This window comes from Schistocerca americana, chromosome 7, assembly GCF_021461395.2.
Source record: "Schistocerca americana isolate TAMUIC-IGC-003095 chromosome 7, iqSchAmer2.1, whole genome shotgun sequence".
Classification (NCBI taxonomy): Eukaryota; Metazoa; Arthropoda; class Insecta; order Orthoptera; family Acrididae; genus Schistocerca; species Schistocerca americana.
Window position 1 is genome coordinate 339,998,055 of NC_060125.1, and position 981,627 is coordinate 340,979,681.

The 981,627-nt window shown below is 42.7% G+C and overlaps 1 protein-coding gene, 2 non-coding genes and 1 pseudogene across 3 annotated transcripts; 2 read left to right on the forward strand and 2 right to left on the reverse strand.

The window, feature by feature from the left end:
* The first annotated feature begins 6,630 nt into the window (after positions 1–6,630).
* Positions 6,631–890,018, forward strand: LOC124622512 (fat-like cadherin-related tumor suppressor homolog). Its single transcript, XM_047148232.1, has 44 exons — positions 6,631–9,468; positions 22,179–22,566; positions 586,611–586,717; positions 630,557–630,764; positions 665,275–665,336; positions 718,919–719,077; positions 739,019–739,120; positions 740,017–740,169; positions 751,049–751,262; positions 754,737–754,876; positions 755,444–755,685; positions 782,435–782,679; positions 785,917–786,103; positions 786,203–786,431; positions 786,880–787,132; positions 787,301–787,977; positions 788,073–788,231; positions 790,384–790,555; positions 790,706–790,930; positions 791,575–791,598; positions 811,748–811,984; positions 812,071–812,271; positions 812,387–812,581; positions 813,709–814,014; positions 820,480–820,688; positions 822,057–822,201; positions 829,090–829,251; positions 842,020–842,337; positions 843,523–843,804; positions 853,072–853,332; positions 860,431–860,607; positions 861,037–861,276; positions 861,373–861,759; positions 861,855–862,069; positions 863,078–863,215; positions 863,337–863,480; positions 863,570–863,821; positions 863,904–864,747; positions 874,773–875,119; positions 881,284–882,426; positions 882,723–883,026; positions 883,425–883,550; positions 887,967–888,125; positions 888,211–890,018. The coding sequence occupies exons 1-44, from the start codon at positions 6,637–6,639 to the stop codon at positions 888,735–888,737; spliced, it is 14,097 nt and encodes a 4,698-aa protein (XP_047004188.1). The 5' UTR covers positions 6,631–6,636; the 3' UTR covers positions 888,738–890,018.
* LOC124623519 lies at positions 361,128–361,245 on the reverse strand (annotated as a pseudogene).
* Positions 667,163–667,237, forward strand: Trnat-ugu. The gene has a single exon. It is a non-coding gene; the product is annotated as a tRNA-Thr (tRNA).
* Trnat-ugu lies at positions 731,332–731,405 on the reverse strand. Its single transcript has one exon. It is a non-coding gene; the product is annotated as a tRNA-Thr (tRNA).
* Positions 890,019–981,627: the final 91,609 nt, after the last annotated feature.

Below are 981,627 nucleotides of genomic sequence, written 5' to 3' on the forward strand. Positions count from 1 at the left end.
TTTCAGGGCAACAAAAATTTTAATTTAAATATTTCATAAATTGTTGTCCGATTTAGAAATTTCAAATGCTGTCATAATCTACTCGTTAAGAGCTATTATCTTACGTTAATGGTGTAATACAACAAGTCAAGTATTAATGTCAGAAATTATTCTCTAGATCTTCAGGCACGTAACTCACGGCGCACAAATTATCCAGACTATTCACCCATTATTTGTGAATTAGAGCGTCTTTCAGTAAAAATTACTCGTAATTTGGACAGCAGGTGTAATAGACAGTCAACCAGTTGCAGTAAATGGTGGTTTTCAAAAACCTTTACCATGGTTTCGACGGATTTAAACCCGTCTACCTCAGAAGGACTAACAGAATTCACTTTATCAATCAGTCAGTAAAGCTATCTCCAAGTCACGTGTCGACAATGATCTGCATGTCCATACGTAAAATTTAAGGACCCTAGGAACAAGGGCTTGTCATATCAGTAAAACCAACCTCTTAAAATAACAGACCTCGTTGACAGCTACACGCATGTAGCCACTAACATGGTCTGTTATTTTAAGTGATGTTGTGACAAGCCCTTGTTTCTAGGGTCCTTAAATTTTACATATACACATGCAGACCATTGTCGACACGTGACTTGGAGATAGCTTTAATGATTGCTAATTTGAATTCTGTTAGTCCTTCCGAGGTAGACAGCTGTAAAAAATTATTTTTAAAAACAACCATTTATTGCAACTTGTTGACTGTCTATTACACCTGCTGCTCTAATGATTGCTGTAGTGCAGCAGTGTTATAAAATTCATAATTTGGAACCTTTCTCGCTGGCACGTGGCAAAAAGTAATGAGGGGGGAAAAAATATAGCGCTTACTACATATCTATTCATAGAATAAAACTTTGGCATCAAGCATGTCTTTTTAAGAATTTTCTTCTATACTATTAACTCTATTCGCGACACATATTGTAGACGGTATCAACATATATCACTGAATGTTCTTGCAAAATTATATCATAAAACGACTTACAGTTGAGGAGAATGACGTCATGAACACTGAGATGCGTGAAAACTAGCCTTTTCTTAAAATGGAGTGCAAATGACCCGGAATATACTCTTCCAGCATTTCATAAATAGAGCACTTAGTGACTATTAACTAATTTTAAACAGAATTTCAAACCCTTTGTAAACTTTCCTCGCTTATAACGCCACAAAATAACGAAAAGAAAACAGATTTTCGCTTTCTAAATATTCGTTGTTCATGCAGTAAAGCTTTAGCGTCAAGAACGACTTTTCAATGTATTATATCTGTACTATTAACTCTATTGGCGAAAGGGCAAACAGTACCCGCATATACCATTGAACATATGTACAACCATACCTAAGTAATTATATAATTGCACGGCAGACATTTAGCACATTAAGTCATTTCTATAGTAGTCAGACGACTGAAGCTATTTTATACCTGGGAGCTCTATTCTCTAAGAAATCGGAGGTGACTGGTTTCACTGGTGACTATTTAAATGATTCTATGCATGCTATATAATTATGCAGTCTTGTTTCGCGGGGTCTGCGCTTGTAGTCTCCTGAAACTCAGAGTAGGCTTTCGCCGAACAGATGGCGTTTTATTTCAAGTATCTGCCACTTCAGATTTTTCATTGATATAACAAACATGTGGCCGTCACTGTTTATTTTACTATCATAAAACGGAAGCCCTAGCTGTAACAGAAACATATGCAAAATAGTCTGTTATTATTAATATTGTCTTCCATGTCGTAAATGTACCATATGAATAGCTGACGTACCAACGTTTTGTCTGGAGCACACCTAATATTATTTCAGCATCTGTTTATAACTTTCCAACCAATATAACTTGCAGCGTCATCGCGACCAAGAAATCTGTATCCAGTGACACGCTTTCGTTTGATACGTCATATCACGGTACTTTCTTTAATAAAAAAATGGTTCAAATGGCTCTGAGGACTATGGGACTTAACTTCTAAGGTCATCAGTCCCCTAGAACTTAGAACTACTTAAACCTAACTAACCTAAGGACATCACACACATCCATGCCCGAGGCAGGATTCGAACCTGCGACCGCAGCGGTCGCGCGGTTCCAGACTGTAGCGCCTAGAACCGCTCGGCCACCGTGACCGGCTTTCTTTAATAAACGTTGGTGCACTGGGTTCATCCGTGGAAGACCTAAGTATTCTGTAGTTTTTTGATGGAAAATAATAAAAAGCAACACAAGCCTATGTGTCGATCTCGTTACTCTTCCTTTTTTTCCAAACTGTTCCTGTCAGATTGCATTACGTTTGTGTTTTGATGTCCCGCGCTATATCCTTTTTTACGCCCATTTTTTCACCATCGAACAAATGATCTTACAGCTTTCTTTTATCCCCTTCGCAGTTTTAATTATCGCGTTGTTTCGTTGACATCAAATGTTAAATTATCACTACCGCAGATGAAGGCGTTGCAAAATTCAATGTAACTTTTGTCTATAAAAATAAAATCACTGCACGAGTCCGCGACCGTTCTTACTAGTCAATGCAACCGTGCATCTTGACCGCTGTTACATCTGTATACACACCTTAACGCTTTTCGGCCACAGCAGAATCTACTGTTGGCGTTGCAAACGGCCGATGCTCAAACGGTGTACACCAGGGTGGACTGGGACGAGGAAACAGCTTGCCTTGCGTCTATCGCGAGTGTATCGGCGCGGGCTGCGGCAGGTATGGCCTCGTCTGCAGCGTTAACACCAGAATCAAACACAATAGCCACGAGATGGCGACAGTACCAAACCCTACAGTTCTTTCTACGTTACCATTGTAAAGCCTTCCTATGTAATTTAATATGAACTCAACACATCGTATATGCTCGACGTACGAAAATAATAAGAGGTTGCAGTATAGCTATATGTACGTTACTGTTCGGGTGAAGAGTTGTAGCAGTACGTAAAAATGCTTTATCAACACTGTTGGCCATTTAAAATTCTACACATTAATTTTCATGCAGTGGCTGTGTGCTTAAAATGTGAGGTGAATGTGAATTTTCAACGAGACAAGCTCTAGTCATTATTTTTATACATTTTTGTACACGAAAGTACTTTTGCTTCAAAAGCGAATGTGTTTACGACTCTTGCCATTTGTGATTCAGCCGTAGCAATATCAGAATTGGCTTCTTCTGTGCTTGGGAAACATCTTTTTTACTTTTGACATTTTGTTATCAAGTCTTGGTGGTTTTATGTTCAGCTGCAATTGTGGTGGCTTATTTGGTACGTTGAATAATGTGGGTATCGCATCCCGTACATGTTTCCTACGTTTCACATTCATTAACTTGAATGGAAGCGTGGTGACGAAAACTTAACGAGGTTGAAATGGTTCAAATGGCTCTGAGCACTATGGGACTTAGCTTCTGAGGTCATCAGCCTCCTAGAACTTACAACTACTTAAACCTAATCAGCCCCCTAGAACTTAGAACTACTTAAATCTAACTAACCTAAGGACATCACACACATCCATGCCCGAGGCACCGCTACGGTCGGAGGTTCGAATCCTGCCTCGGGCATGGATGTGTGTGATGTCCTTAGGTTAGTTAGGTTGAAGTAGTTCCAAGTTCTAGGGGACTGATGACGTCAGATGTTTAGTCCCACAGTGCTCAGAGCCATTTGAACCATGTCCGAGGCAGGCTTCGAACCTGTGACCGTAGCGGTCGTGCGGTTCCAGACTGTAGCGCCTAGAACCGATCGGCCACTCCGGCCGGCTGCTTACCGAGGGTCCTCCATAGTGTGGAGGGCGAAAAGCATAGCCAGAATAAAATACTGACAGAAATACACTAGACTTTACATAAGTACAGCTATTAAAATTGATAAAACTAAATTAGACCAAAACCTAGATGTAAACAGTGTCGGCGCACCGTCGCAGTTGCCACAGGCAAACACGGCAGTTGAAACCTGTCAATAGTGTAATTATGTTAGTAGTAGCTCTTGTAATTAACTTAGTAGTAGCTATAGTATAGCATAGATCTTCTTAGGCTAAGAGATAAATCAAAAGGTATTTAAGCCTGAGGATCAATGGCTTGAGGACCAATTCCAAGCCGGCCGGAGTGGCCGAGCGGTTCTACGCGCTAAAGTCTGGAACCGCGCGACCGCTACGGTCGCAGGTTCGAATCCTGCCTCTGGCGGGGATGTGTGTGGTGTCCTTAGGTTAGTTAGGTTTAAGTAGTTCCAAGTTCTAGGGGACTGATGACCTCAGAAGTTAAGTCCCATAGTGCTCAGAGCCATTTGAACCATTTTTGAACCAATTCCAAGGCGTTCATCCTCAGTACCCCAGGGTGGCGGGACTACAAACTTGTTCCTTTCCTATCTTCTTTCCTCTTCTTCATTTATAACTATTTATTCGTATTTCCTTTTCAAAAATTCAAATTCCTTGTACATATTTGTTAAACGGTTTGGGAAATCAAAACAAAGAAAGAAAACAAAATGGAATAAAATGAAAATAAAAGATAAAAACAACATAAGAACAACGACTCGCCTCCACGAGGCGGGACACGGCCAACGCTGCGATCGTATGTGGGAACTGGTGTGGAGGTTAAAGCCACATCAGCGCCCGTACACCGATCGCAGCGGCTAAGAGGTCAGATAAGACCAACCTTAAGTAATTAGGTGGCGGGTCGTTAAAACAGGGCGGCAACTGAAAAAAAAAACATGTTCCTTTGTTTCCTCTCAACACTTCAGGAGAGGTTACGAAATGTGTATCTGCCTGATTTATATTCTACAAGGAAGAAGAACACTGTGATTTTGCATACACAGTAGCTCGCAATTATAATAGCTTCCTAAGCGTGTTAAAAAAGAATACGTTTATGGCGAATGTTAACTATTATTTTGTTGATACAATTATAATTTAAATGCTTGCAATGTGTTTGACTGAATCGAGTACTAACAGATTCTTTCCGAACCAGTTGCCTGCTTCCAACCATTTCTTCTGCAAATATTGAGGAAAGTTAAAGACAGACGTGGCGCCATCATCTTTTAAGACTTTCATTAATGCTACTGGTCTCGCTTATCTGTGAAGTGCCGGTTGCTCACAGTACTGTACGAGGTAGGGCCCAATTATCTCTGCGAATTGCTTGTACCCCTAATTTTAGAATTCCCTGCCGAGAAAATGGAAATCTTCATAAAGAAAAAACAGATACAAAATCGAACACGAAAAGTATTGTCGGCAGTAGTGCAATTTATACATTAAATGCCATGTGGTAGCTCTATGAAACTGAACTCCACTTCCTTTGTTTTGTGTTAGCAGAAGAGCCAACACCGTGTTACTAGTGGAGGCCGAAATGTACGCGTTATAGCTCACGCAGGCTGGCGTGAGGAGGGAAGAACTATACTGACGTGAGGTCTGGAACATGACAAGGAATGAGAATTCAGAAAGCGGACGTAATGAGTTTGATAACTTTAATCCATTAATGATGAACGTCGCTCTTGACGGTACATGAGTCACAATATTATCTGTTCAGAATACAAAAATGGTTCAAATGGCTCTGAGCACTATGCGACTCAACTGCTGAGGTCATCAGTCGCCTAGAACTTAGAACTAATTAAACCTAACTAACGTAAGGACAGAACACAACACCCAGCCATCACGAGGCAGAGAAAATCCCTGGCCCCGCCGGGAATCGAACCCGGGAACCCGGGCGTGGGAAGCGAGAACGCTACCGCACGACCACGAGATGTGGGCGGTTCAGAATACATTCTTGAAGATAGTACTTATAGTAACTGAATATGGCGCCTTGCTAGGTCGTAGCAAATGACGTAGCTGAAGGCTATGCTAAACCATCGTCTCGGCAAATGAGAGCGTAAGTAGACAGTGAACCATCGCTAGCAAAGCCGGCTGTGCAACTGGGGCGAGTGCTAGGGAGTCTCTCTAGACCTGCCGTGTGGCGGCGCTCGGCCTGCAATCACTGATAGTGGCGACACGCGGGTCCGCCGTATACTAACGGACCGCGGCCGATTTAAAGGCTACCACCTAGCAAGTGTGGTGTTTGGCGGCGTCACCACACTTTGCTCTGAGTTCTCTACAACTATAAACTACACAATATATGTATAAAAGTAATCAGTCGGTCACAATTTATTTTCAAACCACGCAAAGCACAGTGTAAGAACACGGCCCTCGCGAGGCGGACGAAGCTGCCAACATAACAATAACTGACCGTCACGATATTCACACATCCAAAGCACTATGGTTGTGTATGCTGTTTATATTTGACATCACTGGGTGAGAAGACTTGTACTGCAATTTACCCCCTGCTGCAGGGTGAAACAGTATTGCTACCGTAATGAAACGCTGACGGTGTTTATTTCTTTGTGTCGGCAGGTCGCGATGAGCTGAAGCGGCGAGCCCCGCGATGGACGCGGCAGCGAGCCCGCGCGCCCGCCGCCTGCAGCTGCTGCTACTGCTGCTGGTGTCCGCCGCCCCCGCGGGCGGCCCGTCACCCGCCCCCGCCTCCAGCCCCTCTGCCGGCCTCGACGCGCCGCGCCCCTCGCCGCCCCCGCCGCCTCCGCCCGGCGCCTTCCGCTTCACCAGGCCCGCCTACAATGCCAGCATCCCCGAGAACTCGCCGCCCAAGACGTACGCCACGCCCGAGGAGCGCATGGGCGTCGTCACGGCGCCCGACGACCCTCGCGAGGCGGACGCCGTCATCCGGTTCAAGATCGTCGCCGGCGACCGCGACAAGTTCTTCAAAGCGGAGGAGAAGCTGGTCGGCGACTTCTGCTTCCTGCTGCTGCGCACGCGCACCGACAAGCTGGACGTGCTCAACCGCGAGCGCAAGGACCGCTACGTGCTGGACGTGCGCGCCACCAAGTCCTGGCGGGGCAACTCGAGCGCTACGCCCCTCATCGCCGACACGCGCGTCGCCGTCACCGTACTCGACACCAACGACCTCAACCCGCTCTTCTACCCCACCGAGTACGAGGTGACCGTCCCGGAAGACACGCCCTTGCACCGCAGCATCGCCCAAGTCTCCGCCGAGGACGCAGATCTCGGCAGGAACGGCGAAATCTACTACAGCTTCCTGGACGCCACGGACCAGTTCTCGGTGCACCCGATGACAGGCGTGGTGTCGCTGACGCGGCCACTGAGGTACACGGCCAAATCCGTGCACGAGCTTACGGTGAAAGCGCAGGATCGCAGTTCAATCCTCAAGCACGGTCCCCAGGCGAAGGCCAGCACGGCTACCCTCAAGGTCAGAGTCCAGCAGGTGAACCTGTTCGCTCCCGAAATCTACGTGCGGCACCTGCCCGACATCGCGGAACATTCCAACGCCGACATATACGCCATAGTGCGCGTCACAGACCGTGACAAGGGGATGCACGGCGAGATCAAGAGCCTCGATATCGTCGACGGCGATCCGGACGGCCACTTTCGCATAAAACCTGCTGGGAAGCCTGGAGAATACAATATCGTCGTAGTTCACCTCCTCGACCGCGAGACTGCGCCTCAGGGCTACAACCTCACGCTGAAGGCGACTGACATGGGCATTCCGCCGAAGGAGACTTACAAATCCGTGCCTGTCCACCTGACCGACCTCAACGACAATGCTCCGGTGTTCGATCGCGAGATCTACGAAGTCGAAGTGCCGGAAACGGCACCCGTCAACACGCCAGTCATCCGCCTGAAGGTTACCGATGCCGACGAAGGAAAAAACGCACAAGTTTTTTTAGAGATAGTAGGAGGGAATGAAGGCGGAGAGTTTCGCATCAACCCCGACACTGGCATGCTCTACACGGCGGTACAATTGGATGCGGAGGAAAAGGCTATGTACACGCTGACGGTGTCGGCGATAGACCAAGGGAATGCGGGCACCAGAAAACAGTCTTCTGCCAAAGTGAAAGTGACGGTGGCGGACACCAACGACAACGATCCACTGTTCGAAACGCCGGAAGCGACAGTGTGGGTGGACGAGAACGAGCCGGCGGGAACTACCGTCACCAAAGTGTCTGCCAAGGATCGCGACTCCGGCGAAAACGCCTACATTTCCTATAGCATCGCCAACCTGAAACCAGTGCCTTTCGAGATAGATCATTTCTCGGGAGTCGTGAAGACGACTATGGTGCTGGATTACGAATCTATGAGGAGGGAGTACATTCTCAGGATACGTGCTTCCGACTGGGGTCTTCCGTACCGCCGACAGACAGAAATGCAGTTGAAGATTAACGTGAGGGATATCAATGACAACAGACCGCAGTTCGAGAAGGTTGACTGCTCGGGCCACGTGCCGCGCTACGTTCCGATCGGCACGGAGATCATCACGCTCTCGGCTATAGATTTTGACGCCGGAAGTATAATCAGCTACCGTCTGGTCGGCGGCAATGCGGACAGCTGCTTCGGTTTGGACGCGACCTCGGGAGTGCTGAGCGTCACCTGCGACCTGACAGATGTCAAAGTGTCCGAGCGGGAGGTGAACATCACCGCGACGGACGGCACCCACTTCTCGGATATCGTCCACGTGCTGATCAACCTGGTCAACGCCAAGAGGAGTCTGGGTTCGCCGGGCAGGATCCTCACCGACGAGACCGGAGCGTTCGAGTGCCGCGACACTGGTGTGACTCACCGCCTGACGGAGATCCTGGCCGCGGGCGAGCGCAACAACGCGCCCTACAACCTGCACCGGGAGGACTTCGCCATGATGCCCAGCCGCTACGGCGAGAACGTGCACGCGCCCGAGTTCTTGGACTTCCCGACGGGGATCAAGGTGAACGAGTCGGTGGCGCTGGGCACGACGCTGGTGAAGCTCCGCGCCAGGGACCGCGACCTCGGCTACAACGGCAAGCTGGTGTACGGCATCTCGGACGGCGACTACGACTCCGTGTTCCTCATCGACCCCGAGACGGGCGAGCTGAAGGTGGTGGGCCACCTGGATCGCGAGCGCGAGGCCGAGTACCTGCTGAACATCAGCGTGTACGACCTGGGCCGGCCGCAGAAGGCGGCGTCGCGCTTCCTGCCCGTCACCGTGCTCGACGTCAACGACAACGCGCCCAGGTTCGAGAAGGCGGTGGCCAGCTTCCGAGTGACGGAGAACGCGCTCAACGGCACGGCCATCTTCCGCGTGAACGCGACCGACGCGGACCAGGGGGAGAACGCGCGCGTCTCGTACTCGCTCGTCACCGACACGGACGACTTCGCGGTGGACGCGCGCACCGGCGTGCTGACGGTGGCGGCAGCGCTCGACCGCGAGCGGCAGGACGTGTACGAGCTGAAGGTGCGCGCCACGGACGGCGGAGGCGGGGGCGGGGGCGGCAGCGGCGACGTGCCGCCCCTGTCCTCGGACGCCATCGTGCGCATCCTCATCGACGATGTCAACGACAACGCGCCCGCCTTCGCGCTGCCCTCGTACACGGTGAAGGCGCGCGAGGACCTGCCCGTCGGAAGTGTCGTCGCCGTCGTCGGCGCCAGCGATCCGGACGTCGGCGCCGGAGGGCAGGTATGTCTGTGCTCTCAGAAGCCACAGGAATGCTTCTTCTCATCTCTTTTCTTTGTTGTTGTCGGTACTTAGCTTCGCCGCCAGCACATGGTCTCAAAGGTTGAGCCTATATACAAACCGAAGCCTCGTCAGACGAGGACAAAGGAGCGGTTAGACTATCGCGAGCTTCAGTGGAATCACTCTGTGTGGTGCTCGGAATCTACCCAATAGACTTTACGATGAGATATAGAGCTGCTGTGTACTGGCTTAAGGTGCAAAGGCACGACCAGGTTCGAAAGATCACTGGAGTACCAATTGAACGCCAACTAAAAAATTTGCAGGATGCATACCTGGCAAGGTGAGTGGGGCACAAGCGATAGGGTGTTATCACAGCTGTACTTCCACCAATACCTCATCTCCTACCCTCCAAACTTTACAAAAACTTTCATGTGAAACTTGCAGGATAAACACTTCTTGAAGAAAGGATCTGGTAAAACATGACTTAGGCACAGCCTGGGAGAACCGAAGAGGTCTAGCATGAATAGGAGAAACACGTATAGGACACACATATAAATGCCGTTGCAAAACAAGGCATTTTTCTTGTCTCTACTGTAAAACACAATTGAAGTTAGCAACTGAGGAAAATAGCTGCAAATATTAACAATACTTGCAATGCTAAACTTTGTTGTTTTACGAATAGCATTATCCTGGGGTTTATTTCGATTAATGTGTGTTGTGGACGAACCAGGTTGCTAACGTTAACGAATTTTTCTTTCTATATATACTTACAGAAGACTATCTGCACATACTGCGGTTGTTTCACAAATTTTTTTGTGTCTTATTTGGATCAGGTTCGTTATCTACGTGTTAGACTTCCATCAATCAAAAACATTGTCAGAACCGCGACACATTATTTTTATTATCTATATGATAAAACATAATTTAACAACTAAAAGATAATTTAACGGGATACAAATGTATCGCTTGGGAATTATCGTTTGAGGATCTGTAATGCCTTTTTCCCCTCTGAACGCTAGAGGGAAATTAAGCACAAGTCTTTTCGTCGAGTAGAAAAAGAACGTGCGTATATGAGCCTGCTGGCGATGCAACGTAATACAGATAAGGCTGGCAACGAAACTTGGCGATACACTCAAAAATTAAAGGAGGTCCCCTAAAATAACTAAAGCACAAATTACTGTTCTAATAAGGGAAGCATGAAAGAGACAGCTGGAAACAGTGGAAGACTGAAAAAGCAAAAAATAAACTCGTGTCAGAAACAAGAGACCTCAAACAGTAAGGAATTGCAGAGATAACGAGGAAGGGGACTCTGAATAGCATTCGCAGGGGGTGGGTGGTGGGGGAGGGGAGGACTGCGCACACCAAAGAGGTCGATACCACCTGTCATTCAACAGCAGCTGAATTGTTTCTGCTATTCTGATTGTCCCTTCCTGACGTCTTGCTGGATACTGCGAAAACGAATGGAAACAAGATGTAGAAGGCATCACTTTATTTATTTCTAACTAAAAAATACAGTGCGCTGGTATCTGGGTTGTGGGATTCTGAACCAACTGCAAGAGTGAAGTTGATGTGAGGTTCAAATTACAAATCACGGCCGTATGCCTTATCTATCTTTTGAGTAAGAAGTTTCCGACGTGTGGGAAAGTCGTGATAAAGGAGAAACGTATGTGAAATGGAATAAGGTAACAGCGCGCTCGTCCCTGAAATTTGGACTTTCCTGCTATCCTGTTAGCCTTTGTCAAAGCCATATTTACTGTTACTGCCAGCTGTACGGGCTGCTTGTAAGTTTCTTGTCAATGAAATGTGAATTAGAGTGTTTGATAGAACCAAGTCGAAATGGCGACCAGGAGTCATCAGTTACGAAATCATTAGAGAAAACACGAGAATCGATCGAAACAAGTAATCTCGCCTCCCTGCGAGGGCCCCACGGATACGGATGTCGCTAGCTCATTTGGACAAGTGATCATAATGTTGTATATTTGATACCATGCAATAAAGGCCTCCTCTAGACTTCTCCATTCAGTATAGTCTTCAACTATACACATCTATATCTACATCTACACTCCACAAGGCAATTACAGTGTATGGTGGAGGGTACTTTGTGTACTGTCGCTTCCCTGTTTTCTTCTTCCAGTCGCGAATGGTTCGTGGGAAGAGCGACTGCTGGTAAGCCTCTGTGTGAACTCTTTGATCTCTTCAATTTCGCGCTTATGGTCTTTTCGCGAGAAACACCTAGGATGATGTAATATATTGGATGACTCTTCTAGGATGGTATATTCGCGGAACTTTTGACAGTAAATCACACACTCATGGAGAGCGCCATCCTTCCATCATCTGTCACTGGAGTCTGCTTAGCATCTCCGTGACGCTTTCGCTCATACTAAATGAACCTGTAACTAAAAATGCTGCTCTTCTTTGGGTCTTCACTTTTTTTTATCAGTCCTGCGTGAACGGATCCCAGATTGAAGAGCAATTTTCAAGTGTTAGTCGAAAGAGGATTCTGAAGCCTACCTGTTTTGTGGGTCTAACACTTTCCCTGAGGATTCTTCCATTGAATCTGTCTGGCATTTGCCTTAACTGCAATTAGTTTTTGTGCCCGTTCCACTTCAAATCGCGCCGTACGCATAGTCCTAGCTGTTTTATGGAAATAACTTCTTCCAGTGATTGTTGAAATAGTTCAGATGGCTCTGAGCACTATGGGACTTAACATCTGAGGTCATCAGTCCCCTAGACTGAGAACTGTTTCAACCTAACAAACCTAAGGACATCACACACATCCATGCCCGAGGCAGGATTCGAACCTACGAACGTAGCAGCAGCGCGGTTCCGGACGGAACCGCCTACAACCGCTCGGCCACCAGTGATTGTTCTGCAATCGTTTATTGATACAATAATGGGTCTTTATGCCGTTACATTTGTTTCTATTTGTTTCTGTTAATCCCTCCACTAAGCGTCGGCCCTCTGCAGCTCCTCTGGCATTTCGCTACAGTTTTCTGGCTTCTCCTTTTCTGCAATAGCAACATCCGTGAAAAGCCTTATGTAACTTCCGATGATATTTACTAGCTCATTTATATACAGGTTGTCACGGGAGGAGTGGTCACTATTCAGGATATAACAGGAGGTATCATTCGAAGCAGTAATGTCTAGTAAACATAGGCTCTAAAATGCATACGTTAAGAGCTCACTTCCTTATCTTCGATACTGTGGAACAAACCTCTTCTACTGCAAGCTCTCTTCTTTCCATTTTTGGGAAGGTGGTGTTATGGAAAAACAAAAAAAAGTTAATTAAACATGAACACTGACTTGTGTACCTTAAGGGTTGTGAGCACTTGATCAGTAGCGAAGAGTCCGTGTTTGCTAGAAATTTGCATCGAATGGATGTTCCTGCCATATCGCTGAATATTGACCATTACAAACCGTACGTTGTGAGACGTAATGGTCCAATAACGCTCCATTGGAGCACGCCCGATGTTATTTTTACGTCTCGAGGTAGAGCCCGTTGATAATGCCATGCTGCTCGGGATTAGCCGAGCGGTCTCAGGCGCTGCAGTCATGGACTGTGCGGCTGGTTCGAGTCCTCCCTTGGGCATGGGTGTGTATGTTTGTCCTTAAGATAATTTAGGTTAAGTAGTGTGTAAGCTTAGGCACTGATGACCTTAGCAGTTAAGTCCCATAAGATTTCACAAACATTTGAACATTTTTTTATAATTCCATGCTTTTTCTGTTTTCTGGAAAATCTTCAAACCAGTCTCTGATATTCCGTATGCTCGCAATTTGTTCATTAGGTGGAAGTGCAGAACTGTATCCACACTGGTCCTACATTGTTTCCTAATTTAATCAACCCACTTCCATCAGACGGTCACTCGATCTTTTCTTAACTCATCAGTCAGACAAAAACTTTGCACTCGAACCAGAGGAAAAGTGCACCAGTAACGATGAATAAATACGCAGGTGAATCAACACATCAATCTAGTTAAGGCTCCGAATGGTATTCGGAAAGGTACCGTAGTGCTGGACGAGCTGGACAAATATAAGAGGCGATCAAGAAGTTTCCGTTAGAAGGCCCTTACAGTTCGGAATCGACATGCTGATCTGGTAAAATCCGCCAATCAGTCAATCGTCCCCGACGCATCAGGTTGAAGATACCTGTTTGATAAAACACCGTGTCCTACTACATACAGAAGTCCGTAACTGCATACTGCACATCCTCGTCCGACAGGAATCGTCGACCTTCAAGGCCTTTTTTAGGGGACCGGAGGCATGATAATCACATGGGAAGAGATCAGGACTACAGAGCGGGTGTCCGAGTGTCTCCCACTTTTCCGTAATGGATGAGGCTGGCCTCCCAGATCGACCAGCACGATACAAACAACTACTGTTCCATTTAAAAAATTGTATCTTTTTGCTGTAACTCTTTGGATAATAACACAATAAACTATGTTCATAGCTCAGCAGACAGTGTAACGTTTGTTATGGTGACCTACCGCAATAAATATTTCCGTCGCCAATTACTTCGTAACTTACGAACGGAAACACATGTAGTGAAACACCCTGTATATGCGAGCAACGGGAGGAGCCAGTGGAACATGATGATAGCGTGTTACTTGACCTTTTTTCGGTAGCTTCTCGACGTGTAGTAGCAGTTTATGGATCGATGCTGGAATTCTTACACCATCTGATGGTGTAAGAATTCTTCACATGCTGGGTGTCATACCATGGATTTTATTTCGAGATATTTTGACTCTAATCCGCATTTGATTTTAATCGACATCCCGTTGTTAGTTAATTGTTTTTATGACATGTCCGAAACAACAGACACCACTCATTCTTATAATTTAAAATATTAAAAACAAGAAAAGCTTCAACAAACTTAAAACTTAAACGGTTCATTCATAATTACAATAAAAATAAACAGCAGCTAATCTGTTGCTTGTAGCTACATAAAATGCCTTCATCTGTAAAATGTAAATTTTCACGGCCGGGAATGACACAATTAACAAAATGCTCCGGGCTATTATGCCGTGGTCTAATAGATTTGACCTTGAAATCCAGAGTTTCGTCCCCGTCTGCAGAGGACATTTTCAGGGGGGATCGTAGCTTCTTTGAATGTCCGATTCACACCCTGGCTCGCTACTCACTACAGCAAAATTCCACTTCCGCGTGCTTCCGTTCATGGCGTGACGTCACAGGTTTTGAATGCGCGACCGCAACTAGCCGTTGTCGACTACCGTCGTCCGCTGTTGCTGTGACCCCACTGTGAAAGACTGGTACACATCTACTTCAGCAACGGAATCCACATATCATTCAATTTCACGCCATCCTCCTTCGTATTGAAATTCCGGGTGTGTTTTACAATCTCTATCGCCTCTCTGTATAACCTTTCGTGGTAACTGCTTGTGGCTGCTAGTATTTGATTCCTATCCAATTGAATGTGGGGGTCTCCTGGCTGCAAATGACCAAATGTGGGCCGACTGGATTCGTGCATCAAGTAAATCAAACGGCATAGTGATACAGCTGGAGGACATACAAGTGTTAAATTAGCTTTGATGTGGTATCGCTATTCACTATGTTTCCGTTCAGTGAAGTGTTGCAACAGTTGAATCGGATTTTTCATCCCGATGTTAGAGAACTGTTTAAATATTGCCTCTCAGCCACATATTTCAAACAGAGCGACGAGTTCTATCTACAGACGGATGATGCCACTATGTGGAGCCCATTAAGTCCAGTTATAGCGAACTTTTTTATGGAAAAATTCGAGGAGCAGGTGTTGAAAACTTCGAACAAGAAACTAAATATTGGTTCCGGTACGTGGATGATACGTTTGTTTTGTGGCGGCGGGCAGGCAGGAACTGGGTCGTTGTCACAAACATCTCAAGGGGATCAGTCCGAAGATTCAGTTTACCATGGAGGTGGAGGCAGGCAAAAGATTGCATTTTCTTGATATGCTAGTTTTAAAGGAAGAAGGTGATAGCATTGGCCACACGGTTCACCGAAAACCCACGCACAGACCATTACCTACGCCGGGATTCGAATCACGACCCACAACAAAAACGACGCATAGTGGAACGACTGGCGGATAGAGCAAGGAAAATCTGCGAACCAGAGTCTTTTGACACAGAATTAAACATCTCTGCAATGCAATGTTCAAGAATTGATATTCGTTTGCTGAGTGAAAGCCCACCACGTAGAAATCATAGCGATGCTCAATCGCCGGTGAAATATTAAGTTTTCCATCCTTTCATTAATTACGTTACTGACCGCATAGGAAAAATCTTGAAAAAGCGGAACACTGCGGTAGTTTGCAAACTCACCCGAAAGATACAAGTTCACCTAAAATCGGCCAAGGATGCTCGCCAACCGCTCGAAAAAGCAGGAACTTACAGGATTCTGTGTAGTTGTGGGGAGGTACTACGAAAAGAACGATCAAAAAAGACGACTAGATAAGCACAAGGGCAATTCCAGAAGAGGGGGTATTGAGATATCAGCTGTTGCAGATTATGCTTTGCAGTCAGGAGGCCACCACATTCATTTCGATAGGATTCAAGTACTGGCAGCCACAAACGGATATCACCAAATGTTATACAGAGAAACCATAGAGATTGTAAAACACCCACGGAATTTCAATAGGAAGGACGAGGGCGTGAAACTGAGTGACATGTGGATTCCTCAGCCAGGATGCGAATTAGACATTCAAAGAAGCTACGATCTCCCTTGAAAATGTCCTCCGCAGATGGGGACGAAACATTGGGTTTTAAGGTGGAATCCATTCGACCACGCCATAAACGGCCGTAACATTTTGTTAACTATGCCGTTATCTGCTGGTAACCCTTGAAAAAGAACCAATTAACACGAAAAATAGAGTTATTCAGCTTAGATTCCTACCTTGTAGCACTGAACATTCGCAATGTTGAAATAGTAGTAGTAGTAGTAGTTGTTGTTGTTGTGGTCTTCAGTACTGAGACTGGTTTGATGCAGCTCTCCATGCTACTCTATCCTGTGCAAGCTTCTTCATCTCCCAGTACCTACTGCAATCTACATCCTTCTGAATCTGCTTAGTGTATTCATCTCTTGGTCTCCCTCTACGATTTTTACCCTCCACGCTACCCTCCAATACTAAATTGGTGATCCCCTGATGCCTCAGAACATGTCCTACCAACCGATCCCTTCTTCTAGTCAAGTTGTGCACAAACTCCTCCTCTCCCCAATCCTATTCAATACCTCCTCATTAGTTGTATGATTTACCCATCTAATCTTCAGCATTCTTCTATAGCACCACATTTCGAACGCTTCTATTCTCTTCTTGTCCAAACTATTATCGTCCATGTTTCACTTCCAAACATGGCTACACTCCATACAAATACTTTCAGAAACGACTTCCTGACACCTAAATCTATCCTCGACGTTAACAAATTTATCTTCTTCAGAAACGATTTCCTTGCCATTGCCAGTCTACATTTTATATTCTCTCTACTTCGACCATCATCAGTTATTTTACTCCCTAAATAGCACAACTCCTTTACTACTTTAAGTGTCTCATTTCCTAATCTAATTCCCTCAGCATCACCAGATTTAATTCGACTACATTCCATTATCCTCGTTTTGATTTGTTGATGTTCATCTTATATCCTCCCTTCAAGACACTGTCCATTCCGTTCAACTGCTCTTCCAAGTCCTTTGCTGTCTCTGACAGAATTACAATGTCATCGGCGAACCTTAAAGTTTTTATTTCTTCTCCATGGATTTTAATACCTACTCCGAACTTTTCTTTTGTTTCCTTTACTGCTTGCTCAATATACAGATTGAATAACATCGGGGAGACGCTACAACCTTGTCTCACTCCCTTCCCAACCACTGCTTTCCTTTCATGTCCCTCGACATCTGTACATATTGTAAATAGCCTTTCGCTCCCTGTATTTTACCCCTGCCACCTTCAGAGTTATAGAAATAGTAATGGTGGAGATTTTATAATAGTGAGCTACTTATCACTCGTCAATAAAAGCAGCGACCGATGACTAGGATAAGTTTCCTTTTCTTTGCCTATATAATTTAATATTTTAATTGTATTTATTTTGAAACTGAAGGGGTCAAAATTGTTCCGTCTTTGTTAAATTTCTACCTTTGTTACAGGAAACAATAGGAATAAAAAACCGTAACGGTAATTTCAGAAACTGGTTACTTCGAGCGGTATTGATAGTCGGGTTAAACTGGCGTTGGAAAACCGGTTGTTTCAGCGATAACCACCATCCATACCCGTTCCTGAGAAAAAGTGGTCTTAGCAGGTGGACAGACAGAGTCAGACAGACGGACAACAAAGCCATACTCTAAAAGATGTTGCGCTTGTTCCGACTGAAGTACCGGTACGGAATCCTAAGAACAGCTTTGCATAACCGGCGTATCTGATATCCAGTAATATAGACTGATTTATTAAGTTACGAATAGGAATTTATAAATTTCTTACAGGCATAGTTGGTGTGTAACGCTTGGAAAAGAGGGCATGTAAGAAAAAATAGATTACGTTAGGAGTGATTATACAGGATTTTTCCGTGAGAGCATGTCAAGATATAACAGGATGTAGAGAATGCTCCACTGAACAATTTGAGGTAAGGAACCTAGAACCGGAGAAGCCAGCTTAAGGACTTATGGAAGTAAACTTGTCTACCGCTTTGTTTAGCATTACTGTTTTCAATCTTATTCAAAACTAACATGCATACAAGTTTACATGTACTGTGCTGTTGATTTACATGTACATTCTTTATTTCCTGCAAGGAAACAAGGAGGACGAGCCTGATCACTAGGAAATCACGATGCAGGTTTTGTTTACTTTACTTGTCCATAAAGGGAGGTCGTATTCCATGGCCTGCGATGTCACCTAAACCTGGGGAGGTGTAAAGTCACTTGTGTATAAGACCTCAGAGGATACGGAGAACACAGTCTCTGGCATGTTGTACACATAACGTAGTCAAATATTTTATCTTGTGACTCCTGTTACAATTTTATATTGACAATAGCTTCTACCTGTGAGCATTTCCTAACGAGAATTCATTCTGAAGTACGATAAATGTAATCTGGCTGTTATCTGAAGCCATGGCTTGGGATAATTCTTGTTTTGCCAGTTTTATATGTGACGAGCGCCTCTAGGCTCCAGCTAATCTAATGTGCCATCATGTGATGTAACAAGGCCCACTCCTTCCGAAGAAGATATTTTTAGAAATATCGAAATCTAGGACAAGGGCTAATAAACCTTAGTTTTGCAACTGGTTGGCTGATTTTTTCAACCTCTTCAGATTTACACACTTGCTGTTTCGCAGCCATGTTTAAGATTTTGATTTTATTCTCATTACCTCCTTAAGCTGGCTTCTCCGACCCCATGTTCACTCACTCACTCACTGGTCATACCGGACTCGAGAGTACATTACCGCAGCAACGTATTTTCGCCATCTCTCCCTGTCTTGGGCTGTTTCCTTCCATTCACCTTCAATACCTAAGCTCCTCAAATCAGCCTTCACATCGTCCTCCCATCTACGCCTAGGTCTCTTCACAGAACGTTTTCCCTCTAAGTGCCCTACCAGTACTCTGCGCGCTGCCCTGCCCTCATCCTTTCGAGCTACGTGACCCGCCCATTGCAGCCTACATGATTTAATAATACTGATTATGTCAGGGCTTGAATAGAGTTCGTGAACCTCTTCGTTATGCGGTTTTCGTCACTCTCCGCTAATGTCACCCCTTTTTGCCCCGAAAATTTTCCTCAAAATTTTGTTTTGAAATATTCGAAACGGCTTCTCATTTTGCACAGTGAGAGACCAAGTCTCATACCCATACAGCATAACTGGTAGAATAATAGTTTTCTAATCTTTAAATTCCTAGACAATATCCGTGATGAAAGTAATCTATTCAGTGAGAAGTAGCACGCATTTTCCGCCCGTAATCTCTTCTTCAGTTCGGATTCAATCTCATTTCTCGAAGTGATCTCCACGCCTAGATACTTAAATGTGTTCACTTTTTCAATCTGCATGTGTCCAACTCTTAACATTTCCTGATCTACTGCTGTTGCATTCTAGTAGTAACCAGGTATTTAGTTTTGTCTTCACTTATCCTTAGACCTACATCTTCACTAGCCTTGATTAACGCATTCGCATTTGCTGTTACAGATTCTTTCCTATCGCTAATGGTGGTTAGATCATCTGCATACCCTAATATCTTAATATTTCCATTTAACTCCACACCTTCTGAATGATCTGCTGCCATTCGTACAATATATTCTAGGACTAAATTAAAAAGTAGCGGATATAGGGCATCTCCTGCTTAAGTCCGTTCTTTATTACAAATTCTTCTGATTCCAATTTCCCCACGCGTACTCTACCTTTCGTGTTTTTCAAACTCGCTTCTATAAGTCTAACATACTTCTTCGGTATTCCAAGTTCCAAGAATTCTATAGAGTTTTGATTGCAATACTGAATCATATTCTTTTGTAAAATCTATGAAGAGATTATGAACTGGTTTATTGTATTCCCATTTCTTTTCCAAAATTTAACGCAGTGTTAATATTTGGTATATATTTAATCTGTTCCTCCGAAAGCCATCTTGGTAATCCCCCACAATTTCATCTGCATTTGGTGTAAGCCTGCTTAGCAGAATATTAGAGAAAATTTTGGAACATACTGGTAATAGCGATATCCCTTTATAATTACTACAATCCATTTTGTCGTCCTTCTTAAAAATTGCGATCAGAATCGACTCTTGCCACTCTTCAGGTATCATCTCTGAGTTACATACTTTAGTTATCACTTTGTGAACTACTTCCACCAATTTCTGTCCCCCATTTTTAACTAATTCTGCAGTTATGCAATCTGATCCTGGTGCTTTATGGTTTTTCCATTCGTTGATTGCATCTCTTAGCCGGTCGGAGTGACCGAGCGGTTCTAGGCGCTACAGCCTGGGACCGCGCGACCGCTACAGTCGCAAGTTCGAATCCTGTCTCGGGCATGGATGTGTGTGATGTCCTTAGGTTAGTTAGGTTTAAGTAGTTCTAAGTTCTAGGCGACTGATGACCTCAGAAGTTAAGTCCCATAGTGCTCAGAGCCATTTGAACCATTCTGATTGCATCTCTTACTTCCTTTAACGTTGGCTCAGGTATCTGGGTTTCTGCTCTATGTATTTCGTACGCCTGCTCATTTCCTGCTTCCTGGTGTACATTTAATAGATGCTCAAAATACGGCCTCCACTTACTTAATATAGCACTGGGGTCTGTCAGTATTCCCCCGGCATCCCCTCGAACTGCATTTGTTCTAGCCTTGAACCCCTTCCTATACCCATTTATGTCTAGGTAAAGTTCCCTAATGTTTTTTGTTTTACTGTTTGTTTCCATTTTCTTAATTTGATTGTTCAAATAATCCCTCTTCTTTGCCCGTAGCCTGCGACCAACTTCTTTTCTCATTCCAGAATGATGGTTCAAATGGCTCTGAGCACTATGGGACTCAACTGCTGAGGTCATTAGTCCCTTAGAACTTAGAACTAGTTAAACCTAACTAACCTAAGGACATCACAAACATCCATGCCCGAGGCAGGATTCGAACCTGCGACCGTAGCGGTCTTGCGGTTCCAGACTGCAGCGCCTTTAACCGCACGGCCACTTCGGCCGGCTTCCAGAATGAGATTTTCACTCTGCAGCGGAGTGTGCGCTGATATGAAACTTCCTGACAGATTAAAACTGTGTGCCGGACCGAGACTCGAACTCGGGACCTTTGCCTTTCGCGGGCAAGTGCTCTACCAACTGAGCTACCCAAGCACGCTTCACGCCCCGTCCTCACAGCTTTACTTCTGCCAGTACCTCGTCTCCTATCTTCCAAACTTTACAGAAGCTCTCCTGCGAACCTTGCAGAACTAGCACTCCTGAAAGAAAGGATATTGCGGAGACATGGCTTAGCCACATCCTAGGGGATGTTTCCCATCAAACTTCCTGGCAGATTAAAACTGTGTGCCGGATCGGGACTCGAGATCGGGAACTTTGCCTTTCGCGGGTAAGTGCTCTACCAACTGAGCTACCCAAGCACGACTCACGCCCCGTCCTCACAGCTTTACTTCTGCCATTACCTCGTCTCCTACCTTCCTAGAGTGGTAGAGCACTTGCCCGCGAAAGGCAAAGGTCCCTAGTTCGAGTCTCGATCCGGCACAAAGTTTTAATCTGCCAGGAAGTTTCTTTTCTCATGTTCAAGAACTCCTCTCGTTTTTGTCTCCCATTCTATCCCAATCTAATCGCACTTTCCTCCTTTCCTTTTATCCTTTCCTCTACCCAGGTTCGTCCGCGGCTCGTGGTCGTGCGGTAGCGTTCTCGCTTCCCGCGCCCGGGTTCCCGGGTTCTATTCCCGGCGGGGTTAGGGATTGTCTCTGCCTCGTGATGACTGGGTGTTGTGTGATGTCCTTAGGTTAGTTAGGTTTATGTCCTTAGGTTAGTTAGGTTTAAGTAGTTCTAAGTTCTAAGGGACTGATGGCCATAGCTGTTAAGTCCCATAGTGCTCAGAGCCATTTGAACCATTTCTACCCAGGTTCGCAGTCTCAAATTGTTGTGTGGAGTATCTGTAAGTCCTGTTAAATTTTTGCACGGTCTTATGGAAACACCCTGCATTGCAAGTGGTGCTACACTATCTTGCCACATCTGACACTGTCCTCGCGCCCGTGCGGGAGCTAACGGATGACGTGCGGCGGCGGCTGTGCAGGTGCAGTACTCGCTGGTGGGCGGCGCGGGCGACGGCGACGAGGCGTTCAGCGTGGACCGGCTGTCCGGCGCGGTGCGCACGGCGGCGCCGCTCGACTTCGAGGAGCGGCAGGTGCACACGCTGGTGGTGCGCGCGCGCGACCGCGGCGCGCCGCCGCTCTCCTCCTCCACCACGGTCGTCGTCGAGGTGGTCGACGTCAACGAGAACGTGCACGCGCCGCAGTTCGGCGAGTTCGTGTGGGCCGCAGCCGTGCTGGAGAACCAGCCGGCCGGCACGCTGGTGACCACGGTGCGCGCCACGGACGCGGACCCGCGCGGCGACGACTCCAGGGTCTCCTACTCCATCCGCGGCGGAGACGGCGTCGGGCTCTTCACCGTCGACGACGAAGGTAGGCCGCTACCTGCTAACAGCCGCTGTCGATTCACACATCAGCCTGATGTGAGGGTATTATACAGGGTGAAAAGTATTTAAACCGACATCAAAACAAATTTCCCTAATGTCTTTTTTTCCTGTAAGGATTACTTAAATCGGTGGAGGCCGTATTACGCTCTTCAGTTGTAGGCAACTGCTGTTCGCCAGTGTAGTAGTGCATTGTCTCTGTTTACTAATGCAGCGATACACCTGCAGTGAGTACACTGATATGGTTGGTGCGTACTACGTAGCTCACCACACCGGACGAGCTGCACAGCGGGTTTTTCAACAACAGTATCCTAACCGCCGTATCCCGCATCATACGACCTTTGCTGCTTTGTACCAAAGTCTGCGTGAGACCGGGTCAGCGACGCCGTCACACGGTAAGAACGCTGCAATTTGAGGAAGCTGTCTTGCAGCATGTGGACCGGGATCCTTCAATCAGCACTCGTGCAAATTGCACGTAAAGCCCGTCTCACACGGAGCAAGATTCGCTGTAAGTTTCCTTGCTGGCTCGCGCGGCGGCTACCTTGCGGGCTCCGTTGTCTGCTAGCGGGCTACCTTGCTGGGAACCTGGTAAGATTTCCAGGATAGGTCCGGTGCTATTTTTCTTGCAAGGTTCCCTGCGTGCTACCTGCGTTGGCCAATCATGAGGCGTTTCGTTTGTGACGTCAGACACGGAAAGCTTGGGCGGGAAGCCTTTGTTGATAGTCGCTTTTCTGTTGTTGTGAGGTGCTGCAGGAAGGTCTTATAATTATTAAATAATGGCACTGCAGTGGTCCAAGGAAGCGATTGAAGCATTGATATGTACTTATAGGGAAGAACAGTGTCTGTACGTCGTGAAAAGCGCAAACTATTATTATAAACATTTGCGTGCAGAGGCACTCGAAAGAATTGCAAATATCAATACATCCATTCGTATAAAATTTGCAAAGGATGTACGATCTTCTATCCTATAAATTAAAGTCTTATATAACAGTCATTATTGGTATATTTATAAAATCAAACAGTAATGAAATGGTGATACTTTTCAAACAAAAGTAGGTGTTATGCGAATTAACCTCAACTCCTTATGAAGCATGGAGAGCACACCTTTTCCAGCGTTTCTCCTCTTAATCCAGTTTTTGTCCATGCTTTCTTTCTTCTTCTCTCATTAGCATGCATTTCTGCATCGTTTAGCACCAAAACAGCTAATAACGCCAGTTTGCTCTGAACATCTATATCTGAAGCAGCCATCTTCGTTCGATACAACATGCAGCCGATCACAACACAACTAGCTGCCCACCTTGCACCGTGGGAGAGCTTCGGCATAGAATATAGCCGGCTCCTTTCTCTGCAAGCCGGCAGGCACGCACGCCATCTCGCAAACTTGCGGCGAACCTTGCTCCGTGTGAGACGGGCTTAACATGGGAACGAATCAGACGAATGTAAGAACAGTCCTTCGAGAGCAGTTGTTACTTCCATTTCACTTAAAGCGTGTCCACAACCTGGAACCAATTGATTATCCACCCAGAGCACCGCTTTCGCAGTGGTTCCTGGAACAATGTGAAATGTATCCTACATTTCCCTCCTCTGTGTTGTTTATCGGTGAAGCAACGTTCGGGCATGATGGAGTCATCAACATGCACAATTCGCATGTTTGGAGTGAGGATAACCCACATGCCACAGTTACTAGCGCTCATCAAATGCGATTCTTCGTTAATGTGTGGGTCGGTGTTGTTGGGGACTGTGTAATTGGGCCGTATCTGCTACCTAGGCCATTAAATGGCAGGCGTTATTGCAATTTTCTCACCAGAGCATTGCCAGAATTGCTGGAAGACATCCCGCTCCCTACAAGACATGGCATGTGGATCCAACTTGACGGGGTGCCGGCACATTTCAGTCGTCGTGTGCGTCGATTCCCCGACCGACGGTTCCCAGAATAGTGGACTGGCAGAGGTGGTTCTGTACCACGGTCTGCTCGATCCCCAGATATGTCCCCTCTGGACTTTTTTGTGTGGGGAGAGATGCGCGACCTTGTTTGCGCAACTCCTGTTGCATCAGAAGAGGATCTGGTTGTTCGGGTAGTAGCAGCAGCAGGAACAATTCAGGATACTCCTGGGGTTTCTGCCCGTGTCAGACAGAATATGATCCGACGGTGTAACCTTTGTTTACGTGTCAATGGAGGCATTTTTGGAAATCTACTGTAGTTGAAATTGGGTTGCATTAATATGTTGTCTCTTGGTCATAAAAAAATGGAGAAGTGTTTGTTGGTTTAATTAATTTTCAGCCAGAGAAATCTTCCTCTACCGGTTTAAATACTCCTCATAGGAAAGAATGACATTAGGGAAAAATATTTGTTTTGATGTTCCCTACAACCTTCCAGAGTTTGTCGGTTTAAATATTTTTCACCCTGTATACCGAGGTGACTAAAATCACGGGATAGCGATATGCACATATATAGATCTACATCTACGTCTACATGGATACTCTGCAAATCACGTTTAAGTGCCTGGTAGAGGGTTCGTCGAACGACCTTCACAATTCTCTATTATTCCAATGTCGTATAGCGCGCGGAAAGGATGAACACCTATATCTTTCCGTACGAGCTCTGATTTCCCTTATTTTATCGTGGTGATGGTTCCGCCCTATGTAGGTCGGTGTCAACAAAATATTTTCCCATTCGGAGGAGAAAGTTGGTGATTGGAATTTCGTGAGAAGATTCCGTCGCAACGAAAAACGCTTTTCTTTTAATGATTTCCAGCCCAAATCATGTATCATTTCTGTGACACTCTCTCTCATATTTCGCGATAATACAAAACGTGCTGCCTTTCTTTGAACTTTTTCGATGTACCCTGTCAGTCCTATCTGGTAAGGATCCCACACTGCGCAGCAGTATTCTAAAAGAGTGCGGACAAGTGTAGTGTGGGCAGTCTCCTTAGTGGGTTTGTTACATTTTCTAAGTGTTCTGCCAGTAATAACGTAGTCTTTGGTTAGCCTTCCCCACAACATCATCTATGTGTTCCTTCCAAATTCAGTTGTTCGCAATTGTAATACTTAGGTATTTAGTTGAATTTACGGCTTTTTGATTAGACTGATTTACCATGATGATAATGATGATGATGATGAGGTCCCGTACTCATTGACAGAGCGTAGGGGACGATGCAGGACACCCGCACCGCTTTACTAGGCAAAGTCCTAGTGGAGGTGGTTTGCCACTGCCTTCCTCCGACCGTAATGGGGATCAATGATGATGACGACACAACACCCAGTCATCTGACCCCGCCGGGAATCGATCCCGTGCTCGGGAAGGGAGAACGCTACCGCGAGTCCACGAGCTGCAGATACCATTCAGATATCTTTTCTAAATCGTTTTGCAGTTTGCTTTGATCTTTTGATGACTTTATTAGTCGATAAACGACAGCGTCATCTGCAAATAATCGAAGACTTCTGCTCAGATTGTCTCCCAGATCGTTTATATAGATAAGAAACAGGAAAGGGCCTATAACACTACCTTGGGGAACGCCGGAGATCAATTCTGTTTTACACGATGACTTTCCGTCAACTACTACGAACTGTGACATGTCTGACAGGAAATCACAAATCCGGTGACTTAACTGAAACGATATTCCATAAGCACGCAATTTCACTACGAGTTGTTTGTGTGGTACAGTGTCAAAAGCCTTTCGGAAATCCAGAAATACGGAATCGATCTGAAATCCCTTGTCAATAGCACTCAACACTTCATGTGAGTGAAGAGCTAGTTGTGTTTCACAGGAACGATGTTTTCTAAACCCATGTTGACTGCGTGTCAATAGATGGTTTTCTTCGAGGTAATTCATAATGTTCGAACATAATATATGTTCCAAAATACTGCTGCATATCGACGTTAACGATATGGTCCTGTAATTTAGTGGATTACTACTACTACCTTTCTTGAATATTGGTGTGACCTGTGCAACTATCCAGTCTTTGGGTACGGATCTTTCGTCGAGCGAACGGTTGTATGTGATTGTTAAGTATGGAACTAATGCATCAGCATACTCCGAAAGGAACGTAATTGTATACAGACTGGCCCAGAAGATTTGCTTTTATTAAGTAATTTAAGATGGTGGTAGTATCACGTACACAAGGTGTACAAGGGCAGTGCATTGGTGGAGTTTCTGTTTGTACTAGATGGTTGATGTGAAAATATTTCCGACGTGACGAAGGTCGCACGACGGTAATTAACTTTGAATGTGCAATGCTAGTTGGAACATTCTATTTCGGAAATCGTTAGCGCAGTCAATATTCCGAGATCCGCAGTCTCAATAGTGTGCCGAGAATACAAAATTTCGGGCATTACGTCACACCATGGACAATGGAGTGGCCGACGGCCTTCACTTAACGACCGAGAGCAGCGGCGTTCGCTTAAGCTGTCGGCACACGGACCGTGCTGTCGAGCGTGCCAAGTTCAATGTGCTGCTGAACGCTCAAGAACGATGCGACTTGTGCATACGGTACGTGGGCCCCAACGTGGTATACGCGATCGCAACACACTCCAGCGGCAGTTAGGGATGTTTCTAGTTTGTAAATCACACTGTTTACTCAACTGGCGCGCGTAAAATTCCCACGGTAGCTATATTAAAACGTACCTTTCCTCCATCGTCCACGAAAAGGAAAGCACCATGTCCAATCAGTAAGGACACAGGCCTATAAAAGTTCCATTACAAACAGTGCGGTACAAATTTGGAATACTTCTCCGCATAAAATAAACATTATTTCATCATTCCCACATTTTAGTAAAACCCCAAGGTCAGTCTTACTCGAGATCACTGTACCTACCCGGTAGCAGAATCTTTGCAACATGTGAATTACGAAGTGTAATAGGAAAAGGAGAAAATATCTTTATGCAAGTAGCGCAAGCTGTCCTGTAGATTAAGCCAATCGAACAAAGTCACCCCTCAAAAAAGGTGAACTTATATTCACATAACATCAAATATCATAGTATATCCATATATTAAACTAATAATAAAGTATCAGAGCCTAATAAAAACGCGAATGTTAGGAAAAAAATTTGGATGGGTCAGGACGCGAACCACCGCCCCAACAAACAACTCAGTACAAAAGAGTGACGCTATTCAGTACGCTAAACACGAAAAGCACTCTCTTGGTATCTAATCATATTATCTTATCCTTCCTGGAAACCTTAATCGTAGCTTTGTTACTAATTGAAATTTAATTATAACGAATTGTACCAAGAACAATGCGTTTTGGGTGGATGGTCAAGGTGTCGCTGCCTTCAGATAGTCTACTCTCATAAAACGCAATTTACAATAATTCTTTTGCCACGAATATGATGTTTCTCAATATTTTATTGGAACGAATCACACAGTTAGCAACGGGTTTTCCAGTGAATCTCAGTTTGTTGGTGCTCAGAAACGGCATACATACATATAGGCTTGAAATGAATGCCATTGTGGCGCCTCACAACTCTGTACTGAAGGGAGACGGCGTGCGTGTGACGTAGGTGGTGTTGTGCCATCTCATTGGTCAACGCTCAGACGCACACTCAGAATATCTGACATGCCAGATATTGCTCTGCACGTTCGGGAAGATTCCCGAACGTGCTATTCCACGCTATGACATCAGAAACTCGGCACGCTCAACGCTCAGATGCACGGTCCGTGTGCCGACGGCTTTAGAGTTGTCAGTGCTAACAGACAAGCAACATTCATCTACAGCTAATCTACATCTACATGGTTACTCTGCAATTCACACTTAGGTGCCTGGCAGAGGGTTCATCGAAACATTTTCATACTACTTCTCTATCATTCCACTCTCGAATGGCGCGTGGGACAAAGGAATACCTAATTGTTTCCGTTGGAGCTCTGATTTCTCTTATTTTATTATGATGATCATTTCTCTCTACGTAGGTGGGTGTCAACAAAATATTTTCGCATTCGGAAGAGAAAGTTGGCGACTGAAATTTCGTAAATAGATCTCGCCGCAAAGAAAAGCGCCTTTGTTTCAGTGACTGCCATCCCAACTCACGTATCACATCAGTGACACTCACCCCTATTGCGCGATAACACGAAACGAGCACCCCTTCTTTGCACTTTTTCGACGTCCTCCGTCAATCCTACCTGGTAAGGATCCCACACCGCGCAGCAATATTCCCCCAGAGGACGGACAAGTGTAATGTAGGCTGTCTCTTTAGTGGGTTTGTCGCATCTTCCAAGAGTTCTGCCAACAAAGCGCAGTCTTTGTTTCGCCTTCCCTATAATACTATTTATGTGGTCTTTCCAATTTAAGTTGCTCGTAATTGTAATTCCTAGGTATTTAGTCGAATTGACATCCTTAGATTTGTGCGGTTTATCGTATACCCAAAATTTATCGGATTTCTTTTAGTATCGATGTGGATGACCTCGCTCTTTTCTTTGTTTAGTGCTAATTGCCACTTTTCGCACCATACAGAGAGTCTCTATAGATCATTTTGTAATTGTAAATGATCGTCTGATAATTGAAATGTCGTGTGGCTGAGGCCTCCCGTCGGGTAAACCGTTCGCCGGATGCAAATCTTTCGATTTGCCGCCACTTCGGCGATTTGCACGTCGATGAGGATGAAATGATGATGATCAGCACAACACAACACCCAGTCCCTGAGCGGAGAAAATCTTCGACCCGGGCCTTAAGGATTGACATTCTGTCGTGCTGACCACTCACCTACCGGGGGCGGACAACCGTCTGATGATTTTACTAGACGATAAATTACAGTGTCATCTGCAAACAATATAAAGGGAATGCTAAGATTATCACCTAGATCATTTATGTAAATCCGGAACAGCAGAGAGCCTATGACACTACCTTGCGGAACGCCAGGTATCACTTCTGTTCTACTCGATGATTTACCGTCTATCACTACGAACTGTGACCTCTCTGAAAGGAAACCTGGAATCCAGTCACACAACTGAGACGATACTCCATATGCACGCAATTTGATTAACAGTCGCTTGTGAGGCACGGTATCAAAAGTCTTCTGGAGATCTAGGAATATGGAATCGATCTGAGATCCCTTGTCGACAGCACTCATTACTTCATGGGAATAAATAGCTACCTGTGTTGCACAAGAAAGACATTTTCTGAATCCGTATTGGTTATGTATCAATAAGTCATTTTCTTGAAAGTGATTCATAATATTCGAGTGCAGTACATGCTCCAAACTCCTACTGCAAATTGAGGTCAGTGATATGGCTCTGCAATTCAATGGGTTGCACTGTGTGAAATAACCGCAGAAAACAATGTGGGATGTACAACGAACATATCTGTCAGGACAGTGTGGCTAAATTTGGCGTTAATGAGCTATGGCAACAGATTACCGACCCAAGTTTTGGCTCCACAACAGAGTGGTTTGTGTTTGTATGGAATGGACTGTGTCCTCTGGTCCAACTGAACCAATCATTGATTGGATATGGTTCTATTCGACTACTTGGAGACCGTTTGCGCTCATTCACCGAATTCTTGGTACTAAACATGTCACCGGATCACAACTGTTCGCCATTGGTTTGAAGAATATTCTGGACAGCTCGAGTGATTGATTTGACCATCCACATTGCCCGTCATGAATCCCATAGAACATTTATGGGACAGAGTCGAGAGGTCAGTTCGTGCACAGAATCCTTCACCACAGCACTTTCGCAATAGGCCATATTACTATGCTAAAAATATGGTTCGGATTGTTGTTATTCCGAATGATCATAACAGTCAAATCGCATTTACGGCCAGTATTCTCACAAAAGATCTCTGATTTATATGTAATTAAAGCTTAAAAATCATTAAAGATCGAGATTTGATCAAGTCATCGAAAACGCTCTGTTATTGGCTGGAGTTCTTGTGACGTTACTGACTATAAATAAGACGAAGCTATAGGTGTGTTGCAGGAGTGGTAACCGAAGTCACTAGGTTTTTACGTACTTTTTCTTCAAATAGTTTGCCCCCTCAGTGATGGAAAACGCTTTGCAACTTTGAAGTAATAATAGACAGGAATTTTGTGAACGCTGATAGTGGAAACCTTAAGAAAATTGATGCTTTTATGCTGCACTCATTTAGAGCAGAGATTTCTGCAAGGGCGGACATCGTTTTCCTAGCTCGCTGCAACGTCATTAAACCCGCTCAAAACTAAGGATTGTGGAACTCTTGCAAATGGCTCCGTATCTTATATCTTGATTGTCTACTACCAGTCATGAAATACAACCCAAACCATAATAAAATTATTCATGGCAAATCTTAGTGGTGATTTCCGCTGTACAAGATGCTCAGCAGAATACGGATAAGAAAAACACAGGTTAAAGCCATGAAAGGGTCATAATTTTTAAAAGTTTTACGCTAAATATGAAAATAGCGTCAGATAGAACTCGTTGTAGCCGGCTGGAGTGGCCATGCGGTTCTAGGCGCTACAGTCTGGAACGGAGCGATCGCTACGGTCGCAGGTTCGAATCCTGCCTCGGGCATGGATGTGTGTGATGTCCTTAGGTTAGTTAGGTTTAAGTAGTTCTAAGTTCTAGGCGACTGATGACCTCAGAAGTTAAGTCGCATAGTCCTCAGAGCCATTTGAACCATTTGAACCAGAACTCATTGTAGCAGTTGTTTCGATGATGGGAAGTATAGTATACAGCTTGATATCAATCTTAGTCGGAGAAATGGGCAACTGAGGATACATGCATCTACTTTGCCAACAAATATTTACCTTTATTCGATAGCATTGCTAGTAGTGAAGATAATCACTACACTCCCACGGTACAAAGAGATGTAGGACGATGACATTTTGTATGCGGAGAGATGTGAAGTATGTACAGCCTGCAGGTAACAGAAAAGGGCTGTGCTCTTCGTGAGTGGAAACTAACATCAGTATCTGAAGCAGACTTAACTTCACCTTATGAAAGACGATGAAACAAAACGGCTCTAAGCACTATGGGACTTAAAATCAGACGTCATCAGTCCCCTATACTTACAAGGGAACCTCCCCATCGCACCCCCCTCAGATTTAGTTATAAGTTGGCACAGTGGATAGGCCTTGATAAACTGAACTCAGATCAATTGAGAAAACAGGAAGAAGTTGTGTGGAACTGTGAAAAAATAAACAAAATATACAAACTGAGTAGTCCATGGGGCACATAAGCAACATAATGGACAATGTGAGCTTAGGAGCGCCGTGGTCTCGTGGTAGCGTGAGCAGCTGTAGAACGAAAGGTCCTTGGTTCAAGTATTCCCTCGACTGGAAATTTTACTTTCTTTATTTTTGCATAGTTATTATCTGTCCGTTCGTTCATTGACATCTCTGTTCACTGTAACAAGTTTAGTGTCTGTGTTTTGCGACCGCACCGCAAAACCGTGCGATTAGTAGACGAAAGGACGTGCCTCTCCAATGGGAACAGAAAACATTTGATCGCAACGTCATAGGTCAACCGATTCCTCCACAGGAAAACACATCTGATATATTCTATACGACACTGGTGACGGCATGTGCGTCACATGACAGGAATATGTTGTCGACCCATCTAACTTGTACACTTGGCGAATGGGTAAAAAGATTCTTCTACCTTGCCCGATTTAGGTTTTCTTGTAGATGTGATAATCACTCCCAAAAAAGTGATGAAAACATAAGAGTTTGTCACATAAACTGAAAATAAAGAATTAAACTTTTCACTCGATGGAAGATTTGAACCAAGGACCTTTCGTTCCGCAGCTGCTCACGTTACCACGAGACCACGGCGCTCCTGCGTCCCCATCGTCCTTAATGTTGCCTATCTTGCCTTGAACTACTCAGTTTGTATATTTTGCTTATTTTTTCACAGTTCCACACAACTTCTTCCTGTTTTCTCAATTGATCTGTGTTCAGTTTTTCAAGGCCTATCCACTGTGCCAACTTATAACTAAATCTGAGGGGGGTGCGATGGGGAGGTTCCCTTGTTAGAACTACTTAAACCTAACTAACCTAAGGACATCATACACATCCATTCCCGAGGTAGGATTCGAACCCTCGACCGTAGCAGCCGCACGGCTCCAGACTGAGGCGCCTAGAACCATTCGGCCACAGAGACCGGCTGATGATGAAACTGCAAAAGCCTAAACAATAAGGATCCTCCTGGACAGTGCGAAGGTAAAAAAAAAAAGAATTGTTTCTATTAAAGTAAAAAGTATGTGGTCACATTAAATAGAAAATATTTTTTTGAACGTGACGTATGTGAACAGTTATTGCAAATGCAAGCGCATGTAAACGGCAATCGGTGTGGTCGAGTTTTGTAATTGTGATCTGATTTTAATACGAAAGACTGTCGATTGGTTTCATAAATAAGTGGAAATACTATTACAGCTTAAATTTTAACCAACGACCTATGGAAACTATTTTTCAATATGCAACAGCCCACTGCTCTACTAATCGAGCTACCGGTGGTGTGCAAGAAAGAGCGTATAAAAATAATTTTTACGAAGAATTCAATTTCCTCGACTGGCACTGTACTTCTTTGTAACAATGGGAAAGCTTATTTCGGAGGTTAATTATGTGAACTTCAGAGTGCAAGGTATTTTTAATTAAGTAAGTTAACTTCGGCATCAACGAGGAGTGATTTTGCCGGTACACTGCAACCAGATTTTACGCACCTTTTCATTCTGTGAAACACCCAAAAACAATTTTCAAAAGTTTTTATGGATGAATTTGCACAGTGTGATATTACACATTATTTCTAATCCACTTTCCGAGGCATGAATTCCGAAACAAGACATCACTGTGAATAAGCTTTATGACAGTGGGAGCAACGTACTAGGCACTGACGTCACTGGCATCACATGATTCGAATGGAGCTTTTTAGGGGGCTTTCAAATTATTTGAATTTCATTTCCGTTTTTATAAAAGAATATTGTAATTCTAGGAGGAAAATGCGTGTTATGAGTATAAAATGATGTAATTAACCAATTAAGACGATTTCCAGAAGGAATGATATACCCTATTATGGACGGCTACAGAGACAGTCATCATCATCATTATCATCACCTCAGCCTTTTCACACGTCATCTGCGTTGGTGTTTCTTTGCTGGATCATTGCTACAGAGACAGTACGGCTCATTATTTCTGCATGGGATTTCCAACAACTTGTTGAGTCCATGCCACGTCGGGTTGCTGTACTGTGCCGTGCAGGAGGAAGTCCAACACGATATTAGGAGGTGTCCCACGACTTTTGTCACCTCAGTGTAATCGCTTTTATAGCTGTTGGTGTCAGGGTAGTCGATGATTTTCTTATTATTAGGAGTTATACTCATGTTGAATTCCACGTCTACAATTCACTCCCTCTGCGCCCCCCCCCCCCCCCCCCCCCCGCCACCTAACACACACACACACACACACACACACACACACACACACACATATATATATATATCACACAATGACAATGGAACTCTGTAACCCAAAATGTAGTATTGTTGTACAGGGTGAGTCAGGAGGAAAGTTACATACTTTGAGCGGCGATAGTATTAGTCATTTTGAATAAAAAACGTCTCGTGAACATAACTCCCGTTATCCTGCTCTCAGATCTTTCGAGCAAACTGATGAAAGCAATGGGGAACAGGAAAAGTGTAGATGATAGTAAATACAACATCATGATCTACTGTTTTGTCTAATTGTGTACACTTCCTCACAATAGATGTTCTAAAAGTGAAGCGTCGACTGCAGTATATTTTGCAGCTCTTCTAGACAGCTGCCGTGTTGCTGATCTGAGCTCATTCGTACATTCTTTTACTTCAGCACACGCATGTAAAATACGAGTGCGAGGTTCCTCCTTTGGATCACTCTGCGCGTGTGGCTTTCGCTCTTAATCTTACTCCACTAACAGGAATCTAGTAAAGAAAGATCGGGTGACCTCGGTAGCCAAGAAATGACTCCACGGCGACCGATCCAAGGTCCAGGATACGTTACAAGGCATACTGTCCCACTGACCATACGGAATGTGCAGAAGCTCTGTCGTGCTGGAAGTACAAACAACATCGTGTTGCCAAAGGAATATCCTCTAAGTATACTGGTAACACATTTTGAAGGAAATTAGGATGCATTACTACAGTAAGATGGTTATCTAAAACAACTAGACTAATGAGTTGGTATTCAGTAATAGCACACCACACGTTCACTGAGAAACGTCATTGAAAACTTGTTTCCATAGCAACGTGCAGATTTTCAACCGCCCACACGAGTGTTGCGCCGTTGTGGGTAAATGGTGACCGAACAGGAAACAGAGTACCTGGCGTACAGCGTACCTTGGCAATGATCAAATGACGGAATTCCTTTCGTATGGTATCATCTCTTACTTGCAGATGTTGCACACTGCACCGATGATGTTTGATGCAGACCGTGCTCATGAACTGTGCACACCACATTCGTGTTTGTGGAATACCAAGTTGTTCAGCAATTCTTCTAGATCTGGTAGTTCGGCTGCATTATGCCATGAAATCTTCACTAAGATCATGTTGGATGGGACGATCAGATACAACTTGTAAGCTGCGAAGCGTTCCACGCTGACAAAATCTGTCAAATACCCTGCTAAATATTCTGCTACCCCGAGCTGTGCGAGTAGGAAATCATCGTTCGTATTCGCGAATAGCGTCTCTGAAATTACCATTACAAAACTCGTAGACAAATGTCATGTCACCACACTCCGCATTTGTGAATACCTGTGACGTTTGCACTACACTGACCCGTACTATTTTGACTATACATAAGACACCTGCAAGTACTGTATTTCTGAGAGGTGAGATAAACAGCTCGTACACTGGCAGCAGTCGTCGCCCCACCATACGCAGATGAAATGGGCATTCAAATGTACAGTAATGACAACACTATGCAGCCTAGTGTCGCGTTGGTTGTATTCGCATGTGAATGTGAGTGCTGCTGGAGGACGACTTGGGGGGGACTGACGCCAGTGATTTTCAAACAGCTGTACGTCAGGTACGGTTAAGAAAAGGGCATACCTTCATTGGATTTTTTTTTCAGAATCCCCCTCAAATCATGTACCTTTCATGCTGACTCAACCTTTGTATGGTGCTGCAATGCTGCTTCAGAAAGTTGTGGGAGATCGATTTTCTACTGGACGTGGGTGGAGGAGCAGACGATGTAGGCAGCCAGTCTGATCATAAACGTAGAAACGAGTGTCGGCAGCAGGCAGACAGAAGGCGGCTGCAGCTATGAGTCAAGCAGTAGCAAGGACTAGGAAGGCGGGCCCGGCGGGACTACCCGGCTGATGAACTCAGAACTGTAGGTTGGAGAGTGGCGGTGGGCAGCTGGCGCTCCCTGTGTGCCCCTTACCGTGGCGGAGGTGGCAGATGGCTAGTGGACCGGACTGAGGCACTCAGACAGTGGTTGCCGTTTCACTGCCTGGGGACAGTGAACACGGCTGCATAATACGTACGTGGACTGTATGTCATAGTAAGACCCAGATGTGCCATTCGTGACGTACTCGGCTGGACCGGGAATTAAATTTTTTTGTTTGGCGCTGAATTCACTGAAAGGCGGAGTTTTTGTGTCACCGCGGAGAAATCTGGAACAGTGTCGGTGACTGGCGTCCATCTGTTGTCAAACACGACTGCAGAAGGTTCCTGGAGCCTGATCAACATCCCAGGTCATCGGCACGTGAAGGTGTGACGGCACAGAAACTGGCACACAGCGAGAGATGCTTCTGTCAACAGGACATTGGCCGCAGCAGCTGGTGCTCCAGATATGACACTTGCACGGCTTTGGCTTCGCCTATTACAGTATGAATAAATTAATACTGAATTGCAGTCGAATCGAGCAGTGACGTAGAAATGAGTCTTGCAATTTTCCTCTCAATGTTCCGTAGCGCCGGCCGAGGTGGCCGAGCGGTTCTAGGCGCTACAGTCTGGAACCGCGCGACCACTACGGTCGCAGGTTCGAATCCTGCCTCGGGCATGGATGTGTGTGTGATGTCCTTAGGTTAGTTAGGTTTAAGTAATTCCAAGTTCTAGGGGACTGATGGCCTCAGATGTTAAGTCCCATAGTGCTCAGAGCCATTTGAACCATTTAGAAAATATCCTTTTCATAATATTGTTATTTTTCCTGAATACATATTCACTACTTGTTCTTTCTTGGCTTTATTGTGAAATACGGTTGATGTTGCTGGTTACTCCTGTTTGCTGTCCTATTGTGTTATATTCTAAGTACATTAAGGATAATGCATTGGGGATTTATGTGATGGGTAACTGTACTTAAATCTTAGAAAACTAAAGTCAGTGATTTTATTCTGGCTATTTCGAATGTGATGTATCGTATCAACCATCCACACGACTCATGACTTAATCATAAGAAAAAGAAACGTTGGCTAGGGAAGACCCCTGGTCACACCGTCTACCTGCTCGTAAACACGACTGCCCCACTGAAAGTGAGTGGTAGTGAGAGAATGCTGCCAACGTCTCGCTATTTGTAGCTCGAAAATTTGCTCCAGGAAGGACAATGAATCTCTCAGGGGCACTAGAATGAATAATAACATCAAAGCTCAACAGCAGGTCATCTTATTCGACTAGAATGTCCTTCATTAACTTCAAAATTCAAATAACGACTGATTTATAATACCAAATAAATGTTATTTTGATGATGGTAAGTCCTTTAGGCATGTCAAACAGTTTTTCAGAATTCAGATTGTAACAGAAAATGGCTATAAAGCCGAAATCATGATTGTGTGAAATAAATGAACAGAAATGCCGGAAATAGAAATGTTTGACACGGTTGCGGCTCGCCACGAAGGATAACCCATAAACTCTTACGAGTCCTTCACGTAGAGGACTTAGTGCCCTAGCAAAGAGTTCAGTAATTCTGCTAGATACTTGGCCAGTCCATACGGCGATGAGCTGATGGTGCTTACTATCTAGTGGTGTTACTACGGGAAGTAGTGGTATTCCTCCTTTTCAACTTTCGATAGCCCCTGCAGCAGAGGAGGTGTTAGATCTAACGTTGTAGTTGTTTACCAGTTCCGGTGGGACGTCAGAGTTCTTCAGAAGAGCAACGGTCTCCTTTGTCGAGGCTATTGTCACGGCCTTTGTGAGTTTCTTGTACCCTGAATCCTGCAGCACCGCAGATTTCCTGATGATATTCGCTGGCGCACAATAAAACCGTCGAATTCCATTTGTCAGCCGACAGCACGATAGTGCACACGTGGTGCAAAGCGTTCTGCGTTATTCTGCTGTGATGTTTATTTTCGGCGTTTCTGACACGCTGACAATCCCGTGCGTTTCTTGCCTTATCTCTTCCGCTGGCTCTGCGGGAAGATCGCGAATTGCCTGTTCCTCACCGCTAACGACCTCTTTTCTTGGAACGGTTCTCGTAGTCGGTGCGAAATTAAGGCCTTTGGACAGCAGTGGCGCCGATGCTGCTTCTAGTGCCTTGACTGTAAGGTTTATTGTGGTCTTGGCGACAGGAAGACCTACGTTATGCGTCCGCGCCCCTGCCAAATCTCCAAAGAAAGACTGTGTTTACCTCGCTGAAATTAGCTCTAAAATTGCAAGAACCCGCTATATGGTCGGAAATTACGAATATTCGGGACACTCTTAAGTGCTTGCTGTATTCATTTAATTACCACCTTCTGTTTTTTTTTTTTTTAATGCAATGTCTGCAGCCTTGGCACACACTGAAATACCTAAGACTGTAGCCTGCAAACAAAGAAAGAATTACGTAACCTTGGTGATTCCAATTGATGATTAAAACTTCATGACAACCTGTTGTATGTACTTTACTCTACCAACGGGCTTCGCCTTAGTGCTTCGTCACCTGTACCGGCGTATTACGGCACTATGACGAGGGGTTTTCAGAGTGCATGCATGTCAGGAGGAGAAAGCACTGCGGCGACTATAGCCGTCATGAAATATATGAAATGTGTTCGTAGTTAAACTTAAGGGAATAATGACAATGAAAATTTGTGTCGGACCAGGGCTAGAAGCCGGTTTTCCCGCTTTACGTGAGCGTCGCCTTAACCACTCCGGCTATTCGTGGGTCGTGCACTGGTGACCCAAATGTCGGTAGAGCGAGAAGTCTTTTGTTACAAGTGTCTACCCTCAATGTGGATAGCTTTTTTTTGAGAAGGAGTTGCAGGTAGAAAAAGGTTGTTAGAAATAAACCGTAACAATTGTCTCATTAACTCATTAATTCTTGGTCTATTAAAAGTCTGCAAAAACAAATATCATTTATATTTCGTCATTTAGATACTTAATGTGCTGAAAAAAAAAATTGTTTTCTTGCTGAAGTTTGATGGTGACGCTCGGGGTAGTATATAGGGAGTGGGATGGGAATACTAGGTAACACCTGATTGTACCCAGGGTGTAACGGTGAAACGTTGGGAATCACTGAATTAGACCCTTAACAGATTCATCCAGGCATGAAATGGGATGAAATCGTAATTGCTGTCGGGAGTACCCTCGTAGCCTCTGCTATATAAATTATGGCGATTTATCGAATATATATCGAGACGTAGAATTGTTTTTAACTCTTCTGAAATCTGATTCTTCACATTTAACGTACAGTATATTATGTTATAATCATCACCGCGTGGGTATTTCAGAATGTATGGAACTATAACAGTTTTTGGTTCAAAAATGGTTCAAATGGATCTGAGCACTATGGGACTTAACGTCTATGGTCATCAGTCCCCTAGAACTTCGAAGTACTTAAACCTAACTAACCTAAGGACATCACACAACACCCAGTCATCATATAACAGTTTTTCTTTTTAATATTTTTATATTTCGTATTTAGTGAAAATCGCCCATAAAGCTACTCTAATGAAGTCGAGGGGGGGGGGGGGCAAGCAGTGAAGAGAGGAGGGAAGGTGGGTGGACCATAGTTCCACAATGTTGGGCAGCGAAAAGAAGAAGGTAATGGCTATCCACATAATGCACCCGACTGTGACTCCTGAGACTCGTGACAGGTGAGGGAGGGAGGTTGATATATAAGACGTATATATAATAACGGCGTCTAACACACACTTTTTACCAGATTCTAGCTAAAAATGTTCGAGTAACATACTCGTACATTACGAGTCTGTGTTAAGTTCAGTGAAATGCTTGGAGTGTGTACCTACCTTGTTCATTTGGACGACTTTCTTCCACCAGATCAGTGTTAATTTGGATGCCTAACACCAAAAAAAGTTTTGCATCACCTCGGTTCCGAGAGTTACGGAACCTGTACAGAACATTGGAGTAGAAATCAACATAAACATCATTTCCGTCCTTTTTATTGCTCATGAAAGCCACACATTGCATGTTGTACCACCACACAGCAAGACGTTCAGAGGTGGTGGTCCAGATTCCTTTACACACCGGTACCTCTGATACCCAGTAGCACGACCCAGTAGCACGTCCTCTTGCACTGATGCATGCCTGTATTCGTCGTGGCATACTATCCACAGATTCATCAACGCGCAGTTGCACCAGATTGTCCCACTCCTCAACGGCGATTCGACGTAGAGCCCTCAGAGTCGTTGGTGCGTTACGTCGCCCATAAACAGCCCTTTTCAATCTATCCCAGGCATGTTAGATAGGGTTCATGTCTGGAGAACGTGCTAGCCACTCTAGTCGAGCGATGTCGTTATCCTGAAGGAAGTCATTCACAAAATATGCACGATGGGAGCGCGAACTGTCCATGAAGACGAATGCCTCGCCAACATGCTGCCGATATGGTTGCACTATCGGTCGGCGGATGACATTCACGTATCGTTCAGCCGTTACGGCGCCTCCCACGACCACCAGCGGCGTACGTCGGACCCACATAATGCAACCCCAAAACAGCAGGGAACTTCTAACTTGTTGCACTCGCTGCACAGTGGGTCTAAGGCGTTCAGCCTGACCGAGTTGTTTCCAAACACGTCTCCAAAGATTGACTGGTTGAAGGTATATGTGACACTCATCGGTGAAGAGAACGTGATGCCAATCCTGAGCGGTCCATTCGGCATGTTGTTGGGCCCATCTGTACCGCGCTGCATGGTGTCGTGGTTACAAAGATGGACCTCGCCATGGACGTCGGGAGTGAAGTTGCGCATCATGCAGCCTATTGCGCACATTTTGAGTCGTAACACGATGTCCTGTGGCTGCACGAAAAACATTATTCATCACGGTGGCGTTCCTGCCAGGGTTCCTCCGAGCCATAATCCGGAGGTAGCGGTCATCCACTGCAGTAGTAGCCCTTGAGCGGCCTGAGCGAGGCATGTCATCGACAGTTCCTGTCCCTCTCTATCTCCTCTATGTCCGAACAACTACGCTTTGGTTCACTCCAAGACCCCTGGACACTTCCCTTGTTGAGAGCCCTTCCTGGCACAAAGTAACAATGCGGTCGCGATCGAACCGCGGTATTGACCGTCAAGGTATGGTTGAACTACACACAACACGAGCCGTGTACCTCCTTCCTGGTGGAATGACTGGAACTGATGTGCTGTCGGACTCCCTCCGTGTAATAGGCGCTGCTCATTCATGGTTGTTTACATCTCTGAACAGTCAAAGGGGCTGTGTCTGTGATACAATATCCACAGTCAGCGTCAATCTTGAGGAGTTCTGGGAACCGGGTTGATGCAAAGTTTTTTTAATCTGTGTATTAATTGCTTTACTGAAGATACCCCAGGAGTAAATGTGAAAAACCGATCATAATAAATAATTTGCATCAGTACTTAGTTTTTTGTGTTAATGTTTATATTGTTCCAAAACATTCGTAGATTACACAGCTCAAAGAAAACCGACTTTACAGATTATGTAATCGAAGTAACAGTAAACAACTGCCATCCTACTGCCACCCTACCGCCACTCTACTGTCACCGCCGGCCGTAGTGGCCGTGCGGTTCTAGGCGCTACAGTCTGGAGCCGAGCGACCGCTACGGTCGCAGGTTCGCATCCTGCCTCGGGCGTGGATGTGTGTGATGTCCTTAGGTTAGTTAGGTTTAATTAGTTCTAAGTTCTAGGCGACTGATGACCCCAAAAGTTAAGTCGCATAGTGCTCAGAGCCATTTGAACCATTTTCTACTGTCACCTTCAAGCTCTAAGGCTCGCAGCTTATACAGGGTGTTACAAAAAGGTACGACCAAACTTTCAGGAAACATTCCTCACACACAAATAAAGAATAGATGTTATGTGGACATGTGTCCGGAAACGCCTAATTTCCATGTTAGAGCTCATTTTAGTTTCGTTCTTCCACCTACGCTCAATGGAGCACGTTATCATGATTTCATACGGGATACTCTACCTGTGCTGCTAGAACATGTGCCTTTACAAGTACGACACAACATGTGGTTCATGCACGATGCCGGCCGAAGTGGCCGTGCGGTTAAAGGCGCTGCAGTCTGGAACCGCAAGACCGCTATGGTCGCAGGTTCGAATCCTGCCTCGGGCGTGGATGTTTGTGATGTCCTTAGGTTAGTTAGGTTTAACTAGTTGTAAGTTCTAGGGGACTAATGACCTCAGCAGTTGAGTCCCATAGTGTTCAGAGCCATTTCAACCATTTTTTCATGCACGATGGAGCTCCTGCACATTTCAGTCGAAGTGTTCGTACGCTTGTCAACAACAGATTCGGTGACCGATGGATTGGTAGAGGCGGACCAATTCCATGGCCTCCACGCTCTCCTGACCTCAGCCCTCATGACTTTCATTTATGGGGGCATTTGAAAGCTCTTGTCTACGCAACCCCGTTACCAAATGTAGTGACTCTTCGTGCTCGTATTGTGGACGGCTGTGATACAATACGCCATTCTCCAGGGCTGCATCAGCGCATCAGGGATTCCATGCGACGGAGGGTGGATGCATGTATCCCCGCTAACGGAGGACATTTTGAACATTTCCTGTAACAAAGTGTTGGAAGTCAAGCTGGTACGTTCTGTTGCTGTGTGTTTCCATTCCATGATTAATGTGATTTGAAGAGAAGTAATAAAATGAGCTCTAACATGGAAAGTAAGCGTTTCCGGACACATGTCCACATAACATATGTTCTTTATTTGTGTGTGAGGAATGTTTCCTGAAAGTTTGGCCGTACCTTTTTGTAACACCCTGTATAGTTTCTTAACGAAACAAGTTCTTTGAAAGTATTGTTCAACAAAGTCACATTGCTTGAGTTACAGATAAAATGGGTTGTTTCGTAAGAAATTAGATTTACAGTTTTGAAGATAATAAATGACTAATTATAACTTAACGTGATTTCTAGAATTTCTTTTCAAATTTAGTATCGAAATTCTGCCTGAGAAATGTGACTATGAATACTTGATAAAAAATAATTAACATCTCGTTAATTACAACAGAGATTTTGATGCCAACATATTTTGTAGTACTTTACATAATGTGGGAATAGATTTTGGGGTTCAAATTTTGCTTAGTAGTCTCTTTTTCACTAAATGATCGAAATAATAATTTGTCTACCACATAAAGTTCTAGAACTCGTAATTACAGAATTAATACAATGAATTTGATTGAGGTTTTATATAAACATAGTCTCTTGACAGTGGACGTAACTTCCAGTGCACCAGTTAACCAGAAATATACCCAAAACATTAATTTTCTTATTTTATGAAATTATAGAATTTTACAATTAATTACCCATTTAATGACTGAACTGATTTGAACACTAACATTTGTACGTGATTATTATCTGATGGTTACAAATAATAGAAATTAAATAATATGAATTAAATAATTAGTTTTTCTGCAAATTTCGAAAAATTGATGATTGCCATAAGACATTTTCTCATTAATTTTATTTAAATGAGCTGTAGCTAAATAAACGGGTGTGTTGCACATTATACCTGACTGTCTGTTTGGTACTCTGCCAGTAGCAACTCTTCGGATCCCTTTCTTTCTGTATATCTCCTGTACAGTGGTGCCTGATACAGTACCGAGCACCAAAGTTGTATTTCTACGTTTGCTATACTGTGAAATTTGTATCGTATAATACGTAAAGGCTTGAAGATATGTTTCCGCATTTACTGCACGCACGTCGAATATACACGAATGACACACTGATCCTTTGCCTAAATGTCGGTGCTTATATACTCACATCGGAGTAGCTCTGCAGCAACGCCCTCAAACGAGACCTTTCTGATCGCCCCGTATACGAGAGATTGTAACACATTTGAGGTTTTCTCTCTGCTTACCGCCAACTGGTGACTGTACAGCAAATGCTGTCAAATTAGGCGAAAGGTCAAACTGTCGGGGAGGGGATGAAAACAAGCAGAAAGAAACCGTGGAGACTTTTTATCGCTGCTGCTAGCGCTCCTTATTGATGTAATTTCGCTAATGAGATTGCAGCCGGGAACTAGATTTTCCGAGGCTGCTCACTGCTGATGGGCTTATCTGCGCAATAAATCACAGATGGCCTCCTCTTCCGCGCGGTTCGGAATTAGCGCCGGCGAGGAGTCGCGGCCGCGCGCCGTTATCTCGTTTGATTCATTTGCGTTGCGGGCCTCCGCCGCGACCGTCAGCGGGGGCGGCCGTGTTTATTCGCGCAGCGGTCGCCACGGCTTACAAAACCGGTCACGTTCCATTACGCTGATTGAAAACTTTATAACTCTGCCTACTGCGGGGCAGCGCCGCAAAGCTTCGTTAAGCGTCCCCCGAGTGGCCGCTCGGTCTGAGGTGGCTTCCGGCCCGCGGCCGCGTTAGCAATGTAAATGGCCAACCCTTCCCTTCCCTTCCCTTCTCTTCCCGCCCCTTTGCTTCCCTTCCAACCCCTTCCTGGAAGGCTCCACCGCCCCGGTGACACACCAGATTCTGCGCGCGGAACACGCGAACAACCTGCCGTTGTGTTTCTGTTGCGATACACAGCCTTCATCTCACTTGCTCCTACATTCTTGACGATGGCGAGGACCTTTAATCCACAGTAGCTAGAGAGCGCTGTTAAGTACATTCAGTTATCCATTGTCTCGATGTTCCCAGTGTTTTCCACTACAGCTGCAAAAGCAATATCGAAATTAAGCACTGCCGAGCCACCAAAGCATCACTAACAAGGGGAACTCGCCATCGAACCCCCATCAGATTTGCAGGCCGCTGGTGGCCGAGCGGTTCTAGGCGCTTTAGTCTGGAAACGCGCGACCGCTACGGTCGCAGGTTCTAATCCTGCCCTTAGGTTAGTTAGGTTTAAGTAGTTCTAAGTTCTAGGGGACTGACGACCTGAGATGTAAAGTCCCATAGTGCTCAGAGCCATTTGAATCATTTGAACCCCATCAGATTTAGTGGTAAAATCGACCAGTGGACAGCCGTCAAAAAGTGAACTCAGACCTAGCAAGAAAGCAGGAATAAGGTGTCCTGAACTGTGAAAATGGAGCAAAATAGAAACAGTGAACCGCGCAATCTCAAGATGTGCAATATCGAGCGAATTGAAGGAATGACGACGTCGTGGTTGTGCGATCACGGCGTTGGACTTGAAAACAGAAGATCCGTCTTCGAATCTCCCTTGTGCCCCTTTTTTTCGCGTAATTATGTACTTTCCGTCCAATCACTGACGTGTCAGTTCTGTATCTGTAGTCATGACAGTAGTCATACTATACGTTGGTTATAGAGTGTGAATCATGTGGTAAGAATATATTACCGCCGCAAGTAAATATGATTAATAGTGAGAGCAGGCGAGACGCCGCTTAGACCTCCCACACAAATAAAAGCAAGAAAAAAAACGGGTGTGAAATACGTTACAACAAAAGAATTCAACAGTCAGAACTTCCAAAACGTAGCGCAAGAGTCTTAACATGTGGTATTTGTGTGGAAGAAATAGGAGGTACGTAGGTCTGGAGGTCCCTTCCTTACACCTCGTTGTTGCGAACGGTCGTTCCACCAAAACACAGACACAACGTTGAAGACAGGGAACAGACAGGTCAGTGACCGGACGGACAGTTCATAATGTGCAAAAAAAAAAAAAAAAAAAAAACGTGGCTGGGGGGGGGAGAGAGAGAGACTTGAACATGCATCTTGACCTTCGCAGTCCAACACCGTGACCCCATAACCAGATCTGCTTGATGTTGCACATTTTGAACGTCGACAGTTCACTGTTTTGATTTTGCTTCTTTTTTCACAGTTCAGTGTATCTTCCTCCTGTTTTCAAGCTCTATCTGTGTTCAGTTTTCGACGGGCTATCCATTGGACCATCTTACCATTAAATCTAAGATGGGTGCGGTGGGGAGTTTTCCTTGTAAGTATTAGTTAGTCCTAAATGTCATTAATGATCGGCGTTCCTCTCAATGACTTTTCGATGCGTGCGGCAATGTCACCTGCAGTAAGTGCACACAATTTGCTGACGAAAATACGTCGCCGACTGCGCGAACTAGAGGCAACATCATCAGTGCTGTTCTCACAGGGGGACCATACGAACTGCTTGTTACCGATTTGATTAGTATTGACAGGGTGCGTAGGACACGAGTAGAGCTTTAACGTAACTGGGTAAACAAGAAAACACAACTGTCAACCATTTTCGAAAAAATCGAGTTTGGAAGTTTTAGGCGTGCTTATTTACTAATTGTGGTTAGTAATACTCAAAGAGTCCGCAGCCAAGCGAGTAAGTGCTTTGTTTCATAAAAGAAAGGTCTCTAGATCGAGTCTGACTGTCGATACCTCTTTTCATAGCTACTAATCTAATAAAAGATTTATTTTGATTTTATTTTCGTTGGGGTAATACTACCAGCACGAATACCAAGAAAATGGTTCACGGTGGGTCGAAATGTAGTTGCACGGACACTGAGAAAACGGCCTCGAGGTAAGTTGGAACATACCTGCAGCAGTGTAACTATATTGGGAAACTGCTCATAAAATTTTAGAGAAAAATCCCATTTTTCAGGATAAACATTACAAATATAACAAAAAAGTCATTAGTTTTAGATAACTTGCGCCGTCATAATAAATGTGTTGTTACAATTATGTGGGAGTGAGACTCGATCCGGAGACCTAGCGCTTATGAAACTAAGAGCTTACTCGGCAGTGGACCCCTTGAATATTAACAGCCATGCGAAGCATATAGGCACACGCAAAATTTTAAAACTCGTATTTCTCGGCAACAGTTAGGAGTTGAGTTTTGCTGTTAACGTATGTTGAAGTCCAAGTCGAGCTCTGCACAACCTGTCAGTATGAATGAACTCGGTCAGGGGAAGTTCGTACGGTACCCTTGTCAGCCTACATAGCAGCAGAGGAGTCACATTTGTGAAGGTTTTCACAGATAACAAAAAGGCTATGTGCAACCACAGTTTCCTTATCACCTCCACGAGCCCTTTATCCACTTCCCCAAGTCCCTTATCCACTTCTGTAAGTCCCATATCCATATTCACAAGTTCCATATCAACATCCACAAGTCCTAAATCCACACTACAAGCCCCATAGCCACATCAACAGATTTCACCTCCACAAGTCTATTATCCACATCCCAAAGTTCCTGATCCGCATCTGCAAGTTTTTTATCCGCATCTGTAAGTCCTTTATCCTCATATGCAATCTGCATCTATAGGCTCCTTATCAGCATCCACATCTGCAAGACCCTTATACACATCTCACATTTGCAAGACCCTTTTCCACATCTGCAAGTCCCCTATCCGCATCTGGAGGTCCTTCACTCAGCTCTGCAAGTCTGTTATCTACATATCCAGATCTTAAAAATTTGTAAACAATTTCATTCGATTTGCCAGAGACCCGGAAATAGGTCTGCACATGGTTTAATTTTCGGCTGCTCAAAAATGGCTCTGAGCACTATGGGACTTAACATCTATGGTCATCAGTCCCCTAGAACTTAGAACTACTTAAACCTACCTGACCTAAGGACATCACACAACACCCAGTCATCACGAGGCAGAGAAAATCCCTGATCCCGCCGGGAATCGAACTTTCGGCTGCTGAAGTGGGACCTTCAAATTTACATTTCATGACCATACGTTTGAGCAACATAACCTGTTATATTCTTGATGTTGTCTATAGCTTATACTTTCCTGTCGAAATTACTAAAACCAATTTTGTGAACTTTTTTGTGGTTTCTTTAACTCTTAAACATAAAGTAATCATTACTGCATTCATCCGCAGATATACCGGAGAATATCTGTGACGACGTGGGCTTTTATCTGGAAAGTAATAATCACGGCAGATATCTGCAAATAAAAGAATCGGCACAGATCTGCAATCTGCAACATATTGTTTTGGTTCTGCAAACTGCTATGGCTAAGCTGGAACTTAATACACGAGGGTCATTCCATAAGACATAGAAGCTATGGTATATCTTGCGAACATGTGTCATCACCCTAGTGAGCTTGGCCGTGCTACAAAATGGGTGTAAGCAGAGTGGAACAGCAAGTATATGTCAAAAGTGCCTTTCTCGCTGGCAGAAATGCTAGTCAGTGTCATGCGGAATTACAAGCACCTGTGAGTGATAGGGCATCACCGACGAAGTTCATGCTCATTCTGGCGTCTGACAACCACGGTATTCTGGAAGTGTCATCCTGTTAGGACGGCCACATTGTCAATGCCTAATACTACCGGAACTTCTGGTGTACCACCTGCATTCTATATTTTGGGCGAAAACGTCCGCCGCTGCTGGATAATGCAGTCATAGTCCATGATAAAGCTACAGCCCTTAGTGGAGGCGTCATCAATAATTGTGTGGAGGAGGGAAATCCTCCCCCATTGTAATCACTATACCTTAGTCCATGTGACTTCGATCTCATTCCGTAACCGAAGAAATCATTGCGTGGAGGCGTTTTCCAAACAGGGCGGGTATCCTCACGGCATTTTGACGACGATTTGCATACATTAAAGGAAATGCCAATGGCATCCAACGCCTTCCACGTCGGTGGCAACGCAGTGTGGATGCAGTGGGGGACTATGGGACTATTTTGAAGGAAAGCAGTTTATTTTTATTCATTTTTGTTCCATTTGTACTCGTGCACAATACATTTTTAAGGACTTCCAATGCGTGTGTTTCATTTCAACCTTTGTCATGACTCCCTGCACTGGAATCGTGATTTATGTCAGCATGCAGATACATACTGTCTCATCGGTTCAATCAACATCGTGGGATTCTCATGTTGTCGCATTATCCCAAGATATACCATAGTTTCTATGACTTGTGGAATGACCCTCGTATTGTTACGCTTAGGGAGCCGCGTTCGACCGGTGTGTGTATTCCAGCTTTCAGAGATGAAAGAAAATGAAGAATCTCCTGTTTCATAGAAATGCAGGACTTCATTAATTAGAGTAATTAGAGGACAGGTTGGGATGAAACTGCTTTTACAAACAATGCTTAACACACCTTTATTCAAGTAAGACATTATACTGAAATTATCGCCGTCCGGAGTGGCCGAGCGGTTCTAGGCGCTACAGTCTAGAACCGCACAACCGCTACGGTCGCAGGTTCGAATCCTACCTCGGGCATGGATGTGTGTGATGTCCTTAGGTTAGTTAGGTTTAAGTAGTTCTAAGTTCTAGGGGACTGATGACCTCAGAAGTTAAGTCCCATAGTGCTCAGAGCCATTTGAACCATTTTTTTTTAATTTATCTCTCTCTTCCAACATAGTGTCGCATTATTAAGATTCAGAGGGGTTAACTGCTGATCCTATGTTCCTCGACCTCTCACCTCTATTAAAGTAGGAGGTGTCTCTCAGGAACAAGGGATAGCTGCCAGTGTGTTCTCAATTTCACTGATCGGAACTAAGACCTTAATGTCAATTTACTGCAGAATGCTAACTACTGTTCGGTGATAGTCAAGATTAATGTAGACCTTTTTACTGTAAGCTACGTTACAATCTCGAATCACGAATTCACCATCGACTCAACGCTCGTTAGATCTTCCTCTGGTGCCAATGCTCTTACGAAAGGCTTCATTTCAACTTATCGATCTGTCAATCTGGTGCGATTCTGGTGCAGCTTTGACCGGGTGGTACTTTAACACTGAGTTCCGTGTATGCTTTTCCTTTATAGGATACGTGTAATTTTTGTGGTGTATCGTAAATTAATGTCGTCAGCAAAGACCATTGTACGGTGTGATCAGCTCTGCTCCTACTTGGTGGACAGCCAAATTTGTCTTTACTCTGTCCTGACTGACCGCTCTTATCTAGAGTTTGATGTATTAAGCTTCAGTTAGTTTTCTGTCTTATCACATCCTATTTGCTTTAGGCTACTGTTTTTCACACTTATCGGGCCAACAAAGCTGATGTGATTTCCATACCACTTGAGAAGTGGAAAAACATTTAGTACGACTGAAATATTTCCTTCTCGCTTTTAACTGTCATTAAAGTAAAAATATTGACTTAAAAGAATGATGATTACTGCTAAGCGTTATACATAATCCAACTAGACGAAAATCGTAATGTTGACACTAGCCTTTAACGTTTAACCGCCTAGTAATTGTTGTACTTTATTCCGAAATCTGGTTTGATGCAGCTCTCAACGCCACCCTATCCAGTGCAGGCCTCTCGTCTCCGAATAACTGCTACGACCCACATCCATCTGAACATGTTTACTGGACTCGTCTCTTGATCTCTTTCTATCATTTTCCCCCTCCCCCTCCTTCCCCGCCTCCCTCCAAGGTTAAATTAGTGATCTCTTGTTTTCTCAGAATGAGTGATACCAACCGATGCCTTCTTTTACACAAGTTGTGGCACAGCTGTTCTTCTCCCCAATTCTATTCAGTACCTCATCATTGTTTACGCGATCCATCCATCTAATCTTCAGTATTACTTTGTAATACCATTTCAGAAGCTTCTATTCTCTTCACGTCAGCGTTTCACTTCCATACAAGGCTAAACTCCAGTCAGATGCTTTCAGAAAACAATTCGCAACACTTAAATCTATTTTAAGATGTTAACATAATTATCTTTTCCAGCAAAGTTTTTCTTGCCATTGCTAATTTAGATTTTATATCCTCTCTACTTCGGCCATCATCAGTTATTTTATTGCACGTATAGCAAAGTTCATCTACTACTTTTAATGTATCGTTTCCTAATAAGATTCCCTCAGCATCGCGTGATTTAATTCGAGCACATTACATTACCCTTGGTTTGCTTATGTTAAGGTTCATCTTACATTCTCCTATCAAGACACTGCCCATTCCGTTCTAACGCTCTTTCCGGTCCTTTGCAGTATCTGACAGAATTTCAATGTCATCGGCGAACTGCAAAGTTTTTATTTCTTTTCCCTTCCCAAATTTCTCCTTGGTTTCCTTTACAGTTTTCTCAACGTACAGGCTCAATAACATTGGGGATAGGCTTCAATCCTGTCTCACTCCATTCTCAACCAAAGCTGCCGTTTCGTGTCCTTCGGCTCTCTAACTGCCATCTAGTTTCTGTACAAGTTGTAAAGAACCTTTCGTTCACTGCGTTTTACCCTTGACAACTTCAGAATTTCAAAGAGAGTATTCCAGTCAACATTGCCAAAATTTTTCTCTAAGAGTTCGAAGCTATAAACATTAGTTTTGCCTTTCCTTAACCTATCTTCTATGAGAAGTCGTAGGAACAGTACTGCCTCACGCATTCCAACATTTCTCCGTAACTTGAACTGATCTTCACCGAGGTCGGTTTCTAATAGTTTTTTGTCTTTCTTCTGTAAATAGAAATTATTACGTAAGAATTCCTATAGATATGCGCGGATACATTTGCGGACATTCGTATACCCGTAGACTTGTACTTACTGCACAAGGCTGCATCCCCGTAATTTTTTACAACGAACAGTGCGCAGTGAAAAGATGAGGATTTCGCATGCTGTGCCCTATACGCTGCCTACTGTCGCGGCTACGGTAAATAAATTAAACGGAAAGTTGCCGCGCTAGTGATATGGAGGCGCCGATATAATCATATCTCGCGGTGGCCCTTTTCGCTGCTTTCAGCTCCATTAAGGAACGGGCGTTAGGTGCCCGCCCCGTCACGTCACAGTGCAGGTCGCGCCATTCATTACGCACGTCGGTATCGACACGCTCGTGGCAGTCGTGTTTTATTTCCACGCTCGGAGATCGACAGGGAGCGTGAGGGAGGAAGCAAAAATAGAAGCGGGTGCGAGATAAGCAGGGCCCTGACGGCCGACCGATGAATAGATTTTGGAAACTTTCCAAGCAGCTCGTGGATTAATTGAGAACGTGTACCGCCACGGTAGCTGCTGCGCCAGTGTACGAAAAAAAAAGAAAGAAAAAAAAAACGGAAGCTCGACACTTTGCGTGATGGATTGCCACCGCCCTAAGGAGTATTTCCCATTCGAGATACAGCCCGATATTATGCTACTGCACTGTTGGCGCCCATTAATATCTACGGGCACGTCACTTTAGAATCTAATCTCGAATAATGAGGTGGAGCGTGCAACACGCGGAGCAGGTACCGGCCCCTTGTGGATTCAGTGGCTGCAACTGCGTCTGCGTGTCCGAGGACACTGTGGAACAGTTACGAGTTCTGAAATACGATCATAATGAAAATTCCACTTTTCTGTAATGGCATTTTCGTGGGCTTCAACCATATGGCGGGAGTTGAATTTCCCAAGCAAATAACAAACCTTCTGACTGAAAGCTTCATCATTCTTCTAAAATCGCCGTATGACTAAAATACAGTGGAAAATGTTTAATGCGAGGACGATGGGACAGAAATATTTTTTCGTGATAAAGTAACTTCGTGCTAAACGATGCGTGTGAAAAAAAAAAAAAAAAAAAAACAATACTGTTTTGGATTCAAATGGAAGGAATTTAAGTTGCTTGGAGCAAGTGAGTGGTTGGCCTGGGTAAACACATAAAATAGGAGAATTTATTAATTTTACAAAATTCGAAGCCAACACAGGTTGCGGTGCAACTCCACTCCACTCCAGCTGTTATTAACGGGAAAAATAAATTTGGTTCGTAAAATCAAAAAAATTATGAAATTAAAATATAACCTTTTACATAAATAATTAGTTCAATTTTATGTGAAACCTTTCTTTCAAACTACTTAAACATATCAAATTTTCCTAGGTAGGAAAGGAAGATTGGGTTTAACGTTCCGTCGATATCGGGGTCATTAGATATGGAGCACAAGCTCGCATGGTGTTAACGATGGGGAAGGAACTCGATCGGGCCCTTTCAAATGATCCATTCCGGCATTTGCCTGGAGCAAGTTGGAGAAATCACGGAAAACCTAACTCTGGTCTACTGAACCGTCATCTTTCCAAATGCGAGTCCAGTGTGCTAACCACCGCGCCACCTTGCTCGGTAGTTGTACAAGTTTGGGAAAATAAGGTTACAGCGGTAAGCACCCAGATCTCAAGATTCTAGTACAAATAGCACCTGAATAATCGTACACATATAAAGGTACTGGAAACTTTATTTATAAAAAACAATGAATAGTTAGCTTAATTTTACATTCAGCTCGGTATCTCAAACTATGGGGTAACCAATAAGTCAGTCGTAACTAGCAACCTTTAGCTTTTGTTTTGCCTAGTGCAGTGGTAGTCGTTTGTGGTGAACTTGTGCTTAGTACCCATAAATCAGTTGACACTGGCAGTCTGAGGTTATGTTGTTTGCTGTCGGAGATACAATATATATAAACTTAACTAAAGAACAGCATGTACTTGTTTCTGGAAACAAGACCATAATTACAGTGGTGTTCGTGGTTTGTCTGTGGAAGTTTTTACAAATCCCCAACGTCCATTTCGACAATGTATTCCCATATTAAATGTAAGATGTGAAGAAAGTGAGTCGGTACCGGAGCTTCGTCGTTCAGATAGGCCTAAGGCCGTTGCTAGAGAAGAGAATCTCTTGTGCAATCGCCGACTAAATCTCAAAGAAAACGTCCAAGGAGTATTGATTAGCAATAACAAGTCTACGAAGGATCCAGAAAAAGTTAAAATTGAGACCACACAGGCTTGCTTTATTTCATGGCCTAAATTAAGAAGAATACGAACAGGCGTATGAAATTCTGCGAGTTGTACACAATCCGACAAGAAGACGATGTCAAGTTTAAAGAAGCATTCTTTGGAGCGACGAAGCGACTTTTAAGGTGAACGGCAGAGTCAACAGACGCAACTGTGTCTAGTGGGGTTCTGGGATGTGACGACGAAGAAAAACTCTCGTGGCGTGAGTGGCTGAGCAACGACTTTCATCCATGGGATAATCGGGCCTTATATTTTTATATATGCTGTTAGTTTTGTAAATTCCTTAGGTATGCTTCAGGAAGTGTTGTTAGAACTGAAAAATAGTCCACTTCCCGACCGTCTACAGTGGGTTAAGGAAAAGTTGATATGGCAAACAACAAGATGGAACCCTCCCGCATTGGTGGTGGTGGTGGTGCTAAGTTCCTATGGGACCAGACTGCTGAGGCCATCGGTCCCTAGGCTTAATTTAACTTAAACTAACCTACTCGAAGGACAACACACACACCCATGCTCGAGGGAGGACTCGAACCTCCGAAGGGGACAGTCGCGCCCTCCCGCATTATGGAGTTACTAAATGAAAACCTTGATGAATGTATTAGCAGAGGGGGCAGTATTGAATGACCACGATGCCCAGATAACACACCCATGGATTGTTCAGTCTGTGATGTACCAAAAAATGAGGTTTATACGTCAAGATTCGTAATGCTGAGCAATGAAAGGAACGAATCCGACCAGGATCTGGAAACCTTCAGTCCTGGATGATTTGCGACAAAATTTTTACTTCAGTGTTGAAAACATGCAGCGTGTTTGCTTAGAACTGCATGGAAACCACTTCGAGTTGCTTTCGTAATTTCATTGAAGACTACATGTATTTCTGTGTTGATAATAAATCAGTATTTTCGTTTGTTTAGCATTACAGCTCCAAACGCATTTTTGACGACTGACTTATGGCCCACGCAGGCGGGAACACAGTACAATGTCCTAAGGAAAACTCGGATTTGAAGAACATCTGCAACTGAGCATTATACCAGAGGTTGAAAAATACCGCTTCAGAGCCCTCGCGGCGCTTGGGTGCCACTGCACATTTGCGACACCTGAGGATGGGCTTATGAGAGCCCGAAACCGGTCGTGATAATAAATTAAAACTTACTCTAAAGGCGTGTATTTATTGTGTTTAGAAACAATGGAGTGGAATACGGAGAGAACATGAAATCTGAATAAGAATGTTGTCTCATCGCGAAATAGGGGAGAGAGTGCCAGGGATATGACACATGAATTAGGGAGAAATCGTTAACGCAAAGGCGATTTTCGTTGCGGCAAGATCTTCTCACTACATTTCAATCAGCAATTTTGTCCTCAAGAGTACGAAAATATTTTTTTTGTTGCCCACATACACAGTGAGGAATTATCATCATAATAAAATAAATCAGAGTTCGCACGGAAAGATTTAAGTGTTCGTTTTCGCCTCGAGCTGTTCGATAGTAGAACAGTAGAAAAATAGGTTGAAGGTGGTTCGATGAAGCATGTGCCAGGCACTTAATTGTTAATTATAGAGCAATCGTGTAGATATACACATAGAATGTTTATGGGCGATTATAAAGACAAACTGAAAGGACCAGACGCTCGGGGGGAAAAACACTGCCATTAGAAAGTCATCTGCTCGAGTTCAAAAAGGAAATGGTGTCTCTATTGACATCTTCTCGTCGTGAGCAACAAAAAGAAAGAAACAAAACTGGAAGTGAGTATTAACTTTCTTTTGCAGGTACGGCTCTACTAAAAGAAGCGCTATCTTCGGAAATTTTAGAGACTACGCTGTTCAACAACAAGTTTTAAGGTAGATATTAGTTTCGTTCCATCATCATCGTTTTTCGTATCCTATTTCTGATGATCAGCTACTTGCAGTAAGACGAATGCTGCACATGCAACGACTGCTAAATCCTCTTCTCCTCTTTGATTTCTGCAGGTGAAATTGTTATTAAAACGCTACCTTATGTCATAAGAAAACGGGAGCAACGTCGGCAAGTTATCAGATCCAGCTGCAATTCCACATAGCCGAATCCCTTGTCCCTAAGTCTTTCGTTTGGTGTGGATGAGAAACCGAACGCCAATGCATTGGCGACAAACGTTGCCCGAATCCAGTCTCCGCCGCTCGTTGGCCCAGTGTATGCACATCTTAAGAGAACCCGTCGCTTGATCACCGAGGAATTATTACGGGGCGGACTGGTAACCCACAAGTTCAGCATTTTCATACGATTGTTCCCTGCCCAGTTCGTCGACTAGACACTGGACTCGCATTCGGGAGGACGACGGTTCAATCCCGCGTCCGGCCATCCTGATTTAGGTTTTCCGTGATTTCCCTAAATCGCTCCAGGCAAATGCCGGGATGGTTCCTTTCAAAGGGCACGGCCGACTTCCTTCCCCGTCCTTCCCTAATCCGATGAGATCGATGACCTCGCTATCTGGTCTCCTTCCCCAAACCAACCAACCAACCAGTTCGTCGACTATCGCCTCGCGCCTTGCGGATGCTTACCGCATTGCCGCCGAATACAGACTCTACCGTCTCGTTCTGTCCTTGTGGCCGATTTGTCTCAGCGACACCAACCAGCTGACCTCAGCACGACGATGACCGTGCAGAGATTGTGCCCCAAGCCACAAGTTGCGGCACATGATCACGTCACAGTTTATTAGAGGATCGCTATTTGACTTCCTACTACACCCCCGTGGGCTGAAATACTGTATAGTGTATTACCGTTTTTTTCATTGTCATTTTAAGCATTACTTTAAAATTTAGACAATTGTTCCGTATCTTGCATCGTTTTATTCATTTCACCTACCGTATGCGCTTCTGTGTAGCTGTACATACTTTTTGTGATGTTCCGAATCTCTGATGTAGTGTAACAGTTAACACCGATGTTGACTTCATTTCTCAAACTACCCGTCGTTGTCTCTATCGGTGCTCGAAACTATCTCCGAAACGTTGTCGAGTGCAAAAAATCCGCCCAGTCACTCCGTAGGCCAGTGACATAACATTTCATTTCCAATATCCAGTAATTCTTGAGGCACCAAAGAATCTGATTCTTTGTAGGATACTTGGATATTTTCCCCGCTGAAAGCGATGGTCCATTAAACGAGGAAGTTTTGTCAGGTTGGGTTGGGTTGGGTTGTTTGGGGAAGGAGACCAGACAGCGAGGTCAGCGGTCTTATCGGATTAGGGAAGGATGGGGAAGGAAGTCGGCCGTGCCCTTTCAGAGGAACCACCCCGGCATTTGCCTGGAGTGAGTTAGGGAAATCACGGAAAACCTAAATCAGGATGACCGGACGCGGGATTGAACCGTCGTCCTCCCGAATGCGAGTCCAGTGTCTAACCACTGTGCCACCTCGCTTTTTTTTTTGTCAGGTAAGCAGCGGTAAAATAAGCCAGTTTCGTCTTTCACGTTATTCTGTTCAGTTATTGACGGAAATGTAGACTGCTACTAATCTCTAGTCATATCAGGCAAAAATCAGTTAGCTTCACCGCAAACCTTTTTTTAACACTACATCGTTCTCTCTCTTTAAATTTACCAGCCATTCTGGATTTGCAGAAAATACAAAACCCATTTATTTTGTAAAATTATTCCCTCTTTCCAGAAATAACGGCCATGAAAGGGAGTTCTCTGAACGTAACAAACAGCGCAATCTCTACATCTTCGTGACTAGCCGTTCTCATATGTTTTTTCTCTGGTTAAAACATACTGCGCTCAAAAGTTGGCGCAATTTGATGTATATCTTTACAATCGTCGACAGTGTGGATTTAGCAGTGCCAGACTGTTGTACACTTTTCCTCTTTCGGTCTCCCTTTTACACCAATTTATTTAAGCAGCTGCTTCATTTTCCCAGTTTCTCTGCCCTTGCACGTTAAAAATACCAGCATTTAGAAACAAAAAGATTATGTTAACACAAATTTAACCCATTTCGACACGGTATTGATCGAACTCAACGTGCTCATAATCGAATTGTAAAACTGACTGAAGTATATTGAGAATATTAATACCTAAAGATAAATGGTGAATGGCATCAGGAGGAACTATTGAATACTTTATTCGGTCGAATAAAAAAAAAAAAATTCTGTGGCGTCGTGGCTGCAGGATGTAAGTGTATTTGTTCTTCTAAGAAGCGAAATCTTTTCGTGTCAACGATTTTTGTTCAGTGTTGACGAAAAAAGAAAGAAAATACATGGTACTTTGACGGGACCGTGGTATCGTAACACGTTAACGGGGTTTTCATGTTAAGCTTCTTCATGCTATTTAAGAATTTGGTGAGAGACAGCACAGAGAGTTACATCAACTGTAGAAATCAACAAGAACGAAAAATAAGATTTGTACCGATTGTAGCATTTCAGCTTCTTGGAGCCATTACATGATTCTTTGGGATTACACCCTAGTTGAGCAAGTCTCATGATAGCAGACACATGACGTCACGAGGTAAGATCATGTGACCATGGCCGCGTGGGAAACTGCGCCAGCAGAAACTACTTGTTCTGTGATCGGTTGCTGTAGTGAAAACTAGAGGGGATTATTGTTTTGTCCACATGTCAACCCTCATATTTTCATTTATTAATATAAGTAAACTACTTTTCAGATATATTCCATAACACGACAGACTAAGTATGACAGCATGACTTCTTTTTTAGGACGTGTGTGCTTACGCTCGGTCATTTGCTAGCAAAGCTGGCTGTATTAAGTGATCAGGAATTTCTAATTTGTCTTTCGACCTATTAGTAATATTTATTGCTCAATTATAAAATGGAAAAATCAATTAGATTGATTGATGATTTATTCTGAGTATTTCACAGGGATACACAAGACTCGATAACATCGTTGAACTCCGTATACTCTTTTCTCTGCCGGAATATATTTACAGCAAAATTATCTGGCATTCCTAAAAACTAGCGACTTTATTATTTACATAGGTAAAAACAGTGGTCAGCATAATATAAAGCCGGCCGGAGTGGCCGAGTGGTTCTAGGCGCTGCAGTCTGAAACCGCGCGACCGGTACGGTCCCAGGTTCAAATCTTGCCTCGGGCATGGATCTCTGTGATGTCCTTAGGTTAGTTAGGTTTAAGTAGTTCTAAGTTCTAGGGGACTGATGACCTCAGAAGTTAAGTCCCATAGTGCTCAAAGCCATTTTATAATGTAAATCCATAGCACCTCTCCTTAAAAATAATGGACAGAAGACCTACTTGCTGCATCTGTACTGCGACAGCGACACTGCATGAAGTAGCCGAGTTCTTGGAACTATTAGAAGTTTAGTATCTGAGTCTGATGTTCAAAGACAGAACTAGGGCTCCGCTACTGCTAATCGAATTGAACGTAAACAGTAATATGCTATTTATGGTACCGCAGAGAAGGAAGTAGCACGTGCTTCTGTAAGCGTGTGCTATTTATTAGCCGCGCAGCTAGTCTCTAGTGAGAAATGCGATAGTATTGTATCGCCGCGTTGTATAGGATTATTCGGAAATACGTTACATGTACAATCTGCGATTCACCGATCACGTTACGCAGACTGTGAAGCATGTGTGACACCTCAAAAGGAATGCAAACAGAAATGCACTACAACAGACATGACGCTCGAAACCACATTTATTTCCCGAAAGTAAATGGGAAAACGAGTTACTACATCACAAAAAATTCAAAAGTGAAAACAGATACTAGTTCACGCGTACCTCTTGGTGCTTCTAGGTTACATTCATTCAGGATCTTGTCAAGTGTTCTTGTGGAAACTAAAAGTTTTGGGATTCCGGAAGTTTGCATACCTCCCATTACCAAATATTTTTCAACGACACTCGCTTTATACCCTAAAGTTGACAAGCTGTCAGGATATGCTGATTTCCAACCATTATTATCGACTGTTCAATTCGTATATTCCTGCAACAAAAATCGTCTTCCCTTGCCATATGTGCCGTACTGATTCTAATATTGCACAGTTACTAAATCATCTCTCGTAATATTGAGAACAACACTCAGTTTAGTCCACATTCAGAGTGTTGATAGATTATTCCATCATGTGAGTAGGTCACTGTTTCTACTGACTTCAGTGTCTGCTCACCCAGTAAGCAAAATACACTACTGGCCATTAAAATTGCTACACCAAGAAGAAATGCAGATGATAAACGGGTATTCATTGGACAAATATATTATACTAGACCTGACATGTGATTACATTGTCACGCAATTTGGGTGCATAGATCCTGAGAATTCAGTACCCAGAACAACCACCTCTGGCCTAATAGCGGCCTTGATACGCCTGGGCATTGAGTCAAACAGAGCTTGGATGGCGTGTACAGGTACAGCTCCCCACGCAGCTTCAACACGATACCACAGTTCATCAAGAGTAGTGACTGACGTATTGTGACGAGCCAGTTGCTCGGCCACAACTCACCAGACGTTTTCAATTGGGGAGAGATCTGGAGAATGTGCTAGCCAGGGCAGCAGTCGAACATTTTCTGTATCCAGAAAGGCCTGTATAGGACCTGCAACATGCGGTCATGCATTATCCTGCTGAAGTGTAGGGTTTTGCAGGGATCGAATGAAGGGTAGAGCCACGGGTCGTAACAGATCTGAAATGTAACATCCAGTGTTCAAAGTGCCGTCAATGCAAACAAGAGGTGACCGAGACGTGTACCCAATGGCACCCCATACCATAACGCCGGGTGATACGCCAGTATGGCGATGACGAATACACGCTTCCAATGTGCGTTCACCGCGATGTCGCCAAACACGGATGCGACCATCATGATGCTGTAAACAGAACCCGGATTCATCGGAAAAAAAGACGTTTTGCCATTCGTGCACCCAAGTTCGTCGTTGAGTACAACATCGCAGGTGCTCCTGTCTGTGACGCAGCGTCAAGGGTAACCGCAGCCATGGTCTCCGAGCTGATAGTCCATGCTGCTGCAAACGTCGTCGAACTTCGTGCAGATGGTTGTCGGATCTGGCACATATGACGTTGTTTATGTGTTCCATAGGGCTCAGTTCTGTCAAAATTAATCTCCCAAGTTGAATTCGCTGTAGTGCTCGTCAGATCTCTGTAGCATGTATCTGGTTTCACAGACATGCTGCCTTGTGTCACCACTCTAAGTCCCATGGTAGCCCAGGTGGATGTTTCCAAAAGCATTATACTTCCCCACCAGCTTGCGGCGTAACGCGGTACAATGTTTTGATCAGCCGCTCGCTTGAATGGCGATGTATCCGGACACCGCCATCGACCTGGTGTAAAAAGAAACATGATTCAACCAACCAGACGACACGTTTCCACTGATGCACAGTCCAATATCGATGACCTCGTGCCCACTACACTCATAACTGACGATTTCGTTGGTGTCACGCAGGGTAATGTGGGATTATCTTCCTGCGGTGTTCCATGCTCAACAACGAGCTCTCAGCTGGTTCCCGTGCCAGCGTTGTGCTCTGTCTTTATATCTATCGCAGGCCGCCGCCTTTCCCGCTCTTCAGAGCTGGTATACCTCCTACTTTCATGTTTTTTGCCGGTGTGGCCGAGCGGTTCTAGGCACTTCAATCTGGAACCGCGCGATCGCTACGGTCGCAGGTTCGAATCCTGCCTCGGGCATGAATGTGTGTGATGTCCTTAGGTTAGTTAGGTTTAAGTAGTTCTAAGTTCTAGGGGACTGATGACCACAGATGTTAAGTCCCATAGTGCTCAGAGCTATTTGAACCATTTTTTCATGTTTTATTATGTGGCATGGAGGCCCAATACATCGTCACATATTCGTTGTTTCACTGTCCTGTGATTGGGCGGTTGAGTCGTCTGACTGGTTTGATCTGGTCCGGCGCGTTTATCTCACTGGAGTACTCTACGCTGCGGCCGTGTCCACAAGTGCGTCAGTATGTGTCTAGCCCTCAAGTGAGTAAAAGATGCATGTGATGTTAATTTGTAGATTTCTATAATTCCATGCCACTTTTAGACAGTTTTCATGATACTGTTTTTCTAAAATTTGTCTAAGGAACGTGGAAATTGATGCATGTGAAAATATAGACGCTTTTCACAACATGGACTTTGGAGGCCAGGGTCGAACCCACCCTTTTGGTTCTGTGTCTCCTATGATCTCTTCCAGTAAGATTTTATACGTCATAGGTAATAGACAACATCTCTGCCTGATTCCCGATCCTATACCGTTCATTCTGCAACAAGTCTGAATCGGTTTTTTTTTTTTCATTTAGGAAAAAATTGTTTTGGAGAAAGCGAAGTTATAAAAACCAGAAGACTAGCACAAGGCAGGAAACGTTGTTCCCTACCATAACTACGATTCAACAGTTTTGATCAGTACATCAGTGACGTAGTAAATCGTAGGATTACCAGTAGTGTTGGTAGCACTGGTAGGGAATGAAACATAAATCAAGGTGTGTGGGGAAAAAATGGGAGCCGACGACTTCTCTTTGTCTTTTGTTTGTTTGTGTGTTTGTTTTGGACATAATTAGAACGACACATCGTTCAACATTAGTCCATTGTGGATTTTATATGGTTACAACACACAAATTATATTTGCAAATAATAAAAATCAGTTGACTGCGTGACTTTTGCACTCTTGTGCAACCAAAGCAATTACTTTTGATGCAAGTACCGTTTACAGGCATAAACATAAAAAAGTCTGTATAATTATTGTTGCCGGCCGGAGTGGCCGAGCGGTTCTAGGCGCTACAGTCTGAAACCGCGCGACCGCTACCGTCGCAGGTTCGAATACTGCCTCGGGCATGGATGTGTGTGATGTCCTTAGGTTAGTTAGGTTTAAGTAGTTCTACGTTCTAGGGGACTGATGACCTTAGAAGTTACGTCCCATAGTGCTCAGAGGCATTTGAACCAATTATTGTTCTTATTTTGGTTGGTTCAAATGGCTCTGAGCACTATGGGACTCAACTGCTGAGGTCATTAGTCCCCTAGAACTTAGAACTAGTTAAACCTATATAACCTAAGGACATCACAAACATCCATGCCCGAGGCAGGATTCGAACCTGCGACCGTAGCGGTCTTGCGGTTCCAGACTGCAGCGCCTTTAACCGCACGGCTGTTCTTATTTTGTACTCAACAAAATGTTCTGTATCATGATCGAAGAGAAGTGTTTGCTGTTGTTATTGATAAGTGCGAAAGCTGTTTGTGAATAACAGAAACATGTTTTATACAAGCTCGACGAAGTATTGAAGCGGTATTGGGTATGTTTTTGTACTGCCTTTTATTTATTTTTAGGCAATTGCATTTTCTAGCTTTATGTGATAAATCTGTATCATTTACTGCAACACCCCTACCTTTCACGTTAGAAAATCAACAATTTTCGAATGAAACGTGAATTAAATATTGATAGTTTATTTTGCTGTAAATACTGTCTGTTTTTAAGTAACAGACAAGAGGACAGCTATGTAGAACAAAAATTTCCTGCAACTTACACAGCTCTTGAGTACATCTTTATTCATTTTCTAGATAGTTCGCCGCTCCCGGCTTCTATTGGAATCTAATAAGATACTGACCGCATACGTAAACAGAGCGATCGAAATGAGGTAACACCAGATAGTTATGCAACACAACTGAAGTACAGGTAACGCGATTACTTACTTGTGCCAGTCTACGGAAGCGTACGGTTGTTTTAGAACCGTAATCATACCGTTGCAAAGACTGGTGGTGATGTGAATAAAGGGGGGGGGGGGGGGGACACGGGGATGCATGCGCTAAAATTAAAGCGATGGTACTTTGGAAAAGTGAGCACCCGTTTCATGTAAGATGGCGCCTAACGCGGAGGGGAGAGGCGCGTGCCATCCGTGTAGAAGGAGAGACGGACCAGCAAGGTGCAGGAGGAGGTCGTCCGGCCGTTACCTCGTGTCCGCCCTGCCAGAAAATCCCTGTCCCTTCGCGCGGGAGAAGTCCCCGCGGCGTCATTACGGCCCGGCCGCCCTTGGCCCTCAGGTTTCCGGCAGCCCTTAACGCGTTTACCCGCCGGCTGCCCTGTAGGGCCCTCGAGACGCCACCGCGGGACGACCCGACGTAGCCGTGCCTCGTCGTAAAGACGGGCCCGCTCGCTTCCGAGGGCAACGCCTGCAAGGCGGAGAACCGCTACCCTGCACGACACGCTACCTCTGCGCTGTTTACACCGGCCAACAACATTGCAGCAGTGTGACCTCAGTACACGAAAATTTTGCGGTATGGCAGGAAAATAGTGCAACATTTGTAGATAGTTGATAGCATGCCAAAGGGTTTCCCACCAACGCTAGGGATGGCGATTATCGCCGAAACAACTGGTTTTCGGCTATCGTTCTTTGTGCCAGTGTAACTTGATTTTTAAAACCGCTCAAAACAACCGGTTTCTGAAATAACCGATTTTCAGTTTTTATTCCCATTATTTCCTGTAATAAACGTAGAAATCGAACAAAGACTGAAAATTTTTGACACAGTTTCAAGATAAATAAAATCGAAATATTAGTGTGTTTGTTTTCCTATTCTGTGTCCTGTACCAGTTCACTTAGAGCGGTAAAATGTGTGTTGTTGCACATAAACGAAAATGGCACTTTCCAACAACACACTTTTTACCGCTCTAAGAGAACTAGAGAATTGACATAGGACACAGAACATGAAAATACACACACACACACACACACACACACACACACACACACACACACACAAGCGCACGCGCGCGCGCGCTAAACAACTCCCCCATAACTCACAGAGACATAAATAAGGAACTGAAATCGTTGGAACTCCCGCTACAATTTTCATAACCTCCTCGTAATATTGATACATTTCTCGCGACACACGCGAACAGCAAGATGGCGTAACGTTTTTGAGCATAAAGAAGGTTTGGAAGTTATGTTTCTCTGTGTCTAAAAAAAGCTGCAAGCTGTCCAGCGAACGTGAGTACACGGCATACTACGTAACAGACTATTACACACCAAAACTGTATGTACAATACTACCGCAATCCCAACTGCGTGCCGGCCGAAGTGGCCGTGCGGTTAAAGGCGCTGCAGTCTGGAACAGCAAGACCGCTACGGTCGCAGGTTCGAATCCTGCCTCGGGCATGGATGTTTGTGATGTCCTTAGGTTAGTTAGGTTTAACTAGTTCTAAGTTCTAGGGGACTAATGACCTCAGCAGTTGAGTCCCATAGTGCTCAGAGCCATTTGAACCAGCCCAACTGCGTAACGTTGACATACGTAAGTTCACGTTTGTGTATTTGTTTACTAACACACGCTCATGACATGATGTATGCCGAGAAAAACAGCAACCATAAAACGCAAAAATATGCCGGAAACAGCTGCAACAATTGTAAAACCATGCTGTGAAGTATAGTAAATAAGGTATTATGAAATTATTCATGGAAAACAATATTTGGAACAAAACAATACACATGTACTAATGTTTTACAGTGTTTTATAAATATGCTATTCTGCGTGTTATAGAATCAAAGAACCCACTGATGATGGCGATATTTGTCGCTGTGCGGCTGGTCCCGGCGGAGGTTCGAGTCCTCCCTCGGGCTAGGATAATTTAGGTTAAGTAGTGTGTAAGCTTCGGGACTGATGACCTTAGCCGTTAAGTCCCATACGATTTCACACACATTTGAACATTTTTTTTTTTAAATATTTGTCGAGGAAACTAGTTTGTGAATAAATAAGTAAATAAATAAATAATAAAATTGTTTCGCATCAAGGCGCATCCAGTGTCCCGTGTTGTTGTTTTTAAGTGTATTAAATGAATAACATCCACCGAACTGAATCATCTATTCGCATCCGAAAATATGATCATTGAGACTAGAAAAATATTCTAAAAGACTATGCAGAAGACAGAACTGAAACAATCCTGTCCATTCATTTAACCATAAAAATTCTTCGGTAACACCTATTTCATAAGTTTCTGTTCTCTTTTTGTCTGAACTGTTTACCTCCCATTACTATTATTTCCGAATAATTTTACTCCGCAGAAAAATGTCTCCAGAGAAAACTTCCCAACACTTCAATTAATATTCGATCTTAACAATTTTCTGTTTTTCAGAAATGCATTATCTGCTACTGCTAGTCTGCATTTTACATGCTATGTGCTTCGGTCATCGGTTGTTATTTTGTTGCAAAGTCTTGCACTACTTTTAGAATGTTATTTCCTAATGTAATCCCGTTTTTCTATTATGTACCAGTATTATTTACAGAACCTGTGCACTTTGTAAACTTTTGCTGCTGTATGTGCACGTTGTATCTTCGCAAAAAAAGTCATCTATCAGTTTATAGACATCTCGGGTTTCACTCTCGTACAGTCGTCTACGATACAGCCCAAGATAAAAACTAGTTTAGCAGTTTTACATTCATAAATATTACAGAATTCTGCAGCTCTGCGTTCGCTGTATTAATAATCATATTTGGTACCGTTGTTTCCACGTGTGTAGAGGGCGGGACAGATATTTGGAGAAAGGCGCAACCGATATTTTTTACATACTGCGAAGATAGAACAGCGAGCGTAGAACGTAGCGTTACCTTATCAAGTACACAGATCCAGTCTTCTGAAGCACCACATCTCACACACTTCGATTCACCTTTGTTCCGGTTTTCCCACTGTCCATGACTCACTACCACACAATGTTGTGCACCAGACGTAACTTCTCAGACATTTCTTTCTCAAATTAAGGCTTATGTTTAATAGCAGTAAACCTTTTTTGACCAGGAACGCCTTCTTTGTCTGCGCTAGTCTCCTTCTTATGTCCTTTTGCTTCGTCCGTGGTGGGGTATTTTGCTTCAAAGGTAGCAGAACTCTTTTAACTTCATCTACTTCGTGGTCACCAAGTCGGTCATTAATTTTCTCACTGTTTTCATTTCTGCTACTTCACAGTACTTCCGTCTTTTTCCAGGTTATTCTCAATCCATATTCTGTACTCACTAGACTGTTCATTCCATTCAACAGATAACATTCAAAATTTTTTTAAAAGCTGAATGCGGACTGAAGTTCATTAAGTCTTTTAAAGTCAACAATCTTAGGCGTCTCAGACAAACGTTATAAGAAAAATACGTGCGTAAATGTTTCTGATACCTACGATCTGAAATTAGTGCCTGTATCGCAAACACATCTCAGTTAAAATTTTCTGCAGTTTGTGGACCGTTATCAACACAGAGATTTACGGGATCAGCCATGCCTACAGATAAGAACTAGTACAGAGACAAAGAGAAAAGAAACATTAGAATCAACGGAACAATGTTTACAGAATGAATCTTCACAATGTACAGCGGATTGTGCACTTTTGTGAAACTTCCTTGCCCGCATCTCGTGGTCGTGCGGTAGCGTTCTCGCTTCCCACGCCCGGGTTCCCGGGTTCGATTCCCGGCGGGGTCTGAGATTTTCTCTGCCTCGTGATGGCTGGGTGTTGTGTGCTGTCCTTAGGTTAGTTAGGTTTAAGTAGTTCTAAGTTCTAGGGGACTGATGACCATAGATGTTACGTCCCATAGTGCTCAGAGCCATTTGAACCATTTTTTGAAACTTCCTTGCACATTACGGTTTTACCCCGGATCGAAGAGAGGATCTCAGAAATTTGCAAAGTAAGAGAGAAGCGCTCGTAAATTTGAAGCTGTAAAGGTGAGTCTGAGTTTTATGGACAGGCCTACATCTAAACTGTTTGAAATATTATGAAGAGCGGGGCAGAGGGTAGTTTTTATTGTATTGTAATTAAAATTTCTTCTTTTCCAGTAACGTATGCAACGCGGGAAGAATGACTGCTTGTACGCCTTTTGCTTGTTAGTTCTCGTTTAGTTTTATTTGAGAAATCGCAATTTGATAAGCAGTGGGCTGAACAGTTTTCGAAGTTCGTGTGCTGAAAGTAATTTCCTATAAGTATTCTCCACGAAAGTTAAGGGTCAAGTTTCACAAATATGTTCAGTCCCTCAGAAAGCTTCAACAAGATTTATCATCACTTGATGAGACACAAATGTCTATTGCGTCTGCAGAATATACAAATAAATAAATAAATAAATATATTGTAAGTAGGTTGTTTAGGTTTTTATATTGGTAACGCCACGTAGTGCTCCGTATGAAAATGACTGGCTGTGCTGTGTGCAGTCTGTGGCTGGTTTGCATCATTGTTGTTTGCTATTGTAGTGTTGGCCTGTTGGCTGTTAATAGCGCGTAGCGTTGCGCAGTTGGAGGTGAGCCGCCAGCAGTGGTGGATGTGGGGAGTGAGATGGCGGAGTTTTGATAGAGGATGATCTGGACAGAGACAGTAAATTTGTAAGACTGGATGCCATGAGCTGCTATATATATATATATATATATATATATATATATATATATATATATATATATATATATATATATATAATGACTTTTGAACACTTTTAAGGTAAATACATTGTTTGTTCTCTATCAAAATCTTTCATTTGCTAACTATGCCTATCAGTAGTTAGTGCCTTCAGTAGTTTGAATCTTTTATTTAGCTGGCAGTAGTGGCACTCACTGTATTGTGAGGCAAGTGATTTGTGAAAGGTATAGGTTAATGTTAGTCAGGGCCATTCTTTTGTAGGCATTATTGAAAGTCAGATTGCGTTGTGCTAAAAATATTGTGTGTCAGTTTAGTGTTGATCAGAATAGGTAAAGAGCGAAATGTCTGAGTACGTTCAGTTCCGCTCAGCTGTTTGAAAATCAAATAATGTAAGAGGTTTATCAACACAGTAATTCATATATACTCTTTTTTAATTTGTAAACAAAAGTCACCGAGTGATTGCCTATTGAAAAATATGAACTGATCAGTAAATTACTGTGCACATGAACATAGTTAGCCGGCTGGGGTGGCCGAACGGTTCTAGGCGCTACAGTCTGGAACTACGCGACCGCTACGGTCGCAGGTTCGAATCCTGCCTAGGGCATGGATGTGTCTGATGTCCTTAGGTTAGTTAGGTTTAATTAGTTCTAAGTTCTAGGGGACTGATGACCTTAGAAGTTGAGTCCCATAGTGCTCAGAGAAATTTTTGAACATAGTTTTCTCGACAGTATAATCTTTGAAGAACATCATTGTTGGATACAAAAACCAAATTATTCCTTTTACGTAAACAGATGTTAGAATCTCTGGTAACGTTTGCGAACAGTGGATGTGTGAAATTCTGATACAGATCTCTCGAGAAAAATACACAACCAAGACGTTCAGGTTTAGAGATTTGACGATGTTCGTGGTTTCCCAGGAGCGGTGCACATGAGATAAAAAGCCGAAATGCAATCTGATGAGGAGCAAGGCCTTCGAAGTGCGTAATAAATAAAAAAGTTAAAAAACTTTGCACAGCGTACTGTTTGTTTTTGCTTTTGATTATATTTTAGATCTATTATGTTAAAGAAAACAGAGGTGACTCTGTAGACATACTCTGCATCTGAGTGAGATATAAAATTGGCCCATCGCACCACCATAATGGGATCTACACTTACTTGAAATTATAATTTATGTTTTTCCGTGTTTCCCCAAATTATTTCGGGTGAATCCCGGGGTAATTAGTTGAAAAAGCTCACAGCCTATTGCTTTCGCCATACCTTTCCCAAGTAAGCCTGCACGTCGCCGCTAATAACTTTGATGTCCTCAGGACATTGAGTTCCTATATTCCATTCTTTGTACCGGAATCATTCGCTATTCATCGCTACAAGTTTCTCCGATAACTTTGACGGTATACGCCTATTGTAATGAGCTTCAAGGAATATGTGATCTGCGGAAGTACAGACGGTTATTGCAACGTTTAACATCTACATCTACATCTACATCTATACTCCGCGAGCCACCTTACGGTGTGTGGCGGAGGGTACTTATTGTACCACTATCTGATCCCCCCTTCCCTGTTCCATTCACGAATTGTGCGTGGGAAGAACGACTGCTTGTAAGTCTCCGTATTTGCTCTAATTTCTCGGATCTTTTCGTTGTGATCATTACGCGAGATATATGTGGGCGGTAGTAATATGTTGCCCATCTCTTCCCGGAATGTGCTCTCTCGTAATTTCGATAATAAACCTCTCCGTATTGCGTAACGCCTTTCTTGAAGTGTCCGCCACTGGAGCTTGTTCAGCATCTCCGTAACGCTCTCGCGCTGACTAAATGTCCCCATGACGAATCGCGCTGCTTTTCGCTGCATCATGTCTATCTCTTCTATTAATCCAACCTGGTAAGGGTCCCATACTGATGAGCAATACTCAAGAATCGGACGAACAAGCGTTTTGTAAGCTACTTCTTTCGTCGATGAGTCACATTTTCTTAGAATTCTTCCTATGAATCTCAACCTGGCGCCTGCTTTTCCCACTATTTGTTTTATGTGATCATTCCACTTCAGATCGCTCCGGATAGTAACTCCTAACTATTTTACGGTCTTTACCGCTTCCAATGATTTACCACCTATGGCATAATCGTACTGGAATGGATTTCTGCCCCTATGTATGCGCATTATATTACATTTATCTACGTTTAGGGAAAGCTGCCAGCTGTCGCACCATGCATTAATCCTCTGCAGGTCCTCCTGGAGTACGTACGAGTCTTCTGATGTTGCTACTTTCTTGTAGACAACCGTGTCATCTGCAAATAGCCTCACGGAGCTACCGATGTTGTCAACTAAGTCATTTATGTATATTGTAAACAATAAAGGTCCTATCACGCTTCCCTGCGGTACTCCCGAAATTACCTCTACATCTGCAGATTTTGAACCATTAAGAATGACATGTTGTGTTCTTTCTTCTAAGAAATCCTGAATCCAATCATAAACCTGGTCCGATATTCCGTAAGCTCGTATTTTTTTCACTAAACGTAAGTGCGGAACCGTATCAAATGCCTTCCTGAAGTCCAGGAATACGGCATCAATCTGCTCGCCAGTGTCTACGGCACTGTGAATTTCTTGGGCAAATAGGGCGAGCTGAGTTTCACATGATCTCTGTTTGCGGAATCCATGTTGGTTATGATGAAGGAGATTTGTATTATCTAAGAACGTCATAATACGAGAACACAAAACATGTTCCATTATTCTACAACAGATTGACGTAAGCGAAATAGGCCTATAATTATTCGCATCTGATTTATGACCCTTCTTGAAAATGGGAACGACCTGCGCTTTCTTCCAGTCGCTAGGTACTTTACGTTCTTCCAGCGATCTACGATAAATTGCTGATAGAAAGGGGGCAAGTTCTTTAGCATAATCACTGTAGAATCTTAAGGGTATCTCGTCTGGTCCGGGTGCTTTTCCGCTACTAAGTGATAGCAGTTGTTTTTCAATTCCGATATCGTTTATTTCAATATTTTCCATTTTGGCGTCCGTGCGACGGCTGAAGTCAGGGACCGTGTTACGATTTTCCGCAGTGAAACAGTTTCGGAACACTGAATTCAGTATTTCTGCCTTTGTTCGGTCGTCCTCTGTTTCGGTGCCATCGTGGTCAACGAGTGACTGAATAGGGGATTTAGATCCGCTTACCGATTTTACATATGACCAAAACTTTTTAGGGTTCTTGTTTAGAATGTTCGAATTCGTTGAATGCTTCTCTCATTGCTCTCTTTACGCTCTTTTTCGCTTCGTTCAGCTTTTCCTTATCAGCTATGATTCGACTACTCTTAAACCTATGATGAAGCTTTCTTTGTTTCCGTAGTACCTTTCGTACATGATTGTTATACCACGGTGGATCTTTCCCCTCGCTTTGGACCTTAGTCGGTACGAACTTATCTAAGGCGTACTGGACGATGTTTCTGAATTTTTTCCATTTTTGTTCCACATCCTCTTCCTCAGAAATGAACGTTTGGTGGTGGTCACTCAGATATTCTGCGATTTGTGCCCTATCACTCTTGTTAAGCAAATATATTTTCCTTCCTTTCTTGGCATTTCTTATTACACTTGTAGTCATTGATGCAACCACTGACTTATGATCACTGATACTCTCTTCTACATTCACGGAGTCGAAAAGTTCCGGTCTATTTGTTGCTATGAGGTCTAAAACGTTAGCTTCACGAGTTGGTTCTCTAACTATCTGCTCGAAGTAATTCTCGGACAAGGCAGTCAGGATAATGTCACAAGAGTCTCTGTCCCTGGCTCCAGTTCTGATTGTGTGACTATCCCATTCTATACCTGGTAGATTGAAGTCTCCCCCTATTACAATAGTATGATCACGAAACTTCTTCACGACGTTCTGCAGGTTCTCTCTGAGGCGCTCAACTACTACGGTTGCTGATGCAGGTGGTCTATAGAAGCATCCGACTATCATATCTGACCCACCTTTGATACTTAACTTAACCCAGATTATTTCACATTCGCATTCGCTAATAACTTCACTGGATATTATTGAATTCTTTACTGCTATAAATACTCCTCCACCATTGGCGTTTATCCTATCCTTGCGGTATATATTCCATTCTGTGTCTAGGTTTTATCAGGAAGGCCGTGGTTATTTTGCGAGTTAGGAAGTATGAAGTACAAATAGTTAATTTTTTTATATCCTAAATATTCTGTTGTAAGTTAGAGGGAGGTTGGAATGGCATTCCTTGTTGTACTGTTTGCTACGTGCGGTAAAGGAAATTACTAATGAAAGATCGAGTTCCACAGATAGTGTTGTTTGCCTGTAGTTACCGTATCACAGCCTGGATAAAGTTCGACAGTTGCCACTATCCATTTAGCACCGCGCAAATATCAAATCCGTCTCATCGATACCGTCTAAAAATATATCGACACGTCCACATGAGCGGTTGTAAACAGATCACAGCAATAGCGGCGGCGAGTGTTCGCACCGGCACGTCAAATTACAGTTATCTGAGATTGTATCTGCCTGGCTGTGCCCATTTCAGACGATTGCCGGCATTCCATTTCACGTGCTGCCGATAGCGCCATTTATTTAAAATTTCGACAATACAGAATAGCGACAGCATATTTATTTTCTTCTCAGTTGGCCATTGACAGACGAGTCATATCTCCCGTTGAATAACGCGCAATGTGTGTGTTCATAGTCGCAGGGATTTTTTTAAAGTATTTTTTTTTCCTCCCCTGCTACACTGTGACGGGGCGTGATTGAATAATGCCCCACAAATCGCGAGATGGGGATCTTATTTTGACAGCTTGTCCGTCACGCGCGTGAACTGCGCTGTATCTGCGGAACTACGTCCACATATCTCGCTCGGTGCCAGACCGGCGTAGAAGCCCAACGTGGGCACTGTAAAACAATCCAAAAGTGACGACAATACGTATAAATGGACATTTAACATTTGTTCGTGGGAGTATTACGTTTCTTCAAAACAAAGGCACCGAAATTATATGTATCGCCTAAAAATAATGGATTTAAGCTGTTTCGCTGTTGAAAACATCAGTTGACACAACGCAGACTTTACCCAGGTAATAGGGCAGAGTGTGGTGCCTGGGAACACTCCTCAAACTTTCAGTCTAAATTAGAAGTTTAGCATGCTTTCTTGTCCCGTTTTTAAACGATGGCCTTCTGTTTTTATGTGCTGCAATATCCTTTCTGAAATTGCAAGAATTACTCCGTGAAATAAAGGTTTTCTCCCAAATGTTAAAACACGTTTCAAAGTACAATGTGGCCGTATACATAGCAACAAACATTCGATCGAAATTTTAAAATGTTGCAGCTAATCTTACCAATACTGTGTTCAATACTGCGTTGCATTATTACTGTACCGAAATACTCGGTACATACCCAGTAAGTGAAATCAATTTAACCATTTCAGACTCTCCGGCTACAATAGTGTACAGTAACTTTTACTGTGTCTTAGCTGCAACAGATGTATTTTTTTTCCCAATGGAAATCTGATGTACACTTTTGTGAAGGTTAAATCTCTTCATCACGTGCAAGTGCTGCCAACTGTTGGGCATCGTTATGAAAATATCCGCAAGTCAATGTAGCAATGTGCAGCAACTCATGACCGGATGTGGTTGGTTCGCTATATTCCACTGTATAATTGAATATTGTTGTTATTATTTCGCATGGTAATTACTGAATGATAACTTTACTATTTATTACAACAGAGAATATTTCGTTTTTAGTTATTTTAGTCCATAAGAATGAAGCCAGGTGTACAAAGTATGTTTTGAAAACGGGTATATGTCGTTGTATAAATATTGCATCTAAAGTTATTAAAAATCACCTAGGAGCATTACCACAAGAAGAAAAATATTCCTTCCTCCAGAAAAAAATTCAGTTGTGGAAGGATAAAATAAAAGCGTTATCAAAAACTTAACTTCATTTTGAAATATAAGCTATTGGATACTAACACATGTATCCATGTTCAAGACGGGTAAAATTGTTAAGACGTTAAAGAAGTAGTTGATTTGGAAATAGCACATGTTGCTTGGTAAAAGATCTTCATCTGCCTCAAGGTAGCAGATGATGCCCGACCGACGAAGTACAACTTAACTGTCCACATGTTGTGTAACAAGACCTAAAAATACGTAACATTTTATTCACTATAAAATTCTGTGCCAAAAGAATTAAACAATATATTCCAAATAGCTTTAATAAATCATACAGCACTTAAATGTGTAGAAAAGGAGATACTTACAAATGCTTCGCAAAATACAACCCCGACTCTAATAGAAACAGCAGAAAATGCAAAGAACTACTTACGGCGGTCTCCAGCGTGTATTCCATCATGTGGTTCTAAAAACGATAACTGTGCTGCAGACCGACCAAACAAAAAATCATGAGTTGGCTCGAATGGTTCAAATGGCTCTCAGCACTATGCGACTTAACTTCTGAGGTCATCAGTCGCCTAGAACTTAGAACTAATTAAACCTAACTAACCTAAGGACATCACACACATCCATGCCCGAAGCAGGATTCGAACCTGCGACCGTAGCGGTCGCTCGGCTCCAGACTGTAGCGCCTAGAACCCCTCGGCCACTCCGGCCGGCCATGAGTTCGTAGTTACACTATCCTCTATGTACAACACTTTCCCCTAAATTTCTTTCTGAATTCTCGTGAAACATACTCTGTCACTGGCTCCACACTATCAACACAATAAATCTGTTGCTGTTGCAACAATGATTTACAAAGTATTCAAAAATACAATCAAATCACGCCCTGGTTTCTACCATAAAATGTTCCCTGCCGATTCTGAAAAGTTCTTCCGTCGTTGCTTTTATATGCTTCTGAGAACAAACTGTAACTATGTCGTGTCTATCAACTGAAGACATTACGTCTATATACGAGACAGTATTCATATTTGTTTCTTTATTAATTATGTTTCATCTTGATAGCACTTTATTATATTACGTAATTCACAGTATTACTTGTCCTAGTTTTCTACAATCCATGGACCTGTCAAAACAAGATGTAGTAATAAAAGCTTCACCTGGGTGAAGGCCGAGTCTACAGAAAAAGATGTAACAGCACACAATGAGAACACGGCTGACCGGCGTTATATACCAGGAGCGTACTGATACGACTATCGACTTCATATTCTTTGCACACACAGGTCCATTAAGAAATACTAGCGATGACCAGAGGTCGTCCTAGAGATACGGAACGACTACGAGGGCTCGTTGAGAAGTAACATCTCCGAATTTTGTATGTGGAAACTCGTATAGCTTTTTAAATAAAACAAACGTTATTTACATTTTTCCTCTTTATTCTTCATGTCTTCTTACTTGTAGCCATCTACCGCTAGAGAGCTCCCGATTGTAGCGTGTAACATGGCTGTGTGTAACGTAACTATGTCGCTGCGTGAGAAACAGCAGGCTGTAATTGAGTTTCTAATTCGAAGAGCTCGTCCACACATGGACCAACGTATCTTTCAGCATGACAATGTCAGACCACACACGACCGCTAAGACATCTGCAACAATCGGACGCCTTACGTTCAATGTCGTCGATTATCTTCCATGCAGTCCCGACTTGGCCCCATCCAATATTCAGCTGTTTTTAAAATTTAGAGAACACCTTCGAGGTCTTCACTTTGATAGTGATGAAGCGGCACCAGCAGAGGTGAGGTTGAGCAGGCGTCAACAAAGTCGTCATTCTGCAGTGAGGGTATCAACAAACTGGTCCCTCGTTGGGAGAAATGTGTTGGTCGCCAAGGTGACTATGTTGAGAAATAAATAAGTAGACATGAAGAATAACGACGGTGAATCTTTGTTTTATTTGGAAAGTTTAGGCATTACTTTGCAGCCCACCCTCGCTCTTTTAACCGGTAGAGGACGCTATTGAGGACGTAACATTTGTGTCTAGCATCACAGTTTACAATATAATGACTCTGGTCATTAATTAAAATGGTTTAACATGGATAAAGTGCGACTCTTACAGGAAAACATAAATGTAGTACAATATGTAGTAACAACGCCCTGCCGGCCGGGGTGGCCGAGCAGTTCAAGGCGCTACAGTCTGGAGCCGCGCGACCGCTACGGTCGCAGGTTCGAATCCTGCCTCGAGCATGGATATGTGTGATGTTCGAATGGCTCTGAGCACTATGGGACTTAACATCTATGGTCATCAGTCCCCTAGAACTTAGAACTACTTCAACCTAACTAACCTAAGGACATCACACAACACTCAGTCATCACGAGGCAGAGAAAATCCCTAGCCCCGCCGGGCATCGAACCCGGGAACCTGGGCGCGGGAAGCAAGAACGCTACCGCACGACCACGAGCTGCGGACTATGTGTGATGTCCTTAGGTTAGTTAGGTTTAAGTACTTCTAAGTTCTAGGGGACTGATGACCTCAGCAGTTAAGTCCCATAGTGCTCAGAGCCATTTGAAACATTTTTAACAACATCCACACTTAAAAACAAAGTATAATGTGAGAAAAGTGGTACACAGCCTACTTACGGAAAATCTTTTAGCCTGGCGCAGTAAATAAAAGGAGACGTTGTGCGAATAGTGATTAAATAAAACTATTTATTTAAAAGTCGCAGTGGTCGATAGCACACTCAGGGGACAGTCTGGAATGCGTCGCCTCGCGGACTCACTCTGAAACCGGAAATGTTGTGGATTATGTGATATAGTGCTACACTAAAAACACATCTGTAAAACCATCGTCTCTGTCAGTCTTTGAGGACAATAATCTCCAAACCTACTTGACGAATTTTCATGTGGTTTTCGCAGGTGACTTGAGCGTAGCTTGGGGCACCGTATAAGCTTCGGTTCATCAAAATCGGACCACGAAAATAAAATATTTTAATTTGTACTGTAAAATTATTACGTATTGTGTATGTTCCACATCTCCTCCGAAATCAATGGACCTATTTCAACCAAAATTGGCACACATACCACTTACTGTCTGTAAGGAATGGCTGTGTGGGTAAGAACCATCTGCCTCTTAAATGGGTGTAGGTAGCGATGAAAAAGAAGTGTAGGGCACAACGTGTGAATACCCAGATTTTATTCATCCAATATTTGAGGGGGGGGGGGGGAGGGAGGGGGGGGGAGGTTCAGGAGTAGAGAAAAAAATTGAGGGTGAAAGGATATCAGCGGTACGTTCCGCTGATGACAGTCGAACTAATGTAGAATATTGATTGAGAGTAAATCGGAGAAAGACAAATTAATGAGAAGTAGCAGAAATGAGAGCAACGAAAAACTTAACATCAGGACTGGAAATCACAAAGTAGACGAAGTTAAGGAATTCTGCTACCTAGGCAGCAAAATAATCTAAGACGGAAGCAGCAAGGATGACATAAAAAGCAGACTAACACTGGCGAAAAAGGCATTCCTGGCCAACAAAAGTCTGCTAGTTTCAAACGTAAGTCTTAAGGTGAGGCAGAAATTTCTGAGAATGTGTACGTCTGGATCACAGCGTTGTATAGTGCAGAGACATAGACTGTGAGAAAATCAGAACAGAAGAGAATCGAAGCCTTTGAGATGTGGTGCTACAGAAGAATGTTGAAAATTATGTGGACTGATAAGGTAGGGATTGAGGAGGTTCTCCGCAGAATCGGAGAGGAACATATGCAAAGCACTGACATGAAGAAGGTGAGATGTGGTGCTACAGAAGAATGTTGAAAATTATGTGGACTGATAAGGTAGGGATTGAGGAGGTTCTCCGCAGAATCGGAGAGGAACATATGCAAAGCACTGACATGAAGAAGGGACAGGATAATAGGACTCTGTTAAGGCTTCAGGGGGTAACTTCCGTGGCACTAGAGGAGCTGTAGAGGAAAGAAACTGTTGAGGATGACAGAGATTGGAACATAATTAGCTAATAATTGAGGACGTAGAGTGCAGTTGCTTCTCTGAGATGAAAAGATTGGCACACGAGAGGAATTCGTGACGGGCCGCATGAAACCTTAAGAAGACGGCTGACTCAAGGGAAAAAAAGGAAGAAAGAGAGAGAGAGAACAAGAGCACTCAGTGACTAGCAGCGAACTTTATACATAATTTCAAACATTTACAAAACTTTTTCTCGCTGACAAGTCCACAAAATAATGAAAGGAAAAAAATTGTCGCTTACATTTTCGCTGTTCATGTAGTAAAACTCGTTTTAATTTATTACTTCTTTATTACTAACTTTATTTACGACATATTTTTCAGACAGTGTCTACATGTTGCATTGGACATACGTGCAAAATTATATCATTGTACGGTACATAGTTCAGGAGATGTGACGTCATGCGTGAAAAACTGCTGCATCGTATATCACATTTGAATATATAACGTCATTGGTACTAACACTATTCGCAACATATTTAGCAGACAGTATCCACATATGCTGTTGAATGTACGTACAAAATTATGTCATTTTACGGCACCAAGAGAGGGGGAGGAGAGGATGGACAGAGAAAGGGAAGAGGAGGAGATGGAGAGGGAAAGGGGATACAAGAAGAAACGAAAGCGGAGCAGATCGACAGCAGAAGGGAGAGGTGGAGATGGAAAGAGGAACGGGGCGTAACAGGTAGAGAGACGGATAGGAGATTGGACAGACAATGAGGAAAGATGAACACAGAGTAGGGGGAGAAGGATGTGAAGAGAGAGGAGGGCCAGAGAGAGGGGGAAACAAGAGATTGAATAATAGACCTGAACTGAACGCATACTTGGGCAACGCCGTGTATTCAACTAGTTACTAATAAATATGACTTGTCTGTGTGAAGGGAGGGGGAATTCCACTCTGTCCGGCAGTCTATGCTGTCCCGCACCTGTTGTGAGCGATCAGGTTCACTTGCTTCCCCCACACTGTCTCAAATTCCGAAGGAATGTTGTTTGACTCTTTTGCATTGTTTGATCGGAAGTCTTGCAAAGCTGTCTGATCTTACAGATTTCTTTTAACTTCCTGCTGAGAGCACGTTTATAGCTCAGTACCATTATTCTGCGTCGCTGTGTTTTAGCAGCTATTCCAGGTTACCTTCTTCGTGGTGACAATGTAAACATCTTCATGTTCGCAGACGATTTTAAGGAAACTAATTCTGGCTATGGATGTCGACCTTCTACCACTAAAATGACACCATAAATTGTGTTAAGAGTATAAATGGAGATATTTTCTTTGATGACTTGTGACAGTGTACTGAACATCATTGTATCACTATTTATTTGGTTTGCAGACTAATAATTATAGCTGTTGGATGTAATACTTTTTTTGGATTGTTAGTACCTCCAGGTAGGCCTATATGTGGGAAGAGCAAGCCAGTAATGCTTATTTTCCCTGGGCAGCAGGTGAGGTGCTGAAGTGTGAACACGATGACACAGAACGGTTAGTCTATACTCACAAACGTAGTCCCCTTACTAGTGCAGTTACGACGGTGTGGAGAAAACTTCAGGTAGTAAATTATGTGACGTGTTTCCCTGGAGACTGTTAGACGCAGAGAAAAAACAACCAACAGACTGAAGCGGATACATATGTAGCTGCCAATGATAACAGTATCTACAATTATACCCGTGACATCCGGTGTGGAGCGAACTTACTTTAAGTAACTACAAGTATGAGATGTACACTAGCCGTGCGGTCTCAGGCGCCTTGCAACGGTTCGCGTGGCTCCCCCCGTCGGAGGTTCGAGTACTCCCTCGGGAACGGGTGTGTGTGTTGTCCTTAGCGTAAGTTAGTTTAAGTTAGATTAAGAGGTGGGTAAGTCTAGGGACCGATGACCTCAGCAGTTTGGTCCCCTAGGAACTTACCAGAAATTAAAAAAAATTTAAGAGAATGACACCTTTACAATAAGCTTCAACGTTGCAAGATATACCACATTATACCGCCACAGCTGTATGTAGCATGGCTACATTTTTCTTTTTCTTTCATTTTCTGCATTGGAAACTTCGGATCTTCAGCGTTATAATATTTAAAGGAAGAGAAACTATTACGATGTACTATAAAAGGACTTAATACGTGCATGGCCTGCCCTTCAGGGCTAGATTCAAAGAAGGAACGTGTTCATTGGCTGAGGTACAGGAGCCGGGGTGCTATGGTGTGCCCAGCCATCGTAATTTAGGACCCACTCTTTTTCTTGGACATAGCTGGTTTTTTTCGAGATGTTAATGACAAATTGACCTTTCTACAGCCTCCTCTCCGTAACCTACTGTATACCGCAGTAGGAAAACGGTTTTCGTATGGTCCAGTCTAGCGGCTACATACTCTAGTGCCTACAGGCACCAAAATGTTCCGAGGAGTCATGATATTTGAAGGATGTCGATTCAGCTGAATACCTACGTGTTACGATTACCAACAACTTGAATTGGAGCCATAACTTAGAAATTGTGGAAAAGGCTAATTAAAGGCTGCGTTGTATTTAAAAAAAAAGCAAAAAAGGAAAACACGAAATACGTCAAATCAACGAAAGAGGCGGCCCAAACTATGTTTGTCCGTTCTCTTGTCGGTTACTGCTCTTCGATATGGGATCCTTACCAGATGCGATTGACGGTGGTCATCGAAAAAGTATAAAGAAGGGGGATTTCGTTTTGCGTTATTGCGAAGTAGGAGAGAAAGTGTCACGGAATTTACACTCGACTCGGGTTGGCTGTCATTAAAACAATTGCGTTTTTCGTCACAGCGCGATCTTTTCACGATATTTCAATTGTCAACTTCCCATTACCGAAATATTTTGTTGACCCTCACGTACAAAGGGAGAAATGACCATCGAAATAAAATAAGAGAAATAAGAGCTCGCATAGAAAGATTTAAATGTTCATTTTTTCCAAACGCTATTCGAGAGTGAAACATCTAGAAACCGTCTGTAAGTGCTTCTAAATGTGAATCGCAGGGAAATCATAAAGATGTGGCTGCGATGTCATCGCAAATAAGTCGGATTCCTTGAAAATAAATATTAACACCGTAGTGAGAGTCTGAACAATCTCTAAATAAACAGTTACCTTTTAAGTTGTGGACTTAAATCTCTGACGTATCAAATATTGAGGTTCATAAATTTACCTGTGTATAAAATGAATACACACTTCAGGTTTAAGTGTCTTAACTAACCGTAAAAAGCAGTTTTTGTGGGTATACTGTTCCTAGCAAATAACTAATATAATGAAACAATAAATATATTTATTATATTTTTACACTGTGCTACTAAAAAACATGAAACGGTTACTTTAAAACGAGTCTCAAGTCTCAAAACATAGCGAAAAACGGTCCATTAGGTAGTCCAGGCGGATACGGCATAGCACCCATATTCCAACCGTAATCCACATTCCTAAAGGCAGCGTTATTCTGTATTTTATACCCCAATTTTATTCAGTACCTTCTCATTAGTTACGCGATCTACTCATCTGATCTACAGCACTCTTGTGCAGCACCATATTCCATATCTGAACTGCTTGTTGTCCACGTTTCACTTCCGTAAAAGCCAACGCTTATAAAATAATCACTAACACCTAAAATTTTTATTAAATGTTAATAAACGCCTCTCATCTACTTGATCTAATTCTCTGAGCATCGCCTGATTTAATTCGACGGCATTCAGTTACCCTTGTTTTGGTTTTGTTGTTCATCTTATATCCTCCTTTCAAGTCATTATCCATTCGGTTCAACTGCTCTTCCAAGCCCTTTCTGTTTCTGAGAGAATTACAATGTCTTCGACAAATTCCAAACTTTTTCTTTCTCCCTGAATTTGTGAAAGTTCGCCTGATTTATTGGTATTCTCTAGTACATGGGTAAATAACAGAGATTGTTACAAATACTGCTGACACCTGGACGAGCTACTGGTGGGGTGAAGTTTCGTGAATGCTAATGTGTTGACAAATACGCTTGTAGAAGTATCCTTTGTAAAAACTATGCTGCCTTGGCTGACCCGTGAATCGAGAATGTTGCCCACAGAGGCGCGATCAGCGACGGCTACTAAAAAACATGAAACGGTTACTTTAAAACGAGTCTCAAGTCTCAAAACATAGCGAAAAGCGGCGCGTTTCGTCACAGTGTTTAACAAACTCAAGTGGCAGACTCTGCAAGAGAGGCGCTCTGCTCGCCAGGTTTCGAGAGGGTGCGTTTCTGGATGAGGTATCGAATATATTGCTTCCCCCTACTTATACCTCCCGAGGAGATCACGAATGTAAAATTAGAGAGATTAGAGCGCGCACGGAGGCTTTCAGACAGTCGTTCTTCCCGCGAACCATACGCGACTGGAACAGGAAAGGGAGGTAATGACAGTGGCACGTAAAGTGCCCTCCGCCACACACCGTTGGGTGGCTTGCGGAGTATAAATGTAGATGTAGATGTAGATGCTATACAATGGGTCGACCACCATGGAATCCCGAACAACGCGTCGCTGAAGAAATTAATACGAAAAACTTAACTGATTATAATCTTGTCTTTTGTTTTCATACTGAAGTCATGTTAATGGTGTAGGCGCAAGCCCAGATTTTACTGTTGAAATACAGTTGAACTTAATAATCATTCAAGGCCAGTTAGGGAAAAGTGGAGCATTGGATATATTATGTACAGAGTGTAATCGAAGTTTTGTTAGAGCAGATATTCGTGTTTAACGTTGGTAGTTCGAAGTGATTGAAGTGTTTTTATTTGGGTATCTACTTGGTTGCAATTTACGTGGAAAAGTTGAATCTAAATAATATTTAAGGAAAGTTTCGAGTACGAGCTACGTATTTTACTCTGGAATTAATGTAAGCACCTTGGAGTTTGTTAATCTTGAAAGTATCAACAAGATCAGGACCTTTTCTCTAGCTGTTGAAGTAAGATTCTGACGACAATTCACTAGCTTATTCACTAACAAACAGTGGTCTTTCTTAGGGGCTTTAATTCAAGCCCCTTTTTGTGTGGGACCTTCCTAAAGTGACATTTATACCGAGAAGCTTCTTGAAGTGAAGCAGGGCCATGGCTAGATGAACCACCGTAAACTTTAGTTCCTTTTACAAATTCTTCTTCGGGTTTCGTTGCTGCTTGCTCAATGTACAGACTGAATAACATTCTTTTCTCAACAAGTGCTTCTCTGTCATGTCCCTTGACTCGTGTAACTGCCATCTGGTTTCTGTACAAGGCTTAAATAACCTTTCACTCATTGCATTTTACACCTGCTACCTTCAGTATTTGAAAGAGTTAATTCTAGTCAACGTTGTCAAAAGCCTTTTGTAAATCCACAAATTCTATAAACTATGTTTCCCTTTCTTGAACCTCTGTTCTAAGATACGTCGCAAAGTCAGTTCTGCCCCGCGTGGAGCAGTACGTCGCGTAATTTGCCTCGAAGCGCCATATATCGCTGAGAGTGCGTCGATTCTGACACCACGGAAGCTTCGAGGCGCCGATGGAAGAAACGTTTCAGGGGATCTGTTGTCGTTTCCACGAAAATAAATTTGGAGGCATTGGTTTGTGAATAGCCCTTGTACCTTTTCGATTGTCGATAGGATAACGCTCTGTCATGGTGTTTGCACATCATTAGCGCAAGGCTAAATGAATAAAATCAATTTTTAGCATCCGCAGTGGAGCTGAAATGCTCTAGATCCGATATGCTTGCATATGTGGTAACTTCATGGTAAAATTCTTCCCCGTTCTTTCCCTTGTCCAGGATACTCCTAAAAGAATGCCGAGATATTAATGAACCGCTACTGAAAACCTGTTCCACTGAAGATAAAATTACCAAATTCTGTTTAACTTCTCGTAAATGGCCAAACGTTGACCTTGACATGCGCAGAAGAGTTGCGCACTGGCGTGTCGCCACTTTGATTCACATGCCAGTACACTGTTGACGGCGTGACAGAAGGCACAGTATGTACTTTGATACGATAAGCATAAGTAGTTTGTTAGTGTGCAGCGCCGCTTACGAGAAACTTATTCTGGACAAAATGCACCCGATTATTAAGCTATTCGTCGATGGTTCAAAAAGTTTCGAGAAACAGGAAGTGTATCTCGGCCCGGTCGAGAACAGGTCAGGACAAAGCTGAAGAAATCTCGCAAACTTGTATCAGAATCGTAGAAATTAGGCAACAGACCGATGAACGTGTTGTTTCCATGCAAGATAGCGCCGCGCATCATCACCGTCTGAAAGTGTGCAACGCAGTAAACAAGAGATATCCAAATGCTTGGGTAGGCATAAAAGGCACTCCGTCGTCAGATCACGAGTGGCCTATCGGGACCATCCGACCGCCGTGTCATCCTCAGTGGGGGATGCGGTTAGGAGAGGCGTGGGATCAGCACACCGCTCTCCTGGTCGTTATGATGGTATTCTTGACCGAAGCCGCTACTATTCGGTCGAGTAGCTCCTCAATTGGCATCACGAGGCTGAGTGCACCCCGAAAAATGGCTGCAGCGCATGTCGGCCTGGATGGTAACCCATCCAAGTGCCGACCACGCCCGACAGCGCTTAACTGCGGTGATCTCAAGGGAACCGATGTATCCACTGCGGCAAAGGTCGTTGCCGGTTGGATGGGCATGGCTGAGTCTACTCCATGGCCTCTGAGAAGTCGTAATTTTCCCCCTTTGGAATTCTTTTTCTGGGGCTACCTAAAGAATATTGTCTTTGCAGAAAAAATTCGATATGTGAGGCAACTGCGGGAGCGAATTTCGACATCAACACGTCTGCATCACCAGGCATACTACAAACACAAGGCACGAATTCGAATATCGTTTTCAAGTCTGCGGAACTACAAACGGTGCTCACTTGAAAACTTATTAAGTTACCAAAAAAAAAAAAAAAAAAAAAAAAAAAAAAAAAAAAAAAAAAAAAAAACCCTCTCTTCAATTTGGCATTTACATCGTTTCATTAACTTGAACTGTTTTTCTGTAGCACTTATTCAAAATCCCGGCATGCTTTTTGAAACACTCCGTATAATCTAGTTTAATTATTAGCGGTCAGAGTAGTACGACATCTCTTCAGGGTAGCCTAACTCGCTGTCCCAGTGGGAGCGAGAGATACATTAGGCTGATAAAATGAGTGTAGGGTGGGAGGGTTGCAGCCCTGCTCCTCGGAGAGGAGGGAGAACTGCTAACGGACTATAATGTGGCCCCGTGTCGTGTCGCCGTGGCTTGCGTCTGAGGGGGCCCCGCGGGGATCACAGGGCAATATTGGGAAAGTTTGTTTATTCTGAAGCGCGCGGCCTAAATTACTGACGCCGCTGCCTGCCTGGAGCCGAACAATGCAGATGGGAATTAATCCCACAAAATTAATAACAGTGCACCTCCCTCCACTCTCCCCCCCCCCCCCCCCCCCCCCCCACGCCAACCTCCACAACTACAAGCTGCAGGGAAAAGCGTGCCTGTCCCGATGGAACAGTGGCTGGGGTCCGTTCGCTTCGTGAGAAAAACGCGAGGCCCGACCAGTCTGCTGGAAAATACGATTCAAGCGCGTGTGTGTGTGTGTGTGTGTGTGTGTGTGTGTGTGTGTGTGTGTGTGCGCGCCCACGCGCATGCGCGCGTGCTTGCGCGCGTGTGTGTGTGACTTCCCTACTTAGTCTGACCCTACCCCCTCGACTTCAGTTTTCTGTACGACGAACCAAAACAGTTGCGCACGATCGGCGTGGCAGATAGGCCCTACAGCGCCAGAGTGTTGATCCGTCGGTGGGCCGAATTGATCAATATTACCTTATACACTACTGGCCATTAAAATTGCTACACTGAGAAGAAATGCAGATGATAAACGGGTATTCATTGGACACTTATATTATACAAGAGCTGACACGTCATTACATTTTCACGCAATTTGGGTGCATAGATCCTGAGAAATCAGTACCCAGAACAACCACTTCTGGCCGTAATAACGGCCTTGATACGCCTAGGCATTGAGTCAAACAGAGCTCGGATGGCGGCTACAGGTACAGCTGCCCATGCAGCTTCAACACGATACCACAGTTCATCAAGAGTAGTGACTGGCGTATTATGACGAGCCAGTTGCTCGGCCACCACTGACCAGACGCTTTCAATTGGGGAGAGATCTGGAGAATGTGCTGGCCACGCTAGCAGTCGAACATTTTCTGTATCCAGAAAGGCCCGTACAGGACCTGCAAGATGAGGTCTTGCATTATCCTGCTGAAATGTGGGGTTTCGCAGGGATGGAATGAAGGGTAGAGCCACGGGTCGTAACACATCTGAAATGTAACGTCCACTGTTCAAAGTGCCGTCAATGCGAGCAAGAGGTGACCGAGACGTGTAACCAATGCCACCCCGTACGATCACGGCGGGTGATACGCCAGTATGGCGATGACGAATACACGCTTCCAATGTGCGTTCACCGCGATGTCGCTAAACACGGATGCGACCATCAGGATGCTGTAAATAATACCTGGATTCATCCCAAAAAATGACGTTTTGCCATTCGTGCACCCAGGTTCGTCGTTGAGTACACCACCGCAGGCTCTCCTGTCTGTGATGCAGCGTCAAGGGTAACCGCAGCCATGGTCTCAGAGCTGATAGTCCATGCTGCTGCAAACGTTATCGAACTGTTCGTGCAGATGGTTGTTGTCTTGCAAACGTCCCCATCTGTTGACTCAGGGATCTAGACGTGGCTGCACGATCCGTTACAGCCATGCGGATATGATGCCTGTCATATCGACTGCTAGTGATACGAGGCCGTTGGGATCCAGCACGGCGTTCTGTATTACCCTCCTGAACCACCGATTCCATATTCAGCTGTCAACCATTGGATCTCGACCAACGCTAGCAGCAATGTAGCGATACGATAAACCGCAATCGCGATAGGCTACAATCCGACCTTTATCGAAGTCGGAAACGTCATGATATGCATTTTTCCTTCTTGCACGAGGCATCACAACAACGTTTCACCATGCAACGCCAGCCAACTGCTGTTTGTTTCTGTGAAACCGGTTGGAAACTTTCCTCATGTCAGCACATTGTAGGTGTCGCCACCAGCGTCAACCTTGTGTGAATGTTCTGAAAAGCTAATCATTTGCATATCACAACATCTTCTTCCTATCGGTTAAATTTCGTATCTGTAGCATGTCATCTTCGTGGTGTAGCAATTTTAATGGGCAGTAGTGTGTGTCAAAGCTATCTCTCTTTAGTGTTCATTGCTGAGGTTGGTTTGCAACAGTACGCCATTCACCTCTTCTGTTTGCCTTCCTATTCATTCTCGAGTATGTAGTGCATTTCACATCATACATAATCTGGTTCATGTATGACAAATTTGGTTGTCCCCGGCGGTTATTTTCCTCAACGGCTCCTTTTGTTGTTGTTCCACTTGCGTTGCTGTGTCTAAAATGTGTCCTATGAGTTCGTTTCTCCTTCTTAGAATGCATCTCGACAAGCATCTGGTTTCCTTTATTCTTCCCAGCACCTCTTCATTGGTAACTCCCGTCTCTCCATCTGCTCTTCATCATCGTTCTGTAGCGCCATATATCCAGGAATTTTAGTCGCCTTCTCACTTGATTTCTTATTGTACAAGTTTCACACCTGTGTTGAACACACTATATATAAACGCTTTCATGATCGGTTTCCTCATTTCTGTACTGATGTTCTTGTAAGTTCTTTCTCAGACTGAATGTAATTTTAGCCTGCTGAATTGTACCAGTTTCTCTCCGGCCTCTACCATTCCTTGCGATATTATTTCCCAAACAGGTGCATTCCTCTATCACTTCTAGCTCATCTCTTCCAATTCTTATTCTTATAGGTTCATATTCTACTTCATTAGTGCATACCGTCACTTTAGTCTTTCGCTTGTTTATTCTCATACTATACTGATCACAGAAGATGCTTTCCATTGTGCTGAGGACCTCCTCTAAATCTTCGCTCATCTCCGAATTCGCAGCAATATCATGTGCCCAATACATCATATGTATCTCCAGTCCATTCAGCTTGATCCCCATCTCATTAGTTTAGCGAAGGTGGTCAGTAGCTTTCTGGACGTAAGCACTGAATATAGGAGGAGAGAGAGCACATCCTTGTCTCACACCTTTTCTAAATTTCAGGTATTACTAGTTTACAATCAGTGTATATTACAAGAATTTAACAGATACGAAAAGACGTAGGAGCCCAGACACTTGACTGTGAGTAGACGTAAGAAAACGTGTAGCACCAACATGAGCCGGTACTGTTGTTTGATCATAATGGACTGGGAAGTCTAAAAGACGCCTTTCACACGGTACTCATACAGATGCTGATGATGAAAGGAAATTAAAGAAGTTATTTTTTAATAGTTTATGGCTTGTAGTCTTACCACCTACGTAATTTGAACGGCGTATCGCACAGACTGTAACATACAGATCAGTAACAGACTAGAACAAATTACTCATCCATGTAAAGTAGCAAGTGACGGGGTTCATGAGTTTTGAAAAAGCTTCTGATCCATTTACAATAATTGCTGGTCATACTGCCCTTGTGAATAAAGCGTGTGATGCAGACTTGTTTATGAAAATATGCTGAAAAATGTAGAAGAAAATTCTGTAGTTCCTATTAAAGTGATCAGGGTGGTGAGAAAGTCAAAATAGGTTCAGGAGTCCGGCAACGTGATTCCATGCCACCAAAACTATCTCATCACTACCACCGAAAGTTTTCAGGGGCTTACAAGGGAAAAACGAAAATAGCATACGTCTTAATGCAACATGTCTGAACTATCTTCTTGTTGTTGATGGTGTTGTGTTACTTGTCTATGGTGCAGATAAACTTAACAAAGAATGGAGCAGTTTAATAGAGCAAGTGTGAAAGCACACTCAAAAACCAATTACAGAAAGATTAAAATAATGTATGACAAACATGCCGAAAGGGAAATAGTACACATTAAAAGTGGAAGAACAGCACTAGCGTGTGATTTTTTGGTATTTATGAAAGTGGAAGACAATGACAGTGTGCCGACTAAGAAGTAAACTGAAGAGTAGAATTAACTTGGAGTACTTTTGCAAAATTAAATAGAAGTTTAAAATGTTGTCAACCGATATTCTTGTAAAGGAATGCTTATAATGAGCGTGTATTAAGGGGTACTCTTTTTAGGAGTGAGACATGGACTTGTACTGCGACCTTCATCAATAAATGACTGTTGGCCGGCGAGCAATGGTGAGGTCAGATTCAAAGAAGTCCCCTACTCAAGTAACGAGCGTAGGAGAGCAGATGCAAGAATCTTGCACCGATATTCTAGGCAAGGTTGTAGTGGAGACCCGTTGCTGAAATGAGTACGCTCCAACTGGCGTTCGGCTGAAACTGGCCGATGTGCTAGTGATGAAAGACTTACCTGTAGTGTAGGCCATGTTGTAGATCAGGTTAAAAGGTATTAATGTGGTCGTGAGTTGGCGAAGTCAATGAATGTGAATGCCAGATAAAGGTTGTGGTAAGAGACAGACCTGCACTGTAGGCTGATATTTACGTTTGTGCCGTATTTAATTGGTCGATTTCAGCCGAATGCCAATTGCACCGTGTTTATCTTTGTTGTTCATCTAGTGGAGGAGGTTTGGTACTGCCTTCTTCCGGTCTGCCACGAAGATTCCAGTGTGTATCTGCGTCGTTCGAATGAGTGTGATGAGTGCTTGTACCGTGTAGTGTTGAGTTTGTGTTGTTATGGATGACGAGACCAGAATGAAGTGGAAGAAGTAATTAAGGCTGTAATTAAAATGAAATGGAGCTGCGCGGGTCATGCAGCTATGCGAGTCGATGGCAAAAGACTCGAGGAAGTTATTTACTGGAGAGAAAATAAAAGATGAAAACTGCTGCGCCCTACACTTTTTAATACAGGGTGTCCCAAAAAGAATGACCCGATTTTAAATAGAATTATTTAATAGGAAGAAGGGCTTAACACCAACAAGTTGTATACTATATTACTCAGGAAAGACAGAAGTTTATAAAAATCCAATATAATTGTTCAATATGTCCTCCATTGGCTGCACGGACGACATATAGCCGATAGCTGAATTCATCCCAAACTGAGCGTAAGGTGTCTTCTGTCACTGAAGCTACAGCAGCTGATATTCTGCTTTTTAGTTCATCAATGGCATGAGGTAAGGGAGGAACGTAAACACATTGTTTAACATATCCCCAAAGGGAGAAGTCACATAGTGTTAAGTCAGGGGACCAAGGAGGCCAAGAGTGTAAAGCCAGCTCTCGCGGTCCTGTACGCCCTATCCAACGTTGAGGCACGTTGGCATTGAGGAAACTGCGCACGTTGTTGTACCAGTGCCGTGGTGCTCAATCTTGCTGATAGATGAAGTTGTGGGAATAACCAGTTCCGTAGCACTGCAAGATATGATTGTCCTGTTACAGTTTCTTCCTCAAAAAAATTGGGGTCCACAAGCCTTGCTTTGCGAAACAGCAGAAGAAAACATTCACTTTTAGTGAATCACGTTCGTGTTCAATTGTTTCATGAGTATTTTTGAGCCCCCATATACGCACATTATGGCAGTGAACCTTACCGCTAATATGGAAAGTTGCCTCATCGCTGAATATCAACCGTTACATAAAAGTGTCATCTCCCATGTCCTCTAGAATAGCAATGCTGAAGTCCGCTCGCTTCACTTTGTCAGTATGTCGAAGAGCTTCTACCAGTTATAATCGGTATGGTTTGAGGGCTAAACGACGCCGTAACACATGCCACACTGTCTTGTGCGGTAACGTAAATTCTCGGCGAGCACGACGCGTAGACTTGCGGGGGCTCCGCTCAAATGCTCGTCGGATTTCACAAACTCGTGTGGCCGGTCAGGACTTTTGCCTTTGCAGAGTCACCCTGTTTCTTCAAACTGTCTATACCACCGCCGAATGTTCTTTGGTGATGGTGGTTTAGCACGAAATTGAATATGAAACGCCCGCTGAACTACGATCAGATTGAGTACGACTAAATTCAATAACGCAATTCGCCTTCTGTTGCGCGGACGCCATATTGCGCGAGACTGGTTGCACGCTCCAGGTCAGCGCTCCTAGCGACATCTTGCGGATTTTTTCTGAAACTCTAGACTATGCCGATTACATCTAGCGATTTTTCAGTTACCTAGTGACATTTGACTCAATATTATTACACCCTGTGTCTACACGAATGGCATAATCAGTGAACGGAAGCAAAGAGCAGGCCCAGAAATTCGTACAAATGAAAGAATTCGCGTAAATACAATTCTGTTTGCTGATGATCAAGTTGTTATTCAACAAACTAAGGATGACCGCCGGAGATCGGTTCAGCAGGTCTGCGCGAAGTGTAATATGAAAATCTCTGTATAAAACACGAAGAAAATGGCTTTTAGAGGCAAATATCCCGTCGTAACAAAAATAACCCTAGATGGTAGACCTATTAAACAAGAGCCTCACTTCCAATACCATAATTGCAAAATAACTTAGGAATTGATCATAAAATCAACCACAACTAGATTAAGTACCATGCCACATCTGGAACAGTCCAGAGAATATTATATAAGAAAAGGAGAAAAGTAGCTCGAAAGGAATAGTCCTAAATGATTTTTGTGCCAGCTTTGCTGCTCAGTTCAGAGTCGTGGGAAATGAATACTAAATATCGCACTAAGATACAGTACTCACAAACGGCATCTGTGTGAGTGTTCGAGAGTGGAAACATTTAAAACATATCGATTTGAGGACAGAACTGACTGTTTTTAAAATAGAAGATCAGCGAAAATAAAGAAAGATTACGTTCACACCTCAACAGAATGCGAGAAGGAACAATACAAAAAAACATTTTGTCATATAGATCGAATAGTAAAATACACATGATGATGACCTGTGGGTAGATGAAGCAACAGGAATTCGCAAGACCATAATGCAGAGAAAAGTCTACTGAAGGGCTTTAGTTAGCAATGAGTAGTAAATGGCTATGTTGGTTATAGTGATACGAACATTTTGATTCGCCATCATAAAGTTAGACGTGTGCTAATTATGCAGTTTGAGATATTTGCAGTCATAATTTTTTAACGTAGTCAGTGACGGGAACATGGGACACAACAGGGGAATAGAATGACACACAATAAGGTGACACAGTGTTCTTGGTGGTGTGACGGTTTTGGGAGAGGGGGAGGGGGGGGATTTGTGCAGTGACCGCCTCTTTGTCCAGAAAGTGAGAGCGACGGCATTAACTTCAAACTTGGTGGAGAAGCCAACATACTGTCATTCTTCGAAATCGTCCTTACAAAGTAACTTAAAGAGATAAATCTTTGCCGCTCCTGTGTAAGGAGCGTGTATAAGACACTGATTTGGTTGGAAACCTGGAGGGGCCAGTGTAGCAGCTTCTTGTTAGCCAACCATTGAAGGAAGGCCAATGGTTCCGCAGTAGACCGAGAGCTCACTGGTGGACGGACTGTGTTAGAGAGGAGACATGTCCTGTCGTCTCTATGAAGGATATTCCGACGTCGGGTCCGAGCAGTACTGAGGTCATTGTCGCCACAGCAAACCATGTTGCAAGGAAACTTATCGTGTGTAGTAAAAACTTGGCGTAATTGTTCCCCTGATTTTTCGAAGCCCATCACATTTCTCTACTTTCTTATTGGTACAGCTTCTGCACTAAAATGCTTTGAGTGTATACAGTTTTTATAAGAATTTCTGTATTCATAAATTCCTGCACGACCAGCGCAAATAGTAGAGGGTGTGGCTATCCTCACCGATCTTCCAGGGCTGGTATCGATCCAAGATCACCACATTGCTGTACAGCCCTGCAGTAGCATCGAACAAATGCCCTTCGATCGACAGCATTTCTTATTCAAGTATTGAGCTACTTTTCTTTCAGAGAAATCGTCGGATACGAATAATCTGTCGACCATATTTCGTTCAGTTACTAGCCTTTTACCTGCGGAAGTGTCTGCTTGCATGTATGGCACATATATTGCTCATATCTGCTTCTGTCCTCGCTCTCTGTCCATCTCCTCCCCCTCCCTCTCTTCTTTCATCCCATCTCTTTGCCCATCTATTCCTCCCCGCTATTTCTTTCCATTTTCTGCTCCTCTCCCTCTGTCCATCTTCTCCTCCACCTCTCTCTGCCCGATTCCACCTCCCTCCTCTCTTAGAATTATACAGGGTGATTCAAAAAGAATACCACAACTTTAAAAATGTGTATTTAATGAAAGAAACATAATACAACCTTCTGTTATACATCATTACAAAGAGTATTTAAAAAGGTTTTTTTTTCACTCAAAAACAAGTTCAGAGATGCTCAATATGGCCCCCTCCAGACACTAGAGCAATATCAACCCGATACTCCAACTCGTTCCACACTCTCTGTAGCATATCAGGCGTAACAGTTTGGATAGCTGCTGTTATTTCTCGTTTCAAATTATCAATGGTGGCTGGGAGAGGTGGCCGAAACACCATATCCTTAACATACCCCCATAAGAGAAAATCGCAGGGGGTAAGATCTGGGCTTCTTGGAGGCCAGTGATGAAGTGCTCTGTCACGGGCTGCCTGGCGGCCGATCCATCGCCTCGGGTAGTTGACGTTCAGGTAGTTACGGACAGGTAAGTGCCAATGTGGTGGCGCTCCATCCTGCTGAAATATGAATTGTTGTGCTTCTTGTTCGAGCTGAGGGAACAGCCAATTCTCTAACATCTCCAGATACTGTAGTCCAGTTACAGTAGCACCTTCGAAGAAAAAGGGACCAAAAACTTTATTGGCTGAAATGGCACAGAAAACGTTCACCTTAGGCGAGTCACGTTCACACTGAGTTGTTTCCCGCGGATTCTCAGTGCCCCACGCTGAACAACTGTCGTCGATTGACTTCTGCCGTACTCAATAACACAAAAAGCTTTCTGTTGAGCGGTCGCCATCTTAGCATCAACTGACGCTGACGCCTAGTCAACAGCGCCTCAAGCGAACAAATGTACAACTAAATGAAACTTTATAGCTCCCTTAATTCGCAGACAGATAGTGCTTAGCTCTGCCTTTTGTCGTTGCAGAGTTTTAAATTCCTAAAGTTGTGGTATTCTTTTTGAATCACCCTGTATTAATACCTTCAGCTGCTGACGGGCGTTGATATATATCAACGGGGACAGGTGAAAATGTGTGCCCCTACCGGGACTCGAACCCGGGATCTCCTGCTTACATGGCAGACGCTGTATTCATCTGAGCCACCGAGGGCACAGAGGATAGTGCTACTGCAGGGACAATCTCGCGCACGTCTCCCGCGAGACCCACATTCTCACCTTATATGTCCACACACTACGTTCGTAGTGTCCCTACCCAACACACTCATTACTCGTGGAAGACATTCTTACCAAGTCCCGTAAAAGTTCGGGTAATATGTGCGCGAGCTAGTCCCTGCAGACGCACTATCCTCTGTGCCCTCAGTGGCTCAGATGGAAAGAGCATCTGCCATGTAAGTAGGAGATCCCAGGTCCGAGTCTCGATCAGGGCACACATTTTTACCTGTCCCTGTTGATATATATCCACGCCCGTCAGCAGGTGAAGGTATTAATGTAATTCTAATTTCGTTCTAGAAGGCTGCAGGTCATCAATGGTGTCTTTCCTTTCATGTGTCTTTCTTTCATGTTTGAAAGAACAGACACCATATGCATATAAGCATATTCCTCCTCTCTGTCCCTCTATCCTTCTCTCGCTATCCATCTCCTCCTTACGCTCTGTCTGCTAGCCCAAATCCAACCTTGCATGAACTATCGCAGCTAGTAAGCCACTACTGCTCTTACTACCCATCCCACTGTCGCAGAGGTTTTTTTCCCACGGCACGAGCCTTGGCACTTTTTCCCCTCTGCTCTTCAAATCGCTATCCTCACTCGCGTTTCGTCCACTATCTATCACCTGATGGACCGTGTTAATGTGTAGTCTTACCCAGACGCACGGATAACATCACAGCCCAGCATCCTGTGATCCATTTACAAGATAACTAACATGTTGACGGAGGTGACAGTAGAACTTTTGTTTTGGTCACCACGCTGGTGCGAGCGTGGAGGGGCCCCATCTCTAATTAGCCGTGCCCCTCTGCATGTCAAGACCCTGTAACACATTCCAGTATAACCTGTACAACACGTTTGCTGTGCAGGGCAGCCTATATGTCAGCAGTTACCATACCTTTTCACCACCATCCCCATCTCTCTGCAGCTAGGTAATTCTTACCCCTTAGTACTTCTTCTCAGAGAAGAAGTAGATCGTGTATCAAATTTGTTGAAATCTATCGACTGTTTATGCATGTATATGGTTTCAACTAGCCGTACAGGCACAGTTGGTCGAAGTAATGACTCATGTGCAATAGCCTCAGGCACAAAAATACAGAGGATGCGGTGATGTGTAATACCTCCCATTTTCCCACTCCTCCGCCCCTTATATCCCCTTTACCTTCTTAAGACCTCTTGTAGGACTTCCCTGACAGATATGTTAAATAAACGTTGAAGAGAAGTACATAACACACTGCCAGAAAACCGATGCCATGGCACTTAGTAGCCAGCAAGAAGCGACGTCGGCCGGATGGCACAATGCATGGGTGTGCTTTTTCGTCGTGTTCTCGGAGAACAGGTAGCTCTGTCGCCTGCCTCGCGTTTGTTGTGCGGCCGGCGGGAGGCCGAGTCACACGAGCGCCGCCATTACGATAACGGATAACGTCCAACAGGCGGAAGAGGCCTTTTATTGTGAGGGATGTGCTCATAAAACAAACATACTGCATTACGGCGGCGGAACACGGAATTGTGTTTCTCGTCTGGCGCTGCATTTATTTATACATTCCGTATTCGCCGCCGGCTTCTTTTATTGGCAGAGCAGCGGCGCGAGGCGGCCCGCTATCGGAAAGCACTCGGACGTGAATATCGCGTTGCGGAGCACCGGAGCTGGCAGCGTCTTATTTTTGCGTCGAAAGCCGCACTTCTGCGGCTGGCGCCAGGTATCGACAAGTGGCGACGCCAGCTGACAGGGCTTGTCTCTCTCCCGCCGGAATACAGCGGCGGCGCAGATGAGATGGCGCTAAGCGGTCGCAATATGTACCGTGGTGTACAACACTTTGGACGAAGGTAATTCACGTACGATGGATCACTATTAACTAAAATAACTCGATGGAACGTGGACCATACATGGAAAGGACTGCTGTAGTGTGAAAGTCTACCCCCTGTTTGTTCAAATGGCTCTGAGCACTAAGGGACTTAACTTCTGAGGTTATCAGTGCCCTAGAACTTAGAACTACTCAAACCTAACTAACCTAAGGACATCACACACATCCATGCCCGAGGCAGGATTCGAACCTGCGACCGTAGCGGTCGTGCGGCTCCAGACTGTAGTGCCTAGAACCGCTCGGCCACTCCGGCCGGCAGGAAAGATAGTATTCTAATTTAAAAATGAAGCAACGGATAACGCAACATCTGTGAATGGCCATGGAACAATACTTGCACATTGGGGACAGTAAGACTTTCTTTTTCTGATACTATAAATTCAGTTAGTCGCATGAAGTGCATAATGCATACAATGGTTATGCCTGGATTGAAAATTCATTGAATATAGTCATTATCTCAGTGGTATGGATGAAGGATACTAAATAAAGCTATGAGAGAATTTCACTTATCATTCTGATTTATTTCGATAATATGTAAGAAAACTATCTCACTGTGAAAAAACATTTAAGAAAACTATTACTCTCTGTGACAAAACATGTAAGGTGGCAGGTGGCAGAACTAACAGTGGAGGGTATACAAAGCCTGTTGGAGGGATGTGGAAAACAGTGCAGTCGTTGTCGGAATGCTAAAAATGGAGCGAAGGGCATGATAATCGCCTTTCGGGCAAAAGGGGGAGGGACATTCCTGAAACGGTTAATTCTGTAAAATCTTTGCTTGCTGACGTGGTTAAAGTACACCGTACATGGCCAAATGACGCTGCCTGTAACTGGCGTAGTGCCGACATGTTTGCAGCACGTGCAAGTGAAGAGCAACTGACCACCCAGATGAACTAGGGACTACAAAGTTAATCTGCGAAGAAGGCTGGAATTCCCACGTCACTGCAGCAACTGGATGTCCAGTGAGTGACGACAGGTGGTTTTATCAGACAGATGGCAGTTCGCGAGTACGGCGTAAAACGGCTGCCACCAAACAGCTTGTAACAATAGTCGGAAGAGTCCCGGCCGGAGAACGTAGCCAGGGTGATCTCGTCGTTCTGAAAGGCAGAATGCATCAACATAGGTATGCATCTACCCGTGGGGATTATGTTCACTTTTACAGGCAGCCTGTTTTTCCTCGGCACGACAGCATCTACCAGCAGGGCAATACAACGTGTCACACAGCACGCAGTGTTCGTGCTTAATTCGAAGAGCACCAGGGTGACTTTACCGTACTCCCCTGACCACCAAACTACGAGGACAATCTGAGTGATCACAGCGATCGCGCCATGGATCCCCAACCGAGCAGCCTAGCGCAGCTGGCCATAACACTGGAGTCGGCATGGCCTCACATCCCTGTAGTACCTTTCAGAACCCCATTGATTCTCTTGCTGCACATCTCGCAGCGGTGGACACTGCAAAAGGTGGTAATTTAGGCTTTTCACATGTGTCATATTAATGTGACTGGACAGTGTAAAAGAGCTAGATAAATTGCAAAAACCAGCGACCTGTTTCATCACGCGTTCTATTAGTAAGCGCTTGACCATTACGAAGATACTCAACAACTCCATTCGCAACCACGCTGCAAGACAGTGGTTGTGCAGTACGGAAAGGTTATGAAAAGTTGGTAAGCGTATGTTCCTATAAGATTTAGGCAACATAGTGCTTCCACCCACGTACAACTCGCGAAATGAACTTTCCATAAGTCACAAATATTAAATGGTAAATTCAGTACTTTAAACATAGCTGCGCTACAGCAACGGTTCCACGTAAATCAGACTAAGAGCAGCCGACCAGTTGCAAAGGATAAAGTAATCTTTACCTAGGTTTTAATATACACTCCTGGAAATGGAAAAAAGAACACACTGACACCGGTGTGTCAGACCCACCATACTTGCTCCGGACACTGCGAAAGGGCTGTACAAGCAATGATCACACGCACGGCACAGCGGACACACCAGGAACCGCGGTGTTGGCCGTCGAATGGCGCTAGCTGCGCAGCATTTGTGCACCGCCGCCGTCAGTGTCAGCCAGTTTGCCGTGGCATACGGAGCTCCATCGCAGTCTTTAACACTGGTAGCATGCCGCGACAGCGTGGACGTGAACCGTATGTGCAGTTGACGGACTTTGAGCGAGGGCGTATAGTGGGCATGCGGGAGGCCGGTTGGACGTACCGCCGAATTGCTCAACACGTGGGGCGTGAGGTCTCCACAGTACATCGATGTTGTCGCCAGTGGTCGGCGGAAGGTGCACGTGCCCGTCGACCTGGGACCGGACCGCAGCGACGCACGGATGCACGCCAAGACCGTAGGATCCTACGCAGTGCCGTAGGGGACCGCACCGCCACTTCCCAGCAAATTAGGGACACTGTTGCTCCTGGGGTATCGGCGAGGACCATTCGCAACCGTCTCCATGAAGCTGGGCTACGGTCCCGCACACCGTTAGGCCGTCTTCCGCTCACGCCCCAACATCGTGCAGCCCGCCTCCAGTGGTGTCGCGACAGGCGTGAATGGAGGGACGAATGGAGACGTGTCGTCTTCAGCGATGAGAGTCGCTTCTGCCTTGGTGCCAATGATGGTCGTATGCGTGTTTGGTGCCGTGTAGGTGAGCGCCACAATCAGGACTGCATACGACCGAGGCACACAGGGCCAACACCCGGCATCATGGTGTGGGGAGCGATCTCCTACACTGGCCGTACACCACTGGTGATCGTCGAGGGGACACTGAATAGTGCACGGTACATCCAAACCGTCATCGAACCCATCGTTCTACCATTCCTAGACCGGCAAGGGAACTTGCTGTTCCAACAGGACAATGCACGACCGCATGTATCCCGTGCCACCCAACGTGCTCTAGAAGGTGTAAGTCAACTACCCTGGCCAGCAAGATCTCCGGATCTGTCCCCCATTGAGCATGTTTGGGACTGGATGAAGCGTCGTCTCACGCGGTCTGCACGTCCAGCACGAACGCTGGTCCAACTGAGGCGCCAGGTGGAAATGGCATGGCAAGCCGTTCCACAGGACTACATCCAGCATCTCTACGATCGTCTCCATGGGAGAATAGCAGCCTGCATTGCTGCGAAAGGTGGATATACACTGTACTAGTGCCGACATTGTGCATGCTCTGTTGCCTGTGTCTATGTGCCTGTGGGTCTGTCAGTGTGATCATGTGATGTATCTGACCCCAGGAATGTGTCAATAAAGTTTCCCCTTCCTGGGACAATGAATTCACGGTGTTCTTATTTCAATTTCCAGGAGTGTATATAAAACTATGCAGATGTTTGCCTAAACGATAAGGACATATCACTTCACGTTGTTATAATACTGACGTCTTCTGAAGAAGATAGATTTATATCTATTGAAACCTAGGTAAAGATTACTTTATCCTTTGCAACTAGGTCGGCTGCTCTTAGTCTGATTTAAATGGTAAATTATTTGCAGGTGGAGAGAACTGATCCTGTAACCTGTAAGTCGCCATCCAGCAGCTATGACATTTACACCAAAGCACGCGGCAGTATTAAACCATGTGCAAAAGGTGTTGTGACATCAATAAATATATTGGCAGTTGGCGATTGCCCGAGACTTGTGAACTTTACAAGTGGTCGGGGGTGAGGAGGACGGGGGGGGAGGGGGGGGGGCGCATGGTTCGTCTCCCTGTGTCAATAGAGGCTCAGGGCAAATGTTAAGTGCCCGCGGCTGAGGCGTTGGGCAATACCGTCAACATAGTGGCACAAGCAGTCTGTCATCGTCCCGTCATTTGTACCGGGAGGCCACGGCCCCGTTTCCAGTTTCCAATATATGAACGTCGTGTTCATTGTATAGCTGTCCAGCGTTGAGGTCCGTAGGGTGCAGCACTTCGTAGGGGACGTGAGTTGGCGAAATCGGTACCAGCACACAACCTTCTCCTTCCGGAGGCGGCAAGCTCGCAATGGCGATTTCCGCTCCGTTCCAACAGACGAATCATTATTACTGTGTGTGTGTGTGTGTGTGTGTGTGTGTGTGGAAATTTAAGAGCTAGGAGTTTGATCTAGGAAGCTGATACACAGCCGGGCCTAGCAAAGATTTATCTCGAGTACGAAAACAAACAATCATAGTAATGGCTCTGAGCACTATGGGACTTAAAATCTGAGGTCATCAGTCCCTTAGAACTTAGAACTACTTAAACCTAACTAACTTAAGGACATCACACACATCCATGCCCGAGGCAGGATTCGAACGTGCGACAGTAGCGCTCGCGCCGTTCCAGACTGAAGCGCCTAGAACCGCCCAGCCACAAGCAATCATAGTACTTTGATCGTGTGCCGGTGATTAGATTTTGGAGGATGAATACCTTTCCTTCATGTAGACTCTTGGGATGAGGATACTAATTCTCGAACCTTTGTGTGTGACAATCAAAACTAGTAACAACGGAGTTAAGATATAAATGTAGCACGCTTACGGATTTGAGTCTTAAACACTATAGTCAGTAACACAACACTCTAGTTTTGACGCGTCTAGCTCTCTGTATCGATCATCTTTCCCTAAATTAAAGAAACTCGTTGCTGTAGAGCAGTAGTCAGACGACGCCTGAAAGCAGTCAATACGGAAATGCCTTCCCGCACCGACGTTAGCTTCCGCCCACGAAGCGGTTAACAATATACACCTACGAATATGACTGATGCAATTATACAACGTCGAGTCACATTAATTTGACCAACTGCCAAAGGCCTGAATAACCACCCTCTGTTGGGCTGATCGCTGCCAGATATGCAGGAAGAGAGTCATAGAGTTTCTCGAAGATACCGAGTCCAGTCCAGTGTCGTGGCCATCTGCGCTAGGCTTCTCGGATCCTCGAAGATACCGAGTCCATTCCAGTGTCGTGGCCAGCTGTGCTAGGCTTCTCGGATTCTCGAAGATACCCTGTCCAGTGTCGCGGCCAGCTGCGCTAGGCTTCTCGGTCCTCGAAGATACCCTGTCCAGTCCAGTGTCGTGGACAGCTGCTCTAGGCTTCTCGGATCCTCGAAGATACTCTGTCCAGTCCAGTCCAGTGTCGTGGCTAGCTGCGCTAGGCTTCTAAGTTTCTGAAAGATACTGAGTCCAGTCCAGTGTCATGACCAGCTGCGCTAGGCTTCTCGGTTGAGGGTCCATGACGCGAACAGCCTGATCCAAGTGGTCCCACAGATTCTCGTTGGGTTTATAACCGGGGAGTTTGGTAGGAAGGGGATTATAGTAAACTCATCCTGCTACTCTTACAACCATGCACGTACACTGCGAGCTGTGAGACATGGTGCATTGTCCTGCTGGTAGATGCCATCTTGCCGAAGAGAAATAAGCTGCATATTGGGATGGACATGGTCCCTAAGCATACATGCATACTTTTGTTGATCCATTGTGCCTTCGAAAGTAACGAGGTCGCCTAGGGAATGCCCCAAAAACATTTCCCAGACAATTAACGCACATTCCTCTGGCCTGGACTCTCCCGACGATTGTTCCAGGGTGTTTTCTTTCAGTCCGATAGAGGATAAAACGTGATTCATCTGAGAATCCTACCTGTCACCACTCATTGGCCGTCCAGCTGCGGCACTGGAGTGCAAATTCGAACTTTCATCGCCGATGAACAGCAGTCGGGAGGGGTGCATGAACGTGGAACCTGCTGCAGAGACTCATACTTAGCAAAGTTTGCTGAACGGACCGTTGGTAGCCATTTCGTTTATCTGGGCGGTCAGTTGATGTAAACTTCTGTTCGCCCGTACACATCTCCGCGACCATCGTTTATTCCTATCATCTGCCGTTCGCGGTTCACCACAGTTGCCTCAGCGCCGGTTTTGGTCAGCGCCATTTTGCCATTCACGGTATACTTTAACCACGGAGGCACATTAACAGTTTACAAACTTAGCTAGTTCAGAAATGCTTCCACACTTGGCCCTAAAGTCAATGATTATGCTCTTTTGGACGTCAGATAAACCGCTCCCTTTCCGCAGTCAAAGGGCGGCACCATGTTACACATCACCCCGACACGCTTTACACATCCTCCACTGACAGCGCTGACACGTGACTTGTGTGAGTGGTTATTGCAAGTTGACGTCCTCCGTAGGCGGCGGTCACGTTAATGTGACTGGACCGTGAAATATATTGGATATTTCAAAAATGTAATTGCACATGTCTATATCATTCACATGTTTGAAGACGGAAATTTGGTGTGAATTTTAAAAGTCTACCATGACAGAAGTTGTAAGTGACGGCTTATGTGGATACTGGTAGAGATCTTCCTGGTATAGGTAGTGCGTTCGTACATTCACTACATAGCTGCGAGACGACATTGAATTTTTTTTTAACGATGCGCCACCATATAGCAAAAGTTAATGTTTCTACGCAAAAGCATTTGTTGCCAATTAGCTGAGTGTAAGCTGGGTCGACAATAGGAAGAATACGGATTATCGGATTGCACCATTAGCCTCCAAGGTCACAGAGCTCATGTTTCCTCATGCTTTTTTTTTTCTATGGGGATTTGGCAAATCATCTGTCAGCGTCCCTTCCCTTCCCACGATATTGGGTGAATGTGACCCAATAACAACAGCAGTGATTGTAGTCACTCCAGACATGATAGCATAAACAGTGGTCTGGTTCGACCATCGTCTGGGTATCTGTCGTGCGGTCGGTGGACAGCAAATGGACAGCAAATAGAACATATGTGAAAGGTAAATGAAAACGTTGTTCCTAAACGTGACTGTAAACAGTATCCCAAGGTTATATGTGCATGTATGTAAAACATACACCCTCATAAAATCGGATGGTTCTTCTGGAAATAAATCTTTTTAGAACTGTGCGTAAGTTAAAATTCTCCCCAAGATTCAATCTTCATTTGTGTAGAAGATGCAGTATTGCGAAATCCGGTGTAATACTTTTCTAAAGGTTAGCCTACTGCTGGCGCTATGCGAATCCTCACAACATCCTTACAATCTAACGCAATAGGACACTCGAGTGTTTGAAACTTTTGACTATACCCTTTAGCGATTCAACGCGCAGACTGGAAAAAGGCGTCCCCTATGATTAGTATCCTTTCTAAATGGCTTTCAGAAGCTGCATAGAGGAAACCATGTAGGACTGTAACTGACTCATTAAACCAACGTAAATGTCTGTCCGCCTCATCCGGATAGTTTTGACAATAGTTAGCAAAAGTGAAATGATACATCACTTTTGGAGCGTTTCATAAGAAAGGAAACGATTCCTTTTTCACCGTATGATCTATTTTTAGCAAATGTTGTTTTCACTTATGTAAGTCTGCAGGCTTTCGTGGCCGTTGACACTAAAGTTAAAATCTTCTGGATTGTTAGGCCGAGTCATATTTCCTCTAAAATAATCGACGTTCCGACCCCTCTCATGGGATTTTTTCCGGATTTTCCGGTGTCCACTATTGCTACAACACTGTTGCTAGAACAGTGTTCTAGCAATGTGGACAACGGAAGATCCTGAAGAAGGTCTCAGCAGAGATGTCGAATCGTCGATTATTTTAGAGGAAATATGACGCGGCCTAACAACATAGAAGATTTTAACTTTTGTTTTCACTTTTTAATGCTTACCTTAAAGAAGTGTCTTCATTTCGTTTCATATAACTTACATAGTCGTTAATTCGAACCCGAACTTTTTCGGCTCATGGCCCAGTAGGCAAGCGAGACTCACTGATGTAACAAGATGGTGTCCCCTTTTGCATCTTCCAGTGGTTGTGTGGTATGATTGTATGCACCGGTGACACGGCCTTTACGGAGTTGCCAACAAACTTTTGGACTGCTTCCATATGAAACTAGTCTAGGATCTTTTTGAAGTGATATGGCAACATTGCGTATCAGACACTAATCTTCTGCGATGGCGTAATGTGGATGATGAAAAACCAACCAAATTGGTTCAAATGGCTCTGAGCACTATGGGACTCAACTGCTGAGGTCATTAGTCCCCTAGAACTTAGAACTAGTTAAACCTAATTAACGTAAGGACATCACAAACATCCATGCCCGAGGCAGGATTCGAACCTGCGACCGTAGCGGTCTTGCGGTTCCAGACTGCAGCGCCTTTAACCGCACGGCCACTTCAGCCGGCAACCAAATTGGTGTGGGCGCCTGTTGCGGATGAGTGCCCTTCTTTTGTGAGGCGTTTTGGTAAGGCATGGGGAGGAGGAGGGGGGATAGACAGTTTTGACTGTTGGTGTGGGGCTCTTCACTACTCCCTCGCCTGTGTCAGACTCTTCATTACAGAACAGGAGTTACGCACAAAGCCCTCACTTATTTGTCATTGTATACTGTTCTTGCCCTATCCGGTTACCTCTAGTATCACGGAAGGTATTATAACACGTTTGATGTCTTAAACAATTTTCTGTCTTCGTATCCCTTCTTCTTGTCCATGTATTCCACACATTCCAGCCCTCCTCGATTCTGCGAGAAACCACCTGATTAATTTCCGGGTTCCTTCTTTAACACAGCATCTCGAACGCTTCGATTCTCTTCCTTTCCTACTTTCCGTGGTCACTGAGGCATAGATAACCACAAACTACTGAGTGAGAAAGGTAAGGGACGCGACCAATCTTACCACCCGAAAAACTCCATTGACAACTGCGCGCTACTTGTTGAGTAAAGCCGTGAGTACGGACGCGAAATAACATTTTGTGACATTTAAAAAGATCAACATTGAAGAATTTAAATCAGAAGAACACTACAAAAACACACATGTTGCCAGCAAGCGTCCTTACTGCTGACTACAGTAATCAGTTTTCCCCCCTGACGTCCAGCAGCATCTTTAGAACTGATCATCGCTTTTCACGTCACATTCGCGCGTACTTCAAAAGATGAGCCAGGGCATCGTTCGCAATAGGAACTTTGAGCAGTAAATCATCATCGTTAGCTGTGTAGTGTTTGGGTTCTTATCGTTGATAATGGAAATTAAGGAAGAGGTTGTAACCTGCCATTAGCATGCGAATGCCACAGAATTTATCTTACATTCCTTGGTAGACCGGTACATGAAATAAAATAAAGCAACAACACACAGTTTGGCATGATGCGTTCGCAAGATTTCACTTTGTGTGACATTTGCAGTGCCACAGCCATCTCATTCCACATAACTCATATCTATCACAGTTCGACCAGTGCCATTCTTCCTATCTCCCTTCAATATTACTGCGACATTTTTTAGCCAAAGTCGCTACTCCGGAACTTGTAAACAGTTTACTCATAAAATCCTTTCCAGCGCTGGAAAGAAGGAAATGATGAAGCGTACTGTTTGGCTGTTACTGCTGTCGAAATATCTTGTGCCGAATCATTGCGTCTCCATAAACATGAAGGTGTACCATACTTCACTTCCTTGAAAGGGGAAAGCTTGTTGACCTCGGATGATGATATAGCGATTAAAAATCATGCGGTCCGAACCGACAGCATTCCACCGAAGAAAGTGCTCTCTCTCTCTCTCTCTCTCTCTCTCTCTCTCTCTCTCTCTCTCTCCTCCTCTCTCTTCTTCCTTCTTAGACATGATAAAGAAAATGTGCTGAACAGGTGTTACCAAAGTTAAGATGGGAAGCAGTATTTCCTTATGCAGGCTTAGCACTTAATCACATGAATTTTGCCAATGCAATCGGAGTGTTATCTTTTTGTTTCCGAACTACAATAAGAGGGAACCTGTGATGGCGAAGAAACTACGGACGAATGCAATGAAAGTGTTCGCTGGCAGTAGTTTCCGATTTGTTTTATGTCAAAAATCCTGCTTACGCAGTAATAGCAACTGGAAAGGCGCTCCTAAGGCGATTCTTCTTCAAAACAAGGAGACACAAGCTCAATAATAAAGTAAGAATTGTCATACAGAATCCTCCGTTGACTATCCTAAAGTGATATATGCAATGTTTACCCTTGGGAAGTCCTATTAAAATACTTTTGTGTTAAAAGACTACTTGAAAAATTGGCTTTAAGGTATGACAGGCGCAAAGGTGAACAGAAAAAACAACAATGCAAACAAACGTCGTGTGGCTAGTTCATGAAACTCTGTCAGCATTTGAATGGGGAATATCTCAAACTGTCAATTCTCGACCTCACATGTTCGGGATGTATTGACCGGCCACCAGTACTGCTTGTCAGTATTTCTATTATCGCCAGTATGTCAATACGCGACCTCAGACCGTTAATATATTGACGGTTTGACAACATTATTGGACGTTTGATGGCTCATGCAACTACAAATCGGGGCGAAGTGGTCAGAAATAAACCTGATATTCCCTGTGCTTGCTTGAACAACATACCGCTCATATCACAATCGTCGACAACAAAACGTTTCAATAAGACAAACACTTTGCTACTGAAAGATTTCAACGTGTGGGACTGAAAGAGCATTTTTCTTTTCTTTTTTTTTCGCAATTCTAAGCTTGATCTTCCTTTTAACTCCAGTCCGTCAGTGTCACATGACTTAATTTCTTCTCTCAGACTAAATCGCATTCCTCAATGTGCTCTCAAGCCATTGATTCCATACACAGCTCACTTACTGCCGGGTCGTCCGAAATGACATTCTCGAAGATAAGCGAATTCATAACGAAGTCGGCTGTTATAAGATATGGCGCTCGCGAAACATGGGATTGAAAGTTATAAACGTTGAAAATTTTTAAAAGAGATATTATTATTAGTTTCTTTGGAATTTTTAAGTTTTGATGTAAAAGCATGTTATTATTTGATCTCAATCAACATTAATTAAATAAACACGGAAACAAAAATTACAATTTTCACTGAAAATTATAATTCTCTCTCTCTCTCTCTCTCTCTCTCTCTCTCTCTCTCTCTCCTCTTCTCTCTCTCTCTCTCTCTCTTTGTCTCTTTGTCTCTCTGTCTCTCAGTCTCTCTCTCTCTCTCTCTCTCTCTCTCTCTCTCTCTCTCTCTCTCTACATGTGACAGCATTTGACAACGTTACCTTTCTAGATGTCTGCTGCGCGGGGTAGCCTTGCCACGGTCCGCGCGGCTCCCCTCCGTCGGAGGTTCGAGTCCTCTCTCGGGCATGCGTGTGTGTGTTGTCCTTAGCGTAAGTTAGTTTAAGTTAGATTAAGTAGTGTGTAAGCCTAGGGACCGATGAACTCAGCAGTTTGGTCCGATAGGATCTTAACACAAATTTCCAAAAATTTCCTAGATATCTGTCTCGCACACTAATATTATACTTCTGCAAATATGAGCAAATAGGATAACCTTCTCAAACATAGGAAATTAGAACTGAAAGCATTCATGGGTGCAGTGACAAAATATGAAAACACCAAAAAAATAGTTTTTTACGTCGCATTTGTGACTTCTTTCAATAAACTGTGCTCAACAAGGTAACAGTAATCATTGCCTGCGTCCCTGACTTAACTCTTGTGCAGATTGAGCCATACAGCGTAGTGTAATTCGTGCGATATGCTCCGAAGTCTACGCGAGCAAAAAGGAAGAAGAAGACGGAGCAAGCTGAACATCGCATAGGAACATGAGAGCAACGTAATTCCCAGCCGCGACGCTTAAAAATTGTCTACCTGTCCTATGACCTTCAAAAATATCTCTGACGACCTGCTTAATCTTGTTCGATAAAATAGTAAGTATAAGTGTTGAGATATTACAAGGGGCACATATAATAGGAAGTGAGACCACTGCCTTTTGCAGAAGCAGTGTTGGAAAAGTGTGGCTGGAAAAACTAGCGTGAGGATAAGCTAATGTATAAATACTTACAAAATACCAGTTTCAGTTAAATTACTAGGGACATAATTTTGTCCTCACTTTTCCGTACCACTTGAAACAAATCATCTGTAAATGGAGACCCTTAGCTGCTTTTCATTGGCTTCGAAACCAGTAAAAAAGAAAAAACAAAAAACAGAAAAAAAGCATGGAAATAAATACGAGTAGATTTCTTGGAAGAGAATCAAATACATTCGAAATTTCAGAGCCTTATTGGCTTGCGATGTATGATGTACAGTGGAAATTGAAAAAGAAATATAGACGAGTTCGCCGTAGCTGCTGAAACGGGGTTTCTCTCATTTTTTATCTCTTCGCCCACTTTTTATGTGCGTTTTGGGTCCTCAGCCATTCACCATGACATTTATTGCCTACTACGACACAGCACTATATAAACCAATACACAATGTGTTACGCGAACAGGAGCAGAAATACACACACACACACACACACACACACACACACACACACACACACACACAGAGAGAGAGAGAGAGAGAGAGAGAGAGAGAGAGAGAGAGGAGGGGGGGGGGGAGGGGGCGGGAGGGCATCACACGCGCGCTCAGAAAGTTTTCATACACTACTAAAGGTATTTCAGAACAATAATAAAAAGAAACAGTCTTGGTTTCGAAATTATTTAATACCAATGATGCGTTTCACCCTTTCGGGGCATTATCAGATTGTGTAAAAGTAGCTGGATGGATGGATTACATATCGAGTTACTGTTGCGTCCATTTTCCATTTTATACGGTTTTGTGGCAGATGGGTCACATATTCAGCTACTTTTACACAATCTGATGATGCCCCAAAAGGGTAAAACGCGTCATTGATATTAAATAATTTCGCAGCCAAGACTGTTTATTTATCTATTCTGTAATAATTCGAAACTGACTGCTGTAGCACCCTACCAGAATGGAATGGATTAATTAGTACTAAAGGTTGTGGAATGGATACACCTTCAATTTTCGCCCGTCTCCACGAAACATCCAAAGGCTGGGTGTGAATGTTACAAGCGAACTAATACTATCTTTTAAGTGTACATATTCAGCAAATGAAGTAATAAATCCCTTCCATTTATGTAGAACTTTTATATTAATATAATAATTTTTTAACTACAGGGGGCGAAAATAACTGTTTTATGAGTCTACAGTGTATTATTTACAGCTGCACTGAATATTAACAACAAACTACGTAGTAATTTCCCTACTTACGGCATTTAGCTTATAGAAGAAATAATTGCGAAGACAGAAATGTACAATGTGAATCCGAAGACAGATTGTATATGACAAACAATAAAAATAAGACACGTAATTCAAAAGCAGTGGAAGGGAGAGGCAGTGAGAGACAAACTAACTGCTATCTAATACAACTAAGAAACAGACTTATTTGTTATTTCACTTACATAAGAACAGACCACAATGCTCAAATCCCATTTACTGGCCCTTATTCGAAGCTTTACTGTTATACAAAATCTGATCCGGCGTGCCTCTCTTCATCTTAAACAGAGTACTATCCCTGCTGGTAGTGTGTAGAATGTATGAGACAGGAGACGTTCCATCAGATTTTCGGAAGAACGTCATTCACACAATACTGAAGATAGCAAATGCGAGAGAAAAACTGAAAAAAAAATGAACGTGTACATCGAAGAACCATTGATGGATATTAAAGAAAAATTTAGGAGTGGTATTAAGATCCAGATACGATTTATTGATGACATTGGTAGCCTCTGTGAAACTGAGGAAGAAGCAGAAGAACTGTTTAATAGAATGAACAATCTAATCAGTACAGAATATGTACTGAGAGGAAACTTAAGAAGAAAGAAGGTAAATAGGAGCTTCAAAAATGAGAATAACGCTTAACTATACATCAATACTGAGACAACATAATAGATGAACTGAATGTATTCTCCTACCTTGGATGCAAAATAATGCATGGCGGAAGAAGCAAGGAGGGTACAGGATGCAAGTCAGCATAAAAAAGATGGCAGTCATTTCTGAAGATAATGCTGGGCTTGTTATTGCCATGGAAGGTACGGAATCCAGTTAATTTTGGTCCGTTGCATACGATTCTGTTCATTGCTTATGAAACAGTTGTTGATGTCAGGCTGCGTTCGGGGCTTGAAGATGACACTGTGTGGTGTTGAAACTGGTAGTATGTTTTAGAAAGAATGAACGACGTTAGACTGAAATGCAGCGGCTGTTTTTCTCATCATTGTTCAAGTACTATCTGTGTGTAATCTCTGCACCTTCGGAAAATGGCTGTTTAAAAGGCTGCAGAGATTTTATTAAGCTTAACTTATTGCCTTCAGCTGTAACGCATACATTGTGGAGTAGCGGTAAGCGTCTGTGGCTGGCACATTTCATGTCTGCAGTTCAGACTTCACTACCGGCAAATATTTGTTATTTAGTATTCATCGTTTCGGGAAGGTACTCAAAGCTTCCTATGTTGGTAACGTTTGCATACTCGAGAATATTCTGTGTTTGTACAAATAACAGAACTCTCCTCCCAGGAGTTCATATCGGTTCTATCTGTACGTTGACTTTCGTAATAAACATGCTTTCAGTGCTAAGTGCTTTTGCGTTTAGAGTTCATTAAAGAAGCTGTAGCACTTTGGTTGAACTAGTAACTTATTTATAAGAAATAGTCTTTTCATTTTGTAATTTTGAGTTGTTTCTTTTACAAGAGATTTACGAAACTTCCTTATCCTTTTGTTTCAGGTGAGTACCAGAGGCATAAAATGAAACGTCAGGCACCTATTACCTTCCACAACACGCCTTGACTTTCAGTGGATATAGATAACGTACAAAGAAAAGAAACATTGCCATTTTGCGCTCATGGTAAGTACTCTCTATGCGTAGAAGTAGCTTTCTTCTAGGATAATGTTTTAACAAGGCACATGTCTTGTAAAATAGTATTTCCAGGTCTATTTCTTCCATATTTTTGCAACTGGACTTTTCAAATATGTAATTTAGCGATGTGGATGCAATACATTATATAGACTCATTCTGACATAAATATTATACGTATACGTCCCTGATATACGTTTATGGAGATCTTTTCCGATCAAGGAAGCTTCTAGTGATGTATCGGAAGATCTTATCGCCACTGTGTATTTTCGTTTATCTGATGATAAAAATGATTTAATCATCTCTACTATGACAGCAGTTGCAAACGAAATAAAACAACATTTACTGCATCAAGTTACCTTCCATAAAGAATGTGGAATTCACTCAACGACTTTGATGTGACTTTCCTTTATTCCTGAAAGGAAAGGACGACTGATTGCTGTTCTCCATCATTTTGAAATTATTTACTGATAAGTGACTGAAAACATGCAAAGGCCTTACGTTGATGGAATGACAACCGGTGGAGAAAATAAAATTCTGACATGACCTTATTTGCCAATTCTGAAAACTGCTACAAATGAAATAAAATTTTTGCTTATTGTCATGACGCCACAATATTTAGTTTCCTCTGCTATTGTGGACAACGAGGTATCTGACGATTTATGAACGGTCAGAAATTTAATTTCGCATGGTGCTTTAATATACACTATGTGATAAAAAGTATCCGGACACCTGGCTGAAAATGACTTAAAAGTTCGTTGCGCCCTCCATCGTTAATGCTGGCATTCAATATGGTGTTTGCCCACCCTTAGCCTTGATGAAAGCCCCCACTCTCATAGGCATACGTTCAATTAGATGCTGGAAGGTTTCTTGGGGAATGGCAGCCCATTCTTCACGGAGTGCTGCACTGAGGAGAGGTATCGCTGTCGATCGGCGAGTCCTGGCACGAAGTCGGCATTCCAAAACATCCCAAAGGTTTCTGTAGGATTCAGGTCAGGACTCTGGCAGGCCACTCGGTTACAGGTATGTTGTTGTTGTGTGACCATTCCGCCACAAGCCGTGCATTATGAACAGGTGCTCCAACGTTTTGAAAGATGCAATCGCTATCCCCGAATTGCTCTTCAACGGTGGGAAGCAAGAAGGTGCTTAAAACATCAATGTAGACCTGTGCTGTGATAGTTTCACGCAAAAAAACAAGTGGTGCAAGTCCCCTCCATGAAATCAACGACCATACCATAACACCACCGCCACCGGATTTTACTGTTGGCACTACACACCCTGGCAGATGACATTCACCCGGCATTCGCCATAGCCACACCCTGCCATCGGATCGCCACATTGTGTACCGTGATTCGTCGCTCCACACAACGTTTTTGCACTGTTCAATCGTCCAATGTTTACACTCCTTACACCAAGCGAGGCATCGTTCGCCATTTATCGGCGTGTTGTGTGGCTTATGAGCAGACATTCGACCATGAAATCCAAGTTTTCTCACCTCCCGCCTAACTTTCATAGTACTAGCAGTGGCTCCTGATGCACTTTGGAATTCCTGTGTGATGGTCTGGATAGATGTCTGCCTATTACACATTACGACCCTCTTCAACTGTCGGCGGTCTCTGTCAGTCAATAGACGAGGTCGGCCTGTACGCTTTTGTGCTGTACGTGCCCTTCACGTTTGCACTTCACTATCACATCGGAAACAGTGGACATGGGGATGTTTAGGAGTGTGGAAATCTCGCGTCCAGACATATGACACCAGTGACACCCAATCACCTGACCACGTTCGAATTCCGTGAGTTCCGCCGAGCGCCCCATTCTGCTCTATCACCATGTCTAATGACTACTAAGGTCGCTGATATGGAGTACCTGGCAGTAGATGACAGCACAATGCACCTAATATGGATGTCTGATGAGTGTGGTGGATGTGGTAATCTAGTGTATGGAAGTGCAGGACATCGACAATTGCAAGAACTGCCTTGGCAGTATGAGGCCGAACATTGTCATCTAGCAAAATGAGACCTGTAGTCGGAAGCCCACGTCGCTCGGAGCTTATTGCAGGCCACACTGATTTTCTAACGTGTTATAATTACACACTCGTGGTGGTGTTTCCTGCCGTTAGTGTAGTATTCCAAGACAACGCTTCGTTCATCTCAGAAGAGAGTAAAAAAAAAAAAAAAAAAAAAAAAAATATGGTTCAAATGGCTCTGAGCACTATGGGACTTAACTTCTGAGGTCATCAGTCCCCTAGAACGTAGAACTACTTAAACCTAACTAACCTAAGGACATCACACACATCCATGCCCGAGGCAGGATTCGAACCTGCGACCGTAGCGGTCGCGCGGTTCCGGACTGTAGCGCCTAGAACCGCTTGGCCACCCCGGCCGGCAGAAGAGATTCTGTGACACCTTCCTTTCAGATGGATGCGTCCGATACTGCTTGGATTTTGATGACGAACAGTGTCGCCATTCCTTGCTTGCTCTCTTTGTTTCGGATTGGTGGTAGGGTACTCAGTTTTCGCCTCCTGTTACGATTTTCGTGAAGAAGCCAGCACCTTCTGCTTCACAGCGCCGCAAAAGTTATTCACATACGTGAACGCGTCCCTCTTTCAGTTCTGGAGTGAGCTGCTGTGGCACCCATTTTGAACACATTGCGCGAAACTTACGCACTTCATGAATTGTGTCATGTGCTGAGCCATGATCAGTGTTAAGATTTACGACTATTTCATCCATCGGCACACGGCGACTTTCCATAATAGCTTCAGTTGCTGCAGTAGATTCTGGTGTCGCAACGCAGTGTGTCTGACCCGGGGTCACAGTCCGAATTTTCCACTCCACTCGTGCACTTGGTGCAGTTATAGATATGCAACACCATATGGACCTTCATTCGCCGATGGATTTCAGTAGTTTTCGTACCTTCACTGCTCAGAAAACGCAGGAAAGGTATAACAGAACGGTGTCCTTCCTTGATGAATCCATTTTGAACTGGTATTGTGGCTGCATTTCGCTTGTCTGTAGTACGCTGCCACCTGTAGGTCATTCCTTACATCATTGGTAGCAGTACTACCAACATACAGAACAGTGGCTCGAAATGTCGATTTTTAATTACACCTAAAGTTTTCATTTGACTCTCCCTCGTACATATTTCGAAGGCTACTGAAAGCACATTGCAGAAGATACTTCGTACCAATATTAGCCATTTTTCTGCCTTGTGCCATCCGTGAACTGGGACAGGGAAAAGTGACTGAATGCTCCTGTACGCCGTCTTATCGTTCTTATCTTATTTTTTGATCCCTACGCGAGAGATACGATACTGCCAGCAGAATACTACTCAGTCTTCTTCGAATACAGGTGCACTAAATTTACTCAATAAGTTTTCGCGAGAACTACATCGTCTTCCTTCAAGGACTTCTTTTCAAAATTCGCCGAGCATTTCTGCTACACTTCATAATGGCTACCATTTCCTGTTACGATCCGAGAAGCGGGCCTCTGAAGTGACATGTGTTCATGATAAAAGACTTCAAACGCCGGAACAATACTCCACAATTGACACGCGTTTTTTCTCTGCTAGGAAGTCTAAAAGCAGCATACACTACGCTGCAGAGTGATGCGTTCTGGAGTATGTGAACTGGTTCAGAAGTACACGACGGTAATTCAACATTAACATCATCCTGCCTGGACACAGAAAACCTCCAACAGATGTCAACTATATTGGTAGACACTCCACCACTGAAATTCATTCGCTGCAAGCAGGGCCGTAGCCAGGATTTTGCCAAACGGGTGGTGTGAGGTCCGATTTGTCAAAAAGTACCCATGTTTTTCGTTCTGAAAACACTTTTTTTAATTGTGTGTATATAATTTGGTTTTTGGAAACCTTCTTACAAGTAGTATTTGTTCCGTGAAATGAAGCAAGAAAAGCTTTTCTTAAAAAAGTGTGACATACATTGTCAACAATATTTAATAAACATGGAAATGCACAGTTAAAAATTTCTTTACTTGGTAGAGTGATAACTTCATCTTTTAGCACCTTCCCATATATACTGGTTTTAATAATTAATTGAGTACCGCCCGGGTGACCAGATTGGCTGGTATTTTGGCTACTAATGACAGAATTTTGAGCTAATTTTCTAAAGAAATGCAGCCATCGATGTATGGACGATATTTTCGTTGACCAACCCGATTTTTGGGCGCCACAGGAAAATTCAAGTTGCGTAATTTGAAATGATATTTGCCGCTCGGCTGCCTTGTAAATACTGAAATATTGCAACCCCAAAGATCTACCGGTCTCCAGGTAATAACTCCATTGCTAGCATTAAGCAGCTGTATATGGGTAATCACGCTGTTGTACATACTTTTAACTTATCATAACGCTAGTGGATCCATAATAATAAACTGCCTTAACAGCACGCAGCACAAAAACAATAAACAGCAGCGCTTACAATAAACTCAGCAGCTACTAAGAACTAAACTGATTAACAAAACAACAACTGAACTCAAGTACGGCCAACAATGTACAGTAGTTAGTTAATCTAGCTATGGGCGGTAGCCGATAGTGCTATCGATAGTTCATATCAATGATCACCTATTTGACTATCGATAGTGAGTATCCCATTTTCGTTGTTTGATTGAAAATCAAAATATCTTTCCGTTATACTACACGGCGTTTAGATCGTGTGTAATTTCATGAGGGTGATACGGGGGGGGGGTCTTGATCATCTGCTCCCCCCCTCCCCACCTCCCCCCCTCTCTCTCCCTTTCGCTACGTCCTTACTGCAACACTGAAGTTCAAGAAACTGACTTGTTGAGTCCCTCTCTTTCCACCCAGTTAATAAATTCCACAGATGATAGGAGCGCATCTTTCGCAAGCGATGACATTCATCGGACTGGTCCAGATTTTTAGTAAACACTGGCCAGCACTTAGCTTTTTTGGTAGTAAAAATCTTCATAATTTACTCCGAGTTAAATTGGGAAAATCATTAGAATTGCAGGTTGTTAAAGCTGTGGTTGTTGTTTGTTGTCTTCAGCCCGAAGACTGGTTTGAACCAGCTTCCCACCTTAATCTATCCTGTACAAGACTTTTATCCATCTCTGCATAAGTACTGCAGCCTACATCCATTTGAATTCGCTTGCTGTATTCAAGTCTTGGTCTTTTATGTATATATACAGTCAGAAGCTAAGAATGAAAATTTTTACCAAGACCGGTATTCGAACCTGAATCTCCTGCTCAGTAGGCAAATGGACCAACCATTACACCACGCTGGCATAGTGGCTTGACACAACTGCATTACAAAGTCTGCCCTAGCACACCTCCCTCCCCCCCCTCCCACTCCCCTATCCTCAACCAAAGTTCTTCACGCCTCAACCCACTTGGTGTTCCTCTTAAACTCGACCAGCATTACAGAGGCTTGGTCTTTCTCTACAACTTTTAGGTGTACACGTCCTCCTTTACCAAACTGGTAACTCCTTGGTGTCTCGGGACGTGTCCTATCAACCGACCCCTTGTTTTGGCGAAATTATGCCATTATTTTCGCTTCTTCCCAGGTCATTTCAGTACCTCCCCATCAGTTATTCGATCTACTTACCTTATCTGCAACATTATTCTGCAGCACCTTGTTTCAAAAGTTTCTATTCTCATCTTGCCGAAACTGTTTATCGTTCATGTTTCACCTCTGTATAAACCTACACTCCAGAAAATGCTTCCTAACACATACAAATGTCAATAGTTCTCTCTCTTTCTTGCTACTTTAGTGTGAATTTTTAGAGTTTCTGCTTCGGTCATTGTCAACTATTTTGATGCCAAAGCACCATTTCTCATCTACTACGTTTAGTTTGTCATGTCCTAACAGAATTTGCTCAGCATCACCTGATTCGAGTTAACATGCAGAATATCAAATTGTGGCGACCACACCTTTCAGTGTTACCATAACAAGGTACGCCTCAGACCGTGGTTCTCTCTTGAGCAACGTTCGATAGCGTTTCTCGCTGATCAAAGAGCTTTCCGATAAAGTCACGCAGACGAGATTTCTGTCCCATCACGGCACCTTTGATGTCTCAAGACGCGGAGATTTTTTTTCCATCAAGGTAATGCCAAGCTTCGGCTCTCTTCGTAGATTCTCATTCACGGCGTTATCTCCGCTTTTGTATTACGCCGAGTAAGTAGATACGCTGACAGGCCGAAAATTCTCATACAACGCGTATATGACCGTGACTGGTACATTTCATAGGCGCATATTTCTTATTCATTCATCTCAACATATTTTACTGAATTTTCCATCTGTGCCTGGCAGAACATGATAGTAACATTAGAAAGGAAAACACTTCCTAATGTTCTGCATCCGTGCGAATTCGACAGTTTTGATCGTGATATCCGCGAAGACGTAAACGCAGTTGTCCACGAAAGCTGATAAATCAAACAGTTTAGTTCTCTTGAATAAAAGTGATTACTTACAAAAGTGAACCAGATCCTTTATAGTTCCGACTTCCATCAACAAAACATACGACTGCAGCTTTCAATGAACAAATAAAAACTATCGTCAAATCATGTAAAAGAATTATATCTGAAACCAACAGCCGTGGGCAATATGGTTCAAATGGCTCTGAGCACTATGGGACTTAACTTCTCAGGTCATCAGTCCCCTAGAACTTAGAACTACTTAAACCTAACTAACCTAAGGACATCACACACATCCATGCCCGAGGCAGGATTCGAACCTGCGACCGTAGCGGTCGCGCGGTTCCAGACTGTAGCGCCTAGAACCGCTCGGCCACCTCGGCCGGGTAATCAATATGAATCCCATGGCTCCTAGATTATATGGCTTACCCAAATTATACAGGGTGATTCAAAAAGAATACCACAACTTTAAAAATGTGTATTTAATGAAAGAAACATAATATAACCTTCTGTTATACATCATTCAAAGAGTATTTAAAAAGGTTTTTTTTCACTCAAAAACAAGTTCAGAGATGTTCAATATGGCCCCCTCCAGACACACGAGCAATATCAACCCGATACTCCAACTCGTTCCACACTCTCTGTAGCATATCAGGCGTAACAGTTTGGATACCTGCTGTTATTTCTCGTTTCAAATCATCAATGGTGGCAGGGAGAGGTGGCCGAAACATCATATCCTTAACATACCCCCATAAGAAAAAATCGCAGGGGGTAAGATCAGGGCTTCTTGGAGGCCAGTGATGAAGTGCTCTGTCACGGGCTGCCTGGCGGCCGATCCATCGCCTCGGGTAGTTGACGTTCAGGTAGTTACGGACAGATAAGTGCCAATGTGGTGGCGCTCCATCCTGCTGAAATATGAATTGTTGTGCTTCTTGTTCGAGCTGAGGGAACAGCCAATTCTCTAACATCTCCAGATACTGTAGTCCAGTTACAGTAGCACCGCCATCTTAGCATCAACTGACGCCTAGTCAACAGCGCCTCAAGCGAACAAATGTACAACTAAATGAAACTTTATAGCTCCCTTAATTCGCCGACAGATAGTGCTTAGCTCTGCCTTTTGTCGTTGCAGAGTTTTAAATTCCTAAAGTTGTGGGAGTCTTTTTGAATCACCCTGTATAAAGATAGTGTTCCGATACACCTATTAGTGTCATCCTTTCCTGCTCCAAGTTAATTACTAGCGAAAGAGCTTGATTATAGCATTAAAAAGACAATATTAAAGATATGCAAATCCCACCCAGTTCTACAATAGTTTTGTTTGATCTGACTAGCTTATTGACGAATGTGCGCACTGATGAATCCATAAACATATTAACAGATGTTTTGCACATATCGAAAGTAAATCCATTTGAATTACGTGATGTAATTGCCGCTGCTCAATTGTGTGTAAAATAGAGCTACTTTCAGTGTCAAAACAAGTATTACAGCCACTCAGATGGTCTAACTATGGATTCACCTTGCACTCCTGTAATGCTATCTGAAGTTTTCATGGACAGTTTCAAAGAAAATTTCTTACGGAAAGAGCCAATGAATTTTAAAATGAAGTATTGGTTCACATATGTCGATGGTGTTTTGCGTGTACTACTAGACAGTCAGATACATCACTACAGCATTTAAGCTCCCAACAGTGGTAAATTCAGTTTGCAATGGAGCTAGGAGTCTTTTCTATAAAATTCTTGGACCTTAGTATAGATTTTAGTACAAGAAAACACCTATTTAGCATTTACAGAAAAAGCATAGCTACTGATACAGTAATCCCTGCAAGCTCGTACCATCCACACAGCCACAAACATACAGCTTTCCATTCAGTGGTGTATCACTTTATATCTGTTCAGTTATCCAAATCAGCCTTTCAAACAGAATTAAAAACCGTCAAAAAATTACTTCCGGCAATGGATACAGTTCTGGCCTTATTCATAATATTGTATGAAAAAAGAAAATGAATAAAATTTCACCACGTCTGTACCCTGGCCAGCAACAATCACTCAAATAGTTTCAAAGTCTGATGCAAAAACCATATCTTAGCAACACTTCAGACAATCTCCCAAAATATTTAAAGTCTCGCAGCTACAGACCCGCTTTTTATAATACCAATAACGTAACAAAATTTTTATTCAATAATAAAGGCAAAATGCAAACCTTGTTATAAAGCGGTATACATAAAATCACTTGCAAGCGTTGTAAAACAAAAGCGTATATTGATTAGTCAGGCAGATATGTGGCAGTTAGGCTACGTGGACCTGAGAGAACCTGCCGATTAAAGAAAAAAGATTCGACCTCTGCTGATGATTTCTTTGCAGAGAACCGTCCATATGATGTAGAATGTGAACTTTTACATTCTTTCAAAAAATCAGAAAGGTTACCATACTGGACATAAAAGAAATCAACAAACACGTGACACAGAATGCCAGCCTAGTATTAAACTATAAAATTCAGTTTCCATTTTCTCCCTTTTTAAATTAAGTTTTCGTTACAAATACTAGATTCAAACTGTAAATTCATTTTATTTCTCATCATTTATCTCCATTTATCATGTATCTCCACATAAAAGCTTTGTTTACCCCTTTTTTAATTACTGTAATTATTCTGATATTTTTCTTGTGTATCCTATGTAAACACTTTGTCACTTAGGTATTTCCTGTAAAAATGAAATCTGAATAAGTCGCAAATTATGTTTATTTGCGTTTGTGACATTCAGTTGTCACCTGAAGGTGGCCTGAGAAGCTGAAAGCCTGTTCGTGACGAAATAAATATAAGTTTGCAGAACATTAGGAAGTGCTTTCCTTTTTAATATTTTTACACTTAAGCTACAGAATGAAGTCAGCAAATTGTTGATGTCAGAACTGAGAAGGACTCCATTTGCCTTTCACTTCTTTCTCTTTTTTCCCATCAGTCCTCTCATTCGGTTGATGCGGTCCATTACGACTTCCTCTACTGTGCCAATATCTTCAACTCAGAGCAGCATTTGCACGCAACATCCTGAGTTATTTGTTGGATGCTTCCAGTCTCTAGCTTCCTGTACAGTGTTTACACTCTATAGCTCGGTCAATTAACATAGAAAGTTATTTTTTGATGTCTTAAAACACGTCCTATTATCCCGTCCTTTCTTCCCGTCAGTGTCTTACACGTATGCCGTCCCTTGCCGATTTTGCGGAGAACGTCCTCATTTCTTAATTTAACAGGCTATCTGATTCTCAACCTCACTCTGTAGTTCCACATTTTAAACGCTCCGTTTTACTTCTTTTCCTGTTCTCCCACGTCCGAAGATTCTCTTCACACAATGCTGTACTGCGTTTCGCCTAGCTGAGAGTATTGTCTCACAGTTTAATCGGCAGTTTCAGTTTTCATACTTTACTTGTACACGTACTCGAAGCGACGACAGAACTGCGGTCGGTAGCAGCGTGCGTGAATCGTTTCGATTTTGTGTTAAGTTGGTGTTCAGCGTAACCAACCATCCCCAAAGGGCGAGTTTTCTTTAAGAAAACAGATATCGTCAATTTTTTCGTGTATGTTATTCAATTCACATAAGGGCGATAGTCATAACCTACTGTTTGTGCTGTTATAAAAATGAAGAAAACAGGCTCCATAATTACCGTAGAGTAACTTATTATTTACATAACATGAATTCATAAGTTAACTCACGTATAAAGTGGTCCTCTCAGCCGATCTCCATAAAAGTCAATGAATGTTTCCTAATCACAAATTCGTCTCATTTTCGTCATGCTGATATTAAAACTATTACTCCTACTTCCAACAGAATTTTATTTTTGTTTTTTTTAAACAATAATGTTTACTGAATTGTTTTAGGTATCTTTAGTGCCTGTAACGGCATTGATTATAATAGCCGGCCGAAGTGGCCGTGCGGTTAAAGGCGCTGCAGTCTGGAACCGCAAGACCGCTACGGTCGCAGGTTCGAATCCTGCCTCGGGCATGGATGTTTGTGATGTCCTTAGGTTAGTTAGGTTTAACTAGTTCTAAGTTCTAGGGGACTAATGACCTCAGCAGTTGAGTCCCATAGTGCTCAGAGCCATTTGAACCATTTTGATTATAATAATTATTTGATTTATTATTATTATTTGCTTTGAGGCATTTGGATTTAGAGTCACTGTTTTTTACAGCAGCACTTTCATGTTTACTCATTCTTCACATAAGTTATAAATGTAGTACATATATTCAGTACATTATGCAGTGAGGAAGATCTTTTTAACTGAGCTACAGCGTAGGGCAACACGTTCGTCAATATGTATGACATTCTGAACAGTGAAAATGTGTTCTAAACATAAAGATGGTAACAATGTCCCAATTTCGTAGTTGCCCCTAGGTTAAATATCAACTTTGAAAATGGATTAAAAACTGTCATGGTCGCAATATTTGACTATAGTAAAGACTACTTTTAAAACATTTTTGAAGTACTGTAGCCAGACCGATGTTTTTTCTCCACGAGGAATGTTCTCAAAAATTACTAAATATCAACTGTGGCTTCAACAAATAATCATTTATAACTTTTCAAAAGTTGTCTCTATAGACATTATGCCCACCCGTGTAGGATGCGGATCATATATATACACCTGTATTGACACCTCAGATTCTGCAATGAGCAGGATTTATCTCCATTTGGCCACATTTAATTATTCTCATAGGACAGAGCTGTGTAAATATCATGAGAGTATGAAGCAATTGGTTAATATTACGCCTATAGCTTGAAGTTAAGTTGTCCAAAAAAAGAGAAAAAAGCAAATAAATATAGTTATTTAGGTTGTTTTTTTCAAATACTGTACATTTGATTTAATAAGAGATGACTGCCTAAACTCTCCTCTATTATAAGAGCCTCTCGTGTTTCAAATTAATTTAAACTGGAAACATTATATACGTATACGCTGCCTCGGCCATCGCTTTTTTTCCGCTGTTTAGGCAATCTTGTCTATTCCGGTTGAACAGTCCGGCTTTTCCACGGTCGACTCTCGCTTGTTCTTCCTACTGATGTCTGTTCTATAGTCTGCAGGTGGACACGTCAGCTGAAGGTTTTCTAGTTGTAAAATCTATTAATACCATCTCTGTTGGAAGTCCTAAGTTTTATCATTCACGAAACACATATTTAATCGTACACTTATTGCAGCATTTCAATTTTGTCCTAGTCTCTACATTTTAACATTTTTAAATGGTCAGCTGCCTTTCTTTTCTCTTTGTTTGTTTTCTTCAGGTTCCGCTGCCATATAAAAGTATGGATATGATTATTCGGTGCAGTATTTTTCAGAAAAATTTTGCATCCTGTAAAAACTGACACTAGGGACCACACTGAAACAAAGAGGCGAAAAAGATACTAAACAATTGCTACATTTTCTGGAGTTTCCAAGCTCACTTAAGGGAAATCAGTCATGTGATGCTAAATAAACAGATCGAGACTCATTCTGTTCCGGTGTCAATTATCCTGTTCCTCCCTTGTTGTAACCACTACTCCAGTCATTTTAAGCATACTGTCTAATGCGGACACCTGTTAGTGGAAATTAACGTGGAGCAGTGCTTCCATTAGTCTTGAACTCTGCTGCTTATATTGGTCTTGAACTCTGTTGGGGACACTTTCAATTAGGTGGGGGAAAACAGAGCAGTTAGTGATGCTGGAAGTTGGAATCGGGAGCGAAGTCAACGTTTTAACTCATCGCAAAAGTGTTCCCATTAGGTTCAGGTCGAGACTCTGGGTAGGCCATTCCATTTAAGGAATTTGTCCACAAAACATTGCCACACAGTTGTTGCTTAATGACAGGATGAATTAACACGCTCATACATTGAGCTATCGTCTCCAAACTGTTCCTGTACTGAAGCTGTGAAATGTGTCCATAACCTTCCGCATTTAGTGTTTTCTTAATCACCATAAGGGGGACACACCGTAACTCTCTCTTAGAACGAAAAATATATTTAAAATCACACTTGTAGCCAATTGTATTTAATTGTGTTATCCATTGACTGATGCCCTCATATTTTCGTAAATATTTTGGAATGTACGAAACAGAGCCATATCGAAAGAAATACGTCTAAATGATAATAATGTATTCTGCAAGACTGATGGCCTTGCATCATGTCATTTCTTGTAGATTTAAATTAGTACAGGAGAATGTGTGGATTTTTTTGTGGCGGCTGAGTATACAGGCAAAATTTGAACACAATCTTTGTAACAAAGGAATTGGATGCATCCAATCGCCTCTGATGATTGTTCATCAGAGACAAGGGTTTCGTCAGGACTCCAGGGGACTGTGATAGGCTCGCTATTATTTTCCATGTACACACAAATGATCTGGTAGATAGTTTTTGCTGATTATGCTGTGGTGTACGGGAAGGTGCCGTCGTTGGATGACTGTAGGAGGATACAAGATGACTTCGACAAAATTTCTAGTTATTGTAATGAATGGCAGTTGGCTCTAAGTGTAGAAAAATGTATGTTGATGCAGATGAGTAGGAAAAACAAACTCGTAATGTTCGAATACAGCATTAGTGAGTGCTGCTGAACACAGTCACATCGTTTAAATATCTGTGCGTAACGTTGAAAGTGGTATGAACTGGAAAAAGCATGAGAGGACTATTGTACTGAAGGCGAATGCTCGACTACGATACATTTGGAGAATTTTAGGAAAAGACGCTAGTGCGACCTGTTCTTCGGTACTTCTAGAGCGTTTGGGATTTGCACCAGGTCGGATTAAAGGAAGACATCGTGGAAATTCAGAGGCAGGCTGCTACATTTGTTACTCGCAGGTATTACGGAGATGCTTCGGGAACTCAAATGGGAATTTCTGAAGCGAAGGCAACGTCCTTTTTTCTAGGAACACTACTGAGAAAACTTAAAACTTTGAAACTGACTGCAGAACGATTCTGCTGCCGCCAACTTACATTTCGCGTAAGGACCACGAAAATAAGATACGAGAAATTAGGACTCTTACAGAGACATAAAGACAGAAGCTATTATCTCGCTCTCTCTTCTCGTTAGACACGAAGGGAAGTAACTACCATTGGTACAGGGAAACCACCACGCAGCGTACAGTGTCTTGTGAAGTATGTATGTAGCTGTAGAAATACGCACAACAACTTGACTGCTGGCACTATACATGATGGCACTTAACATGATGGCACTTAACTTCCTCCATGCATTTAACAAACCCAAACCCTTCCATTGAACTGCCGTAGGGAATAGCGTGATCAAAATCACTGGTCTTCAGTAATTCACTGTCCAGTGACATCACCTTTTGCATCTCCTGAATCGTCGCTTAGCGCTGAGTACAGGTATGTGTGGCTTATGTGGTTGCTGCTCGGCCATTGCATCCCATTCTCTTGTAATTCCCTGTGCTCAGTCATAGTGCTAGCTGGACTGCTGATAGCGTTCTGGAACTGGCGAATGATTCCTCCCTCTGACTTCGTGCGATTTTTTTACAGCCACTCTCTGCAGTGGTCGACGGTCCTTGACATTATGCATAGTTTTGTTTTTGTTCCTTCTCGTTTCCACTTCGCAGTCACATAATAGAAGTTCGCTTGCGCAGTATTAGAAGGTTGAAGTTTTCTCTATGAATTTGTTATTCACGTGACATCCAGTGGGTACTTCACGCTGGGAGTCACTGAGCTCTCCTAATCGACCTATTGTGATGTTACTGCTTCTCTACTCGCCGCATCGTTTTCTACTGGGTGGTGCGCTGTCGTGGCCTCTAGTGGTCAGTTTCGTGTTACATTGAGATGTCTGAATACCTTGATCAGATAGCGTGCATTGAGAACATGAGTGGTACTATTACGCTTTGATATGGCACAGCCGATTGTATTTTTCTGTTGAAAAATTGAAATGGCGTGGGAGTCGGGACAGGTTCCATCAGACTGGACGAAAGCAGTAATCACACCAATATTTAAACATGAAAACAGAAAAGATTGTAACAACTACAGAGGTATCTCTTTAATCAGCGTTGTGGGTAAAATCTTCTCAGGTATTGTTGAAAGGAAAGTGCGAGTATTAGTTGAGGACAAATTGGATGAAAATCAATGTGGGTTTGGCCTCTTAGAGGTTGTCAGGACCAGATCTTTAGTTTATGGCGAATAATGGAGAAGTGTTACGAGTGGAACAGGGAATTGTATCTATGCTGTATAGATCTAGAAAAGCCATATGACCGGGTTCCTAGGAGGAAGTTATTGTCTGTTCTGCGAGATTATGGAATAGGAGGCAAACTTTTGCAAGCAATTAAAGGTCTTTACATAGATAGTCAGGCAGCAGTTAGAGTTGATGGTAAATTGAGTTGATGATTCAGAGTGGTTTCAGGGGTAAGACAAGGCTGCAATCTGTCTCCACTGTTGTTCATATTATTTATGGATCATATGTTGAAAAAAATAGACTGGCTGGATGAGGTAAAGATATGTGAACACAAAATAAGCAGTCTCGCATATGCGGATGACTTAGTTCTGATGGCAGATTCGGTTGAGAGTTTGCAAAGTAATATTTCAGAGCTAGATCAGAAATGTAAGGACTATGGTATGAAGATTAGCATCTCCAAAACGAAAGTAATGTCAGTGGGAAAGAGATATAAACGGATTGAGTGCCAAATAGGAAGAACAAAGTTAGAACAGGTGGACGGTCTCAAGTACTTACGATGTATATCTCACAGGATGGCAACACAGTGAACAAACTGGAAGCGAGGTGTAGCAAAGCTAATGCAATGAGCGCCCAGTTACGATCTACTCTCTTCTGGAAGAAGGAAGTCAGTACCAAGACTAAGTTATCTGTGTGCCATTCAATTTTTCGACCAACTTTGTTGTATGGGAGCGAAAGCTGGGTGGATTCAGTTTACCTTATCAATAAGGTTGAGGTTACGGATATGAAAGTAGCTAGGATGATTGCAGGTACTAGTAGATAGGAACAATGGCTGAAGGGTGTGCACAATGAGTAAATCAAAGAAAAACTGGGAATGAACTCTATAGACGTAGCAGTCAGGACGAACAGTCTTAGATGGTGGGGTCATGTTACACGCATGGGAGAAGCAAGGTTACCCAAGAAACTCATGGGTTCAGCAGTAGAGGGTAGGAGGAGTCGGGGTAGACCAAGGAGAAGGTACCTGGATTCGGTTAACGACGATTTTGAAGTAATAGGCTTAACACAGGAGAGGCATCAATGTTAGCACTGAATGGGGGATCATGTAAGAATTTTATAAGGGGGTCTATGCTCTAGACTGAACGCTGAAAGACATAATCAGTCTTAAATGATGATGATGACGATGACGATGATGATGATGATGATGATGATGATGATGATATTTGACTTCAAATATACCATACTTGGTCGCGTTACTCAAACATTCTTCGCGACTTATCCATGTTTTCGTTTTTCTCTAATCTTAATATATTTTACAGGTAGCTTGGAAGTTTTACATAACTGCTCTGCCACGTACTCCATGGCGCAGGCATTGTAAGCGCTTCTCCTCTATTGTGGTTACAGTAGTGTGACACAGTATGTACGATGCCAATGTTACCATCCAGTGTTCACCACAAGGAAAAGAAAACACGAGCGAGGAACGGGAAAGACGAAGAAGCGTGTCGACCTAGCACCCACAGGAGCGTGGAAACACCCCCAAGCAAAGGACGCTTCCGTGGGCGACTCGGAAGACAACCCCTCCCCCACAAGGCGCCATTGCTCAGCGTGCGGACAGCAGCGCGCTATCAAGCCCGGCGTGGGTGGCCGGATGCGCGCCCCAGTTGCTAAGGCGGCGGACAAGTCTTAATGAATCGCCCCGCCTCGGAACCACCTCCGTGTTTCCCTGGCGCGAGGGGAATTATTTCTCACAGCTGAAGCCGCGATAAATGTGCGGGGACGGTTCGGGCTCCTCGGAGGACACAGCTCGGAAACCACACGGCACTGTGGCGGGCCATGATTTGTACGGCTCGGTATCTTTATGCCCTCGTTAACGGCTGTTCTGGGAGAGTGCACGAAAGAGGACGTCCTTTGTTTCCGCCGCACATACACAGCGGGGCCGGACGCGTGCCGCACCCTGTACATCACGGTCCACCCCCGTCCCAATACGTTACTCCCGCTCCACTGTACCTCGTGTACGTCTGGACTCGCAGCGCCGGAGCACGAAATACAGCGCGGGGGGTGGTCCAGTCACCTGGCTCGTTTCATCTGCATCTAAATCTACGTCCACGTACTTAATCCGCACGCCATCAGATGGTGTTTATTTTTCGGAGGTTACCTTACGCCGCTGTTAGTCATTGTCCACGAGAGCGCCCACAGCATACTCATCATGATCACGATTGGGAAATTTTTTAAAAATAAAAACGCAACCCGTGGTCACTGAGAAAGTTTTGCAGAATGACTCCTTGAACACGTTAACGGTAATGTGAGTCATGGGACGAGAAATACTCCCAAAACATCACAGAATTCCCTCCAGCTTAAACTACACCCTCCACACAGTAAGGATTAAACATCACATAGGGGCCGGCCGCGGTGGTCTAGCGGTTCTGGCGCTGCAGTCCGGAACCGCGGGACTGCTACGGTCGCAGGTTCGAATCCTGCCTCGGGCATGGGTGTGTGTGATGTCCTTAGGTTAGTTAGGTTTACGTAGTTCTAAGTTCTAGGGGACTTATGACCTAAGATGTTGAGTCCCGTAGTGCTCAGAGCCATTTGAACCATCACATAGGGCAGTCCGTGCAGCTTTAAATCATACCAAAACAGACCGTATCACGAATCATCGTCCCATACCACATGCCTCCAGTCAGCTATTGTCCAATTTCTGTGTTGTTTGTCCATTGAAGAATTGTTGCTTCATGACCTCCAAAATTAATTTCCGTTCTGAAAAAAGACATTACTCTGTGTACTTGCTTTTTTAACAACACTATCATTGTTATTCCTGTACGGAATGCCCTTCGTTGGGCTGTAACGGAAAAAAGGAGTCTTAAATAACACACGAGAAATCCTGAAGTTCTATACTGCAACAGAAATTCTAATTTAAATGTCAGAGTGAATTTACAGTTATATTCTCCAAAAGGAGAATATAATGAGTGACTTGACACTGACGGCAGGGAAGGGGTAAAGCGTAAGACAAGAAATACTGCAAATGTTAAAGAAATGGGTTTCGATTCCCAGGAAACAACAGGATTTTTCTAACATTTAGCATATAATTCAAACATGGCAATGCAGTTGTACCTATATAATATTATGGCTCAAAAGAAGAAATTAATGTATTTAAGCTGGTAATATTAAACTCTTTGTTATTGAAGTAGTGTGGTAGTTCTCTGTTTGTATGTCTGTAAAGGACAATATCAATTTCCAGAGCGGCGTCGACTACTCCCACGGCGTACGTAGTTTCGTGCACGTAGACAAGGAGGAGGAGGAGGAGATTAGTGTTTAACGTCCCGTCGACAACGAGGTCATTAGAGACGGAGCGCAAGCTCGGATGAGGGAAGGATGGGGAAGGAAATCGGCCGTGCCCTTTCAAAGGAACCATCCCGGCATTTGCCTGAAGCGATTTAGGGAAATCACGGAAAACCTAAATCAGGATGGCCGGAGACGGGATTGAACCGTCGTCCTCCCGAATGCGAGTCCAGTGTGCTAATAGTAGACAAGTTTCTCTCGTGATGAACTGCCGACTTTGACGGTCGCCTGTAAAATTCTTGAAATGTAAGAGGAAGAAAACTTCTATAGGATCTTCTCGAAATGATATACTGCCATTCGATGATTGTCTGCGAGTGAAATGAGTTCGTTGTCGCAGAGGAAACTTTGTCTATGCTTTTGACCATGTTACTGAAGCAGGTTCTACAGCAAACATCGACCACCAAATATTTGAAGTCCTATACAAGCTTGTTGTACAATACAGTTCATCACAGAAGCCGGCCGGTGTGACCTAGCGGTTCTAGGCGCTTCAGTCTGGAACCGCGCGACCGCTACGATCGCAGGTTCGAATCGTGCCTCTGGCATGGATTTGTGTGATGTCCTTAGTTTAATTAGGTTTAAGTAGTTCTAAGTTCTAGGGGACTGATGATCTCAGATGTTGAGTCCCGTAGTGCTCAGAGCCATTTGAACCATTTCATCATAGAATCTTTTGATCAAAAATAAATACGCGAATTTACCTTTGTAACGTTACATATCACTTGTGAATCTCAAAAACCCAAATTATACAATACGGTGTCTAAGAATGACTCTTTCTTTTCACACACTTCATATAAGTCGTAAGTCGTCAGTTATCCTGTCTCGCAACAAAGCCCGGTCACATACCGATTTTCTTAGATAGCGTTCAGTAGGCCTGTCTGTGCACGCCCTGCTTGGACTTCGCAGGCTGTAACTGTGTTGAGATTAGAGGTGAACAGTGTTTGGAATAATCATTCTGGAGCATTACCATGCCCCACCAACGAGTACGTACTCCTGTTGAACAGCTTCGACCATTTGAAAGGGATCGCACCGTGGGTCAGCGGTGAGCTACATGGCCATACCGACGGCCTGCTGAATGTGTTAGTCACCGTGTGTCGGTGGTGTGTCGCTGCTCTCAGCAACGGTCTATGGAACATTTCCATGGCTGCAGACCAGGTACTGGACGTCTGTATAGCACAGATGCACGTCAACATCGACGAGCAGCAGTTGCTGACCGAAGGTCATCCAGGGACGAAATCCGGCCGTATGTTACGGGTGCTGTGTCATCAGAGACCATTGCAGCAGGATTAAATTTACGTGTGCAAAGGCCAGGCTACCGCTGACGACCACGACACCACCAAGCATGGTTTCTCTGATGACTTGAACGAATCGAGCGGAGAGTGGAAGGGCGCTCTTGTCTTCAGTGATGAAATTACACTACTGGCCTTTAAAATTGCTACACCAAGAACAAATGCAGATGATAAACGGGTGTTCATTGGACAAATATATTATACTAGAACTGACATGTAATTACGTTTTCACGTGATTAGGGTGCATAGATCCTGAGAAATCAGTACCCAGAACAACCACCTCTGGGCGTAATAACGGCCTTGATACTCCTGGGCATTGAGTCAAACAGAGCTTGGATGGCATGTGCAGGTACAGCTGCCCATGCAGCTTCAACACGATACCACAGTTTATCAAGAGTAGTGACTGGCGTATTGTGACGAGCCAGTTGCTTCGCCACCATTGACCAGTTGTTTTCAATTGGTGCGAGATCTAGAGAATGTGCTGGCCAGGGCAGCAGTCGAACATTTGCTGTATCCAGAAAGGCCCGTACCGGACCTGCACCATGCAGTTGTGCATTATCCTGCTGAAATTTAGGGTATCGCAGGGATCGAATGAAGGGTAGAGCCACGGGTCGTAACACATCTGAAATGTAACGTCCACTGTTCGAAGTGCGTCAATGCGAGCAAGAAGTGACCGAGCCGTGTAACCAATGGCACCCCATACCATCACGCCGGGTGATACGCCAGTATGGCGATGACGAATACGCGCTTCCAATGTGCGTTCACCGCGATGTCGCCAAACACGTATGCGACCATCATGATGCTGTAAACAGAACCTGGATTCATTCGAAAACATGACGTTTTGCCATTCGTGCACCCAGATCCGTCGTTGAGTACACCATTGCAGGCGCTCCTGTCTGTGATGCAGCGTCAAGGGTAACCGCAGCCATGATCTCTGAGCTGATAGTCTTTGCTGCTGTAAATGTCGTCGAACTGTTCGTGCAGATGGTTGTTGTCCTGTAAACGTCCCCATCTGTTGAGTTAGGGATCGAGACGTGGCTGCACGATCCGTTACAGCAATGCGGATAAGATGCCTGTCATCTCGGCTGCTAGTGATACGAGGCCGTTGGGATCCAGCACGGCGTTCTGTATTACCCTCCTGAACGCACCGATTCCATATTTTGCTAACAGTCATTGGATCTCGACCAACGCGAACAGCAATGTCGCGATACGATAAACCGCAATTGCGATAGGCCACAATCCGACCTTTATCAAAGTCGGAAACGTGATGGTACGCATTTCTCCTCCTTACACGAGGCATCACAACAACTTTTCACCAGGCAACGCCGGTCAACTGCTGTTTTTGTATGAGAAATTGGTTGGAAACTTTGCTCATGTCGGCACGTTGTAGGTGTCGCCACCGGCGCCAGCCTCGTGTGAATGCTCTGAAAAGCTAATCATTTGCATATCACAGCATCTTCTTCCTGTCGGTTAAATTTCGCGTCTGTAGCACGTCATCTTCGTGGTGTAGCAATTTTAATAGCCAGTAGTGTAGGTTATGTCTGTGTGCGAGTGTTGGATGTACTTGTGTATGGTGTAGAGTTGGTGAGCTGCCCATTCCAGAATGCATGTGTCTACCACGCTTTATGGCGTGGAGGCCCGCAAGTTATAGCACGCGGTCGCTTTGAGAGGCTATAGTAACCAGTATCCGTTACTTTGCACAGTCAGTTATCCCTCTGATACTGCCATTTTTTCGAGAGGAATGCTATGAACTCTTTCAACAGTGCTGTGCAAAACCATGATGGGTGCTGCGACGCTATGTGCTCTTCGTGATGAACTACAATTACCTTGGCCAGCAAGATCACCTGATCTATCGCCAGCTGAATACATACGGAATATAATGAATCACGAACCTATTCAGTCTCCAGGACCAGCAAGAACCATGCCGGATTGCAACATGATGCGAAAGATGCTTAGGACAGTCTATCTCAGCATGTCGTCCGGTACCTTTACGATAGTTTCTATGCGAGAATACGCGCATGCGTTGCCGTCAAAGAGGGCACACTGTATAATGACACAATGTTTTGACACCGAGCGGCTACCCCGCGCCGTCCAGGCTTGGTTGGGATACATTATCATCACAGTATTTTTATACAAATAATGAAACATGCATATACGAATTTTGGTTAAAATTGCTCCAGACGTCCTCGAGTTCCTGTTCCACTCCGTTTTCAAATGTCCAAATGTGTGTGAAATCTTGTGGGACTTACCTACTAAGGTCATCAGTCCCTAAGCTTACACACTACTTAACCTAAATTATCCTAAGGACAAACACACACACCCATGCCCGAGGGAGGACTCGAACCTCCGCCGGGACCAGCCGCACAGTCCATGACTGCAGCGCCTGAGACCGCTCGGCTAGTCCCGCGCGGCTACTCCGTTTTCACCCTGACACTTAGGGTGGCTGGTGGTTCTTATCTCCACATAAACCTTCGTGGGCATGAGCACAACACCTCACGAAAATTTCGTCGTAATCGGATGAATGATGCAGGAATCCACATAAGACGAACAAATAAACGTTAAAAAAATGGTTCAAATGGCTCTGAGCACTATGGGACTTAACATCTATGGTCATCAGTCCCCTAGAACTTAGAACTACTTAAACCTAACCAACCTAAGGACATCACACAACACCCAGTCATCACGAGGCAGAGAAAATCCCTGACCCCGCCGGGAATCGAACCCGGGAATCCGGGCGCGGGAAGCGAGAACGCTACCGCACGACCACGAGCTGCGGACAATAAACGTTCATTTTTGTATATTGTGCTCTATTGATCCTTCCAATAATTCATGAATAGTCGGAGGTACTTCCAGCATTTCTTATTCTCTTTGACGTTACACTAATGTACGACTCCCATTTAACAATCATTGAAGCATTTTTTCCAGACATTTACTGCCTATTTACTGCCTGTTGGCTAACTATTTAACCACCAAGTTAGTCTTGTGCTGATATGCCCCCGATGTAAATCGTCACTCAAGATTTTCCACAAAAGCTGTAGTGTGTATATCTTCTACCTACATTATCCCGAGGTTCCTTTGGATGCATTTATTTTTCGAGTCCAGGACATAAAATAATTACAAAAACTAATAACTATTGATTCACACAACAAATTTACAAAATTAAATATGTAGAGTAGTATTTATGACACAGATTCAATAATATATACAAACAAGCAGCAGATAAACAAGCAGCAAGATGATTATATTTTTTGACGGGCCCAGTATTCGGCGGTTATCACAGCAGTTTCGCTGTCTGCAGCAAGATCAAAGACAGTGCATGCAGCAGGCAGGTTCCTGCAGACTAGCAGATGTTCGTCCCGTACGTCACCACACTGACAAGTCTCCTCCTCATTACCGAAGCCCCACTTCCTGAGGTTGGCTTTGCACCTCGACACCCCAACTCGCAGTCTGTTCAAAGTCCTCCAGGTCACGTATGACAGGTGTGAACCTTCGTCTATTTCCTCCTTGACCGATATGTGATTGTCTTCAGCTAGGGAGTCTCGCCAAAGCTCCTCTCTGCGAGTTCTAATAGATGAACGAATTGCCTTAGTTTTCTGTAGGAAGCTTTTTCTTGAGAAATTTGGACGCATGACTAAAATGATAAAAATCTTTTCGTCGTCTCATAAAGAGTAGAATAGCCTGCCAAATTAGGAATCAGTCTTTTGGCTGACTACTAGTACGCAACATAAAGAAGAACCTATAAAATGTCTCTTCCTCCATCCTCTCTTTCTACGCCTAAGAGCGCAGAGATTCATACCGTGTCATGTGTTGTTGACGTTTTTCAGCTATATCCTCTGTAGCCAGGTAAGTATTGTCATTCATTGGACAGCAGATGAGTTCTTTTGTGCTTTCCATAAACCGTAACGACACGATTCTTAGTGTGATTCCAAATACACGTGACAAACGCTCAATCGCTTCGACCTTTTTTTGTTCACTAGCCCAAATCAGGAGGCTTGATTTTTAATATCTCTCACGTTCCGCAAAAAGTATTATGCGTTGCTTCTCTTCAGTACGTGAACTTCCATAAAATTTTCGGAATTACTTTGTTGTAATGAGAAATTCTGGCCCCTCTTCTTTCCAATTAAATGCTCGTTTCCCCCTACCATTTCTTTCCTCCTCCTACCATGCCTTCCCGCTCTCTTTTTCTTCTCGCCTGCTGCGTTCAAGAGCCAGCCGACGATTGCCAGGAAATGAGAAAATATGGGACGTTCCTTTTTAAAATGCAAGCCATTGCTTCTTCTCTCATCTTGGGCCGAAGAAGTCTGTCGCGCTGTTCCATTTCTACACCGGCTTGGTTGACAGCTGTTGAATGGTCGTTGGTGCACGAGTACGTGCTGCAGTACGCCTCTACACCGCGTCCCACACATGTTCCATGCGAATTAAGTCCGGGGAACCGACAGGCCAGTCCATGCGCCGAAAATTCTTTTGTCCCAAGACATCCTCCGCTTGCCCTTTTCGATGCAGTGGTGCATTGTCACCCACAAAAGTGAAGGCAGGGCCGAATGGACCACTGGAGAAACGCGAAGGTGCAGTTTCATAATAAAGTTGACCCTTGAGTGTAGGATGTTGAAAGATTTGGAGGACAGTACGCCTATGAAACATTATGCCTCCCCACACCAAACACGTGGACCACTAAAAACGATCATGTTCGACGTTGTTCCTGAGTGCGTTACGTGTTCAGATCTCTCGCCGTATGAGCATTATGTCCAGCACTGTCCAACCTGATCATTTAGGTTTTCCCAGTGTTATGTTGTGCGGAGGCATAATTTGGTATTCCCGTACTGACCTCCAAATCTTTCTACATCGTATCCTCCCCAGGCACTGTTACTATGACACTGTACTTCTTCCCCATGTGTATTTTTCGAGGATGCATCCTCCCCTGACTTCATTTTTATGGATGACAACGTGCGACTGCACTGAAAAAAAAAGTTCAAATGGCTCTGAGCACTATGGGACTTAACTTCTGAGGTCATCAGCTCCCTAGAACTTAGAACAACAAACCTAACTAACCCAAAGACAGCACACACATCCATGCCCGGGGCAGGATTCGAACCTGCGACCGTAGAGGTCGCGCGGTTCCAGACTGAAGCGCCTAGAACCGCTCGGCCACTACGGCCGGCTGCACTGAAAAGCTCAGGCGGGGGGCAGTTCTTGGAACGAGAGTATATTCGGCGAATGGACTGGCCCGCTTTTTCCTTCGACTTCAATCGCAAGGAACAAGTGTGTCCTGTTGTGGAGAGACGTAGTGTAGCACGTGCACATACACATGCACCAACGAACATTCAGCAGCTGTCAATCACTCTGGTGGAAGGATTTCTTCTTCTTCCGTGTCCGGATGCACCAATTATATCTTCCCTTCCCAGTAATTAGCAACGTAGATTGCTTTGTCATTGACTTTCAAAATATCATCTTTGGTGCATGTTATAGACATATCAGGGCAGATCAGTAGGTGGTCCAAGTCCTGTATTGCTCCGCATTCACACCTATCGCTATCACTGTAACCCCATTTAAATAGGTTTGATTTGCACCCAGTTACTCCAGTGCGCAGCCGGTTTAATGACCTACAAGTTGTAAAAGGTAGTTGAAATCCTGCAGATCCCTCCTCAAGTAGTTCCATTGTGGAGTGTGGCACCATTTCTTCCCAGAGAGATAGCCGCCTTGCGACGGGCTTGGTGGCGAGCTCTTCAGTAGTTTCCATGAAGCTCCTGCGGGATTTCAGCCGGACACGTTGTTTTCGGTGCATATACATCGGGTGTCGAGGATCATTCTTTTGTTTTGATCTTTCGATCTCGGCGGCTACTTGTCTGCGGATAGTGGGTGGTGCTATGCCTATGATGGGGTAAATGATGTCTGTGGGAGTTGGTTTGAGGCATCCTGTGGCAATACGAACAGTTTCGTTTACTGCGACGTCAACTTGCTTAGCGTGGGCAGAGTTCCTCCAAACTGGCGCCGCATATTCCGCAGCTGAGATACTCAGCACCAGACCTGTGGTGCGCAAAACATGTGGTTGAGCTCCCCACGATGAACCTGTTAGCTTCCGCAGTATGTTGTTCCTGGCACAGACCTTTTTTTTAGTGTTGTGACAGTGCTGCTTAAAAGTAAGTGCTCTGTCCAATGTTACTCCCAGGTATTTTGGGCTGTTTGTATGTTTCAGCTCTTCCCCTTGCCACATGACTCGGAGTTTCCGTTTGGCTTGTTTGCTCCTAAGATGGAAGGCGGATACTTGTGATTTACTGGGGTTTGGTTTGAGATAATTGCCGTCGTAATAGGTAGCAAGTTGTGTTAAGGCTCCTGTGAGATTCTCCTCCACTTGTTCAAAGGTTTTATCCTGTGTGGCCACTGCTGCATCATCAGCATATATGAACATTCGAGTCTGGTGGCTGATGGGAAGATCATTGGTATAGATGTTAAATAATATTGGAGCCAAGACACTGCCCTGTGCAAGTCCATTTTTCTGTGTCCTCCATCGGCTGTTTTTAGATTGTAAGGTTACATAGTAGCGTCTGTTCTGTAGCATGCATTGCACGAACATAGAAAGCGTGTAGTCCTTAGTGACATTATACACTTTCTGGGTAAGCAACTTATGGTTAACTGTGTCATATGCAGCACTGAGATCCAGGAATGCGACCCCAGTTACTTCTCCTCTCCGATAGCCGTCTTCAATGTACTGTGTGAGATTCAGGATTTGGCCACAGCATGATTTTCCTGGTCGGAATCCAGCTTGTTCGTTAATGAGGGCTTTATCTACATAATCAGCTATGCGTTTGAGGATCATTCGCTCCAGCACTTTAAATAAATGACAAAGCAGTGAGACAGGCCGGAAATTTTTAGCTTCAGCTGGGTCTTTCCCTGGTTTTAGTAACGCAATAACCCGAGCTTTCCTCCACAGTTTAGGAATTTGTATTGTTGTAATACAGTTATTCATTAGCTCTAGGATCCATGCTTGTACTCCCGGTCCAAAATGTTTAATTTGCTCAGATCTCAGATCGTCGAGGCCAGCGGCCTTATTGTTTTTCAAATCTTTGATGGCATCTTGTAGCTCCTGAATGGAGAACAGGTGAGCTAGGAAGCTAATCTCCTCGTTCAATTTTCTTTTAATTTTGCCATTCCTGATCTTCCTTTTAGTTTTTCCGTTCATGAGTAGTTGGTGAGCTATCTGAGCAGGTGTAACTTCACTGTAATTTGGTTGTGGTTCTGTTGGGTCGTTGTTGAGACTTTTGACCAGTTTCCATGCCTTCCTACTGCTATGCTTCATGTCCGTCTCTTGTAGGAGGTTGCACCACTTTTCCTTTCTCGCTTCGGAGATACCAGACATCAGTACCTCACCTGCCTGGATCGTTTCCTCTGAGAAGGGGTCCTTATTGTACAGTTGTTCATACTTTTTCAGAGCTTCCTTGCTGCTACCATAGAGTCCAGCGATATACTGGGTGCGGCACCCTCTAGGTATGCGCCGACGAGAGATTTTCTTGACAAGGTCTATAAAAGTTTCATATGTTTGTATCTCTGGTTTAATTTCCAGGATCTCCTTATCAAGGTCCTCTGTGAAAAGTTCCCAATGAGCTTTTTTGAAATTGAAGCGTCTCTTGAAGGGCATTACATCTGATTTGATTACTGCAGTAATGCAGCAAGTTATTGCTATGTGTTGCGATCTTGGAATTGGGTCCTCGATTTGCTTTACAGTTTGCAGGGATACCTTTTCGGAGACTAAGATGTTATCTGGATTATATCCTCGTTTCCATCTTCCGCTGTTAAATGATGCAGGCAACTTTGGGTCATGTATCAATTTCAGTTTAGTCTGGTCTGCCCAGGTCTCCAGCATTTCGCCATCGTCATTTGTCTCTTTATAACCCCATGCGAGACCGTGACAGTTAAAATCTCCTAGTACAACTTTCATGTTTTTGGAATGGAAATTTCCAGGCTCCGTAAATTTGAACCTCGCACCGGGTGGTTTGTACACGGATGTTACAGTACATGAATGTAGCTCAATAGTTAAAATTTCTATGTTTTCTTCGCAGGTCAGAGCACAGGAGCGTACGTCTAAGTTCGGTTTCACAAATATAGCACTTCCGTACCTTTCGTGTGGTCTCTCAAGAACTAATTTCATGCCCTGTATTTTTGGTCTATGGCTAGTTGGTGCTCTGTGTGTTTCTTGTAACACTAAAACGTCACAGTTGTTTCGTTTGCACATGTCAGATAATAAAATTTCTTTATTTACAGATAAGCCTTCAATATTGCAGGAAGTTGTCACTAGTGATGGTCTTGATAAAGTCCTTTTTTGAGTCTCTTCGGAGAGTTGTTTTGTCATCTTTGGTTTTGGTGCTCCGGTGTTTGCAGGATTGGCCGACTAAGTCGTTTCCAGGGGACGCCCGATTGCTTGTTGTTCGAGTGGTGAACGCAATCTTCGTGGAGGCTCCTGCAGTGTTCCCCGGTGGAAGGATGAAATGCCCTACCATAAGAAATCCTTACCGACATTTCTGACAGCATGGGTGCACGTTGTAGAGAACGCTTTGCCGCCCTTCCTGATCCCACACCCTGTTAAGGACCATGTGCCGCCTTTTGTAATGTCCAGGGGACCATCAAGAATCGCGGCGACTTCAGTGTCCATTCTGTTCACTTCGCAGATCATTTCTTCCGGTCAGTTTCTATACTATACTTCAGCAGTTCTTTCTATGTATGGTCAAGTTTCACCGATATATGTTACTTGGCAGTGACACATCATGCGAAAATTACTTTCGTCCTTAAGTTTTACGTACCAGAGTAGTAGTGGCAATAATAGCAACAATCGTAATTTTATTCATCCGTTGAGCACTTTTCCAGGCGCATCGGACATGTCATGGCATTAAAGATTGATAGTTTGACAATGATGTGGCAGGCAGTAGGCCGTGGAACGACAATAGAATCATCCCGGCATTTGTCTAAATATGAGAAGAACGACGGTAAACCTAAATCAGGGTGGTTGGATGAGGGTAACAGCCTCCAGTTTCTTGAATACGATACCAATCGCAACCCAAATCATTTTCTTTTTTTTTTTCTTTCTTTTTCTTTTTAAATCTTTCATTCCACCTCTTAAGAAGATGGTGGGCTGCAGGAGAGCATAGATCTTTTAGGCCAATAGTTGTAATTTGTGCTGTTGTGACACCATTTATTTAAGACTTATTTAATTTGTAGTATTTTTAATTGCATATGGACGGGTAGTTGAGAGGAAGATGTTCAACAAGTTTCCTTTGCTCCAAATTCCGCCATTTGACTTACGGCTCACGGATAAACCTTTCGGTCGAAAAAACACCAGCTGGGATCGATTGCCTGTGTTCGCCTTACATATTTTTTATATTTCTTATATTTTATATTTTTAATACCTTTTAGTGCACAACGCAATGCAGTTTACTTTATAGTTTTTTTTTCTTTTGCAAAAGAAAAAATGTGCGAAAGTGTGGTATGAATCATAGGATTACGATCACTGTGGAGGATGCTATACCAAATCTAGTACTTACACGTGTTTCTTTAATTATTTAGCTTGATTCTAAAGCAAAAAACGTGATTTAAACTCGACTACGGGCAAAGAAAATATCCTTAGCTTGGTAAAGGAAAACTGCAATATATTCAGTTTTATTACATCTGCATTCTCAAAGATATAGTTATATTACCGATCTGTATCTCACGAAACTGGGATTAAGCTCGACGTAGCTGCGAGGTATAGAGACACACACAGCATTTTACTCAAGTGCCACAACACTTTGTTTAACGATCCGTATTATGTGTGTGGCCAGCAGCACTCGAAATACTCGTGTGCATCTGACATCAACCGTTTACAGGTTTTATCATATTTCTATATGAGAAAAAGTCATGCAATCCAACTGCAATGGCTAAGTGAAACCAGCTTTTTCTCTGAGGTGGAGTTTAGACTATAAGGAAACGCCCTGGGAGACCAAAGCTAGAAACTGTATATTGTTATTGTTGCACAAATATCACTCTGTCAAACTGGAAAAGCTTATGCGATATTTAGACATACATATATTTTGTAGACATAAAGGACAAAGTATGAAAATTAAATACAGGACAATTAACACAGTCCGCATGATCCCTCCCGCTGACGACAAAATAACGGTGGCAAGGCTGCGAGAAATGCCGGTATCGAAAACGGAATGTGGATTACAGCAAACAAATTTCTGTTAGTACTGAACTCAGATATTACAACGAGCCATAAAGCCATAAAATTCGAAGCATCTCCGTGTGCAGAACGTGACCGCTAGAGACCATAAAAAAGAGAAAGTCAGGAAAATAATAGCTCCTGGAAAAGGGAATCGGGAACATAGACTACAACTAAATGACGAACTATATAAAATTAGGAAAATCAAATCATCATTTGAGAGGAGATAACTATGCTTCCACAGACACGCAAAAAACGGTCCTAACAGCCAAAAAGTGGAGCTAGGAGAATTCTTCAGAGAAGGAAAGTTCTATCAGATAAAATAATGAAACAGAAATCGATGGATACCGACATCGACAGGCAGGAATGGGGTGCAAAACAGCATATCGACAAATCCCATAAGAATAAAGGAAAGCAACCTGATACATGAGTGCGTTGTCGTAGAGCCAATATTACACTCCTGGAAATTGAAATAAGAACACCGTGAATTCATTGTCCCAGGAAGGGGAAACTTTATTGACACATTCCTGGGGTCAGATACATCACATGATCACACTGACAGAACCACAGGCACATAGACACAGGCAACAGAGCATGCACAATGTCGGCACTAGTACAGTGTATATCCACCTTTCGCAGCAATGCAGGCTGCTATTCTCCCATGGAGACGATCGTAGAGATGCTGGATGTAGTCCTGTGGAACGGCTTGCCATGCCATTTCCACCTGGCGCCTCAGTTGGACCAGCGTTCGTGCTGGACGTGCAGACCGCGTGAGACGACGCTTCATCCAGTCCCAAACATGCTCAATGGGGGACAGATCCGGAGATCTTGCTGGCCAGGGTAGTTGACTTACACCTTCTAGAGCACGTTGGGTGGCACGGGATACATGCGGACGTGCATTGTCCTGTTGGAACAGCAAGTTCCCTTGCCGGTCTAGGAATGGTAGAACGATGGGTTCGATGACGGTTTGGATGTACCGTGCACTATTCAGTGTCCCCTCGACGATCACCAGTGGTGTACGGCCAGTGTAGGAGATCGCTCCCCACACCATGATGCCGGGTGTTGGCCCTGTGTGCCTCGGTCGTACGCAGTCCTGATTGTGGCGCTCACCTGCACGGCGCCAAACACGCATACGACCATCATTGGCACCAAGGCAGAAGCGACTCTCATCGCTGAAGACGACACGTCTCCATTCGTCCCTCCATTCACGCCTGTCGCGACACCACTGGAGGCGGGCTGCACGATGTTGGGGCGTGAGCGGAAGACGGCCTAACGGTGTGCGGGACCGTAGCCCAGCTTCATGGAGACGGTTGCGAATGGTCCTCGCCGATACCCCAGGAGCAACAGTGTCCCTAATTTGCTGGGAAGTGGCGGTGCGGTCCCCTACGGCACTGCGTAGGATCCTACGGTCTTGGCGTGCATACGTGCGTCGCTGCGGTCCGGTCCCAGGTCGACGGGCACGTGCACCTTCCGCCGACCACTGGCGACAACATAGATGTACTGTGGAGACCTCACGCCCCACGTGTTGAGCAATTCGGCGGTACGTCCACCCGGCCTCCCGCGTGCCCACTATACGCCCTCGCTCAAAGTCCGTCAACTGCACATACGGTTCACGTCCACGCTGTCGCGGCATGCTACCAGTGTTAAAGACTGCGATGGAGCTCCGTATGCCACGGCAAACTGGCAGACACTGACGGCGGCGGTGCACAAATGCTGCGCAGCTAGCGCCATTCGACGGCCAACACCGCGGTTCCTGGTGTGTCCGCTGTGCCGTGCGTGTGATCATTGCTTGTACAGCCCTCTCGCAGTGTCCGGAGCAAGTATGGTGGGTCTGACACACCGGTGTCAATGTGTTCTTTTTTCCATTTCCAGGAGTGTATTATCATACAGTCAAACGCTCATTGACTGAATTATCTAAAGTCTTGGCTTCGACACGTCTTTAACGAAAAGCTTGCAGCCGGCCGCTGTGGTCGAGCAGTTCAAGGCGCTTCAGTCCGGAACCGCACTGCTACTGCGGTCGCAGGTTCGAATCCTGCCTCGGGCTTGGATGTGTGTAATGTCCTTAGGTTAGTTAGGCTTAAGTATTTCTAACTCTAGGGGACTGATGACCTCAGATGTTAAGTCCCACAGTGCTCAGAGCCATTCGAACCATTTGAAGAGCTTGCATCACACTGCAGGAAAACAGATGTCACGTTAAATCTGAAAACTAAAGCTAGACTTGGATATGGTTGATGACAAAACTACATAATGACGTCTGTCATCAGCATTTTTCTACTTCTGAGTGTTACATGAAAAATATCCTAAGCAAACTGAAAGCAAAATTTTGCTTTAGATTTTAGTGAAGTGATTTTTATATCTTTTTTAAAACGCTGGCAACACCTCAGTTTTTCACACTAACGAGTTCTAGAACACTTTTGTCTGGGCAGTTATGAGCTATTTTTATTGCTTTATTAGTTTAAACGTCAACCTTAACGAATACTTCACGCCATAAAGCCAGAGGGAAAAAACTACCCGTAACAATTAACAGAGTTGGTTTTTTGTTTTTGGTGCTTCAGTGTTTATTATGTGCTATGCAGATCCGAATTATGAAAATTACGTAAAATACATCCTGCAGCTGTTAAACGCTGCTCAGAAACAGTTGTATCAATGAAACTAGTAGGTAAAAATGAATGACAGCTCTATGTGTTTGGACAAATGTGTAGAGGCGTACTGCAGCACGTAATCGTCCACCGACGACCATTCAACAGCTGTCAACCAAGCCGGTGTAGAAATGGAACGATCTCCATAAGAACTCCTAACCAAGCTGGCGGCAAGCATGTTAGCGTGTTGCAGAGTATGCACTGTCATCCGTGGTGATCACACACCCTATTAAGCGCATTATCTCGCCTTTTTCAGTGTCCAGGGTACGATCATGAACGGCAATGACTTAAGTGTAATTATTATATTTGTGTGAAAGTGTCGTTTGTGTTCGTCTCAGTTGGTATTTCTTTCAGTTACCTTTTGTGCTGTACTACATCGGTTCTTTCTATGTATGGTCCAAGTTTCTTCGATCTACGTTACGTAGCAGCGACACAGCATGCGAAACTTACTTTCGTTCTGAAGTTTTGCACTCAAGTCTATTATAGTGTTATCGCACAAATTATTCTTACAACTCGGCTGAGCACCCGGAAACTCCCTATTTGTCAGTCGCGCCGAGAAACCCTGAGAGATCACATACTCTTACTGTATTCCGTAGCCCTTACGAATTTTGCAGAAGGAAAAAAAATCGGTTGTTTACCCTTGAATGAACTAAAATTTCACCACGATCATATGACAGTAAGGCTGATATTAGCTTTTCGTGAGCAAATAAAAGAATAATTTTTGATTCATTATGGAACCACAGCGATCATACTTAATATTGTAATAAAAATCTCTCACGTTAACTATAAGTTTTACTTAGTTCAAACAAATAAAAATCGGTTGCAGAATGTATGAAAAATCATCTGAGAATGGCTCGACAGATTTAGCTGTTAATTTGTTGTGTAAGTAGTTGTCAGGAGAAGGTTCGTATGACAGAACATTTTTGGAAAATCCAACGGAAAAGGAAATTTGGATAGTATTTCTGCATGAAAATCTCAGTGAAAGAAATGTGACGATCGGTTTGTCAGTTCTGCTGTCACATGTTTTGATAAGAAAGAATGTGACGTTCAGTGTGACAGTTATGCTGTTGCATGGTTCCACAACGTCAACAAATTCTTCTCTCGGTATTGATATTTTTCCAAAAAGGAATACAATTGAAGGCGATATTTTAGAGTGTTATCGGTGGAGTTAATATTTTCTGTGTTGCGAGAGTGAATTGCTTGTCAATTCTTGGTAACAGGATATGATGTAAGCACTCATCTAATTTTAGTTCGAACAAATGCCACTAGTCATCAGTAAAACGCCCAAGACATCGCTGGACATACAGACACGTTGCACAATAAATGCTTTCTGCTAAAACCGGCTGCGAGAAAGATCACGCCGTGTTGTGAAAAGATGCGGTTTTGTTTTCCTTTTCGAAGCTATTTTTAACAGAAAACATGAAAGTTGTGTTTATAGCTAACTTTATAATCCTACCTGTTCGTAAAAAGAAATGGTTCAAATAGCTCTGAGCACTATGGGACTTAACTTCTGAGGTCATCAGTCCCCTAGAACTTAGAACTACTTAAACCCAACTAACCTAAGGACATCACACACAACCCTGCCCGAGGCAGAATTCGAACCCGCGACCGTAGCGGTCGCGCGGTTCCAAACTGTAGCGCCTAGAGCCGCTCGGCCACCCCGGCCGGCCTACCTGTTCGTAGATTAAAACCATGCGACCTACTGTGATTAAAGCTACTATCCTCACAGATGCAGCGGCTGGAAAGGTCTCCCTCGTACCCCCGTGTACTAATGATTCCAATCGAATTACCTATCCATTCTGGCTTCTATTCCCTATCAAGGTTCCGTTTGCAGTAACAAAAGCGAAGGTCAGATGGAGGGGGTAGGAGAATTTGGACAGAGAAGTCGGGAGGAAACGAATGTAAAGAAGAGGAAGGAGGATATGGATAGAGAGATGCAGGAAGAGGAGATGTATAGAGTGTGGCGTAAGAAATGTACAGAGAGTGTGGGGAAGGTGATGGACAGAGATAGGGTGGAAGAGGAGGAGATGGCTAAAGGGAGGGTGGAGGTGAAGAGGGATAAACAAAGAGGAAGATGAAGGAGATTAGGACGTATATCCAATTCCCATATGTATTCAGCCACTGCGAAGCATTGTCGGGTTTTAATGAAAAGCAGTACAAACAGCAACAACTTTTTAAATTAATTCTGGTAACCAGTTTCGCCCTTATTTCTTCACACCAAAAGCTGCCCATGACTTTAGAGTCTATTAACGGATCCGCGGTGTAGTAGCGACTAGAACCTGCAGTTACAAAGTGGCTCCATGAACTGGCTCCTGACGTCGCGTGGAGCCTTTGGTCTGAAAAATGTCTTATAGACGGAAATTTTTTAACAGAAAACAACAAAAAAAAAGAATAGTTAGAAGTGAAAATGTTTCTCCTTATCAAAAAATGTATAATATTCGTATTATGGTTCAAATGGCTCTGAGCACTATGGGACTCAACTGCTGAGGTCATTAGTCCCCTAGAACTTAGAACTAGTTAAACCTAACTAACCTAAGGACATCACAAACATCCATGCCCGAGGCAGGATTCGAACCTGCGACCGTAGCGGTCTTGCGGTTCCAGACTGCAGCGCCTTTAACCGCACGGCCACTTCTATTCGTATTATGGTTGGTGTATAAGTTCACGAGCATACTACTGCAATTCATAAGAAGTAAGAAACGTAAAGAACTCGTCCTACAGTGCTGAAAAAATGGCAGTACTGAAAACTTGCGAAACGGCAATAATAGCAATACAATAAGCGTCGCCGCCGGGAAATATGGCGAGAAGTTTCCTCCGCCCGCCGAAGATAAATCCGTACGCGTTCGCCTCTGAACTCGCAAGTTGGGTGACGCGAGCTCTTCGGGATGCAGGACAGGTCACATGGCCGAACAAAACAAACGCGGCCGCAACTTGGCCGTCCTCTGGGCGCTTTAATATCGCCGATGAGATGCGGCCGCCCCAAGTTTCTCATCTCCAGCGGGCCGCGGAGGGCCAGACGGGGCCTTACTAGGCCAGCCGCGCTGCTGTCGCCGCTCTTCTGCGCCGCTCCACGGGAATGCTGGATGGAGCGGCAGCTGGGGCGCGCAAACACCGTGGCTCTCCAGCGATGCGGCGCCGGGCACTCGCGGGCGATTGACATACTTTGCGGAGACGCCGTGTGTCATCCACGCACTACTTCCTTGCGGCTGGCCTTCGTACTCATTCGCTATAAGTGCAATAGCAGCCGCCGGAATGCAGTGTTTCGCCTGACGTCGTAGAACAAGGGCTGAACCAGTTCTGACGCTGAGGGCCAATAAAAATTGCAACAATATAAAGGATAGCAGATAATGAAATGTAAAAAAGCTTCCAGAATAGAATTTTTATTACCCACATCGCATATCCTGGTTACTGGTTTCAGGAAATTTATGTTGCCATCTCCAATGGGTTTCTTTATAAATAACTTTCTGTTACCAGTCACGATTTTCTTTTATTCATACACGACGCGTTTCGGGACTTGATTCCCATTCGTATATTTCTCTCTGTACTATGCCATTTTTACGTAATGTTTCGATGTGTGAGGTTCTGCTTTGTTTTGTTGGCTTATCGTCCATTTGTGCAGAGTCTCACACTTGTTAAACATCACACACAACTGTCAGTGCAAAGTAATTATTACCGAGCGAGGTGGCGCAGTGGTTAGACACTGGACTCGCATTCGGGAGGACGACGGTTCAACCCCGCGTCCGGCCATCCTGATTTAGGTTTTCCGTGATTTCCCTAAATCGCTCCAGGCAAATGCCAGGATGGTTCCTTTCAAAAGGCACGGCCGACTTCCTTCCCCGTCCTTCCCTAATCCGATGAGACCGTTGACCTCGCTGTCTGGTCTCCTTCCCCAAAACAACCAACCAAAGTAATTATTGATAATAACAAAACAAAGCACATCACACATCGAAAACATTACTTAAAAACGGCATAGTACAAAAAGGAAACACGCTTCAAAATGGGAATCATATCCCGAAACGCGTCATGTACGACGGTAATAAGGGAAAATAGTGACTTGTAACAGAAAAGTTATTTAGAAACACACCTATTGTTTTCACAGCCGCAGGCTTTCGCAAAACCATTCGTAACGGACAAAATCAGAGTACTAGTGCCGTCTTCAGGTCATCGGATGCATGTATTGCAAAGCCCCTACGTGTGGCGCATTGCCATCTGGCCACTGAAGACGTGAAAGACAATCCCATGGAAGACAGAATACATTAATATAAAAGTCATAACTGTATCAGCAAGCCACAGACGTGTCAAATACATCGGCTCCGTATTGCAGTTATCAAAACACACACACACACACACACACACATATATATATATATATATATATATATATATATATATATATATATATATATATACGGTGGTCCACTGATAGTGACCAGGCCAAATATCTCAATATGTAACGAAATAACCATCAAACAAAAAAACTACAAAGAACGAAACTCGTCTAGCTTGAAAGGGGAAACCAGATGGCGCTATGGTTGGCCCGCTAGATGACGCTGCCATATGTCAAACGGATATCAACTCCTTTTTTAAAATAGGAAACCCCATTTTTTATAACATATTCGCGTAATATGTAAAGAAATATGAATCTTTTAATAGGACCCCTTTTTTCTCTTTGTGATACGTGCCGCTGTAATAGTCACAAACGTATAACTACGTGGTATTACGTAACAACGTAACATTCCGCCAGTGCGGACGGTATTTGCTTAGTGATAAATTACCCGCGTTAAAATGGACTGTTTACCAATTGTGGAAAAGGTCGATATCGTATTGACGTATGGCTATTGTGATCAAGGTGCCCAACGGCCGTGTGCTATGTACACTGCTCGATATCCTAGACGACATCATCCAGGTGTCCGGACCGTTCGCCGGATAGTTACGTTATTTAAGGAAACAGGAAGTGTTCAGCCACATGTGAAACGTCAACCACGACCTGCAATAAATGATGATGAACAAGCAGGTGTTTTAGCTGTCGCGGCTAATCCGCACATCATTAGCAGACAAATTGCTCGAGAATCGGGAATCTCAAAAACGTTGGTTTTGAGAATGCTACATCAACATCGATTGCACCTGTACCATATTTTTATGCACCGGGAATTGCATGGCGACGACTTTGAACGTCGTGTACAGTTCTGTCACTAGGCACAAGAGAAATTACGGGACGATGACAGATTTTTTGCACGCGTTCTATTTAGCGACGAAGCGTCATTCACCAACAGCGGTAACGTAAACCGGCATAATATGCACTATTGGGCAACGGAAAATCCACGATGGCTGCGACAAATGGAACATCAGCGACCTTGGCAGGTTAATGTACGGTGCGGCATTATGGGAGGAAGGATAATTGGCCCCAATTTTATCGATGGCAATTTAAATGGTGCAGTGTATGCTGATTTCCTACGTAATGTTCTACCGATGTTACTAGAAGATGTTTCACTGCATGACAGAATGGCGATGTACTTCCAACATGATGGATGTCCGGCACATAGCTCGCGTGCGGTTGAAGCGGTATTGAATAGCATATTTCATGAAAGGTGGATTGGTCGTCGAAGCACCATACCATGGCTCGCACGTTCACCGGATCTGACGTCCCCGGATTTCTTTCTGTGGGGAAAGTTGGATATTTGCTATCGTGATCCACCGACAACTCCTGACAACATGCGTCAGCGCATTGTCAATGCATCTGCGAACATTACGGACGGCGAACTACTCGCTGTTGAGAGTAATGTCGTTACACGTATTGCCAAATGCATTGAGGTTGACGGACATCACTTTAGGCATTTATTGCAATAATGTGGCACTTACAGGTAATCACGCTGTAACAGCATGCGTTCTCAGAAATGATAAGTTCACAAAGGAACGTGTATCACATTGGAACAACCGAAATAAAATGTTCAAACGTATCTACGTTCTATATCTTAATTTAATAAACCTACCTGTTACCAACTGTTCGTCTAAAATTGTGAGCCATATGTTTGTGACTATTACAGTGCCATCTATCACAAAGCGAAAAAAGTGGTCCAACTAAAACATTCATATTTCTTTACGTATTACGCGAATACGTAATAAAAAATAGGGGTTCCTATTTAAAAAAACGCAGTTGATATCCGTTTGACCTATGGCAGCGCCATCTAGCCGCCCAACAATAGCGCCATCTGGTTTCCCCCTTCAAGCTAGAGAGTTTCGTTCTTTGTAGTTTTTTCGTTTGACGCTTATTTCGTGAGATATTTGGCCCGGTCACGATCAATGGACCACCCTGTATATCTGATAGTAGTGGATGCGCTCTGTCTGACGAATTTGACACCTCTTTGCGTTGCTGATATAGTTATCCCTTTATTTTAATGTACTTAGTGCTGCGAGGAAGTGTCTTCTCTGTGTGAGTTTACCTCCGTGTTTTCAATGGCCCGACGCACTCAGCCATACGTAGAGGTTGCATGCTTCACTTATCCGATGAGCTGAAGATGACAACATAACTTTGCTGAAACTAGTAATCAGGATATGTATCAAGAGCGATTTGGGCATAAAAACTCCTATTATGAAAGCTTGTTTACACTGGTTTAGTCCGCCCCTGGTAGCTGAGTGGTCAGGGAAATGGAATGTCATACCTAACGGCCCGGGTTCGAGTCCCGGTTGGGTCGGTGATTTTCTCCGCTCAGGAACTGTGTGTTGGGTTGTCCTTATCACCATCATTTCATCCCCATCGACAAGCAAGTCGCCGAAGTGGCGTCAATTGGAAAGACTGGCACCAGGCGAACGGTCTACTCGATGTGAGGCCGTAGCCACACGGTATTTCCATGTACACTGATTTAAAGATTGCACTGTGTCTGACAATGTCAGGTAATTACAAATAATGGAATGTTTCTTATTGGAGGTACTATCTGACAAACGCGGCACTGCACGGATATTAAGTTTTCCAGTTTTCTGTTAGAAACGAAAACAAAAAATGAACTGTGTTTGTAGTGTAAAATCGGAAAGATTTCGGTTCCAAGTATTGTGAAAAAATCTTCGAAATTGTACAGTAGACTCAGTGTGACATGATTCCGGACAGTTTCTGTACGCTGGACGTAGCTGCTTCGCGTGTGTACAACGCGATTTTGTAAACGTCTTTATGGGAGCGCCTCTTCATAGCTACTGTTTTCGCGTACAGTCGTTTGCGCTTCGCAGTTGAAAGCTGTCAAAAAGCGCTGCCAGGAGTCAGACCTTAAAATAACTGAGTCGACTGTAGGAGTGCCTTAGTAGTGAAGAGTAAATGTATTAAAACGTTATGCATGATCGGGCATTTTTCAGGCATCTCATTGTTGATGACGTCTCATCTCTAGAACTATGTGTCGTACAATAATATATTTACGTAAGTACATTATACGGAATTTGTGGATACTGTCTGCGCAATGTGATGCAAATAAGTAATAAATTTAACTTCATGCATGACGCGGCAGTGCTTCACGCATCTTACTGTTTATGACGTCATATCTCCCGAACTTTGAGAGGTAGATGATTCTTACCCCTAAGGAACTGCTTCTTGACAGTAAGGGATGCATATACCAAGATCGGTTGAAATCGGTCCAGTAGTTTAGGAGATGATGTGGAACATACACACACACACACACACACACACACACACACACACACGCACGTACGTACATCCATTTTTATGTTCAAATGCTGAAATGTGTGAATTCCTAAGGGACCAAACTGCTGAGGTCATCGGTCCCTAGACTTACACAATACTTAAACTAAATTATGCTAAGAACAACACACATACCCATGCCCGCCGATCGGAGAGGCCGAGCGGTTCTAGGCGCTTCAGTCTGGAAACGCGCGACCGCTACGGTCGCAGGTTCGAATCCTGCCTCGGGCATGGATGTCTGTGATGTCCTTAGGTTATTTAGTTTTAAGTAGTTCTAAGTTCTGGGGAACTGATGACCTGAGATGTTAAGTCCCGTAGTGCTCAGAGCCATTTGAACCATTTTTTACCCATGCCCGAGAGAGGATTCGACCCTCCGGCGGGAGGGACCGTGCAATTAGTGAATGGCGCCTCTAACCGCGCGGCCACTCCGCGTGGGCTCCATTTTTGTAAAAATGGTTGAAATGTCTCTGAGCACTATGCGACTTAACTTCTGAGGTCATCAGTCGCCTAGAACTTAGAACTAATTAAACCTAACTAACCTAAGGACATCACAAACATCCATGTCCGAGGCAGGATTCGAACCTGCGACCGTAGCGGTCGCTCAGCTCCAGACTGTAGCGCCTAGAACCGCACAGCCACTCTGGCCGGCTCCATTTTTATAATAGGTATCAATGCAGTACAGTGGGAGGGAACCAAAGCACTTTTATGCAGAAGCAGTCCACCAGATATCGATCGAGATAGAATGCTACTTTAGCTGCACAGGGGCAATTTGTTAAACTCAGGCCTCAGGGAGCTGCTTCCGTTTCAGTCTGTTACGTGATCGGATCGTAATTCAGGGAAAGTGTTCATTACCATCATCGCGAGGAGAGGCTGCAGTCTTTGTCACTGACGCGAGAGGCAGGCATTCAGTGCATTTCTGCATGAGACTCGCAGAGGCTAGTTCTGTGGAAATTTAGTGGAAATTGAATTTCCCGTAATTTAATATTACTTGGGAGTCGTTTTAAGTGCTCGCAGACACACAGGTAAGGATTCCAGGGTTGCAGGCCCAACATCATTTATTAGAGACTTGTGGATGGCTTCAGGGAAAATAGTTCTTGCAAGAAGTTCTGCAGGAAGACAGCAACCAGTAGAGAAGTGCTTGCAGTAGGAGTGAAGGCAGATACAATATGAAAGTCCATTCTTTTTCCCAAAAGGCAGTCAGTCTCTAGCCACAATGCTGATCGACTGAATGTCTACAGTTTCTGAGGCTTTCTAATGGAGTCATAAAATTTAAAGATTTAGCTAAAAGCCCGGTGGGAAGGACAGAGGAAAATTTTGGGATTTCTATGGGATGCAGAAAAAAGGGGATCATTACAAGCAGTTTTCCATTTTCTCACGACCAAAGTTGTGATCTACTGCACTCGCTAAGGTTACGTGTCAAATGACTGCGTGAAATTGTAGTTACCTTTCGATTTGCAGGAAAGCGCATTATGTGGAGGTATTTCTCCCGTTTGGAAATCCAGTTTTGTCCTCCTGCCAAGAGAAGTCTGAAAACCTTGTCGGAACTCGTTCATTGGAGTTATTTTTATGCTTATCAGAAAAATTGTCACTAAAAAAGTATTAACGCCTAGTGTGTTTGTGTGTGTGTGTGTGTGTGTGTGTGTGTGTGTGTGTGTGTGTTTGTTTGTTGTTATGTGTAGGAGAGTTAAGTTGATAAGATCGTCAACACGTGCAGCGCACATCAAGCTAAGGAATATTACACTCACCTTTTTTTAAATCATGAGTGGGCTATAGTTGAGATCCATCTTATTTCAGATTTCTTTTTTCCTGTAGCCAAAGGCTAATCATTTCGGTTTGAGTCAGATGTGTTTTCAGTTGCGAAATTTTGACTGGTGATTATAAGTATGGATCTTGACCTTACAAAGAATCTAAACTTTGCAAAAACCTTGGTGCTTCCTACCTTATCCCCTCCCCCCCCCCCTCTCTCTCTCTCTCTCTCTCTCTCTCTCTCTCTCTCTCTGCACGTGAGAAAACTTTAACATGTCTTTTCACATCTTAAGAATTTCACAGTTCGATTTCGCTCAACGACAAAGCACAGCCAGCAGTGACCTAAATCCAGTATGAATAGGTCCATGTGACAGCAGGTACAGAACGGGGAACTCGTTGCGCAACAAATGAGTAATGATAACTGCAAGCCGCGCCTGGGTGCGATTTATTTTCTCCACTCCTGTAATTAAGTGCTTGGCTCACTTGGTTGGCCCCGGTCCACCGCAGATAAAATTACTCGAGTCTCTCTACTTCGCTTATATTTCGCGCGCGGCTTCCGGTTTCACAGCATCCGCCCTCGGTCTTCGATGTGCTCCGACGAAGCCGCATAGGATCTTAAAAGTGTCTTCAGCTTAATCTGGAAAGCAGCTTTAAAGCACTTCTCTCTTCGTTTCCCCCCATATATCTTTTGTTGTGTAAGCAGCGTTCTTTTTACCACTTGGGTTGTATTTGCAAATTCTTCGCTGGTGTTGAAAGCCAAAGGCACACTTGCAAGACGACACACACAATCCTGTGTGCCGATGTACGCAAAATTTACGCATTTATAGTAAAACATTAAATTATAATTACTGTATAAGTGTATTCAATATACATTTTGCAGACATCCGAGATTTGAGCAAAATTCGTCGTCTACAACAATCTGAAGGGCTTCCACGTTATCCGACAATTCAAAGAATCGAACTCTCATATATAAAATAGCCTCAAGCATCTTATTAAATTTCAAATGTAGATGTAGATGTAGAAATGAGTTGTCGCGTTAAATATTTGACGTAAAGCATGCAAGCAAGAAGAATTTAGAAAAAGTTTTATATTATGTTTAAAGTTTGTAGCAAGTCGCTAAGTACTCCCATTATGAAATCCTGGATGAGGCTATAGTGTGGGTAATTTACGCTCCGTTATAAGCAAAAGCTAGTTTGTCACGCATCTCAATGTTTATGGCGTCTGACTCCTGAACTATCTGTTTTGGGATGACATGATACTGCAGGTAGCTTTATATGTCAGTTTCATTGTGAAGTCTTCAGAGTTTCGATGATGGTCATAATTAACGTCATATTTACATCCAAGTACGACACCGTGTGGAATTCGAAAAGTCTGCAATGAAAAACAGGAGTTGCAGCCATTTTGCGTTTGTTGCATATTACACCACACGTTGCTGGGAATGAAATGTAGCTAAAATTTTGAATATTCCTTCAGACTTAGGGGAGATCTCTGTTCCTCCAGTTCCTAGAAAATGGAATTTGTGCACCACGTTCACTTCCGACGGCCGCCCGCGAGAATGAAATATTCATAGCATACCTCATATATCCTAAACCTTTCGAGATATCGATACGAGATTTTGGCAAGTGCTAGAAGGCAGAGAGGAGAGTATTTTACTATTTGGTTAACGTACAGAACTTTCTTATCTACAGAGATACAGCAGAAGATATGTTTTTTTTAACCCAGAACTGTAATTTTTCTCAGAGTCTTCGACGGTTATTGAGAAGAGAATTTGCTAGTACGCAAATAAATATGAAGCTTCTTTACTTACGTTTTCGCAAACCGAAACATTAAGGTTTTTCGTAAGGTACTGACCTCCCTTGTCGGCAGTTGCTTGTTTTATATTACTCTGTTTCAGAATTATTTGGCAATAGCTAATGAAAGCTGATTTTGTACGAATTATATTGTGTTTTGACGAAAGAAACAAGATTAAACCCGTCGACAAGAGAAACATAGCCGTTACTCATAAATGATGATGCTTCTTCAAATAAGAAAGGTTTAACAATTCAAAAATAACTCGCCAATTCTATTGCAATTTGGGCAGAATCCGGGAACCCATTATATTTTTAATAGTGAACGACTGCAATGGCAAATTACCAGAGAATTTTCTCCCTGTTGTTCATTCGAGAAACATAAAAATAACTCGCAGCAAATAGTGTACATAGATTACATATATTTATAATCTATCTTAACGATAATGAGTAGTCTCAAGCGGTTGATAAAGTAATGACTGTCATGAGTTTGTAACCTTAGTATCCATAGATACAAAAGCACCTAATGTGTCTTTTTTAAACAGACAGAGTTGCTGGATGCGCTCCTGAGGGCTATCGTCTTAGATTCTGTCCAGTTGGTGTTCTGGCGTAACCACAAGCGCCGGAACGATGATGCAGAACGTAAGAGCAGAGAAGGTGGTGAGGAAGCGGCGGCCAGTGGTGCGCCGAATTGAACTGCACGCGCCAAGAGAGACATCAGGAAGAAGCGAATATAAACGCCGCTCCTGCTAGCCTCGGCCGCTCAGATTGGCTCCGGATCGCGGCCGTTAGTAATCAGTGTGTCAACTTCCCTGAACAGTTCACATATCAAGGACTCTAAATTACATTGCTTGTCGTCCCTCTTTTGCGACTATTAGTTGTAAATCCCCAAAGTTAAGTACTGTCAATTGCTTTATAGAAATAAAAATAACTAATGTTATTTGTTTGAATTGTTGTATAGGATTCTGGTAACGCAACATCCCGTAGGCACCCTATTAGTGACGAGTGGCAAGACCCCACAGTTGGGGCGAGTGGCAAGACCCCACAGTTGGGGCGAGTGGCACGACCCCACAGTTGGGGCGAGTGGCACGACCCCACAGTTGGGGCGAGTGGCACGACCCCACAGTTGGGGCGAGTGGCACGACCCCACAGTTGGGGCGAGTGGCACGACCCCACAGTTGGGGCGAGTGGCACGACCCCACAGTTGGGGCGAGTGGCACGACCCCACAGTTGGGGCGAGTGGCACGACCCCACAGTTGGGGCGAGTGGCACGACCCCACAGTTGGGGTGAGTGGCAAGTCGCCACAGTTGGGGCGAGTAGCATGACCCCACAGTTGGGGTTAGTGGCAAGTCCCCACGGTTGGGACGAGTGGCATGACTCCACGGTTGGGACGAGTGGCATAACCCCACAGTTGGGGCATTAGATAGTAGAAATCCGGAGTAAGTTGGAGAGATGTGCGCATAATGGTCCAAGCGTGCACAATTGGAGAGAGATCCCAATTGGAGAGAGATCCCAATTGGAGAGAGATCTGGGGACCTTGCTGGCCAAGGTGGTGTTGGACAAGCACGAAAACAAGGAATTGAAACTCTCGGTGTGTGTGGTCGGGCACTATCTTGTTGAAATGTAAGCCGAGGATGTCTTGCCACGAAAGGCAACAAAATGGGGCGTAGAATATTCACGGCATACCGCTGTGCTGTAATGGTGCTGCAGATGGCAACCAATGTGGCGTTGCTGTGAAAACAGATGGCATCCCAGACTCCTCGTTATTGGGGCGTAGGGCGGGCGACAGTCATGTTGGTATGCCACCACTATCTGAGGTGTCTGCAGACTCGTTTTCGGCCTGCAATTTCATAGACTGTAGCGGAACTGTCTTCACTGATCAGTCCCGCTTCGAATCAATCTCCAGTGACTAGCGAAGACGTGTCTGGAGACAGAGGTGGGATACCAACCTGACTGTCGTCTGCCATACAACGTGACAACCAGGAGTGATGGTCTGAGGTGCCATTTCTTTTCATAGCAGAACCCGTTTAGCTGTTATCCGCGGTGCTCCTCAAACACGGCGGTACCTTGAAAATATTCTACGTCCAGTTTTGTTGCCCTTCATGGCAAGCCTTCCTGGTGTACATTTCAGCAACATGATGCCTGCCAGTGCACGGTGAGAGTTGTCTCTGTGCTTGCCAAACCCTACCTTAACAGCAAGATCGCCGAATCTCTCCTAATTGAGAACATTTGGTGCATTATGGGCAGGGACCGCCAACCAGCTCAGGATTCTAACGACCTAACAAGCTAATTGGACAGGATATGGCACGATATGCATTAGGAGGACATCCAAAATCTCTTAAATAAGTGATCCAACTTTTCTGGAATTGTAATAACTTCTTTCTCTGTTCACGTATATCACACCTACCGATTTGTGTCCCGTGCCGATAATTTCTTGGTAGTGCGTCATTTTTATTTCTATTTATTTATTTTTTTTGTCGTAGAATGTATTTATGCTTGCGTTCAAACGAAAATCGTATGAAAAACGGAAATTACGTCCAATACACTCCAGTTAGGTTGCTTTACTCTGAATTTTTAATTAAAAATGAACAGTCGAGATCGCAATAATATTTCTTTATTAGCCGGTTTCGGCTTATCTTCAAGCCATCTTCCTCGCGAGGAGCCGCCAGCGCCACCCATAGGGAGCCAAAAAATTCTGAAGCTGGGTTGTAGATACGCCGAAACCGGTTAGAAAAGAAACGTCATTGCTCTCTCGACTGTTCATTTTTAAATATACAATCAGGTCACTGCTCTCTGTGGACTACGTTGTCAAAATGTATGTATTTTCTCTGAATGCAGTCCTCCTCTTTGTCTAAAGCAATATAGAAGCACTTGTGAGACTTTCTGTTATACGGATGAAAATGTTCGAGATACATGTCCAGTTCTTTCGTTCCAACGAATGTGCCATATTTCTTCCCTTTTTTAAGCCATAACGAGTGTACTGAATATCTGCTTTCCTGCTTAACATTTACTAGTTACGGAAGATCCAGTGCAAGGCTGTCCAGCGTCTGTCTGACACCGCCGTTCAGTGTGAATTGCTGACGCCCCGTCGGTACCACGTCCCCCACTCCTCGCCACGAGGCGTCCGTACCACGCCATTTCTGTGTGAATTGGGCCTTGGATGTCTGGGCTCTGCTAAGAATAGCTACCAGTGGCTACTAGGGCTATGTCTGAACTCACCTCTAACTACTCGAATAGTTTACGTCACGATTCAGGAAATCTCGGGCTCTGTTCGATCTTTAGATCGGCCTGAAATCTAATGACTTTCCTTGGTGCTACCGCAACGACCTATCTTGGCGTTTTTAATGCACTGTGGATTTTAATAATAAAAAGAATTGTGCAACACGATCTGAAATTTCTAGGCTGAAGGTCAAGCGTAACAAGGGCAACTAAAATGTAAAACTAAATGATTGCAATCATGATTCTATCCAGTTCTGAATGTTTCGATCGTCCCGCGATCTATTGACGTCTTATGGTTCTGTCTCCATGACGGGTTTTGCCGCTGTCATTCAGTCTCATGATAAAAATTACTACTTTGTTACGACCTATTTCGTTTATTCGGCATTTATTAATTACCTGTCTTAATTGTTTCATCTGAATATTTCCGTCTTGTTTTCAAAGTGATTAAACTGTTTCGACATAGGATTAAACAGCCGTCGGGTTTCACATACACTGTAGGTACACTGACCTGGGTTTCGACGCGTGCTAGGGGTGTCTTCATCAGAATAAATGTTGCTAAATCGTAAAATTGCATTGCTAAAAAGCAATGTTCGGAACATGGAGCAGCTATGCTCCTGTCAAAAGTAGAATATAACGTTCTGCAGTCAACTTCAAATGCCAGGGCTCTAAATTTTCTCAATCGAGTTCACTGAATAGAGCGTCGCCCCCGCTCCAGGGATTCCCATTTGAGTTACCGAAGCATCACTTGGGTGTTTTTCGAACCTACTGCTAACAAAACTAGTAAGCTACTCCTCAACTGCTGCGATGTCTTCCTTTAGTCTGACTGGTGCGGATCCCAAACACTCGAGCAGTACTCAAGAATAGGTCGCGCTTTACACATGAACCACGTTTTGCTAAAATTCTACCAACAAACCGGCAAAAAATTCTACCAACAAACCGAAGTCAACGATTCGCCTTCACTACTACTTTTGCTAGTTCCATTTGATATTGCCCACGTGTGCCCAGCTGGGAACAACATCAGACTCAGTTTGATGTTCTTCCCAGCTGGGCACACGTGGCAAACGCTGCTCCAAGCTCTGTCTGTTGTTTTTAGCAGTGTACTTCTGCGATTTAACAACATTATTCGGATGAAGACACACCTAGAAGGCCCCGAAACCTAGGTCAATGTACCTAGCGTTTACGTGCAACTGGTAGACTGTTTAAACCAATGTTGAAACCAGTATACGGTTGCTGAATAATAGTCATGTTCAAAACTGTATGATTAAAATGTGGTATCGTTTCTGTGTGTTATTCCACTGTGTGAACGGGGCTTGAATTGCTCATTTGCAACGTAGTTCGTATATCATTAGCGTCCCTCGTAAACAAATAAAATACTATACTGGGTTTAATCAAGTATTATTTTTTCACGGACAGCATATTCGTCTTTACTTTTGTATTTCCATCCTTTTAGCAGGACGTCTCTGGGACGACTGCCGTTTACTATCGTGACAAAAAATGAAAACACCTGCAGACGTCCTTATGATTTTATTTTATTTTGTCGCTACCAGCTTCGACCCTTCATTGCGTCATCTTCAGGCTGTTTTGATGCGGTACTGGTTGACAGTTGATGGTTAGAGTGCTGACACATTATCTGCGAATCCAGTAATGCTGGCAACTGATGGGTTGTGCATGGGGATCGTATCAACCAGTACCGCATAAAAACAGCCTGAAGACGACGCAATGAAGCGTCGAAACTGGTAGCGACAAAATAAAATAAAATCATAAGGACGGCTGGCTGTAGGTGTTTTTATTTTTTTATTTTTTTTCACGATATTCGTCTTTATGTGTTACCTCTACTTCAAAATTAGCATCAGAGTTGGTAGGATTTAATGCTATTTCCTCCAATGTTTCACGAAATTATCAGATTTCAATCGCAGTCATAGCTTATGTGTGTTCCTAGTTCGTAGGTTTTTGCGTTTCCCTTGCACTCGCGCCACGCTGGTCAAACGTCACGTCATTGTTCGAACAAGTCGATACTGTATGGAACGCTGCGGCGTATCGGATAATCTCCGAACCGTTTGATTGCGAGTATCGTTTGTCCAGCCCTAGTTGCTACCAAGAAACGTATGGGGACCCTAAACGTGGCCGACTGTAAGTCGATCTGAGAACGTGAACTCGCCTCTTGCTGGATGCGAGTCCCTCGCATCAACCGCTGCGCAGCCTCGCGCCAAGCTTATAAGGCGCACCCAGCCCCCGCCTCTGTTCTCGCCAGCGTGCACGGCGCGTCTGGAGACCCCCGGGCCAACTTGCAGCCGGCAGCAGGCGCAACGTTACGGCTTCTGCCGGAGCCGGCGCCGACAACTTTGATGAAAGGGCACGCCAACTTCGCCCTTGGAAATATCGGTTGCAACCTTGGCTCCCCTCACCGGAGTTTGTTATACGCCGGCCCGTGCCACGCCGCGTCGCGTCGCCTCTTCCTCCGCCACCGCCACCTTTATATGCCGACATGATTCTGAGCACGAACTAGGCGAAAGAGACTTCTCCAGTTCCGAGAAACGGATTGCGAAGATCTTATATAGCGACAGGCGGGGAGAGAGAGAGAGGGAGAGCGAGAGAGAAACACTTTGTGTGTCTGTGCCTGTCTAGAAAATCCAGATCGCGTCATCTGGAGACAACCGTGCCGCATCACCAAACAGCCATGCCCTGCAGGGTGGGTTGCCGCTACGCATATTAAATCGCGCGTACCACAATGTGGCGAATGAAAACCACTCACTTCCGCAGTGCAAGTTCTCAGAAACACTTCCTACATCACAAATGTTCTCCGCTTCTGCTGATACCAGTAAATCTTCCAAACCCATTTCCTTAGAAAACTGAACTCCTGTGTAGGAAACGATTTCAAACGTCTTATTACATTACAAATGAGCTAATGTGTTAAATATTTGACATTAAGCATGTAAGCGAGAAAAAGTCGGAAATTACGTGTGATCATTAATTAAAACTTCCGGGCTGAATTGCCTTGATCCATATATAAAACTGCTTGTCCTTCCTGACGTTTCCTTGCCTACTGCCCGCAGCTCGTGGTCGTGCGGTAGCGTTCTCGCTTCCCACGCCCGGGTTCCCGGGTTCGATTCCCGGCGGGGTCAGGGATTTTCTCTGCCTCGTGATGGCTGGGTGTTGTGTGCTGTCCTTAGGTTAGTTAGGTTTAAGTAGTTCTAAGTTCTAGGGGACTGATGACCGTAGCTGTTAAGTCCCATAGTGCTCAGAGCCATTTGAACCATTTGAACCTTGCCTACTGCGGGCAACACCTTCTGAGGTGAGTCGGCAACTGGCTGCTAGGCTAGACAAGATATGGCGGTCGACTCTGTGCCAACGAAGTGACTATCGATTACCTATAATCGAGAGAGGTGGCACACGCCAGAGATAGTTTTAAAGTCGAAAGCACGTGATGAGTGGTGGCGCCATCTAAGCGCTTTACATAAGCCTAGCAGCCAGTCGCCGACTCACCTCAGAAGATGTTGCTCGCAGTAGGCAACGAAACGTCAGGAAGGAGAAGCAGTTTTATACACTCCTGGAAATTGAAATAAGAACACCGCGAATTCATTGTCCCAGGAAGGGGAAACTTTATTGACACATTCCTGGGGTCAGATACATCACATGATCACACTGACAGAACCACAGGCACATAGACACAGGCAACAGAGAATGCACAATGTCGGCATTAGTACAGTGTATATCCACCTTTCGCAGCAATGCAGGCTGCTATTCTCCCATGGAGACGATCGTAGAGATGCTGGATGTAGTCCTGTGGAACAGCTTGCCATGCCATTTCCACCTGGCGCCTCAGTTGGACCAGCGTTCGTGCTGGACGTGCAGACCACGTGAGACGACGCTTCGTCCAGTCCCAAACACGCTCAATGGGGGACAGATCCGGAGATCTTGCTGGCCAGGGTAGTTGACTTACACCTTCTAGAGCACGTTGGGTGGCACGGGATACATGCGGACGTGCATTGTCCTGTTGGAACAGCAAGTTCCCTTGCCGGTCTAGGAATGGTAGAACGATGGGTTCGACGACGGTTTGGATGTACCGTGCACTATTCAGCGTCCCCTCGACGATCACCAGTGGTGTACGGCCAGTGTAGGAGATCGCTCCCCACACCATGATGCCGGGTGTTGGCCCTGTGTGCCTCGGTCGTATGCAGTCCTGATTGTGGCGCTCACCTGCACGGCGCCAAACACGCATACGACCATCATTGGCACCAAGGCAGAAGCGACTCTCATCACTGAAGACGACACGTCTCCATTCGTCCCTCCATTCACGCCTGTCGCGACACCACTGGAGGCGGGCTGCACGATGTTGGGGTGTGAGCGGAAGACGGCCTAACGGTGTGCGGGACCGTAGCCCAGCTTCATGGAGACGGTTGCGAATGGTCCTCGCCGATACCCCAGGAGCAACAGTGTCCCTAATTTGCTGGGAAGTGGCCGTGCGGTCCCCTACGGCACTGCGTAGGATCCTACGGTCTTGGCGTGCATCCGTGCGTCGCTGCGGTCCGGTCCCAGGTCGACGGGCACGTGCACCTTCCGCCGACCACTGGCGACAACATCGATGTCCTGTGGAGACCTCACGCCCCACGTGTTGAGCAATTCGGCGGTACGTCCACCCGGCCTCCCGCATGCCCACTATACGCCCTCGCTCAAAGTCCGTCAACTGCACATACGGTTCACGTCCACGCTGTCGCGGCATGCTACCAGTGTTAAAGACTGCGATGGAGCTCCGTATGCCACGGCAAACTGGCTGACACTGACGGCGGCGGTGCACAAATGCTGCGCAGCTAGCGCCATTCGACGGCCAACACCGCGGTTCCTGGTGTGTCCACTGTGCCGTGCGTGTGATCATTGCTTGTACAGCCCTCTCGCAGTGTCCGGAGCAAGTATGGTGGGTCTGACACACCGGTGTCAATGTGTTCTTTTTTCCATTTCCAGGAGTGTATATGGACCACGGCAATTCAGCCCGGAAGTTGTAATTAATGAAGACGCCGGCCGTGAAAGCTTACATGTTATGTGTGATGATTGGTGGATGTTGCTAGGTGCCTTGTCGCTCGAATACTGCATGAACATTGTTTGCAATGAATTATGCTGCCTCACAAAATATGCACAGTTTTGAACTGTAAGATTATATCTATAATGAGTAGATTATGGCAGCATCTTGAGTTTTTAAATGCGGTCAATAACTATATAAAATATTGAAAATCAACTTTTCGTTAGCCCTGCAAGTCGTTAGATACGCAGCCTGCAGCTGGGACTGTGCCCCGGACTATCCATTCTATGTTCTAGGGGACTGATGGCATTAGAAGTTAAGTCCCATAGTGCTCAGAGCCATTTGAACCATTTGACTATCTATTTAGTAACACAGATCTAACAAGACACGTCAACCACACGCAATAGGAACAGACGATGTAGGTACGAAAAGGGCGGACCTTCTCGATGGCGTCAGTATAGAAACGAGAACTAGTGATCATGATGCCATCACAGTGACTATGGTTACGAAAGCTAAATAAATCCGTCAGGAACGCTACGAGAGTGTTTCTGATAGAAAGAGCAGATAAACAGTTGCAGCCATTCAGTTCTAATATGTAAATGCGTGACGAGCGCCTCCCGTCGGGTAGACCGTTCGCCGGGTGCAAGTCCTTCAATTTGACGCCAGTTGGGTGACTTGCGCGTCGATGGGGATGAAATGATGATGATTAGGACAACACAACACCCAGTCCCTGAGCGGAGAAAATCTCCGACCCAACCGGGAATCGAACCCCAATTGACATTGTGTATCGCTGACCACTCAGCTACCAGGGGCGGACAGTTATAATATAATGGACACAGAGGAATTATGGGCAAATGTTATTTTGCCCATGTTGGTCTTGTGACCTCCGCGACCGTTAATGTTAGTTTATGAATGACACAACCAGCCACAAATACTCTTTAAACGTTTTATTGTTGTGCCGTAACCGGATTCGGACTACTATGCCCAAGAAAAAAAAAACCATCAAGTCTATAACATATGTGATATGATGAACACGTATTTTAAGAATATTATGAAGTGTGCCACATTAATTTATTTACAGTATGTGTGCTGTGGTGCAACTGAAGGACGTACCTGATACATCGAGCTACAAAATCAAGTGGACCACATCAGAACAAATCGCCATATAATGGAACGTATTCTGGAGCAGACGAAATGTTATTGATCGAAACATCAGTGTAGCGAAAATCATTATAGCATAACAGCCCGAAACCGGGCGGGTGCCAGGTTGAGATTCATTGGTAGAGTCCTTAGAAAATGTAGTCCATCAACAAAAGAAGGTGGCTTACAAAACACTCGTTCGACCTATACTTGAGTACTGCTCATCAGTGAAGGATCCGTACCAGATCAGGTTGACAGAGGAGATAGACAAGATCCAAAGAAGAGCGGCGCATTTCGTCACAGCGTTATTTGGTAAGCGTGATAGCGTTACGGAGATGTTTAGCAAACTCAAGTGGCAGACTGCAAGAGAGGCGCTCTGCATCGCAGTGTACCTTGCTGTCCAGGTTGAGAGAGGGTGCGTTTCTGGATGAGGTATCGAATATATTGGTTCCCCCTACTTATACCTCCCGAGGAGATCACGAATGTAAATTTAGAGAGATTCGAGCGCGCATGGAGGCTTTCCGGCAGTCGGGGTGTTCTTCCCGCGAACCATACGCGACTGGAACAGGAAAGGGAGGTAATAACAGTGGCACGTAAAGTGCCTTCCGCCACACACCGTTGGGTGGCTTGCGGAGTATAAATGTAGATGTAGAATCGGTTATGGCAATTAGAAAAAAACGTGGTTGGTGGCGCTGTTCACCAATTATTACGCACAAACTTTAGACAGATTTTAAATCGTTCTCTGGACAGGTATGTATGCGGATTAAGGACGAAATAGACCCATCGTGGCTTAGCAATGAAATTCAGAAAATGCTGAGGAAGCAAAGGCTGTTGCCTCTCGGTTCAAAAGAAAAATGATGACAAGCAGAAGTTTGTAAAGATTCGTGCGTATGTGAAAAGATCTATCCGTGAAGCATGCAACAACCACTACCGTCATACTTTAGGAAATGATCCGGCCGAGAACCCAAGAAAATAGCGGTCCTATGTAAAGTCGCTAAGCAGGTCCAAGGCTTGCGTAGAATCAATCGTTTGCCAGTCTGCTATGACAGCTGAAGACAGCAGAACGAAAGCCGAAGTTTAGCTTCCACGTTTAAGAAATCGTTCACGCAGGAGAAGCGTACAAATCTACTGCCGTTTGATCATCGCAATGAGTCCCGTATGAACGACACAGTAATAAGCATCCATAGTGTAGAGAAATAACTGAAATAGTTGTTAAGAAACAAGACACCAGGTCCGGATGGAATCTCAGTTTGGTTTTACAAAGAGTCCTCTGCAGCATTGGCTCTTTACTTAGCTTCCATTTATTGCGAATATCTTGTCCAACGCAAAGTTCCAAGTGACTGGAAAAACAAGAGCAGGTGTCTCCTGTATATAAAAAGGGCAAAAGAACGGACCCTAAAAATATCCGTAACGTCGGTTTGCTGAAGAATTCTAGAACATATTCTGAGTTCGAGAATAATAAGTTTCCTAGTGGCCGAAAAGCTTACCTCCACGAATCTGCATGGTTTTAGAAATCTTCAGGTACAGCATTAATAGTGTCCTGCTTGACACAGTCACGTTGTTCAAATATCGGAGCGTGGCATTGCGAAGCGATATGAAATGGAACTAGCAAGAGTGGTAGGGAAGGCGAATCGTTCACTTCTGTTTGTTGGTAGAATTTTAGCAAAACGTGGTTCATGTGTAAAGCGCGACCTATCCTTGAGTACTGCTCGAATGTTTGGGATCCGCACCAGCTCAGACTAAAGGAAGACATCGCAGCAGTTGAGGAGCAGCTTACTAGTTTTGTTAGCAGTAGGTTCGAAAAACACGCAGGTGTTACCGAGATGCTTCGGTAACTCAAATGGGGATCCCTGGAGCGAGGGCGACGCTGTATTCAGTGAACTCCATTGAGAAAATTTAGAAAACTGGCATTTGTAGCTGACTGCAGAACGAGCCTACTGCAGCCAACACGCGTTTAACGTAAGGTCCACGAAGATAAGATACTCGTATGTTGGTATGTACGAGGGCAGTTCAATAAGTAATGCAAGACATTTTTTTTCTGAAACAGGGGTTGTTTTATTCAGCATTGAAATACACCAGGTTATTCCCCAATCTTTTAGCTACACAACACTATTTTTCAACGTAATCTCCATTCAATGCTACGGCCTTACGCCACCTTGAAATGAGGGCCTGTATGCCTGCACGGTACCATTCCACTGGTCGATGTCGGAGCCAACGTCGTACTGCATCAATAACTTCATCATCCGCGTGGCGCCTCCCACGGATTGCGTCCTTCATTGGGCCAAACATATGGAAATCCGACGGTGCGAGATCGGGGCTGTAGGGTGCATGAGGAAGAACAGTCCACTGAAGTTTTGTGAGCTCCTCTCGGGTGCGAAGACTTGTGTGAGGTCTTGCGTTGTCATGAAGAAGGAGAAGTTCGTTCAGATTTTTGTGCCTACGAACACGCTGAAGTCGTTTCTTCAATTTCTGAAGAGTAGCACAATACACTTCAGAGTTGATCGTTTGACCATGGGGAAGGACATCGAACAGAATAACCCCTTCAGCGTCCCAGAAGACTGTAACCATGACTTTACCGGCTGAGGGTATGGCTTTAAACTTTTTCTTGGTAGGGGAGTGGGTGTGGTGCCACTCCATTGATTGCCGTTTTGTTTCAGGTTCGCAGTGATGAACCCAAGTTTCGTCGCCTGTAACAATCTTTGACAAGAAATTGTCACCCTTAGCCACATGACGAGCAAGCAATTCCGCACAGATGGTTCTCCTTTGCTCTTTATGGTGTTCGGTTAGACAACGAGGGACCCAGCGGGAACAAACCTTTGAATATCCCAACTGGTGAACAATTGTGACAGCACTACCAACAGAGATGTCAAGTTGAGCACTGAGTTGTTTGATGGTGATCCGTCGATCATCTCGAACGAGTGTGTTCGCACGCTCCGCCATTGCAGGAGTCACAGCTGTGCACGGCCGGCCCGCACGCGGGAGATCAGACAGTCTTGCTTGACCTTGCGGCGATGATGACACACGCTTTGCCCAACGACTCACCGTGCTTTTGTCCACTGCCAGATCACCGTAGACATTCTGCAAGCGCCTATGAATATCTGAGATGCCCTGGTTTTCCGCCAAAAGAAACTCGATCACTGCCCGTTATTTGCAACGCACATCCGTTACAGACGCCATTTTAACAGCTCCGTACAGCGCTGCTACCTGTCGGAAGTCAATGAAACTATATGAGACGAAGCGGGAATGTTTGAAAATATTCAACGAGAAATTTCCGGTTTTTTCAACCAAAATTGGCAAAGAAAAAAAATGTGTTGGATTACTTATTGAACTGCCCTCGTAGATAATCGTTTTTCCTTGCGCTATCTTCGATTGGAACACCTTACGGTGGCTTAAGGAGTACGCACGAGTATGTAAATGTAGAACCTCTGTAGTAGATTTAAATCTGTAATCGACTCTGTAGCTTCGATATCAGCTTCATCCGCGTTTTCGCGCATCGACAGTATTCTTACGCAAACCACGCTGTGGCAGACATTACGAGAGACTTTGTGTCCTGTCTGCACTTCCAAGGGAGTTCCGTAAGAGTTCGGGCAATGCGTGTGCATCCACACAGAAGAAGAAGGTCAATGGCCGGTTAGGCTTAACTATATGAAGATGGTATCTGTTCTTTCGGACATGTAAGATTGTCTACCGCGAGTAATGAGTGTAGTATGCAGGGGCAATACGAATGTAGTGTGCTGACATTAAATTGGGAATGTTGGTCTCACGGGGAGCGTGAAGGGATAAATCCCTGCAGTCGCACTGTCCTCTGTGCCCTCGATGGCTCAGATGGATAGAGCGTCTGCCATGTAAGCAGGAGATCGCGGGTTGGAGGCCCGGTCGGGGCACACATTTTCAACTGTCCCCGTTGATTTATATCAACGCCTGTCGAGAGCTTAGGGTCTTGATTTAATTATCATTATATGCTATGAACGTCCGATCTGTAGTCGTTCAACGTGGTGTTTCTTCTGAATATGAGTGTACTTCCCTTACTCGTTATGGAATTGCAAATTTTCAGTTTCTGTTAAAATATTAAAACACCGTGAAATGGAACAGTATGTACACTTGGCAAGAGCAACACGCGTAGTTTACGATAATCCGCTCACCGCAATAGGCCTATACCAAAGCCACAATTATCACATTCTTAGGGTCTTCCTCGTGTCAAGTTGACCTTAAGCAGGTCAGTTCTTGGTCTCCTTTCAGCCTTGTATCGGGTTACATATCTCTTGCTCGTTTAAGTAAACAATCGTCTTACTGAGAGATTTTGGTCGAACAGTCGCTGCTGTGGAAACGTGTCAGTGGTGACGTGAGAAACGGTGTTTTTATCAACTTTAAAGTGTTAACCAGTCGATACAGCAGACAGGTGTGCGCTGTACAAAACCACCTTCCACTCTCCGGCAATATAAAGAGCATCCCCCTCGCGCTGCGTGTCAAGTCGCGCTAATTTTTAGCGTTGGCCGCCGGCAGGGGAAATGGACGCTGCGCTTGCGCCGGACACGCTCGCTGCGTCACACGGACGACGCCGTGATGGTCAGAGCTCATTTCAGCCTCCTGCGCGTCACACCCAGCGCGCAAAATTCACAGCCTGAGAATTATTTGCGCGCGTAATAACACCTAACTTTTTATTACGCCGTCATTTCTTTATGAAACCTGGCAGGTACCTCTGCGTGTGGCCTCGTAATCTCTCGTGAGACTAACGTTCCACAGTGCTCTCCGCACTGTTTTTGGTTTTTGCGTTTTTGCCAGAGAGAATGTTGGTGTACCAGCTGTAAATTCAGCCTCACAGTAGACAATTTCTTTTTTTTCCCGTCGTACCGTTTCGTGTGCCGCTGAAGGATATGTTTGTGTGTAGTAATATGTCACATTCCCTTCTCACACTCTCTTTCTTTGAGTGTCCTAGGTCAGTTCCTTGCACATAGAATGACGCTTCCCTTAGTAACACCGCGTAATATCAGTCGCAAATATTTCGTGTGTATTTTCATCATAGAGAGTCGTAGTCTGTTGCAGCCATATTGCAAAACGTGATAATTTATAGAATATACATGGTGATCAATCGTCGCTTTTGCGACGTGCGGCCCGCCGGCGAGATAGGGATGGGAATAACCGACCGGCTAAAATCGACACCGGTATTTTAATTCTAAATAACTGATATTTTTTGATATTTGTTTGGCCTCTGTTATAACAAGTGCTGTTTATATTATACTAATAACCGAGTAAAAAACCGACATTTCAATTGGCCGCAGCAGCAGGGCTTAAATTTTTCGCTTTTAAGTGAACTTAACGGAATAACTTTTATTGATAAAATTTGATTTGGTTTGAAATATTGTGTTGTTATAGGAAATGTGAAAAGACAGAAACGAGTAGCAAACTCAAGGCTTAAGTACAGCATTGGTGAGCGAAATGGCTCTGAGCGAAAAAATGGTTCAAATGGCTCTGAGCACTATAGGACTTAACATCTATGGTCATCAGTCCCCTAGAACTTAGAACTACTTAAACCTAACCAACCTAAGGACATCACAACACCCAGTCAGAGAAAATCCCTGACCCCGCCGGGAATGGCTCTGAGCGCTATGCGACTTAACTTCTGAGGTCATCAGTCCCCTAGAACTTAGAACTATTTAAACCTAACTAACGTAAGGACATCATACACATCCATGCCCGAGGCAGGATTCGAACCTGCGACCGTAGCGGTCGCTCGGCTCCAGACTGCAGCGCCTAGAACCGCACGGCCACTCCGGCCGGCATTGGTGAGCAATAATGTTCCTGTTGCCGTGAGTCGTGGCTTAAGACACGTGTGTACCTGCAGTGTGCACGACTTGGCTCCAGCTGCTTCATACGGTACTTTCTCCCTGTCGTTGTTGGACATCCGTTGTAGTGCTGAATGGCACCAACCCTAGTCTGGAAATAGTTTTCTGAAGTTACGTTACAATGATGTACAATGCTTCATATGCTTTAAAAGATTAAAGATTTGTCTGCCATTTCTATGAAATAATAAAAGAGAAAAAAGACTTAACGAGTACTTCATAATATAGAGTAAAAGTAGCAAGTAGGTGATTGCTGCGTGTGCCTGCATAATTTGCCTTTATCTGCTTGCAGCCCTTGAAAACGGACAAATTACAACGAAAAACATTATTAATTCTTAGTTTTCACCCTTTAGTACTGACTATTCATAATACCCAAATAGTTGTATGATCCACGATTACAACATGATTTTTGAGAAGAACCTCAAAACCTTAGAATCAGTAGGAGAATAGTAATGATTTTTTTGTAGTATTCAACCACTTACCACATTTCGAGAAAAGTAGCGAACGGTGGACAAACTAAATTTTCTTATATCTGCCTATTTAATTTAATATTTTGATTCAATGTATGTTGAAACCAAGAGACTAAAAATTTTTCAATCTTTGTTCGATTTCTACGTTTATTACAGGAAATATTCGGCATAAAATAACCGAAAATCGTTTACTTCAGAAACTGGTTATCTTGAGCCGTTTTAAAAGTCAGGTTAAATGGCGTGGAAAAAAATCGGCGTAACCTAATGCTGGAACTGCCTCCCTTCGCTTGTTCATTCATTTCTGACACCTGCATAGGAAATTGCAGATTACTCTCTGCAGTTTCCTCTGAGAAATGGCAGCAGTTTCTTGACAAATATTAGTTTTAAGTTCATCTAAAGTGTGTAGATTTCATTTGTACACCTCTTTCAATGCCCGCACGTATGCACCCTTATCCTGAAACATGTAATTTCCTGTAATGAGTAGCCGGCTGTGTGTGCCGCCGCAGAGTTCTGCTGAAAGGTCGCGAAAGCACTGTCTCTCTCAGTCAACAGTCGAAAAAAGGCCGCAAAATGTTTCCTGGAAAAACAAACAGGGCCTGTTACTCTCTCACCGCCAATAGTGCACCGCACTCCTACTTTTTGCTCATGCAGGGAATCCTCTTATATTGCGTTTGGCTTTTCAGAACACCAATAATGGTTATTTTGTGAATTAACGTATTCAGTCAGGTGGAACCATGATTCGTCCGAAAAGAAAGTTAAAAGTTCTTGCACTGCAGTTATTTTATAGAGTAATAACTCTGTAGCCGTTTGAACAGAGCCGTAGAGAATTTCCATTTGTTGACAAATTTTCTGTGAGACCTTTCCAGATGTTATGGAGAGTTTGAATTGTGTAATACAGCCAACCGTTGGCGACAAGATCCAAGTTGAAGTAGTTTTGATACCAACAATGGATGCCTTCATCAGGAAAAACAATTATACACAGAAGAGCTAAAGAAACTGGTGCATCTGACTAATATGGTGCAGAGCCTCCGCTAGCACGCATAAGAGCTCCAACACGACAAGGTATGGACTCGACTAATGTCTGGAGTAGTGCTGGAGGGGCTGTCCATAAATGCGTAAGAGTACGAGGGGGTGGAGATTACTTCTTAACAGCATGTTGCAAGGCATTGCAGATATGCTCATTAATGTTCATGCCTGAGAGTTTGGTGGCCAGAGGAAGTGTTTAAACTCAGAAGAGTGTTCCTGGAGCTACTCTGTAACAATTATGATATGTGGGGTGTCGCATTGTTCTGCTGGCGCAAGTCCGTCGGAATCGACAATGGATATGAAAGGATGCAGGTGATCAGACAGGATGCTTAAGTACGTGTCACCTGTCAGAGCCGTATCTAGACGTATGAGGGGTCCCATATCATTCCAGCTGCACACGCCCAGCACCATTACAGGGCCTCCACCAGCTTCAACAGTCCCTGCTGACATAAAGGGCCCACCGATTCATGTGGTTGTCTTCATACCCGTACACGTCCATCAGCTCGATGCAATTTGAAACAACACTCGTTCGATCTGGCAACAGGTTTCCAGTCATCAACAGTCCAATGTCGGTGTTGACGGGCGCAGGGGAGGTGTAAAGCTTTGTCATGCAGTCATCAACGGTACACGAGTGGGCTTTAGGCTGCGAAAGCCCATATGGATGATGTTTCGTTGAATGGCTCGCACGCTAACACATGCTGATGGCCTAACATTGAAATCTGCAGCAATTTGCGGAAGGGTTGCACTTCTGTCACGTTGAACGATTCTCTTCAGTCGTCGTTGGTCCCGTTCTTGCAGGATCTTTTTCGGGCCGCAGCGATGTCGGAAATTTGACGTTTTACCGGATTTCTGATATTCACGGTACACTCGTGAAATGGTCGTAAGGGAAAATCCCCACTTCATCGCTACCTCGTAGATGCTATGTACCATCGCTCCTGCGCCAACTATATTAGCACGTTCAAGCTCACTTAAATCTCGATAACCTGCCATTGTAGCAGCAGTAACCGATGTAACAACTGCGCCAGACACTTCTTCGTCTTACATAGGCGTTGCCGAGAGCAGTGCTGTACTCTGCCTGTTTACATGTCTGTGTTTTTGACCGAATGAGGTGGCGCAGTGGTTAGCACACTGGACTCTCATTCGGGAGGACGACGGTTCAGTCCCGCGTGCAGCCATCCTGATTTAGGTTTTCCGTGATTTCCTTAAATCGCTCCAGGCAAATGCCACGATGGTTCGTTTGAAAGGGCACGGCCAACTTCCTTCCCCATCTTTCCCTAATCCGATGAGACCGTAGACCTCGTTGCTTGGTCTCTTCCCCTAAACAACCCAACCCCTCTGTTTTGGAATACGCGTACCTGTATCACTTTCTATGGAGCTTTAGTGTATATGAATATTGCAAAACCATTAACATAAAGAAAAACTACAAATAGGTCGTTATTGTACCGAAAAAATTTATGAGGTGGCTGTATTCACATGAAGTGACAGATGAAAACAAATTTACGAGCAAAATGCTCTCGTCAAAGAAAACAACTTCTTAAAATCATTTTTAAAACCATATAAAAAGTACAGGTATTGAAACTGGCGTAACAATGGTACTCCTCAGTAAAAATAAGAGCTACAAGACGTAGCGTACTGTAAGCCGCTAAGGGCTGCACGAGGAAACAGGCGTTGGAGGTGGCATCAGACTGAGTCGTAAGTTTGTTTGATATGATAAACATCTGTTCTTGGTTTTCCTCTATGTATTTTGTATTCTTTGTATGTAATGTTTTGTGGTTTTTCTGATGAAGATATTCATAGTCGGTGTCAAAATCAGATCACATTAAGTCTTTTTGCAAGCTGTTGGCTGTATTATACTGATCATATTCTTGTACAGTTGCTGATTCACAGCCATGTTCAAAATTTTTATCCAGATTTTCTTCTGTGAGTACTATACTTGGTTGTCTATGTTTCCTGTCAAGAACACTTATTGTTTCATGAAATTTATTTATCAGTCGGTGAATTGCAACATACACTTCAGGGAAATTCCTCTTGAAATAATCTCCTTACTGCAGGTGCAGATTCTGTACGCACGTATGAATCATAAACTAATGCTCTATAACGAATAGAACAATTGTACTTAGGCATTTGACTTGAAACACTTTCAATCAATACACTGCATTGTGTAGCCTAACGAACACGTGCTACCTGTGCAAGATTTCTACGCAACAAAGGCCTCGCAGCGGAGGGGAATATACTCCCCTCCAGCACCGCTGCGGTCTGGCTGCCAGCGGGAGAAAAAAATTCTCACTGGGTGGTTGCGTTAAGGATTGAAAGGATTGATGAACCTTTATGTATATTTCGGATGTTACAGAAGTAAGATTGTACGCTGATGTTCTTTCACTTGGGAGTTCTGTACTGCTTGTACTAAAACTTTATCTGACGCCAGGACACATATGTAAAACAGCGGTCTCTATCGTCGTTGATCTTCTTTCATTTAACCGTTTGTAATTGTCAGCCGTCAAAGTACTTAATTTTGTTTTGGTCAGGTATAGTAGCACACTGTTGTCCTATAGTTAAGCAGCGACTTGTCAGTCCTTGTGTCTCAAAAAGTGGATAAAAAGCAGTGAGAAATTAACCCTTTCGTGGGCAAAATTATTGAGCAGTTTTTTTTTAATGAATGGAGAGCAGATTGTAGTTAACAGATGGGTATATTTATCATACAGAATATCACATTTGTTCCAACTGTGAAAGTGAGGTCACACAACAAGGTGGGAAGTATTCTTCCCACTGCCCTTCCTTGGAGTTAAATGACAAAAACAACTTTTTCAATATATGTCATATTTATTTGATAAATTTACTTCTCTTGTTACAATGATTGTTCACCATTACTTGCCATGAAATTTTCTGAAATGCAAAGTGGTATTTGACAATATGTACAAACATAGCGAGTGCTCTTTTCCGCAGCTTTGGTACTACAATGACGGCACGTCCAGTAGGTTTCTCCTAAAATGGACTGATGCTTCCCTACAGCCACATGACGAAAATCTTCAGGTACTTTACCCCTTTTTGCCAGAAAGACAGGTTTTTGTCCACGCCTTTTTTGGGATGAGAAGCCAGCGATCAATTGTCCAGCTAGATGGATCCTGTATGTGAGCTGATCATGCTGTCCACTTTCTCTTTTACTTATTTTCCACAGGATAAAACTGTTCACTGCAGCAACGTCCCATGACTCACGAAAGTGTTAATGAAAACACGGGATGTACATAAAGTCCGGGAACACTTTCAATTATTTATTGACAAGAACTAAACTTTGTACAGATGTCATACATACGGCATTTTGAACCGAAAGAAAGTTCTTTTTACAAACATTCGATATGCGAACCATTAGTGACCCGGCAGACCTCAATACGGTAATCGAATTCTTGCCATAGCCGTCCCAGCATGGCATCGTCGACTGTGGCAGTCGTTTCCCGTATTCTCTCCTGGAGCTCTGCTACATCACGTGGTAGAGGCGATACAAACAGCAGATTTTTAATGTGTCCTCACAGAAAAAAGTCACACGGAGTGAGATCTGGAAATCAGGGAGCCCATTTCATGAAACAGCTGTCCCCTTCTGTAGCACGGCCGATCCATCGATGCGGCAGCTTCGTCTTCAGGCACCACGAACTTCACGAGAAAATGGGGTGGAGCTCCATCCTGCTGAAATATGAACGGAGAGTCCGATTGCATTTGAGGGATCAGCCATTGCTGCAACATGTCCAAGTAGGAATATGTAGAGACAGTGCTCTTGGCGAAGAAGAATGGCCCGTAGCTTTCGACGTGACAAGGATTCCTTTGAGGAATCACGCTCAAATTCAATGCATTCGTGTGGATGCTTTGTACCCCAGATTCGACAGTTGTGCCTGTTCACTTTCCAATTGGTGTGAAAAGTGGCTTCGTCGCTAAAAATTAGGCAATCAACAATGTCGTCTCCATCCTCTTTCACTATTACAACTGCGAACAAATTCAAAACGCCTGTCTTTGTCGTTGTCATTGAGCTTCTGCACTACCTCCAATTTGAATGGCTTCATAGACAGCTTCTGTCGCAAGACTTTCCACACTGTCATTGGAGCCATTTCGAGTTCACGGAATGCACGACGCACCGATTTCTCTGGACTCCTTATGAATGTCTCTCGCACGAGCTCCACATTCACTTCACTCACACTCGGACGTCCGATACTCTTTGCCTGGCACAAGCAACCCGTATCTAGATTGTTATGCCAGTGGTAAATGGCCTCCCTTGTTGGTGGGCCATGTTTTCGACTAGGGCTGACTATTGGCAGATTACCAAACTACGCTGTGGCGGTATTCATGAAAAAAAAAAAAAAAAACTTTCTGGGTTTCTTTTCAAAATGACATATGTATGGTATCTGCAGAATATTTGGTTCTTGTGCAATAAATAATTGAAAGTGTTCTTGGACTTTATGTACACCCTGTATGTACACCAGGCGGATAACATCACAAATCACATCATACAAAACCATAAAAAGCAAGCGGAATAAGCAGGACCATATGAGTAACACTTGCATTTTTGTTCGTAATTCTAAGGTTTATTCATCGACAACATACTCCGTATTGTTTCGTGCAGCATTGTGTGTGACAGCAAACTAAAACCAGCGTCTAGGTGTACACAGTTGCTATACACAGGATGTTCCGAAATTATCGTTACGAACTTCTGGGACTTGTAGAGGGGAGTGAGATAATATTTTGAATAGGAACCCATGTCCAGAAACTTACTGCTTCCATGCTACAGCCGTTTTAAAACATGTATGATAGGTATGCATGTGACAGAGTAGTCATTGTGAGAGATGGTTGCATCGGACCGGCTGATGTCATTTGATGTCTATCATCTCTGACCTGGTTCGAGCATCACTCACGTATCTGTGAATGTTAGAGCAGAATGGTTGATAACAAGTTTGCGAAATATACTGACATGATCCTTTTGAACGGCTTACAAAGGAAACTCCCAATGGCAGCCAACCCCCCCCCCCCCCCCGTCAGATTTACTGATTTACTGGTAAGATGGAGCAGTGGATAGCTCGTCAGAAACTGATCACAAATCAAGCATAAAAACAGGAAGAAGGTGTACTGAATTGTGAAAAAAAGCAAAATAAAAATAGTGAATTCTCCAGGCTTAAAAAGTGCAATATCAAGAGAACTTGAACAACTGCGGCGTCGTGGTTAAGTGGTCACTGTGCTGGACTGTAAATCGGACGAGCCTTATTCAAAATTCCCTCGTGCCAATTTTTTATTTCACAACATTATTAACTGTCGCGCGGTCACTGAAATGTTTTTCCTCTTTCTGTAGTCTTGGCAATTGTCATTTTATACACTCGTTATACTCGTAGAATACGAGCATGTGGTAAGAATACCATATCGTCGCAAGTAAATGTGATGAATAGTGAGAGCAGGCAATATACCACACAGACGTCTCATAAAAATGAAAGAAACAAATAAACTGATGCGAATTATTTTACCACAAAGGTATTCAAGAGTTAAGACTTCCAAAACGGAACGCAATTTCATAAAAACATGTTTTGACAGAGCACAGAGAAACTGTGATTGTGAAATTTTTGCGTTCATTTGTTGCAGCTTATATGATAAACTACTATGGTTTCATCATTCCCTTGGGAGTGATAACATTCTCATTCATACGAACAACTAAATCGGGTAAGGAGGCATATGTCACTCAGTCACCAGGCGTACATATTAGGTGCGTCGGAAAGAGATTCCCATTATATGGAGACGTACTATCACTAATGCCGTGTATGAGATACCAGACGTGTTTTCCGGTGGAGGATTCGGTTGACTTGTTTCCTTGTCATCAAACTTTTGCGGTTTCCATTAGAAAGCCACTTCGTTCAAAGGTGTGTGTGAAATCTTATGGGACTTAACTGCTAAGGTCATCAGTCCCTAAGGTTACACGCTACTTAACCTAAATTATCCTAAGGACAAACACACACACACCCATGCCCAATGGAGGACTCGAACCTCCGCCGGGACCAGCCGCACAGTCCATGAATGCAGCGCCTAGGACCGCTCGGCTAATCCCGCGCGGCAAGCAACTTCGTTTCGGCTGCTAATAGAGTAGTTGTGCAGAATCAACTGTCGTTATAAGTCGCTACCTTAAAACTCGCTGTTTCAGACGGACGTTACACCACGGCACAGACACAAATTTGAATACAGCGAACAGCGGGAAAAAAAATTGGAATGAGGGAGACTTGAACTCGGCTCGCCCGCTTGGCCGTCCAACACAGTCACCACTTATCCACGACACTGTTGCTGGTACAGGCAGCTCTGTATTGCACTTCTTGTTCTTGGACCGTTGACTGTTTCTGTTTTGCCTTTTTTTCACATTTCAGTACACCTTCTTCGTATTTCCATGCTTCATCTGTGTTCAGCTTTTGATTGGCTGTCCACTGGGCCCTCTTACCACTAAGTCTGAGGGGGAGTCCCTTGTGAGCTCACGGTAGTGTGAAGAGCTGCTCGTTGCCTTTATCAAGAGCGTTCTCCACAAACTCCGACTCCATCGCACACCCTTTTCGCCACAATTACGAAAGGGCTTCGAGAAAGGGTAACTTCACCGTCAGGACGCATGACTGTGGTGCTCCAAGGAGACCCCTCGCTCCTGAACTGGAAGAAGCCGTACTGCATCACATTGAAGAGACCGCATCAACGAGTACACCAGCAATTTCTTTGGCTGTTAATGAGTGAAATTACGTAACAAGTGCTGTGCTGGGTCAAGCTTATTCAGTTACTTCTAAAAGTGGCCGCGTTACCAACATGTTTTCAGATGGATGTAGTACAGAAACGGTTCGTTTCCGCACATGGGTTTCAGTACAAAATATTATCCGCTCAGTGCCCTCTAAAAGTCCTAGGGCCGCGCGGGATTAGCCGAGCGGTCTCAGGCGCTGCAGTCATGGAGTGTGCGGCTGGTCTCGGCGGAGGTTCGAGTCCTCCCTCGGGCATGGATGTGTGTGTTTGTCCTTAGGATAATTCAGGTTAAGTAGTGTGTAAGCTTAGGGACTGATGACCTTAGCAGCTAAGTCCCATAAGATTTCACACCCTTTACAAGTCCTAGAAGTTTGGTTCAAATGGTTCAAATGCCTCTGAGCACTATGGGACTCAACTGCTGTGGTCATAAATCCCCTAGAACTTAGAACTACTTAAACCTAACTAACCTAAGGACAGCACACAACACCCAGCCATCACGAGGCAGAGAAAATCCCTGACCCCGCCGGGAATCGAACCCGGGAACCCGGGCGTGGGAAGCGAGAACGCTACCGCACGACCACGAGATGCGGGCCCTAGAAGTTTGTAACGGGAATTTTCCGATATCCTATATAGAGACGCCGGCCACGGTGGCCAAGCGGTTCTAGGCGCTTCAGTCCGGAACCGTGCGACTGCTACGGTCACCGGTTCGAATCCTGCCTCCAGTGCGACTGCTACGGTCACAGGTTCGAATCCTGCCTCGGGCATGGATGTGTGTGATGTCCTTAGGTTAGTTAGGTTTAAGTAGTTCTAAGTTCTAGGGGACTGATGACCTCAGATGTTAAGTCCCACAGTGCTCAGAGTCATTTGAACCATTTGAGGCTGTGTAGAGAACCAGGTCCAAGTACTACATTTAACCAGACATTGAGCAATTAATAGATATATTGGCATCTACCGATTTAGACTGATGCAAAAAATGGCTCTGAGCACTATGGGACTTAACTTCTATAGTTATCAGTCCCCTGGAACTTAGAACTACTTAAACCTAACTAACCTAAGGACATCACACACATCCATGCCCGAGGCAGGATTCGAACCTGCGACCGTAGCAGTCGCGCGGTTCCGGACTGAGCGCCTAGAACCGCGAGACCACCGCGGCCGGCTAGACTGATGCGAAACACGTTTGCCCACAGAATATAATTGCAGAACTCATAATTAAGATTTTATTCTTTTAAACGTATATAGCAGACTTAATAACGTAAGAGTAAACGTGGATTACATTCTGTTTAGTATAAAAATTTAAGTTGTCTCCTTCATTTAACAGCGATGCCAAATGATTGTTTTATTCCTCTGGTGGTGTACAGAAAGCCATTGACCAGTTCCTTATGTCATCAGACATTATCATGAGTAAGTGACATTACAGGGGCAAACCGTTCTGTTACTGTCAAGCACATTGTGGCTACGCCAGCAGCTGTTGTCCAACAGTTCCGGGTGCGGAAGACATTCTTACATTAATAAGAGAGTGCATCCTTTGTAGTACACAAAAACGTTTCAATGCTAACACGAGAACAAAAGACCAGGAACCGACGCACATGGAAGACAATTCCGCTGCATTGGATGCCAACTGTCTTCATGTTAGGAAGTGATTATTACTTCGTAAGTAGCAGATGTTCAGTTGTTTTCGGAAAGCAGATGGACACTAACAACGGCTTCCAAAGTGACTGCAGTTACTGTTGACGTAATGAAAAACGCAAACAACTTAAGCACTACCTGAGACAACAGTTGCAGAACATATAATGTTTTGCTGCATACTTCTGTATTCAGTACTATGAGTTCGGTAATAACTGGGTAACTTCCGAGTAAGATCAAAATTTCTACCAGACTACCTATGCGCAAATACATGAACCTCCTTAGTTTTAATATTCATCTACATTTCCACGTTTACAACGAATCTCTCTCATACTATCTCCGAAGCTGATGAATTATGATATGTGTTCGCGAAAATATGCAGGAAACAGTTAAGTCCGAAGGCCGCGTTAAACACCACAATGTCTTACTAGTTATAATACTATAGGAGGCGATTTAGTTGTGCTTTCCTCCAATTTATTCACAGACTCGCTCAATTTAACACGCAATATGAAACATGGTGTCTTTGACATTTACAAATAATTTGAATAGGTGATATTCCACGAAACGTGGGAAAAAAAATCCTACGACCAACCGGAAGTGAACTTGTCCGCTCACACACCAAGGATCGAAAACTGATGCACTGAGATTGTTCCATGTTCGTACATGATTACGGATTTCGTTTTCAAACTTTTTTGCAACAATATCTCTCGTTCCATATTGACAGCAGCCAGCGTTGGCCACTGGTGGGGATTAATGTCTTGTATTCCAGCTCGCTGGTAACATACACATCCGCAGAAGTATGGCAGTAAACGATTGTCTAGCACACAATTTTCCGGTACGGTACAGTATCCCCTTGATCACTCGGTCGCTTATCATCTTGACAGGTTGTGTCAAAGTGCCTTACCGGTATAACTGCATCTTATCAGTTCAGTCTTGAAATAAATGAAACGAGATCCGCAGAAGATGACACAGAGCTCTCGAATCATGATTGAGTAAAGAAGAAATAAATGGTAAAACATTGTGTTTAACAGAAGGCGGAGTTTTAATACAAATTTGGGTGTATTAAAAAAAAGAAAGACAGAAGTATACACCGTTCGTCCAAAGAAGTTCCGAGATTCATTTTATTACGGAGTATAACCAACGCCAGCTCAACAATTACGGTGGCAGTTTGAATTAACAATTAATGTAAACAGCAGATGTACACTGGACCAGCCAGTTGTGAGCTGACAGAGTTAAATAGTGGACGGTAGACCGTAACGTGTCAACGCTGTTGTCACAAACCGCAAGGGAGCAAAATTTCAACATCAAACGTTCAAGGTACTCTCCAAATATTTTGAATAAAAAAGTGTGTGGAGAGTTTGTTGCACACACCTTGACTCTGGAACAAAAACGACATGGGCTTGCCTGCCGTGACTTGATTGAACTTCAAAACTTGGGCAATTATTTTCTTGAAAAATTCATCACGAGTGACATGACTTGGTGTTAGCACTGCGAACCTCCAGTAGAACGAGAAAGTGCAGAAATTTGCATGAAATGTCGCAGTTTTGACAGCGTAAATGGCATTGAAACCAATGTGACGCGCGAGGTTTAACAACAAATAAAGAAAGACGTTTCTGACACCCCCACATAGTTCCATGGACGATCTGCGTGTTGAATTAAAATGGGGGAACCTATGTAGGGCACACGAAGCATTAAAACCACCATGTTATCGTTTCTCTATTTTGATTAACCCTAGAACATTAAAGGCAAGAAAGTGTTAAATTGTTACTAAACCATCGTAAATTTTACTATTCATATTCTGTTCAAAGGAAGTCGTAACATGTAGTTTACGCACTACTTAATTACAGTTACAAGGTCTCCAATGCTTTGTCACATATAAAATAAATACAAAAAGTTCAGTTTTACGCTCTATATTGACCACACGAGATTCGGGTTAACCGCGAACTGCTACGATCTACAGTCTTAAATTTTACGACGGGTTGGTAAATTAGTGTTAATCCAGTCCCAAATCTTTTTTTTTTTTTGACGGCGTATAACTGTTTCCTCTATATACGCAGACAAATAGTAATAATAATAATAATAATAATAAATGCGGCCACCTCGTGTAAAATAGGTTACAGCTTAAGGGTACTGCAACAACGAAAACCTGTATCAAGAAATATTGAATCAAAGTGTGGTAAGATTTCAAAATGGTGTCACTATTGGCGACTCGTTTTATATGTTTAGCTCACAGAACGCAGAAAACTTGGTTGTGGACTCTGAGACCTACATTACGTTCAAACATGGAAGTCGTCCGGGCAGCAAGCTGATGCCACGCTCTCTGAGACACACAATCCTACAGTATGGAACTGTCTTATTTTGTCGTTATTCACATGCGGAAACTTGTGTCTGTTTCTCGACAGAGTGATGCCCTAGGAACGAGAAAGAAAAGAGAAATATTAAGATAATGATACCCACAGCCATGCATGTATTCCTTGTAGGAAAATGGTTACCTACTTCTCCCTAAGTGAAGCGTTATGGAACTACTGCTTGTCAGTATACGATATTTTGTCATATATTACCTTTCACGTAGAGTGTGTGTGTGTGTGTGTGTGTGTGTGTGTGTGTGTGTGTCTGAGCAATTTTCCCTGATATTTATATCGTTTATTTCCGCCCCAGTTATAGATTTATATCATAACAGCGTTCTCCATCTCTGAATACACAACTTTTGATTCCCCTCGTAACCTAAGGGGGCTGATAAGATCGCCGTTCAGCATCCTAAACTACTAATCACGATAGTCATCATCTCATAAATCTACTTTCCTCGGCTTGAATGCTGTTTGTGAACATGCTAGGCTTAAAATAGGATTTGTTTTTAATTTTTTTACAGCTGTTTGCTTCTTAATGTTACTGAACAACAACGCACTAACAACACCGCTAAAAATGTTCAAATGTGTATTAATTCCTAAGGGACCAAACTGTGTCCCCTAGAACTTAGAACTACTTAAACCTAACTAAACTAAGGACATCACACACATCCATGCCCGAGGCAGGATTCGAACCTGCGACAGTAGCGGTCGCGCGGTTCCAGACTGTAGCGCCTAGAACCGCTCGGCCATCCAGGCCGGCAGGGGCAGTTGAATCAGCCTGTATACTCAAGTTGAAGCGCTTACTAAATGCAATCAGTGTCTTAAGAATCGCGTGTAAGGTACTTTAATATGCAGGTGTTTACCGATACGAGAAACAGAAGATGTGTGAAACTGGAAGTGTGATACGTAACCCAACATCACGCTGAAAGGTACGAGGGACGGCAAGTTAATGTTCACTGGGTTGCTACTCGTACGAAATAAAACGCAACACGTCCCAGCCGCTCTTCGGTAACGGTGCTCACAAGAAAAATATTTCCCGCGACAGAAGTCCCCGAGCGACAAAGTTGCCTTTTATCGCGATATACGGGGCAGTTTCCAATACGAAGAACAAATCGACGGCGCACTTGGTGGGCTATTTCTCGCCGTATCTGATAGGCGGCGCAGGAGCGCGGCTATCTGCGAGGGTCTGGTCTACGGGGAGAGAGAACCGTCTCCGGAAAGTGTACTCACCCCTCTCCTCCCCCCCTTCTTTGGCCCGCGATACTAGGCGCCAAATGAAAGGGCGGGCAGCAGACCGCACCCGCCGTCCTAAATTTGAGCGCCGGCGAGTTCGGAAATCGAATCCCGACAGCGCCAGTATCTCACGGTGACCGCCGTAAAGTTGGAAATTTAAGTCCGCAAGCTGCTGTTGCGGGCCTCCGAGTGCGGTCCACAGCGGCGGACGATAATGAAATCCGGTATCACGCATTGTGGCTGCCGGAGGTTGTATTTCGTAGCACTTGGTGTCTTTTTTTCCGCTTTTTGCGTATTTTGCTCTAAAGGCAAGCTCCGTTGTTAATGCTTCAGCAATCTGCGTTGGACGGGCGCCTGACAAATGAACGGGCGCACAGTATTTATTGCGTTCGAAGAAGCAACTGAGATTACGAGATAAGTTCTGTTTCAACGTTACGTAACTTACGCGTTTCGCAAAGAGTACACTATACGAGGGATACCCATAGGGTTTTAATTATCACCTCGGAAAAATAAACTTACGTAAACAATTTCTTGTTTATCCAGGAACAGGGCTGTAGTCTTATTTCACGTTGAAATCTGCTAACCATTGTATCGCAATCCAAAAAAGTGACCTTCAAACGGGTTTTTCTTGAATGACTTGAAAACCGTCGCCTCCAGCGAAAACGTATCACAGTACAAAATTTAACTACATTAAAGCCGCGCGGGATTAGCCGAGCGGTCTGAAGGCGCTGTAGTCATGGACTGTGCGGCTGATCCCGGCGGAGGTTCGAATCCTCCCTCGGGCATGGATGTGTGTGTTTGTCCTTAGGATAATTTAGGTTAAGTAGTGTGTAAGCTTAGGGACTGATGACCTTAGTAGTTAAGTCCCATAAGATTTCACACACATTTGAACATTTTTTGAACTACATTAAATTTCCGACAAAAGAGTCCTGTTCATACCGCTAGAGGTGCGAAGACATTATCACGCAGCCGGCGGATGAAGTGGAGTTGAACTGAGGGAATTTGTTTCAGCTACTCTTCGACACTGAGTGTGTGGAGAGGGGGTGTGGGGGGTGTGGGGGGTTATAACCAGGAATGTACACACGAACCTGCAATAACTACATATCTTAATATTTTCTCCGTTATAACTAACATTTTTTGACTATCCCTCGTACCTGAATCATTGCAACAGGGCAAACGTTATGCTGTAGTCACGGTAACGGTTAGCCATTGACGAAGGGAAACGATTTGCGAATTCATTCATGTCGGTCGTTTGTTTGTTTCTGATATTGATAGACACGAGATGATTTGAACATACGGTCCGAATAAGGTGTATTATTGGGTGCCATATGGTCAGGATATCCCAGATTCAATTTCGAGTTTATTTTAATTATAGTGTTGTTGTCTTCTTTTGGAAGGCTTTTTACTTGCCAAAATCGTAAGGAAGGATACGATGGTCCTACTTTCGATCTGTTAAATGGCCATCTTGAGACATAATAGTAAACAGTGTCTACATCGTTTATTGAAGCGAGACGCTTTTTCATAATCGTGTTTACAATTCTAAACCCAAAAATTTTAGAATTACAAACATGATTCCGACAAAACACCTTGCTTCAATAATCGATTTATACACTTATTTCTATTATGTGACTGAAAATGGCTATTTACTGGCCGAAATTTGTAGCCATTGAATCCTTAAGTGCGATATTCACAAATAAGGTTTTCCAAAAGCAGACTACAACACTTTATTTAAAGATGGCTTCCATAATACTGACAATGTCAGGAAATTATATTTTACTTATTATTTAACGTATTGAACATGAAACAATTGTGTGATTATTTGTACTGTGGAGATGGATGAAATGGTTATTTTGCGATTCAGGTTCTTTTTAACAGTTAGTAACAACTGGCACTTGTCTGTGCTGCGATTGACCGAGGGAGATAAGAGCGAGCAAACGCCATATTCGACTCCATAACTCCGAATTCTGTGTGCAGTATATGATGTTTTCTGCGTTATATTTTACGTGTAATAAAGTACTGCATTTCGTCGCTAGTGTATTCTTAAGATATATTCTGTTCTACTTTCCTTGTCCTGTGGCCCTGAAAAGAGTCATTTAGATGTAAATTTGATTCATTGTGTGCTACAGCTAGGAGATCTTACTCTGAAGGTACGCCTGGCCGCCGGATCACTGTCGCTCGTTCAACACCACGCAGGAGTCACTTCAGGGTATTTTAAGGTTACACCTGTGGACGTCAGCAGTGTTGTCAACCTGGTTTCCGCAGTGGTAAGACAAAATCGCGGCCAGTATTTCATCGTCTCGAGAAACGCTATTCCAGATGAAATCGTCCTTTCGTTGGAAATTGATATGGCGTGTCGGACAGTGAATTATTTTCAAAACATTCATTAACCGTCGTATACAATTCGCTTAAAGTATTCTTTCCGACATGCTTCATTTGTTTGCGGTGGAGTTGCCCTAGGATAAAGAAAAGTTCATAGTTTCGAAAGTGTGACATAGATGATTGCCCAAAATGAGAAGATTTTGTATCAAGGGTTCCTTTTTATTGCAGTTTATCATTCGTTTGGAAGCAATTTTTAACATTTTTTTAAAATTTTGATTTTTGTATGATAGAGGACCTGTTATGACATCACAGTGTACTCGTATTTAGGTTTGGCTTTTGACTGAGAATGAGTTTCGACGAAATGAATGCCGTGAGGTTTACTATTCTGTGAGTTTGTGGTTCAAATGGCTCTGAGCACTATGGGACTTAACATCTGAGGTCATCATTCCCCTAGAACTTAGAACTACTTAAACCTAACTAACCTAAGGACATCACACACATCCATGCCCGAGGCAGGATCCGAATCTGTGACCGTAGCGGTCACGCGGTTCCAGACTGAAGCGCCTAGAACCACACGGCCACACCAGCCGGCTGAGTTTGTGGGTTTGCTTTTTATTCTGTCATGGTGTTAGCCACTATTGCATTATCACAGGCTTTTATAGGCTACTGTCAGTGTCACGCTTTAAAAAAAAAATTTAAAAAAATGAGGGCCCGAAACAGAACACTGTAATACATCGCCTCTGTTTATTTCAAATGCTCTGTTCACGTTTGACGACAATGTGGTCAACATTCTATTTAGGTACTGATTCTTTAATGAGCATGATCTGAGTAGGGTTGCTAGTGATGAGAAAACGGTAAGGAGCATGTACTACATACGCAAACCAGGTTGACGCTCGGTGCTGTGGCTGATGGGAGTGACTGTGCATGGGAAATGTCTTTACGGTCGCTCCCATAAGCCGCCGCTCCGGGTGTCAACTTAGTTTGCGCGTACAGTAATAACTTTATTTCTTAGTACGATCAAGGCTATTAAATTTTTTAGCAAATCATATGGCGGCCGCTCATGTGTCTGTTGTTGTCGGTATTGCTGCCACACAGGCTGAAGATAGCGGTTCTTATTCTTTCTCCCTCCGACTGCGAAGTTTGATCTGTGATCAAGTTTGTTAATACGCAAAACACAGCGGTGATCGAAATTTCTGACGTGTCAGGCGGACGGGCCGAAGTCGTGAGCAAACACATGGTACGTCGCAGGTGTAGCCAATTTTCCGAAGGTCGCCACAAAGTGTCCGTATTGAGGACGGCCGTGAGCAGTCGCCACTCGTCAGCGAGGACCTTGTGCAGACGGTGCATCAGCGCATTATGGACATCCGTCGCTCCACGATTTTCTGCAGATTTCGCGATTCTTGTTGCATAAAACTGTCACTAAGGACCTGCTGTTCAAAATTGTGCGTGCCAGGTGGTTGCCGATAAACCCAAACACTAAATAGGTCGCATAGAAGCAGCGTCGATATTTTCGTCACGGTACTATGGTGACGACGAGTTTCTCGACGAGATTGTCTCGAGCGATGAGATTTTACTACGGAAACCAAGCAGAAGTCGATGTATTGGTTTCACAGTGCAGCTCCGTTCAAGACTAAGTGGAGATTATATTCGTACAAAAGGTGTTGAGTATGGTGTTCTGGTACAGGAAGGGCAGTCTACTCATTGACTTCCTGCCCAGAGTGAAACAGTGAACGCTGGCCATTACTGCAAAACACTGCGGAATCTACGGCTCTCCATTCAGTACAAGAGAACTGAAATGGCCAGTGCAGGTGTTGCGATGATCTCAGTGACAATGCGCGCCCACACACGGCTGGCATACAACTACTGTTCTGAAGGAGATCGGGTGGGAGCTATTTGATCATCAGCCGTTCAGTCCTGGCCTTGCTCCGAGCTACTTCCATCTATTCACGCGCCTCAAGAAATTCCTGTCCTTCCGTCAGCACTTCCACAATGAAGAAGAGCTGGAGAAGATAGTCACACGCTGTTTCTATACCCAGGAGGCAGATTTCAACGACTTCAGTCTTTTCACTGCTCTAATGCGGCCCGCCAATAATTTCTCTCCTGCACCAACCTCTTCATTTCCGATTAGCACTTGTAAGCTACGTCCTCAATTATTTGCTACTTGCATCCCAGTCTCTGTCTTCCGCTACTGTTTTTACCCTCTACATTTACCTCTAGTACCATGGAAGTTATTTCCTGCTGTCTTAACACTTGTTCCAAGCGTATCATCCTGTTCCTCCTGCTCGACAGCGTTTCCCCTACATTCCTTTCGTCACCGATAATGCGGAGAACCTCATCACTTCTTATCTTATTAGTACGCTTGTTTTCCAACATACTTCTGTAGCACCACATCTCAAACGCTTCCATTCTCTTCTGTTCCGGTTTTCACACTGTGCACGGTTCATTACGATAGAAGTACAACGTTGTGCTCCAAAAGCACACATTCTTCCAAATTTCATCCTCACATTGAGGCTTATATTTGATACCAGTAGACTTCCCATGGCCAGGAATGCCTTCTTTGCCCTTGTTAGTCTGACTTTTACGTCCTCCTTTCCTCGTTCGCAATGGGTTGCTTTGCTTCCAAGGCAGTAGAATTCCTAAACTTCGTGGTCACCAGATTTAATGTTAAGTGTCTCGCTATTCTCATTTCTGACACTTCTCGTTACTTCTGTCTTTTTTTCGGTTTACTGTCAGTCCATATTATGTTCTCAGTAGACTTCATTCCATTCAACAGATCCTGTAATTCTTCACTTTCATCGAGGACGCCAATGCCACTGGCGAATCTTTTAACTGATATCTTTTAACTGATATCTTTTCAGCCTGACTTTTAATCTCAATCTTGAACCATTCTTTTATTTCCGTCATTGCTTCTTCTATGTGTAGATTGAACAGTAGGGGTGAAAGACTGTATCAAAGCTTAACATCGTTTCCAATCTCAGCTCTTCGTTCTTGGTCATACAGTCTTATTTTTCCCTCTTGGTCCTTGTACACCCGCCTTTCCCAATAGCGTCCTCCTATTTTTCTCAGAATTTCGATCATAGAAATACAAAAATTGATAACACGTTATGACAAGTACCTCAATTCGGGTGACGATTATGTATAAAAATAACTGAAAACGTGCTGTATCTGTTGACAGTAAACTTTTTCGTGTAACTACACTGACGGAAAAAAATACCGCAACACCAAGAAGAAGTTGTGCGGCAGAATAGTTGGTAGACATGTTTCTACGTCTGAAAGACCATGTCCATTAAAATTCCGCGGCAATCGCATAAGAGTGGCGCTTGCAGAGCCACTTCGAGAATGAAAATCAGGTTTGCTGTAAATGCACGCTGTAATGGTCGTGAGCGTTACGTACCTTTGACATTGGGCCTGGTGATTTGATGTTAGTCAAGAATGCCTTTAAGGGCAACAAAGACGCCATTGTCAACACTTTACTGAGTTTCAATGAGGTCGAATAATAGGGCTACGAGAAGCTGTATGTACCATCTACGACATTGCAGAGAGACTTGGCAGGAATGTAGCCACTGTAAGTGATTGCTGGCAGCGGTAGTCACGATAATATACGGTCGCAAGAAGACCGGGCACCGGACTGCCAAATGACTCTGCCGAGAGGGTAGACCATTGCGTTCGGCGAATGGCTCTAGCGCATCGTACTGCAACTGTAAGCAGCAATATGAGCAGCAGTTAGCATCACAGTCACACAACAAACTGTTACAGTTCGGTTACTTCAAGGACTTCTCCGAGCGAGACGCCCTGCAGCATGCATTCCACTGACCCCAAACCGTCGCCATTTGCAACTTTAGTGACGTCAAGCGAGAACTCATTGTAGGGCAAGGTGGAGGTGTGCTGTATTTTCTGATGAAAGCTTGTTCTGCCTCGGTGCCAGTGATGGCCGTGTGTTGGTTAGGAGGAGATCAGTTGAGGGCCTGCAACCAACCTGTCTGCATGCTAGACACACTTGGAGTTAAGGTCTGGGGTGCGATTTCGTATAACAACAGGAACGCTCTAGTGGTTATCTCAAGCATAGTGACTGCAAATGTGTACTTTAGTCTGGTGATTCGACCTGTTGTGCTGCAGTTCATGTTTGCAAGGGGTGTTTTCCAAAAGGATAGTGCTCACCCACACACCGATGTTGTAGCCCAACATGCTGTACAGAATGTAGCCGTATCGATCACCAGGTCTGTCTCAAATCTAGCACATAAGGGACAACATTGGATAACAAGAATGAGATATCCACTCTGCAGCGGAGTGTGCGCTGATATGAGACTTCCTGGCAGATGAAAACTGTGTGCCGGACCGAGACTCGAACTCGGGACCTTTGCCTTTCGTGGGCAAGTGCTCTACCAACTGAGCTACCCATGCACGACTCACGCCCCGTCCTCACAGCTTTACTTCTGCCAGTACCTCGTCTCCTACCTTACAAACTTTACAGAAGCTCTCCTGCGAACTTCTGTAAAGTTTGGAAGGTAGGAGACGAGGTACTGGCAGAAATAAAGCTGTGAGGACGGGCCATGAGTCGTGTTTGGGTAGCTCAGTTGGTAGAGCACTTGCCCGCGAAAGGCAAAGGTCCCGAGTTCGAGTCTCGGTCCGGCACACAGTTTTAATCTGCCAGGAAGTTTCATATCAGCGCACACTCCGCTGCAGAGTGGAAATCGCATTATGGAAACATCCCCCAGGCTGTGGCTAAGCCATGTCTCCGCAATATCCTTTCTTTCAGGGGTGTTAGTTCTCCAAGGTTCGCCGGAGAGCTTCTGTAAAGTTTGGAAGGTGGGAGACGAGGTACTGGCAGAAGTAAAGCTGTGAGGACGGGGCGTGAGTCGTGCTGGGGTAGCTCAGTTGGTAGAGTACTTGCCCGCGAAAGGCAAAGGTCCAGAGTTCGAGTCTCGGTCTGGCACACAATATTAATCTGTCTAGAAGTTTCATATTAGTGCACACTCTGCTAAAGAGTGAAAATTTCATTCTGGAAAAATCCTTTTACCTTATTTTTTAAAGACCTTTTCAGTGCAACCATGGCTATTGCCAAAAAAGATCTTAAACATACGAAAAAATTGGGCAGACAACTTCAAAGATTTCCAGAACTTCAACAAAAAACCATATCAAATCCTATGAAACTGGCAAAATACAATGATCTTTAAAAGCTTCTCATTTTCATCCCCCCCCCCCCCCCAAATTCACCACAAATTCTACAAAGAGTAAAAGCATGTAGCAGTGCCAGGAAAGGAAGGAAAAGAAGAGAAAGAAAAGCAATATGAAGGGAATGGTAATGATGAAGAAAAGCTAAACTGTGAGTGACCAGATCAAATTTATTTTATTGATTCTGATCAAGACTAAAAGGCCTCCTAATAAATAGAAAGACAACCATTGTTATTTATCATGTATTATTGTTTCAGGTCCTAAAATGCTTCGCTGTGGTATTGCCTTTCTGTTCTCACATCATCATCATATTAATATTGTAAGAATTTCCCAAAATATGTTGAAGAACTCATTGTTTCCTCTTTAATTCAGCATTTTCACTTAGAGGCCAATAGTGGTAAGTGCAGCACACTATCAGAAATGTGCTGATAGTAGCAATACCATTAGTTGAATAATGTTAGTTTTTGGAAAGAGATAAACAAAACCTTAGTGATGATAAAAGAAATAAATAAAAAGGTGCAATAAGCATGGAACTCTATTCCACAAACTGACATCCAGCACCTATACAACACAATGAATGCACGTCTACGCCCCTGCATTCAACATTCTGGTGGTTGCACCGCTTATTAATGTACCAGAATTCACATTTTCAATGGCTTATCGAGGGCTTACATTATCTTGTTGATCTTGTAATGTTACTCGCCAACTTATGTTACCTAAACAAATATATTCTCGAAATTTCGTTACTCTATGTTAGTTATCTTTTTTGTTACCATTTTTATCCCGTCAGCGTAAGTTTCTTTTTTTTATTTGAATCTTAATTTCTGTTACCATGCACAAAGGACTAAGTAAGCATCTTATGTCAATGCAAACAGAAGATTGTTTACTTATATCAGAAACAGTGGGACCCGAAATAGAGCCCTGCGGTACAACATGTATGGCAGGTTTTAACAGACGCAACAGCTGGGGTCAGGCACGAGAGTAGCGTCCCTCCACCCGCCCGTGGCGCCTCCCACATTAGGCAGAACCGCCCCGCCGTAAATTCGGCAGAAACAGAGCGGCCGTCTTCAGGCATCCCCGCTGCAGCGCCGTCTACGCCGGGTCCCGGCGTGCGCGCCCGAGTTACATGGCAGTGTCTCCAGTGTCCGCCCACCCATTTTATAGGCGTGTTTTAAGACGCGCGCTTCCCCCCCATAAAATTCATTGGCTTGAAATAGCTTTTATGAGTTCCGTCCGCCTACCGTTTTCGCGAAAATGTAACGCGGCCGTCCTGGCAATCGCATCGCAGTTTTATGAAGTCGGACTTGTGCGACTTTATGGTCGGTGTCCCCCCCCCCCCCCCCCCCCCCCCCCCAACGTTATTGTTCCGGAAGTAACGCAGTCCGTCCGTACTAAAATGTATCCACGGATCTAAAACGAGTAACAGCATTTTATTCCGGTCTCCGGTTTCCTCCCTCTTCGCCTTCCTCCCCCCCCCCTCTCCCCCTCTCGACGTCTTCAAGGAATGAAATCGACGGACTAGAAAAGAGCGAACACCTTGTCCAGATGAAACTGGTATTTACTACAGCATGTGTACTCTGAGCTATAACTTAGTTTTTCCTGTAAATATTCCAAGTTTAAAATGTAAATTTACAACGCAAAAATTGCGCTGCGAAAAAATTGACATCTACGAAACAGAAACATTTAGCTCTATCTCCCAAAACAGGCACAATCGGATTCATGTCAGCATGTAGAATTTGTATTTTGAAGAGATGGAAATTGAGTGAGTGAATCAGCTGTATCACTGTTACAGTATATCTGTTAGCAGGTAAAAGAATTCCTATCTGCAAGTATTCCGTCCACTGAACGTGGAGACATTGGACTCCTTTTCGTACTAGAGGTGTATGTGTTGCCAGATTAAATGGTATTGAAAAGGGACAGAGCGAAAGCTACAGACAAGCAATTAAAAGAATCACTGTACACTCTAGCAAAAAATAAATAAATAAGCGAATAAATAAAAAATTAAAAATGCATCACCTTCAAGGACAAGGTCATTTTATTGATAAGTCCGGTGACAGGTAGGAGCGTGTGATAACACATTCACATCAGATGAAACACATACGTCTCAGTAAAAGGGTGCTATTACAGTCGCATCAATACATAGTGTACAATCCTCTGGACTAGATGGGTCGTTCGCGAAATAACGAGTCCAAAGGAACGGTTCACCAAGATGAACGGAACGAGCGAGGAAAGAATTCTAAGGAACGGTCTATCATAGTTCACTTCGGTCGCGGCTTTCTACTTATAGTTCCCGGGAACGGGAAACGGTCGGTCTCGTTCCCGAACAGTACGTCGGCCTGTCTCGTTCCAGCCTCGACCTCTTTCCCGTCTGTCTCGGTCTCGGTCTCGCTCGGCCGGACTCTTCCTTCTTCGCGTGGCCACTCGTCGCAGTTCCACTGCCGACTGCTCATAGTTCAGTATCGAGTTGCTGTTCGTTTCGTTCGCTTCGCATGCCCGTTCTAGATCTGTTTGAAACCTTTTTTGAACTCTGAACATTTGGTTCTTTTAGTATTCAATCAGCGTCCACGACCGGTAATAAAAATGTATTTTATAATCACGTAAATTACGTAAAAATTACGTGGTATGTAATACATACATTTTTTCAGGTAACAAAACAGCGTATCAGCTTACTTCACTATTTCGATAAACAGCAGAAGAAATACTTGTAAAAAGGCAAAATTTTTTGTTATCACACATGCAAAGGACGTCGGCACGGCACGCTTTTTTTGATCCAAGGTAAAAGAGCATGTTCATTGTTATGGAAGGCAGGCCGACTTACAACCGAATGAAGCTCGCGCTTCGTAATCGAGTGTATGGTGTGGCATCTTGTAAAGAGAATATGATAACTCCTACAATATTATTTCAGTGGTACAGGGTGGCACACGAAAAATCGGCCACGAGTACTGGACTGCTCATTGTCGCTTACCAGTTGTCATCTTTTGTTTAGAAGTTGTTTGCATTAGCTTATCTGTTATTACTTCACTGCCTAATTATTACATGTTTATTTATTCTGCTCGTAGCGGTCAACAAATCGAGCATAATTGGCTAGCAGTCTGTACTCTGGGCCGGTTTTTCGTGCGCCACCTTATATTATTTCACTGCGATCAGCCACATAACGCTACAGTCGGCTATACGAGATGTTTTGCAGAATCAGGAAAATTACAAGTGTATGAGAATTCTGTAATGAATAAAAACTCTGTACTCCAGAGGGGAGGCAAGTGCCCCCTCTGGGCGCCTTCCATCTTCAGTCACCCATGCTACTAATTTTCAATTTTTCATAAGTAAAAATTAACGGTTCCCAAAATAGAGCGATCACCAGTGAACTAGTTCCCAAGGATGAACGAATTTGCCCATCTCTAGTCTGGTCGCAACGCAGGCGTGTATTCTCGAATGCAAACGATCACAATGATGCCGAATGGCATCCTGAGATAAACTTGGGCCTTTTGTTCAGGTGGGGCTAAGGTTCTTGCAGGTCCTGGAGAACGAATAAGTTCTCGCTTCATCGCGTCCCATATCTGTTCAGTTGGAGACAGTTCCGGTGATTTTGTTGGCCAGGTCAGTTATTGTACACCACGAAGGAGCGTGTCGCATCACAGCAGCCGTATGTGGGCGTGCCTTGCTCTGAGAAAGCCGGAAGAAAGGGCGGGGATAACAATTTATACAGTATACTGGGCACTGGTTACTTTACCCTGCAGAAACACCAAATGTGAACGCGGCTTGTAATTGATGGCTCCCCGCACCATTTAGCCTGGAGTGGAACCTGCGTGTCATGCGCGAATGCACTCTGGAATAGGTAGCTCACCAGGTCTACGGCATGCGTGTGTACACGTCCATCATTCGTATACAGATAAGATCTACTCTCGTCACTGAAGGCAACACAGCGTCATCCCACTCTCCAGTCAACTCTTTCACGACACCAGAGCAGGCAGGCTTGGCGGTGTCATGGCGTCAGTGGCAGCTGGCCAGAGGCATACGTAATCTTACTCCTAGCAAATGGGTCTCAATGGTCCCTCATGACGCAGCAGGTGCAACATGTGTCTGGATTTCGTCCCTGGACGATGTCCTTGTCTGTACCAAGCGAACCTGGTCTGCAGGTGTGGGAATGTTCCACAGACCACCGTTGTAAGCAGCTACACACCAACATGCCCAACATGTGCAGCAATCCATCGATACACCGTCGGTTCACAATGCGATCTCATTCAAATGGTGAAGTTGCCTTACTCTTCGATGGCGTTGAAACTTCCTTCGTACGCTTTGGGTTCTTTAGTGGCTACACGAGCAAGGAGCAGATGCAGTTCGTGGAGAGAGAATTCAGATATTAATTTCTTATACATCTAATGTCAAATAGTAAATGTAACACATACCTTTGTTTCGGGTAGTTGCAGAGTCGGTTGCTAATAGTACATTTGGATGTTGAAGTACATAGAGATACAAATGTTTACAGTTCAGTCGGTCTTCACGTATATGACGAACCGCGACCGCCATGAAAGTCAGTAAATGTTACAAAATAGCAAACACTTATGTTTGAACTTAACTAGATCCGCCGCTGGAGCACCAGAGATGGTATGCTTGCTTATCATTGGAGGCAGCGTAAGGGTTCGAGGCAGCGCCTTCACGCCACGGTGGCGGCTGTTGGTGCGGCCAACCGGATGGCGGCCGATGAAGCATGGACCATGGTTTTAACCTAGAACGAATGTTGCAAACGCTGTTCACCTCTAAGGGCCACACAGCTACTGCCTGAAGAGTCGAAAGGGAGGGCCCACAGAAAGGCCTCCTGAACGCTAACTGGTCGTCGATGACCCTGACAAATGAATCCCTAACACTACAGCCTCTCAAATGGTTCAGATGGCTCTAAGCACTATGGGACTTAACATTTGAGGTCATGAGTCCCCTAAACTTAGAACTGCTTAAACCTAACTAACCTAAGGACATCACACACATCCATGCCCGAGGCAGGATTCGAACCTGCGACCGTAGCAGCCGCGTGGTTCCGGACTGAAGCGCCTAGAACCGCTCGGCCGCCGCAGCCAGCGACAGCCCCTCAGTATGTACGTATTGTACTCTGGTGTTACTGAGCAGTTGACGGTCTTGTATTTGTTTTTTTCTCCGGTAGTGTGTATTGATCATTAAGAACAGATTAAATGCGACGTAGTTTAGCTACACAATGGAACGACAGTACCTCACAACTCTAGGTTATCCGTTGTTTCCCGTAGGAAATGTTAATAACATAAGAAACACAATAAAGCAAAGAATAATAGCCGTCCAGTTGCAATAGCGTTATATTTAGTAAAAAGAGATGAACTCTTGGGAGAAACCAACGAGAGAAATCCTTGTTGGTAATGAGAAGTACTGGATACGGACACAAAGAACGGCAATCGCGACAATTCGTTCCACTTCAGAAAATCGTAGCGAGTCGCTATTAACCAGACAGAAAAGCGCTAACAGAAATAAGATACTCCCAGGAGAACAGAACAGTACGGCGCACTGCCTTTTCTTCAGGGAAATAGGTAAGCAATGTAGGTACTACGCCCTCTTCACACGATCGAATTGGTCTCTAGGTTTCCTTCATGGACAATATTAGAAACCTCTCGGTGCTATGGTGCACAAAGAATATGGGCAGTATAAGACTTGGAATGGAACTTCGATCAGATGAATGCATGATTTGTCTATGTTATGCACTCCAACATTTTCAACAAGAAGCGGAGTCTGTGACAGTTTTGGGTCGGTGTGTTGTAGATGTCAGATGCGTCTCATCGTTTCTGTGAACTGTGCACAATAAGGGCATGGTCCTTAAAATTACTGTCCTACCTATTCGTCTTTCAGCGGTGAGTGCGTGGTACTGGCAACTGACAGCGTAAGCCACTTACTCGCGTAGGAACAACAATGGGCGAAGCAGGCACGAGTAGACTATAGCGACTCTACCTAATTGCTACTGAGATGAATTTATACAAGACTGGTTCCAAGGCGGTGGAAGCTCGCTCGTATTAAAAAAGACAACGCCAATTTCCGTACTAACTTCATAATACCTGTAACGAAATGATCTGACAAGACAAGAATTCAGGAACGGATAGCGTCTCTGGAAGGTTTTATGCACGCATAGAAAGCGTAGGGGTGTGAGTGCTCCGAGAGTATGTCGTTTCTATAGCCAGCTTTACCAGTGGCACCATCTTGTGGCTTTCTTAATTTAACTAACTGGCTGAAATTAAAATGATCTGTTCGTCTGATGATACCATGCCTAGGCAACACATTGGTGGGCCCAGATGGTTGAGGAAAATTGACAGTAACGTACAAATTTGCGATTAAGTTTATGGGCTTGTCAGTTAACTATGCAGTAGGCCTCTGATTAATATAACTGGAATCGTAGATGAGTTTACTGTCCTAACATGTGACTGGAAATGTGATTATTACATAACCTAACATCCTTTCTTTGTGTAGCACTGGCCTGGACAGTTGCTGAGGCTTTTTCATGTGTGTGTGTGATACGTAGCAGCAAAAGCCTCAGGCTTACAACCAGATACAGGAAGCCATTTAATTCGGTTGTTTCGTACCTGCTGGAGGAAGATGTTCACGAGGTCGACGCTGTGTGCCCCTTTGTTATAGTCCTGAAAGACAAAACTGCGATTGCTGGGCTGGCCAGTACTTTGAAGTATCTTGCCCTGATAGTGCACAGTCCCCATTAACGGCGAGAAGCACATGACAACAGTACACGATACTGACCCAAAATTATGACTGACTCAGTCCCTTGTTGAATAAGATGGAGTTCATGCCCCACACAAATCATGCACTCGTCGGTGAAAATACGACGCATCATACTTGTCAACAATACAGGCAATGCAATATCGTATTTATCCGCCGTGGTCAGGCAGCGACTTTCATTTAAAATGTCAGTCGACCACAAATGCTTGGCGGACTTCTTGTCAGTCTCGCCGTTGGAAGGAGGGTTTGCTTCCCAGACTGCGCATTGGGCATAGCCCTTTCACACATGGCTTCTTCCTCCGACGGGAGGATTCACCAAAAAAAACATGTCCAAATGTGTATGAAATCTTATGGGACTTAACTGCTAAGGTCATCAGTCGCTAGGCTTACACACTGAACCTAAATTATCCTAAGGACAAACGCACACACCCATGCCCGAGGGAGAGCTCGAACCTCCGCCGGAATCAGCCGCACAATCCATGGCTGCAGCGCCCCAGACCGCTCGGCTAATCCCGCGCGGCGAGGATTCACCATTCTGTGAAGTTTGTGGCATGCCGCTTTCAGTTCAGCATATTGGGGCTTCATGTGTCCTGTATACTGATATTAGGGCAGCCCTCGGTCTCGCTGGAGATCTGCCCACCATCCTCGCAGATACCAATATCAATGTGGTGAAATTTTATGAACTGTCACGCCTCATCCGTAAATTGGTGGGGAAGGGCGGCCGACTTTAATGTACTTTATAAACTGCTCCGCATGTCGGGACAGCCTTCGTCCCCACCCATGAGATTTGCATATTGACTTTTCGTCAGGGCGCTGGTGACCATGATGTCGAGTGCCCCCCTCAACCCAAATCATCGTCATTATCATCATCATTTTGCGTAAGCTATTGACTCCTCACTCCCTCACATAATAAACCACCGTTTCAGAATTCTCTCACAACTACCCAAGACGTTAGTGAGGTGACACTGTGTAAACTCCGCTGTGTTTCTGCTAAGAGAAGCAAATTTTAATGTGGAAACAATGGAACTGTGTCAGTTTTACTCAAAATTCGCCACTCATGGTGCTTCTCTGAAAGTCGCAAATGATTAACAAAACAGGTGAAAATAAATTGCTGCATTTTCAGCGGAATTCGTTTTAGATATTAACGAAAGCAGACATGACAGATCTGTATGAATGGTCACCATGTAAGTGTGGGCATGGTGGTGTTATAATTCATATTTACAAAAAGTGTGAGCGTGGGCTTCAGTTAAGAACGGCATTTCCCCTACAGCGCCTGCCCATAACCCCCACCAATACTGCTGTCCCTACGCATGCCCTGCTAACTGTGCATCTACCGCTCACGTTATTTTGCGCGGACTCTAAGACATTTCGATGAAAATCGACCTTGAATATTAAAAATCCTTGCACTTATTAAATGTAAAATTGACTTTTGTGTAAATTTTACTTAACAATTTTGTGAATGTTAACAGTTTAAAATTAACAACTAAATCGTATTGTGTCTTTGGCCTTCACGTAGTAACTTGACAAATGTGTTTGTAAGGGTCACGTTTAGATCTAATTGGAAACGTAACTAGTTTCTGCATAATTTATTCAGAAGTCTTCCTTTCATTACCATTCAGCGTGCGTAAACAAACAGAATAAAAGAATAATGTAGTAGTAATTACCGATCACAATTTATAAGTTTTCAGTAAAAATATGTTGGCTGTCGGGTTTAACCTAAAGGCCGATCTTTCATTACCTAATACGGTAAATAAATAATCAATTGGATAAATAGTAACTGCAACCACAATAAGAAACTTCCGAGGAGGGCCCTGGGGTGAGAAGCCGAGACTGCAGCCTTGTTTAGCGCCCGCTGCCGTGATGGCCCCTTGAGGCAGCTCTCCGCAGCTAAAGGGCGGATTCCGCGCGCCTAACCAGACGGTGGATTTATGGGTCACAAAGCAGCGCCGGCGCCTCGGTAGCTCATATGGACTCGCCGGTCCACGCGCTTATTGGCCGCCTATAAACGCGACCAGCCCCGCGGCAGTAAATGCGGTGCTTTTGTTATACGACCGGCGTAATCTGTCCTTCGGCCACGTGCTCGCGCACTGTTGCCAACATTCGCAACGTGTCAGCCAAGTGTTCTCCAGTCCTGTCATATTCTGTTCTACGACAGTTCAATTTTCGCTGTATTTCCACAAATTTAAAAGACCATCATGAACTTTATCCGGATGTCTAGCAATGAAGATAATACGCTGTCGCGCTCGTGAGCTGAAAATTGATGTGATAGATGAAGGCCCTGTTTTCTTTTTTTAATTATATCTACTAAACTGAAAGTTCAGATGAGTACCTGTAGTTCCACACGAAAGAGCATTTTACTATAGTTGTAAATTTTACGCAGTCATGGCACCTTTTTGGCTTTTTTGTGTACTTTTCTCATCAGGAATATTTCAATAATGCAGAATATTATACCTATGTCCACCAGCGCAGGTAATGAAAGGTGCTGCAGAAAGAGTGACCAGATTTCACAAAACTCTGTGAAGTAAAATATAGAAATTAGACTGTTATTCTCGAGAAGCGGGAGATTATTATTCCGATAATTTACAGAAAATCATAATTATTAACAAAAACTGACTTTGCAAACTGCAAGTGTTTTACGAGGAACAAATCTCCAATTTACATCACGTAGACGCAATAATGTAGAATAGAAACGTACAAAGAAATGAAGTTTGAAATAATTTTTATCTATGGAAAGTTTGACTGATATATTGGACTAGGTTCTTGACATGTACAGTAATAGCCCCACAACTTTTTGCAAAAATTATTCTGTTTAGTAATTCCATTTTTAAATAGAGATGCGTACATACACTGAACACAGATTAAAACCGATTTACTAACAACTGGTACGGACTCACATAGTGTAACTTCGACAAACTTAAGAATCTCTCTTCTTTGGTTGGGCGTCGCCGCCGGACTATAAATAGCTTCCAGTAATTACAGTATTGTTATAGAGTGTCTACAATCAAATTTATATTTAAAAGGAACGAAAAATCGACAAAAAACTGCTGAAGTGCACCTTTTAGCATAAGATCATAAATTTTGCTACTAGCCTCTAATGGTCTACTTTTTTATCAGCCCAGAGTAGCTCTCCCCCCTCCCTCCCCCTTTCTACGCGGTGTTCATTTCGGCTGCTGTTGGAGAGTTGGTGGACCCGAAGCGATCGGTGCTCTTCATCCTTCATGTCTGCCTGGTCCGTTGTCGACTGTAAATCTGCATTGAAGCTGAATAGATGTTGGATTGGAACCTGCGTGTCGAATGTGTTAAAGAAACGCTTGCCTCGTTCCATGAAGCAAGTCATCACAATGAAAAGTGTACACGTGTACCACATGATCGCCGAGCGAGGTAGCGCACTGGTTAGCACACTGGACTCGCATTCGGAGGACGTCGTTTCTAACCCGCGTCCTGATTTAGGTTTTCCGTAATTTCCCTAAATCGTTTCAGGCAAATGTCTGGATGGTTCCTTTAAAAAAAAAAAGGGCATGGCCGACTTCCTTCCCCTATCCTTGGTTGGTTCAAATGGCTCTGAGCACTATGGGACTTAACATCTGAGGTCATCAGTCCCCTAGAACTTAGAACTACTTAAACCTAACTAACCTAAGGACATCACACACACATCCATGCCCGAGGCGGGATTCGAACCTGCGACCGTAGCGGTCGCGCGGTTCCAGACTGAAGCACCTTTAACCGCGTGGCCACACTGGCCGGCCTTCCCCTGTCCTTCCCTGATCTCGCTGACCTCGCGTTTAGTCCTCTCCCCTAAACCAACCAACCAACTATAGGATCACCATATGAGACAAAATGTATCGTTATGAATTTCATGAAGTCACGGCTGAATCTTACTTCAGCATTCGTGGCGCTGAAAAACGTTGTCGAACGTATGATAAGATATGTCTATAGTGCAATTCCTGATGACGACGATGACAAGTGATGAAGGATGACTCATGGTCATGCCAAAATAAGTTGTATGATGCCTCCAACACGTCTCTAATCAAATAGATATGTTCACCGAGTTACATTCAGGAACGTCAGAACAACGTGGTTATATGAGGCCGTCTCAGGTAGCCATATTTCTCAGAACATCCACCATTCCTTTACAGAATCAGTTAGTCATGAAGAGATGAACTGTTATTTAGTTCAAGGTGTCGGCGTCAAATGTGTGAAGAAAATGGCGGGAGAAAATTTTGCAGTTATGAAACTGAAGCGAAATAATAAGGTTGTTACTCTAGCCTCAGTTTCATCTGCCCTGAAAATTGCTAATAAAAAAGGTAAAGCTAATCCTCTCTCTCTCTGCGAGCTTGCATGGCCGAGCTTTTTGACAGTAATTTGAAAGAATTGTTCAAATTTGAGCGTGCTCTCTTTCCTTTGCTTCTCTTCACTGAGTATCGGAAAGGGCACAAGTAACTTTGCATGCAGAATTCACCCTTGATATTAAGATATGGCCCTTTGGATAGGTCCAGTAATTGACTAATTCACGGTGGATACGCTCTATATGAAACTGTATGGCGTAAGACTACAACAGGCACGTTCGAGTCAGTGTGAACAATGTATGTGGACTATGAGCGAAAATATTTTGGAAGTAATCCCGTAGTAGATTTTTTTTTTAGCTGCACGCCAGTGACTTCCATTACCACAGCAGCATGCTTTACTGCTTTCGTTCGCAAAAATTTCTCGTTAGATCAACAGCGTTACAGCATCACAGGAAATTTTTTTATCCAGCAACGTCAACAAAACAAACTTCCACTTAATGCATATATCATATGTAATGATGTCCTTTCATCATTACATACCGGAAAATACTTCGGAAATAGCTTTGTTACAGAAATCGTTAACTCAACAGCTGTAAGGTACTTCAAATGGTAAAAATTCCAAACTCTTCAGTTGTGTCCTAATGGCTTCGTTTAAGACCATGACGACTTATATCAGGCTTGTGATACATGTTAATAGCATTACAGTGTTCTCTAAAGCGGACAAGATCTGCATCTTTGTCCTTCAGACAGGCGCCACATTTTATCTTATATCTTATACACACTTGACTGTAAGTATTTATTATGAACTACTCTTTCCTTACTCGCGCTTTATTTCGAAGGTGACTATCAGTACGAAAGACTATTTTCGTTTTATTATTACGGAAAGAACGAGCAGTCTATTCAGTGGCTTTTCCTCAGTATCTCAATGCAACGAATTTCTATTTTTGCGTTTCGCCTGTAGCATTTCTTATTTATTGTGGTCACTCTGAAAAACTCAGCCATACCAGAGGCAAATTTCGGGGGGGGGGACACAGAATTTACGTCCGAAAGCCGTTTCCTGCAGCTTAACTACGTCCGGAAAAATCGCATTTCTTTGCTCGACACGTCTTTACCTGGCTGTAAATATTTGAAATTGCGGGGAAAAAATCGGCAATGTTGTCTCGTGCAAGCAACGCTGTCCCATTGTTGCTGAAAATTATAGTGACAATCTACAGATTCTGTTGCGTTCGCAAGGAACTCTCTCCATTCTAGATCCTAGCCACCATCCTTACTTTTCCTTTTGGTTCATGCGAAAAGTTGTAACAAATGAGCGGTATGCTGTACTGAACCATCTGTGAAATCATGCAATTGCATTTTAGGTGAAAGTGATTGTACTGGATAAATCGTCACTGATGGCGCACATTATACAATATCTTTAATTAATGACAGTACGTTGCCATTACTTAGGAGAAATGGTTAGTTCAAGAAGAATAAGCTGGAAGACGTAAATATTGGATATTTACAAAACGAATCTTCCGCCCAACAGCCGACTGTACGTCAATACCTCTCTCCTACATTCGAAACTCCACAGAAGCTCTCCCGTGTATTGACACAAGCTTTGAAGCGTGCACGGGGGAGGGGGGAAGGCAAGGGGGCGGGGGCGTGAGCAGCGAATGGATTGCTCCGTCGGCAAGGTTTCAGGTCCGTGTTCCGCTTTGCAACACCTTTTAAATGTTGGGAAGCAACTGCACGGTCACTATTACATCGATTTCAATGTGTGAAGAAGTCTTATGTAAGTGTCTAGTATTTTGGAAATTCACTTTAGACAGCTCTAATGAAATATACTTTTTGTGTCTTTTATTTGATTGAAAGTTGGACGTTCACATTTTTTTGGAAAGTTGGCTACTGATTCTGCTGTTACGTGCAAACACGAACTCTGATTCTAAGATATTACTATCGCGAGTGGTAGCGATCGAACAGTTGCTGAGAGTAGTTGGATGGTGCCTGGCGTGGAAAGAAGCGGCGCGTCAGGAGAGGTCACAGCCTGCCATGACCGTGCTAGTACCGCCGGAGGAGACTTTGGTATTAATTGAGTATTTTTGGTAATTTCTCTTTTTGCTGCACGTAGTTGTTGCTTACTTGCGCACTGGAATTTCTGTATGTATACATTGAGAGTAGTATTCGTATCTTTGTTCTGACTAGATACTTGATTATGGATTATAGACATTGTGAACAATTAAAATTTGCAAACTGTTCATGGAAAAGAGGGGTCTGAGTAAAGTTTGTCAATGTGTGAATCTTCATTTAGAGATTATAGTAAATTAAAAGTTTTTGTTGGTTCCCTTTATTTTTTACACCGCTTGCAACTTGTTGACCAAACCTCTCTTCATCATTCAATTTTTATAAAAAAAACCAAAAAAAAACCATAGGAGTAGTTGCATCAGTAGTTTCAACCATGCATTGCACTGTGCAGTACTTCGTTTCAATTATTTTGGCATGTTTATGGTCACACAGTTGCAGCAGCAAGACGAGGTAAGTTGTCTGTTGCGTCCTGGAGCATTGCGGCATAATAGTTAGGAGACGTTAGAGAATATTTTAAAATTCGCAGTCAGATACTAGAGAATTGATTTTTTTCATTATTTGTAGGAAGAGTAATTAATTTCTGTTTCTCTGTTCTCTATCAGAATACTGGCATATCCGATAGAAGGAGGTTCCAGAAAATGTTTGAATACTTATATGTCGGAATAAGGGTTTTCATAATACGAGTTGTACGGCTATATATCTGATCTTATGATAACGATAATAAGGTTGCTGTATATTGCCTTGCAGTTTTTAGAGAAAACGTCTTTCACCAGGCCAAAAATTATTACAATTTTTGATAGTTGAAAGCAAATACTTTCATGTTTATCGTAGTGTAATATTTTCATTTGTTTTCTATCACTACAAGTAAGTCACCTCTACGGGAGTGGGACAAAGATAAATGAGTACGCTGCACGAGTGGTGAATAGATCTTTGACTCTGTGTCCACATTCATCTGTGGTTGGCTTGCGCTCCTGTCAGTTGTGCAGCGCTGGAGCATTCTTATTTGAGGCATAGTACCGAGCAGTTGAGCTCTTAGGGATGGAGATTGATGTTTGTGAACCTGGAATATTTTATTACGGAGATGTAAACTTGTCTGTAAACATAGTTACTGATCCTATTGATGTAGAAGATTTTTTTGGAGGAATTATTCAAGGTAACCAATGCATGCTCAAGACGAAATGTTTGTTTGTCAGGATTATTAATTGAAGAAAATCTTTATCCCTCACATAACTAATAAAATTCATGATTAGTGTTAATTTGATCTATTTCTTTCATTGTTACAAAGAACGCAATTAGTTGGAATGTCTGTAATTTTTAGTGAGGGTCTTCTTATGTTGTACAGTCTGATTTTTTGAGATCGACTTTCTTTAAAGTAAAACCCTCCTCCATCATTCTTAGGAAAGTTTTGAATGTTTTATCGTGTGTGCATTGCACCTTGCGCCACACGGTGCCAGAGATTGTTTCTCACAAACAAAACAAAATTTTCTGGTGAGTAATTCATTTTTTCTTTAGCTGACGCATCTGCTGATTTCTCAGTACACTAGGCAAAAAAGAAGAAGTTGCTTTTACTTCGGGGCAGAGCTGACTTAGTTTTCTTGTGCGGAAACAGTCAGAATTATCAGGTGTTGTGTTAATAAAGCAAATTAATTTACTGTGAGCTGTGTAGTTGATCTCAAACTGTTACTTTGCTTTCGAGTAGAGCAATATTTTATTTTTGTGGACATTTCAAGTCAGAAATTGCACTTCATGCCAGACGACTTTCATAATTTACTTCGTTATTGAGTTTCTTTTGAATAATTTTCACTGAGTACACAATTAGTTAGATTAGTTTCATTGTTTCAAATTCAGTATTTCACTAAGTTTACACTTTTGTTTCACGGCACTGTTCACATGTGCAACACAGGGCCAACAAACAGTCAATGTTGGTCAACAGTTGAATACGGTATCTAAGGCTGACGTTACACAAGGAGGGTTTATGGGAAAAAAATTGAGTATTTTGATTTGTAGATAATTTTTACAGAAAACTTACAGTAGAAGCAGGCGGTGTTATCAATACATGAAAATTTGTAATTATTCCGCCGTTTGCATTGTGCAGGTCGTTATGATTTGTACTTGCTGAATTACGGAGGACTAATGGTTGTCGTGTGGGAACGTACTGTCTGAAAAATAGCTGTCGTTAACGGGAGAGGCTGGCATACTTTTTACTGCTGTGCTTGATCAAAGTCTGGGACAGATCGGAGGTGAAATCAGTTCCACCTTACGCGACCTCTCTTTGGCAGAGCTGTATTTTGTGCCCTCCGTTTTTCAGAACTATTTCACTCCTTTGTCAGAATGTCTCTACCAGAATTCCAATAATTTCGCAGCAACGGAAGAGAAAAGAAGTTAGCAAGGAGGACGGGTGAATCACGCGACTTTCTAGGTGCCCGTTATTGGTCTAACGGCGAATTCTTGGCTGCAAAAAGAAGAGGCGTTCCTCAAATTACGTCGCCAGCGAGGCAATATAAAGCGGATGTCTCGGTCGCCAGGGCAGCTTGGGCTCAAATGCCGCGAATAGAACAAAAAACTCGGACCCTTTGTTCTAGTTGAGGCACTTAGGCTTTATGACGGTACGGTCACTGTCCTACGGTTCAAGGATCAGCGGGCAGGATCATGCCGTAATCCCTTCCACAACACAGTACAAAGATGGACGTACTGACGCACCCTACTTCACTATAAAACTATTTTAAAAGTTTGTTTGTGTGTGTGTGTGTGCGCGCGCAAGGGTTAGATAGATAGATAGATAGATAGAGAGAGAGAGAGAGAGAGAGAGAGAGAACTGTCTCGTACTGCAGCTTCCGAAATTTTGTAAACTAAAGAGAAACATCGATTCAGGAATGCAGTATACAATGTAACGGATATAACTCCGCCACCAGCATTGGAGGATGATCTTTTTACAATACTAGCCACTCGTTGTGGCGAAACGTCAAATCGCTAGACAAACATCAGCCGAAGATCCCGGAACAAAAACTAACAGGCAATATGTCAACAAGTGGCCACTAACGCCTCAACAGTTTTGTACCGTTAAGTCTTTCTTACTAGAAGGGAATTTCGTAGTATATTCTTGACACCGTAGGCTCAACTTGCGGACAGCGGTTTGCAGTTTCTTACCATATACAGAGATTCCCAGGAGGAATAGTCAGTTTTCAGGGATGTGATAGAATCGGTTATTTGAAGCCACAATCTTCATAAGTGTATATGCCTTATTTCAAATGGTTTGCGAAATTTTCAAATGCGGCAGAGCTAACAGTTAATAGCAAACACTCATCTTCGTTTCTCGGCGATCTCCGATGCTGCAGTGGCTTTAAAACAATTTTCGAGTATCTGCTACACCAAAATCTGCTGCAACTTGCTGAGTTCTTGGTAATCTACCCAATAATTTGGTAGTGTCAAGAGAAATTTCAAGAAATTTAGGTTGACACGATGTTTCGCTTTCGGAATTACGTGTTTATTTCGTAATATGATTACCGAATTGTAATCAAACTACACTCCTGGAAATTGAAATAAGAACACCGTGAATTCATTGTCCCAGGAAGGGGAAACTTTATTGACACATTCCTGGGGTCAGATACATCACATGATCACACTGACAGAACCACAGGCACATAGGCACAGGCAACAGAGCATGCACAATGTCGGCACTAGTACAGTGTATATCCACCTTTCGCAGCAATGCAGGCTGCTATTCTCCCATGGAGACGATCGTAGAGATGCTGGATGTAGTCCTATGGAACGGCTTGCCATGCCATTTCCACCTGGCGCCTCAGTTGGACCAGCGTTCGTGCTGGACGTGCAGACCGCGTGAGACGACGCTTCATCCAGTCCCAAACATGCTCAATGGGGGACAGATCCGGAGATCTTGCTGGCCAGGGTAGTTGACTTACGCCTTCTAGAGCACGTTGGGTGGCACGGGATACATGCGGACGTGCATTGTCCTGTTGGAACAGCAAGTTCCCTTGCCGGTCTAGGAATGGTAGAACGATGGGTTCGATGACGGTTTGGATGTACCGTGCACTATTCAGTGTCCCCTCGACGATCACCAGTGGTGTACGGCCAGTGTAGGAGATCGCTCCCCACACCATGATGCCGGGAGTTGGCCCTGTGTGCCTCGGTCGTATGCAGTCCTGATTGTGGCGCTCACCTGCACGGCGCCAAACACGCATACGACCATCATTGGCACCAAGGCAGAAGCGACTCTCATCGCTGAAGACGACACGTCTCCATTCGTGCCTCCATTCACGCCTGTCGCGACACCACTGGAGGCGGGCTGCACGATGTTGGGGCGTGAGCGGAAGACGGCCTAACGGTGTGCGGGACCGTAGCCCAGCTTCATGGAGACGGTTGCGAATGGTCCTCGCCGATACCCCAGGAGCAACAGTGTCCCTAATTTGCTGGGAAGTGGCGGTGCGGTCCCCTACGGCACTGCGTAGGATCCTACGGTCTTGGCGTGCATCCGTGCGTCGCTGCGGTCCGGTCCCAGGTCGACGGGCACGTGCACCTTCCGCCGACCACTGGCGACAACATCGATGTACTGTGGAGACCTCACGCCCCACGTGTTGAGCAATTCGGCGGTACGTCCACCCGGCCTCCCGCATGCCCACTATACGCCCTCGCTCAAAGTCCGTCAACTGCACATACGGCTCACGTCCACGCTGTCGCGGCATGCTACCAGTGTTAAAGACTGCGATGGAGCTCCGTATGCCACGGCAAACTGGCCGGTACTGACGGCGGCGGTGCACAAATGCTGCGCAGCTATCGCCATTCGACGGCCAACACCGCGGTTCCTGGTGTGTCCGCTGTGGCGTGCGTGTGATCATTGCTTGTACAGCCCTCTCGCAGTGTCCGGAGCAAGTATGGTGGGTCTGACACACCGGTGTCAATGTGTTCTTTTTTCCATTTCCAGGAGTGTAGATCACAAAAACTGTCAGAAGATTGAGACCCTGATGATTGATTCCCCACCGCATGTATATCGTTTTAACAAACGCTGGTTACATAATCTACTACTACAAACAGAAATTTTATGGTCTACAATCAAAAACATGCTGGTGCATGAACACTGAAATTACAGAATTACGTATTGATTCGTTCCTCTGCAACAAAAAGTTTTACACTGTTTTTAGCTTTTAGTATTGAAATTCGCAAAATCTGTTACTCAACAATATCTTTCATAAAGTTTCGTGTATTACGATGATTATTAGTTGGAAAATGTACCTAACATGTATGTGTTCAAAAATGACTCTGAGCACTATGGGACTTAACTTCTGAGGTCATCAGTCCCCTAGAACTTAGAACTACTTACACCTAACTAACCTAAGGACATCACACACACACCCAAGCCCGAGACATGATTCGAACCTGCGACGGTAGCGGTCGCGCGGTTCCAGACTGTAGCGCCTAGAACCGCTCGGCCACCCCGGCCGGCTAACATGTATATGTGTTTTTTTACATAAATGCCAATGAAAAACTAGTTTCTCCTCTTGTGGAAGGTATTCTGGAGTTACAAAATGAGAATTGCTTATGTCATATGTTCAAGTATCGATTAGTAGCAGTCGAACCAGAGCAGATATGTAATGAAATTAATGTCAGTATAATAAACTGAGCTTTAGGATGATCAGATAATTGAAATTTGATTGTTACAAAATTTATACAAGCATGTAAATGTGGCAGCATTATTCAATATAGGAAAATGACTTTTAAAGAGAAGTTTTACGTACCCATTCGATGGAGCGGTCCCAAATTTGTCTACTCTTCGTAATTTCTTTTCTTTTCTCCTTTTTATGTGTTGATCCGCAGCCTCCAAATGCTCATTTATTTTATTTAGTTATATTTCTTGTTTTATTGTCCCTACTGATACATATCGATAAATAAATACCCCGGCTTTTTCGAATGGACACGTAAAATTCCGCTTTAAAAACTATTCTTCTATATTTAATGTTACAGGAGATAAATAACAATGTACATTAAATGTGTTCTACCCAGGAAACCGTTCGGAACAGGGCTTACGAAGTGTGATAAAAAAGTAAGGGAAATTTTTTAATCTCGAGGGCTTTATGCACCCGATTTTCATGTTTTTTATCTTTTTACTACACATGATCATGATGTACGTTTGCATTTTCAACTGTTTTGAATATTTAGTTTACTGTTGATAGTCGGAGAGGTTATACGCGTTTCCGAGTGCTCGGCGAAGTTTTACTTTCGAAAAAGGTGGATCAAAGAATTTACGTTAAATTTTGCTTGAAAAATGAAATAAAGTGCAGCACCGCGTCGAAATATTGACTGTCGCTTTCGGCGAATCTGCTATGACTAAGACAAGAGTTTACGAGTGGTATGAGCGTTTCGAAGACGGTCATATTTGTATTATGAAAAAGAAAACCATTAACAACTGCATACCAATAAGATTGTAACAATGAGAAGTCTTTGCTATTAGATTCAGAAGCATCCGACCCACCTCACATTTCAGGGCGGTGGGTTACTTTGTACTGTTAATGAAATAAATGAATAAAATGCGCATGCGCTCAAGCAACTCAGGCGCAATGCCACGCAGGACACCACGCCTGTGTCGACGGGTTCTTAAATAGGGGAGCTCAATGTATTCCTCGTCAGTATTCACCTGAAGGTAGCCAGAAGATTTTGCGGCGAAATATGGTACCAGCAAGTTACAGACATCTGGCGGTTCTCTCGAAATTTTATAGAACAGCAGGAAGGAAGCTCCATAAGAAGAGATTTACAGGGCTAGCTGGCTTTCCAAAACCATTCATCAGTGAATGTGATGGCCGTGACATAGAAACATGATGCAGAAGTCATAAAGCCTGTACTATGGAGCAATGGAAGAACGTAATTTGGTCGGATGAGACTTGTTTCTGGCTGAGTTTACGTCCCAAAAATGAAATATGGCTGGTGTTTGGTGCTGATTTTTGGCAGTCATCTCATGGCATACCCTGGGCTCCACGGAAACTCCGCAACGTCGCATCCCATGGTGCAATATTTGTTCTCTTATATTGTGAAGCTGTTTTCCAAGGCGATGGGCCACTGGTCACACTGCTCGCATCATCCAAGACGGGTTTTGTGAAAACAAGTATAAATTGTCGCATATCCCGTGGCTACTGTGACTGTTATCCACCTCCATCACTGTTGCTCGAACATGCCACTATTTTGCAGGAAGATGGATGCAGGACTCCCTTTAAAACCATACAGGGTTTGCATTTATCCATTTCGAAACGACTGGAAGCTGTTTTGAACGCTAACGGTTTTCCTGTGCCGTGTTAAACACCGTAATGTGGTATTTGTGGTGTTTCCATATTTCTGTCCACCCCTTATATCTTGTGCGGGTTACAAGGAGAAGTATCAGTTATTTGTAATTCTCGACATCGCTTGTTTGTACCTAAAGTGTTCATAGCCTTATGAGAGCAGTACAAAGGAAACAAGATAAACGTGTTAGCGTGGAGGACGGGCAGCTAAGAAATGAGGGTCTGGCAAGTTGCCTGGTGCTACTCTCCCTCTGCCACCCACTGATATCTATTACTCACGTCCTTTGACAAGGGGATGAAACTTACACGAGGTCTGGAGGCCGGAAAAGGGAGAAGAAAAATCTGGTAAGGTGGAGCCGCTGCGGCAGAAAGGGAAGTGAAATAATAACTCGGCGTGAGGAGAGGAAGTAAATCTTGTCGGGCCGCGGGCCGAGGGTGTCGCCGGGTTCTTTATGGGGACCGGTGACGTCACGCGCAGCGCCCGTAGAGTCCTCGCCGAAGATAGAGAATCTAGGGGCGCATTGTGCGGTCGCAAATGGTAGAGTCTCTTGGCACCAGCGTTCGTGGCGCGGTGGGATGCTGCGAGACGAGAGGATCGCGTGTCGACTATGCCCTGCCGGCGTTGACGGATTCCTCACGAGTCTGCCATCATACGCTTGTACTGCCATTGTGCAGTGGCGTAAAAATTACAAACAACCCACATCATATTTTGTGCAGTGTGAACCTGAAGGCCTCCGAAAAAAATTCGGAGATTGTTCGGGGATATTTTACGAGGGCCGTTCAGAAAGTAACCTCCGGTTGATTTAAAAAAATACACCAAGTTAAATAAAAATATTTTAATATATACATCTTACAACTACATCTTTGCACTATTTTTCTACATAGTCTCCATAGCGATTGAGGCACTTATCGTATCTCTTCACAAGCTTTGAAATTCCTTCTGCATAAAAATCACCCGCTTGTGCCTGGAGCCAGCCTGTGACCGCATCTTTGAGCTCTTCGTCGTCATCAAACCGCTGTGACCCGAGCCATTTCTTCAAATGCATGAAGAGGTGATAATCACTTGGCGCCAGGTCTGGGCTGTAAGGTGGATGGTTGATAACGTCCCACTTGAAGGACTCAAGAAGGGCCGTTGTTCTGCGAGCAGAGTGAGGACGGGCGTTATCGTGCAAAAAAACGATACCGGAAGTCAGCATATCACGGCGTTTGTTCTGTATAGCCCGTCGTAACTTTTTTATTGTTTCACAGTACACGTCTTGATTAATGGTCGTACCACGTTCCATGAATTCAACCAACAACACCCCTTTGGCATCCCAAAACACCGTTGCCATCAGTTTTCTGGCAGAAAAATCTTGCGAGGCTTTTCTTGGTTTGGTAGGCGAATTTGAATGTGCCCACATATTTGATTGTTCTTTTGTCTCAGGGTTCACGTACTTAATCCAGGTTTCGTCACCGGTCACGATTCTGTTTAACAATGGTTCTCCTTCGTCCTCATAACGTGACAGAAAGTCTAATGCAGAGGCCATTCTTTGAGTTTTGTGGTGGTCGGTAAGAATTTTGGGCACCCATCGTGCACAGAACTTACGGTAACCCAATCTTGCTGTCACTATCTCGTACAAGAGAGTCTTAGAAATCTGCGGAAAACCAGTAGACAACTCCGACATTGAGAAACGTCGATTTTCACGAACTTTTGCATCAACTGTCTGAACGAGTTCGTCAGTCACCAATGATGGTCTACCACTCCTCTCTTCATCATGAACGTTTTCTCGTCCACTTTTAAATAAACGTACCCATTCACGGACAACTCCTTCACTCATAACTCTTGGTCCGTACACGGCACAAAGCTCACGATGAATATCTGCTGCAGAATATCCTTTGGCTGTAAAAAACCTTATGACAGCAGCACTTCACATTTGGCGGGGTTTTCTATTGCAGCACACATTTCAAACTGCCACAAAAACTAAACTAGAGCAGGTACGACGTTCACTCGACCACGGCTTGATGCCGACTGACCTGTTGAGTGCGTGAACGCACAGATGGCGTCGCTACTCCCCCCACAACCCGCACTGTGACCAATCGGAGGTTACTTTCTGATCCGCCCTCGTATTAACACAAAGTGCGTCTGAAAAGTTCGGTGAATGGTCTCATAAAATAAAGGAAACACGAGTTACAAAGAAAATACCTTTCCTGACCTCCAACGTAATCACCATCAGCAACAAAACACTGCTGGCATCGGTGTGAAGCTCTTGGAAACCGCCAGGAACCGCTTCTTGCGGAATCTTTCGATGCACCGTGGTTGCGCATTGTTGGGTATCCACAACATCTCCGAATGTTCGTGAACATTAGTGCTTACACTATATTCGATTATCTTCAACTGTTCTGCTCTCATTCTCAATGACAGCCGCCGATCATCCACAAGCATCCGCCGCGCCTGAAATTGAAAAATGTTCAAATGTGTGTGAAATCTTATGGGACTTATATGCTTAGGTCATCAGTCCCTAAGCTTACACGCTACTTAACCTAAGTTATCCTAAGGACAAACACACACCCGGGTTCGATTCCCGGGTCAGAGATTTTCTCTGCCTCGTGATGACTGGGTGTTGTGTGATGTCCTTAGGTTAGTTTGGTTTAAGTAGTTCTAAGCTCTAGGGGACTAATGACCATAAATGTTTATTGACAAACACACACACCCATGCCCGAGGGAGGACTCGAACCTCCGCCGGGATCAGCCGCACAGTCCATGACTGCAGCGCCTTAGACCGTTCAGCCTGAAATTGAGAGAATATTCTACGGAAATCGATTGTATGTACACTGATGGAAAAAAAACGCAACATCGAAGAATAATTATCGTAGAGTAATGAAATTTTGCGAATACATTGGTCTAGGTAACTTATGTAAGTGATTAACATTGCAATATGACAGGTTAATGTAAGCGCGAGATAAGGCATTGCAAATGTGAAATGCTGCTACGTTATTAACGGAGAAACCGCCAGAATGTTGGATGCAGGCATGTAAATATGCATCCATTGTGTTGTACAGGCGTCAGATTTGAGTTTGTGAAATGGAGTTCCTTGCCTGTTACACTTTGTCATTCAATACAGAAATGATTAATGCCGTTTGTGGATGACGCTGGAGTTGTTGTCCGATGATGTCCCTTATGTGCTCGATTGGAGACAGATCTGGTTATCGAACAAGCGAAGGCAGCGTGTCCACACTCTGTAGATCATCACAACAGCGGTAGGTGGGCGATCGTTATCGTGTTGGAAAACCCCTCCCGGAAAACTGTTCATGAATGGCAGCACAGCAAGTCGTATCAGCAGACTGACGTAAAAATTTGCAGTCAGTGTGCGAGGATTAACCACGAGAATGCTCCAGCTGTCATACGGAATCACACCCCCAGGCCATGACTCCAGGTGTAGGTCTAGTGTGTCTAGAGAGCAGACAGATTGGCTGCAGGCCTCAACTGGCCTCCTTCTAATCAACAAACAGGCATCAATGGCACCGAGGCAGAACTAGCTTTCATCAGAAAACACACCACATTCCAACCCTGCTCTCCAATGAGCTCTCGCTTGACGCCGCTGAAGTCGCAAGTGGTGGTGGTATGGGGGCGGTGGAATGCACGCTACAGCGCCTATGGCTCGGAGCTGCCCTTGGATTTGCATTATTGACTAATGTCAACTCACCACGTCCAGTCTCAAAGGCAACTAACGCTCACGACCGGTACAGCGTGTATTTAAAGCAAACTTTATTTGCATCCTCATAGTGGCAATATCAACAGCAGCAGAAAATGGTATAACAGGTATAGGATTCGTTATGAATAGGAAGGTAGGGCAGAGGGTGTGTTACTGTGAACAGTTCAGTGACCGGGTTGTTCTAATCAGAATCGACAGCAGACCAACACCGACAACGGTAGTTCAGGTATACATGCCGACGTCGCAAGCTGAAGATGAACAGATAGAGAAAGTGTATGAGGACACTGAAAGGGTAGTGCAGTATGTAAAGGGGGACGAAAATCTAATAGCCATGGGCGACTGGAATGCAGTTGTAGGGGAAGGAGTAGAAGAAAAGGTTACAGGAGAATATGGGCTTGGGACAAGAAATGAAAGAGGAGAAAAACTAATTGAGTTCTGTAACAAGTTTCAGCTAGTAATAGCGAATACCCTGTTCAAGAATCACAAGAGGAGGAGGTATACTTGGAAAAGGCCGGGAGATACGGGAAGATTTCAATTAGATTACATCATGGTCAGACAGAGATTTCGAAATCAGATACTGGATTGTAAGGCGTACCCAGGTGCAGATATAGACTCAGATCACAATATAATAGTGATGAAGAGTAGGCTGAAGTTCAAGACATTAGTCAGGAAGAATCAATACGCAAAGAAGTGGGATACGGAAGTACTAAGGAATGACGAGATACGTTGGAACTTCTCTAACGCTATAGATACAGCAATAAGGAATAGCGCAGTAGGCAGTACAGTTGAAGAGGAATGGACATCTCTGAAAAGGGCCATCACAGGAGTTGGGAAGGAAAACATAGGTACAAAGAAGGTAGCTGCGAAGAAACCATGGGTAACAAAAGAAATACTTCAGTTGATTGATGAAAGGAGGAAGTACAAACATGTTCCGGGAAAATCAGGAATACAGAAGTACAAGTCGCTGAGGAATGAAATAAATAGGAAGTGCAGGGAAGCTAAGTCGAAATGGTTGCAGGAAAAATGTGAAGACATCGAAAAATATATGATTGTCGGAAGGACAGACTCAGCATACCGGAAAGTCAAAACAACCTTTGGTGACATTAAAAGCAACGGTGGTAACATTAAGAGTGCAACGGGAATTCCACTCTTAAATCCAGAGGAGAGAGCAGATAGGTGGAAAGAATACATTGAAAGCCTCTATGGAGGGTGAAGATTTGTCTGATGTGATAGAAGAAGAAACAGGAGTCGATTTAGAAGAGATAGGGGATCCAGTATTAGAATCGGAATTTAAAAGAGCTTTGGAGGACTTACGGTCAAATAAGGCAGAAGGGATAGATAACATTCCATCAGAATTTCTAAAATCATTGGGGTAAGTGGCAACAAAACGACTATTCACGTTGGTGTGTAGAATATATGAATCTCGCGATATACCATCTGACTTTCGGAAAAGCATCATCCACACAATTCCGAAGACGGCAAGAGCTGACAAGTGCGAGAATTATCGCACAATCAGCTTAACAGCTCATGCATCGAAGCTGCTTACAAGAATAATATACAGAAGAATGGAAAAGAAAATTGAGAATGCGCTAGGTGACGATCAGTTTGGCTTTAGGAAAAGTAAAGGGACGAGAGAGACAATTCTGACGTTACGGCTAATAATGGAAGCAAGACTAAAGAAAAATCAAGACACTTTCATAGGATTTGTCGACCTGGAAAAAGCGTTCGACAATATAAAATGGTGCAAGCTGTTCAAGATTCTGAAAAAAGTAGGGGTAAGCTATAGGGAGAGACGGGTCATATACAATATGTACAGCAACCAAGAGGGGATAATAAGAGTGGACGATCAAGAACGAAGTGCTCGTATTAAGAAGGGTGTAAGACAAGGCTGTAGCCTTTCGCCCCTACTCTTCAATCTGTACATCGAGGAAGCAATGATGGAAATAAAAGAAAGGTTCAGGAGTGGAATTAAAATACAAGGTGAAAGGATATCAATGATACGATTCGCTGATGACATTGCTATCCTGAGTGAAAGTGAAGAAGAATTAAATGATCTGCTGAACGGAATGAACTGTCTAATGAGTACACAGTATGGTTTGAGAGTAAATCGGAGACGAAGGTAATGAGAAGTAGTAGAAATGAGAACAGCGAGAAACTTAACATCAGGATTGGTGGTCACGAAGTCAATGAAGTTAAGGAATTCTGCTACCTAGGCAGTAAAATAACCAATGACGGACGGAGCAAGGAGGACATCAAAAGCATACTCGCTATGGCAAAAAAGGCATTTCTGGCCCAGAGAAGTCTACTAATATCAAATACCGGCCTTAATTTGAGGAAGAAATTTCTGAGGATGTACGTCTGAAGTACAGCATTGTATGGTAGTGAAACATGGACTGTGGGAAAATCGGAACAGAAAAGAATCGAAACATTTGAGATGGGGTGCTATAGACGAATGTTGAAAATTAGGTGGACTGATAAGGTAAGGAATGAGGAGGTTCTACGCAGAATCGGAGAGGAAAGGAATATGTGGAAAACACTGATAAGGAGAAGGGACAGGATGATAGGACATCTGCTAAGGCATGAGGGAATGACTTCCATGGTACTAGAGGGAGCTGTAGAGGGCAAAAACTGTAGAGGAAGACAGAGATTGGAATACGTCAAGCAAATAATTGAGGACGTAGGTGCTACTCTGAGATGAAGAGGTTAGCACAGGAAAGGAATTTCGTGGCGGTCCGCATCAAACCAGTCAGTAGACCGATGACAAAAAAAAAAAAAAAAAAAAAAGCGACTGCCGCGATATTTGAACAAACATGCCTCCCAACTTTCGTTTATGTCGCATAACTCCTTGGTGCTGAGACATTTATTCCGCCAGTGTAACATGAAGTAAATATCAAAATTAACAAGGAAATGTAGCTTTAAAGATTTGATTTTCATGAATAACAGCTGAAAGTACTATGGAAATTCGGCAAATAGCTGCCTCCACGAGAACAAATCTACACATATATTCTACAAGCCACTGTACAATGCCTAGTGGAGGGTACATGGAACCAGTATCAGTCAACCTTTCTTTCCCTATTCCATTCGCGCAATGTGCGTGGGAAAAATAATTGTCTGACTGCCTCTGTACTTGGCCTAATATCTCTTATCTTGGTCTCATGGTCCTTTTATGACATGAACGACTGTGGCAGCAGAAAGGTCGGTCTTCTTCGAATATAGATTCTCTATATTCACTCAACAGGGATTCGCGAGAGATGCGTCATATTTCTTCTAAAGGTTTCCATTGAAGCTCCCTGAGCATTCCCATTTGACTTTCGTATGGAGTGTACCGACATGTTACGATCCTACACCGTGTTTCTGAATTCGTTTTCTATCTAGTCAAGCGTAACTGATAAGGACTCTAAACAATGGAACAATATTCTAGAATTGGTCGCACAAACGTCTTGTATGAGATTGTCTTTAGAGATGCCTTGCTTTTTCCCAGAACTCTTCCAAATTTCGAAGTCTCCGTTCACTTTCCCTAATAAAGATTTTGTGTGATCGTTCCTTTTCATATCTCTTCTTAATATTACCCCCAAAATGTACGATGTGACATGCTCAAGATGCTCACCACTAATCTTGTACTATCTTATACGTATATGTGTAATCTTGAGATGGTTTCTATGCTGTTTTCAAGAAACTACTGTCTTATCCATCTAGATAATTGGAAAATGTGTTAAAGCAAACCGAAACCAGTCTTCGTTTAAATAAAAAGTGAATCTTGCAACTCTGGCTGTTTCCATATCGAACAAGTTACTATTTGGGTTTTTTCTCTTTGTTATAGTCATCTTATTTTTATTGCATTGAAAGAAGATGACTGTTAGAAAGCCGTTTGCTCTCTAAACAGAATTTCTGAAAGCAGTAATCCTAATTTTTCGACGATGTTAACATTGAGATGCTGGAAGGCACTATAGAAGAGAAGCAGGAACAAAATTCTGTGAAACAATGCATTCTGGACACAGTTTTGTGATTTGTATCAAATAGTGTAGCAGACGCACTATAGGTTCGTTCCTTGGTAGAACAACAATTGCAGTGCTTACGACATTAGTTGATAAAACACGTCTAACAGGTACCTGAAGATGAGACAATACTATCTTAAAATCGATTATATGTAACGTGACATAAGCATCAAAATAAAATACGGCTGTAAAGAAATTGACTTCCATTGTAATAAATGCTAAGTGGCCCAAAAAAGTGTCTACACTGTTTAATTGTCGACAACTTTCAAATTAATTGACGGAAGCGTCTCATTTTGTGCAGTTTCACTGTTTATTGTTCTGGCAGACGCAAAATAGGTGTTGTTTTGCTTTTTTTGTGATCGGGTTTTTCTTCGTTTTCAGTTTCGTGAGTAACCATCGCTGGTGCAAGGCTGACGTTCAGTAGATGAAGGCAGTTTTGAAGTGGTGCATTAAGTCCGAAAACATTAATGAGGTTCAACGCCAGCGGCGATATGAGTGTCAAACAGAGCCACCGGCACGTGTGACAATAGCACGCATTCGAGACGTCTAAGGTTGTGTCACAGATGTACACAAACAACGATCTGGATGACCCGTAACAGCATCAAGTGCAGCGAACTCCAGTGCTATGTCAGCTATACACCCGCTCACCACACGAGTCTGAGAGACAACGTGCCCGTGAAACCAGGCTGAGTCGCTCAAGTTTTCAGCGCATTTTGGAGACTGCGAAGGTTAATGTACGAGGACGATCCTGATCCTGGAATGAAGTACTGCGTGTGGTTTAGTGGCATGATTCGCAACTATGAAATGTTTGCAGAGATGCCTGTTTGATCTGATGAAGCACAATTTAAACACAGCGCCACAGTATATCGTAACAACTGCGTCCATAGGGCCACCTCCAGTACGCACGTCAGTGTTGACAAAGCCTTGAATTTACCAGCATTGAATGTGTGGTATAGTGTATCTTATCGGAGTTTGATTGTGACGGCACGAGTGACGTTTAAGTGTACCTAGAGAAGCTCGGGACATACATTTTACGTGACATCTGCAGGTTGAATGGGGAAGAAAGGGTTTACTTTAAAGAGGACGGTGCACCACCCCACTACTATAATCGTTTCAGGGAGAACCTCTACACATACGGTGGATAGGCCGAAGAAGTGTTGTTGAGCGTCCACCAAGTTCTCCGGACTTATCGGCTCTGGACTTTTAACAGTGCGGAAAACTAAAGGACGTCGTTCACCCCCAAAAACCGCGCACAGTGGATGAAGTTCGAGAATGCATCGAGCATTCCTGTGCAGACATCTAGCTGCAGTTGGTAGTTCTTGGAGCAGTTCAGCGACATAGCCTATGAGTGGATGTTTATGGTGACCATTTGGAACGCCTATAGCGATTTCAATAACTTTGACGCTGCACTTTCAACGAAAATGGGACGTTTCCGTTTGTAAATTTCGAAGTTATGAGCAATTAAATAGTTTATATATATTTTGTGCCACTGTATACATGTAGACGTTACTCAAACTGCTTGATCTATGGTTCAGAGGATGCTAGCTTAATCCCATCAGGTACTTTACCTTTCCATATTCTAATCATATTCTCAATAACAATGTGAGCAACACTGGTTACAGATTGCCGCCTTGGCTAACCCCTTGGTTAACTGCATGAACATTAACTTCATCGGTAACGTCTATTAAGACAGCGGTGCGTCTACAAATGCGTTATAAAGCGTCTGAGGTATGGCTCGGAAAACCATTCTCGGAAGGTGTTTTCCATAGCTGTTGTCTTTTTACTATGTCAAAAGCTTTTGTACAATAAGTGAATGCGAGGTACTCTAGCGTTTCCAAATTATTTTCCCATAGCATCGATTATCTGTTGCATGATGAATTCATGATGATCACGAATATTGTCGTACAACGGATTAACGTGTATCAATCTCATAATGATTTATGCTAAATCCTGGCAACCTATCTGTAGATGGAGATCGTTAGTTTTTTTCCGAGTATTTTGATTGTCTACAAGCAAATAAAATGTGAATCAAGCCATATAGTCTGACTGGCGCTCCTTCGGGGCTAATTATATGTTCTCCGATGTGTAAAACAAAATTCGTAAATCAAGCCTTAATCTCGCGGAATTACCCGTGTCCACGTTTCCACTCGTAACTTTCTGGGTCGCTGAAAATCCGACAGAGCGCGACGGCATAATCTCCGCAGTTCAGAGACAAAAGCGCGAATGAGATCGCGGCTCGTTTTATTAATTCATCGTGACAGAACTCGTATCACATATTGGTCACAATGTTAAGAATTAGTACATTTTGTGAGACATTTCAATACGGAAAAAGCCAGCGCACGATCGTATTCATAATGTTTTAGATTTCAGTTACTGATCTCTCTGCAATGACAGCAACCATAGTGATTTGTATGAGTTGTTTCCGTATTTTTTTCAACGGCAAATCCTGCACTGCATGTTCCTGACAGCTCTGATAAATCAGACAACATATTTTCCCACGTTTGATGTAGTCTTTAGCCTTTTAAACTCTCTCTCTCTCTCTCTCTCACTCACTCACTCTCTCTCTCTCTCTCTCTCTCTCTCTCTCTTTCACTCACTCACTCACTCACTCACTCTCTCTCTCTCTCTCTCTCTCTCTCTCTCTCTCTCTCTCTCTCTCTCACACACACACACACACACACACACACACACACACACACACACGTTATTTTGTGTGTGTGTGTGTGTGTGTGTGTGTGTGTGTGTTTGTGTGTTAATAGGGTTATAATTACCTATCTATTTATTATAAATTTTGAAACAATTAATCCACAGTTTTCTCGTATTAATTATTTCTTGAGTGTCCTATCCTTTGTGTGCCCTACACGAAAATCGTCGTCCTCGATAATGAATGCAGGTGAGGAACGGTGTGCATCGCCAGCTGGTCGGTGACGTTCTAATTCCTTATCTGTCCTTAGTGTTTCGTAAAATAAATACAAGGAACATTGGAGACTTGGTAGTTAGACGGCAGGTTTCGTCGTTCTTAGTTACTAGATGGTTCACTGGCAACAGGCTTCAGATTTGTCTTGCTTGCAGTCAAAGCTGCACCTTTAAGAGCAGTACACGTGCAGGGGCTTCACATGGAAACGCATGGTGCATATTTGCAAATGACACCAAAACTATCGCCCGACTTGCGCTACGCTGAACAAGCCTCATATGAAAAGTAGTTGGAAGCGGCAGTGTTCTACGTGAGTAGAAGGTTGAAAAAAAAACGAAATGAGTGTGTGAAGTTTGTACATAGAGCACGTTACACATTGAAATGTCTTGTTTTTCAATATCTGCATATGCGTGAGTTCTCTGCAACTCACACTTACGTGCTTGGCAGAGGATTCATGGAACCACCTTCAAGCTATTTCCCTACCGTTCCAGTCTCTAACATCGCACGCAAGGAACAAAGAGTTAAATCTTTCCTTGCGATCTGGGATTTCTCTTATCTTATTACGATGATCGTTTTTCTCTGGGCATCAACAAAATATTCCAGAATTTGAATAATGCAGTTGGTGATTGAATTTCGTGAAAATATCTCGTCATAGCGAAAAATGCCTTTGTTTTAATGACTGCCACCCCAACTCACTTATCATATCCGTGACACACTCTCCCCTGTTTCGCAATAATACGTAATGAGTTGCCCGCCTATGAACTTTTCTACGTCCTCCGTTAATCCTATCCCATACCGCACAGCAAGAAAAAAAAAATGTTCAAATGTGTGTGAAATCTTATGGGACGTAACTGCTAAGGTCATCAGTCCCTAAGCTTACACACTACTTAACCCGAATTATCCTAAGGACAAACACACACACCCATGCCCGAGGGAGGACTCGAACCTCCGCCGGGACCAGCCGCAGCGCAGCAAGACTTCAGAAGAAGAATGACAAGCATAGTGCAGGCAGTCCCTTTAGAAGACTTCTTGCATCTTATACGTGTTGTGTCAGTAAAAGGTGACTGGGTTCGCCTTTCTCACAACCTTTTGTGTCATCGTTCCAGTTTCAATTGTTCGTCATTGTAATCCTTAGGTCTACGGTTGAGTTTCCAGCCTTTATATTTATATGAATTATCGTGTAACCGTAATTTAAAGGATTCCTTTTAATGCTAATGTGGATGACCTCACACTTTTAATTGTTTAGAGTTGGTTGCCACCTCTCGCACCGTACAGATTTGTCTAAGTCATTCTGCAATTGGTCTTGATTTTCTTATAACATTACTAGATGCTTTATGTGCTAACACTCTCAGCATACTGATCAATTTGTCTGCTATTTACAGGGTGGTCAGAAAGAGTCTGAAAAGCTTGTAGAAGTGTTGCAGAGTAGGTTACGCAGAGAAATAATCGTTAAGAAAACAGTCTGATACGTTGCGCCGTTTCCGAGTTAATTAGCGTTAAAGTTAGTCGATCAGGCCGTTGCGACTGCGAATTCAAGTGGTCCGCCAGATAAAATTAGTGTCAGTTGCTCTCATAACAGCCGGCCGGAGTGGCCGTGCGGTTCTAGGCGCTTCAGTCTGGAACCGAGCGACCGGTACGGTCGCAGGTTCGAATCCTGCCTCGGGCATGGTTGTGTGTGATGTCCTTAGGTTAGTTAGGTTTAATTAGTTCTAAGTTCTAGGCGACTGATGACCTCAGAAGTTAAGTCGCATAGTGCTCAGAGCCATTTGAACCATATCTTTATTTCCGTCCCATGTCCAATTCTTGTATCGCTCTTTTGTTCGCTTCTAGCAACCAGAGGAGAACACTTTTGGCTACTCCGCCACTGACGCACCGCTTGAATTTGTGCGCGCAACAGCCCGATTGGCTAACTTCAATGATAATTAACTCGGAAACGGCGCAACATAACGATTTTTTTCTTAACAGCTATTTCTCAGTCTAACCTACCCTGCAACATCATTAAAAGTTTTTCAGACTTACCACTCTGTAGATACCGTTTCCGTTTTATTCGATGACTTTTGATCAATTACTACGAACTGTGTCCTTTGTGGGAGGAAATCGCGAATCCAGTCACACAGCTGAGGCGGTATTCCATGGACATACCCTCGTGATATCACACTTTACTGCTACTACCACTTAATCAACAACAACCCAAATTTGATAGGCATATTATACTCTTTTTGATAAATGGCGATTCGTATCGAAAAATGTTGTCCATGCTCCCTAATATCTACAGATTCCTTCCTGTAGATTTTTGTGATTTTGTAGCTCTATATTACGTCTTCCTATTAAAATCGTGTTCAGGTATGGAAGTGTTTCGAAATGTAGCATTGGCAAATCAGATACACGGTGGTACACCCCCTGCCCTTATTCCGATAAATCTCAAATTTCAGTCAGTTTTTCCTGTAGCAATGTCTGTGGTCGTTGCGAGTAAACTGCATTACATAATAGACGAAGCTGACTGATACCAGAAATGATTGAAGACATAAAGTCTGAAAATGAGTCCGTGATCATATTTTTGGTACTTCATTTTACAGGTCCATCTTGATCACACAAACTTTTACAATTCGCTATTACCGGTTTCGGCTGCTGCCATATTCAGATCATAAAATATTCCGATGTAGTATCAACGTCAACTAAACATGTAGGTACACAGTAAGCACACACTATGTGCCTACATGTTTAGTTGACGTTCATATTACATCAGAATATTTTATGATCTGAATATGGCAGTGGCCGAAACTTGTAATAGCAAATTGTAAAAGTTTGTGTGATCAAGGCGGACCTGTAAAATAAAGTAAAATAAAGAATGTTATGAAAATGAAAAAAATTTATTCTTATTTAATACGCATTATTGACAATACTAGGTCTTGGTTACCAGAAGTCTTCAATTTCAGAAGTATGTATGTAATGTAATAGGTGATCGTTTGAACTCTAGCTAAAATTTTTCGGAAGTCAAGAAACACCAGATGGAATTGTGCTCCCCGAAATACAGCCTTACTCTCCTGAATCTGAGTAAATAGAGTTTTGCACGGTCGATTGTTAAGGAACCGCGTTCGTTCCGTAAGTGTCATCATACACAAACACAAAATAGTTGTAAAACATTTAAGCGAATTGATATTAGGGAGAAAGGGCTTCAGATCCAATCATCGGTTCTGAGATCCTGCTTAAAAGATAACAGCTACTTGTTCCTGTTTTCAGTCTCACGGATTGCTGAGTTCTAGCAATTTTTTGTTCTGTGCACTACGTAATGACTATCCCACCACGTCGAACGGCCTTTCTTCTATTAAGCGTCTTCAGTTGTTTTTCAGCTCTAAACTCACAGATTTCTACATACTTGCGACGTTCGGAAGTAGGATCCATATTGTCCAAATTGTTATTTTCCTCTGAGTTGATGATGTTTACATTTCCATTAACATGGTCTGGCAAGCATCAAATCGAAGTGCTTGTAGCATATAGAACATAGCTTTCGTTCAGACGTAGAAGTAACTTCAGACGAGTGTATTTTGTGCAGCTATTAGTGTTCGCGATATAAGCAAGCTCCATTTGGCTGCTTTCGGATGACGCTATCATATATAGAAAAGTCGCGATGGTGGGAAAATGTAAAGACGTACAGGAACACCTGCAGTGAATGAACACTTGATGTCAGGAGCTGCTGCTGACCCGCAACAGAAATGTAAGATATTGGCATAAATTGACTTAAAGGCCCGTTATTGTTTGATTACACCATTTACGAATAATACCATAGACATCCACTACATATCTGGATGTATAGGTACAGATGCATTTGAAGTGGTACGACTAAAAAGAATGGTAGAGGGAGTTAGATTGCAGGGATCTGAAGGAGATCTAGTCCACTCACGAACGAGCTGTGTTTGAAAACCTTCGGCCTCCGCCTGAGACACTTACAGACAGGACTGAGAGAGAAAATATACAAGATAGAAAGAAGAGCAGCGTGTTTCATTTCAACTCGTTGTCTAATCCCGAAAGCTTCACAAATATGCTCATCCATGACAGACGCCACGAGCGAGGCATTGTACGTCACAGTGCGGTTTACTGTTAAAATCTCGAAAGTGTACATTCCTAAGAATGATAGCAGTATATACATATACTTCCTTCTACATACCGGGTGATTCAGTGATGCCGCGCGGGATTAGCCGAGAGGTCTAAGGCGGTGCAGTCATGGACTGTGCGGCTGGTCCTGGCGGAGGTTCGAGTCCTCCCTCGGGCATGGGTGTGTGTGTTTGTCCTTAGGATAATTTAGGTTAAGTAGTGTGTAAGCTTAGGGACTGATAGCAGTTAAGTCCCATAAGATTTCACACACATTTGAATATTTGATTCAGTGATGTTAAAAACTTTTAGGGATGATAAACAAGGGTACACGTATCAATCTGAAGTAAGCGATTCTGGTTCAGTAACGATCGGTTTGGAAGTTACAGGTGAATATCTTTCTGACAGCCCTGAAAGTGGAATACAGTCCTGGTAGAGGCACGTTTGTTGTTAAGATTGTAGGATAGGCGACTTTCTGAGGTGGTAATACGGGCCAAAACAAGAAAAAAAAGGCCAGTAAATATAGGCTCTAAAATACATACGTTAAGAACAATGCACACTTCTTCAATAGAAAATGAACAAGTGCTTACAGTTCTTAACCTATGCACTTTAGCACCGTTGTTTACTCGACTTTTTTTTCTTGTTTTGGTCGATATTACATCCTTCAAAAATGTGGAGAGGAAAGAGCTTGCAGTGGAAGATGTCCACTGCCACAGGTACCAGAATGATTTTCGCTGCTAACTTTTGGCTGGACCTTTTCTGGAAGAGGGTCCCTTTTCTCAAACGGACACATTTACTTTATAGGATATGGGTTCCGCTTTTTTGCAAGCACACTTTTTTTTATTTTTACCAGAACATGTTCTAGCATCTCCGTGCCATCATCAGTGGTTTTTTGTTTATTGAAAAGTGTAAAAAGTGAACGTATTTTAAGTTGTAACTGATTTAAAAAAGGGAGGCTTAAAGAAAGTTTTTGTTCGTTTCGCTTCTTACAATGGTTTTACATTGTATGGTTTTTCAGGACCAACAGTATGGTGTCCTGCACTGATAGCTTGTCATCTGCAAACCAAACGACGTAAATGTGAATTTCATCGGCGATTTAACACATCCTTTTATTTTTTTAAAAAAGACTTGGTTCTGCTAAACCGTGTAATGTAAAATTACGGTAAGAAGCAAAACCAACAAATACTTTCTTTAGGCCTCACTTTGCCAAATCAGTTACAATATAAAACATGTTCGCTTTTTACACTTTTCAATAAACAAAAACCCACTGATAATGACACAGGGGTGCTGTAACATGTTTGTGTAAAAAGAAAAAAACAGTGATTTTTGCAAAAAGGCGGAACCTATAACTTACAATTTAACTGCAGACCCGGAAAGGAAGGACAAGAGCTGCAGATCCTATAAATGAATATGATACATTTACGTTCTTCGTCATCCCTGCGAGTTTTAACATCATCACGGAATCGCAAGAACACCGACAAGATAAAATTAGCACAATCCGCCACATCCCCTGCGAGATGCAGGTGTAGGTGTTGATTAGAGATAAGATACATCCACCTCTTCTCTAACTGGACGACGTCATGAAAAGGATGCTGCTTTGGAAATCCATGCAAAACTTACCAAAACATTCGTGGTTATTTTTTTGCACTATTAGTCACATCCGCATACGTTTCTTTCGTAGTTGAATTCCATCAAGGCGCTGGAGACTGTGTGCTCCATAGTAATCTCACTATAGTTACTGCAAACATACCTCAGAATAAGGTCCAGTCTTCTGCAACTGTGCTAAACTGGAACACACACGCGGTTGCAGCGTCAGGCTGACCCCCGCAGAGGACCGCGGGAGATCTCGGGTGACAGAGCAGAACATGACGTCAGGCGCTCTGCAGCCTGCTGTTGCGAAACCAGGCGGATGTGACACACATAGAACACAACACGACAGAACAGTATGCGTGGCTCAAACACCGGCAGCGGCTGTTGTCCCTCGCGGTGCGGCCAGTGGACTCTGAAGGCAACTTCCTGCCATTCTCCGCATCCGACAAAAGGGCTGATCAGCCGAGTGATGTCATACAATATTCACAGACACAAGGCATCACACAACCACGCTGAAATGATTTTAAGCTTAAAATGTGGTTGTCGCGGTCCTAAATTTGGTTAGTTTTTTCAGTGAAATTTTCGCAAAAATAGCTATGTACTTTCACACGCTGGAGAGAACGCAGGTGGCGAGACGCTGTGACTCCTCCGCTGAAGGCGTAAACATCAGAGAACAGGTTCGCTTCTATGCCGGAAGCTAGGCGTACCAGTCGTCGATATGCATGGATTCCAGTGTCTCTGCGTTCGCTACACTGCTAGAATTTTTTAGTAATGAAGAACAGTTCGATTTTCTTTCACGTTATGTTGAATACGGTAGGAATCTCAAAGAAGCCATCAAACTATAGGCTTAAAACTACCCCAATCAGCGACAAAAGATTAAAATTAGCATATTACTCGCATTTTTGTAAAAATTACACCCAAACATTAACAAATGTCATATCATTTCCTCCTCTTTCCAAGAGTTTTCGCATGACGTCAGACAAGTACATAGTACTATTAAAAATTTGCTTTCATATTCTTTCTTTTGCTACTGCCTTTATCCAGCATTGAGCGCAGCGTCGGCAGGGTTAGGTACGGATTTGGCATGGTGAATTTTAAGAGATAGCCGGATGCCCTTCCTGCCGCCACCCCATACCCCCCGGGACGGAAGTAGTGTACCCCAGCTGTCTGCGTCCAGCGTAAATCGTGAAATAATGTGAACGTGTTTCAAATGTCTGCGAGTCGTATAACTGAGGTGGGGCGTGGGGACCAGCCCGGTATTCACCTAGCAGAATGTGGAAAACCGCCTAAAAACCACACCTAGGGTGGCCGGCACACCGGCCGTCGTCGTCAATCCGCCGGGCGGATTCGATCCGAGGCCGGCGCGCCTACCCGAGTCTAGGAAGCAGCGCGTTAGCGCTCTCGGCTATCCTGGCGGGTTAAAAATTTGCTTTCATATCTCAGCAGTTAAAACAGATTCAAGTGTTACCAAGACGGCAAATTAATTTCTCTTTGTCATCTTGTTATTTTCTGAAATGTTGCTTTCGTTACCTAAGGCTATAGCTGTTAAAGAAATATTCGACGTATTCAACAAGAAACCCCCATATATTTATGTTGTACCGTTTAATTGTCGTTCATACAACGCAACACAAGGACGGACGACTTTTTCTGCATAGGAATAGATCAAAAGAGGTAGATGCCACTATATTTACTGTCACCTAACATGTTGCTTCTGCTTGACTTTGCCTCATTTAGATCCTCCCCTATTCGGAATTAGAGGAATAGAGGAAACTCGAGCTATCGAAGATGTTCATCATCTTTTTAGTTGGGAGATAACCGTCTCCCGAAGAAGGAGATGGTGAATATTTTAGAAAGGTGGACTCCAGTCCATCGCTCCATATTGCAGCTTCAGTAATTTCTCTAAACCTCTGAAAAACAAATTCCGAGATTGTAGACGGCCGGCCAGAGTGGCCGAGAGTTTCTAGGCGCTTCAGTCTGGAACCGCACGACCGCTACGGTCGCAGGTACGAATCCTGCCTCGGGCTTGGATGTTTGTTGTGATGTCATTTGAACCATTTTTGAGGATTGTAGACGATCTTCCCTTCCAATCCGCACGTCTGGTCCGTTTCCAATGATTTTGTGGTGAACGGGACGTTAAACCCCAGTTTTCCTTTATCCTTTATAATAAGATCTGATCCAATGTTAAATCAGTAAACGAATCTGTGCGGACACTCTGTGACCATAATGCAACTGAAATAGGGAAGGACGCAGAAGAGACGGAAATATTAAACGTCTTTTCCAAAATTGTTTCACAAAGAATGATCACGCTGTACTTCCGTCATTAAATCACCGCACTAACGACAAAATGACAGAACTCGATATAAGTATCCAAGCAAGAAAAGCAACTGAAATCTCGTAACAGAGGGAAAGCCACAGAACCTGACGGCATATCAGTTCGATTCTACACACAGTATTCGATAGAACTTCCCCCTCTTCTAGCAACAGTGTATCGTAGGTCTCTTGAGAAGCGAAGCGTTCCCGATGATTGGGAAAAAACACAGGTAGTTCCCGTTTCCAAGAAGGGTCGTCGAACCGGCACACAGAACTATAGTCCTATATCTCTGACGTTGGACTGTTGAAGAATTTTGGAACTTCGTGTATACTAGTATATTATGACATTTCTGCAGCTTGAAAATCTCCTCTGTATGCACCAACATGGGTTCCGGAAGCACCGATCATGAAACATAACTCGTTCCGTTCGTCGGAGAGACCCAAAACGCAGTAGCAGATACAGGCTCCCATGTAGAAGGTGTGTACCTTCACTTTCGGAAGGCATTCATTACAATTACGCACTGCCGCGTAGTGAACAAAACATTAGTGTAACGAATATCAGACCAACTGTGTTACTGGACAGAATAGTTTGTAGCGAACAGAGCACAGCATGTCATTTTGAACGGAGAGAAGTTATCAGGCGTAATAGTAAGTTCCGACATGCAACAGGGAGGTGTTGTACGACTATTACTCTTCACAGTATATATAAATCACCAAGTGGATATGTCGGAAGTTCCATGAGGCTTCTCACATATGTTGCTGTTGTATACAGAGAAGTTGCAACACTATAAAATTGTAGCGAAATGCAGAAAGACCTGCATAGTATCGACGCTTGGTTCAGGGAGTGTCAATTGACCCTCAACACGAACAAATGTAACGTATTGCGAATACAAAGACAGAAAAACACTTTATTGTATGATGACAGTATTGTAGAACAATCACTGGGTGCAGTTACTTCCAAATGTCCAGGAGTATGCATACAGAGCGATTTGAAGTGGAACGACCACTTAATATTAATCCCGACTAAGGCAGAAGTCAGACTAAGATTCATTGGATGAATCCTGCTCCTCAGTCTGAGCTCCATACCAAATATGATTGTTAGATGCATAAAATCCAAAGAAGAGTCTTTCTTTACAGGTTAATTTAACAAGCGTGAAAGCATCTCAGAGATAACCAACTACAGTGGCAGTGCATCATCGTTTGTCTAGTGTTAAAGTTTCGAGAGAGTTCATTCCTAGAAGAGACACAGTATATTGCTACCTCCTACATGTAGAAGACATGAAGATAAAATTATAGAGATGTGAGCTCTCATGGAAGCTTACCAGCAGTCGTTCTTCCCGGGAAGCATACGCGACTGGAGCAGGAAAGTGATACTGGTATATGAAGTACCATCCGTTCAGTAGCGTAAGGTGGCTTGCGGGGTATAATATAGACGTAGAAAGAACTGTAACAAAGTGAAAAGCAGACAACTGGAAATCCAGAGGGGAAGGAGCTGTAAGACTTCGATCGTTTGAAATAATGTGTTACAAAAAATGCAACACGATTAAAAACACAGTTCAGTCTATCTTTTCGCCGTCCTGGTCGTTCTGAGGTCTTCACTAAAACAGTGAAGCAGAAATTTTTTGTAGCGTAGACATGCAGGCTTGCGTTGGTTTGTGATTTGGCAATAATTAAAAAAAAAAACAAGCAATTATTTTCGAATACTGTACATGATTATAAATTGTTAGTCGTTATAGTTCAAAGTACTCTCACTGACGCAAAGTTCATGTGTTACATGACGCAGCTGACCTAGGATACGTATTGCCCTCATGACCGACAAGAACAGAACTTATCGTCGCCTTTTTTTCAAGTGGTTCAAATGGCTCTGAGCACTATGGGACTCAACTGCTGAGGTCATAAGTCCCCTAGAACTTAGAACTACATAAACCTAACTAACCTAAGGATATCACACACATCCATGCCCGAGGCAGGATTCGAACCTGCGACCGTAGCAGTCGCGCGGCTCCGGACTGAGCGCCTAGAACCGCTAGACCACCGCGGCCGGCCGCCTTTTTTTGCTGAGCCCTGCTGGCACTCACTATCTGACGTCACTTCCACCAACCGCAGAGAGTGATTTGCAAAAGCGAAAGAATATTAATGTTCAGTTTTGTTTCCAACTGAAACTAATGATGGTACTTCATCGTTACGATATGACCGCTATGAAATGGACCAAATGACCGAAATTAATGGTCGATCAAAAGAGTAAAAATTTTTCGAGTAGATTTCCCCACCATGTTATAGTTCTGGGTGGAGATTTTAATTTGCCAGATATAGACTGGGAGACTCAAACGTTCATAACGGGTAGCAGGGACAAAGAATCCAGTGAATTTTTTTAAGTGCTTTATCTGAAAACTACCTTGAGCAGTTAAACAGAGAACCGACTCGTGGCGATAACACATTAGACCTTCTGGTGACAAACAGACCAGAACTATTTGAAACAGTTAATGCAGAACAGGGAATCAGCAATCATAAAGCGGTTACGGCATCGATGATTTCAGCCGTAAATAGAAATATTAAAACAGGTAGGAAGATTTTTCTCTTTAGCAAAAGTGACAAAAAGCAGATTACAGAGTACCTGACGGCTCAACACAAAAGTTTTGTCTCAAGTACAGATAGTGTTGCGGATCAGTCGACAAAGCTCAAAACCATCGTACAATATGCGTTAGATGAGCATGCGCCAAGCAAGATCGTATGAGATGGAAAAGAGCCACCGTGGTACAACAACCGAGTTAGAAAACTGCTGCGGAAGCAAAGGGAACTTCACAGCAAACATAAACATAGCCAAAACCTTGCAGACAAACAAAAATTACGCGAAGCGAAATGTAGTGTGAGGAGGGCTATGCGAGAGGCGTTCAATGAATTCGAAAGTAAAGTTCTATGTACTGACTTGGCAGAAAATCCTAAGAAATTTTGGTTTTATGTCAAAGCGGTAGGTGGATCAAAACAAAATGGTACTCAAACAGAGGATGACAGACTGAAGGCCGAAATACTAAATGTCTTTTTCCAAAGCTGTTTCACAGAGGAAGAGTGCACTGTAGTTCCTTCTCTAGATTGTCGTACAGATGACAAAATGGTAGATACCGAAATAGACGACAGAGGGATAGAGAAACAATTAAAATCGCTCAAAAGAGGAAAGGCCGGTGGACCTGATGGGATACCAGCTCGATTTTGCACAGGGTACGCGAAGGACCTTGCCTCCCTTCTTGCAGCGGTGTACCGTTGGTCTCTAGAAGAGCGTAGCATTCCAAAGGATTGGAAAAGGGCACAGGTCATCCCCGTTTTCAAGAAGGGACGTCGAACAGATGTGCAGAACTATAGACCTATATCTCTATCGTCGATCAGTTGTAGAATTTTGGAACACGTATTATGTTCGAGTATAATGACTTTTCTGGAGACTAGAAATCTACTCTGTAGGAATCAGCATGGGTTTCGAAAAAGACGGTCGTGTGAAACCCACCTCGCGCTGTTCGTCCACGAGACTCAGAGGGCCATAGACACGGGTTCACAGGTAGCTGCCGTGTTTCCTGACTTCCGCAAGGCGTTGATACAGTTCCCCACAGTCGTTTAATGAGCAAAGTAAGAGCATATGGACTATCAGACCAATTGTGTGATTGGATTGAAGAGTTCCTAGATAACAGAACGCAGCATGTCATTCTCAATAGAGAGAAGTCTTCCGAAGTAAGAATGGTTTCAGGTGTGCCGCAGGGGAGCGTCATAGGACCGTTGCTATTCACAATATACATAAATGACCTTGTGGATGACATCGGAAGTTCACTGAGGCTTTTTGCAGATGATGCTGTGGTGTATCGAGAGGTTGTAACAATGGAAAATTGTACTGAATGCAGGAGGATCTGCAGCGAATTGACGCATGGTGCAGGGAATGGCACTTCAATCTCAATGTAGACAAGTGTAATGTGCTGCGAATACATAGAAGGATAGATCCCTTATCATTTAGCTACAAAATAGCAGGTCAGCAACTGGAAGCAGTTAATTCCATAAATTATCTGGGAGTACGCATTAGGAGTGATTTAAAATGGAATGATCATATAGAGTTGATCGTCGGTAAAGCAGATGCCAGACCGAAGAGTCAAGCAGTATATTGCTCCCTCCTACGTACATCTCGCAAAGAGACCATGAGGATAAGATCAGAGAGATTAGAGCCCACACAGAAGCATACCGACAATCCTTCTTTCCACGAACAGTACGAGACTGGAATAGAAGGGAGAACCGATAGAGGTACTCAAGATACCCTCCGCCACACACCGTCAGGTGGCTTGCGGAATATGGATGTAGATGTAGATGAGATGTGCTGCAGGGGAGTATAGGTGGTAGTACGGTTTTATCATTTTTATCAGATGTGGTGCCTGCGGAACCGGCATTCCGATAACAGGAACAAGTGCTAAAGCACCTGCTACTTGCTTGATGACGTAATATAAGGAGATAAATTGTAGAGGGAGACCGCAATCGGAATATACAAAACTGATTACCGAAGTTTTTGGTACAGCAGAAAGGATAAGCGCACAAAAAGAATGAAGTGATGGGACTGTACTGGCAGTTGGGACATCTGGTGGGGATATACGTCCGTGTCAGAATCATTTATCACTTTCATACACACGTAACATATAGTAGAACGTTAGCTGTTCGGAAGGGGCATCTGGTGATGAATTCCCCATTTTACAAAACACTCAGTAGTTTGTTTTGACATTTCCGTCTATATCTTTGACGCTGCCAGTTACATCGTAAGTCAGAAATTCTACAACCATTTACACACAAAAAAATCCTATTAAGTGGAGACCCTACAGAAGTATGAAACAAATCAAAAACGGAAACTAAAAAGGACAACGCAAAGCAACATTTTGTAAACTAAATTATGGTAAGAGTGAGTTGATATGCAGTCTCATGATAATTTTTGTTATGACTAAAGATTTTGAGTATGGGCATACGATTTTTGAGCTTCCTACGTTTCCGACACATATCGAAGTGAACCTAGTTCAGAAATTTATCAGCTCTAAAGCGCCCTCATTTGCAAGCTTTGGAATCTGTCCCCATTTTACAGTCAAAAGCTAGCTTCAAAGAAAATGGAAAACCTATTTCAAAAGTTAAAAGATAACTTTAGTTGTTGTAGACCGCTTAATCTGTCGATGTTTTGATTGATATTAAAATACACAGTCTTGCTTGAAAGAGGTAGCTATGTGATGCGGTACCATCTGGACGTAGATGGTCACTTGGACCAATCTGGCTATGAAATCCGAGTTAATAACGATAATTCTTTGCGGTAACGATGATGAGTAAGACGTTGTCTTTGAAACTGTATTTTTTCCAGTGTTGCACATTCTGTAGGTTTCCGACTAAATCCGCAAATTATTTGCACGAAATAGCTTTCGTGATTTGACTGTTTCAAACATGTAATACATACTCTTGCCTTAGATTCTTAAAATATCCTTGTCTTTTGTTTCAGGTGAGTGAAGCGGTTGGCGAACTGAATTTTCCCTTGACTCTCTGGGCACACGAGACACAAAGAACAGTAAAATTTCTGTTTTTCCTGTGGTAAGTACGCCCGATGCAGAGAGAAGTGTCTTTCTTTTAAGAAATATCCAAAAAAGCTATTAAATTTGTTATGTAATTGTAGCAGTTGTAGTGCCATGGCCGGCTCCACATACTCGACACCTTCATAATCTCAAAAATCTAATTTTACGAAGCAGTGTAATGCTAATATGAGTTCATATTTACATCTATAGATTGATTTCACAGGAAAAGACAAGTGTACAACAGGAAATTAGCTTTTCCACTTAATGAAACCATTCTCTTAAGATATTCCGACGTGAAGACATTCGCAAATATTTTTCCTTCTATTTCTTTAAGATAGATTGCTGACATGTAAATCGATTAAAACCGGTTCTATAAAAGTTGCCCATAGAACAGAGTTCCAGGATCCAAAGAAATACTGCAAAGGAATGTAAATACAGTACTAACCTGACTATATCAGATATTGAAAGTGACCATCATTCATCTCTCGGCACTTTTGGGCCCTGGTCATCAAGTTGCTGAAGTTGGATCGAATTAAGAAATGTTTTTTCGTGGAAGGTATGCGAATTCTGCGCTGCCCAGGACCTGTTGTTATGGGAGTTGACATAACCGCTCAGGCGAAACCAGGTTTCATGAGAAATGAAGAACACACTCATATCCAACACATTCATTATTATCTCAGTGGACAGCCACTCACAAAACTGGAGCCGTAGAGGAGTATATGTTGGTTTTAATGCATGAACATGTGCAAGGTCCAGGTGGAGTATTCGCCCACATGATCGACGTGATATGCTAGTCTCTTGCGACAGGCATCGGGTTGATTTGGTGAACTGCAGCCACATTTTCTGGTATGCCTGCATGTTTCGGAATATTTTTGTTTTTTAACTTGTGCAAAACAGATCCTGCCTGAGCCATTTTCAGACTCAGCGTTACATGGCTCTCTTTACTGGCACTTTGACGTCATTAAACTTCTCAGCAAACAACTGACCACTCCGTTTCCGCGACTTTGTTGTCGCGTGAACACCCGCTGTTCCACTGTGAGTACCATAGTCCCCCTTGGCTTGCTCCACTCTACTATATCGAGACAGCCCGTACCACGCTCTGAATCGGTGTGAATCACGTAGAGGACGTACACGTGGTGTGCGCGTCACGGTGTTTGGTTAAATGCATGCATTCACGTTCAATCGCATCCACGCGCACGTGCCACTTTTTTTTTTTTTTTTTTTTTAGTCCCCTCCTGTATTTCCTTTCTTGTGTATTGGTGAGACCTGTGCAGTCTTTAGGTGCTGATCTCTCGTCGAGGGAGCGGTTGTTAAAGAAATGCTACATACGGGGCTAAGACATCGGCATACTCCGAAAGAAACATTATTGGTACATGATCTGGATTCGAAGACTTACCTCCATTAAGTAATCTAAGATGCTTGGCTACACTGAGACCATCAGTTTTAAGTAATGTTGGCAGCCGTTCTTGATTCTACAATCATGCACATAAATTAAGGATAATCCCAGAATGTAGTGCCACACAACGTGGCACTACACACAACTAGCGCTAATAGTATAGACACATACGGAACACATGTGACACAGATCTCTAAGTCCACGGTATTGGTGATAAGTTGAGAAACCCATCCCGAAACACATGTGCTATAAAACGCCACTGTTTCCTGCGCATGTACCCCGACATCAGTATGGGATATGATCACCATGCACACTTACACAGGCCGCACAACGAGTTGGCATACTCTGGATGAGGTGGTCGAGCAGCTGCTGGGGTATAGCCTCCCATTCTTGCACCAGTGCCTGTCGGAGCTCCTGAAGTCTCCTAGGGGTTTGAAGACGTGCAGCAATACGTCGACCGAGAGCATTCCAGACGTGCTCGATGTGGGTTTACTCCTCCACGATGGCAGCTCGGTGGGGTCGTGCTTGCCGGCCGCGGTGGTCTAGCGGTTCTAGGCGCGCAGTGCGGAACCGCGCGACTGCTACGGTCGCAGGTTCGAATCCTGCCTCGGGCATGGATGTGTGTGATGTCCTTAGGTTAGTTAGGTTTAAGTAGTTCTAAGTTCTAGCGGACTGATGACCACAGATGTTAAGTCCCATAGTGCTCAGAGCCATTTGAACCATTTTTCTTGGGGTCGTGCGTTATCATCCATCAGGAAGAAGGTGGGACCCACTGCACCCCTGAAAAGGCCGACATACTGGTTCAAAATCACGTCCCGATACACCTGACCTGTTACAGTTCCTCTGTCAAAGTCAAAGACATGCAGGGGTGTACGTGCACCAATCATAATCCCACCGTCACCATCAAACCACGACCTCCATACGGGTCCCTTTCAAGAACATTAAGGGGTTGGTATCTGGTTCCTGGTTCACGCCAGATGAAAACCTGGCGAGACTCAGACTATACCTGGACTCGTCCGTGAACATAACCTGGGACCACTGTTCCGATGACCATGTACTGTGTTATTGACACTAGGCTTTACGGGATCTCCTGTGACCAGGGGTCAGTGGAATGCACCTTGCAGGTCTCCGGGCGAATAAACCATGTCTGTTCAGTCCTCTGTAGACTGTGTGTCTGGAGACAACTGTTCCAGTGGCTGCGGTATGGTCCCGAGCAAGGCTACTGCAGTACTCCGTGGCCGTCTGCGGGCACTAATGGTGATACATCGGTCTTCTTGTGGTGTTGTACACTGTGGACATCCTGTACTGTAGCGCCTGGACACGTTTCCTGTATGCTGGAATCGTTGCTATAATCTTGAGATCATACTTTGTGGCACATGGAGGGCCCGTGCTACGACCTGCTGTGTTTGACCAGCCTCCAGTCGCCCTAGTATTCTACCCCTCATAACGTCATCAATGTGTGTTCTTTGAGGCATTTTCAACACACAGTCACCATTATCACGTCTGAAAACTTCTGCACACTTACTCGCTGCACCGTACTCTCACATGCACCAACACACCTCTGCATATGTGGACTGCTGCCAGAGCCACCGTGCTACGAGCGCAGGTCAGATGCACCGCATGGTCATACCCCGATTTGATTTAAACCCGCAAACCGCCCACCAGAACGTTGTTTCACCATGTATCAACATTATCTTTAATTTATGAGCATGAGTGTAGTTCTGGAATATTTACTTCGTCTTCATCGGTGAACGTATTTCGTAAAATTTGGTTGGCAATGTCGTCGCTAACACTTATCATTGCCACCGTTGGGTGACTTGCAGAATATAAATGTAGATGTAGATCGTGCAGTTAAGGTATTGTTATTGTTACTATTATTAATATGCTCTATTTGATAGAATTGTTCTACATGTGTTGGTTAACTCAGTTACGACTTTTGTTGTAGACAAAATAAACATATTTTAAGTATTGTATAGTGTTGCTTACAATGTTTACTCATTAAAATTATTTCAGAGTTTGTTTAGCAATTTGTGAGCAAAAATCATAACACTTTTGAAAATTTGATTGAATTACATAATTTATGGCAGGCTTTCTTTCTTTCTTTTTTTTTTTTTTTTTAAAAAAAAGTACCAGTTTATTCTTGTAGTTAGTCAATTTCCACCTTTCATTAGTACACTTTTCAGTAGTGTGATTCTCTGACTGTCTAAGTTGCTACATTCCAGTGGTCCACAGCTTAGTTATCTCCAGTACATGGGAACATAGCGTCGTTGGTTATTCTAGTTCGATGGTGGGAAGCCTTTAGTTTTCCTTGTTAATCTGATCGCCAGTCTTTTTTGCATAACTGGAAAATATTCTTTTGTTGTGATTCCTTTTGTAGTCTGTTGCCGTTCTTTCTCCCATTCTTCCAATGCTGATTTTCGTGACATTTGTCTCACAAAGGTTTTGGGGCGTTTGATACAGCTAACTTCCTATTGCGATTGAATGCCTCTTTCGCCAGCTGGTATGCAATTTCATTTCCGTGTGTGCCTGAGTGACCTTTAAATCGTTTAAAGTTCTTCTATTGCAACATTCTAATCTTATTTCTTCAATTAGGCCGTCCTGATGGTTTGGATTCTCAAAGAACGTAATGTTATTTTACTACCGGTCTTCTTACTGCCGTTCTTTGCAAGCCATGGAATGTGTTTAGCTTTCCGAGAACCATTAAATGGCAAAAGCACTCTGCGCGATTAAGCAGTCATTTCACAGTTTGTATCCCATCAGGTATGTTGGCTTTTTGTTGATGAAAATTGCTATGCCTGGTCCTACTCCTTGTTTAGTTTTACTCCTGCAGTGAACACTTTTATCAAGTTGAGCCTCTTGTTTTTTCTTTCGTTAAAGTGGCAGTATCAACCGGGTAAGACCAGTCTTTATGTTGAACAGCAATGTTTAATGTTTCTTTGGTATTTCCAGTTTTCATTTCATGTTATTTACTCACTAGTTCTTTTATTTTAATAATTGTTATTGCTGGAACCGACAGAATATATAGCGCTTCGCATAAGCTTTGACAATCTTGATGGCAATTAATACTTGTAATTGCAGTGCCTTGTTAGAGCGTTGATCCGTATTCGAGGTTCATATGGTAACGCAGGTAGAAGATTTTTTAGAATCTCGGAACCAATTCCTCGGTTAAGTCTGGGTGATGTTGAGGAGGAGGAGGAAATTAGTGTTTAACGTCCCGTCGACAACGAGGTCATTAGAGGCGGAGCACAAGCTCGGATTAGGGAAGGATGGGGAAGGAAATCGACCGTGCCCTTTCGAAGGAACCATCCCGGCATTTGCCTGAAGTGATGTAGGGAAATCACGGAAAACCTAAATCAGGACGCTCGGTGGTGGTGTTGATAATGCGTGTGTTAGTTTTATAACACGGTGTCTGACGTGCTGTATATGTTCACTAAGTGTGAACTTATCGTCAATAAGTATTCCAGGATTTTTAGTAGGTCAACTTGCTCCAGTTGCGCATTGTTCGAAAATATACTGACTTTTGTTTTCCACTTTTTTCTTGTTATTAGTAGTGGTATCGATCACTGATCACTGAAAGGATTCTTTTTGTTTTTAGCATTTCCTTCGATTTTTCGAATTTAGGTATTAGAAACGCTCTCAGCGGTGAAGACACCGCTTCCTTTCGTTATTATTACTAAGTCGTCGTCAAACTGATCGTTTGTGTTCGTTTTATGTAATTTGAACACTGAATTATGCTGTTTGTTCTAGAATCCTGGCCCGTTATAGGAACCTTGGGGACTTTCATTTGTTATGTCCCTCTCACTCTTGACATTTTGACTGACGGAATCGATGTTCATTCATCAAAATAGCTTTTAACTAAACTGTATAGATTATTAGGACTCTGTAATTTCTCCAGAGCACTGAGAATACTAGACCCGTTGTACGTTTAGGCTTACCATCATTACGATCTAACTATACAAAAAGCTGTGTTCAACAAAAATTTTTACCGTGTCTACAGGGCTTCTCTGCGTAGTAAAACCATATAGGTTGTTGTTCAACAAAGCCTTTTATGAAATAAACTGCATGATTCAGTTTATTAGTAGTTTTTCCAGCACTTTTACTTTTGTATACGGATGGCTGATTGGTTGGTATTTAATAACGTCCGTACTGGTCTCCTCCCTAAGTTTTACTACTGATATTGTTTCGAGTTTCTTCCATTTCTTGGGAAAACAGCAGTGTTTTAAACAAGTGTTGTACAATGCTGCGTCATACCTTGGGAGAAGACTGAAGATTCGAAGGAGTATTTTGCTGGTGACACCGTTTTCGTCAGGGCTCTTATTTGGATTCGTTCCTTCTATTATTTCAAGAATTTCTTGCTGCATGAATTTTCATCTCTACAGCTTTCTGTGTCTGTCGTCGTATTTGCTGTTCGTTATCTGCTGTTCCTTCGCCCGTTGGTGCAAAATAATCAAACATGTAAGTGATTGTGTCTGCCAAGTTGGAGGTGTAAGTATTACCTGATTTCTTTAAAATTGCCATTATTCTTGTGCTTCTAATTTTTCCGGATGATAGATGATACGCTAGGCTTCAAGAGTTATTTTTGGGCGTTAAGTTACAATATTTCTTTCATGACTGTAATTATGCCGTCTGTATAACCTTGGTGTGCTCCTTTTCGATGAGGTTTTGTCTTTTTCGTTGTTCGCTAATCTCAGCATCATTTTTTGTTCTTTGATAAAGTCATCTCATAGTATTTTTAATTTTCTGCAAGGCAAATGTTCGTTATGCGTGTGTCGTTGGGAAGCAGAATATGTTTTAAAACCTTTATTGCAGGCTACTTCTAAAATTGTTACGTATTCATCTGAAATTCCTCTTCAGCTAATCGACTCATCTTATCGTCGATTCCCCTTATATTTACTGTAGCGCTCAATTGAAAGTATTTTCAGGCTAGGACGTTAACCATGAACTCATCAAATTCACTGAATTACTCTTCTTTGGCGATTAATTGTTTTAAATGACGCTTTTCCTACACTGAAGCGAATGATTTTGTTACATGAACAGCTTCCTTCTTCGCAAAATTCTTATTGATGTGGTACAAGTAACATGCGATTGTTCCCTATTGTTAGGTCAAGTATCCTCTGCTACTTTCGAACGTGGTTGTGTCCTTGCTTCATTCATAATGAATTAGTTTCTGGCGTATTTTCAACATCTTTACCTATGTTATTGGCTCTGAATTATGTCGCATGCTCGATCTTGCGTTACTATCTCTGGAAATTAAAACACCTGTCCCCTTCTGAATACACTGCTAAGGAACAACTGCCTTTTGCAACGGAACAACCGTCAATTGCTTCCGAACACCCGGCCAGAGATTGTAAAAGGGAACGTAGAGAGCGGGGTGTGTTATCTGCAACGAAGCCTGTACACGAACGCTGTGTGTGCATTCGACAGTTCGTACAGTATTGTGTCTGATCAAGGTTTTTGTTGAACGGATTAGTTTGACATTCTGCGTGGTAAGTTATCATGTTTGCAAACACTATTTGAGTGCTTACGATCGTGGACGAGGAGCTGGACGGATCGAAGGTGGTCAAAGTGACGCTGTGGCCACAGCATTGGGTGTGTTCAAAAGTATCATCTCTCTATAAAGAAAAAAGTCCGCTAAACATGGAAATGCTATGCGAAAACAAGCTGGTTGTCGTAGACGGACCACCACACCGCAAGAGGATTGATACGTGGCTCTAGTGGCGAAAAGGAACAGGCATATCATTCCCAGACAGATCGCTGTAGACTTTGCACCTGCTACCTGTGCCCGTGTGTCTGTCAGAACCATTTCGCGGCAGTTAAATCAGGAAGGTGTGTGTGGTCGGAAGCCTGCTAAGTGCATCCAACTTGGACCATCCTACCGGCGAGAAAGACTTCGTTGGTGTAGGGGGCATGTTGGTTGTGGTCAGCAACAGTTGTCTAGAGTGATGTTTCCGACGAATCCCGATTCACCGTGACAAGTGGTTCTGGCCGCCAGCTACGAAGGCGTGAGAGAGGAACACGTTGCATACAACAGAATGTTCACGAACGCCATCGGTACGGCCTAGGCATTATGGTGTGGGCAGGTTTTATCCACGATGACCCAACAGCACGGTGGTATTGCAGGGAAGTTTGTTTATTCTTGATCGCGCCCGTCTGTTTGGCGGTGCGATAGGTCCCGACTTTCTGTTTATGGACGACAGTGCCTGTCCACACAGGACCGCTGAGATGACGGACACTCTGGAACGTATGGAATCGTCTGTGTACCTGCCAGACCTTAACCCTATAGAGCCTGTGTGGGATACTTTTGGAAGACATGTAACGAACACCCGTTCCCCGAAACGTGCAAGCAATGAAAATAACCTTAAGAGAGGAGCGAAACAATACCTCCTAAGCACTGTTCAACAGTTCGGTAACCAGCATGAATAACAAGCGCAAAATATGCCTTAGGGCATATTCCTCACTTTGAGTCTGATACCGGCCTTTGTACTAGGAGGGTGACCTGTGTCAAACATGCACGTTTTTGATGTGTATTATCCTTTTCCCAAGTGGTAAAATCTGTATTATTTTCGTTATAAATTTACCAATCCGTCGCTATTACGTATGTATTGTGTTTCATGTCGTCTGTTATTTCCTGTGATTATTCCTGTCCAACAATATCTCCGTTCCATAGCAACTGTCGAGCATTGTACATAAAATTTTATCAATTTTTCCTAAATCAGACTGTATGTTCCTTTCTATACTGAAAGACATGCTAACACCATAGACTCGTAAGTAACCTATTGTCATTTCTACTATAAAAGTGTTCTCGTCTGAATACTGTTTCATAAGTGTTGGTTTTATTCCTTTGTTGGCGATTACTACTGCGGCGCGTTTCCTTTCCTGCACATGAAATCCTGTACTCTTGCTTTTTAACAGAGACCCTTATTTTCTTGTACATCTTGCAAAGGATTGTACGTTCCAGCGCGGAATGGCTATAGGATTATCTGAACATACACGAGTAAATATGACATTTCGTTTCCCAAGGCAAGAGACATTTGTGGCATCTTTCATTACGGAGATCCTTTTTTCTATCTCCTATTAAGGGCGCTGTTATCGTTTGTAATGTGATTTCTACTGGGAGGACCTTGTTAGAATGACGAGTCGCCTCGTAAATTCTCTAGGAGAGAATAGTTCTCCTTTCTCGCCACACGCTTCGTATGTACTGTGCCTTGTCAACAGTTAGTGTTTCTGATGGCACCGATTCGCATTCCAACATCGCATCATCCAGTTCATCCATATGTCGATTGGCCGTAGCCTGGGAAATTTCACATTCTAAAAGGTCAGTCTGTATTAGTTGGGTAACCTCACTTTGATTCTTACGTGTAAATGGGAGCTGTTCCAACAATTTCTGCTAGGAAACGAACATTACATTACCGATGGCTCATGAAGCTTACCTGTATGTATTACTTGCCGGCATTAATATCAGTCACGTTACACCCTCGGCCACTTCGGGGAGCCATTCCTTTCTGCTTTCACTAGGTGGAGAAACTTCTACGCTTTCATCATGTATGTAGCTAGGTAAGGGTCCCATTGTATGACATTTTCGCCGTCTTTCGTTACATAGTTCAGAGTTGGAAGTCAGAAGTGACTCTTGGGAAGAGGCTGCTGTTATATTCTCGATATGAGTTCGAAGCGTGTCGGTGTTTACTCAATATCACTTGTTTTAGCCTAGCCGGCTTTGTTGTTGTGGTAGGCTATGTATCTCCTTTACTACCAACCTTATATTCCCCAATTTTCTTTGGAGAAGCAGCATTCTCGGTTGTACTCTGAATTTTGCGTCTTATACCGTGTCTTGGTAACATAGATATTTCTCTTTGTTCCCGGAGAACAGAAAAGGTAGTGATTGTTTCTTACTGGTATACTTTATATAGATTACTGATGACGCTGATGTTTTGGTTTGTGGGGTGCTCAGCTGCTTGGTCATCAGCGCCCGAATTTTTACACAGTAAAATTTTTCACGCGATACAATAGAGCCACTGTCACGAATGATGATGATAAAATGATGAGGACAACACAGACACCCAGTCCCAGGGCAGAGAGTATCCCCAACCACGCCGGGAATCGAACCGGGACCCCGTCATCCAGAGGCAGCAACGCTAGCCACTAGACCACGAGCTGCGGACTTACATAGATTAAACGTTGTCTTTGGTAGTCTGAGCAAGGAACAAAATCAACAAATACATTACGATGGCTTCTGGAGACTGAATGAAACGCATAACATTTTTCCTTTATCGCCTCATTTTACTTCAAATGTGACGAACTGCTAACCATTACATAATTAACGATATACGATGAGATAGAATTACTCATCAAAAGAAGCTGTAGTGACGATGTGACGGCACACGGACAACAAGTAATTTCAATACCTTTAATAAGACGCATAGTAACATTTATTCACAATATTTTCCTCATCACTTTACAATATGTACGTATGTTATAAAAATGCTGCGAAATGCATATGCACTGTATCTTATAAAAGTTAAGTCCGTAAATGCATTATTGATTGCTGTCATTTAAGATTTCAAGTCTTCCCTAAACTGACGTCTGTAGCATTAACTACTGCAAGGTTTAGTAAAGGAATTCTTGTTACAGTGTGTGGGAATAAGTTCCTTTGATGTTATTAAGACCAAGGCATTCTGGATGATACTCCCTCGAAGAGTCAGTTGCGTGAATAATCTTGTCTTGAAATCACTTACGGCTTGCCCAAGAAATGCTTCTGCCAGCTGCGCAACCACAACATCGGTCTCGCTTCCAGAGCTGCCCTCGGCTCAAATATCTCATTGTCTCAACTTCGGGCAGACGCGGCAGCACTGCCACTTTGCTACAGCTCGAAGTTCATTCGGCTAAATGGCAGATATATTTCTTGGAACTGGAAAGTCTGAAATTTAATTGTGCCTGTCACCCTGAATGAACCTATAGTTCCTGGACAGACAATGGAGACACTCAGGAATTTGCCCTGATTCTTCTTCAGATCCTTTCGCAACATGCTGTGTACTAGACAATCAAGGATATGGGGAAAAAAAAACCGGTGAGGGTTTCTCTCTTGATACATCTGATAGACATGCGTAATAGAAACACGCTGCAACATTTACCTTTATTGCAGTTCCCAATTTTTATTTCTATTTTGTTTTATATTATTTCATTTTTATTTTTTTTATCTTTTTGGTGGGGGGCTGTTCAACGGTTTTCTGTCTTGTTTGATCCATCCTACGTCGCTTTTTCTCACTTGTGCCAATCTATTCGTCTCAGATTAGAACGTACACTCAACTCCCTCAATTACTGGTGGATGTATTCCATTCTCTGAGTTCTCCTACAGTTTATGCCGTTTGCGGTTATCTCTAGTACCATGGTAGCTATTACCTGATCCCATAACACATGTCCTATCGTTAAAGGTCTGTGTGAAGTAGCAACTGTTTCGCAGACGATATCCTACGGCTTCGCTGGTATCTCTGCATAATCCGCAACTGCAGTAATCCGCAACAATAATTACTTCTTGGTGAAAATGTAGTGACAAGATTGTCGTCTGTTTCGGTTACAGAAATCGACACTAATCGCTAATTTTATATAGTCTAACTTATTACTTATTCTTTATGGAATGCTACCATGTTACCTAGAATGCAGTGTCCTAGCGATGGTACGCACATTATTAAAACCTGCATGTGATTTTCCGCACTGTTACAAATGTATCTTATATCCGTCCTACTAGAAGCTGCTTGATGTCTGAGTCACTCCTTTTCGATTGCGTTAACACATGTCGTTCATGCAATTAATTGAAGCTGCACAAAACGACAAGAAGGCTATTCTAGAACCCGCTATCGGCTGGAATCTTCGCTCCGTGCTATGACTCCTGTTGTTCTACGTACGACATAAATTATGTACAGTATAAATCCGGCGCCTCGCTCAATATTTATAGTGAATATAGTTATATTTCTATATTTCAGCGTTTATTTACTATTTTGGTAAGCGAAATACGTTAAAATTATTTTATATTAAGATTAACTGCAATTTGATGAGTGAACTAATTGCAAACATTTGGCAATATGCACTACGTGACGCCTGTTAGTAATGGTTTCATTTGACCTCCCAACGTTTCGAAAATGATCCGCAGAAAAATTCACAAAATGGATTTCATTAATTACGATTAATCATTAAAAAAGGCCTTTCTGGATACAGAAAATGTTCGACTGCTGCCCTGGCCAGCACATTCTCCAGATCTCTCATCAATTGAAAACGTCTGATGAATGGTGGCCGAGCAACTGGCTCGTCACAATACGCCAGTCACTACTCTTGATGAACTGTGGTATCGTGTTGAAGGTGCATGGGCAGCTGTACCTGTACACACCATCCAAATTCTGTTGACTCAACGCCCAGGCGTATCAAGGCCGTTATTATGGCCAGAGGTGGTTGTTCTGGGTACTGATTTCTCAGGATCTATGCACCTAAACTGCGTGAAAATGTAACCACATGTCAGATCTAGTATAATAAATTTGTCCAATGAATACCCGTTTATCATTTGCATTTCTTCGTGGTGTAGCAACTTTAATGGCCAGTAGTGTAATAACTGTACGCAGCTCGTGGTCTTGTAGTTAGCTTAGCTGCCTCTGGATCACGGGGTCAAGGGCTAGATTCCCGGCCGGGTTGGGGATTTTCTCTGCTCGGAGACTAGGTGTTTGTGCTATCCTTATCATTTCCTCATAATAATTTGTGACAGTGTCAACATTGGACTGTGTAAAAATTGGGACTTGGGACGGGCGCTGACGACCGCGCAGTTGAGCGCCCCACAAATCGAACATCTTCATCTACATAATAATTGCGTTAGTACGGAAGACTCAGAGAGTGAGTGCTACTCGCTCTTACCCGTTTCTTTCCCCTTACAAATGTGAGATTTGGTATTTAGCACGTTTGACATTTCTTCTCTTCGTATGATCGCCTGGCATCAATTCTTACACCGTCTACATATAGTCTCTACATATAGTCTCTAAAACGGCCATCAGTGTGTTCCTTTAAGGCGGTGACTTTTTTTTGTCAGGGGTTCTTAATTATTTACTGTATGGATTTAGACATAAATTCGGAACTACTCTCTTAGGAGTATATGTGTGAATTAATTTGTTCCTTGCTATTCCACCGGGCTTTACGGCAGGTGGTGCTCTCTTCCGTTGTAGGAACAACGGTTTGTGCCTTCATGCGCGCTCCCGCCGGCACGGCTGTCGGACACATCCACGCGGGCGGGTTGTTGGTTCAAGGCGGGCGCGCAGCCACTGTGCGGGACAAGGGAGTCGCAGCCACGTGCAGATAAAGGGGTGCAAGCTGGCGTGGCAGCGCTCCGGCCGTATACATTATGAATGAGCGCGGTATGGCAGTGGGCAGCGTTCTTGCGCGGGCACGGCGCCGCGGTTAGCACAGCATCTGCAAGTTAAACAACCGGCCCCTCCTCCTGCTCTGCCACCCCCGCACCTTCTTCCTGCTATCCTCAGATATTGAATGGGTAAACACGATGACCAGCCGCACTGCGCAGACCGGAAGCCACTAAAAGCCCCGGCCGCGGCGCCGGTCCCCGAGCACCCGAGCACCGAGCCTGCGGTCGCCCGGCAACTACTCCCTAGCCTTGAGGCAGCGGCGGCTGCTGCCTGCAGCCACGGCGGAATCTACCGGCGTACACTGCGCTACCCTACCAGCCGCTGTGGCCGACCGATTCTAGGCGCTTCAGTCCTCAACCGCGCTGCTGCTATGGTCGCAGGTTATATGTCATTTTAAAGAGAAACCCTGAAAGTTTTTTTTTTCTTTCATGTATACCGCCACAGCGTAGTTTGGTAAATTGCCAATAGTCAGCGCTAGTCGCAAATATGGCGAGTTCAGGTGCAGAGCGAGCTTTCTGTGTGTTGGAGTTCGAAAAAACAAGTGTGCTACAGCTGTTCTACGGATTTTTAGAACCAACTACGATAAGAAACCACCAACAAGGAAGGCCATTTACTACTGGCACAACAGTCTAGATACGGGTTACTTGTACCCGGCAAAGAGAAGCCGACGTCCCAGTGAGAGTGAAGTGAATGCGGAGCGCGTACGAGAGACATTCATAAGGAGTCCAAAGAAATCGGTGCGTCGTGCGTTCCGTGAACTCGAAATGGCTCCAATGACGGTGTGGAAAGTCCTGCGACAAAAGCTGTCTATGAAACCATTTAAATTGGAGCTAGTGCAGAAGCTCAATGACGACGACAAAGACAAGCGTTTTGAGTTTTGTTCGCAGTTGCAACATTGAATGAGGATGGGGATGGCATTGTTGACTGCCTAATTTTTAGCGATGAAGCCACTTTTCACACTAAAGGAAAACTGAACAGGTATAATTGTCGAATCTGGGGCACAAAGCATCCACACGAATGCGCTGAAAATGAGCGTGATTGCCGGCCGCGGTGGCCGTGCGGTTCTAGGCACTGCAGTCCGGAACCGCGGGACCGCTATGGTCGCAGGTTCGAATCCTGCCTCGGGCATGGATGTGTGTGATGTTCTTAGGTTAGTTAGGTTTAAGTAGTTCTAAGTCTAGGGGACTGATGACCTCAGTGTTAAGAATTTTGTAAACCAGATTTGACACTAGGCTTCTGCCGGACCTGAACTCAAGTCTGCTCGAGTCGGCCTCTTAATTTACATTCAACTAAGCAGGAATGTAGAGGCCGATCACGAGAACTTTTAATAACACGCAGACTGTCATGTTAGTAATACTTTTAATGAGTTACAGTTTTATATCGTAATTATCATTAATATTCATGTATGGGGCCAATAGAACCACGTGAAGTACAATCCATCAACGTCGCTTTTGATGGTTGGCTTTCCTTTGTGTCCAAACTTGTTTCATCCTTTCAGAATGAAGTCTCTTTCCTTCACCAGACCACTGTGATCCAGTCCGTTTTGTAATTTCTCTCTGACCAACTTTCCAATCAAATATCTTTTGCCTAAATGTTTTTCTATGTGTAACGACTGCCTGAATTGTGCCGGCTACTTTAAGTATCTCCTCAATCGCAGCGATCCATTTAACTGACTCAGTTTTGACCTTACTTCTGTTTTCGTAGAGTTCTACTATTTGTTTTGTCAAGCTAGTGGGTGCCTGCCCTTTAATTTAAGTATTCGTTTTCTCATGTCACCATATATGTCTGTGTAATCTTCTATTTCCTCACTACATCTCAGCCTATAAGTTTCTCAATCAGTAATTTTAGGGCCTAATATTTTCCTAATAATATTTCTTGCTTTCTTTTGAATTTCTTCAGTATCCTTCTTTTTATTTAAAATTAAAGTATGTGCTCCCTAAAGACATTCAGGATTGATTACAGTGCTGTAATGCCTAAGTTTACTGAATTTAGAAAGTGATGTTTTGAGTCAATCTCAATGCAGTTGCCATTTTTTGACAGCGATCTTCGTTTGCAGCTTTTTCCAGACCGCTTCCTTATACGATTTCCCCCAAGTATTTAAACTGAGAAACCCTTTCTTTTTTTCATATTTCGTGTTCAAAAACTTAGGTGCTTGTTTGTTGCATGTCATATATTCCGAATGATATTTGTAGTTCTAATTTTTTCCGCGACGCCTTTAAGAATTTCAATTTCTTTTTGAACTGTGGTAATATCTCTAGTTAAAATTGCCAGGTCATCTGCAAAGGCGAGGCGATCTACCCTAATATTACTTCTATCTGACTTGATTGATTGATCTATATTTTGACTCGACTTATGTAACTACATTTTCCAAAAAGCAGTTAAAAAGTAATGGGGAGAGTCCATCTTCCTGTCTGATACCAGTCTTTATATCAAACCGTTCAGAACTTTTTCCCATGAATTTAACTGCAATATGCGATCGTGCATTATTCTGATGAAATGAAGGGATTCGCAGGGATCGAATATAGGGTAGAGCCACGGGTCGTAACACATCTGAAATGTAACGTCCACTGTTCAAAGTGCCGTCAATGCGAACAAGAGGTGACCGAGACGTGTAACCAATGGCACGCCATACCATCACGCCGGGTGATATGCCAGTATGGCGATAACGAAAACCCGCTTCCAATGTGCGTTCACCGCGATGTCGCCAAACACGGATGCGACCATCATGATGCTGTAAACAGAACCTGGATTCATCCGAAAAAATGACGTTTTGACATTCGTGCTCCCAGGTTCGTCGGTGAGTAAACCTTCGCAGGCGCTCCTGTCTGTGATGCATCGTCAAGGGTAACCGCAGCCATGGTCTCCGAGCTGATAGTCCATGCTGCTGCAAACGTCGTCGAACTGTTCGTGCAGATGGTTGTTGTCTTGCAAATGTCCCCATCTGTTGACTCAGGGATCGACACGTCGCTTCACGATCCGTTACAGCAATGCGGATAAGATGCCTGTCATCTCGACTGCTAGTGATACGAGGCCATTGGGACCCAACACGGCGTTCCGTATTACGCTCCTGAACCCACCGATTCCATATTCTGCTAACAGTCATTGGATCTCGACCAACGCGAGCAGCAATGTCCTGATACGATAAACCGCAATCGCGATAGGCTACAATCCGACCTTTATCAAAGTCGGAAACTTGATGGTACGGATTTCTCCTCCTCAGACGAGGAGTCACAACGTTTCACCAGGCAACGCCGGTGAACTGCTGTTTGTGTATGAGAAATCGGTTGGAAACGTTCCTCATGTCAGCACGTTGTAGGTGTCGCCACCGGCACCAACGTTGTGTGAATGCTCTGAAAAGCTAATCATTTGCATATCACAGCATCTTCTTCCTGTCGGTTAAATTTCACGTCTGTAGCACGTCATCTTCGTGGTGTAGCAATTTTAATGGCCAGTAATGTATATAGATACACTGACAAAACCAAGGAGGAGTTGTGTGACATAAACGAAAGTTGGTAGCCCTGTTTCTACATCTGAAAGATGACGTCTGTTAAAATTTCGCACCAGTGGCTTAAGAGTGGCACTAGTAGCGCCAATATGACGATACAAATCAGGTTTGCTTTAAATACACGTTGTAACGGTCGTGAGCGTTAGTTAAACTTCAAGATTGGACGTTGTGTACTGGGGCTACGAGGAACTGCATGTTCCTTCCGTGATAGCAAACTTGACGGGAATGTAGCCACCGTCTGTGATTGCTAGCTGCGGTGGTCAGGGCAATGTACGGTCGCTAGATGACCAGGGAGGGCCACGCGGCACTGCCGAGCGGGAAGAATGTCGTTTTTGGCGTGTGGCTGTGGCGCGTCGTACTGCATCTACACTAGCAGTTTGAGCAGCAGTTGGCACCTCAGTGACACAATAAACTTCGCAAATATTTCAAGAACAGCTCCGAGCCAGACCCGCTGTAATGTGCGTTTCACTGACCCCAAACTACCGCCGTTTGCGACTTCAGTGGTGTCAAGCGACAGAAGGCGGATTGGAGGTCTGTTTTATTTTCCGGTCAAAGTCGGTTCAGCCCCGATACCAGTGATGGTCGTGTGTTGGTTATGAGGAGGCCACGTGAGCGCTTGCAACCAACTTGCCTGCGGCCTAGACTAACTGTATCTACACCTTGAGTCATGGACTGGGATGAGTTTTCGTATGACAACAGGAGCACTCTTGTGGTTATCTTACGCATCATGACTGCAAACTTGTACTCAGTCTGGTGTTTGGACCCGTTGTGCTGCCATTCATAAAAAGTATTGGTTCAAATGGATCTGAGCACTATGGGACTTAACTTCTGGGGTCATCAGTCCCTAGAACTTAGAACTACTTAAACCTAACTAACCTAAGGACATCACACACATCCATGCCCGAGGCAGGATTCGAACCTGCGACCGTAGCGGTCACGCGGTTCCAGACTGTAGCGCCTAGAACAGCACGGCCATCCCGGCCGGCATAGAAAGTATTCCAGGGGGTGTTTTCCAATAGAATAATGCTCGCTGACATACCTTTGTTGTAACCCAACATGCCCTACAGACTGTGGACATGTGGCCTTGTCCCGCTCGATCACAAGGGCTGTCTCCAGTCGAGCACATATGGGACATCATCGGACGAAACCCACCGTCATCCACAAGCAGCATTAACAGTCACTATATTGACCGACTAAGTGCAACAGGCATGGATCCCCATCCCACAAACTGACATCCGGCACCTGTGCAACACATTGCATGCACCTTTGCATGCTTGCATTCAACATTCTGGCGGTTACACCGGTTATTAATGTATCAGCATTTCATATCAGCAATGGCTTATCTCGTGCTTACATTAACGTGTGATCTTTCAATGTTAACCACTTAAATATGTTGTTTAGAGAGATGTTTTCCCGAAAGTTCATTACTCTGCATTAATTATTTTTTGGTGTTGGAGTTTTTTCCGGCAGTGTAGTTCGACTGCAATAATCAGGTCTATGTGGATGTAGGTAGCTGCAGTAGTATGCAGATATGAAGCGACCTTCCCAGTACAGTGTATTGTGGAGAACTGCACTAACACAGAAATTAGCAAAATTCGCAGTAGGCGACTCTGTGCTCATAAACGGCAGCGTGATTTCACAATCAACTTCATCTCCACCGAGCAAGGTGGTGCAGTGGTTAGCAAGTGGACACGCGTTCGAGAGTACGACGGTTCAAACCCGCGTCCGGCCATCCTCATTTAGGTATTCCATGATTTCCTAAACTGCTTCAGGCAAATGCCAGGATAGTTCCTTTTAAAGGGCACGGCCAACTATCTTACCCATCCTTCCCTAACCCGATGGGACCGATGACCTCGCTGTGTGGTCCCCTCCCCCAAATCACCAATCAGCTTACTTCATCTCCGTATTAATAATTATCTGTATTCGTTGTGTCACAAATAAGAGGAATGGAAGGGGGTACGTCAAAGAGAATAGTAAGGCGTGTGGTTTGTGAATACAGTGTATCTGAACGCCTACTTTATTTTAATGTAAGACAACAGGCCTTACTAAGCTATTAAGCTGCTGAGGATGAACTACGGTAATGACTTATTAACATCCGTTAAGAACGACGTACGCAGCGAGGGACACGGGACGCCAGTTATTACCTCCCGCCTTTTCCAACCCAAAAAACCTTCTCCAACCAAAGTGACAGAAAATATACACGGAAGAGCCAAAGAAACTGTTACACCTGCCTGATATCGTTTGGGGCGACGTGAGTACGCAGAAATGCCGCAACACGACGTGGCATAGACTCGACTAATGTCTGAAGTGGTGCTGGAGGGAATTGACACCATGTATCCTGCAGGACTGTCCATAAATTAATAAGAGTACGAGGGGGTGGAGATCTCTTCTGAACAGCACGTTGCAAGCCATCCCAGATATGCCCAATAATGTTCTGGGGAGTTTGATGGTCAACGGAAGTGTTAAGCTCCTGGAGCCACTCTGTAGCAATACTGGACGTGTGGAGTGTCGCGTTGTCTTGCTGGAATTGCCCATGGGAATGCACAATGGACATGAATGGATTCAGGTATCAGATAGGATGCTTACGTACGTGTCACCTATCAGAATCGTGTCTAGACGCATCAGGGTTCCCATATCACTCAAACTGCACACGCCCCACACCATTACAGAGCCTCCACCAGCTTGAACAGTCCCCTGCTGACATGCAGGATCCTTGGATCTATGAGGTTGCCTCCATACCCCTACACGTCCATCCGCCCGATAGAATTTGAAACGTGACTCGTCCGACCAGGCAACGTTTTACCAGTCATCAACAACCCAATGTTGGTGTTGATGAGCCAAGTCAAGGCTTAAAGCTTTGTGTCGTGCTGTTATCAAGTGTACGCAAAAGCACATGTCGATGATGTATCGTTGAATGGTTCACTGGCTGACGTTGATGGCCCATTAATGAAATCTGCAGCAATCTGCGGAAGGGTTGCACTTCTGTCACGTTGAATGATTCTCTTCGGTCGTCGTTGGTCCCGTTCTTGCAGGATCTTTTTCCGGTCTCAGCAATGTCGGAGAGTTGCTGTTTTACCGGATTCCTGATATTCACGGTACACTCGTGGAATGGTCGTACGGGAATATCCCCACTTCATCGCTACGTCGGAGATGCTGTGTCCAATCGCTCGTGCGCCGACTATAACACCACGTTCAGACTCACTTAAATCTTGATAACGTGTCATTGTAGCAGCAGTAACCGACACTTGTTATCTTATATAGCCGTTGCCGACAGCTGCGCTGTATTCTGCATGTTTACATATCTCTGTATTTGAATACGCATGCCTATACCAGGTTCTTTGGCGCTTCAGTATATTTACTAGTAAAAAAGTATGTCACGAGCCATTACTGGTGAAATAACTGTTTCGTCATTCGACGTGACACTAACATGAACTCCCTCCTCCCAGATCAGTCCGTCATATCTGCGAATGCAGACTGAAAAGACAGAAAAAACTCTGTTTAAGGTCGTGGATCCCATCTTTTTGATTCATAGCTGTAAATATTTTGAGTCCCTGTAGAGAGAAGAGCTTGCTTCAATTAACAGAGGAAGGATGAAATAGATTCGTATATGCATAGCACAGTTTCTTCGAAGAAAAGGAGGCGCTGAATTCCTGTCGAATCAGATTTCCTGGCAGAAGTCGCTCTAAAATTCCACATAAGGAATGTACTCAGTGTCAATTTTCCGTTCCTTATCTTAAAAGTTATTCTCTGTGACAGTTGAAACGCTCTAATCAGAGCTTTGACGTTATCATATATGTCGTAAGTAGTTTCTGTCACAGATTAAACGGAGGCTGTTACGTGACACCGTAGAGCCAAATGGACTTCGGCTTGGAATTCATGTTTACATGAGAGTATAAATATCGTGGAGGGCAGTCTGACAGAAATGAATGTTATAAACCAGATCCATCGGAAGCAACATAAATTTTACAAGACTAAAGGAAACATAATGTAAGTACACCGTATGGGATATTGATTTCTATGGCTCACCCGCCGTACCGAAAATCCCGAAAATTTTCTAGAGATAAGAGCAGATGATCTAACTGGGTGCCTGTGTATTTGTCAAACTACACTGAAGCTCCAAAGAAACTGATATAAGCATGCGTATTCAAATACATAGATATGTAAACAGGCAGAAGACGGTACTGCGGTCGGCAACTCCTATATAACGCGACAAGTGTCTGGCGCAGTTGTTAGATTTGAGGGAGTTTGAACGTGGTGTTGTAGTCGGCGCACGAGCGATGCGTCACAGCATTTCCGAGGTAGCGATGAAGTGTGGATTTTCGCTTGTGACCATTTCACCATTGTACCGTGAATATCAGGAACAGGGAAAAACGTCAAATCTACAACATTGCAGCGACCGGAAAAAGATCCTGCAAGAACTGGACCAGAAACGACTAAAGAGAATCGTTCAACATGACAATAGTGCAACCCTTCCACAAGTTGCTGCAGATTTCAATACTGGGCCATCAACAAGTGTTAGCGTGCGAACTGTTCAACGAAACAACTTCGGTATGGGCTTTCGGATCCAAAGGGCCACTCGTGTACCCTTGATGACTGCACGATACAAAGATTTACGCCTCGCCTGTGCCGGTCAACACTGACGTTGGACTGATGATGACTGGAAACAAGTTGCCTGGTCGGACGAGTCTCATTTCAAAGTGCATCGAGCAGATGTACGTGTACGGGTATGGAGACAACCTCATGAATCCATGGACTGTTCAAGCTGGTAGAAGGTGTGGGTGTGTGCAGTTGGAGTGATATGGAACCTCCGTTGCGTCTAGATACGACTCTGACAGGGGACACGTACGTAAACATCCAGTCTGATAAACTGCATCCAGGCAAGTCCATTGTGCATTCCGATTTGCAGTTACAGCAGGACAATGAAACACCTCACACTTCCAGGATTGCTATAGAGTGGCTCAAGGAATACTCTTTTGAGGTTAAACACATCCACTGGCCACCAAATTCCGCAGACATGAACATTATTGAGCTTGTCTGGGATGCCTTGCAACCTGCTGTCCAGAGGAGATCTCCACCCCTTCGTACTCTTAACGGATTTATCGACAGCCCCGCAGGATTCATGGTGTCATTTCCCTCCAGCACTACTTCAGACATTAGTCGAGTCCATGCCACGTCGTGTCAAGGCACTACAGCGCGCATGTCGGGGCCCTATACATTATTAGGTGCACCAGTCTGTTTCGCTCTTCAGTGTAGAAACGTATGAGCATGGTTCTTGTCTTATTTGAATACGGGAGTGCCACTCGTCGTGAACATGCTGAAGAAGGGCACCAAATGATCGTCGGCTACGTCAAAATAAACATCCTGGTTCATTTTATTAAGCTTTCTGACAAATTAAACCGGGTGCCAGATCAAGTCTTCAACCTGGATCGTTAGTCTTTCGCGAGCAATTTCCTTTCCAAGCTTATTTCCTTTCCAAGCTGGTCGTGAGACGTGTCCCAACAGCTGAAAACCATCCTGTCAGATTAAAGCTGTGAGCCGGACCGGGACTCGAACTCGGGACCTTTGCCTTTCGCGGGCAAGAAGTACTGGCAGAAGTAAAGCTGTGTGTACGGGGCGTGAGTCGTGCTTGGGTAGCTCAGATGGTAGAGCACTTGCCCGCGGAAGGCAAAGGTCCCGAGTTCGAGTCGCGGTCCGGCCAACAGTTTTAATCTTCCAGGAAGTTTCATATCAGCGCACACTCCGCTGCAGAGTGAAAATCTCATTGCAGCTCAAAACCATTCCGCGGTGTCTCATGAAGTGAGGGCTTGTGGCGCTGTTGATGGCGGTGATCCGTCCATAGAATGGGGACATAAAGCCCAACGGCCTTCTTGCAGCTATTAGAGAGGAGCAGGCATCGTGGTGGCACAGGGTTTCACCCTCTCCCTTCCCTCAGTATCATAAAACACAAAGACGACACCAGACTACAGACTCACCTCATGTCCGACTGCTCTTACCAGAGACGCTTAAACACACAACTGACACAACGCGAAGGAAACGAAAAACGTTTCCAAGCAGGCGTCCCGTCAGGTCTTTCGGTGTTTCGCAGCCAACTGTGCCACGCGACTTCGCTTACTAAGGAGGAGATCACCCAGCAGCCTGCAGCCTGATTTCTGTTATTTTTTATGTTTTGGTGCGTGAAATTCAGAACTCAGATAATTATAACCCAAAACGTTTTGATGCAACTCTCAAAAAATTCTCGAGAAAATCGACTCTGAAGTTTTCCCAGGAAACTGAGAAACTATAATTTTGCAAAATGAAGGTGATTTTTCACGACACGCCATGTGGCTCACTCGGAAACGGATAAAATTTCAGTCAGCAAGTTTGTTATTAATAACTGTTACCGAAATAAACAGCAAGAAAATGATGTATATGGACATCACAGTGTTTCCAGTATCCACGACGTGAAGACTTACATTGTTCATATAGTGTTTTATAAACTAAGGAGGGTTTATACATGACTTTAAACAAACAACAAATGAAGAACGCCGGCCGCGGTGGTCTAGCGGTTCTGGCGCTGCAGTCTGGAACCGCGGGACTGCTACGGTCGCAGGTTCGAATCCTGCCTCGGGCATGGGTGTGTGTGATGTCCTTAGGTTAGTTAGGTTTAAGTAGTTCTAAGTTCTAGGGGACTTATGACCTAAGATGTTGAGTCCCATAGTGCTCAGAGCCATTTGAAATGAAAAACGAAAAATAAGAAATCCTCAACAATAAATCTAAAACACTAAGGTTCTTACCATTTATACATCTTATTCAAATGTTGTATTTAAAATCAATGTAAAAGGCTGTAATAGCTGTAGCTGAATACATTCAAGTTTAAAAAGAAAATCCTGGAGCGTTCGAGAGCGGTGATTGAGTAATCGATTGATCGGCTATGGTCTTTATTTCTCCTTTTTTTCGTTCCATTCGAATACCTGTACCATTTACACATAAAATTCATGAAATACACACTACTCAACAATACTAATCATTAATTTTATGAAAAATGCAAGTCTTCTTGTTTATAATTACATATCACACTCAAATATGGCTTCTCAGTTAACGGTATTCAATGGAAGATTGTTAATAAATTGATAATTTTGTAACTCTACACAATTTTTACTAATAATCTTTTATATAATAATGATACTTAAGAACTTGTATTTGCAGTCAAAACTGGTGTTTTGTATGCGGTAAGTAATTGAGACAATATGACGTCCATTTTTCATTAAAATTCAGATGGTTCAAATGGCTCTGAGCACTATGGGACTTAACATCTGAGGTCATAAGTCCCCTAGAACTGAGAACTACTTAAACCTAACTAACCTAAGGACATCACACACGTCCATGCCCGTGGCAGGATTCGAACATACGACCTTTGCGGTTCCAGACTGTAGCGCCTAGAACCGCTCGCCACCACGGCCGGCTTTTCATTAAAACCAATGACTATATACTTGTTAATTAGCATATATTTTATGGATTTTAAATTAAATAACGTAATTATCGAAATGAACAAAAAATAAATAAAATATACCATAGCTATATTTGAACCAGAAATCCACTGATTACCCGATTATCAGTCCCAAGCGCTCCCGAGTGAGTCACACTTCCTGTCGCAAAAATTAGGTAAATTTTAGGGAATTAAAGTTTCTCAAGTTCCCCAGAAAACTGCGAAGTGATTGTCTCGATAATATTCGGGAGCTTCATCGAACAGCTTTGAGGGATTGGTCTTCCTGGTCATAGGTTTTTGAGATCTGAACTCTACAGCCTATAAATACAAAGAAATACAAAAATCCGAAACGTAGGCTGGTCTCCTTGAGAATACAGGTTTGTTTGTTAGCAGCACGTGGTTTTATACAGAAATGAATTTTTTAAAAACGTATACAAGTTTAAGGAGACCATCAAAGCTCTAACTAACTGCGGGAAATCATTCTCGATCAGTTGCACTTTCGTGTGGGAGGGTGATAAAATGAATCGCAATAGTCCATTACGGAAGAAATTACCGGCTTATTGTTTGATGCTACAACAGGTCTGAAACAGCCGATGAACTGGAAAATGCATATTCGCTATTAATAATGGTTTTTCCGCGCCAGCGAATACTCAACCCCTCCTCTCTCAAAGCGCACGGGTCGCGCCGTATGGCGGTGGAGAATAGCAAACCTAGCGACTGGAGGCAGGCAGAGAGGCGGGCTCGCATTCCATTATCCGCGGGATCCGGCGCCAGCCCAGCCCGGCTCGTGCCCTTATTCCGGCAGACTGAGTCCCCTCTAAAGAGGGTCGTTCTGATTTGTGGATCGCCATCTGCTGTTGGCGATAGAGGACGCGAGGTGGGGGTAGAGGATCTGCGGGCACGAGATGATGACGGGAGGAACGAGGAGGAAATGATGCGCCCTCTCAGAAAATTCCATCATTAAAGTTAACAGCGCGTCCTCGGCACCGGCAAAATGGAATTCGTCCGCGTCGCGGGCCGCCGCGCCGCGAGGCCGAAAATAGTCGCGCAGGTGGCGGCCGGCGAATGCTTAATTCAGCCGGAGGCGCCGTCCATATTTCATGGCCGCTCTGCTCTGTCCTGTCCTGTAACCCACCCATCTGCCGTGCTGTGCAGACAATGCACGGAAGCTAAGGACCAGATCTGTATTTAGGATCTACCACTAACCCCCCTTCCTCTCTTTCCAGCCCCCACTCCCCACCCACCTATCTTGACAATTCTGGCCGTGCGGTTAAAGGCGCTGCAGTCTGGAACCGCAAGACCGCTACGGTCGCAGGTTCGAATCCTGCCCCGGGCATGGATGTTTGTGATGTCCTTAGGTTAGTTAGGTTTAACTAGTTCTAAGTTCTAGGGGACTAATGACCTCAGCAGTTGAGTCCCATAGTGCTCAGAGCCATTTGAACCATTTTTTGACAATTCTTCACAGAACCTAACACCATGTATGAAAGAGGTTCCGAATTCCGATTACTTTACAAAGTAAGATAAATACACTACTGGCCATTAAAATTGCCACATCACGAAGATGACGTGCTACAGATGCGAAATATAACCGACCTGAAGAAGATGCTGTGATATGCCAATGATTAGCTTTTCAGAGTATTCACACAAGGTTGGCGTCGGTGGCGCCACCTACAATGTGCTGACATGAGGAACGTTTCCAGTTGATTTCTCATACACAGAGTTGACCGGCTTTACCTGGTGAAGCATTGTTGTGATGCCTCGTGTAAGGAGGAGAAATGCGTACCATTACGTTTCCGACTTTGATAAAGGTCGGATTGTAGCCTATCGCGATTTTGTTTTATCGTATTGCGACATTGCTGCTCGCGTTGGTCGAGATCCAATGACTGTTAGCAGAATTTCGAATCGGTGGGTTTAGGAGGGTAATACGGAACGCCGTCCTGTATTCCAACTGCCTCGTATCACTAGCAGTCGAGATGACAGATATCTTATCCGCATGGCTCTAACGGATCGTGCAGCCACGTCTCGATCCCTGAGCCAACAGATGGGGACGTTTGCAAGACAACAACCATCTGCATGAACAGTTCGACGACTTTTGCAGCAGCATGGAGACCATGGCTGCGGTTGCCCTTGACGCTGCATCACAGAGATGAGCGCCTGCGATGGTGAACTCAACGACGAACCTGGGTGCACGAATGGCAAAACGTCATGTTTTCGGATGAATCCAGGCTCTGTTTACCGCATCATGATGGTCGCATCCGTGTTTGGCGACATCGCGGTGAACGCACATTGGAAGCGTGTATTCGTCATCGCCATACTGGAGTATCACCCAGCGTGATGGTATGGGGTGTCATTGGTTACACGTCTCGGTCACCTCTTGTTCGCATTGACGGCACTTCGAACAGTGGACGTTACATTTCAGATGTGTTACGACCCGTGGCTCCACCCTTCATTCGATACCTGCGAAACCCTATATTTCAGCAGGATAAAGCACGACCGCATGTTGCAGGTCCTGTACGGGCCTTTCTGGATACAGAAAATGTTCAACTGCTGCCCTGGCCAGCACATTCTCCAGATATCTCACCAATTGAAAACATCTGGTGAATGGTGACCGAGCAACTGGCTCGTCACAATACGCCAGTCACTACTCTTGATGAACTGTGATACCGTGTTGAAGCTGCATGGGCAGCTGTACCTGTACACTTTATCCAAGCTCTGTTTGACTCAATGCCCAGGCGTATCAAGGCCGTTATTACGGCCAGCGGTGGTTGTTCTGGGTACTGATTTCTCAGGATCTATGCACCCAAATTGCGTGAAAATGTAATCACATGTCAGTTCTAGTAAAATATATTTGTCCAATGAATACCCGTTTATCGTCTGCATTTCTTCTTGGTGTAGCAATTTTAATGGCCAGTAGTGTATATTTAAGTTATTAACATTACAAGGTCACGGTGAATGTAAGCGCGAGGTAAGCCACTGCAAAGGTGAAATGCTGGTACATTAATAACCGATGTTGAGTGCAAGCGTGCAATCTTGCATGTACTGTGTTGTACAGGTGCCGGATGGCAGTTCATGGGATGGAGTTCCGTGCCTGTTGCGTTTGGTCGGTATAACGGATCTTTTACGTTGCGATAAATTTATTTTATTTTTTGTTAGATGTTTTCGTTAAATAGCTGAATAAATTGTAATTAGGAATAATTTAATTAAGCAGAGTAGAAAAGATAAAGTCAGAGAGATGTTCATTGGGCGGACATTGTCGTAATGTAACGTCATTGCATTGTTCGGTTGTTAAAACAAGTCGTTTGTGTTCCGTTCTACTGTTCGGTCGTGCGCGTATCTGAAAGGAATTAATTCGGGGACTAGAATAAACTTTCACATAATAGTTACGATTCGATGTTCCGACAAAAGGGGCTAACGTCAGTGTTAATTTGAATTGTGGGCGACAGGATTAGTTTTGACAGATACGTGAAAACGGACGCAACGAAAGTTGTTCGCGTATCATCCTCGAACGTGACTTTTTATTTAATTAACTATTGCGAGCCCATTAAAAGCTTTTATCTCATGATTAGGATCAATCACTCTTTCCTCCTAGATAGCGGTCATTCATTAACATTTACGTCATAAGAAAAAGGATTAGTAGTAAAAGTGATATCAAATGACAATTACGTGTTATTCCGTTAGTGTGGAATCGACGTAATATCTCTTAAATGACATGGATATATAATTTGTGTTAGGTAAATTGAAATTAGTGAACATTCGATACTGAGACCATAGAAGCAGAAGCGCTTAAGGTTTCTCTTCTCTAAAATGGCAAAATAGGTACGAACTTTTAACTCAATAGTCTACATTATGTTTTGCAAAGACATTAGCATTTCATACTTATTTTGACGACGCGCTGTTAAACAGAGGAACGCTGAGTCTCTGTACGAGTAATAAAATTAAATCACAAAACATAATTAATAACGGCGAACTCCGCTTTAAGAAACTGTATTGCGTGTCGTCATCGGGCAATAACTACTCAACCCTGGAGACCTGTGGCTTAAAAATCCATTCAAGCTACAGTGGAGTCGGCACAACATGAAGTGGGCAGTTATATCGGTCAATACAGGATGTCTTCCGATGATGTCCCATATGTGTTCGACTGGAGACAGATCTGGTGATCGAGCAGACCAAGGCAACGTGTCGACACTCTTCAGAGCACGTTGCATTACAACAGCGGTATGTGGGCAAGCGTTATCCTGTTGAAAAACGCCGCCTGGAATACTGTTCATGAATGAATGACAGCACAACAGGTCGAATCACCAGATTGACAGTCCGCCCCGATAGCTGAGTGGTAAGCGTTACGGATTGCCGTCCTACGGGCCCGGGTTCAGTTCCCAGCTGGGTCGGAGATTTTCTCCGCTCAGCGACTGGGTGTTGTGTTGTCTTCATTATCATTTCATCCCCGACCGGTGCACAGGACGCCCAATGTGGCGTCGAATGTAATAAGACCTGCACCAAGGCGGCCGGACCTGCCCCGCAAGGGACACGGCAAACGCTCATTTCCTTTACCAGATTGACAGACAAATTTGCAGGCAATGTGCGTGGAATAACTGCTGCCGTCATATGAAATCTCGCCCTAGACCATAAATCCAGGTGTAGGTCAAGTGTGTCTATCATGCAGACAGGTTGATTGCGGTATCTGTACTGCCCTCCACCTAACCAACAGACGGCCATCTGTGGCACTGAGCAAGAACCGGCTTTCATTAGAAAACATTACAGACCTCCACCTTGCCCTTCAGTGAGCTCTCGTTTTACACCACTGAAGTCGCAAATCGCGGTGGTTTGGGGTCCTTGGAATGCACGCTACAGCGCCTCTGGCTTGGCGCTCTCCGTGAAGTAACCGATTTGTAACAGTCCGTTTTGCCACAGTGCTGCTAACTGCTTCTCAGGTTGCAGATGCATTATGATGCGGCAGGGACCTACACCAAACAAGATCGTCTTCAAAAGTGGTTCAAATGGCTCTGAGCACCATGGGACTGAACTTACGAGATCATCAGTCCCCTAGAACTTAGGACTTCTTAAAACTAACTAACCTAAGGACATCACATACATCCATGTCCGAGGCAGGATTCGAACCTGCGACCGTAGCGGTCGCGCGGTTCCAGACTGTAGCGCCTAGAACCGCTCGGCCACTCCGGCCGGCACAAGATGGTCTTCCCTCTCGTTAGTGCCACGTAGCCGTTCAGGGTCCGGCCTTCTTGCTACCGTTGATTGTCGTGATCACCGCTGCCAGTAATCATGTACAGTGGCTGCATTCCTGCCAAGTCTCTGCAGTATCGCAGAAGGAATATCCAGTTTCTCGTAGCCCTATTACACGGTCTCGTTCAAACTGACTGAGGTGTTAATGATGGCGTCTTCGTCACCTTAAAAGCACTCTTGACGAACATCATGTCCAATCTCAAAGGCAACTCACGCTCACTACCGTTACAGCGTGTACTTATAGCAAACCTGATTTCCATACTCACAGTGGCGTTATTGCCGACGCTTGTACGCGACTGTCGCGAAATCTAAATAGACTTCATGTTTCAGATGTAGAACCACGCTTTCCAACTTTCGCTTATATCACGCAAGTGCTTCTTGGCGTTGCGATTTTTTTTTCTGTCATTGTGTTTCATACCGTGATATAATTACGCAGGTACAGTCAGTGTTATATGAGGATACAGTCTGCAAAATGTCTTGGGAATAGATTTAGTAGAAAAGAAGTCATTTCCGGTGCTGAAATTTCACCACGTGAGCAACGAAAATGTACTTAGCGTTAACTTTTCTGTTATCATTTTGTAGCCGTAGTCAGGGAGAAGTAGTTTCGTAAAGGTTTAAAATTGTTGTGTACATCATCGTACACAACGTTAAGGAGAGGTAGGCTACAAAGTGGTGCAGCAGCAGTTGTCGTAGGGATGCTGCAGACAAGCAGAAATGACTAGCGAAGTTTTACTTAATTTGTAGCTTTCTCCAAACATTGTGAGAAAACTTAACAAAAGAACAAACAGCAGTAAAGCCCAGCTACTAGAAGCAGCTAACTTATGAGCGTTGCACAGTGCAAGTTGCCTCTACTAATGCACTTCTGAACTGTCGAAGGGTGACAGACTGAAAACTGCCGCTGAGACTGGCCGTGTAGCTGCCGCCGGCAATATCGCGGCGGCAGAGGGCGCTCATAGTCAGAGGCACTGACGGCATTGCTCAGTGGGCGCGCATCATTGGTTCTGCCGGTCCCTGCTCAAACACTATTGTTGTCAACTGTGATATGCCTCTGGGATGATTTCGATCAATGAAACCACAGAAATTATGTGTGAAGTTTATTGGAAGTGATAAGCGCATTCACACTGGATGAATATAGTCTGGCTCATTTGTGCGCCATGAGTTACGCTGCCTCAGGACATACACATAGTTTCTATACTTCACTTATTGTGATAAACTTTTAACGTTAGATTATACCTCTTAATTAGTAAATTATGACAGAATTTGAGATTTTTAAATTCAATCAATAATCATATGAAATCTATCACAAAGCGAAAAAAGTGGTCCAACAACTAAAACATTCATATATTTCCTTACGTATTACACGAATATGTAATAGAAAATGGGGGTTCCTATTTGAAAGAACGCAGTTGATATCCGTTCGACCTATGGGAGCGCCATCTAGCGGGCCAAGCATAGCGCCATCTGGTTCCCCCCTTCAAGTTAGACAAGTTTCGTTCTTTGTAGTTTTTTCGTTTGACGCTTATTTCGTGAGATATTTGGCCCGGTCACGATCAATGGACAGTCACTGAAGCCTCTTCATGATGTCAAACATCAAAGGAAAGTCTCATGTTCACACTTTCACTATTAATCTGGCTTTGATTATTAAGAAACTCTACTGTGATTACAAGAACTGTTAGAAGAACGCCGCAGTGGCCGAGCGATGCCGGCACAGTAGCTCAGCGTGTTCGGTGAGAGGGTTAGCTACCCTCTGTAACAAAAAACAGAGTGAACAGATCAACGAAGAACCTACATGAGTGTCATCGGACGTCCGCCCCGAACAAATTCAACAAACTATATAGAACAAAATGAGATAAAATAAGAGGCGGTTCTAGGCTCTTCAATCTGGAACTATGCGACCCCTACGGTTGCAGGCTCGAAACCTGCCTCGAGCATGGATGTGTGTGATGTCCTTAGGTTAGTTAGGTTTAAGTGGTTCTAAGTTGTAGGGGACTGATGACCTCAGATATTAAGTCCCATAGTGCTCAGAGCCATTTGAACTATTTTTGTTAGAAGAATTCTCTTGAGTTCTGGACGACAGTTTTATTTATTTATTGACCGATTGTCCTTCATCAAATCATCCTAAAGAATAAAATAAAGTGGATGTTACGATACATGGCAGCGAAGACTTAACAAAATTCCAAATAAGTGCGAACGTAGATACTTGTCATGTACGTAAGTCTTGCGTCACAACCAGGCATGCACTAAAGTTACTGGCCACAAAACATATAAACGAGGCAACATATAAAGCAGCGTCCACACATGAACACCGTCGTAAGTCAAAACGTAAACTGATACTAAAGAGTACCTGTAGCGACCACGGAAGCTAGGCCAGAGGCGGCGTCCGTCGAAGGATTTGAACTTATTATTGTAATGCAAATACACTTTACAGAAATCATTGCTAAAAATCAGTCTCAAAAGGTTGTGATCGGTCTATGTGAACAACATGTTATAAAAGTACACAGGTACTGTGAAACCACACACGGCTTACTATAAAACTATCACAGAGGGGAACACGAAAAGGATTATGGCAAATCAACTACAGAACGAACTAAAACGAGATATAACTTGACATAAGGCGTTCCTATAGTGTGGGCTTGGTGTGTCAAAAGGATGTAACTGTATTTATGTACTTACTGTACATCAAATACGAACGGAACAGTAAACCACCGTAACTGCAGACATTAAATATAAAATATTGAAAAATATAAAAAAATAAAAAAGAGCACGTTTACAGAAGCGCTTGCACAAAAGGGCCTGTGTGTTTGTGAGTGGCCGGCTGGTGTGGCCAAGTGGTTCTAGGCGCATTAGTCTGGAATCGTGCGGCCGCTACGGGCACACGTTCCAATCCTGCCTCGGACATGGATGTGTGTGATGTCCTTAGGTTAGTTAGGTTTAAGTAGTTCTAAGTTCTAGGGGACTGATGATCTTAGATGTTAAGTGCCATAGTTCTCAGAGCCATTTGAACCATTTTTGTTTGTCAAGGTTTTGTGGTCAGTAACTTACATGCACATCTGGTTGTAATGCGAGATTTAATGCACATGGAATGTTATCGACCTTCGAACAGATTTGGAATTTTGTTAAACCTTCATTGCTATGTATGACTTGATAATGGAGAAGCCGTCAGAAAATAGTCTTCACTGAATATATAAATAAAAGCTTCCTAAGCAACTTCATATGGTTCCTTTAACAGTTATTGTAATCATTTAAAAGTTACAGACCTGTTCTAATTCCGCCAGTCTGGAGATACGGAAACTCCACGGTAATTGTCAGTTCCTCAGTATTATGTTCCAACTTTTTGTAAATTGGACGGTCTCTCATAACCTCACTTTCAAAGCAACTTTAACGTTGAAGTCTAAATAAAAACGATGAAAGGGGCTTAACACGGAGATATCCGCCGTTAATTATTCCGTCGTAAGGTGTTTAATATGGAAAAATTGTGGCTCAGAAGGACGTTGAACGAAAGTAGAGAACGTCTGCGCATAGGTAAAGATCCAGTCTAGAATCCTCGAACGTCGCATACTCCCGATCCCTGTACATTTTCTTTTATTTTTTGAGCCGTCGCCAGATCTGGCGCAATGCAGCCTGGAGCTGGAGCAGCTGTCTTTCCAGTACGCGGCGCTGTTGCTGGCGCCAGAGCCGACGTCGGAATTACTGGCGCAGCGGACAAGGCGCGCGTCACTGAAACGCGCGCCGTAATTGCTGTCTGTCCCGCCGGTCGGCCGTGTTTACATTGCAGCGCGAGACGTCGCGTCTGTCAGGGGGCCTCGTTGCACAGCGGGTCTGCCCGCTGGACACACGACTTCCTGCTCACGTCCCTCTTAACTGAGATGGGACGGACGGTATCGTTTGCGAAGATCCGAGTTTTTATGAGAACGCCAATACGGAATTTAAAATTTGATAAGCAATGAGTTCGAAAGTGCTGCAAACAATTAAAAGAAATGGAAGAACGCAGTTCGAAAGATGATGAAATTTACAAGCCCTTACAACAAGGACGGACAAGAACTCGGCACGCGGGGCATACCCTGGCACGAGTGCCTTAGCTCCCTCGCCTGGCTGCACGCTTCCCTCATCGCCAAGCCGTGCTGTTGGAGGGTGGGGAGCGGAAGAGGAGAAAACTGCAAAGGTGCTGCATTTAAAAGATAAATCTGTCCCCTGCGTGCGACTTTGTTTTACATTTCGTATTTATCGACAACTTAGATCACAAACAAAACATATTCTCAGTATTATTTAATTGTTTTCGGCATGCTGAGGTCATAATATAATTTTTACCTGGTACAAATTATCGGTGTACGGACAGATACAGACAGTTTCACAGATTTTCAGTCTGAGGTTGCCACGTAATCGCGACTTACCTAGTATCATAATTGAAAATTCGTTTCACACACATATCTTAATCGAAACATTTTATCAAGTTTCCAACCTCATTATGGAGTGGTGGGAAGTCTTCCTGACGGAAATAGCATAGAACTCCTGGACAATTTAAAGTAAAATAATTTATGTTTTAAGTGGGAAGTACAATGCAGTTCCATCTGCAAGTGTACAGCGGTGCGTTCAACAGAAAACGCAAACATTCTCGAAAACAGATGTTAGATTGTCAGTGTCATCAAAACATTTACTGTTTTAATTATTTCTACGTCACAATTAATTATTCATACTTCTCCGGCCCGGGGTGGCCGTGTGGTTCTAGGCGCTACAGTCTGGAACCGCAGGACCGCTGCAGTCGCAGGTTCGAATCCTGCCTCGGGCATGAATGTGTGTGATGTCCTTTGGTTAGTTAGGTTTAAGTAGTTCTAAGTTCTAGGGGACTGATGACCTCCGAAGTTAAGTGCCATAGTGCTCAGAGCCATTTGAACCATTTTTTATTCATATTTCGAGTTTTCTTTAACGCCAATTAGCTCAGAGAGGTGGACGGTGTTTTGTGCCAGAGGTTGTCACTTTCGCTATGAAATCCTCTTTTAGTGCATCCACTTTTCCCATGACATTAGAAATAAGTTGCTTCTCCCATTGTATTGTCTTAGTGAGGGGAGTCTGCAGTCAACTATACTTAAAATGCGAGGCCCGCTATCCTTTCCGAATATTTTACTTTCCATCAGAAATTCAAAGCGACAAATCGTTCCAGACTTAATAAATATACTTTATATCCACACACTCTTCATTCATCTGCATCGAAAATTCTTGGAACTGACACTATAATAATGTGTGCAATTTCAGAAAATTTACTATTCGTACCATCAATTTCACAACGTGCTCCAAGCTTGCATGTTTGGCGAAAGGGCTTTTTGATGTAGAAAACAGTGAATCCCGTCTGTCGATGGCTGTAATATTTTGTCTTTTCATCGTCACTTAAATCTTCATATTTTTTTCGCGCCCGCATCTCGTGGTCGTGCGGTAGCGTTCTCGCTTCCCACGCCCGGGTTCCCGGGTTCGATTCCCGGCGGGGTCAGGGATTTTCTCTGCCTCGTGATGGCTGGGTGTTGTGTGCTATCCTTAGGTTAGTTAGGTTTAAGTAGTTCTAAGTTCTAGGGGACTGATGACCATAGATGTTAAGTCCCATAGTGCTCAGAGCCATTTGAACCATTTTTTTCGCATGGCGTTGTAACGTCACTCAATTGCACATTAGCGATATCCGTCGATTTTGCGACTTCATAATGGATAGAGAGAATTCCACCGTTCATTGTAAATGCTTGCGACGACAGATGGCTTGACTGCCTCCTTTTGCGCAAACAGCCGCTAGACCTGTGATCTTCCTTTACACCACGAACAAATAGCGAAGGGCAAAACAGCGCTGACACCACGACTCTGACGAACTGAGGGAAGTCGTGCCGACAGAAACCTGCTGCATCGCATTACTAAATGAATTGTGGCGCTGTACCGAATACTTCCGAGAAGAACAGAGTAAAGCTGAGTCCCATTCATGTCTCACTTCATTTGGTATTCCCCCTAAACTCAAAAGTAGTTCGAGACGCTCTTCAACTGTAATGGAATAGCATATGAACATCGAATGAAATGGAGGAACCTGCCAGCTACGCTATGGGAACAGAGGCGTGCACACGCCTGTTGCACTTGAATCTTTCTGAAACGGCAACTGTTCCCACGTATCTCATAACCTCATCCGACAATTCATGGTGAATTGCCTGTCATTTCAATAACAGTCGTAATTCCTGTGATATTTCTATATTTAGGCTGCACCAGCGAAGTTTCTGGGACCGACGCTACATAATGACCGCCTACAACCGGTATGGGAGGCCGCTGTAAGGAAAGACTATTGAATACTACAGAGAGAAGAACGTTGACCACCAAACAGGAAGCATTCGTGTAATGTGCTGCGAATACACAGAAAGATAGATCCTTTATCATTTAGCTACAAAATAGCAGGTCAGCAACTGGAAGCAGTTAATACCATAAATTATCTGGGAGTACCCATTAGGAGTGATTTAAAATGGAATGATCATATAGTGTTGATCGTCGGTAAAGCAGATGCCAGACTGAGATTCATTGGAAGAATCCTAAGGAAATGCAATCCGAAAACAAAGGAAGTAGGTTACAGTACGCTTGTTCGCCCACTGCTTGAATACTGCTCAGCAGTGTGGGATCCGTACCAGATAGGGTTGATAGAAGATATAGAGAAGATCCAACGGAGAGCAGCGCGCTTCGTTACAGGATCATTTAGTAATCGCGAAAGCGTTACGGAGATGATAGATAAACTCCAGTGGAAGACTCTGCAGGAGAGACGCTCAGTAGCTCGGTACGGGCTTTTGTCAAAGTTTCGAGAACATACCTTCACCGAAGAGTCAAGCAGTATATTGCTCCCTCCTACGTATATCTCGCGAAGAGACCATGAGGATAAAATCAGAGAGATTAGAGCCCACACAGAGGCATACCGACAATCCTTCTTTCCACGATCAATACGAGAATGGAATAGAAGGGAGAACCGATAGAGGTACTCAAGGTACCCTCCGCCACACACCGTCAGGTGGCTTGCGGAGTATGGATGTAGATGTAGATGGTCGCTGGCTTGTTGATGGCTGCGGAGAAGAATATACTTTTTAATGGAAACAACTACGGCACGTCGAGGGCAAGCTGTGCTGTGCACTTACTGAAAAGCAAAAACTGCTATTAGGCTAGAGTTGTGTGTATGTAGAGTGCGTACAGTATTACATGTCACGTAGCCGCTCATAGAGGAGAGGAAAACGATAGCGGTGGGGGCTCGTTTGTGGATGGTTCAGTACGGTAGGGGAGTTATAGTTCTGCAGCTTAAAGTTTCACGCAAACTTACATTTTGCAGAACTTGTGAGCCACAACTGGCGAGTCTGCTAGGGTGACCAATTATTGTACAGGTCAACCATTTATTATTAAAAACACAGTGGGTGCAGGATTACGCTGAAAGTGCAGCAGAGGGAGTGATTTATTTTCGCTGTCTTGCGCACTTCCTTTTCTTTCTCTTTTTGCCTTATTAAAATTAGCGTCTTTCCCCAAAACATTCCAGGGTTTACACAGTTTCACACCACTAACATGCTAATGCAGATGCAAAATAGTCCAACATTAGCCAAATAATTGACAATAAATAAGGTCAATAGCTTATGAAAAACCGATACTCGTTATAAAAATAAAAGTGTAATTTCTTCATTTATAGCCGCGCGGGATTAGCCGAGCGGTCTGAGGCGCTGCAGTCATGGACTGTGTGGCTGGTCCCGGCGGAGGTTCGAGCCCTCCCTCGGGCATGGGTGTGCGTGTTTGTCCTTAGGATAATTTAGGTTAAGTAGTGTGTAAGCTTAGGGACTAATGACCTTAGCAGTTAAGTCCCATAAGATTTCACACACATTTGAACATTTTTTTCTTCATTTATGTTCTTACATATCCATATTAATTCTCATTTCACCACCTATTGATGGCCCTATAAAGAATTTACATTATTTCATCGATACAAATCTGCAGTCACTCGAGTGTAGCAGTCAATGAGGAAGTTTCAGATGTTGGCTATGTGTCAAAATACTCTCCACTTTGCAACCTATTATTTGTTAAAAATTTGTTTCGGTATACCGAACAATTTAAAAGATATTAGGGATGTTATCAATATTTCACTTCCACTCCGTCGTTTGCATACCCGATCGGAAGTGAATGTACTCCAGACAGCCCAGTTTTTCGGGAATGGTGATACATAATGGGGATACAGATATATCTCGTCTCAAGTTGAAAGGAAAGTTCAGTACGTTATTCCACTTCGTACACAGCAGTATGTGATCTAACGTGCACCAAACGCAAACTCACAGCGATCCCTATTTTTCACTGCAGTCAGTCAAATTTCGCACAGTACCTTACTAAATGTAGAAATATTACAATAATTGTGACTGTTAATGAAATGACAGGCAGTTCACTATGAATTGTCGGATGAGGTTAGGAGATATTTGAGAACAGTTGCCGTTTGAAAAAGATTACAGTGCAACTGGCGTGTACACGCCTCTGTTCCCAAAGTGTAGCTGAGACAGGCAGAGAATGTTTCGTTCATAACAGATGAAGCACACAGCTCCGTAGGTGACATGCAGCTGAGGTTGCCGCCTCTTCGGAACAGAGGGGTGGACTCGCCCAGAGATGAGAATGAGAATGCGAATGCGTTTCTGTGCACGGGCTAAGTTATCTTGCACGAGCACTACCTGTTTAGCATGCAGCTCTCTCCAGGCTCCAGTACATGTTGGATGTCTGTCTGTTGCATGAACGCTGTTTTTGTGGGAAGAAAAGGCAGAATCACATGGTGAACATACGCAGTCGCTCTGTATGAGTTCGACTGATTAATTTACGTTAAATGTTTATAGGACTGATTGTGAGTAGAAGCTTTACGTTCAATTGTAGATCTATGTAACTGCGCTCCATAAATTAAACTGTTTGTCTTTCCTTTGTTTACGTATCTGAGTAAAAGACTGTTCGCCATACGTCAGACATGGTGGTAATTCTGATTAATTTGCACTGTGTAATTCATCAGGGCCACGGGCTCTATTAACTGATACTCTACTTCCTGCTTATACTGGCATATTTTTATTTGTTTCTCTGCTTTCATTTGCATTCATTGTAAGAGTTAAATTTCTTTGTTTTAATATTTTAATTACTAGCTGAGTACACAGTGTTGTCCGGTTATGCATACATTTCAACCTTTCATTAGTCCATCTCCTCCTTGCCCCCTCTCCGCTCATATCCTCCTTCGCCCTTTTTCTGTCCATGTCCCTGCCCCCCTCTGTCCACCCCATCCACCCCATCCACTCTCTTTCCATCTCCTCCTGTTCATTTCTCTGCCCATCTCCTTCTATTCCCCCCCCCCCCTCTCTCTCCCTCTCTCTATCTATCTATCTCTCCCCCCCCCTTCTCCTCTCTGTCTATCCTCTAATTTTCTTCTCCCCTCTGCATCTCCTCCTTTTCCCCTCATCTCCCCCTCTCTCCCTCTACGTCTATCTCCTTCTTTTCCCTTTCTGTGTCCATTTCCTCCTCTCCCTCTCTCTATCCATCTTTCCCTCTTCTCTCTCCACGTTATCACCCTCATCCCAACAGGAGGCCGGTGGTTCTTACCCCCACACGATTCCCAGATCTTAACCGATACGTGTACCAAATTTGGTTAAAATCATTCCAGGGGTTTAGGATGGCTATTTTACCCATGGCTTTACCCGTGTACACACACGGCAAATATACTTCATATCAATTTAATGTATTTCCCAGCAGATATTTCACCTGTATCTCTAACTAATTTCGTTCTGGAGTTTTACTTTCACGCAGCGCAATGTTTATGACGTCGTATCTCCTGAACTATGTGTCACACAATTTTATATATATGTATATATTGGCATAAGTGGATATTGTCTCCGAAACGTGTTCCAAATAGAGTCGATAGCGAAGAAGTAATAAATTTAAACGTGATGTATGATGCGGCAGTTTGTCACGAATGTCAGTCTTTGTGACGTAGTTTCTAAATTATGTGTCGTACAATGAAACAATTTTGCTGGTATATTCCACTGAAATATGTCAATACTGCCTGCAAAATGTGTCGCGAATACAGTTAGTCGCAAAGAAGTAATAAATTCGAATGTTATGCTTCATGCGGCAGTTTTGCTGCATGAAGAGCGAAAATGTAGGAAGCTATAAACGTTTTCATTTCATCCTTTACTGCGGTCGTTAGCGACAAAGAGTTTCGTGAAGGTTGGAAATTATTTGTAAAGTTCGTTTCTAGTTACTAAGTGCTCCCGTTCTCAAATACTGGCTGACTATGGTAAGTGTACTCGCGCGTCGTGGACGCTGCTTTTCCATCTCCACCAACACCCCCACCCCCTTTGATAGGTAGGTGGTTCATACCCCACAGCGCTTCTTTCCAGTCAGTAAGTCATATGAGTACTAAGTTTGGTTGAAATGTGTGCAGTGGTTTAAAAGATGTGTAACATACATACACGCAATGTATATACAGCCATTTTCACAATATGGGTGGATTGCTGAATATTGCATATTTTGTACAGTGGAATTCTGTCTCGCTTTCTGTTTTTTTAACAGTATAAATTCATGGTCTGATTTTAATAGGTTTGATTATTGCCGCTTTTACTCTTTGGGACTACGCAATCACCGGGAGTTTAAACAACTCGCTATTGTCTCCTTCATTTGGCTTCTATTCAGAAAGCATCGCCTTGTCAGTAAATTCTTAATGTTGATGTTTTGACTAGCCAAGTGATTGATTCAAAATTAAAATCATTTTAATGAAATTCTATAAAATAGGATTTTATGTGGTATGTCAGTAAATGGTCCGATGCATTTGTTCATTCATAGCTCAACCCAGTCCTAAAACTCCCACTACTACCATTTCAAAAGCATAAAAAAGAATGTTCACGCTAGTGTTCAAGTATTATGCTGTTCACTGCGAACCACTGGCCAGAAATTATTACGACGAGAGCGTGTAAGAGCAACGTATGTGCGTGGCTGACACCCATGGCGTTCACTCGCCTGCGGTGCGCGGTAAGCAGTGTACTTTCATAATTAATATTGTTATTAGTTGTGTAAGTATGGTTTCTATGAACAGGACACGGCCGATTTTCTTCTCCGTGAAAGGCCAATCCCAGCTTGTGGTCTACTTTCTCTTCGGTTTGTTGAATTCCACGTCTGTTGTAAATTATGTATCTTGATGAAATTAAGAGTCATGAGAAGCTATTTCGTAGGATGCTATTTTTCTTTACCTTATACCGGGTTAGGCTTCCTTAGACAGCTACATTTATTTCATATTGTGCATACTTCCAAGAGGAAATGATCGGTGTCGGCTTGGACGACGCAACGGTTTCAGGTGTCTTAGATCTGCTACAAGCATCATAGTAGTATACAGAGTTCAATTCGTCTGCTTCGTAGGACAGTGAAAGAAACACGACCTATATTCATTAATCGTTATGGTACTTTTTTTTTTAAAGACTAATGTCTCAAAACAGACTGGTAAGCTTAATGGGCGTCTAGAGAACACAGTGCTGACGAAACCAGTTCATCGGGAAATGTGCAGACAAAGTAATCGTCGTACATTTGCCAACCCCACAGTTCTTGAAAAACGTCCGAGAGCAAGGAAAATGAGCTCTAAACGTAGACAAAAATCAGTTCTAATGTTCAAATATGTGTGAGATCTTATGGGACTTAACTGCTAAGGTCATCAGTCCCTAAGCTTACACACTACTTAACCTAAATTACCGTAAGGACAAACACACACACCTATGCCCGAGGGAGGACTCGAGCCTTCGCCGGGACCAGCCGCACAGTCCATGACTACAGTGGCTTTGACCGCTCGGCTATTCCCGGCAAAAATCAGTTAGATTCGGTAATGTGATCCGATAGCATAAAATGCATTTACTTGGGGAACATTCCAAGCGGACGGTACAATTTAGCTTTTTACAGATTTGAGTTGTAGTGGAGGTTCCGTAATGGTTAGGACTATCATATCGATAGTTTTTCAATGGAGTTTTGATCGCACTGGAAAAAAAGTAGATTCTAAGGTATGTGAAAATATTTTACAGGGCCATATTTATTCGGTAAGGGAAGCATTGTTCGTTTATGTAATTCGCATGATAATAATGACGCACTGAGTGCATGGCATTATCCGTAACGGATTTAGTGCATACGAGAATTAAAATGACAAGTATTTCTGACAGACATTTCTTCTGAGGAACTGGAATAATGGCTTTGAGAGGAACAGTACGAAATTCGGTTTATTCGAAAGCAGGGTCGTCAACAAAGCACAAACTTAGCACTGAAAGTACGTTTATTATGAACACCAACGTACATTTTATTTATTTATCCTCGTATCAGAAACATACGGTTTACATACACTGTTATGACAGTGTTATTTTTGCCCAAAACTTGGACACTGCCAAAACATTTTCTGTTCCTTGATGTGCTCCTTCTTCTGTGCAGGAGGCTGGACACAATCGGCATTGAAGCGTATGGTGATCAGTCTGGCCTTGCCGTGCGGTTCTAGGCGCGTCAGTCTGGAACCGCGTGACCGATACGGTCGCAGGTTCGAATCCTGCCTCGGGCATGGATGTGTGTAATGTCCTTAGGTTTGTTAGGTTTAAGTAGTTCTAAGTTCTAGGGGACTGATGAGCACAGATGTTGAGTCCCATAGTGCTCAGAGCCATTTGAACCAGTCTGGTCTTCTCCACACTCACACTGAATATCATCTTGATCAGTGTAGCCACATCTGGCCAAATTGATCCTTGATCTCCCAATTCCAGATCTCGGTCTGTTCATGGACTACCAAGTCGTCCTTTTCTCATCATAGCCAGAAGGCAGAGTTTTTGAAACTCTTTTCCAGCCAAGGGGAGACAACTCGTAGCCCTCCATAGTTGTTACCTAGCTTCTCAGCGTTGGTTCCAAGTGCCATTGATGTTCTTAGGAAACTCCTCCTTGACTTCAGTCGTTGCTGGTGCGGTTCGTGCCGGTACAGAGGATGCGTTCTCTCCTGCTCCACTTGCTCTCTTTCCTCATCCGCAGTTATTTCTCTCCGAACAGGAGGTAGTGCTATTCCTGCGAAGAGGTAAAGACATTCGACTGGAGTGGATTTCAAGCAACCTGTTATCAGTCTGCACGACAGCTTACGTGCTGCTATTTATACAAACATGATATGCAAACATTTCAAACGTAAGAAATTTCTAGAACCTTCTAGATATGATAATTACTAAACATTAAACAGTTAGTGGTGGTTGGGCTTGAACTGGCCATCCGCAGCACGTGAGCGAATAACAATAAATGCTACGCCAAACTCTATTCAGTACAACTCGCGAAAATGAATTCTGTATTTAAATCTCAACAGTGGCGGCTTGAGAAAATGTTTCGACGAGGCCTCATCATCTTCAGGCAAGTAGCCTTGAGATGAAGAGTAAGACACTTGCCGAAACGCTGCTTCTAGCTTCGGCACCGGCAGTAGATTTCATCAGTGAAGTTCACCGAAGAGGCCTCCATTGTAACTTTGTAAGTGTGTTTGTAATAATGATGATGAATGCCTGGCTGGTTTCATTATGATACGGGGAACCAGTGAGTTTAATAATCAACCGAACTCGTGTGTGTTCTGAAAGAACACAACTGCAAGCCCACACCTCTCCGAATACATTTTTTTCCCGCCGGATGCAGTTGTTTGTTGGAGTTGGCGTTGGATCGCAGGGTGCTTTGTTCCTATTTTCGAAGCGGCGGCTCCACAGAAGTTGCGGTGAATCGCCTGCGATGATATACGCGGCGCCAGATTAGCCTCAAAGGCACGCGGGCGCCCGTTTGTTTACGTCTGCGAGCGGCGAGGCGCGATCGGCCGAGAGATGCGCGTGTTGGCGGAAGCTGCAATTAGGATGTCCGGACGGCACTAGCGCTCGCTTTGAATACTTCGTCTCTCTCTCTCTCTCTCTCTCTCTCTCTCTCTCTCTCTCTCTCTCGTTTGTCTCTCTGTCTGTCGCTCTTGTCTCTCTGTCTGTCGCTCTTGTCTGTCTGCCGTTCTTGTCTCTCTGTCTGTCTCTTTGTGGGAGAAAGAGGGTCTCTTTGGCAATACCTCTGCTGCCAGGCCAACATCTCATGTTGTTCACACGTAGAAAATTATTGTAATTTGATTTGAACACGATTTATTAGATAATAACTAAAGGTGGCACTAACAGAAAATTAAGTCCAGACCGAAAGCATTTCTCAAAATAGATAAAAGAGCAACGCAGTTTCCAGAATGGATTTTCACTCTGCAGTGGACTGTCTACAGATTTGCAACTTGCTGGTGTTCATAACATACTATAAAAATGGATGTATGCATGTGTGTATGTTCCACATCTTCTCCTAAACCACTGGACCGATTTCAGCCAAACGTGTTACACATAACCGCTTCTGTCAGGCAATAATTGCTGTGGAGGTAAGAACTATCTGCATATCATAGTTCAGGTCATAAGCGATGAGATGCGTGTAAAACCTCCGTAGACTACATGATGTTTACATTTGTTACATCTGTGCTACTAAGTCTATTCGCAATACGTTTCACAGACCGTATCTGCATATGATGGTAAACGCAACTACAAAATTATCTCATGGTACTACATATTTCAGCAGATACGACATCGTAAACTCTGAGAGGCGTGGAAAACTGCCGCATAGAGCATGACGTTTAAATTTATTAGTTCTTTGCTACCAGTTATACTGGGAACATATTTCGCAGACTGTATCCACATATGCCGCTGAATGTATTTACACAAATCATATAAAGTTGATCGTCGGTAAAGCAGATGCCAGACTGAGATTCATTGGAAGAATCCTAAGGAAATGCAATCCGAAAACAAAGGAAGTAGGTTACAGTACGCTTGTTTGCCCACTGCTTGAATACTGCTCAGCAGTGTGGGATCCGTACCAGATAGGGTTGATAGAAGAGATAGAGAAGAACCAACGGAGAGCAGCGCGCTTCGTTACAGGATCATTTAGTAATCGCGAAAGCGTTACGGAGATGATAGATAAACTCCAGTGGAAGACTCTGCAGGAGAGACGCTCAGTAGCTCGGTACGGGCTTTTGTTGAAGTTTCGAGAACATACCTTCACCGAAAAGTCAAGCATTATATTGCTCCCTCCTACGTATATTTCGCGAAGAGACTATGAGGATAAAATCAGAGAGATTAGAGCCCACACAGAGGCATACTGACAATCCTCCTTTCCACGAACAATACGAGACTGGAATAGAAGGGAGAACCGATAGAGGTACTCAGGGTACCCTCCGCCACACACCGCCAGGTGGCCTGTGGAGTATGGATGTAGATGTAGAATATATCATTGTACGATACGTAGGTCAAGAGATATGACGCAATAAACACTGAGATGCGTGAAAAAATGCCGCCTCGTGCTTGAAGTTTCAATTCATTTATTCTTTACTACTAAGACACTCCTACAGTCGAGTCAGCGTAAGTAAATCCCTGACCCCTGGCAGGGCTTTTCACAGACTTCAACTGCGAATCGCAAACGGCATCAGGCAAATTAATAGCCGTCTTAGAATTATGAACTGACTTTGCCATAAAAACGTGTACAAAATCGCGTTCTAAACATGCGAAGCAGCTGCGCCCAACCCAGACAAACTGTCTGGGATCTTTGAACAACTGTTTCTTAACGTCAAAGACATTTTCAAGAATACATGGAGCTGAAACTTATCTATAAACACAGTTTATTGTTTGTTTCCGTTTCCGATAGAAAATTGGCAAAATGAATACCCAGGCAATGTCGGGTTTGTCAGCCAGTATTACGTAAAACTGTGTGCCGGACCAGGACTCTAACCTGCGGACAAATGCTATACCTGTTTAGCTATCGAGACACGATTCACGACTCACCCTCACAGCTTTACTTCCGCCTGATCGCTTGTCCGACCTTCCAAACATCAAAGAACTTCTTGAGGACGCTATCCTGAATTGCAAAACTAATTACTTGAGGATTAATGGGTTTGAGTGTGATCGCAGGAGCACAGGAAAGGAAGTGGTTGCCCGGAAGGGATATTGAGTTCACGTCTGATAGTGGTACAAACATCTCAGTTTAGTGGGTGGTTTAAGCCACCGCCCCAGGTGGCAAGAATATCTAATTCCTCGATTTTTCAGAAACTATTACGTTGCGCGCCAAATCAACATAATCATAAACAGGATTACCTTGCATTGGAGTGTTCTAAAGGGATCTTCACACGTTCAGTATGTATTGACGATACTAGTTCGACAAACCTTCAGTTCGAGAGCTGTTCGGAAAGTAAGGTCCGATGGTCGCGAAATGAAAACCCCTGTGAAAATCAGAAGTGTTCTGTTTGGAACAGTTAGCTACATCTTCCGGCTACTTCTCTATATAGTTACTGCTCTGACTTAGACATATTTCCATTGCACTCGTCAAATTACAGGCAACCGCCTGTGCTTTCCGCCAATTCTCTAAGCTGGTCTACAGCTCGTTGCCGGTGCCTAAATGTTCTCTTCATAGCGGTTCACGTGAGCAGATATGAAACTCAGGGAGAGCCAGTTAGGTACGGTTGTATCGTGGGTGATCAAACACTTCCCATCGAAAACGCTGCAAGAGTTTCTTCATTGCCCCTGCGGAAAAGAACGAAACGCATGACAGTTATGTTATGTAGGCTGCATAACGTCAGGCGAAAACTCTCACCAGGGCCTCATACGTGACGGGAGACACTATTGTTCTGGGAATCTTTACGTGCTCACTATGCGCTCAGAACTGAAAAGATCGAAATGACGCGATTGACTGGCATAGTAGAGACAGTAACCAACACATCTGTGCAAAGCCTCATCTCGTATACTGAAGAGACATGCATACCATCAACAATTTTGTTAATATTGTCGGACGTTGGGTGGCAACGCGACTTAAGAAGGTTAGAAATGTTGTCGAATACTGAAGAGAAAGTATGTTACACAACTGATTTACCTATCGCTGACAAGGAGGATAGAAAAAATGAAATAGAAGAGGTTCGTGAATGGCTGCAAATGTGTGATCTGTCGTATGTTAATTTACTGACTGAAAGAAAAACTACGATCGCGATCGATTTTATAAACTGTTTTTGGGTGGATCCTGCGTTGTACAGCAACTTATTAGTTATGATACGGCGTTAAACAGAGAGACAGAATAGGTTAATGAGAGAGGCAGTTGCAGTCGACGAAAGATTATAAGTAGCTTTGCGATTTATGACGACAGGTGCGTCATTCAAATGCTTTAAATTTTGAGATACAGTATCAGCAAATACGATAAGAAAAATTATTATTCGGGTATCTGACGTAAAATCTTTTATATGTTGGTGAGAATTTGGTGAGACTGACATGTGTTGGCAGACTCGTACTAGTCATTGCGTATACCGTGTGTTTCATAATCTTAGCATCAAACGCCTAGGGATTATACATTACGTCATGGGCAGCAGCTTTCTTTATTGACGAAACGTTCACTGATGCTTGCAGGCGACTCTTGGCGCCTTTATTATTCCTTTCACTAAACTAGCCAGGTGTAGTTACCATGTGTGCTGCATACTACCTACCGCGGTAAATTGTTAGTGATTTACAACAAGAAAACCTAACATAAAAAGATGTTTTGGAAACTCATCAAGAACTTTAATTTTGCAGCCATATCCTCTTTCACTCGGAGCACATGACTGGATTATAAACAACACATAAGTGATATGCACACTGCAGAATGGTTACACCCTGTCACCTCTCAGGGGCATCATCGATGCAAAAGTACCACTAGAATTGCCGAGAAGCGTAACCGAACATTTTGTCTCTAACAAAAGTTAAAGCTGCTCCGCATGACATGGTCCATCACCCCTAGATGCAAAGACTTTGAGACACCCTGTATATGGCGTACCTTTCGAAGATGGAGCCTCTTTCCACACTGTTGTGTAATTCAGCAAGCAAATGCTGTGCTTTCAAATTCATAAAAAAACGGTCCCATAGTAAATTCGCCAGTCACCACCATAAAGTGGAAAATTAAATGACTACCCCTGCAATGGCCAATTACAATTTTTTGTTGTTTGAAACGCTACTTGGAAAATTAAATTTGAGCTACATTTAGGACAAAGACGAACTGAAAACGTAAACAGTGCACACTAAATGTGCGTGACTGGATCATAAAGCTCTGTCAACATCTGAGAAGCGAATATTGTCACACCGCCAACGTTCGACCTCAGACGCTCAGTACACATTAAAAATACAGAGATTATTTTTTGGGCTATCATTACGCTCGTTAATATTGACAAAAGGAAAATATGTGTCCTCAAATGGTCAATATTTTGAAGTTTTGCATTTTGAAGTTTTGCCGATAGTACTGAACACGTTCTAACACCTTAACCGTTTGACCTTCATCATCTTTGGTATCTTTCTTTTAAGGTTCTTTACCTCAACTGGTAGGAACCCTTGTAGAGTCATTTTTTTGTCTGTCTGTCTGTCCGACTGTTACGACCGATTTTTGTCAGGAACGGGTAGAGGTATCGAATTGAAATGTATATCACATACCAGGGTCTTCAGTCTCTTTGCGGTGTAAAAAATGTAAGCTTCTAAGTAAATGCAATAAAAATATACAGCCATTTTTGATACTCCCAAACTCACTAATCAAGACCCATAAGGCGCTTCTTGTTGAAGTACAATCATGAAATTTGGCAAAAAACTTGGTTTCACAGTACTAGTAAAAGGAAAAAAATCAAAAAATCGTTAAGTTCTAATAACATCACGTAAAAAATATTTTTATCCATTACAAATTTATACTGAATTCATAATCCGGCAAAAATCTGAGGAAATTATGAAGGGTTTTTCGAGAGGTTTTTGGATTCCTTTTCAATAATAGGTAGACTGAACCACGATAAAGACTTTTGTATACGATCAATCAATTTTGTTCTAATTATGTGAGCTACGCTGAAGTGGGGTCCCCTGCCATTGTGACGAAGTTGCCTTTACCACGTAGCGGTGAGAGGCCTAAGATGACCCGATTATCGCGCGAAGTCGCTTGTTCTTTACAAGGTGCTCATTCTTCATACAAATATCAAACAATGGAAAATGCAGGATGGAATGTACCAGTATTATGAGAAGGAAAGTTGAGCGGAGATGCTGAGGCAGCATCTCCGCTATATGGTGAGTGGCAACTTTCCTTCTCATAATATCATTCTTCATACAAACATTCCTTGACAGTCTAAGCCTACGTCTCGCACAGCAACTGTAATGTTGATAATTTATTCAGGACTGCACTTCCACTGTTTGGGTTGCGGTTCCGACATCGACATTTGGTTACGGCGCCATGGTCTGCTGTACGTTTTCTTCTCTGGAGACTTCCGTCGAATCGTACCTTTAATCGCATCAGAATAGGACAGAACAGAACAGAAGTGATATCTGGCGTTCCGCAGGGTAGTGTCATCGGCTGACTGCTGTTCCTGATTTACATAAATGATCTAGGTGATAATCTGAGCAGCCCCCTTAGATTGTTTACGGATGATGCTGTAATTTACCGTCTAGTAGAATTATCAGACGATCAATTCCAATCAGAAAATGATCTAGAGGGAATTTCTATGTGGTGGGAAAAATGGCAACTGGCACTAAACAAAGAAATGTGCGAGGTCATCCACATGGGTACTAAAAGAAATCCGATAAATTTTGGGTATACGATAATTCGCACAGATCTTAGGGCTGTCAATTCGACTAAATACCAAGGAACTACAATTAGGAGCAACTTAAATTGGAAAGATCACGTAGATAATATTGTGGGGAAGGCGAAACAAAGACTGCGCTTAGTTGGCAGAACACTTAGAAGATGCGACAAAACCACTAAAGAGAGAGCCTACGTTACACTTGCCCGTCCTCTGCTGGAATATTGCTGCACAGTGTGGGATCCTTTCCAGGTAGGATTGACGGGGGGCATCGAAAAATGACAAAGAAGGGCAGCCCGTTTCGTGTTATCGCGCAATAGGGGTGAGAGTGTCACTGATATGATACGCGAGTTGGGGTGGCAGTCACTGAAACAAAGGCGGTTTTCTTTGCGGCGAGGTCTATTTACGAAATTTCAGTCACCAACTTTCTCTTCCGAATGCGAAAATATTTTGTTACGTAGGGAGAAAAGATCATCATAATAAAATAAGAGAAATCAGAACTAGAACGGAAAGATTTAGGTGGTCCTTTTTGCCACGGTGCCATTGGAGAGTGGAATGGTAGAGAAGTAGTATGATAATGGTTCGATGAACCCTCTGCCACGCACTTAAGTGTGAATTGCAAAGTAACCATGTAGATGTAGAAATCACATGAAAGTCAGAGCATCTGCATGTTAATGTAACTCAAGAATTAAAAAATAAATGGAAAATTAGTATACCGAATGCGAAATTATACAAAAATTTAAACTTGAAACTTCCTCGAAAATCTTGGCATTCCGGGGATCGATATCTTGCCAGTATCGATATTTGGATAAACTATATATATATATATATATATATATATATATATATACTGGGTGATCAAAAAGAAAGTATAAATTTGAAAACTCAATAAACCACGGAATAATGTAGATAGAGAGGTAAAAAAACACCCAATATTGCTAGACGCGTGAAAGATGTCTTGCGCGCGTCGTTTGGTGATGGTCGTGTGCTCAACAGGCACTTTCGTCATGCTTGGCCTCCCAGGTTCCCAGACCTCAGTCCGCGCGATTATTGGCTTTGGGGTTACCTGAAGTCGCAAGTGTATCGTTATCGAACGACATCTCTAGGGATGCTGAACAAAGATGACAACATCCGACGCCGATGCCTCATCATAACTCCGGACATGCTTTACAGTGCTGTTCACAACATTATTCCTCGACTACAGCTATTGTTGAGGGATGATGGTAGACATATTGAGTATTTCCTGTAAAGAACATCATCTTTTCTTTGTCTTACTTTGTTATGCTAATTATTGCTATTCTGATCAGATGAATCGCCATCTGTCGGACATTTTCTGAACGTTTGTATTTTTTTGGTTCTAATAAAACCCCATGCCATTCCAAGCATGTGTGTCAATTTGTACCTCTCTATGTACATTATTCCGTAATTTATTCAGTTTTCAAATTTATGCTGTCTTTGTGATCACCCGATATATATATATATATATATATATATATATATATATATATATATATATATATATATAAAATTGAAGTTATTTTTTTTTAGAGAACGAAAGCGTAGTGCTCTAAGCCCTTTGCTGGGAGTTATTTCCGAGTCGCCCCCCGACTAGCACGCCAGAGCTGGTGGACACGGGTGAGCCTCAGGGTGTGGCGCCTCCCTGTCAGCGGTGCCCCGTTGTCTGGTCCGGAGCTGCCGTGGACGCCTTCCGGCAGCGGCCGCTGCCTCAGACGCGACAGTGTCCGGTATATTTAGCGCCGGGCCGGGCCGACACGTGGCCGTCGCACGTGGCCGCCGCCTCCGCCTCCGGTCTAACCCGAGGTGAGGAGGCGGCACGTCTCGGGGAGGCAGTTTACAATAACGACGGACTTCCAGACGCTCGGCGGTCCAGAACTGGAAACGTGGCGGACGGGCCAGAATTGGAATGATTTTTTGTTTGTTAGAGACTAGCTGAGAACTCGGCGTTGCCTGGATACGTATTTACTCCATCTTCTATTAGTCCTTCCCCGTCTCTGTCCATTCCCTCCTCTCCCCTCTTTTTTCATCTGCTCCTGTGCCTATCTCCTCCCTCCTCCTCGCTATCTGCCCATTTTCTCGTCCTTCCTTCTCTCTCCACGTTACCACACGCCCTAAAGCCGTCGGCACACGGACCGTGCACCCGAACGTTGAGCGTGCCGAGTTTGTGACGTCTTAGCGTGGAACAGCACGTTCGGGAGTCTTTCCAAATGTGCAGGTCAATATCTAGCATGTCAGATATTGTGAGCGTGCGTCTGAGCGTTGACTAATGAGATGGCGCTACGCCACCTACGTCACATGCACGCCATCTCCCTTCAGCACAGAGTTGTGAGGCGCCATATTTGCATTCATTTCAAGCTTATATGTATATATGCCGTTTCTGAGCACCAGCAAATTGAGAATCACTCGAAAACCTGTTGTTAACCATGTGATTCGTTGCAATAAATTACTGGGAAACATATACGTGGCTTAAGAATTATTGTAACTTCTATAATTTTGGTAAACATTTTTGGAATACAGTGATCAATAGATTATTACATTTTAACTGAAGTTCAGTCTTGATCACAACACTTATGTCTCAATAACATAGGTGACCGGTTTCGGTTATATTTATATAACCATCTTCAGACCCATGGCTTCCTTGGAGGATGGTAGGTGGAGCTCTCCTCAGCTGCTACGAAGTCAACGTCGTAGCAGCTGAGAGCTCCGCCTAACATTCGAACGCGGTCAGGTGATTGGGTGTCACTTGTGTCATACGTCTGTAAGCGAGATTTCCACACTCCTAAACATCCTTAGGTCCACTGTTTCCGATGTGATGGCAAAGTGGAAACGCGAAGGGACACGTACAGCACAAAAGCATATAGGCCGAACTCGTCCGTTGACTGACAGAGACCGCCAACAGTTGAAGACGGTCGTAATGTGTAATAGACATACATCTATCCATACCATAACACAGGAATTCCAAACTGCAACAGATAGGCGGTAGGTGAGAAAACTTGGATTTCATGGTCGAGCGGCTGCTCATAAGCCACACATCACGCCGGTAAATGCCGAGCGACGCCTCGCTCGGTGCAAGGAACGTAAACATTGGACGATTGTACAGTGGAAAAACGTTGTGTGGAGTGACGAATCACTGTACACAATGTGGCGATCCTATGGCAGGGTGTGGGTACGGCGAATGCCCGGTGAACGTCATCTGCTATCGTGTGTAGTGCCAACAGTAAAATTCGGAGCCGGTGGTGTTATGGTGCGGTCGTGTTTTTCATGGAGGGGGCTTGAATTACTTGTTGTTTTGCGTGGCACTACCAGACCACAGGCCTACATTGATGTTTTAAGCACCTTCTTGCTTCCCACTGTTGAAGAGCAATTCGGGGATGGCGATTGCATCTTTCAACACTATCGACACCTATTCATAGTGTATGGCCTGTGGCGATGTGGTTACACGACAATAACATCCCTGTTATGGCCTGCACAGAGTCCTCACTTGAATCCTATAGAACACGTTTGGGAAGTTTTGGAACGCCGACTTCGCGCCAGGCCTCACCGACCGACGACGCTACCTCTCCTCAGTGCAGCACTCCGTGAAGAATGGACTTCCATTCCCCAAGAAACCTTCCAGCACCTGATTGAACGTATGCCTGCGAAAGTGAAAGCTGTCATCAAGTCTAAGGGTGGGCCAACACCATATTGAATTCCAGCATTATGTATAGAGGGCGCCACGAACTTGTAAGTCATTTTCAGCCAGGAGTCCGCATACTTTCGATCACGTGGGGTATAAGATTTGGCGAGGAGTTGGCACTACTGAGTGAAAATGATAAGACGGTTAACAGTATGTTAAAATAGCTGAAAACCATCTATAAGAACTATGGAATATATAAGGCTGTGATTTTTACGTGGGAATCGAAGAAGATAAAATGAAGAAAATCTGAATTGAGTTAGTGAAACGAGTTGTTGATTTCCTGTATGTAAGACGCAAAATTAGCAATGATAAGACAACTATAGCAAAATAAATGTTATACCGAAGTAGGAACATTTTCTTCGCTCGATTACATAAACAATTGACGAAAGATTAGTGAATTGTATTGTAAGGAGTGTTGCCCTGTATGATGCCAAAACACGGACGGCGACGGGGAGAGGAGAAATGCTTAAAAATTTGAAACGTATATCTGCAAAACAATGGAAGGTATGAAATCCATAAAAATTATAAAAATGGATCTACGTATGTATATAAGCGTATATATATGTTGTCCCACATCTCTTCTAAAGCACGCGAACGATTTCAACCTAACTTGTTAGACATATTGTTTACTGTCTGGAAAGAACGACTGTGAGGGTACGAACCATCCAACTATCAAAGCGGTGGGGATGGGGGTGAAAAAGCAGTGTAACCCACGGCGCGAAAATATCCATACTTCAGTCAGACAGTATTTGAGAATGTGAGCAGTTACAGGCTTGCAACAAACTTTGCACGGAATTTCAAAGCTCTACGAAACCTCTGCTCGCTGAAGACCCCCCACAAAATGATAAAATGCAATAATTTTGTGGCTTATTACATTTTCGCTGTTCGTACAATAAGACTGCCATATGAAGCACTACTTTTTAATCTATTACTACTATTCGTATTCGTGACACATTTTGCAGACAGTATCCACATTTGTCGCTGAATGAACCTAGAAAAATATATTATTGTACGACACATAGCCCACGAGATATGACGTCATAAATATTAAGATGCGTGGAAAACAGCCGTATCCCGCATGACGTTTTAATTTATTTCTATTTTACTACTAACTCTATTCGCGACATTTTCCGCATATCGTTAGCACATATCCCACCTGACTTACTTGCAAAATTACATCACTGTACAGCACATAATTCAGAAGATACGTCACCATAAACATTGAGCTGAGTGAAAATGTATTTCATATTCATGTGATATGCGGGCAAAGCCATTGCCTGAAAATTCGTTCTAAACCCCTGGAACTATTTTAATCAGCTTTGGTATACGTATTAGCCACAACCTGGTGAGAAATAATGTACGGGTAAGAACCACCAGTCTCCCGTTAAGCTCGCTTCCCACACCCGGGTTCCCGGCTTCGATTCCCGGCGGGGTCAGGGATTTTCTCTGCCTCGTGATGACTGGGTTTTGTGTGATGTCATTAGGTTAGTTAGGTTGAAGTAGTTCTAAGTTCTAGGGGACTGATGACCATAGATGTTAAGTCCCATAGTGCTCAGAGCCACTCTCCCGTTAAGCCGTCTGCACACGGACCGTGCTGTCAACGTTGAGCGAGCTGGGTTCAACGTGCAGCTGAACGCTCAGAAACGATGCGACTTGTGCATACTGTACGTGGGTCCCAACGTTGTATACGCGATCACAACGCACTCCAGTGGCAGTTGCGGGATGTTTCTTTTTGTAAACCACACCGTTAACTAAATGGGCGCACATAAAATTCCCACGTTAGCTCTCTTAAAACGCACTTTTCCTCCATTGTATGCTAGTCACGTTGTTCTATATGTAATATACACAAATATAAACTTTAATATCCATGTACACGTTTTATAACGGAAAGGAAAGTACCATGTCCAGTCAATAAGGTCACAGGCTCATAAAAGTTCCGTCACGAACACTGCGATACAAATTTGGAATTGTACTCCACATAAGATAAACATTATTTCATCATTCCCACATTTTAGTAAAACCCGAAGGTAAGTCTTACTTGACCACTGTTCCTACCCAGTAGCACAACCTTTGCAACATGTGATTTACGGAACATAAAAGATAATGGAGTAGCGCAAGCTGTCCCGTAGATTAACCACACGAACAAACTCACTCCTCAAAAAGAAGTTGAACTTATATTTACATAACATCAAATATTATATCATATAATTATATTAAACTAATAATAAAACATCAGAACCCATTAAAAACGCAGATGTTAGGGGAAAAAAATTTCAACGTAGCGTTACGCGAACCCCCACCGTATCACGCATCATATTGACAGCCAGTAACGCTACTCACTACGCTAAACCAACGACACAATGTAAGCAACCAATCCTAGCATCTTCCTAGTTGCTAAATGCTTTAATCGTAGCTATGGTTGTTGTTGTTGTTGTGGTCTTCAGTCCTGAGACTGGTTTGATGCAGCTCTCCATGCTACTCTATCCTGTGCAAGCTTCTTCATCTCCCAGTACTTACTGCAACCTACATCCTTCTGAATCTGCTTAGTGTATTCATCTCTTGGTCTCCCTCTACGATTTTTACCCTCCACGCTGCCCTCCAATGCTAAATTTGTGATTCCTTGATGCCTCAAAACATGTCCTACCAACCGATCCCTTCTTCTACTCAAGTTGTGCCACAAACTTCTCTTGTCCTCAATCCTATTCAATACCTCCTCATTAGTTACGTGATCTACCCATCTAATCTTCAGCATTCTTCTGTAGCACCACATTTCGAAAGCTTCTATTCTCTTCTTGTCTAAACTATTTATCGTCCATGTTTCACTTCCATACATGGCTACACTCCATACAAATACTTTCAGAAACGACTTCCTGACACTTAAATCGATACTCGATGTTAACAAATTTCTCTTCTTCAGAAACGCTTTCCTTGCCATTGCCAATCTACATTTTATATCCTCTCTACTTCGACCATCATCAGTTATTTTACTCCCTAAATAGCAAAACTCCTTTACTACTTTAAGTGTCTCATTTCATAATCTAATTCCCTCAGCATCACCCGACTTAATTCGACTACATTCCATTATCCTCGTTTTGCTTTTGTTGATGTTCATCTTATGTCCTCCTTTCAAGACACTGTCCATTCCGTTCAACAGCTCTTCCAAGTCCTTTGCTGTCTCTGTCAGAATTACAATGTCATCGGCGAACCTCAAAGTTTTTACTTCTTCTCCATGAATTTTAATACCTACTCCGAATTTTTCTTTTGTTTCCTTTACTGCCTGCTCTATATACAGATTAAATAACATCGGGGAGAGGCTACAACCCTGTCTCACTCCTTTCCCAACCACTGCTTCTCTTTCATGCACCTCGACTCTTATAACTGCCATCTGGTTTCTGTACAAATTGTAAATAGCCTTTCGCTCCCTGTATTTTACCCCTGCCACCTTCAGATTTGAAAGAGAGTATTCCAGTCAACATTGTCAAAAGCTTTCTCTAAGTCTACAAATGCTAGAAACGTAGGTTTGCGTTTTCTTAATCTTTCTTCTAAGATAAGTCGTAAGGTTAGTATTGCCTCACGTGTTCCAACATTTCTACGGAATCCAAACTGATCTTCCCCGAGGTCCGCTTCTACCAGTTTTTCCATTCGTCTGTAAAGAATTCGCGTTAGTATTTTGCAGCTGTGACTTATTAAACTGATAGTTCGGTAATTTTCACATCTGTCAACACCTGCTTTCTTTGGGATTGGAATTATTATATTCTTCTTGAAGTCTGAGGGTATTTCGCCTGTCTCATACATCATGCTCACCAGATGGTAGAGTTTTGTCATGACTGGCTCTCCCAAGGCCCTTCTTTGCTTAGAACTGGGTTGCCATTTGAGCTCTTGATATTCATACAAGTGGTTCTCTTCTCTCCAAAGGTCTCTTTAATTTTCCTGTAGGCAGTATCTATCTTACCCCTAGTGAGACAAGCTTCTACATCCTTACATTTGTCCTCTAGCCATCCCTGCTTACCCATTTTACACTTCCTGTCGATCTCATTTTTGAGACGTTTGTATTCTTTTTTGCCTGCTTTAGCTATGGTACTAACTGAAATTTAATTATAACAAATTGTACCAAGAACAATGAGTTTTTGGCGGATCCTCAGTGAGTCGTCGCCTTCAAATGGCATACTCTCATAACACAAAAGTTACAATATATTTTAACTAAAGTTCAGTCTTGATCACAACAATTATATCTCAAGAACGTAGGTGACCGGTTTAGGTTGTATTTATATATCCATCTTCAGACCCATGGCTTGCTTGGAGGATGGTAGGCGGAGCTCTCCTCAGCTGCTACGAAGTCAACTTCGTAGCAGCTGAGAGCTCCGCCTACCATTCGAACGTGGTCAGGTGATTGGGTGTCACTTGTGGCGCCTACTATACATAATGCTGGAATTCAATATGGTGTTGGCCCACCCTTAGACTTGATGACAGCTTCCACTCTGGCAGGCATACGTTCAATCAGGTGCTGGAAGGTTTCTTGGGGAATGGAAGTCCATTCTTCACGGAGTGCTGCACTGAGGAGAGGTAGTGTCGTCGGTCGGTGAGGCCTGGCGCGAAGTCGGCGTTCCAAAACATCCCAAACGTGTTCTATAGGATTCAGGTGAGGACTCTGTGCAGGCCAGTTCATTACAGGGATGTTATTGTCGTGTAACCACATCGCCACAGGCCATACACTATGAATAGGTGCTCGATAGTGTTGAAAGATGCAATCGCCATCCCCGAATTGCTCTTCAACAATGGGAAGCAAGAAGGTGCTTAAAACATCAATGTAGGCCTGTGGTGTGGTAGTGCCACGCAAAACAAAAAGTAATTCAAGCCCCCTCCATGAAAAACACGGCCACACCGTAACACAACCGGCTCCGAATTTTACTGTTGGCACTACACACGATAGCAGATGACGTTCACCGGGCATTCGCCGTACCCACACCCTGCCATAGGATCGCCACATTGTGTACAGTGATTCGTCACCCCACACAACGTTTTTCCACTGTACAATCGTCCAATGTTTACGCTCCTTACACCGAGCGAGGCGTCGCTCGGCATTTACCGGCGTGATGTGTGGCTTATGAGCAGCCGCTCGACCATGAAATCCAAGTTTTCTCACCTACCGCCTGTCTGTCATAGTACTTGCAGTCGATCCTGTTGCAGTTTGGAATTCCTGTGTTATGGTCTGGATAGATGTATGTCTATTACACATTACGACCCTCTTCAACTGTTGGCGGTCTCTGTCAGTCAACGGACGAGTTCGACCTATATGCTTTTGTGCCGTACGTGTCCCTTCACGTTTCCACTTTGCCATCACATCGGAAACAGTGGACCTAAGGATGTTTAGGAGTGTGGAAATCTCGCTTACAGACGTATGACACAAGTGACACCCAATCACCTGACCACGTTCGAAGTCAGTGAATTCCGTGGAGCGCCCCATTCTGCTCTCTCACGATGTCTAATTACTACTGAGTTTGCTGATATGGAGTACCTGGCGGAAGTTGGCAGCGCAGTGTACCTAATATGAAAAACGTATGATTTGGGGGTGTCCGGATAGTTTTGATCACATAGTGTACATTTTATTATACTTTCTGCTAGTGTCACGCCACACATTTGCTGTAAGTAGTTTTTAACTTAATCATCTGAATGGATATTAAACAGAATAGTTTAAAGACAGAAGCTTTATTTAGTTTAACCTCTACCCGTATTTTAATTCTGTCTGTCATATCACCTCCTGCAATAGATTTTTTTCTTAAATTAGTGTACAGAGTATTGGTTCTATGTGATTCACAACGATTTCCGCACTCCTGCTAGCTTCTGCATTCCAGAGTAGCATTTGTACCCTATGTCCTGAGTTACTTGATAGATTTAGTATCTGTCTCTTCCTAAAGTTTTGACCCTCATCAGTTCCCTTCAGTACCATGGAAATTATTACCTGATATTTTAACACATGTCCTATCATCAGGTCCCTTCTTGTCAGTGTTATCCATATGTTCCTTTATTCGCCGATTCTGCGAAGAATGTCCTCATTCCTTGTCTTATCAGTTCACCTAATTTTTAAGCGTCCTGCTCTAGTACCACACCTCAAATGCTTCGATTCTCTTCTGTTTTGGTTTCCCACTGTCCATAATTTACTACCATACAATTCTGTGCTCCCAACGTACAAGATCAAAAACTTTTTCCTCAAATTAAGGACGATATTTCTTTCAGCAGACTTCTCTTGCCAGGAATCCCCTCTTTGTCTCTGTTAACCCGAATTTACGTCCTCTTTGCTTCGTCCTTCAGGTATTGTTTTGCCTGTGGTAAACTGATTTCTAGGTGTAATTTAGAAGAGCGGACAGTATCTCCAGTCAAGACAAGAGCGGTGTGGATTGCGTACACTGTTTGGACTAACATGAGCGTCGAAGGGTCATTTCAAGCTTGGGCTTCGCGCTTCACCACTATTCGGCAAGGACATCTGTTAGCTTGGGAAGTTTGTCGGTAAACTGGGAACACCGTAGTGACGTTTTGGAATATTCCATTGCTACCGTGAAACACAAAATATTGGTGATCTTTTGCACAGTGGTCTCCTACGGTCACCAAAGCCAGTAGATTTACTTATTTAATCGCTTCAGAAACATACACTATAGTTCACATGTCATCTGAAACATTAACAAAGATACTCCGAACAGATTGGTGTTTTAAGAGTTATCAGTTCTATTAACAGTTTGTGGAATCGGCTATTTATGTGCTACATAGGTAGATATTAAATTTTATGTTCACAGTATGCCGCTAATTCACATGCTTTCTTGGTGCTTCAGTCACATTCTAGCGAAAGAAGTTGGGCACAACTTGTAGGCAAAGAGATTGTTCACTGTATCTTCGTCACCACTTTCGCAAAATGTCGAGTCGAAAGCAAATCACCAATTTCTCACCTAGTTTTTTGTTCTGTCAATTTCAGAGCGCTGTGGCTTGACCTCCTCTCTAGACAAACTTTCCCCGTGACCTGAAGGAAGGCTTTCAGAAGATATCTAGATCTTGAGCGCCATTAATTTATCCCAAACTGTGAAGATGGTTCATTGACGCTTTTTGTCGCATGAAGTAAGCTTATTCTTGAGTTGAGACTCGGGTCGTCGGTTGGTACCGTTATAATGTATAGGTTCTAAAATTAATTGCAGTCTGGATACGCTGTTACAGCGGGTATCTGGACAGTAAGGTGCAGATCTCAGACAACCATTAATGAGTTTGTAGCTCTCATTTAAGGCAATATCTAACTGATTCGCTCTGCTACATCTGCACCAGACGGGGCACGACATTCTGCAACTGGGTAACATTGGTTAAAGTTTTTGGAATGCGAGGGTGCGTACCTCAGGTTGTTCTGTATAAAATTATGGTTCGTAGGTAGCCTGAGGAGAAAGCATCAGATCCGAACGCTGTCTTCTTGGAGGCAGCTGGGAGGGGACCGGCAATCCAGACAGTATACTACTCAATTTATCTATTTGCTTTATCTTTATGTTCCTTCCCTAGCGTAATTTATACATTAACTGTTTCTAGAAAAGTTGATTCAGATAATGCTACCGTAAAATGGTATTTATCTTACGAAGGAAGTGTCAGAGATTTCAATGCTTGAGTTGGTGTTTTCGTATACATTCAATTTGTGCGCAATTGGCCCGGACAGTAACTATGTGTCTATTAAGTAATAAAGAGGTATTTTTTATCTGAAGTGCTACCTAAAGAAACTCTCTTGTAGACTGCTACTTTCGTGTCTGTTAGAGCGTACGTCGCACAGAAGTGCAGCGAAGCGGTCTCTCTCAGTCTCGTACTTGAGTAGAACGTGAGAGAGACATCAGCAGAGACTCGTGAACTGTGACGACGACAAGGATTGAATTTCATACGTCGACAGAAAATGCGAGAGAACGAAAGTATGACTCTCGTACTTGAAAAAAGTATGAAGATAGCTGCAAAGTCGTGAGCTAAGGAGAACAGTCCGAAAACAGTCCAAAAAACAAACCAAGAGAGAAATTTAAATACAGTAGCAGAGTCAGTCCAGCGTACGAAGAGCGTAAGCGGAGGTTCTGGTGGAGAGGCAAGAAAAACGCGAGAAGTTTGTTTTTTCTCATACAAGGATAGTTTTTACTGAAATGGTGGTTTTGCCACTATATTATACATACATTCGTATATGAAAAGAAAATTATCTTAGAGCAAATTAAAAACAGCGGCTGCAGCCCTTGTCATATTATGCGGCTCGCGGCTCATCCTGATTTACGCGAAGCGTTGTACAGACTCGTGGCTATTTCCCAAATCCATAAAAAAATTCTTAAATTAAAATGAATTTGGGGGTCATGAGGATGGAGTTTTGAGAAATTACTCAAAAACGAAATGGGAGCTATTTGGAAAACAAGTCAGTTTCTTCGTACGTTTTACTAAGTTCAGATTTTTTTTTACTATTTAAAGTTCAAATTTTAAAAAAATCTAGCTAAAGCCTCCTAAATATAATTATATTTCATTTTTAAAAACTCAAATGAATCGTGGAATCTGTCGAGGATCCAGAGTGCTTCGCGCACTGAAAAATGTTGTTTCTAGAAAAATGAAAAACCTTGTTTCGGAACTTACGGATAACCTGCGATTCCGGGACCACAGAAGCATTCTTCCTATTTCTCAGACATGTTCTGGTTCTAAATTTGGTGCTGTACTTTTTCAGATCAGACTTTTTTAACAATTTCTCAGACATGTACTGGTTCTAAATTTGGTGCTGTACTTTTTCAGATCAGGCTATTTTAACAAACTTAGACATTCTTCGCTTTGCGGTGGTCACACGTTTCCTGTCAGACAACACCGCGAAATTTTTGCTGTTCGCCCCTGTGATGATTCCTAACACGTTCGTGGTCTTTAAAATAGATGAATAATCTTCGTTGAATGTATCTGCAGCTATATATCTGCACTTCCAACAGCTTTTTCTCCACAATGGAGCTTCAAATGTACTCGTTGAAGTTCTGGTTTTCATTTTGCGTGTTGGCACCTGTATATCCTTTATGCAAATCCATTGGACAGAAATTCGCGTAGTGGTTCAATAGTTTTTTGAACTAATTCCTCGAGCGCCTACAGCTGCCCATATTTCGGTCGACCGAGCGAGGTGGCGCAGTGGTTAGCACACTGGACTCGCATTCGGAAGGACGACGGTTCAATCCCGTCTCCAGCCATCCTGATTTAGGTTTTCCGTGATTTCCCTAAATCGCTTCAGGCAAATGCCGGGATGGTTCCTTTGAAAGGGCACGGCCGATTTCCTTCCCAATCCTTCCCTAACCAGAGCATGAGCTACGTCTCTAATGACCTCGTTGTCGACGGGACGATAAACACTAACCACCACCACCATTTCGCTCGGCGCACGGATCCATTCAACACGCCCTAAAATACTTCCACAATCAAACAATCCTTTATTGGGGGCAAAACTATATGCTTCGTGCATGCAAATTATGTAAAGTAATCCATATTTTCATCGGTCTCGACCAGAACTTCCCCGTAAAAGATCGCAAAGAAGTGGCCTGTCCATGGTTAGAGCCGTGCTTGAATAGCGCCTAACAGCGGGCCCACCTCCAACAGCGTGGCTTCGGTATACAGGCCTCTCGAAGCACATAGTGAAACCCACTATCCGTATTACTACTGGAGTGGAATTACTCTGGCGGTCAGTGTGTTCAGCTTCTCATCACTGGGCGCGGGATATAAGAGAGATGTATCTCACTAGTCCACTTCCAACCACTGATTATGTGAGAAAATGTTATTCATCTGAAAATAATTCTTAAATTATCTGTTACGTAATTGTCCTGTCTGACAGTGTTTTGATTACTCTGGAATTGTTAAACTGCGACGTGGATTGAACGTGGCATTTATTTTAGATGCATCTACAACTTGAAACGTTCCCTTCGTCTGTTCTTCGGTGCTTCCGTGCCGTCATGCCAAGTCACATTCGCGGTCACAGACTGAATCCAAGTACTCTTTGTGATAAGCGGCACACGAAACAATTAGCCGCCATACTGCTCCACCAATTTAAATCGAAACCTATATTTACGAAGCCAGATTAATTGTCTTCCCTCCTACATTACCAAATCAATATACGAGTATCCAAGGGTCGCGAGCCTCGCTGTAACTCGCGAGACTAGATTAAACTACACGAGTCGAAAGTCAGTTATGAAAAGTGTTGCAGCTACAAGAATTGGACAAAAATATGGAAATAACGTGACGAATATAAATGAAGATGCTAGTCAAGTCTGCAGGTTGCACTGTTGTACTTGATCGAAAACGGCACCTGTACACGATGGGCTAGAAATCACGATCTGAAAGTACTCAAGTGACTTAACATAACAGTTGCGCGATATCGTGGATCCGGAAATGTTTCTAGGCTGAAAATAAGTTTCATTGCCTGTACTACGTTTGTTACCGAGTAGAGGGCAGTCAGGTAACAACAATGCAGACGTCACTCCATGAGAATACGTCATTGGATCGCGTCTTTGTGCTTAGGGTTCTGGCGAATTTTACGGCATGTCGTTGTCTTCTGTTTTGCTACCGAATTGATACTACTCTAAACATATGTGCTATAATGGCGGATAGAAGCAAATTCACAATTGAAGAACTTTTTCTCCTTAACGTACAGGTGCTTGAAAAGGAACGAACAGATGAGACATATGATGAAATTGGGAAAACATTTTCAGTCTCTCCAAAAAGAAGCCACAACGGAGGACAATCTGCGGGAAACTTTGCAACTGGGTTTGTGACAGACGCACCATGCGGTGGAGCACCCAAGAAATATAACAACGATACTGAAATCAGCCAATACTTAAATGCGGGATTGCTTCGTTCCCAGCATAATCAGCGAGGAAGCGATGCCAGATGCATGTGCTGTGTATCTAAGCTCCCGGTCAAGAAACTTTTGTATTTGGCTAAAAGACAACCCTGAGAATGATCACTCCCAAAATGCTGCGCCGGGAAAGCAGATGCACATGGCGGCGAATCCAACTCTGCACCGCAGTGATGGTCACCATACAGAGAGAGTTTGAAATATGTAACAAGTATATGAGAACATACAGTTATTTGTTATTCCATTCTTGCATGTATCTTTTTCTGTTAAACACAATTTTGGTAGAGCTAAGGAGTCGTTTCGTGTTCCTGTTTCCCTTTCATATTGCTTCTTGTTTCAGTACAGCAACATTATACATTTCTGATCGTGACTTCTGATCTATCCTTTACAATGTCCTCAATACCTTGCAAGTGTCAGTCGCGGCCACGACAGTGTTGCGAGTACTTGTGAGGGCATTATATCGGAGCTAAAAGAGTCGAACATGGGCACTTTATTGGTGCCTTATGCTGCGTGCTTCCATAACCAAGGTAGATGAAGTGTTTGGTGCTTCAAGAAGCACCTTAACAAAAATTTATACCGCTTACAGGGAAATAGGAAAAACATCATCCGCTAAGCCACAGCGCTAACGAATGTGTGTGATGACGGAGATTCTGTTGAGATGATTGTGACGCGAAATAAGAGAACGATAGCTGTAAAACATACTGCATAACTGAATTTCGCACTCGCAAATCCCTCCAGCACCAAAGGGCTTTCCACAAGAAGGGAATTACAAGGCGATCTGGAATTCCGGAACCCTTTATCAGTGATGCAGCAGCCCGTAACAAGAAAACTTGGTGCCGAAGCCAAAAAATCTGGACTAGGAAAAAAAAAAGGACTCTGAGCACTATGGGGCTTAACTGCTGAGGTCATCAGTCCCCTAGAACTTAGAACTACTTAAACCTAATTAACCTAAGGACATCACAGACATCGATGCCCGAGGCAGGATTCGAACCTGCAACCGTAGCGGTCGCGCGGTTCTAGACTGTAGTGCCTAGAACCGCTCGGCCACCCCGGCCGGTCTGGACTAGGAGCTATTGAAGAAAAATATTTATTCGGGTTAATCATGCTTCACACTGTTTCCAGCTTCCGGTCGGGTTCACTTCCAAGAGTGAAAAATGGTGAGGTTCCGGTGACTTTTGGGCAGCCATATTGTGGAGTTTCACAGGCCCCAAGGTTACTCTGCAATGTACCATTACTGCCAAGGATTATATGACCATTTTCGCTGATCAGGTGCATCCCAAGGTACAATGTGGTGATGCCGTGTACCAGCACGACAGTCCGCCTGTTCATGGGAGCTCGCATAGTTCAGGGCTGGTTTTGTGAGCATGAAGATGCACTGTCGCATCCGCCTTGCTCATCACAGTCACCAGATCTCAATAGCATCGAGCTTTGTTGTCTTCCTTGGAGAAAATATTGCGTGAGCACTACCCACTTTCATCATCGTTAGGGATCGGCCACTGTTGTACACTAAGAATCAAAGATAAAATTTGGAGCCATACAGGACCTGAGACGACTGGAAGCTGTCTCGAATGCGAACCACTTCCCGACTCAATATTAGGCGTGGTTTCCATATTTTGTCCACCCCCACGTGTCTATCCACTGTCAGGAAAGTTTCGGTGGTTCGACCATTCACAGTTCAGTGCACCACCTTCAACTGGCTATTAGTAGTTGCCGTTGCGAATCACAGTAACAACAAAACAGGAAAACATTTCAATGTCACTAAGAAAGAAAATGACTCAAAAACACCACTCTCAAATTGGCTTGACAGAAATGAAATACATGATTATCAGTTAACTCAGCCAAGTCCGTCAATTTTATCCCAAACCATCTCCAGCTAACTAAGGGCTCAACACTCTGCTCTGAGAACTTAATTTCTCTCTCTCTCTCTCTCTCTCTCTCTCTCTCTCTCTCTCTCTCTCTTTACCAATCCAGTCCACGCTCGCTAATCCATAATACTCGCCGATAAAAGCAGGAAAGTTCCTAAACAGAATACCTCTTCCACGCCCAAGAAGTCACTTTGAATTTTCTCAGTCTTCTGAACAAGGATCATCTAGTCTCGACTTCCGAAACAATGAGTACAAAACGGTCGCCCCTGATGGTGCACAGGTGCCCCATCCCACGTGGGCTTACGACTTACATCTTTATATCGAGAGCTTCCAACCACTCCAAGAAACTGTTTTACATAAAGACCGTTCAGCCAATAAGAATCACGAGAATAATTATTTATTTTCTGTCAGTTACAAATGACCAGCCACCTAGTTGCCCTCTTCTATAGCTAAGTATCAGCGTGTCTAGCTGCTAGGCAGAGGAATTGGGCTCAATTCTCTGTAGTGCCATGGATTTTTCGACGGCGTGAGGACTGTGTAGGGGTGCACTTAGCCTCTTGATGCCAACTGAGGCGCTATTTGGTTGAGAAGCAGGGGCATCAAGGTGAAGAAAGCCCATAACGACAAGGAGAGCGCTATATTGACCCCATGGCCCTCCATATCACATCCAAATGACGGCATTGGCGATGGATGACACGGCGGTTGGTCGGTCCCGTTTGTCAGTCTGCACCGTAACACGGACTTTTTTTTTGCCATCTAGTTACTAAGAGAAGTTGCGTTTTCGTAATATTAAATTCTACAAATATATGATATAAACCTCATTTGATTTCTTATTATTTTAACGACGTTGAACATTGTAGGTTTTTTCACTGGTTAGTCCCTGCTCCTGCTTACAGCGCTTGTGTGAGGTGCTGCCTCCTGGCAGAACATTAATGTCTTTTCCTGCAACGACCATAGCGGGAAAATTACTCTCCCTGTGAGCTAGTCTACTTAGCTGCAACCACAAGCCATTTAGGAGGATTAGGGAAAGTCCAGCCCATCCTCTTCAAGGCGAATAAAACCTTCATTCATCCCGCCGCTGGAAACGCTGAGGCGACTGCAATAGCGCACAGGGCTAACACAACTGGGAGGATATGTCAAAGGTCAAAGCAAGGTAAAGGTTCTAGAACCGGCAGTACTGAGGCAACTAAGGAAATTAGCTTCGAGGGTAACGTCGTCTAGCTTACCGAGATGAGATGTAAAAAAGCCAAGTCCAACTAAGACGACGTATACGGTGTGTAACAGTCAAAGGAAACAGCCACATTTCAGTGGAGTGGGTGGGAGTCTATATTGAGCGCCAGGGAGATGATGTCAGAGTCGTCAGGTGGGCCACGCTGGCGTCTGCGTGTTGCGCTCCCTCTGCAGCGCTTCAGCAGCCACGGAGGCTGCAGACGACCTTGCTCCGGTAGCCTGCGGTTGCCGCGGCAGGAAATTAAATGCGGCGCCCGCCCAGGCCAGCGAACACACACACACACACACACACACACACACACACACAGAGTCTCGTCTACTCTGCCTGGGCCGGTGCCAGACTACCGCTGAAGATCGCAGAGTCTGGCAGCAGAAAAGTTACGGCCCACACTGTACCATGGCCAGACGTTGCAGAATTCGTACGACCTGCTCACAGTGTGTAGTAGTTTCATCAGGGGACGAGTACGTGAATAAGTGTCGAAAAATCGAGTTTTTAATTTTTGTCTTAAAAAATTCTCTTTATCTGAAGAAAAAGTTTATTTCAAGGAAATTATTCCAAAGAAAGCCCCATAATTAGAGGAACTTAAAAGTAGCTACACACAAGACAGTGTCCCCATGTCATGCAGAGAGTTCTGTTTCTTATTCCTTGTTTGTCTTGTTGTCAATTTTTAGTCTTTAATGCTGGATAACCTGCAAAATCATCATCGTTGATTCACCTTTCTGTGTACACACTTGACGTTTGTGGAATTAGTTGCAGTAGTTCAGCCGGCCTGGGTGGCCGAGTGGTTCTAGGCGCTACAGTCTGGAACCGCGTGACCGCTACGGTCGCAGGTTCGAATCCTGCCTCGGGCGTGGATGTGTGTGATGTCCTTAGGTTAGTTAGGTTTAAGTAGTTCTGAGTTCTAGGGAACTGATGACCTCAGAAGTTAAGTCCCATAGTGCTCAGAGCCATTTTGCAGTAGTTCTGTATGGACTTTTACAAAAACGTCAGGAAATTTTATCTGTACTATAGTAGCAGAGAAAATCTTTTAAAATTTATCAAAATACATCCTTTGAGAAAGGCTATGTGGGCAACCTTCTTTCATAAAACATCCACATATGATAACTCATGCCATGGACTCTGCTCACATGGCTGTGAATCATGGTGTGGCTATCAAAGGGCTATTATTCAAGATGAGACCTTGAACCATATGTATTCTTAGCCATTTGCTATAATGGAAGTTGTAGGGATCTTAGTGACACAAGATTATTAGAGACGTATATAAGTGGAGAAGAGACGAAAGGGTAATCATTCTAAACGCGATGCAGCCCACAAATGGGGAAATCCGTAGAAAATTCTATTCTGTACCTCTTTGTTAGCCGTTTAATGTAACTACTTAATCAGCATACATTCGAAAGCATTTATAATCTTCTTCTCTGCGGCGTTTGTTATCCAAATATCGCCTCCTTACACGGAAGAAGTGACTCCCTAAGAGAAATAATGTATTTCGTGGTAATCTGTCTCTCTTTTTCAGAAATGCTTTTCTTGCTACTGCCAGTCCATATTTCCTGTCCTCTTTACTTCTGTGATTTAGTTATTTTGTTCCTCAACCAGCAAACTTGTCTTACACTTTCAGTGTCTCATTTCCTAGTCTAATACACTAATCAGTTTCAAATGAAACTATGTAATTCCAGAAGCCTTTACAAGTCTCAAACATCTATGATGTATACAGGGGGTCCACTGATCGTGACCGGGCCAAATATCTCAAGAAATAAGCGTCAAACGAAAAAACTACAAAGTACGAAACTTGTCTAGCTTGAAGGGGGAAACCAGATGGTGCTATGGTTGGCCCGCTAGATGGCGCTGCCATAGGTCAAACGGATATCAACGTTCTTTTTTTAAATAGGAACCCCCATTTTTTATTACATATTCGTGTAGTACGTAAAGAAAAATGAATGTTTTAGGTAGTTAATTTGCCCTCTTTAGAACATGGCAAGTTAACTTGCCAAAACTAGTTTTCTGTATGTACAGGGTGTATAACAGTTATAAGTGCATACATTTTTATTTTTGGTATCCCTTAATTTGTACAAACATCAGTGTGGTGGTTGTTTTTCTCTCTATCGAAATGTCTTCCCACCACCAGATCAAGTAATTTACTGCCTGACGTTTTCAGCATAGTCGTAGTTGCACCACTAAGTGGACTCTGCCGGTCAGTAAAGGCTTAACCGTTTTGTGTCCAGGTGTCAACACTTAAACACCTGACCTGCTGCACAGGGGAAAAATAACCATTAATGGCTTGCTCTTGCCACATGTCTTGGTAGTACTAACCAACCTAGAAATGTACTACTGCTAATGCCTACAAGTGAAGTAAATACTGATGTCATGTTGCTCAGTACACTGTTCTCAGTCACCAGTAAAAATACCTACTCTTACACACATTACCACTAATACTTCCGCACTGCTCATCTCTAAGGCAGCAATTCTCTCTACAATGTGCGTTCCCGAACAGAAGATAAGGAAGGGGGATGGGGGACGTTATAGTACTACAATGGGGGCGCAAGCTTATTGAAAACATGAATTCAGTAATTGATTAATTTAATGGAACGGACATAGATTAAAATACATTTAGACATAAAAAATTAAAGTTCACTACCTGCATGTAACGATCAGTACATGTTGGCACCATTTCGAACACTTTATGTCGCGTATGCTCTTTGTCCCATTGATGCCAATGTGTCACTACGGCCTCTGTTAGTTCCTGAGTAGAAAGGTTAGCTTTGATTTGGATTCTTTGAAACATTCACATCTCGCCCGAATTAGTACTTACGAGTGGGCTTTGCAATACTGTGCAAGCAGGCAGCTTGTAAATGCAGGTATATACAGAATATTAGCTATAATTCCCAATCCCTATACAAATAAAAAAAATCTTGACTCGTTGCAGGTTGCAGACTCGTGTTCTTTATCGTAATAACTTTGCGGGAACTGGTGCGATCTTCGTACACAGTGCAGACAACCAATATATGCACTAAATTTGTGGTTCCACTAAACCACAAGTGACATAGGGATGGTAGGGTCGCATCCAAGTTTTGTGTAACCTACACATTGTATCTGTTAATTACGTCGTATAAAGAGCTACCAATAAATGCCACATTTGAAGAATGTTCTGTCTTTAATGTGCATTCACGAAGCCATGTTAAGCACGTCTGTAATGTTTGCTATTGCAGGTGATCAGTACGAGGCACGCACGCTTGTTGAGATGTCAGCTCTGGAAGACTAAACTGCTCTGCCAGCCGGGCTAACCAATCGTAACTCACAACCCGTCCTCACAGTTTTACTTCCGCCAGTACCTCGTCTTCTCACCTGTGCCTAAGCCATGTTTCCGCACTATTCTTTCTTACAGGAATCTAGTCGAGCAAGCGTCAGTGGAGAATTTCTGGGAAATATGGGAAGTGGGAGACGACATACTGACCGAAGTAAAACTCGAGGACGGGTGGTGAGAGGTGTTTCGTGGGTAGCTCATTTGGTAGAGCACTTTCCCTGAAAAGGCAAAGGTCCGGAGATCGAGTTTCGGTCCGGCGCACAGTTTTGATCTGCCAAGAAGTTTCAGATTCACTTGTTAGTAAACTGTAGGATTTGTAACTTTGTAGCATTTAACGTAAAATGCACAAACACACATCATAATATATATGACGAATGACGAAGGTCCGGGGGGGGGGGGGGGGGTGGAGCGATGAAAATTGTGATTGAAAACTGGGTCGTCGCGAGTGCAGGAAGACTGGAGAAACGTTGCTGTAATGCATTGACTGCAGACGCTTATTTGCGTTCTCCGAGCTTTGAAAAATGTCACATTGTTGAGAAATTTAACTAATGCAGAAAGTTGTGTTCCAAGTTTAATTGCGGAACGCGGCGGCATAACAACGCCATCCAGAGGAAGTCCTGAGTTACGAACTTAATCCGCACAGCCGCGAGTGGGACAAACTTTACGCTCCAGCGTGGCTGCGAAACATAGTAATTGTGTTTTAGTTACATCAGGAATTCCCGAGAGCTGCTGTCGAGAAAACATTTTCAGATACGACGAGCGAGATGCAAGCGCGGCGGCACTTCGTTAAGGGTGTCTGTGGTCCGTCGCCGAAGAAGTGCACGGCTGACAATCGACTGCAGTTTATACGTGACCAGGGCGCTGAATCCACACACCTCGTGTTTTCTCCATTCACTCGAGCTTCTCCGTTGATCGCATTCTTTTGTTGGCAACTTTATTTCTCGCATTGCTTCATCCATCAACAGCGGCATATCGAAGAAGGCGCATCCTTTAATGTAACAAATAACTCATTTTGTTTTGTAAGACTAGTTCGTACCGCTTTTCCACCAAATTGTACGCATAATTGTATCCCTTATACTCGCTTCTAAGACATCTTGTTTTTGATCTGTATGCTATTTGTCTCTGACGTTGTAATATTTTTTTTCTTGGGAACTGAGAATTTTTCACATTCAGCGAGATTTTTTCTTGATTGGATTGTTTATGATTTATTTAATATTTTCCTTGTATTTAGAGTTTGAGCTATGCTGAGCGCAGAATAATAGTTCTTTTCCAAGTTTATTGCTAGTACGGCTCGTCTAAATTGTGTACTCTGTTCTACTACATGACTACTCTGCTCTTCAATCTTAAGTGTCTGGCAGAGAGTTCTTGAACCACCTTCATACTATTTCTCTACCGTTGTACTCTCCGAAAGCGCGCGCGAAATATCAACACTTAAATCTTTCTGTACGAGCTGTAGTTTCCGTATTTTATTTTGATGATTTTTTCTGTCTATGTAGGTTGGTCACACTAAAACATTTTCACATTCGGAGGAGAAAGTTGATGATTCAAATTTCGTGAAAGGATCTCGCCGCAATAAACAGCGTCTTTTTTTTAATAATTGCCATCCTGGCTCACTTACCATATCCGTAACTCTCTCCTCTAGTTCACGATAATACAATACGTGCTTGCCTCTATTTAAACTTTTTCGATGTCCTCAGTCAATCCTATATGGTAAAGGTTCATACGAAACAACAGCACTCTAGCAGACGACGAACAGTCTTGGTGTAGGCAGTCTCTTTAATAAGTCTGTTCTGGCGATAAAAAGTCTTTGGCTTGCCTTCCCCACAATATTATGCATGTGATCGTTCCAACTTCAGTTGTTCGTAATTGTAATTCTTAGGTATTTAGTCGAATTGACAGCGTTTAAATTTGTGTGATTTATCGTGTAATCCAACGGAATTATTTTTGTACTGACGTGGATGACCTCGCACTTTTTTCTAATCGAGAGACAATTGCCACATTTCACAGTGTTTAGACATGGTGTGGAAGTCATTTTGCAATTGGTTCTAATCTTATGATGACTTTACTAAAAGGTAAATGACCGCAAACAAGTGGACTGCTCAGATTATCTCCTAAATCCTTTATGTAAATTAAGAACAGCAGTGGACCCAGAACAGTTCCTTGTGGAACACCGGACATCACTTCTGCTTTACTTGATGATTTTTCCATCGATTGCTAAGTACTGTGACCTTTATGAGAGGAAATTACAGGTCCAGTCGCACAACTCAAGTGACACACTATACGCACACGATTTTATTAAGCTTCATAGTATTCTTCCATTATAATTTTATGAATTCGCCTTGGTTATACTGTTGTATTTCGTTAAAATATGGGCTAGTGTTTCTAACAGCGTATAATTTTCTAAATACACGGTTGCCTTCGCTTCTGATCCTTTCACTGATGTACATAATGTCTAGGTAGGCGTGACTGACTACAATTCTAGCCCATCTGACTACATTTAGGATCTTATTCCAGATGAACTGTTGCGTTCCGACTTTGGTTTTCGATATCATGCTTTCTAGAATTGATCCATACCGAATTTCTGGCACTATTACGACTTCGTACATCGTGGATCACCCTAAACTTGCACACAAAATACTTCGGGAATGGAGAGTGCAGGTGGTTTTCTGCTGTCACAGAAGTGAAGTGCAGCCAACTTCTCACAATTGCAGCCCATACAGACTTCCACTAGAAACTGTACTTTTTTTCAGAAATCACGTGTTTTAAACGGAAAAATGCCCATTGACACTATCAAAATGGAACTGTAATGTACATTCAAAGAGAAACGAGCGTGTTACTTTAAAATGAAAACCGCTGAAGGCATCGTAATGCTACTGCCCTTGGAAGAAGATGTTGTCCCTACAAGAGCTCTGAGGCTCCAAACTCGTCGCTAGAGAGACACGGGCCCACACCCACGTGACGACAGAGCGAGCTCGTACACGCATCGGCCATCCACTGCACTCTGTTGTGCTTAAAACTATGAAATTGGGGCTTTGAAAGAAGATAAAAGGTGTGTAATGCGTGTCTCGACAGTGGAAGATGCGCAGGAAACGGAATTCATCAAAGAACGGCCCAAGTGTACGGATAGCAGTGCATGTCCATTCCGAGGGTAAAGGCGTGGCACAAGCGGTTAAAGGAATGATGGACACCATTGGCCGATGTCGCACGATCTGGAACACGGCACCGCATTACCGTGGGTGTGGGTACACACATCATTGAACACCAGCGAGTTACGGTGGTAGCCATTACCAAAGTGGTCGGATTGACAGTCGGAATTGGAAGGAATACGCAGCGCCGTCCGTACACTTGTGCTATTCTTCGATGAATTTCCTCTCTTCGCACTTCTTCTGCTGTTAGGGAACGCACTGCACACCTTTTCTCTTGTTTTGAAGCCTCTATTTCTCTGTGTTCAACGCCGCTGATTGTCGTTGGCGAGTGCACGTGGATATACGTCCACATTCTTCTAGAGACGTGTTTGGTGCCTCAGCACTCTTATAGTGACCACACCCTCTTCCGTAGGCCATGGCTTTGTGATCTGTTCTTCGCCATTCATTTTACAGCCTCCAGTTCGTTTTCTTTTGAATGCCCCTTACAGAATGTTAATGGCGCTTTTTATGTTGTCAGGTTTCTAGTCCACGACCAATCGCAGTTTGAAAATGGTATTTGTCTGCTCCTTATGTGAGAAATAATTTACGTAAAAGAAGTAAATTAACAATTTTTTTTGTACTGAAAAAAAAGATGTTAATCAAAGGTGTCGAGTACCAGCGACAGTACAAGCTTCCGGTCTGCTACTTAAAGACTGAAAAGCTAGAACCTCTGCATCAGTCTATACACGGCAAACTGGAAGCTTGTATAGAATGTGATGCATGACTTTTGGAATCCACCTTGGAAGGCCAATTATCTTTTTCCTTCTCGAAAGCATTTCTTAAGTTAGTCCCAACGCACCGAGCAAACAACCGCCGTTGTTTATAATTTTAAAACTGAGATTTGATCGCTGACAACACTATGAGAATTCTGAAAAAGAAACAGCGTCAATAATGCAATTTTATTTTGTTAATATCAATGGGAATTATTCCGTGCAGAAAAATGTGGCTTACTAAAAACTACATGGATTCTAGTGATCAGCAAATTCTTTGTGTCGTTACACTTATTTTCTGTGAAAATCGCATATTAGAAGAACCTTCCATTTCAGAAGTGTTTCGGGTTGAAGTATGGGGTGACTCCCCCTGTATATGTGGTGTATGGCTCCTGGATTCTCCCGCGTGAGCCATTGTTTTCCATTTTTATGTATAGTGCTTTATCTGTCTCGGAGAATGAGGTTCCTTCCACATAACGCCATAACATTTTGCGCCGTTTCCATTTCCGTTAGCTTTCTACCTATCACTATATTGTCCTAGTTCACGCTCCTATTTTCAACGTCATTGCAGTGGATATGAGGAGGCGTGTGGATGTCAGTCATTGATCTTACATTTTCCAGGTAACCATCACATTCAGCTGAAGAAAGTTTTTCGATCCACGGAAGCATACGGCCACATACGAATATTTCGCTCCTAATGTTGTTTGGAAGTATACAGCAGAAGTAATTCCTCCGTTGAAGAAAGGAAAACGCGGTGACTGTAAAAACTATCGTGATATTAGTCTTCCAAACACTGTCAACGAACTATACGCAGAGATAGTAACTGCATGAAAAATATCATAAAAGTTGTTATTTTCGAGGAACACGATCGACTGAGACCAATGTGCAATGCAGTGTGCAATGTATTTGTAATTAAGAACACTAAAGAAAGACACAGAGAATTTACTGTATAAGCTATTTGCGTTTTATTGACCGTGAAGACTTTCGACCGTGTGAGCCCTCATAACCTATGGAAGATTGCGTCTGAATGTCAATATCCTCATCACCAAGTACAGGTAGAGCATTATAATGAACGCTGGTAGAAATCAATTACAGGTAATAGTTATTAACCAAGCTGTAAGAAAAGGTTGTGGACTATCGACTACTCTTTGCAATATTTATATTAGTTACATGCTTAAGTGGAAATGTACAGTAAACAGAGGAAAAAAGATAGTGAATGAGTGAATACCTAAATGTGCTTTTGTTTGCAGATGACATTGCTATTATTCAGAAGAATCAGGGTGACTTCCAAATTTCAATACACCAGCTGAGCAAAACATGTAAGTTTACTAATAAAACGAAAATGATGGCATTCCGTGGAAAATATCCAATCACATCAAGTTTTTTTTAGATAATTCAGTGTTCGAACAAGTGTTCGAAATCTCTTACTCAGGCTGTGATATAAATGTTGCTTTGATTCCGATATTGAAAATAAAAGATACAAATTGAAAGCTCTCTACCATTAGCAGAACATTTGGCCACGCAGTACAAAAAGAGACCACTGAGAAATTCTGTCCTACGGAAGTGGGGGGATAAAAAACCAACGAAATAAACTTCAAACCGCAGAAATGTGGTCCCTGAGGAGGACGAAGAGTTGCCGTTTTTCATTCAATGGTTGGATTGGGGGAGGGGGGATGAGGATAAATCGCAGGGGGAGTGTGTTTTGTATGTTCCAGTATTTATGATCTCCTCTTGTGATACGCTTGCAGTTAACACAGAAAAACCAGCTACCCGAAGTGTCCCTGTTGAACTCTACGAGTCGATAGAAGTCTTCCTTATTTGTATCATTTTTGTGTTGATTTAAGAAAACCCATTACATTTTGTAAAGCAGCTTTCATTCACCGCCGTCAGTAACAGAAACCTGCACCTAGAGGAGTTTGTACTGCATTTACGGCACGTCGCCTTCTTCTTATGTTACCAGCTGCAGCGGTTTGCTCTGCGGGCAGTCTACATGTCACCTGCAACCGCCCCGTCTGGTATATCTGCGTTTGGAGAAGTTCTGCTTGATCTTGATCTTTCGTAGCGCTTCACGATGGGAGGAAAATGAATACACACAAAATTAGTTACTTCGTCCTAGTTATACGAATGCAGCAAAACATACTTCAAACGTAAATTAACAAATGTGTCCCTAGCATTTGTTACTGAGTTCTGGAGTCATATAAATGATTTCACGAAAAGTAATCTTATTAAATTAAGTTTAACTGAAAATCTTCCGATAAATAGTAGTGTTTAACATAAATATATTTTAACAGCAATAGCTAAGAGTAAAATGATTTTAGGAAAGTAGTTGGTGTTCTTACAAATATATTTCAGGCCCTGTACACTTAAGTTTGATCGCGCCTCTGTTAAAAAAAGGCCGTAGTAAATCAATATTGTTTATGCTATGGGTAACGTATATAACGCATTGTTCCAATAATAAGCCACCACTGCATGTAAAAAACCAACGCGTGCATTAAAAAAAATGCACGAAAATAATCCGTACACTGAGTGCGTGGAGAAAAATTACCAGAAATTCACTTGTACTTACAAGTAAGTCGTCGGTATGTACCGTGACAATTTGTTCTAATATACGACACAACACTTACGCACCTAACATACCGGTATCATATTTTGTCTTATTCACGCTCATTATTATTAATACATGTATTCATTTCATCACTCTCTCTCTTCATTCTCTTCCCACAGTACGTCATCCTCGCTGCAAACCAGGGAGCGCCTTGGTGGCAGGGTCTGGTAATATGGAGGACCACTCGTACAGAAGGGTGACCGATGGTTTGTTAATCTTACCAGATGGGGTACAGGCATAGTCTTCTTCCAAGAGCCAATATGAATACATTTATTGCAGGTTTCCCCTTGAAAGGACTTGTTTACGGCAACATCTAGCACCCGTATATTTGAAGTCATTCCTCTGGGTGTTAAGACAAGTTCGGTCTTTTGTGTAGCAAGTTCATCTTTTACTTCAGCAGTTAGACGTCCCTTATAGGCACCAAAAACTAGCATGGCTCTCTTTATAAGCAATTCCCGATGTCTGCGATCAAATCTGCAGACAACGAATCAAGTTTGCGTTGTTGTATGATATAATATCTTGCTAGTGAGGAGTTATGTCGAAAGGAGGGGTCGGTGAGCAACGCGCTTTGAAAGCAGCCCCCTTGTGAGGTTCTTGAAAGTATTCAACCGGAGAATGAATAGACAAGGTCTCCGAATCCAACCTACGGCGTCTAATCCTGATATCATTAACGTTTGCCTCCTTTTCTGTTGGCCTCGTGAATGGCACATGGCAGAACAATCATAATCTTCCGTATGAACTCTGATCTTTCTGATTTTCTAGTAGCCTTTATTTCGCGAGACGTGTGCGGGAGGAAATAATAAGTTGACCGACCTCTCGTCTTCGAACGTGCGCTATCGGAATTACAGCAGTACCCTTCTCTGTGATAAATAACGACACACCTGTAGTTACTGCCAGTACACTATGTAGAACATCTCCGTAACGCTCTCTGGCCTACTTAACGAAACGCGCTGCTCTTCGTTGGATCATCTCTCTCTCTCTCTCTCTCTCTCTTTTCTTCTATTAATCCTGCTTGGTAAATTTTGAAATCTACATTTACTGACATAAACCGAACCACAGTACGGTGCGTGGCTGAGGATACCTTGTACCAATATTAGTGAGGGAAGACGACTGTTTACGTCCCTCTATACGACCCTCAATTTCTCTAATCTTACCTTCTTTGCCTTCGCGTCAAATGTACATTCGCGATATTAGAATCGTTCTGCAGTCAACTTAAAGTGCTGGTTCTATAAATTTTCTGAACAGTGTATTTCGCAAGGAACGTCGTCTTCCCTCAGTAACAATGGTGTGTGGTTCGAACCTACTGGTAACACATCCAACAGCCCGCCTCTGAATTACTTCGATGTCTTTCGCTAACACGACCTGTTGGGAATCCCAAACACTCGAGCTTCACTGAAGAACGGCTCTCTCTAGTGTTCTATACGCAGTCTCCTTTACAGATGATCCACATTGTCTTAAAATTCTGCTTGTAAAACAAGTGGACCACTCGCTTTCCCTACTACAATCCTTAGATGCTCGTAGCATTTCATATCCTTTTGCAACGTCACACACAGACATTTAAACGACGTAACAGAGCACACTACTGTCGCCGTATTCGAACATCATGGGTGTCTTTTCCTTATTCATCTGCATTAACTTACATTGTTCTACATTCAGAGCAAGCTACTGTTCATCACACCAGCTAGGTCGCGTGGGGTAGCCGCGCGTTCTAGGGCGCATTGCCACGGTTCGCGAGCGCCCCCCCCCCCCCCCCCCCGGTCGGAGGTTCGAGTCCTCCCTCGGGCATGGGTGTCTGTGTGTGTGTGTGTGTGTGTGTGTGTTGTCCTTAGCGTAAGTTAGTTGAAGTTATATTGAGTAGAGTGTAAGCCTAGGGATCAATGGCCTCAGCAATTTGGTCCCATAAGAGCTTACCAGAAATCTAAAAATCACATCAGCCATAAATTTTGTCTAAGTCATCTTGTTTCATCCTACGTACACCACAGACATCAGCAAACAGCCACGGATTGCTGCTCACCCTGTCCGTCAAATCATTTATGTATATGCAAGGTAATCAGAAACTGTGTGAAAAGCTTGTAAGGGTGTTGCAGGTTAGCTTGTGCTGAGAACTAATTGTTTAGAAAGCAATCGTTAAGTTTCACTGTTCCAGTGATAATTAGCATCGAAGTTTGCAAATCACGCCGTTGCGAATGCAAATTCAGGCGGCCCCGCAATACGTGAATGCAATTCATGGAAGTCACTGACCTGAATTTCCTGGCAAGGCGCAACAGCCGCCCGCTTTGGAAATCTGTTCATTAGGTTGCCTATCTGCAGGCGCGAACTAATTTGATGCAACAGTACGGAGTGGAAGGTTCATCTACAAGTCTTGACACGCGTGTCCCCTGGTGAAACTACATCATGGTGTCTATTACGAATCGGAATTTGGAGAGATGTTGTACCCACGAATATGTGGCATTATTCTCTATGTGTAATAGATTTCGCGCAGTCGTCTTCTGAAACTCCGGAGGCTCTTATGAATACCCTTTAGAATAGCAGAGGTCGGGTGGGAGATGTACGTTCTGTGAGAGGGACACGCTATTTTGGAGTCGGTTGCTCTCATTGGCTCTCGGCTGGCAGACACCTGCCGCGCAAACAAACTGGGGTCGGCCGAGCTGCTGCCGCGGGTAAACCATCCATCAGGCGCGCATTGTGACGGACGCTGATATTCATGCAGTCGCCCCCCAGGGCCGTGTCTTATTCACATCAGGCGCTGCCCCCGCGTCCTTTCTTCCCCTGTGCATTCTTTTCCTTCAATTTATTCTCCGCAGCACAAAAGCCGCCCGCGCGAATGTTCATTCAGGTGAGTAGCGGTCCGCTGTTATGCGCCGTTCCTTCTGCTCCGCCCCTCTTCGGTTGCAAGGCGGCCGGTCGCTCGGGGCAGCGGGCATTTGTTTTCTTTTGCCTCCATTCTTCTTACATACGAAGAAAAATTTTATTACAAAACGCTGCACTCGGGTCTGGTTAGGTTCATCACTACTTTGTATTTCCCTCTTCCGGAAACTTCAATGGTATGAAAGAAATTGATATTGTTTACTCTCAAACCGACAGCACAAGTAAGTTCTACTCTAGTACACCTTTAAAATAGTAGTTAGCGCTTTCACTGTCGGCGGAGGTTCGAGTCCTCCCTCGGGCATGGGTGTGTGTGTTTGTTTTTAGAATAATTTAGGTTGAGTAGTGTGTAAGCTTATGGACTGATGACCTTAGCAGTTAAGCCCCATAAGATTTCACACACATTTTAATTTTTTTTTTAAATTTGTCAATTTCTGTCTTTTCAGTAGCGAAATCTCAAACTGCAGTAACTCTGAAAAACATAAGTTATTTTCAATATTTTACAAAAAAAAAAATCTCAAATGTTTAATGAAATAATTTGCCTAAAAGTAAGAAGTAAAATAGATTAGAGAAACATTTGACTCCCCTTTGAATGATGCTCGAAGTCACTTAAAGCAAATGAGGAGCTTGAAATGTTTCTTTAACCTGTTTTATTTCTTACTTTTAGGGAAATCATTTCACAGAACATTTTACCCTTCTTTTTCAATTTTTTACATTCAGGTTTTCTTCAGAAAGCAGAAATATTACGTATTTAAATACCGATCGGTATTCTATTATTATTATTATTATTGTTATTATTATTAAGGGTAGGCAGGTTAATAAAAAGCAGAGAAGTTTTAGTTTATGCTGTAACTTGCTATTTATTTTTTCGAAACATGAAAGAAAGGATTCCACAATTTCTACACCGCTGTAACTTTTTATGTGCATGATACCTAAGACTTCAAGAGATAAACTTATTGACACTTCATTAATATAGTTAGCACATATTTCATTTTTCCCTGAAATCACTAATTACTGTTTTCTGAATTGGCCTATCACTTTCAAGCGAATAAATTTTTATTTGTAAAATTAGACCTCATGCTGGTCAATTTGATACCCCTTTGTCCATTTCCCCCTCTTCGTTTGGCCACAAAAACTCGGACAATTTTTTTTTCCCAAATCACTAAATAACTGCTGGAGCATACCTAATCATTTGAATTCTCTGCTGGCCGCTAAACATGCAATACCAGGAAGGATACCAAATAACGAAATTTTATTGAAATAAATGGTTAGAATTCCGTCGTATGTTGCGTTGAGAAATATCCTTTACTCAGTGGTGGTGACTAGTTTCGGACATTATGTCCGTTAGCCGGCCGGAGTGGCCGAGCAGTACTAGGCCCTACAGTCTGGAACCGCCTGACCGCTACGGTCGCAGGTTCGAATTCTGCCTCGGGCATGGATGTATGTGATGTCCTTAGGTTAGTTAGGTTTAAGTAGTTCTAAGTTTTAGGGGACTGATGACCTCAGAAGTTAAGTCCCATAGTGCTCAGAGCCATTTGAGCCATTTTTGAAATAAAGTCAAGTATGCATATTTGGAACATTCATAGTAGGCAATTCACATGGCAATGCAGATAGTTTAAGATGCAACAGAGAAGTTACAGCGAACAGTACGGTAACCCTTAGAGATGAATGTGATAAAAACACGTATTTTTCAATCGATACGTTGTTATACGCATATTTCAATGTTTATTAACTATTGTACATGTGTGTATGTACATTTGTGCAAACATAACAATGTAGTGAACAATACAGAAAACAAATACCCATGTACATTTTGTGATACCTCTGCCGGAGGCAACTGATGGACCCCTCCGGCCACTGGGATGGAGCGTCAAGAATGCACACGTAAAGGTGTGAATTCTTCTGGCTGAGAGCAGCCGTTTTTACCTCCATTAAAAAGCGAGAAGGTGTAGAGAATTGAAGCACCCCACAGGCTCTGGGATGCAGCGTACACACAAAGCGACGAGAACCCGCACAGGGAGGTGTTTGAGACTAAAGAACTACGTAAGAAGTCAGTGTGTTTAAGAAGCTGTTTTCTGTATAGGTAGGACACTGCTTATAAATCATAAGCACCAGCAAGTTCTTCGTCGAAGCACTAACTTGAGACTGTCCAGACCATACGCAGAGATAGCCGTGGCTGTGTTGTGTGGCTGCTTTCACGGCAACTTAGGAATGCAGAAAAATATTGAAACGATGTTCGACCGACGTTGGAAATAGCCATGACAGTAAATTGTGAAAAAAAAGACACCAATTCCCGGGACAAACACCAACCCACGCAAGGCAGGAAAATTCCACCGTGCACTGGGGGGCGTGGTCGTGAAACGGCGATCTTCCATTGCCATTGGGCGGCACTGCAAATTTAGTCTGCCAGTGACAAAGTTGAGAGTAGGAAAATTTCGTGTAGTAGTTGAGCTGAGAAATCGAGGGAGGAGGGGAGTCGGTGAGACAGCGCAGAAGCAAGATGACATGGTGGTTCTTGCGTCCATTGCCAACATCTGCCTGCTGACTCCGCTACGGCAACAGACGGTGCCCTGTCAACGTGGAGACCGTTCCGGTCCTTCACTGCACAGGTGCGGCACACCGAGGAGAGATGCCGATTCGCGGCGCACAGGTAGGAGGCGACGGGCCATCCCGACACAACGCCTACCACCTTCATCACCGTACACGAATGGCTATGAAATTTGGTGAGATTCATTCTCCCGCATTCCCTCATTTCTCTTAATAACTGAGACGTGTCTACGTCCAGTCATATCGGTTATGAGACTTGTAATTCTTTTGTTTTGTTTTGGGTGTGAAAGTTACTGAAATAAATGCAGTCATTTCACGTTTTATTCACCCAAGCAATCTGTTCCCTTTGCTTGTCATTTCGTTGGTGTCATAACCTTTTGATTTGTGGTTTCGATAATTATTAATGTCACTTAATTATTTGATCCCAGTGTGGGGCGAGCTCATTATTCACCTACAAGTCATTCCATCTCAGAGGAATGTTTATCTCGATCCACCACAATCTGGAATAGGTCCTGCGCCCTTGTGAAGTTTCTTTGCTTCCTAATGAGCGTTTCTGTCACAATTCTGAATATTGACCATTTCTCTTGGGACACTCTGTTTATCTTCATATCCTATCATGACGTTACTCCATACTAATTTGACGTTTGTTGCAAGCGGTCTTCATGATGCTGCACTTTTAATGGCCATCATTGACCTACACGTCGATTAGGAGGCCTGAAGATGGCGTAATAAATCGCCGCCGCGCGGGATAGCCGCAAAGTCTTACACGCATTGCCACGGTTCTCGACGCTCCCCCCCTGTCGGAGGTTTGAGTCCTCCCTCTAGCATGGTCGTGTGTGTTGTCCTTAGCGTAAGTTAGTTTAAGTTAAATTAAGTAGTGTGTAAGCCTAGGAACCGATGACGTCAGAAGTTTGTTCCCATAGGAACATACCACTACCAAATAAATCGCCGAAACTGGTAGCTCGATAAAATAACGGTTTGGAAACTTGGACGGCTGAAATTTGTTTGATTTGACATTCTGTACTGAACAACCGAGGTCCTGCAACCATCTCAAAAAAAAAAAAAAATGGACCTACAAAATCAAGAAGTGTGTCAGGTTTCTTGAGGCAGTCAAGTGCTTCACTGCCAGTTTATCTTTTGTATTTGGCAGAAAACCATCGGTGCGCCTGGCTGTTTGGGCATTATCCCATCGTTTCTACCATAAGTGGAGGACCTGATTTTGAAGAATTATTTTATTGAAGTTCACTCAGGCCACGGAAACCTAAGATTTTGTCGTCTTTCCACATCACTGCAGATACGGTGCTGTGGGCCGTCGTAGATCTCCTCCGTGTCAAATGCATGAATTGTCTAAGTGTCTTCTTTCAGAGCTGTAATGAATTGCCTCTCCAACGTGCAGCATTTCAAATCGTGGTCCAACCTTCTGGCTTCCTGCCTCGGTGCCACAGGCGTAGCTGGAGATTACATTCAGGTAATGAACAACAGCGAGCAGCTCTGACGAGATCAGCGGCCGCGGTAAATATTTCCGCTTCTCCTTTTGCCCGAGGTCCGCGTGACAAATTGGTCTGCATTAAGCAGCCCGCGACTCCTCGTCTGCCGCGCCGTGGGATTGCGTTCGTCGCCGCTGCCTGGCAGCTCTCACAAAACCAAAAACAAACGAGGCGACGGCGTCGGCTATTATCTCTGGCCAAAGACTTTCCTCCTCCCGTCGCCGGGAGCTGAGCCGCCGCCTTTAATGAAAATTGCCGCGCCCGTCGTAGATAGCTGGTAAGTGCCTCCGCAACGAGCACGCCTCCTTCGCTGGTTTCCACGTCCCTCCACTCCGCCATCTTTATATGCCATGGCGGGAATAACCGCCGTCGTAAGCGGCGTGTAATCGGAACGTTCAAGCAAACCGGCCTCGTGAGCTGCAGAGTCGCGGCTGTTACATGGTCGTTTGCTTTACGTGGGCTCCGCTTCATCAGCGATTACGCACGCCGCACTTAGAATCTTTTCCGGTGTAGTAACTTTCCTCGTTCTCGTTTGTTCTCCTTCGTTAAAGATGCCTTCCCCTACCTCATAACGTTGACAATGTTACATATATTTAGAGTTGTGAAACTACTTTAGGTTACTGAAGACCTGTGGTCTGTGTATAATGCCCAGAACCTTTGTGATCCAAAGAAAGAAAAATAAAAGCGTTATAAATTATAATCCGCTACATCACTTGTAGCAGACGTGAAAGTTGAATTTAAAAGCTCCATAATTCCAACACCATGAGCTGCTGATAGAGCTGTAAAACTACCGCAGATTACCAGAGACTACCATAAGAAAGCACAGACTTACGTTATTTTTCCTGATAGCTTTCGTCAGTTAAGGTCGTACCCGCGTTACCTGTATGTAGGACGTGTTGCATACGTTTCAGGCGCTATCTCACAGCGATTGTTTTCTTTATGCCTGCGATCAGCAGATTCCCCTAAAAACTGGGAGCGGTGAGTCGCCTAGAAACTAAGTGGGGATATGTTACTTGAGAATAAACACTGTTTATAGAAAGGCTGACATTTTCACTGTTTAATTTAGGTATTATTCGAAAATTGTTGCTCTGTAACGTGGAACGGAGGGATACTGTAGTAAAAATACAGAAAACAAAACAGATACATCATATAGCACTAGTAAACGCAATTTCTCAACAAAAAGATATAATAGAAAAACGGCAAAATGGAACTACACAAAACATCGCTTCAACAGTTCGTCGAGCTTATATAAAACACGTTTCTGTTATTCACAAGCAACTTTCGCATTTTTTTGAGAACTCTTGAATTTGTCATGATGAAGAATGTTCAGTTGATTACAAAATAACAATAATTCTACAGATTTTTTGTTTGTTTGTCGATGTGAACGGTACTTACATCAAAAATAGTTGCTTTTGTTACAGAAGTTACGCGAGCAGCTACTTTTTATTACTTACAAAATGCAATTTATATTTTGTAATGATACAAAATACACATTGGGCTAGCAAAGAACTATGTGCAATTCTGATTATTTGTCAAACAAACAGACAAAGAGAACTCTTTTCTCACACATTCATTTATGTTTCTTTCCCTACCAGTGCCATCAGTGCTGGTAATCCTACCATTTACCACTCATTTGTGCACTGTACCGAATCTACTGAACCGTAGTTTTGGTAGAGCGAAACTCGGCTCTTACCCGTTTTCGGCGAATCTCTCGTAGATGTTATCCCTCGAAGCAGTTCTTGTCGTGCCTTGGATATTTCAGAAGATGCAAGCGGGCTACCTGTAATTGTAAGTGGACATGCGATAGCTAATTTACTTTAAATAAGCGCCGGAATGCAATTACGATGCGTCTGTTAATAAACACAGTAAAACAGTCACAGTTTAACAGTATGGAACGATTCATATCACAAAGTTTGTTAATTTCGAGAGCATGTAAAACTGACTATAACGTACAAAAAGGCTCCGAGTAAATGTCACCGACGACCGGCGAGATTAGTGCTCGACCGAAAACTTTTGCTTACATCATAAGATTTCCTAGTTCTACGTGCATGTTCGGGATTTTAACGATATTTATTTATTTGTTGAATGAGGTAACTGGTTTACCGCATAGCGATATTATGGTATTAAAGCCCCGATAAGATCCCTGGTCTAGGGTTAACCTCTTTGATTAGTAATCTAAACGTCCACGGTCTCGAGTTGGCAACCCGCCCCCTCCTAAGTTTTTATTAATAATCAGCATTGGCGGCCGAAGGCTTCCGGCCAAAGAAGTCACCCTCATTCTGCGAAGTGAGCGGAGGATCAGACAGAGGTTCAAGGCACTGTCGTGCCCCTGGGGTGGGAAACCCCCTAAAGGTGGAAGAATCAGCAACGATCAACGGCATGAGTATGCAGAAGACAATGGAAACACCTGCACTAAAGACACATAACGTGTATCCACGGTTCATGTGACCTGTAATACTGAAAAATGTGTCATCATAATCTCTCTATTGACAATAGATAGCGGAGTAGTCTCCCATTCGGATCTCCTGAAGGGGACTGCCAAAGGGGAGGAGACCACGAGAAAAATACTAAATAACCAAAGAAACGAAAACGTTCTACGAGTCCGGTCATGGAATGTCAGAAGTGTGAACGCGGCAGGAAAGCGAGAAAACGTAAAAAGGGAAAGGCCCAGTCTAAGTATGGTAGGGATCAGTGAATTGAAATGAAAGAAGATGAGGATTTCTGGTCTGGTTAGTATACGGTAACATCAACAGCAACAGAAAATGGTATAATGGGAGCAGGATTCATTATGAAAAAGAAGGTAGGGCAGATAGTGGTTAACTGTGGACAGTTGAGTGAATGGGTTGTTCTCGTCAGAATCGACAGCAAACCAACACCGTCAACGATAGCTTAGGAACACATGCCGCCGTCGCAAACTGAAGACGAAGAGGCGCAGAGAATACGTGAGGATACTGGAATGGTAATACAGTGCTTAAAGGGAGATGCAAATCTAATAGTCATTGGGGGGGGGGGGGGGGCTGAAATGCAGTTGTTCAAAAATGGTTCAAATGGCTCTGAGCACTATGGGACTTAACAGCTATGGTCATCAGTCCCCTAGAACTTAGAACTACTTAAACCTAACTAACCTAAGGACAGCACACAACACCCAGCCATCACGAGGCAGAGAAAATCCCTGACCCCGCCGGGAATCGAACCCGGGAACCCGGGCGTGGGAAGCGAGAACGCTACCGCACGACCACGAGATGCGGGCAAATGCAGTTGTCGGAGAAGGAATAGAAGAAAAGGTTATAAGATGATATGGGCTTGGGACAAAAAATAAGAAAGGAGAAAGTCTAATTGAGTTCTGTAATAAATTTCAGCTATTAATAGCGAATGCTCTGTTCAAGAATCACAAGAGGATGAGGTATACTTGCAAAAGGTCGGGTGATACGAGAAGATTTCAATTAGATTACATCATGGTCAGACAGAGATTCCAAAGTCAGATACTGGATTGTAAGGCGTATCGTGGAATAGACATAGATCCAGATCACAATATAGTAATGATGATGAGTACGCTGAAGTTTAAGAGATTAGTCAGGAAGAATCAATACGCAAAGAAGTGGAATACGCAAGTACAAGGAATGACGAGACACGCTTGAAGTTCTCTAAGGCTATAGATGCTGCAATAAGGAATAGCTGAGTAGGCAGTGCAGTTGAAAAGGAATGGTCATCACTAAAAAGGGCAATCACAGAATTTGGAAAGAAAAACATAGGTACAAAGAGGGTAACTGCGAAGAAACCGTGGGTAACAGAAGAAATACTTCAGTAGATCGATGAAAGAAGAAAGTACAAAAATGTTCAGGGAAATTCAGGAATACAGAAATACAAGTCGCTGAGGAATGAAATAAATAGTAAGTGCTGGGAAGCTAAGACGAAATGGCAGCATGAAAAATGTGAAGAAATCGAAAAAAAATTGATCGTCGAAAGGACTGACTCAGCATATAGAAAAGTCAAAACAATCTTTGGTGACATTGAAAGCGAGGGTGGTAGCATTAAGAGCGCAACGGGAATTCCACAGTTAAAGGCAGGGGAGAGAGCGGATGATTGGAAAGAGTACATTGAAGGCCTCTATGAGAGGAAGTGAGTCTATGTGATAGAAGAAGTAACAGGAGTCGATTTAGAAGAGATAGGGAATCCAGTATTAGAATTTAAGAGAGCTTTAGACGACTTGTGATAAAAGAAAGCAGAAGGGAAGGATAACACGCATCAGAATTTCTAAAAAAAAAAAAAATGGTTCAAATGGTTCTGAGCACTAGGGCACTTAACTTCTGAGGTCATCAGTCCCCTACACTTAGAACTACTTAAACCTAACCTAACCTAAGGACAGCAAACGCATCCATACCCGAGGCAGGATTCTAACCTGCGACAGTAGCATCAGCGCAGTTCCGGACTGAAGCGCCTAGAACCGCTCGGCCACAACGGCTGGAAATATTTACAAGAGCCAAGGGCGAATAGTAAGTGTGGATAACTAAGAACGAAGTGCTCGGATTGAAAAGTATATGGGACAGGGATGTGGTCTTTCGCCCCTATTGTTCATCCCCTATTGTTCATCGAAAAAGCAATGATGGAAATAACAGAAAGGTTCAGGAGTGGAAGTAAAATTCAAGGTTAAATGAATTATACGATTCGCTGATGACATTGCTAGCCTGTGTGAACGTGAAGAAGAATTGTATGATCTGCTAAATGGAATGAACAGTCTAATGATTATAGAATATGGACTGAGAGTAAATCGAAGAAAGATGAAAGTAATGAGAAGAAGCAGAAATGAGAACAGCGTGAACTTAACGTAAAGACTGATGGTCAGGAATTCCTAGGCAGCAAAATAACCAACGACGGACGGAGCAAGGACATCAAAAGCAAACTAGCACTGGCAAAAAGGGCATTCCTGCCTAAGAGAAGTTTACGAGTATCAAACATAGGCCTTAATTTGAGGATGAAATTTGTGAGAATGTACGTTTGGAGTACAGCATTGTGTGGTAGTGAAACATGGACTGTGGGAAAACCGAAAGAGAGTCGAAGCATTTGAGATGCGTTGCTACAGGCGAATGTTGAAAATTAGGTGGACTTATCAAGGTAAGAAATGGAGTTCTGCACAGAATCGGAGAGGAAAGGAATATCTGGAAAACACTGACAAGGTGAAGGCATAGGATGATTAGGATGATAGGACATCTGTTAAGCCCTCAGGGAATGACTTCCATGATACTAGAGGGAGCTGTAGAGGGCAAAAACCGTAAAGGAAGACAGAGACTGGAATACACCTACCAAATAATTGAGGACGTAGATCGGAACTGCTAGTCCGTGACGAAGAGATTGGCGCAGGAGAGGAATTCGTGGTGGGCCGTATCAAGCCAGTCAGAATACTGATGGCTCAAAAAAACCGTCCTGATGAGCCCTAGACTCCTCCTAGTATCTGTAATGTCAAAATTGGACTTTAACAACTAGTATTTAATAAAGGAAATGCGGAGTTTTACGCGAAAACATTCGTGGTTCCACTAAGTACTCACGGCGAAGCCAGATTCGCTCTCAGGACTCACATTCTTCTCGCTACTCCCATAATTCACTACCGCGCTATATCGTGCACTCGTCAGCACTATCTTCGTTAGAACCATTTTCCTACTCGCTCTTATCGTATTCTGCGGCGCTGTTTAGGGCAGCGAACTACCTACGGTATTTGCCGATGTCTTCTACAATCATAGGAATATAAAGAAACTCTTGTTTAAGTATTGAATAGTCATGAGCATAGCACGTACCGCTCCCTCTCTCCACCCCTTCTTAACTGAACGGGTGCTGAAGCTGAATTCTGAGTTAACATTGTAAGTACCCGTTCCGGTACAGTAATACGATTTACCGCTAGGTTATTCGTACACGTTGTGGGATTGCGGGAACGTAGAACAGATCCTTCTGTGTCGTACATAAAGGTGGATTTCGCTAGCAGCCGTGTGTAGGGAACGCACGCCGTAGCGAAATTGAATTCGATCAGCTCGCGACTGAAACGGCAAACCTGTGATTTCGCGCTGTTCACAGGCGTCGCGTTGCGTCCAGTCGTCACGGCCGCTAACGCAATTGTCGGCTTCATTGATGCGTGCGCTGATTCTGTTTGCGAGCACCGGACAAAATATTTTCTGGCCGTTGCACTGGGTTCGTGATATTAATTTTACAGTACAGTTCGCTGTCTTTTTTTTCGTTTTTTTTTTTTTTTACTTCCCCCCTCCCCTTCCCTGTCTCTTTTCCTCCCCCCCCTCTCTCTCTCTCTCTCTCTCTCTCTCTCTCTCTCTCTCTCTCTCTGTCTGTCTGTCTGTCTGTCTGTCTGTGTGTGTGTGTGTGTGTGTGTGTGTGTGTGTCAGAAATGCAGTCCGTGGATGTTGTGGAATTTGGCTGAACCGTGCGGCTTTTGCACGCAGCCCAGTTTCATTTGTCAGTTTTGTCCAGCTGAACTGGTCGACAACAATTACTGTAACGATATCCACCTGTTAGGGTTCTGCAGTACACCTTTCTCTACATACGTACTCCGCAAGCTACTGTACGGTGGACACAACATACCGATTTTCTTTCGGTAATTGCGTAAGTGATTTCCGTTAAGTTAAAAGAAACAGGCAGCTCATTGTATTGTAAGTGATATATTTTTTTATGTATCAATAACACTCGTAACTCACATCGGTAGTCTGACAAAAACCCAAATTCTTTATTTGAGACACATTTTCAAGAACGTTTCTCTGCAATTGCTGTGTTGGTGTGTGACAGATAATCAGCTGCTTGGGCCTGTTGGTTTACTGCAACGCCTCACTACATTCCATTAACTAGACGTTCTTGAAAGTGAACTTCCAGCGTTACTAGAAGAGGTTCACATGGTTACAAAGGCGGGTATGTACAGGGTGTTTCAAAAATGACCGGTATATTTGAAACGGCAATAAAAACTAAGCGAGCAGCGATAGAAATACACCGTTTGTTGCAATATGCTTGGGACAACAGTACATTTTCAGGCAGACAAACTTTCGAAATTACAGTAGTTACAATTTTCAACAACAGATGGCGCTGCGGTCTGGGGAACTCTATAGTACGATATTTTCCACATATGCGTAGCAATAATATGGCAGTCTCTGAATGAAATTACCCGAAACCTTTGACAACGTGTCTGGCGGAATGGCTTCACATGCAGAAGAGATGTACTGCTTCAGCTGTTCAATTGTTTCTGGATTCTGGCGGTACACCTGGTCTTTCAAGTGTCCCCACAGAAAGAAGTCACAGGGGTTCATGTCTGGCGAATAGGGAGGCCAATCCACGCCGCCTCCTGTATGTTTCGGATAGCCCAAAGCAATCACACGATCATCGAAATATTCATTCAGGATATTAAAGACGTCGGCCGTGCGATGTGGCCGGGCACCATCTTGCATAAACCACGAGGTGTTCGCAGTGTCGTCTAAGGCAGTTTGTACCGCCACAAATTCACGAAGAATGTCCAGATAGCGTGATGCAGTAATCGTTTCGGATCTGAAAAATGGGCCAATGATTCCTTTGGAAGAAATGGCGGCCCAGACCAGTACTTTTTGGGGATGCAGGGACGATGGGACTGCAACATGGGGCTTTTCGGTTCCCCATATGCGCCAGTTCTGTTTATTGACGAAGCCGTCCAGGTAAAAATAAGCTTCGTCAGTAAACCAAATGCTGCCCACATGCATATCGCCGTCATCAATCCTGTGCACTATATCGTTAGCGAATGTCTCTCGTGCAGCAATGGTAGCGGCGCTGAGGGGTTGCCGCGTTTGAATTTTGTATGGATAGAGGTGTAAACTCTGGCGCATGAGACGATACGTGGACGTTGGCGTCATTTGGACCGCAGCTGCAACACAGCGAACGGAAACCCGAGGCCGCTGTTGGATCACCTGCTGCACTAGCTGCGCGTTGCCCTCTGTGGTTGCCGTACGCGGTCGCCCTACCTTTCCAGCACATTCATCCGTCACGTTCCCAGTCCGTTGAAATTTTTCAAACAGATCCTTTATTGTATCGCTTTTCGGTCCTTTGGTTACATGAAACCTCCGTTGAAAACTTCGTCTTGTTGCAACAACACTGTGTTCTAGGCGGTGGAATTCCAACACCAGAAAAATCCTCTGTTCTAAGGAATAAACCATGTTGTCTACAGCACACTTGCACGTTGTGAACAGCACACGCTTACAGCAGAAAGACGACGTACAGAATGGCGCACCCACAGACTGCGTTGTCTTCTATATCTTTCACATCACTTGCAGCGCCATCTGTTGTTGAAAATTGTAACTACTGTAATTTCGAAAGTTTGTCCGCCTGAAAATGTACTGTTGTCCCTAGCATATTGCAACAAACGGTGTATCTCTATCGCTGCTCGTTTAGTTTTTATTGCCGTTTCAAATATACCGGTCATTTTTGAAACACCCTGTACTTCCATTACGTCGGAGCCCCTGCACATTCTAGTCACGTAACATTCCCCTTACCATTCTTGCCTGCTGGTATGGTATTGAAGGCGAAGTGTACAAAGGAAACGTGAACAAAATAGACGAACTGGTTCGATACGAGTAGCGCTGCTCTTGTGGAACAACCCCAAGACGACCTCAGCAGAGCTACTCGTGGTGGTGTCAACAGCATTGAGGTTGGAGATGGAATTCCTGAAACTCAACTTTGAACTTAAAATTTTCCTTTGCTTAATATCTTTTGCATTTTTTGAGCTGCATCTCAACAGCCGTATGTTTTGCTGTGAACACATGGTGTGTCGTGGGGCGATGACTTTTTTTTTTAAATAATTGAAAAGCACGATCGCTTCAATATCGTATTTTTGTAACGAATAAAAATTGGCAGTGTTATATGGAACGTTTTATTCGAACTAGTCCATATTAATACCACCCAAAATACGCGGGTGTCCTGAAAGTAAGTTCCGATCGGTCCCGAATTGGAAACCACAGTGAAAACCAGAAACGTTTTATTTGCAACATTAGCTACACTTTCCACCTACTTCTCTACATAGTCGCCGCTCCAACTTCGAGTTTTGTCGTAGTGTTGTATCAACTTTCCAATGTCCCCGTCACAGAAAGCAGCCGCCTGTTCTTTCGGCCAGTTATCTGCACTGGTCTGCAGCTCGTTGTCTGTGGAAAAATTGTGTCTTCACAGCCAGCGGTTCTTGTGAGGAGAGATGAGAGTCCGGGGGAGCCAATTACGGACTGTATTGTGGATGATGAAACACTTCTAAACGGAAACGCTGCAGTAGCGTCTTCATTGCCCCTGCAGTGTGCGGCAGAGAATTGGCATGAAGAAGGAACTGCTCGACAGTTATGTGGGCTGCATTACACAGGCAAAATGTGTAACCAGGCCTTCATACTTGGCGGGAGACGCTATTCCATAGGCATCTTTACGTACTCACTGCTCACTTAAAACTGAAAAGAGTGACGCGACACGATCGACGGGCATACTAGAGACACTGCCCAATACATCAGTGCAAAGCTTTACCGAATTTTCCCAGCGGTTTCCATTTTGCGACCGATCGGAACTTACGTTTTGAACAACCCTCGTATTTACGAGCACTAATCGTCGTGAAAGATTCTATGTATTACATGATCTGTAGCCTGGCCTACGTGAACTGGCGACTATGGTGGTAGGGAAGATATCCATCATCACGGAAGTCGAACCCTGTGACTACAGGACAATGTAAAGGAAGAAGAAAAATATAAAATTGTAGGTGAATGGTGTATATCCTTCTGCTACAAGATGAACTAACACGTAGCTGTGAAATGAGTATGGAAATTCACGAAACTCTCGATGGCAGGAACACCACGGGGTAGTTCATCTAGCATTATTTAAATCAACCTGCAACAGGGCATCTCCAGACACATCTTCGCTTGTCATCCCATCTGGTCCTGGAATCGCTTTGACTAGAGCAGAACTGTCTTCAGTGATGAATCGCACTTCGAACTGAGCCCCGATGTTCAGCGAAGACGTGTCTGGAGACGCACCGTGCAGCGATGGGATACCAACCTGAGTGTCGCCCGCAGTTCGGCGTGACATACAGGAATGATATTCTGGAGTTCCACTTCCTTTCACTGCCGGACCCCTTTGGTTGTCATCCACGGCACCCCTACAGCACAGCGGTGCATCGCCGATAGTCTATGCCCTGTTTTGTTGGCCTTCATGGGAAGCCATCTTGGGCTTGTATTTCAGCAAGATAACGGCCGCCCGCAGGCAGCCAGCGTTTCTGCTGCTTGTCTTTGTGCTTGCCAAACCATTCCCTTGCCAGCAAAGTCGCCGGATCTCTCCATAATTGAGAATGTTCAGAGCGTTATGAATACTGACGATCTGACGCGCCAATTTGAGGGAATTTGGCACGATATCCCCCGGAAGACATCCAGCAACAACTCTGTCCATTGGTGCCAAGCCGAATAAGTTCTTGCATAGGGCCAGAGTTGAACGGACGTCTTACTGACTTATTCAATTTTTGAAGCTTTGTCTCGTGTATAATAATTAAATAATTGAGCTAAATTTTCTGTAACTGTAATTATTTGTTTGTCTGTACATGTGTATCACATACACCGATCACCATCCAATCTGGTGCGTCGTTCCTTTTTTGTTTCTTTCTTTTCCTTAGAATGTATCCCATTCTTTTTATATCCATTTCTAATTTCCGAGAGTAATTTGACAGCAGGACACCAAATAGGTTGGAGCGAAGAAAAAGTATTTGTGAAATTTCTTCGATCATCAGGGCCAACTTCGTTCCTCAAATGCACGAGGACTTGCTCCATTTGTGGGAGGGACCACGAGCCAGTGAGTGCCCAGGTGAAATAGTTGGCAGGCCTCTCTCTGTAATGAGAAAAGCCCGGACCCATCTACTCGGCCGGAGTTGACTTACTGTAGTCTTCTTTCTGTCTCTTCTCCGACTTGCGTGACCCAGCTGTACTTTTCTTGACTACTAAGGAATATTATATCAGAGGTCACAAACGTAGCACTCCACAAAATGAAACGTCCCCAGAGAAAAGCCACGAAAGAACTAACGCACTTTCCACTAGCATATTCTGTGCACGGCTGCTTTTCAGCATACCGTCTCATTTTCTCTGACATTCACATATACATAAATATATACATATATTGTAGTTTCGTAATGAGTTAGGGGATATGCAATGAGTCAAGATGTACAGTACAACACAGAATTGATATTGAATATTTCCAGAATAGCCATTAATAAATAGTTACCTACCAATCAAATTCAGCTGCAGTGTGGCAATTGCCTATCTCTAATAAGTAGGGCCCAAAATGGTGTTTACGTAATTAGCAAAAAAAATTATTTAGAAATGCTTCTTTTAACTTACATTACTCAACTTCCATTAATCACATGCTGAGTTAGCCTACTCATAAGTGGTGGATAGCACTTACACACTGTGTGATGGAGATTTATTACTGTTTAATCTTGCACCCTATAGTGCTGGAGAGAATATGCAGTACCAGTCAATCTCAGATGATTTATTGCAATGGCTAAGGAGATTAACTTATAACTTCCTGGCCATTCGCAATTTTGTGACTCAAATTTAGCACCTAACTAAAGGAATCCACTATCTACATAGTCCAGACACATTAATGTGACCACCACCTGTTCGCTGTCAACGTGGAATAACCACTCATAGACGGCTCGTGGCAGCAGTAGAACTGGAGAGTATACGAAGCGCATCGGGAATATTCGGACAACAGTGCAGTCGTCGTAAAGCTGAAACGAATCGATCTATCTGATGTCTAAAAAGACATGATCATTGGCTTTCGGGCAAGAGTGGAAGCATTTCCGAAGCGGCTAAGTCTGTAAACTGTTCGCTTACCACCGTGGTTGAAGTATACCGTGCATGGCAAAACAGCGCATCCAAAACTGGCACCGAGGCAACTGTGGCGCATGGCGGGCCATTGATGACAGGGCTATACGATGGTTGCAGACATATGTACTTGCGAAAAGACGTGCAGCTGTTGAGCAACTGTACAGAACAGCCACAGCTACCATCAGTGTCTCCTCAGTGACAGTTCATCGATCGTTGCTGCGTATGAGCGCCCGCAGCAGGCTGTTTCAAGCACCCATTCTGACAGCTACTAGCCGGCGACGAAGGCTTGAGTTTTCACGCCAATACTGCAACTGAACGTCCACTGAGTGACGAACGGTGCTACTCTCAGATGAATCAAGTTTTATGCTCCATCGGACACAAGGCAAACACCCTGGAACAACCGCTGAAAGGATCTAGTGTGGAGCAGGTCTGGGAGATATTTTCGTGGGATTCCAGTCATCATCATCCATGAGTGACCTCGTCATTTTCGAAGGCACAATGAATCAACAACACAAGTATTCGTGTATCCTTAACTACCACGTCCACCCCTATATGCAGCTATTTACTCCCAGCGCGATGGCATGTACCAGCAGGACAATGCAACGTGCCACGCAGCTCGCAGTGTACGTGTGTGGTTCGGAGAGCACCAGATGGGTTTACTCTACTCAGCTGGCCACCAAACTCACTTGATTTAAATCCAGTCGAGAATCTTGGAGACCACCTCGATTGGGCTGTTAGTGCCATGGATTCTCAACCGAGAAATACAGCGCAGTCGGCCACGTCACTGGAGTCATCGTGGCTGCATATACCTGTCGGTATCTTGCAGAACCTCATTAGCTTTCTACTCGCAGCTCTTCATGCTGCAGAAGTTGATTATTCATATTTTTGAAAATTGAGCGCATTAATGTGACTGGACACTGTATATTACGAGGGGAATAACAACTGGAGCGTCTAAAATCGAAAAAACGTGATTTAGAAACACAGAGTTATAGGCAAATATATTTATCTACAACCGATGTTTCAAGGTCAACGAGTCTAAGGACTACGGAAGCACAAGTCTGTGGAAAAACAGTACATGTAACAGGGGGTTGTTACCAGTAGATTCAAAGTCTTTAATTAAGGAGATATTTCGCAAAAGCGAAAAATTCGCTTGAAAAAAGCGTGTTAATGCACGAAGCACTTACACAGTCCATTTTCCTTAAATTGTAGTTCTTTGCTGTCATTTGTTCTGTTATCAGTCATCGAAATGTGAATATGGAGTATTTAAACATAACACAATGGAGTAGCTCATGGCGCAGATTTGATGATGTTGTCACTGTCGCTTTTAATATCGGACTACTTGAGTGAAAATCCATTGAAAATACCATATGTTCACATGTTGGCCTTGCCAAGTGTGCATACAGCTCCATTTCGATTTATTTTTATCGCTTTGTGATATTACTGCCACATATTTCTCACCGATGTTCATTTGTCTGCCACAGTTCCTTGGTTATTTTATGGTAAGTATTGTAAACAAATCTACTAGGAAGGAAAGCCTTGCGTTTTTCTCGCTAGGAGGGTGCATTCAGGTGTGGCCTGAGGTTCCTGTCTGTTGACAGAAGGCAGTCAGTAAATCTCATTCTGGGCAAACCCGGTGCCTGTCCTTGCTGAGGGCAGAGGATGCCTTGTCGCCACTGCCATCCTCAGAGAATAATTGAGCACAACGTTTTCACGTTTTCTGCGTGATGATGAGACGGCGCCTCAAAGGATGAGACGGCGCAATGTGAGAAAGTCAGTTGCTTTCGATCCAAATTACTTTGGTGTATCTAATCGGATGTGTGGTCCCTGCCACCATGCAACCTCGTGTTTGTTAATGTGCGTTTTATATGCCAATAGTGAGAAGTTCCTGCTGCGGTAGTCTGCATTTCTTTCTCTCTCTCTCTCTCTCTCTCTCTCTCTGCCGGCCGGCGTGGCCGTGCGGTTTTAGGCGCTTCAGTCTGGAACCGCGTGACCGCTACGGTCGCAGGTTCGAATCCTGCCTCGGGCATGGATATGTGTGATGTACTTAGGTTAGTTAGGTTTTAGTAGTTCTAAGTTCTAGGGGACTGATGACCACAGATGTTAAGTCCCATAGTGCTCAGAGCCAATTCTCTCTCTCTCTCTCTCTCTCTCTCTCTCTCTCTCTCTCTCTCTTCCCCCCCCCCCCCCCCCCCCCCCCCCCCGCCTCTCTCACTCTCTCTGTCTGTCTGTCTGTCTGTCTGTGTGTGTGTGTGTGTGTGTGTGTGTGTGTGTGTGTGTCAGAGAGAGAGAGAGAGAGAGTGAAATAACTGATAACCCGTATGTCACATTCGCAACAGCAGTGTTTCTTCCCCTCCAAGCAGAGTTTTTTGGCAGGTAGGGAGTCGAGTAGGGAGGACTAAGATTCGTGGTACTCAAGCAAATGTTGAACTTTTTCTCAAAAATCACCTCACTTATGATTCTTGTGAATCTTCTGGTCATAATTATCTGTTCCACGGTATTTTTCCTGCAGTTGCTTGCGCTCCTGCATCGATAGAGTTGTTAGACTGCAAGTTTTACAGATAAATGACCTTGATGGGCTGTAAAACAGGCTCATCTTCGTATTTCAGAATCTTTTTTATTCGGCTTTAGCCGTTCTAGCTGCAGCAGTTTCCTTGTTAGAACTACTTTAATTAAAAGCAACAGTTACCTAATTTTTTGATATCTAACAGGAACAGGATTACTTCTAGAGCTACCTTTGTCATGAAGATGCACAACTATCTTCCTCCCTTTCCTTCCACCCCTTTTTCACATACGTGACTTTACTAGAAAATTCGTAAATCTAGCGCCAAACAGATGCAAGGCTGCTGTAGCAATAGACCAGCTTGTTTGTGCTGTGACGATTTGCTCGTACTGTGTTCTGGACGAATACATTTGTTAGGATTCGACCAAGTATCAGCGGGGAAAACAAGTGAGCTTTATCTGCTTACTATCTGTCGTCAATCACGACATGTAAACCATACAGGTTTCGAATCATCGCTATGAGGCACGGATTAACATTATTCACCGTGGAAAAGGGAATTGCATACAGAGTACTGTTTCGTTTGAATACCACAGTTCTTGTAATTGAAGCGCTAGAAAGATTCTTAACCACCGAAGACTCGATTTTGCCTGTTCCCGTCGATGGAGCACCAGGTACCCATTGGGTAGGTAAGGCTCCATCCGGAAGGGTGAAGTGAAATGTTAGCACCCCTAGGCGTCTGTGTAGTGTCGGCCGTGTTTATGTGTTGCGCCTGGCGTAGACACCTACGCTCCCACTGCTTTCTCGGTGGGCTGCTGTTCCCGGAATGCTGTTTACGTCTACCGAGGCGTTATGTCTGGCCTGGCGCATCCCTGGGGCTTCCTAATACCGCACCCCTGCCTTGTACCTTCTGTGTTTGTTCCAACAGTTCTCTGCGTCGTTCTAAGCTATCTTAACATCTATGCATATAGGTGGGGAACAGCTAGACAATCGTTGAAATTCACGGTGAGAACCTTCAGCTGTAAAAATACAAAAATGTAGGAATTGTGAGTCCACCTTGATGCAAAACACTTTTTTGCTATTTGTTTACTTAATTGCCAGCCGTTGTGGCCGACCAGTTCTAGGCGCTTCAGTCTGGAACCGCGCAACCGCTACGGTCGCTGGTTCGAATCCTGCCTCGGGCATGGATGTGTGTGATATCCTTAGGTTAGTTAGGTTTAAGTAGTTCTAAGTTCTAGGGGACTGGTGACCTTAGTTGTTAAGTGCCATAGTCCTCAGAGCCATTTGAACCATTTTTTTTTGTTTACTCATTCGTTCGCCAAATTAGTTTCTGCGACAAATATCGCCATCATCAGTGGGTTCATTAAATCTAAAACATCCAGAAAATGGCATACACATTAACACATTACTACAGTTTTACTGTTTTTTTTTAATATAGTTTTCTGTAGATACTTTCATACGACCTTATTTACTGTACGTTATAGTATGTTTTTAAGATTTGTTGTCGCTGTTTGCGGCATATTTTCTGTGCTTTTTCTGTTGTCGTTTTTCCCGGCATACATCATGATATCTGCAACTATGTGAGCGACTTTTAGTAGACAATTACTGAAAGGTGATCTCACGTATGTCAGCATTATACACTTGGGATTGCGGTAGTGGGCACAGTTTTGGTGTGTACTAGGCTGTTACTTAGTTTGTCGTGTACTCATTTTCGTTGGATGGCATGCAGCTAATTTTATTCACAGAAAAGGAAATCTATCGCACTTTGTTTATGATCCAAAACATTACGCCATCTTGCTGTTCGTGAACCACTCTTAGTTCTCTTCATTCCTGTTCCAGTCTCTAACGACCCGCGGGAAGAACAACTGTTCGTAGGCCGTGTGGTCTCATATATCTCTAATTCCACTTTCATGGCCTTTCGCTAGATATAGATGAAGAACTCTATTGGTTTACACTTCTCCTTTCTTCCAAATCTTCCAGTAACTACTGTTAATTAAGAAACTAGTTTACGTAATTAAAAATTATAAAGATAAACGAACTTTTTTTTATAATCGTCATTGCTAAAATACTGAACAGTGGCGATTCGATTATAACTTCATCTACTTCTCTCGGTTTTGCATTATTCTTCGGAGTACATGCCTTTTCCCCACAGATTATGGACTTTAGGTACACGGAGATATAAGAAAGCCTAATTAGCCGGAGAGGTAGGAAGGTTATAGATACATAAAATTCGATGAATAATCTCAAAATAACAAAAAAATTAAAAAAGTTATAACTCATGAAAATTACACCACTCAATATATACCGCGTGTCTCTCCTAAGAATCGTCAGGCGATTTTTCTCTTTTTTTTCAGCAGATATTTGCAATTTCCTTATTGTGATGTGTAGCTGGAGTCACACCAAATTCTGCTCATCACGTCTTTCATGCGATGTCTAGGGTCACATCAAAGCGTTGGTAAGTTTCCCGTCACAAACAAAATGACCTTCAAAGCGGAATTTTGCGTCCCATTTTGATAAAGCGGTTCCAAATTAGTCTAGTGCGTTATTCGTCTTGTCGATGTTTACTAACAGGAACTTTAGAACACGAGGAATAACCAGTACTCCATCAGCGACTGACCATCGCTGCTGCACGGTGGTAGTCGTCAGTGGTGCGGGCCAGAGCGATGTGGGTCGCTACTGGAGTACTGCCTATTCCTCATGTTTTACTCTCCCTTATAATACATGTCGATAAATCGAATATAGCACTATACTAATTTGGGACTGCCCTATCGAATAGGCACGTAAAATTCCTCCTTCAAAGTAAAAGTAATCTCGTTTGCAACTGGGAACAAACCGACGTCTTTCATTGACACTGCACGCCGCATGAATCATATGGTTCAAATGGCTCTGAGCACTATGGGACTTAACTTCTGAGGCCATTAGTCCTCTAGAACTTAGAACTACTTAAACCTAATTAACCTAAGGACATTACACACATCCATGCCCGAAGCAGGATTCGAACCTGCGACCGTAGCGGTCGCGCGGTTCCGGACTGAAGCGCCTAGAACCGCTCGGCCACACTGGCCGGCCGAAACATACGGTGACGGTACTTAATTGGTCTGATATCATTTACGCAGTGCGGAAATAAAATTAAAGGTATCTTCCGCAAAATCATAACAAATGCGTCCGATGTCACGCAGAAGAGAGACCCCGCATATACCAGTGAACACACCCCCTCTCCCCCCCCCCCCCCCCCATTAATCTTTAAAGAGTCGAACTCCCATGTATAAGACAGCTTCAAAAGTGTGAAAAGTGTGGTAAAAGTGAATTAATGTGTTAAAATAGTTTACGTTAAGCATGTAAGCGAAAAAAGTTTGAGAAAGGTTTGAAATGACGTTTAATGTTTGTTAAAAGTCGGTATGTGCTCTCATTATCAAACACTGGATGAATAGAGTTTGGGAAATTTGCGTTCCATTTTAACCAGTTACTTTCTTACGGATCTCAATACTTATGACGTCATATCTCTTGAATTGTGTGACGTACAATGATGTAATTTTGCAAGTACATTCAGTGGTATATCTCGATACGCTCTGCAAAATATGCTGTGTATAAGAAGTAAAAAATTAAAACTTCATTCCTGACATGCTGAAGTTTTACTATATGAATAGCGAAAATGTAGGAAACGATATACTTTTTTCCTTTCGTCATTTCGTGGAGGGTTTCGGCGAGAATAAGTTTCGTAATGGTTCAAATGGCTCTGAGCACTATGGGACTCAACTGCTGAGGTCATTAGTCCCCTAGAACTTAGAACTACTTAAACCTAACTAACCTAAGGACATCACACACATCCATGCCCGAGGCAGGATTCGAACCTGCGACCGTAGCGGTCTCGCGGTTCCAGACTGCAGCGCCAGAACCGCGCAAGTTTCGTAATGGTTTGAAGTTATTTATAAAGTTTGTCGCAAGTTGCCAAGTGCTCACAGTCTCAAATACTGGATGAATGTAGTCTGGGTAATTTGCACGCTGTGATTTATGCTGCCCCAAGACATGCACATAGTTTCTAACTGTAACACTTGTCTTGTTCCGTCTGTATGCATACCTTATACATGTAATAGTGTAGTATCTTTGGTGATGGAAGATTCAACTGTTGAGGTAACTCTGATCATCAATAGGGCAGTTGCAGGACCCTCCTCAACAGACTGAAAAAAGGGATGACAAGATGCAAGACTAATTTGAGGAATTATGGTGATGAATTTCGTGAATGTGGGGCAAAGCAGGGTTCTAAACATTTGTTGATTTCCAATAATCTGAGCGAACCCTGGGACATGGAAGATTTGTTTGCAGCTAATGACGGTGCCATTCTGGGCGCCGAACATTGCACTCATGAAGTGTGAAATTGACTGTAAATAATGTTATACTGTAGTTTTAAATTATATTATGTTTTATTGTTCTCTGGAGCCGGATAAATACGTAAACAGGTGCACCCTCTACATAATGTTTGTTACCTTGTTTCACACCTTTTGCGGCAGTCCGTACTGATTCATACAGTGGCACTCCGAACCTCTCCCGTTTATTTTTGTCGTGTCTAGAGGCCTTCACTTATTTACTGGACCCGTATTCTTGTGTTTATGAGGGTTGTGTAATAAATCGTCTGCACGTTAAGACAAGGTGTGCCTCGGTAGACCTTCTTGCTTAGTGTTCTTGACAACTCCTTAAGAAGTGCTCGCACATCTTCCAAATAAATACGACACTGACTGAATTCACTCTCTGAAGTTATAAGAGGCTCCTCTTGATTTATTTTAACTTCTTTTTCCTCCCTGGGCTTGTTTATCTTTGGCCTGTACAGTGTTTGTTTGTCATTAATTGGCTCCTGCTGCACGACTACTAAAACACGCTTACAAATCTTGTACCAGACGAAGCGCAGGCCAATAACAGCTGCGTGAAACAATATTAGAATCCGCTTACTTCTAGTAGTCTTTGGTAATAATGCAGCACGCATCATGAGAAAAATTCCACTGTAGTTGCAGAAACTTCGAGTTACCAAAATGAAACATTCAGATTCGTAGTATAGTTTGGATCGGGATTGATCTGAATCGCTTCAACTTAAAACGTTGCTTTTGATTATCGCCTGTTGTCAGACACTAAGACGTTGGGTACTGGATCGATTCACGGAGAGAGTTCTTGGAACTCTGGTCGGAGTGCTTCCTCGGGTTGAGTGGATCGCAACTCGAATATTGTCTTTCTACACTTTTTATTGCCTTTTGCCTCCATATTGTTGTAGGAGGAGGAACAGAACTACTCTTCAGGTGGCCTCGGCAGAGGAGATTGGGGAATTAGGATTTTATTGGCGTTTGAATTTTGGCTGCAAAGCTGAAAAATTTATCTGTAACCGGATTTGAAAGAGAATGAAGAAGCAATTTTAGCCTCTGTTACCTCTCTCCAGAGCAAAAGTGAGCAATTGGTAGCTCAGCAGCAGCTACAAAATATAACTGCGGCTCGACACCTCTACGAGCACTCAAATGGAGCAGAGAAAAAAGGACGCACCAAGGAGATATCCGAATGGGACGGAAATCGGTAGATGTGATGATGAACATGTACAGACAAACAACCCATTGTAATCATTTATTCAAGAGATGGAGCTTCACAGATTGAGCAAGTCAATAAGATTTTGGTCTACTTCTGGCCCTTATGCGCCGGTCGAGGTGGCCGAGCGGTTCTACGCGCTACAGTCTGGAACCACGCGACCGCTACGTTCGCAGGTTGGAATCCTGCCTCGGGCATGGATGTGTGTGATGTCCTTATGTTAGTTAGGTTTAAGTAGTTCTAAGTTCTAGGGGACTGATGGCCTCAGAAGTTAAATCCCATAGTGCTCAGAGCCATTTGGCCCTTATGCAAGCAGTTCTTCGGCTTGGCATTGATTCATAGAGTTGATGAATGTCATGAGGGATACAGTACCAAATTCTGTCGCATTGGCGCGTTAAAAAAATGGTTCAAATGGCTCTGAGCACTATGGGACTTAACTTCTGAAGTCATCAGTCCCCTAGAACTAAAAACTACTTAAACCTAACTAACCTAAGGACATCATACACATCCATACCCGAGGCAGGATTCGAAACCGCGACCGTAGCGATCGCGCGGTTCCAGCCTGTAGCGTCTAGAACCGCTCGGTCACTCTACCCGGCATTGGCGCATTACTTCGTTGGTTTGAGAGCCCTGTCCATAATGCTCCAAACGTTCTCGACTGGGGAGAGGTAGAATTTGGCAAGCACAAAGAAAAGCATTAGAAACTTTCGTCGTATGCAGGCGGGCATTATCTTGTTGAAATGTAAGCCAGGATGGCTTGCCATGTAGGGCAACAAAACGGGGCGCAGAATAACGTCGACGGGCCTCTGTGACGGAGGGGAGCCGCTGTTGACAACCAAAGGAATCCTCCTATGAAATGAAGTGGCATCCCAATCAGTCACTCCTGGTGATCGGGCCGTATGGTGGACGACATTCATGTTGGTATCCCACCGCTGCCCGGCGCTTCACCAGACACGTTTTCGATCTGGAATTTTATTGAATGGAGTAGAATTATCTTCTTTGACGGGTCCCGCTTCGAACTAAGTCTCGATGACCAATGCAGACGTACCCTCGCCAGCCGTGTCGTCGGGTGTCTTCCCAAGTGAGGACGTTTGGAGCATTATGGACAGCGCCCTCCAGCCAGCTCGGGATTCTGATGATCTAAGGCGTCAAATGGACGGAATTTGGCACGATATCCGTACGAAGAACGTTCATCAACTCATTCAGTTAATGATAAGCCGAATAATTGTTTATACAGAGGCCACAGGTGGACAAATTCATAATTGACTTGCTCAATTTATAAAGCTCCTTCTCCTAAAAAGATCATCAATTTTTTCTGAAGTTATAATATTTTGTTTGTCGGTACAAGTACAATGTAAATTGTACATCACATCTAGCGATTTACGTCCCATTCGGATAAATCATTCGCCGTGCGTTTTTACTTTTTTTCCCCCCCCTCAAAGCATAAATTATACCAAGCAGCAATTCTACAGATTATCCTGAAATGAGCAGCAATCTGTTGTAAGGGATACGAAGAGCAACGATCTATCACGTACCTAAGTCATATCACATTCTGTGACGAGCAACATTAAATGCCCGTTTGGTTTATGAGACGAGAAGTTTAAAATCCCCAACCAAAAACTGTATTTCTAAGATGTTCATTTCATATTCCCTTTGCTATGCAAGGTGGTGAAGTTAACATACAGGGGAAAGTGAAAACATGGACAACACCAGAAACTGTTACAATTTTTAACGGTATCAGAGCTATCCTATTTACAACATACAATGGTAAGCTGACGTTTAGTAGACGTAAAAGAAAAGAATGGCTAGGGCGAATGCTCTGATATCTGTCGTGCGGGGTGCCGGATGCCTTGGTCAGTAAATGTTTGTTCTCACAGGTGTCTCAGAGGTGAAGACGTTGGCACGGATGGAGAAAACACGGCGGGTCGCATTAAACCAGCAAGAAGAGCGCACTCTTCTTGCTGGGGGGGGGGAACTCTTCGGCATCACAAACTTGGTCCCCTGCATGTTGAGTTGATGGTGGCTGTGAGACGAAAAATGAATAAGATGGGAGCCAAAATTAATCCGTGAGATGTGCTATTGAATTAGAACCTCCATCAATTCGATCTAGTGAAGAAACTGGAGCACAATAAGCGCTTCGACATACTGAGTAGCTCATGCGGTGTTTAAAACTCAGTCTTCTGGAAAACAATGTTTTTTTTTCCCTGTTCTTTGCTCGAACTTGTTTCGATACGTATGTGTTATCTTCAGTATATCTCGCTGTACTTCTATATAAATGTTACGGAAAGTTAGTGGTTGGTTTTGTATATCAGGCCTTAAACCTACAACCTCTGCACTTTTATTTTATTTAGGTTACTCACATAAAATTATATTAATTATGAATATGAAATTGTGCAGGTTGGCTTGCTGGTATGCGTCTTTATGGTTTGACAGTGTGTTATTTGCGAAGTACTCTGAAGAATTTCCTCATAGAATTTTTATTTTTTAACAGCTTTCCTTGGGTAGTAGTGTTACTTGTTCGGTACATACGTTTTCTATCCCATTGTCCATGATATGTGTAATTTCATTTTTGGTTGTAATTGTGTACATCTTATTCTCATTTTTTTGCTCCACCTTCAAATAGTATCATACGTTTTCATATACTAAAACGAGATTTTGCTAGTCATCGAGAGACTGTTTTTATCGCCACACACTTGTTCATCGTTTGTGTTTTCCCGGTGTGTAGATAATTTTGAATGTTTGGCGTGAGTTTTTGTAGCTCATCTGCCGGGGATGATCGCCGCCTACTCTGAAAGCTTTTCAGGTTCAATATTATTCGGGTATTGGTTTTCCTCGCTGAGATGGCCTGGAAAAGTTCAAAGTTTTTCTATTTCTTTTTAAGCCACTGAGGTGCTCCGAATACACACTTTTTAAAGTACCTCCACGCTGAGCCTGTGTAAACAGATTAGCACGGACTACCAAGTTAATTGATAGAAGACCACTTCGTTAAATGTGTGTGTGAAGTGTTGTTAATGTAGAAATTTTTCTGTATTGTGTTGTTTGTGCTGTGTGATATTTGTCGTCCTTGTTTCTTTTCTATTTTCCCCTCGATGTGGGTGTTTTTATTTCTGTTTGGTGGTATGGGACACGCAGTGTTTCTTTAAATGTGTTCCTGTTTCCCTGAATTCTCTGTATTTCCCGTGTGTTGGTGTCCTTGCTTCTTAAAAATACGAACTTAATTCGAAAAAAAGAAACAAAAACAGTGAACAAGAGCTTCCAATCCCAACGAGATGAATATTCCGTATTTATCAGGTAGATACATTGCCAGCCTGCACAGTATTTATACCACATTCGGTCTGTTTTCACGTCTGTAAAATTAGATTTCAGTTTGTCTATTGATTGGATGTGCAGTTAGCTTACGCACGGGTAGTCCCTTTGTAACGAGTAAGCGTTCGCCATTCGAAGTTCATTCAATTACGTGTGTCTAACACACCGCCCCGGTGTGCAGAATAACTGCCCGGGAACTGATTCATGAAATCGTCCCATAGTATAATGCTCATTATCGAACCCATTGTGTTTCCGTAGCTTTATCTCGCGTATTTCGCGTATCTGGCGTTGTTACCGTGCTTTCCCAATACAAAAATAAGTTTCAAAGAAGAAAAGGTGACGGTATCGCTGGCAGAGCTGGTTTCGCGGTCCCAGGAGCTGGCGGGTCGGTCTTATCTGGGCGTGGCATGCTAGCCCGCAGTTAGCGCCGCCTCGCTTTGAATTTGTTGCCATCGATACGGCCTGCGGTGGCCGCAGCAGTGGCGGCGCCACTGGAGGTATTTGGGGGTCACGGCCTCGTCAGAGGCGTGTCGCGGTCGTTACAGTGTTCGGACCCGCGAAAAGAGAGATTAGGGCTCGCGTGGAATGGAGCACTAGAGGCAGCCGTCAGGCGCAAAGGTTCTCTAATAAATAAAAATTCATAGGGAGCCGATACTATCTCGGGCAGCGGCAGCACCGTCTCAGACCACTGGAACGGAACTGTTCAGCTGGAGAGGTCTGGAATACTGCGTAACCACGATCGTCTAGTAGGGAGAGTTGGACCACTGCATGAGACGGACCAGTGGCATATTTCACAAATGCGCCGCTAGAGAGCAGCTGCCGCTACTGTTGAGGAAGCTGATTTGTGAACAAACGTGGTGGAAAAGTGGGTCTGTTATTTTCGTGTTAGTTCTGGCGGTAAATAATTTTCTTTGTTCCGGTAAGCCGAAAGTTTTATCGTGTAGTTTCATAATGTTGGTATTTTTTCTTAGATTGCACAATATTGATGTAATTCTTTATTTACTGCGAGTTTGACAAATAAGTAGGCACGAATCTAACCTAAAATGGCCAAAGAGTCGCTGCCTGCAGATAGAAGTCCTCTCTCCCATAAAAGAGGAACACATGGACCAGTGTTCGTTGGGAGAGATGGAGCGCAATGAAATTTAGCTTCAAAGCACATGGAATAATCTCACTGAAGATAACCGCAGTCCCAGACTATTCTTATTTCTCGGAAGGCAACAAATGGTAGAGCATAATCTCACACACACAGGCCAGCCAACCACTTCTAAAGTCATCAAAGGGCCTACTGACCCCAAACGCATCAAAAGATCGGAGTTATCTCTACAAATCAAATTCATTCACTGGTACAATTTCCAAGATAACCACCTCAGAACTGACTACTCCTAAGTCAACACAGACAAAACTTTTGGATGAAATATTACCTTTTCCTTCTACTGATAAAACCATCACTTTTAAGACGAAGGCAGCAATTGTATCAAAATGGCTCAACTCTGCTGAAAGTGCCCGCAGCTCGTGGTCACGCGGACGCTTTCTCGTTTCTCAAGCACGGGGTCCCGGGTTCGATTACCGGCAGGGTCAGGGATTTTCACCTGCCTCGAGATGACTGGGTGTTTGTGTTGTCCTCATCGTTTCATTATTATTAATGCAAGTGGCGAGATTGGACTGAGCAAAGGTTGGGAACTTGTACGGGAGCTGATAACCGCTCAGTTGAGCGTCCCACAATCCAAACATCATCATCATCATCATCTGCTGAAAGTATTGAAACTGTAATGTAAAAGAGGGATAAGAAAAGAAAGGAAACAGAAAAAGCCACAGGAATACTACCACACACAACACACACTGAAGAAGCTAAAAAGGTTACGAAAATAACTTTGATGACTGGGATGAAGATAAATGTGTCGGATGTTTCGAAATCTGTTAGGAAATTAATAAAAATGACATATGGGTTCAGTGTGTTTCCCGTTCACGACGGACACGTGAATGGTGTTCAATATTTGGTGGTGAGTGTAATATTACTGTGGTGAAAGAAAGATGCTGAGGAAGGTGGAATGAGGCAGCTGGTACACCACTTTTCAGTCAGAGTCTTTTTACAAACAGGATATTAGCCTTTTTCCGCTGGTTCTCCTCTTTTCCCTGGTACAGCAGGGCATGTCAGGAATATGAAAAGAACTTTAATGGTCCGTAATATTTTGATAGTTTACTTATGTGGAACAGATAAGAGTGAAGTAATGGTGTAAGAGTGAAGTAATGGTATTTGGAAGAGAGAAAGGGATCAACGGAAATATTACCTTGAATGGAGAACCCCTCAAAGTGGTAGAAAGTTTCACTTATTTAGGGAGTGAAATATCTATGGATGGAAGAATAACTAACGAAATTAATAGGAGTTTACAGAAGGGAGGCAATTTCTACCAAACAATAAAACACCTGATTTGGAATAATGAAGTTTCAGAAAGAGCAAAACTCCTTATGTATAAGAATTATTACATCCCTATTGTCACCTATGGCGGAGAAACATGGACAATGATAGAAAGGGACTGGAGCAGACTGCAAGCAGGGGAAATGAAATTCCTCAGAGCAGTTAAGGGAAAAACAAGAATGGACAGAGTAAGGAATGTAGAGATTAGAAAGGACCTTAAACAAGAAAGTATGAGAGAAGAAATTGAAAGAAAGATATTAAGATGGTATGGGCATGTTAAGAGGATGCATAGGCAGAGACTCCCCAAAATTATGGAAGAACTAAAGATGGATGGGAAAAGACCTAGAGGGCGCACAAGAACACAGTGGAAAATGGGAGTGAGAATATCTGTAGAAAGGAGAGGTGTGACCTGGCAGCAAGTGGAGGAAGAAAAGTGGTGGGAGGACCGAGCCAAATGGAGAGGACTCGTCAACACCCAGACCCGGCAGTAGCTGGAGCGGGATTCGGATATAGATAGATAGACTTATGTGGTATTGAAATAACGCAAAACTATATAAATTTACGTCTCAGACAAGATTCATGCGAACAGAAATGTATGTGTCTCATTATTACAACATGGGATTTCGAGAAACCTTCTGATGATAAGGGAGACTTCATGTGACATATTTCTCCGTGCTACGTTTTCGCTTCACACTAGATATTTGTGCATTTTTGCGTGTAAAGCTAGGGTAACTTTGAATCTCTGTATCTCGGATATGGATAAAAATATGAAGAAAACGTTCAGTGTTTTCAAGATTAGGAGCTTAGGAATATATTATAAAAATATCACCCTCTGCCTCTTGGTACCAAAAAAAAAAAACGGTAAAAAACGTTTTGGCTGTTTTCTAAGGTACCGCCCGTGATTTAGTGGTACTTCCACAAGCCTCTTAAGGCCCACCGTAGATCACATCAAATGCATAACAAAACCAACCTATTTGCTCCATTTGCCTAAGGAGGAAGAGTTGTGTCATATTCATACTTTGACTCTATACTGTAGGATAGTTACAGCAAGACGATTCTTATATTGGGTAGACAAATGGTCGTCCCTCGCTCAAGAGCTATCCAAAACACTTGACCCTACATTTCTACCACCAATAGAACCCGAGGTATGAACCTCGGAAGTCTCGCTTCTGTGCGCGACGTTTTGGAACATATTAGGTAGCGCATGCTGTCGCTTGCGCTCCGATCACTTTTCACGTCCCACGTTTCAGGTAAAGCAGATCGCAGACTTCGTTTCATTTGTAGAATATTAAGTAGATGCAGTCTGCAAAGGGGACTGGTTACAAAATACTAGTGTTACCCATTCCAAAATATTGCTCCAGTGTCTGAGAGCAATACCAAATACAACTTACAGAACGAATGGTCACGGGGTTGTTTGACCTCTGGGAGATCATCAGAGAGACACTAGAACAATTGAACTGGCAAATGCTTGAAGAGAACTTCAAACTATCCCTTGAAAGACTGCTTAGCATGTTTCACGAACCAAGCAGCACAGTAGTACGCGCTAATTCTCTCGGGATAGCTCTCGTACCGTTTATCGATTACTGCGGAGTAAACCGACAAGATCAGACAATTCCTCATTGACACAGGGACGACCTGGCTGATGGATATTTGCCAGACTTGGGTGTCTCTCTAATGCAGTGCAGATTCCTTGAAAGTCTCTTGAAGATCTTGATGACACAGTCGTACTGTACGTTGTCTGGCGCATTCAATTTTTATTCAGTTCTGTTCGAAAACAACGGGACAGCATTACTTTAGACCGTTCGCTACTCGAGATTTTGTTCTTCCCGTAACTGTGCATTCGTGTGGCGTGAGAAGAGAGAGTGCATTTGCGCTGAGATAAGGTAGGTGATATGTCTGCGTAAGCAGAAGAAACTAACGATCGAAGTCCGAAAACAATTTATTGGACTGTTCTATTATCCAAAACAAATTCTCCAAGTATAACACCAACACAAAACAGTGATCCGTCTTCGAATCACAACTACATACAAGAATAATATAGAAACAACTGAAATAATTTCCTGCTAGTCTCCGCCAGAGACTTCTCCGATATACCAAGCCTAGTCCAGATATCAGCGAAAAGATCCAAGCTGGGTTGCCGGGGCTGCAGCTATCCATGCCTGCTGGCGGTTGATGAACTGCCGATGTGCGGCCGAGCGCCGGCCTTTATAGCGATTGGGCGGATGAGTACCTTGGAACTATTTTCCATCACGTGGTTTGACGTGTGAAAATAGTTCCGAGATCTGCAGCGACCTCTTCCTTATGTTTATGTGGGCCGGTAGTGGCCCCTGGTGGCCGCTGGTGTCTTTGCTGTTTTGTTGTTGTTGTTGTTGTTGTTGTGGCCGTTCATCAATATTGTCTGTCAGGTGTGTAGTGCTGCGGTGTTCCTGCGAAGTGGGCAACCCGCGGCTGCAGGCTGTCTGTTTGGTTGCTGATGCTCTAGGCGCCGTGATGTCTGGTGGAGAAGGCCACAGCAGTAGGTGTATGTAATTAATGTGTGGCATAAGCAACACTATTCGATTTCACTACTTTGCGTCTCTGTGACAGTGTTGCGGCTATTAAAATTCCAGCTCTCTTTTGAAATATACCCTGTGCAGCAAAAGCTTCTGTATGTGCAAATGCGTTCTAGGAGATAGCCTTAAGCTTCTATTTAACAGATTCACACAATGTGAGAAAGTTGTTTCGATGCAGTTTCATATCCGTAGAAACCAGCGAAATTCACTGATATGTCAAGTATGTTTTCATAACCGTTATCTTCAGCAAAACGAATATTCTCAGATACGTGAGTGTGGATAGTTGAAATCATAATGAAGGTCCTTCGATAGCTAATTGAAGCCCTGATAATGAAGCTTTGCTTCAAAAAGTATATTGAGGAATTATAAGCTGTTGAAAAGACACCAAATGGATTTCATGATTTAACTATCTGACAATCACGGCCTTGCCATGTTATTCATTTTGCCAGTTTTCTGGTAGAAACGAAAACAAATAGTGGAGGAGGAGGAGGAGGTTAGTGTTTAACGTCCCGTCGACAACGAGGTCATTAGAGACGGAGCGCAAGCTCGGGTTAGGGAAGGATGGGGAAGGAAATCGGCCGTGCCCTTTCAAAGGTACCATCCCGGCATTTTGCCTGAAACGATTTAGGGAAATCACGGAAAACCTAAATCAGGATGGCTGGAGACGGGATTGAACCGTCGTCCTCCCGAATGCGAGTCCAGTGTGCTAACCACTGCGCCACCTCGCTCGGTGTAACAAATAGTGATCTCTATTTGTAAAGAAATATCGAAATAATTCCATTATCAAGTATTCGAGAAAACACCTTTGAAATTATAGAATGAAGTGTGCTTTTGACTGGGGCCTTCCGTCGGGTAGACCGGCGCCTGGTGCGTGTCTATGAAGATGAAATGATGACGAAGACAATACAACACCCTGTCCCCGAAAACAGAAAATCTGCCATGCTAACGTCAGTTGTGGAGGCAGACCTCGAAATCATGAAACAGTTGTACAAAGAAATATGCGTATTATGCAAATGAGTAAATACAGGTTCCAAATTAAGAAACATGAATGCGGGTGGTTTCCGTAAACTGGGCGAAGCTGATTCGCGTGTCCACGGTGCGATTCTGTAAGCGTTTCTATAGCAACGCCTCTTCGTAGCTCTATAGAGGGCTATTGTTTCCATCCACAGCCGTTTGAGCTTCGCAGTTGATAAATGTCGAAAGCGCTGTCAGATGTCAGGGATTTCGTTAAGCCGGCCGAAGTGGCCGTGCGGTTAAAGGCGCTGCAGTCTGGAACCGCAAGACCGCTACGGTCGCAGGTTCGAATCCTGCCTCGGGCATGGATGTTTGTGATGTCCTTAGGTTAGTTAGGTTTAACTAGTTCTAAGTTCTAGGGGACTGACCTGAGCAGTTGAGTCCCATAGTGCTCAGAGCCATTTGAACCATTTGATTTCGTTAAGTTTACTCAACTGTAAGAGTGTCGTAGCAATAAACAATAAATGTATCAAAACCTAATGCATAATGCGGCATTTTTTCGTGTATCTTAATGTTTATGGCGTTGTGTCTCCTCAACTATATATAGTGGGTAGGTGGTTCCTAACGCAATAGCGATTGTTGCCTGACTGTAAGGGATATGTATACCAAATTCAGTTGAAATAGGTCCAGTGGTTTAGGGGGACGCGCGGAAAACACACACACACACATTTTTATAACAATTACTGTATGAATTTGGAAACAGTAATATTGCATATACCTAGAGCGCAGTAGGAAATGTGCATTTCGTGGCATTATGCTAAGTATTTCGAACCATGAAGATCCATCTTTTAAGAATTGTTTGCTGTTCAAGATACGTTATGGAGTTATTAAAATTTAAAAAAAAATAGTCTTCCACAGCAAAGCCATTTCTCGTTGATATGAAATCATTTATCTACAGGAATTTGTTTTATGACTAAGTATCTTAATGTATTGCGAAAGTAATTCTAAGGATTCCTTTTTCTTTTGTTGCAGGTAAGCAACAGCAAATAACGGTCTTCTTGTGTCATCGGCAACCAGGTATCAAGCTCCAATTACCAGAAAAATTTTCCTTCTTAAGATTTTAAAATTATCAAGCTTCCATTACGAGAAAAATTTCTCTTTCTTTAGATTTTAAACTCGGCGATTTGGTTTCCCTCCTTGCAAAATATGTAATAATATACATCTCATTTTTTACTATGTAATAATCACTTCGGTATGTTGAATGAAAAAGAGACAACAGACATGTACTTTTTCTAAGCTGAAATCAAACGCTCCAATTACCAGTTATATTGTAGTTTAATTCTAACAATTGGGCTGATGCAATTACGAACCATTTTCAAGTTTATTGAGTGATTATCCCTTGCAAGCTCTGTCACGTAATGAAATGTATATATTGACATTTGTGCAGGCATTATCGTAATCTGGAAACGGAGCTGTTTATTTGACGTCCGAAAGGGCATGATTATTAGCTTTCGGGCCACGGGAGGAAGTATTACCGAAACGGCTGACTTTATAAACTATTAGAGTGCCGCCGTGGTTGAAGTACACTGTGCGTGGCAAAATGGCGCTATCCAAAAACGGCGCGGAGGCAAGTGTTGTGCACAGTAATGAACGATGGCTGTGCAGATGTGCACGGGAGAACAGATGTGCAACTTTTGGGCAACTGACCGCTAACATAAACTAACGGGCTACCAACAGTGCGTCCTCAACGATCGTTCAACGAACCTTGCTGCGTAAGGGTCTCCGTAGCAGGCGTCTGATTCACGCACCCATACTGAGCGGAGTTAATCAAATTTACAGGCCAATACCACAACTGGACGTCCAGTCAGTGGCCTTTTCAGAAATAATCACGTTTTATACTCCATCAGACAGGTGGCAAAAACCCTGCAACAAGTGTCGGAAGGCCCCAGACCGCAGGAGGAGTGTTTTCGTGGGATTCTGTGAGTGTTCTCGTCATTCTGGAAGGAACAATGTATCAATGCAAGTATGCATCTATCCTCGGGGACCATACTCACCAGTTTGTTTTCCCTCGGCACTACGGCATCTACAAGCAGCGTACGCGCGCGATTCGAAGAGTACTAGGATGAGCTTGCTGTACTCCACTGGCAACAAAATTTCCCGGATTTAAACCCATTAGAGAATATGTGGGATCACCTCGATGGGACTGTTTTCACCATGAGTCCTCAACCGAGAAGCCTGGCGCAGCTGACTCGACACTGCAGCCGGCATGGCTCCACATCCCTGTCGTTACCATCCGGAACCACAGTGACACCCTTTCTGTACATCTCGCAGCGATCCGCGCTGCATTCTTGTTGCAATCAAGCGTTTCGTCCTCATGTGCGGTGGATATTTTCAAAGAAGTTGTTACTTTTTCGAAGGTCCGATGCGCATGCTAGCTCGACACTAACTGAAGTAAAATTCCGTTTCCTCGTGCTGCCGCATAGAGAACAACTCGAATGCAACTGGTCTTTGCCGGCGGCTGTTGTCTGCTATTACCGTCGCCGCCGTGGCGGTAGACGCACGCATGTTCATCCCTGGCGGCGGCTGGCAGAAACACAGCATTGAACGTCGCCCAGGATGAAAGGGGCACGGTACCTTGGCGGGCAGCATCAGCAGCAGGCGGGCTGCGTAGCGGAGAATTGAGGCAGCTGTTGGTTGCTCAGAGCTTGGAACGTTGTTGGCCCTCCCTTGGCGGAGCGCCGACCGATGTGCGCAACTACGGAAGGATAATATATGCGCACCATCACGTGAGCACATTATCGTGCGGACGTAAGACAGCGCCCGCGACGGCAGCGATGTGTGCTGAGACTTGCGCATCACACAGTGACGAAGTGGCGACCCCGGATGATATGGCGGCTGCTGGCGTCTTGACTGTACGTAGTACCTTTCCTCTTGTATTTACAAACAACCCCTTGGTGAGGTACATTTAATTCAAATTGAAGGAAGGACAGCAGTCAAGTAACAACATCCGTAATTTATCACGTAAGTAGGTTTCGATTATAACGTAGTCATCATCGGTGCATTACCACAAAGTCATATAAGTCCCAACCCCTCAGAGCATAATGCATTACAAACCCATACTAGGCTTTATGTGGCAGACGAAAAATAAAGAAACCTTCAGATAGTAGTTTTGGATCTGCCATGTACAGGCCAGTGTCATTTTGTTATATGTCATGCTCTGACACATTAAGACCTATGATTTTTCGGTCCTGCACCGATGATGACTGTGTTATGTTAAATCTAGACCTTCAATAAATTACGGATTTCGCGAGTGACTGCTGTTCTTTCTTCAGTTTGAATATTCAATGGTCGCTGCGCCTCAGGCTTCCAGTGGGTTCAAACTCAGTAAATATATTCCGTTGTGGTGGGCGAAATATACACGGGTGCATCCCTACGTACACCACAATATACTTACAAACGCATCAACGATATTATAAAGGAATAAATATTGCGTGTTTACCTTATCCATTTTTTCTTTTTTTGTTTTTTTGTTTTTTTTGTTTACGTAACTTTTTTCTCCATCAGAGCTGAGTTTTTCACATAAAATGTTACTAATGAAAATAGCGTGATCAAGTTATGTTCTCATTTACGTACAGCGTGGAGGTCAGCTCTGTTCTGTTATTGTAAACCCGAAATAATTTATCGCTTTGTGATATTTGACCTTGCTTGTGGAAAAACACACAATGTAAGTAATGTGTAAGTCGCCATTGAACATTTTGCAATTTACCACGAAAACAAACCACAGTGACAAAATAATTACCTGACATTTCAGATAGAGAACGATCACTGTGTCAGTGTAAAAAAGGTTCCAAACTAGAAGTTTCACTATCAAGATCGCAGATGATACATATCTTGTCTACTAGTTGCAGCAAAGTTTTATTGCCGTCTTCAGATCATTGGATATGTGAATTATAAACCCGATAAATGCTGGACATTGCCACCTGGCCGTTGAAAACATGGAGGTAAACTCACAGACCCGGCCGTGGTGGCCGTGCGGTTCTAGTCACTTCAGTCCGGAACCGCGAGACTGCTACGGTCGCAGGTTCGAATCCTGCCTCGGGCATGGATGTGTGTGATGTCTTTAGGTTAGTTAAGTTTAAGTAGTTCTAAGTTCCAGGGGATTGATGACCTCAGAAGTCAAGTCCGATAGTGCTCAGAGCCATTTGACCCAGAGCCAAACTCACAGAAAAGATTCTCCGATGCAACATTAATTACACTAAAATAGAAGTCATAACTGTACCAGCAAGGCACAGAGGTGTCAAATACGTCAGTAGAGCACATAGAGGTGTGTGCATGTTGATAACTGGCTCAGCAGCGTATGTGCTCTATCTGATGTATTTGACATCTATGTGCCTTGCTGGTACAGCTATACCTTTCATTTTAGTGGTATTGGTGTTTCATGGGACTGTCTTTTCTGTGAGTTTACCTCTATGTTTCCAATGGTCAGGTGGCAGTATGCCACACACAGTGGCTTTGTAATTTACGTATCCGATGTTCTGAAGATGGCAATATAGCTTTTCTGAAACCAGTAATCAGGATATGCGTCAACTGCGATCTGCGCAATAAAACTATTTTGGAAGGTTTTTTGTATTAATGAAATAAAGATTAAGAAGAAATAAAAGCACGGAATCCACAACTATAACATGAGAGAGTGCTGCGAGAAAAAATGCGATGTTTAGCAGACGCCGACATCACCAAAACTTTCTTCGCGGGAAACCTTGACGTGACGTGACTTGGCGGCCAGTGCGAACTGGGCTTCAGGCGAGTCACAGCAGCAGGTAAAAAAGAGCAGGGACACTGCTGGCCGTGGGCAGAGAGCAGGGTCGCCGCCTTAGATGCACGGAGCGTCCATCCACTTACCGGTGCGCCTGCAGCTCCGTCTCTGCGACGGCTAGATCCCGCGTGTGGGGCGAACGGCCAGCTCGCTAGACAAAGGCGGCCGCCGCGCCTAATCCCATTACGCACGAGATGAAAGCAGCAGCTGCAGCCGCGGCCCAGTGGAGCGAGCGCGTCAAGCCAGTGGCACAGTCTCCCATTGAGGAAGCCGGTCCCGGGCACTACCTAATGGCTTAGACAGCTTAGCTCGCTGCATCAAAAAAATGGCTCTGAGCACTATGGGACTTAACATCTGTGGTCATCAGTCCCCTAGAACTTAGAACTACTTAAACCTAACTAACCTAAGGACATCACACACATCCATGCCGGAGGCAGGATTCGAACCTGCGACCGTAGAAGCTCGCTGCATCAGCGTGTGTACTTTCCAGCAATCCAAGTGTATCACAGGTAGTATTTGGGCTTACAACTGTCTACTATTCTTCCTTACTTGCCCCTGCTCTTAGTACACTATCCTATCAAAAGTATCAGAAATTGACCACTAGATGTCAAGAGGGGCGGTCTCGTCGTTATAAAAGGCGGCCCGGACTAACGCGTTGTGTTCACACGCGTGACCCGGACACACTAAGACGCCACCGGCAACTACAACGACATGTCAGAAACTTGCTCGCGGCTTAGAAACGCCGGGACTGGCGCCAGACATGAACCCGTCTTGTTGCTACACTTCCTATCAACTCGTCCAAGTACTAGTCTGCCTTCCGCTGCCTTACCGGATGTTACTCCCTCCCCCTACTACCCTCTCCTTCGTGATGACCAACCCTTCCCTGACAACCTTAGTAAGGCCCATCACTTTGCCTCTTACCTTTCCGATATCTTTGCCCTCCCTCACGATTCCCAGTTCGATTACTCCCTCTTCCCGGATATCCACGATCGAACTGACACCTCTGTCCCTCCACTCGCTCCTGGTTTCCAGTACTTGGACAAAATTACACACAATGAACTCAGTGCCCCCATCACCACTCTGGATATCATCCTTACACTCCGCACGAAACGCAACACCGCTCCCGGTCACGATCGTGTCACCTATCGCCACCTCCGTAAAGCTCCCACTTCCTTCCTTTCCACCCTGGCCAGGCTATATAAAGTGGTCTTGTCCACCAGCTACTACCCCAATCTGCGGAAAACCACCCGTATCCTGCTGTTCCTCAAACTCGACAAACCGCCATCAGCTGTCTCCTCCTACCATCCCATCAGCCTTACCTCAGTCTTCAGCAAGGTCCTGGAATCCATCCTTACCCGACGCATCCACCAGCATCTCCGCCAGGACCGCCTCTTTCCCGCTACCCAGTGTGGCTTCCGACCGTCCTTTTCTGCCAATGACCTTATTCTTCACCTCACTGTCTCCTCTCCGATCAGCTCAACTCCCGTCGGTCCGCCATCGTCCTCTCCCTCGACCTTGAGCATGCTTACGACCGTGTCTGGCATTCCAGTCTCCTCTTCAAGCTCCAAACCTTCCCCCTTCCTATCAACTATGTCCGTCTGATCGGGTCCTTTCTTTCCCAACGTCCTTCCTATGTCACCATCCATAATACGAATTCCTACACCTTCTACCCCTCCACCGGTGTGCCCCAAGGTTCCGTCCTCTCCCCTCTTCTCTACCTTCTGTATATGGCGGACATGCCGCCGCCTTCACCCCCCGTCCACCTTCTCCAGTACGCTGATGACACGGCCTTCCTTGCCCTTGCCCCCACCCTGCTACGCTCCCAACACCTTCTCCAATCCCATCTTGACCGGTTCACCACTTGGTGCAACCAGTGGTTGCTCATCGTCAATCCTTCCAAGACCCAGGCGATCATTGTAGGCAAAACCACCCCTTCCTTCCATCTCCTCGACTTCTATATCACCATTTATGGCCGTCCTATCACCCTCATCCACACCCTCAAGTACCTTGGCGTCACCGTTGACCATCGCCTCTCCTCGACCCCCCATCTCTGGACAATCCAAGCCAAGGAACAGTCCCGCCTCCATCTCCTCAAGCTCCTTTCTGGCCGTGCATGGGTTCTGGACCTCTCCACCATCCTCCACAGCTATAAATCCCTCATCCACCCTATCCTCTGCTACGCCCACCCTGCATGGATCTCCGCCCCTCCTACCTTTTACAAATCCCTTCAAATCCTAGAACGCCATGCGCTCCGCCTCGCCTATCGTATCTGTCTCCCCTCCCCCACGCGGATCCTGTATGATCTTGTTCCGTTCCCGCACCTCCTCCTTTTCCTCAAACAGATACGGCTCCTCTACACCTCCCGTAAACTTGATCCCCCTCACCCGTTTGTCTCTCCCGTCCTCTTCCACCCCCGTCTGCTGCCGCGCCTGTATTCCTACGTCCTACCTGCTCTCCATCTCTCCACTCTCCATACCCTCGCCCAAGGTGGCTTCCACCAACTTCCTATCCCTGATGATGTCCTCATCCTCTCCATCTATCCCTCCTACCAACTTTGATCCTTGCCTTCCACACCCTGTGTTTTTTCCTTAGGGAACCCTCTCTCCCTTCTCTCTCTCCTCCCTTCCTACCCCCTCTTCTCCCCCTGGGCTTCCCCTACCCCCCGTACCTTCTTTCCTCCCCCTCCCATCTCCTCTTCCACTGGCATCTACACCTTCCCCTCTCCCTCCTCCCCCACCTTTTCACCTTTTGGCAGGTCCCCGGACTCGTACACGTAAAGAGAACATTCGCGCGCCGGAGATCATCGCCATAGGTTATTTGTGTGTGCCGTCGTGTTTGTGCTTCAGTGTTTTCACCGCCCACGCTCCATCGTTCACGTGTGTCATTTCAGTCATCACTGTTCGTGTACAAGTGATGAACGTTTTTATTTTACTACACCTGTGAACGAATCCGTGTTTTTTACTCACGTGTCTACTGTTTTTTGCCCACCGTTATGTTTTGTTTTTCTGTGTCTTCCTTGTTTCTATTTGTACTATCTGTGGTCGAAGAGGGGCGTAATATTGACGCTGCCGGCCCACCTTTTGTATAAGATGTTAAAATACCAATAAAGAAAAAAAATGCGTTGTAAGCAGAGAAGCAGTAGCAGCAGAAGTGGTTCTCAGCTGAGCTGAGTGTGGACAAGTTGGACGTGACAAGCGTAACAAGTCCATCAGGGACACTTCACGCCTTCTAAAGCTGCCCAAGTTGACTGTCGGTGATGTGGTTGCGAAGTACAAAACGCAAAGAAACAACCAACGCGAAACCAAGAGCAGGCAGACATCACGTACTGACTGGCAGGAATCGTCGAACGTTGCGGACGGCGTGAGACGTAACAAATTATTACGAGTTGTCATCTCGCATTGAACGTGCATCTTGCTGTGGAGCCGGGAGGAGAGCCGATTTTGGTTCTCACGCCCGCACAGCTGACCGTGGCTACTGGGCTAGGCGTGCGGTATACTTGACTAATGCGGCGTGGAATACGTTACACATTCTATGAATCTAAAGAACTACTATTAAATCTTAATCTTTTTCATACTTTATATACCAAATTCTACAGATAATACAACCATAGTGTTAAAATTTCAAATCAGTAAGTTTCATACTTTCGGAGGTATAAATTTTTAGCTAAAGTACATAATAACCGTGTTGGCATTGTCAAACTCAGTTAGGCACGTAATGTATTTGTCTATAGTAGGAACTGAAACTATAACTAAGTTCACATAATCGCCGGCCGCGGTGGCCGAGCGGTTCTAGGCGCTTCAGTCCGGAACCGAGCGACTGCTACTGTCGCAGGTTCGAATCCTGCGTCGGGCATGGATGTGTGTGATGTTCTTAGGTTAGTTAGGTTTAAGTAGTTCTAAGTTCTAGGGGACATAGTGCTCAGAGCCATTTGAACCATTTTTCACACAATCTAATCTAGTTTTATTGCCACACATATCTGACGCAATAAAAAGTGTTTTGGAGAGATTGAGAGCGTGAATGGAGGACATAGATAAAGTTAGAATGTGGTACTGCATTAAAAATATGTAAAGGTATGTGTCAGGAAGTTGTTGTGCAGTAGGGGAATATGTGAAGTATGTCCGAGTGAGCTTGATTTTGTAAAAGACAGCCAGAAGGGGCGTTGAGTATAATATTTGTAAGTAATTTATTTTGTGGAAAGCAATCGTATTTTGTTTTCATTAAATTTTATATAGTTTCGGAGTTACGAAATTTCTAGACTAAATTATTTGTGGTAATGTGATTGGCTGACTTTAGAAATACCACGAGTATAGAAATGCTCGAAATTGGCTGCTTAACACACTAGCCTACAGAAATTCAGCGTTTCCCCTGCGTTTGAGTAGGGCTTTGTGCCTCAGTCCTAGGACTCGGGATAAACACCATGTTAAACACCATGTTAAATCGCGCTGTACCAAAATATAGGAATCCGCGCGATTGATCGGTTCTCGTGTAAGCGACTGCAGTGTTGTGTGTTTTGTGAAAGTTTGAGCTTTGTGAGTGATTTATTTTAGGATACTTTGCCTGTGAACATTTCAAGTCGTCCATAAACTCCGCGTGGCGCGTTTCGTGCAAATTACGACACACTGTGAAGAGCACTTCTTCACAAGAAGCCTATTGAACGACTGAGTGCGTTAACTCGCAAGTCTTCGTGGGTCAGTGACTTGTCTAGGACGTTGAAAATATTGGGTCGGGCTAAATATCTTCCGGCTCCTTTTGTGTGCGAACTTGCTATAATCAGTAACACTGCATAATTGATGTCGGGATGTTAAATACGCACTTGATAGCCATTTACTTTAAAGACAGTAAATCACCTAAAAGGAAATGCATGATTCCAGGACGCTCTACAGTTTAACTGATTTTCAGCTACTACCCATGGACTGGAGTTATGTGACCTTTGCGTGGTAGGTATTTCGTCGAATTTTCTTCAACGCTGCTTTTGTCGGCTAAATCAGTATCTACCATCGTAGAGTGAAGGGGCAGACGACCTGAAGCCTGTCCAGGCAGGTGGACAGATTGTTTAAAAGGTAGTGAGAGCACAACCCGCCCGGCGCAGGTGGTTGTGGGAAATTACGTGAAATCATCGGAAGGAATCACACGAATGCTCGAAAGTGTTACCAGCAACAATGACTGTACGCACTGAATTAAAAAGATTGTGGTACGATGGTCGAGCGACTCTTCATAAGCGACACATTTCTGTGTGAGTGCTGAGCGACACTTTTAGGCTCTGTGAGGAACGACATTACTGGACAATCGATAACTGAAAAAGAGTGATTTTGAGTGATGAATCACGCCTTAGCCTATTGCAATCCGATGTAAGGGTTTGGTTTCGGCAAAGGCCTGGAGAACGTTACTTGTCATCACGTGTAGCGCCAACAGGCAAATACGGAGGGGATAGAGTTTAGGTATGCGGATGTTTCTCCTGATTAGCGTGTGATCCCCTCATTGTGCTAAAGAAAACGCTAAATGCGGAAGCATGTGAAGACATTATGCACAACCATGCACTGTGTTGAGCAGAAGAACAGTACAGAGACGATGACTGTATCACAGTAACGATGCACTCTGTTATTAAGGTCAAGTTTCATTCAAATGAGCAAAAGATAGGCGAAAGTTGGAAATTCTTTTCGAGACAATGAAAAGACATGCAAATGATCTGTTTGTGGATTATGACTGGTCATACTTTGAACTATACTTTAGATTCTAAATATAAGAAAAGCGCCCATAATTATGGTTTGATCAAGGGCCTGAGAGTTTGAAGTACGCAGACTGCGCGCAGTATAGCCCCTCCAGATTATCTGAAATCAAAAACGGATAACATCAGTAGATACTACATTAATTTATGCGAACTTATACCAAACCACAATTAAATAACCTTAAATTTGATGTTGTGGTGCTAACGCGAACTTTGTGTTCGTTGTTTGGAGGTTTGTTTCACTCTTTATGGCCTTACAATAATAGCTAATATTTAAAAAATTCATTTATTATAGGTATAAGCTTCCAATAAAGGTGTTTACTTTTCGGGGTCAAACGTAGAAGTTAATAGGTTGAACCATTTTTATTTAATGCTGCACACAGTTTTGAAAAATCGTCTCTAGTCGAATTGAAATTAGTTCAATTTGCGTAAAAAGTGCATGTTATTATATATTTCCGATGTCGCTGAACACAAATATGAAGTTAGATATTCAAAATTCAAAATGGCCAGTCCAATGTGGCGGACCATAAATTATGTTTTGACCAATTTTGACCAAAATTTGACCAAGAAAGTGTTTTAGTGTTTAGTCTGCAATTCCAGGACCGTATAGCAATCCTTCATCTAACTCGAATTGTTCCTGGAGAGCAATCATCTTTCTTCCTGGCGAGGAAACCGATCTGGCTGAGCTGGATATGCTGCGTTCGGCAGCCTGCACACGTCGTTCGTAAGCTTTTTTGTAGAATATGTTTGCATACCTACTGCAATACAGATCATTTTGTGAACGAGCGTCACGGCATCACAAGTTTTCTATTTGAGCCAGGCGTCTCCGGCTGAGAGCGTCTCACACCGGCCGTGACACTGCTTCGAACTATGGGTCGTAAAGCACGGATAAAAAAGCCTTTTCGTCCCAACACTCTAGACACATATACCTTTCAAAAATGGAGTAAAAATATAAAGTAACCGACCATTTTGAATTAAAACCTGGCCTTATGCAGTATCTATGAGGCAGTGGCTTGTGGACAATGACGTTTCTGAAATGGACTGGCCTGCTGAGAGTCTCGATCGAATCCCAACTGAAGAACCTCTGATGAACTGCAAAGTCGACTTCGCTCCAAACCACATCGTCCAAAATCGCTACCTTGTCTGGGTTCGTCTATTAAGGAACAACGTTCTGCCATTCCATTCACACACCTCATTTCTCAGTGTCCTCAGTACAGTTGAAGCCGTCATAAACGCTAGGCTGAGTGTATTCCTTATTAATGTCCACTGGTGGATGTCTACATACTTTTGATTAGATCCTGTATTTATTTAGGGGTAAAACTGAATTCTAAAGATACACACAAACATTCAAGTTGAGAAGCTCGACACCTGAAAAATTTCTGCACTTCCAGCTAGTGGTATTGTTATGTGGCACGCCGTAAACGAACTTATTGTTGGCCACAAAAATTTTGTCAGTCACTTTCGTCATGCGCTACGTTTTTTTAAATACTTTTCATTCCCTATCCCTGAAGGTAGAGCTGGCTTTTAGAGTATTAACGCATTAGGGAATCTGGGATTTTGTAGCCAAATATAAGACAGGTTGGAAGAAGGACAAAGGGAGTCGCAGATGGAAACATCTGGGAGGGAATTTCCATTTCCGACGTTAGCCTTACAACCAAAGGAAACCTCCCGAAACTTGCTGAGAACCGGGAGGGCTGAGAGAGGGGCAAGCCTCTAGTTAATTTATCCTGGGACAATACGTCCCAGATAAGAAATATACATACACCATGAGTTCTAAAAGTTTTTGAACTGAATTAATAAAAAGTAGAGAAATCTTCCGATGATGATTTTAATGCGTGTGGTGTTGTACGTAGCCTCACCTCACTTGAGCACCGTGAACAGTACGATATAACATGTGAAGCTGTCAGAGAAGTCCTCCTTTGGGATGTAGTTCACCACGCGCGAGGGACTGGCTTGAACGTCGGTTACGTCGACGCTTCATGCGAATTTCTGTACTCTGTCGTTTTGCGGTAGTTTCGAACTGATAACATCAAGCTTTGTCATCTGTGATATTTCTTTATAGAAAAGAATTTTCCGCGTTTTCTATTTCCATCAACTCATCCCAAGCTTCGAAGCATCGTCCACGTCGTTCGGGAATCAAGGTGTGCGGAACACACACACGTTTCTCTACTTTACAATGTTCTCAACAATTTATTGAATATTGCGCATTTTTTGCGTGCGTTATGTAACAACTAAGTGTATATAAGAACTTGTTCCATTGCGGTTTGTGACACAAAGAAGTTGACTCACTACGGATGCACGTTCACCGCGTAATGCTACCTGCTCACAACTGACTGGCCGAATGCTCATTTGCTGCTTACATTTCTTAGCCCAAACTGCCTCTGTTGTTACTGCGCTGTCGTCGCCTTATACACCATGCCGAAAAATCACTCTCAGAACATTTTTGGACCGATGGGGTGTGTATGTGTTTGTTTATGTGTGTTTTGTATCTGCACAACGCCGCGGAACCTTCACAGTCAGCACAAAATATTACAATTCTAGGCGACGGTCTCTCGACTACATGGCCATTCAGCTGAACCCGGCAAACAGGGACGAAACTCGACGCGCGACTCAATCTACGGTGGGCAAGGGCGAGGGGGGGAGGGGGGGGGGGGGGGAGGGCGTCCGAACACAGCTTGGAGACGAGTACCGAGCAAACACAACGTCATCAGCGGGAGCATATGAATAAACTAAGCATATGGAGAACAGATCACGGAACGAGGCGAAGGCCAGGTCCGATTTACTCGAATTCAGTGTTAGAACTGCCGCACAGATGCTACTACCGCCTGCAGGGGAACGCCTGTGTCAGTGGCTCTGCCCATGCAACTCTTCGCGCGCGCCCTCTGTGACAGCGTCCTGTAGCATTCCGCTACGATGCTCATGTCGGCTCATCTGAATTCATCTCGGTATCACCTGTCCGGGAATCTGCTGGCTGGCCTGCATGTTCATACATGAAGTATACACACAACAGTACCCGCTCCACCTATTTAACGTACATATGACATTGTTCATTTTTTTTTTTTTTTTTTGTGCATATTACATTTCCAGTTTGTGTGAGAGCAGGACGGGCTGGTGCAGAACTTCGTAATTTTCAGCCAAATTTACCACCGGCCTGGGATTGGGGCAGAGAGGATGCCCGTTTGGAATCTTTGTGAGGGCATTCCCAGTTTCAATATTCGCCTGATGACCAAGGGAAACTTCCCGAAAATCTTTGTCGAACAGGAGGAATGGAATTATTTTGATTTATTTCTACAACTAAAGTGTCAATTTCTGTATGTGTGTGTGTACAGCGGGTGGAATAAAATATGGAAATTCCAAAAATACAAAACATTACATTGCGCTGTAGGACAACCGTCGATATTCAAAGCTGCTTCCAGTCGTCTCGCAATGCATGGTTTACAGGGGAATCTCGTACCACGCTTCCTGCAAAATAGTGGCAAGTTCAGGCAAAGATGATGGAGATGGATAGAGATCGTGCATCCTTCCCTCCAAAGTTGACCACAAAGGCTCAATAATATTGATATCGTGTGGCTCTAGTGGCCAGGTTAGATCGACAATTCATGGTTGTGCTAACGTCGAGCGGTGTAGCGCTGTGGTTAGCACCGTGGATTCGCATTCCGGATATCGGAGGTTCAACCCCGCGCCGGCCGCGATGGCCGTGCAGTTCTCGGCGCTGCAGTCCAGAACCACGGGACTGCTACGGTCGCAGGTTCGAACCCTGCCTCGGGCATGGATGTGTGTGATGTCCTTAGGTTAGTTAGGTTTAAGTAGTTCTAAGTTCTAGGGGACTGATGACCTAAGATGTTAAGTCCCATAGTGCTCAGAGCCATTTGAACCATTTTTCAACCCCGCGTCCGGCCATCCTGATTTAAGTTTGCCGTGATTTCCCAAAGTCGCTTAAGGCAAATGCCTAGATGGTTCCTTCGAAAGGGCGAGGCCGATTTGCTTCTCTGTCCTTCCCTAATTTGAGCTCGTGCTCCGTCTCTAATGACATTGTTGTCGACGGGACGTTAAACACTAATCTCCTCCTCCTCCTCCTCCTCCTCCTCCACTGTGCTCACAAAACCAGTATTGGACGATGAGAGCCGTGTGAATCGGGGGATCAACCTGATTAGCCATAATGGTCACATAATCCTCGACAGTAATGCGCCCTTGCAGGGTAACCATGGGGCCCATGGAATACCACGACATAAAACTAAACTAAACTCCGTCCGAACAGGCCATTAAGGCCCAACGGTACCGACCGGCCGCCGTCTCATCATCAGACCACAGGCGTCACCAGATGTGGTTACGGAGGGGCATGTGGTCAGCACACCGCTCTCCCGGCCGTATGTCAGTTTCCGAGACCGGAGCCGCTACTTCTCAATCTAGTAGCTCCTCAGTTTGCCTCCACAAGGGCTGAGTTCACTCGGCTGACCAACAGCGCTTGACACACCAGATGGTCACCCATCCAAGTGCTAGCCCAGCCAGACAGCGCCTAACTTCGGTGATCTGACGGGAACCGACGTTGCCACTGCGGCAAGGCCGTTGGCCAAATACCACGACATGGTTGCCCAAAGTTTCTGCAGAGTTTCTCTCTTGCGACGTGAACTCGGGCAGAAGTTGGAAACAGTAAGAAACGGGACTCATTCGACTAAATGAATTTCTTCGATTGCTCGATAGTCCAGTTTTTATGACTTCGGCAGCACGTTTTCCTGATAGGAGCATTTCATCGCAGATATGTGTTTTTGCAGTTCCAGCTCACCCTGCATTCTTTCATGTTGTTGCTAACAGGGTTCGCAAGCCAACATTCGGTTCTGCAGTGAATTTTGCAGCTGTCGTCCACTTAGTTTTCGTCCTCTTCAGTGATCGTCTGTTACCATCACTCAACACACACTTTCGTCAACGTTGTGTCTTAGCAGGGAATGCTCTTCTGCTTTCCGTGTATGCGCTTTGAATCTGTGATATGGCGCCTTCTGAAACACCAGGTACTTCCGTTCCCTTGGTTACTGAAGCACGCACCATAGGAGCACCAACAATTTGACCATGTTCGCATGCACTGAGCTCCGACATAATGCACGCACAGCTACAAAGAACGCTGTTCTGACCAAGGCTGACAGTTGCAACGTGTGCCGTTCGTGGTCAAATTCAAGTGTGACCTGCAGGCTTAGCTAGCATTTGCATTTATGTTCAAGCATGCTTTCCTGCCTGGTGCTCGATATTTTTGTGCACTCCGTGTGTGTGTGTGTGTGTGTGTGTGTGTGTGTGTGTGTGTCTGTCTGTCTGTCTGTGTGTGTGTGTGTGTGTGTGTGTGTGTGTGTGTGTGTGTGTGTTCGCGTTTTTTTTTTGTTTTTTTTTTTTGCGTGCATTGTGTAACAACTAAGCATATACAACAACTTTTCCTGTAATTTCATCTAAATTACTTACGTCTTTATATTGGTTCAAAATATTTATGCCCATTACTCTCTAAATACACACGTGGGTCAGCTTATATTTGACTCGCGTCTACTGTTTATATTTCCTGAGTTCAAAGATGTATGCATCTGAGCTATGCCCACCACGTGACGTATGAAGATGCCGAGTGATACTACAAAATATGGTTTCGCTATCTCTGCCGTATCTAGTATGGCGATTCGTTCTTAAACATCATATGTGTACCGCCACGACAGCTCATAACTACTGAAAACCGGTCGTGGCGTTAGAAAATAAAAACTGTATTTTGTTTTCAAACAATTACTGCTGTTGCAGATATCCTGAACCGTCAAGTTCGACATTCTAGAAGCAAAAGTTATGATATCCCTTACGTGTCTACCCTATTTTCCATTGGAAACTGCTTAACGGTAGAAGTTAGCAGCTTTTACCGCAAAGCAAATTTGCCTTTCACCGAACGGCTCAGAATGTTTACTTAACTTATTTGTATTGAGTCAGCGCTCGCTGTGGCAGATGTCTCGCTCGTGAAAGGTTAGGAGAGACTGGAAAATGCCTTCGTAACATTGTAAACATCGTTTCTGGAATTTTTCTGTTTGTTTGCTGTAATATTGGTTTTGGTGTTGCTTTTTTTTCTTTCTTATATTTCTTTAATTGGCTGTTGCAAGATAGCTTTTCGCTTGTCGACTGTTTGGGGAGTACTCCTATTCTAAGGCTGAATGTGCTGGATCCGAGCAACAGTCACCAAAAGTTTTTGAAAAGTGACTCATTTCCCAACGTTCTCTCTGTAGTTGAGGTATGGTACTGTGTTTCGAAATAAGTTGGACAATTTTGCCTGTGAGTGATGTGATGCCGTGTCATAGAGTATGCTTCAGTCAGCATTATTTGTAATTCACAGGGTCACTTGGTGAATTCATCTCGCTGTTACAGAAGCGTGTGTAAGTTTATTTGGATGATTCCTCCCACACTGATACCACTTTTAGGGTACCGCATCTCATTCGTTAAAAACGGAACCCTTACGGAATCACTTGGTTTGCGCCTGTCTATCCATCTATTAAGACCCTATTTTCTCAGGAACGGGTAAAGGTGTCAAATCTACGGTCTATTGTCCCTTGGTGGTGTACAACATGGAAGCTTCTGAGTCAATGCAAGTAAAATATTTGCCTGTTAGCTCACATATTTTGACACTCGCAAAATCACTGATCAAAATCTATCGCTGAAATACCTACAAACACTTTAGAACTGATGGTCTTGTGCCAATGCACGTGCCTAGTAACCGAGAGCTCGAGAGAGAGATCGAATCTCGATCGGACCACGGATTTTTCGATCTTCGTTTTAACCTGCCCTTCATCTCCCATTGATGAGAAGAGTTCCCCCGAAACGGCACGTGGTACGGATTCCACTTTCCCCGATTGTACGACTGGAATAGGCTAGGGACACGCAAGGTGCCGAAGTGGTGTCCAGTTGAAAGGCTTGCACCAGGACATTGGTCCACACGATATTATTATTATTATTATTGTTATCAAGATACATTGTGCCAAGGGTTGGCACCACTGTGCGATAATATCGCTGAAGCAGAGACGTCGAACGATCATGTGAGGGGAGCAGGTGCATCTCTGCTGAGAAGGGAGGAATGAGTCACTTCTGGGCAGTCGAATGGTATGGTTCCCTCGCTCTACTGCGGCGGCTGCGAAATGGTGTATTAGTTGTCTATGTTCGGAAGTGATGGAGAGAGAAGAGTGTGTTAATACTCCGTGAAGGCGAGTCATTCTCTACCAGTGGCGTCACTGGATACGGTATGGAGTGGCTTGTAATCAGCACACGGCTCCCCCGGGCGTTGTCAGTTTTCGTGACGTGGACCCACTGCTGCTTGGCCAACTACGCAGCTCCTGAACTGACATTACGTATCATAGTCCAGCCCGTTCCAGTCCTCCCACCAACGAAAAATCCCTGACAATACCGGGAATCGAACCAGGCTCTACGTGTGGCAGTGAACCACGCCGACCACTAGCTGCGGTGGCGGATTCTAGTTTCTTAACACTCCATCTAATTTTCAACGTCACTCTAAAGCATCACACCTCAAACGCTTTGAGTCTCTTCTTTTCGCGTTTTACCATGCTCAAATTAAATCTTTTGTTTGATACTAGCAGAATTCTCTTGGTCAGGCTTGCTCTCACAGCCTCTGCTAGTTTGTTTTGTATGTCCTCCTTTCTTCGTCTCTCATGTTTTATTTTGCTTTGATCATTTCTGCTTTGTAGTCACCAAATTTGATGTTAAGTCAATCACTAATCTCATTTCTGCTACTCCTCATTACTTTCTCCCTTTTTCTTCAGTCTGTCCTCAATCCAAAGTGTGTGTTCATTAGAATGTTCTTTCTATTCAACACGTGCTCCACTCTTCCTCATTTTCATAGAGGCTAGCAATGTATTCATCGTACAGAAAATTGAAATTTGGAGACAGTGATTATGTTATACTGTAGGCGTCGCTTAAGAAGCGATTTTTCGAAATTCCACCGCTAAGGAGGTGAAATGGGGTATCAAAAGTTTATTGAAAATATATTGCTAATAAGATAAAATGTACGAAAACTGGTATTTGGTTTCTCGGATAGAAATAAAGAAACTCATGTTTCAGCATTTTTTGAAACTTACTCCTATGGGGATGAAATAGGGGTCTAAATGTTTCATGAAGACATTTTTAAAGCTAAAACTTCGGAAATTGATATTCGGCTTCACGGTTTGAAACGAAAACAATACGTCTGTGATTGGTTTTGGAATTCAACCACTAAGGGGGTAAAATAATGAGTGGGAGTTTTTCTGAAAATAAATCGCTATTAAAGAAGTACTAAAGATTTTTAAAGGTAAACCTATGAAAACTGACATTTGAGTTCTCACTTAGAAATAAAAAATATGTGTGTCGGTGTTTCTGGAAACTCAACCCCTAAGTGAAACAGGAGAAGAAAAATTTTTGTCAAACTGTTTCATTACGAAAGCAATTTCAAAGCTGAATCTATGAAAATTTGTATTTGGCTTCTCTTTCAGTAATAAAAAGTACGTGTTCCACTCTTCATGGAAATTCAGTCACTAAGGGGGTGAAATGAGAGATGAAAATTTTTAAGGAAATATTTCGTTATATTAAAATTTTTTAAAGGTAAATCAATTAAAATTGGCATTTCACTTCGCGGTTAGATATAAAGAAATACGTGTTAGGGGATGAAAACTTCTATGGAAATGTCACCACAATAACGCAAGAACTATGATAACAAAAACTATCTGAATCGCTTTTTTGTCAGAAGTATATTCGGGAAAGGCCATGCTTCTACGGCCGCCCTAATTAGCGTGAAACCTTTAGAAGATATTGCAATTTTTCAACCACACAGAAACTCTTGTAAAGAAAAAAAACCATTAAATTTGGTGCAGACAGTCTACGTGAGGGACGCAGTAGACACTAAGCTAGTATTACATGGCAAGTCAGATAAAAGGTGTGTGCGTTTGCCTGTGCCCTTGTGTGTGTGTATGTATGTATGTACGCCGAATATGAGGCTGCTCCGCCTCAGCCCGGGATCTATACAATTTGATACACCTACTGTGTGTATCGCACGTGTTTTACAATCGACAATCGCTAGTGTTACAGCTGCACTGGTGGTCTGCTCAGGACGCTGGGTTCTTGCAGGCCACCGCTCGGGCGTCTAGGGTAGTGCCTGAGCTACGCATGTTCCCCTTTAAGGCGACAGCTACCCGTGTATCAGCCGGCGGCCGCCTAGGGCTTCTGCCGAACACGTGTGTTCGTTGCGCAGGAACACGGCGGGTTTCGCAGTTAGCGTGAGATCCAGCTCAATAACATTGATCCTCCTCACGTACACAACCCGTCCAGAAAATTCTCAAACTGTTTTTTATTCTTGGTGTATAAGCGACGTCAGTTCAGTAGCTACGCTGGCAGCTCGAACTAACAACTGTAAACAGCACATCGGCGTTCCATTAGTCACTTGTGAGCAGGCAGTGTCAAGTAGTGGACATGTGACCCTAGAGTGTCAGTGTTGTGTCACAAATCACAATGGAACAACATATCTAAATCAAGTGTTAAAGACATTCTCTGGAATGTTTTGAAGAAGAGAAAAGTGTGTCCAAAGTTTGTTCCGCACACCTTGACTCACTAACAAAAACTCATGGATGCCAGCTGCGACTTCGTAGAAATGCAAAATCCGAACAAATCTTTTTTGGAAAAAATCAGCGTTGATGACGAGATTTGGTGTTATCAGTATGAAACTACTACAAATCAAAATAGTGCAAAAAGTGACATGAAGGGTCAACGCTTTGACGACAGAATCGGTATTCAAGCCAATGTGATGCGTGAGTTGAAGAACGTCCCAGAAAAGAACTTTCCTGACAGCTTCACGTGGTTGTATGAACGTTCTGTATGTTGTGCCAAGTGTGTGTGTGTGTGTGGGGGGGGGGGGGGGGGGGAGTCTATGTAGAACAGCTAAAGCATTAAAATCACCATCTAAATTTTTCTCTACTTTTTATTAAACCAAGTTCGAAACTTTTTGGACTGATGGGGTTAAATGAAGAATACACCATTGGAAAAACGTTAAGAAATGCAGTAAACTCTAAAAGTGGGGCGGCGCTTCGTGCAAAGTCTGGGAACTACATCCACAACACGAATAAATGTATTGCAATTCGCGTAAATAGAATTCACGACGGGCGATCAATTTCGGGAATCAGTCAAATTCATCAAGCACCTAATCCAATTTAGTTGAAACGACGACATACATTTCGCCACAGAGAAAGCAGACTGAAGTCTGAGATTTATTGAAAAAAGCGGAGGGTGTGTACAAGCGTGTAATTGATTTGTCAGTGCTACGCTTACACATTCCTACCTATCACGGTTTGAGTAGGAGTATATAACTACACAATCACAAAACCCGCATGAAGAAATTTGTAAATATCAGGGAACATGGGCAACATTTTTCGGCATGAGTCACCAAATATCAAAATGAGTATCATTTGCCTATCGAATTGATGATGCAATTGTTTTCGAATTGTTGTTGATTAGAGGTAGTAGCATTAAAATGTGAAACCACGGGGATATGCCTATGGAGTATCGTCTCAGTTGTGCGACTGGATTCTCTATTTCCTGTCAGAAAAGTCACAGTTCGTAGTAACTGATGGAAAGTAAAACAGAAGCCATGTCTGGCGTTCTCCAAGAAAGTGTTATAGACCACAGCTATTCCTGATCTACTGGGTCGTCAGAAACAATGTGAAAAGCTTGTAAGTGTATTGCAGGGTACACTGTGCTGATAAACAATTGTTAAGAAAAAGATCGATACGTTGCGCCATATCAGAGTTAATTAGCATTGAACTCACCTCCAGACCGTTGCGCCCAAATTCAAGAGACCGCCAGAGACGGTTTCGCGAAATCAGAGTGAAATGCAAAAATTGGACGTAGGATGCTAGTAACGATCGAACCCGAGACAAAGACTGACCATTCTCGTGCGCTATCATCTACACTATGAGAACAACTGACACTAATTGTATCTCGCAGGCCGCTTGAACTGTCTGTTCCGTATGTGAAGGAAACAAGTGCAGGGCAACAGGAGCGCGGTAAGTGAAATGACAATGTTTTTATAACCGTTTTTGCTGCGTATTTGTTTTATTAGTGTCTTAATAAACGTATTGAGCGTAAGTAGGCGGAGAGGGCCTTTGTTTAATTGTGAAATTGGTATTCAGTGACTGGCAATCCCTCGACCGTTAAATACAGGATGTTCATATGAAGCCTCCCCGATTTATAATGCATTTGAAAGAAAACTAAGTGTATATACTTTGGGTTTGCACGTTAAGAATCAGTGAATTTGCTGTAGTTTTTTTTCCAAACGATCCCTTTTGCTTTGTTTCGGGCACTAAAGAGTACAAGAATTGACTACACCTAAGAGAGAGCCCAGTGTACGGTGTGGTACGCGGAAACGAAATCCCCCACTGCTTTCCAAACAAATTTTCCACTTGAACTTCAAAGGGAGTCACTATGTTAATCGGCACACAACGCATCTGGGGTTCGTTAGAGACTCGCAGTTTTTCGAGAGCACGTCAGAGTCGACGGGAAAATGTGTGGTGTGCGCTGATGAAAGGCAGCTTAGACCATTTTTCTTCGTCGGGCAGACAGTAACTGAAACCGTTTATCTGGACATAATGTACTCGAGCAGTTTACAGTTCCTCAATTTCCTCCCCTTCGGCTAAATGTGATCTTCCAGCAGGATGGTGAACTACCGCACTGTAGTTTATATGTTCGTGTCTTCCTGGAACGAGCATTTCCACACCGATGGATGCGGCGTTATGGACCAAACAAGTGCCCACCGTGATCTTCGGACATAACCTCTGTGGAATTCTTCCTCTTGGCTTGTATGAGAGATATTGTGCATGCCTTGCCTGTACCTGACCTTCGCGATGTCCACAGAAGAAGTGTGGGTGCAATACCTTCAGTCACTCCCAGATATGCCTGTACTTTGGTGGGTTGAGATGGAATATCTTCCAGACGTACTACGGATAACAAAAAGAGCCCGTGTAGAAGTGTGTTAATTTTTTTTTGTAGGTAGCTTATTAAACTACTTTACATGATAATTCAAACCACAAGTACACTATGTCATGAAAAGTATCCGGACATCTCCAAAGGCCGGCCGCGGTGGTCTCGCGGTTCTAGGCGCGCAGTCAGAAACCGTGCGACTGCTACGGTCGCAGGTTCGAATCCTGCCTAGGGCATGGATGTGTGTGATGTCCTTAGGTTAGTTAGGTTTAAGTAGTTCTAAGTTCTAGGGGACTGATGACCACAGCAGTTGAGTCCCATAGTGCTCAGAGCCATTTGAACCATTTGAACATCTCCAAAGACACACGTTTCTCTTATGAAGTACATTGTTGGTTGGTTGGTTTGGGGGATTAAAGGGACCAGACTGCCATGGTCATCGGTCTGAAGTACATTGTCCAGCCACCTACTGCCAGGTACTCCATCTCACCGAACGCAGTAGTCATTAGACATCGTGAGAGAACTGAATGGGGTACTCCGCGGAACTCACGGACTTCGAACGTGGTCAGGTGATTGGGTGACACTTGTGTCATACGTCTGTACGCGAGATTTCCACACTCCCTATACATTCCTAGCTCCATTGTTTCCGATGTGATAGTGAAGTGGAAACGTGAAGTGACACGTACAGCACAAAAGCGCACAGGCCGATCTCGTCTGTTGACAGACAGAGACCGCTGACAATTGAAGAGGGTCGTAATGTGTAATAGACAGACATCTATCCAGACCATCACACAGGAATTCCAAACTGCATCAGGATCCACTGCAAGTGCTCTGAAAGTTAGGCGAGAGGTGAGAAAACTTATATTTCATGGTCGAGCTGCTGCTTAGAAGCCACTCATCACGCCGGTAAATACCAAACGACGGCCCGCTTGGTGTAAGGAGTGTAAATATTTGGCGATTGAACCGTGAAAAAATGTTGTGTGGAATGACGAATCACGGTACACAATGTGGCGATCCGATGGGAGGGTGTGGGTATGGCGAATGCCCGCTGAGCGTCATCTGCCAGCGTGTGTAGTGCCAACAGTAAAATTCGGAGGCTGTGGTGTTATGGTGTGGTCGTGTTTTTCATGGAGGGGGCTTGCACCCCTTGTTGTTTTGCGTGGCACTATCGCAGCACAGGCCTACATTGATGTTTGAAGCACCTTCTTGCATCCTACTGTTGAAGAGCAATTCGGGGACGGCGATTGCGTCCTTCAACACGATCGAACACCTGTTCATAATGTACGGCCTGTGGCGGAGTGGTTACACGACATTAACATCCCTGTAATGGACTGGCCAGCACAGAGTCCTGACCTGAATCCTAAAGAACACCTTCGGAATGGTTTGGAACGCCCACTTTGTGTCAGGCCTCACCGACCGACATCAGTACCTCTCCTCAGTGCAGCACTCCGTGAAGAATGGGCTGCCATTTCCCAAGAAACCTTCCAGCAGCTGATTGAAGTTATGCCTGCAAGAGTGGAAGGTGTCATCAAGGCTAATGGTGGGCCGATGGAGGGCGCCACGAACTTGTAAGTCATTTTCAGCCAGGTGTCTGGATACATAGTGTATCTATGTCTCAACTTTTTAATTGCATTTGGAAATCAAATTGCACATGGAGGAATTATTTGGAGATCATGTATTCCGGAGTGGGTTAAGATCTTGCGCCATTTACGTTTCCAAATGCTTTTTTAGGTCGTGCTGCCCTAATGAAGCTCAACGTCAGAACTGACACTCTGGTGGCTTAACGTTTCCTAAAGTCAGACTGTTCGTAGCCTAGCAGATACTAAATTTTCTTTTCCATTCTTCTGTAAATTGTTCTTCTCAGCATCTTGAATGCATGAGCTATTAAGCTGATTGTACGACAGTTGCCTCACTTATGTTGTGCCTCACTTCTCTGTCAATGGTATCATCTGGATTATATAAACGATATTTGTCCGAACGCCTGATGAAACGTCGCCAGCATTATAGATTCTACACACCAACGTGAACTGAACAGTCGTTTGGTTGCCATTTCCCCCAATGATTTAAGAAATTCCAATGGAATGTATCCCTCCCTTCTGCCTTATTTGCTCTCAAGTCTTCCTGGGCTCTTTTAAATTCTGATTCTAATGTACTGGATTCCCTATGTCTTCCTTATCGACTGCAGTTTCCTCTTCTATCAATTCATAAGACAAGTCCTCCCTCTCATTATACTCTTTTCACTTAACCATTCTCTTCTTTGCGTTTAACGGTGCAACTTCCATTGCATTCTTAATGTTGCAAACCATACTTTTAATTTTACCGAAGGCTGTTTTGACTCTTCTATATGCTGAGTCAGTGCTTCCGACGATGACTTCAAGGTCCCAGTTTCGAATCCCGGTTTGGCTCACAAATTTAATCTGCCAGGAATTTGAAAAATCAGCGCACTCTCCGCTGCTGAGTGAAGAGTCATTCTGGAGCACTCCTCTGTTTACTGGTTACAATTTCTAGACTCCTAGTCCACTTGAACGTTCAAGCATGCGGTCAGCACTAGACACGCCTTTGCTAACCGATTAGTTGTCTGTTATTATCTCTTTATCAAACAGCGATTGGTTGCAAAGCAGTCAGCTGGAACATTCAGAAGAAAAAAAAAATTCATAGTTAAAAACAACTTTAATAAAATAAAATAAACTGACAGACACCCCTTTGTAATAAATTCCCCAACGCCCTACTCCTGAAACACGGATGCGACCATCATGATGGTATAAACAGAACCTGGATTCATCCGAAAAAATGGCGTTTTGCCATTCGTGCACCCAGGTTTGTCATTGAGTACACCATCGCTGGCGCTCCTGTCTGTGATGCAGCGTCAAGGGTAACCGCAGCCATGGTCTCCGAGCTGATAGTCCATGCTGCTGCAAACGTCGTCGAACTGTTCGTGCAGATGGTTGTTGTCTTGCAAACGCCCCCATCTGTTGGCTCAGGGATCGAGACGTGGCTGCACGATCCGTTACAGCCATGCGGATAAGATGCCTGTTACCTCGACTGCTAGTGATACGAGGCCATTGGGGTCCAGCACGGCGTTCCGTATTACCCTCCTGAACCCACCGATTCCATATTCTGCTAACAGTCATTGGATCTCGACCAACGCGAGCAGCAATGTCGCGATACGGTAAACCGCAATCGTGATAGGCTACAATCCGACCTTTATCAAAGTCGGAAACGTGATGTTACGCATTTCTCCTCCTTACACGAGGCATCACAACAACGTTTCACCAGGCAACGCCGGTCAACTGCTGTTTGTGTATGAGAAATCGGTTGCAATCTTTCCTCATGTCAGCACTTTGTAGGTGTCGCGACCGGCGCCAGCCTTGTGTGAATGCTGTGAAAAGCTAATCATTTGCAAATCACAGTATCTTCTTCCTGTCGGCTAGATTTCGCGTCTGTAGCACGTCGTCTTCGTGGTGCAGCAATTTTAATGGCCAGTAGTGTACATGTGTAATAAAAATCAAACAACTTTGAGGAATTTCGCCATTGGCTGTCGGTGAAGCAGATTATCTCAATATGCAGGGGCGACAGCTTCAGCAAGTCATGACGAAAAGTCTCATGCGATTCTTGAAAACCCTGACGATGGAGCTGTCATGTCGGAACACGTATCGGGAATAGAGCTGTCGAAGGACTTTTGTTCATAAAATTAATTTACATTTTTCACTGTTTGCCACGTGAACCCATTGTGGATTCTTTAACAAAAAGAAACGAACTGTGTTCTGCCGATGACAGAAATCATTCGTCAACATAAAGTTTCCGCGGCGCGATGCAGTGAGTCTTTTCCAAGTCTCTGTCGCGCTTGTTTTGTTTCTTATCGCCTGCCGAGGCGAAAGGTCGGGTAACGAAGTAGCTGTCAGAGAGCAGCTCATTTCCTAATAATTTCCCCGGGTCCCAATCCCGTCTCCAACTTTTATTTCCGGCCGACCTCCGCAGCAGGTGACGCAGCCGTATCTGGACCTCCCATGAAAAGAGTAAAAAACCTGGACCTGAGTGCGTATATTTCGCGTGTAGCATTTCTGGTAGCATCTGAAGCTGATGGAGCTTTGTGTGGCGTTTTACATTCTTAAAGAATCCTTAAAAAATCTCACTACCACAGACGAGACTCTTAATAATTATCATAGATGTCACCTAGTTTTGCGACCTCATTGAACATTTTCCCCTTTTTCCTAACATAGTGCCTTTACCTGGCTTGTTGGACTAGTGAAATCTCTTCTTGCCGAACTCAGAGACATTGATATACAGGAATTTATCGACTATTTATAATTGCGGCACTGGAACCAGTAATGGACCACTAGTGCACAGTTATCTGCGTGTAGTTGTCGAGGCAGTTTAAGGACGGAAAATAACATCTGAACAGTAAGCATTCATGAATGTGACACAATCACCTGATGGGGGAAGACAGTTGGGAAAATCACATATAGCTACAAAGAAATTAGTCTGTTTTACAACTACCTAAGAGAATGCAACAGAGACAAAGCACTGTTTGGAGTAGCTTCTTTTAAATTTTATTTTTTTAAGTGTGAGAAAAGAAGCTGATAGGAATACGTAATTTCATTATGCATTCAGTATAACAAAAATTGGGCAAGTCACTTTCTCCAAACGAATTTCAACAAATCATTCATGTTGTAACACAAATATTACATGTTGACCTTCTTGTAACACACACAAAATTCTTATTTTGAAAACAAAGCTTAAATCTTGCAACAATTGCAATTTTGCTGTTCAGTTTCTCTAATTTATATTAAAGCAGTTCAAAGACGATATTAACAAAGTATAAATAAAATGTTTTGTAAGTATAACTAACAGCAATTTACGTTCTTTATAGCCGACATATTCGTCTTGTGAGAAACAGCAACTGTATTGATGTTTAAGGTAATTGTCATTCATTGTTACGTCTCAGTTGCATATTTTTAAGTACGTTACATGTTTCGATCAATCAGGATCATCTTCAGATCTAAAACAAAGTAAACCTAAATGTGAACCGTCTAATATTTCACAATAAATAGAAAACAGAATTGTACATGAAACTAGAATTTACCTAAGTAATTGCGTCAGCAACCCGTTTTGGCTACTCGCAGCATAGCAGATGACTCAACTTTCACCATTTCGCTTTCCTTTGAATAAAACGTGCATGTGGACGTTATTCTTTGTGTGGCACAAGGAAGAATCCCACACGACAATTGATTGTGACAACGAATCTCAGCGGTGCATCACAGTGCTGTAACACGAATTAAACATGTATATCACGCGAATTTTTTTCTACTTTTCTTGTTTTGTTTGTGCCACGTCAGCCAGCCTTCGATAAATATTGAAACACTAACACACACACACACACACACACACACACCAGTGATTCGCATACAGTATTTATATTGGTTGTAAACTTTTTACTCAGATCACAGTATGCTACCATCATTGCCATAAGATATCAATCCAAGCGACAAATCGATATGGAACACACATCATTCATGCCTCAAGACAACTTCCCTACTGTGCGCTGCTTACATGCCGTCAATTTGTATGAAACTGATGATCTTCGCTTACTCAACGTTGTTCTGTGAATTTTATTCGTTGCCCCCCCCCCAAAAAAAAAAAAAAAAAAAAAAAAAAAAAAAAAAAAAAAAAAAAAAAAAAAAAAAAAATACGCTGCGCTAGTCAGGTTGTCTGGCCGTAGATACTTAGTGCTACCCGTGAGAAGCCTGCCCGGTACGCTAGTGTTCTTAATAACGTTATTGGTGATTTGTTAATGTGTTTCCACACGTCCATTATAGTTCCACCCTGCCAAACAAGTTCTTAATAATCTAAGCGTGAAGTCAGCCATTTGTACTGAACTATGCCAGTTCTCTCTGCCGTGGATGTATGGGGTGTGTTTATAGTAACATTCAGTTGCATCAATTACAAAAGTTCTGGCTTAGCGTAAATAATTTAAAGAATGTGATGATGGTTAAGCTACACATTAATTTGCGTAAATGTAATTCATTCTATATTACAGCAATAAGAGGTTTTGCTTAAATTACCCAGTGGGTTGAGCACTTGCCTTATTTTTATTGTTAAGGTATTGACCTTTGAAAGTAAGTTAAAAAGATTTATTAACAGTGTGAATTTACAAGTGTATATTTGCGGTAAAAGGAGCAGAGAGACGCTCCATTTTCTTTTATGTACTTTTTTTTTGCAGCCTCGTTGTATCAGCTATGTTACAATTGCTTTGTTTCGTTTGTCAAACTACTGTGCGAACACAGACAATGGCATAATATTTTGTGCTGCGTGCATAATTTCTCTCCCTCTCTCTCTTCCCCCCCCCCCCCCCCCCCCCTCCTCTCCATCGTCCGAATAGCGCAGTCCTGGTGAAGAGATATAACAGTCGATGCAAGAGTAATAATCCATGAATTTCAATGCAGAATGAACAAATTAAATTATGGTGTTCATCCGGAGTTAATAAAGGGTTTAACACAGTGCGCGGCTGTCGCACTGTGCGGTAAACAACAGAACAGTGGCGACCATTATCTGCCGCGCAACGCCGCCGCGGCTCGCTGCATCGCGTTGCCCGCGCACACACACACACACACACACACACAAGCGCGCGACATACTCAACCAGCAAGCAGGCAGCACGCCAACTATGTGCCTGCACACGCGTGCGGCTGTGTGTGTGTGTGTGTGTGTGTGTGTGTGTGTGTGTGTGTGTGGCCGGGCAGTCTGGCGTACAGGGGCTAAACTGCTCCCACACGTAACGGGAGTCACGGGTCCGGTGCAACACACTTCCAGTGTCTGGGTCTCGAGTTATCCTGCGATCACAGTGGTACCGACATCGGCGGATTCTGCTGACGAAGAATCTTTTCAAATCAGTATGTCAGCACGTGTGCGTCTCGGTGCAATCTAACTCAATGCCCGAACGTACAGACTTCGGTCAAGGTCTGCGGAATTCAGATTAGTTTGTTTCAGTCAGTCGAATCGGGCGATGTTGTCATGGCAAAGCATGGATAGTGGGAAACTTCTAAGTTTAGTACAAGATGGAAGGACTTGTACTGAAGAAGAAAAATACGCTACTGGCCATTAAAATTGCTACACCAAGAAGAAATGCAGATGATAAACGGGTATTCATTCAACAAATATATTGTACAAGAACTGACACGTGATTACATTTTCAGGTAATTTGGGTGCATAGATCCTGAGAAATCAGTAAGTACCCAGAACAACCACCTCTGGCCGTAATAACGGCCTTGATACGCCTGGGCATTGAGTCAAACAGAGCTTGGATGGCATGTACAGGTACAGCTGCCCACAGTTCATCAAGAGTAGTGACTGGCGTATTGTGACGAGCCAGTTGCTCGGCCACCATTGACCAGACGTTTTCAATTGGTGAGAGATCTGGAGAATGTGCTGGCCAGGGCAGCAGTCGAACATTTTCTGTATCCAGAAAGGCCCGTACAGGACCTGCAACATGCGGTCATGCATTATCCTGCTGAAATGTAGGGTTTCGCAGGGATCGAATGAAGGGGTCGTAACACATCCGAAATGTAACGTCCACTGTTCAAAGAGCCGTCAATGCGAACAAGAGGTGACCGAGACATGTAACCAATGGCACCCCATACCATCACGCCGGGTGATACGCCAGTATGGCGATGACGAATACACGCTTCCATGTGCGTTCACCACGATGTCGCCAAACACGGATGCGACCATCATGATGCTGTAAACAGAACCTGGACTCATCCGAAAAAATGACTTTTGCCATTCGTTTACCCAGGTTCATCGTTGAGTATACCATCGCAGGCGCTCCTGTCTGTGATGCAGAGTCAAGGGATGGATAAATACAGGTCCTATATGTTTTTCAAGGTAATCTTACATTATTCTTCAAGCAAAATATTGGCATTTTCAGGTAATGATGATAAAGGTGGATAGCGATCACGCACTCTTATCTTCAAAACGGAACACAGTGGCTCAATAATATTGAGATCTGATGACTGCGGTGTCCAGGACGGATGTGACAATTTCTCCTTGTGCTCGCAAAACCAGACCTGAACGATGGGAGCTTTGTGATGGGTCTCGGAACACAGCATCATCGTGGGGAACTAACATTGTAGCATGGGATGGACATGATGAGCCAAAATGCTTGCATAATCCTTGGCAGTAAACCGATTTGCAGAGTAACCACGAGGCCAATGGAACACCATGACATGGCTGCCCAAGCCATCACCGACTCGCAAAATTTAACTCTTAGTGTATAAACTCAGGCAGAGGTTAGAAATAAAAATAAGACTTATTCGACAAAAGGACTTTCTCCCGTTGATCCATAGTCCTGGTTTTACGGCTTTGGCGTAAAAGAACCGCAGAAATCAACGTGGGACGTATGAGAAACGTAACCGTCAGGACAGTGCGGCGAAATCTGGCGTTAGTGGGCTTTGCCCACAGGCGACCGACGAGTGCCTTTGCTAACAGCACGACATCGCCTGCAGCACCTTTCCTAGGCTCGAGACCATATCGGTTGCACACTGGACGTCTGGAATACCGTAGCCCGATCAGATGAGTCCCAATTTCAGTAGGTAAGAGGTGATGGTAGAGTTCGAGGGTGGTACAGATTCCACAACGCCAGGGACCCAAGTTGTCAACAAGGCACTGTGTTAGCTGATCGTGGCTCCTTGATAGTGCGGACTGTGTTTCCATGGAAAGGACTGGATCTTCAGGTCCAAATGAACATAATCATAGACTGGAAATTGATATTTTCGGCTACTTGAAGACCATTTGCAGCCATTCATAGACTTCATGTTCCCAAACAACGATGGATTTTTTGTTGTGGATGACTGTGCGCCATGTCACCGAGCCACAATTGTTGTTGGTTTGGAGAATATTCTGGCCATTTCGAGCGAATGTTGTGGCCATCTAGATCGTCCGACGTGAATCCCATCGCACATTTGTGGGTCGTAATCGAGAACTCAGTTCGTGCATTCTATCTTGTACCGGCAACACTTCCATAATAATGTCCGTCTTTAGAGGCAACATGGCTCAAGATTACTCCCCACTGAACTTCCAACGACTAGTTGCGTCCACGGAACGTCGAGTTGCTGCACTAAGGCGGACAAAAAAAAAAAAATGGTTCAAATGGCTCTGAGCACTACGGGACTTAACATCTGGGGTCATCAGCCCCCTAGAACTTAGAACTACTTAAACCTAGCTAATCTAAGGACATCCCACACATCTATGCCCGAGACAGGATTCGAACCTGCGACCGTAGCGGTCACGCGGTTCCAGACTGAAGCGCCTAGAGCCGCTCGGCCACAGCGGCCGGCTAAGGCGGACAGAAGAAGGCCCTACACAGTATTTTAAGGTATCCCATGACTTTTGTCATCTCAGTGTATGTAATCAGTTGATGGTAACCTCCACAAAAAGTACTTTTAAAAATATCTTCAGCTTTTGTAGTCCTGTCTTCCTCAGTTACGTGTAATGTTATGGTATATTGATAATTTTTACTCTTGGATCATCTAACTACAGTTGAATGAAACAGTTTTCGTGCCATACGCGTTTCCCCTTTATTCTCTAGAAGGCATCCTCAGTGACAGGTTGCGTGGACTATTTTCTAAATGTTATGTTTCTGTTCCATTTTTGGTGCTGTTCCTCGTCTTGTGATTGCCACATGGGGTGCTTGTTTTCCACATTTCACAGCACTAGGAACTGAGCACTTGTTTTTTTAAAAAAACGTGAAAAGCAGAAGTTCAGTTCCTAATGCTGTGAAATGTAGAAAACAAAAACCCCAAGTGGCAATTATAGGAAGATGAACAGCACCAAAAACGGAAAGAAACATAACATGCAGTAAATCGTCCACACCACCTGCCACTGAAGATGCCTTGTAGAGAATAAAGGCGAAACGCGTATGACACGAAAATTGTATTTCATTCAGTTATAGTTAGACGGTTCAAAAGTAAAATTTAAAAATGCTCTTCTTCATACGCACGCCAGGAGATATAGATAAGTCATTGATTTTCATTACCCATTCATGACAACTGGGTTAATTTTTGCCACACATTATAGTATTGCGCCACGTATTAAAAATCTCAGCTCTTGTTGCTGTAGATGGCTGCCGACCACGTGAGTACTAAAACCAGCGGCGTCAAAATCCCGCGCCGCGACAAGAAAAGTGTGCGGCGCTCGCCACATCTCGGCGACGTACACGTAACGGAAGAGAAAAGAAGTAAATGAACAATTTGTAGATTTTCATCAAACGAAATATTACTAAGAGAAATTATTAATTTAATTAATAGTGTACTGTGTATCATGTAGGCGGCAGAGTTCTTGGCGATACTGCAGAGTTTCTCTGTTACAACAAACTGTAGTTAGCTAGTCAGGTGGCTAAGTTGGTCCCCTCCACGTCAGAGTCCTCCGGGTCGCTTTCTCGAATATTAACTAACTTTCAGTGCAAGACACGAACTGAAATTTCCCGTCAGCACTGTCGGAGAAATAGACGCACTGCACAACTTGCCAAAACCTTCTATGAAGAGGCAAGAGTAACAAGTATTAGGTCATATAATGTTTGCCGAATATCAAAGTGGCCGAATAAAGGCGGTCGGAGTTTGGCAGAGTTTCCTCGGACTCGCGGCGGGTGCAGTCTGGAGGAGACAAACTTGGCCTCGCGGGGCTGCAGTCCCCAGAGAACGCAGCGCGAGAACGATCGCCGATGCAGCAGACAGACTAATTTACGCAGTGACGCCCAGCGTCGCCGGCGAATACACGGAACAGCTTTTAACGCGGCGTCCCGCCACCGGGGGCCGGCTGTTTGCTCTCCTCTAGACGCCGAGCTGGAGAGCAGCGTGCTAATCACGTCGTGTAATCGGCCGCGCCTCGCCATCTGGACATCGGAGCGCGCACACATTTACGTCAACAGTTTGGCCGTGACGAACTGCTGTGCACACGGAGGAAAGAGTTTACACATGAGCTCAGCTGGTGGTTTGGGCACAAGTCCAGCTGAACAGTATTATTCGTAAGGTAACGTCTGTAAGTTCCAGAAGCCGACTGCGCGGAAACTGCAAAGCAACAGAAAAGTGACACTTACAGGTGGGAAGAGCGTACCCAAATTTTTAACTCGCATTACAGTGCTTAATATGGCCACCATTAGTAAAGCGACAAACGTCAGTATGAAATGATAATTAAATCAAGACCATAAGCTGTCGACAGGCGTTGATATACATCAACGGGGACACTTGAAAATGCGTGCCCCGACCGGGAATCAAACCCGGGATCTCCTGCTTTACAAGGCAGACGCTCTATCCATCTGAGGCACCGAGGGCACGGAGGATAGTGCGACTGCAGGGATTTATCCTTTGCACGCTCCCCGTGAGACCCATATTCCCAACTTAATATCCACACACTACATTCGTAGTGCCCCTGCCACCCTGCCATCTACACTCATTACTCGCGGCAGACAGTCTTACCTAGTCCCGTAAGAGTCCGGGCAATGTATGTGCATCCAGCACAGAAGAAGGAGGTCAGTGGCCAGTTAACATTAACTATACATCGAGATGGTATCTGTTCTTTCTGACATTTCAGTATGGGCGAACGAGCACGTGCGTGTAATTCAGTAAGTAACTGCTCCTGCTGCTGCTGCTACTGTTACGAGAGTATCCCGTTTTGGAAGCATGTTCATTGTATTACCTATTTGCAGGCGCGAACTGATTCGACCCTGAAGTACGGACTGGATGATTTTTCTATTCATTCAGACACGCTCACCGCCTAGTAGAGCATGCTACTGCTACACCATAGTGCATATCATGGTGCGATACTTGAACAACTCCTCTATCCACTGATGTTGTTGTGGTCCTCAGTCCTGAGACTGATTTGATGCAGCTCTTCATGCTACTCTATCCTGTGCAAGCTTCTTCATCTCCCAGTACCTACTGCAGCCTACATCCTTCTGAATCTTCTTAGTGTATTCATCTCTTGGACTCCCTCTACGATTTTTACCCTCCACGCTGCCCTCCAGTACTAAACTGGTGATCCCTTGATGCCTCAGAACATGTCCTACCAACCGATCCCTTCTTCTACTCAAGTTGTGCCACAAACTTCTCATCTCCCCAATCCTATTCAATACTTCCTCATTAGTTATGTGATCTACCCATCTAATCTTCAGCATTCTTCTGTAGCACCACATTTCGAAAGCTTCTATTGTCTTCTTGTCCAAACTATTTATCGTCCATGTTTCACTTCCAAACATGGCTACACTCCATACAAATACTTTCAGAAATGACTTTCTGACACTTAAATCTATACTCGATGTTAACAAATTTCTCTTCTTCAGAAACGCTTTCCTTGCCATTGCCAGTCTACATTTTATATCCTCTCTACTTCGACCATCATCAGCTATTTTGCTCCCCAAATAGCAAAATTCCTTTACTACTTTAAGTGTCTCATTTCCTAATCTAATTCCCTCAACATCACCCGACTTAATTCGACTACATTCCATTATCCTCGTTTTGCTTTTGTTGATGTTCATCTTATATTCTCCTTTCAAGACACTATCCATTTCGTTCAACTGCTCTTCCAAGCCTTTTGCTGTCTCTGACAGAATTACAATGTCATCGGCAAACCTCAAAGTTTTTATTTTTTCTCCATGGATTTTAGTACCTACTCCGAATTTTTCTTTTGTTTCGTTCAGTGCTTGCTCAGTATACAGATCAAATAACATCGGGGAAAGGCCACAACCCTGTCTCACTCCCCTCCCAACCACTGCTTCCCTTTCATGTCCCTTGATTCTTATAACTGCCATCTGGTTTCTGTACAAATTGTAAATAGCCTTTCGCTCCCTGTATTTTACCCCCGCCACCGTCAGAATTCGAAAGAGAGTATTCCAGTCAACATTGTCAAAAGGTACAAATTCTAGAAACGTAGGTTTGCCTTTCCTTAATCTATTTTCTAAGATAAGCTGTAGGGTCAGTATTGCCTCACGTGTTCCAATATTTCTACGAAATCCAAACTGATCTTCCCTAAGGTCGGCTTCTACTAGTTTTTCCATTCGTCTGTAAAGAATTCGCGTTAGTATTTTGCAGCTGTGGCTTATTAAACTGATTGTTCGGTAATTTTCACATCTGTCAACACCTGCTTTCTTTGGGATTGGAATTATTATATTCTTCTTGAAGTCTGAGGGTATTTCGCCTGTCTCATACATCCTGCTCACCAGATGGTAGAGTTTAGTCAGGACTGGCTCTCCCAAGGCTGTCAGTAGTTCTAATGGAATGTTGTCTACTCCCGGGCCCTTGTTACGACTCAGATCTTTCAGTGCTCAGTCAAACTATTCACGCAATATCATATCTCCCATTTCATCTTCATCTACATTCTCTTCCATTTCCATAATATTGTCCTCAAGTACATCGCCCTTTTATAGACCCTCTATATACTCATTCCACCTTTCTGCTTTCCCTTCTTTCCTTTGAACTGGGTTTCCATCTGAGCTCTTGATATTCATACAAGTGGTTCTCTTTTCTCCAAAGGTCTCTTTAATTTTCCTGTAGGCAGTATCTATCTTACCCCTAGTGAGATAAGCCTCTACATCCTTACATTTGTCCACTAGGCATCCCTGCTTACCCATTTTGCACTTCCTGTCGATCTCATTTTTGAAACGTTTGTATTTCTTTTTGCCTGCTTCATTTACTGCATTTTTATATTTTCTCCTTTCATCAATTAAATTCAATATTTCTTCTGTTACCCAAGGAGTTCTACTAGCCCTCCACTGATATGTGTCAATTAATACTACTAGAGGTGATGTTGTATACTCATTTTTCTTATCTGACTTGCTGCAGGATTTGACAATTGACAGGAAAAGTTTCCAAACAAACTATCTGATACATCTGTAATACAGTATCATTCACGGTACCTCTTAACACGAATTAATCATTTAAGATGTGGTCACATACATTGCACAACACAATTAAAGGATAACTTTCTAGAGACGCCGTAATTGTCTCCCATTGCAACGTTTAAGTTTTAAATTTGGCTCAATGATGCCTACAATCTTTAGCGATGCAAAAGCATGGCGGCCTACGCCGTCACCCTCTAGCTCGGTGTGGCTTGAAGCAGTAAGGTGTCGACCCATGCGAAAAAAAGACCACAACTCATAAGTTCATACAAAGTGTAAGTGGGCTAATGATACTACATTGGCACCAAATTTCAACACAATTCTGTCCACAGTGGTAGTGGAGTGTCACAGGACAGGAAGGTAGTCACACACCCTCTTACCCACATTTCACTCTTTCTTCTGGCGCCTCTGCGATGTAGGTCAGAATGGAAACAAATTAGCTTTCAAATCACGCGGTTTTCCTATAGGTGGCAGAGGAAATGATTTCAGACACACAGCCGCTCAGATCCGACACGAAAAAATTTCAGCGTGTGGCGTAAGAAGCGTCAATGTTTCAAAACGATACCGACCAATTTGGAGGGGATGTAGAGGACGTCTTGAGGAACAAATTGAGTTAATCTCGTACAACGTCGTGTACGAAACCGTCACCTATAAAGGCAACAGAGAAGTCCTCTCTATGCAGCCAAGGACGATCGTGGCGAACAGTCGCGATCACTGAATAACCATTGCGAGACGTTCCGCCTACGGTCCGTCACCGTTGAAAGTCACGTCTGCGAACGAAGGGGTGGCCAAGCCGCAGGCGCCGGCTCCAGTAACTTCGACGCTACGTAGTATTACAGGCTGACGTTTCCCGACACAGGTTCCTATCCTCAATTTGTTCCTCACGACTCCCTCTACAAGCCCTAGAACATCGTCGGTATCATTTCGTAGCATCCTGTATATATTTTACTGTGAAGAGATGTAGTGAACCTTTCTGGCAGATTAAAACTGTGTGCCGAACCGAGACTCGAACTCGGGACCATTGCCTTCCAGGGGAAGTGCTCTACCGACTCAACTACCCATTTACGACTCACGACTCGTCCTCGCAGCTCTACTTCCGCCAGAATCTCGTCTCCTACCATTCTGTTCTATCATACAGGTGAAGATATTAATGTACTGCTTAAACGTAGCGATTCGCAACAGGCAAAACAGCGGGTGTCTGCTGTAGTACCTGCGGCGGCCTCGCGCCTCTGGTGCTGGTGGCGCCCTCAGAGCCTCTGTGGGCGCTCACAGGCTTCGCCGCTGATTGCCTTCGACCCGGCACATCTGTCTTCGGCGCTCAATTTGCTGCCGCCTCCTCAGACTCCCACTGACCTTGTTCCCCAATTAGCGCGTAAAATATATCAGCCGCTCGGCCGAGCTGACGAATCAATCTACTTGCAAATATGCTCCGCAAAATGGCTAGCCGCGTTTCCTGAGCCGGTTCTAAATGTCCTGCCCGCCGCAGTTAGTTGCAACTCTATGTTTGAATTTCTGGCCCTCAGCAGTTAAAACAACACACATGCGTAATACAATTTGGTTGCTAATCCGGTACAGCATTCGAACCCTTAACCTTACGCTCAAGAGAGTAAACCGGGAATGAAATCAATCCCTCTGGCACATTGCCCTGTTCATCGTAAGTTTAACCGGCAAGTCAATTTTGCCACTCACAGTTTTTTCAAATTTGTTATTAGGACTGTGGCCTCTTCAGGGAACCATCGCAGCATTCGCTTGAAGTGATGGACATGATGTCTTGGAAAAAGTTAATGGGGATAGAAAGAGGTTTGAATCGTACTCCAGCATTTTGTTTTGTTTCACTGACGGGAGATACAGAATATTCCCGTAGTTACAGCATAGCGCTCACGAAATGACCTTTCCCATAATGGCCGATTAAAAAGTTTCAATGTGAAGTCTGTACAGTCCAGAATCTGTATGCCAGTCACGCCCAATTGCCATGAGGACTGCACTGAGGCAACCATCCCACTGACGCACCAGGTTGAAGGTACCCGTTGGCTAAAACATCGTGTCCTGCTACGTGAAAAAATTCCGTAACTGCCTGCTCCACTTCCTCAAAATGGCTCTGAGCACTATGGGACTTAATTCTGAGGTCATCAGTCCCCTAGAACTTAGAACTACTTAAACCTAACATAAGGACATCACTCACATCCATGCCCGAGGCAGGATTCGAACCTGCGACCGTAGCGGTCGCGCGGTTCCATACTGTAGCGCCTAGAACCGCTCGGCCAGCCCGGCCGGCTCCACATCCTCGTCCGACTGGAACCGTCGATCCTTCAAGTCCTTTTGTAAGGGATCGAAGGCTTGATAGTCTCACGGGGAGAGATCAGAACTATAGGACGGATGCTCGAATGTCTCCCACTTGAGTCTGCGTAACCTCTGCGTAACTCCTAGCTTGACCGGCGTTTTATGGTGAATCGTGACCAGCAAAGAACTTGGCGCACCATTCCACAACGGTGGGTTTCGACAAGCATGCTGCCCCACAAGTATTCTTCTTTCTTCGATGGTGTCCTTCGGTAGCCAACAAAAGAATAACAGCACGATGGTCCTCTTTGGAAGCATTTGCATATAACATGGCTGTAGTTGACGTTGCTGCATTTATCGCATGCACGTCGGAAGGACAGGAATTCCACACTAATCCCTAGACTAGCCTAGACGTCGGTGCTTATATACCGCATAGTAGTTGCGCGACGTGTGCATAACGCTGCAGAAACGCTCTCAAACGGAAATTTTTTGATTATCCTTGTACCTCCTAAATTGTGATGCTGAAAATATTTTTCATAATTAGAATTTTCTATTGGCTGAACTACAATCAAATGACATCACGAAGTCGCAGAATGCTATTCACATCAATAGAGGAAAGACTTTCGTACATGTAATTATTGTAATTAAAACACATTCCTGAAAATTTACGATTTTCTGTCTTTAAATTGTTTCATATTTCAAAGACGCACATTTTATCTAGTCTATCTACGATAAATAACCTGCTTAATGGGCGTTAACCTATTTTTGAACGTAATTATTCCTAAAAATTTAAAAATTCAGCTATTTTATCTGCAGTTCTGCATTTATTATAAACGTATAAGAATCTTGTTAACAACAATAATTCAGTCTAACTTAAGAGAGTGTCATCAGCTCACAGCATTTAAATATTACCGTTTCCACTCATATAGCTGAAATACTGTATATAGCTTTTCTGAAAAAAAATGTTATCAAGAGAAGGATGAAACATGATTTAGTTAGAAAAGTACCTAGGGTGCAGTCTATTGTAATAAAATTGTTATATAAGCGCTTTTAATTTTATTTCTGTAGAAATTGATTGTAATTATATCAACTTTAAATTTTGTTTTCCTTTCCTTGCATTAAATATAGGAAAAGTTTTTGAAGCCATTTTGATTATTTTTCGACCGTGACTGTCTTGAGAAATGTGTAAAGGTTTTTTAAATTACCGCTACCAGTCACAAACTTTGTTGATTATTGTATTACTTATTTATTTAGCTACATGTTTTGTGGGACTACCTCATCTTCAGGCTAAATGGCATAACAAAAACAATTTTACAGTAAGGTCATACTCATGTTACATAGTCTTTTCGTAAATGCTGTTGTTATCTTTGTTCTTCTGGCGTGGCAGTCTCGTTGTGATGCGCTGAGCTGTTTCCATTTCCGTGGTTCTCTTGGCTTTCTTGGTCACTGTTCACAAAGTTTCACTAACGTAACAGTAACTTGAAAACACGATCACAAAAACAAATCTGTTGTTCGATGGGTGACAGTTGGAATCAACATGAAGTTAATCTTAAATTTTCACAAAAAAATCCTTGCTTTTTGACTCTCCATGTACTCACATTCACGTATTTTTTATTCGCATATTCAAGGTTTTATAGAATTCCAATGCAAAAAAAAACTTCCATTCCATCGTGGATTGATTTCGAAGATAGATAAACATCATCGAAACCAAAAAAGCGCCGAACGCATTTATATGTAGGTTGTGTTGAATCTCCAAAAAATAATTTCGCATTAGGGTACCTTTCCCATGTAACTGTATTAAGTGATTCATTTGTATTCTGAAACAAGCATAAGTCACAGTGTGAATTCAGAGAAATGTGGGATAAATCAGAAATATTTCATTCAGTTTCGAAACCAGGTCACTGATCGAAACTATTATTTATTCTGTGAATAGAGAGGAGGATAGAGAACTCCTCTTCGAATAATGCCAATATTCAGCGTTTGATAATTCAAAAACTATAAAGGATTCTTGGTTGAAACAATTTTTTTCGAGTATAAGATTTGATTTATACAAGAATGCAAAGTAACTGAAATTCGATTTTTTATTGTAACATTCGAATAACGCCTACGAACGGTTTACTATGTTGTGTGTTGTGTGCTGGTAATCATAACCTTTTCCGCATATACGAGGGCGGTTCAGAAAGTAACCTCCGATTGGTCACAGTGCGGGTTGTGGGGGGAGTAGCGACGCCATCTTTGCGTTCACGCACTCAACAGGTCAGTCGGCATCAAGCCGTGGTCGAGTTAACGTCGTACCTGCGCTAGTTTAGTTTTTGTGGCAGTTTGAAAAGTGTGCTGCAATAGAAAACCCCGCCAAATGTGAAGTGCGTGCTGTCATAAGGTTTTTTACAGCCAAAGGATATTCTGCAGCAGCTATTCATCGTGAGCTTTGTGCCGTGTACGGACCAAGAGTTATGAGTGAAGGAGTTGTCCGTGAATGGGTACGTTTATTTAAAAGTGGACGAGAAAACGTTCATGATGAAGAGAGGAGTGGTAGACTATCATTGGTGACTGACGAACTCGTTCAGACAGTTGATGCAAAAGTTCGTGAAAATCGACGTTTCTCAATGTCGGAGTTGTCTACTGGTTTTCCACAGATTTCTAAGACTCTCTTGTACGAGATAGTGACAGCAAGATTGGGTTACCGTAAGTTCTGTGCACGATGGGTGCCCAAAATTCTTACCGACCACCACAAAACTCAAAGAATGGCCTCTGCATTAGACTTTCTGTCACGTTATGAGGACGAAGGAGAACCATTGTTAAACAGAATCGTGACCGGTGACGAAACCTGGATTAAGTACGTGAACCCTGAGACAAAAGAACAATCAAAGATGTGGGCACATTCAAATTCGCCTACCAAACCAAGAAAAGCCTCGCAAGATTTTTCTGCCAGAAAACTGATGGCAACGGTGTTTTGGGATGCCAAAGGGGTGTTGTTGGTTGAATTCATGGAACGTGGTACGACCATTAATCAAGACGTGTACTGTGAAACAATAAAAAAGTTACGACGGGCTATACAGAACAAACGCCGTGGTATGCTGACTTCCGGTATCGTTTTTTTGCACGATAACGCCCGTCCTCACTCTGCTCGCGGAACAACGGCCCTTCTTGAGTCCTTCAAGTGGGACGTTATCAACCATCCACCTTACAGCCCAGACCTGGCGCCAAGTGATTATCACCTCTTCATGCATTTGAAGAAATGGCTCGGGTCACAGCGGTTTGATGACGATGAAGAGCTCAAAGATGCGGTCACAGGCTGGCTCCAGGCACAAGCGGGTGATTTTTATGCAGAAGGAATTTCAAAGCTTGTGAAGAGATACGATAAGTGCCTCAATCGCTATGGAGACTATGTAGAAAAATAGTGCAAAGATGTAGTTGTAAGATGTATATATTAAAATATTTTTATTTAACTTGGTGTATTTTTTTAAATCAACCGGAGGTTACTTTCTGAACTCATCATCCAGGAATACGCGCTAACCCCTCTTCCGCCAGATGGTAATGCCTGTGGCACGCTGTCCTAAAGCGTTTCAAGCTACGTGTTGCGACAGCGGAAACCCTAGAACAGGCGGGGTGAGTAGCCGACTCATCCTGTTAGTGTCGAATTCTCTTACACCCACTAGCAAGGGACGTAGAACTGGCGACACAGCAACTGCAGACTTTGTTTTTCATTCGGTCGAACCGCTCTTGCGATACCGAGGGGCCTACTTGCTCTGTGACTGGCCGATGCCGGAGATTATTCTATTTCTGAATGAGACAGTCAGATGGATGTATAGGTGACATCTCTGTAGACATTTTTAGCTGTCATCGAAAATATACGGCTGATCCAGTCTCTTTAGTGGACACCGAATAAGAGTATTTACTTATGCATTTTCAGAGGCTAAACTATCCTACAATATATAGTTTACGGAACTTTGAAGCAGTAAAATATAAATGTTAGAACGACTAAAACTGTTAGATGTAGCTAGCGTAGTTTACGGTTGACATGATGTAATGGTCGGTCGTAAACTACAATAGTTTACGAATGACAAGGTCGGTGATTAGTTGCAAACTACCCATATCCACCTTATCAATCGTTAGCTACTACAGCCAGCCTGTCAGTCAGTTTAATAGCGACATGTAACAGAAGTATAAGTAGATGCACCGAAAGTTGCAACTAAAAATGCGACGATATCGGTAATTCGAGTCTACAACGACATCAATAAATACAGCTGTAGTGGATTAACGAGCTTTCATTCAGCTGTATGTTCAACAGTTTTATTCATGTTAGCATCTGTATTTTACTGCTTGAAAGTTCCGTAAACTATTTATAAGTATTTTAGCTGCGGCTGTCCTTGGTAATTATCTGTCCTATAATAACTGTTTCTTGTCATTTGGTTGCGACATTATCGCTGTTATGTAGGTTTGATATATAACGCAGTACAGGCAGTGTCTTACACGAAACTCATGTAAAAGCGGAATTTTATAGTTCCAAGTTGGTCAAACTCAAAGTGATGCCCGCCATTTTTAATTCTTAAGACTGAGTGTAGGTGGAAGGCTTTCTTGGAAGCTGAATGCTTTTCTGTAAGAGTGATCTCCGTCGAATCTGACAGTGAAAGGCGAAGGCTTCTCTACTTTGCTCACTTTCACCCTTTTACCTCGTGGGGTGTTATAGTTTGGGACAGTTCTGCGCACTCGCCAAGAATATTCCTGTCTCAGAAAAGAGCGGTCAGACTAATATGTGGACAGAGACTGTGGATAGATGACGCTGGTTGGCGATGTGGATCAGTCTTGAGGCGTGCTGAGATAGTCCGTGCAGTTGGGTAACGCTGTGTCCCGGATGGCGCAGGGGTTACCGCACCTACCCGCTAAGCAGGAGATGCCGCGTTCGAATCCCGGTCTGGTACACATTTTCGCTCGTCGCTGCTGATTCCGCTTAATGTCCCGTTGCAGCTGACAGCAGTGATCCCCCTTCATTTCACACATAATGGTTCGCAGCTGCAGTTTCTGCGTTGTGTCCGTTCTTTCGGACAGACACCGCGCATTCATATAATACGAGGAATATCCGGAAAGTAAAAAAAAAATGGCTCTGAGCACTATGGGACTCAACTGCTGAGGTCATTAGTCCCCTAGAACTTAGAACTAGTTAAACCTAACTAACCTAAGGACATCACAAACATCCATGCCCGAGGCAGGATTCGAACCTGCGACCGTAGCGGTCTTGCGGTTCCAGACTGCAGCGCCTTTAACCGCACGGCCACTTCGGCCGGCTCCGGAAAGTAAGTTCCGATTGATCGCGAAATGGAAACCACTTTGAAAACCAGAAATATTTTATCTGCAACAATTAGCTACAGCTTCCAGCCACTGCTCTACTCAGTCACCAGTCCGACTTAGACATTTGTCGTAGCGTTGTACCAACTTTCCTGTACCCTCGTCATAGAAGTCAGCCGCCTGTGCTTCCCGCCAATTCTCTGTGCTCATCTGTAGCTTGTTGTTTGCGCGAAAATGTTGTCTTCATAGCCAGTAGTTAATGTGAGCAGAGGTGAAACATAGAGGGAGCCAATTACGGACTGTAGTGCGAGTGATCAAACACTTCCCATCGAAAACGCTGCAGGAGTATTTTCGTTGTCCCTGTAGGTTACGACCGAGAACAGTCACAAAGTAGGAACCGTATGACATATCTGTAATGTGGGCTGCGTAACATCAGGCGAAATCTCTCACCAGGACCTCATACTTCGCGGGAGACACTATTTTCTACGCATCTTTATGTGCTCACCATGCGCTCAGAACCGAAAAGAGCGAAGTGATGTAACCGACAGACATACTAGAGACACTGTCGAACACATATGTGCAAAGCTTTATTAGATTTTCACAGTGGTTTCCATTTCTTGGCCGATCGGAACTTACTTTTCGGATATCCCTCGTACGTGCGGTGTGAGTTCGTGAACTTCATGTAGGAAGTTGTTCAGGTGTCTCGGAATTCTATCTCTGCCATCTCTGAACATGAATTCCGTCATGGGATTTGTTGTTTACAGTAATGACCCAGTCAGGAGTTACTGCTACCATCATTCAATGAACATTAGACGGAGAGACGATATACACATGGACAACACTTACTTAAACATCGTACAGAAAGGCGAGCACTATTCAGCTTGTTTCAAATGTCAATAAGCTTCCAGCAGAACTGATAACAATTGATTGCTAAAGCCCAAGTACTCAATTCCAAGTTGAAGGGTTCCCTTGTGCCACACTTCTATATTTTTGCAGGAGTACATCGAAGTAGTTGACAACTTTTATCTATAATGTGTTATTTATTTGTATAGTCACCACTTTCTTTCGTGTTTTATTAAGTCTTCTATTCTGTCGTTTACACATTTTCTGTCCATCATTCTGTAAACTATGTACCAAGGAGCTGTGGCTCGCATGGTCCAACGGAACCTGATGAACAAAACTGTTGTGAATAAACCACCATGTCCGCAGCCACTAATGTAATCCATTGTGCAGTACACTACTTATTTCTTTGTAATCGCTGATTGTGTTTGAACGGTGTGCACAAGCCACCTATAAGGTTAACCTTCATCTCCATGTTCTTCCACAAACTCGTTCTCTGTCGGAGAAACGGAAGTGTAGCGACCGAATCATGAAGATTTGCCAGAAAAGAAGAAAAATCGTCTAGGTATGAATGTTGGCAGTAAACCTGGTAACTTAGGTAGAGATGTACATTGCAAGCAGATTTCAACAGTCCATTAAGAAGTAACACGCATTGAGAAACTACTGATTTCACCGTCACTGACCAGGAATAGGAGTAAAAGCCGACACAGTCACGTATCAAGTAAGAAAACATCCCCAAATGCCGTACACAGAGGCCCTCAAGCGTTAACCAATGCAGAATACCAGACAGAGAAGAGTTCCAGCCAGCCTCAGATAAACAAGTCTGTACTGGTCACTATGTATGTGAGCATTATACTCAATTTAGCTTGTACATTAAGAAGGACTTACAAAGCTTGCCTAACGTGCCTTTGGACTAGGGTTATTGATTTCGGTAGTACCTACACTAGTCTACAAGTACCTATGTCTGTATTCATCGTGACGAGTACCTGAAACTAAGGGCTCGATTAGAGCAATAGAATCTGGCAGTTCCGTGGTTCGTGGTTTGTAGTACATACGCTACTACATATACCCGTATTGTAAAAAGTTATACACCGGGGTGGCTCTTTGTTCTGGTAAGTGACTGGAGAATCTATGTTCTACATTTATTAAAGTTATAAATTACAGGGTGATTCAAAAAGAATACCACAACTTTAGGAATTTAAAACTCTGCAACGACAAAAGGCAGAGCTAAGCACTATCTGTCGGCGAATTAAGGGAGCTATAAAGTTTCATTTAGTTGTACATTTGTTCGCTTTAGGCGCTGTTGACTAGGCTGAAAACCAAATTACCCGAGGCAGCCCGTGACAGAGCACTGCATCACTGGCCTCCAAGAAGCCCTGATCTTACCCCCTGCGATTTTTTCTTATGGGGGTATGTTAAGGATATGGTGTTTCGGCCACCTCTCCCAGCCACCATTGATGATTTGAAACGAGAAATAATAGCAGCTATCCAAACTGTTACGCCTGATATGCTACAGAGAGTGCGGAACGAGTTGGAGTATCGGGTTGATATTGCTCGTGTGTCTGGAGGGGGCCATATTGAACATCTCTGAACTTGTTTTTGAGTGAAAAAAAACCTTTTTAAATACTCTTTGTAATGATGTATAACAGAATGTTATATTATGTTTCTTTCATTAAATACACATTTTTAAAGTTGTGGTATTCTTTTTGAATCACCCTGTAGTGTACTTGCTCTTCTGCATGTTCATTCGAAACACTAGTGCTGGAGATATAGATGTGAAGAAACAACAATAAGCAGACCAATAACCTAATCTAGAGTCTCATTTCCTTATCATCGCCATATCTACCTCCTGAGCCTAACATCCGAGTCGTTCTGCACTGTCTCCAGCCAAAGAGACCTGAAAAATCTCAGCTTGAACTGTCACCGTTTCACTCCTGTATGCAGCCGCTCGTGTACCAAAAGCGGATGAGCTAAAATCTCTCTTCACCTCTTATCTGAGCGTGAACTAAGTAAGTCTGTTGCGACGCATGGCGTGTTACGACAGAAGACAACCGTTTCCTCTGGGTTCCGTGTAAGTGTATAAACAAATCATTCAACCCGGAAGAATAACCGTAATATCGTAATGTCACAACATCAATACATAGTATGGTTGAGTGACTAATTTAATGAATTAGTAATGCCTACGAGTCACTGTCGACACAGAAAGTGGATTCCGTATGCGTGTTGATGTGTTACGAAGTAGCGTAACTCAATAGCACCGAATGCAGAATTTAAGTTGGAGTATTTTTGGCTTGGCTGGAGGCCTTCTGGCGAATTGCAACGGTCTAAAACTGTTCCGCCATTCAAGTGCTCGGAGGTCTGCAGCGAAGTTACGTAGTGGTAATCTTAAATTCCTCTCGCTGCCGCATTTGCAACCGCTGCAATCCTGGCTTTTGCTACTGTAGACGGGATCGTTGTGAGTAACATCGAATAGGCACCTATTGGACGTCTTGTAACTGTAAGATAATAGAAATACCAGCCACATCCGTACCTGGTACACTGGACCTTATCAGTTGCCTCGCCCCGGCCTGAATTTTCGTCTGCCGTCACCGGACATCGTAATAAAATGTTCAAATGTGTGTGAATTCCTAAGGGCCACACTGCTGAGGTCATCGGTCCCTAATCTTACACACTACGTAAACTAACTTATGCTGAGAACAAAAGACACGCCCATGCCCGAGGGAGCACTCGATCCTCCGGCGGCAGGGGCCGCGCAGTCCGTGATATGGTGCCTCAAACCGCGCGGCCACTCCGCACTGCACGTCTTGATACACATGAGGATGAGAATATAGAGGCGAATCACGGGCACATTTCAGCGTGGTATTCATGCTACGTTTCTTAAGTTACAACTTCCTACCGAAATTATAGAAATGGATTGTGTAGTATTTTCTGCTGTAAATTTACTCAACATTGTGAAGCCAAATGAAGCAGATGTACAAGCTGGCATCACGTCTTGCATATTTTTAAACGTTACTTTTGTATCAGTTATACCTTAATTCATCACAATGTTAAATACTCTTAACGTGCTACATTCCACAATGTATTAAGAGTTGCATTGTGTATTTTTGAATATATTTATGGGAAACGTCGATTGATTCACTAATTTATACTGTTCTTTGTCTATATCGTATGTGATTTACAAATGTTAGATCGTGAAGAGAAGGTTCCAATAGATGGAATACTTCCATGTCGTTTTGTGGCAGCTTTCGGTAACTAATATAAATGAAACAGACATGACTCAGTCAAAAGGCAAGTGTCGGTACGACAGAATAAGGGTGCAACCTATGTGCAATTCTGCAGAACACAAGGAAGATTGACACCAGCTTTAGCCTTTTCAAATGTCAGCAACGCATCTATCGTCTCAAAAACAATCAGAATTCAAAGCAGTGTAGTGGCACTCCGTCTATAATGGACAATGATAGTAATTAAATACTAATCCACCACCGGAATAATACTCCTATCTGAGCACAAAAATGCGAATATGTACCTCTTTATTCAAAAGACTGTGTCTGAGGAGTGGGGTAACAGCTGCCTCATTTTAGCTTTCTCAACATCTTAACAAAATTTCACGAAAAATTTGCATTACGAACATATTCGCGCTTTTTTAACATGCAGCTCTCACAAGCTCCCGAAACTGTAACTCACTAGATCGTCCCTGTAACTGACTGATGGCCACCCACTCTTAGTAGCCGTCATTCAGCCCAACTCGCTGTTATTGTCTTTCTGTGTACGTAATTGTATCTAATGTCATACCCAAGTCCCTTCATTTTCTCCTGTTAATACAGTTTCCTCTCACTTCCATTGTCTCCCTCTTGCTCTCTCTTTCTGCTAATATATCGTTCCTTCCTCACTAATGTTGCTGTCTCTTCTCTCTGTCACTACCTCTCTCTTCTTCTTTGTCATTGTCACTGGCTCTCACGAGCCTCCACTTTCTCTTTATTCCTCCTCCCAGTCTCTTCCCTCCCCCGTAGCACTGTCTCCTTCACTGTCTTCTTAGCACTATTCTGTCACCGTCAATTACGTTCCACTGCCACTGCGTCCCTCTCTTTCTCTCACTCTGTCATTATCTCCTTCACTCTTTCTGTGACACAGCCGCTTCCACTATTTATTACTTTTCCCTCTCTGCCACTCTCACAGTCTTCTTCTCTCTCAGGATACAAAAGCGCGAATATGTTCGCAGGCACAATTTTTTAGAAAAATTTTAAAAGGTGCTGAGGAAGGCAGAATGAGGCAGCTGGCACTCCACTTTTCAGTCCTCTAAATAAAGAGGAACATATGCGCTTTTTCTGCTTCTGTAAGAGCATTTTTGCGGCTGGTTCCCTTCTTTTCCCTGTTGCAATAGGCCATGTAACTCAAATGAAAAGAACTCTATTGGTCAGTAAAATTTACTTGGGTTTCTTATGTGACACTGAAATAACACAAAATTAATTTTACACCTCAGACCGGATTTCAAGAGCAAAAATTTTGCATGTGCTTCAGTAGTACAAGATGGGGTTACCAGATGATAGCGGAGACACTTTCCAACATATTTCTCCGTGCTACGTCACTTCATAAATTACGTTTTCGCCTCATATAGGATTTTACGTGCGTATTTGATGTGTACAAGTAGGATAACTTTGAACCTATGGATCCTAGAAAAAGATAAAGATTTGAAGAAAATTTTCTAGGTTATTCGAGACATGGATCTTAGGAATATATCGTAAAAATTATAGTCATTTGTTGTGCATAGCTTTTTTGAAATCCTAGGCTCCGTTTTGGTTCGCTGGTGACGACGAAAACAACTTTTTTGGGTTTTCGAGTAACCGCGCATGAATTAACGCTGCCTCTGTAAGTCCCATCAAGCCCATCGCAGACCACATCAAACGCAAAAAGAACTAACCGATTTGCTCCTTTTGCCTAAGGAGGACGAAGCGATTAATGTTCATAATTATTCCCTGTACTGCAGGATAATGATACTAAGACGATTCTTCTGTTAGGTTTACATATGATCCCTAGCCCAAGGACTATTCAAAACACTTGAGCCTTTCTTTTTATCACCAATAGAACCCGAGGTATGACCACTGGAAAATCCCGTTTTGGAACATTCTAGGTACGCAGGCTGTCACGCTGTCCCCTATTCGGATCTCCAGGAGCAGAGTGCCAAGGTGACCACGAGAAAAAGATTGAATAAGCAACGAAAGGTTAACGTTCTACGAGTCGGGGCGTAGAATGTCAGAAGCTTGAACGTTGGAGGAAAGCTAGAAAATCTGAAAAGGGAAATGCAAAGGTTCAATCCAAGTACTGAAGCGAAATGGAAAGAAGTCAAGGATTTTTGGTCAGATGAGTATAGGGTAGTATCAACAGCAGCAGAAAACGGTATAACGGGGAAAAAATGGAAATGTCGTGTGGCTAGGGCCTCCCGTCGGGTAGACCGTTCGCCTGGAGCAGGTCTTTCGATTTGACGCCACTTCGGCGACCTGCGTGTCGATGGGGATGAAATGATGATGATTAGGACAACACAATACCCAGTCCCTGAGCGGAGAAAATTTCCGACCCAGCCGGGAATCGAACCCGGGCCCTTAGGGTTGACAGTCTGTCACGCTGACCACTCAGCTACTTTTTTTTTTTTTTTCATTTATTAAAAAAAAACAATGTTACACATTTCAAATACATACTAAGTTATACATACATGAAGTTATTTAAACAAAACGATTTGATCATTTCAATTACGCTGACGTTAAGGAAAGACAACAGAACATTGTGTTACTGACTAAATTACCAGAAAGAATTACGTTAAACATCAAGAAAAAAATTTTTTTAAAGGCATTCAAACTTCAACCTGAAGAAGTAAAATCTGCACTTTGAATTACATGAGCTGCAATCTTTACAGAAGCATAATTTCTTTATGATGGGTATCAGCAAGTTCGTGGGATAATTTTAAATATAAAACAATTTAATAATCATATTAGGCAATTTCTGAAATACTTGAGAATGGCGGAAAGGAGATATATATTACATTTATCAGATAGAATCTCATGGTTTTAACCAATCGATAAGGACATTTCTATAAAAACTGTCTATTTCCAAATTTCTAGTATAACCAATAATGCACCTTCAAGGTATTGTGTTTTGACACTATTAGACACACAATCTCAATGTCACATAAGTTCTGTACATTAGCTTATAAATTTCAAACACTACTCTCTGAAGTAGAAAAAGCACACATCATAAATATACTGTAAAATCGTAAATAGTATCCTTAAGGTAACTACAATACATCATTGTCAACGCAGCCTTCTTTTTTATATTAACCAATGCCCATTCTTTCAAATACAATTTTTAACATATTACCGAACTTTTTCTTGTGAGTCGAATAGCTTCTAATTTTGTGGAACTCACACAGCATGTATACCTTGAACTCTATGATGCTATCGGATCCTAATTTGTTAAGGACGTAGTTAATAAAATTTCCCAGCAACCAGTACACAGCGTTATTTTTTGCTTCTGGGAAATAGCGTGCTTCAGGCCTGTGTATCAATGACAGCGATATATACTCAGGGGATGTTCTTGTAATCAGAGCTATTTGCTCCCGGATCCACTTCCAACTATTCATGTGACCACTGCAAGTATATCTATGAATTACTGTGTTAACTAGATGGCATTGTTGACATAAATTTGTTTCACAGAGTTGCACTTTTTCTGCTGCAACTTTCCAATTTAAAGCCGCCATTTTCATAGGGCATGCTGTCAGGGTGATCCCAAGTGTTTTATGTTGTTGGACTAATTTTGCCCACTCGACGTTTATATTATCAAAACCTCTGAGATTTAACATCTTACTTTTTTTTCGTTTGCATTGGCTCCAGATACTCTACAGTACGAATCAATCACTGTTGCTAGCGTGGTTACCTCATCATTGTTCCTTATAATGACCCCTATATCGTCAGCATAGGCTCTTAAAACGGTTTTATTTCCTGATAATGTTAAGCCTTTTAATCTAGCATGGACATGTCGGAGGAAAGGTTCCAGCGAAATGGCGAAGAGCGACATGGACAGAGGACTTCCTTGAGGAACACCTCGTTGTATTTGCATCGGCCTGGATTGTTGACAATTCACGGCTATTTTAGCATTTATTCCAGTTGCTATGTTCTTAATCAACTGTATGACCCTATCGTTGAAACCTATTTTCTTCAATGTCTGTAGAAGATATTCATGATGTACTACATCGAACGACTTTATAAAAATCTAAAAACAATAAAGCACACTTTATGTTTGTTACCGAAGTTATAGCAATGATATCCCTGATTTCCGCTAGATTTTGAAAAATGGGTCTGCCTTGCGCACAGTTCTGATGTTGACTAGCTACTGGGGCGGACGGTATAACGGGAATGGTATTCATTATGAATAGGAAGGTAGGGTAGAGCGAGTGTGACTGTGAACAGTTCAGTGAAAGATTATTCTTATCAGAATCGACAGCAAACCAACACCGACAACAATAGTTACGGTATACATGCCGAAATTGCAAGCTGAAAATTATTCCTAAGACTACAAGAACTGACAAGTGCGAGAATGATCGCACAGTCAGCTTAACAGCTCACGTATCCAAGTTGCTTAGAAGAATAATATACAGAAAAATGGAAAAGAAAATTGAAGATGTGTTAGACGACAAATCAGTTTGCTTTAGGAATGATAAAGGCGAAAAAGGGGCAATTCTGACGTTGCAGTTGATAATGGAAGGAAGACTAAAGAAAAACTCAAGACACGTTCGTAAGATTTTTCGACCAGGGAAAAGCACTCAAAAATGTAAAATGGTGTAAGATGTTCGAAATTCTGAGAAAAATAGGGGTAAGCTATAGGGAGAGACGGTAATGTACAATATGTATAAGATCCAAGAGGTGATAATAGGAGTGGACAACAAAGAACGAACTGTTCGTATTAAAACGGGTGTAAGAGAGGGATGTAGTCTTTCGCCCCTACTGTTCAACCTATACAGGCAACGATGGAAATAAAAGAAAGGTTCCAGGGTAGAGTTAAAATTCTACGTGGAGGATATCACTGATACGATTCGCTGATGACATTGCTATCCTGATTGAAACTGAAGAAGAATTACGTGATCTCCTGAATGGAATGAAGAGTCTAATGAGTACAGAATAGGGATTGAGAGTCGATCGAAGAAAGGCGAAAGTAATGAAAAGTAGCAGAAATGAGAACAATGAGAAACTAAACATCAGGGTTGACGGTCACGAAGTAGATTAAGTTAAGGAATTCTAGTACCTAAGCAGCGAAATAGCCAATGACTGACGGAGCAAGGACGACATCAAAAGCAAACTAGCACTTGCAAACAGGGCATTCCAGGCCAAGAGAAAGCTACCAGTATCAAACATAGGCTTTAATTCGAGGAAATATTTTTTGAGAATGTACGTGTGGAGCACAGCATTGTATGGTAGTAAAGCATGGACTATCGGAAAACGTGAACAGAAGAGAATCGAAGAATTTGAGATGTGATGCTCCAGGCAGATGTTGACAATTAGGTGGACTGAAGGTAGGGATTGAGGAGGTTCTCCGGAGACTCGGAGAGGAAAGGAATATGTGGAAAACACTGACAAGAAGGCACAGGATGATAATAAATATGTTAGGACATCATATAATGACTTCCATGGTACTAAAAGGACCTGTAGAGTGCAAAAAGGGTAGAGGAAGACAGAGATTGGAATACATACGGCAAATAACTGAGGACGTAGGTTTACTCCGAGATGAAGAGGTTGACACAGGAGAGAAATTCGTGGCGGGCCGCATCAAACTAGTCAGAGGACTAATGACTTAAAATGGAATAAGGGATGGATTGTCTTTTTTTTTTTAAATCGGTGTACTTGGATGGGGTAGGTTCCGTATCACTTGTTGATATTAAAATTTTGGCAGTTACCCTATTCGATTCTGAATACTTTGACTGCAGGCTTGCGATGAGGTCGCAAGCATTTATCTTTAATTTCTATTCGTAGCTTAATCATAATCAAAGATTTAATGGAAGGCCAATATTAATTATTAAAGTACATAGTAAAACCTTCAACTGTCATTTATTTTGCGCAGTCGCTACTAGTTTCGGTGAGTGACCATTATCAAGGTTAGCTGGGTTAAACTGCAGGAAAGCTATACCACAATTTGAGCACACTAGCAGAAATAGTTTTCTTTGTTTTGAAGGACAAGTGACCAGCATGTGACGTAGGGGAATTCGGCTATTCCCTTGGTCCATGTTCCGATGATCGTTCAGACTATCTTATGCTCGATGCCGTCCAGTGAATAATAGCCTCGTGTACTCGCAACGTCAAAAATCATTTATCGTAGCTATAATCGCACGGCAGTACTTGCTTGGATGGCTGACATTATGAACGTAGCAAGGCGGAAAGGAAGCAGTGTGGCCGCAGTCAATAAGATTTCGCGTACTTATTGACCGAATTAAAAAATTTAAAATGTTGTCATAATCTAACCATTAAGAGGAATGATTTTATGTTAAAGGTTTGATTCAGCAAGACTAGTCTTTTTCCTCAGGCAGCGTAACTAACGGCAGAAAAACAGCCGGACTGTATTCACTCAGTATCTGGCAGTAAGAGACTTACCGATTTCCAGCAAACTTTATATATAATTTTAAACCTTTCGTAACTGTTTCTTGCTTACAGGCTTAAAGTGAAATATTTAGTCATTTTTAAAGTAATCAGACGTTTGAAGTTGTTTTATGGATGGGAGTTCGATTTTATACTGTATCCAGTGTTTACAGGTTCGAGCTAAAACGCCACAAACACAAAATTGCTTGATAGTCATGCTTGCCTGTAAAATTTTCCCGCCGATCCCGTTTCTCAGCAAAACTTTTAACACCTTTGAAACAATGCGGCTCTCTTCTTAATCTTACATGTGTCCCTTAATTAAGGGTATTTCTTCACCTCTTCAATAAAAAATTAACGCCTGAGAGCGGCGGCGTTCTGGTGAATTTGCCAGTGCTAACAAACAAGCAACACTGCTTAAAAGGGGGTAGAAATCAATGTGGGACGTACGACGAACGTATATGTTACGCCAGTGCGGCGAAATTTAGCATTAATGGGCTATGGCAGCAGACGACCTATGCGAGTGCCTTTGCTAACAGCACGACATGCCTGCAGTGGCTCTCCTGGGCTCGTGACCATATCAGTTGGACGATTGGAAAACTGTGGCCAGGTCAGATGAGTCCCAATTTCAGTCGGTAAGAGCTGATGGTAGGGTTCTAACATGACGCAGACCTCACGAAGCCCTGCCCCAAAGTTGTCAACAAGGCAGTGGGCAAGCTCGTTGTGACTTCATTGTGGTGTGGGTTTGTGTTTGCATTGAATGGACTGGGTCGACTTGTCCAACTGAACTGATCATTGACTGGAAGTATTCATCTTCCAAAACAACGCGATCGGAGAGGTCGCTGCGAAGCAGCAGTTGTCGGCGAGCCGAGTTCGCTGCGACACTGCCGTAGTGCGCGAGGTTGCATTGTTTCACATGTTCTGCTCAAACGCTAGAGGAAATTCCTCAGTGAGCTCATCAGAACACATCGCTCGCGTGCATAGAGCCTTACGTGCTGGATATGGGTCTGCACTTTCGGAAATATTCCACAAGGCGCGTTTTCCAAGCTCCGATGTCAAATTTCGTCACGTAGTACTCCCGCGTTCTAATTCACTGCCCGCATGAAGACAGCTTAATGCGGTTTTTAACCCAGCAACCATTTTTTTATTTCTGCTTGTAGCGATTACCAGGGTGAATAATTATGTGTAAGGCATAAAGGAAGCACTAGATCGGGTGGGATGTTCGCCACGGCCAGTGCTCTGACTTGCTTCAGTGGTATATAGCGTTCTTGCTCGCCGGCTACAGCCTCCGTGGGCGTCGAATCGCGGGACGTGCCAGCAGCGGCGTTATTCAGGAGGTGCGCCGTTATTACGCGAGCTCAGGCGGCCGGCGGCCGGCAGACCACGTAATGGGAATCTGGTCCGCGCGGCCTCTGCCATCGCCGACGCCGCCGCGGCCGTGGCCAATGGCCGGGAAGAAGCTGGATGGACGCCCACTCCGCCGGAATTGGGGTCGGACGAGTATAAACCTCGCGGCGATTCGTTACCGGCCGGCCGCGGGAGGGTAGAGAGGGTTAGAGGGTAGTCTCCTGTCCTGCCGCGCGCCGATAAGGCCGGCGCGTGAGAAATGCCGACGACGGCGACAGAGCGGGACAAAGGAAGGACGGACGGCCGCAAACGGCTGCCACTGCGGCTGCCGCGCCTGCCCGGTTCCGCACTGCTCTTCTGTCTCAGCTGCTGCGGCGAACTGCGAGGGCTGTCCCAAAAGTACTCATCGTAACAAATAAAACACAAAAAGTTTTGGAAAAAAATGTTTATTACATTACGCTGAGGTCACAAAAATCTTGGGATACCTCGTAAAATCGTCTCGGACCTTGTATTGACCAGCATAATGTCGCCATTTGTAACATCATAGATTAAGGGTCGACCTGCGACAGGAATCGCCCAACTTACGTACGGGCCGCTAGGCGCCGCCGCGAGCGCTGGGAGTGCATTGCGATCGCAGGTGCGCCTGTTGCGTACGGACCGCCACGAGCGCAACCCTATATATGTGCCGACGGAGTTCGGCCAGCTCTCATTTTGTTGGCATCTCATTCTTGCCCATTCTCTCATTTCCTTAGTTGCTTAGCTTTTATTCGTTTATGGCTCATGTTATTGTGCTCTCTTTCAGCCATTCTGATTGTTTTGATTTACTCCCAATTGAGAAGTGCTCATTTTGGCATTTCACTTTTGCATATTTCTCTTTTTGTTAATAATATGCTCCTTAGCTTTTTACAGTTAAATTGATTAACAAAGTCTCATGTACTGTTTGTTCATTTCAGCCTGTTCGTATTTTGATGTTCTTTAAATACTGTAATAATTATCTGAAGCATTTCTTCCCTTAAACTTGTGTAAAGTATTGGTTCAAATGGCTCTAAGCACTATGGGACTTAACATCTATGGTCATCAGTCCCCTAGAACTTAGAACTACTTAAACCTAACTAACCTAAGCACATCACACAACACCCAGTCATCACGAGGCAGAGAAAATCCCTGACCCCTCCGGGAATCGAACCCGGGAACCCGGGCGCGGGAACCGAGAACGCTACCGCACGACCACGAGCTGCGGACGTGTAAAGTATTCTCGATGTAGGATTTGTTCTGTGATACAGGTAAAAGGTTTTAAAATATAAATTATATACGAAACTGTGCTTTAAAGGGAATTTTTTTTTTCAGTTTGTACTACATCAGACGACAATTTTGTGATATGAGGGAGAAATTTGAGGGGCGAACCCATGGAAATAGTCTTAAGTGATTCCCTTGAAAAATAAAAAATTGTGTGACACTGAAAGACGTGACACTGTAGGTACCCAAAATTTATATATATAAAAATATATGCCACACATTCCAGATGGCATGGATTCGACAAATTGTTAGAAGTTCCCTGCGGAAATACTGCGCCACACTGCCTCTATAGCCGTCCATAATCGCGAAAGTATTGATGGTCCAGGAATTTGTGCACAAATTGACCTTCCGATTACGTCCCATAATGTCCGATGGGATCCATGTCCGACGATATGGATGGCCAAATCATTCGCTCGAATTGTCCATAGTGTTTTTCAAAGCAACAACAGTTGTTACCCTGTGAGATGGCGCACTGTCATCCATAAAAATTTCATCGTTGTTTTGGAAGATAAAGTCCATTAATGGCTGCAAATGGTCTCCAAGTATCCAAACATAAATATTCCCAGTCAATTACCATTTCAGTTGGACCAGTCGACCCAGTCCATTCAATGCAAACACACATCCACACCATTATGGAGCCACCACGAGCTTGCACAGCACCTTGTTGACAGCTTGGATCCACGACTTCGTGGGGTGTGCGTCACCTTCGAACCCTACCATCAGCTCTTACCAGCTGAAATTGGGACTCATATGACCTGGCCACAGTAGTTCAGTCGTCCAACCGATGTGGTCACGAGCCCAGGAGGACCACTGCAGGCATTTCATGCTGCTATAGCCCAGCAATGCCATATTTCGCCGCACTGGCCTAACATATACGTTCGTTGAACGTCCCACATTGATTTCTACCCCCTTTCCAGCAGTATTGATTCTTTGTTAGCACTCGCAACTTAACGAAAACGCCGCCGTTCTCGGTCATTAAGAGCAGGCCTTCGGCCACTACTTTACCCGTGGTGAGAGTTGATGCCCGAAATGTGGTACTCTCGGCACATTCTTGACACTGTGGATCTCGGTTTCCGAAATGGAATATCCCACGTGTCTAGCTCTAAGTACCATTCCTCGTTCAAAGTCTGTTAATTTCCGTCGTCTTTTTGAATGCAAACTTCAAGAATTTCATGTAGAAGTGTACTTAATTTCGAAATATCACAATAACTATGACCATTAACGGATTCACAGTGGTTGGTTGATTGATTTTGGGTGAGGGGACCAAACAGCGGCCGGCCGCGGTGGCCGTGCGGTCTAGGCGCTACAGTGCGGAACCGCGGGACTGCTACGGTCGCAGGTTCGAATCCTGCCTCGGGCATGGATGTGTGTGATGTCCTTAGGTTAGTTAGGTTTAAGTAGTTCTAAGTTCTAGGGGACTGATGACCTAAGATGTTAAGTCCCATAGTGCTCAGAGCCATTTGAACCATTTGAGCCAAACAGCGAGGTCATCATTCCCTTCAGGTTAGCGAAGGATGGAGAAGGAAGTCGGCCGTGTCTCTTTCGAAGGAACCATCCCGGCATTTGCTTGAAGCGATTTTAGGGAAATCATGGAAATCCTACATTAGAATGGCCGGAAGAAGCTTTGAACCGTCGTCCTCCCGAATGCGAGTCCACTACGCCACCTCACTCGGTCAGTTGGTCATGAAACTGACGAACGAAGCTATGAGATGTGCTAGAACATTTCTTTTTAACCGAGTGGTTTCTTTGCAGTCGTTTGACAAAGAATGCAGATAGGCCGGCTTGTGCGCTTTGCAGTTCACGCAGTGAAGCGAACTTGTTAGCTATTGTGCCCTATCAACGAACGCCGAGGGGACGAGACTGGCGGGCGCAGGCATAGGAAAACTGCGCGCCTCGAACAACAGGAAAGAGAGCTGCCCCAGCTAACGTCTTGCCCAGCACCTCTACTGTGTGCAGTGTGCGGCGCCTCATTGGGTGCGTGCTTTACAAATCCCGGGCCCTTTCTGTTCTCCCTGTGCTGCGTGCAGTGTGCTGCACGGCTTGTAGTGAGAACCGTTGAGCTCCTTAATAGCTAGCAGCAACAGCAAACTGGACCTCTTCATCCTTGACACATCTGGTACCACCTGCTGTGTATGGCCACTACGCCCTACCGATCGGCAACGCTTCTCACAGCAATGATGTACCAGCGCTCTAACCTCGACGGTGTTACGTCAGCAGACGACAGTGCTTCAATCATGCACGCTGCCTAGGGCAGAAGGGACAGGATGGTAGGGCATCTGTTAAGACATCACGAAATAACTTCCATGTTACGAGAGGGAGCTGTATTGGGTAAAAGAACACAGGGATTGGAATAAATTCAAGAAATAATTGAGGACGTAGGTTGTAAGTGCTACTCTGAGATGAAGAGGTTGATGCAGGAGTGGCATTCGTGGCGGACCGCATCAATCCAGACAGGAGAGTGAGACTCAGAAATAAAAAGTGCACTTGGAAAACATTTCATTCACCATTGTTAGAATGTTGTTCACCACCACTTCCAATAGAACTGTAAGAAATGAGTAATAAAACGTATCCTTTTGATACGCTACGTCTGTTCTGTACAGGAACTAGGAACTCTTCGTAATAGTTCAGAACTTTTGTTTTTACTGTGTTATTTATAATGTTATATTTATAATAGTTCCGTAAATTTTCTATCAGAATTCTGCAAATTATGTCTTAACTCGTTCAATGACCATGTGACGCTAGCTCGTATGGGCCCACGGACATGATTTTACAGCATTAAGAATGATCCCCGAAAAAGTAAGACCGGGGTATAGCATATTCGCAGCCAATGTGGAAAAAGGCAGATCCTAAATAGGTCAAACGGTGCACACAGTCGGAGATAGTCGCCGTGAACACCAGCAACATACCTGATTTCTACAGCCAGACAAGCAATTTTTGTCGGAAACACTCGCTATGGAATACAACCGCAGCTGAATTTTGGTACAAGCCTTCGAATATTGGTACTGTATAGTAAAAAAGCCATCCATATACGAACTAGTGACCAAACGATAGCCGGCCGGTGTGGCCGAGCGGTTCTAGGCTCTTCAGTCTCGAACCGCGGGACCGTAAATCCCGCCTCAGGCATGGATGTGTGTGATGTCCTTAGGTTAGATAGGTTTAAGTAGTTCTAGGGGACTGATGACCTCAGATGTTAAGTCCCATAGTGCTCAGAGCCATCTGAACCATTTTGACTAAACTATAAACCGAGACTGCGTCTACATTCTCTGAAATGGGCGGAGTATTGCCCTCACTGTGATTACAGAGGAGAACGAGGTATCTAGCAAATACAAAGAAATGATCTTCGAGGTGAGTAGAACACCAACAGTTTGTAATATATTTCTGTTGAACTCGCCGCTCTTTTCATGAATCTAGAACTTATTGCAAACACTCCATCTATTCTAAATCGGTTGTTTCACGTAATAACTACTACGTTCGTCATTAACTAAATGTAAATACAAATGTCGTGTGGCTAGGGCTTCTCGTGGGGTAGACCGTTCGCCGGGTGAAACTCTCGACTTGACACCACTTCGGCGACCTGCGCGTTGATGGGGATGACATGGTGATGATTAGGACAACACAGCACCCAGGCACTGAGCGGAGAAAATCTCCGACCCAGCCGGGAACCGAACCCGGGCTCTTAGGATTGACGTTCTGTCACGCTGACCACTCAGCTACCGGAGGCTGATGACATTAAATAAACTGTACGTAATAGAGACTGGTTTTGACGTAACATAAAAGACAATGCTGGGGAGGTGGGAATGCGTGATGTCCCCAGGAACATAGCCGAACACGATCGTTATAGTGGTGCAGGTGTTTTTGTATGGGGAGGGATAATGCTGCATGGACGTACGGATATTCAAATCTTATCGGTCAACGTTATTGTGCTCGTCTTTTCAGGGGTGCTTTCGGGCACGATTTAATTTTTATGGATGACATTCCGCAACCGCATTGAACATCGCAAGTAGAGGACCTCTTGGAATGAGAGGATATTCGACGAATGGACTGGTGTGCGCATTCACTCCGGCTTTAATCTCACAGAGTACGTTTGGGATGCGTTGAGGAGACGTACTAACGCAGGTGCACATTTACCAACGACAATCCAGCAGATTTCGGCCACGCTGGTGGAGGAATGGAACGCAATAAGACAAGAGCGATTTGCCACTCATGTTGCACGTTGCAGTGCATGCATTGCCTTCCGTGTTGATCATACACCCTACCAACAACCAAGTCTCGCCTTTTGCAGTGTCCAGGAGATCATCATGAATCGCGGTGATTGTGGAATTCTTGCCTTTGATTATAAGTGTGATTGCTGTTCGTCTCATTACGTATTTCTTTTTGTTACCTTCCGTACTACACAGCAGTAGTTGTATCTATGTGTGTTGTTGTTGTTGTTGTGGTCTTCAGTCCTGAGACTGGTTTGATGCAGCTCTCCATGCTACTCTATCCTGTGCAAGCTTCTTCATCTCCCAGTACCTACTGCAACCTACATCCTTCTGAATCTGCTTAGTGTATTCATCTCTTGGTCTCCCTCTACGATTTTTACCCTCCACGCTGTCCTCCAATGCTAAATTTGTGATCCCTTGATGCCTCAAAACATGTCCTACCAACCGATCCCTTCTTCTAGTCAAGTTGTGCCACAAACTTCTCTTCTCCCCAATCCTATTCAGTACCTCCTCATTAGTTACGTGATCTACCCACCTTATCTTCAGCATTCTTCTGTAGTACCACATTTCGAAAGCTTCTATTCTCTTCTTGTCCAAACTAGTTATCGTCCATGTTTCACTTCCATACATGGCTACACTCCATACAAATACTTTCAGAAACGACTTCCTGACACTTAAATCTATCCTCGATGTTAACAAATTTCTCTTCTTCAGAAACGATTTCCTTGCCATTGCCAGTCTACATTTTATATCCTCTCTACTTCGACCATCATCAGTTATTTTACTCCCTAAATAGCAAAACTCCTTTACTACTTTAAGTGTCTCATTTCCTAATCTAATTCCCTCAGCATCACCCAACTTAATTTGACTACATTCCATTATCCTCGTTTTGCTTTTGTTGATGTTCATCTTATATCCTCCTTTCTAGACACTGTCCATTCCGTTCAACTGCTCTTCCAAGTCCTTTGCTGTCTCTGATAGAATTACATGTCATCGGCAAACCTCAAAGTTTTTACTTCTTCTCCATGAATTTTAATACCTACTCCGAATTTTTCTTTTGTTTCCTTTACTGCTTGCTCAATATACAGATTGAATAACATCGGGGAGAGGCTACAACCCTGTCTCACTCCTTTCCCAACCACTGCTTCCCTTTCATGTCCCTCGACTCTTATAACTGCCATCTGGTTTCTGTACAAATTGTAAATAGCCTTCCGCTCCCTGTATTTTACCCCTGCCACCTTCAGAATTTGAAAGAGAGTATTCCAGTTAACATTGTCAAAAGCTTTCTCTAAGTCTACAAATGCTAGAAACGTAGGTTTGCCTTTTCTTAATCTTTCTTCTAAGATAAGTCGTAAGGTTAGTATTGCCTCACGTGTTCCAACATTTCTACGGAATCCAAACTGATCTTCCCCGAGGTCCGCTTCTACCAGTTTTTCCATTCGTCTGCAAAGAATTCGCGTTAGTATTTTGCAACTGTGACTTATTAAACTGATAGTTCGGTAATTTTCACATCTGTCAACACCTGCTTTCTTTGGGATTGGAATTATTATGTTCTTCTTGAAGTCTGAGGGTATTTCGCCTGTCTGATACATCTTGCTCGCCAGATGGTAGAGATTTGTCATGACTGGCTCTCCCAAGGCCATCAGTAGTTCTAATGGAATGTTGTCTACTCCCGGGGCCTTGTTTCGACTCAGGTCTTTCAGTGCTCTGTCAAACTCTTCACGCAGTATCTTATCTCCCATTTCGTCTTCATCTACATCCTCTTCCATTTCCGAAATATTGTCCTCAAGTACATCGCCCTTCTATAGACCCTCTATATACTCCTTCCACCTTTCTGCTTTCCCTTCTTTGCTTAGAACTGGGTTTCCATCTGAGCTCTTGATGTTCATACAAGTGGTTCTCTTATCTCCAAAGGTCTCTCTAATTTTCCTGTAGGCAGTATCTATCTTACCCCTAGTGAGACAGGCCTCTACATCCTTACATTTGTCCTCTAGCCATCCCTGCTTAGCCATTTTGCACCTCCTGTCGATCTCATTTTTGAGACGTTTGTATTCCTTTTTGCCTGCTTCATTTACTGCATTTTTATATTTTCTCCTTTCATCAATTAAATTCAATATTTCTTCTATTAGCCCTCGTCTTTTTACCTACTTGATCCTCTGCTGCCTTCACTACTTCATCCCTCAGAGCTACCCATTCTTCTTCTACTGTATTTCTTTCCCCCATTCCTGTCAATTGTTCCCTTATGCTCTCCCTGAAACTCTATACAACCTCTGGTTCTTTCAGTTTATCCAGGTCCCATCTCCTTAAATTCCCGCCTTTTTGCAGTTTCTTCAGTTTCAATCTGCAGTTCATAACCAATAGATTGTGGGCAGAATCCACATCTGCCCCCGGAAATGTCTTACAATTTAAAACCTGGTTCCTAAATCTCTGTCTTACCATTATGTAATCTATCTGATACCTTTTAGTATCTCCAGGATTCTTCCAGGTATACAACCTTCTTTCATGATTCTTGAACCAAGTGTTAGCTATGATTAAGTTATGCTCTGTGCAAAATTCTACAAGGCGGCTTCCTCTTTCATTTCTTCCCCCCAATCCATATTCACCTACTATGTTTCCTTCTCTCCCTTTTCCTACTGACGAATTCCAGTCACCCATGACTATTAAATTTTCGTCTCCCTTCACTACCTGAATAATTTCTTTTATCTCGTCATACATTTCATCAATTTCTTCATCATCTGCAGAGCTAGTTGGCATATAAACTTGTACTACTGTAGTAGGCATGGGCTTTGTGTCTATCTTGGCCACAATAATGCGTTCACTATGCTGTTTGTAGTAGCTAACCCGCACTCCTATTTTTTTTATTTATTATTAAACCTACTCCTGCATTACCCCTATTTGATTTTGTATTTATAACCCTGTAATCACCTGACCAAAAGTCTTGTTCCTCCTGCCACCGAACTTCACTAATTCCCACTATATCTAACTTTAACCTATCCATTTCCCTTTTTAAATTTTCTAACCTACCTGCCCGATTAAGGGATCTGCCATTTCACGCTCCGATCCGTAGAATACCAGTTTTCTTGCTCCTGATAACGACGTCCTCTTGAGTAGTCCCCGCCCGGAGATCCGAATGGGGGACTATTTTACCTCCGGAATATTTTACCCAAGAGGACGCCATCATCATTTAATCATACAGTAAAGCTGCATGTCCTCGGGAGAAATTACGGCTGTAGTTTCCCCTTGCTTTCAGCCGTTCGCAGTACCAGCACAGCAAGGCCGTTTTGGTTAATGTTACAAGGCCAGATCAGTCAATCATCCAGACTGTTGCCCCTGCAACTACTGAAAAGGCTGCTGCCCCTCTTCAGGAACCACATGTTTGTCTGGCCTCTCAACAGATACCCCTCCGTTGTGGTTGCACCTACGGTACGGCCATCTATATCGCTGAGGCACGGAAGCCTCCCCACCAACGGCAAGGTCCATGGTTCATATGTGGACCAAGTATAATCGGGCTATGTTACTTTCATGAGAAGCCGCCGCCTCTCTCATCCCAATCTCCATCGTTCACGGTCATTTCAGCCTATTTCATTAAGACCTCTCGCCGCCAATGCTTCGTTGACGTCGTCTTTCCAGCATCTCGCAGGTCTACCGCGCTTTCTTCTTTGACGTGGAGCCCATTGCCATACACGTTTTGGCCATCGTCTGTCTGGCATACCCTGTAAGTGACCATACCAGAGTAGTCTTGGTAGGATTGTGCTTTCGGCATTCATAACCTCTCTGATTCTATCATTTCTAATATTATCAAGCCTAGAATATCCACAACTCTGTCTCCAGAAATGTATCTCGACAGCCAGCAGGCAATCTTTCTGCCTCTGAGTTAGTTCCCACAACTCTGCACCAATGTTGTGATACTTTCAATAATTTTGTGGTAAATGGTATGTTTTGTTCTGCGCGTTTTGTTTTTGTTCCAGAGAATACCATTTAGTTGTTTTATCGCTCGCTTGCCCTGGCCAATTTTATTTTTATATCATCCATACTTCTACCATTGGACGACAGTGTTACTCCCAGGTACTTAAAATTTTGACACCCTTTAACAGTATCAGCACCAAGTTCTAAGTCGTTAACAGCGTTTTCTCCCACTTTCAGATATTCTGTTCTAGATACGTTTATGACAAGATGCCATTTTTCATATTCTTCTTTTAATTTTTGGAGCTTGTAATTTGTATCTTCCTCATCTCCAGCTACTGTAACACTTTATCGTCAGCAAAAATTAAAGTGAACAAGATCTCATCGTGTATTGGGATACTCATTCCTCCGCATTTCCTTTTCCAGGATTTTAGTGCTTCATCTAGGTAGATCTTAAAGAGTGTAGGGACGAGTGTGCAACCCTGGCATAGTCCCTTTGTCACCTCAAACTCTTGAGATAGTTGATTTCTCACTTTTACGATTGCCGCACTACCTTGATAGAGGAGTCTGACAGCTTTCACATAGCTCGGTGACACGTAATTATCAATTATACTTGTCCATAGCTTGTTCTCCGGGACTGATTCATAAGCTTTCTAGGTCTACAAAGACAAGGTGGGTCGTAAGGCATTTTTATTGTTATTATTATTAAAATCTTAAACATCTGCTCTGTACTAAACGTCAGCATGACAGCAATTTGCATTTGTCGGCTGGGAGCGAAATTAAAACAATTTGCAGGACTGACACTGGAAATTGTCACCTTTGCCTTTTCCGCGCAAATGCTGTACTACCTGAGCTATCCAAGCGTGGCTCACAACCCGCCCTCACACCTTTACTTCCGACAGTACCTCATCTCCTACCATCCAAACTTGACAGAAGCTCTCCAGAGAAACTTGCAGGACTAGCACCCCCAACAGAAAGAAAATCAGGAGACATGACTTAGCCACAGCAAGGGGGATGTTTCTAAAATGAAACTTCCGATCTGTAGCGGAACGTACGTTGAAATGAAACCGTGTGCTGGATCGACAGTAGAACTCGGGATCGACAGTAGAACTCGCCACATTCGACTTCCTTCCAGGCGTGCCAGTCCTGCAAGTCTTGTAGGAGAATTTCGTGAAATTTGGAAGGTAGGAGCGGAGATACTTGCTTAAGAAAAATTGTGAGAACGTGTCGTGATTCGTGCTTGGTTGAATCAGTCGGTAGAACATTTACCCGCGAAAGGCAAACGTCTCGAGTTCGCGTCTCGGACCAGCACAAAGTTTTAATCTTCCAAGACTTTTCCTATTAGCGCACATACACCGCTGCAGGGTGAAACTTTCATTTTAGTAACAGAATAGTTAACCCGCTGCACAGCCAAGTCTGGATCCGCAACTCTTTCCAACTGACGGATGCAGACCGCTAAACAAGCTTTTCGATCGTCTTCATTACCTTCAGACAGACACGCCTCCGTGTCAGAAAACTGGCCCAATGTGTGGACGCGCGAAGTCACTACGTAATCACTCAGGGTACAGCTGCAGGTCATCCATCTGCTGCCACTGGCGCGGTCGCCGGGGTTACAGTGCGACCGCCACGCTCGACCGCAGCAGTCGATAAAACCACGTCGATCCCGTCAGAGGAACAGAGACAGTATGTGACGAAAGGAGGGAGACAGGGAAGGGTAGGGGGCACGGGGCTGCAGCAGCAGGGGGAATTTTTTTTTTTTACGCTTGTGGCCGTGCGGGTCAGCGCCGATGGAAATGGCCACGCCCGTGTCGTATGATTTTTACATGGCGCGGCCAACGGTCCACAGGGCTGCACGAGTTTGTTTTCGTCCCTTTTGTAAAACCTCTTTATTTCGCCCCCGCTTCAGAACATCCGGATACTGTTCTCTCGTGGAAATCGCACGAAATCAGGAACGACGGCAATTGTGTGCAGACGATACTAGATAAAAGTAACGTCGCCTGCCGTTTCACGTTCGTAAAGCAGTGAAATCTAACCTTCTGTACAAACATTTCGGTCGGGATTCCTCGTTTGCCTCTTGATAATAGTGTGAAACGACACTGCCAAATTTATTCCAGGGTTTAGCCTTATCGCGAATCAGGCAACGTACACAGTAAGGCGTAGAACATTTCGTGTATCGTTCACCGATGAGAGACGATGACAGAAATATCGATGGCTGTACACCGATATGACAAAAGTCATGAGTTAGCGATGTGCACATATACACAGATGGTAGAATTACCGCATACACAAGGCGTCAAAGGGCAGTGCATTGGCGAAGCTGTCATCGGTATTCAGCTGATTCATATGAAAAGGTTTCCGACGTGATTGTGGCCGCACGACGGGAGTTAAGAGACTCTGAACGCGGAATGGTAGTTGGAGCTAGACGCAGCGACCATTCCATTTCGAAAACTGTTGGGGATTTCTATATCCGAGACCCACAGTATGAAGAGTGCGTCGAGAATACCAAATTTTGCATATTACCTGTCACCACGAACAACGCAGTGGCCGACGGCCTTCACATAACGACCAAGAGCAGCGGTGTTTGCCCACAGATGTTCGTGCTAACAGACAAACAACAGTCAATGAAATAACCTCGCAAATCAATGTGAGACGTACGATGAAGGTATCCGTTAGGACAGAACGCTCAATTTGACGTTAACAGGCCATGGCTGCAGACGACCGACGCGAGTGCCTTTGTTAGCAGCACAAATTATCCCGCATCGGCTCTCCTGGGGACCATATTTCATGGACCCAAATCGATTGGAAAACTGTGGCATGGTCGGTTGAGTCCCGATTTCAGTTGGTGAGAACTGATGGTAGGATTCAAGTGTAGCGCAGACCCAATGAACCCTTGGACGTAAGTTGTCAACAAGGTATTGTGCAAGCTGGTTGTGGCTACATAACGATATATGGTAGACTCTCCTCTGGTTCAACTGAATCGGTCATTGACTGGAAGTTGCTATGTTCGGCTAATGGAGACCATTTGCAATCATTCATGGACTTCATGCTCCCAAACAACGATGTAATTTTTATGAATGACAATGCGCCATGTCACCGGCCCACAAGTGTTCGTGACTGGTTTGAAGAACATTCTGGACAATTCGAGGGAATGATTTCGCCAGCCAGATCGCCCGACATTAATCCCAGCGAATATTTACGGGACACAATCGAGACATCAGTTCGTGAACAAAATCTTGCACAGCAACGCTTTCATCATTATGGACTGTTACAGAAGCAGCATGGCTCAGCATTTCTGCAGTGGATTTCCACCTCATTGTATTCAGCCGAGCGAGCTTGTGCAAGCATAAGAACGTGCACATGCTATATCTTGCACATCGACAATGTGTAGGCTTGTACTACAAACGAAAATCAGTTCTGACACCATCTTCATCGCGGCACAATATCAGATGATTGTGCCAAATGGCTGGAGTAGTTTATTTCCATTTATGAAAGCTAGTCTTGTTTCAAGGGCACAATGTGGTTAGTGTGTAATGTGTTGCCACATAAAATACTGGATACAGATTGTACACACATCAAAAAAAGTTTTGTATCACCCCGGTTACCAGAACTCCTGAAGATAGACGTTGACTTCGATGTTGTAACACAGACACAGTCCCTTTGGCGGTTCAAAGATAACGCTAAACCAGCCCAAAGATGTAAACAACCATGCATGACCAGCGCCTATTAGACGCAGGGGGTCCGACAGCCGATCAGTTCCAGTCATTCCACCCGGGAGGAGGTACACAGCTCGTGTTGTCTGTAGTCAATACCGCGGTTTGATCGCGTCCGCATTGTTACTTTGTGCCAGGAAGGGCTCTCAGCAAGGGAAGGCGCCTCTGAATGAACCAAAGCTATGTTGTCCGGACATGGAGGAGATACAGAGGGACAGGAACTGTCGATGACGTGCCTCACTCAGGCCGCCTAAGGGCTACTACTGTAGTGAATGACCGCTACCTACGGATTATGGCTCGGAGGAACCCTGACTGCAACGCCACCATGTTGAATAATACTTTCCTCGCACTCACAGCACGTCGTGTTACGACTCAAACTGTGCGCAATAGGCTGCATGATGCGCAAATTTACTCCCGACGTCCATGGCGTGGTATATGTTTGCAACCGCACCATGCAGCGCGGTATAGATGGGCCCATCAACATTCCGAATGGACCGCTCAGGATTGGCATCACGTTCTCTTCAACGATGTGTGTCGCGTATGCCTTCAGCCAGACAAACGTTGATGACTTGTTGGAGGCAACCCTGTCAGGCTAAACGCCTTACACAGAATGTCCAGCGAGTACAGCAAGGTGGAAGTTCCCTACTGTTTTGGGGTGGAATTTGTGGGGCCGACGTGCGCCGCTGGTGGTCATGAAAGGCGCCGTAACGGCTGTACGATACGTAAATGCCATTCTGCGACCGATAGTGCAACTACGTCGGCAGCATATTGGCGAAGCATTCGTCTTCGTGAACGACAATTCGCGCCCCCATCGTGCACATCACGTGAATGAGTTCCTTCAGGATAACGACATCGCTCGACCAGATTGGCCAGCATGTTCTCCAGACATAAACCCTATCGAACATGCCTGGGATAGATTGAAAAGTGAGGGATCTACGCCGAATCACCGTTGAGGAGTGGGACAATCTGGACCAACAGTGCCTTGCTGAACTTGTGGATCGTGTGCCATGACGAATATAGGCATGCATCAATGCAAGATGATGTGTTACTGGGTACTAGAGGTACCGGTGTGTACAGCAATATGGACCACCACCTCTGAAGGTCTCGCTGTATGGTGGTACAGCATGCTATGTGTGGTTTTCATGAGCAATAAAAAGGGTGGAAATGATGCTTTTGGTGATCTCTTTTCCAGTTTTCTGTACAGGTTCCGGAACTCTCGGAACCGAGGTGATGCAAAAGATTTTTGATGTGTGTATATACAAATAATATATAACGAACACTGACAGCGCTCCATTTTATTATCTGAAAATGTAATGTGTTTTGCTAATTGATAGCAGTGACGTAGGGTGGATTTTATGCCACTTGACGCATGCGTTTAATATTTTCGTGTAAGCTGTCTGAAATGATTAATCAATAAACGTACCCAAAGGATAATTTTGGATTTCCGTCAGCTTTGAATCTGTTGTAGTGTAGAGCCAAATAAGATACACGTATTTCTTTATACGTGTCCATATAGCCGTTAAGGATGTGAAATAAGCCCAAAAAATTGAATTTAATATTTATGAATGAGTGCCGTTGAAACGGAAACATATATTTTTTAAAAATCGAATTAAAGCTACAACCGTGCACTAAGATTTTTTTGAACGGTGATTTTTTTCGAAATCTCATCTCCCCACTGTTTTGTTTTTCATTCCAACATTTGACGAACAGCAAAACATATAGCACCATTAAGTCCACATTCCGTCATATATGATGCAGAGGTATTTCTAAGACGCATTTGTCTGACGTAAACTAGAATTATCTCCACATCGCTATATTTGCGAGCGAGATATGTCCGTTTCAATGCCAATTGTCGAAATACTTATTTAACATTTCTGTTTCCTTCGTTTATAGGATTTGGTGATTCATTTGTTTCTTTTGGCTGTTCCATGAATATATTATTTTAGTTTTTTTTATCTTTTAGCCATGTGTTATACTGTATTTGTCGTTGCTTTTTATATTTAGCGTACTTTTTTTTCAAATTGTAACATCTTCAGATTTAATTATTTTGTATTTGAAATTGTTTCTACGTTGTTGTAAATCTACACAATTATAAGGAAGTGCGGAATTTTTCAGGTCAAAAAGTGCTGAACGCATTTTGATTTTGTGCACCAAGCACAGGGAATTTTTAAAAAAATGACTTTCTCGACCAATCTGTATGCACCGTTGTAATATGCATTAAAAACGACAGAACTTTTATTTGAACTGGCTTTTTGTACCTGTTACCGTTTCAGCGGTATTCATTCAGAAATATTAACCTCAATTTTATCAAGGAGGGTATTTCACCCCCTTAATGGTCGTATGGGCAATATAAGAAAAAAAAGGTCTCTTATTTTGCTCTACACTACGTCAGAATCAGAGGCGATCAAAATCGACGTGTACCCATTGGGCAAGTTTACTTATAGGACGCATGATGAGCTGAGGACGCAGCCAGTTGTAATAAAGAAAATCTTATTAGCAGGTAGTGTAGTACAACCGGTATTGCTGGTAGTATTGGTAGGGAAAGAAACATAAACGAATGTGTAACTTATAGAATACAAATTTCATTTTATACATAATAAAAGTTAGTTCATCCCGTAATTTCTGGGGTTTTGTGTAACCAAAGCAATTGTTTTGATGCAAGTACAGTTTAAGTCCACAATCATAAAAGCTTGCATGTAATTATTGTTGTTATTTTGTACTTAGTGGAACATTCTTCGCCATGATCAAGGCAAACGTTTTCTGTCATTATTGATAAGTACGAAAGATGTTTAAAGTAACAGAAACATGTTTTATGTAACTTCAACGAACTATAGAAGCGACGTTCGATATAGTTTTGTTTTGGGGTTTTTTTACCTTTTGTTGAGTAAATTGGGTATTATAGCTTTGCACGATAAATCTGTATTGTTTTCTTTATTTTTACTACAACCTCCCTCTGCTTCACGTTAACAATCAACAGTTTTCGAATTAAACTTGAATTAAACATTGACATATTCAGTTCTGTTATACATACTGTCTATTCTTTAGTAATACGCAGGGGGATAACTATATAGAACAAAAATGTTCTGTAGGCTATTGACCCTTTATATATCCTCACTGGCTTTCTAGACAGTTCCCCACTTCCAGTTTTTAAGAGAATCTAGTTAGACATTGATCACACACATAAAGAAAACGATCGATATGAGGTAATCCCCAAAAGGTATGCAACACCCCAATGTACAGGTAATGCGAACACGACCTTAACTTACCAAAGTTCTAGAAAAAGCACCATAGAGTCTGCTTACGTATGGTAGTTTTACAACTCTATTAGCAGCTCATGACGGTGGTGCTACAAGTGAAGTAGTTTATTATAACTGACAAGTTTTTTTTATAGTTTACATTTTTTTTCCTTTGCTGTCTGGATCACAAAGATTCTGCACATGAAGCCACAGACCACAGGATCTGATGGCGGTTTTCATAAGAATCATAACCGATCTTAATAAAATTAAAGATACCTTCAAATGCCTACGGTAATAAACTGTTGTAGAATGTTAGGTATACAGTTGAATACTGCGAGGTAAAACCAGTAACTTCACCACAGTGGCCTTATTAATGTGATTCAATTTTTTTAAAAAAAAAGATTAATAATGAAATATAATAGTATATGTTGTGTAAAACGCCTACTGATATAAACCTGAAGCAGGATGTCCGTTGGAGAGTATGTGATTTAGCTTCACTGGACTGTACAGCACCTACCGTGCTGTATTTTTCCAAATGTTTTTGCCCCTCTGCGGTTTAATTCGAGAATAAACGACGGTCGCTGCTCTAGTTCAAAGTAAACTTCGCTGTTTTTGTGTCTGCTAGAGCAGTCAATAAATACAAAATAAAGAGAATAAAAGCAGGGAACATCTGTGTAGTCTGCACGGGTATCGGCACGGCCAGAGGACGAAGCCGAGTGTTTGCTAGTATTTACGCGGCCAGAAAATAGTGCGATGTTCGCGCGTTGAGTCTGTTTATCGTAGTGCGCTATGTTTGCATCGTTTATAGGATTTCCTTATTCATTTGTTTGTTCTAGCTGTTCCATGAATGCGTAACAAGTTGCACATAAATCACGAACCGACCTAGATGACAGATTTTAATCGTCAGGACAAATAGATGACTCTGCTAACGAACTTAGGGATGAATCAATTTAATGCAAATATTTTATAACAGAGCATGATACTGTGATTTTCGATATCACTTCCCACTAATATCTGTCACAGCTGTTCTGTCATTCTACTTCATCTCATTGCAATTTACCGTCAGTGGATATCCTATGTAAAGTGAAGCTAAAGTAGAAATAAAATGCTGTCTTCGATAACGTGTAGAAAATGTTCAAGGCACCGGGAGGTTTATCTAATGTTTCTTCTGATAAGACTCGACTGACAGATCCAACCTGCAGATCGGTCTCATCTCATAGCTCCGGCGTAAAAAATGTTTTGTATCCGGGGAATGTTCCATTCCTGGTTGTACAATTCGTTCCAAAAACGCCGTTTAGAAAGAGAACATGGTGCCAAGGCCGGCCGCGGTGGTCTCGCGGTTCTAGGCGCTCAGTCCGGAGCCGCGCGACTGCTACGGTCGCAGGTTCGAATCCTGCCTCGGGCATGGATGTGTGTGATGTCCTTAGGTTAGTTAGGTTTAAGTAGTTCTAAGTTCTAGGGGACTGATGACCATAGATGTTAAGTTCCATAGTGCTCAGAGCCATTTGAACCATGGTTCCAAATCTACATATATACTCCGTAAGCCACTGTTCAATGCGTAGCAGAGGATACATCGCTCCAATATTGAGTCGTGTAATATTATCGATTAAGCAAAGTTGTGATCGAACCGTCATTTGGCTGTCGTCAAAGACATGAACTGTGCGGTGCTTATACACCAAGGTGACAAAAGTCATGGGACACACCTCCTAATATCGTGTCGGACCTCGTATTGCCCGGTGTAATGGAGCAACTCGGCGTGACATGGACTCAGCGAGTTGTTGGAAGTCACCTGCAGATATATTGGACCATGTTACCTCCACAGTTATCCGTAATTGCGGAAGTGTTGCTGGAGCAGGATATTGTGCACGATTACGTCCTGTTGATGTTCGATGGGTTTCATGTAGGGCGATGTAGATGACCAAACCATTCGCTCAAATTGTCCAGAACCTTCTTCAAACCAATCGCAAACAACTGTGGCAAAGTGGCATGGCGCATTGTCATCCATAAAAATTACATCGTTGTTTGGGAAGTCCATGAGTGGCTGCAAATAACGAACAAGTAGCAGAACATAACCATTTCCAGTCAGTGATCGGTTCAGTTAGACCAGAGGTCCCAGTCCATTCCATGTAAACACAGTCCTTACCACTATGGAGCCACCACCAGCTAGCACAGTGCCTTTTTGACATTGTGGGTCCATGGCTTCCTGGAACTTGCGCCACACTCGAACCACACCATCAGCTCTTACCAACTGAAATCGGGATTCATCTAACCAGATCACGGTTTTCCAGTCGTGTAGGGTCCAACCGATATGGCCACGAACCCAGGAAAAGTGCTGCCGGCAATGTCGTGCTATTAGCAAAGGCAGGGCGACCGTCCTCTGCTGCCTAGCCCATTAACGCCAAATTTTGCCGCGCTGCCCTAATGGATACGTTCGTCGTGCGTCCCACATTGATTTATGCGGTTATTTGAAAGTTTTTGCTAGTCTCTTAGCACTGGGAACTCAACGCAAACGGCGCTGTTGTCGGTAGTGAAGTGAAGGACTTCGGCTACTACGTTGTCCGTGGTGAGAGGTAAAGCCCGAAATGTGGTATTCTCGACACATTCTTGACACTGTGGATCTCGATTTCCGGAATGGAATGTCACATGCGTCTAGTTCGAACTACCATTCAAAGTCTGTTAATTCACGTCTTGCGGACATTATCACGTTGGTAACCCCTTGACATGAATCACCTGAGTACAAATCACTACTCCGCCAATGTACAGCTCTTTTATACCTTGTATACGCAGCACTACCGCCAATTGTATATGTCACTACCGCCAATTGTATATGTGCATTTCACTACCCCAAGATTTTTGTCACGTCAGTATGTGTAATTGCTGAACACAGTAAGAGAAGGAGGACAGTCCAAAGTGAAACAGAATCGGGAAGTCAGTAAGAAGTGAAGCTCCGGAACTAACCGTAGCCACTGATAGAAAGAGTGCCGCAGTGAGACCAGCCGTCCCCCTGCGCACACAGAGGGCAGTATGTGGTCTCTGTGAGTGGAAGCGAGGCGGCCAGTATTGTGACGGGACACTGTCCGTTGGTAGCACCGCGACAGGCCTAGATTACAGTGCATAAAGATGGACTGCGTCCACCGTGATTGATGAACACCGGAGCTAGCGATCGATGACGTTGCGTAACCAAAAAGTACGTCAATCTTGGGAAACTTCAAAAGACCTTGTGAAGACATCAAACAAGTGTACTGATGTTACGTCGCATCATTAGTAAGTGTTTATATTCGAGAACGTAAGGAACTGTATTATTATATTTTCGTTGTAACCCGCCAGGGTAGCTGAGAGTGCTGATGCGCTACTTCCTCGGGTAGGCGCGCCGGCCCCGGATCGAATCCGCCTGGCGGATGAACAAGTAACGGTATGCCGGCCAGCCTGGATGTGGTTTTTAGGCGGTTTTCCACATCCCATTAGGTGAATACCGGGCTGGTCCCCACGTTCCGCCTCAGTTACACGACTCGGGAACATTTGGAAACGTTTGCACTATTTCATGGCTTACACTAGATGCAGACATCTGGGGTACACTACTTACGTCTCAGGGGTTTCGGGGTGGCGTCAGGAATGGCATTTGTCCACCCTCTGCAACTCACACCGCCAAGCCCTTAATAACAAAGCCAGCCCCGCGATGAAGCGGGACAAAGGCCCAAAGAAAGAAAGGAATTATATTTTCGTTGTAAGCTGATTTGTTTAAAATTAATTCAACCTGTATTTTTTGAAAAATTTGGATAAATCAGTTTAATACCTTTTAATTGCGAACAGTTTTTTATGTTTGTGAAGGATGCTATTTAATGTAATTGCGTTTGTGTACACAGAACTTGAACTTCGGTAATTTCTCATGGTGCCAGCAAGGTCAAATGTTAGTGCAAAGTTATGAGAACTAACAGTGATGTGATATGGCATGATGTAACTGTTCAGCAACGTTGTATTTAGGTCGGGCTGCGGAGTGTCAAATAAAATGTTTAAAAGTATTTTTTTTTTTTTGACAATCAGTAATCATCCAGTACGCTCCACTTCCCAAAATCCGTGTCTCATCCCAACTCAAAGATATGGTTTTCTATTCCATTCACGTCTTGAGTGAGGGAAAAATGACTTTCTACGAGTGGGGATCGAAACGTTTCTAGCCTAGCAAATAAAGAATGACAGAAATTTCATAACATCAATTTATTTTTCAGTATAATACCCGTGTACACTAATACACTTACGGACGCACTCAGATAACTTCTGCAGGCCATTCAAATAAAAGATCTTCGATTTCGAGTCCAACCAAGCTTACACAACATCCATCACTGCATCATCATTGTCAAATCGTCGTCCTTTGATGTCTTTTTTTAAGTTTTGGTAAAGAAAAAAGTCTGATGAAGGCAAATCTGTAGAATATGACGGATGACAGAACAATTCGAAACCGCAGTCATGCAGAGTTTCCAGTGTTGCGAGCGCTTTGTCGCCGGTGCGTTCTCCTGATGCAAAATAACTTCACGCGCCAATTTTCCGTGCCTTTTTTTTTCTTCATCTTTTCTTTCAAACGGCCCTGGAGGGTGCAATAGTATGATGCATTGACAATTAACCCCTTTTGCAAGTAATCCACCATAATTACCGCTTTTGCATCCCAGAAGACCGATAGCATCACCTTACCGGCTGATTTTTTGCACCCGGAATTTTCTTGGGGTAGGGGATGAAGGATGTTTCCATTGTTGTGACTGTTTCGTCCGTTGTCACATACCTCGCAAGAAAGCCGTCTTCAACTGCTTCAAATTGGCGGACGATTTCTTCGCGACAATGCACACGCTACCGTCTCTGATCTGCATTCAAGTCTTCCGGAACCCATCGACGTGAAACTTTCCGCATTCCCAAAATATCCACAACACTGTCATGAGCACACCCATGGGAGATTCCAAATGTGGTTTCAATGTTCTGCAACGTTGTTCGACGATCCTGCAGAATTATATCATGAATTGCAGTCATTGTATCATCAGTGGCAACGGTGACAGGCCTTCTGCCCCTTGGCGCATCTTCCACACTCGTTCTACCACGTTTGAAGTCGGACACCTAGTTTTTCACTGTTACCTAAGACAGAGCACTGACCTTAAGTGTATACCGCATGTCCTCCGCAATTTCCTTGGGCGTCATCCCCTTCAAATGAAGATATTCAATCACAGCATGGCTCTTGATTCTCTCGATATTCGCCATTTTTCTTACATTACGGTATACAACGCATCCTAGTTGCAAAAGTAGCGAAGCTGGAGACGCGAAATTTGACTTGCATACCCACAAAGTGTCACCATAAAAATAAGTGCTGTTTGTGCGAGACATTACGGTCAAAGGAACCGATCGGCCGCCTTGTCATCCCCAGCCACAGGCATCACTGGATGAGAATACGGAGGGGCATGTGGTCACCACACCGCTCTCCCGGCCGTATGTCAGTTTCCGAGACCGGAGCCGCTACTTCTCAATCAAGTAGCTCCTCAGTTTGCCTCGCAAGGGCTGATTGCACCCCGCTTGCCAACAGCGCTCGGCGGACCGGATGGTCACCCATCCAAGCGCTAGCCCAGCCCGACAGCACTTCGGTGAACTCACGGGAACAGATGTTATCACTGTGGCAAGGCCGTTGGCCCTAGTAAATACACTACCGTCAAAAAGTTTTCGATCTTCTATCACAACTTTGGATTGTTGGTTAAAACAGGAATTTAGCTTTGAAGCGCTTCTGTCGTGCATTTGACTCTTTGTTCGCATGCGGGGGGGGGGGGGGGGGGGGGGGGGGGGGGGGGAATCGTGATGAGTATCCACAATAGCACTAACGTCACTGTACCTAAGAAGCTTCCATTCGAGTAGGCCTCATTCATACAGCTGTCTGTGCCTCCTAATGAAATGGAAGCAGAAGATTGAAATTTAAGTGTTGTAATTGTATGTCTGCATCAGGAAGGCTATCCTAGTAACACAATAGCAACGAAAGTTGACGTAGCCCAATCTATAGTGGTGTATAAATTGCAGCAGTGCAAGCAACCTGGTGCCTATGCAAGTGCTCCGAGGTGACGATGACCCTGAGTAACATTAAACAGGGAAGTTCAGTTTATATGTGTTCAGAGCGAACATCTGAGGGCTTGCACTCCTTCTGAAATTCGCGAGGAAATGAATAGTATTCGAGCATCTCCAATCTGTTGTCTCAACAGTGCAATGCTGCCTTCGTGGACAACGTTTAAAAGGGTGCATGGCGCCCTAAAACTCTTTATTAAGCAAGCGAAAGAAGATGAAAAGATTTCAGTGGGCACCGCAACATAAAACTGGGGAGGTCAGCAATGGTCCAAGGAGTTACTGACGGACGAATGTAAATTCGAAGTATTTGGAAGCCATCGTCGAACGTCGTTCGCCAACTTCGTGGACAGCATACGAAGGTCGCTGTGTAACGTCAATGGTGAAGCATGGTGTAGGGTCGGTAATGTTGTGGGGATGTTTTGCGGTTGATAAACTTGGTGATCTAGTGAGGATTAATGATTCATTAAAGTAGAAAGGATATCATAGGAAACCTATCAGCAATGCAGGTCCACCTGGCAACAGACTTATTGCTCGTGGATTTGTTCTGCGGCAGAACAATGCTCCCAAATGTGTTTCTGAACTGTGCAGATGGTATGTCAAAAGAAAAGAGGAAGGTAGGGAACTGAAGACTATGATTTGGCCAAGTCATTCACCTGACATAAGCCATTGAACTCTTACATGATGAACTTCGCAGGGAGGTCTGAAAAAATGATTTCATCTAATGTTGAAGATCTATGGAATAATTGACAGTCTTTTGTGATGCAATATCTACAGAAACACTATAAAATCTTATCTGCAGAATATCAAGAGTTCGTGCAGCTGTTCTGAGGGAAAAGATGGATCCTTGTGGAGGCTACAAGCTAAACCACTTCGTATTGTACTTGATGACAAAGAGAGAATATTTATTCTGTTGATCTGTTTAATTTTTACTGTGTTTTTGTACATTGAAATAAAGTATTAATTTTACCGTGGATGATAGAAAATTATTGGCCTGTTGTACATCTCTGTACGCCCCATAACCTCTCTTACATTTTTTCATCGTCCCTACGCGAGGTCTACGTTGATGGCAGAATAATGGTCGCACACTCATCTCTGAATACAGGCTCTGAAAATTTACTCAGCAGATTTCGCGGGGACTACACCATTGTTCTTCCAAAGATTCCCAAGATCAGTTCTATTACTCGCTACACCCGTTATGATCCTCATAGCAGCGCGTCTCTGAATTCGTTCGATATCTGTGATATGTTGCCATGCCTACTTGATAACAACTCCAAACACTGGAACAGTACTCTAGAATTGGTCGAACTGTCATGTTCTATTCAAATTCCTTTGCAGATGCACAGCATTATACTGCGGTGTAGTGCAGAAGATTACTTAAAGAAATACGCAGCAACACTTTTATTCAAAGATAATAATTCCACTAAAGTCACTGCGACTCATGATGGTTCACGTGGAGCAACGACCATCCGACAGTTGTCAGTGAAGGAATGGAACGCCGTCACAGGAACTCCCAACCAACCTTACGGTCAACATGGGAGCACGTTGCAGAGCAGGCACTACCGTCCGTGGTGATTACATACAGTATTAAGAACCATGTCCCGCTGTTTGTAATGTCCAGGGGACCGTCATGAATCGCAGTGACTACAGATTAATTATTGCCTCTGAATTAAATTGTCATTTCTCTTCGTCTCATTCAGCATTTCTTTCCGTTACGCTCTGTACTGCACTGCAGCAGTTCTTCGGACCAGTGGTCCAAGGTTCATCGAGCTATGTTAGTCAGTGACACACATGGAAAAATTACTTTCGTCCTTGAGCTTTTCGTACCAGTGTATTAGGTGTAGCTCATGTACTGCTGACTGGAGGTCGTCTTCATTTTTCTTGTATAACTACTTTACCATCTGCGAACAGTAATGCACTTAGATTACTGCGTTTATCTAATTTTTGGGTAAGTATGTGGTTTTTAACTGCAATGAATACTGCACTGCGGTTGGCAATGCCTATACAAGGCAACAAGAGTCTGGTGCAGTTCTTAGATCGGTTACTGCTGCTACAACGGCAGGTTATCAAGATGTAAGTGAGTCAGAACGTGGTGTTATAGTCGGCGCACGACCGATGCGACACAGCATCTCCCAGGCAGCGACGAAGTGCAGATTTTCTCGTACGACCATTTCAAAAGTGTACTGTGAATATCAGGAATCTGGTATAGCATCGAATCTCCGACATCGCTGCAGCCGACAAAAAATCCTGCAAGAGCGGGACCAATGACGGCTGAAGAAAATCTTTCAACGTGACAGAAGTGCAACCCTTTCGCAAATTGCTGCTGATTTCAATGCTGAGTCATCAACGAGTGTCAGCGTGCAAAACATTGAACGAAACATAATCGACACGGGATTTTGGAGCCGAAGGCCGTCTCGTGTACTCTTTATGACTGCACAAGGCCTTACACCTCGCCTGGTCCCACGATCACCGACACTGGACTGTTGATGACTGGAAACATGTTGCCTGGTCGGACGTGTCTCGTTTCAAATTGTGTCGAACAGATGGATGTCTAAGGGTGTGGAGACAACCTCATGAATCCATGGACCTTGCATGTTGGCGGGGGACTGTCCAAGCTGGTGGAGGCTCTGTAATGGTGTGGGGCGTGTGCAGTTCGAGTGATGTGGGACCCCTTATATGTCTAGATACGACTCTGGCAGGTGACACGTACGTAAGAATCCTGTCTGATCACCTTCATCCATTCATGTCCATTGTGCATTCCGAATGACTCGAGCAATTCCACCCAACACGCCCAGGATTGCTACAGAGTGGCTCCAGTAACATTCTTCTGAGTTTAAACTTTTCCACTGTCCACCAAAGTCCCCAGACATGAACATTATTTAGCAAATCTTGGATGCCTTGCAACTTGCTGTTCAGAAGAGATCTCCACCCCCTCGTACTCTTACGGATTTATGAACAGTGCTGCAGGATTCATGGAGTCAGTTCCCTCCAGCAATACTCCAGATATTAGTCGAGGCAATGCCACTTCTTGTTGCGGCACTTCTGCGTGCTCGCGGGGGTCCTACACGATATTAGGCAGGTGTACCAGTTTCTTTCGCTCTTCTGTGTACCTTGTCAATATACACTACTGGCCATTATAATTGCTACACCAAGAAGAAATGCAGATGACATATGGTTTTTCATTGGACACATATATTCTACTAGAACTGACATGGGATTTCATTTTCACGCAATTTGGGTGCATACATCCTGAGAAATCAGTACCCAGAACAACCACCTCTGGCCGTAAAAACGGCCTTGATACGCCGGGGCATTGATTCAAACAGAGCTTGGATGACGTGTACAGGTACAGCTGGCCATGCAGCTTCAACACGATACCACAGTTCATCAAGAGTAGTGGCTGGCGTATTGCGGTGAGCCAGTTGCTCGGCCACCATTGACCAGACGTTTTCAATTGGTGAGAGATCTGGAGAATGTGCCGGCCAGGACAGCAATCGAACGTTTTCTGTATCCAGAATGGCCCGTACAGGACCTCCATCATGCGGTCGTGCATTATCCTGCTGAAATGTAGGGTTTTGCAGGGATCGAATGAAGGGTAGAGCCATGGGTCGTAACACATCTTAAATGTAACGTACTGTTCAAAGTGCCGTCAATGCGAACGAGAGGTGACCGAGACTTGTAAACAATGGCACCCCATACCATCACGCCGGTTGACACGCCAGTATGGTGATGACGAATACACGCGATGTCGCCAAACACGGATGCGACCATCATGATGCTGTAAACAGAACCTGGATTCATCCGAAAAAATGACGTTTTGCCATTCATGCACCCAGGTTCGTCGTTGAGTACACCATCGCAGGCGCTCCTGTCTGTGATGCAGCGTCTCCGAGGTGATAGTCCATGCTGCTGAAAACGTCGTCGAACTGTTCGTGCAGATGGTTGTTGTCTTGCAGACGTCCCCATCTGTTGACTCAGGATCGAGACGTGGCTGCACGATCCGTTACAGCCACGCGGATAAGATGCCTGTCATCTCGACTGCTAGTGATACGAGGCCGTTTGGATCCAGCACGGCGTTCCGTATCACCCTCCTGAATCCACCGATTCCATATTCTGCTAACAGTCATTGGATCACGATCAACGCGATCAGCAATGTCGCGATACGATAAACTGCAATCGCAATAGGCTACAATCCGACCTTTATCAAAGTCGGAAACGTGATGGTACGCATTTCTCTTCCTTACTCGAGGCATCACAACAACGTTTCACCATTCAACGCCGGTTAACTGCTGTTTGTGTATGAGATATCGGTTGGAAACTTTCCTCATGTCAGCACGTTGTAGGATTTCGCCACTGGCGCCAACCTTGTGTGAATCCTCTGAAAAGCTAATCATTTGCATACCACGGCATCTTCCTGTCGGTTAAATTTCGCGTCTATAGCACGTCATCATCGTGATGTAGCAACTTTAATGGCCAGTAGTGTAAATATTAGAAAGACTGTGTGAAAAGAATACCCCTGCCTAACTCTTTCATTAGTTTTTATCTCGTTTACCCTTTTCCCCGATAAGGCTTATTCTCTCGTTCTCTACACTGCTTAAATTAAGGTTCATACAGTTTCGCAGATAAGCGCATGGTGCAAAGCATTTTTTCGGTAGTCTATTACTCGGACTGGGATCTGTGACTTCATCCTCCCCCTCTACCGACGCTCGTCCCGCGCGGCAAAAGCACGCCTGGGTTTGATTTGAAGTCACGCGCCCTCCGCGGGGAGCTTGAATGCGACCCAGGGAGACTCGGAAGCCCGCGGGCCAGAGATCGCGACTGAAAGGTCGCGGACGCCGGAGGGCGCGTATAACGAACGCGGCCACCAGAGCCGAGGGCAGGGAGCTGCTGGCTGGTCGTTACGCCGGCCCCAATTATAAACAGCTGACTCAGCCACTCGCCGCGGGTCGGGCGCGCGCGGCCGTGTCTTCAGCTCTGACACGTCACCAGCGCTCCACGCCACCGCGCTGCGCCTCCAACGTTCTACTAAAAGCGTGTTCTCACTGGGCGTGAAAACGCACGCGAACGTGGTGCAGGTGACGTCAAAGGGTGGAAGTCCACGTTCCAGTACACCGAGGAGCGTGAAGTAAAGATTCTAGCGTGTCAGATTTTCCCTCGTGGAGACGAACGTGGTCGTTGAGGTGTGACATTGTTTTACGTTACAAGCAGAACGTGAAAGTCGCTTTATTGTATGGCGTTAAACATCGCATTTGTGGGGCTTCTTTCTCATCGAGTACGTGGTATGAACACAAGCCGTTCCAAAGAAAGAGCAAATTGAGGATTTTTCGAAAACGCGTCGTTTTAGCTACGATTCGTTATAATCAAATGGCAGGAAACTACATGTCGTTAAATCAAGATGAAGGTTTTAGTTTTATAACTTGTGTGCTATGAAAAGATACCGCTTCCGTGCTGCAGCACAATAATGATCTGTCAAAATCGCATAGCCCAACGGAGTGGCCGAGCGGTTCTAGGCGCTACAGTCTGGGACCGCGCGACCGCTACGGTCGCAGGTTCGAATCCTGCCTCGGGCATGGATGTGTGTGATGTCCTTAGGTTAGTTAGATTTAAGTAGTTCTAAGTTCTAGGGGACTGATGGCCTCAGAAGTTAAGTCCCATAGTGCTCAGAGCCATTTGAACCAAAATCGCATCTTTTTGGTACAGTTCACATATTAAATAATTACGGTTGTAAGTACAGTCTCTACAGAGTGCATGCCATTTACTGAGGCTTGGCCGCAATACAGAAGCTGTAGCCTAGTTGATAGCGTCGTGAGTTCTGGAGTTGAAAACAGAATGGCAGTAGGTTTCGCGTCCACTCTCGTCAAATTATTTTTTCAACTTTTGTTTTCTAAACTCTTGTGGGTTTTTCTTATTCACTTAACAGCTGTACTATGTCAAAAGTCGATGTTATTTATTAAAATGCAAAGGCCAACGACTGGAAAAAATACCTTAAGGTGATTGCCACTGTCTCTGAAAATAAACACAAGTTTCACGCAGTAAGTTTTGCTGTTATGTAACTTTCTGTAAAAAATGTATACCTGTCTCTGGGTTTACGGACTGGCTCATGTTTGTATCTTACTCATAAATCTCTTTTTCAGTTATGGCGAGCAGCTTAGAAAAATCTCCATCCATTCGAAAGAAATCACGAGACGAACCTCAATCTTGAAATCTATGTGATGAAGTACGTTATTTCAGAGTGTTGCAACACCAAAAATATGGATACCTGCACGCGCAAACTGATATGGCACACTATACTTTAATTGTATTTAATTTAAAAATGAAAATAGGATGGAAATTCAATTGCGTCAACGAAAAACTTCTACTAGTTTGTATCTCTGACCGCTGTACAGCATTACGCAGTGTTCCTGTGGCAGCAATTCGTTGTTCAAGCTGTATAAAAGTCCAGAATCTTCGCCGCGGTTATCGCCGCTCTTGTTTGACATTCGCTAACAGACCAACAGAGTTAACGGTGCTATTTTACGCGCGTCCGTTTTCGTAAAGAAACTGCGTGGTTTTGCGAGGCAAATAAAGACGGTAACGACCGCTGGAGAGCGCTGAAAGTGCAAATCACGTTAAGCAGCTCGTTCCGTGTGTCGAAGGCGCTCTTTCCCATGAGGTCGGATGTTCCGCTCGTATCCACGTCAACGTCAGCAGCCTCGTCCCGTGTGAGGACGGCTTAAAGGCGTCCTCTCAAGGGACGTTAAAAATGTTCGTAGATATAGAGCTGCTCGAATTTTGTGATATCACAACATGACGTCACGTTCCAGAGGATACCGAAGGGTGAAAGACTGAATAACACACGTCGGATTTTTGCTTCGTGGAGAGGAACTTGCCCAGTGAGCTGCAAGGTATCTTTTTACGCTACAACCAGAATCTAGAGACGACAGCATACTGAGTCTGGTCGTTTGCAACTGAAGTTCATACGAGGGTTGTTTTATAAGTAAGGGCCGTTTTTATTTTAAAAAAAAGATACAAATTCTTTTGTAAAAAAAACTTTTATTTTCTGATTCTACACACTTTTACCTATTTTTCTACATAGTTGCCTTGTTTATGTAAGCACTTGTCATACCGTACAACTAAGTTTTTAATTCCCTCTTCAAGGAATTCGGCCGCCTGCTCCGACAGCCAAGAGTTCACGGCCGCTTTCACTTCATCGTCGTCATTGAAGCGCTGCCCGCCAAGATGGTGTTTCAGGTACCGGAAAAGGTGAAAATTGCTAGGAGCAAGGTCGGGGCTGTATGGTGCATGGTCCAAAACTTCCCAGCCAAAAGAATCAATCAAATACCGAGTCTTTTGAGAAGTGTGAGGCCTAGCGTTATCGTGCAGGAGCAAAACTCCTTTTGTCAGCATGCCGCGCCTTCTGTTTTGAATTGCTCTGCGGAACTTCTTTAGAGTTGCACAGTAGGCATCTGAGTTGATTGTCGTTCTTCGTGGCATAAAGTCCACTAGCAAAACACCGCGCCGGTCCCAGAACACAGTTGCCATAACCTTGCGCTTTGACAGCGTCTGTTTGGCTTTGACCTTGACGGGTGAGGTTGTGTGTCGCCATTCCATCGATTGTCGCTTGCTTTCGGGAGTGATATGGGATACCCATGTTTCATCTCCACTGACAATTTGACTCAACATGTCATCCCCTTCTTCCTCGTAACGAATCAAAAAGTCCAATGAAGTGGCAAATCTCTTCCCTTTGTGGTCCTCTGTGAGGAGTCTGGGTACCCACCGAGAACACAGTTTCTTAAAGTTTAGGTTTTCAGACACAATTTTGTACAAAACCGGTCTTGAAACTTGTGGAAATTCCAAAGAAAGAGTGGAAATTGTGAATCTTCTGTCCTCACGAATCTTTGTTTCGATTGCAGCCACCAAATCATCAGTGATCACAGAGGGCCGGCCTGAGCATTCTTCGTCATGGACGTTTTGACGGCTATTTTTAAACTCTCTAACCCATTGACGCACTTTACCTTCACTCATTGCATTCAAGCCATAAACGTCTGTTAACTGACGATGAATTTCTGCAGCTGATAGGCTTCTCGCGGTCAAAAAACGTATCACTGACCGTATCTCACACGCGGCGGGCGATTCAATAATCGTAAACATTATAAAGTAGCACAGCGATGCGTACACGTCAGCTACAGAGCTGCAACTTGCATCAGTGTGAACAGAAAGGGTGCCGGCAAGTGGCGCGATGGCTTGTTGCGGCGTCCGCGCGAACTACGGGACTATACGCGCGAACGGCACTTACTTAAAAAACAACCCTCGTATTTAGTGGTTTTTTTACCCTTTCTAACTTTTTGAAGTCGATAAATGCTACGAATTCCTCTCGATTTTTCTTAAGTCTTGCATTCATTATCTATCCTGAAGGCAGAACCGCCTGGTGCGCTTACCTCCCCTAAAATCAAACTGATCGTCATATGATATAGCCTCCGTTTGCTTTTCCATTCCTCTGCATATTATTCTTGTCAGCAACTTGGCTTCATCATCCTTTGGGCTCAGTGAGCCGTAGTCGTGTCCGGCTCTTCGAAAAGCGCGCCAGGCGGAGTGCTTTCGCTTCGCGTCTAGTGTTTGCGGTGGCGCTTTCGCTTTGGCGCGGTGTTTGGATCGCTACCGCCCTCTGGCGGGAGGTGGAACAAGTGTACGGTCGCGTGACGATCGAGGAGTAAGTACTGGGCGGTGACCGAGAGAGGTGGTGGCACGAGCGGGGCCGTACTGTTGGGGGTCGTCAACTGCTCGCCACGTGCTTTGGCCCACGTTTTGGCTGTCAGGGGCTAATTCTGCCGTACCCGCAAGTACGTGGCTTATAAAGCGTAGAAGCTGTGGTGCAGGAGATCACCGCTTGGGACCGTATGTCTTCTTATCGGTCGTTGAAACCACTGGCAGCTGTTGGCTCTGACGATCATTTGGAAGTGCGACGTGTTCCCGGCGCTGGGGTGGAGTATGAGAAGTTGAATACTGTTTTTATGTAAAGTTTTCAAGTTCTAGTGAAGTGTATGAGTTTCTTCACCAGTGGTTTTGTTGAGGTCGTCCCACCAAAGTTTTCGTTTGCTTGTCCGCGGGAATGTGGTAATTGCTTCTTGGCCGGGCCGATTTCATTCACACCTCGATTGGATGATTTAGGGTCGGTGTCGCGGGTCTCTGTGGCTCGGAGTCTGTGCAGGCACCGCCCTTGCTACATCTTCTGATTTTGAGTAACTCGGGGAGGTGGCGGCTTGTAATGGAAGTTCTGAGGCTGATCTGCTGTGGCCCTGTAGACCACCAGTCTATTGTCATTTGGGCCCCTTTACAAGTGTCACTCCCTCACCGACCTAAGGAAATTTTTTTTGGGAACTGCCTTTAATGTGAAGGTTTGTGTTCTGGCTTATTCACATTTATCTTGTAACAAATATAAGTTATGTAACTGGCGAGAGGCAACTATTTTTGCTTAGTACAAGCTAGTTACTTAAAGTTGTTTTTTTTTTTTTTTTTTTTTTTTTTTTTTTTTTTTTTTTTTTTTTTTTTTTTTTTGGAATTGTTCCCTTGTTGATATAACAAGCTTAAAATCTTCTTATTGTTAAAGTGAAACCTTGCAATATCCTTTACATAGAGCTATTTTTAAAAGAGTTTTTTAACTGCGGTCTTATGTCAAGTTAAAATTCATTATTGGCAAGTTGTTAATGTCATACTTGGTAATCTCCATTTCATAACAAAAATTGTCAAGCTATTTGAAATTGTTTTGAAATTTTTTTTAAGAAATGAAAGACTTAAAAATTTATTACTGAGAAAAGCTTTTAAAATAAAAGATAACCTTATCAATGTGTGTTTTTACGCCAGCACCTCCTGGCCCCTACTTCCACGATAACGTTTTTGGAATAACATGTGTACTTAAGTTGTTGTTTGTGAATCGCCCTAATTGACGGTTCACTCAAAGTGCGCTAGTTTTAGCACTACCCTGCTCTTTCTATCTCCGGTATTGTTTCGATAAAACTCTGTTTCGTGGCATGACGGTGGTTACGAGTTGAGAAAAGTGACCGCCCAAGCCTTATTGGTACGAGGCGGCAGAGTTGAGCAGCACGCGCTCTCCGCACTGTGGAACAGCTTTCAGATCGCGAGCGCTGTGGGTCTTAGAGTGTAGCGAAAGCCCATCTCGCGCGGTGCGGTTACCCGTAGTGGATTACGGGCGCCAGCCCGGACCGGGTATCCGGCACTGCTTGTAGTTGAGATCAGAGAGAAGCAAGGCGAGGCGCGGGGGGCACCGCGGCGCCGCGCTGCACTCGGAGCCGGTCGAGTGTTTGCCGGCCGCACACAGTATCGACAGCCGACTGCTGCATGCTCTCACAGCCCTCTCTGGTCCTCACCCTCGCCCCCACCCGCCCCGCTACAAAACAGCCACCAGATTTGCCGGCCCTCTGCGCTGCGCCGCACCCGACAACCACGCCGTGCCATCTTCCAGTCCGCCGAGCACTGCTCTATCGTGCGGATCGGGCTACCAGGGGGTGTCGCGAAAACAGCGCGGCTCGCGATGTGTATGTGTGTGTGTGTGTGTGTGTGTGTGTGTGTGTGTTCGCTTCGCCGATAAGCCCTAGGAGGGGCCACTAGCAGTATACCGTCACATTATTTTGAGCACACGTAAAAATGTGTATCTTCGTCGTGCTTCACGTTGACATCTACAGGGTGTTACAAAAAGGTACGGCCAAACTTTCAGGAAACATTCCTTACACACAAATAAAGAAAAGATGTTATGTGGACATGTCAACAAACGCTTAATTTCCATGTTAGAGCTCATTTTAGTTTCGTCAGTATGTACGCTACTTCCTCGATTCACCGCCAGTTGGCCCAATTGAAGGAAGGTAATGTTGACTACGGTGCTTGTGTTGACGTGCGACTCATTGCTCTACAGTACTAGCATCAAGCACATCAGTACGTAGCATCAACAGGTTAGTGTTCATCACGATCGTGGTTTTGCAGTCAGTGCAATGTTTACAAATGCGGAGTTGGCAGATGCCCATTTGATGTATGGATTAGCACGGGGCAATAGCCGTGGCGCGGTACGTTTGTATCGAGACAGATTTCCAGAACGAAAGTGTCCCGACAGGAAGACGTTCGAAGCAATTGATCGGCGTCTTAGTGAGCACGGAACATTCCAGCCTATGACTCGCGACTGGGGAAGACCTAGAACGACGAGGACATCTGCAATGGACGAGGCAATTCTTCGTGCAGTTGACGATAACCCTAGTGTCAGCGTCAGAGAAGTTGCTGCTGTACAAGGTAACGTTGACCACGTCACTGTATGGAGAGTGCTACGGGAGAACCAGTTGTTTCCGTACCATGCACAGCGTGTGCAGGCACTATCAGCAGCTGATTGGCCTCCACGGGTACACTTCTGCGAATGGTTCATCCAACAATGTGTCAATCGTCATTTCAGTGCAAATGTTCTCTTTACGGATGAGGCTTCATTCCAACGTGATCGAATTGTAAATTTTCACAATCAACATGTGTGGGCTGACGAGAATCCGCACGCAATTGTGCAATCACGTCATCAACACAGATTTTCTGTGAACGTTTGAGCAGGCATTGTTGGTGATGTCTTGATTGGGCCCCCTGTTCTTCCACCTACGCTCAATGGAGCACGTTATCATGATTTCATACGGGATACTCTACCTGTGCTGCTAGAACATGTGCCTGTACAAGTACGACACAACATGTGGTTCATGCACGATGGAGCTCCTGCACATTTCAGTCGAAGTGTTGGTACGGTTCTCAACAACAGATTCGGTGACCGATGGATTGGTAGAGGTGGACCAATTCCATGGCCTCCACGCTCTCCTGACCTCAACCCTCTTGACTTTCATTTATGGGGGCATTTGAAAGCTCTTGTCTACGCAACCCCGGTACCAAATGTAGAGACTCTTCGTGCTCGTATTGTGGACGGCTGTGATACAATACGCCATTCTCCAGGGCTGCATCAGCGCATCAGGGATTCCATGCGACGGAGGGTGGATGCATGTATCCTTGCTAACGGAGGACATTTTGAACATTTCCTGTAACAAAGTGTTTGAAGTCACGCTGGTACGTTCTGTTGCTGTGTGTTTCCATTCCATGATTAATGTGATTTGAAGAGAAGTAATAAAATGAGCTCTAACATGGAAAGAAGCGTTTCCGGACACATGTCCACATAAAATATTTTCTTTCTTTGTGTGTGAGGAATGTTTCCTTAAAGTTTGGCCGTACCTTTTTGTAACACCGTGTATACTGCTCAAGTAACCGTGAACTGCTCTTATAGTGTAACGCGAAGAATGCTAGCTTCCGAGACATGGAGGTAGACCAGCCTGTGTCGACTCTGCGCCGTGTGTCGACGACTGTCGTCTTGGTACACTGGATCAACCTGATACGGCAAGAAAGGAAGAATGAATTGATTATTGGTGTTAGTAACGATCATCTTCCTTTAACTCCTCTGCAATACTGCAGATGACGCGTCACTGAGCACATTTGTTCTGTGCATGCAGTACACGTGAGGCGCCTAGTTGTTTCCACTGCGCCGGCTACGATGGCCGAGCGGTTCTAGGCGCTACAGTCTGGAACCGCGCGATCGCTACGGACGCGGGTTCGAATCCTGCCTCGGGCATGGATGTGTGTGCTGTACTTAGGTTAGTTAGGTTTAAGTAGTTCTAAGTTCTAGGGGACTGATGACCTCAGAAGTTAAGTCCCATAATGCTCAGAGCCATTTGAGCCATTTTGTTTCCGCTGCACTATGAGGAATACGAAGGTCCTGTTGTAGTTCACTAACCAGCTGTCTTCAAGTTGATGTCCCCAGCGCAGAAAACAGCACGCAGGTCGTAGGTTCTGTATCTTGAACCTGAAACTGACTTTTAGCGAGGTTCTGTTCTGAAATAATGTATCACTTTTTTGGGATGCCACTCGCGTATTTTAATGTAGCCACACGAGAAGACTACATGATCTTAATTCAACACCTTCTGATACAGCAAAGTACATGATCGAACACAATGTTTACGAAAATGTATCTTTACACTATTTGTGGCACGTGTCTGTGGCTCATGACTACCGCGGTGAAAATAGTGAATACTGGCAAACACATCCTGCCACAGACAACATGACTGTACATCTCGACAGCCTAATACAGAGTGACAAACAGGAATTTAAGTAAAAATTGGAAACACATCCTACGACAGACAACATGTCTGTTCATCTCGACTGAGACGAACAACCCGAAACACATCCCGCGCCATACCGGAAAAGGTGTGACCCAAACGCTTCCGAATTGCTTCGTCTGCAATTTCGTCAGTCTTTTGTTTTTGATTTAAATTGTATAATAATTCTAAAATGACTGATTGATAGTCAGTTGCTGAGAGACATTTATATTAAAAAGTGAAGTCATTCCAATGAGTAGTTTAACCAATTATAGTAACTATACTTTAACGTTTTGGCGCCCTTCCTCGGAACACAACAGCAAATCACAGAGCAGTAGCATTATGCAGGCGGTCTTTCTCACGGGAATGGTACCGAATCTAATATCTGTCACAGGTACCTCACACCACATTTCGTCATCTATATAGTTCTTGCATCTCCAATGCTCTGGGAACAACTTCTTGGGGCCTAATATGATGGCTGACTAAGCCAGAAATATTACACTGACTGTGGTTTTTGGGCGGTTTCCTACGCTCGTTTAAGCAAATACTGGGTTGATCCCAAAAATACCACTAGACACAGAACAAGGTTTACACTATTTGCAAACAGCTGGTACACACAACTTCCTCCTTTAAGTCGTCCTCTTACGGGACGTGTAAACGTACGTGGACGAAGCGTTGGTGACGACACAGTGTGTAGTTTCTCGCTACACTACATTGTGAAGGGTGAAATGAAGAATGTGGCGAGTCAGATTTCTGCCTCCTGGAGAGGAACATGGGCACTGAGATGCGGCATCCGTTTTACGTCACATGCAAAACTTAGTATACGGCATATTGTGTGGAATACACGAACTGAATTAGCAGATGCGTATACAACCAACCATCGGCTGTATACGAGAATTACGACAAAGAAAATCCGTGCCGTACCGGGACTCGAACCCATATTTCCCGCTTTAAGCGAGCGACCGCCTTAACCGCTTTGGCTATCCGTGCATTACCCACTGCCAGACTCAAACTTCCATATGTTGTCGTTCCTGAGTAAGAACCTGTACTCATACACACAATTATGTAATTCTCATATAGGAGAGGACATTATTTAAGTGGAGTTCGCTGTCTGTTGTTATTAATAAGAACGATGGAACACTGCATCGACCTCAACAACACAGCACTTCAGTATCAGATACTGTATGGAGTTTATCTCCGTATTTGGTGTTTTTTTTATTATAGAATACGTGGTGCGGAAACAAGCTGATGCAATACCTCTGCGCCGGCCGCTGTGGTCGAGCGGTTCTAGGCGCTTCAGTCCGGAATCGAGCGACTGCCACGGTCGCAGGTTCGAATCCTGCCTCGGGCATGGATGTGTGTGATGTCCTTAGGTTAGTTAGGTTTAAGTATTATCAAGTTCTAGGGGACTGATGACCTCAGAAGTTAAGTCCCATAGTGCTCAGAGCCATTTGAACCAAGACATTTGTAGATACAACCGTTACGCAGTGTATACCATATAACTGAGACACGGTTACCATGATGAAGCTGTAACAAACAACAAAAAGAAAACTAGCAGATTCGCGTCTAGCGACTTCCCAATACTTTTTTCCTTCTATTTTCTAAAAAATTCTGAATCTTTGTTATTAAATTATAGAAGTATTACCTGCAATAGTCTATGTTACTTATTACAAATAATGTATCTACTGAAATAGGCCAATGACTGGAATGTTTCCCTGGTGGCCAAAAATTTGCACACGACAGCCAGTCTGTGTCACAAAGTAAGCACACTGGAAGTTTTTCTTATAATAAGACTTCGTGTAAAATGTAGATACTTTTCGCTTGGTTTTCTGGTCTGCCTCATGTTTGTATCTTTCCGGTAAATAAATTTTTCAGTTATGGTGAGCACTATGTGGAACGCGTTTCTTTTTTTTAAGTAATTGTGTGCGTTCTAATTTATATCTAAAAATTCATCTATTGAGTAGAAGGATTTATCATTCAGAAAATCTTTTAATTTGTTTTTAAATGTATGTTGGCTATCTGTTAGACTGCCGATGCTTTTTTAAGTGACCAAAGAATTCTGTAGCAGCATAGATCACCCTTAGATTTAACCCACAATAGTAAAGATCAGCTTTTCTCCTAGTGTTGTAGCCATGCACAATGCTATTGTTTTTGAACTGGGATAGGTTATTAATAACAAATTTCATAAGCGATTATATATGTTGTGAAGCTACTTTGAATAGCCGTAGTTCCTTAAATAAATGTCTACAAGACAATCTTGGATGAGCTCCTGCTGTTATTCTGGTTACACGCTTTTTTGCAATGAATATTTTTTTTTCCTTACTGATGAATTACTCCAAAATACGATGCCGTACGACAGCAGTGTATGAAAACAGGCGTAGTAAGCTAATTTACTAATGTGTTTATCATAAAATTTGCAATTATCCTAATAACGTACGTAGCTGAACTCATACTGTTGCATAGATCATCAATGTGTTTCTCCCAATTCAGCCTCTCGTCAATGCACACATTAAATAATTTGGAATTTTCTCCCTTCGGTACAGTCTTCTGCTCAAACTCTCTATTTATTTATGGTATGATGTGATGTACGGCTTTATTAACGTGTAATGAGTCCATTTGCAGAGCACGACATAATAATTTTCTGAACGACATTATTTACAATTTCCGGAGCTAATTCTTTTTGTTGGGTGTGATTACTGTATTTCTATTATCAGTAAAAAATACTAGCTTTGCATCTAATTGAATATAAAGTGGCAAGTTGTTAATGCACATCAAGAACATTAAGGGACCCAAGACTGAACCCTGTGGGATACCTTCCCGGTTTGAGGAATCTGCTGATTTTTGCGGATTATGTGTAGTGTTTATTTCAATCTTCTGCACTATTCCAGTTAAATATGAATGAGACTGTCCCACTCATACCACAGTGATTCAGCTTATCTAAAAGAAATCCACGATTTACACAATTAAAAGCGTCTGAGAGAGCGCGACAAAACCCCCGTGGGTAATGTGCAGTTATTCAGATCATTTAATATTTGATCAGAGAAAAAATGTAAAGCATTTTCTGCTTAAAAGCCTTTCTGGAAAGCAAACTGACATTTTGTTAGTACTTGATTTTTTACAAATATGTGAAGCTACTCATGAATAAATTACTTTTTCAAGGATATTGGTTCACAAATGGCTCTGAGCTTTATGGGACTTATCTTCTGAGGTAATCAGTCCCCTAGAACTTAGAACTACTTAAACCTAACTAACCTAAGGACATCCATGCCCGAGGCAGGATTCGAACCTGTGACCGTAGCGGTCGCGCGGTTCCAGACTGTAGCGCCTAGAATCGCTCGGCCACTCCGGCCGAAAACAAAAGTAAAACCTTGATTTAAAACGAAAGACACAGTCGGTTGTACGTTGAGCGACAAAGTTGTCAACAACAGCAACAAATATTTAGAACCAAGTGTCTACAAGATCAAATACCAAGATTGTGAAATGTTTTTGACTGATCAGACGGGAAGAAACTTCACGACTCGTTTTAAACGGCCTGCACATAAACAAAGTAAGAGCACAATTGGTACACATTTGGAAAAAGAAAAATATGTGGCAGGAAATATAGAGGATAGATAATATGGAAGGGTTGCATAGGACACCGAAGATACAGTTATTGAATCTGTTGAAAGAAATTGATTTTTTTAACAATTTGTGGTAAGATTAGGCTGTAGTTGTTGGAATTAGACCTACCTTCTTTTTATTTAACGGTTTAACAATAGCATATTTCAGCGTATCAGGAAAAATGTCCTGTTGGAGTGAGCTATTACAAATGTGGCTGAGAATCCTCCATATCTGTTGGTAAAAAGCTTGTAGCACTCTGCCGACCGGTGTGGCCGAGCGTTTCTAGGCGCTTCGGTCTGGAACCGCGCGACCGCTGCGGTCGCAGATTCGAATCCTGCCTCGGGCATGGATGTGAGTCATGTCCTTGGGTTAGTTAGGTTTCAGTAGTTCTAAGTTCTAGGGGGCTGATGACCTCCGATGTTAAGTCCCATAGTGCTCAGAGCCATTTGAACCATTTTTTTAGCACTCTGTTGGAAATACCGGTCAGTTCCATGCGAGTTTGTACTTTTGATTGGGTTTATTTCTTTCCTAATTTCAGAAGGGGAGGTGGATAGAATTTGAATTTTATCAAATTTAGTAGGTATCGCCTGCGACTGGAACGGAAAGAGGCTCTGAGCACTATGCGACTTAACTTCTGAGGTCATCAGTCGCCTAGAACTTAGAAGTAATTAAACCTAACTAACCTAAGGACATCACACACATCCATGCCCGAGGCAGGATTCGAACCTGCGACCGCAGCGGTGACGCGGTTCCAGATTGAAGCGCCTTTAACCGCACGGCCACACTGGCCTGGAACAGAAAGAGGATGGGGGAGGCGAGTTGCAGTAGTACACAAAGGACCGTCTGCCAAACTACATAAGGTGGCTTGCGGAGTATAGATGTAGATACCGAAAAAGAGAGGAGGAGAAGTGTCGTCGAGTCCTTGAATCCGTAGAATGTACTGCGTTGGTTAACCACCTCTAGGGGCGGGACGTGAGGCTCGCCGGCGCAGCTGACACACAGCGACAGGCACCTCCCCAGTAGCACGGCTCCAGGTAGGGCAACGGTTGCTCCTGTAGAGAAGCGCCCCACTCCCGTCTCAGTTCCCGCCGGCCGCGGCCCGCAGAAGAGAACAGCTCGCGCCATTTCCCTACGGAAATACGACGGCGCCTCCTCTGGGACGGGACGGCACTCCTTGGCGACATCCATTATTCATCCGGCAGCTGTCACGGAGTGGCCCCCCCGTCAGAAGAAGCGGCAGCCACCGTCGGCCCGGTAGGCGCACCTTCGCCTCTCCACTCCGGCTGCTGAATTAGTCAGTCGCGGCATCGCGCCGGAGTTTACGGGTTCGGCGCTGCATCGCGTGACGAGGTGACGGCGCGCTAAATGAAACATGCGGGCCGCCGGCGCATTCTTCGCTGCGTCTGCTGAAACATGTAAGCCGGTCGGCTGCGGCGGAACAGGCCGGGCGTAGAGTGCAGATGGCCGCCTTGCCTCCTCCGCAATTTTCGCCGGCGGTGCGCCGGAATTTACCGGCAGTATTTCCGGCCACGGGAGAGTTCCGCGGATTCCGTGGAAAGCTGCTCTGAAGGGTGGCGCCAGTTTCTCTCGTCAGGTACCTCTACTGCCCGTAGCGCGAAGGTGTTAACTGTGGAAGGAGGTAAACGTTTTAACCTTTCATCTCTCAAGTTTACACGGTCCTTTGATAGAGGCTCAAGGAGTGAGGGTAGGGTTCATGCGTCGAATCTAAATGCTTCACTTGTTGGCCGCCAAGTGCAACCATCGGCACACTCCTGTGTCCGCCAGAAGACACCGTATACAGCCATGTACAGAGAGAGCGCCACACGATAGGGCATACCTGTGATGTTTTAATAACAAACTTCGGAAACTGCTGAGGAAACAGAGGCTGGTCCAGTCTCGCTTAAAAAATAGAACGTGCAGGTGAAGACAAGCAAAAGTTAGTAGAAATTTGTGTATCTGTGAAAAGATCGATGTGCGAAACCAACAAAACTACCAATTACATATCTTAGCAAAATACCATCAAGAGAATTCGAGAAAATTCTGGCCATAAGTAAAAATAGAGGGTGCGAAAGGCTATTTACAATTTACAATTTGTACAGAAACCAGGTGGCAGTTGTAATAGTTGAAGGGCAGGAAAAGGGAAGCAGTGGTTGGGAAGGGAGTGAGACAAGGTTGTAGCCTATCCCCAATGTTATTCAATCTGTATATTGAGCAAGCAGTGAAGGAAACAAAAGAAAAATTCGGAGTAGGTGTTAATATCGATGCAGAAGAAATAAAAACTTAGAGGTTCGCCGATGACATTGTAATTTTGTCAAAGGCAGCAAAGGACTTGGAAGAGCAGCCGAACGGAATGGATAGTGTCTTGAAAGGAGGATATAAGATGAACGTCAACAAAAGCAAAACGGGGATAATGGAATGTAGTCGAATTAAGTCGGGTGATGCTGAGGGCAGCAGATTACTACTTTAAGGAGTTTTGCTATTTGGGGAGCAAAATAACTGATGATGGTCGAAGTAGAGAGGCTATAAAATGTAGACTGGCAATGACGAGGAAAGCGTTTTTGAAGAAGAGAAATTTGTTAACATCGAGTATAGATTTAAGTGTCAGGAAGTCGTTTCTGAAAGTATTTGTATGGAGTGCAGACATGTATGCAACTGAAACGTGGACGATAAATAGTTTGGACAACAAGTCAATAGAAGCCTTAGAAATGTGGTGCTACAAAAGAATGCTGAATATTAGATGGGTAGATCACATAACTAATGAGGACGTATTGAATAGAACTGGAGAGAAGAGAAATTTGTGGCACAACTTGACTAGAAGAAGGGATCGGTTGGTAGGGCAAATTCTGAGGCATCTAGGGATCACCCATTTAGTATTACAGGGCAGCGTGGAGGGTAAAAGTCGTAGAGGGAGACCAAGAGATGAATACACTAAACGGATTCAGACGGATGTAGGTTGCAGTAGGTACTGGGAGATGAGGAAGCTTGCACAGGATAGAGTAGCATGAAGAGCTGCATCAAAGCTGGCCGGAGTGGCCGTGCAGTTCTATGCGCTGCAGTCTGGAACCGAGTGACCGCTACGGTCGCAGATTCGAATCCTGCCTCGGGCATGGATGTCTGTAATGTCCTTATGTTAGTTAGGTTTAATTAGTTCTAAGTTCTAGGCGACTGATGACCTGAGAAGTTAAGTCGCATAGTGCTCAGAGCCATTTTTTTGCATCAAACCAGTCTCTGAAGACCACAACAACAACAAGTAAAAATGCCAAGCGTGTCTAAGGGTTCTATCAAGTCACTTGTTGACGAGTCTGGTGTGGCAAATTTTGAAATCCCGCATTTCAGAGAACGTCCACACGCAGGAGGATCGTACGAAGATATCGTCGTTTGACCGACCTACAGACTTCCGTATGAACGGCCTAGTAATAGGCCTCCCTGACGTGCAGAGGCAGCTAAAAGAGTTGAGAAGAAATAGGACACCGGTCCGGATGGAATCGGAGTTCGGCTTTACAGTGAGTGGTCTAGTGGAATGGTCCCTTACTTAGCTTCCATTTATTGTGAATCATTTGCCCAGCGCAAATTCACAAGCGACTGGGAAAAAGTGCGTGACTCCTGTGTATAAGAAGGGTAACAGGACGGACCAGCAAAATACAGACCAATATCATTAACTTCGGTGTGCTGCAGAATTCTTGAACATATTCTCAGTTCGAATATAATAAATTTCCTTGTGACGGAAGGGCTTCTGACCGCTAATCAGCACCGATTTTGAAAGCAGCGCAAATTCACAAGCGACTGGGAAAAAGTGCGTGACTCCTGTGTATAAGAAGGGTAACAGGACGGACCAGCAAAATACAGACCAATATCATTAACTTCGGTGTGCTACAGAATTCTTGAACATATTCTCAGTTCGAATATAATAAATTTCCTTGAGACGGAAGGGCTTCTGACCGCTAATCAGCACCGATTTTGAAAGCATCGGTCGTCGCAACTCAGCTTGTCCTTCTCTCACGTGATATTCTGCAAACCGTGGTTGAAGGACATCAGGCAGATTCCGTATTCCTAGATTTCAGGAAAGCATTTGACACCCTGCCCCACCGCAGATTGTTAACTAAGGTACGAGCACACAGAATAGGTTCCCAGCTAAGTAAGTGGCTCGAAGACTTCCTCAGTAATAGAACCCTGTATGCTGTCTTTGACGGCGAGTTTTTATCAGAGCAAGGGCTTCGTCAGGAATGCCCCTGGGAAGTGTGACAGGACGGCTCCATATACGTAAATGATCTGATGGACAGAGCAGCAATCTGAGGCTGTTTGCTGGTGATGCTGTGGTGTACGGGAAGGTGTCGTTGTTGAATGACTGTATGAGGATACAAGATGATTTGGACAAAATTTCTAGTTGATGTGATGAACGACAGCTGGCTCTGAATGTAGAAAAATGTAAGGTAATGCAGATGAGTGGCAAAATCAACCCTGTACTGACCAGATTCAACAGTAACAGTGTACTGCTTTACAGTCAGGTCTATTAAATATTTGTAGGTGACACTGAAAAGCGATATTAAAGGGAACGATGTAACGTACCTCCAACAAATAAAGCCTATATTCGTCTGTGAATATTGACTCGATAAGCAACCTGCTCAGTAGTCGGAATCTAACCTGCATAACACTGTGTGCGCGTTGTATAAGTGTCAGTTTTACTGTCATTTAAGCCCTCAACAGATCTGTACATGAAAAACCTAAAACTAACATTTGGATACGCTATCTGAGTGCGTATTTGAATACGAATACAGAATCTGGATTGTGCAACGTAATTTACTAGATTAGAGTACATGACATGTTGTGATGTGTCAGTGTCTCTGTTTTGGCCCTAAGTTTTGCACTCACCTCTTTAGATGACTGTCTTTTTGCAAGTGGTTTACAGCAATTCACAGCAGCAGTGGCTAAAGCATATTGTTGCTAAAAATGAATTTAATAAAAAGGAGTTTGCTTGGGTCCGGTTAACTACTTAACTACTAAATAACTTGTAAGAAGGGATTTCATAAATTAAGTCCGTTTAAAAACTTCACAAATCATCGTGACCAGTAATAGTTTGACAAATATTAATGATGGCGAAATGCCTGACAATGACCATATAAGTATCAATAATGCCAGATTGACAAATTATTTCAGTTTCAAAGTTATATTAACATTTAATAACCACAATATATTTATGAATTAAATGTGGAGAATAATTATTATTAATTGGACGATAAGGAGGCTTCTTTAACTGACAAGCAAAACATGGGGACTATTGCAAAAAAAATGGTTCAAATGGTTCTGAGCACTATGGGACTCAACTGCTGAGGTCATTAGTCCCCTAGAACTTAGAACTAGTTAAACCTAACTAACCTAAGGACATCACAAACATCCATGCCCGAGGCAGGATTCGAACCTGCGACCGTAGCGGTCTTGCGGTTCCAGACTGCAGCGCCTTTAACCGCACGGCCACTTCGGCCGGCTAGGGACTATTGCAAATTCGGACTAACAATCACGAGCCTAGTCCTGCAATTGCGCTTTACGCCATGCTTGCTAATTTTACGTTGAATTCCATCTTCAACCATAGTTAAGCCACCTAAATCTCTCCTGGCCATATAAATGAAATCAGGACATGAGTGTGGTAATGTCTGCCATCACCGACGCAAGGGCTGCGTGACACGTCTTCTGTCTCCGAGCTCTCGACCGACACTTCTGACATTTTATTCTTGCAGACCGACCTCGTCGCACAACAACGTTTAGAATCGCGCTCACATGTTTCGCCCTCAAATTATTACTATCGATATATGGGTGCTTATTTGTTTCCATAGAAAATCGCAGCATCTTACACAATGCAAAGAATAGCATGAAGTTGGCTATATTGGTTTAGATTCTCAATGTAATATTTAATCAATGCAATGGAGAGTTCTGACACACTCCTTACAACGAACACGTAAGAACGAAGCAAGGAAGGCGAATGGTCGACTTCGTTGTGTTGTGGATGACTTTTAGGAAATTGTAGCTAATGTAAAAAGGAGATGGCATGTAGAGCACTTGTGTGATCTATTCCTGAGTACTGCTCGAGTGTTTGGGATCCTTAGCAGGTCGGATTAAAGGAAGACATCGCGCTGCTAGATTTGTTACCGAAAGGTTCGATCCGGTATTATGGATGTTCTTCATGAACTCAAATGAGAATCCCAGAAGGAAAGACGACGTTGTTTTCATGTGGCGCTTTCGAGAAAATTTGGAGAACCGGCATTTGTGGCGTCAAACCCCTGTCTGAAGGCAGCACCAAGACTATCTACAGTCGCCGCCGTGAAGAGCTCAACTGGACATTATACTAGTTGTATTAGTCATCGTTCACTGGATTCAGGACTAGATCTGCGTTCAAAGTTAGTCCGAATGAACTTTCTTCGTCTGTAATGACGTCGATATCGACAGACTGTTAAACAGTAACCGACCTTTTCTTAATAAATAATTGTAAATTGTTGTTACTTTGGTTGCCTTCAGTATTACCGTAGTCTGCCTACACCTATTTGAAACTGAGATCCGGCTATATGGTTGCTCCGTGCAAGAAAGTCACACCATAACAGCAGTTACTTTCTGTGTTAGGGGGTCCTCTTTCTGTCACAATTATGTTGAGATCAAAAGTATTTGGTGAATACAACAGGTACATTATTACCTGAGAGCAGAACAGTAGCTGATGTTAAGCATCTGTAAGTATCTTAGATTCGTTCAAATTGCAGACAGGCACAATTAAAAAAGACACATATAGCTTTCGGTCACAGCCTGCGTCAGTAAGAAACACGCACACGCACACACACACACACACACACACACACACACACACACACACACACACGAGCAAACACACAACACAAACACACAAGACCCCCGATGCTGGAGTTGGCGGTCCTGTGTACGTGAGGGTTTTGTATGTGTGTGTGTGTGTGTGTGTGTGTGTGTGTGTGTGAAAGGGTGTGTGCCTCTTACTGACGAAGGCTGTGGCCACAAGCTATATGTGTTTTTTGATTGTGTCTATCTGCAACTTTACGTTTCTTCTTTACGGTAGTGGCAATCTGTCTTTTCCTACATTGTTGATATTGCTGCCTGGAGTTTCCATTGAGTATCTTATAATCCTTTCATACGGTAAAGCTTAGTCGGTAGAATAAGAATTTCCAGAATGTATTTTTCACTCTGTTCCAGAGAGTGGACTTACCTGAAACTTCTTACTAGAAAAAAATGGTTCAAATGTCTCTGAGCACTATGGGACTTAACATCTTAGGTCATCAGTCCCTTAGAACTTAGAACTACGTAAACCTAACTAACCTAAGGACATCACACACATCCATGCCCGAGGCAGGATTCGAACCTGCGACCAGAGCAGTCCCGCGGTTCCGGACTGAAGCGCCTAGAACCGCACGGCCACCACGGCCGGCCTTCTTACTAGACTAATATTGTGTGCCTGATCTGCAAACCAAACCAGAAACCTCTTCCTTTAGATGGCAAATACTCTACTGGCTGGTCTGTGCTGGTACGACTCACTACCCGCCATCACAGCTTCATTTGTGTTAGTACCTTTCTCGTACCTTCCTGGAAACAATCCCCTAGCCTTTGGTTAAGCTGTTTCTCCGCAATACCTTTTTTTTTTAGTTGTGCTACTCCCGCAGGAGAGCTTATGCGTAGTTTGGGAGGTTGGAGAGTGGTGTGACGACAGGTCTGGAGTCGTGATTGAATTACTCAATCGGCAGGGTACTTTTCAGCGAAAGCCAAATGTCCCAGTGTCGAGTCCCTGTCCGACGTGTATGGTTTTAATCTGTCAGGATCAGAGACAAAAGTAAACTGTTTATCCAATTTGTTAGGGACTGGGGAAGTAATTTAGAACAGGATCTAAAATGCAGAGAGATATTAAGGTGGCTTGCACATCGACGCCGCTGTTGCTTAGAACGTTCAGCCTCGTGACGGAGCACAGAGAGACAACTCGCTTCAAAACCAGGACAGAATAGAAACAGGAAAAGGTGCGCGATATCTTTTGTAGATTGCACTGTTGTGTAATTGTCCAATGCTGTGATGGCGTTCCAGTCACAAGTCGATATGATGAGTACCGTAACAGTTGCCGGTAAACAGTGAACTGTAAAACGACGCATATTTCATACACCGTCTGTGTGGTCTGTTTAATGTATGACATCGATGCTGCCCAGTTGTCAACATAAAATGAGTTAACACTCCAGAAGATATGTTTATGACATTTTTATCCGGTGTAAAGACATATATCGACTTACAACTGAACTGCTTGCGGTATTATCCGAACTCATTGGCTACAAAATTTTCTCCGCGTGGCCACACTATTTTAAATGGCTTTCCTATTGCCGTAGTAGTATAGTTAACGATTAAAAATGTACAGGGTGTCCCACATAAAAGCGGAACGCTTCACGCCCACGATTCAAGCTTTCGAGCGTGACAGACAGATTTGTAAGAATAACACCTTGTCACGAAAACGACTGAAGATTCTCTGAAGTAAAGCGAAACAAAAGACTTGTTTTTTAAATAAGACTGCCATTACAGTCGCGAAAGACGGCACATAACCTATATTGCTTGTAAGAAATAAATCAAATTTTCGTGGATACATATATGCTGTACAGCCACCCAGGGATGCGCGCTTTGTAACGGTCGCAGTGCCTCTCCCCAGGCCTCTGAAAGGTCCGCTCTTCCCTTCGGGCGCAGAGGCTCTCGGCGCGCTAAAGAACTTGAAAGGCAGTCGTGGAGCTAGGGGATCCGCCCGCACCTCGGCGCACTGTCCTCCCCGTTCAGCGACGCTCTACTTGTCGGAGCTAATTATCGAGAGTTGCGACTGGAGTAATTAACAGCAGGGCTTAGACTTCTTAAGAGTAATTACTGCAGCGAGGAAGTCGCGCAGAATTGCCGCCCTGGGAGGGGAGCTGTCCCCGACCCAGGCGGTCTTAACTGCTCACTTCCGCGACCCGTCGAGATGGCCAGCTCGGCCTTTGCCGGCTAGATGCGGAAAGCTGCGCAAATTATCCACGACTAGCTTATTTACAATTCTAAAATACTCCATCTCCCGAAACTACAAGTTTACTGTTGCCAGCCACAATCATACCACCGCCACGCCCTTTAATGGTTTCTACTCGAGATCAGAAACGCACCGAATACGAAGAGACTGCTGCGGGTTTCTTACTTCACAAATCAAGGCGCCAGTGTTACACCAGCGCTGACGGGTTTCCTTCGTCCCCACTGTATTTTCGCGAGTATGCGTTCGCTTGCTATTCGTCGACTCGTTCTTTCTTACTGAAGCATGCGTGAGTGTGAGGCTAATCGTGTTATTTCAGAAGATCTACATCTGCGACGTTACTCTGCTAATCACACGTAAGTTTCCGGCACAGGACCCATACAACCACCTTCACATTAATTCTCTATTATTCCAATTTGGAACAGCGCGCGGAAGAAACAAAGACCTATATCTTTCCGTGCGAGCTCTGATTTCCCTTATTTTATTACGAAGATCGTTTCTCCTTATGTAGATCGCACTCAATAAAATATTTTCACATTCGGAGGGGAAAGTTGGGTGGAATTTCGTGAAAAGATTTCGCCGCAACGGACAACGACTCTGTTTTAATGGTGTCCATCCTACATCCTGTATCATGTCAGTGACACTCTCTCCCCTATTTCGCGATAATACAAAACGTACTGTTCTTCTTTGAACTCTGTCGATATACTCCCTTAATCCTATCTGGTGAGGATCCCAAACCGTGCAGCAGTACTACAAAATACGACGGACAAGCATAGTGTAAGCAGCCTCTTTAGAAGATCTGTTACATTTTCTGTGTGTTCTGCCAATAAAACGCAATCTTTGGCTTGCCTTCTCCATAACATTTTCTGTGTGTTCTTTCCCAGTTAAATTGTTCGTAATTGCAGTTCCTAGGTATTTAGCTGAATTTAAGGCATCTAGATTTGACTGATTTATCGTGTAATCGAAGTTTAACTGTTTCCTTTCAGCAGTCATGTGGATGACCTCACGCTTTTCATCATTTAGTGTCAACTGCCAATTTTTGCATCATTCAGATATCTTTTATAAATCGTTTTACAATTTGTTTTGATCTTATGATCAGTTTACTAGACGGTAAACGACATCATCATGATCTGCAGACAGCCTAAGACGGCTGCTGAGATTTTCTCCTAAATCGTTTATATAGATAAGGAACAGCGGAGGGCCTATAACACTAGCATGAGGAACGCCAGAAACTACTTCTGTTTTACTCGATGACTTAACGTCAACTACTTCGAACTGTGACCTCTTTGAAAGGAAGTAATGAATCCAGTCACATAAGTGAGACGATATTCCACAAACAAGCAATTTCGTTACAAACCTCTTGTGTAGTACAGTGTCAAAAGACTTTTGGGAATCTATAAGATCTTGTTGCTGTGGAGTAGCACTGACAAGGCGAAATAATCTATTGTCGGTCTTCGAAGGTCTTTAAAGATGCTGTGTTTTGTGAGACTGTGGAGGGGTGTAAGAAGAGAATTAATTAATGCAAAGTACACAGTTGCAAATGTGTCCCGTTTGGTGAGAAGTGATATCTGTAATAAGTTTCACACTATAGTCCACGCTTGAATAGGAAAAGTATAAATTTCATAGAGTGTAAACAAAATGATTGCATTCTTGTTTATTCCACCTGAGCCGTGAGAAAACCTGTGTGATGCGTCGGACGAAAACTGGGCACAGGGCAAGTTCACTTTTTATCCCTGCGACAAAAAAAGCGCGCTATTTCGTTTGGTCGTGGTAGCTTGCGTTCATGGACTGACAGCGTATTGTGTTGCTTATCATTCTTTTGTGAGATTTATTTCAATAATTAATCACGATTTAGAGATTCACTGTATTCTCATATCATGTTTTCTGGTAATCACTTGCTAACGCCTCGACAGTGTCTGTATGTCAAAGCAATTGTTTGACAAGCTGTACGTAGATGTTAAATAGCAAAATAAATGTACAGAAGTCTTCGAAAAGGTTTTTTGTATACAAATGCAAGGACAAACACACTGCTAACCAGTCAGTCGTTATACTGATACGTAACTTGCCTCTGCCACTTAGGCAGATCGCACGTTTTGTGACATTTTAAGCTTGCACTTCAAACTGGCTACAAAGCCGAAATCATCATTGTGTGAAACAAATGAATAATAATTTACAGTTTACTGGCGGAAATTTCTTTGAAAACGGTTGTGTATGTAGCGAGAATGCCCCGAGTCCGCAGTTATATTTCCAAACTCGTATACTCGCTCTCCATTTTGAGCGAGTGGAGTCCACCTGTATCCGACAACGGACTGAAACAAGCGGGTGGGTTGCGGCGAAGACTCACGAGTCAAGTGAACAGGTACACGGAGACAGTGAGTTTGGAGACGACGTCACAGGACTCGCTGGAGAGTTTAAAGCGAGTATACGGAGCTCATTTCTGATCTCTTAACATGGTATACACTTTTTGTGCATTTTAGTAATGATGGCGTGTTAGAAACATTATGAGTAAAGAATATACAACATAACTGATTATGTTTTAAATAATATAAACAGGTAGATACACTTTTAAGCTCACATGGGGAACAAACTGTTGGTGAGTGGGTGGGTCTGTTATGTTTGTCAGGTAAGTCAAATGCTTATTTAGAAAATATCGTGGAAACGTGCTAACAACTAATTAAATAATTCTTGCTAAATATGGAGAATAAAGATTTACCCTAAACTAAAAATCGCGTTTGACCGTTACAGGCTGACAATTATCGAACTACATGAAAAAAACGTAAATTCGTTATATACACACACTTAATTCAACATGTACATGTCAATACAGCTATTCGAATTTAGGTTATGACATGTTCGATATGCTTGCCATCATTGGCGATGATGTGGCCCAGACGAATAGCGAAATTTTGCATGACCCGTTTAAGTGTCAGACCATCGATCCTGTCGGTGACCTCCTGAATGGCTGTTTTCAGCTCAGCAATCGTTTTCGGAGTTATTGTCGTATACCTTGTCTCTAATATAGCCCCACAAGAACGAGTCGCATGTGTTCAGACCGGAGAATACTGCGTGCAATTGAGGCCTACGCCAATGGCCTCTGAGTACCCCAGAACCAGAATGCGATCCCCAAAGTGTTCCTCCAAGACTTCAAACACTCTGCTGCTTCGATAGGGTCGAGCTCCGTCTCGCATGAACCACATCTTGTCGATATCAGGATCAATTTGGATAATGGGGATGAAATTATCTTCCTAAACCTTCACGTACCGTTCGGTAGTCAAGGAATACCCACCGATTATTCCGTGACTGGACATTGCACACCACACAATCATCCGTTGAGGAGGAAGAGACTTCTCGATCGCGAAATGCTGATTCTCAGTCCCCCAGATTTGCCAATTTTGCTTACTGACGAACCCATCCAAATGAAAGTGGGCTTCGTCACTAAACCAAACCATGTTCACATCAAAGTCCTGTTCATCAATTCTGTGGATAGTAGTGTTGGCGAAAGACAACCTCTGTTGCGTAACCCTGGTGGTTAATGGCTGATGGGTTTGAATTGTTTATGGGAAAAGATGCAGGTCTTCAACAACAATTTGTCACAGTGCCTCTTGACTACATTAAGTTGCCTACAAGATGGTGGTGTTCATTTTTACTGTAGGACAAGCAGTTAGCGCATAGTGAGAGAGAGCAAATGAAAATCTTGCTAGTGGTATTTGCAGTGTAGCGGGTTGCATAACGCCCGTAGCTAGGGGCAGCTAAATCGCCGTATATGGGTAGATAACAGTTAAAGTTTTATGCCCCCATGGGAATTTAATATCAAATATGTTACTGTGATTTCTAGCTCTTTCACGAACGCTGCTGAAATATTAGTTCTCCCTTTAGTACACATAAGTCAAACATTTTCATTAGAGGGATGAAAAGGAAAAGTTGGGATTGCAAATAAATTTCGAGAAAGGCCCTGTATTTACAGCATCCACGAGGACTGTGAAAATAACTTTCCAAGAAGCGATAGTAATTCAAGCGTACATGAGTTCGTACAGCATGGTTTACTGCCAAACTGTTAGATGAGAGAAAAGCTTTTCTGAATGTAAATCACGTTTGTTTTTCCGTAGAAACTTTGAAACAGCCGTGTAATTATAAAAGTGTAGCGCTTATTACGTGTGGAAGACGACGAGAAAATTACTGGAATTACTGCTTTCCCTGTTTATATGATGAATATAACCCCAGTGCGTGTAAATAAACCGTAAAATAATAAAAGTATCTAATTTTATGTATAAAGTCTTCGGTGTATGCCTTACAATCATTTCGCTTTATTTGGAACCCCAAATTTATCTTTCCTGTTCATGCCTTTTAAGAAAATACACTATGTGATCGACAATATCCGGACATCCCCAAAAACATACGTTTTTCGTATTAGGTGCATTGCGCTGCCACCTACTGCCAGGTACTTCATATCAGCGACCTCAGTAGTCATTAGACACCGTGAGAGAGCAGAATGGGTCGCTCCGCGGAACTCGCGGACTTCGAACGTGGTCAGGTGACTGCGTGTCACTTGTGTCACACGTCTGTCCGCGATATTTCCACACTCTGAATCATCCCTAGCTCCACTGTTTCCGATGTGATAGTGAATGGTAAACGTGAAGGGACATGTACAGCACCAGAGCGTACAAACCGACCTCGTCTGTTGACTGACAGAGATAGCCGTAATGTGTAATAGGTAGACATCTATCCAGATCATTACACAGGAGTTCCAAACTGCATCAGGATCCACTGCAAATACTATGACAGTTAAGGGAGAGGTGAGAAAACTTGAATTTCATGGTCGGACGGCTGCTCATATGCCACACATCACGCCGGTAAATGCAAAACGACCTCTCGCTTGGTGTTAGGAGCGTAAACATTGGATTATTGAACAGCGGAAAAACGTTGTGTGGAGTGACGAATCACGGTACACTATGTGGCGATCGAATGGCAGGGTGTAGGTATGTCGAATGCCCGGTGAACGTCATCTGCCAGCGTGTGTAGTGACAACAGTAAAATTAGGAGGCGGTGGTGTTATGGTGTGGTCGTGTTTTCCATGGCGGGGTTCAAAAAATGGTTCAAATGGCTCTGAGCACTATGGGTTCAAAAAATGGTTCGAATGGCTCTGAGCACTATGGGACTTAACATCTATGGTCAGCAGTCCCCTAGAACTTAGAACTACTTAAACCTAACTAACCTAAGGACATCACACACATCCATGCCCGAGGCAGGATTCGAACCTGCGGCGGCAGCGGTCGCGCGGTTCCAGGCTGTAGCGCCTAGAACCGCTCAGCCACCCCGGCCGGCTCCATAGCGGGTGCTTGCACCCCTTGTTTTGCGTGGCACTATCACAGCACAAGCCTACATTGATCTTTTAAGCACCTTCTTGCTTCCGATTGTTGAAGAGCAATTCGGGGATGGCGATTCCGTCTTTCAACACGATCGCGCACCTGTTCATAATGCACGGCCTGTGGCGGAGTGGTTACCCAACAATAACGTCCCTGTAATGAACTGGCCTGCACAGAGTCCTGACCTGAATCCCAGAAACACCTTTGGGATGCTTTGGAACGCTGATTTCGTGCCAGGCGTCACCGACCAACGTCGATGCCTCTCCTCAGCGCCACACTTCGTGAAGAATGGGCTACCATTCCCCAAGAAACCTTCTAGCATCTGATTGAACGTATGCCTGCGAGATTGGAAGCTGTCATCAAGGCTAAGGGTGGGCCAACACCATACGGAATTCTAGCAGTACCGACGGAAGGCGCCACGAACTTGTAAGTCATTTTCAGCCAGGTGTCCGTTTACTTTTGATCATATAGTGTATTAATAAATGCAATATACTGAGAATTATTGTGGCTTACTTGCAGTGTAAGCAAGGTAAAAACTGAAAATTAAAAAAATTTCTCTTTAGGGACCCTACACTACGATCTTCGTATTACCGTTCTTTATTTTTTCCACTGTGCCTACACCTGCCAGGAAAGAACGATAACATAAACGGTTTATGCCTCGTCCCACCCGCGTCAAAGATCCATTTTTTTCCAAACGCTTGTCGATCTGGAGCTCTCACTTCCGTCACGTTTATTTGTGGCCAAGTCCTGCATATACATGAATACAGACGAAATCGGTGATGCAGAGTAGGCGCGGTCCCCTTGTAAGATAGATTCTGCATATATAAATCGCGATATCGTTTCTTTCCCTCAACTGTTAACTACGAGCTATTGTGTTATATCCACTTTAATAGCTTTAACGCGGGCAAACGCCTCACATTCATACTACTTCCCCCTAACTCGACAGATCCAAACTTCCAGCCAACGAGTATAAAGTGCAAAAAGTCGCTGACATACGAGCTATAGCGCTTCTTGTAGCAATCATCGTTAACTCGATCGCCATACTGGCGATGGTCAGAACACAGACGATCCAGTCTATCGTTTGTGGAAAGAGAACTGCTTTATTTGGTTAATCTTTTAATTTTTCTTGGCAATTTCTTCAGCGAAATATAAAGTAAACATGTCTAAAGTGTGTCAAGCGTTCACTCAAGCGATTTGAAGTGACAGGTACTAACGTAGAAATACCAACAAATATGAAATGGGAGAAACTGTTTCGAATTACAACAAGATAATCTGCTAATAAGTTTGAAAATAAATATATTTACGACCCAAATGACCAGAGTCGCTTTTTGCCCAAAGCAGTCCCAGCAGTCTATAATTTTCCATAACATTTACGAGAAAATGGATGAAATCACACTACCTGCGAACGGGAAACGAACTTTCGACAATTTGGTCAATAATATTCTTAAAGACTCATCAATAGCAGCCGGCCGCGGTGGCCGAGCGGTTCTAGGCGCTTCAGTCCGGAACCGCGCGACTGCTACAGTCGCAGGTTCAAAAATGGTTCTAATGGCTCTGAGCACTATGGGACTTAACATCGGAGGTCATCAGTCCCCTAGACTTAGAACTACTGAAACCTAACTAACCTAAGGACAACATACACAGCCATGCCCGAGGCAGGATTCGAACCTGCGACCATAGCGGTCGCGCGGTTCCAGACTGAAGCGCCTAGAACCGCTCGGCCACTCCGGCCGACGGTGCAGGTTCGAATCCTGCCTCGGGGGTGGATGTGTGTGATGTCCTTAGGTTAGTTAGGTTTAAGTAGTTCTAAGTTATAGGGGACTGATGACCTCAGCTGTTGAAGTCCCATAGTGCTCAGAGCCATTTGAACCATTTGAACCATCAGTAGCACATAGCAAGTCTGTAAATGACGTTTCTATTACCTAACAACAAAGCATTTCGAAATTCACTCCATCATCTTCAAGAGGTATCTGCTGAAACAGCAAATTGAGTTTGCGAGCAGCAAGAAGTATTTGCTGGTGGACGGAAATTTTTTGAGTCAACTTGAATTTACATCGTCTTGAATCTACATCGAAAATTTTATCCTTATTTAGACTAAAACTTTCTTGTTGCTGCCAAAGTACACAGAAATCACTGTCGTTAACTGTTTTTTGAGAAAAAATAAAGCTAGCGTGATGAAGTTAGTCAAAGTTATTTTCAAGGGGGCGTTACACACCAATCGACGCCCTTAATTACAGATAACATGGTGAATGGGAATTCAATTTGCTTCAAACAGAGCGGACGTATAGCCACTCCCCCTCCCCCCCATGTATAGTCACCCCCCACCCCCTTAATTCATCAGTCTCGTGATTGCTTTGATGCGGCCCGTCACGAATTCCTCTCCTATGCCAACCTCTTCATGTTGTATTGTTACTCGTCCTTCCCTACAGCTTACTCCTATTTCCCTCAGAATTTCGAACGTCTTGCACCATTTTACATTGTCGATCGCTTTTTTCAGGTTGACAAATCCTATAAACATGCCTTGGTTTTTGTTTAGTCTTGCTTTCATTATCAACTGCAATAACAGAACTGTCTCTCTGGCGCCTTTACCTTTCCTGAAGCCAAACTGATCGTCATGTAACACATCCTCAACTTTCTTTTCCATTCTCTATCAAATTTAAGCTCGTTGCTGTTAGTTCAGCTATGCCTGTTGCTGTTGCTGAGGGTCAAAAAGAGAACCAACGATGAATGAAAGGGTAAAACGCTCTAAGGAGAGCATTACTCTTTCTTGGTATGTGTGTGTGTGTGAGTGTGAGTGTGTGTGAGAGAGAGAGAGAGAGAGAGAGAGAGAGGAGAGCAGAGCAGGAAGAGACCAGGCAGAGTTACGTGTAAGTCCAAGACAGACTGGATGTGTGTGCAGTTTGCCGGCAGTTCCTGACACTGCCTCCACCTTCCGCCTAGCCCCAGACCACGCCCTACTCGCAGCGAGCCAACTGCTTGGTGCTGTAATTGCGGCAGCAGATCCCGACGTTGTTCAGCACCTGCAGCCGTTCAGTCCTCGCTGTTGTGTTTTCATTGCCAGTTAATGATAGTCTTCCGTCTGCTGCTGCTGTTGCTGCTGGTGCTCCGAAACTTTAATTGCTGTACACAAGGTTTCACTTCTCCTGTTCTTTTTCCAAAGAAACTGCCGGTTTTCGGCGTAGAAAAGGGACTTTGTCGACTCCTCAGAATCATTGTGTGTGCTAGGCTCCGACATGGTCTCTTTTTCTCCTACATTGTGATGTGACGATGTCATTACCGAGGATATGATATGCTGAATACGCCTGTATTCTTTACTGCGGGGCACTGGTCAAGCTGGCTAAAAGATCGAGCCAATGACGAAACTCAACGAGTGCAATAAAGTTGGCAATAAAAAGAAAAAAAAAATACTTACGTTAAGTTCGAGTACCTGGAGATGAAGTGGTTACGAAAAACACTGGTATCTTATTCAGGAGTAACAGGGTTCAAATTTCTGCTTAGCTCTCCTGATGTAAATGTTAAATAGTACCTATAAATACATTGAGGTGGCAAAAGTCTTGGGACGCCGATATGCATGTACACAGATGGCGGTAGTGTCACGTACACAAGTTATAAAAAAATTGTTCAAATGGCTCTGAGCACTGTGGAACTTAACATCTGAGGTTCAAAAATGGCTCTGAGCACTATGGGACTCAACTGCTGAGGTCATTAGTCCCCTAGAACTTAGAACTAGTTAAACCTAACTAACCTAAGGACATCACAAACATCCATGCCCGAGGCAGGATTCGAACCTGCGACCGTAGCGGTCTTGCGGTTCCAGACTGCAGCGCCTTTAACCGCGCGGCCACTTCGGCCGGCAACATCTGAGGTCATCAGTTCCCTAGACTTAGAACTACGTAAACCTAACTAACCTAAGGACATCACACACATCCATGCCCGAGGCAGGATTCGGACCTGCGACCGTAGCAGCAGCGCGTTCCGGACTGACGCGCCTAGAGCCGCTCGGTCACAGCGGCCGGCCAAGTTATAAAAGAACGGAGCGTTAGCGGAGCTGTCATTTGTACTTTAGTGATTCGCGTGAAAAGTTGTCGGACGTGGTTATGGCCGCACGACGAGAAATAAACAACTTCGTGGTCTTCATGCTCCCAAATAACAATGCAATTTTTGTGAATGACAATGCGCAATGTCACCGGACCACAGTTGTTAGTGATTAGTTTGAAGAACATTCTGAACAATTCGAGCGATTAATTTGGCTACTCAAATCATCCGACACGAATCCCATCGAACATTTATGGGACGTAATCCAGGAGTTAGTGTATGCACAAATTCCTAGGCCGGTAACATTTCTGCAATTATGGACGGCTTTGGAGGCTGCATAGCTCAGTATTCCTGCGGGTGACTTCCAACGAATTGTTCAGTCCATACCACGTTGAGTTGCTGCATTTCGCCGGGCTAAAAGAGTCCGGACACGGTATTAGGATTTATTCCATTACTTTTTTCACCTTAGTGTAATTCAGACATGATTCTGTCTCTCTTGCGTCATTAGTGCCACTGTATTTGATAACCAAGTGGTAAGATCTTGTTTGTGTTGAACAGAAACTCCTTGAGTTGTTCCTTATTCCTAGAGTTTCTTTTTTATTTTATTTTATTTATTTGTTCTAAAAAAGCAAATGTTCAGTTCATCTCCACTCCGCGCCAACATATTAGTGCTACCAACTACTATTTGAATCGGATTCTTGTTGTCCTTTTTTCGTGTTCTCTTTGCGCGAAACTGCGAAAGTAACTTCCGCTGTCGCAATCGACTTACTCCAGGCGACATGCAGCGCGATATAATTAGTTCATTGTCAGTCACGAAAACATTATTCGGTGGGCTGAGACAACCTTTCTCTACTCGATCACAAGCGAAACTGCTTTTTTACGACTAGTAGGCTGTGCGAGGCAAGGTTAGTTACTGAAGGCGCACTGTGGCTTGGCACTACGCGCACCTAAATCTAAGGGAATTCTACGCATTTCTCAGAGCGCAGCATCCCTCGCGCGAAACATGAAGTTATAGTGAACGTATGGTAATTAACGCTGTCTCGCGAAAAAAGATAAAATAAAAACAGGCTGACTTCCTCTTAGAAAGCTGCAAGAAAGCGCGCGTAGAAGTAGAGGAAGGTGATCTCCGCCTGCCAATTAATATTTCCGTGACCGACGGAGCCGTAATTACATTGCTCTGCTCTTCGCCTGGAGCAAGTGGACGGAGGCAGCGGAAGTTACACAGCGCCTTCAGAAAGTAAGTTACACATGCCGTCACACGGTAAGCCCCATTGCGCAACGAGAGTGCAAATTGTCAGAAGAGAATGCATATTCTGCGCTTCCCGCAGACATTTCTACTGTAGCACGGATAACAGACATATCGCAGCGTGCACTTAAAATAGCAAACGTATTCCATACTTGAAATATGCGGAACGGTACGGTTCTTGTGGACAAAACGTTTCATTTGTGCACAGATTCACCGTGGAATTCCGGCGGTAAGTGGGATACAATGATGCCAACGACGGCCGCAGAGACGAACTTGATGCTGATCGGAAAGTCCAGATCTTAGGCATGCGATTTCCATCTTTCCGGCAAGCTGAAAGAACACCTGCGGGGGTGAGAAGGGGTGGGGGGTTTGGAGGAGATTTTTGAATGTTTATGACGGTCACACAGCGGTTCTCGAATGGTTCAGCGTCGTAGGAGCGGATTTCTAACGTCGAGGAATGGAACGATTGGTATAACATCCTTACCGTTCGAAGTTTTTAGGCTTCCACGGTTGGCGACATTTTGGATAATATAGTTTTGGATATAGCGCCACGTCATTGCAACTGCTAGAACAGCTAAACTGCCGATGGTTTGACCGACTTGCTGCGATCCTCTTCAGGGCTGTTCACTGCTGTATACGTGCCACTGCTGCGTTCTCCTAGAGACATTTACTCTAAATGGGAGTGGGGTATTACTAATATGTTGTGGTAGGTCTTAATGGTGTCTGCTTGATGCGTTATTTCTTGACTGACCGTTTGTAGGCTGTGTTTGCTGAAGTTGAAGTGACGGTGAGTGTTGGATGATGTGTGCGTTTTTTATTCAGTCATAAATGATCGATTTTGTTCTTTTATGTCGGTCCTAGCCGTGTCATATTGTCGTAATGAGTTTATGAGGTTGTTGGTGGTCCTTGTTGCTATCTCATAGGCAGTTTTGGTTAACTCCTGGAACCTTTCTTTTAGGGAAATGACTTCGGCGCAGCGTGTAGATCGGTCGTCGGGAATTGCGAGGGGTTGTGTAATGCTTGTCTCATTGCCCTGTTTTGCAATTTCCGGAGTTTTAATGTGTGAGTACAACCATCCAAATATGCAAATTTCATTACTTTTATTCACTCGAAGACTGGTTTTGGGCCGGGGCCCGTTTTCAAATCTCGTAACATAGTCAAAACTGGCATTTCCGAAAACGCAAAAACCATAAAAAATGTGCAAATGAACAGCTGCAGCACATACAGACCTGTTCGTTTGCAAGTTTTTGATAGTTTTTGCATTTTCGGAAATACCAGTTTTCACTATGTTACGACGATTTGAAAACGGTTCCCGACCTGAAACTAGTCATCGAGTGAATAAAAAAGTGAAACTTCCAACTTCGTCTGGTTTTTAGTTGTACTGATTGACAAAACTTACTGACCCACAGCAATTGCAGCAAGCTGGAATTTCGTTTTAGTATGTGAGTTTTAACTGCATAATCCCATGTGGGACATGCGTACTGCATCATAGGCCAGATTAATGAGTAGTAAACCCTTACACCTATGGTTGCTGCCCATGAGCTTTCTATATTGAGAACAGTATAGGGTACAGTAGACTCATTCTGGCGCTGGCTCTTCGTCGTAGATCTTCGATATGCGGCTTTCATGTGAATCGTTTGTCAAAAGTCACCCCTAAGTTTTTTGCTGTTTGCCACCATGGGGGTTCCTGATCGTTAAGTCTGAGATGAAGGGGCAGTCTCCTCTGTGGGCTGCCTTTACCTAGCCGACGAGTTATTAGGATCGCTTGTGTTTTCTTGCTATTGATGGTGGTGCGCCATTTCTTTGCCCAGTGTTCTATTTCATTCAGAACTCACCGGAGTCGTCTGGTGACCAGATCTCTGTTGGCGTTGCATGTGAAGAACGCAATGTCGTCTGCATATTGCGCTGTATGTACCAGGGGCGCGCTATACAGACTGTACAAGACTAAACCCAGCACCTGTCCCCACGACACTCCAGCGCGTATGCGTATTCTCGTCGAAAGTCAGTAGGTGTCAGCCCTAACGGAGAAAGTTCTATTCGAGAGATAGCTTTTCAGTAATTTAATGTCATCCCCGGAAATCGCTCTGTGTATAGTTTGTACAGTAAGGCAGTGTCCCATATGGAGTGGAAGGCTTTGGCTACGTCAAGTGGCATTGTCCCATAGTAGCCTCTGCAGCTGAAGACCTTGGTGGCTGCTTCGACCTTTCTCATGAATCGTTGTGGGGCTGAGTGTTTCTGCCTGGAACCAAACTGAAAGTGTGGTGTCACCGCCAGACACCACACTTGCTAGGTGGTAGTTTTAAATCGGCCGCGGTCCATTAGTACATGTCGGACCCGCGTGTGATCGCAGACCGAGCGCCACCACAAGGCAGGTCTCGAGATACGGACTAGCACTCGCCCCAGTTGTACGGACGACTTTGCTAGCGACTACACTGACGAAGCCTCGCTCCTTTGCCGAGCAGATAGTTAGAATAGCCTTCAGCTAAGTCAATGGCTACGACCTAGCAAGGCGCCATTAGTAACATTGCATGTATCAAAAGAGTCTCACTTGTATCTCCACACTCTCCAGATGTACCACAAGGATGGATTAAAGTTAAGTATTCCAGCAGCTACGTACTTTTCTTTATAGCATTCATTACGTATCCTGTTTCAGACCTCACGCCATCCTGCTTTAGCTTAGCGCGTGCCTTTCGGCTTCCTCTCATTGTGTCTAGGCTGTCTTGTCTAGACACAACAGAAAGTTTGAGAGCATTTGCTCTCAGGAGATCTGTTGCTCAATGGGTATGAGCAGGAGGCGCTCGTAAATTGTACTGAGAGGGGGCAAAAGTCTAATCAGTCTGTGTTGTTGTGCTGTATACTGGTGAATGTTTTCTTTTATACAGGGTGTCCCATTTATCTTGACCATCCTAAATAACTGTTTGTCCAGATGCAAATTACAAATAGCAAATGTTCTTTAGCCGTCAGGGGGACATCAGTCAGCGTGATTTCCTTCGTTGTAGCTTTGTTTTTTACAAAGATTTGAACAGCGGTATGACTTTTTTAAGAGGCACCCTGTATTTTTTACTCGGTAAGTAATTTCCTCTGCTAAAGACCTATTCAAAAATGCACCACAGTGTACCATTTACTGAAACACAACATTATTATTAATTACATAAAACAACACTGACGTTGACGCTGCCAGAGCTTAGCGCAGGTACTCGGGGTAATGGAACACTGCTTTCTTCAGTTGTAAATCGCCTTTAACGGATCCAGCCAGGGCCCGGTTCTTTGCTGGTGGACGGAAGATAACCTCGATTTTATTTTTCTTCAGTAATCTGCCTATTTTCGACGACACATTCCCGGCGTATGGAAGGAACGCAGTCGATTTAAAGTCGTCATCAACGTCCTCAGTGCATTGCTTCTTTTTATGACAGTTGCGCTTGGCCTTCCGTATTTGGCGTGAAGTGTAGCCATTCTCTTTAAAAACCTTCTCCGAGTATTCTAATTCTGCGTGGAGGTTTTCATCATCCTATATTACATGCGCTCGATGTATTAAGGTACTGAGAACACCGGCTGTTTGTGCTGGTTGATGACAGTGTACTCACCTGGCCGGACGTCTCTGGGCCGAAATATCGTGGCAGAAGGTCGGCGAGATCCTGCTGCATACCCGGAAATTATTAGACGAACCTGTATACTGTCATTTTCGGTTGTCTGGTGACTAGCGACGTTACATATCTGAGATGTCATTGGACAGTTTGATGAGGTTTTTATGGAGGGGCGGCTATATGGTACGCTATTGCCCTTTGCTACGCTGGTGGCTGATTGGAAGGCAACTCTAGAAGGGGATTGGTAGAAGCAACGTATCGGCTTTCTGTTGCTTGTGCCTGCGTCACACCTGTTGCCTGTACTGTGATTGGTGAGAAAACTCTCGCTTGGATTGGAAGGCAATAGCAAATCAGCAGCTTGTACGCAGGGGATGTTGTTTTCCTGCAGCGAGGCGTTAAAGCCACACGGCTGTCCTCTCGCGGCCGGCGTCTGCACTACCAAACACAGGTCAAGTGGCGCCGTCGCCCGGCGAACACAAGCGGTCCGCCTGACCTGACATTTGTTTACAGAGACTGGGAGACTATGTTTAAAAATAGTAACTGTTTCACACTGGAATGTAGTGCCGGACTCAATGAAAGATACTGGGCCTGCCATAATAATTTGTAATTTACTGTCAGAATTCTCCCCGGAATTTCGTAATTTCACTTGAGAATAACAGTGCTAAGAAGAGCTCTGTAGCAAGTGTTACTCTCTGCTAGATTCCAAGAAGCAACATCTTGATCAGAGTTAACACACAGCCAACTAACACCACTAAATCTCCAGGTCCGTTGTAAAGCCCTTGTAATCTCAGAAAACTAAATTCTCAGGATGATAGTTACGGTTTGAGAGCCATATAGTAAAGAGTTTAGCACCTTCAAAATCAAATCGGTTTATGCCTGCTTTAACAAGTCTCGCAAGATCCGTTCTTCGAGCTACACTTTCTTCAACTAGCTGTTACCTGCATAATACAGCTACATCGCCTAAGCTAAATTGCAGATTTCATCTTTGAAAACCGTTCTGCCGTTGCAGTCTCTGGTCCGAGAATGAACAAAACCATGAGTCCAATCTCAGGCTGGCGCCATGGAGATCAAATTTAATTCTTCTGGTTCTTATGGACTGCAGCTCCGATGTTAAAAGAGTAAAAATAAATTAAAAAAAAAGTGAAAATATTCACCGCGTTCCATGAACCACTGACACCAAGGACCCGTGTTCTACACCGACAGAGAGATCAAGACCATCTGCCTGTCTTTGAGTTCAGCAAGTTGTTGAAGGTTTCGGCCATACAACTACTTAGCCCTTGACTGGCTTTTGTTCCACTCGCAGGCATCCTCATTGACTTTATCCTATTTCTCGGCAATTGTGGCCATCTCTGGAATGCTACGTCATCGTACAACGTCTCACCCTGTTGTTTACGACGCTAATGCTCAGGAAAGTTACCTGATCAGTTGAGAAAGTAAGTACTATCGGCATAGGGAGCATTCCTGTCAAGTCGTGGTGTGGCCATGTCTTTGAGATATCCAGCTATTGCCCGCACTTGTCTCGATGACATGACGATTTCACTGAAGCTCCAAATCTCTTAAACGTCGCCCTCAAAGTAGCTAAAACCACTAAATTAAAAGCTGGAATAGGATACTTAAATGCTTTCACACTCAGTCCCTTTCGTCTCAGAAATGACTTATCACAAGATTCCTGTCAGGTCATTCTGTTTTAGCGTTTTTGGAATTTCCATAAGTCGCTTGAAGCGAATACTGGAAACGTTGGACAAACAAGGCAACTTCCTATTTCCTTTCTCACCCCGGTCCATTTGGGTAAATTTTCAACGTCTAATAACATTGACACTGGCGGCACGTAACTTACTCTTTTTATTAGCCTTTGGCAGTGAAGTGCGCACTGTTTGCAAACTAGAATGCTCTTAGTAATAAAACAGGTCTGGGCAGCTATGAAGGACATATCGTGATGAGGCAAGGTGTAGTCTGTACTACATTAACATTTCTCAAGTCGCAGAGATATCCACAGCCTAATACTCTCGGTGGAGTAGAATAAAAGGTGCACTTCCACGAGTAGTTTTAGTCCTTGGGTTGGCAGCTGTGAGTTCAAATGACAATTTGGCAAGCACTCCGACATGTCGATGACAGGCATTGAAAATCTCGTAAATCCATATATCTGTGAAAACCTCGTGATTCCAGTAACTAGTATCTCCATTATCAAAGAGAGATTTCAAAGTGTAACTAGAATTTTACTATATAGATACACATGCTGCAACATTATCTATATCGCTTTATATTACTTTTAAGAAACCATTTTGCTTCTTCTGTAAAATTTTGCAGCATGGGATTACCAGATTTTCATTGCCTACCATCGACATGTAGTTAATTTATGGTCCACCACCTACTCTAATCCGACAATTATTCACTCTTTGTGAGATTTATTTAAGTTAGTAATTGTATGTAAATCCATAGTTGAGACAACAATTTAGTAGGCTCTTACTTACACGGCATCAGTAAAGAAGATGTTATATCAACTACCAACTCTAATCCCACGCGACATTATTTGCGCGGGAGAAAGATAACCGTTAGCAGAAAAATAATTTTCCAGCATGGTGTCCACGACACATTTCTTTTAATTAGTTCTGTTACTGATTATATTTTTCATAATGTAGAAATATACTCTCGCTGAGCAACAAAACTGTGTAAAAAATCGTTGAAAGTGGAATACAAACGAGATGTGGGGGAATGGAGCCGCCGAAAAGTCTCCGGCGTAGGAAGCCTACGTCTATGAATGTGGCCATGGGCTTAATTATAAACACATACATGCCGTTAAGCTCGGTTGCTTTGTGCACAGTTATGTATGTGCCCATGATGTTGTGGACTGCCTGTTTCCCCAATTCGGTGATAATTACTTCTCTACTTGTCGGTTATTGGTAGTTTCATAATTACTCTCATTTGATGGTCAATGGGGTGAAGCTCATTAAGCACAGTGTATTGATACGTAGTTATTATATTCTTGGTGGAAACCTACTATTGAGTTATGACATCAAAATTATACCACGATATTCGAATAAAATTTTAACTTCCATGAATCTACATCTACATCGTAGTTCGCAAGCAATCTAACGATGTGTGGCGGAGGGTACATCTGTTACCATTGTCTGATCCCCACCTCCCTTTTCCACACGTGAATGCCGCATGGGGAGGGTGATTGTCGGTAGGCCTCTGTGTTAGCTCCCTCGAATTTTCTCGTCGTGATCATTTGGCGAGAGATATGTGGGAGGAAGTGATGTGCTGTCCGACTTTCCCCAGAAAGTGCTCTCTCGAAATTTCAACAGCAAACACATCCGTGATGCACAACGCCTCTCTTGTAACGTCGGCCATGGAGCTTCTTTAGCATCTCTCTAACGTTCTCGCGCCGACTTAAACGATGCCGTGACGAAATGCGCCGTTCTTCGTTGGATCTTCCCTATCTCTTCTACCAGTCCTACCCGATAAAGATCTCATATTGATGAACAGTACTCAAGAATCGGTCGAACAGTCGTCTTGTACGCCACTTCGTTCGTGGATGAGTGACATTTCCTTAAGATTCTTCCTATTAATCTCACCCCTGGCATCTACTTTTACTACTAATTGTTTTATGTGGTCATTTCAGTTACGTTCGCTCTGGATAGTTGCTCCTAGAGATTTTACGGTAAATGCTTCAGCTTTGGACATTTCCTACTTGCAGATTACTGCTCAACATTATTATTACTATTATTACATTTCGCCCGATACGCGACAATAAAATTCAATATATGACTCAGCTAACATTCGACTGCTTCCTCCGATCGACTTCTCGCGATCGGCCGCTTCTGGAGACTCCGCGTTACTACCAACTGCGCTTTGTCCCAGAGAAGAAACACCAAGCAACCGCAGTTGCTGAGCCCAGATGTGTTCAGTTACGCGTTGTCGCACCTCACACAGGCTGTATTTGTTCTCGCAAAGAGACGCAGTAACGACGTCCTCACAGGTGTCGATAACACTTTACTGAAATGTACTGTGCACGTGGCATTTCTGGCTGCGAGTCCCCTTCTGTGGAGTTCGGCCTGTTAGTGCAAGACTTTAGATGACACCACTTTGGCGACTTGCTTGTCGATAACGATGATGAGGACGACGGATCATCGCTTCAGTTGCCCGACTGGATTCGCGATTTCCTGTCTGCAGGATGATATTACGTAGTAATCGACGGAAGTGATATCCGATGATTACCAAGGAAGCGTTATGGTTCGTCTGCTGTTGCCAATCTGTATGAATGATTTAGCAGACAATCTGAGCAGCTCTCTTCGATTGTTTGGACATGATGTCATTTACCGTCTAGTAAAGTCATCACAATATCGAAACCAATTCCAAAATGACTTTTGCACGATATCTATATTGTGCCAAAGGAGGCTGGCTCTGAATAACGAAGCGTGTCAGGTCATACATGAATACGAAAATAAATCCGTCAAATTTCGGTTGCACAATAAATCACATAAATTTAAATGCTGTCAATTCAACTAAATCCCTGGAAATTACTATAAGGTGTGATCAGAAAGAACATTGTGGTAAACTGCCGTTTCCTGCTGCGTGAGCCGGCCGAAGTGGCCGTGCGGTTAACGGCGCTGCAGTCTGGAACCGCAAGACCGCTACGGTCGCAGGTTCGAATCCTGCCTCGGGCATGGATGTGTGTGATGTCCTTAGGTTAGTTAGGTTTAAGTAGTTCTAAGTTCTAGGGGACTAATGACCTCAGCAGTTGAGTCCCATAGTGCTCAGAGCCTGCTGCGTGAAGTAGTCCGTAACTGCCTGCTGTACATCATCGTCCGTCCGTAATCTTTGACCCTTCAAGGCTTTTTTTACGGAACGGAAGGTGTGATAATAAGGAGCATTAGGGCGGCTGATCGAGTGTCTCCCACTTGAGGTGAAGCAAAATCTGCGTTCCGACATCAGCAAAATAGGAATATGCTTTATCACGAGGCAGCAGCACGGAAGTTGGCGCACCATTCCACAACGGTGGCTTTCGACGGATATGCTGCCCCATATACTCCCTTCATTTTCCAATGGATGTCTACCGGTGTTTGTCCTTCGGGAGCAAAGAACAGCATAACAACACGTTGGTCATATTTGGACGCATTTGGTAATAACGTCGTCATAGTTCACGTTTCCGCATTTACGACATGCACGTCGGGAAGACAGAAATCCTATGCCTACACGTCAGTGCTTATGTACCTGCATCGGAGTACGTCTACTAGAGAGACTGCCTCCCCTACGCTTATTCATCCTCTGCCTGATTATTGCTGTGTGATACTGTATCCTTACCAGAAAGGGTTGACGGAGAATATCGGCAAAGTGCAAAGAAGGGCCGCTCGTTTTGTATTATCGCGAAATAGGGGAGAGAGTCTCAAGGATATGATAAGCGAATTGGGGAGGCAATCATTAAAACCAAGACGCTTTGCATTACGACGAGATCTCTACACGAAATTTCAATCACCATCTTTCTTCTCTGAATATGAAATTATTTTATTGTAGACAGCGTACTGTGGGAGAAATGCTCATCGTAATTAAAAAAAAGAGTAATAAGAGCTTGTGTAGGAAGTTTTCTTCATTTTTTCCACACGGTGTTAGAGAGTGGAACGGTCTGAAGATGGTTCGAAGAACCCTGTGCATGCACTTTAGTGGATCTGCAGAACAGTGATGTACGTGAAGAACACAGAGACAGAGTCCCGAACGGAGAAAATTATTGATCCGGCCGGGAACTGTATCCGGGACCTAGTAATCGAGAGTCAGCAATGCTAATCACAAGACTACGAGTTGCTGACACCACTTCATTGTGCAACATGTACCTGCCTCAAGTGAGCACCTTCGTGCCCCTCCCTCTCTCTCAGTGGAATGTTTAACACTTTGTAGACCGGCCACTTAGAAGAAGATCGGATCTAGGAAACTGGTCATTTATGTCGTTTTTTAAACGTTACTAGTACGTACGTAATTGATGGATCCTCGAGAGTAGCGTGTACTAAGAAAAAAGACCAACCTTCAAAACTTATTTTTCGTATTTACTTAAGATGTTTGATCGATTACAAATTTTAAAATAATGATGGCAGGAAGTATAATTGTCCTCCCTAGAAAAAAAGGGAGAGGTGAGTTATTGGGTAGTTTCTTCCTCTTGAGCTTCCAAAATTTCTTAATCACTCAACAAATGTTACGTATTTTATCCATTACAGAAAACTGTACACGTGCGAAATGATGTACATGCGATCATACTGACTCAGCCATTCGCGACAGCAGCTGTTACGTTCGCTAACGATTCTTTCGAAATAATCCTAGAAATTGTCAACAGAAGGCAGCACTGCTAAGGAGGCAGATAACGAGACATCCGTACATTGTTCTCATGGGAAATGAGCCCAATTTTCGAGCGACGGGTGGCTCGCGCGTCGAGAAAATTGCGCCCCAACCTATACTCCGGCGCGGCCTTCTTAACACGAAGTTGCAGGCCCGAGCTACGCTCGGGCTTGGCCTCCAGAGTTTTAAATATGCATATGTGAGGTGGCCGGTCCAGCGAGGATCCCGGCAGGACACGCCTGCATCGCCGATACAGCGGAACAGCCTAGCCCGCCTCACCTCACCTCACCTCTCCTCACCGCCTCACTTGTCTGCCGGTCGTGTCGCCGCCCACCTCCAGTTCTACCTCCACCGCTACCTCTACCTCCGCTATCGATTTCCGCTTGTCGGACGCCTGTCCTCGCGGCCCGCACTTCCTCATTACAGCTGCGATGCACCGTCGGAACCTGAGAGAGCGCCGGCCGACTCTTTTGATTTACCACACAAAAGGTGCACATGCGTCAGCCGCAGCGTACCGGGGCCGTGTCTTCACCATCCACGCCACGAGGTGCCGGTTTCATTCCTCTTTTCCCTTTCGACGCTAGGACATGTGAAGGACTATATCTCTTTTAAAATATGTTGGTGTTTCATCCGTGGCCCAATAAGCGTAAACTAAAAGTTGAGAAGCATCAATCGTGCAATTCAAACCACATTCCGTTGCTTCATGGTCGGGCTTAGTCTGCGCCGATAGGATGTACCCAGTAATACCGATTATGTGGTTTAAAAGCTTGCACATAAACGGATATACCCAATATCTCGTAGTTAAAACTTAAAAGGCAAAGTCACTATTACGTCTGTTTCTGCGTACAGGTGACTGCTAGTAATGATTATCATACACGTTCGTCACATTAATGCATCACCGCCTATTCTCGACGTCAGTGTGCAGTAATCACTCACAGATGATATGTGGCAGCACTAGCAGCGAGGAGATGTAAAGCTTGTTGGGGGACGCGGAAAACAGTGTAGTGGTTGTCATTGTAATAATGCGGAAACGGAGCGATTTATACAGGGTGGTCCATTGATAGTAACGGGGCCAAATATCTCGCGAAATAAGCATCAAACGAAAAAACTACAAAGAACGAAACTCGTCCAGCTTGAAGGGGGAAACCAGATGGCGCTATGTTTGGCCCGCTAGATGGCGCTGCCGTAGGTCAAACGCATATCAACTGCGTTTTTTTAAAATAAGAACCACCATGTTTTATTACATATTCGTGTAGTACGTAAAGAAATGTGAATGTTTTAGATGGAGCACTTTTTTCCCTTTGTGATAGGTGACGCTGTAATAGTCACAAACGTGTAAGTACGTGGTATCACGTAACATTCCGTCAGTGCGGACGGTATTTGCTACGTGATACATTACCCGTGTTACAACTGACCGTTTACCAGTTGCGGAAAAGGTCGATATCGTGTTGATCTATGGCTATTGTGATCAAAATGCCAAACGGGCGTGTGCTGTGTATGTCGCTCGGTATCCTGGACGACATCATCCAAGTGTCCGGACAGCTCACCAGATAGTTACGTTATTTAGGGAAACAGGAACTGTTCAGCCACATGTGAAACGTCAGCCACGACCTGCAACAAAGGATGATGCCCAATATGTGTTTTAGCTGCTGTCGCGGCTAATCCGCACATCAGTAGCAGACAAATTGCCCGAGAATCGGGAATCTCGGTCGGTGTTGAGAATGCTACATCAAGATTGATTGCACCCGTACCATATTTCTGTGCACCAGGAACTGCATGGCGACGACTTTGAACGTCGTGTACAGTTCTGCCACTGGGCACAAGAGAAATTACGGGACGATGACAGATTTTTTGCATGCGTTCTATTTAGCGACGAAGCGTCATTCAGCAACAGCGGTAACGTAAACCGGCATAATATGCACTACTGGGCAACGATAAATCCACGATGGCTGCGCAAGTGGAACATCAGCGACCTTGGCGGGATAAAGTATGGTGCGGTGTTATGGGAGGGAGGATAATTGGCCCCCATTTTATCGGTGGCAATCTAAAAGGTGCAATGTATGCTGATTTCCTACGTAAAAATTTTCTACCGATGTTACTGCAAGATGTTTCACTGCATGACAGAATGGCGATGTACTTCCAACATGATGGATGTCCGGCACATAGCTCGCGTGCGGTTGAAGCGATATTGAATAGAGTATTTCATGACAGGTGGATTAGTCGTCTAAGCACCATACCATGGCCCGCACGTTCACCGGATCTGACGTCCCCGGATTTCTTTCTGTGGGGAGAGTTGAAGGATATTTGCTATCGTGTTCCACCGACAACGCCTGACAACATGCGTCAGCGCATTGTCAATGCATGTGCGAACATTACGGAAATCGAACTAACCGCTGTTGAGAGGAATGTCGTTACACGTATTGCCAAATGCATTGAGGTTGACATACATCATTTTGACCATTTATTGCATTAATGTGGTATTTACTGGTAATCATGCTGTAACAGCATGCGTTCTCAGAAATGATGAGTTCACAAAGGTACGTGTATCACATTGGAACAAGTGAAATAAAATGTTCAAACGTACCTACGTTCTGTATTGTAATTTAAAGAAATTACCTGTTACCAACTGTTCGTAAAAAAATTGTGAGCCATGTGTTTGTGACTATTACAGCGCCATCTATCACAAAGCGAAAAAAGTGGTCCAACTGAAACATTCATATTTCTTTAAGTACTACACGAATATGTAATAAAAATGGGGTTCCTATTTTAAAAAAGAAAGAAAACGCAGTTGATATCCGTTTGACCTATGGCAGTGCCATCTAGCGGGCCAACCATAGCGCCATCTGGTTTCCCCCCTTCAAGCTAGACAAGTTTCGTACTTTGTAGTTTTTTCGTTTGACGCTTATTTCGTGAGATATTTGGCCCGGTCACGATCAATGGACCACCCTGTATTGCGCCAAAAGCAATGATCATTGGTGTTAGGGCCAAGGATGAAAGCGTTTCCGAAACGGCTAAGTTTGTAAACTGTTCGCGTGCCGACGTGGATAATGTATACCTGCATGGCAAAATGTCGCTATCCAAAAGTGGTGAAGAGGCAACTGTGGTGCACCACGGGTCATAGACGACGGTGCGAACGACGACTACGGAGATGTGTACGAGAGCACAGACGTGCAACTGTTGAGCAACTGATCGCTCACATGAACGAAGGGGCTACCACATGAACGAAGGGGCTGCTCAAATATCGTTCACCGAACGTTGCTGCGTATGGGCCTCTGCTCCGCGCACGCGGTCCCTTCACCCACGCTGACTGCTGCTCATCGGCGACGAAGGTTTGACTTGGCACACCGATACCGCAAGCGGACGCCCAGTGAGTGGCGACAGGTGGCCTTTCTAGATGAATAACTTTTTTCTGCTCCATCGACGTAAAATGTCTGAAAGCAAACACCCTGCAACAAACGTCAGAAGGGTCCAGGCCGGAAGAGAGAGCGTTAGGGTCTTGGGAATTTTTCGTGCCATTCCGTGGGGGATTTAGTCATTCTGGAAGGCACAGTGGATCATTCATATATCCCTGCGAACCATCAACGCCGCTAAACGCAGTTTGTTTTTTCATTGGCACGATGGCATCTACTAGTAGGAAAATGCAATGTCACAGCTTCATTTCTCCTCATCTGAAGAAGAACACACTTTTCTCAGTTTTGAAACTGACCTTAAAAAAGTCTAAAATGCGATTTATCTTCATTCTGTGATCGGTTTCGATTCAAACTAATTTAATATCAATAAGTCAAAAATCCTGCCTCAGTTTCTAAATGTTACCGGCCTTTACCCAGGTTTCAGCTAGAGTAACCTAGCCTTCTTCAGAAGCATAAAATAAACCAATACATGCCAAATAGGGCACCGTCAAACATAAAAAGCTGAAGTACCGTGGTACCGTGTCAAGCTACGTTACTTACCTGAGGAACAGCCCCGGCCCCACTTCGTGGAAAGCGTTCCAATGTAGCGTCCGTGGCTAACCGACCGCTTTCCACGAAGTGGGGCCGGGGCTGTTCCTCAGGTAAGTAACGTAGCTTGACACGGTACCACGGTACTTCAGCTTTTTATGTTTGACGCTGCCATATTCTCACATGTATTGGTTTATTTTATGCTTCTGAAGAAGGCTAGGTTACTCCAGCTCAAACCTGGGTAAAGGCCGGTAACATTTAGCAACTGAGGCGGATTTTTGACGTATCAATTTATCACAGTTGCTGACAAGGCTGCAACATGTTAAAAATTCTTAATTTAATGTCATCGGCCAGGCCTCGCCATGTATACTGAATTAGTCTGAAGATGGTTGCATTATTGAAAAAGGGTGGCAAAATAAAAATATAACGCTATATGGATCGTTTTCAGACGAACTTCGATAACCATTCGCTGCTGTTCCATAGATAGTAAGTCTACGATTATTGGTCTCTAAGTTATTAAAGTATCGAATAAACATTGCGTATGTGCAATAACATAGGTTTCTCATAACCGCTTAATAGGTTAACACTTTTATTCTTTAGATATTCATAACTATTTTTAATGTATCTGTAGACAATTTCGTGCGATTATTGTTACGTGTCACTTTTGGATAGCGACATTTTGCCATGGAGGTATACATTATCCACGTCGGCACGCGAACAGTTTACAAACTTAGCCGTTGCTCCTGTTAAGGTCATTTCTTAGGGCCAAGTACTGGTGGCGTAACATAACAAGTTTTATATTCATGCTTGTCATTATCCCATTCATGATTTGGAGCCAATGCCCCTGATGTACCTAATGACATATTTCCTCTATTACTTATTTCCCATGGCGCTGCAGTCTGGAACCGCGAGACCGCTACGGTCGCAGGTTCGAATCCTGCCTCGGGCATGGATGTGTGTGATGTCCTTAGGTTAGTTAGGTTTAACTAGTTCTAAGTTCTCGGGGACTAATGACCTCAGCAGTTGAGTCCCATAGTGCTCAGAGCCATTTGAACCATTTGAACTTATTTCCTCCTTCCTTTGTCCCTTTTCTGCTGCACTACTTTCAACGCGTTTACTTAGCTTTGTTGTGGCTCCTTGCGTATTACCCATCCGTTTAAGACATTTTTGAACTGTCAACACTGTATTTTTTCGTAAAGGGGATGATTATGAATACACTATATTTAGTGTTACATAAACATACGTTTATGTGTTGCTAATCATAATAGCTTGTGATTTGCTTTACATAAATGTAACTGTATACAAAGTAGCCATCATTATTATTGCACGCAACCAACAATACTCGCGATTGTTTTCTGCTTTGTTGCAGGTAAGGACCATAACTGTCGACAGACATGAAGTCTCAGGAGCTCCTACTAAGGTAACACCCAAATGGAGCTACAATATATCATAATCTGCTACAGTTGCTCTTTAGGAGGCTTGAGGTTGACCTAAGAGCAGAAATATTGTAATAACTTTTTGTGAATGGAATAAATCTGCTGATATAAATGGAGCGCAGTACGAGAACGCTGTTTAGTTATCATCAATGAAAAGTCGCGCTTTTTTCGAATTCGTTTTGAAGGCACTCACTTTGGAGGGGGAAATGAAATTTTCATGTATTTAAAAGTACTGTATCTGGAAAATGATAGAGCATACAACAATAAATCGGTTACATATTTTCAGATGAGTGATAAAACGTAATAGTGTGAAATAAATTTGACTCGATATGACGCCATAATTGTCACAATGGTCACCTACTTAGCCCCCTTTCTTTCATTACCGCGCTTCGTGAAAATACTTGCGGTTACTGAACAAACGATTTTCATTCTATTTTAAAGCGAAGAATACGCTCTCTGAAACAACTTAAAAAACTTAGATTTCGATACTTTGGTTTGTGAATTACAATAGTAATGAAAAATATTTTGTGTAAATTTGCGGACTTGTATCGAGGCTATCTGAATAAAAGTATAGACAGGGTCACCAGATACTTATTACAATATTTTCTCTATAAATTTGAGACAAAATTCGTTGTCCGCCGTACGTGTGGGAAGGGCGCGGAAAGGAAGAAATACAAACAAAATGTACGACAACGTACACCAGTTTCTTAAAAATACCAACATAAAATCATATCGCGACATAGGAGCGTAGATTTACTATAAAAACACAAATATGCTTCGTGGAATGTCTCCTTCACTTCCTCTGGCAAATAAGGCTCAAGAGAACAGTGATAGTCCCAATTTTATTTTAAAGAGCGTCCACCAAGAAATCCCTTTACGATTGTCATTTGTATTATGTAAAACGTATTTAGTTTCTACTATTAATTTTAAGTGTCAAAACAATATTTTATGTCCATTCATTTGCAAAAGGCGTCTTGCCGACATAAAGGTGAGTACCTGCAGATCATGATAATCAAAACAGGTGTGCCAGTAACCGTCTACATCCTCACCTAGAGGAAAGATTTTAATTTTTTACACATCGAATATGTATAACTATTTTAATTTGCCTTAAATTTGTACGTAACTGGTGAACCTATTTTATTCCTGATGACGCAGAGTGTTGTTTCATTTCTTGAGCAAAAGTTTTTCAGGAGAAATGTACGCAAACTGATTCTGAAAACAACTGTGTCCCATAAACAAAGAATCATCCCAAGAGAGGGCTCGGAGAGAGCAGGAAATGCCCATATTGACGTACGTGCTTCCTGGAGTTGTTCGAACGTAAGTGAAGGTTGATCCCAGTTCGACAAGTTTATGCTCCCACTACTTGAACAAGACGTTTCAAGATAAATTCTTTTGCTTGTGATCAAAGAAATCGTGGAACCCTCCCCCTCACAGAGCCGAATTTCCACAACAGGACGCATCCGATTTCAAACTGTGTTGCAGTTTCGACGAACTTAAGACTTCCTACACGACGCTACACAATTAAAGGGTACCTTGTTTTAAATCCCGTGATTGTATTCCAATGCGACGCAGGAGATCGAAATTTGGGTCAAAGGTGTCTACAGCCTCCCTCTGGAATGGTGCAAAAGCGTGGCGCCCTGCGACATCTCACTCCGTCCCGGCGATGTTTCAAACAGCAAGATGTCGCTACATATGGAAAAAGACCATAGCTCAATATTCATTGGAGGCGTGAGGGGGGGTTAATGATGTCACATGGGCACCAAATATCATCACAATTCTGCCCGGCGCCATTGTGGAAATGTTATAAGGTGGGAAGGTCGTCACACCTCCTCCTACCCGCTTGTCACTCCTTTTGATGCATCTGCGATGGGGGTCAGAATCGCGACATTCAGCGTTGAAATCACGAGGCCGAGGAAAACATTCCAGACTCTCCGCCACTCACAATCGACTCGAAAAGGCCTCAGGAGGTTACATAAAGAGAGTCAGTGAAATCATATTTTCCCTTGGGGCGTTGTAAATAATGTTTTGTTATGCGTGTACCTTTACATAATAAAATATTACTTAGGCATTTGTTTTATTCGCGAAGCTCTCCGCAAGGAAGCAGTGTAGCAGTCAAAGGAACTTGCTTGGCAGCCGTTGTTCAAGCCAGCATATAAGCCTACAACGAATCTTATTCCATGTGAGACAGGCTTAAGGGGCATACAGATTTCGCATTGCACCACAGGCCTCCAAGGACGCTTCATCTCACAGTATGTGATATATTTTGTGGGCGTTCTTGAAGGGCCTCGTGTAAGTTCAAATGGCTCTGAGCACTATGGGACTTAACATCTATGGTCATCAGTCCCCTAGAACTTAGAACTACTTAACCCTAACTAACCTAAGGACATCACATAATACCTAGTCATCACGAGGCAGAGAAAATCCCTGACCCCGCCGAGCTCGTGCAGGTGCCTGCCCTTTCACCAACTTGGCGTAAAATGCAACGTCACACAGCAACAGCAATGACTTAAGTAACTCCAGATATGATTAAAAATGTACGTGATGAGTCTGACGATCGGGTTGATGTTTGTGTGTGTCTGATGGAGATCATATACAACATTTACGAAAATTGTCCCAAAAGTGTAAGTGCATGATGTAAAATATACACACTTGTAAAATCAGAAGGGTCTTTTGAAGATAAAACTTCGTAGTCTCATCATCATCATCATCACCATCATCATCATCATTTGAGACTGATTATGCCTTTCAGCGTTCAGTCTGGAGCATAGTCCCCCTTATAAAAACCCTCCGTGATACCCTATTCAGTGCTAATATTGGTGCCTCTTCTGATGTTAAGCCTATTACTTCAAAATCATTCTTAACCGAATCCAGGTACCTTCTCCTTGGTCTACCCCGACTCCTCCTACCCTCTACTGCTGAACCCATGTGTCTCTTGGGTAACCTTGCTTCTCCCATGCGTGTAACATGACCGCACCATCTAAGCCTGTTCGCCCTGGCTGCTACGTCTATAGAGCTCATTCCCAGTTTTTCTTTGATTTCCCCATTATGGACACCCTCCTGCCATTGTTCCCATCTACTAGTACCTGCAATCATCCTAGCTACTTTCATATCCGTAACCTCAACCTTGTTGATAAGGTAACCTGAATCCACCCAGCTTTCGCTCCCATACAACAAAGTTGGTCGAAAGATTGAACGGTGCACAGATAACTTAGTCTTGGTACTGACTTCCTTCTGGCAGAAGAGAGTAGATCGTAGCTGAGCGCTCACTGCATTAGCTTTGCTACACCTCGCTTCCAGTTCTTTCAGTATGTTGGCATCCTGTGAGAATATGCATCCTAAGTACTTGAAACCGTCCACCTGTTCCAACTTTGGTCCTCCTATTTGGCACTCGATCAGTTTATATCTCTTTCCCACTGACATTACTTTCGTTTTGGAGATGCTAATCTTCATACCATAGTCCTTACATTTCTCATCTAGCTCTGAACTTTGCAGTGACAGGGCATGTGGTGCGCGAGATGCGCAGTCGCCTACTGCGCACCCGCTTGCCTGGCATTTATGCTGTGCGATCGGAGGTTGGGTGAAAAAAAATACATTGGTACTCCTATAAGGATAAATATTTGTTATGTTGTTGAAATATTAGACTGAAAAGCCTCTCTGATGTTCTCCCGTGATCTCTTATCTGTATGTTGATACAATGGTAACTTCAGCCTTGTGAACTCATAGCTACACACACGATCCCCCCCCCCCTAATGAGTGTTTTACATCAAGCGTACTCGACGCCGACCGAACATTAAGGCACATAAACAAATAAAAATAAAGAAGTAATGGGGAGAGGGGGGGGGGGGACGGAAAGCTTAATGCGACGTTGGTGCTGCGCAGAGATAGTGCAGTAAACCGGAAACCGGCCGTCTACGCCATCGTAAAATTGCAGAGTGCGTCAGCCATTACGCTGTCTGTTTCGACAAGGGCTTAGTTGGTGCGAGCTACGAAGGTTCTTCCTCGGTTGCTCACCTGTAGCTTTCCGTGTTTCCGTCCTACATTTCTCTGTGACACCGTCGGTCACGTAATTGAAACCGCAGGCGGATCTAGCCGTGATGTACCACTCCAGATACAACGCATAATAAATATTCTTGCTATGGGAGCTATAGGCATGTAGCAGGTAGCGGTGAAAATAAGGAAATGCTTAGTATTCATAGCCTCCTGTACTTCTTATCTCCTCCTTGCCGTCGATCTTCTTTTCCTTCGTCCTCCTAGCCGTTTCACATTTCCTTATTTTCACCGCTACCTGCTACATGCCTATACCATTCAAGCAACAAACGTCCCCTGTTTTATCTTCCTCTCAATATCTTTTGCTTTCGTTCTAAATTCATTTTGGTACATGCTTTCAGTGGGCAGCTTACACGATTGTTACTAATATTTATGTTTTGTATTTTTTAACCATTTCACTGGCATGTTGTGTATGGTTATTTTAATTAATTGTAATTATAAATCACTGTAACCAGTCCCAATTCATTAAACTTTCCACTGCACGTTTCGTAAGATTATACCTCCACCACTAGGTGGATTCAATCCAGTTAATACAGCGTGAGTGTATAATAAGTATGATTTTTCGAAAAGATATGGCTCTGTGTTTCAGTCTCCTAATTCGCCATCTTCAAGTAGCTCGGTGTGTACAAAATGTTTGTGACGTACACACGACAGGACAAACAGCCTGTGACAATTGAAAGACATTCCACAGCCTACTAGTGAGTAACAATCAAGTCTACCCTAAAATGTTCGCATTTAAAGCTGATGTTAAAAAGAACATGCATCATGTTTGTGTGATCTCTTCCCTGAAATGTCGGCTGTTACATTCGGCAATATGTTAAGAATTGTAGTCCCTGGGGAAAGAGAATAAGCTCGTTTAAACATTTTCTTTATAACGAACAAACGTCAACTGTAAAGTTACCACAGAAGCCCAGTATTACTATGAAATTACATCGGATCTTTTGCCAATAGTCAGTTTCAAAATTCAGATTAGAACGAAATTAAAAAGTTTTGTGCATATTTGTATGGTCGCCGGTTAATGGTAACAATTTGTGTATCAGTGGCAGTAAAGGTACGTCTGTCTTCTAATACTGTAGTAACAATACGGCTGACTAAATGAAAGAAGACTAGCAACCCTCTTCTTAATAGCACTGCAAATTCGTCAGACTTCTATACGTGTAGGTGCTGTTCGTAACACCGATTGACTTTTCTTTTCATGATCATAACAATGTATCTGTAGGACATATTCTGAGGCATCAAGGGATCACCAATTTGGTATTGGAGGGGAGCGTGGAGGGTAAAAATCGTAGAGGGAGACCAAGAGATGAATAGACTAAGCAGATTCAGAAGGATGTAGGTTGCAGTAGGTACTGGGAGATGAAGAAGCTTGCACAGGATAGAGTAGCATGGAGAGCTGCATCAAACCAGTCTCTGGACTGAAGACCACAACAACAACAATGAATCTAATATTCATCACCAGGAACGATATTCCTATCCAAATTTCAAGCGCCATCTCGGTATTTTTCCAGCGTTTTTCTGCACCGATCAGTGTATTGTTGTTTTTGAACGTAAATCTGTTTATGTGGAATCCATCGATAGCACAAATTTCTTATGTCTGACTGTTGATGTAAAATGTTTTGGACTTGCCTTATAAAAATGCCAAATTACGTCCGAATAAATTCATAAGACGTGCGTCGATCTTCTTCAAGCATTGCTCGAAGAGTAACAAAATTTTCAACAGTAACAGTAGTTCTTGGGCGTTCATCACTGAGAAAAAAATCTATCTCTTTTGAAATCGCTGTACCAATTGTTAATTGTTGCTTGAGAAGGGACTTTTTCGCCAAATGCTTTTCGAAGCCGATCTTCACATTGTTCAGTCGTTCGTGACTACTTAAAACCGTAAAAAGAAGCATAGCTCGGACGTGTTCTCAAGTCAAATGTATTTTTCGTTGCATATAAAATATTTGAATGATAATAATTGGGGAGCTATTAAAGGAAACTGAACAGTCTACAGGACAATCAAATCGTAAAACATCAGAGAGGGACCAAAGGCTCGGATTGCGCTTAACATGAAAGATGAAAATGGCTGTACTCATTTCAATGGAACTATGCCAGCATGTGCCTTGAGCGATTCAGGTAAACCACAGTAATCCTAAATTTAGATGGCTGATGAGGATTTGAATCCCACTTTTCCCAAATGTGAATCCAATGAGCTAAAAACTGCTCAGCTCATTCTGTGCTAATTGAAACGTCATCCACATTTTAGTTGGCATTCCGTCGTATTCGTTTCCCTCGGAAATGTTTTGCAAGCAGTCGTCACGATGCAGACAAGCCAAATAAGCAGCGAAACATCTTCAAGGTTGTCAGACGTTTGCGAGCTGTCACAGGCCGTTACTGCATGCGGCGCGGTGCGGTGTCATGTCGCCGGCCCTCCCTTCGAGCACCACCGCTCCCGTTTTCAAACGCTTAGCCTGTAAAAAATATTACGCGGTGAATTGTCTACAGTTTCTAGCACTGTCTTTCTTGTACGACTATACTCTCCATTCGAAATGCTGTAAGGCACTCGAAACAATGTCGAGTTCTTTCTTGTGTTTATGGAGTTCAATATCTTCTCAATTTATTTAATTTGGCTGTTGAATGTATGTACTGCGTTGCCGCTCAAAGGTTTCAAAAAAATGGTTCAAATGGCTTTGAGCACTATGGGACTCAACTGCTGAGGTCATTAGTCCCCTAGAACTTAGAACTAGTTAAACCTAACTAACCTAAGGACATCACAAACATCCATGCCCGAGGCAGGATTCGAACCTGCGACCGTAGCGGTCTTGCGGTTCCAGACTGCAGCGCCTTTAACCGCACGGCCACTTCGGCCGGCGCTCAAAGGTTTCTCACGATTATTTCCCAATAGTATTTCTGTCTCCAGTTAGTATTCTTTAAATACATTGTAATTTTTTGCATATTGCTTCTTTCCCTAATTTTCATTTGAATTTTTTTTTTTTTGTGTTACACTCCTTTCATTTTCGCAATGCAGTTATTCATTACTCGTATCCAAAGGTGACTCCGGTGCAATTGAAACCGATTATACAGGGTGTATCTGGAATACATGCAGATATTTTCATATGTGGAACCTCAATATGTGGTAACAATAGTGTGTTGGTTGCTTTTTTTTCTTTGTGTCGAACAGCCCTCCCACAAGCATGTCACAGAGTTTACTACTTCATGTTTTCTGGACGGTCGTCAATTCACCACCAAGTGGGCTAAGCCTGTCAGTATAGACTAACACTTTTGCGTCCACACTTCTACATCTAACCTGCTTTTCAAGGGGAAAAAATTGCTTGCTCTTGCTCTTGCTCTTGCCACATGTACTAGGAGGTACTACTCCTAATAGCCTGCAAATAAAGGAAGTGTTTATGTAATGTTGTTCAGTACACCGTTCTCAGACACCAATAAAAATATCTACACTTATATCGGCTACATCCTGTATTGTGGAATGCTCTTGATAGTCTGTTCCTAGGGGCGTTCAAAAGTGATTGGCACTGCACCTTTTTTGAGTTCACAGGAGCCATATATTGAAAAAAAATGAATTCAGATTGTAATGTATTAAAGGTATTACCCGTCACTCTTGCCATAGTTCTGGCAGCTTCCGTATTTCCTTAGCAACCCATTCTTTGGAAGTATCCCGGCGCCACTGGTGGATAAGTGCATTGGGAGTGAACTTCTTGTCCGGCGTGACCTTTTTTCATTGAGTCGAAAAGGGTATGGTCGCTAGGAGCAAGATTTGACGAGTATGGAGGCTATGGCAGCAAATTCTAGTTCGCGCGCTTGATCAACCTTTGTTCCCTTCTCTAGTTCATAAAACGTGATTCGTATGTACCCCATTACCGAGTCATTGACTCTCTGGTCATTGTTTGGTTTGCGTGCATTCGCTGGACGCCGAGTGCGTTTGCGTTTTTCAGCACAGTCCGTCTGTCAACTGTGATATGCAACGTAACACGTATTTGCGACATGGTGCGGTTTCCCATATAAGGCTACTAAATTCTTGTGGATGTCTGAAGCAGTCACTCCTTCGCTCCAGAGAAACCACACTGTCCACCGTTGCCCACGCTTGTCTGCTTCCATGTTGTCTTGTCGATGACCACCAAAGTACTCGCATGCCAGAACAAGTACTGCTACGATGGGCAACCTGTGGGAAATAGCAACAAAATTTGATAGCGGTAGGCAGTACTATAGACAGTCTTCATGCATACATCGATACACTTGTCAAACTGCTATTTTGCATGACTTATAGTTTAAGCGAACTAAATAACAACACAATATGAGAATGTAAGAAGTCATTCATTATTTCCGGTGACAAATTCTAAGTAGTACTGCATAGTTTCCTTCTTTATAGTATTAACTAACTGACAAACACTGTATTGTTCGGGTATTCGTTTTGCCAATTTTCTATTAGAAAAGAAAAGAAAAAAATAGCTGTGTTGGCAGTGTAAATAAAATAATAATACTACGAATAAATATAATAATAATCATTTTCATGGATTCCTGAAAACACCAATAAAATTTTGAGACAGTCGTATAAAGGAATATACGGGGGCAGTTCAATAAGTAATGCAACACATTTTTTTTCTGAAACAGGGGTTGTTTTATTCAGCATTGAAATACACCAGGTTATTCCCCGATCTTTTAGCTACACAACACTATTTTTCAACAAAAAAGAGACAGCATTGGTCGTATATTTTTTACTATTGCAATAGTAAAAAATATACGACCAATGCTGTCTCTTTTTTGAAGTATACCTGTTACCTGGTCGTAGTGCACAAGACAACATGGAGTCGCCAATCAACTATTTTTCAACATAATCTCCATTCAATGCTACGGCCTTATGCCACCTTGAAATGAAGGCCTGTATGCCTGCACGGTACCATTCCACTGGTCGATGTCGGAGCCAACGTCGTACTGCATCAATAACTACTTCATCATCCGCGTAGTGCCTCCCACGGATTGCGTCCTTCATTGGGCCAAACATATGGAAATCCGACGGTGCGAGATCGGGGCTGTAGGGTGCATGAGGAAGAACAGTCCACTGAAGTTTTGAGCTCCTCTCGGGTGCGAAGACTTGTGTGAGGTCTTGCGTTGTCATGAAGAAGGAGAAGTTCGTTCAGATTTTTGTGCCTACGAACACGCTGAAGTCGTTTCTTCAATTTCTGAAGAGTAACACAATTCACTTCAGAGTTGATCGTTTGACCATGGGGAAGGACATCGAACAGAATAACCCCTTCAGCGTCCCAGAAGACTGTAACCATGACTTTACTGGCTGAGGGTATGGCTTTAAACTTTTTCTTGGTAGGGAAGTGGGTGTGGTGCCACTCCATTGATTGCCGTTTTGTTTCAGGTTCGAAGTGATGAACCCATGTTTCATCGCCTGTAACAATCTTTGACAAGAAATTGTCACCCTCAGCCACATGACGAGCAAGCAATTCCGCACAGATGGTTCTCCTTTGCTCTTTATGGTGTTCGGTTAGACAACGAGGTACCCAGCGGGAACAAACCTTTGAATATCCCAACTGGTGGACAATTGTGACAGCACTACCAACAGAGATGTCACGTTGAGCACTGAGTTGTTTGATGGTGATCCGTCGATCATCTCGAACGAGTGTGTTCGCACGCTCCGCCATTGCAGGAGTCACAGCTGTGCACGGCCGGCCCGCACGCGGGAGATCAGACAGTCTTGCTTGACCTTGCGGCGATGATGACACACGCTTTGCCCAACGACTCACCGTGCTTTTGTCCACTGCCAGATCACCGTAGACATTCTACAAGCGCCTATGAATATCTGAGATGCCCTGGTTTTCCGCCAAAAGAAACTCGATCACTGCCCGTTGTTTGCAACCCACATCCGTTACAGACGCCATTTTAACAGCTCCGTACAGCGCTGCCACCTGTCGGCAGTCAATGAAACTATACGAGACGAAGCGGGAATGTTTGAAAATATTCCACAAGAAATTTCCGGTTTTTTCAACCAAAATTGGCCGAGAAAAAAAATGTGTTGCATTACTTATTGAACTGCCCTCGTACATAATGTACAAATGTGTTAAGTACAGCTGCTCCGCGTGTCTACAATGCTATTTTGTAAATGTCGTTACGGCAACGCCTCGTCATGGCTCCATAGACGGTTACTGTTTTCGCCTGCAACCGTCTGCACTTCGCAATTGAAAGTTGTCAAAAGCGTGCCAGGTGTCAGGGATTTCCTTAATTTGACTCGAATGTAGGAAATGTCTTAGTAAGGAATAGGTGTATTAGAACTTTATGCATGTCGCGACAGCTTTTCACGCATTTCATTGTTTTATGACGTCGTATGTCCTGAACTATGATACATAGATGGTTCTTATCACCGCAGCGATTATTGCCTGACAGAAAGGGATATGTATACCAAGTTTGGTTGAAATTGGTCCAGTAGTTTAGGAGGAGATGTGGAAAAAACACACACATCCATGTTTATGAATCAAAAACAATTTGTACGAGGCTCAAAATGTGGCCCTGGTTGTGTAGCAGGTGGAAGATAGACTCCGGCGTTGGAAGTCCCTAGTTCAGTCCCAGAGATGGGCAGGAATATTTCCTCGTTGCAGTCCTTCCAGGGCAGCACCAGATCCACTCAGACTAGTGTCCAAATGGATACCGACGGTATTTCCAGGGGAATTTGGGGGGGGGGGGGGGAGGGGGGGAGCCTGCCAGGGCGAGGAAGCCGCCACCCCTCTCGCTCCTAGTGCATTCTACCTGCAGTCAAGCCGATACTGGTTATTCGATAGTACACTGGATTTACCTATATTGCCCACAAGTTCACAATGGATATTAATTTGCATCAGTATTGTCGATATTATCTCCTACTCGATCCGCGTGTTGACTTAGGCGAAAAATGACTACGATTGTCGACGTGATACTATTGAAGCGATAATCTCTCTTTACTCTCACGATCCTTACCCGAGATATTCTTTGTAGCCAGCAGTATTTCCATATAGTCCTCCTCGAATAGTTGTTCTCTATCCAGTTTCCCCTAAAGATCGTCGCGTTTCGTCTAAACCCCCTTTATTACACTTTTGTTCAGCCTACACCGACTTTTTACGATCCTAGCATCCCGTCCCTTTACTGCCTTCCTCAGAACGCGAAACGCTGCAGCAGTATTCTAGAACTGATCTCATTAGCGTCATTTTTACGGTTTCGTTAACAGTTACACTGTACACTTCAAGAAAGCTTTCAACAAGTCTAAGTTTCATTCTCTACCGGTAGGGCGAACTGTTACATTTTTGACCCGTTGTAATGGCTTTTCAGCCAAGTACCAGGTGATCTGATAGTGCGGTACAGAGGGCACCAATTGGGAATATCTGGAAGGGGAGTTCCAGTTCCATTGTTTTCCTTAAACCAAAGCCTCTCGGAAACCTTGGTCAGAAACGGTGCACGCGAGCTATTTTTAATTTAATTTTAAAATAAGAGAATACAGCATATGTTAAAAATTACATTTCTTTATATAAATTCTATAATTTGCCCACCATGTGTGGAATACATACGTAGCTGGCGGTTGTACACGATAGGATCGACGGCAACCGATATGCATGATTTTCTCAGCTGATGTCTTAGTAACATTCTCCTAAATTATTAAAACTGGGGTTACTTGTCGTCAGGGAGTTATCGGTGATGCTTATTTGTAGAAAATACACGTTTTCGTCGTCTTTTGAAGATGAAAAATAAGCGGTTTTTTTATACTCCTAAATATACAAATTACGCAGTGGTTCGAGGTGTTTATCACTAATCTTTACTTACTTACTGCCCGCTTCATGGTTTTATATGTCTATCGAATTTGGCCAATTGTGGACCGCGAAGAACAAGGCTTCTTGGCCTTTCTTTTCCTTTCTTCTTAGAACCTCTTCATTCTTTCATTTTTTTTCTTTGTCTCATCCTTAAAACATAATGTATACTTCATTTTTTTAAAGTCACCATCGTCTTCTACGTGTACTATTCACTCATAAAATCCACTACATCAGTTTCGGCTATTTGGTTACTTTCAAGTGGAGTCCGCCAAACTGTTGTGCTACAGCGACATCGATGTCCCTAGTTAAGATATATGTGACTGTGAACCCAAAACACTGAAAATTAATGAATAGTTTGTTACCTGATGATTTATCAAAATTGGTCGACAAAGTTTTATTTTATTAGCAGTACTCGTGGTTATTAAATATGACTCTCATTAAGTATTTACGATCTGTGGAGCTCCGCCTGCACGTAAGACTATACTGCAAACGTTAGCATCAAGGGAGCAATTCTGTTTCTCACGTTTCTGACGTCAGTCATGAACGAAAGCATTTAGCGCATGGAGTATTGGCGTCTAGTGGATTCGTATCACGATATGGACAGTGTAAGATGGAAATGAGATACCTTCTTTGTATTAATTTTCTTTATGAATCCGTACCTCAATCGGTAAAAACAGGACCCGTATAGAATCACTTCATTGTTTATCATCCGTCCGCCTGCTTACCCACCCAACTGGTGGGACACCTTTTTCTCTTTAACGGATAAAAACTGAAATTTATGTCACACACTAAGGTCTACAGTCCCATGGCGATGCAAATAATTTAAGATTTTAATCAATGAAATAAAAAGATACGGCCATATATGTCACATGTTTTGATAATCGCAAACCTTTGGATGAACTATCTATACACGTGTCAGTCCAATAGGAGTGGGGTTAAAACGCGCGCCTGGAAACTGGGAGGTAATGGCATCGAATGTCGATCGTAATACTGCTTTTTCGGTTTTAGTTTTAACTTAGCCTTCACTTATTAACGATTTAGGACTCGCCAGAAACAACGCATGTTTCAGGCTGAAGTTAAACTGTTGGTACCCTTTTCGCAGTCTGATAACTGGGGTAGTTAGGAGACGCAAGTCGCCGAAGAGGTGTCCAATAGTAAGATTTACACCAGGCTATTGAAGCACGCCTAATTATTATCATCTGTGTACATGAATAAGTTTATACGAACCCTCAGAACCCGAGTCCTACTCGCACTTGTTTTTTCATGCTGTTGTTGCTGCTGTTGTTGTTGTTATTGTTGTTGTGGTCTTCAGTCCAGAGGCTGATTTGATGCAGCTCTCCATGCTACTCTATCCTGTGCAAGCTTCTTCATCTCCCAGTACCTACTGCAACCTACATCCTTCTGAATCTGTTTACTGTATTCATCTCTTGGTCTCCCTCTACGATTTTTACCCTCCACGCTGCCCTTCAGTACTAAATTGGTGCTCCCTTGATTCCTCAGAATATGTCCTACCAACCGATCCCTTCTTCTAGTCAAGTTGTGCCACAAATTTCTCTTCTCCCCAATTCTGTTCAATACCTCCTCATTAGTTATGTGATCTACCGATCCAATCTTAAGCATTCTTCTGTAGCACCACATTTCGAAAGCTTCTATTCTCTTCTTGTCTAAACTATTTATCGTCCACATTTCACTTCCATACATGGCTACACTCCATACACATACTTTCAGAAAAGACTTCCTGACACTTACATCTATACTCAATGTTAACAAATTTCTCTTCTTCAAAAACGTTTTCCTCGTCATTGCCAGTCTACATTTTATATCCTCCCTACTTCGACCATCGTGAGTTATTTTGCTGCCGAAATAGCAAAACTCATTTACTACTTTAAGCGTCTCATTCCCTAATCTAATTCCCGCAGCATCACCCGATTTAATTCGACTACATTCCATTATCCTCGTTTTGCTTTTGTTGATGTTCATCTTATATCCTCCTTTCAAAACACTGTCCATTCCGTTCAGCTGCTCTTCCAGGTCCTTTGCTGTCTCTGACAGAATTACAATGTCATCGGCGAACCTCAAAGTTTCTATTTTTTCTCCATGGATTTTAATTCCTACTCCGAAATTTTCTTTTGTTTCCTTTACTGCTTTCTCAATACACAGATTGAATAACATCGGGGATTGTCTACAACCCAGTCTCACTCCCTTCCCAACCACTGCTTCCCTTTCGTGCCCCTCGACTTTTCATGCTATAAAGAAATATTTCTGTCAGAGAGAATGAGAGTCAAGAGATGAGCGAAAAACGGTAATTTCAAAGGGAATGGTCATGCTTTGCGGAAGTACCAAGACTGAATGCAATCCAACAGCAACTGGGTTGACGACTCTGGAGGTCCCCGCTTTCGCTTCGTTCGGCGTGGACCAGGGCCCGCTGACAATTAGCAAGCGGCCCAGAGTGGCCTTTCGCGCCGTTTGGGGAGCGCTACAACTTTTAATCACGTGGACCGCGCCGTGTCCGAAGCCGGCCAGGGCTGCCAACTTGCGCGCAATTAAAACTTTTGAGTAGCGTGCTGGGGGAAGTGCAAGGCAGATGGCTGCGACGGCACGCTGTGGCTGCAGATGGCGCCCCCATCCCCTCACCTCCTCCTCGTCCTCCTCCTTTCCTGCCAGCCCATCCCCGCCACCACAATACCAACCACTGTGAATGAGCTCCGAGCCTCACGGCGTGGAATGTCAGCGCAGGATTGGGAGCGCAATATCGCCAGCTGGTTAACCCTGCCGGCGTGGTGAAAAAAAGAAGGGAAACGAAGTAAGACTGTTGCATGAAGGAGGATAACGTAATAATACCATACTACACACAATGTAAAGCGAAGAGAAGAACCAAAAGAACAAATAATAAGTATCTGCCAGAGCAATCATTTGGCGAGGTTTTCGATCAAACATCCCAGTATATTAAATTTTTATTTCGAATGGTTCCGCCTAGAGCAAACTCAATTTTTTCTCCTGGGTTAAAAGACAAAAAAAATGTGTTAGCTCAAGGCGGAACTCATCCAAAAACAAATTTATTTGTAGATGAACATGAGCACAAGAGTGAGCTTGAACCTCAAGACGTATATACCCGGGTACTAGGACCCCATGTGCTCAAGCTGTTAGCCTTCTTCAACAGTTTTGGTGATGAGGTTCATGCTGGAAGCGGTCATACAACTCTTTGCAGTCTCGGAATATATTGTTGTTTTCTTGAGTACGAAGACTGGTTTGATTGAGCTCGCCATGCTACTCTGTCCCGTGCAAGCCTCTTCATCTCCGAATAACTACTGCAACTTACATCCTGCTCAATATGCTTACTGTATACACCTCTTGGTCTCCCTCTACAATTTTTACCCCCACCCCCCTCCATTACTCAACAATACTACGTAGTGACCCCTTGCTGTCTCAAAAATGTCTTACTAACTGATCCTTTCTCCTAGTCAGTTTGTCACTCAACTTTCATTTCTTCCCAGTTCTATCCAGTAACTCCTCATCAGTTGCGTTATTTACCATCAAATTTTCAGCGTTCTTCTGTAGCACCACATTACGAAAGTTTCTATTTGTACTTGTTTTACTTCCATACGTGGCTGCACTCCACAAAAATACTTTCAGAAAAGACGTCGTAACATTTAAGTCAATATTCGATGTTAACAAATTTCTCTTCTTCAGAAAAGCTACGAGGGCAGTTCAATAAGTAATGCAACACATTTTTTTTCTCGGCCAATTTTGGTTGAAAAAACCGGAAATTTCTTGTGGAATATTTTCAAACATTCCCGCTTCGTCTCGTATAGTTTCATTGACTTCCGACAGGTGACAGCGCTGTACGGAGCTGTTAAAATGGCGTCTGTAACGGATGTGCGTTGCAAACAACGGGCAGTGATCGAGTTTCTTTTGGCGGAAAAACCAGGGCATCTCAGATATTCATAGGCACTTGCAGAATGTCTACGGTGATCTGGCAGTGGACAAAAGCACGGTGAGTCGTTGGGCAAAGCGTGTGTCATCATCGCCGCAAGGTCAAGCAGGACTGTCTGATCTCCCGCGTGCGGGCCGGCCGTGCACAGCTGTGACTCCTGCAATGGCGGAGCGTGCGAACACACTCGTTCGAGATGATCGACGGATCACCATCAAACAACTCAGTGCTCAACTTGACATCTCTGTTGGTAGTGCTGTCACAATTGTTCACCAGTTGGGATATTCAAAGGTTTGTTCCCGCTGGGTCCCTCGTTGTCTAACCGAACACCATAAAGAGCAAAGGAGAACCATCTGTGCGGAATTGCTTGCTCGTCATGTGGCTGAGGGTGACAATTTCTTGTCAAAGATTGTTACAGGCGATGAAACATGAGTTCATCACTTCAAACCTGAAACAAAACGGCAATCAATGGAGTGGCGCCACACCCACTCCCCTACCAAGAAAAAGTTTAAAGCCATACCCTCAGCTGGTAAAGTCATGGTTACAGTCTTCTGGGACGCTGAAGGGGTTATTCTGTTCGATGTCCTTCCCCATGGTCAAACGATCAACTCTGAAGTGTATTGTGCTGCTCTTCAGAAATTTAAGAAACGACTTCAGCGTGTTCGTAGGCACAAAAATCTGAACGAACTTTTGCTTCTTCATGACAACGCAAGACCTCACACAAGTGTTCGCACCCGAGAGGAGCTCACAAAACTTCAGTGGACTGTTCTTCCTCATGCACCCTACAGCCCCGATCTCGCACCGTCAGATTTCCATATGTTTGGCCCAATGAAGGACGCAATCCGTGGGAGGCACTACGCGGATGATGAAGAAGTTATTGATGCAGTACGACGTTGGCTCCGACATCGACCAGTGGAATGGTACCGTGCAGGCATACAGGCCCTCATTTCAAGGTGGCGTAAGGCCGTAGCATTGAATGGAGATTACGTTGAAAAATAGTGTTGTGTAGCTAAAAGATTGGGGAATAACCTGGTGTATTTCAATGCTGAATAAAACAACCCCTGTTTCAGAAAAAAAATGTGTTGCATTACTTATTGAACTGCCCTCGTATTATTGCCATTGCCAGTCTACATTTTATATCTTCTCTACTTCGGCCATCATCAGTTACTTTGCTACGCAAATAACAAAACTCAGCTACTACTTTGTCTCGTTTCCTAATCTGATTCCCCAAGCATCATGTGGTTTAATGTGCCTACATTCCATTATCCTTCAAAAATGGTTCAAATGGCTCAAAGCACTATGGGACTTCACATCTGAGGTCATCAGTCCCTTGGACTTAGAACAACTTAAACCTAACTAACCTAAGGACACCACACACATCAACGCCCGAGGCAGGATTCGAACCTGCGACCGTAGCAGGAGCGCGGTTCCACACTGAAGCTCCTAGAACCTCTCGGCGACAGCGGCCTACCCATTATCCTTGTTTTTGTTCATGTTCATCTTATATCTTCGTTTCAAAATAGTGTCCATTCCGTTCAAATGCTCTTCCAAGTCCTTTGATGTCTCTGGCAGAATTACAATGTCATCGGCAAACCTCAGAGATTTTATTTCTTCTCCCTCAACATAGTAAGGTGGGCAGTGACTGTAAGTGATACCCCGTGATCAATGTTGGCGAATTCGTGACAGACGCATCAACCAACCAGAAGACTGGTGACTTAGAGAAAAGGAGACGAGAATATTTCCAGAATAAATCTTCCACACTGAAGCGGGGACAGGTACTGGCAAAAGTAAGGGTGTGTGGATGGATCATGTGTCAATCCTGGATAGCTCATTCGGTAAGGTCACTGTCTGCGGAAGGGAAGGTTCTGAATTAGAGATTTAAATTAGAAGGCAGTTCCAGAACCGCTCTCTGTGCTGCAGAGCAAGTGATTTAGTTTGGAAATTGATCTCTACATCTACATACATACTCTGAAATGTTCATTGGCTGCAGTATAATCATTCTGCAGTCAACATCAAATGGGATTTCTGTAAATCTTTTCAATAGTGTTTTGTGGAAAGAACGTCGTCTTCACTCCAGTGATTTTCATTTGAGTTCACGGAGCAGTTCCATAATACTCGCGTGTTGATTAAACCTACCGGTAAGAAAACTAGCAGCACGCTTCTGAATTGCTTCGATGACTTCTTGTAATCCGACCTGATGGGGATCCCAAATATTCAAGCGGTACTCATGAATGGGTCGCATAGCGGCCTATACTTTGTCTCCTTTCCTAGACTTCTCCCAACATCCTTTCTACCGACTTTGTATGCTGTATCTATTTCATATCGTTTTGCAGTTTCACTCCTAGATATTTGCTCGAGGCGACTGTATCAAGCAGGACACGAGTAACAGTGTATTCGAACATTTCATTATTTTTTTCCCCTACTCATCTGCATTAACTTGTATTTTTCTATGTTTAGAGCCAGCTGCTATTCATCACACCAAACAGAATTTGCGTCCAACTGATGCGGTATTCTGCTACATTCGCTCATCGACGATACTTTCCGGTACGCTACAGCGTCAGCAGTAAACAGTCGCAATTGCTCCTCACTCTGTCCCATCGGATCGTTTACGTACGTATATAGAGACCAAGAGCCGTCCTGCCGCATTTCCCTACGGCATTTTTCACGAGACCCTCGTCTCTGACGAACATTCGCCGTCCAATAGAACGTCCTGTGTTCTATTACTTAAGAAGTCTTCGAGCCATTCACATATCTTAGAATCCATTCCGCATGCTCACCTTTCTCTTATGGCCATACTACTTCGTCGAAAGTAAGCTGTCAGTTGCGCTATATTGTTCAAATTATTCGAATTTGTTGTATAATGAAACCAAGGAACGCAAACAGTCTAATGGCAGTATATTCTACGATTGAAGTTTTTCCGTAATAAAAACATGAAACCTGGCCTTTTATTTCAGCAGAGTTATGACTTTGTCAGTACGGCTTCCTGCAGATACAACGCTGTGTCCTACCTCGTCTAGTTAACATAGCAATGGCTTTAGATATAGCTAAAAGCAAAACGATAAAGTGCGTTTAAGGTGTACAGCTAAAAGCACAATGGTATAGTGCGTTTAAGGTGTATGGCGACCCCCATGTTAACATTAGTAGTGTCTACTAATTCAATGACTTAACATTCGAAGACATTGCTGTTTGTAAGTTTCAGTCACTCGTGAGATCTCTGGTACATGGAACTGCTGTAGTATGTTCAAGAATGACACATAATTTCACATGGCGTGAGCGCGATACTAAATCACCGTTTGTATAACAATGGTGGCAAATGTTGCTCCAGATTATTGATAGTGGCACGGGTGTCGTCGGCGAGGGTGCGGGGGGGGGGGGGGGGAGGGAGATATTTACTAACGCTTCCTCGAGACAGAGCTATTTTTATGAATGGTAGCAAACATTTCGAGGCTGAGAAGAACTTTTATAGTTACTGTGATCCCATTCCAGAACTGCGCTCTCGCATCTTTTACTCCGCGGGTGAAGAAAACATCGCTTTTCATAGCGAAGTTTACGTAGCTTCGGTAACTGTGTAGGTTTAAGCAATACTTTTTTGTGCCGATACAACAACGTGACACACACACACACACACACACACACACACACACACACACACACATACAGAGAGAGGGAGAGTTAAGCTGCTAAGCCTCGCGGTGTGTTTCTCTGCTAGGTGTCGGGCACATCGTTAGCATCATGTTTGTGACGAGCTATCGGATTCGTTTACTGTGACGGCTGCATCCGGTCGACGCCGAAATATCCCGCGGTTTGGGCTTACAGCTATTGTTTACAGCGCGTCTGCGGTAGCGGCAGCGGCTGCGGATGTGAGTCGCCACTTGCAGAAAATAGAAGCCGGCTGCCGGGAATAGCGGTGCGGCCGCGCGGTCGACGAACCCAGCGAGGCCACCTCGTGTGTATCCCACTGGCTGAGACCGTGATTCACTTATGAACAGGGCCTAGTCAGCCTCCAGTATCGCCCTGGATTACGAAGCTCAGGTGCAAGTGAAGGCGCGGTTCTCACTGAGTCGGTAAGGTATGCGACACGACACTTTGCAATAAGGGTCGCGCGATGTCCAGCTCGGTAGATGCGCGGTCAGAGCCGAGGATTCATAAGCGAAGATGCCCAGGTTCGGTTCACGGCCGGATCGGAGACTTTTTTCCGCTCGGGGACTGGGTGTTGTGTTGTCCTTACGCTCGTATCGCCGTAATCGACATTACACTGTTGAGACAGTTGATGTGACTGAATTGGTACGGCCCGAAAGCCAATGATAATAATAATGAAGGTAGCGCGACTCGACGCTGATAGGTGCGACACTCGTCTACATCTAACAGTCGAAATGCACCATTTATTACGAGTGTCAGTCAAAAAGTAATTCCTCCGCTTTTTCCTCTCGAATAAAGTTAATTAAGTGAAAATTTTGAATTTGGCTCCATTACGCAAAGCTGTTTCTCCAATCCACTGCAGTAGTAACTTTGTGTGTCAACAGTTGCCCGTACTGCATTCGCTTGCAAAATAGACGTCACTGATGTTCGTATTTGACAGCGTTCTGTGACAACGTTTTTGAATGTAGAAGGTGAAACGCCCATTCGCAATCACTAACGATTGAAAAATGTGTACTTAGATGCAACAGTGAATGTCAGCACTGTAGTTTGTCGCTGTAACGAAGGTGAAGTGCAAACACCGCGGCTGACGAAACGGGGAGCGGCAGGCCGGTGACTGCAATGACTCCACACAACAGTCAGTGAGTCGCAGACATCGTCCAAGCTGACCACCGGATGACTGCAAATGATTTGTGTCTCATTACGTCCTTCAGTAACGGCAGTGTAATGACTGTTGTTCAGCGCTTAGAAAAATTCATGATACACAATGTGCTGCCTTCAATACATTATAAGACGGCACAGTGGGTATCATGCATTTGTCCAAATATATCGGAGCTGTTGATCCTGTCATCAATCGCCTGAGATAAATTTTTTGATTATTCAGCAGTTAGGATACTCTAAGATTTATGCAACTTGAGTGCCAAGGCAGTTAACTTACTAGAATAGAGAGACAACAAAAACAATTGCCTCTCAACTCTTGCAGCGCTTTCTTTCGGAGGGATAGGAGTTTTTTCAAGGTGATTCATAATGTTCGGGTACAGTATATGCTCCAAAATCCCACAGAGCCCTTAAATAAAACTTAAAGAAGAAATAACAGAATTTAGTCTAATTCTGAATCTTACACATTTGGGAACAGAAAGAAAAAAAAAATATCAGTGCCAACATGTAGTTATCCTGACAAAGACGACCAGCTGGCTTTTTAGAATTTTATACCACAAGTGAAATCTACAAAAGGAATCCCGACTAATATAAAATCAAGAACATGACGGATAACCAAGACATTTACTTATAAATGCACCCCCGTTAATGTACTGCCTCGACATCTAAAAGCCCTTTTAATAAAAAACTTGGCCAGTGTGGGGTAACAAAACTTTAAGGAAAAATGTAACAAATTAAGAAACGGCCAAACATGTCTATTCAAAAATTTAATTCTGGCCAGCTCTGCATTTAAGGAAATTTTAACAACCTAGGCAACGGTATTTCGCGGCCCTGCAAAGCATTAACCCAACAGGGAGGAAAACTCACATTAATTACTAAAATATTACAATTATTGCAGCAGAAGCCCGTAGGAAAGTTACATAATTCCTTGTGGCGTGCCGTGACGCAGAATGCGGCAGCCTCGGGCAAGACGATTTTGGCAGCCGATGCACATAGGCGGCAGGTGTACAGGAGAACTGTGGGGCCAACCGGTTCGATGTCCTCTGCGCGTGTCAAAACAGCCGTAAGACTGGAACAAACTAGGGGAGCGTCTAAGTTGCGTCACCACTAGCCCATTTCACAATCTGCCGCAGTGAGGTGTTCGCACAGGAAAGGGATCCCTTAAGGCTGCGTTCACACTGCCGGCCGGGCCGAGCCGAGCCTGGCCGGGCCGCCGCCCGCTTCGATATCAAACACATGGTTTTGAATTGCGGTGTTCACACTGGCGGCCGGGCCGCGCCGACACGGCGTGAGCCTCCCGGAGCCGAGCCGACGACATTCGGAGTGTTTAATACTGCCGGCGCGAGCCCACCGCAGGCGCGAGCCTGTGGAGCAGCACTACAGCTTCTGCAGTACACGCATCACACGTCTCCCTTCTGCTTTCTTCACAAGTGTGACTGCACACGTCTTTTATTTTAAGATGTTACCTCACATTTCACAATCAGTGAGGAAAAATTACGTTTATTATGATGATACACGCGAAATTACTTTTATTTCATTTATTTAATCTACCGTATTTACATGCATTTACAACAATAGCTTCCCAGCGGTCGCGGCATTGCCGCCACTGAATAGTTCGCATTTACTTGTAAACGGAGACAGATATGAGTGTCACTGAGGGACGGAAATGTGTCCCTACCAGACGATAATGCATTGTAAAGTCATGCTGTGGCAGTTCCTTATCAGTGGAGATAGAACCACTAAGTCAAAGGGCATTATCTCAAAACTCTTCGCCTATCAATCTGTCTATATTACAAGGTAATGAAAAGAATTCTGTGAGGTCATCAGTGGCTCCACATGATGAACCATCACCACTGCCAAGCGCTGCATCATGAAGGAAAAAGAAGAAAAAAGTTGGAAAATTCTGAAGGAGTATTTCTGCGATTCTTCGTTGAAGGTACAGCAAGACATTACCCAAAATGACGAAGCTAATTACTTCCTAATGATTCTCAGGAGTCCCATAAACTCTCTTCCCCTCAGAGGCTAGCGTTTGTGAAATTTAAAATACAAAAGCATGACTACAATTAACTGGAGGTAGCGAATGCTGTACAAAGTTCTATTGCAAACCAAAAAGTGTGTACTAACGAATCTCACCTTATCGTTATACACAATTTTTCTTCTGCTGTTATACTTCTGCGAAAATTTGTGTTCTGTTTAGAAATTTTGTCTTGAATGTTCTGCAGCACATACTGAAATGTATTATGATTCATTCTGTAATTTGAATAAAATTTTTCAGGATAGTTTTTAAGTTCTTCATATAAAGAAAAAAACTCTCCTAAATGTCTGTCGCTGTTCATAGGATGAATCCATAACCTCCTAGTTCTTCTGTGCTTCAAAACTCGACGAGTTACTGCAGAGTCAAAACAATACCAATAAAAGAGTGAAGACATTGTTCTACACGACAGCACAGACTAGCTAAAGGCGAGCAACTGTTGACTGCAGCTGCGTTTTCTACTGACTTGCTTGTCAGCTGTCGAAGGGTGGAGATCTTTTTAAATTTATTTATTTGGCCTCCCTCCAGCCATTTAGCCAAAGAGTGAGGATTACCTTGACAGTGCAGCGCAGCCCGCCAAGGAAGAAAAAAAAAAACAATGAAGAACAATGAAACGCACATCTGTGCCGATCTACAGTAGTTTCATTAACTCTCCATTATTTTTTCTGTCAAAGTAGACAACGAGACTACAGAATTGCGCTTCAGTTATCTTTTAGTTCGAAATATAGAATGTACATCATACTAATTGTAGGATGTTGATGACAAATAATTGTTTGTCTTTTGTGATGCAACGTGTGGCCAATTATAAAAGCATAGCAGATGAATTGTCCAGTAGCCGAGGGAAAAATTCTTATACATTTGGATTTATCTGGAGAATGAGACCATTAAAATAATAAGAGGGACCGGCACTAAGGCTGCGCTGATCACTAGTAATTAGTTTTTTTCTGTCCTGCATTATATGACTACACTAAACCAAGCTGTAACCGCGCGAACTCCGTGGCTTGCGGACGCGGCACTGACGCCACTGAATAGCTCGCATTACTTGAGACCAGAGACAGATATCAGTATCATTATCATTTCAAAAACTTTTTGGTACTTTTAGCTACATTTCATTCCCAACAATGTATGGTCTAAAACGTATCTAACAGTAAGCTAACCGCTACATAACTTTTTCACTACAACATTTGTAAATCAAGTGCACAACGTTGACAAATAGCATCATTTCGCAATGACTGTTAAGAAATATGGAAAGATAAATGATTCAATACGAAGCTAAGATGTTGCACTACCACGTGTACAAAAATCAGATTCTTTAGCCGCATACTTTCTTCAAAATCGGTTGGGAAGCGTTACGAAACTAAGAAATCACGCGAAACGAAAAGTAGACTTTTTCTTTTTTCACGACGTAAGTAACGCTTTTAAGGAAAAAATAAGTTCATAAAACGATGTGGCGAAGTCTTATATACAGCTAAGAATTTTTAAAACATGAAAATCGGGGAAGTGGACTTTCCCCCATTTCGCCGTCCCGGCTCGGCGCGGCGCGCAATGTGAATGCACTACTCGTCGGCCTAAGCTGGCTAGGCACGAGCAGAGCCAGTACGCGTCAGCCCGGCTCGGCCCGGCCGGCAGTGTGAACGCAGCCTTAGCAGACGCGACCTCCACCAAAGGCAACAGTTCTCCGCACACAGTATCATCAGTCATTTATAGAATTTTAAATATGTTTACCCTGTCAGATTTACAGCTGAGCATACGCTTACTAGAACCACATCTCTGGCATTGCTACCCCTTGATTCTGTTCAGCCCGGGAGGCAAGACACCGGGACAGGAAACAAACCCAGGCAGCACCAATATCGCCTCTTCCTGACTTAGCCCGCTTAACATGCTCATAACCAGCTCCAAGCTCACTGGGCCGACGGACACCGCTGTGATCTCGTTATCCAAAGGCCAAAGCACGTAATGATTCAAATTCTCCAAAACACCAGACTCTCCGTACATTAGTTCGTATACACTGAATCCCCCAGTTAGATGGAAATGAGTTAAAACATACAAAGGAAATAAATTTTGGCGCTTAATGAAGACATAGGGCCAAGATCGCTACAATAATGCACACGCAGAATAACCCAGGTGAACCGCTGTGCCAACAGACCTCCTACCACATCCTGAACGGCCAATGTGACCGAAACCGGGTTCCACACAACGCATCGCTGCGAGCAGAGCCGACTCCGATTTGATGCCGCAAACCACGCTTCGCTAAACAGCAGCCGCCAGGCGGCTCGCGGCGTCCGGTAGTTTTAAGGCTCTCTCTGTGTCGAGGAAACGCTAGTTCTCCGGTGCGCATGACGATCTACCTTGCCGAATACTGCGTCCTGTAATTATTTGGGCTGCTGTTCTTCCCCCTCTGAAAACTTATCATGCCGTTGAAGGAATTGCTCTATTCTAAAAACTCACATGTGCGCGTCATACATACGTACATACCCTGCTACCCTAGCATGGCCCGCGCAGGTTTCGGTGGTCGATGCGCAGTGACCAATTTTCGTGCAAAGCGCTGGGCGAGTTCATTCGCTGCTTCGGAACAAGAGGCCGACAGTGTCCGAAAATTTTCGGCCGGTCGGCGACGACACACTCGAGACGCACGCCCTGCAGCCTTTCTCAAACAATTATACAGAAACTATTCGGTAAAAGAAAATCATTTTTGCTTTGCTTACAGCTTTATATGTCAAATTCATGACGACGTGCCCATCATTTCGTTAACTGTCATAGTCATTGTGATATTTACGTAGAACTAAGACACTACGCGAAATTCGAAAAAGTTTGCAGTGAAAAATAGAAGTCGCTATGATTCTGCGTTTGGTGCATATTACATAATATGTGGCAATGTATGAAATTTAGCTAACGTATTGAATTTTTCTTTATACTTGGGTGGATGTCTCTGTCTGTAACCACTCTCGAGAAAATTGATCTGACATGGCACGCTCATTTGCGATCGTGGCACGCCAGCAATAACGCCTGAGTGAAACATCCACAACATATTTCATAAACGTTTGACATACCGAAAAGATTTTGGTAAATGATAGCACACACAGACGAGAGTGTTTCGCTGTGTGGTTATTATCCTAAACTTCAGTATCTAGCGTATTATTCCACTAACTGCAGACTTTTTCTATGAAAGAAAGCAATTTATGGGCTATCGATTAAATAAGAAATGCTATAGGTTTTGTAACAACATAAGTGAAGACATAACATATTTATTTTGTAACGAGAATGTGCTTTTCTTAAAAGCTATGGGCCTTAGTTTTCCTCAGTTCCTTACTTAATAAACCACTTTTCAGAATTCTTTTGCAACTGCATCTGCACAACATGTTCGTGAGGTGAGACTGTGTAAACTCTGCTGTATTCTGGCAAAAGAAGCAAATTTTAACATGGCAACGAGGGAAATGTCTGGGTTTTACTCAAAATTCGCCTCTCATGATGTTTCTCTGAAATGGCTAACAAACCATGTAAAAATAAATCGCTACATTTTCGACGAAATTCTTTTTAGATACCAACTAAACCAGACGTGACAGAAGATTTTTTTGAATGGCCACAGTGCAAGTATGAGCAAGGAGGGGCTCCATTCCAATATTTAAATAAAATGTAAGCATAGGTGGCTTCAGTTTAGAAAGGCACTTCCCCTCCAGCGCTCAGTATTTCCCCCTACAGCGCCTGCCTGTAACCCCCACTGTGTGCGCATCTACCGACCACGGTATTCTGCACCCATGGCAGCCGCTTCCTATGTGTTTCGTCGGTCTGAAGAGGACCGCTGGAAAGATGGCCGAAACATTACTCTTGTAATGTGCTTGATTTAATGTCGCAAAATCAGGCGCCTTAATACCAAAAAAGGTGCTATTCAAAGAGAAAGCCCATTGGTCAAAAGACGCTGGCCCGTCAGCGAAATGGAAATATGTGTAGTTTACTGCAGAATTTCGCCGCATTTATTTTCAGCGCCCGGTTTTAAACAGTAATCCCCGGTGTGCCTGTGAGAGAAGGACGTGTCATTACGTCCTCGCGGTTGCTGGGCCGCGGCAGTAACGTTCGCTCGCCCAGAGAAACGGCTCTCGTTGCGCCGCTCGTAACCAGAACGCTTTCGGCGTAACGACACGCTGTGTTCCTTCACTCAGCACTCATTTGCGTTTAGCCCAGCGCATCCGTTGAAAAAAACCGAAATGAAGGCATATATACTTTGAATTGTCGTCATATTTTTTCCTCTCTACACTGTAAGTTTGAAGTCTCTTGGTTGGTAGAGGGATAGTTAACAACTCACCAGCGTCATATTATGGAAGTAATCGCAGAAGAGTTTCTTCTATGTTATCCATTAACTTGGAAATAACTCTGTGGTCATTCAAGCTAATGTATGCCACCCGTGGTGACAAAATAACTTTATTTGAATTACCGACTACGACGTTTCAGACCCTTTATATACAATGTCGGGTGCTTTGTCTCTTACCCACAACAGTGTATCCCCAAAATACAAGGTGCTGATAAGTTAATCCTTGATACATGTATTACAACACAGTTAGGGCCGTCATCCTTCTACTCAGTCCCAGAGGACAATTCAGTCAAATTGTACGAGTAATCACGAATTTAATCCTATATCTAAACCAAAAATTCTGGCGACGAACCTCTGCGCCGAGCGGTTCTAGGCGCTTCAGTCTGGAACCGCGCGACCGCTACGGTCGCAGATTCAAATCCTGCCTCGGGCATGGATGTGTGTGATGTCTTTAGGTTAGTTAGGTTTAAGTAGTTCCAAGTTCTAGGGGACTGATGACCTCACATGTGAAGTCCCATAGTGTTCAGAGCCATTTTAACCATTTTTGAACCGCTCCATACGGACGAATACACACATACATACATACATCACAGATGGTTACAGAAGATTCACATTCCACTTTCTAGACCACCTAATGCAATTTAAATTTGGATGGTCACATGTAGCATGGGAAGAACTGATTCTTACAGGATCGGAGTGTGTATGTGGGTTCGTGCATCTCACATTTACAAGAACACTGTTACATAAGGTTCATTAAAGAAAGTTGGGACAAAATTAATTTTTCTGTGTTCGGAGACTTTCTTTCCTGTCTAGCAACGTAAAATAGCTCCAGAAAAACGGAAAATGATAACTGTAACATAGTGAAATCGTAACACTTAAGGACGGTATACACGATGGAGATATTATGTCGTGAAACCCAAGATGAAGATGGAGTGCAGATATGTTGTGATGAAGCTAGTTCTTACATTTAAAGGTATAGACTCAAGAGGATACTGAACTGTTAACAGTTTTCTTGGTTATAGATTCACGTTACTTTAAGGGACTCGCTGCAGAATTTATCTGACTACTGAAACACGTATGTAACGCAGCAGCGATGGCGAGGCATTGTAGCATCTGTGACCAGAGAGTATGCGCTTGACCGCGCGAGTGTTGCGAGCGGTTCTCAGTCAGTAGTAGTCTTTGCGAGTTAGTTGTCGCTATGCAGAGTAGCAGTCAGTCAGTCGTTGCGAGTCTGTAGCTCTGTCTAGTTGAGAGCAGTACTCAGTCTGTAGTCGTCATGCAGAGCGGTCGGTCAGTAGTAGCAGCCCAGTGCGGTTGTGTGATGTAGGCGGTCGGCAACAATGGTCAAGATGAGGAATAAGGTATACTGTTAATTAATATAATCATTAGATAATGAAAAATTTTATTTATTGTAATTATTCTCCAACAAGTCTCCCAATAATAATTTTTTATTTCAAAAGCATTTTCTCAAAAGTTTAATTTTTTGAACTAAAGATCTCGTTGCACTTCCCATTTCATTCCACTTCTTTTTGAAGAAAAATTTCACTAGAATTACAAAAAAAAAGGAGAATATTATTATTTGCAATGTAGTTCCTCCAAGTGGTGCGCAACAACAAGAGCAGATATGTGACATCCATTTATTCTGAGGTAAGACTTTAATTCTGATTGTTTTTACACAGGGCCAAAGACCGATGTTTCGGTTTAATTGAATTTTCTTGTCACTGAATGGACTTTAATTTTGAAGGATTTATATTTGAGTCAGATTGCGTATTTTCACATTTTTGTTGCCATTGTCAGTACATTTGATTGTGGGCAGGTTACGCAAAGAGCAATGTCCATTAGCATCCCTAAATAATATTGTCAATTATTATAAATTTTGCGGGGAGGTTACACTCGGCTCCCATTTCTATTAAGTATTGCTATATTTTCTTATAAAAAAATTGTTGCGGTGGGGAGGTTACACTTGGCGACACCCAGTCCAGGATCGTATTTCGTTGAGAGTCTTTTGAGCGACAGTCAGATATCTGCTCTTATTTGCTTAGATATACTTAGGATTTGGCGCAACGCTTTTATTAACTTGTGACTTTCTTTCTACAGGTCAACGGCAATTTGCTGCTTTGTTGTATTTGTGTGTTGCTTTTGCATTGTGCTTATTTATTTTGTGAATAATTTTGACTATTGTTAAAATGCCGCGAAAGACTGTGAATAGTGTATCGCGAGGTATTATGAATGAAATTACCGACCCAAACAACTTTGCCGATAGGACATGTGACACGCAGTGTAATGATGACAATCCTGCGTTCACTAACAATCAGTGCATTCCAACCACTAATGATGACTTTCACCTTAATGATGAACAAACGAACCCAATTGTCTCGTCTGTTAACTTGACGACAATTGATGACGCAGAATGCTCTATGGTAATGAGCGCTGCCGAGCTTAACACACCCGATTTAGAAAATCCAAGTAAAGTACAGACAAATTTGTCTAATGAAAATGAACAGGATACTGAAAGTACGACGGATTTATTTAATTCCGAAATAATGTCTGACAGTGTACATCCGACTGCTCAGAATAACCAAATGGTTACAGTAAGCGTGAAAGTTCCAGATCCACCACAGAGAGTATAAACGCTAACTTTGGCTTTGAACAAATCATGGTAAGATTGCTACAACAACAGAGTGAAGATATCAAACAACAATTTAGTGAACAGGATAAAAAATTTAATAAAATTAATGAAAAACTTGACAATAATGACGAAAATTTCAAACAACTTAGTGAACAAATTACAGCCGTTGCCGCGCAGTGCCATGACACTAAGGAACAGTTGCGCGTGGAAATTGAGGCTTGTTCACAAAAAAATAGCGAAGAAATAAAGTCTGTTGCGCAAGAATTAAGGGAAATGCAAACAGCCGCGACAAATACACTCAGAGACGAAATTAGCGGAGTCGCCAAACAGTGCTCTGAAAAAGCTACACAATTACGGGACGAGTTTAGAGCAATGACGGTAGAACTTTCGCGCACTATGGACGCAAAGATAGACACGAAATTCGAACAGCAGAACGCTCAGATTAACGAGCGCTTTAATCAGCACATACAGAACAGTGATACGCGTTTCCGCAGATTTATTCAGGATCAAAACAAAGTAAAACGACAAGTCATGGAAACAATCACTGCACAAAGACAAGAGGACAAACGTAAAATATTCGCGAAAGCGAAGACGTATGTAGACAATAATATTACTACAGTGTCCGACAAAATTAATACCATAGAACAATTGAACGCGGAATTACGGGATGAAATTTCGGACCTTAAATCAAAAACAGATACACACACAGTAAATATTCAAACAGTGACAGATAGATTCGAACAGTTAGATCTAACACAGGATTGTGATGTTATCAAAGCTGATGTTAAAAAACTGAGCGAAACTGCGCGCAAGTTGCAAAAACAGATTAATGCGTCTGATTCTAAAACCGATGATCAGGTTAAAATACTGACTGAAAAATGTGATGAATTGGCCAGTCGTATTGATGTTATCGAAAATACTAATGACAATAAATCAGACGATACTGCACCGGTTTCTTTTATCCAAACACCTGAATTTCAAAATTTACAGCAGACAGTTAATGAGATCGATTCATCTAACAACACGTTACGTAGGAAGTTATCAAATTTACAACAAGAAGTAACAGAAATGAAAAACACTTCAGTTAATAACATACAACAGACGCCACTTTATGAACATGTGTCAGAGTCACACAGCGCGTATAATGTGAGCAATTTACAGCAACTACGCGACTTAAAATCCGAAAAGCCACGCGACTTAAAATCTGAAAAGCTACGCAACTTGAAATCCGAAATGACACAGACGAACAGATTCACACACAAACCTGAACGTGTTATCAAACTGAGTGACGAGAACGTAGATTTCGAGCAATTTGCATTTGTAAGCAAATGTAAAGAATTTAATAATGACAGAACACAGATACACGATTTGCACTGTATACGACAATTTATCTTTGTACATTCACCGCTATTATCGGTAATGGAGAAACTAGCTTTGAACCAGATGCGACAATTTATTTTTGTATTTACAACAGCATTGCCTGTAATGAAGAAATTTGAATTAGCACGAATACAACAATTTGCCTTTGAAATTTTACCGCTATTGCCTGTAACACAAAAGCTAAAATTTATTTGCAGTGCGTAATTGACCTCAGGGGATTCATTACGCTTTAATGAATATGTGCCGTAGCGAGCATAGGGCCCCGAGCTGTAGTAGTGCTGTTTCATCTTTAGTTTTCTGCACTGCTGCTTTCTCTTCTACTATCCTTTATATCTATCCAAACTGCTCTTTAACTCTTGCTCTACCTAGTATTAAGAAACATGTAATGAAAACCGGATATGACAAACTTTTACCGAATGTGACAATATTCAGTAGGCACTCCCGTAATGACAACTACCGCCGTAATTTTAAATAACAGACAAAAGTGGTAATCATCAGTATGTGTAAAATTATTAGTAACAGGAACCACATTTTGGTAACAATAGACCTTTTCACCACAATAGCTTGAAAGTCAACCGCTTGGCATACCTAACCAACAATGCAGTCTACAAGGTCAACCAAACTTTAATGTTCCGCCGCGTGCACGTATAGTCCCAGCTCCAACAAATAGTAACGCATGGCAGCAAAGAAATAACCACGTACAGACAACACACTATTTCAACTCGTATCGCAATGCGCCGTATAGAAATTACTATCATGACAGACGTAAAAATAACGAGCACAATTTTCAGCGTACATTTAATAACAATCGATCTTTTCAGCAGCAACAACCTTGGCAACAACACATTATCATGAATGATCCAGACAATAGGTGTCATCCATAGCGTAACACGTCAGTATGAAATAACAGAACAGTTCATACAGTGGATATGCCACAACATTCTCCCGTAAATAATAACACGTAAGATAGAATTTAACCAGATACAGCACAGATTGCATACTACAGTAACGCAAACATTACTTTTGACAAGCAGAATTTTGCTCACGAGAATGTTATTTGAAGCATGCTTTGTTGAATGCTCCACTATTATCGCACCCAGATCTTACTAGAAATTTTTCCATTGCCACCGACAGTTCTAACACCGCTTTAGGCGTACACATTTTTCAGGAAATTGAAGAAGATGGTTCTACAGTAATTAAAAACATCGCATTTGCAAGTCGCATTTTGTCACCTGCTGAACGAAATTATTCCGTTACAGAACTGGAAACATTATGTGTTGTATGGGCTTTTACGAGATTTCGGCACTTTCTTTATGGCAGACATACCACCGTTTACACAGACCATAGAGCTATACAATTTTTGCTTTCAGCTAAATTTACTCACGACAGATTAAGTAGATGGAAACTATATTTACAAGAATTTAATTTTACGATTGTTCATATTCCCGGCACACAAAATGTTATAGCAGACGCACTATCGCGTTCTCTCGGCAACAATCAGCAAGACATCGCAACCAACTTCTGCAAAGCAAATTTCAGCGTCATGTACATTCAACAAGTTGCATTTGAAAATTTCATTTCGTCGTCATTACGAGACATAGTATTCTTTTTTTTTTTTTCACATGCTTTGGTCAGCTGCGCGAGCTAATGCTTCTGTCCGTCAGCTGTGTTGTCTTCTGCTGTCACTACCAATTTACGACACTCACAAAACACAAACAAATGTTTTTCAGCAAATGATTAATTTTGACACGTGCAAACTATTACGGATAGTAACAAAGTAGAATCGGAACACAAAAGAACATGTCCGACCTCACTACCATGTTTTTGCTACATCTTTGTCGCTGTTGAGCTCACTTCAAAATTTGTTACTTTCACTCCGTTACGCAAAGCTACTGCTAAAACTGTTTCGAAAGCATTTGTAAAACATTTTCTATTTCATGTAGGGCATGTAATGAAAGTAATTTCTGATAATGGATCTCAATTTCGTAGTAGTGTATGGACACGCATGTTACGAGCTAGAAACATTTCTCCGATCTATATATCCAAGTACCACGCTTCTTCGAACCCTTGTGAAAGATTAATGAAGGAAATTGGTAAGCTGTGCAGAATATACTGCCACAAAAGACATATTGATTGGGATACACACATACTCTCATTCCAAGATGTAATTAATTCCATTCCAAATGAATCCACTATGCTATCTCCGACTGTTATACTGAAAAACGTTGAACCACCGAACAAAATTAAAGAATTAATAGAATTCCCCAAAAATCGTCGCCTACGACACCACGAAATAATTGACATTGCGCTGAACAACATCAAACGTGCCGCAGAGCGCCGGAGAAGACAGCAAAAACAGGTTTGTACACGCCGCGACTTTCACGTTGGACAGAAGATATTAGTACGTACACACTATTTATCCAGCAAATTAAAAGGTAAGTGCAGTAAATTTGAACTTCTATACGCAGGTCCGTATCGGATTCGCAGTATCCCTCACCCCAATGTTGTACACGTCGAAACTTTGAGAACCAGAAAATCGAAAGGCAATCACCATATCTCAAACATTAAACCGTTTATTGAGTGAAACCACTGTATGATTCAACACACTATGATGCCATTTACTAATGCAATTAATTCACCTGACTAATTACTGATGATTATCGTATTTTTTCTTGGCAAGTGCCCGGCAAGGTAAGGTTAGCAGGTCGCTCTTCTTGTCGTTACACATCAGACCGTGCATATTTTTCCAGATGAATTTACACATTTACGACTATTTCTGCAATTATATTTATGTGACTACTTATTGATGATTATCGTATTTTTTTTCTTGGCAAGTGCCCGGCAAGGTAAGGTTAGCAGGTCGCTTTTCTTGTCGTTACACATCAGACCGTGCACATTTTCCATTTTTTTGTGTATATGACTGTACTCCAGTTTTGTTTGTATGCACTATGAAATAGTTAAGATATAACACACACCAGTCGACTTTGACATTTTTTTTTTGCCTTATGACATCTCAACATCGTGACTGTTTCACATTTTTTTTGCTACTGCATTGTATTATTCTGTGTACATTTTTTTTGCATCCGAACACTGTCAATGTCTTGGACATATTACGTTTTCTGTCATGTTATGCTGTATGGTTAATTGTGTCACCATAAACCAGTCATTATTTAGTGGGTATAGGATTTAAATGCAAGACATTAATCTTTGTTCATCAATTTCAGAAAGGAATGATGATTCTAAGAAATAAATTTAACATAAATGGGAATTTCACCTACGGAATAAACGAAAGGAGATGCAATAACTTTATGAGGAAGAGTAAAGGGATCAGGATTAACAAGCATTAACAAGACTATACTATACTCATCACAGAATAGCAGTCTTAACTAATTTTTTCTTTCAGAATACAAGGTGATTGATGCAGGCTGTCAGAGAGAACTACACATCTTAGTTTTAGTGATGAAATATGCTAGAGATAAGGAATAGTTATGTAATGAGTAACGAAGTGATTTTTTGCAGATGATAATGAGTACTGATGAATAATGATGAAGGATATGGTATTATGAATAATGAAGTTTTTCTTTACAGGTGATGATAATGGTGAAGTTATGATGATATGGATAATGAAGTTTTTTTTTCTTTATGCTACGTAGTTATTTAAGTATTTGTTGCAGTTTGCTTTGACAGCAGGTGTTACATTGCATAGTAGGATGACGGAAAGTTTTGGAAAGGACAGCTATGGAACACATTTTATACACATTTCACTACTTGTTAATTCGAAGTTCACTACTTTTCAGCATAGTGTGCGTTTCTTCTTTCAGGTCAATAATCCGTTTTTGTATTTTTTCCAGGAGAAGTTTTTCATGACACTTACTAAACCTGTTACTTATTATACCTGTTCTAGTACTTGCATTTTTATATTTTTTACCCATTTGTGTTTATCATTTATAAATGTGATCACATGTACTGCCTTGTTACATAATCTTGCTACAGCTGACTCATGACGAATGACGTTACCTATCCTCATTTGCAGCAATAGGTCAAAAGCAAAAAGTATTATGCCTCAGCAATTAATTATCGATCCCAACGCAATGCATTGCTACCAAAAAAATGTATTACCAGTCCCACATAATGTCACTAGTTTATGATAATTCTGAATAATACTGATCAACTCTGAATAGCATGTCACTCGAGTAATGACCTCTTAATGAGACTATATTCAAAATAATGCTTTGTCACTAGCTAATAACTGCCAATGTTTATTGTAATGAGTGTAATGCCCATGATTATTAATGCTATGACTGTAATTAACTGATTTTTAATAATGACTTCGTAATAATGTGAATAATACTGAATGATGATTTTATTCAATACTTGCTGGCCACTGAGTGCCAATAATTAATGTCACTCCACGAATTGTTATTAATTATGCCATTGATTAGCTCTTGTTTCCAATGTTGATACTTTGTAATTTGAAATGAATGTGACGGTTTAATAATGCTTTGTAATTAATTAAGGCTAATAATTCTTAATATATTGAAATGACAAATGATCAATTAATTAACTGTAATTATACAAATGATTAATTAACTGTAATTAGACAAATGATTAATTAACGACAAATGATTAATTAACTGTAATTATACAAATGATTAATTAACTGTAATTAGACAAATGATTAATTAATGACAAATGATTAATTAACTGTAATTAGGAGAAGGTTAATGATTCTTAATTATACTCTGTAACTGAAAAGAATGCGATTATTTCATAATATTTTGTAACCAGGAAAAGAAGGCTACTGATTCTATGTAAAACAATTAATGAACATTTTTCTGTAATACTACATACTTGGTACAGAAATGTTCAATAACTGGGCTATGAATGCCACGAACTATCAATGAAGACTGTAATTGTCAATATTATGTGACTTGATGTCCTTCACCTCATAAGCTGACTACCCTGAATTACTGCAATGTCCATTTGTCCTGTTTATCCCAGTGATCATGGAGCACTATATTTGGTTTTGCACTAATTCTACGTTGGTGTGCCTTGTAAGAGTGTGGTGTTGACACGACATGCTGTCCACCACCATGAGCGATGAAGACATTATTATGGTCCCACTGTTTGGTGTACCTAATGTACTGCCAAAATGAAAACATGGAACATTACTACGACAATTCAGTGTCTTGGGTACACTGATAAATTCTGATGGGAAAAGAACTTCAAGTTGTGTCACTTGGTGTTGTACTACTGTGGAAAGATATGGACTTTCAGAGCAGCTGTGTGCAATCTAAAGTGCTACAACCATGATGCAATCCTTCCCTTTCCTATCCTGATTCTTGTCACATAAAGAAAAAATTTTTTTGGTAACATCATTTATGTTCATAGGTTATACATTTTTCGATTCGCTAAACTCCAGTGTGAGTACACTTATATCACTGGTCGACATGATGTTTGCCATTATGTTTATTTGTTGTGAAAATACTAAAGACATTTTTCAGTGCATGTGCACTTTGGACATGAATTTTTTTTTTTGCCATTATGTTTATTTGTTGTGAAAATGCTAAAGACATTTTTCAGTGCATGTACACTTGTCAACATAATATTTTTTGCCAGTCTGTTTATTTGTTCTGAATATGCTAAAGAATTTTTTCAGTGCCTGTGCACTTTGTTATCTGTCAAATAATTTGTATATACTTTTCTGATTTGCTACTATGTTTTGTACTCACATTTTGTCTTTGTCTGATATATTTTGTACTTAGTGCGTGTGCACAACATTTACTTTATGTACTACATCTAATTATTCTTGCCAGTCTGTTTATTTGTTCTGCATATGCTAAAGAATTTTTTCAGTGCCTGTGCACTTTATCTGTCAAAAAGTTTGTATATACTTTTTTCTGATTTGCTACTATGTTTAGTATTCCCATTTTGTCCTTGTCTGATATATTTTGTACTTAGTGCGTGTGCACAACATTTAAATATTCTGTAAGTTGTAGGATTTTGTTAATTAAAGAAAAATTTTACCGCGCTTGGCAAGTCCAAATGACTCACCATCGCTGCCAAATTTTTGCCCCCCGAGTGGAGGGTTATGAAACACGTATGTAACGCAGCAGCGATGGCGAGGCATTGTAGCATCTGTGACCAGAGAGTATGCGCTTGACCGCGCGAGTGTTGCGAGCGGTTCTCAGTCAGTAGTAGTCTTTGCGAGTTAGTTGTCGCTATGCAGAGTAGCAGTCAGTCAGTCGTTGCGAGTCTGTAGCTCTGTCTAGTTGAGAGCAGTACTCAGTCTGTAGTCGTCATGCAGAGCGGTCGGTCAGTAGTAGCAGCCCAGTGCGGTTGTGTGATGTAGGCGGTCGGCAACAATGGTCAAGATGAGGAATAAGGTATACTGTTAATTAATATAATCATTAGATAATGAAAAATTTTATTTATTGTAATTATTCTCCAACAAGTCTCCCAATAATAATTTTTTATTTCAAAAGCATTTTCTCAAAAGTTTAATTTTTTGAACTAAAGATCTCGTTGCACTTCCCATTTCATTCCACTTCTTTTTGAAGAAAAATTTCACTAGAATTACAAAAAAAAAGGAGAATATTATTATTTGCAATGTAGTTCCTCCAAGTGGTGCGCAACAACAAGAGCAGATATGTGACATCCATTTATTCTGAGGTAAGACTTTAATTCTGATTGTTTTTACACAGGGCCAAAGACCGATGTTTCGGTTTAATTGAATTTTCTTGTCACTGAATGGACTTTAATTTTGAAGGATTTATATTTGAGTCAGATTGCGTATTTTCACATTTTTGTTGCCATTGTCAGTACATTTGATTGTGGGCAGGTTACGCAAAGAGCAATGTCCATTAGCATCCCTAAATAATATTGTCAATTATTATAAATTTTGCGGGGAGGTTACACTCGGCTCCCATTTCTATTAAGTATTGCTATATTTTCTTATAAAAAAATTGTTGCGGTGGGGAGGTTACACTACCGATCTTGCTCTTTATCCAAAATGGTTAATTGGTAGACAGAAGTGAGTCTGCAAAGCTGCTGAAAAAGACGTCACTGCAGGGTTCGGTTATCTCATTCAGCAAATTTCTTGAATGCTTAAATTTATATGAATAAATTTCCATTTCTTCTAGGAAAACGAACATGCTGGTCTTTACTGTAGAGTGTAGAACACTATGTATTTTGCAATCAGTGTTCTGCATGTGTGTGATTGTGGATAATACGTTGTATCAAGATTTTTCTTGAGAAACCTTTTAAATGAAGTATGGCGATTTATCGTAATCTCTTTGTACACCATCCTTATTTGCTGTGTGACGTTTATATCGTGTCGTTTGATGCTTATATCGCGTAGCCTTCTCAAGTGCTATGATATAGAACTACGTTATAGTGTAACATTTTCTGTGTTTCTGTAACTATGTTACTGATAATAAATGTCTCTTTTTCACAACAATATCACATTTTATCGTAATATCATTTGTATGTATTTTATATAACAGCTTGTTTATTAACACCAGATGAAAGAGTCCATAAAAAAAGCCCACACAGACGCCGTAACAGCCAAACCGCCTGCAGATTAATTCACAGAGTCCAAAATGTCTTAGTTACATTTTGAAATAAACTTATTTAATGACTGAGAGCGAAATTTACAATCGTATTCCGTAGAAGTGGTTCTATTCACGTAGAGAGAAAGCAGGCTCCTCCGTTCTGGCCACAGATGGGCCAACCTGCCCGATTGACCACAGAGTCAACCTCAGCCAACGGCATAATCGAGATGCGCTATGGAGGGGCGTGAGGTCTGCACACCGCTCTCTCGGATGTTGTCGAATTAGTACACCTGGTGGCGCAACCACTCGATCAGGTAGCTCCTAAATTGGCATCACGAGGTTCAGTGCACCCCGTTTCAGGCCTCCCACTAGGGAAGGATCCCTGGCAGTACCGGGAATCGAACCAAGGTAGCCCGCACGCCACTCAAATGCACTAGTCCCTCAGCTACGGATAGGGGTAAATGCACGTAGCCCAGTCTCGAAATTCACCACGTCCTACGCTGGAATTCACTAGCAAACCAGTATCTGTCCTAGCCAACATTGTTACTTTCTCACCTTGCTCTCTGAAAGATCTCATCTGAAAATAAGGGCCTACACCCTCTTCTTCAAGTGAATCAGCAGATTACGCGAGAATTTCGTTACCTGATTGTAACCAATTTTGCGTGGTTATGCAGTGAAGTGCCCAAGAAACTGGTATGGGCCTGCATATTCAAATATAGAGATATTTAAACAGGCATAATGCGGCGCTACGGTCGGCAACGCCTATGTAAGACAGGTGTCTCGCGCAGTTGTTAGATCGCTTACTGCTGCTACAATGGCAGGTTCGCAGGATTTAAGTGAGTTTGAACTTGGTGTTATAGTCGGCGCAATAGAATGGGACACAGCATCTCCGAGGTAGCGATGAAGTGGGGATTTTCCCGTACGACCATTTCGCGAGTGTACCGTGAATATCAGGAATCCGGTAAAACATCAAATCTCCGACATTCCTACGGCCGGAAAATGATCCTGCAAGAACGGGACCAACGACGACTGAAGAGAATCGTTTAACGTAACAGAAGTGCAAACCTTCCTCAAATTGCTACAGATTTCAATGCAGGGTCAACAACAAGTGTCAGCGTGCGAACCATTCGACGAACCATCATCGATATGGACTTTCGGAGCCGAAGGCCGACTCTGCACCCTTGATGACTATACAACACAAAGCTTTACGCCTCGCCTGGGCGCATCAACACCGACATTGGCCTTTTGATGACTGGAAACATGTTGCCTGTGTGGGGCGGCGGGTGGAGATTATGTTGTTAATAATATTTTGTGTTTGTAATGTAGAAAAGATGCATTTCCCGGCCGATTAACCATATGTGGGGCGACGGGTGGAATTAATTGTTATATAAATGTTCCTATTATGCTGTCTTTTGCCGTTCTCAAAACTGGCTCTCTAACTACAATATTGGCAACCAGAAAGTGATTAACAAAACGTGAAGCCTGTAATTAGAATTCCTAGTGCCCACTTCATCTGAGAAATACACTTATAGCTACAGCTTATAGCTCTGAGGAATTAGGAGATTGTCTGGGACTCATAATCAAAAACGATCCTGTAAAAACGTTCGCTATATTCTGAAAGTCACAGATCAAAAAAAGAATCCACACAATCCAACTACCAGAGCAGTTCAGAGTCTAATGCGCTGATGCAACTATAACTGTCCAAATTAACTGTTTAAGTGAATGCTCGCCATAATTTGATGATAATGTTCATCAAACGCCACGCTAAATAATGGTAGAATGTCTGTCCCGCGGCGGCACGTGAAACTACGACATACGCAAACTGAAGATAGGTCATTAAAGTCATCCCAGAATTAACACTTCACTGGAAAATGATTTCATGGTTACGCGTATCCCGAGTAACTTAATACGGCATCCGAGGCTGTTTACAGCAATGATACCGACGCGACGCGACTCCCGACACAGATGGTGTGCTATTCAGCGTCTGGAGAGAACTGGGGCCTTCCTTCCTCGCACAGCGTTCTTATGTATAAAGCCGCGGTGCGGACGGCTAAGGGAACGCCTGATCAAATCGGCTCTCCCGACTAGCCGCTGGGCTAGTAATGCACCACATTAAGTTATTGAATAAATCATCGCTTCCTTTGCTGATGGCCGATGAAGCTCTCAATTTAAATGTGCATTCAGCACACAGGTAAGTAATCACAATAAAAGTCTGACGTGGCTAAGTCAAGTATTTTGGGCGAGAGAATTAATTTAATTACACTACACGCAGTAGACGAGCTCTGAACTTGCCCTTTGGAGATACGCTATCGCTATAATTTTATAGTTATTCAATTGAAACTTCTCACATCTTTATGATTATAGCGGATCTCCCTTCTACTTAAATTTAAACATCCTAGCCTTATTTATTCGCCTACTTAATCTATCTTGCTTCCTTAATTTCTAAGACAAAAACCAGAAAATTATGAATTTCAACAAAAATTTTAATTTGTGAGATCCAGAATACTGTTTCTACTAAAAAATTATTATGAAAAAGGAATTCAAATATAAATTTTTAAGTTTCTAGCTCTTTTCTGTTGCGCCAATGATTTTTACAGAAAAACGTCCAAATTTCGAAAATGGTTAAAGTTCTTGAACTGATATTCAACACATATTGATTTAGTATTACTCCTGACATGCTAGAAACGTTTCAGGTTATTTACTTGATTTTTAAAGTATTGCGCAACATTTATGACGTCAGAGCTAGTTACAGTGGACTAGGCTGGCACACAATGGAAAGACTGAGGTGAATTTTATACGGCGTGAGTAGGCTGCTTCTCTACACCTGGTCGGACGAGCGTCGTTTCAAATTGTGTTGATCGGATGGACGTGTACGAGTATGGAGACAACCTCATGAATCCATGGACCGTGCATGTCACCAGGGTACTGTTCAAGCTGGTGTAGGCTCTGTAATGGTGTTGCGCGTGTGCAGTTGGAGTGATATGGGACCCCTAATACGTCTAGATACGACTCTGACAGGTGACACGTACTTAAGCATCCTCTCTGATCACCTGCACCCATTCACGTCCATTGTGCATTCCGACCGACTTGGGCAATTCCAACAGGACAATGCGACACCCCACACGTCCAGAATTGCTACAGAATGGCTCCAGAAACACACTGCTGAGTTTAAACGCTTTACTGGCCGCTAAACTCCCCAGACATGAAGATTATTGAGCATATCTTGGATGCCTTGCAACGTGCTGTTCAGAAGAGATTCCACCCCCTCGTACCCTTACAGATTTATGGACAGCCCTGCAGGATTCGTTGTGCCAATTCCCTCCAGCACTACTTCAGATATTAGTCGAGTCCATGCCAAGTCGTGTTGCGGCACTTCTGCGTGCACGCGAGGGCCCTATATGATATTTGGGAAGTGTACCAGGTTCTTTGGCTCTTCAGTGAATAACGATCGGCAGTGCTCTTTTTCTCTTATAAACGATCGTTGCTAAGCTTTTTATCATTCATCGAAAAAGTATTTGCTTGAAATGTATAATTTAATCGTTCTTTGCAAAAAAAGAAATGGCTGATTTCGTTTACTTGAAAATTAAAATGTTACTTAACGGCGTATGAGTTCAGTTGATATGGTTACTACTTATCTGACCCAAAGCAAGGAGCGTAAGTTGTCTAGAGTCTTTGACTTTAACTGACCCCTTTTATAGTAAATTTATAGTACTTGAACATTACAGTTGCCTTAGATTCGTAGAGCTAAAAGCAAAAGCAACTCCAAAATTCTTTTCTGCTCAGCGGCATCGTCGCCATTAAACTTATAATTTAAGCTCTTGTTTTTCATTATTTACGCTAAACAAGCCGGAGACCACGTATGTAGGTGCAATGTATTGCCCTCCGGTGAATACTGAATGCTGGCTTCCGACTGCGAAACATCTTTACTATTTAAAGACAGTTCCCTTGAAAAGCGAACTAAATCGGTGGAACTGGTCCGTGCGCAGGCTCGAACCGGCAGTCAGTCTTCATTGGAGCCGATTGTCTATGTATGTACGTGTAGATTCTTAAGCACTCCAGTAGTCTTCAAAAAAAGTGATATGTTTTCTCACCTTTCAACACAGGTTGTTTATTTGAACTTTTTACTACTATCTAAGAACATTAACTTTTTTTTCTTTTTTTTTTTTTACTACATAAACTTATGCCGTAGCGTTTAAATAAACTTTTAGCCTTAGGGAATTCAGTAGTTTCTCCGAATGAGAGATAAACTCAAAGAATAACTCCGCTCGCCCTGACTTTATAGATTGTCCCTAGCAGTCGATAACGTTTAAATCTGTTTCATTCTATGTATCACTATCCAAATCACAACTGCTATTGTGCATACCACAATAACGCGAATAAATACGTCCCAATCGCACAGATAATCGTTAATTGCACAACACAGTTGAGCTATTACACTTTGGATCATTTTCGAGAGGAAAAATATGGCAGACAATTGGCTGCAGATAGGAACAGGAAATATCGTGTAACCCACAGATCCAACGGGAAATGAGGGACACACAGTTGGCTGCAAATAGGAAAAGGGAATATGTAACCCACGGATCCGTCTGGAGATAAGTGTCATGAGCTACTATGCTTTGTATCATTTTCGAATGGAACAAAACCGCAGACAATTAGTTACAAATAGGGGAAGGGCATATCCCGTAAACCACGTATACACCTGGAGATGAGGGTGTCAGGTCTCTGAACGCCTCGTGGAAGAAAATAAATGTGACTGACAGAAGATTGTTGCGATTTGTCTCATTTTCATGAACATGTAGGTATATTTACGTGATATGTCTAAAATTCACACTTATGTTTGGCAGAGGGATCATAGAATCACTTTCAACAATTTCTCTACTGTTCAATCTGTAACAGCGCGTGAGAAGAATGATCAGGAGTTGCTCTGATTTATTTCATCGCGATGGTCATTTCCCTCTGTGTAGGCAGGAGTCAAGAAAACTTTTGGCATTCAGAGGAGTAAGTTTGTAATCTTGTGAAAATTTCTCGCTGCAACGAAAAATGCCTTTGTTTTAAAGATAACCACCCCAACCACTTACCATATATGTGATTCTCCCTCCCTATTTCGTAATAATACAAAACGCCGAATGGATGATGTTTTGCACAGATTAGAAAGTTTGCGATGAGCGTGGAAGCAATATGTAGAGTACGTAATGAGAATCAGAAGTCGTTAGTCCTCAGTCCCTGGCAGCACAGAATTACACATATATAACTACTGCACGAAGCATGCAGCAGCTGTTGGAGTAACACGGTCACTTCAGTGTGCGTAAGTCACAGAACCCAAGGCAAGCTGGAACGCATTTACCTACAGATGTGCGTAAGTTCATTCTGAAGAAGACTTTGTGGACACAGGACAATAGTACAGCCTCTGACTGAAGCTCCTCGACTATCGTTTCTAGTGCCAACGAATGGCCTTCCTAGTGCCAATCAGCATGGGTTCTAAAAATCTCTGTCATGTGAAACCCAACTCACATGACATTCTGAAAGCCATGGATCGAGGCAATCATATAAGTGAAGTATTTCTTGATCTCCAAAAACAAGCATTTTATTCAGTAACAATCGAATGCCTCGCCAATATGCTACCGATATGGTTGCAATATCGGTCGGAGGATGGCATTCACGAATCGTACAGCCGTTGCGGCGCTTTCCATGACCACCAGCAGGGTACTTCGGCCCGACATAATGCCACCCCAAAACTGCAGGGAACCTCCACCTTGGTGCACTCGCTGGACAGTGTGTCTAAGGCGTTCAGCCTGACCGGGTTACCTCCAAACACGTCTCCGACGATTGTCTGGTTGAAGGCATATGCAACTCTCATCGGTGAAGAGAACGTGACGCAAATCCTGAGCGGTCCATTAGGCATGTTGTTGTTCCCATCTGTACTGCGCTGCATGGTGTCGTGATTGCAAAGATGGACCTCACCACGGACGTCGGGAGTGAAGCTGTTCATCATGCAGCCTATTGCGCACAGTTTGAGTCGTAACACGATGTCCTGTGGCTGCTCGAAAAGCATTATTCAACATTGTGGCGTTGCTTTCAGGGTCCTTCCGAGCCATAATCCGTAGGTAGTGGTCATCCACTGCAGTAGCAGCCTATGCGAGGCATGTCATCGACAGTTCCTGTCTCTGTCTCTCGTCCATGTCCGAACAACATCGATTAGGTTCACTTCTAGACGCCTGGAGACTTCCATTGTTGAGAGCCCTTCCTGGCACAAAGTAACAATGCCGACGCGATCGAACCGTATAGGCATCGTTGAACTACAGACAATACGAGCCGTGTACCTGCGTCCTGATGGAATGGGTGGAAATGATCGGCCGTTGGACCCCCTCCGTCTAATAGGCGCTACTCATGCATGGTTGTTTACATCTTTGGGCGGGTTTAATGACATCTCTGAACAGTCAAAGGGACGGTGTCTGTGATACAATATCCACAGTCAACGTCTATCTTCAGGAGTTCTGGGAACCGGGGTGATGCAAAACGGCCGGCCGCGGTGGTCTCGCGGTTCTAGGCGCGCAGTCCGGAACCGTGCGACTGCTACGGTCGCAGGTTCGAATCCTGCCTCGGGCATGGATGTGTGTGATGTCCTTAGGTTAGTTAGGTTTAAGTAGTTCTAAGTTCTAGGGGACTGATGACCTCAGAAGTTAAGTCCCATAGTGCTCAGAGCCATTTGAACCATTTTTTTTATGCAAAACGTTTTTTGATTTGTGTATATTGGAGTAATGTGAGGGATAGTTACAAGGTTTTAACTATTGCCTCGAGAAAATAAAGTTACGTTATTAATTTTTAGTTTGTTTGCGGTACGTATACTGAAGTGCCCCCTCCGCTGCTGCTGTAGTACCGTAGCTTGCCGCTACAGGAATGATCGCCTGACTACCCCATGTAGGCGTTGTGCGGCCGACTTAGGCGCCAATGATGATGAAATCATAATGAGAACAACACAACGTCCAGTCCCGCAGCGGAGAAAATCTGCGACGTGACCGGAAATCGATGCCGCCTACCCCTCCCGAGTATGACAGTCGGCCGCGCTGATCTTTTCCTTTTTCTTCTTTTTCTGTCAATGTTTTTATCAACAGAAAACAACATGGTCTGAGTTCATTCCACATTTTTTCACAAGGAACCAAAAACAGTATAGAACGCCTTAAAGGCAGAAATTTGCATCAAAATAATCAGGTAGGCACTCCCACAATAAATGAAAAACTGTTGCGAGGATCGGTGAATACTCTTCCTAAGAAACTGAGATAATGAGTTACATATCGTGTTGTTCGTGTATGCACATCGAAAATTGCAGCACGTTATTTCCACTGACGTCATGTACGCAACTAACCGCCGTCGCTGCGATCCCGTTGACCGTATTGGTTTTTTTTTTTTGTCAGGGAAGTGTGGGAAGTATGCGACATCCGAGGAAAGAGTTACCGTCGGTGTGATCACTGTCTAAATGGTCCAGCTAAGAAAGGCCATGATACGACGTATCAGACTCCACATTTCCATCGTCTTTCCACACACTAATCGGTGTTCATTCGTGTCCATCAGGCCGCAGTATTTGGAAAAGTTTGAATCAGCCATGTTTATTATGTGTAGTCTGTCGCGTGTCACAAGTACAGGCTGTTTCACAATTCATGTCACACACTTACAGACGCCGTAGAGGCGACTAGTAGATCAAGTTCTACATAGAAACCCATGTCCGGAAACGACATCCTGCGAAGCTAAAGAGCGCCGGTGTTACAGGCGCCAGCGCCGGTAAATGTATTTATATAGAGGGTGATTCCGTGATGATGTTACAAACTTTCTAGGATGATGGGGGAAAAGGATAAATGTAACAATCATAGGTAAAGATCCTTTTACCGGAAACGAACGAGTCGAAAATTACAGAGATATCCTTTCTCATACCTTAGACAGTGAAATACGTGTACGGGCATTGTTGTGCTTAGATTGTTGGGTAACCAACTTTCAGAGGTAGCAGTATGGCCAAAAACAAGGAAACGAAACCCAGTAAACATGGGCTCTAAAATGCATACCTGAAGAGCTGTGGCCGGCCGTGGTGGCTAAGCGGTTAAAGGTGCTACAGTCTGGAACCGCGCGGCCGCTACGGTCGCAGGTTCGAATCTTGCCTCGGGCATGGATGTTTGTGAAGTCCTTAGGTTAGTTAGGTTTAATTAGTTCTAAGTTCTAGGCGACTCATGACCGCAGAAGTTAAGTCGCATAGTGCTCAGAGCCATTTTGAAGAGCTGTGAGCACTCGTTTATCTCCGCTACTGTGAAACACGTCTCCTCTATTGAACGAGTAATCATAGCTCTTCAGATATGCATTTTAGTACGAATGTTTAGTGAACATTTCTTCTTCTTTTAGTTCGTACTACCATCTCTGAAAGTTGCCTACCCTGAAATTTTAGCAACAGCAGTACCAATACATGTGTTCCACTGTCAAAAGTATCAGAACGGTTTTCGCTTAAAACTTCCGACACGCTCGTTTCCGGTAGAAGGATGCTTGCCTCAAATTTGTACATTTATCAAAAAAAGGGTTCAAATGGCTCTGAGCACTATGGGACTTAACATCTGTGGTCATCAGTCCCCTAGAACTTAGAACTACTTAAACCCAACTAACCTGAGGACGTCACACACATCCATGCCCGAGGCAAGATTCGAACCTGCGACCGTAGCAGTCGCGCGGTTCCGGACTGAGCGCCTAGAGCCGCTAGACCACCGCGGCCGGCGTACATTTATCTATCTACTTTTTCTGTCATCCTAGAAAGCTCGTAACATCATCAGGAATAACCCTGAACATACGTATATTTACAGGCGTCGACGCCTATAATTTTTCTGTAGCGTCCTTGGATGACGTTTATGGACACGGGTTCAAATGGTTCAAACGGCTCTGAGCACTGTGGGACTTAACATCTGTGGTCATCAGTCCCCTAGAACTTAGAACTACTTAAACCTAACTAGCCTAAGGACATCACACACCTCCCTGCCCGAGGCAGGATTCAAACCTGCGACCGTAGCAGTCACGCGGTTCCGGACTGAGCGCCTAGAACCGCTAGACCACCGCGGCCGGCGACACGGGTTCCTCTGTCCCCACAACGACATCTAGAAGTGTGCAATATGGTGTATGTGTGAAACACCCTGTACTTGTGAGTAACTAGAACATACCAACATACCATGATACCATGAGGATCAAGCAGTGGAGTTGAAATACGAGAAGGGGGGGGGGGGGGGGCACAGAATGCCAGAAGTCACCTGCTTGTCATGTTACCGCATTTCTTTTTTATTTTTATTTTTTTTTTATTTTTTATTTTTTTTTTTTTTTGTCTTCAGTGTACTGACTGGTTTGATGCGGCCCGCCACGAATTTCTTTCCTGTGCTAACCTCTCCATCTCAGAGTAGCACTTGCAACATATGTCCTCAATTATTTGCTTGACGTATTCCAATCTCTGTCTTCCTCTACAGTTTTTGCCCTCTACAGCTCCCTCAAGTACCATGGAAGTCATTCCCTCATGTCTTAGCAGATGTCCTATCATCCTGTCCCTTCTTCTTGTGTTTCAGACATATTCCTTTCCTCTCCGATTCTGCGTAGAACCTCCTCATTCCTTACCTTATCAGTCCACCTAATTTTCAACATTCGTCTATAGCACCACATCTCAAATGCTTCGATTCTCTTCTGTTCCGGTTTTCCCACAGCCCATGTTTCACTACCATACAATGCTGTACTCCAGACGTGCATCCTCAGAAATTTCTTCCTCAAATTAAGGCCGGTATTTGATATTAGTAGACTTCTCTTGGCCAGAAATGCCTTTTTTGCCATAGCGAGTCTGCTTTTGATGTCCTCCTTGCTCCGTCCGTCATTGGTTATTTTACTGCCTAGGTAGCAGAATTCCTTAACTTCATTGACTTCGTGACCATCAATCCTGATGTTAAGTTTCTCGCTGATCTCATTTCTACTACTTATCATTACCTTCGTCTTTCTCCGATTTACTCTCAAACCATACTGTGTACTCATTAGACTGGTCATTCCGTTCAGCAGATCATTTAATTCTTCTTCACTTTCACTCAGGATAGCAATGTCATCAGCGAATCGTATCATTGATATCCTTTCACCTTGTACTTTAATTCCACTCCTGAACCTTTCTTTTATTTCCATCATTATTTCCTCGATGTACAGATTGAAGAGTAGGGGCGAAAGGCTACAGCCTTGTCTTACACTCTTATTATTCCCTCTTGGTTGTTGTACGTATTGTATATGACCCGTCTCTCCCTATAGCTTACCCCTACTTTTTTCAGAATCTCGAACAGCTTGCACCATTTTATATTGTCCAACGCTTTTTCCAGGTCGACAAATCCTATGAAAGAGTCTTGATTTTTCTTTAGCCTTGCTTCCATTATTAGCCGTAACGTCAGAATTGCCTCTCTCGTCCCTTTACTTTTCCTAAAGCCAAACTGATCGTCACCTAGCGCATTCTCAATTTTCTTTTCCATTCTTCTGTATATTATTCTTGTAAGCAGCTTCGATGCATGAGCTGTTAAGCTGATTGTGCGATAATTCTCGCACTTGTCAGCTCTTGCCGTCTTCGGAATTGTGTGGATGATGCTTTTCGGAAAGTCAGATGGTATATCGCCAGACTCATATATTCTACACACCAACGTGAATAGTCGTTTTGTTGCCACTTCCCCGAATGATTTTAGAAATTCTGATGGAATGTTATCTATCCCTTCTGCCTTATTTGACCGTAAGTCCTCCAAAGCTCTTTTAAATTCCGATTCTAATACTGGATCCCCTATCTCTTCTAAATCGACTCCTGTTTCTTCTTCTATCACATCAGACAAATCTTCACCCTCATAGAGGCTTTCAATGCATTCTTTCCACCTATCTGCTCTCTCCTCTGCATTAAACAGTGGAATTCCCGTTGCACTCTTAATGTTACCACCGTTGCTTTTAATGTCACCAAAGGTTGTTTTGACTTTCCTGTATGCTGAGTCTGTCCTTGCGACAGTCATATCTTTTTCGATGTCCTCACATTTTTCCTGCAGCCATTTCGACTTAGCTTCCCTGCACTTCCTATGTTTTCCTTCCCAACTTCTGTGATGGCCCTTTTTAGAGATGTCCATTCCTCTTCAACTGTACTGCCTACTGCGCTATTCCTTATTGCTGTATCTATAGCGTTAGAGAACTTCAAACGTATCTCGTCATTCCTTAGTACTTCCGTATCCCACATCTTTACGTATTGATTCTTCCTAACTAATGTCTTGAACTTCAGCCTTCTCTTCATCACTACTATATTGTGATCTGAGTCTATACCTGCTCCTTGGTACGCCTTACAATCCAGTATCTGATTTCGGAATCTCTTTCTGACCATGATGTAATCTAATTGAAATCTTCCCGTATCTCCGGGCGTTTTCCAAGTATACCTCCTCCTCTTGTGATTCTTGAACAGGGTATTCGCTATTACTAGCTGAAACTTGTTACAGAACTCAGTTAGTCTTTCTCCTCTTTCATTCCTTGTCCCAAGCCCATATACTCCTGTAACCTTTTCTTCTACTCCTTCCCCTACAACCGCATTCCAGTCGCCCATGACTATTAGATTTTCGTCCCCCTTTACATACTGCATTACCCTTTCAATATCCTCATACACTTTCTCTATCTCTTCATCTTCAGCTTGCGACGTCGGCATGTATACCTGAACTATCGTTGTCGGTGTTGGTCTGCTGTCGATTCTGATTAGAACAACCCGGTCACTGAACTGTTCACAGTAACACACCCTCTGCCCTACCTTCCTATTCATAACGAATCCTACACCTGTTATACCATTTTCTGCTGCTGTTGGTATTACCCGCTACTCATCTGACCAGAAATCCTTGTCTTCCTTCCACTTTTCACTGGCCCCTACTATATCTAGAAAAGCCTTTGCATTTCCCTTTTCATATTTTCTAGTTTCCCTACCACGTTCAAGCTTCTGACATTCCACGCCCCGACTCGTAGAACGTTATCCTTTCGTATATTATTAAATCTTTTTCTCATGGTAACCTCCCCCTTGGCAGTCCCCTCCCGGAGATCCGAATGGGGGACTATTCCGGAATCTTTTGCCAATGGAGAGATCATCATGACACTTCTTCAATTACAGGCCACATGTCCTGTGCATACACGTTACGTGTCTTTAATGCAGTGGTTTCCATTGCCTTCTGCATCCTCATGTCGTTGATCATTGCTGATTCTTCCGCCTTTAGGGGCAATTTCCCACCCCTAGGACAAGAGAGTGCCCTGAACCTCTATCCGCTCCTCCGCCCTCTTTGACAATACCGTTGGCAGAATGAGGCTGACTTCTTATGCCGGAAGTATTCGTCCGCCAATGCTGATTATTTATCAAAATTTAGACAGTGGCGGGGATCGAACCCCGGACCGAAGACGTTTTTGATTATGAATCAAAGACGCTACCCCTAGACCACGGGTTACCGCATTTAGCGACAGTAAATATCTCTCGCCGTCAGTTCTCTGGACTACGGCAGCCCATGGCCGACGAAGCTTCAGTCTGCAAGAAACATTGCAATGTGAGCAAATATCGGCGAAATGTTGCCGACTGTAAGAAGCGGCTTCTAAGAGCGTGGCTTTTGTTCGTCATTTAGTGCCGACGTTATTGTTTGCGCCCATACTCTAAGCATCGCCCGCACGAATAGGTCCGAAGATTGAAGTCGAAAGTTCGTAAAGGCACGTGCGAGGGTTAGAGTGGCGGGGGGCTGTCTCCGCAATGGTTGTACCATTTTGTTCGGCTCCTCTAGCGACGTGCAACGTTACTGCAGCGAGGGAAGGGGATTTCAGTATGCACCAGGACTGCAGTTATGTACCTGCGAACAAACGAAGAATTAATTTCGTAACTTAATTGCGTCGAGTGATAACTGCCGCTCATATAATGCAGTAAGCTGTTTTATTGGCTTTCCATTGTAGTGTACCGCACCTCTGGAGTGGCGTCGGACCTGGATATGTGAGCTTTTTATACACCGTCGCTGCTGCGCCACGGCGACATTCCTAGCTAACTTGGCGAGCGCCTCGCTTCCAGGTCGGGAATTCTTCATTCGGTAGGGAGGGGGCGTGGTGCGGGGCTGAGATGCCTTCCGTAGTTTCTTCCTGCCTCACTTGCTAATTAGCCCCCGGAGTTTAATAACAACCCCTCCCACGGGTCCCCACGCGCCGGCGTCGGCCCCACCAATCGCCTGGCCTCCACCACCCCCCCTCTCCACCCATTCCCTGTCGGCCACTGAGCCAATTATCTCTTCTAATTCATTAAAACGCCAACGTCGCAATTAGGAAAATGGAGACGGACGAATTGTATTCAATTATACCGGTCTGTTGTCTGAGCAGCGACTCTCCCCGCCACAGGGGCTGAAATTACCTCAGAGCCGACACCGCCGCCGATGCTGCTCGCGCTGTTATTAAGAGAAATACCGCTCCAGGTCGCGCCGGGGAATGCGCCCCGTGTCTCGGATTGCACCCGATATTGTGCACGGGCGGGGCCGAATTTTCTCGCGTCAAGACCACTCGAGCGCGAAATTCGCTGTCCGCGTGTGCCTCATCATGCTAGTCTTTACTCCACGAGGAGCTTATTACCATCGTGGTGTGCTGCTGCCTCCCCCGTCGGAAATATTCTTTCCACTTATTTTTCTGTTTTTTACTGTACTCCCTTTCTCTCGATACGCTCCAGCGCCATTTTTAGCGGTTGCTCTCCACCCTGCGTGGATCCATTGTTCCTTCATATTGTTCGGTGCCGCCGTTTTTCATTTCCTTGCAACTGGATTAGAATTTTCAAGTCCACGCACGTTATTCCGGATGGTGCCTACGAAATTTCTAGGAGGACAGGTAGCAGCATGCTAAATTTTCATGCGTGGTGGTCTGCCTGTGATTCATATCGCACCCTCGCATCACTCTTACGCCCACTTCGCGGCAGCACAATATCACTGCAACGCGAAGGAGAAATTATAGAATTCAATGTCACTTAGATACTGAGATCATCAGAGGCGAGGCAAAGGCTTCGCCTAGCCAACTAGGAGGACGACAAATGATCTACACGATGGGCCACACAGTGCAGTAGTACTAAACCAAATGAAAATATATGTTTATTATCAACACAGAACTATAGGGTTGTTATAGTTAAACTTTCGCCATTGTAGGCGAGAAACCACGCTGAGGTGACAAAGCCTTGGGATAGCTATATGCACACATACAGATAACGGTAGTATCGCGTACGTATGGTATAAAAGAGCAGGGCATTGTCAGGGCTTTCATCTGTGCTCAGGTGATTCATGCGAAAAGCTCTCCGACGGAACTGTGGCCACACGACGGGTCTAACGCATGGGACATAGCATTTCGGAAATAGTCAGCGAATTCAATATTCCGAAATCCACAGTGTCAAGAGTGTGGCGGGAATACCCAATTTCAGGCGTTACCTATCACGGCGTACAGCACAGTGGCCGAAGGCAATCGCTTAACGACGGAGAGCAGCGGCGTTGTGAGTGCTAACAGAAAAGCTACCGTGAGTGAAATAACCGCAGAAGTCAATGAGGGACGTTCGCCGAACGTATCCTTTAGGACAGTGCGGCGAAGTTTGGCGTTAACGGGCTGCGGCAGCAGACGACCGACGCGAGTGCCTTTGCTTAGACACGACAACGTCTGCAGTGCCTCTCCTGCGCCTAGACGACTGGGACACTGCAGCCTGGACAGATGAGCTGCAATTTGCCTGAAAATGCTGTGAGACGACGCGACCATTTCGATGCACTTTCAATAACTTTACTTATGTCTTGAACACCCTTTTATTTTTCGACAAACTTACGCATTTCGACATACGTCATTTTCAAAGGCTGCAAAATACAACATGAAAATGGTATCAGAAGATATGAAAATATTATACAATTCACCATTGCTGAGAGACATATCACAACGACTAGAATATGGCTTCCTAGTTTACCAGTATTATGTCAGTCATATAAAATCGTTATATACATTGTATGACGTCAACATTCTCGATCACGAGACAAGTGCAAACTGCTACCAAGGGAAGATTTTGGATGCCAAGTGGACTAACTCACTAGGCGGCGCTGGGTACGTGGTACCCAGATCGATTTCATTTTCCTAGATTTCCAGAAGGTTTTTGATACCGTTCCTCACAAGCGACTATTAATCAAATTGCGTGCTTATGGAGTATCGTTTCGGTTGTGTGACTGGATTCGCGATTTCCTCTCAGAGAGGTCACAGTTCGTAGTGGCAGACGGTAAATCATTTGTTAGGACAGAAGTGATATCTGACTTTCCGGAAGGTAGTGTCACAGGCCCTCTGCTGCTCCTGATTTACATAAATGATCTAGGTGATAATCTGAGCAGCCCTCTTAGATTGTTTGCAGATGACGCTGTAATTTACCGTGTAGTAAAGTCATCAGACGATCGATTCCAATTACAAAATGATCTAGAGAGAATTTCAGTATGTTGCGAAAAGTGGCAATTGGCACTAAACAAAGAAAAGTGCGAGGTCATCCACATGAGTACTAAAAGAAATCCGATAAATTTTGGGTATACGAGAAATCGCACAAATCTAAGGGCTGTCAATTCGAGTAAATACCTAGGGACGGGGCGTGAGTCGTGCTTGGGTAGCTCAGATGGTAGAGCACTTGCCTGCGAAAGGTAAAGGTCCCGAGTTCGAGTCTCGGTCCGGCACACAGCTTTAATCTGCCAGGAAGTTTCAAATACCTAGGAATTACAATTACGAGGAACTTAAATTGGGCTAGGCGCGCAGTCCGGAACCGTGCGACTGCTACGGTCGCAGGTTCGAATCCTGCCTCGGGCATGGATGTGTGTGATGTCCTTAGGTTAGTTAGGTTTAAGTAGTTCTAAGTTCTAGGGGACTGATGACCACAGCAGTTGAGTACCATAGTGCTCAGAGCCATTTGAACCATTTGAACTTAAATTGGAAAAACCACTTAGCTAATATTGTGGGGAAGGCGAGACAAAGACTGCGCTTCGTTGGCAGAACACTTAGAAGATGCGACAAACCCACTGAAGAGACAGCGTACATCACACTTGTCCATCCTCTGCTAGAATATTGCGCCGCAGTGTGGGATCCTTACCAGGTAGGATTGACGGAGGACATCGAAAAAATACAAAGAAGGGCAGCTTGTTTCGTGTTATCGCGCAATAGGGGTGAGAGTGTCACTGATATGATACGTGAGTTGGGATGGCAGGCACTGAAACAAAGGCGCTTGTCTTTGCGGCGAGATCTATTTACGAAATTTCAGTCGCCAACTTTCTCTTCCGAATGCGAAAATATTTTGTTGACACCCACCTACGTAGAGAGAAATGATCATCATAATAAAATAAGAGAAATCAGAGCTCGTACGGAAAGATTTAGGTGTTCATTTTTCCCACGCGCCATTCGAGAATGGAATGGTAGAGAAGTAGTATGAAAATGGTTCGATGAACCCTCTGCCAGGCACTCAAGTGTGAATTGCAGAGTAATCATGTAGATGTAGATGTACACGCTGCAATTTGTTTCACAGGATTTTTAATATGTCAAAATTAATACTGTGTTCCCCTTCTCCCCATTCTTTAATTTACTTCAAGGCCTTTTACAATGTTTGTTATTCATATCTTCATATCATCTGATACCAGCTTTATGTTGAATTTGCAGCGTTTGAAAACGCGTAAGGTTGCTGAAAAATAAGTGTGGTGAAGACATAAGTGAAGTTATTAAAACTCGTCAGATGAGTCCAGATTTCAGATGATAGCCGGTCGAAGTGGCCGAGCGGTTCTAGACGCTACAGTCTGGAACCGCGCGACCGCTACGGTCGCAGGTTCGAATTCTGCCTCGGGAATGGATGTGTGTGATGTCCTTAGGCTAGTTAGGTTTAAGTAGTTCTAAGTTCTAGGGGACTGATGACCACAGTAGTTAAGTCCCATAGTGCTCAGAGCCATTTTTTTTTCAGATGATAAGAGCTCATGGTAGGGCTCGAGTGTGGCGCAGACCCCACGAAGCCATGGACTAAGTTATCAGCAACGCACTGTGCGAGCTGGTGGTGGCTCCATAATGGTGTGGACTATGTTTGCAAGGAATGGACTGGGTCCTCTGTTCCAACTAAACCGATCTTGACTGGAAATGGTTATGTTTGGGTACTTGGAGACCACTTGCCGCCTTTCATGCACTTCGTATTCCCAACCAAATATGAAATTTTTATGGATGACACTGCGCCATGTCACCTGTTACAGTTGTTCGCCATTGATTTGAAGAATATTCTGGACTGTTCGAGCGAATGATTTGGCCACTCAGATCACCTGACATGAATCGAACATTTATCAGACATAACAGAACAGAAAGTCTTGCACCGCCAACACTTTCGTAATTATGGAAGGCTATAAATCTAGCATGGCTGAATATTTCCCCAGGGTAGTTATTGAGTCCATGCCACATCGAGTTTCAGCACTACGCCGGGCAAAAGGAGGTCCGACACGATATTGGGTGGAATACCATAGTTTTTGTCGCCTCAGTGTTTTCATCGTGTGGGTACTAAACTTCATAGGAGGATATTAGACTATGCGCTGCCGGATTTACCTTGTTAGCAGTTCAAAAATGGTTCATATGGCTCTGAGCACTATGCGACTTAACTTCTGAGGGCTTCAGTCGCCTAGAACTTAGAACTAATTAAACCTAACTAAGCTAAGGACATCACACACATCCATGCCCGAGGCAGGAATCGAACCTGCGACCGTAGCGGTCGCTCGGTTCCAGACTGTAGCGCCTAGAACCGAACGGCCACAGCGGCCGGCAATTAACAGTGTTAATGTCACGACTTGCCGTTCGGCGCTGATGCTAGGACGGCGACATGGGTGCATCAGTTTGCATTACAGTTGCAGACAGCCAACATTGGCCTGGACAAGGTAAGCATGGCCATACTCGTAAAGCTGTTTTATCAAAACAACAGTAATAGTGCAGCTGATTTTCGCGAGTAACGACGCGTGGAAAGGACACGGAGGAGACCTCTTCTTTCCATGGTCCACCCATACCCTTCGAAAAGCGCTGCGAACAATATTGTGAAATGATATCTCAAGTCTGGACACAGACTGTCGTGGATGGAAAATGGCATGGCATTGAACGACCTTTGTAACCCGGATCTTAAATCCGGTTCGCAATTAAAAAATTTTACCTTCTCATATGAAAATTTAAATGTATTTTTTAAATGATTATTCCTTATTTCTCTTCCGCATATCCTTACGAATGTTGCCTCAAAAGTGTCATTGTACTACACCCACCCTTTTTTCATAGCGGTCCTCTCAGGTGCCGAAAGTTTCATTTGAACCACATTGTACATGTAGATATCAGTGAACCTAGATGCTCAACGTAGATTCATTGTTGGTCTAAGCAAGCGTTGCATCTTTTTAACATTAATTTACAAATTTTTTCTCAAATCTTCCGGGGCAGTACGATTTCAGATTCGTATTGGATTCTTTCCTGTAAATGCTCGACACCACGTGTCTTAACGGAATAAATGGGGTCATGGAAGCCTTTCAATAGTATCCCGTCTGCAATCCATTCATTAAAGTTTTCATTTAGAAAATCGCTCACAGCCGGCCTCGGTGGCCGAGCGGTTCTAGGCGCTTCAGTCCGGAACCGCGCGACTGCTACGGTCGCAGGTTCGAATACTGCCTCGGGCATGGATGTGTGTGATGTCCTTAGGTTAGTAAGGTTTAAGGGGACTGATGACCTCAGATGTTGAGTCCCATAGCGCTCAGAGCCAAATCGCTCGCAACAACTCCATAATGCGGGGATGCTCCACCTTGTTGATATATCAACTTTTCCTCAACCTGCCTTAGATTTTCAAAAAGTGGACTATTTTCCAATTTTAGTAACACTTCTTGAAGCATATCTAGGTAATTTACAGAACTGAAAGTACCATTAATAAAAGTAAGGTCCGATTACCCCGCCGCTGAAAATCCCTGTCCTTACATTCGCGCCAGGAGAGTTTAAATCTGTCTCCATCGCCTCATGGGGATTCGTAGAATCCCAATAGACGTAGTTGAATGTGTTCATCTCGCTTCGTCGCTCCAAAGAATGCTTTTGTAAAACATGGAATCGGCTTCTTTTTGGATTGTATACAGTTCGCAGAATTCCATCCGCCTTTCCGGATAATTTAGGCCTTCAAGTAAAACAAGTCTAAAAGTCTCAATTTCAGCTTTTTCTGAATCCTTTGTAGCCTTTTTCTTGTTATTCGACACTTCTCGAAAGCTTTTCTTTGAAATTTAGTCGGCGACTGCACAAAACATAGTGTGAAACGTTAAGATTATCTTCTGTGGGCTCCTTGAACGCAAGAAGATTCACTACCGACTCAGTCTCTTCAAATCTTAAATTTACTATGCAAATACTTTATCGAGATGGATGTTTGATGTTTGGAAAGAGTTCTTCAAACAAATCACAAACATCGCCGTGCTTATGGTCACGTTTCCACCATGTTTGCAAAACAAGTACACGTTGTTCTGTAGATAACATTCTGTTCATTGGGTTCTCAGATAACAACAAACAACATAAACTCAAACTGCTAGTGTCAACTGAATAATGGGTACTACACATTAGTCAAGTTCACAACTGACTACCCATTACGATAGGCAAAACGAAGTCCAAGGATTGGCAGTAACAACTGACTTACGGCCTACCCCATACTAACAACTGACTTAAGGCCTACCCCATACACGTACAATCAGCTAACCACTGTGAAGAATATGGCACGGTCTTTTCCCCATTGTAGCACTGACTAGAACAGCTTCCCGTTCCATTCGCGTATGGAGTGCGTCAAAATCACTGCTTAAATATGTCTGTGCATGCTGTAATTAGTCCAATTTTTTCTTCGGTCTCTCTACGGTTGGACTGTATGCAGTGTTGTAGTACCGGGTGGTTGTAATTAAAGTGCGGCTACTCACTGACGTGTGGTGTGGGCTGTACCTATTGGATGGCAGCGAAACTTGGTAGATATTCAAATGCGTCAATGCTGAATCGATTTACGCTGGAGAAAAATTAGCACCAATCTTGGTCACGAGGTGTAAATCTGGCGCTGTGAATGCAAGAAAGACGTATAGAAGTGTTTCCATACTTAATGGATTAGGAACGGGACGTGTGCAGAAAAGATCAAAAAAAGTGAGGAAGGCATAATGTTGATTTTTTTTTTATTAACCGCCCCTTATGCAATTTGTTCAATATGAGCACTGGGGACATCAACGAGATGCTGCGTAAGTAGAACGACGTAATCAACAGTTACTAGCAGCAGTTCCGTTTGAATCTGAGCAACGTGTTCCTGTATACTGAGTTTCAGGTAGAGACTGAACGTGTTCCTCATACACACATTCTTTTAGGTATTCCCAGAACCAAAAGTCACATGGATTCAGATAAGGTGATCGTGGAGGTCATTCATCTGGAAAACCTCTGAAGGATAACTTGGAGTGTTGCCCCATCCTGCATGACAACATTGGTGCCCAAACAGTTGAATCTTCCAAAGCAGGACTCATGCTGTACAAGAAGGACTCGATAACGTATAGACGGGTCATACGATGGGAAGGTTGTCATAGCTCTTCTTTGCCCACATTTTCACCCCTACTTTTGACACCTCTGCGATTGAGCCGCGACATCCAGTTTTGAAATCAAACGGTTTTGTTTGAGTGGAAGAGGAAAACATTTCAGACACACCGCAGCTCAGAAGCGACACGAAAAGGCCTCATAGGGTGGCATAAAGGGCGTCAATGAAACCATTACTTTCCATTGGGGCATTGATTCCGACATATTTCGCGCTCGTTAACGGCAATTCGCAACGCGATAAGCAACAGAACGAAGTTCTTGACAACCTTTGACATTACTGAAACACGTGGACGTTTGAATCCTTTTCATGGGACGTTTGGTGTGGCTGCATCACTATTGAACGTAATCGCAGCCGCGCGGTCTTAAGGCGCCTTGCCACTGTTCGCGAGGCTTCCCCCGTTGGAGGTTAGAGTCCTCCCTCGGGCATTGGTGCGTGTGTTGTCCTTTCGTAAGTCAGATTGAGTAGTGTGTAAGCCTAGGGGCTGATGACCTCAGAGTTTGGTCCCATAGCAACTTAACACAAATATCCAAATTTCGTAATCGCACCCCGTTGGGGTGCAGCGTGACCGGAATTTCCTGTCTTGTTGGATCCAAGTGACTGTTCAAAAGCATTCGACGCAATAATTCGAACGTGATAGGAAGCAGCAAACGGTTATTATGCTGTTTCAGCCTCCTGTGGAGTGATCACGCGTTATCCCCCAGTTCGGCAAAACCATCGGCATTCCGCACCCACTTCCATTTAAAAACGATCCTATACAAAGAGAACCTGTGAAGTAATCCTAGGCGCCTGCAGGCAGGCAACTGGTATGAAAGTGTTGTACCGAGAGCAAAAATTGAGGTCACACTCCTCTCCAAAGGGGTGCGGTCACATTCAGTGGGGATGTAGCGCCACAGTGCACCGAGTGAAGGGTTGAAACGTCCGGGGATGTCAGCTGTCTTAAAAGTACTGTTGTCCATGGCACTGCGAATTGTCGTTTTCGAGCGCGAGATGTGTGGCAATCAAAGCCCCGAGGACGGTGGTGATTTCATTAACGTTCCTTATGTCACCCCCTGAGGTCTTTTAGTGCCGATTCTGAGCGGCAGTAAGTCTGAAATGTGTTCCTCTGCCACTCGTAAGTAAACATCCATCGGAGAGGCGGCAAAAGGAGAAAATTTGGCCAAGAGGGGCTTCATGACCTTCCCATCGTGTGACACTTCCATGGTGGTGTTGGGCAGAATTGTGGTGATGTTTAGGGTCAATGTGATATCATTGACCCCCCTTGTGTGTGTATTGTTTATTGAACCGGTGGCCTTGAAACGACGGAGAGGCTTCGTCCCGTCCTATCCCTCAGAGTGGTTCACAACCTCCATCCATACCACTGCCACCGCCCCATACCGAACCCAGGGTTCGGCCCCCAGTGGACCACCCCCCCTCCCCGGAAGCGTCTCATACCAGACGAATGTAACCCCAATGTTTTTTTAAAAAAAATCTTTATTTATCAAAAACATCAAAACAATATAATACATAATAACCCACCACCTAAAACATTAGTGGGTCCTAATTACATACAATGTACTGATAATCAAGCAGCAATTACTATACTTTTATCTACGTAGTATTAACTACAGGGTGGAAAGCTAGCTATTCTATGGGCAAGCCTGCTAACTACTCAACCAAGCTACATCCCGCAGCGTTAAAAGTGTGCCAGCAAAATACAAACCTACTATCTCTTGGCCGTGCCCACCGAGCTAATTCCAGTAGGCCTGCCCCTGGCACTTGGCTGGCCTTAACTGGAAATCGTTGCAGGTCTTTCAAGAGTATCCTAAGGACTATATTCTACTAATGGAATCTATCTACTAGTGTCATAATAGTGTGCAGTCTGTGTGTGGTAGTTGGTTCTTTAAATCCGTGGCAACATCATCAAACATGGGGCACTCGTAGACCACGTGGTCCGGTGTACCTATCCCGGCACCGCAGTCACACGAGGGGGTCGCCCTTTTCCCGAACCGGCAGAAATATGCCGGATACGGACCATGTTCCGTGAGGAAGTGCAAAAGTCCCTTACTAGGTTGAAAGTGTTTCATTTGGAGACGCTTCTTAATGTTTGGAAGTAACTGGTAGGTTCTTCTGCCTGTCTCGTCCCTATGTCCCTATCCCAGAATTCTTACCACACTTCTCCCCCCTCCCCCTTCTTCTGATTGTTGGTTTGTCCCCCACTCGCACCCCCCCCCCCCCCCCCCCCAAGATGTCCGGTCTTTTCAGTTTGTCCCCTTTTTGCCCAATACCACGCAGCGTGCTCCCTGATTTTTACGTCTAGGAAGCACAGCGCCATGAAAATCAGCAGTGCTCCCCCTGGAGATGTGCAGTAGGCTCCAATCGATCGCAGTAGCATGTTGCCCTGCACCCTACGCACAGCCATAGCAGGAACGACCCTCGTGAGCCCAGACTCCAGACCCGTAGCCCAAGATGGAAGCGAGAATGGTGTTATGATACAATTTGATAAGTTGTGGAGGAAGATGGAATCGCCTATGCCCGATCATGATGAGATTGTTCAAGTCCTCTAGCGACCTGTGTGTTGCCACTTCAGTATGCCGTGCGAAGCTCCATTTTTCATCCAGAATAACTCGTAGGTATCGTGCCTCTCAATGGCGTATAACCGGAGTGCCCTCAGTCCTAACAGTTGGATTTCTGGCCAGTTGGCCTTTTAAAAGCAGGTAAGTTGACTTATTTGGCGCAACTTTAAGTTTGGTCCTGTGGCACCATTGCGACAATATGGTCACAGTTCTTTCGATTTTAGGTTCAAGTTCCTCTCGGCTACGGCCACCAACCATCAGGAGAAGGTCGTCGGCGTAGGCTATCACCTCTAGTACCTCAGCGCTGTTCTCCAGGTTGTGTAGGGGAGGCTCCATATTGACATCCCGAAAGAGTGGCCCCAGGACAGACCCCTGTGGACACCCCTTCGTTATCCTCTTGCCCACTCTCCCGCTAGGGGATGATAGCCAGAGCTCCCTATCCAAGCAATAGCTCCTAAGACACCCATATAGCGGCCCTGGACACTCCTTCTCCCGCAAGCGGGAGACGAGCGAGGGCCACCACAGGTTGTTGAAGGCGCCACTGACATCTACCATGATCTACGTATTTGTGTGTGGATGACCCGCAGATAGATAGAGTAATTATGGTGTACGCGTACGTGGAGACAGTGTTATCGCAGCAGTCGCCGACATAGTGTAACTGAGGCGGAATAAGGGGAACTAGCCCGTATTCGCCGAGGCAGATGGAAAACCGCCTTAAAAACCATCCACAGGCTGGCCGCCACACCGAACCTCGACGCTAATCATCCGGGCAGATTCGTGCCAGGGACCGGCACGCGTTTACCGCTCGGGAAGCAGCGCGTTAGACCGTGCGGCTAGCCGGGCGGCCTAACCCACCTTACACGTCCCATGAACTGCTCAGCTCTGGTCTTTTTTTAGCAGGTGTCGACTCTATCCTGATTGAAGCGTGTCTAGTCCGAGGGTGACGTCTCGGGGCGCCACGCCTTCGCGCCATTACAGAGAAAGTTTGAAGACACCTGTGAGCCAAATTTAGGCCTTCTGTGTCGTAATGTGAGACAATTACGGGGTTTCGAAAGAGTGATCCTTTAATTCTGTTGCGCACTGTGTTTATCATCTCTCGGCTGTCTTTCACCACTGATATGAAGGTTTGCCACCTTGTAATCACTAAAGTTTCTGAATTAATTTTTAGCCTTAAGCCCATCATTCTCATTCATCTAACCATTAATATTTCTATTCTTTTTATCTCTATTGGGGCTGTGGAATAAGGCGCTCCTTGTGGAAATACTTTCCCCCCTCTTGATATCTGTCTCATGCTGGCACCATACATCCTTTCGTATGTTGTGGTGTACGTGTCGCTGACAAGCAGGGCAATTCAAATAAAATAATGACGTTCTCGCAGTCCGGTATGTGCGAAAGAAAGTGGCATTGTTGTATTTCTAGCATTGTGTCTGCCGAATGACGTACGGTTGAACAACTGATAGCCATGACGGCGGTGACCATGACGATGAGGAAAACGCTGCGTTTGGAAACATCCTCGTTACTTAATGTCGCCCGCCAGGCAGCCATCCGGCACTCTGATTAAAAGAGCGGCTCGTAAGCGTCGCCAGGAGCTTAAAGTAATGCGCCGCCGCCGGCGCCCAGCCGTGCTCTGCTTGATGAGAAAAAATTCCCGCCGCCGACGCCGTCTCTTGTTGACATGGCGCGAGTTTTCTGCTGGATTTGCGGCGCGGATCGCGGAGGCGAACTGGGGAAGCCTGCGGATGAGTTTGAGGACGCGAACTACTTCGGTACGATGCGTCTAAGTACATCTGTGCCTGAAGAGATACGTAAGCCAGCTCTCTGGGAATGGTGGAAGGTACTCACGGTCCCACTAACCTCTCCTGTTTTTGTTTTATTACAGTGTCTGTTTCTTCATACATACGTGTACGCAATTGCGGTTGCAGTAACGTTATGAAATTTTGTCGCAGCTGCAAATATTTTTGACACCAGCTGTATTGGGCATGGAAATCATACCTGTTGGTGACACATGCAGAATTGTTCTGTACGGGTACTCGAACCCGGATTTCTCGCTTAATGCGAGCTATCGCCTTAACCGTCTCAGCTATCCGTACACGCTTCGAGGAGCGATTCAGAGCTGCATGTGCCAGCGTCTTCGCCACTGCTGGAAGCGTGCACAGATAGCCGAAGTTCTTCGGGCGACTGCCCGCGAAGGAAATCCGGGTTCGAGTCCCGGTCCGGCACAAATTTTTATTTTTATTAATGAAAATGAAACTCCTCCAGCTGTATTTCAGATTTCATATTTTTTGGCTACTAGTTTCGACGTTGCGCCAACGACATCCTCAGGCCCGTACACTTTGATGATATCAATTGTGTGTGTCTGAGTACTAGAAGTCCGCGGTGAGACCAATACGTGCTCCACGTACTCAGCCACACACAATTGATATCATCAAAGTGTACGGGCCTGAAGATGACGTTGACGCAACGTCCAAACTAGTAGCCAAATAAAAATGAAATTTTAAATACAGCTGGAGGAGCTTCATTTTCAATAAAAAAAATTATACCAGCTGATGTTCCACCATCATCCAATTTAAATATGGATGTACGAAGACAAATATTTATGTTCAAGCAATAGGTATGAATTTCATAATATTACTACAGCTGGAGATCGTCACCAATATCTGTTCCTTCAGGCATACATGCATACCTGAAGGAACAGACATTGTAAATATTACAACCTACACGGGCAAAACGACAATAATATTAGCGCCGAACTCGTTTTTCTCTTTAACCCTTTACATTCTCGCGATAAAATTATGGTATTCGTACCAATCGAATGATGTAGCAGCCTAACCTATTTATTTAAACGGCCGTGTCCTGATGGACAAGCGCTAATCGGTTTTGACCACTCACTAAGAGAGTTGATTCAGTCGGATGATGGCTGCTCAGTAATGCTAGATTCAAGGAAGAGAGGTTTTTCCATGACTCATGGTCGTGAAGTTTGTATAAATTAAAGTTATATATTCTCATTAAACACAAATGGTGTCACTCTCTACGTCCCACATTTCCGTTCGCGGGTAAGCGCGAAACAGGTAAAATATATTGAAATATCGGCAAACGCTGTTGTAATAATCGGCTATTCATTGGCCAGCCGGTAGACGCGAACTCTTAACAATGGCATTACGTATTTTGATAACTTTTGGTAAAAAGAAAAAGAAACTTTGTCACTAGCCAGCACGAGTAGGTTTTCTGGGGTGAAGCCAGTGGACACACGCTCAGCTGGTACGATAGTCTTCCTCCCGCTATGCCATTACGACCATCATAACACACACTAACTCAACTGCATCTCACAGAAACGACACTGTCTGGGCGCACTCGGCGCTTGGCTATCGATTCTTGGCCCATCGACGGGTTCGAGTCGCGATCCGGCAAAAAGTGTCATGTGTCACCAATAGGTATGATTTCCACGTCCAGTACAGCTGATATCAAAAATATTCGCAATTGCTATAAAATTTCGCAACTTCTCAATTCGCAAATGCTGTGTGGAGGTGATCACTTTCGGCAAGCCTCCCGTCACGCTCATTTTGCGGAATGTATGTGGCGGGAAGCAATATCTGTCGGATTCACCTTCGAATTTACCGTCTCAGGATTTTAACAATGAATATCCAAATGATGCGCAACGCCTTTCTTGTAGCGTTGATAAACAGTGTTTGAAGGAGTGTCTCAGCAAAGGTCTCGTATTTATTAGATAACCCAGGAGCGAAAAGCGCTGTTCTTCTTTGAATATTGCCGACATCGTCTACTTCTGGTAAGGGTCCGAGACTGACGCTCAGTAGGCAATAGTAGTCGAACTATTTTTTTTTTTTTTTTTTTTGGCGGTTAGCTCCTTCGTGAGTGAATTACATTTCATTAGCATTTTTCCACTGAATCTTAGTTCGGCCTCTTCTTCTCCTTAAATAAGTTTTACGCATTCACTTCGCTTTGTAGCACTCAGGATTCGTATTGCTGGTTATTTCAAGTTGCTGTTTCTAGTGATTTAGTGTCAATCGTATAATCAGTTAGTTAGTTAGATACATGTGTCACAGATCATTTCAACGATTCTCTTACCGGACTAATGTGGAACGAGTCAGTTTACAGGATATGTACGCATGTTTAGTGTTAACATTAATGTACACACAATGTTTTAGTCCTACTAATGCAACTACACGTAAAAACTTAGAATTTGCTCACATGACAAGTATGAGTTCGAAGCTGACATTTCCTTGCATTGGTAACAGCCGACTGACAAAGTGTCCTCTTACTTTAGACATTTCTGTGTGTACTTTGGTCTGAAGATGACGGTCGAAACTAATTATCAGATTTCCTATACGCGATGTTGGCCAAGAAAAAATTTTGTAATACGAAAATCTACATTCACTGAAATAATAATTCGTGTCTCTACACTAAGATCGTTAGGCAATTACAATTTTAGCTTCCTTAACTGGTTACAACTGTGTCCACGGTTCGAAACCGGAATATGTATCCTTTCCTTAGATAGCAAACTCTTTCCGCCCAGACAGTGGGTACGGGGTATGTTTAATAGCATTGACTTTAGAACATTCCTCTTCTCATTGTTCTTCTTCTTATTATTACTAATAATAATAAAAATAATAATAATTCCAGGTAGATATAATTAAAGTGCGCCTACTCACAAAGGCCCAACGTGGGCTGCAATTATCGTATGGCTGCGAAACCTGCTAGATATCTTAATGCAGTGCGGAACCGATGTACGTTGAAAAAATAGTTCCAGTTTTGGCTACCATTTCTGCATATCTGGCGCTGTGAATCCAAGAAAGACATACAGAAATATGTCCATATGTAATGGATTAGGAAGGGACGTGGCCGAAAATGTCAAAAAAGTGAGAAAGGCAAATGTTGATTTTGTTATAAACCGACACTTACACAATTTGTTCAATATGAGCACCCGAGACGTCGACGAGATGCTGCATCCATGAAACGATGTGATCAACAGTTGTTTGCAGCAGTTCCGGCGGAATGTGAGCAACGTGTTCATGATGAGGTAGTAATCGAAAGTTTCCCTTGTATACGTGTTCTTGTAGATATTCCCAGAGCCAAAAGTCATATGCATTCAGATTAGGTGATATTGCATGTCGTGCATTTTGAAAACCTCTCGAGGTAACACCTTCGTGGAAGGTTGCATTAAGTATATCTTTCACTGGGCGAGCGACATAAGCTGTTGCCCCATGTTGCATGAAAGCAGTGATTTCCACACAGTTTCGCTCTTCCAAAGCAGGAACCACATGTTGCACAAGGAGGTTTAGAAAACGTACAGACTTCACGGTACACTTAACAGACCCTCTGGGTCTTCTCTTCAGAGAAGAACTGACCGAGAATAATGGTGCCTGTGAATCCACTCAACACATTGATATAAGGCAAATATAGTGACCCTTGGTGCAATACACACGGTTTAACAGTACCACAAATTCTGCAGTTCCGTGTATTTACTGCACCCAGTAGTGCCTCGTTACGCCATAGAATATTGCCCGGACACATGTCATCAACTTAGATCGGTGCCACAAACCGAAGAGCAGATTTAGAACGTCGCTGCTGATCACGAGGTTTCAGTCGCTGCACCATCTGGATACCGTACGGGTACCAGTGCAAAATACACTCCTGGAAATGGAAAAAAGAACACATTGACACCGGTGTGTCAGACCCACCATACTTGCTCCGGACACTGCGAGAGGGCTGTACAAGCAATCACACGCACGGCACAGCGGACACACCAGGAACCGCGGTGTTGGCCGTCAAATGGCGCTAGCTGCGCAGCATTTGTGCACCGCCGCTGTCAGTGTCAGCCCGTTTGCCGTGGCATACGGAGCTCCATCGCAGTCTTTAACACTGGTAGCATGCCGCGACAGCGTGGACGTGAACCGTATGTGCAGTTGACGGACTTTGAGCGAGGGCGTATAGTGGGCATGCGGGAGGCCGGATGGACGTACCGCCGAATTGCTCAACACGTGGGGCGTGAGGTCTCCACAGTACATCGATGTTGTCGCCAGTGGTCGGCGGAAGGTGCACGTGCCCGTCGACCTGGGACCGGACCGCAGCGACGCACGGATTCACGCCAAGACCGTAGGATCCTACGCAGTGCCGTAGGGGACCGCACCGCCACTTCCCAGCAAATTAGGGACACTGTTGCTCCTGGGGTATCGGCGAAGACCATTCGCAACCGTCTCCATGAAGCTGGGCTACGGTCCCGCACACCGTTAGGCCGTCTTCCGCTCACGCCCCAACATCGTGCAGCCCGCCTCCAGTGGTGTCGCGACAGGCGTGAATGGAGGGACGAATGGAGACGTGTCGTCTTCAGCGATGAGAGTCGCTTCTGCCTTGGTGCCAGTGATGGTCGTATGCGTGTTTGGCGCCGTGCAGGTGAGCGCCACAATCAGGACTGCATACGACCGAGGCACACAGGGCCAACACCCGGCATCATGGTGTGAGGAGCGATCTCCTACACTGGCGGTACACCACTGGTGATCGTCGAGGGGACACTGAATAGTGCACGGTACATCCAAACCGTCATCGAACCCATCGTCCTACCATTCCTAGACCGGCAAGGGAACTTGCTGTTCCAACAGGACAATGCACGTCCGCATGTATCCTGTGCCACCCAACGTGCTCTAGAAGGTGTAAGTCAACTACCCTGGCCAGCAAGATCTCCGGATCTGTCCCCCATTGAGCATGTTTGGGACTGGATGAAGCGTCGTCTCACGCGGTCTGCACGTCCAGCACGAACGCTGGTCCAACTGAGGCGCCAGGTGGAAATGGCATGGCAAGCCGCTCCACAGGACTACATCCAGCATCTCTACGTTCGTCTCCATGGGAGAATAGCAGCCTGCATTGCTGCGAAAGGTGGATATACACTGTACTAGTGCCGACATTGTGCATGCTCTGTTGCCTGTGTCTATGTGCCTGTGGTTCTGTCAGTGTGATCATGTGATGTATCTGACCCCAGGAATGTGTCAATAAAGTTTCCCCTTCCTGGGACAATGAATTCACGGTGTTCTTATTTCAATTTCCAGGAGTGTAGATAACAAAACTTTCCGTACTGTTGACCAAGGGACGGACAATCTCGTAACACCGCATTACCGGGGGCAAGTGCTGCATGGTCAGTTACAGCAACAGCAACGTCGTCATTAGCTTTTACCGGACGCCTTCCTCTTCCAGGTGCGCCGGCCGAAGTGGCCGTGCGGTTAAAGGCGCTGCAGTCTGGAACCGCGGGACCGCTACGGTCGCAGGTTCGAATCCTGCCTCGGGCATGGATGTTTGTGATGTCCTTAGGTTAGTTAGGTTTAAGTAGTTCTAAGTTCTAGGGGACTAATGACCTCAGCAGTTGAGTCCCATAGTGCTCAGAGCCATTTGAACCATTTTCTTCCAGGTGCCACACCAAGCTCACTGATGTTTCGAATTTCAGTATCACCTTCTTTAAGCCATTTACTGACACTGGGTCTCTCCTCAGATCTTTTGGTCGGCGATACTCTCAATGCGGCACTGTAACTGCAACCGTTCACGAAAACAATTTCACTAACAGCGCATGGTCTCTCTTCTCGTTAACAGAGACTGTTCACTCACGTTATGGCTCGTCAAACGGCAGCGTGGATGTCATACTGTCATACAGAGTACAGCGGCAGTTTTGCACCTGCTGGTCACCATTGGAACTAATTTGTTTACCATCGTAAATCGGTTCCACATTAACCCATTAGCATACCTACCAAGTTTCGCTGCCATAATTACAACCCACACAGGACCTCCGCGAGTAGTTGCTCTTTATTACAACCACCCGGTGTTATGTCCTCACATATTAATTTGTGCAGCTTGTTACGACCTTCTGCTTCTATAGCCGATGCCGGTGTTTCCTTCTCTCTCTCTCTCTCGCTCTCTCTCGCTCTCTCTCTCTCTCTCTCTCTCTCTCTCTCTCTCTCCATCCCTCCCTCCCTCCCTCCCTCCCCCCCCCCTCCCCCCCCCCCCCCCATCATGGTGGCCTTTGATCCCTTGGCGGGTACATGGATATCATTTTCTGAAAAACCTGAATACTTCTTGTTGGTCAGAAGCACGCTTGCGAGTAAGTAAGGTTTTCTGTTTTTTTATTATTTATTTACATTCTTCTTCCTCAATATTCAGTTTGACAGGCTAATTTTAGTTTACCTCACTGTTTGTCCCCAGTAGCGGACTTAATTTGGCGAACATTGTGGTTGCCGTAGTGCTAGTCTTTCCAAAGTGCCTCTTCTTGCGTGACCTATTCTTTCTACTACAGCAAATATAGATAAACTTAAAACACTAAATACCTTTCAGTTTTAGCAAATGGTTTTATTTTTCAGAGTCCCTCTTTGCCGTTGTATAACACTTCAGAGGGGAGGTAGCTGTAAGTGATGTATGATTACATTCTTACTCAATCTCTGCCTTCTGACAGAGCGCCTCATTCCAAAGCAAACTTTTTTTCTTTCCATCTCCTTTTTTACTAATAAAAGCTGTATCATTAGTAACTGATGGTGTCAAAAGAAACAGGTTGGGATAGACTGTACTTATATAGAACAGATAGCTCATTTCAAAATTTTACCGTAATGAGCCACGCGGTGAAAGTGTTGTGCACGTTTTCTGTGCTTTGACTAGCAACGCCGGAATTACTCATGTGCGGCACCCGTGCGCTGGTGGCATGCAGCACCGAACCAGACATTGTCGTGTAGTTGACCATCGTTCATAAATTATTCGAGGAAAAAAATTCTTTTCTCTTTCTGTCGTACCGAGTTCTTGGTTTCAATGAAACTGAGGGCCTCTGTTGTATGCCGTTAGAGTGCCACCAGCACCCACATTCCTTTACACAGATGTTACCTGGACATGATTTCGCCCACATACGTCCAGCGCTGCGTACCAGCTGGCTAGGAAGGTGATGAGCACAGAACATTCCACACGACAAACAGGGCATTTAGTAACGACAGAATACATTAAGTTCACAGGTACATTAAACTAAGCTATTCTAATACAAGTGCTTATAACATGCAGACAACCACATATGTATCTTGAATCATTTAAAAATGTCCTATGAACTGTACACAAATGGCTGGCCAAGTAAATATAATATATACAAAGTTTGTTTCTTATTTAGTAGTTAAGCTGTGCGAAAAAATCTATTTTGGTGAAAATAAAAATTAGAAACAAGTAATTTGTGGAAGAAAACTTACTGTGTGACTCGGTGACGTCATGCAATCCTTACTCGGTCCTAGGACTTTTATTTTTCACACGCTTATCGGTAATTTCACTTCTGGCAATGATCCAGTATAAAACAAACTCTAGGATCAGTAAAGTCAATTCAGAGGTCTAAGCAAAGCAAACTTCCCGTGGCATCATGTCTAATAGAATAATCTCTAGTGAAGCCTTCCGGAGTTAAAACATACTTTTGGCTTGAAGATAGTTTTACTTCACGCGTATTTATTTGTGACGAATAAACGAAAAATGAAAATGAAGATCAGGAAGTGAAGTTTTGGTACCGATGTGGGAGGAATGAATTAGACGTTATGTGGCACTTAGGAAGAAAATGAGAAATGATGGTTTTAAAATACTCTATTTTCTGCTTTCTGAATATATGTGTGTGTGTTCTAAATCTTTATGTTCTCGAGTAATATATGTTGATGTTTTAAAATGTTTGGATGTCACTTTTCCTATAGTTCAGTTCTCAGCAACGTGGAAAGTTTTCATTGGTTATTGCTGGTTCTTTAATGCTGTTACTATAACCCGACGTTTTGTAAGATGAAAGTCCCTCATAATCTTAAACGTTCGGTACAGGGCGAGGCAATGTGATGTTATTTTGATGTTCTATCTAGTGTAAGCACACAATCATTTAACAATGATGTTCCCGTTTCTTCATTTATTCTCTTTCCTTATCTTCCCGTCCCTTTCCATCCCTTCCCTTTCCTTCGCTTCCCTTTCATCTTTCTGTGCCCATCCATTTCTTCTTTCCCTTTCTTTTCTATGCCTTTCTTCCTTCCTCTCCCATACATTTTTCCACCCCTTTCTTCCTTTCCACCCCTTCCCTTTTTTTCCTTTCCCTTCATATCCTTCCTTTTTTTAATTCCCTTTTACCTTCTCTTTCATTTATCCTTCCCTTTCCTTTTTCCTTCCCTTCGCTTTTTCCCTCACTTCCCCTTCCCTTCCCTTCCTTCCCTTACCTTCCCTGTCTTTTCTCTCTTTTCCCTCCCTTTTCCCTTCATTCCTTCCTTCCCTTCTCTTTCTTTTCTTTCACTTCTTTTTTTCTTCCATTTCCTTCCCTTCCCTTTTTCCTTTTCGTTTTTCCTTTTTTTTCCTTTCCTTTCCTTCCCTTCCCTTCTTTCTTTTTTTCCTTTCCTTTCCTTCCCTTCCTCTATTTCGTTTTCTTCCTTTCCTTTGTTTCCTTCCTTTTCCGCCTTATCCCCTTATCTTATGTTTTTATGTTCCTTTTTTCCTTCCCCAGCCGGCCGAAGTGGCGGAGCGGTTCTAGGCGCTGCAGTCTGGAACCGCGTGACCGCTACGGTCACAGGTTCGAGTCCTGCTTCGGGCATGGATGTGTGTGGTGTCCTTAGGTTAGTTAGGTTTAATTAGTTCTAAGTTCTAGGGGACTGATGACCTCAGAAGTTTAAGTCCCATAGTACTCAGAGCCATTTGAACCATTTTTTCCTTCCCCTTTTGGTTCACATTTTGCTAGCCTTTTTGCATTCCCTGTTTCCCTTCCTCTTTTTACCTTCCTGTTTACCTTTTCCTCGTGTATTTCCTTTCCTTATCGTCGAGGGTGAATTGTCCTTCATCAAAAATATAAATGCCAAACTGCACATTAGACAACTGTCTTCATTCACAAGAGCTTTAATGCATCACGTTTAAACACAAACTTCACACTAGGGAATTCTTCAGTCACAAGATCTTTAAGGCATCACGTTTAAATACAAACGATCACTTGTCACAGATGAATCCCAATGTAGGAATAATACGCCAGGGGGTCTGTAGTGGACTTAATTGCCTCGAGTAGTCTATTGAGGTTACGTTAAGCACTAGTTACAAGAATGTGATTCATAATAAAGACGAGAAGTGGTCAAATGTTTCTTTTATTTTGCCACCCTCTGCATGCGACAGGTAGCAATACTCTTAATGGTATCGTTCAGGGCTGGGATCGGGCGCCGCGTTATTGCTCTCGGCTGGCGCTTTGAATAGGCACCACTCCCCACGGCCCGGCATATTGTTCTGCGGTAATAAAGAGAGGCGCGCTGTACTGTACTGTACTGTAGCCAGGGCTGGCTGGCTCTTGAGACTCGGCGGAGAGCGCTCGAGCTGGTGAAATGGCGGAAGTCGGGCCCTCGACACGAGGGCGCTTTGATGTGCCAGCAGGCGAGCCGCCGCCCGTATTTATAAACGCCTTTGATCGGAGACCACTTCATCACGCCCTGCTCGCGGCGCTCAAGAGGCGAGCAGCCTCGCATCCGTAAGGCGTCTTCCGACGCCGAGCCGAGCCGAGCCGAGGGGGCGGAAGCGGGAAGCGCCCGCCGTCTGCTCGCAAGTTTCTGTCGGGCGGCGGCAAGCGGCCGGCAAGGGAAGCCAGCTAGCAATGAGCGTTCAGCTACCGTGGGGCGGCTGCACGCACGCCGACAGGCTCCCAGAAGTTAACTTGCAAGGAAATCACCCCAGATAGAACGGCTGAAAGTACTCTGGAGGTAAACAACCCGTACACTTTGGAAATATCTCAAGGAAGCGTTAAAGAGCCATTACTGTTCACGGTGTACATAAATGATGTAATGCAACGTTTCTTAGTCTTTCCAATAACACTTCTATCGCGGAACCTCTCTAATGTTTCTGTAGTATGTAGTCAGTGCATCACTTGCAATATCGAACCTCCCTATCCGGTAATTATCTACATCTACATCTACATACATAGTCCGCAATCCTTTGGACTATGTATACGGTGCGTGGCGGAGGGTACCTCGTACCATAACTAGCATCTTCTCTTCCTGTTCCACTCCCAAACAGAACGAGGCAAAAATGACTGCCTATATGCCTCTGTACGAGCCCTAATCTCTCTTAACTTATCTTTGTGGTCTTTCCGCGAAATGTAAATTGGCGGCAGGAAAATCGTACTGCAGTCAGTCTCAAATGCTGGTTCTCTAAATTTCCTCAGTAGTGATTCACGAAAAGAACGCCTAATTTCCTCTAGAGACTCCCACCCGAGTTCCTGAAGCATTTCCGTTACACTCGCGTGATGATCAAACCTACCAGTAACAAATCTAGCAGCCCGCCTCTGAATTGCTTCTATGTCCTCCCTCACTCCGACCTGATAGGGATCCCAAACGCTCGATCAGTACTCAAGAATAGGTCGTATTAGTGTTTTATAAGCGGTCTCCTTTACAGATGAACCACATCTTCCCAAAATTCTACCAATGTACCGAAGACGACTATCCGCCTTCCCCACAACTGCCATTACATACTTGTCCCACTTCATATCGCTCTGCGGTGTTAACGCCCAAATGTTTAATCGACGTGACTGTGTCAAGCGCTACACTACTAATTGAGTATTCAAGCATTACGGGATTCTTTTTCCTATTCATCTGCATTAATTTACATTTATCTATATTTAGAGTTAGCTGCCATTCTGTACACCAATCACAAATCCTGTCCAAGTCATCTTGTATCCTCCTACAGCCACTCAACGACAACAACTTCTCGTACACCACAGCATCATCAGCAAACAGCCGCACATTGCTATCCACCCTATCCAAAAGATCGGGCCGGCCGCGGTGGTCTAGCGGTTCTAGGCGCGCAGTCCGGAACCGCGCGACTGCTACGGTCGCAGGTTCGAATCCTGCCTCGGGCATGGATGTGTGTGATGTCTTTAGGTTAGTTAGGTTTATTGATTGGCGACTCCATGTTGTCTTGTGCACTACGACCAGATAACAGGTATACTTGAAAAAAGAGACAGCATTGGTCGTATATTTTTTACTATTGCAAAATCGATTTTCTGTCACTGAGTGACCATCTTCAGTGCTATATTGTATAACTTAAATTGGGATGCACTGTTGTCACTAAGCTTACGGCAATCACGTAGACTATGTGATTGCCGTAAGCTTAGTGACAACAGTGCGTCCCAATTTAAGTTATACAATATAGCACTGAAGATGGTCACTCAGCGACAGAAAATCGATTTTGCAATAGTAAAAAATATACGACCAATGCTGTCTCTTTTTTCAAGTATAGTTAGGTTTAAGTAGTTCTAAGTTCTAGGGGACTGATGACCACAGATGTTAAGTCCCATAGTGCTCAGAACCATTTGAACCATTTGAACCTATCCAAAAGATCATTTGTGTAGATAGAAAACAACAGCGGACCTACCACACTTCCCTGGGGCACTCCAGATGATACCCTCACCTCCGATGAACACTCACCATCGAGGACAACGTACTGGGTTCTATTACTTAAGAAGTCTTGGAGCCACTCACATACATGGGAACCAATCCCATATGGTCGTACCTTAGCAGTCTGCAGTGGGGCACCGAGTCAAACGCTTTCCGGAAGTCAAGGAATATGGCATCCGTCTGATACCCTTCATCCATGGTTCGCAAGATATCATGTGAAAAAAGGGCGAGTTGCGTTTCGCAGGAGTGATGCTTTCTAAAGCCATGCTGATGCATGGACAGCAACTTCTCTGTCTCAAGGAAATTCATTATATTCGAACTGAGAATATGCTCGAGAATCCTGCAACAAACAGGTGCATCCATTAAGGACTACACTACTTCTAAAAGTCACAGGCCATAGAGCCATTAATAATTAGTGCACCGATTTAAAAAGGATCGGAGTAACACGCCAAAAACAAGCCTGAAACCTACACTCATCAGCGAGAAGGTTATAACAACCTACCTAATAGCCGGTATTATGTCCACTTTGGCCCGGGTAACAGCGGCTATGTGGCTATGTAATGTGTCGTGGAAGCAATGAGGCCTTGGTAGATCGCTGGGGGGAGCTGTTACCACATCTGCACACACAAGTACAGACCTGGTGAGTTGGGGGGCCTCTTGGTTCCTCGAACCGCTCCATCATACTCCTTGTGACATGGCGCATTATCTTGTTGAAAAATGCCATTGTCATCGGGAAACGCGATCGTCATGAAGGGGTGTACTTGGTATCCAATCAGTGTACGATACTCCTTGGCCGTCATGGTGCCTTGCACGAGCTCCGCTGGACCCATGGATGCCCACGTGAATATTCCCCAGAGCATAATGGAGCCGCCACCATCTTGTCCCCGTCCCGCTGTGCAGGTGTTAAGGGTCTGTTGCCATGGAAGACCGCTGTGCAGGTGTCAAGGGTCTGTTGCCATGGAAGACGGCAGATTCGCGCTCTCCCATCGGCATGATCGGGATTCACCAGATCGTGTAACGCTCTGCCAGAATGCCAACGTTCAGTTCCGATGGTCGCGTGCCAATCTTACAAGGGGGCCCTCCATATTTTAAATCACGGATTTTTATGCTCTTCAAATATGTTGTAGAGGCACTTACCCTGAGTACCTGGCTATACGGTTTTTAGCAACGGGCCTTGGTTTTTGAGAAAATCGACTTTGAAGTTCATTGCGTGGTTTGTGTACCTGCAACACTACATATACTTCGAGCAAGTCAGCATGGCGCAGCGGTAGAGGTTCACGGCTACCGCGCTGGAGGTACCGTGTTCGAATCCTGCTCGCGTAATTCTTTTTTTATATATAAAATTGACCCAATTTTTCAATTTTATTTCAAAGAATATCAACAAACAGTGTAAGGTGTATGAAATTATAAATATATATCCAGTTATTAATTTTTTCAAATATTCATTCCGTTCGTGGTTCGCAGCTGGAGTGCCAAGTGTTCGTACAACGGTCGCTTCTTGTATTACCTGCAATCGATCTCCGCCCTTTATCGTCCCCTCTTCCGTGAATACCGTTAGCCATAACGGGAACCCCAGCTCCTAGGCCAATGAGGATGCGAGTTGCATACTAGAGTCCTGCATGACCGAGTAAGCGAGCACAAAATACGAGATGGGGCGAGCACACCCTAACTGGATAGGCTGCCCGCACTAGTCCTAGTGACCGAGCGTAGAAGCCGTGACCGAACACGTAGTACGCAACTTCAATCACATTACACGTGTCATTATCCGTGTGAGACTACGGGCTTCTCATTTACGGTGTGTCTGTAATCATGCAGCGCGAAGAAACCAGTGCAGTAAGACGTAAGACTGAAACCAATGTTTACACATTGAAGAAATACGCCAAGTATGGAGTACATTTCTGTTGGTTGTAGACGAAATCAGTGCGTCTACTGGGTACGTATCGAAGCATAAACTGCTCCACATTATTGTGTTTCCAGTCGGAAACCACTCATTTAAAGAAACACAGTTGCAAGGAACCTCACAAAGATACCGGCAGTAACAAAAAATAGTATTACAGCAAGGTGTGTTGCAATGTGTGCTAAAGATATGAGACCTTTTAGTGCTGTTTCAGGCGAAGGTTTCAGAGAACTAGGCCAAGAATTAATACATCTAGGTGCGCATTATGGAGAAGTTAACGTGGCAGACGTCATGCCACATCCCTCTACTATAAGCAGACATGTCAAAGAACAAGCTGATGCAATACGAGGCAGCATAATGCCTTCTATTTTTGCGGAAGTTATTAATAAAACATATGGTGCGACAGTTGATATGTGGACTGATTCGCATAATCAGGTGCACTATTGGACGCTTACAACACATTACATTAACACAGATTGGTCTCTAGTGAACAATATTTTATTTATAACAAAATTCCCGGACGTTAAGAAGACGGGAGTAAATATTATGAAATAAATTGAAGAGCGGATGGCTGATTGGGACATTTCGCAGGACATGTTGCGCAGTTTTGTTTTTGTCTCCAATCAGGGTGCCAATGTAGTAAGCGCTTTGGAAAATCACGAAAGGATTCCTTGTGCTGCTCATTGCATAAACACAGCACTTACCAACACTTTCGATGAAGATAACTTATTGTTAAATCATACCACGAACAGCGCATGAACAATAAATACTGTAAAATGATTGTAAAGTGCGTTAAGAAGAGTGGCGTCTGCTCGTCTTTGAAATCATCGTTGAAACAAGAGGTCTTCACACGCTGGAACAGCTTGTACACTATGCTGGAATCCTCACACACTCAGTATAACGAAGCTGCTACTTTCTGTCGGAAAAGGACTCTGCTTACAGATTGCAAGGATATGATAATAAGCTTGCAGGAAAAACTACGGATTTTCTGAGACCATATATAGAGGCCACAGATGGATTAACATAATTGTTTTTGCATAGTTAGTGGATATTGTATTATAGAGAAACGAGAATGTTATTATTCGCATAATATTTCATTACTCCTCGCTTTTACGGGAACGTTTCGATGATTTCCACATCAGTTCTGTATTACTTGTCGCTTTTGTTTATTATCGTAGATCCTTCAAGTACTGAGTCATCACCACCCAGAGAGAGAGCTCGTTTCAAGGAATGGAGGAACAACAGATCATCCGCAGCAGATGAAGTAGATCTGTACATTTTAATGCACCCCGGAGATGATGATGATGATGATGATGACATCTTAAAGTGGTGGAGCAGACATGAAACAGACCTGCCAGGCCTGGCTGCAGTTGCAAGACGTATTTTATGTATCCCAGCAACAAGTGCACCTAGTGGAAGATGCTTTAGTAAAGCCGGCATGTTACTAACAAATCGCCGCAGCCAATTAAATTCGAAACGCGTTAGTGATTTACTGCCGTTCAACAATAACTAAAATTTTGTTTCTCTTCCAATCAAGTGAAAAGTACAAGCTACGTCTGTAAATGTTTAATGTTCTTTGTATGCTTTCTTAATGAAGATGGTTGTCCTCTAGGTGACAGGGACAGCACTTATTTAATGTTTCGTATTAATGAAAGGAAAAATATGTCTTCTGTTTGGAAATGAGACTCGTCTTCTATCTGCGATTGTACTGAAATATCATGAAATATCATTTTACTTTCGAAGTGCTTTATAAATTTAGCTGTGTCACGTACTCGTTCTTGGAAACGTTACTTTTGTATTAAAAGAGAGAATACAGAGATAAATACATTGTGTGTGTGTGTGTGTGTGTGTGAGTGAGAGAGAGAGAGAGAGAGAGAGAGAGAGAGAGAGAGGCTTTGGATTTGTACAGTACAGTGCAGCGAGCCGGGACGAGGCGAGGTGAGACGTCAGCGGTGACCGGTCATGCTCAGTTATCCGCGTGTCCGGAATCCGAACAACAGACATGGGGCGAGTACGTGACCGAGCCGAGTCGTGTGGGGCCGGACACGAGAGGCTCGGTCCCCCCGTCAGCAGGCGAGCAGTGACCGGTCAAACACTGAGCGTTGCAGTACTCTATTGCATACCTTTACGTTCGCAACTAACTACAGCGTCTGTTGCTCGCAAAGTGTTAGAAAAATTCTGTGAAATGGAAAATACACAAGTAGAGGAGTTGAACGAAGTATCAAAAGGCGAAATCACAAATGCCATTAAATACGCCGAAAATCTACTTCGCGATTTGAATCTCGTAATGAATATACCGCCTAGCGTGATCTCTGCCAATTCCATTGCAATTGGCTATGAGATACGTATCACAATACAGGATCTCTTAGGCGAAAGACAGATCATTATTGGTGATGAATTGATAGATTTCAACGAAGAAGATGAATTGGGAGAATATGATGCGAACGACACACGGAATGAATATTGGAAAAAATTAATAACTGAATATATCTTTATAATTTCGTACACCTTACACTGTTTGTTGGTGTTATTCGAAATAAAATTGAAAAATTAGGTCGATTTTATCAACAACAACAAAAAATACACGAGCAGGATTCGAACACGGTACCTCAAGCGCGGTAGCCGTGAACCTTTACCAGAGCGCTACGCTGACTTGCTCGAAGTATATGTCATGTTACACGTATACAAATCGCGCAATGAACATCAAAATCGATTTTCTCAAAAACCAAGGCCCGTCACTAAAAAACCGGATAGCCAGGTACTTGGGGTAAGCGCCCCTACGACATATTTGAAGCGCAACAAAATCCGTGATTTACAGTATGGAGGGTCACCTTGTTAGTCGTAGTCGCGGTTGTCGTGGTGTTAACATTGGCACATGCGTGGGTCGACATTTGTGGAGGTCCATCGTTAGGAGTATTCGGTGCACTGTGTGTTTAGACACGCTTGTACTCATCCCACATTAAAGTCTGGCGTTAGATCTGCCGCAGTTCGCCGCCTGTCCTGTTTTATCAGTCTACCCACCCTACGACGTCCGACATCTGTGATGTGGCCACCCAACCCCACGACGTCTATACGTGGTTTCACCTTGGTTTCGCCACGTGTTGAAAACATTCGGTACAGCACCCTCGAACACCTGACACGGTGTGCAGATTCCGAAATGCTCGCGCCGAGCCTCTGGGCCATCACAATCTGTCGTCGGCCAAACGTCGATAGATTGCGCGCCTTCTCCATTTTACACCCGGATAACACGTTCACTGACACTACATGCACCGTGCATTTGTCGTGACTAGCAGTCATTCCTCACCAGGTGATACTGCTATCGCCTGGAGGTGTTTGTTTCGATAGCAGGTTGGTGATCATGATGTTCTGGTTGATCTCTGTATGTTAGAAGGAACTGTATGCAGCAATGACCAGCTTAATAACAGCGGTACGCGACCGACTGATACCTACAAGTTCTGTGTAATCGTACCAACCGCAGGCCTTGTACCTATTGAAAACAAACTGTCCTTATCTGGTCTGCAATTGTCCCAACGCTGCCCTCCAACTGGCGTGGCATTAACCTGACACAACTCAGAAAGAGTTTCGTACACCATCCAATGAATAACATCGTATCCCGGTTGGTTGATTGGTTGGTTGGTTCGGAGGAGGGGGCCAAACAGTGAGGCCCATCGGATTAGGGAGGAACGGGAAAGGAAGTCTACCGTGCCATTCAAAGGAACCATCCCTGCATATACTTGAAGCGATTTTAGGAAAAGCACGGAAAATCTAAATCAGGATGCCCGGACGCGGGCGTGAACCGTCGTCCTTCCGAATGCGAGTCCAGTGTGCAAACCACTGTATCCCGGTAAGAGTGTACTACATTGTTGAAGCCCTGTATCCTCCTATTAGTTTGGTGTACGGTAGTTACAAGACAGGTGCTAAGATACGATCGCTACGCACCAGAATTTCCAGAGCCTATACGACAGTAGCTAATTTCGATTGACAAGAAACACACTTTTAAATTTAACTCAAAACCAACTCCTCCTGAAATCACAATAATAGTGGTAGCGCGTGGGATATGAGCAGGAAACGCAGTGGTAGTTCTGATTCTGCCTGGCAAATACTCATAATATTCTCCAACGTGATAAAAATTGGTACCTCCAGACGCGACCAAAAGGTCATCAGCGACTATTGAACACTGGGGAAAATAACAAAAAATAATAATAAACATTGTCATCAGCAAGGTGAGATATGACGTAGTGACATGACATTAACTATCTTTATCTAATCTACCAACCTTAAAGGCTACTCAAAGACTACTATGAAATGAAATGAAATGGCACGCCACGCCGTCATTCCTGTTTTTCGGGCCGCACGGAAGGTTGGAGTCAGATTGGCGTCCCGCCGCTGCCTGGGGCATCTCCAAACACTCCTAAAAACCCATTGACTGGAGTGGAATTGTCTTTGAATTGACCGCTGATGACCAGCAAAGACGTGTCTGGCGAGAGCCCGCCATACGGTCCAACAGTCATGAGTAATGGACTGGGGTGACATTTCTTTTCATAGGAGGTCCCACTTTTACTGTCGCCCGCGGCACCCTTACAATACATCTACATCTATATAATTACTCTGCTATTCACAATAAATTGCCTGGCAGAGGGTTCAGTGAACCACCTTCAAGCTGTCTCTCTACCGTTCCACTCTCGAACGGCGCGTAGGGAAAACGAGCACTTAAATTTTTCTGTGCGAGCCCTGATTTCTCTTATTTTATCGTGATGATCGTTTCTCCCTATGTAGGTGCGTGCCAACAGAATGTTTTCGCAATCGGAGGAGAAAACTGGTGATAAAAATTTCATGAGAAGATTCCGTCGCAACGAAAAACGCCTTTGTTTTAAGGATTGCCACTCCAATTCACGTATCATGTCTGTGGCACTATCTCCCCTATTTCCCAATAATATAAAACGAGCCGTCCTTCTTTGTACTTTTTCGATGTCATCCGTCAGTTCCACCTGATGCGGATCCCACACCGCACAGCAACACTCCAGAACAGGGCTGACAAGCGTGGTGCAAGCAGTCTCTTTAGTAGACCTGTTGCACCTTCCAAGTGTTCTGCCAATGAATCGCAGTCTTCGGTTTGCTCTACCCACATTATTATCTATGTGATCGTTGCAATTTAGGTTATTTGTAATGGTAGTCTCTAAGTATTTAGTTGAATTTACAGCCTTCAGATTTGTGTGACTTATCGCGTAATCGAAATTTAGCTGATTTCTTTTAGTACTCATGTGAATAACTTCACACTTTTCCTTATTCAGGGTCAACTGCCACTTTTCGCACTATACAGATATCGTATCTAAATCATTTTGCAAGTTACTTTGATCATCTGATGACTTTACAAGACGGTAAACGACAGAGTCATCTGCAAGCAATCAAAGACATCAACGATACTCTAAGCCTCGTTTTGTTGCCCTTCATGGCAAGCCATCGTGGCCTTACATTTGAGCAAGATAATGCCCAGGAGAGTTTCTTAGCATGGCTTCGTGCTTACCAGGAAGGTCGCCAGACTTCTCCCCAATTCAGAAAGTTTGGAACATTATGGGCAGGGCCCTCCAATCATCTCGGGATTTTGACGACTATGGTGCCAGTTGGACAGAATCTGGCACAATACTCTTCAGGAGGAAATTCAACAATTCTGTCAATCAGTGCCAAACCGAGTAACTGCTTGCGTTAGGACCAGAGGCGGATCAACGCGTTGTTGACGTGCTCAGTTTGTGAAGCTCTTTCTGTTGAATAAATCATCTAATTTTTCTGAAATTGTAACAATTTGCTTGTCTGTACATTTACATCACTTGTACTGCCCCACATGTGATGTTTTTTTTTTTTTTTTTGTTAAAGTGTACATTTGGAGCACAGAATTGTATGGAAGCGAAAAGTGAATCAGGAACTGTGGGAAAACGGGAAAAGGAGAGAATGACGTTAGAGTTGCAGTGTATTGAAGTATGTTGAAAAATACGTGGACTAATAAGATAAGAAATTAGGACATACTCATTCAATCGTCTAGGAAGTGACAAACAGAGTGTACTGACGAGAAGGAGAGTGATAGGACAAAAAATGGTTCAAATGGCTCTGAGCACTATGGGACTTAACATCTGAGGTCATCAGTCCCCTAGAACTTAGAACTACTTAAACCTAACTAACGTAAGGACATCACACACGTCCATGCCCGAGGCAGGATTCGAACCTGCGACCATAGTAGTAGCGCGGTTCCAGACTGAAGCGCCTAGAACCGCTCGGCGACACCGGCTTTCGGTGATAGGACATTTGTTTAGACATCAACAAATAGCTTCCATGGCACTTGAGGATTCCGCAGAAATCAATAACTGTAGACGAATAGAGAAAGTTATAAATGATGACGTATCAAAGGAATAACTAAGGAGCCGGCCGGGGTGGCCGAGCGGTTCTAGGCGCTACAGTCAGGAACCGCGCGAGCTCTACGGTCGCAGGTTCGAATCCTGCCTCGGGCATGGATGTGTGTGATGTCCTTAGGTTAGTTAGGTTTAAGTAGTTCTAAGCTCTGGGGGACTGATGACCTCAGCAGTTAAGTCCCTCGTGCTCAGAGCCATTTGAACCATTTGAGCCAATAACTAAGGAAATTGACTGCAAGTGGCACTCTGAAATGAAGACGCCGGCGGGCCGCATCAGACAGTTACAAGAGTGGTGCCCCCTCCCCGACAAAAGATTGATTTTCCTCCAATTCGGTCATACGATCACCTGCTGAAGAAATTACCATCTCTCGCCTCACACTCCGCAATACGCGACACACAGTTAATACGGAAGAGTGTTGGGTCGGTAGCAACAAATGTGATGCGTGGTGTGTCGGCGTGCGTGGCAGCATCTCGTGTGGCGCGGCGCGGCGTGGTGTCGGCGGTGGGGCCCAGGTCACGTTTCGCCGCCTCCCCCACCTCCGCGCTGCCCATGCGCGCTCTCCGCGTTTCAATTAACCCGAGTGCTGCGATAGGCGCGCCCGCTCCGCCGCCGCTACCTGCGTCCGCCAGATTTTAATCCCACCCAGACCTCTGCCACTTCAGCTCGGCCTCGCCGACTCTCTTTCGCCGATAGGTTGCAGGAGAAAGGGGTAGGGCGCTGACAGACGCACGTATTCTTGCCAGACAGCGTCGCGGTGAAAAGCTAGCGAAGAGAGCACCACTGGAGCAGTTTGTCGCTATTGTAATTTAATGCTTCTATGGTTTTACTATTCTATTGCTTTTACTGGTGCTAAAGGAATTACACTGATGTGACAAATCAACATGACGGTGCCCACCCTGAAATTATTTGCCGAATGGTTGCGTTGCGGGCACGTGACGCTTTAGGTAAGTATACAAGGAGATTCAGCTGCCCCTACCGACGATGTTTTATGCACCCCGCAATGTTATATGTGGCATTCAAAAGTCATATTCTCTCGCTCGCTACGCGAGAACTACACTACTGGCCATTAAAATTGCTACACCTTGAAGATTACGTGCTACAGACGCGAAACTTAACCAACAGGAAGATGATGCTGTGATTGCAAATAATTAGCTTTTCAGAGCATGCAGACAAGGTTGGCGCCGGTGGCGACTCCTTCAACGTGCTAACATGAGGAAAGTTTCCAACCGATTTCTCATACACAAACAGCAGTTGACCGGCGTTCGCTAGTGAAACGTTGTTGTGATGCCTCGTGTAAGGAGGAGAAATGCGTACCATCACGTTTCCGACTTTGATAAAGGTCGGATTGTAGCCTATCGCGATTGCGGTTTGTCGTATCGCGACATTGCTGGTCGCGTTGGTCAAGATCCAATGACTGTTAGCAGAATATCGAATCTGTGGGTTCAGGAGGGTAATACGGAACGCCGTGCTGGATCCCAACGGCCTCGTATCACTAGCAGTCGAGATGACAGGCATCTTCTCTGTATGGCTGTAACGGATCGTGCATCCACGTCTCGATCCTGAGTCAACAGATGGAACGCTTGCAAGACAACAACCATCTGCACGAACAGTTAGACGACGTTTGCAGCAGCATGGACTGTCAGCTCGGCGACCATGGCTGCGGTTACTCTTGACGCTGCATCACAGACACGAGCGCCTGCGATGGTGTACTCAACGACGAACCTGGGTACACGAATGGCAAAACGTCATTTTTTCGGATGAATCCAGATTCTGTTTACAGCATCATGATGGTCGCATCCGTGTTTGGAAACATCACGGTGAACGCACACTAGAAGCGTGTATTCGTCATTGCCATACTGTCGTATCACCCGGCGTGATGGTATGGGGTACCATTGGTTACACGTCTCGGTCACCTCTTGTTCGCACTGACGGCACTTTAAACAGTGGACGTTACATTTCAGATGTGTTACGACCCTTCATTCGATCCCTGCGAAACCCTACATTTCAGCAGGATAATGAACGACCGCATGTTGCAGGTCCTGTACTGGCCTTTCTGGATACAGAAAATGTTAGACCGCTGCCCTGGCCAGCACATTCTCGAGATCTCTCACCAATTGAAAACGTCTGGTCAATGGTGGCCGAGCAACTGACTTGTCACAATACGCCTTTCACTACTCTTGATGAACTGTGGTATCATGTTGAAGCTGCATGGGCAGCAGTACCTGTACACGCCATCCAAGCTCTGTTTGACTCAATGCCCAGGCGTATCAAGGCCGTTATTATGGCCAGAGGTGGTTGTTCTGGGTACTGGCTTCTCAGGATCTATGCACCCAAATTGCGTGAAAATGTAATCATATGTCAGTTCTAGTATAATATATTTGTCCAATGAATACCCGTTTATCATCTGCATTTCTTCTTGGTGTAGCAATTTTAATGGCCGGTAGTGTACAAGTCCTACAGAAAAAAATGAAGACCGTTTTGTAGGAAATTAATTAAATTATGTACTGAGACGGGTTTTCGCTAGAGGCCGTAGTTTTCGAGTTATTAAAAAAAGCTACTGAAGTGACCTTCAAACGCACCCCCGCTCCCACGCACAACCTCCACCGCTTAAAACTTCTAGTATGTTGTTCACGGCACTCCCTCCTACTACAGTACAAAAATTTGCGACTACACGAATTATTTTCGACATTCGACCACTTTTGATCTTCACTGGCCGGCCTTATTACGCCACTGGCATACTTGACCACTTACAAACCGTAAAATTGACGTTTGTGTAAAATTTACCCGACAGTTGTGTGAATTTTAATAGCACAAAATAAACAGTTATATCGATGTATTTGTCAGACACTCTGACCAAGAAACTACTGTGCTTGTAAGTGTTAAGTTTGGATCACATGGTCAACATATTTAGTATTAGCGTAAGGTTCACAAAAGATGTTTTTCTTTCATTACCCTCACGATCATGGTTACATTAATAGAGTGAACGAGATAGCCGACCACGCTGATGGCGAATATGTAAATCAGTAGATACCAAAAAGATCGAATATCGGGAGTGAAATGATCGTATGGTATTGCTGGCCGAGAATTTTCCGCCTGGGGAAGTTCGGACACCAAGTTGAATGCCATCCTCCGACCGATAGTGCAATTATATTGGTAGCATATTGGCAAGGCATTCGTCTTCATGGTCGACCATTCGCGCCCCCCATCGTGCACATCTTGCGAATGACTTTCTTCAGAATAACGACGTTGCTCGACTAGTGTGGCCAGCATGTTCTCCAGACATGAACCCTGTCGAACGTACCTGGGCTGTTTTATGGACTACTTGATCCGTCAGCCACTCTGAGAGAACTACACCGAATCGCCGTTGAGGACTGGGACAATCTGGTACAACAATGCCTTGATGAACTTGTGGATAATATGCCAAGACGAATACAGGCATGCACCACTGCAAGAGCACGTGCTACTGGGTATTAGAGGTACCGGTGTGTACAGCAATCTGGACTATCACCTCTGTAGATCTCGCTGTATGGTGGTACAACATGCAATATGTGGTTTACATGAGCAGTAAAAAGGGTGGAAATGATGTTTATGTTTACCTCTATTCCAATTTTCTATAGTCAGGAGAAAAGGTACATGCTTTGAGGGATGAAAGTATTAGCGATTCTGAGATAGATTTTGAGACAGAACATGCATAAGGTACACTGTTATTTATTTTCTGTATTCTTCATACATTAGCATTGTTTACAAAGTACTTTTGTTATTGTTTACAACGTATCACTGCCATTGTTTACAAACACACCACTTTAGTGCAGAGGAAGCCGAGATGAACAGCTTCATGTGGGACACTTGTGATCTATCAGGTAGGGACACAACCTCAAATTGGAGTAAAAAGTCTACCTAAGCTACAGCGCTTGCAATATTGTCGCGCTCTCTTTGCGCAAATTACTAATCCTAGACAAAAATGAATAGGACCTTTTTCGTAGGAAGTTTTAGTTAGTTTCATTTTCTACTGCGACACGTTTTCGCTGGAGGGTGTAGTTTTCGAGTTGTTCAAGAAAAACCTACAAAGTGATATTAAATGTGTTCTATCGCGGAAACCATTCAGCATACGCTATATGTTCACATAAAGTCAAGAAGTTAGTATGTAACAATAATTTTTCAGAAAGGAAACAAATAAAATTCCCATTGAAGATAGTCCATAATGTACTGAAACACGTTTGGCTATTTAAAAAAAAAACATCAACAACAAAACGGTGTCTTACAAAAAGTGGATATCCTCTTTAGCAGTCACGGAAAATAAGAAGAGCTACAATATCCAAATGATATTTACATGCGTAGAGGACGACAGGAGGGGCGAGGGAAACTGGCGCGTGGATGGGGAGGGAGGGGGGTGGGGGTGAAGTCAAAGGGTTTGCTTGGGCGCCACTGATAGGACATAGTGCCCCGTGTCCAGGCAGGAGGAAAGTCGATCGTCTGCAGTGAGAACGGATGTGGCGGCCTCCCGCTATTTCTGTAATGCCGTAACGAGGAAAGTAATTAAGTTGGATGACGCGGACAAATTAAATAAAGCGTAGGTGCCGCGGACGTGACCCTGCGCGGGGCGGTAACGCGACCCTCGTGCCCTCCCAGGCCGCAGCCGGATCCGGCCCAATTACAGCGGCGCTAACAGCGCCCCTAATTGCACGCTAATGGCAGGCTGTGTTTTCTCCTAATAAATATCACCGCCGCCGAGCCAAACTCCGGCCTTAGCTGCGGCGCAGTCAATAATACGAACCCAGCCCTCTAGAATAGCCGAAAATCGTCGTGCTGTTGTCCGCAAGCCGGTGATCTCTGTTGTACCTGCTTGGAGAATTCTGGGCGTGGAGCATAGGATTTAACGTGTGCCACAGGTTCCTGTTGTCTACGTCATCCACCATGGTGCAAGAAGTTGTGTTGAATAATTCAAGCAATGTTGGACAGGTAGGAAATTTTAGTGATTATAGAGAAATGACAAAGGGAGTCCCACAGTGTCCAATTTTGGGTCCACTTCTGTTGTTTACCCCGAAGTGACAAAACCCGTGGGGTACCTCCTAATGTCGTGTCGGATCTCATTTTGGCGGGCGTAGTGTAACACCTCTAGTTGGCATAGAGTCAACAAGTCGTAGAATGTCTCATGCAGAAATACTGGGCCACGCTGCCTCTACAACCGTCCTTAATTCCAAAAGTGTTGCCAGTGCAAGATTTTGTGAACGAACCGACCTCTCTGTTATGTCTCATAAATGTTCAATAGGTGGCCACATCATCTGTTCGAGTTGTGCATTATGTTCTTCAAACCAATCGCTAACAGTTGTTGCCCGGCGACATGGTGCGTTATGGTCCATAAAAAATCCGTCCTGCATGAGAGGACCCAGACCGTTTAATGTAAACACGGCATAGCCTACGCCATTAAGGAGCTACCACCAGCTTCCACAATGCCCTGCTGACAGATTAGGTCCGCAGGTTCGTGGGCTTTGCACCACTCTCGAACCCTACCACCAGCTCTTACCAATTGGAATCCGGACTTACCTGATCATGTCACGGTTTCTCTGTCATCTAGGGTTCAACCGATATGGTCACGAACCAAAGAGAGGCGATGTCGTGTGTTAGCAGCGGCACTCGCTTCGCGCCACATTGATTTCTGGGGTTATGTCACGCAGTGTTACTTGTCTGTTAGCACTGACAACTCTATGCAAACGCTGCTGCTCTCGGTTGTTAAGTAAAGGCCGTCGGTGACTGCGTCGTCCGTGGTGAGAGGTAATGCCTGAAATGTGGTATTTTCGGCACACTCTTGACCCTGTGGATCTCGGGATATTGAATTCCGTAACGATTTCCGAAACGGAATGTCCCATGCGTATAACACCCACTACCATTCCGAGTTCAAAGTCCCTTAATTCCCGTCGTGCGGCCACACTCACGTCGCAAACTTTTCACGTAAATCATCTGAGTACAAACGACAGCTTCTAAAATGCCTTACCATTTTATACAACGCGATAGTAACGCCGTCTCTGTTTATGAATACCGCTAAAAAAATGGTTCAAATGGCTCTGAGCACTATGGGACTCAACTGCTGTGGTCATCAGTCCCCTAGAACTTAGAACTAATTAAACCTAACTAACCTAAGGACATCTCACACATCCATGCCCGAGGCAGGATTCGAACCTGCGACCGTAGCAGCAGCGGAATACCGCTATCCCACGACTTTTGTCACCTCAGTGTATATATGTTAATGACGACCTACTTTACTGTCATCAAGCAGAATTGGTACTTTTTGCAGACGACACTACTGTTACAGTAGAAGGCAACAGAAGAGACTGTTAATAATGTTTTATAGACGATTATTTAGTGCCTCTCTGAAAATGGACTCTTCATACATTTTGAGAAAACGCTCCACATTCATTTCTGCTCAACAAATAGATTCATAGCAACAATTGATGTAGCACATCAACAGGAGTTAGTGAATAGAGTAGAATGTTTCAATGTTGATGAAATCTTTTGAACTAGCAGAAGCATCTTACTAAACTTGTGAAACAGTTAAGTTCTGTTACTTTAGCTCTTCGTATAATAGCTAATCTTGGAAAACATATATCAGCCTTCTGACATATTTTGCATATTTTCACTCAGGAAAGTCTTGTGGAATAATTTTCTGAGGTAACTCATCGCTTAGAAAGAATGTATTGAATGGACAGAAGCGATCAGTAAGAATAACATCTGGTGTTCACCTGCGACCGTCATGGAGGTACGTCTTCAAGGAGTTGGACATTTCAACTGGACAATCACAAAACATATTTTCGCTAGTGAAATTCGTCACAAATAATCAGTCACAATTTGAGAAGAACGGTGCTGTTCATACCTTCAACACTAGAGAGAAAAATGGACCTTTGTCACCTGTTCTGGAAAGTGTCAGGGGTCTAGAAAAGTGTTCAATATGCAGCAACAAAATTTTTTCATCTTCTGCCCATTATCATAAAATTCCCGACAGAGAGCAAAGCAAGTTTTAAATCTAACCCAAAATCATTTCTCCTAGACAATTCCTTCCGTTCCATGGACCAATTACTGTTTAACATCCGCACGGGGTAGCCGTGCGGTCTTCAGCGCCTTGCCACGGCTCGCACGGCTTCCGCCTTCTGAGGTTCGAGTCCTCCCTGGGGCATGGGTGTGTATGTTGTCGTTAGTGTAAGTTAGATTAAGTAGTGTGCAAGCCTAGGGACCGACGACCTTAGCAGTATGGTCCCATAGGAACTTACCACAAATTTCCAAAAATTCTGTTTAACAATGGTGGCCTTTAAAAACTAATTTTTAAGCGTGTCGACATGAACAAGACTAAAAGTAAAGTGTTCATTAATGTACACATATCCTGTGAACCAACTCGTTCCACATTATTTCGTTCCAACCACATGTTGCAAGTAGGCAAAAAATTGCACTCGGTCTGTACGTAATAATAAACTGTTTACTTACTGGCACTTCATTCTTGCGAAGTAATGAGTCTTATCGACAGCGGATCTACGTTTCATTCCATGTGTATCCAGTACTCCAGAAGGCTCTGGTTACCGTTCCTCGCAAGTGGTATCTGATCAAATTGTGTACCGTGCAGATCGTTTGAATTTTGCGACTTGATTCGTGATTTCCTGTCAGAAAGGTCACAGCTCGTATTATCTGATGGTGAGTCATAAGTCATCCACTGAAACCGACGTTGTATGTGAGATTCCTCAAGAAAGTGTTGCAGCGCCTCTGCTGTTATTAATTTATGTAAAAATGTTTTGGAGACAATCGGAGCAGTCCTGTTAGTTGTCTGAAGATGACTCTGTCGTTTAGCGTCTAATAAATATATCAGACCAAAAAGAATTGGAAAGCGATTTAGACAAGATATCTGCATCATGTATTCAACATTGATCAGTTTGCTGAAAGAAAAGAAAAGCGAATTACTTTCTGACCTAATACAAAATGAAAATTCACATTTACACTGATATAATGTGCGTTTAATAGGGATACATCAGTACTGCACAGTGAAATTAATAATTAAGTTTTTAGTACTAAATTAAAAACCAGTTTTATAATTATCAGGGACTCTTTTGGGGCTGCCTTGCAAAGAAAAGTTTCTCGTAGGCGGGTTTAATACTATAGGCACAGTCTTAGTTCGTTTTCCATAGTTAGCTGTGATTTATATTTTATCTTGAAAGCGGACAAGGCAGAAAACCCTGTTTTGCAAAGGTAGGACGTTGAAAATAGCAGTAGTAAACTATACAAGATGCTCTTGTTTTCAGTGCAGGAAACTCGTCAATCCACCATGAGCAAAGTCAAGGAGCCATTTATTACTAAAGTGTGTTTTGATTTCTCCATCTGTCGTGCAGTATTTTTGCTCGCTATCTGTAAGACGGAGGACAATAGAGGGCCATCGACTGCGGTTTTGTTAAAAAAAAATGTACCGGATCGGTATTGCAAAGTAGCAGCAAATGTGCGCATTCTTTGTAATTTGTAAGGGGTGTAACATTGCGGCTTCAGAGTCAAGGTAGTCAATACTAACAAATATTGTTGTCGTCTGAGGAAAGGAAAGGGTTGGGGGAGGGGGGGGGGGGAAGGAATGCAAATTATGACTGAAAATTGGATCGCGAATACTGAAAGGTTGAGAAACGCTGTAATAGTGCATAAGAATCCCCAGCTTGCGTATCGTGTTTGGCCGCGTCAGTATTCCGACCACTGATCAACAGAAATCTGTCCCTTACATTCCCCCCAATAACAGCATTCGCTTATTGATCAGCGATTTGCATAACCGAGTTGGGTCAGCACCCTACTCCTCGCTCGTGGGCAGAAGCCGATTCAAATCACCAGTCGGAATCCGTGTCGCATCACGGCAAGTGAGCCGTGGCCCGCAATGAGTAAAAGAGTCCTCTGGAGCTCTGGATGGTGGGGGATACGCGAAGCACTGTTCGCAGGGAGCGCGGCGCGTGGCGTGGCGTTCGCGTGCAGCCGTGCGTGCCGACTGCGTAACGTGCGTGAGCGGGCTCGCTTTCGCTCGTGTGATGTCTGCCGGGGGCGGCGGCGGGCACGTGGCGCCCTGAGGCACACGTGGCCAACCCACTCCAGGGCTCCCGAGGGACGTCTCCGGCCGAGAGTGCTGCTCAGTGCCACGCATCCTTCTAGTACTCCCCAAAAACAGAAGGAAAACGTCCCGTTGGCGTCGCAGGCATTGCTGACAAAATGGCATCTGAGATGTACAAAGGTCGAGAAAGAGCCACTTGAGAAAACTAGTCAGGCAATGACGTGAAATGGATTGTGGGAATCCGAGCCCAAATATAGCAGACACAACTACAGTTAAATGATAGGAAACAATAACTACTAGTCATTTCCATTCCTGTACTACTCGGAAACAGAGCGAGGGAAAAACAACTGTCTATATGCCTTCAAAACGACCCCTAACTGCCCTTATCTTCGCGCTTCTTGGGCGTAGTGTATAGCAGGCCAGTTCTCCAAATTTTCTCAATAGTGTTTAGCGAAAAGAATGTCATCTTCTCTCCAGGGATTTCCATTTGCGTTCACGCAGCGTCTCCATAATACCTGCGCTTTGACAGAACCTTTCCCCAACAAATATAGCAGCCAGACTCTGAATTGCTTCCATATCTTTCTGTAATCCGACGTCGTGGTGATCCAAAATACGCGAGCAGTACTCAAGAATGGACCGTACTAACGTTCTGTATGCCATCTCCTTTACGGATGAGCTACGCTTTCCCAAAATTCTCGCATTACAACGAAGTAGAGCATTCGCCTTCGCTGCTACCGTCTTTACGTGCTTATTCCACTTCATACCGCTTTGCAGTCTTACGTCTAGATACCTAATCGATGTGGCTGTGTCAATAGGGGCGCTACTAATGCTGTATCCGAACTTAACTCTCATTTAGAGAAACATGCCATTCATAACATCAACTAGAAATTTTGTCTAAGATTTCTCTGATCTCTTATTTCCTACTTTTGGACAAATCACTTCACAAAACATTTGACCAACTTTTATTAATTTGATTTATTTTCAAGTTTCACACAGCAACCTTTTTTGAGCGAAGCAACTATGCCTTGAAGTGATGGGCTTTTTGACACCTCGTCTGTGTTCCTAGACCCTTCTGTTCTCGAAATGTAAATTTGGTACTTGATTGGAAGGAATCGTTTCTGACTGTTAGATATTACACCAGCGCAATTTTCTCTAAGCCTTGAAGAAAGGAGGCTTTTGACACTTTGCTTCCGTAGCTAACAGTAGCTGTTTGTGGAATATTTTGTTTTTCCCTCCACTAATTAAGTTTTTTAAGCAATTATTTTTTTAATTACACCTTACACAGGTTAGTTTGATATCCCATTTGTTCATTTCCCTCCTTGCGTTTGCTTATATAATTCCGGACAATAATCCGTTGTGTAATTTCTAGGGAGTATTGTTTTCGCTCCATTGAAACATTTGACCAAAAATACGTGCAGGAATTAATTTGCTAATTTTTGGGTAACTTTCTTGTGGTGAAATATGGAAAATAAATTTACATAATTCGATTATGGTGAGATGAAGGTGAAGAAGCACTCTGCTGACTACGCTGAACGTTGTTATTCTTCCGCCGACTTGACTCCGCTGCTCAGCGAGTTGTACTAATGTGCACTCCGCGCAATGTTGGCAGCCCTGCTTAGCGCAACGGGGTGCCGCCGCTGCAGGCGTAAAACCCCGGCGCGCCAACAGCCGGTAGTTGCCACGTCTGCCAACTTGCACACGGCGTTAACTGCGTGACCCAGCGGCGCCCGCCCCGGCGCTCTTGGCTTTTATGTGGAGCCCGTTTCTTCCGCATAACCACCGCTTCTGTGCTCTCAGAGTTGCCCACTTGAGAGCGCCTTTACAGCTTGTCGCTCCTCGACAACCGCATGATTCCATTTGTCCTTTTTATCTCTCTTGTTGTTCTTTGTGTCTTGTTTGCTGCGCCACTAGTGCCTCAAAAGCCTCTCTCGCCGTGCTCCCTGTGTTAATACTGTTTGCGAGAGCTTTCTCGGGCAAAATGAAAGCAGCGAAAAATCTTTTGTGTGCTGTAACGTCCACCGTGTGACACCCAACAGCTGCTAGAGAAGGAAAGTCAATAACTGTCTCATTTGGCTTTGTAACCTTCTTCTTGTTTTTGCACAGCATTATTATCCCGTCCTTCAGTGTCTGCGTGTGCTTGCCAGTTGCTCATCCTGGTTTCGGCATTTTTATTTCTGTGGCAAGAGATCTGTGCTGCCACCGTGACCTGTTCTGGGGCAGGGAGGAGCGAGAAGACAACGTCGTTCGTCCGTGAAATGCATTATCACACTTCCGTATTTTATATTTTTCGCATCATATGTATGAGCCGGAATGAAGAGAGGGTTGAGTGTTACAACTGTTCATTGTGAAGGAAATGTTCGCCCTACAAATGTAAGCGTTGTGCCCACCGTGTTGGCTTCATTTGTAGTGAGACTGCAGTCCATTTGGGGGCCACAGTTGGAACTTAATGCATCGGAAAAGATCACAGAATTCTGTAAGTGGTGCTAACATGGCGTCTTTGCTCTTCACCGAGTTTTTAGTGGTTGAGACTTGAGGGTTGGGAATTTGGCAGCTGATGAGGTTGAGCTGAATAGCAGTTATTGAAAAATTCAATTGCGAGAGGCACACTAATATCGGCGGAGGCTACAATGGAGATTCCGTCGTGGCTTTGGGACCATCAGCTTGGGAAGGGACGTCAGACATCCACGATAGCTCTCGTAACTGCCGCACATGCGTTCCTATAACAGGTCAGTATAAGAACCACGACCCACTTACAATGCTACCACCCTCCAAAAGCGACATTCAGCGCAAGATTGGAGATGAATATCGAAAGATTAGAGACTTAATATCAAAGATATTTTGAAAACGTTTTACGTTTGTAATTCTATCACTTCAACATTAAGAAAGTCATAGAGCCCTTACAAAACTCTGAAATCGACAGATTCTCATTTCAAGAAAAAATGTAAAACTGACTTCAAACTGTAACATTACTCGAAAGGTAATAAAAACTCCAAACAAATGATTAATATCGGCACTTGACTTTTCTTTAATAGGTTTTGAAAAGCGAATAAATTATTATTCAGTTCATCATCGACGAGAACTACCCCACAGTTAGAGTTTGCAGAAGATGTAAAAGCTACTGAATTCCGTTCACCAGTCAGCACAAGACACAACACAGAACATTCAGTCCGCCACGCACCACATTAATGATAAAGGCTCTACGCGTTATGCTCCGAATCGTCGTCAGCCCATACTTAAAGAACTTGGCACGCCTTAAGATAGCTTTGTTCTAAAACAGGGCAGCGTAACAGCGCTAGATATCCCTAGATACCACTCTAGGTAACTCACCACTACGCTAACCTAAGGGAACGTGGTGTACAACACTTAACTTAGAATTAAGGGACAGCCCTATTGGGAACAAGAAAAGCTCTTATACTAGCAGTTGTAATTTAATTACATACATCACTGCCAAACAGTATCGAAAGGTCGCAACGATTGCGTTTTTATCACAAACTACACAATCATCAGTCCTCTGCTCACACTGAATGTGACAAATTGCAAATACAATTCATGGTATATTTCATGAGAATACTTAAGGCGTGTAATACAGGGTGGAGCAAATGAAAGTGGCTTGGAGAATAGAGCCCCACGGTACAAAGAAACACAGCAGAGGAAAGGTTATACATTACTAACTTGACTATACCAGATGTTGAGAGTGACCACCATTCATCTCTTGGCAATTTTGGACCCTGGTCGCAAGTTACTTAGGACGGATCAAAGCTGGACTGCTGGAATTGCTGCAATCTCATCTGAAATGCTCTGTTGCAGTTCTTGTTTAGACTATGACGATTGTACCAGTACACCTTAGAGTTGAAGGCTCCCCTTACAAACCAACCGCACCTGACAGGTCAGCTGACCCGGGTGACCAGCCATGGCCGGGACCAGACTGAGTTCTGTTAACAACTCGGTCAGGAGTGAAGACTGTGTAAATGTGCTCCACGGTTCGGCCGGCTGCAAGGGCCGTTGCTCCATCCTGTTGGAAGTAACTGCAGGTCTTTTCCTGCTCTGTTAATTCTGCCATAAATCGTACGCACTCGGCCACGGCACCTGTTTGCCTCACATTGTACTTACTTAGGTACTGCCGCTAATAGCACATCGCTCATCTTTTACCGGGCTTGTGGCGCCGGAATCTAAAAACTGCCTTACGCAAGCGGCACACATCCGTAACAAGAGGACACAACGTTACTGTAGGACACTTAAGCAATGAGCACGGAAAGGGAGATAATGAACAACCCACGGCTTTTTATTAGCCTCAAGCCAGACGAACAGAATAACATTAATACCATGCGACAGTGCTGAAATAACTGACGTGGACCCCACGCCGTGCTAGCACATCGCATCAGACTCAGACAGTACTGACCTTGTTCCTCGTCCGTGGACGGTGCGCATGTTAATTTGTAGTGTCTATTGTCGAGGTACTTGAACAGAATTACAGTCTTGGTCATCGCACGTGCAACAGCAACTCTTTTCACTATAAGAGATGTTGTAAGACAATAATGAACCCTCGTCAAAACAGCGAAGCCAAGGCGCACGCAGTAGCAACAACGATGGAACAAAATCTGCAACCTCCCCTTAGAAAAATTTATGATTGATTGTGCTGATAAACCTTTGCGTTATTTGATTTTCTAACAGCTGAGCAAAATTGAACATACTCAGACATTACTCTCTTTGCTTATTCTGATCAACACTAAACTGACACACAATATTTTTAGCGCAACGCACTCTCACTTTCAATAATCTCTACAAATGAATGGCCCTGACTAACAATAACCTATACCTTTCATGAATCACTTACCTCACGAAAATCTTCGTTACTCGAACTACTGCAATACAGCGAGCGCCAATACTGTCAGCTAAATAAAAGATTCTAACTACTGAATTCACTAACTACTGATAGGCATAGTTAGCAAATGAAAGATTTTGATAGAGAACAAACAATGTATTTACCTTAATAGTGTTCAAAAGTCATAATATGTATATATCAGTTCATGACATCCAGTCTTACAAATTTACTGTCTCTGGTGGACACACGTCCACATCATCCGCTCTCAAAACTCTGCCAACTCTCTCCCCACATTCACCACTGCTAGCAGACTCATCTCCAACTGCGTAACGCTACGCGCTGTTCACATCCAACTGCCCAACACTACAATAGCGAATATTACAACAATGTCAACCAGCCACAGACCGCACACAGCACAGCCAGTGATTTTCATATAGAGCGCTACGTGGCGTTACCAATATAAAAACCAAAACAGCCTACTTACAAATCCACCTGCACGGCAATCACAATTTCTCCGGCCGAGCGGTTAAAGGCGCTACAGTCTGGAACCGCACGACCGCTGCGGTCGCAGGTTCGAATCCTGCCTCGGGCATGGATGTGTGTGATGTCCTTAGGTTAGTTAGGTTTAAGTAGTTCTAAGTTCTAGGGGACTTATGACCACAGCAGTTCAGTCCCATAGTGCTCAGAGCCATTTGAACCATTTTTGAACAATTCCTCCGACTAGGTCGTGCCTACACAAGACAGCCACAACTACGGCGACGACATAACCTCAGACACTGAATAGCAAACATAAGGTACGACACAAACCAATCAAATTCAGCATAAATGGCCTCCACTCAATAACCGGGTATCTCCTTTTAGCATCAACTATTCCGCACACTATTGTAATACGATCCTCTCAAACGTATACCAGTGACAAATCGTGCGGAATTAAAAGTGTAAAAACTGCAGATCAACGATGTGGGCACCGGCAGCAATCATTAACACTTTGTCCTACAATGCCCGAGCCGCGCCACACTACTTCCTTGATGGACACCAAGGTCTCACTCTCACCGTCATAGGGCCGACAGACAGCTCCTCGCTTCAGCCGTGTACCCCATGTCCGCCACAGAGCACGGAAAGGGTGACCATATGTCAAAATCCTAAATGGCCAGCTTTTGCAGCGCGAAACGTGCAGGAAGAGAGTCAGCAAAGTTCTTGGATGGGGAAAGTGATGTGAAGCTACGCCGACTACACTGCCGTGGCCAGCTGCGGTAGGTTTCTCGGTAGAGGGTCAATGGCGCGAACAGCTCGATCCAGGTGGTTCCACAGATTCCCTACTGGGCTCAAATCCGGGATGTTTGGTGACGACAACCTGTCGCCAGCCGGTGGACATTCAGTTAGGATATTGACGTGCAAATTCGAGCCTTCATGGCCGATGAACAGCAGTCGGCATGTGTGAATGAACCAGGCCCTTGAAGCGAAGGACCAGCGTTCGCAGATAGGTCGTTGTGGCGTCACTGTTGGTAGCCCCTTGGTTGATCTGGGCGGTCAGTTGCACAACAGTTGCAGGTCTAGCCTCGTACACATCTCTGCAGCCGTCGTTCATCCCTGTCATCTAAGGCCCGCTGTACAACAAAGTTGCGGTTTTGTATGTGCCATTTTGCATGCACGGTATATTTAATTACGGCAACATGTGAACAGTTTAAAAAATTTGCCGTTCCTGAAATGCTTCCACCGTTGGCGCGAAATCCAATGATCGTGGCCATTTGAATGCCAGTTAAATCGCTCCTTTCCCGCATAACGACAATGACGCGTCCTCACGAAGCGCTTTTTATACCCACCACTGGTAATGCTGCCACCTGCCGTCTATGAGTGGTTATTGCACGTTGGTTTCGACCTTAGGTGATGGTCACATTAATGTTGTTGGACGGTATAGTTGCCGACCAGTGCCTCCAAGAGCGGCAGCCTCCACGCAGACGTGCGAATTCATATCTCCGTAACGATGGACTCCAGCACAATTCCAAGTAGTTTCTCGCAGCTCAGTGATAGACGAGGCGTCATTTCTTATTAGTTACTGTTGTCTGAAATGGATTGCTGCTATATGTGACTCAGATATTCATGCTTAGGCAGGCTATTGAGTGACAAGTACTGATGTCTGAAATGGGTTGCTGCTATATGTGACTCAGGTATTCTTGCTTAGGCAGGATATTAAGTAACGCAGTCGGAATTCCACAAGGGATACTACGTTTGCGTTGATTAAAATAAATAAAAACCCTAATCACAAAGTGTTGTGACCACGTGAAGCTACAGTCGTACGGCCATAAATGTGGATTCTTTGGTTGCTTGCTGAGGTGGCAGATAGGAACTAGAGCACGTGAAATATTAGTTCACTTTGTTGCCGTAGGAATGTCTGACAATTTATAGCTGTCAGTGACTAGTAAAGCGTCACTTGATACACTTATTAATAAATGTTCCACTCTTACGAAACTACATCTGAAACTTTGAATCATTTGTTGGTCCTACTCATTGATGTTGACTCCCTCAGCAGAAGTCACGAACTGATGTGAGCTCTTGCACGCTCGACACCACATTGGCCTCAGTGTGAGGGCGCTGCTATGAAGAGAGGGAGACGTCATCTTCCGGAGTGCCTTGCAGCGGTTGTTACGGATTGCAGCGAGCCCTCGCTAATGTCTGTGGTGTCGATAGACATTGCTGACTTTGATGTGGCACCGCGATCTCTGGGCGATACCGCACAAAATCATATGCACACGATGATCAACGATATATAATCCATGTGCAAGGTTATCCACATATATTACAAGAACAATGAGAGGTAAACGGCGTGTCTACCAATTAATTGGTCTGCATTGCTCGCAGACTAGCACTAACATGCAGCCGCATTGCTGTAACCGAGGCATGCACCCTGTGGCAGACTGCATGTGCGGATAACTTGATAGGGGACTGTTCGAGACCGCAACACATGGCACTAAGTGAATCGCCTGTTCATAAAAACAAACAAGTGCGTAATGAAGTATCCTCAGTGGCGGTCAAAAATATGGAAACTCCAAAAACATAACACATTACCATGCCCGATATGGTGTAGGATACACGTAGACATTCAAAACAGGTTCCCGTCGTCTCGAAATGGATAAATACAGGTTCTGTATGATACACCAGGGAATTTCACACCATCCGTCCCGCAAATTAATGGTACCTTCAGGTAACGATGATGGACGAGGATAGCGATCACGCACCTTTCTTTTCAAAGTAATCCACAATAGGCGCGGTAATATCGAGATATTGTGACTTTGGTGGTCAGGGATGATGCGAATATGCATCTTCGTGCTCACAAAATCTATTCTCTACGATGCCAGCTGTGTCAGCAGGGGCTCCGTTGTCTTGCAGCACAGCATACCCACAGAGGAATAAACATTGTATCATGGGATGCATCCGATCAGCCAAAATGGTCACATGATGATTAGCAGTAATGCGACCTTTCAGGGTAACCATGTGGCCCTATGGAATACCACCTCATTGCTACCCAAACTGTATACAGTTACGCAACAACACTGCGGCGCAAATGACCCCAGCAAGCGTTTGAACGCATTTGGGATTAGAATTTATTTTTAGCTGTCGATTTTCCGTGTTATCTACGGAGAAAGTGTTCAGTGTGTACCCAGTGTTACCACAGCGACTGGGTGTGGCTATGTCAAATGGAAACCAAAGTGATAATCGAAGCCGGCCGAAGTGGCCGCGCGGTTCTGGCGCTGCAGTCTGGAACCGCGAGACCACTACGGTCGCAGGTTCGAATCCTGCCTCGGGCATGGCTGTGTGTGATGTCCTTAGGTTAGTTAGGTTTAACTAGTTCTGAGTTCTAGGGGACTAATGACCTCAGCAGTTGAGTCCCATAGTGCTCAGAGCCATTTTGATAATCGAATATGAAAATCTTGGCTGTAAATAGTGGTAAGAGACAAGTCGGTTGTTTCGAGAAATCGCATTGTCCAGTTTTAATAAAATCTCGTAAATATTTCAAGTACATGCAGTATGAATTTTTATTCAGATAGGTCATTGTTTTCGAATGTGTCGGGCTGTTATATTTAAACTAACAGTGTTCCCAGTGCTGGAGTGTAGGCTGTATACATCGCAGGACGCTGAAACACCGTAGGTACCTGCATCGATCAGTGATCGCGGAGTACGCTGAAAAATATAATACACTCTTGCTCATAAATTAAGGATAATTGTAGAATGTGGTGCCACACAACGTGGCGCTACACAAAACTGGTGCTAATAGCATAGGCACAGAGGGAAAACACACGACACAGATCTGTGAGTCCACGGTATTGGTGATAAGTTGAGAAAACCGTCCCGAAACACACGTGCTACAAAACGCCACTGTTTCCTGCGCAAATATCCCGACATCAATATTGGATATGATCACCATGCAAGCGTACACAGGCCGCACAACAGGTTGGCATACTCTGGATCAGGTGGTCGAGCAGCTGCTGGGGTATAGCCTCCAATTCTTACACCAGTGCCTATCGGAGCTCGTGAAGTGTCGTAGGGGTTTGAAGACGTGCAGCGATACGTCGACAGAGAGCATCCCAGACGCGGGCTGTGCGTTATCATCCATCAGGAGAAAGGTAGGACCCATTGCACCCCTGAAAAGGTGGACATACTGGTACAAAATGACTTCCCGATACACCTGACCTGTTACAGTTCCTCTGTCAAAGACATGCAGGGGTGTACATGCACCAATCATAATCCCACCCCACACCATCAAAACACGACCTCCATACAGGTCCCTTTCAAGGATGTTAAGGGGTTGGTATCTGGTTCCTGGTTCACGCCAGATGAAAACCAGGCGAGAATCACTGTTCGGGCTATACCTGGACTCGTCCGTGAACATAACTTGGGACCAATGTTCCAATGACCATGTACTGTGTTCTTGGCATCAGGCTTTACGGGCGCTCCTGAGACCAGGAGTCAGTGGAATGCATCTTGTAGGTCTCCGGGTGAATAACCCACGTCTGTTCAGTCGTCCGTAGACTGTGTGTATGGAGACAACTGTTCCAGTGGCTGCGGTAAGGTCCCAAGCAAGGCTACTTTCAGTGATCCGTGGCCGTCTGCGGGCACTGATGGTGAGATATCGCTCTTCTTGTGGTGTTGTACGCTGTGGACGTCCCGTACTGTAGCGCCTGGACACTTTTCTTGTCTGCTGGAGTCGTTGCCATAATCTTGAGATCACACTTTGTGGCACACGGAGGACCCGTGCTATAGCCTGCTGTGTTTGACTAGCCTCCAGTCGTCCTAGTGTTCTACCCCTGAAAACGTCATCAATATGTGTTCTTTGTGCCATTTTCAACACACAGTCACCATTAGCACGTCGCCGACCGGTGTGGCCGAGCGGTTCTAGGCGCTACAGTCTGGAACCACGCGACCGCTACGGTCGCAGGTTCCAATCTTGCCTCGGGCGTGGGTGTGTATGATGTCCTTCGGTTAGTTAGATTTAAGTAATTCTAAGTTCTAGGGGACTGATGACCTCAGAAGTTAAGTCCCATAGTGCTCAGAGCCTTTTGAACCATTAGCACGTCTGGAAACGCCAGCATACTTACTCGCTGCACCGTACTCCGACATGCACCAACACACCTCTGCGTATGTGGACTGCTGTGAGCGCCACCTTGGGACGACCACAGGTCAAATGCACCGCATGGTCATACGCCGAGGTGATTTAAACCCGCAAACCGCCCACCAGCGCGCTGTTTCACCATGTATCAGCATTATCCATTAATTTATGAGCATGAGTGTAGTTCTATTGTCTGTCACTACAGAAAATGTAGCGCTGTAGCAGAACACATGGTAACAGTGGTTATGGCACTTTTTTGTGTAAACGTGACTGAGGTGGGCTGTCTGGGTGTCGGATGGGTTCTCTGTCGAAGATGGGGGATGTGGACAGCGGCAGCGGCCAATCTTGGTGAGGGTACAACCACTCTTTATTAGTTCTTTGCTAATTCATACAGTTCAGGCACTGTTCTGATTGACGCGGTCCGGAGTTCCCTGGTAATATTCCGGAGTCGTAGCTGCCGACGGTGACGGACGGCGGGCGGATTGCACGCGCTGTTCGGGAGACAGAGCGATGCGCTGGCGTAACTCGAATCTGCTGCCTCGACAGCGGCGCTCAGTCCTTTCAAGGACTTATTGCGGCAGCTGGAACCATGCGCCACAGGCCTCTGTTGTGCTGGCGGCTAGGGGGCGTGGCAGCAGGACAGGTCAGTGTCTTCTCTCAGTGGACATCGCCGGCGGCGGCTGTCTGGCGTCTCCGGTATGCGAGGCTAGCTCTGGCGGCAGGATGAGACCACGCTGCGGTCACGGGTCTTCTCTAATGAGGAGGGTGGCTTCGTTCCAGTGGCACGGCGATGACGGTGCCTGGAGTCGAAGTCTGGACCGACGGTGAGGAGCAGGGTAGGGCGGATGGCGCGGTGTTGCCTGCCCGGGCTGGGCAGAGGTCCCTCCTTCGCGGTCCGTTGGCGGCAGAGTTAACAGCGAGGATTCCCAGCTGTTACGCGACAGGCGCCGTGTGTGGCCCTGCCGTGCCCTAACACGACGTACTCGGTTTCAATGCTGCTTCCCGGCGCTGAATACGCAGAAGGGCTGCGTTTGTGGTCCACAGCGAACCATCTGGAACAGGCCAAAGACCGGGATCTGGAGTAATTGTTGACGATGCGGAAGTCAATCGAGCCGCAGTGGGTTCCCGAAGGCTGGCCCCAGGGACGATGTCACGGAAGTCTTGCTGCAGCCGAGGGTTGCTGATCAAGAGGGAGCGACCGCCGGCTGCGGTCGATGTCCTTGGCTTGTGGCCTTGTTTCGGCGCTTGTGGTCCGACGACGCGGGAGCTGATCGCGCAGTTCAGTGACCAGCATTTCCTGTGTAGCTCCAGTTCTGGGCTCGGACTTCTGCTACAAGTTCTCCTACAGTTCTGTCCCGTTATAATTGGCATAAGGTCACAAGTTACAACATGTGCTCAAATAGTCAGACTCAGCAACATGCTGCCATACGTAACACGGCGTGGTCCACAGTTTCTCGCAGGGTATACCGTGTAACCAGAGCGATGTCGTCATACGCTGCACTTGAGATCAGGAAGAGTCCGGATACATTCCTGGTAGGTACGATCTTTCAGATATCTTCACACCAAGTTACAAGGATTTAGGTCACGGGATCTGGAAATGCAACACATCTTGAATACGGGACAAGCGAGTTTCAAGTACGACGCGTGACCTTTACGGGAATATCCATAAGGGATGTATGAGTACAGATCGTAGACGCATGGTTCACGACATATGGATGTTTCTGTCTGGCCGTGAGTCGTGCACGGATAGCCAAATGGTAAGGCGACCGGTCGCGTTGAGAGAGAAATCTGGGTTCGTGTCCCGGTCTGGCACAGAATTTCATTGTCGTCTTTCCGTTCTACAGTTGATGGTTGTCTTTATTCGCAATTGCGAATGCCCTTCATATATTTTATAACGGCTGTAGTCGCCGCAATGCCTGCCCCTTTGAACATGCATGCATGTCCAAAGGAACTTTGCATCGTAATCAGTATAACAAAGGCAGTGAAATATCGTACGAACACATAACAGGGCCGAGATGTGTCAATCTCCTCGGAGAAAAACGGACGGGGAATGAGGAAGCTTGTGAAACCACATCACACAGTCACATAAGCTGAGTGTGGTGGATATTCCTGCACAATATTAGCGGAGTAGAACCCAACATGCGACATCTTCCAGAGTAAAATGTTCCTCGTCCCTCAAAATAATATTCCCCGGCCACATGTCATTAATTTCCATGCGTGCCAGAAAATGAAGGGCAAAGTCACAGCGCTGAAGCCTGTCTTATAGCTTCATTTGGTGCAAATTATGAATATTGTAGGGATAACAGTGTAAAATGCCCCGCAAAATTTTTTGAGCTGTTCACCAGGGGAGAGACAAATCTCGTGACGCAGCTCGAGCACTGGCTGTAGAATTGAAGTTATGTGCTGCACGATCGGCTATAGCTATGGCAACTTCATCAATTTGCGGACACTGCAAATTCGCAGCCTAGAAACGTTTGATTAAATAAAGGATAATTAATACGAGAAGTTTTTGTCGACACGTTAGTGTACATCAAAGTTGCACAGCGGCGAAGTTTCTCAGACCTCACCTCCCCTTCCGTACTGAATTAATGTGGCGAGCCTATCTCAAAGCCGAAGTGAGTCACTGTCGTTGGCGAAAGTACTGAGATTACCGAGCGCGCAGTAATAATGTGGAGGCGAGCGCTATTGCGCTGTCAGAAGCTCCATGAGCCGACCGGCTGGGGAGTGAGCACGAATCCGGTCGCGCCCTCGTGTCTGGGGAGGCCGACTCCAGAAATAAACTCCGCTCTCCGGACTGAATAAGCGGCACGGGGGCTGCGCACAGAGCAGTCGAGCCGGCCCGCTGTTCATTAACGCCAGGCTTGTTCATCCGGCGCTCCCCTCACCAAACATGGCACAACCGCAACGTCCCGCCGCTGATTCGGACAGTTCCGCTGTAACTACGTCGTACTATGATGACCAAGTGGTGTTTTTTGCTGATGGTGAGTTTATACACATGACAATGCGTCGGAGAGCACGATACGGTTATCGGGCGTTGCTCGATCGATCACCTGGCATTTGACCCGCGCGATGCGAGTGAAAGCGATATGAGAGAAAGTACGATCTGTATTCTGTTCATTGCAAGTTCAACCCCAATGTAAACAAAAACCCACTCTGCACGTTTACCTTATGTGACAATTACTTTGCGCTACACCAGCAACATCGATGCAGTGAGGCGCGCTAAAGCATTCAAAGTTTTCACTGTTTTTGCCAATCTCCGAGTTAAGTAAATGATAATTAATTGAAACCCTCAGCTGCCGACGTGTTGGTGTTATACCTCGATGGGGACAGCTGAAAATGTGGACCCCTACCGGGACTCGAACCCACAATCTCCTGCTTACATGGCAGACGCTCTATCCATCATCAGTGGTATCTGTTCTTTCGAGAACAGTTACTCTCTTCATATACCGAGTTAAGTGTTCATCTCGTGCAGTTATTGTTTCAGATCTCACTGAACAGTCGCCTTCTCTGCCCTCCCTATTGCTCGTGCAGTTTCGTTTAAAAGAGCTGAAGAAAGGAGTGTCAAGTTGCTACTTGTTCTGCAATGAAACACATACGCGTAAAACAGTCAAAAAGAATGTGCTTGATGTTTTGGTAAGTTCTTAGAAAAAAGTAATTTTTTAGTGAATGACGTCTGGTCGCACTGTTAGTAAACATAGCGTACGGCGCACGCGCAGGAGGGCAGCTCTGCGATTTTCAGCAGAGGGCGCTTGAGTATGGCGCTACCTATCTGCAGATCACTGTGCAGGCGGGATTTCTACGCCTTCGCATTCTTCGCGGTCATGGTCTGTGTACAGAGCGTCGACGTGCGGATCTTGTCAGTCGTACCTAGCCACCAGCGAGGTTCAGCCACCTGAAGATGTCGGACAATTGCTCCGAGGGAATATTGTGGAATTTGCACAGCGTCATCCGGCGGCAAACGCGCGAAGACTATTTACAAAAAATGATCTTTGGAACTGATACGGTAGATTCAGTAAATAAGTCTTAGTTTGCCATAGCTTCTGTGTTGAGTGTATTAAGTGCGCTGAAACAAAAGTAGAATATAGGCGAAATGTCCACCCCGTGCAAGATGAGAAGGCAACAAATGCGAGCGTTAGGAAAGCGTGACGATTTTGTGAAAACTGTTGTGCGTTCAAACGTCCAACTATGTGAACAGGATGATTTCGTAGACGGTGTTGTTGGTCGGTTCCTTATCAGTGTAGCAGATGACAGCGTCAGACAGATTCCTCGAATTCTGATATGTTGAAGCGTATAAGCAGCTTGCCGCTAGTTTTTGTACGAAAGTCGTCGTCGGCTGCCGCTAGAAGAGTGTGAACATATTATGTCTAGTATTCACTCATAGTTACCGGTTTTCCGAAGCTCATGTTTGAGACAGATATGTGGGAAAGCATTACGACGTGGCTGCAACGGATGCGGTTGTCTGCCATGGTTAAATACAGAGTACCCCAGAATGTTGCGACAAGCTTCGTGGTTTTAGAGAGTTTATTTAGGAACAAATCGAGGATAGAAACCCGTGTCCGGAAATGTCATCCAACGACGTTATAGAGCGTCGAAATTATAGGCGGCCCCTGCCACTAGGCCGTCATCCCTTCGGCAGCAGACGTAACTTTATAAGTTGACGGACATCAGGCGGACCGTCTGGCAACGTTGTTTATTATTCATTGTCGCCAGTATAGAAGATGGGGCTACCTGCTGTGTGCAGAGGTCTTGTCTCCTATGAATACGATGCTCTGTTGCCTCTGTGGATGACTGTTTTAGACATGGGTTTCCATCCACATTGATTTTTTTCCTGGAACCTTCTAAAATATGCAAAGTCCTTACGTATTTAGGTGGAAACTAAATTGCAGATGAAACCGTCGTCCACCACGGCAACGCGATCACTGAATAACAAACACTGAATAACAACAAACAACATGGCCAGTAATTGTAGGAAGTCACATTTGCTGCCAGAGGGGTTGCCTAGTGGCAGGCGCTAGCGCCCAGTGTCGTTGGATGACGTTTCTGACGATTCCTGTCCTCAATTTTTTCTCAAGACATCCTCTACACGCCCACGAAGTTTGTCGAAACGTTTGTGGGACACCCTCTATAGTGTTTCAGTGTGAAACTATGGACGGCGATGGTGGAATGTAATAGACTACTGTGTGTCATGAACTTACCGTAATATTTCTTTGAATTACAAATAAATATTTTTTACGCCATGTTTCAACGTTATCAAACAGAACCTCTCTTGAACTATTTCTTTCCTTTCCTTAGCAGGTGCCCTGGGCTCCTCTGTGCTCAAAGTATCGGCAGTTTTCTTTTATTTAACTTTGCTGCCGGATGCCCTTTCTCTCGCCACAGCCGTCACTTGCCTCAGGTAGAGAAATCGTGTGCTCCCCTGTCTGCGCACTGCATAAACTTTGGTCTGGTGTATGATCGTATTTTAACAGTTTGTACAAAGTGTTGTCTGAGGCGGAAAGAGGTAACCAGACCAGCTTTTGCCTAAAAGAGCGTTGGAAACCGCCTAAAAGCCACTGTCAGGGTTACCAATGTACCAGCCATGGACGTTAATCTGCCAAAAGGATTAGATCCCAGTTTCGCTCAACTTACTATCTCGTAATCCAGTGCGCTACGCTATACAAGCAGGTAGAGCCTTACATGAACTATATTCCTACGAAGCAATCTCCGTGCAAGATATCTGTGAAATGTAAATATAACAGTGAACGATAAGTATGACGGCTAATTTTTTTAAGATCCAATCGGTCGCGAAATGGAAAGCAACATTTAGCTATACCTTCCAGCTGCATCTCTAGATCGTCTTAAACATTTTTCGTAGCGTACTGGCATGTTTGCAATACCCCAGTCATAAGAGGCAGACGCTGTGGCTTTCCGCCAATTTTCTACGTTGGTCTGCAGTTCGTTGTCTGTGCCAAAATGCTGTCCTCGTAGCCAAAAGTTCGTGTGAGCAAAGAGATGATCACATGTAGCCAAGTCCGGACCATATTGTGAGTAGACAAACACGTCTCACTGAAAATTCTGCTGGAGTGTCTGGCATCTTTGTTGCAGCTGCAGTGTGCGGACGAGGATTGTCGTGAAGAAGGACAATGCCCAATTACACAATTCCTTTTCGCTTGTTCTGGATTCTAAGACGATTTCGACGAATCGCCTGATCCACTCGCAGAACAAGACTATTGATACTCGCTTCCTTCCCTCACTGTCTGCATCATGAACGTCTATACATCCTGCTTCAAAGTTCCTGCACCACTGCTGCATTTTGCTGCGACAGAAAGGAATAGGAAGGAAGATTAGGTTTTAACATCTTGCCGACATCGAGGTCAGTAGGGGCAGAGCAAAGGCTCGGGTTATTTCAACTTTGGGGAAGGAAATCGGCCGTGCCCTTCCAAAGGAACCTTCGTGGCACTTACCTAGAGCGATTTAGGGAAACCATGGTAAACCTTAAAGTCTATCGCCGTACGCGGATTTGAAGCGAGTCCAGGGTCCAACAACTACACCATCTCACTCGATTCTTTGGTGTCACCCATGATAGTTATGTTACACAGGCTGCATGAAAGGAGGCGCAACGCCTCAGCATGAATAAATCATGCGGCAGCACAACCTTTACACTTGCAAAAAATGGTTCAAATAGCTCTGAGCACTATCGGACTTTACTTCTGAGGTCATCAGTCCCCTGGAACTACTTAAAGCTAACTAACCTATGAACATCACACACATCCATGCCCGAGGCAGGATTCGAACCTGCGACCGTAGCGGTCGCGCGGTTCCAGACTGTGGCGCCTAGAACCGCTCGGCCACCACTGCTGGCTGTACACTTGCACCGTAAATGTATTGTTCTAGGCATCTGCGCACTTCGAACTGAATAGTTAGACACTCTGCAACGCTTCTGTGCAAAGCTTTACCAGATTTTCATCGTTTTTTTAATTTCGCGACTTATTGGACCATGATAAAAAATAGCCCTCATATAAGTAACAATCAGTGCTACAAAGTTGAAGTAGTAATCAAAGTGAGCTATAAACTCGCATTAAGGTAAACGATATCTTATACTACGGTACGAGGGACTGTCATAGTGGACCAGACAGGATGGTAGTATAGCGAGAGGGTCTTATAATATTTACTGTAAATAACCTACCACGCTTCATAGTGAATACTAATGAGAATTATGAACCATGACACAAATAGGACATTTCTTTGAACCTGAGGAGCAACGTCGTCTATAGTCCGTAAGAGCAGGGTGCTACTGACACCACTATCACTTACAGTTTGTCAGGGCAAGCAACAACTAAATTGAAATTCACTGAAAAATTTCTCTGGGGACATAGATGGGAACGCCTTGAGGGAAAAAATTAAAAAAAAAAAGAAGTTCTCGCGGAAAACTGTTGCATAAATATAGGGGACTTTTATACGGAAAAGACTGAGCGAACATTACGCATTCTCTGCAATACACTATATGACGGCTTGAGGTAAACGTATGTACATGCCTTTCATATAAAAGGTGAAACGTGTCGCGGAAATTAAATACCAACACTGCTGCAGGAAGATCGCGTTTAATTTACAGACGAATACTTTGATATTTACAGAGTTGCAGCGCAAAACGGCCACAACCACAAAGTTGCGAAACGTATCTTTTTCAGTCTGCGACCCAGCAGTAGTGACGAACATGAGTTAGCTGAACTGATACCTGGCAGCCTTTGATGTTCATTCAGACGAAATCACAAACTCAGACGGTGAGAGTCGTTTTCAACTGGATTGACTCGTTCTGTTTGCTTGCAGGAAACATCCGTACGACGGCGCCGCTGGATGTGGAGAGCAAACCGCGCTACTGGCTCACTGTGTTCGCCCAGGACCACGGCGTGGTGCCACTGCACTCCCAACTGGAGGTGAGTCTGAAAACACATGCCATCAGTACATGTAAACTGCTCAAACAAAGTTTTGCACCACATGCTTATTTACCAATGTTTGTGACCTGGGATTCAATAGGCACAGGGAATGAAAGAATAAACTTCAAAGAAAGGAAAACGAAATAACTTTTTCACGCGATGACTAGTTTCTGGTCGAAACGATGATTTGAAAATGGGTCTCGGTCCGGGACTAGTCATCGAGTGAATATAAAATTTAAAAAAGTAAAATTTGCGACTTAGGACAAGTTTTTCGTCGTACTGGTTAACAGAAGTTGCTGATCACAGCTATCCCAGCATGCTGGGAAGTTTGAAAATACAAAGAGTTTGAGAGTACCACACATCTGTGAAATCGTAATCTGCTGCAGGGGAGCTTCCAGTACCATGTTCCTGCACCTCGTGCATTTTACCATATTTGGAACCTCCCTCAAGGTGAGCGAATAAACAAAGGGAAGATGAATGTAGAGATAAGTAACAGAAATTAGATAAGCTGTAAACTTAACATCAAAGTTGGGACCACGAAGTAGACTAAGTGAAGGTTTACTGCTACTTTTGAAGCAAAATCACGTCTGACGGAAGAAGCAAGGAAGATACCGGAAGTGGACTAGCATAGATAAAGAGGGCACTCCTTCCCAAAAGAAGCCTGATGATAGCGAACATTGATTTGAGGAAGGAATTTATGAGCATATACATCTCGAGCACAAATCGTACAGAATTGGATCATGCACTGTGGGTAAAAACTTAACATTTTGTTGTATACATTATCGTAATCTTCTGCGGCCATAGGTTGTATGGAAAATATTTGTAAGATTTTGGCAAAATTGAATGTTCAACCATGACGCTGGTATAATGACTTCATGTTTCCACTTAGTCGTACTTTGTTTGTAGTTGAGTCAGCAATAGTAAGGTACTGTATGTCGAGATGGTATCTCTGATCATATAAAGTTTTCTTTGGTTCCATGTAGTGTCTCTTCCTATCATTTTACCATCTTTGGCGACATATTCATGAATGAGGATTACACGTTACATCAGTGTTGTTAAGTGCTTTACCACAGATGTACTGTACGCTAATATGTACTCGGATTATATGTTACATCAATGTTTTTATGTGCTTAACCACAGATGTACAGTACCTATATGTGCCTCTGATTTATAGTTACGTGGAGTTGCTGGCTTGTGCTATGTTGTTTGATAGTGCTTATGGGTTGTTCTGCATCCGTTTACGATGTTACAATGTAATTTCTCAATAGGTTACGAATGTTTGAGTATTACATCTACGATTGTTTTTGTTATGACACATTGTGCCTTATTTTGGTTTTTCGTTGTATTTAGTTACCTGATGATGGTCTGTTTATTACTGAAACTGGTTGTGTAATAAACTGACTTATACATCTGTGTGCAAGCAGATTTTTTTCAGAATGAAAGAAATCGAAACGCTTGAGGTGTGGTGGTATCGAACGATGTTGAAAATTGGGCTCACTGGTAACATGAAGAGACTTTTCGGCGGGTCCAGGAGGAATGGAATATGGGGAAAACATTGAGAAGAGGCTGGAGAGGCTGATAGAACATGTTTTAAAACAGATTGGAATAGACCCAACAAATGATTGAGAACTTTTGGCGTAAGTTCTACCCTGAGCTGAAGACGTAAGCACAGGAGAGGAAGCCGTGGCGGCACGTATCAAACCAGTCCTCATTTATTCTTCACTCACAGTTGCTCGTTTTTAATTACATGACATGTTTCAATCTTTCTGGATCATCCTCAGATCTAAGTAGGTTTTGATGCAGATACGACGGGTTGCTGAACCAATTTCTTAGATCTTGAGGTGACCCAGAGAAATGGTTCAAATGGCTCTAAACACTATGGGACTTAACAGCTACCGAGCGAGGTGGCGCATTGGTTAGCACACTGGACTCGCATTCGGGAGGACGACGGTTCAATCCCGCGTCCGGCCATCCTGATTTAGGTTTTCCGTGATTTCCCTAAATCGCTCCAGGCAAATGCTGGGATGGTTCCTCTGAAAGGGCGCGGCCGACTTCCTTCCCTGTCCTTCCCTAATCCGATGAGACCGATGACCTCGCTGTTTGGTCTCTTCCCCAAAAAACCAACCAACCAACTTAACAGCTGAGGTCATCAACTCCCTAAACTGAGAACTACTTAAACCTAACTATCCTAAGGACATCACACGCATCTATGCCCGAGGCAAGATTCGAACCTGCGACTATCGCAGCTGCGTGGTTCCGGACTGAAGCGCCTAGAACCGCTCGGCCACCGTGGCCGGCTGACCCATAGAGGTAGTTAAAAGTGCGTAACTGAGACTGAAGTATAATTGAGAACTAAGTTGCTATACAGTGTTAGTGACAGTGGGATGCCCTTTCCAACGCCACCACTCCATCGGGACGAACTAAGTTGCTATTACAGTGTTAGTGACATTGGGATGCCTTTCCCAATGCCACGACTCCATCGGAACGGAAGTCGTATACTTTATCTGTGTCTAGAGTGCGAGAACGTTTTCAAAGTGTTGTACGTAGCGTGTATGTGAAGTGGGACGTGGGTACCAGCCTGGTGTTTACCTCGTTGGATGTGAGAAACCACATAAGAACCATTTCTAGGCTGGCCGACGTAGGGGCATCCGGCGTTAATCCTCCGGGCAGATTCGATCCGGAACCGAATCCCAAAAGCGGCGTGTTAACGCGGTCGGCTACCCGGGCGGCTTAAACCAGTCGTAACACTGAAGATGCAGAAAAAGGGTGCTGGAGACGATATTGCTTATGCCTGTTCCGTGTTCCTTCTGCGGCGTACTGAGTGTCGAGGTCACTCAGTGAGCCTGAAGGGTTCGTGTGATGACGCACTGACGGTTTCAGCTTGTCCCAAGCATCCCCAACCGTGTTCAAGTTCAGTCACAAGGCTGAAGACACAAAAAAGTGAGGTGGAAACGATACTGCCCGTGCCCGTTCCATTTCTCTGCCGCATCATGCTGAATGTTGAGGTCATCCGGTGACTCTGAAGGGTTCCTGTGATGATGCACACGAGGTTTCAACTTGTCCCATTCGTGTTAATATAGGCGGATACCATAAACCATTTCATGCTATCGTTTTTTCCTTCTGGAGGAAAGTGCTCACAAGGTTGGGTCGGTGTACTCGTGGCGTATTGTCTTGAAAGACGAACTCTAGGGCTAGCTAAGCAGTGGTCAAGAGGATCTTGTCTCCTTGGAGTCTTTCGCAGCGGCATGCTTCGATAATTGACCTGTGGTTCGCCGTGTCGTATGCACTGCTTAAGTCAACCAAGGTAAGTTATTTATTTTCATATCATCCCTATTCAAAAATTAACAAGATTCGGCTGGTGTAAGGTTTTGCTGCTCTGAAACTGACTTTTTGATGGATGAGTTTTGGGTTGAGCCTCAGTCGTTCATACAATTTGTATAGGTGACATACGAGCGATATCGGGTGATAGTTCCCAGAGAATTCTGGTTCTTCCTCTTGTTCCAACAGTGCCATTATTTTTATTTTCTGCAGATCTCTCGTATCTTGACTGTCTTGCGACTGGCTGATAAGTTCCGTGATCCATTATTTGGCTACAGGGTCAAAGCGTTTTATCTATTCATATGTTTTCAACCTCGGGTGCTTTTCCATGTTGAAATGAGTTTAGTTCTGGCTCCAGTTCTTTAAAGGCAAATGGCACAACGAAGCTATTTGCTGACTAAACCAGTTTTCTACTGTGGATCATGTACAACCGTTCAGGTTTTTAATCAATTTCCTGTGTCTTGTCTCGCTCAACATTTCCATCATTGCAGCTCTACTTCAAAAGAATCGTGGTTGTATATAGTGCTTCGTATTTGTTGAGTACATCCTTTCACTTACTATATATGTGAGGTCTGGAATAAAATATTGTCTGTAACTTTGCCGAATACTCCACTTGGAACCGTCTGCGGAATAGTATTTACGTTGTTTTAACAGGAGCATATGTTTGGATTCCAAATGGCCTATTTTGTGTTTAAGGAGCTCGTATACAATTATCATTTAAGGATCGCGAATATTTTCTCTGACGAAGTAGTTGTCAGATTTCTACCCAGACCTCCATATTTTCTTGTTAGGGGAGCAAGATAACTTTAGATCATGTAATAAAGATAATTTTTTTTTCAGCCCTCTGTTCCAACATGTGATCGCTGTAACATGTTTCTTTGTAGTCTCAAGTGGTGCTCTAACGTTTAAAGCTTCCTATTACGAACCGTGTTTTCTGGTAGTAGAACTTTTGTGGTGATGTCCGGCTGAGTTCCTGTCCAGGGGGTTTGTCTACAGACGTAACAGTGAAGGTACTGCATTCGATTTAGGGCTATTGTCAAAATATCGATATATTGATATTTTCTGCAAAAGTAACGATGTATGTAGTCGACATACCTTCCCAGATATATCGATATCAAGATGGTAATATCGAATGCCGATACTTTTATCTTATGCTATAATTTTTTTCACGACTTTTTCGGTATTTGTTGTTCTTTTGAAGTGGTAGTAGAACATAATTTTGCTTTCACTGTGTGAAGGATTCCTACTACTTTTTGAGCTTTCATCACGCCCAGTCTTTTTCTTTGACTTTGTGGGTATGTGGTTCAAAAGAAGAAGTGGATATGTGGTGCAAAAGAAGATTTCCAAGTGCACTGGGAGCTGACGGTGTGAATAGAATAACAAGATTTCCGATGTGAAGAAATAGCATACCAGTGGCGTAAAAAAAAAATTAACACAGCTAATGTGCTATTTTTTCACTTCGGCATTCTTACAAAACAGATGGTGAAAATGATGAACAAAAATCTAAGTTATAAGATTGGCCCTTACGGTGGGCGGAGACATGTCGGGGGAAATGCTGACGTAATCGGCGCTCAGCGCTACCAATAGAAGTTGCAACGTTTAGCTTCACCACGCAGTTTTGACACTACAGCTAAAAGGTTGCTGGTGTTGCTTTAAATGAAAAGAAAAACAAAACAAAGACAGGGACGTCGATATGAAGTGTTCCGGACAAATGCGGTACGTGACAGAACCGAACGACGGACCAACCGGACACTTTTTGTTGTGCCACTGGCATCCAGTTACGTTTGTTTAGATGAGTGGTTATCTCCAAGCTTGAACATGCATCGGTTTCCTTTCAGTTCTTGTTATAAGAGGGATAGGCAGGCTGCTAGTTGATTGACAGAATATCTAATAATAAAACGGTGCTGAAATATACAGCTCTAAAACCTACAGTATATTTGCAGTATGCAGCCGATATTTTTAAAGTCGGTAGTCGATATTGTTCATGTCGATATATCGTTACTTTCACTCGGTGGAGAGCGGATAATATATATATTTTAAATTCGGTATATCGGATCCCCGATATCTTTAAAAAATATCGACAGTTTTAATTCGATTGTTAGTAATTTGGTGTTGCATTCGGTTGTGTTCGTCGGTGTTACGCTCTATTAGGTCTTATGACGACTGCGCCCTATAGCTTGTGAATTTTCTATAGTGAGGCACGTTCCCTCTGTTCGAGGGCTCACCTGAAGATGAATGACAGGTGTCCAGCTGATATATCGTGGAGTGAGTTTAGGACGACCGGCTGCAATCCTGAAATCTCTTCGAACATTTAATTCGCTGGGATAATTTTTTCACACGTTCCCTCTGTTTGGGTCCTATTACTCCTAAGTCTGTTTAGAAATGTTGTACGATCAAGAAGTTTTTGCTGTGTAGTTGTTCTACTTTGTTGTAAACAGAAAGTGGCTGATATATTGAGATCCAAAATTCCTGAATTTTCTTTTTCCATAAATAATTTAGAAATGTATCGTCTCTCTTATCTATCTGCATTTAGTAAGCAATAAATCATAAGAGTAACTCTCGATTCTCCGGTACTGATATGATTTTCTGTTATGAACTCATTAAAGAGAATACAAAGAAGCCCAGAGACGTGTCGAATGGCAAAGATTTCTCAATAACGCTCACAGATAGTACAGCATTTCTCAGATAGTCTAATGTATTCCAAAAGGTTCTGATCTGCTTAGCATTATTGCACAACCTTTCAGTCTAACCCACACACGTTCAATGGTAATTCAAATCTGGAAATACAGAGAGTTAATATTGGTCCTCTATTCTGCTTCGGAAGCAACGGATTGCAGCAGGCGAAGAAGGATATGGAACTGTTGTAACGTTTGTTGCTGTGTCGCGACTACCTATGGCACGCTCGTCGACCTAAGGAATCTTCGTTATTGTGCTTGGATTCTTGCGTTTAAGGTCCATTCTGTCGTTCCCACTGTGACGCACTGGTACGTGAACTCGAGACTTTGTCATGTACCTACGAGTTCGTTATTCAAATAAAAGCTTTGTGGGATGGGATGACAGCACTAGAAAATCGATAAGGGAGAAGAGAAAAAAATATACACAATATTGAATATTTCAACTCAGGTGTTCTGCACATCAGCAATGAATATTCAGGCTTCGCTTCTGTATCTACTAAGTTCAGTGCGAAATAGTACACTGCCGACCTTCTAGCAGCGTCACCCTTCAAGTTACGAATGAGCACTGGGTGATGCAGTCTGGTTTTGAAACATGATGCGTCGTTACTACACAATTCAATTGATGTTATGTTCCTGTGACAACATAAGCGCGTTACTGCGGAAAATATTCCAGGTTATTGCAACGTTACACAGCAAAATTTTCATTTGCGGTCAGGAAATCTAGTGAGGTAAAACTAACTCTTACATGCAACAAAGATTTATGATGGGAAATTAGGGATTTAAAAATGGAAACCCCTATAAATCTCAGTGAAATGTTTTGATGAATCAGAATGCCACCCTGTTCTTATTATTAACATTCCAGTATTATAATATTTGCTTTGAACATATGCATATCAGTAAGGAGACTCCTATTTGATCAGAATACTTAATTTAAATCGACAAAAATGATACGACACAGTATTATACTGTAAGGGATGTACATAACATCGATATGTTTAACCTCCTCTCTAACCATTGTGTGTATTTAGGTATACAGATTATCAGAACCCTATATTAGTTTAGATTCCCTACCATTAGCAGATGCTATCATCTGCCGAGTTACACCGAAAACTCAGATGTATAACGGGCGATGGAAAATTTTCCATTGCCGGCCGAAGTGGCCGAGCGGTTCTAGGCGCTTCAGTCTAGAACCGCGCTACCGCTACGGTCGCAGGTTCGAATCCTGCCTCGGGGATGGATGTGCGTGATGTCCCTAGGTTAGTTAGGTTTAAGTAGTTCTAGGGGACTGATGACCTCCGCTGTTAAGTCCCATAGTGCTCATAGCCATTTGAACCAAAAGTTTCCATTAGGAGGCCGTGCAATGCAGAATCGGTATGCCAATCTGGCAAAATCGCTGTAATCATTGACGGAATCATCACACCGATGCACCAGAGTGAAGATATACGTTTGGCAAAACACGGTGCTCTGCTGCGTGGTGAAGTCCGTAGGTGCCTGCTGCACATCTTCGTCCGACAGCAATCGTGTTAATCGCGCTTAATAATCGCATAGGGAGAGATCAGGACTATAGAGCAAGGGCTCGAGTGTCTCCCACTTTAGTTTGCCTAACTTCTGCGGTACGAAATAAGCGGTCGTGTACATGCGTTATCATGGAGCAGCAACACGGAACTTGGCACATTATTCCACAATTGTGGTTTTCAACAGACATGCTGTTCCACACACATTCTTCATTCTACGTTGCGTTTTTACCAGTGTTTGTCCTCCGGCAGCCAAGAAAATAATAACAGCACGTTGGTGGCCCTATTTGGACGGATTTGATAATAACGTCGCCATTAGAGACGGGTCGTTCGCGAACTAACGGGTCCAAAGTAACGGTTCACCAAGATAAACCGAACGAGCCATGAACGCATTCTAAGGAACGGTCTTTCATGGTTCACTTTGGTCGCGGCTCTCTACTTATAGTTCCCGGGAATGGGAAACGGTCGGTCTCGTTCCCGAACGGCACGTCGGCCGGTCTCGTTCCAGCCTATGTCCCGTTCCCCTCGGTCTCGGCCTCGCTCGGCCGGACTCGTCCTTCTTCGCGTGGCCATTCGTCGCGGTTCCGCTGCCGAATGCTCATAGTTCAGTATCGAGTTAGCTTCGTTCGCTTCGCACGCCCATTCTAGATGTGTTTCAAACCTTTTTTGAACTTTGAACTTCTGGTTTTTTCGTATTCTATTCAGCGTCCACGTACGTAAATTACAAAAAAATTACGTGGTATGTAATACATACATATTTTCAGGTAGCAAAACGGCGTGTCAGCTTACTTCACTATTTCGATAAACAGCAGAAGAAGTACTTGTAAAAAGGCAAGATTTTTTTGTTATTACACATGCAAAGTTGACGACGCGGCACACACAAGTGGCCATTTTCCGCCCTTTTTTTGATCCAGGGTAAAAGAGCATGTTCATTGTTATGGAAGGAAGACCGACTTACAACCGAATGAAGCCCGCGCTTCGTAATCGAGTGTATGGTGTCACGTTCGGTAAAGAGAATATGATAACTCTTACTATATTATTTCAGTGGTACATGGTGGCGCATGAAAAATCGGCCCCGAGTACTAGACTGCTCATTGTTGCTTATCAATCGTCATCTGTTGTTTCGAAGTTGTTTGCATTAGCTTATCTGTTATTTCTTCACTGCCTAATTATTATTTGTTTATCTATTCTGCTCGTAGCGATCAACAAATCGTGCGTAATTGGCAAGCAGTCTGTACTCGGGGCCGGTTTCTCGTGCGCCACCTTATATTATTTCACTGCGATCAGCCACGTAACGCAACAGTTGGCTAAACGAGATGTTTTGCAGAATGACGAAAATCAGAAGTGCGTGAGAATTCTGTTATGAATAAAAACTCTGTACCCCAGGGGGGAGGCAAGTCTTTGCGTCTTCCATCTTCAGTCACCTAAGCTAGTAATTTTCCATTTTTCATAAGAACCATATACCAAGCACAGTGAACGGCGAACGAGTAAAAATGAACGGTTCCGAAAAAAGAGCGACCACCAGTGAACTAGATCCCAAGGATGAACGAGTTTGCCCGTCTCAAGTCGCCATAGTTGACGTTTCCGCGTTTACCGCACGCAGGTCGGAAAGACACGAATGCTCTACTGCTGATCCTTTGCCTACATGTCGGTGCTTATATACCCGCATCGGAGTCGAGCTGCACTTCATATACAGTGCAGCAATGCCGTCAAACGGAAACTTTTTTAACGTCCCTGACATATCGACGTATATATCGCTCCTGAATGGCTGGGTTACGTTGCATGAGATAGTAAAGGATTCTGAAAATCTGTAGATCTAAATATACACAGTGCAGTAGAGTGGTACTTTGCATAAAGTAACCGTTCGTTCCCTTGTGGGAAACCCCTGATAGTGACTGCAGTCAGTGAAAATTCACGAGGTGGAGCTTTTCATTTGAGCGTCAGACCGACAGACTAAAAAATGGGTGCTTCATTTTCGGGAACGTTTAAATTCGCGGTTTACGTACACCAGCAGTTTTGCCGCAAATTGTTAATTTAGTTTTAAAGAGCGGTTGTTATCCCTGCGTACGCTCCTCATTAGCGAGGTCCAGGTGGGCCCGCGTGGCTGCACATATTTTTGGGACCGTCGGCCCTGTGGTCGCCGCTTCGATCCCCGCTGCGGCGCAGACACACACACACACACACACACACACACACACACACACACACACACAGGACACGCACGTCTGCCTGCGCCTGTCACATCTGCGCCGCACCGGAAACAAAACAGCTCCCAATTAATTAGAGCGATCCGCGTACACGCGCGGTTCCAGCAAAAATTTGAATTTAATTGTTCTGGCCCAGCAGTTAAGAGTTTGGCTGCATTTGTTCCGCTGCACAGGGAGAGAGTAGCGAAGTGCGAGAGAAACTATGTTAGTCTCCGTGGTTTTCCATCGCTCTTCGAGCGCCGCAATAATAGAATAACGAATTTGGTATCGAAAAACACACACACACACACACACACATGCTTTGAGCACTAACTATTGAGGCTTTCAGATTTACGCTGCAGTGGAAACAAAACAGTAAATAAAGAGAAGTTCAGTGATTTCTCTTTTGTCGTTTTTACTAGTCCGTGTGCCATTATACACAAGTTTAAAGCATTGCGGAGGAGAAAAACAAAATCTAGCTGTGATACAGAATACAAATACAATTACCTTGCACAGACCTCCTTCGAGGACCGAAGGGAAAAATACAGTTCCACTATCGAGAAAAGGGTATATGAGGAATTATCAGTCCTTTTGTGTTAACGAATCAGTGAAAAATTGATATAAACTCAGGATTTCACTGGGTGTCGATGCAATAGAAGTGCTTGGGTTTCTTGGTTTGTCAATTCGCAGTGAGAACATGGCTTTTCGGAAGGCATTTACTACCTGTGTGTAAACCTTACGAATCACAGCGGACAAATGGCGAATTGATGCGGCAGGAATTATTATTATCGCTTTATTTGCGGGAAACAAGTGGTTGTTTTCCATTACTATAGTTAGCTAGAATAATTACAATTTTCAAGATTATTTTACTTTGACTTAAAACATCTCTCTGCGAGGAACGAATGGGAAGAGATAGTGCAATGGTCGGAAAAGTCTACGAAAAAATACGTAAACAATGAATGACAAAAATCGACTGATTATTTTTCACTACTATAGACGGCATGAATTATTATCACTTTATAGGATTAGTTCACCTTTGATCAGGAATCGGCAGTTGATCTTCAACATAAATACAGTATAAATAAGTGTGTCCTACGGCTGCCGAACGATCGCTGGACAGAGTAACGTCTATGAAGTTTTTAAGTGTGTGGGTCAGAGCAATTTAAACCGAAGCGGCTACATCGTCTGATCATAGCAAAGACAAAAGCAAGAGGGCATAGTTCACAGAACATGCCGTGTCCCATGCAGTTACTGCTTCTGCTAAGGAATCTGCACAATGTTTATATGATCGTCACTGCCAGATCTTGTCATTACTGTTAGATAATACGCTAGACTTCTTAAGTCATGGCATTGACACAGCTCGGTGACGATTTGTTATTCGTTTTTGCCTTGATTTCCTATTATTTTGAACTACAGACAACCGGATGATCTTTTAACGAACGAAACCGTTTGAGAGACATCTACATCTGCATATATACTCCGCAAGCCACCATATAATACGTAGCACAGGGTACCCCGTACCACTGCAAGTCATTTCCTTTTACACGTCTGCATGGAAACTCTGAGAATCACATTTAAGTGCCTGCCAGAGGAATCCTGTTCCAGATAGAGCGAGGTAAAAACCGCTACTCCTAAGTGCCTCCGTACGAACCATAATTTCTCTTATCTCGTCTTCGTGATCCTTACGCGACATGTATGTTGGCGGCATTGGCGGCAGCAGGATCATTCTGCAGCCAGCTTAGAATGCCGGTTCTCCAACTTTTCTCAATAGTGTTTTGGTAAAAAATCATCCTCTTCCCTCCAAGGATTTCCGTTTGAGGTCACGCAACATCTCTGTAATACTTGCGTGTTGATCGAACGTAACAAATCTAGCAGCACGCCTCTGAATTGCTTCAATGTCTTCCTTTAATCCTACCTGCTGGGGATCCCAAACACTCGAGCAATACTCACGAATGGGTCGCAAAAGTGTTCAGTACGCGGTCTCTTTTATAGATGAGCTACAGTTTCGTAAAATTCTTCCAATAAACAGAAGTCGACCATTCGCCTTCCTCATTAAGGAGCTCATGTGCTCGTTCCATTTCATATTGCTCTGGAACGTCATGTCTAAATGTGTAATCGAGGTGACGGTTTAGAGCAGTACGCTGCCAACGCTGGATTGTTTTTCGTACACATCTCCATTAATGCATGTTTTTCTACCTGTAGAGAAAGGCGTCATTGATCGCACCAACTAGAAACTTTGTATCCTCCTACAAACGACGACAGCTTGCCATACACCGAAGCATCATTAGTAAACAGCCGCAGTTTGCTGCTAACTCTGGCGCTCAGCTCATATATATATATATATATATATATATAGAATAAGAGCGGCTGTACCACATTTCCCTAGGTCATTTTTCTCTGTCGAGGACAACGTACAAGGTTCTATAACTTAAGAAGTCTTCGAGTCTCTCACATAATTTGGAACCTAATCCGAATGCTCGGACCTTCGTGAACAGTATGCAGTGGGGCATCATGTCAAACGCCTTCCGCATATCTAGGGATATGGAGTCTACCTGTTGCCCTTCATCTGTGTTTCGCCAATACAGCTTTAGTGCTTCTCATTAATCATTAATATTAATATCAATCAGCTGTGAAGCTCAAAAAGATCAAGTGTGGGTGGGCGCTGGGATTTATGGATCGGACTCTCTAGCTTATTGATCTGAATCCTGGCAGGCGTCGATCAGATATGTGTTGGAGAACAGAACTGAAAATGCAGACGAAATATGGGAGGCGTCAATAAGCACAATATGAAAATTTACCCTCCAAAATTGTGAACGGGGGAACTAATGACTATTAAATGAAACAATGGTTGTAATGGATTTGACTTACCTCGATAAAAACGATTACTAGACAAGTGGTATGCTGTGGTAACATAAACATGATAAAGTCATAGATGAATAAAGAAATACATGTGCCAACTTTAATTCCTTGACGCAAGTGAAAGGGAGGGTTGGGTGGGGGGGGGGGGCGGTGAGGGGTAAGTTACTAATAATGGTGCACAAAATTACTTGTAATTGCGGAATGTCTTTTGACTGTCGTAAGGTTGACGGTAACAATAACGCAGGAGGGAGCGCGTTGCACCTATGGTCAATGTGAAAGCAAACTGTTCATTACTGTAAAAATGTAAGTATTCAGAATGAATCTTGAAGTAATTGGATTACGTAACAGTGACTCTAAGCTCCCTATACCTCGCCTCGCAGTTGCGACACGATTTCACCGTATTACAGGTGGTAGCTGGAGCGGCTGCAGAATCGATCATTGGTGAAACCAACAACCCTCGCCAGGGCAGAGGCTCAGCATGTTTGTCTCTGTCTGACTTCCCGTCGAATGTCAATTAAAAGGAAACCTTGCAGTGCTGCGCTTTTCGTCTGTCAGTGAAGTTTGATTGACTCAGTTCTGGAACTTCCGAACGCCAACGATGAAACTGCTCCTTATAAAACACTTGCCCTTTCCTCTTAAGTAAGGGCTTTCTTGGTAGGCGAATCTCATCACTCGAAATTCGTGGTCGTAAAAAGTCTTCGCCAGCCATTTTCTCTACACGAAATGCTGTCTGCGTATCTATACAATGGCCTGATGTCCCGCTGCAGTTCAGTACAACAAAAACTGCCGCCTGGTGGGCAGTAACCCTCTCTCCTCCCCCTACGGCTTTTCTAAGATCTGTCACTCAGGAGGGTGGCTCTCTTATGGCTTCTAGTGGGTCCATGTCCCTTCCCATCACCCAGCGTGCTTCCAACATCCCACAGCTATACTGCATGCAGATGCGAATCAAGAGAGGGAGATTAGCAAAGCTGCAGCAATACTGTGGCCTATCATTTTTGTCGGTGTAAATTAATTATTCTGACAAAATAGGAGTCTCATTACTGATATGCATTTGTTGCAACACTGTTTCCGGGAATTCTCAGGAAGTGTAGTTCCGCACGAAGAAGATGTCATTGCAGCGCGTCAGCAATCGTAAGTATCGAAATAATTATGAAAAATCCGCCTCGATTGCACAAACTACCTGGTGTTTACCTACGTTTCAGCGTGGGTAACCACGCCTTCTTCAGAACAAATATAAAACAGCTTGCCTAAATAGGCATAGTCAAAGGCTAAAATCAACGCCTACAGCGGTAAGACCACATAAATTTTTTTACAAATACACGGTACATATGTACCAAGTCATAATATTACTTATCTCAGCCTTGTGTGTGCTGCATCGCCCCAGCCAACGTACGATGGTCACAGGCTCTCCACCGAACTCAAAGTCTTTGACTACGCCTATTTAGGCAAGCTGTTTTATATTTGTTCTGAAGAAGGTGTGGTTACCCACGCTGAAACCTAGGTAAACACCAGGTAGTTTGTGCAATCAAGGCTGATTTTTCATAATTATATTGAATATAGTACCCCAGTCTGACCTCCTTTACGAGGTAGGATTGATGAGGAAAAAGAGAAGATCGGTGCATTTCGTCAATAGTTTGTTTAGAAGGCAGGAAAGTGCCAGTAAGGCTCTAAAAGATCACGGTGTAGTGTACTGTAAAAATTTCAATAGCGTACGTTCGCAAATAGTCAACCGACATATTGCTTCCTCGTATATATTTCTCGCAAAAAGACAATGATGGTAAAATTAGAGAGATACAAGAGCTCACACAGGGTCCCACCAACCATCTTCGTTCTCACGTACAGTTCGGGACTAGAATCGGGAAGTAGGAGAAAATGTATTTTTCTGTGGAGCTATCACACAGGTCTTGATATCACTGAACAGAATTCACCTTTATGAAACTTAGTAGTCGTAGCGGATGTCACGACATGTACAGAAGGGTCTGCTTTTCATCGTTAAGCGATGTGGGCTGTGTGAAACGGAACAGGTGGCTGAGCTTTTTGGGAACCTCTACGCTTCCCACGCGGATGCGAAACAATCGGGCCGTAAAAATTTCGCTGATGAACCCCGTCGAGCGTTTATGAAATCGCAGGGATGCGGATTCGGTTTTAAACTGTAGCGAGCCGCGCCAGCTGCCGCCTCTTTCGGCCTCGGCTCGACAACAGGTCATTGTTTTTCAGCGCCGCCCAGTCTGCCGTGCGGCACAGACCTGTACACCTTTCTGGCTTTTCTTTTTTTTTTAATTTTTGTAATTTCCTCGGTCGGTCGGAACCGCGGCTGTGGGCGCGTGCTAACGAGCCGCCGCGGGGACCCTCCCAGAACGCTGTGCTTTTTGCGAGGCTCGCTTCGTTTCGCACTGCTCCTACCCACGTGTTCTGGTGCTGCCACGCAGCTGCAGTTCGCCGTTACGAGCCTCCACGCAGTGCTGCCAACCACAGGCGCACACTGTGCGGTCGCCGTGGCGTGCCGCCTGCTGTGTGCTGCTCAGCCGTGGCTGCCCGCCTCTGCAGACATTGGCCCCTACACAGAACGCAACGCTGCAGACGCTCCCGCGTAATGCCATTAGCCGGTGCGACTTCCGCTGTCAGCAAGATATATGCTAATTCTAGCGGGCAGGTTTGCGTAAGACTAGGCGCAAACATAAAACCTTTAGTCGAATAACTGTTAAACCCGGTTTAAGGTCACACAGGGCCCGTAGCACCCTATTCACCATTGTTTTATTTTATACTGATCTTTTCCCCGCGGATTCGCCCGGATATACTTTCGCCACATATACTCAACACACCTCCTCCTCCACTTCTCTGTGCCCATCTCTTCCTCTCACTGTCTGTCTGCTCCTCTCTCTGTATCTTCATCTCCCCTGCCCCTCTCTTTGTCCATTTCCTCCATCCCGTCTCTCTGACCATATCTCCCCCTGACCACATCCTTCTCCTCTCTCTTTCCATCTCCGCCTCCCCCTCATTCTTCCCTCTTGGCCACTAACCCTCTACAACTTCCATCTGCCTCGTGCATCTCTCTTCTGTTTTCTCAACCCCCCTACTCTGTCCTCCTCCTCTTCCATCCATCTCAACCTGTAACCAGCCATGCTCATCCACATCTGTAACCCCAGACAATAAAGCAGGCCGATACTGCTCCCACAACAAGCAAGACAGGCTACACTTTGGGGGCTTGAAAAACATTTATTTGTTCTTGACAAACAGGTGCCATACAAAGCAGTTCGATAAAAAATACTGATACCTCTCCAACAGGGCATGCCTGTCTTGCAGGGTAACCTACTTGTTGAGGCCAGGAAAACTGTTTCTTGCTCCAGAGATGTAGGCTTCCCTGTAAAGCAGGTTGATTTGGCAGGCCGATACTGTTCCCACACAGCATCCCTGTCACACAGGGTAGCCTACACCCCAGGGGCTAGAGAAAAACAGTTGCTAGGAGTCTATAGTGCTCATACCCATGAGACCTGCCACTTCTCTGCCAGATTTGGTTGACATCGACCCACAGGTTTGGGAGGATATCCTGTACATGCACCCATACATTCTGCTTGTGTATGTACATATCAGATTTATATTTTTTGGGGGGAGTAGAGGAATCAGACCTCTGAATGGTTTGATGTGGCCTACCAGAGATTTCTCTCCTGTCCCAACCTCTTTATGTCAGAGCAGCACTTGCACCCATCACACCCAATTATTTTTTGGATATATTCCAATCTCAGTCTTCCTCTACAGGTTTAACACATTTTTATTTGTTCACATTCTTGTCTGTCTGTTCAGTACAGACTTGGCAATTGATTTTAAATTAACTTCCTGATGAGCTAGAGACTTAAAATTTCCATCATAGCCCAGAACCAGATGACATTGCAATATTAACCCACTTTCTGGTGAGGTGTATGACATGGGTACTTTGTACACCGCTGGTAGTTCTCCCTCTTCCTGTTCCAGTGGCAAATGTATTGCAATAAGAACAACTGCAGTTAAGCCTCTCTGAGAACTCTAATTTTTATGTTGATGGTCTTTTTGCGAGATACACGTAGAAGGAAGCAAGCAAGGTCTTGATTGACTCAGGTGAAGAGAAACTGAAATAAACCTGAAATTTGCAACATGTCTCTGTCGTAATCTCATAAAAATGTTGGGAATCGACTGAAAAATTCCACACACACAAGACTAAAAATCACCAAATAATTACTTAAATAAAAAACCTTTTAACATCAGACATTTTTAAAAATGGACTGAACAGTATAAAATAATTTATCCTTGTCTCATAAAGATTCCTAACCCCATACAGACAGTCCTGAAAATTTGTCCTTGTGAATTTTCAATAGCTATGGCAATACTTAAAAAATTGAAGATGAAAAACATGGGTGGCATACAGTGCACGATAGTAAGAGGTGTAGAGAGTATCTGTCGTTAAGAAAAATTGCACAACAGGTCATATTATTAGTGGTGCAATTAAATTGTTAGTAACTTAGGTGAACTAGTCATGCATCAATTATCTGTTGTATGCACCTAAGTTTTTCGTTTTAACATTGGAGAAATTGCCATAGCTATTGAAAATACAGAAGTTTTCAGGCCTCCTGTATGGGACTAGGAATCAGTATGAGGGTTAAAACGTTATTTTACACTTTTTAGTCCATTTAAAAAAGTGTTATATTTAAATGTTTTTTATTTAAATAACTATTACTCTTTACAGCTCCTTCAGGTATCAAGTAAGTTGTTTCGTGATGCCTTAACACATGTTCTATCATCTTGTCCCTTCTGCACGTCAGTGTTCTCCGTATGTTCCTTACCTCGACGAGTCTGTGAAGAGCTTCCTCATTTCTTATCGTTGTCTAACTTTCAACATCATTCTGAGCCACCACACCTAAAATGCTTCCATTCTATTCTTTTCCAGTTTTCTCATAGTCCATGTTTCACTTTCATACAATGCTGTGCTCAGACGTACATTCTCAGAAATTTCTTCCTAGATTGAAACTACATTTGATGCTAGTAAACTTCTTTTGGCCACTAATGCCTTATTTTCCTATGCTGGTCTGCTTTTTATGTCCTCCTTGCTTCGTCCAGTCAAGTTTTATTTTGTTTCCCAGGTAGCAGAATTCCTTCACGGGATCTACTTCTTGGTGACCAATTTTAGTTTCTCAGGTACTTTAGTGATTTCCTTAAAAACTGAATCCCAGAAGGATGAAACAGATGTCAAAATCTTGACCTAGTTCTATGGAATTCAGGGATGTTATGGAATTCAGAATGTCTAAGATTGTCTGTCGGATATAGGACATACTGTAACGAAGTTCAAGAACGTTGCCTCATACGTCGATGCTATGCTCCCCTGCTACAGCCTGATAAATCTGCTATGGCAAAACACAGCATCCAAACAGTCCACACTGTGAACTATGAGAGCGCCTAGATTCCAATACATATTTCATACTCCTGGGATTCAGTTTTCAGGGAAGCTGCTGAAACACGTTTAACGAATTATTTAATTAATCGTGGACAAAACGTGGAATCCAGCATCGTAAATAGGTAACTCTCATAGACAACGCCACTGAACCCTGTCGACCAGAATTTGTGACACGACTTCTCTCATAGAGGACGCCACGATGGAATATATCTTTGCCGCACGTCTGACATTTCTTCCACTATCTTTTTCCGTGGATCCACACTCACTTCGCCCGCCGTATCGGTGTAGAAGGTTGACGGTAGCTATCGACAATTTTTCCGGTTCGCTCCGAAAATAGCTGGACGTTTTATAGTCGAAATACTAGCAGCCGATATTATTTGGTTACGATCTAATTTCCGTATTTTTACGAATGAGGTAATACGCCGCGAGAACATGAAGGTTCACGGTTTTACAACTATCAGTCGTCAGTCATACGTCCATTCCCGTCAAATGGAGAGGGCACACATTCGAATGAACAGTTGATCCGCAGAACTTTTGATGCAGGATTACGCGAGGGCGGTGAAATTTGTCGCGTGACAAAGTCGGCCTTTAATTTGAACATTCCGTTATACGAAGGACTCAATAAGTAATGCAACACATTTTTTTTGTAGGCCAATTTCGGTTGCAAAAATTTCAGATTTACTGTGGGACTTCTTGGAATGTTCTACATCTACATTTACATTCACACTCCGCAAGCCACCTGACGGTGTGTGGCGGAGGGTACTTAGAGTACCTCTATCGGTTCTCCCTTCTATTCCAGTCTCGTATTGTTCGTAGAAAGAAAGATTGTCGGTATGCCTCTGTGTGGGCTCTAATCTCTCTGACTTTATCCTCATGATCTCTTCGCGAGATATACGTAGCAATATACTGCTTGACTCGTCGGTGAAGGTATGTTCTCGAAACTTCAACAAAAGCCCGTACCGAGCTACTGTGCGTCTCTCCTGCAGAGTCTTTCTCTGGAGTTTAACTATCATCTCCGAAACGCTTTCGCGATTACTAAATGATCCTGTAACGAAGCGCGCTGGTCTCCGTTGCATCTTCTCTATCTCTTCTATCAACCCTATCTGGTACGGATCCCACACTGGTTAACAATATTCAAGCAGTGGTCGAACAAGTGTACTGTAACCTACTTCATTTGCTTTCGGACTGCATTTCCTTAGGATTCTTCCAATGAATCTCAGTCAGGCATCTGCTTTACCGACGATCAACTTTATGTGATCATTTCCTTTTAAATCACTCCTAATGCCTACTCCCAGATAATTTATGGAATTAACTGCTTCCACTTGCCGACCTGCTATCTTGTAGCTAAATGATAAAGGATCTTACTTTCTGTGTATTCGCAGCACAATACACTTGTCTACATTGAGATTCAATTGCCATTCCCTGCACCATGCGTCAATTCGTTGCAGATCCTCCTGCATTTTAGTACAATTTTCCGTTGTTACAACCTCTCGATATACCACAGCATCATCTGGAAAAAGCCTCAGTGAACTTCCCACACTCTGGAACCGCGAGACCGCTACGGTCGCAGGTTCGAATCCTACCTCGGGCATGGGTGTGTTTGATGTCCTTAGGTTAGTTAGGTTTAAGTAGTTCTAAGTTCTAGGGGAACCACTTTTGAACTTCCCATGTTATCCACAAGGTCATTTATGTATATTGTGAATAGCAACGGTCCTACGACACTCCCCTGCGGCACATCCGAAACCACTCTTACTTCGGAATACTTCTCTCCATTCAGAATGACATGCTGCGTTCTGTTACCTGGGAACTCTTCAATCCAATCACACAATTGGTCTGATAGTCCATATGCCCTTACTTTGTTTCATGAAGTTCCGATACGTGGCGGGCCTACTCGTAGCCTTCATAATAGCGTCTGTAACGAAGGTGCGCTCCAAGCAGAGAGCTGTGTTTGAGTGTCTTTTTGCGGAAATTCAGAGCATCACAAATATTCATAGGCACATGCTGAATGTCTACGAATGCCTGTCAGTGAACAAAAGCACGATGAGTCGTTGGGCGATGCGTCTGTCATCATCGCAATAAGGGCGCGGAAACCTGTACGATCCGCACCTTTCGACTTCCATCTGTTTGGCCCAAAGAAGGATGCACTCCGCGGGAAACGGTACGTGGGTGATTGGGAGGTTGCGGATGCAACAAGACGTCGACCAGTACAGTGGTACCATGCGGGCATGAGGCCCTTTCAGTAAGGTGGCATAAGACCGTCGCATTGAACGGCGATTATGTTGGAAAATAGGGTTTTGTAGCCAAAAGAGTAGAAAATGATACGGTGTATTGGAAACCTGAGTAAAATCAAATTGCTTTCAGGAAAGCAATGTGTTGCCTCACTCATTGAGTGCTCCTTGTATACAGGATGAACCGTAAATGCATCCTCCCCCCCCGCCTCCCCGACAAAAATTTGCAGATTTGTCGAGGATATTTTCTGAGTATTTAGACACAGGAGACCTGTAGTATCCGATGGAACTTCGTTAGATTTCTTACTCATTTATAACGCAAAAACTCATCAGTACTTCGATGTGGTTGCTGTCGCTACGGGAACAGCTCAGCGTAGCGTCGTTTTGCCGTTCTAGTCGGTGAACGAATACAAGAGTTGCATACTGGCCAAATGTTCATCTGTTAAAATATCCGCACTGCTGCCTATCGCTGTTAACATGCAGCTAATAAACCCGAGACAGGATCTGACAGTACTGAATGCACCCTTGAGAGCGAAGAGTAAAGTGAACGTAATGTTTGCTTCACCAGCAAGTATCGTGGGTGAATGGAACAAGTGTTTCCAAATAAGATAAACAGGTCATACCGTCAACATTTGCAATGTTATGCAGATACTTTCAGTGCAAGCAGATAGAAAGGTAAATGAGGGTAGGAAATCAAACGAAATGCAGTTACTTCGTAATGACGCACCAAAAAACTCAGGAAAACAACCTCAGGAATGCATTCATTTTGAGATAAGAATACACTATAGAGTATAACTGTGTTTCGCTACAGTCACGAAATCTGAACACATTGCTTAGATGTTAGTATCGTACATTTGCCACACAAATGTTTCTTACGTATTTCTCACGTGTCAGTCGTCGTCTTCTTGCATTGAGGTACTCTGTACCGTTGCCTATATTTCTCACGAATTTGACTTTTTTTACTCACTGCCGATCGTAGGAAATACTTCGTGGCACCCATTTTTCACGTGTTCACCTTTTAGTTCTTCAGTGCGATGGTGCAGATACTGCTTAAGGCTGAAATCTTCCCACGTAATTATTCTGTAAAGAATCTACACATTTAAGTTCAGTAAACTGTAAAGTGTCTGTATTGCCATCTCTGCGAAGCTGCTTTCACTGAATATCTGCTACAGTGAACATATGTTCATTTTATTATAAAATTCCACACGGTCTGGAAGACGATTCGAATCATACCTAATTTCTATACCGGCATGAAGCGCACTGAGAATTGTTTGCGAGATCTGTATGCGACCTACGACGGAGCTTCATAACACACAGACAACAACACAGATAAAATTAGGAAAAAAATGGTAACGTTCAACGGACACCTTTGTATGATGTATGAAAACAGACTCACTAAGAAAATTAATGTAAGCATATTAAAGACAAGTTTTTTGAAAGAAACGCAGATAGACCTGCAACAATTGCAAATTGAGGACAGAAAACAATTCAGAAGTAAAATTACAAAAAAGAGAATTGAACAAGTCTTACCAAAGAAACAACATGAAAAAAAAAGCGCAGAAGAAAGGGAAAAAAAGTACTGTGATTTAATGGTTCAAATGGCTCTGAGCACATGGGACTTAACTTCTGAGGTCATCAGTCCCCTAGAACTTAGAACTACTTGAACCTAACTAACCTAAGGACATCACACACATCCATGCCCGAGGGAGGATTCGAACCTGTGATTTAATGAAGAGGTTTTCACGCTCTCCTAAAGAGGAATAATCGAGAAGGTTCCAGATCTCCCGCTAAACCACTGAACCGATTTCATCCAAACTTGGTACACTTATCACTTACTGCCTGGAAATCGTCGCTACATACGAAAGGGATGGGGCTGGAGGTGTAAAAGTAGTGTAGCCCACGACACGCGAATAACCATACGTACACATCCAGTACATCAGAATGAGAACACTTAACGATCTGCAACAAACCTTACACATCATTCAAACCTTACGAAACCTTTTCTCGCCAATTACGACCACAGAATGGTGAAAAGAAAAATATCTATTGTTTACTATTACCGCATGAAGCATAACATTTAATTTATTACATATTTACTACTAACTGTATACGCGACACATTTCTCAGACAGTATTACCCATCGGAGGTTCAAGTCCTCCCTCGGACATGGGTGTGTGTGTGTGTGTGTGTTGTCTATAGCGTAAAGTTTAAGTTAGGGCAAGTAGTGTGTAGGCTTAGGACCGATGACCTCAGCAGTTTAGTCCCATAAGACCTTACCACCAATCAGAAAGTATTTAGATGTACCAATGAATGTACCAGCAAAATAATGTCATTGAACAACCCATAGTTCAGGAGATGTGACGTCATAAACAATATGATGCGTGAAAATAAAACTGTAAATACAAGTGAAATATACACACATCAAAAAATGTTTTGCATCACCCCGGATCCCAGAACTCCTGAATATAGAGTCTGGCTGTCGGTATCGTATCACAGACACAGTCCCTTTGTCTGTCCAGAGACGTCACTAAACCCGCACAAAGATGTAAACAACCATGCGTTAGCAGCGCCTAGTAGACGAAGGAGGTCCGACAGCCGACCAGTTTCAGTCATTCCACCAGGATGGAGGTACACGGCTCGTGTTGTCTGTAGTTCAATCATGCCAAGTTGGTCAATACCGAAGTTCGATCGCGTCTGCATTGTTACTTTGTGCCAGGAAGGGCCCTCAACAAGGGAAGTGTTGAGGCGTCTCGGAGTGAACCAAAGCGATGTTGTTCGGACATGGAGGAGATACAGAGAGACAGGAACAGTCGATTACATTCCTCGCTCAGGCCCCCCAAGGGCTACTACTGCAGTGGATGGCCGGAGGAACCCTGGCAGTAACGCCACCATGTTGAATAATGCTTTTCGTGCAGCCACAGGACATCATGTTATGACTCAAACTGTGCGCAATAGGTTGCACGATGCGCAGCTTGACTCCCGACACCTATGGCGAGGTCCATCTTTGCAACCACGACACATTGCAACGCGGTACAGATGGGCCCAACAACATGCCGAATGGATCTCTCAGGATTGGCATCACGTTCTCCTCACCGATGAGTGTCGCATATGCCTTCCACCGCAACCAGACAACTGTCGGAGACGTGTTTGGAGGCAACCCAGTCAGGCTGAACGTCTTAGACATACTGCCCAGCGAGTGCAGCAAGGTGGAGATTCCCTGCTGTTTAGGGGTGGCATTATGTGGAGCCGGTGGTCATGGAAGGCGCCGCAATGGCTGTACGAAACGTGAATGCCAACCTCCGACCTATAGTGCAACCATATCGGCAGCATATTGGCGAGGTATTCGTCTTCATGGACGACAAGTCGCGCCCTCATCGTGCACATCTTGCGAATGACTTCCTTCAGGATGACGACATCACCAGACTACATTGGACAGTATGTTCTCCAGACACGAAAGCTACGGGTAAGAAGTTCAACCTCCTCCCCCCTCCCTCCCCTCACTTTTTCCCCTGTGCCAACCTCTCCATCTCAGAGTAGCATTTGCAACCTACATCCTCAATTATTTGTTGCATGTATTGCAGTCTCGGTCTTCCTCTACAGTTTTTACGCTCCACAGCTCCCTCTAGTACTATAGAAGTTTTTTCGTGCTGTCTCAATAGATGTCCTGCCATCCTATCCGTCCTTCTATTCAGTATTTCCTCGCCGGAACTCAGGAGAACCACCTCATTCCTTACCTTGTCACACCATCTAATTTTAAACATTCTTCTGTAGCACCACGTCTCAAATGATGCTTTGATTCTCTTCTGTTTCGATTTTCCCACAGTCCATGTTTCACTACCATACAATACTGTGCTCCAAACGTATATTCTCAGAAATTTCTTCCTCAAATTAAGGCATATGTTTGATACTAGTAGACGTCTCTTGGCCAAGAACGCCCCTTTTACCAGTGCTAGTCTGCTTTTGATGTCCTTGCTCCATCTATCATAGTTATTTGTCTGTCTAGGGAGCAGAATTTCTAAACCTCATGTGATTCATGATCACCACTCCTAATGTTAAGTTTCTCACTGATCTCATTTTTGTTACTTCTCATTACTTTTGTCTTTCTTCGATTTACTCTCAGTCCAAATTCTGTAGTAACTAGACTGTGCGTTCGATCCAGCAGATCCTGTAATTCTTCTTCACTTCCACTACTTATTAAAACTGATAACAATTTTGATTTAAATAGACTTGTGCGCAATAGCTTTAAATACAGCAACTAAATGTTAGGATAAAATATTGTACCATTTAAAAAATATGTAGTTCTTTGCTGTATCTGTCTGGAAAATAACTAAAACTATTTTCGTAACTCCGAAGAAAGAATAAGGTTTCGCACATTTCCAGGATGAACATTAATAAAACAGGCAAAAACAGAGACACACTCCTGAATGGAAATGGAGGAACAAAGGACCTATGAACATGTGTCCGGAAATGTATAATTGCCACGGTAAATGGAGTCTACGAATGAAAATTTCTGTGGTCACATTCCGTGTGTTTCTTGTGTGTTGCAGTCTGTGTGATTGACGCAGCGTACTGCGTCCGGTATTCATGTCGGGAGCAAGCCTAGATGGCGTTTGTGTACGACCAAGCAGATGCAAACGGTCGAGAGGCAGAACGGTCCTCCAGATCTGGCGTGCGCACAGTACGCTGCCTCCCTGCACATTCCTCTGTCTGAAAGAACCCATGATCACAGGAACGCCCAAAACAGGGTTTGAAATGTTGTGTGATGTGGTTGGTGTCTGCGCGGGTACTTGTTTCCATCTTCTTGGCCGTACGAAAACACCATCTAGGCTTGTTTCCAATATGAATACCATTCTGCTGCTTACAGTCGCTGCATCAGTCACACAGCTTGAAACACGCAAGGATCACACGGTACTTGGTCAGAGGAACTTTCATTCGTCAGCGCCATTTATCGTGTCAACGATACATTTCCGGACAAATGTTCATATGATTTTTTTTCCTCCGTTTCCAGAAAGGAATCCAACCCTGCAGTTTGTCTGTTTTATTAATATTAACCTTGTATAGTTTGGTCGAAATGAAACTGGCCCACAAAATAGTACCAAGGAATTTTGCGCAGTGGTTAGCACACTGAAATCGCATTTGGGTGGCCAACGGTTCACATCTACGTCCAACCAGCCTAACTTAGGTATTCCGTTATTTGTCTAAATCGCAACAGGCAAATGCCTGGGTGGATCCTGTAAAAGGACATAGCAGTTTTCCTTCTCCATAAGTGAAACAACCCTAGTTTGTGCTCCTTTCTGTAACCTGCACGAAAATCCGAGTCCTGGTTAGTCGCCGTAGACGTAGCTGAGCGATCAGTCTTTTATCCAGAGTATTGCACTGGTTTTGGCAGCTGGGAAGTGTATGTCCTCAGGAAAGATGTATGGCTGAGGTTCGGCCATGGTCAGAGGAATGCGAAGAAAGTAGGCGACTGCGTTGCGACTTAGCTCCCACACGTCAAGCGTTGGTGGGCATGTGAAGAGGTCATATCCCCGACGAGGTGTTGGCAGGTAGCATTTAGGGGGTGGAGATCTCTTCTGAACAGCACGTTGAAGGGCATCCCAGATATGCTCAAAAATGATCATGTCTGGGGAGTTTAATGGCCAGCGGAAGTGTTTAAACTCAGAAGAGTGTTCCTTGAGTCACTATGTAACAATTCTGGATGTGTGTGGAGTCGCATTGTCCTGATGGAATTGTCCCAATCCATCTGAATGCACAATGGACATGAATGGATGCAGGTGCTCAGACAGGATGCTTACGCACGTGTCACCTGTCAGGGTCGTAACTACACGTGTCAGGGATCCCATATCACTCCAACTGCACGCGCCCCACACCATTACTGAGCCTCCACAAGCTTAAACTGTCCCCAGATGACATGCAGGATCCATGGATTCATGAGGTTTTCTCCATACCCGCATACTTCCATCCGCTCGATACAATTTGAAACGTGACTCGTCCGACCAGGCAACATGTTTCCAATTATCGACAGTCCAATGTCAGTGTTGACGGGCCCAGACGAGGCGTAAAGCTTTGTGTCGTCCAGTCATCAGGGGTACACGAGTGGGCCTCCGACTCCGAAAGCCCATATCGATCATGTTTCGTCGACTGGTTCGCACGCTGACAACTGCCCAGCATTCAAATCTGCAGCAATTTGCGGAAGGGTTGCACTTCTATCAAGATGAAAGATTCTCTTCAGCCATCGTTGGTCCCGTTCTCACAGAATCTTTTACCTGCCGCAGCGATGTCGGAGGTTTGACGTTTTACTTGATTCCTGATATTCACGGTACACTCGTGAAATGGTCGTACGGGCAAATCCCCACTTCATCGCTACTTCGCAGATGCTGTGACCCACTGTTGGTGCGCCGGCTATAGCACAACGTTCAAACTCACTTAAATCTTGATAACCTGCCACTGTAGCAGCAGTAACCGATCTAACAACTGCGCCATACACTTGTTGTCTTATATAGGTGTTTCCGACCGCAGCGCCGTACTCTGCGTGTTTACATATCTCTGTATGTGAATACGCATGCCTATACCAGTTTATTTGGCGCCTCGGTATATTTTACGGGAGAAAATAAGGAAGATTAGGTTTTAACGCATCGTCGACATCGAGGACATTGAGACCCTCTTACGTCGAGTGTCACGCAGCATAGTCGAAAGGAAGTACCCTGTGATCAGCTGGTCAAATGTATGGCGCCATGTCCACCACGTTTATCTCCCCTCATACGTTAGAGCAACGTGGTACTTTGTTACCAAAGGCAAAATTGCGTCACGACAGAAGTTACCTGCAATTTGTGTACAGTGCTGCAGAATTCATGATATTATTCCATCCAGCAGAACTTCACACATTAGTCGAGTCCCTGCGCGTCGTGTTGCGACACTTTTGCGTGTTCGTGGCGGCCCTATACTATATTAGGCAGGTGTAGCAGTTTCTTTGGCTCTTCAGTGTATTTATCACGCCTTAAGTTAGGCAGTCCATCTTACATGTGCACTACGTGTGGATAGTGTAAGTTCGGATACGTATCTTAGGGTGCTTGAAGTATCGGGTGATCAAAAAGTCAGTATAAATTTGAAAACTTAATAAACCACGGAGTAATGTAGATAGAGAGGTAAATATTGACACACATGCTTGGAATGACATGGGGTTTTATTAGAACCAAAAAAAAGTATTGCTAGACGCGTGAAAGATCTCTTGCGCGCATCGTTTGGTGATGATCGTGTGCTCAGCCGCCACTTTCGTCATGCTTGGCCTCCCAGGTCCCCAGACCTTAGTCCGTGCGATTATTGGCTTTGGGGTTTCCTGAAGTCGGAAGTGTATCGTGATCGACCGACATCTCTAGGGATGCTGAAAGACAACATCCGACGCAAATGACTCACCATAACCCCGGAAATGCTTTACAGTGCTGTTCACAGCATTGTTTCTCGACTACAGCTATTGTTGAGGAATGATGGTGGACATATTGAGCATTTCCTGTAAAGAACATCATCTTTGCTTTGTCTTACTTTGTTGTGCTAATTATTGCTCTTCTGATCAGATGAAACGACATCTGTCGGACATTTTTTAACTTTTTTATCTTTTTGGTTCTAATAAAACCCCATGTCATTACAAGCATGTGTGTCAATTTGTACCTCTCTATCTACATTATTCCTTGATTTATTCAGTTTTCAAATTAATACTAACTTTTTGATCACCCGGTATAAAGGTGGAGCTAAAATTTTCCGTTTGAGGGCGTTGATGTAGCGTATATGCGAAGTACCACGACTGCGATGACGAAATATAAGCCTCTACATGTAGGCAAGGGATTAGTTTGGCATTTGTGTCTTTCCGGCATGCGTGCGGTAAATACGGAAACGTGAACTGTGTGGACGTTGTTACTGAATGCGTCAAAACAGGACAAATGTGTTGTTATTCTTTTCCTGGCTGCAGAAGGAAAAATACCGGTAGCGATTCATCGGAGGATGAAAAATGTGTATGGGACAGTATGTCTGTCAGAAACACAGTCGTGAATGGTCGCCAAGGGATGATGCTGGTGCTTCATGAAAGGCACGTCCCCGTATCCCAAATGTCGTAGCGCAGAAGGTATGCCAATTCAAATACTCTCGAGCACTCGCCCAGTCCTGATCGCTCCCTTAAAAAGGGCCTTGAAGCGTAGACTGTGTGCATCAGGCAGTTACGGACTGTTTCAGTTTAACCACAACACGTGTGTGTGTGTGTGTGTGTGTGTAAAATGAACTTCGATTGACCTATCCTCGCCGTTCTGGTCACAGGCGGGCCAGTCGTACGCGACCAGCCACCGCGTCGCTCTTCAAATGGATGCGGTGTGGAGGGGCGCGTGCCAGCACATGGTTGTTAGCGTATCTGGATGCCCTACTGCTCGGTCAAGTGGCTCCTCACTTGCCATCATGAGGCTGAGTGGACACAGTTCCAGTCCTTCCATCAAGAAAAAATCTGGTGCAATACAGGGAATTGAACTCGTTTCGTCCGCATTTCAGCAGTCTACAGTGACCACTCGCCTATGGGGAAGGACACTTTGATTGAGAAAATGGACAATAACGAATTACAACAGCTCTTATCTCCCAATTTCGGTCAAGGTTTTCTGGAAGATTTGGTTAATTATCAGAAGCCACTGGAATTTCCCTTCCCGATCAGGAACCCCCCTTTTCTACTCCTAGTCTACTACAATAATTGGCTGAAATAAAAAAAAACTTCAACACTCTGCCAAGTGCTCACGTGTAAGGAATGAAAGATTGTAAGAAAAAACGGTGCGGTGTAATATAGTGCGCGCGTGTCTATACCCTTCCGAAATACACAGTGCCAGTTTTTGTACTTTTTAATGAAACTCGGCTGACGCAAAAGGTGAGCATGCTGATTCAGCGAAATGTGACCTCTTCCCTAGCACCGCGCGCCACTAACCAAAGTGCCGTACAGAAAGCCCCACACTGGAGGGGCGCCAGAGATGTGCGCGCGGGCACCCGCCGCAGGCTTTCTTGCGCGGCGACGCCTTTGGCAGCGTTCCGTTTGCTCTGGCCTGCCTGTCCTTTGTGCACCGCGTCACCGCGAGGCCTGGCCTTTGTGGCCTCCGTATCTCCCCTCGAGTTGCTTCAGGTCACGCCTGCGGCTGGTCACAATTACTGCTGGCTCGCCGCCGCGGCCGTTGCCGATAAATTCGAAACCGCAGACCCGGCGGTGGCTGCGCGGAAAGACCGGCCGATAGCCCTGGACGGCGGCCGTCCGCGTGAAGAACCCTCTGCCACGCGCTCGCTTTGTCAGGCCGGACTGGTTCCCTGCCACCCGGACCCTCTTGTCTCACACGCCACAGGGCTTCGCTCAAACACGATCCGAGTGTCTGTGCACACACAAGGCCCGACTTTCTATTCCCTTCTAAGCGAGAAAGGGATCACTCATCAAAATCGCATACGGAGTTCAGCTTATTGATACAATCGGAAACTTCGTTAGGTTCTAATTTTCGTTACATGTTCTGCTTAAATCTCCAGACGTATTAACTATTGCTGATACTATTTTTTTTCCTTTTTTTGTGTATGTGCAGCGACCGTTCTTCCGGACACGTCCGAAAGAACGCACCCGCGGATGCACTCTCTCTCCCGAACTAAAAAAATGGTTCAAATGGCTCTGAGCACTATGGGACTTAACACCTTGGGTCATCAGTGCCCCTAGAACTTAGAACTACTTAAACCTAACTAACCTAAGGACATCACACACATCCATGTCCAAGGCAGGATTCGAACTTGCGACCGTAGCGGTCGCGCGGTTCCAAACTGAAGCGCTTAGAACCGCTCGGCCACATCGGACGACCTCCCGAACTCGTGCGGAAATTAGCACGAGGGTGAGAGTAAAGAGTGGGGAGCTGCATAAGTAGTGCGTGACATGTTGGGACAGACGGGAAGCGTACTCAGGTAGTCGAAGCTGTTGAGTTGTCCGTTTGTGTAGAACGGGAAAACGAATTACGAGTCATAGTCCAACACGAATTTTGACTTGGCGCCATTCAACTTATTTCAACCCCGATTGCGGCCAATGTCACAATTTCTGTCTGGTTTTATCAATTTTTTATTTAAAAAAAATAGTCCTGCAACAGCTTCAATATACATAAATTTGAGAAAAACATAGAAACAACGCGGGAAATGGATGTTTGGACATAAGTGCAGATGCTGACGAAGACAGCAGGTTGGACCACGAACAGCATTTACGCAGTGCCCTCAGTGCGTTGCAAATGTTAGTCGTGTACAGAATAGTACTCTGTGTAGTTGTGAGTGCATTATTGGGGAGCTAACGAAATTCGAACGTGGCGTTGTTGGTGCTAGTATGACGGGTGTTTCCAAGGCCAAAGGAGCGAAGTGTTTGTTTCAAGAGGCACCGTATCGAAGATTTATACTGCATACAAGAAAAGCAGAAAAAACATCATCCGGTTAGTCACACGGACGAAAAGTGCGTGTAGAATGATTGTGACGGTCATTGAGGAGGACTGTGATGAAAAATAGAGGACAACAGCTGCAAAAGTCACTGCAGAGCTGAATGTCGCACTCGCGAACCCTGTCAGCAGCAGAACAACACGAAGGGAGCTCCATAAGCATTGAAACGAAGGGCGTGCTGGAATTCCAGAACTACTCATCAGTGACGCAAATTCTTGTAACAGCAACACATGTTGCCTAAATCATAAAATCATAGACTGTAGAGAAATGGAAGAATGTGCAGTGTTACGTGGCTTTATGCTTAATAACAGACTTACTATTTTATCAGTTGATTTGTTTTCACCACGTAACGCTCGCTGTTTACTTCCTTCTTCGTTGCTGAGCGATGTATCACTTTTCGTTCTGACGCCGCATCTCTTCCTTTTCTATATCTTTACTACTTTTTATCTATACAAATGATGAACTATTGGTTTTGCCGTTTAACAACTTTTTAATAACTGTGGAAGTATTACAGGCATCGGGACCCACCTAATGTGTCACCCGCCTATACGTTTTACATGAACCTTTCAAGACTCGATCGATCTGTTTACAAAGAGAAAGCAGAATATCTCTTCCTTTGACGTTGTCCAACAACGACCTAGGAAGCTCGACGCCCTCGCGGCCCAGGCTCTTCAATGGCTCGCAGTAGTTTCCAGCATTCGTTTTATTCCTTGCCCACTTGCCGCTTCGTCGAACTTTCGTGGTGATCGTTGGGCAAAGTCTTCCACGTTATCTGCAACATAAATAAACTTTCTTCCCACAGTATTTCTGAAAACCCAAAAACAAACTTAAAGAACATAATAATAATAATAACTGTTCTTACAATTATTCGTATAAGTCTTGGTCGATTTAAGGAGGGGTGGGGCAGGCCTAAGCCTTGTGACACCACAAATGTCATTCTGTCTGGTGAATCTTGTTTCGCACTGTTTCCAAATTCCGGCCGAATTTACGTCTCACGAGTGACACATGGCGGAAATTCGGGGATGTTTTGGGCAGCCACATCGTGGTATTCAATGGGTCCCAGAGTTACGCTGCACGGTCACGCTACTGTCCAGGAATATGTAACCATAATGGCTGGTCAGGTCCATCGCATGGTTCAAAGTTTGTTCCTCAGTGGTGACCCAGTGTTCTGAGACGACAGGGCTCCTGTCCGGACAGCTCCCATCGTTGAGCACTTGTTTTGTGAGTACGAGGATGAATTCCTATCTCCCCTTGCCACCACAGTCACCATATCTCAAAATTTTTGAGCATTTGCAGTCTGCTTCCGAGGAAAGCGTGAGTGATCTCTGTTCACGCTGATCATAGCTACCTCAGCTTGTATTTTTCTGGAAGAATGCTGCAGAGAAGCAAGTGAGTGGATCAACTGACTGGAGAAAATCGTCTACGAATGACAATTCAGAACAAGCGAAGAGAAACATTGTCATCAGCCACTGTCCTTCTCCATGAGAATGAACTCTGCAGCTACCACATGGACGCCCCGTGCAGCGACTTCGATGGGAAGTGTTTGATCATCTACCAAACAGCCCGGACGTGGCTCCCTCTGATTTTCACCTCCTTGCACACATGTACAGCTGTCTATGAAGACAGCATTTTGGCACACAAACGATGAGCTGCAGATCGACGTAGGGAATTGGCGGAGAGAACTAAAGCCCTAGGACGTGGATCGCCTGCATCCTGCTTCTAAGTTCCTGTACCGTTACTGCACTTTACTGTCACGCATGACAGTTACGTGATGTTAATGTATGAATGGCATTAACTAAGATATGCCTGGTACATTATTGTTAATTTTATTCTTGACAGGTAATTATAAACTTGTATTATTTTTATTTCTCGACAATTGCATTATAAATTACATGTTTTGCTTTTATTGTTTGCCTTGTACCAGGCATATCTTAGTTAATGTCATTCATAAGGTAATATGGTTTTAGCGCTGTTCGAAGCAGGTGGCGTTTGGGAGAAAACGCGGAGGTGCGACCATGTTGTTGGCTATCATTTCTTCGGTTATCCCTTATCGTTATAAGTTGTGGCAGCGGCCACTCCAAGATAGATATCTGTACTGAGTCGTGTCATTGCGGTTCGCGCGGTGGTCTGTTGACCGGTCTTGCTGGGTGTGCACGGCATTCAGTGGGCTCGCAGTTACATGGTAAGGTACTTTTGAGGTTCACAAATTGGCATTCTGCTGCATTTATGACTTCAGTTTACCTTTTGAAGGCTATGCTACGTATCGGGCTGTTCGCAGTTGATTCGTAGGTTGAATTAGTCTGGGCCGGCCGGGGTGGCCGAGCGGTTCTAGGCGCTACAGTCTGGAACAGAGCGACTGCTACGGTCGCAGGTTCGAATCCTGCCTCGGGCGTGGATGTGTGTGATGTCCTTAGGTTAGTTAGATTTAAGTAGTTCTAAGTTCTAGGGGACTGATGACCTTAGACGTTAAGTTCCATAGTGCTCAGAGCCATTTGAACCATTTGAATTGGTCTGGCAATGAGTGTTTATTTGTTGATTCATTCCCGTTTTTTTTCGGTTAGGCCCAGTTTCCCGGTGTGATAATTGTTGACTCAAAGAAACTTTTGATGCCTCACCTGCAAGGGGACCCCGCATGCTACTTGATCAGTTTACTGGATTTTTTTTTTTCTTTCCTGACTGGCACGATTTTCTCGTGCGCAATCAAGGTGTGACCTGATGAGAATCCATAAGGGCCCTTTTAATGTTAATTTTATATAGTATCCCTCTTTGTTTCCCTTATTTTTTGCAGTGCTGAAGATGGGATTTACAACCTGGAAACCGGGTCGTGTGTACGATTTGATCCAACTAAAGGATTTGTCGAGTACACCTGTAACAGATTTTTTCATCATGATCAACAAAAGTAAAATGAGGGAATGGAAAATACTGAGATTAAATCAGATGATGCTGAGGGTAACTTGTAATTGAGTTTTTTACTTGGACAACAAAGTAAATGACGATTCCCAAAGGATATAAAATGTGTACCGACAATAGTAAGAAAAGCGTTTCTTAAAAAGAGAAACTGTCAACATCGCATATAAATAGAAGTTTTAGGAAGTCTGTTCCAAAGATATTTGTACGGAGTGTAGTCTTATAAGAAAGTGAAAATGGACAATTAACGCTTCAGACGAGAACAGAATGGAAGATTTTGAGATATGTAGCTAAAGAAGAACGCTGAAGCTTAGATGGGTGGCTCCGGTAATTAATGAGGAGGTAACAAGTCGAATTGTGGGGAAAAGAAATGTGGGGCATAACTCGAGGAAAAGAAGGGATGAGATTGTAGAGCATCAAGAAATGGTCAGTTTCCTAGTGGCGAGAAGGGTGGAAATTAAAAATCATAGAGGGAGGCCAGTTTGACTGCAGTAAATAGTTTAAAGTGGGTGTATGGTGCAGAAGTTAATGCAAAGACGAAGAGGTTTCCGCAGGATAGACTTGCACGAACAGCTACAACTAGCCTTCGGACTGAAGACCACAACAGCAACACAATTACTTCCTACAATCTAACAAGTAAGTAAATATAAACTCCCTGAATGAAGCACTACATATTGCTCGCTTTAGTTCTGTACGTAAACACGCCTAGAGCAGGTTCCTCGGGGCAAATTAGTGGGGTAACATACGGTATGTACACCACACATTCTAAGTTGATTTTTAAAGTATCTACGCGCCATGAACGGTGGTGAATTGAAGTGTGTTATTCAACAAAAAATGATAATTTTCTCGTACTTAAGTGATTAAAACTGGCGTACACTGAAACGTATTCAAGACTTGTTACCGCACGTGCCGACGTTACAAAACCTACACCACTTAATGGATGAAACAAAGATCTGCGACCCGAAATTGCTCAGAACATTCTGACTCTGATCTTGAAGGAAGTTTGCCAAACATTTTTAGAAGTGGACTGGCAAAATCAATTTAAAAAAATTACGTTCGTAGTGAGCGCTACGCCACGATGTTAACGCAGAAACCACTTCTCTAGATGGAATAGGTGTTTGCCTGGGTGTTAGGCAGCCCGCATTACTCCCATGTATACCGTGTGGATCTCCTCACGCCTTGGTAGCATATAATAGCGAAAATGTATTCTGTACACGTATGTGCCACACATTACTGGGTGTTAAAGACACAAATACATTGGTGATAAAAAAGCTGACCTGTGATACTCCTACCTCTTGAGAAGAACCGTATTAATTTATAGACATAGTGTACGATTCTTAAGGAAGTGATGTTTTGCGTGATGATGACAAATGCGTCTGAAGAAATCTTGTACCTAATGAAATGAAGTTCCCCTTGAGTTTAACAAAATGAGATATATTTTCTCTTCGTCCCTAACGGAAAGTACCATTTCCAAGACCGTTATTTCACATATGGCTTCGGCGGCGATGATGAACAAAATATTTCGGGTGTCAGCCCAGGATAAAGATCTTCAACCTGTCTGAATCCCTGAATGTTCAGTATCGACCTCTGAATTCCTGCAGTATAAGTTCCACTATCATCAAAAATAGGTTTGTAATAACTTGGTCTAAATTGAAACAGATGCCTTAGATCAGAACAGATCGTTGAAGAAACCTGTTGACCTACCGGATAATTAGGACTGTTGTCGCAGTTTCGGGCGTGATTGTGATTATGCGTTCTTGGCTTGAATGTGTGGTAAATTGATAGCACTGGTGTAATATTGTAGTTTGTAGCCTGTGCAAAACGGTATAGAAGAGATCATGTCACTTATGAACTATAGTAATACGAAGGAACTATTTAGACTAATAAAATAATTTTACGTGGCTGAACTCAAACATTTAGTGCAGCAGCGGTGTGATAAGAGCTTCAGGGTATGGGCTCAGTATATGAAACAGCCGTTGAATATGTTCCGGACGGATGGCATTCCAGACAGTTTCACTCCTTTCCACAGCCCGAGTACAGTGAATTATCTGTAGGATACAACCACATCAGGGAAGAAATCGCACTGGCTGACATTAGAGATGAATATCTGGAGCTGGAAAGAAATGTTACTCGTCGTGTAGCGAAACTTAAATATTGCTTGAAATACGAGAACATGGATGGCCATTCTACAGTTAGGATACAGAGCCAGGAGAGTGTTGATGGAACTTCTACACTTTGGAAACCATAGATTGTCTTCTGCAGAAGTTGTTGTCCAATTTATTTACAGTTTGGAGCACCCTAGGTTATTAATTTACGAAGGTACAATGCTACATAACTGGAAGATGGTATTAAAGTAGCCTAAATTGAAATAGACAACATTAACATTTTGAGTTCATGTAGTACGTAAGCCAAAAACTACTAATATTTGATAATTAATTGCCATGTTGTAACACACTGAAACTATAAAGTTTGAGACCCACAAAATATTACACACCGGGAGAAGGTATGAATCTGAAATTGATAGTTACTGAAATTCCAATATTTCCAAAGAAAACAAGTAGATGTACTAGACAAATTTTGCTATATGGGTACAAAATTGACTGATGATGGCCGAAGTAGAGAGCATATAAAATGTCTAGTGACACCTTTCTGAAAAAGTGAGATATGTCTACGTCTCACGTAGATTTAGGTTTTGTTACAAAGTCTCTTTAGGGTTTCGTGCTTCAATCTGTAACGACTGAACCCTTGTCACTTTGTTGTCTGTCTATCTGTCTGACTGTTAAGAACGTTTTTTCTGAGGAACGGGTAGAAGTATGACGTTCAAATTTATATCACATGTCAAGGTTTATCGTCCCTTGGAGGTGTAAAAATATTAAGTCACTTCAGTCAAAAGATAAGGCCGTTTATGTCACATATTTTGATACTCGAAAACTCACTCATCAAAACCTGCAGGGTGCATCCCGTTGACGAACCATGCAGTTTGTTAAAAAGCAAGGTGTCACAGTACAAGTAACGGAAAAATCCCAAAATTGTGAATTAGTGATTACGTTACACGAAAAAAATTTTTTTTTCTCTTTCGTTATCCGACAGTCTGTCTCTCCGTCTGTCAAGGCCCTTTTTCTCTGGAACAGTTAGGCGTATCAAGTTCAAATTTATGTCAGATACTGAAGTTTATGGCCCCTCGGCGGTGTAAAAGTTTTAAGCTTCTAAGTCAATGTCATCAAAAGATACGGCCATTTATGTCAGATATTGTAATACTCGCAAACTCACTTATCAAAACCTGCAGGGTACTTTCCTTTGACCTAGAATCATGACGTTTGGTAAGAAACAAGGTTTCACAATACAAGTAAAGTAAAAAATTTGAAAATTGTTACATTGTGATTATGTCACATAGAAATATCTTTTATCATTTGAACCTACACTGCATTCATCATCCATCAAAAGATGGCTCTGAGCACTATGGAACTTAACATCAATGGTCATCAGTCCAGTAGAACTTAGAACTACTTAAACCTAACTAACCTAAGGACATCACACACATCCATGCCAGAGGCAGGATTCGAACCTGCGACCGTAGCAGTCGCGCGGCTCCGGACTGAGCGCCTAGAACCGCTAGACCACCGCGGCCGGCCTCCATCAAGAGAGTAATATACGAACATTACTGCACGTAAACAAAATGTAGGTTGTAAGCATCTTTTAGTCAGTAAATAAAAAATGTTTTATTAAATCTTCTCTCTATATATACATGAACTGAAGTCACCTGCTCCCTGCTTAATGTATGTTCGGGTTAATCAGAAGAACTACTGTAGAGGTTTTGATACGGCCTTGGAATTCCCGGGAACAATATCTTGCAAGTATCGATATCGAAAATAGGCAAAAACCGTTCAGATTCTCAATTCCCAGGGTAGATGAACTGTGTATAAACGTAATTTAGTTTGTACGGAACTCACAGTGCACAAGTTCTACTTGCACTTTGCCATTTTTTTAAGTGATCGGAGTGTAGCTTATATATAATCAAAACAAGGTCGAGAAACTGGACAGAGAAGAGGATGGTTGGTTGGTTCAAATGGCTCTGAGCACTATGGGACTTAACATCTATGGTCATCAGTGCCCTAGAACTACTTAAACCTAACTAACCTAAGGACATCACACAACACCCAGTCATCACGAGGCAGAGAATATCCCTGACCCCGCCGGGAATCGAACCCGAGAACCCGGGCGTGGGAAGGGAGAATGCTACCGTACGACCACGAGCTGCGGACTAGAGAAGAGGAGAATGGAATCGTTTCAAACGCGTTGCTACTGAAGAATGCTGAAGTTTATGTAGGTAGATCGAATAACTAATGGAATGGTACTGCACTGGATTGATGGAAAAGAACTGGCACAACTCGACTTAGCGAAAGTATTAATAAGACACATCCTGAGATTGGAATTGGAGGCAAGGGCACGGGAGTCGTGGGGGGAGGGAGTATACAGGAAGACGAAGGTTTCACTACAATAAACAAGCTCAAGTGGATTTAGGTTTGATGAAGTTTTACAGAAGCTCGAAATCAGAGCGATCTTCGATGCGAGACGCTTTTTGCAGTTTCCACAACGAATCTCTGTTTCTAAATCTGGCAGAAATCCCAAAGAAATTCCGGTCGTATGTAGAATACACCAGCTGCAAGACGCAATCAATCCCTCCATTGTACGATAGTAATGGTAATGTCGCTGATGACAGTGCCACCAAAGTAGAGGTACTAAACACTGTTTTCCAAAATTCCTTCACCAGAAAAGTAGAAGAAGAAGTAAATATTCCATAATTCAAATCTAGAGCAATTGCCAACACGAGTAACAAGACGAAATAAATATTCCAGAATTCGAATATAGAGCAATAGCCAACATGAGTAACTTAGAAATAGATATCCTCGGTGTAGTGAAGCAGCTAAAATCACTTAATAAAACCAATCCCTCCGTTCCAGATCGTATACCAGTCAGGTTCCTTTGAGAGTATGCTGATACAATAGTTTCAAACGTAGCTATCATATACAACCGCTCGCTCGTCGAAAGATGCTTACCTGAAGACTGGAAAGTTGCACGAGTTCCATCAATATTCAATAAAAAGGAGATAGGAATGATCTCGTGAGCTATCCCTATCACTAAAGTCGATTTGCAGTGGTATTTTGGAACATTTACCTAATTAGAAAATTATGAATTATCTCGAAGAAAACGATTTTTTGACAAATAGTCAACACGGATTCAGAAAATATCATTCTTGTGAAACACAACTAGCACTTTATTCTCACAAATTAATGAATGGTATCATCAGGGGATGTCAGATTGATTCCATATTTTTACATTTCCAGAAGGCTTTTGACACCGTTCCTCACAAGCGTCTTCTAACCAAATTGCGTGCTTATAGAGTACTGCCGGAGTTGTGGGACAGGATACGTGATTTCCTGTCAGAAGCATCACAGTTATTAATAACTGATGGAAAGTTATCGAGTAACACAGAAGTAATATCCGGCGTTCCCCAAGGAAGTGTTGTAGGCCCTCTGCTGCTCCTGATCTCCATAAATGACGTAGGAGACAATCTGAGCAGCACTCTTAGGTTGTTTGCAAATGATGATGGGCTTTACCGTCTTGTAAAGTCTTCGAATGATCAAAGGCAATAGCAAAATGATTTAAACGAGATATGCGTATGGTGCGAACGAACGAATAATGGAACGTACGAAGTCATCCACATGAGCACTCAAAGAAATCCGCTAAATTTCGGTTACATAATAAATCACACAAATCTAAAAGCTGCAAATTCAGCTAAATGTTAGGGATAAAAATTGCGAATAGCTTATGTTGGAACTATAACATAGATAACGTTGTGTGAAAAGAAAACCAAAGACTGTGGTTTGTTGGCAGAACACTTGGAAAGCGCAACAGATCTTCTAGAGAGACTGCTTATATCAGTCAATAAAATTCTTTTGGTTTTAGGCCGCATTGTCATCTGTAAAATTCCGACGTTTCAGCGACTGTTGCAAGTCGCCTTACTCAGAGTGTATTGCAAACTGCAGTTCGCAGTATACCCTGATGAAGGCGCCTTGCAACAGTCGCCTAAACGTCGGAATGTTACAAATGACAATGCGGCCTCAAACCCAGAATTTTATTGACTGTGACAACGGCCGCGGAAGCCTACGTTTACAAAAAATGGTTCAAATGGCTCTGAGCACTATGGGACTTAACATCTGAGGTCATCCATCAGTCCCCTAGAACTCAGAACTACTTAAACCTAACTAACCTAAGGACATCACACACATCCATGCCCGAGGCAGGATGCGAACCTGCGATCATAGCGGTCGCGCGGTTCCAGACTGAAGCGCCTAGAACCGCTCGGCCACACCGGCCGGCCCTACGTTTACATTGCTTATATCATGCTTGTCCGCCCTCGTCTGAGTACTGCTGTACAGTGAGGGCTCCGGGTCAGGTGGGAATGACTAAGGACATCGAAACAATCCAGAGATAGGTAGCTCGTTTTGTATTTTTGCGAAATAGAGGAGAGAGTGCCACAGGTATAATACGAGAATTGGGGTGGCAGTCAAGGCGTTTTTCGTTGTAGTTGGCTCTTCTCAGGTAATATCAATCACAAGCTTTCTCCTCCGACTGCAAAACTACTGTGATGGCGCCCACTTACATAGGGAGAAAAGATCATCATAATAAAATAGGGTTAATCAGAGATCGCCCGAAAAGATTTAAGTGCTCGTTTTCCGCGCCCCTTCGAGAGTCGAAGTAGAGAAGTAACTTGACGGTGATCAATGTACCCTCTGCCAGGCATTTAATTGTGAATCACAGCTTAATCATATAGATGTAGATGTCAGAACCGCGGCGCTCAGTGTTGAAATCACGCCATTTTCCGATAAATCGCCGCTCAGGATCGAAACAAAATAGCCTCAGGGGGTGGCTTAAAGGATGTCACTGAAACAGCCCCTTCCTTTAGGCCGTTGAAACCGACACATTTCGCTCTTGAAAACGACAGCATACAGTGCGACGAGTAGCAGGACGACTTTCTTGACAAAGTTCGACTTTGATGCCACACTCTGAGCTTTAAATCATGCTCTAAAGGCAATGTGGGACTGCAACGCAACTGAACGTGATCTGACTCATTTTGACTGTATCGCGATCGCAATTTTTGCTCTGGTGTAAAGGGTAGAACCACTTGGAACATTTAAAAGTCATTCGACTAAATCTGAATCTCATTAAAAGTAGCAAACGGGTTTCATGCTTTTTCAGTTCTTCCGTTTCGCGCCCTTCTGTTGTGTAGGGGGTGGAGGAGGGGGTGGGGGAGGGGGGGCTACGTTATCAGGTGCATGTATAAAACGGCAAAGTGTGACTCTAAGATTCATCCAGTTCGACAACACCCTCGGTGCCATAAGCGATCCTTTGTTGAACACTCAAAAATGTACCTGTCAACAAATGTGACATCAATTTACCTCGCGGCAAACTGCACATAAGGGGTGTCGAAGAAGTTGCCTATCCTTCAGGCGTTAGAGCCGCCACGAGGCTGAATCGGTGTCGAAGTTTCGTGTAGGGATCCTTTGCCATTTTCTTCACGCACAAGTTAATGTAGCGCACCTCTGTCCAACCCCCCACCCTCGCCCCATACTCTCCATGATCACCCTGTATGCCAGGGTCAAAATTGCGGTCGCATGACATTCCAAAGGAGTGTTGCTCCTTACGATATCCTTAGAGTAGGGTTGGAACGTCCAGGGGTGACAGCAGTGCCGAACGTGGTCGGAAAAGTCGTGCTGTTGTTCATCATACTGTGAATTGTCGTCTTCAACAGTGAAATGTGCGGGAATCAACGCCGTAACGGAAGGGATAGCTTCATTGACGCCCATTATGCCACCGCATGAGGCCTTTTCGTTTCAGTTCTGAGCTGCAATGTATCTGACATGTTTCCCTCGGCCACCTTCAAGAAAAGCACGAGATTACAACTTTGGATGTCGCGGTTCTGACGTCCATCGCAAAGGTTTCAAAAAAAAAAAAAAAAAAAAGGGGGTGAAACGTGGGTACTGGAAGTGGCGATCGCCCCATCGTGTGGCGTTGGACAGAATTGTGGCGAAATTTGGTACCAATGTGGCATCATCAGCCCACCTTAAAACTCACATGAACTTCTGAACTGTGATCTTTTCTTCGCATTTGTCGACACCTTATCATTTGAAGCGTCGCTAAGCCCGAGGGGTGAGGTCGCTGGGTCTCACGCTTTCGTACCTTTACGCAGGATGGTTGGAGGCACCTTTGAGCTAAATTTCAAACTTATGCTTCGGAATGGGATACATTACGGCGTTTCGAAAAAGTCATCCTTTAATTTTGTTGTGCAGTTTATTAGTCGCGTAATCGATGGGTACCGCCATTACAGCATCACGCAGAGAGAACGTAAAGATTTGACGATGAAAGAGTTTATAACGATCGACAGACGATTTGTATTGGAGACATTTTCCTGTACATGAAGAAGCACTTTGTGTTAAATAAGGAAGTGTGGAACACGTGATGGAACTGGCGTTGAGAACGGTAAATTTTCTGAACTCGCACGCATTGTTACATAGTCAGTTGCAGCAGTTCTTGATAAAATTGAACGAAGAATGTGGAGACGATATGGATTACTGGAAAGTGCGTTCTTTAAGTCAAAATTCACGCCTGGAGCGAGATTTTCATTTAAGACCCGTTATTATTGAATATCTTAGGGAAAAAGGAAACCAAGAACGAATATTAGAAGATCCGGAACGGAATGATTGCAGACCTTTATTTTAAATAGACTGCAGAGTGCCTTCAGTGAGAAACTGTAAGCTGACTTCATGAAGAAAGTGGGTAGATTTAAAAAGAAAACCGCATTGTGTTAGGGACACCTTCTGGTAAGAAACCCGTCCATTTCCCTAAGCTCAGTGGCGTTAAAGAAAAAGCTAACTTTGAGCAATCCATTGTGACATTGAAAGGATTACAGGAGTAGTTTTTTAAACGTTTGAGAACGCTGCCAATCTAACACTTGCTTTTGAACTGTTTACGAGACCGTTTTCCTTTACAGTTGAAAGCGTGCATTTGCGTTTGAAGATGCAATTCACATTTAAAGGACCGAATTCTTTTACTTTGAAACTGCCCAGGAGTTCTACGTTGTTTTCCATAGGCAGAGTTTCCATGTCTTCCCAATGAGCTTGCAAACATGATCTCAACGTTTCAATCAACTTAGCTGCGTATGCTTTTTTCGATTATAACACTAAAGAAGTCACGATTACTAGGCAACCTGAGACACGAAAATCTGCGAACTGTCTGTGTCTGTCTGTCCGTATGTTGACAGTTTGTGGCAGATATAAATTTTACTATGTCATTAACGCGCAAAAGTAATTAAATAATACTAAAAATTTGTTTGGGGAAGTCTGCACTCAGGCAAGACATATTCACACCTTGCATAAGCACCGCATGCGAGCAGAGTTCTTGACCGACCATGATGAAAAAGATATAGTCCTGTGAAATGGGATGAATCTTTTTGAAACACCCTGTATTATGTCATTAACAAAGTTTCAGTACATACAGTTGTAACATATTCCACACTCGTCTCATGACATCTTTTTCGCGCGCTAAAGACCTTACTGTCGTACGCCCACAAAACCTTGTCATCATCACAATGTAAAATATTCCCACTTGTAGCGAAACGCAGCCAAAAAATAATATTTATTTATTAACGGTACAGAGTAATCCACCACCTGGTAACTATGGTGGTTCGATTGCTACTAAAAACTAGTAGCAAACTGCAGGGACAGACTTTCGTCTTCTTCGACAGCTTCTCTGTGTTGTTATTTTTCTCGTCTATTACACAATTACATTGTTAATTAAAAGCTTGTAATACATTAAGTAAATTTTCAAAAAAGAAATTCTTAAGAAGGAAGTGATAGACTAAGGAAATATCTACATAATAAAAGAGGCCCCTTTACCTGGTATTCCAAGTGGGAGGGCTTCAGTAAATAGTTGAAGCCTGTGTCACCTGAATTAGCATATTCTACTGACATATTCTCTGACACAGTAAACTGTATATTATTTCAAAAGTAATTTTCATAACTGTTAGTGTATTTATCCCACTATGTTTGCATCCCACTGGGTGTGCATCGTTCGCGAAAGTCAAGTACTGGTCTTTGAGTCCTGGTCCGACACCCAATTGCAACTTGTCGCCAGTATTCGTAAAACTGCTTATTTGGAACGCTGTGTGGTGCGCACTCTGCAGGTAATCTGTTTGTGTGTACGCAGGTGCTGGTGGAGGTGCTGAACCAGAATGACAACACGCCGATGACGACGGAGCCGGTGTACTACCCGCAGATGGCCGAGGGTTCGCCTCCGGGCACGCCCGTGCTGCGGATCACCGCATCCGACCACGACCGGGACCCCTCGCAGAAGCTCTCGTTCCGCATCTCCGCCGGAAACCCGGACAACCTCTTCGTCATTGACTCGGACACAGGTCAGTACCGAGGCTTTACCACAACTATTCTTTTTATTGGTGTTTAGTGTAAAGAGACAGGTAAAGAAACTGTTCGTTGCTTCAAAAGTAATCGCCATAACTCTTAACACATTTACCCCACTGTGAGGCAAGAGGGTCAGTGGCTTATAGGGAAAATGTCTGCAGTTGGCTATAGAACCATGATTGTAAGCAGGCGTGCACCTCTTCGTCCCAAGCAAATCGACGACCGTGAATCTCCTTCTTCACGGATTCAAAACTCACATGTAACCAATATAGTTTCGAGTACACTACAGAAGTTTTTCTGGGAAGCCCATATACATCCTCCATTCAGTTCCCATTTTTCCTCATGATATTTCTATATTTTTGGAACCATGATGAAAGACATTCATGCCGTTGATTTGCTTCGGACGAAGAAATGCACACCTGGATGCAATCATGGTTCCGTAGGCAACCGCAAACGTTTTTCCATGAAGGTATTGGCCGTCTTATCTCACAGTAGGATAAATATAGTAACAGTTATGACAATTATTTTACTTATTTTTTCATATGTTTCGTTTTCATTCGGGTGCCCCTTGCAGTAGTGGTAACGAGTCTAAAGGGATGGATATTTGTATGAAAATTAATATTGTCGGCTGGAATAGTTGTGCACAGTGTGTATTCAATACTATGAAATTCAGTATACTGACAGTGCGCCGGCCGGTGTGGCCGTGCTGTTCTAGGCGCTTCAGTCTGGAGCCGCGTGACCACTACGGTCGCAGGTTCGAATCCTGCCTCGGCCATGGATGTGTGTGATGTCCTTAGGTTAGTTAGGTTTAAGTAGTTCTAAGTTCTAGGGGACTGACGACCACATAGTGCTCAGAGCCATTTGAACCATTTGAACTGACAGTGCAGTCAAATGGTATCGCATATGATGTCTGTATTACAGGATATAGGGCCAACGGCCTTGTCGCAATGGTAACAACGGTTCCTGTCAGATCACCGATGTTAAACGCTGTCGGGCTAGGTTGGCACTTGGATGGGTGGTTGTCCGGTCTGCCGAGCGCTGTTGGCATGCGGGGTGCACTCAGCCCCTGAGAGGACAGTTAAGGAGCTACTTGACTGACAAGTGGCGGTCCCGGTCACGAAATTGACAACGGCCGGGAGAGCAATGTGGTGACCTCACGCCCCTGGCATGCTCGCATCCAGTGACGCCTATAGGCTGGGGATGACACTCGGTCGATGAGCACCGTTGAGCTCTCCAAGACCTGTCCAGGCGGATTACAGTATATAACAAGATATCAGCGATTCGGGTGATAGAGGGTGGAAATCAGTATAAAGGCAGTCGGTTTTTGTGGTGTTAGTTGCGTGTGTATGTGCTCCTACTGCAGACAGGAAACAGACGCTATTAATAACGGCGCGTATTGTGTGCATAAACCAAACCACGATTGTGATGATGCCATACGGAAAATAGTTATCATGAGACGGAAAAGCAAAAATTTGTGGGTACAAGGAAATGTGTCACTCAAATAGTCAAATCGCCAAGAAGTTGAACAGTTTAAGTGGAGTGATTGATAATTTCGCTAGATTGGGCGCACGATATGAACAGAACATAAAATACAGGTAAGTAGAAAATTATTTGAGGCATTGAAACGTTTCCATTTGGCAAAGCATGACCACAGCCCGTTATTCTTGTCAACTTGTTGCTAATTTACGGTTGTTAGTAACTACCAGACGTCTTGGACGAATTTTGTCAAATGACAAACATCTTGCAATCAAGAAACGACTGCAAAAAAACTGGTCTAACACACAAACATAAATAGGTAGAATGGAATTTGGTGTAAAGACATACGTCACGGGCTTTAGAATGGGATAAAGTGTTACTCAGTAATGAGAAGAAGTTTAATTTTGAGGGATCGGATTGATTTCAACATTATTGGCGTGATATGAGAACAGAGCAGTAGATAAGAATGAGCAGAAATTTTGGTGGTGGAACTGTTACGATTTAGGGAGCCTTCTGCACTAGAGGCAAATCACACATTGCTTGGCTGAACACTACAGTGAACTCTTAACATGTACACTGAGATCCTAGACAGAATTGATTAGAATTTATGAGTGCCTAGGGACGTGAGTCTAATGTTTCAACAAGATAATGCATCCGTGCATGTTTTTGCTACATCAAAAAAGTGGTTTGAAGATAAAGGGATCGATATCTTTCCCTGACCTTCACGTAGCCTAGATATGAAGCACGTGGGAAACGGTTGGGGAATATTTGCAAGGCGTGTTTATCGAAATGGAAGGCAATGAGGCCGGATACGAGCTGAGAAGTGCGATACAAGAAGAGTGGGCGGCAATTTCACTTAAAGAATTACAAACATAAAAAACAATGCCGAAGAGAATTTTTGAGGTAATTGGGAAGAACGGAGGTTGGACAAAGTACTGACAATGCAATAACACAACAGGTCAGTGAGTGCCTTTTTACCAATTTCCACCCAGGAGTGGCAAACTCCTTATTTTGTAACTCGTGCTATGAAAGAAACTATGTAATTCCGTTATGGCTGTTTATGCATTTACTATTTTCATAATAAATCCGTTACAGTATGCTACAGATCTTGACTGTTACTCCCGTAGAAATGCTGCCTTCATACTGATTTCCACTACTGTATAAGGAGCACGCAGCCGGCATCTTATTACAATAATAGTGCTTCTGATGATTCATATTTATAAAAGTGTATACAAAGCACGAAGTAACACAGTAGGTAATAACAGTACAGTGTGATTGTCATAACCATCATCAGCAACTGTTTACTGTCCACTACTGGATACAGGCGTCTTCCAGACTTCTCCATACGTTATGATCTACAGCTTTGCCCCAAATCTGTTTTCAGTATTATATTTATGAAAATCATAGTAATTATGTACGTCCCACATCTCCTCCTAAACTGCTGTATCGACTTCAACCAAAGTTGTTACTTACATCGCTTACTGTCTGAAAACAATGGGAGTAAGAATCATCTACCTACCTTAGGGGCAGGGTTTTGGAAAGACGTGACGTACAAGCCCAACTCAGGAAAGTCTGGCGCAACTGAAAATTTTTATATACAAGACCATTATTTGCGTAATTGAGTTTTGTCAATTAAAGACATCGTTGGAGACCCTGGATGGTGTGTGAAAGAAAATGTTGATCGTGTACAGCAACCAGCCACAGCTTGTTTTTAGATTACTTTGTTTACAAAGTACCATTACCAGTTTCAAATTTACAGTTTATTACGAGACAGGCTTCAAGCTTTTGTCGAGACATACGAAGAGTTGGTTACTAGTGGCTTGCCCTAGGATAATCAAAAATTCACAGCTACAAAAATGTAATAAAGATGGCCGTTACAAACTTGTGTTAAATTGCAACTTATGCGAAATGTCCGTCTGGAGAATCTATTTTCGCAGTTTTCCTCCTACGAATCGTATTCGTAATGTTGGCTGTGTTTTCAAACCAAACATGCGAGGTTACATTATTAAACACTTTCCCTGGGTCAGAAAACAAATTTCCTATGCGTATCTCATGTTATGACTCACTCACAACGTATGAAAACAAATACGGAATGTTTACAAAGCACGTGAGTGTCAAAGATGCTGCATTACAGAGACATATTACAAAGCTATGGCACTTTGGGAAAGGAAGCGTATACTGTTACGTCAAATTGAAAAAGTATTTTACGTTAAATGTACAGGATTGAATACAGATAGATAAATGGGATTTTGTGAAGTAACCCACTGACTTACTAATATTTTTTCCCACTGTCGATGCTATACTTTCTGTTTAAATTTACGTAAATCATCATACTTTGTCTTACACAATTTTCTCAAAATTATGTAATTTTTTGATAGAATTCTTTGCAAATCCGTCCGTACTATTTCCTGAAATGATTAGCAGATTGAAGATAATACAGTTTTAGAACTTTTTGTTGGTGTGGTACACCCTAAAAAATACAGGCATATGCAACGCCACTAGACATTTCTCACACTCATAACGTGTGTCACTTTTCTTCTTCCTTGCTTTGCCCACTACACATTTTCTGGAAGGTGTTTTCTTGATATGGATTGTGGGGTATGAACCTAACAAAGGCTGAAAACGACTGCTTATAACTCGCAACTTATCGAAAGAAATCGAGTGTGTTGTACACCACTAAATAGATCGATCTCTCAGCTTTTCAACGGTATATAACAGTCATCGCCTTCTATTAACAGAGAAGAAGAAACACTAAGAAGAAGGTATAGCTGCTCGGCCCGTCTCAAAGTCGACAAAGTAATAACGGATTTGGAACCTGCGACCGGCTGTGAGCCGGCTGAGTAAGCCGGTGGGTTAAAGTGTTACATGCTTATTTTGCAAAATGGTTGAGAAATAAATGTGGATAAGAAAATATGTGAAATCATTATGTGGTACTTGAACACTGATGATGACAGTACATTAAAATTTACGCATATTTAGTACCACGAAAATTTTTTTATTATTGTAGATATTTACAGTAATGTAAGATTTGTTACCTGTTCTGCAGGTATGTGTAGAAACATTATTTGTATTGGAGTATGAAGAGTATTTTCTGACAGTGGCTTCTAATATAGACTAGTTACTGGATGCCACCTGAGTAACAGATCCATCATGGAAGTTTGGACTCCTCTTAAGCTGCCCAGATCGACTGTTAATGATGTGGTTGTGTAGACGCCATGTACTGACGGCACGGACAATCGGGCATTGCGCAGTGTGGCTGTAAATAATCGCGTGGAATCAGTGGAAGAAATCACTCTTGAGTTCCAAAGGACTACCAGCAGTCCAGGTAGCTACAGAATGTCATGCAGCAGTCCAGCTAGCAAAAGACAGGGATATGAAGGTGGAACAGCTCCTCGTAAGCAACATATTTCTGCAGCCAAAGCTAACCGACACTCGAGGTGGAGTAGAGAACGACGCCACTGGTCAGTGCATGATTGGAAACGAGTGACTAAGAGTGACGATTCGCGCCACATCCTGCGGTAAGGCGATGGGAGGGATTGGGTTTGGCGAATGCCTGGAGAGCGTTACCCCCTGTCACACAGTGTGACAATTATTGAGCTGTATCAAATAAAGTCGTCACAATTTCTGAACGGTTTGCGTTAGGACGTTCAAACTGCACGGTTGTCCACGGGGCATGATGGGAATTAGTATGATTTGGTTTAGGGACGAAGACCACTTTGCCCACATCTCGTGGTCGTGCGGTAGCGTTCTCGCTTCCCACGCCCGGGTTCCCGGGTTCGATTCCCGGCGGGGTCAGGGATTTTCTCTGCCTCGTGATGACTGGGTGTTGTGTGACGTCCTTAGGTTAGTTGGGTGTAATTAGTTCTAAGTTCTAGGGGACTGATGACCATGGATGTTAAGTCTCATAGTGCTCAGAGCCATTTGAACCATTTTTTGAACGAAGACCACTTTCGTTTGGAAGGGTTCGTTAATAAGCAAAATTGGAACATTTGGGGGACTGAGAATCCGTGCTTCGCCCTCAGTGGGTGACTGTGTGGTGTGCAATGTCCAGTCACGGAATAATCGGTGTGATATTCGTTGATGGCACGGTGACTACCGAACGGTACGTGAGGGTTCTGGAAAATGTCATCCCCATTATCCAAAGTAACGCTGATTTCCACGAGATGTGGTTCACGCAAGGCGGAGCTCGACTCCATTGAAGCAGGAGGGTGTTTGATGTCTTGGAGGAGCACTTTGGTCCGCGCGGAGTGGCCGCACGGTTTGAGGCATCATATCACGGACTGCGCGGCCCCTCCCGCCGGAGGTTCGAGTCCTCCCTCGGGCCTGGCTGTATGTGTTGTTCTTAGCATAAGTTAGTTTGTAACTTTCAGTAGCGTTTAAGTCTAGGGACCGATGACCTAAGCAGTTTGGTCCCTTAGGTATTCACACACATTTGAACATTTGAGCACTTTGGGGGTCGCATTCTCGCTCTGGGGTACACAGAGGCCACTGGCATGGGTCTCGATTGGCCGCCATATTATCCGGGTCTGAACACAAGCGATTTCTTTTTTTGTGACTATATTAAAGATAAGGTGTACAGCAATAACATCAAAATGTTCCGACACTTGAGCTGGTCATGCAGAATTTCGTTTTTCGTCTGCGCCGCATCATCGAAAATGATGACAGGCATATCGAACATGTCATAACCTACAACCGAATATCGGTAGTGACGTTTACATGTTGAATAAAGTGCGTGCCCGCCATAGTTTGTAACTAATTTACGTTTTTTTTTCATATAGTTCAATAATTGTCGTCCTGTATGTGTTGCCAGTCCGCAGCTCGTGGTCTTGCGGTAGCGTTCTCGCTTCCCGTGCACGGGGTCCCGGGTTCAATACCCGGCGGGGTCAGGGATTTTTCCTGCCACGAGATGGCTGGGTGTTGTTGTGTCTTCATCAACATCATTCATCCACGTTACGGTCGGAGGAAGGCAATAGCAAACCACCTCCGCTAGGACCTTGCTTAGTACGGCGGTGCCGGTCTCCCGCATCGTCCCCTATGCTCCTCGGAGTATGGGACCTTATCATCACCATGTGTTGCCAATAATGTATTACGGACGAGATGGTGTGGAGTTTTTCTCGTGGTTTAGTTGCGCACAATAAAACACTACACGAGGAAAGATATGAACACATTTTCTAGCGTTGTGGGGTGTGGGGAAACAGCGGCTTGTGGCCCATATGCGACGCGCTAATGGTTTATGTGCGGCCCGCTAAGACACTCAGAAAAATCCGCCTTGAACCTCGATCTTCTTCTCGTGGGCGACCGAAGATTTCCATTGGGACAACCACGTCGATAAGTATGCACTCCCATCAGCCAGCGCGCAGAGTGTCAACTAGTCTTGCGTGGGCTGTACAACGTGCAGTGCATTTACTGTTGATCTGGTTTATTTCCATATTATCTGTGCAATATTAAGTATATAAATTTCAGTCTTGGTTGGAACCATGAACACTCCGAAAAAACGTGAAATCAATTACGAATATCGTGTGTTTCATAAACAATGGCCAAACACATATCTCTTTGTTGAAACAGAGCATTGTGTTCATTGTGTCATGAAGCGATGCCCGTGTTTGATGAGCACAGTGTGTAAGGACATACGGTACAAAACATAACGAATGTGGCTGCAAAGTTTTCAAAGAATAACGAAAAGTCAAAGCTGCGGAGTATGTGAAAAGGCTGAAGAACCAACAAACATTATTTACAGAGAAATCAATACTTCAAAACAGCGCAACAGAAATAAGTTTCACTGTAGCCTATAATCTTGCTAAATGCCACAAGCCTTTTTTCCAAAGGCATATCTGAAAGTGTTTCACTGTCAAGAAGTAGAATAGTGTGGCGCATTAAATTAATTAGTGACGAACTCACAGAACAGTTGAAGACTGCTAGCAAATATTTTGTTTGGGTTTCCTTGGGAGTGGATAAGTGCACACATCAAAGACACTGCACAGTTACCCATTTTGTTCGAGTAATTAATGAAAGTTTCGTCATGACAAAGCAATTACTTGCCCCAGAATCAATTAATAATAGAACAACTCGTCAGACTTGATTGAGGGTGCTGTGAATCTTGTGGAGAAAAGTGGCTTGTGCTGGAAGAAAATGGTAAGCATTCCAACTGATAAGACCAAAGCTTTCTGTGGGGAAAATGTGCAGTAGGTATGGTAAAGCTTTTAAGAAACATGTTACAAGAACAAGACACAGACACTCAGATTTTTTATTTTCATAGCATTTTGTACTAGGAGAGCCTTTGTAATGCTACACTGGACCTAAAGCGTGTAGTAGATTCTGTTGTCGGTGCCGTGTACACAGTGAGAGCAAGGGTACTCCATCTTCAGCAGTTCAGATCTCTTCTTGAGGTGTAGGGGCAGCGTTTGAAGACGTAATTTACCACAGCAGTGTGAAAAGGTTGAGCCTGGACACAATGTTAACAAGAGTCTGGGCGTTGGAGAATGAAATCATTTTATTTCTGCACATAAGGAGGTATCTCACGATTTTGTTACAAAACTAAGATGTGAGAAGTGGAGGTGTGGGATGGTGTTTCCATCTGTAATCTTTGAGAAACTGAATGTGACATTGGAGGAAAATAGGTTGTTTGCGTGTGAAATGTGGACGCATGTAAAATCATTAAAGGCAAGACTAGGTTTATATGCAAGGCAGGCTGGTGTAGGCAGTTACTGTCACTAGCCTTCATCAGGAAAATAGAAAGTGCCTGAACGTGTTTGTGCTAAGATTAGGGATCATCTGCAGAATTTGGGGTACGAGTCCACAAAAATTTTTTCAGTTCAAAATGGTTCAAGGCTCTGAGCACTATGGGACTTAACATCTGAGGTCATCAGTCCCCTAGAACTTAGAACTACGTAAACCTAGCTAACCTAAGGACATCACACACATCCATACCCGAGGCAGGATTTGAACCTGCGACCGTAGCGTTCGCACGGTTCCAGACTGAAGCGCCTAGAACCGCTCGGCCACAACGGCCGGCTTTTCAGCACTATTAGAAAACTCAGTTTAGTTTGCCATCTTGTCTCATCGCTCCTGATATTGACACCTCACATGAAGAGCTGCAGCTTGAATATGTAGTCAGATTACACAGTGAAAGAAATTTTTAATGCTGTGACCTTAGTTAACTTTTGCAAATCTTTGTCTGCTGAAAAATTTCCAAGTATGAAGAAATTTGCTGGGAAAATGTTCCCCATATTTGGGTCTGCAAAGATTTGCGAGCAAAATTTTCCCCGTTTGAAGATCGACAAGAGTAAATATGATACTCTTTGACAGACATTCACTTGCAGGCTGTGATGAGGATCTCAACAAGCAGTCTCACTACGGATTTCAAACAAAATGGAAGAAAAGTGTGATATGATACATTTGTCTCATTAATTAAATTTGCTTGCAGATGTAGATGATATGCAGTTAGCAGAATAAAGACATGTATGATTGTTTTATTTATATTTATCGATTTTTATGGTGCATTTATAACTTTTCTCAAATGTAAAGTTAACTGATGAATGCAATCATTTTAAATGGTTTGACCTGTCGCCAACCTCCGGTTCCACAGAGGGACCCCCAAGCCAAAAAAATTGCCCACCCCTCGTGTACTGCATCAGTGGAAGAACAATTCGAAGACGATGATTGTTTATATCATCACGTCAATGCACCCTGTCACAAAGCAGCATCTGTGAGGCAATAGTTTGTGAAGAATAACTTTCCTGAAATGGATTTACCTGTTCAGTGTCCAGACCTGAATTCAGTGGAACACCTTTGGGTTTTAGAACGTCTACTCCGCTCCAGATCCCAGCATCCAACATCACAATTTTTTCTGGTTTTTAGGTCTTGAGGAAGAACAGGCCGACATCCTCCATATACATTCAGACCCCTTATTCAAAGTTACCCCAGCAGAATTCAAGCCCTCATAAAGGCAAAGGGTGGACACACCTCACGTTAATATCCACTAATAGCTGTCCGGACAATTTTCATCAGATAATGTACAATATAACACAACATTAATACAAGACGTAACGTGTCTATTTGCCATGTTACCACTTTATCGACTAATTGTGAAAGTATGTTGCAGTATAATTGTGCGGCATGCGTTGTTTAGTTTCATTTGTAGGTAAAATGGGACAGGTTATGAAGAAATACGCAGAACGAACATGCGTCCGGTGCCACACCACATTTTGTTTCCGCCAGGGCCCACACAACTGAGTCTGTTATTTCTGGCCGGCCGGAGTCAATTGCCGGCCTCATTTCACGGTATTTGCGCACATTAGTGTTGTTTAGTGTTTGTCGCAGACTGGTGGTAAACACGTAACGAGCAATTTGCTGCTGGATTGAGTACAGGAAAAAAAGGGGGGAAAGAAGGGAGAAAAAAAATGGTTCTGACATGAGATGAAAACTTGCGCGCGCGTAATTACCTGGCCATTTACATCAGTAAACAAGTTGGCAGCAGATATCATTTTGTTATTCCGGACGTGCCTGGAAAACATATAATCACGTCCATGCCAGCCAGTGTGGGCGTGTAATACGTGCGTCCGGCGCGCGTTGCGGCGCGAGAGAGACGGTATAGTCCGCTGGCCTGCTTGCTATTTGTCGGCAGTTATCCAGTTGTGGCGGCAGAAGGGTGCGGGCGTGGGGCGTGAGGGAGGGTCCCAGCTTCTCATCAGAACTGATCTTTCTCAAAGGGGCGACTGTGTCTGCAGATTTAAGACAAGGTGGAGTGGTGTCTGCTTGGTTAGTCTCTCTCTGAAGTCACTCTGAGCTACTGTATCTGCACTTTATAATCACGGAATAAGATTGCCTAGTGGGATTGAATAAAACACCACGAACACACACCTAATACGAGAGATAGTCTCGAAGTTGTATCACCTCGAAAAAATGAAGCTGCAACCATGAAACCCGGTTGTAATGTGAGTCGTCCTCATATTCACCGATCAAGACGACACTTTTTCTCAGTGATGAATGGTTTGGCGAAGACCTTGTTTGTAGAAGTCGACACTTGCACTTGTTCAGGAAGCGTTTCGTCTCGAAATTCACCTCGTCGTTATTCTGGAAATGGGTGCCACACGATAGTACTTTCACCCCAGAAAAGAGTATGATAGCCAAAAGATGGAGCATGTGACGGCCTGCCTGTATTTCGTGAAGGGCATACAGCTATCCATGAGTGCCTTAGGAGTTTTCTAGAGTGCAACCGGTCGCATTTATCGAAAAATTTTACAGTTATTTTTGGTGGGAAAAATTTAAGGACGAATGTAACTCGCATTTTGTGTTGGTTGGTTTGTTGATTTGTGGGAGGGGACCAAACAGCGAAATCATCGGTCCCATCGGGTTAGGGAAGGATGGGGAAGGAAGTAGGCCGTGCCTTTTCAAAGGAACCATCCCGGCATTTACCTGAAGCGGTTTAGGGAAATCACGGAAAACCTAAATCAGGATGGCCGGACGAGGGTTGGACCTGCCGAATCGGAGGCCGGTCGTTGTGGCCGAGCGGTTCTAGGCCGTTCAGTCCGGAACCGCGCTGCTGCTACGGTCGCAGGTTCGAATCCTGCCTCGGGCATGGATGTGTGTGATGTCCTTAGGTTAGTCAGGTTTAAGTAGTTGTAACTCTAGGGGACTGATGACCTCATTTGTTAAGTCCCATAGTGCTTAGAGCTATTTGAACCCCCGACGTAAATCCCATCGAAAACGTGCGGAATGCCTTGGGGAGACGTATTGCAACGCTTCCACATGTACCAATGACATTCCAGCTGGTAGAGGAATGTAACTCCCTACCACAAAAACTCCTTATCAACTTTGTGTCCAACATGGGCATTGCCTCCGTAGTGACCACACACCTCATTAAGAACCGTGTGTCGCCTTTTGTAATGTCCAAGGAACCATCGCAAATAGCGGTGACATCAGTGTAACTGTTGTGGTAGAATAAAATTGTCTTTTCTGTTCGTCTTACTGCGTGCTATACTGGAGCACAGTTCTTTGTAAGTACGGTCTAAGACTCACAGAGCTGTGTAATTCGGCAGTGACACACCAGGCGAAAGCAACATTCGTCCTGAAATTCTGCACGCCACTGTGTTATTTTTAGGAAAGAGAATTGCTATATTAGCTGGTAACGGCTGCTGAGAACTGACTAATTGTAATATTCAATTAGCTGGCTGGTTTGCAGTTCATAATCGAAAAAGAAGTGACTGACATCTCCTGTCACTCCAGCACATTCAGAGTAAAACAAATACGCTGTTTCTTGATAATTACTAGTTGGAAACTGTGTGTAGCAATGTGAAAGAAAGTACTTTTAAATTGCAATTACAGTGTCAGATATAGGATAGCCTTTGCTACCCACTTTTAAACACGAACAAAACTGTGCAAATTACTTTTGATGTGTGTGATACCAATTAATCTGAACTGCATCTGGCTATCTATAAATGAATGTAAAGAATGAATATCAATAATACGCAGATTGACTTTCTCATAAATCAGTCACACACAATGGCCAACTGTTCCGTAACAAAAACTGTGCCCTGTCATTAAATGGGTCTATTGAATTTAAATGAAATTTTGGTAATGAAAACTGAACTTAATTCTTTCTCAAAAGGTTCATTTAGGCTCTACAGCAGGTTCTTAAATTTCAACGGATAACCCGGCTTTGCTCTGTCTACGCTGCAGGAATGATAGGCTGAATGATGAGCTGTAGTGAATCACTGCTCGGCAAACTGCCTTTATTACTTTATTTATCAAGATGCATTAGCAAATTAAACTTTAGTTCTCATTCCGAAAATATGATACACCGTCCACGCAGTGGAGCACGGCGTCACGCACCTGTTGCCAAATCTGTCTTTTTATCTAATAATGGGGAAAGGCTTCAGGAAATACTTATAAACGAATAGGAAAGTATTCTGCAATTATGTTTAATCCTTTTAATGACCCAAAAGAAACTTGAACTAAAATGGTCGATAAACATTTTACGAGTACAGCGTTGTCATGTATCATAAAATTTACACAAAACGTTTAGATTACGTAAAATTTACTCTTTGCTTTCCTAATGAAATACTTTTAACGAACAGTTGTGGGAGTTAACTACACTACTGGCCATTAAAATTGCTACACCACGAAGATGACGTGCTACAGACGCGAAATTGAACCGAGAGGGAGAAGATGCTGTGATGTGCAAATGATTAGCTTTTCAGAGCAATCACACAACGTTGGCGCTGGTGGCGACACCTGCAACGTGCTGACATAGGGAAAGTTTCCAACCGATTTCTCATACACAAGCAGCAGTTGACCGGCGTTGCCTGGTGAAACGTTGTTGTCCGCAGCTCGTGGTCGTGCGGTAGCGTTCTCGCTTCCCACGCCCAGGTTCCCGGGTTCGATTCCCGGCGGGGTCAGGGATTTTCTCTGCCTCGTGATGACTGGGTGTTGTGTGATGTCCTTAGGTTAGTTAGGTTTAAGTAGTTCTAAGTTCTAGGGGACCGACGACCATAGATGTTAAGTCCCATAGTGCTCAAAGCCATTTGAACCATTTTTGAAACGTTGTTGTGATGCCTCGTCTAAGGAGGAGAAATGCGTACTATCACGTTTCCGACTTTGATAAAAGTCAGATTGTAGCCTATCGCGATTGCGATTTATCGTATCACGACATTGCTGCTCGCGTTGCTCGAGATCCAATGACTGTTAGCAGAATGTGGAATCGGTGGGTTCAGAAGGGTAATACGAAACGCCGTGCTGGATCCCAACGGCCTCGTATCACTAGCAGTCGAGATGACAGGCATCTTATCCACATGGCTGTAACGGATCGTGCAGCCACGCCTCGATCCCTGAGTCAACAGATGGGGAAGTTTGCAAGACAACCATCTGCACGAACAGTTCGACGACGTATGCAGCAGCATGGACTATATCAGCCCTGAGACCATGGGTGCGGTTACACTTGACGCTGCATCACAGACAGGAGCGCCTGCGATGGTGTACTCAACAACGAACCTGGGTGCACGAATGACAAAACGTCATTTTTTCGGATGAATCCAGCTTTTGTTTACAGCATCATGATGGTCGCATCCGTGTTTGGCGACATCGCGGTGAACGCACATTGGAAGCGTGTATTCGTCATCGCCATACTGGCGTATCACCCGGCGTGATGGTATGGGGTGCCACTGGTTACACGTCTCGGTCACCTCTTGTTCGCATTGACGGCACTTTGAACAGTGGACGTTATATTTCAGATGTGTTACGATCCGTGGCTCTACCCTTCATTCGATCCCTGCGAAACCCTACATTTCAACAGGATAATGCACGACCGCATGTTGCAGGTCCTGTACGGGCCTTTCTGGATACAGAAAATGTTAGACCGCTGCCCTGGCCAGCACATTCTCCAGATCTCTCGCCAATTGAAAACGTCTGGTCAATGGTGGCCGAGCAACTGGCTCTTCACAATACGCCTTTCACTACTCTTGATGAACTGTGGTATCTTGTTCAAGCTGCGTGGGCAGCTGTACCTGTACACGCCATCCAAGCTCTGTTTGACTCAATGCCCAGGCGTATCAAGGCCGTTATTACGACCAGAGGTGGTTGTTCTGGATACTGATTTCTCAGAATCTATGCATCCAAATTGCATGAAAATGTAATAACATGTCAGTTCTAGTATATTTGTCCAATGAATACCCATTTATCATCTGCATTTCTTCTTGGTGTAGCAATTTGGTGGCCAGTAGTGTAATTAGAATACTGAACACATGATTGCTTATTCACCCTGGCTACCAACACGTAGATATTTTTAGACAAAATGAAATCTTTACATTACATACTTCGCTATTACAACTTGCAAGGAATGAAACCAGAAGCACGTTATCTTTCTCCGAAAGAGTCTTCTCTTTACGAAATCACTCAGTATCCATTTCTACCCCCAGTCACATCAGGGAGCTTCTCATTCCTCTGTGCGGTACGTACGCCATCTAAGGTACTCACTCTGCCATTACACCACTCTCTCTCTCTCTCTCTCTCTCTCTCTCTCTCTCTCTCTCTCTCTCTCGCTCTCTCTCCCTCCCTCTCCCTCCCTCTCCCTCTCTCTCTGTCCACGACTCGACAACGACTTCGGCTTCCGACTTCTTCGCTCGCCCTAGCTCTACTTGATAGCCAATAGCTCTGGTACCCAAAGAATACGTATCACTCATGCATTAGGCATGCAAAAAAGCTCAAAGTCTTTAAAATTCCAAATAAACTGTCAAATTACCAAACAAACTGATATTTATTCTGATATGTACATCTTTCATAACCTTTTCTCCTAATATGTAGACCTTTCAGCAATAACGATTATCTCGAACGTGTATCCAATGATAAGGAGTGGGGAATGACGGATGACAAAATCTCATACGAGTTATAGAACTAATAAGCTTTTTATTTGCCGTAACTGTAAGTAACATGGGCTTCGAGGTGATGTGATAGTGTGTCGATGAACACTCTGCGAGGCACGTAAGTGTGATTTATAGAGTAGTCAAGTAGATGTAGATGTCTCCATGTCATGGGGATACTTCTTGTGACAAGGCAGCCAAAGAGGTCAACATTTCCGCTGCTGGTTTTGGTTCGCCGGCCGCCTTGAATGTACCTGAACAGTCTCGGGACCCAAAGGGCGACCATCTTTGTCATGCTCAACTGCAGAAAACGAATTACCGCTCGATACTCCAAGGTGTACCCGTGGTCTAGGGTAGCGTCTTTGATTCATAATCAAAAACGTCTTCGGTCCCGGGTTCGATCTCCGCCACTGCCTAAATTTTGATAAATCATCAGCATTGGCGGCCTCATTATGCCAACGGCCTTGTCAAAGAGGGCGGAGGAGAGGATAGAGGTTCAGGGCACTCTCTTGTCCTAGGGGTGGGATATTGCCCCTAAAGGCGGAAGAATCACCAACGATCAACGACATGAGGATGCAGAAGGCAATGGAAACCACTGCATTAAAGACACGTAACGTGTATCCACAGGACATGTGGCCTGTAATTGAAGAAGTGTCATGATGATCTCTCCATTGGCAAAAGATTCCGGAATAGTCCCCCATTCGGATCTCCGGGAGGGGACTGCCAAGGGGGAGGTTACCATGAGAAAAAGAGTGAATAATCAACGAAAGGATAACATTCTACGAGTCGGGGCGTGGAATATCAGAAGCTTGAACGTGGTAGGGAAACTAGAAAATCTTAAAAGGGAAATGCAAAGGCTCGATCTAGATATAGTAGGGGTCAGTGAAGTGAAGTGGAAGGATGACAAGGATATCTGGTCAGATGAGTATCGGGTAATATCAACAGCAGCAGAAAATGGTATAACAGGTGTAGGATTCGTTATGAATAGGAAGGTGGGGCAGAGGGTGTGTTACTGTGAACAGTTCAGTGACCGGGTTGTTCTAATCAGAATCGACAGCAGACCAACACCGACAACGATAGTTCAGGTATACATGCCGACGTCGCAAGCTGAAGATGAACAGATAGAGAAAGTGTATGAGGATATTGAAAGGGTAATGCAGTATGTAAAGGGGGACGAAAATCTAATAGTCATGGGCGACTGGAATGCAGTTGTAGGGGAAGGAGTAGAAGAAAAGGTTACAGGAGAATATGGGCTTGGGACAAGTAATGAAAGAGGAGAAAGACTAATTGAGTTCTGTAACAATTTTCAGCTAGTAATAACTAATACCCTGTTCAAGAATCACAAGAGGAGGAGGTATACTTGGAAAAGGCCGGGAGATACGGGAAGATTTCAATTAGATTACATCATGGTCAGACAGAGATTCCGAAATCAGATACTGGATTGTAAGGCGTACCCAGGAGCAGATATAGACTCAGATCACAATATAGTAGTGATGAAGAGTAGGCTGAAGTTCAAGACATTAGTCAGGAAGAATCAATACGCAAAAAAGTGGTGTACGGAAGTACTAAGGAATGACGAGATACGTTGGAACTTCTCTAACGCTATAGATACAGCAATAAGGAATAGCGCAGTAGGCAGTACAGTTGAAGAGGAATGGACATCTCTGAAAAGGGCCATGACAGGAGTTGGGAAGGAAAACATAGGTACAAAGAAGGTAGCTGCGAAGAAACCATGGGTAGCAAAAGAAATACCTCAGTTGATTGATGAAAGGAGGAAGTACAAACATGTTCCGGGAAGATCAGGAATACAGAAGTACAAGTCGGTGAGGAATGAAATAAATAGGAAGTGCAGGGAAGCTAAGACGAAATGGTTGCAGGAAAAATGTGAAGACATCGAAAAAGATATGATTGTCGGAAGGACAGACTCAGCATACAGGAAAGTCAAAACAACCTTTGGTGACATTAAAAGCAACGGTGGTAACATTAAGAGTGCAACGGGAATTCCACTCTTAAATCCACAGGAGAGAGCAGACAGGTGGAAAGAATACATTGAAAGCCTCTATGAGGGTGAAGATTTGTCTGATGTGATAGAAGAAGAAACAGGAGTCGATTTAGAAGAGATAGGGGATCCAGTATTAGAATCGGAATTTAAAAGAGCTTTGGAGGACTTACGGTCAAATAAGGCAGAAGGGATAGATAACATTCCATCAGAATTTCTAAAATCATTGGGGGAAGTGGCAACAAAACGACTATTCACGTTGGTGTGTAGAATATATGTTGTCTGGCGATACAACATCTGACTTTCGGAAAAGCATCATCCACACAATTCCGAAGACGACAAGAGCTGACAAGTGCGAGAATTATCGCACAATCAGCTTAACAGCTCATGCATCGAAGCTGCTTACAAGAATAATATACAGAAGAATGGAAAAGAAAATTGGGAATGCGCTAGGTGACGATCAGTTTGGCTTTAGGAAAAGTAAAGGGTCGAGAGAGGCAATTTTGACGTTACGGCTAATAATGGAAGCAAGGCTAAAGAAAAATCAAGACTCTGTCATAGGATTTGTCGACCTGGAAAAAGCGTTCGACAATATAAAATGGTGCAAGCTGTTCGAGATTCTGAAAAAAGTAGGGGTAAGCTATAGGGAGAGACGGGTCATATACAATATGTACAACAACCAAGAGGGAATAATAAGAGTGGACGATCAAGAACGAAGTGCTCGTATTAAGAAGGGTGTAAGACAAGGCTGTAGCCTTCCGCCCCTACTCTTCAATCTGTACATCGAGGAAGCAATGATGGAAATAAAAGAAAGGTTCAGGAGTGGAATTAAAATACAAGGTGAAAGGATATCAGTATACGATTCGCTGATGACATTGCTATCCTGAGTGAAAGTGAAGAAGAATTAAATGATCTGCTGAACGGAATGAACAGTCTAATGAGTACACAGTATGGTTTGAGAGTAAATCGGGGAAAGACGAAGGTAATGAGAAGTAGTAGAAATGAGAACAGCGAGAAACTTAACATCAGGATTGATGGTCACGAATTAAATGAAGTTAAGGAATTCTGCTACCTAGGCAGTAAAATAACCAATGACGGACGGAGCAAGGAGGACTTCAAAAGCAGACTCGCTATGGCAAAAAAGGCATTTCTGGCCAAGAGAAGTCTACTAATATCAAATACCGGCCTTAATTTGAGGGAGAAATTTCTGAGGATGTACGTCTGGAGTACAGCATTGTATGGTAGTGAAACATGGACTGTGGGAAAACCGGAACAGAAGAGAATCGAAGCATTTGAGATGTGGTGCTATAGACGAATGTTGAAAATTAGGTGGACTGATAAGGTAAGGAATGAGGAGGTTCTACGCAGAATCTGAGAGGAAAGGAATATGTTGAAAACACTGATAAGGAGAAGGGACAGGATGATAGGACATCTGCTAAGACGTGAGGGAATGACTTCCATGGTACTACAGGGAGCTGTAGAGGGCAAAAACTGTAGAGGAAGACAGAGATTGGAATACGTCAAGCAAATAATTCAGGACGTAGGTTGCAAGTGCTACTCTGAGATGAAGAGGTTAGCACAGGAAAGGAATTCGTGGCAAGCGGCATCAAACCAGTCAGTAGACTGATGACAAAAAAAAAAAAAAAACTCCAATTTCTCAGCGGACTATACGATTCTGTTCCGGCTCCTTAGCGGTTGTCTACGGTACTGTGACGCGGCGATTTCAAGCTGTAACCAGGTGTACCTGCAAACAAACAATAACTTAATTGTTTTCATTAGTTTTTCGAAGTGGTACAAATTTATTAACATGTCTTGTATACACTGGAAACAGCAATGGCCATACACGTAGAGACGATGGATTCTCTCGTTCTGTGCCAGTACCTGTCGTCCCTAGCTCACTGCAGGCGTGAGGTGTCAGTCGTCGATGCGAGCAATGTGCCATATCGTTCCTCACCCGGTGATCCACATTATCCAGCGCCGGGTAAGACAGCCAGCCGCGTCGGGGGAACAGCTTCCCACAGTGGGAGCAGCCAGGGCTGCGCGAATGGCGCCGGAAGACGTGCACTGCGCACAGGAGCGGAGAGCTGAGCTCGTGTGATGAAGAGAGCGGGGATCAGCGCTGGAAATTGATAGCGGCCTGCGCGCAGAACCAGCCAGCGGGCGAATGAACGTGGGGCGGCGCCTGCTGGGAGAAAGAGTCTGTAGCATGGGCGCAGGATCAGGGAGGTGCTGTCTGTCGCATTAGTTGTCGTTTTGCGAGATGGTGCCCACACTCTGAGAGACCATGGTTCTCAAGTCCAACTTCATTTTACACTACTGGCCATTAAAATTGGTACACCACGAAGAAGACGTGCTACAGACGGGAAATTTAACCGACAGGAAGAAGACGCTGTGATATGCAAATGATTAGCTTTTCAGAGCATTCACACAAGGTTGGCGCCGGGGGCGACTCCGACAACGTGCTGACATGACAGGTTCCAACCGATTTCTCATACACAAAAAGCAGTTTCCGACTTTGATAAAGGTCGGATTGTAGCCTATCACGATTGCGGTTTATCGTATCGCGCCATTGCTGTTCGCGTTGGTCGAGATCCAATGGCTGTTAGCAGAATATGGAATCGTTGGGTTCAGGAGGGTAATACGAAACGCCGTGCTGGATCCCAATGCCCTCGTATCACTAGCAGTCGAGATGACAGGCATCTTATCCGCTTGGCTGTAACGGATTGTGCAGCCACGCCTCGATCCCTGAGTCAACAGATGGGGACGTTTGCAAGGCAACAACCACCTGCACGAACAGTTCGACGACGTTTGCAGCAGCATGGACTATCAGCTCGGAGACCATCGCTGCACCTGCGATGGTGTACTCAACGACGAACCTGGATGCAGGAATGGCAGAACGTCATTTTTTCGGATGAATCCAGGTTCTGTTTACAGCATCATGATGGTCGCATCCGTGTTTGGTGACATCGCGGTGAACGCGCATTGGGAGCGTGTATTCGTCATCGCCATACTGGTGTATCACCCGGCGTGATGGTATGGGGTGCCATTGGTTACACGTCTCGGTCACCTCTTGTTCGCATTGACGGCACTTTGAACAGTGGACGTTACATTTCAGATGTGTTACGACCCGTGGCTCTACCCTTCATTCGATCCCTGCGAAACCCTACATCTCAGCAGGATAATGCACGACCGCACGTTTCAGGTCCTGCACGGGCCTTTCTAGATACAGAAAATGTTCGACTGCTGCCCTGGCCAGCACATTCTCCAGATATCTCACCAATTGAAAACGTCTGCTCAATGGTGGCCGAGCAACTGGCTCGTCACAATACGCCAGTCACTACTCTTGATAACTGTGGTATCGTGTTGAAGCTGCATAGGCAGCAGTACCTGTACACGCCATCCAAGCTCTGTTTGACTCAATGCTCAGGCGTATAAAGGCCGTTATTACGGCCAGAGGTGGTTGTTCTGGGTACTGATTTCTCTGGATCTATGGACCCAAATTGCGTGAAAATGCAATCACACGTCAGTTCTAGTTTAATATGTGTGTCCAATGAATACCGTTTATCATCTGCATTTCTTCTTGGTGTAGCAATTTTAATGGCCAATAGTCTATGTTACACTGCGTAATGTGCTTTCATTAAGTGTCCTAGTCCGCCCCCAGTAGCTGAGTGGTCAGCGCGACAGAATATCAATCCTAAAAGCCCGGGTTTGATTCCCGGCTGGGTCGGAGATTTCTCCGCTCAGGGACTGGGTGCTGAGTGGCGTCAAATGGAAAGACTTGCACCCAGCGAACGGTCTACCCGACGGGAGGCCCTAGTCGCAAGACATTTACGTGTCCTCCATCTCTGTGGTCGAAGTACGAAGAAAGGATGGGCGGAAGAAGTACCATCGACGACGGGGTCACTAGCGATAGAGCAAAAGCTCAGGTACGAGTATGCGGTAGGAAATCAGTTCTCTCCCTTTAAAGGCGCGTTCTCTCCCTTTAAAGGCGCGTGCACACTAGGCCAGCGCAGAGATCGGATTCGACCGAACGTTGGTCACCAATGCACTGGCGGTCGGCTTCTCAGCCACACCGCGCGAAAGACTTGGCGCCAAGGGATTCGGCCATGTGGAATCGCAGTTGATTGTCTTAAGGTAGCGTTTTAATTACAATTTCACCGGCCGATGTTGTGAGGGAAGAAGAGAACTTAGCAATCGTCGCATGAGCAGCATTTATTTTGCTACAAGAAGTTGATCACCAGAAAAGAAAAAGAAGAAGAAACAACGCTGGTGGGAGACGTCTCTTTTAAAAAGTAAGCAGCAGCGCGGTGGGGCAAAATTAATGTCCGCATAAAAGCTGAGTTAGAGTACTGGCTATTTAATTTTTTCCGTAATGAAAGCAACGTGTTTCAAGCTGTTACTGAATTGTGTTGGCGCTAAAATATCTAATATCTTTAGAAGAGCTGTACCTGTATCAAGAAGTTAATAGTCACTCCCAGTTTTATTTGTTTCTCTCTGGCGGTCACGGAGAATAGATGTCCATTAAATCACCATTTTCTTTTTCACATCGTGCCTATCACTTTTTAATAGCTGAGTTGTTTCCCTCCAACCGCCTAGCCTTTGCAGTTTGTTTTTATAATCGCAGTTCGTATGAGCCCATAAACAGTCCCATTCACGACAGAAGTATCAGCTTTAATGCTATCTCCATACTCCACTCTATATTCCAACATTTTAAAACACAATAAATACACATCCTTAGCGAGAGAAGGTGTCGCCTGCAGGGGAAACAGTGACTGTTGAAATGGTTTCAGGGCAGCCACAAGTCGCACTCAGTATGTTTTATTCACTCCTCTCGCTCTGTAATTTAACAGCCAACTACTGCACTTGTTATTCTGAGTTCTTGTTGAAGACCGAAATCTGTCTGTAAAAAAGTGCGACTTGCGGCTGTCCTGACCAAATTAAATACTCGTACATAACCGATTCTAGAGACACAACAAATCGCTACTGAGCCAACGAACATTTGACCCGGTTTCCACACTGGGAGAGGGGAACAATCGCCAACCAACCGCCAACGCTTTCATGTTATCGCCAGCAGACCGAACCGCAACGAACTTCAACCACTTCGTTGGCTCCGAGTTGCCGCCTGTACATGCGAAACAAATCTACATCTACATGGATACTCTGCAAATCACATTTAAGTGCCTGGCAGAGGATTCATTGAACCGCCTTCACAATTCTCTATTATTCCAATCTCGTATAGCGCGTGGAAAGAATGAACACCTATATCTTTCCTTACGAGCTCTCATTTCCCTTATTTTATCGTTGTGATCGTTCTTCCGTATGTAGGTCGGTGTCAACAAAATATTTTCGCATTTGGAGGAGAAAGTTGGTGATTGGAATTTCGTGAGAAGATTACGTCGCTACGAGAAACGCCTTTCTTTTAACGATTTCCAGCCCAAATCCTGCATTATTTCTGTGACACTCTCTCCCATATTTCGCTATAATACAAAACGTGCCGCCGTTCTGCGAACTTTTTCGATGCACTCCGTCAGTCCTATCTGGTAAGGATCCCACACCCCGCAGCAGTGTTCTAAAAGAGGACGGACAAGCGTAGTGTAGGCTGTCTCCTTAGTAGGTCTGTTACATTCTCTAAGTGTCCTGCCAATAAAACGCATTCACGAACAGTTCGACGACGTTTGCAGCAGCATGGACCATCAGCTCGGAGACCATCGCTGCACCTGCGATGGTGTACTCAACGACGAACCTGGATGCAGGAATGGCAGAACGTCATTTTTTCGTCTGAATCCAGGTTCTGTTTACAGCATCATGATGGTCGCATCCGTGTTTGGCGACATCGCGGTGAACGCACATTGGAAGCGTGTATTCGTCATCGCCATACTGGCGTATCACCCGGCGTGTTGGTATGAGGTGCCATTGGTTACACGTCTCGGTCACCTCTTGTTCGCATTGACGACACTTTGAACAGTGGACGTTACATTTCAGATGTGTTACGACCCGTGGCTCTACCCTTCATTCGATCCCTGCGAAACCCTACATTTCAGCAGGATAATGCACGACCGCATATTTCAGGTCTTGTACGGGCCTTTCTGGATACAGCAAATGTTGGACTGCTGCCCTGGCCAACACATTCTCCAGATCTGTCACCAACTGAAAACGTCTGGTCAGTGGTGGCCGAGCAACTGGCTCGTCACCATACGCCAGTCACTACTCTTGATGAACTGTGGTATTGTGTTGAAGGTGCAGCTGTACCTGTACACGCCATCCAAGCTCTGTTTGACTCAATGCCCAGGCGTACAAAGGCCGTTATTACGGCCAGAGGTGGTTGTTCTGGGTACTGATTTCTCAGGATCTGTGCACCAAAATTGCGTGAAAACTTAATCACATGTCAGTTCTAGTATATTTGTCCAATGAATACCCGTTTATCATCTGCATTTCTTTTGGTCGATGAATTTTAATGGTCAGTAGTGTAAATGCATATTGTGGGGTTGCAGTGCTAGTGATTCATTCGTCGCGCTCATCGGCAATCTGATGGCGCTCAGGGGCCTGTCTGTACACCCTATATGTTTTCACTCTGCGGGCAGTAACTGTGCTGAATTTGGAGGTGAACCATGTTTACAACATTCATTCTAAGATAGACCCATACGCTTCCGACGTGTACATACTCCTGTTGACAGCTTCACCCATTTGAATACGGTCGCATTCTGGGCCTGCAGGGTGCTGGATGGACGTATCCACGGATTGCTGCACATGTTGGGCACAGTGCATCGGTGGTGTGTCGGTGCTCTCAGCAGCGGTCTGTGGTCCATTGCCATACGTGTAGAACAGGTTCTGGACGTCCGCGTAGTACAGATACACATCAAGATCGACGAATTGTGAGACCAGCAGTGGCCGACCGAACACCATCCAGGGACGAAATCCAGGCACATGTTACACCAATTGTCTCAGCAGGGACCATTGGGAACCATGTGCCTCCGGACAGGCTACCGTGACGCCACGACACCGCCAAACGTGGCTACCGTGAAAGATCTGACTGGAAAGTGGATTGGCGCTCTGTTGTCTTCAGTGATGACATTATGTCCAGTCCGTATGGAAGTGATGGACGTACGTGTGTACGGAGCAGACCTGGTGAACTGCCTATTCCAGGGCGCATTCGCCCACTACACGCAGGTCGCTTACCAGGCTTCATGGCGTGTGTGTGTGTTGGGGGGGGGCATGTTACAACCCGCGGTCACACTTGGTGTTTCTGCAGGCTAAAGAACCAGTCGCCACTACATTGCACAGGATGTTATCCCCATGCTACTGCCATTTCTTCGACAGGAAAGTGATGTGTTTTTTCGGTAGGACAATGCACGTTCAGTACATTTGCTGCCCTGGATCACGAGATTTGACGCTAAATGAAGACGTGTGGCACATGATGAAGTGAGAACTTAGTTGTTTCCAGGGACTGCAAGAACCATTGCCGAATTGCAAGAAGGCGCCAGATGCTTGGGATAGTCTATTATAGGATGGCATTCGGCACCTTCATAACCTTGCGGAAATGGACGACTGTCTTGCCGCGACAGGAGGATACGCTGTGTATTGATGCGACTGCTTGGACACCCTTTACTGTAACATGTGTGTTTCATTTGGACTGAATTTATCATATAATCCTGCAATGATGAGCTACCTGTCACCTCACTTGTCAGTAGAATGGCCTTGCCTTTGAGGGTCTTGCATTTTTTTCCGGCAGTATTTACAAACGGTTCTGCAAATATTTTAACGAGGTACGGGATCCAAGCCTGGCGTTAAGCACATCCGTAGAAAGGAAGTTGGTGAAAATAAATTAATTTTCGCATTATATGATATTTCAGATTCTGTTTCATTAGAAAATTATAGTTGCACTTTCATTGACACAGTATTACTCACGTACGCAATATGCGGTACTTCTCGTGCTTCGTTTAACGGTCAAAACAGGTCACTACTTGTGAAACTCAGAATGCATACGAGTCTATCCATCACACGATACGGTAAAAATGCCTAAAAGTAGTTCTCTTTATCTAAAAACATTCACTGAAGTTGCAGTTGAATTCATTATTAGGAGTGCGAGAAAAATTGACAAGAAAATAATTTCAGACTCTCACAGAGCACTTTCAGGTTAACGAGATCACGGTCATGTGATGCAAGATAAGAAACGTAGTTCTGCAGAAGGAAAAAACGAAATAATTACAGATTTTAAAGAACGCAGAAAAGAAGAGAAACATCTGAGGACTCATCGTACGAATCTTTAATATTACACTAGCCCCGCAAAATAACTGTGTGAATGACATCATGAGACACAGCAGTCACAAATTTTCGTAAGAATATTGTGCCTCCCTTTTTCTCTCCCCCCCCTCTCCTCCCCCCCCCCCCCCCCCTCGCCACCCCACCTCTGCAAAATCGCTCCCAGGTCCCGACCAAACAGAACGACTTCGTAGATGAGTCCGCTATATTCCAGTTAAACCCTGCAAAAAGTCTTGCATTTTGGACTCTTTGGATGTGACATCGCGCATTTTCAAAGCGTAGATGTAAAGAAAAATGTCTAATAGAAACAAGCATGTGGAGCACTGAGTAGGAATTTAAAAACAGGGCACCCCACTCAGACAGTTATTAAATTCTTCAAAACAATAGCCACACTGACTTTGAGGTGTTGAACTTGGACAAACACGAAAAAGGGAAAGAAACGTTAGGTGACCATAACGAACTACGTTGGGCAGAATCTAATCTGCAATTGGTGGTGATGCTATAATTTGACTGTTTCAGTCTTCTCTTTTCTTGTAGTGCACATAGCACATCACACACACACACACACACACACACACACACACACACACACACACACACAGTTTTAATTTTTGTCTGAGACTGTTGATGACATTGTCTCAGAAATAAACTGCAGTAGTCGTAATGCCCCGCTTCTGACCAAGGTCTCGGAAGGTTTCCCTTGGTTAGCAGGCGAATGCTGTAACAGATCTTTGTCTGTCCAGACGCAGCGGCTCTATAATGGGCCGGATCTCAAACTTCATGCTTCTTAGAGTAGAGAATGAAAAGCGCAATAAATAAATAAAAATAAATTCTTATGGCTGCAGTCATACAGTGTATGTGCCATAGAGGTGCAGTGATTCAGCTTATGCTGTCATCCAAAGAATTAAAATCGTCTACGCAAGGGGAACTGATGAAGACCGACAGAAGAAAGGAAGAAATAATTCAAGATGTTTACGTTTGATTTCACAAGCTCACGGAGAATTCTACGTAACGTAATTTAGCAAACTATCGCTTTAGGCACCGGAGTGACTGAGTACCACATGTATCATGTTGTTTCGTGAATCAGTCTTTGTAAAGTGAAAGTTGTTAGCTATTTATAGGAGTATGTCAGCGTTTTATGTGAATCCTTTTATCTCTGATTCCTGACCAAGTTTTTTTTCGTATTTCTTGCGGAGTTTCTTGGACCCGCAGATCTCGAAAATAAACGATCCTTCACAGCGTGCAACGTCGTTAGCCGCCCGTCCGCGGCGAATGCGCCAACTTTACAAACTTGCTAACCATTAATAATGCAGCTCCCATTGATATTCATATCGTGATAAAGTTGTGAAAACGCCGTTAATGGCACCAGCGGCGATATTTCCTCTCGCAGGCTAAGAAGAATTTACACGGTTCTGAGAAACGTTAAATTACCGCTGTACCACATTAGCGGCAACGCCTTCCAGGGCAACAGGTAATATTGTATCCCATTATTCTTTGTTAGTTATTCTGATGGGAGTCTGCAGTCTCTGTAAAAATAAATTCCCTGTGAATTGGACTAGTCTAAACCAGGTATAGTCTGGGTCCTCTATAATAAGCTATTAAATTTCTCATTTTATACTGGGTGACGTGACTGTAAAATCTCTCTATCCTTTTTTTATTTTTCCTTCGCCGCTATCATAAAATACGAACAATTTTCAGAGGCATAATAACATCCAAGGTGCTGGAAGTTAAACTACTCACATGCCACGACAGCACAAAATTCCCACACACCGAACACGAAAGTATAAAACGTCTGCTCGCACAAATCCTGGAAATAAGATTTTAGGGACTCTCTTGATAACCTTTTGTGTTCCAGCCCTAATTTAATTATTCGTCATTACTGAACGTAACCTCACTAGCGGTATGTAAAACAGAATTACTTAACGAAACCACTGTAGATTGTAAAGATCAGCTGGTATTTTATGGATGGTTTTTAATGGTGCTTGAAAGCACCCGCGTAGTCTCATTAATCCATAAATAAGACGATCAATATATGAGTTTCACTTTAATCAAAAAATTACAGGAAGTGAGTTGCTGAAACTCAGAAATTACGGTTTACTTACAGTGTCAGTTAACAAACCAATAGTGTATGTTTTATTGCTACTCGGAAAGTCGATCTGTATGTAAAGTGTTTAGAAGGATTATTGACTCGTTTTCTACAAATGGACTTTTACTCTTAATTCAAATAAAGTACAGCATATTTAATTCTGCACGTCAATGGGTACAACACTAGTGATAAATTTAAATTAGGAAAGACACAATCAACAAAAAAAATATATTTACATTTAGATGAGAATTTAAACCAATTAAAGAAAAATAACATTTTGTATAGCTTCTTAAGTAGCTCAGTTCAGTCTCTTCTGCGCTTCCTTTCATTGATAGCCTTGGAGAGACATAAAGCAGTAAGTTAGTACACTTTTCCACTTTCCAATCAGTAAAGTCGTATGGGATTGTGTACTGGGATATCGTCTTTAAGAAAGTAACTGTTTAGTGCACAAAAACGTGCCGTTAGATCAGTATGTGGTACCCACCCTCGGCTATCTTTGCTACTACTGTTCAAGGAGTTGTGTGTTTTAACTACATCATCGAGTACATACATTGACGAGGAAACAATTTCAGCACCAAGAAGGAATTGTGCAACATGAACAAAAGTTCGTAGGTGTGTTTCTATACCTAAAAGACGACATCTATTCAAATTTTGCGCCAGCCGCATAAGAATGGCGCTCGTTGCGCCACTGTGAGGATGCAGATCAGATTTGCTTTAAATACACGCTGTAACAGTCATGAGCGTTTGTTACCTTTGAGATTGGACTTGGTGAATTGACGTTAGTCAAGAAAGCCATTAAGACGCCAAGACGCAATTATAAACACCTCACTGGGTTCGAACGAGGTCGTTTAACAGGGCAACAATAATTTGGATGTTTCTTCTGCGAAACTTCAGAAAGACTCGGCAGAAATATAGCCACTGTAAATGACTACTGCCTGTCAGCGGTGATTACGAAAAGGTATGGTAGCAAGAAGTTCGGGCTACAAAGGGCCATGTAGCACTCGAAAAAGGGAACAGCATCGTTTTCGGCGTATGACTGTGGCGCATCGTACCGCATCTGCAGAAGCAGTTTAGGCAGCCTCTTGGCATCACAATGGCACAACGAACTGCTACGAATCGGTTACTTCAGAACAGCTCCGACCCACGAGCTTTGTATTGCGCATTCCACTGACCCTAAACCACCGCAATTTGGGACTTCATTGGTGTCAGGCGAAAGCTCATTAGGGAAAAAAAGGTTCAAATGGCTCTGAGCACTATGGGACTTAACTTCTGACGTCATTAGTCCCCTAGAACTTAGAACTAGTTAAACGTAACTAAGCTTAGGACATCACACACATCCACGCCCGAGGCAGGATTCGAACCTGCGGTCGTAGCGGTCGCGGGGTTCCAGACTGTTGCGCCTAGAACCGCTCGGACACTCCGGCCGGCGAAAGCTCATTGGAGGGCTGGGTGGAGGACTATTGTGTTTTCTGGTGAACTCTGGTTCTGCTTCGGTGCCAGTGATGGTCGTATATTTATTAGGAGGAGGTCATTTGAGGGCCTGCAATCAACCTGTCTGCTTGCTAGACACACTAGGCCTACACTTGGAGTTATGTCTGAGGTGCGATTTGGTATGATACCTGGAGCACTCTCGTGGTTATCCCACGCTCCCTGACTGCACGTTTGTACGTCAGTATAGTGATTCGACCTGTTGTGCTGCCATTCATGAAGAGCATTCCAGGGGCTTTTTCCCATCAGGATAACGGTCGCCCACATACCGCTGTTGTAACCCAACATGCTCCACGGAGTGTCTTCATGTTGCTGGGCCTGATCGATCACCATATCTGTCTCCAATCGAGCAACATACAGGATATTATCGGACGAAAACCAGCGACATCTGCAAACAGCATTAACCGCCCTTGTGTTGACCGACCAAGTACAACAGGCATGGGACTCCATCCCACAAATTGATATCTGGCACATGTTAACACTGTGCATGGGCGTCTGCATGCTTGCATTCAACATTCTGGCGGTTACACCGGTTAATATTGTACCAAAAAAATGGTTCAAATGGCTCTGAGCACTGTGGGACTTAACATCTAAGGTCATCAGTCCCCTAGAACTTAGAACTACTTCAACCTAACTAACCTAATGACATCATACACATCCCTGCCCGAGGCAGGATTCGATCCTGCGACCGTAGCAGTCGCGCGGTTCCGGACTGAAGCGCCTAGAACCGCTCGGCCACCGCGTCCGGCTAATATTGTATCAGCATTACACATCTACAATGGCTTATCTTGCGCGTTCATTAATCTGTGGTCCTGATACCTTAATCATGTACGTATATTACCTAGACAAATGTATTTCCGAAATTTCATTACTCGACATTAATTATTTTTTGGTGTTGCGATTTTTTCCTCAGTGTATTTACTCTCGTAACCTTTGTTGTAAATAATCCTTAGAGTCCAGAGGGAATAATGACATTCAAAATTACAGCACTAAAAGAAGAAACTATCTTCGTTGCTCGTCATTTAATCTGATTATAGCTCAGAAATGTGTGAATATAGCAGCTACCAAAATTTTGATCCTTTATGATCCTTTACCCAGTGCTGTTAAACGCTTGGTATATGACAAACCTAAATGTGAAAGTAGTAGTTACTTCAGCACAACTGCTTTTTTCCACAGAATAATTTTTATTTCCTTATTTATTTTTATTTAATGCAAGAGTGTTACATAATTACTTGTGTGATGAAACTAAATGTTTTTTTCTTACGTGAAATCATCTATAGATCGTGTCGCCCCCGGTAGCTGTCAGCGCGACAGAATGTCTATCTTAAGGGCCCCGGTTCTATTCCCGGCTGGGTCGGAGATTTTCTCCGCTCAGGGACTGGGTGTTGTGTCATCCGAATCATCATCATCATCCCCATCGACGCACAAGTCGCCGAAGTGGCGTCAAATCGAAAGACTTGCACCCGGCGGCGAACGGTCTACCCGACGGGAGGCCCTAGTCACACGACATTTTTTTATCTATTGATCATGATCATGTAGCAGTATCTAAATAGCAGTTAAATTAATATTGTATAAACTGACTATGCCGTAAGGTACATCGTGCGTTGTGACCCATGGAACACGTAGCTACTAGGGTAACTACTGCAAAATTTCTGATGGTGCATAAAACGGTGTCTCATATTCGTAGTTTTGAATCTATTTCAGTTAGATCTGTACTAACAGCACTTGAGAACAAGGCATTAGTTCACCTACGTCTACATGATTGCTCTCCAACTCACAACTTAAGTGCCTGGCAGTGTGTTCATCGAACTACCTTCAGGCTACTTTTCTACGTTCCATCCTCGATCAACGCGCGGGAGGAACGCTGAAATCTTTCCGTGTGAGCTCTGCTTTCTCTTATTTTATTGTGATGATCATTTCTCCCTACGTAGGCGGCCAATAACAAAATATTTTCACACTCCGAGGAGGTAGTTGGTGATTGAAATGTCATGAGAAGGTGCTGCTGCAGCGATAAAAGCCTTTGTTTTAATGATTGGCACTGTAATTCGCGTATCAAATCCGTCGCACGCTATCGCCTATTTCGCGATAATGAAAAACGAGTTGCTCTTCTTTAGACTTTTTCAATGTCCTCTGTCAGTTCTAATGAAGCGGATCCCACGACGCACAGCAATACTCCAGAAGAAGGCGGACAAGCGTAGTGTAAGCAGCCTCTTTACATTTTCGAGAGATCTGCCAATAAATGGCAGTCTTTGGTTTGCTTTCCCCATAATATTATCTATCTGTCCATTCCACTTTAAATTATCTGTAATTATTTCCCCTAAGTATTTAGTTTAAATTATTCATAACCGTGCCCCCTAAGTATTTAGTTGAATTGGCGGCCTTTAGATTTGTGTGATTTCTTGTGTAACCGAAATTTAGCGGATTCTATTTTTTACTCATGTGGACGACTTCACACTTGCGCCACGTTTCGCATTACACACTTACCTTTTCTAAATCATTTTGCAATTGGTTTTGATCATTTGACAACTTTACAAGACAGTAAATGACTGCATCATCTGAAACAATCTAAGTTGGCTGCTTAGATTGTCTCCAAAATAGTTTATGTCATCAGAAACAGCGGACCTGCGGTCTCTCTCTCTCTCTCTCTCTCTCTCTCTCTCTCTCTCTCTCTCTCTCATCAGCCCTTTGGCTCAGTTGAAGCGGCCCATCCACCACAAATTCCTCTCCTGTGCCAAGCTGTTCACGTCAGAGTAGCACTTGCAACCCACATCCTCACTTATTTGCTGGACGTATTCCACTCTGTCCTTCTCTACAGTTTTTACACTCTACAGCTCCCTCTCGTACCATGGAAGTTATTCCCTGGTGTCTTACCAAATGTCCTGTCAGCCTGTCCCTTCTTCTTGTCAGTGTTTTCGATGTATTCCTTTCCTCGACTATTCGGAGTTGAAGCTCCTCTTTCCTTACCTTATCAGTTCACCTAATTTTCAACATTATTCTGTAGCACCACATCTCAAATGTCTTGAATCTCTTCTGTTCCAGTTTTCCGCGGCCTGTGTTTCACTGCCATACAATGGTATGATCTAAGCGCACGTTCCCAGAAATTTCTTCCTCAAATTAAGGCCTATGGTTGATACTAGTAGATTTCTCTTGGTCAGGGATGCCGTTTTTCCAGTGCTAGTTTGCTTTTTATGTCCTCCTTGCTCCGTTCATCATGGTTTATTTTCATGCCTACAAAGCAGAATTCCTTGACTTAACCTATTAGAACCAATACTATTCCTCATGTACATCAATGACTTTCCCAGTAATGTTACTCACGGTGAAAAAATTCTTTGCGCTGATGACAGCAGTATTATAGTCACTGAGTAAACAAGAGAACTCCTTGCAGAGAAAGCAAATCAGATTTTCAAGGAAGTTTACAATTGGTCAATAAGCAATAAAGTGACAGTGAAGATAAAGAAAACTAATGCCAGGAATTTCATTTTGAAGAGAGAAAATGACATTGTTAAATTAAATGTAGATGGCATCTTTTTAAACTGTGTAATAAAGGCAAAATTTCTAGGAATGAATATTGATTCTCAGTTGAAGTGGTGTGAACACACAAAGCGACTTGCAGTGTATTTTAGTTACATACTATTCATACGTACACTCAATTCTTAACTGTGGCATTCTTTTTTGGCGAAAAATGCACAAAATATAAACACACTTTTTAAACTCCAGAAAAGAGCCATAAGAATAATAACCAAAAGTACTAGTCGAGCTCGTTCTAAAGATCTGTTCAAAACACTGGGGATTTTAAATGCTCCAGGTGAATACATTTACCAGTCAGTTGTATACATCAAAAATAACATTGGTAATCACTGCACAAATAGCTCTGTCCATAATCATGGGACAAGAACTAGACTCAACATACATTTAACCAAGAAAAAATAAACATAAAACTCATAACAGCGTTTTCTAGCGAGGAATAAAACTGTACAATAAATTACCAAAAGAGATTAAAGAAATTGCAAAAATACACATATTTAAGAAGGCAGCTAAAAAGTACATGTTATGTAATACATTTTATACATTGAAGGCTTACTTAGATAAAACAAAGAAGGGAATTCAGCCAGGTAACATTTACAGCGACCGCCGATATTTCGGCTGGAATACATCCCGCCATTTTCAAGGCACAAACTTGAAAATGGCGGGGTGTATTCCCGCCGAGATATCGGCGGTCGCTGTAGATGTTACCTGGCTGAATTCCCATAAGTTGTTTGAAAATTGTATATGGCAGCAGAAACTCAGGTCTCAACAGACTAGGGGTTTGGTTAAAAAATATTAAACAAATAAATAAAAATAATGATTATAAAACCCCAACATTCCACGTAACACCTTCACACTAGATTTTTTTCCTTCTTCTTTCCTTTTCTAGAAAAACTTACCCCAAGCTACGCATAGTACAATACTGACACCTCTTCCCCTATTCTGAGCTCAACATCACACTCATTATAGAGGGATGCTGACTCAGTTTTTCATGATAGCAAATGGGAAGTTGCGGTACAGAAAATGGCCCAGAGATCATGAGTGTGTGTGTGTGTGTGTGTGTGTGTGTGTGTGTGTGTGTGTGTAGTGAGTGAAGTGTCATAAAACAATGTGTGTATAGTATGTGCAGTGACTGATAGTGAGATATGAATGAACAGTGAGGCATTACATTGGTTAATAAGTTATTTGTAAAAGAAAGTATTGTAAAGCAGGAGTAAATCTAATGATTGTCTCTATCTAGAAGTCTGTAAATGTATGTGTATACGAATTAGCTTATTTGAAATTGGTCTAAACTTGTAAATATTTTGACATGTCCTATATCCTTGTAAAAAGAGATCTACGGATGAGTAAAGCTACTACTACTACTACTACTACTACTTCGTGATCGGGAATTTTGATGTTAAGTTTCTCGCTGTTCTCAATTCCGCTACTTCCCATTACTTTCATCTTTCTCCGATTTACTCTCATTTTATACTCTGTAGTCATTAGGCTGTTCATTCCAATCAACAGATCCTGTAATTCTTCTTCACTTTAACGGATGATTCCAATGTCATCAGTGAATCTTATCATTAATATCTTTTAACCTTCAATTTTAATCCTACTCTTGAATCTAACTGTAATCGCTTCTTTGATGTATAGATTGAACACTAGGGCGAAAGACTTCATCCCTATCTTTACATCCTTTCTAAGTCAAGCATTTCGTTCATGGTCTTCCAGAGTTATTGTTATCTCTTCGTTCTTGTGGAAGTTGTATATTACCCGTTTTTCCCTACAGCTTACCCATATTTTTGTCAAAGTTTCGAACATTTGCACCAATTTACATTTTCGAACGCTTCTTCCAGGTTGAAAAATCCTATGATCGTATCTTGATTATTTTTCTGGGGCTTAAGAGTTAAATTGTCTCCGGAAGTGACCGGACAATTTCTGTAAACGTTGTGAAAAGAAATGTTGTTTTCATGGTATTTTTGTTTTCGTTCTCCAAGACTGCTGCTTAAATTAATTCCTTCAGATTAGCTTTAGGGCACATTTCTCTCCTCTTCCTTCATAATTTACCACGTTTTTGAATGTTATCATCACTTTGGCTGGAAATTTCTCGTTGGTACTTTATTCCACATAGCATATAGCTAGAATAATCGTTCGAATTGGCCATGTGCAGTGCACAATGGCTGCAGAAATTATTATAGGCACAAAGACAAATATTTACAGCTCTGTATCTATATAAGTGCAAGTTCTGACATTATTTACTGATAAGGTCATGGTGTATTGCCATGTTCCTCATGAGCGAAAAACGAAATATAATAATTCGATGTTGTTTGTTTCAGGCGTGATAAAGACGACAAGTCGTCGTCTAGACAGGGAGACCATGGCGGAGCATATTCTGGAGGTAAGTCGACGCCGTAACATGAGCCATTACATATTTCTATACTATTATGCAAATTCTGTCACTATTTGATTATATTCTTGTCGGATCTACATCCGGATCACACTTTGACGCAGTATTTCAACGATTCGTCGGACTAGGCTGCCATCTTTTCATCTGAATATAGCTTCAGGTGGACCGCTGAAATATGAGTCAAATGACTGTATGTTCCGGTTGCAGACCGGACAAGAACACCATCAGTTAATAAGCTGGGAAAGTTTACGTAATCAACCAAGTTCTGTCGTTACTGTTCGAAGTATCTGTCTCTAGTATACGTCAAAACACTAGTCAGTAAAGGGTTGTTCCAATATCTAGTCAGTGTAGAGTTGTTTCTACGTCTATGCAGGCTGTATCATAATTAATGGCGTAAACTCATACAGCTGAAACTACACGATACTGAAAGAAAACGGATAGAAATGGCTTCGCTAACATGGCTGGTCAGCAGAAAATGTCCCATCTGTCAACCATGCTAGGAAAAAGTGAAAAAGTTGATTTCTCTGATGTCAGGATACCTATTATTATTTGGGGCTGGTAATGCATGAAAATAACAACAAAAAGTTTGATCCAACTGCCTTTAACCGTTATTGGGTTCTTGTCAAAAAATTCGTGTATATTTCATTTAGGAGATATTCTAAGAATTTCCTACAGAGGCAGAGGAGGGGCACTGGAACCAGAAAACCTAAATGTGGATGGAGACTTGAGCTACGCTCCTCGGAATGAAGGCCCATTGTGGAACTACACTTCCACCTCGACAACAGCAAATGTATTATGGCCCAGCTGTATGAGAGTTATGGTGTAGACTACATTTCGTAAAGCTTACTGCTCCAAAACGGTGCTTTGAATCTCTGATAAGTGCTGTACTGCAACACCTCGCTCAATGAATTTCCTGCAACTTTCGTGAGAATAGGTAAGATAAATTTGGATTTATTGTAAGTACTAATCAAATACGCTACCTGACAAAAAGAGTGAAGCACACACAAGAGGAAGAGGTAACGAAATGGAACTTGACGGGTTGAGAAAGTGTGTGATGTTTTCTCAGTGATTACAAAATCGAGTCAAATTTACAAAGAACTTGGCAGTAGGAGCCCAGTTACAGTGGAGCGCCAACGAAACTGGTATAGGAATGCGTATTCAAATACAGAAATATGTAAATACGGCGTTGCGGTCGTCAACGCCTTTATAAGACAGCAAGTGCCTGTCGCAGTTCGATCGGTTTCTGCTGCCACAATGGCAGGTTATCAAGATTTAAGTGAGTCTGAGCATGGTGTTATAGTCGCCGCAAGAGCGATGGGACACAGAATCTCCAAGGTAACGATGAAGTGGGGATTTTCACTTACGACCATTCCACGAGTGTACCGTGAATATCAGTAATCCGATAAAACATCAAATCTCCGGCATCGCTGCTGCGGAAAAAGACCCTGCAAGAACAGGACAGGGCACAGAGGATAGTGCGACTGCAGGGACTATCGCGCACGCCTCCCGCGAGACCCACATTGTCACCTTATATGTCCACACACTACATTCGTAGTGTCCCTACCCAACACCCGAAAGAACAGGCACCATATCCATATATGTATATAGTTCTGACAATACCGGCCATGACCTTCCTCTTTTGTGCAGATGCACACATATTTACCCGAACTCTTACGGGACTTGGTAAGAATGTCTTCCACGAGTAATGAGTGTTTTGGATAGTGACACTACCAATGTAGTGTGTGGGCGTATAAGGTGACAATGTGGGTCCCGCGGAGGCGTTGCGAGGTAGTCCCTGCAGTCGCACTGTTCTCTGTGCCCTCGGTGGCTCAGATGGATAGAGCGTCTGCCATGTAAGCAGGAGATCCCGGGTTCGAGTCCCGATCGGGGCACACATTTTCACCTGTCCCCGTTGATATATGGTATTAATATATAATTCTAATTCCTGAAGAGAATCGTTCAACACGACAGAAGTGCAACGCTTCCGTAAATTGCTGTAGATTTCAACGCTGGGCTATCAACAAGTGTCAGCTTACGGGCCAGTCAACGATACATTATCGATATGGGCTTTCCATGCCAAACGCCCACTCGTGTATCATCGATGACTGCACGACACGAAGCTGTAAGCCTCGTCTGGACCCGTCAACACCGACATTGGACTGTTGATGACTGTAAACATGTTGCCTGGTTGGACGAGTCTCGTTTCAAAATGTATCGAGTGGTAGGACCTGTCGGATATGGAGACAACCTCATGAATCCATAGACCCTGGAAGTCCGCAGTGGACTGTTCAAGCTGGTGGGGGCTCTGTAATGGTGTTTGACGTGTGCAGTTGGAGTGATGTGGGACCCCAGATATGTCTAGATACGACTCTGACGGGTGACACGCAGGTAAGCATCGTGTCTGATCATTTGCATCCATTCATGTGCATTCTGCGTTCTGACGGACTTGGTTAATTCCAGCAGGACCATGTGACAATCCACACGTCCAGAATTGCTACAGAGTGGATCCAGGAACACTTCTTTGAGTTTAAACACTTCCGCTGGCCACCAAACTCCCCAGACATGAACTTTATTGAGCATATCTGGGATACCTTGCAACGTGCTGTTCAGAAGAGATCTCCACCCCCTCGTATTCTTACGGATTTATGGACAACCCTGCAGGATTCATGGTGTCGATACCTTCCAGCACTGCTTCAGACATTAGTCGAGTCCATGCCACTACGTGATGCGCCTTCTTCTGATTGCTCGCGGGACCCTACACGATATTAGGCAGGTGTACCAGTTTCTTTGGCTCCTCAGTGTATCAGTACCTTATTAAACCCCTCTGGCCTGGATATAGCACTGATTTACCTGGTAAGGGTGTCATAAATCCGTTGTGTCCTGTGCTAGCCCTCCCATAACTTTAAATTGCCAGCTGGTCCTTGATATCCTGGGAACTAGTATTGGGACGGAGTTACGGAGTTGACGTCCGAGCGGGCCTCCAACCACCCTCCCCCCTCGCCAATGTTCTGATGGCGACAGTCGTGGGGATCTTGTTGTCCATTGGAGTATCTCACCACCACGCAGACGTCTCACAGAAACATAGGCGGGTCTGGACGAGCATTGTCCTCCTGAGAAATGGCACTACGACAATGTCGAATCAGAGGTAATAGATGAGGAGGTACCATGTCCGTGACGCACCATTGTGCTGTCACAGTTCCGTCAATCGCTACCAACCTTGACTTGAAGTCATACCTGACGGCTCTCCACGCCATGACTCTAGGAGCAACACTCCTGTACTTCTCCAAAACATTGTAAGAATGGTACCGCTCCCCAGATCACCAGCATACTCGTTGGCAGTGGCTATCCAGAGTAGAATACAAACGTGATTTGTCACTGAACACAGTACGGCACCTCTCCGAACGCTGCCGTTTTTGTGTTGAAACGTTAAAGGCAGTCTACATATGGGACAGTAATCATCTAGTCCAGCTGCTGCTACTCTCCAACCATTGATGTGCCACGGCACAGAATGTCGCAGGGAGTCCACTGCTTGTTCTTGAATGGCAGGCGCAGCTGTGGTCACGTGGTCGACCAGAGCCTTGACGACGAAAATTCTTGCTCTCACATTCCCATGCAGTCCAACATCGGGTCACTTTCACATCCGAGAGCCCTACAAATATGGATATTGCACGTTTCGACCAACCGGTCCAGTGGTGGTCCACAGTGTCAGTTGCTGATAACGCTGTCCACAAGAGTATGGGGCATATCTGTGTCTTTCACAGTGCTCACTCGTTGCAGTTCTTCACGCAGCTGGCCTGGTAACAACACCAATTAGGATCAACACTACTGCACTCTGGCGGCCATTCTACCTTTCACAAAGAATTGCATTTACATACCCATTACCACACCCGCATATGTGTACAAAGTTACAGAGATATCCGACCTTGCGTTATAGGTGCTTCACTGTTTTCCAGGGAGTATTACGTAATTCCTTATCCCCCACGTACTACCGACGCTCCAAACCTAACCCACTCTAGTGTACCTTATTACAATATGCTTAAGACACTGCCTACCCCTCATTTATTCAAACGATCCATCCAACATCATCTCAGAAACATCAACAACAAGTGAAATTCGTTTTACCTATCCATCAACCCTGCTAAAATACAAACAATAATTATAGAAGAACCCATACGAGCTATCTGTTCTCGAGACCTCCACCTTACAATCTACACGCGTCCAATCCACCTAACTAAAACACTAAATGCGTGGGACTAACACTTTATCAAAAACTAACATGGAATTCCCACCTATTAACAACAGAAAAGAAAGTCTGCTTTACACCAACGCTACTAACCAATTAAACTTTGGGACTAAATCATACGACTATCACCCACACATACAAGATTCTCATCCTACCCATCCTCGCCTGTCCAAATGTTGTCCACTTTACCTCACTTTCGTCGGCTCATCATGCACGTTTGATATACTCTCTATACCCTTCAATAATTCACTCTCTTCCTTCCAGCCCAAATGAAGGCTCCAAACTATTGTTTCTCTGCTTATCTGCAACCCTACCCGCGTCCCGAAACGTATATGTCATTCATTAGTTCCTTCCCGAATACATATTCAACTTCTTTCCTCTAAATGCAACAGTCTTATTAAGCTCTCCCTCCTAGTACTATCACAAGGGGTGAATCATCGCAGCTTACATTACGTTAAAATTTACATTTGTATTACTCTTACTTTTGTTAAGCAAAGACAGGGGTGTCGCCAACTTGGCCGCTGACTGCGCTCCCTAGAGGGGGAATATAAATGACAAACAACTAAATAAATAAAAAGTAGATATATGAGTGATCGGTTTTAATGTTCCATACTTGCATGTGAAAAAATAAGTCCAATGTCTGATACAAAGCTGTTTTATAGTGATTTTGAAAGGATAGCGGTAGATGCAAGTAGAAATATAAGTGAAACATGATTTCAAATCACATCTTTTTTTTCGCCGTGAGGTAACATTCGCATGTTAGTCGTTTCGTCTAAGCAATATTCGGCTCATTGCAGAAAGGACATTCATCAGATCAGTCTACACTCAGGATGGTATACACTAGCCTGTCAAAGAGTACAATCGAAGAACAGCAGTCAACTGAAAGGCCACTTACGGTTGCTATAGCGTAGAAAATCTACATTCTTATCAAAGTGCTCCGTCATTAGACAGCAGTCGTTGGAAATCGCACTGTTCAGTAAATTTTCTACACTTGACGAGAAGCGCTACCTACGCTGCAAGTACAGTTTCGTATGAAGCGCTCTTAAGCCATAATGTTTGCTAAAAATGCTAAATCAGGTACCCATTCAGGGCCATGCAAAAGTGGCTCTGGACGTCCTTTTACCTGAGACACTGCCTCACGTACTCGAAAAACTCAGGAAATCACTTTTCTTTTGTTCAAACAGCAAACCTCAGTATGACAGGGGATTTCTCGGTGCTCCACAAATGAAATCAAAAATTCTTTGAACTGACGATAAATGAGCCCGTGATATGCGAATATAGTTGATGATATGCACCACTACGTTATCACGTCTTGAAGCTTGATAACTTTTGCACAAAGAGCCTCTTGGACTGAAAAACAATGAAAAAGAGGGTAAATTCGGCACGTTATGCTTTTTTCGCAGTAAGCCAAAAACTTTACAGAGCATTGGTGGTCTGTGGTTGTGGAAAACAAATTTTCCCTTGTCAGTCATGTTCCTTCAGCTGCCATTTCGACCGCTTCTATAATATCCGCCCTGTAGCAGTGTCCACCGAAAACACATCCAGGAGCTCTACCTGTATGTCGCCGTCCACGCCACGCAAAAAAAAAAAGGCTAATTGAGCTGTGTCGCTAATATCCGTGGGCTCAGGAAGTGCGATGGCGTACGCTAGCGGGTTTTAAATTTTGACTGCGAATTGTTCATGCAAATTCCGGGCGATGTCGCCGATTGCCGAATTATTGTCATACTGGAAAGCTTTATCCCACTGTATGCAGTAGCTAATGCAGTATTAATTGCTTCTCCTACATCCAACAAAATATTCTATATTAATGGCACTTCCATAAACGATTTTCCAGGTCTTGCTAAACGCAGAGCAACTATATAACTAGCTCTAAGAGTCCTTTTTGCAGCACGCTTCAGGGGGGGGGGGGGGGTGCTTCGCTCTGAATTAGAGAAAAAAGATTGTGTTAGGAATAACGTAAGGGAAATGGAAGACGAATACAAATTTAAGAGTAATGTAAACAAACTCCAGGTCATTTCCCGGGACCTTTAACCAAAATAAACATCCTAAAGTACTAGTAGAGACATTTCCAGAATGAGATTTTCACTCTGCAGCGGAGTGTGCGCTGATATGAAACTTCCTGGCAGATTAAAACTGCGAGCCCGACCGAGACTCGAACTCGGGACCTTTGCCTTTCGCGGGCAAGTGCTCTACCATCTGAGCTACCGAAGCACGACTCACGCCCGGTACTCACAGCTTTACTTCTGTAGCGTTTGGAAGGTAGGAGACGAGATACTGGCAGAAGTAAAGCTGTGAGGTCCGGGCGTGAGTCGTGCTTGGGTAGCTCAGTTGGTAGAGCACTTGCCCGCGAAAGGCAAAGGTCCCGAGTTCGAGTCTCGGTCGGGCACGCAGTTTTAATCTGCCAGGAAGTTTCAGTAGAGACATTGTTTGTTGATACAGAATTCTCTACTGCAAGAGTTTGTATCATCCTTAATTATTCCTCTCTGACGTCCCATATGATTTATTTCACTATACTTTTCTGAATGCAATTTGCTATAATGTCTTTCAATAGACGTTTCCTTACACACTTAACTACTGTGCCGCTTTATCGTCCGGAACTTCCAGCGCCAGTATAAATGGACTTTCGCGGATCTTTCCTTTTTTTTTCGGAGCAGTTTGTTCCATTATTCTAGTACCTGTTTTGAATTTATCTATTCCTGTGTTGAATATCCGGCTATCAACCACAGTGGGCAGCGCATAATGGCAGCTTCACCATGCAAGCCGGGTTGAATCGAATTAAGCCGAATCGGACCGATGCACCGTGACAACACTCTCTGCGCACCAGTTATGTTGGCCACTGATGCGGTATGTATAGGGATCGTGTCAGCCCCTTCAGTATCAACTACAGCCTTAAGATGGCGCACTGAAGCGCCGAAACTGGTAGTTACAAAATAAGTAAAATCATAACGACGGCAGTAGGCGCTAAATTTTCTCACAATATCAAACGGCCGTCGTCCCCAACACCTTCCTTTCAAAAGGATGGGCATACAAAAACTTACACTTCTAAGTCAATGCAATCAAAAAAAAAAAAACGGCCATACGTGTTACATATTTTGACACGTTGGCGTAGAATCATGAAATTTTACAAGCAGAAAAAATCGTGAATTCGTAATTATCTCTCACGAAAAAAAAAGACATTATTCTGTCGTTTGTTATCTGTCTTCAAACTTAAAATTAAAACGTTCTCGAAACTCTTCGAATTACAGAGACCGATGTTTTGCCCGTATCAATGTCGATAACAGGCAAAAATGGTCGAGATCCTCGATTCCCACCGTGGATGAATTGTCTGCATATATAATTAAGTTTAGGACAGAACGTACAGAGCGCGAGTCATACTGGTACCGGAACACTTTTTTTCTGTAGACATTCTACATCTACATCCATACTCCGCAAGCCACCTGACGGTGTGTGGCGGAGGGTACTTAGAGTACCTCTATTGCTTCTCCCTTCTATTCCAGTCTCGTATTGTTCGTGGAAAGAAGGATTGTCGGTATGCCTCTGTGTGGGCTCTAATCTCTCTGATTTTATCCTCATGGTCTCTTCGCGAGATATATGTAGGAGGGAGCAATATACTGCTTGACTCCTCGGTGAAGGTATGTTCCCGAAACTTTAACAAAAGCCCGTACCGAGCTACTGAGCGTCCGTCCTGCAGAGTCTTCCACTGGAGTTTATCTATCATCTCCGTAACGCTTTCGCGATTACTAAATGACTCTGTAACGAAGCGCGCTGCTCTCCGTTGGATCTTCTCTATCTCTTCTATCAACCCTATCTGGTACGGATCCCACACTGCTGAGCAGTATTCAAGTAGTGGGCGAACAAGCGTACTGTAACCTACTTCCTTTGTTTTCGGATTGCATTTCCTTAGGATTCTTCCAATGAATCTCAGTCTGGCATCTGCTTCACCGACGATCAACTTTATATGATCATTCCATTTTAAATCACTCCTAATGCGTACTCCCAGATAATTTATGGAATTAACTGCTTCAAGTTGCTGACCTGCTATATTGTAGCTAAATGATAAGGGATCTTTCTTTCTATGTATTCACAGCACATTACACTTGTCTACATTGAGATTCGATTGCCATTCCCTGCACCATGCGTCAATTCGCTGCAGATCCTCCTGCATTTCAGTACAATTTTCCATTGTTACAATCTCTCTATATACCACAGCATCATCCGCAAAAAGCCTCAGTGAACTTCCGATGTTATCCACAAGGTCATTTATGTATATTGTGAATAGCAACGGTCCTACGACACTCCCCTGCGGCACACCTGAAATCACTCTTACTTCGGAAGACTTGCTCCATTGAGAATGACATGCTGCGTTCTGTTATCTTGGAACTCTTAAATCAAATCACACAATTGATCTGATAGTCCATATGCTCTTACTTTGTTCATTAAACGACCGTGGGGAACTGTATCGAACGCCTTGCGGAAGTCAAGAAACACGGCATCTATCTGGGAACACGTGTCTATGGCCCTCTGAGTCTCGTGGACGAATAGCGCGAGCTGGGTTTCACAAGATCGTCTTTTTCGAAACCCATGCTGATTCCTACAGAGTAGATTTCTAGTGTCCAGAAAAGTCATTATACTCGAACATAATATGTGTTCCAAAATTCTACAACTGATCGACGTTAGAGATATAGGTCTATAGTTCTGCACATCTGTTCGACGTCCCTTCTTGAAAACGGGGATGACCTGTGCCCTTTTCCAATCCTTTGGAACACTACGCTCTTCTAGAGACCTACGGTACACCGCTGCAAGAAAGGGCGCAAGTTCCTTCGCGTACTCTGTGTAAAATCGAACTGGTATCCCATCAGGTCCAGCGGCCTTTCCTCTTTTGAGCGATTTTAATTGTTTCTCTATCCCTCTGTCGTCTATTCGATATCTACTATTTTGTCATCTGTGCGACAGTCTAGAGAAGGAACCACAGTGCAGTCTTCCTCTGTGAAACAGTTTTGGAAAAAGACATTTAGTATTTCGGCCTTTAGTCTGTCATCCTCTGTTTCAGGACCATTTTGGTCACAGAGTGTCTGGACATTTTGTTTTGATCCACCTACCGCTTTGACATAAGACCAAAATTTCTTATGATTTTCTGCCAAGTCAGTACATAGAACTTTACTTTCGAATTCATTGAACGCCTCTCGCATAGCCCTCCTCACAATACATTTCGCTTCGCGTAATTTTTGTTTGTCTGCAAGGCTTTGACTATATTTATGTTTGCTGTGAAGTTCCCTTTGCTTCCGCAGCAGTTTTCTAACTCGGTTGTTGTACCACGGTGGCTCTTTTCCATCTCTTACGATCTTGCTTGGCACATACTCATCTAATGCATATTGTTTTGAAATTTGTCAAAAATGGTTCAAATGGCTCTGAGCACTATGGGACTCAACTGCTGAGGTCATTAGTCCCCTAGAACTTAGAACTAGTTAAACCTAACTAACCTAAGGACATCACAAACATCCATGCCCGAGGCAGGATTCGAACCTGCGACCGTAGCGGTCTTGCGGTTCCAGACTGCAGCGCCTTTAACCGCACGGCCACTTCGGCCGGCTTTGAAATTTGTCCACTGATCCTCAACACTATCTGTACTTGAGACAAAACGTTTGTGTTGAGCCGTCAAATACTCTGAAATCTGCTTTTTGTCACTTTTCCTAAACAGAAAAATCTTCCTACCTTTTTTAATATTTCTATTTACAGCTGAAATCAATGATGCAGTAACCGCTTTATGATCGCTGATTCCCTGTTCTGCGTTAACTGTTTCAAATAGTTCGGGTCTGTTTGTCACCAGAAGGTCTAATATGTTATCGGCACGAGTCGGTTCTCTGTTTAACTGCTCAAGGTAGTTTTCAGATAAAGCACTTAAAAAAATTTCACTGGATTCTTTGTCCCTACCACCCGTTGTAAATGTGTGAGTCTGCCAGTCTATACCCGGCAAATTAAAATCTCCATCCAGAACTATAACATGGTGAGGAAATCTACTCGAAATATTTTCCAAATTTTCCTTCAGGTGCTCTGCCACAACAGCTGCATTCTTGGAGAGCTGAAACATTCTCAGTCTTCTGCGATCTGGCGTTGTTGGTCAGTCCGTTTGGTTTGAATGATTGCTCTGAGGTATTTAAATTTTGAACTTCGTTTATTTTTTCCAATTACTATACATTAAGCCTATTTAAGAGCGTTTTAATTTTCACTCAAAGCCAGTTACACGCTCCTTTTAAAGACAGCTGAAGTTGTCGCATCTGTCAGCGGCACAACGTCCTTCCGGAACAGAGGCTCCGTTTTCTGCTTGCAAAGAAATCCACAGTGGAGTATTAGGGCAGGCACGCGGACGCAGCTCTTGCCCGAGAGCGCCCTGCTCGACGGCCAGCCCAGCAGGTAACGACGTCGTTTCCAGAGGCGCCGCTCTGCCGTTGTCGCGCCTCCTCTCAGGGCCCCTCGCGGCCTCTGCTGTCACACGCAGGCTGCACGCTGCCGCCCGCCGGCTCGCCTTTACGCCACACCTGTTGGAACGCGCCACCTCTAGTCAGAAATTTGCGTCACAACTGCCTCTTCCATCTCTCCCTCTCCATAACCCTCCAAGTTACTGGAATATTCTCGTGCCATCTTTTCCTTCTTTCTTAAACGGCCAGGTATTATGTCATGTCGTTTCATTTTTTTTCTTTTTTAGTTTGTCGGTAATCTGATACGACTTTCCTATATTCTGCTGACCTCTTCATTTCAGAGCAGCACTCCCATCCAACACCCTCAACTATTTATTGCATATACACTCTGACACAAAAAAGAAACGATGCACCACGAATAGGACGAAAATCGGCAGAACTGACACAGGATTTGGGCTGGAAATCATTAAAAGAAAGGCGTTTTTCGTTGCGACGGAATCTTCTCACGTAATTCCAATCACCAACTTTCTTCTCCGAATGCGAAAATATTTTGTTGACACCGACCTACATAGGGAGGAACGATCAACATGATAAAGTAAAGGAAATCGGAGCTCTTACAGGAAGATACAGGTGTTCATTCTTTCCGCTCCTTATACGAGTTTGGAATAATAGAGAATTGTGAAGGTGGTTCGATGAACCCTCTGCCAGGCACATGAATGTGATTTGCAGAGTATCGATATAGATGTGTGGATGTAGATGTAGACATGTACAGACAAACAAACGATTACAATTTCAGAAAAAATTGGTTGATTTATTCAAGAGAAAGAGCGTTACAATTTAAGCAAGACAATAACGCGTTGGTCCAGCAGTTGGCCGTACTCGACTTGGCATTGTTTGGTAGAGTTGTTGGAAGTCCATCTGACTGATATCGTGCCAAATTCTGTCCAATTGGCGCGCTAAATCATCAAAATCACCGGCTGGTTGGAGAGACCTGTGCATGATGCTTAAAACGTTTTCGACCGGGGAGAGATCCGGCGACCTTGCTGACCAAGGTATGGTTTGACAGGCTCGAAACCAAGCAGCAGAAAATCTCGCTGTGTGCCTGCGGGCATGATTTTGGTGAAACGTAAGAGCAGGATAGCTTGCCATCAAGGGCAACAAAATGGGGCACTGAATATCGTCGACGTACCGCTGAGCTATAAGGGTGCCGCAGATGACCACCAAAGGCGTCCTGCTATGAAAAGAAATGGCGTCCCTCTTCTGGTTGTCAGGGCGCATGGCCAGTGACTGTCACGTTGGTATCCCACCGCTGTCTGGGGCGTCTTTAGACGGGAAACTCATTGCCTGGAGTATAATTGTCTTCAGTGATGTGTCCCGCTTCGAACTAAGCCCCGATGAAGAGGGAAGACGTGTCTGGATACACCCCTCCTCCCCTCCCCCGACAGTGGTGGGATACCAACCTGATTGGCGCGCGCCGTACGGCTCCGCAGCCAGGAATGATGATCTGGGGCGCCATTTCTTTTCGGACGAGGACCCCTTTCGTTGCCATTCGCGGCACGCTACAGTACAGTGGTACGTCGACGATATTCTACGTCCCGTTTTGTTGCCCTTCATGGTAAGCCATCCTGAGCTTACATTTCAGCAAGATGACCGCCCACACACGACGAGTGTTTCCAGTGCTTGTCTTCGTGCTTGTCTAATCCTACTTTGGCCAGCAAGGTCGCCGGATCTCACCCCAGTCGAGAACGTTTCGAGCAACATGGGCAGGGCACTCCCGAACCAGCTCAAGATTTTGACGATCTAACGCGCCAATTGGACAGAATGTGGCACATATCCCTCAAGAGGACATCCAACAACTCTGTCAACCAATGCCGAGCCGAATAACCGCTTCCATAATGGCCACAGATGGACCAGCGCGTTTTTATCTTGCTGAATTTGTGAAGGTCTTTCTCTTGATCTTGAATAAATCATGCAAGTTTTCTGAAATTGTAATCACTTGTTTGTACATTTACACCACATCTACTGATTTCTGTCCCATTCGAATAATTCTTTCGTGATGCTTCGTTTATATTTTTTTCCTTCGAGTGTAGACAGGACTATCCATGAAGATCATTCCTTGAATGAAAAATGACTTTACTCCTGCCCACTTTGTGCGGTTGTGATGAAACGCTGATCAGTTTCATACCTCGTCATGTAGTACACTTGATACCGGTTTGACAGTTAATTATCTTACCTTCGTTCAAATGGTTCTGAGCACTATGGCACTTCACATCTAAGGTCATCAGTCCCCTAGAACTTAGAACCACTTAAACCTAACTAACCTAAGGACATCACACACATCCATGCTCGAGGCAGGATTCGAACCTGCGACCGTAGCAGTCGCGCGGTTCCGGACTAAAGCACCTAGAACCGCTCGGCCACCGCAGCCGGCCTTACCTTCGTGGAGGACTACAGTCATATAGACCAGAAATACGTTTTTTCCAACGATGACATGTCGCAGACCGGTCAGACATATTTTAACATTTCAACCTGCACTTGAGAATGGCTACAAAGCCGAAAACTCGATGAACAATTGACTGTCAAATGGCGGAAATTTCTTTAAAAAAAAAAAAATGTTTGACGTTTGTTATATGTCGCCTTGATTGTGTTGCAATTTTTGCGGCTCGCAGTGTAGTCAGGAAGCGTGTGGAGTAGGGGGTAGGAAACTGATAATGTTGTTTTCCTCCCCTGTAGCCAACGTCACAGGCGCTGCAGTTTTCGCGGCCAGTATTGTGCTCGCCCTAGAGCGACATGCTGTTGCTGCTGCATTTGCCGAAGCTCCGGCACTGGCGCTACCGCGGCGCATCGAAATTAAGACGGATGTGCGGGCGCCGCTAACCCCGGCGCGGCAATCGCAGCCAAATGGCAAAACGCATCGACCGCGGCGCGCGCCGTAATGACCTATAAAAGGCAGTTCCCTGACGTCACGCGCCGGCCCTCCCCCGTCATTACGGCCGGCACGTAGTGTCCATTTCCCCGCCGCCCGCTGCCGGTATTAAAAAAGTTAATTTACAGCGGGCCGGCGACCCTCTTGCGCGCTCGAACGAACCGATAAACGCCGCTGCCGCTGCTGCGGTACCAGAATGTGAGGCTCCGGTACGATCGATGCGACCGAGGACTCTATCCTCTCTCGACCACGGTATTCACGGTTAGTGGGCCATAATGCATCCGCCGCCGACCGAATAATCAGCTTTGCTCGGAGGCCCGCTGCCGCTATGGCGTGAAGTACAATCACGCCCGGCTGCGCTGTTAAGCTCCCTACAAGAAGGAGGTAAAAAGCGTTTTGGATCTAGTTACGCGTGGCTACTGCTAGGGGCTATTGCGGATGGTTATTTTTAAACGTGACTATCCTCATCCTCACCGGAAAAGGAGGTTTACAAAGTTTATTATTTCATAGCGAGCGCGAGTCACAGCTGTATTCAACTGCTCGCTTACGTCTTTAGTGACAATAATATTTTGGTTCATTACCATACAGCTGTACGTATGGTAATGGGGCCATATGATTTGCAGGGCTGCTGTAAATGATTCATTCGATTTAAAGGTTGTGTTTCAGTTTTCCGAAGTACGCGGTCCAGTCACATTAATGTGCTCACCCCTATGTTCGGTGTCAACGTGCAATAACCGTTCACAGACGGCAGTTGTGAGCACTAGTAGTGGAGGGTATATATAAAGAGGGCTGTGGTCGGAGGTGGGGGGAGGGGGGGGGGGCAACGGCCTTGCCGCAGTCGTAACACCGGTTCCCGTCAGATCACCGAAGTTAAGCGCTGTCAGGCTGGGCTAGCACTTGGATGGGTGACCATCGGGTCTACTGTTGGCAAGCGGGGTGCACTAAGCCCTTGTGAGGCAAACTGAGGAGCTACTTGATTGAGAAGTAGCGGCTCCGGTCTCGGAAACTGACATACGGCCCGGAGAGCGGTGTGCTGACCACATGCCCCTCCGTATCTGCATCCAGTGATGCCTGTGGGCTGAGGATGACACGGCGGCTAGTCGGTACCTTTGGGGCCTTCATGGCCTGTGCGGGAGGAGTTTCGTTTTCGTTTGCGGTCGGAGGGGGGGGGGGGGGGGGTGCGGATAATAGTGCAGTCATTGAAACGCGGAAATGGAGCGATATGTATGACGTCGAAAAGGGCGTGATCATTGGCTACTGGGTGATGGAAGCGTTTCCGAAACAGCTAAAACTGTTAACTGTTCGCATTCAGCGGTGCTTAAAGCATGCCGTGAGTGGCAAAATGACGCTGTTCAAACCTCGCGCCGAGGCACGAAGGGCCGTAGATGACAGGGCTGAACGGCGGCAGCCGAGATGTGTTCGGGCGAATAGACGCGCAGCTGTTGACCAACTAACCGTCCAGATGAACCAATGGGCTGCCGGCAGTGTCTCCTCAACGCCCGTTCAGCGGACGTCGCTACATATGGGTCTCCGCAGCAGGTGCCTGGTTATGCATCCATGCTGACTGCTGTTCAACGTGAGCGAAGGCTGGAATTCGCTACCAATACCGACACTGGAGGTCCACTGAGTAATGACAGGCGGTCCTTTTCAGATGAGTCACGTTTTATGCTCCATCGGACAGATGGCTGTTGCCGTGTACGGCGTGAAACGCGTGAGAGCAAACACCCTGCAAGAAATGTTTTCGTAGCATTCCCTGGGTGATTTAGTCCTTCTGGAAGGTACAGTGGATCAACAAAAGTATTCATCTCTCCTTGGGGACCAAGTCCTCATCTACATGCAGTTTCTTCTTTCTCTGAATGATGGCATCTACCAGCAGTATTACGCATTGTGTCTCACAGGTCGCGCGGTTCGGGGAGAAGCAGGATGAGTATACCGTACTCGCCTGGCCATCAAACTCCTCGGATTGAAACCCAATCGAGAATCTGTAGGACCACCTCGATGGGGCTATTCGCGCCATGGATCCTCGACCGAGCAACCTAACACAGATGACAGGGGTGAACGGCAGCTGCCGAGATGTGTTCGGGCGAATAGACGCGCAGCTGTTGACCAACTGACCGTCCAGATGAGCCAATGAGCTGTCGATAGTGTCTCCTCAACGCCCGTTCAGCGGACGTCGCTTCATATGGGTCTCCGCAGAAGGCGCCCGGTTATGCATCCATGCTGAATGCTGTTCAACGGCAGCGAAGACTACCAATACAGCAACTGGAGGTCCACTGAGTCCACCACCCATGGCTCCTGGCCTGGCTCACCACAGCACTTGAGTCGGCTTGACTCGCCATGACTCCACATCCCTGTTGGTTCCTTTCAGAATCTCGCTGACTCCTTTCCTGCACGCCTTGCGCTTCAAGGTTTGGTTCTTCAGCCTTTTGACAGGTGTTCGCATTAATGTGAGTGGACAGTTTAGTAGCCCTCTATTTATAGATACAGTTTTAATATAGTCAGTGACCTGAGGTACAGAAAAGAAAGAGGAACAGCATGACGAGCATTTGGCGACCCGTGGCTCCTGCCCGCGTGTCAGGTGAATTCTGTACAGTAGACGCTTCCTCGGAGAGCAAATGAGAGCGAGGCCACACTCGGTGGGGAGGACAGAGATAGTGTCAGTCACAAATCTCTTGGAAATTCCGCGTTACCAGGAAACTTAAAATAGAAAAAAATGTTCTAATGTTCCTGTAGAAGGAACGTGGATACAACACCAATCGGGTTGCCAACACGAGAGGAACCAATGCAAGAGATTCTCTGAAGCTAACAGTGCAAGAAAGGCCAAAGATTTTCATGGTGGAACAATGGTTACATATAGGTAGACAGTTTGTCGGTGAAGGATGATCCGCTGTTCCCGACGTCATGTCCCTGCGCCACTGACGCCGGCCATTGTCGCCGCAGAAAACCACGTTGCTGTATCCAGGAAAACTTTGCGTGTGTAGCAAATTCCTGGCTCTGATTTATCCCACACACAACGGAATCCTGTACGTTTTTACCAAAGATCCCGTCTTCATAAATCCCTTTGAAGGACCAACACAAATGATACAGTGTGTAATGTGTGTGATGTTCTCTGGTTGAGAATGGTACATCGACGTGAGTCAAAAGCATATTGATGACGGCATTTGCAGAGGGTGGACAAAAGTATAAAAACACCGGAAACACAGTACCATGCCTAAGACGGTGGAGGAAAACGGTTGGCATTCAAAACAGCTTCCAGTTGTCTCGAACTGGATAAACACAGGCCCTGCGTGTTTTTCGAGGGAACCTTATACCACTCTTCCTGCAAAATAGTCGCAAGTTCAGGTACGGGTGGTGTAGATGAACATCGCTCACGCAAAATGGTTCAAATGGCTCTGAGCACTATGGGACTTAACATCTGTGGTCATCAGTCCCCTAGAACTTAGAACTACTTAAACCTAACTAAGGACATCGCACACATCCATGCCCGAGGCAGGATTCGAACCTGCGACCGTAGCAGTCGCGCGGCTCCGGACTGAGCGCCTAGAACCGCGAGACCACCGCGGCCGGCTCGCTCACGCACCCTTCCCTCCAAAGTAAACCACAAAGTCTCAATAATAATAAGTTTTTGTGATTGTGGTGGCCAGGAGACATGTGAAAACTCGTCCTCGTGCTCACAAAACCAGTCCTGGACGATGCGAGCTGTGTGAGTGAAGAGGAGCCCTGTCTTCTTGGAACACAGCATCACCACTGAGAAACAAGCACTGTACCATGGGATGGCTCTGATCATCCAAAATGGTCACATAATTATTGGCAGATTAATCATGGGGCTCTTGGAATACCACTATATGGCTGCCCAAACCACCACTGAAATCCCGCCATGTTTCACTGTTGACCCTGAGTGTCAGCCAGACGTTGGAAACAGTGTGAAACGAGACTCACGCGACCAAATGACTGTCGTCCATTGGTCCATAGTCGAGGTTTTATGGCTTCGGCAGCACGTTTCCCTGTTACGTGCATTTGCGTCGCTGAGGAGTGGTCCTGGAATTCCAGCTCGCCTTGCAATTCTCTGTTTCTGGAACTTTCTTCGTGTCGCCTTGGCGCTGACAGGGCACGCGTGTGTTACATTCAGTTGCGCAGTGACTTTTGTAACTATCGTGTTCTTATTTTTCATCACAATCCTCTTCAATGGCCATCCGTCATGATTACTTGATACACACTTTCGTACGTGTTGTGACTGAGCAGATTAGCGGATGATGTTTCCCCGCATTCTCTGTACGCGGCATGAATTTTCGATACGGTGCCTCTTGAAACACCACACAATTGGGCTCTCTTGGTCGCGGAATGACCCACGATACGAGCACCAACAGGTTGTCCACATTCGAACTCACTTAGCTCCGACGTAATGCACTCAAAAATAGGTCCGACACTGTCCTGGCCACGACTGCCACTTGTAACGCATTAAGAGCACCTTACAGGTACCGTTCGTGATCCAATACAAGAGCGCACCCTGCAGGTTTGACTAGCACCTGCTCTTCTGTTCAAGTATGCCTGTCTCGCAGTATTTCCATATTTCTAACCAAACCCTGTACTTTCTAAAAGCCCATATTAGTAATTCATACCCAAATCTGTGGGGCGCTAGGTCGGGGGCGTCGACCCACGGACCTCGCCGGCGAAATGTTGAGGAGACCCAGTAGCTGCCAGGCCCGGCGAGGCGCAGTAGCGTGGCGACTTCGTGCGGTCGGCATTCCTCGATGGTGTGTCCGGTGTTCGCGCGGTTGTCTTGAGTTGTTACGATATTAACGAGGCGGCCGAGACCTGTCGAGCGGGAGCTAGTGACTGAAGCGGAGGCATCTGGGGTACGACCGCCTGGCCTCGAAGTAGGGCTGGCGGCGTCTGACGTTGGTTGGTGCCCATTGGCTGGGTAGACCTCAGTTCGTATCTCGGCCGATCCACCCTGCGGCTGAACCCCCCTGCTAGATGGCCCGGTCAGGATGACGGTTTAGCGGTGGTGCATCATCGCGGGAACCCACGCTACAAAAGAGGCCGACTCGATGACTCGCCGATTCGGCCAGTATTTATACGTGGCACAGCGGGTTTGTTGTTATATGGCTGTCACAAATGTGGCACGCAAGCCGCGTCCAGAAGTGTCCCTCGTTTCGATAGGTTGCTGGTCACCGACCGAAAGGCAGGCTGTGGCGCTTGCGCCATACCTCAACAGCATATTACGGACAGTGGCTACCTGCGGAAATGAACCACCTAGCGTTATGTTCGTGCCGTTACAAGTGTGTGTTGCTCCCTTTTCTCATCTTGCCGTTCTGGGTTCGAACCACGGTCGCAATATTGCTGCTAAACCCTACTAGTAGGATCGAATCGATGCTCTCCGATCCAGAGCGTTTCTGTGAATATAATTAACGAGAATGGTTATTCTGTCAGAAGGTTCAAATGGGTCAAATGGCTCTGAGCAAAAACATCTGAGGTCATCAGTCCCCTGGAACTTAGAACTACTTAAACCTAACTAACCTAAGGACATCACACACATCCATGCCCGAGGCAGGATTCGAACCTGCGACCGTAGCGGTCGCGCGGTTCCAGATTGAAGCGCCTAGAACCGCTCGGCCACACCGGCCGGCATTGTGTCAGAAGAATCATTGAGTAATGTTAATCTGGCGACCAAATTTTATTCAAATTTTTCAACTATATGTGACTTATGTCATACAGGCATAAGTGATCAGTGTAATCAGTGAATCATAGCCAATTAATCTCAAAGAGTGACTGACAGAAGGGTACTACCTCACTTTGGTAACATTTAGTGGGGTGAAGCAATGATTTATCGTGTCATTTCCGTGACACTATTGGTATAAAAAATTTACTGACAGTGTTTCTACCCGCTAGAACAAACAGCGGGACTGAGAGTTTAAAAATTATTTAGAGTTAACATCGTAACTGGTCTCTCTCGACCTCGACGGTACTGTTACAGTGGTACTAAAAGTATTTGGCGCAATAGTTTCCTCTCTTCAGTAAGATATCATTTATACTGCCGGCGGAGACAAGAGTCAGAGAGAGAGAGGGTGGAGATTGCTGGGGAATTGGATGGAGAGAGTGTTTACGCGACATGATAGACGGCACCTAATATTCTGACATTGTTCCTTACAGCAAAATGTAATACATCAAGTGTTCCATGTGCTCGACTTCAGAAATACGCTGCATACCTATATGTTCAGTAATGCAATGCAGCACCACAGAGATCGCGAAGTGCATTGCTGAATTTCCACAAAATATAGCTAGTGTGTGTGTGCGTGTGTGTGTGTGTGTGAGAGAGAGAGAGAGAGAGAGAGAGAGAGAGAGACAAATACAGAGACATACAGACAGACAGGTACACATTTTTCATTAATATACTATAGTTCGCGGCTCGTGGTCTTGCTGAGTCCCGGGTTCGATTCCCGGCGGGGTCAGGGATTTTCTCTGCCTCGAGATGACTGGGTGTTGTGTGTCTTTTATCATCATTTCATCCTCATTCACTCGCAAGTCGCCGTAGTGGCGTTAAAGAACTTGTGGAGCGGCGGCCGAACCGCCCCGCGAGGGGTCACCCGGCCACCAATGCCATACGCTCATTATTGATATACTATACTTTTAAGGGTTTTACATCTCACCTGAGGTGGATGCATGGACGCCCATGCCGATGAAGGTCAAGGGGGGCCGGGGACCCTCGCGTACCTCACCCCCCCCCCCCCCCCCGTTTAATAGCTCTCGGGGAAAGGAAAAAAAGTGTAGTGTAGCCATGTGTTCCTTTTTCAAGAAAATGACTTTGAAAGTAGGTATTACGCAGGATTTTGAGAGGGTCGGAACTGTAGGTTTTTCATGGCTGCTAACAAATTGCCCATTCGACTCCCATTATATTAAAAATACTCCCTACCCCGTGTCTAGGGCCGCCTACAAACATCGTACGGGTGCCCATGTGTGTATACAGTAGTTTGCTTGTATATTATTGCTTAATGCAATCTGTCGGTGGCTCTGTGTTTTATGCTGTTGTAAAATAGTGTTGTATTATTCAGAATATGGCACTGAATCTCCCCTTATGAAAAATAACAAAATCACTCACACATTCCGGTAAGATTGTAGACCTCTATCGTGTATCCGTAACGTACAATAGCATCCATACCAAAAAAAGCATCCACGCGCTGCCTGTATGGACCTACATAGTCTCTAGACAATTTTTTGTTTTTGCATGCATTCACTGATGTGATGTGTGTATGCAATGAAAAAAGGTCAGCTTACTGCAACAACTTGTGAGTAATCTTGTCATTATTTCTAACATAAGATCCGGTTCCGTAAGACTTGCCTCTCCTTATTCCGCAGGCGCTTGTGTCTTGGTGTCTGACGCACTCATTTTGTCAAGTAGATCAAAGTAAAAAGTGTAGAGAGTACATTTTTCATTCGATAGGCAATGAAAAAATGAAAAGAGAATCGTGTTATTGTTGCAAACAGTACGGCTTTGAAGTTGTAAAAGTGTACCTTTTACTTAATCGTAAAGTCGTAAGACGTAGAGAGAATAACTTTGGAGCGGAAGAAATTCAGGAAAAGTGGACTACGGAAAAATGTGGAGACGAAAACTTTAATCCTAGCAATATCAACGCATTTTCCATTCCACGCTGTACCGAGGCGGGAGGGTTTGTATGGGGGCAGAAGGGGGGGGGGATCTTTACACCTACCCTAAAAACATAAAAAAACGGAATCATTAGTTATTGTTGGCTTATATAAACAGCATACTTTTTAAAGAGGTACTGATGCGTTAGTAGGGTCCAGAATATGAAAATTTTTTAGCACCCTCTTACCAACATCAACGCACTTTTAATGACATGTACTACTAAGAGGGGAGGGTACTTTATGCCACCCTAAAACAAATTAAAAAATGCAAATTTTGTTAATTGTTGTTGATTTTTATTCGCAACATATTTTTAAAGGGGTATTAGTGTCTAAGCAAGGTTCTGAACCTGCTAATATTGGGTATGACATTCATTGGGGACAGTGACATAAAATATTGAGGTTATGTTCAACTGAGAAATTTCAACATTTTCGGAAACAGGTAAAAGGTTTCATTGAAACCAATAAACATTTTTTCAGAATTGAAAATACGAAGTGATAGTGTTTTCAAAGAGTGGGCACAAAGTACCCCCAGTATTCCGAGCATTAAAGAAACATGCCACAGTAGTCCCCTTTTATAGCCCATGGACATAATTCTGTGTTAAACAGGAGGAGTAAAAGTCTATACACAAGTATACAAAGTAATTTCTCTCGTTTTTTTTTTTTTTTTTTACATCAGGCAAAAAATAAAGACAGCTTGATAAATGACATTCACTGTGAAAGCTAATTATATTGTAATAATTTATACTACGTGAGCTCTTTGTGGTACAGCAACTAGATGACGATGTCCATCGAGAGCTATCAATAAACAATGTCACATTCTCGTGTGTGGCGCCACAGAGAGCAATAAAAGCTGTATTGTTTTTCGGGTGACTTATTTGCTGATAAACTGCGGATTATTAGTGATGCGTCAGCTATTAATTACTGACCTGCAACAAGCGTGTGCGCGAGCGCGTCGCCGCGCTTTTAGCCTGCCCGGGGCGGTCGGTTGGGCGACGCGTGCAAAACCGCGGTTCGCCCCGCGTGAGACCTCATTTCAGCTGAAAACCCAACTTGGCTGTGACAACTGCATTTCACAGCGCGATGGCAAGCAACTGGCGCAAAACTTCCAACTGGAATTATGCCGCGCATGACAGCGTCGCTCGCGGCTGCCGCGTCCGGCACTGCCCGCGGAAAAAGAAAAATTAGAAAGTTCTTCCTATTAGAATCGTGCCCTACCTGTTACAAGCGCGCCCTCTTTCGCCACCTGCTGCGCACAATTAGTGCTAAAACTAGAGGAGTGTTTTAATTTTGGTATTCTATTGAGTCCCACTGGCACAGTTTCAGACTCTGCCAGTTCGGTGTTATCGTGAATGTGGGTGACGAAACAGGAAATGCGTTTTGCGGAGTGTGTGCGTATGTCCCTGTGGCTCAGTCCTAACTGAAACATGCCTAACTCTTACCCAGAAATACATTAAACTAACCCCCTCAGCTTGATGCCACACTTTCCCCCCTTCCATCCTCTTTTTTCCCCACCTACCTTCTCTCTGCCCCCCTTCTCTGCCCCGAGTCCTTTTGCACTTCCCTCCTCTGCCTTTCCCCATTCCCTCTCGCGTCTGCCCTGCCCCCTCCCCCCCCCCCTCTTATGAGTCCACTCCCTCCTTTGGTTCCCTCCCCCCTTTCGTTTTTCCTCATCTTCCTCCTTGTTTTCCCCCTCATCTGTCCAGGTCCACCCCCCCCCCTCTCCCCCATCTGCCCTAGGCTATGGTGTGCCGACATTTTAGTGCAATGTTTACAGTGAGTGTTCAGTGTTGTGTGTCTTTTCTGAAGTGTTGCGAACGGCCATCATACTGTCGCTGGGTGTGCTTTTATATCTCTTGTGAACAGAAACCACACTGTCGCCATGTTTTTTAATTGTGTGTCTACTATGTTACCTGTCTGCATCTTGTGTATTTTATTCGTTATCCCAACCCTTTGCTTTATGTTTTAACTTTCCACAATTTTCCAACGTTTTACAATTTAAGTCCCCGTTTTATCGCCTGCTTTAATTATTTCTTAACTTCTTCTTACGTTTAAAAAAGTCTGTAGGCTGCAGAGCAGCGTACTAAGCTGCTGCCAGCCCGCCCCCTTCGGGGGGAATCGAAATACAATAAAAGAAAAAAAAACTTGATGCCAAGTGTACATTGTTGAACCGAATGTCACACACACTATAAGATCTTTTTAAAAAAAAAGAAAAAAGAAAGAAAGAAAGAAATAAAGAAGGAAGGAAAAGACGCAACATGGAGGAATTATCCGAGTGGGACGGAAATCAATAGATGTCATTTATCACGGTAAATGGTGACAGCCAAAGCAGTTGCGGGATAAAGATTTAATAAAATCCTTGACCACGGTTTCGGTATATATAAATATACCTTCATCAGAAGTAAAATACCTAAAATTACATCCTGCAATGGAGATTAATAAAACAATTGTGCCAAAGGCGTCGTCAGTAGGCAGGCACAATTGTTTTATTAATCTCCATTGCAGGATGTAATTTTAGGTATTTTACTTCTGATGAAAGTATTTTTATATATACTGAAACTGTGGTCAAGAATTTTATTAAATCTTTATCCTGCAACTGCTTTGGCTGCCATCATTTAGCGTGAAGAATTTCAACAGTTGCTGTTTCAGCCATGTTTAAAATCTTGAAAGGTGTCATTTACATCTACAGACAAGCAACTGACTGTAATTTCAGAAAAATTGAAGGATTTATTCAAGAGACGGAGCTTCACGAATTGAGCAAGTCAGCAACGCTTTGGTCCACCTCTTGCCCTCGTGCAAGCAGTTTTCGGCTCGGCGTTGATTGACAGAGTTGTTGAATGTCCTTATCCGGATAGAGTCCCAAATTTCGTCCAGCTGACGCGTTACAGTGTCAAAATCCCGAGCTGGTAGGAACGCCCTGCCCATAATGCTACAGACGTTCTCAGTCGGGGAGAGAGCTGGCGATCTCGCTAGCCACGGTAGGCCTTGATAAGCACGAAGACAAGCAGTTAAAACCCTCGTCGTGTTCGGGCAGGCATTATCTTGCTGAAATGTAGTCCCATGATGGCTTGTCATGAAGGGCTGCAAAACAGAGCGTAAAATATCGTCGACGTGCCGTTGTGCTGTAAGGATGCTGTGGTTGACAAACAAAGGCGTCCTGCCATGAAAAGAAATGGCACCCCAGACCATCACTCCTGGCTGACGGACCATATGTTCGATGATAATCAGGTTAGCAACCCACCGTTCTATGGGGCGTCTCCAGACACGTCTTCGATAGTCAGCGGGGCTCAGCTCGAAGCGGGACTCATCACTGAAACAATTCTACTCCAGTTAATGAGATTCCAGGCCGAAAACGTGTCTGGAGACGCCCTGGTTAGAATGGGATACCAACGTGACTAATGCCCGCCAAAAAAATTACACAGATTTTGTAACTGTTGCTTGATATCCAGGAAACTGGCAATGGGACGAAGTTGATGTGCCGGCCGGTGTGGCGGTTCTAGGTGCTTCAGTCAGGAACCGCACGACCGCTACGGTCGCAGGTTCGAATCCTGCCTCGGGTATGGATGTGTACGATGTCATTAGGTTGGTTGGGTTTAAGTAGTTCTAGCGGACTGACGACCTCAGATGTTAAGTCCCTTAGTGCTCAGAACCATTTGAACCATTTGACGTTGATGTCTGAGCTGGTCCAACACATGTTATATAGGGGACAGACGTGGGAATCTTGCTGTCCACGGGAGTATCTCTGCATCACGCTGACGGTTCATAGAGACACGTGGGATGCGTGGACGGGCATTATCCTGTCTAAAAATGGTACCACTGCATAACAAGTGGCAACTGGGGACGCAGAATGTGCGTGTCCTACTTTTGTGCCATGAAAGTTCCCTCGGTCACTGTCTGCCGTGACCTGAAGTCATACCCGATGTCTCCCCACAACATGACGCCATTAGTATCACCGCCGTGGCTCTTCAAATCATTGGAAAAATGTTATCTTCAAATCATTGGAAAAATGTTATCTTTCCCAAGGTCGCCGCCGTATTAGCCGACGATAGTCATCCGGTGTAGTCCAGAACCGCCATCATCGCTGCGACGCCTTTCATCTATTGTTGTTGTTGCGCTACTGCATTCTACGCATGGGACTCTAGATCCCTAGTCCAACTGCTACTAGTTTCAACCAATGATGTGGGATGACATGGGTTGTTGCAGAGAATCCATTATTTGTTCTCGGACGGCAGGCGGAGATGTGAATGGACTACGTTAGTCCGCAATACGGCGATTCTCCGTTGTCGTGGTCAGATGTGGTCGACCAGAATCTTGACGATGAGCATGCCTGCCCTTATGTACCCATGTAGTCCAACATCGGATCACTGTCACATCCAAATGCAACGCAAACCTGGATATTGCACGATTCGACGAGCTCGCAAAACGGATATCCACCATGAGCCCCTGTTTAAACACTGTCAGATGCTGATAACGCTGTCTCGTACGAGTACGCGACCTCTCCGTGTCCTTCAAAGGGATCGTTCAATGTCTGACGCTTTTTACGCCCCTTAAATATCCTACCACGCTAAACATTAACAACATTAATGCACTCTCTTGTCCATTTTACTTGTCCCAGAGAGTTGGAATTAAAATCATTTATATACCCACCAATGGGGTGTACGTGTACGAAGTTGCACTGACATCTGGTCATGTCTTCTGGGTGCTTCACCGTTTTGTGAAGCATTGTAGTGCAAGTTTCATTCATTAGTTTTTATGAAGTCAGGTTTGGGTTATTTGTGTTTGTAATTTGTGAAAGTTATGTTTTAAAGGTTTGTCTTACAAAAACACTTGTCTAATAGTTTACCAAATGCTGTTGATCACAACCTAACCCAGCTTTAATTCCCCATCCCAACTAGTTCGCCTGTTAAATACTGGTAAATGTTTTGGTATCACTACAGGCCTGCTACAAATATGATTAACATTGACCAGTTTTACGAACATGAGGACACTGATATAAAGGAATGTATTCTTTGCTGACCTGTATTTGGGAAGAATGTGCATTCCGAATCCATATATCCTGATTTAGCTTTTTACTTGTTGCTCGAAATTTCTTCAGGCGGATGCCAGTAGGAACCGGTATGTTGCCCTCGACCGCGAGTGAACATCAGAGACAAGGGTATTGTCAGGAGGGCCCCAGGGAAGTGTGACAGGACCCCGCTATTATTCTCTGTATACATATACCATTTGGTGGACAGGATGGGCAGTAATCTGCAGCTGTTTGCCGATGATGCTGTGGTGTACGGATAGGCGTCGAAGTTGTGACTGCAGGAGGACACAGTCACATCGTTTAAATATTTGGACGTAATGTTGCAAACTGATATGAAATGAAACGAGTGTGAGGGTTGTGGTCGCGAAGGAGAGTAGTCGACTTTGATTTATTGGGAGAATTTTAGGAAAGTGTTATTCATCGCCTCGTGATAACTAGGTGTTGTGTGCTGTCCTTAGGTTAGTTAGGTTTAAGTAGTTCTAAGTTCTAGGGGACTGATGACCATAGATGTTAAGTCCCAAAGTGCTCAGAGCCATTTGTTATTCATCTATGAAGAAGACCTCATACGGGACACTGGTGCGGCCTATTCTTGCTCGGGTGTTTGTGATCCATGGTAGGTCAGGTTAAAAAGATGTAGAAGCAATTCAGAGGCAGGCTGCTAGATTTATTACCGGTGGATTCGAATAACACGCAAGTTACGGAGATGCCTCGGGAACTCAAATGGTAATCCTTGGAGGGAAGGCGACGTTCTTTTCGAGGAAAACTATTGAGAAAATTTAGAGAACTGGCATTTGAAGCTAACCGCAAACGGTTCTGTTGCCTCTCACATACATTGCGCATAAGGACCGCGAAGATAAGGTACGAGATTTACGTCTCGTACGGAGGAATATGGACAGTCGTTTCTACTTCGCTCTATTTGCGAGTGGAAGAGGGAAGGCAATGAATAGTAATACAGGGTACCCTCCGCCATACTCCGTACAGTGGCAGAGTACCTGTGTAGATGTAGATACCCTTCCCCGCCCGTGTTCAAGTCGGTAAATGCTCAGACTGGCTCTCGAAAACTATTTTTCCTTCCTTTTCGAAAAATCACGAATGCAAACCCTGCGTCTCGTCGTTCGGTTTATTCGTCAGTGTCCCAGCTGCGGCTCCCTCGAAGGCCCCGGCTCGGTAATGCGTCTCAACTAAGGTAGTCCGCCGTAAGCAAGAGGGACCTGCCACAGAGGGCCCCTTCATCTCCCAAGTTGGCCCCTGCGGAGCGTCACTGATGCAGAAGACTGCGCGCCGGAAGCGTAACTCTTAAACAGGCTTCGGAAGGACTGATGCCACGGACGAATTTTCCTGAAGTCCATGGAAGAGCGAATTGCCCACTAATCACCGTTCCCTGAGAAAGTCGTACCTAGAGACAATCCACGACAGGGGTCCCTTTGTCAGGCATTGCAGATAATGGCGTTAACTATTGGCGGGGGGTTGCTCCACTGCACGTGTCAGGCAAGGCATCCACACCCAAATACACAGATGCGGAAGTATGTAAAAGCCAACTGCACAACTTCTTCTTCTTCTGCATGTAAGTTTGTTAGGCATTTGCCTGTTACGCCCTCTTGGCTGAAGCAGTTAATATTGGCACTATTCCCATCGGTTTTCGTAAAGATCTGCTCGCTGGAGAATAATTCATCATTTATTTTGATATTCTGTTATCTTCCATTCTTTTGACATGGTCCTTCTAGTTGTTCCTGTATTTGTTAATCTGCCCTTTTAATCTTTTCACTCCTATTTCTTCTCTGATGTAACCATTCTCCCTTCTGTCGGATATTGTGTCCCTGCTACTCTTGTTGACATCGCACCTCTCATGTTTGTATTCTTTGTCCATTTATTTTTGTTACAGTCCACTTTCACTACCAATGCCATAGATGATTTGGACATCGTTTTGTAAAACTTAAGGAAAGTTTCTTTTCTTACTTTAGTTCTGAGACTTCTGTAGAACGCCGGCCGGGGTGGCCGAGTGGTTCTAGGCGCTACAATCTGGAACCCCGCGACCGCTACGGTCGCAGGTTCGAATCCTGCCTCGGGCATGGATATGTGTGACGTCCTTAGGTTAGTTAGGTTTAAGTACGAGGGTTATTCCAAAAGTAAGGTCCGATCGGTCGCGAAATGGAAACGACTATGAAAATCCGATAAAGCTTTGCACAGATGTGTTGGGTAGTGTCTCTAGTATAACCCCAGTTAGCATCACGTCGCTCTTCTCATTTCTGAGCTCGCAGTGAGTGCGTAAAGATGTCTAGAAAATAGTGTCTGCCGCCAAGTACGAGGGCCTGGTGAGAAATTTCGCCTGAAGCTATGCAGCCAACATTACATAACTGTCGTGCTGTTTCGTCTTCACGACAATTCTCAGCCGCATTCTGCAGGGGCAATGAAGATGCTCCTGCATCGTTTTCAAATGGAAATGTGAGATTACCCACAATACAGTCCGCAATTGTCTCCCCCTGAGTTTCATCTCTGGTCACATGAACCGCTGTCTTTGAAGACAACATTTTGACACAGACAACGAGGTGTAGGCCAGCGTGGAGAATTGGCGGAAAGCACTGGCGGCTGCCTTCTATGATGAGGCTATTGAAAAGTTGGTACAACGCTATGACAAAAGTCTAAGTCAGAACGGCGACTACGTAGAGAAGTAGCTGAAAGGTGTAGCTAATTGTTACAAGTAAAACATTTCTGATGTTCACTGTGGTTTCAATTTGGCAATCAATCGGACCTTACTTTTGGAATAACCCTCGTAGTTCTAAGTTCTAGGAGACTGATGACCTCAGTTGTTAAGTCCCATAGTGCTCAGAGCCATTTGAACCTTTTTTGACCTTCTGCAGATTTTTCGGTTGAAGTAATTATATCTTTCTACTTTCCATTTTATGTCCATTTCTGCCATGAATGAGATGGCTTTTCCTGGGGCATGGGTCTCCGAATTACTAAACCATGAGGGCCACATATTATGTTTTGAATCTCGGTGTGGATCATATAATACATTTGTACATAAATTAAGAAAGAAAATAACAACATAATTCAGCGTTGCTTTAACAGACACGCAATACTTACTGAAAACTCCAGGTACACTTTATTACTCTTTAGTACACTTATTAAGAGGTATGACATTTGTCTTTTGAATCCAAAATATTCTCAAACTGTGACTCAAACTTAGTGTGTTGTATGAGTAAAATATCTCATAGATGTTCATCAGTCAGGTTACTTCTGTAATTAGATTTTCGTAAATTTCAACAAACAAAATGTTTGTTCACACCTGCAGGTAGTGGACAAGACAGATAACAAATCACGTACCAAACCTATGATCTTGGAGTGGTTTCCTTCTGGAAGAAACTTGTAAAACTTAACAAGGCGTCCTTCTTTAAACTTGTCCTTGATGATGTCATCAGTTAGCAGATCAATGATTTCCATCCACTTCATAAAGAAAAGGGATTCTGGAAAATTTGCGTCTTGCTGGAATGAGCATCTAACTCTGAGAACCTCTCTTCAGAACACCAAGAAATGGTCCGCCCCTGGTAGCTGAGTGTTCAGCGCGACGGAATGTCATACCTAACGGCCCGGGCTCGATTCACGGCTGGGTTGGAGATTTTCTCCGCTCTGGGACTGGGTGCTATGTTGTCCTTATCATCATTTCATCCCCATCGACACGCAAGTCGCTGAAGTGGCGACAACTCGAAAGACTTACACCAGGCGAACGGTCTACCCGCCGGGAGGCCCTAGCCACACGGCATTTCCATTTACCAAGAAATTCCATTGCAAATAAGAGTGGAAAACTTAAACCACGTCCACCCTTCAAGAACTGGCAAGTAGCGAATGTGAGAGAATTTGCTGTTTGACGTTGTGTTCAAAAAGCATGTTTCTATTTGAAATCTTTAACACTTGTCTCCAGGGAAATCTTCGGCCTGGAATATCATTGACAGGAGTAGAACTGTCTTCAGTGATGAACGCCGCTTCGTACTGAGCCCCGATGAGCAGCGAGACGCGTCGGACAGCGGTTGGGTACCAACCCGATTGTTTCCCTTCATGCGGCCCGACAGCCAAGACTCATGGTCTGGTGTGCCGTTTCTTTTCATAGCAGCACCTCTTTGTAAATGCTTGACATTATCAAGTTGGGGGGGGGGGGGGGGGATGGGGACCCAGAGTATTGTATAATGTAGAAACTGAAGTACAACTTCAAACAGCCAAGATTGCTATTGCGCAGCTTTTATTGTGATGGCGAGTTTCAGCAAACTACGTTGTCATCATCAGATCTTTAAAGAATAGATCAAAATATTCAAGCACAATGGGATCAGATGCAACGAGGCATAATACAGCTTTAGGTAAATATGGACTGTACAATGAAATATAACATATCTTCTGCAGTACATTCACTGAACCTTGCTGAAATGCATATTATACCGTGTCATTTCAGCGAACGATACTTCATCAACATGAGAACAATAGTATATCAGCAAATCAAGCATAAAATAACTACTACATAAAACAAAGTACATATTGCACTGATTGTATAGGCTCGTGTTCATACGTTAACAGAATAAAGACGGATTCTCAAGTAAACAACACAGACGTTACAACCAGCCAACAGGTGGTACTGTGATAGTAGTTGCAAACAAAAATACGTCCAGTCAAAAAAAAAAAAGAAAAAAAAGGCAAATAATACCAATCAGAGTACGTTGCTATTATTTTGTTATAAATTTTTAAATTTCTATAAAATTTAAAACCTTAAAAATCATAACGAGGAGCTCTGTACCTTCAATATATCATTTAACACACAAGTAGCGAAGTCAGCCGTATGGCATCTTCGTATTATAAAAGGTACAATAAAAATAACGTCATAATATGCAGGCAGCGTGAAGCCTCGGCAACCATAGACAGTTGTTCGGTATCTTGGAGTATTTAAGGAAGCATGAAGGAATTACGAAGGGCTCATAAAGAGTTCCTCTCATAACTAAAACAAAGACATCATTACAAGTGCAGCCACCATTCACTATAAAACAACTTAGCTGGCTTTATATAAATCACAATATTTACGCTGTCAACTTGTAGCTCGACGTTTTGATACTAGCATGGTGATCGAGATCTTGGTGCGAGAGACACAGATGACAGTACCACAGGAATAAATAGCGTAACCCTGAAACTTACTATGTAACACAATAAAAATAAACTTTCTGTATAATACAGTCAATTATTCTACTCATAAAATCCATGAACAAGTTGATACAGTCATAACAGCTATACAAATAGGGTCATGTAGTTTGCTGTACACAATTCACGCTGTTAAGCTATCAACTTGTAGCCGACCAGGGTGACCGAGCGGTTCTAGGCGCTACAGTCTGGAACCGCGCGACCGCTACGGTCGCAGGTTCGAATCCTGCCTCGAGCATGGATGTGTGTGATGTCCTTGGGTTAGTTACGTTTAAGTAGCTCTAAGTTCTAGGGGACTGATAACCTTAGAAGTTAAGTCCCATAGTGCTCAGAGCCATTTGAACCATTTGTCAACTTGTAGATCGAGGATTGGGTACCAGCGTAGTGCTCGAGGTCCAAATGTGAAATAGGAACTGACAGAGAACTGTTGCAGGCTTCAACTCGTTTCGAAGAATATCAGTGTAGCGTTGACTATTTACTGTTGACCCATTTCCCAAGTAATATTCCATAACTAGCCCGTGGTATATCCCAAGAAACTGTGGGCATCATTTTTTTCTGCAGAGGGTCAACTCTTTAATATCTCTTTGACTGGATATCCGAGGTGTTTCCGTCCCGTGCTCTGGCGATTCCACTCAGGTTCAAAATTATGAACTCATATTTCATCTCCGATGATGATCAAAAATATTTCACTTACATTAGCATCACGGTTCAGTAGTTGCTGACAGATTGTAACACACTAGCACTTGTGGTTTTCGGTGAGTTACTTTGGGACCCACCGTGCGCAGACTTTATGAAAGTTGAACCTGTTATGGGTTATGCCATAAACAAAATAATTAACGTGCACTAACAGTTACTCGTGGATTATAAAAATTGAAGACACGGACTTACTGAATGTTTGCGACAGAAGTGGCTAGGACGTAACTTCCTGCTCGTTCCTCGTCCTCCAGGTCTGTTCGGTCCTTTTGAATTGTTCTGTCCACTGGTAAGGACTTCGCTGACGTAAAACATCGTCCACTGCATTGTGCTGAAAGTCATCTACAGATTCATTCTGATCATCAGTTGATCAGAGTGCACCTCTTTGCACCTAACTGTTTAATTGGTGTGGTAAATTCTTGCGGGAGTCCTTGGAAGGTGAGAAACATTTGCAAAGGACAAGGAACAAGAGGGCCTTCTACATTGAGGTTATCAGCGATGGATCACCAACTCAGTTGGAAAACGGTGGGGTTAGGGAATCGACAGAGGAGTAAAAAGTCGAGACTTAAATTTGCCTATCATTCAGGGGCTCCACAGAAAATTTAAATTTGTTTGAGAGGACGGAGATTCGAACTTCGCTCCTTCTTAAAATGAGATCATTGTCACAGATTGTGCAATCTCGTTCGGTTTCGACGAGGAGACGGTTTACAGGGCTCTTTTGCAATTTGTTCTTCAGAACTGCTCAAATGTGTGAGATTCTCAGAGGATCGGCAGCGATCGTGCAGCTAGGAACATTGGCTTATCAATTCCGTGTGTACAGTAACGTTCTGAGGTTCTCGTGGATCAGTGGTAGATAGCCAATTATCTCTTTTCCCCCGAAAGTCTGTAACCTGGCTTGACATTTGAAAATTCATCATTAGTCTCTAAATATTGCGGATTACCCAGAGGAAGCTTATTACAAAAACGCCTGCAGTTACATTTATGTAATGACGAATAAAAATTCGAAATTGCAGTGCCTGTGGTGTTCGGAAGAACCATGAACGACTACAGCTGTTATGAAATACTTGAAGTGTGTTCGCAGCTGCGAATATTGACGACCATAGGCTGTATAATGCTATGACGACAGTGAAAATTTATTCTGGATCGGGACTCTAATCAGATTTCCCGCTTATCGCGAGCAGTCGCCTTACCATTTTATTATTAACTAAAAATCAACAATACAGTGTAGCCATATGGCAAAATTATAACTCATGTGTACTAAAGAGAGCCATCTTACCCGCTGGGGTCACCTTATCGAAGCAGGTGGCCAATAAGAGGCGGTCGTCACTTCAACGGTCATCACCAGTTGTCAAACGTCGAAGTGCCCGGGGCCGCTGAACAGTCAGGGACTGTTTCTGTTACCGTGTGGGGATCGTGGAAACCTCAATTCTGCATTTAAGCTTCTTCTCACACCCAGCTCACCCCAGCAGGTCGTGGGTCCATGAACGACGACCCAAAGTAGACAGCAAAAAAGTTCCGGTATTGCGTTCTGTTCGTTAAGACCGTGAACTCGTCCATCATGTATTGCCACAAATCGCAGCGTAGGAGAGGACAGCCAGTATCTGGGCGATCAGTTTCCAGCACATGGAGCCTTCGTAGGGTCGAAAAGCTCTCGTTATTGACCACATACCACGTGGACCGCACAAACGTGGACAGGAAGGACTCGTGGATGACCCGCCAAAACCACTTCCAGTCGCGAGGGGCTAACGTCGTAAAATGTCGGTAGCCGGATATCAGCGCTGGGGGACGCTGTAATAAATCTTTACTGTCGGATTCTGTGTCTCCGTTATAAATCCCAACATATAGCTGTGTTACACAAAAGACATCCTAATATGAGACAGAGGGGGCAACAAGTGTTCAACAGGTACCTTTGGGCACAATCTGTATAGAACCACTTCCGCTATCAGGAAACCAGTAAGTCTGTCGGTGAAAGGCAGAGTCGCCGCATTGAGCGAAAACACAGCGCCAGTGCCCTGTGCTTGACGTGAGTGACTCCAACATCAGTTTTGTCGAAGGGTAAAGTAAGAGTAACAAAACGTATCCTAAAAACTGCACCAACATTCACCACATGTCCGATCACTGACTGTGTCCAGGAAGACATCGTGTCTGTCATCGGTGATACATGGGTTTAAAGGGTAAGCTGAGAAGGCATGTACACATTGACGTACCGACCTCGTTATATAAGGTCCAACGATCTAAATTTGTTGAGACGAGCCTGTGTTCGGAGTCGCCAGACTTAACGATACGTAAAGGCAGCCGTATGATATATTTGTCGACGGAACGATATCCCTAAACATTGGGGCATTGACACCTTTGTTAGGAAACATCCAGTTCCGTGGGCATGCCTCGTCCCACCTCCACGTAGCGTGATTTCCGTAGGTTGATCACATTGCCTGCCATCGCCCCGTACTGTTGGAGCCAGGGAAACGCCAGACGTATTTCGTCACCGGTCCGTGCTAAGAATATCGTACCACCAGCGTATGCGCCACACCGAAAGGTCTTGGAGCGGAGGTTAAGTCCTTCCAAGCGACGCTGCAGTCAAGGGAGAATTGGTTCAAGGACACTGGTGAGTAACTTGGCAAAAAGAGAACAGCCCTGGCTGACTGACCTGTTGTCACGGACAGGGGCGGACCGATAGCCGTTGACTATAATCCTAGGATGAAACGTAGCACAACAGTTGTCATCAAACGTGGGGTACTCAAGTGTTCCGTAACTGCACTCAGGAATCCATGACCGACGCGATCGAAAGCATGGTCAAAATCAAGCACAAGAGCGCCATGGAGACGGCACGTTTGCATCAGCGCCGCTACGTCTCTATAGGTGTTCAAAATAGTAATCTCATTAGCGTTCTCTCCGAGGCAGGTTTGATCAGCGTGAATGCCCGCCGTTACCGGCCTCTCATGGGGCATGCGTGTCAACAGTTTGTAGTCTGTGTTTAGCATTGTCAATGGGCGAAAATCAAATGGGCGACAGCCTCCGCCAGGTTTGAGCACCGGAATCAAGGGGTCGCCAGTGAAGTCAGATGGTACTTGAAAAGCGGTGTTCACGAGTTCTCGGTACATCCTGACCCTCGATGGGGTCATAAGATCGAAAAACCGTTTGTAAAATTTTAGAGGAAGTCCGTCAGGACCAGGCGTCTTGTTGGGAGCACCGCGAACATAACCTCTCGTAGTTGTTCCAAAGTCACCTCCGAAAAGAGCATAGCATCATTAAGTGGGTTTCCGAGAAACGAGTATGACTCCAGCATCCATGTTGTAATCTCGCTCATAGAGAAGTTTGAACGCTCGGACGATATCCATTAGTGCCGAGCGGTTCTAGGCGCTACAGTCTGGAACCGCGCTGCTGCTACGGTCGCAGGTTCGAATCCTGCCTCGTGCATGGATGTGTGTGATGTCCTTAGGTTAGTTAGGTTTAAGTAGTTCTAAGTTCTAGGGGACTGATGACCACAGCAGTTAAGTCCCATAGTGCTCAGAGCCATTTGAACCATTTTGATATCCATCTGTGTTTCGGCGCTTCATCCATCCTCTGTCTCTACTTCTGTAATGAGTTGGCTCTTACGTCGTCACCTGTCTTGAATGATATGGTGGAGGGAAGGCCGTTCTTCACTGACATCATCAGTGTTGTCCTCGCCCGCACACGCACTATCGCGAGCCGTACCAAGGCGCTACGTAGCAAGTGTGCCTTGTGGTGGTCTGCCGATTGTCGTTCCTGCGACAGCGGTTGCACAGCCAGTTCACAGAGCGCAGTGTAGTAGAAATCAGTGGTCGCGGTTTACCAGCGCGCTCTGTCATGTCCACAGCTGGCTAATGCTCGGCACAAGGCGGGTTTGACACACCGTAACCACCACTGTAGTGTGGAACCGTATGCGGGTAAATACGTTGGCATCTGCTCCGCATGGACTCAGTTTCGCGTCTGCAATTTAAATCATCAAGAAGGGCCACACCGAGGCGCCACGGATCTCTACGGCATTGGACGCGTAGGGGGGGGGGGGGGGGGGGGGTGAGCGTACACACTCCAACAATACCACCACTTGCAAAGTAGGTTAGAAATCAGATTAATAATGTTGCCCACGCAGCATATGTTCGCTTTATCGGGCAACAACAAAGTTATTGACTGTGGATGGTGTCGTCAGAATGGAAATAATGAAGTCACAGTAAAAAAAGTCATTAATTTTGGCACTTAACTTGAATGGATTCCCACGTAGATTTCGTCGAAGTTGTTATGGCTCATCTTGTTGATTCTAGGGTGATTCCACTTCGACTGCTAGAAGGTCCAGATCTTTATTTTAGCAATATTTGAAGACCTAACAAATGCGTTTTTCAGGAAATTCTTAATGATCAAACAATCCTAGATCAGAACAATGGTATGGTAGAAATAATTTTTGACTTGGTGTTCACGATCCACATTTTTATTAAACTGCTTGTAAATTCACATATACTTCTTCTTAACTGCCACATCATCAAGAAAACAGTTTTGTATCAATCTTCATATATTTAATTTCCACTTTAACCAAACACAAGACTTGACTGTTGTTTTGCAAAGCGAAATAACAACTTAACTTCTGCAAAGTGAAACAAAGACTGCTCTGTGCGCATTCGCGCCAAAACGGTTAGAAGTAAAAGATTATGACAGTCTCACAGGAATGAATACACACAAGAACCATATCACTGTAATATATCGATACATCGGAGTACCTATACATTAATAAAGCCAAATGTGAATATTGTCACAAAAATATGTCTGTTACTTCGCAGAAAAGTAGTACGATATTACTGGTATGGAGAACTGGGGTTGGAGTGCCGTAATAAAGAGCCATTACAACACAAGCAAGCAATAAAGGAAACAATAGAAAAATTTGGAGTAGGTATTAAAGTCCAGGGAGAAGAAATAAAAACTTTGAGGTTCGCCGATGACATTGTAATTCTGTCAGAGACAGCAAAGGACTTGGAAGAGCAGTTGAATGGAATGGATAGTGTCTTGAAAAGAGGATATAAGATGAACATCAACAAAAGAAAAACGAGGATTTTCTTACTATCATAAAGCTACAAATGAAGATCATAGTTCTGTATTACTGAATTCTCTTTTGGAAAATGTAGTTCACATACCTGAAAATAATTTTGAAAATAATGACTGAAGTTGAACACTAATTCGATTGTATTAGAGCTCATAACTTCGAATTTACACATCGTACTATTATTTTCAGTGGAAATCTTTGCTAAAACCTGACTTGTCACAACACAGCTAACTGTATGATCTTTACTCTGAAAAGCAGTCTTTGCTTACATGCAGATCAAATAAATCGTTCCTTCGAGTAAATAAAAAATAATGTAGAAAACTCGATTTCGTCTATTCAAGTGTGAATACTAGTTGCTGAACTGACCGGTCAAAATTCGTTTCTACGTAAGACTGACGACACAAAACCAGTAGTGGTGCCTGGGTACAATATCGTACGGGTCTTCACAAGGTATGAATAAAGAATAAAGAACTACAAAAACTGAAAACATGGAACACTATCGGATTTACTTACTTTGGAATATTTTGTTTGTGAAAATGCATCCCTGTAAATGGCGGCAATCCACTTGCGACGAAGGTCTTCGTCGTTAGGAAACGAAAACAATTGGACCTTAGGTCCATTTGGACAATTCCCGTTACAGCGACGAACAAAACACTTGTACACCATGGCGAAAACTCTCACTATAACTGCTGTAGTCGAAAAAACACAATAAGTAACACAAAAGGAACGGCACTGCACAACCAACACTACGATCATACACCATGTGGCATGCCTAGGCGTTGTGACGACTGATGACATAGCGCCAGAGCCTTCCATAGAGTCGGTGTTGGCAATATACGTAGCAACGATTTGTGACAATCAAACAATTCATAAGACAGGGAGTAAGTTAATTTCTCCGGCCCCAAAAATGTTTTCGCAGTATCATTTCTGTTAAAAATCCCAGACAGAAGACACCAGTGTATTACAGACTCCTTTCTCGTTCCCCAACTCTTTTTTTCTCTCTCCCAGCAACGAAATGCAACGAGTTTAGTTAATCCAGCGCCATGTAGAGTAAATAAAGGTGTCGGCCGGCGTGTGGCTGTGGCGCCGCCCCTGGCGGAGGCTGTAACTAGGCTGTCAGCTCGGGGTCTCGCGGCAGACGAGAGGCCATTTGAGAGCATTTCCATGCAAATAGAGGCGCGCGCTTCTGTTTTGCTTCCATCAGGCACCTCCGCCGGCGCCCTTGAGCCCACCGGAAATTACTCGCCCCCTGCCCCGTGCTACTCTTCTCTGGCCTTCCCTTTGGTCTACTAAGTCTATTCCTGTCTGGTGGACGCACGTTGCTCTGTGCAAAAATTTAGTTGCTAAGCTAATAAGGACAACGCTGTACTTAATTGTGCTGCAATTACATCCCTTAACTTCCAACGAAAGATTGGAATTTCAGGGAGCTACGCCACGTAGTTGGCTTCTGTGCAGAAGAAGCAGCAGTCGCGTAACAACCTCGTAAACGACAAGACATTTCGTTGGGCGAGAAAAGAGGTGTTCAGTATTTTTAAGTCCCTATTTCAACTGTACGTGCCTCGGAGGGGGGGCTCCATTAAACTGCGGTAACACAGAAAAGTCTAGACCTCCTATACTAAATTTGTACAACATCGCCATTTTACATCCCAAGCATGCGAATCGTGTTCGTTTCGAAATGGGGTATTTAACTTAGAATATGTCTAGCGTTTCAGATTGAGTCCCATAGCAGACACACTATTTCCCAAAATTATACCATTTCGGCTCCTTTTCCCCAAACGTGTTAAACCTACCTATTCCTTTAAACTATTGTTTTTTATCGGTCTTGGCAGCTTGAAGAGATGGAACTGTGTGTTCAGTGGCTGTAAAATTACCGCATATATCAAAAAATTATAGTACATAACTTAAATTTTTAATTTGTAGCCGGCTGGGGTGGCCGAGTGGTTCTAGGCGCTACAGTCTGGAACCGCGACGCCGCTACGGTCGCAGGTTCGAATCCTGCCTCACGCATGGATGTGTGCGATGTCCTTACGTTAGTTAGGTTTAACTAGTTCTAAGTTATAGGTGACTGATGACCTCAGAAGTTAAGTCCCATAGTGCTCAGAGCCTTTTTTTTATAATTTGTAAAGAGAAGCAGTAGCCTGACCAGAAAAATAAAAAAATCTGTTCTCGGGGCGCCACATTTGCGTTCTCCGTGTTGTTTTTTGTTTTTTTTGTTTTTTTTTTTTCGTTGTTATATTGATTTACCATCAGCGCGCCACCGACAGGGTGACAATTATTGAACTATAAGAAAAATAACATAAATTAGTTGCAAACTACGGCGTGCACACACTTTATTCAACATGTAAACGTCACTGTAGATACTCGGATTTAGGCTATGACATTTTCGATATGCCTGCCATCATTGGCTAAGATGTGGCGCAGACAAAAAGCGAAATTCTGCATGACCCGCTGAAGTGTCGGAACATCGATGCTGTCGCTGAGCTGCTGAATGGCTGTTTCCAGCTTAGCAATGGTTTTGGGGTTAGTGCTGTACCCATTTTCTTTAATATAGCCTCACAAAAAGGAGTCACATGTGTTCAGATCCGGAAAATATGGCGGCCATTCGACGCCCATGCCTGTGGCCTCTGGATACCTCAGATCCAGAATGCGGTCCCCAAAGTGCTCCTCCAGGACATCAAACACTCTCCTTCTTCAAAGGGGTCGAAATCGGGGTCATTTTGGATAACGGGGCTGAAATCATCTTCCAAAACCTTCAAATTCTGTTCGGTAGTCACCTTGCCATCAAGGAATATCGCACCGATTATTCCATAACTGGACATGGCACACCACGCAGTCACCTGTTGAGCGTGAAGAGACTTCTCGATCGCGAAATGCGGATTCTCAGTCCCCCAAATGCGCCAATTTTGCTTACTGGCGAACCCATCCAAATGAAAGTGATCTTCGTTGCTAAATCAAACCGTACATACCATGCGAATTCCCATGATGCCCCGCAGGCAGCCGTGAAGTTTAGTCGTCCTAACGCAAACCGTTCAGAAGTTATTTTATTTCATATAGTTCAATAATTGTCATCCTGTATATCTCACTTCACAACTCGACACCTCTATCAACAACACTTCTGTGAATTGTAACAAACCATGCCAGTTGTTGTTGTTGTTGTGGTGGTGGTCTTCAGTCCTGAGACTGGTTTGATGCAGCTCTCCATGCTACTCTATCCTGTGCAAGCCTCTTCATCTCCCAGTACCTACTGCAACCTACATCCTTCTGAATCTGCTTAGTGTGTTCATCTCTTGGTCTCCCTCTACGATTTTTACCCTCCACGCTGCCCTCCAATACTAAATTGGTGATCCCTTGATGCCTCAGAACATGTCCTACCAACCGATCCCTTCTTCTGGTCAAGTTGTGCCACAAACTTCTCTTCTCCCCAATCCTATTCAATACTTCATTAGTTACGTGATCTACCCATCTAATTTTCAGCATTCTTCTGTAGCACTTCCATACATGGCTACACTCCATACAAATACTTTCAGAAATGACTCCCTGACACTTAAATCTATACTCGATGTTAGCAAATTTCTCTTCTTCAGAAACGCTTTCCTTGCCATTGCCAGTCTACATTTTATATCCTCTCTACTTCGACCATCATCAGTTATTTTGCTCCCCAAATAGCAAAACTCCTTTACTACTTTAAGTGTCTCATTTCCTAATCTAATTCCCTCAGCATCACCCGACTTAATTCGACTACATTCCATTATCCTCGTTTTGCTTTTGTTGATGTTCATCTTATATCCTCCTTTCAAGACACTGTCCATTCCATTCAACTGCTCTTCCAAGTCCTTTGCTGTCTCTGACAGAATTACAATGTCATCGGCGAACCTAAAAGTTTTTATTTCTTCTCCATGCATTTTAATGCCTACTCCAAATTTTTCTTTTGTTTCCTTTACTGCTTGCTCAATATACGGATTGAATAACATCGGGGAGAGGCTACAACCCTGTCTTACTCCCTTCCCAACCACTGCTTCCCTTTCATGTCCCTCGACTCTTACAACTGCCATCTGGTTTCTGTACAAATTGTAAATAGCCTTTCGCTCCCTGTATTTTACCCCTGCCACCTTTAGAATTTGAAAGAGACTATTCCAGTCAACATTGTCAAAAGCTTTCTCTAAGTCTACAAATGCTGAAACGTAGGTTTGCCTTTCCTTAATCTTTCTTCTAAGATAAGTCGTAAGGTCAGTATTGCCTCACGTGTTCCAGTATTTCTACGGAATCCAAACTGATCTTCCCCGAGGTCGGCTTCTACTAGTTTTTCCATTCGTCTGTAAAGAATTCGTATTAGTATTTTGCAGCTGTGGTTTATTAAACTGATTGTTCGGTGGTTTTCACATCTGTCAACACCTGCTTTCTTTGGGATTGGAATTATTATATTCTTCTTGAAGTCTGAGGGTATTTCGCCTGTTTCATACATCTTGCTCACCAGATGGTATAGTTTTGTCAGGACTGGCTCTCCCAAGGCCGTCAGTAGTTCCAATGGAATGTTGTCTACTCCGGGGGCCTTGTTTCGACTTAGGACTTTCAGTACTCTGTCAAACTCTTCACGCAGTATCGTATCTCCCATTTCATCGTCATCTACATCCTCTTCCATTTCCATAATATTGTCCTCAAGTACATCGCCCTTGTATAGACTCTCTATATACTCCTTCCACCTTTCTGCTTTCCCTTCTTTGCTTAGAACTGGGTTCCCATCTGAGCTCTTGATGTTCATACAAGTGGTTCTCTTATCTGCAAAGGTATCTTTAATTTTCCTGTAGGCAGTATCTCTCTTACCCCTAGTGAGATAAGCCTCTACATCCTTACATTTGCGCTCTAGCCATCCCTGCTTAGCCGTTTTGCACTTCCTGTCGATCTCATTTTTGAGACGTTTGTATTCCTTTTTGCCTGCTTCATTTACTGCATTTTTATATTTTCTCCTTTCATCAATTAAATTCAATATTTCTTCTGTTACCCAAGGATTTCTACTAGCCCTCGTCTTTTTACCTACTTGGTCCTCTGCTGCCTTCACTACTTCATCCCTCAAAGCTACCCATTCTTCTTCTACTATATTTCTTTCCCCCATTCCTGTCAATTGTTCCGTTCTTTCAGTTTATCCAGGTCCCATCTCCTTAAATTTCCACCTTTTTGCAGTTTCTTCAGTTTTAATCTACAGGTCATAACCAACAGATTGTGGTCAGAGTCCACATCTGCCCCTGGAAATGTCTTACAATTTAAAACCTGGTTCCTAAATCTCTGTCTTACCATTATATAATCTATCTGATACCTTTTAGTATCTCCAGGGTTCTACCATGTATACAACCTTCTTTCATGATTCTTAAACCAAGTGTTAGCTATGATTAAGTTATGCTCTGTGCAAAATTCTACCAGGCGGCTTCCTCTTTCATTTCTTAGCCCCAGTCCATATTCACCTACTACGTTCCCTTCTTTCCCTTTTCCTACTACCGAATTCCAGTCACCCATGACTATTCAATTTTCGTCACCCTTCACTATCTGAATAATTTATTTTATTTCATCATGCATTTCTTCAATTTCTTCGTCATCTGCGGAGCTAGTTGGCATATAAACTTGTACTACTGTAGTAGGTGTGGGCTTCGTATCTATCTTGGCCACAATAATGCGTTCACTATGCTGTTTGTAGTAGCTTACCCGCATTCCTATTTTCCTATTCATTATTATACCTACTCCTGCATTACCCCTATTTGATTTTGTGTTTATAACCCTGTAGTCACCTGACCAAAAGTCTTGATCCTCCTGCCACCGAACTTCACTAATTCCCACTATATCTAACTTTAACCTATCCATTTCCCTTTTTAAATTTTCTAACCTACCTGCCCGATTAAGGGATCTGACATTCCACGCTCCGATCCGTAGAATGCCAGTTTTCTTGCTCCTGATAACGACGTCCTCTTGAGTAGTCCCCGCCCGGAGATCCGAATGGGGGACTATTTTACCTCCGGAATATTTTACCCAATAGGACGCCATCATCATTTAATCATACAGTAAAGCTGCATGCCCTCGGGAAAAATTACGGCCGTAGTTTCCCCTTGCTTTCAGCCGTTCGCAGTACCAGCACAGCAAGGCCGTTTTGGTTATTGTTACAAGGCCAGATCAGTCAATCATCCAGACTGTTGCCCTTGCAACTACTGAAAAGGCTGCTGCCCCTCTTCAGGAACCACACGTTTGTCTGGCCTCTCAACAGATACCCCTCCGTTGTGGTTGCACCTACGGTACGGCTATCTGTATCGCTGAGGCACGCAAGCCTCCCCACCAACGGCAAGGTCCATGGTTCATGGGGGGGCAGTACCGACGGGTTTTCGAGAGATCCACAATATGTGCAACAGCATATATTTATAGAACTTACATTATAATATAAAACCTATCAAATACAAGCTTCAACTAAAACGACGAAAGGCAATATGGCGTTTCCTCAGAATTCGATAGGCCCATGAAAATTGACAAAAATCTACAATGGTCGAAAGTGGGCATACACACATCATAGTGACTTCACAATAGATAGCTCTGCGGTGAGCCTCATATTTCCCACAAAAGGATGTGTACCGATTGATTTGAAGAGAGAGTGGTATCTAGTGAATACCTAGGAAACTAAGTACGTGTTATCTGAACCAAAATCTTCGGAATATTAGTAGTAAGGCTAGGCAGTTAAAATACTTCCCTAATTTCCGCAGTACCGAAATTTTCTTCTCAAAAATTTACCGAAGGTTTCCGTTTTTCAAAATTGCTAAAAACAGAAAAAAATAATCTGGAGTCGCTGTGAGTGTCACTGTCGCTGAGAAAGGAGCGATGAGGAAGGCAGCCTCATCTGCTTGCCGGAGTCCTGGCATTATTACCCTTAACCATGTGCTGAGATATACGTAATGGTACACAACTACCGCGTGACGTTGTCTAGGATGGGGAGACTTGGCCCAAGGATCAATCAAACCAGTTAAGAAAAATGTATTTGTAAGGTTTCAACAATTAATTAAAAACACATTAGGAACAACAACAACAAATCTGACGAGAATTTAATAAATACGTATTGCCCCAATATGTGCTGTAGTGTTCACTTTGCGTCCAGGTAAGACTTTAGTACACTGTCACACTGACCCACATTATACTGTTATGAAAATATCTATGTCCAAATACAACAAATAAGCTTTGCACTTAACTGTCACAGTTATGGAAGCTAATACTTTCAACAATGCGCATCACAGAGGCAAGGAAATTTGTTTCTGTTTCTTGAGAATTGATTGCTCATCACTAAGTTTTAGTTCCTATAAAGAGATACCATGTAATTATTAGGACACACACAAATTTTAGCACAAGCTTATGTGACAGAAGAACGATGCAAAAATTTAAAACAGTATCTATGCTTCAACACGACCGTTACAACAAGAAGAATTTGTGTGACAGTTTAACAATTCACCTCATCATATAATCGAGACATCAGTCATTTTGCTGCCCAAATGGCAAACCTCATCTACTACCTTAAGTATCTCATTTCCTAATCTAATTCCCTGTGCATCCCCAGATTTAATTAAGCTACATTTCGTTATCCTAATTTAGTTTTTGTTGACGTTCATCTTATATCTTCCTTTCAAGACACTGTCCATTCCGTTCAACTAATCTTCCAAGTCTTTTGCTGTCTCTGACAAAATTACAGTGTCATCGACAACCCTCATGGTTTTTATTGCTTCCCCTGGATTTTAGTTCCTACTCCAAATTTTTCATTTGTTTCGTCTACTGCTTGCTCAGTATACAGACTGAATAACACCGGGGAAAGGCTACAACCCTGTCTCACCCCCTTGTCGACTACTGCTTCCCTTTCGTACCCCTCGACTCTTGTAACTGCCACCTGGTTTCTGCACTAATCGTAAATAGCCTTTCGCTCCTTATATTTTACCCCTGCCACATTCAGAATACGAAAGAGAGTATTCCAGACAACATTGCCAAAAGCTTTGTCTAAGTTTACAAATGCTATAAACGTAGGTTTGACTTTCCTTAATCTGACTTCTAAGATGAGTCGTAGGGTCAATATGGCCTCTCGTGTTCCTACATTTCTACGGAATCCAAACTGATCTTCCCCAAGGTAGGCTTCTATCAGCTTTTACATTCGTCTATCAAGAATACGTGTTAGTATTTTGCAACCGTGATTTGCTAAACTGATAGTTCCGTAATTTTTACCTCTGTCAGCACCTGCTTTCTTTGGAATTCCCATTATTATATTTTTCTTTAAATCGTATTTTGCCTGTCTCATACGTCTTTCTCGCCAAATGGGAGACTTTTGCCATAGCTGGCTCTCCAATGCCATCAGTAATTCTAACCGAATGTTGTCTGCTCCAGGGGCCTTCTTCCAACCGAGGGTGTTTCTTTGCCCTGTCAAATTCTTCGCGCAGCATCATGTCTCCCATTTCATCTTCACCTACGTCCCCTCCCATTTCCATAATATTGTCCTGAAGTGCGTCGCCCTCGCAATAATGGCCAAAACGTCGGAAGTTTTGCACGTTGACTCTGCGCTCACACACCCAGAAGAATTTCATTGACTGTGAGAATAGCCGCGGAAGCCTACGCTTCCAAACTACTGAGAACATTCAGAGAACAGGCATTTGAAGCTGACTGTAGAACGATGCTGCTGTCACCAACGAACATTTTGCGTAAGGCCTACGAAAATAAGAGATATTAGGGCTTGTGCAGAGGCATATAGACATTTCCCCTCGCTCTGTTTACAAGTGGAACGGGAAAGGAAATAACTACTACTACAAGTAGTAGTAGTACATGATATCCTCTGCCACGCTTCGTACTGTGGCTTGCAGTGTATGTATATAGGTGTAATGTAGATGTAGCTTACTTAACATGTTGCGTCCTTCCATCCAATAAAATCAAATCACAAATTTCGTTTCATACTCTGCATAACCATACTTCCGTCAATATGCGTTACTGTGGTACTGAGGATCAGGCTCTGAGCACGATGGGACTCAACTGCTGAGGTCATAAGTCCCCTAGAACTTAGAACTACTTAAACCTAACTAACCTAAGGACAACACACACATCCATGCCCGAGGCAGGATTCGAACCTGCGACCGTAGCGGTCGCGCGGTTCCAGACTGTAGCGCCAGAACCGCTCGGCCACCAATGGCCGGCAATGTGGTACTGAGCCAAATGCTTTACGGAAGTCAAGAACTTCTGATTCTATCTGAGTGCCTTAGGCCATGGCTTTCAGGATACCACGTGACAAAAGAGCGAGTCGTGTTCCACAGTTTCCCGAATCTATGCTGCATGCCATGGAGGTGGCTATACTGTTTGAGATACCACATTACATTTGAGCTCAATTATTTGACATGTTCCTTTCATAGATGCGAGTGAAAACATCCTGAAACGATGAATAATTAGAAGAAAATTGATAACTTAAATTGCGACTGAATGCTATTAATCCTCCTTCAGTTACTAAAAGGGCACCAAGCTTTGTTCTGTGTAAATTAAGTGGCATATAACATTTGCTGTTCGACAATACCATGTTTGCTGGCGTAAGTATAGAGGAGATGTCACACATACTCGCGATATGAGATAAATAGACTGTGGTGACATTTAGTCCATCGTCAGACGGATGGTGTACTCACCTTTTTTGTGAAATTAGATTGTAATCAGTCGGTTGCGTGAAACTGTTTGTGTATAATATGTTTATTCATCTCAAACAACCAAGCCAGACCAACAGGATTCGGAAGCAAGGTGTCTGGGACAGGTGACAAATCGATTTGCCACTTGGAAAGAAATTCAGTCCCAGCGGCGCAAAAGAATTGCAAAGGAAGAAGTCGGGATTCGTGCCCGATCCGAAACGTCTGCTGGGGAATGCTTCCGGCGGCGGGTGCTGGCTGCGATTACTGCAGCACGTACTCGCATTCTGAATTTCAAATAAGAGACGCTACTGGTTTGAGGTCTTCGCTGGAAGCGGGCGCACTTCCTCTAGTGCCGCTGATCGATTGCAGAATCGACAGTAGTCTCGCAAAGGCTCCACGCTTTTAATTGCTGATGGTGCCACCCTCACACACGCTATGTCCGTGCCACAGTGATGGTAATAAATTATTGAAAATCATTTGGCTTCGTATTCCCAAGATATCACTGTATGTTTACTAACTACTCCAACTGAAACCCGCTGCCGATTTATTATGCTTTCGAAGAGAAATAATGTCAAAGGTTTGAGACTTTTTGTCTCTAAAGCATGCTAGTTACCATGCTGCATGTTACCAATGATCGACCACGTCATCATGAGGATCAAAATGTTTCGATTATCGCAGATTATCCAGATTTTTAAGAGTATCGCAGTCCGTCCTGCATAAGTTACGCGCGGCGCCAAATATCTGAGCTTTGGACCACTACAAACAATTCGAAATATAATACATATCTCCTTCAAAAATGACCCAGTGCATAAAATTTCCAAAAATGAATTTCTGAACGCGTCGATGGCGGTAACAAAGAGAGGATACGGTGCGCCAGAAAGCTGTGATCACCCAGTGAACTAAACGGGCGCTTTATTTAGTCAATTTCTGAACTGCACGTATCGATAAGCACTCAGTTGCGTGGCTTCCATTGTTGTATTAATACGACGACGCCGTTGCTTTGTAAACAGTGTTCAACTTGTCTCGCCCACTCATTCATCGACAGCATGCGTCTTATCCTGTCGCGCCAATTAGTTCCATGTTTACTTTTGCTGAAGCCTGTCGGAATTTTTTTATTACCGACCTGAAATTGGTAATTTTGATGGGAAGAACAGTACTTTTGACTACAGTTGTACCAGTGTGCCCGCTCTGCTCAGAACATGTTATAAGGGAATACTTACCTAATGATCGAAAATTTACTTTTTTTAAAGTCAAAGTAGGGTATATACATTTATATGAAGTAACTCCTTTAAGAGTTAGACATTTAGTGTGTGTACTGTATTTACAATACATAAATTATCACCTACATGTAATGTGTAATACAAATTGTACTTATGCCAAAAATTTCAACTACTAAAGTAGCAAGAAAGAGATTGCTGGGGTGCTGCATCCTCTGTTGTAAATTAGGTAACATTGGTATGGCCCCCACTCATGTTTACTGACTTAAGTAGGCTACTTATCATGGATTATACACTTTAGGAAGCAAAATAGACAATGTGCTGTTTCCTTAAGACTATGCAAATCCCTTTTTTTGCTGCAATTTTATTAGAAACTTTAAAGCATAATGTAAAAAAGAAGTATATGTGACAAACCAACTACATTAAATATAGGCCTCTAATATAAAAATGGAGCTGCAAAACAGCTTCTCACTTCATTTCTGTGTACTCCAATGTATTTCTAGAAAAATTGGACATGCTGTTAGATGTACTAAGAGGGACCAGATGGTTGCATTATGACATAGTAATTGGTGGAGATCTGAATGCAGATTTTGATATAATAACGCATAAACGTACTGTGACTGAGTTGAAAAACCTTCTAAGACAGTGCAATTTGCACTCAATCAATAACAGGCCCACAAGAGATAAAGCATGTCTTGACAATATTTTTGTCAACTTTAAAACTACAGAAGAAACATGTGCTGTTACAGCGTTTCCATTTTCAGATCATGACTCTGTATCTTTAAACTATACAAGTAGGTTCTGTATTGATAATAGTAATATTCCTAAGCCTGTCCCAAAAGTTATAATCACCAGGCCTGTCACAGATGACAAAATTGTTCAGCTCTGTAAGTCCCTTGCTGAGAGAGACTGGTTCAACCAATGTCATGGTGACACAAGTTATAGTCTTAGTGCTGATTTGTCAGGGAAACTATTATTTGAGAGATTTTTTAAAACATTTCTGACACAATTTAATGACAACATCCCCATAAAGAAATGCAAATTAACTGACAAAGGCTTAACAAACAGGGCTACAAACAGACAAAATTCATGGTTCCCTAAACAATTATCAAATATGAAAAACCAAGTTATGGTTTTGCACAATATATGTAGCAATCAGAAAACAGAACGTGCCGGATTAGCCTATACAAAATGCAGGAATGAGTATAAAAAAGCCATCGTGGAAGCCAAAAAAGCACATAATTTCAATACCATTGATAATTCCACAAATAAGTGCAAAGCTGCATGGAAATTAATAAATGGTGTTGCTAAAGATGTGAGAAGCAAAAAAATTAATATAAGTCCCCAAAAATTCAATGATTTCTTTATTAAATCTGTTGAAAATGTAGGAAATACTATAATCAAACCTGATATCAGTTCATCAGAGTTACTTTCTAAAAATATTTGCATTATACCAACAGACACAGGTACGTTTATGTTCTCCGAGGTCTCACCTAGTCATGTCCTAAGCATTGTAAAACGGATGAAATCTTCAGACAGTGTAGATATATATGACATATCCTGTAATTTACTAAAGAAAGTAATAGACTATATTGTGTACCCCTTAACATTCTGTATAAATAAATGCATATCTGAAGGATATTTTCCCGAAGAACTCAAAGTGGCTAGGGTAATTCCAATATATAAAAAGGGAGATATGGACTCACCTTCCAGTTACAGACCAATCTCCATAGTCCCAGCTTTTTCTAAAATACTGGAATGTGTAATTTACCAACAGCTATCTGTCTATTTTGAAAAATTTGGAATAATTAGTGAATCTCAGTATGGTTTTAGGAAAAAGTTGTCTACTGTGGATGCTATAGATTTTGTAGTCAAATACTTACATCAGGTGTTTGAGGATAAGGGCTATGCGCAACTCACATTTTGTGATCCAAGCAAAGCTTTTGACTGTGTAAAGCATAAGCCACTCCTAGAAAAATTGGAATTCTATGGCATTAGACACAACAGCCTTAAATTAATAAAATCATATCTCCAGAATCGTAAGCAAGTTGTTTGTGCAGGGAGAGAAATGTCGAGTATAGAGCAAGTCAAGGTAGGTGTTCCGCAGGGATCTGTGCTGGGCCCCTTTTTGTTCCTGATAATGATAAATGATCTTCCGTCATTTATCAAGTCCACCACTGTGTTGTATGCAGATTATACAACATTTCTTCATGCTAGTGAGGATTTCAATAGCCTTAAAACTTGTGCAGAAAAGACAATTGACCAAGCATCCTATTGGTTCAAGGCAAATGGATTCCTGTTGAATGAAAACAAAACACAGTAGATGATCTGTAGTCTTAGAGACAAGCTTCTATCAGATGATCCAAGTTATGTCAAATTTTTGGGGGTATACAATGATGATAATTTATCTTGTGGTCAACATGTACAATATATTAGTGGTAAATTGTCAAGAGTTATTTACCTGTTAAGGCGACTTATGGGTTGTGTTCCTGAAAAATATGTTAGAACATCCTATTTTTCATTCTTTCAAAGTATAATAACATATGGAATTATTTTGTGGGGGAACTCTAGCTGTGTACATGACATATTAATACTGCAAAAAAAAAAAGCTATTAGGATAATTACTGGTTCTGCATATAAGGCACACTGTAGACGTTCTGTGAACAGAAAATAATGACTGTTATAAACTTGTACATATACTATGTTCTAATTTATACGAAGAAGAAATTACCAGGAACAAAAACCAGAGAAAATGTACACAACCACAATACAAGAAGGAATAGGTGCCTCTGTATTCCTTACCACAGACTGTCAAAGTCACTCAACAGCTACGAAATCATGGGGTACAAATTATTTAATAATCTTCCTCAATCTGTTCAAGAATTACCTGAACAATTATTCAGACAAACAATTCATCACTGGCTAGTCCTCCACCCATTCTATGACATAAGAGAATTTATCAACTGTAATATAATACTATAATGTTAACAAGAAACCTGTTGTTTCTTTCAAACTATTAATTGTATTTTACTATGTATATGACGTTGTCTATTGCTGTAATGGCCCAATGACAATAAATTTATTATTATTATTATTATTATTATTATTATTATTATTATTATATGTAGGTCTAGCTAAAACACAATATTATTTTTGCCAAATTGTAAGTGATATTGTGCTCTAATTGTAATAAAAATATTTGTAGTTAATATACAGGGAATGCATGCAGCATCTGTACATTGTTTGTGATCAGGTTGGAAGAAAGAAGAATGTCGAAGACATTTGCAGCACTTTCAGAACACAAAGGGGTTACAAGGTGCAATACCTATTTTTGAAGGATATATCATTATTATCATCATTACTGAAATGTTATCATTAGCATTGTGGTTAATTTACAACCTACTGCAAGATAGCACAGATTAGCCAAATGCTAAAATTTCATAGTGAAATGGCACACAATCTAATGCTCAGGGAATGTACAGCAACATAATTATGCCCTGTCTTTGCCCCAGCACTAAAAACATTTCATATCCTTAGGGTAAAAAGGGATGTAGGCTATTGGTGAATATATCTTGTCATACAATATTCAGACTGTGATCATATTTACATTTACTTTTGATAAGAATTGTAGGCTACTGAATGGAGGGTAACGGCATATGTAGTTATACCTACAACCCCTAGGAGTTGTGGTGTATGTTGTAGTACTACATCTTATGTAAAAGAACGGGTCATTATTGTTTTCTTCAGTCCAAATACTTGTTTGATGCAGCTCTCCATGCTGCTGTAACGTGTGTAATCATCTTCATCTCTGAACAACTAGTGCAAACTACATCTCTCTCTCTTCCCGCCAATATTAAACTGATTTCTCAGAAGGTATCCTATCAACCAGTACCTTCTTTCAGTCAAGCCATGCTGCCACAAGTTTCTTTTCACCCCTTGTCTGAAATGTTTATCACCCATGCTTCACTTCCACACGAAGCTACACTCCAGACAAATACCACCAGAAAAGACTTCTTAACACTTAGATATATAATCAGTTTTAATAGACTTCTCTTCTTCAGAAACACTTTTTCTTGTCATTATCAATCTACATTTTATGTCCTCTCTACTTTGTGCATCATCAGGTATTTTGCCACCTAAACAGCAAAACTCGTCAACTTTTAGTGTCTTATTTCCAAATCTACCGTAATTCCCTCTCCATTGTCTGATTTAATTTTACTGCATTCTATTAACCTTATTTTGCCTTTTGTCATTGTTAATCTTCTTCTTTCAAGACACTGCCCATTCCATTCAGCTACTTTTCCAAGTTTTTTGCTGCCTTTGAGAGAACTAAAATGTCATTGGATGACTTAAAAGTTTTTATTTCTTCTCTGTTAACTACAATTCCTTCTCCAAATTTTCCTTTGGTTTCCTTCACTGCTTGCTCACTATACAGATTGGATAACATCAGGGATAGGCTACAACCCTGCCTCAGCCCCTTCTTGACCAGTCCATCCCTTTCCCTCCCCTTCTTCTTGACCAGTACTTCCCTTTCGTGCCCCTTAACTCTTATGGCTGCTGTCTGACGTCTGTACAATTTGTAAATAACGTTTTCATCCCTGTGTTTTACGCCTGCTACCTTTAGAGTTTCAAAGAGTGTGTTCCAGTCAACATTGTCAAAAGCCTGTCAACAGCCATTAACATGGGTTTGCCTTTCCTTAACATATCTTCTGAGAGAAGTCTTTGGGTCAGTATTGCCTCACTTGTTCCTGCATTTCTCCGGAATCTAATCTGATCTTTCCCTTGGTCAGCTTCTCCATTTTGCCCAGTCTTCTGTAAAAAAATTTGTGTCAGTATTTTGCAGTCACGGCCTTTTAAACTGATAGCTCGGTAATCTGTCAGCACATGCTTTCTTGTAATTAGAATTATTACATTCCCTCTTGATGTCCGAGGGTTCTCCAGTCACAGACATCTTGCACACCAGGTGGAATAGCTTTGTCATGGCTGGTTCTCCCAAAGATATTAGTAGTTCTGATGGAATGTCGTTTACTCCCAGGGCCATGTTTCGATTTAGGTCTTTCAGTGGAGTGTCAAATTCTTCGCACAATATCATAACTCAACTTCATCTATGTCATCTTCCCTTTCTGTTAAATTTCCTTCAAGTACATTTCCCTTGTACAGTATTCTATATACTCTTTCCATATTTGAGCTTTCTCTTCCTTGCTTAGTACTGGATTTCCATCAGAGCTCTTGACATTTATACCACTGCTTCTCTTTTCTCCAAGGAAATAGGTAAGTACTTCAAAAGGAACCAGAATTGTTGACTTAAATGAGTCTGTCGGCAGTACCTGGGTTGACACCTCTTAAAGCACGTACTGGCCAACCCTTCTATTAATGTACTTTGGGAGTGACGCTTTGGTGATTTAGAGGAGTGGATTGTTTATGACTGGAATTAGTTTTGCTTCATTTAAATCATGAGTTGTTAACAGTTATGACTATTTGAGGAAATACAACAGTTGTAAAATTAATTCTTGAACTTTTGCAGGTCACAGTAAGTGACAACGGAACTCCACCACTCTCTTCTACAACTCAGGTGGTTGTAATAGTGACAGACATCAATGACCATGCTCCTGAGTTCACTGAACGTACACTGTACAAAGTGACCATACCCGAGTCAGCTGGGAAAGACATACCTTTGTTCCAGGTGAGTATGTTCACTTCTTTACGGTAGGAAGTATTTTGCATGAATAAATTGTTTATATATACTATACCCACTTTGTACACCACTTTCACCTGCAAACACACTTTGGTATTAAACTGAACACTATTTTGGAGCATCACCTACTGCACTTCCCACCTCTGCTCTTCTTGTGAGTAGGTAGTTACACACACTAGGAAAACATGTCTGCCTTCTGTTTTGCAAAGCTAAGTGATATTGCTTGAAATATCTGTAAATAGTGAGTTAAATTTTTCCCATGACATCCTTTTAGGCCATCAGAAAAGCCTTTTGTAACATTTTTATTTTTACAGAAACTGGTATAACTGTTTTCATAAAATTTGACAACACTGAATGATAGATTTTTATTGTTTCAGTGAATGTACATGTAAATATTTTAAGTAATTGAAAGGAAATATTATTTATTTATTTCAAAGTTATGTTCAGGAAAAGCATGTAAGGTGTAGGCAGTGGAGAAAAATGTGTAAGTTAGTACAGGGTACATTAACTCAATCACAAATATGCCTCAAGACACCCAAAGCAATAGAAACAAAAAACAAGCAGTTGTATTTTCTGTTTGTGCCACACCTTCTGTGGGCTTGCTCTTTTTCAACATAATGTACACTTTCCATCATTACTCTTTCTTGCTTTCCATTGCAGTGCTTCAAAGAAAGGAGTCTCAGCTCTGAAATTCTAAGAATTTGTTCAAATATTTAATTTCCAGTGTACCATCAATGCTTACAATTCTTGAATAAGCAGCATATTTCAGTCCCATGACATATTTTCATGTCAAACTGTCATTATTTGTGGCCTTATGCAGTCATCAGAACAGAGATATTTTCTACATTTTTCTATTTTTTCTCCTTACAAAAATTCACAAAATGAAGTTTTGAGTGTGCCCTAAATATGTAGCTATTCATTAGGTCTGCTCCAAAATGACATTTATGGCTGTGCAAAAAACTGTAAAGGAGAAAGTAGGCATTCTTTGGTGATACAAATAACTGTATGTTACAGAAAGGCTCATATGTTTACAAAGGTACACATATATTGTGCACTGTAATTACTTTTGTTGTTCACCTCAGTTGTCACAGAACTGTTAACAAAACAAAAGCTAGAGAATCTTTACTCTTAGAAAGTTAAAATAATCTTCCTTTTCTTTTCAGCAACAGATTAGTGATAGCAAGTAGCTATCTTGCCCTTAAGAAAGCAAAGAAACACTTATAAGGCAGGGAGGGGAAAAATGATATAGACTCGTAGTTCACCCAGTCTTATACATTTATAAGTTCTTCAAAGTCCTGTTTTGACAACCTCATTATTCTCATTACTTACAATTGCATTATATTTAATAGAATCAATAAGAACAACGAGTCACCATTACGTGTACACACTGAGTGATGGGAAAGGATAGAGGGTGAATTCCGAAGGGACCAAACTGCTGAGGTCATTGGTCACAAAGGGTAGGAAAAAGGAACTTAAACATAGCAGCTTAGCCCTCAAACTTCTGCTATTAATATGATACACAAAAGTTCTGGGAGGAATACATATAATGGAAGGAATAAAGGTGACCACTTATTATGATGAGAAGCTGAGCGATGAAAGGCTGAGGGGCATTGCCCTTTTTCAGAGCTCATGAGTACAAAACACACATACACAAAGCTAAATTGTACTCAATGGATACACTCCCTGAGGTGGTCAAGCTTTACCACTAGGAAAATGTTGTTTGCCAAAACAATGGGACTGTGAGTGTGTGTTCGTTTTGTGTTAGTTTCTTCTGAAGAAGGAGTGGTTATATTTACTTCCATTATTTATAAAGGTTTTCTCTTTTTGAGGGCACAAAAACCGACACACTTGTACACAATACAATTTCATTTCAAATTTTTACCTACAATTGACACATCATTATGTACCTTGCTCTGCATTCAGGTTTCTGGTTCAGCAATTAATATTTTAATTGTAATGTGGCTTAGACTTTCTTTGGTTTTTTTTTTAACTGCAACAGTGTTAAGACTATTTTACAGAAAACAAATTCTGAATCTACTGGCACTAAACGTACGCAACACTCTAGGGGTGAAACTTATTGGTACTGGGCTTAAATGGACAGCTAACCTTCCTGTTTCTGTTGCCAGGATGCAAATATAAATCATTGTTATTATAAGTATGGCAAATAGATGTATCTTCTGCACCTGTTAGACAGCAAAGGGTATTTGCTGTGCAGTTTAACTAACATATTAATTTTTAGATGTCTTTAATTAGACTAATTTCTTTGGGAATTGCTTATTTCAACAGCTGCATGTCTGATTAGAAAATATGCATTCGGGTAAATCATTTTCAGTTCGATCAAACATAGACTGGTTATCAGACACCAGAAAAAAACTGCTTGAAAATCAATTCCTAATATGTTATTTGGTGCCTTATATACATGCAATGAAATGGAAAACTTTTAAGCACATACCAGAAACCTGTTATAATTTTAAGGATGTAGATATGCTCACAGACTAATGCTTTCACATATGTAGAGCAAAAGAATGGCACTGCAATTCTCAGTAGAAAATCCTATTAAGTAATATGTATTTTACAGCATGTAAATTTATACATATAGTTATAAGAACTGGAAGTGGCTCTCATGAATGAAAGCTTAAAATACATGTACATAAATATCAGATACATATGACAATTTCTTAGAATTATAAGTTGTAGTTATACCATGGGCGGCTTAAGAAAAGTCAACAGGGTGTGTCAAACCGTGTATACGTACTTTGAACTGTCAAAGAAAATTTATTTTCCATTTTACAAGGTAAAATTTCTGAAAAGGAAAGAGTTAGCTCCAATTTGAAAAGTAAATGGGCTTCTTTCTTATGAATGTTCAAAATGGTGGCTTTCAGCATCAATACTTTTCTAGTATTAGTCACTCTTGATTCCATACATCTTACAAAGGTGTACATTGTGATTTCTGTGCACACCACTTGCATCTCATTTCAAAGTGTGTCCAGATTGTGTGGTTTACATTTGTACACTTTATCTTTTACTGTGCCCCATAAGAAGAAATCGAATGGCATTAGATGTGGAGAGTGTGGAGGAAGCTCGATTTGCCCACCTGTGTCCAATCCACTGGCCTGGAAAATTTAGATCCATGTATGGTCATACATCCCTGTAATAGTGCAGTGGGGTGCCATCTCATTGGTAATAAAATGTGTCACACTGTGTAATGGACGAGTGTATAGAATCAACAAGCATTGTTAGGTACTTTTCTCGAGTTACATTACCTTCAAAGCAGGAAAGCCCAAAGTGTCCCCTTGCAGCCAAACCAGCCGATTACACACAACTGTGCATGTTGACAGTTCTATTAAATTTGAATCAAGCTTCATTCAACCAAATTATGCCACCCATAAATCCTGGTTCACATCTCTCATCTCATGAGTCCATTCACAAAATTCTAATTTTCCACCTGGATTATCATCACTTACATGTTACACATGAAACATACCTTTCTTCAGAGTGTGTAGCACACACCTTCTTTACCCTCATGTCACCCTTGCCTTGGGGATTTTGGAGATAAATGCTGAAACAGTTCCATGAGTACAGCCAAGGATTCATCACTTGTAGCTGTATGAGATCACCCTGATTGCCCTTTATGTGGATCACATAATGTTCCAAGAACTTCGAATCTGCCTCATAAATGTGTAATTGTTAAACTTGAAGGTGTTTCTGTACCATACTGCTGTGCTCCCTGTGAACCACAGCAGCATTTTCAGACTTCCAGTACCACTTAATCACATGCTTCAGGGATCCAAAGTTCATACATATTTCTGCCATGTTGAAGTTACTTCTCTGCCACTAACTAAAGTTTGTGTCATGTGAGAAGGCGACCCAGGTTTCAGCTGTTCTGTGTATCCCCCTCCTCTAGCCACTGGCAGCCAATAATATTCATTCTCTTTCTGGGGGCCTAGCAGAGAGGTACAGCTAGAGAGCAAGAATGTTGCTCGTACATGCTGCACTGTTGCCGTTTTTCTTTCTTTTTTTCTTTTTTTTTCAGTAGTATAGCTGTGAATGTGTACCCATAAATGTTTAAGTGCAATTAAAAAAGATACAGGTGACGGTCATAAATGTGAAGTGCATCACAAGCAGGCGAGGGGGATTATTTACCGCATTTGTAACTTTTTCAAATGTGAATTTTAAAGCAGATCTCCTACTGTTGACATATGAAAACACAAGAATGGACTCCAGAACCATGTTGTGCTGGCAAGAGAACTATAAACAAAAGTGTCAGAGCTATAGGAAGTGTAGAAAAAGTTGGTTTCGTGTCGCCTGGAAAGCTTCGAAATCATAAGAAACCTGTAACATAAATGGATAGTTTTAACAACGATGTTTTAAATTGCTCCATGTGAATTATTAATGCCCATCACCACAAAAACATGTTACAGTTATGCTGGCTTCAATGCTAAGCGATTCGTCAATGTAAAGAATTTGAAAAGACATTGGTTCCAGATATGTTAAGAAGAGAGTTTTTAGTTCAAAGAAGTGGCATTGGTGCAGCATGAACTACATCCAATATAAAGATTCATGATACAGGAGAAGAAGGTAGTTCAACAGTGTATTACCTTGATGAAACATGGTTCAGTAAAAATCATTCCAGGAAGATCTGCTGGAAAATGAGTGATGGTACTGGCGGTTTCAAAGTTCTCATAGGAATAGGTACTCAGATAATTATTCTGCATGCTGACTATTCTTCTTCTGGTTTTGCTTCTGAGAATAAACTTGTATTTACGTGTAAGAAAAACAGCAGTGACTACCATTTTGAAATGAACGCTGTCAGTTTTGTGATGTGATTCACAATTCTGGTCATACTTTGCTTCGAATTTGGAATTGCCAGTTACAATTCAACTGTTACAGAGAAAACGTGAAGTACAAACACCAGAAAAGCGGATTTTTTCCCCAGCTTAAAAATAAAAATACGAAGCACAGTATAGTCGAGACTGGTGCCGATCTGCAGCTCGTTAATTTATACAAGTCACGTGACAGAATGTACCAAGTTGACTTCCTTGCTCGTGAATGGGGTCTCACAGTTTTTCATTTACACTTGCGTCACTTAGTGTACCCCCATGAAATTAATTTGGGCAAAGAGTTTTAAGGCTGTGTGGGGGGAGGAAAAAAAATAAAAAATATTCTAAATGATATCGTTTGTACATGAGGCAACAGACAACATCTCATTTGTAGCCTGAAGCTTTAGAATGAAGGCCTTAACAGGGAAGTGATGATGGATATAAGCCTTGAACCTATCATTGTAAATTTACAATCAGATTGTTCGGAAACGGACTCAGATAGAAGTAACAATGGTGTTATGATGGAGACTTTGGAACAAAGTAATAACAGTTTTTAGCTTTAAAGACTCATGGTCTAAAAACGTGTTTGCCAACATGTCAGTTGCATACATAATAATGAGAACTTCCTAGCCCTTTTAATTAGGACTTCATATCTTTTTGATTATGTAGGTTATAATGTTCAACATATTGCCCAAGGACAAGTTGAGTTTCTCCCACCATGTTGTATGCTTTAACACGCGAGAAAGCAGCAGGATAAATTGGTCAGAAGTCCTATATTTCTACTGTCATTTCGGTCAATGTTATCAGTCAGCATTCCCTGGAGTTATTCGCAGATGATGGTTAATTGTTTGCGTGTTCAATGGATTATAAATGCGGTCTGTCACTGCAATGTCGAACGCGCTAATTTACACTCATAATGCACGTTAACAGTGAAATACATGACAACTTACTGACCATTTTCATGATAGTCTTTTACATTAGTTTTTTCTACCACTAATTCTTTTTTACATGCAGTGAAATCACGTAACTACAGTCAAACACACACACACACACACACACACACACACACCTTACACACATTTTTAAAAATTCTGTTGAGTAGAAGCAGTTGTTAAGCAAATATAATGATTTCATTTTGTGACTGAAGTTGTTTTTGTTGTGTATTAAATTTTTACTTATAATGCAGTTCAAATTGCAATAAATGATAATTATTGCAAGCAGTTTCAATGACCTTATTGTTAGACAATTGTCATTTTGAGAGTAACTATACTTCATGTCTTCACATGTCTCACGTCCCAACATCATGCAGATTAAATCAGTGCAACAGTAGACACAATGTGAATTAATATTTCTCTCATTGTGATTGATCAAAATTAGTTTTAATATTTACGAGGGCTATCCACAAAGTACATTACGTTTTGGAATTAAAAATAAATAAAGTATTGGAAATTTTTTTTATTATATACAGATGAAAGCCACACTTAAATACTACTTTTCTACATAGTTGCCATTTAAATTAAGGCACTTATTGTAGCGATGGACGAGCTTGGAAATTCCTTCATCGTAACATACATCTGCCTGCGCCTTCAACCACGTGGTTATTTCTTCTTGAAGCTGTGTGTCATCATCAAAACGCTGCATAGCCAACCACTTCTTAATTGCTCGGAATAAGTGAAAGTCACTCGGTGCCAGGTCGGGACTGTACAGCGGATGAGGAAACAACTCCCACTTAAAAGATTCGAGAACTTCACGAGTGGCATTTGCCATGTGGGCCCGGGCGTTGTCGTGAATCAGCAAGATCTTTGAGCCCAACTTTCCTCTGCGCTTGTTTTGTATTGCTCTTCTGAGGTTGTGCAGAGTTTGGCAATACCTTTGAGAGTTTATTGTAGTGCCTCTTTCCAGGAAATCCACAAAAACCACACCTTTTCTGTCGCAAAAGACACCCGCCATCACCTTCCTTGCCGACATTGTCTGCATGCATTTCTTGGGTTTTTGGGGGGAATTTGTGTGCCCCCACTGCAATGACTGCAATTTTATCTCGCAGTTCACATGCTTAACCAATGTTTCGTCACCAGTAACGATGCGATCGAGTAATGAGTCGCCATCTTTCTCGTAAGCGTCCAAAAATGTTAACGCTGCAGCCATTCGCTGATTTGTGTGAATCTCTGTCAATATTTTTGGTATCCATCTTGCACAAAACTTGTGGTAACCAAGCTTTTCGGTAATGATTTCGTGCAACAAACTTCGTGAAATTTGTGGAAAACTCATAGAGAGTTCCGTTATTGTGAAATTACGGTTTTCACGGACTATGGCATCGACTTTTTCGACAAGTTCGGCAGTCACTATGCTGGGTCTTCCACTTCGCTCTTCGTCGTGAACGTTAGTTTGGCCATTTTTAAATTTTATGACCCATTGACACACTCCACCTTCAGTGATTATGTTGTCCCGATACACTTCACAAAGCTGCCGATAGATTTCTATTGGTGTACAGTTTTTTGCTGTCAGAAACCTTATTACAGCATGCACTTCACACTTCGCGGCATTTTCAATTAACGCTGACATTTCAAACTGTCACAGTAACTCAATGGAGTACAGCACAAACCTCTCACTAGCACGGCAGGATGCCAACTGAGCGGCGGAATGCCATGACACCAAGATGGCCACGCTAGCCCCGCCCCTAACGGACAGAAACGAAAACGTAATGTACTTTGTGTATAGCCCTCGTATTACTCCCCTCATAGATCTGAATGGAGCAGTAGACACAATGAGAATTAATATTTCTCTCATTATAGTTGATCGAAATTAGTTTTAATATTTATTACTTCCCTCATAGATTTGAACAAATAATGCAGTGTACCGTAGGCAAACGAGCCCGACTGTTGTCAACAGCAGTGCAGTTTGGCAGTGTGGACTTTGTTCACTCGCTCTCCACTACCTCTCATATGCAGTTCTCACCCACCCCCTCTCCCCACTTCCTTTCCACTCGACCTCTAAGCACGTAAGTGCCGTCCTGGGTGAAGTGGGCTGTAGTTTGAGTAGCAAGAGTGATGGTTCTGCTCCCACCTGTTGAACAAGTATAACATTACTTTCTCCCAGAAGCTGAATCCTGTATAATGGAAAATAAATTTTCTGTGACAGTTCAAAGTGCGTATAAATATTTTGATGCACTCTGTATATTTTGTAAATATTTGGAGGGGGGGGGGGGCTTAGTGCATAAAAGGATGCCTACAGAGTGAAAGAATGCTTATACTGGATCACACTATCAAATATAAACAAGCACGAAGGTTCTTGTACCTTCACCAGAGTTGATATATATGTATAGTGTGATTGGTCTCAGAAGTGGCTATCCCTCTGGTGAAGTTAAGAACATAGTGCACACAGTTGTCTGTATGCTGCAAGGAGGAGGCTGAAGTGGGAACAGTTGTTACAGGATTTAGTCACAGGTAGCTCATGGACCACCATAATACTGTTAAGGGAATAGCATTGACTGGGATCAGAGAGTAACTGCAGTAGAATGAAACACATTTCAAGGTGTAAGAGAAATACACACATGGAATCGTTTTTGGAAACTAATAGATTTTTCAGAAATGAGCTTCCATTGTTTCTTCCAAGTTCTTTCCTGGATTCCAAGAGATAAGTAAAGGCTGAGATTATGATGGGTAAGTGACATTAGATGTCCAGGAGCAACATGAATGCTCATAGCTGGAGAATGGAAAACTCTAGAGGAGGCTTTTATCTAGGAGTGAATGTCAAATATCTGAAGAAGAAGAAGAAGAAGAAGAAGAAGAAGAAGAAGAAGAGAAGATTTTTTAATCAGAAGAGTAATTAAAGAGTCAAATAAATTAGACTAGCAAGGAATTGATTAATAAAGTCACCTGTGACCGAAGTCCAGAGAGAGACAAACAACACAGAGTAAATCGATAATGAAATGCTAGCAGCAGATGAAATTTGATAATCTTAGAACCTAGAAACGATACTGCCAAGCCAGAGATAAATGGTAAATGGACTTAAAATACGACTTCACATGTAACTTCTGTTCCGTGTTTCATCTGTGGTTAAGAAGATGGAAGTTTGAAGGCTAGTTAAAAATAATTGGATTTATAGTGCACCTCCAAAAATTAATTTTGTACATTTAAGGAAAAAACACTGAAATAACAGAAAAGTCCTTTTCTTGAAAGATTTTCTTAGAAATTGTGCTATTCAGTCTTAACACAACTATGTTTTTCTCACTCACCATTTTGAGATTCACAAACAATTAATGCTACACCCAACTAATTGATACTTGTTTTGACATTGTGAACTTATATGCAAATATTTCAGACATTTGGATCCATAGAATGAAATCCCCATAGAAAGATACATTCACGAGGAGTGTGACATGTTAGGAAGAGCCACATTTTCATGGAGTACACCTCATGTGAACAAAGTGCTGTGGTAAATATTATGACATTACCTGCAGGCATGAGGGCTAATGTCTAATGTCAGACATATTTGATTTTTTCTCGAAGCTCTGCAGTTTATGAAATTGTGAGGAGGTCAACCAGAGTTGTATGATGCAAGCAGGAACTGTTACAGAGACAGAGATGTCAGAAATTTCAAAATGTAAAAACTTTAGGAATAGCTGTTTTCATGAGTTGAAGAATATACCTGATTACAAACAATCAGAATCTGTCACTGTTGACATTTGGAATGTAAAAGTCTCTGGTCCGACCATATGAATTGTTCCATTCGCCACTTGCTAAGCAACAATCCACACAATCAAATTCAGTGTGTGTAGAAAGGTGTTTAAGTGGTTTCTGGATAGCTTAGCAAGTGTAGTGGATGAATTTACACGAGGGTGTGGTGAAAAGTAATGCCTCTGACTTTTCATGTGAAATCTCACAAAGCTTTTTGAATAAAACAAAATTTATCAACATTCTACATCTTTATTCTTCACGTCTACATATTTATTTCTCAACATAGTTACCCACGCAATGAGAGACCAGTTTGTTCATGCTGTCACTGTAGAATGTTTGACTTTGTTAATGCAACCACAGCCTCACCTGTGTTTGCACCCACTTGATTACTATCAAAGTGAAGTCCTCGAAAATGTTCTCTAACTTTCAGAAATGGGTGAAAAAAGGATGGGGCCAGTCTGTATGGAGGATGATTGGTGACAGTGAACCCAAGGCACTGGATTGTTGCAGATGTTGCAGCACTCGCGTGTGGTCTGGCATTGTCATGCTCAAGGGGAGGGTGCTCCAAGCATGGGAAAACTCTCAAATTTGAAACTCAGTTACGGCATGGTGCTTCTCACGCACTGACAGTTAACGTTACTCACTGCCATGTTACATACTGCAATTCAGAGCCCTCTAGCCACAAAGATCTGCAAATATGTAGACATGAAGAATAAAGTTGTAGAATGTTAATAATGTTTATTTTATTTAAAAGCTTTAAGAGTTTTCACATAAAAAAATACTTTTCAGCAAGCCCTCTTATATGTATTAAAATAAAAAAAATTCAGACTCTTCAGAGAATGCCCTCTTTGGACTTACTGCTCATTTCATATTAGTATCTGATTTGAAAATCAGTGGGGAAATGTCTTCTAGAAAGTAATCAAATGGATCTTCAGGCACTTGTAGCAAATTTAAAATCATCTGGGTACCTATTAGTGAATATCATGTCAATTAAATTACAAGGTCCTACTCAGAATCCATTTCCTAACCCACATTCTTCCATTATTATTTGGCTCATATCACTCTATCCCTTCTCTGTGTTAAAATAGCCGCAAAAACTAAACTGGCTATAACACTATTTTGTATCAGGAGCTCATTCGTACTCAGCTTTCCATGATTAACTGAGTCACATCTTTATAGATATTGCAGACGTTGCGTACTAAGGAAGATGACTGGCTGGGTCTTGTCCACAAATTTATGAAAGCTAATATGGAAGTGTGGCACTCCTTTCCAGTTGCATGCTTTGTTGGAACCTAGCTTAATAATGAGAGTCAGCAACTTAGTTTCTAATAAGAACAAACACAGGAGAAGACAGAAAGATAATAATTAATTAAATTTCATATTATAGGTTTCCACATAACCAGTAACTCCTTCTTCTGTTTGTGCCATGGGCTTGTTAGGCAGCAAAGAGTGTTTCATGCACTATTTGCATACTAGAAAATAAATGTATTTGTGAAACATTTATATATTCTTCAGCTGGTTATTAAATTAGATCCGCATGGAGAGGGGCCATGTACAGCACAGCTAGTCATGTTCTGTTAAATGGAGTCCCTATGTGCAGATCAAATGCATTGGTTCCATTCACGTGTCAACCTAATATTAACTCATACATATTCCTCTTTTCAAAAGCTTTTAAATGATTCTTCTGTTGTGTTAGCATTTTTACAGAAGGACACAAATCAAGATATTTTGCTATTGTTATTAAAGGTGTGAAGAGCTGGAATAAGGCTTACAAGAAAAGAAAAATGCTTGTGAAAGGAGTTAAACATAAAAGAATAAATCAGAGGATAATGCTTGTTTCCAGCTTGTTGTCAAGGGTGAAGACAGTCTCTTGTTCATAAGAAGAAAAAATCTTGAAAGATTATCAGCATAGTAGCTAAAGAAGGTAGTTATAATAAAGCAGACTTGTTGGAGGAAGAAGAAATAAACAGGAGGATTAGAATTCCTTGTGTGGCTTGGGAAAAAAAGGATAATATGAAACTTATGGTATACGATAAATCGACAAGAGTAGCTTGAGTATTCTGAATTACACATAAACGAAAAGAAATTAAGTGACATCACATTTTATTTTCCTTCTGTTATTTTCTGAATATTGTCTGTACTATTCTTTGCTGACTTACATTTTAAAAGTATTCTTTTATGACTTGCAAGTCACTAGTGTTTTGATCTATTCATGTCTTCGGTTTTCTCATACCTTTCTGTACAATATTAATCACATGTTGAATTCTTGTTTTCTCCAAATAAGCTGTAAGCTTACTCCATTTATTTGTACATATCACATAATGAATGACTTGTAAGTCATCAATCCCTGTGCAATCTAACTATCTGTATTTTAAAAAAATCATTATAGAAATGCTGCCTCATTGTGTGTTTGTGGATTTTGTTAGACATCACAGCCATTTGAAGATAGAAATGTAACACATTATTAAAAACTGAGATAGTTTAGACAGCTTTATGCAGATAATGCATAGATACAATAATTACAGACAAATGAAGATGCATAACAGCTTCATGAAATTTTATTTCAGGCTGTCAGGTGATGAAAAGTAACTTATTGTAAATGTTTCTTTTTTTTAACTTCTTGATACTTGAAACAGCTGTAAACATTTCAATTTTTGTAAGCACCAACCATTTTGATAATTAATTGAAACCCTCAGCTACCAACAGGTGTTGTTGATATACCTGAATGAGGGCAGCTGAAAATGTGTGCCCCGACCGGGACACGAACCCAGGATCTCCTGCTTACAAGGCAGATGCTCTATCCATCTGAGCCACCGAGGGTTTCAATTAATTATCATTTAGTCTAGAGAAGCTGCACGGTCATCAATGGTATCTGTTCTTTCGAGAACAGTTACTATCTTCATATATATACCAACCATTTTGCTTGTTCATTTCGGTCATTGTCTTAAGCTTTATTTCCATTTTGTACATACTCTTAGCAAGTTCCTCCTCTGGCCTCTCTTCTCTGATAAGTTTGTATTTGATCTTAAAAACTTCATTCATAGATTTACTATAATTCTTACCATTACATTCCATCCATGTTTTAAACATCTTGTATGAATCAAAGCACAGTGAGTGCAGTGTCTTTTATATACTTGTGTGGCATGAGTTAGTTATACAGAGAAAGCTCTGGCATGCCCGTTTAATGCATGCAGGACAAAGTGTTTGTGTCTGCTTCCAGAATAAGTATGTAAATGTATGCTGAGCAAGGTTGTGTAGTGGTCAGACTCAATAGGATGGCAGTTCAAATCTGTGTTCGGCCATCTAGAGTTAGGTTTTTCTTGGTTGCTCTAAATCACTTATGGGATATACTGGGATAATTCCTTATAAAAGTACAGGGTGAATCATAAAGGACTTTATAACTTTGGAATGATAAACAAACTTATTGATACAGCTTACGGAATTGGTAGATCTGTTGTTTTGTGGCAAGTAACCTCAAGTTAGATTTGCATAGTTCACCGGTACCCCCCCGCCCCTCTGCCATCAGGAGTGCCAGTGTAGTGAACAGTTAAAATGGCTTCTTTGACTGGTATTGTGTATCTGGATATGCTCAAAACTTTTTAATTCCACAGATCAGTGATGACAACTGAAATGGGATGGTTTACTACCAACAAGATGGCACACCGCCTCATTTAATCAGGGAAGTTCAGTATTTCCTTAACAATTGCTTCCCAGGTCAGCGAATTTGCCATGAAGGACTAGTCACATGGCCATCTTGCTCCCCAGATTTTACACCACTGGATTTTTCTCTCTGGTTTCATTAAATACCACATGTATGTTCCTCCCCTGCCAAACAATTTAACCAACCAGAAAAATCAAAACTATGCTGCTATTGCATAAGTTACACCCAATTTGCAGCACCAAGTGTAGGAAGAAACTGCTTGCTGTGGGATGTTTGCCACATTATAAATGTTAGACACATCAAATCAAAAAGACACTTGACACTTTTGTGTGAACCTTGAGGAAGTTTTTTTGCTACAAAATGAAACATCTATTGATCCTGTAAGTTATCTTAATAGTACATTTCTATGTCATTTCAAAGTTGTAAAGACCTTTTCGACTCACCCTGTATATGGATGCTTTCATTCCCCATTATTTCCCTGATGTGACTTGTGCCCTGTCTCTACTGGCATCATCATCAGTAGAATGTTAAAAGCTTAATGGTTCTTCCTTTCATGAATATGTCATATAACATATACTATGGAGCAAGAGAGAATCAACTTTAAAGATTGTGTGACTTCATCCCACAACCATTGGATTCCACTAATCACTTGGTAAATAGTATGACAGACTGTTATGGTAAAGTCTTTTGTTTTTGCTGTTAGCACTGTAGAATTAGCCTGAAGACCCTATAAGGGATTTAATTGTATAGGACAATACCATACCACATAAGATAGATTTTAAAAAGAGGGACAGTAATACATAAATAATGGAAAGGCAACCAATTACCTGTAGCGGATTGAAGTGAGGAGTGCTGTAACACATAACAGAAAGCAGCATTTACACTAGCTTTTGAGTGCTAGCTCTTTTTACAACAGTAGTACACACATTGAAACACAAAACCACACTGCAGCTAAATGTGTGATTAGCCTATGTGTGAATGTGTGTTGTAGCTAGCACTTGAAAGCTAGTATGAATACTATTTTCTGTTATGTTTTACTGTGCTCCATGCATCAATCTGCTTTCCAGGAATTTCCATTAAAATAACCAGTAAAAATGTTGAAAAGAAAACCCATGAAAAGTATTATCACTGAACAAGTGGGAAAGTGGACTGTATGGAGTGGGAAAGTGGACTGTATGGAGAAAAAATGTCAAAAGAATGCCTATTTATAAGACATGGGCGAATTATGGAGAAAATTATGCATACATGAAGTAAAGGAAGGCAATTCCATATGCCTTATCCACTTTCTTCTATTTTTATATCATGTGCTTTATTTAAACTAGCAATTTTTTTTAAAAAAAATCCCTCTCTGATTAGCTTTATTCATTTCCCCATTGCATACATCATTATATTTTTTTACATACTTCAGGCCACAAGTGTCATGCACCTTCTTTATTTTCTTATCATATGTTAACTGATGTTCCTTTCTAATTTTATACCTCATTGTAGAACACCGTCTTCCACTTATGGTGACAGAATATTGCTAACTTGAGGGTATTTGGTTCTTTAAAACCATGGAAAATGTGTTCATACATGCTACCTCACATTTTGTGTTCCACAAAGCCTATCAGAAATAATATCTTTTAAGTGGATATAACAAATGAATGTGTGACGACAATGAAAAGCAGTTAGTCTTTACACAGTCTTCATGCTGCATCATCAACAACCTGACACTGATAGTAATCTGATGAAGTTGTAACTAAAGGGTGTTTATACTACTTTACATGAGCTCATGAGCACTTGTAGTAGAGACACGGCCCACATATGAGATGGTGGCTTTTGAACTCAATGATGTGGTGATTATTCTGGATAGTATGGCTGCAAACAGTTGTTGTTGTTGTTATTGTTGTTGTTGTTGTTCATAACTGAAATGGAAAAATGTGTGCTACACTGTGGCCCATCTGCCTTGTGTTATAATCTGCAATAGTCAGTTGTACCATAACCCTTGTTAACAGCAAATTGTTGCCCATAGTAGTTGGGCCTATGCGTGAATAACATCTAGCATTATAGTGATAGATTATTGTAAATAAAGCATGCAGATTAAATGTCTCTGAATTTCTTTCTTTTATTAATGTGTACATTGACTAATTACACATCCCTGAAGGTTCTTCATCTTGGTGGGATCTACAGAACATAGTGAATGAATGATAGGATGACAGACACAGATTTCATTGTGTCAAGATCCTCATGGTACAGTTGGTGGCATGTGAAACTCTCATTGGTCGGACGACTTTAAAGATTAAATAGTGTCTGTCACATGTATTTGGAACCAAAAGTTGTAGTTGTGATGAAATCCACTGTTACCATGTGTATTGCCATCTTCCACTTGACAGTCACGCTAACATCCAGCACAAGGCTAACATCCCAGTCAAGTGATACAGTGAATGTGTATTTGCTGTGATAACAGAAGTACTTTCACCCCAGTTGGCAACCTTCTCAAATTTAATTACTCATGAGGTTGTGTGTGTGTGTGTGTGTGTGTGTGTGTGTGTGTGTGTGTGTGTGTGTGTGTGTGTGTACTTGTAATGAAAAAAGATAATTCAGCTTTACATGATCATTATTCTTCTTAAAAATTGTCATTCTGATGAGCTGGGTGAACTAAAACACAAATAGTTTTTTTTTTTTTTTTTTTTTTTTTTTTTTTTTTTTTTGTATGTGTCCATTTCATTTGTTGCTGTCTTTATAATTGTTGGTAAACTTATTCCAGAATTGTACCTACAAGTCTTTAAAGGAAAGCATCCCAAAGGATGAACCAAAAACGGTAGAAGAGGAATGGGGTAGATTCAGGGGAACAGTAGTAAGTGCAGCGGAAAGCAATATGTGGGAGGACAAGCAACCAAAAGAGATGGAATGATAAAACAAAGGATATAGTACAGAAGAAGAATAGGGCATTTAGGGTATTCAGAGACAAGAGAAGAGTATACGGCAAGAAACAAAGAAGCAAGTGGATGGAACAGTGGACCAGAATGATGGAGGAGGATAGTGAAGGTTCAAAAAAGGTGTTATATGCGATGATTAAAAGTAAGAAAAGAATGGTACAACAGATTATGCTCAGATGGTGAACAAAAGTGAGCAAGATGTAGAGAATAAGGAGGAAATCGAGAATATGTGGAAGGAGTATTTTGAAGAACTCCTGAACCCGAATGAAGACCTGGATGAGGAGGAACAAGCTGAGGAGAAAAAAAGAGGAGGAACAGCAAATAGAAAAAGACTTACATGGGGAGAAGTGGAAGAGGCATTGGGCAAGATGAAGGAAGGGCAGTCACCAGGGGGATGAGCTAAGTGTAGAGATGATGAGAGCAACAGGAGAGGTGGGGATACAATGGCTATATCAAGTAATGAAAATTGTGTGGAGACAGAAGATGGTCCCAAAAGACTGGAAGAAGCAAACAGTTGTCCCAATATTTAAAAAGGGAAATAGAAAAGAGTGCAAGAACTATTTGAGTATAACATTGATGAGTCATTGTGAAAAATTTTTGGAAACATGAATTCTGGCAAAATTAGAAGGAAGAATGAGAGAAGAGCAACATGGCTTCAGAGCAGAAAGGTCTACAGTGGAACTAATTTTGTTGTAAGACAACTGCAGGTACAGCACTATGCATATGGAATACATCTACTAATGACCTTCCTGGACATTGAAAAAGTGTATGATAGTGTATGTAGAAACAATGTGTGGAAAGCCCTGGAGAACAGAGGAGTAGCAAAACAGATTATTTGGAGGATAAGAGAAATGTACAATGGAAGTGTGAGCTGTGTGAAAGTGGGAGGAGAGAGATCAGCCTGGATTGAACAGAAGAATGGCTTGAGGCAAGGAAGTTCACTTTCATCATTACTCTTCATTGTAGTGACGGATGATATAATGAGTACAGTAGCACAAGTAATTGGTGAAAGCAAGAAGAAAGCTATGGTGTTTGTAGATGATTTGGGGGAATAAGGAGGAGGGAGTACAAGAGCAGTCGGACGTGTGGGAACGAACAGTACAGGAATATGGTATGCAATTTGGTATAAGTAAGAGTGAGATGATTATCACAGAGAAGAAGGAGAGAGGAACAACTGGAATAACGATTGGTGGGGAACGATTGAGGAGAGTGGAGAGTGGGGAGTTTCAAGTACCTAGGAAGCCTGATACAGGAAGATGCAAACAAGACAGAGAGATAAATGAGCGGGGGAGAAAAGCAGAAGCATTTCGGAAGAGTGTCAGAAATCTGATATGGAGCAAGTATGTACCCCAAATCAGTAAAAAGGTTGTATACCAGTCAACTATATCCTGATCCTGACACATGCATTAGAAACCTGCGTTATGAAAGGAAGAGAGGAAAGCAAAGTACAGGCTAGTGAGATGGAATTCTTGAGAAACAGCATTGGAGTGACAAAGATAGGCAGTTTAAGAAATGAGAGGATCAGAGAAATAATGAAGGTGGAACCATTGCAGGAGGAGACAGAGAAGTCAAGGCTGAGATGGTATGGACACATTAAGAGAATGGAGGGGAAGAGGATACCCAGGAGGATACACGAGATGGAACTGGAAGGAAAGAAACCAAGAGGAAGACCAAGATACAGATGGCTGAAAGAAGTAGAGGAATGTTTCCAGAAGAAAGGAGAAGACTGGACCAAGGTGAAGACGGAGAGATGGTGGCAAGACAGAAGACGATGGAGAGGCTTATATTCCATACAGACCCAGCCAGAGGCTGGAAACTGTCCAAGATGATGATGATGATGATGATGATGATGATGATGATGTGAGGCTAGCTCTGTAGACCACACCACCACCTCATGTATGACTTGTTTTTCATTGATCATTAATGGTTGTGATGATGATATATGGAGATTTTTGTGATTGAGTGATATGTTGAATATTTTGCACATTTCCAGTGTGGTGAATGTTGCTAATAGTCATGATAGGAAAAGTGTATAATATTCTTTATTTGGAAGTTATGTTATATTAACTCTGTAGATTGTGTGTTCTAATTTTTCACGGTTGCTTCTAAACTTAAAAATTTCATCGTCAATATAAAATGCTTTTAAACACAAAGCTGTTTATTTTTGCGCTACAGGATACACATTAAGTATATACAGGATACACATTAAGTATGAAGATCAGTGAAAAGTGCTTAAGTGTCTGACCATGACTCTTTCCCCTCTCTGCCTCCACCCCTACCCCAACATAGCTCAATTTTATTCAAATCACCTTTCACAATATTCCAAAGACATTCCACTGATACTTTTTGAGGTGTGTATCAGCATTGCATTTACTACTGCAAAATAAAATAAAAGTTGAAGAAAAAGACTACTTGAGGTTTAACATTGTGTTGAGATAATTAAAGACAAACTACAGACAGCATCTATGTTTTATGGAGCCATTCTGACACATTCCCAAAGTGATTTGGGGGAACCAAGAAAAACTCAGTCAGGCTGGCCAGATAAAGATAAAAGGACTTGAGAAACCACCTCAAAATTCCATAATATAAATATCTAATATTATGTGAAAGGTGCCCCAGTGTTGCTTGTTAATTTCCATAATGATGCAAGGTGCTTTGTAGGAGAAAACACAATTTCTTTAGCAAGAACAGTAATTTTTATTCATCCCTTCATGAAAATGAATTTTTAAAATGTATTCAATTTGTTATCTCAATCAGTTACCACTTGAAATTGAATAAAAATATTGAAGTATCATTCTGTGCACTTTTGGCAGTCAAATACAAGCAAAGGTGAATACATTTAATTTTTTGCTTTACTTTGTTATTATAGTTTGGGGTATTATAATGAATCCATATTTTATTTATTACTGATGTCAAGAACTTCAGGATGCTTATCTATATTTAAAGTAAACTAAAACCTGTAACAGCTCTTGTTTGATACATTATAGTTTCCATATGACACATGTGATGCACTTTCACAACCTGTATTACAATACATTCATCTTCCCTCAAATGTCATGCTTATTGAAAGGGGAAACACTCATAAAATTTCTAAATGTGATACCAGTAATGGCATTAGTGCTTTTTAGGAACTACTTGGTCACACTCTTTAGAGTGCTTCTTCCACAAAATACTACAGCATGGATTAGTGTTCACCATAATATTACAATCTTAATACAAATTCCAGCCATTCTCCTCAAGCACATTCTTAGAGATGTACTGTTCTCAACTTTATGTGGTAAATTATAAATAGTTTCGTCTGTTTGCTTCAAGCTACTCACTGAGACACATTATGTAATCTTTGTGGACACCAGCTTGTTTTACCAGTATGCTTCTGGAAATGACAGGCTTTTATCTGTATTTTTCAGTTAACTCCGATGAAATAATTTGCTCCTATGACTATATAGCTATATATTAAAAAAGAAAAAAACAATTTTTCTATTTCTCACCTAGAGCAAGGGTGACAGTTTATTAAAATTTAGTTCTCTGTATGGCATTCTCTTGGTGCAACTCCAGTGATTTCAGTTTTTTGTTGTAATGCATGTCATTTCCCAACATTGTTATCATTATAAACATTGCAGTTACTCATGCTCCAAACAGTGATTTTACAATGTGTGTGACTGCCATTGTTATGAAAAAAGGTCACCACTTTAATAGTGCTGACATACATACCGTGCTACAATGCTCTTAATCTGAAACTCAGATACCTGTTGAAATAAAACACATGGAGGTGGCTCTCTTGCAATTAGACTGCTGCCTTATAAAACTAAAGGATGGACATAAACCATCATATCATTCTCTTTACATCCACACAGAATGAAACTGAGGAGTTGGACGTAGCAGTTGATTCGTTTCTTGAAAATGGAACTTGGGAGACTTACGATTCCGACATCTATTTGGGAGAGCCTATGCTGAGGGTAAGGAAAGGAATGCAAGTGTGTACTGTGTGTTTGCTTTGCATGTATTGTGCATGTGAATGTTTGGAATCAACTATGAAAACCTGCTTTAGCCCTTCTGTGTGTGGTTTGTTGAAGCATGCAGAAAAAGTGGCTTTCTATATATTGGTTTGGATTTTTGTATGTAGCTTGTAATACTGGATTGTATTTAGTGCTTTGAGCTAACTTGCTTATGAGTTTGTCTTATCAGTGCTTCATGAGCTATTGTATGGCACTAGAAATATTAACCAGGATATTTGGTAGTTCTTTGTATTGCTCTAAGGATGTAGATTTTATTTTGAGAATTGTGCAATATAACCATTGAATTTTAAATTTCTTATCAAAACATTGATTACTAAATTGATGCTGAAGATATATACTGTTAAATTAATTGATGCTCAACGTTGTTCAATTATGTAGTTGTGTGTAATATTTATGCAGTAACATACCCAGAGACATTTGGTTTTGTACAACATGTATCATATGTGTCAGTAAGCAAAAGTCTTATTTGCATGCAGCTGTTGTGTTTAAAGAATGCTTTGCATAATTGTACTTCAAAAATAAAAATATGTAACTGGGAAGATGTGATATTGTGGCAAAAGCACACTTGGTTTCTATGTTTTAATCTGTAACATTTAAAACCTCCAGATTAAAATGTGCTGCTCGTAACATTTTTGTAACACAGCTCTAAACTTCCGAAAAAGAAAACTCATTCCTAACTCTTAAATAAAGCTTCAGATGACTTCAACATCAATAAAGTTTTAGAATGTGCAACATTAATATCAAAATATTTACAAAATAGTTAGTGTTGTATAAGTTGTATAAATTCTGTCATTTTAATTTCCAATTGCCCAGTATGATATTGAAATACTTCACAGGTTTTGGGATTTGATGAAGATGAAGGTCCAAATGCTGACTTGCAGTACAGCATTAAATCTGGTCGTGGTATAGGAAAATTCAAGATTCATCCCAAAACTGGTATTGTCTACTCATCACGTGATTTTCAAGCAGGCCAGGAATATGATCTGAGGGTAAGCAACAGATTATTTACCTGTCTGATCATCAGTTGTGTGTTCAATTAATATCTGAGTGTGCTACAACCTTCTGAGCAATATGTAGCTTTAACTGTATTTATACCATGCATTACACTTTGTAATACTGAGTCATGATTTACTACAAACACCTGTGTTTCCATTATGGGTCATTTGTGTACCTTTTAGTCATAAAACTGATCAGCATATTTCATAAGAGAATAACAGTCTCATAGCCTCACATGTGTGTGTGTCTAAAATTTTGTGTCAGACAACATAAAAGTTCACCACATGCAGATATATTTTTGCTACGCTTAGTGTAAGTTTAATAATTACTTTTACGCTACACTTAGTGAAAATTTAGTAATTACTTTTATTAAGAAAAGCATCTAGTTTGATATTAGCTCATTTGCAGAAAATTGCTTAAGATTTGTGTGGCTTAAATAGATATTACAAATTTCATTACAACAACAATGAAATATTAAGGTGCAATATTTACCATGAAAAGCAGCATTCTTTCAAATCCTAATTTCATAAGAGTAATTAAACTATATGTCTGTGTTTATGCTTGGAGGTTTTGAGTTAAATACACAGTTCCTTACGTCAACTTTTTTTTTTTTTTTTTTTCAATCTGGTGTAAAGCAGAAAGATTAACTTACCAAGCACCACTGTAATAATGAAGGGCTGTTAATTTTGTGTTTTGTGAGAAAGCACCAACTTCACCTAACATCCTAAGTCATTAATTAAAATCCAGATGCAGCAACATTTAAAAACATGTTTCAATATGCACTACGTGCATGGGAAAATAACAAAGTACAGATTGAAATTACATGCGAACTTTATCATCCACATTGTTATGAACTCACTTTCTGAGCTCAGAAACACACACACACACACACACACACACACACACACACACACACACACACACACAACATTCACATAAGCAAGTACACATTACACACACACATCACCGGCAGCTCAGATCAGAATGCAACTGTCATGCAGAACGGATGGGGTGGGGAAGGGAAAGGAACAGCAAGGTACACGTAGGGGCAGAGAAGAACGCTATCTGGCAGGGCACGCAGGGACTAGACTGCCAACAGGCACAGTGTCAGGAGGCCTTGGGACAGGGAGGGAGTGGGTTCGAAAAAGGAGAGGTGCAGGGAAGGGGAAAGATGGGTGGTTGCATTGGCAGAGGGTGACACACAAAGAGGGTGAAGGAACAAGATCAGAGAGGAGGTGATAAGACAGAGAAGGTGGAACCTGATGGGTGGAGGGTGTGGGGACAGTAGATTACTGTAGCTTGAGGCCAGGATAGTTTCTAGAGCGGATAATGTTAGGACAATTCCCATTTGCATAGCTCAGAAAAGCTAGTGGTGGAGGAGAAGATCCAGATGGCTCAGGTAGTGAAGCAATCATTGAAATCAAGCATGTTATGTTCAGCTGGATGTTGTGTCACAGGGAGCTCAGTTCTTGGCCACAGTTTGGCAGTGACTGTTCATACTGGTGGACAGCTGGCAGGTAGTCACACCAATATAAAAAACTGTGCAATGATTGCAGTGGAGCTGGTATTTGATATGGGTGCCTTCACAGGTGGCCCAGCCTCTGGTTAGGTAGAAAGCCTAAGCCCAAGCATATGGAATAGGAAGTGCTGGTGGGTGGATTGGGCAAATCTTGCACCTGGGTCTTCCACAGGGATATGATCCCTGTGGCAAGGTACTGGGATTGAGAGTGGCATAAAGATAGACTAGGGTGTTTTGGAGGTTGGGTAAGTGACAGAACACCACTTTTGGAGGGGTGATATAGATCTTGGGTAGGATGCCCCTCATTTCAGGGCATGATGATAATAAGTGATCAAAGCCATGAGTAGGATGTTGTTCAGCTGTTCCAGTTCCTTATGTGGACAGAGGTCTAGATGGAGCCATCTGAGTGGAGGAGATCAACATCCAGGTAGGTGGCATGCTGAGTTGAGGATGACCAGGTGAAACCAAAGGGAAAGAAGGTGTTTAGGTTGTGAAGGAATGAGGATGGGTATCTTGGTCCTGAGTCCAGATCATGAAGGTATCATCTATGAACCTCAACCAGTCTAGGGGTTTGTTATTTTGGGAGGTTAGAAAGGTCTCCTCTAGATGGCGCATAAACAGGCTGGCATTAGAGGATGCCATGGCTGTGCCTCAGATTTCTTTTGTATACCATCCCTTCAAAGGAGAAGTAGTTATTAATTGGATAGAGTTACTAGGTGTGTGAGGAATGAGGTGGTGGGTTTGGAGTCTGAAGGACATGGGGAAAGGTGGCATTCAATAGCAGTAAAATCATGGACATGAGAGATGTTGGTGTATTGGGAAGTAGTACCAATAGTGACAAGGAGCGGTTCTGGAGGTTAAAGGGGTTGGAAGGCTGGTGAAGGAAGTGGTTAATATCTTCAATATAGGAGACTAGATTAAGGGTGATTGGTTGAATGTGTTGGTCAGTGAGGGCCGAAAATCTTCCAGTGGGGGCACAATAACCAGCTACAGTTGTTGAATTTGTGGATGTTGGAGAACATGTAGAAGGTGAGTGTGCAGGGTGCCTTAGAGGGGAGTGGGAAATGGATTCAGGGAAGAGGTGCTGGGAAGGGGGTGGGATCACTCTGGCAGAGTTTACAGATGGAGGAGAGGCCTTTTGCCATGTAGTCACTGCGATTCATAACAGTGAACCTTTGTCTGCAGGTAGGATGATTGGAGCAGTATTTATTTTCAGGTTGTGTATGGCTGTCGTACCTTCTGCTGAAAGGGACCTGGGAAAGGATGATGAGGCCAAGTTGGAGGAAGGAATTCCTGGATGGTGACCAGGGGGTGGTTAGGTGGGGGGAGGGAGGATCATGTTTGGATGCTGGTATGAACTGGAAGAAGCAGGGTTCAATGTTGGAATTACCTTGGCTTTGGTTGGAGGGATTGGTGGCAAAGTGGCGTTTCTGTTGAAGGGATTGGGAAAAAGAGAGTAATTCTTTGACAAGTCCAAAGTGCATAAATTTGGGTGTAGGGCTAAAGGTGAGGTCTTTGGATAGGACTGAAACTTCTGTGGGACTAAGTGTTTTGGTGGTGTGTTGGTAGGGAGTTTTTGGGGATATATTAAATTGAAAATGTCAGCTAGATAGGGTGTGTATTGCTATGAGGGGTCAATGAGGAGGAATACTATGGGTAGTGTAATGGATAGAGGTCTTTTTGCAGTACAAAGTCTATGAGGGCCAGTGACTGGTGGAATCTGAAAAGGTGTGGATCATTGTGAAGGAAGGAGTGGGATTCAGAGAAAGGAATTTTTACATATGGCTTTATTCATAAACCTCTGAAAAATAACAGAAATCAGCCTCTAGTGGATCCCCACCTAATAAGACAAAGGGCAACTGATATGAACGGTACAACTGAAAGCACATAAAAGGAGCCAGTCAGTGCTGATGCATATACATGCATGAGTCACTGGCAGATGGCGTGGCAGAGACCATGATGCGTGGATGCCTCCACATGTGGCCTCAAGCAGCTGGCCTGTGTTGTTACAGTTGGCAGCCAATTCAGGCACACATGTGTGACAACACCACACTCACTGCAATTAACACTCACATGCATTAGTAGCAGGTTACAGCAGATAAATAAAAATATACACAAATATGTAAAAAAAGAAAAATGTGTTAAACTACATGAAAATATACACAAATGTGTACAGAAATGTGGGAGAAAAGGAATGGATGAATTATGAAAGTATGCGTGTGTTGGGATAAGGGAAGAGAGGGGAAATGGGATCAGTTAGCTTGAGGATCATAAGTTTGTGTGGCGTGGGTAGGTATGGAAAATAAAATACTAAAATCTGCCAGGATGAAGAAAAAAGTGGGATCAATAGGAATAATTATAATTATCAATGGGAAAAATTTGGGGCATTAGATGCTGCATCAACAGTCCGCGCCATTGGATAGCCATGTGTCATGTGTGGACAAGATCGATCAGAAGTGTGTGTGGCTTGGAAGGCAGTGAATAACATGGGAAAGAAGAGAAAGAATAGACACCGTGAATAGTAATGCTATAGAGTACAGTAACAAAGGAAAATATCACTATGTTGTGGGATGGGAAATAAACCATTAGGTAGAATCAAGCAATGGAAACTCCATGTTGGAATATCAACAATATGTTATGTTATTATTGTTATTATTATGTTATAGACAGTTGACGTCAGTTGTGACAATCAGCATTAGTTATTTGTAGTACAAATATGATTAACATCAGAGAAATAATGTCTAATTCACCTCCAAAGTGAGGTAAATGGCTGTTTGTTTATTTATAAAGATGGGAAAAGAAATATCCATGGCCAGCATGTGTCTACAACAGTTTGTTCAAGCTGACATGCATAAGTTGTAACTTACAGTTAAAATTTCCAGGAAATTTATGAAAAAGTTAAGATTGACAAGGAACTGTTGATTAAAGCAAAAGAAATTAAATAAATACTATTTTGTCAGAGATTAGCCTCTTGATTGAATGATATAAGTTAATGTTCAATGTTTAATACTTCGTATATGTTCAAAAAATTTGGCATTGGGTTTGTTTATGAAACAAAATTTCTGCTATCAGTCAAAATTTTATTTTTATTTGTATTTTGCACAACACATTTCAAGAAATGAATTCCATATACATTTTGTTGTTTTCATTGTGCACTGTGCACAGAAAATTGTGTGTGACGTTTAATATGTGTGAGTTTCTACACAAGTGGACCACAAGAAAACCTAAAGACAACAGAATGTAAACAAAATGTAAATAAAAAGAAAATTATGACTGGTAGCAGAAGAATTATTTCATAATAAACCTCCATTTCATAGTCACAGGCTTTCACTGATCATTTTGTTTCTAATGAACCGAACCAAAGCACTTTGTAGTGTTTACATTCAAAGTCATTAATACAGTATTTTACATTAAATTAATTAACATAAGTTTCTTGGTTACTACATTATGCATGACATTCCCTTCACAAAATAACAGCTGATCAGGGTAAAAATTTGAAATTGCCCATTATTAGTGTTGAAGAAGTTACTGACCATATCTTCCACAAGTGTGTCATTTTCAATTTTGATGTCAAGTAAGTTATTATTCTCCTTTCTGCTACTCCTCATCACCTTCATGTTTGCTCTATTTATCCTTAAGCCAGACATGTTGCCCAATCCTTTCAATAAGTCATGGAACCAAAATTTTTAGGCAATTGGTTTCAAGATGATTTTAAATGGTAGACACAACAAAACAAAAATGATTGTGATATTGAAGAAAGTCTGCATTTATTTTCACACAAAGCAGGCTCCCACACTGTTTGAATTGCATGCTTTGCTCAGTTCCACAACATTCTAAAGTATGAGATTGTATTCTGGGGTAGCACAACTGCTAGCTCAGTCATGTTCTTAACCCAAAACTGAGAGCTGTAAGAGCAATGCACCATGCTCAACAGAGAGATACCTCTTTCAAAAGTCTGACCCTCACACTCGCCTGCATTTTTATTTTAGAAACATGTATATAGGTGTAAGAGAATTTAAAATAGATAAATAAAACCTTTAATGTACATGAACATGATACCAAACAAAAGGACAAACTTAGTCTCCAATCAGTAAGGACATCAGCCTTTAAAACCTCCACTACAAATTGTGGTATACAAATGTACAATGGTTTGACACATAAAATAAAAGTTATTTCCTCATTTTCACTATTTTGCATTTCCATCACATCACCGATTCTGTTCAATGGCAGAATTTTTAGACGATGGGAAGTATAACATACTCAAATAAAAAATATTCAATAACTGAAATTGTTCCTAAAGCAAGAACTAATAAAATTAATTAATTGCACTATCACAATAAATTTTGATATTACATGTATTCATAATACTTTTTTTTCTTTCACTTCTATTGTTCCTTCTTCCATCTTCATTCTTCTCCCTATTCTTATCGTAGATTTTTTTAAAGATGTATGAACTCTATAAAGGTACCCCAATTTTTCTTCATTCTACTTTCCGTCACCAAGTACAATGTCAGAATTAGTTATCTGGTGTGTTTTTCCTTCCTGAAACTTAACTGATCTTCATTCAGCACACTGTTAGTTTTTATTTCTGTTCTTCCGTATATATTGTCAGCTGTTTACAAGCAGGAGTGAGATTAATCACCCAGTAATTTTAATACTTATCTCTGGATCCCTGATTGATAATATGACATTTCCTGGAGGTTTATTGGTGACTCCATCTTCCTTCCTTGAGCTGAGATCATTCAGTGCTGTGTCAAAATCTGACTATGTTACAGAACCACCTCTTTGTACATCAATTTTCTCCTCCTCCTCCTCCTTCTCCGCCTCCTCCTCCTCCTCCTCCTCCTTCTCCTCTTCTATCACACTTCAGGACAGTTCTTCCCCATTACACTGCTCTTCGAGGTACTTGTGCCATATTTATTCCCTTTCTTCTGCTTTTGCAGATTGGTGATTCTTTTGGAAATCATGAAATACCCTAGGAATTACATTGTACCTGGAAAAAAATCAGGAAAATTTCAGGGAATTTCAGGGGTTTTGTAAAATCTCAGGAATTATATATTTTTAACTTACCAAGGAAATTTAATTTTACTGTGTTTTATAAATCACAAATTTTAATATACGTAATATTTCAAATAGTGTTAATTATATTAATATTATTCTATATTGATTATCAATGTTTAAAACATGTCATTAACTACTGATTATTGCTAGTGTATCTCAGCTGAGAGGAAAGAAAATTGGTTATGGTGGTGTCCTCCATTCCCTTCCACTCACCATTAATTTACCAGGAGCATTTCATGACACCTTCTTCCTCCCCATACCTGGATTTCTCAGGGACTATTACCAATTCAAAATCATTTTTAATTACAAAAAGTTGTGATGAAGGTCAATACTAAGATGTGAATACTCTTAAGCTAATCCTGAAAAATGCTTCTTTTAAGATAACTAGTTGTATCCATAACATTTTACTTATATTTTGAGACAAGTTAAGTGGAGATTGTAGAGGTAGCCAAATTAATGTGTTAATCATAAAAAAGCACTCCGTCTTCAGGCCACAAGTGGCCTACCGAGACCATCCGACCGCTGTGTCATCCTCGGTGGAGGATGCGGATAGGAGGGGCGTGGGGTCAGCACACCGCTCTCCCAGTTGTTAAGATGGTATTCTTGACTGAAGCCGCTACTATTCAATTGAGTAGCTCCTCAATTGGCATCACGAGGCTGAGAGCACCCCGAAAAATGGCAACAGCGCATGGCAGCCTGGATGGTCATCCATCCAAGGGCCGACCACGCCCGACAGCGCTTAACTTCGGTGATCTCACGGGAACTGGTGTATCCACTGCAGCAAGGCTGTTGCCATGTTAATCATAATATCCGTCAATAGCTAATGCACTTTCTTCAGTGAAATTGTTGCATATTTTTCTCCCACTGTTGCTTTCATTGATCATGGAGACATTTTAACGTATGAGGTCCATTGATTCTGATTATTGTTATCCTACATTTTACATAACCCTTACATTTGTCACTGATCTTTAAAAAAACATAGTACATGCAATTCTGTGCTGCAAAAGCCTGATTACACCCTTAGAAATAATGTAGGAGGTTAAATCAGTAAATGAAACAGAATATTCTAAATTCTTAGGTGTGTGTATTGATAAGAACCTGAAGTAGAAGCTGCATGCTACAGGTCTCTCAAATGTCTAAGCTCTGTAGCTCCTGTGTCACAAATTACATCAGATGTAACTGGATAGATAAAAAAAATCTACTCACCAAGTGACGACAGGAGAACACATGTAGGAAAGGTATTACATACGCAAATTTTTGGAGCCAGTGGCTCCTTCTGGCAGAATGGTAGAAGGGGAAGGAAGAAGGGTGAAGGAAAAGGACTGGTGGGGTTTAAGAAGAGGGGTAGAGTTTGGAAAAGTCACCCAAAACCCTGGGTCAGGGGAGACTTACCAGATGGGGTGAGAAGGAACTGCCAGAAGGATGGCCTGGCTCCAAAAGCCTGCATACATAATACATTTTATAGGTGAGTAGATTTTTTATCTATCAAATTACATTATATTTAAAAATTGATTAGTTTTGATGATAAACTACACTAGGTGTCTGAGATGAAAATCTCAAAATTTGGTTAACTTTTCTGATTTATGGCATCATATTCTGAGGTAACTCAGAAGAGTGTAATAAGAATAATAATTGTTGTGTTCATTCATGAATATAATAGTAGAAGGAGAAATGACTAGCACTACCCATTACAGAAAAAAGTGAGATATTCAGCTGTAAAAATCTTTGACCTACTATCCAGTGATGTAAAGAATTGAAAGACGTAGCAAAATTAACTTCAAACACAATTGTTCATCATCATGACAAAAAATTGCAATTATGATTCCTGGAACATGCAAATAAGTAAACTAAACTCTCTACTGCAAGAGATATTGAACACTTTGTGGAAATGGTGTGAACCACAATTTGCAAAATAATGTTCTCAGTAATCAGTATTTCCTGACTTTCCTGAATTACTCAGTGTTCTCAATGCTGCAAGGATTCAAGTAATTATGCTTTCCATTTCTGTGACACAGGTTTTCTGACTACAGAATTAATTTTAAATATTTCTGGTTTGTTTGATGGTTGTGGTTCAAGTTATTATAATCCTGCTGATGTATCACCAAATGACTAAGCCTTATAATAACAGTTTAATAAACAGTTGTATTATAGGAAAATTTAACTGAAAAATTTTAAAATTATAAGGAGCTAGAATGGGTGGCCTGACTTCTAAATTATAGGGAGCTAGAACAGATGGCCTGTACTTAACTTCAGGTAACAAAATTTTGAGTAATGCCAATTGATACACTTAAAATTAGAAAAGATTTCTAAGGTTAGGGAAGTTTTATGTTCCTCCATCCGGGAGGAAAGAGTCCCTCTTAACCTATGGTCTAACTGACCTCCCCAACCAATCCCTGTTTTCTCCCTAACAAAGGAACATGACAGTTCCAAAAGTTTGGAAAATTTTATCACTTTTAGGTGTTCCTTATTGGCAGTTGTTGAAATAGCTCATTGTGAAGTTGAGTACTGGCTAGGTAATCTGTTTCAATGTGATAAATATACATACAAACTAGCTTTGTAAAATTGCTGGAAACAAAAGAATTCTTATGTGGAATAGGTTTCAAAATTTAGTTTCTCTGTTTAAAATTGTGTGGTAATGTCCTGCTTCTTCTTTAACTCACATTGTGATAGGTAGGAGAAAGTCAAGGTATTACTCAGTAGAGAGACAGTTTTGAAAGCAAAAGAGATACACAGAGAAATGAAGAGTGCAGAATGTATATATTGTGGGCTTTGAAGAAGAAAAGAAAAATATTGAAAAAGACAATATGAAGGTAAGATTGTATGGCAGAAGAAAAAGTTAAAAGGGAGATATAGAAGAAGACTATGGATTTGAAGCCAAAAGGTCCTACAGGAAAATAGTAGATATTTGGTAACCTGTTTTCGAAGAAGTTAATGTAAGCCAATGGCTGATTCTGGCATTTTACCTTACAAGAAAGTTAAATTAGTCTTCTGTTAGTACCAAGTGATATAAATTAATTGAAATTATTATGATCTGATGAGAGACCATCATCCAAAATCGTTGATTGGCACAATTATTTACAACAAGAGATTCCATCTCAGTCTGTGTAGGGGGTGAGATCAAGAGTACATGGAGGATGCAGAAGAGTGAATTATCACAAGGGAGCACTATGACAGCAATACTGTACAGTGTGTGCACAAATGCCCAGTTAATACCATATCACACCAGGCACTTCATATACACTGACAGTCAGCAGTGGCATCTTAGGTTTGAGCTTCTTAAAGGTAGAAGAGGAACTGATGCACATTGTGAACACACTCCACCTCTATTATGGTGCTAACCGCCCGAAGCCAAACACCTGCAAGATATGGTCTGTGCTTTCTTCCTCATAATAGAGAGGCATGGTGAGAATTCATTGTAATGTGGCAAGGCGGAACAACTGCATCAGTGCTCACAGCTGAAATATCTAAGTGTAACACCGGTTCACACTCTCCACTGAGTAACACCAAACCCAAGGTCTGCACTGTAAACAATTGCAGGATGGATCTTGCACAAGAGATCTCTTTGTAAAGTTAATAACAAGAATTTTGTAGAAAAACTTGTTCAAATGGACACTAAATGAAATTAGTAAATGACTATTGGATTTCTGTTTTTATGCTACAAAAATATTAAAGAAAAGTATTCAGTAACATGTATTTATGCCTCTTAAAGCATACAAATAGCTGTAAGGAACACTTTTGCTATAAGTGTATAGACAAAGCTTAATAGTGCAGAGTATTCCAACATATTCTTATGTCTCACTAATCACAGTCACATTTACAAATCTTTACCTTTGCCTTAGGTTTGATAGTTGTCTTGAGTCTCCACAGTTGTTGTCTTATATTCCAGGTTTCTTTTTTGGGTTGGTTCACATTACTTGTCCTCATTTATTGTCTTTCTTATTTTGTTTGTGTTGCTTTTTGGTGTACAATTCATATTCATTTTTATATTATGAGCTGTGGATTGTAACTTGTACAAGAGTATCTCTGTTTCTCTCCATTTAACAATTATTTCATTCTTCTTTCCTCCTGTCCAAATGGGACTGGTGGGCTAAAATCTGTAAGTCATTCTTTAACCACAGTTTATAAAATCCAAATGTATCTTTCACAAGGATCTTCTATCATTAATTTGTTGTTGCCTTTCGTTACATGTCAGTTTTTAGCAGAAAATACTGTATGATTCCTTTTACTGTCACTCTTAGACTGATCAATCTTCTGAGAGTGTTTGATGATAATTGACTTAAATTTTGTTTCAGATAAGAGCACAGGATAGTGGACAGCCACCAAGAAGTCATACAATGCGTGTTTCTGTGCTTGTGGAGCCTGTCCCTACAGAATCACCTAATGCTCCACAAATTATAAACCCTAATCAACATGTGCAAGTTACTGAGAGTGACCCGGTGGGTTTCCTTGTTGCTCTAATCCAGGCCAAGGATGAGGATGGAGACATGTTATGGTACAGCATAGAAGGTAATTGCATATATACCATTTAACATAGACATCAGGAACATCTTACCCTCTAACAGTCTCACATGTTCCAAAGGGGTATTCTGCCACCCACCCACCCTACAAAATATCGTAGCATATCCTTATGCCTCACCCACTCCCAACCTCTTGTATCATGGGTGATATCACTCTGCAAGACCTGTCCACCGCACCCATCCAGCCCAACCACCTCCAGACACCTCACAGGTATATCCTATGCTACCAGAAGCAAGGCCACATGTCAAATCAGTCATGTTATATCTACATCTACATCCATACTCCGCAAGCCACCTATAAGTGGTCTTCTTTACAGATGAACCATACATTCTTAGAATTGTCCCAATAAATCGAAGACAACCATTCGCCTTTCTTACCGAAATCCTCACATGCTTATTCCACTTCATATCACTTTGCAATGTAATGCCCAGACATTGAATGATGTGACTATGTCAAGCAGGACGTAACTGTTACTGTATCTGAACATTACCATTTGTTTTTCTTATTTTTCCAAATTAACTTACATTTTTCTATATTTAGAGCTAGCTGCAATTTGTCACACCAACTAGAAATTTCCTCTTAATTCATATTGTAACCTCTTACAGCACTCAACTTTAGCACCTTACCATACACCACAGCATCATCTGCAAACAACCATTGATTGCTGCCCAACCTGTCTGCCAAATTGTTTATGTATACAGAGAATAACAGTGGTCCTATCACATTTCCTGGGACACTCCTGACAATACCCTTGTCTCTAATGAACACTGGCCAATGAGAACAACATACTAGGTTCTATAACTTAAGAAGTCTTTGAGCCACTCACATATCTGTAAACCCATTCAACATGCTCGCACCGTCTTTGACACCCTGCAATGGGGCACTGTGTCGAACACTTTCTGGATATCTAGAAATATGGAATCTGCCTGTAGGCCTTCATCCATAGTTCACAGTATATCATGGGAAATAGGCAAGCTGAGTTTTGCACAAGCAGTGCTTTCTAAAACCATGCTGATTGTGGACATAATCTCCTTGGTCTAAAGAAAATTTATTATATTCGAACTCAGAATTGACTTCAATGACTGCTTTATAATCTGTGACATCTGGATCCTTTCCCTCAACACCCACTTCTCTCAATTACAAGGATGGGAGGTGTCTTTGTTACACATCCTTTGATCCTGGCCTCAGTGTCTGCAAAACCCTGTCCCACACCCAGCTCCACCCTTATCCTTATGATCCCAGACAAGCAGAAGAAAATGAACTTGGCAGTGACCAAATGGAGATAAGCATATATTGGTTACATTTTATGAAACTATGAGGTAATTTTACAAAATGTGACAATCCCAAGGTACTTAACAATTTCATGTCATAATCCACTAGTAATGTACTGTCTCTATGATGATGATGGAACAAACTCTTAGGGGTCATGGGTAATGGCAACTGTATTACTGTGAGGTAATAAAACTTGATTGAAACCAGGCATGTTGTAGGATACCCTCCCATGGAATGTGAGAACATATGAACTTTGCTTGCGTAATGTAACAAGTTAATTTATTATCCCCTTAGTTGCTAAAACTGTAGGTAGCTAAACATCACCAACATCAGTGTGCATCTCATGAGAGACAGAGACAGGAAAACTCCCTAATGCACTGCAAATATTGTGATATCCCATTTAAACTTCATGCACATGTGTGGTTCCAAGTAAGGGCCTCAAAAGAAGAGGATTACATTGTACACTCTTCTGTCCTTATGCTTTTCTGCCTTCAACCTTCAGAGAAAGGACTTGGTTATACCAGTAGATTAAATGAGTACTTCAACTTTTATGATATTTCTGTTGGCACTTGTTCATGTGAAGTTACAGGAGTGGAGCTATTTTATTTTGTTTGCTCTTACATATTTTGTGTTTTCATGTATGTCTGTCTTTTGCTGATCTTGTACTTTGCCTTCAGTCCTACTTTACACAACTTGCTTGTATACACCTGCTCCTGATACAATTTGATACATTTGCTATACAGTTCATGAGAGTCATCATCACAGGAACAGACTATTTATAGGTAGAGATGTTGCACTTTGGCCTTTTGTACTCTTATTCTTCTTCATAGCAAGAAAATTACACACACACACACACACACACACACACACACACACACACACACACACAGGTCTTTTCATGACCTCAGATGTATTTAAAAATCTTGATTTGTGGTACACAGAGGGTTCAATAGCTTAGCAAGCTTATTAACTCTCTCTTTCTTGCATGTGTATCTGTACTTCTTCTTAGTGATCATTTTTCAGCTGCCTGTAGCAGATATTGTTGTTTTTGTAGTGTTCAGTCCAAAGACGATTTGTGGTAACTTTCCTTGTTAGTCTAACCTAGCAACCCTTTTCATCTTTGCAAAACTTCTGTATCCTTCATCCATTTGAACCTGCTTACTGTAGTCAAACTTTTGACTCTCTCTACAATTTTTACCCCCCTGAATTTCCATCCATAATCAAATTAATGGTTCCCTGGTGGTTCAGGATGGCTGAAGTAGTGAGGATATAAAATGTAGACTGGCAGTAGCAAGGAAAGGATATCTGAAAAATAGAAATTTGTTGACTCTGAATATAAATTTAAGTTGTGGAAGTCTTTTCTGAAAAAAAAAGAAAGGCTGAGGTGCAGCCTTGTACAGATATGAAATGAAATGTGAATGATGAACAATTCAGATAAGATGAGAATACAAGCTTTTGAAATGTTACTATAAAAGGAAGCTGAAAATTCCATGGGTAGATCAAATAAGAAATGAGAAGTTACTGAATAGAATTGGGGAGAAAAGCAATTGGTGCAATAACTTGACTAAAGGAAGGGATCAGCTGATAGCATATCAACTGATTCCTTTTATTATCAAATCACCTCGTAAGTTTCTTTTCTCACCAGCTCGGTTAAGTTCAGTGATCTACACATTTAACCTTCGGCATTATTCTGTAAAAATGAATTTCAAAAGCTCTGATTCTCATCTTGTCTGAACTGTTTATCATTCGTATTTCACTTCTGTACAAGGCTACATTCCAACTCTCTTTGCTCCAGAAAAGGCTTAAATTTATTTTCATTTCTCTTTTACAGAAATAATTTTCTTGGTATTGCCAGTCTGCATTTTACATCCTTTCTACTTCATCCATCATCATTTAATTTGCTGCCCTAACAGGAAAACTCCATCTACCACTTTCACTGTCTCATTTCCTAATCTAATTCCCTAAACATTGCCTTATTTAATGTGACTGTATTCCATTTCTATTTTTCATATACGGAGCCATAATGGTATAGAGTGAAAATTTATTTGAAGTAAGACACCACATTAATGCAAGCATGTGTCTTTTTTTTAAAATGAACGTTATGACATGCCAGTAGTCCAATAAATTGAAGAGTGTAATTTTCCTATGATGAGACTGAATATTTAGAAATTTTTTGTTTATTTGTTGCAGATGGAGATGATATGGACGAATTTTTTATTGGTCGTGATAAAGGAAATGTTCTACTGGCAAAGAAATTAGACTGGGAAAGAAAAGACACATACAATTTGACAATAAGTGTGACAGATGGTGTTCATACAACTTTTACCCAGGTGAGTTTAAGGCTCCACTTTCCTTATTTAGTAGGAGTGTCTGTAACGTTCTTAAATTACTTATTTGCATTTAGATGACTGAAGTAATTGATTCTAACTTCTTTAAGCACAGGCAACATTGAATTAATAACAATTTTAAGTAAAATTATTAACTTCCTAAAATCGTAAATGTTGAATTTATAGTGTATAGTTATCAATTACATAACATTTAAAAAAAACACAAAAGAAAAAGACCTGGAAAGAGTAGGAGGTGTAAAATATAGTTATGAAAGTCACTCAGTCCCTCTAACTGAGACACTTAAATTGTATGCCCATGTTTTCCTACACTTTTCTGGCTTTGAATTTCAAAGGAGTGAACTGGTCATACCAAAATTTGGAAGTTCTTCACCCTTTATGACTTGTCTGTGGGCATCTGTTGTTCATACAAAGTTAAGGAGTAGAACTGCTTTATTTTATCTACCTCTGCATCATTTGGATTTTCATTTGTAATTGTCTTTTGCTTGTTTTGCACTTTTGTCTCTAGTCCTTAATGCACTGATTCAACATTTTTTTTTTCCTTTTTTACAGTTGTATGTCAATGTAATTGACATAAATGACCATCGGCCAGAGTTTACAGAGAAACTGTATAGTGTTGAAATTTCTGAAAATGTTGAAAAAGGAACAGAAATATTAAGACTAATTGCAACAGACAAAGATGAAGATAAGAGAGTGATATACAGTCTGCATGCTGCAAGAAATCCAGTTTCATTATCAGTCTTCAAAGTTGACTCTATCACAGGATCAGTCACTCTCAATGAAAAACTGGACAGGTAGATTTTATATGAGCCCCACTTCAAGTATGCAATTATTCGTCATATTGCTATTCGAAAACTATGATTAAGAATTTATTTTTCATTAATGGAAACTTCAAAGGGTCAAGGCTTTTCTTTTCTGTGTGCAGTGTTGGACAGCTGTCAGGATGTGAGGAACTGCATTACATAATACACATCTGTAGTATTATATTTAGACTACCATTTTGAAATATTCTATTTAAGTATACCAAGTGGTACAACAAACATGTCTGCACGTATAACAAACATGTCAGCACCTTGCTATGTAAATATGTCTGGAACAGACCTTCATACCTGGTCTTTTGCTACTGTTGTTCAAAGATCATAAGTTACAGGTTCAAATATATTCCAAGCAGGCAAAACTTCAAAATTCATGTAGTGTCTAATTACAACATGGGACTACAAGCAGCTATAAAAATTAACTATGAATGAAAACTGAGCATATAATTAGTTGTCTGCGTATCTATAGTAGGCACATCTTTGATCACAATACAAACATAATACTGACATCTTTTTTAAAAATATGTATAGTTCAGTTACGGAAAGCAAATTATACATGGATGAATCAAACTCAACTAAGAAATTATACTCTTAAGGGCTAAAGCCTCAGTAAAGACATTATGTTGGAAACTTGTAGTAGATAAGAATGGAAACTATTCCTTTAAAAGTGATGGCCAGAAAAAGGGGAAAAAGGTTCTGAAAATTCATACGAAAAGGTACAAAAAAGATAGTGATGAAGTTACTTTGTTTGGGTTTAAACTACCTACATTAACTTTGTTTGTCCCATTTACCAGGTTCAGCTACTTTGGACTGCACATCATTTCAATGTTTTTGACACTACTTCTCTGCCACATTGAGCTCAGTAGTTCCTTGTACATGGTGAAAGTCTGCTTGACATCTACAGAAAGGAGCATATCTTGTCAGTACCATAAAGGAAGTTCAGTCAGAATTTCAAAGCATAAAATCTCGGTTTCCAAGCAGCATCAATTCCAATAAAATTCTTGAGTTTTCAATGGCTAGCTCCACCATCATCATCAGGAGTAAAACTACAGACTGCTGAGGCTGGCACTATTTCCCACTTATATTGCTGCCATGAAAGACTCCAAGGACACAGAATTTCAAAGGTTTCCACAGTTGGGTTGTTCTTCAAATTTAATTCAAATTTGATTTTAGCAGTTCTATCAAGGATGTCTCTAACACTCATCAACTTCTTCCATTGTCCCTCCTCCTCCTCCTCCATACCTTTTTCTTCCAGACTCTTTTGAGTCACCTCAGGCAAACATTTGGAACCATACACTGCAAAAATTTCCAACTCTAGATATTTGTTGTTGACTAGTTGTTGAGCCTGTTTGATGGCTGCTGCATCCACTGAATCTAGGACATATATGAAGAGTTTGATTTTATCAGAGTTTTCGAAAAAAACTGCACATCTGATACAAGTATCTGACTATGTGATGGCAGTAAACTATGAATTGTGTAGCCCTGTATTTCCTGATAAAATCTTGATGACTGGGAGCCTTTACCAGAATCTTCTTTAGAGCAGTAATGAAGTCATTTACCCTGCAGTAATTTATCCTGATGCTTCTGCAAACATGATGTAGACTATGTGCAATACATGTCACATATTTGAAGTTGGGGTACGTGCCCTTCAATTGTTTGAAAGCCGAAGGCAGGTTGTATGCTGGATCAGTCACCACTAGCCTGACTTTTTTGTGTTGTATGCTGCCTGGCCTCAGGTTCATACAAGAGTTGTTAAATGATTGCATTAATCTGCAGGCATTTGTCTACTTTAGCTGGTACATTTAAAAAGCATAGGCTTTCCCATTCACCAGATAATGCAAAAACCCGCACATTCAAAATATATCTTTGCAGCTCATCAGCAGTATCATTTGAAATGAATCCCACTGAATGTCTGCCAACCACCTCTTTTATTTTATTCAAAACATTCTCGTAAATTGACTGTGCATAACTTTTTCTCATAGTGCTATCATCTGGTATGACCTTTGTGTGTACTTCTCAAGAAATGATTTGAATGTTGGAGTGTTTAACTTGTGGATCAGAATTTCTGACTGCATTACTGCCATGCAAGAACTGCACTAAACTCATTCAATGGCCACTGCTATTCAGATCATGAAGTGAAGGCATGTGTCACAGCAGTTTGCTTAGTTTTTGACTGTTGAAGTTCAGTGTTCTTTAAATGTTTGTTGTTCGGATGTGTTGGTTTATTCTGTTCCTTTGATGCTTGTTAATGATTGCAATATTTATTTTTCAATTGGCATATTGCAGAACGATGCCATCAGTTTTGATAAACTGAGTCTTGAATTCTTCTGAAAATGCACATAACTTCTCCTTCTTAACCTTCAGCATGATTTTGTTGTGAAAAATCCTTTCCAGTAAAACACTAACATGGTCAACCGGACAGTACACAGTTGATAGATGGTAGCCAGCACTAACTGAATTTAGTTTTAAACAGTTTCAGCATAATTTTTCAAAATTTTGTTTGACTTGACAGCTGCAGGTTGACCATTCGTACTGATGTTGACTGTTATTGCTGAGGTTGGCCATTGTTGCTGAGGATACAAATAATTTCTTGTTTTCCATAAATGATATTTTAATATTTATTGGCCATTGTTGATGTCTTGGGAGAAAGGTGCTTCAGTACGGAATAATGGGAAAAAGTGCAAAACGTAGTAATCTTGTGAAAAGGAGCAACAAACTGTGCTTATTTTGTTTCATTTCATGTCTCCAAATGCACATAATGGACTGTATATGTGAAAATAGCTGTTGTTTGTGTGTTGTGGTCTTCAGTCCAGAGACCAATTTGATGCAGCCCTCCATGCTACTCTATCCTGTGCAAGCTTGTTATCTCCAAGTAACTAGTGCAACCTACATCCTTCTGAATCTACTTAGTGTATTCATCTCTTGGGCTCCATCTATGATTTTTATCCTCTGCCCTGCCCTCCAGTACTAAATTGGTGATCCCTTGATGCCTCAGAACATATCCTAACAACCGATGCCTTATTTTAGTCAAGTTGTTCCACAAAGTCCTCTTCTCCCCAATTCTATTCAGTACCTCCTCATTGTTGTTGTTGTTGTTGTGGTCTTCAGTCCTGAGACTGGTTTGATGCAGCTCTCCATGCTACTCTATCCTGTGCAAGCCTCTTCATCTCCCAGTACCTACCGCAACCTACATCCTTCTGAATCTGCTTAGCGTATTCATCTCTTGGTCTCCCTCTATGATTTTTACCCTCCACGCTGCCCTCCAATACTAAATTGGTGATCCCTTGATGCCTCAGAACATGTCCTACCAACCAATCCCTTCTTCTAGTCAAGTTGTGCCACAAACGTATCTTCTCCCCAATACTATTCAATACTTCCTCATTAGTTATGTGATCTACCCATCTAATCTTCAGCATTCTTCTGTAGCACCACATTTCAAAAGCTTCTATTCTCTTCTTGTCCAAACTATTTATCATCCATGTTTACTTCCATACATGGCTACACTCCATACAAATTACTTTCAGAAATGACTTCCTGACGCTTAAATCTATACTCGATGTTAACAAATTTCTCTTCTTCAGAAACGCTTTCCTTGCCATTGCCAGTCTACATTTTATATCTTCTCTACTTTGACCATCATCAGTTATTTTGCTCCCCAAATAGCAAAACTCCTTTACTACTTTAAGTGTCTCAGTTCCTAACCTAATTCCCTTAGCATCACCTGACTTAATTCAACTACATTCCATTATCCTCATTTTGCTTTTGTTGATGTTCATCTTATACCCTCCTTTCAAGACACTGTCCATTCCATTCAGCTGCTCTTCCAGGTCCTGTGCTGTGTCTGACAGAATTACAATGTATTCGGCAAACCTAAAAGTTTTTATTTCTTCTCCCTGGATTTTGATTCTTACTCCAAATTTTTCTTTTGTTTCATTTACTTCTTGCTCAATAAACAGATTGAATAACATCAGGGATAGGTTACATCCCTGTCTCACTCCCTTCCCAACCACTGCTTCCCTTTCATGCCCCTCGACTCTTATACCTGCCGTCTGGTTTCTGTACAAATTGTGAATAACCTGTCACTCCTTGTATTTGATCTCTGCCACCTTCAAAATATGGAAGAGAGTATTCCAATCAACATTTTCAAAAGCCTTCTCTATGTCTACAAATGGTAGAAATGTAGGTTTCCCTTTCCTTAATCTATCTTCTAAGATAAGTCGTAGGGTCAGTATTGCCTCACGTGTTCCAACATTTCTATGGAATACGAACTGATCCTCCCTGTAGTCAGCTTCTACAAGTTTTTCAATTTGTCTGTAAAGAATTCGTGTTAGTGTTTTGCAGCTAAGACTTATTAAACTGATAGTTCTCTAATTTTCACATCTGTCAACACCTGCTTTCTTTGGGATTGGAATTATTATATCCTTCTTGAAGTCTGAGGGTATTTCGCCTGTCTCATACATCTTGTTCACCAGATTGTAGAGTTTTGTCAGGGCTGGCTCTCCCAAGGCTATCAGTAGCTCTAATGGAATGTTGTCTACTCCTGGGGCCTTGTTTCAATTTAGCTCTTTCAGTCCTCTGTCAAATTCTTCACTCAGTATCTTATCTCCCATTTCATCTTCATCTACAAACTCTTCCATTTCCATAATATCACCCTCAAGTACATCGCCCTTGTGTAGTGTCTAATTCCACCTTTCTGCTTTCCCTTCTTTGCTTGGAACTGGTTCTCCATCTGAGCTCTCGATATTAATACAGGTTGTTCTCTCTTCTCCAAAGGTCTCTTTAATTTTCCTGTAGGCAGTATCTATCTTACCCCTAGTGATATATGCCTCTACATCCTTACATTTGTCCTTTAGCTATTCCTGTTTAGCCGTTTTGCACTTCCTATCTCATTTTTGAGATGTTTGTATTTCTTTTTGCCTACTTCATTTACTGCATGTTTATATTTTCTCATTTCATCAATCAAGTCTAATATCTCTTCTGTTACCCAAGGATTTCTACTAGCCCTTGTCTTTTTACCTACTTGATCCTCTGCTGCCTTTGTAATTTCATATTTCAAAGATACCCGTTCTTCCTCTACTGTATTTCTTTCCCCTGTTCTTGTCAATCATTCCCTAATGCTCTGTCTGAAACTCTCTATAATCTCTAGTTCTTTCAGTTTATACATATCACGCCTCCTTAAATTCTGACCTTTTCACAGTTTCTTCAGTTTTAAGCTGCAGTTCATCACCAATATATTGTGTTCAGAGTCCACATCTACCCATGGAAATGTCTTACAATTTAAAACCTGGTTCCTAAATCTCTGTCTTACCATTGTATAATCTATCTGAAACATTCCAGTGTCTCCAGGCCTCTTCCACTTGTACAACCTTCTTTCATGATTTTTAAACCAGGAGTTAGCTATGAGTAAGTTATGTCTGTGCAGAATTCTACCAGACGACTTCCTCATTCATTTCTTATCCCCATTCCATATTCACCTACAACTTTTCCTTCTCTTCCTTTTCCTACTATCGAATTCCAGTCCCTAACGACTATCAAATTTTCGTCTCCCTTCACTATCTGAATAATTTCTTTTATCTCATCATACATTTCTTCAATCTCTTCGTTTTCTGCAGAGCTAGTTGGCATATAAATTTGTACTATTGTGGTAGGTGTGGACTTCGTGTCTATCTTGGCCAGTTTTCTTTCTCCTGATAACGGTGTCCTCATGAGTAGTCCCCACCTGGAGATTCAAATGGGGGGACTATTTACCTCAGGAATGTTTTCTGCAAGAGGATGCCATCATCATTTAACCAAACAGTAAAGCTGCATGCCCTCGGGAAAAAGTATGGCTGTCGTTTCCCCTTGCTTTCAGCCGTTCGCAGTACCAGCACAGCAAGGCCATTTTGGTTCATGTTGCAAGTTCAGATCACTCAGTCATCCAGACTATTGCCCCTGCAACTACTGAAAAGGCTGCTGGCTCTCTCCAGGAACCACACGTTTGTCTGGCCTCTCAACAGACACACCTCCATCGTGGTTGCACCTATGGTATGGCTATCTGTATCGCTGAGGCATGCAAGCCTCCCCACCAGCGGCAAGGTCCATGGTTCATGCAAAAGATGCAGCACTTTAAACTCCTTTCTTTAGTTGCAATGTAATGTTGTTATACAGCCATTGTCATCCAATTATATTATATTATCAAAACAACTAAACTAGCAGTAATGTAAAGATATGAGAAAAATTACTTAACAATTACTAGTGTGGATTATCTAACCAAAGACTGTCATGCCCAGGTAGTGAAAAACAGGTCATTCAATTTTAAAATGAAAACAATCCATGTAAGTGTATAATTCTAGTTTTATCCACCTACATTATCATATAAGGAGTTTAAAGTGAAGTAAATATGCCGTAACCCTTCCCCCCCTCCCCCCTTCCCCGCCTCCTCTCTCTCCCACTCTCTCTCTCTCTCTCTCTCTCTCTCTCTCTCTCACACACACACACACACACACACACACACACACACACACAACTTATGCATCTGCACCTGTGCTCATGTAGTATATTCCTAGAGTCATAATTTAAAGCCAGTTCTTGAAACTTTGTTAGTAGACTTTTGCAGGATAGTTTGCTCTCATCTTCCAGGAGTCTGCCAGTTCAGTTTCTTCATTATCTCTGTGACGACACTTCCTCATGGAGCAAAGAAATCTGTGATGATTCGTGCTGCCCTTCTCTGTGTACGTTCAGTATCCCCTGTTAGTTCTGTTTGGTATGGGTCCCATACACTCGAACAAAATATTCTAGAACTCATTAGCCCATCAGTGAGAGAGCACTGTGAGTGCCTGCTGCTAATGAGGCAAGTAGACCATTTGTTTATTACATATTATTATGATCTTCAAACAGGAGTGCACTCTTTTCAGTTACCTTTGTAGTTACTAGTATATTTTTGTAATTTCTTGCGTGTTTGAGTGCTCACTAGGAGCAACCTTTCATATCATTTTAGAAACAGTGTAGCGTACAGTACCGCCATTGCTATCGACCCTCGTATCGTACAGCCTTTCGTTTGTTTTGTTTACATAAGTTTAGTGTTGGTTAGACCATCAGTGAGAGAGCACCACGCGTTCATGCTGCTAATAAGGCAAATACACCATTTGTTTATTACATATCTTTATGAGTTTGAAACAGGAGCGAGTTCAGAAATGGATAGGCACTATGTTGCTGTGTACACCTGCAGGCAGTGTTGGCTTCTGTCACACAGCTTGAGGCTGCTGTCAAGGGGCATCACCATGGGGGGTCGGACTCAGGGATGCGAGAGGTGTTGAGCACGACCCACGTGTCCCCCGATTGATCCACTGCTGTCGTTGCACCGGGTATTGCCTGCACTGAGGTTGACCCCTCACCTGTGCTTGCGTGGGAGATCATTCCAAAGTCTGGCAGGCATTGTAGTGCCTCCCCGGTTTGTTTGACGGACAGGTTTTGGGTGTTATCTGTGGCTGACGGAGGTCTCTGAGTCAGATGCAGTTGTCCATCTTGTTCCAGAGGAAGCTTCATGGCCTGCAAGGCCTGGGCATTCACAGAGGGTGGGTTTGCTGGTAGTTGGGAGCTCCAACATTAGGCAGGTAATGGGGCACCTTAGGAACATGGCTGCCAAGGAGGGGAAGGAAACCAGTGTGCACTCCATGTGCATACCAGGGGGAGTCATTCCGGATGTGGAAAGGGTGCTTCCGGTTGCCATGAAGAGTAAGGGGGGCTGCCAACTGCAGGTGGTAGCCCATGTCGGTACCAATGATGTGTGTCACCATGGATCGGTGGAGATTCTCTCTGGTTTCGGGCGGTTAGCGGAAAGGTAAAGACTGCCAGTCTTGCTTCCAAGATTAAGGTGGAGCTCACCATCCGCAGCATTGTCAACAGAACTGACTGTGGTCCTTTGGTGCAGAGCTGTGTGGAGGGTCTGAATCAGAGGCTCAGGCGGTTCTGTGACCGTGTAGGCTGCAGATTCCTTGACTTGCGACATCGGGTGGTGGGTTTCCAGGTTCTGCTTAATAGGTCAGGAGTCCACTACACACAGGAAGCAGCTACATGGGTAGTGGGGGCTGTGTGGAAGGGATTGGGTGGTTTTTTAGGTTAGAGGGTCTCGGGAAACCACAGAAAGGGCGTCTGTCTAAAAGAGGGCAGGTAAAACACAGTAAGGTAGTTGTAGAAATGATCGGTATTCTAGTTGTAAATTGTCGTAGCTGTGTTGGGAAAGAACCAGAGCTCCAAGCCCTAATAGAATGCACTGAAGCTCAAGCAGTTAGAGGTACAGAAAGTTGGCTAACGCCAGAAATAAGTTCTGCCGAAATTTTTTCAAATGATCTAACAGTGTTCAGAAAGGATAGATTATTGCTGTCAGAAGGAGTTTGCCTTATAGTGAAATTGAGGTAGATAGTTCTTGTGAAATAGTATGGGTAGAGGTTGTACTTGACAATAGGACTAAACTATTAATTGTATCATTTTACCGGCCCCCGACTCAGAAGATATAGTTGCCGAACAGTTCAAAGAAAACTTGAGTCTCATTTCAAATAGGTACCCCACTTGTACAATTATAGTTGGTGGTGACTTCAATCTATCCTTGATATGCTGGAAAAATTATATGTTTAAACCAGTGGCAGGCATAATACGTCATCCTAAATTGTACTGAAATCTTTCTCAGAAAATTATTTTGAACAATTAGTTCATGTGCCTACTCAAAGTGTAAATGGTTGTGAAAGCATGCTTGACTTAGCAACAAATAATCCTGGACAAATAGGGAGTATCATGATGAATACAGGGATTAGTGACCACAAGGCAGTTGCTGCTAGGCTGAATACTTAACACCCACAACCATCAAAAAGAAACACAAAGTACATCCATTTAATAAAGCTGATAAAAATGCTCTTAATGCCTTTTTAAGAGACAGTCTCCACTCCTTCCGATCTTATCATGTAAGCATAGAAAAGACGTGGAATGATTTCAAGAGAGATATGTACCAAATAAATTAATAAGTGATGGTACTGATCACCCATTGTACACAAAATGGGTCAGATCACTGTTGCAGAAGCAATGAAAAAAGCATGCCAAATTTAAAAGGATGCAAAATCCCCAAGATTGGCAAAGTTTTGCAGAAGTTCGAAATATAGTGTGTACTCCAATGCAAGATGCTCATAATAATTTCAACAACGAAACTCTGTCTTGAAATCTGGCAGAAAACTCAAAAGAGATTCTGGTCACACATAAAGCACACCAGGGACAAGACGCAATCAATACCTTCACTGCGCGATAGCAACGGTGAAGTCACTGATGACAGTGCCACCAAAGCAGAATTATTAAAGCACGGTTTTCCGAAACTCCTTCACCAAAGAAGAGGAAGTAAATATTCCTGAATTCCAATCAAGAACAACTGCAAAGCTGAGAAACATAGAAGAAGATATCCTCGATGTAGCAAAGCAGCTTAAATCACTTAATAAAGGCAAGGCTTCCAGTCCAGATGGTATACTAGTCAGGTTCCTTTCAGAGTATGCAGATGCAATAGCTCCATATTTAGCAAATTATATACAACCGCTCGCTCACAGAAAGTTCCGTACCTAAAGACTCGAAAGTTGCTCAAGTCACACCAATACCCAAAAAGGGAAATACGAGTAATCAGCTGAATTACAGGCCCATATCACTAACATTGATTTGCAGTAGGGTTTTGGAACATATGCTGTATTCGAACATTATGAAGTACCTCAAAGAAAACGATTTATTGACACATAGTCAGCATGAATTCAGAAAATATTGTTCTTGCGGAACACAACTAGCTCTTTATACTCATGAAGTAATGAGTCCTATCGACAGGGGATGTCAAATTGACTCCATATTTTTAGATTTTCAGAAGGCTTTGGACGCTGTTCCTCACAAGCGTCTTCTAACCAAACTGTTTGCCTATGGAATATCGCCTCAGTTGTGTGATTGGATTCATGATTTCCCATCAGAATGATCACAGTTCATAGTAATAGATGGAATGTCATCGAGTAAAATAGAAGTAATATCCGGTGTTCCCCAAGGAAGTGTTATAGGCCCTCTATTGTTCCTGATATATATTAACGACATAGGAGACAATCTGAGTAGCCCTCTTAGATCATTTGCAGATGATGCTGTCATTTACCATTTTGTAAAGTCATCAGATGACCAAAATGAATTGCAAAATGATTTAGGTGAGATATCTGTGTGGTGCGAAAAGTGGCTATTGACCCTGAATAAAGAAAAGTGCGAAGTTATTCACATGAGTACCAGAAAAATCCACTAAATTTTGATCAAACAATAAGTCACACAAATCTGAAGGCTGTAAATTCAACTAAATACTTAGGGTTACAATTACAAATAACCTTAGTTGGAACAATCACATAGATAATATTGTAGGTAGAGCAAACCAAAGACTGTGATTCATTGGCAGAGAACTTGGAAAGTGCAACAGATCTACTAAAGAGACTGCTTACACTACACTTGTCAGCCCTATTCTGGAGTATTGCTGTGCAGAGTGGGATCTGTATCAGGTGAGACTGGCAGATAATATTGAAAAAGTTCAAAGAAGGGCGGCTAGTTTTGTGTTATCGTAAAATTGGGGGGGGGGGGGGGGGGGGGGGGGGAATAGTGCCACAGACATGATACGTGAATAGTGGCAATCAAAACAAAGGCGTTTTTCGTTGGGACAGGATCTTCTCATGTTTTCCCCTTCGAGTGTAAAAGCATTCTGTTGGCACCCACCTACATAGGGAAAAATGATCATCATGATAAAATAAGAGATATTACTACTCACACAGAAAAATTTAAGTGCTCGTTTGTCCTGCATGCCGTTTGAGAGTGGAACGAGGGAGAGATAGCTTGAAGGTGGTTCGTTGTACCCTCTGCTAGGCACTTAATTGTGAATAGCAGAGCAATCATGTACATGTAGATGTAGACGTGGTTGCATGAGTGATTTGTAAGCAATCTCCTTTGTAGACTGATTGCACTTCCCAAGTATTCTATCAATAAACCAAAGTCTACCACCTGCTTTACCCACAACTCAGCCTATGTGATCATTCCATTTCATATCACTACAAAGTATTACACCCAGATATTTGTATGAGATAGCTGATCCCAACAGTGAATTCTTGATATTATAGTCATAGGATACTATGTTTTATTGTTTTGTAAAGTGCACAGTTTTACTTGTTTGAACGTTTAAAGCAAGTTACCATTATTTGCTTCACTTTGAAACATTATCAATATTTGGCTGAATATTTATGCAGGTTCTTTCAGTACTTCACTATACACTCAAGAGCCAAGGAAACTGCGACACCTGCCTAATATCGTGTAGGGCCCCTGCAAGCATGCAGAAGTGCCACAGCATAACATATCATGGACTCAACTAACGTTTGAAGTAGTGCCAAATGGAATTAACACAATGAATCCTGCAGGGCTGTCCATAAATCCATATGAGTACAAGGGAGTGGAGATCTCTTCTGAACAGTATGTCACAAGGCATCCCAGATATGGTCAACAATGTTCATGTCTGGGAAGTGGCCAGTGGAAGTGTTTAAACTGTCATGTTGAATGATTTTCTCCAGTTGTTGTTGGTCCCGTCCTTGCAGGATCTTTTTCTGGCCACAGTGATGTTGGAGATTTGATGTTTTACTGGTTTTCTGATATTCATGGTACACTCATGAAATGGTCGTATGGGAAAAATCCCTACTTCATTGCTACCTTGGAGATGCTGCGTCCCATCACTCATGCACCGACTGTAACATCACATTCAAACTCACTTAAATTTTGATATCCTGCCATTGTAGCAGCAGTAACCAATCTAATATTGTGCCAGTCAGACACTTGTTCTCTTGTATAGGCACTGCCGATCACAATGCTGTATTCTGCCTGTTTCCCTGTCTCTGTGTATCAGTATGCATCCATATACCAGTTTCTATGACACTTTATTGTAGATAACTGCATCATCTGCAAAAAAATTGAGGTTACTACGAGGCATGTTTTTAAGTAAGTACCATTTTGAAATTTAAAAAAGACACACTAAGATACCTCAATAATTTTATTTTTACATGAACGCCTGTACCTTAATCTACTTTTCTACATAATTGCTGTCAATATTGAGGCACTTGTCATAATGTTGTGCCAGTTTTTTAATACCCTTCTCATAGAAGTCTGCCGCCTGACTTGTTAACCACTGCATCACCACTGTTTTGACTTCGTCATCGTGTTGAAGATGCTGACCGCCCAGGTGTTTGTTCAAGTGCAGGAACAGATGGTAGTCACTGGGCACAAGATCTGGGCTGTACGGAGGATGATCTAGAGTTTCCCATTGAAAAGATGTGATGAGATCTTTGGTCTGATTTGCCACATGTGGATGGGCATTGCCTTGCAGCAAAACGATGCCCTTGCTCAACTTCCATGGGCTGTTGCTTTGATTCTGGTGTGACTAGGCCACCCATGTTTCATTGCCCATAACAATTTGGCTTAAGAAATCATCACCGTTGTTACGGTACCACTCAAGGAAAGTCAATGCACTGTCTGAACGTTTGGTTTTGTGCACATCCATCAACATTTTCAGTGCCCAATGTGCGCACAATTTTCAGTAATTCAAGTGCTCAGTCACAGTGCCATACAAAACACTATGAGGAACATTAGGAAAGTCATCCCGCAAGGAGGAAATCATAAACTGTCTGTTTTCTCTCACATTATTGTCCACTTCCTGCACCAAACTTTCATTAACAACCGAAGGACGCCCACTCCATTGTTCATCATGCACATTTGTGCGGCCATCTTTAAATGCTCTCACCCACTTTCTTACCATTCCGTCACTCATAATGTTTTCTCCGTAAACTGCACAGATCTCATGATGTATATCGATCTCTTGTAGGCCTTTAGCACTAATAAATCTTAAAACAGCCCGTACTTCACAGTCAGCGGGACTCACGATTATCAGAGGCATCTTAAACACTCAGTACACACCATAAACAAGGAAGAATCAGACTGTAATGGCATCAGTGCGTAGATTAAGGTACAGGCTTTCATGTAAAAATAAAATTATTGAGATATCTTAGCATGTCTTTTTTTAATTTCAAAATGGTACTTACTTAAAAAACACGCTTCGTATTAATACTATCTGCAAGGTTACCAATGTACAATACAAATACCAAGGAATCCAATGCACTTCCCTGTGGCAGACCTAAAGGAACTTCTACATCTGACGATGATTCTCCAGCAAGATAACATGCTGTGTCATTCCTCCCAAAAATTTCTCACTCCAGTCCCAAATTTCACTTGATACCTCATATGATTGAACTTTAGACAATAAGCATAGGTGTGGTACCAAGTCAAATGCTTTTCCAAAATAAAGAAATACTACATCTACCTGCCTGCCTCAATCCAAACCTTTCAGTATGTCATGTGAGAAAAGTGCAAATTGGATTTCAGATGATTGATATTTTGGGAATCCAGGCTGGTTGACATGGAAAGGTCATTCTATTCAAGATACCTCATTGTATTTGAGCTTATAATATGTTCTAAGTTTCTACAAAAAACTGATGTCAAGGATATTGGACAGTAGTGTTGTGGATCATTTCTACTACCCTTCTTGTACATGAGTGTGACGTGTGCTTTTTTCCAAGAACTGGCACAGTTTTTTGTTCAAGGGATCTATGATAGATTATAGTCAGAAGATTTGGCTAACTCGGCTGAAAATTCAGTATAGTATATGATAGGGATTCCACCTAGCCTTGGAGCATTGTTCAGTTTTAAAGATTTCAACTGTTTCTCAACAGCACTGACTCTAATACTTATTTCACTCATCTTTTCAGTTGTACTAGGATTAAATTGGGAAAATTTGCCTGGATTTTCCTTTGTAAAGGAATATTTGAAAATGGAGTTAAGCATTTCAGCACTTGCTTTGCTACATACGACCAGAATGTCTTTGTGTTTCATGAAAAAACTTTTCACAGTATTCTGCTACAGTAGTCATTGAAGACTTCACACATTGCTCTCTTGACAGCCAAACATGATTCATTCAGGATATATCTATCTATAGACCTAGGCTTAATCTCTGTTTCATTAGAAATTTCTTTACAGTGAATGTATACCATGGAGGATCCCTCCCATTATGAACTGTTCCACTTGGTACACATCAACCCAGTGCAGAGTCAATTATTCTTTTAAACTTGTGTCATACTCCATCTCCATGCTCCTGTCCTGTGCTGAAAATTTCAAGTTCGTCACTGAGATATGACTTAAGGTTTTTTTTTAGTCTAGTTTACTAAATATACATAGTTTTCTACTTGTTTTAGTTGTTCTTTGTACTTTGGTAATCACTGTTGTCGCAAGTGCATCGTGGTCACTTATACCATTTTCAATATGGACACCATCAGAGAGGTCAGGTCTGTTTGTTGCCATTAGATCCAATATATTTTCACTGTGTGTGGGGTTCCAAACTACTTGTTCTAGGTAGTTTTCAGAGAAGGCATTTAGTAATGTTTCACAGGATGTCTTATCACACCCTCCACTAATAAAACTGCAATTTTCCCAGTTGATTGTTAGATGATTAAAGTCTCCACTGATGATTACAGTATGACTGGGGAACTTATGTAAAAGTGGACTGAGGTTTTCTCTATAAAGTTTTCTGCTACATCGTGAGATGAGTCCTACAGGCTGTGAAAGGATCCAGTTATCATTTTATACCCAACGCTGAGACTGAGTCTTGCCCAAAGAATATTACATGCAGCTTCAATATCTATTTCGGTGAGCATGAGTTTCTTGTCCACGGTGACAAATACACCACCTCCATTTCCCTTTTGCCTATCATTTTGAAATACACTGAAATTTTCCCCAAAAATCTCGCTGCTATCAATTTCAGGTTACAACCATCTTTCTGTACCTAGTACACCAAACTCTCGCTAATACAGCCTTCAGTAGTTCGGCCTCTCAGTAATCCGGCACATTTTCAGCTTCTAGTCATTCAAACTGAAATGACATCTACAATAATGAAATTTTGTCTGCAAGAACATTGTTAGTTAATTACAATGTTCAACCTACCTGTACAGTTTGAAACTGTGGCCTTTCTTATGGATCATTGTCGTGGCTTCTAAAGGGAAACACATTTGTTAGACCTTAAGCAGTAATTCGAAATTAGATATAAACTGAACTAAAGTTTGCAGAAAACCATTGTTGCTGGTAACAGTGTTGGATGAGCAACTATTTATGACCAAACATCAGTAGACAAGAGGTAATCATAAGCTCACAGGAAAGTTACTATGAAACTGATGAAGGACATAGGAGGAGAGAACATGAGGATATCTCAAACTGCTGGTGCTGAAGCTTGAGACGTCTTCCTGGAGTACATTATGCAACAGTCAGAAACATGGCAGGACCTATAAAATTATTGTAAAGCCGTTGTGTGATAAACCATACTACCGTCGGGTATCATCATTGTGACAACTAAAACTTTGGGAGATGTTTCATAGTGAATGTTGAGTGATACTAATATACATGTTCACACTCAAGGAATAAGTTTTCTGTAAAAATGAATATATGTTTTGATTTGATAAATTACAACCCCTATGAGTTTATACTAAATTTTAGACACTCTCAGCAATCTGGCACTTCTGCTAATCTGGCACCCATATGTGCAAGGAATAACCGGTTTAGCAAGAGTCTAGTGTATTACGTGAGCTTCACTGCTTTTCAGGAGCACTTCAAACTCTGGCACTTTGTTGGGAATGCTTCAGCAGTTAACCATTAGGATTTTAATACTCTCAACTGTGGAGGGCGATCCTTTTCATCTTACACCAATACTTCTGGGTTTCCTACAGCTAACATTATCTTGATTGGATGGGGAGTTGCCTAATCTAACAAGATCGTTGTGTGTGCTCCACATACAGTCAGCTACCTGAGTAGCAGCCTGTGATGTCTAGTGCACATCTACCCTTTTAAGGGGGACCTATAGTTCTCAACCCTATGGCACAAGTCCTGGAAGTCACAGACTAGCTTGTCACAGAACCTTTGAAGTCTCTCATTCAGTCCTACCTCTCAACTCAGAACCAAAGGGTCATGATCATTTTTGGGGACGATGCTGCAAATTGTGAGCTTCATTGAAACTCCATGCACAACGCCTGTTCCTCTGAAATTTAAGGTTGGTGCCCAGATGACAAGCATCATTTGTTCCAATATGAGCCACAGTCTGCAGTTGATTGCATGCTGTTCTTCAGTGTCTACCAGAATAGCTACTTCAGCACGTGGAATGAGGTCCACAGGCATACCCATTGAGTGCACCTGGTGTCCTTTCTTGTCTCTTGCTGTAATTTCCCGAAGGGGTACCATCATTCACCATAGGTTTAAACTGCCAGTGATTAATTGACCCCTACCCATTCACATTTGCCTCCTCTTGACACTGGGCAAAACAGGCTCCCCCAAAACAGGTAAAGTGATTCCCAGTGGTTCAGTTTCAGTGAAAGACAGCACCTCAGACTTGTTGGTTTTGAGGATTGGTACAATACCCTGAGTCCTCCCTGGTCCCCATCCACCCTGTACAGGATGCCTAGCTCCACCATTATAATGTCACTCACACCCAAGTGGACGAATAATGACAGATCCCATACTTTCTGCCAAGGTCAGCCAAAGACAGTCATCATATGTGTGTGTGTGTGTGTGTGTGTGTGTGTGTGTGTGTGTGTGTGTGTGTGTGTGCGCGTGCGTGTGCACACGCATGTGCAATTCAATTCAGAAGAATGCCTTTTGACCAAAAGCTTACTTGTTTAGCAGTCTTTTTGTTGTGCCTATCTGTGACTCAACATCTATACAGTGCGGTGAGTAGCAATCTATTCTTTTCATAAAATTGTCATTATTCCATCCTGGATTTTCCTTTGTTTGGAATTGGAATAATCTTTAATAGAAGAATAATGTCCATTCTTATGCACAAGTCTCCAGCATTATTTATTAATTGAGACTTCAGACACAATTTTAAACAAAGATATTGATGGGTGAGTAATCTCTTAGAGTGCAACTTTCTAGTTGGGTCTGCTGCACCAGTGTACAATTTGCTTTCAAAATTGTGCTATGTTTGTGATTTTTTAAACTGTCAGTAAAATTTTTTCACTGTGATGTAAGATGCACCTAATATAAATACATAGAGAAATACATAGACAACTGATGTATGTCCCATAGTTTTATCTGATGGTGAATTTTTATAGTCCCAATTTCTAATTTGATGGTAAATGAATTTTGAAGTTTGACCAGCATGGAATAGGCTTATAACATGAAACTTCCTGGCAGATTAAAACTGTGTGCCGGACCGAGACTCGAACTCGGGATCTTTGCCTTTCGCGGGCAAGTGCTCTACCAACTGAGTCTCAGTCCGGCACACAGTTTTAATCTGCCAGGAAGTTTCATATCAGCACACACTCCACTGCAGAGTGAAAATCTCATTCTGGAAACATCCCCCTGGCTGTGGCTAAGCCATGTCTCTGCAATATCCTTTCTTTCAGGAGTGGTAGTTCTGCAAGGTTCGCAGGAGAGCTTCTGTAAAGTTTGGAAGGTAGGAGACGAGGTACTGGCAGAGTAAAGCTGTGAGGACGGGGCATGAGTCGTGCTTGGGCATCTCAGTTGGTAGAGCACTTGCCCGCGAAAGGCAAAGATCCCGAGTTCGAGTCTTGGTCTGGCACACAGTTTTAATTTGCCAGCAAGTTTCATATCAGCACGCACTCCGCTGCAGAGTGAAAATCTCATTCTGGAGGCTTATAACATGTTTCTTAAAAGACATTTTATACTTAAATATATTATCTCAGAATGATTAGTCATTGTAATTCTGGAGTACTGAATAGGCTTTATAAATGTAATCTTTGTGTAGTTATACAGGACTCTATGCATAATGCACATCTAATGTATGTATGAAAATTTTTTATGTTGCACTGTGTGCAGCCATTGCATGCACTTCATGTATAATTTGTTCTCCTTCGAGAGCAGGTGCCTTGAGATTGGTCTGAATTTGGCTGATATTGAGAGTCTAAGAAAATAATGAATATAGCTGTGCACAATATGATACAGTTCCTAACATCAAAATATCTCACATGCGCTGCACACATAACAACACTTGTCTCAAACTGGGCTGCATGCAGTGTGGCTGTGAGTTGTCAATAAAAATCAACCAATAGCAATTATTACTTAGTATTTATCATTTCTGGAAGTTTGTCAAAATTTCTCATGATTTTAATGTTCATATTTTCTGGAATATTAAATGTGTATATAAATAGCAGCACTCTCCATCCATGAGGTCACTTCTGTTCTGGCTGTATGCTGATGTCTGTAACAAACATGTTTTCAGTGGTAAGTGTTGTACTTCAGTGACATTATTGGGAAACAACAGTCCTACATACAGAATGTTTGGCCCTGCACCATGTCATGAAACTCAACATGACAGAAACTGATAAAATCACACATTTGATGAAAGGAGTCACAGAATACTTGTACCAAGTTCTTCTTTTAAAGAAAGTCACAACAACAGAGGAATTCATCAAGTGGTGCCAGCGACAGTCATAAGGTGGTCAAGGAGAACTGTGGATCACTAAATGTTATGAGCAGCCACAACTCATCCCTGAAGGTATGTTCATAAGGACAGCTGAACCAGTCCAGGAAATGCAGCTGAAGCCATCAATGAAGATTCATTCTCCACTTCAAATTGCCAATAGAATCTGGCCTGACCAATGAATAACATTGGTGAGTGTTAGCCATTCTGTGCCAATGTTCAGATCCTTTTCAATCCAGAGGTGGAAAAATCAGATCAAATGGCCCAATGTAAAGTATTGTTTCAGCACTGCCTAATTTATCAACAATAATTAATTTTTGAAAGTATAATGTAAAAGGATAGATAAAAAATCTACTTATCAAGCAGCAGCAGAAGCACACACATATAAAAGCTATTAAAAGTTTGCAAGCTTTCAGAGCCAGTGGTTCCTTCTTCTGGCAGAAGGGTTGAAGGGGAAGAAAGACTCCTTTTCATTCACCCCTCTTCCTTCCCCTTCAACTCTCCTGCCAGAAGAAGGAGCCACTGGCTCCAAGGGCTGCCTTTAATACCTTTTATGTATGTGTTCTCCTAGCACTGCTTGGTGAGCAGATTTTTTATCTATCCAGTTACATTATGTTTCAACACCAGAGGTCATCCACCAGTTAGCCAGTGCTCATGCATGGTGTCGCCTGCTGAATGACAAATAAGCCAGGGGGAAGCAGGGGAGATGCTGCAAAATGATATCATTCAACTTCCAGAGAGTCCTGGACCCGTCACATGTGATGGGGTTTCTGTATTGACTACAGGCAACTAAACAAAATATGTCTACCCATTACCATTCATTGATGACACTGTGTACTGCTTGAAAAGACAAAAATATTTCTCATCTATGGACATGGTGACAGTCTACTGGCAGATTGAGATTGATGTGGCTAACTGGAAAAAAAACTGCCTTCATAACTTTTGACAACCTCTATAGGTTCAGAATTATGCCATTTGGGCTCTAGCCACCTTCAGGCACATGATGGACAATCTACTTCGACACATTAAATGGGCAATGTGTCTTTGCTGTCTGGATGTCATTGTTGTTTTTTTACAGATATCTGAAGTACATCTAAGCTGCCTGACAGCTGTGTTGAGTGTGTTCAAACAGGTCTCCACCTGAGTCCAAGAAGCTGCCTCTTCACTACCTGAGAAATAAAAACATTGAGGCATCGAGTGAATGGTGATGGAGTCTGTACTGAAACAAAAAATTTCCTCAGTCCTCAGCAAATTTGTGATGTGAGAAGATTTTTCAGAATCTACCTGCTCTACCAGTGATTCATAAAGGACTTCCATACAAGGCACATTCCGTGCAGTAACTATCACAGGGAGACACCAAATTTTCCATGAAAGAAGTGCAACAAAGACCTTGTCTTGTCTGCAAGATGACAATAACATTTTCTCCAGTACTAGCAGTCTGTGATGAGAATTCAGAGACAGAACTTCACATCTATGCTAGTCCTTAAGGAATAGATGCACTTCCAGCAAAAATTCAGGAAAATGCTGAAAAGGTGATAGCTTATGCTTTCAGATACTCCCCAACTGGTAGAGGAACTAATCTACAACTGAGAAGGAGTCCCTTGCAATTGTCTGAGCCATCAACAAGTTCCAACCATATTTATTTGGCAAATTCATCATTGTGATAGACCACTATTCTCTATGCTGGCTGGTTAGCCTGAAGAATCCATCAGGTTGACTGGCAAGAGGGGCACTAAGGCTTCAGGAATACAACTTCACAGTGGTACACAAGAATGGTAGCAAACACAAGGACACCGACTACCCTTCAAGGAAACCTATGCTGGAACACAATAGTGTGCATGAAATATTAGTAATTTCTCCATTAAATGACATTTATGCTGAAAAGCTGCTTCAGAGTATGAGGAAGCAATCAAAGGAGAATTTCAGCTAATAAATGGCACATTGTATAAGAGGAAACATGATTGATATAGCTGAATGTCTATCACCAGCTATTGTGAAGTATTTCCACAACACTCCAACATTTTATCACCTGGTATGTGTGAAAACTCTAGACAGAACCAGACACAGGTATCACTGGCGAGTTGTCTGCTGGTCCATCAGTATTATATGAGTCACTGTAAGGAATGCCAATGCCAAAAGCATAGCTACTGTTTCCTCCTGGGCACCTAGTACCAATTCTGCCTGCAGCAGCATCCTCCCTCTGAACTGAAATTGATCCCGTGGGGAGGTTCCAAAAGGTGACAGATTGGAATTTATGGTTATTAGTCTGCATTGAATACCTCACATAGTGTGGTCTCACCAAAGCTGTGCTGACTGCAGAAGCTCTGGAAATTCAAGGTTCCTTATGGAAGACTTGATTTTGAAGCATGGATCACCCCTTACGATAGTTTCTGACCGTGGAAATTTTTACAGTCACAGCGAGTGTCAGAGGTAATTTCATTTTAAGACCTCACCTACATGATGACAATTGCCTACTATCCACATATGATATTGTCTCACAGAATGCTTTAATAAGATGTTGGCAAATATGCTCTCAATATATGTTGATGTCAGACAGAGAAAGTGGGACACAGTACTGCCCAGCAAAGCAAGACACTTTAGGAATCACACCATTCTTTTTTCTCTATTGTTGAGAGGCCAAAATAACAATGGATGCATAGTTCTCATTTCAACTGGAGGATACTCAGAATGACCACATGAAACACCTCATTGCCAGGATGGAAGAATCAAGGTAGCTGGCTTGTGTTTTTAACCTGGAACCCTAAGAGAAAGACCAAGATTCCTATTATGCCAAGTACCAGCTACTGAGAAACAACCTGGGAGACTTGATATGAATTGTTACACCTATGCAGGAAGTGGGACTATTGGGAAAGCTGCTAAAGCACTACTCTAGGCTGTATTATATCCTTTGAAGGTTTTTTGACACTAATTGGACACTATGCATTAAGCTAAGGGTTATGACCATCAAGAAGACAAAAGTGCAGATATGTCACAAATCTTCAATGGGGAGAGCTATTTTCAATGCTTGTCATAATGAAGAGAATGTGACAAAATAACGAGAATGCAAGGATGTGCTAGCACTGCCCAGGATGTTGTAGTCATCTCCAACAAGACCTTCTGAAACAGTGGGTCACTGTTTCTCGAGGGGAGGGAACTGTAACTTAGAAGTTAGTGGTGCTGTCTGGCCTGCTGTGGGTCACCAGTTCAGACACAAACACGCCAGGAATTATTTGTTATTTAGTATATGTCATTTCTGGAAGATTTATGAAACTTATGTTTGTAATGTTTTTATCTTCTGGAGTACTGTACGCTTGTGTAAGTATCAGCATTCTGGCTGTACATAGGTGTTTGTAATAAACATGCTTTCAGTGCTGAGTGCTGCACTTCATTGATGACCCTGCTTTTGGATTTGGACTTGGTATGGCTATGACATGACATTGTTTGTTGCAAGCTATGCAACACAGCAAACTGCCTAGGGTTTGAAGTTTCAACATTCAGTTTCTTTTATTACAAAACAGTGGTTTGATCAAGACATAATGATTTTGAAAATACTGCAGATTGCTGGACTTTTAGGGTATGTAGTACAGTTGACTATTCCATAGATCTGTTTTCTACTGTAAGTACTTCTAAGTTCAGCATTATTTTTAAGTAGTGGATTTAAATGGGGGACGTCCACAACAAAAAATTAACAAAGCCAAAATTAGTGGAAGTAGGATTATGCGTGAAGTGTTCAGTGAATATGAGACTCTATCAACCAACTTGACAGAAAATCCTAAGAAGTTCTGGTCTTCCATTATATCAGTTGTAACGCTGTTGCTAATTTTGCTCAACAAACAGATCCAGTGCAGCAGTATGTGAGCAACCAAGCAAATGTGGAGGTGCTGAGGTGTACTTTCATAAGCAGTCTTGTTTGTGCTCCACAAGGCAGCTGAGATGAGCTGCACAATCATGGTGACATTGCAGAAAGGCCACGCAACTACAAATCAGACTGTAGAGCATTTCACATCACTGAGACATAAGATGATGATCTGTATGTGCCTGGAAGAACTGTATCAGCACAACAAGCTTGCTATGAATCACTATAAATACCATCCAATTCTAGTACAGTTATACAGGATGTTACAAAAAGGTACGGCCAGACTTTCAGGAAACATTCCTCACACACAAATAAAGAAAAGATGTTATGTGGACATGTGTCCGGAAACGCTTAATTTCCATATTAGAGCTCATTTTAGTTTTGTCAATATGTACTGTACTTCCTTGATTCACTGCCAGTTAGCGCAATTGAAGGAAGGTAAGGTTCACTTCGGTGCTTGTGTTGACATGCGACTCATTGCTCAACAGTACTAACATCAAGCACATCAGTACGTAGCATCAACAGGTTAGTGTTCATCACGAATGTGGTTTTGCTATCAGTGCAATGTTTACAAATGCGGAGTTGGCAGATGCCCATTTGATGTATGGATTACCAAGGGCAATAGCCGTGGCACGGTAATGACTCGTGACTGGGGAAGACCTACAATGACGAGGACACCTGCAATGGACGAGGCAATTCTTCATGCAGTTGACGATAACCCTAATGTCAGCGTCAGAGAAGTTGCTGCTGTACAAGGTAACATTGGCCACGTCACTGTATGGAGAGTGCTACGGGAGAAACAGTTGTTTCCGTATCATGTACAGCGTGTTCAGGCACTATCAGCAGCTGATTGGCCTCCACGGGTACACTTCTGCGAATGGTTCATCCAACAATCTGTCAATCGTCATTTCAGTGCAAATGTTCTCTTTACAGATGAGGCTTCATTCCAACGTGATCAAATTGTAAATTTTCACAATCAACATGTGTGGGCTGACAAGAATCCGCACGCAATTGTGCAATCACGTCATCAACACAGATTTTCTGTGAATGTTTGGGCAGGCATTGTTGGTGATGTCTTGATTGGACCTCATGTTCTTCCACCTATGCTCAATGGAGCATGTTATCGTGTTTTCATACGGGATACTCTACCTGTGCTGCTAGAACATGTGCCTTTACAAGTACGACACAATGTGGTTCATGCACGATGGAGCTCCTGCACATTTCAGTCGAAGTGTTCGTACGGTTCTCAACAACAGATTCGGTGGGTGATGGATTGGTAGAGGTGGACCAATTCCATGGCCTCCATGCTCTCCTGGCCTCAACCCTCTTGACTTTCATGTATGGGGGCATTTGAAAGCTCTTGTCTACGCAACCCTGGTACCAAATGTAGAGACTCTTCGTGCTTGTATTGTGGATGGCTGTGATACGATACGCCATTCTCCAGGGCTGCATCAGCGCATCAGGGATTCCATGCGACAGAGGGTGGATGCATGTATCCTCGCTAACGGAGACATTTTGAACATTTCCTGCAACAAAGTGTTTGAAGTCACGCTGGTACATTCTGTTGCTGTGTGTTTCCATTCCATGATTAATGTGATTTGAAGAGAAGTAATAAAATGAGCTCTAACATGGAAAGTAAGCGTTTCCGGACACATGTCCACATAACATATTTTCTTTATTTGTGTGTGAGGAATGTTTCCTGAAAGTTTGGCCGTACCTTTTTGTAACACCCTGTATGCAGTCTGGGTGCAACCTCTGCAAGATTGGGTCCATGCATGCCTCATTATGGTCCAGCCGGCGGCTGATGCCAGTCTGGGCAGGCATCTCCACCAGACCAGTTCATGTTTCTAAGTCTGTGCCTGTGGATGTAGAATGACATAATGGATGAGCCGTCCCCAGGCTACACAGTAGCAACTGATCTCCTGCCATGGAGAGCAGCCATTCACAGTCAGGGAAGTACTGCCATCATCCACCCACACCAGTGAGAGCTTCTAACACTGTAGCAGTGGACACCTATGAGAATTTGCCAGAACATTCATGTCATTTGCACTGTTCAATCACAGACACATAGTGCTAATTCAGGCATGGGCTACTGAGTATGGTAAACAGTGTCCGCAAAGTAGGACATGAACATCAAATGGCCATCCCATCCCTGTGACCTTCCAACAGCAATGGCACCACTAGTGAACCACACATCTGAAGAAGCATATCCAAAGACAAGAGTTGAGTTTTCTAGCAACCCGTGCCCAGTACCACCACCACCACCACAACCTGCCACTTCATCACATGTACAGTAGCAGCCCCACTTATCCCAGATCTTTATACTATAAACTGATTAAAACTATCTGTCTAGACGCTCTGTGAACATAGTGGCACTGAAACAGAGAATGACACAGGAAAGGTAGAAATACTAAACACCTTTTTGAAAAACTGTTTCACCAAGGAAGATCATACTGTAGCTCCTCCTTTAAGCCTTCTCAGGAGTGACAAAATAACACATATCAAAATAAGTAACAAAAGGATAGAAAAGCCACTGAAATCACACAACAGATGAAAGGCCACTGGACCTGATGGGATACCAATTTGGTTCTACACAGAGCAAGTGAAAACATGAAAGTGTTCCTAATGATTGGGAAAAAGCATGGTCATTCTCATTTTCAAGAACGGTTGTTGAGTAAGATGCACAAAACTGATATCAGTCTGTTGCAGCATTCTGAAAAATATTTTATGATCACATATTATGCCATTTCTGTATGAACCAACAGGCTTTCTGAAAGCTACAATCATGTGAAACCCAGCTCACTCTGTTCGTCCATGAGACTACCGAGACTCATTCGATACAGTTCTGCAGGTGCCTAATGAACAAAATATGAGTGTACAGAATATCAGACCAACTACATTGAAGAGTTTCTAGCAAACAGAACACAGCATGTCATTCTTAACAAAAAGAAGTCCTTAAACAAATGTGGGCTGGGCCCAGGGGAGTGTTATAGGACCATAGTTTTTCACAATACATATAAATGACCTAGTAGATAACATCAGAAGGTTCATGAGGCTTTTCATGGATAATGCTTTTGTACACTGAGAAATCGCGATGCTAGAAATTTGTAGCAATCTGCAGGAAAACCTGCAGAGGATCGATGCTTGGTGCAGGGACTCGCAATTTACCTTCGATGCAAACAAATGTAGTGTATTGCAAATACTTGGTCATAAAGACCCTTTATTATATGATTACACAACTGCAGAATGATCACTGAAAGCAATTACTGTGTAGGGGAATAAATATGGAGCGATCTGAAGTGGAACGACCACATAAAATTAATCACAGGTGAGGCAGATGCCAGACTAAGATTCATTGGAAGAATCCTAAGGAAATGTAGTCCATCAGCAAAGGAGTAGCTTACAAGACCCTCATTCAACCAATACTTAAATTCTGATGATCAGTACCGGATCCAGACCAAACAGAACTGATAGAGGAAACAGTGAAGATCCAAAGAAGGGCACAATGTTTCATTACAGGTTCATTTAGTAAGTGCAAAAGTATCACAGAGATGCCCAGCCATCTCCAGTGCCAAATATGCAAGAGAGGCATTTTGGATCACAGTAGGTCTACTGTTAAAATTCCGAGAGCATACATTCCTAGCAGAGTCAACCAATGTATTGTTTCCTCCTCTGTATATCTTGTGAATAGATCAGGAAGATAAAACTGGAGAGATTTGAGCCCACATGGAGTCTTACCAGCAACCATTCTTTGCATGAACCATATGTGACAGAAACAAGGAAAAGGGGAAGTGACACTGGTACACAAAAGTTCCCTCCACCACACACCATAAGATGGCTTGTGGAATGTAGATGTGGAGCTCATGGTTAGTGTCACTGCCTGTTAGTATCACTGCCTCTAGATTCCAGGGCCCTCGGTTTGATTACCAGCTGGGTTGGAGGTTTTCTTCAGTCAAGGACTGGGTATTATGTTGTAATCATTTTATCTTATCTTCATCGATATGTAAGTTGCTGAAGTGATGTCAAATAGAAAGACTTGCACCAGGCGAGTGAAAATGCCCAGATGGGATCTTCTGGCCAGTAATGTCATATGTTCAGTTAATTTCAATGGAGGATCAAAAATGCTTCTCCTTTTATCATTGTACAAGTGATTGAAAAATTATTTGCAGTATTTGTAAGCTGTAAAGAAGCAGTGCGTATCATACCAGCAGTCTAAAAGAACATTATAAAATATTGACACTCTGTACACTATATTCATAATAACAGATCAGTGCAATAAATATACATGTACACTAGTGTAGAAATATGGTAAAATATTTATTTTTTCTTTCTCTCTGTAGGGAGACTGTGGAAGAGCACGTACTCACTGTAATGGTTCGAGATCAGGGGACACCATCTAAAAGGAATTATGCCCGAGTTATTGTGACTGTTCATGACCACAATGATCACCCGCCAGAGTTCACAAGCCAACTCATTCAAGGAAAAGTTTTTGAAACATCAAGTATAGGAACTGCAGTTGTTCAGGTGTATGCAATTGACAGAGACAGAGGAGAAAATGCCAAAATAAAATATTCAATTACATCAGGTAACCTACATCATTTATTTGAACTATATGATGCAAGTAATTTTAAAGTAATCAATTTGTAAGTTAATATAGTATATGGAATAGAACCAAAATAATATGTGGTTAATGACAACAACTCTGTAGCTAACAATGATAGTTGAGAGAGAGAGAGAGAGAGAGAGAGAGAGAGAGAGGGAAGGGGGGGGGGGGGGAGAGGCTGATATTGTGAGTATTACAAAACCCTTAAGAGTTTCGTGGCTACTTGTGATGATTTTTCTGATGTTTCACCATGCCAGCTCATGTGGTTGACATTTTCAAAGTTTCACCCTTCATTGTCAGCAACAAATGGTGAAGCTTTGACAATGATAGCCACTTGTGCTTAAAAAAAACAACACACCACACACACACACACACACACACAAAACATAATCAGCAGGAACTGAGACAGAAACCAATGGGCAGTTTGTCATTGCGTGTACTTAGTCTTATAGAAGCAAGGGATTTTTGTCAGAAGGTGAAGAAAACAAAAATTAAAGTTACTTGTGCAAGTAGTAAGAAACAGAATGAGGGCTAGATGATGTCACAGTTGGAGAAAATGGTGGATCATAAACATAATGAGTTGAGAGAAGGTAGTATTCAGTCACAAAAATATTCTTGTGGCAGAATGGGTGAACTAAAGTGTCCAGAGAGATGGAGAGGAATGGAAGAATGATAGGATACAGTGAGCTCAAAAATTAAAAGATAAAATATTCCTAACCATGAATTAGCTGATGCTGTAAGCCCTAGAAAAGATGAAACACTGGCAGTGAAGTACAAAACATGGAATACGTAGTTACACAATTTATAATGCACCTTAAAAAGAGTATTGTTCATTTCCCAAAAAAAGGTATCATTGCAAGTAATATGAAAATGATACTTTAATTTATGATAGAAATAAAAGGATTGACAAAGTATATTAGGAGTCACAGGAGTTAATTCAGAGTAGGAAGTTAATAAATGAAAGGGAAACTGCAAAGAACAGGATTTGAAAATACAAGGGAGGCAGCAGTTTAGGGGTCATAAAAAAGAAACTAAAATTTTTTGTAAAGTGCCTTATTAACAGTATTTGTCTTTTGACAGTTGATAACTTTTCATGTGAAACACTGTTTATCTCACTGTATAAGCTCCTGTGGTGAATGTATCTATGCCCTGTGCAGGCATTGTTGCCTTCACTTCAGTTTTCTCACTAGTCTGGTTCACAAGCAGATTTCATTTACTATCTTAACCAATCTTGTATGTGAGGAAGTGTGCCAGAGACAACAGAAGTGTGTTATTTTCAGCTTTGATTTCCATTCTGCTCTACAATGTGGTTTCTTCTGGCTGATCAAGCACTTGTTTCTTTGCGTTTTCTTCCCAGATAAACTTTCTACCCCTCACTCAGTCTCCACAACAATGTAGAGCATCATAATCGACCTTATCTACTGTCCCACAATATGTTTTATTTTCTTGTTGAGACATCAGATGCAAAATCTGTTGTATGTTAAAGATAAAAGCAGAGCAATCAGCTATTGTACAACTAAAAGTCATTCGTCTTTGCACATGTTCAGTATGATCCAGACAGTCAATCTATGCCAGCAGTATATGCTTCGGAAGGCAGTAGCATGGGCAGTGACATCTTTCTCTCCCTTGTAACTTCCTTTCCCTCTCACTTTGCAATTTTACCCCTTTTGTACAACTGTTCCTGTTTTCTCTGCCACTTTCTTTTTTGCAGTCAAATTTTCTTTAGTTGTCTTTTGTTTTTACTTTCTTTCTTGTGTTTTGCTTGTAGTTTCCTTCCCTCTTTACATTTTAAATCCAGTGTGTTGTATTTTATTGTTGTTTGTGTTGTATTTAATTGTTATTTTGAAATCATTGTTGTTTTTTGTATCCTGAACTTGCTTGCAGTGTCGTCTTTGAAGTACCACTTCAGTGACTTTCCTGACTAATCATTGCAATAATTTATTTTACTCATTTTCTCTCTTAGTTTAGATGAAAGAACCACAACTTCTGAATGTTTGTTAATGTTTCATCTTGTACCTGTATATGTCGGTATGCTGCTACCTAATAAATAGATTTTTTGGTTTGGTTTTAAGTGGTTGTAGTTTCATTGTTATTAATCATCCCTGTCTGTATGGACAGACATTCAAGGCCCCCCCCCCCTCCCCACCACCACCACCACCCCACTCCGACCCTATGCCCTCCAGGTGGGAAACTGTCCCCAAAAGTGCTATTGTAGCTGAAATCAGGAGTGGCTGTTTGCAAGATGACTATCTGAGCTCTGGTACATTGTTTTTAAAGTGTGGCACCTGTAATAGACACTTACCTGTGTGCATTGCTCCTCCTCCTCACCAGCGTTCATTTGACTTCCACTGTCATATACAGGCCTCTTCCCGAGTTCTCAGTGTGTTGAGGTCTTCAGCTGTACAGATCAATGTTGCATGTTTGATAGTGTTGTGTACCCACCTTCCATTAGGTCATATTTTACTCTTATCTTCTCTGGAACAGTGAGACCAAACTTTGTGCTACGCTTTAGTGTAAATACAGTGCTGCTGTACTTTGAGAGAATGGTATGATCAGAGAAACCTAGTAGTCATCAGTACAAATTTAGTAATGTCAGAAAAGATACAGTTGACATTGGATTTAGGAATAAAGAGCAGTGGACATTGTTTAAATAAATGCTCTGGACAAAAATTAGTCACCCCCTTACAAAAGCACACTGGTCACTTGGGAACAAATGTTCACAGGGCTGCATGCATACACTGCTGATTTGATAAACTCTCTGGCACTCTGTAGCAGTTGAACTGGGCCACTAATTCACACAATTTAATCCCACAGAAAACTATGGAACTGTTTGGAACAATGGGCAAAACCCAGCAACCAACATTTCTGCAATTAGGTAACTGTGCAGCATCTATTTACGAGTGCATGACGTAGCTGAATATGACAAACATGAACAAAATTTGTGACCTCTCTTCCTCACTGCCTTGACACCGTTATCAAAGATGTGGGCAGGTTTGCTTAACATTAACATGATGTCTCTTCTAAGTGCTTTAGAGTGAGTCATGGAAGATATAATTTGCTGTAGCCACTTTTACTGTAGCCAAAATGTTAACTGTTGTAAAAATCAAGAGTTCATAATGTTATTTCAACAGATACATGTGCACAGTGTTGAATAAGCTTTCGAAATGGATCATATTATATGATGAACTTCCAGTCTGACACTGAAATTTTTCATTTCAGGAAATATTGGAAATGTGTTCAGCATTGATCCATCACTAGGTATTGTACATGTGGCAAGAGAATTGGATATTGGTGTTATGTCTGAATATATGCTGGTTGTAAAAGCTACTGACCACGGATCACCTTCTTTGTCAGCTACGATCCCTGTTCATATCATGGTGACAATGGCAGACAATGCCCCTCCAAGGTATATGTAGCACTAAAATTAATTCTACCCATTTTTTAAAATGTAGTTAGTTTAATACAATATGTGGACAAAGTAACTGACAACATGTACTTGCACTAGGTTTCTAAAACAAGAACATGCTGCTGAAATATATGAGAATCAACCAGTAGGAACATATGTAAAGCATCTGGAAGCTCGAAGTACTTCATCACTATTTTATGAAATTAAAAGTGGAAATAAGGATGATATGTTTTTTATAAACCCAAGTACTGGTGTTATAATAACAAAAAGGCAGTTAGATTATGAGTTTTGTAAATTTTATAATCTAACTATTGAAGCAACAAATATGGTAAGTTGATAATCATTCTGGGAACAGTGTAGATCTCCAATGTTTGCGTATTGTTGTGTGTTCAAGGCATATGCCACCTTCACAGTACTGTTCCTTTTTATGTTACAACCTAAGCATTTTTCAGATATCTCTCTTCATTATTAATAACTGTCCACTTTATATGGCACAATGCCCAGTTTTGCTTTGGTGATAATTTTAATAGAATTGTATTATGCAAAATATCAATTTGAATAACATGTATTTTATTAGTCAATATTTTCATTGTATTTCCAACAAAAATTTTTATATTGTTATTTCCTCCTGGATTTTCCATTGCTTCATTTTGGAAATCAATCCTAAAATTCAAATTGGTATTTTTATTTTCATACAAACGATTTCTGAATAATTTCCTGTACTCATAGACTACTCACATATGTCAATCTAACAGTTCTTGTGGATTTGTTTTTAGGCTGGTGCCAAAACCCAATGCAGTGTCATTGTTCACGTTCTGGACAAGAATGATAATGCACCTAGATTTTTACAGCCATTGTATCAAGGTGTCATAAGTGAAGGCACATCAATTGGTTCACTTGTTCTTACAAACAACACTTCTCCCCTTGTTATCACAGCAAGGGATGATGATTCTGAACTGAATGGTCTTCTAAATTATGATATTATTGAAGCACTGCCACGCAAATTCTTTCATATAGATTCCAGCACAGGTACCTAAATTTAGTTGTAATACTAATCATTTGTTGCCTGCAGCTCAAATAATGTTTAACGTGCTTAAATTATTACTGTAAAATGTTTCTGGAATTAAGTTCTTTAATCAGTTTACATAATTTGGAATGGTGATTTTTTTAACATAATAATTTTTTCTTGTGTTTTAGGAGCAATACGAACAGTGTTGAATTTGGACCATGAAACTATACCCGAGTTTCATTTCCATGTTAAGGTTTCAGATTTGGGGAAACCTCAGCTGTACTCAGAAAATACTGCAACAGTGGAAATAAGTGTAACAGATGTTAATGATTGTCCACCGCACTTCACTCAGACTGAGTACAATGCAACACTGTTGTTGCCTACATATCAGAATGTTGCAGTTGTTCAGGTTGTTGCAGCAGATCCTGATTCTGAAGAAAGCACACATCTGCGATATGACATAATTGATGGTAATAGGGGTGAAGTGTTTGCTGTTGATTCGGACACTGGAGTAATAACAGTGTCAGATGCAACACATATTAGACAGTTTCATCGTTTGCACTTAAGAGTCTCTGATGGGAAGTTTTCCAGTGTAGCACAAGTCAACATTAAAGTCGAACAGTCAGAGAAATCAGGCCTGAAATTTCAAAAGGATGTATATTTGGGAACTATAATAGAAAATTCAACAAAAGTTATGACTGTGGCTGTAGTAAATGTTCTAGGAAGTGCACTGAATGAACATATTGTATTTAACATATTGAATCCAACAGATATGTTTGAAATTGGTTCCACTTCTGGTGCTATTAGAACAACAGGAAAGAGATTTGACAGAGAACTTAAGGACAAATATGAGTTAATAGTTGAAGTAAGTTCTTCTTTTTCTCACATTCAATTCACATTTACTTCTCCTTTCAAGTAATTGATTTAGTCTAAAAAATAAATCTGTTGCTTTTATTTCAGGCACGCAGTGATCAACCAGGTCAAGAACAACCAAGAGTGGCCCATGTAATGGTGAATGTAACAATTTTGGACATAAATGATAACTGTCCAATGTTCGTTAATCTGCCATACTATGCAGTTGTATCTGTTGATGCACAAAAAGGAGACAGTATTACAAAAGTAAGTTTTTTTTAAATGTATTGGTTCGTAGTTTCTTCTTCTTCTTCTTCTTCTTCTTCTCTCTCTCTCTCTCTCTCTCTCTCTCTCCCTCCCTCCCTCTCTCCCTCCCCCCCCCCCCCTCTCTCTCTCTCTCTCTCTCTCTCTCTCTCTCTCTCTCTCTCTCTCTTTACTATACTTTTATTAGTGACCCTGAACATAATTTGTCAGTGACACCAATATCACCAGAGAACAAAAGAAGGTTGCATGTGATTTCCAGTTGAAGTTATTTCCTGCAAGATGATGCATCTCATTAGTGAAAGAATGATATCAGAATTCATGTTTCTTTATTCCTTTCTAGAAACTTTTCTCCATTTTTTTAAATACAAGGTTAAAACATTTGTGTCAAACTGTAGCTCACCTTGCACCTGTCCAAATATAGTTTCACTGCAGTTTTTGACTTGCATGTATCATTTATTATTGTCATTGTGGAATTTCCAATACTCATAATACTTTCAGCAATGTTCCTGAAACAGAAGTAGGACACTTTGTTTATACATTCAGAGGCACACACACACTGTGCTGGAATGAGATCTTTTTGGTGGGGATGTTATCTTGGGTGGACAGACATCATCATGTGTAGTAACTTGGAGTTTTCCACAGAGAAGTGTGTTGGCACCCTTGATATTCATATTGTACATTATCAACCTTCTGGACAGTAGTAATAGTAATCTCAGAGTTTTTGCAGTTGATGGAGTTATCTATAATGAGGTACTTTCTGAAAGAAACTGCTTAAATATTCAGTCAGATTTCACCAAACAAAAATACTTAGTGTCGTATGAATGAGATATCAATGAGTCATTGTTAGAATTGGCCAACTCATACAAGTACTTGGATGTTACACAGTAGGGATATGAAGTGGAATGATCACAAAGGCTCAGTCGTGGGTAAGGCAGTGGTAGGCTTTGGTTTATGGTGGAATACTGGGGAAGTGCAGTCAGTCTACAAAGGTGATTGCTTAAAAATCACTAGTGTGACCAGTTCTAGAATATTGCTCAAGTGTGTGGGATCCATAGCAAATAGGACTAACAGGAGATATTGAAAGTATACAGAGAAGGGCAGCACAAATGGTCACAGGTGTGTTTGATCCATGGCAGAGTGTCACAGAGATAATGAAGGATATGAACTGGAAGACTCTTGAAGATAGACATAAATTATCCCAAGAAAGACTACTAACAGAGTTTCAAGAACCAGCTTTATATGATGACACTAGGAACATAGTACAACCCCCTATGTATTGCTCACATAGGGATTGTGAGGATAAGGTTAGAATAATTATTGCTTGCACAATGGCATTCAAACATTCTTCCTGTGCTCCTGAATGGAACAGGAAGAAACCCTAATAACTGGTACAATGGAACATTCCCTCTGCTATACTCTTCACAATGGTTTGCGGAGTATAGATGTATCTGGAGATGTAGATTGTTCAGCTACTTTTGATATGTCTGTTCTCTTTGCTTTGAGCTACATTTACATTCTGTTGTTTCCTCTATTCAAATAATCTAACCGATCAAGTCGAGTCTAATATAGAAAGTTCAGAGCCTTTCCGTATTTCCATCTGTTCAATAATATTGTTTCAGAGTCATTGGGGTGTGGAAAAGGGGGGGGGGGGGGGAGCTGTGGGAAGTAGAGACAAGCACACACAACGGACAAGATATAGTTAAAAATTACCTAAACTTGCACTAAACTAAAGACATGCACTGCAGCTCGTATGAAGCTGACTGGGAGCTACTTCTTCATAGTAATTATGAATGCAAAACATTGAATATGTACAACTCTTTATCCTATGTTAGTTTTCTACGCACTCAACCATGCAAATCTGAGTTCCAAAGGTCTTGAGTACAGAAAATTATTTTTTTTTTTCTTATTTGTTTCTTAATGCATATCAGGACCTTTTGTTGAAATAAAACTAAGTAATAAATTAATTTGTGAATAGTATGCTTCTTGTGGGTTTTGTCATTACCCGTTAGTGTCCTACTGTTGCTTACAGGCTTCTTCCAGCATTCTTATTGCTTTTGTAAATATTACTTTGTGGTAAATGAGAATATAGTTTGTTTTCATTTTGATGCAAGTATTTACATCACTATTTTCTTATACATACATACAACATTTGCAGGTCCATGCAGTTGATCTGGATAAAGGAGAAAATGGTGAAGTGAGGTATGAACTAATAAAAGGCCATGGAGAGCTCTTTAAAGTATGCAGAAAGAGTGGTGAAATTACACTGAAACAGAGCTTGGAAGGGCATAATAGGGAATATGAACTTGTAATTGCTGCCTATGATGGAGGTATGCTAGTGTATTCCTATATAAATTTGATATCAAGCTGTATTTTTTAAATACATGTTCCTAAAATCATAATGTTTGTAAGACAAAGCTATAAGTGTGCTTTGTTCTGAGAATTTTTTGTGTGTAACAAGATTATTATTATCTTTTAAGGTATCACGCCATGCTCTACAGAGATGCCTGTTCATATAAAAGTTATTGACAGATCCATGCCTGTTTTTGACAAACAGTTCTACACAGACAGTGTTTTAGAAAGTATTGAATTACATTCTTCTCTTGCTGTTAGTATACAGGCTGAATCTCCACTTGGCAGGAAACTTATTTACAGCATTGTGAAAGGAAATGAGTACGAGGAATTTGCCTTAGACTTTAACACAGGTAAGTGCTCTTCAGTTTGCACTGGTGATGTGCATGGAAGTTCTGTAGCAACATGCTTCGTGACAGTGCAGTTAAAGAGCATATTAGATCATGGTTACAGTAACAATCACTGATGAGTGTCTTTTGCAATAGTAGTAATGTTCACTATGAGCATTTTGTGCATTTGCTAATATAAATACCATGTTGTTTACTGACTGATGCACTAAATTAGACTTTAGTCTCAAAATCTGACATGATACGGTTATGGGCCCTGCTGTCATTATGAGCTGTAAAGTAATTGAGGATGAGGGATTATTTCCTCAGATTTCAGTCCAGGTTTGGGATTAATCTATAGATAAATTCAAAACCTGCTTGAACTTTACTTCTTCTCATTTGCATTTAACTTCCAGTGGAAACAGTTTACTACTATGAACTAATAGTGAAATTAACTTCAGGATTTAGGAAATACATGGCTGGTGTAAGTAACTTGCCCAAATGACATTTGAAGAAAAATAATAAAGATCATCTGAATAGTTAGGATTATTTCTGTAGTTAAATACAAATGCATGGGAAATAATTATTACATTACTGTTAATTCAATAATGATAGAAAATGCTGCTGAAGTACTGTATCTAGACTGATGTATTTTCTATCTCCATCCACAGCCCCCGACAGTAACAATGGTCCCTGTGAGTATCGATTTCTCTTATTATTGTATGTTTGTGTTTGGCTTTGTATTGTAATTTGTAGCATGTTGTGCTGCAAGTGGCATGGGGTGCATACACTGTCCTTGGAAGAAATGACTTTAACTACCTAATTTGCTTGCTTCATCTTGCTTTTACTTTCTCTTGTCCTGTATGCATTTGCCCATATGATGAAATAGTTTAATATTTAAATTTTGCGTGCTTGATGAACTGCTAGAGAACAGGATTCATGATGATAATTATAGTGAGAAACTAAAAGTGGAAACTAATAATCACTATCACTTAAAGTGGAAAATTACATGGTTTTCCATAAATTTACTGCAGTGCAATGCGTAGTTAACAGGAAATGCTGAAGAGAGAAAATTATGGTAAAGAAGGTAAACAAATAATGACAGCCAAAATCCTGAAGAAATATGTGATTAGAGAGACAACATGGGGGAAAACTGAAAATAAATAAAGTTAATAAAGTAGAGTTTTGAAATAAGAGACATAAAAAATAGAAAAAGGGAGAGAAAACAAGGTAGAAAATGGGAGAGATGCAAAAAATGAAAAAGCAAAGGGTAATAAATTATAAATTAAGATTGGAGGACCATGAAAGTCATTGGTTGGAGAGCCATTTCTCATCTCTAGGTTGTATGGTATTGATACTGGGAGCAGGAATCCAAATGCCAAAATGTGTTCTTCAACATAATATTTTATTTAGTTGATGTAAACCGTTTGTGGCCATGCATCTTTACGGAACTCTCATTTGTACAGCATTATTAAACACTTTGCAATCCTGTTAAAAGTGTCAACTTACAATTTACTGTTCATTATCTCGTTCGATGAAGATATACTGTGTGATTTACATTACCATGAAAGGGAAAAATAGTTACATTGAAATAAATAATTAGTAAATTAAAATTAAAGTGACATATCTACTTGAAGATTGATTTGAAAAACACACAATGCTCTAGTTGTTATGTTTCTCATAAATGTTATTCCCTTGTCCTCTGATCTGTGAATGGAATAACTCAGCCAGTTATCAGGGAACTTAACAGTTTAGTGTTAAATGCACACTGCAGTCACCTTAGAATTTTTTTATATCACAAACAATTGCCAGAGGTGAAAGTCACAGTAAATTGCAGGAAAAAATTGTATGACTAATTGAAGACCAAACTCTGGACATTTCAACTTCTCATCCAAAACATACAGAACACCAAGTCAAAAGAGCAGCTGATATCAACATTAAAAAAGTCACTGGATAAAACTAAAATAACAAAGAGACAGAATGGCAAGCCAGCACACACTTTCAGGAGGTGAAGTTCCAAGTACTGCCAGTATGCACATTTAAAAGTAGAAGAAAATATTCTTGTTTATGGAACTGAGAGTTCTTTTTTCAAGGGAGAAAACAGATATTGGTTAGGGAAGACTGAAAATAACAGGCATGTCTCTAGGACTGCAAGTTATTATGATACAGCTTCTGGCCACTACATAGCCTCAGCAGATGAAATTTCAATACTGCTGATAGACATACACGAAATAGGTCCATAGGTTCCTCTCCTGGAGTTGAGTGACTCGCCCTTGCTTCTTAATAGTCCACAATGCATCCATCTCTCTTCCCAGAGGAAGGACATAGTAGTTCAGAAAGCTAGAACAGTGTATGAATTTTTATATATGTCTATCGGCAATACTGAAATTTCTTCTCCTGTAGGTAAGTAGTAATTAGTAGTTCTGTCTCATAATTTTATATTTTTCTCAAGTGAGTCTTCCTTTTGATATAAATTATGTGATTTCCTTTTTTCACTAGAATGGAATCAAGTTAGCTGAAAACATACTACTAACACCAAAAAAGTTTCCTGGAAATATGAAAAAGTAGTTATTTGATTCTCTTATATCCATACACATTGTCAATGAAAATAGGTTTTTAAATATTACAGTCTGACTTATATATTGCAGATAAATACATGCTTCCTTATTTTATAACAGATTTTGTCCATAGTGACTTAATATCTGATGGAAATATATTATTTTTTTATGTTGAGTGAGTGATATGGGAGCACCAGAATGTCATTTTTGTAAAGTTTCTCCCCTGGAAATAATATGTACTTATTGCATTTAAACTTCTTGTACTGTCTAAAGTATGTCTTTGTAAATTTTCTGATGTGAACTCATAAATCACTACTTGGGCTATAAGGTCAACATAACAGCATATCACTGATATTGTAATAGTCATAAAATTTTATTATACGGTTTTTCATTGTTACATTGAAGAGTGAAGTGCAGTTGCTTTTGAATGTTATGTATATGCAGTTTTGCAAAAGAATGTAAAAAGTGCTACATGGCTTGAGATGAAAAAAATGTATGCACCATGTGAAATTGTAGTGGAGGTGCCAGCAACACAAAATAGTTGACACAGTCCCTTAATTTTAGAAGCCTTAAATTTTTTCCTCCAGAAGATTTTTACTGCAAAAGAAACCAGAAAAGGAAAATTAGATAGATAATGCATTGCAGAATTTGAAGGTGGAATCTGGAATGCTGTATATTTCAAAATAGCTCACTACTTTATTCTTGTTTTTGTTTCTGTTTTTGTGTTTTTCTTCTCCTTCTTTCTTTTCCTTCTCTTTGACTAAGTCAATAAAAAAGATCTTTCCTGAATGTTTGTTATTTCCTTTTACTACCTTTTTTTCCACTTTATTCATCCTGATGATGTTTAGTGCAGTTTGGTCTTATCGTCTCCAGTGTTTTCAGATTTAACATCACTTTAGGCCAAGTAAAATGGCTAAAACTGACTTGTGCTCAAGAAAGGCTCATTGCATCATAATTATCACCATTAGCAGCAGTGATTTGAAAACCACTGCTGCATAGAGGCCTCCTCCCAGACTTTTCCATTCCTCCATTCCTTACAGTCTTGAGCTGTATACATCATTGTACCTCCTGCAGGCTTTCTGAGGTCATCCACCCACATTAGGTTGTTGTCTTGTTGTTTTCTTGTCTCATGGAACCCAGCAAAAAAAAGTTCTTTATCCTTGTTGTGCCTACCTCCATTTCATTTTTATTGCAGTCGTAATTACAGCTGCCTTTCCAGACTGTTCCTTGAGCCATGTATTTCTAGTCTTGTCACCCCCATCTCCCATTGCTTACTGAATAACACTAAGAATTTCTTTCATTTTAACAAAGAAGTCCATGACTCACTGTCATAAGTCAAAATGGTAATACATACTGACTGCAAACTTCCCATTTGAGACCTATTGGAAGCTTAAATGTGAAGTCTATATTAGTTTGGCAAACATGACCACCAATACCAGCATATTGAGCCAGAATGCAACATCACATAGGATGCGGGAAGGGATAGTAGAGTACGGGTGGGGAGAGAGACAAAAGCTGTCTGCTGGAGTGTGGAGGGACTAGATCACCAACAGCTGCAGTGTCAGAAGATTGTGGAGCACGCAAGTGGGGGGAAAAAGGAGCAAAAAAGGAGAGAAGTGGGGAAAGATGATCAGATGCGTTGGCAGAGGGCTGAAAATAAAAAACATTAGGAGATGAGACTGGGGAGTGATAGGACAGAAGAGGTGGGAACTGTTGGGTGGTGAGTGTGGGGACAGTGCGCTACCATAGGTTGAGGCTGGGATAATTATGGGAGTATAGAATGTATTTTATGGACAACTTCCATCTGCCCAGTTCAGAAAAGCTGGTGGTGGATGGAAGGATCCAGATGGCTTGGGTTGTAAAAAGCAGCCATTACAGTCAAGTGTGTTATGTTCAGCTGCATGCTGTGCCGCAGGGTGGTCTACTTTGCTCTTGGCCACAGTTTGGCGGTGGCCATTCATCTTGGTGGACAGCTGGTTGGTAGTCATATCAATATAAAATGATTGCAGCAGAGGTGGTATATGACATGTCTGCTTTCAAAAATGTCCTAGCCCCTGATGGGGTACGATAAAGTGCTGAGTGGGTGAATTTGGGAGGTTTTGCACCTCGGTCTTCCAAAAGGATATGATCTTTGAGGCAAAGGGTTGGGATTGAGGGTCACATAGGGATTGACTAGGATGTTGTGGAGGTCGGCTGGGTGACGTAACACTACTTTAGGAGGGGTGGGAAGTATCTTTGGTAGGATGGCCCTCATTTCAGGGTACAATGACAGGTAATCGAAGCCCTGATGAAGCATATGATTCATTTATTCCAGTCCTGGTTGGTACTGGGTGATGAAGGGTACACTCTTTTGTGGCTGGTTCTTAGGGGTGCTGGGAGAATTCGAGGTATGAGGGGAAATGGCACAGGATATCTGTTTGCGGACTAGGTCTGGAGGATAGTGCTTGTCTAGGAAGGCCTTGGTGAGACCCTCAGCATACTAAGCAAGGAACTTTTTGTCACTGCAGATATGCTGTCCCCAGGTAGCCAGGCTATATGGGAGGGATTTTTCGATGTGAAAGGTATGACAGCTGTCAAAATAGTCAGGCTATCTGGGGACGGTGTATCTGCAGTGACAAAAACTCCCATGCTCGGTTCGCTGAGGGCCACACCAAGGCCTTCACAGACAGGCACTATCCCCCAGACCTATTCTGCAAACAGATCTCCTGTGCCATTTCCCCTCAGATGCCCAAATCCTCCCACCACTCTCAAGAACCAGCCACACTGGAGTGTCCCCTTCATCACCCAGTGCCACCTTGTACTGGAACAACTGAACCACATCCTTTGCCAGTGCTTTGACCACCTATCATTGTGTCCCTGAAATGAGGACCATCCTACCCAAGATACTTTCCAACCTTCTTAAAGTGGTGTCCCATCACTCATCCAACCTCCACAACATGCTAGCCCATCCCTATGCCACTCCCAAGCCAGTCCCTTGCCACAAGGATCATATCCCTGTGGAAGACCCAGGTGCCAAACATGCTGAATCTACCCACCCAGCATTACCTAATCCAGTCATGTCACAGGTTTCTTGTAGCCCAGGGGGTAGGTCACCTGTGAAAGCAGCCATGTCATATAACAGCTCTGCTGCAATCTTTGCACAGTTTTTTATATTGGTATGACTACCAACCAGATGTCCACCAATATGAATGGCCACTGCCAAACTGTGGCCAAGAGCAAAGCAGACCTCCACGTGGTACAGCATGCAGCTGAACATAATACACATGATAAATAAAAAAATGTAAATGTTGTGTGACTAGGGCCTCCCATCGGATAGACCATTCGCCGGGTGCAAGTCTTTCAATTTGATGCCATTTTGGCAACTTGCATGTCAATGGGGATGAAATGATGATGATTAGGACACGACACCCAGTTCCTGAGCGGAGAAAATCTCAGACTCAGCCAGGAATTGAACTGGGGCCCTTAGGAGTGACATTCTGTCGCGCTACCGCTCAGCTACCATGGGGGGGGGGGGGGGGGGGGCAGACACACACTTGATTGTAATGGCTGCTTTATTATCCAAGTCATCTGGATCCTTCCCTCCACCACCAGCTTCTCTGAACTGTGCAGATGGGAGTTATACTTACCACACATTCTCCACTCCCGTAATTATCATGGCCAAAAGTTTCCACCCCCTCTACCCTACCAGCTCTTCCCCATTTTCATCTCCCGCCCTGTTTATTTGCAGCCCTCTGCTAAGGCATCCACCAACCTTTCCCTGCTTTTCTCCCATTTTTCTCTATTTTTTGCTCCTTTTTTCCCCACTTCCCTGCCCCACAATATCCTGACTCTGTGCCTGTTAGCAATCTAGTCTCTGCACATTCCAGCAGACAGTGTTTGTCTCTTTGCCCACCCGTACACTACTGTCCCTTATCATTCCCCTTCCCCACCCTCTCCAGATTGCTGCTTGCATCCCACATCATGCGGCTTTTTGCGGATGATGCTGTAGTATACAGAGAAGTTGCAGCATTAGAAAATTGTAGCGAAATGCAGGAAGATCTGCAGCGGATAGGCACTTGGTGCAGGGAGTGGCAACTGACCCTTAACATAGACAAATGTAATGTATTGCGAATACATAGAAAGAAGGATCCTTTATTGTATGATTATATGATAGCAGAACAAACACTGGTAGCAGTTACCTCTGTAAAATATCTGGGAGTATGCGTGCGGAACGATTTGAAGTGGAATGATCATATAAAATTAATTGTTGGTAAGGCGGGTACCAGGTTGAGATTCATTGGGAGAGTGCTTAGAAAATGTAGTCCATCAACAAAGGAGGTGGCTTACAAAACACTCGTTCGACCTATACTTGAGTATTGCTCATCGGTGTGGGATCCGTACCAGATCGGTCTGACGGAGGAGATAGAGAAGATCCAAAGAAGAGCGGCGCGTTTCGTCACAGGGTTATTTGGTAACCGTGATAGCTTTACGGAGATGTTTAATAAACTCAAGTGGCAGACCCTGCAAGAGAGGCGCTCTGCATCGCGGTTTAGCTTGCTCGCCAGGTTTCGAGAGGGTGCGTTTCTGGATGAGGTATCGAATATATTGCTTCCCCCTACTTATACCTCCCGAGGAGATCATGAATGTAAAATTAGAGAGATTAGAGCGCGCACGGAGGCTTTCAGACAGTCGTTCTTCCCGCGAACCATACGCGACTGGAACAGGAAAGGGAGGTAATGACAGTGGCACGTAAAGTGCCCTCTGCCACGCACCGTTGGGTGGCTTGCGGAGTATAAATGTAGATGTAGATGTAGATGTTGCATTCCAGCCTGAGATGCTGGAGATGGGAGTCGTGTGTGTTTGTGTGTGTGTGTGTGTGTGTGTGTGTGTGTGTGTGTGTGTGTCTTTTACTGATGAAGGCTGTGGCTGAAAACTATATATGAGTATCTTTACCTTGTACCCGTCTGCAACTTGACGAGTTTTCTTTACGGTAAGTAGCCATCTGTCTTTTTGTACATTGGTGATATTTCTACCTGGAGTTTCCACTGTTTTTGGTTAGCAGATGCAGGGTAGTTTTTACTTCTCTGTTTATTTATTTTGCTGTATGTCCAGTTATTGTCTTCAACTGCCAAATGTGTAAAATCTTCTTAACTGGTTCTCTAACTTCTTTGTCAGTTTACTATCCAACAATGATTTGGATTCTCCACCCATCCCAAGTATTGATACAGATACTGTAGTTTCATGATATGGCTGCAGCTTCTGCCTAAGCGTGGGCCGTAACTGCCACCACAGGTTTGTCTGTGTGCCCATCTACTGATGTGTGAGTGCTAGCAAATACTGCAGCCTTGCACTTGTCCTGTAGTTTTTGCTGTTCTCTTGAAGCCTTTGATACACACCATTGATAGCAGAGTGATTGAAATTGCCTATGTTTACATTTCTTGATTCAAAACACTCATAATGTGTGCATGCTTAAGACAACTTTCACTACACTCTGGACTTTGCTTCTGGCTAGTTGTGAGCTTCATGCACTCTGCCATCATCAACTGCAGGAACTTCCTGTTTGTTCCACTGGTCTCTGCATCACTACCAATCTGAGTGATGATAAACTGTGTTCTACCTGTGCCCAGTAGGATGGAAAAGTTAATTTGCACAATTTTTTCATTGTGTCGAACATACATAACTCTGTGATGCCAGTTGATTTTTAGGCCTACTTCCAAACAGGATCTATAAATAATGTTCTGTAAATTTTGCAAATTTCTCTGGCATTAATCATTTCTGTTAAAACCATCTACACACACCTTTCCTTTCTTCATACGTTAAATGGTATTATGCACCTCATTTGGCATTTCTTTTGGACTGTTCACTCTTGTGTTAGTGGATCATCTCGTGGGCTTTAAAAACGTGTTAAGAAAGCTTGGACAAATTCTTCCTCTGCTTAGATTTTTTATCATCTGAAATGATGAAATATCTAGCTGACATCTGTTATGGTTTTGTTTTCTTAAAACTTACTGTTTGCTTGTGTTTTTCTTGAACATTTTTCAATTTTTTTGTGCTCCAGGAAGCTGACTGCAGTTGGCATATGTGAGTATTATCATTTTCTTGAAACACTCACATTTTCTTTGATAGTTACTTTCTTCCATTTTCAATGAATTCTATGGAATGTCTTATTTATTCAAAAAGAAGTTGCTATTCTCTGAGTTTTCTTCATTTTTTGTAACTCATTTGCTTACAGTAAGGTCCAGATCTGTGTATTCTCCATGCTATGTTCCTCCTTCCCCCCCTTTTACTTGGGTGTGGAATACTGATATCTCACAAACTTGGACATAGGAGTGGGGTCTTCAATAACTCTACAATGGTACAGCAGCCTTCAAGCCTCAGACTGTTTTCTGTAATGTTTGAGCAGCAGAGCTGTGCCCACAGCTGTCTCACCCAGGCCTGCAAAAGTTTGCTGTACAAGAGCTGGGATGGGGTCTCTTAATTACAATTTGGAGATGTTAAGGGAACACTGGAAGGAAGTTAATGAACTGTAAGGTCGTAATCAGAGAACAAATGTTGACTCAACAGAAATTATTAGCAACAGGCTGTGAATCCACCTATAGAACAGAAGGTCAAAGAAAAATGTACTAATAAATCAGCAGTGGCTTCAAACAAAAGGTTTTACAAGAAATACAACCAGTCATAGGGAGAACAAGAAAGGTGAAAGGTTATTAAAAGTGTGCTTAAATGAGTGCTTGAAGAACTGTTGGAGACATCCAAGAGAAAAGTGATCCTGTTGGTGAAGAAATTTAGTGGCCAAACAGTGAATCACAGGAAGATGTCAAAGCAAAATTTAACACTAAGAAGTGGTGTGACAGAAACTGGAGCTGCTGAGCATAAACAATTATTCACAGTGGCAAACAAACAGGCAAACAGGCAGTTATATAGTAAAGGTAGTTACATGGAATGAAGTCTATAAGGAACTACAAACAAATGAGGGAAGTAGACTCAATTTTAGAATAGCTAAGACCAGGGATAAGGTGACCAACGATTTCTCCCACATTATGCAAGTAAAGAATGAAGATAGATTCGTACTTCAGGGTGAAGGTCAAATGAAGAAAAATGGAACTCCCCTTTAAAAGACTTTCAAATGAAGGAAAGCCAAGAAAATTTTCAGAAAATGTTGACTCTATTTAGAACATGGCATGAGATATATCACAACATGAAGTTTTCATTCTGAGATAGATCACGCAATGCAGTTCAAATTCAGAACTAACTTCTAGAGCTCACTGTGGCTGATACATAAACATCAAATCCAGACAGCAGGCATATAAAACATTCATGAGGCCTGCATTAAGGAAGGAGCAAAGATGTGGGAAACTGAAAAAAAAAAAGAAGTGCTAGAGGGTATGTACAATGGAGTTGAAAACATAAAGTTGTCATCATAAAGATATTGAAAGTCAAGTTGAAATGCTGAGATGGATGTATAGAATCATCAGAACTGACATGATTCCCAATAAGAGAACATGAGAAAATTGAAATGTTGCCGACTTTTCTGTAAAGAAGACTCCAATTGTATAGGCACATCCTGAAAAGAGATCATGTTTGAGGCAGTAGGAGGGAGGAACAACTGGTGGAAAGTGATTCACAGGACTGGGTTAAGACAGTTTCCAAAAACATTTATCATACATAAGACTGGAAAAGAATTATCAGAAGAAATAAACTGATCAGTGTCAATTTCAATATCCATTGCCACCATTATTTTGCTTTTTTGCATCCAAAGCATATTGCAAATTGAAAAAATTTTGTACAAGACTCATTTTGTTTCAGTGGTAAGCATCTTCTGTGGTGATGAGTGTTTACTATTTCTTTTCATGTATTATGATGACAGCAGGTTTTTCTTTTCATTGTCATTAGAGATTGAAAATGAAAGGTTGCTGTGCATCGTCACTGATACTCCCATTCCTTTCTCTCTTATAGCCAACATTTTCTTGAGCTACATTAGACTTCTGTGTATACTTTACATTTCTTTAATTTACTTTAATGTACTTTATTTTATTTTACTATACTGCACTTGCCAGAAAGGATCACGTCCCTACGGATGACCAAGGTGCAAACACTGCCCAATCCACCCACCAGCATGTCCTTTTCCAGTCCTGTCACATGTTTATCCCACTTCATCAGGGGCCAGGCCATCTGTGAAAGCAGCCATGTCATTTACCAGCTCTGCTGCAATGATTGCACTGCAATCATTGCACAGCTTTTTATTTTGATATGATTACCAACCACCCGTCTGCCAGGATGAACGGCCACAGCCAAACTGTGGCCACGAGCAAAGTAGACCATTGTGTGGCTCAACATGTGGCTGGACACAACACACTTGATTTCAAGAGCTGCTTTAATACCCGAGCCATATGGATCCTTTCCTCCACCACCAGTTTTCTGAACTGTACAGATGGGAGCTATCCCATAATTATCCTGGCCTCAACTTACGGTAACATACTATCCCCATACCCTCCACTCAACAGTTTCGACCCACTCTGACCCGTCATCTCCTCCCCATTCTCATATCCAAACCTGTTTATTTACAGTGCTCTGCCAATGTATCCACCTATCTTTCCCTGTCCGTCTCCCTCTCCTTTTTTCCCCACATCCCTGTTCCACAACCTCCTGACACTGCACCTGTTGGCAATCTAGTCCTTCCACACTGCACCAGACAGCGTTCGTCTTTCTCCCCACCTGTTCACTATGATCCCTCCCCCTTCCCCACCCCTCCATATTGCTGCTTGTATCCCACATGATTGTTGCATTCCAGCCCAAGATGCTGGAGTTGGTGGTTTTGTGTGTGTGTGTGTGTGTGTGTGTGTGTGTGTGTGTGTGTGATGTGTGCTTGCTTGTGTGTGTGAATGGTGTGTGTGTGTCTCTCTTCTACTGGTGATGGTTGTGACCAAAAGTGTTTTGTAAGTGTCTTTTAATTATGCCTGTCTGCAACTTGATGTGTCTTCTTTGGCAAGAAGCAAACTCTTTTCCTAGATTGTTGATATTCCTACCTGGAGTTTCCATTGTTTGATATACTTCCCTTTTAATTTTCAAAACTGTATTTTGCATAGCATCGAACAAAATCCATGGCTGTACTTGGTTTGCATATAAAAAGCAATATTGGGATGTGTGTGATATAAGATGTGATGGGAGGAATATATAGTGGGCTGCATCAAACCAATCAGAAAACTAATGACTCAGTAAGATAGGGACCACTGAATATGCTATGCAACTTCTCAATGTCTTCTGATGACAAAAAGAAAAACTAGCTGCCATCACAACATGTGAAGAGAAACAATTAATGCCAGTCACCATCAAGGGAAAAATATTTTTCAATTCACAGTATATTTAGGGTGAATAAAAAGTTATTCCAACAGCAACGCAGAAAATGGCTACCAAAACAAATGTCCAATTCAGAGTTTTGGACCATATTGTTGTTTGTTCCAATAAAGTAAACATCTTGTTGTAACGTTGCAAAAAGCGTCATGGCAAGTCAATGTCTGCAGCCCTCTAAAATTGAATGCATTATAAATTACGCATACAGGTTGGGTGACTGACTGCTAAATGGCATACTGGCTTGAGTGCTCTTCTGGCACCTGATCTGTTTGTGTGTAAAGAAGAAAGCAAAAGACGGAAGCTTAAATTTGTGCTCTTAAGCTAGGTTTGAAAAAGGCCCTAATATTTGCAAGAGTGGGTACTGCGAAGGAGGGACCAGCAGTAGTATAAAAGAGATGGTAATTAATTGTGAGCTTAAGTGATCATGAATTCATTTGTCAGTTAAGAAATCATCTGGTATGGAAATATAAGATCTGTGTCATCTGTTTCATGTTGTTGTCATATCTGGTCCTGCCTATTGCTGGTAGAGAAGGGTTTGATGTCCATATGGCTACAAATAGTACAAGAAACGATATTATGAAAAGGAATCTCACCATATAGCAAAGATGCTGAGTCACAGATAGGCACAATAGAAAGACTGTCACAAATGAAGCTTTTGGTCAATAAGGGCTTTGTCAAAAATAGACAACACACACACACACACACACACACACACACACACACACTCATGCAAACTCAATTCACACATACAACTGCAGTATCAGGCAACTGTAACTACACTGCCAGTCTGATGCTGCTGCTTGCAATGTGGTTTCGGTTGCCCGAGACTGCAGTCGTGTTTGTGAGTTGCGTTTGCGTGTGTGTGTGTGTGTGTGTGTGTGTGTGTGTGTGTGTGTGTGTGTGTGTGTGTGTGTCATCTATTTTTGATAAAGGCCTTACTGGCTGAAAGCTTTATTTGTGATAGTTTTTGTGTTATGCCTGCCTGCGACTCAGCATCTCTGCTATATAGCGAGTAGCAACTTTCGTTTTCATAATAGTGGTTGATTCCATCCTGGAATTTCCATTGTTTAATAGTAAAAGAAAGTTTCAAATATTGTAGACAGTACAGTTTCACAAGAGAATTTCTTTGTATTTAGAAGTAAACTGCATATTTAGTATGTAAGCCAACAGCATCCAAGAGTAGTTCAATGCAGAGTATGTTTATTTGTAAATGAAATATCTTCTCTGTTACTTGTTTTGTCTGTTTTTGTCTATTAAAGTCAACTTACTTGTGTATATTTGCATGTGTAGAATATTCATTTGTGATTTGTTTTCATGTCAGCTTAACTGCCTATCTGCAAAATTATGTCAGTGGGGATAACAAACACATTACTAAATAAAACCCTTTACACAGACATCACAGTTTAGTGTTAATTATTTACATAAATTGCAGCATTTAGTACTGTAGGGTAAAATATTGTCTCCAATTCAATACACTACTTGTTTCATACTATAGTTATGATTTTGATTTGTCATTGCTATTGATTCTACATTTTGAATCATTTTCATCAGCCTACATACAGATTTTCTTATATGTCTTGAAGAACTGAGTAGGTAGTACTTTCCAATAGTATTAATAGCCGTGAATTCCACCACTACTTTAAGTTAAAAATGAATACATGATCTTGAAAAAAGGAAGGGAGGAAAAGGCAGAACTCGTATAGATAGATGTGTTGACTAGTTTTGAATAGAGAGAGACTTCTTTGGTAAGGAAATTTTGTATGCTTTTACCATATGAAGAAGAACAATCTAGGAGTTGGTTGTATGTCTGGTGTGCTCTGCTACTGGGTATATTAGAAAAATAACATTTTGATTAATGATCCACTGAATTTACTAAAAATGAAAGTTTATTACAATGTTGATTAATCATTGTCTGCCCTAATATCCTTCATCAGTGGCACCAAAATATATTTTATTGTTTATAGTAAATAAAATACATTACAAATCCATGAATTATCACAATTAGTCATCACCAACATACCACGTCAAAGTGTCTGTCAGTCCATTATGGCCAGGGACATCAGCTGGCATGTAGTTTTCAATTCAATAAACTTTACCAGCAGCCGTATACTTTAGGTTATTTTTTTTTTTCGAATGCAACCAGTTTCAGCAATTCATTTTGCCATCTTCAGGCCCCATACATTTTTTTGAATCAACCAGCTTATCGTATAGTGGCATAAAACTGGATACCATGAATCCCAGTGCTTGTGCAACGGATTCAACAATTCAGATTCACGGTATCCAGTTTTATGCTGCTATACGATAAGCTCGTTGATTCAAAAGAAGTGTATGGGGCTTGAAGATGGCAAAATGAATTGCCAAAACTGGTTGCATTCGAAATAAAATAAAATAACCTAAAGTATATGGCTGTTGGTAAAGTTTATTGAATTGATCATTATTGTCAAATCAAATTTTGACACAGTATGATGATGATACACTTAGTATCAATTATGCAAATCCATGATATTGCCATGAACAGTGGTGCATGCTGTTTGGTATTGTAGTTAACGTCACCAGCTGGCATGCTGTGGGTCGCCAATTCAAGTCCAACCTTCAGCAGTTATTTGTAATTTAGTATTTATCATTTGTCTAATGTTCTTAAAGTATATTATGTTTATAATGTTTGTATATCCTGTAATATCTGATGTTTGTGTAAGTACAAGCATTCTGGAATGTTTGGTGTTTATATAAATAGCCGCACTCTCCATCCAGGAATTTAGTTATGTTCTGGCTGCATACTGGTGTTCGTAATAAACATGCCATTTAGTGCCAAGCATTGTATTTAATTGATGATCCTGCTATTAGATTTGGACCTGAATGTGGGACATGACACTATGTGGTGGAAATCCCAGGTAGTTTGAAACATCAACATCACTGTGGCTCCAATCAGGCAAGTAATAGCAGTTGCCTAAACGGACAAGAATCAGAATATATCATTCTACATTTCAGTGGTCCACATATTCAAGACACCAGTGGATTCCAAGCCAGCTATAAGTCTGCTGGACATATGGCATCCATCAGTATTTTCGGGAGATACTGGTCAGGACCCGACAAAATGGCTGAAAGAAGTCAACCTAATGATCAAGTACAATAGGTGGGATGAAATAAAGTGTTTGGCAAATGTGTACTTTTATTTGGATTTGGCAAATGTGTACTTTTATTTGGATGGCCCAGCCCAGCAGTAGTTCAGGAACAACAGAGAGAAGCTAAACTGCTGGGATAAATTACAGGCCGAACTGAAGAAAACATCTGACAACAATCAGCAGCAAGTCTGCCTACAGAAGAACTACTGAAGAACAAGGGCACAATGGTGTAGAGAAACAACACAGTTCTACATACAGTTTTGGCCCTGTGCCATATTGTGAAGCCAAATATGATAGAAGTTGACAAAATTTCACACTTTATGAAAGAAGCTGCAGAAACATTTGCCAAGTTCTTCAGGTAATGGATGTCATAACATCCAAGGCATTCATCATGTGGTGCCAGCACATTAAGGAAATGCAACAGAAAGTAACTGGACATAGGAAGTACTATGGACTACCAAATGTAGACCCTATGGCAGTCACAGAATACCACGACAACCTTTCTTGTCTCATGTGCCAAGTGAACGAAGAGATACTGCATTTTATGACTACCAGAACCATCGGATCAGGTAAGCAGGAGACAGTAGGTACAAATGTCAACATGATATGTCAGGAGATAATAGAGACTGTTGAAGAAGAGGTGTATTGATCTTTAGCACCAATCTCTGCCACTAACTGAATGCAACAGAATGGGCTCAGCCAATTCTGCCATACACCACAGCCATCAAATGGCAACCATACATCTGACCAATGCTAGTATGAGCAACTTCTATGCCAAGTAAAACAATATGTAGAAGAACAGACATTTGGAGGTCAGAGAACAACACACCAGTGTGTTTCCACTCTGCCTGCCTTGGGCACATTGTACACTACTGCAGAGAGGGAAGGTGAGTTTTTGATGATGTCTACACTGCAAGACATCAGTCATCACAACAGTTCTGCTCACTCCAGTCAATTGCAGACCATTATAGTCACCTGTGGGATGAAGCCCACCAACATAATGTGGATGAGGTTGCTTCCCAACATGCCATAACCACTCCTTTGTGCCATAAAGAAGTACCAGTCACTCGCCTAGCTGCCGACATCAGGAAAACTATGCAAGGCAACCATCTACGAAGATGATGTTACCACATATACAAATACTTGATGGTCACCAAAATGTCAGGAAATCTGATTGACACACAATTGATGGCCAACCTGTCCAGACACTAGTCGACTCGGGGCTGTCTTTTCTGTCCTGTCAGATGATTATCATTAACAGACAAAAAAGACTATGTTCCGTGATACAAAAGTGATTGTGCTAAAAGTTGCAAATGGGAAATAAATCCAGCTGACAGGAATGTCTGCTACAAGAATAATTATCAGTGACAGAGGAGAGCCCTATGAATTTTGTCATTTTAACAGAATTTAGTTATAATGTTATTCTCAGATGGGACTTTTTCCAGGCATCAGAAGCAGCCATAGGCTGTAGAAGATCAGAGCTGCAGATTTACGATGCTATTTCAGAAAGCACACATAACAGAGATTGCTCTGGGTGATTGTTTGCTGTTGTAAACATTGTTGTCCTGCCATCATCAACAAGACAAGTTCCAGTCATCAATTGAGATGCTCAGTTAAACTGTAAGTTTTGTCTTGAATTGCAAGAAGCTACTCAGACTCAATATTTGTCTTGAGCAGCCACAACATATCCCTAAAGATTTGTGCTTAGGTACACCTGAACCACTCCAGGAAGTGTAGCTTAGTGACATTGACAAAGAACTGTGCTCTGCCACCATTACAGACCACACAGAGTAGGAAGCTGCTATCAAATTATCAATAGAATCTGGCCCGGCCAATGGACAACATCAATGAGTGACAGCTGTTATGTGCCAATTTTAGACGCTTTTAAATTCAGACTGGAGAAAAAACAGACCAAGTGACCCGTGGTAAAATAAATTATGAACATTGAGGTCACCCACCAATTAGCCAGCAATCATGTGGAGAGTTGCCAGCTGAACAACAGATAATTTGGGAGGAAGTGAAGAAGAAACTGCAATATGACATCAGAGATTCCTTGGTCCTCTCCTGAAGGCCTTCTGAAGAAGAAGAATGGCATATATGTGTCAACTGAACAAATTTGTGAAGGACGATGTCTGTCCATTGTGGCACATTGATGACATTCTAGACTGCTTGAAAAGAGGAAATTATTTGTCAACTATGGACATGCAGACAGACTACTAGCCAATTGAGGTTGAGGTTGAGCAGGAAAACACAGCCTTCATAACTCCTAAGAGTTTCCAGTTATGTTGTTTGTGCTGTACAACACCAGAGCCACCTTAAAATGTATGATGGACAACCTGTTACAACACCTTAAATGAACAATGTATCTTTATTGTCTGGATGACATTTTCATTTTTTTGAAGACATTTGAGAAACATCTAAGCCACCTGAAAACCATGTTGAAGTGTGTTCAGACTGCAGATCTCTGTCTGAATCCAAGAAAGTGCCTGTTTCCCACCCAAGAAATAAAAATCTTGGGTATTTAGAGAATGGTGATGGATTCTGTCCTGGCCAGAGAAAGTGAGAGCAGTCACATATTTTCCAGCTCCTCAACACATTTGTAATGTGAGAAGATTTCTCAGAATGGGCTCATGTTACCAGCAATTCATAGAGGATTTCTGCACTTGGGCACTTAGCTTACAGAACTATTACAGGGAAATATCAAATGTTCCTGGAACAAGGTGCAAGAAAGAGCTTTCCTTGTGTTTAAGAAGATGTTACCATCTTCTCCAGTCCTAGCATTACATGATGTGAGACAGAATTTCACGCCGACAGTCCCATAAATATAAGGCTGGTGCTAGTGCAAATGCAGGAAGATGCTGAAAATGTGATAGCTTATGCTTCATGTGTACTCCCCAGGTCAGGGATGAATTACTCTACTACCAAGAAAGTGTGCCTTGCACCTGTTTCAGTCATCAAAAAGTTCAGCCATATTTATTTGGCAGTCCATTCACCACTGTGACAGACTGCAATTCCCTACGCTGTCTGACTAGCCTGAAGGATCCATAACATCGACTGGTGAGATAGGTGCTGAGACTTCAGGACTACAACATCATGCCAAGTGGTTGCAAATGCAAGGGCAATGAATGCATTTCGAGGAATCCTTTGGAGGAATGGAGTGAGGATGAAATGACATTGCTGCTGAACATAAGGGTACATCCAGAACTGATGAAAACCAAAGAAAACTTGAGGACAGAGAAGCTGGCCAAAGAAGAATTCCACTTAACAAACAGATCATGGTTATAAGAGGAATAATGATCCAATATCCAACAGAGTGGAAATGGTTGCTTCTCATCCCAGCTCATTTGCAGCCAACTATCCTGAAGTATTTACTCACTGCTCCAGTATCTGATCATCTGTGATTTGTGAAGACTCTAAAAAGAATCAGATACAGTTATCACTGGCCAGGTCCCTACCGATCCACTAGATGCTATGTGAGCCACTGTAAGGAGTGTCGGTGACTGAATCTCAAGCTGAAATGACCTCCATGGCATTTGGTACTGATCCCTCCTGCAACAGCGCCATTCCACTGAGATGAAATCCTCTTGGGGAGGTTCCCAAAGTTTCGAAATGGGATTCAGTGGATTGTAGTCTGCTCTTACTACCTCACCCACCTGTGCTCTCACCAAAGCTGTGTGAATCTGAAACTCCAGAAATTGAAAAGTTACTTGATTGCGGAAAAGTTTTCTAGTCAAGACTAGTATCATAGGTAATTTCATGTTGCAATCTCATCCACAGGATGAAAACTGTGTACCACCCACACATGAATGGCCTCACAGATAGAATAAGATAAAATGCTGCCCATTGTGACATTTGCATACTACACAGCAAGGCAAGACGCCACAGGCTTCACAATGATCTTTGGGCTCCACGACTGTGAGGCTGAAACCGCCATGGATACACTGTTCCCGTGTCAGCCAGATGATACTCAATATGATTATCACTAGAACCAAAGAAGCAAAGCATCTGATGTACAAACAGAACCTGGATGCCCAGGAGAAAGACAGAGAGTGTTGTAACATCAAGCAGCAGCCAATGAGATACAGCTAGGGAGACTTGGTATGGATTTCTACTTCTGTGCATAAAGTAGGACTAGCGGAAAAGTTGCCAAAGCACTACTGTCAGCTGTAGTATATCCTTAATTGCTTGTCAGGCATCATATACAAAGTCCAGGATAATGACCCTTTATCAAGAAGACAGAAGCGCAGAGATGTCGTCTGGGTCCTCTGCATGAAGTCCTATGACAGACAGTCAAGAAGTGTAATCAATTGCTGGAAGTTCGAAGAAACTGAATACCAACTTAATAATCGTGAAGCTTCGACAGGAGATGCTACCTTCAAATGCTCATCCTAGTGAAGAGGATGTGCAGTGTGGCATAACCATTAACAGCATTGGCTGGCTTACTGCTAATCGCAAGCATTTATCTTTTATTCACAGTTTATCATTTCTGGAAGGTTCTCGAAATTTCTTATGTTTGCATGTTGTGTAATATTCAATGTTCGTGTAAACAGTAGCAAACTCTGTTCAGCAATTCAGTTTTGTTGAAGCTGTATATTGGTGTTAATAATGAAGATGCATTTAGTGCTAAGTGTTGTATTTCATTCACGACCCTGCTTTTGAATTTGGATTTGGGCGTCATTATGATGTGACTATGTTGTAACGCACCTTACTTACTGAGAAAGGTAGAATATTTACTATTGACAATGAAGTTGGGCATTAGTCCCAATGCCAGTTAGGCAATAATGTGAATAAACAATCATTCTGAGCAACATCAGTCATTCATGAATCAAAATGTTACTCTTTTTCTAGTATAGGAGTGGGTGATGACAATAGACTGCGGAAAGTGTGGAATGTGGCAATATTACAGTCAAATCTCAAATCATTTATAGAAAGGGGGAGGTGATAAAAGGGAATGTTATTATTTTGATTCTACTTTACAAATTGCTGCTGTAGGTGATGTAGTAACCAAACCCAAGTAACACAAATATGGCTTTATTCACAAATCTCTGAACAATAATAGAAATAAGCCTGTCGTGACTTCACATGTGACAAGATGAAACAATCATACAGAAGGTGCAACATAAGTGGCACATAGAACAACTGATGTGAGCGGTACAAATTAAAAGGTGAGTCACTGGTAGATGTGGCAGAGACCTTGCCCCGTGCACGCTTCCTACAGTTGGCCTCTAATGGCCATCCCGCTGATACAGTTGGTAGTTGATTTAAATACACGCGCGTGGTGGCACTACACTCACACTCACTAATAGCAGGATGCAGCAGTTGAGATATAGCAGTAGAAAGGGCCAATCTGGACTTATTTAATGAATTTGCTCATGTCTAGCATGGTAATTGACTTTCTTTTCTTACAACATTGAAGCTAGCTTTGTAGGCCTCTTTACTAAAATGTGTTAAGCTAGCTCAGTAGACAATGATATTTATACAAGCAATGGGACAACAGTAAATGGAAGGTCTCAGATTATTACTATCTGTCCTTGCATGTTGAATTCCATTTTCTGTATTATTATTTACTTCTGTAAATGTATGCATTCACTTTTTCTACAAGAGAAATTAACTTGCACAAGGGCTTTGGGAGCAGTATATTTATGGGGATTTCACATAACACATTTAGCAGCCTAAACAAGCTAGTCTTTTGTGAGCTTATTTGAAACTGGTTGTGTGTAATACAAAAGCTGCTGCAAGGAAAAAATATTTTTAAGCATTTTACGTGCTTCAAATTTAAATAACTGTATTTTATTTTTGTACTTCAATGTTTTAGAATATGTTTTTGCATGCAGGTGTAATATATGTTGTTGATGAGCTGGATTATGAACAAAAGAAGCAGTATGAGCTGACCATACGTGCAACAGACAGTGTATCTGGAGTTTATGCAGAAGTACCAGTCAGTATTCTTGTTCAAGATGTCAATGACTGTCCTCCAGAATTTAGCAGTGACAGTTATAATATTTCTGTCTCTGAAGCTTCACCATTTGGCACTTCTGTTCTCCGAGTGTCTGCCAGAGACAATGACACAGGTAAAATAGCACAGACTATTAAGAAACAGTCAAAATATAAGAAGACTTCACTGAGAATCTAGAAACTTTTTTTTAATTTCCTACAGGCATTAACCAGAAGATTCGATATCAGATTCAGAGCGATTCCAGCAATTCATCAGAATTTTTTCATATTGATTCAGATGATGGATCTATCTATCTGAAGCAGTCATTAGATCATGAGATTCATGACAGTCACCACTTTACAATTATTGCAATGGATGCTGGGGTTCCAAGTCTCTCAAGTACTGCACATGTTTGGGTTTCTGGTTAGTTTCATTTGATTCTTTTCTTAACCAAACGTAAAAGTAAACTTAAAGTATTTGTATATCTAACTATTTTATTGATAATTTCATTTGTGAAGATTTTTTATTTCTGTTTCAGTTATCGATATGAATGATAACCCACCAAAATTCGAGCAACCATCATATGTATGCTCTCTCTCTGAACATGCTCAAAGAGGACAGTTCATCACTGTTGTTAAAGCAAGTGATCCTGACTATGTTGATCATGAAAGACTAAGCTACACAATTGTTGGAGGAAATGACCAACAGACATTCTCCATTGATTCCGCTACAGGTGTGCTTTATCGTCATTTTTCAGTCAGTGTATTTTGATATACAATTTTCCTGAAAAAATTAAGCTAGTTCACGTGTTACATTGTTGATTGTGGTAATATATAGTCACAGCTTGTCATCTGCATAGGATTTGTCTGTACTTTATTTTATCTATATTAATTTCATGTAGTGGATTGTTCCATGGCCAGGAGATTTGCTCTGCAGTTTGGTCCTACAGTAAAATAGAGAGAGGGAGGGAGGGAGAGGGAGCATAACCTTTTATGTTTGTCATAGGAGCATGCTAGGGGGTGTATTTTGTGTGTGTGTGTGTGTGTGTGTGTGTGTGTGTGTGTGTGTGTGTAGGGGGTGAGGGGAGGCAGTATTGAAGAGGAAACAGCAGAGACTAATGGATATGAGAATCCATAGGTCCATAAAACTAGCTCCAGTTCGCTAGGGGAATGGGGGACAGCAGAGAGAAATCAGAACCTGGTGGGCTGAAACAGAATGAGAGCAGGGATAGATGTTGCAATACAGGGACTAGTGACAATTGAGACAGGATGATTGTGTTGTTGAGACAGTTTCCACCTATAAAATTAAGACAAGCTGATGCTGATTGGGAATCCAGATACCACAAGTAGTGAAATAGCCACTTACGTTGAAAAACATGCTTTGATATTGGATGGTCTTATTTTCTCTTGTATGCAGTCCCACAGGGGGCATTCTTACAGATAGATAGTTTACTGATGGCCATACTCACATGGAAAGTGTACCATAATTGCAGTGGAATTATTATGTGATTATTTATGAATGGCTGTGCTTCTTATATCCATAGGCTGAACTATCTGTGGTGAATAGCCACATCAGACTTTGGCCAAGAGCAAGTTTGTTAGCATTTGTAACATTTGTGTTTCATTAACTCATCTGTGTGAAGCAGAAGAATCACAGTCTGAGAATGTGTCTGTTTTAAAAGGAAGACATAATCATGTCAGAACCCTTAAGATGACATGTTTGTTTTATTTCATGTGTACAATTTTTATTTCCTGAGAATCAGCACCTGGTCTACATTCTTTTTTCCTCATAAATAGCAATGAAAACTCTATAAATTTAGTTGTACGTACAAAAAGGATTTACTAAATTCTTTGTTTGTAGGTGTGATCTCACTGATAAATATGCAGAACTTTGCAGAGAAACAGGAAAGCATTTTAAATATCTCAGTCACAGATGGAGTCTACACAAGTTTTACCAGAGTACGTATTATCATACTGCCAGCAAACAGACATAATCCTGCTTTTCCCAAGATTCAGTTTGAAGTTACAGTACCAGAGAATCAACCACGTGGAACACTGGTAACAAAAGTCACAGCCACAGATAAAGATTTTGGCAAATATGGTGAAGTTGCATACTCCATTCCATCTGATTTACTGAAAGAAATTTTTGAAGTCAACAAAAAGACAGGTAAGTCTATGAAAAAGTGTTTTCCAATAGATGTGTGTGACCTTTTCTTTGCTGGGAGCTAGTGTGATCAAATTTTTATTGAAATATTTAGCTAAGTGCATATAATTGTCAATTTTCTCTTCATAGCCTGTAATGAAAAATGGTTTCGGTAAATGGTTATGGACTTAGGGTTTACCTGCGGAAGAGTGAATAGATCTGCACATAGCTACAGAAACTTTGTAATAACTGTACTCCTAAGTTTAATCCATGTTGTTTTTTCTCACCACTATTCTTTAAATTGAACTGTTACATCCCTCTTATATGTGTTCAGTTTTATATAACACAAGTAGGCCACCTATTCATAACCTTAAATAAACAAAGATAGTAAAAAAATAATAATTTACCCTTTGACATTAGATGAGTATAAAGTTACAACAAATGAAAACATTGCTATTATTTATTATCTGTTCTCATTTTCATTGGTGAGTCCCAGAAAAAAGTCAATAAACTTTATAACAGAATTGCTCCAAATTGTTTGTTATATAACCTTCATTTATGTCTTACTCCTTAAAAAAACATCAGAAAAATAGTGAATATGGTAATTAATAATATAATGAAAAGGATAGTTGCCACTCACCATGTAGTGGAAATGCTCAGTTGCAGAAACGCATAACAAACATACTGTCAGAAAGTTAGCTTTTGACCAAGAAGGCCTGTGTCAAAAGTGGACAACATACACACATGCACACTCTCAGGCAAGTGCAACTCATATAAACATGAACACAGTCTCTGGCAGCTCGAGCCAGACTGCAAGCAGAAAGGTGTTATTGGAGAGGAAACTGGGTGGGGGTAACGACGAGTCTGGGGCAGAGAGGGGGAGAGACTGCAGGGTAGGGTTTGGAGGACAGTAAAGTGCTGCTGCAAGTGTGCAGGGATGAGGTGGAGAGTGTGGCATCTAGGTGCAGTCAAGAGATTAGATGGAGACCGAGGGAGAGGGGGGGGGGGGTTAGCGGAAAAGGAGAGAAGTAAAAAGACTGGGTGCGTTGGTGAAATAGACGGCTGTGTAGTGCTTTAATGGGAATAGGGAAGGGCTAGATGGGTAAGGACAATGACTAACAGAGGCTGAGGCCAGGAGGGTTACAGGAATGTAGGATATATTGTGGGGAGAGTTCCCAACTGTGCAGTTCAGAAAAGCTTGTGTTGATGGTAGGGATGTAGATGGCACAGGCTGTGAAGCAGTCATTGAAATGAAGGACATCATGCTGGGCAGCATGCTCAGCAAGAGGGTGGTCCAGTTGTTTCTTGGCCACAGTTTGACAGTGGCTATTCGTGCAGACAGACAGCTTGTTGGTTGTCATGCCCATATAGAATGCAGCACAGTGGTAGCAGCTCAGCTTGCAGATCATATGACTGGTTTCACAGGTAGCCCTACCTTTGATGGGATATGTGATGTTTGTGATGGGGCTGGAGTAGGTGGTGGTGGAATGTAATTATACACTTATAAATGTAGGCCTAATACTAGAAATACTGTAGCTAATAATAAAGTATATACAGAAGTGAACTCACATTTTTTTTTTTTTTTTTTTTTTTTTTTTTTTTTTTTTTTTTTTTTTTTTTTTTTTTTTTTTGTGTGTAATGTTGCAGCTGGCTGATGTGCACCTAACCATTTGATTTCTAGTTCCTTTGCTTACTTAGTAAATTAAAGAGCATTTTTAGCAAACATTCTACTTTATTCATTTAAAAAAGTACTGGTAGAATACTCACGTTTCAATACGGAACACTACTGAAAGATCGGTCCATTTCCTGTTTGCAACATTTCTTGTTGATGGATGACAATAGTGGTGAGGGAAGAGGGTTTGAATTCAGGACTGAATGTGCATCACTTTGGTTATGTTTCAACAGTTTGTGTATTTCAACAATGGAGCTTCTGCTGGTACTTCACTTCTGTATTGTAGGATCTCAAAGATTGCCCATCGGATATTGATGCAAATATCATGCTATTTAATGGAAGGCTTCCTAATTTTGCTGATTTCAGGCAACTGAGGACTGGAGTGAAACTGTTTAAGCTATACTGCTTCAGGGTATTTGATAGAATAAGAAGCGAAATGGGAAACGCATCCAACATATAACACATCATTACATCTCAATTCAATTTCCTGCCAGTAAAGCATTAAATGAGAGCTCTGTATCTTATTTTGACATACATATGGCAGATTTTGGTGCCAAATATAAATGAAACATCGATGCAGCAGGGCCAATTAATGAAATAGCTGCTTTCAAATTCAGTAGAAAGAGCTGATGAAGAACACTAACACAGAGCACCATTTGGATATTTTGAATTTTCGTTTTTAATGTATGGGATAAAAGATGCTTATGGAAACAATGAAATAATATTGAGGATATTTATGACAATTACAATATGCTTTCAGCAAATTGAAGATGATGAAAAACTACTTATGGTCGAGTGTATGTGAAGCAGACCATCAGATTCAGCTATCTTGTCGACATAATAAGACACAGCTGCTAAATTTGACTTCAATAACATTATCAATGAGTTTGCTGCACTCAAAGCAAGGAACAGAAAGTAAAATTATAATAAGAACACAAATCTTGGGAAGGAATGTATTCTCAATGCATAATTATAGCCCTTTTTCCTTTATTTCCTATAAATAATTTAATAGGTGCAAATAAAAACTGTTCTTTGTTATACATCATGGTAAAATCAATATACAGTAGCTGTCATGGAGAATAAGACATAGATTTTGTTTTACTTTCAGTTCTCGTAGAAAGTTTGACGGTTTGTAATTCATTTACTGCACTCATACATTTAATTTGTTTGGTGCAATATTTTTCTTCTGTAAAGCTCATTAATGTAATATTCGTGAATAATGCTTCATTTTTATTAAAACTGCTTTACAAATTACCTTTTTAGAAAAAAATTGAAGAAAGATAATTTTCTGTAGGGAGGAGGCTGGTGGGGGGGGGGGGGGGTGCAGCTTTAGCAGTTCTGCCAGGGTGCAGGATCACCTTGGTATGACTGGCTACAGACCTAGCCACCTAGCCCCAAGTGTTGTGCAGACAAATGGACAGGAGGGCAAGAAGGGGAAAGAGGCAGCAGGGTTCACGGGGCTGTGGGGAAAGGAGTGTTACGCATGAACATTTCCTTTCCAGGAGCCCACCTGAGTTGGCCCTATGTTAAGCTATATTGAGGGACAAAGTGGAGAAAGTGACACTGCTTGATCATATCACTGTGACTACAGTTTTACAAGCAGTGTGCCGCTTGGCACTGGTTGAATGATTCAGCTACTGACAGCACAGAGTAACATTGAATCTCTGCAACAGAGCAGTGTAAATGGGGCCTGCATCACTTGCACTACATCAGTGTCATGTCATACTCAAACTTTGATGTAATACTGAAAATATACACTGAATAAAATTATATTACAAAATTTTTGGTGGGGCCTAAGAATGAGCTGACCCTAGGGTCATTATTTACAGAAAAACAGGGTTAAAGTCAGTTCATTTGCTTCTCTCCACCAGCTGCAAACATCACATTTATTTTCTCATTTTTCTCATAAATGTCTTTCCCATTTACGGGTTCTGGATGTTAGAATGTAGTATCTGTACATTCATATGAGCATCTCTTGACTCTCTTCCTATTTAATAGCTGATTTGTGGGTACTCCTTTTCTCAAACAGTATTTGTGTTTTATCATGGCCATAATCTTAATTGATTCCACTGTGAGTACTTACTCAAACATTGTATACTGTATAAACTAAATAAAATTCTTTTTTGTCTTGTTTCACAAAATTTTATTTTTGTTGACCTAGTTTTTGGGTTGTAATGAGATTTTCCAATACACAACTGCTTCCAAAGCTGGCCCCCAAGCAAAGGTGAACAAGTCAACCGCTTTAATCTATCACTTGTTGACTTAAACTATACAGATTATATCTGTGGACTGTTTTAATTTTGAAAAAGTTACTTCTGTGAACATTTGTTACAATAAAATTTAGTCCAACTTTTATGGAATATTCTATCAGTTCTTGGAGGGACATACACATATTATGAATGTAATGTGCTGCATTAATGTTCCACAATATTTATTTCATATTTTGTTGCAAATTGTATTTCAGTTTTCTATGCCATTATCAGACAGTTTAAGACAGAGCAGATATTCTATTCGTCAGCAAGAGTTTCTAGGTGTGCAGAGACTGTTGTTTCTAAAGATATATGATGATTCGCAGATTATGCACCTATATGAAAAACACAACAGTTCAATGCTTCAATCTGACATGTTTACAAAACAAGAAATATTATGTATTGTTAGTTTTAGCCAGTCGATTTTGGGATGAGGAGGTGCACCAGCTCCACATGGAATCCACCCACAGGATTAACAACGAGGGTTGGTGTGTGCTGGCCCATCTGGATGTGATTTTCAGGCAGTTTCCCATGATTTGCAAACATTTAGGAAAACTTTCAATTACTTTCGCATGAAGCAGTTGAGGTACACTTATTCTGATCAGGGGTAATGGGGTGGCAACAGAAAGGACATCCAGCCACCCCTTGAGCTAACCATGTCAAATCGCCTAATAACAATGCCAATCCTGCACTGATGCAGAACAAAGGCACAAGATAAAGGAGAAGATGTAATGAATGTTTTCGATTCTAAAGACATGAGTATAAATCCATAAATCCACTGTTTGATTCAACTACATATATTGTGCTATGTAGTTACACAGGTACTGTACAGAAAATGATGAACAGTAATAAATATAATGAAATATGTTCAAAGAAGGTATGATGTGTACAAATAAACCTCATATTATATTGTACTCAGAGATTGAAATATGTAACTATAAATGCGAAAACAGTACAACAAGTGAGTACTGGCACAGACTGATATGGTATATGGACAGAGATTGGTGAATGTGAGGTATGGTATGCAGTATATATTTGTGTTTCTGATCTAAGCAATGTTTTGCAAAGCCAAAAGTCAAATTCATTCTTTTCTGAACATCACTGAGACCAGAGGCACAAGTATGTATTTAAGACAGAAGTCATATACATAGAGGGAAATGCTGTGAAGATGACTCTATTAGAAGTATTAACCCTCTATTGCTTTGTGTTGCTATTTGACAACTAACTGTAACTTTACGTATAATGTTGAAGAACCCACTCAACAAACACAGTCTGGATGTATCGAGCTACACTGTGTTAAGCATCCTTATTTTGACAGAAATAGCTGAAGATCAATAATCTTTGCTGAAGGTTGAATGTACATAAACACACAGATCTAGTTAGATTCTTAATGTTTCCATATTGTAACAAAACCTAAAATATTGAATAAAACAAAATTAAATGAAAATTTCTATGTTCAGCCTCTCGCATGGTATTTTGTGCATCAGATCCTAGCCCCAGATTGTTTAAAACTGAAATTGATTTCCTAAAAAAAGTTGTGCAGTAGAGGGTTGAAATGATTTACTACTGAATGAGCAGACTCAGTTCAATTCTTCATCCCTTTTAGATAATGTTGTAACTCCTATTTGGGAGTGAAGCAGATAACAGTTTTGGAATCTAGGGATCATTACTCAGAAATATATAATTACACAAATACTAATTTACTTTACCTACAACATGATTGATGTGTGCTTAGCTCTGTTCCAGTATACTTAGCAATATTTGGAGTTAATGTTATTCTAATGAATTTTATGAGGTTGTACTATACAGACATAACTGTTTTGTAATTAAAATAGTCAACAGAGATAACTTTAATAATTTGTGTAGATGCAATGGATTAAAGGAGATGACATGTTTATGTTTCATTGAGTGCCATCTTTGGAGTATGTTGTGAACTGTAAAATGAGCTTACAACCCAAACCTAGGTCAAAAATAAAGTTTTGTGAAATAATGAATGTTTAGTTCATACAAAGCATTAGTATTTTGGATAGGCCAGCCTCACTGTGGGAATTTTTAAGAAGAATGCCATATAAATTTTTGCTTGTTTGAAAATCAGTGTAATAGAATTAATGCTGTCTTGAAATTTGTTATTTATATTGAAAAGAGTGTATTTATAGGACACCATAAAAATGGCAGGGCTTGTACGTGGGAACTGTATCACTCGAATGTTTTCTTTCTTGAGCACAACAGAGGGAAACATCAGGAGAAAACGTTTTTAGAAACAGGGAAAACAAAGGAAAAACCTGATGGGTTATTCCTCACCACAATGTAGAGACTTTCTTTTATTTTTAAAATTTTGTCTTTTTATTGTGCTTTTAACAGATTTTTCATACTTAACTTTAGTATTTATCGTAACTTACATAACAGGCAGTTAACAGTCTCCATTGTTATTATGTTAGAATCTTTGTCTACATTACATGACTTCTTTAAAAGCAGGATTGCAAAATTTCAAATCTCTGTTTCATCTAACAGATCATTAATAAATAATTTGCAGGTATACTTATCACTTTGCTTGTTATTAATTTTCAGGAGAGATATTCACTAAAAGGAGTTTGGACAGAGAAGAGCAGAAGCTTTATGAGCTTCCAGTAATGGCAACAGATGGTGGTGGACGGTCAGGGTTTATCATTGTTAGAGTGAAAGTTGGAGACTTGAATGACAATGCTCCATCTTTCCTTCTACGAGAATATAAGGCCACAATTCCTGGCAATCTGACACTCAAATCACCTTTCCTTAAGGTAATTACAAATAAATTATATGGCACTGATACCTGACTCTTCCTTCAGGGAACAATAATCCATTGTAACTCTATGCAGTGCCCCCCTCCCCTCCGTCCCCCCCCCCCTCTCTCTCTCTCTCTCTCTCTCTCTCTCTCTCTCTCTCTCTCCTATAGTTAATTTTACTTCCTATTAATTCCCCATTTTTAAAAACCTTATATAGTGAACCAGTAAGCCTGAAATTCATCACAATAAATTTCTGCTCAATTTAAAAATTATTAGAATTGGATAATGATATCTAACACTGAAAAGGAAAGCAGATTGAAGTATCTGTCCAACGTACTTTTATGGGGGTGACACACTTCTTATGTGGCACCACAGCATCAGTTCTTGAACATTTTCATCTGCAGACATGCATTTTCATGCTGAAGAATACAAAAACATATTCAGCTAAAAGAAATAAGCAATTTAACAACAGTCCTTCCATTCTGTACAGCTACCTTAAGTCAGTGTTCAACCAAAAATTGAAGAAATTCTCTTTTCAGTGAAAGATAACACTAGTTTGAAAATATTTTGGTATATGTATAATGTACCCTGTGAACGCAGTGAAAATTACATAGGGCATACAATCTTTATGGTGTTCAAGCACTGTAATGAACATAAATGGTACGTAAGGTTCACAAACTTTGAGTAGGTTTCAGTTGTGAGACATATATTATATAATAAAAGATGCAGTACAAAAGTGCATATATATCAGTACATTTAAGATAGATGGTGGCTACAATGTTAATGGCACTTGACGATGGGCACTAGAGTTGGAACATTCACAAAGAGCAAAAATTTAAAACTTAATTGAAAATGGGAAACATAGTGCTGAAGGTGGCCTTTGTTCCCCTTCTGCTCCACAATTTCTGGCTAGGAGAGATATGTGAGGGAACTCTGTGTCCTCCTGTGCCAATTTCCTGTCCTTGCATATGCAAATTATAGCTCTCAGATGATTCACTCTACTCGGACATTGAACTTTTGCTCCTTTATAATTAGTGACATTGCTAAAGACCACTTCCACACAGAAATTAATTCAGTGAAATGTGTGGTTCTTGAGACAGAATTTCATAAGAGGTCAAAAAAAATTATGTATACAATTTTATTAATTAGATTACAATGGAAGAATCATACTGTGGAGGTTTAATCATTTTTTTTAGAAAGATAAACCTATAATGTGATGAAGTGTTTTTCACATTATATTTTTTTATGAATATTTGCGTATTTCTGGCTTCTCATTTTATACCTATTTGTACTTGCTCCATAGTCATTAAAAAGTGATCATTTTAACACAAATTCAGTGTAACTCTCATTTTATGTAAAGCAATTTAATTATTGTTATTTAAGGTCAAAGCAGTGGATAGAGATGATGACATGGCTGCTGAGATAGAATATTCAATTTATGAGACACAAGGATCAGAAACCAAGGAACTCTTCTCCATTGACAAACATAAAGGAACTATCTCTCTTGCAAAGAATGCTACATCATGGGGTAAGCCATCTAATTTTATTTATGTAATGACTGCTTGGCTTATTATCTATTTGAACTGCATCTTATTTATTTTTATTTTTGGATACACACACACACACACACACACACACACACACACACACACAGGTCAGGAGTCCACTACACCCTGCAGTCGGCTACGTGGATAGCAGGGGCTGTGTGGCGTGGTCTGGGCGGTGTTCTAGGTTAGATGGCCTCAGGCAAGAACAGAAAGGGCAACAGCCTCAAAGGGTGTGGGGCAAAGTCAGGACATGTGGCAACCAAGCAGCAATCGATATTGTAATTGTAAACTGTCGAAGCTGCATTGGTAAAGTACCGGAACTTCAAGCGCTGATAGAAAGCACCGAAGCTGAAATCGTTATAGGTACAGAAAGCTGGCTGAAGCCAGAGAGAAATTCTGCCGAAATTTTTACAAAGGCATAGACGGTGTTTAGAAAGGATAGGTTGCATGCAACCAGTGGTGGCGTGTTTGTCGCTGTTAGTAGTAGTTTATCCTGTAGTGAAATAGAAGTGGATACTTCCTGTGAATTATTATGGGTGGAGGTTATACTCAACAACCAAGCTAGGTTAATAATTGGCTCCTTTTACTGACCTCCCAACTCAGCAGCATTAGTGGCAGAACAACTGAGAGAAAATCTGGAGTACATTTCACATAAATTTCCTCAGCATGTTATAGTCTTAGGTGGAGATTTCAATTTACCAGATATAGACTGGGACACTCAGATGTTTAGGATGGGTGGTCGGGACAGAGCATCAAGTGACATTATACTGAGTACAGTATCCGAAAATTACCTCGAGCAATTAAAACAGAGAACTGACTCGTGGAGATAACATCTTGGACCTACTGATAATAAAAAGACCTGAACTTTTCGACTCTGTAAGCACAGAACAGGGAATCAGTGATCATAAGGCTGTTGTAGCATCCCTGAATATGGAAGTAAATAGGAATATAAAAAAAGCGAGGAAGGTTTATCTGTTTAGCAAGAGTAATAGGAGGCAGATTTCAGACTACCTAACAGATCAAAATGAAAATTTCTGTTCCGACACTGACAATGTTGAGTGTTTATGGAAAAAGTTCAAGGCAATCGTAAAATGCGTTTTAGACAGGTACGTGCCATGTAAAACTGTGAGGGATGGGAAAAACCCACCGTCGTTCAACAACAAAGTTAGGCAACTACTGCGAAAGCAAAGAGAGCTTCACTGCAAGTTTAAACGCAGCCAACACCTCTGAGACAAACAGAAGCTAAACGATGTCAAAGTTAGCGTAAGGAGAGCTATGCATGAAGCATTCAGTGAATTCGAAAGTAAAATTCTATGTACCGACTTGACAGAAAATCCTAGGAAGTTCTGGACTTACATTAAATCAGTAAGTGGATCGAAACAACTGTCACGTGGGATGACAGCAACAATATGGAGGGAGTGAGAAGGGGGAAGGGATAGTAGTGTACAAGTGGGGAGACTGAGGAAAGCTGTCTGGCGGAGTGTTCAGGGACTAGAATGCTGACAGCCATGGCACCAGGAGGCTGTGGAGCACGGCGGTGGGGAAAAAAGGAGAGGAACAGAGAAAGGAAGGCAGATGCATTGGCAGAGGTTGGCTAACAAAGAGGCTGAGAGATGAGAATGGAGAAGAGATGATAGGACAGAGGTGATGGAAACTGTTGGGTGGAGAGTGTGGGATCAACATGTTATCATAGGGTGAGGCTGGGATGGTTATGGGAGCAGAGAATATGTTACGAGGATAACTCCCATTGGTGCAGTTCAGAAAAGCTGGTGATGGAGGGGAGGATCCAAATGGCTCAGATGGTGAAGCAGCCATTTAAATTAAGCATGTTATGCTCCACTGCTTGTTGTGTCACAGGTTGGCACTGTTTGGCAGTGGCTGTTCATCCTGGTGGACAGCTGGTTGGAAATCATAACAACACAGAAAGCTTGGCAGTTGGTATGACTACCAACCGGCTGTCCACTAGGACATATTGTCATGGGCTCTTTCCATTTCTTCAGATATATTGTCTTCCCCTACTACACACTTCTACACCATCAGTAGTGACTGATATCATTTTAAATCCAGCAATGTTTTTTTCTGAATACTCCTCAAGCTGCATCATATACCACTTTGCATAAATGAATAGTTGTAGAAATACTATCCTAGGTTTCTTAATTTGTAACCATTATTTGTGTACGCACCACTTTGGATAAAGTACCATACTAAGTGGTCTTACAAAAATTAAATTTTCATGGTGGCATTTTTAACACCATTCACACTCTTTCACCAACGTACCTTACTGTAATGAGGTAGTTCCTCAACAGGAGAAATAGCATGCTAAAAATTTGTGTCCTGCTTTATAAGAATAGCTGGTACTAGTGTTCCAAAAAGTGGAAACTGCCTGGACTCATTCTGTAGAAGTCATGGACTCATTCCGTAGAATTCATAGAATTTTTCCTGTTGAGAGACCTCAAGAGAAACTGCAGCCAAACTATGTTTGATATAATCATCTTGAGGTTGAAGCTCTTTTGTCCATGTTTGCTTTACAACTAGATTTGTTTATTTGTTTTTGGAGGAGGTCCACCTTCATCAAAATGCAGTTTTATCTTTTATTTGTCAGACATGATGCTGAAACTTCAGTGGATATAAAAGAAAAGATAAAATTTTGTTTTTCTCAAGGCAGACCTCCTCCAAAAATAAATCTATATGTTTGGTATTTATAGCATTGTAAAGATGCATCCAGTACTTCCTTTTCTTTTTCAATGTTTTGAGCTGTAAATAATGATAATCCATGATACCGCCTTCTTCAGAAGAGCTCATGACTGCAACTGAGACTGAGACAGAAGTGTGATTCATGCTGTCCTGTTGCTTGTTGTGTTAACAAGTTGCATATCAATCATCCCATAGTCCCAGTGGGAACATGAGTGTCTCACCAATAAGTACGTATCACGGGACCTCCACTGCAATGTTTCATATCATCTCAGTGTAAACCATGCCTAAGATTTGAATAAATGGAGAGTTTATCTCATATTCCATAATATACTAGGTTTTTAATAATTGTGTCATGTAACATAGAACCAAGTGCTTTTGCTCAGACCTATAAAAGTTGCAGAAATAGTCAGGATTCCGTAATAAGCCCATAACTGTTTTTATCATGGTTTCAATTGCTGTTAGAAATGACAGGTGAGACTTAAAAAAAGTGATGGCTTTGTTTCTTTTAAAATAATCGTATTTGTGAAACTTGACTTTCTCTCAGTGTATAACGTATTCAACCAGCATACAGGAATGTAGACAGACATCACTTAGCTGCATTCCCATAAGTTGTTTGAATTATAAACTTTTCTTTTAAGTATACGGTTTTTATTATATTCAATATGGTGGTACCAATGATATAAGTCTGCAAGTACTTGGAACTTTTGTAAGCATTTTTATGATTTGTCATTTTTGGGGGAGGAGAAAGATCTTCATGTAATATTCTGTTTGATAGCAACTGCAATTTGATTTTGTTTGTTGTATATTTTACAATGAATTTACTGAATCTATAATAGAATTGTATTTTTTAACTGTGAAGTCAACTTATTGGTTTACAAATACTATTTTAAGTGAATTGTGATGAAGAAAATTGCACACTACTTGTCTGTCCTGCTTCAGCAACCACTTACCAGACTACTGTCATTAATGTGCAACATAAATACTATGTATTCCTGGTAGCAGAAGTTCCATGTATTACTGGCACACTTCGCTGCTACACGCTAAGCTATATGAACAAGTCATTGTAATGGAAATGAAGAGACTCTGAAATATCATTTAAGTAAACAATTAAACACTCAGGCTGTTCACTACAGTGCAGATAGAATGAGAGTTGTATTTTACTACTGAGGTCATGTTACAATAGAGGAGGAGGTAGTATTTCATGAGCACCAGCCTTGTTGTTGTGGACAGTGTCATATCTACTGCCAGCCAGTTTTGTAGCTCTTATGAAGGATGATAATAGTAGTCATCAAAATACAGAATATTTACTCAGAATTGCTGCAGTTTAGACATTGAGAATAGTTATTTGTAATATTTATGCTGGCAGTTGTAATAAAAAATCCTCTATCTAATATTTTGCTTCAGTTAATATGTTTACCTCTTCATGTCACATTGTAAGTACATTGTTAAAATTACAAGGGACAGAATAACAGGCTACTTTCCTTCAGGTGGTGAAATTCATAGTACTTAAAAAGTAGAAAACAGTAATCTTGTATCTGAGAAATAAATGTTCCTCCTTGAGGGAGAAATGAGGGACTGGCTGTGGAAAGCTGGGAAGAGGCCATGGGGACAGATCACTCAGCTGCTAGGTCCTTCTGTGAGGACAAGGACAGGGAGAGGCAAAGACAAAAGAAAACGTGTCAGAGATAGTAGAAAGCCAAATATATTAAAATGGTAAGTGCTGTGTCAGCTTCATTTGAGAGATGATAATAAGGGATGGTGTGAGAAGTAAAGAGGGAGGAAGAGAAATGAAAGATGAGAAGAATAAAGCAATTTGGAAATCAAAACAGAGAGAGAGAGATTACATGAAAAAAGGTTGAGTGTGTTTGTTAATGGAGGTTAAGCCTAAGAAAGTATAGAAATTAAAAAGCAGATTAACATTTCTATGTTTGGGAAAATTAGTATTTGGGTAGGGATCTGAAAGGCATGTATTTATAGTGGATACCTCCAGTACTAAAGTCACCTAATATCTGGAGATGGAAACATGCTGTCAAACATTTCCTCTTATAATGCCACTATCCTGGACCCACCTGTATTAACACACCCTTCCCTCTTATTACAGAATGGCAGAAATGAATTACTTATTTGCCAGTTTTCCTTTCTTTTTTAATTTAATTTCTTCACTTCAACATTTCTTTTTTCTTTTAAGTAAATTAGAATATTATGGTGTAACAGGAAATGCTGCAGAATGTTTCAAATCTTATATCTCTGGCAGGAAAGAAGAGGTGTTATCAGGAAAGAGACATGTATTAAGCTATCAGGCATCATCCAACTGGGAACTAATTACGTGTGGGGTCCCACAAGGTTCCATCTTAGGGCCCTTACATTTTCTTGTGTATATCAATGACCTTTCATCAGTAACATCACCAGATGCTAAGTTTGTTTTGTTTGCTGGTGATGAAACATTGCAATAAATAGCAAATCAAGTGTAGTCTTAGAAAGATTTGCTAATAAAATATTTGTGGACATTAATCACTGGTTCCTAGCCAATTCTTTGTCACTAAACTTTGAAAAAACACACTATATGCAGTTCAGAACATGTACGAGGTGTCCCACAAGTATATGCCTAACATATGATTACGAACAGATAGAAGAATTGGACAGAGTTAAATTCTTGGGATTACAGCTTGATAATAAATTCAACTGGGAGGAGCACACCACAGAACTGCTGAAGCATCTAAACAAATCTCTATTTGTAATGTGAATTCTGTCAGGCATAGGGGATATAAAAATGAAAAAGCTGTCATACTATGCTTACTTTCACTCCATAACGTCATATGAGATTATTTTTTGGGGCAATTCATCAAGCCAAGCTAAAGTATTCCAGGCACAAAAACGTGCAATAAGAGTTATGTGGTGTGAACTCAAGAACATCCTGCAGAGGCCTCTTTAGGGTACTAGGGATACTAACTACTGCTTCCCAATATATTTACTCCTTAATGAAATTTGTCATTAAAATACATATCACTTTTTCAAACCAAGAGTTTAGTTCATTGAGTCAATACTATAAATAAGAATAATCTTCTCAAGGATTTAACATTGCTTACTCTTGTACAAAAAGGTGTGTATTATTCAGGAACAAACATTTTCAATAACTTTCCAGCAGCCATAAAAAGTTTAACAATCAATGAAATTCAGTTTAAGAGAAGCCTAAAGGATTTGTTGGTAAAGTACAATCTACCTTCTGCACCATTTCAGTGCAGTAATGTGTTCATTGTAAATAAGTATAGTAGTAGTTCTATTATATGTTTATTACCTCATAAATAAATAAACTTTTTTTAAATTATACATTCAGATCTTAGTAAATGAGTGTTGTAAAATGATCCTTTCATATAGTGTTCATTTTAAAAAAATAACAGTTGGGAACTGTGGTAGGTACATTAGCTTATTTGTTTTAGTTGTAAATATTTATCATGTATTATTGTTTTTCTGACATGTCCTACATTCTGGAGGACTTCTTCACTACAGATCAATTGGAATTAAAGTAAATCTAATCTAATTTGATTTTCTTAACTGCATTATTCTTTTACACATTTCATGTGTCTTCTTTTCCTAATCCAAATTTACTTCTCACTCTTACTGTTTATCATCTCTCAACTGAAACAAGCACATTGCCTATCAGTGTACTACCTTTCACCTCCTCTCTCTGACTTGTTCTGTCATCTTTGCCTCCCATCTCCTCACAACAGGTGGGCCCCTCCCGACCTAGAGTCGTGTGGCCTGTTCACCAGCTCCCTTTGAAATCTTCAGCCAACCACTCTTTCTGCTATGAAGAACAAACATTTAGTTGCCAAATCTGGGGTTACTGTGTTCTAATTGTTTCTGTTAGCTGTATGAGGAATTTTGCCTCCTATAGATGAGATCTGGGCAACTGTTCTGCCTTTTTATAATGGTAACAGGTCCCTCAACTGAATTTTTTGTTTGATTCCTGTAAGTATGTTGACTATTTGAAATTAGTAGGTGCCATTCAGAGCTTTTATACCATCTTTTTCTCTCTTTAGGATTTCATCAGTTCTTGTATCATAGATTAACCTTCACTTTTTATCAGTTTTATTTGCAGGAAAATGTTTGCTTAAATGCATGTTGCCTCTCAAGCATTTCTCCTATACTAACATGACAATGTACCTTTGTTCCAGAAAATGAAGTATTTCAGTTTTTTGTAAGAGCTCAAGATCGAGGAATGCCTTCTTTATATGCTGATGTTCCAGTTGATGTCTTCATTATGGGTTCCCAAGATGTAGCACCAATGTTTGAGAGAAAGGATGACAACTTCTTCCTTCAAGAAAGTTCTCCACCAGGTAGGTCATGTATTTTCTTCATACAGGCATTTTAAATTTTTTTGTACCTTTAAGTTGACATGCACTTATACTTAGATCAGTGACATTAGTACTAAAAAACAAAACAAAAACAGAGAGGAGAAGAAGAAGAAGGAAAAAAAGGAAAAAACCTAACTCTTTGCAACCAGTGTCAATTTTGTCAGTTGGATGATTTATTTATACATAACTAGTTTTGCCCATTAGCATATCTTCAGATAGTGGAATGCATTTATAATATTATTTCACAGATTCCTCTGACATATATATAAAAATCAAAGGTCGTGTGGAAATGGAACCACTCATCTGTAGCTGATTGACGCATGGCACATGTACACACCTAACGGCACAGAGATGTTGTGCCAAAAATCTGTATTGTCATCCTGACAGCTGATAAATACTCATTACCTATGAAAATCTGGGATCACTTCTTATTTTAATATCTTTTTGCATAGGATGTAGCAGCATTTATATACATTCAGTGGTCATAGTAGTAACAGCAGTTGCTGAACGCGCAGGGAGTATTAATTATGATATCTGATAAGATATGTACAGAAGAACACGGCAGAAAAAGGGGTGGGAGAAGGAACTGATAAAAAAATTTATACCGATTCAAAGTAACCTTCCTGATAATGCCACAGTGCTACACAAGTTTACACATAGTAAAGGATTAAAGGTACAATTGAGTCACTGAGCAGTAGACTGGCATAAAAGAAAATACCACCCATTACATATACATAAATCTTGCAACCAAATATACACTCCTGGAAATGGAAAAAAGAACACATTGACACCGGTGTGTCAGACCCACCATACTTGCTCCGGACACTGCGAGAGGGCTGTACAAGCAATGATCACACGCACGGCACAGCGGACACACCAGGAACCGCGGTGTTGGCCGTCAAATGGCGCTAGCTGCGCAGCATTTGTGCACCGCCGCCGTCAGTGTCAGCCAGTTTGCCGTGGCATACGGAGCTCCATCGCAGTCTTTAACACTGGTAGCATGCCGCGACAGCGTGGACGTGAACCGTATGTGCAGTTGACGGACTTTGAGCGAGGGCGTATAGTGGGCATGCGGGAGGTCGGGTGGACGTACCGCCGAATTGCTCAACACGTGGGGCGTGAGGTCTCCACAGTACACCGATGTTGTCGCCAGTGGTCGGCGGAAGGTGCACGTGCCCGTCGACCTGGGACCGGACCGCAGCGACGCACGGATGCATGCCAAGACCGTAGGATCCTACGCAGTGCCGTAGCGGACCGCACCGCCACTTCCCAGCAAATTAGGGACACTGTTGCTCCTGGGGTATCGGCGAGGACCATTCGCAACCGTCTCCATGAAGCTGGGCTACGGTCCCGCACACCGTTAGGCCGTCTTCCGCTCACGCCCCACCATCGTGGAGCCCGCCTCCAGTGGTGTCGCGACAGGCGTGAATGGAGGGACGAATGAAGACGTGTCGTCTTCAGCGATGAGAGTCGCTTCTGCCTTGGTGCCAATGATGGTCGTATGCGTGTTTGGCGCTGTGCAGGTGAGCGCCACAATCAGGACTGCATACGACCGAGGCACACAGGGCCAACACCCGGCATCATGGTGTGGGGAGCGATCTCCTACACTGGCCGTACACCACTGGTGATCGTCGAGGGGACACTGAATAGTGCACGGTACATCCAAACCGTCATCGAACCCATCGTTCTACCATTCCTAGACCGGCAAGGGAACTTGCTGTTCCAACAGGACAATGCACGTCCGCATGTATCCCGTGCCACCCAACGTGCTCTAGAAGGTGTAAGTCAACTACCCTGGCCAGCAAGATCTCCGGATCTGTCCCCCATTGAGCATGTTTGGGACTGGATGAAGCGTCGTCTCACGCGGTTTGCACGTCCAGCACCAACGCTGGTCCAACTGAGGCGCCAGGTGGAAATGGCATGGCAAGCCGTTCCACAGGACTACATCCAGCATCTCTACGATCGTCTCCATGGGAGAACAGCAGCCTGCATTGCTGTGAAAGGTGGATATACACTGTACTAGTGCCGACATTGTGCATGCTCTGTTGCCTGTGTCTATGTGCCTGTGGTTCTGTCAGTGTGATCATGTGATGTATCTGACCCCAGGAATGTGTCAATAAAGTTTCCCCTTCCTGGGACAATGAATTCACGGTGTTCTTATTTCAATTTCCAGGAGTGTAGAAGAGGGGTGGTTTAGAGTAGAATGGGAAGATATAGGAGGAGGAGGGGGGGGGGGGCTTATGGGAAAGGAAAGTGACAGCTAGGAGAGGGAAAGGTAGCAACTGAACAGGGTAGATATGTAACATAGATGATCTCTCTCCTTTGTAAGCAGGGGAGGAACCTACTTGTGGTACAGAATGAAGTCTGCAGTTTTGGGGAGAAAAGGGGTGGGGGACGTGATAGAACACAGGCAGGGAAAGAACCAAGGAAGGAAGAAAAGTGTGTGTGCGTGTAGCTTAATGAATAGATGGATCAAATTAGAGTGGAGTAGATGATGCAGTGGGACTAGGGCTAGTGGTGATTAAGCACAAATGAATTATATTTTCAAGGGATGTGCTGTTAGGACAATTCCCATCTAACTGTTTTGAGAAGTTGCTAATATTGAGGGAGGATGAGACATTCGGATGGTATGGTTTGTGAAGGAGCCATAGGAGACAAGCCCGATGTTTTCAGAAGCATGATGGGTCACTTGATGCATAAATTTACTCTTGTGCCAAAGTTTGGTGTGAGGATTCACTGCGATGTTTCATTCCCATATCATTACCAGATAATAAGCATGTTTTGTTTGTATGTTGTACAAATGTTCTGTAAACAGAAAGTACTCATTTGGAAAGACCTGTACTGAAATCTTTATGGTTATTAATAAATAGTTTCCAGCCAATTCATTGTCACTAAACTTCAGAAAAACTTACTGTAAGCAGCTCAGAATGCTGCAAAGGTGAACACCTAGCACATGCACAAAATACCAGTGGAAAAGAGTGAAAATATTGATGTCTTGGGTTTATGACTTGACAGTAAAATTTAGATTAGAGCACAGAACTCCTGGAACACCCAAACAAACTTTTTGCTTGCAATGCAAATGTTGGCAGGCATAGGTGAGAATTACTGGCATTTGGTGCTTACTTTTAGTTTGTAGTTTCAAATGGCATTCTATTTCTGACATAACTTAATAAGACATGCTAAAGTTTTTTGCACTGATCAGCCAGATCATTATGACCACCGGCCTACTATTGATATAAACCTGTTCAAGCTATAGCAGTGTGACCTGGCAAGGAATAACTGCTAGTCAGACTCACACGCGGTGCATATACTATCAGTGAGCATGCTGTCCGATTGTAGAATGGGGAAAACGTGTGAGCTATCTGAATTTGACCGAGAGCAGGTTGTAATGGTCCGGAGGCTCAGCACAAGCATTTTGAAAACTGCACGACTTGTCATGTGTTCAAGGAGTGGTGTGGTGAGCATCTTCAACACATCATGAAATCAAAGCAAAACAATGTGGAGACATGGTGGGGTTGCACGGCTGTCTCTTATTACAGAGGTCAGACATCATAAGCTGTGAAGACCAGTAAATCAGGAACTGTGATGGAACTAACATCAGACTTTACTGCTGGGCAGAGAACAAGTGTGTCTGAACACAGAGTGCACCATACACTCCTAAGAATGGGCCTGCTCAACCGTCTGCCCATGCATATGCCACAGACGACAACCCATGCTTGTGGCAATGCTAACACCATGACATCGGCAACTATGACTGAAATGGGCAAGTGACCATCAGCACTGGACACTGGCACAGTGGCAGAGCATTGCCCAGACTGATGAATCCCATGATCTTCTTCCAAACATGTGGCCCTTATTAAGGGACGCAATTTTTTAATAACTTGACAGCAATAATGAAAAGTTTGGCTACTACTAGAAAATGGATTGAAAAGAGTTTAAAAGGCATATTTATTGGTGGTCAACTCCTCCCAGTCCAAGTAAGATGATGTTGTTGTTAATACACTGGACTAATGTTGAGGAGGACAGTGGTTCAATTCCTCTTCAAGATCATTTACCGTGGTTTCCCTATATCACTCTCGGCAAACGTCAAGATGGATCCTTTGAAAAGTACATGATAAACTTCTTTCTGCAATCTGAACCTGCGCTCCATCTCTAATGACCTCATACTTGATGGGACATTATCTCCTAAGCCACTTTCCTTCCATTTTCTTTATTGTTGTTGTTATTATTGCCTGGTACGATAGTTCGGGAATGATCTTACACATTTTTGTGTATAATAATAGTTTGCTACTCACCACATAGAGGAAGTCCTGAACAGCACAAAGGCACATTTAAAAGTAGACTGTCCAGTATTATTCACCTATCGGACAAAGTCCTTCATCAGCAGAAGAAATACACATACATTTTCATACAACCATAACTCACACACACATGGTCACTCACATCTTTTGTCACTCTGGCCGCACTGCAGAGAAAATGATCTTGGTTGATGTGGTTCATGCTGGTACATAAGAGGGAGGGGAAGAGGTAGCAGGAAAGGTATGTGGGAACATGTGTATTACTGCTTGTGGGAGTGTGCAAAACTTGGCAGGAATGGGATGATGGTAGGCTGTTAGGTGAAGAATGGAGGCTTTGCTTTGCTCAGTGCTGGGGGGGGGGGGGGGGGGGGGTGTTGATGGGAGGATAGAGAAACAGAGAAGGGGGGAAGAACTACAAGGTGTTTCAAAAAGAACTTTACAACTTTGAAAATTCATATAAATTAATTCATAGTACCTACAAAGGTGATTGTAGTGTCAATTTGTACAGAAATGCATCAAGTTTTGTTTTGTGTAGTTCGCTAGTGCTGAATCACATCGTAAGGAGTGCTAGTGGCAGTTGCATTAAAGATGGCTGCCTTTACTGGACCTGAGCGTGCTAGCAGTGTGTTTTGTTTGAAGAATCAAAGTATGCTAAAGATCCTGCTAGTATGCCTACAATTTATGAGGGGCATACATGTTTTGTAGAAACAGAGTGTTTGGTAAGACATGGGAAATCATCACGTCATCCGAGCACATCTGATGATGTCGTAAAGCAAGTGAGACAATGTTTTGTCAACAGCCCTATGACATCGACCAGGTGTGCATCTCGTGAACTGCAAATCCCACATATGGTTGTTTGGCATGTATTGAGAAACCGTTTGCATTTGAAACCATACAGATTGCTGATTATACAAGCAATAAAAGACACTGATAAAATTGCTCACCAAAACTTCTGTGCAGATATGTTAAATCAGTTACATGAGGATGAACGTTTCTTGGACAAAATCATCTTTTCTGACAAGTCGACTTTTCACTTGAGTGGCGAGGTTAACACACATAACCATAGGATATGGGGCAGTGAAAATCTAGATCAAACATTGCAACATGTTCATGATAGCCCTAAACTGAAAGTTTTTTGGGCAATGAGCAAGAACAAAGTGTATGGCCCCTTTTTTTCTGTGAGAGAACCATCAACGGGATAGTGTGCCTGGATGTGTTACTAGAATTTTGGATACCACATATCAATGAGGATGACCAAGAACTAAATGTTTACCTCATGCAAGATGGTGCACCATCCCTCAGTGACCACTTTCCAGGTCAATGGATTGATCATGATGTGCCAATTGCATGCCCCCACATTCCACAGACCTGACAACACTCAATTCTTTTATGGGGATTCATCAAGGATATTGTGTTTGTACCTCCTGTGCCGGTTTCTCTACTTGAACTTAGAGCACGAATTTGCGCCGCCACTGAACAAGTTACACTTGCAATGCTACAGAGAGTTTGGGAGGAAACTGACTTCTGATGGGATGTGTGCAGGATAACCAATGGAAGCCACATACAACATCTTTAGTTCAAGGTAAAAAAACTTGATGTGTTTTCCTACAAAATAACACTACACCCAGCTCTATATCTTCTTTCATTAAATTTATATGAATTTTTAAAGTTGTAAAGTCCTATTGAAACGCCCTGTATTCAGGTGCACTTGGGTGGGGGAGGGGGGGGGGGGGGTGGCAGTGCGTATGTGGTGGAAGTGAGGAGAAAGGAAGGGGATGGAGGCAGTTGGGAATAGGGACTAGCAAAGAATGAGACCAGGGGGTTACAGGAATGAAGGATATGTTGTAGGGAAAGTTCCCACCTTCACAATTCAGAAAACCTGGCATTGGTGGAAAGAATCAAGATGGCACAGGCTGCGAAGCAATTGCTGAAGTCAAGCGCATCATGTTGGGTGGCACGACTGGCAAATGTGTGGTCCAACTATCTTTTAACCACAGTTTGGCAATGGCCATTCATGCAGACAGGCAGCTTTTTATAGGTCATGACCCTATAGAATACTGTTCAGTGTTTGGAACTAATTTGGTAGACCACATGGCTGCTTTCATAGGTGGCTTGGTGTTTGACTGGGCAAGAGCTGCCTGTGAGATGCCAGGTGGTCGTGGTAATGGGAGAGTGCACAGGACAGGTCTTGCATCTAGGTCTATTACAGGATTATGAGACATGAGGCTAGGGTTTGGGAGTTAAGGTGACACAGAGACAGTCATGGATTTGTGTAGATTTGGTGGGCAGCAAAATAACACTGTTGGCGGGGTGGATAGGGTAATGAGAAGGATATTTCTTACTGTGACAGTAAGAGAGGTAATCAAAACCCAGATAAAGAATGTGATTCCCTTGCTTGTGTCATGGATGGTACTGAGTTACAGGGGGGGGGGGGGGGGGGGTTGCTCCTTTGTGTGTTGTGTATGCCCAGTCAGTGGGTAGGATATTTACTTGTGAGACAAAGCATTGAGATCTGTTTCTGGGCAGGATTGGGAGAGTAATTTTGCTCTGTAAAAGACTCAGACCCTCACAATTTTTAAAGAGTACTCACCACTGCAGACATGATGATTACAATTACTGACTAGGCTTTATGAAATGGGTGGCAGCTTGAAATTGAGATGTTGTTGGTGATAAGTAGGTTTGATGAGGACAGAGTTACTAGTGGAACCACCTTGTGAACTGGAGGTGTACATCGAGCAAGGCGGCTTGTTGACCTGAGGGGAACCGGGTGAAGCAAGTAGGGGAGAAAATGTTACTGTTTCCAAGGAATGTGGATAGCATGTCCTCACTTTCAGTCCAGATCATGAAAATGCCAATGATGAATCTGAGTCAGGTGAGGACTTCGAGATGTGAGGATTCATCTAGATGGCCTAAGCATAGTCTGGACTGTGATGGAGACACATGGTTGCCCATGGCTATACTGCAGATTTGTTTGTATGTGATGGCATTGAAGGAAAAGTAATTGTGGGTGAGGATATAATTGGTGATCGTGCCTGTGAAGTATGTTTGGTGTCATTTGACTGTTGGAAAATGTAGTGTTCAGTGGCACCAAAACCATGGACAGTGGAGTTGTTGGTGTAGAGGGAGATGGCATCAATCATAACAAGAATGGCACTGGGTGGTAAAGGGACAGGAACTCTGGAGAGACAATGGAGGGAATGGTTAGTGTCTTTTATATAGGTAGATGGTGTTGGTCCACAAGGACAGAGATCCTCTCTTTGGAGAACAGTATTCAGCCACAATGGGACATCTTAGGTTGTTGGGATTAAGCATTTTAAGAAGCATCTACAAGGGAGGAATCTACAGAGTGGTAAGGGTAAGGAGACAGGTAGACACAGGGGAGAGGTTCTGTGAAATCCAGGGAACTGAGGAGGGACTGGAGATCATGCTGAATTTCTTGAATAGTATCACAGTGGCAAGCCTTGCAGGCAAACATTTCTGAAAGATGCCAGCGAAGTAATCCCTGTGGTTCAGAACACTAGTGGTGGAGCCCCTGTTGGAAGGTAAGAGTATAAGATCAGGATCATCTTTTAGGTGGTGAACTGCAGTTTGTCCTGCAGTCCTGAGGTTGGTTTCCATGCTGAGGTATTTGGGGAATGATAATGAGCCAAGGTTTAAGATTAGTAAATCCTGGAAACTTAACAGAGGTTGACTCTGGTGAAGTGTGGGTGGACCACAATTAGAAGCGGGAGTAAACTGAGTGAGACAGGATTCAATATGATTTTTGGTTGTATGATAGACAACACTGATAGCAAAAAAACTTGCTACTTTAGGAGAGAAGACTAGAAGGTCTTTAACAAGCCCAGCATCGTTACATTTGGGACTGGTGCAAAAGGTAAGGCATTTGGAAACTGCTGAAACTTCTGTGGGTCTTAGGATTTTGGAGGACATGTTCATAATTGTCTTATTAGTCTGTTTAAGCTTTAGTTTCTGTAGGGTGGCAGGAGGGAGTTTTTGAGAGTGTGACAGATGTAATAGATCTACAGGACAGGTTTTTATGGCTATGAAGGGTTGTTGAGGAGGTTCGATAGGGGCCATTGTGGTGGTGGTGGATAGTAGTAGCCCAAGATGAGAGTATGAGGTGAATTCATCAGATAATTTTCTGAGGTGGTGGTGTGCATGCTGCTCTAGTTTCTGGAAGGAAAGGGTTTCAGTCTGAGAGCAGGAGGATTTTAAGAATGCAATAGAGACAATGCAAGGAGTCTTGGGCCCGAGTTACATGGTTTTGCAGGACATCAGTGATGGCTATGCTCTGACAGAACTTGAACAGCCATTTTGGAAGGATGACTTGCAGCCAGAGATGAATAATTTAATGGTCAGGCCATTTGGGGGAAATTCCATGAGCTAGTTAAGAAGGCAGGAGCAGTATGTGGGACTGAGTTCTGGCTAGGGGAAAGGACACCTTCCTGCATTGGCACAGATGGAAGGAACAAGAATCTGTAGTGGAGGATAAAAACATTTGAAAATACATGTGAATATCTTAAAAACTCATGAAAGGTTAAACCAGATGAAGTACAGTAACAAAGGATGAAACCAGATTAACTAGAGGAAAAAATGAGATGAAAACAAAATGAGATTGATATGAGAAGAGGGTGAAATTAAAGTAAAAATAGAAATAAAGAGATGCTAATTGTGTGAGGGTGCAGGTTTGTTGGTCAGATAAAAGTAGAGAGGAGTAGAGGAGGTCAGCAAAAATGATTTGGGTAAGGTTAATATGGTGCATGCAGGGGTAGAGGGAGTTTCTCAGGGTATGAAGTGTGAGAATAGAATTATGAGTGTCAGGCAGGACCAGGAAAACACGTGAACATATGCATGGGTGAAAGGAGGTGTTGGGATCAGTTTGAAGGTATACATTTACATGTTTCTGAAAAATTATGTGTTACTTAGTAAATGATAATATGTTTAAAATAATTTGATTTCCACATCCTTGAAACTTTTCCATATAAGATCTGTGGAAGGAACTGTTATTGCAAGAACAAATGTGATTCATAGAGAAACGTGTAATGTACAGTGAAGTACAAGTTGTGCATAGCACTGAACATATTTATTGACTGGACAACAATAATACAGTTACGATCAGGCTGAGCACTCATTTATGATCACTTAAATAATACGTTTCTTTGGTGGCTCACTAGAGGGCACCCAGGTCACCAACCCAGGCGACCTCTATAAGCAGACCAGTGAACTGCATGGATGCGCGATTTCTGAAATCGCATGTCATGAGTGAAGTTACATCATTCCTCCCTTCCAGGGCTAGGAAAACCGAGTACAGAAAAGCACTAGACACTGAAATATGCATGGTACAGAAAAGCACTGGTACTGAAAAGCACTGGTTCTTTAGCAGCTCTGATACTGTGAAAAAAAGCATTGATATCTCAAAGCAGTGAGATTATGAGTCACGGAAAACACCAATGAATGTGCTGACATCCATTTCAAAAGATGGCAAATATGGCTGCTGCAGCATGTGGCAGGCAGGCACCGGCAAGTAGGGGCAGAAATGATGAGGGACTGCTTTGGTGTCCTGCCTCCCCCCCCCCCCCCCCCTCTCATGAGACACCATAGGGCAGGACCAGTGATGGCATCTCCATGGTGATGTCCTCATCGCGTTTGGCACTGGAGGCAACAGTAGGGGCATTGGAGACAGCGGTTGCACAGGACTTAGCAACGGAGATGACAGAGGCTGCAGTATCAGGTGCAGCAGGTGCTGCACAGGCGATGGTAGTCGAGAAATGGGAGCAGAACCCCAGACAGTGACCTGCCAGGCAGTGACCCCCACTGCAGCATGAACCAGACTGTCTGTGACACAGAAACAGGCATCTGCAGGGTGGGGGGCTCTGGACTCACGCAACTGCAGCTGATCAAAGCAACAGGATGTCTGCCTGTCAGCCCAGGGGGGAAAACAAGCCCACAGGACCATCCTGTTGCTGAACACAGTGTTTACAAGAAGTGATAAGTTGCGTAATGTCTCCATCTATGCCACAGTCAATACATGTGACAGTAGGCCAAAGCTTTGGTGTGAGAGGTCTTCCAATGACTGACATGCAGAAGTCACAGTACATTACTGCATAAGGAAGCGATAATCACAACCCAGGGAGCAGCATCCTCTGTAGCAAACAAAGGAACCCCATCAAACACAAAAAGGCGGTGCTGGAGGTAGACTTAATCACACAAGAGATCTGAAGCATGGCACAGGGGTTTTTTCCAGCCAACCATGCTGCACAAAAGAGAGGACCCATCTAAGTATGGGATCCGTGGCAACAGCCGATACTATTGTGGCACTAGTGATCGGAAAACCATCGACTGCATTCTGGTTCTCAGTATCGAAATAGAAATAAAGCAACTCATCCTGATCAAATGCCGGATCTGGCTCAATCAGAAGGCAAGATAAGGCATCATCGTCGGCGTTGGCGTGTTGCACCGTCAGCCGGTAATGGATCTGGTAATGATAACGGGAGAGGAATCGAGCCACTGCTGCAAATGATGTGCTGCCGTGTCCAACACAGAAGCCGAAGGGTTAAAAAGAGCAACCAACGACTTGTGATCCATGATTAAATAAAACTTAGATCCGTACAAGAAGACTTGAAAATTTTGAAGGATGAACACAGTCGTTAAAGCCTTCTTTCCAATCTGAGAATACCACTGCTGGGTGGGAGTTAAAGTTTATAAGCGTAAGCAATGGGTCCTTCAGACCCATATGTGTATTTGTGTGCCAACACTGCGCCAAGACTGTGCTGAGAGGCACCTGTAACCAACGTGAGATGCTGACCAGGCTGAAAAGTGGCCAGACACAAGGCTGATTGAAGCTTAGATGTAAGCAAAGCAAATGCTTGGTCACAAGCAGGGGACCAAAAAGAAGGCATGTTTTTGCACAAAAGTGCGTGCAGGGGCTGAACAACAGTGAATGCATCTGTTAAAAACTGATGGTAGTACACAACTTACAAACACCTGCAGTTCCTTAATGGAGGTCAACCACAGCAAAGCCAAGATTGCATCAACATGGTAATGCAACAGCTTGATCTCTGTGTGAGAAACCTCAAAACCTAGGTACTCAATTGACCGCTGAAAAAATTTGAGATTTGGCAGGATTGCACTTGAGGCCAGAAGACTGCAAAACAGAAAACAACAATCGGAGATTGCTAAGGTGTTCTTCAGTGGAAGAGCCTGAAACAATGATATCATTGAGGTAACTAATGCAGCTGGATACAGAGGCTGTCAGCTGTTATTAAAAAATCTGAAACATTGCAAGCACGCTAGCAACGCCAAAAGGCAAGCAGTGATATTGGTATAGGCCAAAAGGTGATATTGACGATGAGAAGGTGCCTAGTGGCCTCATCCAAGGGGAGCTGGAAGTATGCTTCCAACAAGTCAATCTCGGAAAAGTAGTGGCCGCCTGACAATTTTGCGAGCAACTCATCAGGGCAGAGCAAAGGGTATGTATCTATCACAGACTGTGCTTTAATTGTTACAATGAAGTCACCACAGAAGTGAAACTTACCTGTCAGCTTCTTAAAGATGACTACAGGTGTAGCCCATTTACTCGAAGAAATAGGCCAAATGACATAAAGCGACCTCATACGGTCTAATTTTCCCTTGCCAGTGTCACTCTACACACCACAAAATAAATGAGGGCAGGTGGACTCTTACATGGTACAGTGGGCATGGAAACCTGTAGCACAACAGACCCATGGGAAAACAGAGACGAGAAATGAGAGCAGAGAGACTCCAATTGCTGAAACGGAACTTGATCCTGAACACTTGCAGCATACTTCCCCCCATGCAGACAATTGCCTATGGCTCATAATGCTTCAAAGGACTGTGCTATATTGGGCACATCTGTAAGTGTCAGATTCTCACAGTGAAGTGCTTTTTTTGCAGAATTCCCTATCCAGGAATAATATCATGCACCATGCGATCAACATAGGATTCATGATGAGTGCTAGTGACAAATTTATAATTATGGCTCAACCCAAGAAATTCGACAGCACATCAGAGATGCAAGTCAGCTGTAGAAGCAGTGAGAGTATCAAAATAAAAACAAATTAATTAGAAGAATTCCCATTTTTCCACCTTTCTGGCCCTTATTTGGATGGGCTGCTGAGAGTGATGAATACTGAATTGTGTTGAGCTCTTTTTCAAATATTTACCTGAAATCATATGGTAATATCTGTGTCCATTTTTCATACAGAGTTGCTATTATAGAAATAATATTATAAGGCCACAATGAAATTTTATAATTAAAGAGTTATATAACGATCGAGTATGCATCTCGGTGTGTGTGTGTGTGTGTGTGTGTGTGTGTGTGTGTGTGTGTGTGTGTGTGTGTACTTTTCCTTTCTTTTCCTCCTGTGAAATTTTGATCTGGTCACTTCACATTTAGATCTATACAATGTTATTTTATTTTATGATTTTGCAGGAACAATAATAACACGGTTGAAGACTGTCACAAACATCTCTGTTCATTATCGCATAATTTCTGGTAATGAAGATATTCCCACATTTTCTGTGGATGGACAAGGACAGTTGATGCTGACTCGGCCTCTTGACAGAGAATCACATGACGTACACGTCATAGCAGTTCTTGCAGAAACTGATTCAAGTCCTCCTTTGACAGCACTAGCTGAAGTTACTTTAAAAGTTCTTGATGAGAATGATCATATACCAGAATTTGAAAGCAACCCATATAAGTTAACCTTGGCTGAAAATGTAGAGGAAGGAACATCAATACTCAAAGGTAAAATAATTATTTCCGTTACTGACACCAAACTTACATGTTACTTATTTATTTCCATTTTCTGTATCTATCTATTAATGTGTATTAGCATTTTAGTTCTAAGTCAGTCAAATATTAGCTTAATGATAAAATTCCTTTACTTTCTGTACATTATAAGTGTGATGTCACTAAAGACACCTTTTGAAATGCTGGTAGTTGTGCAAAGGTTAGGATTACTTTCATTTTCCTCTTTCCATTTTCCTCTTTCAAGAAAGAAGCTCATGTAATACTTGGAACTGCCTTTTTGAAAACATGTAAACATTTTTTTAGTTCTGTTGGAAAACTGCATAAAATGCAAGATGGAAAATGTAAAATCTTACTTTTTTTGGGCATATTGGTGTACTGTTTATACCTCTACAAGTCCATCCACATGAAGTCAGTGACGATGTGAAGATGTTTATGCCACCACAGTTTGTACTTTATTTTACTCGTATCTGTATTGATCTTTTAGCAAACGTGGAATATGATGTTGGTCAAGTCAGTTTGCATTATCATGAACATTATGCCATGATCAGTAATATATTGCCGAGTGATGAGCTCACGTTTTACAAAATAATGAGGCGATAACTCGATCATATACACATTTAAAACATAAGTAGATTTAAGCTCAATTGTCTTCAAGTTTTTGATTCATAAGTAAATTCTTTATGTAATTTTAAGATATAATTTTTCTGAAAATGTGAAACAATGGTCATTCAGCTGGGCACTATGTTACAGCTATACAGTGAATATCTCAAGAATTCCAGAAAACTAATATATAATGGAATATACACATTTGTAAACAATGATGATATAGTTGAAAGAGTATACACCAAAAATGGAGCAAACAAGTAAAATAATGGGGTAATATCTATAGAAAAGGGGCCTATCTAAAATATTTTCTTCCTTACTCAGTACAACATGAGCTAACCTGTTATTTTATCCGTGTTTGATCTTGTAAACTCTGCACCCATTAATGATCGGCATTGAATAAAGCAACCCGCCACAAATACTTTTAAAATGCTTTATTTCAAAGCTGTAGCCAGAAACCAGTTATGGCGCTAAATTAAAGCATTTAAGTACTTTGCACACACATATGTACAGAGAGAAAGAGAGAGAGAATAAATGTTATTGAACATGTAGCTAAATATGTGTACTTTGTTTCAGTTGTTGCACATGACAAGGACATTGGGAGTAATGGAGAAGTGCGGTATTCATTTGGTTCTGATATTGGTGATCTCGCAAATGTATTTGCTGTTGATGCATATACTGGCTGGATAACTACTCTTGTGCAGCTGGACAAAGAGAAACAGTCAGAGTATGTTTTCCAGATTGTTGCAACAGACAATGGAACTCCAAAACACTTTACTAGAACTAATGTTTATATTAAACTCCAAGACTACAATGACAACCCTCCTGTATTTGGTAGTAGACATTATGAGGCTGCTGGTAAGTAAACTTTGCATTTACTGAAGAAGTAAACTGGGTATAGATTTGGTCAATATAATCTAATAACATGAATACATTAAATATGCTTTATTCATTGCATTTGAAAAACTAAAATCTGTCTGCTGTGTTCTGTAGTACAGGTTGCAGAACATTGTGGACACACACAGACACACACACAAAGATTGAAATAAGAGATGAAGGAAGGGAAGGAAGGCCAAATTGAGTAGTCAGTTGAAAACATAAGAGCAACTGTTTACCAAAGAGAGAAATATATAGAAAATTTTAGGAAAATCCAAGCTCTGAAGTCATTTCTACATCTACATCTTCATACATACTCCGCAATCCACCATACAGTGCTTGGCGGAGGGTACCTCGTACCACAACTAGCGTCTTCTCTCCCAAAAAGAATGAGGGATAAATGACTGCCTGTATGCCTCTGTATGAGCTCTAATCTCTCTTATCTTATCTTTGTGGTCTTTCCACGAAATGTAAGTTGGCGGCAGTAAAATTGTACTGCAGTCAGCCTCAAATGCTGGTTCTCTAAATTTCCTCAGTAGCGATTCATGAAAAGAATGTCTCCTTTCCTTGAGAGTTGCCCACCCGAGTTCCTGAAGCATTTCCGTAACACTCGCGTGATGATCAAACCTACCAGTAACAAATCTAGCAGCCTGCCTCTGAATTGCTTCTATGTCCTCCCTCAATCCGACCTGATTGGGATCCCAAACGATCGAGCAGTACTCAAGAATAGGTCGTATTAGTGTTTTTTAAGAGGTCTCCTTTACAGATGAACCACATCTTCCCAAAATTCTACCAATGAACCGAAGACGACTATCCGCCTTCCCCACAACTCCCATTACATGCTTGTTCCACTTCATATCGCTCTGCAATGTTACGCCCAAATATTTAATCAATGTGGCTGTGTCAAGCGCTACACTACTAATGGAGTATTCAAACATTATGGGATTCTTTTTCCTATTCATCTGCATTAATTTACATTTATCTATATTTAGAGTTAGCTGCCATTTCTTACACCAGTCATAAGTCCTGTCCAAGTTATCTTGTATCCTCCTACAGTCACTCAACAACGACACCATCCCGTACACCACAGCATCATCAGCAAGTAGCCACACATTGCTATTCACCCTATCCAAAAGATAATTTATGTAGATAGAAAACAACAGCGGACCTACCACACTTCCCTGGGGCACTCCAGATGATACCCTCACCTCCGATGAACACTCACCATTGAGGACAACGTACTGGGTTCTATTACTTAAGAAATCTTTGAGCCACTCACGTACTTGGGAACCAATCCTATATGCTCGTACCTTAGTTAGGAGTCTGCAGTGGGGCACCGAGTTAAACGCTTTCCGGAAGTCAAGGAATATGACATCCATCTGATATCCTTCATCCATGGTTTGCAAGATATCATGTGAAAAAAGGGCGAGTTGCATTTTGCAGGAGCGATGCTTTCTGAAGCCGTCCTGATGCATGGACAGCAACTTCTCCGTCTCAAGGAAATTCATTATATTGGAACTAAGAATATGTTCAAGAATCCTGCAACAAACCGATGTTAAGGATATTGGTCTGTAACTTTGAGGATGCATCCTTCTACCCTTCTTATATACAGGTGTGACCTGCGCCTTTTTCCAGTCGCTCGGGACTTTGCGGTGGGCAAGAGATTTTGTAGGGCAGATCAGTGTTTCTTCTTCATTGGGGCTCAATGCTGTAGATTTGGCACACTATATTTAAAGAACTATCTTCTTTGCATTCTTAAACTTATGTGAGACATATACTTCTTCTATTTCAGGAATCTGACTGAGGCATTGAATATTATGGAAGCCATCAGGCATATTTCCATAATATTCTACCATTTCTCATTACAGTGTTCGCTGTTGGTATTATCTCTGTAGTAAACAACAACAGTAATCTAGAAAGTGTTGCCAAGCAATTGTTTTATAATTTTGTTCACAAAATTCACTCTCAGAAAACTTTATCAAACCAATTACATTCATCTCTGCTCTGACCATAGATGCACACAGAATATTTTCATTGCATATGATATTTAACAGATTCAAAAGGTTTTTGGTATTTATACAGATAACAGATTTGGCTGTGAGCATCGTATGCTGAGGAATTTAAAGAGGTTCTGTCCACAAACACTTGCCATTATAATAAATTCTAGTTTTGTAAGTATCAATCAACATATTGTGCATACCTCCATACCCTTTTATGTTATGGAATTGTACGCCAAATTTTATAATTCACAAGTTAAATTGCAGAAAGTATTTTGTTGATGAAATCTCCTCAAGTTATCAGCTGACTCATGGCTTCATGTTGTTGAAATGTTTCAAAAAGTCTTACTCCTCATCTTTAGATGTCACCTGAAGATGATTAGTAGGAAACTTGTCAAAACATAGAGACCACATGACACTACATTTCCATACAGACAGTATTGTTTACTTAGAAACAAATTAAAGATATAATATTAATAATGCAAGATGGAAAGTTATCTTCATTATGGCATTAAAAATATTTTCATAAAAAAAGGCCATAGTTTCAGGAAAAATCTTAATAATCAAGATTGCAAATATAATTTTATTGATTACTAGTTTCAGCTTATCTGCAAGACATCTTCAGATCATAACAAAATACTCTGATTAGTCTACAACTGATGAGATACATCATCACAGTTTGTGGGACCAGGATTGTTTGTTTTACAATGCACACTGACAGAATCAGAGCCGTGCGGGATTAGCTGAGTGGTCTAAGGCGCTGCAGTCATGGACTGTGTGGCTGGTCCCGGCGGAGGTTTGAGTCCTCCCTCGGGCATGGGTGTGTGTGTTTGTCCTTAGGATAATTTAGGTTAAGTAGTGTGTACGCTTAGAGACTGATGACCTTAGCAGTTAAGTCCCATAAGATTTCACATACATTTGAACATTTTTTGAACAGAATCAGACAGTTTACATATGTGGACACTGAGATCATGCTTTCCACATTACGTTATTCTAAAAAAATGTCTGAAGCAGTAACTGTTATGGACTATGTAGAACGAGATGCCTATCCCACACCGGAAACCAGTACAATGTTACCTCCATATGTGAACATAAACACCATGTGTTGCTCATGACATAAGCCTCAGAAGATTAGGAAGCAACTGTGCTGTGGCAGGCAGAAGACTTTGGCAAGCATGAGTTCAATGTACACATATACAAAGTGAATCACCTAAAATATTGTGGAAATGGAAAGTATTGATGGTCTGGGGCTTGTATTGTTAACCAACAAACAGATTGTAATAATACTTAGAAAGCGGATTTTTTGTGCAAACATACACTATTTTAAATGGAATAATGCCATTTGTCATTAACAAACTAGTGAAAATTGTTTAGTTAGTTAGTTACTTGTTCCATTGATCAGTCTCAGGGTAACCGTTATGCTGTGGAACATGTCAAGTGAATAATAAATGCACATATGAATAAAGAAAGCTTACATTTTTTTACCTATCCCATTCCCTTAAATGGCGCAAAACACATACATAATATCTACAGATTTATTTATTCATATTCAAGAATTCAGCTATGGTATCAAAGGAGTTGTCAAGGAGACATGATTTCTGTTTATTTTTGAAACTATTACTGCTGTCTGTCAAACATTTTACTTCATCTGGTAATTTATCGAAGAGTATTAGAGCAGCATATTTTTACCCCTTTCTGTGCCAAAGATAGGTTAAGTAGAGGATAGTGCAAGTCTTTCATTCCTCTGGTATTATAATCATGAGTTTCACTGTTGTTTTTAAACTGGTCCATGTTGTTGAGAACAAATTTCAATCGTTCCATTTACGAGATATTGTATTGTGCAAAGTTTCCATGCTGACTCTTGTTTGTGCCATTCAACCTGCATAGTTGCTGGGTACGATGATGTTATGTTTGCTTTCAATGTGCTTGTGTATTCTGTGAGTGCATTGCAATTTGCTAGTCAGTGCGTCACAGCCAGTAGATTGTGAATGGATGATGGGATTTACCAGTGCAGAAAAAGCCAATATGCTCATGGTGTATGGAGAGTGTAGGAAGAGTGCAGTTCATTGTTGTACACTGTATGGAGCAATATATTCAATAGTCCGTACCAGCTACACACAATGACATGCAACGACTTATTACTGCAGCCTGCTCAGTAATTTCTGCTAAAATGGTAGCATGTGTGCAGCAGTCATTCCATATCAGACTGGAAGCATGTAATGCCACACTCCCAGTGGTCATTTTGAATACAGCCTGTGATGGTCAATTACCTCGTTGTTGGTCAGAAACCACATAACTAGTGTATGCACTTGAGTTGTTCTTTAATGTATGCTACCACAGATGTTGCACAAGAGTCAGTGTGGGAACTTTTCAAAATACAATATCTCATAAACGACTCTCACTAGAATCCTGCAACAAACACCACTGACATTCTAATCTACCCTACTTTTAGTTTGTTAATGGCATTAGGCGTTGTTCCATTACAAAGTGTATGTTTACACAAAAAATACACTTTTTAAGTGTTATTACAATGTACTAAGTGGCTAACAACATAAGCCCATGACTACCAATGCATTCTGTGAAAACAGCACATTGGTAGCACTTTCCATTTCCGCAGTATTTGTGTTGCAAGTTTTAAGTGATTCATGCATTTGTATGACGACTTTTTATTCTGTGATAATTTACATCATTGTTCCATTGGATCGTATAACAAATGATCCTACTCACACAAATTATCACAATGTGTCCCACCATTTGGCAGTTGTACACTAATCAGCATATTTTTTTATAATCTGAAGTCGAAACTAAAATTTTATTTCCAATCTTGATTGTTAAGTGTTTTTCTGAATCCACAGATTTAACAATTGAGATTGCTTATCTCCAAATTTGACTATGTCAAATAATGAGATAAAAAAGGATTGCAATATACACTAACCTTAAAATCTTTCTCAGTTGTGGATAATATTGAATGTATAAAAGGTATCAATTTTTGTTTGAAAATTCCTATAATTAGTCTAAAATTTTAATATACACAGGCATAGTGTGTTATGCAGTTTATCTTTCTTTGTGTAGTTCCATTAATTTATTGCATTGCAAATGATGATCCATTCTTATATTGTACTAAATTTTTTTCATGTATCATTATATATAATTGTAAATTACCTATTTTCATTCTGTATCCTTGTTTGGTACATATGAAAACGCATCTGCAGAAAAAAATATAAAATTAGTCTCTTAGTTTACTCTCCAGCATAGTTGTGAAGAAGCTATACACATAACATTCATTTACGTTTCTGCTTTTCTATGTAAATACTCTGTAAAGTTCCATTTTTCTGAAATCACTATTGCCAACTTTTTACATGGATTACAGCATATTGTTTCTTACAAGTTGAATGAAATATACATGTCTGTTGTAATTTAACACTAAAGAAAACAGCTCACCAAATAGTGGAGGCATTGGGACTGCAGTTCTGCAGGTTGACTGGGTGAGGAGTTGTGTTAGATGGAGAGGGCGAGGATAGAAAAGGAGGCAGGGAGGAGGGTTGGAGAAGAGTGGCTGATGGCTCAGAGGGGGGGGGGGGGGCAGCAAGTGTGCAAAATAAGAATGTGGGAGGGAGAGTTAGCATGTGCATGGGATAGGGAGGTGACACACAATCACCAGCACCTCCGTGCATCACATGAGATGATGATGATGATGATATGGAGAAATGGATTTGGAGGGCGCAACAGAAAAGAGCAAGAGTAGACTGTGGGGAAAAGGGTGTGTGCAGGCTGAATGAAGTTGGGGCATGGGCAGGGGACTGTTGGAGATTGAGGCCAGGAGGATTATGGAAACTAAGGACAAATTCCATCTACATAAACTGGGGGGGGGGATCTAGATAGCTAGATGGTATCAGTTGTGAAGCAGCACTTGGTGGTCAGTCCTGTTCTTGGCCACAGTTCGGCAGTGGCCATTTAGTTAGGTAGGAAACTGGGTCTCCAAATAAAATACTGTGTGAAATTTTAAGCACAATTGGTGTAAGGTATGACTGCTTTCCAGGAGGCCCTGCCACATATAGGATAAGAAGTGCCTCTGAGGTGACTGGAGTAGCTTTTGGTGCATGGGTCCACATGACAGATCTTGCACCGGGGTCTTGTACAGGGGTATGAAGCATATGGCAAGAGGTGGAGTGTAAGTCTGGCACAAGGATATACCAGGGTGTTATGTTGTTTTGTTGTGCAGTGGAATATCACTTTAGTAGGGATGGGAAGAATTGGGGATAGTATGTTCCTTATTTCTGTGCATGATAGTAGATAGTTGAAGCCTTGGTGAAGGATATTGTTTAGCTGTTGGTTTCCAGGATGATACTGTGTGATAAGGGAGGTGCTCTTTTTGCAGCTGGAGCTGGTTTTTGGGGGTGGTTGGAGGATTAGATGGATGTGAGGATACTGAATGGGAAATCTGTTTGTGAACCAGTTTTGGGGGATAGCAGCTGTCTGTTGTGGCCTTAATGACACTTTCAGTACACTGTACAATGGAATTTTTGTCACTAGAGATGCACTGTCCATGGGTGACAAGACTATAAGAGTGTGTGATATCTTGGCATGGAAGGGATGATAGCAGTTAAAATGCAGTTACTGTTGATAGTGGGGATGGAGCCATCATAGAGGTGGAGTTCAACATCCGAGAAGGTGGCACATTGGGCTGAGGAGAATGGGAGAGTAGAGATAGGGTGTCTTGGCTCTTTGTCCAGATCATGAAAATTTCATTGGTGAACCTAAACCTTCACTGACAATAACATCTTCTTTGAAGGCATCACCTACAAACAAATCCATGGTACAGTCATGAGTACCCACATGGCACCCCTCACATGGTTCAGATTCATTGATGACATTTTCATGACCTGGACTGAGGGTGAGGATACCCTATTCACATTCCTTGAGAACATCAACACTTACTCAATTTGATTCACCCGGTCTTCCTCAAACCAACAAGGCACCTTCCTTAATGTTGATCTCCACCTCACAGATGGCTACATTAGCACTTCTGTCCACTTCAGCCTCCAGGAAGACCCTTCTATACCGACTAACCATCTGTGTTCATCACATCTGCAGTGGTGAGCCGTCCCTCTCCAAATATGCTGAGGGTCCGAGGACTTCATAGCCTGAAAAAAACCTACCCAGCTCGCCCAGAAACAGATTTCCTGCACTTTGTGTCATCAATTACCTACCCTTCCCCCTGACCAGCTACAAAGAAATCTCTCTCTCTCTCTCTCTCTCTCTCTCTCTCTCTCTCCCTCTCCCCCCCCCCCCCCTCTCTCTCTCTCTCTCTCTCTCTCTCTCTCTCTTTCCAGTCCTTAGTGACACAGTACCGCCAAGGAGGTGAGCAACTGAACATTTTCTGTGACAGGGTTTCAGCTACCTCTCGTCGGTTTCCTGAAATGAGAACTACCTTACTCTCTATCCTACCCACTCTTCTGACAGTGTTGTTCTACTCCCCACCCAACCTTGGGAATATTCTTGACTGCCCCATTCCACCTATGCTACCAATACCTTTTCCCCACAGAGCACATCATTGTAATAGACCTTGATAAAAGATGTGTCCCAAACACCTTCCCTCTTCATGAACTCCATTCCTGTCACTGGCATCTCTTACCTGATCAAAGGCAAGGCCACCTGTGAAAACAGCCATGAGGTCTGCCAACTTCACAGCAAGCAGTAAAGCATTCTATCCAGTCATGACCTCTAACTTCCTGGCAAATTAAAAGTGTGTGCCAGACCAAGACTCAAACTTGGGAACTTCGCCTTTCGTGGGCAAGTGCTCTACCAACTGAGTTACCCAAGCATGACTCACGCCCCGTCCTCACAGCTTTACTTCTGTCAGTACCTCGTCTCCTACCTTCCAAACTTTACAGAAGCTCTCCTGCGAACCTTGCAGAACTAGCACTCCTGAAAGAAAGGATATTGCGGAGACATGGCTTAGCCACAGCCTGTGGGATGTTTCCAGAATGAGAATTTCACTCTGCAGCGGAGTGTGCGCTGATATGAAACTTCCTGGCAGATTAAAACTGTGTGCCAGACCGAGACTCAAACTCAGAACCTTTGCCTTTCATGGGCAAGTGCTCTACCAAATGAGCTACCCAAGCACGACTCATGCACCGTCCTCACAGCTTCATTCTGGAAACATCCCCCCAGGCTGTGGCTAAGCCATGTCTCCACAATATCCTTTCTTTCAGGAGTGCTAGATCTGCAAGGTTCGCAGGAGAGCTTCTGTAAAGTTTGGAAGGTAGGAGATGAAATACTGGAAGAAGTAAAACTGTGAGGACGGGGCGTGAGTCATGCTTGGGTAGCTCAGTTGGTAGAGCACTTGCCCGCGAAAGGCAAAGGTCTCGTGTTTGAGTCTCGGTCCGGCACACAGTTTTAATCTGCCAGGAAGTTTCATATCAGCGCACACTCCGCTGCAGAGGGAAAATCTCATTCTAACAAGCTGTCTATCTGCATGAATGACCACTGCCAAACTGTTCCCAAGATGTATGAATGGCCACAGCCATACTGTTGCCAAGAGACAGTTTGACTAAGTAGTTGCTGAGAGTGCCACCCAACACTGTGTGCTTCACTTCACCACCTGCTTCACAACTGTCTTCCCTGTTTCCACTCCAGTCTCGCATACATGTGTTATCCCTCCCCTCCCCTACTGCTCACCATCCCTTCCCACACCTTTCTATAGTGCCACAATCCAACCCAGCAAAGAGCCTACTCAGTGTGTGGGGCTTCAGCACCTGGAGACAACAGTGGCCAGTTTTTTGGTGTGTGTGTGTGTGTGTGTGTGTGTGTGTGTGTGTGTGTGTGTGTGTATATATGTGTGTTTTTTCCACATCTGAGAATAGCTTAGAGTGCTTTTAAATTCTTTTGATATGCCTGACCACTGCCCAAAGTCACCTCTATTTGGTGAGTAGCAGTCTATTCTTTTTCATAATGTAGATGAGAATAACTGTTATTTATCCTTTGTAGTTGATTTTATTTTATTTTGATTGCAAAAGGTGAGTAATAATTAGTTTTAATTGCAAGGAAAACAATATGAGAATTACTGTTACTTATCCTTCGCAGTTGGTTTTATTTTATTTTGATTGCTAAAGGTGAGTAATAATTAGTTTTAACTGCAAGGAAAACAATATTGGACTACAAGCTGAGGAAGAACACCTAGGAATATTGTCAATGTGGTTATATATAAGGAATAAAGGTTAAAATCAATATGTGGATGCTTTTATTGCAGTGAACGAAGATGCATTACCAGGCACCGTTGTAGTGCAGCTTAGTACAGAGGACAAAGATGCTGATCTATCGACACCTGTGGATTTCTACATTACCAGCGGTGATGCACGATCCCAGTTCCAGATACGCCAAACGGGTGAAGTTTATGTTGCAAAGCCTCTTGACAGAGAGACAGTCAGTAGCTATTTGCTGGATGTTACAGCAACTGATGGAAAGTACATTGCAAAAACAAAAGTCACTGTTGACATATTAGATGCAAATGGTAAATATGTTTCCATAGTTATTGCTAACTCAAAATTAGTGCATGTGCTGTTTACGTGGAGAAACAAAATGTGACAGTGAAACTGATCTACATCTACATACACAATCTTCAGACAACTGTGAAGTGCATGCTAGAGGGTACTTAGCATTGTACTGCATATTAGGGTTTCTTCCCATTCCATTCACATTTGGAGCACAGGAAGAACTGCATGAATGTGTCTGTGCTTGTGGTAATTAGTTTAATCTTGTCTTTGCAACCCCTATGGGGCCAGTACATAAGAGGCTGTTGTGTATTCCTAGGTTCATCACTCTATACTGATTCTTGAATCTTTTCAGTTAGGCTGTCAAGGGATAGTTGATAACTCTATTTCAGATGTCAACCAGTTCAGGATTTTCAGCACTTCCACGACACTCTTCCATTGATTAAACGGGTTCCATTTGTGCTGTCCTTTGTTTCCATTCAGTATCTCCTCTTAGAGTTATTAAATATTTTGTAGGACAGGATTTACCAAATGAAAAGCAAGTGTTTACAGTTCACCTTGTTTTTGGACAGCATTGAGAAAACTATTCAGTTTTTGATGCAGAGCTTTTCTTCATGCTGCTGGAATTTCAGTATTATTATTATTATTATTATTATTATTATTATTTACTGTAATAGCCAATCTCAGAGTCAGGCCATTACTTGCTTGCCTCAAATTCATATGTTCCTTTGGAAAATTCTATTTCCTCCATTCCACACTGCAATCATGACTCGTAAGTCCATCCAGGTTGAGTGTTACTTGAGCATTTGCAATGTTCCTTCAGTACATTCCATTGCAGCTTTTCCGTGCAGGCTCCATCTGGGCAGTTTGCAACACAGTGGTTGAATGTGTTTGTTCTGTCAGTAACAGTTAACAGGGGTAGCTTGCTGAGTGCAGAGTTGTTTCACTGTGCAAGCAGTGCCACAGTTTGAGTGCAGAAGTGGTGACACATATACAGCTCCAGATGTGATAGAATTCTTATAGTCGCACTTTATGCAAATGTCATGTAAAGTACAAAATTGAAGTATAGAAATTTTCATTCAGTTTTCTGTTTATTATATGTGGCTGTCATGAAAAGATAATTATTTGTTGGACATTTGTTTGTAAATATTGAAAGCAAGGAAATTGCTTGGCGTCATACTTGTGTCATGCAGTGTGTGTTGAAGTGACTATGGGTAACCTGAGAAAATATCTAGAGCAAAGGAATCCAACAGTAAGCTTATGAATTCACAGACAAAGTGTTACAGTAATGCAAACTAATTTTCTGGTTACATGTCCCTGCCTTTAAGGAAACTATTAAGTAACAAGCTTTCAGGTAAACTGCCAAATGCCAGTAACTTGCTGCCACGATGTTTCTGCACAGTCTCTCCTGGCAGTCTTTAGGCATACACTAGCAAAAATACACTGAGTTCTCCTGCCTAAAACAATGCTAGTGCATGCATGGTGTCTGCAGTTGTCATTGCATTCGCATTGCTACAGCACATGCATGTCTGCTACAGGTTTGTGCACCACTGTGAGCATTGCCCATCTTCAATGACAAAATTAGCAAACTATGCTGGCTGTAAATTAGTGAATTATGCTGGCTGTGTGGTCTTTTATAACAGGACTCCATGTATTATTTAACTGGTAACTGCCATCCCACTTGATAAAGTCCTCAAACAGTCATACTTCCACTGTCTCATTAATAATAGAGGTCCAAAAGTTTGAAGTGTGGAGATTTTTGATGGAGGACGGAATATCACTTTAAACTTATGTTTCCTTAATACTCTACCTATATTCACAGAAACATTTACAGTGAATGGCAAGTAAGCTCTCATCCTGAAGGCCTTATCCTTTTCATTGTGTGCTATTTGTTTGCTTGTAGTGGTCTCTGTATCTGCTGAGATGAATGTCGATTTTTGAAGAACACAGTTTGGAGATGTTCTAGTTCCACTTGCAATTTGCTGGGATCTGAAATGGTACGGGTTCAGTGAATCCAAGTCTTCAGAATGCTCATGGTTTGTGCCATATGTTGCCTGTAAATCTGAATCTGTATGAGTGTGTTTCGAAATACCAAAAGCCCAAGTGTACCATCATGCTAAGCCTTCTAAAAACAGCAAGCAATCTTCTTCCTTTATGTCTCCTTATTTTATGTTTTAATTTATGGAGTTTAGAAGTAGAAGGAATTCTTGGAGTTTGTTCAAGCCATGAGGTCAAACTATAAAAGTTTTATCACCATATCACCCAAATCCTACTGAGTTGAGTGCCTGTCCTCAAAATCTTCCATAAAAATGTTGGCCACCAGAGAATACAAAGGCCTCCCCATGGGCTGTTGGACCTGCAACACTGATAACTCAGAGCCAAGTGTTAATGAGAAATAGTATAGTAATAATTTCACAATATTGGTTTTCATTAGGAATTTACAGGATCTCAGCTAATGTGTTACATATAATTAATCAGATGTCAATTTTAAATTTAATGTTTCTTTACATACATTTTTCTCATCTTTAAGAGATATTTGTCAATGAAAAGTATAAAATGTGGTTTCAATAGAACATCCAAGAAACCATAGACTACAGTAGGAACTAAAATATCATGAAGCAAAAAAAGAAAATGATAATACAGGACTAGTTCCCAAGGTTAATAATCCTAAAAGCAAAATTAAAATAATATGAAGGCTAGTGCAGCTATTTATAAAGAGCATAATTAACAATCTTAAAAGCAGAAATGCATACAAAATTTGAAAGGCTAGTTCTCATCAGGTAGGAGTGCTACTCATTCATAAATATCAGATGTACTTCCTAAGAGATATCAGGTGGCATTTTGCAATGTTTAGGGAAATAAAACTTATTTTCTCATTACGGTGTGTAAGCGGAGTCTGCCTAAACAAAAGATGCTGTTGGGATGTTTTATGCAATACCTAGTGTCACTAGGAAAGATATTATTATAATTATATGGACAAAGTGCTGTCTAAATTGTAATTTTATGTATTTGACTAATAGAGCACATTGTTTTCATCTGGTGCTATATCTAGTTTAAGGATATTTTTATTGGTAGTGATAAAAAAATGTTAAGAATCTAAATCTAGAGTTACATTATTATTCTGGAATACACATGTAGGTGTTTGATAGAAGGTACAGAAAATCACTTTCAGACAGTTTCTATACTTTTCCACTCTCAGATAGTGTGTGGGAAAAATCGACACCTAGATCTACCAGTCTGAGCTCTGATTTTTCTTATTTTGTCACAATGGTAATTTCTCCCTTTGTTGGTAGCAGTCAGCAAAATGCCATTCATAGGAGAAAGCTGGTGATTGTAATTTTGAAGGAGGTCTCTCTGGAATGAAAAACACATTTGTTTTAATAATAAACATCCCAACTCTCTTAGCATATCCGTGACACTCTCTCACCTATTTCATGATAAAAGTCTTTGCTATCCTCTGTCAATCTTATTTTATAAGGATCCCATACATACAGCAGTACTAAAGAAGAGGATAGACACATGCTTCACTCTTTTACAACAGCAGAAGTGATTCAGTGAGGTAAATGTTTTGTGTAAGTGAAACTATGAGGGTCACTCCAAAAGAAATGCACACTATGTTTGTAAAAATACAGTTTTCATTCTGCTTGTGTGAAAGTTTTACAGTGTATAGATACATCCTTCCCACTTGTTTTCAAATTTAGTTCAACCTATTCCCGTGAGTGGCGCCGTCACAGCATGTCTTCAAGATGGCTGCTACACTTGACATTCATCAGAAGCAACGTGCTGTCATAGAATTCCTGTGCTGTGAAAACGAGACAGTGGGAAACATCCACAAGAGGTTGAGAAAGGTGTATGGAGATGCTGCTGTCAATCGCTGTACACTTAGTCGGTGGGCAAGCAGGTTACATGATGAAAGCGGGCATGGCAATATTGAAGATTGTCCTCGCAGCAGCAGGCCTCGTACTGCACACACGCCGGACAATGTGCAGAGAGTTAATGAATTGGTGACTGCTGACAGACGCATCACAGTGAACGATTTGCCACGCTACATTGGGATAGGGGAAGGAAGTGTTTGCAGAATACTGAAAGTGTTGGCGTTAAAAAAGGTTTGTGCCAGGTGGGTTCCCAGGATTTTGACAGTGGCTCACAAAGAAACAAGAAAAACTGTATGCAACGAACTTTTGGAACAGTACGAGAATGGTGGAGATGAATTTCTTGGAAGAATTGTGACATGTGATGAAACATGGTTCCATCGTTTTTCACCAGAGATGAAGAGGCGATCAATGGAGTGGCATCGTGCAGATTCACCCAAGAAAAAAAAATTTCAAACCACACCTTCTGCTGGAAAAGTTATGGTTATGGTGTTTTTCGATTCCAAAGGACCCTTGCTTGTGGACATCATGCCAAGTGGAACCACCATAAATTCTGATGCATATGTGACAATATTGAAGAAACTTCAAACTCGACTGAGTTGTGTTCGACCACATCGGCAAAAGCAGGATGTTTTGCTGTTGCACAACAATGCACGGCAACATGTCAGTCAAAAACCATGGAAGCAATCACAAAACTTGGATGGACAACATTGAAACACATGCCTTACAGTCCTGACCTGGCTCCATGTGACTATCATCTCTTTGGGAAATGAAAGACTCTCTTCGTGGAACAAAGTTTGAAGATGACGACTCCCTTGTGCACTCTGCCTAACAGTGGCTCCAACAGGTTGGTCCAGAATTTTACAGTGCGGGTATACAGTGCTGGTTACAAGATGGCATAAGGCAGTTGAGAGGGATGGAAATTATGTGGAGAAATGAAAATATTGTTCCTAAAGGATGTATCTACACACTGTAAAACTTTCAAACATGTGGAATAAAGGATGGATTTTTTTAAAAATAGTGTGCATTTCTTTTGGAGTGACCCTCATAAAACTGAAATAGTCTTATTCAAGAATGATGCTTCTGTAATTATGGTTCTTACTGTAAAATACATATCAGTGAAGTGAAACAGCATTCAACAAATGGTAATAAATTTGTGCCGCACATAGTATTACTTGAAAGGTAAGTGTTATAACGTCAAGTTTAACAAATATATTTCAGAACAACACAACACATATATGTCACAGAATAAGTTGACAAGCAAGACATGTGTACACGTTAGCATTCGAATGAGCACTGAGTCCCAGTCTAGTGGCCGCTGCTTGGCTGGCCGCTTAGGTGGCACACCTGCTGCATGGCTGGCAGACAGCGCCGCACGTAGAGGATGCACGTAATTGCGCGGCGGCGCTTTGAATGATCAGCGAGTCACAACAATAAGGTTAACAGTGACTGGAAACCATGAATAGCACCCTAAACTTCTCCAACTTCCACTTATTACTCTGTTTCCAGCAGCTCCCAGAAGAGTTTCCAAATCACAATTAATCGTTATAGTGCAGAAGCACTGCAGCAAATATGTATGAAAAGACTGAGTGCTGAATCACAGTTTGGGAGGTCTTGATGCTCAGTTCCTATTTGAGCTAGGAACTTGGGGTGAAGAGTTTTTGGCTTAGCTCGGACCAGTGGCCATTTGTATTGCCATTCAAACATTTGTCTTACTGTATCTATGTTACAGTATATTAAGCAAGGTGTGAATGGCAAACCAGAGATTTTGTGCAGAAATTGACCACTCAGTTATGTCCCATAAATGTTCGATGAGTGGCCAGATTATTTACTTGAATTCTCCAGAATGCTTTTCAAGCCAATTACAAACAATTGTGGCCTTGGGACATGGCAAATTGTCATCCAGAAGAATTTCATCATTGTTGGAACATAAAGTTTATGAATGACTGCAGATGGTTTCCATTTAGCCAAACATAATCACTTCCAGTCAAAGATGGTTCAGTTGGACCAGAGGACCCAGTATGTTCCATGCAAATGCAGCCCACACCATTAAGGAGCAATGACCAGCTTGCATAGTACCTTGTTGACAAACTTGGATCCATAGATTGATGGAGTCTGCACCATACTTGAAACCCTTGGCCAGCTCATGGTTTTCCTATCATCTAGGATCCAACTGATATGGTCACAAGCCGAGGAGAGGTGCTGCAGGTGATGTCATGCCATTAGCAAAGGCATTTATGTCGATCATCCACTGCCATAACCCATTAACACCAAATTTTGCCACACTGTCCTAGAAGATATATTCGTTGTATGTCCCATATTGATTTCTGCAGTTATTTCACACAATGTTGCTTGTCTGTTAGCACGGATAGCTCTACAAGTGCTGCTACTCTCCACTGTTAAGTGACGGCCATCAGCCATAGCTCTGTCCGTAGTGAGAGATAATTCCTGAAATTTGCTATTCTCAACACAATTGAAATTTGCTATTCTCAGCACATTCAAAATTTGCTATTCTCAGCATGCTCCTAACAGTGTGTATCTCAGAATTTTTAATTCTCTAATGATTTCTGAAATGGAATGTTCCATGTGTGTCGCTCCACTACCTTTCTGGTTCAGAGTCTGTTAATTCCTGTTGTGTGGTCATAATCACATTGGAAACCTTGTCACATGAATCACCCCACTAAAAATGACAGCTTTGGCAATGAACTGCCCCTTTTATACCATATGTACATGGTACTGCCACCAATTGTATGTGTGCATATCACTGTCCTTTGACTTTTGTCTCCTCAGTGTAATTGTGAATTATGCTGTAAGTATATGTCATCATTATTGAGATTTCAAACAACGGAAAATCCAGGATTGAGATTTCTGTTACACAAGGTGGAAGACAGCTTATCAGCCAGCAAAACAGGAACAACTGAAAAAAGACAGGCAGACAGACACACACACACAAATTGCTATAACTTCTTCGCAAAGAATGAAGGGATAGGGAATATGAAGAAAAATCAGATTTTCATTTCAAAAAGCCACTCCAGATTTTTAGTATAGACACAAAAAAACAAAAGGGCAATAGATGTATTAAATAATTTTTTGGATAAAAGCACCCATGACAGTGAGAGTGCTTTTGATTATTCCTTTTTCAGAGTCTGGTAAATAGACATTTATTTTCTGTGTGAAACAGTTGTTTTTCATTTGAAATTTGCCACAGTTATTTACAATATGTACTTCATAAACATAACTTTTCAGATAATCCTCCTTACTGCTTGCGGTACCGATACCATGAGATTCTTTCTGAAGGTGTGCATCCAGGTAGTTATGTTCTTACAGTGCTAGCCACTGACATAGATGAAGAACCAAATGCAAATCTGCGATATTATCTGACTGGAGATGGTTCAGACAAGTTTTCACTTGACAAAGCAGGAGGTAAATATCAAATGTGTAACTGTTTGTTTGACAAATTGATACTATATATTGATCTATGTAGATGTCAGAAATGCAAGCAGTTTATTTTTCCATACATTATTTTAAAAATGAAAGTTTTCAATAAAAGGACTGTCCTTTTATATGCTGCCACCAGCCAAATTGTTGTTTCATTTATTTCTTTCACATATCACATTCTCACACTTCATATTTTTAACAAAAACTGATATTATTTTAACATTCCAGTTTTCCATTTTCAAAATTTAAGTTTTTTCTATATTAAAGTGCATTCTTAAAAATTGTGTTACTAGGTAAACAGAAAATTTGGTATATAATAAAATCTTTTTTCTGTTTTTGAAAACTTATTTTTCCATTATTCAACTTTATTTAAATATCAGAGTTTAATGATTTTCACTACTCTTGTCTCTACAGGTCACCTCAAAACTGCCCAACCCTTAGATCGTGAGGAGCAATCAAAATTTCAATTAACTGCACATGTACAAGATCGGGACCATCCTGACTGGCAGTGTTCTTCTCAGCTGGAAATAATTATATCTGATCTCAATGACAATCCTCCAGAATTCTCCATGGAATCTTACAGTGCAACTCTACCTGAAGATGTTGAGGTTGGCTCCCTTGTAACAAAAGTACATGCAACAGACAGGGACATAGGTAAGCAGATATATTAGGTCACTGATGCTAGCATCATATTTGTTTTATATTTGGTACAAACTGTGTGGGTAATACCTGACTATTAAATCATTTCAGGTATAAATCGGAAAATAAGGTACTCATTTGTAGATTCAGCAGATGGTCATTTCAAAATTGCCTCTGATAGTGGAATTGTGACCTTAGCAAAACCTCTAGATCGTGAAACTAGGGCAATGTACAACTTGTCTGTAAGAGCCACTGACCAAGGAACACCGCAACTCTCAAAAGTGGCTCTTCTCAATGTTCATGTACTTGATATTAATGATAATCCTCCTGAATTTGCATCCAAGTATTATTATGCTGTTGTTCCTGAAATTGATGCAGTTGGAACTGAAATAGTAAGAGTTTTAGCAACATCAAAAGACACAGGAGTTAATGCAGAGATAACTTACTCTATTGTTGGTGGAAATGAACATAAGAAATTTGAAATACATCCAAAAACAGGCACGTAAACATTTATTACAATTTTTTCAGTTATTTCTTGTTGTAAGTATTGCAGATGTTTTAAAAGTAATACTGTCCATGACTCTAAATTTTAGGAGTTATAACTATAGCTGAGCAGCTTGATTATGAGAGAGCCAAAGATTATTTCTTGACTATTCAAGCTATCGATGGAGGTGTACCACCATTAAGCAACCATGCAACTGTTAACATCTCAGTCTTAGACAGCAATGACAATGCTCCAATCTTCAGTCAAGCATCTTTCAGTGCAAGAATCAGAGAGGATGCTCAGATTGGTGACAAAATTTTGCAGGTAAATTTAAATAGTCATGTTACACATTTCCACTCATCTTTTACAATTTTGTGACTTTTATAAGATGTAGGTTCAGTCTCTAGACTATTTAACAAATGTTTGTCACTTAGAATGTTATGCTAAGTAGTTATTATGCCATTAATAACATTTAAATAAAGATAATTGATGTATCCAACAGAAATGTATCTGAAACACAGTTTCATTAGCTTTGATATCTACCATTGTTGAAAAAGTGCTGTTTATACATCTTCAGCAGTTGTCCAAAACATTACTTAATGTATCAGTCACAGCCAGATGCACACGTGTAACCAAATAATCAGTCTCAGAGTAGAGCCTAACAAAGACTGCAACATGTAACAATATCTGACACATGAAATACAGGTTCGGCAGGATACTTGGCTACCGTACATTAAATGTGCTGATGGGTGCTGTTGTGACAGTGTTCTCATAAATAGTGAGTCTGTTCAGCAAGAGCAATGAGCTGTCTTGATTAAAAAGAAATCTACTGTTGGGATCCCATTTTGCACAGTTGTCTCATCTTTTTTGCTGATGGACTTGAGTGTCAGAAGTAGGGCTTGAATAAGAACTGGTAGTTAAGCAGTATGCATCCATAGTTAAATCCCTGAAAAGTAACTTAGATTATTAGAAGAGGGGGTATGATTTCCTCATAAAGTTGTGCCTTTGGTGGTAGGTGGCAGGACTAGCACCTGTGATATAAATTCTCAGCGTATATTGTTGTTGTGAGCCAATGATGAAACATGCGAGGTATCAGTTTATGAATCTAATGTTAGCCACTTATGTAAACAAATCTTCTCCCTTTACCAGATGTAGACAGATATTAGGCACTTCAGGTACTCAGAAACTATGGTGTGGCTACCAGCTTTCAAATAATTAATTATTATTGTGATCATCTCCATTATTATCATCAGTGACATCTCCTTGTATGGGAATAATGATTAATACGATTCTGAAGAACACATGTTACAAACAGTCAACTTTTTCTTTCAGGTGACAGCAAGCGATCTTGACAGTGGTGATAATGGAAAGATATCATATTTCATTGAGAGAGGTGATCGACATAGACAATTCTTCATTGATGAAAAGACAGGGTACATCTCTGTAGCAGCACCTCTTGATCGAGAAATGGTAATAAGAAAGCTAATTTCCCAAATATGGATGTATTACATATAGTAATATAGAATTTACCATATTACCTTTCTGCTTATAATAATAACTTTTTATTATATACTTTGCTCACTGCTTGCAGATTTCTAGCTACGTTCTGGAAGTTAATGCAAAAGACAATGGCCTTCCTGTGATGACTAGTTACGTAATGGTGAATGTTGAAATATCTGATGCCAATGATAATCCACCAGTATTTTCCCAGCCTAATTACACAGCTGTTGTGCAGGTACAACATTCTGTTTGCTACAGCTGGTACTTGCAGCAAGACTATTTTTCGTATTGTTTATGCAATTTCTGTATTTCTACACATTTCAGGAGGATAAACCATTACAATATGCTGTTATTAAATTTTTGGTCACTGATGCTGATGCTGCTCCAAATGCTGCACCATACACGTATGATATACGTTCTGGAAATGAGGGCAATATGTTTGTGTTAGAGCAAGATGGCGTCCTTCGCACTGCTGGTCGTTTCAATCATAAAGTGAAAGACAACTACCTCCTTCATGTACGTGTGTTTGATAATGGAACACCACCTCTTTTCTCAGATACATGGGTTACAATTAAGGTAAGTGCATCATTCATACTTCCAATTTCTGAGGTTTTTGTTGATGACTGTAACAATTTACTATAATTTTCTACAATTGCAGGTTATAGAAGAATCTCAGTACCCTCCATCAATCACACCTCTTGAGGTTTTCATCAACTCCTTTATGGATGAGTTTCCAGGAGGTACAATAGGCCAAATTCATGCCTCAGACCAGGACCAATATGATACCTTATCCTTCAACCTTGTGAAAACGACTTCGAACTCTGGTGTACAGAACCCAACATCACAGCTTTTTGAAATAGAACATAACAATGGGACACTCGTGGCTCTACCTGGTCTAGATGTTGGTGATTACCACATTAATGTATCTGTTACAGATGGAAAGTTTACATCATATGCTACTGTCAGAGTATCTGTCGACCTTGTGTCAGAAGAAATGTTATCAAACGCAGTAATTGTAAGATTCCGTAATGTTAGCCCTTTGGAGTTTGTTTTGAGTCATCGGAGAGGTTTTGTTCGTGCAGTGAGGAATGCACTGAGTGCAAGACTTAAGGATGTTGTAATTATCAGTGTGCAACCATCTGATGAAACTGCATCTAAGAGAAGACGTATAACTCGTCACACTAACCCAAGTTCTGATCTGGACGTGCTGTTTGCTGTTCGCAAATCACAACCAATGAGTCCTGTTACAGGCTTTCATTCATCAAACACTATTCGCAAAGCAATAACTGATCACCTTGAGGAACTAGAATCTTCAGCAAATCTTGTTGTGGAAGAAATAGTAAGAGACAAATGTGTTGCAAACTTTTGCACATATGGAGAGTGTGAAGATCAAATTATATTGGATGCATCCAATCTTACACCCATCTCAACAGATGTTACTAGTTTTGTCTCCCCTCATCATCAGCATAAAGTTCACTGTAATTGCAGAGAAGGATATTCAGGTAAATATGATTTCATATTTTCAATACAAGACTACACTTTAAACTTTGTTTTCATTTCCAGTATACCAATGTTTCATTTACTATTCAGGTTATGAGAGAATTATAAAAAAGCAGTTATTCTGTGAATTTTTTATTCAAATTATTTAACTAAATGTTAACATAATTAACAAATAATTAACAAAAGGGTAATGTTGCAAGTATATTTCACTCATAAATACGAAACACTGCCTACAAAATAAGCAGAACGGAAGCAATTTCTCTGTACAAATGGCATTGATGTCCCATGTAGCCAGTCAGTAGTGTTACTTTTGAATGTATCACAAGTTCATTAATTTGATATTTAGAGTAACATCAAATGTGTTACAGACAAGCAACTGTTAATTTCTTTAAAATAATATTAGTCTCCAAAACTGAAATTTCTAATTGCCGTAACAGAAAAACACAAAATCAATCAGTGGATTGCATTTTGTACAAAGCTTTTTGTAGATGTTCAAGAAGGGATGATTTGATTCATAACTCTGTACTGATAGACATAAAAAGTAATTTTGGTAAACAAATAGTCTGGCTACAGAATTACTTAAAAGACTGTTCGTGCTGTGGTGATGCTCTCACATTATTTCCAGTCACAAATTTTGAGCTAGAGACATGATTAAATAGGTATCTGTAAAAAGCATTTCTGGTATTTCTTTTACCATTTTAATTAAATCTTGCTTTCTAAATGTAATCATTATTTTGCAATTCTATCTTCACAGTTAATTTATCTGTTGTAAAATTTTGGGTAAAATACAAAGTATGGAAAGAGAACTAATCAGAAATCAATGTTGATGAGGTTGTATTGGTTTTTGGAACAGGGAAATAGGACCTAGGTCAAAGGGTTTAGTACATCATCTGCCAAAGTGATACCAAATTAGGAAAATTTGCACCAGGCTATGAACTTCATGGCTTTTTTTTTGAAAAATGTGAGATCAAAGATGTGTGTTGTAGGGGCATATCCTATCTTCTCAGAAAGAGTTATATGAATGGGAGAGGGATCCAGTTGTATGGGTTATGAAGCAGCCATTGATGTCATCATTAGAAACATATTCTACCATTGGATTACTGTATAGAAGACAGATTCTAGTGTGGAAGTGTTAAGAGCTATCAAATTGTAGTTACTGTTGGTTAATGATTGGTTTAAAATGACTCCCAGTTTATATAGATCCCTCAGACAGATGGGAACCAACATACTGGAGTGAAGATGACTAGTGTAATGGATAAGAGAGAAAGTGTTGAGGCTGTGGAGGACTGTATCTTGGTCTTTGGTCCACATTGTGAAGATACCTTCAGTAAATCTGAATCAGATGACCATTTTAAAATGTTATGTTCTTAGGCAGGATTCATCCAAGTGTCGTATCCACATGAGCATGCCATGTATGTGGCCACAGGAAGTGCTGTGGATCAGTTTGTGTGTTTTCCCTCCAAACACAGTTGTGGGTGAGGATATAATTTTTCACACAAGTAAGAAAAGAAATGCTGGGGTTAGTGTGGCAGGACACTGGGATAGGTAGTGTTTGATAGCGACAAGGTGCTCGACTCAGGGATGTTGGTGGATGATGTGTTGTCAGCAGGCGTAGGCAGAAAACCTGGTGTTAAAGAGGTTGTAACTATAGAGAGGAGATGGAAGAAGTTGTTGTCATCTTTAATGTTGAAAGATAGCCTGTTAGAAGCGGGTTGGTATCGTTGTTTGATGGATACAGACATCCTTTCAGAGACAGAATAATAACTTGCTACAGTGACACATCTAGGATGGTTAGATGTGTGAATTTTGGGAAGCATGAGGAGTTGGGTACATAGGCAGTGAGGAAAAAGTGGATTCCAATTATAGGCTCTGGGATTGTTAGATCCATTGCAGAGCACCAGAAAGATGCTGAAAAACCTGACCTGGCACTCATGAAGATTGATGCTAATATCACACAAAAGCCTACTTGCAAAATTTCAGGAACCAATATTACATGAGGAATCTAGGGATTTGTGTAGCCCCCCAAGTATCACTCCCATAGTGACCATGAAGACAAAATTAGATTCATTACAGTGTGTGCATTGGCATTTACCCAATCATGTCCTCCATACATGATTGGAACAGGAAGAAGTCCTAACGCATGTTACTCTGCCGTACACATCACAGTGGTTTGCAGAGTATAAATGTATATGTAGAGTTAGATAATTATTTGTATGTATGCAGGCAATGTGTGAAGCCTTCAATGACTACTGTAGTAGAATGTTGTCAAATGATCTTTCACAAAACCCAAAAAAATTCTGGTCGTATGTAAAGGCTGTGAGTGGCACCAAAGTTAGTGTCCAGTCCCTAGAGAATTGAGACAGGAACTGAAATTTAGGATAGCAAAGCATAATTTAAAATGCTTATTATGTCTTCAAATGTTTCTGTACAGAGGAAAACCCAAGAGAGTTGCCCCAATGTAATCCTCAAGATGAGTGAAATAAGTATTAGTGTGAATGGTATTGAGAAACAGCAGAAATCATTAAAACTGAATAAAGTGCCAGGCCCAGAAGGAATCACTATCAGATTCAGTACTGAATTTGCAGCTGAGTTAGCCCCCCTTCTAACTATAATCTATCATAGATCTCTCAAACAAAAAACTGTGCCCAGTAGTTCGAAGAAAGCACAGGTCAGACCCTTCTGCAACGAGGGTAGTAGAAGTGATCCACAAAACTACCATCCGATATCCTTTACATCGATTTGTTGTGAAATCTCAGAAAATATTCTGAGCTCAAACATAATGTCGTATCTTGAACATAATGACCTCCATGCCATGCAGCAGCATGGATTCTGAAAATACTGATCATTTGAAACCCAAACATCAATCATTTGAAAACCAATTCACACTTTAGTCACATGACGGACTGAAAGATTTGCATCCAGGTAGTCAGGTAGATGCAGTATTTCTTGATTTTGGAAAAGCATTTGACTTGGTACCACACCAATGCTAATTGCCAAAAGTTTGATCAATGGGGTATCAAGCGAAATTTTTAACTGGACTGAGAACTTTTTGGTTTGGATGATGCAGCATGTTATCCTAGGTGGAGAGTCATTGTCAGATGTAGAAGTAACTTCGTGTTTGCCACAGGGAACTGTGTTGGAACCCTTGCTATTCATGTTGTATATTAATCACCTTGTGGACAATATTAATACTGGAATTTCCTGGCAGATTAAATCTGTGTGCCGGACCGAGACTCGAACTCGGGATCTTTGCCTTTCATGTGCAAGTGCACTACTGTCTGAGCTACCCAAGCACAACTCACAACCCGTCCTCAAAGCTTTAATTCTGCTAGTACTTCGTCTTCTACCTTCTAAACTTCATAGAAGCTGACCTACAGACATTACAGAACTATCACTCCTGGAAGAAAGGATATTGTGGAGACATGAGAAGCCACAGCCTGGGGTATGTTTCCAGAATGAAAATGGAATATTAATAGTGTGGACAATATTAATAGTAACCTCAGACTTATTCAGATCTTGATAAGATTTAAAAGTGGTGCAAAGATTGACAACTTGTGTCAAATGTTCAGAAATGTAAAACTGTGCACATCACAAAATAAAATGTAGTACTCTATGGCTATAAAAATCAGTGAGTCACAGTTGGAATTGGCCAACTCATACAAATACCTTAGTAAGACTTTGTAGTGATATGAAATGGAATGGTCGCATAGGCTCAGTCATGGGTAAAGCACGAGCTAGACTTTGGTTTATGGTAGAATACTGGGGAAGAGCAATCAGTCTACAAAGGAGATTGCTCATAAATCACTCGCGCGTCAGGTTCTAGAAAACTGCTCAAGAGTGTGTGACTCGTACCAAATAGGACTAACAGGGGTATTGAAAGTATAGAGAGGATGACAGCATGAATGGTCACAGGTTTGTTTGATCCATGGGAGACTGTCGCAGAGATAGTGAAGGAACTGAATTGGATGGCTGTTGAAGATAGACATAAATTATCCTGAGAAAATCTACTAACAACATTTCAAGAACCAGCTTTAAATGGTGACTTTAGGAATAAACTACTACCCCCTATGTATCACTCACATAAGGATCGTGAGGAGAAGATTAGAATAATTACAGCATGCACAGAGGCGTTCAAACAATCATTCTTCCTGCACTCCAAATGTGAATGCAACAGGAAGAAACCCTAATAACTGGTAAAGTGGGACGTACCCACTTTCACATCGGTTTGCAGAGTACAGATGCAGAGACAGGTGTAGATATAGGCATTGGAGATTAATCCTTAACTACTCTAGTGAAATGCTCATATGCTAATACTCTAGTGGGGTCTCAGAGTACCACAATAAGTCAAACAAAACTGTAATTTAAAGAAATTTTATTCTGAATTGCACTTTTATCACTGAATATTATAAACATTTTTACACATTTAAGATATGATTACAAAGAATTTTGGCACACTGAAAATCTGTGATCAGGACAGACAAGTTTTGAGCATTTTTCACACACTATTTTGGTTTTCTTGTCCGCATTTCTTGCACACGTGTAGCATCTTGCTTTCATCATGGGTTCTGGCTCTGAAGATATTTGAGGCAAGAGGGGTACCACCAAGATTAACAACAATGTCTCTCAGTTCACAAGAAAGGGGTAGGACATCTTGACGTTGTGTATGGAGTTTTATTAAATCCATTCCAAGCCTCTGTAGCAATTCTCTTCTTTTTAAATTATCAGTTTGATCAAGTTGTTTGGTGCACTGAAGTAAAACAGCTGCATTGACTCCTACTGTGTTTAAAATGACATAAAATACAGACAGTGGCCATCTGCGTGTTCTCTGTGATACCGAATAGTTGGCACACATTTGGTCCACTGTGTCCACTCCTCTTTTTGTGGCATTGTAATCAGTAATCATTTCAGATTTTCTCTTTTGAGTACTAATTTTCTGATCATGGAGCATAGATGAAAGCAACACAACAGCTCGACCTTTCCAAGGAACATAAGAAGGAATTGTCTTTCCTTCATTATGCCCAAATAATGCAGATCTACTGAGCACTTTCTGTTTGGTTTGAATTCTTCTGGGACCTCCGGTTTACTTAGCTTTAGAGTGCCTATGACAGTCAACTTTTTGATTTCCAGTTGATCACAGAGTTCAAGTGACATGAACCAACTGTCTGCTGTCACATTTATATTGCTTCCCTCAATTGGTGTTATTAATTTCAAAACATCTTGTGTTGGAATTGATAATTGCATAAATTAGAATGTTCGTGAATCATAAAGGCACATAACTTTGAGGCCATATTTAGCTGGCTTCTCAGGCATATACATGTGAAATTTGCACCTCCCATGAAAGGGTACTAACATTTCATCGATTGTCACATTCGCTCCTGGAATATAATACTTTCAACATTTGTCTATAAAGAGTTCCCCAGATATCTCTAATAGTTGTAAGTCTGTCATCAGCCTTCCTAGCATCTCTTGTAGTAGCACAATATAAATGCAAACAAGACAAAATGAATAAAAATCTATGAACGCTCATAGTGGCTTGAAACACTTCACGACCAGTTCATTAGCAAAATGTCCACCAACATTTTTGTGATTAGATTTCATTACTCAAGATAAATAAAGCAGACCTAGAAATGCTCTCAGCTGTATTATATCTAGCAGCTTTATGAATGTATTTGTTTGACATGTCATATATCTTGATGTTTGTATTGGTGAGTATTAGTTGTAATAAATCTTCAGTAATGAACAATTCCCAAGCAGATAATATGCCAGTTGAATCAAGTGTTTTTGCTTCATGTCTAGCACATGGAAGGTGACTAACTATATTGTGAGCACATATAGGAGTTGTAGGAGGAGCTTCTTTTGACCCTTTGTAGCACTGCTTTTTTCCAAAAAAATATTTGTTAGCGGGCCTAATACACGCCATTTCATCTGATTCTTCACAACTACTTTCTGATGTAACTTCAGAGGTGGAAGCATGATTACTTAGTATAAATTCATCCTCATCTGCTATGCTCTCCTCATCAGATTGTCCGCCCTGATAGCTGAGTGGTCAGCATGACAGATTGCCATCCGACGGGCCCAGGTTTGATTCCCGGCTGGGTCAGGGATTTTCTCCGCTCAGGGACTGGGTGTTGTGCTGTCTTCATCATCATTTCATGCCCATCTGGCACACAGGTTGCCCAACATGGCATCGAATGTAATAAGACCTGCACCAAGGCAGCCGGACCTGCCCCGCAAGGGGCGTTCTAGCCAATGATGCCAAACGCTCATTTTTATTTTCCTCATCAGATTGCAAAAATACAGGATCATTCACTATTCTTTCCAACTCATCATCTGTTAATGGTTTCAATGATGACATTCTGAAAAATAATGCATACGTACTCACATAACCTTAAAAATTGATGTTATCATTGAAATTTTGCTATTTTCGAAGTACTCTAAGACTTCAGTCACTTAAAACACTCATTGAGATAATGAAAAACAACTTATGTTAATACTCTGGTGGAGTATTCTGAGACCTCTTTCTCTTTATTTCGCACTGCTATCAACCAATTCTCAGTGTTAAACAGCTTCACTTCACTGTGGACTACCAAGAACACAGGCACCATCCGTTGATCCGTTTGCATACAATGTATAATGGAAAATCTCATATAAGATGTGAAACAAATACTAACAAAGAGATAGAGGGGCTGGCCAGTACTTACCTCAGCTCAGTACAGCCGATAGATACACATAAAACAGAACTGAAAATTTACATTCCTAGCTTTCAGAACTTTGTTCCTTCATCAGGGAGGAGAGAGGGGAAAAAAAGGGAAGAAGGGAAAGTGGATTCAGTTACTCACAACCCAGGTTATGAAGCAACAGGGAAAGGTAAACAGGGAGGGTAGCAAGGATGGAGGCATGGTTGTCAGAGGGAAGCCAAAGATATTCTACTGTAAGTACTGTGCCAGCTTCAACCAAAGAGGATGCATACAGACTTCTGTATGCATCCTCTTTGGTTGAAGCTGGCACAGTACTTACAGTAGAATATCTTTGGCTTCCCTCTGACAACCATGCCTCCATCCTTGCTACCCTCCCTGTTTACCTTTCCCTGTTGCTTCATAACCTGGGTTGTGAGTAACTGAATCCACTTTCCCTTCTTCCCTTTTTTTCCCCTCTCTCCTCCCTGATGAAGGAACAAAGTTCCGAAAGCTAGGAATGTAAATTTTCAGTTCTGTTTTATGTGTATCTATCGGCTGTACTGAGCTGAGGTAAGTACTGGCCAGCCCCTCTATCTCTTTGTTAGTATTTGCATACAATGTATCATATTCATATTGCCTGGGGTTCTCCAGGACCCCACAATAGCAGTTAAGGGTTAAAGAAAACCTCCGGAATGGCATTTTTGCACAAAGGCCTGTATGTATGGGAAGAAGAAAGTATGAGGCATAATGTTGAGCTCTTCTGTGAGGTATCTAATGTGGTTCATCAAGAAAAAGGGGTTGCCTTTTGCTGCAGATAAGGTGTAATGTCATTATTTACTTGCGAGACTGTCAGTGGCCATCATTAGCTATCAGTAGGGAAAGGAAAAAATCATTTTGTTTCATGACCAAAGTTGGTGTTATTTTTTGTCGAATTTAGTGTTACTTTTTTGCCAATTTCAGTGCTATTTTTTGCCAAATTTGTTGCTTTTTGGCAAATTTAATGTTATTTTTCTATCAAATTTGGTGTTTCTTTTGCCAAATTCTGTATGTGCATATTTCTTGCCAAATACCTTGTTGTTTTTGTTAAGTTTAGTGCAGTGCCAAATTCTATGGGGTTTTTCTACCAAATTTGGTATTTTTCTTCCCAAACGTGTTCTTTTTACAAAATTTGATGTTGTTTTTGCCAAATTCATTTTCCCTCCAAATTCAGTTTTTGACAAATTTTATATGTTTTTTAACAAATTTGGTGTTGTTTTTTACCAAATTTGGAGTTTTTCTGCCATATTCAATGGTGCTTTTTTGCCAATTTTGGTTATATTTTTTGCTGAATTTTGTGGTGTTTTTTTGCCAAATTTGGTGGTGTTTTTGCTTGTTTCAGTGCTACATATATCATCAGATCAAGGTTTGTTATGCAGGAAATGAACTGTTATTTTAAGATCATACACAAACCCCCAGCCTTGAGGAGATTAAAAGCCAAACTGCAGTTTGGGCATTCAGTAATTAGTAGTTACAAATTAGTAAATTGCCGTCCTTATTTTTGTAACATTTTTATACACTGCAAAATTACTAATTTTGCAATATGTCATAAAGTCACTGATTTCACATTATTTCATTAACAACCAATAATTTTGTATTATTTTTCACGTTAACATTTTCTCAACATTTTCCTGTCCCTAGCTATCAACCATCAAGCCAGAGAAGACAGGTGAGGTAAATTTGAAAGTGTGGAATTTTTAAAGATTACATGAGGTGATTATTTGGGACAGCAATGACCACTTGAATGCCAGGAAATGGAATCATGGTATGGAGCAGTGGATACGAGTTGCAGCTTTATCTGTAATTCAGGGATTTTTTGAAAGCTTTTGCCAAATTTCAATAAAAACTGTACTTACAGTCATTGAGAAACAAGGCACTGATTCAACCTAAGTTAGTGTGATTGGAAATGTATATGTCAATTCTGCAGCTTCCGTTATACTTCATCAGATAGTGGTAAATTGTTAAATGATAGGAGACATCAGGAAAGAAATTTCTGTATCACAAAAATAATTACTAGCAGCTCTAGAGAAGGTTTACAAACCACTAAACTGGGAAAATAGAGGACTATGGGCTAATGGATCATATCTGATTCGCCTTCATTTTGCTGATGAGATTGTTCTATTGGGCTTTGGTGCCAACTTCAATGACTAAGAGGATTATTTAAGTAAAACAGGTTTAAAAATAGGTTGTTATTGGTTAGTAATGTGATTATTTTTTTTTTTTTTAGCCTGTTGTGGTTGAATTTGTGTGAGACACTGGTGATTAGTATAGTGTGAAAGTCTGCAGGTTAAGTATTTTAGAGATTTAATTAACAATGGTCATTCAAAAGGAGTTTCATGGTGTCTGTCAGGTGAAATACATTAGAAAGACGGGTCTAGAGTATTTGAGGGGTTCATGTGATAGCTTTTAGGAGAATGCCGCTCCATTTTTTTTGAAAGCGTTGGTTTCACTGTGGGAATCTGGGTATAGGAGTTTGAGATACTTTAACTTGACTAACTCTCAGAGGGAGCAGAGGTGATTCAGGTCTGCTCACACCATGCTAATCTGTTTGTGCTGGGCTAGATTGGTGAGGGGCAGGTATTGATGAAATATGAGAGCTAGGAGGTCCTTATGGAAGAAGGTACAACAATGGGGTATGGCAATTTGGGTGAGGGGAGGCAGCATTTCAAGAACAGGAAATGCATTGTGTTTCAGACTAGTTAAAGATTGTTTTCTGAATTGACATAGGTAAAAGGAAAATGAATGTATTATTAGATTTGAAATAGAATGTAGTGTCAACAGTTAGAGAAGATAAGAATTTGAACACTGGGGAACAGACTCTAGAGATGAACACTGAAAACATATATTTAGGAAATAAACACAGATAAAAGATCTTTAAGTTCATAAGCTAAGCCACAAAAGTTCTAGTTTTGTTTATATGCTTTCTCACTATTCAGTGCCTCCAGTATGTATCATTGTTTAACTTGATGTAGAATTGCAATCTCTCTCTCTCTCTCTCTCTCTTAAAAAACATTTTTAAAAAATCAAGAGACCCCTCCCCCAGTTAATGCTTTTCAACACATTACCGTAACATTTTGTAAGTGGAATACACTTGAGATATTTGCTGCTGTAATGGTAACTGAAGACCCAACAACACTTTTTTTACATAACACAGACCATGTGATGCATATTTGCAGTTTTTTAAAGAAACTAAATGCTTTACTAAAATTTTGAAAATGGAAAATATTTTATTTATATTTATAGGTAGAACAAAGTAAAGTAAAATTATTGGATACAACTATACTAATTTTGCTTATGTGTTTTGTCATTTACAGGAGACCGTTGTGAAACTATGATAAATGAATGTGCCAGAGATCCATGCCCAATGTTTAAAGTTTGTATTCCTGATGCTTCTCTTCAAGGTTATTCATGTCAGTGTCCAGAAGGTTTTGCTGGAACAACTTGTGAGATTGATATATCTAAATGTCATGATGAATCTTGCTACATTCCTCGGAATCCTGTGTCCTTTGGAGGCAAGAGCTATGCACAGTACAAAATTGGAAAAAATCTGATAAAGAAAACCTTAGAAGATCAACTCAGCCTCTCTTTAAGAATTAGAACGGTTCAACCAACTGGAAATCTTATGTATGCAGCAGGAAAAATAGACTATAATATACTGGAGGTAAGAATATTCTCTTAACATAAAAATCAAAAGTAAATTAACTGTGCTGTCATTTACTGCAAAGTAAATTTGAAAAATTGAAAACAAATTGAGATCAGGGAAAGAACTGCTATTTTGCAGCATATCACCTATAAAATATTCAAGAAGTCTAAACATTGGGAATATAAAGGAATACTGGATGAGCTTCAGATTTGTGTTCATTATTTACAAATTTTTTGTTCTAAATTGTGAGAATAAAGGTAATAAACAAAAGTAAAACAATAATATTAACACCACATGTGATGGAAGTAGCATATAATAACTGGTTAGAACTATATGGAAAACAGATAGATCAAGATACATATGATGAATATCTAGCTTTCAAAAAGTCCAAAAAGTTTATCAGTGGAAATAAGTAGGGAAAAAACCAGTATCTGAACAATGACAGGAAAAAATCACAACACCGAAAACTAATTAATGTAGAGTAATGAAATTTCAGGCGTACATTTGTCTATGTAATATATTTAAGTGATCAACATTGCAAGTCCACAGATTAATGGAAGTGTAAGATAAGCTTTGCCAATGTGAAATTCTGGCACATTAATAACCTATAACCACTAGAATACTAAATGCAAATGTGGATGTATGGGAACAGTATACAAATAGCGGTATACAGAATAAACTGTCCCCACTAATATCTGCACATCCATATATTTTGACAATTGTCATACACATGCACACAGTACAAGGTATAAGAACAGACAGAATTACATGGCAACTCGGATGAGTGATCTGAGTCCCAAAGATTAATGTTGTCTATGGTCGATATGACCTATAGACACCACACAGCTCCCCCCCCCCCCCCCCTCCTCCCCCGCAGTACGGAGTACCGCATATGAGTCTTGAGGGAAGACCATGTGGGTGTCGATGCTGTTGGTGGTCGTACGAGCTGGTAGATGCATGACCAGGACCTCCACCCTGACTGGGGCGGGGTGCAGAGGCGGAGCGACAGGAGACAAGCCTACCTCGAAGTCGTTGAGCCAGCGAGGACGGACGTTGTGGCAGCCTGAGAGCAGGCGGGTTGAATGGCAGATGGTTGGGCATAGGTGTGGCAAGCTCGGATGTTAATCGAGATGAGAGCCGATTGACTTGAAGGATTGCGGTAGCAGGTGGATCTGTAGGTCGGTAGGCAGTTTGGCACACTACACTGCCCACAGAGTGATGTCCGGCATGGTATGCTCACTCACAAGTAACCGAAGGCAGCGCCAAAGTTGTGATGGAGTTTGGTCCCCCAGGTGTTACTTGTACAAGATCTTGATGATTAATACTTGTGGTGAGCAGGCGAGTCATTCTCTGAACGTTTCCTTCATGAACTCGTACTTCGGTGGAGGTGGTGGCGAGAGGAATAGATTGCAAATTAAGTCCGAGTGTTCACGGAGGTGTGTCATGAGACATAGGAATTTAGAGTTGTCATTGAACATGTGATGCAACTCAAAAAGATGCTTGACAAGTACAAACCATGATACAGGGTTGTCTTCGTATAAAGGCGGGAGCTTCGGCAGACAACCTGGGGGAGGGGATGAAGGCGGCTTCAGTGTGCCTTGGAAAACAGGCTGGTCCATGGCAGGAGAGGCCGTGCAGCAGGCCAGTACAGTAGGTGTGGGTGTATTACTGGCAAGAATGTCCGTAGCAACGACGGGTTGCATTGTCCTTGATGTGTCGCAAAACATGACGCATCTGGCATGGTTGGTACCAAGGGAACGAGCGGTTGCGTGATACATGTAGGGGTCCCGTAAACCGGACCGTAGGTTACAGGTACTGATTTGAATTTGCCCACCTCAGAAATAATGCGGAAGGCTGGCACGGCAGACACAGGCAGAGCTGTGGGAGAGGCGAGCGGCTGAGAGGTAGGAACCAGGGCCCCCTGGGAGTGGGGGCAGGGGGGGGGGGGGGGGTTGGTAACTTGTGTGACAAAAGTGTGAGTTCTCCGTGCACGTTGAAAACACGCCCCGTGGGGTCATACTATAAATTACCAGTAGAACTTGTAGAAGATCACTGTGGTGTGGTAAGATGCCGCTGGAAGGCGAAACGCCGAAAGATGAACTCAAACCGACGTGGTCGAAAAGTTGAGCAGCAGGTCTGGGGGTGAGCAAGGAGAATTCTGTGCATGAAAATTTCCATCATTAGTCTACAAATGAACAGGTCGCAATTGATAGTGGCTGGGTGCGTTTTGCACAAATGGCGGCATTGCACACGGCACGACAATAACTGTTGTTGCTGCCCTTTGAGAGTCAAAGTACGTGTGTGAATGAGGATCACTTTGAACATTATACAGTCAATCAGTAGGTATACAGTTCTGAACATGATCCACTTCACACTTCACATATTGGCGAGCACATTCCGGCAACACGTAACCCGAGTCCATTGTTTGAGTTAAGGGGGTAGCACTCAACCATTGTAGAACAACAAAGTTTGAGGTTAACGTGGTTGGAGATCGTGAATCACTGTGTAATGGAGAGCCAGCCATTGGTGAAGGATTGAAGGGGCCCAGCGGTCGCAGTTGGGCTTCCAAATCTTCGAACAAAGCATTGGGTGAGGTGGCCATGGTGACGTGCACATAACCTGTTGATTTACAACACCCGACGCGGCAAACGTAGAAACTTCAGGGTCACCAATATGGGAAAAGGATACGAATAGTGGGATACGGAATAAACTGTCCCCACTAATATCTGCACATACATATATTTTGACAATTATTATACATGTGCACACAGTACAAGGTATAAGAACAGACTGAATTAACATGGCAGCTCAGATGAGTGACCCGAGTCCCAAAGATTAATGTTGTCTATGGTCGATATCACCTATCGACGCCACACATGCATTGTGTTGTCCAGATGCCAGATGTCAGTTTGTGGGATGGTGTTCCATGCCTTTTTCAGTGCTGTGTGACCATCTAAAACAATGTCTCCTGTGATGTTACATTCTCATGGCCAATGCTGCCAGTAATCATGTACAATGGCTACATTCCTGCCAAGTCTTTCGGCAATACCCCAGAAGGAGCATTACTCAGCTTCTCATAGCCGTATTACACAACTTGTTCAAACTTTGTGGGATGTTGGTAATGCTGTCTTTGTTGCCTTAAAGGCATTCTTGACTAACATCAGCTCACCACGTCCAGTCTCAAAGGTAAGTAACGCTCATGACCATTACAGTGTGTATTTAAACCAAACCTGATTTGCATCCTCATAGTGACGCTACTACTGCCACACTTAGGCAACTGGTGTAAAATTTGAATAGACGTCATCTTATAGATGTAGAAACATGCCTATCAACTTTCATTCATGTTGAGCAATTCTTTCAACGTGTTGCGATACCCACCCCCCTTGTTGTATATTGGGTTGGTGCATGAGTTCGTAGTGTTTTCCCATAAGTTTATTAAACACACCAGACGCCCATAACAGAGACTTAAGTCATTAATAATATGTTCTGCTTCACCATTTTCAACAGTCTGCCAATACTGGGCTAACTTTTCAACTCCGCGACTGTAGAAATCATGTGGTTTTGAGGAAAAGAACTTGTTCAGCCATATTTGGAGCACATTCTCATCCAGGAAGGCTGTTTTATAGACAGTGAAAACGGTAAAAATCTGAGGGCACAAGACCAGGTGAATAAGGTGGGTGCAGAATGACTGCCCAACCCAACTCCTGTATAGTGTTTTTTGTCAGTCTGACACAATTCAGGGGGCGTTACCATGGAGTAACATCACCGCATGCAGCCATCCCAGTCTCTGTTCTTCGATTGCTTCTGTAAAATGTCTCAGTTGTTGACAATTAAAGTCTGCAGTGATGGTTACACCTTGGTGAAGCAATTTGTAGTACACCACACCATCACTGTTCCACGAGATGCATAACATTGTATTTTGTGTATGCATGCAGGTCTTTGTGTATGGGGAGTTGCTGCTTTGTTTGGGATCAACAATTCCTTTCTTACCCTTATGTTAGCATAAAGACATCATTTCTCATCACCAGTAATAATGCAGGTTGGGAATGGTCAGTGTTGTTGATGAACCAGTTGTTGACGAACAACCAGAGATGCACTTGTGGCCACCTGCTGTTAAAGTATGAGGTACCCATATGCCCAATTTTTTCCCCGTTGAGTGCAAATATTACGCAATGTGGAATGATTGTAGTTCATCTCATTTGCCAGTTTTCAATTACACTGACATGGATTACTCAGATTAATGCCTTTAAATGATCTTCATCAAACTCCGAAGGTCTCCCTAACAAGGAGAGTTACTAATGTCAAAATGCTCATCCTTAAATCAAGAAAACCGTTTTCTTGCTGTGCCATGTTGAATGACATTATCCCCAGACATGGCACAAATGTTTCTGGATACCTCCACTGCTGTCAGCCCTGTACTGAACTCAAACAGAAGAACATATCAGAAATGTTCCAATTTCTCCACTTGGCACTCCATTTTCTAGTGTTCACATCTCCAAGCGCTATCTCCAGATGACAAAATCACAATATATAACTATATAATTCAAACCCTTAATCGGACAGGTAGGTTAGAAAATTTAAAAAGGGAAATGGATAGGTTAAAGTTAGATATAGTGGGAATTAGTGGAGTTCGGTGGCAGGAGGAACAAGACTTTTGGTCAGGTGAATACAGGGTTATAAATACAAAATCAAATAGGGGTAATGCAGGAGTAGGTTTAATAATGAATAAAAAAATAGGAGTGCGGGTAAGCAACTACAAACAGCATAGTGAATGCATTATTGTGGCCAAGATAGACATAAAACCCACGCCTACTACAGTAGTACAAGTTTATATGCCAACTAGCTCTGCCGATGACGAAGAAATTGAAGAAATGTATGATGAAATAAAAGAAATTATTCAGATAGTGAAGGGAGACAAAAATTTAATAGTCATGGGTGACTGGAATTCGGTAGTAGGAAAAGGGTGTGTCTGTGTATGTGTATGTGCGGATGGATATGTGTGTGTGTACGAGTGTATACCTGTCCTTTTTTCCCCCTAAGGTAAGTCTTTCCGCTCCCGGGATTGGAATGACTCCTTACCCTCTCCCTTAAAACCCACATCCTTTCGTCTTTCCCTCTCCTTCCCTCTTTCCTGATGAAGCAACCGTTTGTTTTCTGAGGATGCACAGAAGAGGAGCTTACTTCTAGCAGTGGAGTGTCTGACTGACAACAGCAATTACCTGATTGCACTCCAGTAAAGTTCAGTACAAATGAAGAGAAGAGTAATGCAAAAGAAGACAATAATGAACCTGACAAAGAAATGGTTGTAATTATTTAAATAATCTGAAAATACATGCAGAGGGTGAGGATTAAGATGAAAGGTTTGGCAAATAAAATTCAATGACCTCATTTACATACTTTCAAGAAATCCCAATGGAAAAAATGAAAAGCAGCCTTGCATGTGGCACTATTACATGATCTTATCAGAGAAAAAGTGCAGAAATTGATCAATAACTTCACCAAGAAAGCTTTTGACCAGTAAAGTACACTTTGAACATAAAATTTAAAACAAAAACAAAGAATGCAAACAGCAGTGTTCCAATAGAAAAAGGTCAAGTAAAAGGTTGTAGATAAATATACATGAAGCAGAAACAAGTTGATGACCTTAGATGATAGAAACCCTTGTTTTGCTGGCATCAAAGATCTGAAGGAAGAGTAGGGTACCACAACTTTTCAATCTGACCTTCTCTTTGACTTTCTCCAGTTTCTCTCTTACAGTCTGCTTCCTATTACCTTTTTTGTGACCCATCTATTGTGAAAGGGTCCTGTTGCTATTGTTATCAGATTATATCACTTACGTCAATGTAATGCATTGTGCTTAACACCATGGCAGCATTGAACTAAACAATTGCAAGGGGCTATCATCTATCTTAATGTACATATCAGTCACCTTATTTTACAATACAAGCAAACTTATTCATCCCATTACCCTAAAGAATAAAGAATTTATAATTTTCTTTGTTTATCTTATGGTACCCGAAGTACAATGAGTGGTGCAATTATTATCATTATTATTATTATTATTATTATGCTTTCTATGGTATTACCAGCGCTATAAATTTATCAGAAATTTAGCTCTCTGTAAATGACATGCAGCCATGTTTCTGTCAGAAATGATTCATAAAAATTCCTTTTCTTTTCAGGTTGTGAATGGAGTTGTACAGTACCGATTTGATCTTGGTAGTGGAGAAGGGCTAGTGAGAGTCAGCAGTGTGTATGTGAGTGATGGTTTATGGCACGAAGTGAAATTAGAACGGGAGAAGAATAGTGCACAGGTCATTGTGGATGGAAAGCATATAGCGCATGGCTCAGCACCTGGAGCGAATGATATTCTCAACTTGCAATCAGATGACCTGTATCTTGGTGCAGAAGTTCGCCATCATCCTACAATACTTGGTTATGATGATGTCCAGAGAGGATTCATTGGATGCATGGATGATGTTCGCATTTCCCATGTATCAGTACCTTTACATATGAGTGGTGCAAGCAGTGTGGCTATCCTTAAAAGATTTGCTAATGTGGACTTTAGTTGTGATGCTCTGAAAGTGCTTGCACCTCCTGGTGTTTGTGGCTCACAACCTTGTATGAATGGAGGTACGTGCAAGGATCTCGGTGGTGATAACTATGAGTGCCTTTGTTACGAAAAGAGATTTGCAGGTCATTCGTGTGAAATTGACACAGATCCATGTGCCTCTTCACCATGTTTGTATGGTGGTAGATGTCGTGCAGCACCAGCAGGCAATGATTACCTGTGTGAGTGTCCTCCAAGACTTAGTGGGAAACGCTGTGAATATGGGCATTATTGCAGCCCTAACCCCTGTCTCAATGGTGGTGTTTGTGAAGAAGGAAACTCTGGACCCATATGCAAGTGCCTTGGTTTTACTGGCGACTTTTGCAAACTAGACATAGATGAATGTGAAACAGCCATACGTGGACCTTGTCTTAATGGTGGTACATGTTACAATGAACCTGGAACCTACAGGTGTGTGTGTCCTCCAAATGTCACTGGTATACACTGTGCCAACCCAGTGTATGGTTCATCCATATCATCCAGTATCTATAACATTACGGGTGAAGAACTTGTTGGAATCATAGTAGCTGTTGCAATCCTCATTCTTCTGGTAATCTGCTTCATTATGTACAGGAGATTTCGTGTAAAACGATCTCGAGAAAGAGCAAACAATATAAATAATGAGACAAGAAAAGACATCGTGTTAAATTCTGCCCGACCTAATGATAACGACTTCAAAAGAGGATCAAAACTCAGCAACCTCGAAGTCAGTCAGGTAATAATTTAATTTTTCACATTTCCTAAAATAAAATGCATGACTGTGAAAGCATTAGGAACAGTATTGCATATATAAGAAACTGCTGCTGCAGATTGGCATGTAAAGTGACATACAATTTTCAATAGACACTCTTCTCTTTAAACTTTAATTTTAATATTTTTAATGTTAAATTCTCTTTGCATGCTGCAGTTTTGTGTTGTAATCAGCAAATTGCATGATAAAGATTAAACAGCATGCAGCACAAGATCTCTTATTTTTTGTTGTCTGAGTGGTACGGTATGTTTTGTTTGCAGGTCCCCCCTCAGTGCCCTCCTAGGCCTGCTTCCTACACTCCAAGCTCCAACAATGATCCTACATCTTACAACCACACTGCTGTTCTGAATAACCTTGACACATTGCGTAGTTATGGGTCAGCTGGGGACGAATTGGAAAATGTGCCTCCTGACTACTTACGCAACTTAAATAGGAGTACTCCCGTCCCTTCCATCCCCAACCACACTGTCACCACGCTCGACGCAGAGAGCCTCCATAAACCCTCTTGGGCTGAGATGACAGACCAGATGAGTTCTTATACTGACTCCAATAAAATTAAGAATGGTAAGTTGTGTTCCTTATTCCTGTGGTATCATTTAATCCATGGCTTGTTAGTACTTATTTCTTTGTGTATGTTATTTTTTTGTTTAGTAGATTTATGCCTACGTTCAATAACGAAAAGCATCCTAGCATTATGTTTGTACTTTTGTTACAATTTTGAATATGGCATTTCTTGCTTAACATTATTTATTAATTTAACTATTAGTAAACAGAAAGTGAATTAAGTAGTGTTCACCCTGATTTCCAAGACAAAATCTTAGTAGTATTCAGCAACATCAGTTAATTGCTACCACATAATTGTGCATGTTAATCTATTTGTTGATGAATGCTGCGACTGTTTACATGTGCTCAGATCAGATGTCTGCATTATTTTCCCCTCCTCTCTCTTTTTTCTGCTGCAGACCTGAAACGTTCACTGGGTACAGATTTTCCACGAGGTCTTATGCCCACCGGGAGGCCAGGTAGGGGGTCACAGACCGGAGCTTCATCCATAAGTTCCATAGATGAGGACCCCCGCATCATGGGAGGTTTGTAGTCAATATTAAAGCTTTCTTATGAAATCTGTTTTCTCCTTGTATTTTCTTTTGGATATTCTCTTTAAAAGCATTACCACCTTTTGCAGCCAGAGTGTGTCATTCAGACAAATTTGTGGAACTAGTGAAGTCTAATATTAGTGGAAAAAAATGGTCAAGCTGACTATATTCTCTGTGTTGTTGTGTGCTACTTTCGCCACTTTTCCCCTGTACCAAAGCACAATCTGACAGAACAAAATAAATTGCTCTTGGGCATTTATCAATTTCTCTCAGACTCTTTGCTACTGGAGGTTTTGGTCACTTCCCTTCTAATGCTCTAATAGTCTCAGATCATCACTTTGTTGGATGAAGTAATAGTTGGCTCTAAAAGTTAATATTTTTCTCAACATTACTTGGTGTTGATCAGTCATCTACCACTAGTAAAAAGCAAATCTTGTAAGTCTTCTTTTGCTTGTAATTAAATTTTGAAGCTGCTCTTTCTGCCTCTATAATTGGGATGACCTATCCTCCTTTCTGCTTTGTTAATGCTTGTGTATATACTTCAATATTCGTAACTGTAGTTCTTGTCCAGGTATTTGCCCATGGCAACACCAAAAAGGATACTTGTGACTAAAATAAGGTTTGTTGACAACATTGTAATTCCACCAGAGATGGTGAAGGACTTAGAAAAGCAATTGAAAATTAGGAAATGAGACACTAAAAGTAGTAGATGACATTTGCTATTTGGGCAGCAAAATAACTAATAATGGCAGAAGTAGAAGAGGATATAAAATGCAGACTGGCTATAAAAGGAAAACATACCTGAAAAAGGAGGACACTGGTAACATCTGATGTACATTTAAGTATTATAAGTCATTTCTGAAGGAACTTGTCTAAAGTGTAGCCATGTATGAAAATGAAACATGGGCAGTAGGCAGTTCAGACAGGACATGGCTAGTGGCTTTAGAAATGTGGTACTATAGAAGAATGCCAAAGAATAGGAGAGTGGGTTGAATAATTAACAAGGATATAACTGAATTGGGGAAAAAATAAATTTGTGGTACAGCTTGACTAAACCACATATTCGTTGCAAAAAAAAACACTGCTGCGACATGACTAGTGGCTTTAGGAATGTGGTACCAAAAAAAACATTACTGCGACATCAAGGAATCATCACTTTGGTGATGGAGATAAGTGTGGAGGATAAAAATTGTTGATGGAAACCAGAGGATGAATACAGTAAGTATGATGAATGAAGGTAGGTGGAAACATTTATGAGTTTGAAGAAGCTGACATAGGATATACTGGAGAGAGGGCTTTACTGATACTGAAGACCCCAACACCCACAGATATGGTACAACTGAATACGCAAATGATTAGCATTACTGAATGATAACTGGACTCTAAGAGTACAGTTACTGGGTTGCATTTTGAAATGTGATGCATTGAAGAATAATAGATAATTGGTGGAGAGCAATGCAATAACAAAACATTATTTTCTTCCTAGATGACAATTTTTCTTTTCAATCGTTGCTGAGAATGGTAATTTTTGCTATGTTACCTCTCACATGACAAATTATCAGTAACACTGATTTCTTAAATTCAGATTAGGTTGCAAATTTTATAGACTGAATTGAAACTGGCAGAATGAACTGACATAATCTGAATCATAAAGTGAGCATGTAGAAATGAATTGGAAAAAACAATGTGACTTTCAATTGCTGATCATCAGTTATTCAAGTTTTACTTAAGCAAGTACAGTCAGTGAGAGATGTGAAGTACCATAAACAATACTCTAAAGTGCAAATTCTGGTGAACAAAATAAAAATATTTACCATGCATTACTACAAATCAGACCACCACAGCTGGTGGTACTGCATCACTGGCAAGAACGGAATTGCTCAAACAGTAGTAAACTGTCTTTTACAGGTGGTACCACTTTTTCCTTTCTTAGAACAATGAAAGCTATATGCTGGAAAACAATTATGGAATGGCATTTGCGATTAACACTTGCAGATGGCCAGAACAAGGAATGCAGTGTGTGATAGAATGGTATACCAGCATAAAACATCATTTCACTGGTGGTCTGTGGGACAGTTTTAGAGCTACTGTCCTTTGGTCAACATTGTCCCATTCATATTAAATTGGATTTAATTATGGAGTGAGCTGGAAGTGTCTTGATGGTACACTGGATAAATAGACAGTGAGAGTAACTCTCAAAGCTAAGCCATAACTCATACAGGAACAGGACACTATGTTCCTTGTTACACAAGGCATCACATTTGTTATTATGTGAGGCAGTGCACCTGGCGGGTCACTAAGAATAAACACCATCCTCTGAAGCTGATGATGCACCATGTGATGAGAGGTAATTGGTCCAGAAACTTTTGTTAGGTCTCTGGTCAAGGCTGGTGCTGTGCTGATTGAGTATATTAGGAGTGTTCAAGTAAAAAGGTGTAAAACATCTTAAAAACCTGCAAACTGGTTGAAACATCATTCAGCATGGTTTTGTGCAAGCATCATCATCACCCCTAAAAAATTCAAAGCTGTTCCCTCAGCAGACTTTTTCGATGTCTGAGGTCTGATACTGATCAAATTACTCAAGCACAGAAAAACCATTAGCAGCAACATGTACTATGGGACACAACATATTCTACAAAAGTCTCTCAACAGCCAACTGCCTGAGCTGCTGACTGAGGGAGTGATTCTGGTCCATGATAACATGTGTCCACATGTCTCCTCAGTGACACTTCCCCTAAAGTGATTATGATGCATACGTGTCCAGTTTCAATCGTTGAGGATGTCTGTTGACTTTTGAGGTAATACTGGATTTCTGAGAAGTGAGAGAAGACATTGGATGTTGTCATTTGGTTGAATCTTATATTTGGTAGGTTTTAAATTATGACGTGTGTCCTGTGAATACACACTACTTCAAATATTAAGGATCTTTTGAAAACACTTCATTATTGATACGATTTATTGTAATCAAATGTAAGGCAAAAACACATCAGTGGTCAAAATCTTCATGGAAGTCTAAGACAAAATCATAGTCACATATTGCTAATGTTCGCAAGGGACTAGTGACTAAAAATGTCAGGTTACATTCGCTGGTTCGAGTCCTGCTCCTTCTCATTTTTTTTTTTTTTTTTTTTTTTTTTTTTTTTTTTTTTTTTTTTTACCTTCGCTTTTCTGAGAAAAAATAGTGGGACCTTCTTATTAATTTAAGAAAAGTACATTCTGTAATATTCAATGTTACATAACATAAGAGTACCCTCTCCCAGGAGTGAGTTGTCATTGACAATAATTTATGAATTAAGCATGAAACATGCAAATGCCAGTAAATATTTGAAACGTGTTGATCATCTGGTAAAAGAAACTAGCTACCACTCGGAATAAAAAAAGCATAGAAAAAAGTAGTACATTTGAAAAAGAATTAAAAGGTAACTTAGTCTCCGTCATCTATAAGGAATAAAACAAAATTTATAAGCTAGTTATTTTAAGAGGCTTCTTTTCCAAACAAGAACATTTTCAATTTCAGTTCATATGCAGACAAAATATAGTCTGGTTCGGGTACAGGAGTCTTTCTGCTGCTGTTCTTTATCATTGTTCAGTTACTTTCAAGGGAAAGGAAGTAGTTCATTTTCCTCACAGTGAATTATAATTTTCGCTCAAATTACGAGGGTCATTTTTAAAACAAGAACCTGTGGCACATTGTGTCACGTTTTGTCCGTTCTTGGTCAGCCATTCTTGGCCAGTGTCTCACTACACCACCATTATGTTTCACATCTCTGCCTTTGTTGGTTGTATGGTTGTACTGCTTTGTTTGTTGCTATGTCTATCAGTGATCGTACTAATTGTGAAGTGAAGTGTGTAGTTGTTGTTGTTGTCTTCAGTCCAGAGGCTGGTTTGATGCAGCTCTCCATGCTACTCTATCCTGTGCGAGCTTCTTCATCTCGAAGCACCTACTGCAACCTGCATCCTTCTAAATCTGCTTAATGTATTCATCTCTTGGTCTCCCTGATTTTTACCCTCCACCCTGCCCTCCAATACTAAATTGGTGATCCCTTGATGCCTCAGAACATGTCCTACCAACCGATCCCTTCTTCTAGTCAAGTTGTGCCACAAATTCCCCTTCTACCCAATTCTATTCAGTACCTCCTCATTAGTTACGTGATCTATCCATCTGATCTTCAGCATTCTTCTGTAGCACCACATTCCAAAAGCTTACATTCTCTTATTTGAAATAGTTATCGTCGTGCAACTTTCCACAATGAATGCCTGCTGCTCCACTGTGAGATCCATTGTCCCCTTTGCACTGTTTCACTCACACTGACACAACCTGCACTATGCTCTGAACTGATGTGGCTTGGATTTTATCTCTTGCTGATATTGAATGGCGTCATGTTCCTTTAACTTTGTAATTCTTTTCAGGTTACCACTGGGACTGCTCTGACTGGGTTCATCGCAGTCAGAATCCACTTCCTAATATAACTGAGGTTCCTGGAAGTGAAGTACCTGATTCTTCTAGTTTCCATAGCAATGAAAGTAACGAATCTAACACCCACCAAGGAAATTTAATTCTTCCAACAGGTAATGTTTTATCTCCAGTAAAAAATCAGATAATTGTATGTAACACCAATCTGCTCATTTTACAAAGTATATTTCTTCCCAGCAGTGAATGGACCAGTGGACCCAGTGAGAGACATTGAAACACTTAATGAGGACCAGGAATCTGAGTATATAGGTGACTCAGAATGTGGCACTGAATTTGAGGAAAGCCAGTATCCTGACAGCCCCAGTTTGAATATTAATAACATTTTGGATAATTCGAGAGAAGAATATTCATTTAAAAGACCAAACACCTATTTATGCCATCCAAACACATACCTACCTCGTTATAACATCAACAGTGAAACAGAGACTGAACCACTTAATGGTTGTAATAATGCTGATGACACTGATGATGAGGAAGTGGTGCCTTATGGATTTCCTACTAGCAAGCGCCGTAAGGGTGATGACGAGGATGGATCAGTGATAACAGTACTTGGGGAAAGAGCATCATTGCTTGGTGGATTCACCAGCAACAGTGATATTTCTACACATTTGTGTGAGATTGAAGATTCTGAGTTTGAAAGTCTGGATCACAAAAAGAATAACCAAAAGAAGTCAATCCCATCTGGTGTGATGCAGACATCTGTGTGACAGATGAGACCACCACAGTGTGGTGGTTCCAATGTAATACTAGAAACTCCCCATGTGCCAAAACCAGCCTTGTTGTCATCCTTCTCAAAAGTGCCATAGCAAATATATTTTTTAAAAGCAAGTGACTTTTTTTTAAATTCTTGCACACACATCTTCTTTATATAAATATATATATATGCAACAGACTTGTGTAACATATATTACATCAGAAGACACTTATACTTCATGGACTGCTGTAAATGATATTGAAGCAATTAAAGAATATATTTCAGGTTAATTTAAAAGTGTATTGTTAGACTGGTGTTACAGAAATCGTGTATTTTTATGGCCGAAGTGACTTCTAGAGTACTTAGTTTTTGGTGTATTTATTTAAAAGGATTTTGAATGTGGCCTGTTACATTCAGATCAGAATTTAAAGCATTTTTGTAAAAGAAAGTTTTATGTTTGATGGTGGAAATTACTGTGGTGTTGGAGGCAATACCACAAGTAACTAAAGAAAAACTTTACATAAATATGCTCTGTGAGCACTTAGTTACTCTGTAAATCCTGACTACTGTTTGTCCTTTTAACCAGTGACTTTGGTTTGGTGCTATCAGTATATAATATACAATACAGACTTTAAAAATGATACAGCAATATTTAATTTGGTGACGACCGTGTTAAAAATTATTTTGCCTAATGCATAGTATGATGACTGTATCAATAAATTGTTTTTGGCAGTTCTGGCCAGATATTGTTGCCTTAAAATATTGACTATAAAACTGAAGTGCGAATACCAGAGATCATAACAGTTTATGAAGACAATACTTTCAAAGTACAGTAATATAAAGTTCATTTGTATCATCATATTCATCATCAACCATTTCATACTTTATGAACCGAATTGTACTGATAACCTTTTTGTATTTTTGGTACCATGGCGTAATGTACATATTAATAGTGATATGGACCAACTCAGGAAGAGAATTTCCTCAGTCAAGAGCAAATTAATTTCTCAGGTGCATGCATTTTTTCTTCTATATATGAGGGTGAAATGCAATTTGTTAATTTCACTCCAGGTTACATATCTTGCACAATGCTCTTGAGATATAATTTTTACAGGGTGTCTGATCACACTTCCTTATGATGAAGAGCACAGCCCATGTAAAGTTTTGCTAACTCTTGTCAGTATCTGGCTAAAAATGTACTAAATGAACTGTATTTAAGAATAAAACAGAGTGCTTTTTACAAACTTGTATATACAGAAGTGTGTTTATAATATATTATTATACTATTTTCAAATAGCATTGTAAATTTTATTACAAGAAACCCTCTTCCTTCACCAACCCCATTCCAGGCTTTTGTTATTTACTTAAGAAAAACATTTATCACTATGAATAGATTAATAGATAAGCCACTTAAGAATATATTCTGTAGATCCCATCACAAGACAGCGTTCAGGGATGTAGAGCAAGGCCTTACACATTAATAAAGAACTCCTGTTAGGAATTTCAGTAATAATTAGCTGCTATGAAATGCTGTAAACCGTTTGTACTTACCAGGTTAAATTTCAACAAAGTGGATTTAGTAGGACTGACACAAAATTAAAAACTATCTGTCTTATTACATTGGATAACAGAAGTCAGTTTATAATAAGCACAGATACCTCTAGCAAGCAGCTACCAGGTATCTTCAGTTGTTGAATCTAGACAATCAGATACTGGACTTTCTTAATGTGGGTAAACAGGTGTATTTTTAATTTTAATCTGCAGATTACTAGTTTCTTGTTTCAAGTCTGATGGGCGGATATAGAGCCATTCCAGATCCTAGGAAAGAAAACAAAACTTTGTGATAATTTTGTTTCTTGCATTATGGTTGTGTAAAGCACCGCTAATTGGGGACTTATTTTCATTATTAGCAGCAAGTACCACTAAGAAGAAAAAAAACTGGACAGTAAATATTTGGTAAGTGTAAAATACGTGAAACTGAGCTTCTTGGTCAATTTATTTCAGTTTTCACTCCATTTTAGCTTGTTATCCACTTGAATCCCAAAGGAATTTTACATTTATTGTTTCTTGTAGTGTATGACCACTAATTGCCATTTGTGGTAACGGCTTGTTCAAAACTGCCTGTCTTTGTGAAATTAAGATGTAAACTGTTCGTTGAGTACCAGTTATAAGCCTGTTAAGCTATAAATTGATCTGTGTCCAGTATGACTGGGTTTGAATCCCTATTTAGTCTGCCTGTATCATCAGCAAACATTACAGTTTTTAAGCCAACTCCTTCTACTCCATCGATGAATGTCTTCACAAGGACTGTAGCTCATAACTCTGTCTGCATTAGAATTGTACAATATCCATGTATATGAATTTAAAAAAAATCCTTTGGTTCTTTCCACATCCAAAAGACTCCTCTCCAAGGGATCCATGGAAAATGATTAATGTAATGTAACAGCCCTTCAGGCTCCATATTTTATAATCCTCATTTCCTTCACATTCTTCTGGTGAAGTTATGCTCTGTACCATTTGCTAGGAAGTTTCTGTTTCACCATGCAACAGAGGTATTATGCCATTATATTTTCATTTCTCACATAAAGAGTGGCCAGGGCCAAGTTGAAAAATATTCTTTTGTTGTTCATTTCTTCATGAAATCATACAGACTGGGAAAAATAAAATTCACCTGGAAAACATTAGTGAAACTGATACAGAATTGACCCTTCTCAATGCAGTAGAGACCTGTCAATCACAGAAAATATTGGAAACCATTATTTGAATGCACCAGTTGGTTGCTTTCACATATATGCATATGTGCATATCCTGTATTTCCTGTTCTGAGTACTTAGCTGTGTCATTATATTTGAGTGAGTGAGGGGAGCAGACATGTTTAGCAACCAGTTGAATCCAACACATAATGGCGCTCACAATAAAACAGTGCATTTTCATTGTCAAGGGTTTTCACCATCTGTGAAAAATGTGTGCAAAACTGCTTACGCAATGGTATAAGACAAAGTGTTTTCGTAAAATGTCCATTAAAGTCTGCAATACAAAACTTACTGGCAAAATGGTGTCAGACTATGTAGCAAAGAAAAACCATAACTATCTGAAAAGAGTTTGAACACCATGAAACATTGCTCAACAGAAGGAAACCGTGGAACAAAGTCCAATGAAATTTCAATGCTGTTTATCTGTGTAAATGAGGATTAAGAGAGTGTCACATTGAAACACTAGTGAAAAGGACTTGCATCTGTATCGTTACAAATTTACTGTTGTGCATGTTATAAAAGTGTTCAGCTGAATGTTCGCATGCTGTATTCTGCTGGTGGTTTTTGAATGCCTTGAGATCAGAACTTTTGGATCCTCAGTTTTTAATTTTTGCATATGAGGTGTTTTTAAGCCTGTCAGGGCAGGTCCCCAGCTTTTAATTTTTGCATATGAGGTGCAGTTAAGCCTGTTAAGATATGTGAACTCACAGGACATGTGCCATTATCTGTCAGAAAATCCCAATCTGTACTCTGAAGAGCCATTGCATAATCTCAAGATTGGTGTTTGGTATGAAATGCCTGACTGCCAACTATTATGCATTGTCCATAATTGTTACATATTTAGCAACTTAATTATGGAGTTACAGGAGGTTACTAAAAACTGCATAAACAAACATTTTTCGATTATATATTTAAAAAAATCAGGAAAGGTACTGTATGTATTTCACAGGTTACATACTGTTAAAATATTTTATATATTGTAATTATTTCCTGCCTACGAACATAGTCAACCTTTCTAAGAATGTTTTCATCAAGAATGTTTTCATCACCACAACTTACAAAGATAGGTTATGCTGAGTGATGATGAAAATTTTTCTTTCTGCTCACGTTGGCTTAAAGGATAGGAATATAACTACTTTTGAACATCAGGCCCTGTGGCGTATGACAACACAGGTCTTGGGAAGAGTTGCAGCAACTGTCCTCAGCAGGGAGCAAGTTACCCCTAGACCACTATAATGCTTCACAGCTGTGCATTTAAATAGACTCACACTCTCAATAACATAAACAAAGTTAATCACTTTGTTGGGTACCTTCCCATTGACATACTGATTTCCTGCCTGGCCTTGGATGTAGCCAAGCATTTGCGATATACGTCATGCGAAGCAAGTGATGTCACTAGGTTAATGGCTGTTGTGGTTTTTCTAACCATGTGTCATCACAAGATGAATTGTTCACTTATTTATCCACACTTAATAATACACAACATACTGTAGCAATTATTACAAAGGCTTTCTCCTTCAGTTTTTCTAAAAATTGTGCTGGGAATAACTTATTATAGACTGATAAAATTTTTGTAATTTTGTGACGTTATCTGTGTTTGATGGTTCTATTCATCTTTTTAGAATGGAGAACACTGTGTAACGTAGTGTTAGCCACTAAGGATTAGTGGATTTTTTTTTTTTCTGTCAAAAATGCAAGGAATTATGCTTTCATTGTTCCTTGGCCAACTGCTAACAATTTCTGTAAAGACTAGCCTGACACAAATGATAATGTGAAATTAAACAGTACAAAGGGCATTCAAAAAGTTTTGCACAGTCGTCTCTAATTTTTTTATTTTTTGCAGGAGGAGAATGAAATTTTTTGTGAACATACTTGAAACATTTAGCTGTACATTGAGCCTGCTCAATATAGCCTCCATCAGCTGTGACACATCTGGCCCAAAGTTCTATCCATGATGTACATGCTCTTTGGTAAAATTTTGGGGACTCACTTTTACATCATTGCTTGACACAGGAAATAAGGTCTTTCTCACTATCAAATGTTTCACCATGCAGGTGGGCCTTCAGACGGCCAGAGAGGTAAAAATCAGATGGAGTCAAGTCCGGACTGTAGGAAGGATGAGGGACAATTTTCCAACCCATTTTCCTGATTTTCTCCTGCGTCATAAGGGCTATATGGGGTTTGGCATTGTCACAGTCTAGTCTGATGAGCTGACACAAGCTGTTGTGTCATTACACATCTGTCATTTTGGATGATTTGGTCAATGGTCTCCTTATTCACATCACTCACTGCCATCGATGGTCTATCGCATCGTGGGTTGTCCAGTAGAGAGAAATCATTGTCTTTAAACCTCTGCAACCACCTCTGGATACTGCTGTGATCCACTGTGTCCTTCCCATAAACAGGGGAGAACTTCCTGTGAATTGGTGTGGGAGACTCATTGCTGGTCTTGAAGAGGAAGTCCGTCACTGACTGTTATCACAACCTGACATCTACTTCATGGTCCATTATGGCTCACCTGTAAATAAAAGAAAATACTTTTATATACCAACTTATAGCTAAATGTTCCAAGTATGTTCACAAAAAACTTCATTCTCCTCCTGCAAAAAATAAAAAAAATTAGAGGTGACTGTGCAAAACTTTTTGAACTCCCTTTGTATAAATTATATCTGGAGCAAACATGGAAAAAGAAGGTGGAAGCTTATGTAGATGTTCCAAGTACCAGAAGTCATGTATTTATTTATCATGTTTATTGCAGTAAGAATGAAAGTGAAAAAAAAGAGATGATAATGCTGTGAAACACCAAAATGCTAGCCTAAATCGGGCTTCTAGTTTTTAAAATTTTCCGGAGCAAGGCTCATCGCCTCCTCGTCGCCCCCCCCCCCCCCTCGTATTTGCCAGGTGATTTACTGCCAGCCTCTTCTCAAGGTTGGCAGCTATGGCAGTTTCTGGTATCTGCAACATAACACAGTTCTTTCAACAAACTGTTAATGCTAACCAATATGCCCAGAAACTGTTTAATCCATATGGGGATCACCTCACAAGAGGTGAAAAATTGTATGGATACTTTTGCAAGATGGAGCAACAGCACACACCACACTGACAACTTGGTCATATGTGCATGATGTGACTGATGAGGAGAAGGCACTCTGTGGAGGCAGTGCAGTTCCCTGCCACCATGATCGCATGATCTCTCGCTTTATGATTTTTATCTATGCAGCAACTTGAAAGATCAGGTGTACTGAAAGAGGTACAGGCACAGCTGCTATGCATGGCTCACAGTTTCTTAAATCGAGCACAGTGCTGCATCGATATTGACAGTGGCCATTCCCAGCATCTGTGGTATTCATAAATAAGGGTCAGTCCTGCATCAGTCTTACAGTAAATATTTTCTAGACAGTTTTAATTTGCACACCTCTACCTCCATGTCCTCCTCGCCCTTCCTATGTCCATTTCCTCTCCCTGCCTCTCTCTCCGCAACTCCTTCCCTCTCTCAGACCTTAAGCTTTGCTTATAGTTATTGCAAATAAACCTTGACCGGGAACTGAAGTCGCTGAAAATGAGTGGGTAAATTGGCTGGGATTATTCGTATACAGAGTGCAAGGAAGACCTTCACAACTATTGGATTTTTAGGACAGTACCTTCAACGACAGTATTTCACATATTTTTAATCTGTGAATATAGGCTCACTTGGAATGAACCAGCAGGATTAGGAGCCATATAAGGAAGCTAGTGAAGTGATGCTGTAGCAGACTATTGTGTTTGCTTGCTTCATTTCTACCTGCTACAATCCATCTGCTGCAATGACAACAGTTGTTCAGGGGTCACACAGAAAGATTTAAGTGTTCATTTTTTCCCACTTGCTGTTCAAGAGTTGAACGGTAAATAAGTAGAGTGAAGGTGGTTCAACGAACCCTCTGTCAAACACTTAAATAAGTGTGAATTGCACAGAACTCACACAGTTGTGGCTATAGATATAAAGACTGGCCACGGTTTACTGTGATGATCAGATTCTCCCTAGCTCTTCGTGACGACTACACCTGCACCTCTTTCTGCGCAATGAACTTGAACTTTGTGCAAAGCACAGTTTGCTTGACAATTACGTTCTGTAAACAAGATGTCCACCTCATTAGCTGGGGTCAATCTGGCTGAATGCCAACTGAAGGGGCCCAGGTTTGCTTCACAGCCAGATTGGAGATTTTTTCTGCTCAGGGACTGGGTGTTGTGTTGTCCTCATCATCAAGACAAGCAAGTCACCTGAATGGCGTTACATAAAAGAGTCTTGCATCTGGTGGCAATCCACCACATGGTGGAGAGGGGGAAGGAGGGAGAGGGAGTAAACAAGATTTGCACCACATATTATCACCCAATTGAGCTTACGCCAGACTAACTGAAACTTGCACTGCATCATTGGAGGAATCTTCTTCGACACTGAAAGACCTCAGGGAGGAGTACAACATGCTTGAGAAGCACCATCTGAGCCATGTTAGTAGGAAGCATACTACGGAGGATCCAAGCGTGTTACAATGCATGGACTGGAGCAACACAATACTGAATGTTTCCCAGCAGCAGTTTTTTATTTCACAGATGTTCACTTCTGAAAAGACATCTGTTATTTTGGTTTTATTTTTGTTTCACAATAAAACTGTTTAGTTTCATGAAGCTTATTCTTTCATTCTTTGCTCCCTCTGAATATACATTTAGATATGCAGATAGTACAAAATGTTATTTCGAGCAGTTTATGTGTGGTAAAAACCAAGGTTGGCTTGCAATACGCAGACAGTATATGCATTTGTGTGGAAAGTACATCTCTATAAGACTGTAAGACACAACTGACAACCTCAGTGCTTGCAATCCAACAATGACAAGAAACGGACTCAATGTATCCACAGCTACATCAAATGCAGTATTGTTTTTGAGGCACAGACTGAATCTGCCAACCATAATAGTACGAGGCCGGTAGTTACCAACCTGGGAGTATTACCTCCTTAGGAATAAAATGTAATGTAATTTTCTGAGTAGTAAAAACAAAAGTTTTCTGCTATGTTTTAGTCATAAAACTAAATTATTTTTAAAAGATTATTACTATTACTGCATTTCGTAAGACTAAAACACTGATTACTACAGTTGCACTCTACAGAAACTAAGGGTTGGCAGTTTTGGTAAGGTACAATAAATGACTTATTGAGTGGTAGGAGTACTAGTAGTATTGATAGCATTTGTAGGGAGAGAAACATAAATGAATTTGTGTGAGAGAAAATAGGAGCCACCGACTTCTCCCTTTTTGTTTGTTTGCTTTCCACATAAATAGAACAGCGCATTGTTCAGCATTAGTCCAATGTGTATTTTATATCCAATTTAGCTGATCACGTATCTTTTGCTCTCTACGTAATCCAAGCAATTATTTTTGATGCAAGTACCATTTATATTCATAAACATAAAAAAAATCTGTGCAATTATTGTTATTATTTTGTACCCAATAAGATGTTCATCATCATGCATGATCAAAGGCAGATTTTCCTGTTATTATTGACAAGTTCAAAAGTTGTTTATGAATAACAGAAACAAAGTATTGAAGTACTGATATATTTTTATTTTGCATTTTTTAATGTTAGCTTTTTTTGAGGAAACTGCATTTTCTAGCAATATACACACATCAAAAAAGTTTTGCTTCGCCTCGGTTCCTCGAGTTCCAGAACCTGTACAGAAAATTGGAATAGAGATCAACATAAACATCATTTTTGCCCTTTTTATTGCTCATGAAAACCACACATTGCATGCTGTACCACCACACAGTGAGATCATCAGAGGTGGTGGTCCAGATTTCTGTGCACACCGGTACCTCTAATACCCAGTAGCACATCCTCTTGCATTACTGCATGCCTGTATTTGTCATGGCATACTATCCACAAGTTCATCAAGGCACTGTTGGTCCAGATTGTCCCACTCCTGAATGGCGATTTGACGTAGATCCTTCAGAGTGGTTGGTGGGTCACATTGTCCATAAACAGCCTTTTTCAGTCTATCCCTGGCATGTTCGATAGGGTTCATGTCTGTAGAACATGCTGACCCCTCTAGTTGAGTGATGTCGTTATCCTACAGGAAGTCATTCACAAACTGTGCACAATGGGGGTGCGAATTGTCATCCATGAAGAAGAATGCCTCACCAATATGCTGCCGATATGGTTGCATTATTGGTCGGAGGGTGTCATTCACATATCGTACAGCCATTACAGTGCCTTCCATGACCACCAGCGGTGTACATTGGTCTTAGTCTGTTTCAGTAGCTACGAAAACGTTCTGTCTTCCACCGCCATGCCAGTCTTCAACATCAAAATCACTGTTTTCAAGATGTTGAAAACATTCTCTGCACATTGTTCCACTAATAGTTCCTCATCATTGGTCTTACCCAACATTTTAAGAGCCACAGCTGCAGATTTCTTCATGTTAAAGCAGAAAATTAAAACTTCCCACAAATGGCAAGAAATGGGTACATAAGTTGATGTACTTAATTGAGAATAGCCTTATGATTCAATCACAAATCGATTAATATTTTTATGGCATTATGTTTACAGATGCCTAAGCTTATTGTATTACACCTATGACCAACCACCTGAACCCCACTTGCCGCTACTGCCATCTATTGCAAAATGGCAGAAGCAAAGTTGTAGACCTAATAACATGTGTGTAGCTTCACTGTGCATACTTAGCTTTCTTTTCTGAGAAAGGGTTGTAGGTAGTAGTTGGGAATTATGTCATTATGTCGCTGTTAGAAATAAGCAGTACCAACTGTGTCACTGACTCATTCACTCATGTTTTAACAGAACACCAAAAAAAATAAATTCCAAATAACCTTTCATCATTTTAAGGATGAAAGTGTGCAAAGAAAATTATTTTTCATTCTACAGTTCAGTTATGCACTTATGTTGATGATGGTGGGGAGGGGGGGGGGGGGTTAGGGGTTACTAGCTAGTATCTGATTGCACTAGTAATGGTCTCAGAAAGTTGGAAACCACTGCAATAGGCCCACACAACATCCCTTCGAAAATGGTTGTCAAATACTTGGGATTCTTCATCGACCATAAGCCAGCCTTGAACGCACACACAAAATATGTGGCTAACAAATGCTATGAAGAGAGGACCTTGGAGGGGCTTGAATGCTGGCACAGCACTAACACTTTATCCAAAGATGGTTTGTGCAGTCATTGATTATGGGAGTAGTTGTTATGGATCTGCACCTGACAGGTCCTCAACAGAATTAATACATACCAATATAAAGCACTGAAACTCCCTACCAATACACTTATGGTTGAAGCACTCTATGCTGGTGATATCTCTGCGCCAAATTTCTTCTTAAAGGAGTTGATATGAATCCAACAATCTGAAACTGATCATCTCAAACCTAACTGCACAGTGCTTAACTGGATGCTTCTGGATCATTAGGACTCTTCCTCCTCCAGTCCAAGTGTATTTACTCAGGAGATGTACCTAACACACATAACGAATGCCATACTAAAACACCAACACTTCCCCGCCTTTTGGAAGACGGCCAAGGTCCTGATGTTCAGGAAGCCGGGGAAAGACCACAGCCTCCCACAAAATTACCGACCCATCAGCCTTCTGAGTTCGCTCAGTAAGATTGTTGAGAAGGTGATTCTCAAACGCATCACTAGGCACTGCATAACAAATGACATCCTGAGACCGGAGCAATTCGGCTTCAGGAATCACCACTCCACAACACAACAACTCCTACGGGTCGTTGAACATATAACACATGGCTTCAACATAAACAAAGCTACAGGGGCAGTGTTCCTGGACATCGAAAAGGCTTTCGACCGTCTATGGCACAACGGCCTCATTCGCAAACTCAGCGACGCGGGATTCCCTGACGGGCTGCTGCGCCTAATACACTCATACCTCACAGACAGGAGTTTCAACACTGACGTGCAGGGAAAACAATCAACATAACACGGTATACACGCGGGAGTACCCCAGGGAAGCATCCTAGGGCCCCTGCTGTTTAACCTCTACATAAACGATCTCCCAACCACACACAACACAATGATGGCAATCTACGCGGATGACACAGCCATCCTTGCGCAAGATTGGAAACCATCAAACATTACGTCACGCCTACAGACTGCACTCAGAGTGGCCGAGCCTTGGTTGGAGAAATGGCGTGTTAGAGTGAACGTCGACAAGTGCGAAGCCGTTCTGTTCACTAGAAGACCGAAGCAACTGCACAAACACCGCTACTGCAGACCAATAACTCTACATGCACGCCCAATACGTTTCCGTGAGAAAGTCAAATACCTCGGTGTCTGGCTGGACCGGAAATTACTCTGGGGGGACCACATACAACACATGACCAACCGAGCTAGTGCGAGGCTCAAACAGCTCTATCCTATGCTCAACAGGCGTAGCACACTGAACAGAAGGGTGTCGAGGTCCATGTACATGACACTTATCCGACCCCTGATGACGTACGCAGCTCCTGTCTGGGGATACGCTGCGCCTACACGTCTGCGCCGTCTGCAGCTCATACAAAACAAAGTACTCAAAATCATAAGCAATGCTCCACGATACACACGCATCGCGGACCTTCACCGGGAATACCGACTTGAGACTCTCACGGAGGTAATCCACAAACTCACCACAAGACTATACAGAAACTCCAGACATTCGCAGAACCCGTTTATTCTGAATCTGGGGAACTACGACCACAACCATAGTTGGAAACATAAAAGACCAAAAGACATACTTGTAAGGACATAACATCTATGGCCAAGCATACGCAAACATAACGGCACAGGCGAGCCCCTGTAAATCAGACCCATTACTGGATATCCAGCTGGATTGGAGTACACTGCCGAATAACTGGCACCACACAGGGAAGCCGTACCGTACACTGCATGCAAACAAGCTCCACACATCCCCCACACAGTGAGATGATCTATGGCCGTGTTCCAGGAATGCAGCAGCAGCAACAACTGGGACACATCGCCATCGCTTGTCATGGTAATGATGCATGATACCTATACTAACAAATCCAACCTTGCATGAACTATCGCAGCTAGTAAGCCACTACTGCTCTTACTACCCATCCCACTGTCGCAGAGGTTTTTTTCCCACGGCACGAGCCATGGCACTTTTTTTCCTCTGCTCTTCAAATCGCTACCCTCACTCGCGTTTCGTCCACTATCTATCACCTGATGGACCGTGTTAATGCGTAGCCTTACCCAGACGCACGGACAACATCACAGCCCAGCATCCTGTGATCCACACACTAGACAACTAACATGTTTACGGAGGTGACAGTAGAACTTTTGGTTTGGTCACCATGTTGGTGCGGGCGTGGAGGGGCCCCATCTCTTTTTAAATACTCAGGAGATTTCAAAGAAGACCATTAGAGCACCTAGATTAATAACAAGTAGCAGACTTCAGTTTATTGGTAGAAATTAATTCCCACAGAAATTGTTTAAGGTGAACTTAACAACCGGAATTACCTTTGACATTAACAATAAAACTTTGGCATAATTTTTAAGACAGTATCAAGAAGTGATATATATCCACACTTATTGCTCCAAAACTAGTGCCTCTGTCGGAAGCACATACTGCAGTTCATGTTTTCAGAAGTCTGGGATATTCAAATTACCAATCAACACAACAGAACTTCTGATACTAAAAGCACTTCATTTCTGCTGTGTGTGTGTGTGTGGTTTGAGATTTTCGGGCCCATCAGCACCCAACATTTCTGCTTGTGGATGGCAGCATCTCTATATTTCTTTCTCAGTAACTCATTATCTGGTGTAACAGCACTTAGAAATTTTAGCATCTGTCTAACTAAAGACCAAACTGTATACTGGATTGTCAAAATGCAGAAATCGGTGCATGAAGAGGGCCATTAAGTTAACTTTGTTTCGGTAAAATCAGTCCAAAGTGCAGATTATCGATATATACTACATGGACACACAGCAGAAGACTGGCAACGGGAATGGGAGGAAACCATAAGATACACAGCCAAGAAGTACACACAATTCACCTGTTGTTCCCCTTATCCACAAGCACTCGTACAAGTTCAATGCCTAGGACCTTGCCTCTCTAACAGGCAGACTCGGATTTAACCACAGATGTTTCCCTAAACATTTTCACAAACTGCAGATCATGGAGGATACAGATCACATTTTCTTTTGGTGCCCCACACTACATGGAAGTACTACAATCCTTTTACAAGAGCTTGTGCAGCATGGTCATCCATTGCCAACTAGTGTGACACCTTTATTGGCAACACATGATCACTGACTTTTCATACATATGTAATGATTCGCTTTTGGCACAGGTACCTGCCTCTAAGACCAACACATCACTGATAATGGACTGTACAAAAGTATTCTGTAATAATGTATGTTCTGTTTAAAATGTTTGTGTGCATGCAAACAAACAAATGTGCTAACACTAATTTTCTATTAATATATTTATATTTTAGGTAAGTTTGAGCTGACTGTATGGTGTAAGCTAAAGGCCAATAAATTAAATTTACAAAAATGGTTATCATTGACAGTGAGTATGAAGCTCCCACTGCATGATAGAATATTGACATAATATTACCAATGAGAGAAATTCAGATGACACAACTGTTTAAACGTTTCATATAAATTAAGTTAAAATTTCTTCAAAATTAATAAATACAGATGCTAGTATTTATTGTTCATAAATGAATGTATAACATATAATACACACTGGTAATCCACTGAATTTGCAGGAGGAGTTACATAAGATAAACTATCATAGTGTTATCAGAATTATGCTGAAAGAATGAGAACCAAACAGAACGAAAATAAGGACATCTTTTATCACAGAGGAACAGAGCAAGGAAAAAATTTTGCTGCAGGCATAATTGTAAACAAAAATATTAAAAAGAAAATTACAGATATGGAAGAAATCTCTGACAGCAGAAAAATCTCATTTTAAAAACACACAAACATTGTTGAAAAAAAAAAAAAAAAAAATAGCGGTGATACAATGGGTGCTACAGAACTACTGTGCAGCAGTGTCACGCCAACAAAGGAGCCAAAAAATTGTTGTGAATGTCACACACTGTGCAACTTCTGCAAATAAGTTTAAAATCAGACACAAATCGTTTCAACTGGAAAAGCATTTCAATGGTAACAAATTTTGGTCAGATTTTGACCATCCTCAGGTCCACCCATACCATGGTGGTAGGTGGTGGCAGTGAAAGGAGTGGAAATCCTAACTCCATGAACATCCCCCTCTCCATTCACCGCCACTGTCTACAACCATGGTGTGAGGGTGGTAAAAAACTAACCAAAACCAGTTACCATATAAATGCTCTTGCAGTTGAGACTGTTTGCATCTATTTTTAAAGTATTTTATATTTCTGCAGATGATATTACTGCAGTGTGTCTACTTGAATTTTTATCATTGTCAGCAGACTAGGTATAAATTTGGATTCTCTTTCACTTATAACTTTCAACTCAGTTTGTTACCAAACCAGAACCCCCCCCCCCCCCTCAAATATTTACCTTTCTTCGCCATCTGTGAAAATTTGTATCACGATCATGTAATATGTACACTACTGGCTAATTGTTTGGTTCTTGTATAATTTAATGTATATCATACTTTAAAAAATCCGGCAAATCTCTCAAATTCGATCAAGTGATTACAGAACTTTCACGAATTCCTCTCCTGTGCTAATTTCATCATCTCAGAGTAGCACTTGCACCCTGTGTCGTAAATTATTTGTTGTATGTATTCCTATCACCGTCTTCCTCTATAGTTTTTACCTTTTGCAGCTACCTCTAGTACCATATTAGCCATTCCCTAACGTCATAACACATTTACTATGGACCTGCCCCTTCTTCTTGTCAGTGTTCACTATATGTTCCTTTCGTCACCAATTCTGAGGATAATCTCCTCATTCCTTATCTCTCAGTCCACATAACTTCCAGCATCCTACTGTAGCTCCATATCTCCGATTTTCTTCTTTTACGTTTCTCCCACAGTGTATAATTCACTGCCTTAAGGTACTGTACTCTTAATGTACATTCTCAGTAACGTCTTCCACAGATTAAGGCCAATGTTTTAGTACTAGCAGACTTCTTTTCGCCAGTAATGCCCCTTTTCCTGTGCTAATCTGTTCTTTATGTCCTCTTACTTTTCCTGTCATGTGTTAATTTGCTTCCAAGGTGGCAGAAATCCTTTACTTTGTGTACATCATGATCCCCAATTGTGATGTTAAGTTTATTGCTGACCAACATTCGCTTGCAGAGGAGTGTAATATCTGTGACTATGACTGGCAGTTTTCTCTAGAACATGATACGAGATGTAAGCAAGGTATTGTGTCATGTGCGAATAAAAGCTTTACACCTGCACGTCATGTCTGACTGAGGGGGTGGTGCAGAGGTTAGCACACTGGACTCGCATTCGGGAGGACATCAGTTTAAACTTGCATCCAGCCATCATGATTTAGGTATTCTGTGATTTCCCTAAACTGCTTCAGGCAAATGCCACGATGGTTCCTTTGAAAGGGCATGGCCGATTTCCTTTCCTATGCTTCCCTAATCTGATGGGATTGATGACCTTGCTCTTTGGTCTCCTCTCCCAAAACCAACCATCATGTCTAGTGTATTACTGATACATTCCCCAGTCCTTTGTTAGGGAAACAGACCACAACTGTGTTACTGTATTTTCTTGAAAATTTTTGTACTTTGTTCTTCTGTCGATCAGTCAAAGTATTTCTTCTGTTACCCGAAGTTTCTTCCCAGTTACATTCCTTGTATCTGTTTGTCAGTCCAACTTCTGTGACTGCCGCTTTTAGAGAGGTCTATTCGTCTTTAAATGAGCTGTCTGCTTACAGCTATCACAGTATCTGTAGCCTCAGAGAAATTCACACACATCTCAACATTCCGCAGTACTTCAGTAACCCTCTTTTTTGAAAACCCGGTTTGGCTGGGTTTTCAGCTAATCTTCATTAGTAAATTGTGATATGAGTCTATATCTGCCCCTGGGCATGCCTTATAATCCAGCATCTGATTTCAGAAACTCTGTCTGACAACGATGTAATCCATCTGAAATCTTCCTGTATCTTACAGCATTTTCCGAGTTCACCTCCACTCTTGTGAGAACAGTGTGTTCACAATTACTAGCTGAAACTTATTGCAGATTCATTTTGTCCTTTTCCTCACTGATTCCTATGCCCTTGCTCATATTCTCCCGTAGCTATTTCTTCTCTTATTAAGGCATTCCAGTCCCTCATGATTATTAGATTATCATCTTATTTCACACACTGAATTACCCGTTCAATATCCTCATACAATTCCTCTGTCTCTTCGCATTTTGCTTGTGACGTCTGGATTTTTGCTTTCGATTCTGATGACAACATTATTACTGAACTGTTCACAGTAACTCATTATCCGTCCTACTTTCTTTTCACTGGTAATATAATGTGTACTCTGAGAAAGCTGGCTACTGGCAACGTAATGTACTTAGATTTTGCACTCAAACAGATGTTATTTCAAAGGACTGTGGGGAAACAACTGAATGCGAAAACAAAAGCGATAAGTAATTGACATCGGCGTGCAAACTTCTGACTACTTCTCTGGTGGCTATAGTTTTCTGTATCTACATCATTCATACGTAGCCTACCGCTTAGTTGGTTAAATGTCAGATATTGGCTTTAGGCCAAATGAATAAACAAATATTTCAGAGCATAAGATTTTTCTGTGATGTACCGGTATAAAAACGTTAAACGCATTTTTACATATTTCTCTCTACAGCTGACTGGAATGTACAGTTGTGGCTGTAACTGATACAAAGAAATACAAAATCTGTTGAAGGTGCCGGTATCGATAATGCGATACAAATTGGATCAGTCTTTCGTTTCCGTTAATCGTATCCACAGCATGGGTGCATTCATTATAGTTTTGTGTTGCTGTTCTGTAGTTTTGTGTGGCTAAAGTGGTAAAGTTATTTTAACTAGAACCACAACTAGCGACCCCGACTTTTTCGTGAGTACGCAAAAATCGCAAACATTGTTATTCAGATTTTACGAGTTCAATTTAAATACTGGATTTCATGGCAAAATCCTTATCAAACAACACGGGCACGGAAATATCATTTGACTGTAAAAATATCATCTTTCTGACGAAAAAATCAGAAACTATGATACAACTAGCATCTGAATTCATTGCGGAAAGAAGGAAAGCAATGATGTGACACAACATAATTATATCTTGTGGTCACTAGGCATAGAAGAAGCTCAGCCAATGTAGGATTTCCTATTCAAGTCCATTATCAGCTTTCCCGTATGCATACTTAAAATACGTCTAAAATAGAGTCTGAAGAATCAAGCACGTAAAGTAAATAAAACACCTAACTGAAGTAGGACTGGGAGACAAAAACTATCTACGTATTTTGACCAGAGAGACGCGTGCTCTAGCCGTAACGCGAGTAACCGATCATTGCGCAAGAACTAAACATTGTACAGACGTCATACATATTGCACACTGAGGAGAACCTTTGCAAGTTTTTTTACAAACATTCTATATGTAAAGAATGAGTGACCCGGCAGATGTCAATCCGGTAATCGAATTCTTGCCATACCCGTTCCAGTATGGCATCGTCGGCTGTGGCAGTCGCTTCCCGTATTCTCTCCCGGAGCTCTGCTACATCACGTGGTAGAGGTGGTACATACACCAGATCTTTAATGTGTCTCCACAGGAAAAAAGCACACGGAGTGAGATCTGGTGATCGGGAAGGCCATTTCATGAAACAGCTGTCCCCTTCTGTAGCACGGCCGATCCATCGATGCAGCAGCTCCGTGTTCTGCACTGTAATAAACCAGATATAGACAAACACAAACGCGATGATTGGTCAGAAGCCGTAGCACACGTACACTTGTGTTGTTACGCTCTTGGAAGTAGGTCCTACTTATGTATGAGATGTCTTATTACTAACTTATGTTAAAAGAAACATTAAGATATTTGAATGTATTAACAGCCTTCAACATTTTTCTTAATCACGCTTTAGTTAAGAAGTTTTTATTTCAAAAATCGTGTACAGTCACAGCCTCTGCAGCGCTGTGCTCTGTTTGTCGCACTGTTATTGCACAGTAGGAAAATGGCTGAGGCTGCTTTCGTTCCGTAGTGAAACTCGCGCGTAGAACACGGTTCAAATGCGCCGAGAAAGACTGTTCTTAATGTTTTTCATAAATTTATGGAAATAACCGGCTTTCAAGTTTTCCCAGTGTTGTATACAGGGTGGTCCATTGATCGTGACTGGGCCAAATATCTCACGAAATAAGCGTCAAACGACAAAACTACAAAGAACGAAATTTGTCTACCCTGAAGGGGGAAACCAGATGGCGCTATGGTTGGCCTGCTAGGTCAAACGGATACCAACTGCGTTTTTTTTTTTTTTTTTTTTTTTTAGATATAGCCCCCATTTTTTATTACATATTCGTTTAGTATGTAAAGGAAAATGAATGTTTTAGTTGGGCCACTTTTTTCGCTTTGTGATAGATGGCGCTGTAATATTCACAAACGTATAAGTACGTGGTATCACGTAATATTCCGTCAGTGCGGACGGTATTTGCTTCGTGATACATTACCCATGTTAAAATTGACCATTCACCAACTGCAGGAAAGGTCTATATCGTGTTGATGTATGGCTTTTGTGACCAAAATGCCCGACGGGGGTGTGCTATGTATGCTGCTCGGTATCCTGGACGACATCATCCAAGTGTCCGGACCATTCGCCGGATAGTTATGTTATTTAAGGAAACAGGAAGTGTTCAGCCACATGTGAAACGTCAACCACGACCTGCAACAGATGATGGTGCCCAGTTAGGTGTTTTAGCTGCTGTCGCGGCTAATCCGCACATCAGTAGCTGACAAACTGCGCGAGAATCGGGAATCTCAAAAACGTCAGTGTTGAGAATGCTACATCAACATCCGATTGCACCCGTACTATATTTCTATGCAGTAGGAATTGCATGGCGACGACTTTGAACGTCGTGTACAGTTCTGCCACTGGGCACAAGAGAAATTACAGAACGATGACAGAGTTTTTGCATGCGTTCTATTTAGCGACGAAGCGTCATTCACCAACAGCGGTAACGCAAACCGGCATAATATGCACTATTGGGCAACGGAAAATGCGCGATGGCTGCGACAAGTGGAACATCAGCGACCTTGGCGGGTTAATGTATGGTGCAGCATTATGGGAGGAAGGATAATTGGCTCCCATTTTATCGACGGCAATCTAAATAGTGCAATGTTTGCTGATTTCCTATGTGATGTTCTACCGATGCTACTACAAGATGTTTCACTGCATGACAGAATGGAGATGTGCTTCCAACATGATGGATGTCCGGCACATAGCTCGCGTCCGGTTGAAACGGTATTGAATAGAATATTTCATGACAGGTGGATTGGTCGTCGAAGCACCATACCATGACCCGCATGTTCACTGGATCTGACGTCCCCGGATTTCTTTCTGTGGGGAAAGTTGAAGGACATTTGCTATCGTGATCCACCAACAACGCCTGACAAGATGCATCAGCGTATTGTCGATGCATGTGCGAACATTAAGGAAGGCGAACTACTCGCTGTTGAGAGGAATATCGTTACACGTATTGCCAAATGCACTGAGGTGTACGGACATCATTTTGAGCATTTATTGCATTAATGTGGTATTTACAGGTAATCACGCTGTAACAGCATGCGTTCTCAGAAATGATAAGTTCACAAAGATACATGTATCATATTGGAACAATCGAAATAAAATGATCAAACGTACCGACGTTCTGTTATCAACTGTTCGTCTAAAATTGTGAGCCGTATGTTTGTGACTATTACAGCGCCATCTATCACAAAGCGAAAAAAGTGGTCCATCTAAAACATTCATATTTCTTTACGTGCTACACAAATATGTAATAAAAATGGGGGTTCCTTTAAAAAAAAGAACGCAGTTGATATCCGTTTGACCTATGACAGCGCCATCTAGTGGGCCAACCATAGCTCCATCTGGTTTCCCCCTTCAAACTGGACAAGTTTAGTTCTTTGTAGTTTTTTCATTTGAGCTTATTTCGTGACATATTTGGCCTGGTAGTGATCAATGGACCACCCTGTATACCGCAGTTGATAAATTAATGCATATTGAACGTGTAGTGTAGGCGATAGCATCATGGAATGTTGGACTAAACGTCGTTATTCGTGTGTTGGTTCAAATCTGTTAAGTATCTTTTTATTCTCGATCAATTTTAAATACCTACTTCTCGTAATTATGAAACTCATCATCATTTTTATGAATAATGTACGTCTTTTTGCTTCTAATTACATATTGGATACGAAATTCCTGTTTCCATTTTAAATACAAATTCCTAATTATCGACGTTTAATGAAAGACTGTTCATAAAAGTTGTTTGAATTAAGGAAACATAATAATTTAATTTTTAAAGCAAAAATGAGAAACCAAACCCTCTTTATTTGAACTATGTCAATCGTTTTATACCACAGAGGTAGGTAAGTATCGTAGAAACATCAAAAACAAGCATTTTCACAGCATCGAGTACATCATACAAATGCCGCATTTTTACATTTGCTCCTGAACCATTACAATATGAACCCAACAGAACTGATCTGGAGCCAAGATGCTGGATTTGACCCAAGAAGTAACAAGACTGTTGTCAGACATATTGGAACTAACGCACGCAGCTTTTTCACACGTCACTGTCTAAAGATGGCGGGATATAGAACGGCTCGTCATAAAAGACGAGAAAATGCTGCGCCTGGTTGGCTTAGTGGATTCTATTGTTGATAGGCTCGTTGTCAACGTAGCAAGTGATATTTCCAGAACTGAATTATATTTCTCGGATTCGAATAAGGAAGGAGGAGCTAAGAGATTACCAAATGACTGACTGTACCTAATACCTTCAGTGGCTTCAGTATTTAACTATATAGCAAAATCCTTCAATAGGTACTCTCTTACGTTAATCACAGCTTATGCAGAAAAATTGCTCTGTGGTTAAGTCAGGAATTTTCACCATTCTTGTTTTTAATTACAATAGAACGTTAGCTAAAAACGATAATGTGTTGCGGTTTTCGTCTAATCGTCTAAGGAGCGTATTGTGGAAGATTTGCAGTGTATATTTCACTCTGCTTAAAAATTAAATGACATTCGAAGCTGTATTGCTCCTCTGTTAGTCTCTTTTTACGTATGAACTGCAGCTGGCCATGTCACTGTACCAGCTCACCGGCCAGTGCTGTCCAAGATAAATGCGCCGGTGTAACTGTTGTCCCATATAATCGCTAAGTCGATGTGTGGGTAAGGCACCCTTATTATCGTACTTGACTGTACTCTAGACATCTTAGCTGCAGTCCCACGTGAAACAGAAATCCAATGAGGTTCCAGCAAATGCAGAAGAATATGTGCCGGCCGGAGTGGCCGAGCGGTTCTAGGCGCTACAATCTGGAACCGCGCGACCGCTACGGTCGCAGGTTCGAATCCTGCCTCGGGCATGGATGCGTGTGATGTCCTTAGGTTAGGTAGTTTAGGTAGTTCTAAGTTCTAGGGGACTGATGACCTCAGAAGTTAGTCCCATTGTGCTCAGAGCCATTTGGACAATTTGAAGAATGTGTAGTGCTATGTTTACATCAGGTTTATTCTTATGATGAACGGATTATAGCCCCAATTTGAATGGTTTCATAGAAAACATCTGTCGCCGGATTTTCCACACTGTCATTGGAGCCATTTCTAGTTGACAGGATGCACGACGCACCGATTTCTTTGGACTCCTTATGAATGTCTCTCGTACGCGCTCCACATTCAGCTCACACTGGGATGTCCGCTTCTCTTTGCCGGGCACAAGCAACCCATTTTAACGAATTTGTTGTGCCAGTGGTAAATGGCTTTCCTTGTTGGTGGCTTCTTACCGTTCAAATGGCTCTGAGCACTATGGGACTTAACATCTGAGGTCATCAGTCCCCTAGAACTTAGAACTACTTAAACCTAACTAACCTAAGGACATCACACACACCCATGCCCGAGGCAGAATTCGAACATGTGCCGTAGCGGTCGCGCGGTTCCAGACTGAAGCGCCTAGAACCGCTCGGTCACACCGGCCGGCCGCTTCTTGCCGTACTTGGTCTAAACATCCGTTGAATAGCTGTAGCACACTTGTTTTTGTCGAACTCCAAACGCAGAAAGCTCACTCCCCACCTGAATTCGCCATGCTTGCGATTAGCGCTGACTATTGGCAAATTACCAAACCACGCTGTGGCGATATACATGAAAAAAAAAAAACTTGGAGGGTTTCTCATCATAATGACCTATGTGTGATATCTGTAAACTGTTTGGTTCTTGTGCAATAAATAATTGAAAGTGTTCCTGGACGTTATGTACACCCTGTATTTCATCAACGACTACCAAACAATGAACGTTTTAACAATTATTCAAGATGTAATTTTCGATCCATTGGCTTCTACGGCTGAGTAGGTCTTAGAGATCACGACGTCCAGTCAGTTCGTAATTGTTGCTGATGCTGGTTGCCTTCATTTAAAGATGACAGGCTTTCTTCTCTGGAATAGCAGCTGTCAAAACTAATGAGCCACATTCAAGAATTACGAGCTCCAACACGATCGAGGAACAGAAACACTCCATGTGCTGGTATCATAAACTTAAGCAGAACGCGAAGAAATGCGCACCACTATGCTCATTTGTTTCTCAACCGTCCTCCACTTTAGTTTATTCGGTGCCACCATGTTGCAAAACCGAGTTTTGAAGCTAGGTGCTCAATCCACAGTGGCGAAAGTAGATGGCGCCAATGGCGAAAGTAAGTGGTGAAACTATTCGGTTTCGCAACATTTCAGCTTTCACGACAGGGAATTATTAGTAAGTTGGCGTTTTAATAAACGTGAAATTGAACGGGGAACTGAAAAAGTAATGGTTTTGGGGCGGTTATACTATGCATACGTGGAGTAAGACGTTCATGATAATCATGACAAGAACAAAGTGCGACGCAGTGCTGTACTTGAGAGCTTCGTGACATAAACATCGAAGTAATTACCGATACCGAGATTATTCACCAAAATACATTTTACAAAAAATAATAAGGCATTTAAGCGCAATAAAGATTCCTTTCTGCGACTGGAAATTTATGGAGATGTTTCTGGTTCAGTATGAATCCATCCTAAATAGACTGACTTAAAGCACAGCTGTGTGAATACGGAAGCTACTCAAAGGATGCAGTGTGAGTGTTGGTTGTTTGTGAGAATTTCGTTTTATCCCTTGAGTAAGAAGTAACGTCTGCCGGTATGTGTTGGAATTCGAAAGCGGAGGGATTATGGCCTGTGACAACAGTGGCCATTATGTTTTCTGATGATGGGGAAGTGAAGAGGGATGGACTGACTACTGTGCACCCAGTTTCTTGCTCTGTTATGTTGCTGTTAGCATTGTGTCGCGAATAGTAGAAGATGGTGTCGCGAATAGTAGAAGATAGAATTAAAATCATGTAGGCTGTAGGCTGGAAAATCATTGCTACAGATCAAGCGAGGCGGACGTGACCAGACTATCTCATGTGTAATGTGTAATGTGTACTCGACTAACAAGAGCGGAGTATGCAGTATCACGAGGCTCAAACACAGTTAGTGGCAACCCGTGGACACAGCAAACAGTGGAGAATGGCTAGTTCATCACGTAGGCATCACATGCTGCCGCGTGACTAGCCTACTCAGGGCTCAAAGTTCGGGGTGCTAGAACCTTCTAGAACCTTCTAGAACAAGTGGTGCCGGGTGCACTAACCCCTATAAAAGCGGATAGCCGCTAGATCGAAGGACAGTGATGGAGCGAGGTACTTAGGAAGCCGGTCCACGTCAGTCTGCGTCGGGATGCTGCAAGAGTTGCAGGAGAGTATTGAGCACAGCAACAAGTAGGGACTTAGGCTGAATCGACACAGCTGACACTTAGTCTGGTGCGCTCGCCTCTGCTGTATTAGGACTTAGGTTTGGGAAGTTAGGGATGGCAACTGCATAGCCAGATAGACAATCATTGGAGACTGTATATAGAACCTTATTTTAATCACAAGTGCCAGGGGTACTTCCAGTATAATCGTTCTATACATCGAGTGTCCATATATGAAAGCTTCCCTAAGATCCTATCCGAGTTCCGTACTCTAGCTCACCTTGCAGCCTTCTCTACAACGGAGCAGTGAGGAGTTGGCGGCCCACACCACCGAGACCTCATGCCAAGTAAGTTCTCTGACGCGCACCAACGCAGTCCTTCCACTCCCTCTCAGGACACGTCAGTAGGACACGACAGAGGTTTAGACCATTTTTCTGGTGCCAGGTGTGGGGTATAGGTGAGGTATCTACGGGTGAAGAAGCGACAGTATAGAGTACTGGAATAGGCAGAGGGGCGTTAAGTAGCACCAGCGTCGCAGAACGAGAGGGTCGACACATCGCGCCGTCGCAGAACGAGAGGGTCGACACACCGCGCAGCTGCGGAGCCAGAGGGTCGACGCAGCGCACCGTCGCGGGTCCAGGGGGTCGCCGCGGCACGTCTAAGCAGAAGGTGCTGATTCACGCCAACGCAGCACCAGCGTCGCATCGCGCCGCCGCCGGGATAGAGAGGCGCCGGTCCGCGCCGTCCCAGCAGCTGTACCGCCTCGCACCGCGCTCATCTCGAGCGGATCTACGCGCCGCCACCGCGACGCGCCACATTCAGCACCAGCCAGCAGGAGTCAAGGTTAGTGGAGATGTCAACCTCCAATGAAGTAGACTCGGGCGAAGGCCCGCAGACACTCTCCAGTGTAAGCAGGCTATATTTAAGTTATAGTGAGGCTACCAAGTTGGTACCCCATAAATTTGATGGGGACAGAGAAAGATTGTCCGAATTTATTGATAATTGCGATAATGCGTACCATTTAGTGAACCCTAGTTATAAGCAAGTGTTTCTGAAGTTCATTATTGGTCAGATAACGGGCTCAGCCCGCAGTAAACTATTGGTTAGGGATCATACAGAGACTTGGTCTGCCGTGAGGTCTATATTGTTGGAAAATTATGAGAGCAAACGCACAATTGACTACTATGCTTGTACTATGTTTAATAGTAGGCAGGGAAACGGTGAAAGTGTGGCTCAATGGGGCTCTCGCGTTGATTCTATGCAGTTCCACTTTCGAGAGGCAATGAAGAGGGTCATGGATGAGGACGAGATTGCAGGATGCAATGCGCTGATAGGGAAGCTAGGACGGGCCGTGTTCATACAGGGATTATACGACGAGAGAATAAAAACAGTAATACGGGCACAAGGCGAACGGATAACCCTGGCAGAGGCTATTGACTTATCCGCAACGGAGGAATGTGCGATAACGTCCGAGCGAGATAAACGCCGAGTGGCGACTGCAAGCAGGACAGGACGGAAAAATAGTATGAAATGCTTTAGTTGCGGAAAAGAAGGGCATGTAGCGCGTGAATGTAGAACAAAGTATACCGTCCGAAAAACAGACGTGGTAAAGGGCGGCTCCCAGGGGACAGACCGAAATCGATTACCAGTCAAGGAAATTGACGTGCGGGAATTTAGGGGAAATGGGGGACGAGCTCAGTGTCCTCCACCCGTACGGTGTACAGCATGTAACCTACCGGGACACACACCCCCGTGTACCAAAGCCAAACCAGTGACATGCTTCACGTGTCACCGACACGGACACTATGCTCGAGATTGCCACGAAAGTAAATGGGTTAACATCCGTGGGAAGAATATGCAGGGAAACGAGAAGAGGGCGTAATGCCGCAGTTCCATTACGCTGCGTCAGGAATAATAAGAGCTGCCGAATGCACGGGCAAAAATGACTATATATGTGTGAGGAGCAAAGATGTAAAAGGAACTGAGACGAGATTACTAATAGATAGTGGGGCCCACATTAACCTCATTAAATCCAGGGTTTTGAGGGATGGTGTAAAGAAGGAAACCGACAGGGCAGTGACAATAAAGAGTATCGTCAATGAAGAGGTCAGGACGGAGGGTCCTGTATTAATCGAATTAAGTAGCGGTATAGGAAGAAAATGGGTTACTCAGTTTCAAGTTGTAAATGAATGTCTTGATCTGCCGTTTGATGGGTTACTTGGACGGGAGTTCCTGGACGAACATAAAGTCGTGCTGGATTATGGGCGACGGAGAATGTATGTGCAAGACGAATGGGTAGAATTACGAGAAGCGTGCGAAGAGGACACTGCAAATCGATTAGTTGCGCAAAGTGATAAGATTGGGACGGAGGTAAGAGCCAGTTACGCAGATGTAGCGCGAGGAGATAAGGCGCCGGTCGAGGTTACGACGCGCGCGCGGGCAGTCGCTGGGAGACAAATAAGAGATAGCGGTCCAAGTTATACAGATAGTAAGGGTGGCGGTTGCTCCAAATACCCGACGAGGCGAGACAGCCGAGTGCCGGCTGCGCCAACTTGTAAGAATTGTGCGACGCCAGATGACAGTGCAGTTATTCGAAACGAAGAGCTGCCAGAACGAGCAAAGAAGCCCTGTAATATCACGACGAGTAGGCGTGACAAGTCACTAGCCCCGGAGGATCTGGAAGAAGTCAGGATAGGACCCCGGGAGGAGAGGTTTATAAGAGTCCGCGTGACGCGGAAAATAGGTAGGGAGGTAGTAATTCCCAAACAAGAGATTAGGCCAGGGGTCTATATACCAGAAGCCATAGTGGCCGTCCAAGATGGAACATGTATAACGAGCGTAATGAATACCCGAACCCAAGAAGTGCGGTTTAGGGTGCCGGAAGTACTAGCAGAAGAGGTCCCACCGCCCAGTAGCTACAAAGTTAGACGTGGACCCCAGAACAGGAGGATCGAGAGAAAAACGCGGCAAAAGTTGTTAACGGAAAATATGCGTATAGACCACTTAAATCGGGAGGAGCACAACGCCATACGGGAATTGTGCTTGGCGTATAACGACGTGTTTCACTTACCAGGGGACGTGCTCACCTACACTACCGTAGTGAAGCACCAGATCCCACTAACGCCGGAAGCTGAAGGGACAGTTATAAATCAAAGACCGTATCGCATCCCACAAGCTCAGCAGGATGCACTGCAAACGGAAATTCAGGGCATGTTGAGAGACGGCATAATCTCGCCGAGTACCAGTCCATTTAATTTCCCCTTGTTATTATTGCCAAAGAAACTTGATGCTAGTGGTAAACCCAAATGGAGAGTAGTTGTTGATTATAGGAAACTAAATGATGTCTCGATATATATGGTTTACCCGTTACCTAGAATTGACGAAATTCTAGATAGTCTAGGAAAGGCAAAATATTTTTCAACGTTAGATCTCGCGAAGGGATACTACCAAGTATTAATAGATGAGAAGGATCGAAAAAAAACGGCATTTAGTACGCCGACGGGACATTACGAATATAATAGAATGGCCATGGGCTTAAAAACGGCCCCATCTACATTTCAACGGCTAATGAACACCGTGCTGACGGGCGTGCAAGGGAATAAAGTGTTCATTTATCTAGATGACATCGTCATCGTAGGTGCGTCGCTTGAGGAGCATAACGCACGCCTTGAAGAAGTATTTGAACATTTAAGAAAAGCGAACCTGAAGTTGCAGGTCGACAAATGCGAATTCTTGCGGACAGAAGTTACGTTCTTAGGACACGTTTTAACGGCAGAAGGTTTGAAACCCGATCCCACGAAAGTAACGGCAATAGAAAATTACCCGCCGCCAAAGACAACTACGGAATTGAAATGTTACCTGGGAATGGTCGGATATTACCGACGGTTTCTGAGCAATTTTAGTAAAATTGCCAAGCCTCTACATGAACTACTAAAAAAGGGAGTTCCGTACGAATGGGGCGAAGTGCAACAGGAAGCTTTCCAGACCTTGAAAGAGAAGTTAACCAAACCTCCAATACTACAGTACCCGGATTTCACTAAGGAATTTTTGGTAACCACAGACGCCAGCAAATACGCGGTAGGAGCGTATCTGAGTCAAGGTCCTATAGGAAAAGATTTACCGGTTGCGTATATATCGCGCACTCTCAATAAAGCAGAGATAAACTATAGTACAATAGAGCGAGAGTTAACTGCTATAGTGTGGGCTGTTAAATATTTTCGTCCTTATCTGTTTGGGAGGAAATTCAAAATACTCACGGACCACAAACCCCTGATGTGGTTAGGCAGTATCACAGATCCATCGTCTCGATTAATGAAACTTCGGCTAAAATTGGAGGAATATGATTACCAAATCCTGTACAAGGAAGGGAAACAAAACCGCGTAGCTGATGCATTATCACGGATTCGGAGTGTACAAGACAGCGATAAGGAAGTACCGCAGGATAGCGGGAGGCAAGGAGAAATAAAGGCGGACGCCGCGCAGCGGGACGAGAACCGAGAAGTAGATAACGAGGCAGCGACAGAAGCAGTAGCGACAGCTGAGATAACAGACCCCGAGGAAACAGCTGACGCGACCGAGATAAGTGAAGACGGAGCCGCACCGCCGATAAACGAAGAAGACGTTCTAAGCGCAGAGGACAAATTGGAAATCCTAAAACAGATGCACATATCTCCCATAGGAGGCCATCAGGGAATGGGAAGAACATATGCGCGAATAAAGCAGTACTGTACCTGGCCGGGTATGAAAGCCGATATAGAAAAATTCATAAGAATGTGTGAAAGTTGTCAAAAGAATAAGATAACCCAAGCAAAAACGAAGCAACCGATGGAACTAACGCCGACTCCCGAATTCGTATTTGAGCGATGTGACATCGATATAGTAGGTCCCTTACCAGTTACCCGAGTTGGCCACAAGTATATTTTGACCTTTCAAGACTCTCTTACGAAGTTTGTAATAGCTGAACCGATACCTCGACAGGACGCGGATACAGTAGCTCGAAAGTTAGTAGAAAACATTATTTTGAAGTTCGGCGTTCCGACCGCCCTATTAAGTGACATGGGGAGTAATTTTATTGGTGATACGATGAGACGAGTCTGCAAATTACTGAGAATTGAGAAGATACAAACAACGGCGTATCATCCGCAGTCGAACGGAGCATTAGAACGTACGCACCGCACGCTAACAGAGATGTTACGACATTACGTGAACCGGGACCAGACGGATTGGGACGAATGGGTATCGTTCGCATGTTTTGTGTACAACACAACACCACACAGTACCACGGGATACACTCCATTCCAGTTATTCTTCGGCAGGAAGTGTAATCTGCCAGGGTGGTTACAGAAGAAGCCAGCCAACGTGATCTACAATTATGATGATTACGTGACGGAAATCCGACAGCGACTGCAGTTAGTACACCAAGAGGCCCGTAAGGCAACACAGGAAAGCAAAATCAGGAATAAAAGCGATTACGATAAAACACAGAACCCGAGGGAATTTAAAAAAGACGATCGCGTATTACTGTATGATGAAAGCGTGCGTCGGGGACGCTCAAGGAAGTTAGACAGCCAGTGGCGAGGACCGTTTACTGTAGTAGATGTACAGGGACCGAACGTGATAATTAGACTGAAAGGAAATAAATGTATAAAAGTGCACGCGAATAGACTGAAGGAATTTTACTAAGCAGGCAAGAATATCTTTTAGTTGTTCGTGGTAGAGGAAGTGAACAGATTGCAGGCGATAGCAAAACAGGAGAGTGGCACGTGCGTTTCTATTACAGATGCCACTGATGAGGGCGTTGTGGATGACAGCGATATTCGGGAGTATATGGCAGATCGGACTCGCAGGACGCGAGGCAAACCCACAAGATGTAAGAGTGCAAAAATTCCAGTCTGCACCAGGAATGTATTACGACAACCAGGGCAGTGTGAAACTATACAGCACAACGTGGAGAGTGGTGACCTATTTCAACCTCAAGGAATTGCATGACAAATTTGAAGAGACGCAGGTGGGGGCCAATAGAGCGATAGCACATTGTATAAGTACGATGAATCAAGCAAAGTTAGATGCCAGAGAATGTGAAAATGTACAACAAACTGTAAAATGGCAGGTGGGAGAGATTTCTAAATCAAAGGACTTGATTGAGCAGTTGGCTAGACATGAACGGCCCAGAACCAAAAGGGGGATATTGAACTTTATTGGGGTAACAAGCAAGGTATTGTTTGGTACACTAGATGAAGATGATGCGGAATTCTTTAAAGCTAAGATAGATGTTTTAGAGGAACAGCAAAGGGAATTATTGCGATTATCCAAGGAACAAGTAACCATTGTGAGGGCGTCACTGACGGGGGTGAACCAAACAATTAATGCAGTCACCAGGAATACTCAAATAATTGCGGATGGGATAAGGAAGTTGAGTAAACATGTCGAGGATTACGAAAATAGTACCAACAGGAAGATACAACACACCCTGATTGTTTTGACTATTACGGAACAACTGATGCAAATCTCTAATATGTTCAATGAGCTCGAAAGGGAATATGATCTATTGATCTCTGCCATAGTTAATGCGCAGAAGGGGCTATTGGAACCACACTTGATTAACCCTGTACAAGTAGTCACGTATCTCGAACTGATAAAGGAGGACTTAAAAGACAAGAAATTTCCCGTTGAACTCACGAAGGACCAAGGGTATCTGTTACTTCGTATAATAGATATAGATGTAGTTCTTGCCGGCAATACCTTAAGTTATGTACTAAATATACCTTTAGTAGATAGTAGTGTATACACTTTATATAGAATATGGCCATTACCCGCAGAATATGATGCAACTAAGAAGTTATTTGCGTATATCGAGCCTGAACGAAATTTTCTACTTATTGACGATGCGAAACGACAGTACGCACTACTGTCTCGGGACCAATTGCAGTGTAAAACGGTTACGGCGAGAAATCAAATTTGTAAACAACGGTTCGTTCTGATGTCGACCTATGATCACGAGCGATGTGAAGCTCGAATGCTACAGCCTATAAGGGAAATTCCGAAAGATTGCAATCAAAAGTATGTCATACTGAACGAAAGTATCTGGACGCAGATACAGGACAATGAGTGGCTGTATGTCGCTCCCAAGGATGAAGGACTGACAATATTATGTAACGGATTACCCCCAAACGACCTTATTGTAAGGGGTACCGGAAAGTTAACCTTTACGAGTCAGTGTAAAGGATACGGTGCGCAGGTCATGTTACAAGCTGACCATATAATTAGTACTAATGTAAGTAAGAATGATATAGTACCTATGCTAAACTTAAATATAGATTGCTGTATCATAGACGAAACAAAGCAAGAGGTCACACGTATACCTATAGATTTACCCTTAGAACATATTGTTAGACACTTAGATGACCTCAAGGTAGCCAGTCACAAAGTGGATGAACTGCAGGGTGAAATAGAATATCAGCAGCGAACCACCTTTAGTGGATGGTCTAAGAGCGTATATTCCGTATGGGGGTATACGGGTTCAGTAGTGTTAGTTGTCTTAATTATATCATGTTGTTTATGCATCTATTGTAAGTGTTGCCGTATGTGTGGCAAAAGATTGTGTGAAATCGGAGGACATTGTTGCGCTAAAGTGTGTGTGACAAATACAGTGGTAGCGGATGGCCGCTGGGAACGAAGTGTTCGGTACACCCCTGCCCGACAAACCGAGCACTGTGAAGCGGCAGCAGAAGGTGGAGAGTATGAATTAAGTTGTACACGTCGCACTCCTCTCTCCGATAGGGTACAATGGAGAGAACAGAGTCAAACACCACAACTCTCTGAGCCCCGTGCCAGAGCAATGGAGCTGTCATGCCCCAAGACAGACAGGAGATAACACAATTGTATGTTTATTGATTATCTTACCCTCCTGATGTATCCTAAATTGATGACAAATCAGATCTTTTGTATGTGTATAAAACTCAAATGTGTACTTATGTATGTAACTATTCTGTATGCTCTTGGTAAAAATTTGCAGCATTTTTTGAATATGTGACATAAATTTTGTTTGTTCTACGCACATTATGGACGGCACTCAACTGTATCTTATAACTTCTTGTGTTTTTTATTTTTGTGCCATGTATTTTTCATGTTTATAACGTCAAGTCTTGATGGCAATAAAGACTGGTAAGTTTTACTGGCACCGCGAGTAGAAAACGAAAATTTTGTAATCTCGAGGGACCGAGCTTACAAAATTTTCCCCTGGGGATGGGGAGGTGTCGCGAATAGTAGAAGATGGTGTCGCGAATAGTAGAAGATAGAATTAAAATCATGTAGGCTGTAGGCTGGAAAATTATTGCTACAGATCAAGCGAGGCGGACGTGACCAGACTATCTCATGTGTAATGTGTAATGTGTACTCGACTAACAAGAGCGGAGTATGCAGTATCACGAGGCTCAAACACAGTTAGTGGCAACCCGTGGACACAGCAAACAGTGGAGAATGGCTAGTTCATCACGTAGGCATCACATGCTGCCGCGTGACTAGCCTACTCAGGGCTCAAAGTTCGGGGTGCTAGAACCTTCTAGAACCTTCTAGAACAAGTGGTGCCGGGTGCACTAACCCCTATAAAAGCGGATAGCCGCTAGATCGAAGGACAGTGATGGAGCGAGGTACTTAGGAAGCCGGTCCACGTCAGTCTGCGTCGGGATGCTGCAAGAGTTGCAGGAGAGTATTGAGCACAGCAACAAGTAGGGACTTAGGCTGAATCGACACAGCTGACACTTAGTCTGGTGCGCTCGCCTCTGCTGTATTAGGACTTAGGTTTGGGAAGTTAGGGATGGCAACTGCATAGCCAGATAGACAATCATTGGAGACTGTATATAGAACCTTATTTAAATCACAAGTGCCAGGGGTACTTCCAGTATAATCGTTCTATACATCGAGTGTTCATATATGAAAGCTTCCCTAAGATCCTATCCGAGTTCCGTACTCTAGCTCACCTTGCAGCCTTCTCTACAACGGAGCAGTGAGGAGTTGGCGGCCCACACCACCGAGACCTCATGCCAAGTAAGTTCTCTGACGCGCACCAACGCAGTCCTTCCACTCCCTCTCAGGACACGTCAGTAGGACACGACAATTGATTGAGACATCACGACAGCTATATGCATGTGGATTCAGTCGATGCAAGATATCCATACTCAAGATCATTCAGGATCTGAATGGTCACACGCGACTAGCGCCAGAGAGAACACACACACTGTTCACTTCAGTGTGTAGCATCGTATAGCCACATCACTTACTTTGAGTCAAAAAGTGGACTGGTTTACAGCAAGACAAATGTACACATGGACAGTTGCTGGCTTGATTTGGGGGAGAGGGGACCTACAACCAGGTCATCAGTCCACGCAGACAGTGTGTCGACTTCTGAAGCACAACAGTCTGTGACAACAGTGGCCATTACGTTTTCTGATGATGGGGCAGTGAAGAGGGATGAACTGATTATGGTGTACCCAATAACAACAGCAGTGGGCACAGGTGTGCACCTTGTCGCCTCTTTAGACGAGTCTCGGTTCTGTGTACAACATTATAATAGATGTAGCCATATGTGAAAGCTTTGAGAAGAACGAAAGTTGCCACACAGCATTTGCCATCGTCATATGTACCCAACATCCGGTATGAATCGAGACCTATTCAGAAAGAAAGGAACGATAGGTCGCGAAATGGAAACCACAGTGAAACAGTTAGCTACACCTTCCAGCTACTTCGCTACACAGTCGCCACTCAGACTTAGACATCTGTTATAGCGTTGTACCAACTTTTCAATTCCCTCGTTATAGAAGACAGTCGCCAGCACCTTTCGACAATTTTCTACTCTGGACTGCAGCTCGTTGTCTGTGTCAAAATATTGTCTTCATAGCCAGCGTTTCATTTGAGCAGAGATGAACTTCAGGGGTAGCCAATTACGGGCTGTATTGTGGTTGATCAAACACTTCCCATCGGAAACGCTGCAGGAGCATCTTCATTGCCCCTGCAGAGTGCGGCCGAGAATTTTCGTATAGAACGAACCGCATGACAGTTATGGTATGTGGATTGCATAGCTTCAGGCGAAATCTTTCGCCAGGTCCTCATACTTGGAGGGAGACGCTAATTTCTAGCCATATTTACTTTCTCACTATGAGCTCAGAACTGAAAAGAGTGCCATGATGCGATCGATAGGTGTACTAGACACAGTGCCCAACGCATCTGTGCAAAGCTTCATCAGGTTTTCACTGTATTTTCCGTTTTGCGACCGATCATTCCTTACTTTCCGAATAACCCTCGTAGTATGGGGCGCCAGGAGTTTAACATTATGTTATATTTCAACAAGATCACGCAATACTGCATGTTCCCTGTGCTGTCGTGTTTGATTGTTGCCTTCGTCAGCATGTGCTCCAGATCTGTGAGCCACTGGAAGCGTCTGGTAATAAGTCGCTGAGAGAAAAGCATGTCACACTCACCAACCACAACTATTAACGAACTCTGACATTGAATTGAAGCAACATATGAAACGATCCCCCCCCCCCCCATGAACCATGGACCTTGCCGTTGGTGGGGAGGCTTGCGTGCCTCAGCGATACAGATAGCCGTACCGTAGGTGCAACCACAACGGAGGGGTATCTGTTGAGAGGCCAGACAAACGTGTGGTTCCTGAAGAGGGGCAGCAGCCTTTTCAGTAGTTGCAAGGGCAACAGTCTGGATGATTGACTGATCTGGCCTTGTAACAATAACCAAAACGGCCTTGCTGTGCTGGCACTGCGAACGGCTGAAAGCAAGGGGAAAAACTACAGCCGTAATTTTTCCCGAGGGCATGCAGCTTTACTGTATGATTAAATGATGATGGCGTCCTATTGGGTAAAATATTCCGGAGGTAAAATAGTCCCCCATTCGGATCTCCGGGCGGGGACTACTCAAGAGGATGTCGTTATCAGGAGAAAGAAAACTGGCGTTCTACGGATCAGAGCGTGGAATGTCAGATCCCTTAATCGGGCAGGTAGGTTAGAAAATTTAAAAAGGGAAATGGATAGGTTAAAGTTAGATATAGTGGGAATTAGTGAAGTTCGGTGGCAGGAGGAACAAGACTTCTGGTCAGGTGACTACAGGGTTATAAACACAAAATCAAATAGGGGTAATGCAGGAGTAGATTTAATAATGAATAGGAAAATAGGAATGCGGGTAAGCTACTACAAACAGCATAGTGAACGCATTATTGTGGCCAAGATAGATACGAAGCCCACACCTGCTACAGTAGTACAAGTTTATGTGCCAACTAGCTCTGCAGATGACGAAGAAATTGAAGAAATGTATGATGAAATAAAAGAAATTATTCAGATTGTGAAGGGAGACGAAAATTTAATAGTCATGGGTGACTGGAATTCGAGTGTAGGAAAAGGGAGAGAAGGAAACATAGTAGGTGAATATGGATTGGGGCTAAGAAATGAAAGAGGAAGCCGCCTGGTAGAATTTTGCACAGAGCACAACATAATCATAACTAACACTTGGTTTAAGAATCATGAAAGAAGGTTGTTTACATGGAAGAACCCTGGAGATACTAAAAGGTATCAGATAGATTATATAATGGTAAGACAGAGATTTAGGAACCAGGTTTTAAATTGTAAGACATTTCCAGGGGCAGATGTGGACTCTGACCACAATCTATTGGTTATGACCTGTAGATTAAAACTGAAGAAACTGCAAAAAGGTGGGAATTTAAGGAGATGGGACCTGGATAAACTGAAAGAACCAGAGGTTGTACAGAGTTTCAGGGAGAGCATAGGGGAACAATTGACAGGAATGGGGGAAAGAAATACAGTAGAAGAAGAATGGGTAGCTTTGAGGGATGAAGTAGCGAAGGCAGCAGAGGATCAAGTAGGTAAAAAGACGAGGGCTAGTAGAAATCCTTGGGTAACGGAAGAAATATTGAATTTAATTGATGAAGGAGAAAATATAAAAATGCAGTAAATGAAGCAGGCAAAAAGGAATACAAACGTCTCAAAAATGAGATCGACAAGAAGTGCAAAATGGCTAAGCAGGGATGGCTAGAGGACAAATATAAGGATGTAGAGGCCTATCTCACTAGGGGTAGGATAGATACTGCCTACAGGAAAATTAAAGAGACCTTTGGAGATAAGAGAACGACTTGTATGAATATCAAGAGCTCAGATGGAAACCCAGTTCTAAGCAAAGAAGGGAAAGCAGAAAGGTGGAAGGAGTATATAGAGGGTCTATACAAGGGCGATGTACTTGAGGACAATGTTATGGAAATGGAAGAGGATGTAGATGAAGATGAAATGGGAGATGTGATACTGCGTGAAGAGTTTGACAGAGCACTGAAAGACCTGAGTCGAAACAAGGCCCCCGGAGTAGACAACATTCCATTGGAACTACTGACGGCCTTGGGAGAGCCAGTCCTGACAAAACTCTACCATCTGGTGAGCAAGATGTATGAAACAGGCGAAATACCCTCAGACTTCAAGAAGAATATAAAAATTCCAATCCCAAAGAAAGCAGGTGTTGACAGATGTGAAAATTACCGAACTATCAGTTTAATAAGTCACAGCTGCAAAATACTAACACGAATTCTTTACAGACGAATGGAAAAAATTGTAGAAGCCAACCTCGGGGAAGATCAGTTTGGATTCCGTAGAAACACTGGAACACGTGAGGCAATACTGACCTTACGACTTATCTTAGAAGAAAGATTAAGGAAAGGCAAACCTACGTTTCTAGCATTTGTAGACTTAGAGAAAGCTTTTGACAATGTTGACTGGAATACTCTCTTTCAAATTCTAAAGGTGGCAGGGGTAAAATACAGGGAGCGAAAGGCTATTTACAATTTGAACAGAAACCAGATGGCAGTTATTAGAGTCGAGGGACATGAAAGGGAAGCAGTGGTTGGGAAGGGAGTAAGACAAGGTTGTAGCCTCTCCCCGATGTTGTTCAATCTGTATATTGAGCAAGCAGTAAAGGAAACAAAAGAAAAATTCGGAGTAGGTATTAAAAATCATGGAGAAGAAATAAAAACTTTGAGGTTCGCCGATGACATTGTAATTCTGTCAGAGACAGCAAAGGACTTGGAAGAGCAGTTGAATGGAATGGACAGTGTCTTGAAAGGAGGATATAAGATGAACATCAACAAAAGCAAAACAAGGATAATGGAATGTAGTCTAATTAAATCGGGTGATGCTGAGGGAATTAGATTAGGAAATGAGGCACTTAAAGTAGTAAAGGAGTTTTGCTATTTGGGGAGCAAAATAACTGATGATGGTCGAAGTAGAGAGGATATAAAATGTAGGCTGGCAATAGCAAGGAAAGCGTTTCTGAAGAAGAGAAATTTGTTAACATCCAGTATTGATTTAAGTGTCAGGAAATCATTTCTGAAGGTATTCATATGGAGTGTAGCCATGTATGGAAGTGAAACATGGACGATAAATAGTTTGGACAAGAAGAGAATAGAAGCTTTCGAAATGTGGTGCTACAGAAGAATGCTGAAGATTAGATGGGTAGATCACATAACTAATGAGGAAGTGTTGAATAGGATTGGGGAGAAGAGAAGTTTGTGGCACAACTTGACCAGAAGAAGGGATCGGTTGGTAGGACATGTTCTGAGGCATCAAGGGATCGCCAATTTAGTATTGGAGGGCAGCGTGGAAGGTAAAAATCGTAGAGGGAGACCAATAAATGAATACACTAAGCAAATTCAGAAGGATGTAGGTTGCAGTAGGTACTGGGAGATGAAAAAGCTTGCACAGGATAGAGTAGCATGGAGAGCTGCATCAAACCAGTCTCAGGACTGAAGACCATAACAACAACAACAACATGAAACGATACATGAAATGATTTGTAAAGCTATATATATTTTGTATTATAAACGCTATAAGGAATCTGCAATAGAATGATCTTTTATACACATGGCCAGAGAAGGCAAACTTAATATGTAGCAGTAATTGTGATAAAAATCAACAAAATGTTATATCTAAATTTTTGTTAGTTATTCATCACTTATTTTTATGCATTTTTCTTCTTCTTCAGCTGGCCTACTCTCTCCTGCCTTAACCATAGCTTATGTAAACATTTGTAGTTCTTAGTTAATAATAATTTGTATTAACTGGAAATGGTGTACATGAACAATCATCAAGCATTTTTTACATCTCATGCAGATCGCTACTAACGGTAACAAACTTTTTCAGAGCATGCAGCTGTTATTTCACTACAAAGCGCAATGTCCAAAAGCAAATAATATTGGTCAGGCTGTAGTAATTAATATTCATACACTCATGAATTAGAAACTACGAGCCTGTTGTTCTGGCAATGGAATATGAATCTACGTATCTTTATTTTCACATAATTTCCTTTCGCTACGACTGAAATCAATGAGCCTGAGATCTCGAGACCAGACCAGAAAGAGAGGGTAAAGTGCACTGAAATCTGAAAAAAAACAGAAAATCTTGAAGGAAAAGAATCCGAAATCAGAGAGTTATAAATTTATCACCATATCGATTGTTGATGTATACAGAGCAGGTAAAGAGAACAGAATCACTTCATGCTTTGAAATTCAGTAGATCTGCGCCAGTAGAAATAAATATCCAGGATTCTGAGGCTTTTTTGCATTTGCTTAGATTTTTAGAACTGTTTAATAAAAAATACGATCAATCCTGCAAGATGGCATATCTGCATAGTTAAGTGCGTGCCATTGATTAGTGTGATCAGCATTTGTTACCAAAGATATATTTTGGCACCTGCATTAATGAGTGGCAAGCTTTACTTCTGTAATATTTTAGTTGTATTAAGCCGGGTTCACACATACAACCAAAGTGTCGCCACAGCTAGTGGCATACAGCACTTGCATGTGTGAACATACAGCGCTGCTTACGAGACCCAAATTTTGTCACGCCACAAAAAGTTCAGCGTGGTTGTACTTCGTTGCGCCACTTTCGTATCACAACTGGTCTCTGGCGGCAGTACTGTGAAACATGGGCATTCTGTCGCAGTTATCGTGCAGTAATTACTGCTGTACTCCATTCGATTTCAGTGTGTTTTTATTTTATTTCTGAAAAAAAGGAAAACAATGGACGGCAGATACACTTTCACAGCTTCTAGAACTACAAGAACAGCATCTTATATTTGATATTCCATAGCAGTGTATGTGTGTGTGTGTGTGTGTGTGTGTGTGTGTGTGTGTGTGTGTGTGTGTGCGCAATATTTGCAAACCAGTGACCTACTCACGAAGGAATAAATAAATAAACTTAATATACGTAGCCAAAAAACGTGGCAGTTTCTGAGACCAAGTGTCGTGTGCATTGTGGATTATATGCAGGAAATAGCTCCAGAGTGAGATGTGGCAACTGTTACACTAAGAATTAAGTTTTTCAAATTGCGTATATCGACGAATACAATGGAATGGAAATGAAGTCCCATGCTTCTTGACAGAGTGTAGCGGGAACGATGCGGGAAACCCGCACCTCGTAATGGAGGTGGTTTGCTGTTGCCTTCCTCCGATCATAGTGGGGGTGAATGATGATCATGATGATGACGACACAAGTGGGGCAGGTGAAAATCCCTGACCCCGCCGGGAATCGAACCCTGGACCGGCGAGACCATGAGCGGCGGACTAATGAATACAATAAGATTCTAAAATCTTGGAAGAGTGGCGTGTCTGCAGGTGATATTTACATGCCAGATGTTCGATAGTTTGCCATTACAGACAGCATTTTCGTCTCTGAGCGTTATTCCTTTTATAAATATGGTTGCTTCCTTTGATTTATCCCTGTGTGAAATCTGTGTTCAGATCCAGTTTTTGGGTTTCGTCATCCCTATATTTCACTCTTGTCACAGCTCTAAGACCATAACCTGCACAAATTCATATCCTCCATATGATTTCAGTTGGAGCTATGCAACTACGTGGAATTTGTGGCGTCCTGTGCGAATGGTAGCTCACGAAGCCGCTACAGCAAGTCTCTAGCTGTGCTGCCACATTAAATGTGTGGGTGAACCCAGCTTTATGTAAAAGTGATAACGTTTTGGAAAGTTTCTATCCCTTCTTATGGTGTTAAATCGCCAGCAATCGCTGAAAATGGCGCGAACTACTTCTTTAATTGAGAATATTCAAACAGTTAATGGTGAGTCCACCGATGCAGAGATTAATATTATGTCACCAGCTGAGACCAACGCATATACAGAATTCAAAATTATGACCTCTAGCTCTATTACTGAAATTAATACTATGAATTTTAATTCAGTAATTGACCCATATGCAATGATTTCTAGCTTTATTATTGGAGTAGATAATGTAACATCAGTCTTCTCAACTGAATTAGAAAGCGTGAAACAACAAGAAACCATGAATCCTCTATGAATCATAAGCAAGACAATATGCTTGATGATTTTTCTAGTTTGATATAACGATTGGAGCAAGTGTCTAACTGCATAACAGAAGAGTTAAGATCCGATTTGCATCACATAAATACCGAAATTTCAGGTTAGCGGGAAAAAATTAAGGGCTTTCCTAAGAAGGTAAAAGATCAAATATGGTTCAAATGGCTCTGAGCACTATGGGACTTAACTTCTGAGGTCAACAGTCCCCTAGAACTTAGAACTACTTAAACCTAACTAACCTAAGGACAACACACACATCCATGCCCGAGGCAGGTTTCGAACCTGCGACCGTAGCGGTAGCGCGGTTCCAGACTGTAGCGCCTAGAACCGCTCGGCCACTCCGGTTGGCAGTAAAAGATCTGTCGGAAGTTTTTTACACTTTGGAACTAGCATGAAAAGCAACACAGAGGAATTTTTAAAGTAAAAGGGCAATCAGCTTACTGAAAAATTCGAAGTAGAGCAAAGGAAAACGATAGATCAGACTGTCACTGAGGTATCTGAAAAGTGTGAGGAAAACGTTGACTCAATATCTGCCTAAATGACAACGAGAGGTTCAACACAAATTGATCATTCAGAAAAGGAATTAAATACTGGAAAAGAGCATGTTGGTGATAACACATAACATACATCTCAAGCAGATGGAGCCAGTGACCACTATCATAGTCCTATATCGCAAAACAGTGTATGCAGTGATGTCGTATGCTCAGGTAAACAATTGCCACAAAACTGTACTGGCATGAATGTAGTGGAAAGACCCAACCCTACATCTGTTTGTTGGAGGAAAGTCTCTTCAAACAAACACAATTTCAGGTGTTCATACCAGAAAAGAAAAATGTACACCCTTTTATTTTCATTAAATCTTTTAGCAATGTATTGCCTAAAATGTGGTCTGACCCACAAAAGATTCAGTTCATCACAGGCTTCGTCCAGGGCTAGGTTGTCCTATGGACTGCTGCGACTGTAGAACCTTGTTACTCGTATGAAAAATTCGAAAATACCTTTTTGCAGGTTACTGGTCAAAATGCGCTCAAGAAAAATGAGAAAGAACTCTTTAATCCTCTGTTATACCATCCTAAACAAGGAAGCCTAAGAAAGTATTTTGAGAAATATTTGAACAAGACTCGCCTCTGGGATGAATCTGTATCAAGCAATGATGTGTTAAATATTCTGAAAGACAAGTTGTCGATTCACATTAGAGAAAAGCTAGTGCAGGTACCTGAATCCAATTTAGAATTCTTTTTATCTCTACTAGACCCTTTGATTTAATAAATGAAGAGGCAAGCGCTAGTAATAATGGAAATAATGATAGCAATCGGAATGCAATGAGTTAAGCAAAGCTGCTGCGTCAGCAGTAAAGCAAAAATCACGACCGATCAGCTGATACCCGAGCCAGATTTGTTGCCCCGCCGCCGGCGCCTCTGATGTCAGGTGCTGCTTGGTATATAAACATTGGCTCTCCAAATTATAAGAGAAGGTGAAGGACTAGTGATAGACATCATCCGGGTCATCAGAATAATGTAGTTTGTCCCTGGAATAATCACAATAATTGAAATCAGGTAGATTGTCTACCTATATACCGGTCCAATGTTCAAAACACACCACAGTTCAGTAAAACACAAAGTAATTCAAACAACCAGTGGTATTCCAATCAGCAGAATCAGATACCCTTTAATGGAAACAGTAACACTTACCCGCAACAGAATCCAGAAGCAAATTGTGTTGTTGACACTCAGCATAAAATCCCACAGTGAATACTGTCGACATCACAAATGTGACTCGTCCTGCAGTGGCTAGTTCAACAAATGAAAATCGGCCACATTTAACCACCGATGTTGGCCATAGGATGGAATGGGGATGAAACTGATTGAGTCACCTGTTAAGATATAATTAAGATGTAGATTTGAGAGAAGAATTACAGATAATCTTCACACGTTTGCTAGAGATTCAAGGGAAATAGTGCAAGCATGTATCAAAGTTGCTGTAGAAACTATCTCAACTGTTTTCTTGCTCAATACTGAGGCAATGTTCAATGTTATGTCTAGGGTATTATTTAATGAAATAAGTAAAATTCAAAAACTTCCAACTTACCCAGTTAAAAATTGCAGAATTGTTTTTATAGTCGTTAGTAAGTCGAAACCAATAAAAACCCAAACCCATGTTAACATGATAGTAGCAGCGCAGCCATAGAATGCATCTTTTTAGCAGTGGAAGATTTGATAGAAAGATGTATTTTTGGCATGGGAGAAGTGTGTCAAAACTGACTTTCAATTAAGTGAATACTGTCTTCATGTTTATGAGAAGGTAGTCGCTGTGGATTTAATCAATCTTCCTAAGCACTGCAGTAAGTTCTGTCAAAAAATTCAATTACGGCTTGCCCAAACGAGAGTTACTGGTTGATGATTCGTTTCATCAGAGTACTTCGAGTTGTGAAGATGAAAAATTAGTTCAGGATAACATCTTGGAGTCCGCCGATATTGCTCTCCAACAGCAGGAGCAATTGAAATATTTACTGTCAAAGTACATTCGTGTGTTTGACAAATCACCAGGCATATTAAAAACCTATGAAAAGAGTATGGAGGTGGAACCCCATGAGACTTTTTGTAAAAACACCAATTCTGTAGTCAGAGATGGAGGCATTGATTCAAGAAATACGACGCATATTAGAGTGAGGGTTCATCGAGACTTTGTTTTCCCCTTAATGTAGTTCGCTTCTTGCAGTGGTCAAGCCCATTGGGAAAGTAAACCCCACATTCGACACAAGGGAAGTAAATCGCGTATTTGTGCTGGTAAGACTGCATCATGAAAACTGGTAGGAACATCCACAGAAGCCTTCGGTGTTAGGTATTTACATTTCATAGACTTACGATCTTTACACCGGCAGATTTTGCTCTCGGAAGACTCGAGGAAATACATTGCAATTATCTGCAATGGAAGATTTTACTAACATCGCATGTTGTGCTTTGGATTGAACATCAGTTCGAGAGTCTTTATAGCCACACTTGACACAGCGCTTGGGTCATAATTATTGGATAAAATAACTGTGTATGTGGATGATATCCTAATTGCCATTCCTACTTGGCAAGAACACATTGAATTGTTAGAAAAAACATAGCAGAAGTTTTCATCTTCTGAAATTACTGCAAATTAATCAAAATCGAAGTTTGTGTGGAGCAAGGTCAAATTCCTAGGTCATTTATTTTCATCTGAGGGTGTAAAACCCTATCCTGAGAAAATGAGTGCTAATAAGAACTTTCCAGTTCCAAGGAATAAACAACTGAAAACCTTTATAGGGTTATGTTGACTTTTTTAAGCAATTTGAGCCACGACAGTTGCTGAACAGAAATGCCTTATTAGCCATTTCAAATAAGTATAGTCCATGGTGCTGGACAGATTATTTCAAAGAGAACTTTGAGGCTACAACGCATGTGTTAGTTCATTCCGACATATTGCACCATCCTGACATGTCATAAGATTTTTATCTTGCCTCAGATGCCTCATTTTCTGAGCAGGGGGGTATACCTCTTTCAACTTATACCCAAAAAAGAAAAATCAGATGAATAAGGATAAACAGTTTTGCCAGTAGGACTTTGTTCGAGTGCAAACGAGCACATTCTGCAACTGAACTCGAGACCTTGGCTATTTTCTGGACTTTTAAAACAATTTAACTGTTATTTGTTATGGAAACATGCCAAGGTTTACTGTGATCATGAGTCTTGAGTTTTTTTTATTGTCCTGTAACTGTTACGGCGTAAAGTGAAGCGCTAGCACGCCAGTCGGGAATGGCAGGGAAGAGAAGGCTGTGAGAAGCGATCAGCCAATCACAAACTGACCGGACCTCCCTCCAGGACGACAATGCGACAGCAGCGGCTCCTATGTGAAGACCACAAAAGCTCCGCTACTGACAGGTGACGGCCCAGTTGAATAGCAGTTTCAATATTAGCAACTTCAGATAGCAGCATCAACTCTATCAAGCACAGACTTGGGATTACCCATTCTGGAGAAGATTGATTATCTCATATGTCGCCATTTGCTTGCGACAAATCTGTGTAATTCCCAAAGTTAAGTATCTGTAATTTTCTTATTGTAATAAAACTCATTAATACAACTTGTTTGATCATTTGTCTAGCGAACCGAGTATGCATGCTTCCTAGACACCACAGTAACCTGCTACACAATTGTCTTACCAACTGGACAATATTTCTTCAGTTACATGATTTTGAGATTATTTACATAAAAGGAAGTGACAATATCATTGCTGAGATCTCATCACCATTACCTCAGGGATTACCCAAATTTTAAGATCTGGTGTAACAAACCTTCAAATTCAAAATCACACTTATGAAAGATTCAAAATATAAGCAATATTTTCTAGACTTGTTTAATAACATGAAGCAGTTACAAAGTAACGACGCCAGGTGGAGTGAAGTGAAGCTTCTTCAGAAAGGGAATGATCACAAGCTACAACAACATTATCAATTATATCATGTTTTGCTCTACAGGAGAGATGTCCAATATGACAAGTGGTCTGTGTGTTCCCACTGTCTAGGAAGTTGATCTTGTATGGCATACTCATTATGTATGGGTGAATTGTGGTGTAAAAAAAGTGCTGCAGGAAACTAAACCTATATTGCTATTTCCCAAATATTTTGCAATATATTCAACAAATTCTGAAAGCTTTTCTACTCTGCCAAACGACATCCTTAGAACATAGGTAGTAAGACAGAAATGCAGCTGATAATACCTACAAAACCACTGAATATGGTATGTATTGACGTTTCAGGACCTCTACCTTCTGCCTGTGTGGGTGTTAAATGTATTGTTGACTGATATGACATCTTTTCTACATATGTGAGCTCTATGCAGTGAAATCAGATATTTCCAACAAGTCACTAGGAGAATAAGAAATTACTATAATCCTATAGTAGGTAAGCCTAATTTGATTTTTACTAAAAATGCATCCTATTTCACTTATCGTACAATGAGGGAAATCTTTAAAGATCAGCAGATTAAGCAAGTACTGGTCTCACAGTTCAACCCATAAGAAAACTCTTTGCAGATGATCTTTCGTGAGTTTAATCATTTTATGAGGACCTATGTGCCTCATAAACAGACAAAATGGGTTGAATTTCTAGACATGCTCGAGGAAATAGTGAATGATCTTCCTATTTATTCAACTTCACACACTCCAGTTGATTTAGTAAAAGGAGGAAAAGAAAGAATGAGTGGGTGAACCCCATTCCACATATGCCATGAGCAGAGGAAACCCTGGAAGAAAAGATAAAACAAGTGTTCACCTCTATCACAGAAAATGCTAATCTGCAAAAGGAACATTATAATAAGAGGCTAGGTAGAATACAAGAATACTGCGTAGGTGAGAAAGTTGTGTTGAAAACCCATTATCAACCTTCACGATTATTAATAAAGAATTAGGAATGGCAACTACTATACACTGGACCATTCCAGATAATCCAAATTCCTTGCAGAGGTAGTTACCTACTGGCCCACCTGACGATGAAAAAATAGTAAAAGTCTGTACTCTCATCATGTTTTGAAGAAATATTTTCAATAACTGAATGCATATATTGACAGAACCTCTAAAATAAAATGAACATACACTTAAGTAATGTAATTGGACTAACTGCAGTGAGTATAATTTTCTGCTCAGTAAATAATGTGTCGAAATTAGTAATATAAATTACCATAACCCATAAGTTTTAGTTTTGATCTGCTGTCGTCGTTCTTCTAAGCCTCGCGCCTCAGTAGTGTGCGGTGTGCACTGCAGCTGTAGCGGTTATACGCTAAGTACTGACAAACTTATTTGCGCTCTGTACTAAATTTAATAGATTTCAGCGATGTTGCGTGCCGTTTGTGGCGAAATAACGACTTAATAAACTTTTGTAATCGTTCGCTCGCTGTATTTTAGAGAGTTTTCAGTGTGTTGAAGTCGTTAGTAATTTTCGTGCTTTAGTTTTCAACTGACGTTTATAATTATTTCTAGAGAAATATTTCAGTAAAATTTTCATATAGTGTTTTAACTTCGGTTAGTGTTACAGTGGTAGTTTTAATTTATTGGTTGTAGCTAATAATTTTGTGAAGTTTTGCTGGTATTGGTATCGGCTGTGTTGTGGTAGTATTAATACAAGCAGCTGCTTTCTTAGTAGGCAGAGAATTTCGAGACCATTATTGTTAGTTCTTAAATAGTTCTACTGGTGTAACTGAACTTTGGTAACGTAGACGTATAGTTTTTTTCAGTAACTGTGAAATTTACCATGCGTAGGTTTGTGAGTAGTGGATTACGGTGTGGGATTTGTTCAAAGTATTTTCATTGGGGGGAATGCTGTGGGGAAGCCAGTGGTCATTTTAGGGAGACTCTCTCCTGGGAATGTAGAATCTGTAGTAGAAACAAGTTAATAGAGGAGCAGGAGCGTAAGATCTGTGCCCTTCAGTGCAGTTACAATGCGCAAAGGAGGAACTAGATAGGTTGAGGAGGGTGAAGGGTGGTGGGGAATGGGAACTGGCAGTTGGCAAGAAGGTAGCTAGGAAGAAGATGTACTCAGACAGTTTTACTTTGCATACATGCAATAGATACGACCAACTGTCAGAGTTGAGTGGAGAGGAGCCTCGTGTAGCCGTAGATGTAGCTAACTTGCAGCAGTCCTCAGCAATTAGGAGGCCTAGGTTAGTTGCAAAGTCTAGCAGAAAGAAGTTTCTGCTGCTAGGTAGTTCCCACTGTAGAGGTGTGGGCCAGCAGTTGCAGGAAGTGTTGGGGAGTGAGTACCAGATCACCAGCATTGTGAAGCCTAGTGGAGGGTTGGCTCAGGTGACTGAAAGCATAGGGGAGTTATATAAGAATTTTACGAAAGAGGATCAGGTTGTGATAGTGGGTGGAGCAGGGAACAGTCTCGATAGGGACGGGGAATATGATATCAGTGGTGACTTGGTTAAGATAGCTACTCAAACTGGTGGTACTAATCTCCATTTCGTGCAACTGTTTCAGCGTCATGATCGGCCTCACCTTAATGCGGCTGTTAGGCGCGTTAATGTGGGGCTGGGGAGGGCACTGATGGCGGAGGGCATGGATAACATCTCAGTGGTGCCAGTTGGGTCTATCAGTAGTTGGGGTTTCACTAGGCATGACCTGCACCTCAATAGGTATGGGAAGGGGAGGCTGGCTAAGCTTATAGGTGACAGTGTAGTGGGTGGTTGTGGTGGTAGTGGTATCACTCATGGAAAAATTCCTACAGTAGTTGGTGTTAGAGCTGCACCTTTTTTAGACTGAAGTCTAAGAAAAAGGATGTTGGTAGATCTCATAAATTCATATGATCTGATGCAAACTGTGTTTTTTCCAACTAGGGTGCAGGGGAACAGTAGCACAGTCATAGACAATATTTTTATTCATTCTTCATTACTAGATGGGCATTCTGTTAGTAAAAGGGTGAATGGCCTTTCAGACCATGATGCACAAATTTTAACACTAAAAGGTTTTTGTGCTCTAACCAATGTCGTATTTAATTACAAACTACGTAGGAAAGTTAATCCAACAGCAATAGAGAGTTTTTCAAAACTTGTCAAGGAACAAGAGTGGCAAGATGTTTATAGTGCCGATAATATAGATGATAAATACAATGCTTTCCATAACACATTTCTCATGCTCTTTGAGAGTTGCTTTCCATTAGAACATTCTAAACGGGGTACTAGCAGTAATGGACAGCCCGGTTGGCTGACTAGTGGGATAAGGATATCATGTAGAACAAAGCGAGAATTATATCAAAATGTTAGAAGTAGTCACAATCAAGCTACAGTAGCCCATTACAAACAGTATTGTAAGGTGCTTAAAAATGTTATTAGCAAGGCAAAAAGTATGTGGTATGCAAATAGAATAGCTAATTCACAGGTTAAAATTAAAGCCATATGGTCAGTTGTGAAGGAAGTGTCTGGTCAGCAGCACAAGGTTGACGATATAAAGTCAGTGTGCAGTAATAATATTTCTATTACTGATAAATCAGATATACGTACAGTATTTAACAACCATTTTCTGAGCATTGCTGGTGAATTAAATAAAAATTTAGTATCTACAGGAAATCATATAAATTTCTTAGCAATAATGGATGGCAGCCAAAAACAGTCGCAGGATAGAATTTTTTTTATTAAAATTCTTTTGGCTGCCATCCTTTATTGTGAAGAATTTTAACAGTTGCTGCTGCAGCCATGTTTAAAATCTATAAATTTCTTAGCAAATGCCTTTCCGAGATTGACATCTGAAATGCTCCTCTGTGATACAGACAAGAGGGAGATTGAGACAATAATCAAATCACTGAAGACTAATGACTCTCATGGTTATGATGGAGTGTCTAGTAGAATATTAAAGTACTGTGCTGCACATGTTAGCCCTGTATTTAGCTATATTTGTAATTTGTCCTCTAGGAATGGTCAGTTTCCTGAGCGATTAAAGTACTCAGTATTAAAGCCGCTTTATAAAAAGGGAGAAAGGGATAATTTAGATAATTTTAGACCTATTTCTATGCCATCAGTGTTTGCAAAAGTTATCGAAAAGGCTGTGTGTGTAAGGTTAATTGATCATTTTATATCACACGATTTGCTATCAAGTGTACAGTTCGGCTTTAGAAGTCGCTTGACAACTGAAAATGCTATATTCTCTTTTCTCTGTGAGGTACTGGATGGGATAAACAAAAAGTTTCGAACGCTTGGCGTATTTTTTGATTTAACAAAGGCATTTGACTGTGTTGATCACACAATATTGCTCCAGAAGTTGGACCATTACGGAATAAGGGGAGTAGCTCACAATTGGTTCACCTCTTACTTCAGCAACAGGTAGCAAAAGGTCATTATTCACAATGTTGATAACGGCTGTGATGTAGGATCTGAGTGGGGTACTGTCAAGTGGAGGGTGTCCCAGGGATCAGTGTTGGGGGCGCTCCTGTTCCTTATTTATATAAATAATATGCCCTCTAGTATTATGGGTAACTCTACAATATTTCTGTTTGCTGATGACACTAGCTTGGTAGTAAAGGATGTTGTGTGCAACATTGACTCGGTTTCAAGTAGAGCAGTACATGACCTCAGTTCATGGCTTGTAGAAAATAAACTAACGTTAAATCACAGTAAGACTCAGTTTTTACAGTTTCTAACACACAATTCAACAAATCCTGACGTTTTAATCTCACAGAACGGGCATATGATTAGTGAAACTGAACAGTTCAAATTCCTAGGTGTTCAGATAGATAGTAAGCTGTCGTGGAAAGCCCACGTTCAGGATCTTGTTCAAAGACTTAATACTGCCATTTTCACTATTCGAACGGTATGGAAAGTGAGTGATATTTCGACACGTAAATTAGTCTACTTTGCTTATTTTCATTCACTTATGTCGCATGGTATTATGTTTTGGGGTAACTCTTCCCATTCTAGAAGGATAGTTTTGGCTCAGAAACGGGCGGTTCGGGCAATAAGTGGTGTGAGTTCACGAACCTCTTGTCGACCTCTTTTCACGAGTCTAGGTATTTTGACATTGGCCTCTCAATATGTATATTCCTTATTGTCGTTTCTTGTTACCAATATTAGTTTATTTCCAAGAATAAGCAGCTTTCACTCGGTTAATACTCGGCAGAAATCAAACCCCCATTTGGATCGGACTTCCATAACTCTTGTGCAAAAAGGTGTGCAGTATACTGCTGCATCCATTTTCAATAAGCTGCCACTCGAATACAAAAATCCTAGCAGTAATCCTCGCGCTTTCAAATCTAAACTGAAGAGTTTCCTCATGGGTCACTCCTTCTATTCTGTAGAGGGGTTCCTTGAAAAATTAAGATGATTTTCATTGTATTGCTGATAGCGTTTGCTTAAACTTATGGACTGATTTTCTTTCAGGTTCATGAACATTTATTTTTATCTGTTATTACTTTTTATGTTGTAAATTCATGTACTGACACGTTCCATGACCTTGGAGATTTGCTCCTCAATTTGGTCCTACGGAACTTGACATTTAAATAAATAAATAAATAGTATGACCACTGCGACTTTAGGGTAAGTATTGATTAAGGGCATCAGAGTAAATGGATATGACGTGTTTAGTATGTAAGTAAAATCAGTTTGGTTCTATGTCTATTGGTTAAGAGGGGATGAAAAATTGATAGCCCTTAACAAAATTTGTATAGTTAGTTAGTTAGTTGGTTGCGTGTTCCATTGATCAATCGCACGGTATGGTAGCCGTTATGATGTGGAACGTGTCAAGTGCACAAGATATGCACATATTAAATAAGATTTATGTATATATTACAATACAGAGTTAAAGATTAATATTTCTGTTATTTACCCCATTCCCTTAAAAGGCACAAAATGTATATATTATATTTATAGATTCATTTATTCATATTCAAGAATTCATCTATGGTATAGAAGGAGATGTCAAGGAGATATGATTTCGATTTATTTTTGAAGCTATTACTGCTGTCTGTCAGACATTTTAGTTCATCTGGTAATTTGTCGAAAATTTTTATAGCTGCATATTTTACCCTTCTCTGTGCCAAAGATAGGTTGGGTAAAGGATAGTGTAAGTCTTTCTTTTTTCTGGTATTATAATCATTAACATCACTGTTGTTTTTAAACTGGTCCATGTTGTTGAGAGCAAATTTCATTAGTGAGTAAATGTACTGTGAGGCTGTTGTAAGAATTCCCAGTCTTTAAAAAAGATGCCTACGAGGTGTGCAACTATGAATCTCTCCTTGCCTAGGGACGCCAGATGAAAGTTGATGTCGGCAAGCCCTGAATCAAAATTGCGCAAAGGATAACTGGGGAGAGGAGCTTGAGAGCGCTACCTAGAGAGCGTGTCCTTTCTGTACGATACTAGGCAAGGGGCTGGAGGGCTCACACGCTGATATGTGGGTCCCTGCATTCTATAGCTTTTATTTTAAATAAATTCCTTTAACTTGACTTCTTTGTGATTTTTAAGGTATGTTAAAGATTGATGACAGTTGATTTCCTATTTATTTTAAACATTATCACTCGACTTAGCAGCGATAGCAGCAATTGTTTCAGTTTACAGATATTACAATTTTGCAACTTATAGCTCGGGTATATTATATACTAATCTGGACGCACATTTCTACGGGTAAGACGGAATTGTGTTGGCCAAATGTATATCACCAAAGTCTCCCAATATTTTACATAGGACATTCACTATGTGAGGAGGATAACGGGCAAACTGGGGACCAGATACTTTAACACAGGGGGTCAAATTTCCGGAATTAAACGAGCACATTGATTGCCTTACACAATCCGAAGCTGGAAATAAAAGAATCAGTACAAATATTCAAATACCTCTCTTCCATGCGTGAACATTGAGACAGACGCAGTGAGGGCACGTCTGCTCACTTACACATCTTCTGTAACACTTCCCGAATATCGCGGACACCCGGAGGTCTTCCTGGGCCCCGGTGGAGGTGTGGTCGACCACTTGGCCGTGACCAACCTCTCCACCCCAAATCTTGTGACACTGGAAAGTCTTTGACTTTTACCTGCCTGTGCTGTCTCTCTCATCCCCTAGTCAGGAGTAAGGTTGGCACTACTATACTACAGAACTACTTCCCAACAAAGATTTGGCCACGCTTTACGGAAAGGTGTGAGGAGGATTAGGAAAGTTCATGTGCAGATTCACATCCACGTACAAGAAATGCATAATACACGACACATATAAATACGTATTATGAAGCCTGACACATTTCTTTCCACCCGTCCACATGGGTCCTGTTGCACCCGCGGCCGGCCGCGTCGTGTAATAAAATTGGCTGCGGAGCCGCCTCAGTTTCCAATCCCGGTGTGAGCGAGCAGCGAAACCTGCTGCTTATAGAGCGGAAACTACTGTACCGTTTCATCACCCCATGCATGGATGGAAAGAAATGATCCGGAATGTTCTTCTCATGGGAGGACAATTCTGGTTCATTTATTTTACCAATCTTATGTTCTATGCTTACGTAACAGAAAAATGGAAACAATTGCAAACAGTAGTTTGTGCTATAGAAAAGGATAAAAAATTTGCAACGTCCTGCTCTGTGGCATGAATGAATATTCCCGCTATGAGCGGATCAAACATGCGGCCACTTGGCATAAGGCGATGGCTTTTAAACGACATAGCAAGTGAATAACTTAGGAAATGTCTGAATTAACCTCCTAGGCAAACAAGTGATGACCATTCAAAATCTTTCATTTCGTGATGAAAATTTAAGTTAAAATGAACCACAGAAATGTCATTTGTAAAATCAGATGGTGCTGCCAAGCGCATGTAAAATTACAAGTGAAAAGTGCAAGATCAACAAACAAATCCAATAATGCTAAAATAATTAATGAAAGAATTTACGTTAAGATGAGCCAAAGAAATGTCATTTGCAAAATCAAATGATGCTGACATACACTTAAAAATCTGAGTGAAAAGTGCAAAATTAACAAATAAATTAGGCATAAAATTCAGTGGGCGCACGTTTTACACTAAGGGCAAAACAAAACAAAATATTGTTATGGAACGACACAATACTATACCACATCAAGACGTCCGTGTCTTAGCAATCAATTATCAAAGGATTTCTCAAACACACCTTAAAGACAACTAATTTTACTTATCTAGCTACGATGTAAGTGCAAAACTAAAAAATTCATGTGAAATATCAAGTTATTCGTGAAAATTGTACTTCTATAATGGAGACAAACGTTTTTTTTCCAGGTAATATCACAAACATCACGAAACAGAAGAACACCTTTCAATAAAGTTATGTTCATTAAATCCTTACCAACATGGACGTGTGTAGACACACATCAACAAATTACAATAGAACTATTCTAATTCATATAAAGGAACATCAAGAAACGATGACAGTTATAAGAACCCAAGTTATTTGATACTAAAATTAAATGTCACCTTATTACACAAACAGAGACAAAAGCCTCTAAACTATATGGGACAACGCCCACATTGTGCGCGTCACAACTAAGTTCATAGCCTAGATACACAAAGAAAATAACACTAAAGTTATCTGCAATGGTAAAAACACTGTGCATAGTACAGAAACAACAGCAAAAGACACATACTTCAGCTACATAATAAAATTAAAGAACCACTAACCTAATCTGTTGACAGACTCCAAATGAACATGATAAAAAACGTCAACAAAAAACTTCAAGTGAACTATCATAAAGATAAATTATCCAAACACAACACTGTGCCACATAGCACTAAAACAAACGTACAAAATAGTGGCAAACATTAGAACAGAGAAAAGTTGTTACAAAAATCGATGGACCTGTAAATAAACAAACACAAAATGCACTTTGCCTACTTTCATATTGTCACACGCCAATCGACAATGTACCACAGCCTAGGGGCGATGGGGAGGGCATTCTTCGAAAGATACTTGGAGGACAACCTGACTTCACATCCAAGTGCCGGTGACTCCATATGCCGTCTGTTCATGTGATCATGTACCTCGTGAAACACGACGTAACAGCATGGCCCACTCCTCTTACATCTGTTCATCAGCTCCGCCACCTGTGCCTATCACCAACCAGATTATCTCTGAACAGAACTCCTCAGTTAAGCTTTGTCAGTAAACTTTCAATATTACTATGACCTGAGCTATGGATCACCGATAAACTAGGCGAGTTCATCATGCTCTACTTTTTCACTTGGTCATCACAATCGTATTGCCTGAGAGATCATTTCTTCCTTTGTCCAACCATTCACAATGGCGCATGTCTCAGTCCTTCTTTACTTTATGCCTACTTAGCGATCCACAGAGTAAAAAAAAATGGTTCAAATGGCACTATGGGACTTAACATCTGAGGTCACCAGTCCCCTAGACTTAGAACTACTTAAACCTAACTAACTTAAGGACATCACACACATCCATGCCCGAGGCAGGATTCGAACCTGCGACCGTAGCGGTCGCGCGGTTCCAGACTGAAGCGCCTTTAACCGCTTGGCCACACCGGCCGGCTCCACAGAGTAAATAATTGTTCGTAGGTACCTTAGTCTTGGCAGCAATCATATCTCGTAAACAGTTCCCTTCTCTCCATCTTCACGACAGAGCAGTTTGAAACACATCATCATTCATCAGTCCCATAATGTCTCGACGACAACTATAATGATGACAGCGAGGGCTACCGGAGACCAGGGTGACAGTCATCTGGTCGTCATTCCCCGCTGCATATAGGTGCTTCAGTGCCATAGTCCGCTGCTTCACTTTAGGGGTTACCCAACTTAAGGCGAGCGGTGTACGCCGATGCTTGCCGTGGGGGTGTGTCTGATGACACAGCTGTTGACTGGCGCGCCGTGACCAGCCCGCTCAGCTGGGGCGAGTGACGTCAGCAGTAGCTACCACTGTGATGCCGGCTGTGGGGCGTGTCTGATGACGCAGCTGTCGGCTAGCGCGGTGTGGTCCCCTGAGACTGGCCGTAGGCTCAGCTGGGGCGAGGCCAACGAGCTGGGGTGAGTGACGTCAGCAGAGGCTCCCCCCTGCAACTTCCCAACTTTCCCTTTCACGCGAGGAGGGCTCGTAGCTGCCCTCAGCTGATCGCTTCGCCGTCTCCGTCCCGTCAGGTGGTGGGAGAGTGCGACAGAGACAGGGCCAGGAGGGAGCGAGACACGCGCCAGCTCCAGGTAGGTAGTCTAGTTATGTCTCTCCTTCTCCACGCAGCCCCAGCCACTCTCCGTCCGCTTCACCACTCGGAGCGACTTGCACACAGACAAACACATTTTTGTAAATAAGATTTTACAAAGTACAACTTTCTCATTGTTCATAACAACTTATCCACAGGGTTTTATTTACAGTAAAATTAAAAGTATTCCTATTACAAAAATTATATCGACCCTGATTTTATAGAATTGGAGGTGGCAAAAACAATAATATCCATATAAAAAAAATCAAACTGTTACAAACTACAATTGCAGTCCTGTGGACCACCTCATAAGTTTACAATAAAATTGAGGTACCAGTTAGAGCCTAAACAAATATTAAATCTAAACCTATTTACAACAATTTGACATCCACCGATTTACCTCACAGCTTTTACAATTAAATTGAGGTGCCAGTTAGACTTAAGTTATCTAGACCTATTTTCTAAACACATGTTCGCCTGATCAGGGTTGATGACTGAGTCATCAACCGATGAAGGTATTGAAGTTTCATGGGAATGGAATGGGATTGTGGTTGTCCCTCATCCTACACCGCAACCGCAAATCACTACATTGATACCGTTTCCACATTTTGTTTACAATCATGAAAGAAATTAGGCTGCTTGGTTAAATTATTCCACTAACTACTTCCAGTCCTTACACCAAAATTTACAAGAAGAGTAACCCTCTACCAATGAAATCAAATTACAAAACATGAGAAATCTGTTCTAACCCCTCAGAACACAACACACCAAAATAGTACAACATTACGTCCATTGCTACTGGCAACACAACTGTCAGTCATGAAATACTTCTCCTTTCCCCCCCCCCCCCCCTTTTTTCCGAACTACGTCTAGATCATTCTTTCACGGCTTCTTGCCATTCGATCTGCAAACACGACTTCCTTCCACCTTACCAAACATTGCCTGGTTGTCATTCTTTAATCTCTCTTTATTTGTACTAAATTGGTACCACCTACAAACTGACGTGAGAACCTGCTAACAAAAGAAATTCACTTACATCAACATTTACACCTCATGGTTTCAAATTTCAGGACACACCAAAGAATCTATATTAATAAAACATTACAGGTAACATCATCTTAAGTACTCCCTGTTCATCTTGGAATGACGTAAAAATCTCCGCAGCCTCCTCACTGCTTTCCATCGACTGAGTCACGCATCCATTTGCATTCATGGCTTCTCCTAGTCCTTGCGGGTACTACCTCTGATAGTCACTCTCTCTCACTCTGGAAACTTCAAGAATTAAACCCCAGGCCCCCATGGCCCACAACAAATCAGCGCTCTTTCTGGCGCCACATCCTTATCTCCTGAAACACATCAAATTATTAGACATAAATTACGAATAAATGCGCAATATTCGCGCTAACTCCTACACCAAACTTAACTTCATTCTTGTACATATTAACCAGAAACCTTCGAGTATGACCTTGTCTCGTCCCCGCACATCTAAAGGATCAATCCCTACCGTCAACAGCTACATAAACAGTCTACATGAAAATTCTTAACATAAACATATGCAGTACGTCATCCATGAAAAACAATGGGCTACTTCCACCAGGATAATTATCCACGGAAAAGTTTTAAATTAGATATATGATGTAATCCGCGACTCTTCCTAGATCTCAGAGTCTCTATCTCATTGCTGTTCTCATGAACCTTCCTCTTAACGCGGTATGGTCCAACATAGACATTAAATAATTTACTAGCTAGAAACTTGTGTTTCTTGGACAATCGATGTCCTCTTACAAGAACCTTGTCACCAGGTTTCAACGTCAGACGCCGTACATTCCCTTTCTGCCTCCTTTGGCGGCTCAGCGCTTCCGTTTGAATCATTCTGAGCGCAGCGTTGACAATCGCTCGATGCCTCTCCTTACCAGTCGGTGGAAAATTTACCAGCTCTCTTATTCTATCTGGAGGTGCTCTATTCTTCAAGACGAGCAGTGGACACATCCCCGTGCTCCCATGAGGAATCTCGTTGATAACATCTTGGAAATCGCCCAGAAACATATCCCATGTCCTGTGCCGTCGGCTACAGTAAGTACTACAAAGCTTGCCTAATTCTTTTATAACTCTCTCCCCAGGATTCGACGCCGGGTGGTACTTTGATATAAAGACGGTCCTAATCCCGTACCTTCTCATGGTGTCCTGCCACAACTTCGACCTATACTGCGGCCCGTTATCTGCGATGACTTTCTCGACCACTCCAACGTCTCGCACAAAACCGTTTATGAACGCCGCCGTTACTGTTCTCGCTGTGGCCTTTTTCGAAGGAACGAATCTTATATACTTCGAAACCAGCTCCACAGCAACGAACACATATTGAAATCCGTCATAATGCGAGGCAACGGCCCGAACAGGTCTGCCGCTGCGAATTCTCGGAGGCGCGCGGGAACTATGGGGAGTAGTGGGTTGGTTGGTTGGTTGGTTTGGGGAAGGAGACCAGACAGCGAGGTCATCGGTCTCATCGGATTAGGGAAGGACGGGGAAGGAAGTCGGCCGTGCCCTTTGAAAGGAACCATCCCGGCATTTGCCTGGAGCGATTTAGGGAAATCACGGAAAACCTAAATCAGGATGGCCGGACGCGGGATTGAACCGTCGTCCTCCCGAATGCGAGTCCAGTGTCGAACCACTGCGCCACCTCGCTCGGTAGGGGGGAGTAGTGGGGCACGACAGGATACAGTAGAGGATTTGGCCCTCTGATATACTTTACAAGTACGGAGCACCCTCGCTACCCTCCGCTCCATACTAATAAAGTATACCGACTCTCCCAACTTCCCACTGCACTTGCGCGCTCCAAAATGCCCATAACTCAAGTGGCAATACCAAATTAACTTGTTGACCAGCTCATCCGGTATGCAAACTAACCACTGATGCTGGTTCGGATTCTTTCGATAGAACAAGACGCCACCTCTTACCAGGTAAAAATGTCGAAGCCGGTCTTCGGCCGGGTCACCCAATTTCGCCTTGATCACGCGCCAATTCTCGTCCTTGTCTTGTTCCCTACCTATTCTAGACAAAGCATCGTCTACGTACCTTTCAAACGGCACACCTTTCATGTAAAGCAGGTCGTATACATTTTCGTTAGGATCAGTATCCCTCTGTACTGTGAGTCCAATCGGACCTCGAGATAGTGCATCTGCCACTATGTTCTGTGTGCCAGGCACGTAGTGGACCTCAAATTTAAATTCCTGCAGAAATAGCGCCCATCTAATCAATCGCTGGTGAGTAAGTTTTGCTGTCATCAGGAATTGTAGAGCCTTATGGTCTGTATATACCTTTGTGACACGGCCAAACAAGTAATAACTGAATTTGTGAAACCCCTAGACCATCGCTAACGCCTCTAGTTCAGTCACGGCGTAGTTTTGCTCCGCCTTATTGAGCACACGGCTCGCGAAGGCACCGGGCTTTGGCACCACACCATCGTTCTCTTCCCACTCCTGGAATAGAACAACACCTAAGCCCGCCCGAGAGCTATCCGTGGCCGTACAAAAGGGTTTGGGCAAATCCGGATGTACAAGCAGAGGAGATGACATCAACGCATCTTTTAAACTTGCAAATTCCCGTTCCGCAGCACCACTCAACTTCCATACAGTGTTTTTTCCCGTCAGGGCACACAAACAAGGTGACGAGTTTCCTTTAATTTTGATAAATCTTTTATATAAATTAATGATCTCAAGATACGCCCGCAACTGTCTCTTACTCTTAGGGACTGGATACTCTTTGATTGCCCGGAGTTTTTCCGGGTCTGGGCGAATCCCGTCAGTGATTACTATATGCCCAAGAAACTTGATCTCTCGTCGTCCTAATTCAGATTTCTGTAAATTTATTGTCACCCCACATCGTCCAAAAGCCTGTAAAACTTGATTCAGGACGTCATTATGGTCGTACCACGTCTTCTCCGCGATGAGTATGTCGTCCACGTAATGTTTAATCCTACGCCGCAACGACTCGGGAAACACTGTACCTAACGCCCGGGTAAATGCGTCGGAAGACACATTGAGTCCGAATGGGAGTTTCTGGTAAACATAACATCGCCCACACCATATGAATGACGTATATTTTCTACAGGATTCGTCCAATTCCACTTGCCAGTAACTCGACTTCGTGTCAATGGAGCTGAGAACGGATACGCCATGAAACTTCTGCAACAGCTCATCTAGTGTCTCAGGCCTATCCGTTTCAGTGTCAATGATAGTATTTATTTGGCGTGAATCAAGGACTAGCCTTACTGAGCCATTCTTCTTGCGGATGCATAAAATCGGGCTGTTGTAGGAACTAACACCCGGTTCTATAACTCCTTGTTGTAACATTGACTCTATCTCACGTGGCACTTTCTCTCTGTACGCAAGCGGCACGACCCACGGTCGTACGAAAAATGGTTTATGGGTTTAACCCCGAACTTGTAGGTAAAACCTCTTATAGTGCCTGTGTGTCCCAAAAACACACGGCCGTTCCTTTGCAAAATCCCTTTCACGTCGTTACGGATCCCATCATCTTTAATGTGACCCACTTTCTCATTCATTACAGACTCCAAATCTATCGCATCTGATTCTTTGTTATCCTGTGTTTCTAGTTTGATCCTCGCATTGCCTTGGCCCAAATGTCCTGTGTCCACTGACAGTCTAAGAGACTCGACTATATGCGCGTCTACTTTTATAGCGTCATCGAATTCCATCCTAATTTCTTCGTCACCAATTTTTATGGTGGCAAATCCACGTCGCAGATCCAAGGTGGATTGGTACCTGCCGAGAAGATCAATCCCTAATATGGCCTCAACCGTCATTCTTTCTACAACCAAGAACACAACACTAATAGTTTTCTCTTTGTACACACACTCAACTTCACTGCTTTTTCACTTCGATGCTTTTCCCAGGCACAGCACCTCGCACCTTCGTACGCTGTAGTGGCATCGTCGGCCACTTCACATCTCCCCCACAACAATTAAATACGTCTTCCCTTATCACAGACGCTTGACTCCCTGAGTCTAAGATACAAGGAATTATTACGTTATTTACATCCACGCTGACAGTTGGTAATTTAAATCCCGAAAACTCCTCCGGTTCTTCCAAAAGAACTTCCCTCATCTCACCATAATCTATGTACGAATCTAACTTTTTATCCCCTTTATCATCAGACTCAGGAGCCGCGCTTGCCTGTCAAATTGTTTCGCTCGCCACTACTGCCGCATCGTTCTCCCTAATATCCTGTCGTGGATCTGCTGGCCTTATTTCGACATCAGGAGAGTCCGAGTAGCCAGTACGGCTCGCTCCATTACCATAATAGTTCCGCCTCCGTTGATTTCGTCCCCGGTTATTTGAAGGGCCAAAACCTCTCCCACGTCCGTTACCATTTTGCGGGTATGACACATAATGTACGTTCCTGTACCTTTGCTGATAGCCGTTATGCTCATGGCGTTCGTGCTCATTTCTCCGCACTTCTTGCGCTTGGTTCGGCATACTTTCTTCCCTTAATTCTTGTAACAATTGCTGGAAGGCAGCCACCTCATGCATGCTCCTTCCCGCGATTGTTATCTCCCTACGTAGTCTATAGGGTAGTTTCGTCAGGCATATTCTGATCAACTCCGCGTCTCCATACGGCACATCCAGGTATTGGTTATCTTTGACCATTTCCTGGAAGTACCGTACAGGATTCTTCTCAGTATGGTTCTGGCAATTTTCTTTCATTAAAATGTTCAATTTTATCCTATCCTGTATGCTCTTCGACCAGAACTCATTCAGAAAAGCTTTACAAAAATCTTGATACGTCACATAGTCTCTTATCGCTAATTGCATCTTGGCACTTGCTTCGTCACGAAGGTGAATGCATACAAAGCGTATCTTCATTTTATCACCCCACGAAATCGGCATCGTATCTTGAAATTGCCCCAACCACACACGCGAGTGTTTTGGATTACTCGAGTCAGGATATACCGAATAATTTAGTACTGACACAAAGTGCCTGCAGCATTCGTCCTCATCTTGATCGACTTCTCGTGAACGGGCTCCCACGGTGGGGCCTGCTGCTGGCTCTCTTATTTCGCAAAGATGCTCCTTCAATTCTTTTATCTCCTCCGATTCAGCGCGGCGTCGCCTATGCGCGCCCATTGAATCATCGGCATGCATCGAATTTGCCTCATTTCGCTGTGCCGTCTCATCTCTCAACAGTTTCGCTATCGCCTCCCTGTTCTGGCGATTGATATCTTCTTGTGCCTGACGGAAACTCAGTAACGACTACACTTCCTCACTATCTTTTACTACATTATGCGCCTGTAGCGCATCTAGTCGCTTACCAAATTCGTTAATTTTCTTTTCGACACTAGTCGTCGTTACAACGCCCTCTGCAATCACGCCTCCTATGCGGTCGTTCACTGCCTCGAATCTTTCGTTAACTGTCCTTTCATTCCCCTCGACCCTCTCTTGTAGTGAATCTATTATAATTTTTTGTTCCTGAAATTGACTATTACGTTCTTCCCTCAAATCGCCAAACCGCTTGCCTATCTCTTCAAACCTCTGTCCTATTTCTTCAAATCTCTGGCCAGACTTCTTATCTGTCTCTTCAAATCTCCGTCCTATTTCTTCAAACCACTGGCTAGACTTCTTATCTATCTCTTCAAACCTCTGTCCTATTTCTTTCAGAAGATCGCTCATCCAAGCTGGCACATCACTGACATGAGCCTCACTTGGAACATCACGATTTGTTGTTTCTGAGCCTGGCGAGGCGCGTCCCCCTGTCTCGCGCTCTTCGGCAGCGGCTTCGCCTAACGGTAAACTCGACCGACCCCTCTGAGGCCTTGTCCACCCTCCCCAGCACAAACCAGATCGCTGCCAGCGTTGGGACAACGACCTGCGCTCAGGGAGGGAAAGTCGCCGCCACTGGCGGCCATTTCCTGTTCGCCTACATCACGTAACTCGACTAAATTTTCTGCCTCCATGTTCGCGTTACTCTTTGTCCGTGACCTAGTTATTACGCTCATTACCTTATAGCAACCACAAAATTAGCAACCAAAACTTGCTCCACCTCTCAAATATCTCCCCTATAACTTTCACAAAATCAATGACAAATAAAAATCAACAGTATTGAAAATCTCTACACACTCGTTTTGGACAACGCTGAGCACGAGCAAAACAACGCTGATCAATCTTCAACAAAGCAACGTAGAACAGTTCCTGAAAATAAAATGATTAATCTACACGAATTCCTGAAACAAGAAGGATAATTATTTTATCTGGTTGTTTTACAGAAGTGCCTAGGATTCGGCGATTAAATAATCTATCCTGGAAGGATTCGCCAGGTGAAAGTTTACCATCTTACCTCCTTGCCTAGGGACGCCAGATAATTGAGCAAGTACTGGTCTCACAGTTCAATCCATAAGAAAACTCTATGGAGATGATCTTTCGTGAGTTTAATCAATTTATGAGGACCTATGTGCCTCATAAACAGACAAAATGGGTTGAATTTCTAGACATGCTCGAGGAAATAGTGAATGATCTTCCTATTTATCCAACTTCACACACTCCAGTTGATTTAGTAAAAGGAGGAAAAGAAAAGAATGAGTGGGTGAACCCCATTCCACATATGCCATGAGCAGAGGAAACCCTGGATGAAAAGATAAAACAAGTGTTCACCTCTATCACAGAAAATGCTAATCTGCAAAAGGAACATTATAATAAGAGGCTAGGTAGAATACAAGTATACTCCGTAGGTGAGAAAGTTGTGTTGAAAACCCATTATCAACCTTCACGATTATTAATAAAGAATTAGGAATGGCAACTACTATACACTGGACCATTCCAGATAATCCAAATTCCCTGCAGAGGTAGTTACCTATTGGCACACCTGACGATGAAAAAATAGTAAAGGTCTGTACTCTCATCATGTTTTGAAGAAATATTTTCAATAACTGAATGCATAATTGACAGAACCTCTAAAATAAAATGAACATACACTTAAATAATGTAATTGGACTAACTGCAGTGAGTATAATTTTCTGCTCAGTAAATAATGTGTCGAAATTAGTAACATAAATTATCATAACCCATAAGTTTTAGTTTTAGTAGAGAAAACGTCTTAGCTATGACTGTGTCAGAATGTATACCTAAATCCTTATGCAAATGTTGTTGGTGTAGCAATAGAAGCTAGGACATAGGCTACTACTCTCCCATTTCAGTGAAAACGTGCACTTGATGTGTCAAATGAGAATGTTTGCTTAGTATGACCACTGCGACTTTAGGGTAAGTATTGATTAAGGGCATCAGAGTAAATGGATATGACGTGTTTAGTATGCAAGTAAAATCAGTTTGGTTATATGTCTATTGGTTAAGAGGGGATGAAAAATTGATAACCCTCTACAAAATTTGTATAGTTAGTTAGTTAGTTGGCTGCATGTTCCATTGATCAATCGCATGGTATGGTAGCCGTTATGATGTGGAACGTGTCAAGTGCACAAGATATGCATATATTAAATAAGATTTATATATATATTACAATACAGAGTTAAAGATTAATATTTCTATTATTTACCCCATTACCTTAAATGGCACAAAATGCATATATTATATTTATAGATTCATTTATTCATATTCATCTATGGTATAGAAGGAGATGTCAAGGAGATGTGATTTCAATTTATTTTTGAAGCTATTACTGCTGTCTGTCAAACATTTTATTTCATCTGGTAATTTGTCGAAAATTTTTATAGCTGCATATTTTACCCCTCTCTGTGCCAAAGATAGGTTGGGTAAAGGATAGTGTAAGTCTTTCTTTTTTCTGGTATTATAATCATTAACATCATTGTTGTTTTTAAACTGGTCCATGTTGTTGACAGCAAATTTCATTAGTGAGTAAATGTACTGTGAGGCTGTTGTAAGAATTCCCAGTCTTTTAAAAAGATGCCTACGAGATGTGCAACTATAAATCCCACACATTATTCTAACCACTTCATTTTGAGCACTGAATACTGAAAGTTTACCGTCTTACTTCCTTGCCTAGGGAAGCCAGATGAAAGTTGATGTCGTCAAACCCTGAATCAAAATTGCGCAACGGATAACTGGGGAGAGGAGCTTGAGAGCGCTACCTAGAGAGCGTGTCCTTTCTGTACGATACTAGGCAAGGGGCTGGAGGGCTCACACGCTGATATGTGGGTCCCTGCATTCTATAGCTTTTATTTTAAATAAATTCCTTTAACTTGACTTCTTTGTGATTTTTAAGGTATGTTAAAGATTGACGACAGTTGATTTCCTATTTATTTTAAACATTATCTCTCGACTTTGCAGCGATAGCAAAACTAGCCACTACCGGCCTTTTACGAAATACTTCCTTTTCGATCGAAATACGGTAAAAAAAACTTCAATAGATAGCCTAGAGAAGAATTATATACACTAGTCTAAAATGTAATATTAACTAGATTAGCACTTATTTCAATATTAATCACTTAACTTAGTGAGAGCTTCGTATACGCGCGTCTGCCGAGCTCCAGAGATAATAACTCCACATATAACTCCATAAAATAACTCAATATGTGAACGAGCTTCACAAGCAACACGGATAGCCAGCCTTGCGCTATACTCTTACAATACAATCTACTAAAGGACTAAGTGTCAGTAATAACAAAGTTCAGGCAAAACAATATATTATAAGCATATTTGTTATCTGTATTTAAGTTCAAATGTAAATGTGTTGGCCTATAATTTAAGGATTTTATTTGAACATCATGTATCTGAATCTCAGTTAATGATTGCTCTGTAGAATGCTTTCTGTCATGTGATTTTGAGTCTGATGAGCATAATGTGATAAGCATTGTGTGATGTCAGGGTGACTGGACGCGGGTTTGAACCGTCGTCCTCCCAAACGCGAGTGCAACGCGCTAACCACTGTGCCACCTCACTTGGTATACTCTTGAGAAAATTTAGACGACTGGCATTTGAAGTGGACTGCCAAATTATTCTACCCGCCACGAATGTACTCTGCGCGCAAGGACCACAAAGATAAGATACGAGATATTAAGGCTCATACAGAGGCATGTAGCAGTCGTTTTTCCCTCGTTCTATTTGCGAGTGGACTAGGAAAGGAAATGACTAGTAGTCTTAGCCACGCACCATACTATGGCTTGCGGTGTATCTATGTAGATGTAGATGTAGATGTAGACTGTTATCAAAGTAAATGTTAGAGGAATGTGAATGGTGATGAGATAAATTCACTTTCTTGGTTATATGAAATGTGTGTAGAAGAGACTTTTACGGCTACAAGGTGGTCAAATGTTGTGGTAATAGTGCACTACCTAAATGATTTAACTAATTGACTACTGCGTCAGAAGTTAAGCAAAATTTGTTAACCACAGGGAAATGGGTGAGCCCATGAATAAAATTAACAGTACTTCCAAAAAGGATAGACTGCAGAATATAACTGCAGTGTTGGAATAGCTATGTAGCGGTAGCAATGAATTTTCTTTGTATCTTATGAATTACCATGTCTCTGTTTGTTTGTATATGTAAATATGTGTAAGTACTAACAGTAAGTTTTTTCACGTACAATACCAATCAGCATTCTCATATAAGGAAAGCAAAGAATTATATGGATGCATGTCCAAAAGAACAGACACCATACGGGATCCGCAGTTGTGATAGATGTTATGCAAATTGTAGAGGGAGGGAGGAGAAAGAAAAGGAAAGAGAAAGAACTAACGATATCAGCTGCATCGGGACTTTGTGTAAAATCAGTGGCGGTGAGAGAAAATGTGTGCTTGGCCATTCCTCAAACCTGGGATGTACTGCTCACCACACAGTTGCATTAACTACTGCTCCACCTTAACACAGTGTTTATCGCAAATGCAAAGAGTATCTTGGCACACCCATAGTCCAATCCACGAACGATGGCAGTTCGCGCGTGTCGAGACACGGACGAGGATTGCATTGTCGACGATTCCAAGCGACAGTTGCAAGTATGGACCATGCGCGTGCTTTCCGCTTGAAGAAAGCATATATTCTGCAAATTATCTCTCTCCCTTGCTCGTGCAGAATGTATCACTTATCAGCACCATCAGCGATGACAACTCGCAAAAAATAGAACAAAAATTCACTACGATCACGTTTAATGCTTACATTAGCTGTGGCATTCAGAGCAGTGCGCTAAGAACACTACTTAACGCTCATTGGCTGTCGGAGAATGCGTGACATAGGCGCGCAGAACGAATCTAAACTCGACCCCCATCGTCCGCGTCTCCAACTATAACACCATATATCTGCATTCCCCATCATTTTCCTCCACTGATTGGCTTCGCTGGGCAATGAATCCATAACTTTCAGTGTGGAGGCACATTTACGTTCGACCTTCTGGGGAATCTAAAAGTAGAAACCGTGGAGTTCATGGACAGGTGTCGCTAGTTGGGAATGTGAATTGGCATGGGAGCATGCCGAGACAGTCTACATTTTTGGAATAAACACAGTGTCCAAGTAACGCAATGGTTAATGCAGCTACCTAAAAAGCAAGAGATCGTGTATTCAAGTCCTAGTGTGACACACATTTTCACTTGTCATCACCGATTCTGCGTAAAGTCCCGTCCGTATGCAGCTGATTCATTAGTTCATTCCCTTTCATTTCCTTGTCCCCCCCTCCCCCTTCAAATTACATAATAATAAACCAAAGAAAGAGACGAAAATAAAGTCATACAGCAAGCACTCTAGGAAATAGGAATGTTTCGATGTGTGCATTACGTATAAAGAATTATGTTATCTGTGTCCAAGATTAAGGACTAACGTAAAACAAGTCTCAAACTTATGAAACTTTTCCTTTTCCTTATTTCTTGCTTAAGTAGGATGCTGTTCATTGCACGATTAAAGTGATCGTGACAGACTGGTCAGTGTGGCCAAACTTTATTGAGTGGCCCTGTTATGAACAATTGACATGGGCACTATCTGTAAAAAAATTGTGTTTCCGTAAAACGAGAATGAGATACGCAGGCAATCTGCAAATGTGCAAATTATTAGAATGAAATGTTAAGACACAAGATACGTCAGTAACTATATTCTAATGGGATTTCTCGTGAGGGAGCCCTAGCAATATGTATGTAAAACAATATATAAATACGGCACGTTGCACAGGAATTACGACAGTAATCATTTTCAAGCAACCAATACTAAAACAGATTTGAAAATCTAACAGTGTTAACTTGCAGAGGCTTAGAACACAGTAAATAACAGTAATGTACACGCGTGTACCTGTAACACGGTGTGACTACCTCTGCAAAAGTGCATACACAAAATCCCACGAGTGTTTCACGTAGTCCGAGCAATACTATTCAAGAGCAGCACGATGGCGTGAGCAACAAACAGGCTGTTGCGGTGGTCCAATTCTAATTGTTGGCGATGCCGTTGTCATGGAGTTCGCGTCCTTGATGTTGAAATGGAGGACGAAGATAAGTTTGTAATCTACGAGATTATGTATAAATGCGATGCCACTTGTACCACCTGTTCTGCTATTTTCTATTTAGCTGCAGTCTGTTGAATGGCCTAGTTCAAGTCTACGTACAGCACTTTGTAAACAAAATGTGTGTGACCACCGTAATTACCTAATGGTAGCACGGCCCCTGTCACATGCCAATCAATCCACATATCAAACATAAAGTTTAATGCCTAATATCACTAAAGACTAAACAAATAATTCACTAGTGTTATGTGTTTTGTTGTAAATAATTCAGGTACGCAATTACTATAATTACCGTTTCTACACAGTAGCGCACTAACTATTTCTTTAGAGTGGGTGCAAGCTAACCTTTTTAATGATTTCGTCTTTCAGCAAAACCGTTAAGACCCATGCATACCGATATTATGGGAAGGCGTGTTAGGTAATCAACATTATGTTGTTATACAAAGAGAAACAACTCATTAGTACTAATATGGACCCAGTTTTGTATGTCGTGCCTTTGGAAACAATTTCTTTGCTTTAATTTTTAAAAAGACATCATTTTCCTGGGAAGAAATTGGTCCTACTTTTTTTGAAACCATTAACGAAGTAGACTACAATATCAGTCGGCCAGAGATAAACCTTTTGTTATTATTACAAACACTGTGCATTACATATTATTCAAAAAATGAAAAACATAATTTGTTTGAGAAAGAAGAACGCATTTTTTTAGTTTTTATTTAGACTAAAATTTTTTATGTACGTTTTCCAAATGCAGTTTTGCTTTTGACCGTTAAACAAATTCTTTCATGACAACAATAAGATTAATTTTTCCACCCCTGTCTTAAGGAACATGGAGGAGGAGTAGATGGGTGAGTCTCGACTCACTCATTATTGATCTGAGGCACGTTTTAAGTCGTCTAAGGGTGCTGAATGGCTTCTCAGAGGATGCTGAAGATACTGGAACTGTCAGAATCAGAATGATGAGCCGAATAACTTCCTGAAAGAGTTCCTTAAATCTATCAGATTCAGCAATACCTTTCCTTCCATTAGAGGGTACATTACATTGTTGTACACCAGTCGTAGTGGTTCGCAGAATTTCGAGCTGTGCATGGAACCTATCCAGGTTAAAGTCATTTGTATGTGCTCCAAGCAGTTCTTCCAAGCGTCGTGTAGATGGAGGGCGTGTTTGGGAGGATGTAACAACTTTCTCTTCAAGATGGGATAGTCGCTTTGGATCCCCTTGGTTGAGTCTTTGATCAGTATCATTCAGAAGATCAAGAATTTCAAACAAATCTTTCCTAAATTTTCGTGTTCGAGACAACAGATGATGTTTCTGTGTATTGCAATTTCGCTGCTATTTTTCTTTGGGTCTCTCATATTTAGGTTTTTAGAATAATCTTTTGATTTCTCTAACACATGTCAAATGCTTCCATAGTCCTAAGATTTGCAAGAGCTACCTTTAGAACCTCTACAAAATGTTCATTCCAGCTGCATGAAAATTTAGATTCTGTAGAGATCTGGCCAGTTCCTGACACAGTCCAAACGCTTTGGTTGTTTCTGATACATAAAAAATAGTTTCAATCTCCTCGTACCGCTTCGCATAGCCCTGCAGGACGGACCTTCTTTCGTCTCTAACTGAGCTCTGTACATTCAATATTTCGGTCACCGTTTTCTGGACCTCTCATGGTTTTCCGTGGAAAGTGTCAAAGATTTTACTCTTACAGTCTGGCGGGTGGGACACATTGAAATAAGTCGTTGAGCTTTTGGGTTTGGATTCGTCTCATAGACACCAGATGGTAGCGCAACATCTGAATACTCGTTTTTGCTTTTTACGGATTCTAGAATTATATTTGAGACCTCTTTCAGAGTCATCAGTACATCGCATGGATCACAGTTCTTGAAACTTTCTGTAGTGCTAGAACGAAACAATGTTTGCTGCAGTGGATGTAACATCTCCTTGGCTGGTCTTGAAGAAGGATTTCCTTCACATCTCTTCTCCGCCCAGACATGTTAGCTACACCATCGAAACAGTGGGTGCATAGAAACTTAATTTCTAATGGTAGTCTTAGAAGGATATCTTTAATGGTGGTTGCCAGTGTTTGTACCTTGGAGTCTGGTGGACTATATAAACCCAGAAAAGGTTCTTTATTTCGAGTGTCTCAGGGTCAACACAACGTACACAGTGAAGTGAACTGCTCCTGGCTGGCCGCTGTGGCCGAGCGGTTCTAGGCGCTTCAGTCTGGAACCTCGCGACCGCTACGGTCGCAGGTTCGAATCCTGCCTCGGGCATGGATGTCTGTGATGTCCTTAGGTTAGTTAGGTTTAAGTAGTTCTAAGTTCTAGGGGACTGATGACCTCAGATGTTAAGTCACATTGTGCTCAGAGCCATTTGAACCATTTGAACTGCTCCTGGCCAACCTCGTCCGTCGTTGAATCTGCCATAATACCATAAAATGGGTAATTTTTTATTTGCGGCACAATTTCTCACTGGATCATGTGAGCCATAATTTCCAATACTTCGTTTCATATCGCTGGCGCCAACCAAGTTTCACGGCGTTTCAGCCATATCTTTAGTTCTGGTACATCAGTCGTCCTCTCATCGAGAAGTGTCATGAGGTTTCCCAGAGACCGTTCCATGACCTCTCAGAGATTTTCCTGTACGACCCAGGAACCTGAGTGAACTGACAATTACTAGTAAAGAGGTTCTAGTTTTTTCCTGATCGGTCAGCAGATGTCGCGCAACTTGGCAGTCACAGGTGTTCTGAATACTTGCGAGAGGCTCTCGATGAAAAAGACTCTTCTCGTGTATCTTGAACTTTTCCGTAGCTTTTTGCCAGTTACAGAAACCTCCTTTAAGAAAAGCTGTCTCTTTCTGTGGTCTTCTATTGTTCATTAAGTGGATGGACCGAATGCAGTCGTAGCAGGAAACATTGTCGTATCTTAAACTGTTTATGCGTAGTGACGTTCACGCTGCACTCTGCATGGCGTGCAGAAACTTGCCGTGTGCGGCGTATCAACACATACAGTCCCTTTACTTGTCACTGGAAAGGTACAGCTTTCCTACCACGATAAAAAATTAGTTCGGTACGTTTGCTTCAGATGGTACGCTGCAGTACTTGACCTGAAGTGCATAAAACGTGAAGTAGCCAGTGATGTCACTCTTCACTGCAAATTCTTCAAATTACGTTATATGAGTTATGGAACTTCATTTATAAACATCGTAAAAACTATGACTAATAACGAAAAGGTAGCCACTTCACTGCCAAACACGAATGTTCAGCTATAACATACCAATTTTTTTACTGAAATCACATGAGAAACGTTGGATAGCGAAAAGAAAACTCCCACGCAAATCCAAAAAAATATTTTCTTAATTTTTATGTGAAAATAGTAAAACGTTTTCTGAACAAACTAATTTCAGTAAAGGATGTAGCGTTGCCTCATTTATATAAAACAATGATTCATGTGACTGGAAGTTCACTTTTTGCTTCGGTTCTTTTGTGTTGCAGGGTGAGAAAGTGTTTTCCACAAACAGTCCACAACAATAATACCAGGTCTATGAGCCAGGGATAACGAATTGCGATAATGAGTCTGGATAATAAATCAGTGCGTACTAGACTTCAGGATAAAATTATCCATAGTGCCTTGGTAAACTTAGTCCTGTTTTTAGCATGAAAGACATTATCTGAGCAATAATTTTCACGACCGATTGAGAGCATTGCTTGACTATTATCGTAGGGTTGACTATGAGAAATGTGGCCCCTAAACAAAGCAACGTGTCTCAAATCATGAATATACTATCTGTTCCTGTGAGACATAAACGGGCGATGTTTGTAACTAGTCAAATTAATTAAAATTTATATACTGAAATGTGAATGTAGCGCGTTTCATAAACTATGAACTTCATAACAACTTGCTATATAGTAATGTTTCGGAACATACGTCTCACTTTTCTGACCCTGCAACAGCAGTGGACTTTCTCTTGCTGTGGAATAAAAGGATGATCTGAGTACACTGTCATGATGCCTAATTTCAGGACATGCTGCAGTGGGTTAGGGAGGAATTTTCTTGCAGTACTACACCTAGCTCAAACGCATGTGTCCAAATACTAGTTTTCTTGCAGTTTACAAGAATTATTCCATGTTGGTTCTCGATACGATGTTATATGTACTTAGTTTGCGCCTTTTTGTTTAAGTTTTATTGTTACTAATATTATTACCGACAGCTTTGTTGATTGAAACTCTACTTGCTTTGTTGCAGTGGTTTTCTTTTTTCTGTTTGAATCCTTGGGGCTGACCTGTTTGCCACTGATACGAATAGTCAGATGGGTTCTGAGTATTTCAATGTAGATTAAAGCACTGCATTGTCTGTTTTGCATCGGGACTTGTTGCCCCTTCAACTCAAAAGCAGTTCCACTGTGTTGGAAACAACTGACATCTTTTTGCAAATACTTTTGGATACGCGAAGCTCCACACTTCCCCCCCCCCCCTACCCATAAAAGTCTTACTGAGAAATGTGGGAATACAATTATTAGAGACCGGACTTTATGCATCATAAAAAAAACCTTAAAATCGAAATATGCAAGATCAAATAATAAAAAAAACATGGCAGTTACTGCGTGCATTATATCTCAAAGTTGTGAATATCAGTTACGAGGAAGAGCACCGACCACGTGAAAAATTGGTACATTTAGAACGCTGATATCATTTTCTGAATACTTTCTGGTATACGTTAGAAAGGGAGCCTTTCTGCGGTAAGTTTCTGAAACTTTGCAAAATGGGGATGCATACCGAGTTTCAAGAATTGTTCCTTATTTGCTATTGTTGTCAGCAACACGCGGATGCGATGCAAGTGAGTCGTAGCGAAACAATCGATGTGTACAGGACCAACTTCGAGATACATCACACACAGAGGGGCACGCTCAGAAACTCCATACATACATACATACATAATCCTTGTTCCACAGATCATGAATATGACGTTTCGTAATGATGTGGAACATCTCATTTTAACGTAAGTTTTCTTTACACAAAATAATTAATTAAGTTTTTCTCTTCTTTTTTTCTTTTCATTTTTTTACAGTTATAATTCACATCTAAGAATTCATCTATTCAGTAGAAGGAGTTGTCATTCAGAAATTCTTTTAATTTGCTTTTAAATGTTGGTTTGCTATCTGTCAGACTTTTAATACTATTTGGCGAATGGCCAAATATTTTTGTGGCAGCATAATTCACCCCTTTCTGTGCCAAAGTGAGATTTAATCCAGAATAGTGGAGATTGTCATTTCTTCTGGTGTTGTAACTATGCACTTCGCTTCTATTTTTGATTTGGGATGGGTTATTAATGACAAATTTCATAAGTGAATATATGTATTGCGAAGGTGCTGTGAATTTCCCGAATTCCTTAAATCAATGTCTGCAAGGTGATCTTCGGTGGGTTCCAGATATTATTCTGATCACACGCTTTTGTGCAATGAATACTTTCTCTCTTAATGACGAATTGCCCCAAAATACGATGCCATATGAAAGCAGTGAATGAAAACAGGCATAGTAGGCTGATTTGCTGATATGTTTATCACCAAAATTTGCAATAACCCTAATAGCATAAGTACCTGAACCTAAATGTTTCAGCAGATCGTCGATGTGTTTCTTCCAATTTAATTTCTCATCAATGCACACATCCAGAAATTTTGAATATTCTGCCTTAGCAACAGACTTCTGTTCATAGCCTATATTTGTCAATGGTGTTGTGCCATTTACTGTGCAGAATTGTATAAACTGGGTTTTCTCAAAATTTAGTGAGAGTCCAGTTGTAGAGAACCAGTTAATAGTTTTCTGAAAGACACTGTTTAAAAGTTCCTCATTATTCTTGCTGGTTGGGTGTGATTACTATACTTTTATCATCAGCAAAAACAACTAGTTTTGCATCTTCATAAATATAGAGTGGCAAGTCGTTAATATATATTATTTTATTTAAAATACAACCTACAATCACGAATTTTTTTGAACAGCTTAAAGTTTTCAAACATACACAACCAATTACTGTTCCAAATGTTCGGTAGTAAGATTGTGTCTTCGATCACTCAAACCATTTTTATAAGTGGAAAAGGACCATTCTACATCAACTGAGATAACTGGGCAGTATTTGAATTTGGGTGCTATGTTGGCACTTATTGTTTCTGCTAAAAGTTCACCTGTCTCATTAATAAAACTATCGAATTAGGACAAGGGTTCAAAGCCTGGGTAATTGTTTAAAATGTTTCCAAACTTTTCTTTGAATTTTCTTGGGAATACCTCCAGCAATGAGGAGTTCACTAGAATAATTTTATTCATTAACTGAATAGATTCATTGAACGCCAAACTTTTTTATCAACAACGCTATCAAGCTTTTTAATATTTGCAGGTATATGGGGAAAATGACTGCTAATCACAGCAATGTCTTTTTTAACACCAGAATCATTAAAACCTTCCTTGCACTGGCAAACTGCCAAAACTTTTGCACTGTTGAAGTCGTTTACCACCCCTCTAACGACTTCGAAATGTTCTCTGTAAAACAACACAGCTTCGATCCACGTACCCTAACGAGTTACAGATGGTTCTGGGGGTAAAGGCACATTTGGTAGCTTTTCTTTGTAGGTATTGGTGCGAGCAGGAACCTTTAGAAACACTTTCTTTGTGAATGAAATTCGTTTATTTACATTCACGAACGTGGAACGTACTTCTTCTGCAAGGCGACGTTCTCCACGAGTAAAGTATGTTACATGAGCCAAATTGGGATAAAATACTCGGAGGGCTTTTCCTGCTTTGATCTTATAGGGAGCAGCATCTGAAATATACTCAGATACCCTTTCATCTGCAGAACGTTCTGGAAATGTTTTTCTAATAACCTCATTCAAGAATGTGGCGACTGTAGAATGATTTACTTTTTCAAGTTCTTTACAGGCCGCTAAATAGGAATAAGAAGGTTCTTCTTTTAAAGCACTTAGAATTAAATTTGCAATGTAACAACCACGAGTGTCTGTAGTTCTGTCAACTGAAATCCAGACAATGCTGCCCTTGAGTTCATTGTATATTTCTTCCAGTACATTTACGTAAATTGCAGTATGTTATTTTTACACGATGTTGATTCATCTGGCATATATTGATTCAAGCAATATTTGCATAGGAAGCCTTTGAGGATAGTATTTGTAAGTTTGTGAAGAGGAATATTACTTGCAATGAATGCTTCACATAGATCCATGGTTAATCGACTTTTTTTGGTTACCTTCGGACAAATCCCTGCTACTGCAACCTGCGATATGAAGTTTTCTCTTGACGTGCTGGTCTATTTGAAACTTTTCTTTGCATGAAATGTTTTTCTCGCTAACTCTACAATCTAAACCAATTCCAAATGGTCATATATCAGTAAAAACAAGCTTATCTTAAACAATTATTTTTATTGAAGAAAACAGTTAATATTCACTATCTTCAACATTTATAATAAAAGCTTTTGCCTTTTCAGTTCTTTAAATAACAATTTAGCCAGTTTTTCTGACATATGTTCACTTTCATAACAGCTTTCATAGACAATTTGTTTGTGAATTAATTCCAGCAGTGTTCAGAAACATCAAAAAGTAGCCAATTGCTATGTCCTTATAATTCTTGAAGTGGAGTATCAGTCACATATTTTATCTGCAACGTCAACTCCACTTTTTCTCATATTGTACTCAATTATGATTTCAGGTTTGTGTGTTTTTTCATCCACTGTCACCATTTCATGCAGAGCAGACAAAAGAATGATGGCACAGTTTTTACAGAGAACATATGAAACTAAAGTCTTATCCTACTGAAATCCAAACATTGCACTTCCAATTTTTTTGATTTGTTTTAGTGAAATTCTGGAAGAATTTCACTTTTGTTCTTCGTCATTGTACCAATGCAACGACAGGAGAAAAACTGATAAGTTGGTTGCAGTTCTTACAGTATAGTATCCTTTTGCTGCTAACTGTCAATGTTGTTACAGCCTGGTGAATTACCCACAATAGATGCAGTGCTTCACCCCTACAGAGACTGCTGTAGATGGATTCAGAACATATACAGCATACCAGCTAAATATGGGACAAAATGTTTACTCTGTATGATCTAAAAACATATTACTGCAATTAAATGTTTTTACATTTGTATAGTTCACGATTTCATCAATAAAGTCAGTCAATTATTTTCAAGAAAACACCAACTTCATCAGTTATACCGTTCACCTTTCTCTTCGGATCTGGTAGAATTTGACCATGTTTTTTTTCTGTTGGTTTTTGATCTTTTAGTAAATTCGCTTTTATACCAATGTGAAACTTCTCTTTTCAATAAAGAACCCTGTCTCTTCGGGATCATCACCATCCGCACCATCAAGTTCAGATTCACTGCCATGGTCCTATTCACTGTTTTCATCATTCAAACTGAGAGGGCTAACCAAATGAACTGAAGCCACTTTAACATTGTCGAGAAAATATCAACAATGGAATACATGGCAGCAATGGCGCAATAGCTCAAGTTTAAGGCATCGGTTAGGCATAAAAACTTCTGCTGTTGTACTTTTTTTTAACCACTCGAGGGTTAATTTAATTGTTGCTGACGCGTACGGTATGACAGTGGAGGAGGTTACCCTGGGGGGGGGGGGGGGGGGCGGGCACAGGAGCATTGACTCTGTCTTCCTCTTCCTGTTCCTCTTTTGTAATGATTTCACTAGGCAGTGGCCTTTCGGTTAGCGATTGCACGCAGTTCTGGGTCGTGGTCAATCTGTGAGACATCGAAACTAGATCGAGCTAGAGACCGCCCGTCTAAATTTTTAAAATGTAAGCATAGAGGGAAAATATTCATCGTCACTAGTTTTTAGTTAAAATATGCAATAACCGATGAAAAGGAGCCAAATATGCAAATGCATATGCAATATGCAAATGCATACAATCCGGTTTCTAATAATTACATATGCGTTCTTCAATGAACTACTAAGACCAGTCAGTATTGAGCTAGGAAATTTATGACAAATAAATGACATAAAATAGTTACACACCTTTCACCACAGAGGTTCGTTCATATCACCTCGAAACTGCAAATAAAATGTGTGTGTCTTTATTTCAGTATAGAAAATTGGAGAAAATCACTGGCTACACTGTGCACGTTTCACGTCCGTTACCAGAGCAACAATGCGTAGCGATGTAGCTAAGGAGTGAAGGGAGGAAAAGGAGGATCACGTTTTTATTTTCTTAAATGTTGGATTGTTCGTGAAGTGCGGCGGACATTGTCGTAGCAACGAGCCAGGTCACGCATACCGACTGCTGTTTGGGCACTGTGTAATGTAATAAAATAATTTTTTATTATTATTTTGTGACTATTAGTGTAATGTAATAAAATAAAATACGAGCCGTGACTTATACAAAAAAGAAACACACATTAATGCAATGGCTCAGCATAAAAGAGAAATAACTAATGTAGGAATATTATTAACAGTGTAATATGTTGTTTAATTCAGCCCGACGTGTATAAGCACCCAGTAAACTAGCTCAGTTCTCAAGGTAGTTCCGAACTGACTATGCAAATGTAGACGAGATGTGGCTCAAATTCAAAGATGTAGTAGCAACAGCAATTGAGAGATTCATACCTCATAAATTGGTAAGAGATGGAACTGATCCCCCGTGGTACACAAAACAGGTCCGAACGTTGTTGCAGGGGCAACGGAAAAAGCATGCGAAGTTCAGAAGAAAGCGAAATCCCGAAGAGTGGCTAAAATTTACAGACGCGCGAAATTTGGCACGGACTTCAATGCGAGATGCCTTTAATAGGTTCCACAACGAAACATTGTCTCGATATTTGGTAGAAAATCCGAAGAAATTCTGGTCGTATGTAAAGTACACAAGCGGCAAGACGCAGTCAATACCTTCGCTGCGCAGTGCCGATGGTACTGTTACCGACGACGCAGTTTTCCGAAATTCCTTCACCAGGGAAGACGAATGGAATATTCCAGAATTTGAAATACGAACAGCTGCTAGCATGAGTTTCTTAGAAGTAGATACCTTAGGGGTTGCGAAGCAACTCAAATCGCTTGATACGGGCAAGTCTTCAGGTCCAGATTGTATACTGATTAGGTTCCTTTCAGATTACGCTGATACAGCAGCTCCCTACTTAGCAATCATATACAACCGCTCGCTCACCGATAGATCTGTACCTACAGATTGGAAAATTGCGCAGGTCGCACCAGTGTTTAAGAAGGGTAGTAGGAGTAATCCAGTGAACTACAGACCTATATCATTGACGTCGGTTTGCAGTAGGGTTTTGGAACATATACTGTATTCAGACATTATGAATCACCTCGAAGGGAACGATCTATTGATACGTAATCAGCATGGTTTCAGAAAACATCGTTCTTGTGCAACGCAGCTATAGTTCAATTCTTTTATCTTGGCGGCTCGCGCATGCCCGCCCAGACGCGGGAGATTGCTGCGTTGCCAGTTGCACACGACGCACGCGCTAATAGAATCAGCGCCATGTAACATAGTTCGCAAGCTTACGTTTAGGGGGAAGCGCGCAGTTCATGAAGTAAAGCCACCACGGCCACATTAACCCTTTTGATGCTACAAAGACGTGCTCCCTGCATTCCGCGCTGTGCGCGATTTTGTCACTGCACTGCTCGCCTGTGCAGACACATCGTGTTGCGACTGCTTTGACACACTTATCATTCGATTCCACAAAAACTATTTGGCCCAAAAATTAGATTTTTACACATCTTCTTGACTGATACCTTCCCCCCATAAATGACTAATTTTTGTTTCGATGTTCAACGCAGTTATTATGCAGCATTAAATATGGTAAACCATTGCACGAAATTTTGAAGAGTTTGCAGAGGTAAAAGTCCATAGAGTATACTTTCCGTATGGTCGATTTTAGTTGCCACAATGTTGAGAATGAAATGTGGACAAGATACCTAAATTTCATATAAAATTTACTGTATAACAATATCTCATTTAATTTAAGTACCACATAGGTGTCGTATGTAATATTGAGAAATATTCCGTCTTTCGCGACTGTAACAAAAGTTTTATTTACACTGAGCATGTTTGGCTTTATTTTAAAGTTCTTCAATCAATCGAAAGGAAGTAGACAAAATACATTAAACAAAACTGTGGACTTACAGAAACATTAGGACTTTAATATACCGTCTATCAGTGAAGTGCTCTGAGCTATGTCAAATATAATTTCATTGATTGAAGTGCTTTAAAATAAAGCCAAAGGCTCCCGGTGTAAATAAAACTTTTATTACAGTCGCGAAAGACGGAATACTTCTCAATATTACATACGACACCTATGTGGTACTTAAATTAAATGAGATATTGTTATACAGTAAATTTTATATGAAATTTAGGTATCTTGTCCACATTTCATTCTCAACATTGTGGCAACTAAAATCAGGTGTTCCCCAGGGAAGCGTCCTCGGACCTCTGCTGTTCCTGATCTATATAAAAGACCTGGGTGACAATCTGAGCAGTTCTCTTAGGTTGTTCGCAGATGATGCTGTAATTTACCGTCTAGTAAGGTCATCCGAAGACCAGTATCAGTTGCAAAGCGATTTAGAAAAGATTGCTGTATGGTGTGGCAGGTGGCAGATGACGCTAAATAACGAAAAGTGTGAGGTGATCCACATGGGTTCCAAAAGAAATCCGTTGGAATTCGATTACTCGATAAATAGTACAATTCTCAAGGCTGTCAGTTCAACTAAGTACCTGGGTGTTAAAATTACGAACAACTTCAGTTGGAAAGACCACATAGATAATGTTGTGGGGAAGGCGAGCCAAAGGTTGCGTTTCATTGGCAGGACACTTAGCAGATGCAACAAGTCCACTAAAGAGACAGCTTCCACTACACTCGTTCGTCCTCTGTTAGAATATTGCTGCGCGGTGTGGGATCCTTACCAGGTGGGATTGACGAAGGACATCGAAAGGGTGCAAAAAAGGGCAGCTCGTTTTGTATTATCACGTAATAGGGGAGAGAATGTGGCAGATATGATATGCGAATTGGGATGGAAGTCATTAAAGCAAAGACGTTTTTCGTCGCGGCGAGATCTATTTACGAAATTTCAGTCACCAACTTTCTCTTCCGAATGCGAAAATATTTTGTTGAGCCCAACCTACATAGGTAGGAATGATCATCAAAATAAAATAAGAGAAATCAGAGCTCGAACAGAAAGGTTTAGGTGTTTGTTTTTCCCGCGCGCTGTTTGGGAGTGGAATGGTAGAGAGATAGTATGATTGTGGTTCGATGAACCCTCTGCCAAGCACTTAAATGTGAATTGCAGAGTAGTCATGTAGATGTAGATGTAATCGTCTATAGTTAATTGTCCTTTTCTTATTCATCCAAAACTAGGCTCGTGAGAAGTCGTGTGCTTATTGCACTAGCGAATATTTGCTAAGTCTGTACGATGTACACTACTGTAGTACGTAACTTAATGTCGTGGTTTCGTCTCGATTCCCCAATATAAGATAACAAGAGTAGCATCTACAAGTGAAATTCTACAATGGAACTGGAATCCTGTGACCTGAACTTTTCTGCCTGGGATGTTATCTCGTTACATAAAGAAAATCTGTAAAAAAATTGTTAAATTATTAGCAGCTGCCTCCGGTCTCGTGGGATCTGAAATAAAGTTAGTTGTCCTAACCAACGGCACTCTCGTAGATGAGCTAAAAGAAAAATGTTAAAGATTTTTCTGAGATGGCGCCTAACAATGAAAATTCTTTGTTAAGGCCCATATCTACTTAAGGCTGTCTAGTTATCAGACTTAACAATAGATTGGCCACATACACAAAATTCTTTTGACAAAATAACCATTATATTTTTCGGGTTTTTAGTACAACTTGCATTATCAGCCGGTACAGCAAGATGAGCTTTACACAAAAAACGGCTCTGAGCGCTATGGGACTCAACTGCTGAGGTCATTAGTCCCCTAGAACTTAGAACTAGTTAAACCTAACTAACCTAAGGACATCACAAACATCCATGCCCGAGGCAGGAGCCGGCCGCGGTGGTCTAGTGGTTCTAGGCGCGCAGCCCGGAACCGTGGGACTGCTACGGTCGCAGGTTCGAATCCTGCCTCGGGCATGGATGTGTGTGATGTCCTTAGGTTAGTTAGGTTTAATTAGTTCTAAGTTCTAGGCGACTGATGACCTCAGAAGTTAAGTCGCATGGTGCTCAGAGCCTTTTGAACCGAGGCAGGATTCGAACCTGCGACCGTAGCGGTGTTGCGGTTCCAGCCTGCAGCGCCTTAAACCGCACGGCCACTTCGGCCGGCCGAGCTTTACACAAGAACGTCCTCTTAGGTCCGAATCCAATCAGATAAGATAAGTGAATGACAAAGGAAAGATAGTTCATGCATAGAAGCGAGAGTCCATGGAATAACATGTCCATTGTAGTTCTATCTCTTCTTCTTTGGCGAACTTGTCGATTATTTATAAAATTTATCGTAATATTTAGTTTACATTTTTTTAAAACCCAAGTCACCCAGGAGAAACAGTACAACTGTTGACCGGTGTTTGTCATTTACGATAGGACCGCGCATGACGTATGCCTGCGTGACCGCGAATCTAAAATGATTAGAAAAAGTTTTGCGCCACCTGCAGTTCTGCGAACGTGTGTGGACTTAGATTCAAGGGGAACCGAACAGTAAGTGAAAAGGATGATGGCAATACTTGTTTTGAACATTATAGTCTGGCGCTAGTCCCCTAAATTCGGCGCGCTGGCCACTCTGTAGTTTGCCTATATGTCGTAGCCGGCTCTGAGGGTCCGATCAGTCTCAGCTACTGCTCGAAAGTGCTGTGGAGAGTATGTTACGTTTGTATACAGATGCTGTCCACCACTAGGGGTCACAGACTGAAAAATGGGACTAAAGGAGAAGACAGAATGTAATAGGTGTTACAAAATGCTTCAGTCAAAAGCAAAAATCGCATCCAACAAAAATACTTATCCCTGTTTCTTGAAAGCGGCATAGTTTATTCACTTACTTTACTTATACATCGAATAAAAGTTAATTTGGGGAGGGGGGGGGGCAGAAACCGTATCTCGCTCCCCCCCTCCAGAGTTTGAAGTGGAGGGGGGGGGGGGGGGAAGAAGATATACGCCGTTGTTTCTGTGTTTTTTTCTATGTAAAGCACGAGTACTGGATGTCGTTGCGACTTCCTGGAGTCCTACACAAAGTGATCTGGAAGTACCTAACCCTTATCGATTCGTCGGTTCTGATCTCACAAGCATCAACACACTGCAATATGACTGAACTACATTTTACCTCAAATAAACGATAAATTGATTATTTATCAATTTTTTTCTCTTTCTAGAAAAATATTCCAACTAATTTTTATGTAATTATGTATTATATGTTAAGTGAACAGGGTAAAATAGAGTGGAATGCGTGAAGCTTATATATGATGAGTCATTTAAGTATGAAGTACATGTCCTGCGTAGACACTCCTAGCACTGAGGAGTAATTTTATAAAGGAAATTCCTCGCCTCAATCAAAGGGAGCAGTGAAACGATACATAAATGATTCTTAAAGCTGTGTATATTTTGTATTACAAATGCTGTTAGGAATCTGTAACTGACTGACATTTTACACGCATGGCGAGGAAGGAAAACTTAATATATACCGCTAATTTCGATAAAAATCAACAAAAAGTTATCTCTGAATTTTTGTAAGCTGTTCATCACTTGTTTTTATACAGTTTTTCCTTCGTCTTCAGCTAGCTTACTATCTCCTGCCTTGGCCATTGCTTATGAAAGTATTTGTAATTCTTACTTAATAATAACTGCATTAACTGGAAACGGCGTAAGTGCATTATTTTAAGAGTAGTAATTTTAAGAGTAATGATCTTTGTTTTCGCATATGATGAACCAAAGCTTCCGGTTTTTGTAAGTGCGTGGAATGCTTTCCAGAGTAATGGCTTGCCAATGAACAGTTGCGCAGGGCAACACTGACTCTGTGGCATAAGATTTATTAATCAATTTCAAGTAATTTTGGTCTGCTGAATATGGAAATAATATTTTTGTTGTGCTGACTCTAATTTTCGAGATAAAGGCAATCCATTTATACTGTAAATTAAATCATAAAAAAGAGGAGAATGTTTTTTAAAACTTTTGTTTTAAAGTTATCAGATGATTTCAGAGAAACAAAGAGCTGTAAATGATACAAAGAAGAATAACAAAATTAGTCATAACAACAAAAACATATCAATAAGAATTAAGAAAAACGTTTTGTATGGGATTTTTTTCGGTGTTACTGATCCAGACAGTCTCTCTTTAAGTTCCGACTGTAGTCTGCCATCGAGTGGCGATACCAAGGGCCATGATATCTTTACTCGATAATTTTGATAATCTGGCGGAACCGTTCCCCCTGTTCTTCGCTGTAATCGCCCAAGTTGTCAGGAAATTTATCTAAATGACTATGCAAAAAATGCAATTTGATATTCATATTATCTCCTAGTTTTTGGAAATTCTGGAATATTTTGTCTACTATTTCGGAATATTCTTCAACTGTGTGATTCCCAAAAAATTTTTGACAGCTGATACAAAGCTTGTTCATGCTTCATCATCGTTGTTGCCTATCAAAAATTCCTGCTTTTAACTTTCCTGTACTGAGACCAGAAAATGATTGACAAATATATTTGAAGCAGTCGCCATTCCTATCTAAAGCATTAACAAACTGTTTTATAAGCCCTAGTTAAAATGTAGTGTCAGAAGAATGATTTTTCTCGACTGAACGACGGCTCATGAACGATGTTAGCTTTTCCTATAGTCAGGTTCATCACCGACAGCCAGTTTTTTCTGCTCCAATGTTCACTTTTCGCACAGACAAAGAAAACAGGGATATTTACTGTACCCAATTTGCTGACCCAATAAAAAAAATTAGCATTTTTAAATCTACACACCTAGACCACTGATGTCGATGAAATGAAATTGTCTCCAAAACAAGTTTAACATTTTGATATTCTTCCTTAAGAGTAGTTGAATAAGCTATCACGGTCGAAGCTAATTTATGCAGTAACACACACTTAAAACCTTTTTTAAGCTATCTACCAAAAGTCACCAGTCTGTTGGTTAGTATACTGGAAGACCCATCAAATTTAAAAGCCCAGAAATATCACTATGATATTGAATATCATTCGTCTCGTTAAATATGGAAGAATGTCGATAGGATGTTATTGATACTCCAGGCTGGAGGCAATGTTTTTCTTTTGGTCTCGACGCAAGAAGCTCAGCTGATGTATTAGACAAATATAAATCTCGAATCAAGTCGTTTACCTCATCCTTAGTAAAGCCTTGCAGTGTAGGACTGCAGTCTTCCAATTACTTTAAGTATTGCTTTTACTCTAACTGTCGACAACGTCACAGTAAAAGTTTGATGAGGAACTAAATACCGGCATTAGCAAATCATCACTACGCAAGATTGCTGGCTTAACATACCGTTCGCTCAGATAAACCTGAGAGCGCTTTTTGTATCGATTCGTACCATTTACATTCGCATCACAAAGGTAACAATCATAAGGTGGTTTCTTGGCTCTGTCCATGTCAACGGTATTCCAAACGGAAGCCCTTTTCGTCCTCAATGACTCCAATATCGAAGTGACTCAGTGCAAGTTTTACAAACGTTGTGTGAGGTCCAACATTTATCTTGTTGACCAACTTATTTTCTAAAATATTCCCAATAGCTTTGTTTTACAAAATTATTTATTTTCCGTCGTTGCTTTTCTTGACAATATTTTCCGCATATGTAGCAAAAATTGTTGGTTTTATTAACACAAGACTTCCTTGAAGAACTCATACTTTATGTAACAAAAACGCTCAAACAGGGCAATTGCATGAAGGAACTGACACAGTATCATGTTTGTTGAAAAACTGTAACGAATTAGTAATGCAAGAAGCACGCAAAATAATGACAACTGAATGGCAAACAACAATAGCTCAACTGTGAAATGGCTGCAAAGACCTTGTAAAATGGCTGATAGTCACGGTGTGTTCTGTGAGAAGCAGAGATAGTTAAGGTAGTCAGCCAAATGTGCGTTAATGAGAATAGATTAGTAAAAAAACGTGTATTTTTTATGGAACGGTTTATCATGTGAACCAGAGTCTACTCAAACAAAATAATTTTGTTGGCTGAGTACTTCATCATCATATATATCTAAATAGGTTCCGTAAATTTATGCCACAGAAAAATTCTTTTTGTTCCCCTGCGTATCAAGTATTTTCTACATCTCAAGCGGATCGCTTTTACAGAGCTTGCAGCTATTATTTCACTACGAAGTCCGATGTCCAAGTGCGAATAAAATTGGTGCGCCTATAATAATTAACGTTCATGTGCTCACGAATTAGAAATTGCGAGCATGTTATCCCGGCAATGGAGTATGAGTCGACATATCTCATTCTCAAATAATTTCCCTTACCAATGTAACTCTCCTACTCACTCAGATGGGGAGAGTTATAAATAGACTGACATATCTGTACGTCATCCAAGCCCAGTTCAACGCGATGCCTGGGCTGGTTTATGGCTGTCGTAATTTCTGCGTGACAAACTGGGACATTTCTTTTAAACTGACTGACAATGGACGTTTAATTTGAGAAGTGGAAACCTGAACACTTCTCTTAAGCTTAAAAAAGTGAATTAATTAATGAAAATACTTTCTTAGTTTTGTGATTACTTCTGTCCGTAGCTATACCGAAATAATAGACCTTCGAAAGAGCATCTCATATTTGTTTGAGAGTGTCGCGCACCAGCACTGATTTCATAATTGCTGTTGATTTTGTTGTGTCCAACGTCACATCTTTTCCTGCTTTGGAATCATTAAAAAGTTTGGATATGAGCCTAGAAGTACAGTCCACTGATTGCAAAAACATATGGTGTTTAATCATGTAATAACGCATTGCTATTATTGCAGCCGTTGGTAATTTTCCCTGTTTAAATGAATCCGAAAGAAAATAACTGTCCGCTTTATTTTATTTTATATTTTTTGGAAGCGCTTGCAGAGTACATGTTTGATTAATGGTTTACACTACCTAAGTGATCCTTAATTCCAGGTGGTTATAATTAAAGAGCAGCCACTTATAAAGGTCCAGCGTGGGCTGTAATTACTGTATGGCAACAAAACTTGATTGTTATTCTAATGTGTTAATGCAGAACCGACAAACCACAAAAAAATTTAGTTCCAATTTTGGCCACCAGTTACAAATCTGGCGCTGTGAATGCAAGAAAGTTGTATAGAAATTTTTCTGTATGCAATGGATTAGGAACGAGACAGTGGCAGAAGAGGTCAAACCAGTGAGAAAGGCATAATGTTGATTTTATTATTAACCGCTGCTTACACTGTTTGTTCGATATGTGCACAGGAGACGTCGACGAGATGCTGCACAGGGCCATATTTGCACCTGGTGACCAAAAATTGTAACTATTTTTCTCCAGCATAAATTGGTTCCACATTAACATATCTACCAAGTTTCGCTGCCATACGATAATTACAGGCCACAGTGGACCTCTGTGAGTATCTGCACTTTAATTGCAACCATCTGCTATTTGCTCTTCCCCTGTGTGCATTGGAAAAATAATTCAAATTACCCATTCTACTTCATAGATCTCCTTCGTTTTAAGGAGTTCACTTGAAACATACACTTTAATGACAAATTAACCGAGATACGATTCAGACAGAGAAACAGAGAACTACGTTGGTGCAAAGTTTAAAGTGAAGTGAGATAAGGGACAGTATTGGAAACTCTGCAGCATTACCACACAATAATAGTCCTTAAGGGACTCAGTAGTGATAATAAAACTTATCTGTATTTAGTTTAATAGCTGGAGACACACACAAGAAATTGGAGAAAAAAATAGATAGGATGAGAATATTTCTCTGAAAATTCAAGTCTGGGACAAACTGCCACCCCAAAAGTATTTTTCGGGACACCGATTTCTTTAATCTGAAACTTGGACTGTTCTGGAAAACAGGGGTATCTGGCAACCCCGGAGCATTGTTGGTACCAGAGGTGACAGTCCTGTGTACAAATTTTTGCACCAAGTACTCCTCCAAATCAGCTACAAATTCAATTTAAAATTTATCGTTTATTTTGACGTCTCAGTTTTACATTTATTTATGCCATAACTAGTTTTCGATCGAAGTGCATCATTTTCAGCTATAAGTCGTTGTATAAGCAACCCATCATATCCATTTGCAACTACACGTAGGTTTCCATATTGAACTTGAGGCAGCCCCGAAGACGTGGGCATTTCTGTAATTGGGGACAGAATTTGTTAAACAGATTTCTGTGTATTATTTTTGTTACAATTTATTTAACGTCATAAATAAGTATTACTACTGCTACTACTACGACTACTAATCTTCTACTAATGCTGCCGTGACCACTAACTAAACCTACACCATTCCAAATAAAAATAATAGTAGTAAAAATTATTGTTATAAATACATACCTTATTGTTCACATTTTGTTGAGGATCTCGCTGTATTCATAAGAGTCTTGTTTTTGAGGCCACATGGTAGAAATTTTCACATGTCATTTTGAAATTCAATCACAGCTTCTACAAGTTCAGTGGATATTCCGACTGTACACTACTGACCTTTAAAATTGCTGCATCAAGAAGAAATGCAGATGATAAACGGGTATTCATTGGACAAATACATTATACTAGAACAGACATGTGATTACATTTTCACGTAATTTGGGTGCATAAATCCTGAGAAATCAGTACCCACAATAACCACCTCTGGCCGTAATAACAGCCTTGATACGCCTGGGCATTGAGTCAAACAGAGCTTGGATGGCGTGTACAGGTACAGCTGCCCATGCAGCTTCAACACGATACCACAGTTCATCAAGGGTAGTGACTGGCGTATTGTGACGAGCCAGTTGCTCGGTCACCATTGACCAGACGTTTCCAATTGGTGAGAGATCTGGAGAATGTGCTGGCCAGTATCCAGAAAGACCCGTACAGGACCTGCAACATGCGGTCGTGCATTATTCTGCTGAATAATAGGGTTTCGCAGTGATCGAATGAAGGGTAGAGCCACGGGGCGTAACACATCTGAAATGTAACGTCCACTGTTCAAAGTGCCGCCAATACGAACAAGAGGTGACCGAGACGTGCAACCATGGCACCCCGTACCATCACGCCGGGTGATATGCCAGTATGGCGATGACGAATACACGCTTCCAATGTGCGTTCACTGCGATGTCGCCAAACACGTATGCGACCATCATGATGCTGTAAACAGATCCTGGATTCATGCGACAAAATGACGTTTTGGCATTCGTGCACCCAAGTTCGTCGTTGAGTACACCATGGCAGGCGCTCCTGTCTGTGATGCAGCGTCAAGGGTAACCGCAGCCATGGTCTCCGAGCTGACAGTCAATGCTGCCGCAAACGTCGTCGAACTGTTCGTCAGATGGTTGTTGTCTTGCAAACTTCCCCATCTGTTGACTCAGGGATCGAGACGTGGCTGGACGATCCGTTACAGCCATGTGGATAACATGCCTGTCGTCTCGACTGCTAGTGATACGAGTCCGTTGGGATCCAGCACGGCGTTCCGTATTACCGTCCTGAACCCACCGATTCCGTATTGTGCTAACAGTCATTGGATCTCGACCAAAGCGAGCAGCAATGACGCGATACGATAAACCGCAATCGCGATAGGCTACAATCCGACTTTTATCAAAGTCGGAAACGTGATGGTACGCATTTCTCCTCCTTACACGAGGCATCACAACAACGTTTCACCAGGTAACGCCGGTCAACTGCTGTTTGTGTATGAGAAATCGGTTGGAAACTTTCCTCATGTCAGCACGTTGTAGGTGTCGCCACCGGCGCCAACCTTGTGTGAATGGTCTGAAAAGCCAATCATTTGCATATCAGAGCATCTTCTTCCTGTCGGTTAAATGTCGCGTCTGTAGCACGTCATCTTCGTGGTGTAGCAATTTTAATGGCCAGTAGTGTAATTAACAAATAATTACAATTTCTTAACAGACCTCAGTTTGATATGCGTCTTGCGTCCGCAACCTACAAAAGCCAACCACAAAATGATAAAAACAAAGGAAGACGAACGCAGATCATAAAAGGAATTTACAATTATCATTGCCTTTGATACACTTCGATATGTCCAATTACATCATAAAATATTATATAAATAATTAATATTTATCATCGTTTGTTTTATTTCGCTGTTGTTCTATATTTCTGATAGATAATGTTCATAACTGTCGCACTTTAGCTAAAGTTTATCTCGTGAATGTTACAAGAGGAAGCCACGGAGCAATTGTCTCTTAATCTGTCTCGCGCACCACACGTCCCTAGAGCCATTGGAACACACAGCGTACATTAGTTTGTGAATTTTGAGCATACGAATGTAATATACTGCTGAATGCTCAGAATCGAAGCAGCTTGTGAAAATTGTACGCGTGTCTCAATGTCGTATAGAAGATCTCATTGCTCTCCAGTGACCGTTGCCGGCTGTACTATGGCTGTAATCACAAAAGAAGGCGGTCGAGGTTAGGCTAGTTCTTTGCACCTACGGCACCCATTGTCCGACAGACAATGACCGTTCGTTGGTGCTCTGAGCGTTCTGCTGTAAATGTCATACCCAGTGCGAGCATTAAACATGATCGTAGTGAGTTATTTAGTAAATTTTTATTCCGTTTGTTGCAAAATGTCGTAGCTGATGGTGTTGGTAAGCGACCAATTCTACACAACCAAGTGAAAGAAATAATTTGCAGGATACAAACTTACATCAAGCGTAAAGCACGTGTACGAGTACGTGTAAACCGCCAACTGTCCCTTGGAATCGGCAACAATGCAATCCCCACCCCTTTATCGACCTGCTCTAAGCGCCAGCGTTAGAAGATCGTATTATATGCAACCATGATGTTATTGTAGTTTGCCTCCCATGGCTGTTACTGTAAATACGTCACAAGGTTACTGTAAACAAAAACCATATACCTTTTTTCGTCTGTCGTATACAATGTGATAATTTCAACACCAAGTTTTCTTGTCGTTAGAACAGCAGAGCAGATTCTGATGGGCTTCAAGCAGACTGGTAAACACACGATCGACCGAAGCTTCCTACCTCCAAGGTGCAATAATACGGTGTGTATCAAAAAGAATAATCCGATTTAAAAAAATTATAACTATTCTGTTATTTGAGATATGTGCATGAACAACGTACTGCTGGAAAGAGCAAACTATCAAGTTTTATATGATTCCCGCTAGGTAGCGGCATTGTGCGTCCACTTCTGTTATAGTAAAAATGGTGTCGGGACAACAGAAAGCGTTTTGTGTTCTATGTTTTGTGTTCTACGTTTTGTGCAGTGCGGGTCAGTAATAAATGTTCGGCGTGACTTTCATACTTGGTACGGTGTGGATCCTTCTACAGCACAGAGCATTAGACGATGACATGAACAATTCCGAGCCGGCCGGAGTGGCCCTGCGGCTCTTGGCGCTACAGTCTGGAACCGCGCGACCGCTACGGTCGCAGGTTCGAATCCTGCCTCGGGCATAGATGTGTGTGGTGTCCTTAGGTTAGTTAGGTTTCAGTAGTTCTAAGTTCTAGTGTACTGATGACCTCAGAAGTTAAGTCCCATAGTCCTCAGAGCCATTTGAACCATTTTTGAAGAATTCCGAGAGACAGGTTGTTAGTGTAAAGGCAAATCGCCGGGCCATCCTCAAGTGTCTGACACAGACGTGGTACGCATCCGCCTGGTTTCACTAGGAGTCCGCAGAAATCCGTTCGCAGTGCAGCTTTACTGCTCATCATGCCCCCAATGGCGGTCTGGCTTGTGTTGCTTCAACATTTACACATGAGGTGACAAATAACAACGTGTGGAGTTCTGTAGTGTCATTCTTGGCAAGATGATTACAGTTTTCTTCAACGCTTAGTGTTTAGTGACGAGCTAACATTCCACTTAAATAATGTGAGAATATGGATTCAGAACAGGCATATGAAGTTGTACAACAAAGCATATGAAGTTGCTAAACATAAGATGGACTCTCCAAAATTAGATGTGTTTTGTGCAGTTTCACGGGAAAAGGTGTATGGTCCATTTTTCTTTGCCGAGAACACTGTTACAGGAAGCACGTGAAGCACGTATCTCCATATGCTTGAGAACTTTCTTTTCCCACAGTTGGAGACTGATTCGAAGGACTTCATTTGCCAACAGCAGAGGGCACCGCCACACTGACATCTGGAAGTGCGGGAAGTTTTAAATCGAAGGATTACTGAACGATGGATCGGTCGCACTGGACCAAATGATTCAGCCTTACATTACTGGCCTCCAATGTCACCGGACTTGACAGGATATGATTATTTCTTGTGGGGGTTCATAAAAAACTCTGTGCCTCCGTTACCAACAACAGTGAATGAACTGAGAGATCGGATAACAGCAGGTGTGGAAGCTGTAATTCAAGACATGCTCCGTGCAGTGTGGGAACAATTTGAATACCGCACATATGTCGTGCATCTCAAAGAGGCGTATTGAACACCTATGAAAAAATATGAAAAAAAAACCTTTTTGAGTTTCCTGTTCATCAGAAAACGAAATTCATTGTATATATTTATTAGTTTCAGAAACATACAAGTGCAGAGTCGGATGATTCTTTTTGATACACCGTGTATTGTGGTCGACTGATATCTGTCTCACGAATAACACAGTTTGTTTATAAAATGGGTGGGGGTGAAATTCCGACGTCATCTCTAGTAAAACGCACATTTCCGCCCTTGTCCACATGCTAGTCATGTTACTGTGTCTGTACTATACACAAATAAAAGCTTCAATATTTGTGAATATGTTGTAAGGAAAAAAGCGAAAGTTTCATATACATTTACAAAAATTCCATTACAAATGGTGCGATATAAATTTACAGTAGTAATCAACTTCAGGTAAAAATTCTTTCATCATTCTCACTTTTTTAGTAAAACGCTATAAGGTAGTTCTTATTTGATAGCTTTATCTATTCCGTAGCAGAATCTTTCGAACAGGAAAAATAGAATGCTAAACAAGAAAGTGAAAAATACCTTACTGCAAGCAGTGCAAGCTCCCATGTACACAAAGCCAACTGAATTCACACACTACTGAGAGAGGGAGAGAGAGAGAGAGAGAGAGCACTCGTATTTACATAAATCGAATATTACAAAATATACTTGTATTAAATCAATCGAAACGTCTCAGAACCTACTGGAAAACGTGAAGCTGAGTAAAAATAAAAATTAGGTGTGGTGAGACACGAATCTGCAACTCACTGCACACACTTTGAAATACGGTAACACCGAATGTGACAGTTAACTGTGTCTTGTTTATTACTGACATCTGTAGCCTTTAGTCGCATGTATGTTATTAACTGACATTTAATTCCGACAAATCGTAACAATCAGAGCAAAATGCCTCTGACCTTTGGAGGTGACGGAGTCCCACCTGTAATTGACAAACCAGGGACTCCTAAGATACGACTCGGCAAACGAATAGTAACGAGATGGGGAGCTATTAATATCAATGGGGGCTACTCTGGGAAGAAGGTAGAGCTGGCACAGGCTGCAAGTAAGATGGGGTTGGACGTTTTAGCTGTTAGTGACATTCAGGTAAGGGGTGAGAAAGAAGAAGTGGGAGAATACAAGGTCTACCTGTCAGGAGTCAAAGCAGGAATAGCACAATGGGGTGTAGGGCTTTACATCAGGAAAGAAATGGAACCCAGCGTAGTTGCAATAAGGTATGTAAACGAACGACTGATGTGGATAGATTTGACAGTATCTAGGAAGAAAATTAGGATTGTGTCAATATATTCACATTGTGAAGGGACAGATCAAGATAAGATGGATAGTTTTTATGACGCACTCAGTGATGTAGTTGTTAGAGTAAAGGACAAGGACAGTGTTCTGCTCATGGGTGATCTTAATACCAGGATTGGAATCCGAACAGATGGGTATGAAAAGGTTATGGGTAAATTTGGAGAGGATATGGAGGCCAACAGGAACGGGAAACAACTCTTGGATTTCTGTGCCAGTATGGGCTTAGTAATCACAAACTCCTTTTTTAAACATAGGAACATTCACCGGTATACTTGGGAAGGCACGGGAACCAGATCTGTCATTGACTGTAACAGATCAGGAATTCAGGAAGGCTGTGAGGGACACACGTGTATTCAGGGGATTCTTTGATGACACCGTTTACTATTTAATCTGCAGTGAAATTGGTATTGTGAGGCCGAAAGTGCAGGAGGTCAGGTCCATATGTAGGAGGATACGAGTGGAGAAACTTCAGGATAAGGAAATTAGGCACAAGTACATAACAGTGATCTCAGAAAGGTACCAGTTAGTTGAATGTAGTCAATTACAGTCATTGGAAAAGGAATGGACAAGGTACAGGGACACAGTACTAGAAGTGGCTAAAGAATGTCTTGGGACAGTAGTGTGTAAAGGTAGGATGAAGCAAACAGTTTGGTGGAATGACGCAGTCAAGGCAGCCTGTAAAAGGAAAAAGAAGGCGTGTCAAAAATGGCTACATACTAGAACTCAGGTAGACAGAGAAAGTTATGTTGAAGAAAGAAACAAAGCCAAACATATAATTGCAGCATCCAAGAAGAAATCTTGGGAAGACTTTGGAAACAGGTTGGAGACTATGGGTGAAGCTGCTGGAAAACCATTCTGGAGTGTAATTAGCAGTCTTCGAAAGGGAGGTAAGAAGGAAATGACAA

Bases quoted from the DNA above. Each gene is read 5' to 3' on its own strand.
- LOC124622512 (XM_047148232.1), top strand. From the start codon at position 6,637: ATGGGCGTCGTCACGGCGCCCGACGACCCTCGCGAGGCGGACGCCGTC. The intron at 791,599-811,747 runs GTGAGTATCGAT...TTTTGCATGCAG, and splicing joins CGACAGTAACAATGGTCCCT to GTGTAATATATGTTGTTGAT. The intron at 861,277-861,372 runs GTAAGCAGATAT...AAATCATTTCAG, and splicing joins TGCAACAGACAGGGACATAG to GTATAAATCGGAAAATAAGG.